General features: G+C 37.1%; 44 protein-coding genes and 1 non-coding gene across 83 annotated transcripts; 22 read left to right on the forward strand and 23 right to left on the reverse strand.

Moving 5' to 3' along the window:
• The first annotated feature begins 18915 nt into the window (after positions 1–18915).
• LOC122397401 (RYamide receptor-like) lies at positions 18916–41074 on the forward strand. The gene is made up of 6 exons (XM_043396549.1): positions 18916–19302; positions 25640–25890; positions 27766–27925; positions 33085–33153; positions 37842–38088; positions 40881–41074. The coding sequence occupies exons 1-6, from the start codon at positions 18916–18918 to the stop codon at positions 41072–41074; spliced, it is 1308 nt and encodes a 435-aa protein (XP_043252484.1).
• A 1577-nt stretch (positions 41075–42651) lies between these two features.
• Positions 42652–46586, reverse strand: LOC122397406 (inositol polyphosphate 1-phosphatase). Its single transcript, XM_043396554.1, has 4 exons — positions 46368–46586; positions 45861–46131; positions 44916–45084; positions 42652–44840 (listed from the first exon to the last, which is right to left on the reverse strand). The coding sequence occupies exons 1-4, from the start codon at positions 46578–46580 to the stop codon at positions 44396–44398; spliced, it is 1098 nt and encodes a 365-aa protein (XP_043252489.1). The 5' UTR covers positions 46581–46586; the 3' UTR covers positions 42652–44395.
• Positions 46587–46593: 7 nt separating this feature from the next.
• LOC122397400 (protoporphyrinogen oxidase) lies at positions 46594–50427 on the forward strand. The gene is made up of 3 exons (XM_043396548.1): positions 46594–47371; positions 47454–48619; positions 49518–50427. The coding sequence occupies exons 2-3, from the start codon at positions 47477–47479 to the stop codon at positions 49848–49850; spliced, it is 1476 nt and encodes a 491-aa protein (XP_043252483.1). The 5' UTR covers positions 46594–47371; positions 47454–47476; the 3' UTR covers positions 49851–50427.
• LOC122397408 (transcription initiation factor TFIID subunit 13) lies at positions 49693–51983 on the reverse strand. 2 transcript variants are annotated; one of them, XM_043396558.1, is made up of 4 exons: positions 51814–51983; positions 51367–51604; positions 51127–51228; positions 49693–49802 (listed from the first exon to the last, which is right to left on the reverse strand). In XM_043396558.1, the coding sequence occupies exons 1-4, from the start codon at positions 51838–51840 to the stop codon at positions 49798–49800; spliced, it is 372 nt and encodes a 123-aa protein (XP_043252493.1). In that variant the 5' UTR covers positions 51841–51983; the 3' UTR covers positions 49693–49797. The 2 variants fall into 2 exon arrangements, with proteins under 2 accessions (XP_043252493.1, XP_043252492.1); XM_043396557.1 differs by lacking the exon at positions 49693–49802 and having other exon boundaries at positions 50721–51228.
• On the forward strand, positions 51544–92042 carry LOC122397399 (monocarboxylate transporter 10). 7 transcript variants are annotated; one of them, XM_043396545.1, is made up of 9 exons: positions 51544–51606; positions 78001–78442; positions 79990–80141; positions 83450–83723; positions 83832–83967; positions 84422–84584; positions 86173–86419; positions 86883–87023; positions 90120–92042. In XM_043396545.1, exons 2-9 carry the CDS (start codon positions 78052–78054, stop codon positions 90410–90412), a joined length of 1797 nt encoding a protein of 598 aa, XP_043252480.1. In that variant the 5' UTR covers positions 51544–51606; positions 78001–78051; the 3' UTR covers positions 90413–92042. The 7 variants fall into 7 exon arrangements, with proteins under 7 accessions (XP_043252480.1, XP_043252477.1, XP_043252475.1 ...); XM_043396542.1 differs by lacking the exon at positions 51544–51606 and adding an exon at positions 63074–63218; XM_043396540.1 differs by lacking the exon at positions 51544–51606 and adding an exon at positions 68557–68677.
• On the forward strand, positions 52068–53396 carry LOC122397402 (putative methyltransferase C9orf114 homolog). Its single transcript, XM_043396550.1, has one exon. It carries the CDS (start codon positions 52068–52070, stop codon positions 53193–53195), a length of 1128 nt encoding a protein of 375 aa, XP_043252485.1. The 3' UTR covers positions 53196–53396.
• LOC122397405 (ribulose-phosphate 3-epimerase) lies at positions 53467–54559 on the reverse strand. Its single transcript, XM_043396553.1, has 4 exons — positions 54223–54559; positions 54053–54160; positions 53766–53987; positions 53467–53698 (listed from the first exon to the last, which is right to left on the reverse strand). The coding sequence occupies exons 1-4, from the start codon at positions 54457–54459 to the stop codon at positions 53588–53590; spliced, it is 678 nt and encodes a 225-aa protein (XP_043252488.1). The 5' UTR covers positions 54460–54559; the 3' UTR covers positions 53467–53587.
• Positions 54793–60112, reverse strand: LOC122397403 (neural/ectodermal development factor IMP-L2). 2 transcript variants are annotated; one of them, XM_043396551.1, is made up of 7 exons: positions 60024–60112; positions 56957–57160; positions 56495–56556; positions 56324–56408; positions 56057–56246; positions 55486–55802; positions 54793–55405 (listed from the first exon to the last, which is right to left on the reverse strand). In XM_043396551.1, exons 1-7 carry the CDS (start codon positions 60024–60026, stop codon positions 55373–55375), a joined length of 894 nt encoding a protein of 297 aa, XP_043252486.1. In that variant the 5' UTR covers positions 60027–60112; the 3' UTR covers positions 54793–55372. The 2 variants fall into 2 exon arrangements, with proteins under 2 accessions (XP_043252486.1, XP_043252487.1); XM_043396552.1 differs by lacking the exon at positions 60024–60112 and adding an exon at positions 59448–59758.
• On the forward strand, positions 63072–64352 carry LOC122397407 (transmembrane protein 170A). The gene is made up of 4 exons (XM_043396555.1): positions 63072–63218; positions 63388–63657; positions 63728–63833; positions 63978–64352. The coding sequence occupies exons 2-4, from the start codon at positions 63564–63566 to the stop codon at positions 64171–64173; spliced, it is 396 nt and encodes a 131-aa protein (XP_043252490.1). The 5' UTR covers positions 63072–63218; positions 63388–63563; the 3' UTR covers positions 64174–64352.
• On the reverse strand, positions 64521–67593 carry LOC122397398 (E3 UFM1-protein ligase 1 homolog). Its single transcript, XM_043396539.1, has 5 exons — positions 67435–67593; positions 66595–67172; positions 66359–66505; positions 64905–66260; positions 64521–64786 (listed from the first exon to the last, which is right to left on the reverse strand). The coding sequence occupies exons 1-5, from the start codon at positions 67512–67514 to the stop codon at positions 64674–64676; spliced, it is 2274 nt and encodes a 757-aa protein (XP_043252474.1). The 5' UTR covers positions 67515–67593; the 3' UTR covers positions 64521–64673.
• Positions 92043–103171: 11129 nt separating the features above from the next.
• Positions 103172–109508, reverse strand: LOC122397474 (feline leukemia virus subgroup C receptor-related protein 2-like). The gene is made up of 7 exons (XM_043396629.1): positions 109026–109508; positions 108711–108942; positions 106748–106985; positions 104698–104909; positions 104456–104559; positions 103990–104100; positions 103172–103642 (listed from the first exon to the last, which is right to left on the reverse strand). The coding sequence occupies exons 1-7, from the start codon at positions 109229–109231 to the stop codon at positions 103315–103317; spliced, it is 1431 nt and encodes a 476-aa protein (XP_043252564.1). The 5' UTR covers positions 109232–109508; the 3' UTR covers positions 103172–103314.
• Positions 109509–117403: 7895 nt separating this feature from the next.
• On the reverse strand, positions 117404–601916 carry LOC122397473. 3 transcript variants are annotated; one of them, XM_043396627.1, is made up of 23 exons: positions 601052–601916; positions 257980–258169; positions 247146–247300; positions 232076–232246; positions 222329–222490; positions 201067–201251; positions 191501–191651; positions 183006–183117; positions 180603–180781; positions 176545–176889; positions 175376–175642; positions 174132–174488; positions 173114–173374; positions 170839–171096; positions 168491–168508; positions 167503–167643; positions 164947–164983; positions 154020–154432; positions 152070–152177; positions 147073–147194; positions 127890–128396; positions 125730–126470; positions 117404–117530 (listed from the first exon to the last, which is right to left on the reverse strand). In XM_043396627.1, the coding sequence occupies exons 1-22, from the start codon at positions 601155–601157 to the stop codon at positions 125733–125735; spliced, it is 4983 nt and encodes a 1660-aa protein (XP_043252562.1). In that variant the 5' UTR covers positions 601158–601916; the 3' UTR covers positions 117404–117530; positions 125730–125732. The 3 variants fall into 3 exon arrangements, 1 of the variants encoding a protein (XP_043252562.1); XR_006259107.1 differs by lacking the exons at positions 154020–154432; positions 164947–164983; positions 168491–168508 and adding an exon at positions 121104–121167 and having other exon boundaries at positions 117407–117530; XR_006259108.1 differs by lacking the exons at positions 152070–152177; positions 154020–154432; positions 164947–164983; positions 168491–168508 and adding an exon at positions 121104–121167 and having other exon boundaries at positions 117407–117530.
• A 10933-nt stretch (positions 601917–612849) lies between these two features.
• On the forward strand, positions 612850–625485 carry LOC122397424 (stabilizer of axonemal microtubules 1-like). Its single transcript, XM_043396577.1, has 11 exons — positions 612850–613034; positions 618016–618071; positions 618215–618270; positions 618352–618396; positions 618527–618676; positions 619237–619426; positions 620756–620910; positions 621822–622106; positions 622270–622459; positions 622786–623046; positions 625385–625485. The coding sequence occupies exons 1-11, from the start codon at positions 612850–612852 to the stop codon at positions 625483–625485; spliced, it is 1674 nt and encodes a 557-aa protein (XP_043252512.1).
• A 92-nt stretch (positions 625486–625577) lies between these two features.
• On the reverse strand, positions 625578–630435 carry LOC122397123 (endocuticle structural glycoprotein ABD-4). Its single transcript, XM_043396027.1, has 4 exons — positions 630358–630435; positions 629070–629251; positions 626783–627044; positions 625578–625709 (listed from the first exon to the last, which is right to left on the reverse strand). Exons 1-4 carry the CDS (start codon positions 630367–630369, stop codon positions 625611–625613), a joined length of 555 nt encoding a protein of 184 aa, XP_043251962.1. The 5' UTR covers positions 630370–630435; the 3' UTR covers positions 625578–625610.
• Positions 630436–632576: 2141 nt separating this feature from the next.
• LOC122397122 lies at positions 632577–647247 on the reverse strand. Of its 4 annotated transcripts, none has more exons than XM_043396024.1 (5): positions 641179–641278; positions 640165–640330; positions 634285–634538; positions 634026–634145; positions 632577–633967 (listed from the first exon to the last, which is right to left on the reverse strand). In XM_043396024.1, the coding sequence occupies exons 2-5, from the start codon at positions 640201–640203 to the stop codon at positions 633382–633384; spliced, it is 999 nt and encodes a 332-aa protein (XP_043251959.1). In that variant the 5' UTR covers positions 640204–640330; positions 641179–641278; the 3' UTR covers positions 632577–633381. The 4 variants fall into 4 exon arrangements, with proteins under 4 accessions (XP_043251959.1, XP_043251960.1, XP_043251961.1 ...); XM_043396025.1 differs by having other exon boundaries at positions 640165–640327; positions 641179–641206; XM_043396026.1 differs by lacking the exons at positions 640165–640330; positions 641179–641278 and adding an exon at positions 647093–647247.
• A 3029-nt stretch (positions 647248–650276) lies between these two features.
• Positions 650277–715462, forward strand: LOC122397411 (DNA ligase 3). Its single transcript, XM_043396563.1, has 22 exons — positions 650277–650410; positions 676416–676734; positions 677910–678206; positions 705883–706121; positions 706980–707059; positions 707146–707223; positions 708404–708593; positions 708663–708818; positions 708903–709034; positions 709378–709457; positions 709778–709865; positions 709939–710016; positions 710198–710321; positions 710578–710648; positions 710870–711016; positions 711104–711312; positions 711632–711905; positions 712122–712235; positions 712404–712495; positions 713822–713912; positions 714826–715001; positions 715378–715462. Exons 2-21 carry the CDS (start codon positions 676419–676421, stop codon positions 714973–714975), a joined length of 3006 nt encoding a protein of 1001 aa, XP_043252498.1. The 5' UTR covers positions 650277–650410; positions 676416–676418; the 3' UTR covers positions 714976–715001; positions 715378–715462.
• Positions 651924–684231, reverse strand: LOC122397412. The gene is made up of 4 exons (XM_043396565.1): positions 683847–684231; positions 659574–659749; positions 657858–658080; positions 651924–654392 (listed from the first exon to the last, which is right to left on the reverse strand). Exons 2-4 carry the CDS (start codon positions 659727–659729, stop codon positions 654328–654330), a joined length of 444 nt encoding a protein of 147 aa, XP_043252500.1. The 5' UTR covers positions 659730–659749; positions 683847–684231; the 3' UTR covers positions 651924–654327.
• A 43-nt stretch (positions 715463–715505) lies between the features above and the next one.
• LOC122397413 (prohormone-1) lies at positions 715506–736515 on the reverse strand. The gene is made up of 3 exons (XM_043396566.1): positions 736421–736515; positions 727612–727734; positions 715506–717545 (listed from the first exon to the last, which is right to left on the reverse strand). The coding sequence occupies exons 2-3, from the start codon at positions 727720–727722 to the stop codon at positions 717381–717383; spliced, it is 276 nt and encodes a 91-aa protein (XP_043252501.1). The 5' UTR covers positions 727723–727734; positions 736421–736515; the 3' UTR covers positions 715506–717380.
• Positions 736516–758181: 21666 nt separating this feature from the next.
• On the forward strand, positions 758182–792829 carry LOC122397314. The gene is made up of 3 exons (XM_043396426.1): positions 758182–758729; positions 792122–792304; positions 792512–792829. Exons 1-3 carry the CDS (start codon positions 758586–758588, stop codon positions 792596–792598), a joined length of 414 nt encoding a protein of 137 aa, XP_043252361.1. The 5' UTR covers positions 758182–758585; the 3' UTR covers positions 792599–792829.
• Positions 792830–793235: 406 nt separating this feature from the next.
• On the reverse strand, positions 793236–796091 carry LOC122397202 (tRNA (uracil-5-)-methyltransferase homolog A). Its single transcript, XM_043396200.1, has 8 exons — positions 795615–796091; positions 795346–795504; positions 795068–795263; positions 794863–794990; positions 794531–794781; positions 794216–794450; positions 793795–793987; positions 793236–793586 (listed from the first exon to the last, which is right to left on the reverse strand). The coding sequence occupies exons 1-8, from the start codon at positions 795906–795908 to the stop codon at positions 793336–793338; spliced, it is 1707 nt and encodes a 568-aa protein (XP_043252135.1). The 5' UTR covers positions 795909–796091; the 3' UTR covers positions 793236–793335.
• A 989-nt stretch (positions 796092–797080) lies between these two features.
• Positions 797081–800294, forward strand: LOC122397245 (uncharacterized protein F21D5.5). 2 transcript variants are annotated; one of them, XM_043396285.1, is made up of 9 exons: positions 797081–797292; positions 797559–797736; positions 797801–798309; positions 798377–798622; positions 798700–798768; positions 798943–799212; positions 799338–799619; positions 799810–799871; positions 799947–800294. In XM_043396285.1, the coding sequence occupies exons 2-9, from the start codon at positions 797595–797597 to the stop codon at positions 800068–800070; spliced, it is 1704 nt and encodes a 567-aa protein (XP_043252220.1). In that variant the 5' UTR covers positions 797081–797292; positions 797559–797594; the 3' UTR covers positions 800071–800294. The 2 variants fall into 2 exon arrangements, with proteins under 2 accessions (XP_043252220.1, XP_043252221.1); XM_043396286.1 differs by having other exon boundaries at positions 797816–798309.
• Positions 800295–800640: 346 nt separating this feature from the next.
• On the forward strand, positions 800641–805032 carry LOC122397191 (probable RNA-binding protein 19). The gene is made up of 12 exons (XM_043396172.1): positions 800641–800760; positions 800824–801028; positions 801102–801313; positions 801395–801604; positions 801687–801960; positions 802024–802233; positions 802556–803496; positions 803582–803784; positions 803867–803983; positions 804049–804154; positions 804224–804350; positions 804429–805032. The coding sequence occupies exons 1-12, from the start codon at positions 800725–800727 to the stop codon at positions 804494–804496; spliced, it is 2709 nt and encodes a 902-aa protein (XP_043252107.1). The 5' UTR covers positions 800641–800724; the 3' UTR covers positions 804497–805032.
• Positions 805033–816701: 11669 nt separating this feature from the next.
• Positions 816702–842745, forward strand: LOC122397425 (serine-rich adhesin for platelets). Its single transcript, XM_043396578.1, has 19 exons — positions 816702–816731; positions 818458–818518; positions 825327–825509; positions 826031–826290; positions 826507–826761; positions 827868–828053; positions 828169–828434; positions 829424–829893; positions 830314–830436; positions 830955–831419; positions 832081–832366; positions 832447–832638; positions 832708–832794; positions 833118–833186; positions 833262–836609; positions 836706–838578; positions 840136–840304; positions 840918–841040; positions 841765–842745. Exons 1-19 carry the CDS (start codon positions 816702–816704, stop codon positions 842217–842219), a joined length of 8901 nt encoding a protein of 2966 aa, XP_043252513.1. The 3' UTR covers positions 842220–842745.
• An 8-nt stretch (positions 842746–842753) lies between these two features.
• LOC122397502 (alpha-actinin, sarcomeric) lies at positions 842754–866263 on the reverse strand. 2 transcript variants are annotated; one of them, XM_043396685.1, is made up of 14 exons: positions 866051–866263; positions 865620–865744; positions 849334–849568; positions 848917–849252; positions 848080–848165; positions 847571–847916; positions 847210–847486; positions 846951–847122; positions 846647–846883; positions 846469–846553; positions 846248–846351; positions 845937–846176; positions 845550–845846; positions 842754–845461 (listed from the first exon to the last, which is right to left on the reverse strand). In XM_043396685.1, exons 2-14 carry the CDS (start codon positions 865719–865721, stop codon positions 845303–845305), a joined length of 2676 nt encoding a protein of 891 aa, XP_043252620.1. In that variant the 5' UTR covers positions 865722–865744; positions 866051–866263; the 3' UTR covers positions 842754–845302. The 2 variants fall into 2 exon arrangements, with proteins under 2 accessions (XP_043252620.1, XP_043252619.1); XM_043396684.1 differs by lacking the exon at positions 848080–848165 and adding an exon at positions 848591–848676 and having other exon boundaries at positions 866051–866261.
• Positions 866264–868183: 1920 nt separating this feature from the next.
• Positions 868184–869958, forward strand: LOC122397307 (uncharacterized protein C19orf47 homolog). Its single transcript, XM_043396418.1, has 3 exons — positions 868184–868497; positions 868579–869631; positions 869710–869958. Exons 1-3 carry the CDS (start codon positions 868479–868481, stop codon positions 869850–869852), a joined length of 1215 nt encoding a protein of 404 aa, XP_043252353.1. The 5' UTR covers positions 868184–868478; the 3' UTR covers positions 869853–869958.
• Positions 869959–870331: 373 nt separating this feature from the next.
• On the reverse strand, positions 870332–873418 carry LOC122397195. 2 transcript variants are annotated; one of them, XM_043396181.1, is made up of 5 exons: positions 872352–873412; positions 871741–872270; positions 871107–871651; positions 870865–871018; positions 870332–870764 (listed from the first exon to the last, which is right to left on the reverse strand). In XM_043396181.1, exons 1-2 carry the CDS (start codon positions 873169–873171, stop codon positions 871864–871866), a joined length of 1227 nt encoding a protein of 408 aa, XP_043252116.1. In that variant the 5' UTR covers positions 873172–873412; the 3' UTR covers positions 870332–870764; positions 870865–871018; positions 871107–871651; positions 871741–871863. The 2 variants fall into 2 exon arrangements, with proteins under 2 accessions (XP_043252116.1, XP_043252115.1); XM_043396180.1 differs by having other exon boundaries at positions 871741–873418.
• Positions 873419–874827: 1409 nt separating this feature from the next.
• LOC122397134 (exosome complex exonuclease RRP44) lies at positions 874828–879313 on the forward strand. Its single transcript, XM_043396047.1, has 14 exons — positions 874828–874999; positions 875175–875348; positions 875426–875583; positions 875662–875849; positions 875931–876157; positions 876237–876515; positions 876612–876896; positions 876963–877200; positions 877297–877555; positions 877617–877860; positions 877932–878152; positions 878279–878447; positions 878530–878811; positions 878919–879313. Exons 1-14 carry the CDS (start codon positions 874946–874948, stop codon positions 879081–879083), a joined length of 2943 nt encoding a protein of 980 aa, XP_043251982.1. The 5' UTR covers positions 874828–874945; the 3' UTR covers positions 879084–879313.
• Positions 879314–879767: 454 nt separating this feature from the next.
• On the forward strand, positions 879768–884855 carry LOC122397527 (eukaryotic peptide chain release factor GTP-binding subunit ERF3A). The gene is made up of 7 exons (XM_043396751.1): positions 879768–880413; positions 881287–881474; positions 881612–881732; positions 881862–882324; positions 882432–882738; positions 882818–883250; positions 883426–884855. Exons 1-7 carry the CDS (start codon positions 880173–880175, stop codon positions 883467–883469), a joined length of 1797 nt encoding a protein of 598 aa, XP_043252686.1. The 5' UTR covers positions 879768–880172; the 3' UTR covers positions 883470–884855.
• A 94-nt stretch (positions 884856–884949) lies between these two features.
• On the reverse strand, positions 884950–900555 carry LOC122397526 (acyl-CoA synthetase short-chain family member 3, mitochondrial). Of its 5 annotated transcripts, none has more exons than XM_043396749.1 (15): positions 899943–900091; positions 899608–899870; positions 899363–899515; positions 897302–897580; positions 891490–891655; positions 891045–891334; positions 889415–889511; positions 889120–889328; positions 888656–888884; positions 888182–888292; positions 887679–887878; positions 886648–886793; positions 886245–886467; positions 885601–885776; positions 884950–885419 (listed from the first exon to the last, which is right to left on the reverse strand). In XM_043396749.1, exons 4-15 carry the CDS (start codon positions 897414–897416, stop codon positions 885324–885326), a joined length of 2058 nt encoding a protein of 685 aa, XP_043252684.1. In that variant the 5' UTR covers positions 897417–897580; positions 899363–899515; positions 899608–899870; positions 899943–900091; the 3' UTR covers positions 884950–885323. The 5 variants fall into 5 exon arrangements, with proteins under 5 accessions (XP_043252684.1, XP_043252683.1, XP_043252685.1 ...); XM_043396748.1 differs by having other exon boundaries at positions 899363–899538; XM_043396750.1 differs by lacking the exons at positions 899608–899870; positions 899943–900091 and adding an exon at positions 900318–900555 and having other exon boundaries at positions 899363–899499.
• Positions 900556–915025: 14470 nt separating this feature from the next.
• LOC122397357 (myosuppressin) lies at positions 915026–921748 on the forward strand. The gene is made up of 2 exons (XM_043396480.1): positions 915026–915376; positions 921428–921748. Exons 1-2 carry the CDS (start codon positions 915109–915111, stop codon positions 921514–921516), a joined length of 357 nt encoding a protein of 118 aa, XP_043252415.1. The 5' UTR covers positions 915026–915108; the 3' UTR covers positions 921517–921748.
• A 463-nt stretch (positions 921749–922211) lies between these two features.
• LOC122397259 lies at positions 922212–934119 on the reverse strand. Of its 5 annotated transcripts, none has more exons than XM_043396316.1 (16): positions 933666–934113; positions 933243–933491; positions 932692–933070; positions 932490–932630; positions 932202–932418; positions 932005–932124; positions 928242–930796; positions 927595–927747; positions 926703–926871; positions 925022–925814; positions 924640–924957; positions 924361–924559; positions 924077–924249; positions 923842–923967; positions 923598–923744; positions 922212–923384 (listed from the first exon to the last, which is right to left on the reverse strand). In XM_043396316.1, exons 3-16 carry the CDS (start codon positions 933059–933061, stop codon positions 923298–923300), a joined length of 5568 nt encoding a protein of 1855 aa, XP_043252251.1. In that variant the 5' UTR covers positions 933062–933070; positions 933243–933491; positions 933666–934113; the 3' UTR covers positions 922212–923297. The 5 variants fall into 5 exon arrangements, with proteins under 5 accessions (XP_043252251.1, XP_043252252.1, XP_043252250.1 ...); XM_043396317.1 differs by having other exon boundaries at positions 933563–934113; XM_043396315.1 differs by having other exon boundaries at positions 933243–934113.
• Positions 934120–934620: 501 nt separating this feature from the next.
• LOC122397335 (E3 ubiquitin-protein ligase RNF146) lies at positions 934621–937499 on the forward strand. Its single transcript, XM_043396458.1, has 4 exons — positions 934621–934856; positions 935183–935434; positions 936797–937084; positions 937182–937499. Exons 1-4 carry the CDS (start codon positions 934775–934777, stop codon positions 937424–937426), a joined length of 867 nt encoding a protein of 288 aa, XP_043252393.1. The 5' UTR covers positions 934621–934774; the 3' UTR covers positions 937427–937499.
• Positions 937500–939420: 1921 nt separating this feature from the next.
• Positions 939421–953474, forward strand: LOC122397481 (tudor domain-containing 6-like). Of its 4 annotated transcripts, none has more exons than XM_043396637.1 (13): positions 939421–939546; positions 940027–940704; positions 940866–941879; positions 942424–942840; positions 942945–943013; positions 943329–943837; positions 943969–944042; positions 944298–945206; positions 945281–945701; positions 945901–946088; positions 948530–948694; positions 949087–949244; positions 949399–953474. In XM_043396637.1, the coding sequence occupies exons 2-13, from the start codon at positions 940097–940099 to the stop codon at positions 953075–953077; spliced, it is 8211 nt and encodes a 2736-aa protein (XP_043252572.1). In that variant the 5' UTR covers positions 939421–939546; positions 940027–940096; the 3' UTR covers positions 953078–953474. The 4 variants fall into 4 exon arrangements, with proteins under 4 accessions (XP_043252572.1, XP_043252575.1, XP_043252574.1 ...); XM_043396638.1 differs by lacking the exon at positions 939421–939546 and adding an exon at positions 939658–939774; XM_043396640.1 differs by lacking the exon at positions 948530–948694.
• Positions 953475–955874: 2400 nt separating this feature from the next.
• LOC122397426 lies at positions 955875–956483 on the reverse strand. The gene has a single exon (XM_043396579.1). It carries the CDS (start codon positions 956481–956483, stop codon positions 955875–955877), a length of 609 nt encoding a protein of 202 aa, XP_043252514.1.
• Positions 956484–956953: 470 nt separating this feature from the next.
• Positions 956954–959357, reverse strand: LOC122397483 (prostaglandin E synthase 2). The gene is made up of 5 exons (XM_043396645.1): positions 958810–959357; positions 958215–958289; positions 957772–958109; positions 957560–957671; positions 956954–957492 (listed from the first exon to the last, which is right to left on the reverse strand). The coding sequence occupies exons 1-5, from the start codon at positions 959092–959094 to the stop codon at positions 957130–957132; spliced, it is 1173 nt and encodes a 390-aa protein (XP_043252580.1). The 5' UTR covers positions 959095–959357; the 3' UTR covers positions 956954–957129.
• Positions 959358–960595: 1238 nt separating this feature from the next.
• LOC122397482 (protein TAPT1 homolog) lies at positions 960596–968650 on the forward strand. 4 transcript variants are annotated; one of them, XM_043396644.1, is made up of 9 exons: positions 960615–960698; positions 960775–960868; positions 960961–961239; positions 962728–962882; positions 963383–963480; positions 964319–964650; positions 964740–964837; positions 965394–965609; positions 967602–968650. In XM_043396644.1, the coding sequence occupies exons 3-9, from the start codon at positions 961095–961097 to the stop codon at positions 968124–968126; spliced, it is 1569 nt and encodes a 522-aa protein (XP_043252579.1). In that variant the 5' UTR covers positions 960615–960698; positions 960775–960868; positions 960961–961094; the 3' UTR covers positions 968127–968650. The 4 variants fall into 4 exon arrangements, with proteins under 4 accessions (XP_043252576.1, XP_043252579.1, XP_043252577.1 ...); XM_043396641.1 differs by having other exon boundaries at positions 960596–960647; positions 960775–961239; XM_043396642.1 differs by having other exon boundaries at positions 960775–961239.
• A 1194-nt stretch (positions 968651–969844) lies between these two features.
• LOC122397484 (ectopic P granules protein 5 homolog) lies at positions 969845–985349 on the reverse strand. Of its 2 annotated transcripts, XM_043396646.1 has the most exons (30): positions 984037–985347; positions 983561–983803; positions 981652–982806; positions 981174–981578; positions 980890–981112; positions 980638–980810; positions 980394–980534; positions 980147–980307; positions 979400–979529; positions 978783–979327; positions 978543–978720; positions 978126–978356; positions 977863–978026; positions 977510–977695; positions 977318–977441; positions 976721–977242; positions 976490–976632; positions 976233–976410; positions 975967–976164; positions 975727–975858; positions 974624–974860; positions 974335–974518; positions 973712–974271; positions 973419–973588; positions 973136–973344; positions 972814–973059; positions 972369–972585; positions 972093–972302; positions 970569–970921; positions 969845–970345 (listed from the first exon to the last, which is right to left on the reverse strand). In XM_043396646.1, the coding sequence occupies exons 1-29, from the start codon at positions 984055–984057 to the stop codon at positions 970570–970572; spliced, it is 7638 nt and encodes a 2545-aa protein (XP_043252581.1). In that variant the 5' UTR covers positions 984058–985347; the 3' UTR covers positions 969845–970345; position 970569. The 2 variants fall into 2 exon arrangements, with proteins under 2 accessions (XP_043252581.1, XP_043252582.1); XM_043396647.1 differs by lacking the exons at positions 969845–970345; positions 970569–970921; positions 972093–972302; positions 972369–972585; positions 972814–973059 and having other exon boundaries at positions 973196–973334; positions 984037–985349.
• Positions 985350–988690: 3341 nt separating this feature from the next.
• Positions 988691–991072, reverse strand: LOC122397345. Its single transcript, XM_043396470.1, has 2 exons — positions 990894–991072; positions 988691–989059 (listed from the first exon to the last, which is right to left on the reverse strand). The coding sequence occupies exons 1-2, from the start codon at positions 991023–991025 to the stop codon at positions 988691–988693; spliced, it is 501 nt and encodes a 166-aa protein (XP_043252405.1). The 5' UTR covers positions 991026–991072.
• A 3350-nt stretch (positions 991073–994422) lies between these two features.
• On the reverse strand, positions 994423–1012407 carry LOC122397242. 2 transcript variants are annotated; one of them, XM_043396281.1, is made up of 3 exons: positions 1012257–1012407; positions 1003294–1003499; positions 994423–996123 (listed from the first exon to the last, which is right to left on the reverse strand). In XM_043396281.1, exons 2-3 carry the CDS (start codon positions 1003472–1003474, stop codon positions 995408–995410), a joined length of 897 nt encoding a protein of 298 aa, XP_043252216.1. In that variant the 5' UTR covers positions 1003475–1003499; positions 1012257–1012407; the 3' UTR covers positions 994423–995407. The 2 variants fall into 2 exon arrangements, with proteins under 2 accessions (XP_043252216.1, XP_043252215.1); XM_043396280.1 differs by having other exon boundaries at positions 1012247–1012398.
• Positions 1012408–1015189: 2782 nt separating this feature from the next.
• Positions 1015190–1015262, reverse strand: Trnar-ucu. The gene has a single exon. It is a non-coding gene; the product is annotated as a tRNA-Arg (tRNA).
• A 553-nt stretch (positions 1015263–1015815) lies between these two features.
• On the forward strand, positions 1015816–1024205 carry LOC122397533 (calpain-D-like). 4 transcript variants are annotated; one of them, XR_006259114.1, is made up of 12 exons: positions 1015816–1016674; positions 1017328–1017692; positions 1017772–1019135; positions 1019288–1019521; positions 1020198–1020578; positions 1020696–1020997; positions 1021076–1021112; positions 1021289–1021614; positions 1021726–1022068; positions 1022139–1022317; positions 1022400–1022644; positions 1022895–1024205. XR_006259114.1 is itself a non-coding variant. In XM_043396760.1 (11 exons), exons 1-11 carry the CDS (start codon positions 1016355–1016357, stop codon positions 1022578–1022580), a joined length of 4032 nt encoding a protein of 1343 aa, XP_043252695.1. In that variant the 5' UTR covers positions 1015816–1016354; the 3' UTR covers positions 1022581–1024205. The 4 variants fall into 4 exon arrangements, 3 of the variants coding, with proteins under 3 accessions (XP_043252695.1, XP_043252696.1, XP_043252697.1); XM_043396760.1 differs by having other exon boundaries at positions 1022400–1024205; XM_043396761.1 differs by having other exon boundaries at positions 1017328–1017686; positions 1022400–1024205.
• Positions 1024206–1026013: 1808 nt separating this feature from the next.
• LOC122397534 (telomerase Cajal body protein 1) lies at positions 1026014–1029422 on the forward strand. 2 transcript variants are annotated; one of them, XM_043396765.1, is made up of 5 exons: positions 1026014–1026121; positions 1026910–1027520; positions 1027891–1028123; positions 1028504–1028737; positions 1028806–1029422. In XM_043396765.1, exons 2-5 carry the CDS (start codon positions 1026922–1026924, stop codon positions 1029021–1029023), a joined length of 1284 nt encoding a protein of 427 aa, XP_043252700.1. In that variant the 5' UTR covers positions 1026014–1026121; positions 1026910–1026921; the 3' UTR covers positions 1029024–1029422. The 2 variants fall into 2 exon arrangements, with proteins under 2 accessions (XP_043252700.1, XP_043252699.1); XM_043396764.1 differs by lacking the exon at positions 1026014–1026121 and adding an exon at positions 1026546–1026784.
• Positions 1029423–1030766: 1344 nt separating this feature from the next.
• LOC122397532 (telomere-associated protein RIF1-like) lies at positions 1030767–1046913 on the forward strand. 2 transcript variants are annotated; one of them, XM_043396759.1, is made up of 16 exons: positions 1030767–1031253; positions 1031537–1031740; positions 1032115–1032409; positions 1032511–1032857; positions 1032933–1033515; positions 1033636–1033838; positions 1034060–1034203; positions 1034294–1034459; positions 1034565–1034772; positions 1034865–1035088; positions 1035177–1035557; positions 1037289–1039628; positions 1041151–1041508; positions 1041605–1042625; positions 1045049–1045340; positions 1045943–1046913. In XM_043396759.1, the coding sequence occupies exons 1-16, from the start codon at positions 1031156–1031158 to the stop codon at positions 1046657–1046659; spliced, it is 7581 nt and encodes a 2526-aa protein (XP_043252694.1). In that variant the 5' UTR covers positions 1030767–1031155; the 3' UTR covers positions 1046660–1046913. The 2 variants fall into 2 exon arrangements, with proteins under 2 accessions (XP_043252694.1, XP_043252693.1); XM_043396758.1 differs by having other exon boundaries at positions 1041151–1042625.
• Positions 1046914–1058286: 11373 nt separating this feature from the next.
• On the forward strand, positions 1058287–1077869 carry LOC122397256 (neuropeptide-like 1). 2 transcript variants are annotated; one of them, XM_043396307.1, is made up of 5 exons: positions 1058287–1058381; positions 1068115–1068551; positions 1072908–1073572; positions 1075035–1075197; positions 1077598–1077869. In XM_043396307.1, the coding sequence occupies exons 1-5, from the start codon at positions 1058310–1058312 to the stop codon at positions 1077713–1077715; spliced, it is 1455 nt and encodes a 484-aa protein (XP_043252242.1). In that variant the 5' UTR covers positions 1058287–1058309; the 3' UTR covers positions 1077716–1077869. The 2 variants fall into 2 exon arrangements, with proteins under 2 accessions (XP_043252242.1, XP_043252243.1); XM_043396308.1 differs by lacking the exon at positions 1075035–1075197.
• Positions 1077870–1087048: 9179 nt separating this feature from the next.
• LOC122397508 (protein gooseberry-neuro-like) lies at positions 1087049–1121032 on the reverse strand. The gene is made up of 6 exons (XM_043396696.1): positions 1120981–1121032; positions 1114181–1114494; positions 1109374–1109485; positions 1089410–1089606; positions 1088502–1088928; positions 1087049–1087266 (listed from the first exon to the last, which is right to left on the reverse strand). The coding sequence occupies exons 1-6, from the start codon at positions 1121030–1121032 to the stop codon at positions 1087049–1087051; spliced, it is 1320 nt and encodes a 439-aa protein (XP_043252631.1).
• Positions 1121033–1153433: the final 32401 nt, after the last annotated feature.

The raw sequence follows: 1153433 nt of genomic DNA on the forward strand, positions 1-1153433 counted from the left end.
GGTATTTTCGAAAGAAATGAGAAATTTAAAAGAAAATTTGTATTCGTTGATTGTCCACTCGTTTTTTTTTTCTTTTTTTTTTAGAAAGAAAATAAACTATTTGCACGCGTAAAATTTCCATTGGAACGCACAAAAACTATGGTAACTAGCAGTAAATTCTGTTTCACGGAGGACCATGCTGACACGGTTATCAAATTTGTACCCTCCACGGGATAATAGATTTACCGTAATAGTCTTTAGCTGTTCTTGCTGAACGCGAACAAACGCTTTCCGGTGTAGAATATAATTAGCCCGTCTAATCGGAGGTTTGCACGCCAAAAAAATCCTAAATACGCAGAGTCCTAAAAAACGAGTGAAACTAAAGCTAAAAGTTTCTTTCGTTTGCACAATTGTAAGAACTAATTAATTTACTCCGAATAATGCATATGGCGGTCACCATTTTCGCTGAATGCGACCATGCTTTATCCTATCTAAAATCTAGTTTGCGGATTAAAAATTTCAAATTTAAAAAAAGTAAGAAAATCAAGTGACCAAACGGATAAAATTTTCTTGCGATTGCACAAGCATTATATTATAGTAGCCAAAAGTTACTTCTCCGGCGCTTAGAATAACAGATGAACCGTCCTGGTGGTCGTTATTCTCGCTGAAGGAAAACAAACGTCGTCCAGAGTAAAATATAATTAGACCGTTACAGAACAGTTTAATCCGTTAAGTACTCGCCTACATATAAAATAAGAGAAGTTCCAGGATGCTTTCGGGGGGGACGGAAAGTAATTTTCTTACCTCCGAGTTACGTGTTGAAAATAATTTTTAAGCGGGTGTCGCGTTCGCAGCTGCACGTGACAGCGTCATCTTAGTTTCGAGTCTCGAGTTAGGCGAAATTCCAAGCGTACATTTTGGACCGTGTGCCACCTTATCTGCGAAATGGAAGACAATCTTCATAGTTTCGACGGTCGTTTTGCAAAATAGTTTAATTCACCAACGTTTTCAAACTTCATGTATTCGTTTAAAATAATTCGTATAAAATAAAATTGATTATTCTAAATAACAAGTTGAGTGTTTACAACAACGTGAAAATATTATTTTACGAAATTGTTATCTTTAGAACGATGTTTTTCGGGTCAAGTTTGAGGTTAGATTTACTACTGAAATTTGTTATCTGTTACTGACAGTCGTTTTGCAAAATAGTTTAATTCGCCAACGTTTTGAATTATTATGCAAATTTTCTAAATTAAAATAATTTATTCAAAATAACAAGTCAAATGTTTCCATTGACGGGAAAATATTATTTTACCAAATTGTTATCTTTAGAGCGATGTTTTCGGGTCGCTTTGCAAAATAGTCTAATTCACCAACGTTTTCAAACTGCATGCATTCGTTCAAAAAATTTCCTCGAATAAAATAAAACAGATTATTCTAAATAACAAGTCGAATATTTTCATTGTCGTGAAAATATTATTTTACGAAATTGTTTTTTTAGAACGATGTTTTTGGGGTCAAGTTTGAGGTTAGATTTACTACTGAAATTTGTTATCTGTTACTGACAGTCGTTTTGCAAAATAGTTTAATTCGCCAACGTTTTGAATTATTATGCAAATTTTCTAAATTAAAATAATTTATTCTAAATAACAAGTCAAATGTTTCCATTGACGGGAAAATATTATTTTACCAAATTGTTATCTTTAGAGCGATGTTTTCGGGGTCAAGTTTGAGGTTAGATTTACTATTGAAATTAGTTATGTTGATGGTCGCGTTAAAATTCGGTTTTTCAATATAAATTGTTAATAAATATTTATGAGTTTTCCAACAGTGTGAAATCTGACGAGTTTCAGACTGATGGGCTGCTAAAACTAGGATTGGAAACGGTTGAAGCGGGTCACCTTATATATCTTTATGCTAAATATTAGAATAAATCAGGATGAACGAAGATGAAATACGCGATAGAAACTCGTATGGTGAAACCTTTCGCAAATAACCAGCATTATCAAAATCCCAGGCGCCTCGCTTTTTTTTTGTTTATTTTTCGATGAATCTCGGCATCCCTCGAGTAGACACGCGTGTTCACATTTCCATACTTATGCAAAATGTATGCACAGATGGTCGAATTGATCCGTAAGGCGATTCTTCATGCATAACTAGACCCAACATTCAGAATAAAAAAAAACTGATACGAGACTTCTTTTGCAAGGAAATCGATATCAAAAGTTTGGTTGATCCATTTACTGTCACCATCTTGCATTGGAAATTTATGGAACATCCATTTGGAAAGGATTTTATTCCAAGACACATCTAGTTCCTCGGGTTATTCCAAAAATATATTTTAAAAATAAATGTTTAAAAAGAAAACTACCTCTACCCACTCCATCGAAATCAGAAATTACGAACGGATCGAGGTTAATTAAGTCGTGTGACTATTATATCGATACCTATCAATTCCATCGCTAATAAAGCGATAGTGTCGTGGTCGACGCCAGTTCGTGATCGATAAAAATTTAGAGTGGGAGACTTTTTCTGTTAGCTCCACTTTTTTTAGCCGTTCTAGGTCCGCCATTGTTGTAAACCCGGTATTCGTCACAGAGAAACACTATGGGGTAGGAAATATTTAATATTCGAACGAATCGTCTGAATAAAACTGCCTTCGAATTACTGTCTATTAAAGTTTCAAAAACAAAAAGAATTCATTTCATTTTTAGCGTCGATTATAATTATCAAATTTAGCAAGTGTGCAGAAATATATGATCCGATCACTAATTTGTTTCAACGTGATATATTTCGCTGCTCTACATTACGAAGAAAAATGAAAAAAGAAAATTCTGTTGACTGTTCCCCCGTTGTATATTCTAACAATATTACTCTCGGTAAGTGGATACTTTCTTTCTGCATAAAAGTAATTTTCCGAGACATATACAACACTTTCCTCTTTACCGTTCGCGAAACTGTACTGTGCGTTACGTTGAAAATCGCGCATATCGACCACGTTTGTGGCCTACCATCCCACCCCCTAATCCTTTATCATTTGCACTTTCTGTCCGTTTCTGTTTCTATACATCTATCTCCCTCCCGCTCGTGGATTTCGCTCACTCGCCCACGTCGCCATTTCTAAGCGTTCTTTCCCATACTACTTTTATCTCGTATTATTTCGAGTCCATCTCAGCTGGCCATTTTCTTCCTTTCCGCGTATAAGGGCCAAAAACGGGAACGTTCTATTCGCTGAAAAGTGTAATTCATATACTTCGGGCTGGCTTCTCTGCGGCGGGGCGTAATATTTGCAAATTGAGACACAAGGCGTACCGTGAAACGTCATTTAAGCGAAACTGCGTATCGCGTGAACGAGTTTTTTGCGGAAAAAAATAAATCGTAAACGCGTAATGAAATTTTTCTGGCAGAGGCGACTGTTCTCTAAAAATTTTATATTTAATATTTTTTTTTCATACGAAGTAATGAGGTCCGCAAACACCAAAAAAGAAAATGGAGAACAGCTAATGTCGACGACTACCATTTTGACAACGAACTGACTTTAGCCTCGAAATTTAAGGTTAGGATTTTGTCAATAGTATGAAAAGGACCAAACTAGGACTGATCGGTCCCCTAAAGGTTACCATTAATAATTGAGATTTAAACATCTCCGTGTGTGCGCGTTTCACCTTTTAAATTTTTGAAAATATTCATATTTTATATTCTCCTCGATACGTAGACGGGGTCAACAAGCTTGCACAAATGACGCGTTCCAGCGGTTACAATATATTCGAAGCCCTTGTCAAAAAATTCGTGACAATATAAAATTCAGGTTGCGAATATGTTTGCAAAATGATATGCAAATTCCATTATTACGAAACGTCGATCAAGATAGATCTATTCCTTTGCTTCGAGTGGGATATTAAAGTCGACCATCTTTGAAACCAGCATGGTTGTTGTTAACATTGTTTTTTAACGATAATTACCGTAGCCTGCTTTTAGAGAAATGGCCAGCATCGTCTGGCACAAAGGTTTAGCTTCATAAAAGAGACAAGGATTTACTGTCACCACCAGCACGATGTCGTTTGTATTCTGTACTTTGTGTACTTTTCCTCGTACTGGCTGTCGTGTGACCCACCGACAGGTCATGCATTTAATGACAGTGCATCGATCATTAGACGAAGAATAATGTAAAAATTTTAAATGTACTATGAACAAAAGTAGCCTTTCGCTAAGAACTTGTATAAAATTGAAAAATATCATTTCTGACCTTCCTAACCTATACGTTTCATTAAGAACATGGTGCTCGAAGTTATGCACGTTCGAACACGATGTCGGTCCACGCGTTGCTGGTCCATCGTGTTGCAAATTCTTCGAATGAATTCCACTCTGTTTACTCAACACAGCTGTATACACTCGCCGCTTAGATTGTGCCAAGAATGATGTTACAGTTTCGAAGCATTAGCAAATATCGATCGTTTATTGTGCCCGTTGCAGTGTAATTTAGTATCATGCGATATCTCGAGTGTTATGGTTACACGGTAATGCGCGTCACATTGCCGAGGTTTACGCAGTGGCTACACGGATAATGCATCGCGTAAAATTCACAAACTAACCTCTAATATGCCCGAGATTTATCACGTACGTTTGCACACACCTCAAATAGGCCTAATCTAATTATGCAAACATAGTTTCTTTATTTTAACACAATGTACGACGTTAATCATGCAACACGATCAAACTAACCTAGAACTCGACTTTTTTCACGAACTCGACTCGTCTCACCTTATTTCAGTATTTTTAATGATAGTAAATACTATAAAGGAATATTGTATGCCTAGTACGCACCGTATTTGATAGGAATATCGTGTGACAGGAAAAGATTATACACTTTGTCGTAGAAAACAGTTGAATGCATGATACAGAGATAGACGCACTTCCGACACTAATGGCGGTTACCTATGAGCACGGACCCATAACTCGCGCATGCGCAGAAACGTCGTCGTCAGCGTTACACTAGTTCATGGATATTTCTGAGAGTATCTTTGATAAGTACAAAATATTAGAAAGTAATACTGTATCGAAATATGGGATATGCATTTATGGAATTTAGAGGGAAGCAGTAGAAGTTAATTTCATTAACTTTCTAGGTATTCTCGCAAACAATATGCAAAATTGTTAGTGAACATATCTTATGTTATTGTGTACCTTCTCAATAATCTGGATATTCGCTGATCTGACACGTCCGGCAATCCCACTGGATTAAATATAATCGAATCGTAAAGATCAGGCTTAAGTAGTGTGGTGCGTTTAACTTTGCATCCGCGTCAAACCGTTTACCACCTTCAACAGTCTATTTACGAAAGTAAGTGTGGGTGGCCACCCACTCCCAGCCTCACCTTTAACCCTTAACGGTCAAATGACTGCATTCAACGTAGCAATTAAGTGGACAGAGGAGAGTTGCATACGTAATGTGAATATACTATGAAAAAATTCCGAATAAAAGCTCTATTTTTATTATGCATAGTCAGAATGTCGAATTTCTGAGAACTTTTTTCAATTTTCTGATTAAAAGTAACTTTGCTTCCTTCTTCTTAATCTCGGTTCCCGAAGATCGTCCGACTTTCTCGGATCTCTCGAACTCTTTACGATCCGTAATTATTTAGAAAACGATAAACTAGGGAAACGTTCGGTTACACAACTCGATGTTAATTCTTATACTGTCAGCGTTTCCGAGTTTCGAATAGGTTAATTCGAATATCCTACTACGCAGTTCTATAAGCACTTTCGTGTATACTGGGTGACCCATTTAAATCAACCGATTCGAATACCTTCGAAACTATCGTCGATACTAAGAAATATCTCAGTGAATTAAATTTCCCTTGATTTTTGAGAAGCTTAATTTTTACCCTGAGGATTATGACAATCTTCGTTAAAAAAATGCTTAACACTGGAAAAACTAGGCAGATAGAAACTAGATTTCTAGGTCAATTTTTTCGATAGTACGGATCGTTCAAGCTTATGACTTGTCCGAGATTCATAAGGCTGATGCAACCCAGACCTATCATTAGCTTAATTAGATTCCCGACATTCAATATCGCCGAGTTCTTCTCGCAGCTATTACTTTGACCAACAGTACCAACTTCTAAAAACGACCTCGATAACTTTTTCTTGAAAAGGAAATTCCAAAATTTCCAAATTTCATTCAATTTGTTTTTTTACACTTTTTAAATAATTTCACTGGATTATAAAACCAGAATACGCGAACGCGGCTATAAATCTGCACAACAGTTTGGAAATGAACGAATGTATTCGGGAAACACGAAAACATTTCATTAACGAGAACGTTAAAATTCATCGTTGCCTAGTGAATAGTACGCAAATCCTTTTCAAAAGGTTCCTACTTCCAGAAAGAATGTCAATTACGGGATACAAAAGATATCGTGCTGGAAGTGACAGTAAATCATTCTTTTATGAAGCAAAACCTTTGTATCGAATAATATTCATTGATTCTTTAGAATCGAGTTTTCAGAATTTCTGTTGCGAAACTATGTTAAGAACAAGTAGATTTGTTAATAAAATTGTAATAATATAGAATAAATCATTATCAGACGATTAAATACGGTTTGTCTAAAGCGTCTGACCATATCTCGATTTTTCTACTTGTAAATTTATGTACTAATATTTTACACATTTTTGAGTTATAAAATACACAAAATCCAATTTGTATCATAAATTTACTTACAGACAATATCGTTACTTAAACTTGGAGCGTAACGTAAAGTGGTAGAACTAAAAGAAACTCCAACGCAAGTAGAAATGTCGAGCGTTGGTCAGACATCAGAACTATTCTAGATTAATTATCTCAAGAACAGAGCATCTTAAGAAAAAGTTTCACTCCGTGTTTTTCGTTTATTTTCTCGCTTAGAAAAATATAAACGATCAAAAAATTTTGTTCGAAAAATTGTCAAAAGTTGTAATTTATTTTGCTCGGTGTCCAGGAGCAAATAATTACGTTTCGTTTTGGATCCGCTTGTTGAACGCTCGAACGAAACTTGTGTAACAAATCCTCTCTTAAACACGATTAATCCTATTGGAACAGTATCCTACTTGCGGAGACTTTAACCCGGGCTTAGCGACGATAGAGGGATCTTGATAGCAATCTAGCGATAAAAATTTCGACCAACAAGGACCAATATTGGAATTTAACCTAAGACCGGTTAAGATCGAGGACGAAACGAATTCTCTGACGAATAAGAATTTCTTCGTCTCTTTTATAGAACACGCGCTGAGATTGACAATTCGATAGAAATGTTTCCCCGCTGTTTCCAATCTTTTTCCTTTGGGAATACTCCAAGGAAAAAGTCGAGGGCAACATTCGGCGAGAAATTCAACGAATAGTACAAGAAACAAGCTGGAAGTGGTCGTTATCTTGTGGCGACACTTCGCGTGCTCGCTACTAGAGGGCTACGCTCTTGTCTCTCTCGCAAGCGTTCGGTCGACCTTCCATTCTTATATATACACTCCTCGATTACGTTACTGATGAGTCCACTATCGAACAAACTATTGATAGAAAAAAATATATTTTCGTATTGTTTCGTTATAGAAATTTATGTAGGATTTAACGAAGAGGATTTATTTGAGGAACAAATGTACAAATCATATAATTATAATAAACGAATTTGGAACACACAAATTAATAATTAGCAACACAAATTAAAATCACGTCTGTCTTTCACAATCACTCGTTTCTCGCTGTCCCTAGTAACCCCTTCTTTCTTCAACAAAACACTTTCAACCCTTTTGCAATTAACATTGAACAAAACTACAGCGTGGCACAAATATTCAATATAAATCTCCTACATTTATAATAGTAACTATTCTTTGACGAAACTCCTGCATAAGAAATTAGAGGAGATACACGATTGGTATTACATATGTCGCGAGCGGATCCAATTTAGTCGTTTGTGTTAGGAGAAATGAGAGAAACGATAGACTTAATCGAATTTGGACCGTTTCAATGAACCACCTGATGTAAAAGTGGGAAGCTGGTCGGGTCCGGTGACAATGCAAAATTACAGAAAGGAACGGTACATATGGAGTGCAACACTTTGTAGGAAAATGGAAGGTATTGCGCGTGAAAAAGGCACCCAGGGCAAAGAGAGCAAAATCGGTTTGTATCTCGTTAAATATGCATGCGCATCGGCTTTTTAAAGCTCGCAACACGGCGAAACGAGGGAAAAACGTACCAATTTCGCCACGGCGAAATTAACATCGCGACGACTGTACCAAGGACGCCCCTTTGTCGGTGTTATTTAAATTCGGTTTCCCTTTTTAACACTTTCGCGAAATGGTCCCGCGTGAAAACTACAGAACTTCATAATCGCTCGAGAAACTTGTTGAAATTATACGAATCTATTATACAAACAGTTGGAAAATGGCGGCTCGAAACGTTATTAAAATTTTTTAATTTCGAAGAGAACTTCGAATCGTATGATAAAATTAAAAATTATAACGATACTCCGTGGCATCGAAACGTTGCAGATTCTGGTAGTTTGTCTTAATCAGTCTCGAATTTTCCCCGACGGTAATTTACATAATGATTCGAAACTTTTGACCAGAGCTAAGTAATACAGATGTTGCATGAAATGCTGCGCAACAAAAGTTCCCGCGGATCAAACATGCAGACCAGACAAGTTCGAACGAAGCTGTAAACTCGTTTAGCCAAATTTCAATATTTAATCGCGATCGGATAACTCGCGTATCTCAAATCGCTTTAAACGGCAATTTCAGATGGAATTTAGAGCCCCCTCGGTGGTCGATACTGGAAAATATAAAAGTAAGTATGTATATGTGGCCTCGCGCGAATTAAATTTCCTTTTATTTCATTTTTTTTTTACAAATTTTTTGCACCGTGATTTCCACTCAACTTCGAGTCGATCGAAAATAAGTAAATTTTACGATAAAAATTTATTTAATCGATGCTAATAACTATACAAATTTTAGATAAATAATAATTTGTTCTCTTTGAGAATATCCCTCGAACTTTGGGTCTAAAAGATTGTCTCGTAACGTCACGGTGCTTAAATGGAAAACAATGCAATTGAAATAGATGAGTTCTGCCCGTGTATAGGGCTCGTGCTCTTCTTTGGTATATGTTTCGATTTAATAAGATGTCATGTTCGGAAATGGATAATCCCTACCGGACAGGAAAATACATTCGGTCAGAGACAAATAGAATAACAGTATTCGAATAGACGTCACTGCAAAGAAACCCCCAGATAGACTCTTTTTCCCATTAAGAGTCAGTCCATATAAAAACGTATCTACTGTACGTATCCATGCATTCGTATCCAAAGAATACAAACAAACACAAATGTACAAGTCACGATACTGGTGAAGGAAAGGAAGGAGCGAGATTTTAATTGAATCCATCTTTTATCCCGCTCGTTCGAACTATTATATTGCAAATCTGGTAATAATATCGCGCGTCGAAGGAAATATACCAGCTGACGCGTTTAGAATCGACAGCGAAACACGCTGGAGAGACGATAATGGCTTCTGAGTGTATTTCCACTTATGGAATGAGAAATTTGATCCCCATAGATGGGAAATTAATACCCGTATACCTAAGTAGTCCATCTGGGCGGTCATATTGGAAATAAATCAGTCCCTCGAGTTGTTTAAAATTATTTACAAGACTCGAAGAAGTTGTGAATCGTCCACATCGAAGTCCCGAGCTAACCACGACTAATTTTAAGTAATAAATAATGGCAAAATTTATTTTTCTTTTTATTAAATTTCTAATAAAAATTGTAAAAAATTTACTCGATTGGATTTATACGTTTAAATATATTATTGTAAATTGGACTTTCCAAATATATTATTGAGTTTGGAATTATTTGCTCGGAAAAACAGAGACGCAGAATATAGAAGAATCAAGGCAAAAAGGGACCAAGCGAAATATAAAATTTTTTTCTAATTTGTTCCCCTGGGAAAAAGAAATATCTACGTACGATATTAAATTCATAATAATGTTGTGCAATTTTCAACGGTACAGCACAGCACAGTACATAACAATATTATGCCAGAATTCTGCTTCCCTTTTTCCCCGCTCATTCCGTGTATTGTCGTCTTAATGACTATACCAACTAAACTCCTCTCTCGCCCCTTATTACCTCACCCCCTAATTTTCCTCTCTTTTCATCCGCTTCGCCTCTGTTTTCATCCCTGATCCAAAACCTCCTTCAGCCTTTCCTTCGTCGTTCTTTCGTCGATCTCTCTTTCTCTATCCACGACGAAACAAAGATAACATCGACTCACTTAGTTCGAAATGTTCCGCGAGTCACCGTCCTTCCACATCGCCGTCGCGAAGTGTTTCAAATCTCCGATTTCGTGGGTGTCAATTTTCCTATGGATCTCGACCAACCTCTCGTCGGTAATATTTCTTATCGGAAAGTCGCTCCCTCGGGCAGACGAAGTCCAAACTAATCGATGGAAATGTTTCATCAGGGGGTGCCATCGAACAGCCATTTTTGAAATACGAACCTGGAATCTCGAAATAAAGCGAAGATTTACTTATTTCTGCACGGAAATGAAAATATAAAAATATTTTGTTAGCAAGATAATAGTTTCTAACCTTGAAAAAAAAGAGAAAATAAATAATAAATAAAATTACTACGTAAATATCCAAACTTTTTTAACCGAATTTTATTGAACACCTCGACCAGATATAGATACGATGAAAGAAATTTCACGAGCTTGCGATGCCCCCATTCAAACAGCATTCCGCGTTTGAAATGATATGCAGATCGAAATGATATCAAAGATATGGAAGAACAAGGAAATAAAGCGTCCGTGGCGTGAAAAGAATATTAAATTCTGACGCCGATCACTGCCAGGGAACGCAAAGCTTTCACAACGGAGCCGGAAACTATGATTAAAATGGTCGGCGAAGTTCAAAGTGGAATCATCGAGTGCTCCAAGATGGCGGATGGCGTTAAGAGACGCGAGACGAACGGAATCTATCGGATAATTTAATATGACCGGAGAACGACGGAAGAATCTAATTCCGTGACATTTATCAATATTCGCGGAGAACTTTATCCGATCGGCAATTTTTTTAATTAGAATTTTATACGTCCTCGGATCGTCAGCAAATATCAAGCAGAAACTTTATTTCATTTCACAAGCAATTATAATTCTCCTGTAATAAATCTACATAAATCGAAAATTAAAAATAGTATACCGACCGGAAGCAGTAATTTTGTATCCGGTTGCAATTATTACGAAATAAGGGCCCGTTGAATTGATCCACAAACGATTTTGAATAAGGTTCTTTTCACGCACGGGATGAATAACGTCTGGATTACAAAGATCTAAAGCCGTTTCGTGCCAATATTCCTTTATAGCACCAGCTTGCCTCCATTTGCATCAGCTAGGCGTTCCTAAGACACAAATTTCACGCCTGACTTGTTGATCAGTCGATTCATCCAAGGTTGAGGCGTCTAAAACCAAGCCACCTAAGTAATTTGCCTATTTTCGACAAAAGAAAATTTTTTTCAATAATAATATATAAATAAATATTTATCAAAACATTTTTCTTCTTGACTGCTAAATCGTAAAAAATACCAAGCCTGTCGATCCGAGCTTCCTTCGAGGACTCTTATTCTCCCGCCATTTTTTTTATACAATTTCACTTCCAGGTCAATATCCGTTCATAATATCCAATTAGAAAAAATCCTGAGACTATAAAGAATCCTCTTTTCTTACTATACGTACTCTGGAACATTAATTGTTACATCGTTGCACAGCCTTCTTCGATTTATTTCTACGAAACAGTCGGCCGCGATTAAAATGTGCAAACACGGGGAATTTTTTCTAATAAATATCACTGGGTCTTTAAGGTAGCCAAAAATTAATATTCGAGTCGATCTTACGAATCTCCCGACAAACTTTAAATACAGTAGACGCGAGCTTGGAACATCAAACGTTGACTACACAAACACAAACATGGCCAGAAGTCTACTAGAAACGAAGAGAAAACTAATAAATATGCAAACTATGCGAAGGAAGAGATCGGGAAACTGAATGTTTTCTTAAAATATAATATTCATGTGTAATCAACTTTATATTAATATATGTTTTATCCAACATAACCTCCCGATTCTGAATTCTAGAATCTCTATTTTTAATTCAAATCTGGATATTTCTCGGAGGAAACTTAACTCTCGATCTCAAGAGGGTAATTTTAACTTCGTTAAGAATGGCTTTCTCTAGTTTTAAAAAGTACTTTTAAAGCGTAGAATTAATAATACGACCAATGTCTTTCAACGTCGAGTTATAAAACGAATGTTGTTAAATGGCTCTAGAGAGAGAGATTTCAGTAGATTTATAAGGTACATTCGAAGAAGGAACAAGCCAACCATGGCGTCCTCCAGGACCTATTTATCTGATAGCAAATCGTTCCAGAACCGTACGACTACTGGGCTGAAATATGCTGGTGCGTAAATCACGCGAAACGATACGTCTAATGGAACTTTCCTAGTAATTCATGCAATCGAGTACTCAAAAAACTGACGCGATACCGACCGACCTGTTCACCCTTCAGTGGCAAAAGTTAACTTACATTTATTATTCGTCAATAAATCTCAACTCTAGACTATTCTAATCTGAGCAAAACTAGCGACACAACAACTATCGTAGACAGCTTGACACTTTTGTGAAAGATCAGTGGATCGCTAAGATACAGCAAAGAATATAATACACTTTATTATAATTTAATTCGTACAACAAACAGATCGGAAAGAAATACGACGTGCTACTGAAACGAACGATCTAACAAGCAAGACATCACGTGATCGACTAGTTCCTTAAATGGCGTAGAGAGGTCTCCACTGTGAGGATTTTATATCGATAAATGCACTGTATCTTGCCAAGTTACGTGAATTTTTTTGTACAAATGTACACAATAGTTTCAGAGATATTTATTTTTCCAGTGCATTGCTTCTCCATGATGCTTTCTTCACATTTCTTCAAAATCAAATACGCTATTAATAAAATTCTCACTCTGAATATAGTTTGTGAAACAATTCTCTAAAGATGTTATTATAAATAGAAATACTGTCATGCTCGAGGAATATTCTAGAAAAAGCGTGTAAAGTGGTTCAAAAATTAAGAAGAAGTAAAAACAAAAGATTTAATGGGGTTTTAAGTCCCTCTATGAGCCCAACCCCTATTGCAGTACTGTTCCCAGTACGCTTTGGGGCGCACAGCCCTTAAAATTCTCGTGTTTTAAAGAGGCTATACTTCCGAGGCTCCGCGCTGTTTATATCCGATACTGGAGGGCACTAGCTTCTTTATTCTCTCAAGTTTTTACGAGATCGCTATACTTCCTTTATCGAAACGACGAGCTCGCCCTAGGGGATCGAGAATATCGCGTATCATCGAAGATTATATCAGAAACGATACATGGAGAACGGATATCAACGATTTACATACTAAAGACGAGACGGCAGTTAACAAATCCACGCGCCATTTTTTTGAAATATTTCTTGCTGTAGTTTTTTTGGCGAATTATCGGAACAAGTGATTCCTGATTCCAGACGAATGGGCCATGAATCGCGAAAATTTTGTTACGGCGTCTGGGAAAGTATCAACCCTCCAACTTTCATCCACCCTTCGAGATGAAGCGATGACAGTAACAAAAATTTATGGTCAGCCAATGTCAGACGTGTCATGGGATCACGAGTACTCTATAAAAATTCGTATATACCGACGGTACGGCAAAAAAAAGTTTCGAAACAACTTTTTTAACAAGTTGGCCGGTAAACGCTCGGATATCCCAAGTAATTGAGGGAAACGATAAAATATTATAGAAGTCAAACATTGGATCGTTCTCCGTAAGTTCGTGCCGAGTTTCGTACTAAAATTTCAAGCCGTATTTCAAACGCGTAATTTTGGGGGAAAACAATCTTCTGTAAAACTTCTTTGATTTTTCATTAAAATTTTGTTCGACGCTGGGTTCTAGCACGCTGCCATTTTGAAATCGTGACATACGATACATCCAGTTCGACTCCTTCTCTTTCCTATCGAGTTACGTATTTTATGTCTTGTCTTAAAATTTTATCGAGCTTCGTACATCTTCAATACGTTTGAAGCAATAACTTCTCAACCGTGCAAAAATATTACCAGAATTCTGCTTTACTCCCACGTCATCGTTCTTGTTCTGACAACTTTTATCGAGAAATTTCCCAGACCGATCGTGCAGAAACCATGAATGCATTTCACAGCGAGAGCATGCAGCTACACTCACGCCACCATGGAGAACGTCAACCAAATAAGAATTAAAATTGTGTCGGGGCGAAAGGGAATTCGAGAGACAACGTCGCAAAAAAAAAAAATTGCCCCGTCACAGAGGGGGATTAAAGTATATTGGTTCGACAGTTTATGAGCAAAATAGCACATCGTGGATAAAAAGAGTGGTAGTAACGTCCACCGAAATAAATTACTCGAGCATTTATAACACGGATGAGCTAATTTTTTGCACTCACAAAAGTCGTTCCGACTTGAAAAAATAGTCTACTTTTCTATTGTTCACGCTAGGAAAGCTTCAAGCCGAGGTTGAGTATTAAGGAAGAAGTTGAACAGGATTTACGTGACCAGCAAATATGTATTAGGCAACTCCTCCCCTCTATGAATCATGCGACATTCATTTTTCTTCTTACCGCGAGTAAATCTCGACACCTTGGATTTAATGATTTCATTTATCTTGTAACATTGTATTCAATTTCCTGTTTAGACCTTTTTACTACTCTTGAATAGTCGTAACTATAACATTTAAATTTTTACTTATTTTACAAGATTCATATTTCTATAATAATCAATCTCTTGTCTTATTGCACAGAATAATGTTGTTTGACACACCTTTTCCCGCGAAATTTATTTCCATTTGTTATACAATACTTTTTAACGGCTTTGCTCGAACAAAATGGTTACGTAAAAATATCGTAATAAAATTTTCATCGAATCGATTATATTTCAGACGTTGTAAGTTTGCAGAAATAAAAATGTCGATCAAAAAAACATTTCCTTTTCAATTATCTGAATTCTTTATTTACTTATTTCAAAAATATTTATCGATCTGTTTGAGACAGTTTTAGGTTATGTCAGGAAATTATTTCGAAGTCGTTTCAGTAAACTGAAGAGAACACATTGTTGTGGAAATCGATAAAAACTGAATGGGGGAAAAAACTAACAATTAAATCGTTTATAGATATGCATATTTTATTCCTTTAGCGTTCTGGTTACTTTTCATCGGGCACAGGTAAACGAATAAATCTAACGTAGAAGTATTTTCTGATTTATCGTGTATGGAAATCAAACGACTGTTCGATCATGCTGAAAATTGTATCAACGGTCGCAAAAATTTCGCTAAAATTGGGAAAAAAGTGGACGAACTTTTTACCATATCGACAAAATAACGGTTACGTTACGAAATTACCTCGGAGATGATCGATGATGGAATCTGAAATTTTTAGGAGAAATAAGTTACTTGGAATGTAACTTTCATTCTAGACTGTTCTCGTCCATCAAGTCTCGAATTATGACACTGATGGATTCAAAGGTTATGGTCTTTAACTATAAATGGGAAAACTTCGATATTTTTAAAATGATATATATTTTATAACAATGACTATGGATCGACAAATCTTGTAACAATTTTCTCGAAATTTGTGTTCAGTGTAATAGTCGTAATTAAATTTCTTTATAAGTCGGAACCTGTTAAACATACTTCTATCATTCTCGTCTTATTTTGGCGCGTAGATCTAATTAATACATTTTCTCGCGAACAAGTCTATTACGAGGCTATTTAATCAATAGCAACTGAGGAGTGCCCTTTATTTCACTTCTGTAAGTAAATGTACAAGGTGTGCCAATAATTTCGATGTCATCTTCGTGAAATTTATCTGACATAAAGTAGTAAACAAAACTGCCATAGAATTAAATTTTGATAATTAAATGTACAGTAAACGGAACTTGAGACTTCCAAGAATTCTGAGGAAACAGTATAGAAAAAAACTACACATTTTTAATTACGTACGTTTAATGGAACTTTTCCAATAATTCATGCAATCGAGTACTGAAGAAACTGACGTGACACCGACCCCTTCATCCTGCAGGGGCAAAAGTTAGTCCACATTTATTATTCGTCAATAAATCCCAACTCTGAGCTATTCTAACCTGAGCAAAACCAGCGACACTTTTGAAATTTTACAAATAAACAACTATCGTAGATATCAGTTTGTGTAAAGAATATAATACACTTTATTATAAGTTAATGCATACAACAAATAAATCGGAAGGAAAAACCACGTGCTACTAGAACGAACGATCTAAGGAAGACTGCCGGTCGGCTTGTGAAAGATATCACGTGACAGACTTGTTTCTTAAGTGGCGTAGAGAGGTCTCCACTGTGAGGATTTTATATCGGTAATCTACAATTTCAAGTTACGTGAATTTTTTCGTACAAATATACACAATACTTTCAAAGATATTTGTTTTTTCCAGTGCATTACTCCTCCATAACTTCTTATTTCTTCACATTTCTAGTAATTTCTTTGAACGTACTTTAGAAAAAAATTATTAAAATACGATATCTAAAACATCAATATCTCACGGGATATTGTATTCCAAGCAAAGAGCATACTTTATTAAAAAGGGTATTCGTACGTTCAGCTGCCATATTGCGAGTACTTACGCATCGTTTCTTTATGTTCTTCGACCATGTAAATTCCGTTATGAAGAACATAAACGATGTATGAAGTGGCAGAACCACAGACGAGGTATACGAGTAGACTTTTCACCACAAACTAGGTATACGAGTAGACTTTTCACCTTATGGACTTTCGCGGCCGAATCTGAATGCCATACCGACCTGAAAATTCGGAGCTGATTTTAGCGGCCTCTTCTCATGGATTGCGGTCAGTTGAGAAACTATTCATTGAATTAGCATTGATGGGCAGACAGCTGTAGTGTATGCGTAATCACATGTGAGTTGACTATGGAAGGGATTAAAATTCATTTTTGAATCTATTGGTAACGTTGCGAATGACACGAAAATGGTAATGGGGTTTCGAGACCCCATAAAAATGGGTCCAAAAAACCCATTGGGTGAAAGATCTACCTGTATACCTCGTTTGTGACAATACTCTTGAATCTTTGATGAATCAATGAGAATTAAAACACAAAACACATATTAATGCACACGAAGAGAAGTTGTGTATGTTGGATCGTAAATTTGGAAAATATTCAAGCAACGAGGGGTTTAATCTCGAAACATGCGAGAACAATTCTCGTATCGGCCAATAGGAACGTTTTAAAAATATTAAAACGATTATAAATATTATATTAAAAAATTTCAAATCGTTCTGGAAAAATTATTTTCGGTTGCGGGGGTCAATTACAATCATTTTTGGTGAATACACATATCTTCGAAATCCTACTTGCTTTCGAGAAAAAAAATTGGGTAGGTGCAGAAATTTTGCGACAGAAAAAAATTTGTCAAATCGTTCTAAAAAAATTATTTTCGGTTGCGGGAGCCAATTACAATCATTTTCCGTGAATAGACATATCCCCGAAATCCTGCGCATTTTCGAGAAAAAAATTCAGTACGGGTGAAACTTTAAACGTTAATAACTTTTTAACAAAGCCTCCATCAACAATTTGATACTCTTGATTTTCGTCTTATTTTTGCCTCTAGAATCTCTCATTACAATTTTCGAGGTTACCCTAGATAGTAATCGCGATTGTAAAAGAAATACAATAAACATTCCAAGCTAACGTTTTTCTTTTGATGCTATGCGAAACACACACGAGGTATACGAATAGACCTTTCACCTTATGGACATTGATGACCCAATCTGACTGCCATACCGAATTATTTTTTAAATAAATAAGGATTTTCGGTGTTGTTGTCGATGAGGTACATCCTTTCGTATTTTAATAATCTTGAAACTTTAAATAATCTTAATCGATTGGTTACTCCAATGAAATTAATCGATCGATGCCCAATTCTGGACCGTACAGCTTTCATTCCGTTAAAAAATAATAAAATTTATGTAATTTCATTTTCTGTCTCACTTCCTCTTGTGTTAATTTTTAAATCTGTTGATAACGTTGCGAGTGATACGAAAATGGTAATGGGGTCCCGGGGACACCAGAGAAACGGGCCGAAAAAATACATTAGGCGAAAGGTCTACTCGTATACCTTGTCTGTGGCAGAACATTAAGACGCCTTTAATAAAATATACATATGCATACAAATATGCAAAAGCTTTGAATAGCTATCGAAATATTGATCTTTTAAACATTGTACTATGACACTTGTTTTAAAATATTTTCAAGAATTAGTACCAGTTAAAGAAACACAACAATTTTACTTTTCGTCCTTGCATTTATAAGAAAAATAGGCATTCAATTTGATCTTCCAAAGTTTTCTTCCAATTTTCTAATTCTTAGGCGTAGCAATATTCTTAGCATCATTAGGTTTAATTACTCCTCGCCTATACAGGCGTAACGAACCAGGGTTTTAATATCGTACCGTTGATAAAAGAAGTGTAATACCGACGAGGAACTTCCCTTCGAGTCGGTCGTTAAGTAATTTTTAACCAATTAAGGATGACTTTCGCTGCACAAGCACACAACTTGGGTTTCATGCGTTGTATAATAAATATTACTATCGTAGAACGTGATCTGTGTAGTTCGAAAAATTTCATATTCCACGAACAAAATCTCCTAACCATTAAACAAAATAAACTGTTACAAACATTTCAAAGCGGAGTAGTAATGTAACCGTCCTAATCTAAAAAAAGATTGTATTACAGTTTAAATCTATAGAAGTTATCTAACGTTTGGAGAGGTCTGCTTTCAGATAAAAATGTTCTGGAAAGGCGGGTCGCAATGAATGAGACCAGCAATCGAGAGAATTTTTCCCTGGACATTCTGAAGGACTTCGATGCACGAAACTCGACAATTCTGGAGGCTGGGTTCAATTGCGAGCATTTCTCCGGATCGTACGGTGTCTTCTCTTCGAACTGGTTCCAAGGCATCATTTACTTTTTCTACAGCACCGTCTTCGTCATCGCTCTGATCGGAAATGGCCTGGTTTGTTACGTCGTGTACAGCAGCCCACGAATGAAAACCGTTACGAACTTCTTTATCGTCAATCTCGCATTCGGGGACATGTTAATGGCTCTATTCTGCGTGCCGCCCAGTTTTATCAGCATTTTGATACTCCAGTACTGGCCGTTTGGACAGGAACTCTGTCCCACTGTTAATTATTTACAGGTACGTTCAATCAATTCATATATTCGTCGATAAATGGAGTTTTGGAGCAGTGAGCCTTTTATGATCGACCACTCGTGATGGCCATCTTTGTTTACGTTGGATTTGGCTCGAATTAATTCCTGGGCTCTACGAAGAGAAATTGTTTCAAAAGTCTCGAATAAGCCTCCTAAATTTCGATTCTATGCGCTGTTTACAAGAGACACTGTGTCACTTTTTGATCAGGTTTTGTTTTTCTTTTACAAATAAAAATTGAACGAAAGTGTTGTGAGGTCCTGTGGAAGAGAAAAGGAGAGGAGCGTATACATACATATACAAACGGAAGATCGGTCGAGCGCTTGCGGGAGGTACGGTCCCTCTGGTGGCAAGTACGGGAGGTGATGGACCACACAGCGTTTAATTTTTTAACATCGTGCTTCGAAAATAACTCGATGCTTTGTACTTAATTAATTAAAATAAATTCCATTAAACTTGCAAAGATATATAATTAAAGGGGCACAGGTTTCCCCATTCGTTACATGATCGAAGCTTTTTTTTTTTTAATACGTGGAGAAATCCTTGTGGACACACTGTGGTCCCTAAATAGGGGTAGTGACCATCCTCCGGCGTTGTGGCGGGGGACCGGGAACTCTAGTGAGGCATCACAGAGTCCCCCGCTGTACCATGCCTGTCGTGGCTCATTTTGGGGGGAACGACGAGCGTGTCCTTCCCCCCCTTGATTTCTCCGCCACGGACGCCAGATTACCTAACGCCCACGGACCTGGGGCACCTTGCATCGAGCACCTGCAGCCCCCCTGGACGGCCCGTCACCCCTCCAGCCACCGATATGGTGGCCAGAGATGAGTGCTGACGGACCACTCCACGTCTTGGAGGCTACATGATTAAGGAGCCTTTCTACCTTGTGGGATTTTAAAAACCGAATTTTTTTTGCAGTGTCTTTTAGTATGTAGTCTCGAAAATATATCTACCAAATATTAAATTGAAATTCTGAAAACTAACGAAGTTATAGCCTGCTGTAATGTACCACGCGCAGGGATATAGTATAACTGGACGTAAAACTTTAAGTTGCCTTTCTACTTTGTGGAATTAAAAAAATCGAATATTTGTTGCATTGTCTTTTAGTATGTAGTCTCGAAAATATATCTACCAAATATTAAATTGAAATTCGGAAAACTAACAAAGTTATAGCCTGCTTAAATATAACAACTGGAAGTGAAACTTTAAAGCTGTTTTTCTCGAAACTACATTTTTCGGCACCGCGTATGTGATAACAGAAAAACTATTCAAGATATCAACAGGAAATTTATACAGTATCTTTAGAACTAGTCTCCCTATAGCGTGAACTAGGATAATTGCGATATCTGCAATACTTTTTCTTTTATTAACAAAAAGGCAGCCGAATATATGAAAATATTCAGTATTTTTTCGTAAAATAGCTGCCATTTTGCCATTTTTTGTTCTTTTAAAAAGATTCTAGTTCATGCTATAACCATACTCATCTATATTAAGAATATCGTTGGTTTTTGGATTTCGGATAACTTGTTCGCAAGATATCACATACGCAGTCGGGCGCTGTTCCTAAAAATTAGGAATAATCAATATATATTAGCGTAATCAATAGATATTATGCGTTGCAAAAATTCGTAAATATAGCTAAATATATAATAAATGTATCTACAAAACACGAAATTAATCGCTCTTTAATAGCAAAAAAAATCACAAAACATGTATTTTTCGAGCCTACAAGGTAGAATGGCCCCTTAAAGCTGGCTGATCGCTAATAGCGATCCTACGGGTGCGCGAATCTGCATTTCATCCACCAATGAATCATTTCACACTTCCCGTTACATGTTTGTGACAGGATTACAAATTAACGAGACCTACCCGATAAAATCGAGTTCAAACACGACCAAGTATATTTTACACAAAACTGTTCCGAACTGAAAAAGTTATTGAATTTTGATTTAGAAGAATTGTTCGAACTTCTTTCGATAAAATCTGAGTTTTTTCTCCGATTTCGAGTACTTCGATGTGTGATTCGACTGGGTCTACCGGAGAATTTCCACGTGAGTACTACCAAATTAGGGTGGAGTTCGATTCTAGAGCATCGATCCTCCCCAGAAAAAAAGCGACAACAAACGCATTCCTAGAAGGGATGTTTCCCATATAGTCATTACCGAATTTAATAGAGTTTGACAGACTAATAGTTCCATGTAAATGATAAACGTAGCCATAAATAGAATCATAGATGGTCAACCAATTTTAAGAACAATACATCGGAAACATAAAATGGATACTAATATTTTTATATTATACAATGAGTTTACAAAAGAAATTTACATTTTGGCATCGAAGAACGTAAATATCTGTATCAGAAGTGGTTTACTTCTTTTTTTTTAAATATTGTTCTTCAGAAGTTGCCAACTTCGAGAAAGAAAAACGATTGATTAAATGAAAACAGAGTGAAAGTTTCGACGCTCCGATACAACTTCTTTACATCTCCTCTGCCTCGAGGAAATTATCACTACCTCGAAATCCAAACTTCTACACGGTGTCCCCATTTACAATATACGCCGAATACGTACATGCACGATTTTCGAAGTTATAATTGGGTTAATCGCTACCTGGAATCCATATTCGCAGTTAGAAATTCGCGAAACAATTCCCGCGAGTTTCTAATCTAAATTTCCCATTTAAAGCGGCACATCGAAACGTACCGATCATATACGCTCCGTTTAATTGCAGGAACTAAGTAGACGCTATTGTTGCACGTGAATTTGGCGAGAACGATCGCTCAAAGTTGCTCGTTGCGTTCGAGAAGACCGTTTCGCTACGGAACAATATTTTACCTTGAATCGAGCAAACTTTACAACTATTGTTTACATCTTTCAGCTACTTTGTACTTTCTTTCACTCGGTCTTTCAAGAGAAACTACTATAACAAAATAAACGATTCCATTAAATTATTATTTCTGCATTTTCTGTTACTTCTAATTGCGTTTGGCCGCGTGGAAATAATTCTGGTCAGCTTTTTGCAAAGTTATGGATTATTGATCTGTAACTCGACATGAAATAAAACTATATATATATATATATCAAAAAAAAAAAACTAAAATTTTGTTCGGTACGCACACACTTATGTACGTGTGTATATAACAATACCCAGCGATCCATGATAGTGCTAATAAAAGCTAAATTCCCTACACCAGCTGCTACCATTAATCCCTAAACCACCGCCGATCGATCCTCATATTTCACATTTTTTTTTAGTTTCATCTCTCCACACGGAACATTTCTGGGAACCCGGAAATATCGAATTTACCTTTATCGGCGAATAAAACTATTTCCCAGAATTCTAAATCCCTTTTCCAGCGTGCTTCCCGCAAGTTCGATCTTTTACAACGTCCAATGTTTCTGAATTTTCGTAAAATTCTTCGAACGCTTTCAGAATGTTTTCTTTTCCATCTATCTTTCCCCATCAGCGCGATTACCTTTCGAGAACTTTTAAGATTCACCGCACGGTCCTCGAATCTCCATTATTTAATATTTTAAATTGGTTTGTTTCCATTGCTACCTTCATTCTCGTCGAGATTTTTTTTTGTTTTTCAAAGTTAAATTTGGACGCTGGAATCTGGAACAACCAACAGAGTTTTTATAGTAAAAATATTTTTACGAACAAACAGAGTTGGTTTTGAAAGCTATAACGTGTACAGAAGAATCTCTAACAAACAATGTGAAAATATCAAATAATCTGATTAAAAATTCCGAATACACCTACAGTTACCTACTACACACTTACATACGTGCAAGCTGTATTTTAGTTTTTAATCTACATTCATATATTTCCCTACGGAGCTCGAAATAGTAGCGAAACTACATTTTCGAAAAATCTCAATTCCGTTTTACAAACCAACAACGAAGCTCAAATCCGCTCGAAAAATATAAAAAATGTTCAAATTGTTTTTATGAAACAATAGCTTACTACAATACGATTATTTTCTATTTTCCATACTTCTTGATATTGATCAAATTAAAAGTTAACAAATAAAGAGGAAAATTGGGGGCAACATTTCTGGCCACACAGTATATTTTCGGTAAAGAATTTTTTTCTCGAAAATACATAGGATTTCGGAGATATGTATATTCATCAAAAATTATTATGATTGATCCCCGCAACCAAAAATAATTTTTTCAGAACGATTTGAAATTTTTTAATTTTGTCGAATTTGTCCACCTACACAAATTTCTTTCTCGAAAGTGCGTAGAATTTCGAGGGTATGTATATTCACCAAAAATGATTGTAATTGACCCCCGCAACCAAAAATAATTTTTTCAGAACGATTTCAAATTTTTTTTTTCGTCGAATTTAGGCACCTATCCCCCTAACGATTTTTTTTTATTTTTAGTAACTTTGTTTGATGCCCTACAGAAAAGTTTCCTAATACTTTTTTGTATGTACTCATGAGCTCTACTTCAGAAAAAAATTTCATTGAAATACATTCACTATTGTAGGAGTTATTGCTGTTTGAAAATTGGACCATTATTATGGGGTTCTTATAACTTTACGGGGTTGAAGAACAACTTTCCGAATATTTTTGGAATTTCTACATATACTTCATCAAAATACGCGTTGTTTGCCTTTTTAAACATTAAAATCGTCCAATCGGTTCAGGAGTTATGGTGTTTTAAAGATACGCATGAAATTTTGGAGTGAGATTTCTGGCCCGAAATTAGATTTTCGGTAACGAATTTTTTTCTCGAAAATACGTAGGATTTCGAGGGTATGTGTGATGATAAAAAATGATTGTAATCGACTCTTGCAATCGAAATTAATTTTTTAGAACGATTTGAAAAATTTTTTTTTGCCAATTTCAGCACATACCCAAAACAAAAAGTTGTTTAGTACTTTTTTGTATGTATCCATGAGCTCTGCTTCAGAAAAAAATTTCATTGAAATACATTCACTATTGTAGGAGTTATTGCTGTTTGAAAATTGGACCATTATTATGGGGTTCTTATAACTTTACGGGGTTAAAGAACAACTTTCCGAATATTTTTGGAATTTCTACATATTGTCCATCAAAATACGCGTTGTTTGCCTTTTTAAACATTAAAATCGTCCAATCGGTTCAGGAGTTATGGTGTTTTAAAGATACGCATGAAATTTTCGAGTGACATTTCTGGCCCGAAATTAGATTTTCGGTAACGAATTTTTTTCTCGAAAGTGCGTAGAATTTCGAGGGTATGTCTATTCACCAAAGATGATCGTAATTAACCTCCGCAACCGAAAATAATTTTTCCAGAATGATTTGAAATTTTTTAATAACTTTTTGACGAAACCTCAATTAAGAAATTTATATTCATGATTTTCGTGTTATTTACGCCTTTGGAATCTCCCATTAAAATTTTTCCCAGGTGTGGCCGACCACCCTGTATATGTATACGCTCCTCGACCAACCATCTAACATTCCAGAGTCTGAGACAGGGCTTGCTAGAAAGCCTTACTAACGAGAAAGTTAATTTTTCTCAGTTGTGTCACTTCTGCACGAACCTGACCCAGAGAAAACCAGTGAATCAAATCATTCATAATGGTTTCGTCGAATTGTAAATAACACGGTTCTCCGAGGTCCCCATGCAAGTTAACGCGAATAATACGATATCTCTCGTAACACTGGCTAAGAGCACCAAGAGATAGATCTCTAGTATAAGTCGAAAAGGGGGGTGATTCGTAGGTTGGCATTTTATCGAATTACCGTAAACTAATTAGCAGCTGCACGAAACACGTAAATCCAATTTCAGTTACGATGAAAGTCGTTAACAAACGTGATTACGTCGGAGACACGGGGATGCCTTGTATCCTGACAGGCAATTTATTTAGCTTCACTGAAAGGTCTACGCTAATAACTGCGGAAAAATAAAATGGCGGATCGGTGACGCGCGCCATTTGTCAATCGCTGGCGCGACGACAGGAAATCGTTCGGTCGTTAGAATGTTTAATAAATGGCAAAATCCGCGAGGAAAAATATCGTTTCCGTCCACAAATTGTCGAAAATTACGAAAAAATTCCATATCGATGCGTTTTCAAGCACCCAGACCTCGCGATATTATTTTTTGAACGTTCAAGACACGTTCTCGCGTAAAAAGTAACGAAACCGCAGAAACTTTCTCGACGACCTAATACTTACTAATGACACGAGATCCTCTGCGCGGAACGGGACTCTGGAAAAATAAAGAAAGAATAGTAAGCGTGGATTGCACGTCAGATTTTACGAACAAGAAATTTTAAAACCTGTTTTATATCTGTTGATTAAAATTGGTCTGAAAACAATATTTATTTTCAGGCTGTATCGGTCCTGGTAAGTGCGTACACCCTCGTGGCAATTAGTATAGATCGTTACATAGCCATTATGTGGCCCCTTAGGCCGAAGTTGAGCAAACGGCAGGCACAGTTTCTGATTCTAGCTGTTTGGGTACTCGCAATGACAATATCGGTCCCGATCGCTGTGGTTTCACAGCTCTCTCAGCCTTCGCCAAAGTACGAAGTCTGTAAAAAGTACATGTGCCAGGAGGTTTGGCCGTCGTTGGAGAATAAGTAAGTACACCTCCACCTAGAACGTTTTTTTTTTTAACCGAGTCCAATCGACCGCAATATTCCTAAAAAATTCTTGCTACGATTATTCACTGCACAATTGCACTTACAATTATTTTCTTGTAGGTTTAGATAGAGTTTGCACCGCCCAGAGTGCTCCTTAACAGAGATTCTTAATCGTTTGACTCGATATTAGAACGTTTATATTATTTTACACGTCGAGACTACAAGGGTGTTCAGCCAATCCTGGGAAAAATTTTAATGGGAGATTCTAGAGGCCAAAATAAGAGGATAATCAAGAATAAGAATTTGTTCATTGAGGCTTCGTTAAAAAGTTATTAACGCGATAGTAGTTTTCACCACAGGTGAGGTATACGAGTAGATCTTACATTCAATGTATCTGGGGTTCTAGAGCTCCATTAATACGCATTGTTTAAATTTTGTATCATTAAAATTCTCCAATCCGTTCAGAAGCTATGATGTTTTAAACATACGTATGAAATTTCAGTGAAACATATCAATGACATGGTCAGACATGAAATTTTTGGTAATGAATTTTTTTTTCGAAACTGCGTAGGATTTCGGGGGTATGTCTATTCACCAAAAATGATTGTAATTGAACCCCGCAACCGAAAATAATTTTTCCAAAACAATTTGAAATTTTTTTTTTTCGTCGAAAAATTTCACACCTTCTCGAATTTTTTTCTAGAAAGTGGGTAGTATTTCGGGGGTATGTCTATTCACCAAAAATGATTATGATTGACCCCCGCAAACGAAAATAATTTTTCCAGAACGATTTGAAATTTTTTTTTTCGACAAAAAATTTAGGCACAGTCGATTTTTCTTAATAATTCATTTTTGATTTTTAATAATCTTGTTTATCGCCCGACAAAAAAGTTGTTTAGTGCTTTTTTGTAGGTACCCATGAGCTCTACTTCCGAAAAAAGTTTCATTGAAATATATTCACTATTATAGGAGTTATGGCTGTTTGAAAATTGGACCAGTTATATGGGGTTTTTCTCACTTTACGGGATCAAGGAGCAACTTTTCCAACATTTTCATAATCTCTACATATTCTCCACTAAAATACGCGTTGTTTGCTTTTTGAAACATTAAAATCGTCCATTCCGTTCAGAAGTTATGATGTTTTAAAGATTCGCATGAAATTTCAGTGAATCATGTCAATGGTACGGTCAGACATGATATTTTTGGTAATGAATTTTTTTCTCGAAAATGCGTAGGATATTGGGGGTAATTATAATGACCAAAAATGATTGTAATTGACCCTCGCAACCGAAAATAATTTTTCTAGAACGATGTGAAAAATTTTTTTTCGCCGAAAAATTTCACACTTTCTCGAATGTTTTTCTCGAAAGTGGATAGGATTTTGAAGGTATGTGTATTCACCAAAAATGACTGTAATTGACCCCCACAACCGAAAATAATTTTTCCAGAATGATTTGAAATTTTTGAATTTAATTGTTAATAACTTTTTAACGAAGCTTCCACCAACAAATTGGTATTCTTCATTTTCGTCTTATTTTGGTCCCTAGAATCTACTATTAAAATTTTACCCAGAGGTGGCTGAACACCCTGCAGAAAAAAGAATAAAAATACTAGTTATATCGGTTACAAATCCAAACAGATTGATCGTTGACGAGAAACTAAATCAGAACAGAGAATCAGCTGCCCAAATTACATCCTGTATCGAGTTCGAAACGGACGACCAAATTAATTCGACTCGGCACAAACGCGGTTGTTTGGGTCTCTCTTAAAATACGTTTACGTCGAAATCGTTGGTAACGTTTCAGCGAATTGAATCCACGTTGATAGATTGCTTTAGTACGAGATTATAAGTTGTCCACGTCTGTGTTACAGATATTACTACTCCATCGCGTTATTGGTTCTCCAGTACGTGATACCAATAATGATTCTCGTGTTCACGTATACCAGCATCGCTGTCATGGTGTGGTGTAAGAGGCCACCCGGTGAAGCCGAAAACGTCAGAGACCAGAGAATGGCGCGATCAAAGCGGAAGGTAAGGCATTAAAAACCACTCTGTTAAAGAACTCCTTTCGAAAATATCAGCAGAGGCATTACCGTTCGATCGATTTTTCTAAATCCCTCCGACGCTATTTCATTTTATAACGAAGAATAAAAGTTTCCGCTTGTCTTACCAGATCGCGTAACTTACACCAGTCCATTTTCCACTTTTTATCGTTTCCTTGCAGCTACAAATACTTCGAAACAATTTACAATTGCGCGCGTGGACGAAATATATCGGTTAAAAACGATCAGATGCGGAAGAATATTGTACAGAATTTTTACGCGAGTTCAGAAAACAATTATTCTCGATTATCAAGTTGCAGAATTTAAAATCGAGCCACGATTAATTAAAAAAAAAATGACAGTCCAGACAGCAATGCCTCCTTAAGTCACTTCTGTATATTAGAATTACGTTCTCCAAAGTTATAATGAACAAAGAAAACCGTCTTTCAAACAAAATCCTACGTAATGAATATACGATTGAAGCTATGCCCCTCACGGTCGTCTGTGAAAAGCTCTTTGAAGCTCAATGAATGCGATTGCGATACACCAGGATCGTTCAATAACTAATACGAACATCAATGGCCTCGAGCCTGGTCTTCGACAGACAAATTTGACTTATGAATTCCCTTGGAGAAAACATCGCAGCTTCGTCTTTCGATCGTGTACTTTACATTTCGGTTTTATACTTCATTCTCGCCCAATATGCGACATTAACGTTTAACTCTATTCCTAACGCGACTGGTCAAATGACCGGTTTTCAGCTCAACTTATATTTTTTAATAGAGAATGAAGATAATAGCCAATTTTATAGTATAAAAATATAGTTTCTTTTATTCAGATAAAATAAGAGTAGAATAATGATAGAATAAAAGCAACTCCAGGCAACTTCCACTTTTTGATGCTCTCACAAGACTTCACTGATTTGAATTCGTGAGAAGTCTGGGTAGCCCCTTTGGTTATGATTTTATTTATTTTACAGTTATAATATATAAGATAAAGCTAGTGAGAATTATAAACACTTGGAAGTGCCTAAAGCAGTCTCTGTAAGGCACTTTTCAGCTGAAATCATGCCACAACTGCATCGTCTTGCGTTTCTACCGACTTTATAGTTTCAGAATTGAGTCTTCCAGATAATACTGTTACAAAAAGATATAAATCGTTCAACCGGTAAATTGACGTGGTAGGTAAGACAGACTACAAATTTTTCTCAGAAAATAAACAATAAAAAAAGAAGTGGATATTGAAAAAAGTATTATACATATATTTTAGGAAAACTCGTGAATTTTAAAGACGATGCAATTACGTTGTTATAGGAAATTCTAAACGAAATTTTAAAAACGGTCATTTGACCGGTCGTGGTAGGTAAGACAGACTACAAATTTGTAAGAAAATAAACAATAAAAAAAGAAGTGAATATTGAAAAAAGTATTATACATACATTTTAGGAAAAGTCATGAAGCTTAACCCTTTGCACTACTATGTCGAGTGTGACTCGACATTTTTTCAAGCCCAGATATTTAATTGAATTTGTTTGTTCCTATATTTGTTTAAATTGTCCTATTTTTTAGTTAACGTAGACTTCAAATAACACTTAAAAGCGTTGGTTGGTCTGGTAACAAAATTGAAATATAATTCGGAGTGCAAAGGGTTAAAGACGATGCAATTACGTTGTATATAGGAAATTCTAAACGAAATTTAAAAAACGGTCGTGGTAGGAAGTGTTAATGAAGTATTCGGTATTTAAAAAATTGTTACAAAACTCTGAAACAAATGAAAACTACCGATCCCGTTGGCTAATCGTCTTGAAAATAGCAGCCAAGTCACGCACGGTAATCCATCATGGCTACTTTACTGTTTCTAGCGGCGTTGTTGATTGCAACAGTATGCAATGCGCATATTCGCCGCGTAAATGTGTTAGCCGACCGCACAGGAAAATAAGCTAGCTCCAAACGAACCGCAGAATATTAACGGTAACAATATATATGATCAGCCTGGTCGAAATTTGCGTTTTGGTTCCGACGTACGTTCCCGAATTTAGCCGGTTTTTTCTCACACTTTGCCGTGAACTTTTCCAATTTATTCCCGTATGCATAAATATTGTTACGACGAGAAAACAATTACAATTTATTCTGTGTTGCAGCGTAACAGTAAATTCATAAAGCCGGCGGATGTAGAGACAGACCTTTCGAACAATCAAGTTCTGCCTATAATCAAGTGCCATTACGATGGCTATTTAATTATTAAACTCATTCATATCTGCATGAACCTCCAAATCCCGGCGTTCTATGACTTTACTACCTGCAATAACATCGAAAGCCAGTCCCAGATGTTTTATGGCGAGTCAGGTATCGAATTTAACGTTTAATAAAAAAAAAACGTTTTCGCAAGAACGTTCGATACTACAGAAATTAATTTAATTATGTCAATCAATGTAATCGCGGGCATCGTAAATAACGCAAGTTATTAAAAATTGTTGGAGGCGTGGAAGTAGTATTTTAAATTAATCGAAAGCGCAACGACAGCAGAACGGCAATATTGATTGCTTTTAAAACGCCGTATTCACAAAATCGCGACTCTCGTAAGAGGCCTGCAGTGAACTATTATAATATGCTCGAACGAGATAAAAGCATTCGATAAATCTTACGTAAGACGGTAATTAATTATCCAACTAGCTACCTTTTCTCGCTTGTTTTTTCCTCCCCCCTAGTAATTAAGACGAATTCGGAATCATAAATTATATGAGAAGAGAGAACAAAAATTAAATTTCCAAAGATTTATCGCTGTCAGAGTTTTCCTTAGTTTCTTGGCTGTGCTCTTTAAACAAGTTGAATGGTATCGATGATATATAATTTTTCATAATAAAGCATTATTGTTATACAACCTAATAAAATGCACCGCGCGAGGAACGGCGTTATCCTAGATTAACCTACTGGTACAACAACTTTACTTTCGAAACCATACATTATTTTTGGGTTATTCGTACTGTGGCGCTGCTTTGCTGGCGGAGGTAACGAAAAAGATAGTAAGAAATCACAGAAAAGGAAAGGGGGAGCGCTTTTTCACCTGCTAGTGAACTTATTAATTAATAAGGCTGTTGGATGACCAACACGACCAGACAAACACACGTCACCTCGCAAACATTACTCATCCAAAACATCCTAGTCCAGATTTCTAATCCTTACTCATCCTGAACCTCGTACCCTTACTGAGTCACACTATCCCTTGACCATTCGTCCCTACCTCTACCCATCTCTACCAATAACATATAAACGCCTGCAATACCGAAAAACGGACAGAAAGAGTCTCTAGTCTTGAGTTAATATTCAACGTGATAGTTGTACGAGTTTTCTTTTATTAAATAAAGTGTTGGAATCCAACAAGGCGATCCTAAGAAGACCCTTAGACGATCTTAGACGATACGATATTAGGTATTTTTTTTTTTAAAAAAATGTCTGTTAGCATCTGTAATATGTTTATTATGAGTAGACTGCGGATGTTTATGCATTTATGGGAAAATTTTAATTCTCAAAAAAGTACAGAATGCACTTAACACGCAAGAATATAAGAAATACTTAAAGTAAGGTACAAATTATTATATCTAGGGGTTGAGACAACCCTCTACAAAGCTCCAATTTCAATAATTTTATTAACAAAAATATGAATTTGCATGAAGATCCGCAGTCTAATTATGAGGATGTGTTATTGTGGTTTTCCTTGGGTTAGTGCTCGAGGGAAAAGTTTCAAAAACCTCGTTTAGATATTAGGTAGCTTTTTTTTTTGTTATTTTTCCTGATTGGTTGCAGTACCTGGGGCTGGGGCCCTATAACCTGCATTTAGAATGAGTGTTAGTGTCTGGGTATATTTATGTTAGTGTAGGGTTGCGGTGTTTCTTGATTTCGGGCTCGAGGGAAAACTTTCAAAAACCTCGTTTTCATGATATTAGGTAGTCGGTCGAGGAGCGTATATATGTATGTATAGGAACTGGAGGTCGGTCGAGCGTTTGTGAGAACGCGACCCCTCTGGTGGCAAGTATGAAAAGTGACGCCACAGTAGGTCCATGTATTATCTGACTGCAACGATAAAATTTCCTTAAAGAACCGTCCAGGGATTATTTTTATTAAGAGAGATTATACAACGGGAGAGTTAATAAGAAATTTTCTGCAATTATAGCAAAAAGTGAAACTCTATGAGAGTCCTTTGACGCGAAGATCGGTGTTTCCACGTTTGACAAAAACCAACTCGGTAATTGCCTGGCTCCACACCATTACGATCTCTCCCTACACTTTGGTAAATCGTCTTATCCGAAATAGCGGAGGATATCGCTTTCTAGGACTGCTCTAGACCTTTTCCCGTCCCGTCGGATGCCCTCAGGGAAAATCTAGATTACTCGGTGAATAGAGCATTGTCCCACCGTTCCCGAATCCAAGTCGCATGGTCTCGTGGAAATTGAAGACTGACGATACGACGGTGCCCTGTTAACCGTGGATCTGTGGTTGACCCTCTGCTTATTAAATTTTACTCTCTAATGGTCCACAGACTCGGAGAAGTTTGCCCTGCTCAATGAAATTGATGTTGAATTTGGGGAAACGTTTGTGTGTCTTCGAGATTTGCAAATATACGAGACCGTACGACCTGGTAAAAAAAAAAAAAAAAAACAGAGGTCGATCGAACTACTGAAATTGATAAAGCTAGCAAACGTAGAAAAGACGATACAGACCATACGACCATAACTCCTACAATAGAGTGTGGCGGTTAACAAGTCTCGGGTTCTAATGAATAAAGACACCTTTATCTGCACGTTTCTTTTTATTTGTCCTTATACATATAGTCAATTTTTAATATCCACTTAAAAATTAACTTTTTTCTATTATTAAATAACTTTTTTTCATATCATAAAGCTATTTCATAAGAATTTCATTGTATATCATTTCAAGATATTGCTATAATGTATAACGCTCAGTTTCTTCTCTAACTCTTCACGCACAGTTATACCAACTCTTCACAGTCGTGCCACAAGAGAGTGTATTTCATTTAAATCTATTTATGAAGTAAAGCTCACGAATATCAATGAGTATCATGAAAAAACGTACTTATTTTGCTAGCTGTCTTTAAGACATGACAATATGTATGGTACTTGGCTTGTTTCAGATGGTGAAGATGATGATGACTGTCGTAATAGTATTCACCGTCTGCTGGCTCCCGTATAATATACTAATGGTGAGTGACACGCATCCAATAAGCCGTGAATTATTAGGTTTCCTAGGAAAACCTTTATCTCTTGTGTTATGTTTTTATATCTATGTACGTATTTTAAGTCGCGCGGCAGGATCGTACGTGTAACCATCTTTTATCTAGCGTAGTTGGTACACCAATCGAGAAAAATCGAATATAATCGTACATGTTCGTTAAGGAAGAATATGATAGTCGTTACACGTGTATTCCTGCGGCGAATAGATCTTTACCTTAATAAATTCTGGAACATGAGAACATATAAGTGCTAGTTATTAACCTGTCTACACTGTCCCGTAGTTCCGTGAATAATTATATCTATATAGGGTGTTCGGCCACCCCTACGAAAAATTTTAATGGGAGATTCTAGAGGTCAAAATACGACGAAAATCAAGAATAGCAATTTGTTGATGGAGGCTTTGTTAAAAAGTTATTAACGTTTAAAGTTCCGCTCGTACTCAATTTTGTTCTCGAAAATGCGCAGGATTTCGGGGGTACGTCTATTCACCAAACATGGTTGTATTTGACCCCAGAACCTAGAAATAATTTTTTTAGACCGATTCGAATTTTTTTTTTCGCCGAGGCACCCTGTTGATTTTTCTTAAAAATTCGCTTTTCATTTTTAATAAATTTGTTTGTATACTTTTTTGTATGTATCCATGAGCTCTGCTTTAGAAAAAAATTTCATTGAAATATATTCACTATTCTAGAAGTTACGGTCGTTTGAAAATTGGACCATTTTTACGGGGTTTTTCTCAGTTTACCGGGTCAAGGAACGACTCTTCGAATATTCTTGGAATATTTACACATTCTACACTAAAATACGCGTTATTTGCCGTTCGAAACATTAAAATCGTCCAATCAGTTCAGAAGTTATGACATTTGAAATATTTGCAAGAAATTTTCGAGTGACATTCTTTTTTTCTCGAAAATGGTTGGGATTTCGAGCGTATGTCGATTGAGCCAAAATGATTGTAATCGACCCCTGCAGTCAAAAATAATTTTTTCAGAAGGATTTGAAATTTTTTTTCGCTGAAAAATTACATCACCCTGGCGATTTTTCTTAGACACTTGTTTTCAATTTTTAATAAAATTGTTTGTCGGGTTGCGAAAAAGTTGTTTAGTACTTTTTTGTAGGTACCCATGAGCTCTGCTTCAGCAAAAAGTTTCATTGAAGTATATTCACTATTGTAGGAGTTATGGTCGTTTGAAAATTGGACCATTTTTACAGAGTTTTTCTCAGTTTACGGGATCAAGGAACAACTCTTCGAATATTCTTGGAATATTTACACATTCCACGCTAAAATACGCCTTGTTTGCCGTTCGAAACATTAAAATCGTCCAATCCGTTCAGAAGTTATGACATTTTAAAGATTCGCAAGAAATTATCGAGTGACATTTCTGCCCCGAAATTAGATTTTCGGTAAAAAATTTTTTTCTCGAAAATGCGCAGGATTTATGGAGAATGTGTATTCACCAAAAATGATCGTAATCGATCCTTGCAACCGAAAATAATTTTTTTAGAACGATTTGACAAATTTCTTCTTCGCCAAAAAATTTCGACACCTACCCGAATTTTTTTCTCGAAAATGTGTAGGATTTATGTGGTATGTGTATTCACCAAAAATGATCGTAATCGACCCTTGCAACCGAAAATAATTTTTTTAGAACGATATGAAAAATTTTTTCTTCGCCGAAAAATTTCAGCACCTAACCGAATTTTTTTCTCGAAAGCAGGTACGATTCCGGGGGTATGTGTATTCACCAAAAGTGATTGTAATTGATCTCCGCAACCAAAAATAATTTTTCTAGAACGATTTGAAATTTTTGAATTTAATTGTTAATAACTTTTTAACGAAGCCTCCATCAATAATTTGCTATTCTTGATTTTCGTCTTATCTTGGCCTCTAGAATCTCCCATTGAAATTTTTCCCAGGGGTGGTCGAACACCCTGTATATTGCCAAGACAAAATCTTGTTAGAGCAAACCAAAAGTGCAATATTAGTTATCGTGAAAACGGTTCTATTGGCTTTTCGGTCATCGTAAATGGACTGCTGGTTTCGGTTCGTAGAGGGATTACGTACACAGGGTATACTGTAACTGGTAATAATCTCTTAATACCCCCGTTAATCCTTAAAATACTATTGACGTATTTACACACACAACGAGTAACATACTGCACACGCTGCGGACGCGATAACATAGTCGCTGAGTTGGAAATTACGAACGGTGGGATTCATGTTTACACGTCCGGCCTCCCATTTCTTGGTAAGGTGCTCGCTAAACGCTATTTACACAAAATGGTACGCGTGCACAATATCTCCCGTCGAATCGAGCACAGTCGTATTCGGAACAAATGCGGGGTACAATAATTGTTTACACAACCGACGACCTCCGTCGATTCCAAAGGTTTGAAAATATAAACAGCGTTTTCCCGTACGACGGGGAAAGCGAGGTGATTCCTCGTGCAAAAAGAAACCGAGAATATGAAACACAATATCGTGGTGCCACCTTCGGTAATCGAGGAAATAAATTTTGAAAATCTGCGAATCAAATTTACACTTTATAGGAATGTTTATTTTAGCCAAAGGTTCGTCAGTGTCCCACAAAATGTGAACAAATGCAATTCGTTACGACGAATAAACAACTACGCATAGCAATCAAGGGCTTATTTAATGAACTTCCAGCGCCAGAGAATCGAAACCAGACGCAGGGCGCGGATCGGATATTTTCCAATTTGAAAATCTGTCTGTCCATCCCATTCGGACGATAGAGTTTTTTGTCGAATACGAGCCTAACAAAGCCCCCAACAAACCCTCGAAGAACTTTTCAAACTATCAGACAGAAATGAACCAGTTTCGAACACGGAATTCAAATACCAAAATTTAGTAGATCAGTAAATTCGTTTGGGAGATAACTGCGTGAGACATCGTATATTCCGTGGAATCATCGACTTCTCGGTTTACAGCCACCCGGTGGAGTAATATTCTGTGTTCCCGTGCGCAGAATATTGCGTTCGAAGATTAGTCCCAGTACTGTTAGACATGTTTCAAGAAATTGAAAGAATTTGTCATCTCGCGCAGTGTATACATACAAGCAGTCGTCGACTTACGACCTGAACGATATACGACTATTTTATTTTACGGCTCGTGGCATTTGCCGATTTACGACCTATCTAACTTTATAACCGAAATAGATATTTACGATATTATTAACTGTGTACGGTGACCCAGCGGTGTTGCAAACGTGATAGGTTATTATTTCTACAGGGTGGTCCACGCAATTGTTACAAGTCATAACTCCGTTATTATTGCATTTCCGAAAAAATGCCAAAGGAAAAAGATAAATGGTTCGAAGAGCACTACACCTGTAGGCCTTTAAATTTTTTTTAGATGCAGCAGTGCATGTGCAATTAACAATTGCATCATTTCTTTAAATTGAAATGCATATTTTTTTTTACACAGATCGATTCTTCTGTTCGTTCTACGTAAAAAATGATTAGGGTACCATGGCAAAAAAATTATTAGATCTCGAGATATTTTTAAAAAAATGCCTTTATCGAAGAAGATGCTCAAACACTTCTCCATTACATTCTAAACATATCTGATAACGTTGTTTTATTGTTTGCATAACTGCGTTTAAATTATCTGCAGTTATTGATGAAGTTTCTCTGATCTTAAAATTCGTTTCACACTACCGAGGCTTACATTGCATTCTCTCGATATTTCTCGTGCAGATGCTTGTGGTTTCCACTGTAAATAAGCGAGTATGTTCACTCTGTTGTTTTCATTTCCTACTACCGGTTTTGGAACTTCTCTTTTGGGTTTGGTAAATGCACCATAGTGTTGCAAACTGTTATTCAATTTGAAAAACAATTGTCGCGATGGTTGTCGACGGTTTGGATATTTTTCCTGGTACAGTCTTGCGGCGGCATTCGTATTTTTGTCACACAACGCAAAAGTGTCGTACATAGCTTGTCTCTCACTATTAGTAAAATACATTTTCTTGTATTATGTGAAATACAGTTACATTTTTTCAAATTCTTAGTTTTCGTACTCGAGTTACGATACGTGAATTGCAACTGAATGATGAAATGCTTACTTGTACAAATCAGTTTCTGTTATGATAACAATATCGAAAGGGTGTTTACCTTTATAACATAGTCATGAAGTGTTTGAGCATCTTCTTCGATAAAGACATTTTTTTAATATCTCGAGATCTAATAATTTTTTTACCATGGTACCCTAATCATTTTATACGTAGAACGAACAGAAGAATCGATCTGTGTGAAAAAAAATATGCATTTCAATTTAAAGAAATGATGCAATTGTTAATTGCACATGCACTGCTGCATCTAAAAAAAATTTAAGGGCCTACAGATGTAGTGCTCTTCGAACCATTTATCTTTTTCCTTTGGCATTTTTTCGGAAATGCATTAATAACGGAGTTATGACTTGTAACAATTGCGTGGACCAACCTGTATATGTAATTTCTCAAATTTTCAGACGTCCTCGTAAATACTAAAGTTATTCCAAAATAACCGAAGTGTGAGTCGAATTTGGTAAAAATATAATTCTTGCTGTGCGTAATTTAATTTTTCTCTAAAATAAATAATAATAGAGAAACGATTGGTAAATTACAGTCGATCGAGCGAACGTAAACGATTTCTGTTTTAGTTAATAATCGACAACAACGAAGCGTCGAGCAGTTGGACGGGTCTTCCCTTCGTGTGGATGTCTCTGCATTGGCTGGCTATGTCGCATTCCTGTTACAATCCAGTAATTTATTGTTGGATGAATGCAAGATTTCGCAGCGGCTTCATAACTGCGATTGGCTGTTTACCAGGAGTGCATCGAATTCTACGCAACGAAAGGCGACGTAACACTAACAACAACGCTAGCACGATCGGAATCCCCCTAACTGGTAATTAAATTTTCATGTTTCTAAATACCATTGGGAAAACTCGTCTGTACTAATCTTTCGAGGCTGCCTCAATTTTACCGAAACAAATCCCAATTATTACAATGATCAAAGAGCATATTTAAACTGTAATATAACCTTGGACGATAAATTCAATAAACCTTTGTAAAGAATGTTTCGATCATTGAGTATTGTTCTTATTTAAAGATTCTATATTCTAAATCACATGATATTATAAACAAAGAACTCCCGAGTTGAAATTCTCTCCCTTTTATTGCCCTTCGCAGTGGTGGAGTATGAAATGGTAGTGGGGGAGAATGCTGAAAGATAAAGGGACACGTAAAAAAAGGAAAAAGTGCGGTATTTTATTTGCTAAGCTTTTGTTGTACATGTATGTAATAAATTTAAATACACGTTATATTGTCTAACCCCACGCATCACTTGATTTGATCCACCGAGGTAGCAAACCTATATTCCATAAACGAAGCCCAAACTCATCATTTGATTCTATACATATCACCGTAAAGATATCACCGTATTGGCCTTTTCCACCTCATCGTTTATTAAATATTAATTCTGGTCCACCGTCGCTATTCTCGACCTCCCTGACCCGCAGACAAAGCGGAATTCGATATAGCCTACGTTTGCCGCAAGTAACTTCCGATTTAGAATGAAACTTATATCGGGTGTACAAAAGAGTTTTAAGCTTCTGATATTACACAGTCTACAACCCCATTTGAAATTGGAACATTTTTGGAGGCATTTAGAAAAGATCGCTGGTTCGGAAGCTTTGTAATCTAAAACATTGGTTTGAGAAAGGGGATGGGAAAAAGGGTTGAGAATCAGTGACCTATAGAGGAGAAAGTTTTACTCTTGACACGGATGGGACACGAAAGGTATTACGAATTATCAAACCAGGTGAAACAGTCCGACGAATCGTTATTAATGCCAATTGATCAATTGGAGCGACGAATTGGGGCGAAAGAGACCGTTTACTGATCAATGAAACTGTCAAATCATACTGTTCCACGATAATGTTCAGCAACACGTTTCTCGAGCGATGAAGGATGTCACTTCCAGCTTGGTCTGGAAACTTCTTCCGCACGTGGCGTATTCTCTAAACTTGGACCCATCTGATTACCACCTGTTCCGTTCGCGTCAATATCAGTTCGATCGACCAAAGTTTATGTTATCGGAATAACGTATCCGACGACTCTATCGCATCGAAATCGCCCAGTATTCGGTTCGAAGGACGCGGGAAAATCACCGAACGAAGAATAATAAGTCACTCTGAATATATCCCTATTTTTCCATCTTGTAAATCTCGACGAATATCGATTTGCAACAATTTTTTAAAAAAAGTAAATTTAATATTTTGTAGGTCCTCCATTGGCGTCGATAACGATTTGCAATCTTCTGAACATCTAAAAAATTCGAAGTTTTGTAATACTTTTTTGTTATGTTGACTAGTTCGATTACTGTGTTTTGGTTATCGTAGAATAACGACTGGTTCGATATGAAGTGTCATGGCCGCCGAGGACCTGACCATCCGGGGTTTAAAGAATGCTTTCACGCGCTAGTATTGAAATTTCCATTTTGTTAATTCTCGTCGATACTCCCTTCGGGCGGAAATCCTGCTACGGGGGTTGCGGAAGTCACAGATTTTCGCGCGAAACATGTTGCCAGGGCAACTTTGGGGTTCCCTCGGCTTTGCATTTTCATCCATTTTCTTTTTATTTCATATTCTACGTAAATGAAAAGCTCTGTACATACAATATATATAATAATTTGTATAAGTATTTATTTTGCAAATATCTTGTCAATCCGGCCAATTTCTAGATTGAACAAACAATAAATAACCTCGGTAAACCTTACGTTTAGGGGAGGCAGCTCCGATGACCTTGACCTTGACATATGTTGTCAAGGTCACTCTCCTGAGCAACATCCAAGAGGTTTTAGCCGTCACTCGTTTTTTATTAAAAAGTTATCAGCATATAAAAATCATATAATAAATAAGTAAATGTAAAAGTAAAAGTAAAATGAAAATTTAATCAGTATTTAAATGATCTAATGGATATACAGAACTCATTATTTCAAAGAAACTCTCAACGCGTTTGTCAAAATTACAAATTCTTTTAAATAAAAATTCTGCCAGGTAATTCGTATAATGATATTCACGAGTGCCATAGTGAGGAATATTTGCTCTCATATCCCTCACATCCCACAATCTTTCTATATTTTGTGTGTAAAAATAGGTGTCGATATTAGTTAGTGTAATTTTTAGGGGAAGTCTGAGGGGCCTAGTCAGTAAAACGAATTTAATATGATACTGTTCAATTCGTGGAGGATGTTTTATTTTATGTAATTTTTATATACTAATAACGTTTTAATAAAAAACGAGAGGTAGCTATAACTTGTTGGGGGATGCTCAAGAGCGTGACTTTCATAAACTGTGTGAACGTCAAGGCACATTGAGTATACGTATACACAGATTCTAGTATAATACTTAATAATGCATTTGTATCGATAACTTTAAGAAAAAAAAATGAGCGACGACTAAAACCTTCTAAGGGGGATTTCATTCAGGGGGGTTACCTTGGCAACATATGTCAAGATCAAGGTCGTCGCAGCTGCCTCCCCTAAACGTAAGGTTTACCATAACCTCAAATCATAATCCATCGTAACATGCGAAATTATAGTTGCTAATGGAAGCGCCGTAAATGTTTTCCGAACGTAAAACAATTTTCGATGGCGCATTCCTGACGAAATACATGACATTTTTAACTGTATTTCAGGTCTCGATGGCTCGAGTTACTCTGTCTTGCGACGCATGAATACCTGTACAACCTACATTAGCGTTCGACGCAAGACGAACGGAAATCAAGGCGCGCCTGCAAGAAGCGTTAGTTTCCGGAATAACGCGTTCCGTCCCTCGCCTCAGTTGCAACAAATTACGTGTCTAGAGTCCCACTCGGAGGAACAATTATAAAAATACTGTACGATTAAGGTAAACGTGATTAAATGTCCGTTGAATGCGAGAACAAAGAACAGGATGTAAGATAACTTACGAAGTACGGATAGATAGTTCGGAGTGTTCTGATACAATGGCGGCTCGTAGGAAACTCTTGGGACAATGAAAAGCGAAAGAATTTAAGAATAGAAAAGATACGACTTTGATATTGCAAATTAACTTCTGAATTATTTCTCAAAATTGTCGTTCAACTTATTAAATAAACAGAGGGTCGAAGAATGAAATTATTCAATATGGTTCGGAGAAGTACGTTATTGTACGAGGTAGAAATATTGGATTGAAAAGACAGTTGCATGAAATGAATAGTATCTAGGAGTAGATAAAGAAACGCCCGAATAGGAATTGAAAAGTAAATGTGAAAAGGAAAGCTAGAATATTGGGAAATAGTCTGCTGGTCCAAATGCAAAAACGAATAAACAAATGGGATTTGAAGTACAATATTAGATATAAGGATACTAGAATGATAGGATTACCACCATACTTACGAGATCTGAGGGTGAGGGTGAAAAAAAAGAGAAGATATTATAATATAGCAAGAGATGTGAAGTAACCTGAGAAGTGTTTAGTACCTAATGGTAGATAATAGGAAAGAAAGTGCAGGATATGTGAGCCTGAGGTAAACGTATTGAAGCACTTAACAAAGTAATGCGAGGGGATGAAAGTTGAATGAAAGATTGATAGAAAATGAAGCAGGATGGGAATAGAAGCAAAAAATAATACAGAGAAACGAAGCAGAGAATCAGAGAACAACACAAAATAGTGGTGAAAATGAAAACAGAAAGCATACAGTGATTAACAATTGAAGAGTAATTTAAGATAGTATAAGATTAGAATAGAATGTCTGTGAAACGTAGAGTTAAGAATAAACAACGTGAATCGAAGCATACATTTTGCATACATATTTTTAAATTTTATTTAGAGCGTGTTTTTACCTAAGGCTTTCTACAGATAGAAATGAAATTGGATGAAACACGACATTCCTACTTAAATTGAAACGAAACGATCAGTGTTCACTTGTAATCCCCTTCGTAACGGGGGTTATGATTTGTTACCCTTTATATTAAAGTTATTTGTAAACACTATGGTAATTTTGAAGAAAGTAATTTTTCGTACAAAAGCAAGAAAAATTCATACTGAAAAATGTATTACATTGCGTATTTGTTATACAAATTAACTTGCTTAATGTATGGTATAGATATATTAAATACTTTTTATATTTTACGTTGCGCAATAGTTACGTCTACAGCCGCGTAAGACAGAAAAAAACTGTCGTGGAAAAAGTTGAACGGTATGGTAATGCATACCATTCAACTTCGCCCTTTACAATTGTTTTCTTCTTACCAAATTTGAAATATAACCCGTCCTGATTGCGTGACGCACCCTGTGTACATTACCTACAAATAACAAAACCATAAATGAAATCGAAACATGTAACACGAATAAACATTTCCGAACTGGTTAATATACTAATTATAATTTTTTTAAAGTTCAATAGAAGAAAATAAAAGAATTATAATTAACGTTATTTGTTATTACTCTTAGTTTTAAGTGACTATTATTAATATTTACTTTTTATTAACAATTGTGAATACACAATTATTTTTACAAAGCTCAGACATTAAAACGCACAATAAAATAATATATACAATTGTTTTATCTTAAGTACTATCCGTGGTTTTCCATATAATTTTTCATACTATTTTAATATAGTCTGCTAAAAATGTAGATCACAATAAAATATCATTTAGAAGTTTTAATTGCTACGACACTTTGGAATTATTTTATCACATGAAAATATTTGCAACATTTAGAATGCAAATGAAAGCATAACTTATATTAACCCTCTGCAGTTCTACGTTCATAGAGACTTGACAAATAAATCGAAGTTAAATTCGACACGTTTACATATCATGGAGAAATGATTCGTTCTTAATTAACTCTTACATACAGCATACGTAAAAAATCAATTCCGTGTTATGTAATCAATTTTTAAAACATACCGTTATATGCGTCTAATAAAATAAAAGTATGATGTATCGTCAAATGTAATTGGAAGCAAATTTTATATCTTTTTTTATACTATCTACAATGTTATCCAACCCAGAAACAAATGCGATTATAACAGTATGTTAAAAAATGTTTATTTTCTGAATATTAGGATTAAATAATTGTTCGGTAACGTCCTTTCTTTGTACGGATTGTGCGCCAACCATATCCAAATCATTGCGAATTTAACGGTCAATCTTTCTGACTTCAAACACGAACCAGTGATGGACATTCGTGGGAATTTTGGTCATGCGCACTGGAGCGCATGATCACTGCCGTATATACTTAACTAGAATTTAGGTTATCGTTGGATCCCAATAAGGAACAAAATTTAAGGAAGTTACAGGGAAAGAGACAAAAACAAAAAATTTCCTCTTAATCTGCATGAGTATAGCTAGATAAATACGTAGGGGATCTTCGATGAGTTAATTTTTGTGTGATTGGCGAGCATTTGAAGTAGAAAGTTTAATTTTGTACAAAACCTGGGAATTTCCAACATGCACCTCTTTTTGCACTAAAGATACATCTATGGTAGAAAGCTAACGCATGCGCAAAAAGGAATCCCACAAGAGAAAATTCTAATGCGCATGTCCAAAATTCCCACGAATCTCCATCACTGACTCGAACTTGCGTCTAGCTGACGACCGGTTTAATTATTTTATTGGACCTACCAGCTGTCGTTCGAGGACCACCAGAAAATCCCCCCAAACACATATGTCACTGAAACTTTCCTAATCCAAAACAAATACCCCAGGTAGCGTCGAGGCCACCCATTCACGAACCAATACATACCTCACTCTTCGCTCTTCAACTCATCCAAAAAGTCAATCGCTGTAGACTAAGTTCACACAACACATTCACTAAAGTCACCATTTTGTAACAAACACAAACAATTTTTTTCAAACGCAAGCATTCGCGAAAACACATTCTCACGTGTTCAACGCATGCTCACTCGTTTAGATTTACACCTGGACCAATTTTCTACAATCACGGCAAAAAATAAAATGCGTGTTTCATTCATTCGCGTAAAACGAAAATTTGTTCCGCCGGCATTAATTGTATTTACTATAGAAAATCCCATCTATATCAATGAAAAGTAAAACTGCATGTAACAATAAATACAACAATAAACTCTTCTTAGAAACTTTAAAATTCCACTTACAATTATTATCACAACATGTAAAATACGTAAGTAAATAAAATAATACTATAATTAGTATTGTCAAAAATGCATTATTTGCATAAAATAGATTTTAAAGTTTGCAAAATTTCAAACTTCCGATATGCTATCAAGCCATTGCTATTCGAAAAATTATTGGTTGTAGATACATATTTTATATCTACATAGTTTAAGTCAGGATTATTTATCAATGTTTGGAACTCAATGATACCCCCATCTAGAGAACGTAAAAGAGCATGGGGGCCGCAAGTATCCCACTTGTATGTGGAATTTTTAGATAAAATGTAAACATCAGCGTGTCCAAGAGCAACGCATAATATTTTATAACCAGCTCCTGTAGCTTCTATTAATGTAAAACCAGCAATTAATAGTTTAGATTTTATACCAACATCTTCCACTTTACTAATAACAGCTATCATTTTATCATTAGGTTCCTTGTCTATAGAACTTTTTCTAATATCATTCTCTACAAACCCCCAGTAACAGTTTCCTTTCCATCTGTTAAATGAATCAGGAAATGTATTTAAACATTGATATTTTTAAAGACAATTTAAATACTTCTATTCTACTTACATTGACTTCACGTTTTCGTAAAAAGGTTGATTGATTACCCCTAAAACCGGCATGCCTGTGCTCTTCAAATACGCTCCAATTAAGACCGTAACACACCTTAAACCACTCAAGTGTATGCCAGTTGCACCATTCACCTTTTCACCTCCATTTATATAATCTGCTGTTGAATCTACAAAAGTTCCAGGAATTGCTCCTCAGGCATGCTTTATTAAACTACAAAACAAATAAAGGATTTGACAAGTAATCTAGCTAATTCTATGACTCAAAGGATCTCCCTACTGTGAAGGTTTTAAAAATTGATTTTTTTTTGTATTTTTTTATCAATTATAGTGTACTGTATAATTCCAAAAAATTTCACCCTCAAATAGTTCCATAGAAACACAAAGAATATTACTTAAACATTTCATGTTATGAATCCCGATGTTACAAGTGTTGTAAAAATTTAGATCAAGCCATGTTATTGCATGCAGTTTACAAAAAGTATACAGTTCACACAGTGTTAATAGTTTTATTCAATAGTAAAATACAAACAATTATAAAATCCAATATTTATTTAATAGTTGATTCATACAAAATTCCCAAAAATCATCTATTTTTTGTACATCTACAGTAAGGAGACCCTTTAAAATAACACTATTAAAATAATATTTTGCCAGAAAAAGAATTTTGAACATAATACAAATCTAAAAAAAACCCAAGAGCAAAAATAAATATTGGTGTAGATTGGATAATGAAACAAAAAATTTTGAAAAATACCATAGGAACATACTAAAAGGAACAAACCAGTTAATTAAAAATTCTACTTGTAATCGTGTCTAGAACATTGATACCATTCTGTTAGCAATACGAAAGTGGCACATTTACATACAAGGATACATGGATACATGACAATGCTATAATGGGACAGGCACATAATCATAATAAAATTACTAATATGTTCCTTACCAATTGGATCTATCCATATTCCAAGATCAGAAATATCAATATCAAAATCCAAAGGTAATTCCGCAACCACAGGAACATCCAAGAATTGAACATCTTTATGAACTTCAGAAGCTAATAACTCTGCAGTGTCGATATCACTGCCCATCACTTTGGCTAATAATCGAGTTGTTTCTTCGATAGTGCTGCAAACTTCAACCACTATGGATTCACCCATGGCATTGCTGAATGTGTTATTTTCTTCCCCTTGTACTACCTTTGCCAATTCTGGAAACTAATCCTCTACAGATGATATTTTACATATCTTTACTCGACCTCGTCTGACCGCGATATATTTTATTTTTCTTCCTTTTAAAAAATACATGCTACGCATTTTACCAAAATAACTATCTTTTCCCATTAATACCTATTGGTAACTAAATATTTTTCGTAGCAAACTTTTACCGTCCAAATAAACCAAAGGATAAAATAGAAGTACAAATAATCTGATACTAGGTTTTGTTGGCTCACCTCTATTTCTATATCGTGTCTAATTGTTTCTTGTATAAGAACATCTGCCAATGTCTTGAAATCTCGGAAGAAGCGTGGATTTTTCTCTTCCTCCGATTTTTCTTGCACGAGCAACTTAAAAAGGGCATCATTCTGCCTACAGGCTCTTGCAATGTTTGCTGCTTTCTCCGAAACTTTCAGAAGAATTGATAACAATCTGCTGCCGTTGTTCATTTTAGTAATCACGTTATTTCAAATTTTAAGAACTATAATGTTGGCAAGTCATTAAAATACTATCCACATAAAACCGCAATAAAACACGTTTCAAAGAATATATTTTACAGTGGTAAAAATAATGCTACACTGAATTTACAAAAATACTGCTTTGGCGGGAATCCTTATAAAATCTGTTACGCAACTTATACAACAGCTCGATTGCTTGAAAGCGAAACGTAACACTCGATGCGATGATGCGAATGCGTTTATAGAACGAGTAGGTAGAATATCAAAATGCTAGTTCGTGTATTATAATTAGCGATTGACGTAAGCAGGTGTAGTTCTAATGATTTCTTATCAAATTTAATATCGTTATTAAATGGGAATAAAATATTTCGAATAAAGCTATTCCATTACATGAATTTATCTTTTTATCTTTGTTTCGCTAATCAAGTTTTGTACAGAATATATAAAATATATAAAAATGAAAGTAATTGAGCGGCAAATTCGAATCTTAATTCGTATCACTTTGTTTTAAACCAAGAAGCAGTATATTTTACGCCACCAACAAATTTGTAATTAATACACTTGCCTTTACTCCATCTATTTCAAAGATGGAACATAACCTTTCTTTATTCCGCTGGTACAATTAATTGTTATGTACAGAAGTCCACGTAACATTAAAAGTGTAGTTATAGCTTGTTGGATATTTTCGTAATATATGAATTACTCTACAAAGACGTTCCATTGTATATTGATTGTATTAAGAAAAAGTACCGGTACGAGAATATTATTAAATTTAAAAAAATGTAAGTATTCCTTAATTATGAACGAATAATCCTTGATAAAAGAGACAGAATATAATAATTTTTAATTAGATTTATTATTTAGAACGTGTGTGAATACAATTCAAAATGACTGCAATACTAGGTGCTGGTATGTCAGGCTTGTCAGCTGCATATTATGCACTACAAAATGTAAAAATGACTCCAATAACGATATTGGAAGCATCAAATCGTGTGGGTGGTTGGGTACGCTCTTTAAAGCAACCTGATGGAACAATTTTTGAACAAGGCCCACGAACTATTAGACTCACAGGTGCAAGCGCAAAAAATACATTAGAGTTAGTAGAACAATTAGGATTATCAGACAAAATTCTCCCAATCAAACATATGCATCCTGCAGTTAGAAACCGCTTGATATATTCAAATAATCAGTTACATTTATTACCTAATACTTTTAAGGGTATTATAAAAAAGAATACACTGTTAAATCGTTCTTTGCTTGGCACTGTATGGAAAGATTTAAGAGCATCAAAGGTTTCTCACGATGATGAAAGTGTATACAGTTTCATGGAAAGAAGATTTGGCCAAGATATAGCAGATAAGATAGGTTCCTCTATGGTTTGTGGAATCTGTGCTGGAGATGCACGTAAAATAAGCGTAAAATCTTTAATGCAACCTTTGTTTGAAATTGAACAAAAATATGGCTCTGTAATCAAAGGTCTTATATTGGACAAAATATCAGAGAATAGAAGGATAGCTAAAGAAGTTGTAAAATCTAAATCAAAGTCTACGGATGGTAGTCAGATAAATATAAAATCAGACAATACACCAATAAGTTTAAAAGAGAGAGCTCAAAGAGAAATGTGGACATTATGGGGCATTGAAGGAGGCCTTGAGCAATTGCCAGTTGCATTAGCTAAAAATATAACTGAATGCGGAGTAAATATTAAAACCGGACATAAATGCGAGCAGCTTAAGATTCATAAAGATCGTATAGAATTAACAGCAAATGGAGAAGTTAAAGAATATTCTCACATAATTTCAAGCTTGCCTGCAAAAAATTTAGCTGATCTTCTACAAGACCAACATTCAATATTATCAAATGAATTGAGAAGTATACCTACTGTAACTGTTGGTATAGTTAATCTTGAATTTTCTGAAGATATTTTAAACATAAATGCATTTGGAGTACTTATCCCACCGAAAGAAGAACTTCCGATTCTAGGAGTGATATTTGATTCATGTATTTTTCCTCAAAAATCCAACACAACAGTATGTATAACTACAAATTTTTGTTACTCATATTTTCCCTGACGCGAAAAGATTTTTAATATTTAAGTACAACGAAACACTGCTTAATACTGCCCCATTTAATGCTGTTGCTTCATCTTTATTAAAGAGAGAAAATTTGAATAACTTTTTTCAAAATTTTTTATTTTATTATCTTTTAACATTTGTTTGCACTCCTGGGTTTCCTTCAGACGTACATATATTACACAATAATTTTATCGTGTTCCGAGCGAGAGAATATCGCGACCCGACATAATATATTACAGAGAGATGATCTGTTGGCTAGGCACCAGCAAACTAAACAGGGCAAGAGCAAGGAGAGAAGGTCTTCGCGCCGCCTAATACAATTACTGCGGCCCGCTCTGACGTCACGCTGCATAGTGGTAGGGTCCCCAAAACCACGAGAGTCTCTCAGTCCCTCAGTCTTGTCTTATCCTATACGTCTGTCGCTATACGTTTCGTTCGTGTCCTTTGTCACGCGATGGAATTGTAGTTATGTGCGACGCAGCCAGTAATGACAATGCGTGTGAGAGCAGGCGTCGCTATTACGTTACGGCCAATCGGCGTGCCTAGCCATCAAATCATCTCTCTATAGTACACGACGGTCTATAAACATAATGCCAGTAAACAAGATGCAAAGGGAAATTATTTCCCTGAATACAAAATTACTGAATTAAAATTTTCAACATTTCCTATAAATACTGTGACATTTTCACCTACTCCTATTCAGACAATATTAAAATGACCTTACTTAGCACATTTCCATTTAGCGTTCTAAATTATAAGAACAAATCTTGCGGTCTTACTGTATTTACTTACGAATATATTATAGACTAGAAGAGCTTCTTAATATTGAACATTTATCATTTTTAAACTCCAGGTACTAACGGTAATGATGGGAGGGGCATGGTTTGAGAAATACTTTGGTAACTGCTCATCTGAAGAGCATTTGTTGACTGTAGCAGTCAATCAAGTGAAGGAAATCTTACATATTGAGGAAGATCCCAAGGCATTCAATGTTTCCATTCTGAAGGACTGTATTCCGCAGCACATAGTAGGTCACATGCAACGCTTAACCCGCATCCACAATTATATCTCCATGCACAAAATTCCTCTAGGGTTGTGTGGCTCTTCATACCAAGGAGTAGGATTGAATGATGTTATTCTGTCAGCAAAACAAGCTGTTTCTGATATCAATTCGCACAGACTGTAATTTAATAAAATTCAAATGCAGTTTAGCCAGGCAAACGTTGCAATGCTGTCCTCTATGACTCAAAAAGTGAAAATAAAACACACACACACACACACACATACAAGAGCAGTGTTACAGCTATGAAATAAAAATAATCCTTAAAATATAATTTAAATGTAAAACGTGCATTATACAATTCATATGCTGCATAATACACAATTTAAACAGTAAACAAGAAAATAATGAGGACAATAATAATTATGGAAAGAAATATAATAATTGGCGACGTAATAAATCTATAAATGTCATTTTATGTACATAAATGTAAAAAATAATTATACTAAATTAAAAGATTGGTGTACCTAATAATACTACCATCTGGAATATTTTTTCATGTGCCTACAAAGATCCATTGATGACAATAAGCTTTGCATGCTGTGCATAGATCAGTTTTCCAATACTGTCCAAAATATATTCAGGTATAAGTAACAAACTTTGAACATCGTTTTGTGTTCCTATGTGACACAGAAACAAATGAACCTCAGAAAACAATTTACATTTCCATATACTTCTTTCACTTTGGTCTCTATAATGTAATAAATTTAGGAAATATGCATTGTATTCATACAGAATATTAGCATTATTATACTCAGCTCGAGTTATTTTATAATCGTAATTTAAAGAAAAAAACATTTCTCTCAGAAATTTTATTTATATTATAGAAGAATACAGTAAGCTACTGTAAGTATAAAATTATCGATTACATGTAACTATTAAGTACTGATAAATAAAATATATATATTTATATGAAACTAATAAAAATGGGATATCATCTATGTGATATTTCTTTTGTAAAAACAAAATAATTTAGTAACCTTAATTACACTCTTTCGTATTATTCTAAATTACTGTAGATAAGCAAGCAGGAAGTACTGTAGGGATGCATTATACAAGCACATAGCATTCCGTATTTGTAAATAAATCATAATTAATTGTGCAACTACTACACGCAATATTTATTTTTAATAGTAGTATTGCACAATTCCAATAAAACAGTTCAAAACATTAAATAGTTTACTTCTGTTTAAATAAATTCTATTTGAACTTTCTTGAAATTCTGAGAATATTTTTGCTCCTCGAAAAGAAAGTTTAGCAAGAAGGTATGTAGAGCATTAAAGAGATGTAAATTTTCTTGTTAAATAAAAACGTTCAAGTAGATTCAAGTAGAATAAAAATAGTTTACCATACACTTTAGATATCGACAGAGTATCAAAACAAGTTTACTGACTAACAGTACCTGCATATTTAACTTCGTCAAATGCTTTTCTAGCTTTCTTTAATTCTTCATTCATGGTTAAAAGATCCTTTACTCTTGCATATTTTCTTGGATCTTTTTTAACTATAAAATAAAATATTCATCGAATACTATATCGTTTAAAATTCATGTTATTAAGTTTAGAATGTAGACTATGAAAAATGTAACAAATATAAAAGCAAAAGTATGGAATGGTTTTATATTTAATAGCATGAGTAGTACCTAAAAATACAATATCTTCTACTTGAACACGTCCAGTACGTCCAATTTCCATAGCCCTGTGTGTCATTTCGGTAATGAACTCAATAACAAGATCTTCTAATAAATCTACACTTTCTGTATAAGGATTTTGATCATCCCCAAAACCATACATCATGCAGCGCAGTTCCTTCGAGAATAAACGCTTTCTACCCCCGGGTAAAGTTCCACCAATTGGAATTTCGGTTTCCTCATCTTCGAACTGTGAGTTTTTAATTTTTCTTTATAATTATCATGTATAACATTTATTTGCTTTATTAAAAAAATTAAAAATACATACGTATTTCAGGTAAGATTAGTCGTAAATATATTTTAAATAAGTAACAATTAAGGTTATGTACTTCGTTAATTTATATAAGAAATGGCGTTATACTGAAATTCATAAAAAATTTAATATTTACAAAAAAGTACCTGTTCGAAACCCTCTTCTGCAGCCATAATTAATGGGAATTTCCAAATTTCTTGGAAATTTTAGATATAAAACCAAATACACAAAATAAACAAACTAACAAACGAAATCAGGTGAAATTAATCTCCGATCGTTACAGTTGCTTGAGATTTCTATCGTGTTCTAAAAAATGATTGAAACTAAAGAATATAGATATATATGAAAAATGATAAGAATGTTTGAATTTAATGGAACGCTATTGAAAAATTGAAGAATCATGTCGTCGGTAATCTCTGGAAAAACAACTTGGAAAGAAACTAATCGGTTAAATAAAGAACAACGAAAAAAGTGGCGGGAAGAGAGGTTAGCGAAAAAGTTGAAGAAAGAAAACGAAGAAAAGGAAGTGTCAAAACCCGTCGAAGAAGAACATTTTGAGGAGAAAGATATTTCAACCGTGAGTATCGCGGTTCCTGGATCGATTTTGGATAATGCACAATCCCCGGAGTTACGAACATATTTGGCGGGGCAGATTGCACGTGCAGCATGCATTTATAAAGTAGATGAAATCGTGGTCTTTGACGACAAAGGAGAAGCAACTGAGAATGAAAAGAAGAAAATAAAAAGAGACGAAGTGTTAGGCGAAGGAAGAATTGGTTGTTTGCAATTAGCTAGAATATTGCAATATCTTGAGTGTCCGCAATATTTACGAAAATATTTTTTTCCGATTCATAATGATTTACAATATGCTGGATTATTAAATCCTTTAGATGCCCCGCATCATTTACGTCAACAAGATGTATCCCTGTACCGCGAAGGAGTAATTACAAATAAGCCAGTTAAAACCGGCAAAGGTTCTTTTGTTAATGTGGGATTATTGAATGATGTTCGCGTAGACAAAGTATTAACTGCGGGACTGAGAGTCACTGTGAAAATACCTCAAGATCAATCAAATCTAAAAAAGTTAAAAGGTTCCATCGTATCACCTGACATTCCTAAATTAGATGCTGGTTTATATTGGGGTTACACAGTGAGGTTAGCTAATAGTCTCACAGAAGCATTAACACAGTGTCCTTACAAGGATGGATACGACTTGACAATTGGTACTTCTGATAAAGGAACGTCTATTGATGATATAGAACCAGGAACTATGGAATATCATCATGCTTTAATTGTGTTTGGTGGATTGTGTGGATTGGAGGCTGCTGTAGATGTTGATCCTAATTTGGATGTAGATGATCCATCCATGGTGTTTCATAAATATTTGAATACCTGTCCTCAGCAAGGATCAAGAACTATAAGAACAGAAGAAGCTATACTGATTAGTTTAGCAGAATTAAGAATTAAATCAGCCCCTAAAATTCCACCATTATCGAATCATCAATTTAACAGTTGCATGAATAATTGAACTATCAGTGAGTACAACATTAACAAATGTAAATAATGGTGCAGAAAGACTAAAGTGGGTGTTAAAAATATTGGTCGCTTAAAGCTATTAAGTAGCCTTAAACTAAGGGTTTTCCATAGTATATCTGAAAGTGCCTGCTTATGTATTTGAATACAATTGTGGTTTGTAGTAATATCATTAAAGAGGAGGTAATTTGTAACATTGGTTAGTTAGGTGAGTGGTTTTGTGTAGCCAATTTATTTAATGCTCATTTTAGAAAATTTTACTCATATATTTTTCTTTCTTTTTTTTTTTTTGTAAACATTGTATACAAAGTTACAAAATATTCCCAAAATTTATAATATATACACAACTGACTTGACATTTTATACAAGTTATTTTCTTTCCTACTTTCAGCTACTTTGTAGCGCGCAATTTACTTTATCCCTTAATGTTTTTATAACTTTTGCTTGGTCAGAAGAACCTATGACTGCTGTTCCAGAAACAATCATATTTGCACCAGCCTAAAAAAAATACATCATTTGTAGTAAATTTTAGATTCCTTTTGTATAATTAATTTATTATACATACTTTTGCACATGTATCAATCGTAGCTGGTCCAACACCACCATCTACTTCTATATCTAGCGTAGGATAATTTTTTCTTAACCATGTTACTTTTTCCATCATTGATTCCATGAACTTTTGCCCACCAAATCCCGGTTCTACCGTCATAACTAATACCATATCTGCTAGATCAACATAATCTGCAACTACATTCACTGGTGTACCAGGTTTAAGTGCTACCCCAACCTTTTGTTTAAAAAAAATACAATTCGTTAATAATTGAACCTTAGAATAGTAGATTACATACACACCATCATCCCTGCTTCTTTTACTTTTCTACAAAGTAGCGGAACATCCTTTACAGGTTCAACATGAAAGGTATATTGATTAACACCAGCATCAGCCATAGGTTCTATCCACTGAGTAAAGAAAAGATACGATAGTTTATTTCTTTCACATAAAATAGGGTAATAAGGTATACCTGTTCTGGTTTAGAAACCATCATGTGTGTTTCAAGAAAGGCATCTTTTACTTTGCTGCGAAGACATTTTACTAACGGGTGGCCAAATGTAAGGTTAGGTACGAAATGTCCATCCATAACATCTAAATGCAAATAATCGGCTCCATTGTTAAGTAATTGTTGCGATTCATCCGAAAGTTGTGCCAAATCGGCGTTCAAAATGGAAGGTCCAATTTTTGCTGTTAACTTTTTTCCCATTTTTAACAAAATAGGTACCGCGAGCACGCGTTTCTAACGGTGATAAAGCACTATCGAATGGCCTGATGATCTTGGTTTCAAGGTCAGATTTATGTCACACCACTATGTTGAATATGAAATTCGGAATATTGATACTTACAAAAATAAAATGGAATAAACAAAAAATTATATGGAGGGAGATGGATCTTCATCACAGATTTACGAACGCTCTACGAAAAGAAATACATTTATTTATAAAAAAAAAAAAAAAATATAGCATTTCACAGTAGCTGCTAGATTATGGTAGTCTTAAAGAAATGACAGACTAAAATACTCAAGATATGTAACTAATAATAATTAATACTAATTAATAAGCGAAATAATAATCGAAGTCAGAACAGCGACGTGTTATTCTTTTTTCACCGGGTCATTAATGGTTTAACAACTAGTCTTAATATTAAACAAAGTAACTTTCAGTTTTATCTGCCTTTACGATCGGCATCCACTGTACACGAATAATAAATAAATAATTCGTTAAAACTATACGATACCTTATTCAAGAGGTATTACAAAATATATAGTACTTAAATATTGAAATAGTCTGACATCGCTATTTCCACTAAAATCAGTAGTATAAACAAATATAAAATTCTTTGGTACGCAAAAATGGTGTATAAAATTTTAAGTAAGATAGTAGTTACATTTCATTAATAATAATTAAATAAGCGTTGCTAATTCTCGAACGCATTGTCGAGTTGTCAGTACTAACATATAATTCTATTATATAGAATTATATACAGTGCTTATACTAACACAATACCATTTGACGTTAACGAACACCGAAACTTAGCATATTTTGTCCAGTTGGTCTCGTACGTTGTACATCGAAAAAGTGAGCGATCGAAGCAATCGAGACTTTTTCTTTAATGACTCTTCAATTAACTCTGCGGTCCATCTCCGTTTCAGGCTATAAAAAAGAAATAGATTTACATAACGCGTTACATTTATATGTTAATAGGGTACTTAAACGTAAACGTAAGAACATACGCGTAATGGATAAAGGAACGTGCTGACGACTTGCTGACGATGTCCGGACTTTGCTTGACAAATGTAACCACCCATGTCTTCCCACAATAGGTCTTCTATCAGCAGATCACCGCTATCCAATATTCTGTGCCGTAGATTTGTCGACATAGTTAACGGTACATTGTAGTTGTCCAACCAAGAAATTTCTGGTGTTGGTTTACCACTCGCCCTGCACGGTAGTACGATGGTCGCTCCTATGTTAGCCACTCGCGTAGGAGAGTACAGCGTAATTGTCGGATCACTTTCAGAGCTGCAATTGCTGTTGCCACTTTCTTCACCTGTGATAAATAAATTTGTTAGAATTTAACAACATTAATTGTAAAGAATCAAGGGTTGCAATCCAATTTTCTGAATAATGAAACAGCAATGTTACACGAGCAAAAAGAAGTTTTTCTAAAAAATCAATCTTACTGAAATACACAGGACATATAAATTATATGAGGAATAACTGTCACGTGAAATATAATTATACTAATGCAGATTCAGACAATTGGCAATGCCCACAGTTAATTGTTAATTGTATTCCACTTACTGTTAACAAGCAGCACTGTGGGAGTGGATACCTTCACTTCTCTTGCCGAAACTGACGCACAGTAGATCAAACCAGCATCATCCGGTGTAACACATTCTAACACAAGCTTTGAATTAATTCTGGCCAGTCCTTTCCACTCCTCTGTTGGATCATACAAAGAGTGTGTGTTGGCTTTAACGTATTCAACAAGCTAAAACAAAATGAACATAAATAATTAATATCCTCCAATTATAGCACGGTCAAACGATGTCTGATCATAATATTCACCTGTGCATTGCTGCCACTACCTGTGAACCATAGAATTTCTGGTGGTGGGCTACCGCTAGCTTTGCATTCCAATTCTACTCTGCTCCTGTAACAGAGGAAAATAGATAATTCGGTACGGTTACTTTCATTTCATATAAATTTCTAGTTTTTGCTCTAGCATTTGATATTTACCCCACGGTTGCCTCTATGCCATTTACAGGATTTTGATTGATTTTGGTCCATGGTTCCACCGGCTAGAACAGAGATTCAAATATAAATCATTTTAACCTGTCATGTACCAGTATTTTATTTATGGAACATTCAGAAATTTTTTTTTTACTGGTATTAAAATTTATTTAAGGTTTTAGTAATTTTCATGGATTTGGAAACTAAATAATTTTGATCGAAGTCGAATTTTTGACGTGATTGTACAAATACGTCTTTCCCGAAGCGAGATTATTTAATTAAATGATACGAAGCGTCGCAATGTGATTCATAATTGTTTGACGCGAGTAATGCACTTTAAATATTAAGGATTTGTAAATTTGGGGTTACCGAAGATTTTAGAAAGCAGAGTAATTATCTTTCTTAAGGCTATCGATGTTTATTCATTTCGCGGGGAATTTAGGAATACGTATTAGTTTTCCGTGTTACCTTCGAATCGCCCGATCGTGATCCGTATTCCGTTAACGGTGTTAAGAAATTAGATCTGTTTTCTACTGTTTCTCTTCCTATGCTCCTACGTTCAGCAGCACGATCAACTGCATGCCGCGGCAGGAACGAGAAGGGTTGTCCCGAAACCGTGTACGATACGGTAATAATGTAAATGAGATTTAACAGCGCCGAATACGATTGCATCTGAAAACAGACATGAAATTGTAAATCAGAAAAAAGGATTCAATTAGATCGTGTAAATAGAGATATCGAGTAATGGTAATGGTATCAGTAAAGGAACATAAACGAAGAGGTTTAATGGTTGTGAAAGGACGTTGTGTAATGATTGAATCAGAATGAAGATGACGGACTAACGTCACGTTCTTTTCGCAGAAATTGGACCGATTGAATATAACAATGCGGATTTAATTGTCGAGTTAGGTGCGCGCGATTTATAATATCGATTCATTCGACCTTCCTCGAGGATACGAGTAAACACAATTGGCAACAATGAAATTAAACTCTTGAGAACGCGACGATAATTAAATATCTACAGTAATAACGAACAACATACATTTTATTATTTCTCTTTTGAGTGCGACCGTTATCGGGAATGTGTTACGAGTTAATTTCGTCTAACAATTGCCGATAATGCGGCAATAATATTACGATTATCGGTTCTGTTCTTGTTTTGACACGTTCATCTGTGATTTTATGTATTTTCTTGGCCGGCGCGGGTTACGGTCGATCTCGTATTCGAACACGTCTCTCGGCCGACGATTTTTTTTTTCAGAATTAATTAAATTCGGGTTTCGAGAGTCGAGAATTCCCGGGTGGGCCCTCGAACGGGCCGTGATTCGTGTCGAAACAATTTGAATTGCCGTGTGCCTGGATGGGACGTCGGTCGCATGGCCTGCTCGTTAAAGTGAGCATCGAAATCACCAAATTAGAGATTTTCTTATCTATTGTGTTATCGTAATACAAAATGCCTCGATACCTTTGTCGCTTCAATGCAACGATGGTACACGTTCGATAGCGGGCACGCCAGGAATGTGTCATTTTCGAACGTCTGCGCTCCCAATTTAATCGGTATATCACGACTCTTATTTTATTCTTTTTTCCGTCTCGACATGTTCGATCGAGAATTTCTAACGTAAACATCCCGTCGATCGTACGACAGTCGACGTGTTTCCCGGACGAGGAATTCTCGTATCGCGAACGCACTTAAAGCATTGTGTATCGTTTTATTTTCGACATTTGTTCGGTTCTCCCCTTTCTTCACGCCTCGCGAAAGGAAGGAAGGAAGGTCACGTGCGCGGTTTAACGGAGATTAAGTAACTTGGCCGTTAACGAGGCAAGATGTTTGGAAACGAATTCGCCTCAGCGTCAATGAAACACATGTGGTGCAAAAAATAAGGGAGAATCGGGCGACGATACCGCGGAGGAGTGTGTGTATATCATTTTTTTGCTGCAAATACGCCTGCAGCGACTCGAGGCAAGTTAAAAGTGACTTAAACTTCCAAGATATAGGATGAGCTTATCTTTTCATAATGAGACGAGCGAGGTTTTCGATGGCTTCAATGAAAAGTCCAGTGAAATGTTTATATTTAACCACCAATTACGGAAAGGATAGTTTCTTAACGTGTGTATAATAAGTTGCGTAAGCACAAGTAATCGCGGTTATTATATAAATCAAAACCAAGAAGGGAGAGAACGTACAATGTTATCCGAAACAGTTTTAATGTAATTGCAAATCGTGCCGTGAATGTCGTACAGAAAATAGTCGTCGTTTAATCAGTATTGTAATACACGCTTATATTTGAAAAATTGCTGTTTTCTTTAAACGTTAAATAACGTGAATATTCCTCGGAAGCTGGAATTCTATTTTCCAATTTCAGTACTCAAGTATTTTAGGATCGTTTAAAAATTATAATTTTATATTTTATTATCGTTAATTAACGTACGAAAAATACTTTCGTTCGAGATTCGTTAGGATGTATAACGGAATCGTATTCGTCGCATTGGTGAATTCTAAAAATAAATTTGTAAGTTAAATTTGACGGTTTCAATTGGAAGTACGTGTCAGTAATTAGAGACTAACGTAAAACAATAAGAGCGTTTAAAGCGTAGTAATACGATTCGATTCTTACGCGTTAACAGCATTCCAGAATTAGGAGGATGAATATCCCCCAGGACAGGAAATTGATAAAAATGGATTGCAATTCACTCGTTAAAATATTTATGCTAAAGATAGAATGGAGTTCTCCGTGCATTACCTACTTTTGAAGCTGTTAAAACAATATAAAAATTTAATATTCTTACGCTACTGGGCCTGCTATTTTTAAAGCTGTATCTATATTGCGTTATACAAAACTTTATGTCCGTCATAGCTGTATGATGTTATAAAATCAATTTTACACGTGGTCTGGCGCAAAAATTGTCGTATAATAAGTATTGTACGTTCTTTAATAAGTATTTGTAGTCACCTTACCTTTCTATCTTTAAATCACGACGGATAATTATCACACGTAGATAAAGCTCGCAAAAATATCAATCCTGGTACCGCTGTGAGATATAACTTTCGATAAAGATACTCGCGCCGGAGATGCTTTCTAGGAGCGCACATCACGGGAGTAGGTTTCGAACCGAATGATGCAACTTCTTATACAATCTTCACATCTTCCCTATGATCTCGCGCCCTCTTTCCTCAAAGCCCTTTAACAGTATCTTAATCTAGAGGTGATATCACGGGAACCATAAACCGCGATAAGAAAATATGCAGTGTCGCACGGAATATACCAAAAGGACGAAAATCTCAACTCTTTTTTTTTTTATATATACACTATATATATATATATATATATATATATATATATATATTTTTTTTTCAACAATTTTTTTTTCTTTCTCAGAAAAATTAATTCTTACGAAGTTTTTCACCGCGCGGACGAAAAAAAAGAGTTATCAGAAAAGTTTCATTTTTTTTTTTTTTGTTTTTTTTTTCACGGCGCGTGAAAGAGGCGAGAAAAGAAATTGTCGACCGATCCCCGTTAAAAGTTGAACTTACCATTTCTTTCTCTTACTTTCACCCGTATGTGGAAACGAGAACTGGCGTTCACTATTAATCGTCAGTTTGACAGCGGCGAACAAAAATACTGACTGAGCGTCGAGGTACAGTTATTGACACGTTTATATATTTCGAATGTAGCGACGGGCGCCCTCGCTTATCCCCGATTGGACGACATATCGAGGAGTAGGGCAATAAAAACCACACCAAACAATTGAATTCATTATACGCGCGTCTCGTTTGTGCACACGTAACAGTCGTACCCAATTTACTTCCACTCTCATCTATGCCCATCGATTTTTACTTCGAAAATACTGCCACGATAATTAGTTTTATTGAAACTGATCACACCAGAAAGGAGACGGCCGCAATTACCCCCAACGAACATCTTCTCGGTCGGATCCAACGATATTCGACTGCCCAAACTTTTCTACGATATACCCTCAATTCGTTAGGGTGTATTGACGTTCGAAACGCCGGGGACCAGTGAGAAGCAATTGCGCGATACAAAATTAATTGGCAGTACATTATAACAAATCCAATTTGTTCAGTGGCGAGTAACATTGATGATTTATGGCCGTCAGGCCTGCGTTTTGGGCGCAGTCTCTTTACGAACCCTTTCCAAGGTCATCGAATTTTTGTTCGAACTCGTAGACACCAACTCGCGATACGTTAACTCTCTACGTGTTATAAAGTACAATGTTGATAACAAAGAACTTTTTACAGTGTCTCTAATTTTATAATATACATTTAAGATACTTACATTTTTTAATATCTTTAATAGCACGTTCGTAAGATTATAATACTGACGTAAATTCTAGGCCCAGGGTCCGATTAAAGTCTGAGTCTCGAGATTGAAGAATGATTGATTAAAGGTCTTCTTGATAAGAAATGTAGGGGATGTCAAGATTTATAGATTATTTTTTAATGAGAAAGCATTACCATTACAAATGTACAGGATAACAACATTTTTAGTACCTCAAGTTACGTTAATAAATTTTTTGTAACTTTTGGAACAATTAAACAATCTTTTTGGACATTTCGAGATCCATTTGACAGAAATATCAAACTGAACATATTTTATTAGGAAATCGAACATAATTGAAAGATCGTTTTAGTATTTGGAAAAATGGGGTCCTTTGAAGGACGAGGCCCGAGACGCAGACTCCCTAGCCTCCCCCTTAATTAATGACAAATGAAACAAATTACCCCTGGAAAGTACTGGACTTTTGAAATCATGTACAATAATCTGTACTGTGATTCCATTTCAAAAACCATTTTATAAATTATGTACGTTAATAATTCGTTTCTGGAAGCTAATAAAAATTCATGAGGATTCAAGCTAAACTATTATAAAACATTCCTGAACGGAGTTTACCTGATGTATCTTAAAAAAACGTAAAAAAAAAAGAATATAATTATTTAAGCAGAAAACGATAAAAAGAATTAATTGGATGTTCTTGATATTTGCACGAAGAAAACAAGTATAAAAGAAATAATATAATTGAAAATTTGACGATAAAACAATATCCATCGCTTTTAATATGTTGTCAATGTGCCGTGCTTTCATAAACAATTTTTTTTTATACGTAAAGGCCCCCATACCCCAGCATTCTGAATGGAATGTACATATCTCAATTTCCGCCCATTATTTTCATTAGTTTTATTCGCGGCCGATTTGATTTGCCGCTGTGATAATCTAAAATCACGAACTGCAATCAGTGGATTGTTTATCTTTCAGGATGATTGAAGGAAAGTGGCACCGTTTTCAATCGATCATTCTATACTGTGTTAAAAAAAAAAATATCGCTGTTCGTTGAAATTATTGTAAATCGTAAATAAAAATTATAGTACAGTGTTTTTAGTAATTTAGAAGATCTGATAACGTTTTATAAAAACTTTATTAACATACGTGTGCAAGTTTCACAAAAAATTTTTATATTGAATATACATATATTATTTAGGTGAACTTATCTAAAACGAATTCATCGTAATGTTTTTCAATTGCGTTAATCAATTCGGCTGTAGTAGTAATATCTACTCCTAGACTTTTAAAATTCTTGTCAAGTTGTTTCGTGTGTTTCGATACTTCTTGTAAAATCTGCAAATAATTTTATCACAATAATTTGTATATCAAAGATATTATATGTTATATTATTCAACGCGTCTTGATTATTTAGTTGATCATAACAAACGTGTTGCATTGTATATACACATATATATATATATATATATGTGTATACACACAGTACAGAATGCTTTGCTATGTAAACATAACCTCTAACCATGTTTATATTTTGGTAATACTGCATATTTCGTCCTTTTTGGTATTCGAAAGAATGTTTGTGAAGAGATGATTTAGATGTTGATGGTTTATTGTCCATGGTCAGTAAATTATTTTATTACTATTTTATGATAAAAATTTTGCTTACGCACGCTTTTTTCGAGTATAATGATATAAACCAATGTTATCAGACCGGGCACCAGAACATTTCATCCCACTTTCGCACACTATGCCCGATCACGCATACGCGAGCTCACAGAATTTCGGCGAGTCGAGAAAGAAACGCTCGCATTTACATTCTCTCTCAACTTTCCGAAGCTCTACGAACTGTACGAAAATGGAATGAGCAGTTCTGGGTGCCCCCGGTGCCCGATCTGGCAACACTGACATCAACTTTCATCAACTATATAGTTCGTCACAGTCCTAAATTCCCTAGTTAGCGAACCGTAAGTAAAATATTCGAGATCAGATAATAAAATGCTATGTGTACATGGCTTAAAGATTTGTTTCTTTATTCTATTTAACGCGGTCTAAATATTTTGTTTTAATCTGTAAACGAATCTTCGTTAAAGAAATTCACTTTCATATTTAAACGATAAATGCAATTCGATCATCGACGAAACGGATGATTCGCTTTCTGCCATTCAAAAATCGAAACACCTTTAAAGCTTTTTACACACCTGTAACAATACGAATTACTATGGATCGTACGGGCAAATCATGTGTTCTGTGTTAATTTGACTTTCTAAGAAGTGACTAGTTCAAACTGTTATGTTTTCGATTTTAAAAAATATTTAAGTATGGTTATAGAATGTTATATACGCGTAGAGTTTCCTATTAAATGTTTAAGGGATACCGATCAATATGGATATTTGTAAATTGCTGTGACATCAAAAATCTAAGATGAAAATGTAAGTTAAAATTTCGATCATGTTTACACATTTAATGATGAACTGTCAATTGTAATGCACTTAAAAATATGAACCAACGTTAAATTGTCTTTGGTGTATTGCTTGTAATATTTTATATTACTGAAAAATTTTATTGCATCGATATACATTATTTCGTTTCTTGTTCTAGATCTTCTTCATCATTGCCACTGTGCACAAAATTTTATCTTCTACGAAATCTTACATGTCTATAGACACGAATAGATAATATTAAAATAACTTGATAAGTTTCCTTAGTGTCGCATGGATGTGCACAAAAATATTAATGTAGAAGTAATAGGTTAAAGTAGTTCTGAGATATTTATTATGGAATTGCAAACAGACATTTCTATTTTGCGGCCGCCAGTTAATTTTAGAAATACAGGCAATGTATTTTATACACCTCTCACTTCGTTCGCTGGTATGTAAATTTGTAACAAAATAATCATTACAGCAAGGAACATAAACTCCCTTTGATATAACTGTTACAGAAATGTGGTATCAAATATTTTTATGGGCCCTATTTTCTTCCATTTTTGTTCATACCATAGCTGGTGCAATCTGTTTTGCTACATTACGGCAACATAAATATGGAAAGTATGTAGAACGTATGCCATAGTTATTCCAAAGAAAAATTTAATTTAACTTATTCAAATGATAAACTGATACTAAATTAAGAAAATTCACTTTTACATATGACTCCATAGAGCATAAAATAACAGAGTAATTTTTAATTTAAAGATTCTTCCCATTGCTCATTATAATAATGGGTGTATTATTACCACTAACATCGGGAGTTCTTAGCTCCGCTGCAGTTGCTTTTGTATATAGAGCATCACGTTATCCACTGCCACCATTATATGCGTTATTCTGGGGTATCGGGCAGACTGTTGTGGCAGGATGTGTTGGATTTACAAGAATTTTAGCTACTTTATAGTGCAAAACAACTCACAAATTATATACAAGACATATGATTAGTAAGAAATGTTGTATGTATGATGAGCATTTTAAAAAAAGCAAGTGAATACTATTTTGTATTAATCGATGTTACTGATAAATAATTGCGTGTATGGAAACTTGTACATATGTAGATATACCAGGTGAATCATGTAACTTGTTGACTCCTATTATTTTTATTGTTAATAAATCGTTTGAAACTTTATCATTATGACTTACATGATTCAGGTTCGAAATAATATTCCATTTTTTGTAAGTTTGTGAGGATGCTTTCACTTAATTGGTTATTTATTTATTTGTATACAGCTTTTTTTTTATTTGGTGTTCTAATTTATCGAGTACAAAATATTCCCATTTCTCAATGTGATTTATTGCAAAACATAATATAAATCACTTAAGTATAATTTTATACAATGAATACTATTTATATTTATGTACAATTATATGTATTCATTCTTGTGGTTTATCAGTTTTTAAATGTTATTTAACATTGTTTGCAATATTTTTAATTTCTACCAATTCAGTTTCCAGTTCCTTGTTAACCTCAAGCTTTGTAGCTTCGTCTGTAGCAGTTAAGCTTTTCAATACCATATCTGTAAAATAAATAATATTTACATTCAAATTAATTATTGAACAATCTAACAACTCTCAATTATAGTGTTAAATATCGTATTAGATAATAAAACGTACAAATGATTAAATATATCATACCGTGGTATTTAGTCAGTGTGGCCATTGTTGAAGGTTGTAAATGCGTTTGAAGAAATGAAAGAATGGTAGATACATGTCTTCCAGCCATATATAGAGCATTTTGTGTTGTTGCAATAAATAATATACTTGTGGCTAAATGCAATGCTAATGCAGGATCTTGGGTAGAATTAAGCTCTTCCAATAAAGCTTGTTTGTGCCCTGAAATGAATGGTCTTTCTTTCTTTTTATCGTATTTTTTTAATGTTAGACAACAAGCTGCCATTGCAGCCTCTGCAAAATTTAAGAAATCATCAATAGATGTTTCAGCAACAGATTTATGTATGTTACTTAAAGGCTCTTTAACATCTGCTGGCAAATTAAGTAACATCTTTTGTCTTGTTTCTGTAGTAATATTGTTGGGAGCTTGGAGCATATTTTGTTGTGCAGCTAACTTAAACAATTCTGTCACAAACTCGGTACCAAGGGATTTTAATAAATATTTTGTTAAAGCAGGTTGATCCGCTTTACCTATTTGTTTAATGCCTTTGTCGAATATTTTAATATTTGTTATAAAAACATTAAGACGCTCTTCGATTTCGCTCAAATTCGTAGTTTTATTATTCTGTGCTAACTTATCTGCGATAGACAGTGCGTGATTGTTCAATTGTGGTTGCAAATATAACGCCAATTCCTCTACTAAATCATCAATTACTGCTAAATTATCATCTTTTGCAATCTCGTTTTTTATGACTTCTAGAGGCACTAATTGAATCTCAGTTTTTCCTGACGCAACTTTCGAATTCTCATTATCCGAATCGCTATCGCGACCTTTCCCTTGTAAATACTTCCTTTTAGTAGATTTTGTTTTTGTTTCTCTACCTTGACTACCACCACCTGCTTTACCACTTGTTGCCTTTTTTCTGCGTTCTTCCTTTTTACCTCCTTTAGTTTCGATTATCGAGTTGGCCGACTTAGATTTTATTCTGTTTTCTGCTATTGTCTGAAACCATTGACCACTAGCCACTGCTTCTCTAGCTTTTGTTTCTGCCATTGTCTCAAACGATTTGTGTAATGATTGCAAGAACGCGTCGGACATTACCACAGTTTTTGTAAATATGTGTGTATTATTGTTTAATTTCTTTTCTACCGCTCTAAGAAGCATTTCCATATCTTGCTCTGTGAATACAGATGGTAGAAAAGGGCTTATATCAATAAAAGATCCACTTTCAATAGCTTCTTCAATGTTTGCATCCACTTGTTCACTAACTGTTGTACCAACAGCGACAGAGGCTAAGAAGATTATATCTTCGTTTGGGAAATGACGTTTTACAAAGTTTGGTGGGTCTGATATTCCAAGTCGCGCGAGTGCATCGTATTCTAGTAACAAAAACAGAAAATCAGATAAATATAATATTACATTTCAAATTCTGTTAATGCAGCGCTAACGTCGTTCTGTGATAAAATACAACACAAACCTAAATAACCATTTTGTTTATAAAAATTTTCTACCCATTCGTTTAAGCTTTTAGTATATATAGTTGGTATATAAAGACTGTAGGTTCCTTGTTTTCCTGCTACAACACCAGGAATTTGTTTTAATTTTTGTAAGTCATTTAAAATTGCTGTAAAATATAAATACATATTATTAAACACTGAAGGCTGTATAGTCTTTGTGGTCGAAGCATCCAATTAATTAAAATTATTTACTCACAGAAAAATATTCCTTCTGAAATACTACATTGTTCTAAAATAACCGATAATGGTGTAGGTTTTGTGATGGCACACAAGGCTCCTCTTATTTTAGCTTTATTTCTAGCTATAAAATTTTCTGTATAAAAGACTCTAGAATCTTGTGTATCTTGTTTACCATGTATTGTCTTTCCTAACTCCTTCTCAATAAGCGATTGCAAGAAATTAGGTGGTAAATCATAATGTATTATTAACTCCGACACATTGATACTGCCATTTTGTGATAATTTATCATTGATTTCTTCAGCAATTTTAGTCGTATAAGTTTTATCGATAAGTTGCCCAAGGATTATCTTAAATCCTTTATTGTTCTTTTCTATTTCATTCGCTACTTTCGATATTTGAGACAGATTAATGTTAAGAATCCGTGCCAAATCAACTAAACTGATTCTTCCACCATGAATGTACAGTTCATCTTTGATCTCCTTTGCAACATGCTGTGGTGTAACATATTCTTTGCCGTCATTAGTAAATAATACATCTAGAAGTTTATTTTCTATTAATTTTGTTACGATTTCCACACAATTTCGTTCCGATAACCTGTACGGTAAAACATAAAATAAATATTGTAACAAAATATGCTAGTTTGAAATGTCGTGTGTTAAAGCGAACTGTCATAACACGCGCATATCTCAATTGAATTGTTACGGGTATTAATAAATTTGAATCTATTTTGTTTCATAAAAATCGTACTTTCACTTTACAGCTATTTAAATTTCGTTCGATGCAAATGTCACCGAAGAGAATACATTCGTCAAAAATGTATATATAGATATACATATTTTATGAAAAAGATCCATACTTCTGTAAAGTAGAACTAAGTTGTGCTTTCTGAAAATCAGCCGCCAATCTCTTAATTTCGTTCCAATCCATGGTAGTCATTTTAAAATTTTACTTTGACCCACTTCAATCACCAGATTGTATACGGCTACGTTGAAACACTTGTGCTTGGTAATGTCACAGACATATACCTCGTCTGCGATAATGTTCAACGCTGTTAGAATTGTTAGGATAAGATAACACACCGTCAATACCGATCGTGCGACCGTACATTTCGAATTCATCACCAGAGGGCTACGAACAGTACTCAATTCTCGCAAGTACACCCTGGCACCTAGTTCTAAAACATAGATGACCATCGAGTCGAAATGCTTTTTATGAATTTAAGACACTTCTACTGTTGTCCGTTGAACTGAATCTTATTAGTCCTCAGTGACGACACAACTTCTACGTGATTTTGATACACTATGAACATTTTGACGAGAATGTTACCAGCTTTAAGTCTACCAACTCATCCAGCACGATATAGATGTGCAGAATGATTATACCCAGGGTTATCAGCAGGGTTCGAATGACAGTAAATTTTTAACTTTTAAACTTCTGTTTTGTTTGTTTATTAATGCTTTAATTCTATCATAAGAGTTTAATTTGATTGAACAAAACCACACGATCGCGACAGAATCTTATTGGTCCGTTGTGTCTTTGATCCAAGGGTGTATCAAAAGTCGAATCAGTAGTTGGTTGATAAGTATATTTTTATTTGTATTATATTATTTTTCCCTCATTCACTCTTTCAATGCAGATTTGTAATTATTGTACGCAAATAATAACTTATATAAGTTTGATTGAACATGCATTTTTATTCGTATCAAAAAGAACCGATGTTTCGGTTCTATTACTAGTCATGTGGTTCTGTTTAACCGAGATTATCGTTTTCCTGGACAAAGTATAGATAGATAGGCTAATAAATATTTATTATTTATGAAAATGATAAAACACATATATTAAAAAATGTTTCACGCACTATACAAAAAAAAAAGAATAGATTTTGCATAGTGGCAGGAAATTAGGAACTTTTGTTAGAAGATGTTTTTGAATAACATTTAAAAAATTTGAACGTGAAAACACGTGTGTTTAAATATGTTGTTGTTTGTGCATAACGTGTAGGATTAGAGAAAATAAATAACGAAATGCGAAGTTTTTAACGAGAAAAAATTTGTCTACAGCGACAAGGCTGAAGTGGTAGCAATATTCTAAAATATAAGGTTAGTCGTGTAAATATGTCCCTTTATCGATTAGCTTTCTCGTGTATAACGGTTATATCGATAAATTATCATCAGTTTTCTCGAATATTTTCTGTTCGCTAACACATAATGAGTGAAATTTATGTTACTAATTTTTCTGATGCAAGTTGTGACAGTGTTTTGTCAGTGAGTTAATAATTTATATTATCTTACGAAATTTGTGCGATTGTTAGCTCGTATTCGATAATGTGGAATTGTAAAAAGTTTAAACATTGTCAACAATAATGTCAAGACTGAACAGCATGGTTTCAACAAAGATGCTTTTATTATTATTACTTTATTATATGTAACTAAGGTATATGATCAATTATATCTCTAGTTTAGTAGTTATCATTGTGTAAATCTTTTGCGATTTGTTACTTTATTCTATGATGTTCAATAAGAATTGGTTGCTTTAAATTAATCAAAGATCACATGTCTATCATGCATCTATTGTAAATTATAGAAGAAGCTTTATAAATGGTCATAATTTGGGAATTATTGGGAAAAAAGACATTGGAATGACCGTATGGTTACCTTAATATGGAATCGCATAAGGTTGACTTCATCGGTTACATTATATTCATATCATATTTTTCTTTGAACGATATGCGCATAAAGGCATTAATACTTTGTACTTGGATTGATAATAAATTATCCTGTATTGCAGGAAATTAAAATGTATCATTGATATGAAATATATTATAACATATTGGATATTAAAAATGAAAATATTCTTGAGATATAGACGTTATCAATTATGATATAAAAATACGTTATTATGATTAGTTTACGTCCTTTGTAACAGAGTATTTGTACATGGATATTTTTCTTGTTACCGCAATATCTATTTTTTTTTACAATGGGTTCACATTCTTTTAGGATAATATATCATTCTTGCAGTTACGGTGGTTTATTAATTATTTAATTTAAACTGTAAACATTCTTAAATCTTCACCTTGATCATCTTAAATCTTCAATGTTCACCGTCATACATCATTCTGAATAGCATAATGCTGGATTTTTTAATTATATTTTGTTGAGAATGTTATCAATGGATTAGCGTGGTTTTTTCGATAAAAATAAGTACAAACACAATGTCATACGGACTGTTCTTAATTATATGTAATGGGATATTTTTCACAGACTGATTTAAACAACGTATAATTAAAAATAGTTCGAACGAGGTCGTGGTTGGATTCATCTTCATCGTAAAAATCCGATTAGTCCGTTTCATTAGTTCGCTATTTCTTATTTTCGTCTTCTTTTTGCTTCATCTAGGTTTTTAGACAACAAATTTATTCCCTCTTCCATTTAAAAAAAATATAGCAGGTCCTTCTTCTTTCCTTCGTGAGTCACCCGTTGGTATTCTTCTGTTCGTGTTATATTTAATCAATTATACAGTGACTCGTATTACTTTGCAGACAACATGATACTCCATGCGTCATTGCTGTATACATATGTATATGTTGTCGCGAACGTCTAGTGATTGTCTACTATCACTAGTAATTATGTATCTTCATTTGTGAAATCAGTGAATGTTGATTTATATACTCATTAATACAAGTTTGTTGCATGATCGTTCAATAATCATCCGTTTTTTTGGTAAAATACATAAATGTAATATGAGCTTATAGCAAATGCATTATTTTTTAACGAGATAGAGTAATTACCCTGTACGGTGGAAGCATAAAATTAATGTTGTCACAGGAAACCGTTCGTGGTATATCACGAGACGGAATCCGTTAACGGTTCAGCGTTGCACACGTCGTGGTTTGCACACGGCGTGCAATCGCCCTTTTCGGATAGGGCGATCGTCGATTGTTAAATCGAACCGTTCTTAAGACGAGCACCGTGCCGTGCGTTCATCAGATCGTCGCGAGTTCGCGTCCAGACACAACGTATCAGATCATTATGTGTTTCACCTTATATAATAAAGTCTTCTGCTCGTTATCGTTATCTGTGCCTATACTTTCGACCACAGTGCATCTCCTATTGCTATCCCATTAACAATAATTAATTTAATATTATTTCCATAAAGCGTCTCCGACTCTTCGATTTAATTGTAAATTTCAAAAATTTATTTATCGTCTACCAAAAGTTTCATTCGGATGTACGTAACAATTAAACAAATTTTTTAAACGTACTGACACAAAAAAGATACAAAAATAAAAAAGAAGAAATATACATTATCCTGATCAATACGTTCCACCGCAGAAGATAAAACTGAATATTTCCGGCCTTTACGAATCCTTTTTTATCCCGGAAGCCACGCGGCGTCCATGTTTGGACTTCAGTTTACTTCGTTAAAAATCGTCTACCCCGCGACGGTACAATTTTTCCCACCAATCGATGTCTATTTCTACCAGTCGTGAAGTCGATTTAACCCACCAGATTCACGGAAGCCGTCAAATTTCAGATTTTAATATTCAAAGTCACAGAACTCGTAAACATTATTTGTTCGCGATCCACGTTGAATTTAATTGATGCAACGATACGAATATGATCGATGCTCTATCTGCGCGTATAGGAGTCGGACAGACCGCGCGCGTTCCGACCGATACCCCTTTTCCTCTATGCCAATCGCTTTCGTGCTCGCTTTATCGCTCGTTTAGACGCGTTAGTTCTCCTTTTAACGCGGAACTTTCGACCTCTCCGTTCGCTGGTGAATAAAACTTAGTTTATGCTCGACCTTGTTCTCGGTCGGATCGGTGGAGAGACCAGCGGTCGTCGGCTCAAGTAGACGATCGGCTCGGTGGAAACGCGTGGACTAAAGATTCGACGCGACGAAAAAATAACCGTACTGGTAACACGAACGACAACTATTTTCGACGCTACGCTTCGTCTGTCTGCGCTCTTCCATTCCGTAATTTCTTTGCTTCGCCTTTACTCTCTCTTCCTTTCTCTTTTTCTCTTTCCCTTTCCCTTTCTCTTTCTCTTTCTCTTTCTGGCTTGCTCATGGGGACCTTTCTTTTTATTTCTTATCGCTTCCCAGGGCCGGGCCAAGGCCTTTTTACACCCGTGACGATTAGAGGCCCTCTTGAGAGGAAGAGTGGGGGATGTTAGGATTTGTATTAATCTATACACTCGTTATCGATTCTTTGGGTTTATTAATTTCGTACGTTGAAGTAATAACACTTTCGCTAGCGAATACATTCGGTGAAGGTGCCGTATAATTTCACGTTCAATAATTTTCTTGTCTAGAACTATTGACGATTATGGTGTATTTGTTTGTTCCGGAGAAATTGAACCGACGAATAGTGGAATTTATAATGCAATGGAAATAAATGGTTATTCGTTCTCCTTATAGAAAAATTCAGTCGAATGAATCTTTTATAATTTTAGCAATTAAAGTTTTATTTTAGTGTTTGAGAAAATGAGGCCCCTTGAATGATAAGGCCCCGGGGCTAACCCAGTCCCTCTCCCCTCTCCTTTAAGTGGTTGGGTGTCTGTTGACAGCCACGCGTAGGCGGAAGTCTACGTGAATTAATACGTAGTAGGATCCCGACCGGCAGCCACGAACCACCATCGAGCATTTTTCGATAGTGATTCACTCGTGCTACTAGACTGTCTTTCCTCGCGTCGCTAGTGCCCGTAAAGATTAAGATAAGTCAAGTTATTTTCTTACATTAATGCACTTAAATGTAATTTTAACGTAAATCGTATCGCAAAAACGAAAGATAACTAAATTTGCCCTATAAAAAGGCAGACATTAGCGAAATTAATTATACCGTTACCAAAGTGTGAACCAAGTGGAAAAGGAAAATTTAAACGAACCGTGAACTAAATTAAAGATATATTTATCAGCCTGTAAAGATTCTCGAAGATCCCCGAAATTAACAAACAAAAGAAGTGAAAATGGTTTAAATATAAATTCACGGCTTGTATTCTTGTACGCTTGAATTTCAGTATTTTAAATGCACGTTCAAACTTTAATTTATCTTATTTTTTTTCATATTTATATTTTTATTTGCATTTTTTGTTCGTCTAATTCGTGATATTAAAACTGACCACAGTTGCATAAATTCGTCGAAAGACCGTGCGATTATTATGGAATATTTTGCACGTGCAGACGTGTACGAAGTAACATTCTTTGTTTGATTAATTGTTGAATGGAGCTCAACTCACGTGTTCCAGCATTGCCTTGGTTATTTACAGCGTAATGACTTTGGACGTTCGTACATGGATATTTTTCTGCTTTCTTTGGCACATTTTCCGCTTACATTATGATTTATTGTTCAAGAAATTTTATCCTCTGTTACATCTGATGGTTGGTCATAATATGCTCGTTCTAGAGGAATTGTTCTATTAATTAAATACAGTTGAGTGTTTCACCAAAATTACCTAGTTTACGGAATAAGTAACTGTAAATTGCCAAATTTTACGAGTAATTGTTGTCTATGTCCCGTTGTCAATTGTTTGGTACAAAGGTAATTAGTAATTAACGATTTTTGTTGCCCGGGGAAAATTTCATCATCCGCATTGGCGTTGCAAATATTAATTTCCTGAACGTTGCGTTCTAATTTATTTACTTTGTTTTTAATAATTTATACAAAATCAAATTTCTGAACGATTTTGTAAAAAAGAAAAGATTTTCTTTGGACTGATCTAAGACAATTTAATTTTTGATGCAGTCAATATAAATAACGACGAGAATGTTCATTTATGAGCAGCGTAGCGGTCTACTCTTAGACTTATGCGTCATAGTGGCTCCCTTTTCTCATAGAGGTAGGATTTGTTATCAATAACGGTTGGCGCGCAACGCGTGAGGAGGTTAATCAACATGGGGCCAAGCTCGAACCACTCAATTCGAATGCAGATTAATGTCAAGGTTAAAAGACGCAATTCTTATGGTTTTGTGCAAAGAGCACGCCTCGATGATCGATAAAACAACGTCACGTTTCACAAACAACGTTTCAGATATTTATGAATTACGTACTTTGTTCGATTCTGTAATTTTTGTTGTCATATTTCCCTGTTTGTGCGTACATTTGCAGATAGGTTATAAATCCAGACAATTTTCGGGGAAAAAATATTTTATTTCACTAGTCAACCAGTGCATCAAATGCCCATTTTATATTTCATTTTATATTAGCGTCGTGGCTATTTCGCGTCGTTTCCAAATTATGCTGAAAATGACCCATCACTGAATCTTTGCAACGAATCAATGTTTAGTCATCCGTCAATTCATCCGAAACAAATTACAAGTTCCAACGTTTAACTTGTGAATCAGGGTCATTCGTGTTCAGAGAAGTTCGAGCTTGGTTTCCTAGTAAACTATCGTAAACTTTATGCTTTCCTTCTGTTGGTGGCGCCCCTGGCAGCAGGTAACCCGATCCTCGCGCGAGCGAAACTTTAAGCCCGTTCGGGCGTCGATTCTAACAGAGTTGCATAAACGATATCTAAAAAACTAAACGCCAGCGACGTTTAATTTTTGTCTCGGGACACTCGGGAATATTTCCTCCGCAACGTACATCAAAATAATTAAAATCGTTGAGGAAGCCTTTAATGTAAACATTCATCAAGCCCTGTACATTGCTCAAAGTTTCTTCAATTTTGATGTCACTAGAAAACGAATAATAACCTTAAACTATTTCTTTCTTAATCAGTCTCATTTATCTATTTTAATTTTTCCATATAGACAAAAATATACTACGAATTTTTTTTATTCTCGACAAATTTGGTTATCGTCGCGCAGCATAAATCTTAGAACAAATCTGTCGGTTGAACTTCTCAGGGCCAGCAGAGAAGGTATGCATATTTTATTTCAACCGCAACCGTAAAATCACTCTTCTAGGGAGAAAAAGATCCCGTTGAGTAATACTAGGGAATTTCTTTTTGTTTTACAACTCGCTTTGAAATGTACGTCTGACGGTTGTGCGCTCGCACTATAGCACGCAGGGAAGCGTCATCTTCCGATTTGCTTTCCAAGTTCTACCGCGAGAGTGATCTTGAATTCGCTAATTTTAGGTAACCGAGAACGCTGATAACACAAAGGAGAGACGTAGACATTTTGTTCACCGGTTCACATTATGCTGTGATAACCCTAACTGGGCGGGATCGCGAACGAACAGTGTACAGAAAGTTCTGACATCAGGAGTTTCTAGGTTATCGTTTCTTTTAGGTTATCAAACTGTATCGAGCTCGTATAAAAAATACCTCGTTGTGGATTCGATCGATTAAAAATCGATTCACGTTCGAAGAAGAATCTAGTGATATCTGATGGCCCAGAGTTCTTTTATTTTGATTTGTCTCTGTGAAAATCGAAATTGCAACATCCTTCGAAGATTCTTAGCGTCCTTAGTTCTGCCGTTGTTATTCTTTTTCTTTTTCCCCAAGTACCCATCCCATTATACCGTAATTTACTTGCTCTATTATATTATTATTACCTTCAAGGATTTAGTTTGAATTAGGCCCGACCGTTTTTAATGTTCGCATTGGAAGGTTGCATTGACGGCCCATTACTTACTTTCGATCTCTTTGCTCTTAATGGCGAACAAAATTTGCAACGTTTACGACGCCGTACAATGTAACGTTTGTACTTTTATTTCCGCGCCAATCGCGGATCGCCACTTTGTCGGGTGTGGCGGTGTTAAGAATAAAGTGTATCAAAATAAATCGTATTCATACGAGTAGAGCGATCATCTTTCATTAACCTTTGGGCGTAACGTGGAAGAGAAACAGTACCGCTGCATTTTCTCAGCCTTTTCTCGATCGCTTTCTGTCGCAGTTACTTTTCGATCCGAGTGTATTTCTTTTTAAATTAAAATTAAAATTCTTTCATTCGAAATTAAAATTTCTTTTTCAATTAAAAATTTTGTTTTCTAGGGGGTCTAGGGGTAATATTTAAGGGCCCACAGTACTACTATTGAGTTTTAAGGGGTCAAATAAATAGACAATGTACAACTCAGATATGCTCAAACGTGGTAGTCTAGAATAAGGAGCACTATTATTGACTTTTGATTCCCCGGTATCTCGGAAACAGTTCAATTTACGAGCATCGGAACTTTTCATCAAGACATAATGAACTGCATCGTATCAAAAGTTCAGCTAATTTAACACTAGATTTACGGAAGTCGTCAATTTAACGGATGTCAGATTTCATATCTAAAATTGCAGAACACGTAAATATTATTTTTCAACAACTTATGTTGAGTTTGTTAGAATACAGATTCTAATTAAAAGAAAAATCGCATTTTAAGGTAATCGTCAACATGAAAGGTATCAATAAATATACGTGCGATCAGTGCCCGTAAATCTAGTGTTAACCGGGGGCCATTTTCCATAAGATCTGTGCGGGGTCCTTTCAACGCGTATAACAATTTACAGAGATCTAGTATTCGTGAAACAATCAAAGAATCGTAAAATAAAACTGGAAACTAAAAATATCACCGAATAAAATAAACTCCAAAAATAATAATCAGAAACTGTGATACATCTATATTTGTAAAACAAGATGAAACAAATTTAATGACAGTTATATCGACCCAAGTAAGTGTCCCAAAGTGAACAAATTAGTTTGCTTTTACGACGCTCTGGAGACTCCCCCACCATTCGAATTCCTTTATTAACGTTGTCAGACTCCATTTCGAAAAGTATAACTGGGTGAAATCGATGTTTTCCATTGGAATCATTTCTCCGGTAAGAAAAATGTAGATTTATTTGTTGGTTTGCGTGGGAAAACGGTCGGTTGGTGCCACCCTGTATAGCTGGACTGCTCCACCGACTGGACTATTAGCGCGAGCGAAGTTCCCAGCGCCGACGACTCGCGCGCCCGCGTGAAAAAGTGTCTGCGAGTTGAATCTGAGCAGGACTCGCGAGAGTCTGTTGCGAATCGTTAGAGCGAGCGGGTGTGCGACTTGTTAGAGCGAACGGGACACGATTGCGAGGCAACCAAATCAAATAAAATCGGTTAGTGGGCGACCAAAGCCATCAATAGTTTATTTACGCTTGTTAAATTATTCGTCGATACCGAAAAACTATTCGATTTCTACCTGGACTTTACTATTCATTATCGCGGTGAAAAATTAACTTTATCCGATTTGTTAGGCGACTGTTGTATTTGTCGTTCCACAACGATCGAAAATAACGCAATGATTAATTAATCAGCGCAGATAACAATATTTTATTTCGAGTAATCCACGATGGAGACTTTTTAGCAACATCTGTCTATTTATCTATAAAAAATTATCGTTCAATTTCACAATAAATCGTGATAAGAGCAATAGAAATTGCAACAGTAAAATTTTATTTTTTCAATAGGTTGAGGTCCTTTTAAAAAAATATATATAAAAATAATTCAGATATTAATAAGTAATTTAAAAATCGCGCGTTAGGAGGTACGAAAGTATTGCAAATTCCAAAGCAAGTCTTTCGAATCCGCCCCAGCTTAGAAGCGTATTTTGGATCATCGTCTTGCATAATGGATTCATTGCCCTCTAATCGTCGCCCCGAGGGGATTGCATAATCGCGAAAGATCCGTTTGTGTTTCTCTTTCTTCGGAACACCATCTTTTTGGATCGAATTCCCTACCCCTCCGGTGCCTATAAAACATCCTCGCGCCGTGATTGAATTCTCTCTTGATTCAGCGTTGATATGATGGAGTCTGGACGTAAAGAACTTCATTTCATTCGTTTAACGACCACTGGAAGCGTTTCGATTGATTTTATTTCCGTGGAAACGGCTTCTTCTTGGCAATTCGATCGTGAAAGGCAGCTTCTATTAAGCGTTTTTTTTATCCTTGCATCGATCGGATTCCAACGGCTAGAGTTAACAATTTTCGTTAATTTTACAGTTTAAACAAATTTCAGAGCAGTTCAAATTACAAATCGAATTTTGAGATAAATAAAATTCATCTACCAGAATTTCAACGTCGACAAATAATTTTTTAACGATTAAATGATAACAGAAATGGAGTCGAACGCTAAGATTCGACCAGTTCTCCATGAAACGTTCGAAGCGCCGCCATAGTTTCACTTACTAGGATTTCGAATCCTCCCGCCATGCCCGCCATGTTGGAAACACTACTAAAAACTGAGCACACCATCAATAACCATATATCTCACGCGATTTTCGTTATTTTTACTCCAAAAAAATACCGTATATACTCCAGATGTAGCTAAATGTACGCACAAAATTCCAGTACGAACCAGCTCACAGTTTAAGAGAAAAAAAATTGCAAACAACCCCTAGAAAATATATGCTCGAGATACCGCCTGTTAACGATTATTTACTTCCATAATAAATTAATAACGCATGTTGCTCGCGCACGGTGTTGACGAGACCCCGTTTTTTCTTATCTGTAGTTCTCGGACGTCCTATAGGCAGCCGAAAACCAATCGAAAACCTAGTCAACGATGGCGCTCGCAGATAAGATGGAATCGAAGGGCAGCTGCAACGATATTTTCAGAGCGTCGAACGAGGATACGCAGACCGTTCAGGGCGAGGGGAATCCTCTGTTAGAGGCGGATCGAAAGTTCACGTCGGTGAAAATCGACGCAAGATCGAAGAGAATGGACGAGGGCGACCAGGCGTCGATGAACAATTTGAGAAAAGAGACGACGGAAACCGACGATCGAAACGTCGTTCCACCGCCGGATGGCGGGCTTCGAGCCTGGATGATCATGATCGGCAGTTTCGTGATCAATGGTGTCCTCTTTAGTGTCATTAATTCGTACTCGTTGATCTACCTCGAGCTGCAGAAGCGATTATTAGAGTCCGGGGACAGTTCCGCGTCCGCGAAGGCGGGTAAGTCTTTCACAATTACAACGCGACGGTTTAAGGGACGTTCGATCGTGTTTGGAGGCGTGGATTCGCAATTTGAATCATCATGCTTCATAGAAAAGTGATCTCACGCTGCAACGGGCCCGAGAAACTTCCATATTTGGTCATAATATCTACAGATTTTGCATCCCCAAAAATTTTTTTTTTTTTTAAATTGTTTCCCTAAACTTCTCAACGACTAACTTTTATCTACGATACAATTTCGTTTTTTTGTATAAACCGTATATCTCGAAGAGATAAGAGGGTAGATCGTATTCGATTAGAACGGCTCGGTGAATGAAGATAAGACGGGATCAATCGGTATTATACAAAACCGGCTACAATTAGTCAAGTGCACGCGTATTTGTTCAGACTTTACAACTTGTTTTTCGCGATAACCACGATACGAACATTTATTTTTGCACCGAGGATCGTCCGCTTCTCGATCGTACTACGATCACGGGACGTGTCTCGTACACGAACGACACAAGCTCAGAAATAATATGTTTCGTCTCGTATTATATTTTTGCGTTATTACATAACGGTAGATAAAAGCAAAAACAGAACGCTCCTCCGTGTTTGTTTCCGTAAATCTTTGTTCGGACGCGATCGTTCGGAGCAGTCAATGAACCGCGCTATCTGAACGTTTTTAATCGTTTATCAATTCTTATTTCGATAACGCATTATCTAATAGTTTCTTATAACGGACGGATCGTTGAACTCTCACGATTTCATTCACATAATTTTGTCGTTAACCGTTCTAGATCATCCTCTCCATCCGTCCATTATTGACCAACAGAAAGTCACGCTGAAATATCGTCTCGAAATACATTATTTACTATGCGTTTAAAAATAACTGTCGGCTTCGAAGCTGAGATAAAAGTAATCGTTGTTTTAGTAATCGTTGTTTCTGGAATTCGTGAAACGTTTTTACCGATTCATTGTTCGCGATCGAACTCGGTTACGCGGACAACTATATCGGTAATAACAAATATAATTTCTTCGTTGATTCGTTCGTGGCCTAAATTCGCTCGCGTACGACGGTGAATTAAGTTCCGCGTACTGGCAGTTTCTTAGAGTTAATCGTTGTTAAACGCGGCATGGCATAATTACTTGGGGTGGCGTATCAATTAAACCGATCGATCAGGTTAATCATCCGCAGAGTCAATGCTCTAGACAACCTGGATCTGAATTAGTCGACAATTACACGGGGTATTAATAGTAACGAGGGTCAAATAATATTAATCTAGGGGTAGTTACTCTTTAAAGGAAAAGTAGGTCTTTGGTAAGCAATGCGGGTAACGAACGACTACCAATCTTTTATTGACTATTAAAACGACATTTGGCTTCGTTCTATTTCGTATAGTTGAACTTTCATCCGGTTTTAATTCGACTGGCATTGGGGGATTATTTTCTACGAAAGTCGTCGTGCGGATCGCGGGGCAAACAATAATTTATCGTCGAGACGGTCGAAGGAAATTTATTCGAAAAATAATAATCGCGCGGGGGGAATGCATTCTATTTTGTTTCAGCTTTGGTGGGATCGTTGACCATCGGCACCACGTTCTTTTTGTCGCCGATCTCTGGGATCCTCACCGATAAAATCGGCATCCAGATGACGACTTTTCTGGGCGGCGCTCTCGCCTCCAGCGGCATGCTTCTCTCGTCGATATTTTCCAGCGAGGTAAACTAAAATTTTTACAACCTTAATTTTAGAAACGAATCAAAAATTATTCTTTCGTTAAAGAAAAAACTTTACGAATTAGCAAAAATGTTTGAAAAATTTAAAGACGCGTTGATTACAGGAGAAATAATGTACAAACACACCCTCTGTTTGTATCATTTCAATTTACATTGCAATAGTACATTATATATAAAAGATACAACGCGCCATCGTGATCCTTTCGCGTTCCTTCGGCGGCCATTTTAAAAATACGATTCATTAACGATTTAGAACGCTATTAACGTTTTTCAACGGTCAATTTTTACCGATAACGTTAAAGAATTCGAAATGGAAATTAGAAATTACATATTTGCACGTGCTCGAAACGTAAACATAGTTTTTCCTCCACCCGCTGGTAGATTTATTGCATTTCGTACCATTTGCAAATCGCGTGTTCAAAGGAACGTGATCGCAAGAATAAATTCAGCGCGTAAAAATAACGAAAAATGTTGTGCATAAATATTTGTCCTATTTGGCATTGTTTTCGAGTTACAGGCGTTGTTGCATTTCAATAATTCTCGTTACAAACAGAATTAGCGTAACTGTCTCCACTCAACTGTCTAATATAAACGTTTTATCCTCGTGTGCGACCGGGCTGACTGTTTATAAGCACTTCCATAATGTTCGTTGAATTATTTCTATATTAATTCTGTATAAACAATTCTCGCCCCTTAATAATATTTAGCATTTTCATAGAAACTAAAAAATTCAAATTTTAATATTTGTTCCTTGCGTACGAATCCTATTAAAAGCCTGTTCATTATTCTGGCTTTATTAAAATATTACAAAAGGAAGAAATAAAATCAGAATATACAGAAAAATAATTCGCCGGAGAAAGAAATTACTAAAATCGTTGCACTGCGATCTCTATATAAATTAAGAATCTTTATTTAGACAATGTGATTCGCGCGGAATTAAAAATATAACGCTAGGCTAAATGGAAGGAACACAACTTTGACACTGTCAATGTTTAACATTCGTTTCGGGACATTGAGCCGCGAGGAGAATGGCAGGGGTTAAGTGAATTATTTGATTACGTCCCACTTGAAATTGTGCATCGTGTGTGGTTTATGCACGACGGTGCTCCGTCTCATTTTACTCGTTTGTCGAGACGGCTCTTAAACGAGCAATTTCCAAATAAGTGGATTCGACTTGGGGGAACTTGTCTTCCGACCATCCAGATCTCTGGATTTAACACCTCGACTGCATTAACGAGGAGACAAGCCTCTCAGAGCTCTTAGTAATCATCCAATAATCATCCATCTTTTTTTAGCCATTCAACAGAGGTCTAACATAGCATGTAAATTGGTGAAAATCCCCTTCAATTTCACCCTTTACGGATACCTTCTTATCGTTACACCCTGTACGTGAAATATGCACGTTGTCATTATTTACGCGTTGTTCCATACATACATCATCCTTTCTATCATAGGAACTTATCATTGTTCGTCCCCCATTCTTACGTATGTTTTCTTGCATTTATTTCGCGTCTAGCACCATGTTTTCACGTCCCACGTTCTCTCTCTCCACCCTTCCTGCCCTCTCTCTTCTCTTTATTGCCACCGACCGTCCTCCTGGCATCCAGAATTTCTCTTTTCTACGCCCCCGACCGCCCTTCCGCACTTTACATCATCGCGCCTGTCCAACACGTGCTTCCACGTCTCCCCCATTCCTCTACATATTCTGCACATCCCCCCAGCCCTTTGCAGAACCTGTCCCTCATCTCATTTTCCAGCCTGAACGTAGCCAGTCTCACCGTGAACCTTTTCCTTTCCTCACCTTTTCTGATATCTCGCTGGTTCTATTGTTACCACCACGGGCGAGTGATACGAGCAGACCTTACACCCTATGGATTTTCGTGGCCCAATCTGACTGCCATACCGATTCGAAAATTCGACGGTGATTTTAGCGTCACCTTCTCATGGATGGCGGTCGGTTGAGAAACTATTCACTGAATTAGTATTGATGACGAGACAGCTGTAGTGTGTGCGTAAATACATGCGAGTTGAGTATAGAAGGGATTGAAAAAGGCAATCTAGTATTATCAGACACACACTAATGCATAGCTACCTTGTATACGAGTTCTGGCGCTTCGTGTAGCTTCAGGGATTCGAGAAAGAAGTAGTTGATTCTAATGGTCTCCCACAATAGCGAATGTATTTCATTGAAATTTATCTATCAAGCTCATGGATACCTACAAAAAGGTGTTAAACAACATTTCGGTAGAGCGTGAAACAACTTTATTAAAAATCAAACACGAATTTTTAAGAAAAATCGATTGGGGTAGGTAGACATTTTTCGTCGAAAAAGAATAAATTTCAAATCGTTCTGAAAAAATTATTTTTGATTGCAGGGGTCAATTACAATCGTTTTTTGTGAATAAACATACCCTCGAAATCCTACGTGCTTTCGAGAAAAAAATTCGAGTAGGTGGACAAATTCGACAAAATTAAAAAATTTCAAATCGTTCTGAAAAAATTATTTTTGGTTGCGGGGATCAATCATAATAATTTTTGATGAATATACATATCTCCGAAATCCTATGTATTTTCGAGAAAAAAATTCGAGTAGGTGGACAAATTCGACAAAATAAAAAAATTTCAAATCGTTCTGAAAAAATTATTTTTGGTTGCAGAAGTCAATTACAATCGTTTTTTGTGAATAAACATAACCTCGAAATCCTACGCGTTTTCGAGAAAAAAATTCGAGTAGGTGGACAAATTTGACAAAATTAAAAAATTTCAAATCGTTCTGAAAAAATTATTTTTGGTTGCAGGGGTCAATTACAATCGTTTTTTGTGAATAAACATACCCTCGAAATCCTACGCTTTTTCGAGAAAAAAATTCGACTAGGTGGACAAATTTGACAAAATTAAAAAATTTCAAATCGTTCTGAAAAAATTATTTTTGGTTGCAGGGGTCAATTACAATCGTTTTTTGTGAATAAACATACCCCCGAAATCCTATGCACTTTCAAGAAAAAAAATCCTTTACCGAAAATATAATGTCTGGCCAGAAATGGTTCCCCGAAAATTTATGCGTGTGTTTAACAAATCATAACTCCCGAACGGATTGGAGGATTTCTTCACTGGATCGCTGACCTTGATGCCAACCTCATTGTTGACCGTCCACGACCATTATTAATCATGGAATAATCAATGACTCATTAAAATCATCACGATGTCGAAGATCAAAGCCTTCTTGCAAAGATCAGCTTCTGGAATCGGTTTAAACCAGCTCGAGTTATTTCTAGAATCGCTGTGCTTCAGGTGGCATTGCTATACTTGACCTATGGGGTCATGTACGGACTCGGCGCTAGTCTGGCCTACACGCCGAGCCTGGCCATTTTGGGGCACTATTTTAAGAGGTACTTGGGCCTGGTGAACGGAATCGTCACGGCCGGAAGTTCGATATTCACCATCCTGATGCCATACTTCATGGAGATCCTGCTTCGACGTTTCGGTTTGGACATCACGCTGAGATGCTTGGCGGTGCTCACCGCGACCGTCATGGCGTGCGCCTTACTGTTCAAACCTATCCCAAGTACGTCCAATTCTCTATTATCGTTTGTTTGTTCACCCCTTTCAGTCGCTTCTCTGAATTCTTTCGATCGTTTCACTCGACCATCGTGGATTAAATGTCTGTTCCCAGTCAACTCCGACCCCGGGGATCAGTTGAAGGCAAAAACGAACTTCCAATCTTGCTTGAAGGAAGTCGTCAACGTGTCCATTTGGAGGAAAAAACGATACGTGGTTTGGGCTAGCTCTATTCCTCTTGCTCTGTTCGGGTTAGTATTATCATTATCTCAACATACTATCGCTTTCGCTGCAACCGTAAGTATATTATCTATTATAGAAATTCTTATTCCTTGACAAACGGTTTAACGATCATCGACGCTTCGATATTTCTATCTGTAATTTCCCTGGACGCTCGTGTAATTTTATATTTATTAAATTGTTCGCGCAACTGTTCTTCGATTTCTTAATTACTCTCTGTCGTTGGAACACGCGGCTGATGGATAATATTGGATCGACAGAAGGTGTCGCTTAAAACGATTTCAGCCGCCGCAGAAGCGGCGACGACTCGCTGCCGTGCATGGTTGTGAAAGAGAACTTGTTTCTCAACGGCAATCAAGTTACGCGGCGTGAAATTTAAACCATTGTACAAGAAATAACCGCAGCGAAAGCGTCGAGCGTATAAAGTGACATGGGTTTTCAGATCAATGAGAATGTTCATTTCAGGTATTTCGTACCGTATGTTCATATAGGGAAATTTGTTCAGAAGGTATTCAAGGGCGACGAAAAGCTACCAATCATGTGCATCGGTATCACTTCCGGCATCGGTCGGTTACTTTTCGGTTATATCGCCGACTTGCCCCGTGTCAACAGAATATTGTTACAACAGGTAAATTATTCAACGATTTGCATCATTACTTTTTCAATAAACTTTTTAAATCAAATTATAATTTTCATCTCGATATAAACTTCAGCGAATTAATGTACAAGGTTGTCATTTTCATGGGTCGTTTATTTAACACTAGATTTACGGAAGCTGACAATTTGACGAATGTCTGGCATTTTTTGCAGAATTGCAGAACGCGTAAATATTATTTTTTAACAACTTGCGTTGAATTTGATTGATAAAATGGCATGAATACATATTCTAATTAAAAGAATCATTATCAATAAATATATGTGCGATCAATACCCGTAAATCTAGTGTTAAAAACCCGATTTTTATCAGTAAAAAATAACATTAAAGGGATATTCCTTTTCATTAAACAAAAAGTTATAACTCTCACAATTCTTAATGTTTTTTGATGAAAAAAATACTGTACACGCTAATAAGATGAATAAATATATTTGCGAACTCTCAGTACGAGACAGCCTACCTAAAAAGAGTCACGAAAAAGGCCGAGAAAATGGCAGTCTAGGCAGCAATACCTTCTTAAGGGGCCATTTTACCTTGTTTGTTGGCACGGAAAATACATGTTTCTTTGTGATTTTTTTTTTTGCGGCCTATTGAAGAGCGATTAATTCCGTGTTTTGCAGATACATTTATTATGTATTTAACTATATTAATGAATTTTTGCAACGCATAATATCTATTGATTACGCTGTTTTTGTTGATCAACAAACAACAGTTTTTACGAACGGCGCCCGACTGCGTATGTGATATCTCGCGAACAAGTTATCCGGAATCCAAAAACCAACGATATTCTTAATGTAGATGAGTGTGGTTATAGAACGAACAAGGATCTTTTCAAAAAAACAAAAAATGGCAAAATGGCAGCTATGTTACGAAAAAATACTGAATGTTTTCATATATTCGGTTGCTTTTTCGTTAATAAAAGAAAAAGTATTGCATATATCGCAATTATCCTAGTTCGTGCTATAGGGAGACCAGTTCTAAAGATACTGTATTAATTTCATGTTGATATCTTCACTAGGTTTTTCCTTATCACATACGCAGTGCCGAAAAATGTAGTTTCGAGAAAAACAGGTTTTAACCCTTTGCACTCCTATGTCGAGTGTGACTCGACATCAATTTTTATCTCAGGAGCTCCTTCGTCAAGTCCCATTCGACATTTTTTCAAGTCCAAACCAAACAGATATCATACACTTGAAAATTACAAAATACAACAACAGCGTAAATGAAACACTTATTTTAACAGGTAAATTTCAAATAAAACACTTAAAAGCATTGGGAGCCGCTGGTAACAAAATTGGAATATAATTTGAAGTGCAAAGCGTTAAAGTTTCACGTCGAGTTGTTATACCTGCGCGCGGTACATTTTAGCAGGCTATAACTTCGTTAGTTTTTCAAATTTCAATTTAACATTTGGTAGATATATTCTCGAGACTACATACTAAAAGAAAACGCAACAAAAAAAATTCGATTGTTTAAATCCCACAAGGTAGAAAGTCCCCTCAAGGAAAAAGAGCGTTTTGAAACTAATATATCTAGCGAAAGATTCTCTTTTCTTTTCCAGATATCGTTCGTTAGCATTGGTATTTTGACGATGCTTCTGCCTGTCACGCCTTCGTTCACCGTGTTGTTGCTCATAATTCTGATCATGGGACTGTTCGATGGATGCTTCATATCTCTTTTGGGCCCAATTGCGTTTGATATATGCGGTCGAGAAGGGGCAACACAGGCCATTGGGTTCCTACTAGGCATGTGCTCCATACCACTGACTGTAGGCCCACCGATCGCTGGTCTCCTCTATGATCTCACCGGTGATTGCATTTTAAAAAAATTTAACAATTCTAAAGAATCCCACGCAAAAGAAAATATCAAAATAACCACTGTATTTCTCGCTCGAAAGGCACACGTGTCTGAAGAAACGTATGTACATCTCCAACAATTCCTAAAATAGTAATTCACAATAATCTCACTTCCCCAACTTTTATTCCCATCAAAAGTTCGTATTTCTGTACCGCTATTTACTTAAACATTTTTACAGTAATATTCTTACGGTAGTCGTTCGATGTACAAGCCTCCAACGGCGTGTAATAAATTAAGGTTAATTCGATTAGCATTTCTAGTGCCAAAGGTCAATGATATAAACGTATTTAAGAAGCACTTTAGAGACGTTACTGAAATTCACACGGCAAACAGAAACACCGCGGTTTAAATGGAGCCGTTTCAAGAGAGAGGCAACCGGATGAATAACTCGTGGAATTTGTTTTTCTGTTACAGGTAGCTATAGTCTACCCTTCTTCCTCGCTGGTATCCCGCCGATAGTGGGAGGGCTCATGATGTTCCTAATAAAGTTCGTTAAAGACGAGGAGCAGAGCTCTGTTAGAGAGAATTCGGAGAATAAGGCAGCTTGTCAGAATGGTCGGTAAACAGGTATTTGTGCATCCATTCATCTAACTAACAGAGTTTGTTTCTCCATGTGGTATCAAAACACGGTCGGTTTGTAAAACCGTTTCCGCGAAGGCAGTTGAAACCTTCGTGGAAAGCTTTTCGAATAAAATAAAACACGAATCCGGCCGCTCTCGAGGGGAACAGAGCATTTGGTAACAAAAAAATTCAATATTTCGTGAAACTCTTTTTTTTTTTTTCTTTTTTGGCTTCTCTTGTTTCTTTTTCTTTTTTGTGTGTATTGCATCGTTTGCTGATATTCGTAGCATGCTTTCGCAACTGCGCTAATCCTTTCGCACGACGGTATTGTAAATGTAAAAAAAAAAACTCGACAAAAATTCATCGGGCGCAACGGCTAATTGCTTTCGGGGGAAATGAAAAACATTAAAATTGCTTTAAACAACTGTCGCTGAGACAATTAGGCACGGAAGTTTCTGTTCTGTTGCATCACTTGTTCGTCAATTGATTGAATATATGTTAGTTACGATCAGTATTTACTTTTTATTGTATAGAAACGATTATGTTCGCTTATTCTTTTTACTATTCTGTTTATGCGTTTTAAATGCGTCTCGCTTTTTTAATTATGTGACAGATATCCAAAAAGAAGTGGACCAGAAATGGAAAATGTTTCGAAGGGTTATTCTTAAAATTAACGTATCCTTTTAAAAAAAACACACACTTTAAACGTTTAATTGGTTATTTCATATTCCATTTCTGGTCCGCTTGTTGTAAACAAAAATAAAACTGTTCATGGTACTTTAATGTGAATGGTACACTTAAACATAATTGTAAAGTATTTTATATAGAGAACAAAGATTTTTAATAAACAGAGATTAAGACCTGCGATGTAAAATTGTTTAATTTTCATTATTTTATCGAAACGGGCATTTTCTTTCGAATGTAGTGCTACTGTCGCGTTTCCAATAATGTTTTAAACCGAACGAAATTAACGACCCTTGACTGAAAGGTTAATTTCTAATTACAACGAGAACGGTAACTAATAAATATTAATATTTCATTTCATATTTTGTTAAACGTGATGTTTTCGGTTAAGCATCCGTTTTCATTTTATTTCTTGGAACATATAGAAAGGGGTCAGTAATTCATGCGATACTAGTTGACAAGAATGACCCCGTATGTCAAAAGCACGTTTTTTCGTTTATTACATGTTCCGTGAACTTGTTTAATTAAAAAAAAGGCTCGCTTTTGTTTGACGGCCCGTACAATTCTGTAGCGCGTTTGCAAATGAAAAATGAAATAAAACTTAAAAATGTCCGCGAACGTGAATGCGTTGTTTTGTCATGGCGAATGTATATGTTCGGTGAATGAAAGTTTGCTTCTAAGAACTAAACTGGTACAAAAACCTCCATGCATATGTTCCCTTTCCCCCTGAACAGACTTTGAACAAAAAACAATCTGTGCTTTCCTTCTGTCGTTTGTTGTAAATAAAAACTCTACGCTTAACATTTTCGTTCGAGCGAATCGTGCGACTGTAATCGCTATGATTATTTTCGGTGTTAATGGATCGATTCAAATTTTTGTGTCTTGAGCAATATGGCGGCCAACGGAAGTTACGAACTGTTCGCTGTAGAGTTTTTATAAGTATTATAAGCGTTTGTTTCAAAGTTCCTAAGATCGTCTTTTATTCCTTCAAACGATCGCTATTTGTGTGTTACAATTATTTTATTTTATTGTAATTTACTTAAAAAAAATGGCGCATAAAAAATGTACAGGTCCAGAAATATAGCGTGCAATTTTGTTTAAGAAAGGGTGTATCGATGGAATTAGATGAGAAACAAGTGAAAAAGCAATATACTATGAACAATCATATTTAACTTTACCAGAATCAAATTCAAAAAACAATATTTCACAATTTGTATAATACCAACAGCTATGTTTATATTTTCTTAATGGATTCCATCGAAACACATCAAACAAAAACAAGGTTTCAGGTCGTTCTCTTTTGTTAATACACACACTTTCTATATTTACACGTCCCTAAGTGGAAGCGGAACAAAATTAGCGCAACGTTTAACGTGTTAAATCATTGTTTCGATTGCCTCTACTCGGTCCAACGAGTCGAGGAATAAACAAATGTACGTGATCGGCATTTGGGCGGGACAGGGTCGGCCCTGAACATCAACAATTGATTAGCGTTTCGCAGCCAGTGGCTGGAGTCATCGCGTCCTATCACGATTTACACGCGAAGGTTTGTTTGGCCGCCCTGACACGATTCGTTGGACCTTATAAATGCATCTGTTCCACCAGATTACGCTATATCTCTGGACAAATTATACTATAGTAGTGTATCTTATCGCTTGTAGTATAATCTCCCTATAAATCTAGGAAGGAGATTATACTATAATCGATTAGACCCACTTTTCATCTCTGTACAGTACATAATCTACTCAAATTTTGCTACACTTCACTGGGCCAAAATACTATACCCCCTGGATCATTAAAAAATTCTACAAGATCTATAGAATACTAGAACATATGTAGAAACAATAGATAAAAAACTGAATGGTACCAAATATGAAATTAGCTCCAAAATGGCGGCCTGTAATTCGTGTCTTGTACACCCTTTTCTCATGATCCAGGTATTCAGAGATATTCAAATCGTTCACTAACACCTGATACAATCAATAAATTTTCATCTCTGTACAGTACATAATCTACTCAAATTTTGCTACACTTCACTGGGCCAAAATACTATACCCCCTGGATCATTAAAAAATGCTACAAGATATATAAAACACTAGAACATATGTAGAAACAATAGATAAAAAACTGAACGGTACAAATATGAAATTAGCTCCAAAATGGCGGCCTGTAATTCGTGTCTTGTACACTGTTTTCTGATGATCCAGGTATCCAGAGGAATTCAAATCGTTCACTAACACCGAATACAATCGATAAATTTTGCTTAGTTCAGCCTTGTATATACTTCTCTGCAATACTCGCCCTACTCAGTGGTCTTCTTTTGCAATTCGTTTGCGACAGACACGTCTGGCTTCGAGCGGCTACTTTTTGGCCCAGTTTCAAAACTGTTTCGCTTACGATTCACAGGGTACTCGAGCATCGACTTTCTGCCCCACTGCTTCGTGGCTACTCTTAAACACATGTGCGACTCGCAGGAGCAACCGAGCTGGCAGACGATGCGTCGCGACGCACGCAACCACCGCCCAAGATGTTGCGGATTCAGGGGGGCCGTCCTCTGTCAGGATCCTGGGACGAAGCGTCTCGATCGTCAGCAACGCTCGGAGAGCGTGCCGTTGCTGCACGACGAGAGCCAATCCCTCAGGAACGACGCTGACCTCCTCCACAGGACACCGCCGTCGTCGATGCTGCTCACGTTTTAGTTCACGCGCAAACAAAACTCTCTTCGACCGCGTCGTCGAGGCCTGGGCTGCTGGCAGTTCAAAACTGTTCTGACTTTCGGGATGTGAGCTGTGCCCTTTTGGAGATTTGCTCAATGCTCTGTTTTATCCACGCTTGGCCAGCGACTAACACAGTCAGACACAAATGGTATTCAAGGAAAGGCTACCAAAGTAAAATCAAACGTTCAGGGTGCTTTTCCTTGCAGATTGTGTTGGGTCGAACGAGGGATAATCGAGGGGTAACCGATACACCAAGCTACAGAAATTCAAATGTTTCATTTTATAAGTCAGATTCTAGTTTTTGTATCACCAGCCCTCGCTTGGCCACTCTCTGACGTTGTCAGAAATAAATTGAACTGCAAGGAGAGATTTTCCTTGTAGATGTGTTGCGTCGAACGAGAGCTGGCAGGAGCACTTAGTAGGAAACGATTATTTTGTAAATATTAATTTTAACTAGGCTCGATTTCTCATAAAAATCTCCATAGTGATTCGACGAGTTTCAGTATGATAGTTGTACCGAAATCGACTGGTTACTCGAGGCCACTTTCATAATCGTCAATTATGTTAAATATTCCAGTTAAAACGAAAGTACCTGCGACACGGAGCGAGACAGAGTAGCCAGTGGTAGCCGCCAGTTGATTTCAGTTAAACTATAGCTCTCAGAGAATCAATTTTCGAAAGAGCACGGTTCGTACTTGAAAGACTGCGATGCTTTTACAACTGCAAAGTAATTATATTCGTGGAGTAGCTATACATAGTAGATCTGATTGCAACCGTCAAAGGGAGTAGTCTATTTTTGACGTTTTGTCCATTCCTCGGTGGACGCAAAGAATGTTAGAAGAGTCGTAAATTTTAATGGTTTTGGAAGGGTGTCGAATGACGAACATAGATCGGATTCCGTAGTTTTAACAACGTAATTGACGTACCTCGATAGTCTGTACCACGTTCATCGCGTACAAATTGAAGTTAAGAAGAGTAGGAAACGATCGATTAACGTAGCACAATAAAGTCAATCTTACTTCAATTAGAAATGTTTGTTGATAGGAAAATTTCAGGAAAAACGAACGTTCTTCCTGTGATTGTTCACGCCTTGCATTTGCAATTTGATAAACAATATTAGTGTCGACATGTTAGGGTTTTTGATATAATACAAGAAAATAAAAAAAAAATATATATACGTGCATTTAAGAGACAATTTTTTTATAGAAGAGGAACAGTTTTAGAGGTAATATTCAGTTTGAAATATGGCAATGCGCGACTCATCCTGTATATAAAATTTAACCATGACATTTTTAGAACGTGTAATCGTCGAGAAGCCAGATTATTTTTGTTGCGTGTTAGGTTTTAGATACATGCGTTTGTAGTAGTTAATTATTCGTTTCGCACTAGATTAGCCGATTGCAGGCAATCGGGCAGTCAAGCCATGAAAATAGTAAAATGCCACTAAATCGTTGTTCTGCGCTTCGCTTGACCATAGATTGTAAATAGAACAAGAAATTTATGTAATTGTTATAGATTATATTTTTCACCGAGGAAGACGCGTACGAAATATCGAAATATCGAATGAAATTAAATGTAAATGTTGATGCGTATATCATTAGGAATATTTTGACAAGGGTTGGAAAGTTGAATTTTTCTAAAATGTTATCCTGTTGTTCGATTAAAATTTTACGGTTACAGCAATGAATACGTTCTCGATCCTTTCGTACAGATTTTTAAATCGATCTTGAACCTTAGCCCGTGGGGCCCTACTTTATCACCTCTTTTGTACTATTTAACACTCTTACCTCAACTGCATTCGAATGAATAATTCATTAACTTTTTCTAGTATCAAGTTTATATTAGTCACCTAACTGAAATAACTATCTTAATTCATTAGATATTTGTAAAAATTTTATGGTTTCTTGTAGCCGAGGTAAAGTTTCAGTCACGAAGCGAGGGACTACTCTACAAAGCAATACTCGTGGTAGTATTTTTCTTTTTAAACTACGGGACGAGACGTGTGAAATTCTATTAAATAACAGTCTGTTGCCAACGGTTTCGCGATATGAAAAATTTAAAACGTTACTTGTTCGGTACATTTCATCGCGTTTTAAAAATTAATTCCGATACCTCTGCGATCTGTACTTTCAGATATTTTATATAAACGACGCTCAGCAATATGTCAAATATTTGACGTATCGAAACACGCGGAATAATATTCGAATAAACGGTACAATCAATGGAAAACCTGCAATTTTAAAAATTATGCATCATTGTTATCTGTAATCGATTTAAAAATACTTTTCCATCCAGATTCGAATTTAACGAGGGACATTGTCGGGTAATTGTTAATTATAAAAATTATAATCAAATCGATATACGCGTTTGCATAAAAACGATAAAAGAGAAACACTATGACGGGGATTACCCATAAACTCGACGGATCGAAGGGGAAATTTTCACTGGTAATTGCAGGTCAATTTGCATCGTATGCTCTTCATGGAACCGTTTAACGATTTTGATTCTCCGTTTCCAAAGCATCGTTGCGGTTTTTATCGCCGCCGCAGCGGTTATCGGCGGAGCAACACATATCGGGAAACGGATTGTTATGTTTAGAGGATCATTATCTAAATACGGAGTTAATTGCTTAAATTTACGTAAAGCTCGAAACATCAAGAGAAAACACAATCACGATGTAATCGCGTTTAATACCGTCTATTGCTCGCAGCTTTCAATTCCCTGTTTACGAAACCAGTCGCCATTTTTTTTTCCTATTGATTCACATCGTTTTTTAACGATCAAGATTTACGTGAATTTTTTTTAGCAGGAAATTCGTACTCGGATATGGCAAACAAAAATTTATCTTCCATTTTAGAAATAAATTTTCGATCCAATTTTTATTTTATGTCACGGAATAAAAACGATTCAACGACGTTGAAAACGTGTTTTAGAAAAACCCAAACGTTCAAAAATCGACAAACTATACGATTGATTAAAATAAACGAAATGTTTTTAGCGGGGATAATAGAATCTCGATATATGATCATATATAAGTTCCGTTATAAGAACCGTTCGTTCCACGTTCTTCTATATAACTTCGTGGCTGAAAGGAATCGAACCAGAATTAATAAATGAACTCTCCCAAGCACGTCGAAGGTTTAATTACGTTTTATTGCGTACAGATGGTAGTTTGATCGGTGAGAGACGATCGTCGATGGTCATCGGACCAAAATCTGGCCAGGCAAGAACGGGAAAGCGTTGTATATGTAAACTGGTCGATTGAAGGCAAAGGAGTTCGCGATGGCCAGGGCCGGATTCGATTCGAAGTCTTCCTCGGGGATGCTCGATGGCGTCGTGGGCTCCCTGGCCCGCGGCGTCGTTGTGGTTCTCATTGTCGTCGTCGTCGGTGCCGCGGTGGTGGTGGTGAAAATTGGGGGGTGGCTTGTCGAGCCCGGAGGTTCATAGGCTGGTAATCCAGGGGGCCCGTAATACGCATGCAATCGATTGTTGGTGGGATTAAAGCGTTGACCATTAGGACGCCATCCCCTTGGTTTATATGGCGATAAATCTGACGTTGCCAGTCCGATACAGAGAAGCGCGAGGGCCAACTGGAAAATGGAAAAGCAATTAACGGCTTAGCTGTCACGCACTGTTGCTGTTGTCGTTTCTGAAACACGGTTCAAGTTTGAGTTACCGGGGACCCGGCCGTGTCCCGCGTGTCGTTCGAATTATATCGATAACTTCAATTTAATTTCTATCTTTTTTTCTCTCGTGGCTGTATCAAATGTTATACTTGCTGGCGCGATATCTCGATCAATAAACCGACACTTCAAAGAAAATTTTTTCAAAATTGCGTGTCGCATGAAACAACCAATTTAACATTTGGAACTTCACCGTGCATCGTTGATTTTCGACGAAAACGTTGAGGCACTGAATTTATAACAATTTTTGAATTTATAATCGCTGCTTTCGGGAAATTTGCCAACGTTGCGTTTTAGAGTTTTGTTATCGAAGCAAGGGAATAAAATATTTGAGTAAAGATTTACAGAATAACAGGCTAGGTGATTGCTAGGGGAATATCTCCATTTTGGAAACCACTGGTTCGAACTATAATTCCTCGTTCCTAACAAGCTCGGTTTACCGTTTCCTTCATTCTTGCGGACCAACACAGTTAACTTCGCGCCGAAAATTTGGACTGGCCTTTGCCCGTGTCTTTCGTCCGTCTTTATATGCGGGCTCACGTTTATGAAATGGCGCCCGGGCACCGTGAATACGAAACGATTTCGTTTCGCCGGTCACTGCATACCATTTCGTAACTATAGACCTATATTACGTGTCGGGAATGGCCGTTCGGCGAGAAAAATCACGACGATGTTCTAAATTTTTAACGTGGCGGATAAAAACAAAAACACATTCGTGAACTTCGTCGAAAACAAAATGTCGATCAATTTTCGTGAATCTTTTTTCGAACGAACGCTACGTCTAACGCGAACTTTTTTCTAGTTTATCCAACTACATTTTAGTCGTACGTTTACACTTTTTATACAGTTTTGGGTCATCGCTTTTTACGCGTGTTTAAAAATGGCGTAGGAAGCCAATAAATTGGAAAGATTCTTAGTACGCTCTTCATTCTCTACGAAAAAATATAGAGCTGATTGTACCAACAAACCTTTGCTGTAGGGGATACTTTGATGTAAATATTGCGGAATACTGGGAACAACAGCAGCCATGTTTGTTTTAATTATATCCAGTATTTTTCTCTACGAAGCAATAGAGGCTGAGGAATAGGGTTTATCTGTAGTATTTTGCGTATCAGTTTACTACAGATAACCTTTTACAATAAAAGTTAATACACAGTCTAACGATGTCTGCATTACCGACGGAGTTTTGCATTTTCACGTGGCTTCAATGGTACTCCGACATATTTAAATTAAAATATCTTCTAAAGTAAACGTTTTTCGGTACAACCTGCTCCATACTTTCTTACAGACAATGACGAGCTGTTATCTATAGGTGCAAATGTCCTTGTCAACTTAACCAGCAGTTTTGAAAATATTCAAAAGAATAAGAACACCCCAAGAAGTAGATTTTTTCCCTAGAATCGACTCGATCGAACCATATTTGTTCCCCAAAAAATTGTTAGAGTAAATGGAAATAGGAGAGTTTGATCGACGCAAGTTTGAACATTGATAAATTTTCGAGAAAGCAGGATTCCCCGGGAGTTGTTGTTACAAACAACGGTTTCGGTAAAATTTTACCGCAGGGCACAAAGCGCCGTCGTCGACGGCGATGGGTAATTTCCTCGCCGTCTGGGGCGCTTTGAAACCCAACGGGCGAAAGCACCCGTTGTATCGTAGTACATAAATTTGTCAGGGGTTACGTCAGCGTGGAACGTGTCGCGTATACGGGATGCATTATGAATTCGCAAGATCGCCGCGGCGTCCGTGCTCTTACGCGTACGAATTCGATCGACGTGGTCCAAAAACGTGGCATGCAAGCTAATTACCGGATTGACAGTGAAGCTCACCCGAGTCCGATCTGGATTCCGGCTGCGGATCGTTTAGAACTTGCCGGCTTCCAGACGCCTGCGGTGAATCCTGTATAACAGCCACAGATTAGGTCAACTTCGTCGTGAATCTCCTCGTTTCCTAGCCCCAACCGCTCGCAGATCTCGAAACGTTTTCGAAATACTTTGGTTCGCGTAGTCGGGTCACTTTTGACCAGCGATTGTTTCGATCGTTACATTTACTTTTCTGTCTTCTCTCGATCTTATTTACGATTTTTACAATTTCTGTCATCTTGTTTACAAAAAAACTCATGTTTTCACGTTTCTAAAATACCAGTGGGTCCTTAGTGACCCGACGATACACGACTTTTCTACCTTCTCTCGAAGTTATTTACGATTTTTACAATTTCTGTCATCTTGTTTACAAAAAACAAACTAATCTTTTCACGTTTCTAAAATACCAGTGGGTCCTAAGTGACCCAACGATACCCGGTTATGCGATAGTATCTCGGTCGAAGGTTGAAATTAATTTTGGGGGTTATTCGAAAATTAATCCAATTTCGAAATAACACCAATTCCTTCATGAATTTGATCTTGAGAAAAATAACTTGCTTCTTTCGTCCAGAAGAGCAAATTTTTTACTGCGACGAATAATATTCTCCGTCAGTATCGCCAACAGTATAGAAAATGAACCAATTCGAAGAGTTAGGATGTGAGTACATGCAATGTGAGGGTTCAAAATAATTAAATTCAATATACGTAGTGCTCTCATTCCGGTCTCGATTAGAATTTCGTTTCACCGGCCAAATACGTGCAAATTAAAGTTAGTACACAACAGATGCATGGAAACACCGGATATCGAAAATGGCGGCGAGTCGGATCGTACAATACAAGTTCGATTTATTTTTTTATTTCTTCGACTATTCGTTTACTAAAGAAACTATAATTCTGTTTCAGAAAACATCTACTTTTACCACATTCTCTTATGGAGATAGATTTAAAATTCTAGTACTCCAATTTGTCCTCAGAGTCGTTCGGAATTACGAGAAATGACGTAAATTTTGAGAAACGAATTAAAAGAATGCGCGAAGCGTGCGAGGGGGGGGGGGGGTGAATGGCGGAGAATATTAAATAGGAAATATTCCATTTATCTTAGTCGACGTGGCGGCCCCCGAACGAATTAAATAGAATTTATCGATCTTGCAACCATCGCGTCCACTCAGGTCCGTTTGTGGTGACCTGTCGTTTCCGCTTTTCATTCTCGCCCGCTATCGATAATCCATAAGTCTCTTTGTGATAATCGCAATCTCGACAGGTACGGAGCCCACCCTCGCGTCCCCATAGAACGTATTTGTGCTGTCAATAGATCAATATCTTTTTCAACGAATGTGTTTGACATCGGGTGCAGCAGCCTGCTAAGAAGCGGCGCCCCGAACGTTCCGCGAGAGATTTACTCGCTCTTGTCCTCCACAATGGCCGAGCAACCCTTAATTTTCATCAGTCCGTCGTCTGCTTTCAAAGATGGGCGATTAGAACACATTTTGTCTTCCATCACGATATTACCGACCGTAGATAATTATTTCGAAAAAGTCAAAAACACGCTATCCTCGTTTTTGAAATAGAAAAATTTGTTTCGGGTACTTCAGCTCCATCCCCTGTCGATAAACGAAAGAGCAATGAATAATTCTACTCCGGAGACTCGAGTCTTCGCCGCAAGTAACGTTAAAAGAGAGGAATGGGGAGAAATAGTATTTCTGTTTCCGCAGTGAAGTGAATACGAGATATTTCAGACAGAAACGTTTCAATTTTTCTTGTAAAACGGCGAAAATGGTAGAAAAGCCGGCGAACGCTCCCCCAATTTGCGCGATCGAACAATCCGGACTAGAAACAAAGCTGAGTATCGTTTCCAAAGCGGAGATACTTCCGCCTGTCGCGCGATTACGAGAGGAATATTGGTTCGTGATATAGACCAGTGCTTTTTTCTCGGTTTCGATAATTCTTCGGCGCCCGCGGGGGCTGCCGGTAAAAATAGATGAAGGGTGAATAATGTCTCGTCTGAGCGTCCAGATGGAATCCACGTAACGTTCTGCGCCGGACAGATAGGAGTGCAAGCTTGATCGAAAGCGTAAAATACAGGGTGTCCGGGCAGGATTCTTCGCCGTGGAATAATCGAAATTGCGAAATTTACTTTTTCTCGGTCCACGTGATCGCAAAGTCGATTTCGAAAATTGGTCACGCGCGCCCGCACGTGACCATGTCCCTGGACATCGCGAAACTACAGCACGATTATCGAAAGATGAGCAGTAACTGATACTTCGAGACCATGATAAGATAAATAAGCAAAGATCTTAACAATGTTTGCAAACGTATAAACGAGCAAAATTATTGTTTCAAATGCACGTGATTGTTCCTTGACTTCGCGAAACTATAGCACGATTATCGAAAGATGAGCAGTGACTGATACTTCGAGAACATGATAAGATAAATGAGCAACTCGAGATCTTAACAATGTTTGCAAACGTATAAACGAGCAAAATTATTGTTTCAAATGCACGTGATCGTTTCTTGACTTCACGAAACTACAGCACGATTATCGAAAGATGAGCACTGTCCCATACATCGAGTCCACGATTAGATAAATAAGCAAAGATCTTAACAATGTTTGCAAACGTATAAACGAGCAAAATTACTGTTTCAAAAGCACGTGATTGTTTCTTGACTTCGCGAAACTATAGCACGATTAACGAAAGGTGAGCAGTGACTGATACTTCGAGACCACGATTAGATAAATAAGCAAAGATCTTAACAATGTTTGCAAACGTATAAACGAGCAAAATTACTGTTTCAAAAGCACGTGATTGTTTCTTGACTTCGCGAAACTATAGCACGATTATCGAAAGATGAGCAGTAACTGATACTTCGAGAACATGATAAGATAAATAAGCAAAGATCTTAACAATGTTTGCAAACGTATAAACGAGCAAAATTACTGTTTCAAATGCACGTGATCGTTTCTTGAATTCGCTAAACTATAGCACGATTATCGAAAGATGAGCAGTGACTGATACTTCGAGACCACGATTAGATAAATAAGCAAAGATCTTAACAATGTTTGCAAACGTATAAACGAGCAAAATTACTGTTTCAAAAGCACGTGATTGTTTCTTGACTTCGCGAAACTATAGCACGATTATCGAAAGATGAGCAGTAACTGATACTTCGAGACCATGATAAGATAAATAAGCAAAGATCTTAACAATGTTTGCAAACGTATAAACGAGCAAAATTATTGTTTCAAATGCACGTGATTCTTTCTTGATTTCGAGAAACTATAGCACGATTATCGAAAGATGAGCAGTGACTGATACTTCGAGACCACGATTAGATAAATAAGCAAAGATCTTAACAATGTTTGCAAACGTATAAACGAGCAAAATTACTGTTTCAAAAGCACGTGATTGTTTCTTGACTTCGCGAAACTATAGCACGATTATCGAAAGATGAGCAGTAACTGATACTTCGAGACCATGATAAGATAAATAAGCAAAGATCTTAACAATGTTTGCAAACGTATAAACGAGCAAAATTACTGTTTCAAAAGCACGTGATTGTTTCTTGACTTCGCGAAACTATAGCACGATTATAGAAAGATGAGCACTGTCCCATACATCGAGTCCACGATTAGATAAATAAGCAATGATCTTAACAATGTTTGCAAACGTATAAACGAGCAAAATTACTGTTTCAAAAGCACGTGATTGTTTCTTGACTTCGCGAAACTATAGCACGATTATCGAAAGATGAGCAGTAACTGATACTTCGAGAACATGATAAGATAAATAAGCAAAGATCTTAACAATGTTTGCAAACCTATAAACGAGCAAAATTATTGTTTCAAATGCACGTGATTGTTCCTTGACTTCGCGAAACTATAGCACGATTATCGAAAGATGAGCAGTAACTGATACTTCGAGACCATGGTAAGATAAATAAGCAAAGATCTTAACAATGTTTGCAAACGTATAAACGAGCAAAATTACTGTTTCAAAAGCACGTGATTGTTTCTTGACTTCGCGAAACTATAGCACGATTATAGAAAGATGAGCACTGTCCCATACATCGAGTCCACGATTAGATAAATAAGCAATGATCTTAACAATGTTTGCAAACGTATAAACGAGCAAAATTATTGTTTCAAATGCACGTGATTCTTTCTTGATTTCGAGAAACTATAGCACGATTATCGAAAGATGAGCAGTGACTGATACTTCGAGAACATGATAAGATAAATGAGCAACTCGAGATTTTAACAATTTCCAAATGTATAAACAAGTCAAATTATTACGTTTCCAGTCCACGTGTAGAATTTCAGAATTTTCAAAATCGACTTTCTCGAGAAACGAAATCGATAACTATAATCCTCTGTATAATTCTAACCTCAAAATTATGTTATTCTTCATTATAATAGTTTTTCCCTAAATCGAAGATCATAGATACATTATTATTATTTAATTTAGGGGCAATGATATATTGCCCCTATTGATGTACAATAATTGTACATAATGTTAAAATAAAAGATTATAACTAAAATTTTCGAAAGGTGCATTAACACTAGATTTACGAGCATTGATCATACGTATATTTATTGATTACCTTTCATGTTGACGATTACCTTAAAATACGATTTTTCTTTTAATCAGAATTCATGCCATTGCATCAATCAAATTCAACGTAAGTTGTTAAAAAATAATATTCACGCGTTCTGCAATTTTTAAATATGGAACCAGACATCCGTCAAATTGACGGCTTCCGTAAATCTAGTGTTAAAAAAATTTATTAGTTAAATGCTTTTCCGAGACCATTTTGGCAACTCGTCGAATTCGATGTGCTAGGAATTGGAGGTAGGAATTTAGTTCAATTTCTGGTGGTGTCAGAACTGGAGGGACACCCTGTACGGTAGTCCGTATTGGGTACTTTTGTTCCATGATCGAGTATATCAAGTATTCTGGTCGAGTAACAAGTGGTGCACACGTCACGTCACGTGTCAGACGCAGCGCGCACTACACTCTCGGTCCTGTGCCTTTTACCAAAAACAAGGACGAGTATTCCTTGTCGATAAAAGTCCACGCTGCCCTAGACCCGTTTCTCAAACTCATTATTTTGTTCCTCACATATCGTCGAACCGCGAGACTCTTTTTCTTGGCGAACCGGAGGATCGTAACAATACGAAAGCGCAGTGTACTTCATCGAGATTCGAGCTAACAACAATTCAAAACGAATTCGTCTCATCCAAACAAGTTCAATTTCTCTCTATCGATCCAAAATTATAAAAAAAAAAAATTTTTTTCCCCCCACCTCGTTAAAATAAATTCATTTAACACTTTGACTGCCACCTCATCCATATATGGGTGACAGGATTTACCATTATGATACTAGAAAAATTAATTCTCAAGTTAAGACATCGAGGGAAATAAATTTGTAAGTAGCTTACAATGGTTTCAAATAAAAATTTTACTTTTGCAGAATATTATACGGTTTGGATTTGCCGTGAACGTGTTAAACGCGTACACGGAATTTTTACCGTAATAATTACATTCAAATGTCCCGCACAGCACGAGTGCAATCTCCTCTCGTATTTCGAGAAACCAAATTCGAAATTCGGGAACCGAATTTATGAAAATCTGGAAATAGTCAAAGGGGGGGATGTTCGTTATATATTTCGCTATTTTCAATCGTAATCGCTTGTTATCGTCGCTAAACTTTCGACCAGTTTCCTGGATCGTGGACGATTCAAAATGGCGTCCCTGCGATTTCCAAACTTCCGTGCAACGTTCGCGCCGAGCTCCGCACGGGCGAGAGTTACGTTGCGAAAGTTTTGGAGAACGATAAGAATGGGAACGTCGATGCGACATGTATATTCGTGGAAATATGGCACGCGGCGAATCGACAAGAAAATGCCCCGCGTAAACCTGTCGCGTCCGCTGGCACGAGAAACATGCAAACAAGCTTATTCGCGCTTGGACCTGCTAAGATTACGTCGCGGGGGGGATTAAGAAGGGGGAGAAAAAAATTCCGTGGAAAAGTTAAAATCCATGTTTGTCGCGCGATGTTCTTTCCGGGTATTTGCTCGCCGCTGGTGTGGGTAAATTTTAAACCGGGTCGAAATATTTTTAACCGTCCAAGAAAGAAACGGACGTCTCGGAAACGCTGTTGCAGCGACGAGGGATGATCTCCAGGAAATTAAAAAAGTTTTGAATAGATGGATACACGTAGACATCGAGCAATTTTTTTTTTTTTTTTGTTCTTTACCAGTGAAATTCACTTTAAGGGGTTGGAAAAATTAAGCCTCGAATATTCGGATATTTCGAATTTGTTATTTTACTCTTTACAGGGGCAAAATCATATTGAAATTTCGATTAATTAATTGTTTATCGGCGGGATCGAGCGTTGCTTTCGTTTGTATCGACGGGTGTTCATTAAATTTCACAGTGGAAACATTACATCACGAAGATTGAATTTCCTTTTTTATACAAAGGATTTCATTGTTGTCGTTGATAAACCAATTTAAAGCAGCTGTCGTGTGCTTTAATACCCGCGAGTTTCGAGCGGTCGAATCCATTTTGTTTTCAACGAACGGTTCGAAGAAAAATTGACCTAAATAAATTGCTTTGTATTGTTTCGCGGGAACGTGAGCATAATCCGCCGCGAATGAGGATTAAAATCCAGTCGATGATAACAACGATGATTGTAGTATTGTGAAATTGTTTATAAGGTTCGGGACTAGCAGATCGATGTATTGATTTTTTACAAAATTTGTACAAAATTTGATTTGTACGTTTGGGAAAAGATCGATGGAGTCCGAGGTACGAGAGAGCGAACGCGTCGAAGTTAACTTGCGAAAAGAGATCTTTAACAATAATTTACAATTGTATTTGTAACTTTCTCTTCGTTTTTAACTTTGCAATTATTAAATTGTCTACGCGTTTAAATATTCGCCAGCTGTTTCGGTAATTCCGCGTGCGATTTTCCTCCATTTTGATTATTTCACTCCAGCTTTAAAACGGTATTAAAAATTTCAATATCGATAATATTTTAAAACCGACTAAAAAATAGCTAAGAAAAGTTAATCGATAAATTTGTGATAAATAACCAAAGATTTCAATATACAGATTTTAAAACCGACTCAAAAATAGCTAAAAAAGTTAATCGGTTGATCCAAGATAAATAAGAAAAATCTGTTCGTTCTAGCCGTAATGTGATACAAAAAAATAGAGACTGGAGTGAAGAATTGGAGAAAATGGCTGCAGAATCGCTCGGCGTTTTCCATGTAAAAATGTGTAAAAAGTAATACGTTAAAAATATCACAATAGTTAAGTATTTTACAGAACGTTGGCTATCAATTAGTTTCGAGTCCATTGCTCTCGTTCTTCTTCTCAGTTTGCCTGACTTCCTTATACTGAGCACCCTTCTTAGCGTCCTGACGTCTCTGCACGTCTTTCGTCAAGACGGTCATAATAAGACCAACGAGGAGCGCCGTGCAAAGCCCGATATGAACCGGAATATCCCCGTAGGTTTCTAATAATCTACCCATTATTAGAACTAGGACAATGCCGTAAACGTTATTAGTCACATTCAGAATTCCTGCCGCCATCCCTTCGGACTCCGGATACGTATATTCCGCGCATATTTCGTATCCTAAGGCCACGTAACCGGCCATGAAGTACCTGCGGAAAATATAATTGCACTTTAGACACGAGACGGGAGGGCGAAAATTAATTCTGGCGCGAAAAAAACAGCGACAGCGATCGTTAAAAATTATTGCGAGAAGCCACGAAACGTTCGAACGTGGAGAATCTTTAAAAAAATTTTCTTTCCAAGTACTTTTCAGAACTGGAATTATTTACAAAATTTCTTTCAGTCCTTTTCTCCAGCCCAGTTATAAGAATTTTAATATTTTTTCGTTCGTACGAACGGATTGAACGGTTTTATTCTGGGCGATCGCGTTTGTAACGGTCGCGCGGCGTATTTGAAAGCTTGAATCGCGTCGAGATGCGCGCGCAGTATATAGTACCCCAAGAAAATGGCCGACAGATACACCATCCATTTCATTTCGAGGCACGTGAACACAGCGAAGAATATCTGGCCGCACAGCGACAGAAAATAGACGATCACCGTCGTTTCCCTGCAATTTACACGTTCAGGTTTATTAAAAAATAATTAACATAAACGTAAAAGATTACATTACGAAGAACAATACATTGAAGTAAAAGTGTACGAACGAAGCCACTATTATTCATGAATGGATATGTTAAATGGATAACATAACGTAGTTTTATTGGCAGAATTTTAAAATTAAACAACATAAACGTTCTTGATGCTTACAGCAAATTTGGAACATATCTGTTCATAAATTGAAATAGTAAATTTTACACATTTAAAAAAAAATAAAAAATAGAATAAAATTCATGCAGAACTAAAAGTTCAACAAAAAAAAGTATGTAGAAAAATAGAAAATCGGCGCGTGGCAGTACGCTTACTTGAATTTATGCGTTTTATCGAGAATAACTCCGAAACTGACGGAACCTAACATCCCCGTAATGATCATGGCCAAACCGATTCTACCTGCGTCTTCTTCGCCATTCTGTAAAACATACAACGTTCCGTAATTAGCCCCTGAACCTTTCCTCCAACGATATTCCGCGAGCTTACGATTCAATCTCCTCTAGATTTTTAATCATCATCCTATACGGTGGGAAATTTTGTCTCGTCTGGTTCTCACCTTAAAATGGGCCAGAAATATTTGATTCAACAACGTGGCCACCGCGTTCAACACACCGACGTTCAAGCCGTACGTGTTGCAGAGCAACAAATAATATTTGTTTTTAAAGAGTCTTTTCATCGGTTCTACGAAGCCCTCCTCCGTCTCCATTTGATTCAATTTCTGCAGTGCTCGCGTCGTGCTCGGCGGCAACTTCGGATCGTCTTCCAAAACTATGCAAAATAATTACTTCTTCAGTGATAATCTAGCGTGCGTTTCTAGCAATTTCAAAATAAGTTGGAACAAGACAAATAATTACGTTTCTCGACTTCGCGAAATTATAGCACGATTATCGAAAGATGGACACTGTCCCATACTTCGAGTCCACGATTAAGATAAATGAGCAGTTTGAGATCTTTGCAATGTTTGCAAATGTGTAAACAAGCCAAATTATTGTTTCAAATGTACGTGATTGCTTCTTGACTTCGCGAAACTATAGCACGATTATCGAAAAATGAGCACTGTCCTATACATCGAGTCCAGGATTAAGATAAATGAGCTACTGGAGATCTTAACAATGTTTGCAAACGTATAAACGAGCAAAATTATTGTTTCAAATGCACGTGATTGTTTCTTGACTTCGCGAAGCTATAGCATGATTATCGAAAGATGGGCACTGTCCCATACTTCGAGTCCACGATTAAGATAAATGAGCAACTGGAGATCTTAACAATGTTTGTAAATGTGTAAACAAGTCAAATTATTGTTTCAAATGCACGTGACCATTTCTTGACATCGCGAAACTATAGCACGATTATCGAAAGATGGACACTGTCCCATACTTCGAGTCCACGATTAAGATAAATGAGCAGTTTGAGATCTTTGCAATGTTTGCAAATGTGTAAACAAGCCAAATTATTGTTTCCAGTGCACGTGACTGGCCCTCGACCTCACGAAACTATAGCACGTTTATCGAAAGATGGGCGCTGTCCCATACTTCGAGCCCACGATTGAGGGGCCTTTCTACCTTGTGGAATTAAAAAAATCGAATATTTGTTGCATTGTCTTTTAGTATGTAGTCTCGAAAATATATCTACCAAATATTAAATTGAAATTTGAAAAACTAACGAAGTTATAGCAATATAACAACTGGACGTGAAACTTTAAAGCTGTTTTTCTCGAAACTACATTTTTCGGCACTGCGTATGTGATAACGAAAAAACTACTCAAGATATCAACATGAAATTTATACAGTATCTTTAGAACTGGTCTCCCTATAGCACAAACTAGGATAATTGCGATATATGCAATACTTTTTCTTTTATTAACGAAAAAGCAACCGAATATATGAAAATATTCAGTATTTTTCCGTAAAATAGCTGCCATTTTGCCATTTTTTGTTTTTTTGAAATGATCCTAGTTCATGCTATAACCACACTCATCTACATTAAGAATATCGTTGGTTTTTGGATTTCGGATAACTTGTTCGCGAGATATCACATACGCAGTCGGACGCCGTTCATAAAAAACTGTTGTTTGTTGATCGACAAAAACAGCGTAATCAATAGATATTATGCGTTGCAAAAATTCGTAAATATAGCTAAATATACAATAAATGTATCTACAAAACACGGAATTAATCGCTCTTTAGTAGCCCGCAAAAAAAAATCACCAAGAAACACATATTTTTCGTGCCTACAAGGTAGAATGGCCCCTTAAAGCCCCTCAAGGTATGTAAATGAGCAGTTCGAGATCTTTGCAAATGTATAAACAAGCCAAATTATCGTTTCCAGTGCACGTGTAATGTTTCAAAGTTTTCAAAATTGACTTTTCGCGATTACTCCACACGTTTCTACATTGTCCGTCATTTTTAATTCCTCTTTTCTTTCTCCCGCGCAAAGTTGGATACCGCTTTGTCTCTCGGGGAAGAAGATAAGCTGGCATAAAAATAGACGTCGTTGTCAACGCGATTTACAGTCGAAAAGGTGGCCCGGAACGGTCGCGTTGATTTGTGTTATTATCGTAATTTTGTATTTTAAATCAGATACCGGTTTCTCCGTGACAAACTTACGTAGTATGACCAGCACGAACACAATCGTGATGATGATGGCTACGCCCCAGAAGAGCTGCGACAAGTTAGTGCCGATGTCGTCCAGGTCTTTGTGATTTTTCACGATTATCGGCGTGAGCAAGAAACTCAAGGCTATCCCGAGCTGATTGCCAAAAATGCTCAACGACGTCGCGGTGGACACTTCGCTGGTGTCGAACCATTGCGCCGCCAGTCGTCCAGGCAACGTCAGAACTATGGTCTGATGCCACGCAAAGTGTAAAGAAAACACAAAATATTATTATTAAACAGCTGCTCTAATCTTGGTGACGAAAGTTAAATCGTCAACCTCGCAGATCGAGTTTCCTTTAAGGATTTTTTGGGCTAAAAAAAAAAGAGCAAAGTGAACCACGAGGACCTCGCATAATTCGATCACCATACCTCGTATACAAAATGGCGAGTCAACGAGAATTTTTTCAAGAAAGAAACTGAATTCCACGACTCGGTTGCAAGACATCAAAATGGCGTTAATTGCACTTACATTTCTCAAAGAATTTTCAATTGGAAAAGAAAAATAACAAAGTTTAAATTACTGTAAATTTTCTATTCGTCCACTTCATATTTGCATAAATTCAAATTTCATTTACATTTCTCAACGAACTTTCAATTGGAAAAGAAAAATAACAAAGTTGAAATTACTGTAAATTTTCTATTCGTCCACTTCATATTTGCATAAATTCAAATTTCACTTACATTTCTCAACGAATTTTCAATTGGAAAAGACAAAATAACCAAATTGAAATTACTGTAAATTTTATTATCCTCCAAAGATAATTTAATTTTCTCTGCTCCATGTTTGTTTATATTCAAGAGTGAGAAATAATAAGTCGCAAATTAAAGGATCAACGTGGTCCAACAAGATTCAAAAACAATGCAACGTTTGATGTTTGTTTGCGCGCCCGAGACACGAGTGCCTTCGACGTTCTTTTTTTCTTTTTCGAGTATAGTAATTCTTCACACGGAAACGCAGAGATTTCATTAAGCTCGAAGCGTATTCGGCGAACGTGCAATCATAAATCGTTCCGCGAGATACCGTGCTTCGAGCTTAAGCTTTGGGCAGATAAAGTTCGACTAGACTTGTAATACCTCGCATTGGCATTAATTTACGACGCCTTCTCACGAACAACGTTTTCACCGTATTTACGGACGCTCGATTTTTGTTTTACCGTGGCTAATTCCAATGTCCACGAATGTTTTTTCCGAAATTATACGCGCCAAGAAATAATTTATATCGCGATCGTTTTTTAATCTAACACCTCGTGTAAGGCTAATTCACTGTCCCGCTAAAATCAAAACCGTAATTGTCCGACACAAACGGCACGATACTACTGAAAAAATTCGATTTCAACCCGTTCGATCGATATTTTTAAACGTAACAATCGTTTCGAACTTTTCGATTGTCGGCCATCTTTAGAGGTTAAACGAAACTCCTCGCCTCGTAGAATCGAGCAACGAAATGGAACTTAAATTTATGAAAAAAATCAGTGTTTCCACGGTCCTGTTGAAAGAAATATCGAAGTTGAAAATAATAATTACTCTAATAACCGATAAAACTCAGAATGAGCCTGAAAGAAATATTTTATACGTTAGAAATTGCTCTCCTTAAAACTTGTCTGACACAAATGGCAGATTACTACTGAAAAAATTCGATCGATACTTTAAACACAATTAAACGAGAATCGTAATAGCCAATCGATGCTAATTAATGAAACTCTTGCAATATTACTTCTCAAAGGCAGACCAAACGCGATCTATAATTTGGATACTTGCTGTCAATAGGTCTATAAATATTTTCCAAATTATTTTAATTAAGAGAAAGAAACATAAGTCGTTGGATCAGGTAGTACGTATCGTCCCGTCGATATTGGGGCCCACATTTCACTTATCCGGGACGTGAACGCTTCGCAGTTATCCGGGTATTGCTAACCTGCATGGCAGCGACGAAGGAGTGTCCGATGAAGGTCACGTAGAACCTGTCGGGACTGACGGAGAAAACTTTGATCCACGAACCGAGGCAACTCAGTCCACAGCCTAAAATGTTGGTCCATCTGAATCCCAACCGGTCTATTATGTAGGTCACAGGAAAGATGAGGACCACGTAGTAAGCCATGAACGCCATGGCCGTCCAGTCGACAGCCAACGACGAGACATTATAGTACCTGGACCATTCAAAAATTCACGAATACCCTCCGTTCTAAACGTCCACGATTTTTCGAAACGTTATTCGCTAAACCGCGGATACCTTGATATTATATTGGTGATTATAGAATACTGTATCCACTGGAAGGTGCTTATCGCCGTGTACGTAGTAAACAATACCAGAATCAACCATCTCTTTTTGTACACCTTTATCTCCAAAGGGTCACGATCGTCCCTTTTCGTCCCGTTCACTATTTTCTCCGGACAACTCGTGCACATTACTTCCTTCAGTTCCCTGTCGTTGGCCATTTTCGCGCCACGATCGATCCCAAAACCTCGACGAACGTGGACGCGGTTCGCGTAGAGATCGTTCTTCGCGCGTACTTCGTTCGATCGTGAAAAATCGTTAAGGCACGGTCTCGTTCGTCGCCATCGAGATCCCACCGTTCAACTTCATTCGACGATTCCCAACGTGTTCGCCCGCTGATCTATCGATCGACGTACCGTACTATCGCGCGTTGCTAGACTTCCAACCTCGACTCGTTAGGAACTGCGTCTTCCGCGGGTGTTATTGCTTTTTGTTTTATCTGCGTTCACGATTAAACAAGAACAGCTGTACTATAGATCGCGCTGCTCTTATCGCAACATTTTTATCGCATAACGCGACGACATTAGTGTAGTGCTATCGAACCGATCCTCTTCGTGATTTTCCGTCTCGATCGATTGCCCATCGGTCGATTCAGCGCCGTTCCGGGGAGGGGAGGGTAAATCGCTCGAAGATTGCCAGCCGCGTAGTCAAGAATTAAGCTCCTCCCGCGACATCTATCAGGTGGTTAATCTCGGAGGTAAACAATTAGTCGAAACATGCACACTAATCTCGCCGTGTCCCATGAGACGTGGCTGTTGTTATGAGAAAGTCGCTGGCGCCATGCTATTATTGACTTCGGTGCGCGGTGTGTACGTTACGGTTCGCGATCGCTCAGAGAAGCTACAGGACCGTTCAAAATCACGCGATCGAACGGAAATCTCGTCCACCGGAACCGTACAGCTCTTCCAGAAAGTTATCGAACTCGTATACTCATTCTTTGGAGAAATATATTCAACGATATTATAAATTTAATATTCGAGCGATTTGTTTTTTTTTATTATTGTATTGTATCTGGCTCTAATTTTTAGACTCGAACGTTTGCACTTGAAATATCATTCGAATTAATTGAACCTTGTATTAGCAAAACCGTGGATTTAAATAAGAATTTTAGTGTTTTGAAATCGTAGAGAAATAGACACCATTATACTGTTCAACTTTTGCTTTTACAATCTTTTTCTATGGTTTATTAAACTCGAGATATAACTGGTTAAAGGTGAGCTTGTTGTCCCTCTGTGGCCCCAGTTGCCATATTTCCAGTTGCGTACAATACTACATTGGGCCACTTAACTACAGAAATAAATGTTCTATATTTTCTATTTATTTTCACGCGAGGAACTAGCTTCTTCTCGATCTTTCCACGATTTCGAAATCACCTTGTATATTTGCACAAACTAGGCCAGGTTTATATCGTATATACGTTCCTCTTATCTATCGAACAAGAGAACACGTGTTTTACAGGTAAAGTTTGTCATCCGTGATACTAGATTTTTGCTCTAAAACGTTATATAAATATAGCATTTGAATGTGTGTTTCTTGCGAATTCGAAATTTCAAGTTAAATTTCGTAACAGCGTCTATTATTAGTTTGATCTTAATTGTCTGGTTAATCCAACGTAGGTAAATCGCGATAGGAGAAAGATTTCTGATACGCTATCAATATACCGGATTTACACGATCGTTTCAGTGTTTGACAAATCTCACCGGGAGTACGATAACCGTGAACTTCATCTACGAAAGATAAGGCACGATTAGTATTAACATCGTGGCCGCGTCCCGCCGCGTGTAATTACAATGAAGGAATGATCGGTACAATGAATATAACAGAAGTTTATTAGATATTACACTTTAACGATAAAGACAATGCAAATCTGAGGCTCCTTGAGTTACATAAGTTTTATAAATCTATTACAAAATTAAACATTTCCGACCCAATCCACTCCATAAACTTCGCGACATCCTTGAATGCGTTAACTTTAAAGGTAACAGTAAAAAACCTCGGGAGAAGCACGACTGACTGAACGGGGTGTACACGGAAACATTTTTTTCATTGTAAAAATATGTGACATATCCGCACCGTGGTGCAGCACCAAAATCTCAGCGAGAACAAAAAAATTTCCAATTTTCATATTTACAAAAATCACTCGAACCAAGCAGAGGTCATCGATCGAGGATCAAACGGAATAATACGATTTTTGAAAATCAAATAAATTAACGCACGATCATCGAAGAAGTATGATAAATTCGAAACAAAGTTCGACATTTTGGTAGTCCACCACACCTCAATGCGGATACTTTTACTTTACACGCAACGTCGCTCCTTTTTTATTTATACATATACCGTGTCCCAGTTGAATCTTCCAAAAATCATCTGTCCTCGAAATCAAGGTCCCGAAAATATATTACAAACGACGGATCGCTATCGTTACGAAGTCGAAAGAACAAGTTCGTTACGGATTAATATTATAAAGGGGTGTCTTCTTTATATATCTATACACATAGTCTAACGATTACTCGAGTCGTATTGTATACAATTTTTTTTTTTTTCCTCTTTATTGTTTAATAGTACTATGTAACTCTTGGGACCGTAATTCGATACAATCGATATTTAACGTTTTAACGTGTGTATACAGTGTGTATTACAAACTATTCAATTCACCGAGCAACAGTTCACAGGGGTAACACTCTGAACGTAGAAACACGTGGATAATCCATTACGTTTTTTTTTCTTTTTATTTTTTCTATTTCGTTACACCGGTGTTTCGAAGAAAACACCCGCGACGTTATCTTTGGCTGGCGCTCGGTAATGTTCGATCCAATCACATTCGTCCCACGGGGTTGATTACTTCGAAAAATTAATTCGCCTAACTTTTCTTTTTTAACAATTGTTTATAATCACCCATAAGGCGTTCCTGAGACTAAAGTTGAGCAATTCTCGTAGAAATGTTCCACGCGCGATGGAAGATTCAAGATGGATGAATCTGCTCGGATTCAAGCAATCGCGACCGTTTTTGCCTCCCTTCTTGCGAACGGATCAATCCGAGAGGTGGAAATTTCGAACTGGGAATTTAATCGTGTTTCACAATTTATTTTATATGCGGGTTCCCGGAAAAATGGCAAATCGGCGAGATAAAATTAATGTGAAAACCCTGTATATTATGTACATCAGAAAATTGTTGATTTTTAAACGTCACACGTTCGTTGTGGCCGTGATTGGAAGGGTTACGCGGCCGAAGAAACACGAACAATGGGGCGGAGATGACGTTGCAAGTAACCCTAACGCAGATTGATGCAAGAAGCGAGGCAATACTGGGCTTAGTGTCTACGAAAGCCTCCGTGGGAGAAGGTGCTCTTAAAATATGTTCTTCTTCGTATTCAGTGCCCAGGAATCGAACGTCGATACACTGGGGTCCGCTCGATCGTTCTATTTTGGCTTTCCCAATGAATCGATGAGTAACGAGACGAGCGTAGAACGGAACACGGTAACGCGTGTCGCGATAAAAATCGAATCGAGGTCGCGATATTCTCAGAACGGCGTAACGATCGTTTCGATAATAACGAACGACGATTCGATCGTATCGAAATTTTCCATTGAAAGCGACCCTTCGATCGTCGGCCATCTTGAAAAGTTACACGAGACTGCTCACCTCGGAGAATCAAACAACGAAATGGAACTTAAATTTGCGAAAAAATCAATATGTTTTCACGGCACTCTCGAGAGAAATATTGAAGTTGAAATAATAATTATTCTAAACTTTGTAATTCCTAACCCAGCAGAATTCGGAACGCGAGAAAAATATTTTATGGGTTAGGAGTTGTCCTCGTCTCATTTTGAGCATATGTTAACAATAAATAAAGCGAAACCTTAACGGAAATATATTGATTCTTAAACAGATTGATTATCAGAGCAATTCTAAAGGAAATATATGTATTTTAATTTGGAGAAAAAGAACTAAACAATTTTCTTTGGGAATTTTATTCGAACACACGAAGGGGTAAATAAAAAATGGCGGCAAAAGCCCAAATTTAATAGAGATTTAATCATGTAAGATTAAAATTAAATTTCGAAAAATAGAAACTTATGATTTTATTGTTTCGTAATTTTTGAAGAGCGAAAAATCGACGGTCGTTCCAATGGAAAACACGATTAAAATCGACCACGATCGTCAATCCTCATTTATTATGGCGCGTTCAACGTTCGATACGTTCGAATAATATTATTTGGCACGATTCGACGTGTGCGTGGGAACTCTCTCGCACGAAATGGAATTTCGGTGAAACACTCCCAGCGATTCTGGTACGGTAATTTTGCACCACGGACGCGCATAAACACTTCTGTGACGTCCTTACGATTTTTAACAACGCCAACAGTAACGTTTGGCCGTCCACGTCGACGATATCTAAACATTTGCGCATGAATTTCGCGCACCCAGACAGCCAGCGTGATCGTTCCGCGAAAACAAAGGATCGAGAACGGCTATAATATCGATTTCGATTCCTCGAACCAGCCACGGTTATTCAAAATTATTGTTACGGAGTAGCGAAAACCTTATCGTTTCCGGTTACGGTTATCATATCGGTTAAAGCGTCGATCCCATAAATGTCATCGATTCTTTGGAACAGTGGCCACACAAATTTTTTCGGAAGCCAAATGGCAATTTCCAAGTAAAAAATTTATTCAAAATTTAGAGAACCACAGAAATTTAAGTAACGCGTTTGCATAATTTTATTCAAACAGAAACATAAAAAATGGGGAGGATTGAATGGAATAAATTGCTATAATTGTGAACAAATATTCATAATCAAATTTCCCGAGCGACATTCTTTATCCTTGTTACATTAAAATCACACATAGTTTCTATCAAGAAAAGAATAAAATTTTCAAACAAATTTTTTATATATTATAATTTTCAAAGATAAAAAATAATAAAAAAATTCTACTCCAGGGGTATCTTACGCTTGTAGAACACTCTGAAAGTCGTTAATCATTCAAAATATTCACGGGGAAACGAAATTTGAGAACCCCTGAACCATGGAAGTAAGGTTAGAATCGTAATCGAAATCGATACGTTTTTTTCGATTATCCACAACAGTTACCCACGAACGGCGTTTCTTCGCAACTGTTTCCACTTCGTGGAAACTTTATACAACAGCTTGAAACAGTCATTTCTGGAGGAGTTTCGAACCCCTTGAATGAAAACTCGTGTCGATCCGAAATCGAGCACGTTTTTCCATTAGCGGTCGAAATATTGCCCTGGATGCCCGATGACGAGTCCGCGACAACTTTCGAAACCGAGTTTAATTGGATTTCCTAAATTTTCAACCGCGAGCAATCCCTTCGAAGGGTACGAAAAATTTCTCGACGGAGTCCGTGGAACTTTTCTTTATTTCCTTCGTCGTCGATCGGACAGTCGTACAATGTTCGACGTTAATGACATTCGCGTTTCTCGGGACGCTTTAAAATGTACTGCGAGAACAAATAACCGCCTTGATTTAATCAACGGGGCGATGGGAAGTTTTTAGAACCTTCTCAAAGCGTGATCGCGACCTGAAGGGGAATACCAAAGAAAATCTTTAACGAAGATAAACGCGAGCAACTTAAACATCCCAGTTTCGTTAATAGAAATCAACCATTGTCACATTTTTAATCGATACGAGAGATACATTGGTTTCCTCTCATTTTCCATGAATATTTAGACACAGTTTGCTAACAACTTATTCTTTATTATGTATAGACGATCAATGGTAAATGCAATAGCATAAAATGCAAGATCATTTCCCGATCTTCACTTTTCCGGGAGGAGCTGCTTCGCCAAAAAAATTCTGGGCCTGGAAGAATCTTCTGTAATCGTTATACGAACGTCTGTGTAAAAAGTAAATGCATTATAATTCTGGAATCCGACATTTTAACGCGTCAAAACAAAAGGTTCAAGAAATTCGAGGAAAAAAAAAATCGTTAATGGATATTCGTAAAAGCGTGATTTGTAATGCCCAATTTACTATACTGTGTTTTTCCAAATATCTCTGCTTGAATTTTGCGAACGTTCCAAAGAGAGCATTCGAAAATCAATCGATAATTAACGTTAGATTTCCGCACGAATGGCCGGCGAAGTAGAATCGCCGTAAAATCCATGAAACTATTAACCCAAGAAAAGAGAACATCCTGCGGAATAAGAGGTCGCTTTTACGCGGGTCAGCGAACCGCAAGAAAAGCTCGAAGAGTTTCGTCTCGAGATCCAACGAACCCTTTGGATTTCGCTCGCCGGTAAAAGCGCAGTTTCACGGAAGTCGCCATCGATCTGCCGATAAACCGCACGATGGCTGTCTGGCTTCTTCCGGTTTAGCGTCCCCGCGTTACCGTGCACGGTTCTACGCGGCAGCTTGGAACAACAGCGTTTACACGAACGTTACGAGTCGAATCGTCGGTTTGGGATCGCGAGTCACAAGAACGCGTTACTTTTATTTTCCCCCTAACGAAGGACAACGACTTCCGGGGTTTCCTACGTCGACGTTGTCGCGTCACCTCAGCGCAAATGTACAAACTTACAAACGTGATTCGGGAGAAAATTTCTTTTACAAAATTCGAGGGAGTGGGGGTTAGGGCAGGAAGGTCGGGGTAGTGGGAAATTATGCTAATTAGTCGGACCTCTTGGCAATTACCTGTACATGACGATAGAAACACGTACGTAGAGCTCGATAGTAGCTGCGATATGTATCATCTTCGCGTCAACAAGATACCTGTATAACGTTTGTCGATCATCGCCCCGAGCCGCAATTAATTAGGCAATTTGATCCCAGAACACATGGCAATAGTTCATATAAACATACAATTAATTTTATAATTTTATACGAATTTTTTTTTTTTTATGTATAAATTTACAGATACCAACGAGGACCTTCGGAAGGGTCCGCGATCTCCATGGATTTTTACGAGCTATCTAAGGGTTTCGCGGTACTTCGAACTACGGTTATCGACGTGGCATCGATCGCACGAGCCCCGTTATCGGGTTAGACATCGTGTTATATTTAATAATAATAAAAAAAAGAAAGGAAAGGTAGTCGATACATGTTTTTTTTTTCTCGCGCGTTGGAAGAGCAAACGTCCGAACGCCAAACGCCGAGATCCGAAAGCTTCGCGAAGCTTCGACAGAGAAGACGAGAGCGGAAGAGGAATTCGCAGTTTCCGCCGCGACCGGCTTGACTACTAGCCTGAAAGAAAACGATGAAAGGTTGTCTCCATCCTCGATGCAAGTTCGACGACGTGCAATTCGAACGAGTGTTTCTTTGGCTTCGAAGATACGTGCTTCGACAAACCACGCTGCGATCGCTACGGACTTCTCCGTTCGAGGTACCGTCTATCTACTTTCACGGAACGAAGTAGATTCTGTGTGAAGAATAGCCGGGCGCCATTGCTCGATAATCTCAGACACTCCGTAATTGGTCTTTCAAGTACAATCAAGGTATTCGAAACGTTTAAATAATTCAAACTCATCAATTTTATCGATTATATTTTACTCATTTTTTCCTAGTATTTACGATATTAATGGTTCTAATGTTTCTTGGATCCCTGCACGAGTTTCTGAAACGAAAATGCAAACTCCAGAATAGACGAGAAGAGAAAAAGACTTATGGCACTTGGAGTCAACGTGTACTAGTAACGATTCGTAAAATGAACGCGATTCGTAAATTGAACATTTCTATCCCTCTCAACCGAGGAAGATGTGCTGAACGACAGACCAGTGATTCTTAAAATGAACGTTACTTATGGTATTCGGAGTCAAGGTGTAATGATTCGTAAATTGAACGTTTTCCTCGCATCAGTGGAGCGTGAAAGACGATATTTAAAAACGATTCTCAACGATATCGCCTCCACTCTACGAAAGATGAACATGTCACCCCCTCTCCTGGAATGATGATCATTTTACGAATCACTACTGTATCCAAAAATTCTATATAATTATAAAAGTAATTTTACTAAAACAGACACACGATTTCATGACAGATAGCCAGCGAACGAGTAACGCAGCGAAATTTGTCGAAGCCACGCGATTAAGAGGTACATCCAACTATCGAAGGCTGTTGGAGGAGGTTGCTGGTCGTCGAGGCTCACCGCGGTTAAATACGATCGACTGTTAATGTAAGTAATTGTTAACGACAGTTTTATGCGCTTCGTTGAGAGTATATGGCCACAAGGTAACACTTGGGTTAGATTCACGTTAAAAAAAAAAGAAGTAGTAATGGAAAACGAACGAGTGGGAGTGTGTTGGAGGGGTTACAGGAGCTCTTCGTTCTCGTCCGTGACACCGTACATCTGGGGCCGTCGGTCCTGCAGCTGTTGCTGGTGCAGCTTCTGAGCTTGCTGCTTCTGGAGGAGCGCGATGCTGGCTGCTTTGTAGTTGATCGGCCCGTATGATCGGTAGTCCACGTCGGCGTAGTCGAGATCCGAGAATTCCGGCTTGAAGGGCTGCGTAAACAGAACATGACAACGAACACCTTAGTCTGAAGTACACGATTTAAAGGTTCCAACAACGGGCTACAACACTCCGCGATACGCCGATTCCAAAGGGGCAAACAAGGTTTTTATTGTTAATCTGTACTTATTATTATAGAATTCATCGCCCTCACGATACGAAAAGAATCGCACAATCTTCGTAGCGTCTTTTCAAAATGCCCCCCTCCCCATTTTGTGCTAACGAATTCGCTATTTTCCACAAATTCATTTTTATTTTAGAATTTCAACTGCTTTTCAAGTTCTCGGATAAATTCCCCTCTTCTACTGATAAATAAAGTCAAGGTGAGGGGAGTCAGTCTCTGCGAACGCTTGCGAGAGAGACAAGAGCACATGGCCCTCTGGTGGCGAGTAAGGGAGGTGGCGCCACAGTATCAATTTCAGTCGATTTAGTCGAAAGAACTAAAGAAGCTTGGCTCGTGTATAGCTCAATTTCCCCAGCCTCCATTTCAGGAGTAGTTTTTCTACTTTTCTAAGATACAGTAGCATCGGTATCGAAAGCGTTTTCAATTAAGAACTGAGAAATTAGGAACAGATTGGGTAGTACAGTGATTCTTTTTACTCGAAGACTCCTCGATAAGTTTTTAATTTCTGAACGGTTCTATACGTAAATTGATATGGCCGAAGTTCGCGTCTCTCGAGCCAGAACTTTATCATACTTTCCGACGAAATGGACCGTACGATCTCGAGACGCGACCGCCAAGCGTTTGATGAAACTTTCGGAACGTACAGCGGAGCTTTTTATTTTTTACAAATCATCCACATACCTGGGGCAGACGCGACGAAGTTTTCGAGTTATTTGCATTCGAAAGTTTCTGTCCGTCACCGTACAAAGTATGACGAACCACGGCTCCATGGAAACGTCCCATGGTTCCCACCATGATGGTCGAGTTTCTCTTTAATTCCTTGTTTCAATATTTCCACGTCTCTTTTATGCATATACGTATTTTTATTTTGCTCTATCCCTTGCAATTTTTCTCCACTCCTGTTACGTTCACATTCTAGAAACATGAATTTCTTACAATACAAATATTTTTTTAAATTAAATTTACGTGATCGATAAAAGAGATAAAAATCAAACGAACCACGGTGGGGACCACGTTTTACGCGTCTAAAGTTATTGCCCCACCCTGTATAACTCGAAGACGAGGTTAATCAACATTTTTCACTATTTTTTACGTCCCCTGTTCACCATTAAATCGGGTACAAAAACAGGTCGAGTGTATATCAAGTTTCTTAGGTTTGTTGTGTTTTTTCAAAACTCTTAATTTTCATTTCGGATGGTTCAGAGTGTTTCAAACGTATTTATGTTTTAACAGAGAAGAAGTATTTACATTTTTCTGCGGTAAACACCAGCTTCCTTTGCAGTCATTTGTTTGTTTCAGCTATAAAAAAAAAGACTCGACGGAAGCAGAAGTAGCAGAAACATTTAAAAAGCATTTCGTTAATTTCTCCATGAAAGAAAACTTATTTTCATTTAATTAGATGCATTGCTGGTCCATACCACAAGAATACAAATTATTTTCATTACTTTCTGCGAAATCTAATACTGATTTAACGAAGACTAATAATACGTCTACTTTCAACAAATCATTTTCATCTTTATTTATTTTTCAACAATTTTCTTACGTCAAATAAGATATAATCAACCTAGAAATTAATGAACATTATTGTTGGTAAATCGTTAGCAAATTAATGGGAGCCGTTATTCAGATTCTCTAGCGTGAGCTTATATTTGGTGGATTAAATCTGTTCGTTTGATATTATTGTGAAAATTTCATATATTTATAACATATTACTGTAACGTAGTTTAATTGTTCAATGGCCGCAATTTCTAAGCTTGGAACGACAATATCTGCTAAAATACGTGATATGGGTGATTCCACCGGAATGATAAATACTTGTTTATATTATATAGGGTGTGTCCACTAACTGAGACGGAAATTAACGAGAAACAATAAAGTTCGAAATACTTTTTACGATCAAATTTTCCAGTACCGTTCAATATTTTGCAGCGTTTTAATTCCTCGAGTCTCAATTGTTTTTGGAAAACGTTATGACTTTTATTACCGTTGCCCTTTTAATGGCTGCATCAGCGATGGTTCGCCATCGCCAGTGCGCGTACAAACATAAAAAGTGAACGCAGAGCCACAAACAAGGTTCAACGATCGACGTTTAACAGGGTTCGGTGGATTGTTTTTCTTTTTTGCAAAAGTCGCGCTATTAATTAAAGAATTAAATAAATCTGTTCCCCGCGTTAATGTATCGATTACAATTTGTTTCTCGTGCTACCGTGGCCACTTTAAGCTACCAATTAAAGGTGTAATCTGCAGTAGTTTTAATTCAAGCTATCGCGTATAAATACGATCCTTTATCGGATCGATTTTATTTACAATTTTCACACCAACGAGAACAGAATTTCGACGTTTTAACGACGATACGAAAATAATTGACCGCCGTTACCAACGGGGATGGAAAACGACGGTTTTTACAGATCAGATAAAAAGTGTACAGTAAAATAGCAAAAGAACTCCTCTGGTTCTGTTTGGACAATGAATTCTAAAAATTATGGTAACAAACTCAGGTATACGAATTCTCGGAGAGCAAAGGAATCAAAAAGTCCTTTACCATTTTCCAATCCGAGGCTCCGTTTTCGAGATACGAGCGGTGAAAGTTTGCCGATTCGGTCCTAGCAGGCGCCATTTTGGTTCCAGCGTGGCGCCACTTGTACACATCCGCGCGAAGACTTCGAACGCTCGTATCTCGAGAACGGAACCTCCGATTGGAAAATGGTAAAGGACTTTTCGATTCCTTTTCTCTTGAGGAATACTACCTGACAAATAGTTTTATATTTTTCTAAACATTATGCATAGCGTAGGACTTCCCTGTGAATTTTTACATCATATAAGAGAATCGTTACAGTTTTAAACGTTTCAGGGGTGTAAAAATTATTTAACAGGATACAAAGCTCGCTGATACGAGCTCGACGACTTCCACGTTGCTCGTCCACCGGAGCCGTGGCAATAATTTTAACTCTGACACGCACGATTACCGTCGAGGGGGGTCGCGAGAGGTCGTATCGCGATCAATTAACGAGTTTCTCGCAATCTTCTGTTAAATTTCCACGGGATACGATGCGCGCAGAAGTTGGAGGAGTTTATTGTTCGGCGAATAAACTGCGCCACTGCCGTTAGAATTTTAATGGCCAATCACACGGGCGTCGTTCGTTATTGAACGCGATAATTCGAATCGTCGCTTTGTTCATTACCGATACTTCACGAGCCGTCGTTGTCGAGCCATTCCATACGAAATTTAGTAGCTTGTCGCCAACGTTACGAATGTGTACGTTCCTTTCATGGATCGAGGGATGCATCGATGAAAATAAAAAAAAATAATTTCATTTAGAGTGAAACGGAATTTCTCGCGTCATTCTAGGCTTCACGCATACGCACGCATCGGAGTGATTACAATACTGTGCACAAATTATCTAAGCAAAATGACGTAATTCATAGAATACAATGTACCTACAAGGCATGTCGGACGCCAAAATGTCCTAGTAAATGTACGTATCGCTCTTTGTCTGCGGACCCTCCTACGAACAAACATTTAGATACAATTGGTATGTACAACGGCAACATATGAGTTTCATTATTGAGTTTCCATTTACGCCAATTCATCTAATTGATATTACAAATTCAGTCCATCGCGTCGTTGTGTAGTTTTCATTGCAATTTAACGGTTGGCCTAGCGGGAGATAAATTTTACACGTAATTCGCTCCCCTATTAATAACATTAAATAATTCGCTGAGATTTTTTAATTAAAGTAATTTAACCATAAAGATAACACGAACGCGAAATTTTGTTATATCATTAAGAGGAATTTAAATAACATCGATGTAATTTTACGGTCGACCTGGAAGAACTTTCGTTATCGCGTCGGTTGAAACTCATTTTTAGCTTCGTTGATTTTCATAATTCTCCCCTCGTTTTATTAACTTGTTAGCGAACCGTATTATCTTCGATACTGAATCTCGATAAAATAGCGAGTATTTTTTTAATCGTTTCTTCGTTGCAATAATGCATCGATGGAAATTGTTTAAAAAAAATTGTTCATAGTGTAAAAGTATTCATTAAACGTTTTCGTTCAAATCAGTCATATTTTTCGCTGCAGGTGTTTTCCTTTTTTTTTTTTTTTTTTTTTTTATTTCTCATCGTTGCACGTAGCTGTTTTAATTAAACATGACACATCGATTTTTCGTTGACTGATTTTAATTAAAATACTTACCAACGAGACACGACCGCCGACGAGAAAAAATAAAAATCAAATAAATGCGCAAGTGCAATCGATTAATTGAAATTTAAAAATATGCAATTTTAACCGGCAAAAAAAATGTAAAAGAAAAAAAGCTGCCAGAAATGTTGTTTGAAATGCTGTTAGAAATAAAGCAAAACGTGAGATGCAAACAAACGCAAATACAATCGGGCGAAAATAATACGAACCAACAAAATATCGTTCATTTCCTACCTGTGGTTGCGTTCCAACTTCGATACGGAACTAACAAATTCGTGCAAACTGCCTCCTGTTTCGTAATAATTTGCAAACTCATCGGGAAGAAAATTATAAGAACAAAATGAACGATCGTTTAAAAAATAAAATTAAAATCAAGTTTGAAACTTGAGACGGTACTCGGAATCGCAGAGATTTCTCTTCGAAAATTTACACAGCCGTCCATGAACTCTTAACAATTCTTAATATTCTTCCTCTAGAAAATATTTGGTAATATCAAGAAGGTCGTGTACACAACTGGAATTAAAGCAGTTTGTAGTATAAAATGTTTGAGAGATTCTGGACTTTTCAGATCACGTGTAACACTAATCTCATCCTGTTTTTTAAAAGAATCACTGGTGCATTTAAAGATTTCAGAAGCAATTTTTTTTGACAGTTTATAGTTTTGTTATAAGACGTGCAAAATATACGACAAATAAGTTTCTATTTTAATTACAATACTCTTATACGACATACGAGCATTCTCTTTATTTCTGACACCGTATCGACTTTTTCCTGGATCTTGATTTGTCTCTAACGCGTATTTTACTTCACAGAAAGGGACAGCTACGGATATGAGTTCCGACCGGAAAAATCTATGAATAATTTAGACGTAATTCCATAATAAAACTGTGTTTACATCATATTTGAATACTATTACAAAACACGAGAAACGAAACTATAGAGCGAGTCATAATAATTTTACATTACTTAGGCAGTTAAAAAATTGTTAACCGCCATGGGTCTAAATGCAAACCTTACTATACTTACATAATATGAAAGGCAAGAGAAGAGATATACAGGGTGTTCGGCCACCTCTAGCAAAAATTTTAATGAGCGATAGTAGAGGCCAAAATAAGACGAAAATCAAGAATACTAATTTGTTGATGGAAGCTTCGTTAAAAAGTTATTAACAATTAAATTCAAAAATTTCAAATCGTTCTGGAAAAATTATTTTCGGTTGCGGGGGTCAACTACAATCATTTTTGGTGAGTACACATACCTCCGAAATCCTATCTACTTTCGAGAAAAAAAATCGAGTAGGTGTTGAAATTTTTCGGCGAAAAAAAATTTTTCAAATCGTTTTAAAAAAATTATTTTCGGTTGCGGGGATCAATTACAATCATTTTTTATCATTACACATACCTCCGAAATCGTACGCACTTTCGAGAAAAAAATTCCTTACTGAAAATCCAATTAGGTGCCTAAATTTTTCAACGGAGAAAAAAAATTGCAAATCGTTGTGGAAAAATTATTTTCGGTTGCGGGGGTCAATTACAATCAGTTTTTGTCATTAGACATACCCACGAAATCCTGCCCACTTTTGAGAAAAAAAATAGAGAAGGTGTGAAATTATTCGAGAAAATTAAAAAATTGCAAATCGTTGTGGAAAAATTATTTTCGGTTGTAGGGTTCAATTACAGTCATTTTTGGTGAATAGACATACCCCCGAAATCTTGCGCATTTTCGAGAAAAAAATTCAGTACGGGCGGAACTTTAAACGTTAATAACTTTTTAACGAAGCTTCCACCAACAAATTAGTATTCTTGATTTTTGTCTTATTTTGGCCTCTACTATCGCTCATTAAAATTTTTGCTAGAGGTGGCCGAACACCCTGTATAATCACTACACTGCAAATCTTTATGCAAATTCATATTTTTACTATTAGAATTTTGGAAAATTCGATCATCTTTATGGGGAGTTAGGTTAAAATCCTCCAATCCGTTCAGAAGTTATGATTTTTTAAATATACGCGTGAAATTTCAGGGAAATATTTCGTCTCATATATTTTCGGTAAAGAATTTTTTTTCTCGAAATTACGTAGAATTTCGGGTGTGTATGTATTCACCAAAAATGATTGTAACTGACCCCTGCAATCAACAATATTTTTTTTAGAACGATTTGAAATTTTTTAATTTCGTCGAAAAATTTCAGCACCTACTCGAATTTTTTTCTCGAAACTGCGTAGAAATTCGGAAGTATGCCTATTGACCAAAAATAATTATAATTGACCTCTGCAACTGAAAATAATTTTCTTAGAACAATTTGAAACTTTTCAATTTCGACGATAAAGTCTACTTTCTTGAATTTTTTTCTCGAAAATGCCTAGGATTTCGAAGGTATGTGTGTTCACCAAAAATAATTGTAATTGATCCCCAAAATGGTAATAATTTTTTTATAATCATTTGAAATTTTTTAATTTTGTCGAAAAATTTGCCCCTTACTCGAATTTTTTTCTCAAATATTGGTAGGATTTTGGGGGTATGTCTATTGACCAAAAATGAGTGTAATTGACTCCCCTAGCTAAAAATAATTTTTTCAGAACGATTTGGAATTTTTTTTTTCGTCGAAAAATTTAGGCATTGTTCATAAAAATTAGTTTTTGATTTTTAGTAATTGTATTTGATGCACTATAGAAAAGTTGTTTAGTACGTTTTTGTAGGTACCCATGAGCTGCAGTTCAGAAAAAAGTTTCATCAAAATATGTATATTCACTATTGTAGGAGTTATGGCTGTTTGAATATTGGACCATTTTTATGGAATTTTTCTCATTTTACGGGATCAAGGAACAACTTTTCCAACATTTTCATAATCTCTACATATTCTCCACTAAAATACGCGTTGTTTACTTTTTGAAACATTAACATCGTCCAATCCGTTCAGAAGTTATGAAATTTAAAGATTTGCATGAAAATTCCTGCAGATATTTCTGACCAGAAATTATATTTTCGGTAAGGAATTTTTTTCTCGAAACTGAGTAGGATTTCGGGGGTATGTCTGTTAGCCAAAACTGCTTGTAATTGACCCCTGCGACTAAAAATAATTTTTTTAGAACGTTCTGAAAATTTTTTTTTTCGCCGAAAAATTTAGGTCGATTTTTCTTAGAAACTCGTTTTCGATTTTTAATAAATTTGTTTGACGGGGGGCGAAAAAGTTGTTTAGTACTTTTTTGGAGGTACCCGCGAGCTCTAGGCCAGAAAAAAGTTTCATCGAAATATATTCACTATTGTAGGAGTTATGGCTATTTGAAAATTGGACCATTTTTATGGGGTTTTTCTCATTTTACGGTGTCAAGGAATAACTTTTTCTATATTGTTAGAATTTCTGCATATTCTCCACTAAAATACGCGCTATTTGCCGTTTGAAACATTAAAATCCTCCAATCCGTTCAAGAGTTATGACGTTTCAAAGATTCGCAAGAAATTTTCGAGTGACATTTCTGGGCCCGAGATTAGATTTTTGGTAAGGAATTTTTTTCTCGAAAGTGCTCAGGATTTCGGGGGTATGTGTATTCATCGAAAATGATTGTAACTGACCCCTGCAACCGAAAATAATTTTTCCAGAAGGATTTAAAATTTTTTTTTCGTCGAAGAATTTTAAAACCTACCCCCGACGATTTTTCTTAAAAATTCATGAAAAGGGGACGTTATAATCGTCGTCGAATTTTTAGGTCGGTATAGCAGTTAGATTGGACCAGGAAAGTCCACAAGGTGTGAGACCTACTCGTATACCTCGTCCTGTGGTCACACGTCCTTCTTGATATACCTTCTATCAAAGTTGACGATAGCCAACGATAATTTACAGGTGACTCGTCGGTTTCCACTGACCTTTTAGACATCGATCTCCTGACCGACGTCCCGGAAGTGGAGCTCGGCGTACTGCATTATCGTAGGCGCGGACGGCGATCGTCCGTCGCCGTGATTCGACAACAGTCTCTTCGGTTTGTTGCGGTTCTTGGTGTCCCCGGGATCCGCGTAGTGCGTGTTCTCCGCCGGACACCGATTCGACTGCCGTTCCCAGATCTGTTGCCGCGAGTTCGGGTTCGATCTGTGATAATCGGTGGGACACTCCGCGATGTCGTCCTCGTAATAATGGGGATAAGAGATTTTGTACGTCTCGGGTATACCGAGCTCCTGGACTTGATGGAAGCTGGTCTCGCAGGCGGGCGAGCCGTACGCGGCCTCCGATCTCCTCGCGTCCCCCCGCCTCTGCTTCTGTTTCCGGTCGCCTCGTTTGTGCTTCCTGTATTTTTGGCTCCGCTCGTTCCCCCGATTAGCGTGACGGCGCGGTTGCCTCGCGTCGTGGTTCGTGTAGTTTTGTTGCTCCTCGTCCGGATGCACCGCGGACAGGTGATTGACGGTCTCGTGATGCGCCAGGGTGGACGAGCGATTGTTAGCGTGAACGAAGGAGGTCTGCAAGGGGCTAACTATCGAGGAATGGTAGAGGCTGCGCGTTAGTGGCAGTGTTAGTTGGCTCGAACTGTTGCTCGGTAACGGGTAGCTGTACTGCTGCATTTCCTGCCGGTGCTGCTGCTGATAGTGTTTTTCGAAGTTGTATAGGCTGTCGGTCTGCAACAGGCATTGTTAGTCGTTTGGAAATCCAGCCACGGGGGGACAGGATCATGTTAGTCACGAGTACGAGGCAAAATTTTGTTTCCCTTTCTATAATTTTCAACGATTTTACTCATAGGGCGGCTTCCTCTTGTAGGATACGGGGGAAGAGGCGACATACATGTATACAAACGGACTGTCGATCGAGTGCTTGCGAGAGAGCTAAGACCATAGCCCTCTGCTGGCAAGTTGGAAGTGAAATGACCAAATTTCATGCTACAGTACAAACGTTGAATCTGTTTACAGTAATCAAAATATATTTTCAAATTCGATGGACAGTCGAGTGTATATATGGTCGAGTGCTTGCGAGAGAGGAAGGTTCAGAGTAGTCCTCTGACGGCGAGCGCGGGAAGCATCGCCACCGTTCTTTTTCGATTCCTCCATGGAGGCTCACGCGAAAGTCTTTACAGGCTTGGAAATAATATTTTGCCTTCTTTACGATAGGGTTGAGAAGCTCACCGGCAAGCGGGTGTGCGTGTACGTGTCTGTGTGAGCGGAAACTTACTTGGTTCGCGGCCGACATACACAAGGACGGTCGCTACACGGATGGCCAGATCCAGCTTAGCAGTGAAAATATGATTTCCGATTATAACTCGGATTCCGGCGACTCTACCTCCTATTTGCTCGAAGCTGTTGTTTTATATCTACGGCGGACACGTAAATCGTACTCATGCAGTAGGTGCAATGCTAATTATTTTAATCGGTGCTTAAAGGATAGGATTCGTTCCGTGTGCTCGTGTTTCGTTCCAGTTACACGCGTTTCGTTCGTCGATCAATTTCTGAAATATTTTAATAAAGAACGCCGGTAAACACAGATTATACTTCAAATAAATAATACGGTGTTACTATTCTCACTATGGTACTTGCATACTACGTCCCCTATTGGCTGAAGACGATAACCTAGTCAGACATTGGTCACTATTGGTCTTCAGCCAATAGGGGACGTAGTGAACAGGCACTACTGCACGCAATGTTCGACTACGTCATCGTCTTCAGACCAATAAGGAACGTAGCAGAGAGGTACTAGAAGGTACCTCCGACCTAAGTTTTGATATATTTGCTTTTAAAACTTTGCACAGTCCTCAATTTAAGCGACAACCCGTCCGAAACAATCAATCGACTCGATCGCCAGTCCTCCAACAGTCGTTCCCGAGGCATCATTCTTGCTTCTTCCTGCGACAGGCGCAAAAAGGTCGGAAAGAAGAGCACACGGATTCGTCCGGGACGGTCAAACCAATCGATCACTGGACCCGCGATCAATCCCGATCCGAGTCTCGGGTCCAGGTAAGAAACTTTTGCTCCTTCGAGACATCAGCAACGATTCACGAGCATCGAATGCGGGCACTTACTAAACGAAAAGAACACAAGTAGACAAACCTTGGTCCTGGGCAGCGAAGAAGCGTTCCTCGTCGGAAAAACGGGAGGCGGTACGTTCTGATAAGTGTGTTTCGAGGGATCGGTGTTCCTGGGGTGCCTTGGCGCCGGTATCGGCGGCGTCGTCTCCGACCTGACGATCGTCGTCGCGATCGTGCCGGTGCTGCCGTTTTTGTGAGGGCATTTGTATATCGGTATGGTGTAAAGCTGATACTTCCTGTGAACGTTCTCGTGCCTACGGCAGAGCCTCAGAGAGTAGAACTGGGAACGTTTGTGCTTCCTTTGCCGCGGCTTCAAGCTATTGTATTTAGGCACGGGCGAGTTACTCCTAGGCATGTTGTAATCGCTATAGTGCGGCCCTAGGTGGCTCCTGGTCGATTCGTAACCGGAGCTACCGTCGCAGAGCGATGCCGTTCTGCTCAGCGGGCGCGAGGAACACGGCGATGTCGGGGCGGAATGATGCAACGTGCCATGCAAAGCCGAAACTCGGGTAAACATACGGGAAACCAACTAAAACAAAAGACAACCGGCGGCTACTTATGGCGGAACTCCGTCTACTTTTCGCTCCATCTTGAATCGACGCCTCCGCCTCGAAACTTCTCCTGTCTCCGGACTATGTACTTTCGTTTTTCAACATTTTTAACTTTAACAACACTTTGACGGCCACGTGACTCGAGTCGAGACGTCGAGGGAAATAAGTTTGGTTTAGATTTACGAATTTTAGGTTATGTAGCAGAATTAGATAAAGTATTATAATTCTCAAGTCGAGATGTGTCGAGGGAAATAAATTTGGATAGGATTTTAGAAAGGTTACGAAAATAACCAACAAATTGTAGGTTATGTTCGTTTACAATGTTCTGAAATTAAAATTTTATTCTTGCATTGTATGATTTCGATCTAGTAGCGAATGTGTTGTCTACTTGAATTTTAGGTTATGTAGCAGAATTAGACAAAGTAATTCTCAAGTCGAGATGTGTCGAGGGAAATAAATTTGGATAGGATTTTAGAAAGGTTACGAAAATAACCAACAAATTGTAGGTTATGTTCGTTTACAATGTTCTGAAATTAAAATTTTATTCTTGCATTGTATGATTTCGATCTAGTAGCGAATGTGTTGTCTACTTGAATTTTAGGTTATGTAGCAGAATTAGACAAAGTAATCCTCAAGTCGAGATGTGTCGAGGGAAATAAATTTGGATAGGATTTTAGAAAGGTTACGAAAATAACCAACAAATTGTAGGTTATGTTCGTTTACAATGTTCTGAAATTAAAATTTTATTCTTGCATTGTATGATTTCGATCTAGTAGCGAATGTGTTGTCTACTTGAATTTTAGGTTATGTAGCAGAATTAGACAAAGTAATTCTCAAGTCGAGATGTGTCGAGGGAAATAAATTTGGATAGGATTTTAGAAAGGTTACGAAAATAACCAACAAATTGTAGGTTATGTTCGTTTACAATGTTCTGAAATTAAAATTTTATTCTTGCATTGTATGATTTCGATCTAGTAGCGAATGTGTTGTCTACTTGAATTTTAGGTTATGTAGCAGAATTAGACAAAGTAATTCTCAAGTCGAGATGTGTCGAGGGAAATAAATTTGGATAGGATTTTAGAAAGGTTACGAAAATAACCAACAAATTGTAGGTTATGTTCGTTTACAATGTTCTGAAATTAAAATTTTATTCTTGCATTGTATGATTTCGATCTAGTAGCGAATGTGTTGTCTACTTGAATTTTAGGTTATGTAGCAGAATTAGACAAAGTAATTCTCAAGTCGAGATGTGTCGAGGGAAATAAATTTGGATAGGATTTTAGAAAGGTTACGAAAATAACCAACAAATTGTAGGTTATGTTCGTTTACAATGTTCTGAAATTAAAATTTTATTCTTGCATTGTATGATTTCGATCTAGTAGCGAATGTGTTGTCTACTTGAATTTTAGGTTATGTAGCAGAATTAGACAAAGTAATCCTCAAGTCGAGATGTGTCGAGGGAAATAAATTTGGATAGGATTTTAGAAAGGTTACGAAAATAACCAACAAATTGTAGGTTATGTTCGTTTACAATGTTCTGAAATTAAAATTTTATTCTTGCATTGTATGATTTCGATCTAGTAGCGAATGTGTTGTCTACTTGAATTTTAGGTTATGTAGCAGAATTAGACAAAGTAATTCTCAAGTCGAGATGTGTCGAGGGAAATAAATTTGGATAGGATTTTAGAAAGGTTACGAAAATAACCAACAAATTGTAGGTTATGTTCGTTTACAATGTTCTGAAATTAAAATTTTATTCTTGCATTGTATGATTTCGATCTAGTAGCGAATGTGTTGTCTACTTGAATTTTAGGTTATGTAGCAGAATTAGACAAAGTAATTCTCAAGTCGAGATGTGTCGAGGGAAATAAATTTGGATAGGATTTTAGAAAGGTTACGAAAATAACCAACAAATTGTAGGTTATGTTCGTTTACAATGTTCTGAAATTAAAATTTTATTCTTGCATTGTATGATTCCGATCTAGCAGCGAATGTGGTGTCTACTTGTCGGTGTGAAATGTAATAAATAATTTTTTGCAATTTGTAGAATATTAAAGAGTCTGTATACAGTATTTAAATGGATTTTATAATATCTTTTGACAAACTTCGCGTTGAACGCGTTAAGAAGTGTTGCCTATAAGTCTCTACGGGGTGTCTCGAAAAATTTTTTAAGAATTCCATTGTAAAATATGCTGCTTCATCCTAATTGCTTCTTTAATTTTATTTCGAATTGTTCACCCTTCACGACCATCTTTAATAGTAAGAATTTTTTTATTTAAAAAAAAAAAAAAAATGGAGTATTAGCAATCGTAAAAGTGTACGGAATATTTTTGATCCTTTCAATTTCCCAAATATCCTGTCTCCTCGACGAGGAATCTCTAAAAAATCGTAACGAACTTCGAGAAGCGAAAGACACGCCCCGCGAGCTAGTAATCGAGATCGCGTACGGTCGAAAAATTACTCGTGTCAGGTATTACCCGGTTATTGTTGTTCGAACGTCAACTGTGAGTCGCGGACCAACGAACAAATAGGCAAAATAAACACAAACACTGGCTGCGGGGGCGAGAACCGGTCATCGAGATTGCTATTGTCGCGTTTGATTCGCTCTCGTCTCGCGGGAGAAAACCAGCTGTCCCCACTCAGTTTTTTCATCAAACCCCTCTCGAAATGCACTCGTGGCGATCCTTGATGAAGTTACGAGGTTGTTACGACTCCTCCCCCATTTATTAACGAAGACATTATCAAGTTTCGTGAACTTTCACACGGTGTAATAAATTTATTTGGAGCAAAAGGTTATTTCACAAGTGCAACAATGTACTTTTCTAAATAGAATACACTCTCTTCGAATTACAGAGAATGTTTTAATATATATCAATATTTTAAGTTGAAAAATGTACCATTGCGCGTGAAAAGCTAATCAAAAGACGAGACAAATCTTTGACCCGCCTAACCTCGACGAGTTGAGTCGTACGCGAAGATTTCAAGGGCGACTTCCGGTCCACGGGGGCCGAGCGGGACCGGATGCCAGCGAGACGCCGTCGAGAAATTGCCGTCGAGGAATTAAAGGAAATCCAAAGGCGTTTCGGCGGAAATAAAAAGCTGCAAAATAGGCGACACTCTCTAGCGAGGCAACTCTGACGACCATAATTGCACCTACCTGGATAGGGAGACCCCAATCATCGGAAATTGCGGCGAAGTTTGGCACGCGGGATCGATAGTATCGTACAAGGTGGCCTCTCATGCTCGAACATGCGTTTCGTCGTGTTTATAACGCACAGCCAGCCGCGATCGGAAAATTAATTTATTATGCCGCTGTAATTCTGGCACGAGCCGCGACGCAATATCGATCAATCGACCGCGCGCGTCGATGACGATTTATGACGCGAACGATCGAAATATTTCCCTCCCCCTCACGGTACGAACGGACGGCGACGTGACGGCTCGCGGTTTGCACGGATTCGGACGGAATATCCATTCATTAACCTTTCACGCTCGCCCGATGCTTCTGCTATATTAAGAGGACGCTTCATCGATGTTGCTTTTCGATTCCTGACCCGTTGTGACGCTCTAAAAGTCATTGTAATTCATCGTATTTACGCTCGGTGCTCCCCAAAGGGTCGCTTTCCTAATTTAATCCACGAACCGTCCACTGTGAAGCGGCACAAACAGTTTCGACGCGGATCGAAAAATTTTCTGGGAACCACTTGTTGATGTTTAATAATCGAGCCATACGTAGAATAGTAAACGAGGAATAATAAAACTGTGACACTTGCAAAGCTTCAGGAATTTTTTTCTATATTCGAAACTTGTTTCTGTAGAAGCTTGGATGTGGATCAACAAAATTTACGACAAAGTGGGGAACAAAGCTTACAAGTTTGTAGAATTATCAACAAAATAGAAATTATTTTCCCGAAAATGGAACTGATCCATAGGAGAACTTATATATTTATTTTCCTAATATTTTTCAACACGAAAATAACCACCAAGCAGAGTGGAAGAATTTCTTCGATCATTTCCAGGAATCTTCAAACTTTGATCAAACGTATCTTGCTACGTTTCCAACACCACCGAACGATTGTAAATAAATCTTTCTCTGACAAGGAACCATCGCGAACGGTCCGGCTTCGATTTTGATGAAACTTTGTACACTTATAAAGCAGCCAAAAATAATCGACACGTATTTTTTTTTAGCTGCGGTAACTCGAGTTTAAGGGGTGAAACCACCCCTTGAAGTTTTGGCTCGAAAGGGCTATCTCGAAAACGGAAAGACATACAAAAAAATTGTTAATGGGCGAGGTTGATGGTTTCTTATGTACAATAACATGGTGTTAAAAAATTTAAAAAAATATAATTTGTTTATAACAAAAAAAAATTTATTAACTTAATTTTTCATTTTATTGAAATTTTCATAATGACAAAAAATGACGAGCATTTTATTCCAAATCCATTGGTATGCGATTTTTTAAAATTGCCTCCTACAGTTTTGCAGATTTTGATGATTTACATCTTGCGCGCACATCCATTATGGTAGTAGCCGTTCTAACTTTGATTTTAATGAAGCACAGTAGGCTTGCACTACTTTTAGAGGACAAAATCGGGAAAAATACAAGAATACCAATTTGTTGATGGAGGCTTCGTTAAGAAATTATTAACGTTTAAAGTTCCGCCCGTACTGAATTTTTTTCTCCGAAATGCCCAAGATTTCGGGGGAATGTGTAATGACCAAAAATGATTGTAATCGACCCCTGCAACCGAAAATAATTTTTTCAGAATGGTTTGAAATTTTTTAATTTTGTTGAAAAATTTCACAGATTCTCGAATTTTTTTCTCAAAAGTGCGTAGGATTTCGGGGGTATATATATTGACCAAAAATGATTGAAATTGACTCCCGCAACTGAAAATAATTTTTTTAGAACGATTTGAAATTTTTTTTTTTCCCTGAAAAATTTAGGCACCTGCACCCTGTCGATTTTTCTTAAAAATTCGTTTTTCATTTTTAATAATGTTGTTTGACGCCCTACAAAAAAGTTGGCCAATACTTTTTTGTAGCTACCTATGAGCTCTACTTCAGAAAAAAGTTTCATTGAAATATATACACTATTGTAGGAATTATGGCTGTTTGGAGATTGGACCATTTTTATGGGGTTTTTCTCATTTTGCGGGGTCAAGGATCAACTATTTGCATATTTTTACGATTTCTACGTATTCTTGATTAAAATACGCGTCGTTTGCATTTTTGAAAATTAAAATCCTTCAATCCGTTCAGAAGTTATGACATTTTAAAGATCCGCATGAAATTTTCGGACAACATTTCTGGCCATAAATTACATTTTCGATTAGGAATTTTTTTCTCGAAAGTGCGTTGGATTTCGTGGGTATATGTATTGACCAAAAATGATTGTAATTGGCCCCCGCAACCGAAAATAATTTTTTCCTGGAGGATTTGAAATTTTTTAATTTAATTTTTTAATAACTTTTTAACGAAGGCTCAATCAACAAATTGATATTCTTGATTTTCGTCTTATTTTGGCCTCTAGAATCTCTCATTAAAATTTTTCCCAAGGGTGGCCGAACTTTTCCAAATCCATTGGTATGTAATATTTTAAAATTGCCACTTACAGTTTTGCAGATTTTGATGATTTACATCTTGCGCGCACATCCATTATGGTAGTAGCCGTTCTAACTTTGATTTAGTGCAAGCCTACAGTGCTTCATTAAAATCAAAATTAGAACGGCTACTACCATAATGGATGTGCGCGCAAGATGTAAATCATCAAAATCTGCAAAACTGTAGGAGGCAATTTTAAAAAATCGCATACCAATGGATTTGGAATAAAATGCTCGTCATTTTTTGTCATTATGAAAATTTCAATAAAATGAAAAATTAAGTTAATACATTTTTTTTTGTTATAAACAAATTATATTTTTTTTAATTTTTTAACACCATGTTATTGTACATAAGAAACGATCAACCTCGCCCATTAACAATTTTTTTGTATGTCTTTCCGTTTTCGAGATAGCCGTTTCGAGCCAAAACTTCAAGGGGTGGTTTCACCCCTTAAACTCGAGTTACCGCAGTTAAAAATAAATACGTGTCGATTATTTTTGGCTGCTTTATATGTGTACAAAGTTTCATCAAAAGCGAAGCCGGACCGTTCGCGATGGTTCCTTGTGAGAACAGAGTACACATTTGTTAAACGTAAATATTCCCAAAATGTTCCGGAGCAAACAATCGCAAGCTGGAACGAACAAACTCCGCGAACTCCGATTCAACTTTTCGTTGCTCCGCTATCGGAACGTTTTCCCGAGGTAACACGATCAAAGAGTCGATCAATTGTCCGTGTTAATCGTTGACTCGCGGCGGTTGGTTAATTAGCGCGGCCCGACGGGTAAGATCAGTGTCAAGCTCGGGGTCGTCAGGTCGAACGCAAGGTTAACGACGCGAATGCGCGGGAAACCGTACAAAGGGCTCAAGCTTGCGGCCGAGTGTCAATTATAAGATTTGTAATTATTGAAATGGATGTCCGTTCGAGGCGCTGACCGTAGCGCGCGTTGAAAGGGCTTTGAACGCACCTGAGCTCGTTGAGGACAATTTCGCGTAATCACAGAAGACACACGGGTAACGCGAGACGCAAATTGGCCGACATTTACCGACTGATTATTTAGCGTACGAATCATGGAACCATTTAGTAATTTTCCTTATTAATTGTGGATCTTGGTAGACCTTTTGGTTCCGCCATCTTGTCCAGTTGGAATTATGTTTCAGTCGATCTTTATCATAAAATAGATTTGGAACAGCGAGGCAAAATGGGGATGCTATTTTAATGGGGACTTTTATATTTTACTATTTTATGGGGGGGACTTTTTATTACCGTGAGAAGATGCCCAAGTATAGACTTTTATTATTAGAGTATAATATAATAGGTAACTGATGAGTAACATTTTCTGTCGCTTGGGGGCGTATTTGATGAGTTTGAACAGATTTGATCTGGTTTGATCGGGTTTGACTAGGTTTTATTAGATTTGAATCAACTTATGAACATGCAAGAAAATTCTATTCTGGATTTTTTGTCGATGTACTGTATTTTGTGTGCTCCAATATCATCGAGATTCTAATTGTATTCAATTATAGCTACGAAAGAGGCGTTTTTGACGAGTTTGATCATGTTTGAATCAATACACAAGAAGATTTGACTTTGAATTTTTTGTTGGTGTATTCTATTATGTGTGCTCTAATATCATCGACACTATAAGTGTATACACATTTCAGCTAGGAGAGGCGTATATGATGAGTTTGACAAGGTTTGAATCAGTTTATGAACACACAAGCAGATTCTACTCTGAATTTGTTGTCGATGTACTCTATTATGTCTGCTCTAATATCATCGAGATTCTAATGGTATTCAAATTTCAGTTAGGAAAGGCGTATTGGATGAGTTTGATCAGGTTTGAATCAATTTATGAACACAAGAAGATTCTACTCTGAATTTTTTTTTGATGTACTCTACTATATGTGCTTTAATATCATCGACATTCTTATTGTATTCACATTTCAGCTAGGAAAGGCGTTTTTTATGAGTTTGACCAGGTTTGATCAAGTTTGACGAGGTTTTATCAGGTTTTTCTTGTATTTTGTGTGCTCTAATATCATCGAGATTCTAATTGTGTACAAATGTCAGCTAGGAAAGGCGTATTTGATGAGTTTGATCAGGTTTGATTAGATTTGAATCAATTTATGAACACAGAAGAATATTCTACTCTGAATTTTTTGTCGATGACTGTATTATGTCATTGAGATACCAATTGTATTCAAATTTCAGCTATGAAAGAGGCGTTTTTGATGAGTTTGACCAGGTTTGATCTGGTTTGATCGAATTTGACTAGGTTTGATCAGGTTTGAATCAACTTATGACCAAACAAGAAGATTCTTCTCTGAATTTTTTCTCGATGTACTGTATTATGTCATTGAGATACCAATTGTATTCAAATTTTAGCTATTATAGAGGCATTTTTGATGAGTTTGACCAGGTTTGATCAGGTTTGAATCAACTTATGAACACGATGTGAATTTTTTGTCGATGCACTCTATTATGTGTGCTCTAATATCATCGAAATTCTAACTGTATTGAAATTTCAGCTACGAAAGAGGCGTATTTGATGGGTTTGATCAGGTTTGATCAGGTTTGAATCAACTTACGAACACGTAAGAAGATTCTATTCTGAATTTTTCGTCAATGTATCGTATCATACGTGCACTAATGTCATCGAGATACTAATTTCTATATTGCAATTTCAGATACTAAAGAAACCAAAAATTAGAAAAAATGAAATAAAATAACCGTACACCGTAAGTGTTAAAATTAATATTGTTTCGTTTATACAGTGAGTCATCGATTAAAATAGGTACTCCTAATAGTAACCTTTAGGTATCGTCAAAATCAGATTTTTAATTTCGTGATTTCTTTTCCCGTCGTGCAGCGCGGGTCGATCTCGCGGGGGTTATTCGACCAAAAAAGCCAGTTCGCGCGTACAAAATGGTCGGGCAGCGCCCGTCGTGCATCACGGCGTCCGATTAATTACTTGAACTTGACAGACGCTCGGGTAAATTAATACGACGTCGAAATTGAAGAAGTCGGGGCACTCGCCGCGGGAGATAAATATGTAAATTATCGATCGACGGTCGCAAACGCCGCGTCCGAATGTTTATTTATTAGGGGAACGATCGCCGGGCGTGAAACGCGGAACACCAAATACCGGTTCCCCGTTATTTGTTATTCCGTTCGCCGTTCCACGGATCGAAACGATAATAGATCGACTATTTCTGCGTGCATATTCCAATAAAATATCGTCGTGCTCTCGAGCATTATTACGGGAGACTGGGTCAAACACAGTAAACGCGCGAAAACCTCTGAATAGTTTAAACCGTTTCTATTATTTCGCAGCCGTACTCACGGTCTTAATAACGTTCGATTTTAAACGGGACGTAAACGAAAGCAAACAACGAAACGATAAATTTCCAAGGTATCTGTAATAACTTATTTACGGACGTAAATTGCATAATAGCGTGGACGGAAGTTTACGATCGTTTCGTTCTATCTAATCTAGATTCGCTTAATTAAAAGATACGACGATACGAAGACTATGACAACTTTTCACGCTGCTTTTCGATCCTGTTGTTATTATTATTCGTTGGTGGGAATTTAATAATTTTTCGCGACAAAGGTAACCATGACTCCGATTTAAAAATTTTTTTAAGGGTATACCGCGAATATCCAGATGGTTCCCATCTTGTCGGAGGAAATATTACAAGGGGAATAACGGAATGCGAATTTCAATCACTCCGCGGGTTGCGTTCGATTAATTACTGGAAGCTTTTGTTAGTTTCGTCTCGTCGCCGCGGCGTTGTTTGCAAAAATCGTGATTTCTCTCGTCTTTCGACGAAAGTAAATATCGCTACGCCCACCAGCAGAATCTAAATTTTAATCAACGCATCGAGTGTTGGAGTAATTAATCAAAACGCGCGATATTCTTCCCGGTCGGTGCTTGGAAATCGTGCAAAAGTTGAAGTTGTTTTCATTTCGTCCGTTTCTCCCACTAAATTATCACTATCGTGATGCGAAAAAATATTTCAGGCTTCGAAGAGGGTGAACAACGGGATAACAAATTTGTTTAGCACCCTTACTTAATATATAATCATAGGAAAGAATCAAAATGGTACTTTTTGGTGCGAAAGTGTGAATAAAAAAGGAATAGGTTGTTCCAAGAAGCTATGATAAACATTGATAATATTTTAAAGAATTTTTTGGGGGATTTTTCAAAATACTTTCTTTGAAAAAGAATCACAAACATTGCTTCTTAATCATTTCGAGAAGTACCCTCCAGGTCTGACAGTAATAACTTACGTTGCAGTCGGTATTCACCATAAAATAAACTCAGACTCAATCGCGGGGAATGGGGATGCTACTTTGTATTATCGTGATCTTTAGAAGACACTTTAGTATAGATTTTTATTATTTAAATATAATGCAATAGGCAGCTGTAAAATAACATTTTGTGTAGCTTAAGGGCGTTTTTGATGAGTTTGACCAGGTTTGATCTGGTTTGATCGAGTTTGACTAGGTTTTATCAGGCTTTTTTGTATTTTGTGTGCTCTAATATCATCGAGATACCAATTGTATTCAAATTTCAGCTATGAAAGAGGTGTTTTTGATGAGTTTGACTAGGTTTGATCTGGTTTGGATCAACTTATGAATACACAAAAAGATTCCATCCTGAATTTTTTGTCGATTTATTGTATTATGTGTCTACTGAAGCATCGAGATACCAATTGTATTCAAATTTCAGCTATGAAAGAGGTGTTTTTGATGAGTTTGACTAGGTTTGATCTGGTTTGAATCAACTTATGAATACACAAAAAGATTCCATCCTGAATTTTTTGTCGATTTATTGTATTATGTGTCTACTGAAGCATCGAGATACCAATTGTATTCAAATTTCAGCTATGAAAGAGGTGGTTTTGATGAGTTGGACCAGGTTTGATCTAGTTTGATCTGTTATGAATCAACTTATGAACACGCAATAATATTCTATTCTGAATTTTTATCGATATACTGTATAATGCCATTGAGATACCAATTGTATTCAAATTTCAGATATGAAAGAGGCGTTTTTGATGAGTTGGACCATGTTTGATCTGGTTTGATCGAGTTTGACTAGGTTTGATCAGGTTTGAATCAACTTATGAATACACAAAAAGATTCTATCTTGAATTTTCTATCAATGTATTGTATTATGTGTCTACTGAAGCATCGAGATACTAATTCTATTCAAATTTTAGCTACGAAAGGCGTATTCGATGAGTTTGATCAGATTTTAATCAACTTACGAACACGCAAAATGATTCTATTTTGAATTTTTATCGATATACTGTATTATGTCATTCAGATACCAATTGTATTCAAATTTCAACTACGAAAGAGTCGTTTTTGATGAATTTAACCACGTTTGATCGAGTTTGACGAGGTTTGATCAATAACGAATCAACTTATGAACACGCGACAAGATTCTATTTCGAATTTTTGCCCTCGAGGTCCAACGATAATAACAAACAGTAAATCCATTCGATCGGTAGGAAGAAAATTTTTTATTTTTAGCCACGAAGACAGAAATATCGATGAGAAAACAGCCAATATCGCAAAGAATTATCTAAACTATACGGAAAGTAATTAAACGACCGATAGAAAAGGAACCGGAGCTCGCTTGAACTACCGTCCCGCGTCGTACTTTAATTCCTGAACTTTCTAGTTCCATTTGTTAGAAAGTTTGTTCGAGAGTTAATTATTTCTGCTCTCCCATTTTCCCTGGGCCCCCGTCGTCTGCGACTTTCTGAATCGGAATAATAACGCACACTTGACACGATCATAGGGAAAGTTCTGCTCGTTTCTATTTCCGAAATTAGGACCGTGTCGACAAGACGAGAGGGGGAGAAACGCGAGGCTGGGAGGGGGGAGAGGAGGGAAACTTTTATTCATTGTTATCTGCTCTTTGACGTCGGGAAGCGGACGACGGTGCACGGATGTCAGTTTTAAGGTAAAGCGTGTTCTCTGGCAAAATAACGTCGCGCGGGAAGCCGGTACTCGGGGAAAAAGAACTGTGTAGGACGGTTCGTTACAACGTTTTTTTAGGAAACCTGCTTTGCAATTCGAACGAAGCGAGCGATACTCCCGAGGAATCAGCTTTGAATAGTCGTCGGAAGCCCCGTCGTCGTCCCAGATATTTAAACTCGTCCTGAATTCCTCTTTCTCGAAAACTAAAAGGAGACTAGAGAAAAACAAAAAAAAAAAGAAACGCTAAACTTGAAGGGGGGAAAGAAGAAAAAAAAGGAATAAAATCACCGTCGAACAGACGTTACATTGTCCACGAGCTATTCATCCACCGAACTAACCCTTTCCTTCGACTGTTCTACGATTCTCCCTTGGTTCGAAATAGTTACACGTTTAATGCATTTTTAGTATGATAGAAGAAACCGCGAATATAGAAGGCAAGAAAAATATGTAGTTAATTATCTCGCAGCGAAATGAATTTTTAATTCTCTGGTACCAGTTATTATCGAAACCAATATCGTTATTCGTTAACAATAACCGGTGACCGTAGTAATTTGAACGTTCGATCGATGATTTTCATTTCGCGTTCATCAGCGGAAAGAATGTAAACAATGCTGAAATTAACCCTTTCATGCTCGAGTTATTCGAAAGGAACAAAAGAATATTTGTTTTTATACCCGTGCATGGGAACGACAGATAATCGATTCATGAAAAACGTTTCGACGTTTCGGGGAACGTCGGACGATTTTTTATTAATGCAAATGCATGCGATAATTTGCATCGAAAAGTTCTTACGCGCGACGCGGAACCTTTTCCTCGCCTTTGACCTGTAAATCCCGCCCCCGAAAATAGTTCGAAGAACCTTTGCCGTCACGGCTCTTATTGTATTTATAATATTTTATTTCGCGATTCGAAGGGGATTCCCGCGATCGCGATGGGAACGAAAGGGTTAAAAAGTAATCAACGGTGAATTTCCATGAAATTCGCCGTTCGAAGGGACGAAATTTGTATCGCTGGTGCAGAAAATAACGAGTTCCGTGATAGACGAACCGGGGGAATTTTTCATGACGAAACCGGAAACCTTTGTAAGCCTTTGAGAAATTTTCCACGGAAAAGGACCACGGGATAAACAATTGGAAAATGCTTTCCGATGTTTTCATTTTCGGCGTTTCGTAACGATACATATTCAATTTCATCGCAGAGCAGTGTGTTCCTCGATATTAAAATTAAAATGATACCCGCTTAGGGCTTGAATTTTTCTGGCCTCGTTGGCCTGGAGAAAAATTCATTTACATGGCAAAGTTATAAATAAAATTGTTACTTCACCAGTGATTGCAATACTTTTGAACAATTTCGGCTTGGAGGCTTTTTAGTCGACTATTATTATTTCAATATACAGGGCGTTCGGTTAACCCTGGGAAAAATTTTAACGGGAGATTCTAGGGGCCAAAATAAGACGAAAATCAAGAATATCAATTTGTCGATTGAGACTTCGTTAAAAAGTTATAGAAACATTTCCGGCCACACGGTATATTTTCGGTAATGAATTTTTTTCTCGAAATTACGTAGGATTTTGGGCATATGTGTTATCACCAAAAATTATTGTTATTGACCCCCGCAACCAAAAATAATTTTTTTAGAGCAATTTGAAATTTTTTAATTTCGCTGCAAAATTTCACCTACTTGAATTTTTTTCTCAGAAAGGCGTAGAATTTTGGAGGTATGTCTATTCACAAAAAATGATTATAATTGACCCCTGCAACCAACAATATTTTTTTCAGAACGATTTGAAATTTTTTAATTTCGCCGCAAAATTTCACCTACTTGAATTTTTTTCTCGAAAATGCGTAGGATTTCTGAGGTATGTCTATTCACCAAAAATGATTATAATTGACCACTACAACCAACAATATTTTTTTAGAACGATTTGAAATTTTTTAATTTGGCTGCAAAATTTCACCTTCTTGAATTTTTTTCTCGAAAATGCGTAGGATTTTCAAGGTATGTGTATTCACCAAAAATGATTATAATTGATCCCCGCAACCAACAATATTTTTTTTAGAACGATTTGAAATTTTTTAATTTAATTTTTTAATAACTTTTTAACGAAGCCTCAATCAACAAATTGATGGTTTTGATTTTCGTCTTATTTTGGCCTCTAGAATCTCCCATTAAATTTTTCCCAGAGGTGGCTGAGCACCCTGTATAATGGTTTCTTCCTCCAACAGGCATATTTGTTATAGAGATACAATGTGATGTTTGTAATAACAAACGAGCCCCGAAAACCAACGTGAGTTATCAGTGATGGTTGATACTTTTATTAGTAAAGCGATGAAATGTCTTTGAACTACATACATGCAGTTAAGAAAGTTTCCCCGGTTAACTGATTATACCAGGTTCAGATATTGAGGTCACGAGTTCGTGGGACTCTACGGAACATATAGCCAGTATCAACTACTTCGAAAGCATAACTTAATAGATGCTCGTTAGCTTTGCGTAGTATTTTATAGCTCGGGCAACAATTTCGTCGTGGAATAAACAATTCTCCCTACGCGCTACGACCAACGACCAGCTTCCATTATGATAATTCCAAGCAAAACTATTGCATCCGTTATTAAGTACCACGATTATATTTCTCACGTACTTTTCGATTCGCATCGAATTCACTAGAAAAATATTAATTTTTCTCACTGTTGACGGACCACACGTAGACCGATACTATTTGGAGCGTTAAGTTCGAGCAGCAGGGTACTTTCCTGCCTCATCCATTGTCTCGTTCGAGAGTCGGAGGAAAACATCGATCGGTTTCACGCGATAAATAATAAAACCAGCACCGTAGTCCAACAACACCCGTAATGCATTGTCTCGGGAGAAGCGGGCAGAAGAAAGTCGTAGAAGGAGTCGTTAGCTTTTTACGAGACCGTGGCGAGCGCGTTCAACGACGGCCCCCCGGTATAGTTTATGATGTCTGCCGCGCGCGAGAACCGAGGTTAATCCTCTCTTATTTAACCGAGTGGCCCCGTAATGACCGTATCGGAAGCAGAACGGTTCGTATCCCGAAGTAATTGAGTATGGACAGAAGCTGAAAGCGAAGAGGCAAGAGAGTAGATATTAGCGGGTCCCTTTGTCGACCATCTTCGGGGGCTCACAGAAGCTTTTACCAGACGCGTTCCCGTTCCCGGGGATCCATAATTCATCCCGGGAACCACTCGACTCGCCGCGAGAGATGAATATGCAAATTATTGATCAGCGGTTACATCGCGTGTCCGAATGTTTATTTATTCGAGCGACGATCCGTCACACCGTGAAACGCGAAGCATCACCGTCATCGGGTCACTCCATCGCGTCTCCATTATTCCTCGTTCACCGAAAAACAACGACACATCCGATAATTATAAATTATTGACTAAAAACAATCTTTTCTAGCTCTCTTCGTTAGCTCTCTGAGTTATCGCGTTCGACAATTTTTTCTAAAGTTATTGTAATTCGTTTCTGTAATACTTTGACTCTAGGTCGGTGCAATAATTATAAACTGTAGACTCGAACGTTTCCTTCATCTTCTTTCATCGATATCATCCCAATCGCTCTAATTCGAGTTATTGCGTTCGACAACCCTCTCCCTAGCAAGATGTATAGTTCGTTTTTTGTAACACGTTCACTCTACATCGAAAAACAACATCGACACAATAGTTATAAACTGTAGACTCGAACGCTTCCTTTATTTTCTTTCTTCGATATCACCCCAATCTTTTTCTAAATGCGATGTATAGTTCGTTTCTGTTATACTTTCACTCTACATCGAAAAACAACATCGATGCAATAATTATAAACTAAAGAACGCTTCTTTTACCTTCCTATAGCGATAACTTTCCCATGAGCGATGTATAGTTCGTAAGATTGTATAGTTCGTTTCTGTAATACTTCGACTCTAGGTCGGTGCAATAATTATAAACTGTAGACTCGAACGTTTCCTTCATCTTCTTTCATCGATATCATCCCAATCGCTTTAATTCGAGTTATTGCGTTCGACAACCTTCTCCCCAGCAAGATGTATAGTTCGTTTTTTGTAACACGTTCACTCTACATCGAAAAACAACATCGACGCAATAGTTATAAACTGTAGACTCGAACGCTTCCTTTATTTTCTTTCTTCGATATCACCCCAATCTTTTTCTAAATGCGATGTATAGTTCGTTTCTGTTATACTTTCACTCTACATTGAAAAAGAACATCGATGCAATAATTATAAACTAAAGAACGCTTCCTTTACCTTCCTATAGCGATAACTTTCCCATGAGCGATGTATAGTTCGCAAGATTGTATAGTTCGTTTCTGTAATACTTTGACTCCAGGTCGGTGCAATAATTATAAACTGTAGACTCGAACGTTTCCTTCATCTTCTTTCATCGATATCATCCCAATCGCTCTAATTCGAGTTATTGCGTTCGACAACCCTCTCCCCAGCAAGATGTATAGTTCGTTTTTTGTAACACGTTCACTCTACATCGAAAAACAACATCGATGCAATAATTATAAACTGTAGACTCGAACGCTTCCTTTATTTTCTTTCTTCGATATCACCCCAATCTTTTTCTAAATGCGATGTATAGTTCGTTTCTGTTATACTTTCACTCTACATCGAAAAACAACATCGATGCAATAATTATAAACTAAAGAACGCTTCTTTTACCTTCCTATAGCGATAACTTTCCCAAGAGCGATGTATAGTTCGCAAGATTGTATAGTTCGTTTCTGTAATACTTCGACTCTAGGTCGGTGCAATAATTATAAACTGTAGACTCGAACGTTTCCTTCATCTTCTTTCATCGATATCATCCCAATCGCTTTAATTCGAGTTATTGCGTTCGACAACCTTCTCCCCAGCAAGATGTATAGTTCGTTTTTTGTAACACGTTCACTCTACATCGAAAAACAACATCGACGCAATAGTTATAAACTGTAGACTCGAACGCTTCCTTTATTTTCTTTCTTCGATATCACCCCAATCTTTTTCTAAATGCGATGTATAGTTCGTTTCTGTTATACTTTCACTCTACATTGAAAAAGAACATCGATGCAATAATTATAAACTAAAGAACGCTTCCTTTACCTTCCTATAGCGATAACTTTCCCATGAGCGATGTATAGTTCGCAAGATTGTATAGTTCGTTTCTGTAATACTTTGACTCCAGGTCGGTGCAATAATTATAAACTGTAGACTCGAACGTTTCCTTCATCTTCTTTCATCGATATCATCCCAATCGCTCTAATTCGAGTTATTGCGTTCGACAACCCTCTCCCCAGCAAGATGTATAGTTCGTTTTTTGTAACACGTTCACTCTACATCGAAAAACAACATCGACGCAATAGTTATAAACTGTAGACTCGAACGCTTCCTTTATTTTCTTTCTTCGATATCACCCCAATCTTTTTCTAAATGCGATGTATAGTTCGTTTCTGTTATACTTTCACTCTACATCGAAAAACAACATCGATGCAATAATTATAAACTAAAGAACGCTTCTTTTACCTTCCTATAGCGATAACTTTCCCAAGAGCGATGTATAGTTCCCAAGATTGTATAGTTCGTTTTCGCAACACTCAGACTCAACAACGTATACGTTTTCACTGCGAACTCGTCGACTGTCAGACAGTTGACAAAAACAAAGACGATTTTAAACATTTGCAAACCGCACGAGTTAAAATTCGTAAATGCTATTCAAATTTACTTCGTTCAACGTTTCGGTTTGAGGATCGTTTGTTGTCCGCGATCGTTCCAGTAATTTTTCGTGCGTTCGTTAATCGACGCATAGAATGAAACGCAACGAAACCGAGCAGATATCGAATATTAGCAGAGAAAGCATTCGAGACTCGGTTCTGTGCGCTTAAAGGGCCACGTGCCACAAAGTGCAATACTCCCCCAGTTCGTTCTGTACTCCTCCGGCGTGTTTCCTGGCGTCCTCCAACGTTCCTCCTCGGGAAGGGCCCAGGCTCAGACTGCCAGCACTCGAGGTCCTTGTAATGCGATTATTTCACGGTGACTTTCCTTGCCGCTTTTCGCGGTTAAGAGCCTCGAGTATTCCCGCGCTCCTGATATTTTCGACCCCCTTTTATCAAATTACCTTCATTCGTAGCCTCGGAGTTAGCCTCTTCTCGGCAACCACGCGCCGCCTCGCGTAAGCGAAAACTATTGTCCTATTATTCGGCCCTTGGGCGGCCTTTCACGGGAACCGGGGTTGGTTTCTTTCGCAGCTTTGTCATCGCCACTCTCAATTTCGCTCTTTCTTTTTCTCCGTTCGACTCCACCGCCGCGTTAATTAATGCAGCTCCCCCCCGAGGAACGCGGCGGACTCAAACGCCCAACCCTTCAATAAAACGATAACAATGGACCCTTCGATCATATTAGACGTTCTCGAACAGAAATAAAATCCGTAAACACTTTTTTATTTCTCTCCCGTATCGCTCGACAACTAAAGACCAAAAATAGGGGCTTTCTGTCGAGTCAAAGTTTGATAGAAAAAAGAGAATTTAGTAAAATTCCATGTCTAAAATATTACCTTTAACCCTTCCACAAATTGATCAGAATCAAACCATTCGATCGCTAAAGACGAGAAACAAATTTTGTGCTGCAATTTGGGGGCTTTTTCACGGCAAAATAATTTGATGAAAAATAACGTCTCGATGTCGAGTCAAAGTTTGGTAGAAATTTAGTAAAATTCTAAGAGAAAAAATGACAATGGAGGACTCGTGGGGAACTGACTTCGATCGAGTCAGTCCGCGCGAATGGGAAAGCAGAAGCATACGGACGGTGTCGAGGAATCTTTTTAAGTTCGATTCGCGACCGGGGATCGCGTGTACCGCGGCCATCTTGGAAAATAAGAAATCCCCAGCGGCGTCGAGAGGGGCCGCCATTTTCGAATCGGCGTGCATCTTCCATCATTTGCATCTCGCTGTTACTAACAAGCACGTAAGTGGAAACTTGCAAGTAGACGATCATGCTTAAATAACAACCAGCAGGAGCCTGTCGAGCGGATATCGATTCTTTACTGACCTTGTTAGGCGGTGCTTGGATCCCGTGGAAAGGTAGGTTTTCGTAAAACGTCTTCGTACCGGGCTCGGGAAGACCCTCCGACACGCTGTTCACGTGATTGTTATTCGCAGCTTGATTGGGATCTGTAAGTGCAAATGAAACATGACTTTGCATAATTAAACACGAAGGACAGGCGAAGTTCGGATTCAGGCGAGACCTACGAGACACGTGACGGTAGTATCCGTTTTGGGGAAAGTTTCTAGTGGACTGTTCGTGTAGAGGGGGAGTTGCTCGGTGCACAAGAGATAGACAGTGTGTATACGTGTGTGTTTGAGAAAGAATTTACGTTATTTTCGGGGAAATATTTACGCGCGATCCTAAACGCTATAAGTGAGTCGCTATGTCTATATCTATGCTCGATATTACGTGAACACATTTTAGGTTACGTTTCAGAATAACACTTTCAATTTTGGGTTTACATTTTTTTTCTTTTATTGGGTACCTTCGTCTCATATTTCATTTCTCGTATCTGCCCGGACACAGAGATATTCGAGGTTAGGTTTCGTCGTAACACCTCCACCTCGCCTCTTTGCACCCTTTTTTTTTACTACGTATCCGGTTCGTTTCTCTTTCGATTTTGCATTTTTAGTATCCGCAGGGCGGAGAGATAAAAATGTGCAAGTTGTACCATTCGATATGCTTCGATCGTTGCGTAAACTATAATTCTCGATGTTCGAGGTTAGCTCTGGGTTTCACCCTTTTTCTTCGCGTATATCCGTAATAAAAATAAATAAATAAATATTCACGCGTCTACGAATTATGGAACAATTTAATAATGAACACACCGAAGCTCGTAATAATTTATCAGCGTTAACTTTTGGAGTTATTTGCAAGGTAAAATCGTGGACCGGAAAAAAGTTGACAATTTCGAGTGCTGTTCGCATGTTTGTTCGACAGCAATATTTTACAGCCAAAATCGTTATATTCCGTGCAAAGACCCATCTCCGCGCACAACGCGTAGTTTTAATTAAGTAAATTACAACTGTCTCGTAGTCGCGTTTCGTAAACACGATATGTATATCTGATTCACGTTATTTGCACACGAATGTTTGTACGTACAGGATTTATAACGAACCAACATTGAGATTGAATGAATTCCATTCGCGTGTAAACACTTCATTTTTCGATATACCTCTCGATGAATTCCATCCTCGCGTTCTTAACCGCAAAATACCGCGTACATTTTTCTATTACGAACCTCCCATGGATACCGGTTCGATCATTCAACGGGTTGGAACCCGGTTATTTGTTCCTAGAAATTTATTTAAACAACGATAACCGGAGATACTTTTACTCCAGTTTGCTGAAACAACGTTTCGGGGGTATAATAAACGGGGATTTTATAGGATTCGTCGAAAGAAGCGTCGAAGGTTCTGACAAACATGCATTCTGGGATCATTATCATCTAATTTGCACGATCATGCTCCAACTTACGTAAAACGGTATTAATATCGATTTCTTTGTCTTCCATTTCGTCGCTGAAACGAGAAAAGCGTGCGCAAGACTAATTTTCGATCGAATTTATTTGAAAAATTCACGATTCTGGTGCATCAACGTTGGCTGGAACAAGTTTTAATTTATTAAAATAAACGTTTAGAAGGGTGATCGAATCGTCGTGATTACCGATCGGTTTCGCTTAAAATACGTTAAAGGCAGTTGTAATGAGATTACGCGGGACCAAGAAGTAGGATCATTATATTAGGTTGGGGAAAAAGAAATCCATTATTTTGTCGGTAGATGTCTGTAGTGATCGATATCTCGTAAAGTATCGATCAAACAATTTTAGATTTATGCTCTTTGCAAGGTGACATTTCACACTAAAAAATTTCTTTTGTTGTTTTTTATTTGGTCTATTCAGTTGTGAGTTACAGGGCGTTAAAAATGGAAGTCAAGAAAAAGAAAATTCGGTACATTTTATAGTTTTTCGTTGATAAAGGCGAAAATGCAAGCCAGGCGGCTGAAATTGTAAATAGTGTTTATGGTCCCTATACTGTAACGGCTAATTACGTGCAATTTTGGTTTCGTCGATTCCGTTCAGGTATTTCTGATGCCAAAGATGCACCTCGCACAGGCAGGTCCGTCGTCGAAAATGTCGATAAAATTACAGAAATAATCGAAGTTGACCGGCATGTTAGTAGTCGTAGCATCGCACAGGAGCTAAAGATCGACCATAAAACAGTTTTAAACCATTTGCACAAAGCTGGATTCAAAAAGAAGCTCAATGTCTGGGTGCTACACCAATTAACACCAAAAAACATGATGGATTGAATTTCCATCTGCGAAGCCTTAGTCAAACGGAATGAAATCGACCCATTTCTTAAACGGATGGTGACTGGGGATGAGAAATGGGTCACATACGACAATATTGTGCGAAAACGATCGTGGTCAAAGCGCGGTGAAGCAGCTCAAACGGTGGCCAAACCAGGACTAACGGCCAGGAAGGTTCTGCTATGCATTTGGTGGGACTGGAAAGGAATCATTTATTATGAGTTCCTTCCATATGGCCCAACACTAAATTCGAATCTCTACTGTCAACAACTGGACCGTTTGAAGCTAGCGATTGACCAGAAACGTCCAGAATTGGCCAACAGAAGAGGTGTTGTGTTCCAGCAGGACAACGCTAGGCCACACGCGTCTGTAGTGACTCGCCAGAAACTCCGGGAGCTTGGTTGAGAAGTTTTAATGCATCCACCATATAGTCCGGACCTGGCACCAAGTGATTACCATCTTTTTCTCGCATTGCAAAACTACCTGAGTGATAAGAAATTGGCATCAAGAGAATATTGTGAAAATCGGTAACTAGAGTTTTTCGCCAATAAGGACCAAGATTTCTATGAGAGAGGCATTATAAAGCTACTTTTAAAATGGCAATAAATTATAGAACAAAACGGCGCATATTTGACCCAAATCGGAAAATCCGAGACATGCTAAATAAAGTCTTGAAGTTCACGCAAAAATAATGGATTTCTTTTTCCCCAACCTAATATAAGAACATTAAAGCTACTTTACCCCAAGTTCAACAGCATGAAATATTTAAATGTCAATAGCTACCGATCCTGTTAGAAAGTGATTCTGCAAGACGAAAGTCGACAGGCCTGAGGCTTTTTGCAGTCATTAATTGTTGAAAATACACGAGTAATCTAATTCTTTTTAGGTGAAACTTAATTACAAAAAATATTTATAAACAACGAATATAAGTAATCGTCGGACAGTGGGGCCATTGCATGCCAAACGCGGCAAAAAGTGGTTTTATACAAATATACCCACAATGAAATAATGATTCACTAATAGTTAATGGGACACATGGGCCATGATTTAGTGTGATTTTTTTGATCAATTGTCGATTTTTGATACGACTACATGATTTTGAAACGTTCAATCTTAAAATCATCCAAAACTATAATCATCGTTTATTGTTGCTTTGATTCTTCAAAGTAAATGATGAGTAATTGAATTAAATGTACTTAGTACGTAAATTAAATTACGAATGAAGAATCAGATGACGAATCATTCATAGATTCCATAAATTCTTTCGTTTTCTCTTCGTAAAGGTCGTGTCGTCTATTCGCTAATTGGCATCTTCTCCTGAAACGGGACTTCAAAGTTGCAATTTTTGTTTTCAAAATTTTCTGGTACTCCATAGAATAATTATTCTGGCTCATTAAGGACGACTCTAAAAATTCTAGTTTATTTTCAATGCGTGATTTTGATGCTGTGTCATGATGTTATAAAACTGCATCAATAAAAACACACGTACTCCCGATGAACCTTAGGATTTAAAAAAAAATGTCACTCTATTAAAATGAAACTTTTGCTACGAAAACTGTATTAACAAACTATATAGAAGATGAAGAAAAATGGCGAAATTCAAATATATATATCTGTGTACCTACCTACTTCAATTGGAAATTCCATTATTTTAACACTAAATATTTCACTCACAACATACAAGTTAGGAACGTCAAACGACAAATGCTCCAAATTCGTGATCATTTTATGCTTTTATAGCATTCGAAGCAAAAACAATGAAATGTATGCATTGTTTCCTAGTTTTGATGTATTTTTGGGAATCGTAACAATACTCGCAATCGCTGACGCTCGCACCTGCCGAAACAGTTGATCATCTTTATGTTTTTCGCAGTAGCAGCTAGTAGCAGCTAATTTTTTTTTTTAAAAAAAAAGGTAAGGCTTCGCTCTACAAAAAGCAACTAAAATGAACACTGAATCACATTGCATTCATAATTAAAAAATAAAATGAAAACTGAACATGTTCAATTATGTAGTTGTAACTCAAAAAATGTTGGAGATATAAAAGTGTACTTTGGTGTAATTTAAATACGTACTAAATACATTTAATTCAATTACTCATCATTTACTTTGAAGAATCAAAGCAACAATAAACGATGATTATAATTTTGGATGATTTTAAGATTGAACGTTTCAAAGTCATGTAGTCGTATCAAAAATCGACAATTGATAATAAAAATCACACTAAATCATGGCCCATGTGTCCCATTAACTATTAGTGAATCATTATTTCATTGTGGGTATATTTGTATAAAACCACTTTTTGTCGCGTTTGGCATGAAATGGCCCCACTGTGCGTCGTTCAGTTTGAAGATTGTAAATCATAAAATGGATTTAGAAAAAAGTGAATCTCTCTTAAGAGGGAGGGGGGTTAGAATTTGATTTCGTGATTTTCAACCAGCCAAACCGAGGTTCAATTATTCCGTAAAACAGCTCAGAATGAATTTTGTATAATTAAGAACGTACCTTTAAATCCTGTAAACATTTTGGTCGACCGCGCGTGGCGCTGGTCGTGATCCTGTACGTGCAAATATCCCGCGTGAAAAATCGCTCGTCCGTCGACCACACACGTCGAAAACGAACGACGCGGGGAAGAAAATTCCCCGCTTAATCGGCGCATGCTCTCGCGTTTGTAAATTCTTGTTACGTACCTGCCCCAGGTTTTTTCCGCTTACGGGAAACGTTGCCGCGATTCGATTCGCACGATGATTCCGCATGCAATATCCGCTGCCGTGGCGCTATTCTTTTGTAAGTCACAGCTAAGGGAAACACAAAAACACAAAACGAAAAAGCAATGACACGGGGTCATGTTTTCATTTCTTTCGCATGCTGTTACGTGAGACCTATCAACCCGTCAGAATTGATTCGTTTTCACGTGGAAAATCCCGCGAAAATATGCGTAAATCGTATTCCTCCCAACTCGTCAAAATTTCCCCAAAACGATCGAGGAAACTATTCTCCTTTTCTGGCTCGATGATACTCCGTAGACCACTTTGTAAAATTTTGAATTTTTATTAGAGAGATATTTAAAATACTGTTTTCTGATAGAGTTTTTGAAATAGTTCAATTCGAGGGAAAACTTTTGTTTCTGTATAAAATCCAGTTTTTTTCTTCTTCAAATTTCGATTCGTTGATTTCTTAAAATTTGTATTGGAAAGAGTTTTTCGAATAGTTTAAAGTACAGTGGTGGGGGAAATGTTTGTTTTCAGATAAAATTTGTCGAACGCCGATGTATATATCGTCGAGCCAAAAATTTCGAACGAAAGTAATTTGGTGGACGACGCGGGACGAGGTAAATTTGAAATTAATGAACGGAAAAATATGGAGATGGGAATAACGAGTTACAGGATAATAAATAACAACGCGGAACCGTGACAACGTAAAGCAAATATTTCCGTACCCGTGAAAACATTATTTTAACATTACGGCGGTCGCATTATAAATTTAAATCGAGCATTGGAAACGAAATAATACGATTTTAGTTCGAAATCAGCTTAATTGAAATCGTATGAAGCGGGGAACGGGAATGTTCATTGATTTTCGAAGGCTCTAACGTTCGTGCGATATTTCTTTCGCGCAACGAATTAGATAATCGCGCGATCTTTGCATTTGTTCACGAGACTGTGCTCATTCTGTAATTCGCTACATTGGCGAGCCATTAAATCGCACAGAAGCAATTAAACGGTACGCACGGCATTAAAACCTCCAAAATGCGTAATCGACGAATAAAATTAAATTCGATTAACGCCGGAAGAATTCGAGAGAATATTGTACATTAATCAATGCATATAATATCCTGTTATATGCTATCCCATACAGGAAATCCTTTCGATTTGCGTAAATTCTGTAATTACGGTACGATTGCTCGATACATTTCAAAAGACCCCGAGCATCGACTGCGATTAAGTATTCGGCATTGCGCGTTTCAAACGGGTATTGTAATTTAAAAAGCATCGCTGGGGGATTTAATAGCAATTTATTACAGAGGATCAAGCCAACTGTTTTTAACGTCGGCGAACAGATACGCGAAAATTATACAATTTTTCGCCCGAACGAGCACCGGATATCTTCGACGCGCTTGCGCTTATCAAGTATTCAATATATGCACTTCCGATGAACATTTCGAAATTCCAACCGACCTCTGTTGTTTTTAATGCAATGGACTTCGGATAATTTCCACGGGTCGAAATTTCGTTTCAATGATTATTCGAAATCTAAATAATCGGCTACAGAATTTTCTTTTTTTTTTTGTTCCATAATATGTATTTTCCATGGAAGAAAAATTAACTACGAGAATTTCTACATTTTCTGAAATTAAATAGAAAATAAATGCAAATAAGTATTGTTAATTTTCCCAGTTGGCTTGCGGGTAAGCTGCAAAAATTTCCGTAAACGATTACGGTTCGAATTTTCGAAAATAAGAGCGGATTAGATATTAAAAAGTGGAGTTAACGAGATCGTCTCGCGCTTAATTCGAATTTCCCGCGCCCTTTGGCGGCGCCACGGGCGCAAAATGAAAGACTCGAGCCGCGAATAATCGTGTATCGTGTCCGCCAGCGTTAAAGGGTCTTCACCACCCCTCCCCATAGACGCGGACTCACCTGTCTTCTCTCTGGAAATACCGGGCAAAGTGGCCTGCTCTTTAAGCTGCACGCCAAACATGGCTTTAATTTTATTAGCCCTGGCAATCATGCCGTCGTCGTGCAGACTAGACACGGTCAGGCTCCTCCTAGCGTTCTCCTTTCTCCTACGGAACACTTTAGCCGGGACTTTGACGATCGTCGCCTCCATGAGGAATCGATCGGCCATCGGCTCGTCGCGACGCCTGGCCATCAGCTCGTTTCGTAGCGTCTCGCCGCCGCCGCGAACGCTGAGGCCCGATCGAAGGCTATGGCTCCGGTTTATGTGCACCAGCACGCCAGGCTTCAGCGGCCATCGCGGCGCGGCCGTCGAGTGCATCGGAAGTTGGGCCGAGTGCGAGGACGTCGCGGGACTCGGTGGCCCACCGTCCGGACTGCGCAATCAACTTTCGTTGCTAGACTCTTATGGCGGTCTCTGTTTTTCAGTGCTGGGCCCCGGGAGATCGAACTATGGCTGAACGGTACAGTATCGAACCACCAAACCCCACGAATTTCGTTTCATCGAAAATCTATCGTCTCTAACATCTTTGGAATTAATTTCTTCGGCTTCTCAGTGAAAAAATCGCGTGCCCCATATATGGGTCACACGTTAAACAACGCAAAACTAACCTAAAAACACGTGTTTGTCCTATCTAGATATACGCGATCTTGAGAATTAATATTTTTTCCTCGGTTGGAAAAATCGTGTGCCCCATATATGAGTCACGCGGCAGTCAACGCCGCGTTTTTCTTCTAACATTCATTTTCTTTAACATGCGATGTTGAGAATTAGTTTTTAAACTCGTCAATGGCCCATATGTAAGCCACGTGACAGTCAACGTATCGAGGAAGAGAGTTACTTAAATGTTAATTTTAATTTAGTAAGGAATGTTTCTTCCAGATACTCAAATCTGGTTTTAATTTCATTTTCTAGAGTTGCATTTACTCTGCCCGTGAAACTTAAAAATACGTGTTTGGGTTTCACAAATATCTTTCTGCCATCCAATAATGGCGTCGAAGCATAGCAGAGACCATTATTGCGTGTTCAAATTGAACGAGAGCAAAGTAAAGTAAAATTTAAACATTAAGAAATATTTTTTAGCCAGTTTGAAAATAAAATCAACATGAACAGTTCCTAAAATGTGACGAGAACAGTAGAATTCCTTTCAATTTTGAAATAGGACCAACGTTGGCGAACAACTGTACCGTTCACCCCTATAGTTCAAGAAAGGGTTAAGAGTGGGGATATGAGGAACGTGAAATTTTGACAGCTTCTGGAAAGTCGTAATTTTCTGACGTTATTCTTACTTCTCGACTTGTGAAATTCCCCAGGATAGCTTCTCAATAATGCATCGCAGGAGCAGACTATTAAAATCGAGACGTCTCGAGGAAAAATCACAAAGTCGAAGGCAAATTGAATTTTCGCCGTTTTACTGTTCCATAATATAATCAACGTTCAATTGTACCCCCGGAGCAAAGGATATTGACTTTCCGCTGATCATTTGTTACAAAGTCGAGGGGGATGGTTGAATAATACAACAGGGAAGGACACAGCACTTAAAGGGGTTGCTACCGTGTATAAAAATTGAAACGAAGAATCCTTTTGATTGCTTTCGGTTTTCTTCGCGAGACGTAAACCATCGAACGTTACGCGCCGGTCGATGACGACCCTTTCAAACTTTTTAATTAAACTTCAGAACGATCTCCTTTCAAGTATTTTCCAAATATTTTTTTCGTTTTCGTTCTAATCCGTACCGAAAGTTCGCCGGCGGGAAAGAAATTTATCGCGTTCGAACGATTTGAAAAAAAATTCCTAACAAACGGCAAAAGAACCCGTAACGCGCTTCCATTGTCTGTTTTTCCGTTCCCCTGTAACAATACTCTTTATTGAATATTTCTCTTTGAATATCTAGCTTAAAAATCCCTACGAACGATATTTTCCGGCGATATATTCGAAAAATTGCGTTCAATGTTGATTCGATTTAATACAAGATGGAATTAAAATTGCAAACATGGGGCGGTCCCAAACGTAAAAGAATACTTTAATATCCTCGTTATTTTATATAATTGTTGCTAATAAAAATTAAATTTATTTAAAACGTTTTACTTTTACTTTCCTAGGGTTATGTTTACCCTGGTCGTTAAAACTAACCTAAAAACACGTGTTTGGGGTTCACAGATACTTTTCTGGCCTCCAAGGTAATATATTCAAAATTAACGAGAGCAAAACAAAGAAAATAAAATAAAACTTGAACGTAAAAACATTAAGTAATATTTGTACAAAGTAATCAAATCTGATTTTAATTTTAGTTTCCAGAGTTCTATTTACCTTGCTCGTGAAACTAACCTGAAAAACACGTGTTTAAGTTCCGCAGATATCCTTCTGGCAACAATGGCGGCCAAGTACAATGGAGGCCAACCTTATGTTTTCAAAACGAACTAAACAAAAGAAACGTTATCATTTAAATACGAATTAATTCCGTTTTCGTAGAATTTCTTTGGTCGTGTGGCTCGCGGGCGTGAATTTCTAAAACGCTCTGGCTGGTCGGGGCTCTTACGTGACGCCGGCGAACGTTCTAAATATTCTCCGCGCGTTCAATAGCCCGGTCGAACCGAAAAATTCATATCGCCGAAAGGATTCTTCGTTTCAGGTCACGATTAGGACGACGGTCAAGCCAATAATAGAGAGCTTTCCAACTCATCGAGCATGCAACCCTTCACCTACCTTTCACCTCGAGAACTGTCTCCGTGCCGGAATAGAACCGCGTTACCATTGTAACGGAGATCGGTATAAACTAATCGTCTCTAAATTATGCAACAAAGGCGGGCTGCATTCGAATAACAAAGAACCTTTCCCCCCGTCCTATTCATTTACGCGTGCAACCCTTACCTGGCCCTCTGTGCGGACTTCGACAGTAAACTATTATAAGCCGGAAGTGGTCACTAAATTATGCAACGGAACATGCATTCAGGCGTGGAGGAAGACGGGACGAGAAACGATAGGGGAGGGGGGGGGGAAGGGATGGCGGTGGAGAGAGGAGTGCGATGTCTCGGCTTCCTGTGTGAGATCGGAGATTGGAGACAATCTCGTGCACACTACACATATCATGGGGCTGCTGTTACGTTAACACACACCAATAACGTCAATAAGTCATGACTCCCACAATACGTAAATACGATTACACCAGACACTACGAGGTCGAGAGGGTGACGAAAAGTGTCGCGGCGTTTGGAAACTTATTCAGACCGTAGCTATGGAATCATACGAAAACTTCATTTGTCGATGAAACTGTGGCGGCCAAGGCACCACATACGCCTTAGCCGTTCGAAGCCGCTACAATGTATGGTTGCACACGAGACGATGGTTGCACACGAGACGACCAGAGCCGCGTGAGCCGAAAAGCCGTTGTCGTCGTCTCTGACCGTCTTTTGTTTTTGAAGGCCTCTTGGTACGGTGGCGATGATCGTACCAGTGAGTCGAGCGTAACCCGCACCACGAGTCACGTCGTTGTACGACAGCAACAATAAAATTGTGCGGAACGGAACAGAGCGGAGTCATTATCTTCCCGATCCCACATTGGTGACCCCGACGTGATCTCGCCGCGCAAGTAAAGTTTTTTTAAGAAAATTTGGACATTTTTCGTATACGGACAATATTAGTTAGTGTAGAGAAATAAGTGTATAGTGTTAAGGACATAAGAAAAGGACACGGTCTGACAAATAGTAAGCGCGGTGTGTGTGTGCGGTGAAACTATTTTTTTTTGTGACTAAGACTGGTAAAATGACTGACCCTACCGTTAACGCGGGACATCCGGGAGTGTGCCGTTGGCAGTTGATCGCGTCGCTGTACGAATACCCGAGTTTTGTCCGGGAGACCCGGAGATGTGGTTTTCGATGGTAGAGAGAAGTTTTGAGGTATCCAATGTAACGTCGGAGACCACGAAATTCGGGTACATTCTCGGCGCGTTAAGTGCGCGACACGCCGCGGAAGTAAGAGACATTATCATGAATCCTCCGGCCACGGATCCGTACACGACGCTCAAAAATGAGTTTATTCGCCGGCTTAGTGCTTCGCAGGAACAGAAAACGCGACGGTTATTGGAACACGAGGAAATCGGGGACAGAAAACCGTCCCAATTTCTTCGTCACCTGCGCGGATTGGCCGGTACGGCTTTTTCGGACGGTGTATTGCGGACGCTTTGGATGGGCCGGCTACCTGCTAATATGCAGGTGATTTTATCCACGCAGCGGGACACCCCGCTGGATAAGGTAGCAGAGTTGGCAGACGCTGTCGCGGATACGATGACACCGCGGGTACACGTCACGGAGGCCGCGACTACGGGCGTATCTGCATCCTGCCAAATACCCCCGCCGGGCCCGAGCATCGAGGCCATGTTAAACATTAAGATGTCGCAATTGGCTCTTTCCTTGAGGCAGGAAATTTCTGCCATCCGTGAATCCTTGGTGGACCAGGGGCAATCTTCCCGTCGCAGGTGGACCCACCGAAATCATCCAAACTCGCGCTACCGCAGACGATCTCTATCGCGATCGCGAGAGCGGCCCGCGGGAGGACAAATGGACCATCAAGGGAAATGCTGGTACCATTGGCGGTTCGGTCCGGCCGCGCAGAGGTGCGTTGCACCGTGCAATTGGAACGCCACGGATCAGGGAAACGACCTGGGGAGTCGTTGATGGCGGCCAGCGACACAAATCCAGCATCACGCCGCCTCTTCATCTTAGACAACAGCTCGAAGACGGAATTTTTAGTGGATACCGGGGCCGATTTGTGCGTTTTTCCGCGCCGCCTGCTAGGCGGATTGCGAGAAAGATCGGAGTACCAGCTGGCGGCGGCGAATGGGAGTGTAATTAACACCTACGGGACAGTGTCGTTAAACCTGCACCTCGGCCTACGACGGGATTTCGTGTGGCGATTCGTGGTTGCGGATGTTACAAAACCCATAATCGGGGTAGACTTTCTCGATCACTTCGATCTTATGGTGGACATCCGCAATCGTCGCCTCGTCGATCGGACCACGTCGTTAACGGTCCGCGGAACACGAGCCGAGGATGAAACGCCGTCGGTGAAGACAGTAGCAGGGACTACCGTTTACCACCAGCTCCTGATGCAGATGCCGGAACTTACACGGCCTAGCGGCACCCCGATGAGGACTACGCACCAAACGGTGCATTACATCGAGACAACCCCTGGACCACCCGTTTCCAGCAAGCCGCGGCGGCTTGCACCGGACCGGCTCAGGGCTGCCCAGAAGGAGTTCGACGCGATGGTGAAGATGGGCATCGCTTGTCCTTCGAAGAGCGCGTGGTCAGCACCCCTTCATATGGTTCCGAAGAAGGGCGAAGAAGCTTGGAGGCCTTGCGGTGACTATAGAGCGTTAAACGCACGGACAATTCCCGACCGATACCCCGTGCGTCACATTGAGGATTTTGCGCAACAACTGAGTGGCAAAAAGGTATTTTCCACAATAGATCTCGTCCGAGCTTATAATCAGATTCCGGTTGCATCGGAAGACGTCGGAAAAACGGCCATTACAACGCCGTTTGGGCTTTTTGAATTCCCGTACATGTCGTTCGGGTTACGAAATGCCGCGCAAACATTTCAGCGCTTTATCGACGAAATTTTACGCGGTTTCGATTTTTGTTACGCGTATATAGACGACATTTTGGTCGCCTCAGAATCCCAAGCCGATCACCTGCGCCATTTAGAATTATTATTTAAACAATTAAAAGATTATGGCATTGTTGTTAATCCGAATAAATGCACGTTCGGACAGGAAGAAGTTAAATTTCTAGGCTATCGAGTAAATGAAAGCGGCACTCAACCGTTGCCCGGCAAGGTACAAGCCATAAAGTCATTTCCCCTTCCGAAAAACGCGAAGGATTTGAGGCAGTACTTGGGAATGCTTAATTTTTACCGCCGTTTTATCCCAGATGCCGCTCGCTTTCAAGCACCCTTGAACGACCTTCTAGCCGGCAATTTAAAGGGCAAGACCCTGATAGCCTGGACTTCGGAAGCGCGTCAGGCTTTCGAAAATACCAAAAATAGTTTAGCAAACGCAACCCTGCTTTCTCATCCTGCGGTCAACGCTCCATTGTCGGTTACCTGCGATGCTTCTGATTACACCGTAGGAGCTGTTTTACATCAGTGCGTCGGCAACGAACGACAACCATTAGCATTCTTTTCTAAGAAATTAGGATCTGCCGAAAAGAAGTATTCAGCTTACGACCGGGAACTACTTTCTATCTATTTAGCAATAAAACATTTCAAACATATGCTCGAAGGCAGACATTTCACGATTTTTACAGACCATAAACCCATAACTTTCGCTTTCAAACAGAAATTAGATAAATGCTCTCCTCGACAATTCCGATACCTAGATTACATTGCGCAATTCTCTACAGATATTCAACATATTTCCGGTAAAGACAACGTCGTTGCCGATGCACTGTCCAGAGTGGAAACGGTTAACCACTCGATTAATTTCGAAGAATTGGCAAAATCGCAAGCCCAGGATGAGGAGTTGCAGCGGTTGTTGAATAGCGAATCTAGCCTGCGATTACGTAAAGTCTCGTTGCCTGGCACGTCTTCCGAAATTTTTTGCGATATTTCGATTAAGAATGTAAGACCTTATGTCACCCCTCCTTTCCGACGTGCAGTTTTTAATATGTTACATGTATTATCACATCCAGGTATTAACGCGACGATCAAGCTCATAACGCAACGTTATGTTTGGCCGTCGATTAAAAGAGATGTTCGCACGTGGACACGTTGCTGTATACCGTGCCAAAGATCAAAAATTTCCCGTCATGTGACTGCACCATTGGCTACATTTGTTAAACCTTCTGCGCGATTCGAACACATTCATTTAGACATAGTAATTTTACCGGTGTCCGAAGGTTTCAGGTATTGTCTGACCTGTGTAGACAGATATACGCGGTGGCCGGAAGCCTTCCCCATGGTCGATCAGGAGGCCCAAACCGTAGCTCGAACCTTTTATGACGGTTGGGTAGCGCGGTTTGGTGCTCCCGTACGGATTACCACCGATCAGGGTAGGCAGTTCGAATCCAAATTATTTTTTGCGCTGAACAATTTAATTGGATCCACACGCCTTCGCACAACGGCGTATCACCCAGCGGCCAATGGGATGGTAGAGCGTTTTCACCGACAGCTCAAGTCGGCTATAAGGTGCCACGGATCCGACAGGTGGACAGAAATACTTCCGACGGTTCTACTCGGTATTCGTTCCGCCTGGAAAGAAGACCTCGGCGCTACCTCAGCGGAATTAGTTTATGGCGAGCCATTAAGATTACCGGGAGAGTTCTTGTCTTCGCATTCAGCGGAAGGCACAGAAAATGCTTCCGATTTTACTAATAGACTACGCAACCATTTTTCTAAATTGAGTCCCTCTAATGCATCACGCCATTCCGTTAATCGTACATTCGTTTTCAAAGATCTTAGCAGTTCAACACATGTTTTCATCCGAACAGATTCAGCCAAAACTATTTTACAACCCGCTTATGAAGGTCCATACGCCGTAGTGCGCCGAGGCGAAAAAACATTTACAATAAACATTAGAGGTAAGGAAATAAATATATCAATTGAAAGGCTAAAGCCTGCTTATATGCTAGCAGAAAACAGACCGGATCCCGTGAGCATAGAAAATCAGCCGGTCACACAAACAAACGTACCTGACAATGCGCCGGTTATACAGCAACGTGTTACGCGTTCAGGTAGACGCGTACGTTTTCCCGAGCGATTTCAAATTACGCGGTAGTACTTAAGGCTTGCGCATTATTATAATAAGTATCATATACCATTTATTTTTTTCCATCACTTTTATGTACTTTCATGTATTTTTAGGTATTACGTATTATATATTAAACTCCATGTAAATTCCTTTTTTTTTCAACTCTGTTCAAATACTGTAATGTAAATCTTAGTTAGGATAACGTATTTTATATAATAGAGTAAATGGTAGTGGTAATGTAGTCGGTCAATTTTTCGTAATTGTGCCAATTACTGGCAGGGGGGTAGTGTGGCGGCCAAGGCACCACATACGCCTTAGCCGTTCGAAGCCGCTACAATGTATGGTTGCACACGAGACGATGGTTGCACACGAGACGACCAGAGCCGCGTGAGCCGAAAAGCCGTTGTCGTCGTCTCTGACCGTCTTTTGTTTTTGAAGGCCTCTTGGTACGGTGGCGATGATCGTACCAGTGAGTCGAGCGTAACCCGCACCACGAGTCACGTCGTTGTACGACAGCAACAATAAAATTGTGCGGAACGGAACAGAGCGGAGTCATTATCTTCCCGATCCCACAAAACTATAAATCCACCAAGTTTTATGAAATAATATTGTATCTGGGTGAAAGTTAATTGTCCTGCTGTTTTAAAAAATATTTTTTTGAGCTCAAGGTCGTTACAAGGTCACTGAAGCTAAAAACTATTTTTCTTAGAAATTCGTAACGGTATAATTTTAAAAAATTACGATTTATTTCAAGTAATTTGCAGCCCATAACTTTTGCACGAATCAAAATTTCGCGATACGATTAAAATTACCGATCAAAAGAAATGATTAAGAGTTTATTTTCCAACTCGTTGCACCGTCGTTACCCTTTGATGCAAGTCTTCATTTGCACCCGACGATCTATCTAGGAGAAAAATACGCCGAGCATGCGATAGGACGATTCTACCGTTCTGTGTGTGTGCACAATGGCGACTACGGTAAAAGGCGGAGGATTCGTGTTGCGGCGCAATATGCAGTAGAACCTGGATTATTGTATGAGAACCGTGTTCGTTAATTGAAAATAATGGTCGCTTAAAACGAGTGACGTTAGACAGGGAAGTGAAGATATACTGTATAAGTGAGGCTCCCTTTCGTTTGGGTTACCTCGATCATTGCGTGGCCCTCGATCGTTGCACCGGGTTTCCCGCGATCTTTTGCGATAATCGAGACTCTACTGCGAAGAGAAGACGTCCCTTATGATTACTGCAGCGTAGCAATCGTTTTATTTACCATAAATTGGGATTCCTGAACATCTTTGATGTTTTTCAAGAATCCCTGGGAAATTGAAGACGTACGGGGTACACGACCCGATACAAAGTTGTTCCTTGTGCAAAAACGAATCGAAAATGTCGAGTAAAATTTTATCGCGGAAGCCTCCGTTTTTCCGAGAAAATTAATTTCGAAAAATTAAAAGTGATTATTTTGACATTTTTTAACGTGTCTGTTCTGTGATCGTTATTTATACTTGTGCTGGTGTTCTTCTGGATTTTAGTATTTTTTAAGCAGTCAGTAAGTAGAAACAGTGAGCCATAGACAAACAAGTTGCCAAGATTCACCGAATATCACTTTTCTTGGAAACGAAGCCTCCTATCGAATCATCGTACTCCACATTTTCGGCTCATTTTGGCGCAAGGAATCGTCCTATGTACCGTGTGTCCTCGTAAAATTCGACACACGTGGACGACACTGTCGGAAACTTTTTTCGATACAATGTTCAAGCATGTGCTGGTTATACACGCAGATACAAACTTACCAATCCTCTATAAACACATCCATCACCGCAGTAAACCATCAACATTACACTCAGATCAACGTTAGATCAGATTCCACACAGAACACATCCAAATATCGAAACACGTTAAGAACACATTTAAGTTAAAATACTAATATAGATTTCTATATTCGTCTCTTTTCGTTGCTAAAATTATATAACGCGCCATGTCTTAAAATAATTAAAAAAATTTAAATTTCAATAAGAGAGAAATCAAAAACAGATTTGCCCTTCGATCGAACCCCAATTTGTTATTATTGCTCCGTCGAACGCAACGAATCGTTCTTCTTTTGCTTTTCATTTTTATATTGAGAATATTCGATCACCGTTCGTGTAATTTAATTCATAATCGCTTTCTACTCGATTGAGTCATCTGTCTCGAGACGCTGTCCATCGTAATAACAACGGCGTACGAAAGTTTCTTAATTCATCAGAACCATTTCCTTGACATGGCGGGGTTACACAATCCTCTTCGAATCCGTGGCTTGTTAAGCTGCCGATACGTGGATCCGATAATTCCATCGATCAATCGTATAACAAGATTTACCAAGGACGAGTTAGTAACCGGTGCTCTGCGGATATCGTGGCATCGCCAGTACCCATATACAGCCATACACGTACACGAGCCCAGCGTTATATACATTGAAATTAATTCTACCAAATTATTAGCGTACCGGGACGTGCGCATGCGTGCCTTTCATACAGCGAAAAATATTATTGAAAGTCGACCAAACTCACGAATAACGAATAAATGCTAAACCAAACAAATTTGCCACCCCATGTTTTAGACTATTCAATTTATCAAATAAAATTAACGTAAATTTTTATCAAATTTTCCAAATTTCCAAACGTATGGTATGCTTAAAATATTTTCCACCTTTTATTTTAATATACAGAGAAATTTATTTAATTTAATAAATAGAATTAACTTAGCTCTCAATTTTTATTAAATTTTTTTAAATACGACGCGCTTTTACTTGAGAGTGAATTGTAATTTACAGGGTACTTCATTTTATCCGTTTCATTCGGTCTATGTGATTTATTAAGTTGACGTCAATTTTTCTTAAATTTTCCAAATTCTCACGGTGCGTTTAATATATTTTGATCGTGTTTTCGTTTAAGGACGGATTGTAATTTACAGTGAAATTTAATATTATTCGTTGTTCGTAAAATTTTCCCGACTCTCGAGACGAAGACTGAAGAAGAACGAAGAGAAGCCGAACGACACCGAAGAAGAATACCGAGAGAACCGATGAAAGGAATACGGCGAAAGAGAAAAGAAGAGCGAAGGTTTAAAGTTAGCGCCAAACGTGGGCTGGTATTTCGTACTTACTGTTCGCGTTCCTCCAGCTCGACCACCCGATTACTGTCTGTGTTTTGTTTAGCAAGTCCAAATTAAAAAGTAGAGCAGAAACGAATCAGTTTTCCTGTGTTAGTGGGTGGCTACTGCACACGAGAACCGGTGCCGGCTGCTGCGCGCACGAGGACCAAATTAACAGTACATAATTGCAACTTCAAATCTAATCAAAGTTACAAAGGCACAGTGAGCTATATTCGAAGCTATTAAAAGCTACACGAAGCTATTCGAAGCTACATGAAGCTTTTCGAAGCTACATGAAGCTATTCGAAGCTACACGAAGCTATTCAAAGCTACATGAAGCTATTTGAAGCAACATGAAGCTATTCGAAGCTACACGAAGCTATTCGAAGCTACACGAAGCTATTCAAAGCTATACGAAGCTATTCGAAGCTACACGAAGCTACACGAAGCTATTCGAAGCTACATGAAGCTTTTCGAAGCTACATGAAGCTATTCGAAGCTACACGAAGCTATTCGAAGCTACATGAAGCTATTCGAAGCTACACGAAGCTATTCAAAGCTACATGAAGCTATTTGAAGCAACATGAAGCTATTCGAAGCTACACGAAGCTACACGAAGCTATTCGAAGCTACACGAAGCTATTCGAAGCTACATGAAGCTATTCGAAGCTACATGAAGCTACATGAAGCTATTCGAAGCTATTCGAAGCTACTTACGAAGCTATATTCGAAGTTATTTGAAGCTATTTATGCGAGACTGAGTGTTGGCGCTTCAGTAAAGAGTAATAAAATTATGGAAACGACGAAATGTAATTTGGGAGGTCCTTTTCAGCGAATGGAGACGTAATTGGACGATCTTTGTGAAGATCTACACATTGCGATCGATAAGATTTGCACGCCTCCTCGTCCTCGCAGCAACGCAGCACCGACTCGTATACTTAACAATTTTTGTATATGTATATGTACTTGTCTTTTACATTCAAATGAGAAATTCGCATTGTCCATCTACTTTATACGGTTACGTAACATAATAGACATGCTTCTCTTGTAACTAGCATGAACTATGCGATAATAACAACGCAAAATAATGTATGCAGTGCCGTGATTTATGCAAATCTGCAGTCATCCGATCGCGATATTAAAGTTTCACCAACGTGACAACTTTATTGCTCGTTACGCGAACGTACCGGTGCAATGAAACTTCGTAATTATGCGACGTATTAAGTAATTAATACTTGAATGCAATTCTGGTCACACTCGCGACAGTTATAATATACAGATCGAGGCGACGAAAGAAATTAATTGAATTTTCTTGTACCTCTCGTACACGATTACATACAAGCTATTGCAAATGTTAAATATTTTATGAAACTTTTACATAAATTTAATGAAATACGAACCTTTGTGAACCAGTAACCGAGCAACGAATTTTGCAAATATATTAAACTGCACGCTTTCCACAAATTGAAATATATTGTTACATACAAAATCGAGCAAGAAAAGCATACCATAAATATATTTAAAAACACTATCAACCACGTGGCAAATGTCTGCAGCCAGTTCTGATAAGAGAAGTTGTACTTTTTTTTTTACAAACGCACGATGTTTCGGGTGCCCCTCAAGTCGAACTAACAAATTACAATTGACAAATACTCGAAGAATTTGAATGTACAAACGGTGCTTATTCTCGGCAATTAAATAATCTTGTTTCGTCGCGACGTAATAATTTTACTCGATGATTGCGAATGGCGTTTTTCGAAATGAACGATGCATCGAATGGCCTACTGGGAAATTTACTGCGTCAAAGGAGCTAACTATTTCTCGTTTTTCAATATCGACGGTGACTCGTGAGGTTTAGCTACGACAAATATGCATTACATGCCTTGTCCTCGTTTAGACCAACAAAATAAGCTCCATGATGTATCGTTAAATTACGCAGACTACGTTTACTATACGAATTCTATTTGATACGTGTAATCCTCCTTCGTGCGTGTAACGAGAGAATACATTTTTCAAAGCTTGTTTCGTAAAAGTTTCACGAATATCGTGTGGAAATATTAGTTCGAGATTCTTGGCACGATATTAAACTTTTCAAATAATGCGTATTTATCGTGGAGCGTCGTCGTGAAAATAAACAATGTGAATGTTGCGTTCGATGAGTGCGATATATTCGTCGTGAACGTTGTTTAATTTTAATTTGGACTTTTTCAAGAATTCAGTGTCATATGTTTCACTAAGCATATTTAATAAATAAACTGTAAGAGAGCTAAGCGAGCAATGTATTATGGGATATCGAATAATTGTTACGCCCGAAAGCAGCAGCAAGGAATAACATAAATCTTTCAGTTAATCGATAAACAATTGTTAACGAGAGCTCTCGAATACTTTGTTTCTGCCTCAAAGTACAATTCTGTTAGTTTTCAGAGCCACGATATCTTTCAAATCTTAATATTCACGTAATCTTTACGACGTTGTAATATTAAAGAAAGTCCATCCGGATAAGTCATGCGAATCGTGAGTAGCAGATCACAATGACAGACACGTAATAGGGAACAGAGCGTAACTTACATTTCATTTGGCTACGTTTGCGCCGACAAACGATGAAGATCACCACGCAGATGATTATTATCACAAGTATGAGAACTACTGCAGCCACGATCACTATCAGAAGGATATTTCCCTCCAGCTGGTGCCACCAGGGAATATGGCCTGGAACAAATATCAATTTCATATTACATACAATAATTTTCTAAATTTCATTTTTCAAAAATATTTGAGATACTTGGGGGCGTTAAAAAAATTGTAAAATATTTTTAATACGATGGCAATATTTGGTAATTAATTTTTTATCCCAGTTCGATGGTCATCAAATACTTCGTTTGAGTTCTCTTTATTCAAATTTCGCGCCGTTGAATTTGATTAAAAAATAATATTTGAGAGATTTAGGAGTGTTGAACAATTGTAACAAGATATATTAGAGACTCTTAATGTGATTAATTTTTTGACCTAGTTCGATGGTCATTAAATATTTTGTTCCGCGTTCCCTTTATTCAAATTTCGCGCCACTTGGGACGAGGTTAGCTTTTGCTGGAAGAATAACTTAGAAATTTCCGTGTCAAACCGCAGAAGGTTGAGTCTGATCGATGCTATTTCACAGAAATCATTGGCTGTTGGCAACAGAATAACAGAGTGGAATGGCTGCAATTCAAATTTCCAGCCGCAGCTGCGAACTATCATGAATACGAAGATCGGTGGCGATCTTCGGGCGCGGATTTTCATATTTCTACTCGAATCTAATCGGCCATTTTGTTATTCCAGAAGTTTCCACGCGTTCACAGACCTCCATTTCAATTAATTTCGTAGGACATCTCTTGTACAATTCGGTAAAATAATTGTTTAACGAACTTTTTGATATTTTCTAAAATTCCATTTTATATGCTGAGTAGGATAATAAATAATTTTATAAATTAAGTATAATAATTAACCAATAGCTAAATTGCTTTACTTCTACAGAATTTCTTCGCTACGTATATAGGATAATAATTGAAGAACTTACTTCTATGTCCATGGTGAGCTAAGAAGGAACAAAGAATGTTGAAAGCATACTATATATTTATGTTGATTATTTATAAAAGTCTAAAGTGGAACGATATTACGTTCAACGTGTTTCAGTAGCGTGCCTCGTCGATATATTAAATTATAAGATACAACGAAGCCATTACTATGAAAATTTTAATAACGGCCCCAGACAATGTTTATAGCAAATTTATTTAATCGGTCGGATATTCATATCCCCGCGGGGATAGTTCCATTTTCCCTGGAAGAAATGATAACACTTAAGGAGTCGGGGGGGGTAAATGTCCCAATGGGGGGATTTTCTATGTGTTTCACATTTGTTTAGCAACTTTACAGCGTTAAAAAATTACTAAGATGGCCGACTATCGAAAAGAAAATTTATAAAATATCTGCTTCCATTGCTTTTTACTCCAAGCAAGAATTAGTTGAAATTAGTTAATCGACTGAATATCAAAATTATTTGAATATAAATTGAAGATTAGTCACGTTTCGTTGAAACTAATTATTATGTTTTTTCTAACGACGAGTATGAACATAGAAATTAATCGATTTTATAGAGAGAACGTGACAATATAAATATAACAAAAAGTCATTTCTCACAAAATGTAAACAAGCTTTAAGACTTTAATGGTATTTATCGTTTTATAGAATTTAAAAATTTGCTGTTGGAATTTTCCATTCGACGCCACTTGTAAACGCGTCAAAAAAGTTTAATTACTACCTTTGAATTACGAAACATGTAAATATCGCGAAAAATACTCATTTATATTTTCAAGCAACGCCTCAAAGCTTTGTGTTTGTTACAAAGTTGTTTAAAATTCATGTTGTTCGGCATCTGCATAAAACTCTAATAAAAGTATAACTTTTTTCATCGTTCCGAACCTTATTTCCGTCGAACATTTACATGTCATTTACATACGATTAACAAATGAAGCGTGAATTTTAATTAAAATTGGTTTGAGCATCTTTTCGTTCGATCACAATGCGAAATTAATTGTCCTCTTGGCGATTTAACGTCCAAAACGAACGAGAAATGCAAATCGTCGATAAATGGCGCCGAACGACGAATCGTGGCGCCAAATTTAATTGCGAATTTCGACCGTCCAAGGAAAATCGAATTCGCGAACTTTCAAGTTCGACGTACGGGAGCACGTTCTCGCCGCCAAGTCCTTCGATTCACGATTCAAGGGTATACAAAATTAAAACTCCTGCCTGGAAATTACTTTCATAATAATTTTGGAACCACGAAGGATCATGCTCGTAATTTATTCAGAGTAACATAAAAAATGCAAAGTCCCATGCGATTAACTTCTACCGGGTAATATTAAATTCAAAGTATTCTAATTGAGGGATTAATTGCCTTTGCGGGCGAAAGTACAGCGTTTGAAAAATTTCAATTAAATAATAATTTTAATTCCTGTTTTAGCGATTCATAATGTTAATGTAATGTTTCGAAAGAGCTTTTTTCTGCTTCGGTAAAGTTCACAAATCCGATCTGCTTATCTTTGAGCGAGTAACGGGCGGCTTGAAAGGGAACTTTTGCTACTGTATTTTTCGAAAGCTTTCACCGTGCTATTTTCTCGATCGCTTTGGTTTCCTTAATCTCACGCTTTGAGACTCCCACGGCTCGGACAATATAGGTTACACACGCGAGTTATAACCAGAGACGATGTAACGCGAGAATTACGACGGGGAATGTAATATCAAGCGACGAGAGATGACTATGGCGATGGAATTCGTTTAAGCATAAAAATTCCCAGTAGTTTCGGTCGGAATTTCTTTCATAATTAAATCGCAAGTTTTAAAACCGACCCCCGTCATAATGCACTCCTCCGTTCGCGTCATTATTATGGCACTGCGTAATGGTCGGGATACCTAACCTTAAATTGCATTTGGAGTATACGGAGTGAATACAAAGAATAATTATAATATAATAACGAGTGGGCGAGGGAAATAAGAATATTTCGCGTTCATAGCTATTATCGATATAGTCTGTGCATTTAGTGTCGGATAAGAGCCGCATTCGATCAGTCAAAACTAATCGATTGCAGCTTTCAGCGATCGATGTACAGTCGACCGCCATTTGCAATTCTGTCGACGATAAGAACTTATAAATATTCAAAGAGGAGCTAAATTCTGTTTAGAAATCGACGATATAAAATTTATAAATTAATTGCAGTTATGAACTATTCTTCGAATAATATATTTGGACTTCTAATTCTGTTGACGATGGTAAAAATTCTGTTTTACCATCTCATTAAGGATTTTCTGCAAATTTAAGTTTTTTGATCGAAGTATTGTTAATGGTATTTTTTTGTTTAGACGTACCTGGAACGTCGCGATCACAGGCAGTCGAGTAGCCAATAGAGTTGTTCGCAACGCAAACATATGTCCGGAAATTTGTTACCGAGGTATCGAGCCGAATGTAGCTTTTCCCATTTCGTATCTCGGCAATCTGTTCCAACGTGTCGTTGTCACTCTTCAAAGACCAAACGAAATCGGTCTCCTTTGGATTAGCTATCGCGGAGCACACCACGTAATCCTCGCCGCCTATTCGTTCCTTTTCCACCTGACATTCCGGCTTAACTGTGAAATTGAAAATGTTCGAATTTGACGTTGGTTTTCGGCGAACACGCCTCGCCTGAAAATACACTGGTCCCTCCAAACCGGAGTCGGGCAAAATTTCGTTCGAACAATAAATAACCCACAGCTATTCACTCGTGACGTTTACTCGATCTAACGGTTAAATATCTGTCGGTCCCGGATAACTGAAATGTTCACATTGCAGTTAAACGGGTCTTCGTTGCTCGACGCTTCCAAACAAGATTTTGCCCATTTTCGACGACGAAAAACTATCGGATGGGCTCTTTAGTTTAGAGTTAATACTATTTTTTAAACAAAAGATTTCTTTTGAGAATGGTTGCTCGATGTAATTTCGTTCGAACAATAAATAACCCATAGCTATTCGCTCGTGACGTTTACTCGATCTAACGGTTAAATTTGTGACGGTTCCAGATAATTGAAATTTTTATACTGCAGTTAAACGGGTCTTCATTTATTGCTCGACGTTTCCAATCAAGATTTTGTCCATTTTCGACGACGAAAAACTATTGGATGGGCTCTTTAATTTAGAGTTAATAATATTTTTTAAACAAAGGATTTCTTTTGAGAATGGTTGCTCGATGTAATTTCGTTCGAACAATAAATAACCCATAGCTATTCGCTCGTGACGTTTACACGGTCAAACCGTTAAATTTCTGTCGGTCCCGGATAACTGAAATGTTCACATTGCAGTTAAACGGGTCTTCATTTATTGCTCGACGCTTCCAAACAAGATTTTGCCCATTTTCGACGATGAAAAACTATCGGATGGTCTCTTTAGTTTAGAGTTAATACTATTTTTTAAACAAAGGATTTCTTTTGTGAATGGTTACTCGATGTAATATCGTTTGAACAATAAATAATTCATAGTTATTCACTCGTGACGTTTACTCGATCTAACGGTTAAATTTGTGACGGTTCCGGATAATTGAAATTTTTATACTGCAGTTAAACGGGTCTTCATTTATTACTCGACGCTTCCAATCAAGATTTTGTCCATTTTCGACGACGAAAAACTATCGGATGGGCTCTTTAGTTTAAAGTTAACACTATTTTTTAAACGAAGGATTTCTTTTGCGAATGGTTACTCGATTTAAATATTTTGCATGTTAAAATATACAGGATGTAAATATGAGAAAAATGTAGAGATACTGAAAATTTAAAAATCGAATTGCCTCCACATTTGTGAGGATACTCTGTACAAGGAGAATTGTTTCTATAATTGTTCCACAATCTGAGTATTTGTCACCGCGGAGCGGTGAAATTTTGCACATTTTGCTTACGTAACGAAGTTAAATTTAAAAGTGGAATTAAGAGAGGATGATAATATGTAGCGCGTTACCAGAAAGTGACGGAATAATGGAGGATATTAGTATGTATAAGATAATAGGATAATAGTATATAGGATTAAGAGAATCATGGAAACGTAACTCTCGCTGGCAGGATAAATGCGAAGTTTGTCCTATGTATTAAAATGTTTGCACGGAAATTATATCGCGTTATTACTGTAAACAGAATTTTAAATTCGTAATTCGTAATTACTGTTCCGTAATCCGGACCGAAAGTTTGTCGCGAATATTTCGTCGGCTCTTAATATTTATATTCGCCTAACGACCGTTCCGGCTCCACTTTATACCGGGTGGGTATGAAACTTAAAATTTCTAAAGAACGCCATCACCTTCGTCACTAAATAAAATTATATTTATTAAACGCAAGTGAAATATTTCTACAATTTTTTACATCGTGTATCAGTAAAGTATGTCTACACTTTTCTACGTTAAAAATTTGTTTACCCCCTTGGGATAAGTATTAAACTGATATAGAAATAACTGATGAAAATGCTAATTTTCCAGAGGGTTGATCGTTATTAATGTTTACTTTTTTCTTTTGTTAAAAAAAGCTATTTCTTTCGCTTGGAACGTTCAAGGGTTCGCAGACCGAAAATCTCTTTCAATATTTGAATGTCACTCGAAGCACGGGCTGCAAATGTTTCTTTACTTACATTGAACATTCATGACCATGGAAATGTTCCTGCTTCCATGGCGGTTCGATGCCTCGCAGTAGTAAGTTCCGCTGCTGCGCCGTGGCACCGGCACTTTTAAATCGAAAACACGACCCTCGACGATGGTGTCCGTGGAGCCCTCCCGAAACCAGCGGAACGTGGGCTCCGGATGCGCCTTCGCGTTGCAATTCACCGTTTCCGGTATCGTGTCCACGATGACGTTTATTATTTTCTTCGAGATCGTCATATTTTCCGGGGGAACTTGCGATCAAAAATTCATCTCCTTTAAACCTTAACTCTACATCGTCTGGATCGGCGTCGTTGCCAACCTAACTAATTTTTTAATTCTCGACTGGTATCGCGAAACATTTCAAAAATATGCTACTGAAAAATAAAAAACAATTTTACATACAATTTATCGTTTCCTCGCGACACAATTTTCATATACACTGTTTTCCCCCACTACTGCTACTTTCTTTTGCTGTTTTTAGCTTTCTTATATTTAGAATCGTGTACCGAATTACCCCTATTTTATTCTCATGGCTACATAAAATAACAGCGTAATATTATTATTTCCCCCACCACTACTATTTTCTTTTACTTAATATCATGCACTAAACGATTCTCTCATTAATAATAATTGCCGTAGTTACACAAAATAACAGAGCACAATATTACAAATAAAATAAATGCAATAGGGGAGTCAAAATACCCCCCGGAGTGGGGGGGTTAAAATTGTGTAAAAGAGAATAAAACTTGAGAAAATTTAAATTTAAAATTGCAGTGGGTTCGTTTTACCAAAATATTATTTCTTTTTTTAAGTCTTTTCGAAAGTTTCCCGTAGTCGATATCGTTTATCCGGGTAAAAACGTGCGTCAGTTATCCGGGTAGCGGTCTAACTCGTCGCACATTCGAGCGTGTACGATTTTAACGAGCGGCGTAGAATTATCCGGGAGCCCTTTATCAGTCAGTCTGTCGTTCAAGTAATCTCGCGTCGCTCGAAATCAAGAGGACTTACATTCCACGTGAAAGTGAGTGCTGCTGTTAACCCCGGAACCGATGCCATTGCTGCTGCTCTCGCAAGTGAATTGGACGTTGTTTTCGACCCTGTCTAGCTGACCGCCCGTCCAAGCGGTCAAGTTCCACACCAGGGTCGACTGGATGCTTTCGAAGTCGTTCGTTCGTGGATCGGGCGGGTGATAAACGTTCGACAGATAGTATCGATTCGTTTTTGAGAAATCCATAGGCACGCCGCCCTTCAGCCAGGAAATATTGCAAATGGGCGCGCACTCCACCCAGCACATGATGCTAACGTTCGGGGAATTGTACACGTAGCCGTGATAAGGGGGCAGTTTCTTGATAAACTCGGGCGCCGCTATTGACAATCAAAGAACAAGTTCAACTGCCTTTACCATCCATTACTCTCGGAGATAAGGGCACTACGTTCCGTCAAACTCGATTTACCCCGTTTCTGAATACCCCACCCACCCTCGCGGTCCACCGGAGTTTCGAAATTATTTCTCTGCTCGACTTTTCACAATTGTTTTCCAATTTTTAAATAAAAATTTGGAAAACAGAGGGGGTGAACATATTCGAAAATGCTTTTGTCTACTTTACAAAACTCCAAAAACAGTACAGGTCTTGTACATTTCTCGATATTTTTAGTAATTTAAGAGTTATACGAGTTCGAACAAAATGGCTCGCTCTGAATGCAAGGGTAGGTTTTGTTTAATTGTTTCTCTATTTCTAGATATTTCAGTTTCAAATTAAAATTTCAGATATCCTTCTCTTTTCGAAAATACTTTTGACTAATTTACAAAACTCCAAAAACAGTACAACAACTGTAATTTAAGAGTTAAACAAGCACGAATGAAACAGGTAACTCTGAATACAAGGGTTCTACCCTTATGGTGGAAAAATAGCAACTAGGAGTCGTTGAATGGGCAAAGTTTCACGAGAGTCTGAAAGGAATTTTTTTAATTACGAAACATTCCACTTAAGATTTAAAAAAAATAATAGAAACTACCTAAGAGACTAAATATGGAGAACCGTATGCAATTACAAAGAAACAATTGCACGGTTTTTCGTCGTTCTGTTCCCAACGATTTCTGAGCAAAAGTCATTCTCAGCCGTCTAAGCGATTCCAATATATTCACGGTGCTCTCTAACCGGTCCCAAAGTTAACGTCACGCGAAAGACGTATCGCGGATTTATTCGTACCGGGAATTAGAAACTTTTTCAAGCAACTTTACAACAACTCACCAGACACGTCGATAAACGTGGTGGCCGGGTCGCCGTCGCCGGCTTCATTGTAAGCGAGACAAGTAAAGTTCGCTTCAGTTTCCAAATTAACCGACTCGATGGTTAGGGTAGCATTGTTTTCATCCGGAAGTCTGTGAAGGCCTCGTAACCATTTGAAGCCAACTACCTTTGGTCGTCCTGGGTCCAGGACCGAGCACGTGATGGTCAATGGTCGCTCCTTTATTACCCGCTGAGGTTCGTACGAGATCGAAGCCGGGCCAGGTTTGTCTATCGTTTGCAACAGTAAAGGAAATCGTAATTTGAATTTCACCGGTTCTAGCTCGACTCCGGAATATATCCAACGTCAAACTTCTTTAAACCGAGCTCTAAAAGTACTTTTCCGGGCTCGTATGTTTTCCCTAATTTATTTCAAGTATATGAATTTTAATTGGATTCAAAATGGGTCCACTCTATGTTAAGTTAAAACTTCATATGTCGTTCTATAAACGATAGAAATGAAAATAAATTCCATTTCCAGAAATCCAGACTTTGAACACGTTTTAAGTATTTCAATCCACCGGTCAGAAATGTAGATTGAAATAGACACACGCAGAATTTCAGAATATGATATTGGAAATGCAACACAAAGGATAGGAGCGTTTCGTGTTGGGCCTGCTGGTGGATTGATCACTAAACCAGTCGAGACTACAAATGGGTGGTCGTTCGAGCGTAGCCCCCTGCTGGCGAGCGCGGGAACTGTCACCACAATAGTTTAATCTACAGTTTAGAAACGAAGTATTTGTGTATATTAAAAACAATTCTTTTCAATTTTGTAATCTATAATACACGTCTATAAGAAACGTCTCGTAAAATCCCCCGAAAAAACAGATGTTTCTAGTTCCATGCTCCGCCATTTTACCCTACATAACCTCTGTTCTACTCCTTACTGAATTTACATTATTTTTATTTTGGAAGATCGCTGATACGACTCGACGGGAGTTTTTGATACGAATAATTATTTTATCAGAGCGCTGCGTGGATGAAATTTTCAGCCCCAAGTTTGGGGGAAGATTCGAGGCGTCCGCACCTCCGAATCCTAGTAGCGGCAAAATAATTTAGATCAACGGGCTGAAAAGTCTCCCGGAGCCCGGAAAAAAGATTGGATCAAGGAATTAAAAATTAAAGCTCACAATGGACTATAACGGGCGCACTTGGCGAAAGTGGCCCCCAGCCAGCGTCGTTTCTGCCCTCGCAAGAGTAGTTCCCGTGAGAGGAACGTCCCACAGCTTCCAGCAGCAACTTGCTCGGGTCGATATCGCAGAAAATTAAAGATTCCTCGGTCGTCGTCGTGGTCGCGGTGCTATTTCTCGAGCAATCCGGAAGTTCTTTCAGCAGGTCACCGTCCAAATACCATCGGACGGCGATCAGGCTCGCTGGATTTCCAGAAACAACTTCGCAGGCCAAAGAGACGTTCAAACGGTCTGCCTCGTTCACGGGCGCCTTTGGATCCATTACCACTTCTACCACCGGTTTATCTATGGACAGACAAACAATGAAACGATAGATTATTGATACATTACCCAGGGAATCAGAATATGTTCGAAACATGGTGGTTCTTGAAGGCTACGGGGGTCTGGGGTTATTCGTGACCCCAGAATTTTCTAAATAAATGAAAATTCATTTTGTGAAATAATCGCAGAAAATGGTACTGATATGCCTTAATGTTATCACCAAAAATGATTTTACTTTATTCAATTCGTTTGTAGGTTTGGTAAGAATATTTTGTTAATTACAATGGTCTATCTTGCGTTCTTAAAAATCCAAGTTCAAATTCGAGATGCATTAATTCTCTTCAGGATTTTGAAACTTTTAATTTCCGTACAAATTTCTGTACGAACGATTTAAAAATAATTCTCAAGCGTCCCTCCATATTGAAATTTGTTTCTTTTTTGTGAAACGTGTATACGATAACTGCAAAACGGTTAAACCGATTACCATCCAAATTTGTGCCAATATTTCTTGTAACGTTCCATTTCGGCTCGCGAGCGGTTTTTCCCCACTTTTAATTCCGTTCATTGGTTATTACGAACGCGGGCAATCAATTTCGAACGAGAATCGAATTTTCAACTTTTAATCTATCGTTCTCGGGCGAAAAAAAAAGCTAAATATTGCGCGAGGTTTCCGCGAAACGGGGGGAAAAACATCGAAGAAACTTTTTCGTTCCGTTTTATTCCGATAAATCGGAAGAGTTGAAAAATCTGTTCCGAGGAATATAGGTTAGGTTCATTACCATTTAAATTGTAAATACTTCGCTGTAATTTGTTCTCTAATACATTCGAATACAATTTGTTCTTCAGCGAATGTTGACCGGTTTCTGTGAGCTTCTGCTGGTCTCTGCATGCCTTTGCTGACCACTGCTGACCATTTCTGATCTATCTGGCTATGTATAATGATTACTGCTTGCCCCTGCTGGTCTCTGCTAGCTTCAGTTTGGCCTTTGTAGCTGGCTTCTGCTGACCACTAATGACGACTCCTGATATTTCTGACAACGTATAACGATTACTACTGGCTATGGCTAGCATCTGCCTTTGATGGTCTTTGCGTGCATCTGCTGACCACTGCCGACACTTCTGAGATGATATATACGTAATAACGTAGTAACGTAAGTATCAAGAGTGATCTGCAGTGGTCAACTGAGGCACGCAGAGACCAGTAGAGGCAAGCAGAGGTTAGCAGTAGTCAGTAGCAGTAGTTATACGTTGTCAGAAATATCAGAAGTGGTCAGCAGGAGCTCCCAAGGGGCAGCAAAGGCCAGTGGAGGCAAACTGAGGCTAGCAGAGAACAGCAGGGACAAGCAGTAGCAAGCAGTAATCGTTACAGGTTGTCAGACGTATCAGGAGTGGTCATCAGTGGTCAGCAGGAACCCTCAAGGGGCAGCAAAGGCCAGTGGAGGCAAACTGAGGCTAGCAGAGACCAACAGAGACAAGCAGTAGCAAGTAGCAATCGTTATACATTGTCATAAAGTATCAGGAGTGGTCATCAGTGGTCAGCAGAGGCCAAACTACTTTATGATGGACTATACCACTGTCGACGACCAGAATGCCCAAGCTTGTCGAGAAGTAGTTCGTTCCGTACAGCGGTAGATGGAGGTGCCAAATATAATAGATCAAAAAATTGTTAGTTTCATTTAACTTTTTCATAAGCTTGTTATGTACGTTACGAGAAGGCAAATGTGAGCCTTTCTCTCTCAACCCCCACGAGACGGTCCGAAATTACTTCGGGCAGCCTCGGGGAATCGAGAAAGAGGGCATGTATCAGTTTGTCTTTGTCGACTTTACGAAACTCCACGAGCACACGTACGCGTGATTTGATATAGTGTGAGAAAGTGGAACGAGGTGTCCCCGGCGCACCCGGGGCTGCGTCTGGCATCTCTGGATCCAATCAGCAGATTGGCCGGAACATTTTTTTTATCCGCGAGGTAATCAAGATTTCACCAAGTTCAAAACAAAAGAATTCGGCAACCGTCCGGCCGAAGTTTGCTCGGGCAGAAGGCGGAAGCAACAATGGCGGAAAGGAGGCGGTTTGGAGGGCGGAGAGGTGGGGCCAACTAATTTTCTGCGTTCGAATTCTCCCCGGCCGGTTCCCATGAATTATTTGGCAGGGAATACAACACCCCCGAGCGGTATTAAGGCTTGCAATTAGAATTTCATTGTATCGCCGTCGAGCTTACGGCGACGCGATGTTAACTTTACGGGGATATGGAACGGTTGACCCACTAAACCAATAACCAGCCAAGGAGGGAAGGCTCGTTTAATCCACGACGAAACATTAACGCTCGCGGAACCGGGTCCTTTTCGTCCCGATAAACGCTCATCGTCGCTTTTCAACCGCCTCTTGCTCTTTCTTTGTCCCGATCGGTGCTGTGTTCGCACATTTTGGCGCCCGGAGCAACGACCACAGGAGCAACTCTCGTTTCATACGAGGCGTTTAAAAAATAATACAAAATTTGCGAAGCTGAATTTGTGACGGTTCCGGATAATTGAAATTTTTATACTACAGTTAAACGGATCTTCATTTATTGCTCGACACTTCCGAACAAGATTTTGCCCATTTTCGACGAAGAAAAGCTATCGGATGGTCTCTTTAGTTTAGAGTTAATACTATTTTTTAAACAAACGATTTCTTTTGAGAATGGTTACTCAATGTAATTTCGTTCGAACAATAAATAACCCATAACTATTCACTCGTGACGTTTACTCGATCTAACGGTTAAATTTGTGACGGTCCCGGATAACTGAAATGTTCACATTGCAGTTAAACGGGTCTTCGTTGCTCGACGCTTCCAAACAAGATTTTGCCCATTTTCGACGAAGAAAAACTATCGGATGGGCTCTTTAGTTTAGAGTTAATACTATTTTCTAAACAAAGGAATTCTATTGCGAATGGTTACTCGATTTAACTCTCGTTTCATACGGGGCGTTTAAAAAATAATACAAAATTTGAGAAGCTGAATTTACACTCCAAAATGAGTAAAAAATTTCGTGTAAACGGACACACATCTATGGTATTTTACTTTTTGAGTTACTAAATATTTATAATTTGAGATATTTATTTTCATCAGGACCTTTTTTTTTAAACTCGTGGTCTGAATATTTCTGTTTACCTACAAATTTGAATTAACACGTTCACTGTCCATGACCCGTATATGGGTCACACCATCACGCTATTGGATACGCCGCTGAGAGACAGGACACTGAACGTGTTAGCTTCAAAAATTGAATTAACAAAATTCCATAAAACGTTAAGTTAGACGTTTCGTAATGAATAAAAGTAATAAGATGGCGGGCGGAGAAGAAAGTCAGAAAAGATTTCGTAGTCTATTGGCGACAAGAAACCTTCCAAACAATGAAATTGCCCATTGCGTTGAATTAACACGTTCACTGTCCATGACCCGTATACGGGTCACACCACCACGCTATTGGATACGCCGCTGAGAGACCGGACAGTGAACGTGGTAGCTTCAAAAATTGAATTAACAAAATTCCATAAAACGTTGAGTTAGACGTTTCCTAATGAATAAAAGTAATAAGATGGCGGGAGGAGAAGAAAGTCAGAAAAGATTTCGTAGTCTATTGGCGGCAAGAAACCTTCCAAACAATGAAATTGCTCATTGCTCGTGGGAAGATTTATGAAACGGTTTGTGCAACTACCACGAAGACGGTGTCCCCGTTAATTAACCAACACTTACATAATACGGAGACTTCAACGATATCTTCCGATTTCGACGGCCCGACGTTATTGTCTAGAATGCATCTGTAAGAGCCTATGTCGCTGGGCGTTGCATTTTTCACAGTCAGGGCAGTTTGTTCCGTGATTCCTCCCTCGTAGTGGTCCTCCGTTAACACTAATTCCTCACCGTTTCGCAACCTGTAACACAAACACAATATTTTAGGTTATGAAGTTTTCCGAATATTTTCAGTGGCAAATGTTTTATTTGAACAATTCTGTTTTTCATCCCTTCGTTGACTCGATAGTCTTGTGGTAGAAAATTATACATCGTTTTATAATTTAAAAATATTTCATCGATACTATGAGAATTCTATGGTACAACAATTTCTGAATAGGATCGTGGAAATTTTAAAACGATCGCAAACAATGGGGTCGATTTAAGACCGTTCTCGTTCCAAGGAAAATGGCGTCTCCGTTTGCTAAGTATCCAGCTGGCTGAGCTGCTACCCAGAATTCCCGTTCCGATCTTTATGTGGAAAACTCCCGGAAAATAGGGAATATTTGCTGACAAGTTTTGGGGAAACTTCGGATGTAAAGTAAAGGTTAGAAAACAGGTTAGCGTTCCGAGAAACGTTAAGTCGGACTCCAAAATGGCCGAAGTTCGCAGTAACCTAAAGACAAACGGATAACGAAAATGGCGGGGGGGGGCTTGATATTTAAATTATTGCAAATTCCATCGATCCTACACCCTAAATAACGCAACAAAGTTAAACGTTGTTTCTAGAGGGATGGAAAAAATTAATCTCTGCGTGGAAAGGAACGTTAACGAATGAAAGCATGTTATAATCGAAAAAATAAATAAACCCCGGAACCGTCACGAACGTTGCTATAATTAATTTATGGTTCGCGTATGAAACTTCGAAACATGCTTCGTAAGGCCACGTTGCGTACTAATGAGGCATATTCGTTGGAACAAAGAGAACGCGGCGGAGGGGTTCACGTGAGGCTGAACACGGAGTATGGCGCGACTATTAAACGAAAAAGAACAAAAGCCGCGTGCACGCGTATTAAAACAGCGAGAAAATTTACTTGGACAAGCAAATGCATGCAAATATTTGTCATCTAACTATTTAACTCGCGAAAAAGCTTTTTTTACTATTTTTATTAACATATAATATAAGCAATATTTTTTACGAGTTCCTCTTTTTATAGACGCGTTTAACGTTAATACGTGCTGTAGAATGGTCGTTTGTTTCTGCAATTTGTTTTTTTTTTTTGTGGTGCTCTTTTTTTTAAAGCGTGATCTTGTTCGTTTTTGTCGAAGCGTGTCTGGCTATTTTTTGGACGAAATATTTTTCTAGGGAACCCGGTATCGAAATTCTCGCTACATGCATCAGCGTGAAATATGGTTTTTAGAGCGGGCTACAGAAATATATAATAAATCATCCCCCATAGATTCGCGCCTTCCTATTCGGACGTTTCGAGTGCTGCTGTTGAGTGATGTACGCGGATACTCGAAATCCTTGCTTGTCAGGGCTCCTACGATCTAAGTAAAGATCCTATCGTTCGGCGCCATCGCGATTTACAAGAGGAAATCAAAGGTACACCAGTGCCAAGAAATTTATCGTTACGAGCAATTTTTACAAATCCCACGTAATTACAGAGAGTTTCAGAATGTTTGAGAATTTTGAAAATGTATTTTCAACGAAAACTGAAGGCTGAGAAATTTTACAAATTTGTTTACAAACAAAGAAACAGAATTTGGGATATTTTATTTTTAATAATAACGAAACCGGTGTGGGGAAGAAAATTATTCCACGAATTAATTTGATGTTTTTGTTTGGTATCGCCGAACGAAATTTGTCGATTTAGTGCGACAAAATATATTCTTTCGAATAGTCGAATACAGTGGAACGTTGATTATAGAAAATAATAGGGGCACAGAACATTATCGATAAACGAATTTTCCCCGCGAGATCGAAAATTTGAAAAAAAAATGGCAAAATTTTATTCGAATTACGTCCATTCGAAATCCTGGAATTTCTTAATCCAGAAAATATTCGTACAACAATTTATTCAAAACCAAAGGCAGAAAATTATTTCTGATAAAAGATAATACATTTCCAAATTCTGCCCTTTGCAGATGTCTGTTTCAAAAACTGACTTCAAGCTTCGTTATTAAAAGTGTTCAATAATTTCCAGGAACAAGAAGTAAATTGAAACTGTAATTAAAATTTCATTCGCAATTTTAAACATCGTTTTGTCCGTTGCGTACGACAGAATCCATTTCCGTGAAAATGTTTAAATCCACTTTTGTGCGGAAATTAATTCCAAAATTATTTCGAAATTTAATCGCTTATCGCTACACGTTTTTAGATTGTAACGTTAAAATTCAAAATAATCCATCGTTTGTTTCGCTCACCATGCGACTTTCGTCAGCGTGGCTGGGTTGGCCTCGTAGTCGCAAAATATTAGGAAATCTTCGGTTTCGTTGACGGTGATGTTGTCTGGCTTCATTCTAACTATCGGTGGATCTGTAACAAAAGTAACGGACAACAAATTTAAGCAATTTTCGATTTATTTCACGGAGAATCCTAAATAAAATATTCCCGTAATTTTTAAAATTGTTCACAAATATTTTACAGTATTGTCAAGCTCAGCTTAGATATTAAAAAGATTATTTCTTGAGATATACACCCGGTACAATGTTTACTTTCCATTAATTTTTGCCACGAGGAATTTTCCTGCTGTTGCTGTATCTCGCGGGACACGCTATATTTCCTTTGCTATTGTCGGCTAAATTCCGGGCACATATTTTCCGATATTCCTGTGCATCGTACTTTGAAGATTTTCTACAGCGTTCGTTTGCGCGGCTGGAGAATACTTGAAACTTTTAAACTCCTTCCTGGACTTCGTTTTTCAGCGCCACGAGGGGCTACAGGTTCTCCACTTCCCCCCCCTGGAATCTAAAATCTGTCGTCGTACGAAACTTCTCCATCTTCTTTTTTCTTCCCCCCCCGATAACATTATTCGTCTCGGTTATCGATGTAAAGGAATAAATAAAAAGTCAAGTCTCCCAGCATATTCACCCCCCCACGTTCCAATTTCTGATCGACTCTAAACAAAATTAATAGAACCGCGATCGATCGTGACGTCGAAAGGGAACTGAAAACAATTTTCGTTTCGATTTCGGACGGCTCGCGACGAAAATAAAACGAAAATTTTACACAAAACAAACGCGACGGGTTTCTTTTTTCTATATTTCCAACGATATCACAGATTTGATAACTTCACGGTTTCGTTCGTTTCACGCGAGACAGTAAATTTCCATCTTCTTTTTTCTCTCCCCGGCGCAGTATATCATTCAATTTGGCACAGTGTTCTCTGACGTCATATTTTCCAAGTTGCTCTTTTTACGCGATACGTGCTCCCGCATAAAACCTTCGTGAAATAAGGCCCTCTCGACGACACTTTTTCAACTTCTCTCAGATTCGTCCTTCATCCATCGTTAATTAACTTGCCCATATTTTACAATCAAAATTAGAAAAAAATAGAAAAAAAATATGAGATGATAAAAGAGATCTTTAAAATCATAATGGAATTAGAACGTCTTTCATGCATTGTGAAAAGTAACATTTTTAGGGTCCAATTGCAAAAATAAATATTCCAGTCTGCCTTGGTTTAGGAGATGTGCGGTGGTTAGAAATACAGTAGATCCTCTGTAACGTGTTAAACGAGAATGGTCCACGACCAATGGTTAGTCTTCCAGCGGCGTATTTGTCTCTTTCCGAAGATACAGAGGGGAGGGGGGAAACTCAATTATTCGTGCACGTATAGTTCTACTATTGGTGTGTTTCTTCAGGCGTGCAATTACAAATTGTGCCATTGAAGGGCTACTTTGGTCTGTTGAATTTCCCATTCGACTATTTTTGCTTTGTAAATATTTAAAATCTAGATCGCTAAATTACCGACCATAGTATCGCTCGTTTAAAAAAAAGTAAATACTGTCTGGCAGAGACGTCTAAAGATCGTACTTTCGAATAATTAATTGGAAATACTAAAAAAACTTCGATAAAAATAATTGCTATCACAGTGACAGGGAGAACGAAATTCGGGTGGAATAATGGTGGAAAATTGTCTTTATATTTCTTGACTGGAAGAATCGTGTCAGAATCAGACGTACGAAAATGAAATTAAACTCGATTCAAGTACTAATTCCATCAAAAACTACTCCAAAACTCTAATAATTATCGGTGCTTTATTAAAGCGGTAAGATTTGCCCCGGTACCTTTTGAACCTGTTAATTAATAAAGTACCGATTTTATCCCCTTCAAAACCTAATTGCACCCTTTAACAAACCTCTCGTGTGCGTTCTCGACCGGAATATGCGGGCGTCGCGTGGCCTTTTCACCAGAAAGGGTGCGTTGTAAATTATAATCGTGGATTCGATACGCATAGTCGTACCATGTTTCCCCACAAAATTCCTAACGGTCGAATAAGCCGTCCTCAGAGCCATTCTCGAGCTAATTAAACTCGATACTGCTTTTCTAGACACTTTCTACGACTTCTTTACTCGCAGTATAAACTTTTACCAGTATCCATCTTGGATACTCACTGATCCGACCGCAGGAATTTGCTCCCGGTAGAAATTGCTTAAGTTCAAACACTCGTTAAACCTCTAAACCTTAAAGGTGAGGTCTAATAGATCCCTTACTCGATAATAGTATAACACCTTTAAACAACTTTGGTTTTCAAATCCACATTATATTCTTTCCAGTATATAATAAGAAAAATGAGTGGAAAATTATTTGGCGAAATTGAAAAATTTCAAATCATATTGAAAAAATTCTTTTAGGTTGCAAGAGTCAATTACAATCATTTTTGGTGAATAGACATTGCCCCGAAATCCTATCCACTTTCGAGAAAAAAATTCAGGGAAGGGTCGAATTTTTCGACGAAATAAAAACATTTCAAATCCTTTTAAAAAAATTATGTTTAGTTGCAGGGTTCAATTACAATCATTTTTGGTGAATAGAGATACCCCCGAAATCCTATCCACTTTCGAGAAAAAAATTTAAGGGTGGAGACAAATTTTTCGAAGAAATAAAAAAATTATGTTTAGTTGCGGGAGTCAATTACAATCATTTTTGGTCTATAGACATTTCCGCGAAATCCCATCCATTTTCGAGACAAAAATTCAAGAAGGTGGACAAATTTTTCAACGTAATTACAAAATTTAAAATCCTTCTACAAAAATTATGTTTAGTTGCGGGAGTCAATTACAACCATTTTTGGTCTATAGACATTTTCCCGAAATCTCATCCATTTTCGAGAAAAAAATTCAGCGGAGGAGACAAATTTTTCGACGAAATAAAAAAATTTCAAATCCTTCTAGAAAAATTATTTTTAATTGCGGGAGTCAATTACAATCATTTTTGGTATATACACATTCCCCCGAAATCCTATCCACTTTCGAGAAAAAAATTAAGGAAAGGTGGCAAATTTTTCAACGAAATAAAAAAATTTCAAATCCTTTTAAAAAAATTATGTTTAGTTGCGGGAGTCAATTACAATCATTTTTAGTGAATAGACATACCCTCGAAATTCTACGCATTTTCGAGAAAAAAATTCTTCGCTGAGAATTTAATGTCTGACCTGAACAGGAATGTTTCCCTGAAATTTCATAACTTTTGAACGGATTGGAGGATTTTAATATTGCAAAATACAAACAACGCGTATTAAGGGGGCTCTATAGCCCCTGAAAAATGAGCTGAAAAAATACATTGGATGTAAGGTCTACTCGTATACTTCGTATGTGGTTCTCACTCAAAACTTCAAAACTATCGATACGCAAATAAGTATATTTTCTCATGCTGAGTGAGAACCACTGTCGCAGCTGTTCGCAGATTGCCATTCTACAGGCGTAACGTTAAACTTCACGTTTCAACGAAGCCTCGATCAACAAATCGCTATTCTCGATTTTCGTCATAATTTGTCCTCTAGAAACTTCCATTAAAATTTTTCCCAGAATTGGCCAAACACCCTGCATTAATCCAGAGAAAAGACACGTTTTAATTAAAAAAAAAATAGACAAGGTCATGATGTTGGAATTGTTTCGAGCACCGTCGTCCAAGGGATCGGGAAACGGCTTCGCGGCGTTTCTATTTCCATTGATGGCGAGGAGGGGTGTGCAGAGGGAAATGCGTCGTCTGCGGAACGTCTGGGATTAAAACAACGCCAGCGCGGATGGAGAAGTCCTAGGAAACGCCAGGGCGCAGGTTCGTCCGCGTTCCGAGATATGTTTAAACGCGGCAGCGCAAAATGCCGGGGCATAAAACAAAACTCCCCGGGTAAGTACGTAGTCGCGAGAGTGGCGTGTCTAAGGGGAGAGAAGTTGGAGCCGCGCCAGCTTTCGAGTTTCTCGTTTCCAATCCGTAGATAGCTTTCGGGGTGCCGTGGTACAAAACGAAACTTCCGACAGTCGGTCCGCGACGTAACTGGAAACATCAACGAGATGTACCGGGGCGTGCTATCTATCTTCCTTTTTCCTATCGCCGCGTCGGGATCTTTCGGTCCACGCGCCCGGGTAATTGAAAGATACAAGAAGTTCCTTATAAGCGGGTACCGGGGATCATCGAGATCCCCGTACGTACGGGATTTCACGCTTTCCGCGACGCGTTATCGCGAGATCGGCCGCGCGGGGAACCCCTTATCGATGGAAAGCGTAGTTAAGAGGGCGCTGAAGTCAGATTTTTGATCGTGCACACGCGTTCCTTTGAATCCCATCCAACCATTCAGCTCGAGAGATTCCGCGCGTTGCTGGGTTATTTCTTTGGACGCGTTTATCTTTTGAGAAACATCTACCCGGAATATCCGTTTGGATTGTTGTAACGAGATATGTGGCATACGATGATAACCGAGAGGTAAAGAAAATGGTTTCCTTTAGCTTTGGAAATTTATTTCCAGACATTGTTGGTTATAGTTGCATGATACTTTATAGGTTTAATCTGCACATTGAAATACTAAATAAATGAGAAAATGGACTCCATGGAGAGAAAACAAAATGGAGTATGTAAATTTTTATATACAAAAGCTGAAGATACAGGGAAATAGTGAATAGATATGATGGGGTAACTGAAAGGAAAAGGAAACGATTTCTTTTTGCTTTGGAAATCTTTTTACAAACTTTGGATTGGTAAATTGTTGGTTATAGTTGAAAGATTTTTAAGTGTGATTGTATAATTTGGTTGGCTTCGATTCGATACTTGATAAGGTTTAATATGCACACTAAAATACTAAATAAACAAGAAAATGGACTCCATAGAGTGAAAATATGGAGTATGTAAATTTTTATACAAAAAGATGAGAATACAGAGATATAAATGCATTCTTTTGTCTTTGGAAATTTTTTTTGCAGACTTTGGATTGATAAATTGCTAGTTATAGCTGCATAATATTTGATAAGTTTAATCTATACACTAAAATATTAAATAAATGGAAAAATAGACTCCACAGAGTGAAAACAAAATGTGGTATGTAAATTTTACTATACAAAAGACGAAAATACAGAGAAACAGTGAATAACCTCGTTTCCAGAATAAAAATTGTGCACCAATCGTCCAGGCAGATTTCCAAGGTGCGTGACTGTGACTATGACTAGCAGTCTAATCATCATTCGAGTCATAAAGAAACGAGTCCAGGAGACCAGAGAGGATTCTGGTGGGCGTAAAGAAGTTTTCTCTTGGGTCATCTTTCCCGCTGGAGTTTAATACGACTCCTTCAAGGATAGGACCCCGAAGTCTTTTAATCCGCCAAGCGACAAGATTTTTTCAGACTTTATTGGATCGCCGAGTAACGGATAGATACGAGATCAGAGATACATTATCCTTCGATGGTGACGAGTTCGAAGCCAAAAGTGTCATCCCAACGCTTTTAATAAATTTAACTATTTAAAAAACATACGTTCCTGAAAATTGATGAAGTCGAGAAAAAAAATAATAAAATTACAAAATACGAGACCAGAGATACATTATTCTTCGATGGTGACAAGTTCGAAGCCAAAAGTGTCATCCCAACGCTTTTAATAAATTTAACTATTTAAAAAACATACGTTCCTGAAAATTGATGAAGTCGAGAAAAAAAAAAATGAAATTACAAAATACGAGACCAGAGATACATTATTCTTCGATGGTGACAAGTTCGAAGCCAAAAGTGTCATCCCAACGCTTTTAATAAATTTAACTATTTAAAAAACATACGTTCCTGAAAATTGATGAAGTCGAGAAAAAAAAAAATGAAATTACAAAATACGAGACCAGAGATACATTATTCTTCGATGGTGACAAGTTCGAAGCCAAAAGTGTCATCCCAACGCTTTTAATAAAAACTATTTAAAAAATTCACGTTCCTGAAAATTGATGAAGTCGAGAAAAAAAAATAATGAAATTACAAAATACGAGACCAGAGATACATTATCCTTCGATGGTGACGAGTTCGAGGCCAAAAGTGTCATCCCAACGCTTTTAATAAAACTATTTAAAAAACTCACGTTCCTGAAAATTGATGAAGTCAAGAAAAACAATAATAAAATTACAAAATCTTGTCTATGAAATAGATTTCTATTTTTCGACTATTAGATTCGTCTTGGGTATTAGAAAACCTTTTTCTGCAACTCTAAGGCGAACGTAAGGTGACTCTATTGTTTCCTCGCCCTGTAATTCTCCATCCTTTTCGCGTTACGGAGCCTCGTCGACCATTGATCTGCTTCGTTTAATTGAAACTATGGTCGCGCCTTTTGTCCACGGTGAAAAAGCAAATTGGAAAGCGTGGAGCAAAAAAGGAATATATACACGCGTGCGTAGCGTAACTTAATTCCGGGTCGACTATGTTCGGCGTTGATCGAGCATCGCAAAAAATTCGATCGAAGAATGTCAAGAACGTTAAGTACTTTTATTCTTTCGGATAGCTAAGGCTAAATTAGAGTCGACTATTTACGACCTATTTGCTCCTCGAATCGTTTCCCCCTCTCCCCAACCCCTGGAGAAATTTCCTTTTAATCGTACCTTCTTGTATTTTCGTGGCAGATAAACGTTCGAGCAACGATAACGACAATGGCGGATCTAAAAGCCTTTTCCTTCCTTATTCTGCACGAATTCAAACCTATTTCACGACACTTGAATCCCACTGTGGCCTAAATAATTGTTTTTTTTTTAACTCCTCCAGAAGGGTGTCCCTTAATTTCAGATTTATAATAATTTGAAGAAAAAAAACAGAATTAAATATAATTTTTGGAAGCTCCCTCCCTCCTTAAAAGGGAAAGAATTCCTTTTGAAAATTGAATCCTTCTGAAACACGTCGTCGAAATTTAATAATAAACGTCGCTATTATTTGCATATGTAGAGGGTGATCCAACCGTGTCGTAACGTTCTTCATGGCGAGACGGTACTCGTTTGACAAAATGCTTCGACTATCGCGTCATGTGTACGTTAAGAACGATAATTTATCTGGGAACATTGCACTTCTTCTTCTTTATTGTGCACGCCACCCTCCTCGTTACAGCCATGACTTTCTGCCGTGGTAGACATTTCAAGCGTAAGAAATCGCTGTTTAGAAACAGTCAACTTTAGTAATTTGATTTGTAAAATTTAAAGCTGTTTCGAGACTCCCTGCTTCAACAAATGAAATGGCTACTTCTTCCTTTGCGCGTATAGAGAATTTTACGATTTTGTTGGCTATCTTGGAACATCGAAAATAACAAACAATCGGCAATTTTTGATATCTGGATGGAATACCTTCTGGTTTGATATATATTTTTTATTAAAATCGAGAAATGAAAGAAATCGGGGCGTCGAATCTCGGACCGATACCAATATCTCCCCTTTGTTGCATTCCATAAACGGTGAAAGTAATATTAGAACGGGTTTTCATTACTTCGAAGAAATCAATATTCCATTTATTTACGAATATCGTGAAAATAATGGATTGAAATACTTTTTCAAATATTTATATTTCTTTTAAATAAAATTTGCCCAGCTTTGTACGAGTTTACTGGGACGGCGTAACAGGGGGTATTGTAAAATATTCACCAAAAATGATTGTAATTGACACCTGCAACGGAAAATAATTTTTCCAAAACGATTTGAAATCTTTTTTTTCCATCGAAAAATTTCACACGTTCTCGAATTTTTTTCTCGAAAATGGATAGGATTTCGGAGGTATATGTATTCACCAAAAATGATTTAAATTGACCCCTGCAACCGAAAATAATTTTTTCAGAACGATTTGAAATTTTTCTTATCGTCGAAAAAAGGCATCTAATTAGATTTTCGGTAAAGAATTTTTTTCTCGAAAGTGCGTAGGATTTCGGGGATATGTGTAATGACCAAAAATGATTGTAATTGACTCCCACAACCGAAAATAATTTTTCCAAAACGATTTGAAATCTTTTTTTTCCATCGAAAAATTTCACACGTTCTCGAATTTTTTTCTCGAAAATGGATAGGATTTCGGAGATATGTGTATTCACCAAAAATGATTGCAATTGACCCTCACAACCGAAAATAATTTTTCCAGAACGATTTGAAATTTTTTAATTTAATTGTTAATAACTTTTTAACGAAGTCTCCATCAACAAATTAGTATTCTTGATTTTTGTCTTATTTTGACCTCTAGAAATCTTGAAATTTTTCCCAGGGATGGCCAAACACCCTGTATAGTGTGTACGAAGAACACTGGTAGAAATATTTAATTCTATGTGGAATATTGACGAAGTCTATATCGATATTAATCGAAGAAAAAGCGACGTTAGAGATTTGTAAAGCACACGTCCCGTGCTTCCGCGTAAAGAGAAATATAAAAGGGAATTGGGAAAAGTAGGTTCGTTATGGCGACTGAACGGAACCCGAAAGTTGTACTTACATAAAACTTCGATCGTCATCGTCTCTTTCATTGGTTCCAGGTTGTCGGAACGCGTAACCGAGTTCTCAGCATGACACTTGAAGGTTCTACCGTTATCGTACTCCGAGGCGGTAAAAGCCAGATAACTTTGAGTTTCCGACGTGCCATCTTCCTGCGAACAAAAACCATCAAACGAACGTTAAATTCGCGCGCCAACGTGTTTGTTAACAAGCATTTCATAGCGATATAAATTTCAGCTTTTCTCGCCAGACACATATCCACGTACGAATAGTAAAATTTAACTAAGAGAAAAGAATCTTTACAATTTTGAACACCGAAATTTATTTGTTTTCGGTACACACAAATATATAATAACATATATAATATATATATTTTAAAGCGTTTATAAGGTTTGGAATTGCAGTCGCGATCTAGTCTCAAATTGGGCGCCATTTTGGCAGTTTGCTTTGGACCCCGTAAGATGGCGCTGCATATGAGTCGAAATTAAAATTGAATTTTTAAGCTGAATATACATATATATATAAAGCTGATAAATGTATATATATAAATTTAAGCTGAATATACATATATATATATAGCTTAATATATAAAATATAAATATAAAATATTTAGCTTAAAAATTCAATTTTAATTTCAACGCATATGCAGCGCCATCTCACGAGGTCCAAAGCAAACTGCCAAAATGGCGCCCAATTTGAGACTAGATCGCGACTGCAATTCCAAACCTTATAAACGCTTTTAATTTATTATACGGGGGATTCAATAATAGAGATTTCCAATGCACCTGAAAATAGTTCGACGCGTAATTTATTAATTTCTTAACGAAAGATCGCATTTTGTAACCGATCCGGAATCGAGCCCGTTTTGCAGAACGCGACTGCTCGCGGCGGTGCGTTTCATATTTCTTCGGAATTCAGTTTCATGCTTCGCCGGGAGAAACGAAAGCTGTGTATGCTTTCCAGCGTACGCAAAAGCGCCAAAAAAAAAGAAAAGGAAGGAAGAAAAAAATATACTGAGGCTACAAAAAAAAAAATGCCAGAGAAGCCGCGCAATCGGAGAGCACAATGTTTGCGAAACCATCCGTTTCATTATTTCCCGTTTTTTCGTCCCCCTACCCCCTTCTGGAACGCGTTGCGGTTGCTTCGTAATCTAGTCTCGACGAGAAAAAATATTTTCATCCGAATAATAAAGAATTAATCGGCCATTGCGCGATCAGTGATCGTTTCTAGATTTTATCTGCTTCGAGCACTTTTATTCCTCGTTAATTAACAGAAATTATTTGTGATTTATGAAAAATTGTACAATTTCGTTCGACTGAAATATTTCATTTTAAATTGAAATATTATTATAAGATATAGAACATCTTGGAAAATTTTTCAAGATGTCTTCATCTTTGGAAATGTTTGTTTTTTTTTTTTTGTGAATGGGGATTGAGAATAAAACAGAGGGTTTCGAGAGTCTCGGGCACCAAATGTTTAATGGTAAGCTCAGAGTGTTCAGGAAGTCGTAAACTATGATTTTTAGAGCGGCGAAGCACTGCACGCCGCACGCGCGCGCCAGAACGCGGAACTTTCAAACAATTAGCCGCGCCAGGCTAAGTTCCAAGAATCTCGTGACAAAACTGTGGAAGGGCGAGCAGGAATCTCCCCTGGTCTATGTAGAATCACTGTTATATTTTCGTGCAAACTACATTCGACGTCACACTTGTGCAAACTATATCAAAACTTGCACAATTTCAGGCGCTAATACGACGCATAAGAATAATAAATAAAATAGGAGAGTTAGACGTAGAGTTAGCACTCAGTGTACTAATTTTCTTTATTCTACAATACGAGTAAAAGTACTGTGAATTTGTCGAACAAGTGTGAAGGGTCGAAAAGGTCATATTTAATATCCTCTAGTTGGACGAATTTCTGTATCTGGGAAAAATTTTAATGGGAGATTCTAGAGGCCAAAATAAGACGAAAATCAAGAATACCAATTTGTTGATGGAGGCATCGTTAAAAAGTTATTAATGTTTAAAGTTTCAACCTTATTGAATTTTTTTTTCGAAAATGCGCAGGATTTCGGGGGTATCTCTATTCACTAAAAGTGATTGTAATCGACCCCTACAACTAAAAATAATTTTTCCAGCACGATTTGAAATTTTTTAATTCCATTGAAAAGTTTCACACATTCTCGAATTTTTTTCTAGAAAATGGGTAGGATTTCGGTGGTATGCCTATTGACCGAAAACGATTGTAATTGATCCCCGCAGGCGAAAATAATTTTTTTAGATCGATTTGAAAATGTTCTTTTTCGTCGAAAAATTTAGGCTTAAAAATTCGAAAAATTCATTTTTAAAAATTTGTTTGACGTCCTATAGAAAAATTGTCTAATACCTTTTTGCAGGTACCCATGAGCTCTACTTCAGAAAAAAGTTTCATTGAAATATATTCACTATTGTAGGAGTTATGGCTGTTTGAAAATTCGACCATTTTTACGGAGTTTTCCTAACTTTTCGGGATCAACGAACAACTATTTCAATATTTTTAGAATTTCTATATATTCTCCATTACAATACGCGTCATTTGCATTTTGAAACATTAAAATCCTTCAATCCGTTCAGAAGTTACGATGTTTCAAAGATTCGCATGAAATTTCGGGCAGACATTCCTGGCCAGAAATGATATTTTCAGTAAAGAATTTTTTTCTCAAAAGTGGATAGGATTTCGGAGGTATGGCTATTCACCAAAAAACGATTGTAATTGAACTCTGCAACTAAAAGTAATTTTTGTAGAAGGATTTGAAATTTTTTAATTTCGCCGAAAAATTTGTCCACATTCCTGAATTTTTTCCCCGAAAGTGGATAGGATTTCGGGGGTATGTCTATTCAGCAAAAGTGATTGTAATTGAATCCTGCAACTAAAAATAATTTTTGTTGAAGGATTTGAAATTTTTTAATAACTCTTTAACGAAGCCTCAGTTAAGAAATTTATATTCTTGATTTTCGTCTTATCTTGGCCTCTAGAATCTCCCATTAAAATTTTTCCCTGTATTAATCCTTTGTCTGAGGAGAATTTTATTCGCAATTAACAAATTTTAAATTCACATATTAAATTCATCAGTTATAAAAATCCGTCCATGAATTCTAATTTGATAATTAAGTCCTCAAAGAACGAGCCGTATTCGTAGTGGAGATAATTTACTGACTAATTTTAAATAATAATTTTAAGTAACAAAAAAAAAAAAAGAAAAGAAGGGTTGAATTTTGAATTAAAAATATTATTCCTGCTTGTTATTTGATAATAGGAAGTGTGAATGATGGGAGTTGGATGTTTGGCCGATGAAAATGCAAATTTGTGGAAACGGGGGGGGTTAACGTAACAGCGAAAGAAAGCGAAACGCGTCAAAGTTGTTCAGGCGGATCCACTTCATCTCTCGTAGACCGCAGTGATTGCATCGGCGAACGTTTGCGGCATGTAATTACTTGGCTCTATGTAAATTCTGTCTGTTGCCACGCACAACGCCGTACGATTAGGTCATTACGCCAATCGTGCCATAATCAGGCACTCGATAAACAATGCTAATTATGATACTGTGGCGCGCGCAACGACAAGCGTTAGAAGTACAAATCTATACACGTGACAACGCGACTCGCGTTCTCCAGCCATTTACGATTCGTATAATCCCAATACAATCCCCCTCCAATTCAAAATTTAATAGTTGGGAGACTGCAAGCTCACCTCGATCCTCCTCAAATTTTATTATTTTTGCACGCATTGGAATTTTCGAACGTACGAAAGAGATTATTAACCCTTTGCACTCCTATGTCGAGTGTGATTCGACATCAATTTTTATCTCAGGAGCTCCTTCGTCAAGTCCCACTCGACATTTTTTCAAGTCCATACCAAAGAGATATCGTACACTTGAAAATTACAAAATACAACAACAGTGTAAATAAAACAGATATTCTAACAGGTAAATTTCAAATAAAACACTTAAAGGCGTTGGGAGATGCTGGTAACAAAATTGAAATATAATTCGGAGTGCAAAGGGTTAAATACTCAATTGTGAAACTCAGTTTTCGAAATATTTGAAACGATAAGATTGATTAATTTAATCCTTATTTAGTAAGTATGTTTACTAAATACACACTACACATTTTTCAGGATTATTTCTGAGAAGAATGAATAGAATTTATTGACAATTTCATGCAATATTTGAAAAGATACAAAATGGTGGGTGTAGAATGAATTTGGGTCTCTCTAAACGTTAAATTGAGCACACAGAAAAATTCTCTACGTTCCAATCTTGAGTAATCTCAGATTTTATAGTGTAATGACTAGCGTAGTAGCGGAAGCTAGCGTAAGTTCGGTAGATCGAGGTGAGGGCGCTGCGAGCGGACGCCAGCGACACTCAGTTTGGTCATCTCCCGTGTCGCAGACCAGAGTAAAGCAGTTTTAAGGTTAACCACGTGTTACTTATGATTTCACTGGTCTCCTTCATCCCCGGCCACCTACTACAATTTCTAAATATTTAGTAGCACCAAACAAAAAAAGAAAAAATAAAAAAAAACCAATATAATATAATTACTGTTCCAATTTTTAAGGTAGAAAAAAAAATAATACCGCGATATTTTAATACCCATAATTCTCTATCTAAAATAAGGGATTACTTGACAAAAAGATGAGTATTTTTATCGAAAATTTGGGAAGGTCGAGCGAACAATCGCGAATTTAATCAGGAATTAAGACGATTCGTTAATCGATCGTACTAACGATCCCCACTGTGCGAAATTCGCGTCCTTTGTTGCAAAATTCAGGGCGCAATTATTCGTAATGGCGGCCGCGCGAAAGGACGATCGAACGGACCCGAACAGTCGAGGGGGTGGTGAAAAGATGGGCAAAAGCAAAGGCGATCCGATTTCTTATTCAGCGATCCGAGTTGAAGTGACTTTATAGCCTTAGATATTGCCATAATGGATTTATGATGGCGGCGAGGCATACAGATTCACGGTGTACGCGTTATTACGTCGACGCGGGACGGAATGACGCGTAATGATTTTCCGATGCGACGAGTCCCTCGGACACTTTATTCATCTGCGAGACTGCTTTTTCATACGCGTCTAAGAGGATTTCATTCCCCGCGACGCACGAATAATCGACGACCGATTGGAGAATCACTGTACGCGTTCAATTCTTACACTAGATTTTGGAATTCGACTACACAATCATAAAGTTACTGATCTCCTAAATATTATTTATCAGCAATTTATACAACCTGATCGAAAGGAAAACTCTGTTTCATCTTCTTCTGTATTAACCCTTAAGTAAACTAATAATTATTTAATGTATGTAAATGTAATTATTTGGGATTTTATGTAATCCTCCATTGGTTCATTACTTTTAAATGCTTCAAGTTGATTTCCATTTGCCAATTTGGTAAAATTCAACTTTAACACTAGATTTATGGAAGCCGTTAATTTGACGGATGTCTGATTCCATATTTAAAATTGCAGAACGCGTAAATATTATTTTTAACAACTTATGTTGAATGTAATTGATGGAATGGCATGAATATTCTAATTAAAAGAAAAATCGTGTTGTAAAAATCTAGTCTTAAGTAAAATTATTCAGTTGAGATCAAGAATCCGCTTAAGGGTTAATCTCCTATTTTTTTAGTAAATTGTGAATCAAAGAATCTTTTATTTTTAATCTTCGATGTTCCAAGAATTAATATCTGATAATTTCTATCGAGAAGTTCTTCTCCTATATTGAGAACAATTTTGCAAATGATTCAATTGGACATCACAGCCCAGGTGTCTTTTAATAATCGATGACAAAGCCATTTTCCATCAGGATTACGCTTTCGTTCGCGCAACTTTCCCTGCAAAACAGTGGTCTCAAGAGTTCCGCGATCGAGTTATTACCACGGTCAGCACTAAATTCTGATTTGAATCGCCGCCGAGATCCCGCGAGATATATTTTTGCAGTCGAAAGTTCACAGACATCCCGAATGAAACTCTAAGTAACTCAATTAATAGCGGTCCTGATTATATTGCAAATAATAAAAAATAAAGAGAAGATCTATCAAACGTAAAGTAATTAAAATTAATACCGAATTTGTATGTGTTCATGACGTAAAACGCGATAGAAAATTTTTCTTCAATTTCTCTCTTATTTATTTTATTTAGACGACGACTAGTCGTTAATTTCGACTACGAGAAACGGATCGATTTTCCTCGTACACGGTTTTCTTACTAATTACTCTATGGCGGTTTGATTGACATCCCGCTAGGACACGTCGTATCTGAAATAGGAACATGACGGGATGTTTGCCTTATACAATGGTCCCACCCAGATCTCTGTTATATGCCCGCTGATATACGCTTGTCCGTCACAGACGGCTCGATTCGATCCTCGAACGATCAACTTCTGAACAAAGATGTTGGACATTAACTGTGAAATTAAATACAACTGCTTTTCGAAATCTAATTACAATTACACTCCTCCCAGCGAGCGTTCGAATCGTGACAGTCGTTTCACTATTTTTCATTTATTTATTTAATGGTTCTACTTTGCTTTTTATTAATAGCGGGAGCTTTCGAACAAGGAAAATAAACGAATTTCGAGACCATCTTTGAGTTATCCGTATTAATACAGATTTATTCTGATTTTAATTAATCGTGAATAAAAATTTCAAGCAACGTAGCTCGATCGAGCGCCATTATGAGACAGAGGGCCACCAAAATGGCGCCTGATGGCGGGAGATTCGATCATCAGCGTTAAGATCTCAACTTTCCCGGGTCTCATAAAACGAAAGTATTGCAGATATCAACATAATCGCGGTTCGAACGATAGCTCTTTATAAGTATGCAAAAGAAACGCCAATGGGTCTGGCAGTTTCTGAGATATCTCCGTCGTTAAATCGAGAATCGCGCCACTTCAAGCTTTTCGTACGGGATAAACATGGCGGATAACCTGTCCGCCACACAACCATAATCTTTTACACCCAATCCGTATGCGTTTAATCCCTTCTTGAGAACATTTATCATCAGCACCCTCAAATCCTGTGTGTCGGAAAACACTGATTTTTAAATTCATTTATGACAGAGAAATTCAAAATGGAATATTTCGATCGAAAGGACAATACCAATACAAAGTTTACTATAAAAATTCAGCGATCAGTCCAATCGTGCTTGTAATTTTCTTTACAAAGAATAGATAGAATTTCTAAGCAAGTTTCTAATTCCTCATGAAGTAAAATATAATTTTGTCAAATTTCCAAACGTCAGTCCACCCAACATAGAAATATATTTCCGTCGCACAAAATCTCCCTCGACATTTATTTTCTTTACAAAGAAATAATAAGAATTATACTCTCTAATAGAATTTCTAAGCAAGTTTCAAATTCCCCACGAAGTCAAATATAATTTTGTCAAATTTCCAAACGTCAGTCCACCAACATAGAAATATATTTCCGTCGCACAAAATCTCCCTCGACATTTATTTTCTTTACAAAGAAATAATAAGAATTATACTCTCTAATAGAATTTCTAAGCAAGTTTCTAATTCCCCACGAAGTCAAATATAATTTTGTCAAATTTTCAAACGTCAGTCCACCAACATAAAAATAATAAATCTCCCTCGACATTTCGTGAACAAACACACAGACTTTGCATCGATTTTCCAAGGTGTTACGATGTGTTTAGTTACCTACACAGTGAAACGTAATTTTGACAAATTTTTGAACGTCAGTCTACCAACCTAGAAATAGTTTGCTTGCATCTTGGTTCTCGATTCGAAGAGAGTATAGCAATCCCAAAAATGGGGATTCGAAGCCTCTTAAACCTCGTTAAACAGACAGTTTAACCCGGTAATGAGTTTGCAGATACGGATGCCTCGAATCAGTGCCAATTTAGATTACCTTGGACAGCCTCATTCCTATGCGAACGGGAGAACCGGAGGTTTACTCTCTCGCATAACTCTATCTCGATGTTAGGGCGCGCGAACCCCGCGTCGTTCTTATCCGCTTATTAGCCCAGAGACTAGATTCCACCCTATGGCTGTATTCCTCTCGGAACTCGAACGAGGTCCTACGCATTATTCGCCTTGTTCCCACTGTGTGACGTCGTTCCGGATCGCGCAAGATACTCCCGGTTGCAATAACGCAGCTCCCCGGTGATCGGAGAAAACGGAAATCGCAAGAAAACTACCCTATTTGCAGATCAAAACCATATTTACGAAGAAAGCTACCAACCTCGCTGAAGAATTTTCCACCCAAACCTAGCCACAAATATTCAAAAAAGTATCCTAAAGATTAATATTTACCATTTGGTTTATTCTCAGTCAATTATAATTTTTTTTTTATATCAAGTGCATTCAAAGTCTTACGATTTTATTAAGTCTAGGTAGAGATATTTGAAAAAGTATCCTAAATTTATCATTTCTGTGATTTATTTTTTTTTTTTCAATATCAGGTTTATTCAAACTCTCCTCACGACGAACCCATGGAAAATAAAAATTTCGATTCTATACAGAAACAATGCTACAACATACACTTTGTTAGATCAAAGGGTATAGCTTATAGAATAAGGGGGTCAAATGTGCCCCCAAACCGAATTGAACGAATGACGGGTCATTCGATAGGTTATCCAAGAAAACCCCTGTGTGCAAATTTTTAACTTAAAATCTCGACCGTGGGGTAAGCAATGTGGTAAAAACGAAACTCATGTTTTTGTACAATTTCTCTTGACCTATCGAGTAAAAAAATACAAAAAAATTCAGAGACATTTCGGGTACCGGGGCACATACTTTGGCAGATTTTCAGATTTTTTGATCGAAGAACCAGGTAGTAAAAAATAAAAAACCGCAAAAAATGCCGAAAAATGCCGATTACGTATTAAAGGAGGCCCGGAACTACTTTTATACTTTTACAGTAAACAGGTATTGCTATTACTTATTATTCTCAATTTTTTTCAGATTTTTCATTTTGGTGCGCCGCAGTGAAAAAAAATAAAAACCGATTTTTTCCTCATTTTCTGCGTATTAGAGTAACTTACACGTTGAATTTTTATGCATTCTTCAATATATGAGTGTTTTGTAGACTGTTTAATGTTTCTGCACTAAGCAGAATTACATAACAATTGAAACAAATAAAATAAAGTCAACCGTTGAGCGCAATATATCCTAAAAAATCAACGATATTTCCAACGGCGGTTTTTTATCGTAAGTTCGAGTCTCTCTTCTGGACTTAGAATTCTTTTTTTCAAATTCTAACTATATAACAATGCTTTATATTTATTTATAAATATTGGATAACCTATCGAATGACCCGCCATTCGTTCAATTCGGTTTGGGGCCACATTTGACCCCCTCATTTGGCTATACACTTTATAAGCTGCACAATCCTCAACTTGCTCAACTCGAAGTCTACGAACGTCGATAATTATCAATCCGCGACTCGATCCCTTTTAATTAACGACGAAACGGTCCCCCACATCGCGATTAGAGCGAGACACACGTTGGAGATCGCGGCGTTCCGGCTGTTTAATTTTGCAAAACGGATAAAGTTTCGGTACTTACGTTCTCGATCACTTTGGTTCCGAACATCTCGAATCTGTCGTTGCTTTCGTTCAAGTATTCGGTGCCGTTCTGCCAGGTGACGTTCGCCGCGGGTCTCGCCTCCCTCACAATGCACTGCAGCAGGATCTTCGTTCCTCGCACGACGTGGCTCACCACCCCGTCTAAATTCATCTCCAGCGGCCGTACTGTAAAAGATGTTCCGTCGTTGAATTATTCAAATCCGTTTCCCGATCTTAATTCCCCGGTAACGGTAAATAATTGAATGTTTAACTTCGCGTTACGGTACGGCGCCCGCCGCGCGTTCGAATCTCGCGCCGAAACATCAAACATGGCGCCCCGGCCAGCGCGAACCTTCCCTGGCGCCAAAGAAACGTATAAAATCGTATTTGGCCCAGATTTCGAGAAGATTTTCTACGATTCGTTTTGAGAATTTACGTGGAAATTTATTCTCCTCCGACCTTTATTTTTGAAACTTTATTACTAGACTGCGGATGTATATGAATTTATGGGAAAATCCTCAAAAAACTACAGAATGCATTTAATATGCAAAAATATAAGAAATACTTAAAGTAAGATACGAATTATTACTATTAATAAAAATGTGAATTTGCATAAAGATCCGCAGTCTATTTATTACATTGGTTTTTCGAGGTAATTTTTGTTGAAACTTTGAATCAGTAAATTTTATTTAGCGTCTAAACTAAATAACTGATCTAATAATTGTTTATTAATGGAAATACTCATACAACCGGATGTATTGTTCGAAAGTTCGTGGAATTTTGGATTCCCAGTTATTTTTGTTCGTTGAAATTCACACATATGGGTGACGCGACAGTCAAATGCGCCAAAGCGTGAATGCACAAAGGTGTGGCAGTTGGGTGGGGGTGAATAGTAAGAATGGGAAGAATGTGTCGTATAATGTGTGGCACCATGGACAAAATATTCTGGGAAATCAGAAAGTCAAGTTGTATCTGGAAACCCGAAGGATCTTCGCCATCGATGTTCCATTTTCCGGACGAGCGACGTATCGGAAAATTTTTCGCGAAACAGCCAAATATCGTTATTTAGATTTTTGAAATTTACTCGTAAAACTTTAATCAAAATAACGTCAATTCTTTTTTTGGGAGGGGAGGTCACTTGACTCGCTCAGTTGCAACTCTGACATGTCGTTTCCACCCACCTTGAACAAAAATATCGATGGAAAAAAATATGTGAAAATATTGTTATTTAGATTTTAATCGACACCATTTCAATCAAAATAACGTCAGTTTTTTTGGGGCGTTTAACTAAATTTCAGTTGCAACTCTGAGGGGTAGTTTTCATCGAATACAGATTATCGATGCTAGTACATGAAAGAACTAAATTTTTATAAATAAATAATTAAATTATTTAGAATAAAACTAATTGAAATACTTCTATTACTAAATTCTGATAATTCTGTCGCTCTTATCAAAAACTGTAATGATTATAAAATTTCCGGGTTTTCTAGCACCAAGCCTCACAAATCTGCTTTGATAGTAATTCAATTCGTAATTAAATTCGTCGTCTATAATAACTTTGATTTTCCCCCGAACGATTTCATCTCTGTTTTCGTCGAAGACGTTTTACGGGAGTTTACAACCAGCGACCTGGCCAGCAACACGGAACCGCGTGTTTCGATCACCGAACTTTCCATCCGGAAACTGGCTTCCTTCGTCTCCCGAAGCGAGCCTAAAACGAAAGTTTTCGCCCGTAAACTTTACGACGAATTTCGAAAATCCTCCCCCCCCCCCCACGGCGTGATTTTACGACACCGACGACGAAAATTTTATCGTTCATCGAACGACGAAACGGCGTCGAGCCAAAGGAGAAAGGATTCTTCGAGGATCGTCGATGATAATAATATTAATTTTCTGATAATAATTCTTATTTTAATTTTAAAACACTGGCGAGAAGCGTCACTCGGTTGCGAAGGGTTAATTTTTTAAAAATTCCGAGATTTTATTCCTTCTTCCTTGGAAACAGCGAATACAAATAATTAATAAATTCGATTTAGTAATTTACGTACTAATTACGTAGTTATTAACGAATTCGGTAACAATTGCAGTGGCAGTATTTTTAATTATTTGTATTCGTTCCTCGATGTATCTTCAACGTGCATCTTGCTACCTACCTTAATTCAAAAACGAAGCCCCATCCGACATTTTTGCAAAGGAAATTGTTGTTTAGAATCGGCTCACCTACCCCCCATTTCCGGTTCTTACACTATTTACTGGACACCCTGTATATTTTCGACTCGACGATTATAAAACAATTTAAATTTCGATCGAGACACGCTGTCGGATTGAAACCGTCCAACGTAGAAGTGGTGGACGTTTAAGCGTATTAATGAAAAAGAGGTAAACCAAAAAACGTGACCAATACCGAGCGTAGGAATAAAACCAGCATGCGAATCGATTGATTCGTTTATTGGACATTCTGCAAAGTTCGACTTGTTCAATTATCCAATACGTAGCCCCGACCAATTCACGGTGTCTCGGTCGGTTCGTTAGCTGTGGTGAGTTTTTAGGGCGAAACATGTTTGGGCGTATAATACCTTTGATGATTAAATAACGTCAATTGGCCAAATTGTTGTAATTTGACAGGCGTCGTTGACGGGTTCCGTTTTTTGTGGTTCGAAAGTGGGGATCGACTCGACTTTTCTTATTTCGAATTTCTGTGTTCCAAGTGTACAATTTTTGTTACCTCAACTCGTAAAGAGCAGCTTAATGAGTTTCAAATATGGAATAAAATTTGACAGTGTCTCGATTTGAAAATTCGGAGAACAAAGTGACGCGTTAAAGAAATCCCTTCCCCATTTTAGATTTGTTTGATGTTGACACGTACATTAATTGACGGACTCTGTGCATGCACGATGTTAACGACAAGTTAGTTGGATTGTTAAATTACGTAGTACTTCTTTGTCTCTATGTTTCCAACGAGTGCAATCGTACTCGCGAATGCAATTCGTAGAAAGACACTCGAAACGTTTGCAACCCTTAATGTTCGAGCATCGTAGAACTCCCGTCTTCCGAAATTGAGTGTTCGCAGAAACTGAATTAAAGTCATGGTTGGCAAGAAACTGTGGAACAGAGTGCTTTAGAATTCAATATTCGACACAATTCGATTACATTTTGCCCAAAAATTGCAACGTTGTAGATATATTTTTTTACCATCGACGTTCCTGTTCGAGGGGGTGAAAACTACCCCTCAAATTGCAACGGAAATTTAGTTACATGTCTCCAAAAAACAATATTTAATATTTGTAATAAAAGTATTTCGATTTATTTTATTCGACGAAAAAATAGTTTAATACCCTCATTTATTTGTTAGCAAAAATTTTTCAATAACAGTATTTCGATTTATTTTATTCGACGAAAAAATAGTTTAATACCCTCATTTATTTATTAGTAAAAATTTTTCAATAAAAGTATTTCGATTTATTTTATTCGACGAAAAAATAGTTTAATACCATCATTTATTTATTAGTAAAAATTTTTCAATAAAAGTATTTCGATTTATTTTATTCGACGAAAAAATAGTTTAATACCCTCATTTATTTATTAGTAAATATTACTCAATTTCAACGTCTTCTGATACGACAGAATAATTGATTTTAATAAAGAGCAATTTTCGCAGTTACATTATAAATACGGCCCCAATCGATCGCTATAATTAGGTTAATCGTTTGGGTCTTCGCTTTTAACGATGCGTTTGTATTCTAATTTTCATATACAATAAATAAATAGTATCAATTTCCCCCGGAACTCAACGCAACTACTATAAATGGAAGCACAACGTACTGAACTTCTGCCCCATTTATACCACTCGAGAACATCAAGAGGACCCTCATCGACTGAATTATTTAATTGGTGTCTTACCTTTGATATAATTCAGATTTTATACATCGACGAATGCAAACGGAAGAATTTAAATAACTCTCGATTACTCTTTTTCTGCGGGTTCCCCTTTACATGTTAAATTCAGTTTACGTCTCGAGCATCTAATACTAACCACTCAACCAATAAATAAATACTGTTGTAACAATTTACTAAAATATTTCTTATATTTTATATCACTGAATTCACTTTAAAAATTAAAATTCAGATAAATATCATTTTTTTACGTTATTGAATTTAATTCCAATGGTATTCCAGTGTTTTCAGAATAAACTATTCCAAAATATTAAAATACAGTAAACATTTTTTTATGTATTAGCTACCTTTTTAAAATTGATTAATATAAAATAGAATTAATGATCTTGACTCGAGTAGTTTTCGTTCTTCCCGCCAGGCGACGCCACCAAATTCTGTCTATTTGTGATTTCCAATAAAAAAAATGAATTGAACTGCTTTCGTAAAATTGACAAAATAGAATAATCTTGAGTCGAGTAGTTCTCGTTCGTTTTCATGTAATATTTATGGAATGAATTTAATCTCAGTTGGTAGACTGTTGCAGCTAACGTATACATACTGTCAAAACAGATGAGTGCACGTCTGATCGTGAAATCCGTCGTCCGACAAGGGAAGACAAAACCTGCCCTATTGTTTCCGGAAGGGCACTCCGGCAGATTGGCAGATGCTCCAAAATATCGGTTTAAGGCAGAAGAGGATCCTCCCTGGGCGCCATTCCTTTACTTTTTACTACCCACGGAACTATAATTAAACAAATCGAAACAGAATTTCGAACAGTCTTTATGATTCTTTGGCTAAAATTTACTTTCAAAACCTAAATACACACTCCAGAGCCTAGAAATCACTAATCTAAATAAAATACCAATTAATACATCATATCAGTATTAACAGTATAAATAAATAATTAATTAACAAACGAGACACCTGTACGAATTATTTTTCCGCCCTACTTCCATTTCGTTTGTTCCCCAAAAAATGTCCAACAAACCACAAAAAGGTGTTTTCGTTTTCCCACCTGTAGAGCGTCAAAATCAAAAGGCAGTTCGCGACGTGCCAGGAACATTTTCACAAAATGTTTTCGTTCCGCTGGCCAAGCAAAATGACAGGTCGAAACGTTTACGAAGGAATAAACTATGTTCGTTGGGGCTCCGTATTTTATTCTTTCCCCTTACCCGGGGACTTGGCGAGCCAGGGAAATCCGTAGAAAGTTTTCCCGGAGGCGATTATACGAAAGATAATTCTGGACCGAAACCGAGGAGCGGGCAATCAGCGAAACGACGCGGGAAGAACGCGAAGAGGAAGACCGTCAATTCGGAATAGAGGGCGAGCAAACAGAGAATTTAATATCGGGGATTGCATTTGCCTTTAAACCGCGTCGTGTACCTCTCTCGTTCGCGGCAGGAAGGCCGAAAGAAAAGGTGACAAGTATCCATTCTTCGTTTTTCCCCGACTCTCATTTTCGACGACAATCTTTCGAGCCTCGCGGGAACCATCGCGAGGGAAACCGGTTTATCGGCTTTGGCCCGCGTTGCTTTCGCGAACAACAAACATCGTCGCGCCCGAAATGCAAAAGTACTTCTCAAATAGAAAAGATAATACGCAAATTAAAAAAAAGACTTTGATCGTAATTGTTACGAATCGCATTTCTAAAATTATTACACGGGAATTAACACCTTTGTTCGAATGATTTTTGTTGGGAACAACTGTTACAAAATGTTACAATTTTTTTGGTTATCGAAAGAACGATGTTACCGACGCTAAAAATTGAATTGAGAATACGAATTTATCGACTATCTACTGTAATGACTCGAGTAGTTTTAAAGGTTTGTTAACTTTCGTAAAATTGATAAAATAGGATTAATAATCTCGAATCGAGTAGTTTCCATTCTTGTCACGCCGAAAAAGTGGGTTAACTTATCGGAAGTGGATGTGTCAGTGGCGAAGGAGCCATTGGAGTTACACGGTTTCGAACGTTCGACGTTTCGGGGAACGAAAACGTGATTTGCTACGCGAGTACCGTCTTCCACTGGTAACGATCGCCGATCAACTGTGACCGCTCGAAGCCTTTCCGAATTCTCTGTGACGATCCGCGGGTTCGGTAACCATTATTTGGGTTAGTCGAACGTGATTGGCCCCTCGATTTCCCCGGAGGAGGGAAACCGACGTTTCCTCCAGGACAAAAGCGTATTCGGAACGTTTTCGCTAATTAACCCTCGTCCAACCCTGCCTGGGGTCATTTTTTACCTGTCTTATGTATCTACAGCCCAGTGTTTCGGTGTCTTCGATGGGATCCACGCTTGGCGACCGCCATTTTAATTACTCTTACAGCGAACGGCGCTCAATAGTACAACTATCGTGGTTTTTATTACTACTGGTATTTTAATCAACATTATTTAACACTTTGACGGCCACTGTCACGTGTGCGTGATCTAACAGTCACTCAGGTAACACACATTCAACTTATTACGTTTGTTGAGGTTACATTTATAATTCCTTGTAATAATATTCCTAGAATCGTCGTGTATCTCACTTTGGTCTACAATATCAGTCTTCGCGTAATACGTGCGGCCATTAAAGTGTTAACAAACATGAAACACAATAGAGGGAATTCGTTGGAATTAATTTGTTCGATTCATGGTACAGAGTCGTCGTACGCCATTACAGATACTTGATCCGTATTTATAACACAATAAGAAATTTATTCCTTTATTTCCTAGTTTTGATTGAAATACTTACTTATTTCCTAGTTTTATTTATTATACTTACTTACTTAATATTATAGTTAAGTTCAAAATACACTCCCTCAAAGTGGAATAAAGAGTTGAATAAAATCATGCATCAAGTTATAAGTAGATTTCTTGTACAAAGGCTTCTATCTTCGACTTCGCGATGGCTTTAATTATATAAATAACACAACTTCTCTTTGTGTGCATTAATGTGTGTTTTTTGAGCGTTTTAGGTCACATGCACCTTGTTGGTTATTAGTGACCATAATTGGGTTACCTAGTGGAACTGATCATATTTTAGAGCAATTGATATACTTTAATGTCTTTTAATAAGTTTAAAACTTTTTTGTCAGAACCAAAGAAGAGTAATTGTTTACTAGCTTCTCTTTCTCTCGTTTTTTGTTCCGGTTGTGGCGTCGCTTTCCATGCTCGCCACCAGAGGGCTCGCGTTCTCACTAGCGCTCGACCGACCCCCTCGGTTCCTACATACATAATCCTCGACCGACTTCCCAAGTGAAGGGATCTTAAGGAACAGGTGACTCGAAGTCGACTAGTGGCTGCAACGTATCCGCGAAAGTCGCGCGACGGGCGCAGCTGCTGTCAAAAAGTCAGGTTTGCGAACCTGTTTACGGAAAAGCCCCGTCTGAAAGACACCAGCCCGGGAGTTTGCAGACGCTTCTTGCGGGGCAAACAAGACCCGGAAATCGCATCCCCGTCGATTTTCAAGGCTTAAAAAACTCTCTGTGGACGGATCCGTCGAGCGAGCGGCGAAGAAAAATTTTACTGCGAACAAAGTCCCCGCGGATAATTGATTGGGGAGAACAAACAGCTCCGAGAGACTCGAGGAACCTGATGATTTATAGGAATTCGAAGAAATACGAGCAGAATTATTTTTTTCAGTACTATGGAACAAGAATAATTGGCTTCATTTTGGTTCTATGGAACGTCTCTGTCGCAGGAATTAAATAGTCAATGGACGATCATGCTGTATTCTTGTGTTTTTCAGGGACAACCAGAGTACCCCAAAATTATCTGTCTCAATTGTATAGCTGTAATTTAATGCTTTGTCAAAGAAATTGAGTAGTTAATGGACGATAGAAGGTGTGTTTTCAAGTTTTTCTGGTACCCAAAATGGCCGCCACTGGAGAACCAGAGTACCCAAAACGATCTATTTCAATTGTATAGCTATAATTTAAGTTTCTCAGTAATTCAACCTTCCTTTCGGGGCAAGTAAAATTTACAACTGGAGGACGAAATTTCAGTATAATACTGTCGTTGTAAAAGCACAGTAAAGCAGAGTCTTGAAATATGCCCGTAGCTCAGGATTGGCGATGAGTATTTTTGAAGGTTTGGCACGTTCGTGCACCAGGAATCGACCTTCTTTACCTTGAGATACAGCCAACCTTTTATCGTGCATGGTTCTTCGTCATCCCAGGGACCTATTTTCATCGGAAACCCCCAACAGTATGGTGAAAATTCAATATTCTATTATAGTATTATTCGCTAATCATCAAATACAAACGCTTCGTAAGGACTTATACAATTTCGAATCCACTTATCTCTTCCAACAATTCCAACAATTTTCGCCCGCAATAAGACGAGAATTTTCAGGCCTCCAGACGATATAATTAATAATGCAAAATGTATGGTTTTATTTCCCCGCTTTGTTCCACTTCCGTACCACGCCGTATTTGCAAGTTTCAATTGTTCCTCGATCCGGTATTGTAAACGGTACGCTTTGAAACGAGCCTGCTTCGTGTATAACAACACGTCCCGGATGTTAACGAGAAAAAATTGCATTTTTTCGCGCGCGGGAAATTTCAAAAAAATTTCGATCCCGTATTTGCGGTTCTTTCGCCCGACGAGACTTTTCGTTGTGAATTTTAAAGATAAACCTTCGAAATAGAGTCTCGAAGAGTATTTCAACGACGAGGAAAAGAAGAAACGAAAACAACGACGATTTAACAACGTTAAATCGCTCGTCTCTCATTTCGTTAATTAAATCCAGAAGTAGTTTAAATATTACATCGTTAATTGCACACGGCGCGCAAATTTAATTGGGTACAATTGTCAAACGGACCCGAGCATCCCCTTTCGAACGGAGTCGCCTGTTATTCGTTCGTTAATGAATAATTAAATAATTATTAACAAAATCATATCCGATTTCACGGTAAGTGTAGCTTTAGAAACGGATAGAGTTTCGCGATTGTTCGGTAATAATAAAACAAGATCCGTAAATGTAACGCCGGCAGGTATAATTATAACAGCAACTGGTTTAATTTGTAGAGTTATCCCATAAGGAATAATTGATCGGCCAACGCTACACGCCCTGCTCGCTACGGACTCGGAATAAAAGCGCGCATCGGAATATGAAATCTGCCTTTGGATTCGAACAAACCGAAAAGGTGGATTTACCATTGAAAACGTAATTAAACCGTTGTTTCCGTTAAAACGAATTTGGTCGAAAATCTTTCGCGTTCCTGCGAGCTCGAATTACTTTTTTCGATCGTTAAAACGCAAAAAGGCTGCGATTATTCTTGTTATTCTTCAAATAATTACCTTACTCTTATAGTATAATAATTTTTCAACATCGAGCTTGTATCTTGTTTCTTTTAAATCACTAATATAATATTTCGTGTCTTCTATACTGTTTTATTTATGATTTAAAGATATTAGAAATCAATATAATGCAACGAAAGAAATAATATTATCATAATAGTTAAGTGATACTTTGGTTAAACTTTGGTATAGAATTTTAACAGATCATTAGAGTTAATTCAGTTAAGAATAACTGAAATCGATAGGGCAGTGATCTACGAGGTCTGTTCAAGAAATAACCGAACTATTTAAAAAAAATTTTTTTTATTTAATGTTCAACTTATTGCTTTTTGTCCCCTTCAAAGTACTCCCGTCCTCTGTTCAAACACTTGTCCCAGCGATGATTCCATTTTACGGTGCATTCCTGGAAAGCTTCTTTTGGAACATCCTTCAATGCCTGTGACGAATTCTTTTTAATGTCCTTTTTCGGTAAAAATTTCATGACATCACCCAATTGACACTCCAACCTCTTCTGCAAGTTCTCTGATAATCAGACGACGGTCAATGCACACAAGATCTTTGATTTTCTGACTGTGAATGTCATCAGTTGAAGTCGAAGGCCTTCGAGATCGAGGATCATCTTCAATCGATTGCATTTTTAAATCTGGTAAACCATTCGTAACACCGCGAACGAGAAATAGCATCACTTCCGTAAGCTTGCTTCGACAGTTCAAATGATTCCGTGAATGTTTTCCCCAGTTTTACGCAAAATTTCACGTTGCATCGTTGCTCTCGTAACTTGGACAACTAAACAAGATGTAAAGAATTTGTAAAAAAAAAGTAAGGAAAAAATAAGGAAGATTATGACAATTGCAGTGCTGTCAAATGTTCGTTGCTATGACGATACACAAACACACAACTAAAGAAATTCGGTTATTTTTTTAACAGACCTCGTACATACGAAATAAACAGACGCGTGACATCTATTGCCCAAATATATCTACCATGTATGTTTGTATGCATGTGTCGTGAGGAATACTCTCGAAATAAAGCGTGAACCGTTGTAACATGCAACAAAGTAATTTGCTTGTCGCCCAAAATAATAAAAATCTAATATAAAAGTTTAACACGGACATAGCATAGATTCAGAACGTAACTGAAGAACAGTTTGTTCCAATCGGAAAAAGACTAAACTAACATCCAGGTTTCTTTGATCCTTCGAAACGTAGAGTGGTCGAGCGAGACAGCTATTGGACGCTCCTCGATAACGTGAATTTTGGCACAGACGCCGTCAAAACATCGAAACCGGACCCCCGACAGTGTCTGAAATGAATATTGTAACAGATTTTCTCGGGAACAATTCGATACACGCGTTCAAAGTGTCAAAGAGGAGAGTTACGGGGAATAATCTCGAACTAAGTGGCTGGCGGACAACAATTGATTCAAAGACGTCTTCTCCGAGCGGTGCAAAGGGGTAAATCGTGGCCCTAAATTACGAAGCTCGTACTCTTTTACGGAATCGAACGCCCTCGATACTCCGCGAAAGGAAAATGGCGCGAGACACGATAAACTCTCGGAGTCTCCGGGATTCAAAGTCTCCGACATGTTTGCTTTTAAAGCAACCATACTATCCTTGCCATATTTGCTCTCGCAAGAACGTAGCTATTTGCTCATTAGATCTCCAGCTCGTTCGAGGGAATAAAATTATAACGAGCATACAATTTCGGCCCTTAATTAGCGGTTAGGATACATTCGTGCTTATCTTTTCCCTCGGTGTCCTTGGTTCGTTCCATCGATGGTAGTGTAAACGATTATTATCTCAAAACACAGGGAACGTAGAAAACCACGAAATGCTGTTTACAGAATTTTTTTTCGTTGACATAATTATGTACGACGGTCATAAATTTTTGTATTTTTTAAACGAAAATTGTGGTTCTCCTAGTTTTGGAAATGTGGGTGGTTTTTGGTTCGTCGATTGCATTTTTCGCGCCAATTTTCAAACCCCTCGCCGTTCGACTGATCGACACTTTGTCTTTCTGCAATTTTCACTGATTCTTTTTTCTTTTTTCCTTTTTTTTTTTGATTCCCCAACGAGCGGCGTTTCTAAAGATGGCTGAATGGCGAGGACAGTCGGCTTGATTGGCTCACCTGCCAAAACGACCAGACACTCGCACGCACGGCCATATTCGGCCATCGACTCGGACCGATCGCGTGTGACATCGATTCTTTTTCGCTGTTGACACGCTCCAATCGCGAAGGCTATTGTTCCCGTCGCATGATTGCGCGTGTTTATGTTTCGGCCACTAGCTAGGTGACCTGTCCCCACACCTGGGTTTTATATTCTTCGATAACACTTTCCACGAACAATCGAAAGCTTTCAAACAGAAATAGACTTGTAATTGCTTTACTAATTGTTTAAAAAAAAAAATACTATGGAATTGTTTCCATTCAATTTTCTTCAACTTTATTTAGAGACTAATTTTTCCAGATTTCAAGGTCATCGAATTTTTTTTTGAAACTAATTGTATGTTTTTATTGCTACCACAAAGTGAACAGAATGACACTCGAGCAATGATAATTTTGTAGGTCATTTACTTTGGCATTGTTGACCTGAAGATTGATTAGAAAAAATAACAGTAATCACCTTGAGACTCTCTTTGACCCAATGATTCAACCTTGAACAATCAGACAACAATTTTGATCTGAAACAATAGCTACTATAAACCATATTAAAATAGAACGTTGCTGAACAAAATGATCTTCAAGCAACGATAATTTTGATGGTTATTTGGCTTGACCTTTCGATATCGTTGACTTTGAAATCCCTAGGGGGAGAATATTTACCAGAAACATTAACAATAATCATCTTGAGACTCTCTTTGACCCAATGATTCAACCTACAACAATCGGACAACAATTTTGATCTGAAAGAATAGCTACTATAATCCATAGTAAAACTAGAATGTTGCTGAATAGAATGATCTTCAAGCAACGATAACTTTGAGGGTCATTTGTGGCTTGACCTTTTGATATCGTTGACTTTGAAATCTCTAGAGGAAGAAAAGTATAGCAGAAACATAAACAATAATCTACTTGAGCCTCTCTTTGACCGAATGATTCAACCTTGAACAATCAGACAACAATTTTGATCTGAAACAATAGCTACTATAAACCATAGTAAAAATAGAACGTTGCTGAACAAAATGATCTTCAGGCAACGATAATTTTGAGGGTCGTTTGGCTTGACCTTTCAATATCGTTGACTTTGAAATCCCTAGGGGGAGAATATTTACCAGAAACATTAACAATAATCATCTTGAGACTCTCTTTGACCCAATGATTCAACCTTGAACAATCAGACGACAATTATGATCCGAAACAATAGCTACTATAAACTATAGTAAAAATAAAACGTTGCTGAACAAAATGATCTTCAAGCAACGATAATTTTAATGGTTATTTGGCTTGACCTTTCGATATCGTTGACTTTGAAATCCCTAGGGGGAGAAAAATTTACCAGAAACATTAACAATAATCATCTTGAGACTCTCTTTGACCCAATGATTCAACCTTGGACAATCAGACAACAATTTTGATCTGAAACAATAGCTATTATAAACCATAGTAAAAATAGAACGTTGCTGAATAAAATGATCTTCAAGCAACGATAATTTTGAGGGTCGTTTGACTTGACCTTTCGATATCGTTGACTTTGAAATCCTTAGGGGGAGAAAAATTTAATCATCTTGAGACTCTCTTTGACCCAATAATTCAACCTTGAACAATCAGACATTAATTGTGATCTGCAACAATAGCTACCATAAACCATATTAAAATAGAACGTTACTGAACAAAATGATCTTCAAGCAACGATAATTTTGATGGTTATTTGGCTTGACCTTTCGATATCGTTGACTTTGAAATCCCTAGGGGGAGAATATTTACCAGAAACATTAACAATAATCATCTTGAGACTCTCTTTGACCCAATGATTCAACCTACAACAATCGGACAACAATTTTGATCTGAAAGAATAGCTACTATAATCCATAGTAAAACTAGAATGTTGCTGAATAGAATGATCTTCAAGCAACGATAACTTTGAGGGTCATTTGTGGCTTGACCTTTTGATATCGTTGACTTTGAAATCTCTAGAGGAAGAAAAGTATAGCAGAAACATAAACAATAATCATCTTGAGACTCTCTTTGACCCAATGATTCAACCTTGAACAATCAGACGACAATTATGATCCGAAACAATAGCTACTATAAACTATAGTAAAAATAAAACGTTGCTGAACAAAATGATCTTCAAGCAACGATAATTTTAATGGTTATTTGGCTTGACCTTTCGATATCGTTGACTTTGAAATCCCTAGGGGGAGAGTATTTACCAGAAACATTAACAATAATCATCTTGAGACTCTCTTTGACCCAATAATTCAACCTTGAACAATCAGACATTAATTTTGATCTGCAACAATAGCTACCATAAACCATATTAAAATAGAACGTTGCTGAACAAAATGATCTTCAAGCAACGATAATTTTGATGGTTATTTGGCTTGACCTTTCGATATCGTTGACTTTGAAATCCCTAGGGGGAGAATATTTACCAGAAACATTAACAATAATCATCTTGAGACTCTCTTTGACCCAATGATTCAACCTTGAACAATCAGACGACAATTATGATCCGAAACAATAGCTACTATAAACCATAGTAAAAATAAAACGTTGCTGAACAAAATGATCTTCAAGCAACGATAACTTTCAGGGTCATTTGGCTTGGCCTTTTGATATCGTTGACTTTGAAATCTCTAGAGGGAGAAAAATTTATCAGAAATATTAACAATAATCATCTTGAGACTCTCTTTGACCCAATAATTCAACCTTGAACAATCAGACGACAATTTTGATCTGAAACAATAGCTATTATAAACCATAGTAAAAATAGAACGTTGCTGAATAAAATGATCTTCAAGCAACGATAATTTTGAGGGTCGTTTGGCTTGACCTTTCGATATCGTTGACTTTGAAATCCTTAGGGGGAGAAAAATTTAATCATCTTGAGACTCTCTTTGACCCAATTATCCAAAACAACAACTACCATAGACTATACCAATAACAGAACGTTGCTGAACAAAACTACCCTCAATCAACGATAACTTTGGGGTTCGTTTGCCTCAACATTCCGATATCGTTGACTTTAAAATCTCTAAAGAGAGACAAAAATTGACCCAACAAAATAATAATTACCATTTTGATCAATTAAGAACAGATTAACCTAAGCTTACGAGGTTTACAGCGAGATCGGAGTATTATATTGTGAAGACTCGAGCCTCCCAAGCTAGGCAGATTAGAATTGTCGTTTTATCGCGACGATACCCATTTCCAGGGTGCAGACTGTCCCGAAATAAGGGTTCCCCATAAGTCCACGCGAACCAAATCGCCAGCCAACTCGGGTAACAGCGAACAAATGGGTGGTTAAAGTCCCGCCATTGGCTCCAGAAACGTTTCTCGCGCGTCTCCGTGGCGGCGGCGTGAATTTCTCAAAGTTCTACCCGCGAAAGGGACGAAACGGAAAAAGACAACACCGAGCAACGACGGTAACGGCAACTAGATTAAGGGTTGAAGTTACGATCCTGGATGCCACGGAACCGGTTTCATCTTTTTCCTCGTCTCTTGATCCCTCGCAGATCCTCCGTCAAAACGTAATAACGTTATCGCAAGGAAACGGGGATACAAGAAACAGCGACTTCGACCCCGTGGATTTGCGAAAACGTTCCACGCTGATAAAATCAGAGTTAACTGTCGGTAAGTAACCGAAACGGGGAGGAAAAATAGAGGACCAATAATTATTTGGTCAGAAAATAATTTTAATTTGTCTGGGAACCACCAAAAGTCGATAGAAGTATTTCTTTTTGTAATAGTTACTGCACGTGTGTGAATACAAAAATTCTAAAACGAAAGGGTAGATGATTGTAGGACTCGAAACTCGAGTTTTAAGTTATGAATTTTTAAATACTGATTGTTAAATAATTTAACGAAAAAGTAGTGTTCCGCAAAAAATCTGAGGGAACAAGTTGCAAAAAAAAATTTTGCTTCCCAATTTGTCTGAGAAGAACCAGAAGTTGATAAAACTAGATTTCTATACACGTGTGTGCGAGTATTAAAAATTCTAAAATGAAAGGGTAGGAAATTTATATATGTAACTTGAAATTTGAGTTCCAAGTTATGGATTTTTAAATACTGATTACTAAATAATTTAGCGAGTAATTTATTTAAGAAAAATAGTGGTGTTTCGTAAATTAACCCTAACCCAGACCTGATTTTCTTAGTTTGACAGCGTCTGTCTGCGCCTTAATACCGTAGACGCCTAAGGGCAGATGTGCTCCTTCTGCCCCTGTCTTGTCACAACTCTGACTATATGATCTATTATACTGCCATAGATCTGTATTAGATACTAAAGGGATTAACACGTTCACGATTACCATTCGGTTGGAAAATCGTCTATCACAGACAATTCGTAGTACATAATTCGATTCAACATAATATATGCGTCCAATTATGTAAAAATAATTCATCATTCATCAACCGAAGCAGGCTCATCAGTCTCATTTTAATTGTTTACAGAGACAAGAAATAGTAAATAATGTCTGTAAATAATTCTTCAATTTTTCTTTCTTTCCTTGATCCTCAAAGATTGCAAATATTTTTATTAAAATTTGAGGGAACAAGATCTTCCGTTTACTATGTTTAAATACAAATATGGACAAAATTGCGGACTTTTATTTTTTAATAAAATATTTTCGGGACGTTGAAACGACCCGGGATACTAGTTTAGGATTAAATTGTATACGTAAGATCATAAACCATCATCCTTTCTCTTAATAAAGAACACTGATTTTGCTTCGTCTGCAATAAAGCACACGTATAAAACACGATCCGGCGCATAAAATGTGTTTTATGGGTTTACGAAAGTTGTAGAGGAGGATTATTTTCTCAATCGTGACTTACGACGCGAACGTGAATCCGCTGTTAAATAATTATTAACGCGCCATGAGTTTCTTCTACTTTTTTTTTGTTTATAATGAATAAATACTATTTGATCGTAATTTTGTTCTGTAAACTTAGTAAAGTAACTTCGTTTCTCAACCATACTTTTTTATCATCTTCGTGCATTTTACTACGAATTTGGATAATGGATATTTTATTTTATAAAAATATTACTTGTTCTTTGATATTGATAGTTTTGAAGATCGAGTTATAATTTTCAATATTAACTTTGAAATTAGTAACAGATAAGAAATATAAGATAAATTATGTTAGGTTGCACGATTTTGAAAATTCTGTTTTACATGTGACGCGTGGTAGCTGATCTGTTAAACGACCGAGAAGCGTTTTATGCCTGAACGCCTCGAAATAAGGGGCATGTTCAGGAATTTATAATGAAAAAAACTAGTCTGTCGATTTCTCAAACCATGTCACATGTATTTACTATTTACCGACTATTAACAATCTACGAATGCCCAATAATAGAGTCGACAAAAAAAAGAGAGAGAGAAAAAATGAAAACACTACATCAGATAAAATTCTACAAAGTGAAAAAATTGTATAAAATTTTCAAACATCCCTTACGAGTTGCTATTATTTAAATTTTCTTCAGAGCGGAAAGATCAACAACGACTTTATACAAGGAACGAGTGAAAATTGCAAGTTTCTTTAGCACGAGTGTCGCATTACTTCCACCGGTCTATGAATAAATAAATTATTGCTGCCATAAATACTGCACTCGATCTCGTATACGATTTATACATCACGCACAAGAAGTTGCATATACAGAGTGAAATTCAAGAATTGGTTAATGGAGACTTCGTTAAAAAGTTATTAATGTTTAAAGTTTCGCCCCCACTGAATTTTTTTCTAGAAAGTGAGTAGGATTTCGGGGGTAGGTCTATTCACCAAAAATTATTGTAATTGACCCCCGCAGCCGAAAATATTTTTTTTAGAACGATTTGAACAATTTTTTAATTTCGTTGAAAAATTCCACACCTTCTCGAATTTTTTTCTCAAAAGTGGGTAGGATTTCAAGGATATGTCTAATGATAAAAAATGATTGTAATTGAGCCTCGCAACCGAAAATATTTTTTCCAGAACGATTTGACATTTTTTTTTTTCGCCGAAAGATTTCAGGGAAACATATCAATATATGGTCAGGCATTACATTTTCGGTAAGGAATTTTTTTCTCGAAAGTGCGTAGGATTTGGAGGGTATGTCTAATGATAAAAAATGATTGTAATTGAGCCTCGCAACCGAAAATATTTTTTCCAGAACGATTTGATATTTTTTTTTTTTGCTGAAGAATTTCAGGGAAACATGTCAATATATGGTCAGGCATTACATTTTCGGTAGGGAATTTTTTTCTCGAAAGTGCGTAGGATTTCGGTGGTATGTCTATTGACCAAAAATTGTTGTAATTGACCCCTGCAACCAATAATAATTTTTTTAGAACGATTTTGAAATTTTTTAATTTCCTCGAAATTTCACATCGTCTTGAATTATTTTCTCCAAAGTGGATAGGATTTGGAGGGTATGTCTAATGATAAAAAATGATTGTAATTGAGCCTCGCAACCGAAAATATTTTTTCCAGAACGATTTGACATTTTTTTTTTTCGTCGAAAAATTTCAGCACCTACCCAATTTTTTTTCTCGAAAATGGGTAGGATTTGAAGGGTATGTCTAATGATAAAAAATGATTGTAATTGAGCCTCGCAACCGAAAATATTTTTTCCAGAACGATTTGACATCTTTTTTTTTGCTGAAAAATTTCAGGGAAACATGTCAATATATAGTCAGGCATTACATTTTCGGTAAGGAATTTTTTTCTCGAAAATGCGTAGGATTTCGATGGTATGTTTATTGATCAAAAATGGTTGTAATTGACCCCTGCAATAATAATTTTTTTTAAACGATTTTGAAATTTTTTAATTTCGTCGAAAAATTTCACACCTTCTCGAATTTTTTTTACGAAAATGCGTAAGATTTCGGGGGTATGTCTATTCACCAAAAATGATTGTAATTGAATCTGACAACCAAAAATAATTTTTTCAGAATGATTTGAAATTGTTTAATTTAATTTTGTAATAACTTTTTAATGAAGCTTCAGTCAAGAAATTGATATTCTTGATTTTCATCTTATTTTGGCCTCCAGAATCTCCCATTACAATTTTTCCCCGAGATGTCATATTTTAATAACGCTGCATACTTGAACTGTGCAGCACGATATCGAATTGATACACATGAAGTTAATTAAAAAATCCTATGCAATATAAATATCCATGACGCGTGATATTAACGTTTCCCAGTGACGTTACGCGATATTACGTATTACTTATCGACGATTTCAGCCTACATCACGTAACGCCACCTGTTCGATAATTCCACACAGTAGTTATGGCCTGATATAGATCAGACGTTTCGCGTAGGTACTGTGTAGTGATCCTTACTTAATACAAGGGCTACAATACCGTATTGCCGTAACCGGATGCCATGTAGATACTTGATACGATATAACGCGTTACACGAGGGTTATCTTATCTTTTACCGAAATTGGACGATCCTTATCGGAAACTTCAAACGCGTCCGAACAGTCAAGTTTTGGTAAAACGGTGTTACCCTTTGCGATCGAATTTGGTATTCGTTTCATCGCGGCCATCTTGCCACATTAGCATGCCAGACAACGGATATTACAACATAAGCCTTGAATTATTTATAAGGGTGTTCGTTGACACTCTTGTTCCACCTAAACCAAACCATTTTTGACGTTTCTTTAAACTATATTCTCTGACAAACCATTTTCAAATATTTACTATACCGATTTAAGTCGCTCGATTTAACTTATAACGCCACGAAGGATATATCGGTTCGAGAAATGAATTTATTATACTCGAGAACAAATATATCGTTGACGGTGTACGTCGCGGAAACACTTATCGCGTCGCGGAGGAAGCGAGTCGCAAAGTAAATGCGTCCCCATAATTCAAGGATCGTGTCGAACTCAGACTGTTTCTGCAAACGAACGAAAACGACATGGCAGAGATAAACGGCGGAAAATTGAAACAAGGGAAGTGAAATTGAAAGGAACAGATTGCGCGAGATTTAATCCGGCAGAAGAAAACTGACAGGAATAAATTAGAGAAAATCAGATTAAAGGAAGTCAGCGCGCGGGAGAATTCGTTAAAAAAGTAACGTGATTTTTCGAGGCGTTTGAAAAATCTTCCACGGTGGAATCACGCGTGTTTAATCGAAATGTTGACTGAAAGGTAGAAGATGGAGAAGCTACGAAAGAAGACGCTGGCACCGGTGCTCGCGGACGCACGCGAATTTTAACGATTTCGGTTTCAACGAAAGGCAGAAAAGAAGGAAAGACGTTTCTAAAAGTCACGGTCAACGTGATTTACGACTGAAACTAGCGAGATCATAATTTACTAACAGTTCGTTCTCTTTGACTTCGTTCTTACTTTATATGTTATACTTCGCTCACAAACTTCGGACAGAAATTGATCGCGAGCTTGGGAAAACTTCCTTTATCGTTCTAATGGAAAATGTTAACCTTAGAAGAAGAAATCGTAATTCTTAAATAAATATACTTTAAGTCGTTGTTGACCCTATGAATTTTCAAAAATTACGAATAATATCGGAGAACGAGGATCGTTAAATTTCAGCTTGGATAATTTTCTTCGAAAATAGTTATCGAAATGTTGGGGTAAATACGTACTCGTTCTTGATTTTGAAAAATTACGAATAATATTGAAGAACAAGGATCGTTAAATTCCCCTCCAGATGTGGCTGTTGTAATAAAAAAGTAGATAAAAAAGAAATATGCGCGTCAAATATTTTTTTTGTAAGAGTCGCGTATATTTTACAAAAATTGACGCGTTACTTGAGCGATGTTTCTTGTAAGAGCTATTCTGTATTTCATTCCTGCTGCTTTACGACCTTCGAGGAAAAACCACCCCTTATGGCGGAGCCATTCATTTTATGCGTGCCTATATAACTCTTAAATTACAGAGTATATTCATAAAGTTTCGAAATAAAAGTTGCAGAACGAAATAGCCCTATTCCTTAAATACGGAATCAAGATTTCTTGGAACACTGGAGGGGTGAAATGTGGAAATTAAATTTTCGATATATTTTATAATTCGGAATTTTAAGTATAAAATATATTATATATCAACTTTAAGGGTTAACTTACTGATAAACAATTTATTTTTGTAATAGTGTACAGTCTCTGTAATCCCAACCATTTGCTACTTCGACACGTCCAATAATCCGATACGCGAGAGCTAGTTTCGTGTTTCAACTTCTCAGTGTATACAGGGTGTCCCACACGACCGAGTCCAAGGATGAAAACAATTTTATTAGAAGAAATTGAATGGTCAGTTACATCAGATAATTGTAGTATTTCTGATAGGTCTAAGTTACTCATGAATCTTGATCAGAACTTTCGAATCGATAGATCGTGCAACGACGCTCGTCTAAGAGTTGTCATTAATGGTTCACAATTATGATCGGTGGCCGCTGTAGGCTGACCTGATTACTAACCACTATCCTGAGGCATTTACCGTTACTCCATCTCCAGCAGTACGACATATTTCAATGCAGATGGAGATCAAACGCATATTCTAAGTGTGATCTTACCAATTAGATGTACAACCTCTCTATAGCACGATTAATTCGTCTCCTCGAGACAGATTAGAGATATAAAATCATATTTCAAACAGTCCCTTTGGCAATTTCAGAAGTTTGGTATAGCAGTTAACCAAAAATTCATCCTGAAATCAACCATTTTTCGTTCCAAATAAATGACTCAAGTCGAAACCACGCGACGCAATTTTTTTCCTGCTATATGCTAAAGTATGTAAAACGGTCCTAATTGTATTGCACGTCGAATAAATTTCCAACCATTTAAAAAAACGCGCCGAAAACGAAGTTGTACGTATCTTTGTTATAAACAAAAAGGTGGAATAGCGTCGTTTTAACGGTGGAAAAATAAACTTACCGTGCACGTCGAGCTTGACGTCGACGGTGAGGGGCTCGAAGAGTGCAATGCTGTTAACTTTACACGTGAAAGTTGCTCCCAGCTCGTCCCTCGTGATCTGCATCTCCAGTAAGCTGGTCCCGGTGCCTACGCCGTTGTCGGCGATCGTTGTCGAACTATTTGCTGAAACACATCGGTGCAAAACACGTTTAGCTGTGTGTTTTTCGAACGAGTTTCGAGGCTGGAGCGCGTCGGAGCGCGTGTTACGCACCCTAAAGCCGCGTTCCCTCTTACTCGTGTTATTCTTTCGAAGCCAGAGAGACACAGAGACGCTTGTAGCCGGTGTCTTTTATCCACTCGACCGGAGCAACGAAGATTTCCCGTCTGGCTTAAACCGATACGTCGTTGCCAATCTGCGAAGTGCCTCGGCGAAACACAATGGACCGCACCGTGTCTCGCTTTCTCGCTTGTCGGACCTCCCAACCAGATACATAATTACTTGTTTCAACGACGCGAGCAGACAGCTGTTACGAACCCCACCGACGACTGTCATCATTTAGTTCAATGGCTCTGACGTTTGACGCGCCTGGACGCTGCGTTTCCACGATCTTTTCAACGCGCCGTCCGCCATCTTTGTTTGGACAGAGAATTCCGACGCGTGCGAAATTTAACCGACAGAGTTTATTCTTTGGTGTTTTCATACAGCGTTTTTCAGATTCTATACAAAATATTTACGATATAAAAATTTTTAAACGACGAATGAACGCATGCAACATCACATGGATTTCGATTTTTGTTAAAAACTTTTTGCGAACAAAATAATACGAGATAACATTTAATGGTATATCGTTGCTAATTTTAACATGTATACCCATTCCTACCACGACTGGTCAAATGACCAGTATTTCTTATTCTCTTTTACGAAGCAACGTAATTTCTGCATTATATGCGTAGAAAGTTGTGTATTGATTTTTATTCGTAAGATACCCCTCTCTTTTATGTTAAACAATTTTGTAATTTTCATTGGATAGAAAACGAATTTTCTTTCAAATCGATAGCGTACTTTGTTCCAGAGTATTCGATATTATGGGATATATTCAATACGACATTCACATAACGACGAACATTTATTAGCAATCACGCCTGGTTGTAGCGGTTGTTAGGACGCTAGATTCCTAGGTATCTAGATTCCGGATATTCCTGAATCTATCGGGTGAATTCTTTTATACATCCACAGGTACAATGACGCCTATTTTACATTAGTCGTTTCAGTTTTGTATTGTATTTATAGGATTTCCAACACAGAGAAAATAATTATTTACGAAAAAATGACATAGTAAATATACAAACACCCTGTATAGAAATTTAAATTAATTTTCAATTAAGTAAACAATTTATGATCCAGTTTTATCGCACACCAAACGTAGGATCAATAGGAATTGCCGAAACTTCTTTGAGTATATAGCGTCAAAGTAAATGTCAAAATTAACATGGCAGATAGCATAAATTATAATAGTTGTTAGGTTCGTATGATAGAGGATGAAATGCCCTTTAAAATGAGCGTTCGTACGAGTCGATAGCGTAATTAGTTCCGGAGATATAGCGATTTCAGTTTCAAGTCGATGCGGTGGCTAGTTACAGAGATATAAGGGACCGAAGCGTTTGTTTACGTTTCATTGACGCGAGATCAATGACCGCGCGCGCGTAAATAGTAGCGCGTAGTAAATTCTTGGAAGTACTACGCGGGAACTGGGTCACGACAGTCACGTTCGTAGGGTAGGTCAGCACGACGCACGAGCGAGAGAGAGGTCCGACGCGCTAGACGGAGATAGAGAGAGTCGAATTAAAAAAATTACCTTTTACATAAATTACGATATCTCGAAAACGAAAAGGCGGATCGACAAAAACCAAAAATCATTTTAAAGGGGAAGGTTCACCGCCGCCAACAGTGGTTCAATTATTAATAAAACACTAATAGTTTTAGAACTGCACAGGTCTAAAGTTTTATGATTTTTAATACGCGTTAATAGATACGCCTTTCTGTGACGTCGAGAGAGAGTCAGTGAAATTTTAAAAATTACCTTTTACATAAATTACGATATCTCGAAAACGAAAAGTCGAATCGACAAAAACCAAAAACCATTTTAAAGGGGAGGCTTTGCCGCTACTAACGATGGCTCGGTAATTAATAAAACACTAATAGTTTTAGAACTGCACAGCTCTAAAGTTTTATGATTTTTAATACGCGTTAATAGGCCTTTCTGTGACGTCGAGCGAGAGACAGCGGAATTTTAAAAATTACCTTTTACATATATTACGATATCTCGAAAACGAAAAGCCGGATCGACTAAAACCAAAAACCATTTTAAAGGGGAGGCTTTGCCGCTTCCAATGATGGCTCAATTATGGACAACACACTAATATCTTTGAAACTGCGTGTGTATAAAGTGTAACTATTTTTAATACGTGTTGTTAGATCATTCCAAGACTGACAATTGAAGATTCTCTCCTATGTGTTTTCTATTTACATTTGGTATCAAATTTTGTCCAGTTTTTTTACAAAAAAAAATAAAAATCATTCAACCAGTCCGATTACCGGTCGTTATAGGCAAGACAGACTATATATATTTCTCGAAAAACAAACTATAAGAAGAAAAGTGAATACAGTAAAATTCATTGTACGTATATTACAAGAAAAGTCGTGAAGTTGAATGGCGCTAAAATAATATTGTGTATTAAAAATTCTAAACGAGAGTTTAATGGTTTATTTGACCGGTCGTGGTAGGTTTAGTGTTAAGGTGAGACGAAAATTTTAAATGAAATTATTATTTACCAGTTTGTAACGCTTTCTAAACCGAAGTAATATCCTGAAACCGAATTCGAATGCTTTGGACCGTTATCGTTTGGCGCGTGGATTTTCGGAATATCTTTGTTCCGCGTACCGAATCCACGGTTTGTTCGATTCGGAACGAGAAGTCAGGTTTCGTTTCTCGAAAACCGACCCGCAGACCGCGAGGATTCCGCCTCCAATTTTCACAGTTGGTTTGATCCTTTGGGGCGGGAATTTCGGGCATAGTTGGTGGGATTTCGTCGAATTATAATTTGTTTTAAGCAGTTTTGAGCAGAACTTTGAACGGCCGCGTGTCAAATATATTCGGAAAGATCATTGAATAATTTTCTAAGTACATATTGCGGTCGAATGGAATCTGGATTTCGAAGTTCCGGCATTATTAAACTGGACCGTAATTTGCACCTACGAATCGTGGCTTGGAACATAGTTATAGTTATTAAAATTGGAAACTAGAACGTTTACTCGCCACTTGATTCACCGACGAATCCACGAATAATTACAATTGCTAAACATTCAATGGTTACGAATATTTTCGACGATGTTGCGATCGATTTTATAACATTTTGTTCAAATAAAAAGGAAAAAGCCAAGTCTATTTTTTAAATTTCTTTCACATCGACGATTTTCAAGCTAGAATCTAAATACGATTTTGATGTCATTTCGCAGGATACGATCGTTCCTTGTTTTTTTCCCCCCCAACGCAAAACAACGATCAATTCCCAACATTCATATAGCTTCGCGCCCACACACACCTTCTTCCGACATTGATGCATTATTCCAAGCGTCGTTGATAGGCTTCTATGGCTCTATTTATCATACATCCCGCGAAGTAACATCAAGTTCCTACCGGAGCAATTAATCAAGAACAAAAAATTATTGTTACAATTATTTTTCATTCTACGAAATCCTAGTCAATTTCGACCATTCGTAGAACCGAAGACGTAGCTCGAACGCTTCTGAACGACAGTATTAATAAATTATTTTCCAATTTATCGGTTTTCGTAGCAGGAATGAGATTAAATGGAAGACATAAATTTTCATTAGGGAGAGTTTGGAATGGTCCACGGTCAATAAAGAGATCGGAAGTATTCGAGACTTTTTACGTTTAATGACAAGGGGGATAGGATCGCGACACGTATGTGATGGTGAAACACACACACGCGGTTGCTACACACGACCACATTCGCGCTGTGTGGCCGCGTTATTCCTTTGATGCAAAGCACGCGAAACGACATCAGCCCGATCCAGTCCCAGCGGCTGGCCGAACCGTCATTGTGTCATTTTAACTGCCGCGACGTCCCTTTGACAGTATTATATTAGAACACCGAAATCTCAGCCAAACTCGAAACAGTATCGTGTAACCGATTTTCAACTATGCCCGTGCACGGGACTCGAAATTCACGCTCCGATCGTGGACGGTTGGAAAGGTTACAACGCGTCATTAAATGATTCCTCTACAAGCTTCTCTATCCTCTATTTTAATCTACTTTTTCAGGATCGTAGATTAGGTGCCCTGGTTGCTATGTGCAAAATTTCAAGCGTTCCCACTCGATAGTTTCGGAGATATATTTAAGTTGGGTAAAAAAATTTCACTTTATCTTTGGTTATAGAATTTTGTATGTATGGATATGTCTGTGTTTGTTTGATTATTATTATTATTTTTTTTTTTATTTGATGGTTTTTTACGCCGTTTCCACTGCGAGTTTTTTCTTATATTTTGTCAATTAATTTTCTTTCTTCGATGAATCCCAGTAGGTTGTGTAGCTTTTTGTCGGTGAGGTTTTCTTTAAGTTGTGTTTACGGCGAAGAGTATTGTATTTTGGGCAGCCAAGGATTAGGTAATCCGTTGTAATTGTTCTGTTGCAGTGTTCGCATATTGGGATGGGTTACTTTGATAATAAGTATGAGTGGGAGATTTTGGAGTGTACAATTCTTATTTGGGTTATAGCAGTTTAATCTTTTCTAGTCAAATTAGTTGCTTTGTTTTCTGTAAAAAAGGAGTCATCTATGTTTTTGATGTTTTATTATTTTTGTTTTGCTTTATATTTCCGGTTCAGTGTAATTATAAAATCATGAAAAGTGGTACAACTTCCATTTGTAGAGCATCCGTCTCATTCAGATTTTTGTATGGATATGTGTATGTTTGCATGATTACCTATGCTTGGCTTTATATTTCAGGTGCCATATGATCACAGAATCATGAAAAATGGTACGATAATTTCCATTTATAGAGCATCCAAGTCATTCAAAATTTTTCTATAGATATGTATAGATGTGTGTGTTTGTTTGATTATCTCTGCATTGCTTTATATTTCAGGGTCAGTATGGTCAAAAAATTATAAAACTTGGTACGATAACTACTACAGTGTGTTAGGAAATGATAAGTTCACTCACATTTATTATCGTAACTTATAGAGAAATGTATCAACTGCTCTCAGACTTTCAAGATATAAGGTCCTTGTATTAACAAATCTGATTGCTAAATTTCGTTTTAGAGTAATATTTCTAAATGATGTGATATAAGAATATCATAATTTTAACATATTTCAACCGTTAATAAATGATAGGTTCACTTTAAAAAAACATATTTATACATAGCCATTAAATAATTCTTAGCAAAGTAAAAATTAAAATTAATATTTAAGAGGTTTTCCACCACTTTTAATTAATAAATTGATTCGTTTCGGCATAGATTCGATAAGATCTGTGAGCGTTCGTAATTGCCGTTTTGAGCTCTTTTACACTATTGAATTGGCGATAATCGTCGTAAACATCGCGTACTAGTTGTCCCCATAAATTCTCAATCGGGTTAAGATCAGGAGACCTTGATGTCCATGTTAATGTGTCTATATTTTTAGTTTTTAACCATTGTTTAGTGCTTGATGAAGCACTAAACAAAAAAAACTGAAAACTGATTCATGCACTTCGAAAATTATTATCATAAGTATGACTGAACCAATCATTTTCTAACACACTGTATATACAGAGAATCAAAGAATGTATGTCTATGTGTTTGTATGTTGACTTCAGATTTGCTTTATACTCTAGTCTTACAAGGAACCATCGCGAACGGTCCGGCTTCGATTTTGATGAAACTTTGTACACTTATAAAGCAGCCAAAAATAATCGACACGTATTTTTTTTTAGCTGCGGTAACTCGAGTTTAAGGGGTGAAACCACCCCTTGAAGTTTTGGCTCGAAACGGCTATCTCGAAAACGGAAAGACATACAAAAAAATTGTTAATGGGCGAGGTTGATGGTTTCTTATGTACAATAACATGGTGTTAAAAAATTTAAAAAAATACAATTTGTTTATAACAAAAAAAAATTTATTAACTTAATTTTTCATTTTATTGAAATTTTCATAATGACAAAAAATGACGAGCATTTTATTCCAAATCTATTGGTATGCGATTTTTTAAAATTGCCTCCTACAGTTTTGCAGATTTTGATGATTTACATCTTGCGCGCACATCCATTATGGTAGTAGCCGTTCTAACTTTGATTTTAATGAAGCACTGTAGGCTTGCACTACTTCTAAAGGACAAAATCGGGAAAAATACAAGAATACCAATTTGTTGATAGAGGCTTCGTTAAGAAATTATTAACGTTTAAAGTTCCGCCCGTACTGAATTTTTTTCTCCGAAATGCCCAAGATTTCGGGGGAATGTGTAATGACCAAAAATGATTGTAATCGACCCCTGCAACCGAAAATAATTTTTTTAGAACGATTTGAAATTTTTTTTTTTCGCTGAAAAATTTAGGCACCTACGCCCTGTCGATTTTCTTAAAAATTCGTTTTTCATTTTTAATAATTTTGTTTGACGCCCTACAAAAACGTTGGCCAATACTTTTTTGTAGGTACCTATGAGCTCTACTTCAGAAAAGAGTTTCATTGAAATATATTCACTATTGTAGGAATTATCGCTGTTTGAAGATTGGACCATTTTTATGGGGTTTTTCTCATTTTGCGGGGTCAAGGATCAACTTTTTGCATATTTTTGCGATATCTACGTATTCTTGATTAAAATACGCGTCGTTTGCATTTTTGAAAATTAAAATCCTTCAATCCGTTCAGAAGTTATGACATTTTAAAGATCCGCATGAAATTTTCGTACAACATTTCTGGCCATAAATTACATTTTCGATTAGGAATTTTTTTCTCGGAAGTGGATTTCGTAGGTATATGTATTGACCAAAAATGATTGTAATTGGCCCCCGCAACCGAAAATAATTTTTTCCCGGAGGATTTGAAATTTTTTAATTTAATTTTTTAATAATTTTTTAACGAAGGCTCAATCAACAAATTGATATCCTTGATTTTCGTCTTATTTTGGCCTCTAGAATCTCCCATTAAAATTTTTCCCAAGGGTGGCCGAACTTTTCCAAATCCATTGGTATGTAATATTTTAAAATTGCCTCTTTTAAAAAATCGCATACCAATGGATTTGGAATAAAATGCTCGTCATTTTTTGTCATTATGAAAATTTCAATAAAATGAAAAATTAAGTTAATACATTTTTTTTTGTTATAAACAAATTGTATTTGTTTAAATTTTTTAACACCATGTTATTGTACATAAGAAACCATCAACCTCGCCCATTAACAATTTTTTTGTATGTCTTTCCGTTTTCGAGATAGCCGTTTCGAGCCAAAACTTCAAGGGGTGGTTTCACCCCTTAAACTCGAGTTACCGCAGTTAAAACAAAATACGTGTCGATTATTTTTGGCTGCTTTATAAGTGTACAAAGTTTCATCAAAATCGAAGCCGGACCGTTCGCGATGGTTCCTTGTTAGTCGATCAAAAAATTATAAAATTTGGTACGATAACCTCTATAAATGGAGCTTTGAAGATTTGTTTGCACGTTGACTTCTAATTTGCTTTATTTTACTAAGTTCTTGAAGAAAACATCCCTTACAGAGTACTGTGTGTTTGGACGTGTGTATTTTCAAACCAATAATAATCATCTACTCCGCGTGAAATTCCATTCTTGCGACGTCTCCGGCTATTTGTCCCCTCGAATAAGCTTAATCGTGTCGGTGGGTTAGCGCAGTATTCGCCATTTACCGTTACAATTGCCATCCTTAATATCAATCAAAATGTCACGCAATCTCACAAAATTGTTAGCCATTTTTTTCACCCCTGATTTACCGGACTTTGCCCGTCATGGGGAAGTCTCGTCGTTCCCATAGACTCTGGTTTGCCAACGAGGATCGTAAAGGACCAAGGTTCCGGGTCCAGCGTCGGTGAGATTTCAGTTTTCTGGCCTTCGTTTAACGGAAGAAAGAATTCTCATTACCTTAATCTTGCCTTATTTAGATGTAGATGTTTCCGGAGGAGACTCGAGACAATTGTTTCGGGGAGATCAATTCTCGCGGTAACTTCCTTGGCCATTAAACGTCTGTCACTCAACACTTTTTACTTACGTTTTCTGTCATCAGAGATCGTTACGGTCATCTTCGAACTGTTTTACAGACCGAGGAAGTAAAACATTATCAAACCTGCGTTTAATCGAACAGTGACGATATCAACGATAATACCATTCACTCGAATACTTTGATCTATTGAATTTTACAAATTTCTTCCTTGGAGGCTGAATTTAAATTTTGAAAATCTTTTTAAAAAGTGTTAATATATTACACATTTAATTGTATGATATATAAATGTTTTACTGGAGAGTTTAAACATAAATATAACGCGATATTGGTCGGTACTTGCGCTTATGGTTTACAGGTTAGTCTGAGAACTCGCGGACCTTGTTCCGTAAAATACGAAATTTTCAAAAAAAAATTTAAAACACTGTCGACCGAGTGAAAATTATTTGCACGATTTCCTGGCTTCTTTAAAGATAACAAATAGCAGAAATGTTAGAAAATAGATAAAAGTTTCGCTTCTGAAAAATTACAAAATTTTAAAAATCGATGAAATTATTGAATTTTATCATCGGCAGATACAAAGAATGCGAATGATTTTTAGAAATTTCAGTTTGATCGCAGTCTATAGAAAGGCTGGCTAAAACGTCTGACTCGATACGAGCTATACCACTTAATATTTAAACAAGTTTAAAGCAGACACGACCAATTAATTATTTAATCTGCAAGCACTTCCACTAAGCAATATTAAATTATATCAAATTATTCAATATCCTGTCCAATTTAATAAAATTATCAACGAATTGATTTCCATGAAAAATATGCTGTACGAATATTGTAAAACTCGTGCATAGAACGCAAGTTGTAAGTAGGTTAAACTTGGAATCAGACCAGAGTCGTAAACATCTTTCGAGGGAAATTTTGACGTAATATTCAGTGGTTTCAATGGAGCGCTCGTTTCCAGCAAATGTTTATTAATTAAATTTCTCTCGATGTTTCCCGTCACATACTGGCCAGTTTCGGCGAGCATGTATAAACGTACATAGACACGATTTAGTAGCTTCTGCATAAATACGTACTTAATTCAAGCACGTGTATACTGAAACAATTCGCTACATCCCAAAAGTTTAATCTCGTAATATTTAAACTACCTCGTGCAATTTGAAACTTACATCTGACGTGTAAACTCATCTTTCAACTTTTTTTTCAGAATTTCCACATTTACATTTCGTCGTTCGTATTTTCTATCGATTTTATCCGAGTATGAGTATTATTATTTTAGGTCCACCTTTCGAAGAGGATCAACGTTGAGAGATATTTGATTAATAAATTATTGTTGGAAAATTCACACCTACATATTTTAAATTTTCCAGTGCAAGGAAATTGAAAAAATTATTCTTGTATATCTTGAGGGAATTTTGAAATATTGTTTTTCTTCTTGTTGAAAATGACGAATGTAAATATTCTTATTTTCTTAATGCAGCGCAGGGGATTAGAAGAATTTCTTGGGATTGGAAACTCGTACAACCGTGCTTGAATCTTACCTTCTAGTAGCTGGTCGCCTTTAAACCATTCGACCAAAGGCACTGGTTTCCCTTCGCCGCTCTCGCAGAACAAGGAAACCATCGAACCATCGTTTATTGGTCCTAAAGTGGTGCCGGTGCTTAACGGTTTCTTCGTACTTTCGTCGATGACACGTACAAATGCAGGTTGCACTGAAACAGAAACGACAGGATTGAATCGGAAGTCGGTCAATTAGACGGCTAAAAAGTGGTTTCGATTCGTCCTACTATTATTGCTTCTATTCAGCAAACACGGTCGCTTACGGTGCAGTCCTTACGTTTCATTCGCTGTTCATTGGGTTTCTCGAAAATGTTCGAATCGTTTGCTGGCACAAGTTGTCCGGTAAAATTGCTACATAATTAATTTTTGCCACGTTATTCTGTCAAAATTCATCCCTTTCTCTGTGCATTCAGAAATTCATTAAACAGAGAGAATAATTTTTTACGAATTTGAAAAATAGTTTAATAATATCGAGACACTTTTGGTACCGTGATTAACAATAGTGTTTCATTTATAATATACGAGAAAAAAAAAATTTGCAGTTTTCAAATTTGTTAAAAAAATCAGTTTTATATCACCACTTGATTAACTATTCCACAGGTTATCGAACAAACTCCCAGTACATTTTTTACAGAGAATAAATTTTAATTAACGTACCGCGGAAAAATGAAATACGTTTCGTTCGACGAACGGACATTTTAATAAATCTTTGGTTAGCGGCGAACGAGTAACATTTTTTTTTCTCTTCCTTTGTAATAGCAATTCGTTACGCGTTTATAACCTTCATCGTACGCGTAGCCACCGCCGGGCCTGTATAGTTTTCAACGAACCGCGCTTTAGAAATATAATAATACACCTATTGCTCGGTCGCATCAGTGAAAAAACAAAAGCTAATAATTCTCGTATAAAGTGGAATAAAACATTCTCAAATTATTCGGGAAACAATGCCCGGACAAAACGAAACCCGCGTCCATCTTTTCTGTGCGCTTCGCCTCGATAATAATTATAAAATATTTATTTAAATTACGAACATAATTGGTGGAGGAGTCGAGCGTGAATTTTATTAAGAATTTTACTGTATTAAATAAGATTCGATGATCAGTTTCTAAGCTGTTCTATGAGTATTTAAACCATTAAGGGTAGTAAATTAAAATATCTAGTTCCATTCAAGAATAAAAAATAATACTGATAATATCTAGTATTAAACAAGGATATAAAATCTAAGCAATATTTAAAAAATTTTTACTATTAAGGGTAGTTCACCCCTTGATAACATCTGTTCTACAACAAATTAAAATATCGATTTTAATTCAACAGAAGGTTACAATATTAATTTTAATAATGTAATAGAAACTTCTGTGCCTCTTTTTAAAAATTTCCAGAGGGTGATTTCATCCCCAACTACAAAAACAGACCAAATAAAAAAATAATACTGATAATATCTAGTATCAAACAAGGATATCAAATCTAAACAATATTTAAAAAATTTTTGCTATTAAGGGTAGTTCACCCCCTGATAACATCTGTTCTACAATAAATTAAAATATCGAGTTCCATTCAAGAAAACATTTAATACTGATAATATCTGGTACCAAACAAGGATATAAAATCTAAACAATATTTCAAAAATTTTTGCTATTAAGGGTAGTTCACCCCCTGATAACATCTGATCTACAACAAATTAAAATATCGATTTTAATTCAACAGAAGGTTACAATATTAATTTTAATAATGTAATAGAAACTTTTGTGCCTCTTTTTAAAAATTTCCAGAGGGTGATTTCATCCCCAACTACAAAAACAGACCAAATAAAAAAATAATACCGATAATACCTGGTACCAAACAAGGATATAAAATCTAAAAAATATTTAAAAAATTATAAATATTAAAGGAAAAATTTTAATGGGGTGTTCTAGAGGCCAAAATAAAACGAAAATCAAGAATACGAATTTGTTCATGGAGGCTTTGTTAAAAAGGTATTAACGTTTGAAGTTCCGCCCGTAGTGAATTTTTCTCTCGAAAATGCACAGGATTTCGGGGGTAAGTCTATTCACCAAAAATTATTATAATTGACCTCCGCAACCGAAAATAATTTTTTTAGAACGATTTGAAAAATTCTTTTTCAGTAAAAAATTTCAGCACGCATCCGATTTTTTTTCTCGAAAGTGGATAGGATTTCGAAGGTACGTGTATTCACCAAAAATGATTGTAACCCCGCAACCGAAAATAATTTTTCCAGAACGATTTGAAATTTTTTAATCTCGTCGAAAAATGTCAGCACCTTCTCGAATTTTTTTCTCGAAAGTGGATAGGATTTCGAGGGTATGTCTAATAATAAAAAAAATTCTAGTTAACCCCCACAACAGAAAATAATTTTTCCAGAACGATTTGACATTTTTTTCTTCGCCGAAAAATTTCAGGGAAACACGTCAATATATGGTCAGACATTAAATTTTCGGTAAGGAATTTTTTTCTCGAAAGTGCGTAGGATTTCGGTGGTATGTCTATTAACCGAAAATGATTGTAATTAACCCCTGCAACGAATAATAATTTTTTTAGAACGATTTTGAAATTTTTCAATTTTGTCGAAAAATTTCAGCATCTACTCGAATTTTTTTCTCGAAAATGCGTAGGATTTCGGGGATATGTCTATTGACCAAAAATGGTTGTAATTAACCCCTGCAACCAATAATCATTTTCCCAGAACGATTTGAAGTTTTTGAATTTAATTGTTAATAACTTTTTATCGAAGCCTGCATCAAGAAATTGGTATTCTTGATTTTCGTCATATTTTACCCTCCAAAATCCCACAATAAAATTTTTCCCAGGGGTGGCCAAACACCCTGTATATATTAAGAACTCTTTTCCATTTATTTTTACTAAATTCGTTTACTACAATTGTGTTTGTTAACTTCTCTATATAAAACAGTAGTTCTTTTTTAATGTTAACAGATAAGTAATACCTAATTACAAGCCCTATAGAGAAGTATCAAAGTAAAGAAATCTCCAACGTACTACGACCATTCACAAGTTTCACAATTTCCACGCCCTGTATAATGCAGTAAATTAAAATAACAAGTTGTATTCAAAGAAACTCTACAATATTCTTTAAGATAATATAATAAAAACTTTCGTGCAACTTTCTATAAATTTCCAAGGGGTGGTCTCACCCCCCTCCCCCCTAAAATAAAAAAACAAACCAATTACAAACAATATCCAGTATTAAAGAAGAACATAAAATTAAAAAAAAAAAAAAATCCGTACTATTTTCCAACATACAAAAAAAATTCCTCCCTAAAGATATCTTTCTCACAAGTTAAAACCCCGACATTCTATCCAGCAACCGCAGCGCGAGAGACAACCATAAGTCGCTGGCCACGTAAATCGTCCAACAAAGTTCCCATTGAAAAATCATAATAAGAAGATGTTCAATGTCTGCGCCCCCCTACCCCCCCCCCTCACCCCTTTCTCCCCGGCCACTGCGCGGGGTCCTCATTCGTCGCGAGGCACGTTTCTCTCGATTTTAATATCTCTCAGAGTTTCCCCGACGCGGGGGGACGTTTGAATCCAGTTTTTAATTCAAGTCTCTCGCCGGGAGGAGTTTCATTGTGGGGACGAGTCGCGCCCGGCGAGACCAAAGGGAGTCCGGTTTGAAAACGAAGTAGAGAATTGAAGCGGACTATCTTTTTCTCGGGCGGCGGTCTATGAATAAAACTTTTCAACGCGTTTGCAAGTGCTGTTTCCGGGTAACCGTGGCCCCGCCCCGCCCCGTCGTCATTGGCCCCCTTGAATTCAACGCGAGCCACTGAATGTCAAGTAACTGTTTTCCCTGAAAATTCATCTTGCGAATTTACGCCCAACGAAGACTGTAACTTTTTACTGCGGGGCCGAGGTCAGGCCGGAAACGAGAAGTCGTTCGCGAAACTTCCGAGCCTCGCGTCCATCGGGGATCGATTTGACCCGCGAACGTTTAACTCAGCGGTGCGCAACTTAAACCCTATCGCGAATTAAACTTCTACTGGTCGCTCGATAAATTGATTAATTGAATCTTGGGTAAAAATTCAATTTTTTATTCATTTATTTATTGGTTTTTGGAACACTGTGTAGAAAGGGCACTTTCGTTTCAAAGATTTTTCAATTCTGTTTGTAATTTGAGAGTTTGGATAATACCGTGACTGTTGGGAATTCCAACACTTGTGGCGTCGCCTCCCATGTTCGCCACCAGAGGGATCGCGCTCTCACAAGCGCTCGACCGACCCCCGGTTGCTATATGTATATACATTCCTCTGCAAAATCATACTCATCAATCTCAGCTCCATATAGAATTTCTTCCAGAATATTAGCACCTTGATGACAAAAACGTTCAAATTTCAACTTTTAATAACAGCAGGTGTCTCTTGACCCTGTCGTAAACTTTTCGAAACAATAATGTCTGGGCTGTACATAGTAATCACCCGAAGCAATGACTCCGGTAATTATACAGAATACTTAACATTTATCTCTCAAAATTTAACAGTACATTCTTAAATATATATACTTTCGAAAAATGAAGCAAAAAAAAATTGATTTTTTTAAGGTCTCACATGAGACTCCCCCTTTAAATAAAACGGCTCCACGAACATAGTGGGAGCTTACAGTGACAAATTATATAATACTTCGTACACTTTTTGAATAAGTGGCTAACATAACCTTTCACCCAACTCTGTATACTGCTATTATTTCTGCCAAAAAAGAAATCTTATATAAATACACATAGCTCTGGGGCCCATAGTCATTGCTGAGCTTAAATAAAGGACACAGTAATAGTCAAAGAAAGTTTATTTAAAGGACTACTTAAGATTACTGAACTGGCACCAGATGGCGCGAATGTTACTAGATACTAATTTACAATTCTACTAGAACATTTAAACATGAATAACTTTTCTGGTTTTAAAATACTGAATCTCAACTACAGTAGAAAATAATTTCCACGACAATTTAAATGTTAATTTATAATTTGTACATACACTATATACTTTTGTACACGATATACAAATAATCCAGAGAATTTAAAAATAAATAAGTCTTAAATGAGTCCAGTTTAATGCAAAGTTCGAATTAAAATTCGTATCACGGCGGAAGAAGAGCGAATCGGGGCGCGCGCAACCGTCGACGCCCGTAATTCGACAGAACCGGAAGTACCAACTAGTAAAACATGTGCGTTCTGTCGTTGTAGGTCCATCCTTACACGCGTGCTTTGCTTTTACCGTCTCTCTGCGTTGTTGCGTACGAAAGTTACGGGGACAGTTGCCCTCCTAGGTTCGTTACAGACGACAAAGATGAATTTTAAGAGACACGGAATTAAAGTATAACGAGACAGAGCCAGAGAACAATGAACTACACGGCTGTAGCTTCTAACCGGAACGTGTATTTAATTTTCAAAGGAAATTTTTTACTTTATAAAAATGCTTCGAGATTCGGTAACTGGAGAACCTAAAACAATTCTAAACCGAAGATTTCCGGCATTTTGAGAACACCGAGCAAATAAAATAATTCCACGTTAAATGCTGAAATTTGATTAAATTTCAGAAACTTGTACGTTTTGTATTTCACAAAATGCATTTTACTTTTATAATCACTTTTACGATTTTTTGTTACGCAGGTTACGAACGCTGCGGAACGAATTCACTGTTTTGTCCGTGAGTAATCGTTTTTTGTTTTTTTTTTTTTTTTTTTGTAGACAGTTTTTCTACACAATGTTCATCAAAAAGTATGTGCCGCGTGGAAAGAGAATAGGGTGTAGTTTGTATTTTATGCTTTTTACGCCAATCTGTGTAATTGTGCTTCAAAAATTGCAACAGGTCAATTATTTACTTTTGTTTCGCTGTTCGACTCTTCGCGTAATACTCCAGTTGGTTTAATCAAAAGAGCAAACAAAACGATACGCGTTATTTCATTAAAAAAAAATGGCATAAAACATTTTTACGAGTTTTTAATTCTTCTAGGTCTATAGATTTCGAAGAATTATTATAATTTTAGAAATTTTTTAAAATTTATGCATTCTGGTCGTAGACGATTGTAAAGAACTGTTTCATTGAATTTCAAGAAGAATAAAAGACATTAATAGTGGACATGTTGCGACGTTCGCTGACACCTTTCGAAATTTAATGCGAGAAACGCGATGGCGGTGATTGGTTTGGATTCGTGCGACGAGTATTGCTCGCGTGGTTAACGTAGCATTCACTATAGCAGTGGTTCTCAAACGAATATTAAAAAAAAGAAAATTTCTCGCGAATCCATAAGAATTAAATTATTGTCTCGATATACAACTGTGCTAAATATCATCGAAAGCAACTACTGAACATTTTTAAGGTTAGCTTGGCTACCCTGAATTTGAACGAAAAATTGGATTAACTTTTACGTCACTCTGATACAAATATATCGTGATATGAAAGAGAACATCGACAAAATGTAATTGGAAAAAGTCAAAAGAGATTACGAGAACAAAATAAAAATCGCATGAATTTGTCAAAAAAAAAAAAATTTTTATCTTGACAGCGAAGAAATGCGGATGTATGTGTTTTGGATTTAATCGACATCAAATATCGAATACGATGCAATGTAAATGTTGATATGGCATTTAGTAACGTACAGGAAGTGTAGGAAATCGGAATGATGTAAATCGGCTTACAGACCTATACGTGTTTCCATTTATATTTCGAAAATTGCTGATACCTTAAACACGAAAGCTTATCCGGTGTACATATGTGTACATGAACTGATTTCATTATATTGATATATAAAACGAATTCAGGGGAAAACGTTCCATATGTTTGTTAATATGCAGGAAAATCGGACCGCTATTATTGAAGGGGCGGTGTTCCGGTTAAGTGCTAATTGGCAACTGATTCCATTAACTAAATATTATTGACCTCGCATTTACATTACAATTTCAATAATAATTTTGCCTACAATATATATACACACACTAGGAAGACACTTGATAAACAATTTGATTTTTTTTTATTTGTTTTTGTTGATTTTTAAAATCTAATTTTACTTGTTAATTTACAGTTTCTATAAAATTTCCACAAAAAATAGTATTTGACGAGAAATTATATCTATTTTAACAGAAAGAAAAGTCTATTGGATTACGTGTTTAAAAAAAAAAAATATGTAATGGAAAGTCGAATTCGATTTTATTTTACGAGAGTTTCAACTTCTGTATATGTAACTCCTTGAAAACGCACGGCGGAACTTTTACATCAGCCTAATGCCTGTTTGAAAGTTTTCCATATTCCTTTCCATACAAAGACACGAACGAAGGAGCCAGCGATTCCAGCGGAGGATGGAATTTGAAAACTTGAAACTCGTTTCGCGCGTACGCACTGTGATTCTTCTACCTGGTCTTACGTTTCATCGAATAACAGGACAATTTATCGTAATTTTTATTGCAGAAACGACGGGTTCGAATTAAAATTACTCGAGCAAGCAATTTTTTCATTTTTAAATAAGAATATTACATATATAGACCTATAAATAATATGAACAATTTGGGACGATTTTATTTTTATTTTTAGCTTGCTCGAGTAGGACTTTTATTGAAAATATACATTTTACTTTTCGCCTTAAACCATCATCAATATGTTAATACGAACTGCTAATGCAAAGAATTAATATTCAAAATTAGTTATTCGAGCAGATGAATATTCATTGACAAATAAATATTATCTGCATACATAAACGTTTTCCATCGCTAAATCGGTCATCTTCAAATGTATAATACAAATTTCACGTACGATTATAGAAAGTATTTTATGTGAAATTAATGTAGTATGCAAAGATTGACAAATTCAATGGTGGAAAACGTTTATATTTAAAGTAATCTTTGTCAATGAATGCACGCTTGTTTTACGGCCAAATTGGAATGTTTATTACAAAATCTACTAAGGGAATGTTTTACAAATGTAATTAATATCGCCTTCGCAAAGACGCAATTATAATTATAACGATAAATTCAATCTTCCGAATGCCATTAATTTCAGTGAGCAAATATACAAATAATAAATAAATTGAAATGATTCCACACAACAGTAACAAGTATTCAGAACCATTGTAACGTTCGTTACCGAGAAGAACCAAAATTTCCGGACGAAACGTTCAAATATACGCGTTTAGAAACACGTTTAGGGAATCACTAGGAATAAATTTTGAGCAAATCACTAGAAACTACTACACAACTTTATGGTCCAAGCATTTTACTATCGCAATCTTGGATCGAGCCTCGGGCTCAAGTTTGACGCAGTTCAGAAACTTTCGAGATTACGAGCAATCGAACGTGGAGGATACACTTTCGCGATCAGGTTCCATCTGGTTCGAATTTTTGTGGCCAAGACCCATGGCTGGCTGCTCTTCGTTTCGATAACCTGTCCTATCCTATGAATTAAACACGGAAAAATCGCAAAGAATCGCAAAGAACATGTAATAATATCCAAAAAAAAAAAACAAGTTTAACAGAGGTTCTAACAGTTCTTCTTATTACCCCTATATTCGGTTGTATTTTGTTTTAAGATTTTTAAAAACATTTTGAACCCCTAAATTAAATCAGGACTAAACGTCTAATAGAGACGAAAGTTTTGTACAAAGAATATTCGTAAAAGTATATAGGATTGTTGGAAAATGAACTTAAAAGGATCTTATTTCGCGCGAAAAGGACTCTGCACAGATATGATGGAAAATGGCCCCCGGTTAAATTAGCTGAACTGTTGATATGATGTAGTTCATTATGTCTTGAATGGGCCCCAAGCTCGTAAATTGAACAGTTTCTTAGATACCGGGAGATCAAAAGTCAATAATAGTGCGCCTTATTCTAGACTGTTGTATTTCTTTCTTAAAGTAACAGATTTATTTATAATAACATACACAAAAAAAAAACTTAACTAAACCCTTAACAAATATGCAACACTCTTTCTTTCTTCTCCAGTCTCTTTTGTTCTGCGTAACTCCTTTGTCTTCAAGATATACACAGTATTCCCCTCACTCATCATCACTACCAACCTCACTCAACCAAATCACCACCGATGTCATTCACAGGAGATTATCCCCTATTCTAGACTACCACGTTTGAGCATATTCGAGTGTAAGAAGCACTGTTGTACACTGTCCATTTATTTGACCCCTTAAAACTCAATAATAGTACTGTGGGCCCCTAGACCCCCCGACCCCCTGCCCAAAAAGACCAAAAAGATGATGACGATGAATTACAGATTGACACTTCGTTGGTGGATAACAGCCTTAGAAGACTAAAAGTTTATTCACAATTTCGTAATTGTACCAAATTGGAACATCAAACATCATGAACTGGAACTAGAAAAGGAAGTAATGAATGGTTACTACTGCACAGTCAATCAGGTGCCAAAACATTGGGTACATGCGCACATATTGCAAGTGTTTTAAGGTTTTTAGGTTTTGCTCGTCATCAAAGCCAAATATTCGGATGACAATCTTCTAAATGCGACCAGAGATGCCGCTAATGGAGACCATCAAGACACCTTTTTGGCGTTTTTTTATTCTCACTCCTGAATGGGAGTCAGAGGGCCAGGGGGTTAGGTCTGGGTTAGGGGTCAAAGAGTAATATTTAAGGGCTCAAAGCATTACTATTGGGGTTTAAGGTGTCAAATAAATGGACAGTGTACAACAGTGCTTTTTACACTCAGCTATGCTCAAACTTTTGATCCCTCGTATCTCGGAAACTGTTCAATTTACGAGCTTGGGCCCATTGGAACTTTTCATCAAGACATAGTGAACTACATCATACCAAAATGAACTACATCATATCAAAATGAACAACATCATAACAAAATTCCTTTGTCCAACCATTAACCTTTTCCCCGATTCTTTCGAATTTATCTAGGAGCAAATATTAGAATCTACTGGGTGGTCCAGAAGAAAAGACACATTCTCTCGATACGCTGCGATAGTTTGAGCGCGTTATCGAGGTTTGTTCCGCGTATTTCAAAGGCCAATTTATGGGGATGAAAATCTGTTACGTTCCCAAACTATGCAGAACACCAATTCAGCTCTATTTAAATTGTATGGAAGGGCTACTTGTCTCGCGGCCAATCCAATTAGATCTTCTACCTGCTGGAAATTATGGGATTTCAGACTGCTCTGGGTCATTGGGTTTCGATCGGCTCGAGAATACTTCTGATTGGACGTGCGCTCGTCTCGCGGCCCCCTTCTAATTCAGACTGGAGGAGATACATCGATTCCACCTTCACCATGGTATTATTGAAACTGTTTTCAAAGGGTTCCGCAGCCGAGCAACGAATTGCACGAGACGTAATCGACTTTCCACGTGACTGCTGATGAGATCGATTCAATGACACGATCGTTAACCCATCTCGAAATTAGACAAAATTCTTATCTCGTTCGAATTTCAATTCGAATAATCCCCGTTCACTGTTCGACGAAAATGTTCACCCTTCTAAAATCTACTTTGAATCGAGGAATCACCTTCACGATCGTAAGCAATATTAATTTAAATAATTCACTATTTATCATGGGTCATCTACGACCCGGTGTTTTCAATTTACTCGTTAACCAAAGTCAATCGAATATTCGAATAGAGTATTCTATGGGATCGAAGTTCTCGTTTTCGAACTCGTAATCGTTCGATATATCGATGGAACAATTGATTCTCGACCTCACGTGCCCATCGAATCAGCTTCCACGAGCGCTTGGAAAAGTTTCTCGTTATTTTTCCTTCGCCTTAATATCGATGGTGGTTGGAGGGGGGGAGCGAGGGGGAGGGGAAAAATGAAAATTTCGTCGGAACGGTTCAACTTTCACAGAGGGTCGGTGAAACTTTCTCGCCCCCTCCGACCATCACATTAGTGGCTTAATAAAGTGGAAGGCTACGTGTCGACAAACAGAGCGGAGAACGAGAAGCACCGTTACATCTACGTTTGACAGGCTTCGTTTCTGTCAGACATCGTGCTTGTTCCTCAATTTTTTCGGACAGTGTTTCGCCGGTGTGCGGTTTTCACGGACGGCGAAACTTTCGGGTGGATAAACGTTCGACGATTATTTCTTTTTGGGGGGGGATCGCGAGAGACGTGGACAGGTGTCAACGAAATGAAATGAAAAACGCTCCGCGCCAGTGGCTCTCAACCTGTAACCCCACGACGGATCTCAGAATTCTTATTTTAAGTAAAAGTTACGAAAGTGATATAATTAAAATGTTCGTAGTTCAACAAAAAAATATAATATTCAATACACCTGGGATAAACTATGTAATTTAAAAATTAAAAATTTTAAAAAATTAGGTAAATAAAATGAAATGAAAAACGCTCCGCGCCCAGTGGCTCTCAACCTGTAACCCCACGACGGATCTCAGAATTCTCCTTATTTTGAGTAAAAGTTACGAAAGTGATATAATTAAAATGTTCGTAGTTCAACAAAAAAAATATAGTATTCAATACACCTGTGATAAACTATGTAATTTAAAAATTAAAAATTTTTAAAAATTAATTAAATAAAATGAAATGAAAAACGCTCCGCGCCAGTGGCTCTCAACCTGTATCCGAAAACACGAAGGATCTCAGAATTCTCCTTATTTTCAGTAACAGTTACAAAAGTGATATAATTAAAATCTTCCTAGTCCCACAAAAAATATAGTATTCAATACACCTGGGATAAACTACGTAATTTAGAAATTAAAAATTTACAAAAATTAATTAATTGAAATTTTACCCACGACAAAATTAATTTAGTTTTAGTATTGGTTTTGTGTATTGTTTCGATGAAGGAAATATGAAGGTTCGATGGAATTTTAATGGAACGTTTTGGACGAGCAAATTTTTCTGAAGTAGTTCTCAGATATATCGGGGGGGAATAATAATAATCGAGTTCCATTCCGGTGGATCCGTCGGAAGTTTTCCTTTATCGAGGCCACGCGGAAGCAAACTTGAGAAAAATTGTTCCATCTGATTTGTTCTACTTTCGAAGGGAACGAAGAAACCGGCCGGTACCAAAGAAAGGGGATAAATCTGTCTCGAACAGCGATCGTGAAATTTAAAAGAATTCAGGCGTTTCTTGGAAATTAGTTTCAACCGGTGACGAGTCGAATATACTTTCGTTGGGATATGAAGAATATTAGGTATTCAAGTTTCCATCGATGGAAAGGCGAATCAACAATGTGGCGGTCTTTAATAAAGGCCTTGCTTAATTAAAATGTGCAAATTTTCACGATGAATTCCTATTAAGATTTCGTATCTATATGAAATGAATCCTTCATTGAACGAGAGTAACAGTTTCAATTACCTATTCTATTATATACTATTATATACTATTCTATACAACCAGAGAGCAATATAAAAATTTAAAAAATCTGAAGGCTACTTTTCGATGAACTTACGAATCAAAGATACGCAAAGAATAATTTTAAAAATAATAATAATAGCGTCTTTTTAATTTGTATTTTCAATATCGATTCGATTTGCTCGATTAAATTGATTTTTTTTTTTTTGTATTCAGCGTGGGCGATTTTGGCGCCAAATTGAGGACGGTCGTTCAAAGCGACATTTATCACGGTTAGGCTTGTTCGTCTGATGGGTACTTCGTCGAGCGAAATCTCGGTTTCTGGCTAAAATTTCAAAGTAATTGCCATCCCTTTCATGTTGGTAAATTCAACCGCACTTTAATAGTATGACATGTTGCGTGTGTCAAGATAACCGGTTCAGTGGTTTAGCTGCTACCACTTTGGATTAGTACTGCGGCTTTCTCGTTTGTCGAATTACTGGGATTACCCAGATTACACGGATCGTACAAGTACGATACGTCTAATACGAGTTATTCCACGCATATCTTACTGCCGGAGATCGTCAGCGTTTAATCGATTAATTAAATTAAACGCCGCATCCTAGGGCCTGACAACTGAAAATCAGTCTTCGTCGAAAATCCCTCGAATATTCAACGATCTCGCGCCGTGCAAAATATCAAATACCCCCTCCTAAATCTCGTGTAATAACTTCTTAAGAAAAATAACCACGGACGTATATTTGAGAGAGAAAAAAGGAAATTTACGGTGAAAAAAAGTAATCAGGAAAATACGAGCGTGGACGAAGCTCATTCTTTTACACATCTGGGCAGAATTCACTGGAAATAATGCAGAAACTCGGGGGACACCAAGAACCGCTGCTTGTGTATTTTTAAAAGGCGAGAAAGGATCGTGACTTTGGCCAATTATGCTTTGCTATTCCAAAAAAGAAATATTGCTAAAGAATGTGGCGCGAGTCAGGTGGCAGTAAACAAGGTTTTAAAGGAAAAAAGAGGGGCATGGAAAGGCGGAATGCGGAGGACAAAGAAAAATCGCGATGAAGCTTGCTTTAATCGGAAAGCAAAATAAATTCTGGGGGAAAGTAGTTTAGATTTACGAACATTCTGGTCTTTCTATTATCTCTCATTATATACAGGGTGTTCGGCCATCCCTGGGAAAAATTTTAATGGGAGATTCTAGAGGCCAAAATAAGACGGAAATCAGGAATATCAATTTCTTGACTTAGGCTCCGTTAAAAAGTTATTAACTATTCAATTAGAAAAGTACAAATCATTCTGAAAAAATTATTTTCGGTTGCAAGGGTCGATTATAATCATTTTTGGTCATTACACATAACCTCGAAATCCTACGCATTTTCGAGAAATAAAATTTCTTGCTGGAAATACAATGTCTGACCATGACATTACGATTTCCCTGAAATTTCGAAAAGTTTCAAGTCATTCTGGAAAAATTATTTTTAGTTGCAGGGTTCAATTACAATCATTTTTGGAGAATAGACATACCCCCGAAATCTTATTCACTTTCGGGGAAAAAATTCAGGAAAGTGGAGAAATTTTTCGACGAGATTAAAAAATATCAAATCCGTCTACAAAAATTATTTTCGGTTGTGGGGGTCAATTACAATCATTTTCAGTCAATAGACATAACCTCGAAATCCTACCCACTTTTGAGTAAAAAATTCCTTACCGAAAATACAATGTCTGACTCTGACATTTCGATTCCCCTGAAATTTCGAAAAGTTTGAAATCATTCTGGAAAAATTATTTTCGGTTGTGGGTGTCAATTACAATCATTTTTAGTCAATAGACATAACCTCGAAATCCTACCCACTTTTGAGAAAAAAATTCCTTACCGAAAATATAATCTGAGGCCTGAAATGGTTCCCCGAAATGTCAGGCGAATCTTTGAAACATCATAACTTCTGAACAGATTGGAGGATTTTGATGTTTCAAAATGCAAACAACGCGTATTTTATTGAAGAATATATGGAAATTCCAAAAATATTCGTAAAGTTATTCCTTGACCCCCCAAAATGAGAAAAATCCCATAAAAATGGTCCAATTTTCAAACAGCCATAACCTCTACAATAGTGAATATATTGCATTGAAATTTTGGAGGGAAGTAGAGTTCATGAATACCTACAAAAAAGTATTACACAACTGTTTTGTAGAGGGTCAAACAAAATTACTAAAAATGGAAAACGAATTTTTAAGAAAAATTTTTCGGCGAAAAAAAATATTTCAAATCGTTGTAAAAAAAATTATTTTCGTTTGCGAGTGTCAATTACAATCATTTTTGGTGAATTGATATACCCTCGAAATCTTATTCAGTTTCGAGAAAAAAATTCAGTATGGGCGGAATTTTAAACGTTAATAACTTCTTAACGAAGCCGCCATCAACAAATTATTATTCTTGATTTTCGTCTTATTTTGGCCTCTAGAATCTCCCATTAAAATTTTCCCAGGGATGGCTGAAGTTTATTTCCTTTTCATTCTCAATTTAAAAAGAATAATTAACATTGAATCTTGAATTATCTGCATATAATTCATGAAAAAATCCTCTCTGCACTTTTCTAAATTTTTACGACACTAAAATTAAGAACGAGAAGAATATTCAAAAAAATAATTTTCATCACGAGGAAACGAACACCGTGAAAAATTGCTAATAAACTAATTCGTCTCGTCACCAATTAACAGTGCGTTAACGTTGGAATGGAAGGTTGAAGTACTCACGAGTGACGTTGAGAATGATGTGTTGAACGTTATTGCACTTGTGATTCACCGCCAAGTAAGTGGCTTCGCATTTATAGAGTCCCTCGTCTTCCAGCTTCACTTCCGTGATCTTCAAGAAAGTCTTCGACGAGTTGGTGGTGTACTCTATGTCCGACCTAAAACAGAAAGTCAGAGAAACGAATGAAGCAACTGTAACATGACAATTAAATCTGCGAAATACAAAAGATACGACGGAATAGACATTTTTTCGATTACTCTACGAATCAAAATAGTTTGAATAGCGACAACAATCAGTTGGGCGCGTGGTCCTAGGCAGAGCTTACTGCCAGCAATACATTATATTTCGAATCCTATTAACACCGGATAATTAATAGAACAATGAAACGGATCGAACTATTCGTCGTGCCGCTGAATTGATATTATTTTAGTCGATAAGGAAACAATGGCGTTTAAATTAATACGATACCATCGGAGAAACTATTAGGAGAGTGTTCAACTATAGTGCAGCAAACACGAAATTCTTACGGTTTATTATGGGGGACTAAATTCTTATTCAATTGTTCCTCGTGTTTCTCGAGATGAAACCCAGGTCACCATCAGTTTCAACAAACGGGATACTAAAATACAATGAAATACGATGAAACCTTTTTTATTATTGGCTATTTACTAATTTTACTATTATATTTGTGCTTGAAACGAGACTGAACTAAGTCGCGTTTGGTCTCATTTTAATTAAAAATGACCTTACAAATACAAAGTTTAGAATAAAACACTAAAAATTTAGAAACTACGATTGCTCGTCTTTTTTCAAATTTAAAAAGAAAATATGCAATTATGTAACTCGACGAGAGTAACGAAATATTGTGTAACGTCTCTACCAATTCTCGAAGCGTTTATTGATTTCTATAGTATCCGAAAAGTAAGATAAATGAACTTGGAAGGTTTCTACTCGAGTCGCGGGAATAATTCCAGCCTGACTGTAGAATACGGAATAAACACCACGCTATTGTCACCTGGTTTCCCTTGCAATCGAAGCATCGGGTGTTCCGCGTTTATGTCGCCGTTGTAGTTTCAGTTTGTTAGCACGAAAGCTTAGTCGAAGCTGCGGCATGTATCCCGTGAGCGATGTAATACGCGAATGGCAATGATAATTGTTATTAACTAGTGCGTTTGTTCATTAATACGATACATCTCTGCTGATTGCAGAAACGATACAGGCACCCGGGTGTACAAATATGTTCAGCCGTATGTAAAACAGTTTCCACGCGTTTCTCCACCCAGGATCTATTTATCGACGAAACTTTACGCTTCCAGCAATTTTTTTGCTACGCATCGTGGCCTTTTTCGAATTAATTTCGAAATCATCGAGTCCGTTAGTGAGCATCTGAATATTGAATTTTCAATCCTTTCGAGGAGATGTTGGTTTTACCAGAGAAAGACTCCCACCAACTTCGGTTTTATGGAAATCAAACAAAGTTACAGTACATATCTTGAATATTGAAATTTTGAATTTTTTAATGTTTAGCAAATATATCCTGAATTTGATTCACGATACAAATGGATTGAATCCGTCCTTATTCGTCGTTTAGTAGCTGCATAGAATTTATTAATTATCCCATTTCATGCAGTTTCAGTCGGAAGGTTGTTCGAGAATAGCCTTTCTGGTTAGCGAAGTTGCGATTGCGAAACATTTCCTGGTTTGAACTTATTGTCTCCATAAAGCTGAAATCGCCCACAAAGGATTAAATCCGTTTTAAATTGCTATGGCGCTTAAGCCATACTCGAAATTTAATGAGCTTCGAATGGAGATAGAACAGCGTAATACCACGTAGTAAATAGGAAGTACAATAAAACTGAAACGAGTCTTCAATTTTTTTTGCACCGGAGTAACGACTCTCAGACGCCACCTAATTTACCGTAATTATTCCTCGTTCGGGGAAAACGAACTCGAGATTCAAACGTATCTCGTGGAAATCTAAGATCTGTTTACCGAGGTCGAAAAATTCTACCAAATTACAATATTTGGCCCATCCGTGAACAATTTCACTAAATTACATTTTCATAACTTTCCTCAATTTGGGAGAACGAGACTGAGATTTAAATAACATTTTTCATAAAATGTCCCGAGTTTGTCGTTTAAATTTTTTAAACGGCTGAAAATGTTTTCCAAAAATTGTGCAAATAGAATTTCATATATTTTCCTAACCGAGTAAAATAAACTTTTAACGATGCATCCTGTAAAATATAAAAATACATTTTCGTTCGGTGAATTAAACGCTCATTTTCCTGGATTGGGAAAATCACACTGAATTGCAACACTTTCTACGATTATCAAAATTACACCGAACCACGACACGTTAATGATCGCGGAAAATTACACGAAATTACATTTTCCTCGTTCGGGAAAATTACTACTCCTAATCTTACATTCTTGCGATTCGAATTTTACAGATTTTTCCACAAAATAATTTATAGTAAAAACAAATTTTTCACTACAGGGTACATATAATATTTCAAAAGAAAAACATACGAAAATCGTTTAGAAAATAATGCTCGTCGTGCCATAATTGAACAGTTCTCCTTTGAACGGAATGTATTTTCTCTCGAATGTCTCATTAAGAAATTTCAATCGCCTTTGAAACGAACGTTCGATTTTATCCTTTATAACGCACAAAGACAATTATTTGTTTCCTGAAAAGCACCTAATTAAACCTTTTTGCTCCAACGAAATTACTCTCTATTGGGAGAGTAAAATTTCCTTGAAATAATATTCGTTTGCACGTCTGTGCGCCATAGTTTATCGCCTGCTGTGTCCATATTTATATTAGCAAATCTGTTCCGACATTCTTTCTGCGGTTCCCGCGGAATCGCCCCCATTCACCGCGTTATTTCATCTTCCACATCCAACTAGGAAGTTCAACTTTGAGCCAACCAATCACAGAATCCATTTACTCTGCACGGGGACGAGAATCATCCATCCAATTATCCAATTCGAGCTTCTGCTTCGAGAAGTGTATAAAAAGTAGCATAGGTACCTTGACGTCGCCATCTTTAAAAGATCCATCGAAGCTCGAGACGGATTTAAAGATTTACTAAATTGTAGCTAATTTAAAAAAAACTTAATTGAAAGAAAGCCTCGTAATTAACTTTTCTGTCAAAAACAGATTCAACGAAAAATGTCGTTCATAGCGAAGCACTAGTAGTATTAAAACCTCAAAGATACGCTTTGTGGACAGAAATTGAAGGAATGGAAGGGATTGTGAAAAAAGGGGAATATTTTATTTTACAAATAAATTCAGCGAACACGACTCGTCTCTAATAAGTTTCTAAAAAATTTTTCGTACGAGTAACGCTAGAAAACTTAGGCTATATGGCCCGAGTACTAGATTCGTATCAACGTCGGAACGATCTTTCCCGCGGAACTCTTAGACAAAGTTTTATACGCCGTACTGATTTTCCGGGGAAACTCTTCGATTTTTAATTCTATAACAAGTCGCCAAAGTTCTAGCGCTGATCAAAGTGCTCGACTCTTCATTGTGCTCTGGTTGCTATTCCTTGATGACTATAAGTTTTACAGTTCGCTTAAAATTTTTTATTTCCAAAATATTGTAAAAATGTTATAAAATTTGATACGTTACAGAAATTTCAAATAAAAGGCGCAATTATCGACGAGTGGGGATCTCGACAATTTTATCGTTTCGCGCGGTTCTTTGCACAAATGGCGGAGCGCGATGTACACAAAGTAGTACACGGAACGTAAAATTTATCGCTTATATCCCCGTAGGCTCGTTCCTTTCTCCCTGGTTGAGTTCCTTCTGAGAAAGATTCATGCCGGAATTCGTATGAAATAGTGCAACGCTGGGCAAATACGCCTTTGAACGTAGTCGTTCCAGGCAATTTTCTTCCCGGCTGTAATCACTTCTTCTATCGCGCCTTTGAATGGAAGAGACAAAATGTCGATGGCAAATGTAAGAAAATAAGAGACGCAGACACGCGACGCGACAGACGGGGATGCGCGAGGGAAACAAAATGGCAGATAGATCGCGAGGAAAAGAATAAGATATGAGTACTATTTCACGGAAACGAGGAACGAGATAAGCGAATAAGTAAACGTAAACGTTCGGATATAAGACGTACGATGATCACTGATTAAACTAAATTCACTCCAGAAGTGGGAGGGGTTAATAAAAAATTATCATTGATGAAAATTCAGTTGAAATTAAAATATTAACAAAATTAAAACTTTTCTAGATTTAATGGATTCTACGCTGAATCTTTTCAACGTAAAGTTTCATTATAGAATACGGAAAACATGAACAGGTGAATTTCTAATAAGCAAATAAGTAAATGTAAACGTTCGGATATAAGACGTACGATGATCACTGATTAAACTAAATTCACTCCAGAATTGGGAGGGGTTAATACAAAATTATCATTGATGAAAATTCAGTTGAAATTAAAGTATTAATAAAATTAAAACTTTTCTAGATTTAATGGATTCTACGCTGAATCTTTTCAACGTGAAGTTTCATTATAGAATACGGAAAATATGAACAGGTGAATTTCTAATAAGTAAATAAGTAAATGTAAACTTTCGGATATAAGACGTACGATGATCACTGATTAAACTAAATTCACTCCAGAATTGGGAGGGGTTAATAAAAAATTATCATTGATGAAAATTCAGTTCAAATTAAAATATTAATAAAATTAAAACTTTTCTAGATTTAATGGATTCTACGCTGAATCGTTTCAACGTGAAGTTTCATTATAGAATACGGAAAATATGAACAGGTGAATTTCTAATAAGCAAATAAGTAAATGTAAACGTTCGGATATAAGACGTACGATGATCACTGATTAAACTAAATTCACTCCAGAATTGGGAGGGGTTAATACAAAATTATTATTGATGAAAATTCAGTTGAAATTAAAGTATTAATAAAATTAAAACTTTTCTAGATTTAATGGATTCTACGCTGAATCTTTTCAACGTGAAGTTTCATTATAGAATACGGAAAACATGAACAGGTGAATTTCTAATAAGCAAATAAGTAAATGTAAACGTTCGGATATAAGACGTACGATGAGCAATGATTAAACTAAATTCACTCCAGAAGTGGGAGGGGTTAATAAAAAATTATCATTGATGAAAATTCAGTTCAAATTAAAATATTAATAAAATTAAAACTTTTCTAGATTTAATGGATTCTACGCTGAATCTTTTCAACGTGAAGTTTCATTATAGAATACGGAAAACATGAACACGTGAATTTCTAATAAGCAAATAAGTAAATGTAAACGTTCGGATATAAGACGTACGATGATCACTGATTAAACTAAATTCACTCCAGAATTGGGAGGGGTTAATACAAAATTATTATTGATGAAAATTCAGTTGAAATTAAAGTATTAATAAAATTAAAACTTTTCTAGATTTAATGGATTCTACGCTGAATCTTTTCAACGTGAAGTTTCATTATAGAATACGGAAAACATGAACAGGTGAATTTCTAATAAGCAAATAAGTAAATGTAAACGTTCGGATATAAGACGTACGATGAGCAATGATTAAACTAAATTCACTCCAGAAGTGGGAGGGGTTAATAAAAAATTATCATTGATGAAAATTCAGTTGAAATTAAAATATTAACAAAATTAAAACTTTTCTAGATTTAATGGATTCTACGCTGAATCTTTTGAACGTGAAGTTTCATTATAGAATACGGAAAACATGAACAGGTGAATTTCTAATAAGCAAATAAGTAAATGTAAATGTTCGGATATAAGACGTACGATGAGCAATGATTAAACTAAATTCACTCCAGAAGTGGGAGGGGTTAATAAAAAATTATCATTGATGAAAATTCAGTTCAAATTAAAATATTAATAAAATTAAAACTTTTCTAGATTTAATGGATTCTACGCTAAATCTTTTCAACGTGAAGTTTCATTATAGAATACGGAAAACATGAACAGGTGAATTTCTTATTACCGGATGCATCTTCCTTTTACCACTTGAAAGAATTCTTTATAAAGGTATCTTCGGAGGGATCTTAGCTACACAAAATTATATTTTCAAGCAAAGGCTTTCACAGAGATTGGCGGGGGCGTAGACGCATGTTAATACACGTATAGAAAATTCCTTCGTGCGTTCGTTCTTGTACGAAGCAAGACTGCAGGTCAAAAAGTTTCTTCGTCCAGCCAAGTTTTTTACGTGAAATATTGGATCGAGATTTTTTTACTTGTTCATTGATGCATCGTGGCAGTTTTTGTTATAAATTTTCTGCCTTCGTTCGACACCATTAATCGCGCATTCTAACATGAAAATATTCTTCCAATATTAACTTCAAGTATTAGAGAAATTCAGTTTATCAAAGTTCTTTTTAATCAGCACTTAAGACAGTGGTTGAAGACTTCAAACGTTCCAATTCCTTTTCTTAGAGAACTGTTCCGGATTAGTCTTTCCAAGTGACTTGTATTTCCTCCTTACGCAAGTCTACCACGTCCGTAAATCTGGGATTTGCTGTTTCACAGCTGGAAGAACTTCCTAATCTCAAGGAATTATTAACCACTCGGATAAAATCCACAATCTCTCCTGTTATCTGTCCGTTTAGTTCCAATTGGTATATAAAATGGAACAGAAATTTGGATCTTCTTCTATCTGTCCCAAGCTAGTTTTATCGTGTATAATATGTACATAGTCTCGTATACCATAATGTACCAGACTTAAATTGTAATAAAATGTGCGTAACTTGATTTTATAATACATAATTCCCAAACCTTCGAGCAGCAGAGACTCTCGTTATCAGACACACTTATCTCAATTCGTTTTCATACTTTGGTTTCGTATAATAGTGATTCACTATAAATGAAAAAAAAACTTTTAACCGTTAAGAATTTTTTTCTCGAAAGTGCGTAGGATTTCGGGGGTATGTTTATAAATCAAAAATGATTGTAATTGAACCCTGCAACTAAACATAATTTTTGTAGACGGATTTGATATTTTTTAATTTCATCGAAAAATTTGTCCACTTTCCTGAATTTCTTTCTCGAAAGTGCGTAGGATTTCGGGGATTTGTTTATACACCAAAAATGATTGTAATTGAACCCTACAACTGAAAATATTTTTTCCAGAACGATTTGACCTTTTTTTTTGTTGCCGAAAAATTTCAGGGAAACATGTGAATATATGGTCAGACATTACATTTTCAGTAAGGAATTTTTTTCTCGAAAGTGCGTAGGATTTCGTGGATATGTCTATTCACCAAAAATGATTGTAATTGACCCCCGAAACCGAAAATAATATTTCCATTGCGATTTGAAATTTTTTTTTCTCTTTAAAAATTGTTCTTAATTTTGAATAAATAATAATATGGTAATAAAAATGATGTAGATTTGGAATTAACCCAAAATACGAACATATAAAAGAATTCTAGAAGTATGTAATTATCCAGCTTGAAATCATTTAAAAATGTTACAATTACCAAACCAAAGTTACTATCTTAATACGAAACAGATAATCGACGTTCCTCCATTGTGTTCTCGTTCACAGTCGTATCGAAGACCAATCATGCTCTGCTTAAACCGTCGCTCTTACGGCGCGTTTATAAAATCGTTCGCGTTCCGCGACAAAAAGTGCTCTCGTAACAGGGAAAGGCGGGCAGAAAGCAACCGATTAAATCGGACTGGGGGTAAATGAGAAAAGTTCGAGAAGAGTTTCCCCGGATGTGGCGATAAAAGTTTCGAAATGTAAATGAACATAAAGCGGTCTACTATTCTTTCTTCTTCACCGCCCCAATCTGAACAATCCTACAGTGTCACATGATAAGTGTTCGTCCGAGGCCACTCCGGGCGTTTTTAATTACACCGAACGAGCCGCCGGGAATTTTTATTGCGTTCGTACAACTCGACGACAAACGGCGCGAAACCGTGAAAAACTGTCAATGCACGGCTGAACGAAACCGGGTCGATAGGATGATAAAGTTTTCACCGACTTCCTCGCCTTCCTGTTTCCTTCTTACAACTACAATTTTCAAACATTGTATTCCGAAACCACCAAAAAACTTATAATGTCGAAATTATTTCAATACTTAAGAATTAAAAAATTGATACTATAGGCAACTAATAATTAACTAATAATTAATAATTAAGTTTGGCTCGAAAATTCTGGTCCACTCAACTTATAGAAAAGGGACTTGAATCGGGTGATAGCTTTCCAGGGAAAAAGCGGGGGCGTTATAGTCGTGAACCGACGAAATCTCAAAGGAAGAGGATCGCGTTCCGTGTATTATACTTGTTTCGCCAGAAATCGAAGATACCCTCGCGAGACGTGAAAGGTTCAGGCTGTTTCGACGCGATCCAACATTGGCGAAACGATTAGAGCACCGACGTAATTTCGATGATACCGAGGGTTCGCAATTTCTTCCAGAAACGGCCAGTCTGACAAGCGGATCGTCCCCCCGTCTGGTCGGAACGAGTATTCCGGAAAAATTAAGGTCATCGGGAACGGTGGCTCTCCGTACTCCGTACGTTTGACCCAGTTCCACGATCTAATCCTGGATTACCACCTGTTCAGTTTCCTTAAAATTACCACCCGTCGCCGGAAGAGCTTTCAGAGCCCGCAGATGGCGATAATAATTCTGTCGTTTTAATCTCTTCGATGTAATATTCATTTCTCCAGCTGTTTCGCGAGCGCAAAGCCGTCGATCGACCCTAAAAAGAAACATTTCCAACCGTACCACTCCCGTCTCTGCGAATTAACCATAAACCTATCGATACTTCGCGTATGCCTATTCCTACCACGACTGGTCAAATGACCTTTCTTTTTCTCCTAACGTTCGATTTATATGCATAGAATGTTGTGTTTTCAAGTTTGTAAGCTTTTTCTCTCTTTCATGTAGCATATTTTTTCTTAAAGCGTGCATTTTAAAAATCTTAAAAGTTTTAAATGTGCATACTTGGTACTTCAACGCCTTTGAAAACGAATTTTGTTTCATAAATAATCCAGTTTTATCGCACACCACTCGTATAATCAATAGGAATTGCTGAAACTTCTTTAGGTATGTAGCGTTAAAGTAAATATCAAAATAAACATAGAAGATGGCATAAATTATAATAGTTGTTGAGTTCATTGGATAGAGGATGAAATGACCTTTAAAATGAGCGTTCGTACGAGTCGATAGCGTAATTAGTTCCGGAGATATAAGGATTCGAAGCGTTTGTTTACGTTTCATTGGCGCGAGGTCAATGACCGCGCGTAAATAGTAAACAGTGCGCAGTAAAATCTTGGAAACGACTTCGCGTCACGCGCGAGAGAGATCGGATGTGACTATAAAAATTACCCCTTTACATAAATCACGATATCTCCAAAACGGAAAGTCAGATCGCCAAAAACCAAAAACCATTTTAAAGGGGAAGCTTTGCCGCTTCCAACAATGGCCCAATTATGGATAAAACACTAATAGCTTCGAAACTACACAGGTCTAAAGTTTTAGTACTTTTCATACGTGCTGTTAGACTATTCCAAGACTGACCATTGAACTATGTATTTTCTATTTACATTGAAAGCTAACCCAGAATTCGATACCAAATTCTGTTTGGTTTCTTACGAAAAAATTGCATCTATTAAATGAAAAAATTAATCGAGGACCAAGAATAATTCCGACAAAGACTCGAAGGTATCGTGTAAGTAAACATGTAATTTTCTAGTGGATTTACTACCAACCGATTAGTAACCAAATACCCTGCACGTTCGACAGATCGAATAGTATATCTGAGTATTTACATCGTGTTTACCGTGATCCATAGTCGTAGAAACAATGCAGTCTTGCGTATTATTAAACGGTAACGCAAGGTTGACCAAACAAACCGACACAAACAGGATTATTAGTTTCGCGCGTGCTTTATTGTGGCGATGGTGCTATTAACGCCCGGTATTAACGGCGGCGTTCAATGATGCCATGCATCGAGGCCGTTTTCCCACCTAAACGACGCGACGGTGACACGATCGAAAAGATTATCGGCCGACAATCGCCGCCCGTACGTATTACAGATTCAACCTACACACAACCCTATTCGTAATTCGTCCGTCGACACGATTACGACGCGATGTACAGGCGGCAATTGATCGTCCGTCGATTGTTCATTTGCTCGGAAACTGTGGCACGTTTCGAGCAATGACACCCCAAAAGCTCCGACAGCTCGACAAAGACGACTTATAATAAGTTACAATAGGGTCGAATTAAATTTTCCACGTCTTTGTTCTACACCCTCGTTCACTATTTTCGAACGAAGGGGAGGATTTGCACGAATACAGTGTGCTCGACTATGTCAGAGAAGGATTTATCACAAAATTAATTGTGGAGGATGATCCTAATTGCACTCGTGGGAATAAAAATTAGGATGTAAACCATTTGTTGTTGCAATGCTCTTGGGTAACCAATGGGATTAAACTAATCGACAAACTGGAGAAACAATTGTTTGCAATAGCCTCCCTAATGAAATATAATCGACGTAAGAAGCCTGTGTATCATACAATGTAGAGATTACTGTGAATCAAGTCGCAGAATAATCTCCATTGTAGGTAGAAACTGTGTTAAAATTAATTTTAAAAATTACAATATTGCAACTGTGAAATAAAAATAGCAAAGAGGACGATTCCAGCTTCATCTAGCGTGTCAGCTATGATCAATACTTATTATGATATAAAATGTTCACCAGATGTCGTGAGCATCTACAGCACTGATAGTTTAAAGGTTAGTGCGCCTCTAAAACGTAAGTGGGGGACCCACTTGGCTAATAAGACTATAAGTAATGTTCCAATGTATTTTACCTGACGGAGATGTCGTCGTTGCCGCGTATAATCCCGCCGTCCTCGCTGAAAATGAAGATACGCGTCGCGTCGCGGTACCATTTGATGCTGTGCAGCCCCTCGCATTGCGGTAATTTTAGATCGCACGGCAGTTGTACTTCCGTGCCCAGTTCTGCTTGTTTCTCGCTCGTCAGCCACGGCTCGCTGCTTCCTGAAACAACGTACGCAAACGCTATGAATCCGTGCGTGGCTCGTTCGCCGACAGAACGAAGTTGAATCGTCGAAGCGGTGGCGTCCGCCGGTCGCAAGGGCGCCGCCATATTGGACCGCCGAGGCGATCCGCGCGCGCGAACATTCGAATCGATTTGAGTTAAAGTCACGTTTTCAACATTTCTGAGTTGTCAAGGAGCGAGGAAAATATTAATGCGGTAGTTAACGGTGATTCTGTTACGTTTTAACTTAGTTTACGTCTCAGATTGATTATATAGTTGCTGCTGTAATTTAGTAATTACGTTTGAACGTCGGTTGTTCTGTTCGTTCAGGATTTGGACGAGTCACTGTGCTAATGTTTACACTCTGGCCGGAGTTTGCCTTTCGCAGCGACAAATCCCCACGCTCTTAAGAAAATTAATATTTAAAGGGGAACGACTTGATAAAACGTGCAGGAATTAACGCAATAAAATTATGTGAATGGAAAACTATGCAATTTAGAGACACATTCCGGTTAAATTAGGGTTACGCAGCTGTTTGTACGTGCTCAAAATGGCCACCTTTGGGCTTCAAACATAGCGTCGAACTACGTTTCAGCAAATAATTAATTTCAAGAGACTCCGGTGATAAAACTCCGACGAATTTAAATATGGCGGACGCGCAGACTAGGCAATAGGTCCCGCACGACGCGTCCATTTGTCAGAAAATCGTTCATTCGAGTATTGTCTGGGCCATCCGGCTGAAATGTAGCGGGCACCGTCATGCATAAACCACACACCACGTAGAACATCTAATGGAACTTCTACCAATAATTCATACAATTGACTACTCAGGAAATTGACATAAGATTGATGCGGCGCCTTGATTAACAGATCAAATCCTGGCACATGCTGTCGGAATAATCGAATAAACGATCCCCCCCCCCGACAAGATCATTCATTTTAAAGTACGAGTTTTTTTGTTACAGACTCATGTCAATCGCATTAATTTACAGTTCCAACGCGTTTTGTCCGAATTCACTTGTGATCTAATAATTAACAAAGAAATTGTATCAATGAGAGAAGTCCTTTCGTAAACTGAAAAATAGCACGATATCGTCGCGTTTTGCAATTCCTCCCACTCAGGTTGAATAGGTAAAACAGACATATATTTTCGGCATTTAGCTATATATTTGTGAAACGTCGGAGTAAAAAGTCAATCCTCTCGATATCCCAGAACCGCTTTTCACGAAATGACACAGTACGCGAACGTTTCAATATTTCTTTCGTATCGTCGCTAAAGCTATAAATACAGTACATTTTACAAAAATATGAAATGATAAATCACGCCGGAAGATCGGAACGCGGCGCTGGATACGAAATAATTTTTTTGTTTTTATCTCGAAACGCTTATAACGAAACGAAAACATGAATTCAACGTTCTCGGAAGACAGTCTTCGAATTTCGTTAATTCCCGCGTTTATTCGAATTTATTACTGTTCGCGCGAGAAAATGGCGGCTTGAATTTACACACGCCGGTCTGATACCATGTTCGCGTACGCGCCGGTAAATTCTGCAGTCACAACTTATGACAAATAAGAACATAATTCTTGGTTAATTCGTGCCAAAACTCGGCACAGTCAAGAGAGGGAACCTCAAAACTTACGAAACTGGAGGCGCCTTGGAAATTGACGACTTAAGGTGATTTATTAGTGGTTTCTGCGACAACGCACGCCACACAATTTCGCGCACCACGCTCGCCGAGTTGTCGCTAATTCCGTGGAAACGAGTCGGAAAAGCTCGAACCGTAAGAATCTCGAAATTTACAGACGGAGTAAAAGAATATGAATTAAAATATAGCAGACCCGTTTACGCGAGAGCTCCAGGTACGTTTTCTCCTATGGAATTTTATTTTATGCAGTCCTCTCCGGCAATTTTCCAAGCGTTTCGCCAACTGCTCCAACAATCGCCTTTGGCTGTTGCATAAACATATCGGCCATAAAAATTCCGCTCGCCATTGAATCGAAAAGCTGTCTCGAAGGAGACAATAATCAGACGACGGCTTTCGCGCCTCATAAGTTATCCAAGTATCGAAATCCGATAATACTTTCATGGTATACTACGGCCAGGGCTGTGCATGAGCGAAAAGAAATGCTTCCCGGCATTAACTCTCCATATTTTGTCGAATGTTTATGGCCCTGCTGTATGTGTGCATCGAAAATGTAAAAACCTGGTTTAATCGTGTCGTACTTTTGGTCAAATAATTCTCGTTTGGATAGAGATGATTTTTAAAATTGGAAATAAATCGATCACGACAGGGGGCTCGACGATAGAAATTAAAATTGTGTAAAATACGCGAAATCGTACATGCATTCAAAAGTGAGCTGTTTACTTTGAACGTATAATTATGAAAATGTTGAAAAAGGAAAAAGAGAATTTTATTGGATAGAATTTAACAGTAAGTGGTAAAAATCATCGAATTTTTGGAATAATTTGTTAAAGATGGCCAGTTCCAGGTCGCGCTGAGGCGAATAAAATCGATTAACTCGATCAAGTAGATTAATAATCGGTTCGAGCACTCGAGCAAATTGATTCAGCGATTATGAATGGCCAACTATCCGCCTATTAATCGATTAACAGATGCCGCTGTTAATTATGGTAGAAACGCAAGACACGCGGCGAAAACCCGCGGCGCAAACGCTGCCGACGAATTCAAACACAGCTGGTTAACTTTCGAATGTATTCCGATCGAATAAGTCGCTTTCGTTTCGTGGATTGCATATGCAATGGCGCTCGGAGGAACAGTCCTCGGTGTGGCTTTGATAAATATTTTTGTCGCTTTTGCCTGGTCATATCGCAGCCACGGGTGAAACTGAACGAGTCGCAAATCCTGCGACGATTTTTATTTCTTTTCCACGGTCTCTCGTTCGCGAACCTATCAATTTCCGTGGAAGCGAACGCCGTAAGAAATACTTTAAATCGACAAATTTTTTATTTTTATTTTTCTTGGAACAGACGGACCACGCAACAATCGTGTGCAAAGGAAACACGATTTAGGGTGAGAAATTTTATCCGAGTTTCAACTTAGTGTTTTTAGTTGGAAAATATTAAAATAGGTATGTATTTCTATTTCTGATTTTTAGATGGATGTATGCTTTGTAATTATTCAACAATTGCTATATTTTTTTTTTCTAGCGATAATTGTGTTGTGGTTTGCACAGTATGTAGTGTAAGATTCTCAGAAGAATAGGCCTTACAAGAACTCAAACATAGTGTGGGTTTATATGATAAAGGTGTACTGTGATGGTATATCTTACTGTATGGACGAAGATGTGAGCGCGAAATAGCACTAAGAAAGTGCAAGAAAATAAGTACAGAGGAAAGTTTCCCCTAGCAATATATGTATGTATACAGGGTGTTCGGCCACCCCTGAGAAAAATTTTAATGGGAGATTCTAGGAGCCAAAATAAGACGAAAATCAAGAATACCGATTTGTTGATGGAGGCTTCGTTAAAAAGTTATTAATGTTTAAAGTACCACCCGTACTGAATTTTTTTCTCGAAAATGCGCAAGATTTCGGGGGTATGTATATTTGCCAAAAATGATTGTAATTGACCCCCGCAACCGAAAATAATTTTTCCAAAACAATTTGAAATTTTTTTTCCCCGTCGAAAACTTTTACACCTTCTCGATTTTTTTTCTCGAAAATGGATAGGATTTCGGAGGCATGTGTATTCACAAAAAATGATTGTAATTAACCCCCACAACCGAAAATAATTTGATATTTTTGAATTTAATTATTAATAACTTTTTAACGAAGCCTCGATCAACAAATTGGTATACTTGATTTTCGTCTTATTTTGGCTCCTAGAATCTCCCATTAAAATTATTCCCGGGAGTGGCCGAACACCCTGTATTGCTCGAGCGCTTGCGAGAAAGCTAGGAGCATAGCCCTCTGTTGGCGACTATGGGAGACACACCACAGTATTACAAGGTTCTCAGAAGAATAATGCTGGAAATATCGTAGCACGGAGACCTTCAGAAAATTATTTTGGGGACGCTTGCTTGTTTTTGATACAAATCTGTTAAGACAAACATGCGTGGGCGCAATTATAGGTCGAACCAGAGCCAGCTGTGTTTACACGAGGCACACGACATACTAATAAGGGAACGGGACACGAGCATCGATGGGCGAGAGGGTAGCTTATAGAAAACAAATACTGATACAATTTAATACGAGATTGGACATGTTCTCGGATTTATAACAAAAATTGTGTGACTTTTGGATCGTTAACCTAGAAAGAGTGTCAACTTACGAAGTTACCGAAATCGAACGAATTAATTATCGATATTCCCGAAAGATAACGATCCTCAACGCCACGTAAAATCCGAGTAATTCGCGACGTACGATGGTTTTAAAATAGGGACGACGCCATGCGTAAGTAATACGCATTATACCGCGATTAGAGTGGAGCCGTATTTGCGTGAATTTAAATTATCTTTGATCGGGCGAATTTAGCTCGCCTGAATTCTCTCCAGCTATTGTATAACCGGAGCTTCGAAATATATACGTAATGGGGCGAAAAAAATTTCGAAATCCATCCTGCAACTACAATTTACGGTACTTCGAATATACACATCGATTTAATAATAAAAATACAGCAAGATACAATGTTCACTAAACGAAAGCTATTCTCGTATAATCTGTCTTTTGAAAAATTACAAATGGATGGAATTATTCAAACTCTGTAACTACTGTTCCGCCCTCATTTTGAACTCACTCTACAGGATATGCGTCCCCGTACGGCCTTAATCCTCCGATACAAATATTTAATGACTTCGTTTCCACCTTTCTCCGTCCTTTGGCGAAACACGTAATCCCCACCAGCCGCTAAATCTTCCGAAACCCTTGACTCAAACTTCGTTGTGTCCCATTTTGCGAGTCTCTCGAAACTTCTGGAAAAGTTGCGGCCGCGGTCAATTAAATCCCACCGAGATCCAATCGAGTTTCCGATATCGATATACCTGGATGCATATTTCCGCCATATTGCGAGGCCACTCGACGCCGAGACGGTCTTACGTTTCTCACGCTGCTCGACTTCTCCAAAGGCTTTCGACGACAGCCCGATCGTGATCTGTCGACTGCCAAACTTGGTCGTCACTTTCTCTCTTATGGTCGCGACGTTCGTACCTATCAATTGATCCTGTCCATCCCCTCGGATCCTGAACATCGAGCCACTGGACTCGAGAAGTTCGCCTAACTCTCTTAGGAATGGGGCCACGTGGCGATCGACCATCCACGGATCATCGAACCCTCGCTTTCTGGGGCTAAGCCCTCTCTATTGCCTCGAAATCAATCTCTAGTTCAGCTCAATCTATAGTAGTTAATATATCAGGTAATCTGGTCGCGTATAATAACGATCAAATTAATTTTATTCCTGATTTTTCATTTATTGCTTATGGAACGAATTTTATTCTGCTTTGCTTGTGTAGGAAACGAGAAAGATCGTAATAAGGCAGAAAAGCAAAGGAGAAGGGAGCATATAGGAACTGGAGGTAGGTCGAGCGCTTGCGAGAGAGACAAGAGCGTAGCCCTCTGGTGGCGAGTGCGGGAGGTGATGCCACAAAACAAATACTGAATCGAATAACTATTCCAATCTGACATATACAATATACTATAATATTATGTTTGATTTATTAAAAATTATCCATCGTTATCGAGTTTTTCTTTGGGGGGAAAAAAATATTGACTTTTTCATGCAAACTTACAGGTAAAATCGACACCAAATTCGTACAGATTATGGCGTAAAATAAACGACAGTTCGAGACATCAACGTTTTAATGTCGACGTTAAGCGTTCTCGAGCCTTAATGGCGGCGCTAAAATTCCCCGGGGGCGTCTCGGCGATTCTTCGAGTCCCGTTTCCATTATGACTGTTTCAATCCGCAGAAAGTGTGGCTGAATTTATTAACGAAGCGGGCGTTTATCAGGATCCACGCTCGCCGGGCGGAATTACGTATTCGGACGTCTGAAGCCATCGAGGAGTCAGAAATTGCGTTGGAAAGCCGGTTCGACGCTGGGGAACCAATTTTCGAGCGAAACTTTTTGCATAAACATGTAAATTGGCCGCGGATACGCGTGCGTTACGGGTAAAGACACGCAATACTTCCCGGCCCGTTGGGCTAACGGGAAATTAGATGATCCGTCATAGGTGGATGCGGCGCGAAAACTTGCTTCGCGAAATTTCCAGCGAAACGTAAGCGAACGATTCCCGTTCCCGCGCGTAATTGCATCCCATTGAATGGATAACCAGCAATTGATCGACAAAATAGTTACCAGTTTGATAGATATGAATTAACTGGTAGTATATTTATAAATAGTCAATTTAGATTTATCTCTGAGGATTTTCAGGCACCTGCCTTATCAACACACCAAACAAAGATGGCGGCTTCTTTGGACGATCGCATCGCTTCGAATTAAATTATGAAGCTCATTATTTTATTCTAGAAATTTTGTGAAAGTTTTCCATGCTATATTGTTCCAACGGGTGGCAAGGTTTGAAACAATAACATAAGCTTGTTGGAAGAAACGATGCAATAATAATTCCTTTCGTATTTCTCCTGGTGTTCTCGTGCATAAACGATTTTCTTGGGATAATTTATTAACGTAAAATCCTATCGCGAAGTTTACAGTAAGAGTAAGAGTAATTCAGGAACTTCGTGGAGTAGCTAGACGTGAAATTTATCTCGCTAGTGCTCGTAGAAAGGGGTTTCTATTTTAGAATCCGCTGCATCGGTCAAAAGGAGCCATAGCCGCTATAAAAGGCAGAATTTCGGTAGAAACGGGATCCAATAAACTAAGTTCCCACTATATTTGCTATTTCATACTTCCGAAAGATCCATAAAATCCGACGAAGTCGTTACAGAGCTGCTTGCTCGCCGAGTTTATCTTGAACGCAGTTTTGCCTCGAACAGGCATTCGACCCTCAAATTTGCACGTCCGTTTACTTTAGAATTCTCCCAAAGTGTTGAACAAGTTCGCGTGACCCTGATGTGAAATTGAACACTCGCGACGTAATACGGGAACGCGTTTCACGCATTAGGGGAGGATTAACCACGAGCAACGACGATTCTTTAGCGTCTCGAAACTGACAAAGTTTCACAGAAAAAGAACGATCTTTAAAAATTTAAATATAATTCTGATCAAGAACACACAAAAGATATTTGGTAATAACTTTTTAGAAACGTTTAGGAGTGATTCTATATACGTAGGCTCCCCAAACGTACTGGAGGCTTTGAGAAAATATTTTAACGCTAAGAATAAAATTCAAAAAATGTGGAAATATAGTTCAAACCTTTGGGGAAATGATTTTTGGGATTTCGAGACGGATTATCGGAGGACCCAGATGCGGATTGATGCGAACTGGATCCGTAATTGTGCTTCTTGTCGAACAGTTTTTACCACGTGGTTAATGTTCGAGCTAAACTTTTTTACATTTTCGCTATTAGTACATTTCTTACAATGGATCAAACGTGGCCGCGGAGTTAATGGACTGCGGTTAAAAACGAATTCGTTTCCGCAGCGTCATTACAACGTTTTACAGCTGACTGAACGATTGTCCGATAAATGACGAAATTTCTTTGCCGGGCGAGTAGAATTCGCCCATGAATCAAATCGGATAAAATTATCAGGGCTTTACGAAGAAAACGGTATAAACAATAGCGCTCTAATATATATGTATATAGCAACTCGCGTAAGAACCCGAGGTAATTACGGAGGAATTAATTAACCCGTTAATGACCTCGGCTGATAAATTATGTGGCCAATTTTATATGACTTTTTTCTCCCCTTTCTCTCTCTATTCAAACCCTTTATTCATCCTATAACGATTAAGTTCTTTCTCAAACTTCGATGCTCTGCATTATCGCAACTTTTATACGTTTTGTTTTTTTTTATCGACGATACCCATTATTTGCAATTTTTTGATGTAAAAAATAATACATTTGTAAATGAAAAGGCTTTGTAACTGCCGAACGGATTGAATATAAAAAATTTTCTTATTTTTTCCAACGATTGAAGTGGTTTCTAAAACGTTACCGACCGATTCGAGAGCTCGCTCTATCGATACGGCCGATCGGGAACATTTCGAAAATATTTAGCTATGGGCATTTGGAGGAATGAAACCTTTTACGAATATTTTTCACGCTCTCACGGATTTCACAGATATCGCTTGAGGCTTCTGCGTACGAATCGTGTCTTTTACGAGGCTCCCAGCGTGGCGAAGCTCTAACAGGTCAAATGACACAATGATATCTGTACTATAGCGATCAATATCTGTATGCCCAACGACGGAATGTCTCTGAAAGGGGCTACCAGAAACCTTCAAACAAGTAGACTTCATAATCTGGACGCTATAAAAATTAATTTGTCTTCTATGTATCAAACATAAAACATTCTATTATATTAAACACAAACAATAAATAAACAATAAAACAACGTATATACCTGTGACAATCAAACGTTCTACTGTGGTTTCAAATTAAAAAATACTGATACTTCAGATTCAAAGAAGATACGACAGTTGAGAGCAGCCTCGTACAGGCAAACTAAGAAAACTGCAATTAGCGCATTAACTTACACGCTTCGCTCGTTTATGTAAATATAAAGGGTGGAAGAAAACGTCTAGCGCGTTGCCAGACATTTGAATACAAACCCCCATAACTTCATTTCCCAGGGAGAACTTCTCGATGAAGTATCCCAATTTGCACGAAGAAAATGCCATATTAAGGGCCCAGGCTTGCAAAATTTGCATAGAAGCACGAGACGCGACTTCAAGCACAACTCTATGACAAATTCTTGACATCGTCAGTAACGAATTCCCAGAAGATAATAAATTTAATAAAGAACTTCTCGAAAACGCAAGACACAAGTAATAACCGGAGGAATTTTTATGATCGAAATAACTGTTTAAAATGATCGCGAACGAAAGAATGGTATTAATGAGAGACCTGAACGGACGAAGAAGGGAAGTTTCGAAGGCGTTGCTGAAAGTTTTCCCTTTTGGTGTAGTCTTTGACGTTCTCGATCATATCTTAACGCCACTACAGCCACCCCACATTCATCTTCCTTTGTTTTTCGTTCTCGACGCAGCCACCGACAGCGTATCGATTTTCGATGTCGAGATAACGTCCAACCGAGAGGCTCTTTATCAGTCGATAAATAAGGGGAACGGTCGTTGCTCAGAAGGCCCATGAAATTAGAAGCGTTTCGGGAGATCGACGCTCGGAGGTCGGGCATTAAAATGTAAAGTAAGCAACGACGCTCGAGAAACGAGCGTAGCACCTGCAGATAACGACGTTCTATCACGGAGTCAGAAAAACTTGTCCACCACCCCCGCCGATAGCGCGACATCCTGCATGCTTAATCCATTTTGGAATTATACAAATCGCCCGACATTACCATAAGGACCCATCGGAGGAACGAAACATGGAATCCAATATGGCGGGACAACAAAAATTCTACTCCATTTTCTTGATTCATTTTTCCTTCAAAAATCACTCACTACATAGGAAAAAATATACTATTTAATCGAAAATGTGTTACGTATGCCGAACGTTTCGTCCCTCAAATTTTTCTTGCCACTTGCGTGCATTGGGAAATCGCCCTGCTACGTATCTAACCTTTGGAATGGGGGTCACTTCCGTCGAGATACAGTAGCCCGGTAATTAACACAATTCGGAGAATACCGAATGCGGTAATTTCTAACGTACTTTTCAATCCGCCCCCACAGATTTTTGGGTATATAAACCCCGCGACTTCATTACTCTGGGGATCATAATCGTATCGTCACGTTTAGAGTCAACGTCACGTCTCTCGTTACGCGTCTACGATTTTGATAGTCAGTTATATCTAGTGAGATCGGGCTACAGTACCCTTCAATATTAAACCATATAGAATCCGTGAACCGGCATAAATTCTATTACGGCCTTTAGTTTCAACCGACTTACCCCCGCAACGCCAGTGCGTCAACACCGAGCAACAACATTTTAGGTATTTATAATTATTCTTTGGACGCGACAAACATACACAGAACACTTGTATCTTTCTGTTTGTTTTAAGAATATATCTAGTTTCATTATTAAATCAGAGTTACTTATCTTCTCTAACCCATCATTATATAAAGCGATTATTGTTAGTTAAACGTTCCCACAATAATATAACCTTACCGCTCGGGTTATATTATATTTAATAATTGAAGTTACGAGGTCAATTAACACATCCTTAATCCAAATACAAATTCTTACAACCTAGTGGCTCCTCGATTACGCATCGAGTTCGTCCACGCAATCTAATACCATCCTAGCGACTCCCTGCTTACGCACCAGGTTCGTCCGCATCCTACAGCTCCCTGATTTCGCATCAGGTTCGTCTGTGATTTATCCAATCTCCCAGCAGCTCCTCGATTACGCATCGAGTTCGTCTGCGTTTGTTCCAACCTCCTAGCAGCTCCCCGATTTCGCATTGGGTTCGTCTGCGCCGTTATCAACCATCCTAGTGACTCCCCGATTACGCATCGGGTTCGTTCACGACATTACACCCTCCTACGGCTCCCTGGTTTCGCACCAGGTTCGTCCGTAAGTGACTCCATCCTAGAGGCTCCCTGATTTCGCATCAGGTTCGTCCTCGTTATCAACTATCCTAGCGGCTCCCCGATCTTGCATCGGGTTCGTCCGTGCACCTAATTAACAAATTGATACCATATTCCATACTCTCTCTTGCACTCGCAGGCCACGCGCGCTGCACGGCCCTGGCTCGTAACAAATGAATTCTTCTTTTAAGGGGCCTTTCTACTTTGTGGGATTAAAAAAATTGAATTTTTTTTTGCATTTTCTTTTAGTATGTAGTCTCGAAAATATGTCTACCAAATATTAAATCAAAATTTGCAAAACTAACGAAGTTATAGCCTGTTTAGGTATAACAACAGGACGTGAAAAAAGCTGTTTTTCTCGAAATAACATTTTCTGCACTGTGTAGACAATAAAATGAAAATTATTCAAGATATCAGCAGGAAATTTATACAGTATCTTTAGAACTGGTCTCCCTATAGCATGAACTACGATAATTGCGATATCTGCAATACTTGTTCTTTTATTAACAAAAAAACAGCCGAATATATGAAAATATTCAGTATTTTTTCGTAAAATAGCTGCCATTTTGTCATTTTTTGCTGTTTTGAAAAAATCCTAGTTCATGCTATAACCACACTCATCTACATTAAGAATATTGTTGGTTTTTGGATTTCGGTTTGTTGATCAATAAAAACAGCGTAATCAATAGATATTATGCGTTGCAAAAATTCGTAAATATAGCTAAATACATAATAAATGTATCTACAAAACACGGAATTAATCGCTCTTTAATAGCTCGCAAAAAAAATCACAAAGAAACATGTATTTCTCGCGCCTACAAGGTAGAATGGCCCCTTAAGTCGTTAATTTTAGAAAGTTTGGAAAAGTTCGACTTGCTATTTTTTTACTTTCACGCGTTTGGAATTGTAGAAACGGAGGAACATTAGAATCGAATCAATATGGCGGGCCGATAAAAGCTCCGTTTCATACTCTCGACTCATTTTTACTCCAAAAAATCAGTGTGCACGAGAAAAGTTCACTGTTAAATAAAAAATGAACTTTTTTTTTTTAAGTCGTAAATTTTACAAACTTTGAAGAATTTCCAAACATTTAAAATTACGCAGATTTGAGTACAGATAGTAGATTTCGGTTTCTTAATCGAGGATAATCGAATGTTGCATCCGGCCGCGGAAGCAATTACGAAATCCACTGAATTCAACGTATTCCATAACGATGTATTTCCAAGGAAAACTATTTCCGCGGAACCGGGAATCATAATCGCGTTAGAGCGATATCCAGCCCCCGGCCTCGAAAGAAACCCGACCAAAAAACGCCGGAGAAAGTAATTGAAATTCCATTATGAAACACACTCGAGCGTACGGTAAAAGCACACGCTCTGTTGAGAATCCGATGAAACCATTAGGCAACAGATGAAGTAGGAACATGCAATGTGGACCAGCAACCTCGATGAAGCTACTTCTATTTGCGGCAGTTCCAGTTCCCCCGATGCAGTTAGGGAATTGGTTCTTGATTCATATTTGCTAACAAGTTCCTCCGCGCGCGTAAAGACGATTGTCGCGATCAAACGTTAACGGAACATCACCTCTCGTCCACTCGATCGCCATTTCCATTAATATTTTAACAAAATTACAGAAAAATAAATAAATCCAAACAGTTCGATTTCAACGAGCCTGTAAAAATAAGTTCCACGAAAAAATTGTAATTATTAGACTGCGGATCTTTATGCAAATTCATATTTTGATTAATAGAATTAATGAAATGGGTGTTTTGTAGATGATTGTCTCAACCCTTAAATATAATTAGTCGTATCTTACTATAAGTATTTCTTATATTTTTGCATATTAAGTGCATTCTGTAGTTTCTTGAGAATTAAAATTCCCCATAAATGCATAAACGTCCGCAGTCTAGTAATTATGCTTACAATCTGACAATTTATTTTTGTTCGCATCCTTTCCCCCTCCAAATATCAACGCTGGAATTTTACCAATCAAATTTTATTAAATATTCTGACCCGCGAAATTTGTCAAATTTACTCGAAATCGATCTCGACGATGCCTTTGAATTGCAGTGAATTAATTGGTAATTTTTTTGTAATTTTTTCCTCCAAGTTGTTCGGATCAATTTTTGCGCCGGGAAAGTAAGGCAGGAGCAGAATGGTAAAAATTGGGAGAAGCCATTGGACTGTGTAGTATGAAATTACGTTTGCATTTTTGGAATGTTTTCGAATAACACGGTCCCATCGAGATACACTAACGTGTGAGTCGAAGGTGCTACACGCTAGGCGTCGAATATTCGTGGGGCTTTGATGTGCAATCGTTTACCGATAACGAACGGGAAATAGTCGAAGTTCTGGGAATACCGAACATTTGCCATCAATCATCCATCCGTGCTGCCAGGGGTATTTGTCGAATGACAAACGTTCGTTATTCGTTATTTCGCGAATACCGAATGCGTGGGAGTTTGGTTCCTCCGCGAGGGCCGCCATATTGTTATTATCCTCAAAATAAATACCGCGAACCCGTAGAGGAACCACCGACTGATTTCGAACGATCGACGATATTTTCGAACATTATTGAAAAAAATATTCTATCTCAACGCCAAAGTAATTACAAACGGATCAGAAAAGCTAACGAGCGCTCAAAAAATTGCCCGATCACTTAAATATTCATGTCGTTCGGCCCGATTTAACTCTCGGCGACTGTTTTTATGTTTCCTAAGTTGCAAGAAAAGCAGCTCGACGCGATATTGGACACTCGAAAAGCTCCGATCCGCCTCAAAGGAGGAAAGCTTCCACGGACACGATAAAACGTGTATTTCTACGGGGGAAAGGGATGCTCAGTGGAACGTCCATTGTCGGAGCATCGAACGAAACGTTGAATTTAAAAGCGACTATTCATTGGAAAAATTGACCAGCTTACTTTTTTTAGATCTGGACGAGAGGAAAATGGATCGAATTGTAATGTACTTCGAGTACGAACTTCGAAGAACTCGATTTTGAGTTTAAGAGTGAAAGAACGTGTGAAATTTTAGTGAAAAATTATTCTGAACGTTGAAATAAATTTGATTTTGTAATTATAAATTAGAGAAAGCTGGTCGAAGGGAATAACAATGGCGGCCAAAAGTCACGCGCGAGGTCACACACCTCGGAGATTCTCCGACGAAATTTACGACATTCGGCATGGTCACACGATTCTGCGACGCTTCATCAAAAATTGAAGGGTGGCAAGCCATAAATTTCATCGAAACCTCTCTGATACGAGTTACCCCGTACGAATGTGGGCTTTTGCCGTTAGGTTATCCAACAAAGTAACGAAGAAACATCTTGTCGAGTCGAGAAAGAGAAACTTTATGTTTTGAACGCGAACTAAATTCGTTTATTAAAGGCATAACGTATAACAATACGTACATTTAACTCTAGAGACTCCATTTTAATTTCGACGCATGTTCAGGGCCATCTATCGAGGCTCGAACTGAAATGACAACATGGCGGTCGATTTGAAAATTAAGAATTGTAATCGCAATTAACAATTCGTTAATATGAATGAATAAAAGTTACGATTACCGTACGAGAAATAGTACGATACTCGGATGTTTTATTCCCTTAATTATGACAAAGCGCCGTTTCCGTTTATCGTTCTTTCGGGGGCCGTGGATTTTCATGACACTTTGTCTCGCGAATTTTGTAACAAATAAACAATCGGGGGGAAGCGGAGAAAAACGGCGCTGCGTTTGTTTCGTTCGTAACGACGACGATTACGTAAACGGTCGAACAAACGGCCAGTTAAGGGGATGAAAATGATTAAACAGAAAAATATGGCCGGCACCTGTTTATCTTCTTTGTCGTATTTGCTTTCTACTGGTAAATAGAACATAACGACGACTAAACGGCCACGCTGGCCGCCCGTAAGGGGCAGTTTTTCAGACTGGAGCTTATATCGAAGCTTACAGGGGAATTTCCGGTGTCCATATGTGGTTTGGTCGAGTTTTATCCCCGATCGTATCGATGTGTTCAAAACGGTCACAGAAAACAAAATTTCTGTTTATTTTTCTATTTAATCTCCCGCTAAGATTAACGCGTTGCCATTGTTCCCAGGCCAGAATACTTTCAAGACTTAAAATCTTGGTAATTTAAAAAATTGCAGATTTAGATCACAAATGGTGAGCTTAAAAAAGGAATATATTGTGATTTATCTAGACGTAGCTTGAAATAACGACTAAAATAATATCGAAGTGTTATTGGATAGACGCGCAAGCGGTCTCTAATGGCGCATTACTCGTTTCGATAATGAGCTACCATACATAAATTGATTTCGATAAAAGGGAACGTTTACAATGGCGGCCGATTTGCGACGATTCGAACGCCATGGCACGGAAGGCCTCAAAGTTTTGAAAGGCCGGCCGCAAAACGAACAGAAATTGATATATAATGGCGTCTGATATTTCAACATTCCGACGAGGGAAATCCTCGCGTTTCATTTGGCCCGGTGAATCGAATCAATAATATCCGTTCGAGTTTTCCGCCATATTTCCCTTCGACGTTCTATCTCGCGATGGTTTTAAATTACTTTTGTATCCGAAAGATAATTTCATCCGTGCAAATTTCTTTTTTGTCGACCGGGCTTCGACGCGCGTATTTTCTTTAACCTCGAAATTCATTTTTTAATACAAATCACTTTCGATGCAATTATATGAAACGTAAATTCAACACGGACGATATCCCAAGCGATTTCGTTTATAATAGAAGTCTGATAGAAATTTGTATTTTTTTTTTTTTAGCTTAAAATTCGCCAGGAAAGCTCCAAGAGATCGAGTAATGGCGGAGGGGTGTACGCGATGGGAAAACACGGAACAAAGGTATCGAAAAGAGGTGCATCCTCCGGGCCGTCCGTAGCCGCGCAGACGATTCGATCGCTGATAAATCTGATTTCTCTTCTTTGAGGAAACACATTTCCGTCATCAACTGCGCCTCCTTTCGCGTTTCCCGGCGCGAAAGGACAATGCACGTTGCTTTGCCAGGCTATTGATCGGCTGCATGCTCTACAGCCATCCAGCCCCGTGCATCTTCAATCTGCTTTCGCGCGCCTTTTCGCGCTCACAAAGAAACACTGTACGCGGAGCTTTTGAAACGCGGCCGCGGACGTAGGAAAGGGGCAGGAATGATCCTACCCGACAGGAAATTAGGCCGCGATGATGTAAACCCGACGGGTGTTCACGTGCCTCGCTCTAATTTCAGCGACCCTTTTTACCCCCCTCGCAGACGCATTCAGAAACGTTAAAAGGATTAAGAAAAAGTACGCTTCAATAGGATTGCAACGCGCCACGGAAAGTAAGCGAAACCGCGAATTTCTTTGGCTACTTTCCTCGGTTTTAGTGAAAGCTTCCTCGTTTCTGCGACCACGACTCTTCCCGGGACCACGCTGATAAAGTAACCGGGGAAAAATGTGAATGGGAACGGGGGGGTTTAGATGGCAACGATTGTACGATCTTGACAAAGATCTTATAAAGGTTCGAATAAAAGAGACTTTAAACGATTTTGGGTCCAACGATGCTTGTAATTCTGAGGAGATTTTAGCGGTACGGTGTATTTTAGGAAAAAGTCCTAGTGGCGAATTCATGTTGACAAACGTAGTCGCGTTGGAATCGACGTAAAGTCGTTGGATGTCGTGGTGGTCACCGGTGACCGTCAAGCTTAAATCTTATCTTAATGCTTGGAATAAATGAATCTCGATAAAGTTAGTTAAACTTGCTTCTGAAACTGACAAAAATATACCTCTCAGAGTAATTTGAAGAACAACTCGTTGAGTGTCGTGGCGGTCACCGGTGACCGTCAAGCATAAATCATATCTTAATGTTTGAAATAAATGAACCTCGATAAAGTTAGTCAAACTTGCTAGATTCTGAAATTGACAAAAATTTAAAGCCTTGAGTAATTTAAAGAACAACTCGTTGACTGTCGTGGCGGTCACCGGTGACCGTCAAGCATAAATCATATCTTAAAAACACTTGGATTAAACGAATCCTAATAAACTGAAAGTTAATCAAATCCACTAAATTCTAAAGCTGAAAACAATTTACCTTTCAAAGTGATTTGTAAAGGAACCTGTTGCCTGTCATGGTGGTCACCGGTGACCGTCAAGCATAAATCATATCTTAATGTTTGAAATAAATGAACCTCGATAAAGTTAGTTAAACTTGCTAGATTCTGAAATTGACAAAAATTTACCGCTTTGAGTAATTTAAAGAACAACTCGTTGACTGTCGTGGCGGTCACCGGTGACCGTCAAGCATAAATCATATCTTAAAAACACTTGGATTAAACGAATCCTAATAAACTGAAAGTTAGTCAAATCCACTAAATTCTAAAGCTGAAAACAATTTACCTTTCAAAGTGATTTGTAAAGGAACCTGTTGCCTGTCGTGGTGGTCACCGGTGACCGTCAAGCACAAATCATACCTCCGAAAGACTTGGAATAAATGGAAGTTAGAAGTAAATTCTAATTTATCATATCCAAGTACCAAACATCCCCTAATGGTGTTTTTGTCAAATTTTTTACGTATATTAGAGCATAGAAAAATTTTGTCGAATTGCGAGTGTTCGCTAATTTAAGTCCCGACGTTTCCTGGGGCATATTATAAAATTGTCTTTCTTAATCGCGAGGGCAATAGTTCCTCGGAATGCTATTAGCTAATTATAAAGTGCTACGACCCTGGGGGCTTGTAATTTATGAAATTTATAGATCGGCCAATATCGGCCAAGTTTATAGAGACAAGAGGCACTCTGCATACCTGGGACCGCAGTTTGTGTGTTGTAATTTCCAAGAATGCAATTAAAAAATACTTGGGGTACAAAAAGGCCGGAAAAGTGGAGGAAAATTATATCGCGAAAAGGAACACCGATTACACGTTAGAGCTCCATTACTTCCAAGAATGTACTACGGTCTGTTACTTAGCACCGAAAGTAGAATTATTAATCCTTTCAATTCCACCGCAACCATGTACTCAAAATTATTCAACAAACCGTCACCTACATGTTAATACAAATTGAATTTTCGCGCGCCAAAAGCAACAGAAATAATTTTCATTCTACCTCAGAACATTGAAATTGAAATTATCATAAATCGAAACTAAAATCCTCAAACGTTTTAAAAAATGTCGAAATAATTTTTCCCGCAACTTTTTAACAATTTCTAAATATTAATTGATGAATGTGAACGGAGTTAAAAACATTATGTATTTCGATAATAAGTTAGAAGCACTTGGTATCACCTTTTGTACGATTCTGAATGCACATTGATTTTTGCTTTTTCTCCCCCCCTTTCAGGCGTTGAATGAAATTTTTAGTTCAATCGCGGGTTAACGCCGAAGTATTACGCTAATAAGGCTTTTATGACGAAGCCTTTCCGCGCCGAGTGCAGGCCAATTTATTCGAGAACCGAGTATAATGCTTTCCCTTTGACGGGCAATTTTACTATTAATCCCTATTACTCTGTCAATAAACTTTTTCCAAAAAGCCTGTCGTGGCACTTGCCGTTTCGAACAGCCGCGTATATACTCTGCGCCCGAATAATTAATGTATTAACGACACAGAGCCGCGCTGTAAAAAGAAATTGTTTCTATTTTTTCGATCAATTTTTTTCAAACATTTTTACGAATCCGGTTCCTCGAAATTAAATTAAATCCTCCGGCGCTGGAAAATTCGTATAAAAAGGTCAGCAGTTCCCGATCAAATTTGCAATCCGCGCGATAGTAATTAAATTAAATATTTTAATATTGATCTTGTAAAAATGATTCGCAAAGGATCAATTTTTTCTCTTATTAAAAATAACGCACGGTCGATGGCTCGCGAGCTTGGCGCAATAACTATATAAATAAACCCCGTTTTTATTTACATTTGATTCCTTCCACTGGCGAAGCGTAATTTACATTTGGAATAAATCAAAATCAAACGGAAGATCCCGTTTGACGCGAAATGCAATTTATTTGACGTTTTATCATTGGTACGTAGAAACGTGTATCGCTCAATGGGGGGGAAAAAAAAAATCAAAATGGATTGTGCAAACGCTGTAAGAAAATGAAACGCGCCGTTGGTAGCAACGTATAATATTTCCCAACATAATAACAGGGTTAAAAACATTTGAAACGATTAAAGGCTTAGCTCATTTTATCCGTTGTATTTAACATATTCCTGGCCGTATTTACATTCATTCTGAACAGATACGAAACACGTATTCGTAACGCTGTGATGGGAGCAGAGAAATTCAATTATAATATATTAAAGTGCAGCGTTATTAATTTTTTTAAAACGTTGGAAAAGTTGATACGTTCCATATTTAACTACTCGTTTTACGATTTGTTTCAGAAGCAAACGTACTCGCTCAGAATATTTAATTTATCACAGTTTAATTTTTATTAAGTTTTCCAAGCTACTCTCAAATATGGCAACACAGCGTTGGCTGGTAACCCTTATCACTCCAACCAGCAGTAATACTGCCAAAAGCTTTGGCCAGCGTTCTACTCCAACCAAATTTTGTAAGGTTATGGTTATTGCATTTAGTTCACTGAAAACCAGCGTGTAGTACAAATCGTACCTGTGGAAATATCTGCCATCATTTTCAAATAAAATAAAATATTTTGGTTTTTTGTGAAATATGTGACACTTGCGATCGTAATCCGGGGCTACATATTGGCGATGTTTTCCTTCGTTATCACACAAAAAAGGAATATAAACAATGAATTACATTTACAAACGAATAAGAATTACACAAATTTTTTATTTTTGCATTTCGAAACAAACACATTTTTATTTTCTTTTAAACTAATATTTGTGGAAAAAATCATGTAAAAATAACAGTAAAATATGAATAAAAATTTGTTTATATTTCTTCTTATGTTTACTCAACATTTATAAATATTATTACTAATAAAAAACTACCTCATAAAACGTGTGGAACGTCTTTTTTAATCACTTCGAAACGAACAAAAATTGTCTGGCGTTGGCTACAAATCACTCTATGGAAAATTCTTGGAGCGATAAGGGTTAAAGTTTAGTTTACACTGGTCACTTTCACTTAAGAGGGTAATGAAATTTGTAATCCGTCGGTAACGTGAAGTCCTGCCTTACCTCAGTGGCTATCGTTTGATGTCTCACGTATTTAATAAACACCTTCAAATTTTCAAATTTCAGAAACGCAAATTTTTCTGTACCGAATAACGCTGTCTATCCGGGTGAATTTTTCGTCAACGGGGATGGGGTAAGTTCTCGAGGGAATAATTAAGTCGAAATGGACGACGGAGCTTCGCGGAATAAAGTTTGGGTTTTACCAAGCGACGTTCGTCGCGGTTGAATTCGGAAGAGAAACGAGACGTCCCGACCGACGCAATATATTTCACGCGAAAATCTTGACCGATTCCCGTCGCCGCAATTTCTCAACCAAAAATTGAAATAGTTTCATTTTCCGGGTCACATAACCTTTTACATGGCGGTTCCCCCCTTGTCAAGGCTTGGAACGAATTCCGTGATGTAGGATCGAGTCAGCTTTAGAATACACGTAGTTGTATCCGGGCAATGGTAAAGAAGAGCCGGTTGCGACTGAAAAATCTTCCGAGGCACGTTTCCTAACGTGAACGAATACCTTTCCCGCTGTCTTCCGCCAACAATAAGTCACCCGTCCTGAGTGATAACTCGACGTCTGTTTCTTTCGGGGCCAACGTTTCCACGTATCGCAAAAAACTCTTTGGCTCGTCGCTTATTTTGAAAAATGCTACGTGACCGAACCGGACTCATCCCGGCCTTTACCAAACTTCACACGCGTGCAAATACACCCTCCATAATCCAAAACGCAACATTTTTCAAAACGACACGCCAGAAAAACTCTCCGTGCTCCAAAACGTCCTTTTTAAAATTCTTTCCCAAATTATAAAGAAGCAACAGAATTTGCATTCTTGGAAATAGCACATTCTAATCGAACAATTTTTTCGATATTATATATTATATATGAAATTTGGGGCACCAAATTTTGACAAATTTGACGAATTGATTTTTTTACCATTTATTTTGTAAAAGATTTATACGAAAAAATGAGTTATTAACACGTTCACTGTCCATGACCCATATATTGGTCACATCACCGTGCTATTGGATACGTCGCTGAGGAACCGGACAGTGAACGTGTCAAGTTTACTTGGAACCATTTTTAAAATACTGTTCCAAATTAAGAAGAGGCAGAAAAAAATTTCTAATTTTGGAAATAGTTTGGGGCATCAAATTTTGACAAATTTGACGAATTGATGTTTCGAAATATCGGTGATTCTATTATAAATTTATTTCGAGGAGAATTTATACGAGAAAGCTGGCAAGTCTTTAAGTTTACTTGGAAGTCCTGTCCCAGTTGCAGGATGCACTCAGTATATTTTGCAGAAGAATTCGCCAAGGTGACTTATAGACGACAGCGTGTATTTTCGTCGACTCCTAAACACTTAGTACAATTTGCTCCGTCGTAGAGAGGTTCCTTTGATCCGGATGAATGTTAAAATCTTAATTTCTCGGAAGTCTTTGACAGAGTACTTCGCTCGCGTCTTCGCGAAAGCTGTTTGCAAGCACATTTTGCTAACTTTGGACCACTTGTTGCTGGATCTTTATTTAGTTCCCTTACAGCGGCTCTTTCTTCGCGAATACCTGGCTTCTTTGAACGTCGGTACATACTATAGATTCACTTTCCTTTCACCGAATCCGCAATTTTTGAATACGAGGTCTTCCTTGTGCCACCTGTAGACTAATATTTCGTCGAAAGTTCTCGCCACTATTTTTAATATCTATTCACCGACGATGCTGCAATATCGATTGTTGCAATAATTGCTACCCGTTTTGGAAAGATCGAAACAGGAGGAACGTAAATACAACGTAGAACCGATTGCACTGGCAAACAGCAAATATTTACTTTCCATCTACGTAGATGTAATTGTAGTTTTGATCGGTAAATTTAAATATTGACTCCAGTTTTTCCCCCCCCCGATAGAAGTATTATGAATCGAAATTTCGTGATACCGGAAACGGTCGAGGAGCAGCGAAATTTCCGTATATTACGAAATATTTCATTCCGCGACTCTAATTTGTACAGTTTAACTTTTATTCGGTACTCGAAATTTTTATCTCGATAAAAACCGCATGTTTGTTTTGCTCACCGCGGAATTGCAACCGTGAAAAATGTTCGTCTATTTTATTCGACGAAAAAACGCGCGTGAAAATAAAAACGAAGAGAAATTAAAAGGTTTCGATAGAGACGTTGGAATACGATATATTTTAAAGCTAGTTTTAGATTAAATAAACCTAATCATTACATTCTCTCTAGACGGTAATATATTCGACTGATATTTGGATTAATTTAGTTATTACTTTCTACAAATAACATTTATCTTTTGCTTCAAAATGTACAAAAATTGCAATGTTTAGTTAATCGTTATCTTTAAAGCTTCTCTTCTTTGGAAACAAGTACTAAACGAATTAAAATTGCAATCTTTACTTCTCTAGTCTCTTCCAGATTTCTTCCTTTGAACTTCTCGTCTCTTCTTCGGAAATAAACATTAATCAGAGTAGATTCAACATTTAAAAACTAAATTCTTCGCATTATCTTGGAATTTTCTCCAAGTGTGACTCCTCCTATTCACTTCTTCATTAGGCGATGTCTGACAAACTAATAATTACAAATTGGAGTTTATAATCGGAAAAAATCGCACGATAGAACCTTCCGAACTACCCTAATATTTAGATGGCAATTCTTGTTGGCTCATTCCGTGTCTCAAGCACACGTTGACTCGAAGTAAGTACTATGCCAGTCTTTCGATACTCGGATTGCCAATCAGACCGACGACACAGTTGTAAATAATTGAAACTCAAACCGGATTCGGATATACTTATCACCGCGACACTGAGGGAAGTTCTGACAGTTTCCAATAACAGTGTCTCGGAAACTAGGGTCGTCGTTTATTCCAGCGGATTAATCTTGCGCCAGACACGCAAATGCCAATCCGATTATTAACCAAGAAACGGCCAGACGCAAGACGTGTACTCTTATACCCGGTGAACTTGCCAATCTGGGAGAATTATTGAAAGACTAGATTTGAACTTCTTAGACGGTCCTAGCTTTGATGAAATTGCGGGAATCTCTTCGATCCGACGGGATATTACGAATCGAGATTAATGTCGTCGAATTTCTCTATAAAAATTTCATTCCGGCTCGCCCGTGGGAACGGAAAGAATTCACGGAGCCGATGAATTAGGGCGACCCGGAAAATGCTTCTTTCACAATCGTAATTTGGTAACTGACGATCACGCGGAGAAATTTAAAGTCGTATCGTGAAAATTCAATTCCCGTTTCGCGTAAAATAAGCTCGATTTAAAAAAAATTCCTTCGATGTACCAAAAAGCGTGGAATTACTTTTAGAAATTGATCGTATTTCAATACGAACGAAAATGTAGACGAATTCTCTTTGATGCGATTTTCTGGCAATTTAAAAATATCGGTGAATGTAAACGCATGAATGAAACGTAATTCCTTTTATGAAAAAATGCGCGTGTTATGAAAGACCAAAATTTAATTTGTATCATATGAATTTTATTATTTAAAATGATAAACGAGAATTTATTATTTTTTTTAAATCAAATTCACCGAACAAAATATGAAACGGGACGACAAAGGTTGAAATAGGAGATTATTCAAAATGGCCGGCATCGAATTCATTCGAGTAAATAATTTACTATCGAAATAATGAGCTTGGAATCCCCAATAAACTCCAATGCGGTACTCTAAAGGGTTAACTGAAGTATAGTGATCGTAAAACGAGCGCACAATGAAAAAGCGGAGTTCAACAACTCGTGAAGTTCGAATCTGGCGTGCGCGTGTGGACGAGTCTGTGTTTTTCTCCTGAATTTTTTAAACTCCACCGTTGCTTCGCTAAAAAGTCTTTTCAACTTCCATGTTTGTGGAAAACATCATTCTACTCAGAAACAGTCGATATGATAACATTAAACTTCGAACAAGGCTGCAGAAATCATCGACACTAAATGTGAATTTTCGGATTAGGGTCAAGTTGGTACTTCTCTGTGAAACTAATCCTCGACAAACTAGCATACTTACAGCGCCTGTACCAACTACTTAAGGGTCCTCTCGAACACGAACACAGGGACGTTAACGGAATCCTCGAGGGTTCAAAGGTCAGACTATAGTTTCATATTTTTGGCCTTCTTGGGGATTTTTTTTCCAACGAAGATATCAATTTCACAATTTCGACATTTTGGACACAGATTCATAGATGTTTCAAGAATGTTCACAATTTTTTTCAAGCGTAAATAATCAAAACTACAATAGTTGTACAAAAAAAAATTTTCTTTATTGTGCTTCTCTCCAGCTAAATCGATATTCAAAACATGAAGTCATCTTGTACATTTTCAGTGTCTTTTATCCACCATTTTGGTTCACACCATAATTAACATCAAGAAATCAAGAATTCTTTTAGTCTTTTCGTCTCAGATAAGCAGAACGATGGGAATTGTGTCAGCCATTGGAGGACAATATTCTTTAACACTAGAACTACCGAAATTATAGTGTGTTTATTTGTACCAAGAAAATTGAAACGATAAATGCGTGAAGAAATGTATAATGCAATGGAAATAAGTGTTTATTCATTCTCTTATAGAAAATTACGATAAATTTCGAAAAATTCAGTCGAATAAATTTTTTACAGGTTTTATTAGAAATTACAAATGGGTTAGAGGAACCTCGTTCGATTATTTTCGCCAACAAAATCCTGAACGTTCGTAAAACATGGCTAAATCTATATACAAAATGTCGAGATTGAGAAACTTGTACTTTCCCTGTAAAAAAAAATCTCCGAAAAGTCCGAAAACGTTGACGAAACTTCGATTTTAGACAATAGTAAACTTAAAATTTATTTCCCCTAACGTTTCACGATCTAATCTAGTCTCTCAACTAAAGAGTTACTTAAATTCCAGCAGTGAAAACAGCTGCTCAAACACGTCGGTCAATAGAACCGCGACAAAGGCAATATCGTAGTTCGAACGACGATTTTGCGAGTGTAACGGATCTGTTTAAGTCCCGTTAAAATCGCTCGACACGAAGATCGCCGGTTTAAATCACATCCTGGGTGGGTGACTCCGAATAAGAGAACAAATCTACTTAAAACTCGTCCCCCCTCGACGAGATATTAAAAGCTCGAGAAGCTGAAAAGCACCGATTATGATAACGAGGATAAATCCGGGGCGGAATGCGGGAAACGAGACGATGGCTGATAGCTCTGGGCTTGTTCTCGTCCTCGTAATTGAATATCTCCGCGAGGAACACGGCGGCGCGTTCTCCGTTCGGGAATCGTCGAATTTACCGGGAATTTCGATCGCTCATAAAATAGTTCGTAAATCGACGAAAACGTCGTCGTTCGTGACACGTGGCGGCGCTGGGTTGCAATTAAAACGTGTCGCGTGGTCGCCCGTAAAAATTTCAAACCGGCGAAAATGTGTCAATCGCGCTACCCTCCGACGATGGAAGGTTACACGGTTCATCGAGCCGCGCGACGTTCGTCCCCGGTGTATATTTTGATTCTGTTCCCGCTGATTGAACGATCTTAATTGGCTCCGTAGCCCGTTCCATTTCGCGTTCAACGCCGCAATCCTGCGCCGGGGCTGTAAAGTGATTTCCGATAGCGACCATATCGTTTACCATCGACGGCTACGCCACCGGCCAACGAATTCTTTTGCAGTCGAAGACCGTTGTTATGATCCCTGGTCCACGGCCGCCGTTGATCGAACCGCCGATTTTGCGGTCCGGACCACGAATCGTTTCAATTTCCACGGGAATCGAACTTGACTCTTTGGGTCTCTTGTCATGGGGAAACTAGACGGACGTTATGGGAATTAATTCCTATCGAAAACCGTTTTGGAATTGCGATGTGATAGGTTGTAAAATACAATCGAAGTTTTATACGATTTATTAGGTTGTATTTCAGGTGTCACGAGTACTGGAAAAATACGGGGCGTCGAAGACCAAAATTTATTCCTCACCTTACGAATTTTATCGTTTCGAAATATAAACAGATAAATGAAATACAGAATTGCACGATGAAGGCTGAAATAGGGATTACAAAATGGCAAGTATCGAATTTGTTAACGACGACGAGAATCGAACTTGACTCTTTGGGTCTCTCGTCATGGGGAAACTAGACGGACGTTATGGGAATTAATTCCTATCGAAAAAAGTTTTCGAATTGCGATGTGATCGGTTGTAAAATACAATCGAAGTTTTATACGATTTATTAGGTTGTATTTCAGGTGTCACGAGTACTGGAAAAATACGGGGCGTCGAAGACCAAAATTTATTCCTCACCTTACGAATTTTATCGTTTCGAAATATAAACAAATAAATGAAATACGGAATTGCACGATGAAGGCTGAAATAGGGATTCCAAAATGGCAAGGATCGGATTTGTTAACGACGACGAGAATCGAACTTGACTCTTTGGGTCTCTTGTCATGGGGAAACTAGACGGACGTTATGGGAATTAATTCCTATCGAAAACCGTTTTCGAATTGCGATGTGATCGGTTGTAAAATACAATCGTAGTTTTATACTATTTATTAGGTTGTATTTCAGGTGTCACGAGTACTGGAAAAATACGGGGCGTCGAAGACCAAAATTTATTCCTCACCTTACGAATTTTATCGTTTCGAAATATAAACAAATAAATGAAATACGGAATTGCACGATGAAGGCTGAAATAGGGATTCCAAAATGGCAAGTATCGAATTTGTTAACGACGACGAGAATCGAACTTGACTCTTTGGGTCTCTTGTCATGGGGAAACTAGACGGACGTTATGGGAATTATTTCCTATCGAAAACCGTTTATAATTGCGCTGCGATTGTAAAACAGCGTTGATTGAAGTTTTATACGATTTATTAGGTTGTATTTCAGGTGTCGCGTGTACTGGAAAAATACGGGGCGTCGAAGACCAAAATTTATTCCTCACCTTACGAATTTTATCGTTTCGAAATATAAACTGATAAATGAAATACGAAATTGCACTATGAAGGTTGAAATAGGGATTCCAAAATGGCAAGGATCGGATTTGTTAACTACGACGAGAATCGAACTTGACTCTTTAGGAAGAGCTCCAAGAATTCCAAGTCCCGTGTGGAGTTTGGAGGTTTCTTAATGACCGTAATCGTAATTTCCAAGTAAAAATGTCTCGAAGTCCTAATCCTCAAAAATAGCGGAGAAGTCACGTCCGAATTATAAACCCCGCGATGTTAAGATTCCTTTAGAATCCTTAACACTGGTATCGAAGACAATGCTGTGTACAACAAAATGATAAAGTGATCGATGGCAGCTCACGTGCGCTGCAAATGTCTACGTTTTTAGGGTTTCTGGTTTTCGTCGTTCGTAAGAATATTTGGAACAATGGATCGGTTGGGGGCTGCTGACGAACGAAGGCATGCTAGCCGCAACCATAAAGCCTGTGGACAAAGTCGTGGGCCTGGATGCACGCCTGAACAGTCACCATGGGTAAACTAGACGGATGTTATGAGAACTATCTCCCATCAAAAACCGTTTTGGAATTGTGGACTTGAAACAGAGAAATTAAATTGTTACAGAATTAAAATATCAGTTTTACAGGTTTAAAGAAGCTCGTCAGTACCAGTCGAAAGACAATTAAAAGACTAGTATGATGGAGGATCGTAAAAAAATCGTATTCTATATTTTACATTTATTTCTGCATAAAGAATCACCCTCTCGTATTTCCAGGAGGCTCTGCATAAATACTTCAATGGAGTATCGGAAAGAAGTAAGTTTCACCGTTGAGAATAAATTCGATTTATTTGATTCCAATAAACACTGAAAAAAAGATCAAAGTATCGAGCACTGGGGATTGCACGAGGCTGCAGTTGGAACGGGGATACTTTTTATGTATACAGAGCATCCAATTTTAATCTAAAAAAATTAATTTTTATAACGATCGAATTATTTCCTCGGAGTTTGAACGAATCAAATTAGATTTACTTGGTATTATTGCTCGAGCGATTTCGCGCAGAGTGAATGGACTTTTAATGAGAAATACTCTTTGGCGAAATCCTTGTTTATTACCCGACGTATCAACTTATTTATGACCCTTGGGGAAACCCTTGACAAGAAAGAAATGCGACGTATTCAATGGAAAATAATGGAGAACCGGTGCATCGCGAGTTTCATTTAAACGAAGTTAATTCGAGGGAAGGCAGTAACTTCGCGAGACTCGAGTTGTACCGAAGACTGCGATGCTCGCTGTCCTAGAAAAATCTTGAAATATTATACAACGCCTTTAGAGAAATGTTCCCGTTCAACAAAATTATCTCGACAAGAATTCTTCCCTTTTTTCGCGTTTTTCTCTTGACTACTAGGCGTCAAAGTAAACTGAACCTGGAAAAAATACTCCTTCAAAGTTTGCCTTCAGGGATCAATTAGAAGAAAGTAAATTTAAACCGGAAGAAAACTGGGTCGAAGGTTACTCCCAAGGACCAAGCGAAGGAAAAAATACAAAATTGTATAAATAATATCTAACAATTTCATGAATTTTTATTTAACGTTTTGAAATTCATTAATTTAAAGTATAGGGAATCCTCAAGTTTTGCTTGTTGATCTATGTAATAGAGAAATTCAATAATTAGTTTAGTACGATTCCAATAAAGGAAAATAGAATATTTCGAAGCAAGAGTTTAGGCAATTTTTCATAAACATAGATCTATAAAACCTTCGTCTAGTATTAATAAATCACGCTGATAAAATGTACATATAAATAACCCTTACTTGTAATTAAATAAAATTAATTTAGAATTTTCAGTAGTACAAGCCAATATTAGTCACACCAAAGGAATTAAATATACTTTTCGCAATAAAAATTCCATCTTTCATAATTACGACGACACTGTTTGAAATATTTTTGCGAATATAATCAGTTAATTAACAGAGCCTCGCAGAAAAATACCGTCTACTTGACGTTTCAAACATACAGTTTATGTGTTTCGTTTTAAACATACAGCGTGCAGACAACACGCCGTTTAATTTACCCAGTTTCGACACGAAAATTCACGTACAAAATTCGAAGAATAATTATCAGATTTCATTTAAACAGACTAATTGAAAGGATCGATCGAAAAAGGATGCGAGTAATGGAAGTCATAATCGGCCAAGGAAATTAGAAACGGCCGTTCCCCTTTTGAGCACAAAGTTCGCAGACCGGAACACATTTTATTTAACTTTAACGTCTGAAAAATTCAAAGAAGCGGGGCTCATCGGCGGTTCTCTCTGGCACGAATTAATTGGATAAAAAAATCTTTTAGCTCCGAGGGAAAGTGCTTTCCAACGATCGAGCGCCATTCTTTAGCGACGGACGGAAAATGCATTCCCCCGGTTCGAAAAATGCAATTAGCGTGCCGCTTTGCGGAACGAAGTCCAGAAGAAGAACAGTCCCGGTCGACTGCAACCAAGTTGTACTCGTCAATTACAGAAACGACGAGAAAAAACGAAAGGCTACCAATTCGTGCATTATTCGGTTCTAAAATCGAAAATTATAATCGCGAGAAATATATCGATGCACGATCGACGTTACTGTCCATTGGCATACTGCGCATGCGCCAGAGTGGGGCTACGGTGGCGCTGCGTAGCGTCGTTAAGTGTTACTTTACTCTTCAGTGTACAATAAATCATTAATTACTAATAACAGAATGAGATGTAGCATTTGTCTTCTTAATCCCAATCTAATCTCGTCTTAACGTAAATTCTGAGAATAATTTTAGGTGCTGGAATTACCAAATAGTAATTTCCTTCGTTGCTAATTTCTTTTGAAATTTACATTTTTAGTTTCAACCCACCGAGTCATCAAAATATTTTAATTACGTCGACCACGAACGGACTCGAGCGATTTTGGCGTGTTTATTGAACCGCAACTCGTCGTGGCGATTTTTCCGACGGTCCCAGACGCCATAACGATAATCGTCGATCCGCGTAACGGGCGCGATTCAATCAATTTCGCGCGCTTATTAAGGGGAAAAACTAAACTGTGCGGGGGCAAACCGGTAATAATAATACTCGTAAACGTAACGCGGACCGTGTCGTTTTCCAGTGATCGTAATTACGCTGTTCGATTTTACCGGATCCATTCGGAACAACCGGCTCGCCGCGGAAATTTTTATCGCGATAAGAAAGCACATCCGATTCTGTCCGTTCCCGAAGAAATCGCACGCGTGAAAGAGAGTGTATTTTCTATTATTCGCGAAATAGATGTAATACGCGTTTTGTTGTATTGCTTCCTTCGATTTTCTCCGAGGAAGACTCTACGGAGTATCCACCATTGTTCGATCGTTTTCCACCTAGTAGCGACTACGTATTGACGCGCTGTCTTTCGATAGGAAAAGCTTCTTGTGCTTCCGTGGAAAACATTTAAAAAATGGATTTGTTTAATGCACGATAATCGAGATAGTTTGATAAGAATGTACGAATGTGTGCAGATTATTTAGTTGATAAGAAATACAGGGTGTTCGGCCACCCCTGGGAGAAATTTTAATGGGGTACTCTACAGGCAAAAATAAGACGAAAATCAAGAATACCAATTTGTTGATGAAGGCTTTGTTAAAAAGTTATTAACGTTCAAAGTTCCGCCCGTACTGAATTTTTTTCTCGAAAATGCGCAGGATTTCGGGGGTATGTCTATTTACCAAAAATGATTATAATTGACCACCGCAACCGAAAATAATTTTTCCAGAACGATTTGAAATTTTTTTTTTCCATCGAAAAATTTCACAACTTCTCGAATTTTTTTCTAGAAAGTGGGTAGGAATTCGGGGGTATGTATATTCACCAAAAATGATTGCAATTCACCCCCGCAAACGAAAATAATTTTTATAGAACGATTTGAAATTTTTGAGTTTAATTGTTAATAACTTTTTAACGAGGCCTCCATCAACAAATTGGTGTTCTTGATTTTCGTCATATTTTGGCCTCTACTATCGCTCATTAAAATTTTTACTATAGGTGGCCGAACACCCTGTAGACTCGATTTAGAGTGAAAGGGATTTAAGAAAGTTTCAAGATGGCGTCGTTTAACCTGTTCAACTTATACTGCGAGTCTTGTCGATATGAGACAATTTTAGGATTTTTGAAAAGTTGCACAACTAAAATAATGTGAATTTATACCGTTTCGTTGTTTCTAAATATTATTAACGAGAGAAATTCGATTCATAATTGTTATCTAGTCCAGATTCTTGTCTTTTGATATATTTTTGTAAAAATTCTTCAAAATAAAATTTTGCAATTTACTTTGTGGGTAGAAAAAGATGTTTTATTACCGCTTAGTTTATGAAATCGACAATTCTTTATTCGTCTGTTAGAAGCTAGTATAATTGTTATCTGGTCTAGATTCTTGTCTTTTGATATATTTTTGTAAAAATTCTTCAAAATAAAATTTTGCAATTTACTTTGTGGGTAGAAAAAGATGTTTTATTACCGCTTAGTTTATGAAATCGACAATTCTTTATTCGTCTGTTAGAAGCTAGTATAATCTATGGGTTAGTCAAAAGTGGCTTTTATCTCTGGGGTCCCACGCTTTGGCTCTTAGAACCTCTCTAATATTGAAGAGGTTCTCAGAGATAACGATTATCCTATCCAATCTAATTTTAAGGTAGACAATAAAGACTACATAACCGTTCCTCTCGTGCCTTCGACTGCTTTTAAACTAACTAAAAAATATCGTCAAATTTTACAATGACCGAAAAGACTCGAAGAGCACGCGAAAAACGTAAAAAGCAATACTTCGAAGCATTACGATGAAAAAGATAAATACCTCTTTCGTCCCTCGAGCACGGAGCTTTGTAAATAAAATATTTTTGTACGCGCTGCGTCAAACGGGTTTAATTAAAAACGGTGATTGTCATTGTACGACGATACATTGTGACTACAATTACATTAAAAGAATTTAATATTTCATCCACGGGTCACGGAACACACATTCCATATTTCCGAAACTATTTGTTGTTCGCGGAATCGCGAGGGAAAATCGTGTTTGTCCTAAACTCATTTTATTTCCGCGAATCGCATCGCGTATAAATTGTAACGTAAAATCTACAGCACGATATTGAAACAATTTCCGTCCATAAAGACCGAAATATATTAAAAATTGTTTAATCAAATGTCTCGGATTAGACGAGTATCGAGCACCTCCATAAAATATCAGATTTCGTATTCCATTTTATACTTAATTCCCCCGTTACGTTTATTACAGAAAACTCTCGAGAAGTTCAGCGAAAAATATTTGTCGAGTACAATACTTTGCTCTTATTTCCTCCCTTTGGATACACGAAGACACTCCGAGCATTCCTTACAATTTTTATTTCGACTTGGGGCAGAACACGAGTTCTCTAGATTGCTCGACAACTGCTGCTAACGGAACTGCATCATTCTACAAAGTATCACTCTATTCTCCAAATGTTCCCCAGTAAACTACGAATTTCAGAAATCTCGCTCAAAAAATTTTAACAATAGGAACATATCTTTTTTTGTTCCACCAATTTTCTGTCTGATTTCATCGTTCAAAGTTCGTAACTTTATTCTCTGTCGTAGCAATTTCTAAATTCATTTTTGAAAAAGGCAATTGCTATGAAAATTCTGTGAACTTATTTAATTTAATGTAAATTCAACTGGACTCGAATAAATTTTTTAATGCTACTGTAATTTTTGTTTCATTCACTGTGGGGAAAAAATTGATGCTCTGACTTGGTAATTTTACCGGAGCATCCAATTTTGACGATTTCAAAGCGCGCGTGTAACTCGCGTAAAACCAATAATTTGGCCGTTCGCTATGGCGAATCGTACACAATCACTGTTATTAACATTTCTACTGCGCGACAACAAGTGCTTTTACAACGATAGTTTATCTGACCGGTACACTGTTTCAATTAATCTGTTTAATTATATTCACGGCGACAACTGTTAGTTTGTTGCGCAAATAGTGCGTAATAAATGTCATACTGAACGAAATTTACGAGACGTGCATATACTTTGGCAATTAATGATCGTATGGGAGCGCATGAACGGGGGTATTTCGAAATAATTATAAGTTCATCAACAATACACGTCAAAATAACGGAATACGATCGTTAATAACGGATCCGTCTCGAATCGAAAAATAATCCCACGGTTAAAATCGTGAAAAATGCGCAAACCGTAAATAAAATGCAAACAAGGGTCCGTTCGTCGGAAACACTCGGTACATCGAGTACTGTTTTCACAGGTCCTTGTATGTACGCTTTCCACGGCCGACGGTTCAAAGTTTGAACCAGAATTCCTTAACTTGGCGAACTAATAATATAATTTAACGGCTGGAAAGCAGGTACGAGAAAGGGTACTCGGCGGACTCGAACACGAGACGCTATTCTGTATTTGGTGTCGAGAGGAAGGATCTACAAGTAGAAATTAGTAACTGTATGGAAACTTGCGCGAACAGAAATTTGTAGAAAACTTCCAGCATGTGCACGGAGTATCAACAGAATATTCGAATTATAATCGTTTGACGCGTTTACCGCCCTTGTTTCCATCGTATGTTCTCCTCTGTAATCATTGTCTCAACTAATATTCTAATATTTCCATTTTCCAAATTCCTCCTCTATTTGCTACAAAAATTGAATCCTAAAAGTAAGCCACCTGGCGGTTGAGCTCAGAACCGCGTAGGGGACAAAGCGAAGTCATCTGGCGGTCGAACTCGAACCTACGCGTCCAGAATCGAACAGGGTCGATAAAGTAGAACCAAACTGGGTAAATACTCTCGCGTGGCGTCAAAGATATCGCCGTTATTATTATCAACATCGATAAAGCGTGTTCTCGTTGGCAAGGGTCGTTGTTAGCGGCTAAATAGCCAGGCTCTTTGGACTTCGTTGCGGACTTGACGTAACCTGAGAGTCAATTTCAGACCTCCGGTACGAAATTATTCAAATACGAACGATTAAGGGCGGGCAGTCGCGGCGCAACAAAATCGTTAAGATAAATTTTAGCGAAGTGTCGGAAATATATTACAATTACTGGCGCGAAGGGCGGTGAGGGGGGAGCGTCGATGGGTGGCGAGATCGTTATTCAGTCCGGTGTTCCCCGGTACTTTATAATCCTCCATTTTCAGTTGCGTTACGAGACCGTCGCTTTGTGCACGAAAATTAATCCCATCAGTATTGCTTTCGGGCCTGTGTTCCAGATATACGGTTACGTGCCTCTCAAAGGGTCGAACTATGTGCGAAGCACGAAGAATCGGGAGTGAAATATATTTGAAGTTCTCGATAAACAGAAAGGGAGAAACAAAAATCCGATTCCTTTGGGGGCGTGTTACAAAAGAACGGAAGCGGACGCGACAAATTGCACGTCGACGCGTGGACGTTAACGGACGTTAATGAGATTTTTTGGTTCGAATTCAGATTTACGGTGGTTATCGATAGACCCCGTTGGCCCTTTCCTCGCGTTTTACGCATTCGAAACCATAATTGTCACATCGACGTCTACGTTCGCGAGGTTGTCAACGAGACGCGTAATTATTGGACGCGGGGACTTAATAATTCACTACCAGGTATCGACAACGCATCAGGAAACGATAATTAAGTTCCTCGGGGAATACAAAAGTCGTTAAGGGCGTATGAAATGTGTGTCGAACTGTTTTAGATATACGTATGGCCTCGGTAGGACTATTTCTAGTGCTGGTTTTATTATCATTATAATAAATTGCAAACTGCAGCAACTTTTGAAGAATCGAAATAAATTAACTGATTGGATTAATGAAATATCAAGATTACAGTGTAACGGCTCGATTACGTGATTCGAAGGAATGAAAGATTGGAAAATTGCAAAATATATAAAATATCAAAATCGCAACGATAACAAATATAAGGTTTTATATCGTGATATAAACTAATAAATCGTCCCATATTTTTGCTCGTATTAAATTCTTTTGCACATGTTACAGTTATTGTTCTCGAAAACGTAGGTAACAATTTATCTTCTAAAGCATTTTGTTTCTGTTAAACGGTATCGTTTCGACCCCCAATTTCTACCGTTTTTTGTACCTTTTGTCTCGCCCATTGACAGGTATTAATTTCCCTATTTGGTGTTTTCTGTATTTCGTTCGTTCCCCCATTCAGATTTATTAATTTTACCTCCTCTTCATTTAATTATCGAATGCTTATCAGTTGCCTCGCTCAATTATCCATATTAACTCCACTAATAAAGCCTAATTAAGTATCATCGACGATACCGTAACTAATGAGTTTCCATCGATGTCATGCATTCTTAAATAATGTTTCCCGGAAACGACAGTATCCTCAATGCTCACCCATAACAAATATTAACATTTCAATTAAAATAACTCCATTAGGAAATCAGAAATGTTTATTTCAACCAATTAAATGCAAACGTAACAAAAATAAGTCTAGAACATTCAATAATGCAAACGGTTCCTTTAATTATAATTTCCTTGGGGGGGATATATATTTATACTGTTCAATTTATTGGGACAATTACTCTACTTGAACGAAGGACTGATAGAACACAGAAATGTATCGCAAAAAATTCCGTTTGAAGAGCACTTTGCTCGAAGTTCCTAAAGTCATTAGTATTTTATCTCGGTATTGTTTTACGTTATGGTAATTTCAGAAGGGACACAGTCTAGCTGCAAAACTTCCGTTCTTCGAACAACCTGCTTTTTATTAATATTTCTACGTCAAATGAAACGTAAAAAGAATTGCATGTTACTTCAATTCACAGTAAAATAACCTCTATTTACTTAAAAAATTTTTCAAATGCTTCTACCGTGTTGTTGAATTTCTAATCGGCAAACATCTGCTCGTAATTAATCGCGAACAAGATATCGTAAAAATATCGGAACGAGTTTTTAAAAACTCAACCACGGTGTTATTCGAAACTTGGCTTTCGAAGAGAAACTTTCGAAGCTCGAATAATTGGAGAATATCTATTTCACGGTTATACGAGGATAGTAAATAGAAGACTGGAGAATCGATTCGTGGCCGGTGCAGTCGATAGTCCAAATAAGAAACACGGGAAACGCTCGAAGGAGAAAAACCGTTGGAAAACTCGTGTAGAATTTCAGGCGCGACAACGTAAAAAATTCGTCGAAAAAAATATAAACTAAGCTTACGTAATCATCGAAAGCTATTAACTCATCGGGAATTTTACAATTTAATAGATGGGCTAACCACGTGTGTAAATGTTAGAGCGAATATATTGTACGAATACCTTTCTCGGTCGAGAGTGCCTGCCATCTTGTTTCGTTACGGCCAAGGAGTCAACTACGTGTAGGTACGCATTTTGTAGATTCAAATACCTCTCTCGGTCGAGAGTGTCCACCGCCTTGGTCTGGTACGCTAAGAGTTGGAGTCCCCGAAGATTCACACAGGTTAAACGCACTTGTAATTTCCTTTGCGTCGTATTATTAGCACGAAATCGTAAACTCACGGCGCCACGGCGTAACTGACGAATGTACTCTAAGGAGACTGAGATCCCAATGGCGAGGGGACTCAGTGGCGACCGTTCCCGACGCTTGCCGACTTCGCCCGAATCGCGGCGACACGACGACGGCCCAACGACGTAAGTAATTTATATCTAGTCAAGGTTAAAAGGTAGTCATGTTTTTAATAAATAATTTCAATGATTTCAATGAAAACTGAATATATACAGTTTTTGAAGAAGAGATAGATTCGAAATACGATGTGTGTAAATTAAGTAATGAGACTGATTTTTAAACATTTTTTTAATCGAATAGAATTATAATTCAATATTGTCCCCATTAAAATAACTTCTTTGGGAAGCCACACAGCGCTGGGAGACGATTCTTTCAATCCTGATATCACTGCTGGGACTGAGATACTGGTATAGTCTTCAGTTAGACGGTTACAGCCGCTTCAATGTTTTCGAGTGTCACAAAATTGCGTCCCTTGAAGTGATTTTTCAATCTCGGGAAGAGGAAAAAATCACAGAGACTCAAGTCAGGCGAATAAGAAGGCTGAGGAACCACAGGAATGTTTTTACTGGCCAAAAACTCGTTTACTGAAATTGCTGTGTGACAAGGCGCATTGTAGAGATGCAACATCCAATTCCTCAGTTGCTATATGTATATACATTGCTCAACCAACTTCACAATATCCCAGTCGTCTATGGCAAGGTCTGCTAGGAAGCCTTACTGATGAGTCCTCCTACGACTCTCCCGAGTTCCTACCCGCAGCAAAGCAGCACCACAGACCCGTTTGGCCTTGAGGCACAAACTGTTTGTGGACGATTCCCTGGCTATCGAAAAAGCAAATCAGCAGGATGACTTTTGACGCACTAGAAAGAACTGTTTTACGAAAACAATCGCTACGGACAACCAAATGGTTCCAGCGGGTACAAACTTGTATCGAAGGCGTATCACACGTCCCTCCAATTGCGTCCCAAATGTTGACGGATCGAACGCCACGTTGCTAGTCTCATTACTTAATTTACACACCTCGTATATGTGCGAGTGAGATTCTCTGCGAGTTAATTAGTCTACGTTTTTGCAGGCGTGTTAAAGCAACTGAAACGTGTTTAAAAATCCGTGTGAAAATAAATGGAATGTCTCTTAAAAAACCGTGTGAAAGGAGTAGTCGTGGCAACATGGCGAGAAAAAGCTTTGAGCAGAGGTGGCTCGAAAAAGTTACTTTCTATAATCGTTGGACGATGCTTGGAATGAAATATATGTATCTTACAATATTGTCAACTATGAAAATTCCACTTTTCTAACTAGATAATTGTCTCACGAATGGTAACGTAGTCAGTTCAATTCATTATTATATACGCTTACGAGCCTTATGGAAAGATTTAGTTTTTTTAAGAACATCGCGTTTCAGTTTGCCAAGATGGCCCGTATCTTACGAATATTAGCGTGTACGGTCCTCCGCCACGAAAGCTAACATACTACGCTATTGTGCCGCGTAGAATATCAGGTTTCGGACTTTGCGGCGAACGCTATCGCCTTTCGACGCGCGGTTTAAATTCTTGGAGTATACTTCGCATCCAGAAATTTAATTTCGTTATTATCTTTCGCGATACGAGACAAAAAACGAACCGCGATACTTTCCCTTGCAACGAAGACAAACGTTCCCGGGGGTTCTTTCAAGGCAAACGAAACGAGCGTCGAAACATAATAAAACGAGTCAGGAACACGGTGAATTTCAGAGTCGACCGAGCGTGTGGATATATCCGTTTCCGTGTGTCGCTGAACAAGGGTGGCAATTAGGTGAGGTGCCAAAATTTGGCAATCGTGCTTAAATCAAGATTTATTCCGCAATATAAATTTAATTTTCATTGCTATGTTTTATACTCGTTTTTTATCAACGCCGGATTTATGGTACCCTGAAATTTCAAACTTTATATTACGGGAAGAGACACTTTTCTTTTACAACGCAACGTTAAAAATATTTTTACTTTCACGTTTCAGATCTTTTATATATGTCAGGGAATAATGTTCCTATAAGTTGGCGGATGCGTGACTGTATTTTGCACTTGTAATTCTTGTGTTGACAACGGGGTGTATGTATGTACGTATGTGTGTATGTATGTGTGTATGTATGTGTGTGGGTGGGTGGGTGGGTGGGTGTGTGTATGTGTGTATGTGTGTGTGTGTGTGTGTGTGTGTGTGTGTGTGTGTATGTCGGAAGAGTAGAGGAGCTGAAAGTGGCGAATAAGTATTAAAAAGAATCCAAACGAATTAGAAGAATATAACTTAAAATTGTTTATTTTTTGTTAATAACGATTATTCAGTGTGACAAAGTATTATTTATGTTTATCAATGATAACACTGAAATCTGAACTATATCAGAACCACGTGCTAGCGCAACAATATGGATATAAAATAGTATAAAATATTTTGGGGTCGTCGTCGGTTTGTAGCTGTGTATAATCGTTGGACGAACTCCGTGGGAGCTAACAGAATAAGTGAAACCCAACGACAGGGAAACGGTCTGTTTTTAACTGGCTGCAATCAAGGGATGATCCTTCCCGCAGAACGAGGGTGCGCGTCAATATTTACTCGTGTCTTCCTGCGAATAAAGTCGACGCTTAAGAAGCGTCAACATAAAGGAGGCGCGCATGAATTCAACGTGTGCACGTTTCGCGTGTGTTTGTGGAAAGGGGTGGAAACGGGGCCGCCGTATCTGTGCTGATGCGCGGGCATGAAAAACGCATCGCGTTTCGCCCCGGGAGCGGCACGGAATAAAAGAACGGTACATGTTGACAAACATGCATACCGTGCTGGCTACTGTTGGCGAGTACCTTCCTACCGGGGACAACTTGAATTATTCAACGAGCTTATTAATAATTAATACTAACTTTTTTCCGGGTCAAAAAGTGCCGCGGTGGGTGCTCTCCTGGTCCGGTAACACCGCGAACAAAGTGGAGGGCGCGTCTCTCGTTAAAATTTTATTAAAACGCACGGCTACCCCTATGTCACCCCTCCCCCCTCCCCTGGGTAACTTTGACTCTTTTAAATCACTGAGAACTTCGCCACCCTCGAAGAATGGTCGGGAAGAATTACGAGGATTAATCCACACAATGGTGGATCTCGATCCAAATCCTGAGGGGTTCGTTTTCACGTCGTGAAGATAGGGTAGATTCGAACCTGAAGAATATATTAAACTAAGCTTGGAATGGTGAATATTATGACACACGAAAAATGTGGTATTTTTTTTTCGAGATCTCGAGGCCACTGATATTTATTTACAGTGGAACAGAGATTCTCAATATTTATAATTCAAGAGCGATTGTGGCTGGAATATTGAAGCAACGAAACAAGGGTATATTTCCCTATAATGCGATTTGCTTTAGAGTGCCTGGCTAATGCGGGGCTCCTCAATTACATTCGTATTTATTATTTACGACATTTGACTAGCTCTTAAGAGGATTTTCGGATGATAAAGTTTCAGCATTACCACTTTCATCCCCTGAAATACATGTTCAGTTATAACGATACGTATGGTTTTCTTAGATTTGCTATTTTCATATTACAAAGCGAATATTTCTAGTAAAAATGCAAGTACAAATACGGGAACACTTTCGAAAAATGAATTTTCGAAATCAAATATTTTCGAGAGACTGACGCACGAAAAATCGATTCAATATTCGCGAATATGCATCGACGCTGACACGATTTTTCTTTCGATATATGAGAGAATGCAGCGAAAAAGTTGCACTAGTTCCGTGAATATTAAAATAGGCATTCTTCGTCCTTGTAAATACATTATCGTACGAAATTACGACCATCGAGCGAGCGTCTCTCGCTTTCGAGCTTCTTTCGTCAAACCGCGAAAGCCACGATGCAAATTTTTGTCAGCTGTAGAGGGAAAATTAGTAAGTCTCAAACATCTGACGCAAACTTAAACGCAGATGCGGCGGATTGACACGAGCATGTATGCGTATTATGGCGCATTTGCAATTCTGAAAGTTCGAGGTCTCGCGAGTTTATATATGCGTCTTGAGACTGCGCCCGACTTAAAAGCAAACTTTCCTGAAAGCTGTTCCTAATTTCGTACGATTCTAGTTTGAAAGAAATTACATTGTCGTTTTTATTCCCGCGTAGGTGCTGCGTCGAACCATAGCCAGGTGTTGGATAAAACGTTCAAACTTTACTACTTTAATTATCTTTTACATTTCGTTCTTTTCGAGACGTTGCAATATTTTCTCCACGAATGATGTGTTTTTTTAAAAAAGGGAGACGATAGCTACGAAATTAATTGAATTATCGTGACTCGACAAATAAAAATTTCAGATTTCAATTTTAGAAAAGTTTTACCGATCTAGCGAACGTCAAAAATGAATAATTATGCCTGATTTTGATTTAAAAATAATGTAAACTAGAAGATGAGAGGAATAAACGTTGTTTATTATACAGGGTGTTCTGCCACCGCTGGGAAAAATTTTAATGGGAAATTCTAGAGTCCAAAATAAGACGAAAATCAAGAATACCCATTTGCTAATTGAGGCTTCGTTAAAAAGTTATTAACGTTTAAAGTTTTGCCCGCACTGAATTTTTTTCTCGAAAGTGCATAGGATTTCAGGGGAATTTGTATTCACCAAAAATGATTGTAATTGACCCCCGCAACCAAAAATAATTTTTTCAGATTGATATGAAATTTTGTTAATTTTGTCGAAAAATTTACCCACGAACTCCAATTTTTTTCTCGAAAGTGCGTAGGATTTCGGGGGTATGTCTGTTGGCCAAAAATGCTTGTAACTGACCCCCGCAAACGAAAATAATTTTTTCAAAACGATTTAAAATTTTTTTTTCGCCAAAAAATTTACTCCCTATCGGTTTTTCTTAAAAATTCGTTTTTCATTTTTCATAAATTTGTTTGACGCTGTACGGAAATGTTGTTTAATAGTTTTTTGTAGGTACCCATGAGCTCTACTTCAGAAAAAAGTTTTATTGAAATATATTCACTATTGTGGGAGTTATGGCCGTTTGAAAATTGGACCGTTTTTATGGGGTTTCTCTCACTTTACGAGGTTAAGGAACTACATTCCGAAGAGTCTTGGAAGTTCTACATATTCTTCATCTAAATACGCGTTGTTTGCCTTTTGAAACATTAAAATCCTTCAATCCGTTCAGAAGTTATGTTTTAAAAATACTTCTGAAATTACAGTAGAACGTCTAAACGAATGGTCAGACATGAAATTTTTTGGTAATGAATTTTTTTGTCGAAACTGCGTAGGATTTCGGGGGTCTGTCTATTGACAAAAAATGATTGTAATTTACCCCTGCAACTAAAAATAATTTTTTCAGAATGATTTAAAATTTTTTAATTAAATTTTTCAATAACTTTTTAACGAAACCTCAATCAAGAAATTGATATTCTTGATTTTCGTCTTATTTTTGCCTCTAGAATCTTCCATTAAAATTTTTCCCAGGGTTGGTCGAACACACTGTACTTTCTCTAAAATATTATTAAAGTTCCATATTGTGCCTTCAGCAGAATATTAACATTCAATTCTGACGTCGTTATAACTCGGTATCTGTAAATTAAACGAGACTGTAGAACCGACAGCGAACGAACTATGCCACTATTAATATTCAGAAATGAGAGTACAAGCAGAAATATTGTGTTATAGGAAGATACGTTGGAAACTCCATAGCGCACGCATAACTCGTAACTTTTTAAACAGAATTTCTCTCTGAAACGAGACACGGTACACAAACTCTCGTATCGCGTATTCAATTTAATCTCAAATAAGAAATATTTCGTCCCACCGGATCAGATCCAGGATCTTAATTTAAGATTGGACAATTTACAAAAATTCGTGAATCTTCCTTTCGACGATTCAACATTTTTTCAATACTTTACGTACGCTGAAAAATATATAAAAAAATAAGAAAACATTTTTATAAAAATACATTTGGACAATAAAATTTCTATTTTTAATTATTACGTTTGGATTTATCATCTCTGGGGTTAAGATTGATTGCAAGGAACATCCAAGCTTGTTGTAACGTTTCTAGACGTTTGCAAATATTTATTTGCCTATTTGTTCGTAATTTAAAATATTTACGACGTTCAGAGCGCGTTGCAGGACCGGTTAATCTTACTTTCGACGGCAATCCGGATTGCAGTCCGATAAAAGTACATTTGTTAAGGTGTTGACGCGTTTCGTTTTTACGGATAGGACCGTCAGTCGCGTTCAGGTGGGTTCATTAATATTTTCTTGACACTGGGGAAATTGATGAAGGCACTTCGATTATCCCCCGCGACAGGTGGAAAATGTTTCCCCGGATAATTCGTGGAACGACGGAAACGCGCGAAGATAATCGAGGTTTCCGGGGTTTTTTGCGACCGACAACGTCCATAAAACGCGCCGAATTTTTACGAGACGACGCTCGAAGCGTCGAGATTCCTTCCGTCATTTGTTGCGTTTACTGCTCGAGTAGGAAATCGCGCCAAATGGGCGCTTCGATTTAAAAACAGGCCATAAGAAACATAATTCGACGCTATTTAACTGTTCTCGAATAGAATTTTTTTTTTCAATTGATTTATATTACACTGCTTCCATCTTCGTCCGACCAGTAACGTTTAAATGGAAGATTAATTAGTCTATATTCTCAAGAAAATTGTTCAAATTATAAATAACGATGAAAAATTATTCCCTCAATTATACAATCTAATAAGAGCGTATAATCGTATTATCGTATAATCGAAGTTATCGGAAAATCGGGAGCAGTTTTCATCCTAGGGCAACAGGTAGGTTATGAATTCATCGGGATTCTCTCTTAAACGATAACAATATTATTGTTATATAAACGGATATAATATATAACCCGTATCTAGGACACGATACGTATTCAGTTCAATATTTAGTAATCAAGAATAGTAGTTAAACAATGATACAATCTATTATTATTACAGAAATTCGAGAATAATTCAGAAGCTATATATCAAACATTCATTAAATTACTACCAATTCGATTTCTATTACTGCAATAAGGAAACACGAGCCATAGAATAAGTGGAAATAACTGCAAGCAAATTTCAGCCAGGATTATTAATTGCAAGAAATTAATACATATAATTTAAGTTAAATACAATCCCTGTATTATAAATTAATTTCATCTCTCAGAAAAGAATTTATTCCTTATTTATACACTCCATTTGAACGATGGAGTGGCTCGACCGGTTTTCTGCGCATCCACCTTGCGCAGATACAGCTCCGCTGGCGTCGCTAGTGTCTCAAGTTCACGCGCCATCTTAAAAAATCGCTAATATACGCGTTTATAAAGCACAAATAAGTAAAGAATAGCGACCCTCGGGTTGGGAACCAGTGTTCCAAACGTTCAAACAATTTCTCCGTGAAAAATTGTGAACGCTCCTCGCGTTATCGTTCGAACGGTCGTGAATTGACTCTGCCCTGGCGACGGACGCCCCGGGTTATTCATGACCCATTCCTTAGGACTGTTTTATTTCAGAGCCGCGTGTTTACATCGTAGTTCGACTCGCGGAACTATCCTCTTTTTCCTATCCCCTTCGCTACACAGCGATCGGATTACGTTCCTGCCTCGAAATAAAATACAATCCGTCCGCAGTTTATGCCGTAGCTACACGGGGCCAGGATGGAAACGTTTCAATGTGCACGATTTCCCAGTGATAAATTTCACGATATCCGCATCAGCGATACAGAATATCGAAATCGACACCCGATACTTTCGGCGAGCATTGTATACGCAATTGTATGAACGGATGGGAACGAACGACGAAAATATTTGGTCGCAAATAAGGTCGATTTGCGTTCCGTTTCTGGGAAACTTTATTCGAACGGCACTGGGTAACATTTAATACGGGAATTTTACAAAATTGTTTCTTATATTTCCAATGGAAACATTATCATTCAATTTTCTATCGAATTTATTTTTCGTTCTTCATCGTTCGTAGACCGAGTTTTAATAACACGGTATCGGTAACTGTAATTTCCGTTAATAATCACTTACACGATTATCGGAAACTGAGATATAGTCGAATTTTCTACATAATTGGCACTTTAATCTGATTTCAGCAACCACGCACGGACGCTGCGTAACACGCCAAGTCCAACGTGAATTTCTTTTTTTTTTAATTCAGAACACCTGTAAGGAAAAAATCCGGATCGATAAATTCCCTTACAGTTCCATAAAGACGTTTTTGTTTTTTAATGTTAGCCTCGTTGGTTCACATTCAGAATTCTCGTTTCTTTCTTTTGTTCCACGTTGTTGGGGCGTAACAAAGGCGCTAAATAAATACGACAATATTTCAAAAATTCATAAAATAGACGCTTTTAACCACAAAATAAAGATCACTCGCGATCCCGAGATTACACAATGAAAATACGCGATTCGCGTCCTCGATACGATCTCCACCCCCCCCCCCCCTGTAAAGTCCATTTTCAGATAAAACCGTGTACAGAAGCTTTAGATTCCCGGTTGTCGTGCCGGATTCACGTGAGCTGGTCATCGATAGGTAAGCAGAATATTTAAAAATAAGATCCACGTCGGAAACGAGGCACGATTAAACGGACACAACGACGACTTTCGGTTTCGCGACTGCACGGTAAATTTACCATTATCCGATATTACGTTTTAACGTGCAATCTCGATTTCCATAAAGAACCGATACCAAACGCCAACGATACGCTGGGAACTTTTACAAACGACTGGCGTAACGAATTCATTTTTAGCCACCGAGTTTCCCTCGTCGCGCATCCATAACAGGCCCGACATTTTATATTGTAAATTGGGAATCGGTAATTTACGCGTTCTATATTTATTCTTGACACTTTGCCCGCGAAGGAAACAGCAATAAATTCACGAAACATAAATATATACTGTATACCATTTACTGTGACAAAGAAAACCATATAATGCAGGAAAATAATAATATATCGGTACAGAAGTTTTAGACCGCCGCGCCATCTTGAAAAATCGCTGGTATACGCGTTTATAAAAGGTTAGAAAACACGAACAATCAAAGAGAAAAGATAATTGTACTTTTCGATAAGATTTTTGTTTAAACATTATATTTCGAAATTTCCTCTTGTTTTTAAGTAAGAATATTGAGGGGGAAAAAATATTGAGATGTTATAGGCAGTGGAAGGAGGAGCGTGGGGAAAGTTTCTAACTTTGGAGCTTGGAAAATATCCTAAGTGAAAGCTGGACTAAGGCTCTTGTCTCCTGTTTTCTCCGAGGCGATCAGATGTTGCTTCGAAAGACCAGGCGCTTGGCGACCAAATGTTGCAAGACATTTCCCAGAGAGACGTCCTGTAAACCCCGGTTGTCGAATTGCGATTCAACGCTGGCTTTACATCAGCAATGCTTGTTTTCTCGATTGTCAACAGCGATCCAATGCTTCGACTATTTCACACTAATCCTACCGAGATCTAACTTTGCTACGAGCAACTTCGGGACACTGCAATGCTCGTCATTAAACGTTTCATAATCGATAGAAATTCAATTTCTATCATACGAAAGTCAAATTTCGGAACATTCTTAGCAAACAGACCGTTTACCGATCGGGGGTGAGTTACACGTTATTAAAGGGCGGACCTCTATGTAGAAATCCGAAATTAAGCCGATTTTCAAGAATTATTTCCAAGGATAAAGAATTAATAAATATTTGTAAGGTTTTGAGTACTATTTAGAATATACTTCAATTTCATTTTGCAATTTTTTTTGTTCAAATAAAATGCAAAATGGCGAAGATACAGCTAGTGTCGGTTTTTATTATCCGAATCTGCTAAGCAACGAAATATGATTAGTATATAACAATAGTAAATGGATGAACCGAAGATATTGAAAGAAAATTAAAAATTGGAAAAATGGCAGACCTCAGAGCACAAAGCTTAATATTTCAAAGAAGACTTGTATTCGTTTTTGCATTAAAAATGATGTTTATTTCCGTGATTTTGACTTATTTTTAAGTTCATCCATGAGACATTACTACCATTAAAATGTGTATTAAATTTCAGTCGGATAAGTTGAGTAGTTTTTGAGTAATCGTGTACACCGATTTTGAACTTAGCGAAAAAAGAAGTTTCGAGTAAATCGCGTTTAAAGTTCCGGCAAGAGAAATATGTATGATTTTGTGGCTTTCTGGCTAATCTGCTATTCCAGCACCGTATAATAATCCTTCTGCTTCCTCAAAATAGTCATTTTGCTCGCGCTGCACGAAAGAACGAATACAAATCTTCTTTGAAATATTAAGCTTTTTGCTCCGAGGTCTGCCATTTTTACAATTTTTAATTTTCTTTCAATATCTTCGATTTATTCATTTACTATTGTTGTATACTAATCATATTTCGTTGCTTAGCAGATTCGGATAATAAAAACCAACACTAGAGTGTACACCGTTTTAGAAGACGTCTTGCGACGCTTCTAGCAAATCATGCTGTATCTCCGCCATTTTGCATTTCATTTGAACAAAAAAAATTGCAAAATGAAATTGAAGTATATTCTAAATAGTCCTGAAAACCTTACAAATATTTATTAATTCTTTATCCTTCGAAATAATTCTTGAATATCGGCTTAATTTCGGATTTCTACATAGAGGTCCCCCCTTAATATGCATTTTATGCAAATTTCAATTGATATTAATTGTTTACAATTTCAAATTACTAGAATGGTAACAAATGTAATGAAAAAACAGGCTCAAAAAGTTTCTAAACACTCGATAGACGTCTTGGGATATATTCATTATGAAACGTGAAAGTAACACAAAATGGTTGATCCTAACAAAACCACGGTTTGATAATTTATGAAGCAACGTTGCAAATTCATGGAATTCTCTAGACAATTCGGGATTGCGAGCTCCAGATTCCACGATGGCCTGTTATCAAACCTTTTAAGGGAAAATGTGTCATACTGTTAAGTTTAGTAATAAGAAAAATAATATCGTTTATAATTATACTTTAAATGGAACCGTGCTAACCTCTCTTAATCATGTTAAAGATCTTGGAATAACTTTCTCCTCTAATTTATCCTTTAAAATTCATTACGAAAAAATTACTTCGCAAAGTCTCCGCTCTTTGGGACTGATTCATAGGATTTCCAAATATTTTATCAAAACCAAAACACTTAAAATTTTATATTGTGCCTTGACGAGACCTATTCTAGAATATGGCAGCATAATTTGGTCTCCTTATCACAAAACATACATAAACAGCATTGAGGGAGTTCAACACAAATTTCTTCGTCTTGTTGCTAGACATAGTGGGAGTCCCATGCCTCTTGAGTCTCATAATTACGATGGCTTACTTATTAATACTAATCTCCAAACACTGCATAATAGAAGAAGAATCGCAGATATTTTATTTGTAAGTAAGCTAATCAAAGGTCATATTTCGTCTTCAACAATTATTCAATTGTTTCCGTTGTATGTACCGTCTAGATATTTAAGAAATCACTTTCTTTTTTACCCTGAAACTTACCGCACAACGTTTGGATCTCAGAATTGTGTAAACAGAATGATTAGTAATGTAAATTTCGCACACACAAAAACAGATTTAATTGAACAATCATTAGAAAGACTAAAACTATCCTTGCAACGTATTGTAAATTAATTTATTCTTGTTACGTTCACTAAGCGATAATGTTTGACTATGTAAAATCCACATCTGTAGTTCCTTAGATATTACATCGTTGTACTAAAGGGTTTAATTACCCGTTAATAAATGAATAATAATAATAATAATAAAATGGCGGCCTTAGGATAACAGAGAACGAAATTAGCATGTAACTGTATGCAATATTACAGTAATTACCGAAAATTCATTATCGATAATGTGAATAAAATATATGATTTAAACGCAATATTCGAGACCGTAAATAACGGTTTAATCTCCCGAGGGGTTGACAAAATTAAATATTTTTATCATTGCATACAAGATCCGAAAATTAAATATCCTCAACGCATATAAATCCACGAGCGATCTCTCAAATTTATTTGAAAATATTTAATTTTTTTAGACCTCGTACCGAATGTAAAAAATATTTAACTTTCACTGTGATCTTGTAGCCAGTTTTCAATCGCGAAAAGCACGACATTATTTCGGTGTTCCGTTGTCGGATAAAAAGTTCCTTCGTTGGGTAGAATCGGTCAACAAGTGAGCGAAAGACTGATGGAAGCAGGAAGAAAGGGACCGGGAAAGGAAACGAAGTTACGGACGTCCTTCGATGGCTTCAAAACGAACGAAAGTTTCCGACGAACCGTCTTCCAAAGAAACGCGACGATGCAACCGCGGTTTCGAAATAGAAAAATGAACGATCGACCGATGAAAGGACGTTTGCGCAGCTCCGCGACCAACGTTGGCTCGATTAATAACGGAAGTAACAATTTTCAAATTCCAGAAAATAATGGTAAAAATTTGAGGAAATGAATTTCGAAATCGAGGAAATGAATTTCAGAAAAGGCGGGGGACGACGAATCGTCGGTGGGAATCGCGAATTTCTCCGTGCACAATGGGGACAGATTTGCGAATTGATTTCGCGTTAGCCGGATTATAGAGAATCGATGCAATTTCTGATATCAATCGGGCTATTTCCACCTTGTTTTGATTACCTCTGTCCAAGAGGTACGCTCTGCAATTTTCGTGACATCCTGTTGGTACGTGTTCTCCAATATTGACGAGCATGCAATTACCCCTATTGTCTGTTTAATTATAACCGTCTAAGCCGAGGAAGCGGCGTTATTAAGGATCGAAGATGCTTCAAATAAAATTGACCCCCGACCCCCCTCCTCCCGTAACGACACCGTCCGTAAACGGGACGAGTTTTCATTAATATTTAACTCCCGGACAATATGAATTCCGGTTTATCAGCCATTCCGGAACGAATGTCTTCGGGCAAATAGCTTTCGTTAAAATAGAATCCACCGTTGGGACAGTTTACGCTCTCCGGTGTAATTAAACCTCTTACTTCGATCCTTTCGACCCGATTAATCTGTAATCTTGTAATTTTGTTTCGCGAGAAGTTTAAAGAACTCGATTCGCGGACTTTGGAACAACGCAGATAAATTCTTTTAAATAGAAAATAAAATTCCACGCAGTTAAATACATAAAAGGAACACCAGATGGCGTTCGAACGCGCGAACAGTTTTTTTTCCGAAGTTTCGACATAACCTCAACGCGATTAATACACGCCCAACGAATCATCAATCTCCTGTCGACAGCTTCGTAAAACTTTAAATTTAAAATAAATTACGAATCTAAGGATTGAAGGGTCCGTTATTAAATATGTACGATTGGTAATGTGCATCGGTAAAATACGCGTATTCGGCATATTCGACCGTTTTAAATATTCATGACATGTTTCAGTTTGTGTCGCTTGAATAAGATATGGAAAATATTGATTGTTTACGTTCGAAAATAGTCCCAAAATGCAACGGTACATATTTGATAAATAATACTTTAATCCTTAAATTTATTGTTTCCACCGGAGTTTCGATATGGCGGCGATTATTGACAGGAGAATTCTAGCCCGGGTTATCCATGATATAATTCGAATACTCGGTGCGAAATGCAAATGGAAATTACGTATGGAATTAATAATTCGCCCGTCGGGGACGTTTAAAATATTTGACTCTTCAAACGCTACGAAGTTATTCGGAGAAAATTGTTATTTCATAGTGATTCGTGGGACTTGTCACGCGTACGTAACTGATGTTTTAGGTTAGATGTTTCGAAAGGTTCGAGCCGCTCTATTATGCGATCGATGGCGTAATGACTCTGCGCACCTACCTTACGCTGTAGCGACGGTAAATACATTATTATTTTTACTTTTTACGTCGAAGAAAAAGAAGAGAATTCAGTCACTGTTAATATTTCAATTTCGATATACAAGTTGTCTCAGAAATTGTAGTCGTACGAGATAAGAAACCAATCGAAAAATACAGAATAAACTTCTTTAGCAATTTAAGCAATTTTTACATTATAAAGAACTTTTACGTGGACTGTACTCACACGGAACCGGAAGAACTGCTGTTTCATATCAAGATAGGCACTTGACGCTTTTCCTAACCACAAAAATAATAGGGATACACCAATGTTTAATCTGTCGATTTTCTCAATCGTTAAAAACAAATATTTGTAAATAATGTTCACCTGACAATGGAGGCTGGGTGCTGGTTAGTGGGAGTATATACATGTCCGATGATTAACGACCAGAGAGAAATAACCGATCTTGATTTGTGGTCATTTGGTGGCTGGTTTGGTAGATTGTCAAGGAGGTCGCTACAATCCAGCCACACAATGACTAGAATTCTATCATGAAAGAGAATCCGTGAATCGAATTACACGCCTTTCGAGCATCAGGAATCGTTCGAATTGGTTAAATGTATTCGATACGCTAGTATCATTAAAATATTATCTCTATTTTAAAAATTCAGACTCCATAATTCGCATTCGAGGCGATCATTTAATTGAAATGTACTCATGATTAAAAATTTCGTAGTCTAGGTTATAATACACGAAGCAGCGTATTTGTTGGGTTAACACAAAGAAACTTTACGTTTCAAACACGAACGAAATTTGGTCACTGAATTTAAAGGTAGAACGACATATATAACTGTACACAAACGTATAACAATACGTATATTTAACTTAACACGTTAGCGACAAGCTGAACCACCTTCGGTGCGTTGCACACGGTACAAATTCAGGCCCGTCGCGAACGTGTTGAAGACGCCATCTGTCGAGGCCCAAAGTAAAGGGACAACATGGTGGCCGATTTGAACATCGAGAATCGCGATTCCGATAGTATTATTTACCAAACTATAAATATCAAGAAAACAATAATAGACGATTCTAACTTTCTGTAACTTTTTAAACTATCCATATACCAACAAGGTAAACGGAATTAAACCGAAGAAATTAATTTTAAGGTCGAATGATATTGATTAAAAATTTCTTTCAAACATTCTATATTTGTTCTTCGATTTTCTCGGTGCATCTCGAGTCTTTAGCTCGATTGTGACGAATATTATTAAACAACGGACGTCGGATAGAACGGATATGCCACAAGCGTCGAGCAGAGAAGCTGTCCGCATAGTTGTTAGGTTCCCAGAGAGCGCGCTTCAATCACATTGTCCCCGTACAATGTGTCGATTGCTCTCTCGCTTTCGGAAATTCTGCAAATCCGGTGACGCGGTTTGTAAGTCAGACAGAATTAGCGCAGATGGTTTGGAAGTAGTCCAATTGCAGGGTAGAACATTTCGACCAAAGTTGTAAAGCCTTCGACGCTACAGAGGTACGGTCGGCTATCAAAAGTCCCCTGGATGTTGTCGCTCGAGGAAATGTGAAATGCATTACTGGCAGGAAGGTTCTACCTTCTCGATCGTTAAATTCGCGGGAATTTCATGTTTAGGACCCCCCACCCCCTTCCTTCGTCCACCGAACGTCAAATCTATTTCGGAAACGGGATCGACCCAATTACCGTTCCGCTTAATTTTCTCTCCTCGTTTCTCCTTCGAAATTTTTCTCCAAATTCGCGTCTCGTTGGACTTACATAATAAATTGCGTAATTTTAATTCGCCTACTGGGCGTTAAAATTCCTTCGAAAACTTTCAAAATGGAAGCGGGAAATTCTCACACTTTCAAATTATTTCGAATCGTCGTTTTTTCTTTTTTTAATGCTATCGAGCCAACGCGCTTATATTTATATTCTTTAAGTTTATATTTATACTAATTAATCGTCGTACCGTCGACGTTCGAAGCAATTCACCAGCGATACCAGAGGCAGAAATCGTATTTAGAAGCGGTAATTCAAGTGGTCCATAAAGCTCCTGGGGAACTGTTTCAAGAGGTTCGAGTATCACTCCGCTCTTAATACGATTACATCCGACAACTCGAAACATTATTATCCAGAGTTCTCGGTAAGATTCGCCCCGTAGGGGGCGCCATCTTCGTAGGATTTTCATCAACCGGTACCGTCCGATGAATTAATTGAACGTTCCCCGACGACGTCCGACGCTTCGTGCAGTTTTATTAAGAACATTCAGAATCAGGAGGCACCTTTGATACGCGTTTCCCGCTATTTCCAAACGGCCCGCAAAATAACCCAAGTGTTTTTTCTCCGGTTCTGTTGCACCGCTAATGAATGCGCGGTTTTGAAAGAATAATTGTGAAATAAAGGCGCGTACACTCGGACGTTATCGGGCGTAATAAGTACCGCCAAGAATTATTTAATCCCGCTCGACGAGCGTTAAACGCGAATGGATTCCGTCGGGTCGCTGAACAGAAACGGGCCGCCATTAATAAACGCCCGGACGTTTCGAAATTAATACGCGAAAGAATTCCTTTCGAACGCGAATTCTTTTGCTGCGCGAACCGTTTAACGTTGAATAAATTTGTACCGAATCGGAGCTGAATTTTTGTCCAAAATTAGTCTTACGTCGTTCGATAACGCAGAGGGAATGACTCCGGATGAAATAGGAACGTAAAGTTTGCGATGGGATGGAGTGGTAATGGCTTTGAAATTTTCATCTTTAAACAGTCGGAAAGTCGATGCGCCGCGTTATGGCTTTTAATCATTTTGAAGCGGGGTATTGATTCGGCGCCGCGAGCGTAACGGATCCAGCACATCCACGGTATCGAGGAATTATCGGATCGCTATTGTCCCGAACCTTAATGGAACTATTATTGTTAGTTTCGTTATTATGCATTAATAGATCGAGGTGAACGGAAAGAAGCCATTTAATAAGGCAAAGAAAAATTATTATAAGTTGTGTAATTGTTTATTTCCCAAGTTAAATTGCAGATGCAAAGCCGATAAAAAAGTTTCATGGAGTTACCGACGATCGTAAATTCCGTCGGTAAATTTGTGAATCTGCAGTGTCCGACCGGGTGGATCGACTGTAAATCAAAATGGCGGAGCGATCGAGTCTAATTTCCCGCCAACGGGACAACAATGGTCGGCAAAAAGGTCAACGATTTCTGCCGTACTAGGCGCGCCAGTATTTTTAGGTGTTCATCAAATAGTTGAGGTTCACAAGTGGCTTATTTTAAGCGACCTATTCCCGTCGATTGCGCTCGTCCCTCCCTTTTTGCATGGCGTCATGCTCGAATGCTATTTCGGCTGGCGCTAGACGCGTTTCACGCTCATTAAACGCGCGTCGCGATAACGTTCATTGTTATTCCCGTTTGTTTGCAACTCGACCACCGACGTAACGTAACAGAGTGGACGGCGTCGCGTTTTATCGCCCGCTGTTATGACTAGCCCCTATTTTTATGGAATCGTTCCGGTCGAAATTCGTTCGCGAAGAATCGATGGCGCGTGATTTATTCGCGAAAATGACAAAAGAAAGAGAAAAGTTACTAATGAAATCTCATTTTCCATCGACGCTCTGTTCAAACTCCACTGGACCATCCTAGAGAATTTCTTACAGCATTCTATCGATTATGTTAGGCTTTAGAGATTCTTAGCGGAGGGAAACGGTTTGTCAAGGCATGTTTGGCACCACTTAACGGAACGTGTTCTTCAGAATGAAAGGACTATGTTCAAAGCGACTGTACAAATTAGACAGTTTCCTTGCGCCACTCGACTGAGTCACGAGAGCCATAAATTAGGCAGCTTCGAGTCCCGAAACCAAGCCTCTGCCTTTTCACAAATACTTTCTATCCTCTTTCGAGTGACTTCTTGCTTCCACTTCCCTTTCTTTGATCCGTCTTACCTCTCCACTTTGTCTAACCACATCCACTTATTTCCTGGGTAACGATTTCTTCATCCATCTGGAAGCTTCGTTAGAATATTAAACTGATTTGATATGTTCTTTCCTTGCAAAATCGTTAAATTCAAAATTAACCCTGGATAAATCAACTATTTTGTATTTGTTGTTAGAAAATGATCTTCTAGTCTAGAACATCAACTTTACAGGCGATTTTTTCGAGTTCAATTGTACTTAAGGAGAAGATTTCATCGTGAAATAATAAACATGTAGGTTTGAGGGGGCTGGAGGTTCAAGTGACAACCCTCAATCTACCCCAACAATTATTAAATAGTTTATTTCGCGGGTGTCGGGGGTGTAGCCACACGTAGGTCAAAGTTATTAAAACTGGCTTGACAAACGCGCGACGTCTTAGCCAGACTCGGGTCTAAAATAGACTGGGCGTCTTTCTTCTCACGTCCCCTGAATATATACAATTTCTTACCCTAATAGCAAAGGTAGAGAAAAAGAGACAGGACAGAAAGACGGAAAAACGAAACTGGAAAATACTCAGTGTAGGAAAAGTTTAGCGAAAGAGAGTCATAAAAGTCAAGAGGCTCGCCGGGCCCGGATCAGGGTGGTCCGAGGCCCAGGCGAAACCTTGAGGGAAAACAGACGCCTCGCACGGCTCTGGTCGCCAAGTGTTTAACAGGACGATCAGGCTCGCACGAGACCCTGGGAAAATGGAAAAATTGAAAGCTTAAAACTATCCTTACATTCCATTCCCATTCATACTCTGGCAAGGGCGTAGTGGCTATACAATGGCCGCTACAGGATAATGGAGATGGATACGCATTTGCAATAAGCGTAGCCACAATTATAGCCGTGACAGAGGCTTCTTTGTTAATACAGCAGCTTCTGAACGAAATTATCCAGATTATTCCTGGCAGAGGAAGATGGCTCCTCAGCAAACTAAAGAATTCATCCCCTAGCGAAGATAGATACTTCCTATGTTGAATTATAAATCGTCATACTCCTTCGCATACATTAATGGACTTTTACACAAAATCACATTTAAAATGGTATTTGTAGTTCAAATATTAATTCTTTGGAGCAGAAACTTTTAGAGGAAATTTAATTTCACTTCGTGGGAACGATATTTCAAGTAAAAACCTCTGCAAAGAATTTTTGTTTCTCCTTGGATTCATATTAACAGAATACAAATTTTATGGAGTATTTGAACAATGCTTATCAGTGAATTAACAAATAATTTGCAACTGTTGTCTTACCACTCGTCGATTGAAAGCTGCCCATTAAATTCTTTGAAGATGTCAGGGTACACACCTGAAAGAAAAGAAAAATAATGTTAGGAATCTGTGTTTTTAAATTCCTGCAGATCTTCTGGGGTCTCAATTTTAATTCTGAATTATCAATCAATAAAATTACAATTATTTGGGGTTTTGTTTAAAATTATTTCGTAATTTTCGATGCAAGTTCAGTGTATGGAATTTAATATTTACTGAAATATTCCTTAAGCACATTTTAGGATTCGACGATAACTTCACGATTAATCAATGCATTGTAAATCGTGCAACTGGACTATATTAACCAAATATTGCTTTTACATATAACAATATTAAGGCGAGTATATTTGATGTCCTATTTGCACAATCAAAAAATATAAAATCAACGCGTAACAGGATGTATCACGGATCCCTTTCCATTTTTCAGTCACGCAAAATAAATACACATAAAACTCGTGGTTCCATAGATCCAAACAGAACAACACGCTAAAATGAAATATATTTTTTAGTTGTATCGCGCGATTGTAACAACCACGACTTTAAATGCTGTAATTTTAAAATTGTCTACGGTTAAAATAAACAGAATCTTCAACTTTAGTGGGCAGATTTAATTTAAATAATCGTGGTGCAACTCGGAACCATTTAAGTGAAAAAATATACGATTCGTCTGACGCGCCTGGCCATTCGCGCTATTTCTACTTGCGCTGGCGCACAAATTGATTTTTTCGAAAGTAAAACACGAAGAAATTTATCCTACATTTTCAAATTAATTTTTATGACACAAATCGAAACTCTCAACTTTTTAACCATCGTCAAGTTTCTCTATTTTTAAACATTTTAGTTTACGTCTATATTACATTAAAAAAAAAATTATGATACGTAAAATTTATAAATATAAAAATTATCGAAACATGTTAATCGAATAAACAAAGTATCTATTTTTTTTATTATACACTTTATTGGACACGCGTCATTTCATTTCCAAAATGGATTTTGCCATTTGGAAATTCGATTAATTTTTCGATCGAAGGAACGGATGTATTATTTATTAAATGTCACCGTCGAATCGATATAAAAATCAATACGATACGCAAAATATATTACACACATGAAGTATCGTAACGTCGATTCCACCGTACATCTACTTTCCTTTCAAAGCCTGTCTTTAGAAACGCGACAGATGCTATTCAATAAACGTCTGTGTTTCGACATGTTTTGTACAAACGTTCAGATACGATGCACACATTTCCACATCGAACTACTAGAATTTTTATTTAAAAAAAAAAAAAATCACACGAAACACACCAGAATACAATTTTCTACAAACAAAACGAACCAGAATTTAAAAAATGTAATTATATGTATTTAATAAAAAATACTTTTAGAAATAAACCGAAACAATGAAATTTATGAAGTTGCAAAGAAATTCAATACGGATACACGACTAGTCACGGCGATTTGTTAATTAATTTCAAAATCATTTTCGTAATCGTATTATAGGATTTCATTTCATTACTCAGCAACAAGTGATGTGCACGAAAGTCGCTACCAACTCGGCCACAAAAGAAATACCGGATGAAATTGCTGGAATTATTAATTTCACAGTTGCGAATGACGAGCTTAAAAGGCAGCCCAAAGTTAAATTATGTAGACGATAGAAAAGGCATGAACATTTATTCAAACCATACGATTTCTTGTCACAAATTGAAGACACGTAGATACATTCATATGAATGTTTCCAAATTAACCATTTTCACTCGAATTTTTTTTTCATCCATATTACCAGCAACTCGAAGCAATTTTAGTGAAAAGATCATATTTACATATAAGTTAATGATATGCACATTAAAAGAAAAGTCATAGTCGTATGTTATTATTTTTTTAATTGATTATGGATACAAACGTTATACTATATAAAAAAACAAAAAATTATAAAACACAATAGTTTTTACGATATGTCTTTGTCGTTATGTTATGAACTGAAAATTATTTGCATTGTCTCCATAGCGGAGCCCTCGAGTTTGAAGACAAAATGGCTCCGCTCCGGAACCCTCGAGTGCAAAGGATTAATAATTAATTCAGTACCATTATTATTCGAGCCAGACGACGTTTCATCAGAGATCGAAGGCACTCGTGTGAACCTGTTTGCACAAACCATCGCGCAAACATGTTAATTTGAATGTTTCCAAATTAAGAATTAATGCAGAACCATTTTTACTCGAAGCAGATGATATCTGGACACAGATTGAAGACACTCGAGTGTATCCGTTTGCGCAATGATAGACTGTGCCCACGCTAATCTGATAATTAAATCTGGAGTCGTTTTTATAATTAAAATTGCGCCATTCGATGGGTCTGGGGTTGTCGTGGATCGCCTGAAATCAGATAGCAACCCCGTAATAACACGATGCGTATGTTGGCCACGTTCACGCTGATATTTTGTAAGCCAATAACAGGAAACCATACGAATCGGGTCCGGTCGCGTAACACTTCGCACGGGGGACGCCTTTATTTATTGGAATCGCCGCGTAAATGTGGTCGAACGTCGAGTTAGTTCGACGCCGCCAGGCAAAAAGGATCGCCGCCACCAAGCATTTCCCGTCCTTTGTCGCCTGATTTATCCGACCAGGTCGCAATATTCCATCGATGCAAACGAGACTCGCCAAAAACGTTCAGTTCGAATGTCTGAATTTTTCATATGAAATATTTAATCGCGACACTCAATTCTTTTAAGAAAAGACTCAAATATCATTGAGTCTACATGCGGGGGCTTTGTTAAATTTGTTTAATATTTCAGGATTAACTCCAATACATCGTAATTATATTTCGAATATATTTCCTTTTATGGGTACTAAATATTCTATTGGTAGAAAACTGAAATATCCACGGAAAATTAAATCTCAAATCGAATTTTTACCATTATTAGAACTCATTTTATCAGGTTAATATAATTTGCGTTAATTTGTAATCTGTCTTGATTATAATGCCCGTTGGTGCTAAAGTGGTTCGTATGATTAACAGATGTAACTAGTTGTACGACTAACACGCTCAAGTACACTCGTTAATTTTACAGCTAATATTGCTGGCTAGTAAATACATACAACGTTTCGTTGTCCGTAGCTATTTGGAGCTGTGCTCTAATTTTGGGGCGACAAGTTGTCTCGCCGTAACATTTTAATGGCGCTGTCGCTGTATACAGTTCCGTGTAACGCGTCAAGCGATACCGAATCTAGATCGTCGGAAACAAATAATCGACTTCATTTATTTTCACCATTACGATGTACGTGTCAATAATTCGACTTTCTGTATATTCGCGTATCTTTGGCGAAAGATTAAAAAATGATACGATCCAAAAATGCAAGACTTATTTAGCAATGTTCTCACCTCAAATTCAAATTCAAATTCTGTCTTTTGCCATCTTTCGATTTTGTAACACTACATCTCCATTGCTTGAAGTCAGTAAATATTATTTGTCAGCAATTCATGTTAAATTTGATCCATTTAGCGATACAAATATATATTCTAACCCAGACCTAACCTCAAATTCAAATTCAAATTCTGTCTTTTGCCATCTTTCGATTTCGTAACACTACATCTCCATTGCTTGAAGTCAGTAAATATTATTTGTCAGCAATTCATGTTAAATTTGATCCATTTAACGATACAAATATATATTCTAACCCAAATCTAACCTCAAATTCAAATTCAAATTCTGTCTTTTACCATCTTTCAATTTTGTAACACTACATCTCCATTGCTTGATATCCGTAAATATTATTTGTCAGCAACTCATGTTAAATTTGATCCATTTAACGATACAAATATATATTCTAACCCAGTCCTAACCTCAAATTCAAACTCAAATTCTGTCTTTCGCCATCTTTCGATTTTGTAACACTACATCTCCATTGCTTGAAATCCGTAAATATTATTTGTAAGCAATTTATGTTAAATTTGTCCATTTAGCGATACAAATATATATTCTAACCCAGACCTAACCTCAAATTCAAATTCAAATTCTGTCTTTTGCCATCTTTCAATTTTGTAACACTACATTTCCATTGCTTGAAATCCGTAAATATTATTTGTCAGCAATTCATGTTAAATTTGATTCATTTAACGATACAAATATATATTCTAACCCAGACCTAACCCTAAATTCAAACTCAAATTCTGTCTTTCGCCATCTTTCGATTTTGTAACACTACATCTCCATTGCTTGAAATCCGTAAATATTATTTGTAAGCAATTTATGTTAAATTTGATCCATTTAGCGATACAAATATATATTCTAACCCAGACCTAACCTCAAATTCAAATTCAAATTCTGTCTTTCGCCATCTTTCGATTTTGTAACACTACATCTCCATTGCTTGAAATCCGTAAATATTATTTGTCAGCAATTCATGTTAAATTTGATTCATTTAACGATACAAATATATATTCTAACCCAGACCTAACCCTAAATTCAAATTCAAATTCTGTCTTTCGCCATCTTTCGATTTTGTAACACTACATTTCCATTGCTTGAAATCCGTAAATATTATTTGTAAGCAATTTATGTTAAATTTGATCCATTTAGTGATACAAATATATATTCTAACCCAGACCTAATCCTAAATTCAAATTCAAATTCTGTCTTTTGCCATCTTTCGATTTCGTAACACTACATCTCCATTGCTTGAAGTCAGTAAATATTATTTGTCAGCAATTCATGTTAAATTTGATCCATTTAGCGATACAAATATATATTCTAACCCAGACCTAACCTCAAATTCAAATTCAAATTCTGTCTTTCGCCATCTTTCGATTTTGTAACACTACATCTCCATTGCTTGAAATCCGTAAATATTATTTGTAAGCAATTTATGTTAAATTTGATCCATTTAGTGATACAAATATATATTCTAACCCAGACCTAACCCTAAATTCAAATTCAAATTCTGTCTTTTGCCATCTTTCGATTTCGTAACACTACATCTCCATTGCTTGAAGTCAGTAAATATTATTTGTCAGCAATTCATGTTAAATTTGATCCATTTACCGATACAAATATATATTCTAACCCAGACCTAACCTCAAATTCAAATTCAAATTCTGTCTTTCGCCATCTTTCGATTTTGTAACACTACATCTCCATTGCTTGAAATCCGTAAATATTATTTGTCAGCAATTCATGTTAAATTTGATTCATTTAACGATACAAATATATATTCTAACCCAGACCTAACCCTAAATTCAAACTCAAATTCTGTCTTTCGCCATCTTTCGATTTTGTAACACTACATCTCCATTGCTTGAAATCCGTAAATATTATTTGTCAGCAATTCATGTTAAATTTGATTCATTTAACGATACAAATATATATTCTAACCCAGACCTAACCCTAAATTCAAACTCAAATTCTGTCTTTCGCCATCTTTCGATTTTGTAACACTACATCTCCATTGCTTGAAATCCGTAAATATTATTTGTAAGCAATTTATGTTAAATTTGATCCATTTAGCGATACAAATATATATTCTAACCCAGACCTAACCTCAAATTCAAATTCAAATTCTGTCTTTTGCCATCTTTCAATTTTGTAACACTACATTTCCATTGCTTGAAATCCGTAAATATTATTTGTAAGCAATTTATGTTAAATTTGATCCATTTAGTGATACAAATATATATTCTAACCCAGACCTAACCCTAAATTCAAATTCAAATTCTGTCTTTTGCCATCTTTCGATTTCGTAACACTACATCTCCATTGCTTGAAGTCAGTAAATATTATTTGTCAGCAATTCATGTTAAATTTGATCCATTTAGCGATACAAATATATATTCTAATCCAAATCTAACCTGAAATTCAAATTCAAATTCTGTCTTTTGCCATCTTTCGATTTTGTAACACTACATCTCCATTGCTTGAAATCCGTAAATATTATTTGTCAGCAATTCATGTTAAATTTGATCCATTTAACGATACAAATATATATTCTAACCCAGACCTAACCTCAAATTCAAATTCAAATTCTGTCTTTTGCCATCTTTCGATTTTGTAACACTACATCTCCATTGCTTAAAATCCGTAAATACTATTTGTCAGCAAATCATGTTAAATTTGATCCATTTAACGATACAAATATATATTCTATTCGAAAGAAAAATCGTACTTCAATGGAACCATCGACATTGAAACTTGTCAAAGAAAATATGTGAGTAATTTCTTAAGTAACAAGGATTTAGCTATTCCAAAAATATCTGTACGTATGAAACGTAATTAGAGGGGAGCAATTTTCCATCGACTGGTCGTCATTAAATTCCGAGCACTGTACGTTTGTCTGCACAACTGATCCAACATTCCACTTGAATACGTCTAATGAAATTGCCTTTTTATTTTTCCGTTTCGCGTTTATTTATATGCCCAACGAACGCGTAACGTTTTCTGTTCGAAATCGAGGAAATCGAATCGCGCAAGGAGGCAAACGAATTTTGTAATTTCATTGAGAGGGGGGAGAGGCAAAATCATTTTCAACGATTCGTTTATGTTTTCGATTAATCGGAACGCGGACGGTGTAATTTGGTCGTATTCTTCAAGCATGTGACGTTCGTTAGAGCGTTTCTCTCGGTCGCCGGGTGTTGTGAATTTTCGGAAAATGCGTTTTCACGCTTAATCACCATCTGAAACCGAGTAATTCCGACGGGGTTCCCGTTCCGATTCCGACTTGTCCAGAGATTACAATTACGTACGAGCAAAGAGCGCTTTCATCCGACAAAATAAATCCCGTCGCAAATTCCGTCCGGAAAATTTCGACGCCGGGCAACGGACGGGGAAACTTAATTTCCATTTAGAAAGAAAATCCCCTTGACGCGTCGGATTCGCTGCTTTATCGCGACCATCGGGGTTACTGCGATTAATATGGACCAACGCGAATCAACACGGTTAATTCGGTACGAAACTTTTCGTCGAGGTCCAATCGCGTAAACGCAAGTTTAAAAAAAATATTGTTGTGTTACTTTACTATTCATTAAGAAGCCTTTCTACTTTGTGGGATTTAAAAAATTGAATTTTTTTTGCGTTTTCTTTTGGTACGTAGTCTCGAAAATATATCTAACAAATATTAAATTAAAATTCGGAAAGCTAACGAAGTTATAGCCTGCTGAAATGTACCGCGCGCAGGTATAACAACTGAACGTGAAACTTTAAAGCTGTTTTTCTCGAAACTACATTTTCTGCACTGTGTAGACAATAACATGAAAATTATTATCAACATCAAATTTATGCAGTATCTTTAGAACTGGTCCCTCTGTCGCATGAATTAGGATAATCGCGATATATGCAATACTTTTTCTTTTATTAACAAAAGAGCAACCGAATATATGAAAACATTCAGTATCTTTTCGTAAAATAACTACCATTGTGCCATTTTTCGTTTTTTTTTTTAAGATCCTAGTTCATGCGATAACCAAACTCATCTATATTTATTATTTATTATATATATTAATTTATTATTTTTGTAGTCCTAGAATTCGGGGGTACTATTTTATTTTCTATTAGTATAGAATTATTTAAAATTTATTAGTTTCAGTGTCTGAGTCTTAATAGTTTGTTTTACATGTAAGTGCGTTAATTGGATAAATATGAATACATAGTTTCACTATGCTCTTTTACTATTATACTCTCGGTAAAGAATTTTTTTTTAGAAAGTGGGTAGGAATTCGGGGGTATGTCTGTTCACCAAGAATGATTGTAATTGACCTCTGCAATCAAAAATAATTTTTCCAAAACGATTTGAAATTCTTTTTTCCGTCGAAAATTTTCAACTCTCTCGAATTTTTTTCCTTGAAAGTGCGTAGGATTTCGGGGATATGTGTAATGACCAAAAATGGTTGCAATTGACTCCCGCAACCGAAAATATTTTTTTTAGAACGATTTAAAAGGTTTTTTTTTGTCGAAAAATTTCAGCACCTATCCGATTTTTTTTCTCGAAAGTGGATAGGATTTCGGAGGTAGGTGTATTCACCAAAAATTATTGTAATTGACCACCGCAACCGAAAATAATTTTTCGAGAACGATTTGAAACTTTTTGAAATTTCAGCAAGTATTTTCGGCAAGGAATTTTTTTTCTCGAAAATGCGTAGGATTTCGAGGTTACGTGTAACGACCAAAAATGATTATAATCAACCCTTGTAACCGAAAATAATTTTTTCAGAACGATTTGAAATTTTTGTATTTAATTGCTAACAACTTTTTAACGAAGCCTCAGTCAAGAAATTGATATTTTGGCCTCTAGAATCACCGATTAAAATTTTTGCCAGGATTAGCCGAACACCCTGTATAATTTACTTACAAATATTTTACGCATTTTCTTTTTAATTTCGTACGTAATTTGGTTCTCGAATCGATCGATGTTTTACGAACAGCAAAAGTGGGTTGTAAGACAGTTAATAGCTCGTAAAAAGTTTTGGGGCGAGTCCGTAACCGGCACGGTATTTTGATGAATAAATTAGCGTCCGCGAAAGAATGTGTCCGAGCACGTAGAGCAGATGCTTCGCGAGGCCGAACTTTCTTCGCAGACGTCTGGAAATTATTCCGTTTACGGGTCTTAGCGTTAAAGTTAGCTACAAATTCGCGCCGCGGCGTCATTTGCAATCTCAAAGCTGCAGCGGGGGGGGTTAATTGCACGCTGAAAATTCATGCCTAGGTCTAAGGGAGCTCCGAAATTATGAAACTGCCGAACTTTCGACTCCGGACGCATTCCGACGCAACTCTGTATCGAATCCACGGAATCTACCGTTGCAGCTGGTAATTTATATTTACGAGCAACGAAACATTTTTATTATCCCTTGGAAGGTTGAAGGAATTTACTTTCGATATTTCGGTATTTATGGGTAATGTTTTGTCGGGGGCGAGTAAAATTCGATAGGTGCCAAAACCACCGCCGCGAAAGTTCCGCAACGACGTACCTTAGCTTTACTTAATCATGTTGAGTTACACGAGACGCGAGAGAGAGGCTGTCGCGGTAGATTCCAGAAATCGATTGTTTGTAATTCTACGAATCCGCAACTGGAGCATTGTGCAGATATTGTACAGACTAACCAAGGTAGCAGTCGGAGAAGACCATTTCCACCCAACTGCAATTCGCCTCAGAAAGAGCTATAGTCCCCGACCGATCACAGATTAAGTTTCGACAACCGAACCGGGGATTCGAATTCGGATATTCCCCTCTTTCTACTCTGAAGGGCCCTTCTATTCCGAGTTTCCCTTCCTTCGGCGTCTTTTCTAATTTTACAGCTTATACACATCAGTTATAATGTTTTAAACATAAGCATGAAACTTCAGAGGAATCATCCATTTATGGTCAGACATTATATTTTCGGTGAGGAATTTTTTTCTCGAAAGTGCGTAGGATTTTGGGGATATGTGTATTCAACAAAAATGATTGTAATTGACCCCTGCAACCTAAAATAATTTTTATAGGACGATTTGAAATTTTTTAGTTTCGTTGAGAAGTTTTTGCACCTACTCGAATTTTTTTCTCGAAAATGCGTGGGATTTCGAGGATAGGTCTATTCACCAGAAATGATTGTAATTGACCCCTGCATCCTAAAATAATTTTTTTAGGACGATGTGAAATTTTTTAATTTCGTTGAAAAGTTTTTGTACCTACTCGAATTTTTTTCTCGAAAGTGTTTAGGATTTCGGGGATATATGTATTCACCAAAAATGATTGTAATTGACCCCCACAACCAAAAACAATTTTTCCAGAGCGATTTGAAATTTGTTTTTTCCGCCGAAAAATTTAGATAACTTCTATTATAGTTATTCGGATAACCGGGTGCCGGATAATCCGAACACGACTGTACCAGCTTTCTTGATTTCCTGATAAACAATTCCTGTGATATACAGTAATACAGAGGTCTTTACCTGGATCTATACGTTTCAAAAACAATTGTTCGATTCATCAAGAACTTTTTTCATTTATAGAGAATAGAATTAGGAAATTGCCATTTCGAGTACACCGATCGATAGAGGCGGTTCAAATAATGGAGGTTCCGACTGTTTTATAGTTGTTGAAACGACGACGGTTTAAAGAGAAATAGTTTTCCGGACGTGAAACAGTTTTGTAAATATATATGGGAGCGACTATAGATATGGTAATGGAGAAGACCCTCGAGTAAACTATCCAGACTGTCGAGGATTCCTTCTCTCCTAAGTCACATAACCCATAATGTCTGCCACTTACAGCTCGGCCAGCCTGACAAATATCGCCGTTACGTGGTCACACACCAGCCTCGCGATTCCATAACACGTAAACTAAACACATAAGATAACGTCCACTAGAAACAGAAACTGATCCGGAATCTTCGGAACTGTGGAGATTGTTACGAAATTCCATCAGCTTACAGAACATTTAATTCAGTGGAATAGTACATTATAAATTCAATTATTATCTTTTTCTAGGAGAATATAACTCAATCTTTCAATGTTTAAAAAATTAAATACAATTATCCCCAATATTCGTACCTTATAATGGTTCACTATAAACGAAAAAAAATTGTTTTGGTATGAATCCATTTCAAGAATCAGTATCGCGCAATATGGCGTTCTCCAGGGGAGACGGCTGTCTTCATTCGTTAAGAAACCGGGGAGGCTTAATTGTCGCGTATATTTCTGTAACGAAGCGTCGTTCATTCGAAAAATTGATTCCCGAGCGTCGCTCTTGGCTGCCAACAGAAATTAAACATTCTAATCGCGTTACGATCCTTCAATTCTGTCGCAAAATAGTCGCTACTCGTCCGTACTTAATCCCCGGAAGAACTGAGATCCCCCATTGAAAGCCTCGATAATCGGATTCGTCGCGTAGAGCGAGTTCGAAACACTTCGACCGTGTATAAATCAAAAAAAGGAAAAACGAAAAAAACGTTCGACGCGTTTGCTCGACAAGTAATCAGCGCCAAAGCGACGGGGTGGGGAGGGGAGGGAATAGAATCAACCGAAAAACCAGGGCCGCGACTCCGGGCGCGATTGCAAATTACTCGGGCGAAATTTCCACCGGCGAGCAAGCCCCTTTTCGGTTCGGCGGGAATTCGAAGATATTGCTTCTCCGAATAATAAACATCGACGAAATTTTATTAACACCCCGCGCCCTCCGCTATCGGCGTGTCGAAACCATTATACGTCATTTCGGTCGAACGAGGCGCGTTAAAATGGCGCTCGGGCCCCCCTCGTTTCGCGTTTTAATCGAATATTCGTTCCCGCTATTGTGAAATTATAATACTTCGAAGCAACACGGGAACCGGCAACGGCTCGCGCCATTAACGCGTGACATCGTTCGATGTAAAATGAATTTCCCACCGAGGCTGCTAATCTTGCCGATGACGTTGACGGGCGCGTGCGTGTTTTCTACTTCTACGGACGACGGGTGAACCTAAACAGCTGCCAACGCTGTGCAAATGATGGCCTCGCAGAGCAAAAATCATTTTTTATTATTTCCCCGGACGAGAAGAAAATTTTCAATCTTCCTTCGAGACGAATTTAACATTTACAATTGTCTTTTTTTTTGTGTAGTTTACGACACTGAAACTATCGACAATCATGGTGCATTTATTTATAGCAAAGAAATTAAATGCAATATATAATATTGTTCAAAAATTTTAATGGTTGATTCTGGAGGCCAAAATAAGACGAAAATCAAGAATACCAATTTGTTGATAGAGGCTTCGTTAAGAAGTTATTAACGTTTAAAGTTGCGTCTGTAAAGCGGCGATCAGTGAACAGCCGCGTGCACGTTTGAAGGCGCAACTTTAAACGTTAATAACTTCTTAACGAAGCCTCAAACAACAAATTGGTATTCTTGATTTTCGTCTTATTTAGGCCTCCAGAATCAACCATTAAAATTTTTCCAATGGGGGTTGGCCGAACACGCTATATATTATAATGAAATGGAAATAAATGTTTATTTGGTCTCTTGTAGAATGTCACGATAAATTTGCAAAAATTCAGTTGAGTATATTTCTTAGAATTTTTATTAGAATTTGGATCACTTCGATAATTCTAGTGTCAAGAATGGCAAATGCAGATCTTTACAAGAGTTTTCTAAGCTACGAAAAAAATATTTTGTGCCCAAACGATCGTATCGAGGTCAGATTTGAATTTTTTCCCGCGCGAACGGGCACGGATTGGTAAAGTCGCCGGACCGCGCGTGCAAAAAGTTTCAACGGCAATGGCGCAGAGTCTAGACGGCGAAGTTGTGCCAGTCACGTGCGCCACACGCAAGAAACGAAAACTACGAGCCGCGCACACGCCAAATTTTAACACGTTCCGTATACGTGTACACATAGAAATTTATCGAAAGAGTTGGAGACGCGCGAAGAAAAGAAAAACAGCGGGAATAAAGGATCGTTTCTCTCCAAGTTTGTGGAAAATAATTTCATCGATAGTTTGCGCGACTATTTTGACATCATAAACTCCGGGAATAATGACTCCCCCTCGTTATCGAAGTTCGACAGTTACGGGAATTGTAAATTAATTTAACGGAAGTCTAAATACCCGCGGACTAGAATATACGAATTAGGACAATCTGAAAGTTAAATCGAGTGTTCGTGTATCAAAGTAGAACAATTTGGAATAGCCTCGAGACTCGTGCGCCGACGTTGAAACGCGAACAAAGCAATTTTTGCAAGTTTGAAAATTCTCTAAAACGCGGCAGGGACGGTGCTTCTTTGACATTCAACCGAGCGCAATTTCACGACTTTCCTTCTACATTTCTGGGTAGAAAAGCTGCGCACTTGTTACGGGTAGAAAGTGAGCCGGTTTAATGCAAACGACATCGGGGCAAACTTTTTCTACGAAATTAAGACTGGGAAGTGTTTCCAGGAACGATTACGATCTGTCGTAAATTAGCAACTTTGGTGCTAACGCGAACAAGATTTCTTTAGTCGGATCGAGTATTTTTTAATTTGAAAATATTCGTTTTGATAACGTTGAAATTCGATGAATTTTCAGACTCGAAATTTACGGAAACCCAATTATTTTTAATTAAAGCTTACTCGTAATTGTATGATGAAATTAAAAGTATTCTCCTGTCGAAATATTGGAAATCTGAAATTATATTAGGCGTGGGAATTAGAATTATTAATAGTATTCTATCAGATTTTCTGGCCTAGTGGCCCACTATAAATGTAGAATGACTCATAGTAAACTGCAAATGACCCACTATGATTATAAAGTGGCCCAAGACAAGTTTCGAATGCCCCACGACAAATTTCTAATGACCCACGACAAGCATAAAGTGGCCCACTATAAATGTAGAATGATCCACAGTAAACTGCAAATGGCCCACTATGATTATCAAGTGGCCCACGACAAGTCTCGAATGCCCCAACGACAAGTTTCTAGTGACCCACGACGAACATAAAGTGACCCACTATAAATGTAGAATGATCCGCAGTAAACTGCAAATGACCTACTATGATTATAAAGTGGCACACGACAAATTTCTAATGACCTACGGCGAACATAAAGTGGCCCACTGCAAGTTTCGAATGCCCCACACGATGGCAATCAAGCGACTAAAAGTTTTCTAAATGCTGTGTACGGAATAATGAATTACCGATACAAGAACAAATATTAAAATCGTATGGGAAAAAAGCTATTTAAGTTACTTTAAGAGACGGATGTTTTCGAGGCGTCGTTCTTGCGTTCCGGTAATGTTCTCCGGAAGTGGAGCACAATACACCCGACGATTCGTGTTTTTGTACACGCGCAAACGTATTAAAGCTATCTTCAAAGGGTGAAATTAATACGCGAACCACTTCCCGGGAATCCCCTGCACAATGAATCCGCGAACGCGAAAGTAACCGCACGGAACCGAGTGAAATAGAGACTACTTTGTATTCGAGATCGTTCTCGTCTGTCACCCCGTTTACACAAATAGTTCCGAAGTATTCGGTTTCGATAAACGCCATTTCGAAAACGCCATTAACGGTATCGAGCGTCGAACTTGACGCAATCTCGTATAGCATCCTCTGCGAATTCCACGTTAAAGCGAATCCAAGGACGCCTAATAATCAACCAGCGATTGATCCCCCCGTCGTTAAATATTAATTCATTATCCCATCGTGCGCGCGTTCAGCGTTGTAACTAGACCGTGCAGAATTTCCGTTTCTCCGCGGAACCTCGCAAGAGCGATACGTACGAACGTTTATTCAATTTCAGAAACACTTTTGCGAACGGTGGACGGTAATCACGATGGTCTATGATTGTTTGGGAGGGTCTTAAATACCGGTTAATTCCTGAAATTAAGCTCCATGGGCGGATCACGACCGTATTCTGTGTCTCTAAGTCGGGATAACGCTTGCATAAGTTCCTTGAGTTTGGAGAATCGATTCGAGCAACTGTGACTATATCCATCGACGACATTGCACGAATAATTTACCGATTATATTTGTCGATAAAGTGTAAAATATATAAAATATCGTCGGATCTTGCAGTACTTTCACGATACGATTGTTTTAAAAAATAAAGTTTAAATTTTGGTTGATGAGAGCTGAAATAAATCTTTGATATTCTACTTAATGGCTGTCTCAGGAAGAAAGTACAGATTAGGCGTTTTTATGGGTCGTCAAAGTAGTATAGCTCTATAACGGTTACCCTGTAAGTAGAAGCAACGAGGATTGGTCAGACGCGTTCGCCAGACACGAACGATCCCGTCCCAGAATTTTCGAAATGAACCTATCCAAATCAAAGCGCCGCATGAAAATGTTTTTTATTTGACATTTTCGATCCACTTTTTCGTCCAGGATAGCCATATTGCCGTTTGTACCGGGTGGTTATTGGAAACTTTGAATATCGACAAACGGGGTTGAAAAAATTTGAAAAATCGGCCGAAGTTATGGCCCTTAAAATAAAACGTCCCGATGAAAACTATCTCGCCGAGAGGAATTTTCCATCGATTCCACGTAGCGTAACCCGGGACACGGTAATTGAAGAATTTTCCAAAATTTCAACAAAATTCTATATCGAAGGAAACGCTGGAAAATGAACTTCAAACGCGAAATCTCGTTTAACGATGTAACTATAACGTGGCAATCTTATTCGATCGAACAAAAATATCAGGTGACCCACGATAACTTTGCGATGCCCCGCGACGAACATAAAATGACCCACGGTTTGTGGAAATTTAAAGAAATTTGTTTTCTCCATACTTTTGGTCAATCGATCAAGTTTCACTTAGCGAAGATAATAATTTTTACGTATTCCCTGAAAACTCTTATTTCCCAATTAAAATGTTTTAGAAGAATTCCCAGAAAATAGAACATTTAGAAATCGAGACCCTTCCATCTGCACTATTTTTGAACGTCAAGAATTTAATTAAGATTCGCAGTTTCTTTATCCATTATTTTCCATTTCTAAGGATTCCCAAGCCCAGCGAGTTTCGAACGTGTCCAGCGCAATTTCAGCTATTCCGTTTCTATTTTCTTCGAGTAAAATTGAGTCGAAAACACGAAACAGATTTGTGCATTTTGTCGAGTCGAGTAGTTTGATCGAGGGTCCGGACACGTTCCACGGAAAGGGTTATAGAATCGATGTTAGTTCGAGTCTCCCTCGAATATTTTAATGTATTTTTAGGGGGACGAACGCGAAGAAATTGTATGCGTATCGACGTCGAGATTTTAAAGCGGCAATTCGAGCTTATCAGTTTTTAGGAAAGTTGCTATTTCACTTTGAACGCTCTCGAAATTATTGTTTCTTTATTGGCGAGGTAGGGGGCCGGTGTTTTTCCACGTGCACTGCGGTAGACGCCGTTACGATATGAAAGGGATTCTGATGTCACATTCGGTGCACTCGAAGCATGATCGAGAAACCAATTTTTCACGTCTGACAGCTCAGCTACAAACAGCATACCGTCTTTTAGGTACTATATGAGTCGGAAAAATGTTTTTCCGTTGCTCTGAAAGAGCTATCAAGGCGCAGTCACCGTTCTCTATGGTAGGAATTCTTAAAGTATCACAGATATCGAATAAATTCTACCTCGACGTATTTAAATTCGGGAGAATAGTCGAGAAAAGTTAAGAATAATATAAACTAGTTATATTTACTATCATTTAGAATCGGCTGTTCCTACGAAGTTAACAATCTCGGTATTCTAACTGTTTCGGCTTAAACATATACAGTAGATGATCAAATTCATATAACCTAACTTTTCTATTCCCAACGTACCGACAAGAAATTACTATCAAAGAGAATTTCAAAGTCAACCAATTTCTGATTTCGCGAAAACAGAACGTTCAAAAGTACGTTTCGAATAATAATTTGGGAATAATTCGAAAAATATTGATTTCATTATTTCCCATTTTTGATGCTGTCGAAATCTACCCAGTGTACAAACGTACGATTAAACGAAGGTTTCACGCTATTTTTACCTAACCTCTGTTCGATCAGTGTCGAACCTTTTGTTTCGTTCGCGCATGGGGATCTCGGATCCTGGCGATCGTTACTCGCGTTCTTAAAGTATCCCCGATAGCCGTCAGTCGATGCTTTTATTTCTCTTTACCTCGTTGCATTGTTTCGCTCTTTGTGCCCCACGCGCCTCTTTAGATTGCTTTCGGCGTTGCCAGCCTTTAACTTCGATTCACCTTTATCGACGTTCCATTTTTCTCGCGGCGCCACGACTATATACGCCGTTTACACTCGCATCTCTGCGTCCCGTATCGAGAAGATACGATTCCGAGAGAATAAGACCGACTGTTCGTACGAAACGTAGGAATAACGAGTCGCGGCGATTGTTTTACGCGGTCTGTCACGGAACGCGGATCGATGATGGCTTTTCGAATAATTTCCGATTCTTTTTTCCGCGATGGAATTGGAACACGCGACAAACGGGGGGTCTAACCTGTTCGTTAATTGATTTCTCGTCCATTCTGGAACCAATCGTCCGTTGGTCCAAGTTTCAAACACACCGGGAATATTACGAAACAACACATGATCGAATCATTATAACCAAACTTTTCCATTCTCAACGCACCGATAGAAAATAATTAATACTTGGACCACCAGTGCGCTCGGTGGCAGCACCTGTCAGGCACACTTTGCGCGGGCTCGTCAGCTCATAGGAAGATGCGCTCAAGACCGAAATTGGGCATCTGCTCGTGAATGACGTGCGCGCGCATCGATCACGGGCCCGCCAATTAAAATGCATCGTGGCCGCCAAGTTCACGGCCATCTTGTCAGTCGTCTTCTAACCGTGTACGAAGTGAACGTAGAAGTGAACTGTCTTATTGTGTTTCTCTACCACTATTCATTCTCAATTTATGTAATCGCATCACAAAAATTTCAAGGTAAATCACTCTCATAAATCCTGTTACGTGTTCCCTCGCAATAAGAAAGAAAAACATTTCGAAGAAAATTTCCCAAATCTAACCTAACCAGATACTGGTTAATAGATTTTGTTGAAATTTCAATTCTCTCATCGAAGAGTCCGGATAATTTAATAGCGTTTGTAGAGACTGAGATTGGAAAGTTTGTTTATAATCGAGGGAAATTCCGTTCCCGGGAGCATCGATCGCGCGATTTTTCCATCGGTTGCGTCGGTGTCTCAGCTCGCGGGAGCGGAGATGAAGTTACTCCGAGGAAAGGATTAATTACCGTGGCCCACAAAGGCATAGTAATACGAAAGTAATTCGGAGTTGCTGTTTAGTAGGACAGTGCAAAGTGCTGGAAGTTGGTCTAACTTCTCTGGTAGTAATTGCTTCTCCCTCCTGAATTAATGGAGTTGTGGAGGCGAGACGGGTAATTACGTGCCCTCATACGGTTAACCAGAGTGACGTACGTTACTACACGGCGATAACAATAATAATAACGATGACAATAATGCGACTTTTCCGCCCGCGTAAACGGCAATAATAGAAACACCGGACTTGGGCAAAAGGCGAAATAGGCACGAAAAAGAAAACATCAAACGTAGGTTAAACGTATTATTCTTATTATTTATTTATTAACGGGAGGAAAATCCTTTAGTACAAAAGATGTAATATGTCAAATTTTAATAATTTTATGAAACGAATGCTCGATAGAAATGGATGGAGAAGAGAAACGAGATTAGGTAAATTAATTGTGATATGGTAGGAGTTAAAATCGATAGTATTCGAGGGGGTACAGGTTAATTCGCTTAACTGATCGTAATTAGTGACACGGATTTGACAGTGACCAGCGAAGCGAACTCCCGACTTGTTTCAGAGATAAGAGCGACGGGAAATCACGTAAACACGATACTCCCACATTAAGAAGATTGATGTTAAACTTACGCATAGAGAGTTATATTAATACAAACGTCGTTCTCCTCGAAACACCATACAGAATTCGGTAGAAACGGGTTTCAGGAAACGCTTAAAGAATTTTATACAGGGTGTTCGGCGACCCTTGGGAAAAATTTTAATGGGCGATTCTAGAGGCCAAAATAAGATGAAAATCAAGAATACCAATTTGTCGATTGAGGCTTCGTTAAAACGTTATTAATGTTTAAAGTTCCGCCTGTAGAATGGCAATCAGCGAACAGCTGCGCACGCGCGATAGTGGCTCTCACTCAGAAAACTGTAAAGCTGTCGATACGTCAGTAAGTAGAGTCTCTTATGCTGAGTAATAACCACTATCACGCGTGCGTAGCTGTGCCCAGGCTGCCGTCCTACAGGCGGATCTTGAAACGTTAATAACTTTTTAACGAAGCCTCGATCAACAAATTGGTATTCTTGATTTTCGTCCTATTTTAGGCTCTAGAATCTCCCATTAAAATTTTTCCCTGGGGTGGCTGGGCATCTTGTATAACGGGTGAACCTAACAATCAATTATCCAAGCTGACGTGGTGTCGCGTTGTTCTGGAAAAATTATTTTCGGTAGCGGGGGTCAGTTACAATCGTTTTTGGTGAATAAACATATCCCCGAAATCCTGCGCATTTTCGAGAAAAAAATTCAGTACTGGCGGAACTTGAGACGTTGATAACTTTTTAACCAAGCCTCCATCAACAAATTGGTATTCTTGATTCTCGTCTTATTTTAGCCTCTAGAATCTCCCATTACAATTTTTCCCAGGGGTGGCCGAGCACCCTGTATATTCTCGGATTTTAATTGATAAATCGGTGTATTTCTAAGTGGCCCCTAAACTGTGGATCCGGCGAATTTAAATCCGTGGAAGGAACAGGCCTGGCAATAAGTCTTCCTGGCTCTAGCCATCTGTTAGAACATCGTTCGTTCAAGAACTGTCTGGTTGCTCCGCTGAAATGGGAAGGTGCACTGTCACGCATAAATCACACGCGACGTACATCTAATGGAACTTCTTCCAATAATTCGTGCGATTGATTACTGAATAAATTGCAGTTAAATTGACCCATTTATCTTCCATTAAGAAAAACCTGACCGTTTCGCATAAACAGTTGGATAACGTCGGTCGATCAGCTAAAAATTGACTATAAGTCTGTTTAAATCGCTTAAAAAAACTTTGTCGGTCCGGACGAATGTAATATTTTTTTTGGTTTGTTGATTCTTTCGGTCAAAATTTCATTTCTCATTATCCGTCGGTGGCCAAAAATGTGAGTTTATCGGATTCGCGTTGCACGATGAATGACGGGTATAATAACGTTCTACCTGTGACCGTAGAAATGGTCGTCTAACGTTTTATGGTGGCTATTTTTTGTAGCACGAAATAACGCTGGACACGTCGAATCGGATATGAAATTTCAACCTTCGAAGCTGTCGCGTCGATCGCGAACCCGCGGACTCGAATCACGACGGGAATAAAATTGGAAAATTATATCGACTGCCCAATATGTCATTATTATGCTACGCGATCCTCTATAGAACTCGTTGCGTGTTCTCGATCGAACGAGTGAGTATCGAACGCTCGCTTCTTTGTGCTTTGATGCTTGAAATATCGAAGTGTAATTTTTTGTCGAGGATGGTTAATAAAACTAGGCGCAACAAATAAAATACAAACACTTTCCTAATATCTTTATTAATCACTTATCGAATATATTTTTCTCTCCACACGTGCACGCTTCCCTTTCAATCCTCTCGCGTTTCTCACACACACAAATGCATACACTACTCCTCACAGAAGATACGATTTTATTGTTTAGCGGTTGTCCACGTCTAGAAGCTAGGTAAAATCTACAAATAAACGATATTTTAAACAATGGAGTTCGCAAGGTAAATGTCCATAAATCAACGAGCTAGTAAACTGAATTATACAACAATTAGCTGGATTGTTCTCGTTATCTTTACAAAGCCCGTACAGTGCGTTTGCAATTTTCGGGCAAACGCGCGTCGTTTCTTTCGTAAATCGCAACAGCGATCGATTTCACGCGGAAAACACAGCGCCGATTAATTATTAAGTACAATTATCGCGCAATACATATCGAATGGCTGGCGCAAACGCTGTTGTGCGCCCGATTAAAAATTAAAATCCCACCCGACGGGACTTATCGGCCCGAGAATTCGCATTATTCTAAATGTTAATTCGCGAAATTATTTCCAAATAATTGATCGTTGCCGTTTCGTTGCCCGCGCGGATAATACAAAATGGACGTTTCGATACCCAAAAGTGCGCTCGATCGCATCGGTATAATTGAGATTTCCAAAATCGCGAGCCAGTTCGCGTACCCCAATTTCTAACGCAATCGTCGAAACAATCGTCCAAGTATATTTCGCTCCATTATATAAACGCGGTCGACATTGTACGACGAACCGTTCGGAACTCAATTATGACATCGATGCTGTGTAAATTAATTGAAAACGTAATTTCGTGGGCGTGACAAACGTCAAGGACAATATCGCGTTGAACGTTAAAAAAGAATTTTCGAACACTGTCGCGTACAAAACCTTCGCTACTCATTCGTAGAATAATTAAATAAATAGAGTTTGCTTGCCTTAATTGCATCCATTTTCTAATTTCACACAGGTAAATTGGATGTTAAATACAGTAAATTTTAATCGATTCATCAGTTCCGATTGACTCACGACAAATTGCAAATGACCCAAGACAAGATTCGGATGCCCCACGACGAGTATCAAATGGCCCACGACAAATTGCAAGGGGCCCACGATAACTTTTTCTAAATGTCGAATGAACCACAACAAAATTTCGAATAACCCATGATGAATGTATAAGTGAATCAACTTCAAATTACAAATGGCCCACGATAAACATAAAGTGGCCCAATGGCAAGTTTCAAGCGACCCACGATGAATATAAAGCGGTCCAAGGACCAATTTCAAACGAACCACTACAAATTACTAATAGCTCACGATAACTTTTGGATGACCCACGACGATTAGCAAGTGACCCACGTCAAATATCAAACGACTCATAATGAATTACAAGTGGTCCACTATAAACGTCGAATGATCACCGATAAACTACAAACGACCCACGGTGAACAGCAAGTGGCCCACGGTGAACAGCAAGTGGCCCACGATAAACATCAAGTGACCCACGATGAACACCAAGCGACTCACGACGAATTTCGAGTGACCCGCGATGAACAACAAGTGGTCCACGACGAGTTTCGAGTGCCCCACGATGAGCATCAAGCGACCCACGACGAATTTCGGATGACCCACGGTGAACATCAAATGCCCCGCGACGAATTTCGAGTGGCCCACGATGAACATCAAATGCCCCACGACGAATTTTGAGTGACTCGGGATGAACACCAAGTGGCCCACGACAAATTTCGAGTGACCCACGATAAAGTGCAGGTGGAGGCGCGGAAACACGAGACGAGTCGATGAACGCGGATTCGGGCGGACCGATCGCGCGGAACGAGATTAAAGCCCGCTATCTTACGTGCGAATCGAATTTTTTTTCACTTAGTTCGTTAAGCTCCGTCCGGAATCAAGAACGGGTTCGCATGGTCTCAAACATTCATGAATTCAGACGGTAGTAAAGTTGGAGAAGATTATACGAAAACGGCGGAATTAGTTCCACGTGCTTTTACCCAGACGGGGAAGACTGAATTATGAACGGGCCTGTAACCCGGGCGATTTTCCATGCTCCTATTCGCGTGTCAATTAACGCGAACTTATTAGCGCCGGTTAACCTGGTTTTCTCGCGTCACGCATTCGCGGCCCTCTAGCTTCCTTTGCGCGGTCGAAAAAACACGGTGCAAACGAGCGCTCCGTTTCTGATCGGAACAAATAAATATTAATAACAATTTTTTGGGAGGGGAGCGGGGGGGGGGAGATTAAAAATCAAGTCGACAACGTGGATTACAGAGATATTCGTGATCGAATACTGAACATCTAGCATTTTCACAGGAAGCATTAGGCGATAAATTCTTGATATCTGCGGGTAATAAATTATAGTAACGTGTTACTGAATAAGAAAAGGGATTTTGAAATTTTTATGATCGATGTGGTGGAATGCCTCGGTGCAACGGTGGATAAAATTTCGCGAGTACCTTGAGAAACGAACAGAGAAATATTGTACTGTAATTAAAAGAAATTCAGTGCTTCGGTGTTCGTATTTCTGTGTCAGTTATTGTTAAAATATATATGGTTTGAAAGTAAGCAAAATTACATGCTAATTGGCCGACACTGGAGTATCAGTTTTCTACGCTAATTGGAACAGTAACACGGGAAGCAATGATTAAAGTTCATAACTAAATGTTATATAACGCTGTAACATCGCAAGAGTTCATCCACCTCTCGAGGCAATTGCCAATGACATTTACCGATCTTCTATCGTAACATGCTTCACAATTTTACCAATTATGCGCATATTCCAACAAGCTTTGTCCATTCCGTGTTAAGTGTATGCAATATATTATCAAGAAGGCTATCCGGTTCGGAACTTCGAAAATATCGATTTTCTTTTCCCGCGTTTCCTGGGAAGTTTCATCCCTTAAAAATATGCTCGTCGAGCATTAAATCGAAATTGGAAAACTTGGCATGGTTACGGGAATTGAAAGGCGAGTGCGTGTGCAGGTGGAAGTCGATGTGCTCCCTAAACGCTACATATTCGGATCAAAACGTTAATAACATCTGTTTCTGGTGAAATAAAATCCAAGTTTCAATGTGCCAAATAAACAAAGTTGAAGCAACTGATGGCCCCCACTCGAGCACGGTAGAAAAATGTATTAATTTATTAAGACGATTTATTGAGGGACGATCGGCTTCCAGACGTAATAGAATTCGCATGATCGAACTTCGCAGACGCGGGGGCGACGTAGGTCGAGTTCGTAAAAGGGGACGTCTCTGGTAGAGGCGAAGAATTCCTGTACCGTAATTTTCATTAATCCCAGATGCCGATAATAACTTCTTTCGCGGGGCAAACGAGTCCCGCGGGGGGGATGGGAACGATGATGGAACCCGGTATGCGCGCGAATAAAAAACAAAGGCGACGACAGAGCCCCAAAGCAGTTTGCGTGAAACGATCAAAAATTGAAGCCTTTTACACCGGGGGGTTCCGTTCCACGACAATACTCGTTTGCCCGCGCCTCGCAGCGCAGAGGGCGTCGTTGTATCACAGCCAGTCATCCGTTCGGCTTTAACGCCGTGTTCTTTGATCGAGAAAACTGTCACGCGTTGTTCCGTTCGAAGGGAAGAATCAAATTTTCTGGCTTTTCTCCCGCCGAGTTTCCAATCATCGAATAAACCCGCAGACCATCGCGCAAACGGGACTTTTCTACCTTTTTGTTACCGTTACAGAAGTTGTGTTATTTCATCGATGGCGGCACGTTCGATTCACGTAAACTCCGGGGGAAACACGATCTCGCGGAGGAATAAACGTTTCCAGGATATCAATGTACCCGCGGCAACAACGATTGCTTAAATAATTGTCTCCGTTGATCGAACGGCCGCAAGATGACGGGACTCGTGGCCTTTTTGTGGAATATTTTGTTTATTAAATCGTTCTTTCTGCAGACGGTAACGTTTAGTCCACGTTTGTAGCCTTGGTACTCTATTCAAATATTGCGAACTTTTACAAATTACAAATGGTTCACGATAATTTTAGAATGGGCCCACTAGAAATGTTGAATGACCTACGATGAATATCTAGTGCCCCGTAACAAGTCTCAAATGACCCACGATGAATATAAAGTTTTTGTTTCACGAAATTAAAATATAGTTTCTGTATAAGGAATCTGAGAATTACTCGAGTGGAAATATTACACCGAAGGCAGTTTATTTCTTCGACAAGAGTAGATGTTTCAATTGACCAACAACAAATTACAAATGGTTTACGATAACTTTAGATTGGCCCGCTACAAATGTTGAATGACCCACGACAAGCGTCTAATGGCCCACGATGAATAACGAGTGCCCCACAACAAGCTTCTGATACCCCAAGAGGAATATCGAATGCCCCACGACAAATTTCAAATGACCCACGATGAATATAAAGTTTTAGTTTTAAGAAATTATGATACAGTCTCTGTATAAGGAGTCGGAGAATTACTCGAGTGGAAGTATTACACCTAAGGGAGTTTATTTCCTCGACGACAGTAGAAAACGTCTTTCCAGCAGATTGTACAATAGGTAAAGCTTCGAAGATAATTGCTGGAGCGAGTACGACGATTTGAGAAATCAGCGTAGATTAGTTTGATCGCTCTACTACAGTGGGAACAATATTAATTGGGCGCTTAAGGTCTCCTAGCGACTAACCCCATGCATTTATGCTACGCGGGTACCCTCTATCTTTACATCTCTTCGTACGAATCTGCAGACACATAATCTGCGCCAGCGGAGAGGGTAAGCTGTCATAGCGTAGTGGAAGAAGTCATTAACCCGACGTCTTAAATCGCTCGATAAGAGATTCCACGATATTAACTCTTGGAATTGCTTGGATCGTAGTTTGACTTTTGAAGATAGTACGGGTCCCTTCGTGTACTTAAATTTTAACAGCTTTCAGTTAGGCGAATTTGTAGCGCTCGCGCAAGGGGGGGGACGTGAAACCGGGCCACGAAATAAATAAAACGAAGAAAGTTCTTAGGAGTCGCGTCAGAAAATAATGAAATTTATGTTTACGTCGATTTAGAGTGAATTATACCGAGCAAAATATTCGGGGAACGGGTGGGGGACAGTTGGGACCTTCGAAGTCGTTACGGAGTCAATTAAACTTCAAAACTGATCAGCGAAATGACCCAACGTACATGAAAGGGAACTTGAGCATTGAATATATTGATATTCATGAACGTTCGCTAGAACTTTATTTAAAAAAATTAAATAATTATATTGTTTTTAATCTTCACGGATCGAACGGTGAAAATGAAAGATGTTTGGAGGGAGATAGTTCTCGAAATAAATTTTGGTTTCGCCGCGGTCGTTACGGGAACGAAATTGCGAATCTTTAAGTCAGCCCGAGGTCACATATATCGAACTACTTAGGCGATAACATCTTTGGCGCTGTTCAACGTATATAGCCGCGCTCTGAACGCGTCCAATTCCGCCCGCAACTTTTTCCAAGTTATCTTTAAATACGTCACGTAAAAAAGTTTCAAGCGGCCACGGCAACGAGATTATCTCGCTAAACGTGTATGGACGTCAGAATATAGTAGTCCCTCGAGTTACGTGGATTCGACTCGCGCCATTCGTTTAATGCGGCTTTTGGCACGAAACGTTTTCGAGTTTAATGAAACATTTCGTTTCTTCCTATCCAATCACCATTATTCCAAGCACCGGCTAAAACTTGTTAACGCTAACGGATATCGATTACGCGGTAAATATTTTTTCCCCCCTCTGGCAAACTTCTGATTAAAATATTAGGGGAACAAGGCCGAGTACGGTTCTCTGGTTTTAATAGCAACCGACGTGTGATATAAATTCGTGACGCGACACGCGTAGTTGCCTTGCCCGAACAGATCGGTTTAAATCTTTGCAACGTTCTCGCGTGACGAACCTTTTATAAAATATGATTATATTATGCGTAATGCTTTTTAAAGAATATCTGATAACTCGTCAAGGATCGTTCTAGAATACGTTCGAATGGAATACATTTCTTTTTTTTTTTCAAGCAGTAGAAATTTTATTTTTTATTCTTTGCTTCGTACCATTTTTCATTTGTTTATTTATCGTACTGAACTTTAGCTTTTATTTGAGAAGCTTCTACCTGAAAAAATTCAGCCACTCTAACTGATTCGAAAATATGACAAGGTCTCTAGAAAAATCCATCTCCCACCAGTTGAAACCATTTTTTTTTTTTATATTGTAAAAAAGAATCCCGTCCAATTTTGATTTACTTTTCTGTTCTGGTACAAACTACGAAGTGTGCATGGAAGTAATAACTAACACAGTTTTGTTTCCCTTTGTTCGGTGTATTGTCAATATTTGTCAAAATTCGTTTCGAAAAACTTTCATTTTTTAAATTTTTTCTGTTATTTCGGTTGAGCTCGAATGAAACAATTCTGTCACTGATTTGCAGAACTCTGTTGTGAAAATTTCACAAAAGAACAATCGCTCAAAATCCTTATATTGTTACTCCACAATACCCACGTTAATACATTAAAATTTTTAGAAAATTTTCAAAATTGATTACAGTGAGCTTTAAAAACAGCGAATTTGATGTTCTCCGGGTGGCTTAATGGCTAAAATATATCAGAATTATCTATTTTATTTGGCAGTGGCTCGACAAAACATAATACTTCTAATTCTTAGTAAATAAAAATCTCGTTTTTCGAGAGTAATTTGATAAAAACAGCAGATTGGTCGGGAAACACACGGTTTCAAAATGCTCCTATGATAAGGCCGCGAGCTGGGCAGCAGCCAAGAGACACTTTTGTAACTGGGGACACGTGATTGCCGTCGATATTACACACCCAGGTTTCGAAATTGAACAATAACCAATAACTGGGTAGATATTCATAACTTGCACTTCACCCTATTCAGCTTCTTTCGGCCAAATTCAAAAACTTCCTCCCATCCCGACGTGATTGCTTTCAAATCGAATATCTGAAAACGCGTTCCAGTCAATTTTAAAACCCTCTATACGTCTGTTATTTTAGGAATGAAAAGCGTAAACTCAAATACAGTATTTGTGGCTGCATCGAGTACTCGCGTTTCGAACCTTTCCATGAAAGGTATCGTGTTCCTTTTTAAATTTCATATTGCAAAAAGAAATGGTCGAGAAATATTTTTTGTCTGAATTTAAAAAGCCCGAAAACTCAAGTGTTCTGTAGATACGAAAGACCTACATACGTTATTTAAATATCGAACGTTCACAGTTTCACAATTAATTAATAGTTAAAAATAAATTGTTTCAAAAAATAACTTTTCAAAGACATCGTCGAGAAAGTAGTTCAGCGTCAAACTAGCCAAGCGTAGCCAACGCTTCCCGCGCTCGCCACTAGAGGGCTACGCTCAGAACTCTCTCGCAAGTGCTCGACAGTTTATCCGTTTGTATATATAGTGAGACAGAACTAGCTACGTGTGTACACAAATAGAGTTTTTCAATCTCTAGGAACAGTGTATTTCTCCAGCTTTATATAGGGTTCGAGGATTCTTGTTACGTTGTATACATCATCGACTCAATAAATATGTGTTACACAAAGGATTACTTTCAAGCTGGATGAGTCCATTGTTATCTCGTTCATTTCTTCGTCCAATAGGAAGCCTCCGTCACAGAACCAATGGCTGACCACTATCGTCTGGAGTCTCTGGAAAGGTGGTTCGCCGAATTCACCGAACCGAAAGTCTTCCCCGATAAAAGGCACCACCGGGCCATACTTCTTACAACTGCAACGACAGAGACCCCATTCGTCCTTCTGGTATATCATACTCGATAAGAATTACTATTCCGCGCGCAGCTACTCGTTGAAACACATGACGAAGAGTCTCGCGTATCCCGTCGTAAATATCAACAGCCTCCTGGATAGCGTCGCGCGTTGTTGTCGGTGGGGGTGGTGGACGCGTCGGGGAATGCAGATGGGTGGGGATATTGTACACCGGGTAAGTAGGATACCCTCGTGACGAGGAGGGTTAAGGTCGACGAGGGGTGAAACACGAGGGAACACGTAGGACGCCGTTTCTGTGGGGGTGGCGACGTGCTGGGACAAAGAGGTCGGGAACAGGGCCAGAGTTTCTTTCAGAAAGGGAACGGTCTGATCTGTCACACGGGGGGGTAGCTTCCATTGTCTCCGGGAAACGAAAGGACTTCAAACGCTTAGAGGGCTTGGATTCCTATAATTCTTCGTTCTCATGGTCCGCCATAGAATGTCGGCGACGGATCGATGATTGGCTGACTGATCGGTTCGCCGCCAGAGACATATGGAGGTCGACCAAAAGGCTTTGGAATTTAATGTATCTCCATTGTTTTCGGCGATAAGAAAAAAAAACGTTTGATTCGGGGGTGCAAAAAAGCAAAATTCTTGGAAATAATTTATTAACTGCATTGACTGTCGCGTGGCTCACATATGGGCCACATATTAAAAAAATACATCTAAAACTCTTGACTTTTAACTGTAAAAATAAGCTCAATGGCGAATCGTGGGTATGCTAATTTCTAATTGTCCAAAAACAATGTTTCGGTTTTAAAATACAATTCTCTTAACTTTCGTTTTTTGTCTTGAATTTTCAAATGCTTCCAAATTTGGCACAAGCGTGCATCCGATAGAAAAATAGAGATTCTAGCTTTCAGATTCCAGTGAACAAATTCCCGAGGGCAAGAGTTAAGAAAAACGGTGTTACGAAATTGTAAGGTATGTAATGCTTCACGATTAAGAGTATCGGGTTGCTTCTGATCGATTAGTATCCAATTCCCGGTAACTTCCTTGGTAAATACTATACTTTCTACGGTCTTCGAATTTCACAGGCTGCCTCGGCTAGGCTGTGTTTTAATTGGTTCCGCCAATCGATGCATCCGGGCTGCAATTTCTTCAGAAAATTCCTATTAATCAGCTTCACCTTACATTAATTCAACCCCGTTAGTCGCATCGAAACGAAAAGGAACGTTCAATCGAGGTCATTTTCTTCAAAAAATTTACTCAAAATAATAATAAAACAGTTTCTTTTCGAATAAACGGAAAAATGGATTTTTTTGTTGCGTTACACGGGTAATCCCCCACATACTCATAAATATATATCACCGGCCCGGCGTTTACCGAATACGCAATCACCCCGGGGGAGATGATTAATTTCTCGCGAATGAATTATTGCAGCCGAGCACGTAGATGTTTAAATCGGATCGGAGTGACAATGGGGTTACTTCCGCGATAAGCAGCTTAATATCGCGCCTGGCCGAGAAGTTTGCCAAGTCCGCAATTTTTTGCCGCCTTTATCTGTCCCACCCGTTACCTTTTCCACCAATCGAACTGGGTTAACTTCTCTCGCCAGCGAACGCGCGAGTAAGTCACCCGTTCCGACCAATTCCGGCGAATCTTTACTGTCACGTCTTAGAGGGACTCCGTATAAATCGGAATTAAGCTAAACGTTCCAATTATCGACGCGTTTCTCGCCAATCGAAACTTCCCAGTTACGGCCGCCGCCCAGGATTACAACGCGACCCCCACATTCGCAATTATTCTTAATTAAAGCCAACAAATAATATCTGTGGGCTCCCAATTACTATAGAATAACTCGTACAATTTTTCTCCGATCCAAATTTTAATACCCAACCATTACAACAAATATGTTTTTACGATCTGAACCACAATGGCGGTTGTTATTAATATATTTTATTTAATTTCGTTTACGTAGTCTTTTGAATCTCGAACGAGAGAATTCGTTCCACGAGAAACGACACGGCGGCAATTAAAATATTAGACTACGTGGAACCTGTCGTTAGCGTTAGAGAATTTATTAAATTACAAAGTTCCATTACGCCGAAGGACGAGAAAATTGCGGAAGTTTCGGTTCCATTGAAATCGTCAACCAAGTTATTTTCGTTATTTAATTAGCCTTTCTACCGGGGAAAAGTTAATTAGCCATGGGCCAAGAAGATAGGACGTATTTAAATTTCTTCACCGCCCCCCCCCTGCCCCCCACGCAAGCTGATAATATAATATCGCGCCAGAACGCGGTAATACAAATCCGAGAGGCCATCAGAATGTATCGCGGCATTTTAACACTTTCGGCTTACGCCGTAAGTCGTCGCTACTTTTCCTGCATTATCCGAGGGCTTAATTCATAACCTTCGCGTACGTTGTGCAAACTGTACCGCAGAGATCCGCGGACGTCCAGTTTTCTTATGCAAATTCCGTTTCCGCGACAGTTCCGATTTCTAATGATCCACCAACGAGTGAATCCATTCGATAACTATTAACGATCGCGTGCAAAAATTTGTATCGTAACCATAAAGTCAACAGGAAAATTGTGCCTAATCTGTTTCGCTATAAAGATATATCTCCGTTTCGAAAGTCGTAGAATTTTATTTTATTTCTTAACACGTTCGCTAACGGATTGAACCTGTATAATATCTTCGAAGGCTGAAATTTTTATTTTGGACCATCGTACGCTACATAACCTACAATTTGTTTCGGTACGTATTCACGAATCCTGTTGAGATATATTTCTGTTGAGGCCTCAAGTTAGAGAATTAATTTTTCTAGTTCTGCTACATAACCTAACATTTGTTTCGGTAGTTACTTTTGTAACATTGCTGAATGATCCTATCCAAATTTATTCTCCCAAACATAGCTCAATTTGAGAATTAATTTGTCTAGTTCTATTACATAACCTAACATGTTGTTTCGGTAGTTACGTTTGTAATGTTGCTGAATGATCCTATCTAGATTTATTCTCATAAATACATCTCAATTTGAGAATTAATTTTTCTAGTTCTACTAGATAACCGAACATTTGTTTCGGTAGTTACTTTTGTAACGTTACTGAATAATCTTATTCAGATTTATTCTCCTAAAGACATCTTAATTTGAGAATTAATTTTTCTAGTTCTACTAGATAACCGAACATTTGTTTCGGTAGTTACTTTTGTAACATTGCTGAATGATCCTATCCAAATTTATTCTCCCAAACATATCTCAACTTGAGAATTAATTTTTCTAGTTCTACTACATAACCTATTATTTGTTTCGATAGTTACTTTTGTAACGTTGCTGGATGCTCCTATCCAGATTTATTCTCCCAAACACATCTCAATTTGAGAATTAATTGTTTCAGTTCCACTACATAACCTAAATTGAGAAGGCCTCGGATACCGAAATGCAGAATTCTTGGCTAGAAACTGAGAATGCAGAACGCTTGAAAGGACGGAAAGCTTAATTCGTACGAAATATTGAAAGGACGACTCCGGGATGCATTCATTTCCTGACAGTCGCATGTAAGATATTGTAAACGTAGCAACAGATAAGTCTTTTCTTCTGCTACGTACGTGCTGACATCTTCGCGCCCAGAGTGGAAGCGAGCGAGAAACGCGAGCATCGGAATGGACGCCCGTGCGAACTAAAAAGAGAATTGGAAGTGCAGGACGTGACGTCATATTCTCGCGGCTGTAAAGTAACACGGATCGCATAACAAACCGGAAATTCAGCTGTTTTCACCTTTCACAATTTGTAGTATCTCGTCCCAGGTATTTAAAAATCCCTATTTTATTCGTAAACCAAGAAACCGATCTCGAGAAACTAACATAACCTTCATTGTTTTATTAAGAAATTTTTCAATTTGTCCTTTTCACCTTGAATACTTTTACGTTTCATTTTAAACAGAGACGATCCGAATTTGGTATCTCAATTAAAAGAATTACCATACAATTTTCCGAGTACTTCCAGCATTCGTTGATCCGGCGATTAACGATATCGCCGGCGAATTGTTTTTCCAAAATATCCAAGTTCCCTCGACGCAGGCGCGGTCGTACAAGTAACGAAATTTACCGACGCGAGTAACTACGAAACCAACAAAACCGTTGGCCGTGCATAGTTAGAAAACTAGCAAATTTCATCAACCACGATCGATTTTCATCGCAACGTCGTTTCAATTTTTACCGTCCCATTCATCGCGTTTAAAGCAGAATTCCGGAGACTCGAAACTCGTCTCGTCGCTTTCCTCGCTATAAAATAATCACGGCTCCATAAATCGCGACGTTTAGACCTTCAATTAACCGCCCGGGGAAGGGGGGGAGCCGAATTTAATTCCGTCAAAGTACAATTTTTCGATATTTCAGGCTTTTCGATCGAATTTCGCGGAAATTTTTTTTTCAAAAAAAAAGCCAACGCTGATTAAATAAGTTTGATAGATTAGAATACGTTTGGTCGAATATAACGAAAATTGTCAACTAAGCGTAGATGATAAAATTGTGAAAATTTGAAAAAATATTTCGAGTCGAATAGTCACTTAGTAGAGTGAAAACGATGGAAACGTAATCGTAATCGAGTGCCCAGCGTAAATAAAAAAACTTTTAGGTACGTAATCAAATTTTTTCGTCGTAATTTTCTTCGAAACTTTTAACGCAGAGTTACGTAGTACAAAATCACCAATTACGGGGCGCCATGTGTACTCGATACTTGTGTTGGCATTTATGTTTTTCATAAACATGCCAATCTACCTGTCCAAACGATACGTAACGCAAACATGTTCAAGGATTCGCACGGTTTATTTTCAAACGTCAATTAATGCTCCATTCCCTGACAATTTCTGTTCCACGGTCGGTATTTGTTTAAGTATAGAATGTAATGCGCTCGTTTCGACGCTAAGAATAATTACTCTTCTACGTCAAAGTCACACTCAATAATTGCTGTTCTAGAGTAATGGTGAACTGACGGACAGTCTCGGTTAAAGGATCTCGTTTAACTATACCTATCGACCATAAGTCACTGGACACTCGATTAAAATTTGAACGTTCATTTTTACACTACGAAACGAAATTTATTTAGAGCCTTGACTAGAAACAAATAAATAATATCGTCGTTTCCATTTTTTTAACTTGGAAATAATTTGTACTTCGTTATAGTTTATTTTGAAAAATGTTTGGTATAAAATTTATGCTGTTTTGGGGTAGAGGAGGGGATTTTATTAAAATTTGTATTGCTCAAAGCACACTAAATTAATAGTATCGTTAATTCATTTACCATAGCAAAAGAAACGGTGACAATTATATAATTATATACGGTTATCAATTTGAGTGAGTATCAGAGTTGGGCAGAATTTAATTTGAATAATAGATGACGAGTAAATACTCTGTATATTGGTTCATTTGCAACGTTTATTCGATCGAACAGTTATTCAAATAATCTTTTATTCATCCAACGCGAGACATAATTCGATTGCATAATTCGGATTGTAATTTTTATCGAACGTGTAGCTCGTCAAAAGTTGTTTTATCTTCCATTCGAATTGTTTTTTATTTAAACAAGAAGAACAAAAACAGCTCTGAGTCATCTTCGACTCGTACGAAACATTCATTGTCGAATTCAAATAATTCAAAAAATTGCTAAAAAAAACTAATACGGAGGAATGTAATCTTGAAGTTCATAATGATTGAAATTTGTTGTCCTTGCAAACAAATCCGAACGACCATTTGCGCCGGTAGACCCGATGCTCGGATATCTGCAATTTCAGTTATCCGAACGCCCTTAATATTAAATGTTACGATACTCCGCTGGTGTTTCTGAAATTGCCCGTTTGTTGAGCGTGGTATTTTGCACACGGAAACGGGGACACGTGATCTATGGATCGTGTGAAAGTAGGTTAAAATCGGATGGGGACAGGTTGAGTGGTTCCCTCGTAAGTAATAGCTTACTGTTTGGTTCTCTGTGCTCCGCTCTCTGATCTCAACTCATGACTCTCTGATATATCGCGGTGCTCTGCTCACGCTCTGTACACGCACACCACACATTTTCTCACGCCCGAAAGTCCAAGTGCATTCCACAGAGTTCATTCCCAGGCACATTTCGCTAAAAATCGATACTCAACGCCGGACCAACTACCCACGTGACAACAATGAATGTTATGACCACGGAATCACTGTTCCCCCATGTACGAGGGTGGTCCCAGAGCTACCTGGACTGAGGTATAGATGGCGGTTATTGTTTAAAAAAAAAATGACCATGGTCGGAAGTACCAATCTCACAAAGCTCAAGTTTCAAGTTTGAAGACGCTACATTGTTTAGTATTTGTTTGACAGTCATTAATAGTGAACGCTCTCACAAGTAACACTACCCAACTGATGCTCACTGATTTGAATGAAATTTAACCTACTTATTAAACACCGAAAAATATTAAATACGTGTTTTTTTTATTTCGGCTCAATACGCTTTTTAGGGGTAGAAAGCACCCCTCAACCTCTGGTGATGGAAATGTTTGTGGCGAATTATTTCTTAAAGGATACAGTTTCTGAAAAAAGTACTGGATCCAGAGTTGTACAGTTCAGAGTGACGCACTTGTGATGGCGTTCTTGAAATCGATTTTCAAGGTCAATTAAATTTGGAAATAATAACCGGATTGGCCGGATTTAGCAGTTGCCGGACCTTGAGCGCATCCGGTATTTATAATCAGTAATTTTATGCGATGACTCTAATCTGTTTTCAGAATTCATTTGTTGCGTTATTTTCCCAAAAAAGGAAAAATCAGACGTCATGGGAAAATAGGCTCAAATAGAAAAAATATGAAGGAGAAAAAAGTTTTGTAAGTAACTTCGGAAAAATCTGCAATAACATTGCAGTAATAAAATGTGCGTGGTGTACTAACTCTCTGTGTATGCAGCATTTTTTTGCGATAGAAGATAAAGCTATTCCTCATTACTGTCATGAATATAGAGGATAATGCCAATTACCATGGAATTTATATTTTATAGATATATGTGAAAAGAAATGATGAAATCTTGCCTTCACTGGCTGGATCTCGATCACACATCTTACCTTATTTGAATGAATAATTAACTTTTAATTCCTTTATTGATCGAATTATTGACTGATCTTGCCTTAATTGGTTGAATCAATAAACAATTTAAAATTGCAGAAGCTCGTTTCATTTACAAACCATCAACGCTCTGACAATGAATGTAAAATTTTACGCTCTATCGATTCTCGGGGTGAAAAGCAAAATATGTACTCCCTTTGATAAACATGAAATGATTTTCAAATGACCTTGAAAAATCGACCTCAAGGCCATCAAGTACATTACTCTGAACTGTACAACTCTGAATTTAGTACCTTTTTTCAAAAACTGTATCCTTTAAGAAATAATTAGACACAAACGTTTCCATCTCCAGAGGTTGAGGGGTGCTTTCTACCCCTAAAAAGCGTATTGAGCCGAAACAAAAAAACACGTATTTAATAAGTACGTTAAATTTCATTCGAATCAGTGAGTATCAGTTGGGTAGTGTTACTTGTCAGTGAATTTGTAAATATGGAAAAAATTGGTTATCGTTATGTGATAGAATAGTTTCATTTGAAAGGTCTCAGTCCAACCAATATCAAAATTGAGCTAGATTCTACTCTAGGGGAGTCTGTTCCTTCATTTACAACAATAAAATATTGGGTGGCAGAATTTAAACGAGGCCGTACGAGCTGCCAAGATGAACACCGCAGTGGTCGACCAAATGAAGTAGCCACAAAACGGTATTGGACGATCGTCGACTGAAAGTGCGCGAGCTTGCAGACATGGTAGCCAGTTAAAAAAGTGCTGTACAACGCATATTGACTGAAAATTTGGATATGAGAAAGCTGTACGCAAGATGGGTGCCGTGCTTGCTCACAATGGAACAAAAACAGCGTCGTGAGGATGTTTCAATCGAGTGTTTAGCGATGTTTCACAGGAATAAAGCCGAGTTTTTACGTCGATTCATAATCATGGATGAAACCTGGGTCTATCACTTCACAACTTGAGTCGAAGGAACAGTCGAAACAATGGACTGTAAGGGGAGAACCAGCTGCAAAGAAGGCGAAGACATTTCCATCTGCTGGCAAGGTCATGGCGTCAGTTTTTTGGGAATAATTTTCATTGATTATCTTGAGAAAGAAAAAACAATCAATGGCGAGTATTATGCGAATTTATTGCAGCGTTTGAGTGACAAAATTCAAGGAAAAACGGCCGCATTTGGCGAAAAAGAAGGCGCTGTTTCACCAAGACAATGCACCAGTTCACACATTTGTTATCGCAATGGCCAAAATCCAGGAGTTAAAGTTCGCCAGATTTGGCCCCCTCGGATTATTTTCTCCTTCCAAACTTGAAAAAATGGCTCGGTGGTAAATGATTTTCCAATGATGAGGAGGTGGAGTCTGCGGTTAATGGCTATTTTGAAGAATTCGATGGTTCTCACTATAAACAGAGTATCGAAGCTATTGAACACCGCTGGGAAAAGTGTACCCAGCTAAAAGGAAATTATGTTGAAAAATAAAGATATTTGTTCCCAAATTTCTCGTGTTTTTTTTGTTAGGTCGGATACTTCTGGGACCACCCTCTATTACCACAAATGTTGACACGATACAATCTATTTGAAATAATTTCAATTTGGCGTCATCTACGCTGGGGGGGGGGGATGTTTGGGAGTTAAAATACTAAGATAATAAGGAATATAATTCACTCCTGACCTTGGACGAGTATTTTATATTTTAAAAGGAAAAGTACAGTATACTTCCTCGTAAACAAATTTTTTGGGGGAGCCAGGGAAGCGTATAGAAATCTTCAAAGCCTCTCGTTAAAATTGATTGCAAATGCTCAATGGGTAAGACTGATTTATGATTGGGGGAACCTGACGAGCATTTGCAATTAATTTTAACGACGAAGAATACTAACTCCGAAGGTTACCGTACTCTCTTTACTGGCTTCCAGAAGGGATGAAAAAACAGAGTTTAAAAAATTATTTTTATTTGAAATTCATTGGTATTGAACGTTAATGTTTATTTCTATATTGAAATTTCCTATTATTTCGTGGCCCGTGAAGCTTAAAATTTATATTATTCCGCGTTTCGTAGGAAAGGGTTGTCGACCTCTGCTTCATGCGAAACATCCACTCGATCCCGTCCACTCTGTTCCAAACATTTGTCATTCACACTCATCGACAACGTACAAATGTTCCACGCACACCAACATTACACAGTCTGTTTGATAAATAACTGAACCGACGGTGTAAAAACTGAACCAAAGGTCGCGTTCGTATAAATCTTTTTTCGCCCCCCTCCCCTCACTCCGTTTGAAATATGTTCCTTTTGCGCCGATACAGCGATTAAATAATGAGAGGGATGATTTTTGCGCCTTTGATTTTCGAATTGTCTCGATTTCCATTGTCGCTCGGCGATTTTAATTGCCTCGCCATTATCGCGTCGCGGACGTTTCATCGATATTTGCGGCTTTCGAAATGGAAAATAATCTCGTCATCGTTCGGCCAAAAAATTTCGCGAACGTGGCGTTGAAAAAAGTTCACAATTCTTTCTGACAAACTACGATATTAAATATTAAATCGACGTAATAATGGATGAAATAAAACACAGAGAATAATATAATTTTCCATTTTCTATAAAAGCATCTTTATTTAGTTTAAAAGATGAGTTTTCCTGTTATTCAATTTGGATTTGACTTTCGGTCGTGAAATATTTTTAAAACTGATTGTTTTACGATCCTCGTAACACGATGCGTCTATAAAATGTATTGCTTCACTCACGAAAAAAGTGAAGCCGTAGGAAGATAGATATCCCGTACAAAAAGGAATGCAGAAAGCATGCACATTATAATATCGTTATAGTTTCGGAAAGTTTGCAATGGGGGAACAGAATGTGTTCACATTGAAACGTCTCATTATAACTGAATTGGAAATTCTGAATACACCCATTGTTTAAATTAATATAGAGGTGGTCTGCAATTGTCTTTCGGAGGCACGAATGGCGGCAGTGGTACTGATTTCGTTCATAGGCTTCGTTCAAATAATACAGGATGAGAGGTGTACGTTCCGTGGAGCGCGTGGGTGGGTTACCTGAGACGAGATCGTGCTGCGGCTGTTAACAGCTCATTATCGCCTCAATTATAAGACGCCCACCTAGGAAGTAACCTTATTCCGTCGTGGAAGCTTCGGGGAATACGGTCATATTTTTTTAGAATTTTACAAAATCAGCGTTCCCGAAATCCACCAGCCAAGAATTTGTTTATAATTTAGCGGAGCTTGCAGGACTCGATAGAAAGACAAATTTGTGTAAATATTCAGTTCTGGGCCCTCCTACTGTGCTCTAATTTCTTCGATCATGTTAATTTTCTTCGTTTCTATGATATCAGATATAAGAATTGTTACAATTTTAAGAATCATGATTGTTATATTGCGTTAGACAATCTCCATATCATAGAAACAGAAGGGGGAGCCCCAAGTTGAAAGAAACAGGAATGTTCAATTTACGAATCACGTGTTCATTTGAAGAATCATGGCTGTTACATTGTACTATTCCATCTCGAAGTCACAGAAACGGAACGGGGGTCTCCATAGTTCGAGATATAGAAATGTTCAATTTACGAATCACCTGTTCATTTTAAGAATAGTGACTGTTACATTGTGCTATTCCATCTCCAAGTCAAGAAATAGAACGGGGGTCTCCATAGTTCGAGATATAGAAATGTTCAATTTACGAATCACCTGTTCATTTTAAGAATCATGACTCTTACATTGTGCTATTCCATCTCCGAGTCACAGAAATGGAACGGGGGTCCCCACAGTTTGAGATATAGAAATGTTCAATTTACGAAACATGGCTGTTACATTGTGCTATTCCATCTCCAAGTCATAGAAACGGAAGGGGGATCTCGAAGTTGTGACGAATAGAAACGTTCAACGAACGAATCATTACTATGATATCGTTCAGCTCGTCCCCAAAGTCGCAGTAACAGAAATTCAACCCGATTATTTCGATCGCGTTCGATAATTCTTCCCGGGTAGAAAAATTCTCGGAACAATGATAATCGAGTTGTCAGACTCGTGGGGTACGCTATCGACCCGAAAACCGGGGCAAGGAGGTGGCATCAGTCTCGTGCACCGGCGTCTGTCGTTAACAGCCGGCGTCGCGGAGGAAGTCGCGCGATCCGCGTCCAATTCGAAGCCCCGAGATCGAAGGGATGGGGGAGGTGGTGGAGTTTTCGTCGGGTGGAATTCAGACAATTCGACGAATACGGCCGGGTCCCGTGCCAAAAGCTAGTTTCTTCCAGTGGCTACGGGAAAAATCCCTTCCATCCTGTCTCGTCCGCGAACGTGACTCCGGGGACTACGTGCCAGGCGAAAGAGATACCCTTCCACGAACGATGTATTAAATTTCTTCCGCGGATCGGTCGCCGCATATGATGCGTGAAACCGTAACGGTGCCCCGCGTCCCGACGCGCGACGACGCGGGAACGTTGGCTCGTTTTTCCGTGGGAACAGGACCCCGTCGTTCGACCACCGACCGCCATTTGCTTCGAGAAATATCGCTTTATTTCGAGGCGGGGGCCAACGGATATTGCGGATCGTTTACCGGCCGACAAGCCGCCGTTAACCTTTATCTTATTGGCCGAACGGGGGGGGTGGAAAAAAGACTCCAAGAAAAGGGGGATGAAATATTCGTCGGCGTTAACCCAACCCCCGGGGTCCTTTCCGTTTCCTATTTTCTCGTTTTTTGCGAGGACACTCGACGTTCGGTTAATTGATTAAGCCGTAATGGCTCCGTTTGAAACCCCGAGGAAAATGGAGGATCGTTCGCCACGATGTTTTCTTCTATTTTTAATTAATTATACCTTTACCATTCGTCCGATGTACGTTTGATGAGTCCTTTTGAAACGTACAGGTTAGGTGGAACATCCTACGTTACTCCATGTTTAATATTGTAACTGTATGTTCGCGTTAATCGAATTACGGTTTTGCATCGTTGCTGGAAATTTACGACGAATATATGTATAGTCTCTGATTCTCTGTATATAGTAGTTATCGTACCAAATTTTATAATTTTTTGATCATACTGACCCTGAAATATAAAGCAATGCAGAGATAATCAAACAAACATGCACATACATCCATACTTATCCATAGGAAAATTTTGAATGACTTGGGTGCTCTACAAATGGAAATTATCGTACCATTTTTCATGATTCTGTGATCATATGGAACCTGAAATATAAAGCCAAGCATAGGTAATCATGCAAACATACACATATCCATACAAAAATTTATATGAGTCGGATGCTCTACAAATGGAAGTTGTTGTACCACTTTTCATGATTTTATAATTGCACTGAACCTGAAATATAAAGCAAAACAAAAATAATAAAACATCAAAAACATAGATGACTCCTTTTTTACAGAAAACAAAGCACCTACTTTACGTCGAGCCGCGTAAATAAAATTTTGACATCGGCCGGCCGAAAAGTTGAGAAACGAGTACAGGGAACCGAAAACTTGCACGATAGAGATGGTTTAGAAGGTGGTTTTTGAGAAATTTAGGGGTTGAAGTTACAAACGGTACGCAAAAAATTGTCCGAGATAACCGTTAACTTTTGATAAATGAAACTTGGCGTTTCCAGGCACAACAAGGATCGGTTTTCTACCGTTACCGGAGAATGTATGCACTTTTGCTCGCCGGAAGAAATACAGCCGGGACCATAAAAGCAGTGGGAGGCAAAGCGTGCTCGAACGTCTGGAGTCAAAACGACAAATTCTGGATACTTCTTGGCACTGGCGACCGGTTTCTGCTCACCAAGAGGGCGTGGCTCTGTAACGAGTCACTTGCTTTGCACCGATCGGTTCGTCACACTCGACTTATAATAAAATTTTACTACAAACGATATGTCAAATTGGTACTCGGGGGGAAAGGGAAATTAGATTTTCACTTTTAAAAGATTCTCGTGTCTCGAAAATAGCGATTGGAAAAAATAAAATTTACTAAATGAAAGGATGGTCAAACTATCGTATCGACGATATAGATTTCTCTAATCAGCATTTTAATCCGTGAATAAAACCGAGCAAGGAAGAAAATGCTTTGGCTGTCGATTTACAAACAGTTAACGAGCGCGGTAAACTTGTATTAAATGTACGAAATAGTGACTAAACAAAAATAAAATTGACTAAATGAAAGGATGGTCAAACTATCGTATCGACGATATAGATTTCTCAAATCAGTATTTTAAACCGTGAATAAAAACGAGCAAGGAAGAAAATGCTTTGGCTGTCGATTTACAAACAGTTAACGAGCGCGGTAAACTTGTATTAAATGTACGAAATGGTGACTAAAAAAAAATAAAATTAACTAAACACGCTATGGAAGACGGTGAAACTATCGCATCGACGATATAGATTTCTCAAATCGTTATTTTAATCCGTGAAACGAAAGGGTGTACGACCTAAACAAAATCGGCAAGGAAGAGAACGTTTGGCTGTTTTCATCGACAAAAGAGTATCGGTTTACATATCGCTTAAGTGTGTCTCGAGTACTCGGTATCAAGTGCACCATACTTGAAATAAAATCAACTGAAGGGCTGTCCCCACAATATGGTTTGTCTACAGCGCCCTTCTGCCCTTTGTATTTGCCCGTAGACTTTCAGCTTTTGTGTCTCTCGAGCGGGAACCTAAACTGACACTTCGTAACTTCAGGAGTCGTGATTTACTGTTCGGGAAGTTGCCTCGGACGAAGTTAAGCGTGTTGTAATTATAACAAATGTTAACTACTTCCGGTTAAATCGAATAATCCCCGACGTTACGCTACAAATTTCTGTCAGGTTTATCATCGACAGAGTTTATTAGTGGATTCCCAAACATTGTGTAGTTAACGTTTTTATTATGGCATTTAGTCAGGACACTGGAAATACCAAATTTTTAACGACACAGACTAGCAATATTGTGTAACATAAACTTTATCGTTTACAAAAGAAGCTTGAATAAAAATATATATACGCATATTAGATTGCATATAATTAACCAAATGGATTTTGGTGAAATTGTATGTTTTATATTTTCGCGATTTTCTGAAAAGAAAATTGTTCCAAATAAATTTGAAATGGAAAAGTTAAATAAATTGCTTTTCGATCTTTTTAAACAAAGAAGAATCGTCCAGCAATTATTGACTAGAATTTGCCTTATTTTGCACGGGGAATCACACTCCCAATTATTTCCCACGTGTACGCGAACATCCTATGTGTTACTTTAACGCAATCAATATCGCTGAAACGAATCAATTCGGAACTAAAATAATATTTGTCGTTGCGGCCGTATCGACGAAGGCTGCAGTGAATATTCATGAATGCTTATTTTACTTCCAAACTCATTTTCCACGTATTGCCTTAATTGTTTAAAAATCAATGAATATTTCGTCATTTCTGGATTATCAACGGAACCGCCAAAAATACGATCGACAGCGATTACAGAAATGGTACATTTTACGCGGGGATTATCAAACCAAACGAAATAACGATTTCGTTGCATAATGATTAACGCAATTTATTATTCAATTATCGTATACTTGTTCTTTCGCCCTATTCCGCGCAGTTTTATTTTTATTTAATCGAGAAATTTTTCAAAAAATACTTTTTGCAAATCTGATTTGATTTTAAAACTTCGTAACTTTTTTAAATCTTGTGATAAACTTTTATGAACACAAATTCGCTGTTCCTACTAGGCAAATGTCACCGAAAACTTTAAATATGGCGCCCTAAGGAAAGGTTAACGTTTTTCAAGATGGCCACTTTAGAACAATCGATGAAATTCAAAGTGTTAAATTTCTTTCAATAATTAACAGTGGAATTTGATCGAAAAACAGTGTTTTCTATTAAATATTTAACGTCCTACCGGGCATACATCACCGAAAACTTTAAATATGGCGCCCAATGGAAAGGTTAGCGTTTTTCAAGATGGCCACTTTAGAACAATCGATGAAATTCAAAGTGTTAAATTTCTTTCAACAATTAACAGTGGAATTTGATCGAAAAACAGTGTTTCCTATTAAATATTTAACGTCCTACCGGGCAAACATCACCGAAAACTTTAAATATGGCGCCCAATGGAAAGGTTAGCGTTTTTCAAGATGGCCACTTTAGAACAATCGATGAAATTCAAAGTGTTAAATTTCTTTCAACAATTAACAGTGGAATTTGATCGAAAAACAGTGTTTTCTATTAAATATTTAACGTCCTACCGGGCAAACATCGCCGAAAACTTTAAATATGGCGCCCTAAGGAAAGGTTAGCGCTTTTCAAGATGGCTATTTTCGAACGATCGCGTTTAGTAAAATTTCCCTGGATAATCCTGAAAGAATAACGCGAACGGAGGATGCATTCGATGTTAGTTTAGATCACGCGTCCCACAAACGATAAATAATCGCTGGCGTACGCATAAAGCGTGGCGCAAAAAATTACGGGACAAAAGCGCGTAAATTTGATCTCGTCCGGAGGAGGGGAAGCGTGAGATAAAAATGATAAATGCATACGTGGAACGTGTAATAAAAACGAAAATTGTAGTCTGAGTGAGCGTAACGTCATCGTGGAAACGAATGCCCGACCATAGCTTCCTTTCTCCTTTTAACCCGCGATATTAATTACGAAGCAACTGTAGAAATAACACGTGTTGCTTCCTCTGGCTGGCTACACACCCGAGCCACCATCTTTGGATTATCCCCTTGACCCTTTTGAAACTTGTTAAATTAATCTAAATATTTTCCCTAACCTCTGCTGTCCCCCACCCCCCTCCCCGGTAATCTCCCAAAAGCTCTTCTCTGTCGGATCGGCTGCAAAGCGGAGAAGAAACGCAATTAATATTTAAAGTGACGCGCGTCCATTCAGTTTCATGATTTTTCAGTACGCAAGCTTCTTGCACTACATTTTTCGAATGTTTTTTACGCCGATGCTTCGCCACAAAACGTTCGCGCAAACAAACCTTTTAAACAAAATGAAAAATGTTATCGTTAAATAAATCCTTCGAACGAAAGAATATTTTTACAGATACGTTCTGGGAAACATTTATGGCGAATATGCACGGAGTCGAATTTCATTGAATTTTTTCCTGCATCGGGGGGAGGATTCAAATAAAATTCAATTTTAACCAACCTACGAGAATACAATGAACGACTTTGTTCGAGATTTAAAAATAAATTATGTTCGAAATTTTTCCCCGGCCTCCATTATTTTACTCACTCTGGGTCATTTTCCATGCGATATTACAGTAATTTGATGTCTCGCGTTGGTTTTATTAACTCTGTCGGAGTTTCTGGGCTTTATTGGCACAAACTCACGGATAAAAATATTTCCTATCTTCGCTTTTTATCTCATATCATTTTCATTAGAATGTAAAAACAGAAGCTTATTATTGATAAATGTCGTTTCGTTTGAGAGATCGAAACGGGAAACGACAGTTACGAAACAGACGATTTATCAGCGGCCGTGATTAGACTTCTCTCGTGGCGGCCATATTGAACCGATGAGGTAAAGTTCCTTCGCTAAGGAAAACTTGGATTTAAGTGTTTATTAAATTACCCCGAGCCAAGTTCAAGGAAACAACCCGTTGATACAATGTAACGTGCTATACAACGACGACGAAGTTTGAATAACGGTCTTTTAATGTGCTTGCAAATGGCCGACAGTGAACTCTGCGAAAGTCAAGAAGTTCAAGTTGCGTCGTGAGACAACCTCGACGGTTTCTGATGATTTGCTATCCGCTGGGTTATCGTGCGATCCCACTGTGTATTTTTCGTGCAGAAACACCAAATTTTGGCGGCCATTTTGTCCCAGTGGTGGTCTTCGACAACATTCCTACTAAAATGTTACTAGAAACCTCAACAAGGAAATATTAAATACACAGAGTGGTCCAGAGACAATTGTTTAAAATATCTCGTAAATTTCCGCAAAAGAATTGTTAAATACATGTACCCTTCGACTTCGTTTCTTTATTTTTCTGATATTATCTTCGAAGTCCCAAGATATGGAACTTATCGAATATATCGGAGGACGTGCTTCAGGAATTTTTTAATAATAGTTGCTCAAGGAGTAATCGCCATATTAAAAAGTACTATTGTTTTACGAAGGGTTCAGAATTCCTTAAATGCGAGCAACAGCTTGATCGATTTACTCCAATTGCCTTTGAAACTCCCGGTTGATAGAACGCTTTATCCCTAATACCCGACTCCCAGCCATGTGTACAGCCATTGACCACCGTATTCTCGTAAAAGGTCTTCCGCCATTACGCTAATATTCCGAGCTCCAACGTCCAAGAGATCGGTTTCGAATTAGCAAACATTCGATAAAAATCCTTCGGTCGATACAACGTAATCGATGAAACCTTTACCACCTAAAAAGCAGTCAATTTCAAGCGTTACATCTACCAAATCTCCTGTAACTTTGTCATTTAAACCCCCAGCATTGAAAAGAGATCAAACAAAATATCGATTTTTTCAATTCGTCACAGTGATTTCCTCTCTTAAACCAGCTAGATTATAAATTTTCGAGCCCAAGGTCGTTTCAAGGTTATATCGTCCGCCTTAACGACCTTTGAACAACTCCGGAGAGATACGTAAAGGAGAAGATCCGTTCGTATTTCCATATTTCCCCCTTTGAACGGTATAATTTCCCTCTTGGGTCGCGAAGACTCTGGATCTGCCCGGTTCAGAGTCCAAAAGACCGTGAACCTGGGATCCACCGGAATATCGCGTGTACTCTCGCCTGACCATGGGCCACTGGAAACGTTTCGTTGCAGCCAGCTTATTTCCGTGAATCCCGGGTAAAATGTATGCAGGAAGGAAAGGCAGAAACTTTCCCTCTCTTTCGCTTCCCATTACTCTTCCGCGTTGCACGCTCCAAATACGAGAGGCAACGTTAGACAGAACTCGTTCAGAACTCGCCGAGAACACAACCGACGTTCGCGTGGAACAAGTATTAAAAAAAAAAAGAAAAAGAAAAAAAGAAAAAAAAAACTCGACAGAGTACCTGAAAATAAAACAGAAGCACGCGAATATTTTTTCAACCGTTGAAATTTACGTTCGAGGGGGTGAAATAATCCTTCAAAGTTTGGGGGGTTGGAAACTCAGTCGGTAACTCGAAAAAGACAGAAACTGGAGAAAAGCGACGAACGAGAAAGTTGTATAAATTTTTGTTGGGAATAACTTGTGATTTCTCAAAATTGTATATCACGCAAGTAATATCGATGGAGGGTAAGATAATTGGGAGCAAGATAATTCTAATGGCGGATTCCAGTAATAATGGACTTTGACTCGCGTGACCATTAGTACTTACCTTCTCTCCAAGGCAGTGGTTTATGTACACTAAGTAGAAGATAACATAGTTATGCGAAAGTGGCGCTAACGATGGCAGGAAGGCCTAGGCATAGTTTAAATGGCACCACAGTGCTCGAAAGCCATGACAGAATTGGTCGTTCCACAGATTCCATCAAGCTTTAGGATTACGAATCTCAGTTACGAAGTTAACTATAGCAGTTGATCAGATTCGTATAGACACATTGTTAATTGATCTATATTCTAGCATAGAGCTACGACGTATTCTCTAAGTTATGGTTCATTTGCGTTGGATGTATACCTAGCTCAGCCACATCAATTTGATAGAAACGCAATCAGAAACTAGACCCGGTAAGGGGATCTACGATCACGTATCGTTGTATTAACAGTTTATACTCTGATGGGAGATGCTGACTCGACGTATTTCGAACCTGTCATTCAAGAGATAATGTACTCTGATCGGATAGTTATCTCAGTTACGTTCGATGGCTACGCATTAAAGGTTTGAAAATGTGTGAGATAGTTTGCAAGAGTGACTGTTTTAGAAGGTGGTAGTTGGAGATGATGCTAGTTTATGTCTTCCTTGGGATGACAGGATTCTTAATTCCTAGTAGTAGGCCATCTTTAAGTTTTCCGTTTGAGTGCTTGAGGTAGTTACAGGGGTGACTATTCTAGAAACTGGTAGTTGAAGATGACTCAGTACTATGAACTAACACTCAAGACGACACTAGGAATATTCTTGAATTTTGTAGTCTTTATTAGGATGACAATGACTAGGTTAACCATTGTTCGCCGTCTTTGAGGCTCTAGGATCCCTAATTCCCAGTAATCTGAGCCAACCGAAGTATAAGATCGCGCGGTACTATCACGGCTCCCCGTTTAAGTGGTGGTTAAACAATTCGTATGCCGTTCTGCGTAGACAATGGAGGTTTAGAGAGGCTTTACGCCTACCAGTGAGGCTTTCAAGCTGGCATTGTATTAATAGTATTCTGAACTGAAGCTCTGATCGACTTCATCTCAACTGTAAGCAATACAACAGGAGCAAGTGTACGTCTCATCGACGTTTGATGATTGCATTTACCTTTTATTTGAGATTATTTTGAAGCTAAGGAGATTTTAACGGTCAGAGTCTTGACAGAGATGCCAATTAATGCACACTATTTAGCGAATATTTTTAAACTCCAGGATCTGTTAGGAGCCCCAGAGTCCTAATGTATCCCAGGATTAAGGGTTAGTTTGCCCAGAAAGGATGTTATGGATGTCTTCTCATGATGGCTGGCGCAACAAATTGATAGGGTTGACTATTTCACGGTCCCTTCCCAAACCCTGGTCACCTGGAATCTTAATTTTCGGGCCAACCATAGTGGTTGGGCCATCGCGGCAGCAGTCGGTGGTCCAATACCGTGAAGCAGAGCTACGGCTTGCCGCGTAAGTAGCAGTTAATCAACTCGTACACCGTTCTGAATAGACGATAGAGGGTTAGAAAGGCTCCGTGCCAGCCAGTGTGAATATATGGGGCTTGCAACCTGGTACAGTGCTGGCAGTTCGTATTCTGAGCGAACAGGCTGATTGGGAGCATCCCAATTCCGGGGCTCATGGGACCCGTGATTCGACAAGAACAGCCATGTTGAACACAAGCGCTCCAATTGATTATTAACAGGAGCGTTTAGAATATTCTGGACGTCACACGTTTCCCAAAATCTTCCGCCATTACGTTGATCGCGACGCTCGACGAAGTACTTCGAGTCGTCTTCTGAAAGTTGATATTCAACCGACTCTAGCTGCTCTGGAAGATCCATTTATCAATTTATATTTTGGAACTATGAAACTTGACTACTCTAACTTTTTATTTTAATGCCCCACTTATCAATTTATAGCTCAGAATCATACTCTAATATTTTCCACGATAATTACGAATAAATACGTACGAGTATGAACGTCACCAAAACGGTTCGCCAGCCGTTATTTTCGATGTTGAAACCGTCCAGTTTTCCGTAGAGACGTCTATTCCGTTTATTTCTTCCACAAATTTGTTCTGCACTTCGGTACACGACGCGGCAGATTGCAAATTTCATCTGCATGATGGGACAGTCGCAATAGCGATATTCATTTTGCCTCGGTGACATTGTAAATGTTCCCAGCGCGCGGAACGTCAACGCAATTATGCGTATGGATTTCGCGACCACAGTAACATCAGTAAACCGAGTCACGCCGACGAGGGAAACAATCACGTTAAAACCTGACACCCAACGCCGACGCGTTACCTTGATTCGTGTCAATTTGATGAAAAATGGTTTCCGCGGATCTGTCGATACCGGCTGCTTTAACGCTTCCCGCGAAAATCGACTCCCACGACCCACCAATAGACAAACCGTAATGAATCGATGGTTGTGTCTAATTTATCAACCGGACGACGATAAATAATTTCCGCATTATCGACGGAGACAGTCGTCCAAGAAAATCAACAAAAAAACGCTCCTCGAATTTATTCCATTGTTCGCCACGTGACTAATTGAGTCTTCGACTCAAACTAATCAGAATTTCATTTCTTTTTTGTATTCTCCGCGAATTTCTAGGTAATTATTTTTTGGAGGATTCAATTTTAAAAGTAACGTTTGAACGAAAGTCGAGAATAAACTACTCCCATTATTTATGTTTCTCTTTCAATTTACGCCGAATAGAATTTCGCGGACTCGTCATTTTCGAAAGCAGAAAAGTTACAATGAATTCGTGCAATTTATAAAAATAATTTATATACGGCTGAGACGTAAATTTTTTTCACAAACGAGAGATTATTGCGATACACGTTGCAGATTATGAAAATAGACGTTTGTGAACGCGTATGAGTATGATCGTCTATTTAATATGCGAAAATTTATTCTTGTAACGTGGCGTGGACGTTTTTCGATAACGATAAATTTTGGTTGTTGTTTGGAGAAATTTAATTACACTTCGATTACCCGTGGCGGAGTATCGTCCGCGTGTACAAAAGCTGATAAGGATCGGGCGGTCTCGGTACGTTTGTGTGTCAATATTTTTCGCGAGACACGTTCTTTCATCGATCGCTTTTCGAACAATGTATTGCACGATACCGGTTCGTATTGAGTCTGACAATGGTCCTTTATCGGGGCTGCTGCTTTCTCTGAGTAGACTTATTCACTTGAACCGACCTAAGAAGTTTTCCACGAAGACGACGTAAATATTTCATATCCGCCCGTTGAAGTGGAGACTTTTTATATTTCTGGCAGGAACTTTTTCCAGCCTTTCTATATCCCCGAATACTTTGCTGTTCCCCCCCAAATATCGCGACATTAACAATACCGATAAAACTCTCCCCGAGTGGTCGAGGGACACCAAAATGATTCTCAAACATATTCGACCGCGTATCAACGGAAAGCATAATATTTACAACCTTTTATCTCCATTGCACGCCGCGAAATAAAATAATAACTCTCTGGTAGCGGAATGAAATTATTTTTTTACGAGTCGAGGAAAAATGTATTCCATGAAAATCCTCGTCTAATTTAGTTTTTAATTCTCCGCGTGTTTACTAACGTTTCAAATACGTTTGTGGCGCTGCGGTTAGGATCTCGAGAGAATTTGTAGGACTGAAAAAGAAAGGAGGGAGCTTTTTTTTTAACGAACGTTTATTGTGCCAAGAAAACAATTATAAATATATATACGAGAGGGTACAATAAATCTAAACGTACACTAACTTATAACTAGGACTACAATTTAGACTAATGGCTCAACATAGAGCTCGCGTAATCTTAACATTAAATAATGTCCGTCGCACTTAATGCTACTTACAAGATAGTTTTAAGAATAGTTACTTATACTAGGGGCAAGATGTATTATTTTGTATAGAAAAATGGCACCAAAAAAACTATACAAAGTGAAATTAGATCCAGTTACATGCAGAGAGGGAGGTTGTTTAGGATTAAGTAAAAGATGATATACTTAAGGTACTGGGATCATTTAAGTTCGCTGCAACCACCAGTACTTGCCACAGGAGTCTGTGTTTATCTTTTTCGTCATTGCTTGAGAATCTGTAATGGTGGCGTATATTTGCGCTATCTTGTGGTAAGTTTTTATCGTAGAGTATTGTCTTATCGTTTTTGTTTCGTTTGGCGTGGTATATTAGTGGGATGTTGTCTTTATTTTGTATATAGCCTTGCCTTAGATGACTAGGATATTGGGAAGTCGTTCAAGGAGTGTATTTTTTAAAATATCTCGAGATCTAATAATTTTTTTGCCATGGTACCCTAATCATTTTTTACGTGGAATGAACAGAAGAATCGATCTGTGTAAAAAAAAATATGCATTTCTATTTAAAGAAATGATGCAATTGTTAATTGCACATGCACTGCTGCATCTAAAAAAAATTTAAAGGCCTACAGATGTAGTGCTCTTCGAACCATTTATCTTTCTCCTTTGGCATTTTTTCGGAAATGCAATAATAACGGAGTTATGACTTGAAACAATTGCGTGGACCACCCTGTATAGCAACCGAGGTGTCAGTCGAGTGCTTGTGAGAGTGCGACCCCTCTGGTGGCGAGCATGGGAGGCGACGCCACACATTTAATCTCTGGCTCTTTCGGGAGAAAAGAAACACGCAGAAGTCGGAAGTCGGAAGTCCCGTCGAGACGCAGACGCGTGGCCACGAATTGAATTCGCGCTTTATTATTAAAAAATAATTTCCCCAGTTTTTTCCGCGTACCGTTTTATTGCTGTAAACGACACGATAAAGTCGGAAACATGAACGCGTGGAAATTACGAATAAATCATGGGCTGCGTGATTTAAACGACGCGCTGTAAATTTGCCAATTTATCTATCGCAGCGTTTTTGCCTGACGTGCACGCATTCGTTATACGAAAGGGCTAGTTAGCTCGGCGCTGCGTGACTTTTAACTTTGCTCGCTTCCAACCCCCTATTTTTCATTTATTCACCGCACGAAGGACGCGTAGTCATTCATTCGCGACAAAATGTCTTCGGTTCTTTCGAAGGTACGTCATGGGACGAATTTTCGATACTTGAAGATCAAGAAAGTTTCCCTTCTCGTCGACTGTGCACGATCGAGAAAATAAAAGATCGACGCGGGAGTTGTTGAGGCAGACAAATCGATAATAAAAATCATAGAGGCTGTCGAAAATTAAATATACAGGGTGTTCGGACACACCCCTGGGAAAAATTTTAATGGGAGATTCTAGAGGCCAAAATAAGGAATACCAATTTGTTGATGGAGGCTTCGTTAGCAAGTTATTAACAATTAAATTCAAAAATTTCAAATCATTCTGGAAAAATTATCTCCGGTTGCGGGGATCAATTACAATCATTTTTGGTGAATACATATACCTTCGAAATCCTACTAACTTTCCAGAAAAAAAATTGTGTAGGTGCAGAAATTTTGCGACAAAAAAAAATTTGTCAAATCGTTCTAAAAAAATTATTTTCGGTTGCGGGGGTCAATTACAATCATTTTTGGTCAATAGTCGTACCCCCGAAATCCTACCCACTCCCGAGAAAAAAATTCCTTACCAAAAATGTAATGTCTGACCATATATTGACATGTTTCCCTGAAATTTTTTGGCGAAATTAAAATATTCTAAATCATTCTAAAAAAAATTATTTTTGTTGCAGGAGTCAATTACAATCATTTTTGGCCATTACACATACCCCCGAAATCCTACGCACTTTCGAGAAAAAAATTCGAATAGGTTGACAAAATTTTCAGCAAAATCAAAATATTTCAAATCATTCTGGAAAAATTATTTTTGGATGCGGGGGTCGTGTACAATCATTTTTGGTCAATAGTCATACCCCCGAAATGTTACGCACTTTCGAGAAAAAAAATTCAAATGGGTAGACAAATTTTTCGGCAAAATTGAAATATTTCTAATCATTCTGGAAAAATTATTTGTAGTTTTCTCAGGGGTGACTGAACATCCTGTATATAATTCAACGCGGTTAGACAAAGGACTCGAGGAATTTAAAAATCTAATAAAAATAAAAATCAGTTATTAAAGCAGACAAATCAAAAAGAAAAATTCTATGGTCTACAGGACAAAGAACTCGAGGAATTTAAAAATCGGGATTTCATTTTAAACAGTCGCCAGAACGATTAAAATATATTTAAATTAATTCGAAAATGTTTCTCGATTTCTCGGTCGTCCGTATAAATTTCGAAATACATTTTCTCAGAATCGAGGAGAGAGGGGCGGGGGATGTCTACGTTTTCCGTCTGTTTAAAAACCCCCGAGTATAATTGTTTCGTATTATAGTGGCAGATTCGCCGACCTGCAACGCTTTTCGAGCACATTAATCGTTTAAATATTAAATTTATCCCGTTGAAATCTATCCTCGTTAACGATTACGAATATTTATAAATCCGTAATTGCGTGGAAATCGCACAGAGGAAGGAGCGGGTGCGTTCGATTATTTCAGAAGCGACGCGGCGCAAACTATTTGCCTCGTAGAAGATTATTTCCCGTGCAAAGGGGTTGCGAACTGGAAGGACCCGTTTCATTTCACGAATATCCTCGCTTGATTTTCCGATTTCAAACGGGCTGGCGCTCTGGGAGCCGGGACCAGCGTTTCACGACGATAAATAACGATGCTCAAAGGGTTTTTGGCAAATCTGCGAGCAGACCGGCCCCGACCGGAGAGACTGACGAAAACGGACGAATGTTTGTGGCATATTGTTCTCCGTTCCGGTCGCTGGACGACCCGGCGGAATTAGCGCATCATTAAAGGATCCGAAAACGAACAGAATAACTAAATCCTTCTCGCCGCCGTTTCCCGAAAGAACGACAAAGGAAGACACCGGTCCTTTTGCGTTTCGTATGCAACTCGTTCCCAAGCCATTCTAAGTCGCTTTCATTCCAGTTACAAGCTACCTGTTCTGACGGATCTTTTATTTGCAAAAGAATGGAAGAGGACTCCTTATTCGAGCCACTGTGTTACACCTCAAAAGGTTAAATTAACGCGAAAAGGTAACTACGAGTTCCACGAAATTTATGGCGATACCGTTGTTCCCCATTCGTCTACGATTTTCTCTTTCATTATCGTTTACTCCCATTTCTCGTTCTTATTTCCACGCTTTGGTAATAACATTTCTTATTTCGTTAGTCGATTGTTTTTTGTATCATCTTTTGCTCGAAAGATTTGTTTCATATTTCGCCGTTTTACAAAATCTGTAGATGATAAGACTCTTTGATATCGTCTAGGAATCATTTCCAAATCATGAAAGATTCTTGATTTGTTCTAAATAGTTGCAAACAAAAATGGAAGTTTCATTACAATGGGAGTTTGGTTACAACGACGCCATTTTGGTTCACCAAGCAAATATTTGATATCACAAAATCTGTAGATAATAAGACTTCGATATTGTCTATGAATCATTCGCGAGTCTTCGTTGATGTACAACTCGTATTTATATATAAATGCTTGAAAAAGAATTTTCAGATTTTCCAATATTATCGCCTTAGCGCTCAGCTACCCCACAAACGTTGTCAAAGAATTTACTGGATCGAGTTTCTGCCAGCACTCCCCTTTTAAAGGAAAACGAAAATGATCCGATTTCCCAGAGTTTGGTAACGGAGGACGAAAAATGGATTTAATATGAAAATGTGGAACGGGAAGAAATTGGTACCCGACACGGTGCAGCTTACCATCGCGAAAACAGATTTTCATCCGTAAATAGCGTCGCCAAGCGTCTGATGGAATTGCCAAGTTGTAACTTTTTACGAACTTTAGCAAAACAGAACGATTAATTCCGGAAATATACGACTCAACGAATTAAACGACGCTTCCTCCAGAAAAGGTGCTTAATTATTTTATTTTATTCTATTTTCGTTGAAACGTAACTCGTGTAATCGTTGGATGTCCTCCGGCTACCGGGAAGCCGTACAAATGTTTGAAAAATTGGTAATCAGTCGGTGACAGGTCTGGTGAATAGGCTATGGGAGAGTTTCGTAGTAGGGATGGTTTACTTTCTAGACTGATAGATGTGCAACATGCTGCGGGGCATTGTAATGGAGGAGCATTACTCCATATCGTTTGACTAATGCCAAGCTCCACGCATAATTTTACTTCGGCGTGAATTTCTTGACGATATCGAGATGCCAACAAAAATTTCACCATTTTCCATTTCCATTTCACGAAACACTAGTTTAAACCCTTAATCGTTAAATAATTCAACGTGTAACGATGCTCACAAAATTGCACTTTGTTATCGACAGTGGTAACAGGAGACCCACAAAATATTAACAAAATATCAGATCCACTTTCTTATTTTCTTGACGATATCGAGAAACGAATAAGAATTTCAACTTTTATTTCCATTCTCATTTCACGAAACACTAGTTTAAACCATTAATCGTTAAATAATTTAACATGTAATGATGCTCACAAAATTGCACTTTGTTATCGACAGTGGTAACAGGGGTCCCACAAAATATTATAATATATTATAATTATTTTCTTGGCGATATCGAGAAGCCAACAAAAATTTCATTCTTTATTCCCATTTCCATTTCACGAAACACTAGTTTAACCTCTTAATCGTTAAATAATTCAACGTGTAAGGATGCTCACAAAATTGCATTTTGTTATCGACAGTGGTAACAGGGGGCCCACAAAATATTATAATATATTATAATTATTTTCTTGGCGATATCGAGAAGCCAACAAAAATTTCATCTTTTATTCCCATGTCCATTTCACGAAACACTAGTTTAAACCCATACTCATTAAATAATTTAACATGTAACGATGCTCACAAAATTGCACTTTGTTACCGACTGTGGTAACAGAGGACCCACAAAATTCGTATATCTATAGTTGTGATTGAGAATATTTAGTTTCGAATAAATTTTCTATTGAAATATTGAAATTTGTTAAACTGTATTTGAAGCTTCTTCCAACGGTACGCTTCCGTAAAATGTCCAACGAATATTTTTCATGGGAGAAGTTGATTAACAAAAATATTTTCACACAAATAGATGAACCGTCTGAAGTGTCTGTTATCGAGTTGAAAGGTACGAAGTAACGAGCGGACGTTATTAAAATTCGCCGGTAGTTTCTTAATTGCCGTGAGAAATGTCTTACGGTCGGATTCAATTAGCATCAACATTCCATAAAAGTGAACGCGTCCGTGTAAGAAATTAAACACGAAGCCCCTGGTTCCAGTTTCGCGTAATGTTTACGATTCGCGCAAGAAAGCAGATAGGCAGAAATAAGATGGCCGACGATGTAGCGAGACGGAGCAACTATGTTCTAATTAAAACGTACAAAATTACGTTGTGTACTATCTCGTCGCTTACCCGGGGGTTGGATGGGTCGGTAGCTGACTTTAAAAGCCCCCGATAACTTCCGCAGTGCCCCACAATTCCATTTCAACTCCGTAATTGAAATTGCACAAGTCGGTTCGATCCGAAAACAACCGTCTTGTATTTTCGTAACGAGGAAGTTCGCAACGCTATTAAATAACGCCTTAACGATTCTTCCCCCCTCTGTTCAATTTTTGCCACGGACGAGGGAATCCTCTTCTCTTCTCTCCCCCATAAACGCCTTCCCACCGACTTCTGCAAATTGAGCGACCCGTTTCCGTTCGTTACAATTAAACGGGACACGCGACACTTTTAAAAGCCACGGGAGAATCCTGGCCCTCGCGGCGCTTCAAGACGGTCCATTTTAATTAGAACCGGTCTACGCACCTGATTCATAAACTCCTTTGTGAGTATAATAATCTTTCTCGGGAGAAATTAAATATAACCCGCAATTAAAGCACCCAGAAACGTACGAGGAGGATCCTTCTCGGACAATTTTTCCTGGTTTATCGCGCGAAGAAGCCCCGCCTAACCCTTAATATCCATTACGGAGGACAGCATTAAAATTTGTACGCGTGGAGAGGAGGTCCCGACAAATTGAGAAAATTATTAAATATTTTCTCTCTGCTCGATGGTAGAGAGCGTTCTGTCCAGTCTCAGCGCCGCCGCATTCACTGCTCGGTCGAGCGCTTGCGAGAAAGTCGAGTTGGTGGCCCTCTGGTGACAAGCGCGGGAAGTGTCGCTATATTGGGACAAGAGAAGCTCGTACAATAACATTCGCATCTGACACCTTTGATTTGAATTGAAATTGAAATTTCGAAACTTGTGAAACTATCAAATCGATGGTTCTTTATTTTATAAAAATCACGGACTCTGAAGAATCGAATACCGTGTTAGCGCGAATGTAGTTTGAAATTAACGCGGATCAAAGAAATTTCAAACGAAGTACGTACCCCGGCGTTGGAAAGAACACGTACTTCTTCCGCAGAAACGAGAAAAGTTAGTAAGAGGTACTTAATCATTAATGAGATTTATTATCCGCGGAATAGGAGTAAACGAAACTGTAATGATGGTTAAACTTTAACGTTTTTTCCGTTACGGTCTCGCGTTACAAAGTCCATTTACGTTCGAACGGGTCTGGGTAAATTTGAAACCTCTGAACGCGTGAATTATAAACAAAATCGATCGATGCTTTTTTCCATAGACTTTGTGTTATGTGTAAAATTAGCGAACCAACGTTTGTGTTGACGGTTTTAATAAATTTCGTACGTTCGTTTATGTTCATTATTTATTCCCACCAAATGCTCTCCTGAAATTTGGCGAACGCGTCAGAATGGCTCTGTATTTAACGCGAATTATTTACAGTGTGATAAATAGACTCAGAATACGACGACACCCGCGGAAGAAACTTTATATAAATTCATTATTTTATTGCAATAACAGGGAATCGTGCAAATAGCGTTTGGTAAGTTTCGTGTTTCGGTGACAAATGCTCGTAGTCACGTGCAAACAGTGGTCGGACAGTATCGGGAAACAAACTACTTTAAACCCGACTATAAAGGTGCACGTTCTATGTACGTTGTAAACTGAGTATTACTGAGCGTGTGCACTGTTACGTGAAATACTAGCCAACTTCGTTAATAAAACGGGACAGACGATATCGAGAAGTTTTCGAAAAATTCTTAATTCCCAGCTCGACTCTTCGACTATACTTTCATTTCTCTGTCTTTGATAACACCTACTACTTACACTCTTCAACATTTTATTCGATCAACGGAAGTGTAACGTTTAAAATGAAAGGAAATCTGATTTATGGGGCTTGAAAAAAATATGTATAATTTTGTTATATGAAACGGAGGAATTATCGTTTGCTCTATTAAATTTTCCAGAACGTATAATTCGATAATGCTGATTGAAATAATTTTGTCGGAATTAAATTTAAAGTTCTAAGAAATTAAATAATTATCGTCTGGAAGAAATAATTCGGTTATACGTGAGATTGAAAGCGAAATTTAGGTTAGATACTGCGCATGCGCGAGAGTGGGACTACAATGGCGCTACCTAGCGTAGACAAGTGTAACGTTGCTTTTATACGCGTCCATGTTATTTTATACGCGTTTCTTTACTTTTTAGTGTATTATAATTCGTTAATTACCAGTAATTCTCTATTATCTATTGTCAGTAGCATTCGTCTGCCTTTTTAATCCCGATCCAACCTCGTCTGAACGTAAATCCTGACAGATACGATTCACATGTTCTCGAATCTATCTGCGACGTTATAAAGATTGCCACTGTAATCTTTGCGACGCGAAAGAAATCTGTCCTTTCGCACATAAAATGCGTTTCCATGATAGTAATGCTATTAAGTTAAAAGCTCCGGCGAACATCTTTGAGGCTTCTTTCCGCGGGGGAAAAACTGCCACGTTTTCCTCGCTTTTTATTGGATTGCTATACCAAGTCTCCGAGAACAGTTCTTCTTTACCCTCTCGCGCAGTTAACGCTGACATTTAGGAATACGAACCACACGTAAATTCAGTTTCTGATATTTATTTCATTATTGCGACATCCTTCAAGCGCACGCGGTAGATCCTGCATTTTGTTCAATTATAGTTATTTCTGCCCGCGTACGATCGTTTAATTTTCTGAATTTCAGTTTAATCGAACCGGAGTGGTCAAAGGGGGATCCGAACCGAAGGCAAACGCGATTACATATTGCGTTACATGTTCCTGAAAAGTCTAATTAACTTACTAAATTATGTTACAGTTTGTAATATTATTGTAGTATTATAGGAACGTTATCGCTGCAAGAAACGGTGTTCCAAAATTTCACTGCATCGAATTTTGTGTTTTGTACTCTCGTTAGAATTAAAATAAAAATATGTACAATTTATTATCCCGAATTTCAATTTTTCGTAGACTTTTATTTGGACTTCGTGCGTCTTTTAAAATCTATACCAATTACAATTAGATACTGGATTAAGGAAATATATAATTCGTTATCCTCGTTCCTCGAATAATAATTTCCGATCAGTTTGAAAGCACCTGCGTTTGTCTCCGGAACTATTAAAAAGGAGTCCAATCAATAGGAACAACATCCGCGTAAATAATGATCGCTGGGACGCTCGAACAACCCCGTATCTTCTCTTAGCTTTTAATAAAACGAAACAGCCGGCGTTGGTAACACTCGTAAAGCCTCGTAAAAGGGTTTCTTTTCATGGGTGGCGGTCGGTTTCGCGTAATCTGGGCGCAGATTGATCGAAAAGCTGCGATGATCGTGTGTCGGTTATAAATTGATAACCGCCCGGAACGAATTATTGCAATCCTCGATCGTTTCGCCGCGATTAATATCCGATTCATAACGAACGCGGGCGAGCGTCGTTCGCGAATTGCGGATTGCTGAAATCGCATCGCCGAGAATTGTTGAGAATTCGCCGCTATTGCATTTTACGAGGCCCCCCAAACCGATTGCAGTCGGTTCTCGTTCCTGGCTTGTTGCTCGATTGCTTTCTGATTTCCACCCATCGAGATTCACACGCATTTTTATGATCCCGGATTATCGACGACCCCGGACGGCGAACGAAGGACTTTAGGGATACGAATAAATTTCGATCGGTTACTAAATGTTCGTTAAAAAAAACTCGAGATCCGCGATCGAACATTCGAGCAACCGCGGATGATACAAGACAATTTTTGTCTGGATTTTCGAAACGAGAAAACTGTAATTTTAAAACAGAGATGCAATGCAACTTCTTTAAATTTTAATTTTGTTTCCTTAAGTGGAATTTTATAATTTCGATTGCACCGTTCGATGCAGTTTTTTGATGTCTACAAGAAAGTATGGAGGCACTTATGCTTTAAAAGTAATAGTTATTGAGTTACATCGATTCAAAGTTTACTTATTTAAAGTTAGTAAACTTTGAATCGATGTAACTCTTGAACTATTGATTTTAGAGCATAAGTGCCTCAATACTTTTTGGAAAGGTAAAAAAACTGCATCGAACGGTGCAATCAAAGTTATCAAATTTCGCGAACGTTAGCGACGGAGAGTCTATTATCACTATTATAAAAATTGTATGGATAATCTTGCATTCTTTTCCTAATTTTTACCTGTGGCAGCATGTATGGCCTTGTTTGGTATCGTTTCCATTGGAAAAACTTCTGCAATGCAACTTCTTTAAATTTTAATTTTGCTTCCTCTCTCAAGTGGAATTTTATAATTTCGATTGCACCGTTTGATGCAGTTTTTTTATCTCTACAAAAAAGTATCGAGGCACTTATGCTTTAAAAGTAATAGTTCAAGAGTTACATCGATTCAAAGTTTACTTATTTTGGCGCTCGTTAGCGAGGGACTACTGCATAGCGTGCACCAAAAAAAGTCAACTTTGAATCGATGTAACTTTTGAACTATTGGTCTTAGAGCATAAATGCCTCAATACTTTTTTGTAGGGGTAAAAAAACTGCATCAAACGGTGCAATCAAAGTTATAAAATTCCGCGAACGTTAGCGACGGAGAGTCTATTATCACTATTATAAAAATTATATAAATCATCTTGCATTCTTTTCCTAATTTTTACCTGTGGCAGCAAGTATGGCCTTGTTTGGTGTCGTTTCCATTGGAAAAACCTCAGCAATGCGATTAACCCTTAACGCTCCGACTTTTAATTGTAAATATCGACCAGAAACTGCAACTTATTTTCATCATATTTCGACTTGCAAGTTTTTAAATGTCAAATTTTAAATGCTACAATGACGTGTAAATAATAATTTTAAAGTCATTCAAAACAGTCTTTATTCATCCCAGAAGTAATGTAATTTTGATTACAATATTTATATTAATTATAATTGAGCAATGTGTGGAATTTTTCACAGGTCTCACGGTAGAAAATTGTTTGTTTTTTTACCACATTACTTCCTTTTGATGAACAAACAAGACATTTATTTTTTATTTGTAAACAATTACCGACAACGACCGAAAAATACATTTGGAGTAGAGTGCTGCGTATCGATGGTGTCTGAGAGGCACATTTGGTGCGTTAAGGGGTTAAAATAATTTCATACTCGTAAATTGGAAATCACGAAAATTTTATCTTCATTCCTTCGTAGTTGCGTCAATAAATAACGAACATTAGCGATCACTAGTAGATATTACGCTGGAATAAGCGTTCGAACGATTTTCCGTCGCAATCTAAATATTTTTCATCCATCGCCGTTTAAACAGAAATTAGAATTTCAATCGTAACGATCGAATGAAGGTTTAAATATTCGATGGGGAGTTGGTTTTAGTTTTTTCTCCATTTGAATAAAATGTTGGGTTTCTTTATTCCACACACCGGCATAGAAACGCGGTTTCCGGGCAGAGTAATCGCGAACCCAATTCTAATCTAGGTCGCTCTTAGCAGAGGAAGACGATTCCTTCGCGGAATAGCAGACACTCTTTGAGAATGGTTCGATCCTAGGTTACTCTTAGCGGAGGAAAACGGTTCCTGAACAGAATAACCGACATCCCCCGATCCTAGATCACTCTCGATAGAGGAAGACGATTCCTGAGCAGAATAGACATTTCGTACTCCGTTCCTCCAACGAAGACGGCTACCTCGAAGAACAAACCGTTTCCGTTTAATAAATTTAAAATTAGTTTCACCGGTATCAAATATCTAATTCAAATAATAATTTTCAGGGTGAGTTTCCCTATATTTCATACAAAAACTAAATCATTACGATCTCTGATGTTTTGGTATCGGTGAACTTCGATGTTCAAATATTTAAATTTTAACTTTGAAAAATGTTTCAACCAATCTCTATTTTACAATTTACTTTAAAACTTCAAATAATCATTTCTAGAGATTTCTGTTCCACTCGAAAACCAAATAATCAAAACCTCCGATATTTTCGCGTATCGTCGAGAATTTCTAGCGAAGTCGATGATAAAATTCTACGAAAAATGAGTGTTCGCGTCTTGTTTAGATATCCGTTCGTGGAAAATCGTTACGAAGAGTGGGACGAAAGATATTCTCGCGATGAAGATTGGATCACGGTCAAAGAGCATCCTAATACCGATCCAGGCATTATAATTCGAATCGCGTGGGCGGCCCGCGGGCATCTAATTTATACAAGCGTCGCGGTCCGATGGAACGCGATTCACGTATTTCGGGTTGAATTAAACGCTGCGGAACGACCCTTACGGCGAAATCAAGGCGGTCAGCGTACGGTGGGTAAAGTTGAACGCAATCCGTTATGGGAAGATGGACCGGTGGAGGAGCGCAAGAACTCGAATTCCTGTCGTCGATGTTCGGGCGTTACGTCATTTCGTTTGGAAATTAGGTAAATGCCGCGCGCGTTGCCACCGCCAGAAGCCTCGAATATGCAGATACGAATTAACGGTACCGTGCTATTTTCACATCTGCGAAATGCAGATGCAGCGCCGGGGAACCGTTGTTGGCGACGCTCCAAAATCTTCGCAACGCCCGACGCCCGAGCGCCGACACGCGCTTGCGTGTTGTTTTCTTCCCGTTCGGGTCCATTGTTCTTTCCACGAAAAACTTTTAAGAGCCCTTACACACACACACGCGCGAAACCTTTTGTCGTGATTCTTGAAAATCTATGGTCCGAGCTTGATGTTTTTCACCATTCGAGTTTCTCAGTTTCGCTTTACGCGCGGTGAGTGCCGGTACCAAACCTCTCGAATCATCCACGTGAACGATACATTGCTTTTTAGACAATTGGAATTTATTATTTTTGTAGTCCTAGAATTCGAGGGTAGTATTTAGATTTATTTTCTAGTGGTATAGAATTGTTAGAATTTATTAGTTTCAGTGTCTGAGTCTTAATAGTTTGTTTTACATGTAAGTGCGTTAATTGGATAGATATGAATACTTAGTTTTACTATGCTTTTTTAGTATTATATTCTCGGTAAAGAATTTTTTTCTCGAGAACGCGTAGGAATTGGTGGATATGTCTGTTTACCCAAAATGATTGTAATTGACTTCTGCAACTAAAAGTAATTTTTTTAGAACGATTTGAAATTTTTCAAAAATTTATCCAAATTCCTGAATTTTTTTCTCGAAAATGCGTAGGATTCGGAGGTATGTCTATTCACCAGAAATGATTGTAATTGACTCCCGCAACGGAATATAATTTTTTTAGGACGATTTGAAATTTTTTAATTTCGCTGAAAATTTCAGGGAAATAGGTCTATGTCTTGTCAGAAGTTATATTTTCAGTAATGAATTTTTTTCTCGACACTGGGTAGGATTTCGGGAATATGCCTATTGATAAAAAATGATCGTAATTGACCCCTGCAAACGAAAATAATTTTTTTAGGACGATTTGAAATTTTTTAATTTCGCTGAAAATTTCAGGGAAATAGGTCTATGTCTTGTCAGACGTTATATTTTCAGTAATGAATTTTTTTCTCGACACTGGGTAGAATTTCGGGGATATGCCTATTGATAAAAAATGATTGTAATTGGCCCCTGCAAACGAAAATAATTTTTCCAGAACGATTTGGAATTTTTTTATTTCGCAGAATAATTTAGGCTACCCTTCGATGTTTCTTAAAAATTCGTTTTTCATTTTTAATAATTTTGTTTGACGTCCCATGGGAAAGTTGTCTAATACTTTTTTGTAGGTACCCATGAGCTCTATTTCAGAAAAAAGTTTCATTGTAATATATTCACTATTGTAGGAGTTATGGCTGTTTGAAAATTAGACCATTTTTATGGGGTTTTGCTCGATTTACGGGGTAAAGGAATAACTTTTCAAATATTCTTGGAATTTGTACATATTCTTCACTAAAATACGCGTTGTTTGCCGTTTGAAACATTAAACTCCTCCAATCCGTTCAGAAGTTATGATGTTTTAAAGATACGCATGAAATTTCAGAGGCCTATTTCTGACCACATATTATATTTTCGGTAAAAAATTTTTTTCTCGAAAGTGCGTAGGATTTCGAGAATATATCTGTTCACCAAAAATGATTGTAATTGTCCCTTACAAGTAAAAGTAATTTTTTTAGAACGATTTGAATTGTCCGTATTGGGTAAAATTGGGCCGGTGAACGCAAAAGCCGCGTAGGCTTTCGCAGAAGAAAATGCAGAGTTTCAGAAGCAATAAATACTGATCGAGCTTGAATTTACATATCGAGAGAAACGAAAACTGTCATATGAACATCCTAAATTTTTCGTCGTATTTCCAATACAATTTCAAACATGAGGTACATTTCCAAATGTATCGAATTGGGGGAAAAAAAATAAAAACATACACGAGTGAACAAGCACGGAAATACAACTTTCCAAACAAGAAATAAGAAAGTAGAAACTCGTGTAGCATCAAACTCCGAAAGAAGCAGAAAGGAAGGGATTCTGGCAAAGACCAACATTTCGACTGTTTGAATAACAAACATAAAGTTTCTCCTTATCCTTTATCTCCTTTCTATTGTATTTTCACTTTCCCTTTTTACTTGGACATAATGTTTCTTACGCTCTCTCTATATTTATTTTTTTATATCGATACGTATTTTCCAAGTTGTAAATAGAATACTTTAGCGGTATACAGGGTGTTCGACCACCCCTGGGAAAAATTTTAATGGGAGATTCTAGAAGCCAAAATAAGACGAAAATCAAGAATACAAATTTGTTGATGGAGGCTTCGTTAAAAAGTTATTAACAATTAAATTCAAAAATTTCAAATCGTTCTGGAAAAATTATTTTCGGTCGCGGGGCTCAATTACAAGCATCTTTGGTGAATAGATATACCTCCGAAATCCTGCTCAGTTTCGAGAAAAAAATTCGAGAAAGTGTGAAATTTTTCGACAAAATTCAAAAATTTCAAATCGTTCTGAAAAAATTACTCTTAGTTACAAGGGTCAATTACAATCATTTTTGGTGAATAGACATACCTCTGAAATCCTGCTCAGTTTCGAGAAAAAAATTCGAGAAGGTGTGAAATTTTTCGATAACATTCAAAAATTTCAAATCGTTCTAGAAAAATTATTTTTAGTTGCAGGCGGCTATTGCAATCATTTTTAGTGAATAGACATACCCCCGAAATCCTGCTCAGTTTCGAGAAAAAAATTCGAGAAGCTGTGAATAGGCGCTGAAAGTTTTGGCGAAAAAAAAATTTTTCAAATCGATCTAGAAAAATTATTTTCTGTTGCAGGAGTCAATTACAATTATTTTTGGTCAATACACATATCCCCGAAATCCTACGTACTTTCGAGAAAAAAATTCTTTACCGAAGATATATACAGAAATGTTTCCCCCGAAATTGCCGTTCTACGGGCGAAGCTGTAAACGTTAATAACTTTTTAACAAAGCCTCCATCAACAAATTGGTATTCTTGATTTTCGTCTTATTTTGGCCTCTAGAATCCACCATTAAAATATTTCCCAGAAGTGGTCGAACACCCTGTATATACTATTTCGCATTTCCGGCGATAAATAGGTGTTCGAGGATTATTTGGGCTTTGAAAGGCAAAAAGGCGGAATTCGAGGTACTCCGGTATCGATCCCCGAATAAAAATGGCTCCTTCAAGAACAGGCTCGTGATCAACTGCCACGTATAAATCGTACAAATAAGAAAGTTAATGGGCTTGTCGTACACTGTAATATTCTTTCGCGGAGGCAATCGTTTCCCCGCGATGGAAACTAAGAACGCAATCCCTGGACGCCGTTAAAGCGTTACCACCCGAGCGTCGAAATATTTTTCTCCGCGATTCCGTCGCCCTCTTCAAAGCCCCCCACAAAGTACCTGTTCCCTCGACGAATTTCTAAATTTCCAACAGACCACCGGAAACCGTGATAAATTTAATTCACCGACTAGCGTTTTTGCCGGATCATTCTGCCTCGCTCGAAACCTACGATGCGCCGTTTCGTCATTTCACTCCATTTCCATCGCGATTAATTCAATTTATACGAATGGAGTGTCCGCGAATACAGTAAACAAAGCTTCTCGCGTTGCCTGAGCGACTCTAACAGATGTTTCAGTTTCTACTAAATCAACCATGCACTCCGACGCACAATTTTTCATATCCGCCAGAGAGGTTTCCGACGTACAACGCTCGAGAGCGAACAAAAAACAAAAAAAATCCCCAAAAATGAACCCGACTATACGCGATGTCGTTTATCGCTGATTCTTTGATCCCCGACAATGAGAAACACAACACGCAGATGTTCTTCGATGTTCCTGTCAATCGGAATCCTTCGACAGGTGTTACTTTGGGGGGAAACTTTTTTCCTTTTTTTTGGCAGCTTTTTCGAGATTCTCGCAATATTTGCGAAATTGATTGTTAATACGTACTGGATCAGGGCTCTACGCATCGAAACGAAGAAACAAAAGACCCTAGAATTTTGCAATTCGACCCTTGGATATCGAAATATAAATTGTTAACATTTGCAATCGTTACTTTTTCTGCACTTTCAAAATTTCACATTGTGAATTGTTAAACGTCAACAGTGATAACATTTTATACAAATGCTTGTTGATTAAACCATTCGTGTTATTTACATAAGTGTGGAAATATAAAAATTGCACAGTTTCTGGATGTCTGCAAAAACTATTTTTATTTTTAAAGAAAATATTTAAAATGAAGTAAGTACCCCCAGCATGAAATTTGTTTGTCCATAAAATGGACCATTCTAGGATCAAGATTATCGACGATTGGCAAACCAGTGTAAAAGTATACGCAACGATCTTTCGAATATAAAAAAAAAGAAGAAAAGATAAAGAATATTGTCAAGAAATCGATGGAATCGTCTCGAAATCGCGGCATTCCTACGTCATAAAAGTAACGAACGGTTTCCGTGGCCAGCATCGCGTATGCCAGAAGCTCGCGTTCGATTTTTTATGTCACGCCGTGCCAGAAATAAAAAGCTGCCGGTGAATATTTTGCATAACTGTACGCATAAGAAATGAATTTACGAATCGAGCTAAAAGCTAGTCACGTACAATTCGCGTCGACATCAAAGGAGGTTATACCTTGCGGCTGCTTGTGAACAGCCTCCCCCCCCCCTTCCCTCCCCCGTTCCACCAGGATTTCACCATCTATTTCGTCAGTTTCGAGCCCTAGAATGTACCTGACAACACTTCGGATATAACTCGTGCCCAGACAGTTATTGCTGGCTGCGTAAACTTCGGTATCGTCCATCGGATCCCAGAAACACACATTCCACGAAAAAATACCTTGGTGCATTGCCCGAATCGTGGTACGATCGTTAAAACGTTTCTACGTTGCTCTTAATTATTTATGGATATTTACAGGCTGGTACCTGACAATCAAATTACTTGGTAACCATTCCTATACTATTTTTAATGCTTTAGGTATTTTTACAGGGGGTGGTAACTACCCTCCAAATATATTAAAAAACATTTTTACATTGTTTTTCATATTTATGGATTTGGACAGAGTGGTACATACCCTACAAATTACTTGAAAATGATTTCTATGATGTTTTTAATTATTTAGGTATTTTCACAGAGTGGTACTTGCCCTCTAAATCATTTGGTAACCATTTTTGTGTTGTTTTGAATGATGTAGGTATTTTTTCAAGGTGGTATATGACTTCCAAATTAGTTGGAAATCATTTCTATGCTGTTTTTAATTATTCAAATATTTTACAGGGTGGTGTCTGCCCTCCAAAATACTTGAAAACCAATTCTATATAATTTTTAATAATTTAGGTATTTTTTCAATGTGGTACCTGCTCTCCAAATCATTTGGAAACCATTTCTGAGCTGTCTTGAATAATTTATACATTTTTACAGGGTGGTATCTACGCCCAAAATTACTTGAAAACCATTTCTATACTATTTTTAATGATTTAGGTGTTTTTTCAAGGTGGTACATGACCTCCAAATTATTTGAAAACCACTTACATGCTGTTTTTAATTATTCACATATTTTACAGGTAGTATCTGCCCTTCAAATTACTCGAAAATGATTTCTATGCTGTTTTTAATTATTTAGGTATTTTCACAGGGTGGTACTTGCCCTCCAAATCATTTGGTAACCATTTCTGAGCTGTCTTGAATAATTTATATATTTTTACAGGTTGGTATCCACGCCCCAAATTACTTGAAAATGATTTCTAAGCTGTTTTTAATTATTGAGGTATTTTTACTGAATGGTACCTGCCCTTCAAATTACTTAAAAATGTTTTGTAATTGATTTATTTCATTCCTTTTTAATGAAGGTAAAAAATTTCATTCTGGTAAACCACCCCTTATACAAGCTGACAAGAATACTATAGTTAATAAAATTGTATTATGATGAAATGAATATTTACAAGATATAATTAATCTTGTCCGCAAAAAAAATGTATTAATTCAATCGAATATCGTAGATTTGTAAATTTTGCTACAAATAAAAAGAATTCAGTGGTGAAGTGGAACCGTCGAGATCAAGTGTATAAATATATATTTCTTTTGCAATTGCAAAAATTCAGAAAAACCAACAGAAATAATTCAGAAACCACTTCAAAATTGCAATTTTATTTATTTCAAACGACCCCGTATCTTCTCACGTAATTCATATATAAAACAGTGTTAAATACCCAAGAGTGTTTTCTATCATTCGAATAGTCATCGATAGAATTCGAACCGTTCGAATAAGTCCAGGGTTAGGGAGTTTTTTTTTTTTACCCAAGAATAGTGGCGAAACGATGGACCCGAGTCAGGGTCGCGTTTCTTGGAGCCCGTTGCACGGTATTTATAGCCGTCGAATTTCTTAGAAAACCGCGGATAACGTGACGTAATCGACGTAATCGACGGTGAACGTTAGTCACGACGAGTTTGCCCGGCGATGATGGGTACGTATGGGTAGGCTGCAGCGTTGCGGCTGTGGCTTCATGCCAATTTCTTGCTATACGAAAATAGGTGGAGGTCGCAGACCAGAGACGGTTTCCCGCTTCGCCGGCAACGTATAGCCGTGTCATGAAACCGCACAAATGACCGATCGATGCTCGCCCCGCTAATCTGTCCTCCTCCTGGATGTACATTATTTTTCTCCGACCACTGTTCTCAGATTTTCGACCGTGCGGTATCTGCCCCCTATTAATATCCATTCGAAAAAAAAAGAGAAAAAAAAAACCACCGCCGGACCTTCAATTACCGGGGACGAGAAGACGGCTGGGGGCCGTTTAATTATGATCGATGGAGATGCTCGAAAGAGATGGAAACGCGCGAAATGATGGAAATAATAATTAAATCCCCGATACGGACGCGCGAGCATTTTTTTCACAAAATTTCGACCGTACAATCCGATTCTTGTCGAACTCAATCTCACCCCCGGGATTGATGAGCGACAAATTTCATTTTTCTTTTACCGTTCGTTTGCCTTGCGATTCTTGACGAAGCTTACGCTTTTAATTTCGTTACATTTTAATTTTCCTCGAGAATTTTCGCAAAGAAGATTCTAAAATTAAGTCTGAACGTTCGAAAGATGAGTTAAATAACAATTGTTTAAATGTTTAGTGAAATTAAATTTTTTTTTTACCGTTACACCGTGGCTACTGAAGTAGTTGTTTGAGATGACTCTGTATGAATGTTCATCCATGTTTCGTTGTCTGGCTCCGACAGGACGTATGATTGACTTTGTATGTTTTCGATTGTTTAATACCGCTCGTATCACTGTTTGTTCCGATCTGTGTTGATGTCGTCCGAAACTGCAGGAATATTTGTTGCTATCCATGTAACTCTGATCGTACGAATGTTTCTTACTGTTTCACGTTTGCTGAAGTTTGCAAATGTTTGCGCGTGTACGAGATTGATGTTTTGGTCTGCTTTCGCTCGATTTCGTCCGAAACGACAGGAATATCTGTTGCTACGTACAGTCAGTCACGAAAGTCTTGGTAAGCCCTCTAAAATGATCGTTTGATTACAAACGCTGTGCCGCTTTTCCTTCCATATTTTGACTCTTCCATCCGCTCCAAAAATATTATACTTACTTTTGGTAGTGAATAATACTCGTTCCCAAAATTGTGTATATTCTCGTTTTCATGTTTTTTTTTGCAAATTTAATTTTCTTAGAACTGTGGCGTCGCCTCCCATGCTCGCCACCAGAGGGCTTGCGCTCTCACAAGCACTCGACCGACACCTCGGTTGCTATACAGGGTGTTCGGCCACCTCTAGCAAAAATTTTAATGAGCGATAGTAGAGGCTAAAATAAGACGAAAATCAAGAATACTAATTTGTTGGTGGAAGCTTCGTTAAAAAGTTATTAACGTTTAAAGTGCCGCTCTTACTGAATTTTTTTCTCGAAAATGCGCAAGATTTCGGGGGTATGTCTATTCACCAAAAATGACTGTAATTGAACCCTACAACCGAAAATCATTTTTCCACAACGATTTGCAATTTTTTAATTTTCTCGAATAATTTAACACCTTCTCTATTTTTTTTCTCGAAAGTGGGCAGGATTTCGTGGGTATGTCTAATGACAAAAACTGATTGTAATTGACCCCCGCAACCGAAAATAATTTTTCCACACCGATTTGCAATTTTTTTTCTCCGTTGAAAAATTTAGGCACCTAATTGGATTTTCAGTAAGGAATTTTTTTCTCGAAAATGCGTACGATTTCGGAGGTATGTGTAATGATAAAAAATGATTGTAATTGATCCCCGCAACCGAAAATAATTTTTTTAAAACGATTTGAAAAATTTTTTTTCGCCGAAAAATTTCAGCACCTACTCGATTTTTTTTCTCGAAAGAAGATAGGATTTCGGAGGTATGTGTACTCACCAAAAATGATTGTAGTTGACCCCCGCAACCGAAAATAATTTTTCCAGAACGATTTGAAATATTTGAATTTAATTGTTAATAACTTTTTAACGAAGCTTCCATCAACAAATTAGTATTCTTGATTTTCGTCTTATTTTGGCCTCTACTATCGCTCATTAAAATTTTTGCTAGAGGTGGCCGAACACCCTGTATATGCAATCCTCGACCGACTTCCCAATATCCCAGTCGTCTAAGGCGCCACGCACCCATTTGGCATAATTTCACTTTGTATAGTTTTTTTGGTGCCATTTTTCTATACAAAATATTAAATCTTGCCCCTAGTATAAGTAACTATTCTTAAAACTATCTTGTAAGTAGCATTAAGTGCGACGGACATTATTTAATGTTAAGATTACGCGAGCTCTATGTTGAACCATTAGTCTAAATTGTAGTCCTAGTTATAAGTTAGCCGTTTGTACGTTTCGGTTTATTGTACCCCCTTGTATATAGTCATAACCGATACACTAAGTAGATGACGATCTTGTTGACTCCTTTACGGGTTGTGGCGCTGCGTCGCTGCGGTTAGGAACTCGTGAGAATCGTAGGGGGGCAGAAAAGGAAAGGAGGGCCTGCTAGTGGACTCATCAGTAAGGCTTTCTACCAGGCCCTGCCTTAGACAGCTGGAATATTCAGAATTTTTTTTTTTTTATCTCGTTCTCCTGATTCTTCTGCAGCACCCTGGGCTGGAGCCCTATAACCTACACTTAAAGTGTTTGTTAGCGTCTGTAATGTTTATGCAGATGTGTTATTGTGGTTTTCCTTGGGTTAGAGCCCGAGGGAAAAGTTTCAAACACCTCGTTTACATGCATCATGCGACGAGTGTAATGCTGTGGATGGTTAGTTTATGATTAGTCTGGGAGTTTGTATTCGTATCTTTAATGGTATATCTTCGGGGTTATAATTCCCCAGTGTCGCTACTAGGGGGTTTGGATACTGGGAGTTAGTAACTTCATGACATGCTCACGGATGTACTCGATTTTTTCTTCCTCGTGCAACGAAACAATTGTGTGATAGCGCGTTTTGTTTAGTACGATGCGGAGGTATTTGTTTTGTACAATTTGGATTTTAGATATGTGTGTTGTTGCTGGGGTGCACCATACTGGTGCGCCGTACGTAAGGATGGTGCGGATGCAGGTTTTGTAGAACCGGATTTTTAAGTCTGCTTGTGGTGGACTATTTCGTGCAAGAAGTGGGTATAGTGTGCGGAGTACTCCGGATGCCTTTGCAAGCCCTGTCTTTGGTGTTGTATTGCCATTTTAGTTTGTTGTCGAACCAGATGCCCAGGTATTTTACTTTAGTGGACCAGTTAATGGGGTGGTTATTTATTGTCAGATTTGAGAGAGACTGTTTTAGTGGGATTTATCGTCAGTTTCCATGTGGAGGTGAATCGTAGGATGTGATCGAGGTGGTTTTTAGTGTATTTGATTGCCTGGTTGATGTGCCACGAGGTGGAGTAGACTGCGGTGTCGTCGACGTAGAGGGCTAGTTTGGTGTTAGGATTTTTGGGAATGTCATTGATGGATATTGAGAAGTCGGTCGAGGAATGTATATATAGGGTGGTCCACCTAAATAGGGCCACCTAAATATCTCCTCTAATTGTGAGGGTACAACAAATATTTTGCATGCTATTTGAATGGTTTGAAAAAACCCTTCTTTTGCAACAAAATTTTTTTTTCTAGGATAATTTGTTGTCGTAGTTTACAAGGTTATCGATGTTTTTTTGCGTATAATTGTATAATATTTTTTATTGCATCGTGCAGCTGATATAAAAATACCTTCAGATATGTACCTTGCATGACCTTGAAATGATCTTTGAGATCGAAAATCAAATGGAAACGAAAAACTTTTGTCTGTGACATGTCATCTCAATGTCATTGATGGATATTGAGAAGTCTTTCGAGGAATGTATATATAGCAACCGAGGGGTTGGTCGAGCGCTTGTGAGAGCGCGGACCCTCTGGTGGCGAGTATGGGAGGCGTCGCCACAAGTTCGTCTTCTCTTTTTAAATTGATCACCAAAAGTGTTGTGTACTATTATAGAGTTTTTCGTTTGTCCAGATTCGTAGTAAAATATTATTCTTTGGAAATTTAAAAGAAAATGTTCTGTTAATATTGCACTTGAACGGAAACACCATCGAGTCATTTAGAGTTTTGTTTTGGAATATCCGTGAACCGTTATTTTCTTCTCATTTATTCCCTGCAAGGATACTCGTTACAGAATATTGTTTACTTTAAATTGTTGGTATTTTCGCGTTCGCTGTAAAACTTTTGCTACGATTGGAGATCCCGCGGCACTGTTTGTGTTTATTTAGTGCGAGCAGCCCGCCAGATCGCACAGCTGCGGGCGAAAACGATCCTAGCCGGGCTCCAGATAAAAATCGCTTGTTATCCTTGATTGAATTTCTTTTTGATACGGTAAAATACTTGCACGTGGCACGACGACTAATACCTTTTCCAAGGATCGCTCGAATACTCGAAAAATTCTGGGTGGAAACTGTCCGAACAATCGTGCAACACAAGTTTATTCCAAAATTATCTACTTCAATGTTCGAAGCCACTTTCAGTGTTTACCTATAATTCGACCAGTTTCGTAAATTTCTGCATAAAAAATTGCAGACTTTTCTGCGAAAAATGTTATATCTTGGGGTTCTTCGAGTTTCTGTATTTTTTTTTCTCTCTTTCGAAACTATGCATGATAATATGTAAATGCGACGGTCTAGGGAATACGGAAAGGTGGCGCAAAAAATCCTACATTCTGGTAACTTCCATCTAATTTCCAGCGATGTGTGTGATCTGGTATTGTCACGATGGGAAATGGCTTTCTCCTGTGCCAATGCTGGCTATTTTTCCTCGATGCATGCCAATCTCGCCAAATATCAAACGAACCTTTTTCCACGCATGGACCAGAGTTTCGTTACACCAATATTGGCTCGCCTCGTTGTTCCTAAGAACCTCTTCGCTGTAGTTTATTAACCGATAACCGATAACTGGTCCACAGGATTATTTAAAAAATTTACAAATTGCATTCTGACCGACTAGAAACTCCAGAAAGTCAAAAATATTTTTCGTTATATTTGCATCTCTTGCAATACAAAAGGAAACCATTTTGAAAGTTAACCTTAAATGTATAACAGTATAAAAGGTACTGTTTATTTTATGCAGTTCGTTGAACACAATAATGAAAGAAATTTTAGAAAGTCAAAAATATTTTTCGTTATATTTGCATCTCTTGCAATACAAAAGGAAACCATTTTGAAAGTTAACCTTAAATGTATAACAGTATAAAAGGTACTCTTTATTTTATGCAGTTCGTTGAACGCAATAATGAAATAAATTTTGCTATTTATTCATTTAAATAAATTTCGCTACGTGTAGCAGTGTCTCATTTTTGGGCAGCCATTGTGCGTCCATCCTTTCGGAAGTAACGCAGTACAGTATGCAAATTTGCACTGCAAATTAAGCAGGCGAGAACTTCAAAGGCCCTTGCATCTCTGCCTCAGCGTTATTGTCTTCCAGTCATTATACTCTGAGATTTTTGGGTGGTTATATAACGCGTATGATGAAGCCGTGACAATGGGAACGGATCTCCTATTATTTTGCAAATCGACTTCCTGAGATCCTAGCTCCCTGCTTCCTTGCTAGGGAAACTAACACCGAAACGCATAACCGAACTTTATCGCGACTCGCGGAGACTTATCAATCTGGTACGCGTACAAACATCTACAAACTTAATGTCGAACAGTGAGAAACAGTCATAACGATCAGAGTTATGTAGATAGCAACAAATATTTCTGTTGTTTCGAGGGAAAGCAGGCGAAAACAGACCAAAACATCAATCTGATACACGTGCAAACATCTACAAACTTAACGTCAAACAGTGAGAAATATTCCTGGTATCATAGTTATATACAGTCAGTGACGAAAGTCTTCGTACACGCCCCAAAATAGTAATTTTAAAGAAAATAAACAACAATTTTGTATAATATTATATTTATTTATTATTATGTGTGATATCATTAATTAAACTACTATAAGCTGCAGACTCGTCCAAATAGTTGCGGCGTCACAATATTAGGATGATTTTGATTGGTAAGGGTTCAAGCACTCGGGCAAAGATATCAGGATATACTTTAAGGTTTATTCGAAGACTGAACACTTCTTGTGATGCACTTCTTACAAAATTAGACGTGAAAATGAGTCAGAAGCGGTACGCTTTCATAATTTTTGATTTAGGTACAGCCGGGTTAGGTGTTTTATTTGTTTTTACCCTGTGACGTCGCCTCCCATGCTCGCCACCAGAGGGGTCGCGCTCTCACAAGCGCTCGACCGACCCCTCGGTTGCTATATATACATTCCTCGAACGACTTCTCAATATCCATCAATGACATTGAGATGACATGTCACAGACAAAAGTTTTTCGTTTCCATTTGATTCTCGATCTCAAAGATTATTTCAAGGTCATGTAAGGTACATATCTGAAGGTATTTTTATATCAGCTACACGATGCAATAAAAAATATTATACAATTGTGGCGGCCAAGGCACCACATACGCCTTAGTCGTTCGAAGCCGCTACAATGTATGGTTGCACACGAGACGACCAGAGCCGCGCGAGCCGAAAAGCCGTTGTCGTCGCCTCTGACCGTCTTTTGTTTTCGAAGGCCTCTTGGTACGGTAGCGATGATCGTACCAGAGAGTCGAGCGTAACCCGCACCACGAGTCACGTCGTTGTACGACAGCAACAATAAAATTGTGCGGAACGGAACAGGGCGGAGTCATTACCTTCCCGATCCCACACAATTATACGCAAAAAAACATCGATAACCTTGTAAACTCCGACAACAAATTATCCTAGAAAAATTTTGTTGCAAAAGAAGGGTTTTTTCAAACCATTCAAATAGCATACAAAATATTTGTTGTACCCTCACAATTAGAGGAGATATTTAGGTGGCCTTATATAGGTGGACCACCCTGTATATACATTCCTCGACCGACTTCTCAATATCCATCAATGACATTCCCAAAAATCCCAACACCAAACTAGCCCTCTACGCCGACGACACCGCAGTCTACTCCTCCTCGTGGCAAATCAACCAGGCAATCAAATACACTAAAAACCACCTCGATCACATCCTACGATTCGCCTCTACATGGAAACTGACGATAAATCCCACTAAAACAGTCTTTCTCAAATCTGACAATAAATAACCACCCCATTAACTGGTCCACTAAAGTAAAATACCTGGGCATCTGGTTCGACAACAAACTAAAATGGCAATACAACACCAAAGACAGGGCTTGCAAAGGCATCGGAGTACTCCGCACACTATACCCACTTCTTGCACGAAATAGTCCACCTCAAACAGACTTAAAAATCCGGCTCTACAAAACCTGCATCCGCCCCATCCTTACGTACGGCGCACCAGTATGGTGCACCCCAGCAACAACACACATATCTAAAATCCAGATTGTACAAAACAAATACCTCCGCATCGTACTAAACAAAACGCGCTACCACACAATTGCTTCGTTGCACGAGGAAGCAAAAATCTAGTATATCCGTGAGCATGTCATGAAGTTACTAACTCCCAGTATCCAAACCCCCTAGTAGCGACACTGGGGAATTATGACCCCGAAGATATACCATTAAAGATACGAATACAAACTCCCAGACTAATCATAAACTAACCATCCACAGCATCACACTCGTCGCATGATGCATGTAAACGAGGTGTTTGAAACTTTTCCCTCGGGCTCTAACCCAAGGAAAATCACAATAACACATCTACATAAACATTACAGACGCTAACAAACACTTTAAGTGCAGGTTATAGGGCTCCAGCCCAGGGTACTGCAGAAGAATCAGGAGAACGAGATAAAAAAAAAAAGAACTTCTGAATATTCCAATCGTCTAAGGCAGAGCCTGCTAGTAAAGCCTTACTGACGAGTCCACCCCTTTCTTTCCTTTTCTGTCCCCCTACGAATTTCCCGAGATCCTACCCGCAGCGAAAGCAGCGCCACAAACTAAAGAACACATTGGCGTACTCAAGGAAAATTAAACCGTGTATCAATGACAACACAAAACGTTCAACACGAATTTACACGATTTACGAATTTCGCAGGTTTTGGATTCTATATTTAAACGGTTGGGCAAGTTCGAATTTTCAGTGGAATCAGGGAACGGTTAAAATGGCAAAGATACGGTCGGATATCCGGGTCGTCTTAAGACTGTCTCCAACAACAATCTCCGCAGAGACGCGGGTGCATTTTCCCCAGGCTTTACTTACCTCTGTCTTCCTATCCCTTGCGATAACAGAACGGCGTTCGGCTAGAATGCTGATAGCTATTGCGGTTCGAACTCGCGAAGATTAGTTCCGGAATTGGAAATTCTGCATGGTCCTCGGCGTATCGAGCGCGCCCCGCGGGGAAGATACACCCCTGTACATCCGACAACGGACGAATCCAGATGCGTTGGCCAGAAACTCGTGACGTTGAATTTAAACGAACTTCTTCGTCGATGCCCCTTCCCCCTATCTCGCCCGATGAAACTTTCGGGGAACCCCCGTCCGCACGGACAGCGTTTATCTTTATTTAATCGCGGTCTCGTCGTCGATACGTTCCAAACACCGGAAGTTTCGGGATTAGTTAAAATTTACGAACTGTTAAAAACTTGGAAACACGGCTTTTTCAAGAATTTTTTATGCAAGTTTCTTCTCAACGGAAGGGGTTGAGAAAGTTGTTGGGAAACGTTATCGGTGTTTCGATGTTCCTTGATTCTACGCCATTGCTTTCGAAGGGCAGAGTTTTTTGTATTAAAGAATGTATAATATAAAGTTCTGTTTAACCCCCTTTTCATAATGTATCAAGATATTGTTGTGGAAACGTCAAAATGTTATGAGTATTTCAATGTTCTTAGATCCTACGCCATTGCTTTCAAAGAGCTCAGCTTTCTATATTAAAGAACGTATACTATAAATATCTTGTTTACTCCTTCAGAAGATGCGTTAAGGAACTTTTTGCGAGCCATTGTAATGATATCAGTGTTGGAATGTTCCTAGATCCTACGCCACTGCTTTGAAAGGGCAAAGATTTTTACATTAAAGAATGTATAATATAAAGTTCTGTTTAGCCCCTATTCAAAATGTATCAAGATATTGTTATGGAAACGTCAAAATGTTATTAATATTTCAATGTTCCTAGATCCTACGCCATTGCCGTAGAAGGCCCCAGATTTTTACATTAAAGAATGTATAATATAAAGTTCTGTTTAGCCCCTATTCAAAATGTATCAAGATATTGTTATGGAAACGTCAAAATGTTATCAGTATTTCAATGTTCTTAGATCCTACGCCTATGCTTTCAAGGAGCTCAGGTTTCTATATTAAAGAACTTATACTATAAATATCTTGTTTACCCCTTCAGAAGATGTGTTAAGAAACTTTTTGGGAGACATTGTATTGCTATCAGTGTTTGAATGTTCCTAGATCCTACGCCATTGCTTTCAAAGAGCACAGCTTTCTATATTAAAGAATGTATAATATAAATAGCTTGTTTACCCCTTCAGGAAAAGTTTTAAGAAATTTTTTGGGAAACATCGAAACGCTAACGGTGTTTCGGTGTTCCTAGGTCCTACGCCATTGCTACCGGAGGCATGACTTGCTTCTCGACGAACTCTTTCTCCCGAAAAACGTGAGCACCGAGCTAAACAGGCTTGCTGTACACGATATACTATAAGGGTCGTTCCACGCGAAATCGGACACATTTTGAAGTAAGTTTTCAAATCGTGTACAACCACGGATATGTTATACTCCTCAGCGATGTTTAACCCCTTAACGAACAGTTTTTTTGAAAAAACCGGCCAAAAAAGATCAATTTTTCTTTGTTGTAAAAAAACACAATTTAGGACATTGTCTTGGTAAAAAAATTTTTAAAATACAAAAATAATCATAATTTTTATTATAATTTGGGATTTCTAATTTTCAGAATATTATTATTATTATTGTTGTTGTTATTATAATTATGTTTTATTTTGCATTATATTTTAGTAAAATATATGTTGAAAAATGAGCGAATCAGAATCTGAATATGAATACGCTGTCGGAAAGCGGCTCAGAAGAAAGTGATAAGTATAGTAGAGATTCTGAAGATAGTTCAGAAGAAGATATAGCCGTTGATTGGAATTTGATAAGCAATATCCAACCAAATCCACGTCCTCAAAGGTTTCCATTTGTTACCGCCCCTGATTCAACTTTCCTTTTGGTCGACAATTTTGATATACTGCGCTTTTGTTCCATGGAAAAGGGCTATATTTTATTCTTGAATAAATAAGTGTTATAAGTGCTTACAATCCCCTGTAAATGATAAATATCAATAAAACGATCCTTTTTCTTTGCTTTCATATTGTTATTTTCAATTCTCGACTATATTTGAGTGTGAAAAATTATAGCAGCATATAATACAACGCCGCTCGAATTATCTCGAGCGTGCACAGTTTGGCCAGTTTAGAGCGCTCGAATTAACTCGAGCGTGTGCGTTAAGGGGTTAAACGTATCTCAAAGGATTTTTCAAAATTTTTTAAATTGTTGAAGTGTCAGACGTGCAAAGTTGGGTGGTACTTTGTTTCCAAAAATTATACAAGCACACACTTCCTCTGTCCAAAGCTCCTTTGAGATACGTTTAAACATACCTAATTACCACAGCATATTAAAAATTGAACACGATTTGAAAACTTACTCCAAAAAGTGTTCGATTTTGGAACGAATTTAAATTAAAAAAACAATTCTTATTTCACAGAATATATTTTCGTGAATTTCTATTAATTATATATGGCAGACGAGATTTTATCCTTCCTTGCGAAATGCAAATTTTAATTAACAAATAAATCTCGAGGTTTCAATGCTACATTCAATTCACGATGAACGTTCATAATTGACGCAAGAAACTATAATTTCAACGAACCGTTTTAGTATTCAAGGATAGTAAAACAGTACATTTAGTCGAGTTTTGTCGTCGCCATTGATTCAATGCCACACCCTCGCGAGAAAGGTATTCGTCCGGAAGAGATACCGACGCATTGCTTTAACGCCTTTCTGACTTCCATTTTCTCCGACTTGTGCTCGCATTATTTATTTTATTAACTTAAACGATACTCAACGGGGGTTTAAATCGTCGTGATTATATATAATCATATCCCCATAATTTACAATGGCGAGTCTCAAATTTAATACGCTAATATATTTAAAGCGTTGCACACCATATTTGAGAAATTTAATAAAAATTTAACTACGTTTATTTCGTTTATAACAATTTTTCAGCGCTGCGATAAATTAAACAGAGCAATCACACTCGCTTGAAAACAAATCGCAAGAAAAAGGGGTTAAGCGTTTGCCATTAACCCCTTAACGCTCATATTTTTCGGGCTAACCAAGAATGATCAGTTCTCTCTATTGGATTTGTTTCCAAGCTGTATAAAAATACTGTTTTTATTAATTCCAATGTTGTATCCGACGTATAAAAGAAAAACAAACATTGTCATCCCTTAAATAATTAGATTAAAGAAAGATCGTTTTTCAAAACAGTCAGACTCGGGCAAAAATGGTAAGATATAACAAAGTATTGAAAATATTCGAATACGTTACCATAACATTCGAGAAACAAAAAAAATCGATTAACTTTAATTCGAAAAATCAAATTCACGTTACGAGTTACGCGGTTTCCCGCCAATTACGGGTACGTATAGTAATAGTTTTACAACTTAGCTGCAATTCAAAATTCAAAACGTCTTGATGGTCCCACTAAACGCATAAAAGTAGTTTACGAGGGTGTAAACCCGGTTGGTTTTTATCAGCACGGCAACGTTCTCGCCGAGGATTGTCGTATAAAATCCATTTCTCATCCCCAGTTGTTAAATGCTTTAGGAAAGGTTCGCTTTTATTGCTCGCGAGCAGAAGTATGCATGCTGTTATACGATCAACGATGCTCTCTGTCTCCGTAAGTTGATGCGAAATCCATACTACCAGCTACGCGACACCGCCGCCATTTCGGATGAAATTTTATGAATTATTGATGCCGTGTTTAAAATTTCGAACACCCCCTCTATCTCTTCCACCCCTGAAACCCGATAAAATTTCATTTTCCCCTCGAGTTATCAATTGTATTGTCGCTACCGATCCAGACCTGCAGACAATCTACGTAAGAAATATTTCTTGGGTGTGTAAATTTCAGCCGTAAATCGACGCGTTTCCATAAACGATGTTGAAATTTTGCAATTGGAAATTTAAACTGGAATAAGGGGGTCAAATGTGCCCCTAAACCGAATTGAACGAACGACGGGTCATTCGATAGTTTTTCGAATAGCAATTATTTTGATATGTTCGAAGTAAAATTCTGATATTGATCGAGGACGAGAAAATAATAAACAGGGTGTTAGGTTATACCAGTTTCAATTTCTGTTAAAATCGTATAAATTCTACGATGTTCAAAGTGCACGATAAGAAAACGATACAAAATTCCAGTGGATATCCATGGAGGAAAGGAGATATTTCATAGCAAAGTCGCCAAGTGAACGCGAAGGACCGCGCGGCGGCCATGTTGATTTTTAAATGGCGGACGAAAGGTATCAGTTTCGTCGAGTAAAAAATTCTATTTTAAACCGTTCAAATTCTATTAAAATCGTATAAATTCCAGAATGTTCAAAGCGCACGATAAGAAAACGATACAAAATTCCAGTGGATATCCATGGAGGAAAGGAGATATTTCATAGCAAAGCCGCCAAGTGAACGCGAAGGACCGCGCGGCGGCCATGTTGATTTTTAAATGGCGAACGAAAGGTATCAGTTTCGTCTAGTAAAAAATTCTATTTTAAACGAACGATGGGTCATTCGATAGATTATTAAAAAAAAACCCTGTGTGCCAATTTTTAACTTGAAATCTCGACCGTGGGGGTAGTAATGGGGTGAAAACGAAAATCATGTTTTTGTACAATTTCTCTCGACCTAATGAGTAAAAAAATGTAAAAAAATTCAGAGTCATTTCAGGTACCGGGGCACATATTTTGGGAGATTTTCAGATTTTCTGATCGAAGAACCAGGTAGTAAAAAATAAAAAACCGCAAAAAATGACGAAAAATGTCGATTACGTATTGAAGGAGGTCCGGAACTACTTTTATACTTTTACAGTAAACAGGTATTGCTATTACTATTATTCTCAATTTTTTTTAGACTTTTCATTTCGGTGCGTCGCAGTGAAAAAAAATGAAAACGATTATTTCCTCATTTTCTGCGTATTAGAGTAACTTACACGTTGAATTTTTATGCGTTCTTCGATATATGAGTGTTTTGTAGACTGTTTAATGTTTCTACAATGAGCAGAGTTACATAACAATTGAAACAAATAAAATAAAGCCAACCATTGGGCGCATATATCCTAAAAGATCAGCGATATTTTCAACGGCGTTCAATTCGGTTTGGGGGCACATTTGACCCCCTTATTCGGCTATACCCTTTCTGAAAATCGTTGATACAGTGGTGTATCGATACGTTGGTTATTCAAAGAAAAGTATATTCAGACTTTTAGACGAATTAAATTCTTTGCAATTGGAAATTTGAACTTCAAAATAGAGATTGGAATTTTCTAAAAATTGTTAATACGATGGGCTGATAGATTGACAAATACAATTTTTCCTGCGAACAAAAAGAAGCAGTTTTTATTTAATGTATATGATGCAAAGATCCTCGACTTGGAGGGTAGTCACCCCTATTTTTTATTCGTTTGCAAATGAAAGAGATATCTGATAAATATTTTTCCAGCGACACTTCGTGAAAATGAAGGTGTCGAGCTTAAGCGACGTTGCTCGTTAGTATGTAGCACAAATCTAAGAAATATTATGCAAAGGGGAGGCAGAGCACGAGCTGGAACGTAATACGATAGCACACTTTGATTGAAGATCTCGCGATGTCACGAGCATTCCACGTGCATCCTTTATACGAGAACGTTCGTTGTCATCGGATCCAATAGATATTCATGGGAAGTCAGACACGATGCCTGTCGCTACGTGCAATCAATATCTATCAGGTGATATTTTATGGATTCGCTCTCCTCGCGCGTAATTAGACAACCACGTACGAGATTCTTGCTTAAGATAATTACTTTCCCTACCTTTCACAAGCTAAACATTTAATTCTTGCTTAAAAATATTATTTCCAACGTCCTTCGGAAATTACATTTTTAATTCCCAAAAGACAAAGAAAATAATTTTTTTAAGCGCAAATTTCGCACGGCAGTGTGTTAATTTAATTTCTGAATTTTAGACACTCCCCCCTCCCCTCAAGAACAAATAAAAATTTTGAGAAGAAATTTGAAATTTTTTAAGATCGATATTATTGACTTTCCAACAACTTTTACTAAACGAAACCTCGGGAATATCGTTCCCAAGTCGGTGAGTTATTTTTACCGCGGCGCGAGCGAGCTTTCCCGGCGATTCTGTTCAAAGAAACATCCCCCGTAGCGTTTTGATCGGCCATTTAAATTCGGTGCGTCGCGGTTCGGGGTTCTCTAGCATCGCTGGGGCGAACACCTCGTAGCGGCGGGCTGTTTAACGTTATTTTCCGAATGTTCGTGGGAGAACGAGGATGTCTGGGAACACGAGGACTCGGCCCACGAAAAGATTCCGGGATCGCTATTTGTCTAGAAATCATCTTACACCGCGTGTTCCCGCGAAACGTAGTATCCCCGGTGCAGCCTTCGTGTAAACCCTGGAATTGCGCCATCATAGAGGGAGTCCAAGTATTCCCCGAGCCAGAATTTCGATCCACTAACGGAATTCCCTCCCGAAATGTTTGCCGTAAGAACGCTCCTACGGATCTAACGACGTCGAGTTTATGCCGCATGAGAATAGGACTTTAAACCGTACGATGTCTGCGTTTTCATCGTTCCGTGGATAGGAAACCGACTGATTCGCTCGAGTCTACTCATTGCACACTTATTTTGCATTATTGCCCGGATCGCATTACACCGGAGGATTCTACACGGTGCACGAAAAAAATTATCCACGATTTTCGTACTCTGAATCGACCGCAACATGGAGCAACCAAGGATAGGAATTTTTATTTTTCAAAGGAGGGCCGAATTACTGTATTTTATTGGAATATTAGCAAAAAAGGGTTCAAAGATATTTTTTTTTTATTGTATTTAGCAAGGAATGCAAAAATGGAGCAACCAAAAATAGGAATTTTTACTTTGCAAAGGAGTGTCGAATTACTACATTCTATTAGAATATTAATAAAATAAGGTCGAAAGATATTTTTTTAAGAAATTGTATTTAGCAAGGAATGCAAAAATGGAGTAACCAAAAATAGGAATTTTTATTTTGCAATGGAGTGTCTAATTACTGTATTTTATTAGAATGTTAATAAAATAAGGTTGAAAGACATCTTTTTAAAAAATTGTACTTGGCAAGGAATGCAAAACTGGAGCAACCAAAAATAGGAATTTTTACTTTGCTCAGGAGAGTCGAATCACTGCATTTTATTAGAATATTAATAAAAAAGGGTTGATGGATATGTTTTAAAAAATTGTATTTACCAAGGAATGCAAAGATGGAGCAATCAAGAACAGAAATTTTTACTTTTTCAAAGGAGTGTCGAATTACCATATTTTATTAGAATATTAATAAAAAAGGGTTCAAAGATATTTTTTTAAAAATTGTATATGGCAAGGAATGCAAAGATGCAGCAACCAAGAATAAGAATTTTTATTTTGCAATGGAGTGTCTAATTACTGTATTTTATTAGAATGTTAATAAAATAAGGTTGAAAGACATCTTTTTAAAAAATTGTAACTGCCAAGGAACAGCAAGAACTTTTCCCAAATATTTACAATTATCATCATTCTGGGAGCAATATATTTCAATCAATTAGTGAAAACTAATTGAACGATTAATTATCTGTTACTTAAAACGCGACGTATCTCCCTACAAAAATACTGTTTAAAATTCCCGCAGTCGTTGTCCTTTTATGAAATCAATTATAGGAACGCGACATTTACTTCCACAAAATAAACACGCGGCTCTAGTTTGCCAAACAAACGACCACACGTCTATTATTACTATACCTTAAAAAATATAAAAGAAGAAAAATTGAAGGGAAAATATAAAATTCCTTAAAACAAGGGAATAACAAAAAACGAAAATTTTATACGTCTCTTACTATCGAATTATATTATATACGTATTATAATATAAATTAATTTTTCGCTCGTTCGAGGCCCCCGAAAATGTCGCTTAACGCGTGTACTTTCGAGCGGTGGGAGCTGCTCTCAGCGAGCCGTAATTAAGTATAAATGGGAAAAGTTTGTCGACCACCGTCAGCTGTGCAAAAACATATCGCGAACCTTTTTTACCCCCCCCCTCCCCCGTCTCGCGTATGACGAAAGTCCTATTGCAGTTCTATTTTCCAGAGGTGACGAGATCCGTCTGGCAGAAGGGAAACTTCCTATGTCTAGCGTCGACTCGAACTCCTTTATTGAAACTAACGTCGCGCTCAAAGCGGCTGGAGTTACTCCGAGTAGTTAAAGAAGACCCTGAGTCGAAGGAGTCTCGCAACAAGTAGTAACGCGTTAACTTTGGAATTTAAATCTTCTGTTTGCTCCGCTTAAAGGGCTTCTTGGGAACGGGGCTTAACGTTGGACGCGTTGTCCGACAGACGACGCAAGATTTATCCTTAATTAGCCGCCGTAATCCACTCTTGGCGAGCAAAGACTTTGCTGCTACTTCATTTTACTTTTTTCGACATTTGATACAGCAACGTTTCGACGAGACAGCTTTTCTCCTGCAAATATTTAACACCAAATGGTGGGCTCTTGTTTGGGAAATTCTATTTGTTTGGTTGTTTGGTGATGAAGATTGCTCAACACGTGCACTGGCCATGACCCGTATATGGGTCATATCACTGTGCAATTGGATACGCCGCTGAGAAACCGGACAGTGAACGCGTTAAATTTGATCGTGACGTTTTGACAGGACAACTTTTCTCTGGAAATATTTAACACCCAATGGGTTTGTAAACACTGAAAAATATTCTGCAAGAAATCCATTGAGAGAAGACAAAAAGCGAAGTCTCATTTGGGAAATGCTATTTGTTCGGTTCGAAGATATCATGTTTGCAGTTGTTTGATGAAGATTGCTCAACACGTTCACTGTCCATGCCCCGTATATGGGTCATATTGCTGTGCCATTGGATACGCCGCTGAGAAACTGGACAGTGAACGCGTTCAGTTTGATCGTGACGTTTCGACAGGACAGCTTTTCTCTGGAAATATTTAACACCCAATGGGTTTGGAAACACTGAAAAATATTCTGCAAGAAATCCATTGAGAGAAGACAAAAAGCAAAGTCTCCTTTAGGAAATTCTATTTGTTCGGTTGAAACGTATCGTGTTTGCAGTTGTTTGATGAAGATTGCTCAACGCGTTCACTGTCCATGACCCATATATGGGTCATATCACTGTGCAATTGGATACGCCGCTGAGAAACCGGACAGTGAACGCGTTCAGTTTGATCGTGACGTTTTGACGGGACAGCTTTTCTCTGGAAATATTTAACATCCAGTGGGTTTGGAAATACTAAAAAATATTCTGCAAAAAATCAATTAAGTTTGATCGTAACCTGTTGCCTGGAAATTCATGTTTCGATAAATTCGAGTCAGATTCGCAACTGGGGGAATTTCCACGTTGCATTTGATGTTGTTTGATTTAGTTTTGTGTTTGTGTTTGTATGTTGTGGTCTTTTTGAAGGAGTTGTTTCTGTACAGAGAACCGGTTTCTTTCTGGTAATAATGATTTATTTTCCTTGTTTCTTTTTGTCTCGAATACTTATTTTTCCAACAGTTCGATGGGAAATGCGACGAGTGGCGGAAATTCGGGAATTTTCCTCCGGGATACGCTAGGGTCTTATGGCCTTTGGTGTAAATCAATAGCAGACTGTGTTTTAAACACTGTTTTAGAGCATGAATACCTGAAATACTGAGTATTGGAACAGACGTACAGTGTTGCTTAAAAGTTTTGGAGCATACTTTGATTTTTTTAAATAAATCAAGCTTCTTTCTGCTATTTAGTATTTGTTGGTTAATAAAGAAAAAATAACTGTAATACGTCCATGAAATGGTATAAAAAATTACAACTGGATCGTCAGAAATGTTTCGTCAAACAAGATCAAACTCAATATTTAACACCAGATGTCAGATTCCATATTTAAAATTGCAGAACGCGTAAATTTTTTTTTTAACAATTTAAATGCATTTAAATTGCAGGCTGGAAAATGATAATGTTGTGTCTAATTCATCGAATACAAAATTAAAATTTGTTAGGAACTTGGCGGGGTAAATATTATTTTTTAACAACTTATGTTGAATTTGTTTGATGCAATGGCATGAATACATATTCTAATTAAAAGAAAAATCGTATTTCAAGGTAATCGTCAACATGAAAGGTATCAATAAATATACGTGCGATCAATGTCCGTAAATCTAGTGTTAATATCTGTTACTTAATAAAGAAAAATTAATTCCAATACATCCACGAATATAAAAATTAAAATCAACCGATCGTCAGAGAAGATACGTTCATCAAACAAGCTCGAACTCAATATACTTGTCGTATCGCGTTCGATTAGCGTAATTTTAGTATATTTTTGTGAAGAACGAAGGACGTTCTAAACTCTCGAGCCATAATGTACGGTACTTTAACAGTAGCAGAACTGGAACGACCAAAACGACCCATTTGCAACTTTCCAAACGTACATTTGCGATAGAAGCAAACATTAACTTCTGGAACTATTTAGCATCGCGCCTATAAATGTTTTCCACCGTCCAAAGCAATACGAGAGCAAGTTTTGCAATTATTTCACAAATTCTACGACGATATACTTCAGAGAAACGAATAGTTTCGACACGTTCGATCGAACATTCATAATTTCTAATCAAACTTGTAAAAAATTCACTGAATTTTTGAAAATTTATCGCAATTTTCTATAAGAGAATATATAAACATTTATTTCCGTTGCATTGTATATTTCTTCACGTATCTATCGTTTCAATTTCTTTGGTACAAATAAACACACTATAATTGTCGGTAGTTCTAGTGTTTACAAACATTATGGATTCGAAACGGAGTGGCTATTCTGGTCATCCTGAAAATATTTTACTATAAATACCGGCTGACAGGAAATCGATCCAAGAAATTGGTTAAAGTTGCTATCACCACCAAGTCCACAGGGAAAATTCGTATATTAATTGTGGACTGAATTTTTAAAACCACATCACAGACTAATAAAGGAACTAATAAAAATTATCGAGCCTCCATTAAGTTGAATTTAATTGAAGAGAACAAGTCTGATTCTCTTAAGACGAAGTCACAGAATTACGAATTGCAATTCTTTTAATTTATCTTAAATTTTAAATAAAAAATTGCTTGGAAGAAAGGGTGGATTGATCCTGAAAATATATTTTAACTATAAAATATTATTACTATAAATACCAGCTGACAGGAAATCGATCCAAGATTTGGTTAAAGTTGCTATCACCACCAAGTCCACAGGGAAAATTCGTATATTAATTGTGGACTGAATTTTTAAAACCACATCACAGACTAATAAAGGAACTAATAAAAATTATCGAGCCTCCATTAAGTTGAATTTAATTGAAGAGAACAAGTCTGATTCTCTTAAGACGAAGTCACAGAATTACGAATTGCAATTCTTTTAATTTATCTTAAATTTTAAATAAAAAATTGCTTGGAAGAAAGGGTGGATTGATCCTGAAAAAATATTTTAACTATAAAATATTATTACTATAAATACCAGCTGACAGGAAATCGATCCAAGAAATTGGTTAAAGTTGCTATCACCACCAAGTCCACAGGGAAAATTCGTATATTAATTGTGGACTGAATTTTTAAAACCACATCACAGACTAATAAAGGAACTAATAAAAATTATCGAGCCTCCATTAAGTTGAATTTAATAGAAGAGAACAAGTCTGATTCTCTTAAGACGAAGTCACAGAATTACGAATTGCAATTCTTTTAATTTCTCTTAAATTTCAAATAAAAAATTGCTTGGAAGAAAAGGTGGATTGATCCTGAAAAAATATTTTAACTATAAAATATTATTACTATAAATACCAGCTGACAGAAAATCGATCCAAGAAATTGGTTAAAGTTGCTATCACCACCAAGTCCACAGGGAAAATTCGTATATTAATTGTGGACTGAATTTTTAAAACCACATCACAGACTAATAAAGGAACTAATAAAAATTATCGAGCCTCCATTAAGTTGAATTTAATTGAAGAGAACAAGTCTGATTCTCTTAAGACGAAGTCACAGAATTACGAATTGCAATTCTTTTAATTTATCTTAAATTTTAAATAAAAAATTGCTTGGAAGAAAGGGTGGATTGATCCTGAAAAAGTCGTAGAAACGTGTAAACTGTTTGCAACGTATTTGACGATCGAATTTACCGCGAGCACACGGCGAATAGAATGTTATAAACAGAGTAAGCGCGGGAATCGTTGAATTGCTCATCGTAAAACATCGAATAATGGAAAACCGAAGTTTGATAGGGACGCAGTCGCGTCGAAAGAGATCATCGTTTTAATGCTTTCATCCAGTTAAACAATGTTTGCGCTACTTTATCACGGTTGCTTTCCGTTTGGCACTCGTTCCGCCGGTTCGAGTCCTTTCATTTATTTTCGAGTTCTCCGGGGGTAATAATTTCCTTGTGCATTTTCAAAGGGCGACCACGCAGCTTTTTACCCTTTATACCCGTAAGAATGCTCCCGCGACGGCTAAGGATAATTGGAAACTCGGATAAACTCTGCGCCACGTTTCGAGGAAACAATTTTCTTCCTTTCGATCGATCTCCCATCGGAATGAACAACCGTTTTGTGGTGTGTACGTTCTGTGCAGCGGAAATGGTACATTAGAAACGGAATATTTAAGTGGAAAATTCCTTTTGGTGAGTATAGTGATGATAAAATAACTTATTTTGCGACCCTTAGTGTTGAGGAGAATTCAAGATTTCATTATCAATTCCACCTGATTGGTTCTTTGCTCTAGTAAGAGATGTCAGAATCGAAAATGGTACATTAGAAATGGAACATTCTTTTTAATGAATACAGTGATGATAAAATAATTTATTTTATGATCCTTAATGTTGAGGAGAATTCAAGATTTTATTATCAATTCCACCTGATTGGTTCTTTGCTCTAATAAGGGATGTCAGAATTGGAAATGGTGTATTAGAAATGCAATATTCAAATGGAAAATTCCTTTTGGTGAATGTAGCGATGATAAAATAATTTATTTTGTGACTCTTTGTGTTGAGAATACAAGATTTTATATCAATTCCACTTGATTGGTTCTTTGCTCTAATAAGGGATGTCAGAATCGAAAATGGTACCTTAGAAACGGAATATTTAAGTGGAAAATTCCTTTTGGTGAGTATAGTGATGATAAAATAATTTATTTTGTGACCCTTAGTGTTGAGGAGAATTCAAGATTTCATTATCAATTCCACCTGATTAGTACTTTGCTCTAGTAAGAGATGTCAAAATCAGAAATGGTACATTAGAAATGAAACATTCCCTTTGGTGAATATAGTGATGATAAAATAATTTATTTTCTGACTCCTCATGTTGAGAAGAATGCAAGATTTCATTATCAATTCCACCTGATTGGTTCTTTGCTCTAGTAAGAGATGTCAGAATCGAAAATGGTACATTAGAAATGGAACATTCTTTTTAGTGAATACAGTGATGATAAAATAATTTATTTTGTGATCCTTAATGTTGAGGAGAATTCAAAATTTTATTATCAATTCCACCTGATTGGTTCTTTGCTCTAATAAGGGATGCCAGAATTGGAAATGGTATATTAGAAATGCAATATTCAAATGGAAAATTCCTTTTGGTGAATGTAGCGATGATAAAATAATTTATTTTGTGACTCTTTGTGTTGAGAATTCAAGATTTTATATCAATTTCACTTGATTGGTTCTTTGCTCTAATAAGGGATGTCAGAATCGAAAATAGTACCTTAGAAACGGAATATTTAAGTGGAAAATTCCTTTTGGTGAGTATAGTGATGATAAAATAACTTATTTTGCGACCCTTAGTGTTGAGGAGAATTCAAGATTTTATTATCACTTCCACCTGATTGTTTCTTTTCTCTAATAAGGGATGTCAGAATCGGAAATGGTACATTAGAAATGAAACATTCCCTTTGGTGAATATAGTGATGATAAAATAATTTATTTTGTGATCCTTAATGTTGAGGAGAATTCAAGATTTTATTATCAATTCCACCTGATTAGTACTTTGCTCTAGTAAGAGATGTCAAAATCAGAAATGGTACATTAGAAATGAAACATTCCCTTTGGTGAATATAGTGATGATAAAATAATTTATTTTCTGACTCCTCATGTTGAGAAGAATGCAAGATTTCATTATCAATTCCACCTGATTGGTTCTTTGCTCTAGTAAGAGATGTCAGAATCGAAAATGGTACATTAGAAATAGAACATTCTTTTTAGTGAATACAGTGATGATAAAATAATTTATTTTGTGATCCTTAATGTTGAGGAGAATTCAAAATTTTATTATCAATTCCACCTGATTGGTTCTTTGCTCTAATAAGGGATGTCAGAATTGGAAATGGTGTATTAGAAATGCAATATTCAAATGGAAAATTCCTTTTGGTGAATGTAGCGATGATAAAATAATTTATTTTGTGACTCTTTGTGTTGAGAATACAAGATTTTATATCAATTCCACTTGATTGGTTCTTTGCTCTAATAAGGGATGTCAGAATCGAAAATGGTACCTTAGAAACGGAATATTTAAGTGGAAAATTCCTTTTGGTGAGTATAGTGATGATAAAATAATTTATTTTGTGACCCTTAGTGTTGAGGAGAATTCAAGATTTCATTATCAATTCCACCTGATTAGTACTTTGCTCTAGTAAGAGATGTCAAAATCAGAAATGGTACATTAGAAATGAAACATTCCCTTTGGTGAATATAGTGATGATAAAATAATTTATTTTCTGACTCCTCATGTTGAGAAGAATGCAAGATTTCATTATCAATTCCACCTGATTGGTTCTTTGCTCTAGTAAGAGATGTCAGAATCGAAAATGGTACATTAGAAATGGAACATTCTTTTTAGTGAATACAGTGATGATAAAATAATTTATTTTGTGATCCTTAATGTTGAGGAGAATTCAAAATTTTATTATCAATTCCACCTGATTGGTTCTTTGCTCTAATAAGGGATGCCAGAATTGGAAATGGTATATTAGAAATGCAATATTCAAATGGAAAATTCCTTTTGGTGAATGTAGCGATGATAAAATAATTTATTTTGTGACTCTTTGTGTTGAGAATTCAAGATTTTATATCAATTTCACTTGATTGGTTCTTTGCTCTAATAAGGGATGTCAGAATCGAAAATAGTACCTTAGAAACGGAATATTTAAGTGGAAAATTCCTTTTGGTGAGTATAGTGATGATAAAATAACTTATTTTGCGACCCTTAGTGTTGAGGAGAATTCAAGATTTTATTATCACTTCCACCTGATTGTTTCTTTTCTCTAATAAGGGATGTCAGAATCGGAAATGGTACATTAGAAATGAAACATTCCCTTTGGTGAATATAGTGATGATAAAATAATTTATTTTGTGATCCTTAATGTTGAGGAGAATTCAAGATTTTATTATCAATTCCACCTGATTAGTACTTTGCTCTAGTAAGAGATGTCAGAATCAGAAATGGTACATTAGAAATGAAACATTCCCTTTGGTGAATATAGTGATGATAAAATAATTTATTTTCTGTCTCCTCATGTTGAGAAGAATGCAAGATTTCATTATCAATTCCACCTGATTGGTTCTTTGCTCTAGTAAGAGATGTCAGAATCGAAAATGGTACATTAGAAATAGAACATTCTTTTTAGTGAATACAGTGATGATAAAATAATTTATTTTGTGATCCTTAATGTTGAGGAGAATTCAAGATTTTATTATCAATTCCACCTGATTGGTTCTTTGCTCTAATAAGGGATGTCAGAATTGGAAATGGTACATTAGAAATGAAACATTCCCTTTGGTGAATATAGTGATAATAAAATAATTTATTTTCTGACTCCTCATGTTGAGAAGAATGCAAGATTTCATTATCAATTCCACCTGATTGTTTCTTTCCTCTAATAAGGGATGTCAGAATCGAAAATGGTACATTAGAAATGGAACATTCTTTTTAGTGAATACAGTGATGATAAAATAATTTATTTTGTGACCCTTAGTGTTGAGGAGAATTCAAGATTTTATTATCAATTCCTCCTGAATGTTTTTTTGCTCTAGTAAGAGATGTCAGAATCGGAAATGGTACATTAGAAATGGAACATTCCTTTTAGTGAATATAGTGATGATACAATAATTTATTTTGTGACCCTTAATGTTGAGGAGAATTCAAGATTTCATTATCAATTCCACCTGATTGTTTCATTGCTCTCATAGAGCTTATCAAAACCGGAAATACTACATTACAAATTAAATATTTAAATAAAAAATTCCTTTCAATGAATATATTGACAAAAAGATAATTTTTCAACACTTCGTGGTGAGGAGAGTTCAAGAAATTGATTTCATTATCGATTCAATCATTCTATCAGACTACGAACAAAGGGTACCACGCTTGATAAGTTTAAAGACGATATAAATCTGTTGATTTCGTGTATCTAGCATCACACGTGTTGTCATTGCGCGAATCTCGACGCTTATAGATCAATTCTAGAGCCGAAATCGCGATTGGATTCAACGACGGGGTGTTCTTTCCGCGGTCGTATTTCATCCCGTAATCGTATCGCGGGGGAAACGGGTTCGAGCATTATGATTAACAGCGAACAACTCGGGCATTTCTCTGTTTACTCGTTTCCATCGTATGACAGGTGATCGTGATTGCAGCGCGTGCAATCATATGCTTGATCGGTCAAATTGGCGATACCGGTTTGATTATGAGATACGTGGCCAGTGATTCAACTGATTGCGATTTCCGCACGACCAACTATTTTCCTGGCCGGCGACGTTAATCGCGGCGGACCTCGCCTAAGTCTCTCCTTCGTCCCGCCTCGGGATTTTCTTCCAAAGTTTTCCCTTTGATCCCGGAGCGTTTTCGACGGTCGTGCACGCGATCCGCGAGTAATTTTATGCCTTCGAACTTTCGAGACGCCCGAACCGTCGCGATCCCGCGACGTCGGGAACTCGCGAAACTCGGGAATCACTTCCTCGAACGAGCTCGCGAAATATCTGCCCGCGGATCTCTATCTTCAGGCGTTCCTTCGTCATTTTAACGGTTCACAATTTTTTTTATTGGTGTAATTGGAAGTCGATCGAAACGTATATTTATTCATCTTTTCAATATAGGTACTTATGCATTCTTTGTGCAGAAAGGAAAGGATTTTTTTTTTGTATTTTGAACACGTTTTCCGTGTCCAAAGATGCCATCATTTGTTCAAATTATATGAATTTTAAGAAATTTATTTTACTCTCGTCTCGTTAAGAGGTTGTGGCGTCGCCTCCCATGCTCGCCACCAGAGGGGTCGCGCTCTCTCACAAGCGCTCGACCCCTTAAAATTGGTTCCAATTAAATGAAAAAATTACCACATATATTTTAGGGTGTATTAAACTAAATTATAATTATTGTTGTATTATATTACCAATATTTTTTTAGTAAACAAATTATAAACATTGCATAAATTTTCTTACTTTGTCTCGAATTATACAGGGTGTTAGGTCACCGCTGGAAAAAATTTTAATGGGAGATTCTAGAGGCCGAAATAAGACGAAAATCAAGGATACTAATTTGTTGATTGAGGCTCCGTTAAAAAGTTATAGAAACATTTCCGGCCACACGGTATATTTTCGATAAAGAATTTTTTTCTCGGAAGTACGTAGAATTTCGAGAGTATCTCTATTGACCAAAAATGATTGTAATTGATCCCTGCAACTAAAAATAATTTTTCCAGAAGGATTTGAAATTTTGTAATTTCGTCCAAAAATTTGTCCACCTTTCTGAATTTTTTCTCGAAAGTGCGTAGGATTTCGGGGTTATGTTTATTGACCAAAAATGACTGTAATTGATCCCCGCAACTGAAAATAATTTTTTTAGGATAATTTGATATTTTTTAATTTTGTTGAAAACTTTCACAACGTTCTGAATTTTTTTCTTGAAAGTGTGTAGGATTTCGGGAGTATCTCTGTTGACCAAAAATGATTGTAATTGATCCCTGCAACTAAAAATAATTTTTCCAGAAGGATTTAAAATTTTGTAATTTCGTCCAAAAATTTGTCCACCTTTCTGAATTTTTTTCTCGAAAATGCGTAGGATTTCGGGAATATGTCTATTGACCAAAAATGATTATAATCGACCCCCGCAATCGAAAATAATTTTTAACGAAACCTCAATCAACAAATTGATATTCTTGATTTTCGTCTTATTTTGGCCTCTAGAAACTACCATTAATAGTTTTCCCAAAGATGGTCTAACACCCTGTATAAAGTTGACACGTGTTGCAATATGGTTCGCGATGGAAGAACCCTGATACTTGTAAAATTGTAAATAACTTTAATTTGGAATATTGTAAAACAATAAATTCACGTAATTTGATCAAATGTTGACATCTTTGTAATTAACGTGTTCAAAATATAAAAAAAATATTCTTTCTCCTCTACACAAAAAAATTGGCGTTAAATTGAAGTTTAATGTGCCCTAAATTAATATGCAAAAAATCATCGAGGTATATTTTGGTATTTTTTTTTAAACTCAATTCAAAGTTGATAAACATTTAACATAAAAAATTGGGACCAATTGTTGATATTGTAAAAAGATTGTTTAGCAGTTTGGAAGGTACTATAATAGTGTACACAACTTGCAAAAATCAAATTAAAAACACAAATTTTCGGTAAATGGTACATGTTTAAGAAAATTCACCGAAAATTGCAATAAATTTCTGGCATCATTTTCCACAACAAATTGGTAAATTCAGTAAAAGTTTTGGGATATAAGAATTTATAAAACATGGACTTTAGTGTTTTAATTTTTGTCCATTGCTGGATACACTGTGCGACTATGAGATTTGCAACGTTTGACCTAAGAATTTTTTCCTACAAAGTAAGAATTTATCTATCACTAAATTCATCAAGTCTCCGTTGGAAGATCCGACGATTTCAACAAATACTAGCGACTCGTGGAACTCGCCTAACTCGAAGAATGGCCGCCTATCCTCCACGGGCAACGATATTCGCGCGAGACGGAGCGTCAGAGCGATCGCAACGACTACAATCGACCGCCGAGGGCAACTATAATCGTCGGTTTGCTACAAACGATCTGTTGTGCATTAATGTGCTTTATACGAACGCAACAGCCACGCTGACAGGAATGTTTCGGTAATTGCCTCCTAATTATTATCCGTGTAGAAGCTACCTAACTCATTCCATTGTTCCAAGAAAACACTCGCGTAAACAGAAAACGTCTTTTCTTCGCTGCAAAAATCTTCCACAGTCTCTGCATTAATTTCTGCTCGATTTATAAACGCGCAACGTGTCGCGTGAATTTTTCACGGTACACATTTCGACTCGTAGAACAACTCCACTCGAGTATGGAAATCCTTTTTATATGCTAATTCACGGGTTATTTCCCTTACGAGTCTTTCCACCATTCGAGATGAAAGTATTATTTTCGAAGCGTGGAACGTTCATTTGATCCTTTCAATCGAAGTATTTAGTATTTAAAAAAAAAATAGTTCGTTTTGGATCGAATCTCCGATGCTTGTATCATTATATTAAGTTTGAGAATAACGATGCACTGTAACTCTACAACAGGAGACATATCGTTAATCCGATGTCACGTGTTAACGATACACACGGTGCAGCAGTTGCCATGATGCATGCAGATATGGTAATTTCCTATGTAAAAGCAAGACGAAATTATAGAATGAATGTTTTTCGTAATGGTGAGCCCCAGTTTCGCGGGAAAATCGATCGTCCGTCGTTCGCGAACGTACAAAACTGCCACACGTTCCTAATTCAATTACGATTTAAACCGGAAATTACGCGTACGTTAATAAACAATTTTGCGACGCGTCGTAATCAAGATCAAGCATGGAATTAAATCGATATTAGTTTACGCGCGCCGCACAATGGCGCGTAAATACAAATATTTATTAAATGCGCCGCCTCGATAATCCAAAACGATACGTTCCGCTTATTTAACAATTAACAATCGAACTGTACGATGCCGTTTCCTGGAGAACACGCTACCCATCGATCGCTAGAAATTTTGGAAATAATTCGTCGAACGTTCGATTTAAAAATAGGTCATTCCATGCGAAATCGGACACTTTTCGGAGTACCATGTCGGATTTTGTTCTACTTTGAATATGTTGTAGTCTTTAGTGATATATAAACGTATCTCGAAGGATTTTTAAAAATTTTAAAAATTGTTGGTTTTACATCTGTTTGAAATATAGAGCTCACTTTTTTTCAATAAATAATAGCTGCTAAAGTAAGGAAGTTATAAAAATGAAATTTTAGGTACTTGTAGCAGACCCATGGGAGTATCAAATAAAAATTATTTCAATTAAAAAAAAAATTTTTTTAACTATTTATTTTGCAATTGTTTACAACAAATGTCATTTTTTTATAGCGGGGACATATTTAAAAATCTGAAAAAAAATGGGCATATAGTCCTGTTTGTCCCCTTCACGGACCAAGTTTTAAAAATACGGACACTTTAAAATTGGCCTTATAAAAATTAATTGAATGGAACGCTGCGTCGCGTCGTGACATGCTGGCTCGACCGGCCAAGTCGCGCAGTGCCTGCAAACCGCCAAGCGGCTATACCTGCTATTGTTATACATAGGGTGTTGGACTGCTGGAAAATGTAACAGTTATTGGACACTCACTCTTTGTCAATGACACTTAGCATTATACACATTTATGTTGTCAATATTCAATGGGATAGGATGTTCAATGTTCTAGTGGGATAGGATATGATGGGATGTGATGGGATTAGGTTCTGGTTAAGAAATAATGGTTGGATTGTACCAATGATCATCTACCGGATTAAATTGTTTGTTATAAAATTACTTACCTCATAACAGCTACAACTGTTGATTTTTCACTGTCTGAATAAATTCGTGCAGTTAAATGCGTTACTTCTTTAGTTGGTGTAAATAAGTGAAAATTGCGCGTTCCACAGATTGTTGTAGCCAGTCCACGCCTTTCCAGCAAGAATTCCGAATGTTTCTTAAATTCTTCTGTTGAGCTGAATTGCAAATGTATGTTTTTAATATTGGCAGTTGCCCAATCAAATAATTTTTGTGGTGTCGTTATCTGGTCTTCCAACGGTCTTTGTAAACTAGCTCGAGCAGCAAGACGTTTTAAAAGAACCACCAGTACCATTTCATGCATTTTTGCCATGCGATGTTGCAAAGTAATGCCATTCGGCGTTGATTCCAAAGTCTTCAAAATGGAAATTGAGAATTAATAAATTATATTTATTTTTGTACTGTGATGATGCTCCGTTAGAAAAATATTTGATTTCCTTGATAGTTGTGCCATGTGTTTCCTTCAAAAATTCCACTAATTTCTTCTGGTATAAATGGACTGCAGTGCTGTCATGTTGGAGACAATCCGAAATAATTACAAAGTTTTCATGGTTTAAACAAATATCCACCTGATAATATGCAATGAATGTGTGTATTGTCGCCTGTTTGTTGGACCAATGATAATTTTGGATTTCGTCTTGGATAGCGAAGGAATAATTTTCCGCAAAATCGCCGACGACAACAAATTCATCAGGTCCTACATTTTCTTTAGAATATTTAAAAAAGCTGCTTTGACTTCTTGCAATAAAATTGTGAATTTGCAACTTTGGTAATCGGATTTCTAATTCATCTACAAACTGTGTTGCTGTTAAAAATGTACATTTTGAATTCACTCAAAAGAAGAATATAAGGAACATTCGGAATTCTTGCTGGAAAGGCGTGGACTGGCTACAACAATCTGTGGAACACACAATTTTCACTTATTTACACCAACTAAAGAAGTAACGCATTTAACTGCACGAATTTATTCAGACAGTGAAAAATCAACAGTTGTAGCTGTTATGAGGTAAGTAATTTTATAACAAACAATTTAATCGGTAGATGATCATTGGTACAATCCAACCATTATTTCTTAACCAGAACCTAATCCCATCACATCCCATCATATCCTATCCCACTAGAACATTGAACATCCTATCCCATTGAATATTGACAACATAAATGTGTATAATGCTAAGTGTCATTGACAAAGAGTGAGTGTCCAATAACTGTTACATTTTCCAGCAGTCCAACACCCTATGTATAACAATAGCAGGTATAGCCGCTTGGCGGTTGCAGGCACTGCGCGACTTGGCCGGTCGAGCCAGCATGTCACGACGCGACGCAGCGTTCCATTCAATTAATTTTTATAAGGCCAATTTTAAAGTGTCCGTATTTTTAAAACTTGGTCCGTGAAGGGGACAAACAGGATTATATGCCCATTTTTTTTCAGATTTTTAAATATGTCCCCGCTATAAAAAAATGACATTTGTTGTAAACAATTGCAAAATAAATAGTTAAAAAAATTTTTTTTTTAATTGAAATAATTTTTATTTGATACTCCCATGGGTCTGCTACAAGTACCTAAAATTTCATTTTTATAACTTCCTTACTTTAGCAGCTATTATTTATTGAAAAAAAGTGAGCTCTATATTTCAAACAGATGTAAAACCAACAATTTTTAAAATTTTTTAAAATCCTTCGAGATACGTTTATATATCACTAAAGACTACAACATATTCAAAGTAGAACAAAATCCGACATGGTACTCCGAAAAGTGTCCGATTTCGCATGGAATGACCCAAATGTGTGTTATTTTTTTATCGTAAACAAATTTCATCGAAACCAGTAAAACCGAGGTTGCATTTTTAGGGATATTTATTGATTCGATAGTCCATGGAAGAGCCAGAGATTGGTATTGTTATATTAATATCTAACTTTCTACTCTAAACGCGTTAATACTTGCTTTCTAGACTTCTCGAACTCCCAACGCCACTCCTCTTAAGTAGATTTCGGTCTAAAATCGAACTCCAACAGATTACAGCGGCCACTCGGACGAGTTCCCAACTTCACTGACCATTTTCGCAGTCGCTGCTCAGCCAATTAGACGGCTGCGTGCGAAACGTTACTTCCGAACGCCCGATAACGGAAATTGGGCTGCCATCGTGTGAGAAAGAAATTTGTTTGAATTAAATTGCCCTCCCAAATCTGTCGTCCACTATTCGCGAAATAATACTTTCTACCTTGAAATCAGAACACCGAGAGTACATAATTTTTTTCCGAATGTAAACAAAAAAAAAACTAATCCAACGAACAAACCCTCCTCAATGTTTCATTTATCACAGATACATCCGTTATTTCGAATACGTATATTCGACAAAAATAAAAAATTTTCGCGGCAAAATTCAAATCGACAACCCTGTCGCGAGTATACAGGGTGTCCACGCTAAAGTGTGACAGTCGTATTTCAATAAGTATTGATCATACGAAAAAATTGTTTATATGTAAATTGCAGGATGAAATGGGATCTCTATTTTGGCGTAAACGAAAATTTTGTTTATGCTATTAATTTAGAAGATACGATGGTGAAGTTTCGTTTTTTAAATGGAACTATATATTTTTTTTTTTATCATGCGATAGTGCTTTTCAAGACGAATTCATTAACCTGCAATTTATTCACCCGATTTTTATTAGTTTTCGAGATACAACGCTTAGAAATTTACTGATTTTCTCTGTTTTAGTGGCTAGTCATAAAAGTGGTCCTATTGTTGCTTGTTGAAACCGATAGCAAGGGTCTAGCTCGAAACGACAGACTCAAAAAGTAAGAAACATGGAAAGTATTGTCCATCACGTTAATAATTTGGATGGTTAATATTTTATACAGGATGTTCGGCCAACCCTGGGAAAAATTTTAATGGGAGATTCTATAGACCAAAATAAGACGAAAATCAAGAATATCAATTTGTTGATTGAGGCTTCGTTTAAAAGTTATTAACGTTTACAGCTTCGCTCGTAGAACGCCAATTTCGGGGAAACATTTCTGGCTGCACAACATATCTTCGGTAAAGAATTTTTTTCTCGAAAGTACGTAGGATTTCGGGTGTATATCTATTCACCAAAAATGCTTGTAATTGACCCTCGCAACCGAAAATAATTTTTCCAGAAGGATTTAAAGTTTTTTCTTTTCGGCGAAAAATTTAGGCACTTACTGAATTTTTTACTCAAAAATGGATAGGATTTCGGGGGTATCTGTATTAACTAAAAATGATCGTAATTAACCCCTGCAACAGAAAATAATTTTTTCCGGTCGATTTGAAAAATGTTTTTTCGCCGAAACTTTCAACGCCTATTTGAATTTTTTTCTCGAAAATGAGTAGGATTTCGGGGGTATATCTATTCACCAAAAATGCTTGTAATTGACCTCCGCAACCGAAAATAATTTTTCCAGAACGATTTAAAGTTTTTTCTTTTCGTTGAAAAATTTAAGCACTTACTGAATTTTTTACTCAAAAGTGGATAGGATTTCGGGGGTATGTCTATTCACCAAAAATGATTGAATTTGACTCCCACAACCAAAAATAATTTTTCCAGGAGGATTTGTAGTTTCGTAATTTAATTTTTAAAGCCTCAATTACGAAATTGATATTCTTGATTTTTGTCTTATTTTCGCTTCTAGAATCTCCCATTAAAACTTTTCCCAAAGATGATCGAACACCCTGTATAATCTGGGCCACGATATAGCGAGGTCGTAAATTAAACTCTTGAGGGTTGGAACTGACTACTGCTGCGGCACTTAGGGTCGTACATGACATCTTCCTTGAGGGTGCCTTTCAGAATGTCTTTCTGCGTCCGTAACTGCACCATCTTTTTCCATTTTCTACATCCATATATTACAAGCAGGTAAATTAAGATATTAAAGACTTGACTAAAACCTTTACCCGTTACAATGTCTCTAAAAATGGCGACACTGGATAAAACATTTCTTATGACCTTAACTGCTCGTATTTCTGTCAATTCACTTGTTCCGGGAGCTGAAACGTGTAAACTTTGACACCTACTCGAGTTTACGACCTCGCTATACCGTGGCCCGTACTATACTAACAGTACATGAACGTTCCAACGGTTCGAAACTAAAAAGAGAACAAACACTGTATCCCGGTAACCTTTTGTCCCGCAGATATATCCACTTAAAGTCCCCGCATGATTTCACAATGGCTGTTTGAAGTGTGGCCGCCATTGGAAACCGTACAATCGTTGATTTCCCTATAATGGACTGTTGCATGCGTTTGAACACTTCCGGTTGATTTCTAACAGAATCGCATGCACTGATTACGTTCTGTGTTATTGATTGCTTACGTTACGTGAGGGAATGTCCAGCGAAATTATCGATACGGTTCCTTGGCGTTCCGACGGTTCTTACCGGGACCGGTTCCAAAGTGCTTAGCGTGATTCGCGCCATAAATTAAACCGACGTTATCTCCGATATAAAACGTCCCGCTGGACTCGAGAGCTCGTTAAAACTATTTTCATATTAAAACTCAACTACCACCTCCCCATCTGTTTGATTTATAACAACTTTAATTAAACGGTCCGAACGAGTGTGTTTTTCTCGATAATTAATACTGGTCTCTTGATATTTTCCTCGATTCGAGATGTTCTCGAGGAGCTCCGTATCGAAAGGTTATTAATATTACCGTGCGATAAGCGTTATTATTTCGATAGCGGGGTGGACTGGCGGCGTCGTCTCACCTTCCGCCAGCCAGTTTCATAAATCCAGCGGCGCGGAACGGCGAAAATTTATACTCGGAACGTGGTGCTGGCGCGCGATCAGGATGCGAACTCGTACGCTCGCGTGTAGAGTGGGGAGGAAGAGCGAACTCGCCTGCAGATTTGCATAAGTCAGCCGATAGGAAACACCGGCAGATGACGGTTCTATGACACGGCTCGTCCCGTAACGCGGACAGATACAATTTCGGGCATCAACTTCTACGAAACGCTGCGTAAACGCAAACTGGGAACGACGTTGAACCACGGATTTAATTAGAGACACTTTGATCTAAGTATTTCTTTTTCCCCCCTCCCTGTATAGAGCTGCAACATCGGTTACAGGTGGGATCTTCAGTTGTGTTATTCCATTGAACCATTGTACGCTTCTTAACGTTTTTTCTATCATGGTGATATTAGATTTAATGTTGTCGATATGCATTATCGAGAGGAAATTTGTTACTTTATTCGAAATTGTCGAGAACGTACGAGGGTAATCAACAAACTATGGACTTGGTTATTAGAAATTAAGAACGAATTTTTAAGAAAAATCGACAGGTTAGGAGCAGAAATTTTTCGGTGAAACAAAAGAAATTTCGTATCGTTCTGGAAAAATTATTTCTGATTGTGGGGATGAATTAGAATCATTTTTGGTGAACAGATATACCCCCGAAATCTTATACACTTTCGAGAAAAAAATTCCTAATCGAAAATGTCATTTTTGTTGCCTGAAAATTGCATCAATAATGTTTAAATTATCATAAATTCTGAACGAATTGGACGATTTTAAAGTTTCAAACGGCAAACGGCGCGTATTTTGGTGGGGAATATGTAGAAATTGATAAAATATTTGAAAAGTTGCTTCTTAACTTAATAAAGTCAGAAACCCCCATGAAAATGGTCTAATTTTCAAACAGCCATAACTCCTACAATAGTGAATATATTTCAATGAAACATTTTTCTGAAGTAGAGCTCATGGACACCTCCAAAAAAGTATTAGACAAAATTTCCGTAGCGCGTCAAACAAATTTATTAAAAAAGAAAAACAAATTTTTAAGAAAAATCGACAAGGTGTCTAAATTATTCGGCGAAAAAAAAATTTTAAATCGTTCTGGAAAAATTATTTTCGTTTGCAGGGGTCAATTACAATCATTTTTTATCAATAGGCATATCCCCGAAATCCTACCCAGTGTCGAGAAAAAAATTCATTAGTGAAAATATAACGTCTGACAAGACATTGACCTATTTCCCTGAAATTTTCGGCGAAATTAAAAAATTTCAAATCGTCCTAAAAAAATTATTTTCGGTTGCGGGAGTCAATTACAACCATTTCTGGTGAAGAGACATACACCCGAAATCCTACGCATTTTCGAGAAAAAAATTCGATCGAGTGCCTAAATTTTCATTATTATACATGGGTGACGTGTCAGTCAAAGTGTTAAAGAAAAAGGGCACCGTAAACGGGATTCCAGCGACTGTCCGCGGCACCGTCCGCTAGTTTCGTCGTGAATCGATCCCGCGAAAGCAGATAATTTATTACATCAATTATCCGGGGCGGCATTTATTACATCAATACAATTGTTCGACGGTACGCACCGAACGCATCGGTAAACGCGCAACGGAAGCAAACACGCCCCGATGCATCGGTCCGGCGCCAGGTTTGCTTTCTCGTTAAATCGAATCCCGCTGCGAGCAAACAAAGGAGCAAATCGAACAGGACACAGATTTCCATGGTGCAAAGAAGCACGAAAATTTCACGCCTCGGTTTGAACGGTGTCGAATAATCTCCACGGCCGCCGTCGCGCTGTGAAATTGATACGCGTAAACGAGTATCGATTCGTGCCAACCGCGATGAAGCTTTCGCGCTAAAGTTCCACGGCGTGAGCGGAGGCTGCAGAAACGGCAAACCAGAAATTATTTCCAAACAGAAATACTTCGAACTCGTTAAGGGTGATGAATTTCGTTACGGTTTAGCCGGGCGTACGTCACGCTGGGAATTGGGGAAACAATGGAAACACATTAGGGGATGACCAGATATGAGTTTCACGCCGTCGGGTGATAAGGATGGATTGGCCACCGGTTTGCACAAAATCTTACTACTATTATACTATTTAATATTATTTGTTTGTTAAAACGCCTTGTACACGTGCTTCGGTAACCTTTCGAATTGTCACTATTTTTTACTGGAAAAACACTCTCCGAACATTCATCAATGGAGTGTTCGAAGATGTTTGGTGCAGTTTTAAAGAAACTTTATCCGTATAAAGAACTCGTTCCCACTCGGTGCTCAAAGTAACCAGGTCAACAAGTACGCAAACCATTTCGAACTTCATCAAACACGAACTTCGCGAACTACAGGAACAAATCGATGGAATACAAATTGAGTTCCCGATTAAGAATTATCAGAAGGGACGAAATTGAGCAACGAAGTAACGAAGCGACGAAACGAAGTGCATTTTCGTACGAACGATTTGCTGTATTCTTTCGACCCGCGGAATAACTGCAAATCTGTCGACACCGATTCGATCTATTTATTTTTCCTATCGGTCGGTGTTTGTACGCGCGATCTGGAATCGAAAGTTGGTCCGCGGGAAAAGAGTGGCGATAAATAAATAAAAGTAACAGCGGCGCCGGGGACAATGTAAGGGAAACAAATAATAGCGAAACGCTAACATCAAGGGGGGAGGGGGACGAGGGGGGAGGTGGATACAAAATTTATTATTTCCTCTTTCGGTCGCGCGGATGGATCCCCGCGGCCGAGCAACCGGACGAGCGACGCTAAGAGGGGACGAAATCCTAATTAAAGCGAACGCGATATCGAGCGAAAAGCAAAAGGAATCCCCCTCCCCCCCCTTTTTTTTTCGCCGGTTGATTTACTCGTCCGTCGGCGAAAAGGGAGATGAAACTGACGGCGTGGCCGTAGTCTCCGTTGCGCCGGTCTATATTTAAACGTGTAACTCGCGATACGTGATATAATTCCGGGTATTCCCAAAACGCGCCTTTGAACCAGGCATATTGTTATCCGCCTGCATTACGACGCCGCGGTGAAATATCACTAGAGGGAATTGGCACGGATGAACTGGAAAGAGAATGGAGTTTCCCTGCGCTTTGCTGCGCCAAAGCTGATGCGCTTTGCTACGAGTGTCTGATGTCAATGCCGCGTGACAACCGCGCCGCGCGAACGGGGGTTCCCGCGATTCTTCGGGCTAAATCGCGTTTGTAAACCAACACCCATCAAAAATACTCCTTTTGTTTCGCCTCTTCCAACGATATTCGTCGTGAAAACCGGAAATTTTTTCCTCGCTCGTTCGGGTGGGGCTCGGTAAAGGGAGGTTTGACGATGTTTGAATGGGGAAAAAGTAACACGGGAAATGGTTCAAAAATTATTTTGAAATAGAATATCTGTAATGAAATGTTACATATTGGCCATTCGTAGCCCTTCGTTTGTTAAATTCAAAATCTAGTGTTGATTTGTAGCTCTTTAAAGACTTAACCAGTTCTCAATTTAAAAATTAAAAAATTTGGAAGTTTGTTAATGAAATCATTCTTTTAAAGGCAATTCTACGTACTAAAATAGTTACAGGGAAGTTTGACGATGTTTGAATGGAAAATGTGGCCCGAGAAATGGTTCAAAAATTATTTTGAAATAGAACATCTGTAATGGAATGTGAAATATTGGCCATTCGTAGGCCTTCGTTGGTTAAATTCAAAGTCGAGTGTTGATTTGGAAACTTGGCCAATTGTAAATTTAAAAATTAAAAAATCTGGAAGTTTGTGATTAAAATGATTCCTCTAAAGACAATTCTATTAAAGAATTAAAATTCTTACGAATTTCACGTTTTAAGTCAATGATATGTATAATATTATGTCGTACAGGGAAGTTTGACGATGTTTGAATGGAAAATGTGCCCCGGGAAATAGTACAAAAATTGTTTTAAAATAAAATATCTATAATAAAATGGGAACTATTGTTAGTTAAATTCAAAATCTAGTGTTGATTTGTAGCTGTTTGAAGACTCGACCAGTTCTCAATTTAAAAATTAAAAAATTTGGAAGTTTGTTAATGAAATCATTCTTTTAAAGGCAATTCTACGTACTAAAATAGTTACAGGGAAGTTTGACGATGTTTGAATGGAAAATGTGGCCCGAGAAATGGTTCAAAAATTATTTTGAAATAGAACATCTGTAATGGAATGTGAAATATTGGCCATTCGTAGGCCTTCGTTGGTTAAATTCAAAGTCGAGTGTTGATTTGGAAACTTGGCCAATTGTAAATTTAAAAATTAAAAAATCTGGAAGTTTGTGATTAAAATGATTCCTCTAAAGACAATTCTATTAAAGAATTAAAATTCTTACGAATTTCACGTTTTAAGTCAATGATATGTATAATATTATGTCGTACAGGGAAGTTTGACGATGTTTGAATGGAAAATGTGCCCCGGGAAATAGTACAAAAATTGTTTTAAAATAAAATATCTATAATAAAATGGGAACTATTGTTAGTTAAATTCAAAATCTAGTGTTGATTTGTAGCTGTTTGAAGAGACTCGACCAGTTCTCAATTTAAAAATTAAAAAATTTGGAAGTTTGTTAATGAAATCATTCTTTTAAAGGCAATTCTACGTACTAAAATAGTTACAGGGAAGTTTGACGATGTTTGAATGGAAAATGTGGCCCGAGAAATGGTTCAAAAATTATTTTGAAATAGAACATCTGTAATGGAATGTGAAATATTGGCCATTCGTAGGCCTTCGTTGGTTAAATTCAAAGTCGAGTGTTGGTTTGGAAACTTGGCCAATTGTAAATTTAAAAATTAAAAAATCTGAAAGTTTGTGATTAAAATGATTCCTCTAAAGACAATTTCCTTAAAGAATTAAAATAATTACTTATTTCACGTTTTAAGTCAATGATATGTATAATATTATGTCGTACAGGGAAGTTTGACGATGTTTGAATGGAAAATGTGCCCCGGGAAATAGTACAAAAATTGTTTTAAAATAAAATATCTATAATAAAATGGGAACTATTGTTAGTTAAATTCAAAATCTAGTGTTGATTTGTAGCTGTTTGAAGAGACTCGACCAGTTCTCAATTTAAAAATTAAAAAATTTGGAAGTTTGTTAATGAAATCATTCTTTTAAAGGCAATTCTACGTACTAAAATAGTTACAGGGAAGTTTGACGATGTTTGAATGGAAAATGTGGCCCGAGAAATGGTTCAAAAATTATTTTGAAATAGAACATCTGTAATGGAATGTGAAATATTGGCCATTCGTAGGCCTTCGTTGGTTAAATTCAAAGTCGAGTGTTGGTTTGGAAACTTGGCCAATTGTAAATTTAAAAATTAAAAAATCTGAAAGTTTGTGATTAAAATGATTCCTCTAAAGACAATTTCCTTAAAGAATTAAAATAATTACTTATTTCACGTTTTAAGTCAATGATATGTATAATATTATGTCGTACAGGGAAGTTTGACGATGTTTGAATGGAAAATCTGTCCCGAGAAATAGTTCAAGAATTATTTTAAAATAGAATATCTGTAATGGAATGTGAAATATTGGCCATTCGTAGGCTCTGGTTATTTACATTCGAAATAGAGATTTGTAGTTGTTTGAAGACCCAACCAGTTCTCAATTCAAAAATTAAAAAATTTGAAAGTTTGTGATTAAAATGATTCCTCAAAACACAATTTTATTAAAGAATTGAAATAATTACTAATTTCACGTTTTAGGTCAATGGTATGTATTGAAATTTGAAGTTTGACAACGTTTGAATGGTAAATGTGCCCCGGAAAATAGTTCAAGAATTGTTTTAAAATAAAATGAGAAATATTGTTAGTTAAATTCAAAATCTGGTGTTGATTTCTAGCTGTTCGAAGACTCAACCAGTTCCCAATTTTGAAAATTAAAAGATCTCAAGGTTTTTGATTGAAATTCTTCCTCCAAAGAAAATTCTACGAATTAAAATAGTTGTAAACCACCAGAACATATAATATTACGTGACCCAGCGACTCGAATATAAATATCGGTAGAGTCGTAAATTAAAACGTTTCGTAATTCTCTGACACAGATGTTGCATTTACTTTTGACCCATTTAGACGTGAACCGTGTCTAGAGATTACCAGAGACTATCCAGCGTGCAACAAGGATTTTTGAGCGGTTTCTAGTGGTTTGCACACGTCTCACGATGACTTTCCGACTGCTGAGTCAGGTATGCATGGCAGGATCGCGGTAAAGGATCCTAATTAAAGAAAATTAGACCGCTAATCCTGGAATCGTGACGGTTCCTCTGGCACGTTCGTCCGTTAGGCTCGAGCAACACCTTGTTACCGGAAAATTCTGACAAATGTTTGGATTTCCACGGACCATAAACCAAAAAAATTGCCTCCCATCAAACAACCCCGTTAATATTTCAAACAATTAAGCACTCAACAAACAGAAAATAATTTCTGAAAATACGAAGCCACATTATTATTTCAGATCATTCCAAAACAAGCAATTAAATTTCAATGGTTTAAATGTTGATCGAATAACTTCCGCGTGCAATGGAATAATAAAAATAATTACGTAGTAAAGGAACGAGGTTGCGTAATGTAGATAACGACGCGAAACGAGAGACGTCGCGTAGAATATTCTCGCTTGTAATTTTCGTACTTCGACGTTCAATTTGCTTTCTCGGTACCGAACGAAAAACTAACGAACGTCGCGCAACAACGCGAAAAGCCCCGTCGTCGCTCGACCATACACAGCGCCGTCAAGAATAAAGATTTCCCAATTAATTGTCGTCGAGGCGCATCAAAACTTTCCCGGCATCTTTTAGCGTACCCTTTCCAGTTTCAAAACTACTTAGTCACGGATGTCACTTATCGACTTTGCAAGATGATGGAACGTCCGCCCGACGCCCTGTATCAATTTATGATTCTCCCGATGCTTCCTAACAAGTTATAAGTCCCCGAGTGAAGACTCAGACGCGCGTAGATCATACTAAAATCACTGCCACGACGTTCGAATATTATACAGGGTGTTTCACCTAATTCGACCACCTTAAATATATCGCTTATTTTGTATGATAGAAAAAAATGTCAGAATTAGAAAATATTCTGTTCGAAGGCGTTGATACGGTGATGGGGGAAATTTATTTCTCAAGGTCATTTTTTTCGAGATTTCATGGTCATCGTATTTTTCTTAATTGGGACTTCATATTTTCATTACAACAGTCTTATAGCTTATAAAAAGACGAATCCAACGAGGTACAATATGTTGACCTTGACTTGACCTTTAGCGGAGAAATTATGTATGTCAGTAACTTCAGTACGCGTTCGGGGGCGGTAAATGAAGGAATTTCAATTTCACTGAAACAGTTCTAAGTTAAATTTCTGTTTTAGAAGGTTTCCAAAATGTGTACCATGAACGTGGATACAGTAAATAAATTCTTGCTGTACATTTTTAAGTTGTTCCAGAACCCTTTGTCCCATGTTTTTTGCTGTTGTGGAAACATCATTGTAAACTTTATTTTTTGAGCCAACAAATTCATGTGTCACGTCCTACCCAACGTACGGGAAAAATTCTGTCTAATACATTGCGTGCGACGAGTGCATTATGAGCTAACGTACAGCAAGAATTTATTTACCGCCTCGAAAAATGTATCCACGTTCATGGTACACATTTTGAAAACCTAAAATAGAGATTCAACTTAAGACTGTTTCAGTGAAATTGAAATTCCTTCACTAAAGGTCAAGTGAAGATCAACGTATTGTACCTCGTTGAATTCGTCTTTTTATACGCTATAAGACTGTTGTAGTGAAAATATGGTTCCATTTAAGAAAAAATACGATGACCTTGAAATCTCGAAAAAATGACCTTGAGAAATAAATTTGCCCCATCACCGTATTGGCGCCTTCGGACAGAACATTTTCTAATTCTGACATTTTTTCTATCATACAAAATAAGCGATATATTTAAGGTGGTCGAATAAGGTGAAACACCCTGTATACAGGGTGGTCCACGCAATTGTTTCAAGTCATAACTCCGTTATTATTGCATTTCCGAAAAAATGCCAAAGGAGAAAGATAAATGGTTCGATGAGCACTACATCTGTAGGCCTTTAAATTTTTTTTAGATGCAGCAGTGCATATGCAATCAACAATTGCATCATTTCTTTAAATAGAAATGCATATTTTTTTTTACACAGATCGATTCTCCTGTTCATTTTACGTAAAAAATGATTAGGGTACCGTGGCAAAAAAATTATTAGATCTCGAGATATTTTCAAAAAATGTCTTTAGCGAAGAAGATGCTCAAACACTTCATGACTATGTTATAAAGGTAAACACCCTTTCGATATTGTTATCATAACAGAAACTGATTTGTACGAGTAAGCATTTCATCATTCAGTAGCAATTCACACATCGTAACTCGAGTACGAAAACTAAGAATTTGACAAAGTGCGGTTTCTAAAAAATAAGTTTTGCAATAACGTTATCGCGACAAATACATCGACACGTTGACCAGCCCGTTTACCTAATTTAAGTCCCCTTGACTTTTTTCTGTGGAGTTATTTGAAAGATAGAATTTATTCAAATCCCATAGATTCTGTAGAGAATCTGAGAGAAAGAATCATACTGGGATGTGCAGCAATAACTGCAGATAATTTAAACGCAGTTATGCAAACAATAAAAAGAACGTTATTAGAAATGTTTAGAATGTAATGGAGAAGCGTTTGAGCATCTTCTTCGATAAAGACATTTTTTGAAAATATCTCAAGATCTAATAATTTTTTGGCCATGGTACCCTAATCATTTTTTACGTAGAATGAACAAAAGAATCGATCTGTGTAAAAAAAAATATGCATTTCTGTTTAAAGAAATGATGCAATTGTTAATTGCACATGCACTGCTGCATCTAAGAAAAATTTAAAGGCCTACAGATGTAGTGCTCTTCGAACCATTTATCTTTCTCCTTTGGCATTTTTGCGTAAATGCAATAATAACGGAGTTATGACTTGATACTATTGCGTGGACCTAACCCAGACCTAACCCACACCAACGGTCCAAGATATTAGCATGATCGATGAGGGATGCTCAGCGTGAAATTAAAATTCGTTATTAAAAAATCGTCGAAGGTCCGTTACCTCCGATTCCAAGACGAAAGTGGTCGAGTTAAGTTTAAATTTCCCGCGCTCCCGTCAGCCCCGCAAAAGTCCAAATTCATTTCCCCGGATCGACGAATCACCAAACGCGAAACATTCTTTCGCGAGTCTTGGAGGATTCGGGGATAAAAAGAGGCAATTTTAAGCCAGGCTGGTTCTAACGAAGTTATCGAAACCCTCTGTGCGCGGAATGGAGCGGTAAAACATCCGAGCCCTTTAATCGATAAAACCTTTTAAGGAGACACAAACCTTCCCGTAGTTTGCCAGTCGCAAGAAAAATAGTCGAGTGCACGAAAGGGAACGACGGAATTTGATTTGCGACGCAGACAGAGTTATAGAAATGGCCGCGAGGGCGAATCGCGACGTTCGCCGAGCTCCGCTCCTCGTATTTGTTGTACGGAAATGAACGCGAGCTACGTCAAATGACAGCGGGGATGGAAAATGTTTTTCCGCCGCGACGTCTCGCTCGGGGACGGTTCGGCTTGAGCGGATTTTGAAACGTCTCACTTTTCCCGAGTGACGGAATATATCAAGTTTCGTCGACGTTCTAACGCCGTGAAACACATTCCCGAAAGATTCCTAACGGCGATCGAGTTTCAGCCCCGGCGACGATGAAAACAATTTGGCTCCGCGTAATCCTGATTCAGATTCGACAGGCTTAACGAGACTCTAGAAATTTCACGATCGAATTTCGACAATAGAAAATGATAAAAATTTTGATGGACGGGTAAAACGCGAACGAATATCTGTACCAAATATCAATTTCGTGGCTTCGTCAGTTTCTTCGAAATAAATGCTCGAAGTTGCTCGAGGAGAGGAACGCTTGAAAATTGTTGAAAATTTTTTCAGAGAATAGCGAGACAGATGATAATAAAGATACAATTTTCTTCCGTTTCCAGGAAACAAAATGGCGTTTGTGTGCCTCGTGAAAGTAGCTAATCGAAAAATCCGCTTAAACGGCGAAACCTTTAGCTGGGTGAACCGTTCGCGTGAAACAAAGGAATCCGATTTATTGCGAAAGGGTAGAAACTCTCTCAAAAGACACACTTAAAATAAAGAAAATTTATTGGCAGTGTGACGCTTCGAAAATTTAGAAATATTTGCTCCCCCGATAGGAATATAGGTTAAGAGCTTTTTATATTTCTTATTCGTATAACCTCAATATTATATAGGAATGTCTTACGAATAGAAACAACCATATATTTATCGACGTTTAAAATAGTTTAATATGAGAACTAAAAGAACTGTAATCACGGCGGCGGCCATTTTTCGGGGTCCACGAAACTCCAATCTGCGCATGCGTGGATACTTCCAACACGATTCGCAATTTTTGAACGTTTATCTCGCTAAGAATTAAAGATTCTCGGGATCTAACAAGAAACACGCATCAAAGAAACAAAATTAATTGAAGAAATATATCAAGAAATAGCCTCGTAGCGTACGAGGCGTAGAAAGAGAAAAAGAACACACGTAATTGAGCGTGTTGCGTGAAAGTGTGCGAGTCTCGAGAGCTTGGTATGATCGAGGAGTCAAATAACCGGTTAGATAATGCTACTCTATTAGACAGATGATCGATCGTAGACTACGGTCTGAGAAGGGCAGAAAGAGAGGGAGTTTGTAAAGAGGCAGAGCAAAGAACTAGAGTGTGGTGTTTGAACGCTGGAGTTAAAGAGTAGTTTAAAGATACTCGAAGTTCTCTTAATGAGGTGAGGGTCGTAGCAGTCAACCTCTCACTCAAAGCCCTACTACAATGTCTCAATCACGCTAATTCCCTTCTGTTCTTCTCTCATTCCTTTGCCAACCAATCGTTTCCCGATAATTATCAAGCGTTACCTTGTAACGCAATTTGCGTCGACGCTTGGCCGTCGTTCCTCGCGATCTACGCTTTCAAATACCATTTATAGAAACGACTTTTTTCAATATCTTGACAAAATTCGTGCATCAGACAGGTCACGTTAGGCAGGAAGAAACGGATACCACTGTTAAATTTGTTGGTCAACGCGAGTTTTTGCTCGTCGCGAAAGTTACAATGGTTCGTGTAACGGGAAATGCCCCCCCTAAAAAATGGCGTGAATATTTTCAGAGACAAACAGAAAATGCTTTTAGTAGAAGGAAAGTTGCGTCTCGTTGACTCCCGCGACGGATCCGACCCGGAGAAAAATTGTTCTAAATTCCCCGACAATTATTTTTAATCCCTGATGTAGGGTTTCCCGCGAGCACTTTTAAAATGGTGGAACTTTGAAGGAAAAATCTGAAAAAAGAACTTGTGACAGAATCAACATTTCTTTCAACGCCACGTGGAAATTCGATCGAAAATTCGTTGTCTGTGGCCACAATTTTATTTTATTCCTTCTCCGAATCACCGGTTTAAGTATACACCGAGGAGGTACAGACTGGTACAATTACGACTCGAGGAGCAGAAAAATCGGATGTTTAATGGAGAAAGCGAAGAAGGGAAGTTATACGCGATTCCTCGCCGAGTTCCCGTGCGCCAAACTCGCATAATGCTGCACGTGAAGTAGACGTCCCCAACAAAGATTTAACAAAGCGGCTTCCCTGCAACGCGCAACTTAGGCGTGCCTTAATAGAAACAATACGGGGATCGTACACAACGAAGTTTCACGCAGCTAGAAAGCACAGGAAGTTGGCATAAATATTTCAAGCTGCCAGGGTGCGGATATGATTCGCGACCGCGTTGCCTTACGACGCCCACGCCGAAGAAGTATTCGTGTACCTGCGAGTGTTCCGCCAAAAATAACACGTCGCTGCAGTCGCCGATAAATCACAGGTGCCTGTTAAACAATTTGCAACGCCGTTACCAATGCTGGATACGTCGTACTACGCGACGTGGAATGCTTTTTCAGGCTTCAGGAAATAGGAACCTATCATATACCGACGCTATTCGAGCTTCCTTTACACCGCGATCTTTCCATAGTATGAAATTGTTAACTTCCGTGGAAATACTCCGCGAGACGGAGTGTCTATTTTTATTATAAATTTAAAATTTATAAGTGTGTTATAAATGTGTTTTTTTTTTTATACAGGGTGTTCGACCACCCCTATTGTAGGAGTTATGGTCGTTTGAAAACTGAACCATTTTACGAGGTTAAGGAATAACTTTTCCAATATTGTTAGAGTTTCTACATATTCTTCACCAAGATACGCGTTTGTCACCTTTGGAACATTAAAATCCCCAAATCCGTTCACAAGCTATGACATTTTAAAGATACGCATGTAATTTCAGGGAAGCATTTCTGGTCTCACATTAGATTTTCGGTAAGGAATTTTTTTCTCGAAAATGCGTAGGAATTCAGGAGTATGTGTAATCACTAAAAATAATTGTAATTGACCCCTGCAGCCGAGAATAATTTTTTTTAGAACGAATTGAAAATTTTTTTTTGCTGAAAAATTTCATTCCTTCTCCAATTTTTTCCTAGAAAATGGGTAGGATTTCCGGGGTATGTATATTCACCAAAAATAATTATAATCGACCCCTGCAACCGAGAATAATTTTTTTAGAACGATTTGAAAATTTTATAATTTTGTCGAGAAATTTCATACCTTCACGAATTTTTTCCTAGAAAATGGGTAGGATTTCGGGAGCATGTTTATTCAACAAAAAGGATTGTAATTGATCCCCGCAACCGAAGATAATTTTTCCAGAATGATTTGAAATTTTTTAATTTTGTCGAGAAATTTCATACCTTCTCGAATTTTTTCCTAGAAAATGGATAGGATTTCGGGAGTAAGTCTATTCACCAAAAATGCTTGTAATTGACTCCTGTAACTAAATATAATTTATTTAGTATGATTTGAAATTTTTTAGTTTCGTCTAAAAATTTGCGTACTTTCTTGAATTTTTTCTTAGAAAATGGATAAGATTTCGGAGGTATGTCTATTCACCCAAAATAATTGTAATTGGACCCCCGCAACCAAAAATAATTTTTTCAGAATGATTTGAAATTTTTTAATTTAATTTTTTAATAACTTTTTAACGAAGCCTCAGTCAAGAAATTGATATTCTTGATTTTCGTCTTATTTTGGCCTCAAGAATCTCCCATTAAAATATTTTCCAGGGATGGTCGAACACCCTGTTTATTATGGTGAAAATTAGCAGAACTAAAATCATAAAATTATAAAAGGTTCACCAGGGGCACCACCGAATCCGAACGATTCACCCCCATCGTGACACCTCTACACAGAATTATAAATGAACAAAAACGACAAATTCATATATAACCTTATATTCGACCATTCACTATTGTATTCAATGTTCCAAGTAAGTCTTATACATTTTCAGCTTTTCGACTAAATATAAATAAAGTTATTGTTTATTACTGTTAATCAATTGATCGTGATTAATGTATACCTACAAACTATTCGTTCGCCACTAAGTTGGCGTGTGAAATTGGACAGACCTAAAAGATTTCTTTCAAACAAATTAAATTTGTTTGCTCAACCCACCAAACATAGTCTGATACTCCACAGTAGTGTTTACAAAATTTATAAATAATTCGGTAATTAAATTCATGTAACAGTACGGCGCGAAATTTGCCCGGGAATCTAGAACCCAGGGAACCTCGAAAGCAGTAATTCATTTATTCGCAGTTCATAGAAGAAGTTGCAGCTCTTTTCGCGACGCTGACGACTCTGGTGAATAAACCAGCGCCAAAACATCGCTGGCGAACGTTACGCCGGCAAACAAACTTCGATGAATAAACTCGTTTAAAGAAGATCTCGCCCCGGTTTGAGAGGGGGGAGCCTGAAAACAGGCGTCGGCCCAAAAATGTACGAAATTAGTAGTTGGGACGGTCGAAGGGGCCGCCTTTCCACCGACATGCTCGCTACGCGCATTAATTTCGCTGAAGCTGGTGTCTTTATGGAGCTTCCAAAGGATTTCATTCAGCGTCGCCGCGCGATATTGCGCTCCTCGCGAACTCGCCAGAGCATCGGGGCTCTAACGAGTGCTCCAAGACGATGGTTAAAAGCAACTCGTCGCGCACCTTCGGAGGAACATTGACCACGTCGTCCGCCCTAAAGACCCCCTCTGCCTTACAGCCATACAAATTACGCGATATTTCACGCTCTTTCGGCGAAAAAATCCTTGGACGTCGCGAAGGTCTAAAATTTATATCGGAAACCGGGTTAAGGGGGCTTCGAGAACGACAAATTTCCGTCGGAGGTCCTCGTTGGTGCGCTAAAAAATTTTTAACGATCGTTTGTTGTGTTATTACACGCCTGAAGATACTTGGATGCTATTGGATTTTTCACTCGATTAACTATTGCACCTTTGCTATTACGCGAAACCTTTCGATGCGATGGAGCATCGTTTACAGCGGGAATATGCGTCGGTGAAGGAGCAGTTCGAGTGTCTGATTGGTCGTGCTCCTCCAATCCCCACTCTCGTACGTCGTAATGCCGTTTCAGCCAATAACGCGACGCGTGTGATGGGACTCACCAAACTAGAGTGGGGATCAGTCCCACGAGCCTTTCACTTCTCAAGGACGCGCACAATCGGTCCCCACAAACGCTCATCGTAACGTCTCTGAATTGTCATCTATAAAATCGCTTAAAAAGTGTGTTTTAATCTAGAAAAATAACTCGAGAATCGTCACAGCGTTCGAACAAATTAACGTACAAGATACTCGACCTCAAAAAATAATTTTCAAGATAAAAGATTACTGCTGTACTTAACACGTTCACTGCGAGATCAAAACTGCATAATATTCGGCAAAAGTAAAATTCTGATTATAACCTAAAATTTGTCTCAGTATTTATTTTTGTAACGTTGTTAAAGTTCGTAAATTCTATCCAAATTTATTTTTCTCAACGTCTTAAATTGAGAATTAATTTTTCTAGTATCCTAATGGGTGAATCCTGTCATTCATATGTGGATGACGTGACAATGAAAGTGTTAACCCATTAACGCCCAAATTATTTTCTTTTTTCTCAAATTTCAAAATTTCACTTATTCAGACTTATTATTCACCAAAAATTATTGTAATTAACCCTCGCAACCGGAAATAATTTTTCCAGAACGATTTGAAATTTTTTTTTTCGCCAAAAAATTTTAGCAGCTACCCTTGTCGATTTTTCTTAAAAATTTGTTTTTCATTTTTAATAAATTTGTTTACGGAAATTTTTTCTAATACTTTTTTGTAGGTATCCATGAGCTCTAGTTCAGAAAAAAGTTTCATTGAAATATATTCACTATTGTAGGAGTTATGGCTGTTTGAAAATTCGACCATTTTTACGGAGTTTCCCTAACTTTTCGGGATCAACGAACAACTTTTTCAATATTTTTAGAATCTCCACATATTCTACGTTAAAATACGCGTCGTTTGCTTTTTGAAACATTAAAATCCTTCGATCCGTTTAGAAGTTACGATGTTTTAAAGATTCGCATGAAAATTCGAACAGACATTTCTGGCCAGAAATGATATTTTTAGTAAAGAATTTTTTTCTCGAAACTGAGTGGGATTTCGGGGATATGTGTAATGACCAAAAATGATTATAATTGACCTCCGCAACCGAAAATAATTTTTCCAGAACGATTTGAAATTTTTGAATTTAATTGTTAATAACTTTTTAACGAAGCCTCCATCAACAAATTGGTATTTTTGATTTTCGTCTTATTTTGGCCTCTAGAATCCCCCATTAAAATTTTTCCCAGGGGTGGCCGAACACCCTGTATAATTCGAGACAAGGTAAGAAAATTTATGCAATGTTAATAATTTTTTTATTAAAAATATATTGTTAAAATAATACAACAATAATTATAATTTAGTTTAATACACCCTAAAACATATGTGGTAAATTTTTCATTTAATTCGAACCAATTTTAAAGGGTTAAAAAAAAATAAAATAGTGTCCTATAAATAATAATGCAATTTAGTAACCAAGTACCAGATAAATACGCGGTGGGATCGCCTCAGAAGCCAGTAAAAAATTTTTTTAAATCGTCGAGGCGGTGATATCGAACCATTTCATTCTTCAGGCGTTTGGAACTTTCGCGAAAAGGGGAGCTTAATCGCGCAGGTCGGCGATCAGACTGAAATCATGGAACTTGAGATTCATTGGGGTCTATTGTTCGGCAACGTTGGTCCGATAAAAATTTATTTTCCGCCGGTTCGCGGTCTCGAGCCACGCCTTTTCCCGTCCTCGTATTGCGCGGGTCCAACGTGCATATCGCGGCTCCCCCCGATATATAGGTCAGCCTAAGTTATTGGACAACCCACATTATAGGCGTCCAGACATCGGAAATTGGAGAATTAGCGCGCGCGAAGCCCCGGTTGTCTCGAGCATGTCCAATTTAGAAACATGAGAACGGACCGGTTCATACCGAATGCACCTTGTTCCTGGCATGAGTAATGGCGACAGCTTCGAATGCGACAGACACCGAATTTGACGACACATCAACATCATCGGCCCCCGTTAACGCGCCAAGACCGTCCGAGTCATTTCGTTCGAGTCGTTCGATGGGGATTTAAGGGCCTGATTGCGTTTGGCAAACGCGACCACCGACGATAAGCGACCCGACGCTGTTTACTCCATCTCGTAATTCTACGTTATTACTCCCGGCTATACCTCCCTGCTATAATTGGACCGTTTATTTTCAAAGTGGTGCAAGTATTACAATATTAGCATATCTGTTAATTAAAAAATATAAAATATGTAACTTGATTATATAAATTTGTTTTAGGCGAATTTAATTGAAGATAATGTATATCTACGAACTGCAAATGGGACTTGCACCACTTTCGTGATTAGTCAATTGTAAAAATCGTTAAAGGGGTAAGACCACTATGGAAACCTGAAATAAAGCGTTTCTTTGCGATTTTTTTTAGATGGATGGAAAAATAAGAGGATAATAATATTCAAGAATGTTATTAACTATGTTGTTAAGTATTAAAAAAAGAATATTTATTCAAAAATAGTGCAAAATGACGATCTTAATCTACATGAGTATACCTAGAGAAATACAAAGGGGATTTTTGAAACATTTAATGATTCAATAATAACAAGTGATACAAATTTCTCAACGTTATTTGTTTAAAAAAACTGAATTTATAACGTTTAGATTGAATACAAAATATTAAAAGATAATTACAGTTTAAATATAGATTTAAACAATGATAATTCAGTTCCACTTTAAAGAGGCCGCAACACCCTGTATGTATAGCAAAGACGAAAGGAGAGAATCTTCAGTTTCCACTGTCTTAAAACAGTCTAAGAACACGTATTAAAAATACTAAAACTTTAGACGCGTGCAGTTTCGAAACTATTACTGTTTTATGCATTATTGAGCCATCGTTGGCAGCGGTAAACCTTCCCCTTTAAAATGGCTTTTGGTTTATGTCGATCCGACTTTTCGTTTTCGAGATATCGTCGTGTAAAGAAAAGCGTAATTTTTCATATTCCACTATCTCACTATCCAGCGTACGTACAATAGCCTATTAACGCGTATTAAAAATGCTAAAAGTTTAGACGCGTGCAGTTCCGAAACTACTGGTATTTTATTAATTATTGAACCACTGTTGGCGGCGGTGAATCTTCCCCTTTAAAATGGTTTTTGGTTTTTGTCGATCCGACATTCCGTTTTCGAGATATCGTAATTTATGTAAAAGGTAATTTTTCTAATTTTACTGTCTCTGTCTCCGTCTAACGCGTCGCGTCGGACCTCCTTGTCGCACGTTGATCGACTGACCCAGTGACTGAGTGACGTCACGTTTACTATTTATTACGATCACGTGCGGTCAACGACCTTGACGACGCCCCAGTAAGAATGTAAACAAACGCTTCGGGTCTTTATATCTCCGCAACTAGCCACCGCATCGACTTGAAACTAAAATCGCCATATCTCCGGAACTAATTACGCTATCGACTCGTACGAACGCTCATTTTAAAGGGCATTTCATCCTCTATCCTACGGACGCAACAACTATTATAATTTATGCTATCTTCCATGTTTATTTTGACATTTACTTTGTCGCTGTATACTCGAAGAAGTTTCGGCAATTTCTAGTGATCGTACGATTAGAATAAGATAAAACTGGATCATAAATTGTTTATTTAATTTCTTAAAGCTCATATTTTTCGAATTAATGATCAGGTCTCTTTATTGGATTTGTTTCTAAGCTATATTAAAATACGATTTTTGTTAATTACAATGTTGTATCTAACGTATAATTTGAAGGGAAACAAATATTGGCATCCCTTAAACCGTTAGATTAAACAAATATCGTGTTTCAAAGCAGACAGACTCAGGCATGATAAGGGGTTAATTGTGTTGGGTTATGTAATAAGCTGACACATTCGATATAAATGTATATTTAGAAGTAAGTTAAAGAAACACGTATGCGTGCTCTCCGGGAGACATATTCGTACTGAACAAAAGAAAAACAAAACAATATACACTGCATCGCGACATCTCTGGACATCGAACGCTGTCGGATCGATAACGGCCATCATCGATTCTCTAACACCCCTCCCATCGATGTACGCCGTTTCATTCATATTTTTACATAGAGAAACTGTAATCAAGTTCATTGGATAATGCATGGTTAATATATCGGCTATTAAATTGAAAATTAATTTAAATTTAAATACAGTTCGAAATAGAAGTTTGGTGCCTTTCCTTGTGAGTTTGACGATCGATAGAGATTTTCTAATAATGGGAAAAAGGACTTCTGATCTTGGAAATTCTTTAAAAGTCTTGGTTTTGTTCAACATATCGAATTATTGAAGAGTTTGAGACACATAACATTTCTCTTCATAATTCTCGAGATTTCAAAGTGAAATTAATATCAAACCAATAACAATTTTGAAACGTACATTTGTTTGATTTAAATTAATAGTACAAAATGGTGGCTTGTAACAATGGTACGCGTACTTACACCAATAAAAATCTGTTTAAGTTTGAACAACTTTAAGGATGAACATCGATAAAGCGATACGTCGTTGAGCTTACTATTGAGTATTCTATTGTCTGAGATTTCGTTAGCCAGAAGGAACACCGAAAGTTATTCCGGATGATGCAACACTTTCGAGCTAGCGGTCGAAAGTTTCGGCGAAAAGCTTGCTTCCCTCCAAAGTAATTTTTCTATTGCCAGTTTCGGTCACGCCAAATTGTTTTCGTAGTTATCGTGCGTTGTGGCGCTTCGAATAAAGTCGCCTGTATTTATGCCCGCGTTCGTGTACGTGCATACACACGTGCGTAGAGCGGCGGGCAAAAGTTCCCGGACAGTTAACTTTTAAGCTCTACTTTGGAACAGGAAAGCTGACATGAATTTTAAGTAGCACGAGATTAAAAAGTCTCCGGAAAGGAAAGATAATATCGTAGTCAGAAAGTACCCCTTTTTTTATTTACATTCTAATGTCTTGAAACCTCGTGGAACGACCGTTGTTTTATATTTATTCAATATATGCATTGCGCGAACAATAAAAAAAAAAACTATTTGAGAGAGGGGGAAGGGGGGATTAAATTGTTCTCATTTGACATTTGAAAGATGAAATTGAAGAAAACACATTATAGTAGAATTGGAGTTCGAGTTTTTCTAGAATTTTTGTTCTATTTACTGAAAAATTATTGAATTACTATTAGAGATCGATCACACGGTTTTCGTTTATTGTTTCGAGTAGAATATTCAGAATTGGAATGAGTCCTCGTAAACTGTTAACAGGGCGAGAAATAAGAAGCATCGCCTTAAACTGGAAAAGGGATTAAAAATACACACGGAGTGAAGTTTTCAAAGGGTCCGAAGAACGGCAGAGCCGCTGTTTCCCAACCTAATCTCAATTAGTGACAGAAGAAAAGCGGTGCAATGTAAAACAAGCGCAATTTAAAGAACGTTGCAACGTCGAGAGGTTCAAAGGCATGATTTGCTGGTGCTTTTTGCGATACTGCCGTACTGTGCAACATTGCTCTCGCGAAGCATGGTCTAATTACATTTTATTTGAAAATACAAGCCTTGCCGGTCTTCCCTTTAACGCGCTACACAAATGTTAAATCAGATTCCGTATAGTTTGGCGACTAAGATGGCCGGTCCCGGAACCTCCGAGCCCTTGGGAGCGGAATATGCTTAGACTAATTCTAACTCGTCCGGTAGTTATGGTCCTGGAGCGTCGAAGCTACAGGGATTCCTTGGAACGAAACACGAAAGATGGGAAATATAAAACATACGCGGAATTAATTATTTGGATATTTTGAAACATATCAGACACTTTGGAAGCTATTTATTTATAATGATATGTATGAAATATTGGTAGTTGTTTAACAGCAGAAATAAGTTAAGTGTCTCTTGATGCAACATTTAAATGTAAAATTTCAAAAAATATCCTGAAACATCTCATCAGGTACTTTGGAAACTATTTATTTTGTTTAATATTTTGATCACTCTGTGCGAGCTTGTGTACAATAATAGTTATTTAATAGTAGAAACAAGTTAAGTATCCCTTGGTGCAAGATTTAAAATTTTGTAAATTTTCAAATAACAAATAATAAAACGAAGGTGGTTGTAAATATTTAACACGTTCACTGTCCAGTCTCTTAACGGCGTATCCAAAAGCATGGCGATATGACCCATATACGGGTCACGGGCAGTGAACATGCTAAATCTTCAATTAAAAAAAAATATATTTCCACTCCCTTTCTCTTTCTCGTGTATTTCTGAAAATTTTTTTAATTTCTCTGGCTTCCGTGTTGTAAATATTTTCTAGGAAAGTGTTCAATTTAATAAAGATGGCATCCCGCGTGGTCGTTCGAGGATTAAAATTTTTGCTAATTTCTGTTATGGAGTTTATTTAACCCGGAAAAATTCGCGTTACGCCCCCAGCCACTTGTACGGCTCGCATCCACCTACATTCCACACTCCCACGAACCCACGAGGTCTCGGTTCATTCGCACGCATAACTCTTTATTTTTCACGCGGCTCTGCGGTATTAATTTACGCCCAGGGATAGTATTATCCGGCCCCCTTTGCAAATAAGGAGTCGGATGACATTACAACCTGTCACACGAACCGGCACTTCTTAAACATTCTATTCGCGAAAATGAATTATTAACAATCCCCCCCAACATCATGGATTCTACAAAGAATTTTAATAATACAATAAGAATAAGAATTCAGAATAATAACCACTGTGGGAGTATACTTTTTATATAAATTTTAAAAAAGTATTAAAAAATAATCAAAGTTGCGGTAGTCGAAATAAAAATTTGTATTCCTCAGGTTCGGTGTAATGATCTTTGAAAATAACCATCGACAGAAGTCTTCCAATTACAAAATTCACGTCCCCGTTATGAAAATATAATTCCAGAATGTTTGCAAACTAATCGCAGAAATTGTTTATAATCCCAACAATGGGAAAGTCTTTGCTCGCGAATCGATGGGTGGAAAAAAAGAGGTTTAAAAAGGAAAAGGTCGAAAAATATTCCAAGAGTGCGTCGATTCGCAGTAGCTTTAGAATACAAAAACGTCCAAGGACTCGCTATCGGGAAATTCGAAACGTATTAAAGTCTCGGAACGTCACGGCGTGTCGGGAACCGAAATTCGACTTCGAAGAGTGACGCGAAGATGCACAGGGCGCATTGTGACGAAAAAAAAAAAAAGGAAAATAGAGTAAAAAGAACCTCGAGGGCGATAAAAGGTTGACAACACATTCAGAATCTTTCTCGGTCGCGTATATCGGTTTTGTCGCGGCTAGAAAAAACCTTTCCCAGACTCGTTTCCCCTTTACATTCCGGTTAATATCCTGTCGTGACGTAGATGCTTGCGACTGATCCAATTTCATACTTTCCTGTCAAGTTCAACTGCTCGAGCCAGCGCTGAAAATCAACGGGGTTCCAGCGGCGTCGATGCCTCTACCCCGCCTTCGTTCGTTCCGATCCAACCACATTGTTCGTTCCGAAAACCGTCGCCATTCTTCGACATTTCACCAGAATATTTACGATTTTTTGGTCGTATTCAAAGTTTGCTTTTCAATCGTTTCTGCAATATTACTTTTATTAACTCTTTGTCGTTCTCGATTTTTCAAATCTGTATCTTTCAAGATATTGCTATAATCAATTTATAATATCCACTTAAAAATTGAATTTTCTCTATTATTAAATAGCTTTTTTGGATCATATCAGGTTATTTCATAAGAATTTCATTGTATATCATTTCAAGATATTACTACAATCAATTTATGGGGCATTCCGAAATTCTTTACATACGATATAATTTACGATTTTCAAAATTCGTCCCGTTTTTAATCGTTCCATTTAATACAATATTACACTCTGTAAGTCGACTTTTCAAAGTCAATTATTCTTGGATAGGAAGAAACCACTTTTTATTTTCTCTGCAATTTCAATTTCATTCTCGTACTTTCCCCATTTATTTTTACCAAATGTTTTTGTACACTGGTAAAATTATATATACTTTTCTTATTCACAAAGTAGGGTTCTTTTTTTACTATTTAACAAGCAAACAGATAGAGAAGTAATTAATAATATAAACAGTAAAGAAAATCCAGTATAATTGCGTGTTTTTTTCCTCGAGCGGTAACCCATCTCGTTCTGCACGTGGCCAAATGATGGCTGCACTTCGATGACCGTACGAAGACCAACGATAACCAACGTGCTACGGCTGTCCACAAGTTATACTTCTAATTTAAACCCTTAAAACTCTCAAGGAATACAAGAAATGAGCATTTTAAAATCGATTCGTAATAAACAAATTTCTTTGAATTTATAATAAATTATATACTGCAGGAATAACTGTATAGAATTCATACTAAAAAAATTGTTAAACAGAAGGAACCGTAACAACAAAGAGAAAAAAATTGGTGTAATAAAGAAAGTAATTTGTTCGAAAGGAATCTTCGCGAGCATTTTCTAATCAATTTCACGGTGGCCCTTTCCCCCCGATTTAGCAAAAGGAAAGCATCCCTTGGACGATTCGTTTTCACGGCGACGGGGATCTTGGCGGCGCGACAAATCGCTCGTCAAAGGCGCGAACGTAACGCGATTTTTTACACGATTTCTGCTCGATTCGCTCGGCGGATGAGATAACGGGAAATCTCGTTGGTTCGAACGACCCTAACGTCGCGCATTTATATCGAACGGATGGCAGGATTGAAACGGTCGACTTCTACACGCCCGGGCAACCGTTGTTCCTTCGTCGCTCGTTTCGAGCCAATTTGTCAGCGGTGGAGTCCGGTTTGTTCGTTCTGTTTCTCTATCCCCGCGAGACGCTAGTCGCGGACGATTGATTTACCATTTCGTTCCTTTCCCTCGAGTTAAACGGCATTTACATGTCCTACGAAAGACCTACGACCTCAAAGTCCAAGCTCCAACGATCAACAAACCTAGTCAAACCTCCAACGACTGCACAAGCTGCATATTCCCTTGATAACTAATCCTCTTAAATAAATAATTACCATTTCTAGCAACGTGTATCGTTGAACTATTTTCTGTTTTTCAACCCCTTTGATCAAACCTAGTCAAACCTCGAACGACTGCACGGAGCTGCTTCTTCATTTGATAACTAATTCTCTTAATTAAGTAGTTACCATTTCTAGCCACGTGTATCGTTGCAATATCTTCGATCAAACCTCGTCAAACCTCGAACGACTGCACGGAGTTGTTTATTCCCTTAACACTTTGGCTGCCACGTCACCCATATATGGGTGACAAAGACTTTCCCACCATGGAACTAAAACAATTTATTCTGAAATTGAAATTGAAATGTTAAATAAATTTCTATAGGACGAAGTTCAACGTGGTTACGAAAATAAGTACCGAAGACAAATTTTAAGTTATGCAGTATACAATTATTTAAAAACGAAGTTTTGATCTCGCAGAAAATTGTTTGGTTTTGGTGTGGCATTCAACGTGTTAATAACCAATTTCCTTATCCCAATAATTACCATTTCTAGTCACGTGTATTATCGAACCGTTCTCATCTTATTTTTCAACCCATTCAATCCTTCGAATAAACTAAATCTCTATCGTTCGAAGTTCTCTGTTTTATTTCAGTCGGAGTCCGGTGAATTCGGAGAAAATTCCAGTTGCTTTGCGAACGGTAAAACATTCAGAGGATGGAAAATTCGTAAAGGTGGCTTCCGTTTTGTCAACGTCAAGGCGTCGCGGCACCCTAATTCGTCATGGCGGGTAACTGTTTGGCCCGGTTTGGCCAAGAGATCGATCTATAGTGCAGCGAAATGGAATCCGGGTACCAGTCGGCCTAATAGAAATTTACATTATTCCGAACCGTGATTAGCTGTTCGCGCTCAGGATGACGGGCCACTGCGCCGTTTCGCTAAACATTTACGCGAATTGGTAGCCGGGGAAATGATGGGTGGCTGTCGTACTCGTTTGCGATACACGATGTCAAACCTCACCTGATTTACAGTCTGCGGTGGCCATCGACAATGTTTTGATACTTGTTGAAACACGACTGTGCGATATCTCGTTACTTGGAAGACGAAACACTAATTGGTCGGGGTACAGCTTGGAAACATTTCAATTCAATCTGACGATTGTCGAACATATTAACACGTAAATAAAATCACATTTAAAATGGGGCTTGGAAGAATAATAAAAATCTTTGTAAAATGTTTGTTGATAGTTGAAATAGAAAAATATTTAGACCAATAGGCTTGGCTAGCTTCATATATCTCGTGCTCGATATCTATAGTAGTATTATGAAATAAAGAGAGGGTAATGGAGGGTAATTGATGGTAACTTAAATAAGGGATGAAAAATCGTAGAATACAGTGAATAAATATTTATCTTGACACACTTTTGATTCGATGTGTACAAAATGGCAGGAACTACGTGCTTCGTATTTGGTATTGATAATAATGTTATAAAATGTAAAAGATGGTAATGGAGGGTAAGTGTGATTAACTTACATAATGGACGAAAAATCGTAGAATAAGCGCGAATAAATAATAATCTTGAAACATTGTCGCTTTTATGTGTACAAAATGGCAGGATCTACGTACTTCATATTTGGTATTGATAATAATGTTTTAAAATGTAAAAGATGGTAATGGAGGGTAACTTAAATAATGGACGAAAAATCGTAGAATCGAGGGAATAAATACTTGTCTGGCACACTTTTGATTCGATGTGTACAAAATGGCAGGAACTACGTACTTCATATTTGATATTTATAATATTATAAAATGGAAAGATAGTAATGGATGGCAACTTAAATAATGGATGAAAAATCGTAGAATACAGTGAATAAATATTTATCTTAACAAACTTTTGATTCGATGTGTACAAAATGGCAGGAACTACGTGCTTCATATTTGATATTTATAATAATGTTATAAAATGTAAAAGATGGTAATGGATGGTAAGTGTGATTAACTTAAATAATGGACGAAAAATCGTAGAATAAGCGCGAATAAATAACAATCTTGGAACATTGTCGCTTTTATGTGTACAAAATGGCAGGATCTACGTACTTTATATTTGGTATTGATAATAATGTTATAAAATGAAAACGTGGCAATGGAGGGTAACTTAAATAATGGACGAAAAATCGTAGAATCGAGGGAATAAATACTTGTCTGGCACACTTTTGATTCGATGTGTACAAAATGGCAGGAACTACGTACTTCATATTTGATATTTATAATATTATAAAATGGAAAGATAGTAATGGATGGTAACTTAAATAATGGATGAAAAATCGTAGAATACAGTGAATAAATATTTATCTTGACACACTTTTGATTCGATGTGTACAAAATGGCAGGAACTACGTGCTTCGTATTTGGTATTGATAATAATGTTATAAAATGTAAAAGATGGTAATGGAGGGTAAGTGTGATTAACTTAAATAATGGACGAAAAATCGTAGAATAAGCGCGAATAAATAACAATCTTGGAACATTGTCGCTTTTATGTGTACAAAATGGCAGGATCTACGTACTTCATATTTGGTATTGATAATAATGTTATAAAATGAAAACGTGGCAATGGAGGGTAACTTAAATAATGGACGAAAAATCGTAGAATCGAGGGAATAAATACTTGTCTGGCACACTTTTGATTCGATGTGTACAAAATGGCAGGAACTACGTACTTCATATTTGATATTTATAATATTATAAAATGGAAAGATAGTAATGGATGGTAACTTAAATAATGGATGAAAAATCGTAGAATACAGTGAATAAATATTTATCTTGATAAACTTTTGATTCGATGTGTTCAAAATGGCAGGAACTACGTGCTTCATATTTGATATTTATAATAATGTTATAAAATGTAAAAGATGACAATGGAGGGTAAGTGTGATTAACTTACATAATGGACGAAAAATCGTAGAATAAGCGCGAATAAATAATAATCTTGGAACATTGTCGCTTTTATGTGTACAAAATGGCAGGATCTACGTACTTCATATTTGGTATTGATAATAATGTTATAAAATGAAAACGTGGCAATGGAGGGTAACTTAAATAATGGACGAAAAATCGTAGAATCGAGGGAATAAATACTTGTCTGGCACACTTTTGATTCGATGTGTACAAAATGGCAGGAACTACGTACTTCATATTTGATATATATAATATTATAAAATGGAAAGATAGTAATGGATGGCAACTTAAATAATGGATGAAAAATCGTAGAATACAGTGAATAAATATTTATCTTGACAAACTTTTGATTCGATGTGTACAAAATGGCAGGAACTACGTGCTTCATATTTGATATTTATAATAATGTTATAAAATGTAAAAGATGGTAATGGAGGGTAAGTGTGATTTACTTAAATAATGGACGAAAAATCGTAGAATAAGCGCGAATAAATAATAATCTTGGCACATTTTCGCTTTGATCTGTACAAAATGGCAGGAACTACGTACTTCATATTTGGTATTGATAATAATGTTTTAAAATGTAAAAGATGGTAATGGAGGGTAAGTGTGATTAACTTAAATAATGGACGAAAAATCGTAGAATAAGCGCGAATAAATAACAATCTTGGAACATTTTCGCTTTGATGTGTACAAAATGGCAGTAACTACAGTGCTACCGGAAGATAACGCTAGAGTATTCGAGCCTTAGCGTAGGACTTTCTGCAACGATGGCAGGAATGTCACGAATGTCACGGCAAAAACTTTTCCTTCGTTTTCCGCTTTGCATTCCTTTGCCCAACAGTGCATAACGAGGGACCTAACAAAATATTCGAAACAAGCAAAACAATCCCAAAGTAAGCACGCCATATCGCTGACTAAATGACATTTTAATTAAAGCATCCCCGGTACTTGGTCCCGGCTTTCGCGAAACGAAACGGGTAGACTTCCTCGACAACTTATCAGATTTACAATGAAACAGAGACGAATTACCAACAGTCATCTCCGAAATGTAATTCCTGGGAACGTCGATATTTCGCTGGAAAAATATCACCGGCGAAACATTGAAAAGCGAAAGTATTTCGATACGCGAACATTGGTAAACCATTCTGTCTCGATCAATTTTATTTCGAGCAAAAATATCAAATTCGTCGGGCGCTATTAAAATAACAATTTTAACGAGATATTTATCCGTTCGTTGCGAATAAATAGTAATATTTCTTTTTTAGACACGTACACGATGTTCGTCAAAGTTAATTGTTGTTGCTCTTAATGAGTTTGCTATTAAACATCGGTGTGTGGCGTAGCCTCCCATGCTCGCCACCAGAGGGATCGCGTTCTCACAAGCGCTCGACCGACCCCTCGATTGCTATACATATACAGGGTGTCCCAGCATCGGTAGTACAAGCGGGAAGGAGGTGATTGTACATGAAAAAACAAATCGAAAATAAAAAATAAAATTTTTTCGTTCGAGGTTTCAATGTCGAGAAAATCAAGTATGAATATTTGTAGGATTTAAGTGAAAAGAAGCCATGTAATTAATTTATTAAACTAACTTAATTAATACAATAATTGTTGTACTTTCTGAATTATATAAACATACATTCTAACGTATTTTCTGTCTTTAATTATTCAAATACCAAATGATTCTCACTTTTAATCGAGGATGGCTTAAAATATTCTTCTTACACACTTTTGTTTTAACACGACACCATAGACAAAAAGAAGTATCTAATCTGGAGACCATGATTAGTCAAAACCAAAGGTAATAACATACTAACAATAAGACAGCAAATAAAATTGTGATACATGCACAGACGGTTACTCAGCTAATATTCAAAATCAGTTTTTTCAACAACAAAGTCTTAAATGAACAAATTTTATTCTTCAATTTCGATTTGTTTTTTTATATAAAATAATCCCCTTCTTGGTTGTACCACTGATGCTGGGACACCCTGTATACATTCCTCAAACGACTTCTACCTTATTTATAGATAGATCGATGTCTTAAGGGGGGAAACCACTGTGATTGAAAAAATCGAAATTCTTTGTTTCTATCTCTTTTCAATGGATTAATAATGGCCCCCTAAATGTTTGCGCCAATTTCTATGCAATTACCGTGAAACGTATGTATCTCCCGATTACTAAGATCGCACAGAGCGTGATAAAATTCGATGTCTGTATTTTTAACATCGTATCAGATTATGCACGCGATAGGTGTAATTATTGGTCTCGATGCAGCTCGAGATATCAACGAGAAACGTATTTCCATAGCGGGGGACCGAGTGCAAACTACTACAAAAGAGGCTAGAGCAAACATCCGGCAGGAGAACCGCGCAGAAATGAACTTTTCGTTGATAAGGAGGACGAGCATTATAGCACCGAAATAGCTGATTAAACGTACAATACGCGCTTTCAACATTATCGTTTAAACAGTAGTTCGGTATAGTTTCCATCAAACGGCGCGGAAACTTCGGAAAATTCAGCCAGAAATATTTTTAATTGCCTTTTGAATGTTCAGACCGAATTAAATGTTTGATATCGTCGCGATAAAACAGGCTCTCGCGTTGAACTTTTAATTTATATCGGCCATGGAAATGTGGAACAAAAATCTGTACTGTTGACAGTTTTGAATTATTCGTAAATGTAAGTCAGATATACGAGCGGTAATCGTTTATTATACATTGTACGAGAAAATGACATTCTGAATGAAATTATCTGCAATGAAGAACCAACTTCCGTGGAAAATAAAAATATTTTTGTGGTCCGCGAATAATGTATATTCATGTACCGCGAGCATGAACTTCGCGAGTGGATACTTCCATTGTAATAAATTTTTAAGGAACCATGAATATTTTACGTCTCCAACCTGGGGTAACCTTTAGTCAGCGTTTCCCACACAGTGCTAGGCGAGATACTATTTAGTGTTCCGTGCGATGTCAGCAAATGTTCTGTGAAAAATCGTATTCGATAACTAAAAGGGTAACAGAGAAAAAATAAGTAAATTTTGAATATTTGCAACGTGCATCATTTTCTCTTTGATGCAGAGTAACAGTTACATATACGAAATATATGTTTTGGGGGGTTTTAAAAATTTTTAATTCGTTGTAGCATTTCGACTGTTGTTAATATCTGTTACACGTACATTTTAATTTGAAATTTTGTAAAGACTATATGTGTTCGATAATTAGCGAATTTTGGAATCGAATTCTGACGCGCGTGTTAAATATTTCATACGTGTAATTAATAAGGCATTACGAAAATAATACAAATGTTTGTTGAAACAAAACATCCAAAATTTCACGTTGCGATGCGCACGCTGCATTTTTCGCTCTATTACGCGCGTTTTATTATGCGAACGTTAATTTACGGAGCATCAAGAACGTGCAATATGTCGACATTTAAGTAAAATATGGAAAATATTTGTTACATGTAGCAAGAATTAATTTCGAAAATACAGTGATGTGCGTTTAATGAAGAGTCATTTGCTCGCTGGACTAATAATCTGTCATAAATCTTTGATGTCCCCAAGTCGGTAATGAAACGTTACTATTTCATAGCGACCCGCACGACCGTACATACTTTTTTTCTGGGTAGATACTTTCATCGAAGTTTCTTATTGAGAGTATGAAAACTTTAGAAATTTACTTTTTTCGATATAGTATATACCTGTGTATTTTTTGGTATTTTAATGAGTTAACCTCGAATAGAAGTACATACGTTTGTTCAAACCCCAAAGTTACTTACTACGTATATACTTTTCGTTACTTTATCAAGAAAGTCTTGAATGGAAGCACATTTGGTCGGTCAAACATATTCAAACCTGATCAAACACCTAAAGTTACGTACTATTCACATACTTTTCATTACTTTATCAAGATAGGTTAGAATGGAAGCACATTTGGTCGTTCAAACATATTCAAACCTGATCAAAAACCCAAAGTTACTTACTGTTTGCATACTTTTCATTACTTTATCAAGATAGGTTAGAATGGAAGCACATTTGGTCCTTTAAACATACTCAAACCTGATCAAACACCCAAAGTTACTTACTGTACACATACTTTTCATTACATTATCAAGAAAGTCTTGAATAGAAGCACATTTGATCGTTCAAACATAGTCAACCCCTATCAAACACCTAAAGTTACTTACTATGTATATACTTTTCATTACTTTATCAAGAAAATCTTGAATGGAAGCACATTTGGTCCTTTAAACATACTCAAACCTGATCAAAAACCCAAAGTTACTTACTGTACACATACTTTTCGTTACTTTATCAATAAAAGTCTTGAATGGAAGCACATTTGGTCGGTCAAGCATGGTCAAATCCGATCAAACACCTAAAGTTACTTATTGAACACATACTTTTCATTACTTTATCAAGATAGGTTAGAATGGAAGCACATTTGGTCGTTCAAACATATTCAAACCTGATCAAAAACCCAAAGTTACTTACTGTTTGCATACTTTTCATTACTTTATCAAGATAGGTTAGAATGGAAGCACATTTGGTCCTTTAAACATACTCAAACCTGATCAAACACCCAAAGTTACTTACTGTACACATACTTTTCATTACATTATCAAGAAAGTCTTGAATAGAAGCACATTTGATCGTTCAAACATAGTCAACCCCTATCAAACACCTAAAGTTACTTACTATGTATATACTTTTCATTACTTTATCAAGAAAATCTTGAATGGAAGCACATTTGGTCCTTTAAACATACTCAAACCTGATCAAAAACCCAAAGTTACTTACTGTACACATACTTTTCGTTACTTTATCAATAAAAGTCTTGAATGGAAGCACATTTGGTCGGTCAAGCATGGTCAAATCCGATCAAACACCTAAAGTTACTTATTGAACACATACTTTTCATTACTTTATCAAGAAAGTCTTGAATAGAAGCACATTTGATCGTTCAAACATAGTCAACCCCTATCAAACACCTAAAGTTACTTACTATGTATATACTTTTCATTACTTTATCAAGAAAATCTTGAATGGAAGCACATTTGGTCCTTTAAATATACTCAAACCTGATCAAACACCCAAAGTCACTTACTGTACACATAATTTTCATTACTTTATCAAGAAAATCTTGAATGGAAGCACATTTGGTCCTTTAAACATATTCAAACCTGATCAAAAACCCAAAGTTACTTACTGTACACATACTTTTCGTTACTTTATCAATAAAAGTCTTGAATGGAAGCACATTTAGTCGGTCAAGCATGGTCAAATCCGATCAAAAACCCAAAGTTACTTACTGTTCACATACTTTTCATTACATTATCAAGAAAGTCTTGAATAGAAGCACATTTGATCGTTCAAACATAGTCAACCCCTATCAAACATCCAAAGTTACTTACTATGTATATACTTTTCATTACTTTATCAAGAAAATCTTGAATGGAAGTACATTTGGTCCTTTAAACATATTCAAACCTGATCAAAAACCCAAAGTTACTTACTGTACACATACTTCTCGTTACTTTATCAAGAAAATCTTGAATGGAAGCACATTTGGTCGTTCAAACATATTCAAACCTGATCAGAAACCCAAAGTTACTTACTGTACATAGTCTTTTACATACATATACACTTAAACTTATACTTATTATGATTACACTTATACTTTTACATATATACATACACGTTTTGTTATTTAATTGAGTTAGTTCCAAATGGAAGCACATTTGGTCAGACAAACATAGCCTAACCTGGCCAAACACCCAAAGTTACTACAAATCTAACTATCCATGGTACATTTATTATTAGTAGAGTTTAACAAAACAATAAGTAAAATGCGAGTATTCGCAACACCAAATGTACAATTTACGAATCTATCGAATAATTCCAGCTTGTTAAAAGCGTACCATGTACCAAACAATTACCTCGTAAGCTTTCGATATCGCTTCTAAGCCCCCAAAAGTAGTTTGAATAGAAGAAAAAGGTAGTCGAACCGAAAATTAGGAAAAGCGACGAAAATGGAGAATTATCGAGGGGCTGAAATGGCATCTAGCGTTTCATCGACGCTGCAAATGTAATTGTTCCTTGAAGGAGTAGCATGAACCGAACCATTAGCCTGTCAAGAGGAGCGAATCAGTGTCAGCGGGTGTACGTGTGATCTAGTGCTCCTATCGCAGCCAGCCTCGATTCCACCACAGTGAAGGACGATTCCTTCGCGGAATTATCGATACCCGGGCTGGATCCTAGGTCACTCTTGGTATAGGAAGACGGTTATTGGGCAGAATAACCGACACTCTCGATTCAATCCTAGGTTAGCTCCCACCAGAGAAAGACGGTTCCTCCGGAGAATAATAGATACCCCAGTTTCGATCTTAGGCTACTGTTAGCGAAGGAAAACGGTTCTCGTAACGGGGTAACCAGTACCCAGAGTTCGATCCCGGGTACCCAGACTAGAAAAACACAATTTCTTCCCGGGAATAACCGACGGAGAAAGATGGTTCCTGAGCGGAATAACCGACATCTTGTTTCCTCTTTCTAGAAAAGGAACACGGTCCATGCTCTGAATAATAAACCGTTAAATTAGCGTCCGTTAAATTCGCGACTGTTCCACCCGGCGTATATTCGCCCACCGTATCGGTACACTGGGCTTTTATATCCGATAATGAGTTCTTAGCCAAACTCACGTTTAAAACAGCATAATTTATCGCTGAAAGACAAAGCTTTCGAGTCAGCTTTCGGGGGATATTTTTAACGGGCTTGAATTATTCCCTTTCACGGGACATTTTGGAAAATACGCGATGAAAATTGAAGAAAAATAAGAAAGGACTTTTACTTTTAGCATTCTTGTGAATGTAGTTATCATAATCGAAGATAAATTTTTTGTGTTGCGAATCTTCTCTCACCTTTCGGTTGGCTGGCTCGCACGTTAATTATTCCCTGAAGATCCAGGGTCACGGAAAGTGGCACATACCTGCAACGAAAAGTAAATCAGTGTTGGCTGTGCTCTTGAAAATGAAATTTTTCGAAACCTTCGATTAAGAAATAACTCGTTGGAAAATGGCACGATAGTGGAAGATTACGTGATTAAAATGTGAGATTGCTTACTGGAAGATTACCAAGGATGCGATTAAAGTAACAGCATTATTCATTAAGTAGGGAAATCTGATAAGATGTGTAATCCTCTGGAAATAGTAATTAGGTGTTTCATTGCGATTATATCACTCTGTTGAGATTAACTAAATTTTTAATTAAAATGGAATATAATACGATGTGTTACGTCAGACTGTAAAGAGCAAACCTCTGTCGTTCAAAGACACGTAATTTTCTTTCAAAGAAATATTTTTCAAAAATAACATACGTTTCAATTTGACGCAGCTAAGACGTAGCTCCTCGATCAAAACTCGGCGAAGACGTTCACCGGTATAAATATAACCGAAGTGTACGATCGCTATGAGAAGCATGCATCGCAACCGAACGCTTTTAATCGCGCCACTGACTCGAACGACGCGCGTAATTTAAATGCTAAAAGCGGCAGTTTTTCAGGGCCGTGCCGTCGGTTTCCGCAAATTCAATTAGGTTCTTATAAAATCGCGGCCCCGAGTATCATTTATTATTGCGAAAGAGACGGATCCTCTCACGGAGTGTATTACGCGAACGCGACTGGCTGGCGCCGGTACGGTCTGGCGTTGGTTCAACCTTTAAACGGGTGAAAAACTCCCCTGCCATATTGCATTTAAGCATTGATTAATTCATTGGCGATAGTTATGCATTTCAATGAGGCAAAAGTTACGAACAACCTTTTTTTGCCAGTTTTTGCTCGAGAATCACCCCCGACCGGATATGCGGGTCACGTCAACGACTTCCGGCCAACTTTCCAGTCAACTAGGATCCCGGAGGTGTTTAGGATCGCGTTAAGAACACTAATTATGCAAGACGGTCGCTAAAATTGTGCTACAATCCAATAATAATCGTGGCTTAATTTTCGAGAAAATCGACTATTGCATACTACGATTTGCTATTTCTATTTTTTTTTTTCATTCTTCAAAATATACAGTTTCATGTAATTTTCTGAATTTAGAGGAAACCCAATATCAGGTAAAATCATTTTCGTCTTATTTAAAAAATAAACAATCGAGAAGCTTGACTTGACTATTTATTTATTATTAAGTTAAACATCTGACGAGAAATAGTTTCGAACGAATTCAAGAATTATTTGATGAATAACAGGCTAGTTAATATCGTTTTTATTATTTCCAACATGGCGTCCAGGAGCCACATCGATCTTGACTTTTGTTTCGTTTAAAAAATTAACAATTGAGAAGCTCAAATCTTTAATAAATTAACTCGTCTATTAAACATGTATCATTAAATTGAAGAATTATTTGACGAATAAAAGGCTAGTTATTATCGTTTCTATTATTTCCAACATGGCGTCCAGGAACCACGTCAAAAAATTAACAATTGAGAAACCCGAAACACAGGATTAGTATTATAATAAAATGACTTTGAATTAAAGAAGAATTACGAATAACCGACTAGTTAATATCGTTTCTATTATTTCCAACATGGTGTTCAAGAACCACGTCGATCTTGACTTTTGTTTCGTTTAAAAAATTTACAATTGAGAAACTCAAATCTTTAATAAATTAACTCGTCTATTAAACATGTATCATTAAATTGAAGAATTATTTGACGAATAAAAGGCTAGTTATTATCGTTTCTATTATTTCCAACATGGCGTCCAGGAACCACGTCAAAAAATTAACAATTGAGAAACCCGAAACACAGGATTAGTATTATAATAAAATGACTTTGAATTAAAGAAGAATCACGAATAACCGACTAGTTAATATCGTTTCTATTATTTCCAACATGGCGTCCAAGAACCACGTCGATCTTGACTTTTGTTTCGTTTAAAAAATTAACAATTGAGAAGCTCAAAACACAGGATTTGGATTGTTATAAATTGACTCATCTATTCTATATGTATCATTGAATTGAGGAATTATTTGACGAATAACAGGCTAGTTAATATCCTTTCTATTATTTCCAACATGGCGTCCAGGAGTCCCATTATCTTGATTTTTGTTTCGTTTAAAAAATTAACAATTGAGAAGCTCAAATCTTTAATAAATTAACTCGTCTATTAAACATGTATCATTAAATTGAAGAATTATTTGACGAATAAAAGGCTAGTTATTATCGTTTCTATTATTTCCAACATGGCGTCCAGGTACCACGTCAAAAAATTAACATTTGAGAAACTCGAAACACAGGATTAGTATTATAATAAAATGACTTTGAATTAAAAAAGAATTACGAATAACCGACTAGTTAATATCGTTTCTATTATTTCCAACATGGTGTTCAAGAATCACGTCGATCTTGACTTTTGTTTCGTTTAAAAAATTTACACTTGAGAAACTCAAATCTTTAATAAATTAACTCGTCTATTAAACATGTATCATTAAATTGAAGAATTATTGACGAATAAAAGGCTAGTTATTATCGTTTCTATTATTTCCAACATGGCGTCCAGGAACCACGTCAAAAAATTAACAATTGAGAAACCCGAAACACAGGATTAGTATTATAATAAAATGACTTTGAATTAAAGAAGAATCACGAATAACCGACTAGTTAATATCGTTTCTATTATTTCCAACATGGCGTCCAAGAACCACGTCGATCTTGACTTTTGTTTCGTTTAAAATATTAACAATTGAGAAGCTCAAAACACAGGATTTGGATTGTTATAAATTGACTCATCTATTCTATATGTATCATTGAATTCAGGAATTATTTGACGAATAACAGGCTAGTTAATATCCTTTCTATTATTTCCAACATGGCGTCCAGGAGTCCCATTATCTTGATTTTTGTTTCGTTTAAAAAATTAACAATTGAGAAGCTCAAATCTTTAATAAATTAACTCGTCTATTAAACATGTATCATTAAATTGAAGAATTATTTGACGAATAAAAGGCTAGTTATTATCGTTTCTATTATTTCCAACATGGCGTCCAGGTACCACGTCAAAAAATTAACATTTGAGAAACTCGAAACACAGGATTAGTATTATAATAAAATGACTTTGAATTAAAGAAGAATTACGAATAACCGACTAGTTAATATCGTTTCTATTATTTCCAACATGGTGTTCAAGAACCACGTCGATCTTGACTTTGTTTCGTTTAAAAAATTTACAATTGAGAAACTCAAATCTTTAATAAATTAACTCGTCTATTAAACATGTATCATTAAATTGAAGAATTATTTGACGAATAAAAGGCTAGTTATTATCGTTTCTATTATTTCCAACATGGCGTCCAGGAACCACGTCAAAAAATTAACAATTGAGAAACCCGAAACACAGGATTAGTATTATAATAAAATGACTTTGAATTAAAGAAGAATCACGAATAACCGACTAGTTAATATCGTTTCTATTATTTCCAACATGGCGTCCAAGAACCACGTCGATCTTGACTTTTGTTTCGTTTAAAAAATTAACAATTGAGAAGCTCAAAACACAGGATTTGGATTGTTATAAATTGACTCATCTATTCTATATGTATCATTGAATTGAGGAATTATTTGACGAATAACAGGCTAGTTAATATCCTTTCTATTATTTCCAACATGGCGTCCAGGAGTCCCATTATCTTGATTTTTGTTTCGTTTAAAAAATTAACAATTGAGAAGCTCAAATCTTTAATAAATTAACTCGTCTATTAAACATGTATCATTAAATTGAAGAATTATTTGACGAATAAAAGGCTAGTTATTATCGTTTCTATTATTTCCAACATGGCGTCCAGGTACCACGTCAAAAAATTAACATTTGAGAAACTCGAAACACAGGATTAGTATTATAATAAAATGACTTTGAATTAAAGAAGAATCACGAATAACCGACTAGTTAATATCGTTTCTATTATTTCCAACATGGCGTCCAAGAACCACGTCGATCTTGACTTTTGTTTCGTTTAAAAAATTAACAATTGAGAAGCTCAAAACACAGGATTTGGATTGTTATAAATTGACTCATCTATTCTATATGTATCATTGAATTCAGGAATTATTTGACGAATAACAGGCTAGTTAATATCCTTTCTATTATTTCCAACATGGCGTCCAGGAGTCCCATTATCTTGATTTTTGTTTCGTTTAAAAAATTAACAATTGAGAAGCTCAAATCTTTAATAAATTAACTCGTCTATTAAACATGTATCATTAAATTGAAGAATTATTTGACGAATAAAAGGCTAGTTATTATCGTTTCTATTATTTCCAACATGGCGTCCAGGTACCACGTCAAAAAATTAACATTTGAGAAACTCGAAACACAGGATTAGTATTATAATAAAATGACTTTGAATTAAAGAAGAATTACGAATAACCGACTAGTTAATATCGTTTCTATTATTTCCAACATGGTGTTCAAGAACCACGTCGATCTTGACTTTTGTTTCGTTTAAAAAATTTACAATTGAGAAACTCAAATCTTTAATAAATTAACTCGTCTATTAAACATGTATCATTAAATTGAAGAATTATTTGACGAATAAAAGGCTAGTTATTATCGTTTCTATTATTTCCAACATGGCGTCCAGGAACCACGTCAAAAAATTAACAATTGAGAAACCCGAAACACAGGATTAGTATTATAATAAAATGACTTTGAATTAAAGAAGAATCACGAATAACCGACTAGTTAATATCGTTTCTATTATTTCCAACATGGCGTCCAAGAACCACGTCGATCTTGACTTTTGTTTCGTTTAAAAAATTAACAATTGAGAAGCTCAAAACACAGGATTTGGATTGTTATAAATTGACTCATCTATTCTATATGTATCATTGAATTGAGGAATTATTTGACGAATAACAGGCTAGTTAATATCCTTTCTATTATTTCCAACATGGCGTCCAGGAGTCCCATTATCTTGATTTTTGTTTCGTTTAAAAAATTAACAATTGAGAAGCTCAAATCTTTAATAAATTAACTCGTCTATTAAACATGTATCATTAAATTGAAGAATTATTTGACGAATAAAAGGCTAGTTATTATCGTTTCTATTATTTCCAACATGGCGTCCAGGTACCACGTCAAAAAATTAACATTTGAGAAACTCGAAACACAGGATTAGTATTATAATAAAATGACTTTGAATTAAAGAAGAATTACGAATAACCGACTAGTTAATATCGTTTCTATTATTTCCAACATGGTGTTCAAGAATCACGTCGATCTTGACTTTTGTTTCGTTTAAAAAATTTACACTTGAGAAACTCAAATCTTTAATAAATTAACTCGTCTATTAAACATGTATCATTAAATTGAAGAATTATTTGACGAATAAAAGGCTAGTTATTATCGTTTCTATTATTTCCAACATGGCGTCCAGGAACCACGTCAAAAAATTAACAATTGAGAAACCCGAAACACAGGATTAGTATTATAATAAAATGACTTTGAATTAAAGAAGAATCACGAATAACCGACTAGTTAATATCGTTTCTATTATTTCCAACATGGCGTCCAAGAACCACGTCGATCTTGACTTTTGTTTCGTTTAAAAAATTAACAATTGAGAAGCTCAAAACACAGGATTTGGATTGTTATAAATTGACTCATCTATTCTATATGTATCATTGAATTCAGGAATTATTTGACGAATAACAGGCTAGTTAATATCCTTTCTATTATTTCCAACATGGCGTCCAGGAGTCCCATTATCTTGATTTTTGTTTCGTTTAAAAAATTAACAATTGAGAAGCTCAAATCTTTAATAAATTAACTCGTCTATTAAACATGTATCATTAAATTGAAGAATTATTTGACGAATAAAAGGCTAGTTATTATCGTTTCTATTATTTCCAACATGGCGTCCAGGTACCACGTCAAAAAATTAACATTTGAGAAACTCGAAACACAGGATTAGTATTATAATAAAATGACTTTGAATTAAAGAAGAATTACGAATAACCGACTAGTTAATATCGTTTCTATTATTTCCAACATGGTGTTCAAGAACCACGTCGATCTTGACTTTTGTTTCGTTTAAAAAATTTACAATTGAGAAACTCAAATCTTTAATAAATTAACTCGTCTATTAAACATGTATCATTAAATTGAAGAATTATTTGACGAATAAAAGGCTAGTTATTATCGTTTCTATTATTTCCAACATGGCGTCCAGGAACCACGTCAAAAAATTAACAATTGAGAAACCCGAAACACAGGATTAGTATTATAATAAAATGACTTTGAATTAAAGAAGAATCACGAATAACCGACTAGTTAATATCGTTTCTATTATTTCCAACATGGCGTCCAAGAACTACGTCGATCTTGACTTTTGTTTCGTTTAAAAAATTTACAATTGAGAAACTCAAATCTTTAATAAATTAACTCGTCTATTAAACATGTATCATTAAATTGAAGAATTATTTGACGAATAAAAGGCTAGTTATTATCGTTTCTATTATTTCCAACATGGCGTCCAGGTACCACGTCAAAAAATTAACATTTGAGAAACTCGAAACACAGGATTAGTATTCTAATAAAATGACTTTGAATTAAAGAAGAATTACGAATAACCGACTAGTTAATATCGTTTCTATTATTTCCAACATGGTGTTCAAGAACCACGTCGATCTTGACTTTTGTTTCGTTTGAAAAATTAACAATTGAGAATCTCGAAACACAGGATTAGTATTATAATAAAATGACACTGAATTAATGAAGAATTACGAATAACCGCCCAGTTAATATCGTTTCTATTATTTCCTGTATAGCTCCTAGACGCCATGTTGGTTTGGTCCGACTAGTCTCGCTAGAAATTACTATTTCGAGCCGCGATTTCTGTTTATAAATACACCCAATGTCGCGAGCTGATTTTGTATCATGCTACTTTACTTTCCCCGTCACGAACAGTCAGTATCCATCAGATTGGATTAGTTGTGGAATAATAGCGTGGCCTCCACGTTCCCCTAACCTAATTCGGCGCGACTTTTATTCACCGTGTCGCGTTAGACGAAACGTGTATCCCGAAGAAATTGGAACGCTCGATTCGAAGACGAATTAAAACGTTGCAACGTCCTGGAAATCGTTCCGATTTAATAGGAACGATCGTTCGTGGATGAAATTGTGTTACGGAATTTCGAAAATTCGCGCGAACGAATGGGTCTTGGACGGAATACGAACGTGGACGTGGACATTGGACATTGGGACGGGCGTGACTTAGCGTGGAAAAATAATAAAAGATGTGCCGTCGCTTAATGCCGCGGAGTTTTAAAAAGGAATTTAGTATTGTACGGAGGTAAGTTATAAGATTTATTACCGGGGCTGCTGCACGACAAAAAGAAGATGTAAAGTCTCGTTGCGACGGGTTTCTAGCCGGAGCGAGACCGTATATTGTACGAATGGTCCCGCTGATGTGTTCAATTTGATCAAAGTGGCTTCAGTCGAGAAATACACTCCGAATGAACCCACCCGGCAGAAGAAACGAAGACAATAGAGGGAAAAGTTCAATCGGTATCATCTACAACGCGCACTTATATTATTCAACCGACGATATACGCGGATGGAAAATTACGATCGCCATTATTCCTCGGTTTAAGAGGAGAAACCACTTTGACGGCTGAAAACGAAGGCAATTTTCAAGACCGTGACACTTTTTCTGATAAATTGTTTAATGCTTTTCGAAGTACGTTCCTCGAACTACTTGTAAAAATTTCGTATAAAAATATTAATTACTATAGCCGTGAGAGGCCTTCAAAAATTCGTTAGAAATGGGCAGACGTGTAATTTTTCATTGCAAGTTGTGACACAAGAAATCACGCAATTTTCTCAAACTATAAGACAGACTTACTTTCAAAACTTTTGAAAATAATTATTTATTATAAAATGGTGGAACTTTGAAGGAAAAATCTGAAAAAACCGTGAACAAAATCAATATTTCTTTTAACGCCACCAAAGGGAATAGTATTAGAGAGTTTTTGGCCCTCGAGTGCAACGAAATATTTTTACACGTCTTTTAAATCGAACAAAAGAAATAACAGAATGTATTAAGTTACGATTACCGGTTTATTTTCTTAATTCCGATCTAAAACAGTATACAATATAAAATAAACTTGGAATTTAATTCGAACAGGTGATGTATAAAAATTCGAAATAAATGCCAAAAGTTTCGTAGTGTTTGTAATATTTCTATACGAGCACAGATATTCGCGTATAAGAAATCTATTAAACCTGCGATCCGTTGTGGCGACGCGAGCTTTCCGCGCCAAGATTTGAAAATTGTATTAAATATTAATGGAATCGTGGAAGATGTAACTACAGGATAAACAGGGCACGTTTGAAGCTCCGTTCGGTTGGAAACTGACCAAGAATGGAAAATTTGCTGCGACGTCGAGATAATCTAACGTGGTTGGTAAAAGAAATCGTCGTGTCTAAAATATTTTTCAATGAATAGTATTACCGGGGGGAGGGGGACTGGTGTGCAATAAACTAGGGCAATATCTGTATCCAGAGGTAATGGAACGAAGTCTATAAATCGCATCGAGATTGTCAGAATAAACGTGGGGATTGATTTAATTTATTTCATTCTAACAATCGGATCCACGTAAGTGGGTCATCCTGTTCGGCCTTGAAGAAGTACCAGGATGTATCGAAGTATGTATTATGCCGTCTCGAGTCGACGTTGGATGCCTGGGATGCCTAACCTTCGAATTGCCAAATACCTTTGTTCCAAGTTGAGAGTTTCGCATTCCAGACGCCGAGTCCAAGCTGCGCCAGTGTCACATTATAATACTTCGAAACGTTTCGTTGCTTCTGAACGATTAAATTAATGATATTAAAACTTGTTAATTAAACAATTTTGCCTCGACGTTCTTCAAACTTGTGCAGTACCATTTATCGAATATTCGATCGCCAAAGATGACTTTGCATTCGTTGATAAGCAAAGAACGGAATTATTGTCGGCCATCTTGGTTTTCTTGGGGACGCAACACGCCACAGTCAGTTCCATCAAAACAGTGAAATATCGATATTATACAGGGTGTTCGGCCACCTCTAGCAAAAATTTTAATGAGCGATAGTAGAGGCCAAAATAAGACAAAAATCAAGAATACTAATTTGTTGGTGGAAGCTTCGTTAAAAAGTTATTAACGTTTAAAGTGCCGCTCCTACTGAATTTTTTTCTCGAAAATGCGCAAGATTTCGGGGGTATGTCTATTCACCAAAAATGACTGTAATTGAACCCTACAACCGAAAATAATTTTTCCACAACGATTTGCAATTTTTTAATTTTCTCGAATAATTTCACACATTCTCTATTTTTTTTCTCGAAAGTGGGCAGGATTTCGTGGGTATGTCTAATGACAAAAACTGATTGTAATTGACCCCCGCAACCGAAAATAATTTTTCCACAACGATTTGCAATTTTTTTTCTCCGTTGAAAAATTTAGGCACCTAATTGGATTTTCAGTAAGGAATTTTTTTCTCGAAAGTGCGTACGATTTCGGAGGTATGTGTAATGATAAAAAATGATTGTAATTGACCCCCGCAACCGAAAATAATTTTTCCAGAACGATTTGAAATTTTTGAATTTAATTGTTAATAACTTTTTAACGAAGCTTCCATCAACAAATTAGTATTCTTGATTTTCGTCTTATTTTGGCCTCTACTATCGCTCATTAAAATTTTTGCTAGAGGTGGCCGAACACCCTGTATATACATATGCACATATAATATCGATATTTGATAGAACTTACTATGGCGTGTTGCATTCACTAGAAAACCAAGATGGCCGACAATATTTCCGTTCTTCACTTATCAGCGAATGCAAAGTAATTATATTACTTTATACATATATATATATATATATATATTATCTAAAAACGTACGTGTTGCAACTTGAATTTTTATAATCTCAAATTTCGATTATATCTTTTTTATAACGTGTATCTATATTAATTCTTCATCGTTGTTATATATATATAATAATAATATAAATATATATATATGAAGAATTAATATAGATACAAGTTATAAAAAAGATATAATCGAAATTTGACATAAACATTCAAGTCACAACACGTACGTTTTTAGATAACCTCGCACACTATACTTGTAACGAGCATCAGGAGACACGAAATTCAGTATTTTTTAGAATATTTATTCTACTTTGAGACTGAAATTACATCATGGAAACGTATAAAAACAAAAGGAAATGAATTGTACAGAAAATATGGGGTTCGATGGTTTGGAAATTTATTTTCCATAGTTTAGAAAATGGCGTTGGTGGGATGCTGGGAGCGCGACCGCTGATTGATTTCTGTCCAAATCCTATTGGGGTTGTAAGGCCCAAGATTGACTGTCATGGACGCGATTAGCCGGGCTATCACCCTCCCAATTAATCTTGCGTGACTAATTCACTTACCGCTAGCAGATGCGTTGCGATGAACGTGCAATTGAAGTTTCACCGTCACGAATCCAAAAATAGTACTTGGTAAGAACGAAACGCGTAACACTGTGTTCTCCAACCTTCTCTTGTACGATCTCGAATCTATTTATAATTTACATACTAACATTTTTAATCGTGAATTTCAATGGAACTTCAAGTTCTGTATTCTCGATTTCGAATAAGATCGTTTCGGTAGTTTATCGATTCTCTTCAGAGATTCTCTTTGTTAAGAAGCAGTTCAAGACATGTACTTTCGAAAGCATCAAACATTTACCAGAAAAAGATTCATGGTTACTTTCAAAGAATTTCTGAAACCCTTTGTTTTCAATCGTCACAGTGGTTTCTTCCCTTAAGGATTAAATAGTACAAAGACAAAAGCTTAGTATCGAAGGGACCGGACGAGCCACGAAGAATAAAGGAACCTGGCAAAAACTGAACCGTCGAAAATGGCGATTCGCTTCTAAATGCGAGGCTAGAACGTACGTCTAAGGTAGAGATGAGACCGTAGTACGCGAATGGAATCCAAGAGAGCTGCTGCCCTCGCTTCGAGGGGGTTGTTCCGACTCGCTGTGATTTGTCCTAGCACCGGAAGGACGATCCTGCTCCGTCTTGATGAATAATTCATCACCGAGGCGTGTACACCGCGCGACTTCCTCAAATCGACTACTCGGTAACGCATCTTAAAACGTTCTGATAAATCCTTCGTCGATTGTTCCCGCTTCTGCACCGATCGTTGCGTCGAAAGAGCCCACGAACGCAACGATTTATCGTACGTACACAGACACACAGAGCCACGGAAGCATTCGAACCCTCTCGAACGGAAAGATTTCGAAAAATGTCGCGCAGATTACGAATCGGCGACGACTGTCGGATAAATTATTTGGGAAACTGAATAGATCGATAAAATACTTATATTTACGAAGAGAAGAAGTTTGAATACCTTCAAAATGGCGGTTGGGTTGGAAAAGGCGGGAAAATTTAAAACAATTTACGCAAACTGCCTTGGAATTTTCTAAACAATTTTCAAATTTCTCCGGGGGCGAAAATAAGACCAAAATGCGAGAAAAATTTCTGTCAGACTAATTCTATCTTGGGTCGATCGCTTTTTGAAACATTCCCGGATTACTGAAATGCTAGGTGGCCCGTGTAACTGATCGAAACTGATAATCGTGGAGAAACGAACACTTCGATCGGTGGAAAATGAGCTTGCAATGAATCGTAATTTGCGTATGGTTTATATTATTTGATTAAATGATACCAAGTATAGTTGTGACATGTGTATTTGTTCCGGAGGCGAAAATAAGACCAAAATGCGAGAAAAATTTCTGTCAGACTAATTCTATCTTGGATCGATCGCTTTTTAAAATATACCCGGATTACTGCAATGCTAGATGGACCGTGTAACTGATCGAAACTGATAATCGTGGTGAAACGAACACTTTGATCGGTGGAAAATGAGGTTGCAAAGAATCGTAACTTGCGTATGGTTTATATTATTTGATTAAATGCTACCAAGTATAGTCGTGACGTGTGTATTTGCTTCGCTTCGACGTCAATCTCCTTTTTAGGAATTCTAATTCGCCGTTCGTCGAAGAGTTATCGGTTTAAGATTAATGCGATCCCGCACGATCGACAGCCCCGGATAATGTTTTTCTTCTTCGTATCGATCGAATACGTTGCATTAAGGGCAGACTGTTTTTCGTACAGTTTGCATATGGAGATCGGGCTCCAACGAGTTCTTCTGGGGATCTACGAAGACGCTCGTGCATATTGCGCGTGCAATTTGAACGTAAACACCTAATAAATAATTTCCCTAACGATATCAAGGCATTTGCTCCTCATCGACGTTCCATTACGTCAACGATTGTCGAGGATGGTCAGAGGCGTACGGTCGGATTCAAACACGTGGACAATAAACGTAACTATATAAACTATATTATTTAATATTTACTAACTATGTTGGATGACCAACCTCTATTCTGGCTCATCGCCTCTTAGTCGCCTAGATGACAAGCCCTTGCTCATTTTGTCAACATGGGTACAGTTCACCTAGGTTCATCATACCATGCCCCTTTTTCCTTTCTTTAGTTTTAGTATATGTATAAGATTTAGAAAGTATGCAAGAAGCAGCATTACATTCTTGACTGTCTGACTGTCAGGCTCGTCTTAATGCCCGCCATTGTTTGCTTGAAATCTATATATATTCATATTTCACCCGCGTACTAATTTCTTCAATCCGGACTTCAACAACTATTTAACACAAAGAACATAAAAGAGAGACATAAAACGTAAACGTAAAAGATCATAAACGTAAAACTGTGACTGCTCTCGACTAACGTTCGATACAGAGTGACGTTCCTGGAGTCGAAGTCGACCTTTCCTTCTTCCTATCTAACACCTGATCTAAACAAAACGCATGTTCGAGGCGCAGTTCCCCGAACGTATTTCAGCTTAAACCTAAACACCTCACTCGATACCTACTCTAGCTTAGACTAAACATGATCGACGCCAACGGTTGCACAGTCCAAACACATACACTTCTCACATTACGGAATCCTTTTCGAAAGGGTTGAATTTAAAAATCTCTACTTATCAATATCTTCGAGCGAAGGAAACTTAATGCTCGGTGGAAAATTCATTATAACACGACTTATTCGTTTCTTACGAGCCCTCTTCGGACTACCTGAAGCAAATTCATCATTGCACAACGCAACGACGTCCCTGATTGCCTGGAGAGGGCTCGGAATCGTTGTTGGGCAATAATAAATTTTCCCCCGAGCGAGTTTCTTTTGTGATTTCTCCAAGATACCGATAAGGAAGCGATAAATTGAGCGATTCTTGATTAAAAATTTCGAAACTAACGATAGATTAAATATTTTCCAGATTTTACGTTTCACCTGCCAGCACACGTACGCGATTATAAATATTTTTGGAATTTTCTATGGCTATTTCGAGCCATATTACACCGTTTGTGCAGCCAATAAATTCAAATTCCGTCCTGTACACGGTGTCGATGCAGTCTATTAGTATGATTGGCTATTTGCATTTAATCCACTATCACGCGGACAATATACAACCCTACACCAAACTTAAGCAGGGACACGATCTTGAGAACGTGTATGTAATCGAAACCTGGTGAATTTGGCGCGTTCTAAATAAATAATTACCTGGAAATAAAGGTTGGCGGGGAACAGTTAAAATGTCGAACACTCGTCAATTATCCGAATATTACTGATATCGAATTTGTATGGTTCGGAGGTGGAGACTTTGGTCGAGTCGATCGATGCAGGGAAATTGCTCGATTAATTGTCTTTACTTTCAGAGTGATTACGCTTTCTTTCAGTCTGTCACAATTTATCAGGAGAATCCTACTGTCCGAGGCATCCCCGAACGCCGCGAAGCGATGAAATCCAGGAAATCCATCTTCCTTTTCTTTCGCGTCTGCCTTCTATTTCTTGAACAATTTCGACCAATCCTATATTCTCTTTACATTCGCTGCCGGGGATTATTCCCGACTGATGCTTGCTCGTATTTTAGTCGTTTCTCGTTCCACCCCCCTAGCGAAGAAACGGTCAGTGTCAATTAATTCGCGTGAAAATTTCGCCTCCATTCATCCCCCACGACCTCGTGATTTTATCGTTGCACTGGATGATTCGAAAAAATTGCGACAAACTGTTGCTCCTTTCATACACCACACAGAAAGGTAATCATTTAACGACCCAGGTCTTTTAGTTCGAATATTCTATCAATTTTTATTAATTCTCTCGTCAATTATATTGGGTTGTTCGGAAAGTAATTTCGTTTTTCTTCTTCGTGAAAGGGAACAATATTCTCATAATATGTAAATATTTTATTGAATCGTGTACTGGTCATTTTGGTCCACCATCTTTTCCCATTTTCCTGGTAGTAACATGATTGCATGCTCGTAAAATTTCTTCATGGTGGAAGCCAAATGTAGAGCTTCGAAACGAAACCAAGTCGTTTCACGCGATCACAAACGGTCGAATACGACAAAAACCTCTTAACAATTTCTCGCGTTGTTATTCGTCGGTTTGCTTCAACCAATACCTTCATTTCAAGTTTTGGCACAGCCATTCTGTTCAGCTTCTGATTTCCCATATTTGACTGGGAAAAATTTTAATGGGGTATTCTAGAGACCAAAATAAGACGAAAATCGAGAATAGCAATTTGTTGATGGAAGCTCTGTTAAAAGGTTATTAACGTTTAAAGTTGCGCCTGTGGAACTATCGCGCGCACGCAGCTGTGCGCAGGTTGCCTATCAACAGGCGCAACTTTAAACGTGAATAACTTTTTAACGAAGCCTCCATCAACAAATTGCTATTCTTGATTTTCGTCTTATTTTGGCCACTAGAATCCCCCATTAAAATTTTTCCTACCTATATCTACGACCCTAGAGCTAGTGATTAACGAGCCTTGTAACTAACTCAGGATGACTTATCGATGTTTGGCCTATTGATCATCCAACAATGTAAAAATACGGTTTAGAACAAAGTTGGCTTGTTAAAAATACAATTAACGTCTCTGTTGATAAGAAAACGAAACTACTTTCCGAACATCTCCATATACGTAATTAAAAAAATCAAAATCTTGTTCGTTTGTTTGTTAAAGAGAATGCTATTATGGAGAGAATTGTAGAACGGCGTGAGGCAATGTTTAAAAAGAAAAAAAAAGAAGCACGCATATTCAACAGATGATAGAACAATTCCCAATGGTTCGAGAATAAACATTTTCGACGATCATCCCGTTTCTGTGATATTCAGACGTTCCTCCAAGTATCATTTATTCCATTCAGAGAGGCAGCAGTTAATGGGACGGAACTAAGCATTTGAAACGCGTCGAGAGCTAACGAAGCACGTGAATTCGGTTGATACGATGAGACACGTTTCCAGTTTTTAATCCAATTTTCGCTCATTATATAACTTTCTATCGGAACACGGGAGAGAATCGCCTCGTTTAAGATTCGAGGGCCTCGAATATCGCGGAGAAAGGAAGTTTTCATCTTCGAAATCACGTCTCGCTCGAGGCGCATCCTATTTCGCAAAATATTTTCGTGCCCCTTCAACTTCGATTTTGCCTTCAAATACTTTTCACGGAAAAATATATTTCTTCGATGTGATGCATAATAATCGTGCCAAAAATTTTAAATCATGTTTCGTAACTTTCAATTAGTAAAAATATGAACACTCGTAGATGTTGTTCAGGGGGCTCGAAAAATGTATATTTTTGAACCCTCTTATAAACATTTCTAAAAAAAAAAATTTCAAAAACATTTCTAGATCCTCCTGCAACACTAAGACAATATAAACTTCGACTCGAGAAAGGCTTGCGATGGAAAATTGTTGCCAATCGCCTCAACGAAGATGGACGTCGGAGCTGTCGTTCGAAAAATAATTCTTTCGAAGAGAAGAAGGGGGGGGGGGTGCAAAGACGCGCAGGGAACTTTTAATGACACGTCGTTCGTCGCTTCGAAAATTGTGTACTTTCAGGCTCGCCGCGCGAGGGATTAAGCATGTCAGAACTTCGTCGTGTTTGCGCGGCGGGCGTAATAACGTCGTTTACATTTTAATTCGCGGAAACTCGACTAAACTGACAATGAAACTTAATAATTGGAACGGCGGCGCCCGTTGCGCGGAATTGCGTGTCCTTAGCTGCAAAATGCTGCGAGTTACAACTCCCCAAAATTTCGGGAATGGACACTCCGAACTTGGTGGAAAAGCTAACATATACCTGGGGTCGTCTCAATTTAATCCAACGACTTGTACGTTATTAATGAAGGACATTAAAACCTCGAAACATGCCGAAAATTATCCTCCAAAGTATATAGTAGAGTATGTCTACGTTTTTGTTCGATTAACAACCGATACACAGGGTATTCTAGTGATTGTTAGATGGGAGGTGGTTCTACGGGAAAAAATAAACAAAAAATGTAGAATAGTATTTGTTCGTACAGTGGTTCGTTTTCGAGATAATTGAATTTGAGTTTCGTTTGGTGCGCGTCTGACTGTTGCGCGCCATTTTTGCTGGGTCTGACCCATTCCAGGCGTACGCCACGCATTTCCACAGCCAATTTTCTCGAAAACGATGCACCGTACGAAAAAATTTTATCGTGCATTTTTTATTTACTTTTTTACGATTGTACTCCTGTTACAATTGTATTTTTATTGGGACACTCTGAGTATAATTTAATTCTATAATTGAATTGTTTGTTTAACGGAGTGATCAATTATTTACCTTTATTCCTTATCTGACATTTGTATTATGGCAGACAAGAATTTCGTACGAAGTAATACGAATAATTTTGTAATACTTGACATTGCCTTTATAATTTTACTTCGTTAAAACTCGATCGAAAGCTGTATTTAAATAGCAGGTGGAAAATGGTCGAGGGAACGGCGAACGTTGTCAGATATTTTTTGCTTAGCCCCGGACTTCGCGAAGGCTGAGTAAGTACGACTCGTAATTTCTTCCAGGGCTTCCGTTTCCAGCTCTCTGGAGTATCTTGATCTTTCTATTCTGAGAAATTGGGGTTTCATTGAGCGTACAACGTTTCAACGGCCATCGACAGCCGTAGACACGGTCTAAAATTAGATTAAAGTGTCTACGCCGTGCCAGCATTCTTCGAAAATACCATTTCGCTGTTGAATTATTCCATTTGCAATAAATAAGACTTCCAGATATCATTAAGAATCGTGGTACACGGAAATCTTCTTTCCACTCGAAAATATTATAAACAAATCAAATGTAATCAATTATCATATTGAACAAAAAATATTGACAAAGTTATTTATTTTCAATTAGAGAATAGAAGCGAAAAATGACGCAACTTTTAAGAGGACACGAAGAAATTGTTATTCTGTTGAGAGATAAACAATTTCAACGTAAACTTGAATGGAATAGAGTCGCGAAGGATCAAAGGACGGGGTAGGCACGTATCCTTTCCATCGACGATGAGTCCATTTTATTGAGATGAAATCGTTTGACGAAAGTCGATCCGAAGGATGAGGGGGGGATACTTTAAGACACGGTTGAATTTAGGATGTAGCGCCCTATGATTTTCTATTCCCATGCAAAGCTTGATAACTTTTACGGCGCGGGTCGAAAAATATTCCGGACGCGAGAGCCAATTTCCATCCGCATATCACTAGCCGCCTCTCGAGTCTACGTTAAAAGGATTACAAATTGTCGCATTGGAATGTATTTGATGTATTTTGCAGCGCATCGAATAACGCTCGAGGAACACACCCTCAAAGTGGCACCGTTCTTTGAAATTGAATCGCCGCGGAGGAAGTACGATCCACCCCTTTGCATTTTGTCGCGCAGTTAAGATTTCGTCGAAGATAGAAAAAAAATTACGATCGAAGGTAAAAAGCGACGTTCGACGCGGGCTGAAAATTGTTTGAGTATTTTGATAATTTTCTGCTTAAATTGAATATTCCAGAATTGGATATTTGTAAATTGTACAGTTTTTTTATTCATGACGTTTTACTAGAATAAGTACAAAATTTAGAAAATGACAAAATTTTAATTAGTTTTCAAAAAAAATTAAAAAAATTAGTTTCAAAGGGACTGTGCCAAGAAGCGATTCCTGAAACTTCTTCTAAATATAGAAAACAGTATAAATAATAATAGTTGATGTATTCATCGGATAGAGGGCAAAGAGTCCTTTAAAATGAGTGTTTGTTCAAGTCGATAGCGTAATTAGTTCCGGAGATATAGGGGTTCGAAGCGTTTGTTTACGTTTCATTGTTTACGTCACGAGGTCATTGACCGTACGCGTTGCGCAGTACGACAGAGAAAGAAAGAGAGCTGGGGGGGGCCAACGCGTTAGACGAAGACAGAGATAATAGAAGTTTAAGAGTTACCCTTTCACATAAATGACGATATCTCCAAAACGGAAAGTCGAATCGATATAAAACACAAACTATTTTAATGGGGAAGCCTTGTCGCTTCCAACGGTGGCTCAATCAATGATAAAGCAGAAGTATCTTCGGAATTGCACGTGTCTGAAGCTCTTGTACTGTTAATACACGTTATTAGACTTTCGTAAGACAGAGAGTGGATTTTTAACACGTTGACTGTCAGTCTAAAGTCCTAAAATTGTTTGCAAGACCAAAACTTTGATCTTAGTCAATTGTAAACTACACAACTTAAAAGTTGTACTAGTAGTTACTTTCGTAACCTCATTAAAATTGAATAATTTTTCTGTGAATGAATTTTTAACGAAGCTTCAATCAACAAATTGATATTCTTGATTTTCGCCCTATTTTGGCCGCTAGAATCTCCCATTAAAATTTTGTTCACCCCTGGAAAAGGCTTCATTGAAAAGTTATTAACAATTAAATTCAAAAATTTCAAATCGTTCTGGAAAAATTATTTTCGATTGCGGGGGACAATTACAATCATTTTTGGTGAATAGACATACCCTCGAAATCCTACCCACTTTCTAGAAAAAAATTCGAGAAGGTACTGAAATTTTTAGACGAAATTAAAATATTTAAAATCATACTAAAAAAAATTATATTTAGTTACAGGGGTCAATTACAGTCACTTTTGGTCATTACACATACTCCCGATATCGTACGCACTTTCGAGAAAAAAATTCCTTACCGAAAATCTAATTAGGTGCCTAAATTTTTCGACGAAAAAAAAAATTTCACATTGTTCTGGAAAAATTATTTTCGGTTACGGGGGACAATTACAATCATTTTTGGTGAATAGACATACCCCCGAAATCCTACCCACTTTCTAGAAAAAAATTCGAAAAGATGTGAAATTTTTCAACGGAAAAAAGAAATTTCAAATCGTTTTGGAAAAATTCGCTTCCAATAGTGGCTTTATTATTGATAAAGCACAAGTATCTTCGGAATTGCACGTGTCTAAAGCTCTTGTACTTTTAATACACGTTATTAGACTTTCGTAAGGCGGAGAGTGGAGTTTTAACACGTTGACTGTCAGTCTAATGTCCTAAAATTGTTTGCAAGACCAAAACTTTGATCTTAGTCACTTGTAAACTACAGAACTTAAAAGTTGTCCTAGTTACTTTCGTAACCTCATTAAAATTTATTTTCTTCAACGTTTCAACTTGAGAATTAATTGTTTTATGTCAGAATATCGACGTTGATCAATACCGATACCGCCATCTCTGGGTCGAATGTAGATATATGTAAATAGGTATACATATAATAAGCGTAAATGTCCTCTGTTGTGTAGTAGTCTTTGTCTAAGCGAGTCACAAGTGCGAACAAGAAATACGTATAATGTTATAATTTTATAACTTTATAATTTTATAATTTTATAATACTATAATTTTCCAATTATAGGGAATACCAAAAGGGGCCAGTCAAGAACAACGCGAAGAGCTTCTCTGCGAAAGAATCTACATTCGATGTTTATTCTCGATCGTCTCACTTTTACACTTTTCACAGCAATCGCACGTGTTTCCAAAAACCTGACTTCCTCTTCTGCCATGCGCGCCCAGGAGCCTTTAAAAACTAGTCTCAAGGAAGTCAACTTCCTTACATACGTAAACGAGCGATTAAAATATATCGAAATGTATATCACTGCGCTAAAATCTCTGACATTTCAGTTCCACTGTTAAAAGTTCTGCTCATATATGGGTGACGTGGCAGTCAAAGTGTTAAACATCACATCTTCTCTTTACACGGCGATATCTCCAAAATGGAAGCCTCGTGTCGCTTCCAACAGTGGTTCGGTTATAGAAAAAAACTCGACTTGCTTCGGGACTGTGCACGTCTAAAATATTTCAGTATTTTTAATACGTTAATAAACTGGGCGTCCACGCGCGACGTAACAAGGGGTTAGAGTGATCGCGCGAAATTAATGGCGCCATCTTGATCCCCCCGGTTGCTGCGTGGCAGCGTAGCGTGGAGGGGGATAAGGAGGGGGAACGAGGGGAAAACGGAGTCAAACGTAGGTTTCGGTATCGGAGGACCGTGATTGTCGGAGTGTCCTCCAGAGGGGTCTAGATCACGCGGTGCCGCTAGCATACGTAAGTGAAGTATATCACGGAATTCAGAGCAGGAGTCTGCCGCACACCCACGGATACAAATCTTCTCGAAAATGGAGAAGGAGAGGCGAAGAGAGGCAGTGGGTCGACACGGGGTGTCTGACAATGAACACGGGACGTCCCGGAGTGTTTCCCCGTACGGAGTTCAGCAAACAGCGGAAGAACGAGTTTCCGTGGGGGCGCGGGGGGACCCAGACACGGGGGAAAAGTGAAAAAGAAAAGAATTGATTTTGCAGGACGTCACCATTTCTTGGCAACGGCCACTGGCACCGCAGCTACCCTCGGCTCCGGGGAAAATGGACCCGCGTTCGGGGAACAACCTAATTGGAAAACAAATAAGCCCTCGACAGCCTCTTAGACCCCGACCTTTATCGCGACTACGGCGGGGCTCTTCCTTTGCGAGGCAAATTCGCCAACGGCTGCATCCGCGGAACAAGTATGGCCTTTAACCGTTGGAGACGGACGGGGGAATACTCGGGTATATAAAATTAAGTATTTACTAATAGAGTTGTCCTACTTCGATCCGGCGCTTGATATTGATTCTTTGAGATCGGTGATAATCGCGAGGTTTAATTCAAATCGACGATGATATATCAGATTTCGAAACGACAAGATTAATAACCGAAATTCGAAGCAGTATATTTGCCCACACGAATATCAAATTTAAGTTTGTATCGCGGGGTTTCGTTTAAGTTTTAATTACTGACCACTCTCGCGAATGCTCACAATGTACATAATTACCTATATTAATTTACGATGTAATTTTACTTTTGTAATTGATCGAAGCTTTTGTACACTCGATTTAAATTTTATATTCACAGCAGTTAATCTCTGTGTTCTTTTATTTGCCACCTGATTCTAGATAAATCAGTTCATAACCAATAAACACTCCAAAACTACAAGTTTCTTTTTATCTGATTACATAATGTACAGGGTGTTCGGCGACTTCGGGGAAAAATTGTAATGGGAGATTCTAGAGGCCAAAATAAGACGTAAATCAAGAATACCAATTTGTTGATGGAGGCTTCATTAAAAAGTTATTAACAATTAAATTCAAAAATTTCAAATCGTTCTGGAAAAATTATTTTCGGTCGCGGGGGTCAATTACAACCATTTTTGGTGAATACACATACCATCGAAATTTTATGCACTTTCGAGAAAAAAATTCCTTATCGAAAATATAATCTGAGGCCCTGAAATGGTTCCCCGAAATTTCATGCGAATCTTTGAAACATCATAACTTCTGAACAGATTGGAGGATTTTAATGTTTCAAAATGCAAACGACGCGTATTTTAACGTAGAATATGTAGAAATTCTAAGAATATTGAAAAAGTTGTTCGTTGACCCCGCAAAATGAGAAAAACCCCATAAAAATGGTCCAATTTTCAAACAGCCATAACTTCTACAATAGTGAATATATTGCGTTGAAATTTTGGAGGGAAGTAGAGTTCATGAATACTTGCAAAAAAGTATTACACAACTTTTCTGTAGAGAGTCAAACAAAATTACTAAAAATGGAAAACGAATCGACAGGGGGTGCTCAAATTTTTCGGTGAAGAAAAATATTTCAAATCGCTGTAAAAAAATTATTTTCGTTTGCAAGGATCAATTGCAATCATTTTTGGTGAATAGACATACCCTCCAAATCTTATGCACTTTCGAGAAAAAAATTTCTAACCGAAAATGTCATTTTTGTTGCCTGATGATCGCATCAAGAATGTTTAAATCATCATAACTCCTGAACGGATTGGACGATTTTAAAGTTTCAAACATCAAACGGCGCGTATTTTGGCGGGGAATATGTAGAAATTGAAAAAATATTAAAACAGTTGCTCCTTAACCTCATATAGTGAGAAACCGCCCATGTAAATGGTCCAATTTTTAAACAGCCATAACTCCTACAATAGTGAATATATTTCAATGAAACTTTTTTCTGAAGTAGAGTTCACGGATACCTTCAAAAAAGTATTAGACAACTTTTCTGTAGAGTGCCAAACAAATTTGGTAAAAATCAAAAATGAACTTTTAAGAAAAATTAGCAGAGGTAGGTGTCCAAATTCGGCGTAAAAACAAAATTTCGAATCGTTCTGGAAAAATTATTTTCGGTTGCTGGGATCAATTACAATCCATTTTGGTGAATAGACATACCTTCGAAATCCTACGCGTTTTCGAGAAAAAATTCAGGAAGGTGGACAAATTTTTCGGCGAAATTGAAAAGTTTCAAATCACTTTGGAAACATTATTTTCGATTGCAGGGATCAATTACAAGCATTTTTGGTGAATACACGTAACCTGCAAATCCTGTGCACTTTTAAAAAAAAAATTCTAGAAGAGGGACTTTTTTTGGCAAAATTAAACAATTTCAAATCGTGCTGGAAAAATTATTTTCGGTTGCGGGGGACAATTACAATCATTTTTGGTGAATAGACATACCCCCGAAATCCTACCCACTTTCTAGAAAAAAATTCGAGAAGGTGTGAAATTTTTCGACGGGGGGAAAAAATTGCAAATGGTTCTGGAAAAATTATTTTCGGTTGCGGGGGTCGATTACAATCATTTTTGGTCATTACACATACCCCCGAAATCCTGCGCACTTTCGAGAAAAAAATTCAGTAAGAGCGGCACTTTAAACGTTAATAACTTTTTAACAAAGCCTCCATCAACAAATTGGTATTCTTGATTTTCGTCTTAGTTTGGCCTCTAGAATCCCCCATTAAAATTTTTCCCAGGGGTAGTCGAACACCTTGTATAATAAAACAGAAATAAACAAAAAATGTCTGAAATGTATTTCTGCGTTTTATAAGAGAGATATACTTACCAATACTTTAAAGTAATATTGACTATCGCGTATCTTCGCCAGGGCGCCAAATTTTATTTGAATTTTCAAGTAGGAGACTGTTCAAACAATTAATCGCATCTAAGGCAGAATCTGCTATACAAACTTTACGAAAGACTCTATTCAAAAAATCCTGAATGAAAAGCAGCCACCTACTCGCCCTCCGGGAATACAAATTACTTCTTATTTGATAATGTTTCATATTAATAAGAGCGGGTAATTCAACCCCTGTGCGCGATAATCCATATTTGGGGTCTTTGTTAATTCAAACTGAAAATAATCGAACAATTTTACATCATTTTCGATTTAAGTCCGGTCTAGGACGAAACATAATAATCATATTATATTTTTATTTAACCTATCTTCGCTGAGAGGTCGACAACTTTCGAAGGCAAAGTTTTAAGCTCTATTTCTGAGGGATAAATTTCATGAATATTTAACTATCGGTAAACTGAACGGAGGGGAATGGATCGAGGCGAGCAATTTGCACCGAAAATTCGCGTTAAAAATCTTCTTAACGTTGGAACGCGAACGCGTGGCGCCGCGGTATCAATAATTTAGTCACACGTTGACTTCGCGACAGGCGGCGAAATTTATTTGTCCGTTGAAGCAATAACGTGCAATTAATGCCATTATTACTGGGTAATTGGGATTTTGTTCCGGTAAATTTCTATTCCATAAACCATGGAATAATATTGACACGTGACAAGCAATAATGATATCGTCACTGTAGTTAATCGCGGATGATTTTAAACGCATTATTTACCATTCTGCGATTTGAAAAACCGACTCGATCGATCCGAATACGAAATAACGTTTACAGTCGCGCTGAAAACGCGTCAGAAAAATCTTGTCGAGAAATTAAGGGAACATAAATTGCCGCGGAGTCTCCCGACCATGGAAGGCCACTGAATTAAACTGAAATTTATATCAACGTAATGCATAAATCTAACTTTTCCCCCTGCTGAATATTATCTAAGACCGTCCACGTTCGGGCAAATTACGTCGATGCCACGATTTGCTAAAATACCGTGAGAATTATTTAACGAGCGTCCCTTTTTCAAGCAGCCCGCGTATCCCATAATCAATAAATAAAATACGTTATTTACAAGTTCTATCGCTCGAATTTCGTTCCATCTTTCGAACAGGAAATTAATTCCTGATTATTTATGCATTCATGAATTAATTGATGCTCCGCGCAAACAATCCGTCGAGTTCTTAGGTATTCCCACAAGAAAACGCGTCCCTTCTCGTTTAATTAATTAGTCCGTCATTTGCAAGTGTTTATATCCACCTTCGATGGAACTAGTTGGTCCAGCCTTTCGATAAAACTGCAGAATTTAGGTTGATATCTTCGTTTCTGCGGTACGAAGTTGCAACTTTCTAATTTTCGTACATTTTACAAACGTTATTTTCATCTTAATCTTAATTTTTAATCGAATAAAAAGTTTCTTGCCAATTTTTTCGTTTACAATTTGCCGTCACGTGAGTACTGAGCAACTTCCATTGGAAAATCATTTTTGGCGGTTTGTAGGGAATGCTCGAAAGAATCGAATTAATCACCGGAGCGCACAAAATATGGGATCAAAAGACAAAAAATTAACACCTGTTTGAATTTTTGTTTAATCTTCTAAATTTGAATAATCGATAATAGTTTCACTTTACTATCAGAATCCTTCCAATTACCAAGCATTTCGCGAGTATATTATTTCCATCGTGTTCCCCCACTGAAAGCAGCGTTATTCGCAACGAACGAACGTATCCATAGTTCTCCAGAGTTTCCCTAACAGCGTTGAAAACAAATTAGACCGCGGCAACAATATCATCCGGCTGTAATTTTTCATCGCGAGCCGGCCGTAGTCCTTAATTAATTTAAAAACGAGAACAGAGGAGCGTTGGCCGCGTCGGCTGCGAAACGTTCGCCCCCCGTAGACGACGCCAGGAACGCGAGGCGTCGTTGTTCGCGATACAGAAACGATAGCGCGACCGGCAAGGAGGGACCGTAATTGTTTCCATGTTGTAATAGAGATCCTTAAGTACGTAAGCTACGATGTTCCCACGTGCGGGTTTCCTGCAGGCTGTGTATATTCGGGCGCAGTCAACGACACGTAAAGTCGCGTCTGGGGTCAGGACGGGGCTCCCTCATGCGTGCTTCCTCCGCTCGGTTCCCACCCATTGACAAACCAAGGAGGAATACCTTCTACGGTACAACGGATACGCGCCAGGAGCCGCCCGATGGCTGACGACGACCTCACGCCCCAAAACTTTAAAAACTTCCAAACGGACGACGTACAAGTTGCCGCTGGGGACCGTTTTCCCGGGGATTTTATTCTCGCCAGGAGTTCCCAAACGATAACTCATCATTTGCCACGCTTTATTCGATACTGCGCGGGCACCTTTCGTCCGCCATTTAAAAATCAACATGGCCGCCGCGCGGTCTTTCGCGTTCACTTGGCGACTTTGCTATGAAATATCTCCTCTCCTCCGTGGATATCCACTGGAAATTTGTATCGTTTTCTTATTACGCGCTTTGAACATTGTGGAATTTACACGATTTTAATAGAATTTGAACGGATTAACCCTTTTAGTGCCAAACGACGATATATCGTTGCGCATGCAATGATGCCTTATTCTTCGCAATTGGGAGAAGGCTCTGTCTCAAAAAAAATTTATAAAACATTATAAAAGGTCTAATTTCATTGCAAAAGCATTTAAAAATTTATTTTTGGGTTTAACCCTTTGCACCAGAGGCCTTTTTCGCTCGAACCAGCAACTCAACGCTACTTTGCCGCGAAAACCTATATTCTGGAGTCGGCATATTATACGGGGTGTTCGGCCAACCCTGGGAAAAATTTTAATAGGAGATTCTAGAGGCCAAAATAAGACGAAAATGAAGAATATCAGTTTCTTGACTGAGGCCTCGTTAAAAAGTTATCAACAATTAAATTACAAAATTTCAAATCGTTCTGGAAAAATTATTTTCGGTTGTGGGGGTTAATTAAAATCATTTTTGGTGAATACACATACCTCCGAAATCTTTTCCACTTTCGAGAAAAAAATTCGAGTAGGTACTGAAATTTTTAGACGAAATTAAAATATTTAAAATCATACTAAAAAAATTATATTTAGTTACAGGGGCCAATTACAATCATATTTGGTGAATACACATACCCCCGAATTCCTACCTATTTTCTAGAAAAAAATTCGAGAAAGTGTGAAACTTTTTTGAAAAAGAAGATTTCAAATCGTTCTGGAAAAATTATTTTCGGTTGCGGGGGTCAATCACAATCATTTCTGGTGAATAGACATACCCCCGAAATCCTGCGCATTTTCAAGAAAAAAATTCCGTACTGGCGAAACTTTAAACGTTAATAAGTTTTTAACGAAGCCTCCATCAACAAATTGGCATTCTTGATTTTAGTCTTATATTGGCCTCTAGAATCCCCCATTAAAATTTTGTCCCAGGGATGAACGAACACCCTGTATAGTACAACTTTGTAAATAAGTAAGGTATTGCAATGATTTTTGGTTTATCTTATATATAAATTTATATCTTAAAATTGTTTACAAAGTAATAAACTCTGAAACAGTCCCTAATATGCACTGCTGGTTATTTTTTCATATATCTATGTAATTATGTTATATTTTGAATTGATTATTTATTAAAAAATCATTGAAAATACTTTATGCTACTTGACCTACATAAAACTGTGATCAAACAATGATTATTCTTATGCGTAAATATTATTTGTAGAAGAGAAACTTGTTTCTATGTTATTTATTATATTTTATAATTATCTTATTTATATGATTTGCAATAAATATTGATATGCAATTGCCATTGCTTCATTCTTTCTTTATTTCGTAATATGCTGCTTTTTGAATTTTGTAAAAATCATTTTCAGTTTGGTTTTTATGAGGTTTTTCTCTAACCATAGCAAACTCGTCAAATTGAGTTGGTATTCTTCGTATAGGCACCCGTTTTTCGCTCAGTACTAAAAGGGTTAAAATAGAATCTTTTACTCGGCGAAACTGGTACCTTTCGTCCGCCATTTAAAAATCAACATGGCCGCCGAAAGGTCCTTCTTGTTCACTTGGAGACTTTGCTATGAAATATCTCCTATCCTCCATGGATATCCACTGGAATTTTGTTTCGTTTTCTTATCGCGCGCTTTGAACATCGTAGAATTTATACGATTTTAATAGAATTTGAACGGTTTAAAATAGAATTTTTTACTCGACGAAACTGATACCATTCGTCCGCCATTTAAAAATCAACATGGCCGCCGCGCGGTCTTTCGCGTTCACTTGGCGACTTTGCTATGAAATATCTCCATTCCTCCATGGATATCCACTTGAAATTTGTATCGTTTTCTTATCGCGTGCTTTGAACATCGTAGAATTTATACGATTTTAATAGAAATTGAAACTGGTATAACCTAACACCCTGTTTACTATTTTCTCGTCCTCGATCCATATCAGAATTAAAATTGTTCGTCCACAATTGTACTTCGAACATATCAAAATAATTGCAAAATATGGACAATTTAAAATCACAAGTCGATTGTTTCAATCCGCCTAAAATAATTTCGAGTTAAACTAGGGCTCGCGAACATCATTATACCGTATAAAAAGTGTCGTTTTCCGGAAATATGGGACAGTTAACGTCCAGATCGTCACAGATTTCGATTCGTTCGCGCTCCCCGGTTGTTTACCCGTTTCTTTGATTTCTTATTCGTTAACGGGGCCGCGGAATTTCAGGCAGCCTCCTTCCCCGACGCTCGTGGAAGCTGTCGAATTCAATTAAAAGGATTCTGCAGGTTGGTTAGCAGAAGTTATACGATCCCCCCGCGAGTTTGTTGCGAATCACAGGAAGTAAATTGCGGGAATGTAGTGTAGCAACTTGTTTCTTAATTCAAGATTGCCGAAGTAAACGAACATTCGATATTACTCTCTTAATTGAATTCTTTGACAAATTCAATTACCGAAACTCCGCGTTGATAAACATTCGCGTATCCCAGTGTCTGAACATTGTTATCGCGGTAGTTTCGGTGGACGAGATAGGAGAACTTCCGTAAATTTCATAAAAGTCATACGTATCCAATATGGCGGGTTAGACAAATTTCAAATAAAATCTTGGAAAGCTAGCAGGTTGCAAGGAGGGCGTAAGACTGATTCGGTCTGTTTAATACGGTATAAGAACACCTTCTAACTACCGGAAACTTATTTAGTAATGGAGTCGGGGCGGATGGTTTCAGTCCCCGGGACCGAAAAGTTTGGAAGACAGTGAATATTACATTAGAGACTAAGATTTCATGAGACCTATTATTTCGAACATTCTGCGCTTGATCCAATAGCTTGCTAGGTAGTTTAGCGAAAATATATTGCCTTAATACGTCTTGCTGAGTCGATGCCGCTCGAGAAATTTATTAACAGGCGCCGTATAATTCCCGGACGCCGTAATACAACGAAAATATTTCCCAAGGTTCTTCGTGATCTATTAAAAATAAAATAATATATTTACTCGACGCATTTAGACAGATTTTCCAGAATGAATATTTCAATTTGTTTGAAAATATTTTCAAAAATATTATTTGTAATTTGCAACGCAGAAAGAATAATACTAACTTTGTCAAGGTTGAAATTCGATGACTACGTTGACGACACGGATTCAATTTCTCCGTTTTATTTCTCAAAAAACAGAGCCCGTGCCTCTTCAAAAGGTCCCCCATCGGTCTTTTTTATTACGATCGCCGTGCAGCGTGTCGCTGGAACGTCGAAGAATGTTTCGCGGCGCACAAAGAATTCCACGCGAAAGAAAGCTGTCGGTGAACACTCGTTTTTTTTTGCTCCACCGGGGACCGTGGAAATGTTAGAAATGCGTATCAACGTTGCCCGGGTCTGTCCGCGCCGCTTCTTTGAGCTATGTAAACACCTCCGTAGCGAGGAAAATAATTCGCCGGTACCAGACGGAAGATAAAATTAACTCTCGACTTGGAAAACTGTCCGAAGAACGAGCGCGTCGACTCTTTCCCCGAGCGAGCAAATACGGGGAAGGAACAATAGAGGAGAGAAAAGTGGACGGGACAACATTTTTATTACGCTGGAGTAAACTTCCGTAGGCAATGAACCGGCACACATCGCGACAACCTGAATTAACGAGGGAAAGTGTAGATCGCTGGGCCCCCCGTGGATTCTTAACCCATTTAAAAAATACTACGGACGTCTGATTCGTCGATTACATTCATCGATCGTACGTTCACGGGGCTCTCGAGCAATTGTGGATCAAAGTTTCGAGAAGTGTTTCTTTTTAATATTGCGCCGCGCCGCTAGAGGGCTACGCTCTTGGCTCTCGCGCAAGTGCTCGAACGTCTGCGTATTTTTACTTACATTATTTTTCTTATTACTAAGCTTAACAATATGGCACTGATCTAGATCGAGGGACAATTTATTTAACGCTAGATTTACGGAAGCCGTCAATTTGACGGATGTCTGGTTCCATATTTAAAATTGCAGAACGCGTAAATATTATTTTTTAACAACTTATATTGAATTTGAATATATATTCTAATTAAAAGAAAAATCGTATTTTAAGGTAATCGTCAACATGAAAGGTATCAATAAATCTAGTATTAACGAGCACTAATTCTGAAGCCTGTTAAGGTCACCTTGAATCGATCCAGCACTTTGCTGATTATAAACATATTTATATATCTCAAGATCATATAATAAAAATTTCGAGTGTTGGAATATTTTGGAAACGTCATTAATATATTTTGTTCGATGAGGAATATAAATCTTGAACCGTTGGGGAATCGAGTCTAAATTGGCATTGCATATTTCGGTGAAAATTAGCCGCAGAATCCATTGGCAAGTGTACGCGTTCCGGTGCACCGGGAATCCCCTCTAGGTTTCATTACTTCGTCGTAAGCCACCGCTGCGAATTGCGTAGGCATTCGAGGAAATGTTTAGCCCTGCATATTTAGGGTCAAAAGTTTCTCGCAAGCCCGAGGTACGGTGTAATGGATTCAGCCGGATTAGCCGAAATTCGAGTGTGTATATGACGTGCGGCGAAAATTGACACTGTACCTGCTAACGACATGTTGCGCCAACCTTAATGAGAATTCACCTCTAGGCGATGTTCCCGGCGTAACGATGCCGCGGTATTTGTTGGCCACGTTGTTCGCGATGAGAAAGACTCCCATGTCATTTAACACGTCCAACACGACTTGATACTACTCGCCGCGTTACTTCCAGTTTTGCATAATGCTTAACTGACCTCGCCACGACCGCGTTTCCTCTCTATTCATCTTCAAGTGTCTGCTCTTCGCATACACCAAGGCTGCACGCGCGTTCACTCCGCCCTCGCTAACGCGTTTCTTTCGCGACACGCTATACATCCCCACTCCCGCTTCCATTCGTACGAGGTACTATACAATTTTAGAGAATCGAAGGAACTTTAACAACCCCAGTCTAACGAATCAAAATTCCACGTTTATTTTCTTTACGTTGACGATTGAAAATTTGTTTTACGATTGTTTTAAGCACTTAAGTCGAACGTAATGGGATAAGAAATTAGCAAAATTGCGAATTATAATATTGTGTTTAATAAGAATTTGATGTAATTTTTCGCGACATACTATACATCCCCACCACAGCTTCCATTCGTACGGGGTACTATACAATTTTAGAAAATTGAAGAAACTTTGACAACCCCAGTCTAACGAATTAAAATTCCACGTTTATTTTCTCTACGTTGACGATTGAAAATTTGTTTTACGATTGTTTTAAGCACTCAAGTCGAACGCAATGGGATAAGAAATTAGCAAAATTGCGAATTATAATATTGTGTTTAATAAGAATTTGATGTAATTTTTCGCGACATACTATACATCCCCACCACAGCTTCCATTCGTACGGGGTACTATACAATTTTAGAAAATTGAAGAAACTTTGACAACCCCAGTCTAACGAATTAAAATTCCACGTTTATTTTCTCTACGTTGACGATTGAAAATTTGTTTTACGATTGTTTTAAGTACTCAAGTCAAACGTAATGGGTTAAAAAATTAGCAAAATTGCGAATTATAATATTTTTTTTTTTTTGTAATTTTGTAACAGCACCGACTGCATGGTCTTTGGCTGTTGTTTACATGTATTATATAATCCTTGTATTATTTTACTTACTTTGTTTTTTTTGTTATTTTCTCTGTTATATTCGTTATTCTGCAAAATGTCAGTATTTTTCTTATGTTGTTTATATCATTGTTTAGTGCTTGGTGTAGTGACGTTTTCATTTGTAATCTGTTCATCAGTCTATTATAATATTTTGTTTAATAGGAATTTGATGTAATTTTTCGCGGACGATGAATGAAAAGTCTTTAAGACGATGGAAGAACGAAAGAAAACGAGGATTCTCCGTGTTCGTCGTATCCAACGCTCGCAAGTAATATCCATCTGTACAAATTGGACGGAATTTCGGGTGGTCGGTACTTTATTATCGCGAGTTCTGTTCTGGAAACAATAAAACGGTTATGTACCTGGTGAAATGACCGACGTGCGTTTCATGTATGGCTGTGCCGACGGAAATGAACACGGACCACGTCGGCTATACCAAGAACACTTTCCGCGACGCAGAATTCCGGATCGTAAAATGTTTCCTTCCATTCATAGGCGGCTACGGGAAAGTGGTACGGTTTAAAGTACGACCGTGCACGAATCGAGAGTCGAAAACATCGTCTGCGTTTCTTTTCGAAGAACACGTTCTCCAATGCCGTACGAAGAAAAAGAGTTATATGCAAAGTCACATCAATTTTGCTTCGTTTTATCACTAAGAATTATCCGCTGTTTGTTATTTTTTTATAAAATTACCGTCAATATTTTACCTGATGGCGAGGTTAGCTTCTTGGGCAACCTTGGCCCAGCGATCGGATCATAATTGACTCTTAAACACCACTCGTCAATAGTATATTCAAGAATTTGTACATTTCGGCTATTCGACGTAGAATAAATTTTTATTGGTTGTTGCAAGATTCCATTGATTGTGATTCAAGTATAGGGTTATCCAAATTGAGTGTCGCATCTTTAAATTGAAATAAAATACAAACTGTTTGAGATATTTCAGGTTTCTTTATTTTAATATAAAGTCCACTTCGAAACATTAATCGTGGAACACAATATCATTCAAATGACCGACTAGGCTTTTTTTTCATGAGCTTGACTCATTTTGCCCAATTGTCTATTACACTATTACATAATTGGGGTTCTATTTCATTAATGGCGGCTATAATATTGTTTTTTAGCTCCACGTTGATACGTATCACGTGTTACATTACAAACTGAGCAGTCTCTTTGAATTTATTTGGACCAAGAATTTCGCGAAGTGCACGAAAACAAACTCGAACAGAAATTGAACGTTTCTAATAATTTTCAACAATTTATACACGTTGTTGCACAGTGTAGCGTTCTATCATGATTTGTTTATGCTTACAAGGAACCATCGCGAAAGGTCCGGCTTCGATTTTGATGAAACTTTGTACACTTATAAAGCAGCCAAAAATAATCGACACGTATTTTTTTTTAGCTGCGGTAACTCGAGTTTAAGGGGTGAAACCACCCCTTGAAGTTTTGGCTCGAAACGGCTATCTCGAAAACGGAAAGACATACAAAAAAATTGTTAATGGGCGAGGTTGATGGTTTCTTATGTACAATAACATGGTGTTAAAAAATTTTAAAACATACAATTTGTTTATAACAAAAAAAAATTTATTAACTCAATTTTTCATTTTATTGAAATTTTCATAATGACAAAAAATGACGAGCATTTTATTCCAAATCCATTGGTATGCGATTTTTTAAAATTGCCTCCTACAGTTTTGCAGATTTTGATGATTTACATCTTGCGCGCACATTCATTATGGTAGTAGCCGTTCTAACTTTGATTTTAATGAAGCACTGTAGGCTTGCACTACTTCTAGAGGACGAAATCGGGAAAAATACAAGAATACCAATTTGTTGATGGAGGCTTCGTTAAGAAATTATTAACGTTTAAAGTTCCGCCCGTACTGAATTTTTTTCTCCGAAATGCCCAAGATTTCGGGGGAATGTGTAATGACCAAAAATGATTGTAATCGACCCCTGCAACCGAAAATAATTTTTTCAGAATGGTTTGAAATTTTTTAATTTTGTTGAAAAATTTCACACATTCTCGAATTTTTTTCTCAAAAGTGCGTAATATTTCGGGGTATATATATTGACCAAAAATGATTGAAATTGACTCCCGCAACTGAAAATAATTTTTTAAGAACGATTTGAAATTTTTTTTTTTCGCTGAAAAATTTGGGCACCTACGCCCTGTCGATTTTTCTTAAAAATTTGTTTTTCATTTTTAATAATTTTGTTTGACGCCCTACAAAAAAGTTGGCCAATACTTTTATGTAGGTACCTATGAGCTCTACTTCAGAAAAAAGTTTCATTGAAATATATTCACTATTGTAGGAATTATGGCTGTTTGAAGATTGGACCATTTTTATGGGGTTTTTCTCATTTTGCGGGGTCAAGGATCAACTTTTTGCATATTTTTGCGATGTCTACGTATTCTTGATTAAAATACGCGTCGTTTGCATTTTTGAAAATTAAAATCCTTCAATCCGTTCAGAAGTTATGACATTTTAAAGATCCGCATGAAATTTTCGGACAACATTTCTGGCCATACATTACATTTTCGATTAGGAATTTTTTTCTCGAAAGTGCGTAGGAATTCGTGGGTATATGTATTGACAAAAAATGATTGTAATTGGCCCCGCAACCGAAAATAATTTTTTCCTGGAGGATTTGAAATTTTTTAATTTAATTTTTTAATAACTTTTTAACGAAGGCTCCATCAACAAATTGGTATTCTTGTATTTTTCCCGATTTCGTCCTCTAGAAGTAGTGCAAGCCTACAGTGCTTCATTAAAATCAAAGTTAGAACGGCTACTACCATAATGGATGTGCGCGCAAGATGTAAATCATCAAAATCTGCAAAACTGTAGGAGGCAATTTTAAAAAATTGCATACCAGTGGATTTGGAATAAAATGCTCGTCATTTTTTGTCATTATGAAAATTTCAATAAAATGAAAAATTAAGTTAATAAATTTTTTTTTGTTATAAACAAATTGTATTTTTTTAAATTTTTTAATACCATGTTATTGTACATAAGAAACCATCAACCTCGCCCATTAACAATTTTTTTGTATGTCTTTCCGTTTTCGAGATAGCCGTTTCGAGCCAAAACTTCAAGGGGTGGTTTCACCCCTTAAACTCGAGTTACCGCAGCTAAAACAAAATACGTGTTGATTATTTTTGGCTGCTTTATAAGTGTACAAAGTTTCATCAAAATCGAAGCCGGACCGTTCGCGATGGTTCCTTGTTAGCGATGGCGTGTGTGAAATATAACAAAGAACAATCAAACCGTTTAGTAGTCCCATCTGTTGAAAGATTTGACACTCAATTTGGATAACCCTATATTTACCCATAAATATTCACTCGTCATTAACGTTGACGTGTGAAGTTGAGCGCATCAGAAAGTTTCTTTCATCAAATTTAAATTATTTTGCTCAGCCCCTCGACACTTATTATTCGAGCAATAATTTATGTAAGACCGCAGAGGCGTCGATTTTGCTGATCGGTGGAAATTCGATTTGTTTCAGATCTTCGTTTACGGGTTTCCGGTCCGTTTTCGTTGGCTTTCATGAACAGATTCGGTAGATTGGGAGTGGTTAGCACGGGATTGGAGATTTAGAATTTGTAGAAATCGTGGGGTCACGAGAGAAACGAAGGTGCATGTAAGGAGTGGTCGTGTTAAGGGAAGTGCAAGTCGAAAGATCGAGGAAAGGGGGATGAAAAATATCTGAAGAAAAGCAGACAAGGTTCCGGGGTAGTCGAACAGCGCCCCCTAATTTATAGTCGTCGTGGATCGTGGACTGGCGTAAGTAAAGTGTCGAATTTGAAATGTAGCTCGGAATGCAGCCGTCGTTTCTACGAATGCATTCCCTTAAGTAGACGTTTGTCCTTTTTCAAATCGAAACCACGTGAAACTTACGGCTTCTCTTTCGAGAAAATTGCATGTTAATTTATCGTCGAAAGAGACTTACGAATGTTTTAATTGTTGGAAAATTACAAACCGAAATATAAACTGTATTTACGCTCGAATTGCTCCGTAATTGTTTCGATGAGGATTCGTTGGTCGATGATAAATATTAACACAGCGATTAAACGAGGATATTAAATAATAATAGAACCCAAAGAAGCCGATTACACGCTTGCCATTCGGCCGACTACCCGCTCGAAACGTTCGAATCATGCTCGAGGGGACTCGAACGATCCTTACTCATAATTTAGTAACTCTGTCAATTCCCCTCGAAATAGCCTTCCAATTTTCGGGGAATATTCTTAAATGTGTGTACTTCAGAAATATTTAAAAGATCAAAATTGCAATCTTCGAAAATCGCTGGGCATATTTGCCCCTCTTAACATATTCAGTGCCGCACCAATATCCGTGGACAATTGAAACCTGCATAACGTAAAATTGGTCTCGGGAATTACTTCCGCCATCTTTGAAAGGTGGACAGAGTCTGCATAAAAGTATCAAATAACAAGTAAGAGAGAACTGCTTGTACGTTATGCATTAAGTAAAAATGAAATTCTGAATTTAGTATTTTACGACTAATTTGATAGAGGAAATGTAATACCGTATATGGAATGATTTAATGTTTTGACCTTTCAGGCGTTTTTTACGTAAATAGAAATATGCATAATAAAATAAAATAAAACGAAATAAATGTAGGTAGCACTTGTGTTCGAATAATAGAACCTTTAAATAGAGTATTTTGATAGTGGAGCACTAGGGCAACAAAGTTTCCGATAAACCTGTTTATCTATTTACTACGGTCCAATTTATCCCCGCGCGCCGATAATGCTCCAATCACTAGGTTCTGTTTAAATCTTTTAGTACCCTCTCACCATACTACTAAATTTCAAGCTTCCTTTCTATAATGTGCCCGCCTACAATTGTAACTTTACCAATCAATGTATTACGGATTCCATAAATTCCACCGAGTAAACATGCAGCTGGTCATTTCGACAGTTTCTACAATTACACTTTCGACACCCGTTTATCCAAAGCGCATGACAATTATTTTTAACTTCTGAATTATATATTACTGAATACATTATCAAACTTTTGCCCTGAATTCGATATTTTAGAATTCGAAGAAGTCAGACGCAACGATGTTACTAACCTAGAAATATCCATCGATCCAGAAATACTAGAGATCGATGTAGAAGCTTCTATTGTAGATTTCTTTGAATATGCATGAAAATTCAGGAGAATCAGACATGGGTAGTCAGACACTGTATTTTCGGTAAAGAATGTTTTTCCCTCGAAAGTGCGTAGGAATGCGAGGGTATGTGTAATGATAAAAAATAATCATAATTGACCCCTGCAAACGAAAGTAATTTTTTCAGAACGATTTGAAATTTTTTAATTTTGTCGAACAATTTCTCTATCTATTTGAATTTTTTTCTCGAAAGTGCGTAGGATTTTGGGGGTATGTGTAATGATAAAAAATAATCATAATTGACCACCGCAACCGAAAGTAATTTTTTCAGAATGTTTTGAAGTTTTCTGATTTTGCCCAAAAATTTGTCCAACTGCTTGAATTTTTTTCTCCAAGTTGGGTAGGATTTCGGGGATATGTTTATTCACCAAAAATAATCATAATTGTCCCCTACAACTGAAAGTATTTTTTTCAGAACGATTTGAAATTTTAAAATATTGCCGAAAAATTTGTCCACCTATTTGAATTTTTTTCTCGAAAGTGCGTGGGATTTTGGGGGTGTGTCTATTCACCAAAAATGATTGTAATTGACCCCCGCAGCCAAAAATAATTTTTCCAGAATGATTTGATGGTTTCCAATTTCAGGGGAATCGTCATTCTTGGTCAGACCTGAAATTTTCGGTGATGAATTTTTTTCCCGAAACTGCGTAAGATTTCGAGGATATGTCTGTTCACCAAAAATGATTGTTATTGACCCCCTTAACCAAAAATAATTTTTCCAGTACGATGTCAAATTTTTTGATTCAATGTTTTAATAAGGAAGCCTCCGTGAAGATATTGATAGTCTTGATTTTCGTCTTGTTCCGTAGTCGCGAAACGGAATAGCCGCGCGAATCCTTACCTAAAAGCAGACTCGTGTATCTTGTTGCTCGTCGCGCGTTGTCTAAGAAATCGTTAATGAGGAAACTCCGGCGTTTCTTCAATTTCTCGCGGAACTCCTTTGCCGTTGGAATTTATGGCCACCGTTATCGAGTTTCCGACGTTCGGAAGTGCGATCGGCAAAAAATTAACTGCCGTTCGCCACTTAGCCACGGTCATCTTTCGCTTGGCACCCGCGTACGGCCATTATCCTCCATATTCCAGCGAGGACGATTCATATTGTCGCGCGTTCGTCGTAATTCCGACGACATTAAATCTCCAGGTCTCTGGTAGCCATTTAATTTTTCCGTATCATTTGAACCAAGAAGAATCGTTCCGAAATGATTTGTAAAAAGACGAATTTATCCTTGCATTTCGCGGGCCTCGAAAATTGAAAAATTTTAATATTAAAATATGGAAGTTTCATGGGAAACAATAACCCCGTTCCGTGGTTTTCATTTTCAATTACTGGATGAGGCGGAATCTCGTTCTCTAATTACAATTACATTTTCGGTACAGCGCTGGGAATACTATTAATAACTCGTTTGTTATCGGAACAAAGAACGTGAAAAAATTCACGTAACTCCGGAGCAGGTGTATTCTTCGATATAGAATATTTCAATTTAATACGAATTCTACGTTTCTCTAAAAAAAAGTCACAAATGTCAGTTTTTCGTCACGAAACTTCTTCCACTGAATTTTTTATCTTAATTTTATACATCTCTGACTATACGAGAGAAACAATATTTTTTTTTTCAAAATTCACGTTCCTTTAAGTTCTGCAAAGTCCTCGTTGAAAACCAGCAAAAATTTATTTACCAACAATTAGTGTATTTTATATTTTCTTTCTCTCTGGCTATAAAAGAGAAACAATATTTTTTTTCAAAATTTTCTTCAAGTCCCGGAATGTCCTCGTTGAAAACTAGGAAAAATGTATTTAACACCAAATAGTGAGTTTTATATTTTTAAAAATCTCTGCAAACGGTGGACTGGCTTTTGAAAAATTCAAACTCGCGTCGTCGATTACGAAAACAGCAAACTGTTCGAAGTCAAATTTTTTTTAATTATACCGGAAGCACGTTTTTCCGTGCCCACTTTGCCCCGTACTTTTTCCACCGGGGGGCGCGAAATTGATTATCTTAATTATACGCGGGTGGAAACGGGCGAGCATATACATATTAGTCAGTCAGTGTGTACACGCGTGGTACTTTATATCCAGCGATCAATAATCGGGAGCACTCATCGTTCCGGTTTAATCGAAGCCCCGCAACTTCGTGATAGTAGTTGTTAACTATATAATTGCCCTAAAACTCCCTCTTAGGTTAACTACGGTAAGTGTTTACGGGTATCTTGAAGGCAATTGTGGGGTACTCGATGAAAGTACAGCCGGGGTGAAAACTGTTCAAACATCTCGGTATGATTGCAGCTTCGAGGCTCATAGTCTTCCCTCTTCTTCTTCTACCTCTGTTTGTACTCCACGGGAAAAGATTTCGCTTCTCGACCCATTTTCCTTGCCCAACATTGTCGTTAACGCGTATCCATAAACACGTGGTACATAAAATCATTTCATTTCTTCGACGATTATTGAAAATTAATAATAATATATTATTTATTGATGATCCTATTAAAGATAATAATAAATGACCAACTAATATATTTGCAGTTAATAGAATTGATAATGTTCAAGGACGAATAATATTTCTAATAGTTTCAATTATTACTATAAAATTTATTAAAAATATTGGAGTATTTAAAGGAATTAAATGAATCAATATATTATTTGTTGCTATGCGACAGCCACCTTTGAAAGTGTTAGATTGTTGGATACATATATACAGGGTGTTCGGCCACCTCTAGCAAAAATTTTAATGAGCGATAGTAGAGGCCAAAATAAGACAAAAATCAAGAATACTAATTTGTTGGTGGAAGCTTCGTTAAAAAGTTATTAACGTTTAAAGTGCCGCTCTTACTGAATTTTTTTCTCGAAAATGCGCAAGATTTCGGGGGTATGTCTATTCACCAAAAATGACTGTAATTGAACCCTACAACCGAAAATAATTTTTCCACAACGATTTGCAATTTTTTAATTTTCTCGAATAATTTCACACCTTCTCTATTTTTTTTCTCGAAAGTGGGCAGGATTTCGTGGGTATGTCTAATGACAAAAACTGATTGTAATTGACCCCCGCAACCGAAAATAATTTTTCCACAACGATTTGCAATTTTTTTTCTCCGTTGAAAAATTTAGACACCTAATTGGATTTTCAGTAAGGAATTTTTTTCTCGAAAGTGCGTACGATTTCGGAGGTATGTGTAATGATAAAAAATGATTGTAATTGATCCCCGCAACCGAAAATAATTTTTTTAGAACGATTTGAAAAATTTTTTTTCGCCGAAAAATTTCAGCACCTACTCGATTTTTTTTCTCGAAAGTAGATTAGGATTTCGGAGGTATGTGTACTCACCAAAAATGATTGTAGTTGACCCCCGCAACCGAAAATAATTTTTCCAGAACGATTTGAAATTTTTGAATTTAATTGTTAATAACTTTTTAACAAAGCTTCTGTTGGGATAGGTTGTTGTAGGAACTACACTTCTTGTGGGGTGACAAATCTTTCTTTATTTTTCCGATGTTCTCGGATAGAGCGCGCAAAACCAAGTGTGTTCTTCTTAGCTTGTCTCCATGTCGACCCCTCGGTTGCACTGGCAAAATTGTTAAACAACCCTGATTGGTTAACCCCACGCGTTGGGCCTTTCCAATCAGGGCCGTTTATTTTTCCCAAATCACCGCCTATTTCTTACGCCCACGGCGTGCTTGTTTTCGAAACGGCGTGGTGATTGAGGGGGACGACGTTGCGCCCTCACTGCAAGATTTCCTTCGGACCACCCGTGCTGGGCCCACTTGGCGAAACTCCGATGGGTACGCGTCGAGTGTCCTCTGGAAATCCCTAATTTACGACGGTCTCTATTTGCTGTTGAGGGACTTAGGAAAAGAATTTACTAAACGCATTCGATACGCGAGTCTGGAAAATATCTTCCTCAAAAACAGCTTCGACGAACGAGAGTCGTAAATTACGTGGGCCGTTTGCACGAGAGAAACTTTCCCATGTGCGCACGACCGGTCGCTACACTTCCATCAACAAATTAGTATTCTTGATTTTCGTCTTATTTTGGCCTCTACTATCGCTCATTAAAATTTTTGCTAGAGGTGGCCGAACACCCTGTATATGTATAACGGTTTAATAATAATGAACAATACAGAAGTGATACATGTTGGTGCACGCAACAACGCACGACGACCACACAACAATCTCGGTGGAAAGCGACGCAACACTCATGCGCGCGTTCTCACTCGCGCACACTCCTCTGCGCATACTCACAGGCGCACGCTACGGGATGTGTGACAAACTTCCATCAGAAAGGGAAGCGTGCACGCGTTGAAAGGAGGATATATTCGATAAGTGATTAATAAAGATATTAGGAAAGTGTTTATATTTTATTTGATGCGCGTAGTTTTATTAATCATCCTCGTCAAAGAATTACACCTTCGTCAGGTTTTTAGCGAGGAACGAGGTTGGATCAAGTTATTTATTGATACACAATGATATTAGACAGGAAACAAAGTACAAAATGGACAAAGCCACGTGTGCACCACCGCCATAAATATTCAGAGAATATTTAACGATTCTCAAAGAGAATACAGTTTATTCCTAGCCTTTTTTTTTTCTATGTGTCGAGTTTGATACTGCGAGACAAGATCCATTTGTCATCTCCCGTAACAATCGGATTCAGAGACGTGTCGCGTTTCGAACGTGAAAGGTGAACTCCTGTTTTCTTCGTTCAGAAATCGCCCGAGATACTTCACGCGGCGCCGATTTTTCCAATCTGCTGCATTCCCCAATCTCCTACGGGTGTCGATGGATGATCGAGTCGAATTCAGTTTCCCAAATATCTCTTCGATCGTTACAGCTGCACTTTGCCCGACCGTGACTCATAGAGAGACAATATTCAATTCGAGAGGGCAACTTGATCGAAATTCGTATTTAACACTAGATTTACGGAAGCCGTCAATTTGACGGGTGTCTGATTCCATATTTAAGATTGGAGAACGCGTAAATATTATTTTTTAACAACTTATGTTGAATTTTATTGATGCACTGGCATGAATACATATTCTAATTAAAAGAAAAATCGTATTGTAAGGTAATCATCAACATGAAAGGTATCAATAAATATACGTGCGATCAATGCCCGTAAATCTAGTGTTAATATCTTTGTTAAGTTCTTGGATCCAGGTGCCCCTGAACTAACGCTGTTTGCAATTTTGTTACAAATTCCGTGCAACGAATCTTTAAAAAAAAAGAAGGAGAAGCTACGGCGACGTATCGAACAAAGCGTCTGAAATCGCGAAATCATTCGGTTCAAACGTAATCGATTCGCATCGAAACGAATTTAAGAAATTTAAAAATCATCGACTACTCGCTTCCTCTGATATTTTTCTGGATTTTAACGCGTGTTTGTAGTACCTGATGCTCCACTTTAATTAGCATCATTTTATGCAACGTAATCCCTTTGACCATAGAACCGGAGGTAGAGCAATTAGCTGTTCCGAACGCACGCATTGAATTTTCAGCATATAATCGGATGGATAATAATGGATAATTGTCGTCTAATCGGGTACATAAAACACCACATTTTGTTCGATAAAATGCTATAAAAATTGAGTAAAATCACGAACCCTTTCGTTATAAAACTGTCTATATTAGAAAAGATTCTCCTTTTACAAGAATTTTATCCAACGAATAAAAAACGAACCTGTGGGTGGATGAATAGAACGTATTTATTATAATTGTATAACGTTGGAAAACTATTTTACAAGAAATTGATACGTTAACAACGATTACATCCCATGCGTCTTCTCGCTTAATAGAGACCAAGTTTCACACACGTCACTCTTTCGTTCTCTCTTCGATCATAATACAGGGTGTTCGGCCACTCCTGGGAAAAATTTTAACGAGGAATTCTAGAGGCCAAAATAAGTCGAAAATCAAGAATATCAAATTCTTGACAGAGGTTTCATTAAAAAGTTATTAAAAAATTTTAAATCATTCTGAAAAAATTATTTTTGGTTGCGGGTGTCTATTATAAGCATTTTTGATGAAGATACATACCCCCGAAATGTTACGTATTTTCGAGAAAAAAATTCGAATAGGTAGACAAAATTTTCGACGAAATTAAAATTTTTCAAATCATTCTGGAAAAATTATTTTTGGATACGGGGATCAATTGCAATCAGTTTTGGTCAATAGTCATACCCCCGAAATGTTACGCATTTTCGAGAAAAAAAATTAAAATAGGTAAACAACATTTTTGGCGAAATTAAAATTTTTCAAATCATTCTGAAAAAATTATTTTTGGATGCTGGGGTCAATTATAAGCATTTTTAGTGAATAGACATACCCTCGAAATCCTACACACTTTCGAGAAAAAAATTCGAATAGGTAGACAAAATTTTTGGGGAAATTAAAATATTTCAAATCATTCTGGAAAAATTATTTTTGTTGCAAGAGTCAATTACAATCATTTTTGGTCATTACACATACCCCCGAAATCCTACGCACTTTCGAGAAAAAAATTTCTTACCGAAAATATAATTTCTGGCCGAATGCAAATCTTTAAAATGTCATCACTTCTGAACGGATTGGACGATTTTAATGTTTCAAACGGCAAACAACGCGTATTTTAGTGAAAAATATGTAAAAAATCTAACAATATTGAAGAAGTTGTTCCTTGACCCCGTAAAGTGAGAAAAAAACCCCATAAAAATGGTCCAATTTTCAAACAGCCATAACTCCTACAATAGTGAACATATTTCAATGAAACTTGTTTCTAAAGTAAAACTCATGGATACCTACAAAAAAGTACGGAATAAAATTTCTGTAGGACGTCAAACAAATTTATTAAAAATGAAAAACTAATTTTTAAGAAAAATCGACAAGGGTGCTCAAAACTTTCGACAAAGAAAAAATTTCAAATCGTTCAAAAAAAATTATTTTCTGTTGCGAGGGTCAATTGCAATCATTTTTGGTGAATAGTCATACCCCCGAAATCTTGCGCATTTTCGAGAAAAAAATTCAGTACGGACGGAACTTTAAACGTTAATAACTTTTTAATGGAGCCTCTGTCAAGAAATTGATATTCTTGTTTTTCGTCTTATTTTTGCCTCTAGAATCTCCCATTAAAATTTTTCCCAGAGGTAGCCGAACACCCTGTATAACAGATAATGATTCGAGTGTGCGATGGAACAATTATTGAATATACTCGGTCATTACGCGGTGGAAAGTAATATTGACGAAGCATTTCGAGTGAAAAGTGCTAATGAACGTCGATCGACGGTTTTTAAAATTTTGTTCTTCCCTCCCTGTCACGGCACCAGCCTCGAAAACGAAGAACGAAGTGGATGAGGTAACGGAGATTCGAGGAGTTTAATCGAGATCTACGGGCAATCTGTCGGCTCGCAGGATATCTCTGTACAAGAGTCATGACAATTTCTAGACATTCGACAAAAATTGGCACAGTTAAGAAGCCCGAGAAGTGGATCCCTCGTTAGCTGAACAAGGATCGGAGAAATCGGTGGCGCGAAGTGTGCAGTTCGCTGCTTCAGCGTCATTCTAACGAACCGTTTCTGCATCGACGAACAACGTGCGATGAAAAATGGATCCTCCACGATCATCGATAAGGATCTCAACGGTTGGATACTAACGAACCACCGAAATCGTTTTCAAAACCGAATCTCCTCGGTTTCGAAACTCTCATTTCGATCCATCGTTTAACAAGCTCAGATTCTATCTGTTCGTACGATACTTACGAGGGCCTTTCAATAAGTCCTTAGAAAAACACAGAAAAACAAATTATTTTAGGCAGATTTTTTTTAAATTTTCAACATAATCTCCTTTTAGCTCTATACACTTTTCCAAGCGTTTCTCCAACTTTTTTAAGCCATCTAAAAAGTAACCGAAGCGTAATTCTTTTATTTGTTCTTGAATCTTTAATGTTCCACGTCGTCAGAATTATATCGAGGCGAGGTTGGATCAGGATTTGCAATTAGTTAAATTGTAAATTTAACCAAAAATATTGCTGGTTTGTAGGTTCAAACAATGCTCTTCACCCAGATTGAGTGAAAGACAAAATAGCAAGATTTATTTATAAAATAATGTTTGGAGGGGCAGTTTTAATTAGAAGACTCGGAAAATAAAAGTGTATTTATTAATTACACAAAAGCCAAAAATGTCGTAGACGCGAAGAGAAAGGTAAACACATTTTGATGTAACTAAGAAGAACCGACAGTGCACAGTCGCAAAACAAGATAGTCCTGTTGTAGCAACGGCAGGAACGCATGACCAATGCGAGTCACCCCAATATGAAATCTTACAAATAAAATACAGCAGTACAACACGTGGTGAGACGACAATCCAAGAAGTGTCTAGAAGCAGGAAAAGGGAGGGGGGGGGGGCAGCAGCCCAACCATACCCAGAAAGAAAGATAGGGCGCGTTTGCATATTCAACAAAAGATAACACTCGTTCGCGCATATTACATGCTTCGACAAGAAAATGAATATCCTCGACGAGAAACGATACAAAACGTTGACTTTGTTTCCGTAAAATCTTCAACTAAATTTACTAGTAAACAAATTTATTCTGGTCCGGGAATTAACAGAAACGGTGGCGAACAATAAGGCTAAGCGGCTCACAATGCGAACAACGAACCGCACACGAACGGTTTCGAACGAGTAGGATAAGTTCCCGCTAGACCGATCAAACATGGCGGATCGATAGTCCTCCGTTTGACATTCGATTAATACTCCGGTGGCGCAGAATTCAATTATTATCGTCGAGCAAAGTTACAAGTTGAAGTTCGCCTCGCGATTGCGCGGAAAATGTTTCACGGAACGCAATCAGTAAATCGCATGCAATCAAAATTCAACGAACCGATGTCAATTAAGTTGATGTGCGCGCGTGGCGCACGCTCGCCAAGCCCCCGGGTATAATAACGAAGAAAGAAAGGGGGTAAAGAGGGGGCGGTAAACGCGTCGAAAATATCTACTTATGAATTTCATTATGCATCCGCGATATTTCGTTAAACAAACATTGCGTGCTCGACGTTGCCCCCTAATTAAATCCGACCTCGAAGTGTTTCGCGCGGACGGGCTGTTTCGAGAAAAATGGCGGAGCACAGGTCCCCGGAAGATGGTATCGACGGAGAGGAAAGGAAAATCCACCCCGTGGGATATCTCGTCCCGTTGATACCCGCGCATACAAAGCGCAACGAGAAAACGCCGGTGCAATAAGGTGACGCTTCTTCTTTAAAATTCTACGCGCAATTTTATTTAAAAAAATTTCCAATTTCGAGGAGGAAAAAACCATCGGAACCGTCTTCCAGATACACATCGCGAAATTCAATCTTACCAAGATTGCTTGAATTTAATAATCGCGTTACGTTCGAGGGGAGGAATTTTTCGTTTCCCCTGTACTAATTTGTGTAGAGTTTAAAAAGCGTGGAATAAATTTCTGGTTATAGAAAATAGATCGAGAATCAAGATAAAATATTCTTTCAAATATTTCGAAAGAATTTTTTTTACACGATTTAAAATTCGTTTCACGGCTGTTTTCCGATTTTCAACGGTTCCTTATCGGCGCAGAGTAATTTAATTTCGTGAAAGCGATTAAAATTCTTCGCCTGTTGGAATCCACTGACAAATTACTCGGTTCTGACCTTTCCGTTCTACCCGGTTGCGTCTGTCGTTCCCTCCCAAGCGACACCACTTTTCTCATCTCTTTCTAAGTTTCCCTCCTCGTTCGCGTACCTGCTTCTCGCATATACAGATACCGCAGTTTTACCATGCTTCGTATTTCCAGCATTTTGTCAGAAACACTTCCAAACATCGCCCTGATCGCATAATTGCACGATTCGCACAGAATGATCCTAATTCTGCACTGACGGAGACGAAACTATACAGGGTGTTCGGCCATTCCTGGGAAAAATTTCAATGGGGGATTCTAGAGGCCAAAATAAGACGAAAATCAAGAATACCAATTTGTTGATGGAGGCTTTGTTAAAAAGTTATTAACGTTTAAAGTCCAACCCATACTGAATTTTTTTCTCGAAAATGGGCAGGATTTCGGAGGTATGTCTATTCACCAAAAATGATTGTAATTGACCCCCGCAACCGAAAATAATTTTTTCAGAACGATTTGCAATTTTTTTTTCCTTCGAAAAATTTCACACCCTCTCGATTGTTTTTCTAGAAAGTGGATAGGATTTCCAGGGTATGTCTATTCACCAAAAATTATTGCAATTGTGCTCTACAATCGAAAATAATTTTTCCAGAACGATTTGAAAATTTCAATTTTGTCGAAAAATTTCTCACATTCTCGAATTTTTTTCTAGAAAATGGGTAGGATTTCGAAGGTATATCTATTGACCAAAAATGATTGTAATTGACCCCCGCAACCGAAAATAATTTTTCCAAAAGGGTTTGAAATTTTTTTTTTGCCGAAAAATTTCACACCTTCTGGAATTTTTTTTTCGGAAGTGGGTAGGATTTCGAGGGTATGTGTAATGACCCAAAATGTTTGTAATTGACCACCGCAACGAAAAATAATTTTTCCAGAAGGATTTGAAATTTTGTTTTTGCCGAAAAATTTAAGCACCTATCCCACCGTCAATTTTTCTTAGAAATTTGTTTTCTATTTTTAATAAGCTTGATTGATGCTCTACAGAAAAGTTGTCTAATACTTTTTTCTAGGTACCCATGGGCTCTGCTTCAGAAAAATTTTGAATGAGATACCTTTGCTATTGTAGGAGTTATGTCCGTTTGAAAATTGGACCAATTTTTGCGGGGTTTTTCTTACTTTACGGTGTCAAGGAACAACTTTTTCAATATTGTTAGAATTTCTGCGCATTGTCCACTAAAATACGCGTTGTTAGCTTTTTGAAAAATTAAAATCCTACAATCCGTTCAGGAGTTATGATATTTTAAAGATTCGCATATTGTGGCCTCACATTAGATTTTCGGTAAACAATTTTTTTCTCGAAAGTGCATAGGATTTCGTTGTACGTCTAATGACCAAAAATACTTGTAATTGGCCTCTGTAATTAAATATAATTTTTTTAGTGTGATTTAAAATTTTTTAATTTAATTTTTTAATAACTTTTTAACAAAGCCTCAATCAACAAATTGGTATTCTTAATTTTCGTCTTATTTTGGCCTCTAGAATCCGTCATTAAAATTTTTCTCAGAGGTAGCTGAACACCCTGTACGTAGAAAAATAAAAATTCAAAGACGATATGATATACAAATATACACATTCATCTCTTAAAAAAAAAAGTTGTTTTAAACGTAGTTAACTTACGTTAACTGTAACGTTTAACGTGTAACTGTTTAACGTGTTAAAACGAGTGGTACGCGTTAGAAAAATACGAAAATTCTTTTGGTGTCTTTTGGAGTTCGAGGAGCGTGTTGCGTCGATTTTCAAGCGACATAAATAACGAATGGTCCGTTAGGATTGCAGAAACCGGGTGCAATCGAAATTTGAAAGTAAAAAGAGTGAGATTGTGGTTCGTCTTGGGCAAGAACAGCCCTTTCAGCGCGATTTTACACCGCGAGGGAGGCGGGGGGTGCGGGAGGTGGGTGGTGGAGTGCGGAAAAGTGCGATCCGTGTCCGGGAGTCTCCGTAACTTTGGAGTGAAAATTTCATGAGCGGTCGACACATATCGAGCACTGTTTGAGGACAGTAAATAAACAATGTCGCGGGACCGCTGCAGGAATCGAGCCGGTGTAAAACTCCCTGGAGTAATTTGCACGTCGGCTATTTGTAAAACCGTAATCCCTCGCGGGTCCGCGACGGCCACTTTGTACCTTTGAATCTTTTTCTAGAGGCGCGGTCCCCGGTTGCACGTTCCTCCGATATTTAGTTTAGTCGTTAAAGGTCGCAACTGTTTACGTATCCTGAACAAATATTACGCGGCGACGGACGGGGGCGGGTTCCCTGGAAAATTTTAAACGCGCCCCCGGTATTTCCCCAGGTACAGAAATAAACAGGAAATACCATTTTTTCTTTTTTTTTTTACCACCCCCTTCCGCCCTTCTTCGATCGTATTTGCTACCGAAATGCATGCTTTTCGACGTTTAATCTGTCTGTTTGTCGAAGATTTACTAGCATATTGGAAAATAGAAACGTTCGCGCAGCGAGCGACGCGCGCCAAAGCGTAAAAACAACATTGGAATTGTAACGATGGATTATTTGCCGGGGAATTATCGTCGGCGATAAACGTTACGGTATTAACGTGTTTTATTTCCACCCCGTTACTTTTTTCATCAGATTTTTTTGGTTTTTATTTTACTACCGCATGGATATATAATTCGATTGTTGTTCCTTATTTTAATTGTTTGGATTTTCACGGCGCGAAATTTATTCGAAAACACGAAACGGACTCGTGTATTTTACTGTCGGGCAGTTTCGATGCTTGGACACGTTCCATTATAAATCCGCTGCTATTCGGTTATTTTCATACTCTGGCGAATATTTTTTCGATTTTGATTGGAGGTTGAAGACTCGATCCGAAATAATAATTATTTTTAGGATCTGAAGGTGAATTTTTAATAAAACTGGGATCTGAAATGGGGGTTGGTTTTATGGAAGCCACGATGGTCGCGTCTCACAAGAAATTCTTATCTTTGTTGTCCACTAAAGAAATTATTATCATTAAAGTCTTAAAAAAAGTGTATAAAAGCGAATAGCCTTAAATTTAAATAAATATCTTTACCCTCGTCGAGAGTTACGTCTGCTTAAACTTGATGTTTGAAGAGTTATGGCTGTACCTGGTCTTTTTATTGCATGTATATTTCTACCCAGAATATATTAATATTATTTAATTAGAGATATACAGAGTGTTCGGCGACCCCTGGGAAAAATTTTAATGGGGGATTCTAGAGGTCAAAATAAGACGAAAATCAAGAATACCAATTTGTTGATAGAGGCTTCGTTAAAAAGTTATTAACAATTAAATTCAAAAATTTCAAATCGTTCTATAAAAATTATTTTCGACTGTGAGGATTAATTGCAATCATTTTTGGTGAATAGGCATATCCCCGAAATCCTGCCCATTTTTGAGAAAAAAATTCGAGAAGGTGTGAAATTTATAGACGAAATTAAAAAATTTCAAATCACACTAAAAAAATTATATTTAATTCCAGGGGTCAATTACAAGCATTTTTTGTGATTAGACATATCCCAGAAATCCTACCCACTTTCGAGAAAAAAATTCGAGTGGGTACTGAAATTTTTAGACGAAATTAAAAAATATTAAATCACACTAAACAAATTATATTTAATTACAGGGGTCAATTACAAGTATTTTTGGTCATTAGACATACACCGAAATCCTATGCACTTTCGAGAAACAAATTGTTTACCGAAAATCTAATGTGAGGCCACAATATGCGAATCTTTGAAATATCATAACTCCTGAACGGATTGTTGAATTTTAATTTTTCAAAAAGCAAACAACGCGTATTTTAGTGGAGAATGCGTAGAAATTCTAACAATATTGAGAAAGTTGTTCCTTGACACCGTAAAGTAAGAAAAATCCCCCAAAAATTCGTCCAATTTTCAAACGGCCATAACTCCTGCAATAGTAAAGGTATCTCATTCAAATTTTTTTCTGAAGCAGAGCCCATGGTCACCTACAAAAAAGTATTAGACAACTTTTCTGTAGAGCGTGAAACAAGCTTATTAAAAATAAAAAACAAATTTTTAAGAAAAATCGACGGCGGGATAGGTGCCTAAATTTTTCGGCAAAAAAAAAATTTCAAACACTTCTGGAAAAATTATTTTTCGTTGCGGTGGTCAATTACAATCATTTTGGGTCATTACGCATACCCTCGAAATCCTACCCACTTCCGAGAAAAAAATTCGAGAATGTGTGAAATTTTTCGACAAAATTGAAATTTTCAAATCGTTCTGGAAAAATTATTTTCGATTGCATGGCATAATTACAATAATTTTTGGTGAATAGACCAACCCTCGAAATCTTACCCAATTTCTAGAAAAAAATTCAGTACGAGCGGATCTTTAAACGTTAATAACTTTTTAACGAAGCCTCCATCAACAAATTGGTATTCTTGATTTTCGTCTTATTTTGGCCTCAAGAATCCCCCATTAAAATTTTTTCCAAGGGTGGCCGAATACCCTGTATATATAGAGAGAGAGAAGGAAAAAAAAAAATTGTATTAAACAATTAATTAACGTGCATTTTTGCAACCATATTAAAACAACAATTTTTTTTTTTAAAGGGATCCAAGTGTATATTTGTAATGTTTGATCAATGTATATATATTATATGTGGGAATTTTGGGGAATAAATGAACAAAACTCGACTTCCTCTCAGCAAAACACATTTAATTAGTACGAGGCTGTGTTATAGACAAAAGACACACGGTTACGAAAAAAAAGGTAAGTCAGAAGAACTCTAGGTGACGCAGAAACAAATGGCGCTTTATTTCTAACAATATATTGTACAATTTCCTCAGTAAGTCAATTTGATCAAATATTACAAATACACACTTGAATTCAAAATTGAATGCTAAATTATTTACACGAAATGAGAAGGAATCTCGAGCAAAGTATTATTTTCAGATTTTCTGAATTAAAACCGCACGGGGATAACCAATCGGTCATGCGTAACAAAGTTCTAATAGGGATTCACGTAAATGATATTCGAAGGTTTTAACGAGCAATCAAAAGTTTGCAGTTTCAGGTTCAAAACATTCCACGAAATTTAATTGCTTGTTAAAACTTTCCAATATCGTGTATTTTTATATCTTGATCTCCGATTGCAACTTCTCGACCGTTGGTTTTTAAACAGTCGAATCTTCGAGATAACTGGACGAACATAATTTTACTCCACTATCGAAATTATACAAACTAAATAATTCCGACTTCAAAATAAATTACAACCATTACAATTCCACAAATATAACAAATCCAGTGTGAAACCTAGTTTCACATCAAAATTTCATTATTAATATCTAAAAATGTACAAATGATATCGGTACACCTCATATTAAAGAAACAAGATTACAGGACCAGTCTAGAATTTTTTCTTCGACGATATTCTGAAAGTTTAAAGTCTTAAGGAATATGTTCTTGGAATAACCAGTCTAAATTCAAGAAATTACACGAGTTACACAACTTTAAAGGGAGCGGTGCGAGAAGTCCCTCGCTCTGGGACGTGACTGGGGTGCGACAGAGGCTGCAGATAAACTCTCGAATATTTAAAGGACAACAAACCACGCCAAAGAATTTTTTATAAAGTCTTGTCACATATTAGAAACGCGACAAACAACGAGAAAAATATTTAACAGAATAATTTGGAAGTTCGAAACGCGCGGACGTAGGACTCGAAAGGTATTGAAACGGCAAATTACCTTGGCGCGTCGTCTTCGATGAAGGTTGCGACATTCTTCGAAAAATCAGGGACGTAATGGAAGCAATTATTGGCTCGAGAACCGAAACATTCTAAGAGTGACAGGATGATGAACGCTCGACCAATGGCGAACGAACAGTGTCCGCCCAAGATGGGCCAGAACTGCTCCAAGATCGATATTTTCCGTGAAAACTAAATTCTTCGGCGAGGAAAATCACTTATCGCGCGGACTTATCGTATTCCGTTGTCGCTGATTAATCGCGATCGCCACACGTTCCGAACGATCTCCATCCAAACGCGTTATTTTTCGATGTCACGTTCGTCGTAACTCCCGATCGTTATTATTTCACTGTTGATCAGGATTTTGTGCCCCATAAACCGATGATTAATAGCACCGTTACAGTAAAAAGTTTCCAGGACGCGTTTTCAGCCCGAAGATATTTATAATATTCGTTTTTGCGCGAGTGAAAACGTGCTCGAACAACGGGAAACTTTGATAATAGTGATTGATAGCTTGTCCTTCTGCTGGAATTGTTTGGGGATTTTTAAAGATTTTCGAAGTAGGATCGAGCGTAATCGGACAAGACAAAGACATAGTGTTTTTGAGTATGAATCAGTATTCGGTGACGCAGAAACCAGGATAACGAACAGGATAACGGATGGTACAGAGCACAGATGATATACCGCTAGGTTGACGCATGGAAAGGTTCAGTTGGAACGAAAGTATTTAGTTGCAAGTATTCCCCCAATATATCTTCGCTTATGCTGAGGATCGATGAGGATTCAAACAGTACTTTCTAACTGAATGAAACAAGATCGATAACGTTTCAACGAGTCACTTCAACACCGTACAATACTGTAACAAACTGTACAATTTTTTACGAAAATGATTTCATACAAAGTGGTTTGGTGTCTTAATAAACATATTTGGAGACACAAGTCGCGTTGAAAATTGTGGAATAATAGGTAAAAATATTTGTTAAAAATAGCGTGTGAATAGTATATATTATTATATTATGTTACAGAGTTTCTATATTTTTTTCTTTTTTATATTTAATACTCTTCCCCTCGAGCAAATATTTTTATTTGATGGTGTATTTACGTTCGAATTTTCAATAAAAAAAAAAAAATACAAATATGCTCACCACCACCAGTACAGTGTTTTGATAGAACGAAAATTTTCTTGCAGTTCAAATTTTAGAGGGAGGATCCTACAAAGAGGAAATATTTTTGTTTTTATTTTCCGTTTCGTAGATCTTCGATCCCCTAGCCTGCAAAATTCTCACGTAACGTATCCGAATAAGGGAAGTTGGGGGTTGCTCCGCGATCTCTAACAAAACAATGTGTCCTCGCGCTGTCGTAAAGGACACGTGTCGTTGCCTATAGTTGATATTGCTCGAATTCGATGAGAATGCAAACACGCGTGCAGAAATACACAATAACCATCGTACGTGTTCCTACTCTTTCTTATTCGAAGTTAATAAAACTCCAAGCTAGAAAGGACGAACCACTTTGTTGGAAATTGTAATAAAAATATATTAATTTTACTATCTGAACAAGTCGAATCGTTCATAGTCGAATTTATAGTCATATTCTTAGAGGAGATAGGTTTTTTTATATACAGGGTGTTGGGACATCCCTGGGAAAAATTTTAATGGAAGATTCTAGTGAAAATCAAGAATACTAATTTGTTGATGGAGGATTAAAGAATTCGCACGTATTGAATTTTTTTCTAGGAAGTGGGTAGGATTTCGAGGGTATGTCTATTCACCAAAAATTACTCTAATTGGCCCCTGCAACTAAATATAATTTTTTTAGTATGATTTGAAATTTCTTAATTTCGTCTAAAAATTTCAGTACCTACTCGAATTTTTTTCTAGAAAGTGGATAAGATTTCGAAGGTATGTGTATTCACCAAAAATGCTTGTAATTGAGCCCCACAACCGAAAATAATTTCTCCAGATCGATTTGAAAATTTCAATTTTGTCGAAAAATTTTACACCTTCTCGAATTTTTTTCTAGAAAGTGGATAGGATTTCAGGGGTATACCAATTCACAAAAAATGAATGTATTTAACTCCCCTAGCTAAGAATAATTTTTTTAGTATAATTTGAAATTTTTTAATTTCGTCTAAAAATTACGCACCTTCTCGATGTTTTTTCTAGAAAATGGGTAGGATTTCGAAGGTATGTGTATTCACCAAAAATTATTCTAATTGTGCCCCGCAATCGAAAATAATTTTTCTAGAACGATTTGAAAATTTCAGTTTTGTCTAAAAATTTCACACCTTCTCGAATTTTTTTCTAGGAAGTGAGTATGATTTCGAAGATATGTGTATTCACCAAAAATTATTGTAATTGACCCCCGCAACAAAAAATAATTTTTTTAGAATGATTTCAAATTTTTTAATTTAATTTTGTTAATAACTTTTTAATGAAGCCTCAATCAAGAAATTTATATTGTTGATTTTCGTCTTATTCTGTCCTCCAGAATCTCCCATTCAAATTTTTCCCAGGCCTGGCTAAATACCCTGTATATTTACTATTTTTTATGTTTTCGTAAGGCTGAAATCAGATCTGTAATTAAATTTAATTTCACAAACATTGAGTCCTGTTCGTGCAAAGTTTTCAGTAATCTTTTGTTTCTCAAAGATATTTAATGTTCGACCGACACAAATGGTTTCTGTAAAAGTTTTTAGTTTTATTTTTCCAGCAGGTTGACTGCCTCTTAAAAAATCCTGAACGCTTCCGTGCATGTTCTACCTACGAAATAACTCGATGAACTCAAGTATAAAACATGCAAAATGGCGTTGGACACTTGGTGAACGTAACGAGAAAACACAAGCGAGAAAATATACGCGAAACGTCAATCCGGGTTTAAGTTTATTAGAACGTCGAAGAGCGTAGTCCAATCCAATCACTGATAATTTTAACGTATATTTTTTTCGAAATACAACCTATCTTAGTTTTCAGGATCGACGGTAAAATCCGTTTTTACGGAGCAACTAGTAGCCCCGGCGTCCAATAACGGGTCAGCAGGTAGTAGTTAACTCGTACACGGCCCAGCAAACGCGTACAAACTTTAATTTTCGACCCCTTCGATCGAAGGGAAACCAAAACAAACGGTTAAAAATGTTTGTATAAACTAATCTACGAAAGCTCGAGAAGACATTTTATTTTTTTCTTTTCCAAGGGATAATTTTAAAATAGCGTGAGAAAAATCCTTGTCAAACTTCCCCAAAAATTCTTCATTAATCTCGATATAAAATTAACAATACTCCACGCTTTGCGAGATAATAAAATGTAATTTATCATTTTTGATTCCACAAAACAGATTGTAAAATAGCGTGGACCGATGAAGTGCACTCGACACTTAACAAATCCTTGTCAAACTTCCCCAAATGTTAGGCAAAAATCTTCAAAAAAAATTCTTCTTTGATCTCGATATAAAATTAACAACACAGTTGTCCACCGTTTGTGAGATAATGAAATATTGAAAAATACAAAATTGATTCTGCAAAACGGTATGTTCCTTCGTCAGGGGCGAGAAATTCTAAATACTCGAATCCTCGAAAATAGAGAAGAAAAGGGGATCGAAGAATCGATTTTTCGAACATGTCACGGAGGAACGACGCCTTAAAAGGAGAATTTCCGGACCACCAAAATCTCGATGACTCCGCAGGGGTTTGCCCGTCCCACCTCCCCCATCGTGCCTCGTCATTAAAAGTATTCCGCGTCGGTTGCGCGTTCATAATTCGAAACGTCACGGCGAAGCACTAAATTATCGTGCATTATTTGCACGGTGAGCGTTTAACGACGTGGCCTGGTTTATCCTAGGGGATACGCGTCTCGCCGTTGCTTTAATTATATATACGTATTTAAGAAGAAAAAGCGAAATGTTCCAGCGACTCGAGACTCGAGTGTAGCGAGGGAGAAAAAAGTGACTGGCGTTCGCGAACCGATACGCTATGAAAGTTGTCGGTCGGAAGAGGGGTGGGAAATAAAAACAAAAATTTAGAAAAAAGAAAGAAAAGTCTGAAGCCCTCGCGCGCTCTGGAAATGTCTGCTGCCGGAACCGAAGCACTTGTCGTTACGCTCGCTAATGAGGGCGAAGCACTCCATTAAGTCAACTGCGCGCGGTAACTACGATAGAAACGAGAAAAACTCGACACGTCAGCGAGGAACACGTTCTTGCACGCTGTCCATCACCGTCCCCGCCGAGCCGTTACTTTTTCGACGAAGTTATCCACGCGCCGCGAAAGCGAGAAGTATCTTCACCGACGAGCCAAGCACCAAACCCCGAAATTGCCACGCGTGCTTCCAACCGGCACAACCGCGTGTGGCCACTGTGCGCGCGATAATGAGCGGAGGGGGGATCCCGAGATTATTGTTATAACGTCGGGGGACACGCCTGAAAATCGTCGGAATTATTTCCTTGGTAATATTAATTCAGGGAATGTTCCGAGCCTGTTCTACGCGATCTTGTGATACACGTGTATACAGGGTGTTTAATGGGAGATTCTAGAGGTCTAAATAAGACGAAAATCAAGAACACCAATTTGTTGATGGAGGCTTTGTTAAAGAGTTATTAACGTTTAAAGTTCCGTCCTTACTGAATTTTTTTCTCGAAAATGCGCAGGATTTCGGGGGTATGTGTAATGACCAAAAATGATTGTAATTGACTCCCGCAACCGAAAATATTTTTTTAGGAACGATTAGAAATTTCTGTTTTCCGACGAAATATTTCAGTAGAATATTCCTGGTCAGACATTATATTTTCAGTAATTAATTTTTTTCTCGAAACTGATTAGGATTGCAGAGGTGTGTCTATTGACCAAAAATGATTGTAATTGACCCCCGTAACCGAAAATTTTTTTTTTGTATGACTTGAAATTTTTTTTTCACCAAGAAATTTCTGCACGCTGTCGATTTCTCTTAAAAATGCGTTTTCGGTTTGTAATAAATTTGTTTGACGGCCTACGGAAATGTTGACTGATACTTTTTCGTAGCTATCCGTGAGCTCTACTTCCCAACTAAATTTCATTCAAATATATTCACTATTGTGGGAGTTATGGCCGTTTGAAAATTTAGGTCTACACGTGTGTATATCGTCCGTGGTGGAATATCGTTCCCGTTGGCAGAAGCTCTGTTGATTAATTGCAGAAGGTGCAACAAATTTATAAATGCAATTCTTTTAATATAGAATTATACTTGAGGTTGAAAATATACCTGAAATTTGAACATTCATTTCTGAGATACTGATTATCGAATAAATTGCTTTCTAAGCTCCATGAACATCGACTAAGTAAACTTTTATAAAATAATATTGGTGGCTCTTTGAATATTTAAAATACATCTGGACGGACTTGACCGAACGAACTGAAATATATTTAAAATATAATCCGAACCACAGTTCCTGGAATAAATTCTTCCGTAATCGCGTGTATATGTATAGACCGCATCAATAATTCATTACTTTCTTGAACGTTTCGAACCACTTTCAACGAAGATCCGTCCTTGATAACAAAGTCGTACTCCGGGAACAATCATGGAACTTAATAATAAGTTTCTTCTTTCATCCGAGAGAATTCACGATTTTTCCGGTCGATAGGGCGATACAGCTTTTCTATAAATAGTATTAATCCGAAACGTGGACGCATTAAAACAGAATTCTATCATCGATCGCGTAAGAAATACCAACGTGGATCGTCCGGTGAGTATCGCCACGACCATGAATAATTTGATACACGCGATTCGGTATAGTATTTACGAGAGTTTTAATGGCTCCGGAGCGGGCATTAATGGCGTTTTCCAAGTTTCTTACGTTCCATTCTCCTAAACGCCTTACCGATCGTGGCTCCGGACGATCGAACTTAAATCCGTACATTTCCGTGAAATTATTATCCTTTCGGACTGGCTTCGAGACATTTTAATAATCAGACGCCGTATTCGTTTTTGCTCGCCAAAATTTATTCCCCTCCCCGATAACTATCGATCGCCGTCATCACTGATTCATCATGCACGCGAAAAATATGCGGGGTTTTTGCCGGGAATTGCGCCAATAATGCCGACGACGATCAGGACCATCGAGATTAAACTTTCTTTCGTCGCTCCAAATCACCTTCCGCAAAAAGGCACCGCGCCGGTGCGAATCGGGGAAAAAATTCTGCTTCAGATTCCAAACTATGCGATTCCTGGGATAATTCGACCGATCTTATGCTGATTTCGTGTCCTTCGAAATATCAGGCAGGATCTCGAAATAATTTCAAAAGTTTTTTTTAACATTATTTGTCAGGATTATAAACACTCTGTACAACCGTACGAAGGAGAAGGACATTAAAACATCATAACTTCCGAACGGATTGAAGGATTATAATGTTTCAAGAGGCAAACAACGCGTATTTTGGCGAAGAATATGTAGAAATTCCAAGCATTCTGAAAACGTTGTTCCTTAACCCCGTAAAGTAACAAAAACCCCATAAAAATTGTCCAATTTTAAAACAGCCATAACTCCTACAATAGTGAATATATTTCGATGAAACTTTTTTCTGAAGTAGATTTCATGGGTACCTACAAAAGAGTATTAAACAACTTTTCTATAGGGCCTCAAATGAAATTACTAAAAATAAAAAACGAATTTTTAAGCAAAATCGACAAGGGGCATAAATTTTTCAGCGAAATTGAAAATTTTTGAATCACTCTGGAAAAATTATTTTCGATTGCAGGGGTCAATTACAGTCATTTTCGATGAATACACATACCTCCGAAATTCTAAGCATTTTCGAGAAAAAAATTCAGGAAGTTGGACAGATTTGTGAAAAATTTCAAATCGTTCTAAATTATTTTCGGTTGTGGGGGTCAATTACGATCGATTTTGGTGAATAGACATACCCCCAAAATCCTACGCATTTTCGAGAAAAACATTCCTTACCGAAAATCTAATGTCTGACGATATTATTGATATGTTTCCCTGAAATTTCATGCGTATGTTTAAAAATATATTGCATACGTTGGTAAGAAGTTACTATTAAATTTACAAACATCGATCAATAAAATTCGCAAAAATCGACGACACACGGTATTTACGATTTTTGACGGGTACCGTAAATCTATCGTTAAATCCAATTAAGAACGCCCGGGTCGTAATTGTTAAAGCAATTTACGAGAATGGACGGCAATTTACGAATATAAGACTTGGAAAAAGTCATTAAGGCAGCTTAGAGCAGAGTGAGCTTGGAAACCATTAAAACTACCGTGGATGGTATGCCAAATCGCGTGCGTCGAGTTTCTCATAGTCATGGTGATTTTTGTTTGTTATTGTTTCGTACGTGATTAATGATTAACCCTACTGTGCACGATTACGTTCGAACGATAATTAATTTCAAAATAAATTTCGAACTCTCCCCCGGACCTTGATTCTATTTTGAAGAGAAAAAGAAGATATTACTCAGAAAAATGGCGGCCATAATTTCGAGGGACGAGCGTTCTCGGTAATTATTTCGGTTCGGAGCGAGCGGTTAATAACGAAGAAGAATTTATTTTATGCAAGTTAATCGATCCGAGCGGGGTTCCCCGCGAGATCGGAGTCGAGGGTTTCAGAAGCATCGTTTTGATAAAAAGCTCGTTTCAACTTTTTCGTCCAATTACAAGGCGGATAACGACCGACGTATGGCACTTGCCCTTAATCCGCGGCACTCGATCCACGGGTACTTGCCTCCCTGAAACGAATGTCTTTTTGACACTTTTTTCGAACAACAAACGACGGCGCGGAAATTGGACGAAACAGATCATAAACAGGAACGAATCAACCTGTTCCGCGTAAAACAAGACTGCCATCGTTCTTTGTCTCGAAGATAAGAAAACATACCACCGGGCAGAATTTGCATAATTGCAAGAAGCAAGCAGAGCTGGCTCGTGGAACTGCAATTAACTGGAGTTTCGTCCATTATCCTTTTTATTTTTTTTTTTTTCATCACGACAGCGAAACTTGGCAAATAAAAATGACGCGATGCAAGATATATGTGTCAGATTGCTAAAAATCTAAAGGAATTTACCGCATTGTTCCGTGCATCTATTTCTTGAGTAGTCTTAAAAATGGATCCACGGATCTCGGATGCTGTGACCTTTTCTTGGATACGACAATTGGGACTCGCGTAAAAGGTCGTCGGTCTAAAACGGTTGGAAAATATTAAGCAGGTCGTGTGATCGATCGAGAGAGCTCTTTGCAAGACGAAAAATTACCAGGACGCTGTTAAGAAGCAAAACGTGTTCGTTGATCTAATATTTTGTAGAGCCGGTTTTGAACGAAAATTTCAATCTTCAATGACAGTATCGAATCTGAAGAAATATGACAAAAATAGAAATAATTATTTCAAGATTTACAAAGGTAAGACACTATTTTACAGAGCCAATTTTAAACGAAAATTTAGAGTTCGAATGCCAGTGTCGAAGCTGGACAGACAAAAATAGAAATAATTATTTAAAGTTCGACAGAATTATCACAAAGTATTTGTTTAAATAAATAATACATTTAATACGCATGTTGGCTGTGCAGCTCGTGATGCGAACTAAACTTAACATCAGTAAAAACGTCGCGAGAACGCGTCTCCAAGATTTAAATTAAACACATATAGATCGCTTTCTCGCAAAGTTCAAGTTATTTCTGCCCCTAATAAATTTTATTCTATTTTACTCGATAAACGGGTAGTCCAGTTAGTACCTTATGTAAAGTAAGTACCCGGAATCTGTAAATAAAACTCAAATTGCTTACCCAATCATTCAAATTTATTCTGTCGCCTTCAAAGCAGGCCCCATCAGAAGCAATGCACATACGCCAACGCATCTCCCAGTCTTCAAAACAGTTTTTAAACGCTGAAGAAGGTAGCGCCTTCGACTCCTTCTGCGAATTTTCTTTTATGGCCTCTATCGACTCAAAACGCCTTCCCCGAATGGGTAATTTCAGTTTCGGAAATAAGAAAAAGTCACAGGGGGCCATATCTGGTGAATACGGTGCTCGTTCGATCACATCTGTTGAGTTGTTGGCCAAAAATTCGCGTAGCAAGATCGACGTGTGCGACAGGGCATTATCGTGGTGCAGGATCCAACAATTGTTTTTCCACACATCTGTACGTTTCCGACGAATATTTTCACGCAAGCGTCTCATGACGCTCAAATAATATTCTTTATTTACTGTTTGTCCATCTGGAAGGAATTCCGAATGAACAACACCACGATAATCAAAGAAAACAGTGAGCATGAGCTTAATTTTCGAGCGACTTTGACGCGGTTTTTTAGGGTTTCGTTCATTTTCTAAGCGATATTCCGACGATTGTTGTGTTTCGGCCACGAACAAATATTCGAATGTTTTACAAATGTTGCTCGTGGTCGTTGCGTATTGCACAGCCACTCTGTGCTCCTAACCTGTACCTTGACCCTTAGAAGTTGTTGCTTCTGATACGCAGAAATGACTTCTTGCGGAGACCAACTATTGAAGATGTTACTCTGTCGAAATTAATCTGCCACTCCGTCCTGATTTTCCCCATAGGGAAACCTCGGTTTCCCCTGTCAAGGTGACAACGACGAACATTGCCTACCGGAGAGAGGATTGGTCGAGCCAATCCTCATCGTCGTCACCTTGGCAAGGCGGTTCCTAACAATTTGCAACATTCCCGCCCGGTTTTTTAGGGTTTCGTTCATTTTCTAACCGATATTCCGAAGATTGTTGACTTGTTTGCATATCGTACTCGTAAACCCATGTTTCGTCACAGGTTATGATGCGTTTCATGGATGTAAAGTCACTAGAAGCTCGTTATTTCGGCCGCGAAGCACTATGCCCACGTGCTATGTACTGCGCGGACCGTGCATACTAATTACACAGCTCCTTACTGTGTTCCCTTGTCTCGTGCTCGAAGGACCACCCAAACTGGTGTTTGAGAAAATACCGATAACCTTGAAGCCCGTTGCTTCAAGGAAGAGCCCAATGCTCTTTTTAGAAACGCAAGAATATTTCTACACTTGCGGAGAGTCGACTCGAGGTTGTAAGGCTCGATCCAACGAATCTAATCCGAAAACTTAATGCTATCCTTAACCTAAGCTCGGCTTCCCCTACCAAGGTAACGAAAACGCGCAGCGCTAACTGGTTAGGAGGATTGGTCAAGCCAATCCTCAAAGTCGTCACCTTGGCAGGGCGTTTCCTGCTTTTTGCAACATTCCCGCCCACCCTGCTGTCCAGTGTCCAGGTACACCATGCAAGAGTGAGCGAGAACGTTGCCTTTTTTCTAAACATTTGGGGAAAGCCAAAGCCTCCAAGACCTCGGTGGTCTGTAGATGTGCGCTCCCGCGGGTTTACGATACGTAAATCGCTATTGAGGCAAGGAAGAGCTCCAAGGATTCCAAGTCCCGTGTGGAGTTTGGAGTTTCCTTAATGACCGTAACGTAATTTGTCAAGTAAAAATATCTCGAAGGCCCAATCCTCAAAAATAGCGGAGAAGTCACGTCCGTATCATAAACCCCGCGATATGAAGGTTCCTTAAGAATCCTTAACACTCGTGAAATCATGTCTTCAGCAACTGCTTTTCGATGTTCTTTTTGCAGAAAATTCAGCTCCTTCGGAACAAGTCGTGCAGCGACGCGTCTCGCGCCCAAAACTTCAGTTAAAATGTTATGCACGGACATGTGAGACATTTCCACTTCATCAGTCACCTCTCTAACACTCAGGCGACGATTATTGATGACCATTTTTTTAATCTTTTCGATGTTCTCGTCAGTCGAAAGCATTGACGGTCGGCTGGCACGCGGCAAATATTGCACCTCTTCTCAACCCTCTTTAAATGCCTCGTACCATTCGTATGTTTGCGTTTTTGATATGCATCACTTACCACAGGCTTTCCGTAACATTTTTAACACGCTTCGGCATAAGAAATTTCGTTAGAAACGCAAAATTTAAGGCAAATTCTTTGCTCGACAGTTCTTTCCGTCGCAAAAATCGCAGAGCGCACTCGAGATCGACTGCTGTAAATAACCGCCGTGAACACACTGGTTGTCATATCGTGATCAAATTTAGCGTAACAACTGAATACAATGTTGCCCACTTACATACAAAAATTTGTTTCAATACATGCACTGCGGAATTTAAAAATGAGAAATTCCGGTTTAAAAACTTATTTTACACAATGTATACGAAGTAATAGAGGAAATTGTTAAAAAAGTTTAAATACACAATTTTTGAATAATGCAATAGTATACGAAGGGAAGAAAACGTTTGTTTCGTTCTCGATAAATGATTATTTATACGAAAGGGGTGTTAGTCGATTCAGTGTTGTTCCGCAGTGCAGTTTAATGGAAATCTTGATCCGCAAAAAGCTTTCGTAAATAGAGTCTAATTACTTCTCTAACAGAGACCCCCGTATCTAGTTAAAACGCGCAGGGCGAGAAGCTCCGCGGAAACGGGTTCGAAGACATCATTAACAAAACTGTTTATGATGCTCGTAGCCCCGCTGTGGGACTCCCAGCGCCGGGGATGGACTTGCTCCAATACTTTGCAAATGTAAATAACACCGACTATCCCTTCCTCCGTCTGTTTCCTCTTCTTCTTATCAGACCCGTTGCATTCTTCCGGTCCGCGCGAGCTTTCTTTACAGCCGTGGCACTCCTTTTAGGTAATATCAACTTGTTCCGGGAACTGCACGAAGGATGCAGGTTGAATTAAAGCGTCAGCTTCAGTAATCATGAACTTGTTGGAAGTTATACGCCCGTTGGAAAAGAATTCCCCCACCCCTTCTCCTGCGAGCGCTTAATTTTTCTACGACTATACAGCTACCGGGAATACAAGCGAATCCGGAAAGAAAACTCCCGGCGCGGATCCTTGATAACGTTACGGAAAGATGTAATTTCTTCGATGCAAAGCAACTCGAGATCGACGGAAATTGTTTCGCCCGATTCGATGAAAACATTTATTTCAGTCTTTTGGAGAATTTATTTCTGAGAAATGGGAACAGATTCGTTGGTTAAACCTTTTTGATGAAGACTCGGGGACACGTAGGTAGATACACGGTATAAAAAAATTTTTTTTTTTAAACAATTTAAATGATAGAAAATTGAAACGATAAATCTAGATAATCTGCAGGCTGGAAAATGATAATATTGTGTCCAATTCATCGAATACAAAATTAAAATTTGTTGGGAACTTGGCGGGGTAAATATCATTTTTTAACAACTTATGTTGAATTTGATCGATGCACTGGCATGAATACATATTCTGATTAAAAGAAAAATCGAATTGTGAGGTAATCGTCAACATGAAAGGTATCAATAAATATACGATCAATGCCCGTAAATCTAGTGTTAAAAATAATAGAGAAGGTTGGCGCAGCGTCGGGTTAGAAACGAAAGAAAAAATTTTTAAAAATAAATCTAACCGGTCTGCCAGGCTTAAAAGTAATAATTTTTGTTCGATCTATCGAATTTGTGCACGGTAAAAAATGTAAAGCAGGGGTCGGTGAAGGGTTTGACGAAAGGATTCGTTGGGCAGAAATATCGCTGGAAAATGTCTTCCCCCCCTCTGGTCGCCTTGAGCGTTCTTTCACGGCTGATTGGGCGGATTAGCATGACGTATATTGGCAAGCCGGGCAGTTTTTCATTCGCGGGGGCTGTCGCGGAAACGACGGAATGCATCTCGTTATACGACACGGCAATGCACTCGAATACCATACACAGATAATTGTGCACTGTAAACCGAGGATGCTGCAGTTCGCGTGCAAACAACCACATTGATTGCGGAATACGCAAATATGTACATTCAAGGAAATCATGCGTACCCAGTAGAAAATTGCCGGCACCGTATCCGTGTCCGTGTTCGTGTTCGTGTTCGTGTTCGTGTTCGTTCGAATATTCGCAAAATTTCGTGCAAACCTTTTGCATTGCAAACAACGCATCATAAGGCTCCGGGGGGGAAGCACACAAATCGCGCCAAAATTACGTTCTCCGATCTAAGATTTACTATCCCGGGAATCAAATACGCCGGGGAGAGATTGCACAAACGCGATCATGCAATTTTCAATTCATCCTCGAGTCAATTTTCGCGGGTAATTTTGAAATCTTCCCATCCCACTTATCTTCGTACACTCTATCAGTAACGGGATTCACATTCTTTTTTCCCCTATTTATTTTTACCATTATTCATTACACCGGTGTTTACTCCTATTTACAAAGTAGTTTCTTTATTATTATTTTGATATTAATTGACAAATAATACCTAATTACTAATTACAAACCTGATAGAGAAGTATTAATTGATATAAACACTACAGAAATTAAATGATACGTGCTTTTTTTTCCAGAACGGTCACCCATCCTGTGCTGCACGCGACCCAATGATGCTGCACTTCGATGACCGGACGAGAATTGGCGTCTTCAACGAACTACGACCATTCACAAGTTTTATTCTCGATTTGAACCCTTAAATATCTCGATGAATGAAACAGTGGACTAGTTTAAAAAAAAACAACGACTCCATTCATAAGAAACAAGTTATTTTTCATTTACAATGTACGAATATAAGTAGAAGTAACTGTATATAGAGTATAATTATTGATAGAGCCTTTGGAAATTTTTTTTGGAGAATCGATACACAATTTCGACGAATATTTATTTTTCACTTAATGTACGTATATTTATCTGTAACGATATTAAATTTCATACGAATATTTTGATTTGTTTAAAAGTTGTAACCATTATTTTACCTCTCTTCTACAGTACTTTTATTTTATTAATATTGTTATTATACTTCTCTAAAATTCTGTAATATCGATCCAATAATGAATCCACTTAACCTAAATTACTTCTTCGGGAAATTAAAGGTAATAACAAAACAGAAAAATGTTTTATCAATGCTACGACTGATAAATATTGCGCTGCACGGAGTTTTTTTTTTTTATAAATTTTCAAACAGACGCTACAAAGTGAGAACAAAAAGGGACGTTTTCGTGATGCAGAAACGTGGTTGTCGATAGGGAAAAATGAAACATTAAGCAAAATTGAAATATTTCCAGTCGCGAATTTGTCGCTGTAATAATTCGAAGCGAAACAAAGATGAAAACATTTCGTTTCATTCGGAAATATTGAAAAAATTGTTTACCGAATTCTACCCGTCGTGCTCGTTAACAGTAGACAGTTTTTTAAATCCTTCGAAACCATTTGCCTCGTTAAAAACAAAGAAGATATTTATACCAGAAAAAAAAAGAAATACGAAGATTCCCAAGACATTGAAATATAAATTTCCCTTTATGTTCGTGGATCTTTCATTTCGTTAGATAGTTTTAAATATAGCGAGGGTAAAAAAGGGTTAATATTCTGGTAACTTCGTCTTCTCACCGCGGAGGTGTCGCCTGAGCAATTCCAACGGAAAAATAGCTATCAGGAAAGTGTCGCAGAACGTCGCACTGCGCGAAATTATAACCGTATTTCGGTCCGCAGAATCGGGAAGAAAACTGGCACGGAACGAGGTCGTAGAACGGAACGGAAGAAACAAAGGGTGGAGCACGCGGGGGGTGGCTGGAGTGCATCGAGAACCAGTACCAAACGGTACCGAAATTAGGCTCGAAACGTAAGAAACGTTCGCGAGACGAGCGCTGGACTTGGGAAATTAATTCCATTAATTCTCCCCGGCTGCACAACCGGAGAGCAAATGTTTGCGATTTACAGGATCGTTCAACGTGTCAGCCTTACAGTTTCGTCGATTAGAACCACTGTCGCGCGAAATCAATAGCGGATCACTCGTAACCTGTCGTGGGTCACTCGAAACATATCGTGGGTCACTCGAAATATATCACGAGCCACTTGAAACATATCGTGGGTCACACAAAACATATTGTGGGCCGCATAAAAATATCGTGGGTCACTCGAAACATATCGTGGGTCACTCGAAACATACCGTGAACCACACAACACATCGTGGGTCGCTCGAAACATATCGTGGGTCACTCGAAACATATCGTGGGTCACTCGAAACATACCGCGAACCACACAAAATATCGTGGATCGCTCGAAATATATCGTGGGTCACACAAAACATATTGTGGGCCGCATAAAAATATCGTGGGTCACTCGAAACATACCGTGAACCACACAAAACATCGTGGGTCGCTCGAAATATATCGTGGGTCACTCGAAACATATCGTGAACCACACAAAACATATCGTGGGTCACTCGAAATATATCGTGGGTCACTCGAAACATATCATGGATCGCTCGAAATATATCGTGGGTCGCTCGAAACATATCGTGGATCACTCGAAATATATCGTGAGCCACTCGAAACCTATTGTGGGGCACTCGAAATACATCGTGGGTCACACTAACCATATCGTGGGTCACACTAACCATATCGTGGGTCGCGCGAACCATATCGTGGGTCACTCGAAATCTAGCGTGCCCCACTCGAGACCAAGCGTAAGATACTTGAAATCTAAACAATCTTTAAAATTGAAATCTTTAAAAATTTTACATTTAACTCTATTTATTCTGAGTGAACAGCAAAATCTGAAAGGAACGCTGATACTGTAAATTAATTTATTTTTAATAGTTGTTCAAATTTTCATCGCTTTCAGTAATATAGTAAAATGTTCGACCAGGAGAAGAGGTCCAGAGGGGCTCCAATAAATATTAAACGACAAATATTCGACGTATTGAATGCCCTAGCAACAGGCTCCCCGTCAAGGAATTTTCCGGAGGAAAAAAGTTGATACGATTTTTCCGGCGAAAGGACGAGGAAGAAGTTCTTGGTGCCCGGAATATTCAGGAACTTCAATCCGCGGGAAGTCCGTGCTGAAGCATAAAATTTACGACGCATTCGTGGCTGACAAGTTGTACAATCCTGTAAATCGCGAACGTTTGCTTTCGCTCTCCTCAGCCCTGGGAATTAATTCCATTAATTTCCCAAGCCCGGTTAATTGTGAGTTGCACGGTAAAATTGTCCCCCCTCCGCGAACGTATCTTACGTTCCACGGCGTTCGCTGCGCAGCTCATTTCGAATATTTATTATTTTTTCTCTCGCTTCGAAACAGCGTTCTCCAACGTGGAAACAAATTCGAGTATTTTCGATCGTTGCAGAATAATTTTCAAAACTGCACGGATGGAATATACGTTGGAAAACACATGATCGTCCAACGGTTTCATAGACACTTCGTCAAATATGGTTTCGTCCAATTAATATGGAAACGATGACGGAAAAAATGTTGCATATTTTTCGCTAACGATCCCCACGCAGTTTCGTGGAGATTAGTCGAAACGAACGTTTCAATTTTTATTCGATTTTGCCAGGCGGATCGATAAGGAGTTTAATTATTCCTGACCGCGGCAATTAATTAAAATCGCACGTCGTTAGTTACAATCTCGTAGCGTCGAATGTATTCCTAGCGCAACAAGGAATGTTTGAGTAATAGCTTCCTAGTGAGGTCTGTGCACACTTGGTTCAAACGATTCTGTTCGTACCACCAGAAATGCACGGAAGACGCGTAGCTTCCGATTGGTATAATGAAATTGATGGCTCGTATTCCACCAATTAGACACCGGAATATGAACCCTCCTTGCGGTCGTATGGATAGAATTGTTTGAGCCGGATGTACCACAAAACAAACAACAAACACTCGAACAAACACATCCTGGAACGTGGTAATTCGCAAAAAAAGTTACTAAGTCACAGAAGAAATTTATTTCTAATTAAATATTCTGGTCGAAAGAGCTTAATAACATTAACCTTTTACGTCTTTGTTTTAACAATTTTGAATATTGTGTACCCGATTAAATATTGAATAACACAGACTGGTACAGTTTCAATTTGAGAATCAACAGGCTCGTGATTTCAATGCTCCAGATTTTTACCTCTCGAGGAATAATTGATGTCAATAAACCGGGGAACTCTGTTGGAGTTAAAAGACAATAAGAGACGCGAAACGGTATGGCAAGACACTGTTTAAACGGTCGTGAAAAATTTACTTCGAAACAGTCCCTGCGAGCGAAATAACCGAAACCACTTACCAGATTTAATTTTTAATAATGTGAAAAATCTCCAGGAACAAACCTTTAATCGATCGAGTTGTAAGAAAAATGAAACGGAATAATTCTCTGGATTATTAGAGAAGAAGAAATAAATGAAGTAGACGTCTTCATTGGTTTCTGAGAAAATGGCTTTTAATACTTCGTTCGAACCACAAAATATATATATATATTTTCGTTACAATTGATCAAGTTGTAAGAAAAATGAGACGTGATAATTCTCTGGATTATTAGAGAAATGAAGTCGATGTCTTCATTTCTGAGGAAATAGCTTTTAACACTTGATTCGAACCACAGAGTGTGATACAATCGGCTTCCTAGAACGATTAATTAAATGTTTAATTACGTAAGTCTGACCTTTGCGTGTGTGGAAAATTATAATAACAAAACGGCGCGAACAGGCACGCGTAAATAACCTTATTTGGTACGATGTACAGCGTAGGGCCTCGAATTTGCGATTAGAGCCAATTATAATTGTTGGAAAGTTTAGCTTTTTGTATATACTGCGCGAGGGAGGCCAAGTTCGTAAGTTTGTTCATGTTTCCCCTATTCGGTAGCTCCTCGAGTCATCATTCTCGGGAGTGTTGACAGACGCGCCTGGAAGAAGAGGCTAAGAGGGTGTCAAATTGCTAATTACCTGTTTCTTGGAGTAAGAAACGTCGAAGCTATAAGTCTGATAACCGGTGCCTCGAGATACGAGCCATTGTGCAAATATTGTTCGAAAGAGAAATCACACGTCTTCCGATTAAGTGCTTCGGGGCACAGTGGCGACTATCGAGTCATATTTTCTGTCTCTCAGGATGTCATTTTAGTGTCGTTGTTTGGGGTTCGGTGAGTCGGCCAGGCTTATGATAAGATCGCGTTTTTGACAAGGCCAGCGTGGGCAAAGTTAAAATTTCAGCGGACTGTCGGATGACACACGTGCTCGTATTCGTATACCTGGGCCTCCCTTCATCGTAGTTAGGTTTGTACGCGGGCCCAGGGGCCGACACACGCGGTGGAAAGTCCCCGGAGTTGCCAAACGTAGCACCCTCCATCTTGGACGCCAAGCTTGTCAGATATTTCCAAGCTTAGTCCTCTTACCAGAAGGCACCCTTGCCTTCCCCACTCCGTGGCGAGATCCTCAAGGAACAGAGTTCCTATTCTTTAACCCTATGCACTCCTATGTCGAGTGTGATTCGACATCAATTTTTACCTCAGGAGCTACCTCGTCAAGTCCCACCCGACACTTTTTCAAGTCCAAACCAAAGAGATATCGTACACTTGAAAGTTACAAAATGCAACAACAGTGTAAATAAAACAGATATTTTAACAGGTAAATTTTGAAATAAAACACTTGAAGGCGTTGGGAGCTGCTTTTAACAAAATTGAAATATAATTCGGAGTGCAAAGGGTTAAAGCAAGACAACGTCGGGTCACTTGCCTTTTTCTAACATACCTACATTTCCTTTCATCAAGCAATCCTATGACGCCCGATAGCTGCGTGACTTCGAGTCACCAGCCATCGACGGGCATCTGGATTGTGTCCTTGCAACCATCCCTATCACAAATCGTTCGAAATCGAAATATCGTCGAGCTAATTGTCCTCGACGTCCCTTAAAAATAAGCTGTCGCTAACAAACTACATTGGTATCGTTGCACCCCCGCCACGGGAACTCTTGATGGAAGGGGGTGCAAAAGGCCAACGCCTTAGAAAAACGGTGGAACGCCGTCACTTCGTTTTTGACATCCAAACACTTGGGTTTCAGCGTCGAATCAAACCACTTGTCTTATCATTTCAACTATCAAATCGATCGCTAGCCTTTCCAACACAGTCTCTGTATAACTTGAACATGTGTATATTCTTGTGGAGTTTTGTTGGGTTTTGTAATGAGCTGACACATTCGATATAAATGTATATTTAGAAGTAAGTTAACGAAACGCGTGTGCGTACTCTCCGGGAGACATATTCGGACTGAACAAAAGAAAAAACAAAGCAATATACGCTGCATCATGACACCTCTGGACATCGAACGTTGTCGGATCGATTCTCTAACAAGTTTAAATATAATACAAAACCACAATTAGTCTCGTTAGTCCCCTGACAAAGGGGTGGTCCTTCGAACCTCGGTTTAGTCGGCACCCCACGTGCAATCTTCCAATATTCGAATCGATACCCATTCGACTTCGGATTAAACAATCGTTATAAGCGTCGAAGACTACTTTCCAGATAAACTCGAAGCACAAAATGGTTATTCGCTCGAGTATCATGTCAGCGAGATAAATAACCTTTACCAAAGAAAAAAAACGAAAGAAAAGGAGGAAACCCTCAAAAAAAAAAAAAAATTGAAACTACCCTTAAAATTAGCTCGTGGATCCAATTATTCGAAATCGTTCTCCGCGTGTCCCCGGCGATTGGGGGTGGCTTTGTCAAGATTCATAACTCTTTAGCCGAACCGCGATAAATTGGAGGATCCGTTGCGGGAGCCGCGATAAATTATAAAGTTCTTATTGTAAAATATGTGTTCGATGGGTGGGGAGCTGACCCCGGCCGCCCGGATAGCTTTCGGACAGGTTTTAACTGTCGCGGGACCGGCGCCGCCCGACGAAACTTTCGTTTAATTAATTATGCAAATGAAATTCTCGTCCCGCTTTATCTGTTCCCAGCCGCCCCTCCCCCCTTTATCTGTTGTTTCAATTTTCACGATGTCGCATTCAAACTGGACCTACGAGCTCGTTCGTTTACCAGTTTAATTGTAACTCTAGCGATATTAGCGCGCGTGCCCAGCACGAAACGTTTCGCATTCTCGCTCGTTATATAACACTGGCTCGAACGATGAAAGTAAGAGACTTTATCGTGGGGTCGCTTAACGTTTATCACTGGTCGGTTGGAATTTATCTGGAGTCGGTCGAGACTAGTAATGGGTCATCTGAGATTTAGCGTTGGGCCACTCAAGACCTGTCGTGGTTCACTTGAAATGTATCGTGAGTCACTTGGAATCTAGTGTGGGCCACGCGAAACCTATCTTTGGTCGTTCTAGACCTATCATGATTTACTTGGAATCTAGCATGAGCAACTCTCTATCGTGGGTCACTCTCAATCTATGGTGAGTCATTTCAAATCTAGCCTGGATCACTTTAGATCTAACATGGGTCACTTGGAACATAGCGTGGGTTACTTGGAATCTACCATGGGTCACTCTCAATCTATGGTGAGTCACTTGAAATCTACCATGGGCCACTTTGAATCTAACATGGGTCACTCTATACCTATCATGGGTCACTCACAATCTATGGTGAGTCACTTGAAATCTAGCCTGGATCACTTTAGATCTAGCATGAGGGTCACTTGGAATCTAGTATGGGGGTCACGTGGAATCTACAATGGGTCACTCTCAATCTATGGTCAGTCACTTGAAATCTAGCCTGGATCACTTTAGATCTAGCATGAGGGTCACTTGGAATCTGCAATGGGTCACTCTCAATCTATGGTGAGTCACTTGAAATCTAACCTGGATCACTTTAGATCTAACATGAGTCATTTGGAATCTAGCATGGGTCACTTGGAATCTACCATGGACCACTTGGAATCTACCATGGGCCACTTTGAATCTACCATGGGTCACTCTATACCTATCATGGGTCGCTCTCAATCTATGGTGAGTCACTTCAAATCTAGCCTGGATCACTTTAGATTTAGCATGAGGGTCACTTGGAATCTACAATGGGTCGCTCTCAATCTATGGTGAGTCACTTGAAATCTGGCCTGGATCACTTTAGATCTAACAAGAGTCACTTGGAATCTAGCGTGGGTCACTCTATACCTATCATGGGTCACTCACAATCTATGGCGTGTCACTTGAAATCTAGCCTGGATCACTTTAGATCTAACATGGATCACTTTGGAATCCAACGTGGGTCACTTGGAATCTACCATGGGCTACTCTAGACATATCACGAGCCACTTGGAATCTAGTGTGGGCCACTCGAAACCTATCGTGGGTCGCTTAAAGCCTGTCGCGAGTCACTTAAAATCGATCACCTATACAAGTATTAAGTATATTACACTGAGAAAAATAGAACATTCCCCAAACATGACAGAGAGCTAAGTATATGTATTTCCAAACTAATATGCTCAATCCATTTTAATTTTAATCAAGTATACGCAGAAATCGTACAAGCCATCGCACGTAGCGATATTTGTATTCGTAGTACCCACCGTGGCTAAACCAATAAAATGTCGCGCAGAAGATTGAAAGATAAATAGATCGTTTAGCGGAAGCAGCGAAGATCAACAGAATATTGATCTCTCGCGTTCACATGGGATACAGCAAACGTATAAATGGCTGGATCGCGGAACGCTGTTGACTTTAGAGTCTTCGTGCGAATATTCGTCGGATTACCATTATGTAATTCCGGATTCGAGGAAATTTTGACAGCGTCTCTGGTCACACGAGGGCCCGCTTGTTCGCAAAACCCGTTAGATTTTAGGAAAATTCCGAGGAACAATGGGGCGCCAGTAAAAAGGGTCGAGAAATTTCGTATCCGAACGAAGTCGCTATTACGAACCGTGGCCCCGTGAACTCCGAAAATATTTACGATCCATTATCGTAACTATATACGAGCATCTAGTGACGTCCATGAGATATTCAACGGATATTACATTTCCGGGTCTCTAGATTGATATTCACTGATTCCATGAACACCGTACCTACGGACATTTCATGAACCAACGGGTCCTGGCGCATCGATTCAAAAGTAGCACCTACATTTTCGATACGGCGCGCCCGTAACGTCCTGGTACATTTATTTATGGTCCGCGCCCGGTGACGTTCGCAGCGAGCTTTAATCCATCGCTCGGGTAGAAAACATCGATCCAGGAATTTTTACCGATCCTTACAATTTTCCAACCAGCGTCTAAAAACTTGCGAATCTACGAATTGGAAACGAAAATAAAAATAAAATTCTTTCTATTTCTCGTTAATCAACTTTACTTAAATTTTTCTCGACCATCGTAATAAATCAAAAGTGGATATTGGAAAGTCGTTCGAAGAATGTATATATAGCAACCGAGAGGTTGGTCGAGCGCTTGTGAGAGCGCGAGCCCTCTGGTGGCGAGCATGGGAAGCAACGCCACAATTCGTTAAGAACTCGTTTGGGGGGAGAAAACATCCAATTTTCCACCTAACTAGCAATCGATTCGACTAAAAGCCTGCAAATCTATGAATAAAAAAAGAAAATTTGTAATTTCTGGTCTATCAATTTTATTTAAATTTCTCTCGAGTATTATAGTGAATTAAAAACTGTCCCTCGTGCAACATGAAACCGAGTTTAAAATGTTACAACGTGATTTACACCTGGGAAACCGAGATGCTAAAATTCGTTTCGAGCCTAGTTTCTGTTAAGTGCTCGTAAACCAAACAGGGCAGCCCGTTTCCCTTAAGTTGTAATATTAAATCAGCCCAAAGTATATTATATCGTAATTCGCAGCCGGTTTAATCGCGGTCGAAAGGCAATAATTTTCTCGCAAGATCGGACGGATTAGCAATCCCAAAGTTTCGCCGAGGTTTATAAATTTACCGTTTATTGCGGACACGTACAGTGCCCCGAGACGCGAAAAAAACTTCACTTTTAATGAATTTTTGAAATGCCTCACGACGCTTGCACACGGAACAATTACGCGGCAATTCATTAAACGACTGAAATGTCGTCCGTGTTTTTATTTAATTATTTCCTTACGTTCTTTTTTTTTTTATTATTATTATTTTTTCCCCCTCTTTTGCTCTCCGTAGTACCGCGCTTTTTTTTTTTGTGTTGCGTGACTGGAGTGTTCCCAGCATTTTTCCCTCCGACCACTCGGACGTATTTCTCTAGAAAACTCGGCGAAAACAAGCAGTTTGCAAAAATATATTCCGTAAATATCAGCCGGGGCGCGTAGAACTCTCAACGCGATAGCACTTACATTCGAGCATAATGAACCGACTAGAACTCCCCCTCCCCCCCGGGGGAAATGTTCTACCCGCTTAAATTCTAATGAAATTAACGAAGGATTTAAACGGCAGCGACACGCCGTCGAGCTCGAAAACTCTTCTCGAATATTTTTTATCGAGTTGTCAACTCGGACGAGTTTGGTCCATGAAAACCTACGTTGCGTGCCCCGATGTGTTCATTTACCCACCATTTCTCCACGAAACGAGAATATTTTCTACCACCGGTGAATTATTTACATTTTATAACACGCTCTGCATCATCTATTTATCCGCTGGTCTCAAACTTTTCTAAATGTAGTGAAATGTAGATAAATTCAGGTGCATGTGCAATCAAAATTTCAGACAGGTTCTTTATTTTTTAATTTTATCGTCTTTATCTTTTGTAAATTGTACTCTAGAATAATGTAAATAACTTCAGGTGCATGAGCAATCAAAATTTGAGACAGTTTCTTTATTTTTTAATTTTATCGTCGTAATCTTTTGTAAATTGTATTTTAGAACAATGTAAATAAATTCAGTTGAATGTGGAATCAAAATTTGAGATAGTTTCCTTGTTTTAAAAGTATTATCGCCCATAAAAATCGTCTTTATCTTTTGTAAATCGTACTCTAGAACAATGTAAATAAATTCAGGTGCATGTGCAATCAAAATTTGAGAGAGTTTCTTTATTTTTTAATTTTATCGTCTCTGGAATCATGTAAATAAATTCAGGTGGATGTGGAATCAAAATTTGAGATAGTTTCCTTGTTTTAAAAGTTTTATCGCCCATAAAAATCGTCTCTACCTTTCGTAAATTGTAAACTAGAACAATGTAAATAAATTCAGGTGCATTTGCAATCAAAATTTGAGACAGTTCCTTTATTTTTTAATTTTATCGTCATTATCTTGTGTAAATTGTACTCTAGAACAATGTAAATAAATTCAGGTGGATGTGGAATCAAAAAGATAGTTTCTTTTTTTTTTTTTTTTTTTTGAGCGTTTTGGGTCACATGCACCTTGTTGGTTATTAGTGACCACAATTGGGTTACCTAGTGGAACTGATCATATTTAGAGCAATTGGTACACTTCAATGTCTTTTAATAAGTTTAAAACTTTTTTGCATGAGTCTATTTCTCGTAGGATCGTTAGTGAATTTTGTAGCTTATGTTGGTCTTTGTTTTTAAATTTTATGGGCATATAAAAGTGAATTATCAACCCCCTCTTTCTCATTAAATTGATTTTAAGTGAAATAATGGAATAGCTCGTGGAAAATGTAGGTGAAAATTGCTATAATCGTCGGGGATCATGGAACAACAGTAGATGGTATATCTGCACTAGCTATAGTCTGTGCTATTAGTTACTGCCCCCTCCAATTTCACTCGTCACTGAACCACCATCCCCCCCCACTTGTCAACGCGCTGCAACGAATGAGACTCTCGGTGCAATAATCGAGATTATACTGTATCGCGTATTATGGTGCATCGAACGTTGCACAAACAATTAATACACGGACATAATAGCCAAGTGTAGTTTTAGTAAATAATCTACCGTGTGTGCTAAACCACGAAGACGTCACATCTAAACTATCAACGATACTTCAACCAGAATTACAATAACATCATATTTAATGGTTGATTAAAACTGATCTGTAATTTGAAACGAGATAAGGCAAGAGGTGTGCAAAATTCTAAATGAAATGAACAAATGATTGATTTGAAAAGAAAATGGAGGTATTATTTACGAATAAAAACCACAGATAGGTAAAATTTTTATCTAAATAAACATTTCGAACAGCAAACAAAAGGCAAGCAATTGTTTATTAATCGCCTTGCAATATCGGAGAAAAATTCAATGGAAGAACCGAATTCGTACTGAAATGTAAAATAATGAAATTCCTATATTCTATCAATTTGCATCGAACAAGTTTTCAGATTCTGAACAATTACGACGATAATAGAAAACTAATAAAACGATTATTTTTTTAATAACGTAACGCCTCTCGTCCCGAATTAAAACACAATTTTTAATAAAAATTTCTATATCTGCCATATTTTCGAAACATTATTCCAACGAATTTCCGTTTCACCGTGGATTACAAAACTTTCTTCGCCGCAAGATTCCCATGAATTCCGACAAACTGAAAAGTGGAATAAGAGAATTCATCGACTCGAAGGGCATGGGATTCTACGATAAAGGGATCCAGATGTTGCATGGAAGAAAAGAAGTTTTATCAAATAAATGATTCCACATAAAACCAAAAATATAATAAAAGGCGACGATCACCGTTCGAAATCGTTGGAAATTTTGCAACCTCCGTTTCCAATTTTCGCAACAGTTCTTCGTTGCTGGATATGATGACGGATTTGTCCATTATAATCGACCTAGAGGCGTATCAATAGTACGGGAACCAACACGATCAGTCCGTGTATCTCGGACGGGAGCGAGTGTTTCGCCCACATGGACGTACAAAATCAACAAACAAGCTGCACAAATCTTGCTGCGACTCTGCAAACTAACCCGTCTACGAAGCAGGAACGGTACATACAAAACATACAAAGCTCGAAGCCCCTTTTTCTCAAAACATTCGATCAACACGAGGGGTAACTTCGATTACAATTTAAAAATTTTATTCTCAAAGATTTCATTTTGGTGGGATTTTAAAAAGAAATTAACAATTATTTTCTTATTTTGTATCGTCCCTTTTGGGGCGATAAATCCAATTAATCCTAGAGATAGTTCTGATTATACAGGTTTGTTCAAAATAACTACGCGTTTCCCGAATTAATCTTCAACGTTGTTCTTCTCAAATCCAAGAAAACTAAAACCCGCTCCCCGATCCATATTTTCCATTAAAACGTTCGCGTTAGTTGGACCCGGAAGTTCCCCGAAGACTGGAGAACGTTCGGGACCGCCGTACAGAAATTATGATCCCGATGTCATAAATGCAGATGGGGAGGGGGATTAGGGATTCTTAATTACGGAGTTTCGGTCCACGGTTCGCTAAGGATGAGTAATTGTGTCGGAACGATTAACTGCTGGGGAATTTAAGTGGTCTTTGCTCGTAAGAAATGCCTTCGGATTCCGGAAGGGAAAAGAAAGTTTCGCGGAATAAGGCGACCCTCTGCGTCCTGGATGGTGCATCGCGCGCGCAAGTGCACACGTACACGTATGCATAGAATCGGTATTCGAGTTGCGTTCTATTCCGAGCGTCCAAATTGACCATCATTCCCAGCGTTGCAGCGCACAGGGCCAAAGCGGTGCTCTGCAATATCCCGTAATTTGTAATACCACGGTAAGCCGACGCGTCTCTCCGGCGAAAACCATTGACAGATTTCCAGCGAGCCACTCCACCGCAAACGCTTCTCTAACAAGCCTATCGATTCCAATAACATTCGACGAGGATAAGACAGTTTTACGCCGTCGCGTCGGCTCGAATCGACCAAGGAACGATAAAACTCGCAATAATCCCTCGCGCGATGACGCCCGCGCACCTCGGACAGTTGCCACGAGATATTCTCGCGTCGATATTTGGACCGTTTATTTTGAAAGTGGTGTTGGCCAAGATACAATGCCAAGAATTTTAGAAAAAAAATTCATTCTTTCGACTGCAAATTAAATACTAAAATTTAAACTTCGAAGATTGCATGATATTTAATAAAATTCGATATTTCTGACAAACGATCCACAATTTGTTTTACTAATTACTAATCGTAAATTTCAATTCTAACATTCTAAGCTCGATTTCATCCTAAGAGCTAGCTAAATCTTCGTTAAATTCCCATAGAGTAATAATCCAATATTCAAGGTGGTTTTTACCCCAAATGAGAATTTTTCCTCATCCCCGATTAACAACAAACTCTGAAAAAAATTAAGGGAATGCACTATGACGACTGAAAATAAAGGCAACCTTCAAGAAGTTTTTGGGCCGAAACATGAAACTTTTTCTAACAAATGTTTAACGTTTTCGAAAGTACATTTCTTGAACTACTTGTAAAAATTACATGTTTTATATCTACTCTCATTTTTGCGAATTTCACTTGAATATTTTATAGGCTCGTACTTTAAAACCCCCAAGCATTGAAAAGAGGTAAAAAAAAAAAAAATTGGCTGGTAAAAATTCACGTGTTCGGTCGTTGCTCGTCGAACGCTCGACGATCCGCCAAGCATTCGTTCCCCATGGTATCTGGACCGTGCAATAAATGGACCGTTTATTTTGAAAGTGGTGTAAGTCCATTTTTGAAAAAAAATGAGATATCACGTAATTCATGCTTAATTTAATGTAAATTTTTTATGTATAACTAGTCCGCGTTTAATTTCTTAAAAAATTCCCATGTTTTGTACGATTTAAAATTGGTCGGTAAATGAAATTGCATAATCGTCGATTATGAGAGTGGTGTAAGTCCAATTGACAGAGGTAGGTGGCTTAGCAGATGGTTGCCGATGGTTATTATGATGTAATAACACAATGTAGAAAACATGATAAATTCATTTTACATGAAATGAAACGAGAGAATTTCGTTTCAATAAAAAATCTACAAAATGAGATTAAAAAACAGATAAGAAAAAACACTAATGGAGAACAGGTAAATTGGTTGCGAATATGTTGGATGAGGTTACTCAAAAAATGTGCACCATGCACTATTTTATATAAAACATCGATGAAGGACAAAGAATTTAAAACTATAAATTTATTACCTACACGTCATGGAAGACCGCTAAAATTTGAAAAAATCGCCGTGGCGCCTTTGTACCAAGATACCAGGCCTATTACTTATGAAAAATATAAAGACATCAAGCAGTTATTACCCTATATACCTCCGGTGCATCATGCATATTTCGAAACACTGCCACATGCAGAGCATAAGTAAATACTATCGATATCTTGTAATTTTAACAATGTAATTAGCGTCTAAAATTAAAAATATTACTTCTATTTTATGTCGTGTCATTATTTGAAAACAAAATTGGATTAATATGAAGTATATTTTAAGTGATATTTGATTTTTCAAAATTGAAATTAAACGATTTTTACAATTGTCTAATTTTGAAAGCGGTGTAAGTCCATTTGCAGCCCGTAAGTATACATCAGTTTAGTAAAATACGCCTAAAACAAATTTATATAACCAAATTACATGTTGATAAAACAGTAGAAACATTGCCAGACTTCATATAATTTGCCTAAAACTTTTTAATTAACAGATATGTTAACCTTTAATTTTCTCGGAACAAGAGAAAATGGACTTACACCACTTTCAAAATAAACGGTCCAATTATTAAAGGTATACCAATTACTCCCCCACGAATAACAAAAACCATGTAATATATAAATAATGGTAGATTGCAATTTTATTATTCTATTATTTTTATTCGAAACATTGTTAATTTTGGAAAAACTCGTAGAACAAGCATCCTGGTATTACTTTAAAAGTTTAACCCTCTAATTTCCCATCCCTATGTTCAATTTCCTCAAAAATCCATTCACACTAACTAGGGATGATCCACAACTCGAAAATACTGAAACTTTGTTATTATGTAGGACATGTACAGGGTTTTTGGCCGAGAAAAATTTTAATGGGGGATTCTAGAGGCCAAAATAAGACGAAAATGAAGAATACCAGTTTGTTGATCGAGGCTTCGTTAAAAAGTTATTAACGTTCAAAGTTCCACTATAGTGCGCAGCTGTTCGCCGATTGCCGTTCTACAGGCGCAACTTTAAACGTTAATAACTATTTAATAAAGCCTCCATCAACAAATTGGTATTCTTGATTTTCATCTTATTTTGGCCTCTAGAATCACCCAATAAAATTTTTCCCAGGGGTGAAACACCCTGTATATCTACGTATCAGACAATATTTTTTTGCTTCCCAAATTCACTGTAAAGGATAGAAATTCACCCTCAAATATTTGACAATTCTTGATTTTCTCGTAATTCAGATACTACACGCGATAGAAAAAAAATTGACTTCTTAAAACTTTGTCAATTTTGTTGAATAATCGTTACAAACAAAAATTAATATCTTTTTTAAATTTTTTATTCTTTAATCTTAATCTCGACTCTAAAACACGTATCAAATTCTAATTTTCTTTAATTTTCTCGAAACAAGAGAAAATGGACTTACACCACTTTCAAAATAAACGGTCCAATTATTAAAGGTATACCAATTACTCCCCCACGAATAACAAAAACCATGTAATATATAAATAATGGTAGATTGCAATTTTATTATTCTATTATTTTTATTCGAAACATTGTTAATTTTGGAAAAACTCGTAGAACAAGCTTCCTGGTATTACTTTAAAAGTTTAACCCTCTAATTTCCCATCCCTATGTTGAATTTCCTCAAAAATCCATTTACACTAACTAGGGATGATCCACAACTCGAAAATACTGAAACTTTGTTATTATGTAGGACATGTACAGGGTTTTTGGCCGAGAAAAATTTTAATGGGGGATTCTAGAGGCCAAAATAAGACGAAAATGAAGAATACCAATTTGTTGATCGAGGCTGATGTTCGACAAATTTTTTTTGTTTACCTCTTTTCAATGCTTGGGGGTTTTAAAGTATGAGCCCATAAAATATTCAAGTGAAATTCGCAAAAATGTGAGTAGATGTAAATCATGTAATTTTTACAAATAGTTCAAGAAATGTACTTTCGAAAACGTTAAACATTTGTCAGAAAAAGTTTCATGGTTCAGCCCAAAAACTTCTTGAAGATTGCCTTTATTTTCAGTCGTCATAGTGCATTCCCTTAATTTTTTTCAGAGTTTGTTGTTAATCGGGGATGAGAGAAAATTCTGATTTGGGGTAAAAACCACCCTGAATATTGAATTATTACTGTATGGGAATTTAACGAAGATTTAGCTAGCTCTTAGGATGAAATCGAGCTTAGAATGCTAGAATTTAAATTTAGGATTAGTCGTTTTTGGTAAAAATAATTTTGAACGTTTATATTAGAGGTTCTATATCAAATTGTGGATCGTTTGCAAGAGATATCGAATTTTATCAAATATTATGCAACCTTCAAAGTTAAAATTTTTAAATTTAAGTATTTAATAGCAGACGAAAGAATAAATTTTTTTTCTAAAATTCTTGGCATTGTATCTTGGCAAATTGCAAAATTATCGGAAGATGCTAGGGAAAGTTCGTTTCCTACTCTAAAAAAAGAATGATAAAAATAAAAAGCTACGTTGCCAATTTCTTTTTAAAATGCTACCAAAGTAAAATCTCGAATACTGTTTTTAAACTCCAGAGGTTCGATTTAATATTTTAAAACCTGCGGCCGTCACCCGAGTGACACCGAGGATTCGTTTCTTTGATGTCGAGCAAAGTATGAAAAGCATCAAGGTATACAGTTCCATTAAAAAAAAAGCATTAATGAACGCAAGAAAGGAAACTATGTTAATTACATTCCTCTTTTCACGTCCGGATTGTGCTCTACGCATTCTTTTGTATCCTCAAATCCATGGAGATACTCCGGTGTTCTATCCTTCGTAACCCACTTCGTATATATCGGGGTCTCTGGAGAACTTCTGACGTTTTTCTCCTCTTCATTTTCTGCAATCTTTTAACGAGAATAAATAATTGGATCGCTTAATCGAGTGCTCTACGTCCCTCTAATACGCTGGATAACAATTTACATTTAATCGTTTCTCTCTCGGCTGGATGGCCACGCATAATCAGGCTTTGCAATTTGTATATTCGTTCATAAAAAATAATTTCACATTTATCCACTGTCTCTTTCTTATTATCGTACAGTTTATACATCATTATACACAAAAATTACCGTGTTAAAAAAAAACATTTTTTTTTTTTATTTGTTTGAAAGGGACCATTAGCTGTAACGTGACTCTTTTTTATTCGTTCAAATTTGTTTCCACGACTGAGAACAAAAACATGAATAAAACACGTATTCCGCTATACAGAGTTTAGTTTCACCGGTGAAATAATCGGGGGAAAAGAGACACTGCCGTTCCAGTTTTTTCTTTTCACGCATTCGCCTACGCCAAATCCTCATTAAGCAAATCCCCCGACGCGATTAACATTTTAAATATAAAACCGGGAATCAACTAACCGTGAGAACCGAGGTTCCGATAGAATTGTGTATTCTCGCTAAATAGTTGAACGTGCTAATGTATACGTCCTTTGAGCTTCGGCGCCGCGTGACCGCCATTTGAGTGTCGCGTCCATTAAGCTCTAGTGAGAATCAACATTTAATTAATATTATATTTAACGATGACCCCTTTCATAGCTGTTCGTCATATTCTAATCAATGTAAACGGAAAATAAAAGTACTCCAACCTTCTTTTCTACGATTTTTATTAACCCATTATAAGCCGGTGTCCTATTTATAGGACACTGAGTATTTTATTTTTGTTCAACCCTTAAAATTGGTTCAAAGTAAATGAAAAATTATTTTTGGTTGTGGGGGTCAATTACAATCATTTTTGTTGAATAGACATACCCCCGAAATACTACCCACTTTCTAGAAAAAAATTCGAGAAGGTGTGAAATTTGTCGACGGGAAAAAATATTTCAAATCGTTCTGAAAAAATTATTTTCGGTTGCGGGGGTCAATTACAATAATTTTTGTTGAATAGACATACCCCCGAAATACTACCCACTTTCTAGAAAAAAATTCGAGAAAGTGTGAAATTTTTCGACGGAAAAAAAAAATTCAAATCGTTCTGAAAAAATTATTTTCGGTTGCGGTGGTGAATTATAATCATTTTTGGTGAATCGACATACCCCTGAAATCCTGCGCATTATCGAGAAAAAAATTCAGTACGGGCGGAACTTTAAACGTTAATAACTTTTTAACGAAGCCTCCATCAACAAATTGGTATTCTTGATTTTCGTCTTATTTTGGTCTCTAGAATTTCCCATTAAAATTTTTCCCAGGGGTGGTCGAACATCCTGTATACTCAATCATAAAAACTCCGTATCACTCCATGACACTTTTTTTATCTTCTAATGTGTTATTCTTATTGAGGAATGATTATTCAAGATTGTTGTAAACTTTGTTTATGTATTTTTAGCAAAAACTCATATTGATTACAAGATTTATGTAGTTGTCCTATAAATAGGACACTGGTACTTAGCGTTATCAAAATGCATGTACTATGTATGTAAAAATTAAATTGTAAATTTATTATGAAATTTAATATAAATGCAAAATATGATAAATAATGAATTCGAAGAATATGGAATTTTCGAAAAAGAATTGTCAATTGAAGAAATGATTGCGAGATATTTTGGACACAACTCGTTGAAACAATTTATACGTGGAAAGCCTATTCGATTTGGCTACAAATTTTGGGCTCTTTGCGGAAGCAGCGGATACTGTTATAATTTTGACTCATATACTGGCAAAACAATCGCTGAAAATGAGCGTGAAGACTTGATCTTAGGATCAAGAGTAGTACTTGATATGTTAGATTGCATTTCTGACCCTGCAAACCATTGGATATTCTTTGATAATTTATTTACCAGTAGAGATTTATTGATACACTTACAGAAATGTGGATATCGAGCAACGGGAACATTGAGAGAAAATAGATTATCGAAGTGTCCTATAAAAGATACAAAATCTCTTGGTAAAGAAGCTCGAGGATCGTACGATTTACGATTTGATGTAAACGGGGAAATACTATTTGTAAAGTGGAATGACAATAAATGTGTAACTATTGCATCTAATTTTGATAATGTAGAACCTCTCACACAAGTCAGTAGATGGGATCGCAAGATAAAAGTAAAACGTTTAATTTCTCAACCACAAGTGTTGAAAAATAATAATACTTATATGGGTGGCGTGGATCAACATGACTGGTTTGTCGGAAAGTATGCCACTAAAATCAGAGCTTAGAAGTGGTATTGGCCAATTTTCACAAGACTAATTGATATGACAATAGTAAATTCATGGCTTCTTTACAACCGTGTCAATAAATCAAATATCAGTTTATTAGAATTTCGTCGATCTGTAACAGTTTCCTATCTAAAATTAACTTTAAATGCAAGAACTACAGTAGGAAGACCATGCACATCAGCTTCTAAAGTATTCACATACGTAAGATTTGACGGAAAAGGACATTTCATGGAAATACGTGGAAAACAGAGGCGGTGTCAAGGGAAAGGTTGCAAAGCTAAACCACTAACATATCGTGGAAAGTGTACAGTAACATTATGTAAAAATTCTTTTACAGATTATCATAAGAAGTAAATGTATTTTTATTAGTTTTAAATAAATATTTCAGTTTATAATTGTTTTCAATACTTTCGTATACATATACTATACACTTGCAATTCTGATAGCACCAAGCCCCAGGGTCCTATTTATAGGACAGGCCAAAATTCAAAAATGTGAGGATGGAAAAAATTTTTGAAAATATTTTCTTATTCAGGACAAGGTTACTAATAAATCTGAATAAGTGAAATTTTGAAATTTGACAAAAAATAATTTGGGCGTTAATGGGTTAAATAATACCTAACCTGAAAAGGTACGCGTTAATTACTTACTTACACATACGTAAACACAGAATTTTCAGAATTTAAAATAATTTTGATCATTCCAAGATTTCACTAAATTCGTCCCTGAAAACTCCCCCCCCCCTAAAGGAAATATTCAAGCTACGGAGGCACCGCTTCATTTTTTTCGATTTTTCCATGGAAATAAAGCGATTATTTCTCTTTCTTTTTTTTTTTTATCGTCGGTGCTTGGAGGCCAGAACGACCAACCCTAAAACTCCCATCGTCCTCTAGTTACATCGACGAGGAACTTTACAACGTAGGCTCTTTAAAATCGAATCGCTGACAAAATGGCGTCGTTTCCGCGTCGGTTCTCGACGCGTAACAAACGCGCCCGCTGCACTCGGTCTCGTCGAAGAAAATGCCCAACGATTTTGCACGCAATTTCGTAATTTTATTATTAGCGGAATCGAGACGGCGCCGGATGATCGATAACGCTTGTGGAACAGTTCTCATAACGTTGGGTCGTTAACAAGGTTACGGGCCCGTGAAATAAATTTTCCTCCTTAGATTCGTGGAAAGCTGTTATCTTACGCGTCGGCCATTTTTCACGCGGAACAAAAGACAGTTCCTTCCCCTGTATTATGTAAGACGACTGACAACTTCATCGCTGCTCCGCGGTTCCGCAAACAGTGGTCGCGTGTACGGTTTAAGCCGCCGCGAAAGCGTGCTTTACGATTCTACTGCATTTCTAAGTACAAACGCGACTCTGTCATTTTTACATTCGACGACGTATACAACCTGAAACGTTATTCTCCAGACGATGCTGGGACGTGCTTTCCGCGTAAACCATTCGCGAGGAAATATGTTTTCGAAAACAATTTTCGAAACGGTTGGAATTTGATTTTTTGCCTTTATTACGTTATTTTTTGTTTTTTTGTTGCCCAAAATTAACGACGCGTTGCACGTTGTTTGGAAAATTTTTATTTCAATATTTCGGCCGCCTGGGACGTCATAGGAGACATTTATGGAATTACTAGTGAATTTATTTTCAACAATGTGTTTTCTAAGTACAAACGCGACTCTGTCATTTTTATATTCGACGACGTATACAACCTGAAACGTTATTCTCCAGACGCTGCTGGAACGAACTTATTTTTAACAAATCCTCGAACGTGCTTTCCGCGTAAACCATTCGCGAGGAAATATGTTTTCAATTTTCGAAACGGTTGGAATTTTATTTTTTGCGTTTATTACGTTATTTTTTGTTAAACATATTTGTTGCTAAAATTAACGACGCGTTGCACGTTGTTTGGAAAATTTTTATTTTAGTATTTTGGCCGCCTGGGACGCCATAGGAGAAATTTATGGAATTACTATTGAATTTATTTTCAACAATATGTTTTCTCGTTCAACTGTAATGGCGGACACTGGCGAACTTGCAGAAAACAAGTCGTATGAATCCTAAACACTTTAACCTCTTCACGCCCTTGGCCACATAAGTGGACAGTTAGTATAATTATAGTTACTGTCAATAATAAGTGGATCAAAAAAAAAAAAAACAGAAAAAATCGTCCCTGAAGAGGTTAATGATATTACTTACGTTAAAATACCTTCCACATTGTATTTTCTATGCTTTTTTTATTAACTGTGTCCTGTGTTTGAAGTAACGAACACTATTATAACGATTTCACACTGAAAAAATGGCGATTCGTTGAGAAAAGCTACTACATGCAAATTAAGTAACCAATTATTAGTTGGACAAACCACCCTATACAGGATGTTGGACCACCCCTGGGAAAAATTTTAATGGGGGATTCTAGAGGCCAAAATAAGACGAAAATCAAGAATACCAATTTGTTGATGGAGGCTTCGTTAAAAAGTTATTAACAATTAAATTCGAAAATTTCAAACCCTTCTGGAAAAATTATTTTTGGTTACGAGGGTCAATTACAATCATTTTTGGTGGATAGACATACCTCCGAAATCCTACACACTTTCGAGAAAAAAAATCGGGTAGGTGCTGAAATTTTAGGACGAAATTAAAAAATTTCAATTGATACTAAAAAAATTATATTTAGTTACAGGGCTCAATTGCAAGCATTTTTGGTGAATAGACATACTCCTGAATTCCTATCCACTTTCGAGAAAAAAAATCAGGTAGGTGCTGAAATTTTTGGACGAAATTAAAAAGTTTCAATTCAAACTAAAAAAATTATATTTAGTTACAGGGATCAATTGCAAGCATTTTTGGTGAATAGACATACTCCTGAATTCCTACCCACTTTCGAGAAAAAAATTCGAGTAGATACTGAAATTTTTAGACGAAATTAAGAAATTTCAAATCATACTGAAAAAATTATATTTAGTTACAGCGGTCAATTACAAGCATTTTTGGTGAATAGACATACCCCCCAATTCCTACGCACTTTCGAGAAAAAAATTCTTTACTGAAAATCTAATTAGGTGCCTAAAACGAAAAAAAAAATTTCAAATCTTTCTGGAAAAATTATTTTCGATTGCGGGGGTCAATTACAATCATTTTTGGCGAATAGACATACCAACGAAATCCTGCACATTTTCGAGAAAAAAAATTCACTACGGGTGGAACTTTAAACGTTAATAACTTTTTAACAAAGCCTCTATCAACAAATTGGTATTCTTGATTTTCGTCTTATTTTGGCCTCCAGAATCCCACATTAAAATTTTTTCCAGGTGTGGTCGAACACTCTAATTATAATTCCTAAAAAAAAGAAACACAATTTCAACAAACTCAAATTTTTCCATCCCCAGTATGAAAAATTGTAAAATATTTATTACTGACAGATTGGAGACTTTACGGTTGCTCTAAAATTCGTACAAATATAATTAAATCAGACTCAAAATAGAAAATTATAAAAAACGAGATTTTTCTCTAGTTTTCCAGTGGTACAATTGAATTTGAATTTGAATTGGAATTTATAATTCACTGTATTTACACGTTCCTCTGTCTTCTGCTCCCTGTGTACTGATACCAAATGGTCTCCCACCCTTATAATAACAACAATCAACCAAATATCAAACACTCATAATTGCACAAAATGGTAGAAATATTCACAATCCATGGTGCAAACTAGTTTCGTCGCACGTGGTATAAAAATCCTAAGTACTGTTAATCCGAGAGGGTCGTTGACATCCCCCGGACACGGGAAAAATTGTCGCCGTAGTCAACGAGTTAATTCGAATGGCATTTATACCGAAAGTCACGCGTTGCATATTAATCTGAAATTATTATTCCTGGTGTGCGTATCTTTTCCTTTGGTTCAACGTTTCCTCGCGTCGGGGGATACTCGGTGAAATTACGTGCGCGATCCTCTCCGGTTGCGCTAGAAACGACCGTCTGGCGCTCCTACGTTTAACTATTTTCTTTATCCACGCTTCGGCGAACAGGATCATGAACAAGAGAAGAGTGGAGGGGCCCGACTAACGAAATTCCTTCAGACCCCTTGTATCTCGAAAAACCATAGGGTGACTAAACTTCCACGAGAATTAAAAGATTCCCCAACTTCGAACCGTGTCGTTTCTATCGAACGTTTCGGAAACTTCGCGTTTTACACGAAAACGCTTTTCAAACGGTTCGACGTAACTCGACAATTTTTATCGGTGAATTATTGCAAAATGTATTGAAAAATTGCGAAACGATTAGTAGCTGGAAAATCAAATGCAGATTGAAAAATTATTTGTCCCATAAGTAATTATTTGAGACGAAAGTTTGGTAACATCTGGCGATAAAACTGAGAGTAAGGGTGGTTCTAGGCGAAAAGACAGGCCCGGAAATTGTGAATAAAATTTTGCCCGTACGGTGGTTCGTTTTCGAGATAATCGACTTTGAAAATTTGTAGGATAGGCGTGGAATTGAATTCGATTTGGCTGCCGCGTCTGACCATTAACTCGCTATTTCTACTTGCATTGAAGTCGTTCTCTGCTGCACGCGTACCCGACGAACGTTCGCGATCGATTCACCCCGAAACAAAGCCTCGTACGAAAAATTACCGTCCTACAATTTTGACGAATCCCCCCGTCCATACCACGATCATCCAGACACCCTGTTCTGCATTTTAATATTCTTTGGAAGGGTGAAAATCGAGTCTCGAGAACATCTAAACTCGTCTACCGTTTCAGAAAATATGTTAAACTCTGGGCATTGCGGAACGTTCAAACGAGGTCGAACGGACCTGTTGGACAAGATCTCGAATAACGAGCCTCGTAACGATCCATCACGTACTTAAATTAATCGTCGAAATCTAATTGAGAAGATTTCTCGGATTCCATCTTGGAGATCGAAAGTAGTTTAACAGCCACGATTGGCGTCCATTAAACGGGCAATCCTCGTCAAACGTGCTCGAAGGATCGTATCGTACGATTAGTATCTTTGAAAATTCTCGAAGAGTTCATTATTTAAAAACTGATACGTGTAATTTGATCTCGAGAAGAAACAAACGAGAAAAAAAACACAGAAACGTTGCAATCAACCAGTGCAAAGACCGGTCGACAAACTTTTATGCTGGTTTCAATTCCGTGGTATCGCCGTATTAATTCGTCACGGAACAGCTCGCTGTAACTTCCGCTAACTCGGTTGGCTCAATTTAAATAGATCCGAATTCCAATTTATTGCAAGTGGCAGTTTGCACATCTGGTAGCTCGTGAATAACGTGTCGCGCGGATATTAAAAAGAGATACACGTTTCTATATGGTGTGTATCGAAACATGTGATCGTAGCTTCACGTGTGAATTCGGTTCGTCAAACAATGAAAAATATCGTTCGCGTCCGACGTTCCTTTCGTCGATTTTCGCCAGTGTTTCCTTATTACAAAATGTATGAAAAACAATCGCGCTGAAATTTAAAATTACAACTCGAGCGAATAAACGAACGAGCGTAAATGGTCGCGAAAATTACGCGATACGATCCGCGTAGAATATCAAATTCGCCATTAAACGCGTAAATATCGCCGCTATAATATGTATTTATGCGAATTGGAAAGTACACATTTTTCCCGTTATTCTAACGAATATCAATTAGCCGCATGCAAATTAATTTAAACGAATTAAGCCGCCAGATTCGTATTTTTCTATTCAATTCTACCGCTCCCGTCGAGAGCTGTATCGTTGTTCTTTACTGCATTGTATCCGCTCGTTAATTTCCATATTAACGTACTCTATTTACCCCCACCCCCGTTCGTTTCCACATTCAAATATCACACGGTTAATTAGTAAACTTTAAATGGCGCTGACGATTTAATGACCCATAAATTTTTAACTCGCGTCCGTGCGTTCGTTCCAAGAATATAGATTTCAACCGAACCGTGGATTAATGCAATTAACGCGATCAAAGATTCAAAGTAAATATATACGCTTTTTTTTTTATATACAGGGTGTTCGGCCACCTCTAGCAAAAATTTTAATGAGCGATAGTAGAGGCCAAAATAAGACGAAAATCAAGAATACTAATTTGTTGATGGACGCTTCGTTAAAAAGTTATTAACAATTAAATTCAAAAATTTCAAATCGTTCTGGAAAAATTATTTTCGGTTGCGGGGGTCAACTACAATCATTTTTGGTGAGTACACATACCTCCGAAATCCTATCTACTTTCGAGAAAAAAAATCGAGTAGGTGCTGAAATTTTTCGGCGAAAAAAAATTTTTCAAATCGTTTTAAAAAAATTATTTTCGGTTGCGGGGATCAATTACAATCATTTTTTATCATTACACATACCTCCGAAATCGTACGCACTTTCGAGAAAAAAATTTCTTACTGAAAATCCAATTAGGTGCCTAAATTTTTCAACGGAGAAAAAAAATTGCAAATCGTTGTGGAAAAATTATTTTCGGTTGCGGGGGTCAATTACAATCAGTTTTTGTCATTAGACATACCCACGAAATCCTGCCCACTTTCGAGAAAAAAAATAGAGAAGGTGTGAAATTATTCGAGAAAATTGAAAAATTGCAAATCGTTGTGGAAAAATTATTTTCGGTTGTAGGGTTCAATTACAGTCATTTTTGGTGAATAGACATACCCCCGAAATCTTGCGCATTTTCGAGAAAAAAATTCAGTAAGAGCGGCACATTAAACGTTAATAACTTTTTAACGAAGCTTCCACCAACAAATTAGTATTCTTGATTTTCGTCTTATTTTGGCCTCTACTATCGCTCATTAAAATTTTTGCTAGAGGTGGCCGAACACCCTGTATACAGTAAGGAGCATAAATGAACCAATGATCACCAGTTTTGTATACATTTTCATTTATCGTTAAGAATGTGGAAGAATATTGAGAAATAAATATTACAGTAATTTTTATCATATTTAGAAGTAACGTAAGAAAGTTGTTCAATAATTAATGTCTCCAGGTTTAGCAATGGCAAAGAAAATGGATCGACTCGGTTTTGCACCGGTCGGTAAAAGGAATGTTTACGTGGAATGTTTACAAAATGTTATTGTACGTCTTAGCACTCAGTTTATCGCGATCAGTCGAACGGAAGTGAAGTAAGAATAAGTATGAAGTAAATTGCTCCAAATTGTTTAAAAAAAGTCATTTCTTTTTTGAATGGCGGTTTGTCAACGCGTCAGACGGCGAAAAATTATAGTGTTGGTCAATCGACAGTGCAGAGAATAAGAAAAAACTACTGTAAAGGTATATTACTTAATGTTGGAAGAAGACCAAAAAAGTTATCGCCGCAGGATGAACGAAGAATTATACGGTTTGTCACATTTGGTGAAGCTTCAAGTGCCACCATGGCTGCGCAATTATTAAAAGAAGATACGAATATACAAATAAGTGGACAGCACGAAGGACCCTCAAACAAGCTGACTTTGGAGGCATTAAGAAGAAAAAGAAGCCAATGTTATCAAAGAAAAATATTAAACTTCGTTTGGAATTTGCCAAAAAGTATCAAAACTGGACAACTACTGAATGGGAACGGGTTGTTTGGTCAGACGAGACTAAAATTAACAGAATTTGTTCAGATGGCAATAAAAATGAAAGGCTTAAACCACGACATGTAAAGCAAACGGTAAAGCATGGCGGCGGATCCCTGATGTTTTGAGGGTGCCTAACAGCATTTGGTGTTGAATCACTGCACCAAATTAATGGTATCATGAGTCAGTATATGTACAAAGATATTTTACAAGATCATCTCATAGATTCTTTTGAAAAAATGCCATTCGAAGAAGAAAATGTAATTTTCATGCATGATCGAGACCCTAAGCACACTAAAAGTGTGAAAAATTGGCTCGATACTAACAAATTTTCTGTTTTGGATTGGCCTGCACGGAGCCCCGATCTCAACCCCATAGAGAATCTATGGAGGTTACTGAAAAGACGACTTCGGGATTCATATGACTCCCAACCAACTTCAATCACAGAATTCAAGAACAGTGGGAACAAATATCTCCAGATTATTGTAAAAAGTTAATAGAAAGTGTGCCAAAGAGAATTAGTGCAGTTTTTCAAGCAAAAGGGTTGTGAACGAAATATTAAAAATAAATAATATATTAAATATTGTCAAATATTGAACGCGATGAAAAACTGAGTCGATCTATTGTTCAAGATGTTAATTACTGAAAGACTTTCTTATGTTACTTCTAACTGTGATAAAAATAATTATAATGTTTCTTTTTTGTTATTCTTTTATATTCCTAGTAATAAATAATGATTTGTGCAAAACTTGTGGTCATTGGTTCACTTATGCTCCTTACCGTATATATATATTTTTTTGTTCACTTCGTGCATTGAAATCAAACGAATTACTCTTTCTTCTTTGCTCGGAAACGAAGAAAACTCGGCTATAGAAATTAGTTCCGCGAAGAAAGTTTCCCTCCGTCGCGAGACAATGAGGAGACTCCGGCTTAATTGAAAGTTGCGATGATCGATGGTAGCCCGAGACAATTTTTTAAAAAAGACTCCCGCAACTTCTGTCCGCGTCGTTGCATCAAAAAATCATTCGAATTACATCAAGCTCGAGAACTTCCAAAGTTTATCGTCTTTAATAAAAGCAGACGCATTGTCTCGATGGCTCGAAACACTTCCGTTGTTATCCAAGATAGAATATCAATAACGAAGATAAAACAAGCCTCGGTGTTCATTTTTTAACTTTGACGCTGGTTTTAACACTCGTCTCGTAAAATGTAAATTAAAGCAATTTTTATTCAAAAACTTCCGTCGGAATTTACGACTACATGCAATAATTCCAACAATTCCTTTACTTGCTTGGAGTGAAATTAAAAATTAACCAACTCGTGTATCATTAATTTACGAACAAACCTTCTTCTGTTGTTAAATCTTCGAAAATCTCCCATTAGTGCTCGAGCGTTGCATGTTTCCAGGAAACAGGAAGAGCATCTTACCTGTAACAAAGATAGAATATTATTAATTCGCAGGATCTTTGAATTATTCTCGGTCGTTGAGTGCAACGTTCGAAAATATTTTCTATTTTAGTAAAATATAATGAATTAGAAATTTTAAAAAAGTCCCGAGAGGTGATAGAGATCTTGTTCACTGCTGAAAATGTGAAATGAATGGCGTCCGGAGTCGGAAACGAGAGATTCGTGCTACCAGAGAGAAGATAAGTAGTACGAGTCAAACATTGACGCGCCATGTTTCCAGCAATTAATAACTCGGATATAAAGCGTTGAACGCGATTTCGTCGCTCTTGATTTTCGTCTCGTTTTGGCAGATGGAATCTTGTCTTAAAATTTCAGACACCTGTTGCGGTACCAACTACACAGTAATTCGATCAAAACAAAGCTTATGGTCCCATACTCGTAAAACGAACTGCTTGCTTAATACCGCTGAAGAGCTGTTCCCATCGCGGTGACGTAACGCTCAAGTAGAACTCGTGTTTGGCGCGATTCATAAACGAGGAAACGGCCGTGTCAATTGAGTTTAATCGACCATCGGAGTCCAAGTATTTTGGCACCCACTACGACCGGGCGAACTAATTTTAATATCGATTATGTTGGATTAATTCAAACGGCGGTGGTTGGATTAATTAGTTTGTTAGGTTTTAACAATTCTCGATACTCACACTTTCACACGTTACACATGTTAGAAATAAATTCTATATTTTAAATTCGCCCCCTTTCTATTCTATTCTCTTTTTTTTTTGTCCTGTATACTTCTCTGTATCAAAAGACACGTGCGTTTTTATTAGTAAACAGTGCAATATTTAACTACAAGTCTGTGTTAGATTCATAAGACTGTTTCTGATTTTGGCTGAATATCCTGAAACTTATTGTAACATCGTTCCTTAATCCTCTGTTTATGTAGAGCCGCCAATTACATACACACACACACACACACACACACACACAACCTCGTTCCAGGACATACTACTATTATTCTGCAAAACTATCGAAATTCTAGACAATCTATGAAGACTACGACACCACCCTCGCTAATCCTACAAGTTATAAGTATTAGTTCCCAAGTAACTACCATAAACAGATCAATCGGGCCAATAATAGTCGCTAATAACCCCTGTTGCTGATATGACTCTAAACTCGTGAAAAAACAAAAAAATAATCGTCGATATGCATTAAAAGTTTTAACAAGTCAGGATCGACCCTCCTACAATTATGAAGATTGAAACGGATCAGAAAATAGATTCACGCCTGTAACTACTAATTATAATAGTGTTACAATAATTAATTTGAGTAATAGATAACAAATGGAAAAGCAACTATGTAACAATTTACTAGATCGAATTAATTTAAATTGTGAATGTTACCGTGCAAACAACGGTTTAAAATTTATTCGAAGCTGTTTGAATAATTTTCCTCTCCAAGAACGAATCCTAAACCGTGAGGAATCAGCTTAGAATGGCGGACGAATTCCCGCGTTTAGACCCAGACAAATGCGCTGTACGCCTGCCTAAGTATTCCAGTTTATGATGTTGCTGGCAATAAACTAATTTCAGAGTAGCTGGAACCTTCCTAGACATTGCATGCTTAATTTGTGCCGCAAGCAGTCCTTCATCACATTAATGTGCTTCAAAGTCACGGCACAGAGTAACTCGCATTAATATTCGAATACCACGGCACTTCGTGCAATCTAATTTACTTTATATATTTAATCGTAATACGAGCTTCGCGAATTAATCGCGTTTTAACGAGCTTAAAAACACACGGCGCGTTTCTACAACGTAATTAATAAATGAATTCTGACTTGGACAGAGATATCTCATTATATAAAAATATATTTCGGTATTTATTTCGATGTTTGTTTCGCCGTTTGTTCTAACGAATATTTGTCGACTCATGCGACCCAATAAACGCGATTGATTTTTCTATAGGCTTTAAACTCGTTGACCGTGAAAGAGGATAAATATCCGAAATCTCCCGAACAGTTCGTAATTAAAGTTAAAAAAAAAAAAAGAAAGAAAGAAAAAATTGTTGCGCGCGGACGGCGATTTTTATTAAATTTTCTTTTAAAATAATTGAACGTGTTGGTCCCCGGCCAAAGTCCTATCGATAAAAATTAATTCGCTCGCTTCTGCCCGTCGAAATGCACCCTCTACAACCACCGACCAAACTATTTGACTTTCGCTATCGAGTTTCATGGTTAGATATTTTTTTTTTTTTTTGTTCCCGGTACTTGTTTGCGTTTGTACTGCACCATTTTTCGTCCACCGACTTCGTAAAAACATCGAATTTACTTTATACTGCAAATCTAGCACTCAGTCGCTTTTGTTCTGCCGAAACAATGTTTGACAAACGTTATCGTTCCCCCGTGATTATTTGTGTATCACGTAAACACAACGAGCCTCGATAATCGTTCACTCTGTTAAGAAGATGTCTAATAAAATCTCCACACTGTCGGACCAAAACTGTACAACTTTTTGCGAGATCGAAACTTTGATCAGAACAATTGTAAATAAATTTGTGGCGTCGCCTCCCATGCTCGCCGCCAGAGGGATCGCGCTCTCACAAGCGCTCGACCGACTCCTATACTATACAGTGTTACTATACAGTTACTATACAGTGAAAACTCGATAAATGTCATTACTTCGGGTCCGATCAGGAACACTTATGGAATAGGAGAATCGTTCTTCGAATTTGATTGTAGTTTGTCGACGCCTCGAACATAGAAAGAGCAAGTAGCTAAAGAAAAAAGAGGGACTGGAAACCGGATTTATCGCCCCAGTTTAAGTATCCGTTACACATTACATTTCTGAAAATATTTCAGTTTACGCAAAATCTGATATCGTGTGCTAAAACGTGTTCAATTTCAAGTGAAATGTCTCAGTGGAGTTAGGGACAGGTATTTAATGACACCTCCAAAACATGAACGTACTCGTATCTTCTCAAGGTCAGTGGGTAGTACATTTATCGAACAGAGGTAGCTAACGAAACCTCCTATCTCATAAGTGTTGCAGTTGCTGATCACTTACGAAACAGTGGAAGCGTTCCGTTTGAAAATAGCTACCTCCTATTCGATAAATGTACGCAGTACCTCGATCTCCCCCACACGATAGTACAATTTTTATTAACAAAAGAATTGTTTGTTTGACAGAATTTCGTTGTACTTCTCAATAATTTGTCTAATAATAGGGTTTCTGGGTTCAGTAACACGAAAGGTAGTAAGTGCACTCATAGAGTCTGAGTAGATAACGAATTTGTCATTGTCATTAGTAGACTGCGGATGTTTATGCATTTATGGGAAATTTTAATTTTCAAAAAGCTACAGAATTTAGTTAATATGCAAGAATATAAGAAATACTTCAAGTAAGGTACAAATTATTATATCTAGGGGTTGAGACAACCCTCTACAAAGATCCAATTTCATTAATTTTATTAATAAAAATATGAATTTGCATGAAGATCCGCAGTCTAGTTATTAGCTTTCCTGATGTACTTCAGTCCCTCCAATATAGCATAATCCTCACATGAGAGAACTGAAAATCTGGCAATTTAAAGCCAATATTTCCTTCAAGAGTCACTAGACCACAGCCAGTACCCAATTGTGATTTAGATCCATCACAGTATATAGGTGAATAGTCTAGGAACTTTCTAGGAAGGATGCTTTCAAGAGATCGTGGTTTTCAAATTTCTTCGATTGGAATGTTGAGGTCAATCAGTGTTGGTATCTTCAATGTCCAGGGTGGAGTATTAATCACTATAATTTGGAGGATGTTAGGGAGCGGTATGTGCAACTGTTCCAATATATTAACAATGCGAATATTGGCTTCGGTGATTTGATCTTGTTATTAAATAGGTGGGTAAATTTCTTGGAGAAAATTATTTCCTTCGTCGGATTACATGGAGATGATGCAGTGGTTAGGGTATATGAAAGAGTAAATTGCATTCTTCTGTAGTCAAGTGGGCCAAAATCTTCATCACGAGTCAGACTCGTTAAACCACGAGAAGGGGTTAATTTTATTTGACCGCCTATTCCTATATCCAAGCCGCCACGATACGCGCTGGAGATCGACATCGATGAAACATAAATGTCTCTATGAAATAATCGTGAATAATTGGGACAACGATTTGTATTTATTCGAATATGGAATCGTGTATTCGTAAGCAACGGGGCAACAGCGGTACCGCGATTCCGTTGGCTTCAAATCCCATCGTCTACCCATTGAATCTCCCAGTCGTATCGGACGGATAAGCTCCTCGCGTTCTCTTTCATTCCGCCGCGTATAAGCGAAACTGAGAGGAATCTGGCCGCGATGAAATTTCAAACGACCGTCTTTCTTCCAGAGAGGAACGGGGAGCGGGGGCAGTTGGAAAAAAAAGAGGAACGGTCCCGGGCTTCATATCGGATAAAGAACGGTCGGAGGCGGCGTTAAAATTTCAATGAGCCTCGCGTTTCGATCCCGGTTCTCTCCCAACAGTCGTGGGGGCTCCGCCGTGAAAACCCGTCAGCGAAAAAGTTCCCCGGGAAAAAGCAACCCCGGGAGAAAAATAGACGAGAGAGGAGAAAAAAGGCTTTTGGATAGAAAAAAAAGAAGAAAAAAAAATAAAGAGAACCTGCAGTTGCGGAAGAATACGTCGGTCCTGCGGGGGGGTATCGGGACTCGAACTAAAGGTAACGACGTAACAAGTCTTCTACGTGGACCTAATTCGAACCACGCTAAACCGATAGCTTATATACGCGTGGAGGAAGAGGGACTCCCGCACATGGATCCGAGCGCGTACGCCCGCACACAAGGCTCGAGTGGGTGAACAGGGGATGAACGGGGACGTAGAAGGGTAGGTAGAGAGAGAAGCGGCGTTGTTCCTAAGTGGGCGGAGTGCCTGGAGCGATCCAGAATTGAGTTCGTGTCTTGAGTCTCAACCGACTAAGAATCTAGCCCGGGACCCCCGTACTTCCACGTAAAAGGAGGGGTTACATATGTGGCTGCGATTCGACCTAGCTTTCTGCGCCGGGACCCGAGATATTTAGATCTTCCGGCTGTCGACAACCCTCGATGCCCTACCATCAACCGTTACGCTCTGTCGCACTCGAAATAGACTCCCCGCGACCCGGGGTCAATATAAATAAAATGCAGGGTCAACCGCGTACGTAACATGATCAGGTGGAGTTTTTTCAGCGGCATATTAAATAGAGAATCTGCAAATACGATTACGAAAAAATTGGATCAGAAACTTTACTCTCGAATGTGAAACAGTGAGATTGAGATTTGGGTTGAAATGGACCCAGAGACTATCTTGGGAGTGTACTATTTGGAAAATGTACTTGATCAGCTTAATTTTGTCTGCTATTAGTAGTCTGATAAATATAAAATTTACAAATTCCTACTGTAAAAATGCAAAATTGTTGTAGGATTCAGATTCGGGTAAAAATAGACCCAGATATTGTCTTGGAAACGTGTCATTTGAAATTTGCACTTAATCAGCTTAATTTTATCTGGTACTCGTGGCCTTTGAAAGACATTATTTATCTCCTACACCATGCTTTAGTAAGAACTTTAAAAAATGAATATCCTAAATCTTTTAAACGCGTAAAATTCTTACAACTCTTAAGAATTCTTAATCTTTTTTTTTTATTTAAATAAAGAAAATGTATTTATTATGGTGCTTGCTGAATTCGTCTCAATATCCACCGATAACTGTGCCAACAAATGGGAACGAAATGTTGAAAATATGCTCGAAAAGGAATCAATTCGTGGCATTCGACAGTTTTAATTCTTGACCCTTCGGAAACCTCGGTACAGCCAGTTCGATGGATAAGAAGATCCCGGGATACTTAAACTACAATTTAACTGTCTCTAGTTGAATTCTCCATCCGTGGCAGAGTCAGAATCGAAGACCAAGGCGGATGCATGGAGAAAAACCAATCATGGTCTTCGGGAGCCTTAATTTCCTAATGGCGTCGCGCCTTCGAGCACGAAGCCCGCTTTCTCGGTGAGATCGTCTCGGAATCGGAGTTTCCTTTTGCTATTTAAATCCACGAACGAGACGCAGGGACAATGCTTGAAAATTTCAATCTTTTAAACAGAAATTTCAATCTGAAAATTATTTTATCCCCGTCGATTTGCAACAAGTGTTCCAAAAGTGGCCCATTTTCCTCTAACCACAATTCGAATCGTTCCATAACAAAATTCGTGCATATTTGTTGGGGAAAAAATCGTTTTTTGTATGAAAATTTCTGAGAATAATTCTATCCGTGAAATAGCATTTCTATACTTCTTTTTATCTTCGGTTAGAACAGCTCGTCCAGTTTTTATTTACTGGAAAATAGTACGTCTCCATTCGTCCGCGTACACACTCGTGTTGTCCCCCGAATGTAATTTCCAGAGGATATAACGCACTTGTGCCCATCGCTTTGATACAGTCTTTAAAATATTTCTGGAATGCACCTTCCGGTGCAGCTTTCAGCCGTGCGATTTTTGTTTTGCGCCCTCGACGGTCGCGAAACGTTGCCCTTTCATGGCTTTTTTCATTCCCGGGAATAGAAAACCGTCACAGAGTGCTGTATCGCGGTGAATACGGTGGTTTTGGCATCATTACGGTGTTATTTTTTTCGTAAAAATTCCCCAACAATCTATGACGCGGGCGATGGTGCATTGTCGCGGTACAATTTCCATGAATTGTCCTTCCGTAAATCTGGCCATTTTTTTTTTCTGAATAGCTTCATCCAAACGTTGCAAAATTTCCCAATAGTAATCTTTATTGACTGTGGCACATCGTGACGAAAAAAAATTCCTGCGCACAATGCAGTGGATTATCCCGAAAATCGGTGAGACGCTCAATGGCAATAATAGATAGAATTTGGGTCGAAACTGACCCCCAAAGTTGAACCACATATTCCTGCTACGTTAGAGCATTTTATCTGATTTTTCACAGAAAATTTACAGCAAATTTTGTTAATTTTTTGGCAACAAAACCTTACAGTGGAATACGAAATTGTGAGATTCTAATTTGGGTCGAAATGGACTCTGAGACTGTCTTCCACCTCGTGAAACATTTCTAATACGTCACAGCATTTTATCTGATTTTTCACGGAAAATTTACAGCAAATTTTGTTAATTTTTTGCAACAAAACCTTACATTGGAATACGAAATTGTGATATTCTAATTTGGGTTAAAATGGACCCTGAGACTGTCTTCCACCACGTGCAACATTTCTACTACGTTAGAATAATTTATCTGATTTTTCACAGAAAATTTACAGTAAATTCGTTTAATGTTTTTACAGTAAAACCTTGCACTGGAATTTTAAAAATTGCCGGGTTCAAATGTGGGTCAAAGTATACCCCGAAACTGGAGCCCCATATTTCCACCGCGATAGAGCATTTTGTCTGATTTTTCACAGGGAAATATTTCGATTCTCCAAGGTATAAAATATTGAAACGTGAATTTCGAATGAATTTTGCTCGAGGTCTGTGCGAGTCAAAAATTCCGTTCTGTTTAGTCTGGGAAAATGGACCGCCATCAAGGAACGATTTTTCCAGGCTAAATATTTCCCCAAGTTATTTGTGTTTACTCTGTTAGGGAATCGTGAGGGCGAGAAGTACGTCTCGCGAAACAAAAATTTGTTAGCGCCGTGGCTGATCGAATCCCCCGCGTGACAGAATGCCAGCGAATTTTTCGCTAAATTCGTTCCAACGATCGAGCATTCTCTCGCCAGGCCAGCAACGGGGGGGTATTTTTTTTTTTACAGTCGGATGCGTGACAGCGTTAGTTTCATTTAAATCTTGAAATAATCGAGTGACGGCCGACTGCGAAGCAGAAACCTGGCAAATAAACAGCTAGACGAACAACGACCCAACATTGGAACATCCAAAATTCGAGACACGTCGCCCGATTGAAAATTCGTGTTCAATTTCCAAACCGATACGGAACGATTTTCTCGCGCAACGTTGATCCGTGACGAGTCGTTGAACCAACGTGAACGCGGATCTTCGCGCCATTCATCAAACAAACGCACCGAAACGTTGAAAAATCGAAGGAAAAAAACAATTAAGAAAAATTTAATTTCTTCGTAAATTGCACTTACATTTTTACTTTTTTAATGCAATGCTTTTTATCATCGGTTAGAATATGACGTTTCGAGATATTTCGAGACACTTTGATTTCTACTGTTTTTATTTACAATTTTGTCACGAATTTTGTTCGGATCGAAATCAGAATTGACGTTAATTTCTCGAAAGAAATTACCGGTGTTTGTTCCTGAGGATATTTGTACTCGTTCGAATGTTCGTTTAATTCTGTTAGTAGAGTGTATTCGGTCTGATCAACGTTGCTTCATAGATATTAAATGCGATTCAGTAAACTAGACAGTTTGTTTCTAATTGAGGTATAGGGTTCCAGCTGGCTGCAAAATATAGTTTATCGCAGGGTTTGAATACAAATCAAACTTACGCGTGGCAAGCTACTAATTTTATTTGAAATATCAGGTAAGAAATAGTTTTTCAAATCGATCTTTTGTTTTTAGTAACTCTTCTAGGATTGATATAGATCGGTTGGAAGTGTTTTGAAAGATTCAGAAACCAGCGGACAGGGTGAACAATGAACCCGACAATCGATAAGATTTGACGACACTTTGATCGATCTGGCGAATTCAGTGACAAATCTAGCACTTGATCGGATCGCAAGGGGCCTGGATATTCCTCGTGGAACTCTATATCACCCCCCCCGAACAAGTCAGGAAAACTATCAGTTGAGAATGTCGCCTTCGTAAATCTCAGATAGCGATATCATACTTTTAACCGTGAAATACAAAAACAATACTCTGTCGAAAATATTTGTAAATTATTAACACTGCATATAGTGACAAAATTTCAATTATTTATAGACTCCCTTATATTCGTCTTCTATTGCATCCACCACATATTTCCACGTCATATTCTAAAAGAAAAATTACATGTCTCTATTTCGATATGGAAAAAAGTAATAAAAATTATTTCGAGAATATTTTATTCACGAAATATGTCCGTTTTTTTAGAATGAAATGTTCACGAAATTCTTTTTGTCCATTCAAAAAAAATATTATAACGAACCATCAATAACTCAGGCCCCCCGATTATTAATTGAAACCGTAAATGGAAAAATGTACGAACATTGGGACTAAATTTTTTTGTAATATTTCCCATTTTATCGTTCGCTCGTTTCCGTTAGAAAATTAAGGGACAATTTTCTAGGAAACACGACGACCGCTAAACCTCAACAAATTCGCTGGTAAATCGAGTTTCTGTATTTCATCGTACACTTCGAGCTTTCGTTGACGTTCATCGATTTCTTGTATTGGCTGAACTTATTGGCTATCGCGATGGCGACCACCGGTCATTTCAGCTGATAAGAACAAGATGGTGACCGGAGGGGGGGAAAAAGGATATCGATTCTATCTGTTGAACGATTCTTATCAACTTGCTTTCATCGACGATGAAGAAGCTTATTTCGCCAGACGGGTTCGAGTATAAACTCTCCTCTCCGCCAACAGATGTATCGACGAGGAGGAAAATAGGGTTAAAACAAACCAAACGAAGTACTCCATTACAAATTCTAATGCATTATTACGGTGGCTCGCGACGACTCTATTTTTTATTATTTTTTCGCGATATTTTAAACCTATTTTATTTGTATGAAAAACGAGCCATTTTTGACGACCACCAAAATGACACACAATCTTCCAATTTATCGAAGGATCGATTAAAGTATGTTTAAAAATAAGATTTCATTACAATTTTATTTTTTGAAGGCCAGAATGTACAAAAAGTGCTTTTTTTGAAGGACCAACAAAATGGTACACAATCTTCCAATTTATCGAAGGATCGATTAAAGTATGTTTAAAAATAAGATTTCATTACAATTTCATTTTTTGAAGCCCAGAATGTACAAAAGGTGCCATTTTTGAGAACCACAAACTACAGTCCACCACTGTACCGAAAGGTCTATTAAAGTATTTTGGGAAATAAAATGCTGCCTTCAATATTTTGAAGCCCTGAACGTATAAAGGTGCCATTTTTGCCATTTTCTAATATACCAAAGGATCTAATAAAACATTATTAGAATTTTATCTTTTGAAATGCTAAATGTGTAAATGTACCAGTTTTGTCATTTTTTATTTTTTGAAGCCCAGAATGTACAAAAGGTGCCATTTTTGAGAACCACAAACTACAGTCCACCACTGTACCGAAAGGTCTATTAAAGTATTTTGGGAAATAAAATGCTGCCTTCAATATTTTGAAGCCCTGAACGTATAAAGGTGCCATTTTTGCCGTTTTCTAATATACCAAAGGATCTAATAAAACATTATTAGAATTTAATCTTTTGAAATGCTAAATGTGTAAATGTACCAGTTTTGTCATTTTTTATTTTTTGAAGCCCAGAATGTACAAAAGGTGCCATTTTTGAGAACCACAAACTACAGTCCACCACTGTACCGAAAGGTCTATTAAAGTATTTTGGGAAATAAAATGCTGCCTTCAATATTTTGAAGCCCTGAACGTATAAAGGTGCCATTTTTGCCATTTTCTAATATACCAAAGGATCTAATAAAACATTATTAGAATTTTATCTTTTGAAATGCTAAATGTGTAAATGTACCAGTTTTGTCATTTTTTATTTTTTGAAGCCCAGAATGTACAAAAGGTGCCATTTTTGAGAACCACAAACTACAGTCCACCACTGTACCAAAAGGTCTATTAAAGTATTTTGGGAAATAAAATGCTGCCTTCAATATTTTGAAGCCCTGAACGTATAAAGGTGCCATTTTTGCCGTTTTCTAATATACCAAAGGATCTAATAAAACATTATTAGAATTTAATCTTTTGAAATGCTAAATGTGTAAATGTGCAATTTTTGTCATTTTTTATTTTTTGAAGCCCTGAATGTATTACTCTGCAAACCGGAAGTAACGAGACGCGTGCATGGCGTAACCAGCGTGGACGAAACAACGTGTAAACACATGGTTGGTAAATTTCGTAGGAAGTAAGGTGACGAAAGCAATTTCATTTGAAGTTTCCATGTATTTTAATAAGGAATTTCAGGAATTTTTTCCTATCCGGCACATCGGGTCGTGATCTCCGACACGTTTAAGGTGCGCGGACGCCCGTTTCGCTGAAACAATATATCCTCGCGATGCAGTTTAGAGGTTATAACAGGAAGTGTGCGTGAAACGTACCTACACACGCGAGGCCGCAGTTAATCTCGACCACGCGCTACAGAACCATCCAGGAAAAACAAACTGGTTATTTTCTATTTGATAATTTATTGCTGGCGTGAATCTCAATTATCGTAAAAGAAACAACGCGATCGCGAACGTGTCTCGGAAGAATGGATGCCCGCATTATACAGGACGGCCCCAAAATAAATGGCGTCGGTGAACGTATTTCACAGGTTAGAGAAATTCAAAAATATTTCTTGTCGATATTTTCAACACGTTGGTCGTGGATTTGTTTTAATTGAGATACACTTGTGTAATTATAAGCTTAACTATTAATGTTTATTACAAGCATATTGGTGAATATAAGAGATAGCATACGTGGTGGACAACACAGCAAAAAACATCTCGCGAGTTTCTATCTCAACACAACATTTTTTTTTTAAATTATTAAAGTGTAATTTTTTATTGTTTCGATACGATTGGATCTGTTTTGGACACCCTGTAGGAGGAACCTCGGTCACACAGAATTATGGAGGGTTAAAGAAAGTGTTGGAGGCCATCTTAAACTTAACGAATGATACCATTGTTAACGTTAGTCTGTGTCTAACTGTAACTGTTTACATATCATTATGCTGCTCGAGTAATAGCTAATAATGTTTGCATGCTTGGGAGTTTGGTCCTTGGAATCCTTCTGGCGATGCAAAACTTTCGAGGTTTGGTGGAACAGAAGCGTCTGCTTACGGAGAATGTACATCTTTTTGCTGTTGTTATAAAGCACATTTTTTCGAATTTAACTATTATTTTATCACCTCGTGCAATAAATGTTCCCATTATCTCGGGGGTATAATTTCATCCGTTCATTTATCGTAGAAATATTTTACGCGTTTTATCTGGTAAATAAAGTCTACAAAATGGGAGCATTGTTTCGCGGGGAAATTAATCGGTATTATACAACAGAAAATATATTCTATATTAAAGTCGGGATTAAATATTAAAATAGAGGCGATATTTCAAACTGCATTAATCGACTTGAAATACAAATTAGTTTTAAAGACGAGACGCAAAATTGTACATTCTAATTCTATATTTTTTTTAACGATACGGTTCCGTTGTTTGTGTATTCCGAGGAGAGATTATGCTCATTTCGTGGCGGAAATATAAACGGCTTGTTAAGCATTTCTACGGCTTATTAGCGCGTTTTTCCGTACCGTTGCTCCCACGATCAATAAATATTACGTTACGAACTTATGATCTGATCCCGTAACGGAGCAAAGAAATAGTATCTGGTCTTCTTTTTAAACATTTTCATCGAGGAGAAATAATGAGGAGTGGATCGACCGAGGTGTTTAAAATTTTATTTTGTTCATAAAAGCATTTTAAAATACTATATACGGTTTCCTTACTTCGACGAAAACCTACGAACGTTTTGAATATTAATAATGGTTCGTTACTATTTCGCCCAACCGGTTCTGTTTACCTTCTATCTGTGCCAATCACGGTTTCGTTTAGCAAATAAAAGCGAACGCAGAAGGACGACTCAAGCATTCGAGTCATGTACGGCGTATAATAATTCGATAGATTAATAAAATAAACGCGCAATTTATCAAAAGACGATACTTTTGCTCGAAACAACGACACGCGTACAAGACATAATGATTAACGATTATTGCAAACTAGCTTAATCGTGCGGTGTGGGGGGAAATATAATTTTGATACGTTGGTATGCATGAATTAGCGGGAAACGGCCCAGAAAGGCCGCCATTACGGAACGTTGCTGGAATATCTCAGTTAATGCGTCACGTGCAATCGCTGAGACATAATTTTGTTTACTATTGTTTAATATCACGCGTACACGATCGCTACTTCGATTATTATAACAAGTATTTGTTGAAAAATTTATTGATAAAATTTTTCATTAAAAATTCATCGAGATTCATTCGACCTATGTTTTTGTTAACTCGCTTCGAGGATTGTTAAGAATAACTGAAATCGATAAAGCAGCACGCGATCTACGTACGAAATAAACAGACGCGAGACATCTGTTGTCCAAATACTACCATGTATCTGCCATGTCTATAGACATGGTAGATTTCTATAGACCATGTCTATGGTATCTACTATATCTACCATGTATGTATGTAGATATGTAGGTATGTAGGTATGTATGCATATAAATATGTATCGCGTCGTGAGAAATGCTTACGAAGTGAAGCGTGAGCCGTTGTAACAGTAACAAAGTCATTTACTTGTCGTCTAAAATAACAAAAACCTAATATAAAAGTTTAACAAGGATTCTTTGTAAAAGCAAATCTTTTTTTTTTTTTTTGAGCGTTTTAGGTCACATGCACCTTGTTGGTTATTAGTGACCACAATTGGGTTACCTAGTGGAACTGATCATATTTAGAGCAATTGGTATACTTTAATGTCTTTTAATAAGTTTAAAACTTTTTTGCATGAGTCTATTTCTCGTAGGATCGTTAGTGAATTTTGTAGCTTATGTTGAATCCTTGATGAAACTAAACAGGTTATAAAACACGAGACAATTTGCAAAAAAAAAAATATATTTCCCATAAATAAGAACATCGAACGACACAAAGAATCTTTACCGTATAGTCGAGTTCTGTATTATGAATTTTTATTGGAAAAGCATATAATTCACGGTAGCGGTAGCTTTATCGTTTCCATTCGGTTTAGAATTTGCATTTTATACGATACAATATCTCTTCCCGTCACTTCGACCCTAACCGAATCCTATTTTACCTGATCCCCACTTCAACCTCCCCCACATTCCTACGTCGTTCAGTTTCTTTCTCTGCTCCTATTTCCTATTCTGTCCTTACCTGCCTCTTTTCACCCCCTTTGCTATCTCCCGGCCACTTCTCTTCATCCTTCCTTTCCACCCCCTCTCGTACATTTTACTCCAAACAGTCGCTACTTTATCGCGTACCCTTTACTATCATTTCCTTCGACTTACTTTCGAATAATCCCCCAAGTTCCGGACAAAATTACACGATCACCGAAAATGCCTACTCAAGGGTGGATATCGACAAAAATTTCTCAAATTTCCAATCGTATTTTGGTTGCAAAAGATTTCCAAGCCTTTGAATTTCAATTTTTACATTTAAATCTTTGAGTTTATTTTGAGACCGCAGTTAGTATTCACGATGCTTCTCTTAAGGGGCCTTTCTACTTTGTGCGATTTAAAAAATCGATTTTTTTTTTGCGTTTTCTTTTAGTATGTAGTCTCGAAAATATATCTATCACATATTAAATTGAAATTTGAAAAACTAACGAAATTATAGCTTGCTGAAATGTACCACGCGCAGGTATAACAACTGAACGTGAAACTTTAATGCTGTTTTTTTCGAAACTACTATCTTTATGCATTTATGGGAAATTTTAATCCTCAAAAAACTACAGAATGCATTTAATATGCAAAAATATAAGAAATACTTAAAGTAAGATACGAATTATTATATTTAGGGGTCGAGACAGCCCTCTGCGAAGCTTCCGTTTCATTAATTCTATTAATAAAAATGTGAATTTGCATAAAGATCCGCAGTCTAGTGATAACAAAACTTCGAGGCGCCACTTTCCAATCTTTATTCACAATTTTTATTAAATTATAATCGACGGTACGTGTGTAAAAAATTAAAATATTTATTTGAGAATTTCAATTATCAAATCAATTTAGTAGACTTTTGACTTTTGTAAATCGAAGATACAAATACTTGGACTTTTGATACTATATTTATGACGTTAGGGTAAACAAATGTCTGTCGAGTAACAGAAAGGTGATTAACGTTCATAGTCTACATTAAGGGGCCTTTCTACCTTGTGGGATTTAAAAAATCGAATTTTTTTTTGTATTTTCTTTTAGCATGTAGTATTGAAAATATATCTGTTACCGTGAATGACCGAAATTGGAGAATGTCAACTTTCACCGGTGAATGTCAACAGATACCAAATACGTCGGTGAAAGATCGAATATTTCATTACATTGTTGTACATTCGGACCCTCTCCGGTGTGTGTCGACAATCACAGATATGCTCTGGTGGAGGTCCAAAACAGAAGAGTCAAAAAACAAGCGACTGGCTCTCTCCTGCCAAATCCTTTCTTCTGCTCGGAGTCAATCAGCTTTGTCAGTCTTATGCAAGCTTTGATAACGCGAGCAACGTTTTCTTAATTTTTTTTCCGATACCCTAATTTATACTAAATGGATACTGCAATAAATCGTGATCTTTTTCCAAACCCAGACCTAACCCAGACCCTAGATCTGGGTTAGGTCTGGATTAGATCTGAGTTAGATCTAAGTTAGGTCTGGGTTAGGTCTGGGTTAGGTCTGGATTAGATCTGAGTTAGCTCTGGGTTAGGTCTGGATTAGTTAATAATCCAAATTATCTTAACCCTTTGCACTCCTATGTCGAGTGTGATTCGACATCAATTTTGATCTCAGGAGCACCTTCGTCAAGTCTCACTCGACATTCTTTCAAGTCCAAACCAAACAGATATCATACACTTGGAAATTACAAAATACAACAACAGTGTAAATAAAACACTTATTTTAACAGGTAAATTTCAAATAAAACACTTAAAAGCATTGTTCGTCAAGTCCCATTCGACATTTTTTCGAGTCCAAACCAAATCATACACTTGGAAATTACAAAATACAACAACAGTGTAAATAAGACCTAACCCAGACCTAACCCAGATCTAATCCAGACCTAACCCAGATCTAATCCAGATCTAATCCAGACCTAACCCAGATCTAATCCAGATCTAATCCAGACCTAACCCAGACATAACCCAGACCTAACCCAGACCTAACCCAGACCTAACCCAGACTTAATTCAGACTTATTCCAGACCTAACCCAGACCTAACCCAGGCTTAATTCAGACTTATTCCAGACCTAACCCAGACCTAACCCCCGTTATCAGCGATGAATTGGTCTGGGTTAGGTCTGGAATAAGTCTGAATTAAGTCTGGGTTAGGTCTGGGTTAGGTCTGAATTAAGTCTGGGTTAGGTCTGGGTTAGGTCTGAATTAAGTCTGGGTTAGGTTTGGGTTAGGTCTGAATTAAGTCTGGGTTAGGTCTGAATTAAGTCTGGGTTAGGTCTGGGTTAGGTCTGGGTTAGGTCTGGGTTAGGTCTGGGTTAGATCCTTTCAGAAAGAGAGGCGAAAAAGTTACGTCACCCTTGTGACGTTTTATAGCGACTGAATTACGGAGAAGAAAATATAAATCTCCAACATGTTCAACACTCACCATTAGTGCATGGTGAATGTCAACATTTACCGGTGTAAGTCAGAAATAAGGGTGTTTAGCAAATATTTCGGACATACACTAAGCGACTATGTGAATGTTGACATTCACCGGTGAAAGTCGACATTCTCCAGATTTCGGTGTTTCACTGTAACATATCTACCAAATAATAAATTAAAATTTAAAAAAGTAACGAAGTTATAGCCTGCTGAAATGTACCGCGCGCAGGTATAACAACTGGACGTGAAACTTTAACACTTTGACTGCCACGTCACCCATATATGAGCGACAGAACTTTTAACAGTGGAACCAAAACAATTAATTCTCAAGTTGAAACGTTGATGAAAATAAATTTTTATAGGCTTCATAAATTTTAATGAGGTTACGAAAGTAACTATTAGGACAACTTTTAAGTTCTGTAGTTTACAACTGACTAAAATCAAAGTTTTGGTCTTGCAAATAATTTTAGGGCTTTAGACTGGCAATCAACGTGTTAAAGCTGTTTTTCTCGAAACTACATTTTTCGGCACTGCGTATGTGATAACGAAAAAACTATTCAAGATATCAACATGAAATGTATACAGTATCTTTAGAACTGGTCTCCCTATAGCATGAACTAGGATAATTGCGATATATACAATACTTATTCTTTTATTAACAAAAAAGCAACCGAATATATGAAAATATTCAGTATTTTTTCGTAAAATAGTTGCCATTTTGCCATTTTTTGTTTTTTTGAAAATATCCCAGTTCATGCTATAACCACACTCATCTATATTAAGAATATCGTTGGTTTTTGGATTTCAGATAACTTGTTCACAAGATATCACATACGCAGGCGGGCGCCGTTCGTAAAAATTGTTGTTCGTTGATCAACAATAACAGCGTAATCAATAGATAGTATGCGTTGCAAAAATTCGTAAATATAGCTAAATATATAATAAATGTATCTACAAAACCCGGAATTAATCGCTCTTTAATAGCCCGCAAAAAAAAATCACAAATAAACATGTATTTTTCGTGCCTACAAGGTAGAATGGCCCCTTAAATCCAGTTAAGGATTGCAAAGTGTGAAAGCGTTTTGAATATTTTTAATAGGTGTTTCAGTATTTCCAAGTTTAAGGATACTCGCGATATTTGATAAAATTGCAAATTACAAATACAGAATATTTATATTTATTTCGCAAGCACTCCCAATAGCAGTAACATTTAAAAATTCACAAGCGTCTATTCTGCTATAAATATTACTCGGTGCGGAGATGCTTTAATTGTAAAATGTTGGACGATCGAACCATCGCGGAAGCCGACATTCGCAAATAAATTATCTCGAATAAAAGTACCATGCATCATCCATCCCATCGAGCACGCTCGATCATCCCTGATAGGCGTTGCCATATTTATTTCTAAACTTACAGACGTTTCGCTCGGTTTCTTTCATCCCCCCCCCATACTCCCCTCGACTCTGTATCTCTCGGTTTCGGAGCACAGAACGTCGGCAAACTTTCTGTAACGAAGTTTGACAAGATCTAAATTAACGTAAGCCGTTTGACCTCATATCGGTCACTACTGAAAATTCGGTTATACATTCAACTTCGTCTGATTGGCCCGGGGTCTAGTTTACCGCGATTACACAGAGTTGAAAATCATAGTACGAGCGAGCTGGAGATAATTTTAATCGAAATTCGAAATTCGAAATTAAGTCGATAACACGAAACCGATACGCTTCAAATTTCAATTTTTCAATATTTACAAATTTCGTGCATCTAAAAACTTCGAGGCGCCACTTTCCAATCCTGATTCATAATTTTTATTAAATTATAATCGACGGTACGCGTGTAAAAAATTGAAATATTTATTTGAGAATTTCAATTATCAAATCAATTTGGTAGATTTTTTACTTTTGTAAATCGAAGATACAAATACTTGGACTTTTGATAATACAGGGTGGGGCAATAACTATGCCCACCTTGAATATCACCGTTATTTGTAATAATATTAAAAAAATTGTGATGTAAACATTTTTCGTGCGGGTGGAGACATAGAGGAGATTTTCAAGGTCACCTTCATTTTTTTAATGGGATCACCCTTTTTGAGACACCTACAATGATAGTCCATTTCATTGGGAATTCAGTGACTATAATTATTCAAGCTCATTCAAGGTCACGGTCAGAGAAAATGTATAAAATTTAAATGTCTCCACCCACACGAAAAATGTTTATATCACAATGTGTCCCCCTCTGTACCGTGCAAGTTTTCTATATAAAATTTGTTCTATTTCTATTTTCTATTTTTTTTTGGGTGCGATACTGGCACTATCGGCTTCGTAATAACACCATTTATCTTCTATTTTTTAATTTAAAATTTTTTAATATTATTACAAATAACGGAGATATTCAAGGTGGACATAGTTATTGCCCCACCCTGTATATTTATGACGTTAGGGTAAACAAATGTCTGTCGAGTAACAGAAAGGTGATTAATGCTCATTTGTTTGTAACGACTGGATTCGAATAATTAAATAGCAAAATTTTGATAGAGTTTTTTAGTTCGTATTCAGAAAAGCAATCCACAGTCTTCTTGTGATCTGATTAAGCACTAGTTCTGGCTTTACATTCACTACACTGGTCAAAGCCGTCGTGATCGAATTAAATCGTGCGCCCGAAACGCTGCTCATCCTGCACGCGGCTACGGACTCTTCTAAATCTACCAAATCACTTCTAAGCCGCGTGAATATTCAATCATAACCGCTCCGTTTCCACCACTTCAAGCCAACGGACACAAATGTTTCGATCTGCCAATAATGTGCTTGTCATTCTTTACACTCGCGTGAGAGAAAGATAGAAAACTAAAAAGTTGACAAACAGCTTGTATCTAAGAACATTGAAATTAAAAACAAAAGAAAAACAATAAAATTGAACTAAATTGGCTCCATTTTAGAAAACAGTAAAATCAGCAGACCAAATTCATCACATTTTATTTAATAGTGAGAATAATTTATAACCTATGGCCCATTTACTTCTTCTGGAAACAACAGTTAAACTTTTGATCAGTAATATTCGATATTTTTCGGTATTCCATCGTTGATATTTTTTGCAAATTTTAAAATAAATTTTATTTGACCTGATATAATTTTGTTGCCCGATTCACTATGTGCGTGCTTTCGATCGAACGAGCAATCACTGTAATATTAATGCTCGCATTACAGTTTTAGTCGATAAATGTAAATATTGAGTTGTCAATAGGACGCGTGGAAACGTACGCTTTTAATCATTATTTTGTTTTTTTTTTTTTTTTTTTTGTCACGTTAACTCACTGAATGTCGAAAGTCGTATTTTATTCAGTCCGCAAAGGACGCTTGAATGGTGTTTCGCTTTAAGGCCCGAGCTAGATGAGCGTTTTTCATACCGCGTTTCCACGACGACTAAATAGACGCCGGCTTTTTCCACAGTTGCATGTACAGTCGCTGGCAGTACGCGAATGCAAATTATAATGAATATTGTAGGGCTCGTAAATTCCTCCGTGTCGAATATTTAGCTTGCTACAGCTGTACATGCTCGGCCTTCGTCGATGCTCCCGCACCGACGCAACCTATAATGAGCCGTCGAAAATTTTATTCCAAACAAAAGCAAGAAATATTTACTTCGCGCAACGCGCCACCTTCCGTCACGAGTACCGTTACTCGTTGATTAATTTCTCCAGTGGATAGATACGCGATTAGAGATCGAAGAAACTGTTCAACAATGCAACCAAAAATAATTTTTTTAGAACGACTTGAAATTTTTTCATTTCGAAAATGTTTGCACCTACTCGAATTTTTTTCTCGAAAGTGCGTAGGATTTCGGGGGTACGTGTATTCACCAAAAAGATTTGTAATCGACCCCTGCAACCGAAAATAATTTTTTTAGAACGATTTGAAATTTTTTAATTTTGCCAAAAGAGTCCCTCTTCTTGAATTTTTTTTTTGAAAGTGCGCAGGATTTCCAGGTTACGTGTATTCACCAAAAATGCTTGTAATAGACCCCTGCAATCGAAAATAATTTTTCCAAAGTGATTTGAAACTTTTCAATTTCGCCGAAAAATTTGTCCACCTTCCTGAATTTTTTCTCGAAAAAGCGTAGGATTTCGAAGGTATGTCTATTCACCAAAAAGGATTGTAATCGACCCCTGCAACTGGAAGTAATTTTTTTAGAACGACTTGAAATTTTTTAATTTCGTTGAAAAATGTTTGCACCTACTCGAATTTTTTTCTCGAAAGTGCGTAGGATTTCGGGGGTACGTGTATTCACCAAAAAGGATTATAATCGACTCCTGCAGCTGAAAATAATTTTTTTTGAACGATTTGAAATTTTTCTTTTTCGACGAAAAATTTAAGCACCTACCCCCTTGTCAAATTCTCTTAACAGTTAGTTTTTCATTTTTAATCAATTTGTTTGACGCGCTACGGAAAAGTTGTTTAGTACTTTTTTGTAGGTACCTATGAACTCTACTTCCCCCCAAAAATTTCATTGAAATATATTCACTATTGTAGGAGTTATGGTCGTTTGAAAATTGGAATAGAGGTTTTCTAACTTTACGGGGTTAAGGACCAACTTTTCGAATAGTCTTGGAATTTCTACATATTCTTTACCTAATTACGCGTTATTTGCCGTCTGAATCTTTAAAATCGTCCAATCTGTTCAGAAGTTATGATGATTTAAACGTTTGTGGCGTCGCCTCCCATGCTCGCCACCAGAGGGGTCGCGCTCTCACAAGCGCTCGACCGACCCCTCCGTTGCTATATATACACTCCTCGAACGACTTCCCAATATCCCAGTCGTCTAAGGCAGGGCCTGCTAGAAAGCCTTACTGATGAGTCCACTGGCAGGCCCGGACGAAACGCGCCCCCTCCTTTCCTTTTCTGCCCTCCTACGAATTCTCACGAGATCCCCTACCCGCAGCGAAGCAGCGCCACACGTTCTTGATGCAATTTTTGGGCAACAAAAATTACATTTTCGATAGAGAATTTTTTTCTCGAAAATGCGTACGATTTCGGGGGTATGTCTATTCACCAAAAATGATTGTAATCGACCCCCAAAACTAAAAAGAATTTTTTAAGAGTGATTTAAAATTTTTTTATTTTATCGAAAAATATCACACCTTCTCGAATTTTTTTCTAGAAAACGGGTAGGATTTCGAGGTATGTCTATTCCCCAAAAATGCCTGTAATTGACCTCTATAACTAAATATAATTTATTTAGTATGATTGGAAATTTTTTAATTTCGCCTAAAAATTTCAATATCTATTCGAATTTTTTTCTCGAAAATGGGTAGGAATTCAGGGGTATGTCTATTCACCAAAAATAATTGTAATTGACTCCCGCAACTGAAAGTAATTTTTTTAGAACGCTTTGAAATTTATTAATTTCGTCGAAAAATGTTTGCATCTTCTCGAATTTTTTTCTCGATAGTGCGTAGGAATTCGGGGGTACGTGTATTCACCAAAAATGATTGTAATTGACCCTTGCAACTGAAAGTAATTTTTTTAGAACAATTTGAAATTGTCGAAAAATTTGTCCACCTTCCTGAATTTTTTCTCAAAAACGCGTAGGATTTCGAAGGTATATCTCTTCACCAAAAATGATTGTAATCGACCCCCAAAACCGAAAAGAATTTTTTCAGAGTGATTTGAAATTTTTTAATTTAATTTTTTAATAGCTTTTAAACGAAGCATCGATCGAGAAATTGATATTCCTGATTTTGGTCTTATTTTGGCCTCTAGAATCTTCCATTAAAATTTTTGGCGAATACCCTGTATATGTATAGATAGAAATCGTTGAACCCAGAAAATTAAAATTTCTTACAAAGTCGTATTAATGAATAAAAGAAAAATCTTTCTCCTTGGAGTGTCAATTCTTTCAATATTGTTACAGTACATTTTGTACAGTTTTGCATAGTATATTTAGAGATTTCACGACAAAAATGGGAATTGTCAAAATTAAACGTAAAGAAATAAATCTTTAGTGTAAATGGTTTTAATCTCTAAAAGTGGCCCCTAATGCGCATATGTATTTTGCTCGGGGAAGCTGGGTACACGTAACGAAGAAAACCGTACGATAAATAATATCTTGATCTCGTTCGCGAGCCGGAGAATTGCCTGTTAAAGGAAATACGGATTTATTTGGAAAAGCTACAATTTCAAATAACGAAACGACGAAACCTCTTCGTTACTTTTCGTTTCAAATATTTGTAGAATGATATTGGATTGGAGCAGTATCGTTTTCAATAGTTGTCACAGAATCGTTCTATCCAGCTGAAGCACACACATTGCGGTATGTAGAACAATTTGCCGCGGAGTAGAATAAAAGTTTATTCGAATGGTCCAACAAACATTTATTAGCTCGGCGAACTGGTAAGCTGTGCTTTATATCCGCGTCTGCGTTGTTTGAATAAAAATTTATTTTATAAATAACTTCCCGACAAATCCACCTTATGTCGAATCACACGTTCCAGCTGAATATTGTATTAAAAAATTATTGGATGTCCAATTTTAATCTATCGATCGAGATTGAAAAAATTGAAAAATATTTCTTTATTCTCTTGTTTAGCGATTTTAGACACTCGAGCATCGACATTTACACGGAAATATTTGTCGATGCGGTGTTCGGAGCTCGAAAAATTGTTCCCTTGCCCGAAACGCGGACTAATTAATTTGATAATTGCTTCGTAACGAACTGGCTAAAACACGTGGCAACCGTAAATTGCAGGTCGCTCGCGATATGTTTCGAAACGTATTTGGGGTAACGTTATTTTAGGAACGCGGAGATCTGTAATGAACAATGGTTTGCATTCCTTCGTTTCGTTGTATTTTCTGTTTTCGAACGCATCTGGCGTGGGTAACGCGTCGCGCCGCCGGCACGCAACGTGCGACATGCTCGTGTTGTCAGTTCCGCCATAGCAACGCTCTGGCACATCGTGGGGCGCGTTACGCAACAATGTAAAAAATGTAAAAAAAAAAACAAACAAAGAAAAAAACAACCATGCTCCGCGATTACTGGAGCGTCCGACATAAAGTACGAGGAACTTCCCCCCTCCCTCGCGAAATAACCGAAAACTGCGGTTCCCCTCCTCCCCTCCGCCCCTCTGACACAGCTATCAATCGATAAATTGACACAACGTGCGTTTTATTTGGACACTCGGCTATTACCCGCGGCTTCACCGAGGTTCAAGTTGTTTTTACAAACTGTATCGCTTTTAGTGCGTATCGAAAATCCGCGCGGAATAAAAGAATTTTTGTATTTTATCTCCTACGAGTCGTGAACGAATTTTTTATCGCGCAATCACCCCCGCCGTGAGAAATTTTGCAATTTTACGGACGCGCACTGTACCCCGAAATGAGGAAAAATTAAATTCGGAATTGGGGAAACAAATAAAATTATTACTGTACGATTTTTCTTTTTATTTTCTATGAGTCGTAAACGTTTTTATCCTGGAACCAAGAGAATTATAAATTTTTTTGTTGCGCGATCCCCCCCTTCTGCGAGTAATTTTCCAATTTTATGGGAATTCGGTGCATCCCAAAATAAGTAACAATTAAAATTTTTGTCCAATTTTAAAATGTAATCTGGAATTAATATTTTTTTACTTCGCTACGATGGGTACAGTCAGTTGGTCCGCTTTGGTACATCAACATTGTTCTACTTCGCGTCGATGTCGAATCTTTGGAGGGAGGAGTTTGACACAGAAAGCGTCCATATTTGGAAATGTTATCGAGCCTCGCAAAACGCAATCACTGAAATATCGCGACGGACGAGCGTTTATTGTGATTCGTATCGTGGACGCCGACCGACGACATTCAGGAGAGTGTCAATGGAACGAAAAGCTTTTGTTGCGTACCAGAGATTAGATCAACCTTGATTCCAGCCCGCGGGCTCCCCTTTATTTCCAAATAATGGAATAAACGCCGCGTCTTTTGTTTCAACGATACTTCCCAGCATCGAGTTTCTTACCGTATATTTGTTTAACAATTTATTTAACCCTTTTAGTGCCAACGACGATATATCGTTGCGTATGCGATGGTGCCTTATTCTTCGCATTAGGAGAAAGCTCTGTCTCAAAAAGAAATTAATAAAACATCATAAAGGGTCTAATTTTATTGCAAAAGCATTTCAAAAATTATTTTTGGATTTAACCCTTTGCCCCAGAAGCCTTTTTCGCTCGGGCGAACCAGCAACTCGACATTATTTTGTGGCGGAAACATATGTATTCTGGAGTCGTCATATTATACAGGGTGTTCGGCCAACCCTGGGAAAAATTTTAATAAGAGATTCTAGAGGCCAAAATAAGACGAAAATTACGAATATCAGTTTCTTGACTGAGGCCTCGTTAAAAAGTTATTAACGATTAAATTAACAAATTTCAAACCGTTCTGGAAAAATTATCTTCGGTTGCGGGGGTCAATTACAATCATTTTTGGTAAATACACATATCTCCGAAATCCTATCCACTTTCGAGAAAAAAATTCAAGTAGGTACCGAAATTTTTAGATGAAATTAAAATATTTAAAATCACACTAAAAAAATTATATTTAGTTACAGTGGTAAATTACAATCATTTTTTATCATTGCACATACCCCCGAAATCCTACGCATTTTCTAGAAAAAAATTCCTTACCGAAAATCTAATTAGGTGCATAAATTTTTCGACGAAAAAAAAAAATTTCAAATCGTTCTGAAAAAATTATTTTCGGTTGCGGGGGTCAATTACAATCATTTTTGGTGAATGCACATACCCCTGAATTCCTACTCACTTTCTAGAAAAAAATTCGAGAAGGTGTGAAATTTTTCAACGGGAAAAAAAATTTCAAATTGTTTTGGAAAAATTATTTTCGGTTGCGGGAGCCAATCACAATCATTTTTGGTGAATAGACATACCCTCGAAATCCTGCGCATTTTCGAGAAAAAAATTCAGTAACTTTTTAACAAAGCCTCATCATATTTTGAATTGATTATTTATTAAAAAATCATTGAAAATTAAATGCTTATACTTTATGCTACGTGACCTACATAAAGCTGTGATCAAACAATGATTATTCTTATGTGTAAATATTGTTTGTAGAAGAGAAACTTGTTTCTATGTTTTTTATCATATTTTATAGTTATGTTATTTATATGATTTGCAATAAATATTGAAATGCAATTGCCATTACTTTATTCTTTCTTTATTTCGTAATATGCTGCTTTTTGAATTTTGTAAATATCATTTTTAGTTTGATTTTTATGAGCTTTTTCTCTAACCATAACAAACCCGTCAAATTGGCTCGGTATTCTTCGCATAGGCACCCGTATTTTGCTCGGCACTAAAAGGGTTAAAACTTGAGACCATTTCCAATTATTAGAAAATTACTTACTGTACAAAGAAATATTTCGAAAACAAATTTTTACAGTTGATAGTCTCTGTGATAAAATTTAACAGAATCTCAAAACTATCACTTACGTATAAGTTAGAAACTGTGTTTCCATCAAAATAATCACAGATTTAAAATAATAAAAAAATAATTTCCTAACGATTTCAAGACCCACCCTGCACATGCACCATTGAATAACTGATTCCTTTCCACAGAGCACTCTGTTATCGGTTCGTGACTTCGATAAATATTTTTCGGTTCGAGTTCGAGTTAGCAGGACTTCCAAACCTTCGAATCTCGCGAATAAACAGGGAATGGCTATCCAAGTATGCTATCTTTTACCGAAGGCGGTATCCTCGGGCCATAAAACAGACTATAACTTGAAAACAAGGTCGCGTCGGACACACATACGTTTGTACGAACTTCTTTTTATCATTTTTGTGCCCCACTGAGGTATCGGCGTAACAATTTACCGATTCTAATAAACTTTATCGCGATCCGCTGAAAGCTCCACTCGAAGGCACACAATAAAATAATTTTCATTATTTTTTACTTCCTAAGAGTCTGTTTCGTTGAGAAATATAATAAATAAAAATTCTTTCCCGTTTGCATTCTCTTAATTGTCCCGGGCCACAGCGAAATGCGAAAAATGAATTTTAATTAAAAATATTTTCAGGATACAGAAAATATTTTTCATGAAAAAGAATTAATTAGTCGTTGTACAAAGAATCGTTACGAAATCTCTCCTGTATAAATTCAAGCAGAGCGCGAGAGAAGAAAATTGTACCCGTGTGGGTGGGACTCCCCTAACCGCACGGTTGGAAGGTCGCAACCGTAGCCACTAGGATGTACCGCTTCGCCCGAAGAAATAGTACAAGCATGTGTTCTTAATGCACCAACGGACCCTATCATAATCAGTTTCTTTTTTTATTTTTTTAACGAACCCTCCATGCATTTATTAACTTAAAATTCCATTTTACACACAAACTGAAATATAGGTCATCCTCAGGTGTGAATAAATATTGATACAGCGGGGCTTAATGAATATTCTTCGTGTAATTGTTGGTGGGAGAAACGATATAGTCGCTGTACGCGAAAAAGCGAATCGAAAATGAAAAATGAAGTTTATTCGTAAGATATTTTCTTTCGTGAAAATTCATTTTGAAAATTCGAATTTCTCAACACCCGTTATATGTACTTGCCTGCACATTCTTAAAGAATAATTTTACTTCAAAGAACTAGTCGGAAACCAACGAAATCACCGTACGCGAGTAGTAATATCGACGCATAGTCAGCCAAATCGTGCTCGATCACTTTTTTCCATTATTCACTGCCTGAAAAATGAAACCTTGCACGAAAAAAAGATATTCGATTGATTTCCCCCCCTATAGAATGATAATATTACCACATTAATCACTCTACGTGAAAAAGTGATTCGAATGTAAAAAATAAAATTCATTCCCAGAATATTTTTTTTTTTTTCGAAAAAATTCCTGTTTATCAACACGCTCTATCTGCTTGCACGAACATTCTTAAACCAAAAATTTTATTACGAACTCTTCGACGACGACCAATTTTCAACATCCACCGTCTTCGAAAAGTGACCCTCGCCCGAAAAATTGTACCATCGATCGATTTTCTACGACAATAATAATCACGCGTGCAACGACCACGCCGCTAGTCGCCGGACACCCTGTAAATCCGAAATACTTAACCGCTTACGACTTGTACACGAGTCGAATACTCGAGGCTCCTCGCGGCTGCAAAGTTTAATTAAAATCCAAGCGTCGCGAGTGCATGATTGCACCCGCGGCGACCAAGGCCTCTCCCCGGGGTTTCTTAGGCTCAGGTTGAAGTGGGGGGGTTTGGGGGGATTTTATAAAAAATATAATGGCCCGTGATTCCGCGGCCGCGTATTAAATTTAATCCGTAACGGGAGAACCCGCGAATATCGCGGAAAGACGCGGAAGAGAAACGGACGTTGGCGAAAGGGGGGGTTGGAAAGAAACGACACGAAAGCATCCCGCGCGTATGCAAATGGGTCGGTGGCGCAGCTGCGACGACGACCACGCCATTCTGATTCGCATAGAGCAACGCGACGAAAGCTCGTAACGATTTTCGTCGCATAAAAATGAAGCGAGAGGTATCAGAGCGCTTGGCTTCTTCCCTCCTGCGCACGTGCCGAGGCTTGCCTTTTGCCGAGGATTTCGGTGAATATGCGCCACCCCCGTCACCCACCCCCCTCCCCCCTCCTCGACGTATACCTCGCGCTTTCCTCCCCTGTTCTACGACACTTAACCCGACCCCGTATCGGATCTTACGTGCGTGCAGTTTCCCCCCACTCGTTCCACGGGGATTCACCCCCTCGGAATTCGCATCTATTTTACGGCCCCCATAAAACGGAGCTTGAAAGGAATTGCTGATAAACATGGGAAAAGGGTTGGGACCCGTTCGAACGAGGATCTTCCATTTTGGCGGTTTATGGTTATCGGGAATTAAGGGCGCCATCCCAAAGAATTTTTAAACCATTTTTCCTTTATTTAGTCGAATATAGAAATTTGATTTATGAAACGTACAAGTCTACGATGATTTACAACGATAGTAATAGCACGCGAGGGTTGGGTCAGTTCGAACGAGGATCCTCCAATTTGGGGGTTGATGGTTAACGGGAATTAAGGTCGCCATTGTTCTGGAGAATTTTTAAGTGCGGAATATTCTTTAAATATTTAATTTAGATATATAGAGACTCCGATTTAAAGATAGAAACATCTTGAAGGACGATTTTGTAAACATTGCAAGACAAATGGCTTAATTGTTACGGAATATGTAACTATAGTGTAGCGTGGAGAAAGTGAGAGACGCCGAGATATTCATTGGGCAGTCAAGAACCGTATGTATACAGATTGTCGCGCGAGCACTTGCGAGAGAGACAATAGCATAGCCCTCTAGCGACGAGCGTGGGAACTCTCGCCACAAATATCGATAAAGTTCCAAAAATATTCACAGACTCGTATTTTTACGAACGTATTGAGCGAAAGAATGTTTCAAAAACTGACTTTGAATTTGAGAAATTTATTTATTTTTATTCGAATGCTTTAACTTGCCATGTACTGTATAAATACGTCTGTTTTACAAACTCGTTAAAAATAATATTTTTGCACGTCCCTACGATCGTTTCCAGTAAATTCAATCCGCACCGATTACCGATATCTTCCCAGACACGTTTACCGGACTACCGTTTATCAAAGCGTCGTTAAAACCTAATAAAAAGTGCTCAAATTCATTACGTTTACTCTACTTATTTCTTACCCATGCCGATTACGGTAAAAGCATTTACATGTTTCGAATGTAATCGCATTTCTACGGTCTGCAAGTATTTCTCCAGCTTTAGAAGCGACTCTCTCGCTCCGTGAAAGAAGTTTTTTCCCCGTACTTATAAGTACTTTAAAACAATTGGGTACAATGGTGGAAAATGTACATTGTAGCACAACCACCGGACGAAGGCTTCAGATTTTCTTTACGGTGGATTTTCAGGTGTTCTGAAAATATCGTACCACTTGAATATTATTTTAATTCCTTCAAGAAATTTAATCTTTCAATAATACGCGAAATAAGGTGACAATCCTATTTGAAATTCAGTCAGATCATAAAATCATTTTGGTCGTTGGAAACCCCGGTGTGTTACCTTATTAAGGAAAAATTCGAAACTTTTTAAAGGAAAGAATTTTTGCCAAAGTATAGGAAGAACTGATAAGGGTAAAAGTATCGTGGGATCGAAGATCCTCATTCCCATAGGAAAGCAATTTACAGCAACAGAATAGTGATACGACGATGGCGACGATGAAAGAACGATCGACCAGTAACGATGGAGGTTCGAATATGGGTCTTCCAAGAGATTTGAAACTTTCAAGAAGACTCGAATCGCCTCGAACATTACTCGAATCCACGGGGTCTCAAAAGTCTTGGTCTTCGAGTCTTGATTGGCTTTACAAGGGAACTTCGATAAATCACACTTTTTGAGTAAATTTTGAGTAAACTTTGCTATATTGCACGGGAGAAACCACCCTTTCCAAGTCACAAATTACAAAAGTATAATACAGAAAAAAGAATGCAATCTGAAATTTAATTTTTCGTAAACATTTTCTTTCACGCGTATAATCATCATCACTGAAGATACAAGAGGTTAATAAGGAAAAATAAAAGGGGTTGTTTCTTCCTCAAAGTAGAAAATCAGATTCGATAAATATTTCCACAAAGTTTTCTCAAAGTCGACTTTCCTTGAACGGTCTTGAATTTTTCATGCGATTCGAGACTTTTAATGAGTCTTGAACATTTGGGTTCGTTAGGAGTAAATTTATTTTATCAACAGATATTCGTATGTGTCGAATACTAGATTGGAAACGAGAAATTAATAAAAAGTTTTAAATCCCTTGAAGAATTCGAGACGGTCTGAATTCAAATAATGTTCGAAACGATTCAATCCGTTCTTGAGCCCGCCACTACTGGTCAGTAATCCGCAGATCGTAGATTCGAATCCCGTACCTCTCTTTTCCCTTTATTGCTACATGTAAAAGCTCGTCGAAGCTGAGGGAAACCATCGACCACACGAGACCGAAGACGATCGATCGATGTTGAGAACTTTTTCCGATTTTTTCACCGGGATATGCGAGCACACCCCTAACGAAGCATTATTAAAGTCCGGTCGCAAATAAAAAGTGCTTGCACAGCTACAAAAAATATTTCCTCGACTTCGAAACATCACCATTTTATCAATTCCAAACACAAAATAACAATTTCCTTCTTTTCCAGCCACTTTGTTCCACAATGGTTTTGCAAGCAGTCTACATCTTCCAAACTTGTATACATTTTGAAAAAATTGAAATTAATTTTTCTTTCAAAATCGATTTTAAAAGATTCTGTTTGTTCGAGGGGGAATACGAAACAGCGAGATATAGCGTGGAATCTCGTGACAAAAAAAATTGTAGGGGTTGGTCCCTATAGTCATAGATCCTAATGAGGAGGAAAAATCTCTCCCTTGGTCCCTGAAACTACCCCCCTGGAGAGAATAGTCTGCAACGCTCCGTATAAAGGATCGAGTAATTTTGTTAACCAATGGCTAGCAATTTTGTTGAATGGCCAATGGGTTATCGAGTCGAAGTGTCGACTTTGGGGCACAACTTGGCCGATGCCGTTCGACAGTCAGCTGATCTGCTGGCTGAGAATGTACCATCTCGGGCGTAACCTGAGCGATTGCGCTGAACCGCTGTAATGCACGATCAACGGAAAAGGACCACGCCTCCTTAAGGGAGAACACCACCTTCGAGATCGAACGAAAGGCTAATGTTCGACAATTTTTTCCCCACCGTCATCAGATCCTCGATAAAACTGCCCCATACGTACACCAACCCCCTACAAAATAAGCTTGGCTTCTGCAAAAAATGATTACGACTATCGAGATGTAAATTGAAGGGTAGATTTTGGTAAACACAATTTTTCTAAAATCTTCACCCCGAGTAATATTTTCGAGCCACTCGAGAAAGAATTATTCATTTTGACCATAGATGAAGAGTTATATAAATCGATGAGTGAATTTTGATAAATAAAAATTGTGAAATAGTTGTCACACTAGCTTTAAACTCACAATTTATTGGCAAAATAAAATCAGTCTCAAAATGAGAATCTACTTATTCGGTGTTCCAAAATAAATAAGGTTTGAGAGACAAATATTTGCTGAAAAATGAAGATATAAAATGTACTGCACCAAAATTGTAATAATTAACAATTGTAATCATTAAAAAAAAAAAAATATAAAGAAACGTGAATCGATCCATAAAAATGATATTTACGTCATACGACGATTAGTTTTCGGAATACCAGCCTAGAAAATTATGCAGAAGTCTGTGGAAGGTTTAGCAAAACGAAACAATTATAAAACTTTTGATATAGGAGGAGCAACAACTAATAACTCTTTCGCCAAGTACTCCGCCGCGTGCAATGCAAGATAATTACTACTTTAACGCTGTTCCGAAAAGTAAAACTGTTCCAAAACGCTTACGTTATTACCACAATTATCCGGTTGCAAGGAGTTACGGGATTTCTCCGTTTCGCTAAAAATTTTCAAACAAAAAAAAGAAACTAGGTCTCGCGAGTTTTACAGATTCTCAAAGTGTTAACACGTTCACTGTCTGTGATCCGTATATGGGTCGTAGCGCCACGCTATTGAATACGCCGCTGGGAGACCGGACAGTGAATGTGTTAACTAACCTAAACGAAATTGAGAAAACCTTGCGACTCAAAGCATAAACATATCTACCATCTCTATATAAATATTTACAAAATCTGACGCCCACGATCTGAGGATCCTATCGCTCGCTTTCACAGTCATCGGTACGAGGGATTGTAATGCGCTTTCGGCCGTTGCAGAATTCACCGCAGTACTCTAATCACTCGGCCTTTCATGTCCTCCGGGTATTTTAGGTTGTTTCATAAAAACATCTTGCTTTACTTTTCACCGTAGAAAAAGTCCATTAGCGTAGGCCACGGGAGTTAGGCGAGCGAGGCGGTCATGCTAGAGTTCCATTATGTCTAACACGGCGGATTTGAAAATCCATGGAGGAAAATTTTATTTTTAACTTTAACATCGAAAGTCGAAAAAATTATCTTCCTTTGTATTTTAGAGAATGAAAGATGTTCAGAATCCTATTCTTGTCTGTCTTCTATACCGTGCAATTTTTCCCAAAAATTTGGACATCCTCGATGAAAATAAATTTTATTTTTAATCTTATGTTTAATATTGGAGGTAAAAAAAATTATCTTTTTACACTAGCTCTGATTTGTATGCATCTCGTTGAATAAAAAATATTCAGAATCTTGTATTTTAATTTTCGTCACTGTCCTATACCTGACAAGATTTTACGAAAAAATTATTCAACGATTTGGACATCCTCGATGGATATAAATTTTATTTTTAATTTCATGTTTAATATTGGGGGTAAAAAAAAATAATCTTCTTATACTAGCTCTGTATCTCTGTATCTTGTATTTTAATTTTTGTCACTGTCCTATACCTTACAAGTTTTTACGAAAAAATTATTTAACCATTTGGAGATCCTCGATGAAGATAAATTATTTTTAATATCGAGGGTAAAAGAAATTATTTCAATTCCTGCGTATCTCGGAGAACGAGAATATTCGGAATGTCGTTTAAAAAATGTTGTCAGCGCGTGAAATTTTGGCCTAGGAGAGTCGTGTGGCCGATATTTAGCGTCGAATCCTATTGGAATTCGCGATGCACAGCACACCGTGTGTAATAACACATTACGAAGCGGGCTCAATCACAGTTTCGGAAACTTCGAAATACAGGAATAATCTTGGCCGTCGGCCAACGTGCCTCCGCTACCCAACTCGCGGCGCGTAAAAATGAAAACTCGGGCCACCGTATCAGATAACCACATCCTTATGTACCATCCTATCAATTTGGCCGCATTTGCAGAGCACTCGAATGTTTGTTCTGTAATCGTGCGCGTTACCAGAGTGTTCGCGCGCAAAAATTCACCGCGTACCGCGGGATCCGCGCGCCATTCTCGCATTACCGGGTTTAGCTCGCTTTCATTCCATTTACAAGCCAGACACATCATCGAGTTTACACCAACTATAACGACACGATCGCGATTATTTCTTCGTGGTTCACAATGTTCGATTTCTATATCCACGCATCGGAAAATACAAAAAAAAGTAATAATTTATTTCTTTAAAAAGAAGAATAATATATCTGGTCTGTTTTCGACGGAAGCTTCAGAGAAAGACTTGTTACGATTATATTATTAAATAATAATTATCGTATGTCTACATTGTACAGAGTTAAGATCGAAATGTGTCTTTGGATGTTCGAAGTTTATTTTAATTGCTCTTCGGAATTCGATGTGCAGGATCAATTCGAAACCAAATGAAATTCCGTTCCTTTGCCAATGTTCAAGTCGTAGCCTCGCTTCCGGGGAAACTTGCTAAGGGCGTAGAGCGAAGACCAAAACCGATTGGATACTTTAACTATTCGAAATTAACCAATTAACAATCACAGGACACGGTACACTGAGCCTCGCTAAGGATAGTCTATATTTAATTATAATTAGTCTATACTCGATAGTTAACGGAAGTTTCTGGATCTCGACCGTTGAATTACCGTCTCGCTTCCGGAAACGTCACGGTATCGTAATGCAAACTCCCATTGGACGATCTCTAAGCAGAACTTTCTCTAATTTTCTATAAATTAACCAGATCTCTGGAAGATCTGCGAACAAGAATCTGATAATTACTACAAAAATTGTGGAAGCAAGTCGAACGTGGGTCGTTTAGCGCGCTAATGACTCAACGTTAAATCCATTGCGCGAAAATGTACAACATGTGACTAACCCCCGCTAATTGCGGACATCGTCATTAAATTAAACTTGTCTCCTTAAAACACCACTATAATATCTGTGGCGCCACTTCGCTGCGGTGTGCAATTCGTGAGATTCGTAGGAGACGTGAAAAGGAAAGGGGGGGCCTGCTAGTGGAGGATTCGTCAGTAAGGCTTTCTAACAGGCCCTGCTTTAGACGACTGGGATATTGGGAAGTCGTTCGAGGAATGTATATACATATATGAACCGTGATGTCGATCGAGCGCTTGTGAGAGCGCGACCCCTCTGGTGGCGAGCATGGGAGGCGACGCCACACACCGATGTTTAATAGCAAACTCATTAAGAGCAATGCATCTTTTCAGTCGATGACAAAAATACAGGGCACAGCACTTAACTTTGACGAACATTGTGTGCGTTACAATTGGACATTCTAAAAAAGAAATATTACTATTTATTCGCAACGAATGGATAGATATCTCGTCAAAGATAACTCTAACCCAGACCTAACCCTGCCTTAGACGACTGGAATATTGGGAAGTCGTTCGAGGAATGTATATATAGCAACCGAGGTGTCGGTCGAGCGCTTGTGAGAGCGCGACCCCTCTGGTGGCGAGCACGGGAAGCAACGTCACAAAACAAATACTAAACAATGTAGCATCTTCAAACTTGAAACTTGAGCTTTGTAAGGCTGGTACTTCCGACCATAGTCATTTTTTTATACAATAACCGCCATCTACAACTCAGGCCAGGTACTTCTGAGACCACCCTCATACTATACAATTTTAGAGAATCGAAGAAACTTTAACAACCCCAGTGTAACGAATTAAGATTGAAAATTTGTTTTACGATTATTTTAAGCACTCGAGTCGAATGTAACGGGATAAGAAATTAGCGAAATTACAATACATAATATTTTTTTATGCGTTAGCTTTCTGCCATAGATGTATCTTTAGCACAAAAAGAGGTGCATGTTGGGAATTCCCATGTTTTGTACAAAACTGAACATTTTACTTCAAATGCTCGCCAATCACACAAAAATTAACTCATCGAAGATCCCCTACGTATTTTTCTAGCTATAGTAGAGGTATTATATAGGTATTATATAGAGTAGATTAAGAGGAAATTTTTTGTTTTTGTCTCTTTCCCTGTAACTTCCTTCAATTTTGTTCCTTACTGGGATCTAACGGTACGCTAAATTCTAGTTAAGTGTATACGACAGTGATCATGCGCCAGTGGGATATTGAGGGGTCGGTCGAGCGCTTGTGAGAGCGTGATCCCTCTGGTGGCGAGCATGAGAGACAACGCCACATATCTATTTACATACGTGTTGTCAAACGTTGCAAAACTGAGTCTACACGATTGTTACCGGTCGTCAGACGAAATTGTTATTTACAGCTTACTGAAAATATTGTTAATTTATAGAAAATGATTCAATTTTTATTCGACAAATAATTCCACAAGGTCCTGATTCAAATTTCGATAATAAATCATCGAGTATTGCTAAATTAATTTTTTAATTAACCTTCCATCTGGAAAAAGAAATGTCCTTAATATAAATTTATAATAATGTAAGAATATCGACAAGTCATGGAAATATTATTTAACAAAGAATAATTCAAATAACGCAACAAGTTATTAATTCTGCTCTAGTTAAACAAGCCTGGTATATAGCACAGTGTGTCAGTTGTGCTCGCGCCAAGAATCAACGTAAATAAACTACATTCTAACTAATTCTTGGTCAAACTGGCCCGCGACAAGCGTGATCCACGAACTATATTTTCTCGAACAATCGTACAACCACCCACTACATCTTCTACTTTTAAACTAGTCCATTGACATTACCAAATATTTAAAATTATACGAAATCGAAATTGATACGAAAATAAAATTTGATTCGTTGGAAAATCAAACATAAGTGTTTTTTAATATATAAATGTTTCTTAAATTTACTAATACTTTTCTAGAATATACGATAATGAAAATGTACAAATAATGCATTAAATAATATTTTTATAGAACGAGGGAAATTCTGTGAGTAGATTTTTTTTTTACGACGAAACGTTCCGATGGTAGAAAGTAATACGTAAAATTCTAAATTTCGAGTGTAACATCGAGCAGAGAAAAGAACAAACGCGTGCGTCGTGTTGACGGGTGCGAAAATTCCGTTCTTAATTATTATTATCGTGTGAACCCGCGGCAAGGGTAATTATTTCCGTCTGGAGTAAACGTTTCCTGCAAAACGAGCCGGCCCCGCGAGGGATGGGTCAAAGTTACGTAAGGCACGCGTTGCCCCACCTAGTCAAAAACTTGTTTCATTTAAACTTCTCGACTGACGGTATTGATAAGCGTGAAACTGTGCCCCCGGTGTTTTTCGGTCGTTTCTCTACGCCTGTGGACCAATTTGCTTTGACCCGGTTGTCCGGAAAATTATACCCAGATACCGTTTAACCCCCCAGCCAATAAACGTACACCTTCGTTAAACAATTTTTAACATACGCTTTCTCGAAACAAAAATCTATGGGTCGAAACTATCGAGTGCAAGTATTTCTAAAATCAATTTTAAACAATTATTTCCGATACACGCTCTTGGAGCTGTAGATAAAAATTTATGGGAGACACTATGAAGCACAAAAATTATTTTTTATATACGGCTTTGGATTTCTAAATAAAAATTTATGGAAGAAACTACCGTGTACAAGGACTTTAAATAGTCGCTAATGACCTAAATGTTGATGAGACTATAAATAAACAAATAAAAAAAAAGGACTTTAAAAATACAAACGATTTTTAATATACACTTTTGGATCTCTAAATAGAAATTTATGGAAGAAACTATCGAGCACACAGACTCCGAATATACGTGCATACTTTTTAATTCACGAAAACAGCGAGTAAACGAATTCTTTTACACGCCCCCTCCAACGATCTTGTCGAATTTAATTGAAACAGATTACGGTTTCGACGCCCAGTCATATACAAAATTATGACCAGTGATATAAAAACTTGATAAGAAAATATATAGCTCCGTAGCTCGATGCGTCGTGGAAGAGTCTCACGATCCCCTTCGTGGCGCGCTCGTTTTCGTTTTAACGGTGAAATTTTGCGCGCCGAGCGTTTTTTAATTTCCACGCGAAACAGTCGACAAAGCGCGCCCCTAACGACCTAATATGTCCCGTTTCTAAAAACAGAGAAACGCGCAGGGGCGGCCGTTTTCGCGAAACCCGTATTCCCCTCTCGAAAATTAATATTCGTTTCATAAATCTTGGCCCCGGGGCGCGCGAAATTACAAAAGGCCTCGCGGAAAATCGAATCCGCCGACGAGGGTTCGCGGGGGAGGGAGGGGGGATCGGGAAAAACGAAATTATTATTTACTTGGGCGAAACTGTTCCCGTTCTGCCCCCCACCTCCTCGAACATAATAACGCCATAGTTCGCTGTAAATCACCAAAGTTCCGCTCTGTGTGCGTATTATAACTTACGTGATTCGCAATGAAACGCGTAACGACCAGAAATTATTGACACCCGGTGTACGGTGAGTTATACGCAAACAAATGGCACTGCCAAACTACGGGCCTGCCCCCCGCTCGTTGAAGTTGACCGCACCTGCATCTGCAGCTACGAAAGTTTCCGTCCGCGGCGTAAACGAACAGTTATAATTAAACAATTTGTTCCTATTTCGCCGGACAAGTGGATCCAGATACTGCGTTTTATTAAATTACGCTCGAAACGCAAACCCCCTCCCTCCCCCGGCCCGTCCATTAAAACTTTATTTCGTTCGCCGCCTCGACACCTCCATTGGAAACACGATCGCCGCGAATAGGATCGTTTTACACGCGCGAAATAGTTGAAAACATTCGTCGTTCCGACGTTCCGGTCGGTCAACAATTTTTTTTTTTTCTCCTACGCCGCATTTGACGCCATTTGCGTCGGTTTCGCGATCAAAATGGCGCGTCGCGTGGTTTGAACTAGTTCTTACTTGTCCATTTATGGGGACCAGGCAGTCGGATAATCAATTTTTAGGTTCAGATCGACATGGAATTTTTTTTACACGCGTAAAAAATGTTCCTTTATACGCTAAACCTCGGTACGAGTCTGTAAAAACTTTTAATTTCTCCATTTTCCGTAGTTAATGCGGTGTTTTCATTATTTTGATTTTTGTCAATATTTAAATAGGGAGAAGCGAAATCACTGCAAAATAAAAATAATTTGTATTTGTTTAAGTGCATTTCGAGGTACCAAAACGTCGTGTAAAAGGGAAATTATTTATACCTAATCGTTTTTTTTACCGAGACATTACAAAAAGACTAAATTTGGCAGCCTGGTCCCCTTAATTAGACGACTACGCGATTATTTCGTAAGAATATAAATTTTACTATTAATTTCATTCGACTGATTAGATATTTAGAAATTGTTTATTACGGGCAGAGCAGGTTAAAGAGTGCCGTTAAAATTTTCGTCGAAGCAAATGAACCGGAAGAAATAACGAGATTAAATCGATCGAACATTTAACGAGTTCTCCAATAATCATATTAGATTTACGGAACTTTTTTCGCCGGATCGTGCATATAATGAATAATTTCGATCGCTTCGCTGAATCGCGCGCACGACGTTGTTTATAAACAAGAAACGGGGTACAAGTAGATCACCAGGTAACGAACGTCGTTAAATATAATGGAAAAAACGAGGCACAATATTCTGCGCGTTCGAAAAGTTTGTTCAAACTTTTTCACACCGAGTAATAAATTTTAATGAATAAAAACGTGCGTTGGGAACAATTTTTAAAATTATGACGGGAGTAATTGACGATATACAGGGTGTTCGGCCGTACCTGGGAAGAATTTTAATGGAAGATTCTAGAGACCAAAAAAAGACGCAAATCAAGAATATCAATTTCTTGATAGGGGCTTCGTTAAAAAGTTATTAACAAAATAAAATTAAAAAATTTCAAATCACTCTGAAAAAATTATTTTTGGTTACGGGAGTCGATTACAATCACTTATGGTGAGTAGATATACCCCCGAAATCCTACGCACTTTTGCGAAAAAAATTCAGTAGGTGGGCAAATTTTTCAGCGAAATTGAAAAGTTTCAAATCACTTTGGAAAAATTGTTTTCGATTGCAGGGGTCAATTACAAGCATTTTTGGTGGATACACGTACCCTCGAAATCCTACGCACTTCCGAAAAAAAAATTCAAGAAGAGGGACTTTTTTGACAAAATTAAAAAATTTCAAATCATTCTGGAAAAATTACTTTCGGTTCCGGGGTTCAATTACAATCATTTTTGTTGAATAGACATACCCCCGAAATCCTACGCACTTTCGAGAAAAAAATTCAGTAGACGGACAAATTTTTCGGCGAAATTGAAAAGTTTCAAATCACTTTGAAAAAATTATTTTCGATTGCAGGGGTCAATTACAAGCATTTTTTGTGAATACACGTACCCTCAAAATCCTACGCGCTTTCGAAAAAAAAATTCAGGAAGAGGGACTTTTTTGACAAAATTAAAAAATTTCAAATCATTCTGGAAAAATTACTTTCGGTTCCGGGGGTCAATTACAATCATTTTTGGTGAATAAACATAACCGCGAAATCCTGCGCATTTTCGAGAAAAAGAATTCAATCAACAAATTGGTATTCTGGATTTTCGTCTTATTTTGGCCACTAGAATCTCCCATTAAAATTTTCCCAGAGGTAACCGAACACCCTGTATACCGTGGTAGATGAATTTTTAATAAACATCGGTCAACTAAACTGCACGTTTGTTACCTTGAACCCTTCACGACCGACATTGTTTTTATCGTAGATTCAAAAAATAAAATTAGAGGGAAGATGCAACACAACGAAAACTATGTAAACTGTAAACGGTGTTGCGAGTTTACGTTTACTTAATAGCGAAACGCCAGCACGTGGTGGTACAACAGAAAAGTCGCTGCCATTTACGAAAGAACATTTCTCTCCCCTTCGAACCTCTGTAATTACTCCCAATTATTCCCCCCGTCAACCGGGCTTACGTATTCATGCAATTTAGGCTCTTTACACCAATTCATTTGCATTTAAAAATTCTGCATAAAGTGGAGCCCGGCTACGGACAGTTTGTTACTCGCCCAGTCGATGGACGGAACTTTTAAATCGCGCCGGATCCACTGCTGGCTACGACGGAATATAATAGAGCTTTACGAGGACTTCTTCACTCGAGGAAGCTTCTTTAAAATTGAAACTTTCTTAATACCGTAGCTATTAAAAATACACGAGAATTTTCATTATCCCCTACGCCCCGCTGTTCTCGCCGTATTTGTAAAACAGAAATATTTCAACAAAGTCAGTTATTTAATCAAATCAGTCATTAATTATTTCATTTTCACGGTAGTTCTTCACGATCTCTGCTCTCTGGACGATCGACAAAATAAACATTGCAATAATATTTTTATACATTTCACTTTTTTGCTACTCCATATTTTCATTCCATCGAATTATCAAAAATGCAACGACTCGATTCCGAATAATGATTATTTTACTTACCGACGATTGTATCCAAAAAGAAATCCGTCGATGGATTTCAATTAATTTACAAATGCAATGTAAATAGAAATTGAAACGAGGGTCGTGGAACCGCGATGGCGGGCAGTTGGAGGAGCGCGGGAAAACACGATTACAGGGTGCGGCAATATTTTTCGTGCAATCAATTGTTTGGGAATATCGGTTTCGATCGCGTATCAATCGAGAGCAAAACAATCATTCGAACTAATGAAATGACCCTTGTAACGCGACACGCCGGCTAAAACAACGTTACGCGGCCGTAACGCGATATGCGTCAAAGCATAATTGAATATAAAAAGGGCGGGTTCGACGATTGCTTGAAACGCAAAACATCTACGGATCGTTTCGTTAAAGTGGGACGCGCTGTTCCGGCATTTTTGCCACTTGACAATTGCGGAACGAAATCCCCTAGGGCTTCGATTTTGCGGCAATCAATATCCTTCGTGTTCCACATTCAATAATACGCACTCTGAATAACTTCATGCTCGATATTTATCGTCCTACCGGTGTTACTGTTATCTAGCGCACGTTCCGCGATAATACTACGTATGTTCCAAACTGCCATCGATAAATGAATAATGTATCGTTTGCCGATAGTTTCCTTAATCCTATTGTGCCCGACGCGATACGTGCGGCCCCCGAAGCTTTCTTCCTTTCCAACGATTTTTACCTACTTCTTGACCAACTCTAAGTTCTAACAATGTCTCGTTAACCGTGAGAAATGTTCGTCGAATTTATTCAAAAAGAGTTTACGTTTCGAGGATCCTCGCGAAAAAAAGTGGGAATTTGAACGCGAGAAAGTCGGAAAATTCTGTAAACGATTATTAAATTCTACGAAAAACTCAAGTAACTTTCAAGCTCCAAATTGTGAGCTTGATTTAATTTCACTCCGAAACGTGGAGGATTTTTTTAACGAAATAATGGAAACGTTGAATGTACGACACGTCGCTGAAATTATTTTAAACTTATTTAAATTCGACTGGAATCTGAGTTTTCGAAGTTTCTGGCGCGTCTTCGTGCTGACCAAAGTTATCGGCCGTTCAAGGTCATCGTAAATCGCGCGACACCCCACTCCCACCCCGATGTCGAGCGTAAAACTGGTCACTGTACCGACCCCCGTAAGTCTATAGAATTTTGCTGAAAGATGGAGGGTGCTTAGACCGTACGGTGGATATAATATCCGTGGCCTTGAGAGGCCAGTTTGCTTTGATTTAAGTGTATCAAGCCGCGGATTAAACATTACTATAATGGATACAAATTTACATGGCCACTCAGGGACCGTTGGAAGGTTAGGTTAATCCCATCATACTGTTTACTTATGCTGATGCTCTGTCTCTCGGTTCTTTGTGCACACACACTCTGTCTCTCGAATATGGGGCACTCGTGACAGATGTAGCTTGTGACGTCGTTCGTAATCGGGAAAGTGGCCTTCAACGGCCAATTTAATTCGCGTATACCGTAATCTAAACACTCGTACGTTTACTGTCGCGTTTAACTGAAACGTACGATATTGGACCGTTTATTTTGAAAGTGGTGTAAGTCCATTTTTGAAAAAAATGAGATATCACGTAATTCATGCTTGATTTAATGTAAATTTTTTATGTAAACTAGTCCGTGTTTAATTTCTTAAAACATTCCCATGTTTTGTACGATTTAAATTGGTCGGTAAATGAAATTGCATAATCATCGATTATGAAAGTGGTGTAAGTCCAATTGACAGAGGTAGGTGGCTTAGCAGATGGTTGCCGATGGTTATTATGGTGTAATAACACAATGTAGAAAACATGATAAATTCATTTTACATGAAATGAAACGAGAGAATTTTGTTTCAATAAAAAATCTTCAAAATACGATTAAAAAACAGATAAGAAAAAACACTAATGGAAAACAGGTAAATTGGTTGCAAATATGTTGGATGAGGTTTCTCAAAAGTGCACCATACACTATTTTATATAAAACATCGATGAAGGACAAAGAATTTAAAACTATAAATTTATTACCTACGCGTCATGGAAGACCGCTAAAATTTGAAAAAATCGCCCTGGCGCCTTTGTACCATGATGCCAGGCCTATAAATTATGAAAAATATAAAGACATCAAGCAGTTATTACCTTCTATACCTCCGGTGCATCATGCATATTTCGAAACACTGCCACATGCAGAGCATAAGTAAATACTATCGATATCTTGTAATTTTAACAATGTAATTAGCGTCTAAAATTAAAAATATTACTTCTATTTTATGTCGTGTCATTATTTGTAAACAACATTGGATCAATATGAAGTATATTTTAAGTGATATTTGATTCTTCAAAATTGAAATTAAACGATTTTTACAATTGTCTAATTTTGAAAGTGGTGTAAGTCCATTTGCAGCCCGTAAGTATACATCAGTTTAGTAAAATACGCCTAAAACAAATTTATATAACCAAATTACATGTTGATAAAACAGTAGAAACATTGCCAGACTTCATATAATTTGCCTAAAATTTTTTAATTAACAGATATGTTAACCTTTAATTTTCTCGGAACAAGAGAAAATGGACTTACACCATTTTCAAAATAAACGGTCCAATTATTAAAGGTATACCAATTACTCCCCCACAAATAACAAAAACCATGTAATATAAAAATAATGGTAGATTGCAATTTTATTATTCTATTATTTTTATTCGAAACATTGTTAATTTTGGAAAAAAACTCGTAGAACAAGCTTCCTGGTAATACTTTAAAAGTTTAACCCTCTAATTTCCCATCCCTATGTTAAATTTCCTCGAAAATCCATTTACACTATCTAGGGATGATCCACAACTCGAAAATACTGAAACTTTGTTATTATGTAGGACATGTACAGGGTTTTTGGCCGAGAAAAATTTTAATGGGGGATTCTAGAGGCCAAAATAAGACGAAAATGAAGAATACCAGTTTGTTGATCGAGGCTTCGTTAAAAAGTTATTAACGTTCAAAGTTCCACTATAGTGCGCAGCTGTTCGCCGATTGCCGTTCTACAGGCGCAACTTTAAACGTTAATAACTATTTAATAAAGCCTCCATCAACAAATTGGTATTCTTGATTTTCATCTTATTTTGGCCTCTAGAATCACCCAATAAAATTTTTCCCAGGGGTGAAACACCCTGTATATCTACGTATCAGACAATATTTTTTTGCTTCCCAAATTCACTGTAAAGGATAGAAATTCACCCTCAAATATTTGACAATTCTTGATTTTCTCGTAATTCAGATACTACACGCGATAGAAAAAAAATTGACTTCTTAAAACTTTGTCAATTTTGTTGAATAATCGTTACAAACAAAAATTAATATCTTTTTTTAAATTTTTTATTCTTTAATCTTAATCTCGACTCTAAAACACGTATCAAATTCTAATTTTCTTTAATTTTCTCGAAACAAGAGAAAATGGACTTACACCACTTTCAAAATAAACGGTCCATATATCTACTCGCTTATTTGCTCGATAACGATTAAAAATTCAATTTTCAGACCGAACATCTTCGTCAAACGTTACCACAAATTCCAAGCATTCCGCAAGAAAAAAAACAAATGAAAACTTTGACCATAGGAAAGCCGCTCAGGTTTAAACAATGACGTCTTTCGGATTTTATTTATAATTGGATTCCCTTCGTTTCGCGTTCTGTCGCGTCTCCTTTAAAAGCTACGAAACAACAAAAAAAAGAAGTATAGAAAACTCATAACAACCTTTATAATACGAAGGCATTTATTTTTATTCCCCGTTGGACTAAAAAAGTTTTCCGAAGCTTGGCGAATGTTATTTGGTTTTGCCATAATCGCGAACGGCGTTAGCTTTCGTGCATGCGGTACTGCTTTAAAATGCACCGCGACGCTATTATCATCGCGCTTCCTTTCCAGTCTTCCCGCGCTATATTGGATTTTCGCAAAACTCCATTTATTAACGGCGGTCAACTGTATCCAGCAGTGCAGCTATAAACTGTTAAATGTTTACTCCGTTCCGCGAAAGATTAACCCTCCTTTAGTTTAAGAACAACGTGCTTAATCCCTCGGAAAGCGATTGTCAGCCATTTTGTATTTACTTCGATGTTCTAGCCTCCACGTTTCCACATTTAAAATATTTCAATTTACAAGGTGGAATCGTAAAAAATTTTATTGTTTAACCGTCTGTAATACTTCATAAAGTGTATATTATGAAAGAATTTTCAAATAATAAAGTAAATATAAAAACGAGTCCGAGCGTTTCGACGCCATCTTGGAAGCACTTCATACATCATTTCTTAACGTTCTTCGTAACGAAATTGACACGGACGAAGAACGCGAAGACACGATGTACGAAGAGCGTACAAAATGGGCGACAGGTCGAATATTTTCTTTAACGAAGTAAAAGAAGGTGCATTTTTGAAAAAATTCACGTCGACGTGAAACAGACGTTTCCGTCTAGAATGTTTTTTGCCTGTACCAATTGAAGTCTGTATATTAAAATTCATGTTTGGATTGTAGTGCAAATGTACGGTTTGGCTATAATATAAATCCACGTAGATTTGTTTAACACCGCGTAGAAAGGTCCGTGGCTCGATACCGGCACGCTCGAGCAAAGAATTTGTGTTATATTTATTTTAATTCGTAACAGTGTGCTATTAAATATTTCCTTTTGAATAATTTCTCGCGAACCGCGCGCACCGGGCAAAATTTTATTTCCGCGCGACGAATAAAAATTTAAAATTCATTCGCAAATTGGATTTCGCTCGGCCGGACCTCGGTTTCGAAATACTCCGTTAACGGATTTTCGTTCACGAAATAAAGACGAATTTTAACATTTTTTCACTTACTATACGGAAATAAAATGTTCCCAAACTCGACAATGACTTTACCCAAATTTTATTTCGTAAAAATTTCAAATTGGTTCTGCTTTAAAAATTTTATAGACTAGCCAGATATTGTTCTTAAGAGCAGCGAATGAAAATTTAAGCCTCGAATCGAAATACAAAAACGGCAAGCCAATAATGTACAAATTTCAGAACTCTGGTCCTTCTTTGAAACAAAAATAAAAATTATGCAAATTGCATCACCGGGTATTATTAAGAGCAGCAGAGAATATAAAATCGAGTGAAAATTTAAGGCTCGAAATGAAATACAAAAATAGGAGATCGGTGAACCCAAAATTACGATTGAATTTTTGTGATCGTAAGCGTTCGAAAAATGGGTAAAATGCGCCTGAAATGGAGCAACCATAAGCGCTGGTGCGCGCGAGAGGAGCCCAAGCAATGGCGATCAAAGGCAGCGTCGTGGGAGGTGACTCGTCGCGGAGAATCTCCGTTGAAATTTACGATATTCGAAGTGGCCGCACGATCCTGCGATACTTCATCAAATATTGAAGGGTATCGTGTCATAAATTTTGTCGGAGCTTCTTTGAAGTCGTTGACCCAACGCGACAGCGGCTTTGATCGCCTCAGCCAAGCTTTCCCCGCGTGGACCAACGCTGGACGGGTTGCAGAGTTTCAGGCGTATTTCTATTAATTTCCAAACGCTTAAAAATTACCAAACAAAGTCTCCATCCTCGTGTTGTTCTCGATTTTCGACTCGTTTCTGTATACAGAATCGTCCGTTGAATTTCCACGCGACAGCATCCCTGGATATTCTTTACGATCGTGTGAAACGACTCTTATTCTCGTTACCAACTCTGAAGAGTAAAACTCTCGAGGGGACGGTCTTGCGTAAGATCTGTTTTATGAGAGCCAGCTTCTACGAAGCAATAATGCGTGGGAAGATTTTTCGTGCAATTACACAGGTAATGCTTCTAGAAGTTTAATTTTAATAGAAAATTAAATTGAGAAAAAGAACATTTGTAAATCGAAATGTTGCTGAAAACTTTCCAATGGAATTATGACGAAAAGAGGGATAAAAGACGCGCTACGAACGATCGTAACGGGCGAGGGACGTTATAAATTGCGTCAAATTTCACTATTGTGAGACTAATGCGAGTAAAGTGTAATTTTGCGGCGATCTGATCATATTAAACGCAAGAAACCGCGGAAAAAGTCGTCGTTAACGAAGAAGCGCATCGGGGATCGAATGGCGTTCGCTCGAGAGCACGTTAAATGGAGGTGTTATTTACGGATGAGAAAAGATTCACACTCGATGGACCAGATGGCCGTATTAGTTTCACGGCCCCGGAAAAGAACCAATGTTTCAAAAGAAACGCCAAACGATGGATTATGATTATGATTCGCGAAGGGATTGGATGCAAATGTTCGTTCCGTCGATGCTAAATTAAAAAAGTAATGAACGCGCGGGGTTGGTCCGGGACGAATGGTGCACGATTAAGGAACGATCTAAAAATAAATCCAAGAGAAGGAAAAACATTTAATCTTCGTTTTCGAGACAATTTAATTTGAAACTTTTGTACCTCGTTCCGTTTAAAATCAAATAAGTGAAATTTCGAATTAATTTTTCTTATAAATAGTGCGATTAATAGCGTACTATCAGAGCGGTGAAAAATTAGAATTTCCAATAATCTTAGCGAGCGTAAATATGATCGAATTCGACGTTGGTTCGAAGTGTTCGTAAAAAATATGTAAAATGGTTGAAAGGAAGTTTTTATTCCATTACGTTCGGGGAAATCGTTGGTTCGTCGAATTCGCGTGTTTCGTCTGGGCAACCAAGATGCAGAACGTTTATTTTTGTCGTTAGAATTCGCGCTGCTCCAGTCGCCGCTAGAAGACGCCTATTTTAAGCGTATTGTTGCTTCTAGGAACGATATCATAGAAAGTCTCGCGATGAAATACGTCTAGTCGAGCAACGGAGTAGCCAAGTTGAGGGGACTCAATTAGACAGAAACGAATTTAACGTCTCACGAGCCAATTCTTAGAATTTAAAAACCTCGATTATTACTGTAACTTAAACAAATTTCATGAGATATTACTACACTGTTAGAATTTATATAGGAAAATAGTTTTGTTCTTTTTTTTTAATTATAATAGTATTCTTAAAATTGTTACTCAATTACAAAATGGCTAAATGATAACGACTGAATTTAAACGTTCCACCCTTTGACGGACATTGTTTCTATACAAAGCACATAATTGAAAATGTTTGGAATTGATCCAGTCAGACATTCCCAGCTGTATTGCACAGGATTGTCTATGGGGGATTATTGAAATGATGAATGCATGACTCGTATAACTCCACGCCATAATACATTGTTGAATTATACAATGCAATAGAGCGCAAGAACAATGGAATCAAATGCCTTCGGACTATCGTTAAAACCTAACAGAAGGTACGCCAAGACGTGCCAACGTTATCTCTAAACATTCTCCCCACAATTAAAGGACACCACACGGAAAATGTAAAATGGCCACCGGTTAAATTAGCTAAACTTTTGATATGATGTAGTTCGTTATGTCTGGATGAAAAGTTCCAATGGGCCCCAAGCTCGTAAATTGAACAGTTTCCGAGATACAAGGGATCAAAAGTCAATAATAGTACTCCTCATTCTAGACTACCACGTTTGAGCATATTTGGGTGTAAGAAGCACTGTTGTACACTGTCCATTTATTTCACCCCTTAAAAAGTAATAACCCCCCTCAATAGTAGTACTGTGGGCCCTTAAAAATTACCCCTAGACTCCCTGATCCTCTCCTGCAAAAAGATGATGACTATGAATTACAGATGGGTACTTCGTTGGTAGATAACAGCCTTAGAAGACTAAAAGTTTATTTACAATTTTGGGAATTATACCAAAAATCAAGTTCTTATTTCTCACATTCCCGAAAATGAACTGAAATTTATATATTGGAAAAGGTCGAGGATTGTATATTGGGAGTGGATATTGGGAAGTCGGTCGAGGATTGTATACATATACAGGGTGCGGCCGAATAACATGTACAAGCGGACACGAGGTGGTTCCTTATGAAAAAATAAGAACAAAATATGGAATAAAATTTTTTCATTTAAAGCTTAGTTTTCGAGAAAATCGAGTTTGAAAATCCTATTCGTACGTGTGCTGTATCTTTAGAACTGGTCTCCCTATAGCATGAACTAGAATAATTGCGATATATGCAATACTTTTTCTTTTAAGAACAAAAAAGCAACCGAATGTATGAAAATACTCAGTATTTTTTCGTAAAATAGCTGTCATTTTGCCATTTTTTGTTTTTTTGAAAAGATCCTAGTTCATGCTATAACCACACTCATCTACATTAAGAATATCGTTGGTTTTTGGATTTCGGATAACTTGTTCGCAAGATATCACATACGCAGTCGGGTGCCGTTCGTAAAAACTGTTGTTTGTTGATTAACAAAAACAGCGTAATTAATAGATATTATGCGTTGCAAAAATTCGTAAATATAGCTAAATATATAATAAATGTATCTACAAACCCCGGAATTAATCGCTCTTTAATAGCCCGCAAAAAAAATCACAAAGATGTATTTTTCGTGCCTACAAGGTAGAATGGCCCCTTAACGTAGTCTAGAATAAGGCGCACTATTATTGACTTTTGATCCCCCGGTATCTCGGAAACTGTTCAATTTACGAGTTTGGGCCTATTGGAACTTTTCGTCAAGACATAATGAACATATCAAAAGCTCATCTAATTTAACCGGGGTCCATTTTCCATAAGACCTGTGCGGGGTCCATTCGCGCGAGAACGTCGAACGAGCTTCGTTTCTATTTTCTCTGACGGCGAAAAATTAAATTGAATCTTTATTGTGTATCGTTAGCGGGTTAATAACTCGGGGTGGAACGCAATCCCGCCGCTGTTGATTTTCGTCTTATATTGGCCTGTAGAATCACCTCCTAAATTATTGGCCACCTGTAGGTAAACACCTTGCATACTGATAACGCGATTGGCGCTTTCGAAACTCTTGTTTGGAATAACAAGAGCACAAACAAGCCACCGATACGTAGAACTAATTCGATCCAGGCTTGGGATTATAAAGAAAAATCTTCAATATTTATATCCACGTTAATATTTACGCCTAACCTCGCGACACGGTGCTCGTATTATGTAATTGCCACTATCGATTACCAATAACGGCTGAATAGAGCCCGTTCGATTCTGCGGCGTGTTCCTCGAAATTATTAGTTTTTCGACCGGCATCCTATTACGCTTGAAAAGAAAGATCATTTACAAATTTCTCTCGTTTTCGTTCACTCCGGATAGCGATCGTTTGCATTATCGTTAATCCCGTCATTACCATAAAACGTGTTCGCATCGAGATTAAACGAGCCCAGCTTTCGTAATACTTTTCCTTTTTCGAATGCGTTTCCGTTCCATCGAATCCTTCACGTCCCAGTTGGCGTTTTAACTCACCCACTGTTCGTTCCTCAATTTTTAAATCTGCCTTTCACGTTAGAGAATCGATAAAACGGTTTAACCTGGCACAATTTAAACGTACAAGCAGTCATTTAACATCTAACAATCAATTCTCTTCCATTTTCCTTCCAGCGAAATCGCACTGTTATTAACTTGACCTTCGAATAACCTCGAATACGGAGAACACTTAATTCGAGAATTTAATATAGTATCAAAATATTTACAAAAATATCGATGCTCTCCAAATGTACTGGATTTTTCATACCTAAGAAAAAAGAACCAGGGTTCTTATTTTTTTTTTTTTTATATTACAAAAAAAATAGAAAAATGGCGACCAGAAAGATTGACGCAAGCAACAGTAATTGTTCTACTATTTACATCAAAATGTGTTCGTTAACACGGGGTAAAAATTATACGTCAGTGAATTCTTATTACATTAACCGTAGAGCAGAAAACACTCGATGGAAATAAAGACGGGTTACGCTACTCCCACGCTCAATGGCGCCCCAGAATTGTCGCCTAGGGTTGCGCGCAGTCAGCTGAGCGTGGCGCGATCGGAACGTCTCCTCTAAAGCGAATGCTCCCGACTATGATTGTATTAGAATTTTCTTCACCGATAATATCATCGAGCGAGATAATTGGAAACTGAAACTTTCGACGATTCACGACGATTCAACTATAACTTTCAACATAAATGTTCACAAATCTAGTTACAATATTCTATAAAAAATATAGTTTCTTGCGTCCTCAGGGAACTTCTTTTTTTTAACTTCATCCTGATAGAATTCAGGTAGAACGTAAAACACAAAAAAAAGCCTCTTTAAAGTTTGTAAGTTATGGCTAACAATTCTATACTTGGATATCACAGAAAAGTAGCAGCAGAAGCTCGACTTATTTATTTTCCAGAAAGAAAAGGAGAGATATCCCCGCGAAGCACTAAAATAATGCTCGCTTTCTAACAGTATTTTCTATCCCGGACAACATCGAGTAATTCAGCTAGTAGCGCAAAAGGGTGGATATACCAAGACCGTGAAACTCCGCCGTCTGCTGTTCGTTATATTATAAAAAGGAATAAAATGTCCAAAGTGCTATTGAGTATACCATCTATGAAAGCCGAGCAAAGCAGCTGAATCGTCGGGAAGAGGAGAACCATTGTTCGAAAACTAAAGAAGAACTCGCGCACTTCTGCTCCAGATCATGCAGAAATGACTGCTAACAGTTCTCGAAGAGTCGTTTGTCCCGAATCGCACCACAAAACTCTGCGTGCCGGAATTTTCGTAGATAAAACTACGCATCGATAAAATGAAAACTTACTTCGAGATCGTGCCAACCGAGAATTCTTCGACGCTAAGTAATATCCGTTCTTCTGAGAACAGGTTCGACACCATTCGTCCATATGGACCACACTGCACTCTATGTTTCGCGTAGATAGTTCTACAGGCTGTTCCAAACTACGTGCCTTTCAATGACCGAACGCGGTTTAACAGACGCGTGATTGGTTCACTTATAGACGATCAAAAAGTACGTATAAATAGTGACGCCTCGATGTGTCCACAAACAATAGAAAATGGCCTATGCAGATGGACAACTGTACCGCGTTCGCGCATGCGCGGCCGCGACTCACACGTCTTCAGTGGCCAGTGCAAGAACCACACGCGAGAATTCGGAACTGTACTTCTATTCGCGGAGAATTTGAATGTACCAAACAGTATTAACAACAGTTGAAGCGTACTTTCAAAGCAAAAGTTAAGATCCTATAAGAGGATATGGAGGAAAGAAAATGGCGTCGAAACGTTAGACTAGCAAAGTCACCAGACGCGAATGCCTTAAAAAATGTGTGGGGATTAAGATGAAACAATTGAAATTAAAGGTGTATAATTACATTTAGAATTAAATAAAAATCTTAACAGTTTCGGAATATTCTTGGTCTCCCCAGTAAGAAAAATTAGTCTCGTTTTCTCACGCGTGCAACTCAAAATTAAAATAATGACGATTATTTTAATAATTACACGAAATGGAATTAAAAATAATAGACCATCCCCCACTAAGAGTGGTGGAAAACAGTTGCTGACTAGGAAAATGTAGAACGAAACGTTTTTGTACGAGCTTTAGTTTTCGAGATAATCGAGTTTGGGAAATGTGCGGAACAAGCGCGTGTTTCATTAACAAATTTAAAAGTTTATAACTCTACGTATTTCTCTCTTGTATTTATACGAAAATTGGATAATGTTACAGGGTCGCGTTGATGAATGCAATCTACTGCCCAATTCCGTTTATTTACGTAATTTACGGACTACTGAAAGTACTGACCAGCGGAGACCACCAGCTTTAATACCTTCTTGTAAATAATAAATTATTCTGTAGACCGTATTTCCATATCTATGAACCAATGAATGCTTTAAAGTCTCTGATTACCATTACAGAATATTCTTTGTGATATTGTAAATTATGATTTAGAATTGATTCTCTTTAAAACGAAGTCTCGTGGAATTTCACTTCACATTTTCGATTTACATTTTAAAAAGCACCTTCTTAACGTTTACGTTATACTTCGAGACACCTTGTCAAACTGAGCGTCAAGAGTCAACAGTGATATGCAAAGTCTAGCCCGCTGGTTACTCTTTTTATCAATTTTGCACGACCCGGGAAACAAAGTTAAAAGACAAATTAAAAACCGTGCAAAAGAGTGGGATCTTAGAAGAATAATTTACTATGAATTGCTAAAGCCCAACGTAGACTTTTTATTGGAAAATGAACTTCACAAAATAAACCATTATTCGTTTTTATTAGGAAAAAAAATTTCACTAGGGTCAGGGAAGACCCTGAAATTTCAAACCCAAGTCTTTGTCGAGTTTTCAAATCGTGATATTCCCGGGAATATTATTCTCGAAAACCGATTCGAATCGAAGAATTGAAACGTTGCTGCCGATAAAGCTACCAGTTTGAACAGCAATCGGTGAGAATGGAGTTATTTCTCGGGGGCAGAATCGTCTCGAGGAAGGCACTGGATACAGAAACAGAGGGGAAATTTTATTCGCAGCAGTTCGAACGCCTCCGCGGAAGCGTACATAGCGATTTATCCGCTGCGTCGTGAAGAAGGTGAATTCTGCAAAGTTCATTAACTTCTCGCCAAGTGCGATACAAGATATCCCAGAATTTCCTGCGTGGCTCTACGACTGGATAATAAACGCCAAGAGTATCTTTCGTACGTACGAGCACGACTGGGATGTTACAGAAAATACTAAACCTGCCTATCGAAATAAACCATACTTACAAATACGTTATTCGATGTAATTATTAAATTAGAATTCCATCGTCTAATTGTATTTATTCTGTTTCAATGAAAAAAAAAACAGCTCTCGTAGAACTCTTTGAGAGAAATAGAACCAGAGATGTCGCGTTTCAAAGATCGAATAGTGCAAAATGGCGCTGGTCGAGGCAACGTAAAAATGAAGCACTTTTTCTTTCAAATTTCGAAACACCGTACCTCCGGTTCTACTCGTCATAAAGAATTCTACCGACATCTTTTTCATCGAAAAAACATTGAGACAAAGTTTATTTCGCATCTTTTTGCAACAATTCCGCAGTTTCGAAGACGAGACGCAAAAACTGAAACTCCCTTTCCGCGTGAGAAAATACGTTCAACTCGCGTCTAAATATTCCCATTAATGGGATTGTCTATTCCCCGCTATTGTACTGTTTAGTAGGTGCTCGAATTCGAATGCTTATTGATATTAGTATATTCATGCTCGTTATAACAACATTTCGTGTATTAATACGTTATTGGAAAGCTCGTTGTGCGATGTTTAGATATTAGTTGTACAACGATCGAAATTTCGCTTGTTCCTGCGCCATTATCGGGAAACAAAATTATAACACTCTAATTATAAATTCAATATACTGTTCGGGGACTGGCTCCGTCGCAACGTCGCCTCTTTCGAACAAAAGCTGATACAATAATGACGACGACGTCAAACGTGGATGAATGAAATTTGTTACGTTCAAAGGACCAGCATGCTATTGCAGAGGAATACAATTGCTTTCGGAACGATAGCTGAAGACCATAGATCAGACACGTCAAACTCGTTTTTGCTCGAGGACCAATTTGCACTTCACTTCCGTGTCGCGACCCGCAGATGTACAATTATTTTACCGCGGTCAAGAATAATTTATAGCCATTGTTCGGCTGTACTAGCCTTTACGCCTTCGTATCGCGATCGACCGTCATCGCTGTTGAAAAGAATATAAATATTTCCGCGATAATAAACGAAAGAAAGAATTCAAAGAAATCGAATCCAAGCGGGGAAATTTTATTGACGGTCACCGAGTTACAAAAACATTCGGTTCCCAGAAAGACTGGAGCCGGCTACGTTCGACTTTGCGCAGAATAAGAATAACACAATGTGAAACTTATTTGTTCGATATCTTTGCCAATACATTTGTGAGGTATTTCTGCTTGAAATAAGACCAATCACGATATAATCAACGTATTTAACTAGATTTTGTACTATATTAGAAATAGGTTAAAAACGAAGTATATGGTGTTTGGTCTTGTTTTAATCAGAAACCTCTCACAAATATATTCGTAAAAGTTGCATTAAAAAAAAATGAAAAATAAAAAAAGTTTCATTTTTGCATTATGTACTATATACTGTCTCGTGGACATTCGAGCCCAGATCAGAAATATTATGAAACTTTACTAATATCCATGAGGACCTCAAAAAATTTACCACAAACCTGGAACGGACCGTACGAAATTTAAAGAAAATGAGTCACGCATTAAGCACGTCCGCCACAGATGATGATAGTTGAAATTAGTTTTTGCCGCGGTTGTGAGTGAATAAATTGAAGTTTTGAATTGCGCGATACTTCCCGGGACACCTTGTTGGAAACTTTTTGCGACAGCCTCTCAGAACTCCCAACACGGAAACCTTATTTTTCCCCTCGTTTCGATTTCACGCGCGTATGCTTACTTCCGCCCGCTGTATGCAAATATTAATTTGTAGCGTCGAGCTGCTGGACGAATTGTTGCTACAATTGCGACTCGTGCTCACGGAACTGGGTTGCGAAAATTAGGATAACGAGGAAACGATCGAGGAACCTCGACGCTTCTTATCAAACTTACCAACCATTTTGCGTGCTTTTATTTTTAAACGGAAGATAGATCTTGCAAGCATTTATATTTCAGTCGTCTTCGGGTGGTAATAAACAATTTACAATTATGTGAAAAAATATTACAAAAACTACACGTTACATATTAATTCCTATTCCTATTTATCCATAAATATAAAATTGTAGAAATTTCACTTTTCATCGTTAGATACTAAATGCACGAGGGGAACGTTCGTTTGTATTGCGTGGAAGCACAGGAATGCAAGCTTCCATAAGATCAAAGAGGCTCCGTTCGGTAAACCGAACAGAAACTCGTATCGCGAGCTTCCGCGTCACCTTCTCCCCGAATGTTTGTAATTGTTTAAAAAGTTATAGACTTTGTCATTAACGAATTTATGGAACGATCTATAATAATACAATATAGAATATACAGGGTATTCGGCTACCCGTGGGAACAATTTTAATGGGAAATTCTAGAGGCCAAAATAAGACGAAAATCAAGAATATAAATTTCTCGATAGAGGCTTCGTTAAAAAGTTATTAATGTTTAAAGTTTTACCCGTACTGAATTTTTTTTCTCGAAAATGCGCAGGATTTTGGGGGTATGTCTATTCAACAAAAACGATTGTAATTGAGCCCAGCAACCGGAAATAATTTTTCCAGAAAGATTTGAAATTTTTTAATTTTGTCGAGAAATTTCATACCTTCTCGAATTTTTTTCTAGAAAATGGGTAGGATTTCGGGAGTATATCTATTCAACAAAAACGGTTGTAATTGATCCCTGCAACCGAAGATAATTTTTCCAGAAAGATTTGAAATTTTTTAATTTTGTCGAGAAATTTCATACCTTCTCGAATTTTTTTCTAGAAAATGGGTAGGATTTCGGGAGTATATCTATTCAACAAAAATGGTTGTAATTGATCCCTGCAACCGAAGATAATTTTTCCAGAAAGATTTGAAATTTTTTAATTTTGCCGAAAAATTTCATACCTTCTCGAATTTTGTTCTAGAAAATGGGTAGGATTTCCGGAGTATGTCTATTCAACAAAAACGATTGTAATTGATCCCCACAACCGAAGATAATTTTTCCAGAAAGATTTGAAATTTTTTAATTTTGTCGAGAAATTTCATACCTTCTCGAATTTTTTCCAAGAAAATTGGTAGGAATTCGGGAGTATGTCTATTCGCCAAAAATGCTTGTAATTAACCCCTATAACTAAATATAATTTATTTAGTATGATTTGAAATTTTTTAATTTCGTCTAAAAATTTCACTACCTGCTCGAATTTGTTTCTCGAAAGTGGGTAGGAATTCAGGGGTATGTGTATTCACCAAAAATGTTTGTAATTAAGCCCCGCAAACAAAAATAATTTTTTCAGAATGATTTGAAATTCTTTAAATTAATTTTTTAATAACTTATTAATGAAGTCTCAGTCAAGAAATTGATATACTTGATTTTCGTCTGATTTTGGTCTCTGCAATCTCCCATTAAAGTCTTTCCCAGAGGTGGCCGAACACCCTGTATATCAAGATATTATTCTCATCGATTTGAAGCATTTGCTCTGTAGCTCCACGAATAGAACACCATCGAACAACTAATCGCGGCTAAAGCAGGATGTGTTAAACGAAGCTTTACCGATGAGTCCAAGTCGCAGATCCGGGATTACGCGAAAAGGGATTCGAAACGTTTCTCCGTTTCCAAGGTACCACTCGCAGAATCAAATATTTCTACGCTTACACCGGATTAATACTTCGATACTAATAGCAAATTATCTCTCGAATTCGGTTACGTGCACTAAAAATCATACTTCATTCTTACATCGCGAAAATAATCTTCCTTTCTTGATAGAAAATGACGTTAACGATTACGTTCGCTCGCCGCGTAGATAAATCCTCCCGAAAAATGAATGGCAACGCAGAGCAAAAAATTGCGATAAAATTTTAGGTCAGTTTACGGAAATAAAAGCACGCGTATTCGTTTTGTGCTAGTCAAACAGAAGCGATCTGAAATCTCAACGTGGCAATGCATCCAATCCATTCCGATAAAAAAAAAAATCTTTTATACAAAATCGATCACTTCGTAACTTTTCTGTGTTTCGAAATTCAAACGAATATTGAGAATAATTAAACCATGTAACGGAAAGGAGGATCCAGAAACACGATCGAACGTTGGAAGAGACTCGAAGCATATTTATGATTATATTCTACCATCGAAGATGAAACTTGGAGAGTTCCGTAATCGCGTCATAAAACGATAAAATTTCCCGCGACCGAAAGCCTGTAAAACGCAACGGTAAATAATAGAATACGTAAACGATTTGTCACTGTCTTGGGCACAACTTTCCAAATAATTGATCTAATTGTTTTGCTGGTATTAAATCCGCCGTGCGACACAATTGGGCGCTTGTTTATCACTGACGAGTCCAAGTTGTTGCACGCTTCCGGGGGCTGGAGTAGCAAGTTCCGCAAATATCGTGAAACATATTCACGGAACACGCGACAGGACTGGCGTTTGTTGCCTTCCGCGGGCGACTCGAGAGCGTATTTTTTGTTTCTCCGTTTACATCGTGCAAGCCGGGCTGAGAACACTCGAGAACTTTCCACTCGTGTTCACTCGTTTTCCAGTTGTAAATTTCTTCGCGTATCGCGGACCATCGGTGCACACGCGTCCTCGCATTCCTGGCCCCTTCTCGCGGCGAGCGTTTTCCGCGTTTCTTACCGCCTCCTCCCCGACAACCTCTAAATTTTCCCAAGTGTTCGTAACATCCAGCGGGTACGTAATTCTTTTGAATTCACGCACGACCCGTTTCCACGGCCGAACCGCGAGTCACGTTTCTCGCGTGCGACGCTGAATCCGTGTCTTCCCCCTGACCCCCTTGTCGCAACACTTCCCGACAAAAACTTCCCGGAATAAAATTAAAAAAACAAAACACTAACCTTTAACGCCTTGAAGAACCTGGAACGGAGCGACTAGCAGCAGGAGGATCGTGGCGATCGTGTCCTTCCCCTTAGTCCTGCTGCGTAAATCCCGTCTGCCGGCCATCCTCGACAATTCGGCGAACTCGAAAACAAACCGTAACGCGATTCGATACTACGCGCACCACATATGTCTCACCACTCCACCGTGATCTATCTCTCCTGGCGGTCACACGCGGCAATCACACCGAAAAACAGAGTTCGCCAAGAATCACACCGGTCCGATGGTCGCCGTGGTGACCGCTGAATCCGTGCTTCTCTCGCTGGGGTCGGCGATCGGTCTGTCGGACATCTGATTCCTGGCGCTGAAAGCTGCCGCTGGCTACCTCGGGAGAAACGGATGCGTCGGGTCCGGAAGGATGCGCCTCTCGTAGCGGTCAGGATCCGTTGAGGGGGGGGCCCCGCTAAAAGCGTGTCAGCGTAACACAAGTAAAGCGCGGAGCACGTGCACGCTCGATAGAACGGCGGGCCAGCGTGCCGGTCGCGCGGTGTCGCGGTACAAAGAAGGAACAGAGACGGATTCCAAGGAGAAACCGAGAAAGTCGGGCACCTAGGGGCGTCGACAACCGCGAACACGAAGGGATCTCTCCTATGTGGGGGATCGGTGGAACGATCCCGTGTATCCGTCGTGCGTCGGTTTTTGGTTAGGTACGTCGAGATACGTTGTCGCGGACCGACTTCGATTCTAGCGTCGAATGCGTCTGGCCGAAAAAAAACCGCAACCGACCGACGAGCGTTAGAGATAGAGACAGCGAGAGAGAAAGAAAGAGAGAGAAAGAGGGAACGAGCAACGACGTGCCGGGAAGACGAGACGACGCGAACGCGATACGACCGATTCGTACGCTTACCCGAAACTAAGCGATTCGTGGCGAACGGCGCGCACCTGTCGTTCCGCGGGTCGCTGCGCATGTCCCAACGAAGGAAGCCGACTGCTTGCCACCGGCAGCTCGTCCCGTCCGGGGTGGGTGTAGATACGAGGGAACCGTCACAGTCTCTGCATCAACGCGGAAAGGTGGTGGGAAGTCCTGCGCTACGAATTAAGCTTTTTCCCCTGCAACTTCAACCTCTGCTCGACCGCGTGGCGCGCCTTGCCGCCACCGAATTCCTAATCGCCAACCCGCCAACTCCTTCCGCCGCTCCCACCGAAGAATTTTACGCTCCGACGATTATTTCTTTTTTGGAGAGGGAACGCTTCATTAAGAGATCCTCGTTGCCCCGTGCCTCGTGAGTTTTTAAAATACACAGTAAGAATGCTATTAACGGGCAGGAATATTCCCAGTAATTTTTAAATGTTTGGTTAGAATGACACTTACAAACAGATTTCGTCGATTTATGGTACCTCGGTCTACTTTTACCGTCCCTTTCGCGCAAATAGCATGCACTTCTTTCCTTGCTGGTAGTAATTGCATAAAACTTGGATCACGGTATTTAAATATCAATGAAACGTAAAAACTCTGATACGTCGAAACTCTTGAGTTTACAATTCGCTGGTTACCATGTCGTAACGTGCGGTGTTGCCATTGGTCGGTGACGAAGATCGGTGGGTCATCTCCGCCAATAGCGACAATGCATGCGAAGATAGAGCCAATAGACTGTAAACTAGGGAATATAAACACTTGTTAGCCTGTTTCTCGCAGATGGGCAATGTTTACAATATGGCGGCGGTAACCTTCTTAAAATATCGTTGCAAAAGCTTGAGATATATCTTGCGAAATATCAATTTTTTAAACGTTACATCGTAAATATTGATAGTTGTGATCAAAAATATACGAGCCTATTTATCAAACCGTGTCTTTGGTATATGTAAAGCCGCGTTCATCTAATTACGGGTGTATACACACTCGCTAATGCGCCGAACACGAAATTAATACTATACTCTAATTGTCGAAGACTTTCAATATCCCTGCTGTAATCATTTTACGCAAACCTGATAGGCATTGCATAACATTCGACGAATCGTACCATTGTCGTGTAAATGGAAACGTAGATGATTTTCAAATCCACTTTTCTCGATAACTAAACGTTAGAAGTGAGAATTCAACACAAATTGGAAGATTCGTTTTGCGATGCAAAGTTTAACAATTATGCAGTGGCAATTTATTTATTCTATTAGCGAAACAAAATATCGACAGAAATAGGTGCAACCGCCAACGATGCGTCCTAACCTAACTAATCAGTCGTAATAGGACATTACCGATCGGAAAACAGAGACGTCTGAGCTGATAAAGTAATTAAATGCTGTCAACCTAACTTGGTTTATCCCGCGCTACCCATTGTGTACCAAAACTCTATCTAATTACATCAATTTATTTACGTTCGATAAACAGCTTTCATTCAATTAGTCGTTGTACTTAATATTTTTACACTATTGTAAAAACTGTAAAATATATTATTTAATTCTTTAAAAATAGTAATAAAATTTTGTTATCAAACAAACATAATAAATGATCAGATGGCAGTAGTGTATGTGTATCTACCACAATATGAGCTACATGTACTACACTGTTCGAGGCAGCCTGATTTAGAGTATCTTTAAAGAGGTGTTTGTTCTAAATGAACATTTATTTTGGTATCTAGAACGCACTATGGTACAGTGTAACAAACATGGGCGTCTCTCCCCAATTCGGTACAACTTTCTACAAAAATTTATATCTTCCAATACGATATATTATAAATTAAACTTTTATCTCAATTCATTGCAATTGCAAAGATGAGCTTCGACAAATCGATATCCAATATTTTACCTACATCGTACAAAATAATAAAACATACATATAATTATATTTATTTAATCACGGTATTATATTTATGCAACAATAATTAACAAATGCCAAATATGAAAGATTAAAATAGACGTTGGTTAATAATAATATAATTATTTGTAAATTCAGATATGTTTAACTTGTTAATGCGTATTCAGTTCCATCTAACATTGCTTTATTATTATTATAATATTTATCCCCCGATATCTAATTATAATTGTGACACGTATTAAGTTAAGCAATCAAGGATGGAATTACCGGTCGCGCATAATTTAATCATATTAACATTTTATGCAGTAACACTGAGTATTAGTGACGCGAAAGCTTTTATTTACACCGTGAATATTATGAAATCACTGACCATTTATAATTTACGTATCCTTTTCTATTAATTTCAGTATCGCTTCCGTTCCCCTTAAATTTCCGTGTTTACGTTAACAGCTTTTACTTAATTTTTTAAACGGATACGAAGCTCCTAGAATCGAGCATCGATCATGAATCCAGCGGTGAAGTATGTGTACACAAAGTTGGAGAGCCAAACGTTTTAAACGAAGATTTTCCACATAACGCAAACGCTTGCCGAGTGCGAACATCCTCGAACCAGAGATTTCTCTTTCATTAATCACCATGAATTCAGATTCCTCTGTGCTATTCGCCAAGTGGTTCGTGCTCTCGAGACTGCTCGAAAATTCTTCACACAAAACGGAATAAACTCTTGTTCAAAACTACGCTACTTTGCGTTTCGTTACTTGGTCCCTCTAAAAAAAAACACATTCTGGATTTTACATTTCGACATTCCACTCTTGTCTTCATTTTCAAAGCAAATTGCAGATTATTTTCTGTGCTTTTAGCGACCGATTTCATACGTTTCTCACCATAATTATCTAAATGTCAACGCGATACTCTACCAACGAGAGAAACATCTCGAAAATTTAATATAATTCTGGCACGAAAATGTTGAACGTATTTCAAAGGCGCGTGTTTTATACTTTAAGCGACTGTGGGAACGATCTTTTCAACGATTCCCTCGGGTGTTGGATAGCGACATGTTTTATAGTGATCGTCCAAACTTCTAAATTTCAACAACTTCGCGTTCGACGCCGTAAACAGTAATTGACAGCGTCGTTTGTTGACGACGTTACGTTCGCGACCGTGTTCGTTGGTGTAGAGCGGACCTTGAATAAAGAATTGGCTCACAACAGGTTGTTAGAGACTTGAGGATATCCAAGTATCATTAGTTGCCTTTCTGTGGTCACTGGAACACCTGTTTCCTATTTGGTCACGCTACGTGATTTCTTCATTGTACGGAGACCGATGAAATATCAGGTCCAAAGCGATAGCTTCGAAGTTGGGGGTCAAATAGATTTTTGGAACAGGTAGTTACGAATAAATAAATTGTAAACAATATTTGAGACAGTAAATTTTGGAATATTCCCATAAATGGTTTCACGCGTGTCGGAAATTATTTTTAAAGATATTTGTTTGGTAGATGATTTTACGAAATACAATGAAAAATGTGGATCTTTTCGAAGCCTGCAAATCGGAATCCCCTTTTAAATTATAAACTCAGGGGGTCGGAATAGGCGTTAACCTAATCCCATTAGCGCCCAACAAAGGAATTTAAGTTAAGCGCAAGGACCGCTGGGGCGCGAGGCTCTCACCCAATCACAAAAGGCGCCCCACCCCACTTCGCGCCCGCGACACCAATTAGATTATAAAAACGGAAACAAACTCAGAAGGACGGATCGTTATCGTAATTACTTGGCGAAAGTGATTACTCAATTAGACTATCTGATCATCGTAAAGATTTTAAGAATTTACTATTAAATTAACGTTTATTTTTCTTATACTTTCAGTGTCTGCTTCTTCATGATCCGAACTATGTTTTAATAAACATGTCCAACCGTGGTCCGTGAAATATTGTTAAATAGTTACTTGATCGAATGGATCACCCGGTATGCTTGTATATACAATGTTCCGTCTGTACCCGTAGATACCAATCCTTTTAACGTCCTTTTGTTTCTGCCCGAGTGGTTAAAGGATTCCCTTCAACCGAAACTCCTCAAATTTCCAGTTAATTATCTTGTACAGCGTAGCGAAACAATTACTTATTTCTGAAGACGTGGACGGAAAAGCACTTAATTAAAACTCCCGTTCCGTTGAAATTATTTCTTAGAAATCGTTGCGTTTCAATTTCCCGACAGCGAATACCATTTGCACACCTGTGTGCTTCGTCCACGTTCATAATAACGAGCGTATTTATCACATTTATTTAGCAAAATCGGATTCGCGGATTCTGAAACGGAAATTTTAAATCCAATTTCAGCGTTGGCTAACGGACTGCCTGCCTTCGAGTGACAAAATCGTGATCGCTGATTCACTTATAAGAGACCAATTTACTCTTTTGTCTCTTAATTTTCCCCATTGATTCTATTTTCGAACTACATATTTCTCTACTTACTTTCTTTCCTTCGATCGAATTATTACTATTATTTATTATTATTAGTCTTGGTATACATTCGCGAGGAGATCGTGCTTTCAGTAGAGTAGAAGAGAATTTTTAGTAGCAAGCACTTCCTGCATACAGAGAGCATAAATTAGGATCTATGTTGCGCTTGGAAGAATTAAATGTGGCAATTAGGGAGAAACGGCCTGAATTATCCAATAGGATAACGTGTCCGGTTTCGGGGAGGATAACGCGAGACCACATGTTTCGCTGCGGAGTCGGAACATTCTAACCGAACTTAGATACGTTCTTCCCCATCCTCCTAGATCGTAGAATTTATTATCACATAACCATTACCGATTCTCTAACGACCGTAAAAAATCAACGACACCTTTTTCCCCCATTGCTAAATAAAGATATGAGTACTTTGATTTTTCTGTTTCATAATTTTGATCGAGATACATGTTCATTTTCTATACCATGAAATTTTAAGGGGATCCTTGTAAGAAGGCTCTAATCTTCGACTTGGTAATGGCTTTAGAGCACATTGTTAATTCGATGGTCAACAATGGTTATTTTATGGTCATTCGTGGTCAACAATGGCTACTTGTGGCTAACGATGGCAAAGAATGGTCCCCTTATGGTCGTCGACGAGCAACAATAGCTATGTTGTGGTTAACGGTGGTCAGCAATAGTTAGTTTTTGGTTATCGGTGGTCAATAATGGTTATTTTATGGAACATTCGTGGTCAACAATGGCTAGCTTGTGGCCGTCGATGGGAAACAATAGCCCCCTTATGGTCGTCGACGAGCAACAGTAGCTATGTTGTGGTCAAAGGTGGTGACCAATGGTTAGTTTGTGGTCATCGATGGTCAACAATGGCTATTTAAATGGTTATTCGTGGTCAACAATGGCTAGGTTGTGACCATCGATGGCAAACAATGGCCCCCTTACGGTCGCTGACGAGCAACAATAGCTATGTTGTGGTCATCGATGGTCAATAATGGTTATTTTATGGTCATTCGTGGACAACAATGGCTAGCTTGTGACCATCGATGGCAAACAATGGCCCTCTTATCGTCGCCGACGAGCAACAATAGCTATGTTGTGGTCAACGGTGGTCAGCAATGGTTAGTTTGTGGTCATCGATGGTGAATAATGAGACTGAGGTTGGGGTCAGCAGTCCAGAACCAAACGAAATAGTTTTTCTATAGACCAAACAATCGTTAACTGCAGCCCATTGATGATCACTTGTAATCATTTGTCGACAAGTAGCAAGTGCATTCCACTTGTATTTTTACGTTATCTCTAGAATTCTCGTGAGACTTTCGTAACACAGAAGAAGATTCACGGTGAAAGCTTGTGCCCGGAGACGGAATGGGGGGAAACAAAAGCAAATTAGCGATTTTAATCGACGGGTTCTATCGTCGAAATCGCGAATGGGGCGGAATCTAGGCCATAGTTGCGACACTGCTCGTTCGCACGGTAGACGTTGCCTCCGCTTTTTTCCATTGTTATCCCCCCTCCCCTCTCCCTCGAGCTTCGAATTCCTGGAACGTCATTCCGTTTCGTTGATTTCGTCCCGCAAGGAGAATCCGTCGGTCGAACGGAACCCGAATCACGCGTCGGGCGATGTATCGCCAAAATTTTTCGGGGCGCGAACTTGCAAAACTCGCGGGATAAAACGCGACCGTAATTGCGGCTAGAAATCGACGGGACTCTCCCTCCCACGCTTCGACGTTCGCTAACCGATAAACAATTACGTAGCTCAGTTTGCGAGGCAATTAATAGGGGCCTGAACGGAATTCGATCGAAACGAATCGACGACCAAAGTTCACTGGAATATTTTATTAGGAGTTATTTTTCCCTTGTTTTGTCCGCGAGAGAGGCACCGTGAGAGGCCCGTGTTTAAAATTAATTCTTTCGAAAGCTGTCGCGAAACAGAATTAATTAAACTTTTTTTTATTTACGGCGTACCTCCTGAACAACACGCCGCGTTATGTAAAATTGCAATATTTTATAACGTATTGAACAAACACAAGCTACCGTCAACGTTGGCGTTTCGCGCGAAAGAAATGTATTCGCGCTATTTTTACACAATTGTGCAATGGACACGCGAGGATAGAAATTATTATTTGCATTTGCCCCGGTTAAACGAAAAACGTGGCGACACGGAAGAGCTTAAATAATTAATCGTAGCAAAAGAAACGGGTTCAAGGTAAATCGTAATCGAATATAGTTGCACGCGACGACGGCCCGTCGTAGTTAAATAATTCAACGAGCGTTTTTTCGTCGATCCCGTTCAAGATCCTCGGGAAGTAACAGAGAGAATGAATAGAGAGAACATGGAACAATGAAGGACCGGGGGAGGTTGTCCCTTTCGACGGCACCTATTTGGCGGATTGTGCAGCTTTTGTCCACTTGAATCAGTCGGCTAACAAGTCCCTGCTCCCTTATCCATTCGCGCCGAATCGACGAAGTTGCAAAAAAAGATTTAACGTCAGCTCTCGGGGCTAAAAGGTCGTTCTTCCATCGATTACGAAACGGAAAAATAGAAGAGGACGGCGGAACAGGACGAGGGGCGCCGGGAGATGATGAAGTTTTTCGCGATAGAAGGAATTCGTTAAAGTAGAACGGTACAGCGAGAGCACGAAACACGAGCGGAAAACATCGTGTCAATATTTGCGAGGAGCCCGTTCGCGAAAAAGGCTCCTTCCATGGGAGATGATGTTGGACTTCTTGCCGTACCGTGAGAATTTAATATTGGTTGTCCTACTTCCTCGAAGGACTGCAGCCATTACGTTCTACCGGGGAGGGATTATTCACCCGTATGCATAAGATTTCTTTGTACCGGAAGCCAGCCGGCGACGATTTAGCGAACGACTTGGCCCGCGCCCGGAACCCGAGGACGTACGATCGAGGGAAAACCTAGCGCGTGGCATTGAGGCCAACCTCTGGATATGAGATGCTTGACCTTTAACCACGGATACCATCCGATAAAACGCTTTTCGGACGCTTCATATGTCAGGACTTGTTTTTTCTGCCCTCGCGCCATCTTCGCGACTCGACGAGAAATCGTGAGGCACACAAATTTGGAAAAATATCGAAATAATTGTTTTTATTATTCGTGGCTATCGAGGTTTAAATAACAAAATTAAGTTGGTTCAGGAAGACATTAGGAAAAGTTCTACTCGAGCATCTGGAATTTTTCGGTGAAAAAAAAAACTTTTAAGTCATTCTGGAAAAATTATTTTTATATACGGGGGTCAATTACAATCATTTTAAGTCAGTAGACATAACCCCGAAATCCCACACATTTTTAGGGAAAAAATTCGATTAGGTAAAGAAATTTTTCGTCGAAATTAAAAAGTTTCAAATCATTTTGGAAAAATTATTTTTAGTTGCGGTGGTCAATTACAATCATTTTTGGTCATTACACATACCCCCGAAATCCTACGCACTTTCGAGAAAAAAATTCGAGTAGGTGAAGAAATTATTCGTCGTAAAAGAAAAATTTTAAATCATTCCAAAAAAATTATTTTCGGTTGTAAGGATCAATTACAATCATTTTTGGTGAATAGACATACCCCCGAAATCCTACACATTTTCGAGAAAAAAATTTCTTAGCGAAAATATCATTACTGGCCAGAAATATGAGCAGGAATTTTCATGCGAATCTTTAAAACATCATAACTTCTGAACGGATTGGACGATTTTAATTTTTGAATCGGCAAACAACGCTTATTTTGGTGAAAAATATGTAGAAATTGTAAGAATATTGGGAAAGTTGGTACTTAACCCCGTAAAGTTAGAAAAACCCCATAAATATGGTCCAATTTTCAAATGATCATAACTCCTACAATAGCGAATATATTTCAATGAAACTTTTTCCTGAAGTAGAGCTCATGGATACCTACAAAAAAGTATTAGACAACTTTTTTATAGGGCATCAAACAAAATTACTAAAAATCAAAACCGAATTTTTAAGAAAAATTTCAAATCGTTCCAAAAAAATTATTTTCGGTTGTAAGGATCAATTACAATCATTTTTGGTGAACAAACATACCCCCGAATTTCTACGCACTTCCGAGAAAAAAATACGAATAGGTGTGAAATATTTCGACAAAATTAAAAAATTTCTAATTGTTCTGAAAAACTTATTTTTAACTGTGGGAGTCAATTACAATCATTGTTAGTGAAAATCTGACGTGAGAAATGCTTTATTACAATCGTAGTAATTATTTAGTTCAAGTGATCTTTGTCTTCCATCTTGTTTTCTTGAGTTTTTGAAAGATCAGCTAGACCCATATTAATTCAGGTTTTTCTTGAAATTAAATTCGAATAATATTTGTTAAATGAGTAATAAAGATAGGCAAAGAGATCTATCTTGGAAGATAAAAGGAAAGTAAAGCTCGTCGAGGCGAACGTTTTCCAAGATGGCGACGTTATTCAAGAAAAAACTCCGCGATGACTGGTCGATTCCACCCATCGGGACTATTTGTATCTGCGGATGACATTCGAGGACTGTAACGTGCAGCTATGATTGAGTACGAACTTTGAAATTCGCGTAAACTGCGGGAATCTGTATGGAAATGTATACATATACTTGCTGGAAGGAATACATGTAGCGAAGTACTTGAGGTGTGGCTCGACAACTTAGAAAAGATTCCTGGGGGAGCATTCTGAGCGTAGTGGAGTGAATAATGGCGACAAAACCAAGTTATGTGACGTGGAGCATACCTATGGTCCGACACTGTTTCGAAATAATAAAACTACTTAAGAACATCGCAAATGCTTAAACAGGGAACACAACATTATTACACTTCGAGTCTACATAAATTCATAGCCACACACAAACTTTCTATGTTAACTGACTCTTCTACAGTTTGAACGTAAACATAAGTTTATATTTTCAGCCAGTTTACCATATTAAATTGCTACATACTTCGTTCGAAGAATCGTGGAACATCGTCTCTCAATTACAGCTTAAAAATCTACAAAGTTGTAATGGAGCTGAGCAAATTAAAAATTTCACTCGTCAAACAGTAACCGGGAGTTTATTAAACAATAAATCGCCATTACCTGGTATCGTTCCGTCGTCAAAGCTTTCCTCATTAGCGAATATTTTCGTGCTTTGAACGAGTATTGCGTCGGTAATAATGTCAAACAAAGCATATTCGGGTGAAAACTTTCATCCTGACGTTTATAGTTTTCCCAGTGTTTCCGTTACAGGGGAAAAATAATTAATGACACGTATGAGGCGGAAGGTCCGCTAATGAGTGTAACGAAACGCGAGGGAAATTTTCCATTTCGGTTACCGACGAACGAAATCCAGATATTACAGATTACGCGTTCACGAAACTTTCGTGGAACAGATCATTTGGGTTGAAACGCTTTTATAATTGTAATATGCGCGGGAAGGCGATATTCATACGAACTGATTGATTAAATAAGTACATTTCTATTAAAAATATAGTAATTAAAATAACGTCCACGGAACGTAGCAATACGGAGTTCCTGTCGGTTCGTTAACGAGTCGCGTTTCTTATCGGGCCATCGTCTAATTTCCCTGCGTGCAGTCTGCTTCGCCTAATTTTCTCGCGTGACGTTATGCATTTCGAGTCACGGGGCGACAGCGAACCTATCCGAGGGGAATTTCTACCCTGACGTCTTTGGGGTAACAAACGGATGACTATTATTTCAGCAACGGAAATTGTGGAGGGATTTAGTATTTTCCGTGCTTTCCTCGTCCCTGGAGACTCTTCATAATTAACTATGGTGAATGCACGAGTTTATAACCTATTGTTTGAAAAATAAATAATATATTGCATTTGCTTGTACAGAAATATAATAGAAATATTCTTCTCTCGAGGGAATTTATTGCTTAGTGTTAGGCATTTTAGATGAGATTTATAGAGGAAACTTCGTAGTCGAAGTTCCCAGATGGGAATCGAATTGTTTGGTTTCCTCGAATGATGGTGGTGGTATCTGTAGAGTGATTCGTAAGTAACTTGGTACCCCATGGGTAATTCTTGAAATACAGTTCCCTATGTACCAACTGCTGTTTTGCACACGTCGTCTGTGATGTCGGCTTTCACCTTATGGACTTTCGCGGCCGAATCTGACTGCCATACCGACCTGAAAATTCGGAGGTGATTTTAGCGGCCTCTTCTCATGGATGGCGGTCAGAAACTAGGCACTGAATTAGTATTAATGGGCAGCCAGCTGAATGTGTGCGTAAATACATGTGAGTTGACTATGGGAGGGATTGAAAAAGTATAGCTTCGAGGATTCTAGAAAGGCGGCGAATGTGAGTCTATCCTTCTTGCTCTCAACACAGCTGAAATTCGAACTCGCATAATCTCGAGTGCCCAGACATTTTTTACTTTCCGACCTATGTAGGCATATATGTATATGTTCCTACGCTTGGGTACAAAAAATACCCGCGATCACTATATTCGCCAAAAATACTAAGTATACAACTGGTCACCCGTGTTGATTCGGATATTTCATCCTACAACATGGTCGGGGACCAGAGGAAACAAAATAGCATGCGACTCACCAACTGTAGAATTCAAGCACCCGGGCGACGATGTCGCCTAGTAGGATTCATCAGCGAAGTCATCAGCGACGTTAGAAACGAAGTCAGCATCAAGGTCAGCAGCGAGATCATCGTCGAGTTTCTCTGGATCCACAAGTACGATGATGAGATGTCAGGATCCTTTAGAAGGAAAGAGTAAATGTTTTTACGAAAGGTTTCTACCGTATTTGAAAACTTGATGGCATATTTAAATCAAACAATTTTTTTAAAGCGTACTCGGAACAAAATACAAAGGATACTTACATTTTTCGCACGTGAGCATCGCCAAATACTCTTTTTCGTATAGATACAGGTTTCCTGTCGAAACGTGTTCACAAACTCTCAAAGCATTATGGCGTCGCGTCTACAGCGTGACCGTAGTTTGGCCGCAGTTGAGAGTCTCATGTGGTTGAATTGTAATTACGAGCTGCCACAGACATAAAACACAAATTTGTTAACAGACACTTATTAATATTGAATAAATGCATCGATGGATAATGACGAAAAGAAGAGAACCGGTTAAAAATGAAAAACACGTTTGACCGTAGTTGAGCGTCCCGTGTTTGAATTGTAATTACGGGCTCTTACAGAAATAAAACACAAATTTGTTAATATGCACTTATTAATATTGTATAATTGCATCGATGGAGAATGACGAGGAGAATAGAAATGGTCAAAAATAAAAAATACGTACCTAATTAGACGCGAAGCTGTCACCGCACTTCTCACACCACTTTCCATACGAAGAATGACGAACAGGATCGGACACGATCTCGCGCGAGGAGTGGGGAGTGGGGTGTGGGAGTCACGTAGTCCGTCTCGACTCTTGATGTGTATCTTCGAAATAAAGGTTAAACCTTATATCTCGAAGAACTGAAAATAAATAAAATTAAGACATGATTAAGTACATTCCAAAAGATATTGAAATTTTTGATGAAATTAAATGTTATTTTATTACAATTATTTTTTGAATCAGAGCTTGAAACCACAGACGAGGTATATGAATAGACCTTTCACCTAATGTAATTTTACGGCCCGAATTTTTGGGGTCCCGGGTCCCCATTACCATTTTTGTTTCACTCGCAACGTCACCAACAGATTCAGAAATGAATTTTAATCCCTTTCATAGTCAACTCACATGGATTTACGCAAAACTACAGCTGTTTGCCTATCAATACTAATTCAGTGAATAATTTCTCAACTGACCGCCATCCATGAGAAGAGGTCGCTGAAATCACCTCCGAAATTTTCGCTCAGTATGGCAATTGTTGGAACTGACGTACAAAAAGACAAAAATTAACGAGATACACTCTTCCAAAGTGGAACAAAATGTTAAAAAGATCATGCATCAAATTGTAAGGGAATCCTCGTAAGAAGGCTTTAATCTTCGTAATGGTTTTAATGGGTAGATGATCAACAATGACTAGCTTATGGTCACTGGTGGTCAACAGTGAGGTGGACATCAAGGTCAGCGGTCCAGTGAAGATCCAGAAATGGTCAAGAGGTGGGACCAATCGAAATAGTTTCTTTGTAGACGAGACAGTCTTACCTGTTATCTTCAACTTTGGCTCTGACTGGTCTCCCCACCCTTTCATCACCTTAGACATATAAGCAGGATCACTGCGAAGATTTCTTCAGTCGCGTCGCGAATTCGGGAGTGTACAAATAGCCAGAGGAGAACCGGGGGCCGCTGCTGACCTCTGCTGGCCGCTGCTGACCACTACTGGCCAGCGCTGACCACAGCTGACCATGGCTGACCATTACTGACCACTACTGACCAGTGCTGATTCGCGTTCCTGCCACTACTGACCACTACTGACCAGTGCCGGACGGTGATGACCAACGGTAAGAACTGTTTAAAAATTCTCTCCCCTCTTCTATTCTATCATTTGATGCCAATGTTGCTTCAATGAACTGATTTTGACTTGTTTATCTAACCGATGTTGCTATAATATGAATATTTTCTTACTTTACAGCTGGCCCTTATGGTAACTACCCTATGTACTGACAACAAGTAGTAAGTCCATTCCACTTATTTATATTTTACTATTTTTATTTGTTTGTTTGATGTGAATTCAACTTTATTTATCTATCTGATTTTATTTGGTTATTATGAATGTTCCTTTTCTCTGTTTCTACTTTTACATTGTTTTGCGAATTTATGTGACTGCTTCAATATGTATAATATTGCAGGATATAATAATATAATATTGTTTTCAATCATACACTATATTTGTTTCTATACAAATTCATGAATTCATATTTTTACGTTCTTGCTCGAATTCTCGTAATATTCTACGGAGGTACTTTGTTTGATTCTTCCATTTTGTTTGATTGTTTGGTGTTGATTCAACTTGGTGTCTCGATCCAAGTTTCTTTCATTATTAGGAGTGTTCGTTTTGATATGAATAACATTGTGTCGATGCATATACCGTATTTGTTTCGATGTCTCTGACTCGTTTTTTCGTTCGTGTTCGTTGTTCGACACTGATTAATATAAGATTTTTATTATTTTCTTCTCAGCTTAAATTCTTGTAACATTTTGCTAATATACTCTGTTCAATTCCCTTTAGCTAGGTGATAGATCATTTTAAAGTGTTTATTAAATTTCCTACCATATCTCACTAATATACATATGAGTTTTGATTTCAGTTTAAATTTGAGTTAATCGCAAGGACATCGAGGGAGAACGCCACAACCACCGAGGGACCTTTAATTGCAAGTTGATTAGTCTTAAGCTTCGTCGCGAGTATTAAAATGAACGTCGAAGCCTTCTTTATTATACATACGTATCTCCGCGTCCTACCAAGCAATTATTCAATAAGTAGCTTGTCTCTCGCTCGTTCCCTCGTTCCTAGCTTCGGTCACCGCTGTTTCATCGATTGAAACATGTGATCGGCCGTGTAGCTGATCCGAAAGATCTAATCGCCTTCCCATTGGTAGCTCGATCCAGGGAAAATGGTACTTTGCTGGAAGGTGTGGAGTTTCCGTATCCTGCGGAAACGCATACCTTCCAGCGAAAGTCGACACTGTTTCAGGTACTCTCTCTATGTCAGACAACTTGAGTCGGGTCCTTCGGGCTCCCGGCGGGTTGCGTTGGAGCAATGGAGACCTTCGATTCGGAGTCGCAGCCGTCCGTTATCCCATAGAGATCTAGTTAGCAAGGGCAGTAGGTTCGATCCTCGGATCCGCTGCACGGTTCAGCGTCGCGTCGCGTCGCTTCGCGTGCCCCTCAAATTAACTTCGTCCCTCTTTTTAACCAAATAATTGCTTGGTACAACTAAACCAGAACATCCAAGGAACTTTGTTTCCTTCTATCGTCCGAATTTTAGTTTTAACTTGACCAGACTTGAGCTTCGACGTTAATTTTAAGTCCCTATTGTATGCGTCTCCCAATATTGCCAAGTAATTATTTAACAAGTAGCTTCTCTCGACTCGTTCTCTGGTTCCTAGCTTCGATCACCGCTGTTTCATCGATCGAAACATGTGATCGGCCGTCCAGTTTGTCCGAAAGATCTAGTCGCCTACCCATGATGGATCGATTTCTAGAAATAGAAATCAATCTACCAAGGGCAGTGTTGATTCGATCCGAAGATCTGCCGCACGGTTCAGCATCGCGTCGCGTCGCGTATCCCACAATATAGCTTCACCCCTTTTCAAACGAAATAATTACTTGGTACAACTAAACTAGAAGATCGAAGGAACATTGCTTCCTTCTATCTCTCTAGTTTAGTAATCCAGCTAAGCTTAGCTAAAAGGGAGATCGATGGAACTTTGATTCCATCTATCTCCCTTCGGGTCTCCACTCGCAGCAACCTCCACGTGGTGAGACCTGGGGATTATTATTTAGTATGTAATTAATACAATTATTAATTACATAACAAATAATATGATCTAATGGCTGCGTTCTTCAGAAACCATTCCATTTCTCGTAACAATCGCGAAAGTATTTCATTGTGTATTAATTTTTCACAAAAATTCAGATACACTCGTCAACTACAGATCGATTTAGGATTAGATCACAGACGAGGTATAGGATCATTTCAAATGATTGATTTTAATGAGTCAGCGTTTTTTTAAATTGCTAAACAAAGAGGACAAATAGGGCAGTATTCTCAAATATTTTCAGATTTAAAAATTTGAAATTATATTGAATTCATTTGGTTGTTCAGACTCAATCGTATTAATAGTATAAATATATGAACGCACGTCCATTAGCATAGTAAAAAAATGTCTTTTTTTTAATAGTTAAAATATGATCAGGGGGACCTAAAACGTGTATTTCCGTAAGAAAATTTTTGAAATTTTCGTTTCATTATGATTTTTGCTTATATGCGCCTACATAGGTCGGGAAGTAAAAAATGCCTGGGCAGTCGAAAGTCTCGGCTCGAGATTATGCGAGATTGAATTTCAGCTGTGTTGAGAGCAAGAAGAAAGGTCTATTCATATACCTCGTCTGTGCTTTCACCTTATGGACTTTCGCGGCCGAATCTGACTGCCATACCGACCTGAAAATTCGGAGGTGATTTCAGCGTCCTCTTCTCATGGATGGCGGTCAGTTGAAAAATTATTCACTGAATTAGTATTGATAGGCAAACAGCTGTAGTTTTGCGTAAATACATGTGAGTTGACTATGGAAGAGATTAAAATTCATTTCTGAATCCGTCGGTAACGTTGCGAATGACACGAAAATGGTAATGGGGTTTCGAGACCCCATAAAAATAGGCCGCAAAAATACATTGGATTTGTTAATATTTTCACGGTGGGATTGTTCGAAAAATTCAAATATTCTTTCGCGATTAATATTTCATAGCCTCCTGTGATACCGTATTAATATTTATGAAGTTGCCCGACACGTATACGACGTTTTTGTTAATCCATTTTTGATAATAATATTTACAGATTTTTATGGTTATTAAAGATGATGGAAATTTCACTTCTTGTCATTTTAATTTTGTGATATAGTATTGTTTTTTGATTACGAAAGAACCGGTAACATCATGGAGATTTGTACTTTTGATCCGTGAGCTCCCATAGTAATATAAATTATTACTTTTACTCTCACTAACCTGTAACTTTAATTTCAATTACCATTTTCATTTTTACCATTGTATAATGATACTACTGCTCTTTGTAGACCTACACGTGCGCAGAAAGACTCTGTCATCGAAGCTAAAAATAAACTTCGTGTAAGTTAGTCAACGCCTAAACGCGTTCATTTTTTAACAAATTTAGTCGGCTATTATTTCATTAAAATATGTTTTAAATACAACATTCTTTCTGTATATAAAATTCTATAGACACGTGCATAAGTTAATTAAATATTTTTTAGTTAGATCACGATGAAAGTTGCAATTGTTGTTGTTGTTGTGTGCCTCAAAATGCATGCCTTGTAAGTATCTTTTCTAATTTATAAATATATATTTTACTTTGTATGTTACGATTACTACTTTTGACTTTCCATTTTTTCAAGAAATACGTGCAACCAAAAGTACCCAAATCTTTTGCCCCGCTCCGTGTAAGTAAATTACCATGTACAAATAAAGCTATTATCCACAATTAATTCGCGAGATTCCTGCACAATGTAAATTTCTTTTCACATTTTATCCTCAGTATTTTTACTTTTCTTTTTATATACATTGTTTCAGTACTATTGGCGATCGAATATTCCTATGGATAAAAACACAACCTATCAGCTGTCGTATTGGGAATGTCCCAGCGTGACCGTGGAACCAGTTCGACTGCAGAATTGGTTAACCACCGGCGAGGGTGAAATATCCGACAAAACGACATACAAAGTTAGCTACACGAACTCAAATTTCTTTTTACAAATCATTCCTCGAGACTATTAACCTAATTTCCCCATTATTTATTTTATACTCGCCGTTACTTCGAGCCCCTAAACAATCAATTAACCCTCGCATAATATATTTACTGTACAAAAAGTATTCAGCTTCTTCGTTTTATAAATATCCGTATACTAATTACTAGACTGCGGATCTTTATGCAAATTCATATTTTTATTAATAAAATTAATGAAATTGAAGCTTTGTAGAGGGTTGTCTCAACCCCTAGATATAATAACTCGTACCTTACTTTAAGTATTTCTTATATTCTTGCATATTAACTAAATTCTGTAGTTTTTTGAAAATTAAAATTTTCGCATTTAAAATACTAACTAAAATTCCTTGCATTCTAAATTCTAAATGAATAATTGCGTTTAGTAAAGAGTTATACTTTGAAAGCATCTTGGAATTTATTTTTAATATTTCTTCCCGCGTTCGAGTATGTATTCGCGAGTTTGCAATCCCTGTTTGGGGTTCGAGCTATTTCAATTAAGACACGGATATTGTTTCAGGATAGTTACTTTGGTAATTGGTGTATGAAGACTGAACCCTCTATTACACCGTGCTCGAAACAGTGGCTTGGCAGAGGTCCCCTGCAATCCGTTACTACTCAAAAACATGACTATTCATGGAAGTCCGTGGAGCCGGTTCAACCCTTCAAAGCGCAGCAAAACTTGTACTGTGCACCGGAACCGATACACGGTACGACAAATCACTATACAGGGTGTCTCACCCGATTTTGACATCTTGATTTTCTCGCTATTGTTACTCGTAACAAAAAATGTTTCAGCGGAGGCTTGAATGGTATCGAGCGGAGCATATTCTGATGTTATTAGTTTTTTCGTGAGTGGACGCGTAAAGGTCATATAAAGGTCAACTTTGTTTTTTTAAATGAAATGAGGTATTTTTTAATACATCGATCGATTCAGCTGGACAATCGTTATAAAAAAGTACAAACTATGTAACGTCGAAAAATTAGTAGTTCAGGGGATATTTCAATTTAAATAATTCTAAAACACCATTACTGTTGTCCTCGTCTAACGTTGGTAAACAGAGCTAACGTCTTAGTGCGGTAGTAATGATGCCTTAAGAATTTAAATAATTTAAATTGAAATATCAATATTATTAAATAATAATAAACAATATTATTGGAAGATTTCCATTTCCAACAAGATAATGATCCGAAGCATACTGCAAGAATTGTAAAAGAATGGATCGTATATAACACACCACACATGTTAATTACTCCACCGCAAAGTCCAGACGTAAATCCGATTGAAAATTTATGGGCTGAAATCGGAAAAAGATTAAATAAATTTCAAATAACATCAAAGCAAACACTGAAAAATAAAATTATAGAAATATGGAACTCCATTGAGTGTAGTTTTACAAAATCATTGGTTTATAGCGTGGAACGTCGGCTAAGAGACATTATAACTGCTAAAGGTGGTCCAACAAAATATTAATATTAAATAATTTAATAATACATGTAGCGTTCGAATACTTTTGTGAGTCACTTGCCATGCGTGGTTCTAATGAATGTATCATAACTCCTATTTACGTTGTTGAATCTTTTTCAAATTTTACTGGCATAATCCTAAGACTTCCATCTTCCTATTGGCATCTACTTGTTTCAGCAAGTTACTTTAATGTACATTATTTCGGCCATTCAAGTTTGCATATGTAAGCGTTCGAATATTTTCGTGAGCCACTGTAAATCATCAAAATCGAATACGACGCTCTACTTTAAAACATCGAACGCGAAATATATCTTGTTTACTTTCTCTTCGAACTCCGTTTTATTCGTAGATAAAATTCATAGTCTGCAATCGAATGAACGACAATATTAGAGAAAACATTAATATCGAACAAGTCGGAAGCGGAAGTGACGCGAAAAACAATAATAATTAGCTCAGATAATCGTTTGCCAATATTGCTCGTATCGATTTAATAATTAAACAACTATAATTAATTAGTAATTGCAGTTTGATGCGTGGCCATTAAATAATTTGAGCTCCTTTGATTCCCCAGATGACACTACGTACAATTTGAGCTACTATCAATCTAATTGCCACTTGCCTGCCTTGTCTTACGCTCCTGTGCGAAAATATGCTAAACCGGACGTTCCAATGGAGGACTGCACGACTTACAAGCTCAGTTATTGGCCGAGCGATACTCCCATGAAAGTAATTTCGATTATCAAGAATGTGACCTAAAGTAAACTGGAATCCTCCACTTCTGGTGTGAGAAGATCGTAAAAAAACGCGATAAACATATTTCTTTAATTTCTCAATTTAATTTCTGGTATTTAAAATTCCTAACATTTATAAATATAATTTTATTATATGCTTAACACTAGAAAGACTGAAACTTGGTATATACCTATATTGCCCAAAAGCAGTCAAAATAACTGTATTGTGAAAGAAATTTGTTTAAAATTAATTTTTAATATTAGGTTTTAATATTATGAATTTAGGGCGCAAAAGAAATAAAATAAACAACTTGTTAGAACAAGTATCGCTGCATAAAGATTCGAATAACAAGTACTACTTTAGCTTATTGAGAAACTGCAACTTATCAAGTATACGCTCAAATTGAGAATTTATCATGCACTTGTATGTTATCATGTGTTGGTAATCGAAAAAAAAATATGAAAACTGTTATTTCAATACAGAACCGAACTTTTCATATAAGAAATTTACTCGATTCAATAATAAGAGTCATTTGATTATTTAAAATTTCCCAAGCAGTCAAAATTACTGCTTCTGGGCAATATAGGTATAACACATACATATAATATATACCGAAAATGAAGGAGGGGGGAGGTAACTACAATTATTAATAAACGCATTTATATGTCGTACAAAAAGTCACAAAATTCTAAGAAATTGTGTCATTATATACATAATTGTTTTTCTAATTGAAATTAAAAAGCAGTCAAAATGACTTCCTTGGGAAATCTAGTGTTAAAGAATCGTCATCTTGTATACGAAGTTTTGATATTTGAAAAATGTCCAAACCAAGATTTTTTTTTTTTTGGTGTCGTTTAAATGGGATAGATGTAGCCTGTTGCGATTGTTTTGATAATATTTTTCAGGAAGAACAGCCATGGTACACGAAAAGAGTGTTCACGCCACCTGTGGAGCCAGTGGATGGTTGCACCACTTACAAATTGAGCTATTGGCCACACTGCGAGAAGAGACGTCCGCCCGCGATAATCGAGGAAACCGATAACATATTAAACGCTGGTTGTTGCTCGGATAATAACACCACTTATCGTCTCAGCTACTTTGGCTGCGAAGGAGGCAAACGGGACCCGATTCGACAGCCTAATAATATTCATTTCTCGTCTTGTCCCGCTGCTTACGACACTGTCAATCGAGTAAGAAAAATAAGAAACATCCAAACCGTAACTTTCCTCGATTTTATTTATTTTTATATCTGTTGTATCGAGACGGAAACGAACCTTTTTAATTTGTATTCTTGTTGGAGGCGCGCGTAATTCATTTTTGGTGGCAATGGATTTATTTTAATATTTGGTTTAGATGAGTTTCTTAGGGAATTGGTGCGTGAAACCGGAAGCACCGATAACACCCTGCAGCAAGCAACTGTTGGGCAGAGGACCCATGCAAGAAGTAACTACACAGAAACATGACTATACGTGGAAGCAAACGCCAGTGGAAACGGAGATTCGCCCCGAGGGCAACCTCATTTTCCCGGATACCTGCATGGAATGTACGTCACGTTGCCTGTTTTAACAATGATAAAATAATAATCATAGAATATATACAGAGACGTAAACACGCGTCACACAATTTAGTGACGTGTGTTCGTTAACTTTAACATTTCTTCTGTTTATAATTTACAAGGGGTTGAATCCTTAAATTCTTCAAATTTTAAATTATTTTTTTATTAGCTCTCTTTCGGGTCTTCTAGATCCACCACTCTGATAAACATACTTCGATTCAACTTTAGCGGCTGCCATCTTGTGACAAAGTTTGGTGACAGAGACTGACGTTTTTCTCATAAAAATAAATAAATCTTGATGTATCAAATTGCAGGCTGCACGACTCACAGGCTGTCTTATATACCCAATGGTTGCAAACCTTTGACGCCCGTTCAATCGTTCGCGCCACTACGCAAATATAGCTCACCGGATGTTCCAATGCTGTCTGAAACTACGATGCAACTGAGTTACCAGCCCGTTGACTCTACGAATCAAGTAGAAAAACCGTGGAGCCGAAGGCCATGTTATTGTCCTCCTGTTACTCCAATGGAGGATAATACAACATACAACAACAGGTTCTTTCTAATTTTATTTCGTTTGCCAGTGTTTCGAAAAATTGTAATGGGATATTCTGGGGGCCAAAATAAGACCAAAATCAAGAATACTAATTTGTTGATGGAGGCCTCGTTAAAAAGTTATTAACGTTTAAAGTTCCGCCCGTACTGAATTTTTTTCTCCAAAATGCGCAAGATTTCGGGGGTATGTCTATTCATCAAAAGTGATTGTAATTGACCCCCGCAACCGTAAATAATTTTTCCAAAATGATTTGAAATTTTTTTTTCCCGTCGAAAAATTTCACACCTTGTCGATTTTTTTTCTAGAAAGTGAGTAGAATTTCGAAGGTATGTCTATTCACCAAAAATTATTGTAATTGACCCCCACAACCGAAAATAATTTTTCTAGAACAATTTGAAAGTTTTTTTTTTCGTCTTTAGGTACCTAATTAGATTTTCGGTAAGGAATTTTTTTCTCGAAAGTGCGTAGAAATTCGGGGGTATGTCTATTCATCAAAAGTGATTGTAATTGACCCCTGCAACCGTAAATAATTTTTCCAAAATGATTTGAAATTTTTTTTTCCCGTCGAAAAATTTCACACCTTGTCGATTTTTTTTCTAGAAAGTGAGTAGAATTTCGAAGGTATGTCTATTCACCAAAAATTATTGTAATTGACCCCCACAACCGAAAATAATTTTTCTAGAACAATTTGAAAGTTTTTTTTTTCGTCTTTAGGTACCTAATTAGATTTTCGGTAAGGAATTTTTTTCTCGAAAGTGCGTAGGAATTCGGGGGTATGTCTATTCATCAAAAGTGATTGTAATTGACCCCTGCAACCGTAAATAATTTTTCCAAAATGATTTGAAATTTTTTTTCCCCGTCGAAAAATTTCACACCTTGTCGATTTTTTTTCTAGAAAGTGAGTAGAATTTCGAAGGTATGTCTATTCACCAAAAATTATTTTAATTGACCCCCGTAACCGAAAATAATTTTTCCAGAACGTTTTGGAATTTTTGAATTTAATTGTTAATAACTTTTTAAGAAAGCCTCCATCAACAAATTGGCATTCTTGATTTTCGTCTTATTTTGGCCTCTAGAATCCCCTATTAACACCCTGTATAATATCGATACATGTTGTTTGACACAAATTTTTTAACTGCTCTAAACAAATCGTTCCGTTAGTCGAACTGAAACGATGATTTAAAGTATCGAAAATTCTAAATATAAAGCATTCTGAGGAAATCGATAGTACAAATTTACAAGCTTATGTGTTGAGTGCCCATACGGTGCCATAAAGATTGCCCCTGAGTGATATCCACGTTGTATGAGAAATCCGCCTGTTCACACATAAAATGCGTTTTTATGATAGTAATAACATTCATTTATGCGATATGAAATCTTGAATAATGGTGGAACGACCTTCTCTAAGAATTCCGATTACTTAATACGAATTCCATCCAGAGGCATTCTCTTCTGCTCCCCACTATACAAATTAAAAACGTCCATTAATTACTAATTCTATTTATTCTTACTTTATCAACTTTTTAAAATTCTGGTTTTCATATTTCAGTAATGGTCAGCAAAAAATTATTTTTATACAAATTACTCCAAGCATGATATTTATTTTTTAATGATTTCTAAATGTTTAAATGATAGTATGATTGATGGAAAATGGATAGTATTATACTATCATTAAGTAGAAATGGTGGGCAATGCACAGACACGTCAGCCAAATAGTGTACTCTTTGCTGTACTGACAATATTTTAAATTTTCTGTTATTTCACCTGAATATTTATCCTGAAAAAATAATATTACATTTCAAACTCCGAATTTGCACAAATTAAATACGCGAATATTTGTTTCAGTTTCATTCCACCCGGCACACTGGTTCCATTAACTAATTAATAGAAGAAGTATAAAAGTATATCTTCATTGTATTAGTCCTACATTTAATGTAATTGTCAAAATGTCACGTACGAGTATTTGATGTTAAAATATAAGAGTCACCAAAACGACGATGTTTCCATTAATACGATTATTTAATCTTTTCAGGTGGTCGAGTAAAATCTACAATTACCGATCAGTTTCAAATTTTTTTTCCAGGATGCATGAAAAGCAAAAGTTGGATATTTAAAAATATTTTCTCTCGCGTTCTTTATCTCGATAAAATTATAATAGAAACGATGTACGTTCGTGTAAATATCTTTCACTCGTTTATTATGTAAATTCACTTCCCGATATATCAGCATGAATCATCCTCCACGTGTCAAGTTTCAGTTTCTACTTTTCTATCTTGCCTCATCTGTCAGGATTAAATTTAATGGTCCTGGCCAACCGTAATATCGAGACGTACCGAAAATTGAGTTCCTCGTCGCAGGTTTCACTACACCGTCGCTACTTTCTTCCTCCGTGATCGGGGGAATCGTTATTATGGAAGGAAGGGAATTAATTCACCACGCGATCCACGAGTGTGTATAATGAAAATTAAATATACGTAAATTTATTCCATTAAACTACTCTTAATTTAACGACTTCATTATTAGTTCTCAAAAAGATAATATACATCGATAGTGCGTCAACAATGTTTTCGGTTTTCGTACACCTCATTTCCGGAACTTTCTCTCGTAATTGTCTCGTCGCTCGACTTGCTGATTGAAAGGCTGCGGCTGTGTCTTTTGGGCCGCTTCGCGTGCGTCTGCCTCCTGAAATTATTTCGGTCGAGTGTGATTCATTGGAGATATAACTTCCTCGATCAAATAAAAAGTTTATCCTACGCGATCCAAACGAAATCTTGCAAGCTCTTTCCTCAGAAATCTTGAATTCTTTTAATTAACTTTGGAGGGCCAATTTTTTCACAAGCAATAAATTTAAACAAGTGGTGAGCAATATCGAAGAAATTTCTCAAAAATGTTGGCTCCTCTGGACCACTACATTTACAAAAGAAAAAGTGAAGACGATATCTTCGTTGGTTCCTGAAACGTTTCATTGAAACGACCACTGTGCGTTGCATAATTTGTTTACGTGGAATACTGAAAATATTATGCTCGTGGTTATTGACTATAAAATTGCCACCAGCCATTTATCGAAAGTTACTCGACGCGAGTAGAAATTACAGAGATGTAAGAAAAATTACCGGAGAAACCAGTATGTGTTTCTAAAGCAACAAGGAAAAAGAAAGTCAGGATCGAATAGTTAACACGCTTATGCCCGCTGCCATAAGTCGCATATGTGTGACGCGCCGCGTCTTGCGAAAGAACATCCGACAGAGATGATTTTATCAAGCGATATTGCAAGAGAAAATTTACTTCGAAGAAGGAAGACGGAACCCAAACGAAGATTAGATTTTGCACTGCGTTGGCGCCTAATTTTTTTAACAATTTTTATTCTTTACTATAATCCACGATGTCTAATTTCATTTAAGCCTACCACATTTGGGATTCCAGATTGCTTTAAAATTTATCAGTCTGTGAGAAATTATTAATGATCAGATCTTGTCTGTCTAAAATTTATAATAAAAATAAATGAAAAATGAAGAGTCGTGGTATTGGGAATTTTTGAATGCTACTGTATAGAGAGCCAATGCAGTGTATCAAATGAAATTGCAGTGAATGTAGAACGAAGTATGCGGAGGACGGTATTCGAACCGAATGGCGGCGGCCGACGCGCCGAACAGGAAGAACGCGTGGAGGAGGAAAGGGCACGGACGTAGAAGGAAACGCATCAGGAGAAAGGAAGAATCGGAGAATGAAGAGAAAGAAAAAGTCGTGGGACGTACTTCTTGCTGACGAATGCCGGCGAAGATGAGGTCGAGGCCTTTCTGAATCTCCTCGCTGACTGGCGGTGGCGTGGGAATGTGTTCACCGGTCGCGTGAAAGCCAGTCTCGTCAGCTGTGTAATGAATAGTGATCAGCTGCCCCTCGGGACTCATGTACGAGTAGCTTCCTTGTTGAACCAAAGCTTCTCCTTGTTCCTCGCCTTCGCCTACCTTCTTGATGTAACCGCTCTCCTCCGCGATGATGTTATTTCCCGTTTCGTAACTACGAATAATTTATTCATATCAGATTTGTGGTCGTTCTCGTGATAAAAAAAAAAAAAGAAGGAGAAGGACCGTTCCGGATCCGATCGTCGAAGCCCAGCGGTCTCACCGCGTCGTTTAACCTTTCACGGACGCGCCTGGCCGTTGTTGGGTCTTTTACGATCGGAGGATTCTTTTTTTTTGTCGATACGAGGCTAGAAAGGGTCGAGATTGCAAATTTTATTTGAAATGTCTCTGCTATTTTTAAATCCTTTTGTCTTTTGGCAAGTTGGCCCAGCCTTGACAGGTTAATTATTAAGGACGGATTAAAAATCTGAGATTTCTAGTTAGAATTACGTTTGCGTGGCGATAAAAGAAGGAATATTCTTTCCTCGATGGTCACCCACTTAACCAATCAAGTATACAGTGAATACGAACCATAAATGTAAGGAAAACAGAACCTCGGTCTCCGAAGGGCGTAAGACAGAGTTTAAAAGTCGCAGTCTTGGCGCCCTGCTTCTATTGGGCATGCGCGAACCAATTACGCGGTTCTTCCTGCGTGACCCGTGCGCGTCCTTCCGTTTCCGCGCCACCAAACCATGTGCAACGTATCTGCACGTGTCATGTCGTAGGACGAGTACAAAGTAACGTATATTACCGTCCGTAAATACAATACTCTTAAGTGTTCCGTGAAACAGTGGGAAGTGTTTATGTGGAAATGGATCCATCGCCCTAACCAAGAGGAATTTTCGCCAAGATTGCAGAGACGAAAATTATTTCGCAACGTGCGGTGATTACTGTTTCCAAACAACCGACGAGGGAGAAGCTGAACGATTTAATGGATTTATCGCGCGAATTTATTCCGTAAATTTCGACGAAAGGAGAAGAAAAATTACGCAGGTATCGTTTTATCGCGTAACAATGGTTCGACGAAACGTGGCTCCAACGGACCGAAACACGACACCGAGGCATACGTGAACGCGTTAAACTTCGTTGGATACGATCATGGACGGATGGATGGTCATCTAGGACCTCTCGCGTGTTGTACTGATAAAATCAGAGATTCGAATCCAACTTGAAACTGTAGACCACCGGCTGATGTTCGATGCTGATCAATGAAGGTACAAGCAAGGACAAAATTTTCGTGAGAGACTTATTCTTCACTACCGTTTCGATGCAGAAGAAGTTTTTTATTTAGGTTAGGTTGCAAGGCGCATTTATTGAATCTCTTAAAATAGTTATCGTGTTTTTCCTTGTTAAATTTAATTAAAGAAAATAAGAACGAAGAAAGCTGGTGATATTCAATTGACAGTAAATAATAATCAAAGTACATATTTCGAGGATTGCAGCTAGTTTGCAAGAGTTTTGCAAATAGTAAACTTTGGATCTAAATCAAGTTATTGTTATTTCAAATGCGAGTGTAAATGCAGGAATCGGCGGTTATATATTTATTACGTAAACTATACGTCACTGTTATACAACAATACCTCTAACTTCCACTTATATCGCGTCACACATAACGAGTCATGACCTAGAGACGTAATAGATTGCCTTTAACCTTTCAGATGGAATGTCTGGGGTACATTTCTTATGAAATAGTAATTTAAAATCGTAAAATACGATAAAATCCAATTTGCTCGGGGTTGGATGGTAGAAATTATTACTGATTTCAGACGATGTCGATAATTTCGTAATTAAAATGCGTCGATTCGATTCACTAGAAATTTTAAGGATTTATGTTTAAGAGGAAATAGTGGACAAGACCGGAAAATAGAAATTTGAAATAATTACGAAAAAAGTAATTTCTCTCCATTTCAGGCGATTTCAATTACATTTCGATTCAACTTCCGTTCGATTAACGTTCGTGTGATTTCACGTTATTTCAAGTGATTTTTAAGAGGAAGGGTTAATAACGCCTCCATTAAAAAACGAGAATCCATTCAACTGTGTAAAGAAATAACATTTTTCCAAATAATACCAATAATGATCGTTGCATCGTATTAAATGGAATAAAATTTCTCATTTCGAATTGATTGATAAGCAGTACCTCGTTTTGTACGTCCCGTCGTGTTCCTGTTGTTTGTTCCAATGTAAAATTGGAATAGGCGTTGTGGTCTGATGTTTCCTCTCTTCGCTCGAAGGATTTGGCCTATCATTATCGTGGTAACTGTTACGACCGTGGTAATTCGATTCTTGCGCCGCCGCTAATCCCAAGATTACAGCCAGTACCTACCACAATAAAATTTATGCTTGAACGGCCGTTTGATTCAACCGTCGCGAGCGGTGACGCAACCGCGGCCGTAGGAATTGAATGGGGCGAATTCTTAAGAGGGGACCGAATTTTAATGCGACGGAGGATTTATCAACCGCTTCTTCACCGTGGCATCCTTCGATACAGAGTTAGGGAGATGAGTGAAAGTGAGAAGCAAATGCCAACGCGGGTCATTTACTCCTGACCTACGACGAGTTTGCGAACTCGTTGATTTACTTTGCCTTCTTTTACATCGAGCCACCTATATGCCGTAATATTATAATTGATCAAGGATCGTCCTCCTTTCGCAACACGAATACAATACGGTTCACGAATACAAAAATGACATTTCCAGTTGATTCGGAATTTTTAATATCAAGCGATATTACCGGATTTGAAAATATGGCGTGGATAAATTTGTTTAAATTTTTTACACTAGGTTCTGGAAAATGCAATACCAAATATTGTATATATTTTACTTGATCGTGCAAGGAATGTTATAAATACATAAATATTGTAATTTTGAAAATATGATATAAAGGATATAGTAATTTTACATTCTGGTGCGATATAAAGATGTTTCTTCGATATTCGATTAATTTGCACAGAGAAACGTTATCCAAAAATTTGATAATATTGTTCAGTATCTAATAAATTGTTATGAATAATATGATATTTTTAAATATTCTATTTGTGAGTGGAAACACTTTATAAATCATTAATGAAACTATTCGTCACAGAAGCTTGAGAAATGTTTATGTAATTTAAAAAATTGACGCTCATCGTTTGTTTCGTTCGAGAATTAATAACTTATGTCTATCTTAATTATTTCACACCGCTTTGAGAACGCTCACTGAACGGTAAATTTAATGGATCAAAATACTAGAAATTCTACTAATAGTCAGCAAAAAATTTATCTACAAAGCTGGAATTATCTTGTAAAATTTATTCCTTATAGCTTTAGCTTGATTTTCTGAATATTTGTACGAACCAGAGAACGTTCTCCAACGAATAAAATAAAAATATGACACAGTAATCGTTACAAATAGAACTAAATGTAATAAATAATACAGTAATTACTTACAATGCTCTTCATCTTGATAATGGAAGGTGTTGCACAAAAAGAAGGAGATAGCAATTGGATCCAATCGTTTCTGACCCCAAGAAAGTAGAGAATTCTCCTTTTATACTGACTCTCACTTTATCCCCACCCGACAACTGATGGACCTCCAAAGATATTCTCCGATCTTTGTAACAAAAATCTCTATATATATACTCTGGTTCATACGAATTTATAAAATCATTGAATTTTTATCACGTAAATGATCAATTTTCAATCAAAAAAATTGTCAATACCATAATAGTTACCAATTTGAAATATTTATACATTCAATAAAAACAACACATTATTTTAACGGCATCGTGTATAAAATTTTGTGTAAATAATATATTTCTGATATTTTGAAAAATGGGAAATTTCTATTGTTTCGAGGTAATTTAAAGGCATTTAAGATGGTAAGGTCTATAGTTGACAGCGAAGTGATATATACGAAAACCTTTTCTGGCCATAACCGAGATTCTTTCAATTCCTCGTAAATGTTTCGTCAAGGAACCTTTATATAACATATTGGATCAGTTATTTCTGGAGGAGTTTCAATCTCTGGCATCGAATTCTGACCGCTCCAACGTCAATTTGGTAATATGGTAATATAATACCGTCCATATTTGGGCAACCGTTACCATTACTTTAAGTCGATGCTCCCCGGAGTACGTAGAATCGAATGAATCGGAACAGAGAGAAAAACGACTTAATGACATTATATAAGACACGTACGTGTACTTCTTGTTTATTCATATAATCTAACAACGCGATACGTAATACCTCTGGCACAGTTTCGATCCCTTTTAATTAACTTAAAATCAATGGCAAACATTTCGTTCACGTTTTGCAATAATTACATCGCGTAAATTGAAATTTTCAACGAAAATAGGTGATTTCATCTTTCAGAAAAAATTTTAATGGGAGATTCTAGATGCCAAAATAAGACGAAAATCAAGAATACAATTTCTTGACTGAGGCTTCGTTAAAAAGTTATTAACAATTAAATTGAAAAATTTCAAATCGTTCTGGAAAAATTATTTTCAGTTGCGGGGGTCAGTTACAATCATTTTTGGTGAATATACATACCTTCGAAATCCTATCCACTTTCGAAAAAAAAAATCGGAGAGGTGCAGAAATTTTTCGACAATATAAAATTTTTCAAACCGTTCTAAAAAAATTATTTTCTGTTGCAAGGTTCAATTACAATCATTTTAGGTGAATAGATATACCTCCGAAATCCTACCCACTTTCGAGAAAAAAAATCGAAGAGGTGCAGAAATTTTTGGACAATAAAAAATTTTTCAAATTGTTCTAAAAAAATTATTTTCTGTTGCAAGGTTCAGTTACAATCATTTTTGATGAATAGACATACCTCCGAAATCCTATCCACTTTCGAGAAAAAAAATCGGTGAGGTGCAGAAATTTTTCGACAATATAAAATTTTTCAAACCGTTCTAAAAAAATTATTTTCTGTTGCAAGGTTCAATTACAATCATTTTAGGCGAATAGATATACCTCCGAAATCCTACCCACTTTCGAGAAAAAAAATCGGATAGGTGCAGAAATTTTTCGACAATAAAAAATTTTTTCATATCGTTCTAAAAAAATTATTTTCGGTTGCGGGGGTCAATTACAATCATTTTTGGTGATTGGACATATACCTGAAATCCTGCTCATTTTCGAGAAAAAAATTCAGCACGGGTGCAACTTTAAACGTAACTAACTTTTTAACAAAGCCTCCATCAACAAATTGGTATTCTTGATTTTTGTCGTATTTGGGCCTCTAGAATACCCCATTAAAATTTTTCCCAGGGGTGACCGAACACCCTGTATATTTAAAAAAATATTTTTCAAAGGAATAATTCGTGATACGTATAAAATTTCCTTGTTTTAAACATTAGATTTGTGGAAAAGTTCCTTTTTTACAAGATCGATAGATGTCAAGGGTCAGTACTAGGTAGAAATGTAGTTAAACGAAACTCGCTTTGCACAAAAGAATTTGTCCCCAAATAGGTTAGAATGACAAAAGGAAAGTACGCTCTCGAATCAAATATTTATCTAAAGATTCTAGTGTATTTATACATTTGCATTTTCCAGACAAAGAAAAAATAAATTATTCTGGTCATATTTGAATAATTTTCGAATTTCTACAATATATTGACAGAAATAATTGTTTTAGTTGAAATAGATTTATACGTATTTTACTTTCCGAAAATCCGTCGTAAGTTCTGCGCAGGCGCGTCGTGAATGCTCGGTTGCGTTGATAGGCGCTCGATGACGAAGAAATTTTCTAGACGAAGTAAGTTCTATTTATCGACGATCGATGTCTAAATAAAAATATCCCAAACTCTGTTGTCCACAAAACATTCTGCCATTCTAGTCGTTTACAATTCATTTCACAAAGTCATTTCTGTTTGGGTAATAAATGAAAATGATTTTATAAATGTTGTCCGCAGACAAATATACATTTTAATTCCGAGTACAAGCTATTTTTTAAACATAATTCTTAGAAAATCTTTTGTACTATCAAACACGACGAAGATACTCCAGGTGGTATCCCATAGCACTTGAAAACGAAATTTCTCACATTATTGCCAAAAATAAAACATGCATAAATTTTGTGTTAAATGCTTAATTTATGTAATACTTTTTCCTTACAAAGTAACACAATTTCCAACACAGGTGCGATATATTTAACAGTGTAAATATGTTTTGTTAACGTAATAAAACATAATAATGGAAAACTGCTTAATCATACTAATCCTCGACGAGCATAAACAAACACGATCAGCCTTGTTCACGCGTTTGTAAATTCATCGTACGTCGTCGTTCTTTAATTTATTTTAACAGAATTACAGTATTCGCACAAAGTCGTCGGATTTATTTAAATTTACTGGAACCTTATAAATAATAAGATAGTCAAAACATGGCACCTACTGTTAACCTTTGGAGAGACCTTACGATTTCTCCACGGCATTCGGTATAGCTTCAGCGAGATAGTTTATATTACTTTGTGTATCTTCTTGATCTCTGTCTGTATAATGTAGGTGGCGACGGGTCGTAAGGCGTCGCTGCGAAACCCACGTATTTATTGTTCTTCTGGTGAACGAAACCGTTGCTTTGAGGATCCGTCTTATAATAAATTACTCTTCTAATACCAAACGGATCGATGTAACCGAAAGACCCAACGTTTCCTCCTCTGGCGTCCTGTTCCTCCTCGTGATACTGCCTCTTCAGATAATATTGGAATCCGTTCGCAACGGTGTGTGTCCCGTCGTATGGTGGCGCGTCGGTCGAACTGCTTTGGGATGCAGGTGTCGCTAGTCGATGGTTCTTCTGCAAATGGTTGTAAGGACCGGTAGCCCCGTCCCGTGGTCGTTGGTGGTAATTGTAATAATTGTTCGGAAGCTGGGAATTTTGCAGATTTCGTTGCCCCGAGGAAAAACTTCCTCGATTTGCCGCGTTGTAGTAATCGTTGCTCGAGCTCGATATAGGAGAAACGTCCACTCGAGGATTGGCCGTGGTACTGACGTAATAGCCAGAGTTTATTTCGTTGCCAAGCAAAGGTGACACGTTGCTTCCTTTCCACTGTCTGCGACGGAAAGGAACATTTAATTACCGATTATTAATACGCTTTTTTGGTTCAGTACCTGAAAGGATTTGGCGGTGGTGTAGGTTCGACGAGAATTCCACTCTGGGCAGGCACCCTTTTCGCTTCCGCCATTGCATCGTACATGGGTCTGTCTTTGCCCACGTACACCATTTTTGATCTGATCGAAACGTACAATAATCTTTATGCACAACGAGTTTTACCATCTTAAATGCAACTGAAACTAAGTGTTAAACGTATCGAGAGGGATTATTCTAAAATTTGTCAAATACGATTGTTTCCTTACTACCCTTACTTACCTTAATATTCGAAACCCGTTGTGATCAGCCACGTAATCCTTGAGTCGCAAGTACCCTAAAGGGTCCAGCCAGCCCTCCGTGCCGATAACAGTGCCATCGACCAACCTTTTCTCCTTCCTGTATTGTCCGTTCAACGTTTGAAACCGGAAATGCCTCTCGGGACCCTCATCCGTCTGAATATGATACTGCGTATTTGGGTCGAAATTCCAACCACTTTTGTCAGCGTTTCCCGTGCTTCGACATAAGACTGAAACCTGAAACAATAGAACCATCAATATTTTTTTCAATCAACAACGTTTCCATTTAGACTACGAAAAAAAGTGATCGATCGAAATTTAATTCGAGCCCATAATTTTTATTCGCGACAAATACGAATAAAAAATTTTATGCAAATAATGTGAAAAAAATCTATTATACAAATTTTATTCGCTTTTAAATGTTCATTGTATAAAATCCTTAATGCAGTTTTCGGGCTCTCGGGGTCCTCGAATTCCTCGCGCCCTTTTTTCGTTCTCCCAGATCCGCCACTGTCTAGGAAATAATGCAGTTCGAAACTCGTTCAACAGATGCGCATACAAAGTGTCTCATCAGCAAGTATGTGTTTCAATCGGATCCGCAGAAGTCGGATTGTGCCCGTAGAATCTCGTCAAGGACAACTATTCCAGTACCCGCGTACACTTTTCGAGTAATTGTCTCGTCGTCCGAAGGGCGAAACCGCCACCCACTCGAAGTCATCGCGAGAGTCGATGACTCCGTCTAGGAGACGAGGACTGGTTAATAGAGTTTACGTTCGTGGGAAAAGCAAGTCGAGCTAAGAGCTTTCTTCCATGAAAAGGAACGTCGGTAATGCACGGTACAGGGCGCCCTGGCTGACGGTAACCATAAGCTTTTAAACCTGCAACGGGGAGAATGGTATCAGCGCTAAACTGGTAACAGCGGGCGTCGGAGCAGCTGGATTGGTTGGAAAGGAACTCCACGGTACTGCTTACGACCTCGACCATGAATACATCGAGGATGAAGCACAGATGGTTGAATCAAGGAGACAAGAGCTTCGGGATCGACTGTACGAGATCGAATTATCGGAAACCAGTGTCCTAACCTAGCTTTTTGGCGTCTCCCTAGCGTCCTAACCTAGCTTTGGAATCTTTTACGAACTTTGCACATTCTTTGCAAGGGAAACCATAAACTTTCTCGATTATGGAGCTCTGCTGCTTTTAGTGTAAAAATAATAAAAATTGCGAAAGTTATTTAATGATGCATCTATGGATATCGAAAGATGGTACTATCCAGAGATGACTTGTTGGCTAGGCACCTACAAACTAAACGGGGCAAGGGCAAGGAGAGAAGGTCTACGCGCCGCAATATTCCCACCATACAGGCCCGCTCTGACGTCACGGTACATAGCAGTAGGGTCTCCGTAACCTCTTTTGTTCCATTCATGGCTAGTATTTTGAGCGTACGGTTACGCCAATGCCTCTCAGTCTTGCCCTATCCTACTCTGTCCCTATACGTTTCGTTCGCGTCCTTTGTCACGCGATGGAATTGTAGTTGTGAGCAACTCAGCCAATAATGACAATGCGTGTGAGAGCACGCGTTGCTATTAAGCTACGGCCAATCGGCGTGCCTAGCTATCAAGTCATTGCTGCATAGTAGATGACTGAGTTCTGATCAGTTATACAGGGTGTCCGGTCAACCCTGGGAAAAATTTTGATGGAAGATTCTAGAGGCCAAAATAATACGAAAATCAAGAATACCAATTTGTTGATGGAGGCTTCGTTGAAAAGTTATTAACAATTAAATTCAATAATTTCAAAACGTTCCAAAAAAATTAATTTTCGGTTGCGGGGGTTAATTACAATTATTTCTGGTGAATACACATACCTTCGAAATCCTACCCACTTTCGAGAAAAAAATTCGAATAGATACTAAAATTTGTAGACAAAATTAAAAAATTTCAAATCATACTAAAAAAATTATATTTAGTCACAGGGGTCGATTACAAGCATTTTTGGTGAATAGACATACCTTGAATTCCTAACCAGTTTCGAGAAAAAAATTCGACTAGATACTGAAATTTTTAGACGAAATTAAAAAATTTCAAATCGTACTAAAAAAATTATATTTAGTTGCAAGGGTCTATTACAAGCATTTTTGGTGAATACACATACCACGAAATCCTACCCACTTTCGAGAAAAAAATTCGAATAGATACTAAAATTTGTAGACAAAATTAAAAAATTTCAAATCATACTAAAAAAATTATATTTAGTCACAGGGGTCGATTACAAGCATTTTTGGTGAATAGACATACCTTGAAATCCTAACCAGTTTCGAGAAAAAAATTCGACTAGATACTAAAATTTTTAGACAAAATTAAAAAATTTCAAATTATACTAAAAAAATTATATTTAGTCACACGGGTCGATTACAAGCATTTTTGGTGAATAGACATACTCTCGAATTCCTATCCACTTTCGAGAAAAAAAATGGAGAAGTTGTGAAATTTCACGTCGAAAAAAAAGTTTCAAATCGTTCTGGAAAAATTATTTTCGGTTGCGGGGGTCGATTACAATCATTTTTGGCCATTACAATTACCCCCGAAATCCTACGCACTTTCGAAAAAAAAATTCGAGAAGGTGTAAAATTTTACGTCGAAAAAAAAAATTTCAAATCTTTCTGGAATAATCATTTTCGATTGCGGGGGTCAATTACAAATATTTATGGTGAATACACATACTTTCGAAATCCTACCCACTTTCGAGAAAAAAATTCGAGTAGATACTGAAGTTTTTAGACGAAATTTCAATATTTCAAATCATACTACAAAAATTAGATTTAGTTACAGGGGTCAATTATAATCATTTTTGGTCATTACACATACCACCGAAATCCTACGTACTTTCGAGAAAAAAATTCCTTACCGAAAATCTAATTGGGTCGCTTTTTTCGACGGAAAAAGAAAATCTCAAATCGTTCTGGAAAAATTATTTTCGGTTGCGGGGGTCAATTATAATAATTTTTGGTGAATAGACATACACCCGAAATCTTGCGCATTTTCGAGGAAAAAATTTAGTAAGGGTGGAACTTTAAACGTTAATAACTTTTTAACGAAGCCTTCATCAAGAAATTGATATTCTTGATTTTCGTCTTATTTTGGCCTCTAGAATCTCTTATTAAAATTTTTCCCAGGTTTGGCCGAACATCCTGTATATGAATTCCAACCTTAAAGCGTTGTTAAATAAAGTATCAATTAAAGAAATTCAAAATTATTCATTTGTAAAATCTTAATATTGAAAAAAAATCGCTAACGAGAGAAACTTGTGTAAATTCTTGTAATGGAAAAATATACTTAAGGTCCGTTCACACCGAAATTTTAAATAATTGGGAAAGTAATTAAATCTAATATTTTTTAATTTTTTCCAAGTTCAATGTCATGGACCAATTAAATCTTCCCATAGTCAGATGCAAGAAACTTATTTAGGTGTTCAATTTTAATGGTACGCATAATTGCAATATTTCTACTGTTTCATATGTGTGTCACAGTGATAGTGTCGATGGTCTATATACTTGGTATTCATTGACAGCATTCATTTCCTATATGGAAATACGGCCTTCGTCACTTTCAATCTACGTGCACGATACGTGGTATTAATTATTCGTGTGATTCGCTCGACAAAGTTCCATCGCGTGTATCATCGTAAATTTTACTATGTCACTAATACAGAGGGACACATGACACACATGGATCGGCATGCATCCAGAAATAACTATTCCAAACTGTTACATAAATGTTCTTGGTGAGACAGTTGCATAGAAACGAGACAATCTCGTCAAGTAGGTTGTATAAACAATCCTTTATTTTCGAACGAGAATAGAAATTCCGCGAAAAGCTGCGATTAACGAAATACATTTTTACAAAGAAAAAATTATTCTCGACCCTCTGATGGATTTTAAAAGAAATTTTTCGCAACGATTCTTTCGACATAGCAAACAATGCCACCTTACGCACGATGTTATTATCTATTCTTCATAGACTATCCCCGTAGCTTCTGTGAGTCATTTCCTCCCGTTCCTTTGACAAAAGTGTCTTTGCAATACTTTGTATTCGAAGCGATGAGAAGTTATTGCAATGGATAAGTGGCCAACCTGAATTTAATATACTCGTGGAGGATGTCCCAATAGAGAAATAGGAAGATATTCAGGAAAACAGATATACGCTTACGAAACGATAACGCGACTTAAACTGTGAACTTTATAATGCTTCGACGTCTACAAAATGGCGGGGGACTCGTAATTAATCGGGGCTGCGAGAAACGAGTATACAGAGAAAATGAACGACTGCAACGATTAATCGTTCAAAAATTAAAATGAAGTCCAAGGATGCTGCGAAGGTAGTTGCTGACCTTCGTAGCCGGTCTGATCATCGACGTATGCACTAGTGCACGTAATCTTCCAGAGCACTTAAATCCTCCTCCACTGCAGTCGGACGTAAATGGAATAGATCGTTTATGAAACCACCTTGAGCCAAAAATCTGTTTCTATAGTCGAGGGAAACGAAGCACGCACAGTGGAATGGAATTTTAAGTAAAATTTCAAATAGCTAAATGTAAATGTAAATTCCCCGAAAAGTTTCGTTTGGAAATTGAAGTCCCGAAAAATATTTGGACATTTTCAAAAATGTTTTCGAAAGGATCGTTGTCGAGGACTCGTTGGCTGAAGATGAATGCAAACAAGAAGAAAATGCTGTGTTACGATTCTTTCACTTTGCACTTCACGCTTTATGAACACCACGGACTCTCTTCGAATACGAAATGGTTGCTCTTTCCTTGGATCGCGATTACTGGTCAGCGATTATTGCATTGTAATTACGTTACATCGTATCGTAAATTTTCCCCGTTTGAAGCTGTCCTATTTGGAATATTTATTCAATTAAAGCAAAGATAATGTAGTTTTTACAACGGTGGAATTGTAAGCGAAGTTGTTAAATGCTTGTCTAAATTTTGTAATTGTATCTTTTGGTTATTTGTATAATTATAGTGTTTTATAAAATGGGATATTGAAGGCTATTCTTAGTTGCTGATAAAACATTGTAACAATTATGTACAGAATAATAGGACACTGAGAAATGCAAATATAAAAGTAATAATGATAATTATACTATAGAATTCCATTGTCCCAAAGGATGTAGTTATGCACAATTAATAATTTTCGAATAACTGCAGGTAATGATACATAATGAGCCTATCGTTCGTGTGAAGCATGGAAAGAGCCGTTTGTACAGTACAAGTATATTTGCAAGCCGAAATAAATTATAATTGCGCTGTAATTATCGTGCATTTAGAGAATCTTTGTTATTTGAAAGTCAATGAGCATTACTTAACAGGAGCAAGATGCAAGTAAATTATTATGAAACATCTGAGCACCCAACATTGTCGCGAATGCCTCGAAAACATATTTTCAAAATTCTCCATCGAGATAAAAGTATACGATCTAAAATTTTGAATGTCACTCGATCAAACCTGAATTACAAAGTCACGATTTAAATTATGGAAATCTTCTTATCGCTTTAAAATAGATAGATTTATTATGTAGTAATTATTAATTATCTGTTTAAAACCCACTATCTTAATATATATTTAAATCAACACTTCCATGGAATATTTATGAAACATTAAATGGAGTAACTCGGAGCATGGATTTCTTCGATTTTGTTGAAGTAGAAAGTTAATATAAAGAAACAGACACATCCATCAGCCTAGAAAATGATTCAGAATCGTACATTCACAATTTCAATAATAAACACATTCCTCTACTCATCTTTTTTTTTGTTTACGTGAATAAAGATTTATCACTCTATAAACATTGAATAGACAAACCTACCGTTAAAACATTCAGGCAACATAATGTCCACAGAATCATAGTCTTCGCGGTATATTTATTCGAGTACAGCTGAATTACACCACCATGCTGCCTTCTTTCTGTTCTTCTTTATCACAATCCGGTTTAAGTATTGCGCGAGAAGGGGTAAAGCACATGCAGATAGCTTCTGGAAAATTGCAATACATCCGCTCGAACTAATCCTTCGATCTTGCAAAAATTAAAACAAACTTTCTCTCGATTTTTGGAAAAATGAAAATACAGTGTAAATTTTTCACGAGGAAAAGCAAAAATAAAATTGTGTAATACTTCTGCTTAAACTAATTTTTTAATGTTGCAAAAATTAAAACAAACTTTCTCTCAATTTTTGGAAAAATTATCAGAGAATACTCTTCGAAGCAAAAATTAAAAATGATCGAAAATAGATGAAAATACAGTGTAAATTTTTCACGAGGAAAAGCAAAGAAAATATTGTGTAAAACTTCTGCTCAAACTAATTTTTTAATCTTGCAAAAATTAAAACAAACTTTCTCTCGATTTTTGGAAAAATCGAGAGCATCGCAAAGTTATCAAAGAATACTCTTCGAAGCAAAAATTAAAAATGATCGAGATAGATGAAAATACTGTGTAAATTTTTCACGAGGGAAAGCAAAGAAAAAATTGTGTAAAACTTCTGCTCCAACTAGTCCTTTAATCTTGCAAAAATTAAAGCAAACTTTCTTTCGACTTTCCGAAAAATCAAGAGCATCGAAAATTATGGGAAAATACTGTTCAAAGTAAAGATATTAAACGAAGAAAACAGATGAGAATACAGTGTATTTCACGAGGAAAATTTTTTGGAAGCGAGGAAAAAAGAAATTGTGTAAAACTTTCGTTTCGATCGATGGGACGTAAACGTCACCCTCGCGTGGATTTTATTCGACGCGACGCGATAGTGTTCTCGTTTAGTGTTGTCCGCGTTGGAACGTGGTGGCCGTAAAATTAGGAAACGGTGGAAGAAAGTGCGGAAAACAGTACCACGGTGTATCACCAGCACGGATATCAACGAAGCGAGCACAGAGGACGCGATACGGGAACTGAGACCCGATGGATGCTTTGTGTTTTCAGAGTATCGTCAACCATTCCATGGATCTCAACTCTTTCCTTCGCAGCCGTATCCCTACCTCCTCAATGACCACGCACCGTTTTTCCTGAACAACACCGCGCCCATCTTGCAATTACAGATGATCACTCTACATTTAAAATTACCTCACCGAAACTTATGGTTATGCATTCCTCTAACGTGCCAGCCTCTAATTACAAATACCTTCACGCGTCGATATTACTCACCGTGTACATTGCGAACCTTTTCTGTATCGAGAGAATCTATATTTAACTAAATTAAAAAGCCATCATACACGTGACTTAGAAAATAAAATATTTGTCAAAAATTATCGGTGTTTACAATTTCTAGGGATGAGATCCTCGAGTTCTCAATATTTAGAATTTTTTGGAAACTTCCTGTCAACTCTTTAAGCTCTACATCCGCCATTACTGATCCATACACGTGGCTTAGAAAATAAGATATTTATCAAAAATTAATATCTCTGTTTACAATTTCTCGAAATGAGACCCTCGAGTTCTCAACATTTAGAATTTTTTGGAAACTTCCTGTAAGCTCTTTAAGTTCTACGCCCGCCATTACTGATCCATACACGTGGCTTAGAAAATAAGATGTTTGTAAAAAATTAATATCTCTGTTTATAATTTCTAAGGATGAGATCCTGGAGTTCTCAATATTTAGAATTTTTTGGAAACTTCCTGTCAGTTCTTTAAGCTCTACATCCGCCATTACTGATCCATACACGTGGCTTAGAAAATAAGATGTTTGTCAAAAATTAATATCTCTGTTTATAATTTCTAAGGATGAGATCCTCGAGTTCTCAATATTTAGAATTTTTTGGAAACTTCCTGTCAACTCTTTAAGCTCTACATCCGCCATTACTGATCCATACACGTGGCTTAGAAAATAAGATTTTTGTCAAAAATTAATATCTCTGTTTATAATTTCTAAGGATGAGATCCTGGAGTTCTCAATATTTAGAATTTTTTGGAAACTTCCTGTCAACTCTTTAAGCTCTACATCCGCCATTACTGATCCATACACGTGGCTTAGAAAATAAGATGTTTGTCAAAAATTAATATCTCTGTTTATAATTTCTAAGGATGAGATCCTCGAGTTCTCAATATTTAGAATTTTTTGGAAACTTCCTGTCAGTTCTTTAAGCTCTACATCCGCCATTACTGATCCATACACGTGGCTTAGAAAATAAGATGTTTGTCGAAAATTAATATCTCTGTTTACAATTTCTCGAAATGAGATCCTCGAGTTCTCAATATTTAGAATTTTTTTGGAACTTCCTGTCAACTCTTTAAGCTCTACATCCGCCATTACTGATCCATACACGTGGCTTAGAAAATAAGATGTTTGTCAAAAATTAATATCTCTGTTTATAATTTCTAAGGATGAGATCCTCGAGTTCTCAATATTTAGAATTTTTTGGAAACTTCCTGTCAACTCTTTAAGCTCTACATCCGCCATTACTGATCCATACACGTGGCTTAGAAAATAAGATTTTTGTCAAAAATTAATATCTCTGTTTATAATTTCTAAGGATGAGATCCTGGAGTTCTCAATATTTAAAATTTTTTGAAAACTTCCTGTCAACTCTTTAAGCTCTACATCCGCCATTACTGATCCATACACGTGGCTTAGAAAATAAGATGTTTGTCGAAAATTAATATCCCTGTTTACAATTTCTCGAAATGAGATCCTCGAGTTCTCAATATTTAGAATTTTTTTGGAACTTCCTGTCAGTTCTTTAAGCTCTTCTACATAAGCCATTGGAAATATATATGTGATAATGTCCACAAGTTTGTACAAACTTTGTAAGGTAATATCTTTGTAGAATAATTCCTGAATAATTTTTACTTGTTTGCATGCTCCAATAACTTTCTGTTTTAGGCGTTAAAAATATTCGAATTCTTCGTCACTATAGATGTAACGTAAACCAATAAGTCGAGCCGGGATCGACAAGTTAAGACCTCCACGGTTCGCTTTTATCTGGCTCCCGGGTCCGTGGACCGTGACAAAAGCTATCAAACTGTCAATATTCGTAGGCGTCGACGATTTCTTTGGTGCAAAAACAATGTTTACGAACACGTCCCCGTATGGAAATATTTTTGTAACGATAAACCGAGTCGTAGCTAAACAATTGCAAGAGAAATAATCTTTCTGGTCTTAAAAAATTGTGATTATTGACAGTTATCTAACTAAATGCAATTTAATACTGTATCGTGAGAATATTGAAATATCAAATTGTGTAAAATTAAATAACACCTCGTTTCTAAGCACTCACTTGCAAAATGATGGCTTCTAAAAATTATTTTTATTTCAATAGTGCTATTACAATTTTATAATTCAATATTCTCGTACTACTGTAGTACCATTGAAGTAAAAATAATGTGTAGTAGCCATCTTCTTGCAAGAAGAACTTAGAAACAAGGGTGCCGTTTAATTTGAGGAAATTTAATATTTCAATATTCTCACACTACAGTATTAAATTGCATTTAGTTAAATGACTGTGGATATCGTTACCACAGTTTTGCTACAAAATATCCATAGAATTGAAAACATCATTCTACGTAAAAATTGTATTATTATGATGACTGTTGTTTAGTTTCTCTTTATCATCGAACGCGTCGAAATTGATTTCTCCTCGTATTGGGAGTTGCGTCAAACAGAAAAGAAAAGAAACCGTGATTACTATGAACGAGGGATCGGTGACGTTGTCATACTAGAATCCGAGTTTCATTCACAAATACTCGAGCGATGAAAGTTGACAAGCATTAACCGAATCACATGTAAGAAAGCCCAATTCATCCTCTTATATACAGCTATCTGGTGGTCGAGTTTCACGATCATATTTTCTCCTTCGTTTGCATCGCTTTCACTTTTACGAGCCGAGAATATTGTACACGGCGAACAAACGCGATTGTGTGAATATATACGAGGCGCCGCCTTTAACAGTGAAACTTTTACACGCGTACCGATTTACGGTTCCCAGAGATCCAGTTTCCACTCGACCTTCTCTCCGTCGTTGTTTTTCAGCAACGACAAAATTACGACCGACTACGATTACCCAATTTACTCCGCTGGCAAAACGTAAACGTGAACGAGTGGTTAGAAATGATTTATATCCCTTAGTAAACGGAATCGTTTTGTCACGAATGCAAAACATTTTATAATAAATTTAAAAACGATAACCTCGTTGAATTATGAACGCGTCTCGAGAAACAAGTACACACATATAAGTTCAAATGCATTCGGCTCGATACCTAAATAGAAAATACCGTTACTATACCGCCATTTTCCTATTACGTCAGTGGAGCCCTTACAGACATGGAGGTTCGAAAATACTGGTATGACATCATGCTAGTCCGCTAAAATACCGGTATATCCTTATTTACCGATATCCTCGAGCAGAAGATTTATTTTATTATCCACTTGTTTATGTCGCTAAACTCTCTGTAAATATTTTGTAAATTATTGCATCTGCGTTGTGTCTGCCAATACTGAGAGCTTTGATAAAAAATTTAACTCTTTCTCGAAGTACGCTACATTATACTGGTATAGTTTTGTATCTGTAAAAAGATACAGATCCCGTTACATAAAAAGAAAAAGGCCTCGAGTCGTCCTCAACGCCCACGTCTAACGATTCTTCTTCTTGAAATTCTAATGGCTGCCCCCTTTTTTCTCCTGTAATCTCCATACGCTCGAGTACGCTTGTAAATTTGATGATCCATATGATTTACGTTGTGTTAAATATTAGAATAATATAAATATTCCATCATCATTAACTTCTAGAGAGTATACAGGGTGTTCGGGCAACCATGAGAAAAATTTTAATGAGAGATTCTAGGGGCCAAAATAAGACGAAAATCAAGAATACCAATTTGTTGATGGAGGCTTCGTTGAAAAGATATTAACGTTTAAAGTTTCGCCCTTATTAAATTTTTTCCTCGAAAATGCGCAAGATTTCGGATGTATGTCTATTCACCAAAAATTATTATAATTGACCCCCGCAACCGAAAATAATTTTTCCAGAACGATTTGAGATTTTCTTTTTCCGTCGAAAAAAGCGACCTAATTAGATTTTCGGTAAGGAATTTTTTTCTCGAAAGTACGTAGGATTTCGGTGGTATGTGTAATGACCAAAAATTATTATAATTGACCCCTGTAACTAAATCTAATTTTTTTAGTATGATTTGAAATATTGTAATTTCGTCTAAAAACTTCAGTATCTACTCGAATTTTTTTCTCGAAAGTGGGTAGGATTTCGAAAGTATGTGTATTCACCATAAATAATTGTAATTGACCCCCGCAATCGAAAATGATTATTCCAGAACGATTTAAAATTTTTGTTTTCGACGTAAAATTTTACACCTTCTCGAATTTTTTTTTCGAAAGTGCGTAGGATTTCGAAAGTATGTGTATTCACCATAAATAATTGTAATTGACCCCCGCAATCGAAAATAATTTTTCCAGAACGATTTGAAACTTTTTTTTCGACGTGAAATTTCACAACTTCTCCATTTTTTTTCTCGAAAGTGGATAGGTATTCGAGAGTATGTCTATTCACCAAAAATGATTGTAATTGACCCCCGCAACCGAAAATAATTTTTCCAGAACGATTTGAAATTATTAAATTTAATTGTTAATAACTTTTCAACGAAGCCTCCATCAACAAATTGGTAGTCTTGATTTCCGTCTTATTTTGGCCTCTAGAATCCCCTATTAAAATTTTTCCCAGGAGTGGCCGAACACTCTGTTATAGTAGTAAATAATTTTTCTTCGTATCTCGTTTGAAAAACTATCGTAATAATTGTGAAATTTTCGATTTCTTTTGAAATTCTTTATAAAGCGTGCGAATACTAATTCATTACTCCTTTCTTATTCTACACCTCCTTAGTCACTACGTATTTATAAAGCGAACAAAAGGCAATGCTGAGAAAAATTCACATGACTTGTCGGAGACAATTGCCAGGAAACAGATGCAATCAAAAAATTGTAATCTCAGTCAACGAAGATACACGTTGTCTGACATTGCGTATATCCGCCGGTTGATGATTTTTATCGTAAAATCATACATTGCGGGTATCCGCCGGTTGATGATTCCTATCAACAACTCGGATGTGCTTTTTTTTTTACTTTCGTTCGTTTTATCACCCCCCTTTATTTTATCAGTGATCTTGGCAGGGTAAATTCCATCGTCACGATTCTCAAATTGGAACTGAGATGGGGGATAATTCTTATCCGGTTAAAAAATCTATGTTTAACGATAATAAGCATCGAATGTTTAATATGCAAAAGTAACAACACGGAAAATACTTGGAAATAAGTGGTATGAAATAAGAGAGATGAAAGGCAGTGAATAAATTAAAATATTAATTATTCACGAGTATGTTCCTAAATTGTGTTTGAACATTATTCGCGTGTGGTTTAGACAGGCGTTTAACTAACAGTGAATGGTAAATTTACTACTACATGCTCCGTATATGTGTCTCATACACGCATGGCTGATCTTGAACTTCGAGTGAAAAGAGCAGTGCATTAAACCCATTTTACACTGGATAACGTTCGCTGCTGGACGAAGCTGCGTTTTAGAATGGAAATAAAATTTAATAAAATCGAAACACTTATTGATAAAAAAGAAAAAAGATCGAACGGTCGAATCCAGCTATCAAAGCCACAGAAAAGACTACAATAACAACGTAATAAGCGCCATCACTGTGCACATTAAATATCGAATAATTGAGATAAGTTTATTATTATTTATAATTCCAAAGGTTATTAGATGCGCGTAATTAGTAGCTTCGAAACGTAGCTTACCGCAAAAATGAACGCCAGTTGTATTTCCCGCATTTTTAGCGAACAAAATGGACACGGATGGACGTAATTAACGGTGAAACAGTCATTTACTCGTCGCGTCGAATTAATACCCAGGAGATTCAGAGACGAAACCTTACGCGTCTAATCGTGCCCGATTACTGATCCACCAGCGGCCAGGTCGATGTCGAATCACGCTTAAAAGCCTACGTGAACAAGGCAAGCTGTCCGTACTTGGCGGAGCAGACCGGACCTACGCCTTCGCAATTTTCCTTTACGGATTATGATATGATTGTGCGTATAAGACACACGTAACACACAAACAATAAACACGCTGGCGGCTTTGCGCAACGAAACCTTGCCTCTGAACTCCTATCCCTCGCGAACTTCGCTTTCATAACAATAGTACCAAAGGATTCATTATTGTTGGAACGAAACTGAAATAAACAAATACCAGGATCACGAAATTCCATAACATCTGTTTTTTAACTGACAGCAATACCTAACCTAACTCTATAAAAAGGCACCAGTCACGAGACTGTTCGATACTTATTTTATTTCGTTACAACTACATTCGATTTATTAATGTACACTCATTTTTATTCGAGCGTCCATTATTCTATATATATTTGCAAAACGAGCCGGCGACAAATCGTCGAACGACGCTCGTAGTCGACGCGTTAATCGAGATCGGATGTTTCGAGTGGTCGCGTAATGATTTGACGCGTTTATTCTTAATTAGTGCAGTTCTGGCCTTACTGGGCGCGCAAATGCGCCATCTAGCGACTGATTGGCGCCAGAAGTAAAAGCGCAAGGCGAACGGGGAAAGGATAGCATCGCTGAGACGGTTCGCCAATGATGTCACCACCGACAAGGTACAGGAACAGTCGAGCTATAGGACAAAGAGAACATTCAATGGGAGTTTCTGTGTCACGAACTGAAATATCAACCTCGGGGAAAGAGCGACGGTTACGCAGCGCACTCTGCGGTTAAGGACGACGACTCTGGGAACCATTTTGGACGTACCAATTGTAGAAAACTTATTATACGCTTTAATTACGCCTCATCTGTGCTTTGATTGGTCAAACCAATCACTCTAAGAACAGTTTTCAATTGGTTTCTTAATTGTTCGACGAGACAGCTCTTATTAGTGACCAGTGACCCATGACATAAGCTTGGCTATTGGTAACCAACGATCCATGACATGAGCACAGTCGCCTTAAATAGACTTATACAAGATAATACACATCAATTTCAATGTAACGATTTTCGAAGAAGGTAACTGCAGTATTGGTTAATTGTTAAAATTTTTTCCTTGCATTTAAGTCTTATTCAAGTATCAATGGTAAAAACAGGAATGAGACACAAATATAGTAACCTAATCATCACTATTCAGCTTAATACTACGGATCGTTTGTCATTGTTTAATCTATAGATTTCGCAAAATAGTATGTGTTTATACGTTTATTTCGCTTAGGACATCTTTGACATGTATTTTGAACTTCGAGTCACCTAACTTATCGATAGTGGACAAGTGACGTCGTCGACAGTGCATCTCTGTACCACAGACGAGGTATATGAATAGACCTTTCACCACAGACGAGGTATATGAATAGACCTTTCACGTAATGTAATTTTTCGGCCGGAGTTTCTGGGGTCCCGGGACCCCATTACCATTTTCGTGTCACTCGCAACGTTATCAACAGATTCAGAAATGAACACAAGAGGAAGTGAGACAGAAAATAAAATTACATAAATTTTATTATTTTTTAACGGAATTAAAGCTGTAGGGTCCATCATTGGACATTAATCTATTAATTTCATTGGAGAAATCAATCGATTAAGAGTATTTAAAAATTTCAAGATTATTAAAATTCCTAAGGATGTATTTCATTGATACGTACACCGCAAATTCTCTATCTTTTATTTTAAATTGTAATACATCATTTATTAAAAAAATAACTCGGCAGAAACGTATTTGCAACTCGAAATCAGTTTAATCAGACTGTGCATCGGGGCCCCGGAAACTTCTCATTCCTCACTTTCGCACACTATGCCCAATTGCGTGTACGTGAGCTCGTGGAGTTTCGGAAAGACGACAAAGGCAAACTGACGCATGCCCTCTTTCTCGATTCTCCGAAGCTGCCCGAAGTAATTTCGGACCGCTTCGTGGGAGTCGAGAGAGAAAGGCTCACATTTGCCTTCTCGCTCTTAACAACTGAAATCCGACCTCCCGTCAACGGCATACGATTTGGATTCTCGAGCCGAGATTCTCGACTGCCCAGGCATTTTTACTTTCCGACCTATGTAGGCGCACATAAGCAAAGTACCCATAATGAAAAAAAAATTTTGTAAAATTTATTTTACGGAAATACACGTTTTAAGACCTCCTGATCATATTTTAATTATTGAAAAAAAAGAAATTTTTTTTTATTCCCATGTATGAGCACACATATTAATACGATTGAGTATAAATAGCTAAATGAATTTAAATGAAACTTTACATTTAAGTTTTATGTTCTCATTTCAAAGTCCGGTTAGAGGTATACGAGTAGACTTTTCACCTTATGGATTTTCGCAGCCGAACCTGACTGCCATACCGACCTGAAGATTCGGAGGTGATTTTAGCGTCCTCTTCACATGGATGGCGGTCAGTTGAGAAAGTATTCACTGAATTAGCATTGACAGGCAAACCGTGGTAGTGTTGCGTAAATACATGTGAGTTGACTATGGAAGAGATTAAAATTCATTTCTGAATCTGTCGGTAACGTTGCGAGTGACACGAAAATGGTAATGGAGTCCCGGGACCCCAGAAACTCGGACCGAAAAATTACATTAGGTGAAAGGTCTATTCATATACCTCGTCTGTGGTTTGGACTTCGTAGTGTGCTATTTAAATCGAAGGCAGCACAAATAGGAGTTCTCACCATCTTTGTATTCAAATCTTCTCACTATCAGCGCCTCCGATTTCTTCTAACCTGTACCGATAAAGTTGGACGTTGCACGAAAATGATAATATAATAGAATTTACGAGTTCCAGAATTATGTGACACAAAATTCCATTGGATGCCAAGTCTATTCATCTTTCTTTTCTGTAGTAATCTTCTCCGTTCGAGGTGATCGATAAGTTTAGTATCGTGTACGAACGTATAGTTCGCGGCAGCTGTCAGTAGAGACGCCGCGATTGTTCAGCTCGGAATGGCTGTGTTACTCGCGTTTTTTAAACCGTGTTCTTATCCAGTTTTTATTTGCTTTTATTTAACTTTTGCACCGTGAGTGAACGTGAGTTGGGGACTTTCGAAGAAGCTCGGGGAACCGTTGGTAAAATCTTTGTTACGAATGTGATTTTACGATTCGAGCAGCAGTTTGAGGTTATGTCGACTGACACATCCTAAATCGAGTTGTTTTCACGCGTAATTGTTCTCCAGAAGGATTCGATGACAGGTTATTTAAATTATCGAGACACAACGTTCGATGTTGCAAAGCTGTGCAATTCTATACACGACACGCGATTATAATTTCGTACTGTGTTTCGTGTTTGTCCACGTGACTGAGCACGTGGATTTCCCAGTCAGCATCACGCGCGCTTTGCTTGGCATTTCGAATCGTTTTGAATTTTCTTTATTTCGTGTTCATTGCAATCGTGTGTGTTTATTAGTTTTTATTAAACACGGGATTTCGTGTAACTTCATCCGGGGAAAAATAGAATCAGGAAAGAGAGCCGCCTGCTAACAGTTCGAATTTAGAGATTCCGATTTTCACGTAATTTATTTTCAGAGATTCTCGAGATTCCGTTGACAGAAGTGTGCGCATATACTGTAAATTATGGTGACACGTTTTATTGTTGCCGTCGTTGTGTCACATCGTCGTTACGAAACGCGAATGACACCGAGACATCGTATCTCGTCCTTTTGAAGACTTCGCGTCAAAGAACCAAGAGGAACGCCATTTTCTCGTGCCGTCGGGAATTGGGGCGACATGTTTGTTCCGTCTATTAGCGAAGTTTTCAGTTCTACGGGTAAATAAGTCATGATAAGGTGTGACGTGTTCGTAGAATGTATTTAAATTATAAACAATGGAAAATAAGGTATCCGTAGAAAAACAATAACACTCTGATCGCGTACAAAGCTTACAAAGTATCAATTATTAGTTTTTTGGAGTAAACGTCGATAAACTAGCGGGACTAAATAAATAATGTGGGCACATAAAAAGTCTATACAAACGCGTTTACACGTTTCCTCTTACGAAACGATTATAAATAATTCGTCGAAGGGTGCGGGCGGCCTCTCTTTGCCTGTCTAATTTTCCTGAAATTACATTCGATTCTCGTACCAAGTCGCCGCACAGTTTTGGAAATAATTCTCAGAGGAACATTATCGCCGAAGAAAAATACTTGTATCGCATCTCGTTCGTTGCTGATCGACAATTCCATTTATTCGTTCCGCTTCCTCGCATAATATTTTTCACGCGAACAGAAGACACCAAGATGCATGCAAATTAATATTTTTACGCTACAAGTGCAAATGTTTTGTTAATCGTTTCTCCATTTTTTTTTTTTTTATTTTTTTTTTTTTTTATACTTTTCGCGTTACACCGATTGTTTCCTCTTTTATGTATTTTTTATCGTTTTTCTTTATTTTTCCATTTTCGTTTTTAAAGACAGTTTCGAGAATATCGGAGCCTCGGCCCTTGCACCCTTCTCACTTAAAGCTAACGAATAAATACCTATCCGCCATTTTGATTTCTCGTCAAATGGCACGTCGAGGACACTTCACTCGTTAAACGTTTCTTTCTCTGTGCTTCGACTTCGATTCGTATTCCATATTTTTTTTTCTAAGGTTAGCCATTTTGGGTCAGATCTGGTTACCTAATTCTTATTTGGTTGGATAACCTGTACAAGGTTTAGTACCATTCGGTTATTTTACAATTATTCGAACGTTATTATCTTGTTTTGGTCACGATTGCAGTGTCCTCGATCGCTGGATGAAATTATTATACTGCAGAATACTACAAGCGTTCGTTCTTCGCTCTCGTCGTTCCATCTTTTGTGTTATCGACGGTCGGGACTAGGGATGCTCGATTCTGAATCGATTTTCTAGAAAATCGATCTTCTTCCAGGCGTCTATCGATTTTTTTCGATCGATTCGTTTTAGTTAATCGATCGTCGATAAGTCCAGCCTCTCGTGTAGCATAAATTTTGTTCTTCTTTTTTCTTATTAAATTTTACGTAAATTTAATTTCCTCTTCTTGGAATAAAAACGAGTGATCTCGTTGGAGCCTCCAAATTTTTCTGATTGGACATTCCCATAAAAATGATCGAATCGTAGGATTATCTAGAAGCTGCGGGGAACGTCCCTTCCAACAAAACGATTATGAATTTTACTATTTTTTAACTTCCCTACCATCGAATGACTAATAAACAGCGATTAATTTACCACTAAATTTTTGGTTAATTTTTTTCCTTCGTAACGTCTCTTAAATAAGCTAACCTAAAGATATCAGAGTATGTGTCAAATATAGTTTTATGGTTCACCCGGCGAGAAGAAAACAACCATTGTCGTGAATGGTTGAATTCGCTTTTTCCGTCAGTTGCAATACTGTGATAATGAAAATCCGGCCTTTCGTTCTTTTAAAATGCCGATCATCTTGAAATTTCGAAAACTGCTATCTTGAGAACAAGATTTTGTTTACAATAATACTTGTCCCTTCGAGACAAAAATAATATCTCCCTGAGACACTTTTTTGTATCATGAAAAGAAATGAAAATATTTATGGTCGCCGCGATAGATGGCGCCATATATATATAATTCGTCCAGCGAGACGATATACATTCGGGTAAACAAATTCACATACATCCAAACTTTAATAAAGGTTATGCTAGTTACCATTTACGTCTAATAATTACAATTTTCTAACGGATATGTCACTAAGAGACAACATATATATATATATAAAAATAAAAATATAATAACGATCTACTTTTGGGCGAAAACATGTGGTCTTGTTTACCCGAGTTTGTTTTCTATCTGGATGAAATATAATCGATAAAAAGGATGTTTCGAATTGATTTTCCATTACTCGATTTTTTAGTTAATCGATTCCAGTCATCTCGATTCGAAATCGACTCCAGAATCGATTTTTTTCTACGCAAAAATCGAACATTCCTGGTCGTGGCGCGTCCGAGCCAGTCGGAACACGCCATCTCGTCTTCGAATGAGCGAACTACGCACGGAAGCTTCGGAAAATGTTCGTCGCGGTCACAGTGCAGAATTGGAAAGGGCGACGCGAGTCTGGTTAGTTTCATTCCACGCGGTACGAAATTCTGAGCTCGATCGCTCGAAAGTTCCCGATCGATCTCGAGGTGGAAAGCTTAGCACATTTAATAATCCATAATTCGCATAAAGTTCTGATAGATAACGTCGTACGTTCTAGGAAATTATCTAGAGTTTTGATACGATTCCAGCAAGGACTTGAAACTAATTATTTTGGTGTCGGTGATTATTCGATTAAATTAAGAGTCCTTAACCTCCTGAAGAGTTTCTATTAATTATAATAAGAATAGCAACATAGTAATAAGATTTCGTGGTTGTTTTATAGAAACAATATGTATTTCAATAGTTCTTAACGAACCAATGTAATATTTTAATACTTCCGAGACTAATGACTTTTTGGTTGTTTTGAGAAATAAATGGAAATTGTAAAAGAATAAGAATTCATCGAAACGATTGTGATACAGAAAGGTGCGAAAAACCACCGACACCGAAGTTATTATTCGCGAGATCCATTCGAACGGTTATTCTAATTTTCATCGAATCGAAGTTATCTTTTATTCCGTTGTTCGGACTTCTTTACCTAAAATTTTGCCCATCTCTGACCGCCTCGATGGATCGTCGAAGTGCGTGGGAAGTTTCGAGAGATGGAGCTTTCGCGTACCGTTGAGATTTCGAATCATTTGCTCGACAGAGTCGCATGAATATTCGCAAAAGATGTTCCGGAGATTGTGTTCGTCGGTGGTTGAATAGTTGGTTACGCCTGATGTAAGATGTCGCTGCTGCTCTCGTTCGTGCTGCACCGCTGCGTCGTGACGTCATCTCCGAAGTTTCTTGTGGTACTGTCTTCCCGCTTTTTGTGCTGCGCGCGCAGATTTCGGTTGTTTTTCGCGGCAGAGGGTGCACCGCGCAAGAGGCTCGACCATTCTCGACGTGGCCGCTGTCCGTGAATGATCTATTTACCGGTTTTTATTTGTGCAACTGCCGCTTGCGTCCCATGTTGCAGATCTTGAAGTGGCACAGGGTCACGGCATCTGTCGAATGCAACATACGATTGTTAAACAACATTGACAAAACATTCTCAAATGTTGCTGTTTATTAACGTGATACATTTAACACGTTAGTAGTAGTGCGAAAGTTAAAATATTCAATGGTTCAATAGTTGTTATTTTGTAGCATTTGTAACGATAGTAATGTTATTTACTGAAGTTTGTTCACGGGTAACCATTAAGGCAGTTGACGAGTTAACCTCTGAAAGACGATACAAGCGCCAGCCAAATTCTCAGTCTTTATTAAACGTTTCTCTGTTGATTGTATACGTCCCACGTACTTTACACATTTTTACTACTTACACAACAAATTTTCAAAACGTTTTAATAATTTACTTAATATGGCAGGCAATATTTTAAGTTATGTTATACCTATTTTAACCATTCCACCTGTTTTAACAGTTAACACATTGGCTATCATGTCTATAGGAATATTTTTAAGTTCACTGGCGTCCTTGATATTTCGTAACATTCCCAATTACAGTAATGTTATTTAACATTTTAAGAGTATTAGGGTCCATTCGTTGAATGTATTTTAAAAGAACAATATAGATTTTTTAAGATGGTTACAGTGGGAATTCGTCTGGCGCCGTTCTTAATGAGTTAGCGTCTTCCAGCGATAGAATCGACGGCTCTGGCGTCACGTGAATTAAAAGTCAATTGGCGTAATCGATTAGTTTACCGACTCCTCGATGCTCGATCGTTCCACGCAAATTCTCGACTCCCCGTCCCAAACGAAATTCGCGATTACCAATAACCGTTAAAGTATTTACGAATGACTGAAATTATTTATTCGAAAAAATATAACCTAAAATTAATTTTGAAACGTGAAATATGTTTCTACGCGCCGGTCACCGGTGACCACCATAGTGATCATATCGATATAATGGGATTGGCAAAGCCTCCGAGTAACAAAGAACTCGAGGTTAGGCTCGTTCGATTAAGATGCAATTTCCGCGACCGGAATAGACTCGGATTTGGCGTTTTCTCCGGTCAGAGATTCGTTGTCATACCAGGCACGCGCGCCTCCGGGAACGTTCTGTACTTAATCGCGAACGAACGCTACGAGGAAACGTGGTAGCTTTCGAAATTTCGTCAGACGAACACAAACTGCGGGACAAGTTGATTCCTCTTTTGCTCGAAATCGCGACGATGCTTGACGACTTCGAATCCCGGATTCGAGTCTGTCCGCGTGCCAACGTGGGCGGGGCTAATCCGACGTAAGTCCTCGACTAAGAAAATTCTAACTGGGAATATTGCTCTTACGAAAACCGGGGACGATTAACTCTTTTATCACGGGGAGTGTGCACCATAGTAATAATCGCTTCAAAGCGACCGGAACTGTTGGTAGTCTTAAAACGAGGGAAGGTAACGATTTTTGTGTAACGAAATTTAGTGTATTATTTAATTTTGCTTAAATTTTTAACAAAACAAGACCGAATCTTTACTCGTTACATTTGCATTTGTATTATAAATGAAATTAGAAAAAAACAAAATGGAGAAGGTTGTGAACCCATATTGGTATCTATGTTCCTTTTAAGTCGAGGTTGATTTTTCTTTCTCCATGCAATATAATTGATGGGGAACTTGCAGTTTGGATTTGCATTTGAATTTCAAATGAAATTAGAAAAAAACAAAATGGAGAAGGTTGTGAACCCATCTCGGTATCTATGTTCCTTTTAAGTTGAGGTTGATTTTTCTTTCTACATGCAATATAATTGAAGAGGCACTTGCAGTTTGGATTTGCATTTGTATTTCAAATAAAATTAGAAAAAAACAAAATGGAGAAGGTTGTGAACCCATATTGGTATCTATGTTCCTTTTAAGTCGAGGTTGATTTTTCTTTCTATATGCAATATAATTGAAGGGGAACTTACAGTTTGGATTTGCATTTGTATTTCAAATAAAATTAGAAAAAAACAAAATGGAAGAGATTGTAAACCCATATTGGTATCTATGTTCCTTTTAAGTTGAGGTTGATTTTTCTTTCTCCATGCAATATAATTGAAGGCGAACTTACAGTTTGGATTTGCATTTGTATTACAAATGAAATTAGAAAAAAACAAAATGGAGGAGCTTGTAAACCCATCTTGGTATCTATGTTCCTTTTAAGTCGAGGTTGATTTTTCTTTCTATATGCAATATAATTGAAGAGGCACTTGCAGTTTGGATTTGCATTTGTATTTCAAATAAAATTAGAAAAAAACAAAATGGAAGAGATTGTAAACCCATCTTGGTATCTATGTTCCTTTTAAGTTGAGGTTGATTTTTCTTTCTCCATGCAATATAATTGAAGGCGAACTTACAGTTTGGATTTGCATTTGTATTTCAAATAAAATTAGAAAAAAACAAAATGGAGAAGGTTGTGAACCCATCTCGGTATCTATGTTCCTTTTAAGTCGAGTTTGATTTTTCTTTCTATATGCAATATAATTGAAGAGGCACTTGCAGTTTGGATTTGCATTTGTATTTCAAATAAAATTAGAAAAAAACAAAATGGAAGAGATTGTAAACCCATCTTGGTATCTATGTTCCTTTTAAGTTGAGGTTGATTTTTCTTTCTCCATGCAATATAATTGAAGGCGAACTTACAGTTTGGATTTGCATTTGTATTACAAATGAAATTAGAAAAAAACAAAATGGAGGAGCTTGTAAACCCATCTTGGTATCTATGTTCCTTTTAAGTCGAGGTTGATTTTTCTTTCTATATGCAATATAATTGAAGGGGAACTTACAGTTTGGATTTGCATTTGAATTTCAAATAAAATTTAAAAAAAACAAAATGGAGAAGCTTGTTGACTCATCTTGCTATCTATATTCCTCTTAAGTTGAGGTTGATTTTTCTTTCTATATGCAATATAATTGAAGGGGAACTTACAGTTTGGATTTGCATTTGAATTTCAAATAAAATTTAAAAAAAACAAAATGGAGAAGCTTGTTGACTCATCTTGCTATCTATATTCCTCTTAAGTTGAGGTTGATTTTTCTTTCTCCATGCAATATAATTGAAGGCGAACTTACAGTTTGGATTTGCATTTGTATTACAAATGAAATTAGAAAAAAACAAAATGGAGGAGCTTGTAAACCCATCTTGGTATCTATGTTCCTTTTAAGTCGAGGTTGATTTTTCTTTCTATATGCAATATAATTGAAGAGGCACTTGCAGTTTGGATTTGCATTTGTATTTCAAATAAAATTAGAAAAAAACAAAATGGAAGAGATTGTAAACCCATATTGGTATCTATGTTCCTTTTAAGTTGAGGTTGATTTTTCTTTCTCCATGCAATATAATTGAAGGCGAACTTACAGTTTGGATTTGCATTTTTATTTCGAATAAAATTAAAAAAGAACAAAATGGTTGAGCTCGCGAACCCATTTTGTTATCCATATCGCGTTTAAGCCGAGGTCAATCTTTATTTCTCTATTCAATATGGTCGATGGGTGACTTACAGTTTAGGGTGGTCCGTTTCTCAGAACGCCGCGGTTGGCTGACCATCGCGTTGGGCGTCGGAAGTTCCTCGGCGGAGTAGTCGCCAGGGGGGAGTCGCGACTTGACCTTCGCCCTGGTTTCCAGTGCCGATTGAATAATCATCTGCTCTTCCTCGAGTTCCTTCCCCCTCTCGAACGTGTCCTTCCTCGCCTGGATCACGTGCTTCAGTCTGTTCCACAGGATCTGCGGTAACGCAAACGACGTTATATTTTTTTTTTTTTTTTAACCCTTTGACGTACGATTTAATTTCAAATATCTTTTCAAACGTATACTATTTAATTTTGTTTAACACATTCACTGCCAGATCAAAACCGTATAATATTCTGCAAAGCTAAAATTTTTATTTTAGACCATTGTAAGCTACATAACCTAAAATTTGTTGTTAAAATTCAAAAATTCTATTCAAATTTATTTTTCTCTAACTCTTAACTTGAGAATTCATTTTTCTAGTATCCTAATGGTAAAACCTTTCACCCATATATGGGTGACGTTACAGTCAAAGTGTTAAACGTATTCGTGCTAGGAATGGCCACGAAAAAGAATAGATTTGTTTTACGAATATCTGGTGAATATAAAAATGTATTGATTTTAATACACAGGGTGTTCGGTCACTCCTGGAAAAAATTTTAATTAGGGATTGTAGAGGCCAAAATAAGACGAAAATCAAGAATACCAATTTGTTGATGGAGGCCTCGTTAAAAAGTTATTAACAATTAAATTCCAAAATTTCAAATCGTTCTGGAAAAATTATTTTCGGTTGCGGGGGTGAATTTCAATCGTTTTTGGTGGATAGACATAACCCCGAATTCCTACCCACTTTCTAGAAAAAAATTCCAGAAGGTGTGAAATTTTACGACGGAAAAAGAAAATTTCAAATCGTTCTAGAAAAATTATTTTCGGTTGCGGGGGTGAATTTCAATCATTTTTTGTGAATAGACATACCCTCGAAATCCTGCCCATTTTCGAGAAAAAAATTGGAGAATCTATAAAATTTCTCGACAAAATTAAAAAAGTTCAAATCTTTCTGGAAAAATTGCCTTCGGTTGCGGGGATTAATTACAACCTTTTTTGTTGAATAAATATAATTCCGAAATCCTACCCATTTTCTAGGAAAAAATTCGAGAAGGTATGAAATTTCTCGACAAAATTAAAAAATTTCAAATCTTTCTGGAAAAATTATTTTCGGTTGCAGGGGTCAATTTCAATCATTTTTGGTCATTACACATACCCCCGAAATCTTGCGCATTTTCGAGAAAAAAATTCAGTATTAGCAAAACTTTAAACGTTAATAACTTTTTAACAAAGCCTCCATCAACAAATTGGTATTCTTGATTTTCGTCTTATTTTGGCCTCTAGAATCCTCTATTAAAATTTTTCCCAAGGTTATCCGAACACCCTGTATGAGACTCGATGACAAGTAGCCTCATTGTATAGCTTGATATTAAGACATTGTAACGAGTCAGAGTCGTAATTGTACGACTAGGGGTTAAAGATATCAAATTGAGTAGAAATATATCCTTTTTTTCTTAACCTTGCCTTACGATTTAATTTCCAACTGTGAGTGCCAAAAGCGACACCAAGGTTTGGTCCTTATAGGTAGACTTATCACGTCTCTGAGACGCCATTGTAAGCTAAGGGGTTAAATATGAAATAGAGTGGGGGAGTCGTGGACTTACGTAGTTATCGGTGTTGAAACTGTCGTCGGTGTCGAGCAGCTCAGACGGAATCGGTTCCGGTTCCCCGGCTACGAGGACGTTGCCGCTGTAGAAGCAGGACAACAACAGTGTCAGCAGACACAATCCCGTCCGTTTTGCGCTGGGCCTTGCCGTCATTCCCTCGATCCTCGTTGTCGCTGAAAATTTCATCGACAATAACGTTAACGGGACTCCATTTTCACGTTTAGACGCTTAAAAATGTAACAATTTTTTAATATTCCATAAACAGAGTACATAAAATTAATCCGTCGGTGTTGGTTTCTATAGTTACAAGATCGAGTACTGATGCCTTACTTTTTTTATTCCATAAATTTCCATAAAAGATCTTTAAAACTAGAACTACCAAACCAGTCAAAATGACCCATTCGTAATTTCTAATAAAAATTGTAAAAAATTTACTCGCCTGAATTAGTAGTCTCAAAAATATATGTGCAAAAGCATATCACTGATATTTAAATGCGTTTTTTTTTTTTAAACTATCTTCTTTGAAGTGACTTCCACGACATCTCAAGATCCACTATCCATCGTTTTAATTTCTTTGGTGCAAATAAACACACTATAATTGTCGATAGTTCCAGTGTTAACCATAGAACTGCCAAAGTGATCAAAATGACCCATTCATGATTTCTAATAAAAATTGTAAAAAATTCACTCGACTGAATTTCTGAAAATTTATCGTAGTTCTTTGAAAGAAAGTGAATCGAACGCTTATTTCCATTCCGTTATACATTTATTCAAGCATCCATCGTGTCAATTTCTTTGGTACGAATAAGTACACCATAATTGTCGTTAGTTCCAGCGTTAATTGCCATCAATCTTGCAAGTTCGAGCCAGCAAGCTTCTGGCCACGGTAATTCGGTAAACACCAACTAATCCCCGAAACGCAAGATGAATCGGAGCCGGCATTATTATATCGCGGGGTCAGAAATGGATCTCTTCCCTATTTGACGCTCGTCCATCATACGTTCGAGTCGACCGTGCGCGCTTAGAATCGAAATATCTCGGAAAATTATACGAGCCGGTGTTGCCGAAAATCACGGCGAAACTCGTGATCGACTCGATCAAACGCGGGGGAGAGCGAAACGCTCGAAGAAAAATGAGAACTGCTGAATGAACGAACCGGATTCGGAGAAAGATTTATTGGCCCGGGGATAACGGTATCTCTTGAGAACATAAAACGTATCAGCGGACGATATAACGGTGACAGCGACAGCACGGAGTCGAGAAAGTAATCACTTAACGATTACACCGCTAATTTTTCTAGGGGCCACAGTGATTTATCGTGCAACAAGTCGACCGCGAACTTGTACTTTCTGACAAACATCATCCGTCTAACCAATTTTAAAGAAAAATTGTAGAATATTTCGGGGGGTGAGAGGGACTGGAATTAAAATTAAATGTACATAGGGCGAGGGAAGAATTTTTTTTCTCGGAAATGCATGGGATTTTGGGGGTAAGTGTATTGACCAAAAATGATTGTAATTGATTCCCGTAACTAAAAATAATTTTTTTAGAACGATTTGAAATTATTTAATTTCGCTGAAAAATTACAGAACATAGCCGAATTTTTTCCTCGAAAGTGGGTAGGATTTCGGGGTATGTCTACTGACCAAAAAAGGGATCTAATTGATCCCTGGAAGTGAAAATAATTTTTTCCGAACGATTCGAACAAATTTTTTTTCGTCGAAAAATTTCATACCTACTCGAATTTTTTCCTCGAAAGTGACTAGGAATTCGGGGGTATGTCTACTCAACAAAAATAATTGTAATTGACCCCTGCAATAGAAAATATTTTTTTGAATTTTTTTGTCTTGGAAGAATTTAGGCACCCCCTGGCGATTTTTCATAATAATTTGTTTTCGATTTTTAATAAATTTGTTTGACGCCTCACAGAAAAATTGTCTAACACTTTTTTGTAGGTATCAATGAGCTCTACTTTAGAAAAAGGTTTCATTGAAATATATTCACTATAGTAGAAGTTATGGCTGTTTTGAAAATTGGACCATTTTTATGAAATTTTTCACACTTTACGGTGTTAAGGAGCAACGTTTCAAATATTTTTGGACTGTCTACATATTCTACTCTAAAATACTCGTTGTTTGCATTTTGAAACTTTAAAATCGTCCAATCCGTTCAGAAGTTACGATTTTTTAAACATATGCATGAAATTTCGATGAAGCAATTCTGGCCACACATTATATTTTCGATAAAGAATTTTTTTTCTCGAAAGTGGCTAGGATTTCCGAGGTATGTCTATTTACCAAAAATGATTGTAATTGACCGCCGTAACTAAAAATAATTTTTCTAGAATAATTTGAAACTTTTTAATTTCGACGGAAAATTTCTTCACTTACTCGAATTTTTTCCTCGAAAATGGGTAGGATTCCGGGGGTATGTCTACTGACCAAAAATGATTGTAATTGACCCCCGTAACTAAAAATAATTTTTTTAGAACGATTTGAAAAATTTTTAATTTTGCCGAATTTCTGCATCTACCCCCTATGGATTTTTCTTAAAAATTCGTTTTTCATTTTTAATAAATTTGTTCGTCGGTCTACGGAAATGTTGTTTAATGCTTTTAAAAAGCTAGAATTCGAATTTTCAGGACGGTATGGCAGTTAGATTGGGCCACGAAAGTCCATAAGGTGTAAGGTCTACTCGTATACGTCGTCCGTAATTTTACGAGCATAATTTGTAATAATTATTTACTTTAATCTAATCCGAAATTCCACCAACACTTGTTACAAGTTCTTTCGAATAATTTCTTTGCGTTAACGCCGTTGGAAGGGTGTGTAGGGCGTTTATTTTCGAGTCGAAGAACGTCGATTTGTCTCGCAGGATCGACGCATCCTGATCGTTTCTCGCTTTTCTTTTCTCCCCTTCTGTTTCCTAGCCAGCCGTGAATATCGTCGTCGCTAACCCACACCACGGTCCTCTTAACAATCGGTCGTTATCGCGCCTCGACGTATCCTTAACGCTTCGTCGATCGTCTTCGTTTGAACATTAACGCCGCAGAGCTTTCTCGATGCCCGTCGTTTGCTTTCGCGTTAACTTCGGATCTGATTTCCCTCTGTCGTTCGCCGCGCTTTTTATCTTCTTAAGAGCTCGTCGATTGGCAACCAGATGGGATCTCAGTGGCAAGAACACAGAAACGGATCCGTGCAAACACCGACGGACGTTTAATTTTCCGCTGGACGATCGCGAGACGAGAGAAATCACTTGGATCCTGAAGAACTTTGACTTTCCAACTTGTTGCGTTTCCGGAATCTCGAGGTAGTCGCGTTCGACGCGACAAACCGGGAGGGACTCACTTATTCTATCGTTTTTAATTTATTTATTTATGAATTAAACGCGTAAAAGAGGGTTTAGCGTACGATGGAGGAGATATTTCTTTGGTCGAGAGCAATTTCAAACTCTACAGCCATGAAAATTTCTAATTTTCACGCGATAAGGGCCCAAACGTTCGTTGTTACTTCAAACCGATCATTCGCCACGTTAAACCGATACGGGACCACTTATTCTGTCGTTTTTAATTTATTTATTTATGAATTATACGCGTAAAAGAGGGTTTAGCGTACGATGGAGGAGATATTTCTTTGGTCGAGAACAATTTCAAACTCGACAGCGATGAATATTGCGTATTTTCGTGCGATAAAGGCCCTAAACGTTCATTGTTACTTGAAACCGATCGTTCGCCGTGTCAAACCGGGACGGAACCACTTATTCAGTCGTTTTTAAATCACTTATTTATGAATTATACGCATAGAAGAGGGTTTAGCGTACGATGGAGGGGATATTTCTTTGATCGAGAACAATTTCAAACTTGATACCGATGAAAATTTCCAATTTTCACGCGAAAAAGGCCCCAAACGTTCGTTGTTACTTGAAACCGATCGTTCGCGGCGCTCTTACGTCGGTGGAAATGTCAGGCAACGCGGATCCTGGCGAACAGGAAGGAAATCGGTTCTCTTTCGGCGACGCCTACCCCGAGCTCGTGATTGTTCAAAGCATAACTAGGGCATTTCTCGATTATGCCTTGGCTTGCCACGACTGTTTGCATTCGCTCGTGGAATTCTGACGTATTATTCGCGTTTATTAGTCCCTTTATTAGTCCTGCTCGGAGTTCACCGAAACCGAACGAACTTTGTGTCCTAATTGATCCTCGTCGTTTCATCTTATTATAGAATATTCCTACATTATTTATTTTACCATTGCAACTTCCTAACTATTATTTCAGAAAATTTTTTTACTATTTAATGGAGACCAACTGTAGGTTTATAAAATAATTTTCGTCTACCCCAAAGTTTTAAAAAAAAAAAAAAAATATGAACTTTTAATTATTTTATTTATCATATTTTTATCTTCCATCGGTATTTTCGATTACGTTCTAGTTTTCTAGCGTTCGAAAGCAAATTATCGTATGTATCGTATGCAGCTATACGATATAATACCGTACAAAAATCTGACTCTTTTCGATATTTCCTGATTCAAACCACTTTCGTAACAAATCTGAAACAGATTTCTCGCATTGGATAATAATGGCGGCCCGATAAATATCCTCGAAGGTACTGTTTCTTTTTTCTCCGATGGCTCGTGGCGTTCACGATCGAAATTACCAATCGCGAAGCGGGAAAGTTTCGCGTAGAAAATAAAAAATGAAAGTTTCACGGAGAAAAGAAGGTCCATTTCCGCGTGCACGCATCGGGGCAAACGTTAACACGCCCCGAACCAGCCTATTTACTCGTCGAACAATAAGCCTCGATCGCTTTTTTCATATTCTGCCATTTGCAACGAAAAATTGCTAGCTAATGCGCGATTGTTCGAGCTGCCCTTTTATCTGGCGGACTCTGATCGACCAATACCCACCCTCGATCGCGTCGATCAACCGTCCCGTTAATTCCGCGACGCGGAATCCGATGGGCTCCTTGCGTTTCGCCCGGAATTTCCACGATTCTTTCCATTTCCCGTTATCATTTCTACTTTTTCATATTCGACGATTTTTTTTACGACATAAAATCAAATATTGTTTAAAATGCATTTTCTTAAGGGATGTTTTGATGGATGGGTTTTGTTTTTAAACTATCTTTTTGAACTGGCCTCCACGACATCTCAAGATTCGCTATCCATCGTTTTAATTCCTTTGGTACAAATAAATGCGCCATAATTGTTGGTTTATCTAGCGTTAAAAAATTGTGATAGAGCACAACAGAGGCATAAATTGGAGAGACAAATTTTGTTCAGTCTTGAAATTTGTCCTAAAAGTTAGTCGAAATTTGTAAGTTTCATTTGAATGGTTGTTTTTACCATTTCACTTTCAGTATTAATTTCTTCAGTAAATTTTATTTTTATTTTCCGTTTCCAAAGTGATTATTCGAGAAGTTTGCGGAACGTTTCTGACCAATTACGACATTGTTCCCTGCGCGTTCGCGAGCAACAAATCGCACTGTGTCCCTGAACCAGGGAAGAAGCCAATTTTGATGATCGATGAGTGGTTTGGAATGGCTATGATTTCATTGCAAGCATGCTTTGTTACTTCCGGTAGAGTGGAGGTGGATGAACCTGTGTTGTTTCATAGTTAACCACTCTAAGAGATGGAGAAAAGTACTAGGTGTACAAATGAATAATCCAAATTATCTTAAGCAGTTATAAAATCAAGTTTAAAGTCAATAGATTTTCCCGCTCTTTTGCAGTTATACAGGGTGTCCCGTAAATAGTGTAAGAACCGGAAATGTGGGGTAGCTGAGACAATTCTGAACAACAATTTCCTTTGCAAAAATGTCGGATGGGGCTTCGTTTTTGAATTATTAACGAAAAACGCTGACCAATCACACAGTGTTGACATATAGCTAGCTAAAACAAGAGGTAGTTTAGCGAAAGGCCCAACATAACCTTCAAAAGTATTCAATTCAGTAGAGTCGAAAATGGCGACAGATATGGTGCATATCCGACACTGCATTCTTTGCGAATTCCAACAAGGGAAAAATGCAGCAAGAGCATACGAATCGATTTGTTCCTTTCTCGGTGAAGGTGTTGTATCGTATGATGTGTGCACATTTTGGTTTATGCGGTTTAAAAGCGGTGATTTGAGTCTAATCGACAGACAACGCCCTGGAGGCCTAAGGAAGTGCGACAACGATGATATGGAACAACTGCTCGCTGAGAATGCGGCACAAATTCAAAAAGAACTTGCAGAACAGTTAGGAGTAACTCAGCAAACGATTTCCAAACGCCTACGTGAGATGGGAAAGATCCAGAAAGAAGGAAAATGGGTTCCGCATGAACTCACTACAACCAACAAAACTCAACGAGTGGCAGCGTGTCTTTCTATTCTCAATAAGCAGCGTCGAAAGTCTTTCTTGTGGAAAATCGTTACGGGCGATGAGAAGTAGATACTCTATGACAATCCGAAACGCAGAAAGTCATGGGTAAATCACGGCGAAGCATCAACATCGGTTGCAAAACCCAATTGCTTCGGAAAGAAGGTTCTTCTCTGCATTTGGTGGGATATCAAGCGCGTGGTTTATTAGAAGTTGTTGGAACTGGGTGAAACAGTTACTGCGGACTGCTACCAACGTCGATTAATCTGCTTGAGTCAAGCATTGGAACGAAAACGTCCGTATACTCACAAAGGAGAACGTCCAGTGAAATTGTTGCATGACGACGCCAGGCCACATATTGCTCCCCATAGAAAAGACACCATAATGAGTCTTGGCTGGGACGTCTTGCAGCACCCGGCGTATTCACCAGACATTGTTCCATCTGATTATCATCCGTTTTGGTCGATACAATACGCCTTATCCGATATACACTTCCAATCAGTGGATGAGATCCGAAAATGGCTTGACGACTTTATCGGGCCCAAAAACGTAAAATTTTTCCGAGATGGAATTCATCAGCTGCCTGAAAGATGGCTTAAAGTTCTAGAAAGTAACGACGAATACTTTGATCGAACAATTCAATTTACTTTCTTTTAAAATAAACATTGAATGTGGCTGAAAAAATTGGATTATTCATTTGTACACCTAATATTTACGTAATTACGAAGCATCAGAAGTTTGTGAGGAATTTGCAGTCTTTTGCAAACTAAATATCATTTGATAGTATGTAAAATTTCGATCACATTTGAGGACATGAACATTTTCACAAACTTTATGCAAAATATTTAGGGTTGAAACTGCTAGATAAGAAACAAACGTCGAGTCTGATTTTTACAAAAATTGTAGAATTTTACACACTTTATAAAATACATGTGCTGAGAAGAATACTGTCAGATACAGAGAAACCTATGGTCTAATAAATGATCCAAACAAAATTAGTATTTCTAATAACTGGACTGTGGATCTTTACGCAAATGCATATTTTTATTAACAGAATTATGTAATTGGAGTTTTTTAGAGGGTTGTCTCAACCCCTAAACACAATAATTCGTATCTTAAGGGGCCTTTCTACTTTGTAGGATTTAAAAAATCGAATTGTTTTTTTTTTGCGTTTTCTTTTAGTATGTAGCCTCGAAAATATATCTACCAAATATTAAATTGAAATTCGGGAAACTAACGAAGTTATAACCTGCTGAAATGTTCCACGCGCAGGTATAACAATTGGGCGTGGAACTTTAAAGCTGTTTTTCTCGAAACTACACTTTTCGGCACTGCGTAGACGATAACATGGAAACTATTTAAGATATTAACATCAAATTTATACAGTATCTTTAGAACTAGTCTCCCTATAGAATGAACTAGGATAATTGCGATATATGCAATACTTTTTCTTGTATTAACAAAAAAGCAACCGAATATATGAAAATATTCAGTATCTTTTCGTAAAATAGCTGCCATTTTGCCATTTTTGGTTTTTTTGGAAAGATCGTAGTTCTTGTTATAACCAAACCCATCTATATTAAGAATATCTTTGGTTTTTGGATTTCGGATAACTTGTTCGCAAAATATTACCTACGCAGTCGGGGGCCGTTCGCAAAAACTGTTGTTCGTTGATCAACAAAAACAGCGGTATCGATAGATATTACGCGTTGCAAAAATTCGTAAATATAGTTAAATATATAACAAATGTATCTACAAAACCCGGAATTAATCGCTCTTGAATAGCCCGCAAAAAAAATCACAAAGAAACATGTATTTTTCGTGTCTACAAAGTAGAACGGCCCCTTAAGTATTTCTTACAGTTTAGCAAGTATTAAGTGTTGTAGTTTTTTTAGAATTAAAATTTTCCACAAATGCATAAACATACAGGGTGGTCCACGAAACACGTGTACCTCTATAACTGCCGAAGTATGCGTTGCTCGTAAGAATTGTGAATGAACAATTCGCATGGTTCGAAGGGAAGATGCACTATACAGTGCATTTGTCTTTTTTATATGAGAAAACGTCTCGAAGATTTGAATGTTAACCCTTTGCACTCGAGGACTCCAAAGCGGAGCCATTTAAAATTTGTCTTCGAACTCGAGGGCTCCGCTATGGAGACAATGCAAATAATTTTCAATTCATAACATAAGCACAAATACAAATCGTAAAAACTATAATTCCGGGCGAAAGACAGCAGACCCATTATTTTTGTGATACCTGTATAGAAAAGCCAAGATTACATATTGGCGATTGCTTCGAGAGGTATCACACCTTGGACGATTACAAAATGTAATAATTTTATAATTTTTTGTTTTTTTTATATATCATAACATTTGTACCCATAATCAATTATAAAAATAATAACATACAACGATGACTTTTCTTTTAATGCGCATATCGTTTACTTATATGTAAATATGATCTTTTCACTAAAATTGCTTCGAGTTGCTGGTAATATGAATGCAAAAAAAAACTTCGAGTGCAAAGGGTTAACTTTGTTTCTTTATACGAAATACTATACTTTTTATACCAAAATATGAAAGAATATCAAATTCTGAGTAAAAAAGTGTTGGTCAGTATCAGCCCCGGACCTAATAACTAAACCGCCATTAATTTCGAGCGAAACGTCGATGCAAGAAGTTGCGTAGTTTCTTTAAAAAAAAATATACCAAAAAGCGCGTTCTACCGCGGTAGATCCCCGTTGAGGGTTAAAATCGAAAGGTGGACCAGGATCGACAGGCTTCGTAGGTTCCAGAATCAGCCGGACGACTCGAGTTCCACGCTGGTCTCGAGTCCCTTCCAGTTCCGCGACGAAATCGCGACGATTCCTCTCGCTGGGGGTCACGGTTCACGGCTGCCGTCGCGCGGAAAATTACGTCGATCCGCGTTACGCGGTAAACAAGACGATTAACGGATCGATCCCCGGTGCGAGTGACGCGCGACGTTTTATTGTTTCATCTCCAGCAATAAACGAAACGAGCACGAAGTCGCACGCGACGTATCGCGGAAAAGAAAAGCGCTATCTTCGGGGTGCCTCGACGCGAGTATGAAATTTTCCTCCGCGAAACGACGCCGGTAGAATAGTCGAAAGTTTCGATCCGGTTACGGCACATCGAGGTGGGCCTACCTTGCTCGATCTTTAGACGCTCGATCCTCTGACGGGGACGGGGGGGCGTGAATTAGTCCGTGATATCTGATGCAGTTCTCGTGGGCGGCTCGAACGCGGGTTAATCACTGGTAATCGTTTGTTTTGTTCGATCGTCGAACCTTGGCGGACTTTTTGGCGGGACCGTGCGTGCTCGAAGAGTGAGCAGAGAGGGCTGTTGCACCCTCTATTATACCCCGAGCCGGAATCCGCCGCCACCCGCCGCCTGGCCGCACCACCTACCCACCTGTAGGTTCGAGCTGCGCCACGAGGATTCCGACGCGAACTACGTCTACGTGCACGCTTCTCGGTTCTCGCGTTCCTCTTCTTGTTCCCTTCCGTTTGCACCAAAATCCACCGCCAGCCCTAACGATCGCGGTCCAAAGTCACCCCTCCAAGAGTTATTTTATACCGATTCGCTAGGTTTAACACTAGAACTACAGTTATAGTGTATTTATTGGTACCAAAGAAATTAAAACGATATATACCTGGAGAAATATATAATGCAATGGAAATAAGTGTTTGTTCATTCTCTTATAGAAAATTACGGTAAATTTTTTACAGGTTTTATTAGAAATTACGAATGGGTCATTTTGACTGGTTTGGTAGTTCTAGTGCTAATCCCTCTCACCCATTGAAATTAGATAGAATTATTTTTGTACAGGTTGACTTATTTAATTTGACCACCCCAAATAGTTTGCTCATTTTTGGGAATAGTAAACAGCGATATATTGAAATTCTTTTGCGATTAAAATCCCCCCTTCCCTCTAAAATTAACTAAAATTGTTTTTGTATAGGTTGGATCGTTCATTTTGACCGCTTCAATTAATTTTTTATAGTAATGACAAATAAATGCAACGATCAGTTTTTTTTACGGTTTTTACACTTTGAAATATTTCATTCCGGATTTTAAATTTCGGATTCTAAATTTTATTCTACTTACAAGCAATAATGTATCCTTCTTCCGTAAATCGACATTTTTATCCGAATAAAAAAGAAATACCCTCGATTTTCATTAAATTTTGTAGGTTTTCAAAGCAGCCGAAGATAAAGGATACGTTTTTCTTTTACCGGCGGTAATTCGAGTTTTAAGGGTGAAACTACCCTCCCGAAGGGGGTCGTGAAAGTTGCGGGGGAGTACAAAAAAAAGAACATAAAATCTATTATTGTCCATAACTGTGTCTTGTAAACGTCGTTTAATCATTATTGACGTACTATACATATATACAGGGTGGTCTCACGCAATTGTTACAAGTCATAACTCCGTTATTATTGCATTTCCGAAAAAATGCCAAAGGAAAAAGATAAATGGTTTGAAGAGCACTACATCTGTTGGCATTTAAATTTTTTTTAGATGCAGCAGTGCATGTACAATTAACAATTACATCATTTCTTTAAATAGAAATGCATATTTTTTTTACACAGATCGATTCTTTTGTTCATTCTGCGTAAAAAATGATTAGGGTACCATGGCCAAAAAATTATTGGATCTCGAGATATTTTCAAAAAATTGAGGGATTTCTCGTTCCTCGATTATAAAATGTGTTAACATTCATGTAAACAATTATTATTTAATCAGTATTTGTCTATCTATATACAGGGTGGTCCGCTCAACATGTGCAGCTCTGTAACTTCCAAAATATGCGTTGCACGAAACAATATCGTGTACGAAAGTTGCATGGTTTAAAGGGGCACATTACGTAGTGCATTTACTTTTTTTATAGGTGGAGGCATTTCTGAGATTTGAAGGTCAACTTTGTTTTTTTAAATAGAATATTATATTTTTTGTATGAAAATATGGAAGAATATCGAATTCTGCGTAAAAAAGTATTGACCTTTCTTAGCCCTAAGTCCAATAGGTAACGAATAATTTCACTTCGTTTCTTGACAATTTTCTTCGCGTAATATCAAATTGGAGACTCGACATTATCACAGATTTCTGCAGAATTATCAAGAAATAAAGTGATATTACTCTTTAGATATTAGATTTAGGGCTAATAAAGGTCAATTCAACTTTTTTACGCAGTATTCGATATTCTTCCATATTTTCATACAAAAGATACAGTATTCTATTTAAAAAAAAGCAAAGTTGACCTTCATATCACCGAAACTTCTCCACCCATAAAAAAAATAAATACACCATGCAATGTATCCCTTTAAACCATGCAACTTTTATACATAAAATTTTCTCGTGTAACGTATATTTTGGAAATTACAAAGCTGCACAAGTTGCGTGAACCACCCTGTATATAAAATTATAATTTTTAAAATTGATGAAGTTTATATGTTCTAGTAAATGCAGTGTTTCTTTTCCTTTTTTCTTGGAGTATCGTGAATCCAAAATCGAAAGCATCTGTCCCCCCCTTTTTCTTTACGAAAGGGAATCGAGTACCAATCAGAACCGATAGAAAAGTTGATGAGAAGACACGGTTCGTTAGGTCGAACGCGATGGAAATGTCGCGCGATAGCTGATTTATTCGCGGTCGCGATTCCTATCGCCATTTACGCACAATGCTTGGCCAGTTTGTTCCCTGGCGTTATCGCGATTCCACCAATCTTCCCGAAATTCCAATTTTTCCCCGACCTCTCCACCATTTTTGGCGAAACAGCTTCGAATAATAAAATTCTAAATCGTCAACAAACTGTAGTCGATAGAAGTAACAAATAATATTAGGTGTACAGGTGTTCAGCCACATTCAATGGTTATTTTTAAAAGAAAGTAAATTGAATTGTTCGATCAAAGTATTCGCCGTTACATAATAGAATTATTATTGTGAAAACACATTTTATGGAAGTTCTCTCTTACACGTTGAATATCACTCAAAGTCAACTTTAAAAAATCCGTGTAATGTATAAACTTTTTTAAAGAACGTGAGAACAGTTTGAAGTAGTAGAGGAACACCTATGGTCAGACGGGCGACGAATTATCGTTGATTTCCACTTGCACTTCGCTAAAACAATCAACCTTTTGTTGACGAAATGACTGATGAAAGTGTACTAAAAAATCACTCTATTTTTAAATTTAATATATCGTGAATTAAATTCAGACGAGCGAAGCTTGAAATTTAGAAACGAATCTAACATTTTGTATTCGTCACTCGTGAATAAATTTGCCTAACTCGGGATGCTAATGGTCACCGGTTCGATCAATTGTATGAATAGGAAGGTCGACGTCGTATTATTGTTATCTTAACGATTTCTGTTTCGCCGCGGCCGGACGAGGGTTGAAACGGTCACCCACGTCCAGGCGTTCGAATGATCATTCTGATTCCGTTTCAATCAATTTCCACGCCCAAAAAGAGAGCCTCGTCATTTATCTTCGGTGTTGTTCGGTTTTTTCGACGCCTGAGAAATGACTAGAACCTGTCGTTATCGAGGCTGAGACTACTTGTTGAATATTTCTCTACTCGAATTTAAATACTCCACGAATTTAATACGAATTTAAAAAATAGCAGTTTTCGTCACTAAATCCTCATTGGGGAAATTTCCAGTGTACACTTATAAGTATTTTAATGCTTGATTGTTCGATGAATCGTTTAAAAAATAAATTTAAATGCTAACAACCAACTCTACGTTTCCCGAATTTGGAAATTTGGAAATTACTCCGCGAATTTAATACGATTTTTAAATAGCAGTTTTCGTCACTAAATCCTCATTGGGGAAATTTCCAGTGTACACTTATAAGTATTTTAATGCTTGATTGTTCGATGAATCGTTTAAAAAATAAATTTAAATGCTAACAACCAACTCTACGTTTCCCGAATTTGGAAATTTTCACGACGTCATGGATTTGATATGAGATTAAAAATATCTTATTTGTTAGACAGAGTTTAATACTCGCGGTTTTGGCGCTGTGCGTCTATTGGCGCGTCACGTGCCCCCTCTGGTGGCAAGAACCAATCACGCGTTTCTTCTCCAGTCGCCTGTACGCGTCCTTTCTAACCTCTCCGTGCCAGAATCTTGTGCAGTGTACACGCGTCGCGTTGTGATACGTTCAAATCTATATTTCTCTCATTAATAAATACTATGCTAATTGTTCGTGTGTTCTGGTGTTTATTTAAAATGGACCTAGCACCGTATAACATTATTCGTGTTGTAATCGAAATTAATAATCAAGGGTTAGGAGAACTATGAAAAGTTTTTCTTTATCCAAGGAGTGAGCAGGTGGTTGTTTGAGAAACACTGCCCCGGCGAGGCAGAGTTATCGGAAAAACGTCTTCGAGGCCACTATCTGTTCCAAGGTTACTATCACGTCAATGGTTACTATCTCCTCGGGGTCACTGGCTCTCCAAGAATTGCGGGAGACGCTTTAGCGATCGTTGTTACAGCGACAAAACACAAGGATCCGTTCCTCCATTGTAAATTCTGCGTCCTTATTTTTAACGTCAAAGTGAAATACTGAATTGCTCCCAAGAGGTTATAAATTAATGTGAAAAAGAATTGGCATAAACTCGCGTTGGGGGCTTCTTAGAGTTACGTTTAACATGTTTTTAGTAATAATTTCTTTTTCCAAGTTTTATATGAGTCTACTCGTATTTACTTTTTCACCGTAATATTGTGGACGATTCTACGGTGTTTACTTTTATTATTTTAAACAATTTTTGTTTCGATAATTTTTATGTGTCTTCTGTAATTTAAGAGTTATATAACCACGAATAAAATAAACGATTTCTCTCTCTCTCTTGAAACAGAGATGCACGAAGAAATGCAGCCTAGTTTGTCTTGTAAGGTAATCGACCCCTGCAATATCGATAACTGCGATACCGACTTGGTATGGAAGGATCTGGAAGTAGAGCGAAGTATCGATTCGATGGATCCTTCCAGAGCGTGAGAGAGTAAGCACATGTAGAAACACTAACAATTGTTTATTGTTAATTTAAGTGTTGTACTGTTTATATTTTTCTAATGGCGAATAGACAAACTGTGGTTTCGTTATTTCTCTATATTATTTATCCTAAACGGAAGAACCGTTGAATAAAATGTACAACAGTTTTTTAGGTTAGTTCGATAACAATTTAGAGTAGAATTTATTAGATGGTTTTTGCTAGAGTAAAATTGTAAAAAAAAGTCTAAATTCGCGTCTGCCGATACAGACGCCTATCAGTCTCCCGATACGCGTCGACGACGATGCTCGACCAATGAGGGCGTTAATTGGCAATAACAGCCGGAGCTCAATTAAACGCTTCCTCCTATCGCCGCGATTCTCTTCTTCTCGCGCCACTCCGTGGATCGCACGCCCGACAAAATGGCGGCCCATAAGGCCTCTTTATTTTTCACGATCCCGGAGATGCTTAATCGTTCGCATCTGACCTCGACGAATCGAGTACAGATTAAGTCCAGCACCGTTTGAAATATTTATTATTCAACCGCACAGAAATGTATTGTTTTTTCGAGTATTCGTGCATTAAAATATTATTTTAATAATTATATTCGAAAAAGAATACAATTCAGTTATTTACATCAAATCACGTCGAATTAAAATTCGACTCGTCGAAAATGTAAGGTTACTAAATCCGAGATTCGCCCTGTATACAGGGTGTTCGGCCACCCTTGGGAAAAATTTTAAATTCAAAAATTTCAAATCGTTCTGGAAAAATTAGTTTCGGTTGCGGGGGTCAATTACAATCATTTTTGGTAAATACACATACCTCTGAAATCCTATCCACTTACGAGAAAAAAAATCGGTTAGGTGCTGAAATTTTTTGGCGATAAAAAAATTTTTTAAATCGTTCTGAAAAAATTATTTTCGGTTGCGGGGGTAAATTACAATCATTTTTGCTGAATAGACATACCCCCGAAATCCTGCGCATTTTCGAGAAAAAAATTCAGTACGGGCGGAACTTTAAACGTTAATAACTTTTTAACAAAGCCTCCATCAACAAATTGGTATTCTTGATTTTCGTCTTATTTTGGCCTCTAGAGTACCCCATTAAAATTTTTCCCATGGTTGGCCGAACACCCTGTACATTCAAAAACTAAATGAAAATAAGATACGTTAGTGTAGATTACAATTGTGTTACGATGTATCTCATAACATTTCGCTAGAATTACGATGATTGCTTCGATAGTTGTCAAATTATCTTTTCCGCTCCCATTCTCGAATTGGAATATTACGCAACCAATATAATACGTGTAAACTCGAATTCCACCATTTTGGATTATCACCGTTGCATTCGACCAGCCTACGTCATGCACCCTATGTTAAAGCTCTTCGCAATAGTGTCGTTATCGATTAAGTATTTACCGTACCAGTTGCACAAACGAAGGTTCTGACTTATTAATTGTTGCACGCTTTTTAGCCGGAGTTGCTATTGACGATGAACGTTTCCGACGGAACGCTCGGTACGACTCGTTTCATTTAACTAAAAGGCCTGCTTTTAGCATTTTTACGATTCTTCTATATTTGCATAAACTCTTTTTACCGAGTATCTGTGTTTTTTCGGGATCAATGGCCATGGCTGAAGAGCCTGGAACGCGATGCTCGTTTCTTCGAACGTTTGCAAACCTGTTTCAAGCAGCTTAACCTTTTGTCGGTACGAAAGTAGAGCTGGAACAAATCCGCTTCTAAATCCCATTCCCGTCTATGTCGCGTTTTTCGCTCTTTGACCCGCGAACGACCCATAAACCCTCCCTCTCTTCGCGCTAAATCTTGAAACGCACAATAGTCTCGCGTCACAGTATTCCCGTACGAAATTCACGCGGACAAATTTATTTTCTTTTGCGTCCAAATAGATACCCGGACTAATTGTTTTCACAAAACACGCCGCGCTTTCGACGATTCCGAAATAATAACTTCTTTATTTTCTGTCGATTTGAAACGGGTATTTGATTTTTGAGATGTGAGAGTGCAAATAAGAAACTGACCAAAGCAGATATCACAGACGTGTGGCGACGTTTCCCGTACTCGTCACCAGAGGGCTACGCTCTTGTGTGTTTCCTCGCAAGCGCTTGACCCTTTGACTGCCCACGTCGAAATCACATGTTTTGCAGGATGCCACGTACATGCACCGCTGGATGCAAGATTTCATAGAAATTAATCTTTTATTTTCCATGTTCTAATAGAAATTTTTAATTGCTCAATGGGGCACTCATTATTTCAAAGTATTTTCTAATTACCGATTACGTTCAAAATGTACTAATTTTCCGTTAATGCGTTAATTTTCATTCAACTCTTACAATTGTAAGTAATTGTATATGACCAACGTAGCAGTCGAAGTGTTAACTGTCTCCTCACTGAAGCGTGAACGTGTTCGAACGCTTCATCTTGAGTTCCTCCGGTAACAGTTTGATTAATTTCAGGCAATGTCGGACGAGGAGAGGGAGGAGGAGAAGCCGTTCGCGGTGGAGAGGGCGAAAACGGGTCGAGCGAAATGCAAAAAGTGCAAGTGTCCCATCGAGAAGGACGCCGTGAGGATCGCGAAGCTGATGTCGAATCCGTTCGGGGACGGGAAAATGAAGGCTTGGCACCATTTAACCTGCCTGTTCGAAGTGTTTGCGAGACAGAGAGCCACCACGAAGAGAATAGACAACCCCGAGGAGGATATAAGCGGCTGGGACGACCTCCCCGACGAGGACAAGAACGTCATCCGACAGAAGATCGAGGATTTCGAGAATTCCTGTGAGCACGATATTCAATTCTCCCGCGTCGCTTCTTCCGCGCAGGGGCAAAGATGGCGTCCTCGTCTGGGTGATCTCGACGCCTGAGAACACTCATTCTTTACGCTTCTGCGAACAAGCTACGTAGGAAATCGAGAGTTCAAACGCTTCGAGATCAGACTTGGAATTTGTTTATATCCTCAATATACGGTACAGTTATCGTTCAAGAAATTATAAAAAGAATTTCGAATCGCCATAACCCGGGGCTAATATTGAAATCGTTGGAGCCAATTTTTTTAAAAATTATTCGACGCTGTTCTTATTATATTTCTCCAATTCTTGATCTTGAAAACTATTGCCAAATATAAACAGAAATATATGGAATAAACATCGAAAGAAATAGACGTATTTCCAGTTTACTTTTGCACGAAGAATTGTCTCAGAATTTTACCCGAAATCAGAAAATAATTTTAAAAAAATATCAAACGTTTTTAATGGAGCGGGACATCAACGACGTTAATCTAATTTTATCTGGACGATTCCAGGGATTCATACGGTTCGCGATGTTATCGTGCGCGAACGTTGTTGGCACAATCGGTACCAATCGCAGGGTTTACGCTCGCGTGCCGCCACGATAAAGAATATTCGAGTAATTCCTGACAACGCGCGGAACGGCCGCTGCTCGTCTCCGTTTCCTTATCGCGACGCGGCAGAGACGAGCGGAGGCGTTTTAATTGCCGTTCAATTAAATCTGTGGAATGTACAAATTGTACCCCATAAATCATCTTTGCGAGCAATATCGCCTATTAGAGCGATCCGTCGATGATTTACGTCGCGTTAAACGCCTCTTGTTCGCTATTAACGCGGCCGTAAAAGATTATCGGGAATCGCGCGCGGAGATTATACCTTCTCGCTGTCTCTTCCTCCATAGTTCCCGACTAATTGTCAGATTTTCTAGTCGAAAGGATCTCAAGGATTTCCATTCTCATCGATCCCCCGTCGTTACGACCTTCCAAGTACATTGTTTCGACGAATTTCCTGGGAAAATATCAGAAAACACCCCGGGGACCATTTGCGCGGGAAATTCAAATCGCAGAGTCGAAGTCGCGAGCAACGAAATTAATTTTGTTGAGGCTTGTTCCTATCTTGCAATATTATCAAATGCAGTGACAATTAAGTGTTTCGTATTTCTTTCAGCCCCGTTTAAGACTCCCAAAGCGAAGAAGCCAGACTCCGTGTCACCGAGGAAACGCAAAGAAGCTCCGAAAAATACCATCCCCTCCGCCGGCAAAAAGCCAAAGAAAACGAAAAAGGAAAGCTCCGCGTCTTCCAACGAAGATCTGCCGGGTACTTCGAGTTCGAAGAGGACGGTCTCGAGCAAAGACGACTCGTTTTCGGAGTTTCAACGAGTCTGCAACGACGTGGCGAACGTCGACGCCTACACCGAGAAGACGGCCATTGTGAAAAGGATGCTGACCAAAGGATCCGACGGTGGTGAGTCTTCCTTTCAATTTTGTCGATACATTTCAGAATAACGTTTACCGTGCAACGTGGTTACGCGAAGTGTAGTGCTCGTAGAGGGCGACACTGGAGCAGAGGGCGAACCACGGTGGAATTTGAAATTAATAAATAGTAAAAGTTCTACGACGAACGAGCTGGATGTAAGCAAGTTTGGTGTTCTTTGTTCTTTGTTCGACTTCCTTCGGTGCTGGATCAACGGTTCAAAGTCATTCGCCGATCGAATTGCGTCGCGACTGGTCGGTTGGGCGTCGATAAATCAGAAGCGGCGCGCGCCGAGCGCCGACCGAATTTCGTAACGTTCTCAAGGGGTCAAGGTTTTGGCGGTCGCGCGTCTCGTAAATTAGCAGTCGAAATACGCTTCGCGCGAGCGAGACCGTCGATCGAATCGACAATCAGCTCCAACCGGCGATCTCCTTCGAACTCCGATGCACCATTGAAATCCCAGCGAGAAACTCGTAAACACCGTTAGTTTATTAAACAAAAATATTGCAACGGCGCTTTCCCGATGTTGCATGCACTCAGAGTTCTCTCATTTAACCCTAATTAATTCTCTCAATTTGACATACAAAATCCACAAAAAATCACAAACACACGGACACAAATGGTAATCTTCTTATTTAACCCCTACTAATTCCCTTATTTTTCGTTATATTTTGCCATAGGAACAATAAAGTCCACGAAAGATCACAAACACACGGACACACATGGTAATAGTTTTCTTATTTAACCCCTACTAATTCCCTTATTTTTCGTTATATTTTGCCATAGAAACAATAAAGTCTACGAAAAATCACAAACACACATGGTAATAGTTATCTCATTTAACCCCTACTAATTCCCTTATTTTTCGTTATATTTTGCCATAGAAACAATAAAGTCCACGAAAGATCATAAACACACGAACATACATGGTAATAGTCTTCTTATTTTACCCCTACTAATTCCCTTATTTTTCGTTATATTTTGCCATAGAAACAATAAAGTCCACGAAAGATCATAAACACACGAACATACATGGTAATAGTCTTCTTATTTTACCCCTACTAATTCCCTTATTTTTCGTTATATTTTGCCATAGAAACAATAAAGTCCACGAAAGATCACAAACACACGAACATACATGGTAATAGTCTTCTTATTTAACCCCTACTAATTCCCTTATTTTTCGTTATATTTTACCATAGAAACAATAAAGTCCACGAAAGATCATAAACACACGAACACACATGGTAATAGTTATCTCATTTAACCTCTACTAATTCCCTTATTTTTCGTTATATTTTGCCATATAAACAATAAAGTCCACGAAAGATCACAAACACACGGACACACATGGTAATAGTCTTCTTATTTAACCCCTACTAATTCCCTTATTTTTCGTTATATTTTGCCATATAAACAATAAAGTCCACGAAAGATCACAAACACACGGACACACATGGTAATAGTCTTCTTATTTAACCCCTACTAATTCCCTTATTTTTCGTTATATTTTGCCATAGAAACAATAAAGTCTACGAAAGATCACAAACACACGGACACACATGGTAATAGTTATCTTATTTTACCCCTATTAATTCCCTTATTTTTCGTTATATTTTGCCATAGAAACAAGAAAGTCTACGAAAGATCACAAACACACGGACACACATGGTAATAGTTATCTTATTTTACCCCTATTAATTCCCTTATTTTTCGTTATATTTTGCCATAGAAACAAGAAAGTCCACGAAAGATCACAAACACACGAACATACATGGTAATAGTCTTCTTATTTAACCCCTACTAATTCCCTTATTTTTCGTTATATTTTGCCATATAAACAATAAAGTCCACGAAAGATCGCAAACACACAGACACAAACGACGGTAGTTCTCTTATTTAACTCCTACAGATTCTGTTATTTCGCCATATAGGATCCACAAGACATCACAAACACACAGACGCATACGGTAGTTGGTGAAGGAGAATGACCTTAGCTCTAACCATAACACGAACTTCGAACGAAATCCGACCTTTGCACTAGAAAGTACGGTGCACCCATCGTGTTTTGATGCTGTTGCGAAGATTGCGTGCAATAGGGGGGCTTGGTGACTCGGGTTCGAGCGACAGTAAACGCGTGTCGTTCGTCCTCATTTCGTTTCACCGTGCAAGATCGAAACCACCGGTGACAATTTTAATAATTCACGGTGTCCACGTTGTTCGATCTCTTCGTTTTCGCGCGGGGATCGGGGATCATCGACGCGACGGGCGCCATCTTCAACGTCCCCGGTCGGTGCAGAGATCTACGTCGCGTGACCAGGGAAACGACGATCGTAATCGAGTACATCTGCACGGAGACGTGCGCGCGATAACTCCGGAAAAGATTATCGATGTTTTGGTGACCTTGATAAGCGAAAACGCGCGAACAAAATGTGACGAAATCGGTCGCGCTAAATTGGACAACGGTGTTGCGGCACCGATGTTTACACCCGCGACGTGTCCCTTGATAAATTAATATCTCGACGGCCAGTCGACGATACGGCGTAACGACATGTTACATAAAAATTGTTTACGTTCGGTGTGACCGTACTCGAGTGAAAATTATCGATGACTAAGATTTGAGAATGCCTGGCAACTCGGTGCAAAATTCTTCCCATCGATTTGGATCGAACCTTTTTCTAATGAAAAAAAGAAGCAAAACAAAAGGTCACATAGACAGAATTTTTTTAACCGACTTTTTTTCTTTGAGGAATCTCGTTTCGGGCGACGTCTTCGTTACGCTCGTGGTCGTATCTGTCCCAAAGTTAGAACTCACGCTGACGTAGCCGTTAGTCCTATCAATGGGCTATCGTCCACACTTTCCGCGTAAACACACTCGCGTTTTCCACGCCCCCTTGCCGCCCAGCCCCCTCCCGCCCCTCGACAATAATTGTCCCCCCGTTCCGTGTTCTTGTTTCTGCCCCTCCTCTCTTTTCTACGTCGTTTCTTTCTGGCCTCCTTGTCTATTCGTTGGGGTCGGACAAATACGATATCCGAAATCGGATACAAGGAAACCATTAATCAATCGGCCGTGCAGATTCCTGCTGCTACGCGCGGCTGGCAAGTGGAAGATTTTTTACGGGGTTATCGGTGACTCCCTGTCGTTGCGAATTCCCAGAGTTAACGTATGCAGAGACGCGCCGAATCGCCGTCTCTGCAAGGTGGGCCAACGTTCGCAAAAAATATTACGAAACAATCAATTACGGTGTATTTGTTCGTACCAAAGAAATTAAAACGAGAGATATACTCGAAGAAACCAATGTTTATTCGTTCCCTTATACAAAGCTACGGTTTATTTTGTGACATTTTTATCATTTTCATTGGAAATTACGAATCATTTTGACCACGTCTGGTAGTACTAGCGTTAACTTGCGATTGATCGAACCTGCGAAATTTTTTACGAGGCCACGATTTCAGTTTTCGACGCTTGGAAACTGTGCAACCCAAGGTAAGCAAGAATCATCTAGATTTTTAAAGGTACGTCGAGATTTTTCAGATAATCTTCGAGACTTCAAGAAGACTGAAGACTTGATGATGAAGATTGTAAATAAAGTCCATCGATGCAAGACATTCCTGAATTACAAAAATTCACAAAACGATTCCTCGAGGTATTTGAGATACATTAAGTCTTTCAAGAGTCATCGAGAGCCACGAAGACGGTCAGTATCGAATATTAGTATTGTCAAGATATTAAAGCTACTTATGAACGAACGAACAACACATCATTGAAAGAACATGACACAAAAGCGTTAATTCTGCTAAGATCTCGAACAAAAAAACACGAAAACGTCCATTACTAACGAAAGAAAGAAACAAACAAGCAAACGAAAGAAAGAGGAGGAGAAGAGAAAGCTACTCATGTTTCATCCCGATTTTGAGATCGCGTCGATGCGATGATTTCATGATTTCCTAAGACGTCCACGCGTCCAGTCCCGATCGATACTCGAGGCAATTCGAAACTTTCCAATCAGTTTTCGTGACCGAGATTCAAACCGCGTCGATCGGCGATGATCCGACCGCGCGCGAAATTGTTTTTGCAGAAACCACGAGTTAACTTCTGACACGGCACAGATTGCGGTTCGTTGATTTCTTCGTCTCGTCACGTACACTTGACCCACTGTTCTCCCGGGTCTATCGGCGGGAAATTTTCCGCTTCGAAAGGAGCCGTTTATCAGACAGCGCGCCGTGTCCTTCGAGGCGTTCCTCGAGGAGAATTTGTTCGGGGATCTTTTCAGGGAAAACGATGCTATCCCAACGAAGGTGTCTATCAGAGTTCTCGAAACCCTTGCACGCGAAAAGGTCAGTCAGAATTGGCATAGCAAGAGTTTAAAACGTTTCAAGATAGTTCGAACGCAAAAGGAAAATATTAAATGAAAATCTGAACGTGATACAATATTTATAGATTAATTATTGAACCAAATATAATAGGGTTAGGTCTGGGTTAGGATAAAGAAAAATATTAAATGAAAATCTGTCGACATGTGTGATACAATGTTTTTAGATCAATTGTTGAACCAAACCCGATATAACAGGGTTTCGATCGACTGGTCTACAAATAAAAGTTTTCAAATAAACAAGCACGAGATAATAATAATGAATAGTAACGATGACTTTCGCTTATGGTAGAATCACAGATGATACGGCGCTTCAATGACACCGACGATACAGACAATGAGTCAGTTAAATCACGGTCCGCTTTGTTACAAATACAATTGATAGTCGTGCGAACTTCAAACAGATAAATAGATTTGTCCATCGGTATCTACTCAAATTTAGCTTTTTAATCCCCATTGTTGCATTTATGGAGAATCCAGGTGCCTCGAATGCATCGTTGGAAGAGAATGTCACTGAAAAAACAACCCCCTAAGTCCATAGACGCTAGCCTTCCTAGATTGTTACCAATAATCATAGAACTGATGATAAACACAAAAATGTTAACACTATCGTCCGTCGATCTAATAAACGAAATCCCTAATCTTCCGTTTAATGGGATTGGGGATCGCTTCTCATCCCTGTCGGACTCCACCATATAATTGTCCGTCGTTGCGCGCGCAGTTTCCGGTCACATTCTCTCCCTTCGATTCTATACACGCGAAACTATAGACAGAATAGCTCGATTCGAGCGTAGCAACGTTCGGATAACTGCAAGACACTTTCGATCGGATAACTGATCGATGGCCGTCCCTACTACCGAGAGAGGACTTCGACTCAAATAAGAGTGACACAAAGTACATAAGAATACAAAGATAAAACTTTTCTTTTCCAATGAAACTTCCACCAACGTGTTCGTGAGGTTCTCCAAATTAAAATGAGACCAAACACGATATAATTTGGATAACATTCGCTTACCAATATTAATTGTTTATTGTCACTCGTTAATATGCAAATGATACAAATTTTATCGATTTTTTATCGACCTTGCAAATACGTTGCTAGAGATTGAATAAAAGAAGTTTCACGGAGACCAAAAATTCCCCATGCTTTCGTAACTGCAAGGCTTCGAGTCATGCGTCCCTTTCAGTTATCCGAGTCGTTCCCGTAATTTTGCTCTAACCTATCGCACGATCCTGTGAACAGCTGTGTTATACTCACTGTGATCTGAAGTCTGTTCCCGTTGATTAATTCCCTTGCTCCTTGCAGAAATTCCAGACGATTAGCAAACACTTGAACAGAGGATACCCCTTGCGTCCTTCTCCTATTCGCTCTCGATCGACGCGCCCTTTTCAAACGAGTCGAGTCAAGTGTCCCGCGGTTTTCACCGCCCCCGTCGCTTCCGGTTTCACTCTTTCACCACTAAAACGGCGTTGTTTCCCCGCTCGGTCCAGAGATCGTTGGATCCTCCTACGTCTAATCGTGGCTCGATCGTTTTCTTTATCGGTCAGAGACTCGTGCTTCCGCGATGCTTAATGGTTTACGTACGTTGCACGCGACACATTCACCGTTTCGCGACTATTGGTCCCCGGGGGCTGTGCTCCGGGTGTCTTATAAGCTTAGCCGTCCCCACCTAATCAAGTCACGGTTTGTAAACGCGAGATGTCGAGCCCCTTCTCGTGCAGCCAGCTTGGCTCCAGACACTTGACCATTCTTCTTTCCCTCTTTCTCCACGCGCCTCCACCCTACCACTCCGTTCCCCGGTGCTGTTATCGTCCCGCGTCTCCCCCCCCGCCGCGTCCGTCAACCACCCCCCTCCCCTCCCACTCCGTTTCGCGACCTCATCGCGGCCGTACCTCTCTCCTCCTTCTAATTCCGCTTCTTCTTCTTCGCGTGGACGCATCGTCGCTCGGTCTTTCCGCGCGCCAATTTTTCCGCCAATCGACGTCGCGTCTCCCGTCGCCGATCCCCCTCGATTCGGCGCCCGCTATTTGCCTCGATATCTGCGTCGCCCTTTAGAAACTTAGCGACGTTTTCCAGGGAAAAATCCTTTCGCATCGATATCAAAGGACAATGGGCAGTGTAGGCGTGCTTTACCAGTTGGAAATGAGCGAGGAAGGTAGAAAAGGCTTCCTTGATCGAGCGCTTGTGAGAGAGAGCGTAGGCCCCCTGTGGCGAGTGCGTGAGGTAACGCCACGATAGAAATATTAGTCAGTTTTGGAACTAGTTGATTTTCACTAGGACGCTGAAGCAAATTGAACTTGTTCCATTTAAAATTCCATTTTATAGAGGGCGCTGTCGAATCGTATTCTTACAAGGAAGGTTTTTTAGGTTCTGAATTTTGGATATGTTTTAAAGAACCGAAAAATAAGATTTTTTTTTTATATCGGCCCGTTTTCATATTTAGGGGGTGAAACGACCCCCTAATGTTTCAGCTACAATAGGTTATCTCAAAAACTATCATAGATAGAAGAAAACTTCTTAAGGAAATGTTTCATGGTTTTTTATGTACATATAAATGCTGGTCATCAATTTGTAAAAAATAATTTGTTTATAACATTATTTTAAAAGAAATCACAATTTACATAGTAACTAGACTGCGGATCTTCATGCAAATTCATATTTTTATTAATAAAATTAATGAAATTGGAGCTTTGTAGAGGATTGTCTCAACCCCCAGATATAATAATTCGTACCTTACTTTAAGTATTTCTTATATTCTTGTATATGAATTAAATTCTGTAGTCTTTAGAAAATTAAAATTTCCCAGAAATGCATAAACATCCGCAGTCTAATAATAACAAAAAAGAACACAATTTCTTTTCTGAATCCATTGATATATCACATAGTATGTTTGCCTCTCACAATTTTGCGTATTTCAATATTATATATCTGTTGCACACAAACGTGGCGATCATACCAGATGTAATGTAGGGTTAATGTTCATTATAATATCTGGTGTTTAGTATGTATACCAGGCACTAGTAAAGTTATTTACAGCTTACAATATTAATAAAAATTACTTTAGTATTTACATATTAATATGCGATACATACATATGGTAAGGAATATAATTAATATAAATTAATTTGCGGTACTACTAACATGATTGGTGCAATTATATTTCAAATGTATGTATACATAGTATAAATTTATCACCTGAATTTTTTACGTAATGTATGAAGTTTATAAAATGATTCACTTAATATTCAAATTTGTCGCAGAAGTGATATTCATGAAAAAATGTTTTAAACAAAATGCTTCTTTACGCCAAGAACATACTATGTGATATATCAATGGATTCGGAAAAGAAATTGTGTTCTTTTTTGTTATTATGTAAATTGTGATTTCTTTTAAAATAATGTTATAAACAAATTATTTTTTACAAAATTGATGAACATACTATGTGATATATCAATGGATTCAGAAAAGAAATTGTGTTCTTTTTTGTTATAAACAAATTAATTTTTACAAAATTGATGACCAGTATTTATATGTACATAAAAAACCGTGAAACATTTCCTTAAGAAGTTTTCTTCTATCTATGATAGTTTTTGAGATAGTCTATTGTATAATCTGAATCTTTAGGGGGTCGTTTCACACAAAAATACGTATATCTTATTTTTTGGTTCTTTAAAACATATCTAAAATTCAGAGCAATCGGAGGCGGACACCTAAGAAACCTTCGAAAATGTAAAACTCGGAACAGATTTCGAAGGTGTCTCGTCAGGCTTCTGAGATCTTCGATTATGAATCGATCCACTACAATGACGAAAATCTCCTATGGGTCTCGATTACCTCCGGGTTTAAAAAGAAATTCGTTCTCTTTCTCTTTCGCTGGTTTCTAACGAGGAAAAAGTAATCTCGCGACGGCGCCGAAGATTAATAAAGATAGACCGTTTATCGGTTCGCAGGCGTGACCGAAACCGAGCATTGAATCGTTCGTGATGTCTAAAATCGCCGAAAAGTCACTTATTATCGTCGTTGCTCGGATCAATCATCCAAATTGTTCAGATCGTTTTATTTCCGATACGGTGCAATATATTCGTAACCTGTTTTATTGATTCGATATCTCTCGGTTGTTGTGAACTAAAAAACATTAGTTCTCATCGTCTATAGGACTATGTACCACTGTTAGGGGATGCATCAGCTTGGAATATAACTAGATTTCTTTATCATTACGATGGATCTACCAGATTTATCGAAGTCTAGTCTGAGAAAATTTCCTTTTGGGCCATTTTCGCGCAGAAGCTTAATGAATACAGTTGCACTATAGTCGGCTCTTGTAACTGAAAGGTTAACCCGTTCGCTACTACGCATCTCGTATATGAAATGCGTCGATTATCGCGTGTCAGCGATGTCACACACGCGTGACTATATTTAGTTCCTATAAACAAATGTAGCGAGTCAAGTGTCGTTATTTCAAACAATTACAATGTAGCGTGGTCTGAGGATGCACGGTTTCTGTGTCGAACGTTGGCAGTTGACGTACCTGTGAATTTCACAAAAATATTCTCCGAATGCACGATGCTTTCAAGATTTTGATCTACAAAAAATCTACTTTTTTTTTCAAATTAGAAAGAGTCGTTTCCCGCCATATTTCGAAATATTCTGCAACGTTTGAGCACCACTGCAGAGGATGATGTAGCAAAATTCACCGTGCTATTTGCCCCGTTTGCTTTGTAATATCAATTCGATACACGATAATTAAAAAACCTTTACCCTACCAACGAGATTGTTATTGTATCGACGAACGTAATATTATTCGATGTTGTCATTTCCCAGGAAGATCGCGTTCGATGACGTGCTACATAGATCAGAGTCACACAAATATTATTGTTTTTAGGTAGTTTCCAAAGTGATGTAACTCTGTTCGCGATAAAAATAGAACTGGGGCTGCACGTTCAATTTACGAACCGATCATATACCTAAATCAATCGACTCTACGAGCAGCGCTCAAATAATTCAATTCTCAAGCAATTTCGGTATTTGAATATTCCAATGAAATTAAAATTAAAAATAAACGTTCGTTTACTTTATAAAAGGGCTACGGTGAATCTGCAAAAATCCAGTCGCGTTTAAAAACAATTTCCATTACAATTTTGACCTCTTTCGATAGTTTTAAAATATTCTGCTCCTCGTTGAAAGTGTTCGAAGACCCCCTGATCCGAACCCTGATCGAAAATCGTTATGCGGCTCACGAGTGGGCGCGCGAACAGATTTAAAAAGCCGTCGCGACGGCGCTGGACGTCGGTTGCGCAACGTACCACTTGCCAAACTCGACGCGGGCGAAACGATTGACCCATGTCTCGTGAAATCATCCTCCGCGAGATACGCCTTCGTCCAATCGTCGCCTCACATTGCGATGACATTGGTAGATTAACCGGGGATGGGCAAAATTTTATTCGGATAATTAGGTGACACCCAAAAAGAAAGAAAAAAATAGAGTGAGTTCTTCGGGACGTTTATTCAATTAAACGAAGATAACTTTTTATACGCTCCGCCACGAAATAGAATTCATTCTACAACGTAGACGCCAAGTCTTCGGTGAACGAGCCACCGATAACAACTCGTTTATCCTTTATTCGTTGTTCGAAATTTTTACGTTCGATCTCTTCGATCTTTTTAGTATTATTGTAGAAATTTTACCGTTTCCCTGCAGTTTCGAACGGCGGTTAGCGGATTTTTAATCCGAGTAGCCGAGCGCGCGCATGCGCATGCGCAGTCGCGCGACCGTTCGATATCAAAATGGCGCCTGGCGTTACGAACGGTAAACTTTAACTGTTTGTATCTCGAAAACGGTGCCTCGAATAACGAAACAGCTAAGGACTTTTTGATTTGTTTTCGCGCAAGGAATTTTATTATTACCATTTAAATTGGAAAGCAAGTCTCAATAAACAGAAATTTATTAATAGTTCGTTCCAGAGAATGCCTCTGCTACACTAAATGATACCTGAGGTATCGAATCATGCTTACCCCTCGTATATATTTTTATAGTCGGATAAATAAAGGACGCAATCGGCAGATTACGTCTGTCTAAAACTTAACGAGATTGTACTCGTTTCTCGAGAACTGGCAACATCGTGTAAACACAAAGACACAAGTTAAGGCGCACATCCCTACTCTACCTTCAGTGGTGGTTTCAGCTTGATAACGTTAACACGTGCGATTTCACGAGCCGTGTGCGAGTATTAGTGACCCGCCACGAAAATGGATCAACGATATATCGAGCAACGTTATGCAATTGTATTTTTGTGCGACTCGAAGCATTCGACAAATTGAAACGAGTTTATGGGGATCCCCTCCAGGGCAAACGTTCACTGACACAATAAACCTGTAATATCGAACAGAGACAATCACACAGTGACCTTTAACAAAATTAAACCTTGATTTGTAAGGCTAGATCGATAATTTATTTCTTTTTATTTGGTGAATAGAGTCATCGAATAAAATTTTTTTTAAACTCTTTGTCAAAGAAAGTGTTTCAATAATGTTTAACATTGTAGATATCGAGCGTCGGTTGGTTCTTCCAAAAATTATTAAAAATATGTGAAAAATGGCGGTTGGAGAATGTATAGTCTTTGGTCACCCGTTATCGAGCCATTTTTAAATTAGTATAGTCCTCGGGGTGTATTTTCTCTACGTTTTCGATAACAGCTTGTTTATCCGGCGCGATAGTTCGAGAACCCAGATGAATCCGACAAACGAGTCCTCTTCCAGGTTATATAATACGACGTTTAACGGATCTTTTGTCTCTGTCGATAATTTCACGCATCATTTCTTCGTTCTCAGCTGTTTTTCGTGCGGAGCTGGCCTTATCAATGGCCGCGATAACGCACGATTTCAGAAACTCTTGCAAGTTGTACCGAATTTCTAGCATTATCTGTATCCGTCGAGAGGTTGATTATCTCAATGGCCTCTTCAATTCACGAACGCTTTACGACCAGAAACACCACACGAGATTCGCACAAAGGAGATTTCGCAACTGGCCACCCCCTTTGCGAATTTCTATGCTCCCCCCCCAACCCCCCTTGGATTATCAGAAATCGTGCTTAATTGAGATTAGATAGAAATTAATTGTGACTTAACGTAATCGCCTAATTTACGCGTTGACTTATCGCTCGCAAACACTACGTCACGTATTCCCGTAAACACTGTGTCCAAAACTCTTCGAACACTGGCACCGTTTAAGCAAACCCTTTAATATGTGTTAATATTAAAATAAATTGCATATCAAACAGGTCATCAGGCATGATTTCGTCCCCCTCCGGAATTCCGTGCAGACTGAAAATTGTTACGTTTTATGGGTAATTAAATTGTTCGTAATTTTTCAATAGCTTTTCTATTAATTCTCGGATTTGCAAATTAACCCTTTGACTGCGGTGAGTACTCAGAATCATAATTATTATACGTTCGTATGACAAACGGAATTACATTCCAACCCTTAAATAGTGTATTTTCGAAACGTAACTAATATCGTGAGCCACCCAAAAACATTTTACATCGTGTAAAATAAGTACCCGGAATTTGTAAATGAAACACAAATTGCTTACTTAATCATTCAAATTTATTTTGTCGCCTTCAAAGTAGGCCCCATCAGAAGCAATGCACATACGCCAACGCTTCTCCCAGTCTTCAAAACAGTTTTTAAACGCTGAAGAAGGTAGCGCCTTTAGCTCCATCTGCAAATTTTCTTTTATTGCCTCTATCGACTCAAAACGCCTTCCCCGAAGGGGTAATTTGAGTTTCGGAAATAAGAAAAAGTCACAGGGGGCCATATCTGGTGAATACGGTGCTCGTTCGATCACATTTGTTGAGTTCTTGGCTAAAAATTCGCGTAGCAAGATCGACGTGTGCGACGGAGCATTATCGTGGTGCAGGATCCAACAATTGCTTTTCCACGCATCTGCCCCTTTCCAACGAATACTTCCACGCAAGCGTCTCACGACGCTCAAATAATATTCTTTATTTACTGTTTGCCCATGTGGAAGGAATTCCGAATGAACAACACCACAATAATCAAAGAAAACAGTAAGCATGAGCTTAATTTTCGAGCGACTTTGACGCGATTTTTTTAGGGTTTCGTTCATTTTCTAAGCGATATTCCGACGATTGTTGTGTTTCGGCCACGAACAAATATTCGAATGTTTTACAAATGTTGCTCGTGGTCGTTGCGTATTGCACAGCCACTCTGTGCTCCTAACCTGTACCTTGACCCTCAGAAGTTGTTGCTTCTGATACGCAGAAATTACTTCTTGCGGAGACCAACTATTGAAGATGTTACTCTGTCGAAATTAATCTGCCTCTCCGTCCTGATTTTTCCCATAGGAAAACCTCGGTTTCCCCAGCCAAGGTGACAACGACGAACATTGCCTACCGGAGGGAGGATTGGACGAGCCAATCCTCATCGTCGTCACCTTGGCAGGGCGATTCCTAACAATTTGCAACATTACCGCCCGGTTTTTTAGGGTTTCGTTCATTTTTTAACCGATATTCCGAAAATTATTGACTTGTTTGCATATCGTACTCGTAAACCCATGTTTCATCACCGGTTATGATGCGTTTCATGAAGGTAAAATCACTAGAAGCTCGTTGTTTCGGCCGCGAAGCACTATGCCCACGTGCTATGTACTGCGCGGACCGTGCATATTACACAGCTCCTTACTGTGTTCCTTTTCCTTGTGCTCGAAGGACCACCCAAACTGGTGTTTGAGAAAATACCGATAACCTTGAAGCCCGTTGCTTCAAGGAAGAGACCGATGCTCTTTTTAGAAACGCAAGAATATTTCTACACTTGCGGAGAGTCGACTCGAGGTTGTAAGGCTCGATCCAACGAATCTCATCTGAAAACTTAATGCTATCCTTAACCTAAGCTCGGCTTCCCCTACCAAGGTGACGAAAACGCGCAGCGCTAACCGGTTGGGAGGATTGGTCAAGCCAATCCTCAAAGTCGTCACCTTGGCAGGACGTTTCCTGCTTTTTGCAACATTCCCGCCTACCCTGCTGTCCAGTGTCCAGGTACACCATGCAACAGCGAGGAGAACGTTGCCTTTTTTCTAAACATTTGGGGAAAGCCAAAGCCCTCAAGACCTCGGTGGTATGCAGATGTGCGCTCCCGCGGGTTTACGATACGTAAATCGCTATTGAGGCAAGGAAGAGCTCCAAGGATTCCAAGTCCCGTGTGGAGTTTGGAGTTTCCTTAATGACCGTAACGTAATTTGTCAAGTAAAAATATCTCGAAGGCCTAATCCTCAAAAATAGCGGAGAAGTCACGTCCGTATCATAAACCCCGCGATGTGAAGGTTCCATAAGAATCCTTAACACTCGTGAAATCATGTCTTCAGCAACTGCTTTTCGATGTTCTTTTTGCAGAAAATTCAGCTCCTACGGAACAAGTCGTGCAGCGACGCGTCTCACGCCCAAAACTTCAGTTAAAATGTTATACACGGACATGTGAGACATTTCCACTTCATCAGCCACCTCTCTAACACTCAGGCGACGATTATCGATGACCATTTTTTTTATTTTTTCTATGTTTTCGTCAGTCGAAAGCATTGACGGTCGGCCGGCATGCGGCAAATCTTGCACTTCTTCTCGACCCTCTTTAAATGCCTCGTACCATTCGTATGTTTGCGTTTTTGATATGCACCACTTACCATAGGCTTTCCGTAACATTTTTAGCACGCTTCGACACAAGAAATTTCGTTAGAAACGCAAAATTTAAGGCAAATTCTTTGCTCGACAGTTCTTTCCATCGCAAAAATCGCAGAGCACACTCGAGATCGACTGGTGTGAACAACTGCCGTGAACACCCTGGTTGTCATATTGCGATCAAATTTAGCGTAACAACTAAATACAATGTTGCCTACTTACACAAAAATTTGTTTGAATACATGCACTGCGGGATTTGAAAGTAAGAAATTCCGGGAACTTATTTTACACAATGTATGCGGTTCGACAGAATAATAGAGCACAATATTAATTAACCCTTAACGCACCAAGTAATTGTTTACAAATAAAAAATAAATGTCTTGTTTGTTCACCAAAAGGAAGTAATGTGGTAAAAAAACAGTTTTCTACCGTGAGACCTGTGAATGCAAACCCAGTTTGCATCCCAATGAATGTTTTAAAAAATTCCACACATTACTCAATTATAATTAATATAAATATCGTAATGAAAATTCTATTACTTCTGAGAAGAATAAAGACCGTTTTGAATGACTTTAAAATTATTATTTTCACGTCATTGTAAAATTTGACACTTAAAAACTTGCAAGTCGAAATATGATGAAAATAAGTTGCACTTGCCGGTCGATATTCACAATTAAAAGTCGGAGCATTAAGGGTTAAAAATAAAATAAATTTACCCCCGCGGCTGCACTTAGTTTATTTATAATGCATAGAACAGAGACAATTGTGAAAGTTTTTAATATGATCCGTGATACCGTTATTTCGAATATGCAAGTTAAGGGTTAATTATGGTACCAGTTAAATAAATTAATAAAAGCAGAGAAGCAAGTCGATCGATCTTACGTAGTCGAATCAAAGGTTTCTGGATCTCGGATTTTCCGTCGAATGTGCGTAGTTACGGAAGTGCCAGGGCGAGCCTAATCGCCCGGCTCGAGGACGAGGCCGCGCCGCGACAGATGAAAGCTGAAGAAATTCTCGATCGTAAATGGAGCGCTGAAATTTTTCGATAGATTGCACCAGGCCGAGCGGAAAGTCACCGCGACGCGGCACAGTTATTCTCGAGGATGAACTCGCGTTCTGTCGCGAACCTCCCCCCTTCCTCCCTTACGCGTCACCCCCGCCGAGAAAACTCGTGTCCCTCCGGCGAAGAAAACTTCCGACGGGTAATTCCACGCCAAAACCGATCGCTCTTCTCACCCAGTGACAAGAATTCTCCCAAATTTTAAATAGAAAACAGTCCCAATGCTTCTCGAAACTCGTCTTCCCTCGATCAATGCACATTTTTTGGCACACCTCCCTCTTCGATAGAATTAAATTCCTATTTTCTTGTTACGTGTATTTTATATTATTTTCTACTGGCCCTCTGTAATTTTTAACATTTTTCTCCATAAGGTGATTTGGTTATCTAATACTGTCTTCTTGGTAACTGTGATGCACTTTTTGTTGATCGAGAAAGTGAGAAAGATCGTAGAAAGGTAAAAAAGGGGAGAACAGAGCGTATTATATGGGAAAGGAGGGGTCAGTCAAGCGCTTGCGAGAAAGACAAGAGCGTAGCCCTCTGGTGGCGCCGCGCAACTAATAACATTCTTGGTAACGGTTATCGTCTCAAACCTAAAATATCAAAGTTAATGGTTTTGAGAGGAACCATTTTGTTGGTCGTCGAAGAAAAACCGTGCATATCAATAATATCTTATTTCATTACGTTTCAACAATTTTGTTACTATTTTCATACGGTGTAGCTGTGTGACTTTTGTTTGCAATAACGTATGTCTCTTCCTTGTTTCTCAGTTTAACGTATCAGACGCCAAAAATACGAGTAGAAAATCGTATATACTTATCGAAATTCTACGTATTTTGCTAGGAACCGATCGTTCGCGCGCTCGTGCGCGATAATTGGTCGGCGACAATTCGTCTGCTCGACTTAATTATCGACCCGTAGAGCAGCTGCGCGCCTCCATAAATTATTATTATGCCATCGAACGTCGATAGGTCAGTCGGCGATACTTTGATCGCGACACGTCGCTCGTCTCGATTTCGAACGCCATTTTAAACGCTCTCAGCGTCGAACGTTCGATCCTAACGTCCTTAAGTTTTGTATTTTTACGTTCATTCTTGTTAATTTTGCTCCTCGTGCGAGTATATTACGTTCAGGAGTGATTTACTCAAAACTTAAAAGTGGCGATTAACAAAAACAAAATCTGGACAAAACAGTGTTCAATTTTCGTAACAATTTTTTCCCCCCAAATCATAATAATTTTTGGTGCAATCACATCTGTAGAGATCGTTAAATGTTAATCGTGAATAATATAAGATTTCTCTTGAAGGTGGGATCAACAGTCTGTAAACAATGTTTTTATTATTTTCAACGACGTGTAATTAAATTTGATAGTTTAAAGAGATAAGTTTAATCTAATGGAGGTTTTCGCAATCTGCCGTTTAATCACGCGTCGTACATTTTCGCAAGCATCGTATAATAAATTTGATATAAATTTATCAACGCAGTAAATTGTTTGCAAGAAAAAACTTGCTTTTACAATCTTTCTATTGATTATCGTAATCTTTGCGGATATTAATTAGGAAATCTTTCGATTTATGGGAAATTATGCTGAACAGTATCTCCATAGCGTCGAAAATATTTTCAAAATATTGCCACTTTTCTATTTTAGAAGATGAGGTAAGCCAACGATAAGTAGATTATATCGTAAGTGATCAGACTCGTCAGCCAATTTCTAATCGCTGCACTGTAGATATGCTACTGAATTTAAACGCAAGGGAACATACTAAAAATGTTGTCATTGTCAAAAATCACAATACAAATCATCTTGACATGTTTGATAGACGTAATGTTAAATTTAAAGCATGGTGGTCACCGGTGACCGGCAGTTTAAACCTACCTGTTGCTAAATGGAGCCTTCATACTTATAAAATTGTAAATAACATTACTTAGAAATATTCTAGAAAAATAGACACACCATTGTATCGTCAAATATTTCTACATTTCGTCAAATGTCGAGAACACAGAAAACTGTCATGGCGGCCGACGAGTCCGTTTACGAAGAATTTCTAAAATGGCAGCTTTCAAATGTCGAAAGGTTCCAACGTTCCAGAGACTCGGCAAAGGTCGACAAAGTATAATTACGATGCTACACGTTCCATTTGATCTAGAACGCACAGAAGAAGGGTCGCGCCATTGTCGTAACAAAGATTGCGAAACATCGCGTTTCACACCCTCGAGAGTTCTAACTCGAAAGAAAGTTCGTTACAGCGAGAATTACGCGATACGATTGTATGATCGTGCGAGGAAAATGGGATAGAACAATATTTGTTGTATCGTAATATTCGTTAGGTTAGAAATATTTTATTTCATTGTGGGAAACACAGATCCAGAGTATCACTTTTCTTTCTTGATCTCGATTTAAATGCGCGCGACGTAGATCCAAGAGCTTCGTTCTTGATGTTTTAACGCGTAGCAGGAGACCATGTACATACGTAACGTTGGAATTGCGACTGAGGAAATTGGAGGGATCGCTGCGAAACGTTGCATTCGTGCATGACTACGCATTGTTTTCCAGGAAAACAAACGATAGCGGTTCCGTGTAGCTCGCCGCAGATTCCACATCATCGATCTGTATCTCCTCGCACTTTGCTCGACCGTTGCATCAGGCTGGACGAACCTAACCTCTCCGTACGCGGTTCGATCTTAACGATCGATTAACGGTTACATTTTACCAAATTAATCGTCGAAAAGTAATTGGCGATCAGAAGAATTAATTGTAAATAAACTAAACGATCGATGAAATAAATCGTAATCTGTCGATTGTTGCAATAAATTATTTGGGCCAGCCCTCGTTCGCGATTGTTTCGGGGCTATGGGCGACACGAAGCAGAGGCTTCGGAATCGACTTCGCTTTACGGTCGATAACTGGTCGAAAAACAGTTTGACCATAGACGAGATATACGAGTAGACCTTTCACCTTATGGACTTTCGTGGCCCAATCTGACTGCCATACCGATCTGAAAATTCGGAGGTGATTTTAGCGGCCTCTTCTCATGGATGGCGGTCAGTTGAGAAACTATTCACTGAATTAGTTTGACGAGCAGACAGCTGTAGAGTGTACTTACGTAAATACATGTGAGTTGGCCTCAAAAGTATTAAACAACATTTCCATAGAGATTGAGCGACAAATAAATTTATTAAAAATCAAAAACGAATTTTTAAGAAAAATCGACTGCAGATAGATGCAGAAATTCGACGAAAAGAATTTTCAGATCGTTCTGGAAAAATTATTTTCAGTTGCAGAGGTCAATTACAATCATTTTTGGTGAATAGATATAACCCCGAAATCCTACGCACTTTCGAGAAAAAAAATTCGAGTAGGTATGAAATTTTTCGACGAAAAAAAATTTGTTCAAATCGTTCTGAAAAAATTATTTTCAGTTGCGTGGGTCAATTACAATCATTTTTGGTCAATAGACATAACCCCAAAATCCTATGCCTTTTCGATAAAATAATTTATTACTGAAAATATAATGTGAGGTTAGAAATGTAACCCTGAAAGTTCATGCGAATCTTTGAAACATCATAGCTACTGAACGGATTGAACGATTCCAATGTTTCAAAATGCAAACAACGCGTATTTTGACGAAGAATAATAAGAAATTCCAACAATGTTGGAGAAGTTGCGCCTTAACCTCGTAAAGTGAGAAAAAGTGACGCGAAAATGGTAATGGGGTCTCGAGACCCCAGAAAAATGGGCCGAAAAAATACATCGGGTGAAAGGTCTACTCGTATAAGTCGTTCGTGGTTTGACCTCTCGCACGCGCTCCACCGAAAAGCAGAATCTCGTTCGACGTTCCCTTCTCCCGAGAGTGGCGTTGTCTACGAGAGAAGCAAGAAGGCCGACGATAAAGCGCGCGAGATACGCTGGAATCTCGTTGGACGAAAAAACGGCGATCCGTCCGGGCGACGGCCAATTGAATTTCTTTTTGCTCTCTTTCTGCGAGCAAATCGCGCGTCGATCGTGACTCGCCACGTATTCGAGTGTGCTTTACGAGGTTATGTGTCTCGATATGCCTAACCTAACCCTCGCGCGACGAACTCCCGGGGTCCGTTTCGACTCGAATCTGATTTTCGTTATTTCGTGCTCTTGTGCTAGATTTCTGATCGAACGTTATTCGTTATTATCGTTCACTTTTACGAATTCGTGCACCACCAATTGTTGTCACTCGATAAGTACTAAATTACGATTCTAAAGCAAACGGTTTCTATATTAACGCACAACTTTCTCCCTAGTGAGCGGAACGAAATAATGTTTGAAATTCGTAATTCGTAATTCGTAATTCGTAATTCTTCGATCGACTAATCCCGAGTCTCGATATAACGGATCTCACTGTAAACTGTATTCGATTAGAACACATTGTTACTTGCATCATATTCACGTAATGTTCTAGACGTCTCTCATGGCAGTTGCGTCGTTCTCCGTTGTACTGCGCTGCGGTTTCAATCTAATAATACATCGTTCGTCGCGAACAATCGCCACTTGTCCTTTCAATTAGAATTTCATCCTTACAAATTGTTGTAAAATGGATATTTTACGACAATTTGATTTTCATCCATTGAAGCTTCCGTTCCATCAATTTTTGACGTAGTTGTTTTCGTCGGAAGATTTCCTTACTTGGAACTAGAGCTACGTTTGCTTCGTTTATGCCTCTTCGTTTTAGGTTATGAAGCAATTGTCGACTCCCTGTTGTGTATGAGATTCTTTATCAATTGCCGGTTACGAATAAATAATGTTACAATAAACTTCTAAAAGAGGTATAAAACTAGTATACGTTGGAAAATTGAATTCATAAAAAAGAAAATTGAACTAACAAGTCATCTCGTAATTGATACCTTAATGTATTATAACAGTTAATTTATATGAGAGGGAAAAATGTTGAACGTAAATGGCCCGTGACAATTTTGGAAAATTCCATCGATATCTGCGTCTATACTGAACTATAGTTTCGTGGAGATCGAGAAGAGTAAACACGACTCTGGCTAGCAGGGCGAGGCGAGGCGCGAAACGCACGCGAATCGACGTTGGCTCGCAAAAGCGGAGGTGACTTCATACGTAGATTAGAGAAGAGTAATTAATGATCGATTGGTCGGAGGAAACGCTTGGAACGATAGAGAGAGGTCACCACGCTGATGCCACGAGCGCGTATAGTCGATGAAACAAATATATCCGATCACGTGGAGACTATAGGGTGCCAAACACACGACGTTTGCCCTTCGTTGCTGAATATTCAGTCACTGACAACGTTAACACGAATTAATATATTTTAACAATTTCTTTTCCACCCTTCGTATTCAATTTCACGCTGTCGTGAATTTAAAAAAAATTATTTTTTGTCTTTCTAACCGGCAAACATTTTTCATTCCTTACGTTGGAATAGTATACTATGATAGTGGATGATACTAGTCTGAACGCGATAATTAATTGATCGAGACAGAAACAGCACGTTCCATATCGTAAACTGGTCGGAAATGCCCTAATAGTTTCGTTGCAAGAAAATAGACGAGTGAAAGCTTCGACGCAATTTCCTCGAACTCCATCTTGAATACGCGTGAGTAATATGGCCGAGTCAGCCTCTTTGGGGAGCGTCCAAAGCAAACTTTCGATCTCGAATTTTTCACCTATTCGCTGGTCGAGATCAGAAATACACGGTAGAATCTCGATAAATTTAAGAAAATGGAAGTTCTCCAAATATCGAGATCGGAAATTAATACTAATCTCACTTGCGAAATATATGTTATACGTATAGCCAGAGAGAAAAAAGTAAACAAAAATGTTCATGGTGCTGTGATTTTGTCTTGGACTCTACTTTCACCTTGTTCTTATATCGTCCAAAACGATTGTGTATTGTCGACAAGAGTACCTGTTCCAAAATTCAGAAGAATGTAGAAACAATGAGGTTAAGTTTTGCGCGTGGTTCCTCGGCGATAGTCTCCCGCCGCTCGCGAAGAGGTGTGTGCTCCTGACGGGCCAATCAAACGGGCCCATCGGGCTGGCTGCTGGGGATCGACCAATGAATCGACCGCCGCGGAGGTGATTCGCCGATAAGCCCGTTACGCGAGAAGGTGCATCCGTCGTGGACGCGTGAATGTAAACACTGCGATAATTTCGTATTTTGATTAGCTCGTTTTGGCGATAACCCAGCCCATGGGGGGAGGGAGGCAGGTCAGGGTCCCGCGTCTCGGATCTCTAATTAATTTCTATTAAATTCTGGCCCACTGAAATCCAATCGAAACGTTACGAAACGTTCCGCTTGGGCGCTTTAACCTCTCTGCAGTCACTGTAAAATTATTATTTATTAACCCCTTAACTTGCTCATATTATTTCGGTCTAATCGGTTTCTATTATTGGATTAGTTTCTAAGCTACATAACCGTGTGCTTTAAGTTAATTACAATGTTGTATTTTATGATTTTAACGTAGAATTTGAAGAGAAATAATTATTGTCGTTCCTCCGATGACCGTTCAAATCTGTTAGTACATTTACAGAAATATAATACTTTTTCTTGTTTATTGTTTAGTAATTAGGTTTAATTTCGTACAGAAATGAAATTTATAACCGAGTAGAACGGTAACCTTTATTAATAAGAAAAAGAACCACACACCCAAAGAAAACGGAAGAAACTGAACCTATCATAGCGCCACATAGCGGCATCGCTTGATAACAGAGGGCGCGAAATTAAAACTGAATATTCTAACATTCATTAACATCCAACGACTTTGCACACTTTGCCTGCATTCGATAAATTAACAGTACGGGCAACACAAAAAAAATGTTGTTTCTTTTTTTACAGATAAATCGTATCTAACGTTCCCTAGCACACGATACTATTGCACAAAGTCATTACGAAATGGTATTTGCGTAAGCGTTACTATGTCAGCTACCGAAATTCATTGAGAATAAATACTGATAGTGGCTAATTCACCGCCTCGAGTTAACTCGGTCAATGAAATTGCCAGATAATCGATTTATGCTCGGCGACTTGGAACGACGATCGGAACCGAGTTTTATCTCTCCTATTGTATACGAACCAAGGTCAATCCCCTCGTTAGATATAGCAATCGGCGTGTTATTGAAATTACCAGTACGTTGGAAGTTTCCGGCTTCCAGATTATCCTGTTGTTCGAGGCAACCTGTTGCCCGAACTGTTGTATCCCCTGTTGCGCATACATTCATCGCGTTATCGTATTTTTATTCGAGCCGCGTACCAACGATGGTCTCCAATCTAATTCGACTCCCGTTCTTCGCGCGATCAACGTTCTCCTATTCGTTGTTTTCCACCGAAACTCGGTGTGACGCGATCTCTACCTTATTTGTTGGTTCCTTAACCAATTTCTTCGTGAACAACTGACTTCAACATTGAGAAGAAAAGCATGGGCGGTTATATTAATTTATAACCTTCAAGTAGAGTGCAATGTAATCAAACGTGACAATGATATAGGTCCCGAGCAGAGATGCCAGCGCATTCAACTAACTCACTCTGTGTCAGATCACGCATGCGTGACCACGTACAGTTTCGGAGAGTAGACAAAGACAGACTGACGCATGCCCTCTTTCTCGATTCTCCGAAGCTGCCCGAAGTAATTTCGGACCGCCTCGTGGGAGTCGAGAGAGAAAGGCTCACGTATGCCTTCTCGCTCTTGAACATCTGAAATCCGACCTCACGTCCACGGGCATACGATTTCGAATCTCAACTGCCTAGGCATTGTTACTTTCCGACCTATGTAGATTCACATAAGCAAAATTTTGTGAAACTTTTTCTACGGAAATACACGTTTCAAGATCCCCTGATCATATTTTAACTATTGGGGAAAAGAAAGAAATTTTTTTTTATTACACATGTATATTATTAATACGATTTTTGGAAATCAAAATACTTTTGAATTTTTCTATAGGCTTGCGCTGGCTTCTGCTGACCGCTCCTGACACCTTTGACATCGTATAAAGACTAATAAAGACTACTAATTACTACTGCCAGCCTCTGCTGGCTTTTGCTGATGCTTTGCTAACCACCGTTTATATTTCTGACAACATATAATGATTACTATTGACTTTTGTCAGCCTCCGCTGGCCTCTGCTGACTGCTGCTGACCACTCCTGATACTTTTGACAACGTATAACGATTACTAGTGGCTACTGCCAACCTCTGCTGGTCTCTTCTGGCTTTTGCTGGCTTCTGCTGATCCCTGCTGACCACCGCTTATATTTCTGACAACGTATAGCGATTACTACTGACTTTTGTCAGCCTCCGCTGGCCTCTACTGACCACTGCTGACCACTCCTGATACTTCTGACAACGTATAACGATTACTACTGACTGCTGCCAGCCTCTGCTGGTCTCTGCTTGTCTCTGCTCGCCTCCAATGGCCTCTGTCGATTGCTGCTGACCACTCCTGATACTTTTGACAACGTATAACGATTACTAGTGGCTACTGCCAGCCTCTGCTGGTCTCTGCTTGTCTCTGCTCGCCTCCAATGGCCTCTGTTGATTGATGCTGACCACTCCTGATACTTCTGACAACGTATAACGATTACTAATGGCTACTGCCAGCCTCTGCCTATTGCTATAGATTTACATTATACAAAGCTTTAATACATACATATATATCATGTTAGAACTTGTCAACAAAGGTCACTAGTGGTCAGTGCAGATCAGCGAAGGCCAGTAGAGATCAGTAGAGACTAGCGGAGACCAGCAGGGGCAAGCAGTAGCAAGTAGTAATCATTATACGTTGTCAGAAGCGTCAGGGGTGGTCACCAGTGGTCAGCAGAGGCCAGTAGAGGGCAGCGGAGCCTAGTAGCAGTCAGTAGTTATCGTTATACGTTGTTAGATGTATTAGCAGTGGTCAGCAGAGGCCAGTAGAGGGCAGCAGAGGCCAGCGTAGCCTAGTAGCAGTCAGTAGTAATCGTTATACGTTGTTAAATGTATTAACAGTGGTCAGCAGTGGTCACCAGATGCCAGTAGAGGCCAGCAGAGCCTGGTAGCAGTCAGTAGTAATGGTTATACGTTGTTAGATGTATTACCAGTGGTCACCAGTGGTCACCAGAGGGCAGCAGAGGCCTGATGGAAAATACGAATTAATTATTTATAGAAGACAAATTGATTATTTAAAAATATTGCCGAAAATTATGACTTTTGCCGAGATAAAACCATGCTCTTCGTGCCCAAAAATATTTCTCACAACTAGCTCTATTACTTCACAATTACGACACCTTCTTTACGAAACAATAATGTAATTGTCAGCGACGAGGCTAGCAAAGTTCGTTTGTGCAGAATGGTTTTCCCCATTTTCGGAATGCAAACTTTCTCATTGAAAATTGAGTGTCTTGGACAAAATTCTGTTTATTCGGATTCGCGTGGGCGGAAGTAAATTCAGCGAGTGCGATAACGCGTCCGTCGTTCGCAATTTCGACGATGATCTAGTCTCGTCCGACGCGAAGAAGGAGGTCGCCAGATTTTCCGCGAATCGCGCCGCGGCTGCTCCCGGAGTTCTTAATCGAGGATATTGCGCACTCGATTCTCAATCCTTCGAGAATTACGTTGTTACGAAGCAGACTCCCGTTTTAGTAACCGTAAACACTTCATTCGAGGATATTATAATGTTTGAGCTACACTAATTCAAGTACTGCATATATCGCCGGCTGTTCTCGTCGTCCTACATGGACTTTCTCTCGAACTCGTTAAACTCGTGCTTTCCGTTCTCTCTGTTATCCCAGATAAATAGCTTGATTAATTTATTTGCAACGTGCAGTCCTCCTTTATTCGCGCGCCTCATTTTTTGTGTACTTTATTACTCCATTACTCAATTATTTCCGTTCTGAAATTGTGCAAATACAAATGGAAGTATTTGCGCTATCCAGTTCTATTTATTTTTTATTTATTCCAATAAAAATAAATAAATTATTATTTCCAAATCACATAAACGAATACAAGATACATCTATGATCAGGTTCATTAAGTCGTTTACGTGCCCCAAAAATATCGAAGTTGAATTTTCTCGAAAACGCAGCACCGCTGAGGAAAACTTTATTCCGCGTCTTCGAATTATTTTTGAAAATAAAATCGCCTGCGTGTCGGTTCTGTCGCTCGTGATGATTCATTGTGCTCGGACAGTCACCGTACTAAAATTCTCGGATTTTCTGAAAAACCACTCCGGAGATATAATGCACGACAAATACAACCATAGACGAGTGCAGAATATTCTAATCGGTTTTTTGCATTTTTGGATTCCGCTCGAAATCATCCGAGAAATGCAGAAAAACCGGAGGGTAGGGGGGAATTTTAACCGATAGCGGTGCTTCCCCTCCGCTGCGTACGATAACAGTCGGGAAAGCCAAAGGGAACGACGAACGAAAAGCGTCGCGACGGAATGCAACGCGTGAACGGAAAGTTACGAGGCGATAACTGGCCACGATAACAGCCCCGATCGCGGATATTCCATCGGACAGCGTTCCGGTTGGCTTCTTCCTTCGTGCCCCCTTCCTCGCCGACCGACGACCATTATCGTACGGGTACTTTGACGCCATGTTAACCCGTTGTTGCAAAAAAATTTATTCTGCGCTTCTGTCATTTTTGAGGTTAGATCCGCAACCACTTACTAGACTATGCTCTTCTTCTGGATAAGTATTTTATTATGCCATGAATAGACTGCGGATCTTCATGCAAATTCATATTTTTATTAATAAAATTAATGAAATTGGAGCTTTGTAGAGGGTTGTCTCAACCCCTAGATATAATAATGTGTACCTTACTTGAAGTATTTCTTATATTCTTGCATATTAACTAAATTCTGTAGCTTTTTGAAAATTAAAATTTCCCATAAATGCATAAACATCCGCAGTCTAGCCATGGATATACTTATTCCTATGATGTGTTTAATAAAGTCGTTTGGGTATCTATAAATAGCATGAAGCATGAATAAAATGGACATCGAGAAGTGATAGTCATCTAGTGGTCTCGTCGTTCGGGTACTTTGAGGTTATATTATCCCCCCAGTGTTTCAAAAAGTTTACACAGCATCTGTCATTTTTGAGGTTAGATCCGTAACCACTTTCTAGGCTATGCTCTTCTTCTGGATAAGTATTTTATTATGTCATGGATATAATTATTCTGGATGTTGTGTTTTCTAGATGAGGTAGCCACAAAATACGCACTTTTATAATATGAATATAAAGGTATATTTAAAACTCAAAACACAATTAATCATTCAATTTACAACCGACAAGACATAACCTAATACAGGTGCTAAGACGCTAACCGCCATAACCATACTGCTGGGCTCTACTCTCCCCCCCCAGGCGTTACCAGATTCTTGGCAGTGTTGCCAACAAATAGCATAAAGAACGAATGAAATGGGCATCTTGAAGTGGTAGCCATCTAGTGGTCTAAAATATAATTAAAAATAGTCAAAAATTTAAGAATGCATCATTTACAATGTAACAAAAAAATGTGTTTTTACTCGCATAACAACTGTTTAACACTAAAACTACCAAACCAGTCAAAATGACCTATTCATAATTTCTAATAAAACTTGTAAAAAATTTACTCGACTGAATTTTATAAAAATCGATATTTCTATAAGAGAATATATAAACACTTATTTTCATTGCACTATATATATTTCTTCGCGTATCTATCGTTTCAATTTCTTTGGTACAAATAAACACACTGTAATTGTCGGTAGTTCTAGTGTTAATTGATTTAACTATCCCTCTTCGTGGTTCGAGTACCACAATGGCGTTTAGGTATCAATAAATATCCAGCATTCAGCATGAATAAATAATCATCTTGAAGTGGTAGCCATCTAGTGGTCTAAAATATAATTAAAAATAGTCCAAAATTGAAGAATGAATCGTGTACAATGTAATAAAAACATGTGTTTTTACTCGCATAATAACAGTTTAATTGATCTAACTATCCCTCTTCGTGGTTAGTTAGTTAGTGAGTCAGTTTGCAGTTAGTTTGTTAGTTTGTTATTTAGTTAGTTATTTAGTTAGTGAGTTAGCTAGTTAGTTAGTTTGTCAGTTAGTTAGTTCGTTAGTCAGTTAGTTAGTTAGTTTGTTAGTTAGTTTGTCTGTTAATTAGTTAGTATATGAGTTAGTTAGTTAGTTTGTTAGATAGTTAGTTAGTTAGTCAGTTAGTTAGTTAATCAGTTAGTTAGTTAGTTTGTCAGTTAGATAGTTAGTTAGTCAGTTAGTTAGTTAGTTAGTCAGTTAGTTAGTTAGTTAGTTAGTTAGTTAGTTAGTTTGTCAGTTAGATAGTTAGTTTTTAGGTATCAATAAATAGCATAAAGTTTGAATAAAATGGGCATCTTGAAGTGGTAGCCATCTAGTGGTCTAAAATACAATTAAAAATAGTCCAAAATTGAAGAATGCATCGTGTACAATGTAATAAAAAAATGTCTATTTACTCGCATAACAACTGTTTAATTGATTTAACTATTCCTCTTCGTGGTTCGAGTACCACAATGGCGACTAGCTATCAGGGGATAATCGCTGGGTGTTCGCAGGAGGCTTTAAGAGCGACGTGTGCCTCTGGTGCAGATTGTTGCTTCCTGGCGTGGTGCTGAGGGTCTACAACCTGCAGAATAAGCAGCTGGTGAAGCTGTTCTCCCGGTTGCTGCTCCAGGACGAGGACGAGATGCTCGAGCACCTGGACAAGGGCGACGTGTCTGAAACGATCCGTCTGTTCTACGAAAAATCCGTCGTCTATAAACCTCCTCATCGGTCCTTGCTCACGATTCAAGAGGTTAAGTGAAATTAAAAGTCAGTCTGTATTCTTTACCGAAATTCAGTTCTACAGGGTGTCCCGTAAATAGTGTAAGAACCGGAAATGGGTAGCTGAGACCATTCTGAACAACAATTTCCTTTGCAAAAATGTCGGATGGGGCTTCGTTTTTGAATTATTAACGAAAAACACTGGACCAATCACGGCGCGGTATAATCGGTATTATCGACACGAATGCCAACAAATAATTGTACGATTATCTCCGTTTCGATATTATCCGAACCAAGGAGTCTTGTCTCCTTTGGTTATCGTACGATCCTCGTAATAATAATTTTCAGCGAGAAAGGAAATACGCAGCTCTATTAATCGAGTCGGATGAAATTCATAAATTTGCAAGGGCGGATAAAGGGATTGCGTATTATCGTGGCAATTTGCCTGAAACAAATGGCAGCACGGGACAGTGCTCCAGTTGCTAATGAAACAGATTCGTTTCAAACGAAATTCGCGGCGTCGTCTATCCTCGTAATTTGTCTCGGGGCAGTTTTCTTCCTGCTTCGCGTCTCTGCTCGTTTCTCGTATTCTGGCCATTAAACGGCTATTCCACCGTAAAAATTAAACATTACTTCCCGCCGGAACATAAAGAACAACTAAACAAAATTTCATCGAGATAGTATGCGAATAGTTGAATTTACAAGGAAATCGCAAACACGCAGATTTAAGCGCAAATAGGGATTCCCAGCGTCCATACAGAGAATCTGATGACGCCATCTAGAGTCAAGAACGCTAACGATTCATTTAATTCCGAAAAATTAAGTATAATTGTCCCATAATTACGCCAAGGTCGTTTATCGACTAGTGGACGAATTCTTTTTCACTCAGGTGGACGAGTTTTTGAACAAGCTCTCGTTCCTGACCAAGGAAGACGAGCAGACCCAACACTTCCGGTCGATAATTTCGAGGTAAACTCGACGAATCCATCATTTTTTCCAAATTTCCCTTTCACGAATGGAATAGAAAATATTTCTAGCGGCCATTTTTTTTTTAGATGTACCGCGAACGATTTGAAAATGATCATTCGTTTGATCAAGCACGACCTGAGAATAAACGCTGGCCCGAAGCACATGTAAGTTTTCTATGTACAGGGTGTTCGACCACACCTTGGGAAAAATTTTAATGGGAAATTCTAGAGGCCAGAATAAAACAAAAATCAAGAATATCAATTTCTTGACTGAGGGTTGGTTAAAAAGTTATTAACAATTAAATTAAAAAATTTCAAATCGTTCTGGAAAAATTATTTTTAGCTAGGGGGGTCAATTACAATCATTTTTGGTGATTAGACATATCCCCAAAATCCTACCCACTTTCGAGAAAAAAATTCAAGTAGGTGCCTAAATTTATCGACAATATCAAAATATTTCAAATCGTTCTGAAAAAATTATTTTCGGTTGCAGAGGTCAATTACAATCATTTTTGGTGAATTCACATACCCACGAAATCCTACGCACTTTCGAGAAAAAAATTCCAATTGGTAGATGAATTTTTCGACAATATTAAAAAATTTCAAATCGTTCTGAAGAAATTATTTTCGGTTGCAGAGGACAATTATAACTATTTTTGGTGAACACACATACCCCCGAAATTCTACGCATTTTCGAGAAAAAAATTCGAGTAGGTGCCTAAATTTATCGACAATATCAAAATATTTCAAATCGTTCTGAAAAAATTATTTTCGGTTGCGGGGCTCAATTACAATCATATTTGGTGAATACACATAATCCCGAAATCCTACCCACTTTCGAGAAAAAAATTCGAGTAGGTGCCTAAATTTTTCGACAATATTAAAAAATTTCAAATCGTTCTAAAAAAATTATTTTTGATTGCACGGGTTAATTACAATCATATTTGGTCAATAGACATACCATCGAAATCCTAACCATTTTCAAGAAAAAAATTTGAGTAAGATCTAAATATTTACACAAAATTTAAAAATTTCAAATCGTTCTAAAAAAATTATTTTTGATTGCGAGGGTCAATTACAATCATTTTTTATGAACAGACATATCCCCGAAATCCTGCGTATTTTCGAGAAAAAAAATTCATTACGGGTGGAACTTTAAATGTTAATAACTTTTTAACGATGTCTGCATCAACAAATTAGTATTCTTGACTTTGGTCCTATTTTGGCCTCTGGAATCTCCCATTACAATTTTCCCCAGAGTTGGTCGAACACTCTGTATAGGGTGACGCGAAACTTTGCGTATGCATTCTACAGTTATTTTTCTCCCTTGAATACGTATCGACAGATTGGGTGCTGTGCACGAGGACGCCTACCGGGCGTTCCAAACTTCGAGGGACCTGAACAGCGTCATCGAACGCTGTTTGCAAACTTCTACGATCGTCGACAAACTTTCGAAACCGTCCTCGTCCACGTTAAAATCACCCACTGGCATTAAAGTAGCACTTTCCTTGATGACACCGGTCCTACCGATGCTGGTAAGGCTCTTCTTCGATCGTGATAGTCGTGCAATTAGAACGTCTCGCTTCACTGATTAATCTAAATAGGCGGAAGCTTGCAAGTCCGTGGAAATGGCGATGAAGAAGTGCCCGCACGGAATGCTGTCCGAGGTGAAATACGACGGGGAACGCGTCCAGGTGCACAAAAGGGGCAGCGAGTTCCGATACTTCAGCAGGTCCCTGAAACCTGTGGTTCCCCACAAAGTAAATACCCCTAACCTCCAAACCTGAAATTGGTCGATCTAGACACGACGATCATAGTCTGGACACCGTGTGTAATCGTTCCAGGTGAAGCTTTTCAAGGAATATATTCCTGAAGCCTTTCCAGACGGCGACGATTTGATCCTGGACTCCGAGATCCTCCTGATAGACACCAAGACCGGTCAGCCATTGCCATTCGGATCCTTGGGCGTTCACAAGGTACGGATTCTAATATTCTACATTTAATAATAAATCGAACAGAAGAAGTAACTTTTCTTTGTTGGAGGCTTTGTTTTCGAGATAATTTAATTCCCACGTAAATTTGCAATGTCAATTCTCTCGACAATTTGGCATCGAAAACTTATATTATTCATTCATAAATATCACGTCATTTTTATTACGAGCAATGATTTACGTATCCCTTGTAACTGACCCGAAGCCGTGTTTAAATTTATCCGATCCAACTGTTTTTCGAACCTAAACCATTCACGTAATATTTGCTTGGGCATTTATGGGCGTACGCTCTGTACACGATCGGCCATTTTATGTGTTCTCTTCCTAGGCAGCCGAATTCAAAGATGCCAACGTCTGTCTGTTCGTTTTCGACTGCATCTATTATAACGGGGACGTTCTACTGCACAAGTAAGTTCTTCGACACTTGAATTGTTCGGAAAGTTCGTTTTCATTAATTTTTACCGTTTCATGCCACGTTTATAACGACGACAACAATCCGTTTTCTTCTCACTATTATACGCACGAATTACTAAAGAATTTCATTGAACTTCTGTTTTAAACGACACGGAGAACTACGACATTTTAGGTTATAATTGAAAATGAACCGACCATCGAGAAATGGAGGTTATTTAAGTTATACTAGCGCCATCTATGAGACACGCTACGAACTTTCCGTACGGTCTGATAATGTAACGGCTGCTAAGAATATTTCCTATCGTTCTACGCAGGACAATGATCGAGCGAAGGCGAATTCTAATGGAGAGAATGACCGAGATACCGAACAGAATAAAGCTCTCCGAGGTTCAGGAAGTCCATGTAAATTACACAATTGTATTATCATATTAAGCAAATCTAGACACGCGTAGCTTTAAAGCGGCGGTGATTTCAGAATCCGCAAGATCTGGCTGAAATGATCGCCAAGGTTTTTAAATTGGGCCTCGAAGGATTGGTCCTGAAAGACATCAACGTAGGTATTTTACACACAATCTCCCCGGTGACGATTCATTTTATACGATAATAAGGCGGTAACCCTGGTCGTCCCGCGCGAGTTTCGAAAGGCTTTGAAAAAGAGAACCGATTTTTTCAAGATTCTAGAATACTCTCGTAACTTGTCTGAAAGAAGCTTGCAAACGCGTGAATGTTCGCAGAGCAAATACGAGCCGGGCAAGAGGCACTGGCTGAAGGTAAAAAAGGATTATTTATTCGGCGGTGCTATGGCCGATAGTGCAGATCTCGTCGTCCTCGGCGCATGGTACGGCACTGGGAACAAAGGTTCGTGCAAATCGAAGCTTTGCAAGATCAATCTTGACTGGTTTTACGAGTCGTGTTAAGCAAAACTTATGGATAACCATCGTAAAGCATGAAACTGACTCTAACCTTATCTGTTCCCGAGTGTACATTAGATTTAATTTCAATTTAGATACAATGATACAATAAAAACAATTACTCAACGCTAACCTAACCCAAACCTAACCTAGTCCTAAACCAGACCAAAATCAAGTACTTGAACGTGAGATTACGTCTTTAGGTGGGATGATGTCCGTGTTTCTGATGGGTTGTTACGACGAGAAACGTCAAGTCTGGTTGACAGTGACCAAAGTAAGGATTCGAGAGATTTTGCGTAAATAAAGTGACGGGGTTTCCCAATAGGGGCGACAGAGCATCGAATCGAAGTATAATTAAAATTAAAAAATGTAAAAAAATTGTTTCGTTTGCTTGTTTTATTTCCAACGCAAGGTGTTGAAGAATCGTGTCTTTTTATTGGAAAACCCCGTACGGACGCGATACGCGACGATTTGCAAGCTGATTGTTCGGTTCAGGTGCACACTGGGCACGACGACGCGACGCTAACGATGCTCCAGGATGAACTGGACATGGTTAAGATAAGCAAAGATCCGGGCAAGGTGCCCCCGTGGTTGCGCGCGAACAAACCGATGATTCCTGATTTCGTCGCCAGGGATCCCAAGGTAATTTGCGACGACGTTTCGTGGAAACGTTTCGTTAGTTTCTGGGCCAATGGTGATCGTGTTTGCGATTTTTCTTCTGGACTTCAGAAGCAACCCGTGTGGGAAATAACGGGGGCGGAGTTCACGAATCAGGGCGTTCACACGGCGGACGGTATCAGCATCAGATTTCCACGAGTGACTCGCATTCGAGACGACAAGGATTGGTCCAACGCCACTACTTTAAACGAGTTACGGTCCCTCTTCAAAAAGAGCTCGGAGTCGATAGACCTTAGCCTCCTTTTGCCATCGAACTCCAAGTATGGCGCCTAGTTTCAATCGGGGTTGCACGGCCATCTCTGGGAAGAAATTTTAACGGGAGATTCTAGAGACCAAAATAAGACGAAAATCAAGAATAGCAATTTGTCGATCGAGGCTTCGTTAAAAAGTTATTAACGTTTCAATCTGCGAACAGCCGCGTGCGCGTTTTAAGGCGCAACTTTAAACGTTAATAACTTGTCAACGAAGCCTCGATCAACAAATTGCTATTCTTGATTTTCGTCTTATTTTGCTCTCTAGAATCTCCCGTTAAAATTTTTAACGGCACATTTCCAATCGAAGAGAACACCTTTTTTCCAGGATTGGACAGAATGTGGGCGAAGAAAAGCCGATCAAATTCGAAGTCTCTCCAAACAGGGGGATCAAAGGCGACAGAACATCGAAGTCCCCGGTGAAAAGGGAACGAGATGTAAAGCCTTCGACGAGTCTAATGCCGATTGTGAAGCAAGAAAGTAACGCGGAGTTCGATGTTAATGTAAAAATTAAGGAAGAGCCACGCGATGATGAGGTAGGAAACGTCGTGCCTCGGAAGATCAAGAAAGAAGCAGAGTTCTACGCGTTCGTCGGCAAGGATGTGCGTAACCATTTTTTGTTTTTAAACACTTGGAATATATGCAGATTTTTTTGTTTAAGCTGAGGTCTTACAGACATAGTGCTTTTCGAACCATTTATCTTTCTCCTTTGACATTTTTTTTATTATTGCATCGCTGACCGAGTTATGGCCTGAAACGATTGCGTGAACCACTCTGTGCGTATCTTTTTGTTTTTATATTTGTTTCATACCCTTCAGTATATCGAATATTCTGCTGATGGGACTCCATTGAACTGGGTCGAAGGTCGGAAGCCTCAATCTGGTCTTCCACCTGACGCGAAGCCACTGTCCAGCCTCACGGATAGTGTATTGGTAAGCTCTACTGCTCAGTCGGCCCGGATAACTGACAATTCTAATTATTGCAAATATCCGGGTCTAATTCTTTTTCTTACAAGGAACCATACCAAACCTAAAAGTAGAGACGGTAGACTATATTAACAAACATTCGATACAATATTCGCGATAACAAATGCTTTCCAGAGATCGAAAACAATTCTAAAGGGCGCTCCCGTCGTCTTGACAACGGGTTTTAGGAAGAAAAAAGAGACGCACGTTCGCATGTTGCTGAAAACGTATCCTTTTATTCACTAGAAAATAAAGCGTCGCCTTTCAAATAATTTCCTCGAAATCGAATCGAACGGGTGTTCCTCGGCCAACAGTATTATCAACGGATTCGCGTGATTATTCCGATTAAAATGACTCCAAACACGGCCATATTCGGACCACTTTTAATCATGCGTTATCAGAATTATTTATAAAAAATGTCGAACTGCTTCTAATTAAAAGTTGCGCGAAGTAGGTCGTGTTTGGATTCGTTTTCATCGGGAAACTCTCACGAATACATCGATAACAATCTCGCGAAGAAATCATGACAAATATGCAGATTTTCATTCCAATCAGAATATAAAAGCTTTCGCCCGAGACCATCGATCGCCCCATTCAAATAAACATACAGTCAGTTCCACAAGAGCGTGTCGTTCCTAATTTTGTCACTAGACGACGCATCTGTTTAACAATCGGTTGATTCAACTGTTTGAACACCTGGCTTCGATGCTTTGAGGTTAAGTCAGTAGTGTGGGCTGTTATCTGCGTCGAAGGTGACAAAAATAACAATGAGTTCAGCGTACGCTAGTCGCTTCGAAGCGGTGTTTCTCTGTAATCATCCAAAAGGACCGAAAACAATGGCGGAAAATCTCGCCGAAAGTGTGCCTAAACGGTGCGCGGGCTATAATCGACAATGATGGCGACTGGACAACATACTATGTAAACGTATTGTAGTACAATGCTTATATATCGAGATCCTTCAGGTTCTGCTTTTTTCGCAGAAAATATGACCGACACGTTCTTGTGGAACAGAGTGTAAATAATAGTACATTTCGTGCTAAAATTTAATCATCGTCGTAAATTTTGTAGCTGCTATAATATCACGATATAATGAAAACGAGGGTTCCTCACGACCGCGATATCGGAAAAGCAGAATACGTCTTGTTATTAAACCCCACAGCCTCTTCGATCACCAGTACCGTTCCATTGGTCGCGTTCGTCTTTTATTCGCTCGGACCCTCAAGGACGTGTCTTAATTACTTCGGGGCGGCGAGTTGCGCTCCGCAAGATGTAAACTGTTAGGGGACACCCGTGGAAATAGGAGCAAGAAAAGTAGAGTGATAAGAAGCGGTTGGGGGGGGGCTCCCTCGAGGCGGATTCAGAGAAAACCCGCTCTCGACGATCGTGCCGCGAGAAAGGGAACGCGCGATTATCTTTTCAAGTCTCTTTGCGAAAGGGGGTCGGGAGACTCGTTACGCGCGACATCCCCCAAGAGGGTCGACCGCTCGACGACCGAGTTACTCGACTCGCCAAGCGCGAACCGATTTTCCTTAACCGCCCGCGATGTCGACCAGTCTCGGGGCCAAAGTCCTGAGGGACCACGGCAGATCCAGAGCCACGTACGTGATCCACTCCGGCATGGAGATCCCGTCCTCGAAAGTCCAAGTACGTATACGATGACTCTCGACACTTTGCCCTTTCGTTAACCCTTTCAATCGGGCACGGTCGTGAGTTGAGAAATTTTCGTAATATTTTAGAATTAATTTTCAGAGTCACTCGAAGAAACAAAAATCTATTTCGAATCGAATGGTTTGTTTGTTATTTAATGTGACGCTCGATACCGTTACTGAACATTCAGAGAAAGTAAACCATACTTTCATGTTTGGGGGATTATGGGATTATTATATTCTACATACTCGGCGTACCGTCGCGGATCTTAATTTCCTGCAAATTTCCACGAAAGCTCTCTGCACCCGATTACGGAACACTGCAATGCGGATTGTCATTAATTTTCCGCAACATTTTTTATCCCTCTCTCTAATTAAAACTTTCTGGACGTTCTCCAGCTATTCTTTCCTTTATATTAATCATTTGCAATATCATTAATAATTGTAACATTATTCTATAACTTGTACCCTTGCCTTTATAGAAAAATTGTAAATCGTGTCTGAACCACATTTCATCAATTTTCTATAGTTCTTTCTTCCCACAAAAAAAAAAAAATATCGGAAAAGGAGCTAAAAATCCATGTTTTACGATGGAACACCACCTTAAGGAATTAATCGGTTTACCGGTCGAGTCATGTGTGGCCCGTGCCCTCGTATAACGCTTTAATGGACGCCTTTTAAATCGATCGAACGCGGTGGCCCGATAACGGAATTAAAGTTGGTTAATACCCGCGCCATTAGGCGGCTTCCAGCTTCTGAAAGTTGTCAGCTCCGTTAATCGTTCGCGCCAACTTCACCGGCTCCCGCCTGCCGCTTATAATCTCCGCCGACCCACTGTCGTGCACGATTTCCGCACTTCCACTCGCGAAACCGTGACGGTAATCCCCTCGTTTCCGTCATTTACGTTCCAGGAGTACGACGACGTGCCCAAAATGGCGCGACACGTATGCATCGGTTGGCTGGAAGCGTCAGCAGCGGCCTCTCGAATCCAAGAAACGAACGAGCACGCCGTGGAGCTGGCCGCCGATTACTGTACCTGTCCCTGTTCCTGTCGACATTAATGACGACGAACTTCTTTCCACTCATCGTACGTTGTTAAGGCGTGATTCCAACGAGGCAATATGTCGCATTTGCATCACCCACTATGAACAACGGAGGAGTTCTGGCTTCTCGAGAATCGTTTGATATTTATTCTATTCTCCATTATGCTCTATACAGTTAAATAATTTTACATTTGTTGGTATTGTGTCACGAGATGGTTTGTGATAAAGGTGAAAAACCTAACCCTATATTACAATGGTTTTCAAGCCCCGAGTACGAGTCGCATAGTGTTGCCTCGATGGAATCACTCCTCTACATATGTCACGAATTTTTAGGTTAATCTAACCTAACTTAGTCAACTCGATTATTCTTGTAACCATCAAGCTACTACTATTCTTAGACGTTTCCTTTTGCACTCGCAGGTGATCGACGTTCGTTCGAACCCGCACGAGTGTTTTACTTAACCGGAGGCGCAATCTTTACCTTTCGAAAACGAAATGTATTCTGTACATTCGACGATAGAAAATCATGACTATTAATTATTGTGTATTTTTCGCAATAAAGGGGGCAATTAAAATGGAGGGGTCGAGCGTTTTATTACTTCGTTCCCTTAAGCGATTACAACGGAAATAAACTCTTTATTGAACTCTCCATTACAGCAGTCGCGTTTAAACGCTGATTTACAACGGTGTAACTCTCCGCTCCGTTGCCCCGTAACGAACCACCATAAACTCTATACAAGAAAGGAGAACGGAAACGCGAGGTGAGGGTTGGTCACGTGCTTGTTAACCGTGTTGCGAAAATATGTCGTTCGACCGACTGAAAAGCTTCCGGGCACTTTTCAGTATTCGTGTCGCTAAACTACGATTTCTTTTCCTCTTAATATCGAATGGAAATTAGCTCCGGCGACGATTCACGTCCACGATATCCTTTGACGTTATTATTTTTGCTACTGAACGGATCATTGAGCTTTGTAAATTCGAAGCAGACCTGAGCACGCTTTATTCCAACCGAAAATAAATATAGAGCAGAGCAGAGCTTCCTGGATCGATCTACGTTAGGGGTACTTACTTGCAACAGAGTTATACCATCACTGTCCATTTTTCTTTAACTCAAATATCCCTCTAGTGAGTATGTATTTGTGTATTCAAATATTAATCCATTTATGCCTTATGATCTATGTATAAAGTATCTTCAAAAAATATTTATAAACTCTTTTTTATAGAAAACTTACTCACTGCTGCATTTTGTACATACAGGGAGTCTTTACAGTTAAAATAATCGATATTCTGTCTGTTCTGGAAGCGGTAATTTCTTTTACAAGTTTTCAAACTCTTTACTTTAGGCATAAATGGATTAAAGAATGTTTACTTTTTATGAAAAAGCACACAGGGATTCGTTTAGCTTCAATTAATTGCTGTATTTGAAATAACGTATCAGTCTTTTCTCAAAATTATCATTTAGGATCTAAACGACGTTCTTTAATGGAAACATTTTGTTTCCGTTGTACCAAATAATTCTGAAGTTATAAACTAGTACAGCACTGCGGTTTTCAAACGAATTTCTGCTTATCGAATCTGTTTCACAAAAGGAGTTTTTGCAACAGAGCATTACACGGTTGAAATATTTAACCGCTTAACGTTTACTTTTTTCTTTTTTTTAAATTGATGGTTAAAAATACGTTTTGTGCATTTCCATATGTCTGGTATTTTTTCTAAAGGTTGTACAATAAATTCCACAAAGAGAAGTTAGTTACGTTCAAAAGAATTGTCGAACAACAAAGTGGTCCGGATTGCGTTCCAGGAATTGCCGAACCTCAAAGAGAAGTTATTCGCGTTCGAAAAATTTCCGTCGATGAACACAGTAAAATTTATAGTGTCCACGTATTTTGTAATCATTTCTTGAACTTTCCCATATTTATTTATTTTAATAAATAATATTTTCCGTAAAGCTAGCGTAGAGATACGTATCTTCATCTATTAACAAAATGTCTAAAAAGATGATCGAAACACGTTCGGTTATTTCCAAGAGTGTTTCGTTATTTCGTTATTTCAAATACAGGACGATTATTTTCAAAGTTGTTTCACGAAATGAAACAACGTATAGTTAAAAAGAATTTAATACCAGCTCTGAAGCAATGACTTGAAGTACTGTTACGAACAACATTTTCGCAAAAGTGCCCAGGGCCTCTAAGCCGAGTAATCTTTCGATTCTAGTATGTACTAGTTCGGTGCAACGAAAAGCAATAGCAGCTGCCAAATGTTTGGGTTAGGTTAGGAAATCGCGTACGCGACGTCGGGAGCCTGATGTCAGTGTTTCGAGCTACACTCGACTTTGGAAGCTAGCGACGGATAAGGAAGAGAAACAGACAGACGTAGAAGAAAGCTTGCTCGCGGTTTGTTTGGGGGCGCTGGCTAATGGGCGTCTATTTGCCGAAGCAGGAAACTGCATTGAAGGCGCACTGCTTCCAGTAGCTGCGCTTACGCTGAAGGTCGCCGATGTCCAACTGACTTCGGAGCCGTTTCACGATCTGCTTCGTGAATAGGTAATTGATTAGGGCTGTCTCGATGCTTCCATCGTCATCCACCAACTGAAACAGAAATATCATGGATTCAATTATAATCTTTTTACTAAATTAGTGTTTTTTTAAAATAGGAGATATACAGGGTGTTCGGCAGCAATGTGAAAAATTTTAATGGGGCATTCTAGAAGCCAAAATAAGACGAAAATGAAGAATACCAATTTGTTGATGGAGGCTTCGTTAAAAAGTTATTAACAATTAAATACAAAAATTTCAAATCGTTCTGGAAAAATTATTTTCAGTTGCGGGGGACAATTATAATCATTTTTTATCAATAGACATACCCTCGAAATCTCACGCACTTTCGAGAAAAAAATTCGAGCAGGTGAAGAAATTTTTCGTCGAAATTAAAAAGTTTCAAATTATTCTGAAAAAATTATTTTTAGTTGCGGGGGTCAATTACAATTATTTTTGGTCAATAGACCCACCCCGAAAATCCTAGCCACTTTCGAGGAAAAAATTCGAGTATGTATGAAATTTTTCGAGGAAAAAAATTTGGTCAAACTGTTCTGAAAAAATTATTTTCGGTTGCGGGAGACAATTATAACAATTTTTGGTGAATACACATGCCCCCCAAATCTTGAGAATATTCGAGAAAAAAATTCAATACAAGCGAAACTTTAAATGTTAATAACTTTTTAATGGAGCCTCTGTCAAGAAATTGACAGTATGTATATGCTAAATTAGTTAAAAGTAATCTGATTTACGTCGTGTTTGGACTCGTTGTAATCGGAAGAATGCCAGGAATGATTTGGTATCGTTTTTGAAAAAGTAAAAATTTTTCATATTGTATGATTATTAATTTTTTTCCGATTTGTTTTTCTGAACATTAAAGAGGATCTTTTAATTATTTGATATACTGCATTAATGTGTACATAATTGTACGATGACGTTAGGTTTAAAGATTTCTCAAAGAGGAATTGGATCGAAGAAAATTGAGAGGGAAAGGTCGAGATAAATTAATAAAATTAGCTGTCGTACGTCAGCTGCAATTCTATAATAAAATGCACATCGACCGACGAACACTATTTTCGCCAATCGTTCGAATAATTGAAACGCGTCGGGTCTATTTTCGCGGCCATCTCCTTCGTCATCCTTTGCTGCATCGTACACGTTCTCTTTTATCGCAATTTTTTAATAAGAACGGCGCTAATGGATTACAATACGCGACGGCTAACTCAATTTTATTCGCTGGGGAACACGATGGGTGCTGAAAAAGACCGAGGAAATCGTTTAAACGCAAAACGTGCTCGTTGATAAAAACCAGCACCACGTTCGACAGAATTGGATTTTTCTCTCGCCGTTCCATTGTGTGCTCGTTGCGGCGATAAATTCATAAAGCCAACAGACGCGGCTACGCGCCGTTATAAAAATTAGAATATTCGTATATAACCTAATGCATCGTAAAGATGTGTCCAGAACAATATTCTGACTTCGCATGGATGCCCCGTATCCACCACCCCTTTATGAGAGCTTGCAACGTTTATATAATATGAATTTACAACTCGCTTGGACATTCGTGGGAGCCATTTTACTCTGATCAAACCGAGTATTTCCATTTTCTAACCTAAAGATAGTATCGTAACCGCGAAAAGTTTCGAAAATTTTTTTTCCTCCCGAATATGACAGCTTTTTTGGAAACGGGACGTCGAGGAGAAAATTATGAACATGGTTATAAATACAAAGTTGGAAACATACAACAAAATCGGTCTATAATTGTAGACTTTGCTGCAGTCACGTGGGTTTGTTTACGCGCGTACTTTGAGAATCGATAAAAGATTACCGGTTCCAAGAGCCGATGCGTCAACGGAAAAGTCAAGACGATGCAAAATGGCAGCTTGTCCGACGTTCATAAAATGTTGGAAACAACGTTCGCGATAGACAGCCGGCCACTGACTGAAATCCGATTGCCGTCGCCGAGTTTATCGATTATCGGATCAGCCGCAAATTTATCGGCCTTCGGGCGAACGAACCGCCGCTCGTCTCTAAACGAACCTCGAGAAACCGACGCGACATCCCGATAGCTTTGCGTGAGCTATCTTCGGGATTAATGCCACGACGGGGACCGATTTTTAATACTCATTTCCGCCGGTAGAGTTCGTTGCAAATTACTCACTCGATCCCACAGGGTTCCCAAAGTCGATTCCCCATCATTTAGGGGCACTCAATTCGAAATCAATTTCCTAGAAAATTGAATTGAATGGCCGAGTAACATTTTAGGAAAAGATTCGTTGAATTAAACTTTGTTCAAAACGTTTGGAATTAAATATAAATATATTTTATAACAATATTTTTCTCTTAGGAAAGATTCATAGCTTGTTCCAGCTTTTATAAATATTCTGTATACAGGGTGTTCAAAATAAGACGAAAATCAAGAATACCAACTTGTTGATGGAGGCTTCGTTAAAAAGTTATTAACAATTAAATTCAAAAATTTCAAATCGTTCTGAAAAAATTATTTTCGGTTGCAGGAGTCAATTGCAATTATTTTTGGTGAATAGACATACCCCCGAAATCTTACCCACATTCTAGAAAAAAATTCGAGAAGCTGTGAAATTTTTCGACCGAACAAAAAATTTCAAATCTTTTTGGAAAAATTATTTTCAGTTGCGGGGATCAATTACAATAATTTTTGGTCATTATAATTACCCCCGAAATCCTACGCACTTTCGAGAAAAAAATTCCTTACTGAAAATCTAATTAAGCGCCTAAATTTTTCGACGAAAAAAAGAAATTTCAAATTGTTCTGGAAAAATTATTTTCGGTTGCGGGTGTCAATTACGATCATTCTTGGTGAATAGACATACCCCCGAAATCTTACCTACTTTCTAGAAAAAAATTCGAGAAGCTGTGAAATTTTTCGACGGAAAAAAAAAAATTCGAGAAGCTGTGAAATTTTTCGACGGAAAAAAAAAAATTTCAAATCATTTAGGAAAAATTATTTTCAGTTGCGGGGGTCAATTACAATAATTTTTGGTGAATAGACCTACCCCCGAAATCCAACCAACTTTCTAAAAAAAAATTCAGTACGAGCGGAACTTTAAACGTTAATAACTTTTTACCGAAGCCTCCATCAAAAATTGGTATTCTTGATTTTCGTCTTATTTTGGCCTCTAGAATCCCTCATTAAAATTTTTCCCAGGCGTGGCCGAACACCCTGTATAAGGTGTGATCCGATCGTGACAGTAGGTTGAGAGACGCTGCGACAAAACGTTTCTCAGCCCCGCAGAAACGAGGTTTCCTCGTTTCCTTTGAATTCCAACCTTTCGTAGAATTTATGAGCCGCCGTTCCGATGCAGTTGTTACGCACGTGAAATAGTAAAATTGAACGTGACGGGGGATTAATACTTCGTGAAATACATTACGTGCTTCCATAAGTCGTCGGGCGCCTTTATCGTTTCTCGTATATCGCTACGACTTTCTTTACAATTGGCACAAACGGTCGCCTATTGGTATTCGTTCGCGTCGACGCCATCTGTCGGAGGCATCTCGATTCAGTTATTGTACGTTTGATGGCATTCTATCGCGTTTTATTATTGCGAAAAATATGTAGATCGACGAATTTCAATTTGAATGTATACAGTCGGACTAGTTTCAGTTTCACGAATACTATGGTAATGGTATTTATAAATATTAATAAAACTATAATATTATTTTTTGCCAAAATAATGCTCGAATACATGTTTCGAAATTTAAAAAAAAAAGTAACCTTCATGTTACTTGATCAGATTCTACCACGATCGTTCAGTGAAACCGAAGAGGAACAAAATGGCGATTCAATTAAACGAAAGTTTCACTTGGAGCGGAATTCGTTTAATTTAATTTTTTATAAAACACGTATGTAAATATTGTTTGTAAAATTCCGTTAGCAAGATTACTGAGAAAAAAAAAATTGATAGAACTATTGTATCTAGAAAACATCTGAACTAAAAACACGTGAAGCAAAAAAAAAGAAGAAAAAAAAGTATTCGAGGGAAACAACGAAATTCCCGTTCCTTCGGTATAATACGAGGATTGATAGGGTGGAGGAGTGTATTCACGCTCGACTAAGAACAACCAACGATGCCGTTCGAATCTCTTACGCCATGACATTCCCCAAGGAGAAGAAGAGATTCTTGTTGACCGAGGTTCCGCGTCACTTCGTACGATATCCCTCGTTCCGATAGCAGTTTCGCCGTAACATATGTATGCTAATATCGAGCCACGATACGATTCTCCAGCTGTTTAAGCGTACGAACGTCCCGTTGCAACTACGTCTTCAACGGTGTCCTATTTGCAATTCAAACGCGTGGGTGGGTTACGCAACCGGACTGCGTACTATCAAGAACTTCCCTGCGTTTCCGTCGGTGTTCTCTCTCGCTGGAGTTCCTGGACTCGATACACACGGTGGAACGATAACAATTTGTACTTATACGGGGTGTCTCCTTTTAGGGACCGAAACGAAATAAATTTTACTTATAACACGATAGCGTTTGTCGAAACGATTTCAACGACCTGTCGCATGAGGCCATCTTGGCACAAACTTTGTACGTAATCCTGTTAGGGCGCTAGATCTACTTCAAATAAACACTAGAACAGACGGAACAAATAGTATAGTATTTATTAGTGAAAGAAATATAGATTCGAACGTATCACAACGCGACGCGTGTACACTGCACATGATTCTGGCAGGCATGAAAGGACGCGTACAGGCGACTTGAGAAGAAACGCGTGATTGGTTCTCGCCACTAGAGCGGACACGTGACGTACCAATAGACGCACGGCGCTAAGATTGCGCTTATTAAACTCTGACCAATCCAAAGTCGTGGTAGAATTAATGTTAAAAACATTCTTAGCCCACGTTTAAAACGAACGTCGTAAGATACAAGCGACAATATTTCCCCAGTAATACGACGCTTGTAAACCTGGACACCGGAGAGAATAACGCAGATGTGACGCGATTCGTTCGAGCTGGCAATTTGCTTTGTAATCCGACGCGAGTAGTCGATGATCTCTTTTTCTCCGTACCGACGATACTCTTCATCTCTGAGAAGACGGAGAAATTTAATTTGTCGCTTTGAAGCACGCCGTCCGTCGCTGCGGTGTATTAAATTCTTAAACGGTCGGTTGGCAATCGGTTTTTTCTTTAACGTTTCTCCTTTGGCGAGCAATCGCCGCGAAAGAATACCGTTTCGTTGCGTGTTTCTGTTTCCAAGCTGCTCGAGGACGTTTCCCGACTTGTGCACGATATTCTCTCGCTCGACGACCGAATATCTTCCCCTCTACGTACTACGATCGTTCGTAACTTTGAACTTTCCGCCGCGAGCATCGGTGGAAATATTTTTTCTCGATTGCACAGAGATTTTATACATTGAAAAGGAATTGTCAGAGTTGTTGCAATTGGATCGTTTCCTTTCATAATTTTAGTTCCTTTTATTTCCCCTGGAAATGTTAACGCTTTTATTAAGTTAAAATATCTCTTAAATTAATAGCTTTTTATCGTAAATACTTTTTTGTTGGGAATTGTATTTGTTATAATAAAGTTGTTGAAACTGTATTTATAGATTAATATTTATTGACTTTACGTTTCGTAAATTTTGTTATACAGGGTGTTCGGTTACCCCTTGGAAAAATAAGACGAAAATCAAGAATATCAATTTCTCGACTGAGGCTTCATTAAAAAGTTATTCAAAAATTTCAAACCATTCTGAAAAAATTATTTTTGGTTGCAGAGCTCAATTACAATTATTTTTTCTCATTACACATACTCTCGAAATCCTACCCACTTTCGAGAAAAAAATTCGAGAATAAAATTTTTCGACAATATTAAAAAATGTCAAATCGTTCTGGAAAAATTATTTTCGGTTGCGGGGGTCAATCACAATAATTTTTGGTGAATAGACCTACCCCCGAAATCCTACCAACTTTCTAAAAAAAAATTCAGTACGGGCGGAACTTTAAATGTCAATAACTCTTTAACGAAGCCTCCATCAACAAATTAGTATTCTTGATTTTCGTCTTATTTTGGCCTCTAGAATCTCCCATTAAAATTTTACAGTCGTAAACAAAAATTCGATCGAGTCAATTTGTCAGTTTAGGCAATAGCTTTGAATATAGATAGTTCAGTGGGCAGAATTGGTGAAACACACTGTACACAACATCCAACGAGATTACTTCGAGTATCGAAGGCAGTAGGAGGTACCGAACTATGCGATTATGTCGGGACGAGTGGGTCCTTTGTCTTTGACCGTCCTGAGGACGCGACCGATTAACTCTGTATCTATGGATTATTAGAGACAGCGTTAATTGCACGGTTAACGTCGCGCGTGCTCGAGATACCGCGGTAACATAATCGTGGGAATTCGTCGTCGAGTCCCCGCCTACGCGGAATTAACAATGAACTCGAGAACCGCTCCTTTCGCGGCACGTTCGAAACAATTCCGGCCCTCAAAGGACGAAAAGGGTTGTTCGCTGGCCACATTCCACGAAGGAAAGCCGTAGGAATAGTTCGCGTGCTCCGTTTCCGGAACGGAAAACGAGAAACAAGGACGATCATATTCAGGGCAAATGGACGCAATTCTATTTTTCACCATTGTTTAGTTACGATTTACAATATATTATATAAAAAAGAAATCTACATCGTTTGGTGCAGATCACGTGCAAATTTCAAGTTACTTTTAATGTTTACTAAATTATTTTGGTGTACGTTGCAATCCAAACATTTTCTCGTTATTTGCATTTAAGACTCGTTCCACGGCAAAACAAATGCAATTTCCCATTGAACGATTATATTCTGGTTCGCAGTAATCGTGCAATCCCACCGTCGTTTCCCCACTAATCAAGATTAGTTTGCTGGGTTCGACGAGGAAGTCTAACTCGATATCGACGAGGAAGCGACAGAGAAATTGAATTCTCCACGCAGGAACTGTCGCTCCGGAACTGTCGTCGAGCAACAGGTTTCCGGGAGCACCTTTTTAACCGTTTTCACGACCACTTTCAAGTTCGCGGAACCCTTTCTCGTGATTATCTTCCGCCTCCCGGCTCGTTACAGTTACCCTCGTGTAATAATAATAATAAACTGAAGACTCGACCGAGGAAGGAAAGAAAGAACATTTTCTTTTCACATTTAGATATCACTCATCAGGTCCTATTCTATTTAATATATTATTTCCATATTATGCATGTATCTAAATAAGTGTAAAACCTGAATACGATCAATAACTTCCATTTTTGTGTTAATGTAGAGACGTTCAATTTATTTGTCCTTATTATATTATATTATTAATATTATATTATTTTATTATATATCCTTATATTATTAATCCTCAAAAAACTACAGAATGCATTTAATATGCAAAAATATAAGAAATACTTAAAGTAAGATACGAATTATTATATTTAGGGGCTGAGACAGCCCTCTGCGAAGCTTCCGTTTCGTTAATTCTATTAATAAAAATGTGAATTTGCATAAAGATCCGCAGTCTAATTATAAAATATCTCTTTACATAAATAGACTTCAATAAAATCTACGATTCTATTAATAAAAAAAAAGCATCACGTACAAAATCCCCCACGAAATATTCCAAGCAAACTTTATGCTCGAATTTCCTTTATCTCCCAATATTTAGAATCTGCACCCCACAGCCATCCGTAAATTTGCAAGTCGGAGTAGAGCCCGCGTGGAAAATTGAGCCGGTATTGGAGAGCACGATTCGTCCATCTTAAAATTCCTCGACGGTTCCCATATATATGTATATACATATACATCGCGTCGCGGTTGGTCAACAGACGTCGAGCGGGACACGAAACTTTTTTTATGGGATCTCCCCCGATGTAAATACGGCCAGAAGGGTCGAGAACTGACTTTAGAGGCCTCAGTGTTAAAAAAAAAAAAAGGAAAAAATATGTCCCCCAACATGGGAGGCACGCTAGCGCGACAAAACTGTTTCCCCATTCATGCCGATGCGCGTGGCGGCAATACAAATTGCTGGGAGTCCCGGGCAAGGGCTTTTCCCAACCCTGGGAAAACTGTCTCGACGTGAGAAAAGGTCTTCCTTTCGTTCGGAAGAAATTTCCCCGGGGGCGGTAGTTTTCGTCGCGCTTCGTCGTTTCGAAACGTACGTACACGCTCGACAACATGCAGATTTCGTTGAAAACGCTGGCAGTCGTGAAAAAGTTGCCTTTTGTCTCCGTTCTTCGAACGAATCCTTGAAACAATATTTTTCAACAGTTTTTTCTCTCCACTCTTGACCGCCATCTTTGTCGTGTCGGGTTCTCAGGAAGCAGCGATGAATGTGAGATCGTCCAGATTAGCACTCACTCTTTTCTTACGTCGCTCACCAGCCTAGCAAGAGGTCTGAGTGGGGGGGGGGGCCTCTGGCGTCTACTACTCCTACTTATCCTAACAATCTTTATTCATCTGTTTGGTCTAACTTGAATTGTATCAATTATTTATTATCGTATCGACAAATTTCTTGGTATACACTTCTTCTATTTTTTCGTAATTCTATGACACGTTATCTTTCGTTCGAACGAACAATCGTCTCTTTATTTCGTTTCTGTGGAGGGTTCTATCGACACCAACTTGATCAATTCGCCCCACCGTGGACGTTCGAAGTTCGTATTTGACCAGCACGCCCACGTTCATATGTTTAAAAAGGCGAACAGTGGATTGTTTCGCTGCGACCCTGGCAATCGGCTAATTAATCGCGCGGCAAATTAATTTGAAAACGGATAAAAGCTACGGCGGCTTTACGGTCGCGGAGCAGTTTTAAACCGCAAATAGCTGGACAAAGCGAACCGTCATCGATCTCGCGTTCTGCGTAGGTGATGTATCGCGGGTATTATTGGAAACAGAAACGCAAAATAAAACGCAGAACATAATGGACTGACGAGGACTTGCAGGAGTACGAAAGCTCTGGACGTGTTTTTGAATTGTGTTTTTATTTTTTCACTGTCAAAGTCCGGCGAGTGATGTGTAATTGCGCGAAAAAAATTCTAAACTAGTTTTGAAAATAAATTCCACGCATCGAATGGTATATAGGCGTGTGAAGCTATTGTATATTTTATGGAACATTATACGTATTGTGAATCGAAGTATTTTTTATAATTGCCAACGTTACATAAAAATAAGAATCCAACGGTTGGATTAAACGTTGGGCATGTAAAGTTTACAACAAACCCGTTGCAAAGGGTTGCATAGCACTTGCTCGAAGAACAAATGCGCCTCGTTACCGTCTTTCGCTGCTCCCATTTTCTTTTTTCACGATAAAAGATGGTGAACGCCCGTCTTGAACTCGTTTTGACCGAGGTAAGAAGCCGTAGACACAAAATGGACGCGTCTTAACAAAAAAAGTCGCGCGTTTGGCCGATAAGCAATTTTATTCGAATAATTTATTTGAACAATTAATATTCGAAATTTTTAGCGTTCGGGCGTAATGAAAATTTATTCGAAATCTTCACCCGGGAAATTGCGATTATAACGGTTAATTGTCAATTGTTATGTACAATTGACAAATGAATTAGTGGCCATTCGCTCGCGTCGGTCGGCGATTGAAATAATCGATTATTGTCACGGGCAATCGGCGATTGTCAAATAAATTAATGGTTAATCGTTCGAGACGTTTGTCAACTAAAACAACCGTTATACCCCAATGTCCATAGTATAATGAATTAACGATCATTTTTTCGATGGCTAATCACGTAAAATGTCGTGTACTATAATATGTGCAGGTTTTAAATATTCAATTGAAATTTGATAAAAATAGTCTCCATGACAAAAATTTAATATAGAACAGTGAAAAGTTGAAAGAAAATGGGGATTTGGAATGTATCGGTGCTGCTGAATCATTTGTGGCCGATCAGTTATGCATCTGTTCTACTTGGAAGATTCAGCCCGGGCAATGGTCTATTTATACTACTTAAAAGATTCGGTCTGATACGTCTCTGATTCGACGCTCAGTTTTTAAGGAACTTTTCCACATTTATAGAACTTGATTTATGGTCTTTTTGCAAAAAAAATGTACGAAGAAAGCTTATCGTTTGGATCGAATTTGTAGATAATTTAAGGGGTTTTAAAGGGGGTTATGTTACTTACGTCTACCTCATTCAAAAGTCTTTCCTTGTCGGCGGTCGGAAGAGCTACGGACCAGTCGATCAGGATCATCAGCGCCATGGCTAAGAATACAGCTACTCGGAGCGTCGACATGATACTTTTGTCCTGCAACAGAAATCGATATAGCAATACATAATATATTAATTTGCATTTATAGATTAAAATCGAACACCCTGTACATATGGCAACTGCTATCCTTTTATTCTTCTATCCAACTTCCATTTATTTATGTTTTATTTATATTCGATAACTTTATAATACAGTTCGAATGTTATCGAAACTCTAACCCAGACCTAACCCTATTTCGATAAACAAAAGAATAGTCTCCAAAAACATCAGGAACATTTTCAATAGTCACACGGTGTCGACTATAATAGCAACCATAAATATTCTTTCTGCAAAATCCCCCAGGCCCAGTGAATCGAAAAGCGCTCGGTTTCCCTTCGAAAATCAAGCTTCCTCGATCGTAACATTTCCAAACGACGCGAATCTGTTCCGATTTGGACCCGTTCAGCGCCGTAATAGCGTGAAAATAACGAGTGCCGCGTTATCTCCTCGCGCGAGTGCCATAATGGCAGCTCCTTTTCCCGATTATGCGTCAAGATTGCGTTTCCACGTTACGTGGGTCGTCGTTAATGGACGAGATTTAGGACCACGATTAGAAATCGTCTTAAATTTCGCGCGTTAAGATGCCAGGTGCGTGCAAGGTTCGGTGTAAATATTTCAAAATATTTAAAATAACAATGATTCTGAAAATGTCACTCTCTGTCTGTTCGCTCTCACTCGCTAACCGTTTATTCGACCGTCGTTCGTTTTTTCTCATTCGCTCTCGTTCGTTCACTGTCCTCCAAATTCCTTCGATTGATCGCGAAAGATAAAGGCGACTCCGAGATTCAACAACACAGCTGCGTATAAGAAACATCTGTTGGTGTCGAATTTCGCTTCCAACGTACCATAGAGAGATAACCTGATCGACAGACACAACAAACCGAACAGTGCAAGGACAAGGGGGGTAGTTCGCTCGCGCCACCACCAGAAAACCCCACGTCTTATGTCGCGTTGCATAGTAGTAGGATCTCCATATCCGCACGAGATACATTTTTATTCTGTCCATGGTTAATACTCTGTGTTTAGGGCTACGTCAATATCCTCTACTATAGTTCTATCCTACTCTGTCTCGATACGTTTCGTTCGCGTCTCTCGTCACGCGATGGAATTGTAGTTGCAATCAACTCAGCCAATAATAACAACGCGTGCGAAGATAGGCGTCGCTATTACAACCAATCAGCGTGTCTGGCTGTCGACTCACCTCTCTATGGTACACACGCGAAACGAACATTCTAACCTCGGAGCGATTTTTATTTTAAGAATCATCGCTGTAATACCTGAGAAATTCCATGCACCAACGCAAGCCAGGCATTTTCATTATTTAGGTTAAAACCATCGCCGAGGAAATAGATTAAATAATCTTCCGATACTCCCTAGATTAAGTCGTAAGTTCATCGTTGGACGATTCTCCACGCTCGTTTCACGAACGACCGCTTTACGCGATCACGGGGCAACCCGTGCCCGGAACCCCGAGCGCTATCTGTTCCACGTCGCGGTCCCTTGGGAACGATCATTGAATTACATGACGCGGCACTTTTTCTTAATTATGGTCCTTGGGGCAGCTACCGGGCGTTCCTGCCGGCCGACGATAATTTAACGAGAACGAATGAAGTCGTAAAGCCGCTCGTTATCTCTGTAATTCTTTCACGGCGCGGGCCGACGAAACAGAACTCAAAGGCTCCTTCGAAGCTCTGCTCGCAGCTTTATCTCGCTGATCTGCGTTTATGCATCTCGAAGCGTTCGATATTAAACCTCGTATCGGATTCGTAGACGTCGAGGAAATTGGAATTTAATAAAATAAAAGAATGAAAATAAATCTGTAGTGTTCCACTTTTATTGTTTTTTTTCTTTTTCAATATCTTCGTTAATAGTATATCTTGGGGTATAACGATGCTCTACGATACTGATAGAGAGTTAATAAATTTATTTAGGTACAATGTTGGTTGGACCGGCTAGATAGATCGTTGCTTACCGATACTTAGGTTTTTGATAAATTTGAAAATTGTATTAAGCGTACGACTAAAGCAACGTTGCCTGAATGAACGCTGATGAACAGGAGCGGTCTTTTAAAGCTCGTTCGAACGAAGCGACTCGGAATAATATGCAACATAATTTCGCTAATGAAACTCGTAACGAACCCGACCGCAGTTTCCACGCGGATTATTCCGCGTGTCAAAGTTTTGACAGACATTCAGCGACCGAACAGATCTTTCGTACAGTTGGACCTAAAACACTAACCTAACGGACTAAAATTTTTGAACTCCGGCGTTTAAAATTTATATATAAAATCGTTAATAAAAAGTAAATCTGTGATAACAAACAAAAAAAAAAAATAGCAAAAATGTCAAAGTCAAGAGCGAAGACTACGTTTTTTGCTTTTTCGATCGGGAAAGGAATCGTCCGTAAAAAAACGTCAGCCATTTAACGAGACTGCCAATCGACGATTTCGACTTCAGGTTTCGATAACTCGATATGAAATTACTACGTCGTGAATTTTGCAACGTGACAATGATCTCGCCCACTCGACTATTCTGACGTAAGAGTTTTTAATTTCAAGATCGATCGGATTTAACTAATCCCCCCCTCCTTGCGTCTATGCATCCGATATGCCACCCCGTGACCTTTTTCTATTTTCTTGAACGAAAGAAGCTATGAAAGGATCGCGATTTCAGTTAGTTTCCGGAATTCCAAGCAACGCGTCATGGTTATTAAACCGGATACCACGACAGCGAGGTCCAGAATGCTACATAGGATGTGACACTGGAATTCATGTTTACAATCCAGAAGGGGGAAGATTACTATGTAGACAATGCATCTAATTTTCGAATTAACATTTTACACCGAATTATTCTCGAAATTGACCCATTAAACCATATAAATATACGTATGCATGTAGAACGAATCACATAGCCTGAACAACTCCTGAAGTTTGCATTTTACACGAAAGTGTTTTATATGGAAATTCTAAAGTCCTCGGTTCCCCATTGACTACCTAAACATCAATTTTTTTATTTTTATTCAACCCCTTTATTACGTACACGATATATGTAAATTATTCACAAAGGCATAATGAAATTGCAGAAAATATAGTGCGACTGGAAGTTTAGAACCTAACCTCGAAAGATTAGGCTGGTTCAGCTCGAAGAGACTAGCTTTCAAAACTTAACCTCAAAGGTATCGTATGGAACGAGACAAATTCGGATGGAAGAAAAGAAAAATTGGTGACCAATGAATAAAAAATCTGGATTGGAAGAGCACGTATCTTCAGCGACGTAGTATTGCAATTGTGATGGTGAGAAGATAAATGGTAGCACGAAGCGTGGAATTTAATTAGACGATGATAGGAAGTAGAAAGAGATGATCATGGACGAGAGAAATAGATATTAGTAAGATTATTGAAAAGCAATTATTCAATATGTAATTCATTTATGATAGTTTGGACGCAAATTGTTCGTAATCGTGTTATTTATCGTTGGAATTGGAATCGCTGAAACATCAGAAAGTGATATATGAATACAAGAAAACGAGAAGAAAAACATTGCCTGCCATTTAATTACTTTACCCAGGAACAAATGATATTCTTCGTAATTGGTTCATTCCGGGAAAAATTAAAATCGACCAACGAAACGAACGTCGGCCATGATTTATTATCGTGCATTCTGATTAATTAAATGACATTATAATTCCTTCGTAACCTTTTACGAAGTGGTTAAAACACACACCCTTTATACATGGTAATTCAAATTTGATCTTTTATTCAAACCTTAGACCTCTTTATATTTCATACATGTTTGATTTAATTTACATATTATGTGCAAAATCATTAATCCTTTTCGCTGGCCACGCAAGATTAATTCTCTAAATTCTATACAAAATACTTTGACAAATGGTGTACGCGACAAGGTACAAACCATTTGTTCAAACAAGACTTTATACAGTGCCGCGAGAACCATTTTGCATTTCTAATGCAATCTGTCCGGTGACGAGTACTGGATTCTCTTTGATGCATTCGAGTATCTGCACTTCGACCCTAGGGATTTTAACGCGTCTATTTCGATCTCGGTTAATGGTACTAGGTGAAAAGAATCCAGGTTCCCCTAGCTGACGATGCACCGGAGAAAATGCACTTTTAGCAGAACATATTTTCTGAGGAAAAGTCTCCCGACAGAGACCGCCAAGCTTCCACAATGTCCTTACATAAATTTAACACTTTGACTGTCACGTGGCCATACAGCTGGTAAAAAGAAGACTAAACAAAAGCAAAATAAATGCTAAAGATATCGAAAAATGGTAAAATTTACAGAAATATAAATTTCTTAACGAAATTAACAGCGTGAAATTTCATTTATTATAGCTAACGATATAGTTTACATCTATTCTCTTTTACTATTGATATCTTTCATTACTAATGTACACAACGTATGTTAATTAATAAAATAGCATTAGAAGCGTGACATACTAACATTTTATTATTCGATTCGTTCGTTTCTATACAAGGAAATGAACGTGTCGATGAAAGCACACAAACAGTAACGGTGTACGCGGTAAAATACATAATGTCGACGAATATCGGTCTCGTTGAAATAATATGAACGAATACAATAGGTGGGAAACGTTTGCAAAAGATTTCAGCTTGTCGATAAATAAATAACCTCGACGAAAGTCTGCCGCCATTGAAATGATATCAATGAGTATATTGTACGACGAAATGTCTGTTGGTGACTTCAATGAAAATTGTTCAAACGTGTCCTTCGAAATTCATAAGAATAACAAAATATTATTATCAAATATTAAATGTCTCGCCCGGAGTAAAGCAACTAGACATACAATACTGCCAACTGTTGACAGAAGAATCTACGTCGTGACTAATTAAGCGCGCCAAATTTGAAATCGAGTTGACTGAAAATTATGTATATCCGCCGTAAGTTTACTAAAACTTTGTAATAAACGATCACTAGACACGAAAAACAATAATTTATGTCCCCAGTATTTTAGAAACGAGCAAACGTATAAATAACACTGAAACGAAAACTGTGATCGATCGCGACGATATTTCGATAAGTGTCGAAATAGAGTAGTTACGACGTCAGCGGTGGGCTTTATTTATTTGGTCCTGACACTTTTGGGTGGGTGGTGGGGCGACAATTTCGTCGGTCGAATCGACAGTGCGATTCTGCTTCATGAACACGGACAGCCACTTTCCGACTGTCATTGACAGAACGATAACTCACTCGAGAAAATCCCGCTGGGCGATACTGCGATTGATTAAATATTGGAAGACGATCGAAAATAACCGAATCGTCTCCCGCGGATTTAACCAAGCTTGAGAATGTGATACCCTGGCTGTTAAGTCACATTCGATAGTTCAGACGCTTCGTTTTACTTCGAGTTTAATAGTAAAATTCAATGAGTTTGCGTATATCGTTAAATATTGCTACTGTTAATCATCATTATTCTGGGAAGATACAGTTACACGTCGATAATTATTAAATCACTAATAATATTTTATTACGGTCTATAATTATACGGAGAGTTATATTTTCTGTCGATTAATTTCAAATTTGGCGCGCTTCACTGGTCGATTCGTTTTACACTTTCCGTCAAGAGTAAACGAATCGACTGTTATTAAACCCATCCTAATCTTTTCATCGTTAAATCAATGATAATAACCGTTTAATAAAATGTGTTAAGAACATGAACGATATATTTCCTGTCAATTTAACGTCAAGCGTACCGTAAACCGTTTGCGAGGCTATAACTTTAACCGTTATGAAATTGCGCGATTGTTTCCATGTCGGGATTGTTTGTTTTCGAGAACGTCGAGTAATTGCACGCCACGGCAACAGGTCCTGGACTACTTCAATGGGCGCGAATCGACGAGAAACTTTCACGGGAATGAAATTGTGTCGTTGGACTCCGGTCGGGGAGAATTACGTAAACAGACGAAACATTTAACGCGGGGGCGAGACACGACGTGGGACTAACCTAAACCCATGTAAGTACGACTGCAAATGGTTCCCGTTCAAATTTCAATATCGTGTATTTGAGTTACGGAACGAGCGGCGAGTTAAATCGTCCAGGGACGAATGTCATTGCAAACTAGTTACGTAACGTGGATTGTGAAGTTCGAACGATTTTTTTTTAAATCGAAATCCATCTGCAACATCGAATGTACAAACACTGGCAAAATCAATTTATTGAAACGTATTAACAGCCAATTTGCAACAAAAAAAAAACATTTTAAAATAAGTGTAGCGTTATAGTTTTTTGTTAAATGAAAAGAAATAGATGGCACCACTGCAGCCAATCCCGTACGGCTTAGCGAAAATTTGTTTAATTAAATTCCACCCACTACGTCGATGATAGTCTTTAAATTCTACAAAAACGAATATTAATCGATAAAAGAGACCCGTGAATGATATTTTTCAATGCCCCATACATGTATCAAGTGTCAAAGGTCGGAAAACATCAATGGGATGATGGTCTTTATGAGCAAAATTACTCGAGGTTATTCATATTTCCTTTACTCGTGATACAGATTGAAGGAAGAGAGATTGAGTTTCTCCACTTCAAAGGAAATACCACTCATAAGGGATCAGTCGTTTTAATCACCCTTCCTAAGACCAACGAATAAAGAAAAACCACTCGATACTGACCAATAAAAGACCAACGTCGCAAATAGGTCACAGCGATGATTTTATATACAGGGTGTTCGGGAAAAATTTTAATGAGGGATTCTAGAGGCCAAAATAAGACGAAAATCAAGAATACCAATTTGTTGATGGAGGCTTCGTTAAAAAGTTATTAACAATTAAATTTAAAAATCTTAAATCGTTCTGTAAAAATTATTTTCGGTTGCGGGAGTCAATTACAATCATTTATGGTGAATATACATACCTTCGAAATCCTACCTACTTTCGAGAAAAAAAATCGGGTAGGTGCAGCAATTTTTCGACAAAAAAGAATTTTTCAAATCGTCCTGGAAAAATTATTTTCGTTTGCGGGGATCAATTACAATCATTTTTGGTGAGTAGACATACCCCCGAAATCCTACCCACTTTCTAGAAAAAAATTCGAGAAGGTGTGAAATTTTTCGACGGAAAAAAAAAAATTTCAAATCGTTCTGGAAAAATTATTTTCGATTGCGGGGGTCAATTACAATCATTTTTTATGAATAGATATACCCCCGAAATTCTGCGCATTTTCGAGAAAAAAATTCATTACGGGCGAAACTTTAAATATTAATAACTTTTTAACGAAGCCTCCATCAACAAATGGGTATTCTTGATTTTCGTCTTATTTTGGCCTCTAGAATCCCCTATTAACATTTTTCCCAGGGTTGATCAAACACCCTGAATAAAAAAAAAAATTCTAGTTCTATTTCTGATAAAAAATTTACAATTACTTTTTGACGTTCGATCATCGAATGATGTAGTTTATTTTTATTTTCCGTGAGTAATTAAACAACTATCAAACTTTATGTAATTGATAGGTATCGATACGATTGGTCGCGTATCTCAAGAAAAACTTATTCGAAAATTTTTCTTGCAGAGGACACAAATCTAACGATCATTCGTAAAGCTATCTGTAGAATTTTTAATAATTATCACAATTAATTATCTTTACACATCTGTTTGTATGATAATAACATAAAACTTTTTAACCAATTCTATTTTATTTCATTCGCTGTTCGTGTACGTTTAATAATTTTAAAACCTAATATCATTATTAAAACCTTTTTATTATTGAAATTAATATTTTTGTTAATTCCAGGATAGTAATAATTTTATTCATCAAAGTATGAAAGATAATATAACCTGTCGTTATTTTGACGTTGTTATTAACGACGAAACTCGATGTGTGATATTACGATTAATCGTTGTCTCTGTGCCACCTGTTACAACGGTTTGATACAAAAATATCAATTTCAAACGCACATGTATCGAAAGTATCGAAACGTGTCTCGATCCCGTCTCTAGTGATAGCGAACATGTTAAACCTTTCATTTCTACTATAGCCATTTGACTGCGCACATATTTAAAATTATCGAATGAAATATTACCGTCAACTGTATTCCCAAAATCAGAAAGCAAATTATCAGACGTACTTGAAATAAAAATGACAGGAAACAAATCTTTAAACAATTTTAAAATGTTAAATTATTTTCATAAATCGATTTAATATACAGGTTGCCTAGAATAAGCTACGAAGAGACACCATTTTCGACTAAACTTTAATTCCAACATTGTTTCGCCATGGAGAAATTAAAACTGTCGTGAATTATTTCACACGATCATCGATCACTTGATTGTCTCAAAGGTTTACAGTAAAATACCCCCCTAACGAAGTCACCGTGTTTAGAGCGATCTTTGATGCAAAATATTTGTTATAATTACAGACGAACATATTCGGTTATATTTGGAGACAACACAGACGAATTTTTAAACTATTGTCAAAAATAATTGCATATTCAAATATGAAACGTGCAATAACTTCAATAATAATAAAGATTATTGCGTGAAAATTGTACAGCGTTACTTTGAAAGAGTCACAAATTTTAAATTGCTCGCTCTATAATCGTCTAATAATTTTTCGCCTAAAATCGAAGCGCCCGGATGGGAATACTGAGAAACTATCGACGAAAACTTGTGTAAGAATCGAAGAAATGATGAGATAGAAATACCTCGTGGAGGGTTGACTTGCAGTGTCGTCGAGAAGTGATCGAGGGTTGGTCGGTGTCGTCCCGTCGGTTTTTCGTGAGCGCTGCGAGAACTGTGACTACCACGGGGCAGAATGACTGAGCTTGCAACCACGCGACCACTTTATATTAGATGGCGCTGGTGCTCGCGCCCCCTCCCACTCCCTTCGGCGCCACTCTTTCTACGAACACGCGTACATTTCGTTTTCGGGAGCGTCGTCCCGCGAGACTCTCCCCCCTCCCCGACCCCCTACACTGATTCGAGACGTAATTTACCCCTACGAGGAACGAGCGACTTTTACTTTTCGACCTGTAATCGCGGTCGAGGAAAATTTCGAAAAAATTCATTCCCACGCGTTGGGCGGCCGCTGTCGCGTGTACGTGACTTCATCTCGTAAACCATCCTACGAGAATTTCGTGGTATTTTTTTTATTCGAAAAATTGCAATTTGATTTTAGAATAGAATTATCAAGAATTCCCGTGTTTTAGGGTCGTTCCAGTTGCACATAATTTTGTGTAATTTGCGTATGGTAATCGTATCATCGGTAAACCTATTTTAGCCATTTGGAAATTGCCTTTCCTTCTGTATGCAAAACGCCTGTCCGCGTTTCCCTATTGCACTCGTGGATCATATATCTCCTCCATTTGATAAATCGTCGTTATTTAACACGAAACGGAGATAGATCTTCCGTTTCTGTTATCTCGTTTGCGAAACGCTGTCCAATCGACGGCATCTTTGCCTGTACAACTTAATCCCCACTAACTTCTCGTGTTCTGTCGTTGATTCACCCACCCACCGCACAGTTCCCAATTATGTTTGTCCGCTCCACTTCATCATACTTTCAAATTTCATATCTGTTTCTGCTACGAAATAAAATTTGCCAAAGTTACTCCTCCAAAAATTACAATTTTTATTTTAAAATAAAAAAAATACGCTTTCTTTGTACAATTTTTCCAAAAATAAAAACCATACAACTTTTTGAACGGAGGTTCTATGCCTATGAAAGTAATGACAGAGTTGGTACGACGAGTAACGAGTGTTCTGAGCTTTGTTATCCTGAGACTAAGTCGAATGGTCCAAGAATAGAAGAGCGCTCGAATCTCAACTGCAAATCACAGAGAAAGTCTACAAAGGAAAACTGAAATTTCAACAGTCAAACGAAATTTAAAAATGATACTTCGACGTCTTTCTAAAATATCATTGAAAAAATCAACACGTAGAAATTGAAACGAATCAATTTGCTAACAATTGCTATTATTATTATTTGAAATCCAGTGTATGAAAATTTTTGTAAACCGAAGCAACGGCGGTTTTTTACGACGACGCGGAAACATTGTTGTTACATTAAGAAACGCGGTATTCGGACTTGTACAATTGTCGACCTTTTCGGTTCCACCAGGAATTCGCCATTTCGCGGAATTACGTTAGTACAGGAAAAACAACAGCGAAAAGTGGTCCCAGAACTCTCCAAGGTACGGATAAAATCGATGGAGAGGGTTTGATTTAATTTAATTTATTCAGACGGGACCGTGGACTTTGAAACAGCAAGAAACACTTTGAAAGAACGCGGAAGGGAAAAACAATGGATGCACACATACAAGAAAACACGAAAGGAAGAGGAACCGTTACTTTTACAATTATTTTAACAGTTCTTTCATTCGATGCAAATGTGTGAAAAAATACATTTTGTAATAACAATTTGTAAAATAAGCTTCTACGAGAAACTCTGAGAAAATCTAAATTCCATCTGGGGTCCATGTTGAAACTCGAAAATTAGGATACATCTTGGAGGCTGGTGGTCGGAGGAGTAGGGTTACCAAAGGTAACGGAACGCCTAACTGTCCGCTGATTAACCGTAAGTCGTTAGAGTGCCTTGTTAATTGCAGTAATAAACTTTGGATACAAAAAAATAATTCGATAACTTTGACGTATAAATATAATCTTGTATTTGATTTAACTAAAAGCTGAGAAAGCGCCACGAAACAATATTCAAAATATGAGCCGTTTATTTTGAAAATGGCCTAAATACATCTTGATACGCATATTATTCACTTAATAATTGCCACTATTTTAATAGGAACTATAAATTTAACACCCTTAGATACACTTAAGCAGTATGACTCATTAGTAGACTGCGGATCTTTATGCAAATTCACATTTTTATTAAAAGAATTAATGAAACGGAAGCTTCGCAGAGGGCTGTCTCAACCCCTAAATATAATAATTCGTATCTTACTTTAAGTATTTCTTATATTTTTGCATATTAAATACATTCTGTAGTTTTTTGAGGATTAAAATTTCCCATAAATGCATAAACATCCGCAGTCTACTCATTAGTATCCTATACGTATATTTTTAAATTCATTGAAACGCAAACCCTTAAATATCTCGATTTGAACATAAATGGACTTAGGCCACTTTCAAAATAAACGGCTCATACAATAATTGAAGAGAGTCCATAATATGCAGAATTACCAAACTTTTGACGCCGTTATCCGCTTTTCAGCGTTCCGACGCGGGCGTCGAGGTTACGCCATTTCTCCGCGAGCGAAAATTTTCACCTCGCAGAACTATAATTCCAGGGGGGTGGAGGCGCTCGGAAAATATTCGTTCTCACCGGGCGTTCGTTTTCTTTCAATTGCGGGGAATTATAATTTCCTTGGGATGGAGGGATGAAATCAAATCAGGGGGGATAAAAATAATATTTTTAATAATATTTTCTGCGTGTGCCGCGAGCCCACCGTCCGCGTTCTCACGGTCGGACAGAATTGCGGGTACAATGCGACAGCTGGCGTAGAAATTCGCGGTACCGCGAGCCCAGGAATGTCTCATCCCCTAAAATATGCCAAACGGCAATTGTCCGCCGTTTCGCGTACCGCAGGCCTCGCTTCCGTCCCCGCGATCACGTTTATTGCGTCGTTCGCTCTTCTGTGCGGCGGTGGACCGTGTTCACAGCAAACACCGTGTTCCTTTCGAAATACAAGCCCGTTTCGCGACCTACAGCCAGCCCTAAACTGGAGAAAACCACCTTATTATATAAATATACTAGCATGCCCTGTCACGGCTTCGCCCGACCTTGTGCAAAAATAATTTATGACCAGACAATCATCCTGACATATATATCCGCGATAATGCAATTCTCTCGCGAGAAAGCGCTCGAGAAGCTTCGCCACCTGGCGGTAACATCGCAGTACTGCTTCGGGCGAGGTATCGCGCGGGCCGAATATGCGCATGAGCGCGCAAGTAGACTGTCGTATACAGGGGTCACGTGGTCTGCCAAACAGTCGTACACATGAAATCTTTGCATACAAATTACATGTTAATAACGCGCTTCTGAGACATGCTACATAGCCTATGTCCGTCCTAGAGTATGCAGGAATAACGTGTCAAAATTTGAGGAAGATATAATATAATAGTATAGATTTATAAATGTATAAAACCTAGTTAAACTCGCCACACAGTGTCCTTATTGCGTGGCATTTTTCTTGTACACCTGTGTGTTTTGTCGCAAACGTATGGTACTTGAGACACTTTGGAACAAACGATAGCTGTTCCGACTAGTTTTTACTATATCTCTCATTGCAGTACTGATGATATGTTTTTGCTGTTCCTCAATTTGTCTCCGGGAGAATGTGTGTTTTGTCTGACATTATTATTTTTCCAAGAACGCTTTCAAAACTGCATTCTAGCACTTATTTGTTGAAATCCAGTTATGTGTTTTTCCCCTCGGTCTTCTTGTAGAGCGCTTTGCTAGAGAGAGGAGTTACAAGCGAGACAGCAGGAAAGTAGGAAAGGGAAGGAGAGTCAGTCGGCTGCTTAGCAGGCTCTGCTTATATGCAAACGGAGGGGTCAGTCAATTGATTAATAATTATTTAATAAATAATAAGTATATTATATTAACTATATAAATCTATTAATTTAATATCTATAGTTATCTATAAATATCAGCTTGCGAGAAAGACAGGAACGTAGCCCTCTGGTGGCGAGTACGGGAGGTAACAAATTTTCTCTCATAAACAGAGAGCTATATTAATTCTTGTGGCAACCATTTCCAAGATCTCGAGGTCTTGCTGCGAATGTTTACTGTCACAGCATTTTGACCGCTTCCAAAATGAATGCAACGACGACAGCATGACCTTGAAATGATCTCAAGTACGAAATATTTACCTTTGGCTGTAATATCGCGGCAGTAAAAATATGTCGTTCCAGTTGAGAAACTATCGACAATCTTGATACGTCGAAAAATATGACGTATTATGTTCGAGGCGAAGATAATATTTATTTCGCACGATAGAATTATCGACGACCACAAGTTCTATAAAATCTATAGATACCGTAAATTCAACCGTATTACGCGACCCAATGACAACTTTAGGAAGTAATACATCATTCTTGACAGGCAAACTAATCTAATTTATAATTGCAATTGGATCAGATGGACAAATAGGATCCGACGGCAAATTACGACGTAGATTTATTATGCGAGATTAAACTGGACCATTCTACGTTCTGGCCTTAATTTAAGCTCATTTTAGGAGAAACTTAAAAAAAGAAATTTTTTTTTATATGTAATCCGTGATAATAATGGCCATACAATTATGCTTGTTATGCACGTCAGTGGAACTATCGAAAACGAGGAATTAAATTTGACAATTGAATTTGAAGATTTAGCGTCTGACCATTACTAGCTATTTCTACTTATTCTATCCAAACATCAGGTAGTCAGGAAAACTGATTTTCCTTGTAACGATCGTTAGGAACATTAACGAGCCAAAGATCGATTTCCAGAGACAGGTAATCGACTCGACAAAAATGAGCGATAAACAGCGACGCATTGGGAAGGGTAATCCCATCACCGATGTCATAAAACGCGATAACAATCGTCGTTAGATTTCCCAGCGTTACTTAAAGGCGCCCAACCAAGACACCCACCGGAAGTTCCCTTGGCGCTTAAATGCTCGATTTAACAAAAAAAAAAAATATTTCTCAATCGACGAAAATAAAAAGATCCAAGCTCAAAATAAAGATTGAAAACTATGTATACAGTGTGTTCCACCACCCTTAGGACAAATTTTAGTGGGAGACTCTAGAGGCCAAAATAAGACGAAAATCAAGGATACTAATTTGTTGACTGAAGCTTCGTTGAAAAGTTATAGAAACATATCCGACCACACGGTATATTTTCGGTAAAGAATTTTTTTCTCGGAAGTACGTAGGATTTCGGGGGTATGTCTATTGACCAAAAATGATTGTAATTGACTCCTGCAACTGAAAATATTTTTTCGAGAATGATTTGAAAAAATTTTTTTTCGCCGAATAATTTAGGCACCTACTCGAATTTTTTTCTCGAAAGTGCGTAGGATTTCGGGGGTATGTGTAATGACCAAAAATGATCGTAATCGACCCCTGCAACCTAAAATAATTTTTTCAGAACAATTTGAAATTTTTTAATTTCAATTTTAATAACTTTTTAACGAAGCCTCAGTCAACAAATTGATATTTTTAATTTTCGTCTTATTTTGGCCACTAGAATCTCCAATTAAAATTTTTCCCAGTGTTAGCCGAGCACCCTGTATGTTTCGTTAGAAATATGTTTCCTACTGGATTCGAATTTGCGACGAAAAGAAAACTATCTAACCCTTGCGGGTCGCTCGAGTAAAAAATAGACGGGGTAAACCGTAACTTTAACATTAAATATCTCGTATACTATTAACCGTTACCGCGAGCTTCAGCTTTTCAAGCTGTATCGTCGTGCAAAAGATCATCAAACAGTAAGCGACACACTTAGGGACCCTTCCTTGTGAGATTTTTTTTTACCATAAAGGAACGACCTAAAATATGACTTTTATAAGCCCCGTCCATAACTGGCACTTTATTCCCCGCGAAATAAAAACTTTTACTCTCGATTCCCAAGCAAAAGCGATTCCGTCGGGATGGCAAGAAACCGCTGCTTTAAACGACGCCCGTCGTTGTTGCTCGTAAACGGGGACCCTTTACGCTCCACCGCGAGATCTGCGAGTCATAGATACCGATAATGGAATTAAACAACGAAAAACACTGTCCTATTTCCCCCCTAAAAATAATTCAAACAAATATTACGTTACGTTTCCGATTCTGCATAATCCGAACTCCGAGGGTGGATAAACGAATCGAAGAATCGGTTCTATCGGTAGGCGACGACGCGACAATTTTCTGTTCGATAGATTCCTGCCCTTTGGTCCAATCATCGTTGTATTGACCCGCGATCGAATGAACCGGTTATATAAAGCAAAATGGAACAGAAAAATGAATCAGACTGGTTTATCCGTATCGAACTACACCTTTCGATTCCCCTGACGTAACGTAACAAGCACCGCCTCGTCACGATGTTAATTAAAAGCTTTAATAACCAACATCCGATCTTACGATCTTATCTCACGCTTGGCTTCGAGCTCTTGTCTCTGATTTTTAAAACGTTTCAGGTCTAATTGACAAAATTTCTATACGTTGGTACGCGACTTAAAAGTTACACGGGTAAACAGAGAATTTAACACACGCATGGGCATTCGTCGAGAGCAACGGAGAGAAACTTATAGATAACCGTTGAGACTCCATCGAATGATTTAACAACGCAGAAGCAACGACTCGCGAGACGTCACGTTGAAGTCTCTATCTCGCGTCGAGAACGATCGTATCACTCGGGACAGAAATGTTGAAAGGTTCCGATGCATATGCCAGAACGGGTGCTGTCTTCGGTGAATCGCGGCCTTGAAACGGGATACGATTTCAAAGACAGCCTGATACCGGTTGGGTGAGCTCCTGTTTCCGTCGCAGTGGAACACACCTCTATTTAATCAGACCTGTATGACCCGTCACGTGGATTGTTTGCACCGAGAACCGTAACTGAAATGGAGTTGACGAAGATGTATTTTTGGATAATTTGCATTCGTGACGAAAGATACGAAATTGGCAATGGTAGATTAATATACTGACACGCTGGGAAAGTGGAAAAATTATAAATTGACAAATTGTCAATGGCAAGACGTTGAAATGAGAATAAGTGGAAGTGGCAAATTGTTAAAATGGTAAATTAGAAAAATGCAAAAATAGCAAAATGACGTAACAATAAAATGTGAAAATGGCAAAATAAAGAATGGTAATGATCGAAAAATGGCAGAATGGAGAGCCGACAAATGGATAAAATAGTAAAATGCTAAAACAGAAATATTTTGCTAGTCGAAATAGCGATTCGCGAGACGTCTCGTGGAAGCCTCTATTTCGCGTCGAGGACGACTGTATCTCTCGAGAAATGTTGAAAGTGTCGATGTATATACATACTGGGACAGCGCTATCGTCGGTGAATCGTGTCCTTGAAACGGGATACGATTTCAAAGGCGACCGCGAACCGATATCGGTGAGCTCCTATCTCCGCCGCAGTAGAATGTACCACTGTCTGATCAAACATCGGGCGCGTGTAAGTACGAGCCATCTTGATTATCGCTTACGCAAAGGGAGACGTAACTTAAATAGTGTTGATTTGTAATAACAGTAAAACACAAAAAATCTGTATTAATAACAACAATGGCAGAATGAAAAAATGAAAATATGAATGTTAAATGTCTCAGCTTCCAGAAGTTGCCTTTCCCGATTGGAAACGCTTGCCTATTGACTACGACGAGCAATAACAGATTAGTTCTAAAGGTTGGCACACGGGCGGTGCGTCCTCCTCTTCGTTTCAACAAATCGAAAAGAAGGAAATAGAAATAACAATAATGGAGCTGGAACTTTAAAAAGAAGCATTGCGATAAATTCAAATATTTATACAGGGTGTTCGGCTACCCCTGGGAAAAATTTTAATGGAAGATTCTAGAGGCCAAAATAAGACGAAAATCAAGAATATCAGTTTTTTTACTGAGGCTTCGTTAAAAAGTTATTGAAAAATTAAATTAAAAAATTTCAAATCATTTTGAAAAAATTATTTTTGGTCGCGGGGGACAATTACAATCATTTTTGGTCAATAGACATACTACCAAAATCCTACGCACTTCCGAGAAAAAAATTCCAATAGGTAGACAAATTTTTCGGCAAAATTAAAATATTTCAGATCGCCCTGGAAAAATTATTTTCGGATGCGGGGGTCAATTATAATCATTTTTGGTCAATAGACATACCACTGAAATCCTACGCACTTTCGAGAAAAAAATTCCAATAGGTAGACAAATTTTTCGGCGAAATTAAAGTATTTCAAATCGTTCTGGAAAAAATATTTTCGGATGCGGGGGTCAATTATAATCATTTTTGGTCAATAGACATAGCACTGAAATCCTATGCACTTTCGATAAAAAAATTCCAATAGGTAGACAAATTTTTCGGCAAAATTAAAATATTTCAGATCGCCCTGGAAAAATTATTTTCGGATGCGGGGGTCAATTATAATCATTTTTGGTCAATAGACATACCACTGAAATCCTACGCACTTTCGAGAAAAAAATTCCAATAGGTAGACAAATTTTTCGGCAAAATTAAAATATTTCAGATCGCCCTGGAAAAATTATTTTCGGATGCGGGGGTCAATTATAATCATTTTTGGTCAATAGACATACTACCAAAATCCTACGCACTTCCGATAAAAAAATTCCAATAGGTAGACAAATTTTTCGGCAAAATTAAAATATTTCAGATCGCCCTGGAAAAATTATTTTCGGATGCGGGGGTCAATTATAATCATTTTTGGTCAATAGACATACCACTGAAATCCTACGCACTTTCGAGAAAAAAATTCCAATAGGTAGACAAATTTTTCGGCGAAATTAAAGTATTTCAAATCGTTCTGGAAAAAATATTTTCGGATGCGGGGGTCAATTATAATCATTTTTGGTCAATAGACATACTACCAAAATCCTACGCACTTCCGAGAAAAAAATTCCAATAGGTAGACAAATTTTTCGGCAAAATTAAAATATTTCAAATTGTCCTAGAAAAATTATTTTCGAATGCGGGTGTTAATTAAAATCATTTTTGGTCAATAGACATACCACTGAAATCCTACGCACTTTCGAGAAATAATTTCCAATAGGTAGACAAATTTTTCGGCGAAATTAAAGTATTTCAAATCGTTTTGGAAAAAATATTTTCGGATGAGGGGGTCAATTATAATCATTTTTGCCCAATAGACATACTACCGATATCCTACTCACTTTCGAGAAAAAAATTCTTTATCGAAAATATACTGTTTGGCTGGAAATGTTTCTATAACTTTTTAAGGAAGCCTCAATCAACAAATTAATATCCTTCCATTAAAATTTTTCGCAGGAGTGGCTGAACCCCCTGCAGACAATACTTTGCACATCGGTCAATTACAGGCTTCAAAGTAGTACACGTATGCTAGCGTCAGTTCTAAAAGGGTTATGGTCATCCAATACTTCAGTGAAAGCAGGATACGTAATAATAAAGACCAGCGCAATGTCTCCGCGGGTGGGGAATTCATTTTCCAGGTGACGTTTCTTATTCCACCAGATGATATGTACACGGTGACCTAGTTTTCACCGAGCTTTTTAAAATGCATACCAAGTACACTGTTATGCCAACCAGTGCAAGAAACAGAGTGATATTAAATCAGAAACAATTGAAACGATTGTTAGGTTATCAAGAATATGTTGGCCCGTTGCTAAAAGTGAGGTTATAATGGTAAACTTGATGATACAACGAAAAGTTAAAATGGCTGATAAATAAAAATGGAAAAATAACGAAACGATGAAATAGTAAAACTTGTTTGTTACGTTTATTTGCACCTTTCATTTCTTTGCGATATTGTAACGGTCACAATGAAACCAGAAATTCTAAGAGAAATCAACAATGATTTCATTTCCAATCGAAAAGAAAGTACTTTTTGTTTCGAAGTTTTCAGCTCTGTATAACTTTACGATTTTTGAAAATAATCGAAATTTCGCGAATATTAAGAGGTCGAAAAGTTTCAACAGCAACTTTGTTTCGATTTTATATTGCTTCTTGGCGTCACGCTATGGCGTAATGAACGAGTCAAGACGAAGCGTCGAAACGATTCCTATTCAAAATTCTGCGTGGAACCAGTTTTGTGTAATTTTGTCTCCAGTCATCAAAAAATTTAGAAAACCGTTTAAACTTCGATCTTGTAATTTTTCAAGTTCCCATTGAACTGTAAACCATGTTTCTTTGCTTTGCAAAGAAATCTATCGAGGTTCGACGACCAAAAATGAACTTCTACTTTTCCTTTATGGAATTTCGAAGGCGATCGGAGCGTGCAACGACCACAAATGCGATCGATTTCCAAGCGACGTTTGTAAGCGTAACCGAAACGGAAGAGACGCTCGAGGAACGAAAGATACAACTAAACGTGGGTCCGACGTAACAATTATCCAGTAACGAGACCGAGTTTCGTTTAACCGAACCGCGAAGCAAGCTGGTAGACATCGAAGTCTCGAGTCGATCGCAAGAAAAGGCTACCACCGTAGCAATTCAAAGCCTTCGTACAGACTGAAATTGGATCTCTCTTTTTCCGTTTAGCGTACGAAAAAGCGCTTTATAATCGACGAAAGTTCATTAAAAGCTCTTTTGACAACGTTAAAGCCTTTTAGTTATTCGCAAAGAAACAAGTTACCATAAATGGTAATTCCGCTATGATGATAATTGACGTTGAAAATTCATCACGCGTGACATTTCATCAAAATTATTAACACTTTGCTTTGATCCAGAGTTAGGCAAATTGTATTCCCAAACAACGAGTAAAGATTCGTCCTATACATATAATAAAATTTGGCCAACTCTTGACCGCGCATCTTCAATGTTATGCGTCACTGGAACCGACCCACATAACCTCAAACATTTATTCGTCATAATTAAAGTTTTCACGCCGAGCGTGGGACGAAAACTCAAGTCTGCAACATTTTACAAACGATAACGAAATGTTTACGTCGACCAACATACCTAATTGTTTCTTCTGCAGCCGGACGGGATAACATTTTCTCCATTAGCGTGCTTCATAGCGCGAAAAAGTCGCACGCTGCGTAATTAACATGCAATTTCTCGGTATACCGTAATTATGATATAGCTGGGCTTCGTTGAAGTCCTGTGGAAGTAACACGGATAGAAAACCCCGCAAGAACGGGAAAATATGAAAACATTCTTCGAACCACGACGAAACAAAAGACACGAATGGACACGAAAAACGGTAACGCCGGTTCGCGAAGCAAAATACGGGTACGTAGTTCGATAGGACGAATCTGTTACAACGGGAAACTAAATTGGGGGGTCCATGGACATCGTGAAACTTCGGCAGAAAGCGTTACGCGTCGCAAAGGGGCGTTTCCGATCGCGTCGGTAATCCCCGAACGTGGCCGAGTTTCCCGAAGGGCAATTTCTTTATCGAAGGCCGAGCAACGGCTCATCTCGCTTGCTCCATCTGCAGTCGATAAAAAAAAATCGAATTTCCTCGAGCTTGCACGACGTTCGATCGAATCGATTCTCGAAAACTTCGTTGACAGTTCGCCTGAGATTGCAACAACGGTATCGTCGGTAGCGCGAAGACGAAGACTCTTTACGAACATACGGGGGGAAAAAGTTGAGGAAAAGTGAAAATGACGAAATGGCGGCGCGAAAAAATAATTCCCAAGCCCGATCAACGAACAAGGAAATCGCGGATCGACGCGTAAAGAGTGAAACGGGCGAAGATAAAATCGCCGCGGGCGGTTGAGTGCTACCACAGAAACCTTTAGGGCGAGTTTCCATTAACTGTGACTGGCCCGTACACTGATTGACTTCCGATGTTCGACCCACTTTCTTCACGATTTTTTTCACACGAGCCGACAATCTTTATCGCCCTTTTAATCGTCGAAATGCTCGCGACCAATGTCCCGGTTTCCCCGATTTCGCCATTCCGATTTTACATGGTCCTCGTCCCGGGGACACTTAACGCCACGTGGCTTTGAGGTTAGTTCCTGCAGCAGGGGAAAACTCGATGGCCGGTAAGAATTTATTCATTGATTTTGATCAGTCGAAGCAAATGTTTTATGTGTAATTTATGTGCAACTTTGTTTTGACACTTACTGCTTATGGAAAATATGGTAGTTAATGATACTAGTCGTTACTAGTCAGTGAGTACTTCGTGCTATTGTCGTCATTGTTATTTTCCATTTTCGACTAAAAGATGAATTACATCTTTCATATTCTTGAAGGATGTTATTAACCTCAGCTCCAATATTCGTTTACCTATCTTTCTACGTGTCTATCTACGTTTCCGAAATAAATTCCCCTAATCAAATCGTCTCAATTTGGGGAAGTAATAGAAATCGCACGGGTCTAAATCCGACGAACACCGACATCAACCTTTATTCACTTAATTTGCGAATGGACGGAAATTCATTGAATTCTGGCCCGCGGATAAAGAAAGCACGAAATCGTCCGAAAATACTTGCGACGAATTTAAATCTCGTAGAAAATTTATGGTACGAATTGAACCGTAGGATCCAAATAGTTTCTGCAAAATCAAAAATAGCAACTCTAAGCAAGTTACACATATAATACTTTTTCAACGTAAAGTGTTTTCGATACTATAATTTATCGCGGCTCGTGCCTTTAATATTATTATTTGACGTGATCGCGTATGTCGATCGCGTAACGTCTAATTAAATTACCTTAACGGAAAACAATTTCGAACAACGGTATCGCGTAGCTGGAAATCGCATCGTTCAACGACCGCAGATCGCGTATTATTTCAAAGCGTGTTTCCCAACTGTTGCCTGCCTGTGAAACGAATCACGGTACAGGGAAATGTCATTAGTTAATTGATGGTGTCGAAGCTAATTGCACGACGGACCGCACCATATTTATTTCGGGGCCGTTCGATCGTTTCTCGCTAAATAAACGCGGACCATTTCGTCGACGAGAAATCGCGCGTATAATTACGCGGAAAAATCAATTACAAGCCACGCACAAACATAACGATATTTTCTTCATCAAGTCTCGGACATCGTTTTAACAACACCGGTATAGGTTAAAAGTCACTGGTCGACTACTATACTAATGGAACTGGTTTTGAAATATAGGATAAGATATACAGGGTGTTCGGCCACCTTTGGGAAAAATTTTAGTGGGAAATTCTAGAGGTCAAAATAAGATGAACATCAAGAATACTAATTTGTTGATGGAGGCGTTATTAAAAAGTTATTGACGTTCAAAATTCCCCTCGTACTGAATTTTTTTCTTGAAAATGCGTAGGATTTCGGGGGTATGTGTATTCACCAAAAATGATTGTAATTGACCCCTGCAACCGAAAATAATTTTTTCAGAACGATTTGCAATTTTACTTTTTCGTCGAAAAATTTCGTACCTTCTCGAATTTTTTTCTAGAAAGTGAGTAAGATTTCGGGGTATGTGTATTCACCAAAAATGCTTGTAAATGACCCCTGTAATTAAATATAATTTTTTTAGTATGATTTGAAATTCTTTAAATTCGTCTAAAAATTTCAGTAGCTACTCGAATTTTTTTCTCAAAAGTGGGCTGGATTTCAGGGGTACGTGTATTCACCAAAAATGCTTGTAATTCTCCGTTGTAATTAAATATAATTTTTTTAGTATGATTTGAAATTTTTCAAATTCGTCTAAAAATTTCAGTAGCTACTCGAATTTTTTTCTCAAAAGTGGGCTGGATTTCAGGGGTATGTGTGTTCACCAAAAATGATTGTAATTGACCCCTGCAACCGAAAATAATTTTTTCAGAACGATTTGCAATTTTTCTTTTTCGTCGAAAAATTTCGTACCTTCTCGAATTTTTTTCTCGAAAGTGGGTAGGATTTCGGGGTATGTCTATTCACCAAAAATACTTGTAAATTACCTCTGTAATTAAATGTAATTTTTTTAGTATGATTAGAAATTTTTTAATTTCAATTTTTTAATAACTTTTTAACGAAGCCTCAATAAACAAATTGATATTCTTGATTTTCGTTTTATTTTGGCCTCTAGAATCTTCCATTAAAATTTTTCCCAGAGTCGACCGAACACCCTGTATTTATAATCCCAGACAGAGCGCTGTGAGTATAATTCGATCAATAATTCCGGGTACTTTTAAAAATACGTCGATCATGAAAATTTCATAAATTTATTTTTGTTACAGAATCGTCGGTGCATCGATCGAATAAAATCAGATTTGTTGTTCGATCATCGGGCCCGTGTACACCGCCTCGCGTCTTTCGAATTTTTATTCGACTGTCCTTAGCATTCTACTCGCCCGTTCTTTTATTTCCGAACGCCTCGCCGCGTTAAATTGCCTCTATACGTCAACTCGAGCTGCTCATTTATCTTTCGAGGCGTCCAACAAGCGGACTCGTTACCACAAGGGACTAAAAACGAGACCGGCTCGGGAGGAATCGGAAATGCGACAGGTGGTTCGCGGAGAGGGAACGAATAGATTCAATTAAGCTACTTTCGGTGTCACGTGCCGGCAATAATTAACGACTAATAACTCTACTTAGCGACACGTAACGAATAAGAATCGTCTAGTGTCCTCTTTCCTTATTTATCAGCGCAATCGTCAGTTCTTCGTCCCTCGATACCTATTTCGTCCCTCATCTTTTTATCACAATACCCTGAACCGACATAATTATCTCGAAGGTAGAGGTTCAAAATTCGTATGCCTGTCAGGTAATCGAAATAACAGTAAATTCATTCGAGCAAGTTTTCGAGACTATCGTTGGTAATAATTCACGTGAATGAGTTACATTTTTAATGAAAGTTAGATTCTATAAAATTCTATAGAAGGGACATATAAATTGTAGAAGTATATTCTATTTAAACCTTCTCTGGCCCGATTCATTAGACTAATTGATTGACGCGCGAGAATGGGAGGATTTTAATGGGTAACTATTGCACCGACTTTTCGAGGCTGCAAAGATCGAAAGAATCTTTGTTTATTTCTGCAATCAAGAGAGTGCAAAGCTTTTCCCCGGCTGTCTCGCGTTGGATTGAAACGGGCGACAGAAAGATTACCGTTGGTCCTTTTTTTACTGCACAAGTCCCCTTCGAATAAGATTATTTGCCATTCCTTGGTCATCGAGTGAAAATACACGAGACACTTCTTTCATATATTTGTTTATGTATTCTTTTCCTTTCCATAGAAAATTAACCAGCAATTTCACTTTGTTTCTGGACAACTTACTTTGCTCCTGGTATTTTATTAAGACAAAGATTCCTATGCGTTCTAAAATCGTGATCGATCAGCGAACGGGAATGAATCGTATAACTAACGGGGGTCGTTCGATTAGTAATGAGACGAACGACTCTTGTTTAAACATGGTTTGTTCAATGAAATTAACAATTTACACTTCCTATAAATTTGTTAGATCGCCTGTACCGCGAGCGAAGAATTATTTGTCTTGGAATCCGAAGAAGCTTTAAACGGAGATCTCAAATTGTATAATAATAACGTCGCGTCGAAGGAGCTCGGAACAAAAGAACGTGAACGCGCAAGCTCTGTGATTAGATAGCAAAGTCGGTCGTAGAGCGACGAGAAATCTGGAAGCTGAGATGAAAATCGCGTTACGCGCGTCGGAAAGTTTCAGAGACCGAGACCGGGAGTTATAATTCCCTGGTCAATTTCCGACTTTGTAATCGGTCTATTTCCTAACGAGGCTGACCGAATGAACCCCCACGTACCGTCACCGCGAGCCAACAAGCTACAAATTGCAAAGAGCCACGTAAGACGTCTTCGTCTATCAAGGTCGCCTCCCGGTTCCTTTACGATTGGGACCAATATTATTCTCGAATAACGGATAATAGTATTTTTACTTTGATAATGGTTTTAACGTCGCGTTGACGGTTACGATATTAGCGACGAAATTCTGTTGTAATTTATACTTTAACATTTTCATTATTCGAACGAAAAGTAAGGTTCATCGTGTGGCGTCACTTCCCATACTCGCCGCCAGAGGGGTCGCGTTCTCGCAAGCGCTCGACTGGCCGTCTGGTGGGCGTCTATTTGCCGAAGCAGGAAACTGAAACAGAAATATCATGGATCGGTTCAATTCTAATCTTTTTTCTAAATTAGTGTTTTTTAAAAATAGGAGATATACAGGGTGTTCGGCCAAACTTAGGAAAAATTTTAATAGGAGATTCTAGATGCCAAAATAAGACGAAAATCAAGAATACCAATTTGTCGATGGAGGCTTCGTTAAAAAGTTACTAACAATTAAATTCAAAAATTTCAAATCATTCTGGAAAAATTATACTCGGTTGCGGGGGTCAATTACAATCATTTTTGGTGAATAGATATACCCCTGAATTCCTATCCATTTTCTAGAAAAAAATTCGAGAAGATGTGAAATTTTTCGACGGAAAAAAAAATTTCAAATCGTTTTGAAAAAATTATTTTCGGTTGCAGGGGTCAATTATAATAATTTTTGGTGAATACACATACCCCTGACATCCTGCCCACTTTCGAGAAAAAAATTCGAGTAGCTATTAAAATTTTTAGACTAAATTGAAAAATTTCAAGTCATACTAAAAAAATTATATTTAATTACAGGGGTCAATTACAAGCTTTTTTGGTGAATAGACATACTCCGAAATGCTATCCACTTTCGAGAAAAAAAATCGGATAGATGCTGAAATTTTTCGGCGAAAAAAATTTTTTTCAAATTGTTCTAAAAAAATTATTTTCGGTAGCGGAAGTTAATTACAGTCATTTTTGGTCAATAGACATACCCCAGAAATCCTAGCCACTTTCAAGAAAAAAAATTCTTTATCGAAAATATACTGTATGGCCAGAATTGTTTCATCGATGCATATGTTTAAAAAATCATAACTTCTGAACGGATTTGACGATTTTAATTTTTCAAAATGCAAACAACGCGTATTTTAGTGAAGAATATGTAGAAATAACAAGAATATTCGAAAACCTGTTCCTTAATCCCGTTAAAGTGAAAAAAACCCGATAAAAATGGTCTAATTTCAAACGGCCATAATTCCTAGAATAATGAATATATTGTATTGAAGTTGTGGGAGGAAGTAAAGTTCATGGATACCTACAAAAAAGTATAAAACAATTTTTCTGTAGAGCGTCAAACAAATTTATTAAAAATGAAAAACGAATTTTATAGAGAAATCGACAGGGAGGTAGGGGCTGAAAAAAAAAATTCAAATCGTTCTGGAAAAATTATTTTCAGTTGTAGAGGTCAATTAAAATCATTTTTGGTCATTACACATACCCCTGAAATCCTACGCACTTTCGAAAAAATAATTCGAGAAGGTTTGAAATTGGTCGACAAAATTAAAAATTTTCAAATCGTTCTGGAAAAAATATATTCGGTTGCGGGGGTCAATTACAATCATTTTTGGCGAATGGACATACCACCGAAATCCTACTCATTTTCTAAAAAAAAATTCGAGAATGTGTGAAATTTTTCGACGGAAAGAAAAGATTTCAAATCGTTCTGGAAAAATTATTTTCAGTTGCGGGGGTCAATTACAATCATTTTTGGTGAATAGACATACCCTCGAAATCCTACCAACTTTCGAAAAAAAAATTCGAGAAGGTGTGAAAATCGACGGAAAAAAAAAATGTCAAATCGTTCTGGAGAAATTATTTTCAGTTGCGGGGGTCAATTACAATCATTTTTGGTGAATAGACATAACCCCGAAATCTTGCGCATTTTCGAGAAAAAAATTCAATACAAGCGGAACTTTAAACGTTAATAACTTTTTAATGGAGCCTCTGTCAAGAAATTGATATTCTTGATTTTCGCCTTAATTTGGCCTCTAGAATCCTCGATTAAAATTTTTCCCAGGGGTGGCTGAACACCTTGTATACACTCCTCGACCGACTTCCCAATATCTAGTCGCCTAAGGCATGGCCTGCTAGAAAGCCTTAATGATGAGTCCACTAGCAGGCTCAAACGAAACGCTCCCCTTTCATTTTCTACCCTCCCACGACTTTTCTCGATTTTCTACAATCAACGAAGTAGCGCCACAAGCCGTAATGGCCGCTGCTGAAGCACTCTAATATTTCGCCTCCGCGCGCTTAAACGCGATGAAAGTTGTTTCACAGTTGTTCGAGCTGTCACGTTGGCGAAGCTTGCACGCATTTCTCGGTGAGAGTCTTTCCTATCTATGCGGGGCGAGTGTCGCTAATTAAAGTTGGCGAACGTCTCGACGCGCGAGGCGTCTACCTGGAAGACGGGTAGAGAACCGCCATTAAACGCAGTCAGGTGAATCGAGATTTCTGCTTCCCAGCTTCCCTCGACCGTCCACAATCAATTGCACGAACGATTCTAATTGATCGATACAGGGTGTGTGTATAAAAATGTTGCGCCTCGATGGTCGGGTTAGGATACTACTGGATCATGAGAATTTTATAGTTGTGACAAATTTAAGTAATTGGTAAAATTGGTAGTTTTACGAGTAGAATAAAATGTCAGTTATAGTTGCAGTTACAGTTGAAAATTGTTAAGGCGTTCACGGTTGATCGTCGAATAAAGTTTACCGGAGCGATCTCTCGACACTTCGGAGAACGGATACAGTTAAAGTAACTTTATTCAATTCGTTACTCGGTTAAAATTTTGCCCATCTTCGCTGCACGGTACGTAAATATCACTGTTGAGACGTTTTCTGCTGAAACTTTGCATCTTTATATTCCCAGTGTCAAAATCTGGTTACATTTTCAACGAAATCGACCAACGGGGATTTCAATTTTCTGACATTAAATGAAACTATTCTTAGCTGTTCGACCGATTAAAACTTACAGTAACGAACGGAAGAATAAAAAAAAAATAATTTTGATTCTACAGATACCAGAAATAACCAGACACTCGAATAGTACTCCAATTAAATTCAGATGGTTCAATATCTGAATAGGATTGAAATGGGAAGGATACGGGAGAGGAACGTGAATTATTGTTCGTTTATGCAGCGGAAGTTAGCGCAAGTTGGATTACAACGAAAAAGATGAGCTTCAAGTTTAATACAACGAAAAAATTGAAAGATTAGTCATTGAAGTCGATCGTTGCAACTATCGATCCCTGGCGCGTGCTGGCGTGGAACATCAAGAAGAATCTGAAAGCGTTCAAGAGTCGGCGAGACTTTCAAGAAGTTAAATATCTTTCCATCATTAAAAAAACAGTAATTTAGTAGATTACTAAACGAAACCTTAAATTCTTCATTTATTATAATAATAACTATACCATTTACTTTATGAATTTAATTTAATCGATAGACGGAGATTGGAATAAAATGCCTGGCTATAATAGATAACAACGGAGACTGGACAGCGTACTGATCAGAATGCACCATGCACGAAGGTAAACAAAATAATTGCAAGCGATTTAACACTAGAAAGACTGAAACTTGGTATACAGGTTGGTCCACGCAATTGTTACAAGTCATAACTCCGTTATTATTGCATTTTACGAGAAAATACCAAAGGAGGAAGATAAATGGTTCGAAGAGCACTACATCTGTAGGCCTTTAAATTTTTTTTAGATGCAGCAGTGCATGTGCAATTAACAATTGCATCACTTCTTTAAATAGAAATGCATATTTTTTTTTAGACATATCGATTCTTCTGTTCATTCTACGTATAAAATGATTAGGGTACCATGGCAAAAAAAATTATTAGATCTCGAGATATTTTCGAAAAATGTCTTTATCGAAGAAGATTGCCCAAAAGCAGTCAAAATGACTACATTGTGAAAGAATAACTAATGCGTAAAGAAATTTGTTTAAAATTAATTTTTAATATTAGGTTTTAATATTATGAATTTAGGGCGCAAAAGAAATAAAATAAACAACTTGTTAGAACAAGTATCACTGCACAAAGATTCGAATAACAAGTACAGTGAAAACTCGATAAGTGTCGCTACTCCGGGTCCGGTCAGCAACACTTACGGAATAGGAGAATCGTCTTTCGAATTTGATTGTAGTTTGCCGACGCTTCGAACGTAGAAAGAGGGACTGAAACTCGGATTTATCGCCCCAGTTTAAATATCCGCGTCAGTGTGACCACACTACTGCACAGAAGAAAGTTTTTTATTTTTTTAGTTTTTGTTAATAAAAATTTCACTATCATGTTGGGGAGATTTCTCTGATTAAAATGAGGATAAACACGATATAAATCGGTCAATATTTGGTAGCATAATATTGAATTAAATATTGTACTTGCGAGTCTTTCTCTCTTTATTTATCCTTCTTGTGCTGTCCTTTTCTATGTTCGGAAATATAAAAGAACGACGCATCGAGGTGCTGGCTACATTTATCGAACGGGAGGTAGCTATTTTCAAACGGAACGGTTCCACCGTTTCGTAAGTGATCAAAAACTGCAACACTTATGAAATAGGGGGTTTCGTTAGCTACCACTGTTCGATAAATGTACCAATCCACTGACCTTGCGAAGATATGAGTACACAATATTTAATTCAATATTATGGTAACAAATATTGGCCGATTTATATCGTGTTTAGTCTCATTTTAATTAGAAAAATCTTCCCCACATGATAGTAAAATTTTTATTAAAAAAAAGTAAAAAATAAAAAACTTTCTTCTTGTACAGTAGTGTGGTCACACTGACAGGGACATTTAAACTAAGATGACGAAGGCAATAAAGATTTTTAAAGAAAGCCGCTACGTCTCCGGTTACACTTCGCCTCACTGGTTCAAGGGGGATCCCCCTAGTGGTGGGGATAAAAATGTATCATTAAATGGAACAGCTCTTGAGGACATTTATCGAGTTTTCACTGTACTACTTTGTAGGAGGCTAACGGGCCTCTTTAGCTTGGAGAGGACACGGTACAGGGGTTTTCCCATGACGTAGGCCGCTTTGTTCCTTACGGGAAAAAGAAAAACGGCAAAGGGATGGCAAGGCCAAGCAGGCCAAGTCATCGGACAGTTACAGCAAAGACTTTGACGTGGATTGTGACGTACACTCGCGCGCGCCCGACTAATATATATCATTTATTGAAAATATATATCATCGTTATTAAGACTGGGAGGGTTTATTTCGGGCTCCTGACAACGTCCTGTTTCCCTCCATACCCTCCCACAACTTTAGCTTATTGAGAAACTGCAACTTATCAATTATACGCCTAAATCAACAATTTATCATGTACTTGTATGTTATCATGTGTCGATAATCGAAAAAAAATGAAAACTGTTATTTCAATACAAAGCCGAACTGGTCATATAAGAAATTTTACTCAATTCAATAATAAGAGTCATTTGATTATTTAAAATTTCCCAAGCAGTCAAAATGACTGCTTTTGGGCAATATAGGTATAACACACATATATATATATATATATATATACCGGAAATGAAGGAGGGGGAAGTAACTACAATTATTAATAAACGCATTTATATGTTGTACAAAAAGTCACAAAATTCTAAGAAATTGTGTCATTATATACATAATTGTTTTTCTAATTGAAATTAAAAAGCAGTCAAAATGGCTTCCTTGGGCAATCTAGTGTTAATTAGCTTCGACCGTTCGACCAAGCAATTTTTAGAGAGAAGACCACGGTTATTTGTTTCAGAACTAATTGATCATCCTGCAGCTACAACTCTGGTTGCAGTTCGCGCGAATGGTCCGCAGAATATCGTAAAAATCAATGAAGATCAGGTCCGGCTGTCTCCTTGTCGGAGGGTTAAAGTACGAAGAGCAAAGGATTGACGTTTGACCGATAAAAATCGGTCTTTTGGATCTACCGTGCGCGGTGCGGCGATAAAGTCGTCGCTAGGTAGTCTGCGGGCCAAAAAGTTACGTATAACAGCGCTTGCGTACACCGCGAACTACCTAGATATATACGGCCTGTTGCCGTTCGAACCGCCACATTGCGTCCTCGAGCACGACCTTTCGTCTTTCTGGTACTAACCCGCGTGTCGGTAACCACACGACACCCCACGAGTCGTCGTAACAGAGCCTGGAACAGACTTGCGAGACCAAAAGTCCAATCGTTCGGTGCACGTTCGGTCGGAATCGAAAGTCGATACGAAGAACCGTTTCGATCGAGTTTGCGAGAGGATCGAGAGGCAAGTTCCCCGCCATCGAGGACCGAAGAAGACCGTCGCAGAGTCGAAAGGAACTCGAGATACCGAAGACGCGTCCTTGGATAGCTGGTCCCGGATTCCGAGAGTCGATCGAGCAAGGTCGCAGAGATGGGGAACGGAGTGATCCCGCTGGTGGTGGTGGCCATGGTGCCCATCATCGCCGGTACCATTGGTCAGCGTGCACTGAACAAGAGGAACGTACCGACGAACCTGGACTTTCCTGACTACGCGACCAAGTACGACGACTATCCGGTGAGTAACTAATTTTGGAGTTTGTTCGGTGAAATTCGGCGGGAGTGTCTTTGGAAAAAATATTCTCGCGGGAGAGACAATCACATTATCCGGACGCTAGATATAGATAGAAAAATATCCATTAAGTCTGTTACTTCAGTGTTCGTTGCTGTTCAGTGTGCAGATATATTCTACTGACGTTAGTGGCTTTTTATTCTACTCTTATTACCGTGGGTCAGAAAGTAAATCAACTAGTCTATCGGTCTTGGAAACACTATTCACTATACATTTTTATATAATAAAAATCCTTTCTTTCTCATCTTTATAATGGCAAGAAAACAAGTATTAGGATCCATTCTTTGTTGCTTATTTCGTACAGTTTTGTTTATGTCCATATGCTAACCATTGGGCATATTTGTTTTGTTATTTAGTGATTAACCCTTAAGTGGAATCCCAATCTCAACTAAATTATTTTACTTAATCTTGATTTTTACCAAACTGATAAATGGAAATCAACTTTCCTTTAAAAGCATTTAAAAAATAATGAACTAATAGAAGATTACGTAAATTTTCAAATAATTACATTGACATATATTAAACAATTATTAGTTTAAACTTGCCCAATAATCCACTTAAGGGTTAAATTTTGAGAAAATATTTTACTTATAAAGAAGAGATAATTGAGAGGTTAGGTTTCAACGGTTTTCAAACTAAAAATTAATGTTATCAGGCAAAAATTTACGTAGACGAACACAAAACAGAAAAATTCCGATCATCATTCGTTCACGACGAGTTGCAGATCATGATTTATCGTTCTCGTTGATATTTCTCTGTGTTTTGCAATCAGTCGTTACGGCTTGAAATTTATAAATTGCTTTTCAGACCACTTTGCGCCGTGTGCTGAAGCCGCCATCTTGAATTTGAAATTTTTTCCAGTATTTGCGCCGCGTGATTGTTTCCGGGTTCCCCGCTCGATCTTGAGGCCACGTTCGGGGGTTCTCTCACCCCCCTAAAATAAGCTTCTGTGTGCCATTGAGGGAAGCTAGCCATGTGACGAAACGGGACGTCGACTCACGATCAACAAGTAGATTTATGCTATTCCTGTGAACGCCACCGAGGAGTGTGGTTTTTGCCCTAACTTTATTGTCACTTTCATCGAACCGTCCCCGTCCAAACACTTCATTATTGCAAGTTTTGTAACACGACCACGGTTCATTAACCCGTTCCTCCAGCAAATCACTTTAGTTGCGAAATAGACTGTATTTTTAAAACCACCACGCAATATTATATACTAATATAAACTTCGATAGCGGGGAATTAAACAATAAAATGGAAAGATTCCATCCTCAAACAGATTTGTATATTTTCTAACAATTTAAACAATTTCTCACACCGCGATTTGGAAATATTTGAACACGGTTTGTCCAAGAGATTGCAATTTCTTAGCCAAGAGGCGATAACGGGGGATAGAGATGTAATACAGTTAACAGGGTACGAGTGATGCTAGAAAATGGCGGGAATATTTTTACCTCGAACACGATGGTATAATTAGATTGTTAGAAACGAAATGGCTATTTCGTTGCCATTCGAATTCCCCGCCTTTGTAAATGGCGTCGCGTTCCACAGACTTCAGTCGTTCGAAAATATGTTTCAAGAAGAATTAGGCACGAAAACGTTTTTTGTTATCTTTCGTACTTGATTAGCGGTAGATTTAGAAAAGTTCAAGGGAGGAGGGAGAGAGTTAATAAAAAGGCGTAGCGGAATACGATACTTTCTAAGTTAGACAACAAAGGTGGGCACGTTTTCTAAATAGAGGGTTGCCTGATGCGTTCTGGTCGTCCAAATCGTGTCGCTTCAATTTCTGCATCAATACTCGATACAAACACCCGTTATCGGAGTAATAATAACGAAAAGTATCGATTCAACCACCTGGTAAAAAGTCTACCAAACATTTTGTGCTACAATCTGATCGTAACTGGTAAGTTCATCGTACCCAGGATTCAATTAGAAACGGAATAAATAGCATTCGTACCAATTTGTTAGAATTTCCGAGCGGCGTTTTCGAGACGGAAAAAGAAAACCGCTGAACTTGGGTAAGCTCGTTTCGTTCCTGCGGTATCGTTCCCGAAAAGGAACGTCATTTGCAACCGCGATTCGAATCGCAGGGAATCAATCTCGCGTGTATTTTTCGCTAGTCGACGAATCTCGTTCGAATGGAAACGTTGGAAGAAATAACCGTGGATTTGATCCCTGTAACGGCGTCGCCATTGAAAAGGTCAGGTGCTGGTGGTGTCGCATCGACGCCCAATTCCAGCTTTTTCCCCCGTTTAGTCTCCTTCTTCTTTCGCCTCTGATTCAATTATTGCGCCGCGTTTAGCGGCAAAACCAACCGAGAAAGCTCGCGTCAAGGTTGCCCGTGAAAGGTCTCGGATAAAATGAAATTATCTGTACGTACATAGGTATGCCAGATGTGCACTCCCAACCACAAGTCGCTTGATACAGAATCATGCGTTGGGAACTTGAATTTTACATATTTTCGAAGACGCCATCTTCTAAAAAAATTTTTATTTTGTACGATTTAATTTTTACCCGATATACACTCCCAACCACGAGTCCCTTGGTACGGAATGACTCGTCAGAAGCTTGGATTTTAAATATTTTTGAGGACGTAAAAATGTTTATTTCGTACGATGAAATTTTCGACTCGTTCGATATACAAAAATTCTTCGTAGAGAAATACTTGACGGATTGTACGATACGAAGCAAGAGCAGAATTTGCACCAGGTATTCGTACAATACGAGTTCTAGTTCGCATATAATTCGTTCGCGAATGTCACGAGCACCCGTGGGCCATTGAAGTCGTAACCAGTCGAAAACGTTTTCAAGAACGAAACAAACGTCCGCGGCACAATAAAGTAATTTAATCGATCAATTGTCTCCTTTCGAACGGCTTGCGAGCTCGCCGGATTTCGACGACATTGACAAGAAGATTAAACAATATTAATCTAAGCAAGCCGTTTGTTCTCGATCTCGGCTGAACAAATCGACCGTTCGCGTCTCGTAATCGTGTTACAGAATATCCAATTCTTCCTGGTCGTTATAATTACGTCGCGGGAACCTGTCCCGTGCGCTTTCTGGTCCTGAAATTGTAATCCTCTCGAGTTTCTTTATTGTACGATCGCGAGATTCCTTTGTCTCTCGCGGTGAATAAGTGTAAGCCGAGTATTTCATCGTGTATTCTATTTCTTCGATCTCGACGATACAACGAAACCTAATAAAAGAACCACGACAAATTGATATTTTAGTTTTCATCCGCGAGACGAATCGATTCTTCGTGTCTGATAGCGATGAAATCTTAAAGAGAAATATTTATTATTTGTTTTAAGACAAATCGTTCGGAAGGGGGTTCCAAAACGTACCTTTTAATATCCCTCCCCCCTCTGGATCCACAGTTGGATTTCTATTTAAATTTCTGCACCGTATCATACTTCCAAAATCTCAGGGCTGATTTTCATATTTAACCAATCGTTATCATTAATTTGCTTTCCTAAAAAATAATTTAAATTTACCGCCAAATCTTTCGACCAGAATCGTTTCGCGTAACTCTCTTTCCGATTGCATAAATATTATTTGCATAATAAACACGTTTTAGTAATATATAATAGTAATGATAATATTTTTTCCCTTGCACTTTGTTTTTTTTTATATTAATTTCTGTACGTTCGGTTGATAGAATAATTTTGACGGTAACAGAGGGAAGAGGCCAGATAAACATGGTTCCTCGCATTAACGAGCGACAAATAATTAATAATTGTCACGTATTCCTTTCCAAATGTTACTATCGAGTCGCAGCGAGAACTTTGCCCATTTGTTTCTCGACTTCAACGAAAGCAAACGCGGGAACAGTAATTAATCGCGGATGTAACTTCCCGTTTTACGCCTCGTCGTCTTTTCGCGAGTTATTCAGCGCAATGCTTTCGAGGCGGACGAACGGAAACTGGCCCCAGAACGATTTTAATACAATCCTTTTTATTTGTTAATTAGAGGAACGTAATTTCAAAAATATTTTTAAATGTACAAGTGAATAATCCAAATTATCTTAAGCAGTTATGAAATCAAGTTTAAAGTCAATAGATTTTCCCGCTCTGTTGCGGTTATACAGGGTGTCCCGTAAATAGTGTAAGAACCGGAAGTGTGGGGTAGCTGAGACGATTCTGAACAGCAATTTCCTTTGCAAAAATGCCGGATGGGGCTTCGTTTTTGAATTATTAACGAAAAACTGACCAATCACATAGTGTTGACATATAGCTAGCTAAAACAAAAAGTAGTTTAGCGAAAGGCTCAACGTAACCTTCAAAAGCATTCAATTCAGTAGAGTCGAAAATGGTGACAGATATAGTGCATATCCGACACTGCATTTTTTGCGAATTCCAACAAGGGAAAAATGCTGTAAGAGCATACGAATCGATTTGTTACTTTCTCGGTGAAAGTGTTGTATCGTATGATGTGTGCACATTTTGGTTTAAGCGATTTAAAAGCGATGATTTGAGTCTGATCGACAAACAACACCCTGGAGGCCCTCGAAAGTGCGACAAGGATGATTTGGAACAACTGCTCGCTGAGAATGCGGCACAAACGCAAAAAGAACTTGCAGAACAGTTAGGAGTAACCCAGCAAATGATTTCCAAACGCCTACGTGAGATGGGAAAGATTCAGTAAGAAGGAAAATGGGTTCCGCATGAACTCACTGCAACCAACAAAAATCAACGAGTGGCAGCGTGTCTTTCTCTTCTCAATAAGCAGCGTCGAAAGTCTTTCTTGTGGAAAATCGTTACGGATGATGAGAAGTGGATACTCTATGACAATCCGAAACGCAAGAAGTCATGGGCAAATCACGGCGGAGCATCAACATTGGTTGCAAAACCCAATCGCTTCGGAAAGAAGGTTCTTCTCTGCATTTGGTGGGATATGAAGGGCGTGGTTTATTATGAGTTGTTGGAACCGGGTGAAACAGTTACTGCGGACTGCTACCGACGTCGATTAAACTGCTTGAATCAAGCATTGGAACAAAAACGTCCGTATACTGGCAAAGGAGAATGTCCTGTGAAATTGTTACTTGACAACGCCAGGTCACATATTGTTCCCCATATAAAAGACACCATAATGAGTCTTGGCTGGGACGTCTTGCAGCACCTGGCGTATTCACCAGACATTGCACCCTCTGATTATCACCTGTTCCGGTCGATACAACACGCCTTATCCGATATGCACTTCCAGCCAGTGGATGAGATCCGAAAATGGCTTGATGACTTTATCGGGTCCAAAAACGTAAAATTTTTCCGAGATGGAATTCATCAGCTGCCTGAAAGATGGCTTAAAGTTCTAGAAATTAACGGCGAATATTTTGATCGAACAATTCAATTTACTTTCTTTTAAAATAAACATTGAATGTGGCTGAAAAAATTGGATTATTCATTTGTACACCTAATATTTACGTAATTAAGAAGCACCAGAAGTTTGTGAGGAATGTGCAGTCTTTTACAAACTAAATATCATTTGATATTATGTAAAATTTCGATCACGTTTGAGGAGATGAACATTTTCACAAACTTTATGCAAAATATTGGGGGTTTGAAACTGCTATATAAGAAACAAACGTCGAGTCTGATTTTTACAAAAATTATAGAATTTTACACACTTTATAAAATACATGTGCTGAGAAGAATACTGTCTGATACAGAGAAACTATGGATATTTAATAAATGGTCCAAAAAAAATTAGTATTTCTAATAACTGGTCTATGGATCTTTGTGCAAATGCATATTTTTATTAACAGAATTATGAAATTGGAGTTTTTTAGAGGGTTGTCTCAACCCCTAAACACAATAATTCGTATCTTAAGGCGCCTTTCTACATTGTGAGATTTAAAAAATCGAATTGTTTTTTGTTTGCGTTTTCTTTTAGTATGTAGCCTTGAAAATATATCTACCAAATATTAAATTGAAATTCGGGAAACTAACGAAGTTATAGCCTGCTGAAATGTACCACGCGCAGGTATAACAATTGGACGTGAAACTTTAAAGCTGTTTTTCTCGAAACTACATTTTTCGGTACTGCGTAGACGATAACATGAAAACTATTCAAGATATCAACATCAAATTTATACAGTATCTTTAGAACTAGTCTCCCTATAGCATGAACTAGGATAATTGCGATATCTGCAATACTTTTTCTTTTATTAACAAAAAGTCAGCCGAATATATGAAAATATTCAGTATTTTTTCGTAAAATCGCTGCCATTTTGCCATTTTTCGTTTTTTTGGAAAGATCCTGGTTCTTGTTATAACCAAACCTATCTATATTAAGAATATCTTTGGTTTTTGGATTTCGGATAACTTGTTCGCAAAATATTACCTACGCAGTCGGGCGCCGTTCGTAAAAACTATTGTTTGTTGATCAACAAAAACAGCGTAATCAATAGATACTACGCGTTGCAAAAATTCATCAGCCGGCTGAAAAATGGCTTAAAGTTATAGAAATTAACGGCGAATATTTTGATCGAACAATTCAATTTACTTTCTTTTAAAATAAACATTGAATGTGGCTGAAAAAATTGGATTATTCATTTCTACGCCTAATATTTCAATAATATTCGAACGGTATTCGAATTACATTTACCACGTGTCCCAATCACTGGACCAAACTGGCATCGCCAAAATTACTTATTTAGCCTCCGTAAAAAAAGAAATATTTTTCGTAAGAAAAAAATTGTACGATCAGCCCTTAAGATAGCGCGTTATTATTTTAACTTCGTTTTTAATAAACAAAATATTATGCTTGAATTAGCACGGATCGGACAGTTTACGTTTCATTCGAATGGACGTTCTGCTCGCGAAAAAATTAATTGCCAGTTGCGACGCATTGGACGATCCGGTCGCAGTGATCGATCGATCCAGCCGTAGCTCTGTCAGTTTTAAATTAGAAAGTTGTAATTACCGCGGAGAAACGGAATCGGGACGACGTCGCGTAGATTTCGACAACTTATTAATTGTCCAAGTTCGTTTGACGATCGTTGGGACCGCTGGACAGCTCGTTCTCGCTCCAACAAAATGGAAACCGTTCTAGCAATTATTGTTACTCCGTTCTATGTACCTGGAGGGCTATTTAAACTTACGAAAATTGCCATCTTTATTATTTACCAAGTACTATTGTATACTTGATTACAAAATGTTAGAATAAACGATACACGGGCTTCAAACGCACCACCCGGTGTCGGGCACATCTTCATTTCTTTTGTCTGTCTGATCTGTTCCTTGGTTCGTGTTGTTTGCTCGATCTCGCGTTGCCTCGTTGTAATTTAAACTTTCATATAATAAATCAGTTATAACTAAACACGAGGCTCTTTATTTGGTGCACGTTCAATAACCTGCCGTGAATCTCTCTCACACAAAATTACGAGGTACCGGGAACCGGAGAATCCTTTTAACACTGCAACTGTAGGCAAACTGTTATTGCAGTTCACTCGCAATTAATTTGGATATTTACGGTTAAATCAGTTAACTGATAAATTATTTCGTACTGCATTAATCACGCGCCTCGGTGCGACGCCAGCGAGATAAGACGCGACACCCGTACACCTATTAATCACCCTGTTGCGTAACTTTCTATTAATTATCAATTAATCTCGTCGATGATTTCTCTTGAAAACAACACGATCCACTCGTTGATACCCACACACGTTCACACGAACGTAATTAGCCCTCTAATTAGGTTGCCGTAACTCGGAAGTTCCAAATCCATTATTTACACATTCTGAAATGTCTATTTTAATACTATTCCCAATATGTATCTTCTGTATGGAGGAGGTGGCCAATCCTTACATCCTTACTATTGAATATACACTAGTTTATTCATAATAAATACGACACAGGACGAAAATGATGCAACCACGACGCTATAGATTACACAAACAAAACAATATACAAGCGTATAAACGATAAACGCCTCGAGCGGTCACTTCGAATATATTAACACTTTAATGGCCGCACATATCACGCGAAGACCGTTGTCCGTCACCACTGATATTGTAGACCAAATACACGAAGATACTAGGTATATTATTATAAGGAATTATAAATGTAACATCAACAAACGTAATAAGTTGAATGTATGATGAAATGGTGACTGATAGAGTAGATCACACACACGTGACAGTGGCCAACGTATTCTAGCTCGCAAAGTCACGTATACGTGACGGCGGCCGTCAAAGTGTTAACACTTACATCCAATCTGTTTTTTTCGACCCATTTTTCTGGAGCTCCATTACCATTTTTGTGTCACTCACGACATTACCAACAGATTACAGAAATGAACGCAAGAGGAAGTGAGACAGAAAATGAAATTACACAAATTCTAACGTTTTTTTAACAAAATGAAAGTCGTAAATACGTGTCGTTTCCATTTTGAAACATTAAAATCCTCCAATCCGTTCAGAAGTTATGATTCTTTACATACGCATGAAATTTTTAGTAAAGAATTTTTTTCTCGAAAGTACGTAGGATTTCGGGGATATGTGTATTCACCAAAAATGATTGTAATTGCCCCTCGAAACCGGAAATAATTTTTTTAGAAAGAAAATTTTTCTTTTTCGATGAAAAATTTAGGCCCTTATCGATTTTTCTTAAAAATTAGTTCCTGATTTTTAATAAATTTGTTTGACGAGCTACGGAAAAGTTGTTTAACACTTTTGTGTAGGTACCTATGAGCTCTACTTCAGAAAAAAGTTTCATTTAAATATATCCACTATTGCGGGAGTTATGGCTGTTTGAATATTGGACCATTCTTATAGGGGTCTTTCTAACTTTACGGGGTCAAGGAACAACTTTTTCAATATTGTTAAAATTCCTATATATTCTTAACTAAAATACGCGTTGTTTGCCGTTTGAAACATTAAAATCCTTCAATCTGTTCAGGAGTTACGATATTTTAAAGATTTTCGGGGAACCATTTCTGGCCAGAAATGATATGTTCGGTTAGGAATTTTTTTTCTCGAAAATGGTTAGGATTTCGAGGGTATCTTTATTGACCAAAAATGATTGTAATTAACCCTCGCAATCAAAAATAATTTTTTTAGAACGATTTGAAATTTTTAAATTTTCTCTAAATATTTAGTCCTTACTCGAATTTTTTTCTCGAAAATGGTTAGGAATTCGAGGATATGTCTATTGACCAAAAAAAATTGTATCTAATCTCCGCAATCAAAAATAATTTTTTTAGAACGATTTGAAATTTTTAAATTTTCTCTAAATATTTAGTCCTTACTCGAATTTTTTTCTCGAAAATGGTTAGGAATTCGAGGATATGTCTATTGACCAAAAAAAATTCTATCTAATCGTCGCAATCAAAAATAATTTTTTTAGAACGATTTGAAATTTTTAAATTATGTGTAAATATTTAGACCTCACTCGAATTTTTTTCTCGAAAATGCGTAGGATTTCGACGGTATGTCTATAGACCAAAAATGATTGTAATTAATCCCCGCAATCAAATATAATTTTTTTAGAACGATTTGAAAATATTTTTAAGGGAAACTAAATATCGTTTCCAGCGACCGACTGAATAAACAAATGTCTCGCGTTTCTTCTCCGACTCTTGACGCTATGGAAATGGCAGCTTCCCGCGTGCAATCGACATCCGTATTGTAATGTCATGCGCATCGAATGTCGACTGTTTTTACCTCGACAATGTTTGCCTGAATTTTAGCTTTCGTTCTTCCAGCCCTATTCTCGACGTGTTTAATCATTTCGTCGCGTCGTATTAAATAACATTTCCTCGTTCGAGCTATTCTTCTTCGTTACGTGGTTAATAAGGTCCGTTTGGTGCACGGCATGGGACCAGACCTCGGATTAATTAACACGCCGATGCCGTCCCGACGCAATCAATATCCATCGAAAATACTTCGTTCCGCTTATCCATCGTTTTATTTAGACCGACGATTCATTTTTTTCCCCCCCAAAAATTCGAATCCTTTTTCCGCTGGAAAAATTAATCCACGTTAATTGCGTACCAATCTCCATAAATACAATATATCGCTAGAAAGTTTCGTTTTCCTTTTTTTTTCTATACATTTGTCTCGAAATCCGAATATTATTCCGGTGGAAAAAATAGTCCGTATTTATTGCGTAGGTATCAATCTAGTTCCATAAATATATCACTGGAAGGTTTCGGTTTTATTTTCTATTCTGGTTTCGTAAATAACAGTATTGAAAGGTTTCATTTATTTGTTTCCGTACTTTCGTCCTGAAATTCGAGTCTTTTTCGATGGAGGAAAAGCAGCCCACGTTAATTATTGCGTGCCAAGCTAATTTCGTAGATACGTCACTGGAAGGCAATCTCTGTGGTTCTACCTTTGTACTCGTAATTCCCTTCCTTTTGTCTTGCGATTTTATTTGCATTCAAAGTGACACGCAACAGGCTTAACTTTAATTGAACGACAGAGTTTAAAAAATCGAAATTCATGTTCTTCGACTCTTTGATATTGCAAGAATTTGTGCAATATTTAAAAAGAATGAAATATCTGCTGAAAGAAAAAATCTGTAAACTTTAGCAAACACTCCTATTTTCGATAGGAACAGCGACGTTATAATATATTTTGTCGTTTTTCGATAAAGAAATATTCAAATATTGTCGTTCGAAGACGAAGCATCCCATCGGTGGACGACTTAAGACACTGTCCTTTCCGGCGTCGAAGTCTCTAAAAAGATGGCGCATTCGGAGAGAAGATCTTGACCGACAATTACCAGACACGAGTCGTTTCAAATACTAGAGCCTTTAAACATTTATTTTTAATATATGAAACTTCATTAAACTATGAAATAAATAAATATCGTACCGTTTCACTCTTTTTTCGAGTATTCTGTACAAATTATCATTAGACTGGGAAATTGCTCGAAAGACATCATAAATGACATTGGGAAAATAACAAATTATTTTTGCGTTAGTCTTTCGATACCGTATAAATTGCATACAAAATCTTGTTTACATCGTTACAAGCGGGGGATACCATGTAAACCTAATCAACTAGAATGAATTGTGTAAAAAGTTTCGTAAGGACAACAACGTCCACGCATGAAAAAGTATGGTTGGCAAACGATGTCGAGACTAGTCGTGACGTTCGCTTGGTGGACAAAAACTATGTAACGCGATCTGGTGTTTGGCGATCGGCTGCATTCTTTCGAACTAAATAATAATAATTGATTCGACTACGAACACCTAATTATTTTAAGTCGAACAAAAAGAACTAAATCGAACATTTTCGAAACGATAATTGGGGGATAGAGGTATACATATAATTTATCTCGGACGAGATAGTATAATTAGAACGTTAGAAACGAAATGGCCATTTCTCGCAGTTTGAATTTCCCGCCTTTGTCTCTTGACTTTCACTTCGCAAATGGCGTCGCGTTCGTATTGTTCGAAAAGTACACATTTCGATTTATCTTCCTCCACAGACATTAGCTTTTCGACTAAAAATGTGTTTCGAAATGGCAGATAGACGTCGTCACGGTATTTTTGTTATCTTTCGTACTTGATTAGTGGTAGATTTAGAAAAGCTCGAGGTAGGAGGTAGAGATCCGAAGTCCAACAAAAATCACTAAATCGAACATTTTTAAAACGATAATTGGGGATAGAGGTATACATATAATTTATCTCGGACGCGATAGTATAATTAGAACGTTAGAAACGAAATGGCCATTACTCGCAGTTTGAATTTCCCGCCTTTGTCTCTTGACTTTCACTTCGCAAATGGCGTCGCGTTCGTATTGTTCGAAAAGTACACATTTCGATTTATCTTCCTCCACAGACTTCAGCTTTTCGACTGAAAATCTGTTTCGAAATGGCAGATAGGCGTCGTAACGGTATTTTTGTTATCTTTCGTACTTGATTAGTGGTAGATTTAGAAAAGCTCGAGGTAGGAGGTAGAGATCCGAAGTCCAACAAAAAGAACTAAATCGAACATTTTCGAAACGATAATTGGGGGATAGAGGTATACATATAATTTATCTCGGACGAGATAGTATAATTAGAACGTTAGAAACGAAATGGCCATTTCTCGCAGTTTGAATTTCCCGCCTTTGTCTCTTGACTTTCACTTCGCAAATGGCGTCGCGTTCGTATTGTTCGAAAAGTACACATTTCGATTTATCTTCCTCCACAGACTTCAGCTTTTCGACTGAAAATCTGTTTCGAAATGGCAGATAGGCGTCGTAACGGTATTTTTGTTATCTTTCGTGCTTGATCAGTGGTAGATTTAGAAAAGCTCGAGGTAGGAGGTAGAGATACAAAGTCCAACAAAAATCACTAAATCGAACATTTTCGATCATTTTAATAAGAAAATATTGATAACGGTTTAACTCAGGCACGTGGGCAGTCCACGTTTGATTCATCTTTCGTTCGTCGCCAAGTTTGCGACGATAGGTCTCATGTACGTTAATAAAAACTAACGAGGACGTCGGAGTGGTTTCAATCATCGTTAAATCGATTCGCGTCCGCTACGTGGACGTGGAATTATTAGCAAAAGGAGACGCTCGATGCGTCCAAAATCGAACGATTGGATATTTGTCTATTTCGCTGGTGGACGCGGGCTAATTCCGTGGCGCAATAAAATTATTATCGCCGACAATGGCGTCCACTTAACAAGCCTCTGACGCGACGCAAGCGCAACGCCCTTTCGCGTCATCGACGAAAGTAAAGGAAAATAGTAAACTATTGTATCGAGCGTTTGCCTTCCGTTTTCGTCCGTCCAATTTAATTTCCCTTCCTTTTTAACACGCGCTGCCAGTACCGCGAACCGTTTATTTCGATCCCAAGCGGAACGAGCGTCTCGGAACATAAATTTCCCCTCGATTACTCCCACGCGTCTTCCCTTTTTCTCGACCAACCTTCCTTTAACGCGTATTTATTGCCCGGAGCATCTGCCTCGTGATGCCACGAGCCCTTTAAACGTTTGCAGAATTAATGATTTATCACGTGCCCGTCGGCTGGTCCCCTGGTCCGGAAAGTTCGTGCCGATTTTTGGAGGTGTAAAGACAGGTCTGAATATATCAAAACGATTGAAAACAAATTACATGTATACATATTGTAAAAAACGGTGCATCAGGTATATTTGGAAAAAAATTTGGTTACGATAGGGTAACTTTTCTGAGTTTTATACGCCGTTCATACTGGATGGAAACAAAGTGTATTTTAGGGATTTAAATGCTTTTCTTTTACCGGAAAGGAAAGAATGCAAGCGACAAACGAAATATACGCTGCTTATGGCGAAGGTGCTGTAGCTGAAGAACTGTGAGTGAGTGGTTTGCTAGGTTTAAAGCTGGTGATTTCAACCTTGAAGACCAAGAACGCCCGGGTAGGCCCTCCACCATTGATGAAGATGAGATTAAAACACTGATCGAGAACAACCCACGCTATACGACTCGTAAATTAGCAGAAATGTTAAATATGACAAAATCCACCATCCACGACCATTTTACGAAGCTTGGTTACATAAACCGCTTCGACGTAAGGATTCCCCCGCGATTTAACGGAGAAAAATCTGATGGATCGCATTTCCATTTGCGACTTGTTCTGTAAACGCAACGAGGAGACACCATTTTTGGGGCAAGTGGTGACGGAGGATGAAAAGTGGATCGTTTATAACAATGTTGAATGAAAGAGATCTTGGGACAAAGCGGAATGAACCACCTTTAGCCACCTCAAAAGCAGGTCTTCGTCCAAAGAAGGCCATGCTTTGTGTCTGATGGGATTGGAAAGGGATTCTGTTTTATGAGAATAAAATGACATCGTGTTGCGTCATGTTTTTTTAATGAGTCGACAAAAGTTGTTGGAGCTCGATAGTGGTTCTACCCACCTCTGTATTCGCCAGATCTCGCACCCTCTGATTGCCACCTGTTTCGATCGTTACAGAATTCCCTTAATGGAACGAACTTCAATTCTTTGGTTGATATAAAGAATCATGTAGAAAAGTTTTTCAGTGAAAAACCTGAGAAATTCTGGAAGGATGGAATTCTCAAGTTGTCTGAAAGGTGGAGAACGGTTGTAGAACAGAATGGCACCTATATAATTTAATAAATGTATATTAAAAGTTACATTTTCTGCATTTCAATTTTGCCTTCAAAATCAGCATGAACTTTTCGGTTCTCCGCGAACGTAAGTCTTCGTAATTATTGGGACAAAGATAAAAAAATAATTACTCGATAAAGTTCGATATTTATGGGGAACACGAAATAAATTATTACCGAACAAAGATATCGAACATTCATATTGGAAGAATCACTTGTCTCTTCAATTATTTATTTTTTCCAAATCATTTCGTAGGGGTAGAACTTCCGGTTTCTCGTCTGTTTTTATCGCGAGGTTATCCGACGGGAACGGAAAATGGCGGGAAATCGTGCACGGAATAACAGTCGAATCGCGGGGACATCGGCGTCGATTTGTTCGTCGCGTGGCCAGAATCGAATATCGAAATCGAAACGCGTCGCGTTCGCGTCGAAAAATATCGACATGTTTTTCGACTTCGCCGAACTCGCCACCGCATTGTTTCCGAATCTATCGACGACGCGGATAAAAGCTTCGTAGTTTATGAATTGAAATAAAAGAATTCTGATATTTCGAGAACCAGAAATTGATGGAGAACGTTTTTGGGGCGCGAAGCTGGAGAACTAAAATGGCTGCCGCGTTTCTCCATACAAGTATTCGCACTATTATTATTTTATTAGGCGATCTTAAAATGATTCTATCTTGTACAGGGTGTTCGACAACCCTTGGGAAAATTTTAATGCGGGATTCTAGAGACCAAAATAAGACGAAAATCAAGAATACCAATTTGTTGATGGAGGCTTCCTTAAAAAGTTATTAACGTTTAAAGTTTCGTCTGTATTGAATTTTGTTCTCGAAAATGCGCAGGATTTCGGGAATATGTCTATTCACCAAAAATGATTCTAATTGATCCCCGCAACCGAAAATAATTTTTCCAAAACGATTTGAAATTTTTTTTTCCCGACGAAAAATTTCACACCTCGAATTTTTTTCTCGAAAGTGGGTAGGATTTCGGGGGTACGTCTATTCACCAAAAATGATTGTAATTCACCCTTGTAATTAAATATAATTTTTTTAGTATGATTTGCAATTTTTCAAATTCGACTAAAAATTTCAGTAGCTACTTGAATTTTTTTCTCGAAAGTGGGTAGGATTTCGAGGGTATGTCTATTCACCGAAAATGATTGTAATTAACCCCCGCAACCGAAAATAATTTTTCCAGAACGATTTGAAATTTTTCAATTTAATTGTTAATAACTTTTTAACGAGGCCTCAGTGAAGAAACTGATATTCTTTATTTTCGTCTTATTTTGGCCTCTAGAATCTTCCATTAAAATTTTTCCCGGGGTTGCCCGAACACCCTGTATAAATATTTGAATTTATCGCAATGCTTCTTTTTAAAGTTCCAGCTCCATTATTGTTATTTCTATTTCCTTCTTTTCGATTTGTTGAAACGAAGAGGAGGACGCACCGCCCGTGTGCCAACCTTTAGAACTAATCTGTTATCGCTCGTCGTAGTCAATAGGCAAGCGTTTCCAATCGGGAAAGGCAACTTCTGGAAGTAGAGTATACGAGGGTAGTTTTTTTACGAGACCCTTAGGAAGAAGAATAAGAGAGTAGTTCGATCGACTCTGTTCGCGAACTAAGCTTCTTTAAACGATCGTAAACTTCTGGGCATAAATTATCGAGCACTCGATGAACACTAAAAGCATACGAATTGACATTACGAAATAGAAAATACTTGTTACAAATGTTTGTAATCGAAATCCTAAATCACCATACTTAAGTATACAACGAAATAAACATTTGTGTGTGGGAGGGTATGGAGGGAAACAGGACGTTGTCAGGAGCCCGACATAAACCCTCCCAGTCTTAATAACGATGATATATATTTTAAATAAATGATATATATATTAGTCGGGCGCGCGCGAGTGTAAATGACAATCTTCGTCAAAGTCTTTGCTGGAATTGTTCGATGACCTGGCCTGCTTGGCCTTGCCATCCCTTTGTCGCTTTCCCTTTTCCCGTAAGGAACAAAGCGGCCTACGTCATGGGAAAACCCCTGTACCCTGTCCTCTCCAAGCTAAAGAGGCCCGTTAGCTTCCTACAGTTCGGTCATCCTGACCTGTTAGCCGCCCCGGCTAACCCCAATACAATATTGTTTCTTAAATCTATCTGTACATACTGCATACTACGTGCTTCTCAGCTCATACTTAATACATAATTTTTTCTCCAACGAATACATTAATACAAACATACATTCCTCAGTTTGCTAGTTTTAAATAAATGTTCCAATCATCCAAATTATTAGCGACATCACCATCCTCGATGCGACAAACTTAAATCGTGATGGACAATACTTTTCATGTTTCTGACTCTTCGGGCCTGCCGTTCCGAGCGTAGACCCTTGCTATCGGTTTCAACAGGCGGAGTCAAACAGCGCAACAATAGGGCCGCTTTTATGACTTGCCACTCAAGCCGAGACGTCTTCGCCGAAAATCAGTAAATTTCCAAGCGCTATATCTTGAAAACTAATGAAAATCGAGTAAATAAATTGCAGGTTAATGAATTCGTATTGAAAAACACTATCGCATGATCCAAAAAAAAATATATAGTTCCATTTAAAAAACGAAACTTCATCATCGTATCTTTGAAATTAATAACATAAATAAAATTTCCGTTTACGCCAGAATAAAGATCCTATTTTATCCTGCAATTTTCATATAAACAATTTTTCCGTATCATCAATAGTTATTGCAGTATCCCGACTGTCACACTTTAGCTGGGACACCCTGTATATTAGTCGGTCGCGCGCGAGTGTATATGACAATCTTCGTCAAAGTCTTTGCTGTAACTGTTCAATGACCTGGCCTGCTTGGCCTTGCCATCCCTTTGCCGCTTTCCCTTTTCCCGTAAGGAACAAAGCGGCCTACGTCATAGGAAAACCCCTGTACCCTGTCCTCTCCAAGCTAAAGAGGCCCGTTAGCCTCCTACATGTGCAAACTTTCGTAAATATCGTCGCCCGACAGTTACGATTGTATTATAGGTGTCGCTGGTGTCTATGTGGGCGACTAAGGGTCGACCACACATTCATTTCCTCCCCAAAACAATGACCCAAAAACATTTCTAGCTTGCTCGAACCCCTATTCAATTTTCCCCTCGACTTTCCGACCGATTAGGCCGACGTCTTATAGGATATAAGTTGGACACCAGTTTTTCCTAGTCGAACGTGAGACGTGACTCCTTTATTGACTCTGAAACGATGCTTCGACTAACGAGAAACCCTAGCCACGTGCCCCCTTTCTCCTCCAACGCAGACATTTTTCGCTTTAAAAAGTGTAGCGTGTAACAAATACAATTAAAATTTCTCCCAAAATATCGAGTACTCTTGAATTTTAATATCTGTCTAGAATGGTCTACGAAATTTTCCAATGTAAATTATTTTACAAACGATATCTCGAAAACTATGGACCTGCGTAAGTATCATCGTTCGACAAAGTTCTACAAATTATTCTAATAAGATTTTGTACAGAGTGTATCTTAAAATTTTTTAAACAAAACATTCTCACATTTTCCTACAAGAAATACTGGGTTCGACGTTCCGTAGGTTAGAATTTATGATTACCATTTCGAGTTCCTAGCGTCCTACTAAAGTCTCACGCGAAATTGGGCCCCTTTATTATCGAAATAAATGAATCAATCGTTCCCGCGTTCGTATCGAACGGCGCTGGTTATTAGCGGGATTTGTTCGCGCGAGGTCGCCTCGGGCGCCGCACGATGGCTCTCGCGTCGCTGCTAAAAATAACGGCGAAGAAATTGGCCGGAATTAGCGTTTACCACGCGATTATTGTTCCGGCCGATACGCGACGCGGTGAAACGATTAACGATAATTCGACAGGTCGGCATTGAAACGAACGGAGGCAGCCATACCTCCGCCTACAATTAAATCCATTCTGGCGCGACGAATAGCTGCGTAATTGTCCTCCCGGTGCGTGTTTCGCGATTCCGTCCGGCAACCGCGTCACCGAGCCCGTGGGCAGGATTCATTGTCGTCCCGTTGACAAAAATACAGCTGTACCTCCATTATGCGAAACTCTGTTATCCGTATTGGAAGCGTCAGCTTCGAACTCGTGCTCAAATAACCAACACGTGATTGAATAATTAACACGTGGTTGAATAATTTTAGATATATATATATATATATTTGAGAAAGAATGAAAAAGAAAAAGAAAACGGAATAATCTTTCGCATTTATAATACGGAAAAATCGAAATAAAGCACACGGTCCTTCGTGGCTAGAAAATCGCACACGCACACACTCTGACCGTCCTTTGTCATTAACTGTTCAGGTACGACTGTCCTATTTCACGCACATTCATTTCCCACTTGCGAAATCTGAATTCGCCGACAGGGGGCCTCTCGTCGCTAACTTCGCGTTTACCGATTCGCGTCTACAGTATGTTCAACCATACGACCTATCTAGTATTCGAACGTTATACGTCCTCCTTATTGTAACATTCTTCCTTAACAATAATCAGGATAATTATCATTAGTGTTCTTCGTTGATGAACTGAATATAAAAAGAATTTTTGTTCTGTTACTACTTCAGTACCGAGGTAAGTCTGTTTCTGTTATTTGTCAGGAGAAAAACTGCAGCAAACGTACATTTTTTTGTATAGAATTGATTAACCTTGCAACTAGAAGTTTGAGAATTAGTAAATTTCTGAATACTACTGAAGCTACTGCCATACGCGATGAGCTATGAATTACTTTTCATTGTTGTTAAAGTGGGCTTGAATTAGTGTCAGATACAGAATTATAAAACAATAATATATATATATATATAAATAATATGAACATCGTTTGCGTACGATTATGGCTGTCAGTCGTCGGTCGTTGTGTTCTGAAATGAAATCCAACCCGGAAAAGATAACGTCGACCGTTCCACTCGGCTTCTAACCTCAAATTGTGGTTCACTTCGCCGCATAGGTAGACGTCCATTCGATTATAATGTACAATTAGACGGCGAATGTGACTCGAGTTAGGGATAAACGTACGCCCCTGTGATTTCCTAAAACTCTGGTTTATGGAGCTTCACGACATACACGGTGGTACGGAAACTTTCTCCACCTCGAGACGTTTCCGTTAGTTTCAGGTAGATTCACTCTATTTTTTAAAATAGAAGCTTTTATTATCCTTAGTGCGGTTAAGGGGATAGACACGGGTAATGCAGCGCGCTGTATACCGACAAAATTTGGCCCGAAATATGGGTTTACGAAATAAGGGATTTTGCCCTTATATGAGCAGCTTTTGGGTCGGATGAGGTCTCATTCGAAAGGGGAAGGTCCAATGCAGCGCGCGCTGGTCAGTATCGAACGAGATTGTGTTCACATTTATTAATATCAACGTCGAAAGTCGAGAAAAAAATTGAGAAAATACAGCCATAAAATCGAGGTCTTTTTAGGTTACTAAAAGAGTTGTGCGATTCCAATACTGACCATTACCCGTGTCTATCCCCTTAAGGCTATTTAGAAATATGATACGAGGTCGTTCAATTCATTTTCCACTACAGTTTGTGGCGACACTTTCTGCACTTGCCACCAGAGGGCTACGCTCTCTCACAAGTGCTCGATCGTCCTAAGGCGTGCTAGGGTTGCCTTCTATGTATAAATTGTACGACGAACTGAATGAAAAATTTTCGTCGACGTCACAGTGTGTCGCGTAAATGGGAATTCAGAACAAAAATTATAGCTTCTAAACTAGTCAATTTTCGACCTAAGACCTCTTACACTTTTTTAAAGAGAATACAAAGATGCATCAAATGATGCACAAAAATTATACATTTTTATTAAAAAAAATTGAATCGACCTTGATTATTTGTTGCGTAAAAATTGTTTTTCTAATTTCTACTTTTGCAATTTCTTGTCAAGTGATTGCTGTGTAACTTTTGTTCGAAAAGTTTTTTGATTGGCTTACTTTGCATCTGTCTAATGTTTTTCCTTTATTCCTTTTTAATTAAAATATAAAATAGATACAGATACAATTTCTTATCTTGCAAATAAATAAAAGAACATTTTTTTATTAGATTAATTCCGATTCTGATTCGGAGCAGGTATCAGTAATTGCAATAATGATTTTGATCATTTTCTCCGTTAAATTAAAGTTTAATGCACCCTAAATTAATATGCAAAAAAACATCGGGGTATTTTTTTTTAAACTCAATTCAAAGTTGATAAACATTTAACATAAAAAATTGGAACCAATTGTTAATATTGTAAAAAGATTGTCTAGTAGTTTGGAAGGTACTGTAATAGTGTACACAACTTGCAAAAATTAAATTAAAAACACAAGTTTTCGAAACGAAAATTGCAATAAATTTCTGGCATCATTTTCCACAAATTGGTAAATTCAGTAAAATTTATGGATAGTGTTAAAATCTAGGTTCCTTTATTAACATTTTGAGGTATAAGAATTTGTAAAACATGGACTTTAGTTTTTTGACTTTTTCCCGTTGCTGGACGCACTGTGGGCGATATGGAACCGTAAAATAACCGTATCACGTAAACGGGCCCGAAAAATGGACGTTTTCAGGATCGTTCGTCGTTGAAGAGACGCACGATCGACGGGAACGCGTCGGACATTCACAGACATTCGCGATTCAATTATCGATAAACGGAAAACTATCGACATGCGCGCGTTTACGATTTAATTATTGATAAGTTGCGGGATCGATTCGATAACGTAATTGTTCGTTAGGTTTCTCCTTTCCCCTGCTATCCCGTCCAAAAACAAAAGCGAATACCCTGCGCTATCGATGGGAACAGATTTTAAAGCCCACGCCGAGCGGAATCGATTTTAATTGAAATTTCCAGATCGTTTCGTCGCTTAGCGATTCCTTAAACACGCGTCTAAAACCCGATCGAGCCCTTTGTAGCCGCGGATTACGCGTCGTCTCTTTACCGAGGCTGCCGATAATCTCGAAAACGCGTGCCCTTTAACAACGTTCTCCGAGCCGACTCCTTTCTACGGATTATCTGTTATCGAGGTTCGCGGATCCTAGCGATCGTTCGTCTATTCCCGGTTTTACAGCGACGATTTTACGCATGAAAATTCCTCTCTCACGCGTAATCCCCACGCAACGTCGAAGAATCTGTTCCTCCGTTCTTTGTGTCGTGGAAACATATTTGTCGCGTCGCAAATCTAGGGTAAGGCTTTACCGTAAGCTGCGTAAGTATTGAACAGATTAATACCGCAACTATGATGAAATCGAATGTCTTCATTTATACATTGCATCATAAATCTTTTAAGAGCGTCTATTTTTGTGTTCTGTATGGCGCTGTTGGTTGAGGGTGGAATCTCGGAAGAAGTTCGTAGGAGGACAGAAAAGGAAAGGAGAGGGCACAACATAGACATGAAGTGTTTGAGTATCTTCTTCAATAAAGACATTTCTTGAAAATATCTCGAGATCTAATAATTTTTTGCCATGGTACCCTAATCATTTTATACGTAGAATGAACAGAAGAATCGAACTGCGTAAAAAAAAATATGCATTTCTATTTAAAGAAATGATGCAATTGTTAATTGCACATGCACTGCTGCATCTAAAAAAAATTTAAAGGCCTACAGATGTAGTGCTCTTCGAACCATTTATCTTTCTCCTTTGGCATTTTTGCGTAAATGCAATAATAACAGAGTAATGACTTGAAACAATTGCGTAGACCACCCTGTATATAGCAACCGAGGGGTCGGTCGAGTGCTTGTGAGAGCGCGAGCCCTCTGGTGGCGAGCATGGGAAGCGACGCCACATTCGTTTCATTATAGCATCGCTGGGAATAATACCGGTACAAAGTTGCTGCTTATTGGTCCGATCCCCCCTGGCGCTAATTTGTATTCGCGCGCCGCGAATCGATCCTCGCGGTCTCGTTCGGCCACGGTCGACGTTCGAGTTCTCGAAAGGCCGGTCGCGTCTCTCGTAATTGCATCGAACGCGTCGACGGAGGACGAAACCCGTCGACGGGAACAAGGATGGCGATTATCGATCAAGGTTCCGCTTAATTGCGACATTCATCCGCGAATCAGCATTGTTTAGCATAGACCGAGCCTCGCCGACGTATCTTCTTTCGACTCCGTTTCTCCGTAAACTCGTTTCCTCCGTCGGCCTCGAAACGAGAAACGAGGATGCGTTCCAGTCACGCGATTCGACCGCGAGTTTCCAATAGCTTTTCAGCCCTTGCAAGAAGAGGGCAAAGGCCCTTCGAGTCATCGATTTAATCGAAAACTTTGTACACTGGTGTAGATTTCGAATAGTCAAAATATTAATGAGCGATAGTAGTGGCCAAAATAAGACGAAAATCAAGAATACCAATTAGTTGATGGAGGCTTCGTTAAAAAGTTATTACCCATTAAATTCAAAACTTTCAAATCATTCTGGAAAAATTATTCTCGGTTGCGGGGGTCAATTACAATCATTTTTGGTGAATAGACATACCCTCGAAATCCTACTCATTTTCTAGAAAAAGTTCGAGAAGGTGTGAAATTTTTCGACGGAAAAAAAAAATTTCAAATCGTTTTGGAAAAATTATTTTCGGTTGCGAGGGTCAATTACAACCATTTTTGGTGAATAGACATGTCCCCGAAATCCTGCGCATTTTCGAGAAAAAAATTCCATTAGGTAGACAAATTCCGCGAAATTAAAATATTTCAGATCGCCCTGGAAAAATTATTTTCGGTTGCGGGGGTCAATTACAACCATTTTTGGTGAATAGACATATCCCCAAAATCCTGCGCGTTTTCGAGAAAAAAAATTCAGTACGGGCGGAACTTTAAACGTTAATAATTTTTTAAGGAAGCCTCGATCAACAAATTGGTATTCTTGATTTTCATCTTATTTTGGCCTCTAGAATCCGTCATTAAAATATTTCCCATGGGTGGCCAAACACCCTGTATATAGCAACCAAGGGGTCGGTCGAGCGCTTGTGAGAGCGCAAGCCCTCTGGTGGTGAGCATAGGAGGCGACGCCACAATACCATTATAGAATAGGAAACTCGATATCTTTCGAGTAACTTGCATTTAAAAATTTTAAAATTCCTTTAACGCGATTACTGCCATGGTGGTCACCGGTGACCGACGTTTTGAACCCACAACGTATCTTTGAAACGCTTACAATAAACGAATGTTAATACTTTCAAATTTATTCTTGTTTTTTTTTATTACGTTTTAACTCTTTCTATAAATGTATATTTAACCGAGACTTTCGTTTCTACGCTATCTGCTACTTTTTGCTCGACTTTAATCTGAAATATTTCTTTGATCGAGGTATCCTTTTCACGCCAAACCTTTTTGGGACAAGAATACGTGTCGTCCATTCACGATCGACGTGGTGCCTTATATTTATTGTGCCACATATTTGACAGCGAGCAAATTCGAACAAGAAGATAGACACCTGCCCCGAGGCAATATCTCGACTCGATCCATCGATTACAACTTCGAGAAGAATCGTTCACAAAACCGAAAATGTATGCAAGAAAATTCGAAATGTCAGATTAAATATGCAATTTAATAAATTGTTAACGCTCGAAATATTAAATAATTAAAAACAATGATTTCATTCTGCTCTTCAAAATAATGATGAAATTCGTAATTTATTAGCCATCTCTATTAGGTATAAAGTTCAAATATCGTAACAGACCACAGCTCTGCTGACAGTTTCCATTTTGTAGTATGTACTCGGTGCTCAAATTATACACCTGGATATATGCTCTTAATCGAATAATGCATATTTCATAAATAATAACCTAACCTATTGATCGACAACTGTTTTAAGCATTAGACGGTATTTAGGTACAAACACTAAGTATTTTTATGCGTGTTTTTAACAAATCTTTATCAAAATGAAAATAAGGAAAATCGATTTTCTATCAAAAATTATTAAAGCGACCCGTTAATGGCTTCCTCGTATAATGTGGAAAATAGATAAATAGAATCGACTAATTGTCACTTCGTATAGTGGAATTAATGTGACAGTCAGAATATTGACAGACTTAATTTAGAGGGAATTATTTAAGAACTAGGGAAATTTCAGTCACATGGACATTGACGAATTATTCATGGAACGTTCCTTTATGATTAAACGTCACGGACAAACTTCACTCGACATTTTGTCGTCAATGGCTGATATTTAAAACTTGTAACATTAGATTGCCTAAAAACCAAAAGTTTGGTTAGAAACTTTTGAAAGAATCTTTCCTAACCTAGAAGTTTCCTAACCGGTGTAAATACAAAATATCTGATCTATGATTCAAGTAAATTTAAGAAAAAATACCCTAATAGTGGTAACACGTATTTATCAAATTTTTTAAAAATATTTATTTCATGATTGCAACCTTCTTAAGCAAAAAATCTACAGTTCTTTAAGTTTTCTCAAATGGCATTTTAGGGTTTAAAATTCAAGCCACTCGGATGAGTCGTTTCACAGAAAAGTTATGCTTCGAATAAAAAAAAATCTCGCTCCGAGAAAAACACGTTTAAAGTTTAATGAAGGTTGGTTGGAACACTCGGAAATGCTCCACGGAAACAGTTATGGCTTCGTTAATATTTCACGTTTCGCCACAATGTTTTAAATGCAGAGCTTTTACGTCGGCAAATTATTGCCAAGCTTCTAAATTCATGCATTTATTACAACGAACGCTTTCAATCCTTTATTAAAATTTCACCGTTTAATATAAGCGGGAAAAATCATATTGAAGGTTATGGTCCTCGATTATGGCATAAGATTACGGTTACATTTACCTTTTATTATTAAACATCCTTAAAACGAAATAGTGCTTCTTGAAATCGTACTTTAAAAATATCGTTCCCCCTTGAGATTAGAAATTGTAAGAAAAATGGGACGTTTCTTCGAAATCTTGCAACTTTTCTTAATATTTACTCGTTACTACTTTTTTGTCATTCCTACTCAAATTTCTATTTTTCATTCGTCATATCGAAAAGGGTACTCTTTCAAGAAGAAAGTGCAGTTGGTATGAAAAATATTAGTTTTGTCTCAATCTACTTCAAAGTGGAGTGTATTGGATAATTGTTGCAGTCAGACGACTCGAATGTAAGTGATACGTTCCGTTCGATGAGAAATGAACGCATTGTATTCGGGGCTTCTTGATTCTAACCTAACCGTTACGTAAAATATTTAACATCGAAAACCGGACCGCGTCCAGCAGTCATTCGACGCACGTAAACAGAAACCATATAATTCCGTTTCGCCGCAATTCTCGTACACGTATTTCTACAGCCAACAGGAAATTATAGATGTAGACTGAACGAGGCAGAATCACAACCTCCGTATACACCAAACATGACTCCCGCCCACTCATTTCGATCACATTAACGTTTTTCAAGTAACGAAACGTGTACAGGATAAACGATCCGTATATCTTTTATTTTTTACTATAATTATTATTCAATTACATCTCGTGTAAATATTTATGAATACTACTATCTTTTTTCTTTGATTGCGTGGGTGAAACCTAACCTCGCCCGGTGAATTCTAGCACTAACAAGGAACCATCGCGAACGGTCCGGCTTCGATTTTGATGAAACTTTGTACACTTATAAAGCAGCCAAAAATAATCGACACGTATTTTTTTTTAGCTGCGGTAACTCGAGTTTAAGGGGTGAAACCACCCCTTGAAGTTTTGGCTCGAAACGGCTATCTCGAAAACGGAGAGACATACAAAAAAATTGTTAATGGGCGAGGTTGATGGTTTCTTATGTACAATAACATGGTGTTAAAAAATTTAAAAAAATACAATTTGTTTATAACAAAAAAAAATTTATTAACTTAATTTTTCATTTTATTGAAATTTTCATAATGACAAAAAATGACGAGCATTTTATTCCAAATCCATTGGTATGCGATTTTTTAAAATTGCCTCCTACAGTTTTGCAGATTTTGATGATTTACATCTTGCGCGCACATCCATTATGGTAGTAGCCGTTCTAACTTTGATTTTAATGAAGCACTGTAGGCTTGCACTAAATCAAAGTTAGAACGGCTACTACCATAATGGATGTGCGCGCAAGATGTAAATCATCAAAATCTGCAAAACTGTAAGAGGCAATTTTAAAATATTACATACCAATGGATTTGGAAAAGTTCGGCCACCCTTGGGAAAAATTTTAATGGGAGATTCTAGAGGCCAAAATAAGACGAAAATCAAGAATATCAATTTGTTGATTGAGCCTTCGTTAAAAAGTTATTAAAAAATTAAATTAAAAAATTTCAAATCCTCCAGGAAAAAATTATTTTCGGTTGCGGGGGCCAATTACAATCATTTTTGGTCAATACATATACCCACGAAATCCTACGCACTTTCGAGAAAAAAATTCCTAATCGAAAATGTAATTTATGGCCAGAAATGTTGTCCGAAAAATGCGGATCTTTAAAATATCATAACTTCTGAACGGATTGAAGGATTTTAATTTTCAAAAATGCAAACTACGTGTTTTTAGGCGTAGAATATGTAGAAATTCCAAAAATATGCAAAAAGTTGATCCTTGATCCCGCAAAATGAGAAAAACCCCATAAAAATGGTCCAATCTTCAAACAGCCATAATTCCTACAATAGTGAATATATTTCAATGAAACTTTTTTCTGAAGTAGAGCTCATAGGTACCTACAAAAAAGTATTGGCCAACTTTTTTGTAGGGCGTCAAACAAATTAATTAAAAATGAAAAACGAATTTTTAAGAAAAATCGACAGGCCGTAGGTGCCTAAATTTTTCAGCGAAAAAAAAAAATTTCAAATCGTTCTAAAAAAATTATTTTCAGTTGCGGGAGTCAATTTCAGTCATTTTTGGTCAATATATATACCCCCGAAATCCTACGCACTTTTGAGAAAAAAATTCGAGAATGTGTGAAATTTTTCAACAAAATTAAAAAATTTCAAACCATTCTGAAAAAATTATTTTCGGTTGCAGGGGTCGATTACAATCATTTTTGGTCATTACACATTCCCCCGAAATCTTGGGCATTTCGGAGAAAAAAATTCAGTACGGGCGGAACTTTAAACGTTAATAATTTCTTAACGAAGCCTCCATCAACAAATTGGTATTCTTGTATTTTTCCCGATTTTGTCCTCTAGAAGTAGTGCAAGCCTACAGTGCTTCATTAAAATCAAAGTTAGAACGGCTACTACCATAATGGATGTGCGCGCAAGATGTAAATCATCAAAATCTGCAAAACTGTAAAAGGCAATTTTAAAAAATCGCATACCAATGGATTTGGAATAAAATGCTCGTCATTTTTTGTCATTATGAAAATTTCAATAAAATGAAAAATTGAGTTAATAAATTTTTTTTTGTTATAAACAAATTATATGTTTTAAAATTTTTTAACACCATGTTATTGTACATAAGAAACCATCAACCTCGCCCATTAACAATTTTTTTGTATGTCTTTCCGTTTTCGAGATAGCCGTTTCGAGCCAAAACTTCAAGGGGTGGTTTCACCCCTTAAACTCGAGTTACCGCAGCTAAAAAAAAATACGTGTCGATTATTTTTGGCTGCTTTATAAGTGTACAAAGTTTCATCAAAATCGAAGCCGGACCGTTCGCGATGGTTCCTTGTAAGTTGACAACGCTGGGAAGCAAGAAAGTCAGGCACATAACCCCATTGGATCTGTCATTTTCAATAGTTTCGGAAGCCGCCAAGGCGTATCCTTTCTTCAATTATTACTAATTCCTTCCGAGTAGTTTCAACGACGTCGCTATTGCTCGATGCTCCTCTCGTAATTCAATCTCCGTTTTCGGTACGCTGTCCCGCTAATCCATGGCTAAGAAATTTTTAATTGCAACTTCCTCGGACATTTTTCCATTGCATCGCGAACGACAGTGACTGGCTCCGATTTTCAATCACCGACAAATTTATCTCGCGGTGGGAAATCGAATTAAATTTTGTTCGTTACATTTCTCCAGACCCCTCTTTCGTACATAATTCGACCAGTGATAAACTAAAATTGGTGAACGCGTGGTGCCCGAAACAGCGATTAGGGTGTCATCTATAGAAGCTCGCTGGAGTTGAAGATTTGCTAGTTTCTATGGATCAAGAAGATTCCTTATTCGTTTCATCCATTTTATTCGATTTTTGTTATTTCGAAAAACAAAGAATTCATTCATTCTGTCTTTGGTTCTTAATGAACAAACATGTTAACCCTTCGCACTCCGAATTATATTTCAATTTTGTTACCAGCAGCTCCCAACAAAAAAAAAATTATTAACAATTATGTATAATTTGTAGTTTTATAATAAAAATTGACTATAGTGATATCTTAAAATGAAACACAATAAAATTCTTATGAAATAGCCTTATGGTATAAAAAAAAAAGTTATTTAATAATAAGAAAAGTTAATTTTTAGCTGGATAATAAAAATTGACTATAGTGATATTTTAAAATGAAATGACTCGATCGAGTTAAGTGTTTTATTTGAAATTTACCTGTTAAAATATCTGTTTTATTTACACTGTTGCTGCATTTTGTAACTTTCAAGATATCTCTTTGGTTTGGACTTGAAAAAATGTCGACTGGAACTCAACAAAGGAGTTCCTGAGATAAAAATTGATGTCGAATCACACTCGACATAGGAGTGCAAAGGGTTAACTTATTAACATAATAATTATATAATAAAATATTTCATTGACATATTAGTTTAATTTGGCATAGAGTCTGCCATAAACGTAAGAAGTAAAGCGAATTAAATAACAAAAGTTTTGTGTAACACGATAGTTATTATATCCGCCATAGTACATATATCGTTTCCAGCAGAGCGAATATGGAGGGAATTCGCACGAACGGAAATAACCTCGTTTATTGGTCGGACGATTTTCTTTATATTTTCGCGAATGGGCCAATAATCCGTCCACGAGACTTAGATATGAGACTGCTACCGTTTCTATGACACGTCGCGAGAAAGTAAAGGCCGACCTTTCGAAAGCCCTGTGGGAAATCGCTCGGAACAAATAACACCGTGACAGAAAAAAAGCGACGTTTACTTTGCCTGACCCGTGCTACGTGATCACTTATTTTGCTACACGGACATTTTCCATGGGAAATCAGAGCTCTTTTTCTTTTCACCTTTTGTCGTTTAGGTCGCCCAAGAAATTGAACTTGGACGGTTGAAATCTTCCGTCCCGTCGAGAAATCTCAGCTTCGATCGTCCACGAGATTTTCATCGATGATTAAAATCCTCCGAGCTGTCGTTATTCCCATTGTTCCACCGTTTGTGCGTACGATATGTTGGCAACAGTGATGAATAGTACCTTGGTTTAACCGTCCACATTGAACGCCACGCCACACGCAATTGAAAATAACATAACCTAAAATTTGTTGTAACTTCGATAAAATACATGAGTTCTATTCAAATTTATTTTCTCTGACGACTCACATTGAGAATTCATTTTTTTGTAGGTCCTTAAGAAAATTCTTGTCACCCATATGTGACGTGACGGATGACACAGTCACGGTTTTTCAAAAATAACTAGAAGGTTGTGACAACTATTTAATTCCCCATCTTCGGTAAGACCAACATTTCGTACTGAAAATTTCCAGCAATGTCAATGATAAAAGAAAACGAAACTAAGTCCTCCTTCTTGATCGAACGAAGCCGAAATAATACGCAGTCGGACAAACTGGCTAATTAATTAGAAAGGTGTACGGTAAATGAACGCGATAATTAGATCAATATCAAGTTTGTAACTTTCGCGGAGCCCCGAGCTATGACGAGATAATCGAGTGGAATCCGTCGGTAAATGGCTCGTTGGATCATCGAAGTAACTTCGGTAACTTCGGAAAACTACGCTTGCTTCGTTTACGCTCGGTTTTCGCTGAATTTCGCAAACGAGCATATTGCATTATGGAATAAATTTGATTTTCACTTATCGAACGCAATTAATGTTGGGGTTATTGGTGATATCGATCCCACTAAGCTGCATTCGATACTTCGTTACCAGAGCACATGCATAGGGGAGGATGAACTGAGATCACAGACGAGGTATAGGACTCGTATACAATAAGTAGACTTTACACCTTATAGACTTTCGTGGCCTCACAGACGAGGTATACGAGTAGACCTTTCACCTTATCGACATTCGTGGCCCAATCTGACTGCCATAACGACCTGAAAATTCGGAGCTGATTTTAACGTCCTCTTCCCATGGATGGCGGTCAGTTCAAAAACTATTCACTGAATTAGTGTTGATGGACAGACAGCTGTAGTGTGTGCATAAATACATGTGAATTGACTATGGAAGGGATTGAAATTCAATTTCTAAATCTGTTGGTAACGTTGTGAATGACACGAAAATGGTAATGGGGTTTCGAGACCCCATAAAAATGGGCCGAAAAAATACATTGGGTGAAAGATCTACTCGTATACCTCGTCTCTGACAATACTCTAGAATCATTGATGAATCAATGAGAATCAAAACTAACCTAGCGAAGAAGCTCTATATTTATGATGATCTATCAAAGCGGATCGCAGCCAATTTGCTAATATTATTTAGTTTTTAATTAATAATTGCAGTACCCAGCTAAGAGTGATACGATTATTAATTAAACGGTAAATAATATTACCCAGGTCTCACCACGTGGAGGTTGCTGCGAATGGAGACCCGCCATTAATAAAGATCTTCTGTGGCCAACGATCGTTGGTCGAAGAAGAGACAAACGAAAGTGCGACCAATGAAAGATGCACAACCAACGAAGAGAGGTGAAAGAGTTTCCAAAAGAATTTGTCTTCAAATAAAAATAACCTCGATGTCCTTGCAATTGATCTGTAATAGACCTAACCTAAAACAGAAACACATACCTATATTAGTATCATATTAAAGAAACTAAGCAATTAGTGAACTGATGTATCGAAGAATGTAGTGGAGTAAATGAGAATCTATTAGTTGGAGAAGCTACAAAATTTAGAAATAGTCATACCTAAAGAAATGTATAAAATAGACACATAATGGGACAGTGAAAATGGTAATAAATCACAAATCGAATTATTCATAAATATCGACAAAATAAAAATTATAATTAACCAACAAACAGAATAAAAATTCTGAATAATCGAAAAGTAATGACGATCTACCTAGATAACGATTCAACACATTTTATGCAACAAGTAATTTTTCATCAGGTAAAATTCTATTATCACATATGTAGTTAAAACGTCGAAACAACTCCACAAATAACGTCGAAAAGAAAGTACCAAACAATTGAACAAAGTATCTCTGTGAAATGTTACGAGAATTCGAGTAATAACACAAAATTGAAAATAATATTCCCATCGGTGTCAAAATTCACGGAATATTGTAGGAACAAATATGAAAATGAACCAACACGGTAGTTCATTGCCATTTTCACTCGATGTTGATGTCAAAAGTCGAAAAAGACGAGAGAAACATCCATAATAATGAATAGACAGACAAAATCCAATTGACACCGTACAATCAAATAAAAGAAACAAACAAATTTTGTACTAATACATATAAATATGTGGAATGGACTTACTACTTGTTGACACATAGTTACACGCGGTATTTCAGCACTGGTCAGTAGTGGTCAGCAGTGGTCAGTAGTGGTCAACAGTTCCCACGAGTTGTCACGAGTGGTAGTCTTGGTCACTAGTGGTCACTACTAGTCAGTATTGGTCCCCAGAGGTCGCCAGTAGTCAGTAGTGGCCCGTAGAAGTGGAGCGCATGCCTACGACGTTCCGTCACGTCCGCCAGCCCGGAGGAGAAAGAGAGGGAGAGAGAGTTCGTCACCGGCAGTTAGCCTCAGGCAGAAGAGTCAAAGGGGTGGGGAAGACCGTCCTTGGCGTGTTCACCAATCAATTAACAGTTAACCGTGCCTTTGACCGAAAAATGAATATTCTACGCAAAATGATATTAAAAACAATTATTTATACAACACACGCTATCGAGCATTATTTTAACTATTGCCTGATGTTAATTAACAATTATTGCATACAATAGGTATGAAAATATTGACAAATTCGAGGAGACTGAAAGTTCCTTTGAATTTCTGTCGAGAACCAAGGTCGTACATCACGTATTCAATTTCTTCGATCTTCTGTCCTTTATACGATACTTTCTTTTATATAAGTTTCCATCTTTCATTTCTTATCGGTAAATTGTACATGCGTCACTAAAATCGCAAAACGATATGTTACAACGCCCAACAAAACACACATTAATGCACACGAGGAGAAGTTGTGTATTTTGGATCGTAAATTTGGAAAATATTCAAGCATCGAGGGGTTTAATCTCGAAACATGCGAGAACAATTCTCGTGTCGGTCATTTGGAACGTTTTAAAAATATTAAAAAAATATTAATCGTTCTGGAAAAATTATTTTCGGTTGCAGGGGTCAATTAGAATTATTTTTGGTAATAGATATGTCCTTGAAATCCTACGCATTTTTGGAAAAAATATTCTCGTCGAGGTTACCCCAAGTAGGAATCGCGATTGTAAAAGAAATACACACGAGGTATACGAATAGACCGGTCACCTTATGGACTTTGATGATCCAATCAATCTGACTGCCACATCCTTGCGTATTTTAATAATCTTAATCAAGTGATGCTCAATTCTGGACTGTACAGCTTTCATTCCGTTAAAAAATAACACAATTTCTGTAATTTAATTTTCTGTCTCACTTCCTCTTGTGTTCATTTCTAAATCTGTTGGTAACGTCGCGAGTGACACGGAAATGGTAACGGAGTTTCGAGACCCCAGAGAAACGGGCCGAAAAAATACATTAGGCGAAAGGTCTACTCGTATATCTCGTCTGTGGTTGCATTCTCTCAGTCGTATGCAGGTTAAACACCATTCTAAGAGGGGCAGGTCGTGACATCTGAATGATGGAACGCGAACGAAAGAGTCGCAGCCAAGGATCCACGGCAGTTAAAACTCCGTGGCAATTATCCTCGTGTCTAATTAATTTTAATTGGCGTAAACATTAAATATCGGGTAGCAAGGGAGCGAAACACCGATGGAAACGAGCATGATAATAATGGGTCCACCCTGCGCGTTACCGTGGGTGTACTGTATATATTACCGTGCACGCCGCTTCGTGCTATTCAATCAATTATCGCGTAAATCCTGCGTACGTGTAATTAACGCGTTCGTAAATAACATAACTCGCTTCTCGTACGTTGTTATTATTATTCCCTGGAAACGGATAATGAGATGACATTAATTTTTTTTAATGCCTGTACCGGGAGGCCACATGTCTGGACTTATCATCAGGCATTTTGTTCTGGGTTTTTCTCAGGTGGTGGTGCCGAAGAGGGCGGCTCTTTTGCTCGACCAGCTGATGGTCGCGCTGCAGAATGTCGTCGACAATCAAGGCAGAGGCGAACTTAGTGGCAGTAGATCATTTTCGAGATCTTCGGGGCCTCATCTACCGGCCAGCGACTCGCAGATCGTCTCGTCGGCGGACGAGGAAACTGTGAAGGTTATTAACGTGTATTTTACGTGTAACGTGAATCTGATTGTAGCACCTAGCGGATTATTCCGAGACTAAAAATTCTAGTTAAAATTCTAGCAAGAAAGGGGGCTGAGTTGGACCACCCTCTTCTTATTATAGTGTTCTGAAAAAAACAAGTCGAACACGTTATTATATGAGAAAGGGGTTAACATTGCCTTCTGTCGTTAATTTCAGATGGACCTTCAGCGACGCGGACAATCGAAAGGACGGATTTACTGGCGCTGCTACTTTAACGCCGTGACGTGCTTCAAAAGAAAGTGATAACGTGCTGGCGTCTAATCAGCCTCACCGTCTTAATATCGCCTCGCCCCACCCCGCCAGTCGCAACGTGGTCGAAATTCCTTGCGTGCTTTACCCGATCAGAACACAAGAGAAATAAATCACGAAACAAAGACAAAACTTAGACCCTAAATCCAACTTGATGATTCTGCCTTTCCTCACGGGTCGGGATCACCGCTTGTCCTACTTATTCTAACCTCTTTTAACACTACTTTACCCGTTACAAGCATCGACGACCGCGAGAGCAATGGATATACGAATCACTGTGTCAAATATTTGTCTCTCTGGCTTATTAAGCGATCGGCATACAAGTATCGATTAAACGTATATACCTACTCGAAGCGTAATCAAGCAAGACGAAACCCAGTGTGCTCGTTCAATTGGTTCTAAAATCAAACGATCCCTTATCGACAAATGATATCCCAATAGATTCCAATCCGACGTTTCCCAAACCTGTCACCGATTCGCGTGGAAGGTAAGTTATTTTAAGGATGTCGTATGCACGTCGATATACGTTATCGATTGCTCCGTTGACGATATCCAACATATCGCTGGTCTTGATATTACTATATCAAATAAAGTGATTATTCAAATTACTAGTTGTATACAGAGGGAGGTGCTTTTATTCAGGACGCACGTAACATCGACAGAACGTTGCAACACAACGAAACAAATATTATAAATCGCCATTGACGAAGTCTGATCTAAGGATTGGATCGCTAGGTGGAGTCGCGTGATTTCATTGCTACGGATAGCCTTTCCAGGCACAACACCAATTCGCAGTGTTTGGTGTGCGGAAACATGTCCACGCCGATGGCTTTCACAGGCACCAAAGGTTCACCGACGTATTGCTTCGACGTGGGTCTGGCCAGATCCACCAAATTTCTTGCAGCAGCTCCAGGATCGCAGGATACGTACACCAGCCTCGATAACTTGTTAGCTTTGCGTAAAGTTAGCAACGCTCGCTGGTCTGAAATAGTCCCGGATCGTACAATCGAAATATTATCACTATTGCTAACATCAACAGAAGATGACCCTTTGAGAGCAAAGAAAGTATTTGATATCCAGTTTCAGATCATCATCAAATTTACAACATTTGAATATACAAACAATATAAGTATAACATTGTTAATGCTAATATCCCTTTAAATATTGAATTTTTATTAACGAGATCTTACGAAGTCCGGCCCGCGGAGGATCAACGACAGCGATAATGTCGGGCTTCGTGGTCCGCCGAATGACCGGCGACAAGATGTCCTCCGCTTTTCCAACGAAAAACTCACAGTTCGTCACGTTATTCGCGATAACATTTTCCCGGGCATCTTTAATAGCATCCTCGACTATCTCCAGTCCGAACACTTCGCCGCAATGCTGAAACGACTCGCGTTTAACATTTATTTATTCAAATAAACGGGAATATCCCATTAATCGCAACAATACGCTATAATTAAATTGCCAGTTAGCATCCAGAACGGATAATAGTCTGGTTAGGCGACCATGCTACGCCCACGTGTTAGGAGGAATCTAATAACCTCAATCCTGTTACTCGCATCTAAATAGAACTTTACTTTTACGTACCTCTCACGAGATTAACTATACCTTTGAAAATACAAGTCCAATCGTCCCTGTACCACAGCAAATATCAAGCAACGCGGTATCCTCGGTAGGTTTTGCCAAGTCAATGGCTGCTTTGTACAATACCTCGGCGCCCAGCGTGTTCACTTGAAAGAACGCTTGCGGAGAAACTTGAAATTTCATGCCCAGTAGCGTCTCCTCTATGTATTTTGTTCCACTGATATGATAAAGATTGTCTCCGCTCTCCCCGTCTATGCTTCTAAGTGAGAATGAAAAAGTTGATCGAACCGGAACGAGGCTACTCCCGACTCTTGAATTTTACTTTTGGACGAATCTTACTTTTTACTCATCGTTTGAAAATACAAAGATGTTACGTGCGCCTCGGCGCCTTTACCCGTCTCGAAAAAATCTTTCAGCTGCGATCTTAATTCCTTCAGTCTTTCCGCGCTCAAGTCCTGAGGATGCATTCCCACTATTACCATTAAATTGTCGGAACGAGTAGTTCTAACGGTGACCTGTCTCCAGTACCCGCTATGATCGACCGGTTGAAAAGGTTTCAATTCAGAGTTTTGTATGAATTCTTCGAGTACCTAGAATTTACTTAATACAAAAAAAGAAATCTAAAAGGTATGACCAAATCGAAGGAAGTTCTCTATAAAAAGAAAACTCACTTTAGCGACAATTTTCATTTTAGTAGGGATGTGGCACAAGTCGTCTATCGGCCCTACCGCCGTGGAACCCGCCGCGTAACTAGATAATCTAAATCCTACTACAACTTTGTCTTCCTTGCTACTCATACCTACATTGCATCGATTTTATATTAATAGTTGAGGTTAAAATTTATTTTCGAGATAAATAGACTTAACAAAGAATTACCAACTGTAAATTCACACTTGTTTCTGTATTCTGTGATCGTGTCTATACTAAGAATAGGGAGCAATTCGCACGGCAATCCTTCGTATTTATCCTTCTGATACTTTAACCAATCTTGGAGATCACCTTTGCTCTCTTTTAGCATTTGTCTGCAGATAGTTACTAGAATAGATCTCATATCTTTTTGTTTCAGCTCTAACTGAAAATATATCGTACAGCCCTTAGCCTTTGTATTTCTATTATATCAGACCACCGGAAAAGTTTTGATATAATTATCTTACTTGGCTCTCGTAAGGTGTATTCCACAATGGTATTGTAGTTGCCTTGACTCTATCTGCTTCTGATATACTCTGATCAAATTCGTCTGTTTTTAAACGCTTATTTGCACTTTGCTGTTCCAACCTTCGTTTTATAAATGGATCTGGTACAGGTTTTGCGATCTATTTTACAAAGTGAAACCTATCGATTACAGTCGGTCCTCAACATGCATGATTTTAGAGCGTTTTGTAACCCGAGGACGTGCTTTAAAAAATACAAAATAACAATATACCTGAGCACGGAGCTTACAGTTTTTCCATACAGTCCCATTTAATTTTTCTATGGCTTTTTGACGGCCTTCTTCGCTTTTGAATGATACGTAAAGCCACCCACTGCCACGTTTCGGTGGCTTCACCTTTCGCGACTCCAATTCAAGCTTCTCGTTCAGAAACTTCTTAAACTCGCCTATTCCATAGTATTTTGGCAAACCGCGTATCTCAATTTTATATTTCTCCGACGTGAAATCATCTCTGTCGAGGTACGCGTAAGGATTTTTCTCGGTTTCCGCGGTCTCGGTCGTAGCCATTGCTTTCAAATTTTATTTTAACTATATAACTACACACGCGGATCGCCTACCTAATCATATTAAACTTTCACAATAAATGAAAATAGTCGAACTTAAGGCACGTGTCTTTACGTCTGTCTATCATTAAAATCCACGTGTTGTTTTTTATGTTTATGTCAGGTTAGATTATAACCACCTCTAACCTGACCTGATCGTACAAGCACAGAAGCTCACGTACACGGGACTGTTGCGCGTCCGGCGGCGTATTTCCGAAACTTCGTAGGGAATTCGGCGGGGAACGCTGCCCGTGGAGTGCTAAGGCACTCTGCTCCTTGGACGCGGGAGTTTCAAACGGAGATCGATAGATAAGGAAAATAATAAATGGATACAACGATTTGAACACACGTAAATAGTACTTTAATTAACTCAATAAAGGAATATAAAACAAAACAACCAAGATTTCGCTGGAATTCTTATAACCCGTTCGTACACTTCCGCTCTCTCGATTCAATATGCTTCTCTCTTTGCCGATTCAACTCTATTAACTAACTCAAATAATACAAGTACGATCTCGCTTAAGTTACAATGCTACGTCCGTTCACTTTCGATCTCCGGATTCAAGTGTCGCTCTGCCGTTCGGACGAGGCCCAGCCCACACGTAGGCCCCTCCAGATCGTCCCTTCCTTTATTCGGGCCGGGCGCAAAACTCTCGCACGCGCGTTCCTCGGCACACCCCCCGATCCCTCGAGAACGGTCCTCGCGGCACGTGGCCGTTATCGGCTTTTGCACGCAGCTCGTTTCCGGCAATCGATAGCGCACGGCCCAAGTTCCTGGAATTACACACCTAGGAGAAAGGATCAAAGGGGAGCTCACGACTATCCAAACATCCGTCTCCAATAAATTATAGGCTAATCTATGACCCGAAGTGAAGTCATTAAAAGAATCTCTAACTACTTTTAAACCGTAGAATTGGCGCGGACTCCACTTTGTCTTCCTTTCCTATTACATTCGTGTAATCTGATTTAAACCTCGCGCCCCCCAGAGCTTCTGCTACACGGCGCCAGGCGGCGACCGCAACAGGACTGAACGTCCATCACTGCTTTAAGCACCAATCTGCCGGTTGGTAACACTGTGCACGATATATATCGATAAATATCGATATTTATAATGTTTACATTGTTTAATGCGATCATAAATGATATTTTATTTAAATTCATATACTAATTATGATGTCTTTGAACAATATATCTGAAACCATCGATAGTATTATTCGATGAACATCGATGTATGTTTTTTATATGTATCCCTAGGCTTAAACCGACCCTAACCTAATTTGACTAATGTAATCGTAACAAAAATGATCGAAAAGATTTTGTTTTCGACAAGGTTGATTGTCAAATTGAAGGTATACAAAATTTGTAAACTATAGAAGCATTCAAATTAATGTTAATATTAATGAGCGAACAAATGTTTATCAGAAATTTTTATAATTTTACGAAAACGAACTGCTATCAGAAATGTCGTCCGTTGTTATTGTTATTCCTATTTAAAATTCGTTAGCTTGGAAATCAATTTTACGAAAGCATGATGCGTTATGTAATATTTAATTTATAACGTTCTAAATATTAAGTATCTAATACATTAAATTCGTTTATTGTTTTATTATTACAGAAGTATTACCTACATTGTTTCTTTATTTAACTTACTATGAGCCAGCAAGCCAAAAGTTGTTATTTAAAGAGTAATGATAAAGCATTACTGACAGTATATTTACCGCATCAAGAACCAGTCATTGTAGGTCGCTGTCCAGAAACAAACATTACAGATACACAGTGCTCCAGACAACAAGGTAAATATTTCTTGTTTTATTTCATACCTTTAATTGTTAATCTAATCATATAATTTTTACACAGTGAGATTATATGCAGATTATCAGGAGTATAAAGTCTCCATTCAACAGCTTGGCAAAAGACCATGCGGATTCAATGGTTTCAAGACGCGTAAAGATAATAAATTTATAGGCAAACACGAGGATTGCTTGGAAATTTTGTATGGAAAATATGTGTATCAAATAGAATTTAATCCTCCACCTTCCAAAACTCTTTTATTGGAGAAAAGAGTTAGAGAATCAGAAATAAATAACGAAATTGAACAAGGTGCTCGCAAAGTGGCAAAATTGGAAATGGATGATATAAATACAAGTTGCAAGGAAGGAACAGAGGAAGGTGAAACACAAGAGGAGAAAAAACAGACAAATAATAGCGACGGTATATTGAAATTCTTAAAGAGGGGTAATGCAAGTTCTGACCAGTCGGAAGACAAAGCTAACGAAGATTCAGATAATGGCCAACACATATGGGAAAGTACAGGAAGCGAAGAAGTATTAATGTACACTATGCAAGGGGTACTAGGACGTTCAAAGGTAATTCAAGGAAACATTATTCATAAGCGAATTTATGTAATAATTGTTTGGATATATTGATTTTTAGGTAGCAGCATATGATATGGATGGAACATTGATAACAACACGTTCTGGATTAGTATTTCCAAAAAATTACGATGATTGGCAACTTTTATATCCCAGTGTATCAGGTAAATTGAAGAAGCTTCACAGTAGTGGCTACAAAATAGTGATTTTCACTAATCAAAAGGGGATCGGAATTGGAAAACTAAGCGTTAAATGTTTTAAGAAGAAAATCGAAAATATAACGCGAAGGATAGGTGTTCCGATGCAGGTACATTTTGCTTTTCATAGATTGCAATAAATAATTTTTTTTTTGTTTTTTATGTATGTATAGTAATTCGTTTGTAGGTTTTTATAGCTACTGGAAGTAACATCTACAGAAAGCCAGCAATTGGTATGTGGCAAAAACTGGAAGAAGTAGGTATCTCAATTAATTAATTTATACGAGGCGCGTCTAAAAAGTAACGAGATTAAACTCATTGCTCGAAATCTGACATCTCCATTTTCGACAATGGTCTCAGTATTTTAGACACGCTTTGAAAAAAAATCATCACCGTAAATGATATCGATGCCACAGTATTTCTTTTAAAGAACAATGACTCTGTATCCATCGATAAAGACGATTCTTTTTACGTCGGAGATGCGGCTGGACGACCGAAAAATTGGGCACCAGGGAAAAAGAAAGATCACTCGTTGGTGGACAGATTGCTAGCATTAAATTTAGGCTTGCAGTTTCACACACCGGAAGAACATTTTCTTGGACACAAAGAGGCACCTTATGCATTGCCCACATTTAATCCGAAAAGTTTAACAACTGCCGAGATATGTTTAAGAGATAATATAACTTCGAGTATTCAAGAGGTATTTGAAACATTAATCCTTTCAAAACGGCGAGCTTGAAACACGAACGTACACTTTACCGAAAATAGAGCGTTACATTTGATCGAATCTATAAATGTAGTACAGCTATTTATTTATTGTTTTAGGTAATTGTAATGGTTGGATGTCCTGCATCAGGCAAATCACATTTTGTGAAAAATTACCTGAATAATTATGCACACGTTAACAGAGACACCCTTGGAAGCTGGCAAAAATGCATTAGTGCAATGGAAAAACATATAATTGAAAAAAAGAGTGTGGTCGTGGATAATACTAATCCAGATACCGTGTCGAGACAAAGGTATATTGAATTGGCAAAAAAATACGGAGTTTCTGTAAGGTGTTTCGTTATGTCAACAACCTTGGAGCATGCAAAACATAATAACAAGGTAAGAAAACACTAATCTAAACTCTTATTTTTTTTAATGCAATAGTATATGTGCAATTAATGATTGCATAATTTAAAAAAAGATCCGATAGCTAGTAACGGAGTTATGACCTGAAAGAATCGCATAGTTGTCACTTTGTATGCTGAACATTACGTATACCGCTAATTCTAATGAACATGTTTATTTGTAGTTCCGACGATTAACAGATTCTACTCACGTTCAAGTTACCGAAGTGGTTATTAATAGTTACGTGTGAGTAGAGTAAAAATCATAAAATCCAATATGTTGAAATTCGGATACAATTTACGTTGCTACTTTTCTTTTTAGGAAAAATTATCAACCACCTAGCTTGGACGAAGGTTTCACAGAAATCCTTACGATTGATTTCGTTCCAAAGTTCTCGAAAGAAGAACACCGGCAACTTTACGAAATGTATTTGCTCGAAAATTAAAAATACTCGCTTACGCTTTACAATGGAAGATATTTTTTTTTGTGTTGATAAACATACTTCAGCAGAACATGCTGGTTTACGCTCAAACTTTGTAAAAGACATTAATTTTAAATTATCATTTGTACGAACTCTAAGTTTTTAATAAATTTGTGTGAAAATAGTACATAACCTTTTTCTCCGAACTTCATACAAATCAGAATGAGAAGGACCGATGTCCACGCACTTTCTAGTGACAATGTTCTTTCACTTTCTCTTGTTCCCCTTCAAATATGGCGTCACTCTATCTCTGTTACACTTTTATGTCCCTACCATCATAAATAAATTTATATTCGGAGGAAATAAAATGTTATCTCTGATTTTTATCCTTAGTTTATTATTCGAATAAAATTTTATGAAATTCCTTGAATCTTGTCTATATATTGTTGCAATGTTTTGAAAATATATGGCAGACATACGTTGTGCATAACTTTTCTGTTGAAGATCATGATCTAAACTGCATAAACGTTGGAAGCATATTTGACATAACTGTTTATAACCTATACAAAAATATTGGGAAACATAACCTCTAAAAAACCGCATGGTTTAGTTCACTTCGTCGATAAAATAAACAATCAGTAGAAAATACTCTTTGAGAGTAATTATGATTGATAGAAAATGTCGCGACTGATAGTAAAGAATTTGCCAAAGAAAGTGAGTAATAACATTAATGTAATGTCAGAACGAGTAAAAATTATTAATTTGTTGTAATAATAGATTCCAGATACTAAGTTGAAGGAAGTGTTTAGCCAGAAAGGTTTGGTAACTGATGTGCAATTGAAATACACGAAGGATGGAAAATTCCGTCGATTTGCTTTTATCGGATTTAAAACAGAAGAGCAGGCTATTGCTGCCAAAGATTATTTTGATAATACCTGTATCGACACTTGCAAAATATCCATAGAGCAGTGCGCAAGTCTAGGTATTCCATAATGTTTAATACATTAAGGTTGTGTGAAAGTAACAGGTTGAATTTAATTTGTTTAATCTCATAGGGGATTCTTCTAAACCCAGGTCATGGAGTAAATATGCACCTGACAGTTCAAAAAATATAGCAAGCAACGAGGATTCTATAGATACACCAGACACTGAATTGTTAAAGAAAACAGCAAAAGATGAAAAAAAGAAAGAAAAGAAAGAAAAGAAAGCCAAGAAAAGTAAAAAACAAACAGAACTAAACGAAGAAATCAAAGAAGCATTGGAAAAAGTAAACTTATGTGTTATGATTAATTCTTTTATATGGTTATTATTTCCAGTCTAATGTTTATTCAACTTAATTTGAATTTAGCATAAGGATGACCCATTATTCATAGAATTCCTTGAAAGCCACACAGCAAACAAAACTGTATGGAAGAATGATACTCTACTAACAGCTATTCAAAGTAAGGAGCATAGTGACGCTGAGGATAATGATAAAGAGGCTAGTAATAAAGATGATAGTGAAAAAGAAGAAGCTGAAAAGCAAAAACTTGCAGACAAAGTCATATCTGATTTAGAGGTGAATAGAAATTTATGTACTTCATAAATATGCTACCTACAAACCAGCGTAGTAATGTAGTAACATTTGTTTTTCGGTGCAGTATATGGAAACGCTGAAAACAAAAGATCACAATACAAAGAAGAAGAAGGATTCAGTTGAGAAGAAAGCATCAAAAGGTGGCCCTGTAAAATTCTTCACTGTGAAACTTAGGGGTCTGGGATACAATCATAAGAAAAAGGACGTCAAATTTTTTTTCCGTCCGTTGAAAGCAAAATCGATACGAGTGCCGCCAAAAATCAAGGGCATAGCTTACGTTGGTTTTAAAACCGAGCAACATCTGAAGAAAGCATTATTGAAAGATAAATGTTTTTTAGGTAATAACAAATAAAATGTTATTTTCTAATGTCCCTTTAAATTATGTTGACACTTTTTCATAGGTGGAAAGCAAATATTTGTAACGAAATACGAAGCGAAAGATGAAGAATCTAGTGGGGTACAGAACGAGAACAATCCTAATGTTAGGTGGAAAAAGCAAGAAGAGGCGCTAAAAGACGAAGAGAGCATAGCAGAGTCTGGAAGAATGTTCATCCGAAATCTGTCTTACACCACAACGGAAGACGATATGCGAAAGCTATTCGAAAAGTACGGTGCGTGCCCTTTCTCATAAAACTTTTTTTACGGGGGTTCTGTTCACTTTTTTAAATACAAAATAGTACAAATTGTAGAAGTTACTTAATTGTCTCAAAAAAACGGGTCAGAAAGCATATCGTTCGGTAAGAATACAGTTATGGCCCGAGCTAAAAAAAAATGGAACATCTCAATTAAAATAAGAAATATTGTATTGCATGAGAAATCGAACTAACTCCATCAAATGAGGCTTAAAGTTAATCATACTATATGAATTATTGGGATAAAAAAAAAAAGTTAACAAAAATATCGTTAAATAACATCGTCATTTTGATCGATCAGGTCCTTTAACCGAATTGAATCTACCCGTGGACAAACTAACCAGGAAACCAAAAGGATTCGGCACGGTGACATTTTTAATGACCGAGCACGCGGTGAAGGCGTACGGCGAATTAGACGGTACGATCGTGAACGGCAGAATGCTACACCTTCTTCCTGGAAAAGCAAAATTCGATCCCATGGAGCAACTCGACGAGCAGGGATTGACTTATAAACAGAAGAAGGAGTTGAAGGTCAAAGCGACAGCGGGATCCGCGCACAACTGGAATACACTGTTCCTCGGTCAGAACGCTGTAGCGGACGCTATTGCGGCTACTTATAATACAACGAAGGAGAAGGTGCTGGAAGATGGAACGAAAGGTTTGAGTGCTGCGGTGAAACTGGCGCTTGGAGAAACGCAATTGGTGCAGGATACCAAGAATTTCTTGGAGGAAAATGGCGTCTGTTTGGACGCGTTCGATCGACCGGCGGCCAAACGATCGAAAACGGTGATACTCGTGAAAAATTTGCCTGCTGCCACGCCTGCGCGTGAGATCCGCCAGTTGTTCGCGCAGCACGGCGAGTTAGGTAGGCTCGTGATGCCGCCCGCGGGTATCACCGCGTTGGTGGAATTCTTGGAACCGTCAGAAGCGCGGAAAGCATTCACAAAATTAGCATACAGCAAATACAAACACTTGCCGCTTTATCTGGAATGGGCGCCCGACAATAGTTTCACGACTCCTCTCGTCGAGAGAAAAAAAAAAAAGGACGCCCGAGCGAACGAGAAAAAGGAGGGAAAGGAAATTGCAGAGGCGCCAGACCAATCTGTAGAACGTTTGGAGATTGTAAACGACACTAAGAAAACTGAGAAAGAAGAAAGCGAGGACGAGGACGAGCCTGAACCAGACACGACTCTTTTCGTGAAAAATATTAACTTCTCGACTACGGACGAGCAATTAAAATCGGTATTTATTATACTATTAAGCACGAAAACAACCGGTCTGTTTACTGTTCTGATCGAATGGATAATATATTCTCTTAATGTTTCAGTATTTCAGCAAATGCGGTCGCCTTCATTATGCCACAGTCGCAACGAAGAAGGATCCAAAGAATCCTGGTAGCAAGTTATCCATGGGTTATGGATTCGTACGTTACAAAACAAAGGCCGATGCAGATCGTGCACTGAAAGTGTTACAAATGACTGTGCTGGAAGGAAAGACTTTAGAGCTAAAACGTTCCGAACGGACGTTAACGTATGTCTATAATTTCGCCTGTGATTCAATTTCTTGAACCAATTCTACGTAAACGGAAATTATTATTCGTTCGAATGCGCAGGACCGACGTTAAGTCTGCGAAGAAAACATCCAACGTCACGGCTCGAACGGGCACGAAGATCCTCATACGAAACATACCGTTCGAGGCGACTGTCCAGGAGATCACTGAACTTTTCAAGTACGTGTTCTCAAGGAAAATACAAGTTAAATTCAAATTTTAATTCATCATGTTCGAATTCGTAGAGCATTTGGGGAACTGAAAGCAGTGAGGCTACCGAAGAAATTAATTGGCGTTGAGAAACACAGAGGATTCGCGTTCGTGGAGTTCTATACAAAAAGCGAGGCCAAGGTACCTGCTTATGGAGCCGAAAGAACAATTGAATTAACCGTTTCTTAATTGCTATTCGTTTGTCCGCAGAAAGCATTTAAAGCCCTGTGTCAAAGTACCCACTTGTACGGTCGAAGGTTAGTGCTGGAATGGGCTCAAACCGAAGAGGACTTGGAAGATATTAGAAAAAGAACTGCTAAGCATTTCGTTTACGAAGGTAACCATACTCAAACGATTACTGCACATTTCTTACGTTTATCGTGTGATTATTGTTAAATGTATTATCTCTTTGCAGAGGAACCGACGAAGAAGAACAAAAAGGCTACGATAAGCCCGGAAGACGTTGGCTTGGAAGCAGAATGAGTTATTTCGTCGACCATTTGTATAATTGACTGTTTATAAGACGACTTTGTACATAGTGTTCGCGCACGACGTACAGAATAAACTATAAATTCATGGAACAACCGCGATGCTATCGCGCGCGTTTCCGTTCGAGCGTTGGCATCGGTACAAGTCGACGGAAAGTTAAAAAGTTGTTTCCGACTCGCGATGGCGTGCAACCGATATTGACCTTCGCGTCACGTCGAAACTTTTTCTTCGGTCTCACTTTTCTCGAAAATGTTTAGGATTTCTACGTGCACCGTGTCACGGTTACTAATTGCATGTATTTGGGTTCTGATACTATTGAGTCGATCCCTATCGCGTGCCAATGAACATCGTGTACTCAGCATTGATCGTCGACCCACGTTCCGGCTGATTTAATTGCAGCCTCGAGAGCGGCTGTTGCACCACGTTTCGATACAAGAATGCGTCTCGACGTCACGATTCCAGTTTAAGGCGCTCGCGGTACACGAAATCTCTATAAAAACATTACTACTTTGAATAAAAATAAGGTTTTCACGCGCCACTGACATGTATTTATAGAATAAAGGGAATTGAAGAAATTTCGTCCTCGAATTCCACGTTATTCTTTTATCTATAGGCGTTCCACCTCCGATTCCTGTTTCCTTTTTAATATTCAGTATCTGGGCAGCGCTGTGCGAAATCTTGGAATAATAAAATGTTTGATATCAATGCTGATCAAACGTTTTCATATTACCATTTTTATCTGTACGATCTTGTGAAGTAATGTTCGAAGAACGTAAGGACGATCTTTTCTTTTTCTTTCTTAATTCAACACATTTTCTATTCATTTTTTTTTTGCATCTCTTTACAATGGACAGAATTGCATCAATGATTTCACGCCTTATTCGCCCGGCGACTATTTCTAACGACATTGTCATGTAGTATCCATTTCTCATTGCCAGTGAGAATCGGGCCAAGCCACGTTTTCCTCTCGAAATAACGAGGAATCGTTAACTAGAGGAAGCACTCGTTTTCCTTGCATAGCTACAATTTTCCGATCTTCGTCAAGCGATACAAGTTTCATTAAATTGGTTAGAGGGGATCAAAAACATAACCTATTTTAAAACTGTCGAACAATGTTTCAAGTACAAAGTTGTGAAACGTGGTCCGTACAATCTGATGTAAGCTTTTCCCAAGTGAACACATAGGGGGCGCACGAAGGTCAACTTTATTTTCTCAAATGCGACTGGCGTACCCCTCCTTCCTTGCACAAAACTATTCAACCTGGAAAATCCTATGTTATTTCTACGTTATTGTTATTATAATTCTACATTCTACGATAATAAGAAAGTCCACCGTCGACTCTGAACATTCGAGTGGATTTGTAAACCCGACAGAATCCGGGGAAAAAATGTTAAGGAGCGCCGTCTGATTTGCATACATTCCCGGAGGCTCGTGGCAGAAATGAATTCGCGATGTCTGAAAATATGACTGCGCGTTATCAATATTGAAAGGAGCTGGCTTTGGCTGCGGGGCCCCGGGAAGAAATGTTTTCCTTTCACCTACGGTCGAAGGAGAAGCGCGTACGAGGTGGTTCGTATAGAGAGGGGACGAACAGGGGGATGGAGATGAAGGTGGAGGTGGAGACGACCCATGAAAGTAACAGTGCCTTCTCCACCTTCTGTTCAGGACTCAGTCTCATTCCCCTTGTCCTGGGGAACGGTTACGCTCGCGGGTCCAACAGTGTTTCTTCTCGGTGTCGTCGTCCAGGTACAAGGTCGCGGGTGCACCGGAAACGTGCACGGTGAAAACGAGAACTCGTGTCTATGCAAGCATAGTGCGCGATGTGCTCGACCTGACGAGATCGCCAGCGGAAACAATCGACAACAGGCTCGGTGTCGCGGAACAACGAGAAAATGGACTGGGTAAGACATTTTTATGCTGTTATCCGCTGTTAACCCTCGGACAGTCAGTGTTGCTTCGCGCGTCGATGCATCGTCGGTGTTACAAAGCTCTTTGGGGTCTGTGATCATCCGAAGATCATAAACATATAATCTGCCCCCCTGACCGTTTCACACCCAGTGTAAAGCACCCGCAATTACTAGCCTCCTCTAATCCGTATAATCAAAGAAGAGTACTTGAACGACCTAATCTCGAATCTAAGTATCATTGCATGTAGAGGCGTTTTCTCTTGGATTTTTTCTATTTAGTTTGAGTTTACAAAATTCCAATTCGACCATTTGCAACAGATTTGATTACAATTCACTTGTATCTCATGATTTATACAGGGTGTTCGGCCACCACTGGGAAAAATTTTAATGAGAGATTCTAGAGGACAAAATAATATTAATTTTTTGACTGAGGGTTCGTTAAATTTTTATTAAAAAATTAAATTAAAAAATTTCAAATCATTCTGAAAAAATTATTTTTTGTTGCGGAGGTCAATTGCAATCATTTTTGGTCAACAGACATACCCCCGAAATCCTGCCCACTTTCGAGAAAAAAATTTCGAATAAATGTAAAATATTTCGACAAAATTAGAACATTTCAAATCGTTCTGGAAAAATTATTTTCGGTTGCGGAGATCAATTACAATCGTTTTTGGTGAACAGACATACCCCCGAAATCCTGCCCACTTTCGAGAAAAAAATTTCGAATAGATGTGAAATTTTTCGACAAAATTAGAACATTTCAAATCGTTCTGGAAAAATTATTTTCGGTTGCGAGGGTTAATTACAATCATTTTTGGTGAATAAACACACCCATGAAATCCTGCGCATTTTCGAGAAAAAAATTCAGCACGGGCGGAACTTTAAACGTTAATAATTTTTTAACGAATTCTCCATCAACAAATTGGTATTTTTAATTTTGAACACCCTGTATATCTTCAGTTATGTATCATTATTTACAATTAAAATTATCTTTTCAAGCACTCTCAAACTATCGTAGAAAAATGCGTCGATCCGATAATAGATGGTTTTAGAAATATTTGTTTTTGTAAAACATTCGAAGATTTCCAACGAAAAGTTCAATTAGTATATTTAACGAACGATGTCAGAGCGTAGGTAACTTTCTCGTTAGAAAGATAAATGATAATGAAGGTTGTCTATTTTTTCGATGCACATCTAACTAGAGATGGTTATATTTTTTTCGAGATATTAGTGCAATAAAAATTATTACCTGAATTATACAATCAAATTATGCATCGCATAAAACAAACAGCTGATCCATCGAATGAATTATTACACAAAGTCTAGTATTCGAATAAACTCTTCCCCTTCTTTGTACCTAACCTTCAATTTTCATGGTAGATTGGTTCCGTAAAAGTTCCCTATAAATCACGAACAAATTCCATACTTTATGTCCCAATATGAAACGTACAAATTACTTTTATATGTATTACCCATTATTTCTGTACACAAAACATTATATATTTATGTAAACATACAATAAACTTACGAAAGTGACATTTTATTTTGTACCTTCTTCACGTTTCCACGGAAAAACAATTTTTTTATTCTTATTGGGATGAATATCGCTTATATTGCATTAATTATTTACACAAAGTCTTGCAACATTTTTTTCACTAGTGTAAACCAATCGAATGATAGAAATATATTTAACTTGTATTTGGCGCCTGACCGCCATATTGAATAATTTTGAGTTCCTTTGTTTTCTCGCGTAAGCGGTGTAACACGAGTCTGTAATAAATCTGTATTATCGTCTGCTTCGATTAATACGCGTGGAATCTGACTACCGTGTAAATCAAAAGTTAGATGTAATTCTAAACGTGGATATCGAGTGCAAATTGCCAATTCAACGTTCACTTTCCGACGCTTTTAAGCTTTGATCGTCCTTGTCGCGTGATATCGCGATATCCAGCTTTTGCAAGATGATATTCAAACGATTGATACCCTTACCCGAAAATAAGAGTCGATAAATAAGAAACACGGATCACGAATTTCAATCGATTGAACATTGCGCAACCCACCCAGATCGTTGATCGATGCGGCTTTCTCTGTACCTTATCCGATCGATTTTTAACACTAGCTTGATTTTGCCCGGTTCTAGCGATGGAATTTAAAGCATTTCTTTATGGTCTTAAAAATTTCAAATCATTTCAAAAGCTGAGATTCAAACAGCCCCATGCTATCTGGTTCCGAACATTTTTTAAGGTTAGAGACGTGACGTTACAGGTGGTCGAGATACGAAACGGCCTATTGCTCGTAGAAAAAGTATCGAAATAAACGAAATCCTGCTTTGCATTCAGGATTCTCGTAAAAACAACGAAACCGCGCTTAAATATTCGAGTCTCGTATGGAATATTCGGGGACGAGATTTTCTCGTTTCGTTGTTCGCGAGATCCCTGACAACTCTACTCGTGCGTAGTCAGAGTATTCGAGGGCGAGATCTGCATGCGTATCGAATACCTGGGAACATTTGTCGGCTTCCTGTCAGCGGGGGAGGGAGAGGAAATCTACCGGTTATTCGAGATTTACCGCTGTCTCGGGCTGCACGCTCCGCTTCAAGTAGCTGCGACAAGCAAAGAAGGAGCGAACGCGTGTAGCAATTCGAGATTGCAAAACTGTCGAGGTCGCGACGGTTCTCGCCCGTTTCCACCGCGGACGCCAGGATACCTCCCTGTTTTGCGATCCCTGTTCGATAATCCTGCATTTCAGTCGTGAACTGAAACGATGGTGCCCTGAGACACGATTAACTTTCCACGAATCACCTCGCAACACCCCTTCTACTCAGCGTCTCGAGCTCAACGAAACTTGACCCAGCAAAAAAAGTACAGAATCGATAAATAGAAAGAAAGCGAGACACGTGGCGGGACAAATGGGGTACTTATTTAAATATAGTATATTATATTACAGAATAAATAATTGGACAAAATTCTGACCACGACGGAGAAAGGAAAAGATCATGGTCGTCGGTAGTTCGGGTGTCGAAACTTATTTATCTGGTAGAAAATCTAATGAATTCTAGAACCATGCACGGAAATCATTTTTGAATCGTCGAAAGGTTAGGGACGCTCCGACAGGTGTTCGTGATATTTACACAATTAGAAATTAAAGTGCCGCCATCGGCTCGAGTTCAATGGGAAATAAATTGTGCAACGTAGAAGGAACCGGGACACGAAATTTGTACTACAGTTAATCCTGTAACATCGAAATCATCGCTTTCACAACGTATAAAAAAATCATGATTCGACAAACTTTGCTAAGAATCATGAATACGTTTATATATCTACGATCTTTTCAGAGTCAGGATGACTCAATACGAAGCAGGATATATTTATAACATGGTCTTTTCCGTTTACCGAATAAAGACACAATTTTAGAGTCGATATTTCTACATAAATATCTCTAAACTATTAACCGGCACATGTTTTGAACACCTGCGCCATCTGGCTGTTCTATTTATGCTAAGAACGCTTCTGCTCGAGCAACGGATGATTCATTGGCTCGAATTTCTTATTGAAATGACATGAAAGTGTATAATTATGATTATTATGTATAATTATGATCTTGTAATACCGAACGCAACACTAAATTCCTAACTACTTTCACGGTATTGGAAAGCTAAATGGTGTGCAAATGTCAAGAATATATTAACATAATAGTTATTGCAGGGAGAAAGATCAATCCTGGTAGAAATTGCTTCTACCGAATCAGACGTTTTACTAATCGACGGTACTATGTTCCCATTAATTCGAGATTGATTTCTCTTTCTCCTCGCAATAGAACATAACCTTCAATTGGTGACGCGATATCAAAATGATACGATGAATAATATTTTTGTTGTTAAATATAACAACATAAAATTAGAAAACGCTGACCTCACAGGGACTTACCAATCGCGTTATTAATGTCACTGTGTAACGACCTTCGTGGCTCTTCAAGATGAAGGAACGCGTGAAGGGAAAATGTAAAACGATGGCAACAAACTGGAAGGACGGACAATAAGAGAGACACGAAAGAACGAGAAAAGCGAAAAAGCTGTTGAACGGAGTAAGGAAGGTCACCGGTTAACCTTTCGGGTCGAGACACGTCGGCTGATCTTCCATCGTTCTTTCCTTAATCGTCGATTGTGACTCCGCCTTTCGGCGCAGAAAGCAACCGTTTTCGATAACGAAAGTAAATACATACATACGTTTCAGAGCGCCATTTACCAACGATCGGGTCAAGAGACTGACAAAGTGGTTATTTTGGGAGTGAGGAGGGGGTTGGTATTTCTTCGATCGTGTCAGGTATACCTCGTCTGTGGTGTCACCTCACAGGATCTCTCGATCCTGTTTTATGATCTTGTCGCAATTTGCATTGCCGATATCTCCCAGCTTGGACCGGATTCCACGGATCCTGTTCGAGTGCTTCGATCACTTACGATGGGGCAGAAATCCTTTTAGTCAAAATAAAATAGACAAAATAGATGACTAAAAAAAATGTGTATACAGGGTGTTCGACCTGGGAAAAAATTTAATGGGAGATTCTAGGGGTCAAAATAAGACGAAAATCAAGAATACTAATTTGTTGATTGAGGCTTCGTTTAAAAGTTATTAACGTTTAAAACTGTAAGACTGTCGGTACGTCAGTAAGTAGAGTTTCTCATGCTGAATGAGAACCACTATCACGCGCGCGCAGCTGTTCGCAGATTGCCGGTCAACAAGTGGAACTTTAAACATTAATAACTTTTTAACGAAGCCTCCATCAACAAATTGGTATTTTTGATTTTCGTCTTATTTTGGTCTCCAGAATCTCCCATTAAAATTTTTTTAGATTATTTTACCGTTTAAAATTCTGGCGTCGAACGCGAAACAGGAAATCGCGAAACGAAAGGGAGAAGCGACGGAAGATAAAAAAGCTAAAGTACGACCGTCGGGGGCCATTATCTTCGAGCGACTGCGGGCTCCGTTGAGATTCCCGCGGTCAATTAGGAACAACAAAGAGGATTTAATTAGTAACGGTGATCGTTCCATTAGTTTCCGAGTAAACAGACCGAGAGTACGGTCGTTGCGCGCTCGAAGCGAATTCCGTGAAAAGTAAAAGTGACCGAGCCTCGGTGGATTTATCCGCCGGCGAGGGATCGAGGCGATCTTACTTTCGATCTCGGGTTTCGCCGCGATGCGAACGGGCTCCATTTACACTCGGAATTCTCCGACGGACGGTTTTTAAAGCCAGTACACTGCACGCTCCTAATGGGAATTTCAATGCCCAAATGTCGCACGGCGTGACAAAACTGAAGTCCGAAATTCACAGCTTATTGTATCTTAAAATCTTAATACAATTTGTCTGAATATTTTTTCCAATGTAAATATTTAAATTTTATACCGTTAACGAATTAGAAGTGTCGGTACGTTGCAATGCACAGAAGGCTTGTAATTAAAATAGTTCGCTGCTGCCGTTCTATATCGAGGCCTATCGGGTTACTAATTGCAGCAGATCACGAGCCTTTCAGGGACAAACGGAGGCCTCTGGTCGAGAAAGGAGTCCGAAGAAGTCAGGTTCCGTCAGTGGAACGGGCAGCCCTCGTTCCAATGACGCACGAATCACCCTGTTCACCTTTCCAGCTGGTTCATCCAGGTACCAGATTCTGGTCATTCACGGTCACGTTAAAATTAACTGGCTTTCCTTCATTGTTATTGTTCCGCTCGCGTGTGCTTAAAATAGCGCGACAGACCCTCCCGTTGTCTTTTGCTCTCGACCTTTACCGGTTGCACGTTCCTTTCGTATACGTGTTTTCGTCTTTAAAATGCTGGAATTTACCTGGAAATTTACTTCCTTTCTGTAATAAAAATATCTAATCAAAAGTCTTCAGATTGCATTTCTAGAAAGCTGATAATGCTATAATAGAATTCTCCTAGTATTCGTTTATTTTAGAACGGATCTCTATTTACTTTTTATTGTTAAAACTTTCAAGACTAGGAATCGGGAAAAAGATTATCAAATGTTAACCGTTGGCAAAACTTCACTTTCATATTCAATTACAGCTGTGAAAGTAAAATCGAGTCGAGGTGTTTCTCGACCATTTGAACGCTTGTCATATTATTTTCTAATTTATGCGTAAAATGTTTATAGTATATGAAAAGCCTAAGCTACGAGGACTTACAGCTTTGAGAACGACTTAGTTTACACGACTGGCCATTAAATACCGCTTCCATCCGAGTTGATGTTTGTAGCGTCGACAATAGCGTGTTATTATCCGTTTCCCGTCAATTTTGTAACTATCTTTTAACGGTGGCATTACGGTACTACTGTAATTTAAATACAATTAAGCACAGCTACGGTATAGACGCGATTAACTTATGCATAACGAGTCGTATGAGTCGCTATGAAATAACAGTACTCTGTCGAATGTACTGCGATATTTGGGCACTGACATAACCTATCAATCCAACGGAACAAGCTCTTGTTTCGATGTTAATAAAGAAACATTTTATATCTTTTGAAAATTTCTCTACTGCAATTAATTTGTATACCGTTTAATTGTAAACAAAAATTTCATTTATACCGTTCAAACGAAACATGTTCAAAACAATTTCGAACTGTCAAAACTCCTGTAAAAATACATTTCTAAGGTAAAGAATTTTTAAATTGGGATCGAAGATCCTGAAAGACTAATGAAACGTCTAATTTAACAATTGTCTCGACTTTTACTCGCTAAAAGGTCTCCCAATCGAGGTCATTCGATGATTTATCGAGCAACGGTACCGAACAGAAGGGTGAAGTCATCGGAATAGTCTAGACGTCAACGAGCCGCTCAAATGCCACAGGAACTCGAGGAATCGCAACGCAATCGCCATCGCGATAATTGGACAAATTTTATTCGCGAATGACGATCGAAAATTTTAGATTTCCTCGTAATTTAACTTCCGTTTACTTTCTTAAACTGGCATGACATTTATTTGCAAACGAATCGAAATGAAAATTATTTCGTTGGAACACCGACGCGAGGTTTTAAATTATTTTATATTATTTAATATACAGGATGTTCGGCCATCGCTGGAAAAAATTTTAATGGGCGATTCTAGAGGCCAAAATAGGATGAAAATCAAGAACACTAATTTGTCGATGGAGGCTTCGTTAAAAAATTATTAACCTTTAAAATTCCCCTCGTACTGAATTTTTTTTCTCGAAAATGCGCAGAATTTCAGGGGTATGTCTATTCACCAAAAATGTTTGTAATTCACCCCTGCAACCGAACATAATTTTTTCAGAACGATTTGTAATTTTTCTTTTTCGTCGAAAAATTTCGTACCTTCTCGAATTTTTTTCTCGAAAATTCACAGGATTTCGGGGTATGTCTATTCACCAAAAATGTTTGTAATTCACCCTTGTAATTAAACATAATTTTTGTAGTATCATTTGAAATTTTTTAAATTCGTCTAAAAATTTCAGTAGCAACTCGAATTTTTTTCTCGAAAGTGGGCTGGATTTCAGGGGTATGTGTATTCACCAAAAATTATTGTAATTGACCCCTGCAACCGAACATAATTTTTTCAGAACGATTTGTAATTTTTCTTTTTCGTCGAAAAATTTCGTACCTTCTCGAATTTTTTTCTCGAAAATGCGCAGGGTTTCGGGGGTATGTCTATTCATCAAGAATGCTTGTAATTCACCCTTGTAATTAAATATAATTGTTTTAGTATGATTTGAAATTTTTCAATTTAATTTTTTAATAACTTTTTATCGAAGCCTCAGTCAAGAATCCTCTGGAATCTCCCATTAAAATTTTTCATAGGGTTGGCCGAATGCCTTGTATAAATAATTATAACCAATATATTTGTAAATTACGTAGTTCATACTTTCCGTCGAAATACAAGGCCCGACTAAACAAAATTTCATCCGGATTGAACAAAAATGGTAGGAGTTGCCGGGAAATCACGATTCTCATCTATCTACGGACCTTATCTTAAGCACCGCTGCTGCGGGAGGATGTAAACAAAACTTGGTCGACAGTAGCGGTGAAACTCGATATCCGTCGAAATTTCTGGAATCGGGTCTAAGCTCCGCGAATCGCGGACGACTTTTAAACGGTTTTACCAGGAAATGTCAACCGGTTCCTTTCGATTTCCCATGCGAAAAGAAAGGCCGTTACTCGCCGTGAAAGCACTACGCGTTGGTTGTTTTGCGTCTGACGCGAACGATCGGTCCGGGAAACGACGGCCGTCGCGGTCTCTGTGACTAGAAAACTAAACCGATTCTCGTTCGATACGCAGAAATTATCCAACTTCTCTGACGTTACGCGGGAACGGGAATGGCTCTTACGCAATCCGTTCCATCGTACGACCGCCTTATTTATTAGGCTGCATCAGAGACGCGTTGTACCAAAAAGGTATTTGTCCTTGATTGTATACAGTATTATTTCGAATGCTGTCTGGCGATGATCGACGCTCGACAAAGAACTTACGCGACACGTTCCACGGTCGCGTATACGCCGAAAGCGTCCGCCGGACGCCTTTTCGTTCCGGTTATGAAACTTTCCGAATAGAACTCGCCAGACGAGCACAGGTGGTTTTCGCGCGTTACGTCTATCCAGCCTAGCAACGATTTCCCGTGTACCGAAGCGTGCTTCTGCGCGAGCCTCACGGCCTCGTAGAAAGTTATTTGACATTTAGAAGGGTTCGCGGGGAATTTTTCGACCCACCCGCGTGTACGCTCCACACGCGCGCGCGCGCGATTCATTCCGTCAGGATCTCCATCCTCGATCGCTTTCACGCCGCGAGAACTACAACGTACGAAATCAACGAATTTAATTCATAATTTATTGCTTCGAGCGATCAAAAAATATAACACGTTAATTATCATTAAATACCTTAGCGGTCGAACGACTTTCGGTAAATCTGATACAGTAAAAGTTGGGCTACGCTAAGCTTGGCATTCACGGACTGGATGGGATCGATTCTAACTGCATATACATGTATATGAGTGTTTGTAATTGTTTAAAGAGTTATAGACTTTGTCATTAACGAATTTATGGAACGATCTATAATAATACAATACACAATAAACAGGGTGTTCGGCCAGCACAGGGAAAAATTTTAATGGGAGATTCTAGAGGTCAAAATAAGACGAAAATCAAGAATACCAATTTGTTGATTGAGGCTTCGTTAAAAAGTTATTAACGTTTAAAGCTCCGCACGTAGAACGTCTATTTCGGGGCAACATTTCTGGCCACACAATATATTTTCGGTAAAGAATTTTTTTCTCGAAAGTGTGTAGAATTTCGAGGGTGTGTCTATTCACCAAAAATCGTTGTAATTGACCCTCGCAACCGAAAATAATTTTTCCAGAACGAGTTGAAACTTTTCAATTTCGCCAGAAAAATTTCAGCATCCACCCCCCGTTGACTTTTCTTAAAAATTCGTTTTTCATTTTTAATAAACTTGCTTCACGCTGTACGGAAATGTTGTTTAATACTTTTTTGTAAGTATCCATGAGCTCTACTTCAGAAAAAGATTTCGTGAAATATATTCACTATTGCAGAAGTTATGGCTGTTTGAAAATTGGACCATTCTTATGGGGTCTTTCTAATTTTACGGGGTCAAGGAACAACTTTTTCAATATTGTTAAAATTGCTACATATTCTTCACTAAAATACGCGTTGTTTGCCGTTTGAAACATTAAAATCCTTCAATCCGTTCAGGAATTATGATATTTTAAAGATTTTCTGGCCAGAAATGATATATTCGGTTAGGAATTTTTTTTCTCGAAAATGGTTAAGATTTCGAGGATATGTCTATTGACCAAAAATGATTGTACCTGACCCCTGCAATCAAAAATAATTTTTTTAGAACGATTTGAAATTTTTAAATTTTGTCTAAAGATTTAGACCTTACTTGAATTTTTTTCTCGAAAGCACGTAGGACTTTCGGGGTATGTCTATTCACCAAAAATGATTGTAATTGATCCCCGCAACCGAAAGTAATTTTTTCAGCGTGATTTGAAATTTTGTAATTTAATTTTTTAATAACTTTTTAACGAAGCCTCGATCAAGAAATTTTATATTCTTGACTTTCGAATTTCTGGATTGGCCGAACACCTTGTATGCATTCTCGGGCCAACGAGACACTTATGAGTCACATTTAGTGTGTTCGTTTGTTGACCCTTTCGTTAGCTCGAGTGCAAAAATAGCCCGGAGTCGGGTGTCGAACGTAGAAAAGAATAGCGAGTAAAAGAGAGAGAGGTCCTTCTCGGCGGCAGAGCTCTATGGTTACCATAGTATGGTGTGTAAAAAGGAATCTTTCCTTACAGTCAGTACCGTACGAATCGTGTCTTCTGTTCGTCGTCGAACGGGCGGCGTAAAATCGCGCACACTTGGGCGAAAGGAAAAAGCGAAAAATTGCGAGTTCCGGGCGTCCGTAGGAATGGAATGCGCGATCTTAGATCGCGATCCTCCTCCGTCGAGCCGTTAATTGTTCTATCGCGAGGAATGGTGTTACGACGTAACGTTAACGTAACGCGCTCGCCGGCCGAAACGCGCGAGAAAGTCGCCGCGGAGCGGTGTTTGTTCTTTCTTCTTGCTTTCTCTTTACACGCATTACGTAACGAGGAGTGGTTCCTTGGGTGTCACGGCCCTGTGGTCTATTTGTCGTCGAATTCCCGTCGTATACAATAAAATCATCGCCTCCGACTGCTGGCAGGTGTATAGAGGGCTGTCTCGCTCGATCGAGGAAAAAACTATATCTCTGAAACGATTAGAGATACAAATATCGAAGGGCATCGAACGATGTACAAAGTTCGATCCATATTTACGCATCGATGCATCTAAAAAATGCAACTGCATCCATTTCTTAAATCGAACTTTATAATTTTTATTGAGTTATTCTATTATTCAATTACGCACTCTTTGCTTCAAGGTCATCTAAAGGTTATAGTATACCAGATCGTTGAATTCGTCTTAGCACGAAGTAAAATACTATTACGTGAATAATATAGAATGTTACTTAAGTACATGAATTGACTTCTGTTTAACACTTTGACTGCCACGTTACCCATATATGAGTGACAGGATTTACCATTATGATACTAGAAAAATTAATTCTCAAGCTGAGACGTTGAGGGAAATAAGTTTGAATAAATATTTTACAAAAATAACTACTGAAACAAATGTTAGGTTATGTAGCTTCCAATGGTCTGAAATCAACATTTTACATTTGCAGAATATTATACGGTTTTGATCTGGCAGTGAACGTGTTAAACCAACATAATTCTGTCCGATTGAAAAATTGTCTATAAATATTATTGTCAAAACAACTATAGAAACGTGGTTTACGACATGGTAGCAATGTACAAACTGGCTCTGGAACAGAAATGAGTTACCCACATTATAAATACGGAAAATAAACATTTTTCTTATTGCATGATTCATCTTCTTACGACATCTTTTTGTATACATACTGCGTGTGCTTGCTTTTATCAATTCTCTCGTCTGCTTTCGTCCGATTTTATCGAGTTCGAGACAATGAGTGGAAGGGTTTTGAGAGGGTGATTCGTGGAAAGTTAACCGTGTTTGGAACAAGCTGCGTATAGCATTCGAACGTATAAACATCGGTAGGGTTAACGCCCGTCTTCGTCAGCCTACGATAGTGGTGTAATTGCATATAGACACAGTTAAAACCCGGAAATATCGATAAACAATTCGTTTCCGCGTACACACGCTGATGTTTGAACAACACCAAAGAATCCTACGTATGTTTGCTCGACGCACGCAAAAACGATCGTTTGGTTTCACCGCGAGTCACGTAATTCGCGCTCGATTCACGTCGACTAACCACGAATTCATTCATACGCGAATCACACTTAACCTCTCCAGGCACGATTTCATTAACATTTCATCCCTCCATGCTACCTCGAAAACTATCGAAGATCTACGAAAAGTTCTTAAATAAATCCTTTATAGTTTTTTATGGAAAATATTTTTAAATTAATTTTGTCACCTGTATTCTCAAAATTGTTGAAGTCTCTCTTCCGTTGCAGGGGACGCAGACGGTGTCGCTGTTCCTCTGCCTGGTTATCCTACTAGCGACGATCCAACACGGTGAGTATATTTCGTCAACGCGTTCCTACCTGGATGGAGTGAAATTTCGTCGTATCGAATCGGTATTAGAAACTCGAAACGGTCCTTGGTGACTCATACCACCGTCGACGACCAATTACGTCTTTGATTGCGTTTTACAATTTCCCGCGGTCGTCATTAACGATCGTTCATCATCGCGGACCGACGACCGAACCCGACCATTAGTCTATCGCAAGACTTTCAATTTACCTTGATGAAATAATCCTCAAATAAATTAACATCTAAATTGCTTGGCATTTCGACGATCGAATAGGACGACATTGAATCGAACGGAAAGGTATATCGATTTCTTCGATCGGATCTGAGATTCCCCACGAGTGTAATATAATACTTTTTTTAGGGGGGAGGGGGGAATTGTGTTGATGGTGCGACGTGCGGGTAAACGCAGGAAGGACGACACACATAAAGTTTATAAAATACTTTAATATATAAACACGTTAGATACAGCGTGGGAGGACTGTTTGCCCTTTGTACGTCCGAGCGTGGCTGACTACACGAACGAACTAACCCCGTACACGTAGTTAGGGGGCAGATCGGTTGATCTATTCCTTGCGGTAGGTGGCAGCAGTCATACATGCATCGCCCTAGACTATGTCAGTCGTAACAGATTGGAAGAAAAATAGAAAACCACGATTTTTGCATGGTTAAATATTACCGAAACATTAAAATCGAGCAACCCCAAATTTGATTATTTAGAAGAATATTCTCCGCGTGCAGTTCCAGACTTTCTTTCGCATGTTTCGCGCACATAACCTGTCTCCGTTCTTTTCCCTCGCATTTAACGATTGAAGCATACTGCGCAATCTCAATGTTTTCATGCCGAATGTGGAGTAATTACATTCAACCTTCCATCTAAACTTTATTACCGATCGAATTAGAACGATCTTCGCTCGAACTAATAGTGCAACGATAAACACAAACTGACTTAATATCTTAATTATACCGTGTTACAAATACTGATGAAATAATCATGAGGCGTTTGCATCGAATTATAATTTAGAAAATGATGTGGATAAGCGTTGAAAGAAAGTGTTGTACAATTCTTTTTCTTGAATATTTTTTTTTTGTATGGTTATAGAAAGTAGCAGGACAATTTTTTAGGTCTTGTTTAGTTTTTTTTGTGAAAGGCTGCTTCATTGTGTCTCTGAACAGTGCAACCAGATGCTTTGTGTTCGTGATTTATTTCTGTACCGTTCCAAACTCATTATCTCTGTTAGAAATTTATGATGTGACTCGTGAAATTCAAGAGCGAGGTTAATCGTGCATTACATTTATGGTTGTTTTCTGGGTCAGGAAGGAACGAAGAAGCGATCGAGGCAGAAGTAATTCTCACAATGGCCGCAACGAGCAAAACATTGTTTCTGTTATGCCGTGAACAGCGAGACGCTTATAGCATTTGTGAATTGGTAGTCTTAAAACGGAAGATGACTGGTGCTTGGAAGATAATGTTTTCTCTTCCAACTGCATAACCAGCCTCGAACCAAACACCGCCGGGGCCCATTTGGGAACAAATTTTAGCATATTACATGAATTATAAAGTATTACTTTTTTTTTTTTATTTGATACTGACATCCAATTAATTTGAAGTAATATTTTAAACATATAATGGAATTTTATGAAAAATAGTAAACCTCTTCTCGTTCGCCTACTCCCTCTCCTTCGTTTTGACAAAGCCATTGTATCATAGAAAACTAACCTAGAAAACTTGTTCGATCTTTTTAAAAATGTAGTTCGATGCTTTTCATTAAAACATTGACATTTTCAAATTGTTTACCCGCTAATAAACCTTCCTGCAAGGTTCGGTTTTATTATGTGCTAACAAAAATATTCATGCAATCAGGCTCTAGCACGATCAAGGAAATTTCGTTCCGTAAGCTAGTGTATCTATTTCATTCCTATGAATTGTTGATATTACTATGTTTGAAATTTCAAAAGTCCCCCCGATTGATAAATTTTCTTTGCTTTCTATTAAATTACAAACTTTATCCTCGTCAATTTCAGAATATCGGACGGCAGTTATTAGAACTTATGGTACGACCTAATAGTGTTCAGAGAGTGACGTGTTAAATAAATCTCCCTGTATATCGTTAAGACCAAAGTCGCTGTATGGCCCATTTACGCCGTGACCGAGTATCTCTGGTATCCCTCCAGCAATTTCTTCGAGCCAGTGCACGTGAGGACCTGCACACGCACGGATGCAGTTTCACTGGACATGGCGTGTGTACCTCGGCCAGTGAAACGTATGCACCTTCTCGGAGAAAACGGTCGCGGCAAAAACGGGCTCGCTCGCGGTGCAGTCGATCGCACGGGCGGGGGGAGGGGAGGGGAAGGGAGGGACGGTCGAAAGTAACATTGTCAGCGTAAAATGGCGCGCAATGTTTAAGGCGATCGTTCCCGCCAAGTTTCTATCGCTGCATCTCGTAATCGATACGGTAACCGTTTCCGGGATTTTTCACAGAAACGAAACGGCCGTAATTGACGCAACGATCGTACCGCGGTAAAAGGTGAGATCGTGATCTATGGGCGGTAGGGAACGCTAAGGGAAAAGATGGAATTCGTTTCCAAGCCGATCGTAAAATTCCTGGTGTCCTGCCAGGCGGCAACGAGCCGTCGATAAATACTTCGAGTCGTAAGAGATCGACGGGGGAGCCGATCTCGACGGGACGATACGCTCGAGTATCGACGGTTTTACGAACTAAACGGTCGTCTCGTTCGAAAGAGAAGAATTTCTGTTCGTGGCAGTTTATTTTAACGATATGTTTCATGTACCGGTTTGAGTACCCTATAATATAAAATACAAGCCATATAAATGATATACAGTTAACAAATAAAATTAAATTTTCTTTTTTTAATTTTCGGAATTTAAAAAATTATACTTGGTGGATTATTAGTGGTCGATAATGGCTTGCAAGATGTTTGGACTTTAAATGAATAGAATTGAGTTTGTTTTATCCAACAAGGTAGGAAATCCACTGTATCAACGTTAAAAGCGTTAATAACCGCGGGAACGTGCGAGGATGAAAGAAAATCGTGTCGACGTATTGTTCGCGAGGCTAAACCGCACTGCGAGTTGGACGCTGTAAGAATTCTAGGTTTGCGGGTAACAAGCGCGCCTCTTACCGATATTATCTCGAGTATTATGCACCGTGCTTAACTCCATTACCGTCGCGATACATGCGCGAAACTATTTCAAACGTGCGCGAGCGCGGTGAAAGAGAATCTCGATCGGGTTCTCTATGACCGATCTATGCCTAGACTGCAGTTTCTATGATACAGTGGTTTTCAACCTTTTCGAGCACACGCCAGTGGAGTAGCTAAATTTTGTTGGGGCGACGAATAATTTTGGGCCTCATTTTTATCAGGCTTTAGAAGGTCCGTCATTTTTCAAGGAAACCTTGATTTCATACTAAAAACCATATAGCAGCGGTAAAAAGATTAGATATGTCAAGGTCACGGTCATCGAAGCTACTTCATCTAGAACCACTAATTGCCCATTTTTATTGCATTTATGAATGTTTCATAATCGAGAAAACTTTTAATGGGCGATTCTAGAGGACAAAATAAGACGAAAATCAAGAATACCAATCTATTGATGGAGGCTTCGTTAAAAAGTTATTAACAATTAAATTCAAAAATTCAAAATCGTTTTGGAAAAATTATTTTCGGTTGCGAGGGTCAATTACAATCATTTTTGGTCATTACAATTACCCCCGAAATCGTACGCACTTTCGAGAAAAAAATTCGAGGTGTGAAATTTTTCGACGGAAGAAAAAAATTTCAAAACGTTTTGCAAAAATTATTTTCGGTTGCGGGGTTCAATTACAATCATTTTTGGTGAATAGATATACCCCCGAAATCTTACGCATTTTCGAGAAAAAAATTCGAAAAGGTGTGAAATTTTTCGACGGAAGAAAACAATTTCAAATCGTTTTGGAAAAATTATTTTCGATTGCGGGGTTCAATTACAATCATTTTTGGTGAATAGATGTACCCCCGAAATTCTATCCACTTTCAAGAAAAAAATTCGAGAAGGTGTGAAATTTTTCGACGGAAGAAAAAAAATTCAAATCTGTCTGGAAAAATTATTTTCGGTTGCGGGGTTCAATTACAATCATTTTTGGTGAATAGACATACCCCCGAAATCTTACGCATTTTCGAGAAAAAAATTCGAGAAGGTGTGAAATTTTTCGACGGAAGAAAACAATTTCAAGATTGTAATAACTTTTTAACGAAGCCTCAAACAACAAATTGGTATCCTTGATTTTCGTCTTATTTTAGCCTCTAGAATCTCACATTAAAATTTTTCCCAGGGATGGTCGAACATCCTGTATATTATATTCCGAACAGTTACGGCTAGATTTGCACGAATTATCGGTATGCACTAAATAGGAATGTGAGAAAGCACGCTCGAGATCAAGTGAAATTAATATGATTGATTAAATATGCCTCGTAGGAATGCCAAACGTGACTTGGGTCAGAAAGGGGAAACGGGAAAACGAATACCGCTAGGTGTGCCGTGGGAAAAAGGGAAGGGAGATTGGTAATTAGTGGGGGACAATTGGGCAGGTGTTACGAAGAGAAGTCGAAAGGGTTGGCGACACGAGACGTAAACACAACCGGGACTCTGGAAAAACACAGTGAATCGAAAAACTATTAAATTTGTGCTCTGCTAACTGTAAAAAGTTTCGTTTGTTTAAAGCAGAAACGTTAGCAGGAAAACAATTACTATTATATCAGAACTGATTACAAACTTTTATCAGTTTCGTTCGACTTTCGATAAAAACTGTTTCAGCTAATAGGACGAGTCAGATAAATTCAGGCGTTAGTTGCATATCGTTACCGTCGCCATCTCTATGCATTCCATGAAACCGTGTCACAATCTGCAACCGAGATGGCGAGTCCTCGATGCCACGCGGGTGGTCAGGGTCATGAGCGATCTTGTTAATTCCAGACTTGATTTTTGCATCGACTCCGGACGGCCTCGATTCGCTCGATCGGTGAAAGCACCTAGGGTAACTCCCTGATCGAAAGTACGCGTCGGTAGAGATCCGGGCAAGGTGGCCAGCGAGTCGGTTTGACAACTTGATGAACGTGCGAAAATGAAAGAGAAACCGACACACGCCGCGCGGCTGGCCTCGATGCTCGTTAATTGTTCAAACGTTTATACGATCGCGAATCGCGCGGAGTAAACACGCCTCGTCCCAAACGTCTGTAAACTCTGACGGTAAGAAAGATTTCGACTCTAAGTTGGTATCAATACATGTTCTTTGTCGTAAAATAACACGAATATATTTCACATGTTATTCGTATTCCGCGTATTACTCAAGCAAAAGATGCCACTAGTTGTCAGATATGTGTCAAGATAACGATTGATCATATAGATTCAAGCACCTGGTTGCTAGGCATTAACGAGAACATTGCTGGCGTGGAAATTCATGGAGTATCAGTTTCACGTCGAACAAACGAAAGTCCAAACGCGTCTCAATTTCTCTGCGACACGGTTTCTCTAACGGCCGTACGTCGCACCGATTCGAGAAAGATTAGAATTTACGATCCCGTACGTGTGATAAGATATAGTAAAAGTCGGATAAATGACCGGACTGATCTTTTTTTTTTGTACGTTGGGAAATCCTCATGGACACCATGACCGGACTCTTACCGGCTAAAACCCCATGGTGACCATCCTCAGGCGTCTGGCGAGGGACCGGGAACTCTAATGAGACATTACAGAGTCCCCCGCCACACGGTGCCTTTTTAGGCCCCTCCCGGTGGGAGGCACACCTCCCACCGCATTCCCACTCAACCGCAGGTCCCTGATCACCAGGATGCGGCCACCAGCCTTCTTAACCCTTTGCACTCCGAATTTTATTTAAAAATTGTTAAACACTAGTTGTGTAAATTATTCTAAACATCTTGAAATTGGAGAATATTTTGAGGCCAGGCCGGAATAAAACAAACAAATAAAAAAATATGAATAATTTGAAATGAACTCACGCGTCCCCGTATGCACCAGCTGAAGCAGCTTATCAGTTCGCATAACGAATTTATTTATGTGCGATGATAACGTTTTTTAGATGTTTTTGATGGCCGATTAATTTTCTTTTTTTCGTTTAATATGTACGTAATACATGTTTATGTCTGGGTTAGATCTGGGTTAGATAACCTGACCAAATAAGTAAATGTTAGTAATAAAATTGTCAATTTTATAAAATAAACCCATCTTTCTGATCCAATATTTTAACAGCGACACTTACTCTGTGATTGACGAGTATGCGCTCGATTTTCGCGACACGTAATAGGTGCGCTCTCTCAGAAGAGGGCGCCACAGCTAACTGGTTAATAGACAGAAGAGACAGTTATTTATATTCAAGGTATGTACATACATTTACAAGTGCAATTACTAAAAAAAAAAAAGAAATGTATAGTCAATGTACCAATGAAAGGGACACATAAGCCTGAAAGAGGCTTAGTTGTCGTTAATACAGAAGAGACAGGTGCCCCCAGGTGTCATGTTACGGGTCCTTAACCTTTTCGTTAGGGATTACGACTACAGTTCCCGTTCAGAAATCATTCGTAACGACCGTGTGACGTTGGAGGCCATTGCAAAGGTGTTGGCCGATTGGCGCCTCGACTACTGGAATCGTTAGTCGATCCAACCATGCCGACGGTGTTTCTCAATCGTAGGGACCCCAGTGGAAACTTTACACGTGTTATACGAGACCGTTATCGAGTGACCTGAAAGTAAAACGATCACCTTTCGATTTTCCAGGAAATGCCGAGCGAAAGATCGTGTGTTACTATACGAACTGGTCGATCTATCGACCGGGGACGGCAAAATTCTCCCCGCAAAACATTAATCCGTACTTGTGCACTCATTTGATCTACGCTTTCGGCGGGTTTACCAAGGACAATGCTTTGAAACCATTCGACAAGTATCAAGACATCGAAAAAGGTACAGACTGGAGAAAAAATTAATAGAATCATAGGTATATGGACACAGACGAGGTATACGAATAGACCATTCACCTCATGGACTTTCATGGTCCAAACTGACTGCCATACCGACCTGAAAATTCGAAGGTGATTTTAGCGCCCTCTTCTCATGGATGGCGGTCAATTAAGAAACTATTCACTGAATTAGTATTGATGGGCAGACAGCCACAGTGTGTGTGTGTAAATACATGTGAGTTCACTATGAAAGGGATTAAAAAACGCAATTTTCAAACGACCATAACTCCTAGAATAATGAACTTATCTAATTGAAATTTAGTCTGGAAGTAGAGCTCGTGGATACCTACAAAAAAGTACTGAACAACTTTTCCATAGTGCGTCAAACAAATTTATTAAAATTGGATGTAAGGTCTACTCGTATACTTCGTCCGTGATCCAGAATCAAAGTCGTCCGCTCGGGGTAAATCAGATTATTTCGAACGCGAGAGAAACGCGACGATTAATCACGCGTGATCTCGACAGGTGGTTATGCCAAATTTACCGGCCTAAAAACGTACAACAAAAACCTGAAGACCATGTTGGCCATCGGCGGTTGGAACGAAGGCTCCAGCAGGTTTTCACCGATGGTGGCCGACCAAGAGAGGAGGCGGGAATTCGTTAAGAATTCGATCAAGTTCCTTCGAAAGAATCATTTTGACGGCCTCGATCTCGACTGGGAGTACCCGGCCTTCAGGGACGGTGGAAAGCCTCGAGACAAAGACAATTATGCCAATCTGGTGCAGGTAAACTCGCTCCCCCTTATCATCTTGTACAGTTTAGTATAAATTACTTGAAAACCGTTCGTTGTATGAAATAATGTTTCGAACCAAAGTTGCAGATTATAAAATGGAGCATGTTCTACTACGATTAGCTTTTTCCCCCTATTTTTCTACTTTATCGAGATTATAGGGTCTGTAAAATACTTGTTTTATTAATTATTGTAACGACCGTCCTTGTAGGAACTCAGAGAGGAGTTCGATAGAGAGTCCTCGAAAACCGGAAGACCGAGACTGCTGCTGTCCCTGGCGATGCCAGCCGGTATCGAGTACGTCGACAAAGGCTACGACGTACCTAGATTAAACGAGTATCTGGACTTCATCAACCTCCTCTCGTACGATTATCACTCGTCCTACGAACCGGCTGTGAATCACCACTCCCCTCTATATCCCTTGGAAGAGGACAACGAGTATAACTACGACACCGAGTTGACGATCGTAAGAAGACAACGCGTCGAAACGTTCTGAGAGATTAAAATGATAGAGTTTGGCTCGGTAGTCATTTAACACATTGACTGTCACGTCATCCACACATGGGTGACACTATTTTTCACCAAGGAGTTAAAAAAATTGATTCTCAAGATTAGATGTAAAAGAAAATAAAGCTAGGTAGGGCCCTTGAATTTTAACGAGTCTGTGAAAATAAATTCCATGACAAATTCTTGGTATGCTGGTTTCCAATTGTCTGAAAACAAAATTTAATTTTCCTTTTAATTTGAGGGGTTTGGTCTGGCAGGCAACGTGTTAAACAATATAAAATTACAACGATAACTTTGGCAAAAATCATAGGGTAAGTAGAGGCCCCATAGGCAAGTATTTTAAGCATGGGAACCCGTGTCCGGAAATGCACCAGTAAAAAATTACGGCGATCTGGCAATTGTTGACTTTTTTTAGTTTATTGTTTCTTGACCATGATTTCATTAAATGTGTGGCGCTGCTTCACTGCGGGTAGAGGATCTCGTGAGAATTCGTAGGAGGACAGAAAAGGAAAGGAGGGGGCGCGTTTCGTCCGGGCCTGCCAGTGGACTCATCAGTAAGGCTTTCTAGCAGGCCCTGCCTTAGACGACTGGGATATTGGGAAGTCGTTCGAGGAATGTATATATAGCAACATAGGGGTCGGTCGAGCGCTTGTGAGAGCGCGACCCCTCTAGTGGCGAGCATGGGAGGCGTCGCCACAAATGTTTACGTTGTTCATCGTAAAATTTTCAATGTTTGTCATCTTTGTCACCTACACGACTGACCCACCTCAAAAGAAACAGTTTCCAGTACGATGGGTTTTCTATCCATCAGGCGCTAAAGACCGAAGTTAAAGATCGCCGTAATTTTTTACTGGTGCATTTCCGGACACGGGTTCCCATGTTTAAAATACTTGTCTATGGGGCCTCTACTTACCCTATGATTTTTGCCAAAGTTATCGTTTACACCCTGTATATCACTATCGCTCGTCTCCACCACGTTCAGATCGTTCTCTTAGAAGTATTTTCAAGTTATCGAACAACGCCTGCATCGGAGTTCACGGAGCGCTAAACTCGAGAACTTTGCAGGACTACACGATCGAGTATCTGTTGAAAAAGGGTGCCTCCCCGGAGAAGATCATTCTAGGCATTCCAACCTACGGACGGTCTTACACGCTTTTCAATCAGGACGCGACCGAATTGGGATCCCCGGCGGATGGGCCGGGAATCGAGGGCGACGCGACACGAGAAAAGGGTTATCTTGCTTATTACGAGGTCGGGTTTTCATTTAAATTTTCATTTCATTTTTTCTTCTTTTGTAATGGCCTATCTGACATTGTAACATATCATGCTACACGTTCGTGATAATAATGATAATTTAACTACTCAGATTTGCGAGAGCCTCGCAGCCACGGAGGACTGGGAAGTGATCCAGCCGAACCCGAAGGCGATGGGCCCTTACGCGTTCAAAGGCGACCAGTGGGTGGGCTACGACGACGAGGACATAGTGAAACTGAAAGCCAAATACGTGAACGAGAAGAACTTGGGCGGTATCATGTTCTGGACGATCGACAACGACGATTTCCGCGGCAAGTGCCACGATCGTCCGTATCCATTGATCGAAGCGGCCAAAGAGACTCTTTTGTCCGACAGCACGTAAGTTCGGCCATAAATCGTTGATCGAAACGAACAAGAATTTTTATAATAAATTTTACTAATTTTAACGCGTTGAGCAACTGTGTTCAAGCGGATAATAAATATGGCGGTCACGACGATTGAAAGTTCTAACGCACTCATTTGGAAATACAGGGTGTTCGGGCAACTCTGGGAGGTAATTTTAATGGAAGGTTCTGGAGGCCAAAATAAGACGAAAATGAAGAATGTCGATTTGTTGATCGAGGCTTCGTTAAAAAGTTATTGATGTTTAAAGTTCCGCCTGTAGATAGGCAACCTGCATACAGCTGCAAGTCTCATTCGAAAGAGGAAGGTCCAATGCAGCGCGCGCTGGTCAGTATTGGAATCGCACAACTCTTTTAATAACCTCCAAAGACCTCGATTCTATGGCTGTATTTTGTCAATTTTTTTCTCGACTTTCGACGTTGATATTAATAAATGTGAACACAATCTCGTTCGATACTGACCAGCGCGCGCTGCATTGGACCTTCCTCTATCGAATGAGACCTCATCCGACCCAAAAGCTGCTCAAATAAGGGCAAAATCTCTTATTTCGGAAACCCATATTTCGGGCCAAATTTTGTCGGTTTACAGCGCGCTGCATTACCCGTACCTACCCCCTTAACCCTTTGCACTCGGTGATTTTTCTTCGACCACCTACTACTAACTCAACGCACACTTTCTTACGAAATATATAGTAAATATCCAAGTAAACACATTTCTTTTTATATAATCACTTTAAAAAAATAATATCGTTGTGTTTCCTTGGAGTGTACATTCAAATTCTTTGCTGGATGACTTCAGAGGAGACAGCCGAGTGCAAAGGCTTAATTTTCGCCTTATTTTGGCTTCCAGACTCTCCCATTAAAATTCTTCCCAGAACATCCTGTTTAGTAAACTGTAAACTAGAACCATAGAAAGTATACCATAGAAACGACTTCAATTAAGTCTCTTTATCTTCCCACCGACAGGAATACGGTTCAAAAGTCAAAGACCTTGGACAATCGCAAGAAGACTCGCGTGTCAGGGGTCCAGAGCAACACCGTGGGAAGGAAACAAGGTACGAATAGAAGGAGCACCACTACCGCGGCATCCGCGACGAGGAAACGGGTCACCTCTTCACCGAGGCCCAAATTCCGGACGTTTGCGCGGCCCAAAGCCAGCGTCGAGGAGGAGGAGGAGAAGGAGGTCGACAGGAGGTCGTACGATCCGTCCTCGGACGAGGAGGAGGAGGAGGACGGTGGCAACGCGGTGAGAACCGCGGACAAGAGTAACAGATCGAGGGAAAAGAGCAAGAGTAGACCGAAGAGACCCAGTTCTGGTCGGAATCGTAGAAAGCAGAATCGCCACAAAGGGGGCGGCAACAACGACTCTGGTCAAGAATCTCTGAGCAACAAGCTGACCACTCCGGAACCACCGACTACACCTGATCCTGGAACTGGTAAATTTGGCTGGGAGATTAGGTTTATTAAATTCATAAGTCTACACGTATTCGATACTTTGATTAGACGTATTATACGTGATTTGATTGCTTCGGTTACCTGGTCGGTTCATCTATTCAATTTCTTATGTTTGTTCAGGTTTAAAATCTCGTTTGATTACTGTACGGTCACTATTTCTATATTTATAACTACTTATAATGATATTAATAGTACCCTCGTGTGGCTCACTTTGGTTTACAGTGTTAATATAGAAAGCTGTCTCAAACTATCCATCAGTTTCTATTAATTCAAAAGTACACGTGCGTAAGACTCAGCCAAAATTTACTGGAGCGAAAATACGCAAAGACTTATGAACCGATTCGATATATCAATCTTACCAACGTCGTTACATTTCCCTCTAATCGTCCATGTTTAAACAGACTTCAAGTGCGAAGATGAAGGATTCTTCTCGCATCCTCGAGACTGCAAGAAGTACTTTTGGTGTTTGGATGCTGGTCCAGGTGGTCTTGGCGTCGTGGCGCATCAGTTCACTTGTCCCTCGGGTAAGGAAACTGTAACCATCATTAAACCAAGATTTTATTAACTTACTTTTTGCAGATTACATCAACACTCGGTGTGTAGAAGACAAGTGTTAGAAAATTTTGCCTTTTGAAAGGGAACTATTAAGGCACTATTCCCATTTCTTTAACTATAGGACTCTATTTTAAGATATTACTAAATCTAGATCATATTAACTGTCCCGATAGTTATTTTAATTATTTCAAAACTAAGAACCTGCTGGGACTATAGAACAAAGGGTTCTTTTTCTTCTTCTTCTCCTTTGAACAGAGATTACTCATATTAAAATGGCGTCAGACAATATTCCTTAAAAGCATTCTAATAAACGCTTAAACAAGCTACTTTTATTATTGACTCATCCGTTTGTAGCATCTTCAGAATACACATAACCGTAAATATGAAATTATGATTGTACATAACACTGATACACATAAGAATAATTATCTAAATATACAAATGAAAGTGATCGTTTCTAAGAGTGCTTTACGATATGTTCGGGCAGGATTGGTGTTCAACAAGGCAGCCGATTCGTGCGACTATCCGCGCAACGTGGTCTGTCCGAAGTCGAAAACGACCACCGTTTCGACGACCAGGGCGCCTATAACGGCTGCCACCAGTCGTACAACGTATCTGTACAGCAGCACGCGTAAACCGACCACCGAGAAACCGGACAGCGAAGAGGAATACGAAGAGGAGTACGAGGACGATGACGAAATCGAAGAAGAAGATGAAGAAGAAGAAGAAGAAGTAAAGGAAGAACCCAAAGTGTCCTCTACTTTGAAACCACTTCTGTACAAAACGATCACTAGAAACAGGCCCACCACCACGACGACCACGACGACAACAGAGGCGCCATCTACGACTTCCAAGTCTGAGAAACACGACCCGGAAAAAGTGATCGGTAGCGAGGACGAGGAGGAGGACCCTAAGGTCATCAAGGAGTTAATAATGCTTATTAAGAAAGCTGGTGATTAATTCGGATATTTCTCTTATTTCTTTTTTAACGCTAGAAAGACTGAAACTTAGTATATACCTATATTGCCCAAAAGCAGTCAGAATGACTGCATTGTGAAAGAATAACTAATGTGTAAAGAAATTTGTTTAAAATTAATTTTTAATATTAGGTTTTAATATTATGAATTTAGCTTATTGAGAAACTGCAACTTATCAAGTATACGCCCAAATCGACAATTTATCATGTACTTGTATGTTATCATGTGTCGATAATCGAAAAAAAAATGAAAACTGTTATTTTAATACAGAACCGAACTGGTCATATAAGAAATTTACTCAATTCAATAATAAGAGTCATTTGATTAATTAAAATTTCCCAAGCAGTCAAAATGACTGCTTTTGGGCAATATAAATATAACACAAGTTCAACGGAAATGAAGGAGGGGGGAGGTAACTACAATTATTAATAAACGCATTTATATGTTGTACAAAAAGTCACAAAATTCTAAGAAATTGTGTCATTATATACATAATTGTTTTTCTAATTGAAATTAAAAAGCAGTCAAAATGACTTCCTTGGGCAATCTAGTGTTAAGCTATTACAACGGTAATGCATCGGTAGTGTAACTAAACAATTGTTTTTTTATTTATTTATCCAATTATTCGTTTCACAGGTGGTATAGAGGAATTGGAGAAGCAACTGTTTATCCAAAACAAGAGTCCCGACGAGACCAGCTCGGGTAACGAGCCAGTTACTCCAGCCACGATAAGTCGTACCCTGTACGAACGCGTGCTGAACCGTCAGGCTGGAAAAAGCGTCAGCAGACAACGCACATCTACGAATAAAAATCGCGCGAACGGACCAGGCGGAGCGCAGTTCGAAGGTCTGGACGAAGTTCCGGAAGTGAAGACTCTGAGACGAACGTACAAGCCTCAATACGTTACCATCGAGAGACCCAAGTACGTCGAATCAGGGCTTCGATTCTTACGTGAAAAATTTCCTAGAAAAAAGAAAGTACTAATGTTTCCGTTTCGAACAGATCCTCCACGAAAGAACCACCGGTCGAAGACGAGGAGCTCAACCAAGAGGAAGACCTCGACGACGATACAGCGGATGTGGCTTCCTCCGAAGAACAGTCCATCAGCAATCCCTTCCTAACCAGTTCCACGCAAAGAGCTACTCCTAATTACATTAACATCAGACGTGCTCGGCCATCGAGTACGACGTCGAGGTGAGTAAAACGTTGGAAATTTAGCAGATAAGGAATGTTCTCAAGTAACTGTAACAGAGTACCGTTTAGAAACGAGAACGACGTGGACGAGAAGGACGAAGACACGAAGGAACAATCGGCGTCTGTTCGTTCTCGACGTCCTAACATCTCGTCAAAGTAAGCGTTCGGAGCAATGGCGGGCATATACTTAGAGAACACGCGAATAATTATATTTTCATCGTCTCTGTAGACAAAATTTTTGTAATTCGGTTTACCTAATTTCTTATTTATTGATCAGACTCTCAAGAATATTTATTCGAAAGAGGGCACGGGGACAGTCAGAGTCGGGGGGTAGCTATAATAAATTTTGAAAAAAAGAAGGCGATCGAAGACTATGAACTATGACCCGCTGTTTAGTACATGTTCGCCACCGTATATAAAGTACGAACATGAGAAGTATTATCAAATTAACACTCACGGAGATATTGTCTGGTTTTCAGGAGTACCGAGAGCAACTCCTCGGAGGAATCAAAGTCCAGCGAGGAGAGCTCGCCAACTACCAAATCTAGGTCCTTACCTCTGATTTTACTAGATCCTGTACGTATTTTCGTCCTGATCAACTGACCAACTAAACAATTCCACAGGTACATCAACATTCAGAGATTCAGAAGCACGACTCCGAAGTCTCCAGAGGTCGTCTCTGAGACGATCTCCGCCAGTCAAGAACCGATCACGGAATCAGTTTCGAGCGAAGCGCCAAAAATCGACGCAAAGACGGAAGCAGCAACGACAACGACAACGTCGACGACGACAACAACGACGACGACGACGACGATGACGCCGTCGACGACGACCACCTTTGCCTCGAGCACCGTTTCCACGACGTCGAACGACATCGTCCGCGAACCGGAAATGGAAGAACCGGTCTCGAGCACGACAACAGAGACCGTGAAACTGGTCGAGGATTCGGCGACGGAAATCCTGTTGACCACGGCGCCGGCGAGCCTGTCGACGTTGTTGACGCCGAACGCGAAAATCGGCGCCGCGACGGTGTCGCATCCGCGTCCGTTCGGCTTCAGTCGACGTAACCGACCGGCGGACACCGCGACCACTCCGCTGCCAGCGTCCAACGATCAGACGAGGCCCAAGGTGAGTATATCGTCGCGAAACCACACGCGCTCGTCCTTTTTGGTAGGACGTGGTCGGTTAAGGCCGCGACAAGAGCCGATCGCCGAGCACGACCGAGAACGGCCGAGCGACGCCGCCGAGGAATCCTCACAAGCGCCCGGACGAACGAGACAACGGGGATCCAGCAGGTACACGCCTTCCACCTACAAAACGAAAACCGAGGAAACGGTCAACTCCGTGGTCAGAGAACGGACCAGAGTCACGGAGGCTGCCAGAACCACGGAGAGCGCGTCGGAGTCTCCCAGACGGAGGTTCCGACGACCGAGCGCCAGAGCCACAGGCGAACATCCGAAGGCGAACGAGCTCGAGGACAGTCCCATCGTCAGGATCACTCAGAGCTACCCGAGGAGAAGCCTGCCGTCGAGATCGAGGAGCGCGACCGTGGACGAGGACGAGGCCGAGAAAGAGAAAATCACCAACATAAAGGTGTTCAAAAAACCGACCACTGTGAACCGGGACGTATACGCTAGGACCAAGTACACGAGGAAACGGAACAACGCGGAGGAGCAGAGCAAAGAAACGGAGGACGCGGTCTCGTCCACCGCGCCGTATTCTTCCACCGTTGTCTCGACGACGGTTTCCGCGCAACCAACGGAAGCGGAGAGTCCTCCGAACGATCCTATCACCGAGGAACCTTACGCGAATTCTGTCGACGAGCTGGACAGCGCTCCAGATTCGACGACCACGGAATCGAGCGTCGAGACGAACACCGTGGAGCCGATTCGAACCACGGAGTCCATCATGGAGAACGAGGTGGTCACCGTGACCCCGGACGATCGACCACGCGCTGACGAGGAGCATGCTGGAGTGTTCACCACGACCAACAAGAACGTCGTGGTCGAAGACTTCGATCCAGACGTTATCAGAATCGTGTTCCCCACGAACGTAACCGATCAAACCACTCAGGGCAGTCGAAACGCCACGGTTCCTAGGAGACGGAAGGTTCTGCTGAGGAAACGACCAGTTGCGTCCAGCACCGTCGCGTCGCAGGAAGAGGAGGAGAACAGGTCGCTTCATCGAAGAAGGAAGGTGGTCAGGCGTCTACGTCCAGTTCAAAACACCACTACGGCAACGGAGGTTTCTTCCACCGAGCAGGACCAAGTGGTGCTGAGATTCGGGTACACGGTACCTAACGAAGACATCGAGGAGGAATCGGTCACGAAGATGGACGTATCGACGGAAGCTTTCGACACGTCCACGGCGGAGACTTCGAGAACGATAGATTACACACTGGTCAGCGACTTCGCGTCCACTTTCGAAACGACGACCGTGACGCCGATCGACGACGAGGTCACGACGGCCTCGACGATGATCGATAACTTCACCACCGCCGCGACGGAGCTCGAGATCGAAGAACCGGTCACCGAGACCGCCGCAACGGAATCGACCGCGTCGAGTTTCTCGACGGAATTCGACGAGACGTCGGAGCCGAGCAGCCAACCAGACGCTTCGAGTACGCCTTCGATAGCCACGCAAACCACTCGCAGGCTCGAGCCGTACAACAGAACGTACTATTTGGACTCCAGATACGTGAGGAAGAAGTTTGTACGCAGACGACCCGTGGAGAACGTTAACAACGCCATCTCGAGGAACTTCGCGCGTCCATCGTCGACAACCGAGAGGAGCAACACGGATGGCGCGTCGAAACGCAGAAAGAGCCTGTTCGTCCGTCGTAGGCCAGTGACCTCGACGACCGCCAGGATGACACAGTCGACGGAGAACGTCGTGGACGAGACAACGCTCGGGGATGAGAAAGAGTTGAGACTGGAGGAGCACCTCGACTCGAACGACGCGACTCTGAGGATCCATCGTGGGAACGACGAGGACGTGTTCGCTGTCGATCTGTCGGCGAAGAGGGAACCGGAGGAGTTCTGGAGTCGGTACGTTACCCCGCCATCGACGTTCAATGCCACCGAGGACGAGGCCATTTCCACCGGGAGCGAGGAAACGTACAGATCAACGCTGGCCAGCAACCGGAAGCCGGAGTATCGCCCTAGGTACAGGGTGCCGAACTCTTTGAGGAAAACGGTGAGCACGGAGGGCGGTTACGATCTGGACTCGTCGCTGAAGGAATCCGAGGAGGCGAGCGACTCGACGCCCAGGCAGCAACAAAACTTCCGTCAGCCGAGGACGCGTTACCAGTATCGGGACGAGGAGGTACCGGACGCCACGCAATCGCCCAGCTTCGACTCGTCGACCCACGTTAGGTCGCGGTTCTACGCGAGACGTCCAGTGTCCAGCACCACGGAGCTCTCCGTCACGGAGACTCTGATCCCGGCGAAGAAGTTCGACTACGTGGCAGACGCTCACAGAAGACAGCAATCGTTGCGGACCACACCGCGCGGACCCTCGGATGAGGACACGACCACCCTGAGGAGCTTGGGGGATGAACGACAGGAGGTCCAGAACCTGGTGGACACGGATTACGTGACCACGCCGCCCCCGAAACCGTTGGTCACGAGATTGGTGACCTCCGTCGAGGAGTCCGCGACCACGGAACGGCAGAAAATTCTGATAAAGACCAAGTACTCTTCGTTGACGTCGACCACGAGGATCCCGTTGCAGACCACCGCCCCCTCGGTCCCCGACACCTTGGAGAAGTCCAAGGACACCTCCGGCGAGACGAACGAGGACGAGACGGCGAACGAGATCCGTCAGAGCAACGTCGAGAGGTCCACGTTGCCCATAGAAAGCGAGTTCCTACACCGGGCGACCGGTTGGCTCACCACCGAGTCCCACGAATCGTCCACGATCGAGATCGAGTCTGTGTTCAGCAACTTGATCGGCGCCAGAGACTCCGGCCAGTGAATCATTCGCGAGTTATATCGTTCACGCCGTCATCGATAATGTACATAGACCATCTTCCTTATCATGCATCATCCGAACTATTACACGAGAAGAACAGGTAGAAGAGAGACACAATTCTTCTGCTTCTTCTTCCCTTCTCCGATTCGTCGCGGACTCGAGACCGTCGGGAATCGATCGAACGGGAAACGAGCAAGCGAGCAACCGAGGATCGGTACTTCGATAGAGATAACGGGAACGAGGATCTCGTTGAACGGAGGACCGTCACTAAGCGTGCCGCCTTCTTCTGATTTTCAGGTCGCCAACTCGGAAGCTATTAGACTACCGACCCTCAAGGAACTCATTGGTTATCGGACGAACGATCGCGCCGTCAGCCCGTCGCCCGTGTACTTGAGCTTGCTCGACAAACGCGCGAATCTCGTTCTCGAGGAAGACGCGGCTCCGGGTGAATCGGTACCGAGCCTGGCCAAAGTCTCCGGAGACTTCGAGAACCGGCCAGCGAGCGTCAGAGAACCCTGGACTCTGGAAGAGATCGATCAAAGTAGGAAAGGAAGCGACGCGGTAGAGGCGCCTTTGGCCTCTGGAGGAAACGAATTGGATTTGTTGGACGGCAGAGCGAGCGCGTATTACGTCGAGGACAATATCGCCGACAACGAAGACGATGGTCCGACCAAGAACAAGAAGAGGATAGATCGCCAAGATTCGTCCACCACTACGCCCAGACCGACCACTATGCGCGGTCCTCCGCTGGCCACTCTGTTTCAAAGTCAAATTCCGCGTGGCTTTTACGTGACCAGAAGCGAAACTGACCCGGTCGATACACGAAAAACAGGGAACTCAACGACCGAGCCGTCTACCTTACCGACAGCGGTACCTACTTTATCTATGGGAGAAGTAACAGACGCCATTGTTATCATGGTATCGACTTCACCAAGTAACACCGAAAAACAGTCTACTGTTTCTGCCAGCATAAACAGTACGATCAACGATGAGAAGAGTTCCACAGCAGCTATCGAAGGCCAAACGATGCGCGTAATCGGAGACAGAGTCGGAAGCACGACTCCTTCGATCAACCGGGAAGAAACGGAGACGGAAACAAATTTGGCGAAAACAGAAGCATCGCCGAACAGCAAGACTACGATAGTGCCTTTTAGTTCGTTAACCAGCTCGATACCGGCTGAAACCGATTTGTCCACTTTCTTGCATTCCAATGAACCCGTAACTAGAGAACTCTTGTTAGATAATTCCCCAATGATGACTACCGATTCTTCTCAATCAACGGACGTTACAAGATCGGATATTTCTGAACAGAATAAAGTTTCTCAATCTAGCGATTCACTGTCTGATTCCACTTCTGAAACCTTGTACACACCTTCGATGACTCGAATCGCGATAGATCACACGTTAGAATCAACGACAGAAACGGAATTAAATACGCAGAAGGATTCCGGCGCAAGTTCGGAAGAGACTTCCACGACGAACGAGATCACCGACGTAACAACGCAGAGTGTTCAAGATGGCGGAAACTTTACGATGGATAGCCAAGACTCGATCACAACGCCATCTACAGTCGCTGTTACAGAGACTACGGTGATTTCTCGGACGAACCGTCGTCGGCAAAAGATCAAATTCGACTCGGTTTCCGAATTTGGTCGCAGAGCGAATCGTAATCGCGACAGACAATCGGTCGATAATCAAGGAAATTCGTCGAACGAGACCAGAGGGCAGCAACAGTCTGGACGTCCCGTGCCCGCTTACAGGAGACGCCAACGCAGACCCAGTACTGCTCTGAACGATCTTCGCGATCAGAAAAACCGAAAAGTGGCCAAGACCGTCGAGACGAAAGCGAATAACTCTGCGAAGAATTCGAACGATCAAGAAACTTCGAATGAAGGAGAGACAGACAACGGAAAGAAGCTCGTGCCAAACGCGATTGAGACAAAAGTCCACGGAGAGCAACTTCCTGAGGTCAGTTTAGACTTAAACTTCCTACATTCGAAACTCGACGGCATAGAAAAAATCAAAACAAACAAAAGCATAACAATTCCTTAGAACATACGCTAACATAAGCGCTATCGCTCTCCTTCTTCTTACGCCTAAACTAAACAAAACGGGAGCCGTCGAAGCACCGTCAAAACAAAACTGACCTCTCTGTCGCTGGCTAATTTACCGTTTGAATCGGAGAAAAAAAAAAAACGACGAAGCCGAGCTTCGACGAGTTTCTCTATCTACGCATACGTAACAAAAGCGCGAGCCCCGATCGCCTTTCTTTCCGTGCCTAACGAAACAAGAAGCTGATTCGATCCTTTCTTCGACAACGATTAACGAAAAGAGAATTGTATAACTGGAAGGAAGAACAGTATCGAAAGTGGATCGTTGTACGGAGGAAACTCGACGGACACCTGTCTCGCCGCCATGCCTGCCTATCTTCATCTGCCGCCTGATGTTTCTGTACTCAGATCAATTAACACAACTTTTCCTCTTCCAAGAGACGCGTGTCGCACGTTCTCGCGCGTCTGCGCTACGCTTATCATCTGGTTCATCTTACAATATATCTTAACCCTTTGTGCTCGGCCGACTGTTCGCGTTAAGCCGTATTCTCACGTGTTCGACGCGCGTTGCAGGACCGGGGGTGTATTGTAGTACAGTAATGCACGATTAACTTTTACTAAAATACATACATAAAATTTTCCAAGTACTTAATGCAACATTTGTCATAATCATCGAAATTTGTGACCACTATCTAGACTCATTTTTCTTAATATCTCATCGTAAGAATGAATTACTTTAATCTCTTTTTTTATACGAAGAACAAGTGGAAATATTGCTTTATGCTTCCGAGGGATATAATTCAACTAGCTTATTTTTCCTTTTCATAAAATTACCAATAATTTGACATAGATCTATTATGGAAATTATATTTCTTGGAAGTTTCGAGGGCAAAGGGTTAATGCTTAGTCGCAAGATTCGGCGATTTAACACGAGAATGAAGTACAACTATTTATGTAATTCGCTTGTCGTCGAATTTGACTTCTCTCCTCTACTCTTGTACATCGTTTTAGTGCTTTATTATCTCGAACGAATATTTTAAGTAACACGGCTGACAGCTCAATCGGTATAAGTTTATCCGTAAGTTAAAAGAAAAAGAAACGCCGTTAGTTTTGTCACACTCGATAAGGTATACATGATACGTTACTCTGATCGTTCGTTAGAAAGCGCCATCTATGACGAACTAAATTAACGGTTCAATTTCGAATTTAAATATATTCGAAGTTATAATGTTAAACGCGACTTCTGTTAGATCAATTTTATTTGTCAAATAACTCCGAAATCATGTAATATTTAGTTAACCAAATGAACGCTTTCTGTCTATTTCATTACTTGTTTAAAACCATACTGTCAGCTTATATTGTTCGCTTATACCAATTGACCGCCAACTGACACTGTCATTGTTAAATAAGCAAATTGTACTTACTGCCCCGGCGTGTTGACACGAAATACAATCTGCGTGTGCTCCGCGAACAGGTGAATTCCTCTAAGTCTACGGTAATGACTACTCGAACACCAGGAAGCCCACTGTCGACCAGGTTGCGGAAACCGACTACACCCTCTTCGACATCGTCGCAAAACAAGCCTTCGAACACACTCGCGAACAATCGAAAGAATCGCCCGACCGATGGAAGCGAAAAACTCGGTAAGTAAAAGCACGAGAACGAAAAACGCACGATATCATTCGACCCGGTTCGCGTTAACTACTGCAGAGGCATGTGTCTCGAGCAATGATGGTATTGGACGCGACGAGTTACTTGCGCATGCGCAGCTCGCCAACTCAGAGAATTGGTCCAATCCGATTGGAGCACTTTTACGCCTGCGATAAAAGCTCGTCTAACACTAGTCTCGAGACACGCTGCAAAAAATTAAAAATATTAGTATTATTATATTAGACTTATTGGATCTTACAGATAAAACCGAAAAGCAATGACAAATTTTACCGATCACAAACAAATAAACTTGGCTCCGTAAAATAGTAAAACTATGCTTCGTTGGCGAATAAAAAAATTCTGTTTAAATTCAATAATTTAAGAATATTTTGGAATATATTGCTGCCAATTCTAAAATATGTGCCAACTAACTAAATATTGATAGAATAAACGATACGATTACTGTCCTTTTAACCAAAAATAAATTCATGTGTTCGTTTTCCCCTCTCCTAATCAACTAATCATTTCATACAAAATTAATGACAGCAATAATTTAGTACTTACGATATAGATAATGTTATATGAATGCATGTAATATCGTTTCAGATGCCACGAACAACACACCGGAGTTGCCGAAATCCGAAAAGGATATCGATCAAAGTAGTCGGGCGCAAGAGATCGCGGTAACCTTGGCGGAGCCACCGACTCCACCACAGTCAGCGACCACCGGTACACTCAACTTGATAAATACTACACCATCAGACTTCTTAATCTACTTAACTAAATGATCACGTCACATAGCTCACGATTGCTCATGGATCACCTGGGACATAACCTCTCATCGCGTTGCAATCTACGAACTTATATATCATGCCATACACTTTCCCGGTAAAGCCAATCGAGACGATAGAAAATATCTTTCTTATTCGCCGATGTCTTTTCCTGTACGCGCGAGCATCACGAAACCTTTGACAAAACTGAGGTTGTCATTAAAAACTAATCGCATTTCTCTTCCTTCAAAGAGGTACATCGCTGTTGGGGGCTCTGTTGGAAGCTAACTAATCGTTTCGACGGCTGTTCCTCGTCGATTTCACCATTAGTTGTTCACCCGTTTACGCTAATTATCTGTGTCTTTACCCTACATTTTTCTTCTATAATTTCAACCATTTGTTCTTCGCTTTACTACTTCACCATCGTGCCCTTTCAGCCGTCTCTATAAACGCGCGACGCAACTACTAATGCAAAACCATAACTTCTACGCACATCGATTTACTCTCACTTTCTCTTTTGTCTGCATCCTTGCGTTAGCAGGCACCTTTCGTACTTCACGCTGGATACTATCACGTATGTGCCTAAATGCATTCTCTGTGTTACTCCACTGTCGGTGTTAACGCGGCTACTTCTAATCATTTCGCTACGAGAGACAGAATAATTAATCGGGTTACACGATCAGGTCGACCGTCGTTAAGGAACGCCCTAAGGCGCAGGATAAGCACTACGCTAGCACCTAGAACAGACGCGACACAGAGTAGGACGACTACCGTCCGTTTCGCGCCGGTTCCCAGAGATCGACAGAGGCCGAAGACGAAGGATAAACCGCAACAGAACGTGACGACGAGACCCAGACGACCGCAGGTTATCGACTACGATTATTACGAGGACGAGGAGGAGCCTGTGGTCGGGAAGTCCACCTACAACGGGAAACTCTTCCTTACGAGCAAAGGTACCATTCGGTGCCTCGATCAGGGCAATTTCCCACACCCGTACTCGTGCAAAAAGTTCATTACCTGCGCAAAAATGGTGAACGGTCAAGTGGTCGGGGCGGAATACACCTGTCCTGATAAATTGTCGTACGATCCAGTCGGAGGTATTTGCAACTGGTCCGCTGGTCTTGGCTGCAAAGAGTAATAAAAATATTAAAAATGTTCACTGTTCTCTGAAATACACACCGGGATCGAACTGCGATTACGTTTCGAGAGTCGCGTGAAAGTGTCAAACGTCTAACGGAAAGGAACAAATATAAATAAAGAAAACGATTTCCGTAGCTCGTAAGATCGACGATTATTCGCGGCAACGTACGGGAACCATCAAGATTTAAATGTTTATCACCGCAAGTAGCCATAATCGATAGAAACGAGAAATGGTGATATTATCGTTAAAACGTTTCTTCGTGTAAATATTATAGCGTTATTGTATATAAGTAGGGTTAGCTTACGCTATCTCGTGGCGTACCGACGACATTTAACTTATGCGTTTTAGTGCACCGTAACGCCGAGAAGGGCGCTTTAATCGAACCTCTATTTTTCTATAAGGTCCATGTACTTTTTTCGAGCCTCTAAGATCGATCGACGTGCCGTTCGATTGAGCGATTTACATCGCGAATGTATATGTAACGACGAAAGATTTTTTTTATTCGGAATAAAAGCATCGTTTAACCACACTGTTAGAAATTTTTATTTAAATATCCTTCGTTATATCGCCCGCGTGATATGACGCATACTAGGTCATGTCTGAAAAACAATATTCCAAGCCTTGTCGCCTTTGTTACTCCGGTATAAATGTTGAGCGGGTCTCCCTTCCTTTTGCAAAGGCTTATTTCTTTACTTTCTTTCTACTTTTCCTCTTTTCCACGTGTTCTGATTTTACAATATCCGAGACCAGTTTAGGAAGATGAAATAGGCGAAACTATAGAGTAGAGTTGGTCGACAAGTGTATATACTATGCGATGCGAGACGACTGTGCCGGGCGGATGGTCGGATCGAATTATAATCGTAACAGTTACATTGAGTAGAATAAAATTATAAGAATTGTAATTATACGTATATACGATTATCGATGAGAATGTTTACGTGTATAATAGTATGACACGATATGACCAAGTCTCTCTCGAAAATACAATTTTCGAACGAAAATTTCATTTCAGCTGTATACCTACATCATACATATACGTACGAGATTTCAAATTTATTATACATTTTTTTGTAATCACGAATATTCATGGTTTCTTTTCGGTGTATATGTATGTACGCGAGTAGTGCATGTGTGTGCGTGTGCGTGTTGTGTCTAAATGTATACCGTTCGGTAGATTCTTCTGTGCTTCTTTTCGTTTATAATTCGTCTCTGTGAAAAGCCCAATACTCTTTTTTTTCTTTTTCTTTCTTTAACGAAAATAGAGGTACGAGAAATTAAAATGAACTCTGAAAACGCATTAAGATAGACAATGAAAAAGCATTAAGCCTCAAGCGAAAAAAAAAGTAGTTACAGTATACTTTGTTTTCCTCTCTCTCGAATAAGTAATTGCATTTCACACACGAGCAACTTTCATGATCTTACATAATAATAATAATAATGATTTGGACGATAATGATTGGACTAAATGAGTTTTCAGGCTGCTGAGTGTAAACTGTGATTCACCGATACACATGACACAAGAAATGGCAGCTGCTATTTGGAAATTTTACACATTAGGTCCTATATATATTACAGTGGCCTTTCGTTTTTATATCACTTCCCTCGAAATATTTATAAAAATAAATACTTTGAAAAAGTGGCTTCGCTCACTACCGTAATTAATTATCGGAACAATAATAAATAATCATTTAATTCAAATAAATAAATAAATTTGCTTTCTTTAGCATCGTTTCGCGTTTCTATCATTTAATGTACGATCGGCGAAGTATAAAGGCGGCTTTTTTTTTTTCTCATTTAAAAAATTCGTGTACGCCGCTTATATAAAAAATATGAACGTTATATTCGATTTCGAGCGTTATATGTTTTCTGGATCCTTAGCGAGAAAGTCGATTCGTACGTTTGTAAGGATTTCCAAAAATTCGTTTGTATCGTTAATTATCCTTAATTTATACACATATATATCATGAATTTTTTTTCGCACGGTACGCAAACCTCGATTTATACCTTACGTTCCAGCCAAGCGACTCTTCGTAGTCATTCGCTCAATGAACATGACTTTTCGCGACAAACAATGAAAATAACTGCTGACCCGCAGGAACGTGTTTAGGAACTGTGCGACGCTCAAGTAACGTTTTTTTTTTTTCGAACACAACTAATATAATTGTTTCTCGTTTAGATAAATTAAAGATTCATCGAAAATAAGCAAAGTTTCATTGAAATTAAATGAAATGCGTGTTAAATTTCCTTCTTTGTCGAAAAAGTGTTTCGATTATTTTTTCAACGATACGTAAGGCTACAATATCGACGCCAGCGATAATTACACGCAATAAATTGTTCGATTGCGTTCTCCTTTTTCGTCTCATTTTTTTTTTGTTTTTTGTTTTGTTAAATATAATATTCGTTTCCGACACTTTCGTTATTTTTCCTTTTCTGGAACGCTTGCGAAAAGGAAATGCTTATTCATTTTCTTTATTATTGGTACTCGTGTGACTTCTCTCGGGGACATTTATATACAATTGAAGAATTAACTTACTAATTATAGGATTCATCGTAGCCATAGGTAAGAAGCAAACGTTCTAGAAGAGCCTGGTTGCGTTCGAATGCGTGTTATCCTTCTAACGTCAAGGTATCTAAATTTGGACATTTATTGTCACTGTACAGAGTTAATTTAAGTACGAACCACCTTCGTTCAACGCTAATACGATGATTTTGTTTCGCAATGGAGGTAATCATCCTAGCAAAATACTGGTGTATCAAAACTTATCGATATGCCTCGCGTTCAGATTCCTTTGCGTTAAAACAATATCACGAATAAAAAATTGATAACACTCGTAACGCGTATTAAACTATTAGAGCCCCTTTTCTTACAAACGCTCCGAACATTGTACTGTACTCTTTGATACTAAATAATGGTTTCTTACTCGCGTTGATATTCTTGACTTGCAGAGGTGCTGTTTGAGTACCAAAAACGTAGAGCAAACTTTTCGGATATCATTTGACTTGCTTTTCAAGTGGGAATCGTCCAAAAACATCTTCTCCTAGTTTTGTTTCTTTTCTTTTTTTTCTTTTGATATGTAAATTTACAAATCAGATTCACCGTACAAAGCGGTGGAGAAAGAACGATAATCTAATGCTCCAGGAGAAGCATTAGGTCCTTTGTAAGGAGGCATTCGTTGAATGCAGTATTCGGCCTGGTCAGGTGGTAATTCTCTCCTCAGTTCGTCTGCCAAGATGTACGGCTAAAAACACACACGATTCGACGGTAATTACAAAACTTCGAGGTGAAATTAATTTTTGGTCGCTTATTTCGTTAAAATAAATATATACCTTGTCACCGGCAAGAATACGGAAACTATCGATAACTTGTTCGGCCGTATCCGTGTCTGTAGACTCGCGCGTCATGAAGTCCAAGAACGCGTCAAAGTGTACGTAACCGGAGTTATTTGGATCAACGATAGCCAAGATACGCTGGAAATCAATGTCGCCTTGCCTATCCTTCCCAACGGAGTAACCCAGAGAGACCAGACAGGACTTGAATTCGTCAGGAGCCAACCTTCCTGTTCGATTCTTGTCAAAGTGATTGAAACTGCTGCGGAATTCGTTAAGTTGTTCTTGCGTAATACCCTACAATACACGCCAAGTTATTGTAAATATTGTACAATTATTATAAATGATAACCAAGCAAAAAGTGCGATCGAGTTTGAAGAAATTTACCTTGGAATCTCTGGTGAGAATTTGGTTCTCAACTTCGTTGATGTTACGATTTATCGAAGTCAGAAGTTGTTCCCAGCCAACTCGTAACGTCTCCATTGTGTATTGAGTGTATCGATTCTCGAATATCATGCCTTCCTGGATAGCTTGGTGAATCTTCTCCAATTCCTCTAGGTGAGCTTTGTATTGGTAGACTGCCTGTTCATACTCTTTCAGACGATGCAGTTGATCTTCCAAAGTACCCTAAACAATGGAACATATTAATATCTTGGTACGTTCGATGGGAAAATGGTGAATTTTAATCAATTATTCACCTGAAGACCGAGACCAATAGCTGTAACTGCGTCCAACTGACGTTCGATCCATGGTCCAACGGCATTTGCCTTCTCAGCAAACTGTCGTCGAAGCAGTTCATTATCTATTTACTCGATTAAGAAATCTCATACGTTGATTCATAAAACAGATTAATAACAATTGATTCCTCAGTTTTTAATCAAGAATTAAACGGGCACTGCTGTAATTCGAAAAAGGATACTCTGTTGTTTGCGGAGTTCAGCTTGCAATGTACCATCACGTTGTGGAACGAGCTGCCTGACGTCGCTCCATTTCTTTGTAAGATCCTATCGCGAACAACGCCAACAATCATCGAGATTAAAAAACTGCATCGAATATCTTTTCATTTCAAAGCAAAATTGATTACAATCCTCGCTTACCAATGCAGTGAGCGTAGTGTACGGGTTTTCAAGGCCACCGGGGATTTGGAACTGTTTGACTATTGACTCCACTTCGCGTACCAATCCCACGATCGAGTTGTACTCTTTGTCAGCTTCACCGAGCGTTGCTTTGAACGCGGCATGAGCATCCATTAATCCTTGGATCTCCTCCATTGTGTGAACGATGAACATATCCACTAGATCCTCCCTGGTTCCGTCCAACCAATTGTTGAACGGCTGCAAAACATGGTAACGACCGATTAAACCCCGAGGAAACATTTACGACGAATAAAGCGAAACTTACAGCAGCTCGTTTAGCAAACTCCAGATGAAGAACGTCGATCTTTTCAAGAATACGTTCGGCCTCGTCCAATGCTTGGCGTCTACGTTGAGTGAGAGTACCCAAACGATCCCATTGATCGCAGATTCGTTGACATCTAGCATTGACGGATGCACTGTCGTGGTACTCCAAGGTACTGGAAATAGAAACTTGTTGGTATCGAGGTTCATTCTCAGAATTTTGTTCGTAATTATAAAACATTGGAGTTTCAGGTGTGCATTACTTGAGTTCTTGCGCGATAGCAGCTATCTGTTCTACGCGGTCTTGATGAGCCGCAAGGTCGGACTCGAAGGCCTCGTGCTTCTTCTTCAAAGCCTTGAGTTCATTGAGTTTACATTGCCGGAAGTGCTGCGAAGTGAGCATCTCCTCCTTTCCTGCTGTCCATTCCTCGTGTGCGTCAGCTTTGTGCTTGAATTTCTGAGCTAAATGCTCGAGACGCTCGAGGCGCATCATTTCTGATAGCAGCCATTCTTCGAACGATTTCTCTGCCAACTCCAAGCCTGTAATCGAACGAAATGATAGATTTCGCCACGCTGCGTTGACGAAGCTACAATTTATTATCGAACACGATCACGATATTTTACCTTTCCAGGCTTTGTTAATGTCCGAGACCATTTTTCCTTCTGTCGGCATGTACGCGGGTCGGTTGCTCAGTCTCAATTTCGTTTGTAAAGTATTGAAGTTCGTTTCGAGTTTAGCCTTTTGCTCGACACGCGGCGGCTTGTGCTTACGACGATACGTTCTATATTCTTCCAATTTCTTCTGACAGCCAGCAAGAGAATTATCGGTTTGACGACTGGCCAGCCAGGGCATCGTTCGTCTTATCCATTCCAGTAAATCGGACGCCAGGCGTTCGTACTCCTCCATGAGCCTTTCATTCTCCTGATTCACTTTCAACACTTTGCAGATTCTATTCGCGGCTGTCTCTGCCTGTAATAGGAAACAGACGAATTTATTTCACAAATCAAAAACACGTTCCTGGGTATATCGTATAAAAATAAGAATTTCGTTCGCTGAACGTTCATTAAGCAAACATCACACGAGCAATCATACTGTTAATTTGGTTTTGGTTAATTACATATGCCACACACACCTTTTGTGCACCGCTAAAACAGTGGTAGTACGAAGAAACGTAGGTCATCACAGCCCTCTCGTCAGTCTTTGGCGTATTTCGCATATCTAGAAAAACACATTCAAAGAAACTCAAACCATGCAGTGTTAGGCGTAATAACGTCCACTGTAAATTTTTATTTATTCTTCGTCAAAGAATAAAAATTAAATTGGTACTTGGAATTTGTTGGTACATTGAAGAGCTAACAAGTGCCTCTAATTAATAGTATTGTGAATTCATTGTACGGTATTTGGGGTGGATAGAGGTAAACAAAAGAAGAAAACATGTATTCGATAAAATCAAAGAAGTAAATATTTTTCTATGGGTGTCTAGTTTCTGAGGGTAAAACAATTATAAACAGTTATGCGATGGAATTAGCATGATCAAACACTGTTAAATAGTAAGCATACAATTAAAATTGTATTAGTGAAGAATAGCACAGGTCGTTTTGTAACCAAAGTAAGGGAACAACACGCATTTTCTTTACGCTGACCTGCTGAGCACCTTGGAACGCATGGTAGTAGCAGGACACGTACGTCATGATTGCACGCTCATCTGGCTTGGGTGTGTTGATCAAATCTATATGATATTAAGGGAACATAATATTAAGAATTTATACGTTTAAGTAACATCGAGAAAACTCATTTTGATCACAGTTCCATCCTGTACCCCAACGAAACGCCTAAAGCAATAGGATAAAAAAATTTCTTTCGCGTTAACAAACAAGAATAAAAAATATTATGTATATGTATATGACACTCAATATTTCGTTTCTCACGGTCGAGATATTTTTACGATTACAACGTACGACGTACTTACCATCGGGATCTAACATGCGAGGAATGTCGAGATATTTCTCAGCAACATCGAAGGCAGTGTTCAAATTCTCTAGAGGATTATCCTTGCTAAGTTTATTGTAATCGATAAGATCGGGACGATGACGGTGGATCAGGGCACAGAACGCCAAACCGTCCTTGAACGACAGGTGGAAGTTCTGAACGTTGACGTTCTTGTACGGCGCTGTCTTGCGCTGACACCATAGCAGAAGACCCTCTTTGGCAGTCATTTCCTCCACGGAGATGTCTTGTATAGCGAATCGCAAAATAATCGTCCAGATCATACCCAATGTCATCTTCAGGTTGCCATCCACGATTTCTGTTAGAAACTGAATAATAGTCTTACAAAGTTCTCGATTATTTTACAACGAATCGTATAACGAATAAAAACAAAACTAACCCTCCGCTCCTATGGAAACCAATTTAACGCCTTTACTAGCGATATAGTCGAGAGCTTTGTTCACGTTCGCGATCTTGTGGAATCTCATTTTGCCTCTGTCTGGTCTTGGTAGAGTTTCGCCTGAAATTACTTCGAGCAGCAACATCAGCTTCAATCCGTTTCTAAAATCATCCTCGATCGATTCGATGGCGGTTCCTGCTTTACGAAGATGCGAATTACACCATGCTGTGAATGTCTGAAAGCAAATTGAAACCAATACCGTATTACTAACAGAACTCTCATCGAGTAACAGATATTTTCACGAATATTTGATAACACGAACAATTCTTAACAATTATTCGAAAAATCGAACAAGATCCTTTTACTTTTGGATCACAATTCTAAAAAAAAAAAAAAGTATATTCAGGATTATGTACAGGTAGCCCTCCTACAACACGGTATCTTATAACACGATAAGAAAATTGCGAAAACCTTTGTACAACACTATACTTCTACAGCACTGGATAACATAATTTTTGCTTAACATATTTAAAAACTAAATTACCTTAAAAAAAGATATAAACAAATTATAATTTATTAAATTAAAATAATATGTTTTGTTTTGTTATACATACATTTATATTTTTCATAAAAATAAATTTGCTTATGTAGAATTAAAAAAAAAAATTTGTTTTTAATAAATTTTCGGAACGTAACTCCTCTTTTTGTAGTGGCTCTGGGTGTCATATAACACGGTTTCACACAACACGGCATTTTCTAGACACCTATCTACCGTGTTATAGGAGGGTTACCTGTACTCGACTATTAAGAAATAATGGTTCACACGCACGAGTTCCAAGGAAAAATTTATTTATAAAAATAATTCGTTCCGGGGCACAGTATTATTCTCAGGCGAGAGTAAATTTAACATTTTTGGTAGCGACGGTCGTAAAAGTGCTCAAAGGAACAAAACGCAGAATTAGAATCGCGAAATTTACGACCGACTATATAAGCATAATGGCGGATCGGTATTAGTTTGGAGCTGTTAATGGAATGGTAAACGTTGTGTTCGTTGATGAGATAATAAAATATAATTATTCACATGTTTGTGAGTATATGTCCGCCATTGCTCTTCCAAGATCACGTAAACATTTACTTATTCGCCATTTTAAGCTGCGTTACTGCAACAATATTTTGGTCGATCCATTTTCAATAAAATAATATGATATCCAAGAGGATGTTATGACCAAGAAGAATTTAAAATGGGGAATTGAGCTTGACTGCTGCTTAGTGTATATTTTAGTAACGACCCCAATCCCTCCTGCTATATATATCTTCTGTCCTGGTTCTTAAACTGCTTCCTATTGCTCAGACTAAAGATTTTCAAACCTTTGATATCCCGGGAGCATAAAATTCTACGTATTTTGATAATCGATAAAAATCCCTAATCGTTGCAAAAAATTTTGAGGAACATACAGCGACGCAAATAAAAATCAAACAATTATATATTATATCTCTTATTCCATAGAAAGCCGCGTATAAAAAATATCTTACTAAACGATATAAAATAACAAGCATATTTTATATGTGTTCAAAGTTAACGAAATATAAAATTTCTTGATACACGTGAATTATTTATAAAAACATACCGTATAAAAGAATGCACATATTTTATCGTAAATATTGAAACGCAATCGCGGTAGAACGTAGACATCGAAAATGAATTAAGAATATAAAAATATATTTATCATTAATAAGTTAACGATAACGTTAACAATTTGAATAACGCGTTAAATTTTTTAAGGTATTAATTAGACATAAAATTTCACATATTCGTTGATCTGGTAATGGAGTAAGAACTCTACGAATACCGTAAGATCGCGATACGCGTTACTGTCGCTAAGTAAATTGCGAGTAACAGCGTTTTAATAAAGTTTGCTTCGTTGCGAGATATATAGCGTGAGAACGTGGAGAAAAAAAAAAATGCGACACCGGCAGGCCGGCGAATTTTTTTTCGACGAGAGACAGACAGAGAGAGAAAAATATTGTCTGAAATTTAATACGGGTAGCGTGAAGCGCGACCGGCCAAAATTGGACATGAGCCACCTTAACTTCTACGAGCGCTCTAAGATCTATTTGTAAAACATTGACTCCTCCCGCGCTGAGCGGCTAAGCATTTCGAAAACATTCTGATCTGTTTCGCATATCCGACGAGGACATCGAATCTACGATAATTTTCACATAATTTTTTTCACGCTCGTCGTCATAGAGCGTTAAATCTGTGTCAGACGGCGACAATTCCATTTTAAACGATCGAAAGTTCATCGAAATCCTTGAACCGCGCCGACCGCTATTCGCTAATTTATTTACAAACACGATTCCACGGGTTAGCGGGAACGTCATTTGATAAATTAACTGACGCGCCATACGAACCCTTGGGCCCCGTTCATAAATCACCGAACGGTATAAAAATGACAACACGATATTTGCTGATCAAACATCGGATCTATTACCCGTATGGAAACCGCGATCACATTTCCCGTAGCAACCAGAAATTCTGTTCCAAAAATACATACGTTTCGCGAGAATTCATGGTTATCTTGTAACGCCGTTAACTTTCTAACTGCTACGAGTGCTACGACTTGCATTCGCGTAAATGCTCGACGGCTTTTTCTTGTTCCTTTTTTTTTTTTTTAGCGATTCTCTGTTGCAAAAGAACCGCAGGCATTACCGGGAAGGAAGCTCTGTTATGTAAACTGGCAGCTTTGGAAAATAAAAAGGAATCGAGTTATGTAAACAAACGATTACAGTCGCGTAGAATAATAGTACCGTTACGAGACTTTCTTTACTTACGTTCGTGATTTACCCCCCCTCTCTTTCCATAAACGAAAAGAAAGTATCGATGTTGCCTGAGTCGCTAAGTCTAAACTGTTTATGCATTTTATTTGTGGAAAAATATTCGTAATGCCCGATACTGCGCTATAATACATCGCTGTAGCGACTAAAACTTCGGACCATGAAAGCCATAACCTCAAAACTTGAAAACGTCCCACAATTAATTGTATTACCCCCCTCTTTTTCTATAAACGATAAGAAAGTATCGATGTTGCCTGAGTCGCTAAGTCTAAACTGTTTATGCATTTTATTTGTGGAAAAATATTCGTAATGCCCGATACTGCGCTATAATACATCGCCGTAGCGACTAAAACTGCGGGCCATGAAAGCCATAACCTCAAAACTTGAAAACGTCCCACAAATAATTGTATCAAACCATTACATAAAAGTCGAGTTAACCTTTGACAAAATTCTATTAAGAGATAATATAATTATCCCCAAAACCAAATAATGTATGTTGTGGAATGACAAATGAATTATTCAACTGGAAATATATTAATTTATTTTCCATGTGAGAAACTTCATGAAATAATGATGTTTTTCAAATGACACTAAAATGTAATTTTAAAATAAAATACAGAAACATTCGAGTAGTCTCAGCCCTGTATCGAATGTACCTTCGGCAGGCTCCGCCAATCGTTTTCCTTATTTACATACGATGATGTATTCATCGACCATTATGATGACATCGATCAACCACGATCGTCGTCCGCAGCATTCAGATCAAATGCAAGGCGAGAAGATACGCAAACATGTCAACGTGCGTGAAATTTTTACAGGTAGTCGCGGTCGTGCTAAAAATAAATGCAGTTAAACATGAAACGTCCTAAATACGATGCACATAATTCACGTAACCCAAATTCTAAATATCGCGCGTACAGGCGTCGGCATAGCCTGTAAATTATATCTATTCTTAAAGTCTGGCATTGAATTTTTCTTTCTGTACCTCGCGATAAGAAAATGCAACGACAATTTAAATGTATTTAATGGCTAATGAAAAGCCGTGACACGAAATGTGCAATTGATAGTGCACTCCTAACCTTCTTCGGGGCTATTGTACTTTGTAATCTACGTGACCCTTAACATTACATTTTTATACAAAATGTCCGGGAATGTAAATAGTTTAGCACTAAAGCAACAAAGTGTATCGTAAAAGAGACTTTGCAAAAGAGAATATTTATTTATTGTATACATGAAATTTTTATTCATCATCTGAAACGTTGTTAGTTCACGTTAAAATGAACTTAATTACTAACCCCTTGTACTACACTGATGCCGCCATGTCGACATGCAACAATATGTCCCATAACCTAAATGTAAGTATTGCCGATCTATTTCACTACCATTAGAAATTTCAATAAAGCTTTAAACAATCTACGTTTGTATAATGTTTCATTCTTATCTAGACCGTACTGACAAAGTTTGATACAAAAAAACCTAAAACTGTACATGAGTGACGTTAAAGTGTTAATGCAACTGAATTTATTGAATCCCAAATAACTCAAGGCACGCGAACTATATTTGTTTTCCCACAGAAACAAATTCGGGCGGAGAGGGTTAAGCAGCATCACTTTTCCTAAAAATACACATTCCTGCAGAAGCTAGATTACAAATGACAATCCAGAGATGAAAGAATGGAATTGTGACGTTACTCGAGGCGCGCCCGACAGCCGCGCAACAAAGCTGTATTGTACGAAAATGATATTTATGGTCGAATGGTTTGCGATCACGTTGGTGGTTTACAAAATTCTGCTATCCCGATATCGAAACGAAGGGTAAGGAGCAGGTGTTCCTGCTGGCAGAGGCAGGTGGCGATGTCGTCGGTTAAACCATATTGTACCAGTTACATATCTAATACACTATGGCTGACACAACTTCTACCGAACATGAATCGCTCCCCAGCTAAACGATACCTTAACGAATTTATATTTAATTTGCCCAATTCTTACATGTCCGCGGTATTACGATTTACCTATAGTCGTGAAAGTCTTTTATTTCTCTTTTACAAATAAATACAAACACAATAGGTATCTAGCATATTGTGCTCGGCACCTTTCACGAGACAGGCTCCGCTTGTAGCAAACTTCGTCCTACTTTTCCGGTGTCTCTTGTGGAATCTGTCGCGCGGTCTGCCGCAGGCAAACTGACAGCTGATACAGGAATTCAATGACTTCGCTCCGCGACTGTACGGGACGAACGTTTCACGGAATCCCAAGGGAAAAGCTGTTATTCCGACCATCGTTTACGTTATGCTCGCCGCGGTGCCGAGAATAAAGCCTGAAGGATCGCGCTTAACGGAAAACATCATGGTCGACATTCTATTTCCGGACAGTATCAACGGGCCGAACGGAAATGCTGAAAATTCATTCAAGAAACCATTCCAACCGGTTACGTCGGCCGCAGATATTTCGCGTAATTATCGCACGACCTTTGCGAGCGACCAACAGCCGGCTGAAAATAGTGAATCGCGTGGGTGTCGGTTGCATTTTAAACGAAACGTAATCGCTGTAGCCCGCAATAAACAGATGGCAACGTGCGAACGAGCGCGTTCGCGAGCACGGAACTTAATCATCGCATAACAATTGTCTTAGCAATACGTAGCCCGTGTGCGGGTCACCCGATTCCAATCTGAGATCTGGCGCACAGCCTAAAACTCCTCTCAAAGGTTAACGATCTTCTCCGACGCGTCGCGGAAAGAAATCGATCGACCGATTCGTCAAACATTCGAGATTTTTATCAATCTGCGGCGGCCGTCCCTGTGGCCAACCAATATACTGGTACTGCGAGGACGCCACGCGGCCGTTTCTAAAAATACTTTGTCTTCTCCCAGTTCTGTCGAATCCTCCTACCGTTCCGTCGAATTAAAAAAAGTCGGATGCGTAAACTATAGCACCGCCTAAGTTTTTCAATGTTTTTAACCTTTGAGTAGGAATGCGACTCGAGCTTTTATTGTGTCGTTGGGAGAAAATCTCGACGGTACAGAGAGCCTGAGCCTGGAACAATACCGCACAATGGTCGGTGTAAAATCATATCGCGAAGGGTTAAGTCGTTCGAAGAATACGAATCGCGACTGTGAATGACGTTACACGATCGCGTGCGTTATTTGTATACAAACTGGTCCACCAGAAAGGAAAGTTATTTGCTGTTATTATGCACGAAAAGCTTCTTCTACGAAATTAAACTTTGATTTTGGACAATCGTAAACTGTTGGGTTGAACGGGTAGTTCGTGCGTTTTTGGTGAGATGTCTCTACATCCTCCTGCTACATCATATATTTGTAGTTACTCTTTCGTTTTTCATTTTTGTTTTCTCACTGTTAAAAATCCATTAAAAATTACCACCGATAAGATACATTTTGCGAGTTTCGTAGAGAAACTACAACTACTGGTACAGTAAAGAACATTATTGAGGTGTATAGAGAAAATACTATAAAGATTGACATATGTCAAAATTGGTTCCAAAAATGTCGGTCTGTTGATTTTACAGGTGACAATTGTTATAAATCCTCGAATTACAACTAGAGAACATGCATGAAAGTTTAATGTTTCTCAAACAGGTGTCATTGAAACCCTTCGTCGCCTTGGAATGACTTCGAAACTTGATATCTGGGTTTCACACGTTCTGAGCGAAAAAAAAACCAGTTGATTCGTGTATCGAAATGTGTTTCATTAAGGAATCAACCACGACGGGGACCATTCCTGAAACAAATCGTTACGTAGAATGAAAAATAGGTATTTTATAGCAATAATACTCGAAAGAGACAATGGTGTAATCCAGGCGAAACATTTGAACCTATCGCAAAGAAAGATTTGCATTTAGAAAAGCTAATACTATATGTATAGCGCGACACGAAGGAAATAATTTATTAATCAACCTGGGAATTAAATTTTTTTAGTTCCTTAGCGGAAACTCCTATCGTATGTGGGTGACGTGGCAGTCAAAGTGTTAGAGCGTGAGTTAGACTAGCATTCCTTAGATTGCACGTGGCAGGCTGTTTTCCCTGATCAAATAGTCGAAATAGCTTTTTACTAGAGATCGTGATTTTAGACTTGTACTAAAATACACGAGTACACGTGGTACGAGAACCGCGTATTAAGCAATTAAGAATCCGTGTTCGTGGATCTACGTAGATGTATAGTTATCGTTGTCGTGTAATCAGTTAATTGAATTCTCATAGCATTTCGTCATTAGCGATAAAAAAAAATTGTAAATCGTATTTAAAACCGTACATATAACGTGAATAAAATTATATAACTGATTATATACCTAAGCCTACAGTCTAACAGATTTCAAGTTCTGGATACAACTGAGAAATTTGATGACGTAAAGCTATTTGTTTCGTTAGAAATATTATACATATTTTTCAGAAACGGTTTAGAGGAGGAAACTGTGCAAGTGCCAAACGCTCGTCTAACTCAGACCTAACAGTAAAGGTGACAACTGGGTGTTGCGTTCCCGGTGGACCACCTTGTATATCATCTATTTATACGTTAACGTTGGACGTCCCGCGGACGGAAACGACGAGGAAAGCACATCGACGACGAATTCTCATGACGAACTGTAATGAGACCTTCGTATCGCTATAATACTATTGACCAGCGACGATAACGTTAGATAAGGCATTCTCTGGCCTTCGCCGACAAGTTTTCAACGAGAACGTGTTTTTAGGTTACCGGTACGCATTCAGGTGTACGGCTGACCATGATATTTCGAACTTAAAGATACAGGGAAACGATCACGGCGGATTAGATAGACGCCTAATTTCGAATAACCGAACTAAGTCGAAGATCTTGAAGAAAATTAAGAACTGTTAGATTTCGATCGCCTTGGTTTAACAGTCCTTGAAAAGCTCGGGGCATTTCAAATATCTAGCGTAAGTCAAAACGTCTAAGACCAGTGGTGCACAACCTTACTCGCTAGAGGGCCAAATGAAATGGAATATAATTTTCCGCGTGCCAAGTTTGTAACAACAATAAGAATAAAATAGTATGATTGAATAGAAAATTTAACCAAATAATTTCTTTTAGATAAATATACAGGGTGTTCGGCCAACAATGGGAAATATTTTAATGAAAGATTCTAGAGGCCAAAATAAGACAAAAATCAAGAATATCAATTTGTTGATTGAAGCTTCGTTAGAAAGTTATTAACAAAATTATCGTTAAAAATTATTAATAAAATTTGTCCACCTATACGAATTTTTTCTTGAAAGTGCGTAGGATTTCGGGAGTATGTGTATTCACCAAAAATAATTGTAATCGACCTCTGCAACCGAGAATAATTTTTTTAGAACGATTTGAAAATTTTTTTTCCCCCGAAAAATTTCAGCACCTAACCGAATTTTTTTCTCGAAAGTGGGTAGCATTTCGGGGATATGTGTACTCATAAAAAACGATTGTGATTGGCCCCCGCAACCGAAAATAATTTTTCCAAAACGATTTGAAATTTTTTGTTTCCGTCGAAAAATTTCACACCTTCTCGAATTTTTCTCTAGAAAGTGGGTAGGATTTCGGGGGTATGTGTAATGACCAAAAGTGAGTGTAATTGACCCCCGCAGCCAGAAATATTTTTTCCAGAATGTTTTGAAAATTTTTTTTTCGTCAACAAATTTTCCGGTCGGTATGGAACTTTAAACGTTAATAACTTTTTAACAAAGCCACAATCAATAAATTGGTATTCTTTATTTTCGCCTTATTTTGTCCTCTAGAATCTCTCATGCAAATTTTCCCCAGAGGTAGCCGAACACCCTGTATATTCAAATATAGTATTTGTTTGTTATGCGAACGATAAAGGTGTCTGTTACGTATTAATGACTTCAGTCTTGTACTTGTTTTGTAATCGTGAAAATTGGCGCCAGAAACACGAGCATCGATGAGTTATTTATGTTTACATTGTTAGTTAAAATTTCATCGTTGAAGTTGGCAACTTTATCTAATAAACGATATATTTATTTCTCGTCCAGCGGTGAAATATTTATTTATGCCAATAACATCCAGTTAGAAATGTTCTTTTCACAGTTAGGAACATTATTACTTTAAAAAGGAACGTCATCATGTTAATATTTATTTAAAAGACAAACGAAATTTTACCATTAGTACTATTTCGTTTGTTTAAGATTTATCATACTTAACATTCTTATTGATACGTTAACTGCCACGGTGGTCGCCGATGGTCGGCGCTCGAAACTTACAATATGTTTAAAAAAATATTAAATAACATAACTGTGATTAGGAATGGTACAAAATAGGAAGTACATCATTGAATTACAGAATATTTCTACTTCTTGTACTATAATTTGAACAAATTATGGAATATCCCTAGGCATGGAAAATTGGAGTGGCAATCAACGTGTGAACAGATTCGAGACTGACGTCTTACTACAAAACTATCCCCCCCAGCCGCCAGGTACACTATACGCGCAACTTTCACTGATGAGCCCTAAATTTTAGAGAAGTTAGCCGTGCATCACGGTAGATGCAAAACTTTTGCCCGGATATATGCAAAAGAAGCGTCCCCACCACAAAAATTCTTTCCCGCGGCGCCAGAGACCCGTCGTCTCAAGCGATTGGCAGCTGCGTAAACAAAACGTGACTGACCGGGCTTCAAAGCAACTACCGCGCATGTCTCGAATGACAGCAACCAATTTAAATAAAAATCTTGTATATTCCTGATTGTATTTTCATGGGAGTCGTCGTATCAATGAGGATAAAATTTTTTCATATAAAATGAGACTTAATGCGATCATATTCAGATTACATATTTTTAATTACATATATGTTCATTTACTTTTTACAAATCTCTTCAACAACGTACAAGTAAAAATAGTCCGAACACGGTCGTGTTTAGACTTATTTTCATCGAGAAACTTTCGAAAAAATATCGAGAAATATAAAAGTTCTTAGTTTGCATTAGTTACCGGTACAACGATATGCGTACGACATCGCTTTGAAGTTCGGCCAACGAGTTTTAAATTCCAAAGTTGTTGGCTACTCGAGACAATGACTTGTCCTGGCTATAGGAACATAAACAATAGTGGGGATGATTTGGTTCCTTTAAAGGGCAAGACCACTAAAAACCTGAAATTTAGCGTTTTTTTGCGATTTTTTTGTTGGATGGATGGAAATGTAAGAGGATAATAATATTCAAGAATGTTATTAACCATGTCGTCTAGTCTTCGTAAAAAAAAATATTTATTTAATAATAGTGCAAACTGAAAAAAAAACCAAAAATGTTCTCTTAATCTACACGAGTACAGCTAGAGAAATACGTAGGTGATCTTCGATAAGTTAATTTTAACATTATTCATTGACAAATGATTGCCCCATTTTTTGTACAAAATTGAACTTTCTACTTCAAATGCTCGCCAATCACATAAAAATTAATGTTCCAAAAATCCCCTACGTATTTCTCTAGCTATACTCATGTAGATTAAGAGAAAATTTTGTATTTTTTCCAGATATTTTTTTTTGTAACACTTAACGACATGGTTAATAACATTCTTGAATATTATTATCCTCTTACTTTTCCATTCATCAAAAAAAAAAATCGCAAAAAAAACGCTTTATTTCAGGTGTTTACAGTGGTCTCACCCCATAAAACTTTGCGGTTCGAAACGACATTACATTACATTTTTATCGTTTAATGCTACGAATCCCCCATATTGCAGGAGTTATGAAAGTTTAAATTAAACTATGTTATCGCATTGCAAAGTCTTGAGAAAAGAATCGAATTGGCGCACGGACTGAACTTTGTGCACCTCTGGTCTAGACCTTATGACCACGCGCGGGACATTTACGACGAACATGACAATATGAACTTCAACGAGCACGGTAATTAACATCCACGGATTTGGCAAGCGACGGTGTTTCAGCTCGCAACCAGACGATCGCGCGTAACAATCGCGGTGCGACAAAATCGAGGTGAACCTTGGCAGTTCCCACGCAGAATTTCAGACCAAAGAATTAGATTATTGGTTGGTCTTTGTTCGTTTCTTTCGCGAAGGATAGATTCAATGGGAAGCCGATAAAATCAGAGTTTGTCGTTATTCGAAATCTTTATCTGGATAAATTATATTGAATTAATATTCACTGTTCGCAGCATTCGTCTGTCACGAATATAATCGTACGGATAAAAGAATTCATTGCTTACTTTTGAAAACGATATATACGAGGGTCGTTCAATAAGACCTTAGAAAAAGATAGAAAAACAAATTATTTTAGGTAGATTTTTTTTTTTATTTTTCAATATAATCTCCTTTTAACTCTATACACTTTTCCAAGCGTTTCTCCAACTTTTTTAAGCCATCTAAAAAGTAAGATTTCGGAAGGTCCTCAAAATAGGCATCTGTTTGGGCGGTGACCTCCTCGTTCGACGTGAACCGTTGACCCCCCCAACCATTTTTTTATGTTTGGAAATAAAAAGAGTCACTGGTGACTAAATCCAGTGAATACGGTGGATGTTGTAATAATTCGAACTTTGATGCCACGATTTTGGCCATCGAGACTGCACAGGTGTGCACCCGTGCATTGTCTTGATGCAAGAGGAAGTTCCTTGCTTCGATCGACAATAAAAATGAAACCATGTGGTGGATATAACTGAAACTTTGACAGTTGTCTAGTGAGTCACGATGCTTACTAAAAGCAAACCATTTTCGATGCTACGAGCGCCAGGTCTTGCATTTTCAAAGGACTTATTGAACGACCCTGGTACATTTGAATACATTTCGATTCAATGGTAAAGGCTCCTTCGGTACTACGAATAAAAATGTTTACACGGAGAATTTTTTAAAGGAAATTATACACATGAAAATATTAATTTTATTCTAGAAAACCTGTATACAGGATAATGTCAGAACTACACCGATGTCCCAATACCCTCGTGACCGATCGTAGATAAAAATGTGCCCGATTCTGTGACCAAAGCTTCTCTCCGCGGATCATCGAGCAACGTGACCCATTTGAGAGGAAGAGAGAAAAATGCCGCGTTCCCCGGAACGTTTCATACGCGGCTTTCGAGCCGTTCAAGCGGCCGAGATTTTACGAGAAATTGTACAGTTAACCGTCCCGTACGAACTAGTCGGCTGTTTCGTTTCCCATATACAGGCTGATTCACCTAACTCGACGACCTCAAATTACTCGTGAACCGTTCGTTGCACCGAAAAATCGTTCGTAGAAACCCCGAACGACACGATCGTTATCTTCGGGTCCTTCGAACAGATTCGTGGATCAGAAGTAGGATTCGAACATCGAGTGAAAAATAGTGTTACAGTGCGTCGGTACTACGGGTGAACGGTTACGGAGATAGTCGTAATGTAATGTGGCATTTACTCTTTCGCTCTGTCGCGGCGCCTATCGCCCCCCCCCCTACTCCCACCCATATCCAATCGCGCGCATCGTAATATGTAGCTAGTGATAGGATTTCAACCGCTTCGAATTGGTTCGAATTGATACAGGGTGTTCCGCTACCCCTCGGAAAAATTTTAATGAGAGATTCTAGAGGCCAAAATAAGACGAAAATCAAGAATACCAATTTGTTGATGGAGGCTTCGTTAAAAAGTTATTAACGTTTAAAGTTCCGCCAGTACTGATTTTTTTTCTCCAAGATGCGCAAGATTTCGGGGGTATGTGTAATGACCAAAAATGATGGTAATTGAACCCCCCAATCGGAGATAATTTTTCCAAAACGATTTGAAATATTTTTTTCCGTCGAAAAATTTCACACCTTCTCGAATTTTTTTCTAAAAAATGAGTAGGACTTCGGGGGTATGTCTATTCACCACAAATGATTGCAATTGACCCCTGCAACCGAAAATAATTTTTCCAAAACGATTTGAAATATTTTTTTCCGTCGAAAAATTTCACACATTCTCGAATTTTTTTCTAAAAAGTGAGTAGGATTTCGGGGGTATGTCTATTCACCACAAATGATTGTAATTGGCCCCCGCAACCGAAAATAATTTTTCCAGAACGATTTGAAATTTTTGGATTTAATTGTTAATAACTTTTTAACGAAGCCTCCATCAACAAATTGGTATTCTTGATTTTTGTCTTATTTCGGCCTCTAGAATCCCCCATTAAAATTTTTCCCAGGGTTGGCTGAACACCATTCATACATAACGAAAAATTCGAATATGACTAAAAGTTTAAAACCCTTGAAAGTCACGAGAATTGAAAGTCTTGATAAGTCTTCAGCAATTTTGAATACCATATTCGATAAAAAGAAATTATTAAATAATAAAAGAAATCAGATACGAAATTCTTATTTTGATTAGTTTTCAATTGGCCAATGAAAATTACTATTAAATACCATATTCGATAAAAAAGAATTACTAAAATATCTTGTGTCTTGATAAATTCGAAAGTGTTAAGAGTTTCAATAGCAGTTATCGAAATTATCCTTGGCACTTAAACGGTTTAATAACGTCACTGTCATTAAAAATGCTACAAAACAGTAATTCCATATTATTCAAATTATATGTCACATTATTACATTTGTTTGTTTTATGGTCCTACATTCATAACTCGAGTCTGACTATTTCAATCTGAAACACCCTGTATATCATGGTTCAACGAACAAAAACTTGTCACAGTAACTGTTCAAACCAATAAACGTTACAAATGAATCGCTATAGGGGAGAGTTGCCTAATGCCTGTCGCTCACTTAAATCCTACCTCTTCAATTCCTTTGTTATGACTGAATATAAGTACCATTTAATGACGAATATATAAAAAAATTGAGTAATGAAAAATATAGACAAAAGATAGACAAATGACATTTTGTTTTGTACGTGCTATAAACATTTTTAAAAATCAGGTACAATCGATGTAATTTTTTAATATATTTATGCAGTTAATAAAAAATGTAACAATGGAGTTTTCATTATAGAATACTTTATTATAAAAATCAAGTCAATATTTTTGTAGAAATTATCGTACTTTCCAAATCCTATCATTTCAAGGTTCCTTAAAACGTAATCGTACGATTTATGAACTCACGATTAGCATATTCGCTACCACGCGTTTAACTTATCGTATATGTTATGTGACACGTATAGAAAATATGATCGACAGCATAAAATGTATATCGTGCTTCATAAAAGTTGTAAAAGGGTATAAAAAAAAAAAAACATAAAATCTATTATGTTCCTAATCGCGACTTATGAATATAAATAATTATTTAATAATTATTAACATATATCGAGCTTGGTCCCTTTTCGAACGGTGTTATTATTATATGCCAAGCTTTTTTTATCTAAAATTACTAGACTACCTCCGTAAGTGATAGGATTATCATAACTCTCCCTTACATTGTTTTTACAAATGTAAGGTCTTACAAATAAAACTTATCAACGAGCATTAAACGAATACACGTGCGTGATTTATTGTGTTTCGATTCGGGGAAAGTATCGATAAATTCAACGTCGACACATGCGCTCTCCGATTCTCCATCCACCATCAGGACTGAGGAGAGGTTAGAAAAGATTCGGTGCCGATACTTTCGTGAGAACGGTGTCGATTCACAGTGATCCTATTCTCGTGTCTGGTTTATCGAGCCAATTGTCGAATATAATTCCGAGTTCTGATTTACGTTGGATATTTCTAGCAAGGAGGCCTCGTAAGACCGAAGCAGACGAAGAAGAATCTCCGAAAGATCTTCGCGAAAATACAGGGTGTCCCATGCAACTAGGAGAAACTACATCTCTAAAATGGTTAGAGAAGCAAAATGTGCAAATCAAAAAATGCAACTGCATCCTTTTTTTAAACGGAACTACATCATTCTGATCGTACTATTCGATGCAGTTTTTTAATTTCTACAATAAAAACTATCACGTAATGTTCTAAACCCAAAGATTATATCATTTAAAAATTTACTAAATTAATTCAATGTATCTCTATTCATTTCTGTCGAGACATTCTCCTGTACTATTACGCATCAGAATGTTTGTAAACACGAGTCTACATCTAATATCGATCAGCGTAAGATTAACTTTCTCGTTGATAACTCTGTGCATCGCCATGGCATTTACGAGTAATGAAATAGTAGATATGTCTATTTTGTTTATTAAATGTGCACCATTTTTTTAGTATAATATTTTTTCGTATCTCTAACCATCTTAAAGATACAGCTTTTCCCAATTACGCGAGTTACCCTATGTACATCCTCCAAGTACAAGGGACGAACGATACGTGAAATACCTACATATTATCGCGCTCGATTAAAGCGAAGAGATTTTCTACGCGTTGCGGTCGTAATCAATTTCACGAGGTCCGACAAAGCATCGACGGAGTCACGTTACTCTGGAATGACTCAGTGCTCGATTATTTTTGTCATAAAGTCTGAAAATACAATCCGAAGGGCTCCCGACCGCCGACATACGTAAACCAACTCGGACCTGAGAGAGCCTTGAGCCCCTGCCAAAAATGAAGAAAACGTTTTCAACGCGTACTTGAAGCTGCTCCACTTTATCAATTGACACCGCATTAATCCTGCCTCCCTTGTATCTTGTCCGGATAATTCTCTCTCGCGTAATTATCCGAACGTGGAGCACGGATCGGACCGTCCGTTATAAATCGAACATCTGTTACTGTTTAATTGCTAATTTCGTTTCAATATTCTGTAAGGCGATTTTAGGAGGTCCAACAAAAATATTGGTTTAACTGTCAAGTAAAATTAGACAAGACTCGACGATGCAATGTCGGTTAGAAAGACAGATCGAAACAACGATCGTGCTTTTGCTATCATGTAACATTGAACAAAGTCTTTTCGAATAAACAATACAATCGATTCACGTAAAAAAAATAAATCGTAAATGTAATAATTTCCGTTTCCATAAAAAATATCAAGTTGAGAAATATACTGTCAAACAGAGACTCGAATTTTTTACTATAAATTACTTTGTTTTATATTTTATATAGGAACGCGGACTTTGGTTAAATGTGCACGTGTATTTTGCGTATATTATTTTCGAAATTTATTTCCTCCAAAACACTTACATGCAACAATTTTATATTTCACGCGCAGTCACCGGGTTCTCGATCGTATAAATCATTACAGCATGCTCCGTGCAAGTTTCATTGTTCTTTTCGCGGCCGAATAATTCCAAAATTGCACCGTGCACGGTGAGGTTATGTATAGCGCTCGAAAAACCGAATCGATAGACACACTCCGTGAATCACGGACCGCGACGAAAAACGACTTGAAAGTGTTTCGAGGAATTCGGAACGAAGAATCACAGTTATCAAAAGCATGTATCGCAAATTGGAACGGCAGCCGGTTAGTTAGATCGGGAATGTAATGTTGCAACGGTGCAACAATCGAATCGAGAGTTCTCGCCGAGACGAAAAAAAAAAACGCGACAACCACGTAGAAATGTTCGAAAAAGGAATAGAATTATCAAAGAGATCAAGACTCACCTTTTTCTGCTGTTTCTCCCAGGCTGGATCCAAAAGACCATCCCTCTCCCACTCTTCCTCCGGCTCCATGTATCCGTCCCCATAAGCTTCCATGTCGTTCATCCTTCCGCGGATTTCTTACGTTCCTTTAAACGCAAAACGGATTTCCGTGTCACTCGGATTACAGACACTCTCAGTTATGCTCTCTGAGAACGGCGATCTCGAATCGCGCTAAGCAATGTTTTTCCTACACTCGCCCCGCGACAACCAGAAACATAACGATATCTAACATACCGTCGATAAAGAAACGATAATTCGCGAATGCAAAAAGAAAGGAGGGAAAAGGGTGACCGAGAGATACGGAGAATATTCGAGAAGAAAAAGAACGAGAAATGTAGAGGTATTGCGAGAGCAGAGAAAAGAGGTGTACGTTTTGTAATGTGAAAACGTACCCGCTAAGCCCAGAAAACGTTCGGTTCGTGTCGTTCTTTCTCTCGCGCTGACCCCTCTGCCACGAGTCTGACACACGATTTGCTCGCCGGCGCACGAGCCTCCCCTCCCACGCTCTCTCTCTGCCATTCTGCCCCGCACCGCTCACCCGACACCCAGTCACCCTCCGAAAGATCTCGTTCCCATGCAACAGCTTCCGTGTCCAACCCTCGCAAACTGCTGACGATCCGGTCAAGTATTCCGAATATGTATGGGCCAGGGTGGCGTAAATCGGAAATTCAACTCTGTTACGATTAACAATACGCTAGGTTGCCCTTAAAGAACAATACTACCGCTATCCACGATGTAAACAACACGCGAACGCGGTGGATCAATCGGAACTAGCTCGAACAAACTATTAAACAGTATCTAAAATACCGGTGGACAAAATTATAAGACACCTTCGGTACTTCGACTATTCTATTACCATGGTTTTGAATTTGGCAAATTTGATTTCTGCTCTACTATTGTATACAACATTTGCCTATAACATTACAAAACCTCAATCTCTCTAACGACAACTTAAAATTTTCTCTTCTTTTCAAAGATCATGGAAGTAGTACTTTCATTTATCAGACCCATCGAAGTTCATTACTTTTTCATTCATAATAAGTATTTTCCATCACTTTTTCTTTTGATGATTGTTTGTACACTGCAGTTAAAGGAGATTTAATAGCAAATTTTCTTCTGTAGAGATGTTTCATCCGCTGAATCACTCTTTTTATTGTCTTTACTGACACTTTTAAACCACATTCTACTACAATTTTCTTAGGCATGAAAATAGAATTTGATACACTTTTTTAAACTGTGTTTTTGTTTGTTGAAAAAAAGTTATTGTATGTTTGTACACAAACATAATTTACAAGTAATAAACATTGCAACAGACTAGCAGCAATGTATTATAATTTTGAACTACCTCAATTTCGAAATGTCCTATTACTGAGAAATATATAAATATTTTGAAAGATTTTACTTTTACTCGCTATGATTGAACCGATTGTTGAAATTCTTAACTCTCCCAAATCTATCGAAACCTTACAGACTCAAAACATTCGAGACATTTAAGACTTATTAAGAGATTTCAAGAGTTCTAAGCTTCGAATCATCCTCGAAACGATTCGAATCGTCATAGACTTAAAAACTTCGAACCATTGCAAAGGTAAGATTCGAACAGCCCATCACTATACATACCCAAGCACATCTGCCGAAACTAACCTCCGTTCTTCTTTTTAGCGCGCGAATCCCGCCCAGTAGGCAGCTCGAAGAATACGAAGATATCGAAAATAGTATCGAACGCGACTAAGACACCTGATTCACCCACACACGATAAAAATAGTACGGTAATCCGCGCGAAATTCCCAAAACAACGAGGATAACTCCATTCCTCTAAGGCTTCACGGACATTCAGCCATGAACATTTTCTACCTAGAGCGGCAACAATCGATTAAATGGAAATTACGATTTTCTTCATTTCCAATAAATAAAAAATGTATCTTTATCCTTGATTCAAGACGAGGGTATTACGATACAAGAATCATTTTTATAGTAATAAATTTTATCACAATGTAATACATTATTTAACTAGCCAAACATGCATCTATTATATACGAAATGAATTTTGTAGAATCTGAAATTTTACCGATAACACATTTTCTTAATAATACGATACATTTAATATGCATGACATTTTGTAACAATTAATTTTTAAATATAGGAGCTAAATGAAACTTAATTGGTTCGTTTTATACGATCGACTGTAACGAATAAACATTGTTTTATAAATCGTGAGTATTATTGTCGTTTCAGTCGTATTTTTGTCATGATCGCAATATAAAACAAGAAACTATTTTTTCACTGTTTATGAAAATATTAAAATTTGAAAGCACTTCTTAATTTACTTGCAAGTAAAAAACTACTATAAAAAAGTGTTAATGATACATTAGTACACATGTTTGCCTATGATGTCGCTATATATGATCATTTTGTATAGTTTCGTCTGATCATTCTAATTTCACTTATGTATTTACGTTTGTATACATATAGATATATATGGGAATGGACATGAATAGATCTGAAATCATAAGGGATGCAATGCCAATGTTTATTATCATTTTTTAATTATATTCTGTGATATTTTTCTGAGAGGCGAAGTGAAATATTTCTCAAAATTGATGTACTTAAAACTACATCGCGTATCCACTCTCAAAAATAATTTCTTCAAGTGCAAGGTACAATAATCTGTAAGCAATAAGTGTAAGGTACAATAAGCTGTGTGAAATGTGTAAAACAGTAGGTATTGTTAAATTTTCTTCGAAGAATTGATATTTATCAAAGAAAAATCAGTCGTGTGGTGTTACCAAGTATAATAATACAAATAACCTAACCGGTAAAATGGCATCGTCGTTATCAGGTAGACAAAGTTTTCTTCAATCAATCTTTTGATTTTGTACCAACATTGTCTTCTATTTCAGTCTTTTCTCTTTTCTTGCAGCATATTGGGTGAAATTTTTTAAAGGTGCTGGATTCCCTCAAGATGTAGCTACTAAACATGCTGTTGTATTTTCTAATAACCGTATCAAGCCAGACATGTTGCCAGATTTAGATAAGCCTAGTCTTAAAGAAATGGGAATAACTCTAATGGGAGATATGATCGCTATTTTAAGGTACGCAAAAAAAGTAGTTGAAGATACAACGTGTGAAAGATTCCTTGTCGATACAGAAGATTCTTTTGGATCGCCTAAACCAGAAGTTAAAAAACTAATAACTAAAACACCTCCTAAAACGGTAGCCTCAAAGATTAAACCTGATACAGTAATTACAAAAAAGATTGTCAAAGTCCCAGCAAGTTCTGTGAAGAAAGCTGTTGCTGTTAAGAAACCAATATCAACATCTAGCGAAGTAATTGCAGACCTTGCTAATCAAAAGAAACATGCCATTCTTAAAAGAAAATTGGAAGATGAAGATGAGTCTGATAGTAATAACGAAGACAAGTGGAATGGAACGGTTAAAAAAATAAAATCATTAGACAATACAAACGACAAAGTGGGCTACATGGTAATACTTCCAAAAGGATCAACATCTAGAAGTCAACAGATCCTTAAAAAATCCGCGGAACAGAAACGAACTGTGTTTGATAGGCTAGGTGACAGTTCTGTAACTAGTACAACAAATTTAGCTGAAACATCACCTACTTTTAATATTACTGGACTAGGAAAAGATGTTTTTAAAAGATCCGTAAGCGTTTTCAATCGGCTTGGAGATAAAGATGCCAAGAAAGATAGTATTGTACAAGTAGGTATATTGAAAAATGGATCAAGTAATACAGGCATATTAAAGACTACAAGTCCTACTACAAGAACGTCGATCATTACAACAAACAAAGTAATACCAAAAAGTGTGGGCACAATGCGGGCAGATCAAGAAGCAAGTAGAAAAATTATGTCAAGTAATGTTACACAAATAGTAAAAACTAAAAAGATTTCCTTCAATACTCCTTCAAGCAATGCTAGAATAACAAAACCTAGTGTCACATCAGGAAAATTAGGTACATTGTTTAATTTAATAATAAATTACATGCCAATTTTCTGTTTTCTTTCAATTTTTCACTTATTGTTTTCTTCAGCTTCAGAACGATTGACTTCTATACCAGCAAAAGCACGTTTGGGAATAGTAAAAACAAATAGTGCTAAACAAGTAACTTTTAATAGAGTTACAATGGTAACACCTATAAAGAAACCAGATGTTTTTAGTCGCCTTGGAATTTGAGTGAATCTTTATATCATGAGCCTCTGTTAGAAAAGTAATAAGTATGTTTGTGATCAAGACTTCTTTGTACAAAGTTAAATAGTTTCCTACTGAATAATCTGTAAAATTACAGAAAGTAATGATCATTAAAATTGCGTTAATTAAAAAGTAACATTACGTTTAGAAATTCTTCAGTCTTATTTATATTTTATTGTAAATTATGTAGATATTTATTTTAATTTTCAGAAATACCTTAATATGTAATTTTATAATTAAAGCTCAAATTAAATTGATTTTTTATTTTTAAAAGAGTATATAAAAGATACATTTTTCCACATTTTCTTCATATAGGAGCAATAAAATCTTTAATATATTCTTTTAAGAAAATATCTATACATATGTATTTCATCTTTAAATGATACAAGAAGTTCGCATCGGTACATTATTTATTACTAATAAGTAAGAAATTATTATATAAAATAACTTAAGACTTTAACCAGTCTGCATAAAATAATTCTATATTTGTACAAAATGACCTTAGTTACAATATAAGAAACATAATCATATCTGACATATAACTTTATGTTCGTCTGTTTCATTACATAAAAAAACAATTTATTTGTAATAAAAATATATAAAAATAGTGTACATATTAAAACGAGAAAATATCGTAACATTATGATGAAATGAATACACTTCTTTTCCCCCAGATACTGTATAAATATTGTACAACGTTTGAACAATTTTCGATAATGAAAAATTTCTACACAACTGAATGAAATAAAAACTCTGGCATTGCAAGAGCGCTTTTGACTAGTGTTCGATGAAAAAATATTACATATACTACTTTATTCTGATTTTAATCTCAATTACCACAAAACTCGATCAGTGGATGCAATGTTCCGCATTGGCAATAATATCCGTGGGATGTAGCTGAAATTGAAATTATTTAAAAAAGATATTCACAGTAGCAGTTACAAAATATCATCTCTACATTCTTTCGCATAGAAATATCGATATATTTATACTCAACCTTTTCACAATATATATTATTATATATATTGAGTATATAAAAGAAGAGGAGCGACCGTAATTCCACATATTTTCCCAACAAGAACTAACTGTAACAGTTCCAAAATAATACATTACGCTATTAACCAAAGCGCATCAGGAATGCCAGACCATGACTAGAGGAAATAGAAAAATTGTATTTGTTACAAATTTAATCGAATACAGTATACATATACGATAATTAATCAAAGTTATATTCCCCACCTTTTTGTATGATCCCTGCTAGGAAACTTCAGTGCCAAGACAGTGTTATCCTGCAAAAAGCAAAGTATTACAGTCTCGGAGGAAAAGAAGCAATGTAATTTTATATTACATACGGATAATCAATAGTTTTCCATGTTCTAGTTATTACAACTAAACATAAAAAAATATGTCCTAAAACAAGGATTCTTATTGTTGAATGCTATTACTGAAAATTATTAATGATATTGCCTGTGATAAAATACTTTATGCCATTACCAATTAACAATTGTAATCTTTAGAAATTTTACCCACATAAGTCTGTCATTTATAAAATTTATATATATATATGTATGTATATACACGCGTGCATGCACACACACATATATGTATATGTGGATACATGTGTATATAGATAAATATATATGTGTGTGTGCGTGTGTATGCATATAAATCTATATATAGTATGAATACTAATGTAACGCAACTTTCGCTCCACAAGGAAGATAGTTTTATAACATTTTCACAACAGGTACACCTAGATGTTATCATATATCTTCTTGATATACCTGAAAATATGCAGAACATCAACTACCAATCACTAAAACAATTTTTCATATTTCACAAAATATCTATGAAAAGGAACTGAAATAAGTACATTGTTCTCATTATTTATCTATACTCCACTGATTGAGAAACATTTCCAGAATAGCTGGATTGGCCTCTTCCATGGGTGACTCATTATCTAATGAGCTTACGTCAATCACGATCGATTCCCCCTTTAATTTGATACCAAATTTTTACTATTCATGTGACAAATGGAACAAAATTCTAAAGATACTTTGTCAGAATTAACATGAAGGCAAATTCCAGTGTTATCTAGACTCTGAGAGATTTCTTCTTCTGTGAAAAGATTCGATGTATCATTTAAATTTTCCACTGTGTCCATCATCTCTTCGCATTTAGGAAGGTCTTCAAATATATCCATATTGAACGACGACAATTGATCAAAGTCAATACCAATGGCATCTGTATTCTTTTTTATATTGGATAGATCTGTTTGGGTAAATGGCAGTAAACCATCCAACTCTTTTGTACCATTCATGTAACTGTCTTCTGATAATGGGCTTGTAATAGAAGTTATTGTATTTACAGTTTCCTTTTTTTTTAGGTTATCCTTGATATTAGCTATAGAAATTTTTGAAATAGCATAAGTATGATCAAAATCTGGGGATAGTAAAAAAATGTTATCAATATCAAAATCCTTACAAATAATTTGATTCTTGGTATTTGTGCATGGTTCACTGCTTTGACTTTCCAATATAATATGCTCGTTCAATGAATCACAATTAATGCTGGTAGCAAAAGTGTTACCATTCTGGTTATTTAATATATTTTCTTTCGCAATCATGTTACATTTACATTTCTGTTCAATTTCAGACTTGGGTGGGCACTGAGAAACATGTGGATAGAATGAATTTGTTTTTTGTGTACTGATTTTACGAAAGCCATTATTGATAGTTTTAAGTAATGCAGTAATGGTAGTATTGTTGTTCAAGACGCTCCTAAGATACGCAACTTCACCAGTCAACCGTTTAATATCAACACCCTGTTTCCTTATGAAGTTGACCAATTTCTTATTTTCTTGTTGATAATAAGATAACTTGCTTTCTACCTTTTCGAGGTACGCTTTCTTCTTCAATCTATTTTCTCGAGCCATCAAAGCATTTCTGTTTAAGCAAGGCCTCTTAGAAGGTCCTCTGCCTCGCTTTCGTGGTTCTGAGGCAGTCTCACTTTCAGACACCTGAGACTGTTGAGTGTTTCTCAGCGAATCTCTCAACCTCATATTATATTTGCATTCATACGCGTCATCCTCTTCTGACGAACTATCCCACTGGAGACTAGTTTTTCGTAATTTTCCCGACATTCTTGCAGGTATCGATTCGTGATGATTAACAGGCAAAATATTTGCGTAAATACAGTCTGCGACGCAGTATGGCCAAAACTGGCATAATTGAGTGTATCGATGTCGACAATAGTGACGACGAACTTCCTTAGCGCCTAACGGTGTGGTGGGAATAGCAGGCATATAATAAACTACCGCACGAGCTACGTGTACGTGAACTCGGCACTTTGCACGACTTCGGGAAATCGATAAAGAACGCTAGTGCAAGCCTTTCTTTCTTGATATGATGAAATACACGTTTTAAAACCCCCTGATCATATTGTGATTATTAAAAAAAAAGAAATTTTTTTTTCTGTACCTATTTACGCACGTACATACGTATGCTATTAACATGATTGCGTTTAAACGGCTGAATGAGTTTCAATGAAACTTTACATTTATACTTAGTGATTCAATACAATAATTATTAGTGAATGAACATAATGGTTATAATATTTTATTATGTTGCGAGCGGTTTCCGCAATCTAGTTACTTACTATCTAGTAACTAACTATTCGTAATTAGGGACGTGACCCGGACGTCCTTGTCGTTTCTACGACCTAGCGAACCGCGGTATATACAAAACACTGTCGTCAACCTGCATGAGTTATTGCTGTAACAGCAGATAGAAAAAATAGAGATAAAGTTTATTTGATCTTAATCCTTCTTAAGATTTATATAAAACGTTTAAAAAAATTTTTTTTTGTTATGGAACTTTCCTTATATCTTACATAGGTCAGAAAGTAAAAATGCTGGGGCAGTCGAGACTTGGAATCATATGCCGATTATCGCGAGGTCGCATTTCAGCTGTTTCTCTTTTACAAGAGCAAGAAGGAAAGGCTCACACTAGCGTTCTTTATTCGTTTTCCCGAAATAGTGCGAAGTGTCGAGCTCACGTACACGTGGCTCGTGCGGTAATACATATATGCCTGTTATCCCCACCACTCCGTTAGACGCTAAGAAAGTTTGTCGTCACTATTGTTGATTTCGATGCACTCAATTATGACCGATCTGCCCACACTGGTCTCTACATTACTCTAAAGATGCGACACATGTATATATTATAGGATAACCTATATTTGTGCATAGCTACATATGCATAAAATACCTACATACTATAGCATTTTATGGCAGCGTGTCACTGAATTATGGAACTACATATATGTATACTAGAGATAGCTACTTGTGAATTACTCGTGATTCTATCGCATTTGTTCCCAATCACGGTGATTTTTCATAATAATTCCTGATTTTTCGCGATCGTTTCTGATTAATAATTTAAATGTAAATATACCCTTAATTCTACTCTCCATGAGTCCTGTTTTATATAAGTATATATTATTCTAATCATGCAATACTTATAAACATGTTAACTATATTATGATTATGAAAATGTGGTGAAAGTCTAAAACTTAAAGAAATTGTCACTAACACAATAATATATGTATATATGATACTTTTTGTATTCTTAAATAAATATTTACTTATTAATAATTAATATAATTATACTGTCCATAATAAAGAAATGCAATCATGTATGCGTAATTTTTTATTGTTATTTATTCTAATTTATATATTACATAATATATATATATATGTTGTAAAATTATAGCAAATCATTCTTTTATAATTTCTTATTTCTACTGTTGACTTTTAAAATAATTTATTAATACCGGGACAAATAATACAAGTGATTTTGTACTCAATTTCTAATATACCTATTTGCGTTTTTTACAGTTGGCCACCATGGTGTACCATATAATAATGGTGGCCCAAATCCACGTGTAGTGACGCTCGTTGATATATGTTTATACATGTTCGAATTTAAGAGACAATATAATTACCTTTCGGTTTACGTACACGAAAAAGTGTACATGTTATTATTTGAATATCCGTCTATGTAATAAGAATAAGCAAAATGTTAACAACGAAGGTTTTCTTTAGAAAAACCAAAGGAGGGAATGTGTTTAAGGTATCGTAAATAAGATGTGACATCCTTCGATCGATGCTTAACTTACGTGTGAAACCGATGCAAATATAGTTTTTCTTATAATATTGTTTATAAGAGATCGAACGCATTACGAATAATTACTTGCTATTGCTGTAAATAGAAGTATCTGAAATTTATTTACCTTTTGTTTATTTAGACTGTCCGAGAACACTATCTCCGAGATGACATTAACTGCGGTTCTAAAGCTTGTGATAAATGTCTGTACAGAAATCGAAATATTATATTGGACGACGAAGACACAAGTGCCAAAAGCTCAAAATTATCACACCCTTATTATCTTCTGTTGGATACTAACATTGTTTTAGATCAAGTGAGTATGACTGGCTCCAAATTTTCACCGTTAATTGATCAATAATTTAGTAATTCATGGAAATGTTGTAATTTTAGATTGATATTTTGGAAGAGGATATTATTTCCAATGTAATAATCTTACAAACAGTGTTAGAAGAAGTAAAACACAGAAGTTCTAATGTGTATAAAAAGTTGAAAGAGATAATTAATACCACACGTAGAAAATTTTATGTATTTGTTAATGAACATCACAAGTATGTTATTTATTAACAGAATACTATTTATATTTTGTATTTTGTATTTTGGTAATATATTTCATTATTTTTATGTAGAGATACTTACATTGAACGTAATTCTGGTGAAAGTATGAACGATCGAAATGACAGAGCGATTCGAGTCGCGACAAAATGGTACAACACGCATTTTACTTCTAGCGGTTGTAATATTACAACTGTCCTATTAACAGATGATGCACGGAACAAAGAACTGGCATTACAAGAAGGGATACCCGTTATTTCGAGTAAATTTCATTTTTGTTTGATTCATAGCCTCAAATAAATTTATAGTTTTTATTTTAATATATACAATTGTTGTTTTCCAGTGGAGGATTATGTTATGTCGCTGGAAAATTCAGGCTTTTTAATGGATAAATTGTGTAAACGAAGTTATGGTACAGGAAACGATGGCAAGGAATATTTTCCTTGTCACCTTACCCCATCTCAAGTACACGATGGCATAAAAAACGGAAAATTTTTCCAAGGAAAATTTGCAGCATCAAGAGAAAACTTTTTAGAGGGATACGTGAATACAGATGGAATGGAAAAATCCGTTAGTGCTTGTTTACCTTCCGCATTACTCGTCATCGTGACTAAATATGTCTTCAATTATTATATATATTTTGTTGTAGATTTTAATTCAAGGTCGAAGCAACCTTAATAGAGTAGTTGATGGTGACACAGTCGCAATAGAACTGTTACCAGAGGATCAGTGGTCATCTCCCAGTGACATTATTTTGCAAGATGAAGAAGAGGCAGACGCGGATGATGTTTTAGAAACAGAGAAAGTGTTAGACAAATTTGTTTCTTCGAACAAAATGCAAAAGACACAGACTGGAAAGGTTGTTGGTATTATTAGAAGAAGTTGGAGGCAGTATTGTGGAATATTAAATCCTAACAGTATCGAAGGGGTAAAGATTTTTAAATTTACCACAATTAGATTAAATGTAGACCTATACATATTATATATATTCTGCGTCTTATAACCTTGTTTTCTTTTCAACTAGAATGTAAGACATTTGTTTGTCCCAACCGAACGAAAAATACCTAAAATAAGAATCGAGACCAGACAATATAAGGTATTGAGTAAACAAAGAATCATAGTCGCCATCGATTCATGGCCCCGTAACTCTAGGTATCCTTTAGGTCATTTCGTACGCGCGTTAGGTGAAATAGGCGATAAAGCGACTGAAAACGAAGTAATACTTTTGGAGCATGATGTTCCGCATAGTCGATTCTCCGACGCTGTTCTTAGCTCACTGCCGAAAATGCCATGGACCATCACAGAAACTGTATGTATAAAAAAGCAAGTAAACAGCCATTAAATTTACGATGACTTAATCGTTTAATTGATACAGGATTTGGCGGGTAGAGAGGATTTTAGACACTTAGATATATGTTCAGTCGATCCTCCAGGATGTACAGATATCGACGATGCTCTTCATTGCAAAGATTTGCCAAACGGGAATCTCGAAGTAGGTGTACATATCGCGGACGTGACACATTTCATTAGACCCGGGACAGCATTAGATAAAGAAGCGGCTTTACGAGCTACGACTGTATATTTGGTTGACACGAGGATTCAAATGCTTCCAGGTGAAAATTATTTAGTACCCATGAAACGGATACTAATTTTTCGATTCACGATGTATGTGCAATTTTATCATATAACATCGAATATAATGATTGCAGAATTGCTCAGTTCGAATCTTTGTTCCTTGAGAGGACACGAAGAAAGATTAACGTTCTCTTGTATATGGGAAATGGACAAGAACGCGAATATAATTAACACACGATATTGTAAATCTGTAATTTGTTCTCGAGCGGCTATGACTTACGACGAGGCTCAACTGAAGATCGATGATCCCGCTCAGCAAGATTCGATTGCAAAGTCATTAAGAAATCTTAATGCTTTAGCGAAAATATTGAAGAGGAAACGTCTGGAGAATGGGTATGTAAAATTTTCGTCGCCGGAAACGTTAAATGTGTAATTAAATTTATTTCGATCGTAGCGCCTTGGTGTTAGCGTCTCCGGAAATCCGTTTTCAAGTTGACAACGAGACGCACGACCCCATCGACGTACAAGCGAAACAATTAAAAGACACCAATTCTATGATCGAAGAATTTATGTTGTTAGCAAACATCTCGGTCGCTAAAAAGATCATGGAAGAATTTCCAGAATGTGCGGTGTTAAGGAGGCATCCTGAACCACCGCCTGCTAATTTCGAGCCTCTTATAAAAGCTGGAAAGAATCAAGTATTGAAAAGATACTCGTAGAACAATAACCGTTTTGCGTACATTGATAATAATTAATAGTTTTTTAACAGGGTTTCGTTATAAACGTTAATAGCGGCAAAGAATTAGCAGAATCTTTAGACAAGTGTCACAAAGAGGGCAATCCTTATTTCAACACTATGTTGAGAATACTGGCCACGCGTTGCATGATGCAGGCTGTATATTTCGTTAGTGGAATGCACCAGCAAAGCGAATACTTCCATTATGGTCTAGCTTGTCCTATTTATACTCATTTCACATCGCCTATTCGAAGGTAAGTCTTATACGGTAGAACGTTGTTTATCGGAACCCCGATTATCCGAACGAATTTGTTTCTTTATTAATTTGGATAGTATACGTTTCACATAATTTGAATTTTGCCTATTATTTTGCCGCGTAGATACGCCGATGTGATGGTTCATCGTTTACTGGCAGTTTGCATAGGAGCCGATGCGACTTATCCTGATTTATTGGACAAGAAGAAAAACCACGAGATTTGTCAAAATCTAAATTATCGGAACAGAATGGCCCAGTATGCTGATCGTGCATCGGTTGCACTCAACACACATGTTCGTATTTGTTACGTTACAATATTATATGTTTACAATTCGGTCACAGTTCCGCTAATAGTAGTTTTTTTTTACTTTTCAGTTATTCTTCAGAGAGAAAATTCAAGACGAAGAAGGATATATACTTTTTGTACGGAAGAATGCACTGCAAATATTGATTCCAAAATATGGTTTGGAAGGAACGTTGTATTTAAACGATAAGAAAACATCGTCGCCCGTATCGTTCACGTACAATAGCGAAGATCATTCGCAATCTTGCGGTGATATTGTATTTCGCACGTTTGATCCTGTCATAGTGCAAATAAGTTTGGACAGATCCAACGTGCAACACGAGAAAATAATATTTAAACTTGTCAAACCACTCGTAAGTATTAGGCACCGGAAAATGTTCCTGTGGAAACTTCCAATTACGACAACTTTCTTGCAATTTCATTTTATGATATAACCGCGTATAAAATTATTTTCGAACAGATTCCAGGCTTTAGTGTGCCTCTAGCAGATGCAGCAGAATCCTCGATCACCGTGCAAGAAGAAAGTACAAAAGAAACTAAACGAAAGGCGGATGAAGAAAACCCATTGAGCAATAGCACTAAAAGCGAAGGGAAAAAAAAGAAACGGAAAAAGAGGAAGCATTAAGTGTTATATACATTTTCCATTTGAGAGATCTATTTTCGAGTATATTTTGTATATTGTGCCGTGTTAAATACATAAAAAGAAGATTAAATTATTTTACAATTTACGTATACTTTATTCTAAATTATAAAATATACAAATTTCCTCGTTCTTACAATTTGATTAAATTGATAAGAAATAAAAAGTTTTATCCCTATGAATCAGTCGTGCTAAAAATAAAGCGGTAGTTTTAAGTTTTAAGTTATAGGATTGCTTGTAGAATAATTCGATTTTTTAAATAAAGGAGTACCCAGAAAAGGAGTAAAAGATACGTGCTTTAATAATATTATTAATTATAATATCTACGCAGCTATATATTTATATAGCGTGTATTACCGTTCGTATTTTAATCACAAGTTTGTAAATTATTATTTACATCGGAAGTGTGTGCGTGTGGTTTATGCCTACTGCGTGTACGTGCGCATACACGCGTGTACGTGCGTGCCTACACATATACGTGAAACGAAACTGTATCGTTCGAAACAATAATGAATGATTACATGAAAAGAGATCATTATCTTTTAGGGTAAGGCGCAATATTGTGAAAACGAAGCGCCATTTAGCATATGTTTTTTGCGGAACTTCCACGTTATCAACGATAATTCTTGGTGTTGCGCTAAGAATGGAATTCGCGGTACCAACATTACCGGTCGTGGCTAGAGATATTTCGGTAAAATCGTGGTTGGGAAAAAAGAATTGAAACGTCGTTTGTTATGTCGGCGTAATTCGCGGCGCGTAATTTCTTTCTCAGTTGCAATGGACGAGTGAATCGGCGAGTTCGCGCGTTCGAACCAGAGGAACGTTCTCGAGTTGAAAGTTGGTGTTTTGATGTTTGTAGTTCCGGCGAAGTGGAGCAACGAAACAGACCACGGGGGTCGCACGCGGGGTACCGATACGCGTGTTACGGTGTGCGCGGATATCGTAAATAATTATTTTTTTAAGCCCCGTCCCAATTGTAATCGCGGTTATAATTGAAATCCTGCACGTAGCGTAGCGTGATTTCCGTGTTTGATTAATATACGAGGCCGGCTCGACTACTGAACTCTGTTAAATATGGCGAACAGTGTAGCACCAGATTCGTGGGAACAGCAGGCGGACAACGGAGACATCGCTCCGTCGCAGGATAAGTCCATCGAGAGCAAATTCTCGACTTTGAACGTGAACGCTGCGGAATTCGTGCCTTCATTCTGCATTCATTCTTCACCGCAGAACAGAAACGCGGCCGACAGTTCCTGCAATGTCGCTGTCATGACGAATACTGTAACCACCTCTATGCCCCCTGAAATACATCATGGTTAGTCATGAAACAGAATTAAAAACGTGCTACCAGCGGCTTTGTCCAAACAAGTTTACGTTCTTTCAATACGAAAAACGTAACATGGATGTTCTTTTCGCTGCCAATACTCTGTAACAACTGCTCTGACTAACCCTTGTCGCATGCTTTTCACATAGATTTTTGTCTCTGAGATAGCTGGCGATAAGAAGCTGGGTGCAAAGAAATTATCAGAATACTTAGCGGTTTGTTCGTGTACTTGTTACGAATCGACGTTGGTAGTTGTTTCTTTGGTGGGAAATAAAACTAAAAAGAGCATTTCAATGTAATATGCGTATATTTTATATTGACTCGATGTTGCGCATTGCATACATAGTCATTAAATTAATAACATAAGATAATTTTAACCTCGTTAATACGGAAACTGTATCGATAACAAAGTTAACTTCCCGTATCAGTTTTTCGTATCTAAGAATGTCCTACTTACTTATTCCATTTATAGAGTGGATTAGAAGCATCAAATAGTTGAATGATCTCTTTGTTATTTTATAGCATTCTCAATTACATTAACAGTATTTAAAAGCACACGAGTAAACATTTCAATGAAATATTATCAGTCAACGCATTAAGGAATAATTAAGAATTTACTCTGTACATGTTTAGTAACATCAAACTGGAGCAACACATTTTTTTTTTTTATTCGTAGTATTCTTATCTTCCAGTATAAAATATCTTACTGTATTAGGAGAAGTTGTGTATAAATAATAATGAAAGTAGAAAGTTGATTAGGTGAGATGATGCAAGACAGTTTGGAGACATACCTCGAATATATTCTGAAAATAAATTGTTTTATACAATTTAATTTCTATATTATATCAATTGTATTCATTGTAGGCAATACCACTCCAGCGGTCCTACCAGATCCAGTGGGCAGTCGTGTGGAGGAACCACCTGCTGGAGGAGGGGCTCCACCTCCAAACGTCACCGATCAAATAAATACTAGCCCCGAACATCAACCAGCTGATTCCTGGGAAGAAGCGGCGGTGGATGGAGATCCTCTCATACCTTCAGAGAACGAAGAAGTATGTGCAAACTTTAATAAGTAGACTTCATCTTTAAATATTTCTATCAAGTATCATTGAAATTTAGAAATGAAAGTTTAAGGACCAATTTTGAATAAGCGATTTAACATCTAACAGTGTTGTTTATTTATTTGTAGATTGACAATGAGGAAGACGAGGAAATGGTTGTTAAAGTACCTAAAAAAAAGTCCGTTAAAGTAACGGAAGACACTAAGAGTAAAAAGGAGCATGTTAATGTTGTTTTTATAGGACACGTTGGTAAGCAATTATTTCAATTATAAGTAACTTAGAAATGAAACAATTAACAAGCATGGCGTTGAAGTTGTACTGATTTCATCGTTACGCGTTGTAAAAGGTACGCGAGGAATGATGCAACGTATATTACAGATGCAGGGAAATCAACGATCGGTGGTCAAATTATGGCATTGACGGGGATGGTTGATAAAAGAACCTTAGAAAAATATGAAAGGGAAGCGAAGGAAAGAAGTAGAGAAACGTGGTATCTGAGTTGGGCCCTAGACACAAACCAAGAGGAACGAGAGAAAGGAAAGACGGTGGAAGTCGGTAGAGCGTATTTTGAAACAGAACGAAAGCATTTCACTATTTTAGACGCGCCCGGTCATAAAAGTTTTGTACCCAATATGATCGGCGGAGCGGCTCAAGCCGATCTCGCGGTTTTAGTCATTTCCGCGCGAAAAGGAGAGTTTGAAACAGGCTTCGACAGAGGCGGTCAAACAAGAGAACACGCTATGCTGGCCAAGACTGCCGGCGTTAAACATCTGGTTGTGCTAGTAAATAAAATGGATGATCCAACCGTGGAGTGGGACGAAGGAAGGTACAACGAGTGCAGGTACGTCATACAAGACATTTGCATACAAATTGAACAATCGTTCCAAACATACAGTAACGTTCTCGACGACGTTGAACGAGCATAACGATTATCGTTCTGTTATTCAGGGACAAAATATTGCCGTACCTTCGCAAACTAGGATTCAATCCCGCGAAAGACCTTACGTTCATGCCAGTCTCGGGTCAACTTGGCATTGGTTTGAAAGATCCAATACCAGAGCATCTTTGTACATGGTACACCGGTCCACCGTTCATATCTTTCATTGATTCTTTACCCTCGCTTAATCGTAAGAATAACGGACCTTTTATCATGCCAATTGTTGATAAATATAAGGATATGGGAACAGTGGTAATGGGGAAAGTCGAAGCAGGAGAAGCAAAAAAGGGACAGTCGTTGCTCGTTATGCCGAACAGGGTAAGGCTTCGATATAGACTTTTCTTTAACTATTGTAATAATTATTCATGTTTCATATGCCCCGTTTTTGCTCCGTTAGACGGCGGTGACCGTGGATCAGTTATGGTCGGACGACGAGGAAGTAACATCGGTCGGTCCAGGAGAGAACGTAAAGATTAAGTTAAAAGGCATCGAGGAGGAGGACGTGAGTCCCGGATTCGTTTTATGCGACAGTAATAATCCGATTAAAACGGGAAAAGTATTCGACGCGCAAGTTGTTATTTTGGAGCATAAGAGCATTATTTGTGCCGGGTACAGTGCTGTAATGCACATTCATTGTGCCGCCGAGGAAGTTAGAGTGAAGGCATTGATTTGTTTGGTCGACAAAAAGACGGGTGACAAGAGTAAAACCAGGCCAAGGTTTGTCAAGCAAGATCAAGTGGCAATAATGAGAATCGAATGCGCGGGTGTCATATGCCTTGAAAGATTTAAACTGTTTCCACAAATGGGACGCTTCACCCTCAGGGATGAAAGTAAATATACACACACAATTTCTGTTTAAGATTTTCTTCGCGTTATAAGTTCGCGTATGCTCGCGAATTCTGGCTTTACCAGCGATACTTGAAAACGCGAAGCGTTGTACTTGCGATATCTAAATATAGGCGTATGTAATAATCGAACTAACTGGTTCTATCCTGAAATTTTCAGATAAGACTATCGCAATTGGTAAGGTGCTGAAAGTGGTGGAGTAAAGTTGCTCAACTGTGACCACAGATTGGGATTACTAATCAATTTCGAGAACGACGAATAATACGCAAGAGACGCAAGCCGAACACAGTACGCACGAGAGAAAAAAAAAAAAAAAAAAAAGAGTAAACGGAACCGGCGGCAAGACGAACTATTCGCAAACTACTGTTAATTGTAACATACACTCATCTACACAAGAAGCAAAAAAAAAAAAAATGTTCTACATCAAAGAAAAGCACATACATCGTATGCACAGACAGTTGGGTTGGGGTTTGGGGTAACTGGGGAGGGAGGGTATTTATAACCTGAAATAAAGAAAAAAGCAAATAGATTTGATTATATAGATTTAAAGGAGACAAGCAACTAAAAAAAAAAAAAAAGAAATAAAACTCGAGAGCGCGTGTTCCTTCTATTAGGTAAGCCGAACGACAGCACTCGCAGCGGAGTTAATTACAAATGAATAATGATCAAATGATGAACGGTGTCTCCTTAATATTTAAAAAACACGATATTTTTATTCTTCTGAGGTGCGAGACATTAATGAGCGTAAGGAAGAGGATACCGATTACCGAGATAAAAACTAAGGAAAATATTAATATTATTATAATGATTATTGAATAATTATTATTAAATTGGTTGTAAGAAATGAGAATGAAAAAGAAAGCAGAAAATTTATTGAATAAATCAGTCAGATAGTGTTACACAACAATTTATAAATATAAAAATTAATATTATTATTATTACTATTATTATTATTATACTGTTTCTTATTACATTGTCATTAAAAACAAATTTGCAACAAAATTGTGCTTTTCTAATTTTGATAAAAGAGGTTTCGTGTGTATGGTTGGTTGATTTGCTTTTTCTTGCACGTACCGTTTCTGTTAATACGATTCGTGTTTGATGGCGCCAAGGTTCGTGTATTGTATCGATGTACTACGTGTCTATAACACCAGATGTTCTTACACTGTGCTTCTCCAGAAGAGTTTCGATGATTTATAGCGTTATAATGCGATAAAGAAAAATGTCGAGATTTAACCGAAAGGAAGTTAATATAGAAAATTTTTAAAGCAGACATTTTGTGAGTGCTTTCTTTACACGTTATTTCTGGTTTTTTGTCTTTGCTATTGGTTTCTTTCTACAGATGTATGGAACGCATCCGCGACACTCGTCCTCGTTTTCTTTCTCTTGACCGTACATTGAACCATTTATCATATTCTAACGATTTTTTTTTTTCACCTTTTTTGTAAAAGATCAATCGTACTAACAACGCATTCAAGAAGAGTCAGTTTTATTTCTATAAATCGTTCAACAACATTCGTTTTATGGGTTGTTATATTTTTTAAATTGTTAATATAATATTACAATTGGAACATTAAAACAGAATGTTGATACGTTCTACTTTTATTTCCCTTTTTCTTACTTTACACAGAACAGAAGTATCGGTGTAATATACAATGCGCTTATTGTATCATTTTCTTTTTCTTTTATTCAATGATTTAAAAACACGTTATCTTTGCCGCTTAGAACGGAAATATAACTGGAACAGGGGCCTAACACTGACAGTGAGTTGAAAAACTATAATTAAGTTGCTCAGATTTCGACTTCGTTCCGTGAACACGATGACGTAAATTCATTTAAAAGTTCTCTTTATTGTACTATGGGAAAATCGTTATACATATACATATAGTTGCGGTGCAATTTATAAAGATAACTATTAAACTCGAATTTTCGACGCGTCTTTCTCAAGTACACTCCTATGCGTGTCAGCTATACATATATCGTACGTAGGTGTATTACATTTTATATACGATTATTAAAAGTTTATAATAAAAATGGCAAAAGCTTAACTGCACTTATCATTGAGGATCCGGCGCTAATCTAGCGTAACCGAGCTTCTGAAGTACTTCTTTTATCTCGCGATACACCGTCGCGTCCTCTATCGTACTTGAAATCTGGAAAAAGAAAAAGAAGAGAGAACGGTATATTTTACGCTGCTGGCGAACGGCGAATAAATATTATCTTTGTCTCGCGAAGGAAATGGAGATTTAATTTCTCGTTACGTTTCATCCAGCGCGCGCGCGTTCCGCAGATATTTTTCATACATTATTTAATGCAGATTTCATGTAGATTCACCTTAACGAGTTTCGAACGAGCCAATGTGGCGATAGATTTGCGGATTATCTTCCCCGAACGTGTTCGTGGCAATGCCCTTACAGCGGCTGCCGTGCTAAACGATGCTATGGGTCCAATTAAAGCTCTCACGCGCGACACCAGTTCCTCGTTGATCTGTTCTTCGTTCTTTGTCGCCTCTACGCGCAGAAATACATGTAACTATATACGTAATCTATTAAATATCATTGTTTGTTTCGACAAAGATTTTTTTGCTCTTTTTTTCCATTGCAGTATCACAGCTAGTTTCATTGAGGGTACGAAGATAATACCGGTACAGTTATTGCGAGAAGGAAAGATTGTCCCTGGATAAAAGTGGAATCCGAAGAGTATATTCCGGTAGTCGAATATTGAAACTTACGATCGATATAAATAGCAAATAAGAAGTTAAAACCTACGATAAACTAAATATTGAGGATATTTCTGTATTTGGACGTTCGAATATGGAATTATTCGAACTTATATTTTAATAAAGATAGTGTATCGTGTTTACGTTGTTTGATTGCGAGCAGATTGTACGTTTATTACGTTTTCAGCCGTAGAAAAGTCTGCTTCGGCGGAAGAAAATGTGCACGAAAAATATCAAGTGTCTGCACCGAAGGGTTTACCTGATCCAATTACGTAAAGACACAAAGGAACTTCTCCCTTGGTTGTGTCGGGCACACCGATGACAGCGACATCTACGACGTCGGGATGCGCCATAATGACATCTTCCAAGGCCATCGTGGACAGTCTGTGACCGGCGACGTTGATTACGTCGTCGTCGCGTGCCATCACGTAAACGTATCCGTACTCGTCTTTGTAACCAACGTCCATGGTATCGTAATAACCCTGAAGCGTTTTATCAGCGAATTAAATTAATCGCAATAGTGGATAATGTTCTTTGATATCAAAGGGTTTTTGGTATCGTTCGACACGGACCATTTCGATCATTTCGATAATCGACGATCCATATTTTCGATATCAAAGGATATTTGATACCGTTTCCAGCGCTTCGGAAACCCAACTTACTGGATGATTCGAGAAGTAGATCTCCTCGAATTTATCATCGGCTCGATACAGAGTCGACACGCAACCAGGCGGCAATGGTAACTTTATAACGATTCTGCCTAGGTCGAGGTTGTCGGTCTTGCTACCGTCGTCTTGTAAAATATCGACTGGAAAGAAGACCTTCCATTACACCTAACTTCCTTCATCGCATTGCTGTATTAAACGTGCGTATTAATCCGGTGCCTTTACGTTTAACGTTTCGTAACGAAAAATTCGATTCGAATGAAAAAAAACTTGGTCGGTAACGGGTTTTCCGGTAATTCTGAATTGAAATAAAAACTATAAAAGATTACATTTGGTGCTCGTTGTTTTGTTTTGATGCAATCGTACTTTATATATGAAGAAGTAGCAGACAGTTTAACCTTACGAAATACAAATTATTATTTACAATTTCTTTGATTAGGATTTTTCGGTCGAAACCGCCATTTTTTCTATAACTACATTCATCAAATACCCGATAGATGGAGCAAGGTTATAGAAAATAACGGAAATCATTTGAAAGATCAAACTCGTACGCGTAAGGTTGTGTATAGATAAACTTTGAATTTCATAAAGGAAAGCACCGAATTAATTTGCACCTAATGCGTTGTGAAAGTTGGATCGGCGAGAACGGTCATGGTTGTGTCGCTCATTCATTGATCTTGCCATATCCACCGTTCATTGGAATTAATAATGAAAAGTATAGTCGGTGAAAGCTAAACAGGTCAACAGATCGCAACGTACTCGAGAATTAATTCAAACTGATTTCTGGGTTACCGAATACAGTAAACAATGAAACGGTACTTTTTTCCACTTATTTCTTTATCTTTACTTAATTACATAAAAGTCTAAAATATTACGACCCATCGAATATTACTCGGCTCGGTTCGGTTATTCTCGAGCATTATTCGGCCCGGTTCGGTTATTCTCGAGTTTTATTCGGTCCGGATCGGTTATTCTCGAGTATTTATTCTCTGACCTCTAACCTCTACCGTAAATCGCGCAGGACTTACTGTGATAACCAGGAATCGGAACACCGGTGCTGTTTTTTGGCAAACTAGTATTATGGCCGTATCCTAAACATAATGCCGTAATAGGATGGCCGGTTTCCGTCTGCCACCAATTGTTTAAAACCGGTACTTTGAACGCTTTTTCCGCCCAGACTTTTGTCTCGTAGTCGCAGAACTCGCCGGCCACGAATACAGTTTTTAACCTTTGCAAAAAGTCGGGCGCTTTAATAAAGATATCATAGGCGGAAAGTGTGTGTGTGTGTGGGGAATAATTATTAGGAGAGATATTATATATAAATATATTAGTAAATGGTAATTCTACGGTGAACGAGGTGAACCTAGGTAAAATAATTCTCTTTAAAACGGGAAACGTAGCGATATTGATCTCGAGCCGAAGCTAATAAGGATTAATTTAAGTAGCAAGATAATTTCACTTGAAAACAAGGATAATACATTGCAAATGGCTAACCACGATACGACATGATTGACTGTGGTAAAAAACTTACGATTTCGTTGAATATTTCCGACCTAACGTGAGGTCAACATCGGCGCGTTTTATGACTCGAAGCGCAGTGGGCACGCAAAACAATGCATTCACGCTGTGTTGTTCTATTACTCTACGAAAAATGGGATACCGATTAATCCAAGCATCGTTTCCATGTAATTAAAGAAAATAAGTTTGTTAATAATACGAAGGCGGAGTTGGGCACAATGTAATCCGATTACATTCGCTGCGATAAAATTACCATTCTTCCACGAGAAGAAGGAAGATCGGTGACAGCCAATCGGCGGGCTGCGGCAAGAGTGGGGATGTAAACACGCTGCGCCATCTCGCGGAAGGACTATACATGTAATTACGCAGACAATTAGATTGTTTTTATGCACCGTGAAGATTTATATGTAATTTCATCGTACGCATGTGTAATCGGATTACAGTTTGCTCGTCTGCCGTCTTATGCCAGTTTCAGAGAGAATTGAACCTGAAGTATTGTGCCGCGTCCGGTGTTCTATCGGGCTTTCCCTCGTACAACACGCTGGTCGCTCCGTAGAGGAGAGGTCCGTAACAAATGTAAGAATGGCCGACGACCCACCCCATGTCGGATGCCACCCACCAAACGGAATCCTTGTCCATGCCATAAACAGCTTTCATCGACCAGCAAAGGGTTACCAGGTGTCCACCGATCGTTCGAACGATCCCTTTCGGCTGACCTTCGGTTTAAAAGTTTAGCTGAACCGATCGATGGTTTCATTTTGGCCAGAGAAGATTATGGAAAGTGTAGAATTACTGAACCCTCGAAGGTTGTAAATATTATTGTTCATTCAATTCATATGTAAGGGATTGTTTCGATGTATTAATGATTAATGTCCCTTTGCCAATATAGTGTTCTACACGGAAGTTTCCTTGGACGATGTTCCCGTTAAACTATAAATAGAATAGGATTACCTGTCGTTCCCGACGTGTACAAAATATACAAGGGATCGTTTGCATCGACCGGTTGGCAAGGATGGGGTTTCGACCTCTTCATCGTGTCGTCCCAGTCGAATTGACCCTCTAGGAGAGGACTCTGCCATATATTCCTTCTCTGAAATATGATGCACCGTGGTTTTTTTACAGAAATGATGTTCAGGGCGCTGTTGAGCATCTCGGTATACCTGCGTTCAGAATTACAGTGCGTATGTAGTTACAGATGTCCGTAGAAATGTCGTTACAGTCGCAGAGGAACTAGGTAAAAGCTTACCGAATGATCTTGGACGGTTCCAGGCCGCAGCTAGCCGCGATAATCACCTTCGGTTTCGCGTGGTTTATCCTGGTGGCTAATTCGTTCGCGGCGAATCCTGGAAAAAGAAAACTTTGCATAGTTTTTGATTAAACGGCAGTAAATATTGCTCGATCGGGATCATTAATCTACGCCCTGATATTTGATCGCCCGTCGAACGTGAGTTTACTTAATAATCATTCTTTGCTACTCAAACAGAGGGGTCGTTTATAGCCAGGGAAACGTTTTCTTGTTCAAGTATAATTGATCCCCAAGTAGAAAAGGCCTCCCCCTTCCCCTTTAAGAGCTTTGTTGATTTTTTAATATCAACTCGTGGGGGTCATCGCTTCTCGTACTCGCCGCCAGAGGGCTACGCTCTTGTCTCTCTCGCAAGTGATCGACCGACCTTCCGTTTCTACGTACACAGTATGTCAGAAAAATAACGGAATTTTTTTAATTTAATGAAAACTGCCAATGCCATCTATCGAAACAATATGTCTAACAATCGACTAACGGGTTGTCAAGTTATAACGGTTAAAGTGGCAGTACCTTTTCTCACTTCGTCGCAGAAACACAATGGAACAAAGAGCAAATATTAAATTTTGTTTCAAGCTCGGGGAAACTTTTACAGAAACATTTGAATCGATGAAAAAAGTTTATGGCGATGATTGTTTATCCCGTGCACGTGTGTTCGAATGGTATAAATGATTAAAAAATAATTTTGGCAAAACGACTAATTTTCTTCTTCTAATTTAAAAAGTTCCGTTATTTTTCCGACATACAGTGAAAACTCGATAAATATCCCCAAGAGCTGTTCCGTAAATGATACATTTTTATCCCCACCACTGGGGGGATAAAATTTTAAATTTCTTTCTTTAAAAATCTTTATTGCCTTCGTCACCTTCGTTTAAATGCACTGTACAGAAGAAAGTTTTTTTATTTTTTACTTTTTGTTAATAGAAATTTTACTACCACGTGGGGGAGATTTCTCTGATTAAAATAAAACTAAACACGACATAAATGGGTTTATGTTTATTAGGTTATAAGATTGAATAAAAAATAATATGTTATAATAATTTATGGACAGCGAAAGCATTCTGTTTGAAAATAGCTACCTCCTATTCGATAAATGTTTCTGAAGATAGAAAAGGACAGCACAAGAAGGATAAACAAAGAGAGAAAGACTCTCGAGTACAATATTTAATTCAATATTATGCTACCAAATATCGACCCATTTATATCATGTTTAGTCTCATTTTAATCAGAAAAATCTCCCTCACACGATAGTGACATTTTTATTAACAAATAGTAAACGATAAAAAACTTTCTTCTATGTAGTAGTGTAGCCACATTGACACGGATATTTAAACCGGGGCGATAAATCTACAAACTACAATAAAATTCGAAAAACCATTCTCCTATTTTATAAGTGTTCCTGACCGGACCCAGAATAGTGACATCTATCGAGTTTTCACTGTACCGTGTATACGCTCCTCGACCGACTACCCAGTATCCCTGCGTCTAAGGCAGGGTCTGCAGGATGCTCGTTACTAATGAGTCCATCTTTCTTTACAGATCCCCCACAAGTTAAGTTTTATCGTTAGATTCCTACCGCCAAATACTATCGAGTGAATGGCGCCAAGACGTGTCGTCGCTAAAATGGCTATTATGGTTTCAGGGATCAACGGCATGTAGATGATCACTATGTCGCCTTTGCGTACGCCCATGTCGTACAGGGCGCCAGCCATCAGGGACGTCTTCTCCAATAGTTCGTTGTAAGTTACTCTTCTGATCGTCGAGATTTGAGGGCTGTCGTGGATCAGAGCCGTTTTGTTCCCGTTTCCGGCGTTCACGTGCCGGTCCACCGCGTTGTAGCAAGCGTTCAGTTCCCCGTCGACGAACCTGCGGAATTCATTACACCGGATTAAGACACAAAAGATCGTGTTTTAACGTTTCGTTTCGGAGGCAGGAGATATCATAAAAATTTTAGAGATCGAGGATGGTTGAAATAAAAGTATTATGTATATTGTCTGTAAACACCAACTGGACGCCCCTACCATTTGGTAAATGGTGGTCTGGAATTATTAAAGACCTTGGTCCAAGGTTTGCTCCATTCGATGCACTGCGCCACTTCGCCCCAAAACTTCTCCGGATTCTCTAGGGAGTTCTTGTAAGCCTCTTCGTAGGCAGGGCAACGGACGTAATGGGGGTTGACGATGTAATCTAGAAGAAGAAAAAAGGGTCGCGAAATTTCAAATGGCTACTCATAAATTAAATCGTAAAATGGACTGTAATAAAGTTTGGTAACTTCATCGTGTCAAGGCTACGCTTTGGGTTGTGTCAAGGAATTCACAGGGAACACCTAGCTTTCCTGATTGTAATAATCTCTGAACCACTTGTTTGTATAAAAATTGGATACCCGGTACTGGGGATAGATAGCAACAGGTGTTGGTACGCGCGATAATCGATAGAATTCTTTCTCGAACGAAACGGACGCTCCATTCCCATAGACCAGGGGTCGGCAACCTGTGGCTCCTAACCACATGCGGCTCTTTAGTTAATTTATTGCGGCTGTTGATCCGAATCAAATTATTTAAATCCCATTTCCATTATAATCCGTGGCGGACTTAAACGAATGCACAGCTATTTCGAGCAACAGAGACATACAGGGCGAATCACGTAACTCGGTCAGCTTAATTTGTTCTGTCGTTAGTGGATCGCTAAAAGTGTTTTGTCTAGCATAACATAGTTCCGTAAAAGCTTTCAAATGATTTGTTTTCTCCTGCTATAATTACCAAAGCGAAATAACAGTTTTATTATTCGTTGGAATCTATTTTTGTTCCTTAGATTATCAAAACTCTTTCCCTGTTGGTAGCCTAAATAATTAATTCGTTCTCGATTTTCCTACGCTTCGCAGTCATTACGATGTCATTGAGAAATTCTTTGGTCGAGACCAAAGTACTTACGCGAGACAAGAGTTTCTTGAACTCATCGCGGCGTGACGTGGCAAATACCTATGACACGTGTCGATTTCTTTCTTATTTCATTGATCGATCTTACTCGTTTAAAAAATATGTTATGGTATGTACATTTACTTACAAACAAGGTGAAAAATACTATATCTATAATCGTGACAAACGTACCGCTGTAAATACCTTTAATTAATTATTTAATTATTTTCACACGATTAAGATTGTAAACACTCATCAGAAAGAATTTAATGTTGATTTGAGGCATTTCAGTGTAATTTGGACGCCTCGCCTACATCACCGTGATCCGGAAGATCGGGAACATTAAATCTACACCCCATGGCTGCTCCACGCCAAGGGGTAAACACCTAGATTTATCAGCCCTCTCAACATTCCCAGTATCATCGACGAAGAGGACTGGAACGAGTCAATTTTCAAGAATATTATTGCAAGCAAAAACTAAGAATGTTATTTCCCCAGTACTGTATAGTAGACTCAAAGTATAAGCTCGAGGATCACAACAATCAAAGAAGAAATTCCCAATCCTGTGACACTCAAGGGGATTCGAACGAGTCAATTTTCAAGAATATTATTGCAAGCAAAAACTAAGAACGTTAATTCTCCAGTACTGTACAGTAGACTCAAAGTATAAGCTCGAGGATCACAACAATCAAAGAAGAAATTCCCAATCCTGTGACACTCAAGGGGACTCGAACGTGTCAATTTTTAAGAATACCATTGCAAGAAAAAACTAAGAACGTTAATTCTCCAGTACTGTACAGTAGACTCAAAGTATAAGCTCGAGGATCACAATAATCAAAGAAGAAATTCCCAACCCTCTGACACTCCAAAGAGAAGAAATAATTTAAATTTATTAAGTAGCTTGTACGAAGAATACAGGGAAACAGTATCTTACAAGTAGTCTAGGAAAGCCAATAATTACTATTGGTGACGGTATTAGCATTGAATGGCATAAAGATCGTCACACAACGCGAACGATGAGTCGCTGAACGTTTCCTCTTCCGGAATGTTTGTCGGAATAAAGATCTCAACCTGTGGTTTAAGATAACGTTGACTTCTGTAATCCGCGTCATGTGGTCGCGTTCCATGAATATTTAAAGGTCCCGCGTTGGGAACGCCGTCTTAACGATACTTTTTTTTTTTTCTCTTCTTTTACCTCGGCCTATGAATAATTCATTCCGAGCCGGCCGGTACCACCGAGTTCATAGCAATTTCCTATGCTGCCCGCGCCCCTTTAACACATCCCTCGCGCGTCCGTGTACAGCCAAACAGCCTCGATACCTTCGACGCCGGCAAAGGTGAATCGGAATTTTACTTTCGTTCCGCATAAGCCCTGCCCGGAGACAACAATAGGCCGTGACACGATCGTCTATTTCACGCTTTTCACTGTTCTCGAATCGATTCGATGTACAGCGATAGGCATTACGTTTAAACACGAACAGATCTATGTATACGGTAACTATCGAAATTGATCGACGTTATTCCGTACCTCGGAGTTACCCAAATTATCGTAATTTGTCAGAGAGGCAAAAAGATTTTCTTTGTATAAAATTGATTGATTTTACTATCGGAAATTGGAGGATCAGCAGAATACATTTCTGATTAGCGAAGAAATTCTCATGTGCAACAAGTTACCAGTCACTTTTCTTTGTTATTAAAGTGGACTTTGCCTCTCAGATACAGTATTATGTATTTTATTTAATATATTGTATAATAGAAACGTATTGGACATAGTATGAACATTGATGTTTAGAGTGCTGTAAAAATGAACAGGTAACGCTACTTTTGTAAAGAGGCCCGTTGAACTTTGTTTTTCTTGCTATATTTTCGGAGATTCGATCGCAATAGTAATCCAGAGTAATTTTAACGTTAAACAGCAGTAGTAAAAAATGGTGCCTCGTCGTCAGTTCCTATTACCTTCCACTACAGTTCACGACAGGAGCGGTCGGCCCTGGATCATTTATGTATTTATTTATTTATTTATTGGAACGAGCAGTAACCCTCTTGCTGTAAACATTATAACGATCTAGAATAACAAAGTATACATACTATTATTGTTCCTGTTAAGAATTAGAAATTGTAATTCAAGACAATTTTACATGAATAAAACAGAAGGCGGACGCCTGAAAAATTGAATGACTAAACAATGTTGGGAAACGATAGTCCTATAGATCGTTTGAAGACAATTGTAAATATTGTTAGAATAATCAGAAATATTAGAATAGTTACGGATTCGGTGAAATGATAGCTTAGATAATGGCGACACGATGACCTAAGGCAAACGTTTGAATTTTCAAGTTATGCGAGAAGACGCGTTTATCATTTTTTCTACTATACAAGGTGTCTTTTGTGAATAGTCCAGTTTATTCATATATAGTCCAGTATATTCATTGCGACTCGTATAAATAGAATCGGTGAGCAATAGATAGATACATCCAACTAACAATGAAGAGAATTTATTCGCGTGGAAATCGATTTTGGAGTCACAAAGTGACAATTGCAATTTTATACTTGTAAATTCCTTATCGTATAAAAACTAACGGAATAATTGTAAATTAAATATTTTCGTCTTTCGATATCTTTGGAAGAAATAGCGTTAATGAGTACTTTTAACGATCAGTGTGCGTATTATTGTTAGCTATTAATTTCTTGGTGTATGTAAATTGGCCTAGGAACTACATGAATATTGTTTACTGGGAAAGGAATGAATGTCAACGGCACGCGGTGACGCAATACACTTTCATTCATTATACTCTATTTAAAAATATGACTCTTTCTGCGTGTACGCATCCCGCTTGACGTCAAAAGCAAAACTTGAACGATGTTTATTTTTCCACTGCGTAGAATATTTAATATCGATAAAACATAGTTTATTAAAATAATTCTTTTTATCTCTATGTATTGGGTCGATGTAAATTATCGAGTTTTCTTTTCTGTTAAATTAAATATGCTACCGGAATTATGTATCTTTCGGTAAGCGTTGATATCGTTATTTACCAAAAAGACTTCTTTGTTTATCTTCTTTGTTGACATAAAAAAAAATCGCGAGGTCGTCGATGGATTGCGAAATCGGTTTTCCGTTACAAAAGGCGATTCTGTTTACGATGCTGTGTCGTCGTATAAACCGTTCGATAGCGCGTCAACATTTAGCACGAGCATCTGGAAAACAGCAGGTGCGTTAGACAATTCGATAACGAACATTATCCGCGTTGAGTTAACGAACGAAATTTCGACGGCGATCGAGAACCAAATTATCGGTAAGGCGTGTCGCAAACACCGTCTGCTGCTCGAAAATAAACAGCGAAACGTAGAAACATAGAAATTCTTTTTATAACAAAAAAAACATTGATCGTTTTATTTCTACCCGCCATTTCGTATTAATTTTGTAAATTGTTTTTTTTTTAATGTTTGAAACCAGGGTTCGTCATACTGTTAATAGTCGAGGCACTTAGTGATTCCCAAAGACTGCAGAGGAGGGGAAGAAGAAATTGTGGCGTCAGAGAGCTATTCTATTGAGTTTCTCGCAAGTGTTCGATCGAGTTCTTCGTTCCTACATACAGGGTGTTCGGACAACCCTGGGAAAAATTTTAATGAGAGATTCTAGAGGCCAAAATAAGACGAAAATCAAGAATAGTAATTTGTTGATAGAGGCTTCGTTAAAAAGTTATTAACAATTAAATTCAAAAATTTTAAATCGTTCTGGAAAAATTATTTTTGATTGGAGGGCTCAATTACAATCATTTTTGGTGAATAGACCTATCCTCGAAATCCTACCCACTTTTGAGAAAAAAATTCAATAATTGGATTTTCTCGACAAAATTAAAACATTTCAAATCGTTCTAAAAAAATTATTTTTGGTTGGAGGGCTCAATTACAATCATTTTTTATGAATAGACCTATTCTCAAAATCCTAGCCACTTTTGAGAAAAAAATTCAATAATTGGATTTTTTCGACAAAATTAAAACATTTCAAATCGTTCTAAAAAAATTATTTTTAGTTGCGGGGGTCAATTACAATTATTTTTTGTCAATACACATGCCCCTAAAATCCTACGCAGTTCGAAGAAAAAAATTCCTCACTGTAAATCTAATGTGAGGCCGGAAATGCTACCCTGAAAATGCGTATCTTTAAAATGTCATAACTTCTGAACGGATTGAAGGATTTGAATTTTCCAACATGCAAACAATGCGTATTTTAGTGGAGAATATGTGAAAATTCTAACAATATTGAAAAAGTTGTTTCTTGACACTGTAAAGTGAGAAAAACCCCCTAAAACTGGTCCAATTTCAAAACAGCTATAACTTCTGCAATAGTAAATATATTTCAATGAAACTTTTTTCTAAAGTAGAGCTCATGGGCACCTACAAAAATGTATTAAACAACTTTTCTGTACAGCGTCAAACAAATTTTTAAGAAAAATCGACAAGGGGGTAGGTGCCTAAATTTTTTGGCGAAAAAACAAAATTACAAATCGTTCTAGAAAAATTATTTTCTGTTGCGGGGGTCAATTACAATCATTTTTTGTGAATAGACTTACCCCCGAAATCCTACCCACTTTCCAGAAAAAAATTCGAGAAGGTGTGAAAAAAGAACGGAAAAAAAAAATTTTAAATCGTTTTGAAAAAATTATTTTTGGTTGCGGGGGTCATTTACAGTCATTTTTGGTGAATAGACATACCACCGAAATCTTGCGCATTTTCGAGAAAGAAATTCAGTACGGGCGGAACTTTAAACGTTAATAACTTTTTAACGAAGCCTCCATCAACAAATTGGTATTCTTGATTTTCGTCTTATTTTGGCGTCTAGAATCTCCCATTAAAATTCTTCGACCGACTGCCCAATACACTACGCCAGCAAAGCGCGTCACGGAATACTCACCGGAACCATCGTTAATTTGATGACGGATATTCGAGTCGGCGATGAGCGTCTGGAAGGTGGTCTTTCCCGAGTCCTGGGACGGGGGGTTGAAAATATCGCCGTTTAATTGCAACATGGTGTTCGGATGGATTTACGGGATCCCCCCGGCGGTTGAAAATCGGTGGTCAAAGGATGCGGTGGGCCAAATCGCGCGTCAACGTCCACGAGGAAGAAGGGGGTCCATTCACGGTCCTTCCAGGCCACTTCCAGTCCGCGGTATCGCGACGAAGGATTTACACTCTGTAAATAAAACGTGTTTCGTTTGGTCGTATCAAAGGTGGAATAAATAAACGATCGGCTGAGATTTAGAAAAATGGGTAGGCTCGAGGGCGATTATGGCCCCCCAGCCCACGCGTCGAGCGAATTCAATTTCATTTAAAGAAAACGAACCCGAATACGAATGCAAATATTAGGGACGACGAAATGATGAAGGTGTAGCCGTCGGATGATAAAATTAATATCAAACGAGGGGGGGAGGGCGAAATTGAAACCTTACAGGGGAATCAAAAACACGTCAATGATAATTAGTAGTTTTATAGAAAAAAAAAATTTTCAAAATTTAATTGGAAATTTCTAGCAACAATAGGATAACTTTTAAGAGTTTAAAAGTCGTATAATTTTTAGAAAGAAAGGGTTGCACTATTAGCGAAATAGCAATTGGAAGAATTAGCTCTGTCCTTTTTTCCTTTGTTTAGAAACACTTCACGATCACAATTATTCCTTTTCGCCAGAGTGTGCAACAAACAATTTGTAAAATATTTAAACGATGCGCACTGCCACAAATAAAGTATTTAATAGAGAAACGATTATTTAAGTATGTTCGAGAGTACGATGATCACTTATGAATTACAAAAAGCACAAGGTATACCTTTGAAGGTAAAAACTAGAGAAACCTGAAAACTAAAATACGATCGTAGAAACGAAATGTAAAGTCACGAAACGAACTGGACGATTTTTCGAAACGCGGATTTATTAGAATCTTGCATTGTGGAGGAAAGTGGAACGAGAGATTCAATAGTGGGGGATAATTCGAGAAAATTATCGAAGTGCGCTCTGTTTGGGCTACGCCCAATTCTGATACGTATTTCTTGTTTGTATCTTATTTTTACGCGAGTTTACATCATAAAACGATTGGCGAATCAAATCCAAAATCGACATCGCCTCAGACGTCGGCAAAATCTGTTCGATAACAGCTAAAATAAGGAAAGTGTCAAATTCTGAAAATATCAACGAAATTATCTGCACCCGCATTTATAAAATACAGAATAATATTTACAGTAAACGTTTTATCGATAACACAGAATATAGCTACACGTAAATGTTTTCTAAGAAGCTACTAAATGATTATATTTCACGGTATGTTATTTAATTGAACTTTTAATTGGAGCCGAATGTTAATAGTACCCATCATTGTACGTACGCCATACTTCGCGACAAAAACATCGAAAATTGACAGAGTCATTGTGCAGACAGATCCCAGAATGCGATTTACGTTTAAAATTCTAACAAAAGTTTATAATTAGAAATATAATATTCTGCGCGCAGCGTATAATTACATATGCAACGAAAATTGAATAATCATTTTTGGAATCTCGTGAAGATTTGTATCCACGTAAGACCGATTATTTACGAAGCATAAATTTACGATTTATGTAAAAAATCGTACTACGTGAAAGCGTATGTTAAATTTAATTAATGTAACGATGCGAATAAATACCATAATTAAAAGTAACATTGTATTATAAATCGATAAAAAACGTGGTCTTGCGACCAGAATTAATATTCTCGAGTTAAAGAAACGTAAAATTTACTAAGTGCAATTTTTATTAAAATCGTTATAATTGCAAAGTACGCTTTTCTTTCAGCGAAACCTGAAAACAAAGTATAACAAAATTATAGTTTTTTTGATAAAGTCCAATCGTATATGGAAGGTGAATAAAATAATTCCAAGCAAAAGTTTTAGCGTTAAGAATCTTCGATAAACATGTTTACAGCGAACGTCCAGAAAAAGTAGGCCAATACCTTGTCCGATCGCGAAATCCTTCGCCACTGATTTTGATGGAATTTTGTCGATTCCTTAGCAAAAACTAAGGACCTGTCTCCCCCGCGTGTGGTCCTACGTCTTTCGAATGTGAAGCTTGTCCTTTGTCGTTGCTACCCTTGGAACGAGACGAGCTGTTCGAATAAACAACGGATTTCTGACGAACAAAGTTCATATTAATTCCCATAAAGAATGTCCCGCTAGAAACGAGTATTGGTATATGTACTTTTTTAACGCGTTCACTATCGTCATTCGATTGGAAAAACGTCCATCATAGGTCATACCACGGTTCTAGTGATTTTATTTTATTCGGTATTCGGTTTTAGCTCGAATAAAATGGCGTCGCGATGAGGTGGTATATCGAACGTTCCACTTTTCAATCGTTCTAACGAATTTAGACGCACGAAGGACTGGTAAATAAAATTAACCCCACTTTAGTATAGTATCGATCGCCAATTTTTAGAGAAGAAAACGATTCGAATTAGCGAGCTGAAAGAAATACCCCAATATTAATAACGCGATGGTTCGATCAATATATTGAATCGAAATTTAAATAATTACCATCTCTTGATTAAAATATCATTAAAACAATGCCGTTGGAAGGTGTAACGTATTCGTGTCTACTAGTTTTCAATTCGTGTGGAAACTCACGTAAATAAATAATTTCACGAAAATAACTATCGATTATAAAATTTCCGTCTATTTCTCTAATTTCCCTCCGTACTTTTCGTTTCGAGTTCACCCGACAGTTTCGATGTTGACTTTCCCCGTACCGTGATTCGTTTCAGTTGCAAAAACATATTTATCCGTTGCAGTTTAATCAAATTGGTTAAGAAAAATATTTCAAATTTTTCGATCGAGTAATTATTTTTTTTATAGGAATCGCCCGATCGACGTTTTTGTTTCGCGAGACTGGATCACTGCTATCGTGCTCACCGATCGATCCTGAAGACGTACGGACTCTCGTCTCACTTTTTTTTTTTTGGTGCACAGTTCGTACGAAAACGTTTAGGAGGCCTGTCGCCAAACTTTTTGGCCGCTATTACGGGGGTAATCCATTACGATTAAACTGGAAAACTCTCCGAAGCCGCCGTGTGTCGGACGACGCTCGTATAACAAATACGTCCGAGTGGAAATCGCGATCAAGTTTAAGGGTCCGTGGTTCTAACGTCCATCGGAAATATAGCCAACGATACAGAGAAATCGTTGCATCGAATTTGTCGATATGTAAAAACGACGGTCACGTGACGGATCTGCTTCCTGATCGAATCTTGATCCGCAGGTCGTCGTATTTAATTTAAAAATGGAATATTGTCACCGCCTCGCTGTTTTCTTCCTTCGTTATCGCGCCTTTCGTTTTCCGATGATATAACAATAGAAAGAAATGATAGTTCAGAAGGGTGACTTGAGCATAGTAAAACGAAAGCTAGATTTTTCATCGAATCTTTCTGGAACTTGGCGGGTAAAGGGTTTTCGAGGTAACTGATGCGGAGTTTGCGGTTAAAATTAACCTTTCTTGAATATTATATCCATCTTTTACGCTTGAATTAACTCCTAAGTTTATCTAGAAATTTATTCCTGTCGGTGTAAAAGAAATTTTTTAAAACACGAATGATAATATTCTCAGCTTTGCACCGAACAAATTTGTCCTGGCACATATTTTCTGTATCAAACGTTATTAAGATGATATTAGGATGTGCAGAATAAAAAGGTACTCTGTTTACACAGTGTTTATGGTCGTACGAAAAGCTTCTTATGACGAAATACATACCCCTCTATTAATTTTCAGATTTCCATGAACGTTTCGCTATAGCTGTCGTGAAAGTTCGACCAGAGTATCGGTAATGTAGAAAATCGGTACTTTCTCTCCAATCAGAGGCTTGCATTTCACCCAAGTGCTCTGATTGGCCCTGCGCCTAATATGGTCAAAGGTATGGACATAACATCTAGTGTTAGGCCCAGCAGTTTCTGTTACAAAACTCATAACCTCTCTATATCCCGATTTTTTCGCCAATTTGCTTTTATTCGCTATTTCTAAAGATCGTAAAAAATCGGAATGGAAAAATACCTGTGGGAATATAATTTATTCATAATACCGGTATTATGTAGAAAAATTGTACATAAACATGTATAATGGTTCTATTGACTATTCGATAATTTCCGATTCTCATCATGTGATGATGAATGTGCATTGAATGGAAATCATTCATGGACTTTCATATAATCAGTGATGCCAGAAAAGCACCGTCGGGTGCACACTCACACATGCTAGATACGCGTACGTGAGCTCGTGGAGTTTCGGAAAGACGACAAAGGCAAACTGACGCATGCCCTTTTTCTCGATTCTCCGAAGCTGCCCGAAGTAATTTCGGACCGCTTCGTGGGAGTCGAGAGAGAAAGGCTCACATTTGTCTTCTCGCTCTTAACAACTGAAATCCGACCTCCAGTCAACGGCATACGATTTGGATTCTCGACTGCCCAGGCATTTTTACTTTCCGACCTATGTAGGCGCACATAAGCAAAGTACCCATAATGAAAAAAAAATTTTGTAAAATTTATTTTACGGAAATACACGTTTTAAGACCTGATCATATTTTAATTATTGAAAAAAAAGAAATTTTTTTTTATTCCCATGTATGAGCACACATATGTATATTATTAATACGATTGAGTATAAATAGCTAAATGAATTTAAATGAAACTTTACATTTAAGTTTTATGTTCTCATTTCAAAGTCCGGTTAGACTGATATAATCATTGATTTTTAATAGTAATTATTTTACATCGATTTGTATCCGCGGCTCGACGGAGCAAGCTCGTCCAATCTATTCGTTTGCAAATATTTCTATGACCGAAAGTAAGGGTTTCCGTGTTTGCTCGATTCGCCGTACCATTTTATTGCGTTTCGTCCCGATTTCTGGTCATTAATGATCACAGGCCATATTTAATATCCTCTGAATCCCTCTTGTTTGTTCCTACGATTGGTAACGGATATCCGAAATGTCCACTAACAATAAGATTCGACTATGTTATTTTCCCAGCACTTTTGCGAGAAATTGAAATTCGCGTTTTATCAATGGATAAATCCATCGAGAACGTAAAAGTTCCCAGAGAACGATCCCAAAAAATGCTATTTCGTTCTCCTTTTAACATCGAACCTTTTTACTTAACTGCAAGCCCCGTTTCGCGGTTGGTAAGCATAACTTTTCTGGAAGTGCTCTTCCACCTGGTATTTTCTGAAACGCTTTTTAAGCTCAACATTCAAAGGTAAAATTAACTAACACCGAAATCTTAACATCTATTTATAAACTCAATAATTTAAAAATCTTTTGGAAATCATAACTGTCATGCCCAAATTTTTCTTATTCTTTCTGATCGTGGCGTCACCTCCAGTACTCGCCGCCAGGGGGTTACGCTCTTGTCTCTCTCGTAAGCGCTCAACTGACCTTTCCGTATCTATAAATACGTTTCTCGACCGATTATCTGCCAGAATTACTTTATTAATTAGCCCAATTAACTCATTATTCGGTATCTTTTCCAAAAACAGATTTTTAATACATTTTTCTGTAAACAAAGATACCCTTTTAATAGAAACCATATATTTTTAGACATCACATTGTGATAATTGTAATAGAAAAATAGATACTATGTCTATACTGTATCAAAATGAAAGGTAGAGCCACAAAGAGAGTCAGGGACTTTCAAACACCAAATGTGAGAAAAGACTGTATAAGGTTGACCTAGGTTTAAGACTATAGATGTAAACTGTACATATATTGTTAATAAATAGTTGTTGAAAAAAAAAGGTATTTTTAATTTAAAAGACAATAAGAAAGCCTACTTCAATCTCAGGGTTGATTTACAATAATTAGTGTGTCGGTTGTAAAATAAATGCTATCTACTATGTTTTACCATTTATCTTTCTTCCAGTGTAAAGTAACAAAGTGGGAAGGTCGAAAAACGTGTCTAATCTCGGATGTGTCGGTTGATAAAAAATTGACAACGATCGTGTCCCCGGTCTCCGCAACTTGTCTCGTTCGAGCGTGTGTGCAATCGGTTGCATCGTTTAAAAATCTCGTTTCCGGGCGATGAGGCAAGAAAAAATGGCCGAACTTGGCCGACCCCGAAGTAAAAAGACGCCCGTCTTGCAACGGTTCGCGACCGTATGAAATTTTCATTGGACGCGACACGGGGAAAAATTGAAAATGTACGTCAACCGCCTTTGCACGAGAGGGTGTTGTGATGTGTGCGTGTGATTTCGCCCCAACACCCCGACCGGAGAGCGCATGGTCGTCGTAAACGGCGCGTATTTAAGGGCTGAACCCTCGCGAATCTCGCCACTGTCATCGTACCTTTGGATCTTATCGGCGACCGACACCAAAACTCTCAACCTTTTGTCCCGTGTTTCTCTTTCATCGTGCAACAGTGAGTCCGCCATCGGGCCAGGAATCTTGGTCGACGTTCGTTCGAAGAAACTATCGAGGAACTTGGATCGCCTGAGTACTTTAACGGGGCAACAGGTTAGCGCCATAAGGTCCATTTACACACGAAAATCTTTCTATCCATTTTTAGTATACCCATTATTTTAACGCTCGACGATACAATAGAATTATATCTTTTAGACGAGTTACAATTTAGTCTGTAACAACAAGTTACGTTATTTTGAAACGATAGTTCGTGGTTGATAGTAAATTTTTTTTCCCGATTACTACGAGATTACTGAATATACGTTCTGTGCAAGAATAGAGAATTATTTGTTCATCGAATAAAGTCTTATAAAAGTCACGTACACGTGACAGTGGACGGTAAAGGCTGACTAGCAAAGTCACGTAAGCGTGACAGCGGCCGTCAGTGTTGCGGAAAACACGTACGGTTTATTTTCGAGCAACTTAATTATTTATATACTGAAAGAGACACAATTTTTAACTATCAAATAAAATACAGTGCATAATAAAACTATACAAATCTTTTAACACAAATAAAAATCAAGTATACAGGGTGTACGGCTACCTATGGGAAAAATTTTAATGGGAGATTCTAGAGGCTAAAATAAAATGAAAATCAAGAATAACAATTTCTCGACGAGGCTTCGTTAAAAAGTTATTAACAATTAAATTCAAAAATTTCAAATCGGTCTGGAAATATTATTTTCGATTGCGGGGGTCAATTACAATCATTTTTTGGTGAATAGACATACCCCCGACATCTTACCTACTTTCTAGAAAAAAATTCGAGGTGTGAAATTTTTCGACAAAATTAAAAAGGTTTCAAATCATTCTGAAAAAATTATTTGCAGTTGCGAGGTTCTATCACAATCATTTTTGGTGAATAGACCTATTCTCAAAATCCTAGCCACTTTTGAGAAAAAAATTCAATAAATGGATTTTTTCGACAAAATTAAAACATTTCAAATCGTTCTAAAAAAATTATTTTTAGTTGCAGGGGTCAATTACGATTATTTTTTGTCAATAGACATACCCCTAAAATCCTACGTACTTCGAAGAAAAAAATTCCTCACCGAAAAGATAATTTTAGACCTAGAAATGTCACCCTAAAATTCCATGCATATCTTTAAAACATGATAACTCCCGAACGGATTGGACGATTTTAATGTTTAAAAAGGCAAACTACGCATATTTTGATGGAGAATATATGGAAATTCCAAAAATATTCGGGATGTTGTTCCTTGACTCCGTAAAGTGAGAAAACCCCCATAAAAATGGTCCAATTTTCAAGCAGCTATAACTTTTGCAATAGTGAATATATTTCAATGAAACTTATTTCTGAACTAGAGCTCATGGGTACCAACAAAAATGTATTAAACAACTTTTCTGTACAGCGTCAAACAAATTTTTAAGAAAAATCGACAAAGGGGTAGGTGCCTAAATTTTTCGACGAAAAAAAAAATTTCAAATCGTTCTAGAAAAATTATTTTCTGTTGCGGGGGTCAATTACAATCCTTTTTGGTGAATAAACCAACCCCCAAAATCGTACCCACTTTCTAGAAAAAAATTCAGCACGGGCAGAACTTTAAGTATTAATAACTTTTTAACAAACCCTCCATCAACAAATTGGTATTCTTAATTTTCGTCTTATTTTGGCATCTAAAATCTCTTATTACAATTTTTTCCAGGGGTGGCCGAATACCCTGTATAAATTTTAAATACAAAAGCAACGATGAGCAATGTTTCCAAATTTAAAAAAATGAGACTGTCCTATATTTATATCTACAGAATAGTGGGATTGTATTTATTCCAACAGTTAATCACCGTAAAAATAGAAAAGTTTTAATATCTCTCGTTTCTCTATCGTCGTGTTCCGCTGCACTTTTTCGTGTTTATTTCTGTAACGAGTTGTTCATTTCGATCGTAACATTGCCGCGGTGCATTTCTCTTGCTCAAAAATGACGGATGCAGCCGTGAACTAAAATCTTGATACGCCCGTCAGTGGTGCAACTATAATTTGGCAGAGACGAATACGTTACAATATTTTCCGAGGGAAGAAATTTTTAGTAAATAATCGGAATAGCTTTTGCGTGTCTGGATATAGGTACACGATGATTCTAAAAACTGAGAAAAGCTGTTGCTGTGGCCCAAACGAAGATGTATGGCAAGGATGTCCTCCGCGAAAGTATAATGCATTTGTGCAGGTGCGATACGCAATTGGACATATTTCTTAAAAGGAATAATACATTTGTTTCCCCGTGAATCGATTCTTCTCGCCATTTTGTACATTATATGGTAAATGTAATACGAGAACCATTTTATTAGTAGAAAGACAAAAACTATCTAATGCAAGGAACAAGAAAAAGCAGTCTTAAAAGCGAATACTTATTTCAAGTTGCACTTCATAGCTGTCGCGTTATATCAACAAACACTTTAATCAATTTCTTAATTTAAGTTTCACCAGCAGTTTGTTATTAATATTCATTTAAATACCTCGATCAAGTTTCCTGTCGAACTTTTCATTAGTCTTCCAGTCACTTACGCGAAGTTTCATATTGCTTTAGTTTTTATCAGCCTTTTATACAGGTTCTTTGTTCAACTTTTTTTTTTTACGGGCTTTCGTCGTATTAATTCTCCGTGCATTGTCGAACAGACGGAACAACAAAGGGGGAAACAATATGATTACGAGCTTGATGTTTGCAAAGCAATTCTTTTACGCTGACAAATGACGCGATCGATAAACAATATTGTAAAAAGTAAAATAATTCGTTTTGCAAAAATGTCGAATCGCTACGAAAACACGAAGCTTTCACATAACAGTTACATAAACGGAAGATAATTCTCCGACAAATTTCTAGCTCCTAGAATGCTTAATAAGATCTTTGACAGCTGATACTGTTTAAAGCTTCCGGATGCAAGCCGTCCTCTATGCGAGCATTGCAGCTACCTTCTTCAAAGGTCAAATTACACTATCAGTCGTTTAACCCCTGAAAATGCTAGCTGCGATCTTTCGAATACGTCGGAATCCGAATCCTAAAAATAGCAAAGACTTAACCGGTGTCAACTGTCGAATAATCCTTTACGTAAAATAACAATAATATCGCACGAACGGTCTTTAGAACTATTTTTATAATTATTCGATGGACTTGAACGCTTCGACTGTACATAAAACAACAGTAATGTAATAACAGTATTTGGCTGCTTTTGCGATTCTTAATTTCAGAATCCTACCTCTCCTGGTTTGATACGCCTAAGCAAAAGCTGTGGGTTCACGCGGACGCGTAAAATGCGTGCGAGGGTGGTCGGTGGATTTTTACAGGACAGGTAGAAAATGAAGTTGCATCGACCGCAAACATTAATCCTGGTCTCAGCGTCCGCGAAGCGTTCTGTCCCGCGGGACGGTTCGCCCCGTGAACTCTCTTTGTGCAAGGGGTCACGAAGTACCGTGCAACGTACATACGTTTCCAAGACGTTTCTCGGTTCGAACAAATTCCAATATATCTCGCCGCGCAAACCGTCACCCAGCTGGGTCTACTTATTGTTAGATAATTCAACGGGCGCATCGAAACACGTTGCTCGACGTTCTCCGAATACGAGCTTTCAGCGTAACACGGTGACACGTATTTAATCAAAAACTCACGACGTTTGTCTCTTAAAATAAAACTGGGGAACTCGGTTTCGATCTCAAAGCGATGCAACGTCTCAAAAGCCTTTGTTATCGTCTTTCTTTTAATTTCGAAGCTGCTGGTGTCCAACGTAGAGGTCGGCCATCTTGAATCGATCGCGTTCCTGTTGAGATGAACATTTATCAGTATTACCGGATAATCGTGCAGTATTATGTTAATAATATTGAAGAACGAAATGGTTAAAATATCACGAACGCACGTGTTGCCATCTAGATCCAAAAAGTTGTTCTTTTCGAATTTATGCGACGCTTCGTGACGTTTAATTAGCGCGCCATGTTGGTGCTCGCGAAACATCGAACCACAGTTTTAACGAAGCCGTAGGAGGCAACGAGTACGATTTTTAACATGTCCCGTGTATTATTTGATCCCCGAAACTAACGAAACAAACGATCGAAATTAAAGTAATAAGTATAAATTCAAGCAACGACGTTTTATATAAATAATAAATAAACAAAATTCGGTTGAAATAGTAATTAAAATTATTTGATACGATCATTTAAAAGTTACTATACGATATAAATTTTTCTCCGTGTCACTGACGCATCTATGTTTAGTTATGGATAAATCGATGGTAGAATTCTATGATTCCATTGTGCGGATTCTTCGCACGAATAGCGTTCACGACGCTTTTTGTTCGTTTCGATGCAGTAAAAGATGAAAATCCAACGGATTCTCGCAGAATGGAATTTTCTGATGCGTGACACGTGTTCCCGGAATAGATCGTAACGCGACAGTCAACTTCCGTGCGAAATTTGATGTGTTTAATCTACCCCCGCGATGGGGAAAACGTATCTACAATCTACAATCCCATACTCAAACTTTGGCGATGATTCAAACTTCCGTCGAGGACGGTTTAAGTTTAATTTCTTATTAAGCGGCGCACGAGCACGAGATCATAGTTAAAACATGCTTTTTAATCCGTTACTGGTACAACGAACTACTTCTTACGTAATTAGTAATTAGTAATTAGCGGGAGGGATCAATTTTACCTTAAGGGGCCATTCTACTTTGTAGGCGCGAAAAATACATGTTTCTTTGTGATTAATTCCGTGTTTTGTAGATACATTTATTATATATTTAGCTATATTTACGAATTTTTGCAACGCATAATATCTATTGATTACGCTGTTTTTGTTGATCAACGAACAACACTTTTTACGAACAGCGCCCGACTGCGTATGTGATATCTTGCGAACAAGTTATCCGAAATCCAAAAACCAAAGATATTCTTAATATAGATAAGTTTGTTTATGGCATGAACTAGGATCTTTTCAAAAAAACGAAAAATGGCAAAATGGCAGCTATTGTACGAAAAAATACTGAATGTTTTCATATATTCGGTTTAAAAAAGTCTAAAAAGTATTACTTATAATAATTGTCCTAGTTCATGCTATAGGGAGGCTAGTTCTGAAGATACTGTATAAATTTGATGTTGATATCTTGAATAGTTTTCATATTATATATAATTATATATAATGTTGTATATAAACGCAACAAGTAGAAAGGTCCCTTAATGGGGAAATAAATGTATATGTACTAGCATTGAGCATGCCAAAGTTAAATGCTGGGAATGTAGATCGTAGTATAATTCGCGAATTTAAAAGTTTAATTTAAATTTAAAAAAAAATCCAAGTCCAAATCTTCCAGTTATTTACAATGGCGGATTAACGCTCAAAATGAAGGTGTTTGCTTCAGATTCCACGTATTATAAAAGACCTAAAAGCAACAAGAAAGATTTTATTTTTATAGTTATTATTTTATTTTTGTAGTTTAATTCGCGTAAAATCAGTACCCATACGGTAATTTCTGTGCACTGCCCTTGAAAATTACAAGCAGATAATACGGTTCTCATAAAGTCTCTCCGCGCGGATTTCCTTCTTTTTCCCTTCCTTCCGGGGCACTTCTGTTTCAGGATCTCCCCCTCGATCCTCCTACTCCATCGATGCGTTCACAATACCAGACCGTGAATTCAGAGGTGATATTTCAGAAACAAACTCGATTAAGAACTGACGTTCATTTCCTGCGACAATTCCACTCTCGATCGATCTATCGCGGGGGTCGAGTATCTTTCGCCAGGTGTCTTGGTTCGACGATATTTGCGTAAGAAGTCGTCGTAGAAGCTATTTAGACATGAACATAAAAGGGGGTAGTCTCGTGTAATAACATTAAAATAAAATACATTTAAAAAAATTTTTTAAATTCCTAACAGTTGTATCGCGTTAATATTTTGAGGATACAAGTAGATCTTAGACCAACCTCTGTTCCCACAACTCGAGTAATAATAGACTTTTATAATCCTCTTCAAAGTGCAATCTATAACAAATACCATAACCTAATTTAAGTAACCTAAAAACCTCTAGTGTTTCCAAGAAAATTTTGCTCCTTCATTTTATTTTGTTAATTCGAACAAAACACCGAGTCTAACCTGCGAGTGAAATGTACGAAAAAAAAGAAAATATTAATCGTTGAATTAAAAACAGTTAGGAGATTGAGGTTACCAATTCTTCGACGGAGGTTATGTGTCTCTTACGGTTTCCATAAATTTCTATCAGCCCGCACCGGTATCGCAATTCTTTTCCGCCCTGCCATAAATAAGCGGAAAAGGTAGACCGCGTTAATCGCGTTACTCTTCCATTTTCGCGGTAAAAATTACGTGGCGTGGACGCTGCTGGTATACAGTTAATTTAATTCGCGAAATATATCGCGGCGGGAACGATAATTGCGAAAATACATTTGCGGAAATTGGTGTCCTGGTACCGTTCGAATCCTGCTATGATAACTCTTTGCTGCATGTTTTTAAGGATATTAATCTTTTGAAATGCTTCACGATGATATATCGTACGGCGGAACTCGGGAAAAACGTGTCGCGTTCTTATCGTTCGAGTCGAAGACGGTCAGTCTGATCAAAGATGGCGCTTGCTACTGGCGCAGTAGAAATCTCAACGTTCGATCGTACGATCATAATTCGTTCGATTCGAACTATTTCTTATTTCACGTGTATTTAAATACACGCGTATTCCATCTTTTTCGAACTTTCTTCTATTCGATTTATTCATAGAAATCATTATCGTTTGAAATTTTCACAATATTAAAAATAAAAGAGTGTCTCTACGGTTAAAAAATTGCGTTCTCGAAGTTTCCGAGACCATTTCGGGCACGTTGAACCGAAGAACGCGCACTGCGGTCTTGGAAACTTATCGGATTTGCATAATTCCTAGCCGCTGGTACATTCGACGAAGGCTTTCGTGCTTTAAGAAAGTGCTCGGTATTCGTAAGAATAATTGGTCCACGATGTAATAGCTTTCGGCGCGTTTAAACAAAATCAAAGAAAAGTGGGCGGTAGCGAGGCGGAAGAAATAATCGAGTAAAGAGGCTCGAGCTGCCTCACGGCGAGCATTAGTGGCTCAGAATCAATTCCACGAACGGATGAAAAGGTTACTTTGCGGAATAGGAATGGCTGAACAGTCCGAGCATACCTGTACATTGTTATACCAATTGCTATAATTCCTATAAAAATTGTTTTTGGAAATTGGGAACTACGAATTACATAATTAGTAAATGCAAAAGTGTTGAGAAATATGGTGTTCGGCCACCCCTCGGAAAAATTGTAATGGGAGATTCTTGAGGCCAAAATAGGACGAAAATCAAGAATACCAATTTGTTGATGGAGGCTTCGTTAAAAAGTTATTAACGTTTAAAGTTCCCCACGAACTGAATTTTTTTCTCGAAAATGCGCAGGATTTCACGGGTATTTGTAATGACCAAAAATGATTGTAATCGACCGCTGCATACGAAAATAATTTTTTTAGACGATTTGGAATTTTTTAATTTTGTCGAAAAATTTCACAGCTTCTCGAATTTTTTTCTAGAAAGTAGGTAGGATTTCGGGGGTATGTCTATTGACCAATAATGATTGTAATTAACCCCCGCAACCGAAAATAATTTATCCAGTACGATTTGAAATTTTCTTTTTTCGTTGAAAAATTTAGGCAGTCGATTTTTCTTAAAAATTCGTTTTTCATTTGTAGTAATTTTGTTTGACGTCCCACAGAAAAGTTGTCTAATACTTTTTTGTAGGCGCCCATGAGCTCTACTTCAGAAAAAAGTTTCATTGAAATGTATTTACTATTGCAGAAGTTATGGCTGTTTGAAAATTGGACCATGTTTTTGGAGTTTTTCTAACTTTCCATGGTCAAGGAACAACTTTTTCAATATAATTAGATTTTTCACATATTCTTCGCCAAAATACGTGCAGTTTGCCGTGTGAAAAATTAAAACCCTCCAATTCGTTCAGAAGTTATGACGTTTTAAAGATACGCAAGAAATTTTCGAGTGAAGGAATTTTTTTCTCAAAAATGGTTAGGATTCCGAGGGTATGTCTATTCACCAAAAATGATTGTAATCAACCCCTACAGCCAAATATAATTTTTTTAGAACAATTTGAAACACATGAAATTTCAGGGTAATCATTCATTCATGATCAGACATTATGTTTTCGGTAACGAATTTTTTTCTCGAATCTGGGTGGAATTTCGGAGGTATGTGTATTCGCCAAAAATGATCGTAATTAACCTCCGTAACCAAAAATAATTTTTTCAAAATGATTTGATATTATTTAATTTAATTTTTCAATAACTTTTTATCGAAGCCTCATTCAAGAAATTGATAATCTTGATTTTCGTCTTATTTTAGCCTTTAGAATCTCCCATTAAAATTTTTCCCAGGGGTGGCCGAACACCCTTTATAATATTGTATCGAGAATTATTAAAGGAGGGATTCTTAACTATTGAAGTTATAAAACATACATACAAGAGTAACATCGTAATATCTCGTTTCATGAAGAATGGGCTATCAACGACCGATGGATTTGCCAAAAGGCAGCAATTAATGATAGAAACGATCGAAAATAAACCGTCGAACGACCTTCGCCTTAATTAAGACCCTGGAATCAACGGAATGAACGATAGTTATCTAGGTATCGCCGCAGGAGTAATTCATAGCAATTCCGTACTGGTGATTAAGTATTAATACATTGCCGAATTATTAACACGCCGCGTCGTTTTGGCCCTTTATTAAGGAACCTTACTTAAGCCTGCAAACCGTCATGGTTGCTCCAGTTCCCATTAACTTCCACGTAATTATTTTTTACGGCCACGTTGATAGATACCAATTTGTAGAATTATTGTTTGCATCGATAGGAATAAATTTGATTAGAAAACGACCGAAACATGGTCCGTCAAACAAGTTTGCCACGACGTCGCTATAAAAAAAAATAAACTACCGCGGCGACGAGGCGTTAGCATAATAAATTAATTAAAAAGAAATCTCGTTCGAACCACCCTCGTGACGTTCGTAGGCTCTCGATGGATGAACATTTCAAGTGAAACGTTTGTTTCTTTTCCTTTAGCCGACAACGGGATTTAACTCCCACGATATCTGTTATACTCCGCGTGTACAAAGCGAAACTATTAGGCACACCGGCCACGTAGGTAATACGATTTCCCCGACTTTGAGATCACTTGTGAGATCACATTCGGGTTCAGCGAGACCTATTTACTCGATATTCCGTGACCGTTTTGCGTAACACAATACCCCTCCTTTGTTTTCCATAGCGTCGACTAACAGTGGACACCTTCTTCCTCTTCTCTCGTTGTCCTGGAACAAATTTGTCTACAAACTACCGTCCATCATCCATTGTTTGCACCAAACTCGCGCGAAACGCGAACGGTCGCGATAACAGGAAGAAACGATACTGTTCATTCGCTCCTGGCGTCCTGGAAAATTTGAGAAATTAATTTTAATACTTTCTAAACGAAACTCTCGCGCGAAACAAGTTTTCACGACTCTTAATAGTTTTTATGGCCACGTTAGGGACGTGTCAAGGACCTTATCGCGGCATCCGGTTTAACGGGAAAGCTGTTACTGGAAAATTGATTTCCCTCCAGGTTCTCGCATATTCATAAATGACGAGCTAATTTTCCCGTCCCCGGAAGTACGTCCGCTTTGTTTTTAATCTTCCGCGCGGCCGTCCGTCTGCTGTATAATGGCGCTGTAACGTTGCCCTCCTTACTTAATTTACGAAAATTGTTCACGAGCTTTGTCAGCGAGCCGTTCAGAGGAAACTAAAAAAAATATAAAAGGATACATGCGTCGATATAAAAGAAAATTACAAAATTAACTTTAGACAGCCGAGTGGACGTTAATAAGCAACCAATTTGAGGGTTAACAGTCGACTATTATAAATTAATTAAAAGTTCTTACGAAATAATTAAGTTATTGTACACTTTTTTTTTTTGGATCTATCGTTAACTATTAGAAGTGTTCGGCCATACCTGGGAAAAATTTTAATGGGAGACTCCAGAGGCCAAAATAAGACAAAAATCAAGAATATTAATTTCTTGAATGAGGCTTCGTTAAAAAGTTATTAAAAAATTAAATTAAAGACTTCAAATCATTCTGAAAAAATTATTTTTGGTTATAAGGGTTAATTACAATCATTTTTGGTGAATACACATACCCCCGAAATCCCACCCAGTTTCGAGAAAAAAATTCGTTACCGAAAACATAATGTCTGATCATGAATGAATGATTACCCTGAAATTTCATGTGTTTCAAATTGTTCTAAAAAAATTATATTTGGTTGCAGGGGTTGATTACAATCATTTTTGGTGAATAGACATACCCTCGGAATCCTAAACATTTTTGAGAAAAAAATTCCTTCACTCGAAAATTTCTTGCGTATCTTTAAAACGTCATAACTTCTGAACGGATTGGAGGGTTTTAATTTTTCTTACGGCAAACTACGCGTATTTGGGTGAAGAATATGTAGAAAATCTAACAATATTGAAAAAGTTGTTCCTTGACCACAGAAAGTTGGAAAAACTCCATAAAAATGGTCCAATTTTCAAACAGCCATATCTTCTGCAATAGTAAATATATTTCAATGAAACTTTTTTCTGAAGTAGAGCTCGTAGGTACCTACAAAAAAGTATTACACAACTTTTCTGTGGGGCGTCAAACAAAATTACTAAAACTGGAAAACGAACTTTTAAGAAAAATCGACTGCCTAAATTTTTAGACGAAAAAAAAAATTTCAAATCGATCTGGAAAAATTATTTTCGATTGCGGGGGTCAATTACAATCATTTTTTATGAATAGACATACCCTCGAAATCCTACTCACTTTCTAGAAAAAAAATTCGACAAGGTGTGTTTTTCGACAAAATTAAAAACATTCAAATCGTTTAAAAAAATTATTTTCGGTTGCAGAGGTCGATTACAATTATTTTTGGTCATTACACATACCCCGACAATCCTGCGCACTTTCGAGAAAAAAATTCGAGTAGTTGGTCAAATTTTTAAACGAAATTAAAAAATTCCAAATCCTTCTGGAAAAATTATTTTTAGTTGCAGCGGTCAATTACAATCATGTTTGGTGAATACACATACCCCCGAAATTCCACGTACTTTCGAGAAAAAAATTCTTTATCGAAAATATGCCGTGTGACCGGAAATGTTTCTATAACTTCTCAACGAAGCCTCCATCAACGAATTGGTATTCGTGATTTTCGTCTTATTTTGGCCTCTAGAATCGCTCATGTATGCACGGTTTTTTAAATTACTAATATCGTTCCTTTTCCCAGGGATAACAATGATGGGTTCAACTATCGTGATGCTGATTTCGCTGACAACCATGTCGATGGTCTATAACAACGTTTCCGCGGGTCTGCCGACACAGTGTAACCCTGGATTCCTCGACGATCTTCCTCCGAGGATCCGCAAAGTCTGCGCCGCCCTTTCCAGGATATACGAACTTGGCTCAGAAATGGAGAGTTACATCGATGACAAAGAAAGCCGCATAACAGGTGCATCTGAAACTTACACACAAAATGTACTAACACAGTTTGGCAGACAAAACCGTAAACACTTTGTTCTATATTCTGATCAAAGAGAAAACCACCATTTTACTTAGTTTAGTTAGTAAATCTAGCTTAAAGAACTTTAAGCAGTTATAATATTACGTTAGCAGAGAGTTACAAACTTCTATTAACAAAGGGTATAGCCGAATAAGGGGGTCAAATGTGCCCCCAAACCGAATGGAACGAGCCCGGGGTCATTCGATAGCAAAAAAAAAATAACCCATGTGTGCAAATTTTTAACTTGAAATCTCGACCGTGGGGGTAGTAATGGGGTGAAAACGAAAATCATGTTTTTGAATTATTTCTCTTGACCTATTGAGTAAAAAAATGTAAAAAAATTCAGAGACATTTCGGGTACCGGGGCACATACTTTGGGAGATTTTCAGATTTTTTGATTGAAGAACCAGGTAGTGAAAAATAAAAAACAGCAAAAAATGCCGAAAAATGCCGATTACGTATTGAAGGAGGCCCGGAACTACTTTTATACTTTTACAGTAAACAGGTATTACTATTACTATTACTCTCAATTTTTTCAGATTTTTCATTTTGGTGCGCCGCAGTGAAAAAAAATAAAAACCGAGTTTTTCCTCGTTTTCTGCGTATTAGAGTAACTTACACGTTGAATTTTTATGCATCCTTCAATATATAAGTGTTTTGTAGACTGTTTAATGTTTCTACACTAAGCAGAATTACATAACAATTGAAACAAATAAAATAAAGCCAACCGTTAAGCGCAATATATCCTAGAAAATCAACGATATTTTCAACGGCGTCGATGGGGCAGTTGGTAGAGTGTCCGACTGCTGAACCGCTGCAAGTTTTTTTACCATAGGTTCGAGTCTCTCTTCTGGACTTAGGATTTTTTTTCCTTCATTATTTTTTTTTTTCAAATTCTAACTATATAACAATGCTTTATATTTATTTATAAATGTTCTGAAAGCATTTTACAAATATTTTAACCTGAAATATGTATAAATATAGTTTTGGAGTGTTTTTTTCGTTTTTATTTTTTTTGTCAACCACGATTATTGTTTAACATCTCTTACACTGAAATTAATGTGAAATGTTAGTTTTCAAATCTCTTACCTTTGACTACTGTGAATGGATCGGAGCAGAAGATTGTATATTGGCTTACTATTACTTCTTCTCGCCCTTCGATCAAGCAGATCTTTCCTTCTTTTTCTCTTTCTTTGATAAATATGAATGTTTGCTACGGCTTCAGTATCTAACGTAGACATGTAAGGGCCATTCCACGCCAAATCTATTAACCCACTCTCTGCCAATTATACTTTTTTCTAATAAACCCATTTTTAAGTACCAGTTTGATCGTTTCATGCTTATTTTTGAATGAAGTATCATTGCTCGATGGAAACCACGGGAAGGTGGTGGGCTTCTTCCATCAGGAAAGGCGAAGGATGGGTTAGAAGTGATCACATGGATCGGATGAGAGTAAATGGCGGACATAAGTGTTGGAAATAAAAAAAAGCATGGCTCAATCTTGGTCGCTGTCGACGTTAATTACGGGATTTACTTGTTCGATATTAAATAATTTACTCAGAATTTCTGCAGGACGTACAATTCGTGAAAGCTACCGAGCATGCGATAAATAATAAATTATTGCTGCGACATGTGAACAGCAACCGACAGTACGGTTACCATTCGCACATTCGCAACAATAGCGTTTAATCCCGGAGTAACCAATTGAATTTGGTACGTAGTTAATGTAACATCTATATGTTTTACTATTGATGTGACGCGATCTCACTTCACATTTAATAATATTTTTGTCTGCTTAAGGCAACGAACAATTATATTATTATCTTCATCCATAATTTCTGCTAAGTACGATATGGCTTGTGATAATTGGTATGTTCCCGTAAATAGAATTTTTAAATCTTGTTCTGTTAATTCCGGAAAATCAAGAATGTCGGAAGCTGAAAGGTTGAAAAGAGATTTTCGCCTATTCCAATGATTATTTTCTACTTCCACTGCTAATGTATTTTCGATACTGTCTTCTGATATTATTTTCGCTACTATTTCATTAGAAAGCCCTACATCTGAATTCAAACGTTTTCCAAACGTATTATGGAGATAACCTGCTATTTTGCAAAATATACCGACTTTGGGGAGTAACTTATTGCTCAACTGGTGATGTAACAATTTATATTTTTGTCCTAGAATTCCGTGTATCGCTTCGACTACCCAGCGAACTTTTGTAACACGACGCGATTGATTTGATTCTGTTGTGGTGAGCTGGTTACGCTTTCCCTTCAAAGCCGGCATCAAAACTGTATAACCGCGATTTTCTAAATCTAATTTCACATCACGAAAACCTCTATCAACAATACAAATATCCCCTGATTTTAAAAGACTTGATAAACCAGTTGGATTCTTCAAAACAATCTTTAGAATCTCCGCGTCATTTTGGTTAGCGTAAAAGGGGCCAAGTATATCAACTATATAACCATTTGTTGTGCAAATTGTAAAAGGTTTGCACAATGGTACCTTTTTTTGACAGGAATATGATTTTCGCTGGTACTCATTATTTGAACTTTTCTCATGTCGAATATATGTTCCATCAAAAATCAGTGCCAATTGGTCTATTAAATTATATAATTGTTTAGCATGAATGATGTTTCATTTTGAATCAAATTATTTCGAGAAATGGCCGCGAATCCGAAATGAAATGGTAGTATATCCTTTTCGAATGAATTTAAAACAGATGTACAAAAATCCGATATTTGTTGTTCGCGTTCTATTCCAAGAATTGCAGCTATCATTTTATTTGAATTTCCGGTACGTAATTTCAGTAAAAAAACAACAATGGCTTGCGTAATAGTTCGCTGCTCAGAATTTCTTAAGGAGGTCATCATTTCGCGAAGTTGTAATAGATTTTCCCACGTTAAACCCGTAAATACTTTTAATTGTTCTTCGGAAAGCGTAAAATCACCTACTTTATCTTTAATATGTGCAGTATTGTTGACTGAAAGATATTCAAAATAAACGCGTAATTCTTTAGCATCGATTATACTACTATTAGAATGTACTCTTAAGTTAGAAATATCTTCGTGGAATAAACGTTTTTTAAATAAATGGTTAAAACAGCACCGATTTCCTTTAGGAACATATAATCTTCTCATGAGAAATACTTGATGTCTAGTTTCGATTGGTACATTAATGAGAGGTTTTGAAGATCCACAAACGAAGCAATATTTGTGTGTTGAAATGACTCTAGAAAATGGCATTTCCACAAATTGTGATTCGACTGGTTCAACGCTAGTGATATCCATAATAAACGATGAATCCTGCACGGAAGAGACTGATGGAGTAGATGTAGAGGGAGATTCCTCTGAAGAAGATTGCTGAATGGATTCTTCAGGTGACGATATCCTGATTGAAGATGATCCCGGTAAAGATATTGGATAGTTTGATACTTCAGTTGAAACAACATGAAATAAAGAAGATTTTACTGAAGAGATAGTTTCACGTGAAGATCGACTAAAGGAAGGCCGCTAGAGGTAGAAGGTACTTCTGAAGAAATAGTTTCAGTGGAAGAAAACATTCCACTTGCAGAATGAGATTTAAATAAAGAAAACGATTTGAGTACGAAAGGGGGTCTGACCGAAGAAAAAGTTTCGATTACAGAAGAAGAAACTTCTGTTGAAGTTTCTCCAAGCTGAAGAAATTCTGGAGAATTACTAACATTCGTAGTTTGTACTATTTTATGCATATAAACGCGACACTTATTACACAATATATCACCTATACTCACTGCTCTTTTAAGATTGGTTGAAAACAGTACTGCTTCAGCTTCCGTCTTGATTTTCTTAATCTGACCAGTCAATTTACGAATTAACGAATGACAACGAATACACTTAACACGCAAGGTTTTCCTTCCAACAAATTGTACTTTATTACTAGACATATTGAAAAATGCAAAGGGAACGAATGCACACGAACAAAAAAGTTTTAAGAAACAACTTATTAATAATAAAGTCACTGGCGTGAAAGACAAAATGATCATTCGACGGAACTCCGTTATGTTTGATATTTCAACCAAGACTGACAATTTTTCCACGCGTTTGCTTAAAAGAAGATTTCCCATGTACAGTTAATGGAAGGGATGAGGTGAGGGTAGAAATAGTGGGTTATTGGTTGCATTTCCGAATTTTAAAAAACCTGAGTTCCTATTGGTGGGTGAACAATTATCCTTTCCTTACTGGCTGGTTTTAAAAATAATGGAAACACTTGTAGGACCACACTCTACGGACCATGCCAAATAATTATGTATAAATCCCATCGCATATAGTAGCCTGAACTGAGTAATTAAAAAATAAATCTATTGTGACTCTTTTCCAAACACTGAAAACTGACACTATTATTGCCCATAGCAGTTATAAAGAACTAAAATCAGTGAAGCCATAAATTCTAGATATATCTAAAATCCTCATTTGGGAATTTTCAGCACTAGAGTTTACGGTACGAATACCTCTACAACGCTATTTTTAAAAAACGGATGAAGACATTAAAACGTTACTGTGGATAACTAATCCTCAGTACATGTTTTCAGTGCTTTGCTCCTCCGTGCACAATAGTAATTGACGTATCATAAATACATTGTGGAACCTGAACGCGACAATCACCCATTGACCTGAACGGTCTGGGCCCTCACCCAACGAACCTTTATTTCCTTCGTAACGCAGGTAGGACAATTAATCATTTTTCCCCGTTCAAAAATAAGCATGAAACGATCAAACTGGTACTTAAAAATGGGTTTATTAGAAAAAAGTATAATTGGCAGAGAGTGGGTTAATAGATTTGGCGTGGAATGGCCCTTACATGTCTACGTTAGATACTGAAGCCGTAGCAAACATTCATATTTATCAAAGAAAGAGAAAAAGAAGGAAAGATCTGCTTGATCGAAGGGCGAGAAGAAGTAATAGTAAGCCAATATACAATCTTCTGCTCCGATCCATTCACAGTAGTCAAAGGTAAGAGATTTGAAAACTAACATTTCACATTAATTTCAGTGTAAGAGATGTTAAACAATAATCGTGGTTGACAAAAAAATAAAAACGAAAAAAAACACTCCAAAACTATATTTATACATATTTCAGGTTAAAATATTTGTAAAATGCTTTCAGAACATTTATAAATAATATAAAGCATTGTTATATAGTTAGAATTTGAAAAAAAAATAATGAAGGAAAAAAAATCCTAAGTCCAGAAGAGAGACTCGAACCTATGGTAAAAAACTTGCAGCGGTTCAGCAGTCGGACACTCTACCAACTGCCCCATCGACGCCGTTGAAAATATCGTTGATTTTCTAGGATATATTGCGCTTAACGGTTGGCTTTATTTTATTTGTTTCAATTGTTATGTAATTCTGCTTAGTGTAGAAACATTAAACAGTCTACAAAACACTTATATATTGAAGGATGCATAAAAATTCAACGTGTAAGTTACTCTAATACGCAGAAAACGAGGAAAAACTCGGTTTTTATTTTTTTTCACTGCGGCGCACCAAAATGAAAAATCTGAAAAAAATTGAGAGTAATAGTAATAGTAATACCTGTTTACTGTAAAAGTATAAAAGTAGTTCCGGGCCTCCTTCAATACGTAATCGGCATTTTTCGGCATTTTTTGCTGTTTTTTATTTTTCACTACCTGGTTCTTCAATCAAAAAATCTGAAAATCTCCCAAAGTATGTGCCCCGGTACCCGAAATGTCTCTGAATTTTTTTACATTTTTTTACTCAATAGGTCAAGAGAAATAATTCAAAAACATGATTTTCGTTTTCACCCCATTACTACCCCCACGGTCGAGATTTCAAGTTAAAAATTTGCACACATGGGTTATTTTTTTTTTGCTATCGAATGACCCCGGGCTCGTTCCATTCGGTTTGGGGGCACATTTGACCCCCTTATTCGGCTATACCCTTTGACGTCAAGCCACGTGACTTGTGAATCTTAACAATCGCGTTATTATGGTCCACAGGTTTCCATGAAAGCATCCCCTTATTGGACAGCGGCGTGAAAAGACAGGACGTCGATCATGTTTTCCTACGCTTTGGAAGGCGTCGCTAGGCGCCACAACGAATTATGCTTTACACTCAAATATTGAACAACTAAAGTCTTTATCACTCGATCGCCCCATTCTCTAGCTAGGAAAGAATATTTTCGGATTTATTTCGGAGCTCGATGTAGCTGAAAAAAACTGTATTTTCTCCCTAACTGTCTCTTGGCTAAATAATACCGAAAGGATTACCTTCTTCTCGCAAATAAATTGTTCAGACAATGTAACAAGAACTTGGACGAGTTATCCCGCTTTACTTGAAGTCTGTTGTATTTTTATAACGAAAACAGTCGAAGATCGATAAGTACAATAGGTCTAGTCAATATCTAGTCAGGGCATGCTTTTCGGTTTCTTCTTTTTTTCTCTCTTTAATATCGCTTTAAATCGAATTTGCATTAACAGGGAAATTATATACGTCATTCGATCATTCGTCAAACTTAATATAAATATAGTTTAAAATAAATGGAATAAATATTAATGAACAGAGATCTTATTAAAGAATCTAAATGCCAATTGCTTTCTCGTTTAAAAATCTTCAGCTTCCTATATAAACTACACTACACTCTCTTCTCCGACAGACTAGAATGTTCTCTTGCCGAGGCTTGAATCGCACCGGGAACCTTTGGTTGGAGTTTGTCGAATAAAAACTATCTTCGCGAAGAAAAAACTGACAATTTATTTTGACGATAATTTTATTGGATCACATTTCAACGGAGAAAGAATAACGATCGTGTAAAAATAAAACGCAAACTCGTTTTACAATGCACATTCACGACGCAGTTTAGTTCTCGCATGACGATCACTAAGTTTATAACAACAAACAACAGAATGTAAAAGATCAAACATGCACGCATAACAATCCAATATACAATGTATCTCGAAAACTGTACTCTATCCAATACTTTCGCAATGTACAGCGTCGTGTAATTTCAATACGAAAAACATATTCGACAATCTGAAAAAGTAGTGATCGCGAAATTTGATTTTATTCTCTATTTTCAGATTGCTTCTGTAGCTTTTCGTTACCCTAGTATCTACAGAATTAGAAACGATTCGATCCGTTAGAGTCTTGGATATTTACCGACAGATTACGTTTTTCACAGGCCATTAACACTAATTGTCGTCACGCTTCAAAGGAAATCAACATCAATTTGTTACATTTCAGCAAATTTTTCGCAACGAAACTTCGTCCCTCGAGGAGATATCGAAAATAATTATTCGAACACATACGCCTCCGCAACTTAAAACTTTTATTGCAACATCCTGAACAAAATTCTCAAAATTCGACGTAACGCTTCAAAGGGGCAACTATATTCATTCGATATTGCGGATAAAAGAAAAAATTGAGCTACAATCGGATGCCTGAATCACACGGTTCGTCTGTAACAACAATGGCATGCAACAACGGTTATATCGTTGGATGGAAAAAAATTGTCCGGAAACGTTATGGGCAATTCTGAAGGCACCTAATCATCAAAGCTGTTTTAAAACGCTTTAAACGTGTCCCTAGAACCGGTTCCTCGAAATATGTGCGTCACGCGATACGATGGATCGATTATCGTTACGCGAAGCCATTTTACTAAATTTACGTATTCAACATACGTGAGCTTTATCAGACGTTACGGTACTTATGCTAAAAAAATTCGATTATTTACAAGCCCTATCCTATCACAGGGTAATGAGTCACGGTTCGTCCAAAACGTTTTACGACGTTTGCCGAGAAATCGAATTTCCGACGTTGATTCTCGGCGTGCAATTGCAGCTATGGCGGTGCAGAATGTGGAGGCTGGGGTCAGCAATTTGTAGTTCCGCAGTGCTTCTCGTTAGCGAAATACGACACAGACACCACGTCCCCGCCGACATTTATCAGACACTGACCCTAAAATTTCATCGACACATGTACCACAGGAGAAACAGTAGAAGCTTAAACAGTTAAGGTTAGGTTACTTAGGTTAAACAGTTAACGCGATGAATATGTGGGTAACAGGACTAAACGAAAAGAACACAAGATTTTTAATAAAATTTTGTACGCTGGTAAATAATTTATGTGAAAGTATAGAATTTCATAAATTAACGAATTACAAAAGCCTACCTGATTTTTATGGGGGCTGTGAAGAAGCACGCACTTGGTCATGAAAAATGCCACCATTGCGTTGCCACCCAGGGCCGTAATGTGCGCACGAACGATCGCCAATACCTCCATCACAAAACTGTGCGTAAACCCGCTCAAACCGCCGTTCTGTCGTGGGCAAAAAATTTTCACCGATTTCAATTGCCATTTATTTTCTATTAACATTCGAATAAGATAAATATTTGCTCTGACGTGTTGAACAAACCTCTCTGATAGACGTGCTTTCGCGAATGAAGAAGAAATTTAAGTTCCCTAAGTACCTCTCGATGCGACCGCCTGGCAAATAAGATAGAGGCGTTATATCCACACCGTATCTTCCTTTTAAAGGCACCTATAAAATATAAATCGACTTCGATTATATACTATGTAACGTGTATTCTTCGAGTATTCTCGTTCTTGATCTTAAACAGCTTCATAATATTATTTTTTAACGGATTTACGTGTTTGTGTTTATGCGCTGCATGAATCTTGGTCCGTAACGGCGAACGGGTTCTGGATTTCAATCCCGGTGTGTTAATAAGAGTGGAGGAGTTCACCGTGATAATACTGGATGCATTATCCGACGAAATTTCACCGTGGTCCACGTCAAGGTTGAATATCATATCGCTATCGTCTAAAGGGAACATTCTGATGAGTATTCGCGGTATAAAGACAGAATCGTAACGCTAAATATTCTGATAATTATTTTAGTCGTAATGAAATACAATACGATTGAATCGTTTACCTATTTTCTTGACCTGATCCTTGCTCATGGAATGGCTGATTACCTTCTTTTTACATTTGTTCATTTTTACGGGATCTCCGAGTCCAAGAGCCATGCCGATTACCGTGAATTGTATCTCGTCTGGTTCAGGAAGTGCCAATTTAAACTGCATATCACAAAGTGCACAGGGTATCATTCTCCTCAGCTTGAAGTACACCGACTAGAACAACGTATTAATAGAGTTTTGAATAAGAAAGCCTCCTTTCTACGAATAATAATCGAACATATAAAATATAATACCTGAAGTAACTTGGCGAAATATTTCGAGGGCATAGAAGCGACCTGTCCAGCAGGTATTTTTGTCCTCGAAATTTGCGTGAACATCTGCAAATTCCTTACGATTTCCAATTCGTCGAGACCGGGAATAATTTGCGTATTTACTACGTGGAAATCGTCCGGGGGTCTGTCGTCCATCAGTAACGATATTCTGTCCATGTCCTCGATGTCATCTACCTCCAACACGCAGGCGTCTCTGGTGCCAACATTAAAATCTAAATCTGGCAGATCTTCGTCCGACTCGTCGGTGTCCGAAGTTGTGACTCGTCCATTCTCAACGTCCTGTAACAAATAAACCGTTTATCAACGATCAAGGATTCTTGAGAACGAACAAAAGAACACTTACGCCAACCGGCTTCAGACGATAGAACTCTCTGTTCTTTTTGACAGTCTCGACCAGAGTCTTTTGAATCTTCGCTAATTGCTCCTCTTTGGGCCAAGAGTTCCCGGACGCGATTTGCGGTATCGAGGGGGCGGGCAACGCGGTTAAAAAGACAGCGGTGCCCACGGCCATGCCAATGATCAATCGCTCCCCGACAGAGACCTGTAGCTTCAAGCCAAATATCGCATTCATCCCTTTGACCTTCAATTTGTTTAAAAGCAAACTATGTAACTCGTACTCTAGGAATGGTAAGCAGTCCGATATCTCCTTGGCGTTCAGTTCCCCGCGTAGGTCTTTCTTGGTCTTGCACGCAGTCGCTTGTATGATACATCCTCGTCCCGTCATTAACACGTTCTCCGGTAGCTCTATGGTGGTGAACATCACGTCCGGTACCCTGGCGCGCTTGCATATAGCGCATTTCGAAACGTTCACGCGGAACGGAACGCTCACGTCGTTGTACGGCAAGTGACAAAGACTGCATTTGCATTGAAACTGAACCTCGTGATCCTTGCTCTCCGACATGTGCCTCGTTTTGCCGATTTGATGAGCCGTAGCTGGCACGAACGTATCTGTTTCGCTCTTCTCCGCTTTCACGGGTATCGGTTTCTGTTGAGTTTTATCGCGTTCCACCTCTGCTGGGTTCACGACCGTACCCGATTGTCCTTTACCGATGAAGACGTTGTCCGTGTCTTGACTCGGATTGTACAGATTAATCACCGCCGCTGTACCGTACGCGTTCAACACGCAAACATCGTCGCTGCGATTAAACAAACGGGCAAATAAGATACTTCAGAAAATGGAAAACAAATATACAGTGAACAACTTTAACATTCAGACACTAAACAATTTTTACTTTGTTGCATTGTAATTTCGTTCACGATAAAGAACAAAAAAAATTAATTCTAAATTACATTACTGTTGTATAGGGTCTAATTAATAAAAGCATAATTTTTATTTATATAATTACTAACAGTTTCTAAGTATCCTGTTTCAAACAAAACAATGTCCAGTTTTAACATGACAATAATATTCGGCATGTAACAATTCGCGTGAGCTAGTATGACTTTTAATGCAATTGTGAGGTATGTTTATAAACATTACAGTCTGCGTAAACTGTCTCAAGTATCAGAAAATTAGTTGTGTTTAGTTATTCATTAAGTTCACTGGTAATAATGGGACGTAAGAGAAACACTTCATACAACATACGCCAACTTGTCATTTTTCACAATGGAAAAGGTGAATCGTTTAGGAAAATTGCAGCAATGCTTAAAATGAGTAAAAGTACACTGGGAGATGTTAAAAGATTTAAGTATGAAGACCGAATAGAATCTATTCCGCAAAGAGGCCAACGAAAAATTTTGGACATGCCTCCAAAGTGCCCGAATATTATTGTAACGTTAAAACCAGACATTGTTTTGTTTAAAATAGAATGTTTAATAAACGTTAGTAATTATATAAATAAAATTTATACTTTTATTAACTAGACCTTATATAGTAATGTAATTTTGGATTCAATATTTTTTTCCTTCGTATTGAATAAAATAATAGTGCAATAATGTAAAAATTGTATAGTGTCCGAATATTAAAGTTACTCACTGTACAGAGCGTTTCGACTGTAATAGAAAGTGTGTATCGCAATTCTTACCAAATACTAGTTTCTTCTTTATAACCAATGACTACATTACACGCCAATGCCCTCGCGTGCGATCGTACTTCCATCCTGACTTCTTTCCACCAAGCATCGCGACTCTCAGGTTCTTCCAAGTTACTAATTCTTTCTAACAACTTGACCGATCTTGAACTTACAAGGCCACCTGTCTCAATATACACACACTATGACTAAATTTTGCAATGGAAACGCGTGAAACATCAAAATCAGAGTGGCACCACAGTTTTTTTTCAAAATATTTTTATCGACAAAGGACCCTGCACAGATATTATGGTCAGAGGGTCAGAGGGTCAAGGGGCAATATTTAAGGGCCCACAGTACAACTACTGAGTTTTAAGGGGTCAAATAAATGGACAGTGTACAACAGTGCTTCTTACACCCAAATATGCTCAAACGTGGTAGTCTTTGTTAGGGGATAAGCTCCTGTGAATGACATCGGTGATGATTTGGTTGAGTGAGGTTGGTAGTGATGATGAGTGAGGGGAATACTGTGTGTATCGAGAAGACAAAGGAGTCATGCAGAACAAAAGAGACTGGGAAGAAAGAAAGAGTGTTGCATATTTGTTAAGGGTTTGGTTAAGTTTTTTTTTGTATGTTATTATAAATAAATCTGTTATTTTAAGAAAGAAATACAACAGTCTAGAATAAGGCGCACTATTATTGACTTTTGATCCCCCGTATCTCGGAAACTGTTCAATTTATGAGCTTGGACTCATTGGAACTTTTCATCGAGACATCATGAACTACATCATATCAAAAGTTCAGCTAATTTAACCAGGGGTCATTTTCCATAAGATCTGTACGAGGTCCCTTATTTACGTTCAAATGCCAACTATCGATCAACAGTTTGAGGATTATCAGTGCTTACCGATGTGTAAAATGAATCCTGCCGGATAGTGTTGCATAGTGATAAACGGATATTCTAACATATCAAATGCATCCTGATTCATGGTTCTTATCACAGCGGTCGACGTCTTCAAGAATCCAGTCATCGACCTATCATTAGTTCCCAGAGAATTACCTACAACGTGCATTATTATTTGCTGTTATTACCAAGAAGAAAACGAAGAAATGTAACCATATTTATAAAAACATACATCGCAAATATCTTTTCTATAAACGAATGTCTCATAAAGTGATTCCTTGTTTGAGAATATATCTTTACTACTCGTACCGTAGTCGTACGTTTTTAAATTACGAATATCACTGACACCCCTGAACAGGCAAAGAAATATAATAAATATAACAAAAATGATTACCTATAACAACGTGGAATCATCGTGAATTTCTTCTTTGCCAGGTATTATTTCACTTTATGAGGCATCCGTGATTTGATTCGTGTGCAACGAACAAGACAAACATGTAATTATAATTCCGATTCGTCGGTTACCTGACCAAATTAAAATTTGGGCAACGAATTAAAAGTAAAAGTGTAAATACGTCGTTTCAAGCTTAATTTATGTACACTAATCTGCTACTAATCACTGCGATTTATATGCGCTTGTTGCAACTCACCTTTCGGGGTAATGCTCAAGTCAGAATCGCTGGACCTTCGATGCAACGACACAGTGGGTTGTACCTTGGTCGTTGGTAACTGACATACTTTTGAGACCACGGAAGGAACAGCCGGAAGTGGATAAGACGGACTTAAAGATGCCTCGTCCTGTTGCCTGTGATCGGGAGAAGGATGGGGCACACACGAGTTGTAAGTAATATTAGCAGTGTTAGTAATATTAGTAAATTCATCATTATTCGATACCTCTCTTATATTACAAATGCTATGACTCTTATGCACTGCAGGATCTAGGGAGGTGGATGATATCGAAGGGTTAGTATCCGTTGGCTTTAGTTCCTTCATTTCTAAGCTAACATTATCTCTAATCGAATCGCTGCTCTGGCTATCTACAGTTAATTCCTTGGCAGTGGCTTCACGGGACATTGAATCGTACGCGGATCTTTTAATGGGGAAGCTTCGCTTTGAACGAAATGACTCGGCTGTTCTACGTAAGCGTGATTTAATTAACATATCGCTAGTGATTATACTCTCGAGAGAGGAATTATAGGAGGATGTGTCAGGCATGGATTCGTTTATGACTTCTGTACGTCTGAAACTTTGTAGACGTCTCCTTAGGAACCGATTGTGTAGATTTTTGTGCAGGTTCTTAGGGTTAACGTTTCTGTACATTTTTTTCCTTCTGTACCGACCATTGACTTCCGTAGAACCTTCCGGATGTTCCATCATCTTTGTATCGATTATTCTAATCAAATCCAGCATGCGTCGTTGTCTATTTTTATGCGTCGTGTCGTGCAAGTCGTTGCACGAAGACTGTATTAAACTTTCGATACTGGACGAAGTTTTCGACTCTGTGGTTACTTTGTGGTCCACGTCCTCTCGTATATTGGATTCCGCGGACGCGTGAAATTGAAATTGCTCCAACGACGGCAACGAATGCGTCGACGCGGAAAACTTTAGCACATTGTGCTCTTCTAATTTGTCGAAGCGTTCTTTGTTCTCAAAAGTATCTGTAAGAGGAACACTCCTCTCTTCCAGCAGGGAAGGAAACCCTTCTTCTTTGTATATCTGTTCGAGCATTCCATTATTATCTTTTCTTTCCGTGTCGCTTGTATTTTGCAATAGTATGTACGGAGAAACAGATAATACAGATCCATCGGCAGAAGACACATCGTCGTTTACGTTATCCATATTGTCTTCTATCAGACGAATTTCATTGCGTTGTTTGGACGGCTCTTCTTGAACATCCACGAAGAAAGGAAGACGAATGTCTACCGGTGTGCTCGTCGCGAGAGGTTCTCTGAAATCTTGCGAATATTTTCGTTCGCTTTGCACACCACCATCAATGCTTTTACCAAATTCTGACGACGGTTCGACTATCTCGGAAGCAACATTTTCAGTCATCGTTTCTATAATCTCCTCCCTTTCTCCTGCTTTGTCAATCGTGGAGCATGAGTTCTTCATTGAATGAATTTGCGAGTCTATAGTGTACCTAAAATAAGACGATATTTCACTCATGGATAAATATTTAACGAGCAGATGCGTGCTTTCCTCGTGAAGGGGTCGCGTTTCTGTATCCGTCCTTTGCAATTTTATTCGCGACGACCTCATTTTCAATGGAGGGAAACTGTTAGCCCTGACAATTATTCTTGCAAATTTACTGTTCACGTGTAACGCAACATCGCTCGGAAACTTCGAATCGCGCAGGATATCGTAATTGGCGCTATTTATCGAAGAGTCGTCCGAAACGCCATTAGAACTGGGTGTGTTCTCTTCGAACGAGGAATCGTACCGTTTCTTTGGTTGCGCTTTTGCAACACGAGTCTCATCGTCGCGATCGACTTGTTCTCCTCTCCACTGACTTTCCTGATTGTCCTGACTATTAACATTTTGATGTTCAAAACGTTCAAAATCATCGTTTAAGTTACTAGACGGCGAAATCGATGTTGGGGACTCGCGACTCTCATTGACATTCTCCAAAGGTATGCTGTGCAGAGATTTGATCAAAAGAGCAGCTATACCTTCTGTAACTTTATAATTCTTCGACGCGCTCTTCCTCCTTGGAATACGTAAACTCACGATAGAAGACCTAGTCGATTTGGTAGACATGCTCGAGCGTGAACTGGTCATTTTTATTTCCGTGTCGCTCGAACCGAACAACTTTTTTATATTTTTCATACGTACGTCCAATATACCTTTGTTGCCCTCGCCCCTTTCGTCCTCCAACGCCAACATCATTCTTATAGACGCGTCCTGAACTACCGATTCGGACAAACTCGCGGAAGAGATCGGAGACTTATTCAAGCTGCTCGTCCTCGGTACAATTTCGATGGCTTTTGTACCGTCCGATTCGTCGCAGGAATGTTCGCTCGTTTTCACGTTACGTTTAGGGCTTCTTGAAGACTTTAAACGACGTGGAAAATTGTCTTTTATGTGCATGACTCTCGTATTTGTCATAAAAGGATCGGGGATACGCGTGGGAGTAACGGGATATACCGGCATACTCTCATCGAGTCCTGTACGTTCCTTTTGTGCTTTGTGTTGTGAAAAGAATGCCCTATATAACATATGCAAGCGGGTAAATAGAAAAATATCTATTAGTTCACGCATTGAAATTCTATAATAAAAACGTTACTCTTCGAAAGCTTGAATCGTAAAAATAAAAATTTTACCAAAGTGACTAAGTTTAAATTCTATAGCTTCGTACTGTTTGTCCACATTTCTTAAAAAAACAAGGCATGGGCTAAAATACTGGAAATTTTTAAATAGAAAAGATTAAGAATTAGAAAAATTAAATGTATCTAATCCTCGAAAGAAAATTATCTGGAAATTGCACAATCCTCGGATAATTCATATAATCGGTCATTAATCGATCAAATTATTAACGATCAAAGTTGGATACGCGTGTAGCGTACCTATAGTTACTTCCAGTATATCGCAGTGCTCCGTTTTCTATATATTTCGTCCTGGTTTCTATTCACGCGCATCAGACCTCAATTTAGCTTCTATATACCGGGTGTCCTAGAAAAATGATAAGCTAATTAGAAATTTATTAAATATTGCTGTACTGTTTTACAGACATTTTTTTGTACTCTGTAATTTTAAATTAGCAGCAGCTTCGAGAAATTAAATTTTCCATCGAAATTAGTAATAAACGATACGTAAGCGAGACACGGAAGATAAGATTACAAAAATTAAGGAATTTAACAGTAATATCTCATCATTTTTAGGACACCATGTACATAGAAGTTGAAGCACAATTTTTTTCATAAAGTTTCAATAATTAATACCCTCCTGTACACGTTGATATATTCTCAGCGTATATTAATACATTATTTATCTATTCAATGTTAGTATTTCTCGAAAAAAAAAAGAACAATAAAAACATGTTTAATATCGTTGCTATCAAAATAGAACAAAACCTTCCTTGTAAAATGAAAAGAAATGTGGTTTCACTTACAAAACTTTTATCAGAAACTAATATTTAAATCTTTGTTACATGCATTTTGTTAATAATAATCAATGTAAAGAATCACATATTCCTACAGAAATATATGTGCAGGCAAATTTCAATACTTGATTAAGTAATTCAGCATTATAACTCACAACACAGAACACTAGCATAATGTCTGAAGTGTTACTGATTTTGTCACGTCAAAAAGCACTTAAATCGATGTTATAATTTTAGAATATAATTATTCTACAAGTTGTTCACAAAAGAACAGGCTAAGCACATTAAAATCAAAGGCATTACGATCTACTTACTCTTCAATATTGTCGGATGGCAAGTTTAACGTGTCCTGTAACTTTACAAGAGTAACTGCAGTACCTATACCTCGAGCCACGATACCAGATTCACCTTCCAGATCAAAATTTTGTAAATATCTATATTTAAGGAGACAGTTTAAAACATTCTAAATTTATAATTTATTCAGTAACAATTTCATAACGAGCTAACGTACCCGATAACGGCGTTTCCACCAAGGTCCAATGCTTTCAACCCAATTTTCCTTTGCACTTCTCCGCTAAGTTTAAAAAATAACGTTTGACGCGCCTCGTTCGAGGCTCTGGGTGTTCTTATTTTATCGATCCATTTGTATTCAGGATCGTCACTAACAACTAGTTCTTCTACAAAACCGTGTATGCTCTGAGTATGGTACCCATGAGGTATATTCGGTGCTAAACAATATTACACAATATATCTGTTATGGAAAATTACTTATACTTTGCTTATAAATAAATATATTTACAGTAAAAAAATTGTACTCCGCACGAGGATTGTCTGAACTTGTTAAAATCAGAAAACAATTCTACTTTGACTATGATATTAACTTCGCCGCGAATACCGTGCATGGTGTCATACACTGGGATCCATCCGGTCATGACTGAACCTATAGTGAATTAAGACACCATTAAAATTATTTAAACATTATTCGCGAGTAACATACGTACCAGTCTGTGAACCAGTATTTGTATTCATAGCTGCCTCCAGCGTCCAAATGTTTTTAACGGTAGGAGGGACTCCAGGTAATAACAATGGATTTAAGTTTATGTAAACTTTGCCTATGGCATCATTTGCAGAATATGTGTCATGGTCCATCAACCTAATTTGTAATGGTTCGTCTTGCAGTTCAGAATCATCGACTTCGAACCTATACCATTCCGAGTTCCACTGAGGGTTCAGTGATTTTCTGCACACATCCGTTTTAAACGTTATATTGCCAAACTTCAATTCTACATATGCATCGGTCGTATCGCCAGAACGATCCATTACTGGTAAATTACGCCCTGCTAGTACTTTAACTTTTATTTTGCCAGGCATTGTGATACTCTGTAATCAATATACACGACAACTTTTATAATCATACAACCGTAAATCTTTCATTCGCATCTGCCAATAATAAAGGTTATGTTTAGAAATAAATTGTATCTCAATAAAACATTCAACGTTCGATAGAACGTAATATTAATCAGTACCGTTTGAATCACACTGCAATACTCACTTTTGTCAACAGACACGGTGAATATTATCGCGAATTAATGTTTCCAACTCATTTAACCACCAATCCTGTAGATTGTTATTTATGATATTAATGCGTAAAAGCTTCAGTTTAGCAAACATATATTAAAACACACTGTATCATTCATTTTAGCGTGGCCTGTAACTTATATTTCTTCGCAATATGCTGAATTGACATTTGTTTACAGTCACATCTTGAAAACTGTGCATTCCCCGTTCCTTTATCTTCACTCTACGCAAAATAACAGATTTATCGTACGAATTCTACAAATGTACGCAGAACAATATTCGATAGAATGTTACTTTGTGCAAAAAACTCGATAATACGGCATGTAAATTTCATCATAATGATGCTAACTACTAATTTTATCGATTACTTTATCACCGTTGGTATCCTTCAGCTTACCCTATGCCCTATTGTATTGCCAATAACGTTCGAAATCCGAATATTATGTGTAGAAGCATTATAATTGGAATTGGAGAGCACCCAGATTATTGCTCTTTAGGGAATTCCTACGTTTTATTGCATTAAACGCAAAGCATCGTGCAATTTAGATATTTTCTATATCGCATGCATACTTCTATTTTAGGTTACAAGAACAGTGAGAATGTCAAGTGTTGTGCTTCAACTGAAAATGTACGAATTCATTACCGACCGAGATATTGATTACAACGTTTAATTAGTTCAACCATAGACAAGATATAGAATAGACGTTGCATGCAATGTGGCCAGATCTGGCATAATTGAGTACATCGACGGCGACACTAGTAACGACGAACTTCATTAACGTCTATTAGACGCCGTCTAACGGATACATGATTCACATGATCTACCGCACAAGCCATGTTACGAGCTTACGAGACTGGGTTATACGAGAGCTGAGCAGTAGCACTTCGCGCAACTTCTTGATCTTGAACAGCTGATCTCATGATTTTATAAAAAAAAATTGAGTATATTGAGAAGAAGAGAGAATTTTTCCTTATTTCTTTTAATAAAATGTAATATTCTGTAGAATATAATCCTTCAATAGTTATACATATGTATAAATATTGCCCTAGATATCCTCGAAGTTTCAACATTTTTTTAATTCGAATTGGAATCCATGTGGGGAAATTCGAGTTTGTCATTTTTATTCGTTATTCTGTAATAAAATTTGATAAATTCTGTAAATAAACATAAAATTAAAGCTATAGAGAAAAACTTAAGTCTGCCCATGCGTCGGAAATCCCTCATGCGGTATTGCGGAATTGTGATCGCTATTCGATGAGTGCAGTGCGTCGACGGCGACAGTCTGGTCACACTGCCGCGAAGTAAGCTATCGTTTAAAAGGTTCTCATATATCGATTACGCTATTCTTCAAGCTCAGAACCCCTGCTGTGTTGTAAACAACGAAGGTGGCTTAGAGTTATCATTCTGTTCCATGTTTTGTTGATTCAGTTAACATGAATTATGTTACTTTTTAAAAATCCAATCCTTAAATTTATTCAATGAGAAATTAAACTTTGTTTATAATCATGGCTCAAGCGAAAATCAACTCGCAAGACAAAACAGACAACACGCTTAAGGATAAAGAGAAAGAGGCTGATGAAAAGGAAGGTATATATTCGTCTAAATTATTTAAAAAATATGTAATCATGCATTTGTATCGAATTTCATCGACTATTCATTGACAATTTGATACTAATCGTTTCGATAGTACTTCATTCGAAACGTGTCACTCGATTTAAAGTAATCACAAAAAAATATGTAAACGTCTGAAAAGTTTCACTTTGATTTATATCTCAACTGAAAGAAGTGATTTTCTGCAGTTGCATGATTTTTTCTTACTAAGACGAGTATAAAATATAAAGAGGATTTAATAAAATTGTATTAAAACGGTATGAAATATAATAATGCCAAAATTGTTTATTTTTGTTCACTAGGCTCAACAACAGTACCTGAATGTGCAGTCTGTCTTCAGCCATGCATATATCCCGCAAGATTGCCATGCAATCATGTATATTGTTACCTGTGTGTCAAAGGTGTTGCGAATCAAAGCAAAAGGTGTCCTATGTGCCGTCAAGAAATTCCTCCTGATTTCCTTGACAGACCACAATTGGTAGATGTAGACGAAGCACTAAAGGAATCAGAACATTCTGAAGAGGAATACCAGTGGTTTTATGAAGGCAGAAATGGTAGAGTATCTTTCTTTACATAAAATGATTTTGTTAAATGTATAAAATAAAGAAAATTAAAAGAGTGGTATAAATATATAAAATTTAAGCGATTGTAATCATATTACAGCAAATGCATGGATAACAGTAGATATATTCCAATTTCTAAACTTAATGTTTATACATAGCTGGTGGAACAAATATAAGGATCTACTTAAATCAATTCTAAGTTCTCTGTTAAATGATATCCCTATTGAGTAGTCATTAAATGGATTTTTTTCCATAGATTAATGGTTTGATAGTTGGAGGATCATACTGATTGGATCTGAATTAGATTTGCTTTTATCCTTTTTTCATGGAATTTTGATTTTTCACACTTTTAAAGATAAATATTTTCATAAAAATTATACAATTTTATAAAGCAAGTGGTAGAATATATTTGTATTATTACACAGAGAAAGGTCAGTTACAAGTGCACCTACAAATCCTGTTGTATAATACTGACAAAAACAATACTGAATTGGAATCATGTTCATTAGTATAGAATTTGTTACTTGAATTTAATACTGTTTGCTTCCTTCAATACCTTTTATTTTGGAACACATAGACAGAATTAATACTTCACTGACAAGGGTCACGCTAAACATACTACAGTTTTTATGAAATTGCTATATTTCTTCCAGCTAGTACCCATATCATTTGTACCATGTTCAAGGATATATGAAATAAAATTATTTGTACAGTAACATAGAACATATTGTAAATAATAAATCAATTTGACTTCGTTAATATATTAAAAGAAAAATAGATGACTTCATTATTCATTAAAAATATGTGATGAAGTATACAAGTTTATATCCTACCCCTTCATAGCTTGGTGAAAATACAGTTCAAGAATCAGCTGGGATTTGAGGACTATTTACAACTTTGGTAGCACCCAATGTGAAATTTTAATTTGCGGCATGCTTTATGTAATTGATTTTTAAAATAAATGTTAATAGAGAAAAAATCAACCATCAAGGGTGATAAAAAAGATGCACCTTGCAAAGGTGTTTTAGGAATATTAGAAATATTATACTAATATTTGTATTGTGTACCTACAAAGATAATTGGCATAAAGTGTCTTTAAATGCATTTACATTTCATCTTAAAATTTATAAAACTATGTGTAGTCTTATACAAAACTCAATATCAATTTTCATGTAAAATATTATATTAGGTAAAAGTTATAAGAATTTTATTGTCTTAAAAGAATAAAAATTAGTTATATTTTTTGCAAATTCCTTAACTAAAATGCTTTTATTGTTCATAGCTTACATTTTGTTCACTCTTTTCTATTAAAGGAAAATGGAACTTGTATGATCTTGAATTATATTGTTACAGGTTGGTGGCAATATGATCAGCGTACAAGTCTTGAATTAGAAACAGCATATAAACAAGGCAAACGGAATTGTGAATTATTAATTGCAGGATTTCTTTATATCGCTGACTTTGGTTCCATGCTACAGTTACGTAGAAATGATCCTTCTAGGCGAAGGAGAATTAAGCGCGATTTATACAATGTTCCCAAAAAAGGAGTAGCAGGTTTAAGATTAAATAATCAGGATGAAGAAATCATTAGAGAAATAAGGGGAGCAGAAAGGCCAGCTAGTCCTGCGAGTGACAATATGGGTATAATGTTTAAAAAGTCTTGTCATTATGCATAAAACTTCTGCAATTCCTGTCTGTTAATGTTAGTTATTTAGACAATATAATTTTACGTTTTTAGGTATAGGTGATGAAACAAATACTTTAGTTCCACCAAGTAACACCCCACAAACACCAGCTGGTGGCACAGCAAGTGGTGATGCTACTCCTTTAAATGATAGACTAGAACAAAGATCAGACTCTTTACATCAAGTATTAGAACAAATGCGTTCCTTAGTTCAAAGAGAACATTTGTCTTCAAATGCAGATAATGAATTAGAGGAAATTGTAGAAAATGAATCACTTTCCACTCATCCTACATTATAAGTACAAACGTGTAACAATTCCTATTCATCGAAAGAAGAAAATTATTTAAAAACATTAATTTTATTGAAATAAATGTGGCATCGCGTTAAATGAAAAATATAATATAATAAATTGGTGTATATGTTTAATAATACAGAACATTCATATATATATGTATATATATATATATATGTGATGTACTAACATATAATCTGTACATTGCTCTGTGATGCTTGTTAAAAACAAACCAATTAAATACAATTAAAATTTTCATAATTAAATAAATGCATCTTTTGATCATTCGCGTATTATTATGAATCATTAAGGTTTAAAAATGTTTAATTAGTATATTAGTAATTTTACATTTTGTCATCTTCTTATGAAATGCTCTCCAAAAGGAAAATATTTATCGTTTCATGCATCTATGTTCTAGTAATGATACTTAATTCTAATTTATGTAATTTTTGTAATTATTATAGATTACGTACATTACGTAGTTTATAATTGTAAGTAACTGAGAACAATGAAAAGTTTCGTAAACAAACAATGATACCTTTCATTTATGAATAAAGTATAATACACTGAGAACAATACTTGAACATAATTAATGTAATATTAATTAAAATAATTTAAGATTAATTTCAGATACACTACAAGATACACATAATCTTTTTGTATAAATACTTGAATTGTTTAGATTGCAATAAATTCAGTCTAATTATAGATAGATGAAATAACTAAATAAGAAAAATGTTTCCTTGAGTAAATTATATAAAGAACTTAAATAAAAACAAAATTCTAAAGAATATTATATATCATGAACATTTTTTTTTATCGAAAAACAAATTAAAAGGATCATAAATATTTAATTTTTTTTGTAAGAAATATTTTTCTAGCAATTTTTTAACATTCTTTATTGTCAATATTTATTACGAATTAATAGCTACTTAATGTTAGTCACATAATTTACATATTGTGGTTTATCTTATGTTAATTATAATCGATATTAACATAATGCTATGAGTACATACAATGTACTATTTAGGTATAAAAGATTGTAAACATTTCCAGTAAGATTACCAGAAAACTTCTTCAAGATTTTGATTACAACTTTGAAAATTATTATGAACAAATAAATGTATTACAAAATATAATTTATTTTATCTAAAGGAATTACTTGCAATATGACCAACGTTACCTAAAGAAATTATTTTACTAACTTTGAATAATTATTTAAATCTTGAAAGAGTTTAATTTTTGATGAAGAATATAATATGAAGAAATATAGCATGTATTTTCTTTTGATGTAAGATATTGTAATGATTGTTAAAAATTAAAAGTACATGCTTTTATTGAATAATTGTTATATTTATTTCCAGTGATATGTTTGTATACATTAATATGTAACAAAAATTATGTTGTTAAATTAATATTTGAAGCTTTTGTATTTTAATTATATTATATTCATTTCAGGTCATAACACACAAATTCCCAAAGTGTAGGTCGCGTTAAATATTAATATTAATTTAAAAGTAGTAAAGGGATATTTCGTATTCAATTTTTGTTTTTTTTTAATACTTATTACAAGCGAATGAGTTGTGAGAAATTACTGTTTTTAAAAGCGGGTATTCGTCCATAAAAGTTTGGAAAGTCCCAATATAATATAGTAAAATAATAAAAGTATTTCTCACCTTAACGCATGTACAATGAAAAGAACTATAAATCATTTAATCGATTTAAGACATTATTACTTATAAGGTTATTTTTTATGGAATTGATGGGAATTCAATTTTTCATTTTATATTAAATATAATATTAATATTTCATTCTATTGAATATGGCATGTTTCATGGCATTGATAGTAGTTATAATAGATTCACTAAATTATTTGAAATATTAAAGTTTATCTATATTTCGTTTTATTAATTATTAGTATAATAAATTTAATTTTCGCGCCGTTAAAATATGTCAAAAGTGTGATTCTAGTGTGATCAAAGTAACTTCCATGTGGGTGATACGAAGCCGGTCAACTGCTAGATTTCCAAGTTATTTACAAACGTGAAATTTTATTAGAGTCTTAGGTTTTATTAGTTATTAGCGATATAAGTTTAAAAGAATGTGTTTGAAATACTATTTGTAAGGTGTGTATGACGTCTAGTTACAATGTTAACATAAATTTTTTCATACGCATTATCACACAGAGTATCGGTTTACGTACACACATTTTTAGTCGTAATATAGTGATTACATGTGTATTTAGTATCACAAATAGAAAAACGTTACGGTTTACAAAAATTTCGATAAAAATTATTATAAATGTTTTAAACATATTCGAACGATTAGACGATTCGTTAACAAATTATAATTAAGTACGTGATGTCCTGATTGCCCAGTGCAATACGATAAAAGTAAAAAAATTCGTTTATAACGATAATTAACAGAATGAAACAAAAAAAAATTAAAATACAATTGCAAAAAAGTATTTCAAGTTAGAACGGTCGAAATCGTCTTGTCTTCCGGTCGCATTACTCGATAAACTCTCGTTTAAGGTGGCCCAGTTTCAGTTAACGGTTAGGGTTAAATAAAAATACTTTCGCAATACTTAACAAACATTGTTTCAGATTGCAATAAGGTTGGTCTATGTAGTCATACGAAAGTTGGTGTTTTATATAAGAAAACATATAAAACGTCATGAGTATACAACAAAGCACAGAATTAATTATTTTTGTGACCCATGTCGAAGCAAAAGATTCGCTTCTCAAAATTTGGGGTCAAGTCGATAAAAACGCTGCAACATGTGTAGAACGTATGATCTTACCATTGGTCGAACAATTTGCTCGAAGTCAAGGTTGCGTTGGTCCAAGTTCAATCAACTTGCATATAAATGCACTTTGCTGTGCCCGATTCCAAAATGACGGATATTATCGAGCTAGAGTTATTAATATACGTACTGATGGTATGGTAGTTTTGCAATTCATCGATTATGGCAACATTGAAGTGCTACCGCATCAAGAGATTCATTTGCTCGAAAATATACCTGGTTCTGAGTCACTGCAGTCATTTCCACCTGTAGCATTTGACTTCACATTAATGCACGTGCTACCCGTAAATGGTATCTGGGAGAACAAGATAATTGATTCAATTAAGAAATCCCTTTGGTACAATGAATATAAAGTCTTGATTCATACAGTGATTAATAATCATCGTTTGATTAAACTAAGGTATAATAACGAGGACTTCAGTGAATTGCTTATTGATAGACGTATGGCAGTAAGAGCTACATTGCAAGAAATGTTTAGGTAGTTATAATATGTTATTATTAATATCTGTTACTAATTGTAATTAAAAATATACATCTTGGCTAAAGTCGATGTTGCCAGAGAGGAATACTTGGCAATTGTTGACTATAATTAATGTCTATATAGGAAAAGATAATTAAGGGCTGTGTCTATTTTTATAGGTCAAAATGTGTGCAGCAACCTCAGGTGCCAATATATCATCAACAAAATAAACACCTTATTAACAATAACTGTACTTCGATCACACCTGTGCAAAATCTGAATTTATTACAATGCGATGGAAACAATATGCATGGATTTCAACGAAACGTTCCTTTATATTGTACACCTCAACAAAAGCATATGATGCAGACACCTGTACAAGAAGCTCTTGTATTTAAATCACGTGTTTTGGATGTACCATCTGAACATGAAGTCTATGTTTCTTTTGTAGAAGACGGTCCGCATAAGTTTTCTGTACAACTTCAAAGTACATCTCAAGTATTAAGTATGCTCATGAGAGATATTAACAGTCATCCGATAGAATCATTGCAAGAACCTCCTTTACCGGGATCAGTATGTTTAGGTCGTTATACACAAGATAAAGTGTTGTGCAGAGCTGTTGTAATGTCTGTAATGGAAAATAAGTGTAAACTTTATTACGTTGATTTTGGTCATACAGAAGTGTTACCATACACTGACATTTTTCAATTACCGCCTCACTTCATCAATCCTAAAGTACTTTCTATTCGATTCACGCTAAGCGGTGTGAAGGAATTAAACGTTACAGATGAAATGAAAGAATACTTTAAACAAGTAGTATCAGGGAAATTACTTGTTCTGCATGTACGTCCGCCAGAAGGACCACCGCTGGTTCAATATGGAGATTTATATGATGATGGAAAAAATATAAAGGATATTCTTAGACAAGCATTTCCAACTCCAATTGCAGTAACAACTATAACTCCATCTTTTGGATACAGGGAACCAAGAAAATTGTTGAAAGATGTTGAAGAAATTGTACATATTTCATATGTAGAATCTTGCAGGAAATTTTTTGTCCAACTGGATAGTAATATTAAGTCCCTTGAATCAATAATGAATTGCTTAGCAGATTTCTGTCAAACTGCGCCTACTTTAAGTTTAGCGCAACTAAAGATTGGTCTTCCTTGTGCTGCTTTATATGATAATCAATGGTGAGTTGTTGTTTTTATTTTTTTATTATTACAATAGTTGAGTAATAGGACACAATACAGATACAAGAGAGTTTCAAGATTTTCCGACCTAACTGTGTCAATGTATTCTTTGAATAGAAATACATATACATAGATCCAATAAGAACTTCATAAAATGTTACAAAAAGGTATGAAATGTAAATGAATTGATGATGGATTTCAAGAGAAAAAATATATGTAGAAAGTACAACTTAATACATTTAAAAGCATATCTAATTGTTTGTTTTGATTTTTAAATTATAAATTACACAATTTAATTAAGCGTATTATGTTAAATATTTTGATTAGATTCAAACCCTGATCGTGTGCGCTGTTATTTGTAGATTTCCATTCCAGATAAGTTACATTAGCATTTTCAAATTTTCAATTTTGAATTCCATTAGTTATTAAAGCAATTGGACATTGGCAGTTCGTGAATAAAATTTGTCCGAAAATTTGCCAGATATCTCTTGTAAGTTATACAGTAATATACATATTTATCGTTTTTATATTATGTAACTATTAGGTACCGCGCACGAATTCTTGGCATAAATGGAGATAATGTGAAGGTCTTATATGTTGATTATGGCAATGAAGAGACTGTGACTTCAAAGTCTTTACGTTTAATGCATGACAACTTAATAAAAAAATTGGAAGCTCAAGCCATAAGGTGTATTTTAAATGGTTGGGAAGTTCTACCGTGTACTCAAGAAATTTATAATCAATTTGAATTATTGATCTTGGAGAAATGTTTGCGTTTGAAAGTAATGGATGTAAATTCGGATGGCCTAGTAGTAGAATTGTATGAACCTGAAAGGATGGAAAGTATTAAGTCACAAATGTTACACATAATTGGAGATGATAAGAAATTTACAAGCGAATCAAATTCTCAAAATATGGAAAATCAGCAACCCGCAAAAATGACATCGAAAATTAATCAAAGGTATTATCAGATTATTTTACTGTATGTGTGATAATTTAATTTTAGGCATAGACATCACAAATTTCATTGGCGTAATTAAAATAAATTAAGTTACTGCATCACAGGTCCTATAGAAAACTACGATTGAATATGGTTCATCGTCGGAAAAATGAAATAAATATAAAACCAATATGGTAAAGTGGACAATAGGAAATTTATAAAGCTTTTTAATTTTCTAAAATTATATTATATTTTAGTTATTGTTTTCAAAGTTAAAAAAAAAGGTTTTGTGTTGTTTATTTCAACAAAATTGTTTTTGGAATGAAAGTTATTTATTTTATATAGAGGGTTTTGCTTTAAAATTTAACATTCATTGGAATAAAATATTTTAAAGCACACTGTTCAAACGCTACTTCAGTTTAAATTATTTGAACGCATGTTGTTTCTATTTACAGCACTAATTAATTTCTAATTTTTAATTGCAACATTAATTAATTTTTATATTTCAGTGAAAATACGAATAAATGGCATAAAAAAAGTCATTTAGATACATGGCATGACACACAGAATACCAACACCGTTCAAGAAAGGATCAAATCCAAAACTTGGAAAGATGAATCGAATGAAGGAAAACTGTATGAAAATCGAAGTGAAAAAAGCAATTTTCATCGCATTGGTTCAAGAAATGAAAGATTTCATAGAGACGACTTTTCCAATAGTAGAAATATGAAAGATACGTGGAATAGTAAAAACGATCATAATGATTCGTTCAAGAGTGGAAGAAATACAGGAGGTGGTAGAAATAGATCTTCAGGGCATGGTCAAAAAAATTACTCTTCTGATAAAAGTTGGAGCGACAAAGATTCGGATACATCGTCTAGAGGTAGTAGTAAACGTGGAAGAGGCAATGCTGCTCGTGGTAGTTATTCCAAACGTGCAGGATTTTCTGGAAGAGTGCAAAGTAGCAGATCAAGTGACAAAGATAGCGATGGAAATGTTAAGGCTGCAAGAATAAATAGTAAGTTGTTCGTGCATTGCTAGAGTAACTTCGTAGTTACTTAGAATGAATTCTGAGTTATAACAAAGTGTTTTGTTTATTTCTTTATGATGAATTCTAATAAATCTTTAAAATATGTAAATTATTAATAGATGACTCTTATCATGGAAATAACAAATTCAAAGAAAGAAGGGGACAAGGACAACACAGGCTATCAGAAAACAAGGTAGAGTATACTAATAATAATATTCATTAGTATATATTTTTATAATTATAAATAACATGAGTAGAAATCGATTAACTTTTACATTATCTCAGGGTAATGTTAAGTTACCTATAGTACAAATTTTATGTGGAATTTATTAAATCATAAATTTTGTTATTTACTACAGTAAATAAATGTATGTATGCCTATTTGAATTTTTTCAGACATATTAGTATAAACGTTTTACGATTGTTGAATTAGTATTTTTTATTTTAGCCAAACGCTCCATATTCTATTAACGCGGAAGGAGCGCGAAAATATAGTCCCATGCGAATTAGAAATGACTTTCATATACCGTCTCCTAGCATTGCTATTGGAACAACAAAACCCTGTGAAGTAGTTTTTACAAATAGTCCATCTGACTTTTTTATTCAATTAAGTACTGATTATGCTGCATTAGATTCTATAATGGAAAGTATTGCGTCGATATATGAAACTGGCGGAGAATTAATGAGAGAATTTAAGATATGCAAAGGAGCATACTGCATTGCTCAATATACAGAAGATTTGAAATGGTACAGAGCTGTAATCAAATCTGTCGAAGGAAATAACGTAACTGTACAATTTGTAGATTATGGAAATACAGAAACAGTTGAGTTTGACAAAATTAAATTTATTCAAAAAGAATTTTTGAAACTTCCAGTACAAGCTATACGTTGTAAATTATTTGGTATAAAAGACGTTAGTTTTGATAAGAGCAAGACAGACATTTTTGAAAATAAAGTTAATGAAAAAACGCTAGAAGCAGAATTTATAACCGAAGAAAATGGTATATACAGCGTCTTGTTACGAGAAGTTACCAATAACTGTCCAACAAGTACTTTTATAAACGAAGAATTTTGCGAAAATGTCAATTTAGTAAAAGCAAAGGAAGTTGCGCTATCTTGTAGTAAAACTGCTGTCAATACAGAAAAATTAACCGAGCCTGATTATGCACCTCTGGATGCTACTTGGACAACAATTTCTTTTTCGTCTGGAACTAAAAAAGACGCCATTATTACATGGTTTATAAATCCTAATAATTTCTATTGTCAAATACTTGATAATGAAACTGAATTTAAAGCAATGATGAATGAAATTCAAAGGATCTATGCTGGTAGGGAATCTGTTTCACATGCATTAAAGGTAATTATTTAAAACGGTAATATATAGATGTCTATACTTCGTATAAAGCGTTAAATTTTTTAAATTATTTTTAGATCGGATCACCTGTAATAGCAATATTCTCTGAAGATAGTGCTCTTTATCGTGCAGAAGTTTTAGAATTAAATAAATTGAACGGCCATCTTATACATTACATAGATTTTGGAAACGTTGCTGTGGTAAATTCACAAAATATATATCCTGTAGAAAAGAAATTAATGCATCTTCCCAAACAAGCTGTGCAGTGTTCCTTGTTAAATATTATTCCGCAAGATGGTCTTGATTGGTCTAAAGTAAATACAAACGCAATTGATAGTTGTTTTAATGCTGATAAATATGAGTGCACTTTCCATGATGTGATTGATACTAAACACATAATTTCCTTAAATAATAACGGAAACGATGTAGCTACTCAATTGGTCCAAGAAAATCTTGCCTCATTTGCCTCGACAAACAAATCAGATGGTGATGCTAAAGGTAAAAGTAAATCTTCATTTTATTCGCAATTGTGTTGATTAGATAATTTCGAAAAAATTTTCTTTTGTTTCCTACAAAATGTACCATGAAATGAGTAATTAGAAATGTAATTTTAGTAATTATGCAATATGTAATTATACATATATTATATACAGACGCGTAATGTATACAAATACACAAACTATTATTTTTTTTATAGGTAGTAATACTGCAATATCAACAATTTTATGTGTAATGGAAAGGGTGGATATAAATCTTTTAAGTGGTCAGACACTTCGAGTGAAAGTTTCAAGCGTAGAAAACGCATCGAAATTGTACGTTCAACTTCCTTCTGGCAATGAATGTGAAAATGTAATTGACGCATATATGGCAGACAAAAATCCCAAGGTATGCTTACACGTTTATATATACTGTTATTCCTAAATATTTACTACTTTATATTCATAATTATACCCGTAACTATAATTCAAATGATTCATATACACTTTTAACAAATATTATGTACTCAATGCATGCAAATCATTGGTGTGCAGAACTTATTTAATATATCTAACTTATATTGTTACAATATATTGAATAATTAAATGTAAGTGAATAATGCATTAAAATGCATTTTCAAGAAGAAATACAACAATTTATTTTTATTTGTTAAGTGTTTCCAATATTAGTTAAAGAACAACTTTGTTGCTTTGTTTTTTTATTTTTAGTATGTAGTGTTGGAGGTGGTTTATGGAAGTTTGATAACAAAATGTCCTGTATACAAATTTCGTTTTTTCCCCCATAGAATAAAAAGCTCTAAACAGAAGTACACATTCCTATTTAAATAAAACAAAGTTGTTCTTTAAATAACCTGGAGAACACTTAACATTTTGACTGCCACGCCGAAATCACGTGTTTTGCTCAGGATTTCATAGAAACTAATCTTTTATTTTCGATGTTAATGGGGGATTCTAGAGGCCAAAATAAGACGAAAATCAAGAATACCAATTTGTTGATGGAGGCGTCGTTAAAAAGTTATTAACAATTAAATTCAAAAATTTCAAATCGTTCTGGAAAAATTATTTTCTATTGCGGGGGTCAATTACAATAATTTTTGGTGAATAGACATATCCACGAAATCTTGCGCATTTTCGAGAAAAAAATTCAGTACGAGCGGAACTTTAAACGTTAATAACTTTTTAACAAAGCCTCCATCAACAAATTGGTATTCTTGATTTTCGTCTTATTTTGGCTTCTAGAATCCTCCATTAAAATTTTTCCGAAGGGTGGCCGAACACCCTGTATATGACCAACGTGGCAATCAAAGTGTTAATAAATACAAAATGAATAGGATAGTTGTATTTCCTCCTTGAAGCCAAGTAACTTTTGTATCGTACACTTCTCTCGAAAATGCATTGTTTTTTAAATATTTCAACTATAACTATAATTGTTACTTAACGAGTTTTTGATTTCGTGTAGATGTTATTTTATAGCCAGCCCCTTTCTTAATTCGTTGAATCGAGGTTTTACTGTTTTCATATTGTATAAGTTAATTTATCATTGGTTCATTATATTATTGTGAATAATAATATATGTTAAAAACTCGAAAAAATTGTAATTTAACTAATGGTACGATCATTTCTGCTTTTTCATATATTTTAAATATTATTGTTAACAGTAACATATTTTATGATAAAAATAATTCATATATTTTTTGACAAAACGTATTAAATATATATCTCATTATTCCACGAGTGTATATAAAATTATTATGAATGCAAGAGACAGTTGATACAATATCTGTTACTAATCTTCTTTATTCTAATCATAGAATATTACTTACATTTCATTGCACGATGTATGGTATTAATAACTAAATCAGTAAAGTATAATATTCTCTCTATCCTCTTGTCTTGATTTTACTACTACCAAATTATATTGAACACACATAATAATATTCCTGCCATTCAGTATTCTGTCTTAATTAATAATCTGTATACTTCATTCATTTAACAGTGTAATAAAACAGGTAAGTTTTGGTATAAATGGCTCGCTTTTGTAATGTACTATATTATTTATTGTTGTCGTCCAGATTTTATATCAGAACATTTTTTAATGTTAACAAACTTGAATTATAATATTTTATTTAAATATCTTCAGATGTTATTATGTTACTTAGGTGTAACATGTATAATCTGTTAAATTAATATTCAAGCAGGTATTACTTGATTTCATTTTTTAATCTTTTGGTTGCGGTGCATTTCAGTTGATAATCATTCGCTATTATTGTCCTTGTGCAGGACAATAGTAGAAGTCGGTCGTTAAGATAAAACTAAGATTTAATTATTTTGTTAAAAATAATGAGACACTTGAACAGTTTTTGATATTAATTTATTTCAATCATTCTTATACATAAATATGTAACATGTAAAGCGATATCAAGTATTGAACAAAATTTACTAAGTATATATATACATATATATATATATATATTCATATATATATATGTATATATGAATTTTATAAATGAACAATTATTTTCTCTGGTTGTATATTATATATTTATACCATTCGCAGCCAAAGGATTAATTTGCATGCTTTGAACATTGTAACATATTATAACGTGTATGTTATTGAAATGTATATATTAAATACATGGGTATTAATTTTTAATTCGTTAAATTATCGTAACTTTTAAAAAAACTATGAAATGTAACGATTTCAAAGTATTAGTTAAGAGAGCCAACAATATCATGTTATTATTGTATATATTTTGAAATTCCTTGTGTATGGTTATATAAAAAGATGTAAGTTAATAATATTGGTAAGGATAAGTATGGCAATGGCAGGTGATGCAACGATTATCAGCCCATGAGATATGCCTGGGCACAGGTTGTTTGGTTTATTCAAATGGAGTTTGGAGACGTGCAGTAATGAATAACCATTCACGATCGGCAGGCTTTCAAGTAAAATTCATTGATACTGGAGCGTATGATGAAATTCTCTCAGATTGCGTGAGTTTTTCAAAAGACGAGATCAATGTACATGCTAAACTCAATTGAATAATAGATTATATAATATTACTACTGCTAGGTGTAGGAGTTATTTAATACCATACTTGCTGCATTGAAATTTTGGCAAATTATAAATTCATAATAGAAATATGTTTAATAGAAGTCTCATTATGGCTATTAACATTTAAAGTATTATATATAAATTTCTAAAATAATACTATATTGCTTTATGTATTATTAAGTAAAAATGTTTATTTACATACTTAAAAAAAGAATACAATTATTGCTATAAAAATACTTATACTATTATTTGCTTTTTTAAAACTTTTGTTTAATGAAACTAATGTCTGATTATAGTCGATGATTATTAATACAATAATCTGTTAATTCAGATTTTAGCTTTACCAGGAGAACTTTCAGTTATGCAGAATCAGGCTGTAGAATGTTCCCTTGTAGATGTTACAATTTCTTCTGATACGGACGCAGCATTGAAAGAACAAGTTGAAGGGAAAGAAGTAATTATGTATGTTGATGAAGTTGACAATAACAGGTAAAGTTCAAATATATTTCTGTATTATATTTATTGTAGAATTCAAATCATCCATATGAGTCCAAACAAATATTACACAACAGTTACTTTATTTCTCTTTTAAAAAGTATATTTTTCCAAGATCTACCTAAAATATTTTCTTTTCTATTTACAGGCTCATTGTAAAATTGTACGATTTGTTGGGTAATAAAATAAATATTTCCGAAGATACAAATGAAAAAATATCACCAATATGCCCAATGCCTATTTTAAGTTCTACTCATAAAGTGGTAGTATCGTATGCAGATCATTCTGCTAACATATGGCTGCAACGTCATACGGAATATGATTTGGACCAAAATTTAATCGAAGCACTCGATCGGTATTATTTCGAATCTGGAAAATTAGTGGAACCAAAAGTAGACCTTTTGTGTGCTGCTAAAAGCACAGATGGTCACTGGTATCGAGCCAAGGTCATAAAGTGTACAGAAACTGGAATTTATGTGAATTTCATTGATTACGGTAATAACGAAGAAGTTACTTGCGACGTACTAATGACTTTAGATCCACAGTTTTACGTACCGCATCAATTAGCAATTAACGTTTCATTGCCGGTAACGCTTAACGGTACAGCGTCCGAACAATTAAACATACTACAAAGTTATTTGTCGAATAAGGAACTCACTGCAGTTTTCCATAATGTACACAAGAAATGGGTAGTGGAATTATTATGCGACGGAGAAAAAATTAGTGACAAATTTAATTCGCTTAACTTTGCATCGCAACAGGAAATATCCAAGACAGGAGAACCCGAGGTTCATAATATGGTGATGAATAATAAATACGATGTGTATGTATCTCACGTGGATTCACCTAGTCAATTCTGGCTTCAACGAGTAGAAGATGCTACGTATCTTTCTAAGATACAAGACGATTTACAAACAGAAGCTCTTACGTTTCCACAAGTTGATGGGATATTAGAAGAAGGAAGTTTATGCGTTGCTGTGTACACGATTGATAATTTATGGTACAGAGCGCAGGTACTTGACGCGGACGAAGATATTACGACTGTTCGATTTATTGACTACGGAAATACAGATGTTATTAACAATAAATCCGGACATATACGACAGATTTCCAATTCCTGGAAAGAAATAAAGGAATATTCGATCAAATGTAGATTAGACGTTATTCCTGTAGATACGGAAGATTGGAATACCGCAACTTGCGAGAAATTTGAAAATTTAGTAACGTCCGTCGACTCGTTGCAAGCAATGGTTATTGCGGAGGGTAATCCAAAACGAGTAGATTTGTTGATAAATGAGAAAAGTGTTAGTGAAACGTTAGTTGACGATCATCATGCTATAATGGTACAGACCGAAGACGATTTAATAGACGAAATAGTTGATATTGAATTGGATCCTCATTCTGCGTTTGTGAGTCACGTTAACTCTCCGCGAGAATTTTGGGTACAAGAGGAAAAATCTGTCGGCGATCTGGAAGTCATGACTGATAGATTTATCGTGGCGCATATATTTCCCAAGGTCGATGAGATTAAAGAAAATATGTTATGCGTAGCAAAATATCCTGACGACGAATGCTGGTACAGAGCGCGTGTTATATCGCACAACGATAATGCTACGCGAGTTATATACATCGATTATGGGAATTCGGCTACGTCGACCGAAATACGCGCTATACCTCCAGATTTAGCAGATGTGCCGCCGTTATCGAGGAAATGTTGCTTAGTTATGCCAAACGGAATTACGGAATGGTCCGAACAAGCTTGCGCAGAATTTATAAACTTAGCTGCTGACGGAGCAACGATATTTTTGTTGGATGTATTAAAGGAGGACGACACGTCGACGGTGAAATTAACGTTGGACGGTGAAAACGTAACGGATTTACTTGCAAAGTTTTGTGAACATTATCCACCGATCATAGAAGAGCGACTGCCACCGTTGGGCGAAGAAAATTCACCAAATGTATATATTAGTCGTATCAATTCACCGGACGAGTTTTGGATTCAAACCGAAAGCTGCACTACAGATTTAAATATAATGCTTGATAGATTGAAAGCAGCTTCTAGCTTTCATCCGTTAAATACAATCGAAATTGGCGCCATTCACGCTGCAAAATATCTCGAAGACGGATTATGGTACAGGGCTAAAATTCTTTCGCATTCTGAAAATTCTACCGAAGTTTTTTACATAGATTATGGTAATACCGCAATTACAAACGAACTACGTATGTTACCCGTAGATATTATAAATATACCTCCTTTGGCTAAACGTTGCGCTCTACAAAAACCAGATAATTTAAATTCTTGGCCATCGGACGCGTGTAAGATATTCGAAGAACTTTCTGCAGACGGTAAAACAGAGTTTCAGTTTGAAATCATTAACGACGCTGTTGATCCAATTTCCGTTAAACTGAGTCTTGATAAAAAAAATATCGTTGATATTCTAGTGCCACTTTCTGAAAGCGTATTTAATGATGCAATAGTAGAAGAGACAGTAGATTTACATGAAAATGAAAATAATGACAATTTAGACGAAAATATAATGAATAGAACAGAAAAGAGTCAAATCAATCACAGTGTTGAACAAGACATGAATAGTTCTATTGCAAAATCAGGAGAAATATTAGAAATTTACGAAGAAGAAAATAGGGATGTAAGTAAGCCTCGGGAAGACCTTGAAGACAAAACCGAAACGACTACAGAGAATGACGATAACGTACGTCCATGCACTGACAACTCCGTTTTAGAACTTACTGTAGATGAAATAGTTCAGAATATGGAAAGAAACTTGATGGGTGAACCAGATGTGGAAGAAGAAACAGCTGTAAGTAATAGTAATGTACAATCATTTGAGGATAACAACGTTGAAAAAGTAACAACTAATTTGACAAATTTGGAAATACACGATGGACCGCAGTCATGCAGCAATACAACTGAAATTCAAAAAATAGATTTAAGGATGGATAAAGATGACCTGCATCAAAATCAAGACTATTTGGAAACAAACTGTACGCACCAAGAATCTCCGTCAACTATAAAAGACCTAACACCGGATGCAATAAAAATGTATATAGATAATGGAATGGACAAAGATGAAGATCATTTTGAAGTAAAGAGTACACACGAAGAAGAATCTTTCTCAACGATAAAAGATGCAACCTTGAAAATACAAGATGACGAAGATCATTTGCTTCAGATGGAAGTTACAGACGAAGCAGAAAGCATACATGCAGATGGAATTCCACCACAGATAGAAGAAAATATTATGCAGAATGTAATAGAAATGCAAACAAATACTGGTATGGACAAAGATGAAGAGCATGTACATCAACACGAGGATCATTCTGAAATAAAAAGTATGCACAAAGAAGAATCTTTTTCAAAAGTAAAGGAAGATGCAACTTTGGATTCAATAGAAATGCAAATGAGTACTGCTGGTATGGTTGAAGATGAAAATCATTTAAACAAAAATGAAGATTTTTCTATAACAAAAAGTACATACAAAGAAGAAACTCTGTCAAACGTAAAAGAAGATACAACATCGATTGCAGTAGACTTACAAGATTCAATTCCATTAGAAGCAAAGAATGGTGATAAAAATAATATGATAAAGTCAGTAACACAAACATGTGAATTGAATACGAGTATTCATTCTTATGAAAATGATAACGAAGTACATACGCCAGATTTAGATAAATCCACCGACGAGAAGTGTATCAAAGGACAGTTAGACGAAAATGCAACAAGCAGTACAACACAGTCAAATATTTTAATGGAAGAGTCTGTCTCTGGAAACACCGATGAAAAGACAGAAAATGAAACTGAAAACTAAATGAAAATGAAAATAAACTAAAAATTAGCATAGCAGATTTTATGGATGATATGAGATGAAAAGTATTGGACAAAAGCAGATACTCAGATTTAAAATCTATTGAAACAGAAAGCCTCGAGGGTAAGATTAGTAATAAGCAAAATGCGTGTAAGGATCGTTTGCAGCCTGAGTGTCCTTAGAACTCCTGAATGATTATCTGCAGAGACTGACTTTATAATTGACATGAATTTTAAATAGTTTCAAAACTTTAAATATCGGAATAAATATCATTTAATTTTTCAATGAAATTTATATTTAATTTATAGAGTTTGACATTATATATTTTGCTTTCAAAAGGTATAACAAGATATTAATGTTCGAAAACTAATATTACTATGCTCTCTTCAGAGAAGAAAATTACAATACAGGACAACATTCCTAAATGTATGTTGCAGCTTTAAAATGTAAAGAACATTTTTTATGTTTTTATTACCTAATTAAGAAACTAGTGTATATTGTTTGATCATGTACTATAGTAAACGAAAAATTGTTGTTTTACATTAACATAAAGAATCTGTTTACGAAAATAGAAGTAAAATATTTTCCGGTGCTTTACCAAAGAGTAACAGAAAACATATTCACTGTATAATTCAACTCAACATTCATTTGTTTTTGCTTTTTACATACTTCTATAGCAATATTGTTATTAACATCTTTTCATACAATTAAAACGAAGGTACGTTACTTTTTTTGCCTACGATTTATAAATGACATGATATTATTTTTTTAAAAACATTAGCATTGACGTAAGTTATATGAATTACAATACTGATGTAGTTTCCGCGATCGGTTTACTTTGAATCATAGCAAGCGTAATGTGTTATTATATACTTATCGAATTGTTACAAAGTATAGAAACATAAAGTTAATTTTAATGTATACATTCGAGCAATGCCTATAAAAAGCAGCTTTTCTTTTTCTTTGAACAATAAAACATAAAATGCCTTTAAGAGTCGACATATTTTGTAGTTGATATGCTCGTAGTATTTTATTGAGTACTGATAGAACGCCTTTTTCATAAGTGCTTAATACGATAAAATAAGATTAACTATAAATATATGCTTTAGTTATTATTGATATATTCATAAGTTGCGTCTAGAAAAGAATATACTGACATTTATGAAAACTACTATCTTTCAAAGCTATAATAAAAAATTGTTGCAATATAGAATTTTACACACACTCATGGACAAAATTGCTATAAATCCTATAAGAATTTTGATCGCGTTATTTCTATTATTAAAAATTTATCATATACATGTAATTATGAAATTCGTGTTATATCTTGAGATATTACAAGAGAAATTGACAAAACATTATTACCATTAATAACGTCCAATAAATATATTTTCTATTTGATAATAATAGGAATATAAATTACACATTTGTATAGCTTTGAATTTGTGTTGTCTGTCTCGAACATTGATTTATTAATTATATTTTCATGCAACAGTATACGGGTAAATGACTTACACGAACCAATATAAACATTATGTTACAAGAAAACAATACAAAAACACTTCTTTATTTTGTGTACATATATTATAACTTAGGATTTTAAAAATTACTCGAGCATCGGAACGTAAATCTGAAACAACTTTTGGGTAGTATATTTACAGTATTGCGTTCTTTAATAAATATTGAATTATGTAAACATTTCTATTACCTATAATAAAGTAATATTTTCTAATACAAGTCTGTAAATATCTATCATTTCAGACGTGAAACGATAATAATAAGCACAATACTAAAATACCACTACAATTATTATCAATTAAAAAAATTTTTATTCAAATTTCAATACATCTCGTTACATTACGAAATTTTTACCGAAGATTTTCGTTCGTTTTCTGATATTTTTCTTTCGTTCGGAGATATGCTTCCTATTGCGTTGTCTTGCTTCTTACGTCGGTTTCGTCGTTCTATTTTAAAAAATATGCTTTTCAATTTGCCGTGTACGATTAATACTATGATAGGTTGTTTAATATTTTTAAATTATTTCAAATTACGCATTACTTAAAACCTTCGTCCATCTAATTTATTATTTAACCAATTCATGAATTTAAATACCTGTCGTTTTATGCTTAAAATTTTAATGGGAGATTCTGAGGGCTAAAATAAGACGAAAATCAAGAATAGCAATTTGTTGATTGAGGCTTCGTTAAAAAGTTATTAACGTTTAAAGTTCCGCCTGTAGAACGGCAACCTGCGTACAGCTGCGTGCGCGTGATAGTGGTTCTCAGTCAGCATAAGAGACTCTACTTACCGACGTATCGACAGCCTTACAGTTCTCTGAGTGAGAGCCACTATCGCGCGTACGCAGCTGTTCTCAAGTTGCCGTTCTACAGGCGGAACTTTAAACTTTAATAACTTTTTAACGAAGCCTCAATCAACAATTTGCTATTCTTTATTTTCGTCTTATTTTGGCCTCTAGAATTTTCCATTAAAATTCTTCTCAGCGGTGGCCGAGGACCCTGTATACTGATAGTATATGTAGTTCTGATGTTTACAGGTATTTTGTAATAACGAAAATTTAAAAGAAGTATCTACTGTCAAAATAGTTTCAAAAGAAATTGGGGAATTAATAGAAGTTTTGTGCCTTATAGATACACAAACTACTATTTTCTACTTCAATGCATTAGATTACAATCTAAATTATAATAACCTAGCCCTACCACTGAACTCATTGGAATTTAAACGTTTATTACTGTAGTAAGATTCGAGGTGTGACTATATACTACTTTGTATATGCAAAATTTTATCGTATACCCTTCTTTTTAGCGATTTTAATATTCTTTTCCATTTCAAAATTATATGTTTCCTGCCGGCTGCTCATCATTTTGTCACGAGCAACTGCGATTTCATCTTCCAAATACCATCTCAGAGGTCCTCTGCACCGTTTACAAATCATTGGTTCATCAAATTTATCATGTTCGTCGTTATCAGTTCTTGAAACATCGCGGCGAAGAATACCTCGGTGACTAGGTACACCTCGTGGTTGATCGTCCCATCCAACTCGCGGATTATTTCGATTTCTCTTTCGACTTCCATTACGCCGTGGGTTATCGTACCCGCCTCGATGTCGGCTTAAATAACCGCTTCGCTGCCCGCTTCGATGCCCGCTTCGTTGGCCATTTCTATGAATACTTTTTTGAAAGCTGCGTTGAGAAGAAGGTGAAACACTATCAGCATCTTGGATGCGAAATTTGATATCAGGTCCTCCTCCGGTTACATCGGACGGGCTAAACAATGGACCAAAATCTCCTTTTCTTGTATCCAATCTCGAACCGTGGTCTTTAATGTCACAACAAAATCCGTAAATTTCGTTGGCAGAATCATACCGTGAGGTACCAACATTTCTTCTCATATTTTGTTCAAAGTCTTTGATACTGTTACACTTCAAATTTGAGCAAAAAAATTCATTAACGGCAAATATCAAGTATTTAAAATGTAATGTGTCAAAAATGATTGGGAAGTCGACATGATAGAAAGTTTAAGAGGACTATCTAGAGAAATTATTGTTTATGTGTCAGCTATAAAATTTGATGTGCATCAGTGTGGCCCAGTGTGGCCAGATTTGGCATAATTGAGTGCATCGACGGTGACACTAGTAACGACGAATTTCCTTAACGTTTAACAGAATGGTAACTTTGAGCCACAAAAGTCCATAAGGTGTAAGATTTACTCATATACATATTTCGTCTGTGATAACAGCTAGTTACAACTGTACTGACTATATGAAACAAAAACTATGTATATATTTATTTCAATTCAATTAGTTTTCATTTTAATAGACAAATATTAATACTTTCGTACTTTTCTTTTATTTTTTTGCGATTCATACACAAGAATACTGTGTCTTATAAATAAAATATGAAATACAATATCTAGTTCCTTATCCTTAAATTATTACTTATAATTACTCCACTTAGAACTTAGCTTCAAAGAATCAAAAGTAATTCAAGATTGAATCGAATAGTAATGATCTCAAAAAAGCTGCTTATATACATTGTTTAATTTCCTAGGTATTTGGTTCCAGAGTGTGACTCTACCTCTTTTGTCATTGCATTGTACCATGTTTTCAGTTTTGTGTTGGTCAGAGCATCTTTGAAAGCATTGCAACCTTCTATGCTCTTCAATATTCCATAAACAGCAAGATCTGACAAGTCAGGTTTCTCTCCTCCCATAAATGTACTACCGCGTTTCTTAATGGCACCTAACCATTTGTTAATTTCATCGTAAAAAGACTGTCGAACATCATCCTTGAGATTATGCTTTCGTTTCAGACGCTTAGATATCATCCACATTGCCGTTGCGCCCACATTTATCATTATCAGTCTTTCCCACGTTGGAAAATACTCTTCCCATTTACCAACCTGATCAATGAAGATACTGTTTAAAATCTATGAACAGTTGCTATGCCTTTAGCAAGCGAATACTTACTTTCGAGAACCAGTTGAACGTTTCATAAGCTTCTTTGAGAGATCTATAGACATTCGGTGATAAAGTATGTACCAGAACATCGTCTGCCCATTTTCTCCATTCCCGTTCTTTTCTGAAAGAATAAATTTATCTTTCGTTACTGTCTATTCTCAGAAAACCTCTCTGACTCATGAATACTATATGATTAATAAATTGGTTTACAAACCACTTACATCTGATTGTTCAAGTCTTCATGTTCAGACAAAGTATTATTGTACATTAGAAAGTACTTGTTCATAATTTCGTATTTCAATTTGTCGTTTTCATTATGCATCGCTATGAAGGGATAATATGCTACCAGTTCATTAACTTCCTGCGATCTATCTTTGAAATATGATGCCAGCAATGAAATGATCATCGAGCTGTCATTTAGCGGCTGATAGCCAGATTTCACTTCTGTTAATAATATTGGAACCTTTCTGTAAGACGACCATGATATTTCTTTGCGCAATACTGGATCCACTTCTACAACATCATAGGATAAACCATAATAATCCAAGAAAACTCTGACCTAGAATATATCTCTTGTCAGCTTCTTCACAGTTGATAATATTAACAGAAACAAAGTCTAAATTCGGTTTGTAAAAGATATGTACTTTAAAATTTGTTGTTTTACCTTACAACAGAAGGGACATGTTTGGTATTGGAAGAGGGTCAATTTTAATCCGGTTGAATCTATTGGTGAGATAATCTGAAATAAATGAAATAAAAATTAGTGTTCAATGCTTTATATTTAAAGAACTTTTAGAACTTCAAGCATTTATATTTCTATCGCTGAAGTATATTAAAAAGGTAAAGATAAAGGAAAATAAATAAAATCTATCGATAATATATTGTTTAAGATTGTTAATTTGTCGAGGTATAAACAAGTTGTCAATTGAAATTAAAAGCTTACAACATAGTATCAAATTAAATTGTAATGCAATTAGTAATCTATATGAATGTTTTTTGTAGAAAAGACGCTAATTGAAATTGGTTTTAGCATTAGAAAGAAAATACTTTTGGAATTTTTAATACCATGATACAAAATGAAAGTTCTGTGAGTGAAAATGAAACTGGAATTAAGTTCATAGGGCTATAGTTTACTCTGTATCAAATCAGGAGATATTTGTTATAATTTTTTAACGAAGTATTTATGTTTCAGTATTATTTTTCTGAATGGAAAACAAGACATCCTATAAATAAAACAATAGTGATTGAATTTGACAAACCTTTCGAGAAATAGGAACTGTTGGCTTTTCTTTCAACGTTTTAATTTCGTATTTAACTTCATTCAGAGGAAAATTTTTCGAAGCTTGCATAGACGAATACCAAGTGTAACCTGTCGTGACAATCACGCCGACAGTAACCCCTACCAGACTCGTTCTTAATACAGTTTTCGCCATGGAAGTTTGTTGAATCCTCGAAACACTTTCGTTCCGTCTCGGGCATGTTTGAATAACATTTTTCAAAGAATAAAAATTTCGTGAACTTAATAATCTTAATAGCATTGACATTATAAACAATTAACTATATACAATTTAAAAGAAATTGATTACTATATACGTTGGACAAATATTTCTATAGCGGTTTAATGACATAACATTTGAGTATGTTTTTCAAGGTTATGTTCAAAAATTTTAGTAATTTCCGAGAATATAGTACTGATTAATTTTTAATAATTTTAAATTAGTATTGTTACATTTACGTCTTTTTTCATTTACTTATTTTTACATTTATGGTTTATACAAAATTTCAACTCCCTAAAGTTCTAGATGGGAGAAATAAATCCTATTGATCATCGTATTGTTACTAGACAATAAAGTTACTAGATATATAATTATAATGTTGCGCGGATTTGCAGTTGTTGCGCGTCCGGCGGCGTATTTCCGAAACTTCGTAGGGAATTCGGCGGGGAACGCTGCCCGTGGAGTGCTAAGGCACTCTGCTCCTTGGACGCGGGAGTTTCAAATAATGATCGCTAGGTAAGGAGAATAATAAATTGATACAACGATTTTAACACACGTAATTAGAACTTTAATTGTAAACTTAATAAAGGAAATGTAAGACAATACTACCAGATACGCCGGAATTATTATAACCCGGTCGTACACTCCCGCTCTCTTAATACAAAAATGCCTTTCTCTTTGCCGTTTCAAATAATACTTGTAAGATCTCGCTCCGTGTTTCAAAGTTACGTCCGTTCACTTTGGATCTCCGGATTCAAGTGTCGCTTTGCCGTTCGGTCGAGGCCCAGCCCACACGTAGGCCCCTCCAGATCGTCCCTTCCTTTGTTCGGGCCGGGCGCAAAACTCTCGCACGCGCGTTCCTCGGCACACCCCCGATCCCTCGAGAACGGTTCTCTGCAGCACGTGGCCGTTATCGGCTTTCCCACGCAGCCCGTTTCCGGCTATCGATAGCGCACGGCCCAAGTTCCAGGAATTACACACTTAGGAGAAGGGATCAAAGGGGAGCTCGCGACGATCCAAACATCCGTCTCCAATAAATTATTGGCTAATCTATGACCCGAAGTGAAGTCATTAAAAGAATCTCTAACCACTTTTAAACCTTAGAATTGGCGCGGACTCCACTTTGTCTCCCTTTCCTATTACATTCGTGTAATCTGATTTAAACCTCGCGCCCCCCAGAGCTTCTGCTACACGGCGCCAGGCGGCGACCACAACACAGTAAATTAAAATTCAAGGCAGTAATCAACAGATTCAAGGAAATGTAAACTCAGAAATAGAAATTAAACCTGTGTTGCTACGTCGGGATTCCGTCGGCATTGATGAAAAGGATTTCCCTAGACTTACTCGGTTAGATTTTCCTTCGGAGGCGGCGTGCCGATCTGGCGGTGGATTTCCACGTAGTGGTGGCATCTCTATTGGGATGAGTCGCCACGGTGGCGGCGTTGCGTTTCTTGCGGTAAGGCGGCGTTGCAGGTCGACGGAACCTGAAGGCTGTATTATACAGGCTGCAATGCTGCATACTGTATATTACACAGTGTGTAGACTGTAGCCAGATTTGGCATAATTGAGAGTGTAGACTGAATAGACCGAATGTAAAGAATGTAAATATTAACATGTAGTCTATCTAATTTGTACTTACCTTTAAACTTAAAGTTAAGTCGAATATAAACACTTACATTCTAGTCTGTTTCTATTCAAGCTATTAATATATTTTTATATTTTATAAAGGAATTTGAAAAAGAAACGAAGTCCACAAGGAAATATGGTGGGGGAAATTGCCAATCCAACTCCGGTGTTCATTTACCATACAAAATAGCAATCGGTTTGTTTTTCCTATGTTAAGGTCATTGTTTATATAACAATTACTAGTGAACGAAACGTAAAGAAAACTTTTAAACGATGAAAATATTTTAGGTGTCCATTGAAAAAGTGAATTTAAATAATAATAATTATAGTCTTTACGATATTAAACGTGGAAGATAAAATTAGAGTTCATAGAACAATAAATTGAGGTTATGTGGTGAGACGAGAAGGAATGAATAAAAACAATGAATATCGATGAAGGTTATCAAAATTACAGCGAGAAAAAATATATACGATTCAAGTCGACTAAACAATCGGATATTGATACGAATAAAATTGACGATGTACAAAATCAATTAAGTATTGAAGAACAACAAAGGAGAAAGCAAGGTAATTTAATTGTTCATTTGTTTTTTGGTGACTTCTCATAGCAACTTGGGGCAAATAAAATTGCATCGTTACGAAATTTTCTGGTTCTTTGTTTTTTTTTATGAAATTTGGTCTACTGGAAACATGATCGTTTTAAAATTAACGAAAACATAACCCGACATAACCCTAAATTTACAAAATTCAACCTGTGTTTTGTTAATTTTGTTATATTATATTTCAATTATGCAGCTTAATTACATTATATTGTAATCTACATTTCTTTTGAATGTCATTTTTTAAAAAAAACTTAGAAAAAATATGTTTATTTAGGGCAAATTTACGATACTTTTTATATATAAAATAGATGTTCTTAATAATTATACTCAACACTTCGTATTGATAAAAAGAAATTTAAATTTTAAAAGGAAGCTTAAGACAGAATATATTATTTTATCAAATTCTTTAGTTTTCTTTTTGTAGAGTTAATCGATTTGTGTAAGTAATGTCAGATTGATATCAGAGTAATAAAATTTACAAAATTCAAGCCTTCAACTATCTGTGTATTTTCATTTAAGAATTCAATTTTATCACCTGGAAACTGTATAGTAAATATTATATCTGCCTACTTTTTCCAATATCTTTTCTGTGGCATAATTTCTTTGAAAATCCTTGAAATTTAAATGACAAAGTTTATTGTATCACTTGAGATTAAAAGTTGCATTGTACCTGAGGGATTAACCGTTTGAGTGCCACGTGTCTTTGCTGTTTTCCCGTCCAAAAGTGCCAAGCGGCGCGATAGCGCTTGTCTTATTCCCTCTCCAAGAATGCCAAGGAGCGCTATTGCGCTGTTTTCAGATTTATACAGTAGCTGTAATTGTTTCAATTCATTGTTGTTCTGCCATCTTTCTGAGCGTAAGTACAGATTTATCAGCGTCTGGGTTGCGTCATATAATATAAGAATATAATTTAAATATTTTATTGCATATATAAAAGGTATGTACAGTAAAATTTTCACTATTAAAATATTCACTATTACTATTTTCACTACGGTTTCGCAGCCTAGAGCGCTGGCACTGTTCGAGAGACAGAGGAGAAGCGCAAAATCGCTCCGTGGCACTCAAACAGTTAATGGATGACTGTTTATAGTTATCTAATAGAAAAATTTAAAATTGTTTATAGTCCTCGTCAAAACTTTTTGTTTGGATGAAGCCATAATCCCTTGGCATGGAAAATTAAAATGTAAAACCTACAGGGCATAACAAAAGTAAATTTCGTGACTATGCTAGATCAATTCTACAATCTCAATTTGTACATTACAGTTTTCAATTTAAAATATTTTAAAATATTTTAAATTGAAGTACAACTTAAATGTCAAGTAAAGAAAAGATTTCTATTAAAAATTGAATTGAAGTAATTTTATAAAATAGACCAATTAAGTTACATTAAAATTGTTATAAGCGTTTTTAAATACTATTATTATAATTCAATTCGTTTTCATTGTGGTTTCAGGTGTATCTCTTGCACGATTTTTACAAACAGAGTTAACAAGAGGATATCAGTTACAATATGACGAGGAAAGATTCTCTGCAAGAAGGGAAAAAATTTATTCGTTTATGAAAATCCCTAGAGAAGTTGAAAAATTCATGACCTATGGCTTCCTGCAAGTAAAGGATCATTTTTTGAATATTTTGCATTTTTTTAATACGAATTTTGATTGTTTTTTTCCATGTTGTCTCTCCATATAATTGTTTTAAATAATATTTCACCATTATTTACTTAAATTATGATTTCAATTCTACTTGTACTATACATGTTCTTTACCATATCTTTGACTACTTGTATTCCGAAAATATTTAAAAAAATAACATCAATTCTCTTATCTTCCAAATTTCCTGACTGCCTTCAAATTAAGCCACCTATTTCTGAACACCATCTTAAGTTCCATTGTGATGATCAATTTCTTTTATTTACCACATAATCTTTAAAAAAGTTTTTAAATATCTTTGAATTATAATATTAATTTTGATTTTTATTTCTTTAACAAGTTTTGATGTTTGTCTATATATATTTCTTAAGATAACGATTTTAATTGAATACTAGATCAATTTTATAAACAGAATGTTGTTACCGAATGTATAACAAAAATACAATTTGTTTGTTATAGTGTGCAGATTCCTTTCTCTTTGTATATACATTTTTACCATTAAGATTCGTTATGGCGTTATGGACAATTGTTACAAGACATCTGCGGTCCTGTTTTGGGTAAGTTTATCTTTTAATAAAATATAGAAGTTATACAGGGTGTTTGGCCACTCCTGGGAAAAATTTTAATGGGGGATTCTAGACGCCAAGATAAGATGAAAATCAAGAATACCAAAAAGTTATTAACAATTAAATTCAAAAATTTCAAATCGATCTGGAAATATTATTTTCGGTTGCGGGGGTCAATTACAATCATTTTTGATGAATAGACTTACCCCCGAAATCCTACCCACTTTTCAGAAAAAAATTCGAGAAGGTGTGAAATTTTTCGACGAAAAAAAAAAATTTCAAATCGTTTTGAAAAAATTATTTTTGGTTGCGGGGGTCATTTACAGTCATTTTTGGTGAATAGACATACCCCCGAAATCTTGTGCACTTTCGAGAAAAAATTTCAGTACGGGCGGAACTTTAATCGTTAATAACTTTTTAACGAAGCCTCCATCAACAAATTAGTCTTCTTGATTTTCGTCTTAATTTGGCCTCTAGAATTTCCCATTTTTATTTTGCAATTAAGAGATTCGTGTATCCAGATTCAATGACCTTAAAATATGTTGTCAAGGTCAACGTTCTGATCAATTTTTAAATAAAATTAGGCAACTTCAAGTAAATATCTTATAAATGGCTGAAGTTACAAAAAAGTTCGATAAGAGAAATTTATAAATTATGTGCGGTCCGCGAGTCGCAAATTTCGACAGGCCTGATTTAGAACATTAAATAGTGGAATAGTTTATTTTCCACGGACGCCCTGTACAATCGATGATTCGACCAAGGGACCTGTATTTTACGAAAAAAGTTACTGCTTGCAATGTATTCTGTATAAAATTAATTTATTATCTAGAAAGAAGAGGGGGAGTCTAAGAAACGGAGAGAGGCACTTGAGGCCAGCAGAGATTTGCGACCTTTTGAAAGGAATTCTGGTAATCAGCTGTTGGGCAGCTACGTGGAAGGTCGACACTTCCATGATGTACCATTTAGTGAAGAGCCAATCAGTGATAAAACTGTACATATTTTATAATATGCTGGAAGTTGGCGACAGATTGTTCAGTGCTTTTGGCCAAGATACGATAGATGCCCTCTTGTGGACTGCTACAGAACCTCGATCGAAGACGCAAACTGGGCCTCAACATTTGGGCACTCTGCCTCATTTGTTGTTTGCCATTGCCTATGTTTGTATCCTTTTTATAAAATGTATATTATATACGTATATGTATATTATAGACTCTTGAGTTCTAGTTCCTATACTTTGTTTATATTTTAAGTATTACACAGTGTATTGGTACTTTTTCAAGCAACCACTCTGAACGTCGCGATAAACAGCAGTAACAAAGCTTTACTTACTATAATGATGTCCAACAACGTAAGCAATTTTCAATAATAACTAGAAAATATTTAAGACAATTAACAAGTATAACAACAATATTCAAAACAATTACTTAAACTGCGAAATTCAACTTTTGTCTAGATTAACTAACTAATATTAGCGTGAAGCAAATATTCAACGCAAAAACAAGTAGTTATTCTTGAAGCTTGTTCTGTAGAAAGTTGAGATAAACAATCACAATCGATTCAGTCAGAAGAAAGATTAGTTCTAAAAGACTGTCAGTCACAAATTAACACAAAATTGTTGTCGGTATCTCAATTGGAAACTCTGACTTATCTTCTGGCCTAACGTGTCAATTGGAATAATTGTCCTACCTCTAGGGAAAAACTAGTCTATGACCCATTTAGCTTTAATGAAGAACGCTTCCTCTTCTCTTCAAGTTCTTCCTAAACTAAACTAAATTAGACCACAGATCATAGTAAAGAAGTCTTAATTAGGCTGGCTCCTCCATTCTGTACGAATTACCCAAACAAATCTTTCATTTATCTATTATATGTATATAATTTTAATTTTAAAACAAACATTGTTTCAGTTTGTAGAATTGAAGGGATCCGTTTTTAAGAAATTTGACAAAAATAATCTGTTTCAACTGTCGTGTGCAGACGTAAGGGAACGTTTTCATTTAATGATGCTTCTTCTGGCTGTGAATCTTCAAACAATGAAAGAATATGCATGGAAAGCGGAACGTCTTGCAGTATTATTGCCAGATTGCATTTTGTTACTCTTGGCCGAAATTCTTGTAGATTGGGTATGTAAGAAAAATATAAAATTTTTTAAAACGTTCATTGCTAGGACTTTCGATTGAGAATTTATATTGAATTGTTATATTTAAATAACAAATTTAAATTGAATTTTAATTTTCTGATTCGGTTGGCAACATTTGTTTATTCGGTACTCGCTTGTAGCGAAGAAATCCTTTGAAAACATGTACGAGATGATTCATAACTAATCCGATGAAATATTTTGAATATTGAAAATATTAAGGAATCCTGTTACGTCAAATACGATAGTAATAATTTTGGTTTTTTGATTTCGGTTATAAGTGCCACCGTGCATTAGAAGAATGAAATAGAGATTCTCGAAAACATCGCTATTCGATCGAGAGGTCATAAAAAACATGACACTCTGTAAATCATGTCAAAGTTGCAGAGTAATATTTACTAATTGTAGCAATCCTAAGAAACAAGACGGAGTTTTAAATTGATTATCCGCGATTACCTGGAAAAGAATGAAAACTGCTGTTGTGAACATTCTCATGATTATTATTATTGCAATTATAATGAGAACACTTCCTATAATGTGTTCTCTGAAATTTTTGAGGTTATTAACTAGATTGATGAAAATCGTTCATAATGCAATTAAATGGAAAGTCTTAAAATGTATAAATATGATTCTGAAATCATAACAAATAGTTTTTATGATATATTAGGTTGGGGAAAAAGAAATCCATTATTTTTGCGTGTACTTCAAGACTTTATTTAACATGTTTCGGATTTTCCGATTTGGGTCAAATATGCGCCGTTTTGTTCTATAATTTATTGCCATTTTAAAGGTAGCTTTATAATGCCTCTCTCATAGAAATCTTGGTCCTTATTGGCGAAAAACTCTAGTAACCGATTTTCACAATATTCTCTTGATGCCAATTTCTTATCACTCAGGTAGTTTTGCAATGCGAGAAAAAGATGGTAATCACTTGGTGCCAGGTCCGGACTATATGGTGGATGCATTAAAACTTCTCAACCAAGCTCCCGGAGTTTCTGGCGAGTCACTACAGACGCGTGTGGCCTAGCGTTGTCCTGCTGGAACACAACACCTCTTCTGTTGGCCAATTCTGGCCGTTTCTGGTCAATCGCTAGCTTCAAACGGTCCAGTTGTTGACAGTAGAGATTCGAATTTAGTGTTGGGCCATATGGAAGGAACTCATAATAAATGATTCCTTTCCAGTCCCACCAAATGCATAGCAGAACCTTCCTTGCCGTTAGTCCTGGTTTGGCCACCGTTTGAGCTGCTTCACCGCGCTTTGACCACGATCGTTTTCGCACAATATTGTCGTATGTGACCCATTTCTCATCCCCAGTCACCATCCGTTTAAGAAATGGGTCGATTTCATTTCGTTTGACTAAGGCTTCGCAGATGGAAATTCAATCCATCATGTTTTTTGGTGTTAATTGGTGTAGCACCCAAACATTGAGCTTCTTTTTGAATCCAGCTTTGTGCAAATGGTTTAAAACTGTTTTATGGTCGATCTTTAGCTCCTGGGCGATGCTACAACTACTAACATGTCAATCAACTTCGATTATTTCTGTAATTTTATCGACATTTTCGACGACGGACCTGCCTGTGCGAGGTGCATCTTTAGCATCAAAAATACCTGAACGGAATCGACGAAACCAAAATTGCACGTAATTAGCCGTTACAGTATAGGGACCATAAACACTATTTACAATTTCAGCCGCCTAGCTTGCATTTTCGCCTTGAATTTTCTTTTTCTTGACTTCCATTTTTAACACCCTGTAACTCACAACTGAATAGACCAAATAAAAAACAACAAAAGAAATTTTTTAGTGTGAAATGTCACCTTGCAAAGAGCATAAATCTAAAATTGTTTGATCGATACTTTACGAGATATCGATCACTCCAGACATCTACCGACAAAATAATGGATTTCTTTTTCCCCAACCTAATATACAGTTGAGTAGTTGTTCACAATGTATTGATTATCCTATATTATCTTTTGCAGGTGAAACATGCATTTATAACTCGTTTCAACGAACTCAGTTCAACAGTTTATAGAGACTACACTGTAAGTCTGGCTTACGACATGGCTCAAACGCGTCAGGAAACAGCTTTTTCCGATCCCTCGGATTTGGTGGCCCGCAGAATGGGTTTTATTCCTCTTCCCCTGGGCGTAGCCATAGGAAAAGTGCTTTGTACCACCGTCACACCGTCTATGAAACCGGCGAATATAATTCTATTATTATTGGCGTATCTAATTTTAGTAGCTTTAAGAATTCTAAACAGTTTGGTGATCCTTGGCAAAGCATGCAATTTGATTTCGTTGCATTCAAAAGATTCCGATGGTACTACGTCATCTTCAAAATATTCTTTAATTAGTTCCGACACGAAAAAACCAAATTTAGCTACTGCAATGTTTTCTAATAGTGCTGTCAGTTTGAATAACGTGTGTTTGAATGATACTGTGCTGGAAGAAAAGAAACAAGAAGACAACAAAGAAACGGAATCCAGCAAAGGAATTTCGCAGTAAAGATCGTTTCTTTCGTTGTTATTAATTACGATTAATGAAACATTTTTTAATTCAAAATAAAAGAGTTTTATATACGATTATTCTTGGAATCTATCTGTAATAAAAAAGTACCTTGTATTTACTGGGACTTTGAAGGATTGTCTTCGCAGAATTTAGATAATTATTATTTTGACAGAAAATTTGTTTGAAACCTCGTTCTGTTGTTATTTTGTTTTCTGAACGATGGCTAGTCTTACGTTATTTCGACCCGACTATGGAATTTGTATATTGTTAATATATTATTACAAAAGAGTAAGTAGTAACAATACTATTTACGATACTATAATTAGTTCGATCGATGAACATATTTATTATTAATTAGTTTTTGTTATTGCAATCTACATGCGCGCAAAAAGTATTTGGCGTTATGCGAGAAATACTCTTAGTTGAATATTATTATATTTTTTAATCGGTATAAGTAAATGTAAAAAGAACCGAATGTATTTATGTATTTCGTTCAAAAAGGGGGAATGAATGTAAAAAATTAGGGCATTTTGTAAATAAATAATAGAATTTATGTTTTTCAAGTGTATATCTATATTAGGTATCCAATTACGGGCGTAGCTTTAATCTTATATTTTACCACAAACGAGATATAGGGTTGGCCAGGCGCTTGCGGTTGAGTAGGAATGCGGGTGGGTGGTGTGCCTCTCACCGGGAGGGGCCTGAAAAGTCACAAAGCGGCGGGGTACTCCGTGATGTTTCACTAGAGTTCCCGGTCCCTCGCCAGACGCCTAAGGATGGTCACCGTGGGGTTTTAGGAGTTTTTTTTGGGGGATTTTACGTGCAAAAAAAAAGAAAAAAAAGGGAGTTGGACCCCTCCATGCACCTGTTTGGTTGTCCAGGTGGCAGGGGAGGTGAACCCCTACATGGCGCGCCCCCTGGTGGCGGGTAGAGGAAGCTGCGGGAATGGAGTCATCCAGTCTGAGAGAGTTGATGCCTTGATGGCCGCATGGTATCCCAGAGGTCGGAGCGAAAGCTCCCGCGGACCAAACATCGGTACGAATGAATGTGTGAACGGACTGGGATAAGTTGATAATCGAGGTTGTACCAATGACTGCGGATGGGCCCAGTGGCCACGGTGAGGCCCAGCGGCTGCGGGCGTTGGGTGATCAAATGTTTGCGGTTGAGCGAGGGCGTAGTGGAGGGCAGGAACACTCGTGTCCCTTTCTCCCATCGGGATAAATTACTAAAATTCCCGGGTGTCCCGCCAAGGCGCCATAGGATAGTCACCGTGGGGTTTTAGCCGGTAAGAGTCCATTATTCTTCTTTTTCGATTTCTCGAAATTCCGCGAATTGCCGAGCTCACGTACACGCAGCCCATGCGGGGTAGTATGTGTCTGTTTTTCGTATAACTTCACTTCATATAATTGCAATTTTGTTTTATTTAATTAATAATACTTAAACCTATCTAATTATGCGCTCGATATAAAAGAAAGGTATATTATTTATGTTACTAACGAAGAACTGAAAATAAATACGCCATTTTACTTTTTGGTCGGAGTACGTTTAATTGAAAGACCTATTCAAGAAATATTCAAAAATACACGATACAATAACAACATATAAATGTAAACGACTCTATAACAAAATAAGAGCAAACATATATTGAACATATTGTAGAAAAATATATTGTTTTTATAATAATGTAAAATAAATTAGATTGTAATAAAGGGTGTTAAATATTAAGAATAAAATTATATTATATACAGTTACATGTAATAATTAAATAATTATTAGTGTATGCTTGCTTGCCTATAGTCAAACGATTACACATTTACACAATATTTGTTTTATTTAAAAATTAATTAGTTCATACAATTTTACTTGAACAAACAAAGCAGTCAAAACTAGAGGTAGTCATATTAAAAATTGTGAGAAATCAACAACTTTACCATCTCTAATTGATATTTTCTTCTTCGTCGATGTTTGCTTAAAGGCATACTAAGTGCATAGTAAATATTTTAAACAATTATAACATTTTAAGCCAGTGCTGTCCAATACAAGCTCCGAATCATACAAACGTTGTTTCTTTAACAGGGACACTGACTGATTTTGCGACATGTATGCAAGCATTATTGAAACATAATATGGCATATATGGAGACAAAGCTGCGTGAAAGAATCTACTCGTGGGCAGCACTGGCTGAAACAATTATTTTATATATTTACATCATAAAGCTGCAATGAAGATATCACATGTGAATATAAAAAATAAAATTTTGTACACATTACACTATACGAATAACACATGTTTCTCAAATAGCCATAATTATTAAACTAATTTTTTGACTAGTTTCATGTAAAAAACACTACTTTGCTTGAACTTAAATATCTACAAAAAGAAATGTTTTTTAATATTTGTGTAATAAACAGTAATAGACAATATAAAATTAAAACGTACATTACTCAATTAAAAGATGCAAATATCTTTGTTTGTAAAGTTCTGTTGTGAGTACACCTATAACTGTAACTGCATTGTGTAGTGAATTTTCAGAGTCTCTGATCAATCTGATTGAACGCTCTATGTTTCCTTTAAGTTCTACATATTGCTTGCTTAGTAAAAGGTTTTCTAAAGTCTGCATAGCTTTAATTGCTTCTGTACTAGGTCGAATTTCCATTGAATCCTGATCAGTTGTTCTTAAAGGTGCTACTCCAGGTGAATTAGGAGTGAACCTCACTAACTGTTGTTCCGATTTTGACTCGGGTAATTGTGCCAAGCAATATACACCTATTGCGCGACTTAAAAATTTGCACCTAAATAAATATAAAATATATATTTTGAACTAAATTCAATCGAGCAACAGTGATTTTTCTGTGCTTGCTATAACGTGGTACAGTCTTTAAGCAAATGTTAACTACAATCTTTAACTAGAAAGGACAATGTTAAGTCATAGAGGGGTTTACTGACCCAAGAGCGTACAGCATATGCTATACACCGTTGGAAAGGTCTCGCCAAGGCGAATCGACTGATACCATTTTTAACTTCGATATCACATGGGATAATGTCGAAAAATGGCCTCAAAGTTCGAGATTTTGCGGTTTTGAACAAAAGAAACCGGTAGTAAAAGCCCATCCGGCCCGAGGGACCTCGGGTAGGCACCTGAGGAAAAACCGAGGGGTGTAAGCGATACTCTAGCAGATTGGGACGGCAAATGTGCCCCACCACCTTCATTTCAGTGCCGTGTTGGGCCTGCGTTTGTCGCATGGGCCCCGTTCCAAATGCCCAGGGCGAAATCTCCAATGGATCAGTTGTTTTTCATGAACATAATATATTCATGATAGACGATTCGCAGGTATGAGTTGGGAATGTGCAGGTTAGTATTCAGTATTCACATCATTATGTTTCGTTCAATCAATAAAATGTCACTCCATTCACTATTGTAAGTGACGCATTAGTCTGAATACTAATCTGCACATTCCCAACTTATACCTGCGAATTGTCTACCATGAATATATTATGTTCATGAAAAACAACTGATCCATTGGCGATTTCGCCCTGGGCATTTGGAACGGGGCCCATGCGGCAAACGCAGGCCCAACACGGCACTGAAATGAAGGTGGTGGGGCACATTTGCCGTCCCAATCTACTAGAGTATCGCTTACACCCCTCGGTTTTTCCTCAGGTGGCTACCCGAGGTCCCTCGGGCCGGATGGGCTTTTACTACCGGTTTCTTTTGTTCAAAACCACAAAATCTTGAACTTTGAGGCCATTTTTCGACATTATCCCATCTGATATCGAAGTTAAAAATGGTATCAGTCGATTCGCCTTGGCAAGACTTTTCCAACGGTGTATAGCATATGCTGTACGCTCTTGGGTCAGTAAACCCCTCTATGACTTAACATTGTCCTTTCTTTTGACATCAAGATTGTACATATTTTGGTTTGTCTCAGTCTTACTATTCTAACCATCGACTTTTTCACTTACTTAATAGAGAGTAGTGATCCTTTTCTTAGGCCAATAGCTCCTAATATATCCCACCCTTGTCCTCCATCATCAGCCACTGTTAACAAAATACGTGCTAAACCTTTAAGAGCTCTAGCAGCAATAACAGTATTTTCACTGTATTGACATTGCCTGTATGCTAGTTCACAGGTTTTAGCCCATAAGAGAGGGAGTTTTTCTTCATTGGTATCTCTAAATAAAGAACAGTTCATGAAACATAAATGTATCGGTATATAAATTTATATAATTACCACTTACGTTGGTCTCACAGCAGAAATCAAATCAACCAGATTTGTAAGAAGCATTCCTTCTTCTTTGATATCTTGACACGTCGGAAGTTGTTTTAATAAAATAGAATATAGTGCAAGAAGTCTTCCTTCGGAAACAAATACTGTCTCCGCTGGTGGTTGGCGAGGTACTACTGATTGCAAAATTGTCAACACCGAAGCCCATGTTGGTTGAATTTGTTCAAATACTGGTATAAATCAGAATGAAAAGTATAATTACATAAAATGAACATATTATCGATTAAAAGGTTTTTTAGTTATTGTAAAAATAATTCTTCAAAATTCATATATAAGTACGTTCTTTACACGGATTTTGTTGAAATATTTTACTCATGTTAATGAGTTATTTTTGTAAACTTGATAAAAATAATAATTTAATTATTAATAAACATTACTTAAACTTTTATCTTACGTACAATTAAATTTAAAATATGCTTCCAATCCAGCCTCCATTACTTCTCCAAGGACAGATGTTGAAGTAATTGTTATAGTTACAACTCTAAGTACACCTATGAGAATTGGACTAGTAGTTGTTCTCTTCAAAAGCCACGAAGCCCAACTGGTACAAAGATGTTTCATAAGATGTCCACTTTGATTTAGAGCGTGAAGCAATTCAGTTATTAACAAACTTGCTTCTCCAATTTGCTGTGATTCTGAAACAGCTGAAAAATATTTGATATTTCAATTAGTAACTATTATAAAATAGAATTTCTGATATACAATAAATATTGTACTCACTATTTAGAATAACAGCTTCCATTTCGTCCAACATTCTTAATAACGTACTAGTAAATAATTCTGGATTTGAAGATATTAGAGACTTGTGCCGAGTTGCAGAACTGATTAATAGTTTTACCGACGCACGAACGTACATTTGTTTCTTTTTCAATGTAGTCGGATGAAAATGAGTCACAAGAGGATCATAACCTGCTGCTACCTTTAACAAACTATCATATACAATTTACTAAACAACATACAATATATCCTTACAATTAAACTAATATATTTAAATCATACATACTTATTCACAGCAACATCTACGGGATGACATTGATCATTGTCAACATAAATGATAACTCTTGGATCACAACTTATAATGTACCAATTAATTATTTGATCGTATGCGCTCGCTTCTAGTAAATGCCATGAAAATTTTTCAGCCTCGGTAACTAATTGAATTGTCCTATCATTCTGGAATATGACATGCTTTACAATCTTCAACAAGTTTTTTTATACAATTCACTATTTCAATATAAAGACAATGAAGAACAATGTCCATTAACTCTGATTTCTATGAATATTTTTTTAATTTACCTGTCTAACATTGGGTTCGTTGGATAATTTTACAATTAAATTTAACAAACAAACGTGCATTCTTGCTACAATAGGCAATGGCTGTGTCGCTAGAAAGTCGTTGATCCAAACTGACCAATTTAGGCATGTAAATATACTCCCAAGAAATAAGTGACAATCTGGTAAATATTGATCAATCACTTTTATCATAAACTCTATATCAGTTATACTCGGATAAAAACGATCCCATGGCAATGACAAAAGATTACCATGTATGACATTTAAAACATGATTTTTAACAGAGGCGTGTGCAAAATTAGTGACATAAAACTGCCAAACAAAGCAAAGAATCTTGCTGGATGCTGGCAATGTATCAATAATAAAACGAATACATTCAACAAACATTGCTACTATTTTGTTAGCATAGGGACCATCTGTAACAATCCAAGGTAATAAAACAGATCTGTCGTCTGTAAGTTGTTGAATCCACGCGGCAGTTGGTTCCTTTAAATTTCGTGTCCAATATGGCGTAATCCAAGGTGCATACATTTCACTTAAAACAGGCCATATTTTCTCGCATACTGTAAATTACATAATAGAATTAATACGTTAAATAATACTTAATATAAATTTTAAATACTTACATTGATCTCCTAAAGATCCTCTATCAGATTGTAGTGTAAGTACAACAAGAGCATGACCTACCATACCAAGAAATATCGTTAATGGTTCGTTGTAAACTCTGTATTTTGGATATAATCCATAAAGACCATACTGTAAACGCTCTTGCATGAAATGTCTACACAGTAATACGGCTGTATCGTGTATCTATGATAAAATGAATAAATATACATTAATTTTAAATTTACTAGTAAATCATAATGAAGGTTGAGAAATAAAACTTATAAAGCGAAGTTAACTGAACAAACAAACCTCTTGCCGAGAAAGAAGCCTTTGATCAGTAGCATAATGACGAATGTCATCCCTAACTTTGGATGATTGAAATGAAATTGCATGTTTTGGTTTACCACTAAGAGTTCCTAATAAATCTCGCCATACATTTAGCGATAAATTTTGACTCTCGCTACTTTTTAATATGGCGCTTAAAACTTCGCCATAGTGTTCAGGAAATTCGTGTAGTAAAATGAGTCGTAAATGGTTTCTAAACATCTATAAGAAAATTTATATTATCAATGGCGATTACTGTATAGAGATATTATAGCCAATTATAATATCCATTACAAGTTTATGTATAATATGTACCGGTTATTATGAAAGTGGCTCCAAGTTATATATTTCCCATTTCAAAATAATTAAACGTTTTCGTTTGACCAGGTCAAAAAATATTTTCCATCATGATGCAAAATGTATTAAAATTAAGCACTCTGCTATTGTGATATTTATTTAAGATCGTTAAATTTTATGAATAATTTGTTTGAGTGATGTGTTTTGAACAGTTGAATTACTTATGTCACTTTTAAAATTAATAGTATACCCTAGTTAATGACTTACAAAAATAAATTTTTAAAAATATTTATTTATTTTTAGAATTTTTTTGTGGTTGTAACTTTATAATTACTTTTTCAACGAATTTTTAAAATATTCGTGATGAATTGGCGAAAAGTAAGATAATTATCCATTAAAATCTTTATGCTTTTCCTTTGTCAGGTGCTTTGCAGTAGTAAATAATGGGGACAACTGTATACTATAAAATAGAAATTCCTTTTCAGGATCCATTGAAGTTTTATTATACATTTTACGTGGAGCTTCGTTTATAAATCGTATTCATTGTACTTTTAACCAGTTAATTGTCATCTGTTAGTTATTGTTTTTATAATATGACAATGTTACTTTTTCTGCACCTCGCATCGGGGAAAGATATGATGATTTAAGCCACTAGTAAAGTAAGCATGAAGATGTAGCAGATAATAATGAAACTGACAATATTACTTTATTCCTTATTTAGGCCACTTTCATAATAACCGGTTCATATAGTATTGAAAATGAAGTTTATTCTAAACGAAGTACATAAATACCTCGTGTAAAATCAATTTTTCTTCGTCCGGATTAAAACCTAGATTACAAAGAGCTCTGGATACTAAATCTATGAATGTCGATCGTTCACTCAACCTCGGACGTCTATAATTTAACCAGTTCGCAACATCGAACTAAAATAAAAATGAAAATACATTACTGAAAATATATGTCATATAAATTGCAAAAATATTAGAAAAATTAAACATAAACACGTGTTACGTGTATTGCAAGTAACGTACCTTTGATAATAATACGAAACAAAGATCATCGTTCTTGCCAGTAGAAAATTTAACAACCGTTTCATACATTTCTAAAAATTTCGAAGCACCGCCAGCAACAGGTGTAAAATGTGGTCCAAGTGAACTGCCAAGGCTTGGTCTCCTCATTAAAGTGTCTAATAATTGTGGACCTTGACTCTCCTCGCCGCTGATAAATAACTTTTGAAATATTTACATTAATAACGTGCCAATTAAGAATATATTTTTCTAGATTTCGTAACACCTACTTGCTGTAATTTTTCTATACAAGTAGTAATAGCTTGTTTCGTCGGTGGGCACAATGCTGCTTCTTCTGTGTAATATTTGATGAGATGATAAAATAATTTAACACCGCTTTCTTGAATCGCGTACAGTCCTACCGGGCTTTCACTGGTTCGACTAGAAGTTACTTCATGTTCGAACATTCTGTAAAAAAATAAAAATTTTATATTCATATTGATAGAAACCTCAATGCGACCAACAAAAGAATTATCATTATACTTACATGATTATATAGTCTAAAAAAACACATCCTTGAATGACTTTACTAGGTGGCGGCTGACTTGCCTTTATTAATAAATTTTCATACTCTGCTCTATTTTGCCTTATCACGTCATCAATCCCCTCATTAACGTGAGCTTCGGCTACCTAAATATTAAAATACCATATAAATAATCCAGAATAATATATTCAGAGCAATAATACAAATTCTAGTTAATAATTCATCTAAAATTACCTTAATCGTAATCACTGCTGGACCGGCACAATGAATAGTAGGTGGTGTTCCTAATCTAGATCGTGTTTGGCCTGAAGGTGCTGGATCGCATAATGCATGCAATACTACTTGATTTTGAATTTCCCGATAAAGTTTCGGTACTAATTCCAAAAAACTACAATCTACCGCTCTGTGTTCAGAAATCATTAAATTATATGTTTGAGCATATTCTAATAAATGTCTAAGGTGTGGCTGTACTAAGTCGATGACTGTATTGCAGTTGTATATGTTATGTCTATGTACATGATGAAGAATTGTTTGATTTCGATTTAAAAGTGGCGGTGGAACAGGCCGTTCATATGTTGTCAATTTTTTAAAAATTCTTTGCAATGGATCAGATATTTCTGACGATGCAATTGCTGTATCTATTCCTTTTTGGTTCTGATTTTCTCTATCTCTGCACCACATACGTTCCCATTCTTGGACCGCGTTTATTTGGTTTTGCTGTACCGTCCAATAATCAACATATTCTAACCATGGAGTCTACTCAAACAAATATTATACAAAATGTTACATTCTCGTATATTTACAATTGAATTAGGAACATTTGTATCTTACCCAATCATCTTGAACAAGTAATATTAATTTTTGCGACATGTATTGCGGAGGTAATGCTGGCAAATAAAGACCTGGCTCTTGCAATCTTGGTTCCTCAAGCCACAAACTTAATGTTTTATAAAATCTAAAAAAATACAATTAAAGAGTTTTCTCCAAAATTTGTTATATCAATTATATTTTAATACTACATACTTTGCTGCATTAAAATAAAATATTCGTCTCTCCTCAGTAATTGGTTTCCCATCATCCAAATCATTTTCTCCTTTTAACTGAAAATATGTAGTAGTATCATGTAGACGTTTCTTTAATTTTTTCAAGTAACTTAAATTGATCATGCCTTCAAAGAATTTTTCACCAAGTCCTCCATGATTAGTAGTTCTGAAAAGATAATAAATTGTAATTGGAGTATGTAAGACATGTAAAACTGAGAGAACCATGTGAAACTGTAGAATCATATCCTATAAAAAAAATCTTTTGTTGCCAGTCAAGTCCGAAATTGGTCAATTTCTACCATTGTCCTTTGTCTTCTATCAAATAAAACAAACCCTAGTGTCGTCGGAACTCTGGCAAGAAATAATGCAAAAAAATTTTGCCATAAAAGAGGAAGAATGGGATGATCCATAGAAGTATCTAGTGCTTGTTGAGACCAACGATATATAAATAATGCATTATCCCCAAATGGTTGCATTTTTACTGTGGCACAAGCTCTCTGAAAAAAAATACTACGTGAAAAATAGGAACACTTAACAAAATGACATATATATATTTGTCTAAATATTACAAGTACGTTATATTTCGCGAGGCAAACCTTAATAGCAGTATGCAATGATATTTTAGTCTGTGTTGACAATTCTTGTAAAATTTCACGCCATAGACCGGTTTTAATTTCTCTATTAAATTGTTCAATTGACAATACTTGATAAGCAACCCAAATTGATTGTACAGATCCACCCAAAAGGCTTGTTGAATTTAAGGAACCGGTAGCCCAATTTAAAAATGATCCAAACGATGCTGCTATATTCCAATTGGAAGTGGTATTCTGAAAGTAATTAATTACATTCTAGACTTCTTGTATTTTAATCAAATTTACATGTATAAGTTCGATTTGAACGATTACAAAAGAAAAATCTTGTGGAAGAAAAATATTTTTTGCAGAGTAACTTTTTTCTAGTTTTTTTTCAATATTATTTATGTAATGTTATATATAAATTTTATTTGATCTTACAGAAAAAAGACTCTGAAACGTATTCTCCACCGTTGCTTTTGCTTCTGGATCGAAAAATGCAACACTAATCACAGTATCCATCAAATACATTACACTTTGATCTTTATTCCAATCTGGTACAAGCAGTAGTATATTCAGCCACAGATGTACAAAATCCTTGGAACTTTTTAAACAATATCTGTGATAATAAATGAATCAATTATTATTTAATGAAATATTAAAAAGAATATAATCATTTACCTTTTAAAATTATACAAATGTGAGTGTATCATGTTTGAAAAATGTTTCAATATTGTTCCTGGAAATTCTGTGGCTATAAAACTTTTAACCGTATTCATGTAGGATTTATCGGCCGCAATTAGAGACATAATTAGACTATTAAATTTCTGATTTTTTAGTAATGATTCGGGACACTCCAAAAACAATGGTATAATATGATGTAAACATACAAGAATATGTTCGTATTTACAATAGCTCTGTAATATCTGCAATTGACTGAAACCTTTTAAACATATTAAAGGTACAGAGTGACCCCATAACGTCATAACTGTTGCTACATAGCATGCTATCGGTTGTTTTTCTCGTGTACCAATTGCTACAATTTCTAAATTTGCGTCAGTACCCATATTAGGTATAGAAGTTAATGCTTCTGAAGGATTCATTAACGTATGTTGACAAATTGCTTCGTTTTGATCAAGTTGGTGTAATCTAAGTTTAGAAATCATTTCCCATGTCCATAATGAAAAAGCATGTTCAGTATTCTGAGGCCTTATTATTGACGAGACCTGTAAATTGTTATTTATTATAAAGAAATTTAAAAAATTCATTTTATGAAGCATATTTCAATATCAACCTACCTGCTTAACACCTTCCACTAATAAAGATACAGGTTGGATGGAAACATCAGGTACATACTTCATTGTAAGTTCAACAATTAGTAATGCTACACGTCTATGTAAACCAATGGGAAGGTATAAATTACCATTCCTGTTACAAATACATACATTACATTATTAAATGTACATGTTTACACACATATTGAATATACCAGAATTATAAAACAATCCAAAGCATACAAATTTTCTATGTCAAAGGATACCGAAAAATCTTTTTTATTTTACAATATGAAGTTTTGTTATCGAAATCAAAATGTAGAGCAATGAATCAACTTGCAGAGCACCTTTTAGCCTTAATGTAGTAGTAGCAAATTGCAAAAAAATATTTTTCAATTTTTACTGATACATTAGTTAAAACCTAAAACACCCGTGGTCAAGTCATTCTCGTGCCGCTATTTACTGTATATTCAATTTTATACAAAATGAATAAAATTTGTATGTATTAGATGCAATAAATGCAATTCACAGAACTGATGGTGTGTTTACTTTATATGAAATAAAACAAAATATAATATAATAGATAGAATAAAATAATAATATAAAATAAAACATTTTTTTGCAGTATATTTGAAATTGATACATTATGTAATAGCATAATAACAAAACCTCAGATTGCAATATTGTAAAGGGTTTTTTGTTTTCTTTTAACGTAAGAAATTTCTACTTATAGAAGTAAGAATTATAAGAAGTTAAAAATTATGTGTTTACTTATCAAAACCCCAATTCAAATGGGTAAGAACTAAACGAGCTAAATAATTCTCAGTTGATGACAATGGGTATTCATGTAACCATCTTGCAAGAATTACTATATTTTCTTCTTGTGGAATCCATTTGTCTATTTTTAATTCAGTAAATAAATATAAACTTAGCTAAAATTAATAAATTTGAAGTTAATTTAGGCATCTGTTACTTACGAATAAATGTATAACAAAATTTTATAACGGAGTATTTTTACCTTTCCAACTGATACAAAGTTATCTTTTAGTTTCTGCAAAATATCTGACAGAAGTGAAGGATATTTATTTGTTAAATTTGATAAAAGAGTGCGAGCATCTTTTGAACACGAGTCTTGTGTTTTTTCACTGAGAAAGCCGATCTATAAATCACGATTATTGATGGAATTATTCAATACTTAAAGCTTGTAACGCAATAAAACTTATTTAATATTTAAAACTTATAACACAAAAGTTTATACGTACTTGAAATAAATCCATCGTCGTTGCTCTTACAAAGTCATAATCTTTATCATCTCTAGCCATAGCCATATTAGCAAAAGTCGTTAAAAGATAATACGATTCATCTCCTGGTATATTGCTTAATTTTTCTTCAAATTTTTTACGAAGTTGCGGACAATTTAATTCATTTTCCCAATCTTTGATGTTATCAAAATATCAAAATTCATATTTGAATTTATTATTTTTTTATTTTTTTTATTTCATAGCTGTACTTACTCTGTAGAGATATACTAGCAGTATGTATATCTGTTTGAACAGATTCAGTATGTAAAATATAAAAAATCTGCCACAAAGTATTCGAAGATATTAAATTATATGGAACAGCAGCTAAATATTGCCATGCGCCTAAACGACGCGATGAAAATATACTAAGAATTGCTCTCAAAAAAAAACAATCAAATTCAATTTGAAGTTTTGGCAATGTTGATTCGTCCATAATCTGCAAAATTAAAATTTAAGAATTTCTAACATTATTCTACGCAATAATAATATGATATTACCTGACTTTTATCAAATTCTTCCCATTGGTCGCTAGCATACTGCACAATATCTTTGATTAATGCACATAGTCGTTTAGCTAATTGTCTGTATCTCGGGGAATTATATGTTTTTATACCTTGTTTTAAAATTTTAACAACAATTGTAAAAAATGCAAACATTCGAAACATATAATGATGAGTAATACAATTTTTGTTTTGATGGTATCTATCATTTTGATACCGGATGTACAACACATGTTCAAATACTTTGTTAAAAGGAATTTGATTTAATAATAAAATAAGATCATTTTCAGATAGGTTTGCTCCGATATTAGCTAGATCTTCATCTTCTTCTCCTTCTTCATCCAACATTACCCAAACTGAATCACCAAGACTACATGCTGTATCTTGTAATGACATTTGTACCTAATTAAACCAAATTTTATTGTATATATATACTATATGTAATATATATTACATATCGAAATTATTTAAATACCTGTTCGAGAAATGTATCTCTATCTTTAATTGGTAGTAGAATAACAGCTAATGTAGCTATTATATGGTTTAAGTATGGATCATTCAATGGAGATGTACTTAATTTATTAAATTGTTGTGGTACCGGCATTTGAACATAACTAGATGCCCAATTCATTACACCACCAGGGCATCTTAGAATATGATTCAATAGGAATAAATGATCTTGCCAATTTGCCATTCGCAATAAAATTGCCACTAGTTTCGTCAACCAGTCTCTGGTATCTGTTACAAATTTTCCATCTTTTAATAATTTTCTTTGAAAAGTAAACAATATAGTTATGCACATTTTAAGTTCCACTAGTTGTGGTAGTATTTGTAGAGGCGTGTCTACTGGCATTAGATTTACAGGTGCATTTTGAGGAAGATCTGTAAATTCTTTACAAGAGATACATACTCTTTTAATATATTGTTCAATTTGTAATCTCAATAATTCAACTTCGTAAGAATATAATGCTTGAGTATTATGTAACATGTCCTTTATTGTTGATAAATTTCGAGATAGAATTACTAATGCTTCTTGATTAAAATGTGCAACAGAATATTCGTGTACTGCGGTAACTGGATTTCCATCTTGACATTCCCCTGTTTCTGTAATATAGGCTTTTTCCAAACACCATAACTGGTTTTGTGTTTGTCTACATGTTTTTTTTAAAATTTCCAGTTCGTGTGAATTGATAATTAAATGATTTCTTACACGAAGATAACTCTTTAAGAGTTCGTGTAATGTATGTTGCTGTCTAATTGTATTACTTTTAAGTTGCGTTTCTGTAAATTCTGAAATAAACGAATCAACCAATGCCAACTCTTCGTTATTATACAGTGATGCTATCTGGACGTCCGTAAAAGGTACAATTTTTTTAACAGTGGTATGTATGCCATCTGTGGTATCTGTAATAGATTCTGACGGTTTTTCTGTTTGTTTGTCACATGTCAAACTCTTTGAATCTAATGTATTCAATGTAGATTGCGGTAAATTTGACACTGCAGTTTCATTACTAGGAACTACAGTATCAGACACAGTATCTACTAGTTGCATTGTAGAGATTAATGTCTTAACTGTCTCCTCTTCTTTTTTTAAGGTATCTTCCAATGGTGCAGAATCTTTTATTTCATCCTAAAATTGATTTAAATATATCTATTAGAATTATTTCCAATAAAATAACAGCATAAGAATGATAGGTAGAGGGTAGATGTAAATTCTTATAAATACATGTACATATATATCATAACCGGGATTTTAGAAAAATAAGTGAAACAATTTATAGAAATATATACAGAGCATTATTGTTATATAATAATAATTAATTTATTTTTGTAATTGATCCAATAATAAAGAATAATTTTTTTTATTGTACATATATTATATAACTAAATGTCATCCAAATTATGTCGTGTTTTATCTTATTTTAATGAAGAAGATATAAGGAATATATTTAAAAAAATTACATTAAAAATAAATAAAAAATAAAGGTTTTGTTATTGTATTAGTAATGTGGTTTATATCTTCTCATCCAACATTCGATTGCAGATCAAATTACTAGTTGCAAACAACATGTGATCAGTATCGAGAATATTCCTAGTCTATTTTCTCAAAAATAAAGCCTTAACAAAAATAATGTTATTCTATATTTTCGACTTATTTTTTCACGTAGACTATCCTTCTTGGTTATACTATTGGTGCTAGGACACCCTGTAGTGTTGATCAAATTTAATGGTATGAAATTGTTTCCACCATTGGGTCACCAAGTTAAATTAAGTAGCTTGTAAAATATAATTATTAAAAAACAAAGAAGTTAATAGGACTGACTATCCTGAGTGGTACACCTCTAAATAAAAGACTATCATATTGAAAGTACTAAAAAAAATACCTTATTAATTGGTACTGATGAACTATGTGCCGATTCTTGCTTAGTTTTTTCAACAGTTTGTTGTTCATAGATCTCTGTATCAATTGAAGCAGATTGTAATTCACTTTCCATGTTTTCAATACCGACACCCTTAGGAAAATTTGTAGGAGATTCTCCAAGCAAACATTCAAATTCTTCCAATGTCGGAGCATCTGGTATTTGTTGTTCTATACTATATTTCTTAGTTTTATTTTTTCCTTTCTTCTAAAAATACATATATACGTTATTATGGCATGAGTACTTTATGTAGAAAAATAAAATTCTTAATAAATGCCACAAAATATGTAGATTAAATCACAATCATGTACAATAGTTAATTATGCAAATAGGGTTATTTTCTTTCAGTACAATATTTGTATTAGAAAACGAGTAATGAATTTACGAATAATTGCAGTCAATTTAGTAAAAGAAAGACAACAAAGATAATTAATTTTTACCTGTTGTTTTAGTACTTCCATACTTCATAAATATAGGTATAGAAGTAAAAGACCAAAATTTCTGTTAATGTTCTCTTTATATGTGAACTTTGAACGTTACATAGCATGTAAGCATAAAGTAGAAAAGCGTAAAAGAATTATTTATCATACAACAACAAATTTTTGTTGTTCTATTTTACATGACAGTGGTAGTATTGGTACTCTGAAATCCATTGTTGTTCTTTGTATAATTTATTACGTGTCACAGAATATTGAGATTCGAAATCTATCGATTCTCGTATAATGTAGTACCATAATATTGTTCTTCTTCGTTGGTTAACTAACTTTTTAGTTATCTGATCATGGATCAAAATTCGTATCTAAGACGAATATACTGTCATTCATTAGTAAAAACTGAATTATATACTAAATTATATACAACCTGTATTTCCAAGCTCTTCTTTCCTCTTTTTACAATACTTCTATTATTTTTAACCTTTTAGGTAAAAACTATATGTTTACACGTAATATTCCAACAAATGAAAACAGTTGAAAGATAACTGTCACATTCAGTGTTACCAAACGATAGACCGGTGCTCGAAGGAAATTACCACATCACTTACACACACTAATATAGAACCACGTGTACGTGAGCTTTGGCACTTCGCCCAACTTCAAGAAATCAAGAAAGAAGGGGAGTGTGGGTTATTCACATATTACTGATGCTCTTGGCAATCAGTAAAGTCGAACAGTGCTTTAAAAGATTTTGTTTTAAAAAAATCCTTTTCCTTAAGATATTCCGGATGGGATTCATCTGATTCATGAAGATCTCCGCGCGAATGGAGATTTAAAAATATGCGACGGTGAATTCACACAAGATTCTAAGTATTTAAATGTTGCTATTTGGCCAATAGCTCCAAAAACAACGTTCCACGGGAAAAATACAATTGATATTACCATGTATACAACAGCTAGAATATCTAACAAGGGCTACAATATCTTATCAATGATGCAAATGATGCATTTAAATATTGTAATAAGTAGTTACAAATTCTGTAAAACAACGGACGAGCGACGTCTGCTTAAGGCCACCACAGTTGTCCTGATTGAAAAATTTTAAGCCGTTTCCCTGTAACTTTTAATTCACAAGTGGTATACGTATAATACCGCCGATTTCCTATATCTTTTACAATCCATACTTGCCCGTAACAAGCCATTATCTCGTACCCAATTAATAGCTATTTTGGACGAATTCGGTAAATTAGCAAAATTCCATACCCAAAACATAACTAATTTGCGTAAAAGTGGAGCCGTTTGCGGTGTAGGCAAACAACTAAAATGTATAGTAGTTTACCTTGCGAGCAAAAATAATTAAACAAACGAAGGTCTGAATACATCATCTGGTCACAGACGAGATATATGAATAGACGTTTCACCTTATGGACTTTCGCGGCCGAATCTGACTGTCATACCGACCTGAAAATTCGTAGCTGATTTTAGCGGCCTCTTCTCATGGATGGCGGTTAGTTGAGAAACTAGGCACTGAATTAGTATTGATGGGCAGCCAGCTGAGTGTGTACGTAAATACATGTGAGTTGATTATGGGAGGGATTGGAAAAGACAGTGGAGTATTATCAGACGGCAGACCCGTGCCGAAAGGGAACTGCCCCACCACTCACACACACTAATGCCAACCACCTTGTATATGAGTTCTGGCGTTTCGTATAGCTTCGTAGATTCGAGAAAGGCGGCGAATGTCAGTCTATCCTTCTTGCTCTCAACACAGCTGAAATTCGATCTCGCATATTCTCGAGCCGAGATTCTCGACTGCCTAGGCATTCTTGACTTTCCGACCTGTGTAGGCATATACAATGTATAAGCAATATACCATAATGAAGAAAAAAATACAAAAATTTGTTTTTACGGAAATACACGTTTTAAAACGATAATATTTTATGAACATATTTTAACCCTTTGCACTCGGTTGTCCCCTCTGAGGGGACATGAAAGTTTATTAGTGATTAAGAAGAATGAACTGATTTCACCGCAATTTTTTAAGAAACACATGTTTTCCTGTACTTTCCTATTAAAATGGGAAGTATTCTATTAAAATGAGAAATATATCAGCCGTTTTTACGTTGGAAGTGGAAGGATTGTCGAGGATGGTCAGAGGCGTATGGTCGGATTCAAACACGTGGACAATAAACGTAACTATATAAACTATATTATTTAATGTTTACTAAAATTATTTAACATAAAGAACATAAAACGTAAACGTAAAAAACTATAAACGTAAAATCGAAACTTCATTCAAAGTCGGACCATTCCTATTGCTATCTTCGTTATAAATAAATTAACGTTTTTTGTCGGACAATAGAATGAATAATAAGCTACATATTCCAAATGTAGGCCAAAGAAACCGGGACTGCATTATATGTTCCGACAGGAAAACACCAGGAGAAAGACGTCAAACAACATTTTATTGTGAAACATGTATAAATCAACCTGCTATGTATATTGGGAATTGTTTCAGAATTTACCATACCATAGAAAATTATGAGAAATAAATTTTTATTTTGTATTGTAAATATGTGTTCTTCAATGTCCATAAATACATATAAACCAAATTTCAACACAATGCCTTACTTGGTTCCAAAGTTGTACCATATATCACAAATATCGCTGTTACTACAATGAATTCTATCTACACTTACGTGCCTGTTATATATATACGACTCGCCGATTGTTGACAAAAAATCTGCAGTATGTATACGACTCGCCGATTGTTATTGTTTCTATAGATACATCGAGGCGGCCGGCAATGAATGCGTATAACAGCTGTGCTTAAAAACTCGATTTGTGTAGCCGGCCGCCTAACGGCGGCCACGCATTCATTTTCTATTTCAATTTTCTTTATTGATATTATCAGAAGTGGGAAAGATTTCAGCCATTATTTCGACAAATTTAATTATTAGATCATTAGCATGATATTGTCGACGGAAGAAGAATTCAACTAAATAGCCCTACATAATGTATTTGGCGAGTTCCATACGTCAGAATATTCGAACCTTTGACAACAATGCAGAACTAGATTTAGCTCGACACATTATACATTATTTGTCGTCGGTTGTCATGCCGACTAATACAAACAAGAGAAAAAAGCAACGATCGTGGACTGATGCAATACAGAGCCACAGATATGTACATATAGACAGAATTCATTGTAGTAGTAGCGATATTTTGAAGAAAAATCTCGGAAACTAAGGCCGAGCGACGGTTATATGTATAGGAAAAAGTTGCTCAAAATGTTGATTTCTACAACATATTCAAAAATCATCGAAATCGGTGAGACCCGGCCTTTTCTAAATAATTACCTCATTTTCTTTCAATAATTCTCCATTGCAAAAATTCTACAGTATTCTTACATTTTTTTATATTTTAAAATTTTCCCATGTTATTAGAAAGTAGATATACAACGAAAGTTATACAATTTATAGTTCCTAGCATGTATAACATGTATATGTATATAACGCATGGTCGCTTCGTATGGAAAGTCAATGAATCTTCAAAAAGCGCCCAGGTCCGATTTCGAGAAATGTAAGGTCTGTCAGTCACGATGGCTTTTGTCGTTTACTGACGATTCGAACGGTTGGCGATGCCAGGCTTGCTTTCGAGAAATGTAAACGACGTCAGCGATGCAAGAGCGAGAAGGAAAGCGAGTATCAGCCTGTTCTTCTCGGCTCTTCCGAAACTCAACGAGCTCACGTACACGCAATTGAGCATAGTGTGCGAAAGCGAGGAATGAGGAGTTTCCGGGGCCCCGATGCAAAGTCTGATTAAACTGATTTCGAGTCGCAAATACGTTTCTGCCGAGTTATTTTTTTAATAAATGATGTATTACAATTTAAAATAAAAAATAGAGAATTTGCGGTGTACGTATCAATGAAATACATCCTTATGAATTTTAATAATCTTGAAATTTTTAAATACTCTTAATCGATTGATTTCTCCAATGAAATTAATCGATTAATGTCCAATGATGGACCCTACAGCTTTAATTCCGTTAAAAAATAATAAAATTTATGTAATTTTATTTTCTGTCTCACTTCCTCTTGTGTTAATTTCTGAATCTGTTGATAACGTAGCGAGTGACACGAAAATGGTAATGGGGTCCCGGGACCCCAGAAACTCCGGCCGAAAAATTACATTACGTGAAACGTCTATTCATATATCTCGTCTGTGGTGAAAGGTCTATTCATATATCTCGTCTGTGATAATAGCACAGAATAGAAACCAGTTAAAAAATATAATTTAAAAAAGCATGTTGAAAGTTTTTTATTATTTTCAAGGACTAAAAAAGTATGAAAGAATCCAGAAGTTGGGACATTGGATTTTGCAGATATATTTTTCAAACCATATTCTTCGAGACAATATAACAAAAAATCGAATTTTCAAAGGTTTATAGTAGAATAAATAATATAGCAGAATACCCCTTTAAATGTTCAATTAAATCCTCTTGTGTTAAATTAATAATTTCCCGCACTAGAACAGTAATTCAAAAATATCATTTAACACCTTTCTCTGAGTAGGTATCATTCATATAGCAACATTAAACAATACAGGTAGATTTTAATGTTGTTATAATATAATAATTTACATTACTTGTCAGATATAATTAAAACGAGACGCTTTTCTTCCTTTTTAAGAATTTCCTCTTCAATGGTAGTAAAGCAACTGTATTTAACGGATCTTCAATCGCAGCCGCTTCTACTAACGAGTTAGTTCTATCTTGTCTTTGCTTTGATGGCTTCGGCATGTGCAACTCTATATCTAGATTTGGGACCTTTATAAATTTCACAGTTTTGGGCTTTGGTTTTTCTGGCATTATTTCCATATTAGGTCCTTTTTTTAGCGACTCGTCATCATAATCATCTGTATTGTTGAATTTTGTTGCGTGTCGTTGAAAAGCACTGTCTGCTGCTTCCAATGTGGTCTTAGCTTTCTCGATTTCAGCGTTCAAGTCAATTACATCGAAGATACGATCCTGAAAGAGAGTTGTTATTGGATAGAGAATGTATGTAGATACAAACTTCCGGTCAATATGTCCTTTTCAGGCATTTAAATTTACAAATTTTATCTTGATTAAGTACAGCAATGCAAGGGCGTAGTCAGAATTTTGTTCATAAAGGTGCAAAAATGCTAGACTAAAACTTAATTAATAATTACTTATTAAAAAGACTGCGCCCTTACAGTAATGCACGGTTGAATTTTACAAAATTCGACATTGATTGACAAAGAAAGAGAATAATTATAACGGGAGATAGATACAACGATACGTAGAGATGCGGCATTTCAAAAAGATACTGCCGCAACAAAAAATAACTATGCAATATACAAAATGTTACTTTCCGTAATGTTCATGTTATTTTTCCAAAAATGGTACAGGTAGGATTCGGTCCATTAAAACGAGCTCAAACATAACATAAATTAGGCTACTTTTAGTAAATAGATATATGTATGTAGGGTGAATCACGTATATAACTTGATTAGTTTAATTTATTATGTTACTAGTGAATTACTAGTAAAGTCATAATAGAGACTACAATCGATTGTTTGGATATAGATTGCTGTAAAAGGTGTAGTGATTCAGTCGATAATACGGAATAGGAATTACGAGAATATGGTTCGGAGGACAGAAGGATTATATGTATATTTCTTATTAGGTACATTAACATTTACGGGCAGGTTTCAATTATTCCTCGTTAACTCCGATTACTAGCAACGTATCATTAACGACAGATTTTAAATTGAAGTTTCACTATTGGGCGTTTACTTTTCTTCAACCATACTCTCCCGAATATGTACATTACAATAACGAAGCAGTCCGACCGCGTTTCTCATACTCGATAGATGGCCGACTTTCTCAGCCGTCTGTTTCCCTCCTCTGCTACTAGGTGTCCAATAACAATGCTCTCATGCTTTGTGCTCTCCCAAGTCTCCCATCCTGTGGGTAGTCGTGGTTCTGACCTCGTCCTCTCCGTTAGATGCAGCATAAATGTCACATTTGCTTTCGCGATTCCGATATTTATTGCAAGTCGTAGTTAGCCACGCGCGAGCAATCAACAAACTCACGGATTACATATTGATTGGGCGCAATTCTGATTTTCTCTCCTTGTGGAAAATTTTTAGCGGCTTGACCACCTCTCCGTACATCGTGATGCCAGTGTTTTTTCTTCTGTTTACTTTTGACATCTTTGTACACCGTGTGTGTCTTTATTTTTTATATTGTTTAATCCATTCTCTTTCCTTCTCTTTTGGGTCAGATTGTTTGAAATGCTGAGTGGTGGGAGAAGAGTGGGGATAGATAATGGAAATTCAACCGTGAACTACCATACATATACATATACGTATACTAATTATACAGATATTTACTGCTTTTTTGTGATGGACCAGGGATGGATCCAGAAGGCTTACACGGGGGAAAGGAGGGCGAAATATTTAAATTATATGTATATTCGAACCTTATTTTGCACGATTCGAAATTTGTTTATAATTCATTTATTACTGTTTTAATTATTTATTTAGATTTACAAATGCATACTCAAAACCATTTATAGAATGTGATGTGAAATGAATGATAAAGATATTTTTTTTCAATTTCATAATTGTTGGGGGAGGAGGAAGGCAATCGCCGCCCCCCCCATCAGCCCTACCCTGGATCCGTCATTGTGATAAACTCTACGATATTTGAAATATTTAAACCGATAGGCAATAATATAAGTTCATATTACTCTGTTTAAAGGCGAAAGGAATAAAACTTTCATCTTTTTGTGTACGATATCTTAATTTGACGGGCATGCTTTGAATTTAAGTGCAACCTGCATGTCCCTTCTTTTGCGTCTCATATCAGCCAAATCGTCGGCAAAAGCGGCGGCAGAACGTTCTTTGAAACGTCGGTGAGCAAGAACAAAATCATCCTCAAAATTATCCTCAATTCCTCGGTCATACATGTAATCCAAACCATCATAGAAATCGTTACGATTTCCTGATAGATCACGATAACCTAAAAGGATTTGATCATAATATTAGTCATGGAAGTAAAGTATTATTTATCTTAAATAATTCATGTTATTGTTCAGTTAATTGCAGTCTTAGAAATTATGTAATTATATAGAAATGATAAAATATTTTATTCCGTTGTATACGGTATAGTAAAATAAAACAATAGATGTTAATAATAAACACTGCTGGACAAAATTATAAGTTCACTTCATTTTTTTTTGTGATTTATGATTAAAACTGCGAAATTTATTTTTGTATTATTTACATGTATACTAAATTATCATTACTATTTAGAAAAATTATGTTTTCTAGTTGAACGAAAGTATACGTTCGCTTGTAGAAAACAATTTATCTAATATAAAATTATAGTAAAAAATGGTTTTTATTAATTAGGGAAACCTTTTTTTATCATGCCTGCACAGATTCCTTTGCAATTTTTTTTAAATTTCACTACAAACTTGCGACTGTTCAGATTATCTGGAGCAACGAAAAAAAGTTTAAAGAGAAAAAGCTTTTTCAAAACCTAATTTTTTTTTGGGGGGGAGGGGGGGGGGAATGTAATGATATTGGGAGCTTTCGTGTCTCTGGAAAGCTTAATATTAATTTTATTTCAGCAAAAATGAATAGTTACTAATATTAACAAGTACTAGAATCACAGTTGCTTTCTTATATTATACATACATATGTATAAGAAAATCGTTCAAGTAAATTTATATTTCAGTAAGATTATGCCCCGATTCGTCATAGTGAAAGTATCCAAAAATGGTCCTAGGACCACATCTAGGAATATTTAGGGAGTACAGTCTTTTTCCAATTTATAAAAAATAATATAAAATATTCATCGATTCAACAGTTAAAAATAACAATTATAAATGCATGGGGGAAAATTTATCAAAATTTAATAAACAAATTTTATTAATAGCATGAAAAAAAGAATCAACAACTGATTATTAAAAATTGTAGAATTTTATGTTAAATAAATTATGTATAAGTGAATTTATACTTTTGTCCAACTGGAAAACAGCATTTTTCTAACCAATCATAATGATTTGGTATACATGTAAATAATACAAAAATTAATTTCGTAGTTTTTTTTTTATATAATCCTGTACACGGCGAGTGAATAATTTTAATCATAAATCACCGAAGATGTCAGAAAATGAGGTGAACTTATAATTATGTCCATTTTTATCATCAACCGTGAAGCGTTTATATAAATTTGCTGTAATATTTAATTATAAAATACATATTTACTTTCTTTTACTTCTTCTTGCCTTTACCGTATACAGTTCTCTTTTAATCAACATATTAACTTTATACAATTATATTTTATAATTAACTTTTTCAACAAAATTTCTTACTACTCTCGTAAGCTTTCATGCGATTATTTTCGTGCAGTTATTTTTGCGTGTGGTAGAAATTTAAACGAGAAACAAGAAATTAGTATACCGTAGACACTTAAGATTGTTACATATAAAACATGTATAGCTATAGATAAACAAATCAGGTTTTCTCTATTTTGTTTTTTTTATCAAGATTTCAAGATTGTCTACCGATCAGCGTATAACACTTGTTTCTTTTGTAACTCTTCTCGTAAATTATATCGTTGCATTCATATCAACGGTTACCATTTTTAGCTATAGGTTACATAAAGATTGCAAAAATGTTCGTCGATAGGGCTCATTAATTATTAGATTTAAGATGAATAAAATGTGATCCTTTTGTAGTATCCTTTCAAATTTTCAGCAAAAATGTTAATCGCTTTGTTAAGAAAATGATTTAATACTTATCTTATCAGTGATTTAAAATGGTAATATTAAAATCTCTCGCACTGCGTTGTGTGAAATTACTTACAATCAGTCCCATATAGGTTATGAATATTGGAAAAAACGTATATACTCAAGTAAACTAATGTATTAAACATTTTGCGATAGCTTATTACAAATATACAAAATGTTTCATAATAAAATACATGGTATGTACCCATTTTGTTGATGGATTGGTAAGAGGAAAAACAGTAAAAGAATTTCTATAAACATGTGTCCTGTTTGACTTTGTTCTTAGGTTGTAATTCTAAATTCAAAATTCATAAAAGTTACTTCCTTTTTATTTATTTTATTTTATGTTGCGTACCTCCTTTTAGGGTATTAGCAACTTCATTTGTGTAGTTCATTTGTACTGCGTAGAATGTGTAGTATACACATATTGAAATACCTATAAAAGATTTCTACCGTATCATTGAATTGGTGTGTTATACAAGATTCATGATTCCTATTTCTTTTTACAACTATAATGTTTTTTGCACAATTTATCATCATTTAGTTGTTTAATAGTTTTTTTTCTTCTTTCTTCATATTTTTGGCACTTTATTATTTGTTTTGTCATTTGTAATAAAAACTATTCATTTTTAGTACTTACATTTTATACCCAGTGGGGTGATTTTATCCCCTCACAGAATTTAGGTGAACCTTAGATTTCATTAGGATTTTAGAAGTTTCTTTAATACTTTGCTTGCATAGTAAATATATTTTAGAACTTATACATTATATAAGGATTGTCGAAACAAGTTTGTGTGGATATACATACTACTTGATATAATTAAATAAACTGTGTGTCTGTGATTTGCAATTGTTAAAGGCAGGAAATGGAACTATAAAACTTCTGTTAAAAATATTCATTTACCTAATTTACAAAAACAAAACAAACATTTATTTTTGTTAATGAAATTTTTCAATTTTGTGGTCATTTAATAACTTAAGAGCAATTATTACGATAAGCTTATATGGAATTATGTAAACTTCGTGTACTGTGTCAGGAAAACTTTAATCGTGAATATTTCGAAAAATGTTCAGTATACTAACCCAATCCTATAATGATACGTTTTTGTAAACAAAATTACGAACTATACCAGCGATTAAATGATGTATAAAATGATATATCTCGTTATGCCTTTTAGGTTCAATAAGGTTAAGTTTCTTTTCCTTAACCCAATAAGTATTATAGTAGATTCCCAACAGTGTAGTTGACAATGCAATCAGTATACCTAATATATGTATTTATAACCTATGGTGTGGGTACATCCATGTTTATTATTATACAATATCTCGTATCCATCGCATCAGTTTTTTTATATTTTTTTTAAAAGTGATGGACGTCGAGTACATATGGGACGGAATGTAAATGTATTTGTAACACATGCTAGATAAAGATTCGGTATATTCATGCGTGGGGGTGGGAGACGAAAGTAAAGGTAACCATCTTGTAAACAAGGAATTTATGTAGTTAATAAAACGAGAAAGGTTTTAAACATATGATTAATAGTGTAAACATATCATATATCTATGGTACATTAAAAGCAACATTTATTTGTAAATATGAATGAACAAAAATACATACATACAACTATGGGAACATATTTCTTTTCGGTGCATATTTTCCTTAATATGTTAACTAACACTTAGCTGTTGTTGTAATCTTGCCGATAAAGAGCACGATGAAAACAGTAATTTTTTGTGTAATTTCACATCGGTAATGCATGTACTTATTCAATATGTTAGAATTTTAACAATGTATTAAGAACAACTTACGTTCGGTTTTTTTTTTAAATACGTTACAAACTATTGTATTATACAAAATTTGGAAATATATGTCAATTTTAACATTGGTTTCTTCTCTTTTAAAAATTAGTTTTCGATTTTCGCATTTCTTCTCAGAAATGGAACATAAATTATTTATTGTGTTGGAAAGAAATGGTAAAAAGTACTGAATTTCAAAAAATGCATTAAGAATTAATTTTTTTTTTGTTTTTTTTCTTCTGTTTTGTTGGATACTTTCAATGAAATAAAACGATTTAGTATTTAGTATTTACTTAAGAAATAAATGTTAGTAGTCTTTAAAATTGTCTTTTCTTTGGTAATACTTTATACTACTATATTTTTTTATACTTTTACAGTAAGATATTTGAAATACTTCTGGACATAAAATAATCGATAATTAAAATTAAATGATACTTTTAAAGTACTGCTAATGTATTTCTGTCACGTAAAACAATTTTGCACAAACATCTGTATCGTAAATGTGATATAATAATATCTCTGCTTTTCTATGAACAACGACAAAAGACTGGTCAGACATTGAAACAACGTATGTAGAAATATCGAACGATACCGAATTTAGCCAAACTAAACGTACGAGTTAACGAAATAATAGAAATACTATAATTAAAATAGTATAACGTTGGCGAAAACTAGAGTCGTGTGAAAAAAATATGAGCGTTCGTTATACCTCTTCGAGCATAAATTGTTCACCTAGATAAAATCGATACAAAGGTTTAGAATGCAACGTGTTTCTCAGAACGTTCGCGAATAGACACCTTTTTACTAACAACAGACTGGTTTTGAATAGAATTTTCAGATTGGGAAATATTTTCGTTGATCAGTGCTCTAAGCGCGGCTGCTCTGCGTTCTCTGGTCGCTTGCCTTTCGGAAAGTTCTTCCATTTCGGACTCAAGATCGTTCAAACGAGCTTTCGTTTGTTTGGCTCTGGTCGCAGCGGAACTAGCCAGCAAATTATCATCGTCGTTGATCAATTTCGACCATTTAAGTATCGGTTTGTTCTCGGTCATCTGTTCGATTTCGTCGAAAAGCTTGGAGCGTCTTTTGAAAGCAGTGTCCGCATCCTCGATCGTTGATTTAATATCTTGCATGTCTCTTTTGACGTTCAGAGAGTTTTCTAGAAAATCTTGTTCCTGCCGTAGGCGTCGTGATTTTCCCAATACGGTGTCGAGTTCGTCTTGTAGTCCGAGCGAGGCTAATTTCGCTTTGATCGGTTGCGTCGTTGCGACGATGTCGTTAGCAAAATGTTCGGCGAATCGACGTCGACTGCGTTGGCCACGGCTGTCGTAGACGATCTCCTCGTTTTCAGGAAATAGGCTGTCGGTGGCCAGGGAAGGCACTGGTAATTGGGGGCCGCGGATTAAAGGATCTATTTCAGGGTCAAGGTCACGTCCAAGGGAACTGTTGCGAGGACCGGAGAGGTCACGCGTGCCTGTAAAAACGGATACCTCAAGATTCGTTCACTCTTCGATAGCCTCTAAATGATTTAAAAACTCTTCTATCGCAATTGTGCATACCGTTTGCCAACACAATCATTTTTTCTAAATACAGGGTTCGGTCGACCAACATGTAAAAACGGCTACCACCTATGTACTTTCTTATGAAAAAGTAAAGAATATACAGGGTGTTCGGCCAACACCTGGGAAAAATTTTAATGGGAGATTCCAGAGGCCAAAATAAGACGATAATCAAGAATATTAATTTCTTGATTCAGACTTCAGGCTTCAGGCTAAACATACGCATTTTCAGGGGAATCATTTCTGGTCAGACATTGTATTTTCGGTGAAGAATTTTTTTCTCGAAAGTGCGTAGGATTTCGGGTGTATGTCTATTCACGAAAAATGATCGTAATTGACCTCTGCAACCAAAAATATTTTTTTCAGAACGATTTGAAATTTTTCAATTTTACCGAAATATTTCAGCACCTACTCGAATTTTTTTCTCAAAAATGCGTAGGATTTCGGGTGTATGTCTATTCACGAAAAATGATCGTAATTGACCACTGCAACTAAAAATAATTTTTTCAGAACAATTTGTAATTTTTAAATTTTGCCGAAATATTTCAGCACCTACTCGAATTTTTTTCTCAAAAATGCTTAGGATTTCGGGGGTATGTATATTCACGAAAAATGATTGTAATTGATCCCCGCAACCGAAAATAATTTTTTTAAAACATTTTCAAATTTTTTTTTCGCCGAAAAATTTAGACACCTTAAAAATTCGTTTTTGATTTTTATTAATTTTGTTTGACGCCCTACAGAAAAGTTGTTTAATACTTTTTTGTAGCTACCCATGGGTTCTACTTCCAAACTAAATTTCAATGTAATCCATTTACTATTGTAGGAGTTATGATCGTTTGAAAATTGGTCCATTATTATGCGGTTTTTCTCAGTTTACAGGGTTAAGGATCAATTTTTCGAACATTCTTGGAATTTCTACATATTCTTCACCAAAATACGCGTTGTTTACATTTTGACACATTAAAATCGTCCAATCCGTTCAGAAGTTATGATGTTTCAAAGATTCACGTGAAATTTCGGGGAACCACTAAGCCTCAGATTATATTTTCAGTAAGGAATTTTTTTTCTCGAAAGTGGGTAGAATTTCGGACGTATGTGTAATGACCAAAAATGATTGTAATCGACTCCTGCAACCAAAAATATTTTTTCCAGAACGATTTGAAATTTTTCAATTTTGCCGAAATATTTCACGCCTTCTCGAATTTTTTTCTAGAAAGTGGGTAGGATTTCGTGGGTATGTCTATTCACCAAAAATGATTGTAATTGATCCCCGCAACTGAAAATAATTTTTCCAGAACGATTTGAAATTTTGAATTTAATTGTTAATAACTTTTTAACGAAGCCTCAATCAAGACATTGATATTCTTGATTTTCGTCTTATTTTGGCCTCCAGAATCTCCCACTAAAATTTTTCCCAGGAGTGGCCGAACATCCTGTATAAAGAATAATATTTTTCGATTCGAGGTTTTCGAGAGAATAGTGTTTGAAAATTCATCGTATCAGAATGCTGTTTTGGCCAGTTTTATTAAAAGGTAAGAAGATTTTTGAACAGCACATATCGTTGTTGGATATTCGGGGACCAAGAGGGGGGGAGGGGGGTGGGGGATGTTAGAGAAACAATGTATTGTGAAAATATCGAGAGTCAGGATCAAAATTAGTACAAACAACGGATCAAGCATTCGAACAATTGAAAAGTCAAAATACATTGCATAGCATTCGAACATAATTGAATTTTAAAACTCAATTTTCTCGAAAACCAAACTTCAAATAAAAAAAATTTCATTCTCTATTTTTTTCTTATTTTTTTATATGGAATCACGTTGTATCCGCTTTTACATGTTAATCGGTTGGACCTTGTGTTGCTTTACAAACAAATTTCTATTCAAATAATAAACGAATCATTGTTAAATCAATTTTGAGAAGCAATTTAACAAGTTCATCAATTGTTTATCCTCTCGCTTTAAGGAATACACGCATAATACAGTGATCCCTCGTTAATGTTCGCTGGCTTGGGTCCAGAACGCGAACTTTATCGAGGGAATTACTAAGGATGTTTGATTTTTGCAAGAAGAATCGATTCTGGAATCAATTCTAAATCGAAGCGACTAGAATCGATGTAGCGTGAAATCGAACTTCGAAAAATCGATCTATTGAAAATCGATTCATGAAATCGTTCAAGGTACCACTTCAGTATATTATCTGTTACTATCGAAATATTAATAGGTTATCGTGTTTCATATAAACTTCGAAATCTTTAAATTGCATATTTATAATTTATATTTATGATATGACAAATGAAACAATTAATAATTAACAAAGTTTGCATTTGCCACCAGCACTAGCGTGCATGAAATACTACCAAACAGTACTTTTTGCTTTGTGAGACACTAGAAATGGAATTTGTTTACAAAATTATTAAAGCAAACTAATCATTCCATGCCAAATCGATCACTTTTATCCCTTGATATCTGGGATTTTGTTTAAAATTTAATATTACGTAGACCATAAGATACTAAGGGTAGTTTAAGTCATCATTTTGCTGGTTTCGAATTTATTTAAAAAATATAGGCCTCTGAAGTTTACGACTTTTGTGAAAATGGATTGTACTATGTAGCGTATTGAAATGCATTTTTTCAATTTTATTTGGAAAGGATTGGCTTTCCTAAATGAATTTTGTCCATAATGATAAATCAATAAAATTTATTTCGAAACAAAATTTATTTCGAAAGACCAATCCTTTCCTAATAAAACTGAAAAAAAAACATTTTAATACGATAGATTGTTTCCAAGATAAAAATTACTAAGTACAACCCATTTTTACAGAAGTCGTACACTTTAGAGGTCTGTATTTTTTAAATAAATTCAAAACCAGCAAAATGATGACTCAAACTACCCCTAATATATCGTATGGTTTACATCATATTCAATTTTAAACAAAATCCCAGACATCGAGGGAAAAAAATGATCAATTTAGCATGAAATTACCTAAATGAATCATGTAACCATTCAATTTTTGTAATCCGATAAACTAAACAGAATCGTTGACAATTAATAGAAAAATTTCTAATTTAAGGAATGGTCCCCAAACTAGAAATTATATGAATAGTCCATAATACTTCTTTTAAAGTTAATATTAATTTTTCTTTTCTTAATTGTTATTTGTAAGTTTTTAAAATGTAGATTCAAGGATAAACAGAAAAGTTTCATACATCGTGCTATGAGTAAAATAAAAGAAACTGCATTTTCGCCCTTCTGGGACGATCCACGAGTTAGAGATCGATTCGTGATTAAAAAAAAAAATTGGTTCGTGCCAAAAATCAGATATCCAAGAATCGATTCAAAAAAATCGAAAATCGTATTAAAAAGATCGAATTTCTGGAAAATCGATTCCGAATCGAACATTCTTAGGAGGTACTATTGTACTATTGACTGTTATCTTTGTTAGGTTTGATCGTAGTCTAGGCGAAAGTGAGAAACACTGAATGAGAATGAAATAGAGAGAAATGTTCAACGTTTCTTTATTCTATAGATTTAAAAAATCATTCCAAAATCAATATAAAGAAGACGAGTCGAAAGTAACACGGACCAATTGTAACATATTCTTTTTGCGATTATGAAATGTCTTCGATATTCTTTTGTGACATATTTTTTCGAACGTTTATCGTCAACATCCTGTGGTTTACCCAACCTTAAAGAAAATCTAAACACATCGACAAGCTAAAAAAATAAATAATAAAGAATTCACACTAGAAAGAATCAGAGGCTTCCCAAAAGCTAAAAAAACTTTCATATCGTCGAAGCAAAATGTTAATTTGGCTTTTGTAAACAAAAAATATACAAATTATTCGGCCAATAATTAGAAGCGTGTTACATGATTGGACGAAACAAAAATTAATAGATTTTTATGTAAAACATAAATAGTATTGGATTCGTAAAGGTGTTACGATTAAAAACTGGCACGAAAAAGAATTTGATAATGGAGTATGTTAAAAAATGGTCAAATTTTGTATCGCTCCGAAACCTAAAGTATTGGTAACACATCATTTTTTAGATCCCACAAATGTGTAAATCTATTCTTATACAGGGTGTTCGGCCACCCCTGGGAAAAAATTTTAATGGGAGATTCTAGAGGCCAAAATATGGCGAAAATCAAGAATACTAATTCATTGATGGAAGCTTCGTTAAGAAGTTATTAACAATTAAAATCAAAAATTTCAAATTGTTTTGGAAAAATTATTTTCGGTGGCGGGGGTCAATTGTAATCATTTTTTGTCATTACAATTACCCCCGAAATCCTACCCACTTTCTAGAAAAAAATTCGAGAAGGTGTGAAATTTTTCGACGGAAAAAAAAAGTTTCAAATCGTTTTGGAAAAATTATTTTGGGTTGCGGGGGTCAATTACAATCATTTTTGGTGAATAGACATACCCCCGAAATCCTACGCGTTGTCGAGAAAAAAATTCAATACGGGCGGAACTTTAAACGTTAATAACTTTTTAACGAAACCACCATCAGCAAATTGGTATTCTTGATTTTCGTTTTATTTTGGCCTCTAGAATCACCCATTAAAATTTTACCCACAGATGGCCGAACACCCTGTATACCGCAAATGCAACGGGAAAGTTATTAAAAAAGTGAACGAAATGAAACGTGCACGGAGAAAAAATAAGAAGTTGTTTACTTTAATTGTTCCTAACTTTGAATAAAACGCTTGAAATGCAAAAATTCAACAATATTTTATAGCTAATTAAAAGTCAATTTTTTATATTGTAGATACAGAACCTGACAAAAATATTAATTAATATTCCAAAAAAGTGTATTCATAAGTGTGCTATAACTTATGTATAAGGAAAAATTTTATGCATTGGATGCTTACAATAATTGTTGTCAGTCTCGTTCCGACCACCGCACCGTAAAGACCAAACATGTTATCATAACAGTGCCACTCGCGAGTTCCATTCGTATATAAAACCAGATCTAGTGTATTTGTTAGTGCGATTATATCAGTGATAATACCCCACATACAGGGTGTTCGGTCACCCCTGTGAAAAATTTTAATGGGAGATTCTAGAGGCCAAAATAAGACGAAAATCAAGAATACCAATTTGTTGATGGCGGCAATCTGATAGGCAATCTGCGCACAACTGCGTGCGCGCGATAGTGGTTCTCACCCAACATGAGAAACTCTACTTCGTGACGTATCGACAGTCTTACGGTTTTCTCAGTGAGGATCACTATCACGCGTACGCAGTCGTTCTACAGATTGCCTTTAAACATTAATAACTTTTTAACAAAGCCTCAATCAACAGATTGATACTCTTGATTTTCGCCATATTTTGGCCTTTAGAATCTTCCATTAAAATTTTTCCCAGGGATGGCCAAACATTCTGTATACACGGATACCAACTGCCCAATGGAATTCTAAATAGTCAAACTTCACACTGACGAGACTCCTGAGCACAGGAGAATGTCTCGGAATTAAATCTAACAAAAATCGATCGAATAAATACCGACTCTCTTCATTTGTAGTTGCTTTTCTTTTTCTCGACATTATTACTCTTTGTGCTTTTGCTATTGTTAATCGACTGAACCTTAAGATGATTTTTTAAACAAATGCTGTACATTAGATTTTACTTAATGTGCCAATACTTTTGTCCATGCATAAAATTCTGAAGAAGTACGTTTATGTTATCAGTTTATTTATGTTACTGCATCTGTTATATAATAAACTAGGATAATTAATAAATAAATGTATCAGAAATTTTTCCTTTGAATCAATCTGTTTAAATATTGTCATGCTAATATTTTTGTTCGGCATTATACATCTGTTCAAAAGAATATAATTGATATTACGTTACAGTAAAAGGACTATTCTATCAAAAATTGAATAGTATTCGTATTTGATTTGCACGAAATTTTTCACTCTACCTATTCATCCATTCCGAGCGATCTCGATAAAAGAAAAGACTTGGGAATTTCTAGAAATAGATCTTCGATCGGAGGCTAAATATGGTCAATTAACGCGGTACTATTGAACTATACATATCCATATATTCGAGCTCTTTGAAAGAGTATAGAATTTCCTGATAATATGTACATATGATTGCTATTGCAAAAAAAAAAGAAAAATAGTGTGTTCGAACAATGTACTAACAATATACAAGTTTCTGACAGTTTGTAACGATAAAAACTACATTTTATTTATAATTTATATTTTTAGGCATTTTGTCATTTCTGTTAAGAATTGTATAATTATATTTCTCTAACATTATTGATTCTTTCGTTATTTGATTTGATGTAGCAAATTATGTTACCATCTCTTTAAAAGGACAAACTTTTTAAATCTTTGTTTCGTGTAATGGAATTCTATATGAAAATGATCGAAAAGTAAAAAAATTGACTTATACGAATATATATTAAGAATACTTTCCGGTTATTAGATTAATTTTACGTTCGATAAATGTTTCAATAGGTTACGGAACATACAAGTAATTTGAAATTTCGATCCTCTGAAGGAACACGTGGCCAAATGCTTTATTTAACAGGTACAATCTTACAAATGTTACGACCAATAAAAGTAATAATACGAGCAACTACTCTATAGATGTGATATTATATACAAAGTAAAGAAGTAGACAACTGAAAATTTAACCAAAGTGAAAACATTTCTCTCACGAAATGACGAACTGTACCGATGAAGTGTATTAAAATATAAATGTCCGTATATTATAAAAGACGTTATTGTTCATGTCTCGGGATACAATAAATCATTAGACGGTGCTGCTTCATGTTGCGATTTTATTTCATTTTGTTACGAATGCAGGAGGTCTTTTTACGATGATCGTTTATGTAGATAAAATTTATTGTGTCTGTAATACTAGATTTAAGAAACAGTACATTCAGTTCCTTTCACATCAGGATTTGGATTGAACATGCCACTCACGAGACTTGAAGGAGTGAAAAATAGTTAAAAATTCTTCTTATCGGAAAGCTACTGATTATATTCATAACGGTTAAAGGATAGAAATAGTAGGATACGTTCACCCCTTAAAACCATTTTGGAAAACGACTGAAGATGTTACCGATGTCGCTTCGACGGGCCGCGATCTCGTCGGCTATTGAAGTTCTTGGTTCGGAGAAGAGCGGTCGAGAACTGTACTTCCGATCTAAGTGATCGACCATCGGTTTATAATACGATTCTCCTTTATCGTAGTTGCATCCGTATACACGCGTACGCGGCCTGCTAAGGATTGGTCTTGACATCTTATCGGGTTTGCTTTTTCGTTATCTGAAATTTGAACAATTTATTAGAAATGTTACGCGAGTTCTACTATTCGTTACAAGATGTATGTATGATGAACAGTGATCCCTCGTTAATGTTCGCTAAATACTAGAGATGTTTGATTCTAGCAAGAAGAATCGATTCTGGAATCAATTCGAAATCGAAGTGGCTAGAATTGGTGCAGCATGAAATTGAACTCCGAAGATTCGATTGAAAATCGATTCATGAAATCGTTCAAAGTTCCACTTCAGTATACCATCTGTTACTATCGAAATATTAATAGGTTATGGTGTTTCATATAAACTTCGAAATCTTTAAATCAAATTTGCACATTTATAATTTATATTTAAGATATGACAAATAAAACAATTAATAATTAACAGTGTTTGCATTTGCCACCAGCAACCGTGCGAATGAAATACTTCGAAACAGTGCTCTTTGCTTTGTGAAACACTAGAAATGCAAATTGTTTACAAAGTTATTAAAGCAAACTAATCATTCCACGCCAAATCGATCACTTTTATCTCTTGATATCTGGGATTTTGTTTAAAATTGAATATTTCGTCGACCATACGATATTACCTTTGTTAAGCTATGTTAGGTTAGGTTGTTAGGTTTAATCACATCGCAGGTGAAGGTGAGAAACACTGAAAGTGAACGAAGTAGAGAAAACTGTTAAACGTTTGTTTATTCTGCAGATTCAAAAAGCGCTTAGAAATCAAACTATATGTATATATCATTTTTTTTTACAAATTGCATGATTCCATGGTAGTTCAACTTTAAAATAGCGAAGGTTGATTTGTTAACAACGTTACGTATTATAACATATTCACCAGCGATCATCAGTCTATTCTTTCGTATCACATTTTAATTACTTTGAATTTTTTTAGTACGTTCAATATCTGGTTTTATGTATTTCTTTTTTTAACTTCGTTTTTCAAGTGTTTGACAAAGTTTGGTTAGTCCTACATACAGTTCCAGGAAATGGTTGGGGATGGCTCCGTGAACAATATCGAGGGGAAAAAGTAACAAACCCAATGAATTTTCAAAACCGATTTTCTCGTAAACAAGGTCTCCAATGTAAAAATGTTATTCTATTTTTTCGACTTATTTTTCCATGTAGAATCATCCTCTGCTCGTTAGTACTATTCAAAAACTTCTTTTCTTATCAAAAAACAACCAATTTTGTTTTCATTTGTTATGTACGTAATAATTTTACCTTATAAACAAATCTTATTTAACGATTCCAGGATTCAGGATACTTATAAAGCTCTTTTGCTTCAGAAAATTTGAAAAGATATATGTATACATATAGGTCAAAATCCAAAGATCGAGAAATGCGATTTTAGGCATAAAAATGAGCGTTAGAATAATATTAAAGTTTTGGATGATTCAACGTTCGTTGACAAATAAGAAATCGCTTAAAACAATTAACATTCAGATAACAGACTTGTTGATTAATGGGGGGAGGAATAAGCTCTTATAGTTTGACCCAGGACCGTCCCTGTGTTGTTGGTTGCCCAGATGCAAAAATAATATTGCTACCCTTGTTAATTTAATATTATTTAATTAAGTATTTAGTACAGCGTTCTTATATCTATGTATATACAGGGTGAGGCATTTTAAACAGGTCACCTGAATAACTCGCTTGTTTTTGAAGATAGGAGAAAATGCATTAGACCAAACTTATTTGGTATCGGGGGGCTCATAATCTGGTATTACCAATTTTTTTGTAGGTGGAGGCGTCAAGGAGATATGAAGGTCAACTTTGTTTTTTTAAATGGAACAGTATATTTTATTACTTACATTCTGATAGAGTGTTTCAAGGCGAATACAATGACCTATTATTAAGGTCATTCAAGGTCACCCAAAGTCAACTGCAATAGAAAATAAATTGTGTCAAAGCACTCTTCGAACACTTGGATACTTTGATACTGCTATTACAAGTGTTCAAAATGGCGACCTTGAACATGGATACATAGTCTAAATCGTTGCAATACTGATGACACTGCCTGGCAAATTTCATTTGTATCTATTACAGAGCAAGCTCTTCTTATACGTTCTTGCATGTCAAGTTTGGTAGTTGGTTTTTCGCGGTACACTTCTGCCTTTAATTTTCCCCACAAATAAAAATCGAGAGGTGTCAGGTCTGGGGATCGTGCCGGCCATTTGTTACTTCCTGATCGACCTACCCAAGAATCTCCAAATTTTCTATTTAGAAATTCTGTAACATTGCGTGCTGAATGAGCAGGGCATCCGTCTTGCTGGAACCACATGGATTGTCGTATGTCCAGTGAAGTGTCTTCTAACAATTCTGGCAAAACGTCTTCTAAGATTCTCAGGTACTTACTACTATTTAGCGTGCCATCAATAAAATATGGACCAATTATTTTATTATGAAGAAGACCGCACCAGACGTTTACAGACCAAGGTCTCTGTTTGTCGACTTCTCTCAACCATCGTGGATTATCTACCGACCAGTAGTGCATGTTGTGACGGTTAATTGCTCCATGGTTTGTAAATGTGGCCTCATCGGTAAATAACAATTTACTCAAGAACATTTCATCGTCTTGTAGTTTTTGTAAGCCCCATTCACAAAATTGTAAACGTTTTGTATAATCATTTTCAGTTAATTGTTGATGAAGTGATATGTGGAACGGATGAAATTTGTTAATGTGTAATATTCGTAAAATACTTCGTTGACTGATGCCACTTTCGCGTTCCAGTTGTCTTGTACTAACATGTGGATCTTGTATTACAGCTGCTACAATATTTATCGAGTTTCCATCATCAGTTGCTCGTTTGGCAAGATTACGTGTTTTGTTATCCACAGTTCCAGTTTCTTGGAACTTTTTTATAATGTTTGTAAAGACAGAAAGTGAAGGTCTATTATTACGATCGGGAAATCTTTCACTATACACACGTACCGCTTCCCTCATAATTCTATGACATTCACCATAAATAAGAACCATTTCTACTTTCTCTGCTATCGTGTAACGCATTTTAGAAAACTAAACACTTAGACTGAATAAATGTTACGAAGCTGTGCTCTAGTCGGTAGTAAAATTACCAATAATGTTTGAGGATACGGATAAGCGTACAATGTGATTGAATGTTTGTTTATCTTTTGTGACCCGTGTCACGCAATACACACACGTGATACACAAGTATTCGAAATGTACTCTGACACAATTTATTTTCTATTGCAGTTGACTTTGGGTGACCTTGAATGACCTTAATAATAGGTCATTGTATTCGCCTTGAAACACTCTATCAGAATGTAAGTAATAAAATATACTGTTCCATTTAAAAAAACAAAGTTGACCTTCATATCTCCTTGACGCCTCCACCTACAAAAAAATTGGTAATACCAGATTATGAGCCCCCCGATACCAAATAAGTTTGGTCTAATGCATTTTCTCCTATCTTCAAAAACAAGCGAGTTATTCAGGTGACCTGTTTAAAATGCCTCACCCTGTATATACATATACATATGTATGTCGGCGATACGATTCAGCGATAATAACAACTATTGTGTTATTTATGGTTGATAGAGTTTTTGGGAAAGTTATTCGTAGAGATGGTTTATAAGAGGCGTATGTATTAATTATTTTAATTAATTATTTTCGTAATTAATAAGCGAATCAAAATTTTATTTATCATGGATAAAAGAAAACTTATAAGGTTATAAATAAAAAAATTTGAAGATAACCTTAAGATTTTACTTGGAAATCAAACATAAAAAAAATCAATTGTCATCAATTTAAAGGTCTTTCAAAATCGTATCCATCCATGATGAAACAAATTTTTATTCGTCCACTAGTTACGGAAATAATTGACAACCTTGTACATGTAGATGCACCTCTCAAAATATGTGTTGAAGGTTAGGAGATTCGAAGGTAAACTTTGTTTTTTTTAAACAAAATATTATATTTTTATATTAAAATATGGAAGAATATCGAATTCTAAGCAAAAAAGTGTATTGACCTTTATTATAAACATGATAGACGTTTAATAAACATTGTCACGTAAACATTGCTCTCCTGTGCAAATCTGTGATATGGTTGAATTTCTAACTTGATATTATACGAAGAAAATTTTCAAGAAATAACGTGAATTTATACTATTAGATTTAGAGTTAGTAAAGGTCAATACTTTTTTACACAAAATTCGATATTACACCATATTTTAGCATAAAAAATATAGTGTTCCAATGTTGAAACCTTCGAATCTCCAAAACGCTTTCAGCCATAAAAAAAATAAGTGCACTATTATAGAGTACCTCTTCAAACCATGTAACTTTCATACACAATATTTTTTCGTGCAACGCTTATTTTTGAAATCATAAGGGTGCATAAGTTGCATGGACCATCCTGTATGTATGTATATTTGAAATCAAAGCTGACTACCCTATAATGTTTGTAACAATAATGTTGCAGTTGATCAATTTCGACCATTAATTATTATCAATTATCTACATTAATTTAAATTGATAAATGATGGATATATACACGTGGCGGTTGGACGATGAAGAGCAGCAACCCACGCTTTATTCTACCGTTCTACCTTTGAATAACGCGATGCAAGTTAATAGAAACTGTCACTGAGAATTCTGAGTTGCCATTTTTGGTATTGATGCGATACGCGCCAAATACAAATACTAGGCGGGTAAAACTGAACATGTTTACTCATTTCTAACAATAAATATGACTAAATATCATATTATGTTTTAAATTGTACATAGAAATATTCGTATACGAGAATAGTGTTACAAAGATTGGATATAAAATTAATTCGATCGAATTCTATTTGTCTAAATGGTTAGTAATCGTGAAAAAATTTTGATTATTCATATTAGTGGAAATGTTATAATGAACGGTCTGTGACTGCACCTTCCTCTCCGCCCTCCACCCCCGGAAACGGGTCAGGTTCCACACTTTGTATCCGTTACTGTGCATCGATCGTATCGATATTTTTGATCGATTGTCGAGTTTACAGATTTCTGCTAAACTTGTCACTATTTTCAAATTTTACGAATTACGAAGTAAGCCAATTTCCAAAGATAAAGGGAATGAATCACCAAGATCACGTATCTAAATCTAGGTAAAATGTGAAACAGGCTGCCAAATTGTATTAATTTTACCTACAACCACAATTGGCACTGCTTCCTATAGTTAGCCGGTTGATCGACTGAATGCAAAGAGCACTAATTTTATCTGTAACCGTTTGACGTTATGTATTCGAGGAAATTTTATTTTGATGACAAATCATATAACTATGTCGGTTAAAGTAAGCAACAACGAAACCAGCAGGTTTAAATAGCACAAGCTCGACGGATAAATTTACATTTCGATCGATTTCGAATTATCGACCCAATATTATCGTTTCGATTATAACCTCGCTGCATCAATTTTCTTTCCAATGCGAATTTACGAGATACATAAATGTTTAAAGAACCTTACGATAAAGGAGACAAGCTAAATTTCTTACGATGTTTCGTAGTACTGGCTAATTGCGATTAAATAATGTACTATCATTTTATGATTTACTATTTGTTGGTTATAATAGTTAAACTGAACATGAATGAAATTAATACAGAGCTCCAAATACCTCCATCTAGGTTTGCTCAAGGGTCTCTACTATGAGTAACCAGTAAACTGGAACGAGCAACTACATGTTGCTTAAAAATAGACCATGTCTAATTTGGTGTCCGTGAACTGAACTGGCACACAGCACACTCGAGTCCCGGACAACCGCCTCCGATTACGAACTCATGTAGTACATAATGCCTTGATCTACCATTCTTTTCCTATAACCTATTCTTTTATTTCTTTTCCTTCTCCTACTTTCTAATTACTTTTCACCTATTTCAATTTATCTCTAATTTAATGTACACTATCAATTCAGTCCCAAGCAATTTCATTTTCCACGTAAACAATCGTTAAAATTAGTTGGATCTCTACGTAATTCGATATTATAACACTAGAATTTAAAAACAGCATTTAATTACTGTATTGGAGAGGAGGATATTTCTACAATAACAACAGATACATTTGATGAGAAACAAAAGTAAATGCATAATAAGATTAATAGATTAATTCATCGTAACAATTATAGTATGTTTAATTCGTAATAAATATTTCATACTATTTTAAAAATACCAACATATTACGAATAATTATGCATTTGTAATTGCAATGTTATTTCCATCGTTTCAGTTAAAAATTTTGTACGAGTAATATTTCACACTTATAACAATATTAATATAGTTGTTTTAATATGTCTTTCTGTTTAAGTACTCTTATCTGAAATTAAATAATATGTAACGAAGAAAGATAATGTATGTTCCAATAAGAATTTTATAAGCACAAAGTCACAGTGCTTATAAAAATATATGTATTTAATTAATTAATTATCTACTGCAATAATACAAATTCTAATTCAGGCATTTCCTTTGTGCATTCATTATCAACAAGAAATATGTGTATTCGTTAATTGAAAATCAAAGTAATTATATAAACAAAACAGTCACAGTAAGTTTGAGTAATATTTATAAATTAAAAACAACATAATGCAATTTATACATACGTTATACCAATATCAAAATTTTGTGCGTGTATATGTGTGTTAGGTCATGTAAACTATAAAAATGTTTGTTCTTTTTGCATTAGAAAATGGTACTGTTAATAATGTATCTTACACAAGAAACATATATACCATGTATAATTTTCAAAGAATGTAAATCCACAAACTTTGAAAGAAAAATAAAATAAAAAATCATTACTTCTATAATTTTAGGCATTCATTTTCATTGAAACATCATATTTTCTGGATAGAAATGACCTTCGAAAAACTTATTTATTTACATAATATTGAAAACAAATGTTTAGACACATTTGTAGGTGACTCTACTAGATATATTTAGCAACATACACACAGATGTTTTGTATTATCAAAAAGAAATGATTTAGAAATTAAATATATTTCATTAATACATGTGTATGAACAATTTAATGCCGTGTAAAATATTTCTATCATGTTTACATATTTCTTGTTCTTTTTATTTTATTTTTCGTTTATCTTTACAATTTTTTAACGTGCAATTTAAATTATACTATTCAAACTACGAAACATCGTTTCCCATAGATATTTAAATAACAATAAGACAACAATGATAAGAAAATAGTAGACAGTTGTAATACATTTGACATTTTTGAATATTATAACACATTGCACGAAATAATTAATGAAACAAAGAATAGTAGAAAATAAAAAATTACAAAATCAAACGCAAATGGTCACGCGGACCATTTTCTAAAAACGAAATTTGCGTCGCGTAAACTACAAAAAAAAAAACTGTTAAGCTGCTGAATTAATTTTGTGGAAATTTTTTGGCGTAATTGTTTTTCGAGTTTAAATAGGAAATACAGACCGAAAATGTAGATTTCAAGAACAAACTGTTTCTAAGGTCCTCCGCGTGCTCTAGACAACGATTTAAAAATAATCTTTATGATCTGGCGTCAAGTTACAGCAGAAAGTTAGATCATTGTTCACTAGAATTCGACGATATATTATCTTAGAAATCGAAATAGATATAGGAAGCAAACACAAAATTCTATCGTCGAAAATGAAAATTTGTAAAAGTATTTTCATTCTAAATTTTTTCATTTTCCTAAAATATTTCTTAATTTTCATCTTTTAAGGGCCGTAGTAAGTGATGCCAAGGGCCACGTGTGGCACGATATAATTGATCATTTCGTTCGTAACATATCACATATTTGATTAACAGAAATACTATTTCAACTCTTGTCCCAATCGAATATTTAATACTTTGACAATGCGAAGTACGTCCGTGTATTTTAAAAATTAGCAAAATATCGATAATATTTGGACAATCGACTATTAATTTTAAACCAACGGTAAATAAGCAGACAGTGTCAAAGTATACGTTCATTACGTCACTGTATCAGATCTACCAAATTAACTAGCAGACATAACTATCAAATAACTAATATCGATTATAGAATAACTACAGCTGAATCGATTTCTATTGCCATAGCAAAGGAACATTCGTTAAAAAATGTTTAATATTAAAATCAGAATTTATTTTAAAAATTTGCAAATTTATTAAGTACTTAAGACTCAAACTATGCACTCGGGTAATACAATAAATAATAAAGGCTCGAATAATTAGCAAAATTGAAATCGTAATAATGAATAAATCATTTAACAATGAAATGAATTTTAAACGACAAAAAGAAATAATATAGATTATTTAACGTACACTGATACTGTGATTTAGTCAAAGAGTGTATTATAAATTTGTTAATACTGTAAAAACTAGAAATTATGTTCAAAATAGGCAAGATTAAAAGTTTACTTGGTCGATAACTAAATTTTTCACATAAAACGGAAATATACGATTAAAATTGTATCAACCTGTAATATTATTAATTCTTAATTAAGCAATATTTCGAAGCCGGTTAATAAAATATAATATAAAATTATAGAGTTAATATTTATAACGATGTTACGAGTAGTTCCTTTCATTGTTATATCTTTTAACGAAATCAATTTCTAACATTATTAGCACTTTAATGTCCTATTCGACAGCATTTAATTTGAAAATAAGTTATGACAATATGTATATATTTCTTTGTTTTCGAAGCAAATCGATTCAATCTTCAATACGCGCACAAACACACAGAAATAAAAATTCAAATAAGTAACGTAAAAAAATATAATGTCTATACCTGAACTTACACGATATCCTTTCAGATGCTAATTCTTCGGAAGTAGCGGCACGACTCCCACAGACGTTGCAACCTTGCAACGCCCGTTTATTTCCCACTCCTTTCGGACTCCATCCCTTCCTCTTTGTTGTCCCTCGTTCCTAACACCTACTTCCTATTCATTTCTTCACACCCCACAAGCATTTATTAACTTTCCAATTTACAACATCTCTGGGCATTGTCCAAGTAAATTATTTGACAAATAGTCATTAAGACAATACATTATTTTATTTGGCTACACGTTGTGTGAAACAAACCTTGGCGAAATATACTTCAAATAGTAATTTAAAAATAATCGTTGTAAATAATGTTAATTGGTATTTCATAAATATTGTATTTCAATCGATCTTAGGTGCTCCATCTGGTCAATTAATAGTAAATTTAAATATTACTTATTTCCGGAAATAACATTTACTTCCTAATTAAAAAAATTTTTCTTCCATTTTTCCAGAGAATGTTCAAAATAAGTACTAAATAATATATAGGAATAATTATTGTATATTGTAAATTGTAACCTAATATTCTAATTATAATTGTTTTTCATTTTAATTATAATAATTAAGAATCCCTGATTTCGAGAAAAAAGGATTTTAAACATTTTTCATGAAGATGAATTCAATAAAAATATAAATAATAATTAATATCTATGAATAAAATGAGCTACAAGAACTGTACGCTGAACTTATGCCACAATGCCTCATATATTCTTTAGTGTATGTATAAATTAGTATTATGAATAAAGTCAATGTAAGGTATAAGTGTAAGATTTGAAAGAAAGTAATCTGTAATGTACTTCTTTTTGTACAATATTAACTCTATATAACTCTGCGTTACTCTAAAGTCACATACACATTATCTACTTTTTTGAAGTCTTATGTAATTCCATTATAAATATATGTATCAATTATAGGTTTAAAGCAACAGTGAGGCCTGCAATCAATTTGTCTACAATTATTTTATAATTTAAAATTTACTTTTCAATATACATGTGTCCCATTATTAGTATTTATTGGTGGGTTTATTGTAGAACTTTGTTCACAAATCAAATATAATTTGAGTTATAGAGGGTTAATTGTATTATTATAATTATAAAATGCTCAAACTAAAAACTCCAATTTTGTATAGCTTTAATATCCTATTCAATATATTTGAAAATGATTTATAAAACATTTCTCTAAGCTTTAATGCTTTCAAAACAGTTTTTAACAGAAATTTCAAACATTTCCGGTAATAAATGCTCTAACTTAGAAACAAGGTTAAACAAGGCACATTTTTTATTAATTTTATGTTCTCGATCAACCACTGAAGTGAGTACCACATGTTAGAATACATATTGTATACCTAGAAAATTGTTTTCCAATCATATCAAGAAATGATAAATGATTATTGTATAGCAATCTAAACTCTTAGAAACTATAATAAAATTAAATAGCATTTGATCTTTACATTCCTTACCACATATGTACATACTATAAAGCGACAAATACAAAACTTTGTTATTCCATGGCATTTTTTTTAAATTATAAGATAGAGTTAATGACTTGTACATAATCTATTATAGTATTACTTGAGCCAATGTAGTATACAATTATATAGCTATAATCTGCTTAAAATAGCAGTTTCAACTTACAATGAGTTCATAAACTCAAAAAGTGATGTTGAAGAAACACAATTAAATTTCTACAAGACAAAATTGACATGCAAATAAAACGAAAAGACAATACTTAATTTTGTTATATTTTTGGATAGTTTACATCACAATACAAAAGTCGTTCATCTTTATTAGAAAAATAATAACATAATTTAACCAAATCGTCAAGCGTTTATGTCGAGTACCTAGAAAGAATAACTTATTTTGTAGAAAAAGCATACAAAATTAAATTTTATTTTCTAGACTTATAAAGGTGCATCTTCTATTTGAAATTTGTAATATAAGAATTTGTTTATAATTTTTGTGTTGCGAAAACGACTATTAATACATTGACCGTTATGGTGATCACTGGTAACCGATGCTTCAAATTTACAACTTACAACATGATTAAAGAGCTTACAATAAATGAACCTTAACATTTGTAAATTATTGAATAATGTCATTGACATTAAGAATACTACAAAATAACAAGTACCCCATTGAACTATCGAATAATGTTGAGAATATCCCTAGACAGGGAAAACCAACATATTAAAAAGAGGAACTCAATACAGTTGATAGTTTCAGAGAAAAAATTCATTTGTGCAGGCAGCCTGATTTTCTGAAAATGAATAAAAATCGCAAACTTTGATGTTCTGCACTTTTCAAACATATTCGAAACATTACGATCCTCTCCTTCATCATTTCATATGAATTACACACATCACATTTCAATTTTGTTAAAATCAACTACATTTACTAAATTGATGAGTAAAAATATAATTGGTTAAGTATATTATGTTTAAACTGTTTAGGTACATACTACGCATACCATATTATAGAATTTCGAAACGATATAGAATTCAAGACATAGTATTTTAGAATAATAGCATTAATACGTTAATACTCTATTATCAATACCTAATTAGAAAACGTCATATGTATTAATATATTATACTACCAACAGAATAAACGAAGACGATAAAATGCATAAAATAAAGTTAGAGATTAACTCGTTTGCGAAATAGTGAAAAATATGCCTTTCTCACCAAATTTTCTATTATTAAATTTAAGTACATTTCAAAAAGTATTACAAATTTGATATTTCAGTAATTTGTTCTTGGCCACTATTATTTAATCACAATGTGAATGAGCGTATATAACAGGCGAATAATTCAAAAATCATTTAGAAGGCGTTTAATGTTAATAAAAATAATAAAAAAATTATATCGTGGTAAACAAATTTTTAAAACTCTGTTACACCACTTTTTTACCATCCCTGGTGGGGATCGAACCCACGACCTTTGGATTAGAAGTCCAACGCGCTATCCTCTGCGCCACAGGGACTTAGTACTATAATCTTCCTTATGTTCGTATATATATATAGTAAAACATATATTTCTGTAGATGTCGCCAATGCATATGATAATTTGCAAGCCAGTAACGTAGATATAAAACAAAAATAAAACAACCATATTAAAACTAATCATTACCAGTAAAATACTCGATAAAACGTTTCCTAAACATTTATTCGAATAATAAATATATAATGTACGAATCATAATTATGTTCTATTTCTTTATTTTTATAACTTTTTTCAGGTTTATATATTTTGTATTACTATAATGTGAATTTATGCACTAAAAATATATATTCTAAAAATGTTTTATTATTCAAAATGCAAAAAATGCTTACTACTTGAAATAGAAACGAAAGATTAATTCGAGATTAATCTTTCTTAATCGATCGATTTAAAATAACGGATATCAATAATTCCATTTTATACGAAATAAAAAGTGCAAATACTGAGATAGTTTTTCGATTTAAAAATGTCAATTGTTATGTCCAAGGATAGTAATCATACAGCCCTGTGTGGCAACCCTGTAGTCAACACAACCAACTCAGAAACAGCTGCGTGTACGGATGATGTCTAAACCATTTGGGATTGACGTTCCATCCTGTTAAGCTTTGGCTTGACAGAAACGATAATGGATTAAACTATTGACCGTTGAAGCATATTTAGCAATAGACTGTCGTTAAGAAAGGTAGTAAACCGTGACTAAGAATTTGATGGTGTAAAGGGGTATATAAAAAGTGAGGGAAAGAAAATTGTATATGTACTGATTTACAAGTGTGCATTTGTGTTGTCATCGTGTAATACAACCGTAACGAAAAGGATAGCGGGGAAAACTAAAGAAAGAGACAGAATAAAACATTGGATGAACGAGAAGAAGGGGCTAAAAAAGATGGCCGTCTGGAAACATATGACAACGAACGGCGGGCAACCGCCACGGTCAAAAGGATCTTTCTTGGAGCGTGTTTTACGACATCGTTGATCGTAGTCGTTGCGTGGAGGTGTGTTTATTTTTTGAACAGAGGGATCGTGGCTACAAAAGTCAGTGATCCTGTGAGCAAAGGAGCCATGACTACGCGTAGAGAATGGGCTCGATCGCATCGGTGCTGCAGTGGCATTGCTCGGAGTGCGCTCTGATAAATCCAACGGAGAGCACGCGATGCGCCAGGTGCGGCCTTACTCGACTTAAGAGTGATGAGAAGGCAAACCTCAGGCTCAATCTGAGCTTCGAGTGTGGAAAAGTTCCGGGTGAGAAAGGGGAGGAAAAGAAAAAGGACAAAGAGGAAGGTGATTCTTTTTCACTGTGTATCTCGCCAACACCTCCGCTGCGATTTCGTCTAGACAAGCCACCGACGGACGGTACACATTCGACTCATGAACACGTCGAGACCGATCTCATATATCGGTGAGGAAATTCTTACTTGTCCCTCTACATAGTATTTTATCCCCTCCCCACCTATCTCCCCCCTCCCCTACTTTGACTTCCATGTATTTGTGTACACTAGTGCACAGAGTATCAAAATCACATTTTCAAATTTTCTAAAAACTTTAATCCTTATATTCTATGATTACAATCATCTTTGTCTAATGTAATGTATTATTTCCTAAAAAACATACTTCATAGTACAGTTTATTCTCTCACTGAAACAATTTTATTTTTAATAGTAAATGCATGTAATAATGGTTCATGCAATCTGCAAAACATTAACCTTGAAGAAATTGAATGCATATTGTATTAAGTTAATTTCAAAGCATTATTGAATTTATCTGTTGATTGCCTTGGTAAATGTATGGACAACTATTATCGTATCAACAAATGCAAACATTTTATCTCTCATTACCACAATTTATTTAGTTTAGTTTTTTATATTTATACATGTATATGACTTTTGTACATAATAAAGAATTAAACTCGATGGCTTATATGAGTAAACATTATAGTTTTGTTGATAGAAACAAAATTTTACATTTTTAACTTTTTTCTTCTCCATGATATTACATATAACTCGACTGTGGTTTTTTTACAAGCTATAATTTATTTTTTATGTTAATTTCTAGTTTCGAGGAGAATTTAATTATACCTGATAATCGTATAAAGAAATTACACTGTGATTCTTGGAATGGAAGGCCATGTAAAAAAGAAACAATTAAACGATCTTCTTCTTTACCTACCTTGGTAACACAATGGACTTGCGTACGTTGTTTATTGAACAACAGTTGCAGTTCTGCTTTAACTTGTGCGGCTTGTGATGCTAACTCTTCAATATTTGAAACTGATAAAAGGCAAATTGGAGCGCGTAAAAGTAAGAAACTAAATTTACGTAAAACAAGTTGGCTTAAAGTTGCGTCAGTTTTGGCGAATATTTTAAATGGTTCTAATACAACAAGTACTTTTACAAATGATACAAGGATTATGAGTAAGGGTACATACTACTTAATCAAAAATTTTATAAATATTAGTTAACTTATGTTTATACTAAATATTTACTTTATACTCTATAGATATGGCACAGTTAACAAGTATAAGTCATAGCGAAACAAGACAAGTCGATAGAGAAAACTGGACGTTATCACCGATAGACACTATGGAATCTAGTACATTTTCTTACACAAATACTAACGATACCTCTCAGCATTTACCAAAAAGACATAGACCTTCAATATACGAGCGAGTGAAATCTAAAGTTAGTCGCTCTTTATCTAATGGATCTGTTGTACATAAGTTATCCGAACATACTATACAAAGACCAACGAGTCTGGTGGTCTCGGAAGCACAAGACGATGCTCTGTGGAGCTGCGATAATTGTACTCTCGACAATTCTTCTGGCCTAGAACAATGCGAGGCATGCAAAGCTCCTAGAAGTCCAGCTCCTTGTAGCGGTGTAGTTATCAGTGTACCTGCTTGGGAACCTCGTGCTTTGTCTTCAACAGGTCCGCTGTCTTACAGGCGATCTTTTTCCGACGTTGAGTCCGTTGCAAATGTGTCTCGAAAAAAAATTGTTAATCGTAGGAGTCTTAACGAGGACGAGCCACCTGCGGTACCACCACATTCTGTTAGTTTTAACGCAAGACCAAAATACTCCTACATTGGAATTACTAACCCTGATGTACCACCACCGTTGCCAAAAAAGCAGAACAATAAATTAGGTCTTGTACCCATAAAAGCCCATAGCGAGGCAACGAGTCCTGTCGGAGATGTATCGAATGTAAACTCTCTGAAACGTATGTGGACTTGTCAGAAGTGTTCGTATGCGTATAATCCGGTATGGGCGACAGGTTGCGACATATGCGGATCTTTTCGATCTTCTCCTTCGCTAACTCAGCCTAATTTAATAACTATTACTAAGGATGCAACCAGTTGTTCTATGCATACACAGTCTCCGATTGTAGTATCCAGAGATAGCGTTAGATATATCCCGCAAAAAACTGCTACATTGGCCACAGCCGAATCTGATTTAGACGATCAGGTAGATCCACCCTCTCTGGTTTGGACTTGTAAAAAATGCACATTATTGAATGCTGCTTCACGAGCAACCTGTGAAGCATGCGGTGGTTCAAAGCTGAAAAGTATTATGCATTTAGAAGATGCTACCTTACGGAAAGGAGAAAGTTGGGTGTGTTCGTCGTGTACGTTAAGAAATCCGCTGTCGGCACAAACTTGTAATGCTTGTAAGACGTTAGCAGATTTTCTAGATGTACCAAAAGATAGCAGAGTTTTTGGATCAAGAAGTCCGAGTCCAAGGCTCTGCGCAACTGCTTTAAACGCAAAAGTTGTAACTCCGAGACATAGAAATTCTGTAAGAAGAAATGGTTCTTCGGTTGGTGATAGAAAACATTCAAGAATTAAAGATTCTACTCACGGTCAAGTACGATTTTTTTTCAAAATTAACTTATCCCTTATTATTAATAATTTCAAAATATTGTCATATCGTATTATTCATTACTTTCTGTCCGTCATTTGCAAGTTTATTTTTAAGTTTGTATCTATAAAGAACATAATATGTTTCAATTATTTTAGTGGCAGTGTAAATTGTGCACATACGAAAATAAGAGTACAAACGGAATTTGTGAAATGTGCCAAATCTCAAAAACTTTATCTCAAGTATCGGGCGAGAGGCCTAGAATTATTGAATCCGATACGAGTACACTCACAATACAGAGGCAGGAAAGCGTAGTTATGGAAAATTTAAGACAAATCGAGGAAAGAGAAGCATTGGAGAAATGGGAACGAATTGTTCGTTATTGCAAAGAGGTAATGCCGATTAACTAGTAATTATTCAAGCAATTCTTACAATTGCAACAGACTACATCTTTTTTCTGACAACAAAGTGCATAGTATCGTATAATACAGTAAAATCTGCCTTTTTTTACAAAAGCATGAAAAAGACTTTTATTTCCAAGTTGATTTACCCATTTTTCGCATAAATTGATTTTTTGCGATTACTTTTAATTTTTATAAATGTGAAAACATTGAAGCAACGCATAAGAAAATCTTACTTTTGTCTTTAAACATTTCTATACCGATCTACTTTAATATAACAAATATTCAAACATTCTATAATTGTGTGTTACGCATCTTAAAATACGTTCTCTTACGTTTGACAAAAATTGTTAAGATGGTCATTATTTACGTTTAAATAATGTATTATGTTTATTTGTAAGTGGATTCGAATTAGACAGTGCAAAGAATAAAAAGGATTTGTAAAGTATTTATTTTCAATTATCCTATTTTATGTAAAGAATAATGAAAAAAAACTGATTGATATGAAAAGAACACTTGGTTACATTTAGAAGAAAGTGTAGTTGCGTCTTATAGATGTTCGAGTACAACTACAGAAGACATAAAATCAATGCAGGTTAAATTTCAGTTTGAAAAGTTACTCTGTACATGTGAATTTCTGTTACTAAATTTCTCATTTATTTTATAGACAAACGAACCTTTTGTCGACGACTCATTTCCACCAGCTCCAAAGTCTCTGTATTATAATCCAGCAGAAACAAAAGACAACCATGTTGTTCAATGGAAAAGGCCTCATCAAATCAATGTTGATTCTAAACTGCCTTGGGCTGTTTTTAGAACACCCTTGCCCTCTGATATCTCACAGGGTGTATTAGGAAACTGTTGGTTACTTTCGGCTTTAGCTGTTTTAGCTGAAAGCGATGAACTTGTGAAAAGAGTTTTAGTAATGAGAGAAACTTGTCCAGAAGGAGCTTACCAAGTAAGATTGTGCAAAGATGGAAAATGGACCACAGTACTTGTTGATGATTTGCTACCATGTGATAAAAGAGGTCATCTAGTATATTCTCAGGTTGATGCATTAGCAATATAAATAAAAAATCTGTTTTTAATACAGCTAAAAGTTTATCCGATATTAAAGAAGTATCTAATTCATTTTTACTGATAAATTTAATTAAACACGTTATAGGCAAAAAGAAAGCAACTTTGGGTGCCGTTAATTGAAAAAGCAGTAGCAAAAATTCATGGTTGCTACGAAGCTTTAGTTTCTGGACGTGCTATAGAGGGTTTGGCAACGCTCACAGGCGCTCCTTGCGAGGGTGTGCCTTTGCAACCGTCTGCTTTACCAAGCGAAGACGAACTTGATAAGGATTTAATATGGGCACAACTGTTATCTTCTAGGCAAGCTATGTTTTTAATGGGTGCTAGTTGTGGTGGTGGTAATATGAAGGTCGATGAAGAAGAGTATCAACGTAAAGGTTTGAGACCAAGGTAAATTCGACAGATTCTAGACATTCGAACTAGACATGTTTTATTTCTCGTGATACGTAACCCAGCGTTTTTTGTTAGGCATGCATACTCGGTTCTCGATGTGCGAGATGTACAGGTAAGAATGGGAAACAAATATTTTCATATTTTTAGGCGGTTGTCGTGTTGTGATTATGAAAATCTTTGAAAGAAAAGGATTCGCCTATCATAAATTAATACGGTTGTCTAGCAAACGGAAAATTCTCCTTTTTCTGTATATTTAAGCAAATATTTTTCTTATAATATGTTTTATAGGAAATACGATTGTTGAGACTGCGTAATCCGTGGGGTCATTATAGTTGGAAGGGTGATTGGTCCGATGACAGCCCTATATGGACCCCACAATTACGAGAAATGCTTATGCCGCATGGTGCATCCGACGGTGTTTTTTGGATTTCCTTCGACGATGTATTGAAATATTTCGATTGCATCGATATTTGTAAAACTAGAGTTGGATGGAGCGAAGTTAGATTACGTGGAACGCTTCCTCCTCTGTCTTCTCTTCGACATTTATCGTGTGTACTTTTAACAGTTCTGGAACCCACTGAAACGGAATTTACATTATTCCAAGAAGGGCAAAGGTAAATCTTTACTGGATTATTTTATTTAAAAATCTGACATACCTTACTTACTTAACTTCGTCGTTATCAGATGTAGAGTTTATGTAGTACAATGTCTGTATACATATTTAGGAATTCTGAAAAATCACAACGGTCTCAGTTGGACTTGTGTATAGTTGTTTTTCGTACACGTTCTCCAGCAGCACCAGAAGTGGGAAGACTAGTAGAACACAGTAAACGACAAGTACGTGGATTTGTTGGATGTCACAAAATGCTAGAAAGAGATTTATATATTGTTGTATGTTTGGCTTTTAATCATTGGCATACAGGAATGGAAGATACTTCCAGTTATCCTGAATATGTTCTTGCCATTCATAGCTCAAAGAGACTTTTAGTTGAACAAATTTCTCCACCAGCATTTGTATTGGCTGATGCTATTATAAGTTTAACTCTAGCAAAAGGACAGCGGCACGAAGTAAGGTTTCTTACATACCTTTGAACAATTACCGTTTCTCTAATCACAATTTACAAACATTTAATTGTAGGGAAGGGAAGGAATGACTGCTTATTACTTAACTAAAGGTTGGGCTGGACTTGTTGTCATGGTAGAAAATCGTCATGTAAATAAGTGGATTCATGTAAAATGTGACTGCCATGAAAGTTATAATGTTGTATCCACTAGAGGACAGCTCAGAACTGCCGATAGTGTTCCCCCGCTTCACAGGTAAATTATTACTTATTTCCCTCTTTGTCTAATTTTTAAGAACCATAGATCTATATCGCTTAATATAATAAATTCATTTTAGACAAGTAATCATAGTATTAACGCAATTGGAAGGTAGTGGAGGTTTCTCGATAGCACATCGACTTACGCACAGACTAGCTAACAGTGGAAACTTACATGATTGGGGTCCACCAGATACTCAACATTGTCCTCAAATTGACACGCAAGTTGAAGGTTTACACAGTCCCCGTTTAATCACATGAACAAATAAGTTTTATGTTTGATTTGAAAATAAATAGGACAATGTGTAAAAGTAATGTTTGACAAGTAAGAGAGTTTATTGTATACTCGTGATATCCAGAAATGTACTAAAACCAAAGCAAGCTAGAAAGATTTCAATACGGCATAGTAAACCATGCTGTAATCATAACATACTTTGCGCTTTCTAACTTCATATTGTACGAAAATTTTTAGCATCATGACGAGTTGACTATTGAACATAATACAATAATTAACAATTATCATACTGATGTATGATTCTGAAATCAGTGGTTAGAGATATTTGTTTTTTAATTAGGTAATGATTCGTTATATCGATGGAAAAGGGATACATACATACTTTAAAATTTCTGTGCAAATTGAGAATTTCCACGGGAACCATTGATCTATAAACAAGACTTAAGAAAAATTAAATATTTATGGAAGAACAAATTAAACACACTGCTTGTTATATAAAAAAAAAATTATTTTCTCAACTTAACATATATGTAAGCACCGTAAGAGATAATAAAGCGTAAAGGTTATACAGTAATATGTAAAATGGAATAAGTAACAGCCAATCATAATGTATGAAAAAAATATATACACTCTTTTTGGAATTGCTTAGAATATGATATAATTATGGATCAAAATGTTTTCAATTTTGCGACTCATATGTCGATCCTATTTTAGAATACCTAAGGCCACTTTTGGAATCCGCATTTAAAAGAAATATGTAATATGTACACTCTGTGAAAGGGAATATTATTGGTCGTTTAAATGAGGGTTTTGAATGCTGACTACATTATACGATGTTTATTCATCTAAACTTTCGTTATTTCTATCTTGTAACTGGATGGAGTGCTTGTGCTAAACTGGACGTAGCGCATAGTTACAGAACCAAAGATCTCTCTTGAAGGTTTTACAATACATTAACTCGTTCATTGCCATTCTATGCAATATATTCATTTAATTCGATTATTGTTATACATTTTTGTAGCAAACTATTGTCGAAATTATAATCTCTGATTGTTACATGTAGTTTATATTCAGTTAACGTATAATACATATCTTATTCTTCATATAGGTGCAAGCGTGGCAGTTAACGGGTTAATCAGTTTTATAAGTCTCTTGTACATTTTGTAACCATGACATCGGAACAGCCATCTATGCGACGGCCATTTACGAATAGAGCTCAGTTTCGGTTTTATACGCTTAACAAAATTGACATAATTTTAATTTTTAAAGATGAAGTTTGATATTACATCCCCCCATACACAATAAAGTTATTCGACACAGACGATGAACACATTATACGTATAATTCTTTCCTATTGTAAAATTATTTAAAAAATTGTTACTATAATTATTATTACATTGGTTTTTTACTTTAATATTAAGAATTTATGTAAAGAACCAAAACGAATTAAGTATCTTTACCGTTATTATTAAACGCTGTTCCAAATAAACACTTTTAAATATACTTATTACATATATCGAATGCAACATATATCAGCTTACATAAGATTTTTTACATGTACTAGACAGAGCGTTAATAAAAATCGGAGAGATTTTTTTTTAATATTAATTTAACCCTCGAAGTAGTAAGAAAACATTGTATAAACTTGTATCCATAGATATTTTGTTCTTGTGTTTTAACAATTTTCATTGTATGTATATAAAATGTGCAGAATTTTGATGCATTGTATTTTAAGTAAGAGATCGTTTTTTTATGCTTGTGTAAATTACATTCGACTTAATTTTCAATAAAATCGTTTGAAAAAGAATGTATATAATATTTATTGAGATTCTTTAAACATTACAATTAAAAAAGATACAAATTTATACAAATTTTTTTAATCTTATTTTATGTGATGTCTAAAAAATATTCCTGATCCTTATTGATATACTATATATTATGTAAAACATTCAGTTTTCTGTAAAAACCAATTATTTTACTTTAATGTTAAATTGTCATTCCATGTTCTTGGATAATAACAAAATTAATATGAAAACATTTTGTTGATTGTGGTTTAATTTGAAAATTTTTGTTGTACTTTGTACAAAGGAGTGTAGGAGAACATGGTAAGTACTTGCAGTTACTCGCAAAATTAAGCATAGACTTAAATGATGATTGGCGAAAAAATAAACAAAAACAGATATTTTCAAAAGTAAATACAGAATTGTATACTTTATTTGGATATTTTAGCAGTTAATTCCTTGAAAAAAATAAAAAAAAAATAAACTGTTTATCTAAATTTAACACTAAACGTAGTTTGACTTGGCAGTATCAAACATAACATAGCAACGCATTGACGTAAACTAAATACAGTTGAAGAAATTCCAAACAATAGAAAATAAACCTTAGAACATTCAGCTCTTAAATATTTATTCAACTGTATGCTAAATTTTGTGGCGATAAAATAGGTGTATTTTTACATTTTTTATTAAAATGTTTTTAAAGAATTATCTATTAAAATATGCAAATTTTATTTTCGAATATGTTGGTTTTTACTTATTTTCCCGCTAATTATCTCTGCAAGTTGTATTGACAGAATAATTTTTTTGTAAACTTCGTAATATGCACATGTATTTAACAGATTTCGAAAATATTTCAATTTTAGTATTGGATAATAATAGTAGTGCTTTGTTTATGCATTATGACTTACATCTCCAAAGTTAATATTCAAAAATACATCCTTCAGTTTGGATGCAGTGATTCATTCTATCTTTCTGAATCTGAAATCTCTTGGCATGAGTGCAAAATTATTCGGAATTGTACAAATATCTATATAAACCTTATTTTTTAAGTAACCCCAGGTGAAGAAATCTAAAGATGGTTTTTGGTAAACTTGGCGGGAATTCAATAAGTCCGCCTCCACCAATCGAACGGTTTGGAAAATTTTCACGATGAGAAAATGCATCGCATTAGCTCACTTTTATGTTAAAATTAAAATATCTTCTAAACCAATAATTTTTCATAATTGGTGGCTTAGTACTTTTATATGGAAAATAACGAGCTGCGTCGATTGGTATATAAAAAATATATAATTTCATTTCCGGAAATAAAGTTGACCTTCATATGTTCTTTAACCATCCATTCAGAATAAACTTATCAAACTTTTATCATCGATAGCTTCGGAGATATTCGGTTGGATTAATTTAAATGGGACACCCTGTTTATATGTATAATATATGTATATAAGTAGTAAACTTATTATTCTTATAAAAATATTTTGTTATAATAAATAATAAAAATCAATAGTAAGTAAATGCTAAAAGAAATTATTGAAATTTGCTAAGAAGTCGAAAAAATAATTTTTTTGTAACCGCATTAATCCATATATTTCGTACCATATGAAGGCAACGAACATTGGCAAGCTAACGGCTCAAAGTGTTAATATTAGTCCTCCTTGACAACCGTGCATTATTAAATACGTGCACAGTTAACACTGGGATGGACTTTTATTTATTATTTCTTATTCAACAGAAAATGGATTTTTAGAAGAGGAAGATAGATAGAAGAAGAAAACGAACGATGTAGCAAGTAAGTTTCGAACTGGGGACCTTCAGATTCAGAAGTCGAGCCTTTACTTACGTTACCATTCTACCTTCGAGAAACGAATGTTGATTTCATTTATATATACATAGAAAATTGCTATTAACTTCATATATAGTAAAATTTATTAATAGTAAAAGCATTAAGTACATTTACTGCATAAATTACAACATATATTTAAGTATTTAATAAAACTGTACGTTAGTAATGCTTGATATTACCAACAAATTTTAGCAAAAATGTACTAATTATTATGAAACTTCATAAAAGTTATATATAATTTCATAAACATTTTTTTTTAATTGAATTAAACATGAAATCATATAATTCGCATCAAGAATCTTTCACTTTGTTAGATGATATAATATCGCTGTTATAATAATTACATACTTAGGTGTAGTACCGCGTAGTATATTATTTGTATACCCGATGATTCCAACCTATATTTACGGTGATAGAATGATAAATAAACAGTTAAATCGTAAACATATTACATGGGTTGATATAATTTATATATAATGAAATAAGTAGATAGAACGTATCAAACAATATTATCCACTATAATTGTTGATTGGAGTTAGTATTTGTCAAGTATCTATGGAATGTCATGAAATTAAGGAAAGTTTAGAGAAGTCCGTGGCTTTGAACATGGTACGTTTAAAAATAAGTTGTTATTTTTGTTTTAAACACGTATCACAATATCATACTTGTATTTCTTAATGTTTTAATTTATTTATAATGAAATAATATTTACGATTTATTATTTAATGTCACAGGTAGAATTACCGATGCTTGAAAAATCATCGCAATTGCAAGAAGATATAAATACAATAACATCACAGGAATCGCAAAAGGATGAAGCCTTAATTGAAAAATTAGATGAATTCAATACAGAAGAATTTCAGAAAGTGCAAAAGAATGAAGTTTTAACAGACACCGTAAATAACGGTGATGATACTAAAAATATTGAAGCATTAGACCCTGTTAATTATTTTTATTATAATTGGAACGATTCACCAAAATTACTGTGCGAAGCAACTAGTGAATATCAACCATCCGAATTATATGAAAATTTTACAAAGGGTTGTCAGTGGTCTCCGGATGGAACATGTTTATTAGTGCCCTCTGAGGATTTTAGAATACGAATCTACGAACTTCCCAGAGAATTATATTGCGAGAAAATTCCCCAAAATTTATCATCTATAAATTTTCCAGCAGTATTAACTGTAAAAGAAGGAGGACTTATATATGATACTTGTTGGTATCCTTTTATGAATTCTTGGGAATCTGCGACTTGCTGCTTTTTAAGTACAAGTAGAGAAAGTCCTATACATCTGTGGGATGCTTTTAATGGCGAATTACGAGCAACGTATCGAGCTTACAATCAGTTAGTATGATAAATATTTGTGCTCTCTATTTGTTGCATTATCTGTTTCACAATAAAAATAACTAAATAGCGTTGAATCTAACAATATATACTATGATTATTTTATAATACCAATTGAATATTTCTGCAGAAGAGATAAACTAAAAATCTCTTCTGATATTCAAGCATTTTAATATATTAAATTTAAAAAAATGTGGTATGAATAAACAAAGAAAAAGTCTCAACTATCTGAATAACATGTGACATATTTATTTGATGATTGCGCGAAATAATCATCTATATCTAATTTATAGCTTAAATTTTGTTTAATATTCATCAAATAATGACATATGTATAACATATTTTATATTTTCTTCTTTTTTGATATCAGAGTTGATGAAGTAGAAGCTTCGATTAGCATTCAGTTTATTGACTCTGTCAGAGAAATATGGGCTGGTTTCAAAAATGCTTTAAGAATTTTTGATGTGGAACAACCAGGACGCCAAGTAAATACAATTAAGTTCAAGAAAGATTTTCCAAATGTCACAGGATTAGTTTCTTGTATTCGAGAAAATCCAATTATGCCAGGATTAGTTGCTTTTGGTACTTATTCTAAATGCATTGGTAAGTATAAAATAAACAAGGTATTTAAAAAAAACGTGATATGCTAAAACATGTAAATTACTTTCACAAAGAGAAATTGAAAAGTTCTTTATTTGTCATGGAGATAGTAGTAGTTAAACTTTATTGGTATAACACCCAATATGTACCATTTATGACTTAATTAGCTGATTGTGTGCTTGCACATACTTCTTCTCGTATACCGAGAAATGTGTTCATGCGTTCATTGTGTAAAAACATTAATTGCAAAATGGTACAGGATTCTGTGGTTTTTCATTCTTAACACAATGTATTTACATGTTACGACTTGTTTTATATTTTTAAAATACTCTGTATAAATACGCGGCCACGAATAATATTCTATAGTACTTATTTATATTTAGGTTTATATAAAAGTGGACCACTATGTACATTTAAAACTGGAAGTGGTGTAACTCAAATTGAGTTTAGTCCTTGTGGTACAAAATTATTTTCAGCTGTTAGACGCAGCAATGAATTTTTATGCTGGGATCTTCGTAATCCGGGAACCGTGCTTTACTCTTTTCAAGGACGTCAGTCTGATACAAATCAGAGAATACAATTCAATATCACGCCTAATGGGAAGCAAATAGTGTCAGGTATGTTGATGAATACTTATATCATGGAACAATATAAACTAACAAAAATATTCTTTTTATGCTATTAGGTGGTACAAATGGTAACATTGTAATTTGGGAATTACCAGAATATTCAGATTCTATAGATCATAATGTAATGTATAAAATAAAGTTATCCGATGACTGTATAAATGGTGTAAGTTTACATAGGAGATTACCAATAATTGCTACTAGTACAGGGCAAAGATTATGTGATAGTACAACGCAATGCAGGGACAATAATGTTCGATTGTGGCTTGTTTCTTGATCACAATTTAATAATGGACTAAAATATTGTACATACATATTTTATTGTTTTATATAAAAATTAACGATGGACGCCATTGTAAAATATTTTGTAACGATTTGATAAATATAAACGTTAAAAGCCGTGGGGGTTCGGTTCTAAGTCTTTCCGCGGAAAATAGCAAACCCTATACAGTGTTAGACAATTTTTCTTAATATATTTGATAAAATAGAAAATGTGTGTACCACAATATAAGCAAATAAGGAAATTTCATTTATATGCACGTGCAAAAATAATAGAAAATATTTCAGTAATTGAGCTTTAAACAATGATACGTATTTGTTATAATTTTTTCTTTGGGAGTAAAGAGTTACAGTAGTTATTTTTAAATAAAATGTTATTAAGTTATAATCACGAGTCTTGAATGTTCCCGACGTCAGTAAATGCATTCGCGTGCCAGAGAAATTCTAAGAATTTAAACGCTTAGGCCCGACCCGCCCGACAGATATTTCGCCGTTTTTAGGAAACGAATCTGCATTCGTATGTGTACGAATTGGCCAATAGAACTCGCCAAGGATGGCGTCATCTAGCATATTCAGCGACATTGCTGTGTTTCCAGGTTAAACACCACTTCAAATAAACCCTTCACGGAATATGTTTTATGGGGTGTAGCGATTAGTACAGAATTCAACAGTTTTAATCACGATGTTCATAGAACGGAACAATATTAAATGTGCGAATGGGTGGTGATGCAAGAGCGAAAAAAGAAAGGCTTACATTTGCCTTCTTTCTCGACTGCTCGAAGCTGTTCGAAACAGTGATGGACTTGGACATTCGTGGGAATTTTCCCTGCTCCAGTGCGCATGATCAAAAAATCGAAGACTTCGAACTTGGAAATGCCGTGTTCACTTCGGGCAGCTTCGGAAAGTGTCTTTCTCGACCCTCCGAAACTTTGCGAACACACGTATATGCGATCGTGAAAATGGAAGGGGAAATTCCCAGTACATTCGATGCGCAGTCTGGTAACACCGTGATGTAAAGGTGGCTGTGACCTACACAGAGAAAATTAGTATGACAATCAACGTGTTAAGCGTTATTTGTAAACATTTATTTTATTGTTTGAAAAAATAAGACCCTCTGGAGGACGGGGTCCGTGGCTGTCGCTCCCTTAGCTTCTCCCTTAATTTGCGCTTGTATGCCCCTTAAAAATATAATAGAACCATGCAAAAATTTACGATGCAGACTCTCGCGACACTTTTCAACAGATTTTCATTTAGCGAATCAAATAAATCTCTGGAAAAGTCCATGGCCGTATCAGTTGGGATTCCTTCTACTTTCGAAATTTGCAAATCTCCTTTTAGAGTAGCTATAGTAGGTACAAAATAATTCGATATCCGAGGTTCATGCATGTCAGGTAAAAATTTAGTAAATGTTGGCGAGGTACATTGTTGGAGATTTTCCCCTTAACGGCAAGAATTAATGAATTCAGGTGTATGGGTACATTCGTGTATTCGTACCGTGTAAAATGCATGTACGATTTGTACCAACACAAATTGTTCTAATCGCATAGTGTGTTTACAAAATGTTCCAGTAACATAACGCGTAAAAACGGATTGAATAGAACTGTTTTCGAATTGAGTCTTATTATTTAATTGAAAATAAGAAAACTTCGTTGTAAACGGTATCTGAAGTGTGTATATATACATACATAAATACTTGCTTTGCAAACTCACCGGGAATGTAAAGCGTTAACTGTTGTGCGATTATGTTTCCAGTTCCATGCTTTTCAAACACAAATAGGATTTTGCTACGTACGTCGTAAAATTTGATTGAAACTAAAGAAGGGGAGGGAAAAGAAAACAGGCAGGGAACTAGAAAAATTAAACAAAGAAATGAAGGAAGGATTAAAGTAGATAGTGCGTGCTGATGTGTTATGTATTAATGAATACTAATGCGTACTAATGCTTAATAGTTTCTATTGCAACCTGTTTTTCCGGGTGCCCGTAAACGATAATCTATATGTGAAAAGTTAATAGGGATACAAAACAACCTTATAGTAGAAGATTTTCGCGAAAAATCTTTCCAGCCACGGTTACAAAGCAATGAGTGAGATTGTATTATTTTAGTTTTTTAAGTAAACGTGGATTTTTAGAATGGCTTCTAATATGCAGTCTTTCCCGCGAATCCTGAAAATGTTGCGGGAAAACAGCAATATTAAGGATAAACGCGAAGCTTTAACCTATATTCGCAGGTAACGCTCTCAATGTTTTATACGTATGTCTATCTTCACCTTGTTAATATTTATTTAACATAAAAAAAAAAAAACAGGCGTTCTTTGTGTCAGTTTAAGAGTGATTCGAAGGAAGATGTTGATTTGTATAATTTTTAGTACTTATTGTTTATTTACATCGACATTAGAATAAAAAGTCTTTAACAGATCCTATTTTCTTGTAATTTAATACTTGACATTTTTGGGTGAAAGGCGTTTTATTATATTATTTAAAAAGGAACTTAGTAGTAATGTTTTATTTTAGCAACAGCAAAAAATTGGAATCAACAAAAGCCATTAAAGAGGAACAATACAAAGAAATCTGTAAACTAGTGATCGATGCATTTGCAAACGGAAATATTGACATACAGAATGAGGCATTTGAAACGTTAAATATTATTATTCGGGACTTCAAATATCATCCTTTATGTTTATTTGAATCAGTAGTGCAAATGGATCATAAAAATAAGTACGTTCTTTAAATGATTTTTAAATTTGAGTAATCGTATACTAGTAAACATTCACGCTTGATCGATTAAATATTGATGTTTTAAACGAAACGAAGAAATAAATCCTTTACTCTTGTATGAATTATGAACAAATGATCATTTTTACTTATCAAAGTTGAAGTTTGAAAATTTATGTATACAAAAGGGATATAATACTGTTGTATTGTTATGTATGTTGTATAATCTGCTGTAAAACTGTTGTTTTGTCTTAACATTCATGATTCCGAAATGTTCATCTGCAAAGGATTTATATCTATTGAATCTTTATTTGTTTGACGTTAAGTTCTATAAAATACCTTTAAATATAAACTGTACAATACTGTTGTAATTTCAGATTAAAAATTTTTAAATTATTAAATGTAATTCAGGACAATACTATGTTAACGGTTGCTTACGATGCACATACTGTAAACTTTTTTAACAATTGTATGTGTACAGTACAAATGAATAAAATGCCATGGATGGCGCCTACTGCATGTGTAGATAATCTTCAAGCATTGATAGAAGCTGAAAGTAGACCATTATCGGATGACCAAAGATTAGAGGAAGAAATTATTAATAATTGTATGAGTTTATTGACAAGATTATACAAAGTGGCTGCAATGACATCAGATATTAAAGTTCAAAGGGTATACAAATAATACTTCATTAAGAAAATATGAAATAAAGAAAGTTACATTTGATTTATTAAACTAGTAATAAAAGATATAACGATTATACATTTTTACAGTTTAATGCGCTCTTATTAGATAAAGTAATGATGTTAGCTTATATGGGCTACAAACGACAACGGGTTCCTGCTTTACAAGTTTTAGAACAAGCACTTGCCACAGATATATTATCACATATTCGTACTAAACTACCGATCGCATGGACTCAATATAAAGCAGCATTACAATCTATGTATTGCAAACGCATGTTACTTTTGGTATCTATGTGCGAGGTAGACTGGGCTTTGCAATGGAATGTTACTATTCAGTTTCTTGGCATGGATCTCCATCGCGGTGCCGGTTTAATAAATAATTTATTGAGTGTCGAAGAAAAAGCGTTCAAGTCCACCGACACGATTATCCGCAGGTATTAAAAATAATTTAAATAAAAAATTCCACCAATTAATGGAAGTCAGAAGTAACTCAGCGTTTTATATTTTAGACAAGCGTTTCTGTCGTGGAAGTTATTGGTGGATAATTTTGCTTTAGACCCGCAAGAACTCGCTACTGCTAGACGGATAAAGTTGTTGTGTATCCCACTAAATGCTAAAAATTGTAAAAACGAATTGATAGCTTTGACTAAATTAGAAGTTTGGTGGCACGTAATTATAAAACTTTATAAGGACATTAACAAATTTGTAAATCCCGTGATCACGCAGTTCTTAAACTTTTGTTTTGGACCGCTTGGAGATACACCGTTATTATCTTCAAAATTCGACATAGTAGCTTCGCCGGGAAAAAGATTTTTTAAGACGAAAGTCGTTGCCGTGGATGCTTTGTGTCAACTTCTTGTTACAAAACAAGAGAACACTGTCTTATTTCCAGTTTTGGAAGAGAGACTTCCACATTCTATATCCGATGCTGTTTTCCAAGAATGTTATAAAGCTGTTATTCACAGTGTAGGGGAAGCTTTGCTTGTTCTTAGTCAACTTACAGACGCGGAAATGAAAAATAGATACCAGCTTGGTAAAATGTTATGGACAAGCTTAGTCAATTACGTACAAGAAACAAAAATGGAAAAAAAGGTTAGTAGATACATAATAATAATGGTATTTTATGTTTAGTTTTTTAATCGGAAAATTCAAGCGTTTAATAATAATTTTAGAAATTGTATATAATAATTGTTGAATAACATTATTTTACAGGAGCTTACATATAAAAGTATGATACAAGTTATCACAGAATTGTCAAATTATGCTATGGACAAACCGATGATAAGAAATTTATTTCTTAACATAATTTTATTTGAAGTTGCTGATTTCAGTAAGAATTTCAGTTTTCAAGACGATATGTTATCAAGATTGGTATTAAAATTTTTACAAATTCCATTATTAATTGATTTTAAGAAGTGAGTATTATTTCTATGAGTATAATACAAAAGATCGTGCATGGTATCAAGTTTCTCTTTATGATACATACTTTTAATACGTTTTACTTGTATTAAAATGTAGTATTATCTTGTGGATATAAGAAAAAAACATAATTAAAAAACAAGTTCAAGTATCGTGGTATGATTCATCTTTCTATGAAAATGTGTGCATAGAGTATATAAATTTTTTTTTTTTTAAGGAACCATTACAGTGCATTGAAGTCTCTATTTTCGCAATGCATTAAATCCCCCAAAAAGAATGAATATTACACGCATTCATTTCAATGTTTAAAAGAAATATATGAAATATTATATGCCTTATCAGAAACTGAACATACAAATCAGTAAGTTGCAAACAGTTTGAAGTGAAATATAAATATAATTTCTATTTTATTTTTCTATGAATTTTGCGTAACGGTGTTGTTATTTTTTAGAATTGTTATTTTTGAATTATGGCGTATTTTAGCAGAAGTGCTAATACAATATATGGATGATCTGCAAGAAATAAACGAAGGCAGTGCTACGGAACATAATTTGAAGACTATTAATTCAGTTGTAATTCATCCATTTATGTATATAGAGTTCGAGGATCAGAAACAGGTTAATTTTTATGTTAAATAATTTTATAGCACTATGAAACGTAGTGCATTTCTAAATGTGATATATAGATTTTTTCCATTTTACTATTTACGATGTTTATATTAGGTGCAAGAATTAGTAAATGTTTGGAAACGTTTATATAAACAATTTGAAATGCGAACAGACCTCATGGAAACTGTAAAAATTAATGAAATTATATTAAATATTGCCGGGGACATGCTATGTTGTTTGGTGAAAAATGAGAAATGTTTTCATCTTCTTATAAACTGTTTAGATACTTTGTTAAGTATTGTCAACTATAAATTTCTACTGGGTACGTTAACGATTGAGTTCAGAATGAATAGTGTTAATAAGCGTGAAAAGAATATAATCAATAGTTTAATTTATTTGATTTTATTTTCTCAGGAAATGCAGAAGTTCCATCTATTATACATCTTATCATGAAACTCATACCTTACGCTTTATCTAGTAAAAATGTAACAGAATGTGAATTAGTCCTTAAATCATTTTCCGCGGTACTTAGTACAATTTATGGTCAAAGCCCTCACAAAGTAATATCATATTTACACGTTTGGAAACCAGTTATTGAACTCATACTTTCATCCGAATTAGAAACATTATTTAAAGAGGTATGTATCCAATATGTATTTTTTAAATAATTAATCTACCAAACATGACTACTTCGAGATACTGAAGTATAGAATTCTTAACTTGCAGATAGAAACTACATGGGAGGTTATTATTAGTATTTTTAAAGGTCTTAATAAGTTGGTTGACTACGATCTTATTTCATCTTACAAGAAAGTTATGATTCAAGCTTTAAATCATTCAAATGTCGGCATACAAACTCAAACGTTGTCTCTTTTTGAAATAGAAGATGAGTTAAGTAGTAATGCTAAATCAGTATTGGAAGAAATAAAAAAGAACACGAGCAAAGGTAAAATACCGACCAAGCCCAACATTAGTAAGAAGAAAGAACCTGCCAGGAACTTACCAAATCAAGTAAAAATAGTTGGTAGTTTCTTAACTAGAGACTCTAGTAATCCAAAATTTATATTTAAAGAAAGCGATAAAATATTGCCTGAGCCTGATTCCGAGGTAACTATGCATATAAAATTAATGCGCATATACATTAGAATACAATATATTTAAAGTTGCATTCAAGAGATAAAGGTCGGAAATTTATAGATTACTCGCAACTTTGTCTCTTTAAAGCAATGGTAAACGTGTTTTATTTCTCAAATCAACAGTAGAATTGTGTGCGTATTACAATTGAATTCATTTTATTATGCTTTTTATCGTTGTTCTTGTAAAAAGACATAAACAGTAGGTGCAGCCATTGTATAATGTATAATTTATAACGGGAATTTTCCACGTGATGCGCCGATATTTAAATGAGTTTTTGTGCAGTGATAAGGCTTGAAAAATGTTCAGTTAATGGAGCAGTCATCTTCTCCACCGAGGGGGGTTCTACGTTTTCTAAGCTCGAGTTAAACGTCGCTTAAACGGAAAGTTTTGTGTTAGTTTTAGGCCTGATAGTATCAAATTTAGGCTCGCTGGGGGCACTAGTTGCACGGTTGTGGGACTTTTATGGTTCTTGGCCATAATTTATGGTTTCATTCAGCCATCACCTTTATGGTTTCACATAGAGATCACGGTTTTCAATTCAGAGCTGGGTACAATTTGCGGAGAAAATATTTTAGATAATAAATTTTTTACAATTCAAATAAAATAATATTCGAAATAGGAATTAAAATTTCTAGGTAAATATTTAGGGGTTTTGTTCTAAATCTGTTTTCTTTTTTTTTTGGGTTTAAAAAAAATCCTTTAATTTATTATTAAAATTAGTTAATCACTTAGGGGAGCTTGACAAAATCACGTACTGGGTCTAACAAAATTTTTTGTTATGGTTCTACATCTTTGTACATGTTTACTAAAAATTTGTTGCGGTGCAAAACTGACTACACAAACAAAAATTGTATGAAACGAAATAATAATGATATCACAAATGTTAAATTTGTTTTGGAGAGCCAGAAGATTGTAGATAATACTAAGTATTTTGTCTTCTTTGTATTCTGTATGCAAATATCGAATAGAATATTATTTTTGTTAAAATGTCGTTTCTGTGTTCAGTTTTGCTCCTTATTGCATGACTTCGAACCGAATTTGGATTTCGCTTTTATCTTTTGCCGAACGTAGAAGAGGATGACGAGTGAAGCGATTTGAAAATGCAAAAATGTAACTTTCTTTTTTAATGAATCTTTTACCAACGCATTTATGAAGTTTTCCCGATTAACATGAAACCAAACACGATATTATTAATTAATAAATGTGTATTATCGAAATTATATCGCGTTTGGTCTGGGTTAGGTCTTGTTTAAGTTAGTTTTGCTCCTTATTGTAATATGTATTATCCACCAGAACGACCAAAAGTTTATTTTAGTAATTATCGGTGTAGGAATGTATGATAAATTCACTTAGCACTCATCGTGTTAACTACGATCGTAACATGCTCTACCAAAAGTATCTTAGTGGTTGGTATTATTCTGAAATAACTAAGTAAACTTACGTCTAATTACATTTAGATTTTGTGTTACGTTTTATTATAATATTTAATCAAAGGGTTAAATATTGGCGCATCATTTGAGGCACTAATACAACTGATAAGGACACGTTTTCTGAAAATTTCCTCCGAATTTGAAGTACATTTGAAGTACATCGGCTTATTAGATCTTGAGATATCCCGTCAGCCAGTAGAGAAAATAAGGAAGTGAAAAATCTGTAAATATGTATAGAATATTTATAATATTTTACATTTGGAAATTTTAGGACTATGTTTTGATTAAGACCGACGTAACATTCGACGTTTCTCGTTTGACCGAGCACCAGAAAGAATCATTGAAGCGTAAAAGAGAAGATATTCCAGCATTGTATAACGATCTGTCGCAGTCTTGTTCCCAAGATACTCAGAATTTGCAGGAATGGTTTGATAAAAAGAATCAAACCTTCGAGGTAACCGATAAAACAATTGTCAAGGACAGCGTTTCGATAAAAGACTATCCGAACGACGATGCTAACAAGGAGAACACGATCGACATAAAAACAGAAATAATCGAGAACGATCCGAAGCTGACGGAGAGTAGCGGACAGACCGTGTCGTTGGAGGCTGTACAAAATTCGAAAAGTGATATAGAAAATAATGAAAATTTGCTCGCTGAGAGTATGATAAAAGTAGAAAAAAGTTGCACGGACGTGGAAGTAGACCCATTGTCGGATACCGCGATAAACGACTTGACTCTTGACTCTCAGGAACAGTTTCCAGCGAACGTAAGTAACGACGAAAGACTATCTCCGTCCGTGTTGGACAACGGTAAACGACGTAATCGTAATTGTATCGTAATACGACCTGTTATTTTGACGAACTCGGAGGAGATTGTTAGCAGCGTACCAGGACAGTCGAACAGCTCTTCGGGCTTGCAGAGAACGTTGAGAACAAAAATACCACAAAGTAAACCGAATATGATCAACGAACAGAAAACGTCGGATAATACGGAAAGCAAATTGGTCGAGGCGGGTAAAAAAGGCGTGAAACGTAAGTCACAATCGGATAGCGAAAACGAAGGGACCAGCCAACGTCAACGAAGGAAAACCAGCTCGTTGGAGACTGCCAGCGACAGCGACAGCTCTAAGTCCACGGAAAGCGACAATACAATGGCACCGCACTTGGAAGGAATAATCGGTGGTGAGAATCTGCCCAAGCGTACCAAAAATGAGATATCTCGATTGCGTATAAATATGATATTCGACAGTCCTTTACCAAATAGTCGTCGATCCAAGGGAGGTTACGATGATCATAGAGACTATACTTTTAAAAGGCATTCGCCCGATTACAGAGCTACCAAGTCGAGGTGCACTCAAAGGACCAACGACAAAGAGTTGAACGCCATGAGCAAACGAGGCAAAACGTCAAAGGTGAAGATAAAGACGGACAAAAGTAACGAGCCGATTAAAACTAAAGATACGAAAGAACTGGAAGAGGAGACGAAACAGGAAGAAAATGTTCAGACAGCGGTTGGCTCGAAAAGCACGCCGGATGCTAAATGCGACACGCGTTATGCTAAAAAATATGGTAAAAGTGGTAAAGCTGTATCATGCAATGATGTACAGAATAAAGACAGCGGTTCGAGCGAAAGTATCAGCAAGAGCCAAGATGAGGAACGACCAGAGACTCAAGACGACACGCAAAACATTATAGTGAGCTCTCAAGAAATATCGAAATTAGAAAAGAAGTGTACCGAGAAACAGTGTTTCATCAAAATAAATAAAATCGGCGATATACGCCAAACAACGAAATCTCAAGAAATCGCGGTCGAACCCGAGGGAACAAACGAAATTGCTTTAAACAATTGTGATAACGACAATAACGAGGTTTTTAAAGATAACATCGAGGAATTTGATGAAACGAACGAAACGAATACTAACAAACCAAAGATTTTGATTTCTGAAAGCAGTCTATGCGATAATGATACGGGCGAGGCCGTGTTTGAAGTACAAAAAGGAAACGAGGGATCATCGGGTAAATCTGTCCTTGGGTTTATGTCGCCAAAAAGTAGTATGAAGCCTAATTTAAAACTTAAAACGTATTCGACGCAATGCCGTGCAGCGCACATGTTAGGGTTAGTAATAAAACAGGCTAAAATGGAAACCGAATGTCATACCGCGGGTACAGAGGATGAATCTGCAGTTAAAAAAGCGAAACTGAAAGACACGGACAGCGGCGAGGCGACGGTGATTGGGAAAAAGGAAAGAGCGCCTATCTTCAAGGAGGCTGACAAGGTAACAGCATCGTGCAGCAGTCGGCAGGAGAAAATCTTCAGTAATATGAGATCGTCCGAGTATTGTTTGTCGCCTCCGATCAAACTGTTTTCCAATTTGAAAAACGACGGTGAGAAGATCTTTACGAAAACGGACAAATCGATGAATTGCGTGTTTGTACAAACCGACGAGCAGGTTGAAAGTCCGAACGAGGAATCTATGATGGACGAGTTGCCGATGTTAGAATTGTCGGGTGTGAATCCACATTCTTTAACGACATCACCCAGCGTTAGCATTCTTAAACGTCAACGTCAGTCTGGTCCAGAACTCGAGGCAGAAGCTAAAACTCCCAAGGTACATACCTTTCTTTTCTTTTAACCAGTTAACTGTGGCACGCTCGTTTGAGAGCGCGCACCGTTTTGTGTCGCCAGAATCGAGCCATGACGAGTATACTCGTCAATCACAGAGTAAGTTGCGCTGGTAAGATATTGGATCAAAAAGATGGGTTTATTTTATAAAATTGACAATTTTATTAGTAATATTTACTTATTTGTTTAACATACACATATATTACATACATATTAAACTAAACACGCAATAAAAACCCACTCGATAGCTAGATATCTTCGGGCCAGTAGGTATCAATAGGCTCAGCGCCTGGTCGGTGTCACGCATTTGTCCCATGACTAACCATACCTGAAGGAACCCTATTATAAATCAACTTTCTGACTTTTGCCTTTGCCCCTTTTAGGCTAACATCTAAAAAACGTTATCATTGCACATAAATAAATTCGTTATGCGAACTGGTAAGCTGTTTCAGCCGGTGCATACGGGGATGCATGAGTTCATCTCAAATTATTTATATTTTTTATTTGCTTGTTTTATTCCGCCATGGCCCCAAAATATTCTAAACATCTTGAAATTTAAGAATATGTTTTGTTTTTCTCAAAAATTACAATTTAAATAGTCAATGGTAACTACTTTATAGGCATGACGAGTATACTCGTCAATACACAAAATCGTGCCACTTCTCTATGACGAGTATACTCGTCAATCACAGTTAACTGGTTAAGAAGCACAAACGCAGCATACGTTTACCAAATTATAATACATGCTCTAGCTGTCTAATGATCAAAGGTGTTCGAGTACCTTGAAAATACAATTAGAGCTAAACTCAGTTTGAATCATTTAAATTGAACAAAGTATTCGACAAAATGTATTCAACAGAGAGACGCATAAATTGCTTATGAATTTTTTTATAAACAATTGATTGACTATATCATTCCAAGATAAAACATATAAAAACGAAAAGTAAATGGCATTAGTTTGCTGTTAAAAATGAAGAAAACTGTACGTTCAGAGTTGCATACATAATATTTTATTTGTACGGTTATTTCAATAATTCCAATGTGTTTAAAAATGTAGCATTCTCTTATCATTGCACAAAATAATTATTATAGGAAACGTGAAAAATTATCCAATCCAGTCATCTGTAACTAAAAGTACACGTCTCCATTACAAAAACAAAGGTTGATTATTGAATAACCTTGAAAACAGTTAATAAATAGACAAATTTTTCTAACGAACGCCCTACGTAGTGCATGAATTTGCATAAGATTGTCTGAGATTGTCATAAGATTATCTGTAACTAAAAATACACGTTTCCATTACAAAAACAAAAGTTGATTATTGAATAACCTTGAAAACAGTTAATAAATAAAAAATAAATAGACAAATTTTTCTAACGAACACCCTACGTAGTGCATGAATTTGCATAAGATTGACCATAACTGGTTTAAATTTGGAATTACATATTTATTTTTAGCGTTTTGCTTTTGTTTGTTTAATGTTAATAATAAGATGCATTCTGTTTTAGAGAAAACGAGTAAGTTTCGCAGATCCACCGGTTTCGAAAGAAATGGGATATAATACTACGACCAGCGAGTCTCCGCATAAAAATAAATTTGTTCCACGATTGTTGGGACGCAGAGATTCGCCATTAAGATTGAGACAGATAAGACAGAAATTGATACGTTTTGACGCGGAGAAAATGGACAAAGAAGATGAAGCGGACATAAATTCATCGGAAATTGACTTGCAATGTGAAAGAGAAAACGAATTATTAACGAAATTAGCCGAAGAATTAGAATATTCGGAGAACATTCCGATAGACACTGATATTCAAGGATCATGTACTTCCGTTGAAACAACAAACATAGGTTTTACGGACGCCAGTGAGTGTAATAAAATCGAAATTGAAAATTTTGGCGTTGAATATGAAGTTACTCAGGACACGACTTTTTCTAAACGTACAGACATTTCGTTTACAGATAAAGTAGATCATGGTAAAAAAGACGAAGCGTTGAAAAATGCGAATAGCTCTATCGCTGATAGAGAAACTACTGAATTTGACGAGTCCCAAACGCAAGATATATTTAACGCAAAAGATTCAACGAACCATATTGATAATATTGAATTTACAGAAACCTCGACCAATAGTAACGTAAATGGCGTGGAAAACACGTCAATTCAAATTAATTCAATGGACACTGTAAAACTCAATATTACAAACGATTCCATTATAAATAATTCATCTAACAAGCATACGAATTCTGAGATCTTGGAGGATACTGTGGAAGTGGACAACGTCAATAGCCTGAACTCCTCGGACGAAATTTTCTGTGGAAAATTAATACGAACTAGTACACAAGCGGTTGAAAGTTCGGAAGAACAGGATACTATATCAGTTACAGATTCAGTCTTTGGAAGTTTACCATTGAGTCAAGACAGTCAAAATACAAACGAATCGGATGTAGAAATTCCTCATCCGGAGTCGTTGGATTTCAGTCAACCCATATATCCAAAATTAACTTCGTGCACGGAACCTCTGAGCTCTATCATCGAACAGTTAACTAATCCACTATGGGTGCGAAATTTATCAACATATTTTGAAAGTAGAAAGCTTCAAACTATCGGTGATCTTGCGCAGTTATCCGAACGCGAAGTAAACAGAATTCCTGTAAAAAGTCAGTCAAAAAGTGAATTTGTAAAAAGTGTTTTAAAGCGTTTTGAAAAGACATATTTTGTAAAAGACGCAAGTAGTGTAACTCTATGCCTGAACGATGCTTTGAATAATAAAGCATTTTCTGTTGTAAATACCAATGTACCTGCACAGACGGAATCTGTAACAACGCAAACCGAATTGACAAATATTGCGACTAATAACGATGCATCAAAGACGTCGAAAATTGTACCGGAATCCACCACGGGCGATTCTACGAAAGCAGCTGTATTGTTGTGCGCAACAACATCTGAACCTCTTCTAGAAACAAAGTCAAATGGGCAATCACCGTACGTCGATACCTTAAGCCTTATTTCTTTTTTTTTCTTTTCTTTCTCTTGTAATTATATCGGTACTATTTTCGGTAAACCTTACGTTTAGAGGAGGCAGCTCCGATGACCTTTATTAAAAATGGGGGTCGATATTAGTTAGTGTAATTTTTAGGGGGGGTCGGGGTGCAGCCCCCCAGTTAGCAAAACGAATTTAATATGATACCGATCAACTCTTGGGGGATGTTTTATTTTGTGCTCCGCAGGGCTCATGGAACGAAATACCATCTTCTTGTTTTTTGTTACCGGTAATTTTTATATACTAATACCTTTTTAATAAAAAACAAGAGGTAGCTAAAACTTTTTGGGGGATGCTCAAGAGTGTGACCTTTGTAAACTGTGTGAACGTTAAGGTCGCATTGAGTATACGTATACGCAGATTCTAGTGTAATACTAATTAATACATTTGTATCAATAACTTTTTAATAAAAAACGAGCGACGGCTAAAACCTTCTGAGGGTCATTCAATAGGGGTGACCTTGACAACATATGTCAAGGTCAAGGTCATCGTAGCTGCCTCCCCTAAATGTAAGGTTCACCTTATTTTGTTTTAATAAGATTATTAACGTCGTTCGATTGTTTTTCATCTAAATATTTTATTTTTATAATAATGCATGTGTACTAATTCATTAAAGCCTATGTGTCGTTTTCTCTTTATATCTTCGAAGGAATATTATCTTTTAAGACTGGAGTTGACAAATCACTAGTAGATATGAATTATAATAATGCGGTAAAATCGAAAGCAACGTTTTTGATTTTATAAATTAAGTTTATTTTCATTTATGTTGGTTCATTTTATAATTTCGTGCATTTATACTACACAGTGATGACTTGATGGCTATGATGATGACGCATTGTCATTATTGGCTGTGTCAGTGTGAAACTTATAGGGACAGAGTAGAATAGGACAAGACTGAGAGGCATTGGCGTAAACCGTACGTCCAAAATACTATTCATGAATGGAACAAAAATGTATCTTTCGTGGTTATGGAGACCCTACTACTATACAGGGTGTTCAGCCACTCCTGGGAAAAATTTTAATGGAGGATCCTAGAGGCCAAAATAAGTCGAAAATCAAGAATACCAATTTGTTGATGGAGGCTTCGTTAAAAAGTTATTAACAATTAAATTCAAAAATTTCAAATCGTTCTAAAAAAATTATTTTCGGTCGCGGGGGTCAATTACAACCATTTTTGGTCATTACACATATTCCCGAAATCCAACGCACTTTCTAGGAAAAAATTCGAGAAGGTGTAAAATTTTTCGACTGGAAAATAAAATATCAAATCGTCCTGGAAAAATTATTTTCGGTCGCGGGGGTCAATTACAACCATTTTTGGTCATTATACATATTCCCGAAATCCAACGCACTTTCTAGGAAAAAATTCGAGAAGGTGTAAAATTTTTCGGCGGAAAAAAAAAATTTTAAATCGTTTTGGAAAAATTATTTTCGTTTGCCGGGTTCAATTACAATCATTTTTGGTCATTACACATACCTCCGAAATCCTATCCACTTTCTAGGAAAAAATTCGAGAAGGTGTAAAATTTTTCGACTGGAAAATAAAATTTCAAATCGTCCTGGAAAAATTATTTTCGGTCGCGGGGGTCAATTACAATCATTTTTGGTCATTACACATACCTCCGAAATCCTATCCACTTTCTAGGAAAAAATTCGAGAAGGTGTAAAATTTTTCGACTGGAAAATAAAATTTCAAATCGTCCTGGAAAAATTATTTTCGGTCGCGGGGGTCAATTACAACCATTTTTGGTCATTACACATATTCCCGAAATCCAACGCACTTTCTAGGAAAAAATTCAAGAAGGTGTAAAATATTTCGACTGGAAAATAAAATTTCAAATCGTCCTGGAAAAATTATTTTCGGTCGCGGGGGTCAATTACAACCATTTTTGGTCATTACACATATTCCCGAAATCCAACGCACTTTCGAGAAAAAAATTCCTCACCAAAAATCTAATTAGGCGCCAAAATTTTTCAACGGAAAAAAAAAATTTCAAATCGTTTTGAAAAAATTATTTTCGAATGCAGGGGTCAATTACAACCATTTTAGGTGAATAGACATAGCCCCGAAATCTTGCGCATTTTCGAGAAAAAAATTCAGTACGGGCAGAACTTTGAATGTTAATAACTTTTTAACGATGCCTCCGTCAACAAATTGGTATTCTTGATTTTTTACTTATATTGGCCCCTGGAATCTCCCATTAAAATTTTTCCCAGGGGTGGCCGGACACCCTGTCTAGCGTGACGTCAGAGCGGGCCTCTATTGCCCTTGCCCCGTTTAGTTTGCAGGTGCCTAGCCAACAAGTCATCTCTGGATAGTCCATGTGCAACATGCATCGATTAATAAAATTCTATCTTTGTTTAGACAAATATCAAACGCATCGCTATCATTTATGGTAATTCCCATCGCACCAGAAGATGGAAGTTTCAATTCTAATATGAATGCAAAGTCTATGCATTCGTTAAAATCTGTTGGTACATGCACTAGCACTGATACTGTTTATCATCCGGAGGACATGCCGCCCAGAGCTAAACCTACAAAGTCTGTCGCATCTCAAATGGCTTTGGAAGATCTTCTGGATGAAATAGATGTTAATTTGGTATTGGAAAGTGCAGTCAGAAGATCTTCCCCAGAGAAAATTCTTTCCCAATACAAGGTAAAATGCTCGGAATACAAGCTGAACGACACTTACGCGTGTCTCCCATTTTTATCAGCCAGTCCAATTGTAATCCTTGAGTGAAACTCGCGGAGGATTAATTTTCATCGTCATTATTATTATTTTGATCATTTGAGACTTTCTCGATCGACTCTTCCTTGCCAGCCATCAATTATAATTCATGTAATTGTAACTAAAACGTTTAAAAAAAAAATCGTGTAAAAGGAATGTCGAGTGTACACGATGAAAATGTGTATTTAAAGTTGGAATGTTTCTTGCAATTACGAAATAAGTATGTTTTAAAACTATTAGTCTCGTTTTATAACATTGATCAGATAGTTGCGTACATCGAAATGAAAAGAAAAAGCTACTTGTGTACAAAACTTTTTATTATTCGACTATAAACATATCTTGGCAGGATCAATTGTTTTTTGAAAATATCGAAGAGAAAGAACAAAGAAAAGTGCTTTGAGTTCATAATTATTGTACCATTATAAGGAATTTTGAAAAGGACCTCGTATTTTTTATTAGCGTCTTGTAGATTTTAAGCATCGTACACGTAAAAGTAATTGCTACGCTATTGTTTATTAATATTTTCGTAGAACAAACTAATGATGGTTCCTCAAGTGGATTTGGAGAGGGAAACTATGAGAATGCTTGGCGCCGAGAGCACGAAGAATTACAATGAAGTGACATTGAAGGCCTCTTGCCGCGCGTGTGGAGTTAACAAAGTTCTACTGCGACTTCCAGACATTTTCAGTTCCGACAAACAATTCTTCGTGAAAGTATTAAACGCATATCGGAAGAAAATACAGACCAGCGATTGTTTGAACATACTTGAGTTCGCGGAAATCAAGGATGCCGTTTGCCAGAAATGTACGTCGTCGGAACTCGCTGAAATGCTGTCGACAAAGCTGAAAGAAGAGGAACAAGAGGGAATAAGAAAGCCCATGACGGAACTGTCAAGCTTGGACGCTATGTTGAAAAGAATGCCGATGGACGTAATTATCAGCCATACAGTGGCGAACGATGAACTTATTCCGTCGCGTGTTGTTTTAGAAATAGCTTTACAGAACAATAGCCCGAGCGATATAGTACAGGCATTAGAATCTCAGTCGCCGGTGGTTACGAAAAACGTTTTCGATAAACTTTGGTCTTCCCAGTTCGCAGTTAAACACATCGAGGAATCGAATAAATCTAACGAAGAATTGCTGAAAATTTTCAAGGCTGTCAGCTCGAGGCTCAGCCAGCAAGAGCTACTGAAAGCATTTTCCGAATCCATGAACGAGAAAATAATGGTAAAAGAGGAGAACGACTAAAATGTAAATGTCTGTATAGATCGTATTATGATCCATGTGTCTGACTGATATTTATTATTAATATTAACTATAATCAAAGTTCAGTTTTCTTTCAATGATACCCTACATGATATTCACGTATATTATACACGTAACATTTTGTAGTTTTTTAACTAAATTTCAAGATGAATATTTTACGAAAGTGGTATTATATTACAGTATGACGTTAATTTTCGCAGGCTTCCAGTAGAATATCGAACGTATCTAGTAAGAGGACATATCTTGCTATCACTTAACATTTTCAAACGCTATTGTATTAAATTGTATTAAATATTGTAAAGGTTCAATAATACTTAACTAAATGAGATTATATCACTCACGATAAATGTACGATACTTTCACATAAATGTTTGTTACTAAAGAAACCCTCACGTTTTATTCACTTACATTACTATTTTAGCAGTTTCGTTGGAATAATAAAAATATGATAAGGTTATTTTTACTTTTTTCATTGATTTTTCAAAACACGCTCAATATCCTATTACCGTAGTTTCTCGCTAATTATAACAGATTTATCCTTGCAAGTTCCATCGTAATTATTTCCACCAGTTCCTGGAACTCTAGCCACTGCATTTGCAGATTAAATGTCAAGGTACTATACACAAACTAAATTACGCAAATATTATAGACTAAGAAGGAGTGTTTAAGATTTTATATTAAAATATTTCATTTTGTCCATTGTATTGCATTTTCCCTGTGACACTGGTATTAATTTATTTATGTAGGATTTACAGAGAGAATATATATGTGAAACATGTTAAAACAGGATTGTGTGAAAGGGCTGCATAATAATTCGTACCCCGTTATTAATGTATTCTCTTTAATAACAGAATTTTACAGAATTTAGAGAAACTATTCTTAACACGTCTTGCTAATGTGAAGTGATGCTCGGAACTGAACGTTCGTTAAAAATTCCCGCTCGGCTTTTGTTCGTGGCACGAGAAGTACCGAGATTGTCCTAGTCGCGCTCGACTCGCTGCTGTACAGTCACATATGCCCAGAGGTGCCAGAAAAGCATCGACGGTGCCCTACGCACACATGCCAGATCACGCGTACGTGAGCTCGTGGAGTTTCGGACAGTCGACAAAGGCAAACTGACACATGCTCTCTTTCTCGATTCTCCGAAGCTGCCCGAAGTAATTTCGGACCATCTCGTGGAAGTCGAGAGAGGAAGGCTCACATTTGCCCTCTCGCTCTTGAACAGCTGAAAATCAACCTCGTGTCAACGCCGTGTGAAGAACAAATGTAGTTGCTCCATATATGTATGTATATTAATAATTTCCGTTGTTCATTGATAATTTGTGTTAAAACGTTTGTGTTCGATGTGATTTAATTTGTTCATTCTTGTAATTATATTATTTTTTACTCGTTCTATTGAGAATGGCTAAGTTCACGTCATTTCTCGATAGAGCGTACAGCACACTCGGCATATGCAGTGATGCCAGATTCAGCACCGAGTGCACTACTCACACATGCCAGATCACGCGTACTTACGTGAGCTCGTGGAGTTTCGGACAGTCGACAAAGGCAAACTGACACATGCCCTCTTTCTCGATTCTCCGAAGCTGCCCGAAGTAATTTCGGACCATCTCGTGGGAGTCGAGAGAGGAAGGCTCACATTAGCCTTCTCGTTCTTGAACAACTGACATTCGACCTCACGTCAACGGCATACGATTCCAAGTCACGACTGCCCAGGTATTTTTTATTTTACTATAACCCTTTTTACCTGAAGTATAAGGTAATAAGTACGATGTATAAGGTACGACTACATGTACTTTTGAATTTTCCTACAGTCCTCCGCCGGCCTCTACTGACTGCTGCTGACCATTCCTCATACTTCTGACAACGTATAGCGATTACTACGTGTTACTGCTTGCTCCTGCTGGTCTCTACATGCCTCTACATGCCTCTACATGCCTCTACATGCCTCTACATATCTTTACATGTCCCTGCTGGTCTCTGCTGGTCTCTACTGGCCTCTGCCTCCCTCCGCTCGCCTTTGCTGCCCGCTGTTGACCACTCCTGATACTTCCGACAACGTATAACAATTACTACGAGTTACTGCTTGGTCCTGCTGGTCTCTACATGCCTCTACATGCCTCTGCATCCCTCTGCTGGCCTCTGCTGGCCCCTGCTGACCCCTGCTGACCACTGCTGACCACTGCTGACCCCTGCAGACCACTGCTGACCTTTATTGACAACTTCTGCCATGATATATATGTATTAAAACTTTGTATAATGTAAATCGATGGCAATAAATGATATAATTTCAAAGAATTCTATGTGTTCTCATCATTTTTACCTTTCTTTTCCTCTCCAAATCATTGCCTTAGTTTTGAGGGACCGTTTTTCCGGTTAAAATTGGATTCCCAAAGTGTCCAGCTCTCGTACTTGCTGCCAAAATCAAAAATTAACTTTCAAAAGTTAAGAAACAACTGGAAAGTCCTGAAACAGCTGGAAAGTCCCGAAACAACTGGAAAGTCCTGAAACAACTGGGAAGTCCTAGAATTTCTTGGAAACGCCGAAAATTCTTGGAAACCCTGAATTTTTAGCAAAGTTCTGCGTTTCAGGACTTCTGTGGTGTTTCAGGACTTCCTAGTGGGTTCAGGGATACCAAGGAGTTTAAGGGAGTATTATAACTAAGGTAATGATTTGGAGAGGAAAAGAAAGGTAAAAAATGATGAGAACACATAGAATTCTTTGTAATTATATCATTTATTGCCATAGATTTACATTATACAATGTTTTAATACATATATATCATGTCAGAAGTTGTTAACAAAGGCCAGCAGTGGTCAGCAGGGGTCAGCAGGGGTCAGCAGGGGCCAGCAGAAACCAGAAGGGGCAAGCAGTAACATGTAGTAATCGTCACACGTTGTCGGAAGCATCGGTGGTGGTCAGCAGTGGTCAGCAGAGGCCAGCGGAGGCCAGCGGAGGCCAGCAGTGGCAAGGAGTGGCAAGCAGAGACCAGCAGGGGCAAAAAGTAGCAAGTTGTAGTCGTTATACGTCGTCAAAAATATAAGCGGAGGTCAGGAGAGGCCAACAGAGGCTGGAAGAGGCTGGCAGTAACCAGTAGTAATCGTTATACGTTGTCGGAAGTATCAGGTGTGGTCAGCAGTGGTCAGCAGTGGTCAGCAGGGGCCAACAGGGACCAGCAGAGGCATGTAGAGGCATGTAGAGACCAGCAGGAGCAAGCAATAACACATAGTAATGGTTATACGTTGTCGGAAGTATCAGGAGTGGTCAGGAGGGGCCAGCAGAGGCCAGCAGGGGCCAGCAGAGGGATGTAGAGGCATGTAGAGGCATGTAGAGACCAGCAGGACCAAGCAGTAACACGTAGTAATTGTCATACGTTGTCGGAAGTATCAGGAGTGGTCAACAGCGGGCAGCAAAGGCGAGCGGAGGGTGGCAGAGGCCAGCAGAGACCAGCAGGGGCAAAAAGTGGCAAGTTGTAGTCGTTATACGTCGTCAAAAATATAAGCGGAGGTCAGGAGAGGCCAACAGAGGCTGGGAGAGGCTGGCAATAACCAGTAGTAATCATTATACGTTGTCGGAAGTATCAGGTGTGGTCAGCAGTGGTCAGCAGTGGTCAGCAGGGGCCAACAGGGGCCAGCAGAGGCATGTAGAGGCATGTAAAGACCAGCAGGAGCAAGCAATAACACATAGTAATGGTTATACGTTGTCGGAAGTATCAGGAGTGGTCAGGAGGGGCCAGCAGAGGCCAGCAGGGGCCAGCAGAGGGATGTAGAGGCATGTAGAGGCATGTAGAGACCAGCAGGACCAAGCAGTAACACGTAGTAATTGTCATACGTTGTCGGAAGTATCAGGAGTGGTCAACAGCGGGCAGCAAAGGCGAGCGGAGGGTGGCAGAGGCCAGCAGAGACCAGCAGGGGCATGTAAAGATATGTAGAGGCATGTAGAGGCATGTAGAGACCAGCAGGAGCAAGCAGTAACACGTAGTAATCGCTATACGTTGTCAGAAGTATGAGGAATGGTCAGCAGCAGTCAGTAGAGGCCGGCGGAGGACTGTAGGAAAATTCAAAAGTACATGTAGTCGTACCTTATACATCGTACTTATTACCTTATACTTCAGGTAAAAAGGGTTATAGTAAAGTAAAATATACCTGGGCAGTCGAGACTTGGAATCGTATGCCGTTGACGTGAGGTCGAATGTCAGTTGTTCAAGAACGAGAAGGCTAATGTGAGCCTTCCTCTCTCGACTCCCACGAGATGGTCCGAAATTACTTCGGGCAGCTTCGGAGAATCGAGAAAGAGGGCATGTGTCAGTTTGCCTTTGTCGACTGTCCGAAACTCCACGAGCTCACGTACGCGTGATCTGGCATGTGTGAGTAGTGCACTCGGTGCTGAATCTGGCATCACTGCATATGCCGAGTGTGCTGTACGCTCTATCGAGAAATGACGTGAACTTAGCCATTCTCAATAGAACGAGTAAAAAATAATATAATTACAAGAATGAACAAATTAAATCACATCGAACACAAACGTTTTAACACAAATTATCAATGAACAACGGAAATTATTAATATACATACATATATGGAGCAACTACATTTGTTCTTCACACGGCGTTGACACGAGGTCGATTTTCAGCTGTTCAAGAGCGAGAGGGCAAATGTGAGCCTTTCTCTCTCGACTCCCACGAGACGGCCCGAAATTACTTCGGGCAGCTTCGGGGAATCGAGAAAGAGGGCATACGTCAGTTTGTCTTTAACGACTCTCCGAAACTCTACGAGCTCACGTACGCGAAAGTGGAATGAGGCGTCTCTGGTGCACCCGGGACTCCGTCTGGCATCTCTGTTTTAACAGAAGCATGTGAGAAAGTAATGTAAATACGTGCGTTACTTACGAAGATTTCTTTCTATGTATGACACAGCTTGTTTCACCATTATTTATATCTTTTACTAGGTAAATTTAATTTGATCATTTCAGTTGAATAACAGTAAGAATAGAAAAAGCGATTAAAACTACAAACGTAACCAAACAACCGGTTTCCAAAGATATACAGTCGTATTTGAAATGAAAAAGTAAATGTGAATAAGAAATATATGGGATGTCGGAGAGCAGGAATCGTATTTTGATACTAGTTTCTTTGGGAATATACAATTTCAATTATAATTGATTGCGTGTCTCCAATTTCGATCCAATAACTCTAATGCTTCGAGTAAGATATAAGATGCGACTACATTTACGTGGAAACGAGTGGGGAAGCATGTCTAAAAATAACCTCCATGATTAAATGTGATCAAGTGTTACGAAATATACAGGCCAATTTCAAACTCTTCGTGACCACTTTAAGTGTACATTTTACTTATCGAATGAAAAATACAAATTTTAGTAGCGTTTGACAGTTAATTTACACTTTTTTGATGCGAAATAAAATTTTTTAGATCCATTTAGGAACATTTCTGTTTCTTCTTCGCTTGTTAGAACATTCTCTTTAGGTGGTATTCTACGTGTTAACCTTTGTAAAAATCGATCTTTCCTTTTTTTGCATTTTCTTAAAGAATATTTTCTTAAAGAATATAATTTGAAAAATTGACCAATGAAGATAAATTTATCGTGGACACATTTCTGGTAAATCCTGGGTTATCACTGCGTCAAGGTCAAGAAAAATCAAGAGCAACGGAATTTATTCCTACGAAGTTTTAACCTTTCTTTCCTTTATGTAAATTATTTACACACCCCAAGTCATAAATAGGTATCTCTTAAAAATTTCTACAGTTATCATGTTTATTTTTAACTTTATCTAAGAATACATCGTAGTACAAAGGTAAACAAAATAATTGAAAGTTAAAGCTAATTTAATAATCCAAGATGGCGTCAATTTTAGCGAGGAACAAGAATAAATTTGCATAATGGATTGAAACTTTTGGAAACTATGATCGAAAGAAAAATCATTACTAATATTAATATAATTGTGTGAAAAAAGTATTTCCATCTTTTAAAATTATATAATAATCCTTTATTTGAAAAATCATTTAAAATCGATTTCTCGTACGGCGAATTTTATTTATGCTGAAAATCATTTAAAATCGCAACTTTTTTGGCAGCTTGTATGTTCAATGATGGATTTACACCTCTTCTGAAAATTCTGGAAACGATGAGAGTGAAAATAGGACTGCTGGCTAAAATATTCGTTGTTTATGATAAAGGCTGAATACAAGCAGCCAAGCGTAAAACTTTACAACCGATAAAAAGGATAAAGACGACTAAAAAAAAGTACGAAATCTACAAAAGGCGAGTTCTACGAAGAAACAAAAGATTTGTTATACATTATAATGTCACCCGAAAATTTTCAATTTTTGTGTTGTATAATTCAAATAAGGAATGAAGTATACTATGCTAAAATTATGGAAAAAATGGCAGAAAACTAATTTATTTTTCTTTCCCGTTTCAAATATAAATTACACGAATATTGAACTTAGGGCATTCTCTAATTTTCAATAATTTCAATCAGTCAATTTTTAATAAAAAATTCATAGTCGAATATAAATATGATTTCAGAATTCATCCGACTACTGGTACTTCAAACAATATTCCATAACATATAATATGTAGGTAATTAAATTCAAATTCAATTTTGATAAAAATTGCAAGATGGATGTCGATTTTCCAATATTTTTTAAATTGAAAGTTCTTTGGAAATTATTACAATACAGAAAACAATAAAAGGTAGATATTTTTAAAATTATTATTATTTCTAATATTTATATTTACAATATATATTCAGTACCTAATATGATTCATATTAAATAAACGATAGAAATTATTCTAATAAAAGAAAAAACGTTCTCTACCTAATGAACAATAAAAGATAGATATTTTTTAAATTATTACTATTTCTAATATTTAAATTTACATATACCGGGTGTTCAGCCACCCCTGGGAAAAATTTTAATGGGGGATTCTACAGGCCAAAATAAGACGAAAATCAAGAATACCAATTTGTTGATGGAGGCATTGTTAAAAAGTTATTAACGTTTAAAGTTCCGCCCTTACTGAATTTTTTTCTCGAAAATGAGCAAGATTTCGGGGGTATGTGTAATGACCAAAAATGATTGTAATTGACCCCTGTAACCGACAATAATTTTTCCAAAAGGATTTGAAATTTTTTTTTCGTCGAATTTAGGCACCTAATTAAATTTTTGGTAAGGAATTTTTTTCTCGAAAGTGCGTAGGATTTCGGGGGTATGCATAATGACCAAAAATGATTGTAATTGACCCCTGTAACCGACAATAATTTTTCCAAAAGGATTTGAAATTTTTTTTTTTCGTCGAAAAATTTCACATCTTCTCGATTTTTTTTCTCGAAAGTGGAGAGGATTTCGGAGGTATGTGTATTCACCAAAAATGATTGTAATTGACCCCCGCATCCGAAAATAATTTTTCCAGAACGATTTGAAGTTTTTGAATTCAATTGTTAATAACTTTTTAACGAAGCCTCAGTCAAGAAATTGGTATTCTTGATTTTCGTCTTATTTTGGCCGAACACCCTGTATATTTAGCACTTAATGTAATTCTTATTAAATAAGTGATGGGCATTACTCCTTTAACATATCAATATTCCAAGACTTATTTTTTCAATGATACGAATGTATTTAAAGCAAATAAAAAATATTATTATTTGTATCCTGCATTGGTGCATTATATCTGTGAAACTCAGAATTGTAAGGGCGTTGGTTGACGAGCATTGATTTCGTTAATATTTAAGTCCGTGAAAAAAAGATGGAGAACCACTGTCTCATAAGACTGACAAGCTGAGCTTTTGTCAGAGCTTTGGCTTCAATAACAATTGCCTTTGAGAACGATAAATGGAGAGGAAAAAAAATGAACGAAACGTGGACTCATTTTGTTTGGGTCAACCCTAAAGAAGAAACGGAAGAAGGGTTCCTTTTATGTAAACAATTATTAAATTACAATACGAAATTTTAGGAATACTTCACGAACGATGGGAATTTTGTTTTGACATTCTGTTGGATAAAATTAAAACAATTATTATAAAAAAAGAACGTTAACACATTACTCTCTCACGCTAATTCTATTGATTTTTTGTCTTCCATCTGTTACAATTTCATTTGGGCGACATCTGTCCGGGCCAGATTTCGCACATAAACGCCTGTGTCGGATGTAATCGTCGATTACATTAATGTAACAAGCTTGGCTCTTATTAAACATATACTCGAAATCCTTAAAAAATTGTGAAAATAAATTGAAACTGGAATTGGTACGCGTGTAAACATCACGCTGGAACCACGCAATCTAACGATTTGATGAAAGAAATTCCCAAAGACGGCAAAGACTTTTTTTTGAAAAAGACCGATTTAGGCGAGACGTGATGTTTAAATATGCATTTATCGCGAGCGCGATAACAGTAAAAAACAATTACTTAAAACTGTAAAAAATACAAGTGTATGACTAAAATGCACTTAGATAAAGTATAAAAAAAGAATCACAGCGTTGAACGTAGCATTTGCTCCAAAAAAAATTCCTGAATTTTGCAATCTTCACAGAGGAAGTTTACAACGCATCGATATTAATATTAAATTAAGTTAATCAAACAGTAATCAATATTATAGAATTTTTATATTGATATCACTTTAATTTCTATTAATTTTGTTATTGTTTTCAAACAAATGTTAATATGTACGTGTAAGAAACTCCAATTATAGCGAAGTACAAAGAAAAAAGCTTCCCTCTTATTAACACACAAATAATGGCATATAATTTATTAATTTATTTACTAATTACAATTGTTCTCGTAATTTGCTGTTATCTACAATTTTACTATAATTCCATCTCATAATTAATATATTATTACAGTGCATTATAATACAGAGACACGAATAACCTTTCCACGCTCACCTGTTATACAGGGTGTTCGGCCAAACCTGGGAAAAATTTTAGTGGAAGATTTTAGAGGCCAAAATAAGACGAAAATCAAGAATATCAATTTCTTGACTGAGACTTCGTTAAAAAGTTATTAACAATTAAATTCAAAAACTTCAAATCGTTCGGGAAAAATTATTTTCAGTTGCGGGAGTCGATTACAATCATTTTTGGTGAATAGACATACCCCCGAAATTCTACCCACTTTCTAGGAAAAAATTCGAGAAGGTGTGAAATTTTTCGACGGGAGAAAAAAAATTTTAAATCGTTCTGGAAAAATTATTTTCGGTTGTGGGGGTCAATTACTATCATTTTTGGTCATTACACATATTCCCGAAATCCTACGCACTTTCGAGAAAAAAATTCGAGAAGGTGTGAAATTTTTCGACGGGAAAAAAAAATTTCAAATCGTTTTGGAAAAATTATAGTCGGCTGCGGGGGTCAATTACAATTATTTTTGGTGAATAGACATACCCCCGAAATCTTGCGCATTTTTTAGAAAAAAATTCAGTAGGGGCGGAACTTTAAACGTTAATAACTTTTTAACAAAGCTTCCATCAACAAATTGGTATTCTTGATTTTCGTCTTATTTTGGCCTCTAAAATCCTCCATTAAAATTTTTCCCTAGGCTGGCCGAACATTCATAGTCGATATACAGGGTGTCCTAAGTAACTGCGATAAACTATATCTCTAAAACGATCGAAGGTGCAAAAAAATGTTATAAGGTAAAATTAAACAGCATAGAATGATGCAGAAACTGAATGTAATATTGTCATCATGTATCAAAAATTAAAAATAAAATTACATTCGGTTTGCTGTCATTGTTCGTTGTCGTTAAATTTTGCCTTATTTTTTCTATCTCTAGTCCTTTTAGAAGAATAGCTTTCTCTCAGTTGCGTTGAACACCCTGTATAATTGTTTTGGAACTGATATAATATCGGTTCTTCCGGATCGAAACCGGATATGGTTGAAAATATCGTTTCTATATAACGATTATTCCGAATAAAAGTTCTTCGTAACTGTTCCATGCCCCGAAACCGATACCATAACTGTTTTCAACCCTTGCCTCTGACACTAAAGCGTAATATAATCCGCTTTGTAGAATCAGAAGAAGTTGATAATTCCATAGAGATAACAAATAAGTCGGAAACGTTTAATTATATTAATATTAGCATTGAAGACTTATGTAAAATAAAACAATTTAACAAAACGATACACGATATTACTTTCAAAATTTCCTAAAAGATTGGGAGCGTTTAATTCGGACGAATCGATAGTAACATAAATATGCTTGGGTTAAACGACAGAAATTGAATCTGGAAACAACGGAATAAAAAATTAAAGACATAAGTTTTGTTCATCGAATGGATGTAAGCGACTAAGTAAACATTTTAAAACGTTCTCGCGATGAGAAATATGCAAAAATCGAGACTGATAAAGTATAACTAACTCAAACACGCTGCTTGTTCGATCAAATCTTCGCTCCGAAATAATTTAATATCCTTCGAGTGGTCGTAAATGTCTCCAAATTTGAATTCCATCAAAAATCATTGGAATCTATTAAAAGAAGCTGTCGATTTAAAAAAAAAGACACATTAAAATTTATCATTACTACGGGGAAATTTATTAGAAAAATAGAATTTAGTCGAGCATAACGCAAACATATTGTGAAGGGTGTATTAAGGGAAATTCAAAGCATTATTCATGTCAGGTGTGTATACACGAAGTATTAAAGTTATTCTGATGTTAACACTAGAATTGACCCATTCGTAATTTCCAATAAAAATTGTAAAAAAATCCCGTAAAAAATTTTTCTATAAAAAAGATGAATAAATATACAATTTCTATTCCATTGTACAGTACTTTGAGTATCTACCGTTTTAATTTCTTTGGTACGAATAAATACACTATAATTGTTGGTAGTTTTAATGTCAAGTCACATCATAAATCACATTCGTTATCGCGGTTATTATTGTTTTAATAAATACTACGTCCAGTATGTTTTGTATATTTGTGACACTCGAAGATGTATATCAAATACGTTTCAAATGTATATTCATTGCATCTTGATTAAATAAAAAATCTAACAAAGTACTCGATAAACTAAAGTCCCTATATACGCGCGATAAAATTTTTATTTCTTTAATTTTTAAAGAAAAAAATTAATTTTTAATTTCTATTAACGTTAGATCGAATTTTATGTATATTCGTAATGGCTTAAGAAAAAGAAGCGAGATAGGCGTAAATAGAATACGTTGACATTTCACGATAGGGGGGGTGGAACGAAATAGTTGAAAACGGCAATAAAGTGTGGTATCCAGTAAAAAAGACGAGAAACGAAGGGTTCTCTTTTCCCACCGACACGCAATAATCCGCAGCCACAGCATATTAACCGAGTCGTGGTTTAAAATCGCATCTCTTCTATGGCTGGTTGCTCGGTCTCGTCTTTTTTTCTTCTTATTCGGTGGTGGTAGTCTATCGGAGAAGTAGGAGATCTACAGCATTGGATGTACGCATATTGCATAGTTCAGTAACAGGACTGTTAGTGATGGTGCGAATAGGGTACATCGGGTGTAGGTGTGCTTTCGGGGTTGAGACGCCTGCGCGGGGTGAAATGGACCCTATATAAGGAAGCGAACACGTTCGAAACGGTATTCAGATTTACAGAACCACCACGAAGGGATACTGTGACATTTTCGCCGATATGGGAACCACCAGAAGCTACTTCCTCACCCTCCTACTTTACATCATCCTCAACGAGGTTCATCTTCCTCTGGTAGGTCTCTTACATTCTTATTTCATTATTCACCGATTCACCTAGCTTTCTAATAACTTCGTTCGCCTTTTTAACGCGTTAACCGACAACGCCAATTTTTTCTAAATCATGTCTAAAGGTGTTCTCAACATTTGTTCAAATTATAGAAAATTTCGATAATTCGATGGTGAAGTTAAAATTTATTAACTTTCAAGTATTACGATTCCTTCATTTTTAAATAATATTGTATGTCTATAATATTCTATGTAAATCATGTCTAAAGGTGTTCTCAACATTTGTTCAAATTATAGAAACATTCGATAATTCGATGGTAAAGTTGAAATTTATTATCTTACAAGTATTACGATTCCTACATTTGTAAATAATATTCTATGTAAATCATCTCTAAAGGTGTTCTCAACATTTGTTTAAATTATAGAAACATGGAAATATTCGATAATTCGATGGTGAAGTTAAAATTTACTATTTTACAAGTATTAGGATTCCTCCATTTGTAAATAATATTGTATGTCTATAATATTCTATGTAAATCATGTCTAAAGGTGTTCTCAACATTTGTTTAAATTATAGAAACATGGAAATATTCGATAATTCGATGGTGAAGTTAAAATTTACTATTTTACAAGTATTAGGATTCCTCCATTTCTAAATAATATTGTATGTCTATAATATTCTATGTAAATCATCTCTAAAGGTGTTCACAACATTTGTTTAAATTATAGAAACATGAAAATATTCGATAATTCGATGGTAAAGTTAAAATTTACTATTTTACAAGTATTAGGATTCCTCCATTTGCAATAATATTGTATGTCTATAATATTCTATGTAAATCATGTCTAAAGGGGTTCTCAACATTTGTTTAAATTATAGAAACATGAAAATATTCGATAATTCGATAGTGAAGTTAAAATTTACTATTTTAGAAGTATTAGGATTCCTCCATTTCTAAATAATATTGTATGTCTATAATATTCTATGTAAATCATGTCTAAAGGGGTTCTCAACATTTGTTTAAATTATAGAAACATGGAAATATTCGATAATTCGATGGTGAAGTTAAAATTTACTATTTTACAAGTATTACGATTCCTCCATTTGTAAATAATATTGTATGTCTATAATATTCTATGTAAATCATGTCTAAAGGTGTTCTCAACATTTGTTTAAATTATAGAAACATGGAAATATTCGATAATTCGATGGTGAAGTTAAAATTTACTATTTTACAAGTATTAGGATTCCTCCATTTCTAAATAATATTGTATGTCTATAATATTCTATGTAAATCATCTCTAAAGGTGTTCACAACATTTGTTTAAATTATAGAAACATGAAAATATTCGATAATTCGATGGTAAAGTTAAAATTTACTATTTTACAAGTATTAGGATTCCTCCATTTGCAATAATATTGTATGTAAATCATGTCTAAAGATGTCCTCAACATTTGTTTAAATTATGGAAACATAGAAATATTCGATAATTCGATAGTGAAGTTAAAATTTACTATTTTACAAGTATTAGGATTCCTCCATTTGCAATAATATTGTATGTCTATAATATTCTATGTAAATCATGTCTAAAGGGGTTCTCAACATTTGTTTAAATTATAGAAACATGAAAATATTCGATAATTCGATAGTGAAGTTAAAATTTACTATTTTAGAAGTATGTATTAGGATTCCTCCATTTGCAGTAATATTGTATGTCTATAATATTCTATGTAAATCATGTCTAAAGGGGTTCTCAACATTTGTTTAAATTATAGAAACATGAAAATATTCGATAATTCGATGGTGAAGTTAAAATTTACTATTTTACAAGTATTAGGATTCCTCCATTTCTAAATAATATTGCAACGCGTTGTAAGTTCAGAGTGCCGGTCACCGGTGACCACCATAGCAATTAATATGTTAATGGGAACGAAGCAATAATTTAGATAAATGTATTTTACCATTATTCATTACTCTACTAATAAAAATCCAATTATAATATATTTAACACGTTAGCTGCCATGTTAGTTTTCCGTGTCCTCAATATTTATTCAAATTATAGAGAAATATTCGATAATTAAATGGTAAATTTGTTATTTTACAATATTCCAAATTAAAGTAGCGTTATTTACTATTTTATAAGTATTAAGATTTGTCCTTTTGTAACCATTATTGAAACGCATTGTAAGTTCGGAGTGTCGGTCACCGGTGACCACCATAGCAATTAATGTGTTAATACTTTGTCTGAAACTCTTACCGCACGACCAAACGATTAATAATGATAGATAGCCACTGTTCGCAATTTAATTAATTAAAAACAACAGAAGAAATAGTAGTCGTCGGTCGTATTTAGAAAACTAGTTGTTTTTTACTATGATTTTTAACGATCAGACAATAATTATTGCAGTCTAGTTCAAATGTTTTTATCACCAGATATTTATTTTTTACATTGACGAATTCCCTCGACATGATAAATTAAATATTTATGTATCTGGATTTTTTTACAAATAAAGCCCCAAGTTTTATCGTGAATTTAAGTTACTCTAAAGATGCAGAAGATCTAGATCAAAATGGCAAGTACGTATGTCATTGATCTAGTAAGTTATATAGAAAACATTTATTAAAAATAAAATCATTAAAAAACATTTAATAAAAGATTATTTTATATTTAACAAAATCTAAGAATAATAATTTTTTTTTCTCATAGTCAACAATAACCAAAAATTTTAACGATCTTTCTTGTACAAATCGTCGCAATATTTATTTTACTGGAAAAACAATATAATTTTGTCCCTTCGGAGTTTCCAATTGAGAAAGTAATTTTTCGATTTGAAATAATTTCTCATATCGTTTAGAGGATAAATTTATTTATTTACTACGATAAAAATATTTTCAATTAAAAAAGCAATCTTTCGATTTGAATTAATTCCTCATATTATTTAGAATGATAGTGGTAAAGAAAGAAACATTTGGAAAATAAATTCATTAAAAATAAATCATCGAAACGGTAACTTAAATTATAACAAACTTTAATTATAAGAATAATTTGTTCCGAAATTATCCATTCTTCTAATTGTTTTTAATAATATCATTATAAAGTGATCGGTCGATTAATGAGACGAGTTTTTTAATTAGATTTTTACATTCGATTTCTGGTATCGAATGGTGACGTTAGTTTCGGAAATTTTCAACTATTTTTAGTTTTCAAATTTCAACCTTACCGATAGATAGAGAAATATTGAGACTGTTTTGAATAGTATACAAAGTGATTTAATAAAGCCAGTTGTAGGATCCATCTGGTGCTTGGTCGTTTGTCTATTTAAAGCGGTTCGATTTCGAGAATAAAGGAAATCGCTTGATATAATGGATTTAGTATTCTGTCAATAATTGAACATAACGATTAAACACGAACAATTAATAATGATGGACATTTTCATTCTACCTCGACTGTATCTGACGATTCATCTTCTTTCACCATCAACGAATTCAAAAATTTTATTCCTTGCATTAAAATATAGATATGTATATTATTAAAAAACACATTAGATAGTAGTTATTATTTAACTAAATATTGATTTGTCCATCCCTCGTTGTAAATTGTTCAATGATCAAAAACCATTAATGAATAATTACTAAAGTGATAATAGCTGATAGTTTCAACAATTAAATAGATTACGTTAAAATATACATGTATATATGTATATATTATTAAAAAGCACATTAGGAAGTGGTTTTTATTTCACTAAATGTTAACTTTTGGGTTTATAATTTGTGAACGTTCCCACAACCAAACCATTAAGAAACAATTACAAAAAATGATAATAGCTGGTAGTTTCAACACGCTTGACTTATTTAAAAAATAACTAAATCGTATATTGCACTTCGTTCGTCTGTTATAGCAAACTCTGTATCATTATTCGCGTATACAGGGTGTTCGACTAACCCTGGGAAAAATTTTAATGGGGGATTCTCCAAACCAAAATAAGACGAAAATCAAGAATACCAATTTGTTGATGGAGGCTTTGTTAAAAAGTTATTAACAATTAAATTCAAAAATTTCAAATCATTCTAAAAAAATTATTTTCGGTTGCGAGGGTCAATTACAATCACTTTTGCTGAATAGACATACCCCCAAATCCCACCCACTTTCTAGGAAAAAATTCGAGAAGGTGTGAAATTTTTCGACAGGAAAAAAAATTTCAAATCTTTCTGGAAAAATTATTATCGATTGCGGGGATCAATTGCAATCATTTTTGGTTATTACACATACCCCCGAAATCCTACGCATTTTCCAGAAAAAAATTCCGTACCGAAAATCTAATGAAGTGCCTAAATTGCTCGACAAAAAAAATTTCAAATCGTTCTGAAAAAATTATTTTCGATTGCGGGGGTCGATTACAATCATTTTTGGTGAATAGACATATCCCCGAAATCCTGCGCATTTTCGAGAAAAAAAATTCTGTACGGGCGGAACTTTAAACGTTAATAATTGTTTAACAAAGCCTCCACCAACAAATTGGTATTCTTGATTTTCGTCTTGTTTTGGCCTCTAGAATCCTCCATTAAAATTTTTCCCAGGGATGGCCGAACACCCTGTATAGTGAAATAATATTCTTATGTTAATATCGTTAATCCTGGCACGTTTGATAAAAATCAGAAATAATTTATGATACGTTCCGTCTGAAAGTGGAACTTGTTGATCCTATAAGCACCAACATGGCGCTTCGTCCTAAATTCACTAAGGGATTTATCAAAGGCTTTCCCAGGGGATCCTGACTTACGGATTCGCCATTTACGATGGAAACTATCTGCTACGTATGTAGATGAAATTCGAAAAAAGATCCGCCATTTAACGATTAGTAAACTATCCATTAAATGGCGGATCTTTGTCACAGGTGTGATTGAGATAAAGTCTTCTCGTGGAGGAGACAGTTTCCATATAGGACACAAATCCGAAGAAGGATCCATTGCTAAAGCCTTATTGATGAGTCATCCGCGAGCAGTGTTTCTAAGAATTTTCTTTCTCAAATTCTAGGCATCGATAAGAACAAATGGACGTATATTTGAAATACCTACTGTTGGTAATTTAGAACATCAAATTATATATTTAAAAAAAATGATAACCTTATTTAATTTGTCACGTAGCAAATAATACAGAAAAATTACTTGTCAACCAGTGATATTTACGGACGAATCGTAATTTTAACACTTCCATCATGCAATCATGGTTAAAATATAACAAAATTTTAGAATAAATCATTTAATCTACTTGTTTGCATATTAATAGTTTTCTGTAAATTTCACGATCACATTGAGACTACACAATGTGATATGAAACCTGTTTGCATATTAATAGTTTTTTGTCATTTGAAGATTACACAATGTGATATGAAATTTTAGGTTTTAATGACATATTGTTAGTTTTGAATACCAAAAAAAAATAAAAATTTTAGTATACTGTGAATTAAAATTAAATTATTAAAGTTAATAATTAATATTTACCCAAGGCTCATATGTTGTGATTTTATTATCTATTCGTTTTTTTAATTTTGATAAAGCGAAGGTAAATTGTAATTTTGTTATTCAAAATTTATCTGCACTATAAAAGAATCGTTATTTCATCTAATCTTTGGATTAGACCAAACTTTTTAACTACTCTATGTTTGCCATTATTACGTAAAATTTGAAACATAAACGTTTATTAGTTTCGCTAGAATATTATGCAGTGTTATTTCTTCCCACCTTTTGACGTAATTTTGTATTCGTTTTAAACAAATTGTTGAGTTTTTTAAAGCTCAACGATCATCTGTGCATTATTTTTGTCAACAATAAAACTAAAGTTTTTGAAGATTGGAAATTTCAATATTTCGAAACGAGGGTTTAGCAGACAAGGTCCTTTCTCCGAATAACTATTCACATATTGATCGCTGATTATAGCTGACATTTGATACAAAAATACATTTTAAATATCCCCGTGAGAAAATAATTTACTATTTTCTAGTCCAGTTTCTGATTCGCCAATTTATTCGTCCACCACGCCCGATTCATTGATTTTGGAATACACCGTTTAGATAATAATGCATAATGAGGCGGAACGCTATTAAATTAGACGATAATAGAACGGTGTTTAAGAGCCGAGGGTGAAAATTTCATGCATATTTTCTAAATTAATTAAGTCCAGTAGAAAAATTTTACACCTTCTCGAATTTTTTCCTAGAAAATGGGTAGGATTCCGGGGGTATGTATATTCACCAAAAATTATTGTAATCGACCCCCCGCGATCGAAAATAATTTTTTAGAACGATTTGAATTTTTTTTTTGTCGAAAAATGTAGGCACCTAATTAGATTTTCGGTAAGGAATTTTTTTCTCGAAAGAGCGTAGGATTTCGGGGGTATCTGTAATGACCAAAAATGATTATAATCGACCCCCGCAACCGAAAATAATTTTTCCAGAACGATTTGAAATTTTTGAATTTAATTGTTAATAACGTTTTAACGAAGTCTCCATCAACAAATTGGTATTCTTCATTTTCGTCTCGTTTCGGCCTCTAGAATCTCCCACTAAAATTTTTCCCAGAAATGTCCGAACACCCTGTATACCTGGTGTTTTCACCCTAATGAAACGAATTGTGATTGTTAATAAAAATAAGTCAAAACTTCCTTAGAGGTTCCCAACAAATTTGCACAGTTTAGAAGTAATAAAATTTCCTTTGTCAGCTGTATAATTGTTATGCAAGAAAGATAGGAAGAAATTTAATTAACTTCGAGTAGGGGTTGTGAATTGTTTTCTATTCAGGTTACGCGACTGCAACCTGTGGACGACACGTGCCATTTGAACTCTATCGTTTAAGATCGTGCTTTGAAATTTATGCCAATATTATTTGGATCGTGAGCATATTGTTTCATTTATTTTGTTTCACAAAAATTTATTATATAATTTAGGTTGTCTACGCAAGAAAATAATTGTTGTATTTTTAGGACTTTCTTCGTAATTTTTTCGAACTATAATATACCATTTTTGTCAGAATTCTTCATACACGTCGACAAAATTTTGAAAGAAAGAAGATATTAAATTGCAGACCAAATTGTGTGTTAATCGGTTAAGTAGATGTTGAGACATTATAGGAACCAGTTAAAAAAATGTAGTTCTAAGAAAAACGCGTTTAAAGTTATTATTTTCGTGATCTAAAAAAATATGAAAGGAACGAGAAGTTCAGATATTAGACTTTGTACATATGTATATTTCTCAAATCACATTCATAAGGGAATGCTTCGAAATATCAATTTTTCCAAACGTTTGTAGTAGAATATCCCCTTAAACATTGACTTCAATGTAATCTTACCATTTCCAACTAACCAAAACTAGTCAAAACAAATGTTAACGGATGATCGACATAAGCGCGCTCTATGAATCGATGCCAACACTTTAGTTAAATTATAGGTTAGTTGTTCACGCACTTCATTTGTATATCTTTATACGTTTAATAAACTATCTAAAGTTAAATTCTGCGTATTGTTGTCAACAAATAATATTAATATCAATTCCTGTAGACTCACAGCGTAAGTAAAAATAACGAGTATTAGTCAGACACGTTAGATAAATTGTAGATATGCACTCTGTGTAAATCTCTTGCGTTGTATACAGTCGTGTTGAAAAGTAAGCAAACGATCAGCGTTGTACATAATCACAAAAGAAATGAATCAGATAATATGTTTGATGAGTTGACTCTTGTATATGTATGTATAGTAGTATAACACAATAAACAAACGATCGTATACAATGTAAATAACTTAATATTTTACAATTAAGAAAAGGGGAAATAAAAAATGTAATACGACTAGAGTGATCCTCGAAAAGTAAATTAACGCATTTTACTTTTCTTAAATATTTTCCAATAAATTATATTACTATAATTACTCGTAAACAGTATAGTATACTCTGAATTAATTTTTTAATTTGACTTGGGTTAATATTGTTCGATTCCTGATACCAAGTTGTTAAAATACATAAAATAAATTTGATGGTATACATTTCTATTCATTTTTTTTATAAATTTATTTTACAACTTCTTCACAACTCTTTTATTTTACTGATTTCATTGTTTATCAACAACTGATGGATATCTTCTGAGAACACATTTAAATATATTTTTTAAAACATGTTTTAGCAAATAAACTTGCATTTAGAAATAGTTTACGCTCTCGTAAGCTCGAATATGTAAATTTTCTAATTAAAATTCACAGTTACGGAATATACAGTGAAAGGTAGAAAGTTTATCAAGACTGGAATTGAAACGTAATCTGCAACGAGGACCTTCTTCGTATCATCGTTGTAGTTTTATCGGCAATCAGTAATTTCCGTTATGTGGAAGCACGATGACGGTAAATGAGAACATGTCGTATGAAAGTCGAGTACACACTTGGAAATATACTTGTTTAAAGACGACACACTCATTACTCCGCGATGAGTTTCTCTATGCTGAACGACTCGAACAAAGGATACGATTATTTCACGTTTTCGAATTCAACTACGAGCGTTGCAATTTTTTAAATAGGGTTTCACTTTTTTCCCCCTTAGTTCAACAACCTGAAACTATTTATATTAAAGGACAGACATCCTTATATCTTTGTATTCCTAATTCGACAAATTTTATTCTCTCCGTTTTAATTTAATTTTATTAGAAATATCGAAAAACAAATAATTATAATAATTATATGTTCAGTAACGTTACAAATACTGCGCAGCACGTGGCCGTGGCACACCAAATGAATACTACACTATAATTAATTTGAACACAAAACTTATATTTCTAAATTTACATTTAAACACGTGCAACTCCAGTTCAACGTAACCTAACGCAACAGTTCGAGACAGAGCACTCCAGAAGAAGGGGGCCGCGCACGCCCCGTATTTATACATGTCTGATCCCCACCAGGGATACCAACTGCTGAACTTGCAACTAGTGTTGGGATGCAGTGACTTTTATTCCAACAAATACTTTTATAGAAAAATGTTAAAATGAACACGAGGGCATGGCCAGCTTGTTAAATAAATAAATTTTACTATAAATTCTACTTTCTTTTATATAAAATATTCTATAAACAAAATTAGAAAAAAAACGCTACTGGACGATTTTTAGCATGAATCATTACTATAAGTAATAACTTTCGAATTCTTTCTTTCTATATTATTAACACTAGTACTACCTGAGTGGTCAAAATGATCCATTCGTAATCTTTAATAAAAATTATAAAATATTTACTCGACCGGATTTTTGGAACGTAGTTTTCTAGCATTATACATTTCTTCAATGGCTTTATACAATGTAAACAGATATGGCAGCTACAGTTACAGCTATGTTTATACAGGGCGTTTGACCACACTTTATCTGTCGCCATTTTCGACTCTACTGAATCGAATACTTTTGAAGGTTATGTTGGACCTTTCCCTAACCTATCTTTTGTTTCGACTAGCTATATGTCAACACTATATGACCGCAAAAGAGCGGGAAAATCTATTGGCTTTAAACTTGATTTTATAACCGCTTAAGATAATTTTGATTATTCATTTTGTACACCTGATAAAAACAACTAACACGTTGATACAGGTTTTGCACTCGAAATTCAATTCTTTCTAAGTCAAACTCACACTTTCGTTGATCGAATTCTTTTGTAATTCTGTTGGTTGGACAGTGCATATTTTTAAAGTAATTGAAAACGTTGTTTTTATGGCGCAGGTGAAATGCCAAGCGGGGGAAAGCGCTCAGTGTATACCAAAAGGAGTCTTCCTGGCCCTGTTACGTCTACCGGAAGTCAGTTCGAATTTATCTCTGTATTCGAAGGCAAGGATGATTCAGGACGCGAAGAATCGCAACGACCTCGAACTCTTAGAGACCTTAACCGCAGAGAATTACGACGACACGGAAATTTGCATACCCGATGGAGTTTACTTGGATCTGTTCAGAGATCCAGCTATGCGCGGCCATCTTGACGTCGTTGAAAGAACGCAAAATCCATCTGATTCGTCGATGCGTCAGCTAGGTTACAGCGACGATATCGACAATGGCAAAAGGAGCATCGCGATGCTGGCCAAAAATGACGATCTACCTATCAGTGTTCAGGATCGTCTTGCTGAAAATCAAGACGACGAAGATAAGAGGACCGTTGTTTCGAGGTATGCAATTCCACCTATTTTCTTGCATTTTATTATTTATTAATATTTTTTTGACATATTTCTATTCATAGATTCATATAATAGATCCTGCAGGATAAACTTATCTACATCAAATTTTGTGTCCCATCAAACCATCAAAGTTTTATCTGTAATCCCCATCATCAATAGTTTCATAGATATTCAGCTGGATTTATTTTAATTGGAGACCCTGTATACAGCGGATTATACAATTACGCTTTACTGCGCCATAGAATTTCGGCCTTCGACTAGCTTCGTTATCAATGTCCTATGCGTAACACATCCCTTTAATTCTTTTAAAATTTGTTTTACAACGCTTGGAACAATTGGCTTCATTGTACGAGAAAAGTGTAGGCACAAAATTTTATTCAATATTAATAAAAGAATAATACCTCGTTGCTGGTAAGAGAAGCTTGTTGAAATCAAAGGATGCATTTAAAGTTTTGCAATAAATTTTTTATTACAAATGAACACATGTATAAAGTTTATTTATACTAAATCATAACAAAACTGATTAACTAATAACAAAACTACATTGATTTTACTCTGCATAGTACATAATAACAGGCCACAGAAGTATTCGTATCAATGTAGATTTTGTCGAAGAATCGTATATTATGGTAACTTTTTTATTTTGTATTAATTTTCTAGTATTTTGTGGGTCCACCTTTACGCCTTATTATTACCCAATTTCGAAATAGACTACTTTGTTGGCGCTCACTGAACCGACTGACAAGGAACCATCGCGAACGGTCTCGCTTCGATTTTGATGAAACTTTGTACACTTATAAAGCAGCCAAAAATAATCGACACGAATTTTTTTTTAGCTGCGGTAACTCGAGTTTAAGGGGTGAAACCACCCCTTGAAGTTTTGGCTCGAAACGGCTATCTCGAAAACGGAAAGACATACAAAAAAATGGTTAATGGGCGAGGTTGATGGTTTCTTATGTACAATAACATGGTGTTAAAAAATTAAAAAAAATACAATTTGTTTATAACAAAAAAAAATTTATTAACTTAATTTTTCATTTTATTGAAATTTTCATAATGACAAAAAATGACGAGCATTTTATTCCAAATCCACTGGTATGCGATTTTTTAAAATTGCCTCCTACAGTTTTGCAGATTTTGATGATTTACATCTTGCGCGCACATCCATTATGGTAGTAGCCGTTCTAACTTTGATTTTAATGAAGCACTGTAGGCTTGCACTACTTCTAGAGGAGAAAATCGGGAAAAATACAAGAATACCAATTTGTTGATGGAGGCTTCGTTAAGAAATTATTAACGTTTAAAGTTCCGCCCGTACTGAATTTTTTTCTCCGAAATGCCCAAGATTTCGGGGGAATGTGTAATGACCAAAAATGATTGTAATCGACCCCTGCAACCGAAAATAATTTTTTCAGAATGGTTTGAAATTTTTTAATTTTGTTGAAAAATTTCACACATTCTCGAATTTTTTTCTCAAAAGTGCGTAGGATTTCGGGGGTATATATATTGACCAAAAATGATTGAAATTGACTCCCGCAACTGAAAATAATATTTTTAGAACGATTTGAAATTTTTTTTTTTCGCTGAAAAATTTAGGCACCTCCGCCCTGTCGATTTTTCTTAAAAATTCGTTTTTCATTTTTAATAATTTTGTTTGACGCCCTACAAAAAAGTTGGCCAATACTTTTATGTAGGTACCTATGAGCTCTACTTCAGAAAAAAGTTTCATTGAAATATATTCACTATTGTAGGAATTATGGCTGTTTGAAGATTGGACCATTTTTATGGGGTTTTTCTCATTTTGCGGGGTCAAGGATCAACTTTTTGCATATTTTTGCGATTTCTACGTATTTTTGATTAAAATACGCGTCGTTTGCATTTTTGAAAATTAAAATCCATCAATCCGTTCAGAAGTTATGACATTTTAAAGATCCGCATGAAATTTTCGGACAACATTTCTGGCCTTAAATTACATTTTCGATTAGGAATTTTTTTCTCGAAAGTGCGTAGGAATTCGTGGGTATATGTATTGACCAAAAATGATTGTAATTGGCCCCCGCAACCGAAAATAATTTTTTCCTGGTGGATTTGAAATTTTTTGATTTAATTTTTTAATAACTTTTTAACGAAGGCTCAATCAACAAATTGATATTCTTGATTTTCGTCTTATTTTGGCCTCTAGAATCTCCCATTAAAATTTTTCCCAAGGGTGGCCGAACTTTTCCAAATCCATTGGTATGTAATATTTTAAAATTTCCTTTTACAGTTTTGCAGATTTTGATGATTTACATCTTGCGCGCACATCCATTATGGTAGTAGCCGTTCTAACTTTGATTTTAATGAAGCACTGTAGGCTTGCACTAAATCAAAGTTAGAACGGCTACTACCATAATGGATGTGCGCGCAAGATGTAAATCATAAAAATCTGCAAAACTGTAGGAGGCAATTTTAAAAAATCGCATCCCAATGGATTTGGAATAAAATGCTCGTCATTTTTTGTCATTATGAAAATTTCAATAAAATGAAAAATTAAGTTAATAAATTTTTTTTTGTTATAAACAAATTGTATTTTTTTTAATTTTTTAACACCATGTTATTGTACATAAGAAACCATCAACCTCGCCCATTAACAATTTTTTTCTATGTCTTTCCGTTTTCGAGATAGCCGTTTCGAGCCAAAACTTCAAGGGGTGGTTTCACCCCTTAAACTCGAGTTACCGCAGCTAAAAAAAAATACGTGTCGATTATTTTTGGCTGCTTTATAAGTGTACAAAGTTTCATCAAAATCGAAGCCGGACCGTTCGCGATGGTTCCTTGTGAGTGCAATCAAGTAATTTGAATTTACCGCCTAACTGTATGAGTGCGTGTGTCTGCCGCGAGAGCGAGCTTTGTAAATAAATGGCGTCAGTATCAAAAGCAGGCGTTACGATTACGCATATATGATAATTGCATATTAATATACAGTGACTGTCACTTAAAATCGTACACCGAACGGTTCAGCCGATATTTTTTCAATAAAACATGAAAATTGTACTAAATTATTGAAACTCGTCTAGAGGCATAATGTTTCTCTTAGTTTATAAACTAAATATATTTATTAACTACGACATGATACAAAATCCTTATACTATAGAGATTGGAAAAGAATAATACTACATAACTACTTGAAAAATGATGATCGCTCACGCGTGCTATTCAAATGAGCGACAAACATCATTCAGTTTCTTTATTTGATACATAACAACAATATAAAAAAAACCTTTAGTAGTACTCAGTAAATTAAATAAAATTTGAGGTTGCGTTAGTTGTCAATAAAAATCGTGCACCGTTGGTAACATTGGGAATCCGGTGAATCCCCAATTGCTTTTTGTCTAACAACTCTTAGCAACGATTGAATCTAGCTAATTTAGCAGCACTCTGATTGTTGTTCTGCGCGTTGTTCTGTCAAAAAATCAATAAAAAAAACTTAAAATGCGACAAACTACAGTAGCGTTTCAATAATTTAGTACAATTTTCATGTTTTATTGACAAAAATATCAGCGGAACCACTGGGTGGACGATTGGGTGATGACCCTTTTAACATAACCCAATCAACATTTCAACAATATTAGTTAAACGTTTCCCGCGACCTATTATATCATAATGGTTTAATCTAACCTAAAATTCAATACAAAGTATTTGGAAATTATAGTTTTGCATTAACTTCAGGAAAACAAACTCCAGAATGTACAGCATTCTTTGAAAATAGTACCTTGTTAACCTTAAATTGTTTCACTTTATGGATACTATAATTTTTTACAAATTTTTTGAAAAGTTTCGTTTGAACGTTTGAGCTGTTCAAACTCAACTAAGTGGCGCAGCATTGTTATATATTTGCTAATCTGTGTCAAGTACTGTCGTATATCTTCAAGAATGCGTGTAGTTATTTTTACTGATTGTAGTTGGTAGCGTTGGAACGGAGATATGACGGGGGAATACCGTAGCAGAGCGCCCGAAATACTTATGCGTCGTTCTGCTAAAGTCAATAAAAAAAGACTTAAAATGCAACAAACTACAGTAGCAGAGCGCGAATTAGTTATTTATTACAATAAAAACAAAAAAAGTTATAACGAAATTAGTAAAATTATTAATCGGAAGTAGAAGCACAGTTCAATGTATAATAAAACGATACAAAGAAGAGGACCGTGTAGTGAATAAATTAAAAGAGAAACATTACAATATATTGATTTTAAGTGACAGTCACTGTAGCCCTTTTCTATAATTCAGAAAGTGTGAATTATTTCATAACCTCAATGTTTATAAAGCGTGCGTTCGGTTAATGTGTAATTTTAATATTTTGTTAAACAGTGAACAATCTGGACAGAGCGCATTGACAGTTCCACGGGAATATTTGCTGCCGAACGAGGAGCTAGATATGGACGCGTTGGCGTCAGATTTGCTAATGGAGAAGCGGAACGTTGGTACCCTGGCCAGAGATTTCGCGCTGCCGCCGGGCAGACGAAATATCGCGTCGGTGATGCGCGATTACGAACTCCAGACCAAGGGGAACAACATTAATGGTCGCGCGTTACCTTTCGCTGGAAAAAGAAACATCGGTTCTCTGGCCAGAGGTTACAATCTCCCTCAAAATGGCAAGAGGAATATCGCCTCCATAGTCAGAGATTACGGGCTACCCAATGGTAAACGATACGTTGGCTCTTTGGCCAAGGCAGACAGTTTTCCGTTGCCGCAACAAGGCAAAAGGAACGTCGCCTCTTTGAGCAAAAACATGGCCTGGCCTACTTTCTTCAAGAGAGGAGTCAGCATCCCCGGGGCCATGCTTATGAAAATTCTTTCTCGTCATCAGCAGAATAACGCTCAAATTGATTACAACGACAGGAGGCCCAAAAGGCAAATCAGTTTCTCCGACGAGTACCCGTTACCAGTAATCCAGAATACCAATGCTTTCGATTACGAAGAAACGATGGATGCTCTTACCGATCAGTACTTAAACGCTGAGAAGAGGTTCATGGGTAAGTAAAACTGTTCTTCGATGCATGGAAAAAACAATTCGATTACAGTTTCTACAGCTTTCCCGTTCCAAATCTTATCGTGTTCACTTTTTTTTTTCAAAACCGTGAGACAGAGTTTAAAACTCGCGGTCTTGGCGACGTGCTTCTATTGGTCATGTGCGCGCTCTACCGGACCAACCGCGCGTTTCTTCCTCGTCACTCGTACGCGTTCTTTTGTTATCGCGAATAAATACGATATTTGTGAAACGGTAGGAAGTGTTTACTTGAAATCAGTCCGTCATTGAAAAAAAATTGATGGTCACCATCGTTTCTGGAAAATGATTGCAAATATAAAAAATTAGTGCAGACTGTTGCGTTGGTTATAGAAAAAAATAAAGCTTTCTTAATAAACGCACCCACTTCCGAGAAAAATGCTGACTGGTATTTCCGAAAACTCTGTATAGGTATATCTATAGTACATCTTTTTGTTAATTTAGGGCCCCAGTCCTTTTACTTCCATAGAATAAAAAAAATAAAGTTTTCAAAATTGTCGAGAATTCCGTAAAGGGTGTGGATGCGTAATTGTCGTCACAATTTTTCTAGCGCTCCCAATGGTCCGAAGAAAAAATATTTCAGACGAAAATTAATCGGTCGGCTACAAACTTCGATATAAAAAGTTTCAAATAAATTTTGTTTACTACGAAACGTCAAGGACACATATTTTTCCGCATATTATTGACATAAACGATAACTGTTGAGTTTGTCGCGATATGAGAAGGTGCACATTGTGAATTACCACGATTGTTATCACCCAGATACATTTACTCTCTGTCTTCTTACACTATATGAGGTATTCCTGGTAAAAATTTTAATGGGAGATTCTAGAGGCCAAAATAAGACAAAAATCAAGAATATCAATTTCTTGACTGAGGCTTCGTTAAAAAGTTATTAGCAATTAAATTCAAAAATTATAAATCGTTCTGGAAAAATTATCTTCGATTGCGGGGGTCGATTACAATCATTTTTGGTGAATAGACATACCCCCGAAATCCTACCCACTTTCTAGGAAAAAATTCGAGAAGATGTGAAATTTTTGAAGGCGTGACAGCGTGTGCAGCGCCTCCTGGCGATGCTTACTGTACCCAACAATAACATCGAAAGTTATCTTACTATCGTTGTATTTGTCTCGACACGAGCTACAATAATACGCAGAAACAAAGATATGCGTTTCATCTTAAAAAATCAAGGTCACCTTGATTTCGTATAGTAAACAAAATTTGTTATACCGAAGTTAATAATTGGCCGGAAACCGATCAACTTTTGTTCGAAACAATTTCTCGTCAGCCAATTGGAAATGCCCGAAAAATCGTGACGATAGTCACGTGACCACGCCCTCTATTCAAGGCGAATGGGAAATCTTCGTTTCGTCTCGACTCGTGATTTTTTAGCGCTCAAGCAGACCACTAAGCATTACGAATGTTAGAAACAGGTCCCATAGAAGAGACGCAGCCGGAGATAGACGAGATCGGCTACACAAAAACATATCAAGCAAGTAAAAGACACATCGGGGCTTTGGCGCGTCTTGGTTGGCTTCCATCTTTAAGCGCATCGCGATTTTCGCGATCACCTCGATATCTGGTTGACAGGTCAGGCCATTAGGTTCTCACGTGATGCTTTCTGTTTCTCTTCGTGTCTTTCTACTTGTCTTTCTTTCATTTCATCGTCCGATCTCATCGTGGTGTGCTTTCATTTCATCAAAATAAATTATTATAAATACGAAATAAACTGTTAAGCGAAATTTGGCAGATAAAAAGAACACAGACATCCGCAGTTTACCATTTTGTGCAAAATCTTCACTAAATGTGCATTCTATTCTGCTCCTCCTCCTTCTTTTTCTTCTACGTGCCATTCTTTCACGAGAAGAAGCCACAGCGTGTTTGCATCCCCACTCCTGTTGCAGTCCGCTGACTCACAGGTATTGGTCGAAAACGGTGATGACGATCGGTGACGGCCAATCAGCGGACTGCAGCAAGAGTGGGGATGTAAACACGCTGTGGCTTCTTCTCGTGGAAGGACGATAGATGGTTCATAGTAGTTAGCTGCATCGTTGGTGTCTCGATGTTAGATCTGTAATGTGTTGTTACATCGATTAGAACATTGTTTCAGCCGGTACGTGTCTTTCATCGTTCGATAGATAGTTTTAGATACTAGATTTTTAATTGTTCGTTCTTAGATTAATATACATATGTGTTAGTTTGTCTTATACTCTAAGTGGAAGTTCGACTGTGGGTTACGAGAGAAAAGGAATTGTCAATAGCTTGGATAGTTTAACGATTCGAGCAAATTTTAATTGGAAGGAAAAGATAGTGTATGTTAAAGACCGACGCTATTACTGACTGGTATCGTTCGGTTATTTGCAATCTATTGGCGTTTTGCATGAGAAGTGCAAAATTTTTCTTAGTTACAGAGAGAGAATGTAACATAAACGAGTAAAATAATATACGAGAATAATAAAAATGGGTAAAAGTTCAAATTTAATCGCTGGAGCCAACTATTTTAAATTAAAATAAAAAAATCTGATTCGATCACAATGGCAACAAAAACAAACACGAAGAACATCTTTGGGTAATTACTGTTCAGGATTCTAAGCAAAACTGATTTCTTCGCGCATTCCTAAAAATTGTAGGTTATGTCGAGAAAAATAATTGGATCATTTGTGACCCAACGGCACCAACCGAAGGTTAACAGTTTGCCAATGAAAATTGATCAATTTTGACCCGTATTCCGTGTTCTTGTTTAAACGTTTCATAAATTGTTCATGTTATCTTTTTGATCATTTAGTGTTTTCACTGACTCTATTTGGTGCAAAGTAAACGATAAGAAAAAGACCTTTCTAGGTCTCTTACAAGTGCTCGATCAACTACCTATTTCTATGTGTGCCCTTCTTGACCGATCATTAATAAAATAGGGCTGGCTACCTTACCGACGAGTCCATTAGCAGACCCAGGACGAAACCACAGACGAGGTATACGAGTAGACCTCACATCCAATGTATTTTTTTGGTCCATTTTTATGGGGTTCTAGAGCCCCATTACCGTTTTCGTGTCACTCGCAACATTACCAACAGTGCGAATTTTTTTCTCGAAAATGCGTAGAATTTCGAGGGTATGTGCATTCACAAAAAATGATTGTAATTGACCCCCGCAACCGAAAATAATTTTTTCAGTACGATTAAAAATTTTTCTTTTTTGTCAAAAAATTTGTCCACATTCATGAATTTTTTTCTCGAAAATACGCAGGATTTAGGGGGTATGTGCGTTCACCAAAAATGATTGTAATTGACCCCCGCAACCGAAAATAATTTTTTCAGAACGATTTAAAATCTTTTTTTTTCGTCAAAAAATTTAGGCACCTACCTCCTGTCGATTTTTCTTAAAAATTCGTTTTTGATTTTTAATAATTTTGTTTGACGCCCTACAGAAAAGTTGTCTAACACTTTTTTTAATCCATTCCATAGTCAACTCACATGTATTTACCCACAGCTGTCTCCCCATCAATACCAATTCAGTGAATAGTTTTTCATCTGACCGCCATCCATGATAAGAGGGCGCTAAAATCACCTCCGAGTTTTCAGATCGGTATGGCAGTCAGATGGGGCCAGGAATGTCCATAAGGTGTAAGGTTTACTCGTATACCTCGTCTGTGATATAATTCTCTTTATCGTTTCTCTTTCCTTTCTTCATAAAACACCAAAACACCATGACGACAACTTCGTATGTGGGTATATTAAGAACGAGAAGAGGCCCATATCGTTCTTGGCCCGTCGCTCAGTCGGTAACAACGACTGATACGCAACAAATTAGCTTGGTCTGTATGAGTAAACTTAACGAGAAAACTGTTCACATCAGGTTATGTTATTTTCGAAACCAAGCAAGATAAAAAAAATAGACAACCGATGCGGTTGGTTCAGTGCCTCGACCTCTGCAATGTAATTTAAGGAACCATTATGTACTTTCTAATACGAATATTTGCGATGTATATTTTAGGGAGAATCCCACAGATGGGTCCTCGTCCAACTACGCCATCAACTCGCCGACAAGGTCGTTAAGGCGAAACTTTAAGTTGAGAGTACCCCACATTCAAGCCTTGCACGGAGATTGTTGACACGGTTTCAGAAGATTCATCTTATTACCGGCAACCGATAATTTCCTTCGTCGAAAACTTCTCAGCCCCATAGATGTCGATTACGAATGAATAGATGCTATTCATCGCATAACAAATTAATAAGTTAACTTGTATGCTTGTTTCGTAAAATTAAAACAAAGTCGTTGCTTCGACAAATTGAATTATCTTAGCGACAATTTATACTTATCAGTGTTCCACATGACCATATCAATTTCTCTTACTTTTCAATACGTCATGTTTATACAATTGGAAATATATTTCAATAAATTTGTTCGAGCGAATATGTAATTTTTTCATTAAGTATATAGATAAAATTGTTAGATTTAAACGAGTGAATTTTGAAGTATTCTCAGTAATTCTCAAGTAATTATATCGACCGACATTATACAATATTTATTTATTTCTACAGATTCCTATTACCGAATTTTGTCGCTGATAGCAGATTGTTTATGTTTTGTGTCAATATACAGTATGTCTTACAGCTGAATATTACACGAGGTGCTCCATTTAATCTTTCTACTCGACTACCGCTCAAACTATTTGGTTACTCAAACGGATAATTCGGATAAAATTTACTACATACGATTTGCATACTGTGATTTACATTCTGTGATCTGTACAGTGAATTTTAGAATTATACGAATTGTAAAGTATTATTTGAAAAATTTGATACTGTCGATCGATTCTACGTACACTTGGCTCTTTATTTCTTGTTACACAAACTACGCATCTAGTCAAATAATGGAATCTGATTGCATAGATAAAAGTAGTCGAAACGGAATAAGTTTCGTTAAAACCTTTTCTTTGAATAACCAATAGTTTTAGAGATAATTAAAAGGAAAGATAAAATGAGACACCCTATATGTTTAATAGATTTGTACCGAATTTATTTCAGTGCGTTCTACTTAACTTCCTAATCCTAAATACGTTTAAGGAAAATGGCGGTGCTCATACATGGAACAAAGCGTTTAAAAATATTTAAGTTTTTATGGAACGTTGTTAATAGTGTATGGATGTTTAGGAAATATAAATCGGTATAAGAACTTTTATTTTATTGGATCAGATTTGTCGACCAAAATTTGTTACTCCGATTTACAGGGTGTTTGGCCACCCATGGGAAAAATTTTAATGGAAGCTTCTAGAGGCCAAAATAAGACGAAAATCAAGAATAGCAATTTGTTGATTGAGGCTTCGTTAAAAAGTTATTAAAGTTTAAAGTTCCGCCTGTGGAACGGCAACTTGAGAACAGCTGCGCACGCGCGATAGTGGCTCTCACTGTAAGGCTATCGATACGTCAGTGAGTAGAGTCTCTCACGCTGAGTGAGAACCAGTATCGCGCGCACCTAGCTGCGCGCAGGTTGCCTACCTACAGGCGCAACTTTAAACGTTAATAGCTTCTTAACGAAGCCTCCATCGACAAATTGGTACTCTTGATTTTCGTTTTATTTTGGCCTCTAGAATCTCTCATTAAAATTTTTCCCAGTATAATTGCTTTGGTCATCCACGTACAAGACCATATTGCGCGTAGGCTACAAAAGCGATGCAACACAAAAAATACGATTTTCGAGGTACTATAAAAAAAACAGAAGGATATCGATAGGATAGTTCGCCAGGTAGGATTTATTTCACTCGTTTAGAAAATAATTTTTTTATCAGTCTTCTCTACAACATGCTCTTTTATCTGATATTACGAGTTCAGTAAATAATTAGTTCGTAACTTTGCCGACAGTTTTTAGCTTCAGAAAAATGTACGTTTTTGAGTCACGTCACTTGTACAGTCTATGTGCGATATGCAATTACAAACGCAAACTACACAAGGCTATAGTATTTCAGTTTTGGGAAGTTTGTGGTTATTTCCGTAGATGGAATAGAACATTTCTTTAACGTAATCTCAAATGTATACGAATAGGTAGTTGTAATTGTAGTTTTTGATACTTTTCTTTATTCTTATAAATACGCTAAAAACCGTTTTTATATTATTTACAATGTTACGAATCTATTAGCAAATAAGATACTGTCATTTTACTTTGATTACGTTCGTTCGATACCAAAACGTGATTTTGTGTAATTGATTTCTACGTTAACACTTTGACTGCCACGTTGGCCATATATCGATTAAATAACTTGTCGCTAGAAAACAGAAAAAATTAATTCACAAGTTGAGATGTTAAAAGACATAAATTTAAGGTTAAAAGAGTAATAAATTTTCGAGTATGTAATTTACAGTGACGAAAAATCAAAGTTTTGGTCCGATAGAAAATTGTACGCGGTCTGGCAGTCAACGTGTCGAATCAATCAACTAAATTGCGTTTTATTAGATATGTAAAGTATGCTTTGCGTATTACTTAATTAGAGAAATAAAATTTCGTTAGGAGCAAATTTTTTTTTTTTTATCATAATGTAATTCTGTGCTCGACAATAATCATCGACAAAGTAATGTCCTATTACGAACAATAATATCGAGAAGTCTGTAATACTATGAAACGTGTCTCAAATATGATTCTCAAAGTTACATGTAAATCTGTGATCGCACTATAAAACATGTTTCGTGTCCAAGTAGAGAAGTTTAGAAAATTCGAGGACAATCAGTAAACAGCATTAATATAAAAGAATAAATATAAATATTTTCCTTTTACTTCACATTATTTATCATATATTTGTTAATTGTTCGTTGCGTGCCATTGTGTTTTCTGATGTCTCTCGACTTTTTTCTTCCAACGATTATAACGGTATTCCGTTCGATGTATTTATATTTAATTGATAGTTTCAAGTATTTGTGTACTCGAATGAAAGTGATCACATCTTCGTTCGCGACGTTGATGATATTTTAAAAGAAATTTTCAAACATTTTTATTCGAGTCGCAACGCAACGATCTCCTGAAAATTTTCTACTATTGTCGTTTACAATAGTCGGGGAACAAAATGAAGGAAGCCGTGGCGCGATCTTTGACGTATACCTAGCAGTAGTCGGTATTGGTATTTAGTGCTCGAAGGCTTAAAATTCAATAGCAACGAAGCAAATTCAGCCTTTTTTCTTGCATAATACATGTTTCAGTGTTAATGGATAGCGATAATAGATCATTGTATCATGCGTGTATATTAGTGTAACGTTTAATCAGAAACGATCCAATATGGTGATTCTCAGTCGATCAATATCATGCGATTCGTCGAACAATTTCGATTTTACGATAATGTATTTATGTGCTTGTTTAGATTATAAAGTGTAAATGAGATGACAATAAAACCATAATAGTAACCATGAAAATAAAAATCTTATTTATTAGTAGAATTGCCGCGGGTATACAAGTAAAATATTACCACTGTAAATGTGATACAGTATTTTCTCTATAATAAGCTTAAAACTCGTCCACGATACAGGGTGTTCAGCCACCACTTTTAGAGATATAGTTTATCGCAGTTACATAGGACACCCTGTATATCGACTATGAATGTTCGGCCAGCCTAGGGAAAAATTTTAATGGAGGATTCTAGAGGCCAAAATAAGACGAAAATCAAGAATACCAATTTGTTGATGGAGGCTTTGTTAAAAAGTTATTAACGTTTAAAGTTCCGCCCCTACTGAATTTTTTTCTAAAAAATGCGCAAGATTTCGGGGGTATGTCTATTCACCAAAAATAATTGTAATTGACCCCCGCAGCCGACTATAATTTTTCCAAAACGATTTGAAATTTTTTTTTCCCGTCGAAAAATTTCACACCTTCTCGAATTTTTTCGTAGAAAGTGGGTAGGAATTCGGTGGTATGTCTATTCACCAAAAATGATTGTAATCGACCCCCGCAACCGAAAATAATTTTTCCAGAACGATTTGAAAGTTTTTTTTCTCGTCGAAAAATTATAGGCACCTAATTAGATTTTCGGTAAGGAATTTTTTTCTCGAAAGTGTGCAGGAAATCGGGGATATGTGTAATGACTAAAGATGATTGTAATTGATCCCCGCAACCGAAAATAATTTTTTTTAAACGATTTGTAAAATTTTTTTTCAACCAAAAAATTTCAGCACCTACCCGATTTTTTTTCTCAAAAGTGGATAGGATTTCGGTGGTATGTGTATTCACCAAAAATTATTGTAATTGACCCCCGCAACTGAAAATAATTTTTCCAGAACGATTTGAAATTTTTGAATTTAATTGTTAATAACTTTTTAACGAAGCCTCAGTCAAGAAATTGATATTCTTGATTTTTGTCTTATTTTGGCCTCTGGAATACCCCATTAAAATTTTTCCCACGGGTGGCTGAACACCCTGTTTAGGTAAATATCGTATCCCTTTTCCTTCCTATTATCATACGATACGGGTTCAAATTACTAAGGCAACACCAGCGCGATAATACAAATTTTTTATTTTTCCTTTTCTCGTTTCGAAACTTTTACCATGTCTGTGACAGTTTTCTGATTTAACTAAGATCAAGTACAACATAATTTTTATTATTGCTTTTCATAAATTATAATATACATTTGTCCTTTCTTTAAAGCGTATGCTCATCTGAAAAAAGGAATTGTAATTGACTATCATTTATTTGCCGAAATCGTGAGACAACTCAGAGTAAAAGAAGTTGGTTAACACTAGATTTACGGGCATTGATCGCACGTATATTTATTGATACCTTTCATGTTGACGATTACCTTACAATACGATTTTTATTTTAATTAGAATATATATTCATGCCAGTGCATCAATCAAATTCAACATAAGTCGTTAAAAAATAATATTTACGCGTTCTGCAATTTTAAATATGGAATCAGACATCCGTCAAATTGACGGCTTCCGTAAATCTAGTTAAAATTCGCAAGTTGTATCTTTTTGAGTCATATCACTACTGCAGTAAACGAGCGATACATACATATATGCACTGAAGTTATGACACGATTTAACTAGTACATATGCAATATTAAATCAACAACGAAATTTGTCTTTATTTTTGTTCTTCCTTTTTTCAAACTTCATTAACACATTCGTGACGCTTTCCTGATTAAAATGACATCAAATACGATATAGAATTTAGATCCTATTTACTAACCTAATAAGCGATCAAAGGCGTGCATCTGTCAGGTGACTCCACGTCGACAGTATCGAACATAGACGATGTTTACGGGAGCCTATACAGAATCAGTATTTCACTCTGCGACCTCTACCGAGAGAGGTCGGAATTAGAACACCGATTTCGTATAGGCTCGCGTAAACATCGCCTGTGTTCGTTGCAATTTGGCGATGCTCGGGCGCTCAGTCCCTTTTTGTCATACGCTCGCTGTTCTTTTCTACACTCGCCGCCTCCAATAGGCGTCAACGAAGTATCAAGAATCGTATCTCGTCCACGCTATAGCCGAGCGTTGACCACCGAGAGCGTCGCTTCTATAGAGAAAATACTGTAACTTGATCCCCTCTACCAGGAGAATCAGCTTTGGAACCAACGAAGCGACCAGTGAGACAAAACTAAAGAAAATTCAAGCATAAATAATAAACATACTTATGTTGGATTTTTCCAAATACTCGCAAATTAGAATTCGTTTTCGTTACTTAATATATTTACAACCCTTAAAAATAATATAATAACAATATTCTGTAGTCATACTACGCGTTTCAAAATCATATTTTAAATCGGTATTGCTCGTAATATCAGCGTGTAATAAATATTTACATCGATATATATTTACAGAACGAATAATTTAACGTTACGAATCTTTAATAACCATTATTGTCAAGCTTCTTTTAATACTTTATTGTTAATTATATTAATAAATAGCAACAGCCTTTGTCGACTTCAAAGATTTTTTTTTTTTACTCAGTACGTTTTTAGCAATTCATAAATAATGCAAGAACCGTAATTTATAAACCGAAATAATAGATCGGAATAAATATTAAGCGTTTAAGTGTTTATTACACGCGCGAGAACTTCATTTGCACATTGAGCATCGTTGTTTCCTCTTCGCAAACAACTAAATATTTACAATATTGCGTTTCAAACCTATCTATTTACACGATTTACAATATTTCGCTTGTTGAAAAGTACGCGTATTTCCACAACACACAGAAATACTGTTTTCCACATGATTGTGTAAGGGTTTTCCAATAAGATCGATAGAACTTGCAACTGTCATGGCCGCCATATTTGTTGTTCGCTCGTTTGACCCAAGCAACACTTATATTCAGATACACGATTGTTCGATGCCTCGAAATTATTGAAATTTATTATGAAAATTTTTGTTCAATTGGAACAACAATTGTGCACTTTGATATTGATAAAAACTCTATATAATCGATATTGTAAAAACTTTGTTTTTCAAAATGAAGAACGTGTGACTACGACTGCTATCGTTCGATGATTTTATCTTTTAGGCGTGAGTAACACAGATTCGATTTGTTCGAAATATGGTTTCGATGTCGTTTTATCAAAATCGAAGTTGAACGATAAGATTAATTCGAAAATTGTAGCTATCGATTGGCCATTAAGTTACGCCTACACTGAAGCAAAATCGAGGAACATTTTGTCGATGTTTCATGTTCCTTGAAAAAGTCGCCGCTTGTTGCCCGTTTCCGTTCGAATCGGTAAAGGTAAAAAAAAAAGATGGCCAACATACGATAACACGGAGCAACGGAAACAAATGCTCCTTCATCGGCGTGGATAGTTTGTCACACGGTTTGGCAACGCACATGGAGAAAATAAATGGACGAAAACGTTGGGAATAGCGACACGGAGTAATGATTTAATTCTTCGATTAATATAGAAAGAATATAAAAGGTCCGAATGTTTCTGGGTGCTCTTGTATAAAGACTATATAAATGCAGAGACAAGTAAATAGTGTTGCTAAAATCAGTTGTACCTTTTCTGCCCTTATTTCTACGAACATTCTTTAAGATACACGACAATAATTAACACCGATCCGTAAACATATGCCCAATCAATGCTGCACCACTCAGTTGAGTTGAAACAGCCTAAACGTTAAAACGTATCTTCTTCAAAAATTCGTAAAAAATCATAATATTAATAAAACGATATACATTTAGATTCGAGGTATCATTTTCAAAGAATGCTGTAAATTTTGGAGTGTATTTCTTGAAATTAATTTAGAACTGTAATTTCTAAATTCTTTGTATCGAATTTTAGGTTAGGTTAAACCTTCACAGCGTAATAGGTTGCGGGAAACGTTTAACTGATTTTGTTGAAATGTCGATTAGGTTATGTTCAAAGGGTCACCACGTAAATACACTTGTTTCATATATGTATAATAGTTTATCATATTTAACTCACGATGTTTCGTACTTTTAACTCGACACGAGACACGTTTAACCCCTTCCCGTGGCATCTAGCTCGACGAAATCCGAGCCCAAACGGTAGGCATCCACGCTCGGTGAACAGACCTGACTGATGCTAAACTGCTTTGTAACAGAGATTATAAGAATCGTGACCATCTCTTATGGCGTACCGATAGGAACTAAAACTCGATCGTGATTTGCTGTCCGCGAGCCTGGGTTAGGTATAGGGATGGCGTGCAAAATAGTGATTTATCACAGTGATCACAAAATCACGATCACGCTCGTGATTAGACTCCATTCACGAACGTGATCCGAAAGATGGCGTTGTAGTAGCGGTCCACGTTAACTGTGATCGTTAGTGTTCCCCTAATTCCCCTCAGTAGAAATTCAAAGAATTACAAATGCGCCAAACTGTATAGTAATGTAGTCTAAGCAATGAAAAAGGCTGGGTTAGGTCTGGATTATTATTTAAAAATAACAACATAGATAATTTTGATGGTTTTAAATTAGTCCAGCTTTTGAAAATATCCTTTCGCCAATTCATCTAATATTTCCTACTTTGCATATTAAAATATGTGGCAGGTTTTTACTCATAATAGCTGCTTTAGCTATAATTGGCTCTTCTAATAATATAAATCTATCATGTGATGTACTCATGCATACACACAATGATTTTAACTAAATTTTTTGTATATTTTGTTATTCTTACTTTATTATACATATATTTATTATATGCGTAATCAAACCTTGCTGAACTGCTTTTATAATAATATTAATCATAAAGTTGTAACATAAGTGACATGTATATAAATTTAATTTTTAACATTATTCATAGTAAGTTTTTATACATTAATATGATATTTTGTATATATTTATATTAAAAAGAAATAAGTTAGAATTTAAAATTACAAACAGGTTACTTTTGCGTATTACATTACTTTGTTGAACAATTTTACGAATATTTATGAAACGAATGTTGAAACAATGAGAAATAATACTTATACTTACATCATTCTCTTTCTCCTAATAAGAAAATTATGTTAACATTGCTTTTAGACCATATTATAATATAATACATATACAGTTTAAGGGACATATGTAATTCGTGAAAAGCAAAAAGAACGCTCCCCACCAATCAAAAGCGATCACGAAGAATCACGAATCACTGTGAAAAATCACCATGTTTGGGAATGAACGTGATCGAATCACGAGTGATTCAAAAGTAGCAATTCACGCCATCTCTAGTTAGGTACGTTAAAGTACGGGAAGGGGTTAACGCTCACTTGATCAATCTACTACGCAAGCGCATGCTCGTCCTTACAATTCTCAACAGATTTTGAAAAGGGTCAGGTTATTGTTTCAAAAAAATATTAGGCTTTGTGTTAGATGAATATGGCGATGAAATTTGAGGGCAAAATTTTATTTTCCAACCCGATAATGCTGCAATTCGTCGTGCAAAGTTTTTTAAGGAGTGGTTTCAAAGAATAAATGTTGACAACGTTTTCGAATATGCAACATAATATTGCTCGATGTTGCTTCGGTGTAGACGTAGCTTTAGATATTTTTTTACACGATTCTTATCTGTTCCAACAAGCCAGAAACTGTTTACGGTTTCAATACAAACAGCGTTCATGTTATTGATGAGATAGTCTGATTCGTGTGCTTATGTTGAGGAGTGCAGTGTCGCCACCTATGAAACCGATCCGAAAGGGACACTTCTACGCGACGACTAGAACGTTCGCTGTACTCGACGACGTTGCATGCCTTTTTCATTTTCCAAAAGTTACACTACGTAGTCTTAAAGTATTATTAAAGTAATAATAAGTCTATGAATAAATTCGTGGTTAATAGTGGTCTTACCGAAACCATAACAGCTTAAATGACACCGTGTTTTATAAACAACGAGCACTAGATTGTCCCTTCTAGTTTTCATTATGTTTCAATTCAAAGTTCTATCGTTCTTATCGAAAAATTTTATATCGTGTACAGCAAAAGATCGATCGTTGTAAAATTTCCCTAATGATTGGTTAATCGTTTGCTTTTAAAATATTCCACCCGCTGTTCGATGATAGTTGAGCTGAACGTGTTGAGAATAATCGTAACCTGGATCGTACCATTCAACTGCTGATGGAGAATTAACGCTACTGGAAGATGCGGTATGACTTACATGCGACGAATGTGGATGACTCGATGAATATTCACCTTGAAAGTGACCAAACTGCCCCCAGCCGAGTTGTGCCCTGCACCAATCGGTGTTTCCTGAAATCACAAACCGCTATCACTGATTATTGTGCACTAACGTGTATTTACTAACTAGCCAAAGTGATTAATCGTCTGCAATTATGATTATGTATCATCAAATAAAAACGATACGACCTTGTTCGTTACATGCTAAAATTCTACCTTGCTCTTTTTCAGTAAGACATTTACCACGTGGAATTATACAAATAACCTATAAAAATCTACGTCAAGTAAAAATTTTATGACAAATACAAGTGTAATTAGAATGAAAATGGTGGTCTAGCATCAATTATAGAATGTTTTTTGACATTATCTCGATACATACGTACACCACTTCCATATGTTTCGACTTAAGTTCGTTATTTAATTTTTCATGTTATACAATTATTTTCTTTGAATTTTTCTTTTACATTCCAAAAATCCTAAAAACGTCTGTGGTGCTATAGTTGTGTTCCATACTGTATGCAGAGTGTTCGTCCACCCCTTGGGAAAAATTTTAATGGGAGATTCTGAAGGACAAAATAAGACGAAAATCAAGAATACTAATTTGTTGATTGAGACTTTGTTAAAAAGTTATTAACAATTAAAGTTCCGCCTGTAGAACGATACGTGTGTAGGATTTCGGAGGTATGTGTATTGACCAAAAATGATTGTAATTTACCTTCGCAACCAAAAATAATTTTTTCAGAACAATTTGAAATTTTTTAATTTCGCCAAAAATTTCAGCACCTTCTCGAATTTTTTTCTCGAAAGTGCGTAGAATTTCGGGGGTATGTCTATTCACCAAAAAGTATTGTAATTTACCTCTGCAAGCAAAAATAATTTTTTTAGAACGATTCAAAATTTGTTAATTTCGCCCAAAAATTTCAGCACCTACTCGAATTTTTTTCTCGAAATTTCGTAGAATTTCGGGGGTACATCTATCCACCAAAAAGGATTGTAATTGACCTCCGCAACCAAAAATAATTTTTTTACAACAATTCAAAATTTTTTAATTTCGCCTAATAATTTCAGCACATATTGGAATTTTTTTCTCGAAAGTGCGTAGAATTTTGGGGGTACATCTATCCACCAAAAAGTATTGTAATTGACCTCCGCAACCAAAAACAATTTTTCCAAGTCGTTTTGAAATTTTGTAATTTAATTTTTTAATAACTTTTTAACGAAACCCGTTATTTTGGCCTCTAGAGTCTCCGATTAAAATTTTTCCCAGGGGTGGTCGAACACCCTGTACATGCTAGAACAGAACGAACCTGCGTTATGAGAAATCGTCGTGGGTGGTCCGTGAGCCGCGGGTGGTTGGATGGTTGGAACCTGTCCGATTTGCATCGCGTGCCCTTGAAAAGAACTCAGGTGTCCCGAAATTGATACCGCGTGCCCCTGAAGCACGCTACTGATCGTAGTGGGTACTTGGGTGACGGAAGTGGTGGTGGATATCTGTGGGCTGGTCCCCGGAACTTGGTAAACGGCGCCGGAGTTTGGTTGCTGGAGCGTCGTCGGGGTCTGGTGCAACGCGGTTGCCACCTGCGGTATTCCAGCCGACATTTGAGCTATTTGTGGTATTTGCGCGAGCTCGTGACTCGCCGCGTACTGACAGGGAGTCAATGGTAAGCTTCCTACCGAATGGGCTATGTTGCCAGCGTGCTTTCGCAATCGCGCTCTACGATTGCTGAACCATACCTGAAATTTAACCGACAGCATCCAATCAAGGTACTCTACTACGCTACAAGGCTAGAACGTATCAGTCTAATTCAAAATTTAATTCAATTCCTCTTCATTAATCTTTAAGGGTATAGCAGAGACCTTTTTGACTCATTTTTGTTCTTATAACGATATGCTTATCCACTTTATCGTTATATTATAATTTAATTTAATTCCTCTTCATTAATCTTTAAGGGTATAGCAGAGACCTTTTGACTCATTTTTCATGTTATAAGCTTATACACTTTATACAATATTATAATTAAGTACGAGCAAATGATCAATTTTGTTTCAAGATTTCTTGGATAGCAAGGATTGTTTGAGCAATCAAATAGTCGATTTGGTTAAAATGATCCAAGCTAAGCTTGATTCGACTTGTAGTTTCAAGTACCTGCTTGGGCACTTTTAATGGCGACAGGCAGGTGGCGCGCCCTGTATTTGAAAACAGTGTAGTACTGACTTGAATTCGAGCTTCCGTGAGACCAGTCCTTTGGGCCAGTTCTTCCCTGGCGTAAACGTCCGGATACTGAGCACGTTGGAACGCAGTCTCCAGTTGCTCTAGTTGGTCTCCGGTGAACGTGGTCCTGCTCCTGCGTTGCTTTCGCTTCAAAGGAATGCCAGGTTCGCTTTCCGTGTCGGACTCGTCACCACAACGGCCTGAAACAACATCAATGCGTCGTATTATAGTTTCTAACCCTGCTCTAACACATGTTTCTTCTTTTGTTTTTAATTTCCCTTTACTATTTGTGTCTATTTACAAAAAATATATACACAAATATTTATGTAATGGTGAACAGTAGCATTTCATTTCACTAAAATATGAATTTTCACTAAATATAGTGTAAGAGTGCATCGCCATTTTGAAATGAAACTAACTCTTACCAATAGACTGCGGATATTTATGAAAATTAATATTTTTATTAATAAAATTAATGAAATGGGAGCTTCGTAAAGGGTTGTCTGAACCCCAAAATATAGTAATTCGTATCTTACTGTAAGTATTCTTTAAATTTTTGCATATTGTTAAATTTAATTTTGGTTTATTTATTTATTTTGATTTATATATAAAAATTCATAATTTAATTTATATTTTAAATAAATTTTATTAAACAATAATTAAAGGAGGATTTAAATAAAGTGACAAATTTGTACCCCGCCAGGCACCTAAAATAATTATAAGGCATCATTCTACAGATCCTGCACTTCGAATTGTGTGCAATTGTTTATAGCAAATGTGACGGGAAAGTCGTGAAAAATGTGATCGAAGTTGACGATGCTACGAAAGACGAGTCATAACTTTCCGACTTTAAATGACTACAAGTTTGAAGTGAATGCATAGAACGTAACAATTCCGACGCCATTTTGTAAAGAAAAGTCAATATTTATACAGGATGTTCGGCCACACCTGGGAAAAATTTTAATGGGAGATTCTAGAGGCCAAAATAAGACGAAAATCAAGAATACCAATTTGTTGATAGAGGCTTCGTTAAAAAGTTATTAACAATTAAATTCAAAAATTTCAAATCGTTCTGGAAAAATTATTTCCGGATGTGGGGGTCAATTACAATCATTTTTGGTCATTACACATACCCCCAAAATTCTACCCACTTTCTAGGAAAAAATTCGAGAAGGTGTAAAATTTTGCGACGGAGAAAAAAGATTTCAAATCGTTCTGGAAAAATTATTTTCGATTGCGGGGGTTAATTACAATCATTTTTGGTGAATAGACATACCCCCGAAATCCTACGCACATTCGATAAAAAAATTCCTTACCGAAAATCTAATTAGGTGCCTAAATTCAACGAAAAATTAAATTTCAAATCCTTTTGGAAAAATTATTTTCAGTTTCTGGGGTCAATTGCAATCATTTTTGGTGAATAAACATACCCCCGAAATCTTACGCATTTTGGAGAAAAAAATTCAGTAGGGGCGGAACTTTAAAGGTTAATAACTTTTTAACGAAGCCTCCATCAACAAAGTGGTATACTTGATTTTCGTCTTATTTTGGTCTTTAGAATCTCCCATTAAAATTTTTCTCCGGGTGGCCGAACACCCTATACATATACTATATGTATACCTTTACGTATTTAATAAATGTGAAATTTTACTATTAATTATTATTGTTTCATTTAAAATCATATATAATCCAACAATTCCAATAATAATAAATTAAATAAATATTAAGTGCATTTTGTAGCTTTTTGCAGGACATTTGTGAACTCAAATTTGGGTTCACAAAGCTCTAGAGAATGGGAATGATGTACACCAATAGAAAAATGGACGATTCTTAATATTGTCTTCTATTTATATCCCCATTGCTCGCACAATGGCTTTGCCGAAGAGCCTACGGTTGTCAATCGAACCCTCGTAGAAAGAGTCTTGTGTCTCGTGCCCAAAGTCTCCTTCCAATTGCTCGAACACATCGATTCGAATAACTTTTCCAGTATTTTTAAGTAGACGCAGCCTACTTAATTCCACACGACGAGACTGATCTACAGGTAGCCGAACAGAACGGCGAAGTAATCCCGTTTGAATAGCGAGCAATCGAAACGCAAGCAGTTCCCTGTCATAACAGACATCTTCTTAACGTCTTCTTCGTTCATCCTGGCTGGAAAATGTGCGCGCGAGGCGCGTCAGGAATTGGCATCAAATCGAGCATAACATTTAATTCTACTTAGCCGGGAGCCCTTTGTACGGCGAATCTAACGAACGAACGAACCGCAGCGAGGCTGGAAAAGCGCATCGACGTTGAGTATCGATCCTCGAGAAGGGTACAATAGCGTTTCCCCGAATGCACGATTTGCTCGATAATGGGACAAAAACGGGATAATAGGCGAGAGTTGACTTAACAGCAAACGGCGATCGCAGTGGTCATTCTGTTGGTTTATTTCTCTTCTACGGTATTCTTAATGTCTTGTCTGCTGTTTGGGGAAAATACATGCATCGTTTCTTCGTCCTCTCGACCAAGTGCACACGAACAGACAAACAGATAAAATACTTCTCAACGATACCTTAAACGCAACGCATCGAACAAAAATATTTAATCATCATTTGGTATGTTCGTCCTTTGCTACAATATTTGCTTCCAAAATGTCGCTAAATGTTATTTAATGGACTCTCGATATAATTTTAATCAATATTTTCAAAGGCTGATCGTACGTATTTAAAACAATCGTTCTCGTTCCGCCATTTTTCCAACGACACGTTCGATTCGAAAATACTCCATGAAATGTCCCATTGAATTCAAATCCGGACTTTTTGACGGCCATTTCGACGATTTAATGTTTCAAAATCTTGAATTCAACGGGAATATGTCGCAAAAGTTAGAGAAACAAATGTATACACGAACTGACTTTAGTTAGACAATAATAGAAGTCATAATCAACATACAAAAAAAAAACTTAACTAAACTCTTAACAAATATGCAACACTCTTTCTTTCTTCCCAGTCTCTTTTGTTCTGCGTGACTCCTTTGTCTCCTCGATACACACAGTATTCCCCTCACTACTCACTACCAACCTCAATCATCACCACTACCAACCTCAGTCGACTAAATCACCACCGATGTCATTCACAGAAGATTATCCCCTAACACTGTCGATAACATCGAAAACTTCTACTTGCAATATTATTGTATTTATTTAAAAGTGATAGGAATACGCAGTATTTAACTTTAGAATATTAGTTTATTGAACCTGTAAAGATATACAAACGAGTGTCTGAACAATAGTTTCTTATAGTTTCATTGCGATGCGTAATGCCAAGTGTTAAATGTAAAAATTGCAATATACATATGGTTTTACCGTATTCTTCGCTACGTGCAACGAAAAATAATGCTACACCGTTTCAATGTTCGTACAGCTTCAGTGGGTCAAGATGAAATATAGTCGAACATATTTTCGGACGAAAATCATTCTCTGTACTGTCCCGTCGCGAGGTGGTCAGAATTTAAACCGGGTATCCGTCAGCTTTATTGTAAATGTAACTTGTCTCCGGACCATTCTTCCATTCTTCGGTTTGTCGCGGTGAAAACACAGACGGCCGGTCAAAGGAACCGCCAAAGGGATCACCAAACATTCTCTGTCCGTTTTTACCACGGGAAATTTTACTCCTCGGCTGATTCGATAAGCTTCCGTCTCGAACTTCACTTTGGTTCACTTTCGCCGTTTATTACAATGTACCAGTGACGAGCATGCGAATAATTACATTTTCATTCTGTGTATCGTGGTATCAATAACGTTTATAATTCGGTTCATTTTATTTTATTCACTCAATAAACGGGAATCCCCATTGGTGTACAAAGTAGTAAAGCATGATAATCAAAGTGAGGTTAGAAACGTAATTTTAATGCGAATTTGATAAACAACATAAGGAAAAAAATACTACAAAAATTTTAATTCAAAGTTTTTGAACGATGCAACAGTGCTCTCAAAACAATCCAAGTGTAGTGCAATAAGAGTTCGCGATCAGGTAAAGACGATCGAGTGGATCTACTGCTTCTAAAACCTGGATCTGTTGACATTAGGGAGAAATGTGCGTGAAAATCTAAATGGCCTTGTGGGAGTTTTATTTAATACTGTTTTAATAGTATTAGTTTACATGGAATGATTCAGAGTTTGAATGATTCTCGTTAACCTAACCTAACTTAGCCAAATTCTTTTGGGACATGTACACGTGTGTGATTAACTGAACATCACATTTAATTTCGATTGTTTCATTTATTGAAAATATTGTACGTTTAAACAGAAACACAGCTAAGATGTTACCAAAACAGTATTAGTTTTTACGAGTTAGGTTATGTTTGGGCACATACTTTTAGAAATATCTCGGAAACTAAAGCCAAGTGGGGGTAATATGTATAAGAAAAACCTGTTTAAAACGTTTCAACTTATAAAATATTTGGAAACCATCGAAATTGGTATGGCGCCCCCTATTTCGAATAATTACCTTGCCGGTCCATCAGTTTCATATTAAACAAATTAATAAATGTTTAGAAGCTGTCTTTCTTATGTGAAATAAAGTATCTTTCAGGCCAAACTAACGTTGTTCGCGAGGATTGTTAAGGTTAAAGTTAGGTTATGTGTTTAAAATGTTTAATCCTATAAAATATTTGGAAACCAACGAAATTGGTATGGCGCCCCCTATTTCGAATAATTACCTTGCCGGTCCATCAGTTTTTTATTAAACAATTAATAAATGTTTGGAAGCTGTCTTTCTTACATGAAATAAAGTATCTTTCAGGAAAAACTAACGTAGTCAACGGGGATTATTAGAGTTAAGGTTAGGTTATGTGTTTAAAACGTTTGATCCTATAAAATATTTGAAAACCATCGAAATTGGTGTGGCGCCCTCTATTTCGAATAATTACCTTGCCGGTCCATCAGTTTTTTATTAAACAATTAATAAATGTTTGGAAGCTGTATTTCTTACATGGAATAAAGTATCTTTCAGGAAAAACTAACGTAGTCCACGGGGATTGGTAGAATTAAGGTTAGGTTATGTGTTTAAAATGTTTAATCCTATAAAATATTTGAAAACCATCGAAATTGGTGTGGCGCCCTCTATTTCGAATAATTACCTTGTCTGTCCACCAGTTTCTTATTAAACAAATTGATAAATGTTTAGAAGCTGTCTTTCTTACATGAAATAAAGTATCTTTCAGGAAAAACTAACGTAGTCCACGGGGATTGGTAGAATTAAGGTTAGGTTATGTGTTTAAAATGTTTAATCCTATAAAATATTTGATAACCATCGAAATTGGTGTGGCGCCCTCTATTTCGAATAATTACCTTGTCTGTCCACCAGTTTCTTATTAAACAAATTGATAAATGTTTAGAAGCTGTCTTTCTTACATGAAATAAAGTATCTTTCAGGAAAAACTAACGTAGTCCACGGGGATTGGTAGAATTAAGGTTAGGTTATGTGTTTAAAATGTTTAATCCTATAAAATATTTGATAACCATCGAAATTGGTGTGGCGCCCTCTATTTCGAATAATTACCTTGCCGGTCCATCAGTTTTTTATTAAACAATTAATAAATGTTTGGAAGCTGTATTTCTTACATGGAATAAAGTATCTTTCAGGCCAAACTAACGTTGTCCACGGGGATTGTTAAGGTTAAAGTTAGGTTATGTGTTTAAAACGTTTAACCCCTCAACGCTCATATTTTTCGGGTTGGCCAAAAATGATCAGTTTGCTTTATTGGACTTGTTTCTAAGCTATATAAAAATGAGATTTTTGTTAATTACAATGTTGTATTTAACATATAATTTGAAAGAAAACAAAATATTGTCATTCCTTAAATCGTTAGATTAAACAAATATCGTTTTTCAAAGTAGTCAGACTCGGCATTAGCGTTAAGGGGTTAATCCTATAAAATATTTGAAAACCATCGAAATTGGTGTGGCGTCCCCTATTTCGAATAATTGCCTTATCCGTCCATCAGTTTCTTATTAAACGATTAATAAATGTTTGGAAGCTGTATTTCTTACATGAAACAAAGTATCTTTCAGGAGAAACTAACGTTGTTCGCGAGGATTGTTAAGGTTAAGGTTAGGTTATGTGTGCGTCGACGACAGAACAGAGCTTATGGCGAGAGAGTCACTACAATATAGATAAACAAAATTTACCTTGGAATAAATTTGAAAAGTTCAGCTTTTACGACCTGATTTTAGCTAACTTTTTTTTAAGCAAGATTAACCGTGGATACTTGAAAACGGAAGCTGACAGACAACGTTGGTCGACTCTTGATACATTACTAATGCCCGATTACCCGTTTCAGGCGAACCGTTTGACGCTGTTCGGCTGTCCGGCGCATTTATTCGTTGATAGACGCAATCAATATTGGGTTCTCGGCGATGAAAAGGGAACCGATCGGATGTGTAGAATGCGTGAAAAGATGCGTGTAATCAATGATAGGGAATCGCGGAGTGAAAAGCAAATATCTCTTTCGAAGCAAAGTCATCTTGAAATCTGCTTGTCAGCATCCCCGCTGAGAAAAGTCCTCTGCGTTTACATATGGGCGAGTCCCTCGTTTCGAATATGGTGCCTAACTATCGGAATCAGCACCATAAAAAATTTCTAAATTTTTCAGAACCTTTAATCGAGATTACAAGGTACGAGCGAACTTTAATAACAGTATTTATTAAATACTAACATATAACGAAATACTGAAAAACAAAAAGCGTACAAAATTTTAAGTCAAACGAGAAGCGACGAAAAGTAACGATTTTATTAGGATGCAAGTAATTTGGATTAATCTTCGCGTAATATGATTTAAAAAATTAGTTGATAATAATTATCTTCCCTTACGATTTAATCAAACACAAGAATTACACCACACGAACGATCGTCTTAGATAAATGTTAATTATTTTTCTAAGTCTGAAAATTGATTTACAGTAATTGACACATTCACGATCGATTTCAATCTAGATTTCATACACGGAATACTTTTTTCTCCCAGTTAGCAATACGCCATCGAAAATCTGAAATTTCAAGTCATATTTTCTATTCTCGAAATGAAAAACATTGACATGAAACTATAAAATTAAGCAATCTTTATGTATTTCAACTATGATTGCAACGATCGGATTCCTACTAATAAATATGATTAATTAGATAAATAAGATGATTAAGATTACGGTTCTTGTTCGTCAAAGATTATTTTTACTGTATACATAGGGATATATTTACTATTTAGGTTAGAAACTAGTTATAAGTTGGTACGAATGAAATGGCGAGAAGATTGTGTGCAGATCAGAGGTTAGGCGAGTGTCAATGTACGACTTAAATGTTCATATATAATTAAAGCTTCACTATTCTATGGAAACGTGAATTTTTTATCTTTAAACCTCGAACAGCTCGTCTATTTTCGTTGGTTAACAGATAATTCGGTCTCACTGTTTGTTACATAACCTCAGCAATATTTCAGATACTTTATACAAATGTTTCAATGAATGAAAGCTAGAATGCTATTTTCTAAAGTGAGATCGTAGAGTGAAATCTGTGAAGAAAAATTGGAAAACGTATCTGGTGTGCGAAGAAATATTTTTGATTCGTGCATTATCCGTCCGTTGCGTCGATGGTTTCCTGTGCGTTCCTTTTGCTTTCCGTATGTCGAATCGCGGCTTGAATGGTGGAAAAGGTGCCGCACCTTCGTGCATTATAAATGTTAGCCCGTCCCTGTCCCACTTTTTTCTCATCCAACAGGGTCCTGGGGTGCTTAGAACGCGCGTGAGGTCCCTTAAACGGTAACAAATATCTCCAGAATACCAACAATGAGCCGCGAAGCGGTTGACATCGCAGAGCGCACTCTATCTTTCTGTCAGCGCTTTCTCGAGAAAAAGAGACGGGAAATATTTTCACCGCGACCTGATCCATTGTTTCTTTTTCTACTTATAACATTCTATGGAAAATTTTTCTTATACAGTCGGAAAGTAACTTAAACGAATCGGATGTTTAATGAATTCATTTTTGTATATGTATATTTAGCAAAGAAATAATTTAATATTTTATAATTAACACAAGATCTACCGACAATTGTCGTGTATTTGTTTGTACCAAAGAAATTAAAACGATGGATACTCGAAGAAATGCGCAATGCAATGGAAATAAATGTCTGTTCGTTCTGTTATAGAAAAGTAAATTTTTTACTATAACTCGATACATTTCTCTGTGGCTCTGGAGAGCCCCCATTACTATTTTCTCGTGTCACTCGTTGCGTTACCAACAGATTATAGAAATTTACACAAGTGGACGTGATACGGGAAATGAAATTGGAGGAATTCTTTTGTTTTTTAACAAAATGAAAGCTGTACGGTCCAGAATTGGGCATTAATCAAACGATTAACGGATACAATTAAAAATTTGCTATGGCCATAGACGAGATATAGGTTAGACTACGCATCTTATGGAAGTAAATGTCACACGAACTAAAATATCGAACTGGTAAAAGACCAGTGGTTTTCGATCGACTTCGTCGTTTAAAAAATGGCGACCTTTGGAATATAAGCCAATTAGACTACTGAAATCAGTAAAATTAGGAAATGCAGAAAATCTCTTCTTTACAAAGCATACAGAATTGTCGTTATTATAATATGAAACGCTTATTGTTAAAGAACGAGGAAGCAGTCTGACACTAAAATCGTATTTTCTACAAATGTATCAATATTCCAATTTTTCTAACCGTAGTTCATTAATCTCTTTCATACGTTTCCTATATTTAAAAAAAATTGTTTTGTATTGTAAATTCTATTCTGAAATTTAATTTGTGAAATTTGTGTTTTAGTATGTGAAATTCTAAATTACACAACTGTAACAATTTATTAATGAGTTTGTTTATTTATTAAGTTATATTTTCTACTTAGTAATTTATATTATCCGAGAAAACTATTTTTCTATGTACCACAAATAAAAACTAGAAGTACAATTGTGTTTGAAACACGGTGCTTCGTAATGGATGTTTAAAATAAGAAATGTGTAAATGTTAAAACACTAGCCTGTCAAAGATTGCCCATATTTTCATTCGTGTTAGTAAAAGATATATATAAATATTTAACTGTGATTATTTTATTCCATTATTTTGCCCCACAATTTTATCTGATTTCTGATATATACATAAATGTTCATATACATGCTTTTACATATACGTTATCGAATGTTACTAGTCTTATTGCCAGTAAACATATTTAAATTTTAATTTTCTTCACGACAGACTTACCCTGATCATTCAATGAATAATACCTAAGAAATGCATAAGATAAATGAAATATGCAATTTACTTTTGCGTATGCAGTTAAAAAAATTTTTCCAAAACATACGAAAAATTTCAAATCGTTCTGGAAAAATTATTTTCGACTGCGGGGGTCAATTATAATCATTTTAGGTGAATAGACATAACCCCGAAATTCTATCCGCTTTCAAGAAAAAAATTCGAGAAGGTGTGAAATTTTTAGACGGGAACAAAAATTTCAAATCGTTCTAAAAAAATTATTTTCTGTTGCGGGGATCAATTACAGTCATTTTGTGTCATTACACATACCCCCAAAATCCTAAGTACTTTCTGGAAAAAAATTCGAGAAGGTGTGAAATTTTTAGACGGAAAAAAAAATTTCAAATCGTTTTGAAAAAATTATTTTCGGTTGCGGGGGTCAATTACAATCATTTTTGGTGAGTAGACGTACCCCCGAAATCCTGCGCATTTTGGAGAGAAAAATTCAATACAGGTGGAACTTTAAACGTTAATAACTTTTTAACGAAGCCTCCATCAACAAATTGGTATTCTTGATTTTCGTCTTATTTTGGCTTCTAGAATCCCCCATTAAAATTTTTCCCAGGGGTAGCCGAACACCCTGTATAATGAACGACGTATTTTTAGAATCCTCTTATCGCAAAACAAAGGACCCCGCACAGATCTTATGGAAAATGGCCCCCGGTTAAATTAGCTGAACTTTTGATATGATGTAGTTCATTATGTCTTGATGAAAAGTTCCAATGGGCCCAAGCTCGTAAATTGAGACAATATGAATGTTGAGATTCTTATGGTCGAATAGAGAGAACTATAAAAACGGCCCTCTTCAGGGCCTCATGGTGTGCAACATCCGATCGAGCAACCTCCTCGTGGTGCACACTGGGTAATGCCAATGTCGACGGTGCTCCATGTTTGTACAATGAAAAAAAGAACCATTTTTTATCTTTTTGGCGTTTTGTTATTTTGTCAGAAGGTCAGGGGGTCAAGGGGTAATATTTAAGGGCCCACAGTACAACCACTGAGTTTTAAGGTGTACAACAGTGCTTCTTACACTCAAATATGCTAAAATATGCTATTATTGACTTTTGATCCCCCATATCTCAGAAACCGTTCAATTTACGAGTTTGGGCCCATTGGAACTTTTCATCAAGACATCATGAACTACATCACAACAAAAGTTCAGCTAATTTAACCGCTGGGCCATTTTCCATAAGATCTGTGCGGTGTCCTTTATGTGTTAAAATATGTAATTGCGTAAAGATTTGTTGTCTAATTATAATGTTTAGAAAAATGTACAAAATAATGTTTCGCGTCGCTGATCGCTGTACGCGTTCGCGTGGTCGACGCGCGTAAAACGGCGAGGAGTGGAAATTGGTTAAATCAATGTCGAGTATACTGAATGGAAAGTCGATCATCGGATACAATCAATAAACCTGATTGTGAATCACTTAGCGGCGTTGTTCTTCGGATGGTCAGCTCCGATTATGTAGGAGGTCGAAGGTGGTGTAAAGGATCAGAATGGATATACATATAACACATGCGGAGAGGAATAAGAGGGGTGGGCAGGACCCATTAGGCTAATCCCTCGTCGGCGGCCTCAGCCAAAGGAACGGAATAAGAAGGAATGAGAAAGGCACTGGTTACGTGTCATTCCTGCTCGCCTGCCGACACCTATACCTAACCGACTCCTTCGTAACCGTGCTACGAGTATATCCGCTCAGAGGTGCTCCCCTATTACCACTACCTCCTCGGATTCCTTCACCTAAACTTTACCATCTACTCTGATAAACTAAATTATTCTCACTGGTACCTATTGATTTAATAATAATTATAATTATTCTTTATTTCACGGGTTACGTTTCCCCTTGTATAGAAGAAGAAGGCAATTTAAGGATGAATTAACGCAGAATTAACTAGTTTCAAAATCGCGGCTAATGACAAAAGTAAGTCCCATTCTATTCTGACAAATTAAATTATTCTCACTGGTAGCTGTTGATTTAATAATAATTATAATTATTCCTTATTTCACGGGTTATATTTCCTTTTGTATACAAGAAGAAGACAATTTAAGAATGAATTAACCCAGAATTAACTAGTTTCAACATGGCGGCTAATGGCAAAAGTAAGTCCCATTCTATTTTGACAAAATTAAATTATTCTTACTGGTAGCTGTTGATTTAATAATAATTATAATTATTCCTTATTTCACGGGTTATATTTCCTTTTGAATACAAGAAGAAGACAATTTAAGAATGAATTAACACAGAATTAACTAGTTTCAACATGGCGGCTAATGGCAAAAGTAAGTCCCATTCTATTCTGACAAATTAAATTATTCTTACTGGTAGCTGTTGATTTAATAATAATTATAATTATTCTTTATTTCACGTGTTATGTTTCCCTTTGTATACAAGGAGAAGGCAATTTAACCTCTTCAGGGACGATTTTCTTTTCTTTTTGGGGTCTTTTTATTATTGACAGTAACTATAATTTAAAAAAAAAAATTAAACTTCCATATATGTGGCCAAGGGCGTGAAGAAGTTAAGGATGAATTACCGCAGAATTAACTAGTTTCAAAATGGCGGCATATGGCAGAAGTAAGTCCCATTCTACCCAGGTAAACTAAATCATTTTCACTGGTATTTATTGATTTAATAATTATTTCACGGGTTACGTTTCCCTTTGTATACAAGAAGAAGATCATTTCCCATTCTAATCTGACAAGCTAAATTATTTTCAGTGGTACCTATTAGTTTAACAATCATTATAATTATTCTTTATTTCACGGGTTACGTTTCCCTTTGTATACAAGGAGAAGGCAATTTAAGGATGAATTAACGCAGAATTAACTTGTTTCCCGTCCAGTCTGGTTAAGTTCAATTCCTCAGAAAACTTGTTTACAGAAATTGTGTGTTTGGTATAATTATACATCCTATAGACAGTATTGAGAGCTTCTTTTATTTACAAGAGATTAAAATTTGAGGATTATTGCAGAATTAACTTGTTTCAAAATGGCGACATATGCCAAAAGTAAGAGCAATTGTAGAAAATTTTCTATCTCTTCAAACAAACTTAGCTAGATGAATTATTGTGTGTTTCATATAGTTATAAAATGGCGACACATGACAAAAGTAAGTCCTATTCTTTAAAAAACTGATTTACACGGATTGTATTGAACATTTCATACAATTATACATCCTGTAAGTAGTATTGTGAGAATTTTGGCGAATAAGAATATTGTGTTTTCTGAAAGTTGGTGTATATACCACCAGACTATACAGAGATAGAAGCTCACATTATTCCGTTATTTAGCACCTTTTATACAAAAGTCAAATAAAATTTCATACGGCGAATATTAAGTGGCCATAAATTTAGTTTTACTTCCATCCCATTGAATAATGCCATAGGAATTCCCATACGACGGGTATCTGATCGTAAGAACCCATGCTGAACCTTCTCCAGTATAATCCTGGCAATTGAAACGAGTAGGCCAAATTTGAGAGCTGTAATCTAATTTGGGACGAATTAAAGTACACTAGAAATATAGTAGTGTACTCGAATCCCTAAAATTCTTGACAACCCCCGTTGATAAAGCCAACAATTCTAAAGGCTGCGGATGTTCATGCATTTATGGGAAATTTAAATTTTCAAAAAATTATTGAATGTACTTACCGTGCAAAAATATGAGAAATACATCAAATAAGATACGAATTACTATATTTAGGGGTTGAGATAACCCTCAACAAAGCTCCCATTTCATTTATTCTATTAATAAAAATATAAATTTACATAAAGATCCGTAGTCTGATGATATCTTTTTGAAAAGATAGACAAGTAATGAATTCCAAGGTCGAAGGCATCATTCTTAGATAATAAATTGGCATAACTTTGTGCATGTCTTATAATGTAAGTCACTTTGCATCACTGTTACCTGTAACCTTGCATTGGGAGTCATTGAAATCGTCTAAACACATGCTATTTTACTAGGAATAGAATAGTATACCATGTTATTTAAAAAAAACGAAGATGACCTTGAAATCTTACAAAACGCATTGACTTACATAAAAATTGTTTTTTGCATATTACGAGCCCCCCCCCCATAACAGAACTTTAGAACAGGATTTTAAGTTACTTTTATCTATGAATATTAATCAAATTAAAATGATTAATTCCACTATCTGAGCTTTTCAACATTTTCGATGGATTTAAAATATACTTTCTTTTTATTTTTATAGCAAACTACTAACCTCAAACTAAAAAAAATTATTTGATACTGTACTTTGAAATGATCCTAACGAATATCAACTTCATTATAATCTTTCTACAATAATAAATGGAAACCTCTCCTTATTTTACGATAGAATAATACAAAAATGCAGAAGCTGTTGTTTTCTATAGAATACAAACGTTTATTGCCGATGCTGCGAAATCAATATGGCGCTGGTATCGAAAGGGTTAAAACATTCGAATTTTTGTTGTAAGGTAAGTCAACGAGTTAATATAAATTCGTTTAATATATTGATATCGAAAAATATCGAACTTTCATATTGTTTCCCCCTTTAGAATACATCAGTGGTTCTTAACTCGTGGTCCGTAGGGGAGACTTAACACTGAATTTGAAATACTATTGTTTGATAAGTTTTTACACTTATACACAGAATACATACAGTGTCATAAACATTATCCTATAGTTTCGGGCAATTTTCACATGCATATGTTCGTTTTCGAACATGAAATCATAAAAAGCATAGAGGTAAACAAAACTCTAAGGTAATATTTACGATCATTATACAGGGTGTTCGGGCAACCCTGGGAAAAATTTTAATAGGGGATTCTAGAGGCCAAAATAAGACGAAAATCAAGAATACTAATTTGTTGATGGAGGCTTCGTTAAAAAGTTATTAACGTTTAAAGTTCCGCCCATAATGAATTTTTTTCTCGAAAATGCGCAGGATTTCGGGGGTACGCCTATTCACCAAAAATGATTGTAATTGATCCCCGCAACCGAAAATAATTTTTCCAAAACGATATGAAATTTTTTTTTATCCACCGAAAAATTTCACATCTCGAATTTTTTTCTCGAAAGCGGATAGGATTTCGGGGTTATGTCTATTCACCTAAAATGATTGTAATTGACCCCCGCAACGGAAAATAATTTTTCCAAAACGATTTGATATTTTTTTTTATCCACCGAAAAATGTCACATCTCGAATTTTTTTCTCGAAAGCAAATAGGATTTCAGGGTTATGCCTATTCACCTAAAATGATTGTAATTGACCCCCGGAACGGAAAATAATTTTTCCAGAACGATTTGAAATTTTTGAATTTAATTGTTAATAACTTTTTAACGAAGGCTCAGTCAAGAAATTGGTATTCTTGATTTTCGTCTTATTTTGGCCTCTAGAATCCCCCATTAAAATTTTTCCCAGGGGTGGCTGAACACCCGGTATATGTAAATGGTGGTTGCTTTTTCATTTTGCATTTTTTTGAGTGTTTCGAGCTCTTTTCTTTTTCCAACATCAAATCACGACGTTTTACTCATTCATATTTATTCCGATTTCAATTCCTTAAATAATGCTAAATAAGTAAGAAATAATTGAAACTATTATAATTACTCTAAAAACAAGAAAATGTTCCTTTAGAACTTTCATTCGTCAAATATAAAATAATAAGTAATTTTAAACTTGTATAATTAAAACGTTAATATAAAAGTTAATTTGAAAGAGAAAACGGAAGAATTTACTTAATTATCCAAGATACCTTAATTATTCAAGGATACTTGATTATTTGAACAAACTTGATTCTATGTATTCTTATTTATTTATAGCATTATATTCGAATAATAAAGTTCGTTCAAATAAAATTTAGATAAGCTCAGATAAAGTAAAAAATAATTACGATAATTATAGAAATTAAAAAACAAATACCCATTCGTTTGAATAATTTGTGTTTGATATTTGAATAGTTTTCTATAGTTTTTAAAGAAAGATTAAAATCCTTAATACGTAATACAAGTATAACTCTTGCAAGTTTCTACTTTATTGAATTATAGTAATTCCCAAATTTTCGCATAAACAATCAAGTCGCTCAAACATTCGAACAGTTTAAATTTTTTCAAGTTTGATCAAATATCGAAAGAAGCAATAACTCAAAAAATGAAACTTGTAATATTGGCCAGCAGTGAACAAGAAACAATCTCATCATCGATTGCTCAAATAAAGTCAAGTATTTGATTGTTTAAGCAATCGTAATTATCCAAGAAACCCTAATTATACCAGCACAGGTGATCCTATGTATTCTTACTTGAGTATAGTATTACATTGTAATAATAAAGTTTCATAGTAATAATAAGATAATAATAAAATCATTTTTAAAAATTAAAAAGAAACTACCCATTCGTTTAAATAAGTTGGGTTCGACGATTGAATAATTTTCTATCCTTTTTAAAGAAAGTATAAAGTACAAGTATAACTCTTGCAAATTTTTGCCTTATCGAATTATAGTAATTCTCAAATTTCGCATAAACAATCGAGTCGCTCGAACATTCGATTTAAATTTTCTCGTTTGAAAGGAGCAATTAAAAAAGTGACCGGAACTTGTAATATTGGCCAGCAGCCACCGAACAGTCGCGATGTATATTTTGAAAATTTCTAGAACGTTATTGGGGCGCCGCGAATGAGCACCGCTGCCGACGTGTGGCAGTCGGCCCGTTTGATCTCCGCGGGACCATCATGGGGCTCACGGTCCTTGCTGCCCTCTTTCATCCTTCCCTCTCGCCTCTTTCTTCGCATTCTCCAGGATCCACGGTCCAACAATCTACCTATCCCTTTCCGCGACCCTGTCGCCCTCTGTACGCCCGTCTCTCTCGTCTTCTCTCTAAAAATAAACGCATGCGTGCACGTCGGTCTCTTTTCACCGACGTCCCGTTTCTCTCTCCGCTTTATCGCGCTCCTGCCTCCTCTCGCCTCGCTCACTCCTCCCGCCTCGTTCCCTCTCCGAGACTATTTTTTTTTTTTTACGAGACTCTATCCTTCATCCCCTCTTCCCCTCCCGCGACAGCGTGCCTGACGATCTGACTTTTAGGAGTTCGGAACTCGGAACACCTGTACTGCTAATTCCTTCTTGTCTACCTGTATCACTCACGAAAACAAATTCTCGCCTCGTGTCAACGGGGACCGGGCTCGTCGCGTTTCTTCATCGGCGATTTCTTAACGGCTACGGAATTCAGTTTCACGCGAGACGATGCCTACGGGATTTTTACTTTCTTTCTCTTTCCCTTCCGTTTCATTAACGCTAGAACTATCGACGATTACAGTGTGTTTATTTATACCATGGAAATTGAAACGATTGGTGCGCGAAGAAATGTATAATGCAATGGAAATAAGTGTTTATTCATTCTCTTATAGAAAATTACAGTATATTTTTTACAGGTTTTATTAGAAATTACGAATGGGTCATTTTGACTCGTTTGTTAGTTCTAGTGTTAATACATTTTTCATTTAATCATATCCGATAAATGAATCGATTTTGTATAAAAAATATTTATTTTCTCGATAAAATAGTTTTTGGAAACTTAAGGGAAAAGCAAGCATTTAGATCTCGAGTTTCGTGAGTTTATAATTTGGTTGGAGTAATTTGGAGGTTAAGTTGGCACAATAGCTAAGAAAGCTATTAACTTTTCTGTTAGCGGTGCATAATGGAATCGCGGAATGGGTCATTTTGACTGGTTTGGTAGTTCTAGTGTTAATTAGCCTTAGAATGGTACTAACAAATTCCACCAGAGGTACCAGAGGAAGTGCAACGTATTTGTAATACCAGTTTCTTTGAAACGAATAGAAAATTGACAATTATGGGAGCAAATAAAAATTAAATAATATCATAGAGAAACTAACGAACGTTTATATTTCAAACTCTCGGTAGTTTGGGTTAAAAAATGATTGAGAGTAATTTTCAATTTACCTTTACGCTATAAAATTAAAAAGAACGAGTGGAAAATAAACTTATTTTTCCGCACATAGACAGTAAAAATGGCGGCGTAGATTCTTTGTTAAATGTCATTTGTAAGTTTTAAAAGTTATTTGCAACAATCAGGAATGTGATTTCTGGTATCATAACTAGAGTATTCACAATATAAATATGTACTCACAATTTCACACGTAAGACGCTGCACAAACCCACAGCATCTTCTTTTTTAAATTCCAAAGAATAATCCATTAACACTATTTCTACTTCTTAGGAATACCTATTTCGACCAAAAAGTGTTTTTTCACAGCTTTGCATTTTGATATAAATAACTGTGGAAATGATTGTTAAAGAAAAATATTTAGGGGAAAAGGATATCCGTCAACAAAATTAAACAATCATTGTAGGAAAAATGATTAAAAAATTTTGAAAACAATTTCAAGTTAAAATTTGTAAAGGTCCTACATTTTTATATTTTTTCTTAAAGTCTAATAGAAAACTATAATAAACAAAATGGCGCACATAATTGATATCGTTCAACAAAATTAAACAATCATTGTAGGGAAAATGATTATGAAAATATGAATATAATTTCAAGTTAAAATTTTAAAAGATCCTATATTTTTATATTTTTTATTAAAGTCGATAAAATTTAATGCGTTTTAATCGAATAGGAAAACTATAATAGAAAAAATGACGCGTGTAATTCATATTATTCAACAAAATGAAACAATCATTGTAGGAAAATAGATTAAAAAAATTTTGAAAACAATTTCAAATTCAAATTTTAAAATATATTTCCTATATTTTTATATTTCTTTTTAAAGTCGACAAAATTTGATGCTTCTTATAGAATAGAAAAATTGTAATAGAAAAACTGACATAATTGTATAGAAAAGAAGCCTGGAGCGAAATCGAAATGAAAAATGGCGGGAAACGTAAAGAGAAGTCGGAAGGAAGGTAAGAAGAAGGATAATGTGCGCGGTGTAAGATATTGACACTCCTGTAATCCATTTGACAGACGTGTGGGCAATCTAGCTAATCCTGATCACGCCCACCGAGGATTAAATCCTGAAGGGTTTCTGGCTCGCTCGGGCTAACCTGGCCTAACCGACGATGCGACGCAGGACAGAGCGTAAAGTCTCGTACACACGCTCGCGTATGTCAAACTTCGTTCGTAGATACACGAGGTTAAAAGCCCTTGATGTACCCCCTTCGAAGATGGACCGACCAAGGACTCGTTCCTTCTCATCTTTCATTTTCCGTGTTAGTTTCTCCTCTTCTTATTTTTCTATTATATTTTTTGCAGCGCCGTAATTAAAGTTCCACGGATACGCGATACGTACGTCGTCGAAGAAACCTCGTAAATATTCAGTTACGATAATTACTAACACGTTCGTTACCACGTCGTCAGAGTTGGGCAAATTGTATTCACGGATAACGACTTTTACATCCATTCGTAAACTAATTTTCGTTTACGTTTCATTCATATGAATAAATATTCATTGAGAGATTTATGGACGAAAGTTTACGAGCGAATTTAAAATACTTATTCGTTGTTCGTAAATAATATTTGCTCAACTCTGCCGATAATGATTGTAATATCGGTAAATCGGTTTGTCGGTAAATCTGAAAAAAATAGCCTCGAAGATTTACCGGTAATTCGCCTCTACCTTACCGATAATTAAATGAATTAAATATAGTAATAGATTCTCTATACGTATTTAAAATGCAATGGAAATTGCATTTGCGAGATTCCTGATGGAAGAATGAAATAGTTGCCGAGCTTTAAACTTTTTAACGAAATGAACAGATTTATTGTACAATGTATAAAGAATTCAAAGCTGACATTTCAGCTAGAAAAACAAGACAGACTGTTTGTCTTTCATTTTGATTATAGTTTGCTAATATATGTATGTATTTTATGTGACATAGTTTCATGTTTCATGTTCAGAATAGATTTATTTATACGTATTTCTAAGAATTCTTGATCAGGATTTAATAAACTGTTTTTACAATATTTATTTTTATATTATCAGTACAGTAAAAACTGTCGGTAAAAAAAAGTTACCGACGTATTATATTATTGATAATTTCATCGAATTACCGGTTAAGTGAAAACGTCGGTAAAACAATATAAATAATCCAGGATCATCAAGTGGAAAGAAAGCAATAACGTGGATTTGATTAGGAAATTTAATCACACCTAATTATTTATTCTCCATACGTTGTTTCGTTGAGTTATCACTTATTTTGCCGATTTTAACGCTTTTTATTAGGCAAACTATTTTAAACGTACCAAAGAACAGCGTTCAATTTGAATGAAAAAGCAAACAAGTTCCATAACGACGATATAAAATTTTTCATAAAATTCCATGGGTAAGTGGGACATAAACTATAAATTTTTCATAAAATTCCATGGACTTGCAAACTATTTTAGAACGGTGAAGTTTTTTGACAAACAATTTCAGAGTGATTTTGTGTAATTAACGACGAAGAATTTACAAATGTTTTAAAAATAAAAATTAGAAATCTGTTAGGTACTAGGGAATATTGAAATTCCCTATATTAAATAACTAGGTACTAGGGAATATTGAAAATTCAGATTCGAGTGAAATTGGACCCATAGTCGTCGTTCGAGGGTTAATATAACGGGTGGTCGCGTAGTTTAGGATGAATATTTTTCGAAAGAAGAGTTCATAAATCACTTACCGCCGCCCAGAATTCCGTCGATGGTGTAATCTTTCTTTCCGTCGTCGCCTGGTCGTCCGCCGCGCAACAATCTGCTGATAGAGCTGACACTCGGTGGATCTGAGAAGCCTTCCTGTTTAAAATAAACGTTAACGTCATTCGCAAAGACCATCGTTCTAAATCTGAACAAGTACATGAAATATTCAAACCACGACAAAACTAATTTTTCCAAACCGAGTCAAGTATTTGATTATCCAAATAGCTTGAACGTTCGATAGAGGAAATTAAATCTGTCCGAATGTTTGAACGACTCGATTAAATTTAAGTAGTATTATTCTATTTTAAACTGTAAGAAATTTGAAATTTTCTATAAATTTTAATCGTTATTTAATAGATTTTTATTTTTATTTTTTACTTAATTTAAGCTTATCCAAGTCTTATTCGGTTTATTATCAACGCTAGAACTACCGGAAGCGGTTAAAATGATTTGTAATTTCTAATAAAAATTATAAGAAATTTACTCGACTGAAATTTTTGAAAATTAACCGCGGTTTTTTTATAAGAGAATGAATAAATATTTATTTCCATTACACTACTTCTTTAATTTCTTCTTCTATCTATCGTCTTAATTTCTTTGGTGCAAATAAAGACACCATAATTAAATTACACAATAATACTATAATTAAAAAAAAAAAAAAAAAAAAAAATTAGTAAGCTAGACTGGGCTTGTATTTTCAAGTAGTAACTGGACACCTCTAGATCAGATAACTATTATTGAAATCGGTTTATTGGTTATAGTAATGTAACACGAAATTCAATCAATTTTTATTGTTTTCGTTTATTAGATAAAAAATCATATAGAGGGTCTTCGGCCACCTTTGGGAAAAATTTTAATGGGGGATTCTAGAGGCCAAAATAAGACGAAAATCAAGAATACCAATTTGTTGATGGAGGCTTCGTTAAAAAGTTGTTAACCTTTAAAGTTCCGCCCCTACTGAATTTTTTTCTCCAAAATGCGCAAGATTTCGGGGGTATGTCTATTCACCAAATATGATTGTAATTGACCCCCGCAACCGAAAATAATTTTTCTAGAACGATTTGGAATTTGTTTTTTTCGTCGAAAAATTTAGGCATCTAATTAGATTTTCGGTAAGGAATTTTTTTCTCAAAAGTGTGTAGGATTTCGGGGGTATGTGTATTCACCAAAAATGATTGTAATTAAGCCCCGCAGCCAAAAATAATTTCTTCAGAATGATTTGAATTTTTTAATTTAATTTGTTAATAACTTTTTAACGAAGCCTCAGTCAAGAAATTGATATTCTTGATTTTCGTCTTATTTTTCCCCAGGGGTGGCCGAACACCCTGTATAATATTGGTCAGCAGTGTACAAGAGTCAAGCTTACCTTCGATTACTTAAACGAAGTCAAGTATTTGATTGTTTAAGCAATCTTAATTATTTAAACAAACGTGATCTTATGTATTCTTACTTGATTATAGCATCACATTCGAATAATAAAGTTCGCTGAAATAAATTTTAGATAAGTTCAGATAAAATAAAAAATAATGATAATTTTAGATATTTAAAAAAATACCCATTCGTTTAAATAACTAGTGTTTGATATTTGAATAGTTTTGTATAGTTTTTAACTCGTTGAATTATAATAATTCTCAAATTTTGTATAAACAATCAAGCGACGAAGGCATCGCATTGGCGTGTCGCGAATCGAGTTTGAACGGGAACGGGGCGAGAAGAGACTCCGTAGGAATACAGTCGTGCACTAGGAAGTCTCGATTAGGAATAACAGGATTCATCAGAGCCGTGAAAGTACGAACAGTTTGTCCAAAGTATTAATTTCGCGGCCTCGGTTTCCCCGCGAAGGAAAGCCACGAAAGGTATTGTTCGATCTCTCGATTGGGGGTGGACGTTTCCGCAGGGTCTCTCTATCTCTCTAAAGATCACGGTGAATGGGGCTTTTTAATATTGTGCATGAGGCGTGCACCAGCTGGCCAGGAGTGTACGTGAGCGCCCCAAGGGAACTCGCGTGTCCTTTAATACGTTACTGCCCGCCGTCTACACCCACGCCTCATTGGCGTAACACACTCCTTCGTTCGTGACGCGATGCTCGAGTATGCAAAACACGACTTTTCCAAGAATAAACTCTTCCGTCGAACGACCACCTTGAAAAATTGCTAACCCCGGCAATTTGGAATAATTATTTCTCGAAAAATGACCGATCCGACGGTGGAACGGTTCCATCGAAAATTACAAATATTTTGCTTTAAATTAACATATCATTGGTAAAATTCTCTCTTGTATGGTTTCTTGCGAGCAAAACTGGTTAGAAAATTTGAAAAAAAAGGGTTTGAAATTTGACAGGTTCGATTTTCAAAAAAGGGGAACAAAGTTGCCACCTTTTCTCAATGATTTTCTTATGATAGAGTTGCGGTGAAATGGGAGTTTTGTGGAGCTTTGTCTCAACCTCTAAATATAATCTTTTCGTATTAAGTGCATTTTATAGTTTTCCGAGAATTAAAATTTCCCTTGGACGCGTAAATATCCGCAGTCCCAGCGCGGCGAGATTAATAGTTTTCGGCGCGAAAGTAAGAGAAAACGGTGCAAATAGCCGTGAGCCAGCATAACCTATCTTTTACGGGGCCAAAATCAAATCGGGGATCACCGGAGGTTCTCAAACCGAGATCCGGCCGGAAATTCCATCTCCGATCGAGCCAATAAAAGGCGATTGATCGCGGCGCGGCGCGGTTACGAGGTGTAGGTACTTACTTACTCGGGCCGATTCTCGATAAAGAGATAAATCGTACGAAGGTGGAGGAATGTCGGGACCGGTGGAACCGAGAGACGAACGAAAGGAGAGGGAAGAAGTGTTTCGAGAACGCGTACGCCGTTGCAGTCGTGGAAGCAGGCGGTCGTAGCCGGCATTAATACGGCATTTAATGCTGGAAAGAGGCGTTCCTCGGTTGGAGAACCCGAGGCGGCGTCCATCTTTCTCCGTTCCTCGTCCCAAAGGTCTCTGTCTCTCTCCTCCTGTCATCGCCCCGGACCTAAAGCCTCAACCGCCATCAACGGCACAAGGATCGTTATTGTTTCTGAGATCGTCGATCCGAAAGATAGCCATCGACACCAACGACCCCCTTTTTCGCTTCCTCTACTTTTTTCTCCCTTTTACCTCTCCATTACTTTCTATTTTTCGCTCCTTCCCTTTTTCGTTCGACGTGGACGCGGTTACATCCTCGCCCTGGGTCACCCGTTTTCTTCTTCACCCTTCTGCTTTTCCTCTTTCTTTCACGTCGCGCGTCCCATGTACAGGGTGTTCGACCACCCCTGGGAAAAATTTTAATGGGAGACTCTAGACGTCAAAATAAGACGAAAATCAAAGTTCCGCCCCTACTGAATTTTTTTTTTGAAAGTGGGTAGGATTTCGGGGGTATGTGTGTTCACCAAAAATTATTGTAATTGACCCCCGCAACCAAAAATAATTTTTCCGCGAATGATTTGAAATTTTTTGTTTCCATCGAAAAATTTAGGCAGACATTTCTGGCAAGAAATTATATTTTCGGTAAGGAATTTTTTTCTCGTAACTGAGTAGGATTCCGGGGGTATGTCTGTTGACCAAAAATGCGTGTAATTGACCCCCGCAACTAAAAATAATTTTTCCAAGACGATTCGAAAGTCTTTTTTTTCCACCGAAAACTTTCAGCACTTACTCGAATTTTTTTCGCGAAAGTGCTTAGGATTTCGGGGATGTGTCTATTCACAAAAAATGATTGTAATTGATCCCCGCAACCAAAAATAATTTTTTCAAAATGATTTGAAATTTTTTGTTTTCATCGACAAAATTTCAGCAGCTACCCCCTCTCGATTTTTCTTGAAATTCGTTTTTGATTTTTAGTAATTTTGTTTGACGCTTTACAGAAAAGTTATCTAATACTTTTTTGTAGGTGGCCAAGAGCTCTACTTCAGAAAAAAGTTTCATTGAAATATATTCGCTATTGTAGAAGTTATGATTGTTTGAAAATTGGACCATTTTTGTGTGGTGTTTTTGTTACTTTAGGGGGTGAAGGAACAACTGTTTCAATATTCTTAGAATTTCTACATATTCTTCATTAAAATACGCGTCGTTTGCATTTTGAAACATTAAAATCGTCCAATCCGTTCAGGAGTTATGATGTTTCAAAAATTCGCATGAAATTTGAAACATGAAACGCGGTGTTAAAAGAAATATTGATTTTGTCACAATTTTTTGAAATTTTGCCTTCAAAGTTCCATCATTTTATAATAAATAATTATTTATAAAAATCCGTACGTGCAATCGAAGTTACCGTCTTGTAGTTTAAGAAATTGTTTTCCAGAACAGATTTTCCACAAATTGTAACGAAAAATGGATTCAATTTTGTAATTCTCAGGATTGGTCACATGAAAATGATTTATATATTTGTCACATTTGTGACGCCTAATAAAAATTTCATCTTTCCATGTATCAAAACATTAATCGTATCTTTTTTCATTGTACTTTCTTCTAACAAATGTCTTCATTTTCTAAAACTAAACTCGTGTTACTATCGTCTCCATTTTCTCTATTTGCCATTTTCATTTAAGAACTCAGACATTCATCGACGTATAACAAAATAGCTGTAATTAAATAGTTTTTATGCAATCTTATTCTAACGTTCAAGTTATCTCGTTCGTTCGATCTTCATCAATTGTCTAAAAGCAAAGTTTCATTTTCGTGGGCAATTTCAGTTTGGTCCGGCAATCAGTGTGTCGAATAATTTTCATGACCATCGCGCAAAGACAGTCTTCTACGCTTACCTTGACGAGCTTTTCTCTGATCTCCCACGAGAAGATTCCAGGATTATCCCTCTTCATTTCTTCGATTCTTGCCTCGATTTCGGGGGTGGCGACCCTCGGTTTGCTGCCGCCGATGACACCGGGCCTGATGGAGCCCGTCTCTTGATAGCGATTCAGAATTTTCGAAACGCAGCCATGAGAAACGCGAAGACGCCGCGAGATAATGCAAGGACGAACCCCTGCCGCAGCCATTTCAACGATTTTCAATCGAATGTGATTCGGAAGAGGTCGCCCGTTTATGAAGACACCGCCCAGTTGATTCATACGCCCCTGTCCTGACAGAAATATTTCATCACTGTTTTAATTATTTGCTTTTCTTCGATTAACATACAAATTTCAATATTTATTTGAACACGACGAGCACGTTTCGATGCTGGCCGTTTCGAAACGATCGGAGAAACCGAAACATTTAAGTTCCTCGAGCAAAAAGAAATAGAAAAGTCCTTTACCACGTCTCGATCCGAAGCTTCGTTGTCGAGATATAAGCAGTTGAAGTCACTGCGCAGTAAATGGCGTGTGCGCAGACGCGTGCGCAGGCGCGCGATCAGCTGACTGACAAGGGGCGCTTCCGACAGTGGAAGTCGCTTTTGAAACGGTAGTAAGTACAAGTCCATAGTACATACTTAGTATCGAAAAACCCTTAAGGGTTTTTTTCAAAATGGGCCTTCGTTTTCGAGATATTTTTATTTAAAGTTCTGTACGCACCTAGCAAATGAATTATTTTAAAAACTTTTTGATATTGAGTTGTGGGTTAGTTGGTAGAGCGGTTGATTACGAATCTGGAGGTAGTACGTTCGAATCCCCCGTTGTCGTTCTTACTTTTTTCTTTCTTTTTAATACAATTTTAAAATGAAAAATCATTTAATGTTAATCCTATGTGACATCATTATTAATAGTAAAACAAAAAACAAGAGTTCTCGTTAGGTGTATGTCATTGTAAAAAAGTTACGTTTATAGAATGTGCATGGTGCTTCCTCAAATTATGTTTTTTATGTTCTTATTGTGAATATCATCCGAAGTGTTGTACAGAATTTAAAAAAGAATAAAAAAAACAATCAATATTGTACATTATTAATCTTACAATATTTCCCATTAATAATAAGCTTATCTAATGACCGAGACCAGCACTGCCGTTATTCCAACAATTGCTTGAAATGTATTATCAGTGTTCGTAGTGGTGATATGAACAGTGAATACAGAATTCACCTGATAATGACTAATGCAGAAAAATAAATGCGATACATACTGCTATTTTATTACTGTGCTTCTAATTTCTATATTAAAAATTTATATTTTTTGTTTTAGCAATTATTATTGATATCATATGAATAAATGAATAAAATATTTTTTCATTTCAAGGTTGTATTAAAAAAAAAGAAAAAAGTAGCAAGAACAACCGGGCATTCGAACGTACTACCTCCAGAACAGTAGTCAACCACTCTACCAACTTATCCACAACTCGTTCTGCTAATTTGCGTTAAATAATTTATTTGCTAGTTGCGTACAAAACTTTAAATTAAAATATCTAAAATATAATATAAATTAAAATATAAATAACAAAGGCCCGTTTTGAAAAAACCCTTCACGGTTTTTTGATACTAAGTATGCACTATGACTTGTACCTATTATCGTTTTAAAAGCGACTTCCACTGCCGGAAGCTTCCCTTGTCAGTCAGTTGATCGCGCGCCTGCGCACACGCCATTTACAGCGCAGAGACTTTAACCGCTCATATCTCGACAACGAAGCTTCGGATCGAAAAGTGGCAAAGGACTTTTCGATTTCTTTTTGCACGAGGAATTTAAATTCTTTAGTTTCTCCTATTGTTTTGAAACACACGGTAGAGTTATATTATATTATTGTTATTGTTATTACATGAATATTTATTTATGTTTCACGAATGTTTACAATTTTTGTCAAGTGAAAATGATCAAAACTGATTGAATTATGTGAAAAAAAGTAGTCTACTGGTTGAGAAAAATCAGAAGGATTCTTGGAAAAATAGCCAGGCAAATCGATATTCTGAACTCAAAGTGCCGCTATTTTGCAAATTTTCACTATTTTGGTTCACATACACAATCACGATTCCATTTGATTTTTCAATGCGATCTATTTAATCGATTATACATATTAAGAGAGTACTCTAGTCTAAAGTTTCGTTATTTTTCATCTTTCTAGGGACTTTTTTTACAACAGAAAGTGTAAGTTTCTTAATTTCGACGTTTCTGCGAATTTATTTCCGGCCTGTTAGAGGCAGCGTAAGTTTCCACCGATGTCAAAAAGCATTCAATTACAGAGGAGGAGAGGAGGGCTCGAGACATGGCACGAAAGTAGTATGGTTTAGAGACAGGAAAGGAAAAAGTCCCGGGCGCAATTGTAGTGATTGGGCTTGAAATTAACGGCTGAATCCAGCTTCGAAGCGCAAACGTGAAATCAGATAACAGGTCGGCGAGTCTGAGTGAGCGAATACCAAAAATGCGACTAACAACCGTAAAATTGAAAAAGTTATGCGCACAGGAGGCCGTTTTCAAGGCTAACGAGTATAATGTCCGATCGTTAGTCGAATTAGCCATTCTTCCGTACGCGGCATTACTTTCTTTGCCGACCAGCGCCGCGTTACTCCTTTATAATTACTATACTTGTATGCAAAAGTGCGCTCGTAACAACGAGCAAACATACACGCTATACCGATTACATTAAACGTTTTCTTCGAGGAAAAAATCCACCGATCGTTGCTACCTATTATGTCACTAAACACACGGTATGGAATCAAAAGGTAATCGTGTACGAATTTTAACTAAATATTACACTCTGTTGTTATTATTTTCATATTATTTCGTTCGGTGTGAGTTTCGTTTTTAACGAGGGAATTTATTGGTTTTTAACTTTGCAACTTTCTAGCAGATCCCTATTGTTTAATTTTTGCTTGTTTGGGGACAAAAACACCCCCTGATATATTGAGCGTCACGACGGTCACCGGTGACCGCGTTTACCTCGCGAGTTAAGATAAAAAGTTATTTAAAAATTTTAAATGCAAAGGATTCACCCTTTGAAATAAACCCTTCTTTTTAATAAAGTTGCAGCTACTCAAATATCAACACTTTTTCAGTGGAGATATAGTGATCTTCTATGCACTTAATTACCAATTACATATTTTTTAATATAATATACAATATCAGACACAGTATTCTAATTTTCTTTTTTCAGTCATTTATTTCCAAAGGAAACAGAATTTAAAATGGCTGGTAGGTTGCACAGAACTACATACTTTTAACATAATATTTGTACTTTGTTTGGTTAAAATAACTCCAGCTATATGAGTAAAAGGGTTAAAATAGGAAGAAATATGTTTAATAGAATTAAATAGAAATAAAACGATGTTACAATAATAACAGATTCGCGCGTATCGAGGATGAAAAATGTGAAATTGATGATTTCGAGCAAAATAAAAGGAAATGTTAATTAGTATGGCGGAGAAGAATGAAATAAGGGCGGGGATCGTTGGCGAGAGACTTCTGCAGGGTGACCGGTTGTCGGGCTGTCGCCAGAGGCGACACGTTACTCTAACAAGTGTCCGATTTCGCATGGAATGACTCAACTGCAAATTGAAAGATCGACAACCGGTTATTGGCCAATAAAAAGTAAGCAAAACTGCATTTCACCGTCGTGGAAATGCATTCGATCCTCACGACGCAAGGTTACTTTTCCCTACATAGATTTTCAGGGTTTCTCGAATATAACAAAAAGTAACTAGATTTTGCACGAATCGGATGCAAATTCTCCCCCCCTTAAACTCGGTTGGTACCACTGGGTTACAGATGACACTTTCGATTGTTTAGTTTATGGTTATGGGGCTCTTCATTCTATCCTATCAACATAACCTACAATTTTTAAACTCCAATGGCGTCGATATTAAAAGTCATGAATTATAAAAAGAAATGTCCCTATATTTACAGTTCACCAATTGACGTAAAATTTTAGTTACACATTCTGTACATGTATTACTATAGACCGTAGTAGAATCAACCCAAAAATTTTATTGATACTTCCGATAGATTAATATTAAGCATAACAGCTCGCAAAATAACTGACGAAGATCAAAAGGATTCTGAACACGAAGAATACTATTCATTCTATCCTCTCAACATAACCTACAATTTTTAAACTCCAATGGTGTCGCTGTTAAAAGTCATGAATTATAAAAAAAAAAGTCCCTATATTTACAGTTCACCATTATTTACATCGTCGTAAGGTAATAATTTTTTTTTTTTTAACTATAAAAGGTGAATATTTTGTCGCGTTTTGTGTATTAATATGTTTGTAAATTTTTTCCATTATTTTCTGGAGCAAAGGAGAAGGTAGAATTATGAGACACTAAGGTTTCGAATGCAGTACTGACAGTTGTAACAATGGATGAAAACGAAGTATTAAGATCATAGTAACATCATATACCAACAGCCGTCATTATGTAATTCCATTGTTTAACAGATGCTTATTGTTCCCGATGCAACAGAAAGTTTTCACGCGTAGGTGGTCAAGTGCAATTTTCTGTTATTTATTTTGTGATTTTGAAGAAAAGCCGGAAGGTAAATTATTCTATGATAATCGCAGTTTCATAATACCAATGAGGTTTTAAAGTTATTGTGCGTTTAATTGTAATGTAATGAGAAAGAAAAATAAAATCGAGAGGTGGTAGCAATATGAGACATTTGATACTAGTTTGAAAAGCTTCAAACAGGATTAAACGATGCAGTTTGCATATTTTGCAACAGTATGTTTTCTGAAGACATTAAGGGTGAGCTGTGGATTCAATGTGTGTCCTGTCAATTATGGATTCATCGTAAACTATAATTGTATTATCATATTTCAGACTTGTGTGATATTAAAATATTTCTACGATCCCTTCAACGCAGTTTCGGAACTTATTTCCCAGAAAAGTAATGCTGTCTCATATTGTCATCCCATTTTCTAGATACTCCATTTTGCATCAATTTAGAAAAACTAAAAATGTTATAAGTTCTGTAAGGTCTATAATATTTATACTAATGCAGCTTATTTCACATAAAATTCTCTGAATTTATTCATCAAAATTTTTTTATTTTTTCAATTTCGAGAGTCTCTAGGTTAAACAATAAAAAGGATATCTTACATTTCTACTACTTCCTGTAGTAATTAATCGAGAAATTGTGATGTTTGTGAGAATTTTAAATGAATTTTAAGGTCTACGATGTAAAATCGAGAATTGGCTGCCATTTTAGAACCGAGAAAGAGAAAACTAAATTAAGAAACGTGATTTAAGAGAGTTTATAACCAGTGCCAAGTGTTCCAGAAAAGTAATGCTGTCTCACATTACCACCCCATTTTCTAGATCTTCGATTTTGTATCAATTTAGAAAAAGTGAAAAATTAGGTTTTCTAAGGCCCATGATATTTATACTCATTTAGCTTATTTGACACGAAGTTCTCTAAATTTTTTAATTTTGTCTACACTGAGGGCCTCTAGGCTACCACTTCTCATAGGTTGAGTTCTTTAAAAAACGTAGCACACGTATTTTGTTACAATTTATATAATTATAATTTGCGTTGTATAGAACAAATAAAAATTGGACTGTGCACCGCAATATTAAATTTGAAATATTTACTTTAAAATTCAAAATCAGCGATCTCGAAAACCCCCAACTATCAAGTTTTAAAAAGATTGTATAAAATTTGAATTTTGACCAAAAGTTACCGATTTCCTTTCGTTTTCAAAGAAAGATTCCAAAATCATTGGTTACAAATATTTAGTTTGAAATTTTAAACCAACGACCTTGAAAATCCCCAACTATCAAGTATCAATAAAATTGTATGAAACTTGAATTTTGGCCAGAAATGATCGTTTCCTTTCGTTTTCAAAGAAAGTTTCCCAAATCTTTAGTTATAAATATTTAGCTTAAAATTTTTAATCAGCGACTTCGAAAACCCCCAACTATCAAGTGTCGAAAAAAATCATATGAAATTTGAATTTTGACCTGAAATTACCATTGGCTAGACCATATTCCTCTCGTTTTCAAAGAGAGATTAAAAAATCTCTAGTTATAAATATTTAGTATTCAAAATCAGCAACCTCAAAAATCCTCAAATATCAAGTTTCAAAAAAATCGTATGAAATTTAAATTTTGGCCAAAAGTTACCGATTTCCAGACTATCGTTTCCCTATGTTTTCAAACAGAGACTCGACAATCATTGGTTACAAATATTTAATTTGAAATTTTAAACCAGCGACCTTGAAAATCCCCAACTATCAAGTATCAATAAAATAATATGAAATTTGAATTTTGGTCAGAAATGACCGTTTCCTTTCGTTTTCAAAGAAAGTTTCCAAAATCTTTAGTTATAAATAGACCGCGGATCTTCAAGCAAATTCACATTTTTATTAATAGAATTAATGAAACGGAAGCTTCGCAGAGGGCTGTCTCAACCCCTAAATATAATAATTCGTATCTTACTTTAAGTATTTCTTATATTTTTGCATATTAAATGCATTCTGTAGTTTTTTGAGGATTAAAATTTCCCATAAATGCATAAACATCCGCAGTCTAGTTATAAATATTTAGCTCAAAATTTTTAATCAACGATCTCGATAAATCCCAACTATCCAGTGTCGAAAAAAATCGTATGAAATTTGAATGTTGGCCAGACATTACCATTGCCTAGACCATATTCCTCTCGTTTTCGAAGAGAGATTGTTAAGGCTCCATAGTATTCAGAGGGTGAGTACCAACCTTGGAATGGGTAGCCTCCGAAAATGGGCCTCATGCCGTTCGTGACATCCATCCTGACGTGGCGCGCGTACCGAAATCCTTATCGTCGCGATCGGTCACTGTTCGATCTTTAACCGAGTCACAAGCAGAAGATTTCACTAACGGGGAAGCCTCGTCGCGCTAGCGAGAGGAAGCACACGCCGCGTCGCGTCGCCTCGCGTCGCGCCGCGCTGCACCGGGCCGCGCCGGCACCGACAGCCCGAGGCAAGAAGGCTTGCGACGGAGACGGAGAACGGGAGAAGAGAAACGGAGCGGAACACGCGCGCGAAGATAGAAGGGATCGGGACCGAACCGCGAGAAAAGGAACAAGAATAATACTGATAATAATAATACGAAAAGGGTGAAGAAAATGAAAGGAAAAACAGGCCCGGCGAGATCCGCGCGAGTGCGTGGCCAGCGGGATCCGGACAAAGATGCGAAACAAGAAAAGGAATAAGCAGGCAGCACGCGTAGCTTTCGTTGCGAGAGGTACCGCTGCAATAACGTGTCAGTTCTGCCACTGGTACCCTCGTGTCCCTCCAACCAAGTCCACGAACAATGGGGGTTCCTTTCTGTTTCTCTCTTTCTCTCCGACTACGAACGCGATGAAAAAGGTGTGCCCGCGACGCTCGCTTGGGACTAACGGGCTACCGCTTCGGTCCCACGGTTGGCTACGCCCTCCCGTCCAGTTGGCGGCCAAACACCTCTCGCTGGGCGTTCCAGCGCGCGACACGCCCACCGTACGCGGTCCCGCGCCCGCGATTGGCCTTCCTTTTACTCGCCTCGACGGGCCCCGCGGGTTCTGCAACACCGATGCCGCCGACGAAAAATCGAAACAACGCGCAAATAAATTTCAGTCCTCGCACGCGTGTTTTGATAGGTCGCCAAACACTATGATACGGCATTGTTCAACGCGCTGTCTACTTACTCGCGGCGAATCGTCCGTATAAAATATCAGTCGATTTCGACTACGAGATTTTTGCCAATTCCAGCGCCTTTCCGTCGAGACAACACGTTAAAATGGCTGAAGATGTCCCCGACGTTTCTTTAAATTATAGCGTGTAACATAGAAATATACGATAATTTTATTTGTTCTTTCGCGATATTAAGTTATTTATAATTTTAGTATTAGAGTTCTTCTATCGTAAACAATATTGCAACGTGTTGCACAAAGTGTCGGTCACCGGTGACCACCGTGGCAATCAACGCGTTATTGGAAAGCAATAATTTAGACAAATATATTTTACCATTGTTCGTTACTCTGCTAATAAAAATCTAGTTTAAAATGATATATTTAACGCGTTGACTGCTACGTTAACTTCTACGTTTATTTGCTTAAATTGTAGAAGCATAGAAATATCCGATAATAATGGTAAATTTATCATTTTATACTGTTCCAAATTAAAGTAGCGCTATTTAGTATTTTACATTAGAATTCTTCCATTTGTTAATAATATTGCAACGCGTTGCAAGTTCAAAGAGTCGGTCACCGGTGACCACCGTGGCAATCAACGCGTTATTGGAAAGCAATAATTTAGACAAATATATTTTACCATTGTTCGTTACTCTGCTAATAAAAATCCAGTTTACAATAATATATTTAACGCGTTGACTGCTACGTTAACTTCTACGTTTATTTGCTTAAATTATAGAAGCATAGAAATATCCGATAATAATGGTAAATTTATCATTTTATACTGTTCCAAATTAAAGTAGCGCTATTTACTATTTTACATTAGAATTCTTCCATTTGTTAATAATATTGCAACGCGTTGCAAGTTCAGAGTGTCGGTCACCGGTGACCACCGTGGCAATCATTATCATTTGTTTCGTTCTTTGCAAAACTTCTTGAATGGTGACAATTTCAATAACGTTGATGATATCGAGTCACACTTGGTTCAATTTTTTGCCGATAAAATCCAGAACTTTTATAAAAGTGGAATTACGATGTTGCCTGAAAGATGGCGGAAGGTAATTGTTCAAAATAAAGGTATTTCGTTCCATGAAAAAAATTGTCTTCTATTTCATTAACAGAATCCGCAATTACTTGGTTGCCAAGCCAATAGAATGTGATTTCTCAGATATTTTTGAAGTATATATTTGTGATGTTCTCGCGAATGCTGATACTTAAGGATATTAAGAACGTTGCATAGTAGAGTTCTAGACACGCGAGACTGATTGTTTTGAATGGCGTGACGCGGGATTTAACGCACAAAAGATTGGTCTTTATAAGTCCAGGTTCGTTTACCGACTTGCACGTGCAAACACGCTTCGTACGCACGTTCGCTCGCCTCGACAGAATCCAACTACGACTTTGCTCGACGCATCTTGAATTACGCTTCTACCGTACCTTCACCGAGGTGCTCGATAGAGGTGTTCAAGTACTCGAATACGCAAACCTAGTTTCCATTATTCGAATCAAATCAAGCATTTTATTGTTTAAGCAATCTTAATCGTTCAAACGAACTTTATTAGGTGTTCCTCCTTAATTATAATATTTCATTTGAATAACAAAGTTTCCTTGATACTGTTTTAACTAATAACAATTGTAGCAGACGACAGTATTAACCTGTAGCACCACTGACATTTTTATTAAAAGAAAAATTCAAAACGAAGTAATTGTATAACACGAACAAGTAAATAATGAACTTAATACTGTTAACATTTTGAAATCATTAAATAATACTAGAAGTGGTGCTATTGTGATACTCCAGCAGTGTACAATACAGTCTTTGTTAAACAAGCAAAGTGAACACTTTTAAAACAGAATTTTTTTCAACGCGTTTCTGATTAAAGTTAGGGCAAATTCATACGTGGACAGAGATATCGAACAACAACAAAAAAGAAACGGCTCTTTATCCATTACTGTTCGAATGAAAATGAAGTGTTTAATTATGAAACGAAATATTTTACCAAGAAATAATAATTTAAACGCTGTATTGTTCGATCAAAAGTTTTTCTCACCTCTGTTTTTGTCAATCGAGGGACAAATCTTTGGAAACATCGGCGATGTTTGGCATTTTGGTGCGAAACAACGATCGTTCTCGAGACTTTCCTATATCCTTACACGTTCTCGAAATTACGATGCTCGTAAAAAGATCATTACCGATATCTTCCCACGATCTCTCGAGCCCACGAGTAAGTACATACTTATTGTTAGCTGCAAGACCGTAACAAGGAAGGGGCAGAAGTGGCACGTGCCACGAGACGCCATATTGCGACGAAGACTACGACTGCTTTTCAAATTACAAACTATTAGGTCGAGTCATAAGTAACTTCCGTATTTTTTATCGGACATTTATTTTGTTCTCGTTAAATAACAAAATTATATTAATTTATTATGGTATTCACCACTACTATCTATAACCTTCTCCCATCTTCCTGGCAGTATATCAATTACTTTCTTGTAAAATGTGGTTGGTTTATTTACCTACACTATGAAACCCTACAACATCCACCGTAATCGCCAAACTCATCGGATTACCGTTTAAACAATTGCTTAAAAGGGGATAATTTTCTCAGCAAAGATGAAATTGAAGGGACCATCAAAGTCTTCGTCAAGTTTAAAAATGTAGATTTAACAAAAAAATGAGACCTTGTAAATTTGACAGCAAAAAATTGTTAGAGAATTTTATATATCAGCTACACAGCGCAACATAACTACAGCACCACCGACATTTTTAAGATTTTTATAATTTGAAAGAAAAATTCAAAGTAATTCTATAACACGGAAAAGTAAATAATGAACTTGAGTTGAAATATACTGAAATGGTTTGTGCATGTATCGAGATAAAGTCGAAAAACATTATGCAATCATATGCCCAATAAGCTGAGAATATCTGCATAAACGGGTAGAAACCTATTTTGTTAAACGATAATATAACACTTCATACATAGATACATCGCGAACAACAATTATACAATTTAATGATCTACACTATGAAATCCTAAAATATCCACCGTAATCGCCAAACTCATCGGATTACCGTTTAAACAATTGCTTAAAAGGGGATAATTTTCTCAGCAAAGATGAAATTGAAGGGACCATCAAAGTCTTCGTCAAGATTAAAAATGTAGATTTAACAATAAAATCAGACGCATATATTAGGTCGAGTCATAGGTAACTTCCATTTTTCCGTTGGAGTTTTAAAACTTTCTAAAGGGCATCCACTTCAGGACACTAAAACGTATCCTCTGTAGAAAGATCATCGTCGTCTCCTTCATTTATATCTCGTTTTCCTTCAACCGAACGTCATGCGTCGCTGTTTTGTGTTTTCGATCAGCAGAGGAAAGGCGAAGCGTGCCCTGTTTGTGTCGATATGCGTTTGCCAGTGGTCCAATTTTAATATCGAGGACCTTCATTATTTGTAATAATCCTGAATAGTTAAATTGGATTATAGCTAAATAAGTTGCCAGTTGGAGCACCTTAGTCGTGTAACATTCACACCACTTATCGCTCTAGACTAAATACTCTTGATTCTCATAGTTATTAAGTCGAGTCATAAGTAACTTCCGTTTTTCACCAGACATTTATTTTGCTCTTGTTAAATAACAAAATTATATTAATTTATTATGTATTCACCACTACTATTTATAACTTTCTCCCATCTTCCTGGCAGTTTATCAATTACTTCCTTGTAAAATGTGGTTGGTTTGGACTGGAAGAAGTTCTCGACAGCCTGCCTGACTTGCTCTTCAGAATTGAAGGTTTTTCCATTGAAAAAGTTTTGTAAGGAACAGAAAAGGTGGTAGTCTGTCGGGGCAAGATCCGGGGAGTAAGGTGGATGTGGTAAAACAGACCAGCCGAGCTTAAGAATTTTTTCTCGAGTCACCTTTGCTGTATGTGGTCGCGCATTGTCGTGTAAAAGTATGCTTTTGCGATTTGACGAGTGCAGGACGCTTTTCACGGAGTTATACATCTTGTAGACAGTATTTTCGGTTGCGGGGGTTAAATACAATCATTTTTGGTCATTACACATACCCCCGAAATCTTGCGCATTTTCGAGAAAAAATTCATTACGGGTGGAACTTTAAACGTTAATAACTTTTTAACGATGCCTCCATCAACAAACTGATATTCTTGATTTCTGTCTTATTTTGGCCTCCAGAATCTCCCATGAAAATTTTTCCCAGGTGTGGCCGAACACCCTGTATGTTCACATATCCTAATAAATGTTATTACATGTTCTTAAATGTTATTTGATTTATAACGACAGAACAATAAACGATATTGGCATTTAATAATTGAATACGACAAAAAAATAATGATTGCATAATATTTACTCAGTTGATACGTGACTACCTCTTGTCTAAAACTACACTATCTTTTTCATCTTAAAGATGTAACCGTCGGAGTAACCTACCCCCTGAACTTGTAGCCCCAATCTCCCCTGCGATATTACAACTTACGATTAACATTGAGTGTAACAAAATTTTTTTTGTTAATATATTATTACACTTTGGCCCCGTTGTATATGTTAATCCAGTTGCTTGGCGATTCAGTGTCGCGGTCCATTCTATACACAATGTGTATCCAATCTATACACTAACACACTTCGGTTCATCACACTCGGTTGTCGACGACCGATTCGCGAGCGTAACACTTTACGATTTGTGTTGGTTCGTCGGTGAAAAGGTAGAACGGTGCATCGCAAATGCCAACTGCTACTAAAGCGAACGTTTTTACCCTGGAACAATACAAGGACTTTTCCATGCACGAATAAGCTGCTCTACTGTTTTGGTTTGTCGAGTCGCGAAGAATGGAACGGTTAAATTCGTTACTTTATGTGCTTTCGTGTCACCGAAACGAAAATACAACGTTTCCTTGAAAAAGGAGTACTCGTTGGCATCACCTTGAAACGTTGAGAAAAACTATTTCACCCTGTCAGGTTCTACGATATTAGATCTGGGTAAAACCCAAGTAATCGAAATAATTTTTCGTTGCTTAATTGCACTTTACCCGATTACATATATTAGGTATAGTCATAAGTAACTTCCGATGCAGTTAAGTAGAATCTATTGTTCGTATCTACCCGCTATGAGTTGCCATGACAACAAGTTTTATAAATATAGTATTATAAATGATATTACTACTATAATTACGTATCTAATAAACGAAAACAATAAAAATCTATTGAATTTCGTGTTACATTACTATACTACATGCCTTCAAACATAGTCAAACATAGTCAAACATAATCAAACACAGTCAAACATAGTGATGGCCATTCAGTTTGTTTGAAATGAAACAAACGTGAAAGATTCTTAATTAATATGAATTTGACTATATCAGGTACCAAAATAAAAGAGAAAGGTCGATAATAAAAAAAAATGCCAACACTTTGAAGTTCGATTAATCGATCTCTCGATAATATACAGGGTGTTCGGCCACCTCTAGCAAAAATTTTAATGAGCGATAGTAGAGGCCAAAATAAGACGAAAATCAAGAATACTAATTTGTTGATGGAAGCTTCGTTAAAAAGTTATTAACAATTAAATTCAAAAATTTCAAATCGTTCTGGAAAAATTATTTTCGGTTGCGGGGGTCAACTACAATCATTTTTGGTGAGTACACATACCTCCGAAATCCTATCTACTTTCGAGAAAAAAAATCGAGTAGGTGCTGAAATTTTTTGGCGAAAAAAAATTTTTCAAATCGTTCTAAAAAAATTATTTTCGGTTGCGGGGATCAATTACAATCATTTTTTATCATTACACATACCTCCAAAATCGTACGCACTTTCGAGAAAAAAATTCCTTACTGAAAATCCAATTAGATGCCTAAATTTTTCAACGGAGAAAAAAAATTGCAAATCGTTGTGGAAAAATTATTTTCGGTTGCGGGGGTCAATTACAATCAGTTTTTGTCATTAGACATACCCACGAAATCCTGCCCACTTTTGAGAAAAAAAATAGAGAAGGTGTGAAATTATTCGAGAAAATTAAAAAATTGCAAATCGTTGTGGAAAAATTATTTTCGGTTGTAGGGTTCAATTACAGTCATTTTTGGTGAATAGATATACCCCCGAAATCTTGCGCATTTTCGAGAAAAAAATTCAGTAAGGGCGGCACTTTAAACGTTAATAACTTTTTAACGAAGCTTCCATCAACAAATTGGTATTCTTGATTTTTGTCTTATTTTGGCCTCTACTATCGCTCATTAAAATTTTTGCTAGAGGTGGCCGAACACCCTGTATATGATTTTTTATCTGATAAACGAAAACAATACAAATTTATTGAATTTCGTGTTACATTACTATACTGTATGCCCTTAAACATTAATCCATTTCTTAATTATTTTTTTGTTAATTTCGGGGCCCTAAACAAAGATAAAAAATAAAAATTTTCAATTAATTCTAATAGTTATGTGAACTACAGTTATGCTCCGCAGTGCAGTTTTGTCGCGGATCCGGTAGCATATTTACAATATTTACCTCAATTATTGAAACGTCCATCTTGCGAATTTTGAAGAATTTAGGTAAACCGGGAGTCCGTATTAGAGTTAACTGGAAAATTTGTATTTTCTATCTTTGTTTAGGGCCCCGAAACTAAAACAAAAAAATTAAGAGATCGATAATCAAACTTCATGAGTGTTGCCATTTTTTTAATTATCAACTCTTTTCTTTTGTTCCAGTACCTCCCACAGTCGAACTCATATTAATTCAGAATTTTTGGTTATGTTTGACTGTGTTTGACTATGTTTGTGGGTAAAAAAAAGTGTCCATTTTACGTATTTTGAAAAATTGAGGTAAACCGGGAGTCCGTATTAGAATCAATTGGAAAATTTTTATTTTCTATCTTTGTTTAGGGCCCCGAAATTAAAGAAAAAAAAATCAAGAGATCGATAATCAGACTTCATAAGTGTTGCCATTTTTTTAATTATCAACTCTTTTCTTTTGTTCCAGTACCTCCCACAGTCGAACTCATATTAATTCAAAATTTTTGACCATGTTTGACTCTGTTTGATTGTGTTTGACTGTGTTTAATTGTGTTCGAGGGTAAAAAAAAGATGTCTACCTTGCGTATTTTGTAGGATCGATAATTTGCTCCCAATAATACGTAAACAATAATATTCCAAACGAGGGAAGGAGAAACGTCTGAGAACGAGTTACATAAAATTGTCCACAATGTTCGTGGCGCTGTGTATCATCGAAGCAAGTATGTAACTTGGACGCTTCGACGGCGCTGAAGTCGGTTCGCGAGAATAAGAGAAAGAGCTTACATAAAAGGGAGCGAACGATATGGAAGACCTTCCGTCGTGGCAGTCGCTGGTTCGTGGGTAGCGAGCACTAAACGTTTGCATTGGAAATTCTAATGGTGCCTTACGCGCATCGTGCTCCTCATCTGGTTTAACATAACAACGAGCCTCTTCTCGCCGCTGCGTCGTTGCGTCGACTACGAACGAACACTCTCCTTCCACTGCTCGTCCCCCCTCCTCGCCCCCCCGTCGTCCGCTCGTTCCTTTTCCATCGCCGACACCGCTCACGGAAACAATGTGCGTTCGAGATCGGTGTAACCCCGGCCACAAGCCACTTTGACAACCAAACTGATGGCGTATCACTCATCAAGATTTATCGAGACTTAGACTAATTGCTGCTTTTAATAGAAATTACCGGAGCCCCTAGAAACCACCTATTTAGCTGTTCCGACCTTTTCTATGCCCCGACCAGAACCGAAACTTTGAATTCGAGGCGAAGGCAAACCTAATTTAACCCTCCGGGCGACGATCGCCGCGCTGGGTCGTTTTTGACCCGGACGGTTAATCTCGAAATTCGTCGTAGTAGGTACTCTGCTATACTTTTTTATTTAATCAAACTGCGATCTTGAATTATATACTTTTGGGAAAAAATTTAATATACTGTGTTCTATTATTAACGATTTCTTCGAAAAGTATTTCAATTAGAAAAAAACGAAAGAGAATAGAAGTTTTACTGTTTCTTATGACTAATAGGGCAGTGTGTATCAATTTTACGTTATTTACATTATTTTTCGAGGACCAAACGTAACCATCAATTTTTTAAATGGAATGTTATTATATTTTACTAGCCAGCGACTTTTTCGAAAAGTATTCCAATTAGAATAAAACGAAAGAGAATAAAAATTTTACAGTTTCTTATGACTAATAGGTCAGTGTATATCAAATTTACTTTTTTTTATTATTTTTCGAGGAATGAAGATTCAATTTTCTAAATGAAATGTTATAGGTTTTTTTGTATCATCTGTATGCTTTAAAGCGTTATGTTACTATAAAAAATATGAAACATACTGAACATAGTATTTATTAGTACAGTGACAATATAATAATGTAGCATAAAATTAATTTTAATAAAAAACAAGCCGTCGTTTAAATTCGTTTTTCCTCCATTCAACTTCGTAGTATTATTAGATTTACTATGAAATAAGAAATCGACTTTACTGGACAAATTACTGGAATAAGAACTTAGAAACGTTATAGAAAAATCCGAAGTAACATTTCTTTTGAAAACGCGTTCGAAACGTCTTCCTAATTGCCTTATTGACCGAATGAATGGGTCTTTTGCATAACTTTGGAACTGGAGCAGAGTCAGAAGTCGGCTAACCGATATTTATCCACCGTAGAGAAACGTATTTTTCAGTGTTTCTGAACCGCCAGAACGCCGCGGCGGCTGTTTAAAAATTATGCAAATTCCACCGGTGTATTTCATAAATTATCGAGCTTTGTGAACACTTTGAAATCTTTCTGGAAACGAGAGGGCCGGCGAAAGTTTCAATCAGATTCAAGAATCAAACAACGTCTGTCCTCGAACGATTATTCATTCATGCTTATGTATTTATTCAAACGGTTACATGCACACGATAGATAACAATCGATCACGGTGGAATATATTTTTATGACAGAAATTATTTTACTTCGATGTTTCCGAGAAATAAATATTATGATAGATAATATTTCGTGTAAAGGGTGTTCGGCCACCCTTGGGAAAAATTTTAATGGGGGATTCTAGAGGCCAAAATACGACGAAAATCAAGAATACCAATTTGTTGATGAAGGCTTCGTTAAAAAGTTATTAACAATTAAATTTAAAGATTCCAAATCGTTCTGGAAAAATTATTTTCGATTGCGGGGGTCAATTACAAACATTTTTGGTCATTACACATACCCCCGAAATCCTACGCACTTTCGAGAAAAAAATTCCTTACCGAAAATCTAATTAGGTGCCTAAATTCTACGAAAAAAAATTTCAAATCGATCTGGAAAAATTATATTCGGTTGCGGGGGACAATTACAATTATTTTTGGTGAATAGACATACCCCCGAATTCTTACCCACTTTCTAGAAAAAAATTCGAGAATGTGTGAAATTTTTCGACGGAAAAAAAAATTTCAAATCGTTTTGAAAAAATTATATTCGGTTGCAGGGATCAATTACAATAATTTTTGGTGAATAGACATACCCCCGAAATCTTACTCACTTTCTAGAAAAAATTTCGAGAATGTGTGAAATTTTTCGACGGAAAAAGAATTTCAAATCGTTTTGAAAAAATTATATTCGGTTGCAGGGATCAATGACAATAATTTTTGTTGAATAGACATACCCCCAAAATCCAGCGCATTTTCGAGAAAAAAATTCAGTAAGAGCGGAACTTTAAACGTTAATAACTTTTTAACAAAGCCTCCATCAACAAATTGCTATTCTTGATTTTCGTCTTATTTTGGCCTCTAGAATCGCCCATTAAAATTTTTCCCTAGGCTGGCCGAACACCCTGTATAAGCAGCTTTTCGTTTTCATTTTGATCTATATAAATTATTAATGTCACAAAAATATATTAATAAGTCAGGGTTTGAATGAAACTAAAATTTTATAAATCAAGGTTACTTTTTTAACTTGTAGATTATTTCTTTCTCTCTTTCAAGTTAACTTTTACATTAACGCTTTAATTATACAAGTTCAAGTTTAGTTGTTCTTTTATATTTAATGAATAAAAGTTCTAAAGGAACATTTTTCTTTATTTACTGATATTTTAAGGCGAAACATTAAAGTTTCAAGTACTTTTTACTTATTTAGTATTATTTAAGGAATTTTAACTCAGAAATTTTTTGTAATATTGGCCAGCAGTGTATGAGACACTCAGAATAATTATAAAAAATTCTATGTAATACAGAAATTTCTTATAAAATGAGCTAGAAGTGTATGAGACACCCGGAAAAATTGTGAATAATTCCATGTGATAAACAGAAATTTTTTATAATATTGAGTAGCAGTGTATGAGACACTCAGAATAATTGTGGGAAATTCTATGTGAAACAGAAATTTCTTACAATAGTAGCCTCCAGTGTAGAAGACACTCATGAAAATTGTGAAGAATTCTATGTAACAGACAAATTACTTATAATATTAACCAGCAGTGTCAAAGACACTCAGAAAAATGTGGGAAATTCTAAGTAAGCCAGATATTTCTTGCAATATTGGCCAACAGTGTATAAAACACTGATGAAAATTGTGAAAAATTCTATGCAATTCAGAAAGTTCTTATAATATTGGCCATCAATGTATGAAGCATTCTGGAAAATTCTATGTAAAAGACAAATTTCTTATAATATGAGCCTGTAGTGTACCAAACACTCAGAAAAATTGTGAACGATTCTATGTAACACAGAAATTTCTTATAACTTGAGCCAGCAGTGTATGGTACACTCTACATACTTATAATATGAGCCAGCAATGTACAAGACACTGAGGAAAATTGTGAACAATTCCATGTGAGACACAGAAATTTTTTATAATATTGACTAACAGTGTATGACATATTCTGGAAAATGTTATGTAACTCTAATTATAATATGTGCCAGCAGTGTACAAGACACTCATAAAAATGTGGAAAATTCTAAGGAAGACACAATTTTCTTACAATATTGGCCAGCAGTGTAGAAGACACTCAACAAAATTGTGGAAAATTCTATGTAACTCAGAAATTTCTTACAACATTAGCCCCCCAGTGTAGAAGACACATAAAAATTGAAAAAAATTCTCTACAGCTCAGAAATTTGTTATAATATCGGGCAGAAGTGTATTGTCAAGTGGTCGGTTACCTGTGGAAGGCGTAAAAATAATAATGTTCACCGGAATGTGTAAATCCTGGGAATTTGGCATGCAGATGCCCGGTTGAAGTTGGTTGCGGGCGAAAGGGCGTTTCTAAAACAGAATCGATCGTAAGGCATAATCCGTGACGTGACATAATTTACGGAAAATTAGCCGATAAGTTCTCGCCAGCGAGGTGGCCATATCCGAGCGGTGCCGGCACCTTTGAAGGAATTAGTCTTATTGGGTACAAAATTGGAACAGAGGGCCCTCTGACCTCGCAAAGGGCGGACGGACTATACCAGCCATAAGGCTCGCTCGAAACCCGCTTTGCGTATAACAAGCTGAATTATGTTCAACCACCGCTTTACTTGTGCAACATTTTCGAGCTGCACGCTATAGTTGGCGGACATGCGCCCGGGAATCCCGTGGGCCCCACGTGTAGACTGCTTCCTCCGTTTCGCCCTCGACGCAGCCTCTTTCTTGCCTTTGCCACCTTTGTACCTTTGCTTTTCCCTTTACCCATCTTTTCTTGCCTGAAGAACACCCACCGCAACGCGTGCTCGCTGTTACGTTAGATGGATAGATGGCCGCACTTACGATCCCTTCGAACGGCTCGAGGATACTGACGTTCTGCCTCCCTCTCGAACAACCTGTCTACCTGACTGCCAAAGATCTGCATTTTCCGTGAACTGTCACGCCACGAACGGGAAAACTTCTGGTAAATTAGCTTTGAAAACACTGGGGTAGAATAGCCCAAGAGATTGGGACAACTTGGCACGCTTTTAGGGGTTTCTGTTTTTCCAAATTTTACTTTTACAATCAACTTGACAGAAACCATTCTTGAGCACATTGAGATCCTTCATCTTTAGATGTAACGAATTAAAATTGAAGAAAATAAATTTTAGAATATTTGGGGAATTAAGACATAAGAAATCAGACATCATTTTGATAAGTTCATTTGTGCGTAAGGGAAATGTTTCAATGCCAGCATCAACAACCTTAAAAACGTTGCGTTATTAACGCCAGTGACATCTATATTCTAAATACCTTTATTACCAATATTTTTCAAGAACTGTTTTTAAATTTGTAGACAATGCTTTTACCCTTCATCTTTAGATGTAACGAATTAAAATTGAAGAAAATAGATTTGAGAATATTTGGGGGATTAAGTCACAATGTGGTAAAAGTTGATACGCGTGTTAAAAATTTTGATTCAACTTTCGATGACTATTTTTATTAACGTCCAGTGTCATCTATATTCTAAATATCTTTATTACCAATATTTTTCAAGAACTGTTTTTAAATTTGTAGACAATGCTTTTACCCTTCATCTTTAGATGTAACGAATTAAAATTGAAGAAAATAGATTTGAGAATATTTGGGGGATTAAGTCACAATGTGGTAAAAGTTGATACGCGTGTTAAAAATTTTGATTCAACTTTCGATAACTGTTTTTATTAACGCCAGTGTTATCTATATTCTAAATACCTTTATTATCAATATTTTGCAGGAACTGTTTTTAAATTTGTAAGCAATGCTTCAATATTTATTTTGTTGAGGCTTATGGCGAGACTTGAACTTATAGTTTCCATAAGTTTAGTATTCTGGCGTCCTTAAGGAGAGATAAATTCAAGTTTGAACGTATGAATGGATAGACTCCCCAAAGAAAATTTGTTCTGCCGAATATTAACCCGTTGTCGTTTCGTATAGAGCGAATTGACCTAAAAACGATGAAATTGCCGTGAACACACTGGTTGTCATATTGCGATCAAATTTAGCGTAACAACTGAATACAATGTTGCCTACTTACACACAAAAATTTGTTTCAATACATGCACTGTGGGATTTGAAAGTGAGAAATCCCGGGGACTTACTTTACACAATGTATATACAATTTCAAACACTTTGACATCTATGAAATGAGTCAATTCAATTATTAAACAACTACACTTTGATAAGTGTGAATTTGACAAATGTGCAATCTGTGAACGTGACGTTATCGTTTCGTATAGGACGAATTGACCTAAAAACGGTGAAATTGCTGTGAACACACTGGTTGTCATATTGCGATCAAATTTAGCGTAACAACTGAATACAATGTTGCCTACTTACACACAAAAATTTGTTTCAATACATGCACTGTGGGATTTGAAAGTGAGAAATCCCGGGAACTTACTTTACACAATGTACAGTCGCGTCGGTATTTATGTTGACGCTGTTGTATTTCTGGTATTGACGATATTGTTCCATAATTTAAACACTTGTACGCGTCCTTCCGTACATTCTGACATTGTTTACATTATGTACAAGAAATGCCTCAGTATACCAGTGAGTGTCAAAGCGAAAACACCGCGTACAATCAAATAACAGTCAATCTGTAAAAATATTTCCTAAATTTGGTTCGCCGGAAAGTAAGTTGACGTAATCAAGTTTTTATTTCATTAATAAAATTTTGCTATTAAACGCGCATTTAATAATTTGATAATGTATTTAGTCTCTTATATAATGTTTTTTTTTTGTTATGTATTGTTATTGTTAAGAATTGGTTACTTGTAGCATGCCGAAAATACGGGAATTACACGAGTCTGAAAGATTATTAATTTATAAAAGAAGGAGAGAAGGCCAAAGTTTGCAACAGATTGCCACAGATTTTTGAATATCAAAGGAAGGGGTGCGAAAAATTTATAAAAAGATAGAGACTACTGGGAAACCTGAAAATTTAGTTAGAACGGGAAGAAAAAGAAAAACAACTCTCCGTCAGGATCGAGAAATTGTTAAAATAACAAAAAAGGAACCATTTATTACTGCCAAACAGATCAAAGAAGATTTAAATTTGCCAATAGGGACCACTCAAATAAAATCCCGTTTATACGAAGCTGGGTTGCATGGTCGAATATCTAGGAAGAAGCCACACATTTCCGAAACAAATGCTCGCAAACGTTTAAATTTTGCAAAAGAGCATTTTAATAAACCGACTGCATTCTGGGAATCCATCATTTGGAGTGATGAGTCAAAATTTGAATTACAATCAAACAAACGAAGGAAATATGTGTGGAGAAAAAAAGGAGAAGCTTTTAAACAAAATGTTATCACCTCCACCGTGAAACACGGTGGAGGGTCTATAATGTTATGGGGCTGCTTCAACAATGAAAATGTAGGAAAATTAACAATTATTGATGGTATATTAACAGCAGCGAAATACATCGATATTCTAAAAGAAAATTTGTTTCCATCAATTCAAAAATTTGGGCCAGATACAGGATACATATTCCAACACGACAACGATCCAAAACATACTGCAAAGATCGTTAAAAAATTTATCGACGAAAACAATATATTGCTGCGTTCTTGGCCACCGCATAGCCCTGATTTAAATCCGATTGAGCACTTATGGGACGAACTCGATCGAAAAATACCAAAATCGGACCGCTATACAAAACCAAAATTGATAGCCGCACTAAAAAAGGCATGGGATGAAATACAGCCCAAAACGTTAAAAAAATTAATACACAGTATGCCAAATCGTTTACTGGAAGTAATTAAAGCCAAAGGGTATCAAACTGCTTATTAAATATTTTTTTTACTGTTACTTATAGAATTATAATTTACTTTATAACCATTGTCAACTTACTTTCCGATAGACGTTCATTAGAAAATATTTGTTAATGCTATTGTTACTCAAATGAACATAATTAATAAGGTGACATTATTTACTTAAGACACGAATAAATTTATTTTTGTAAACATTTTGTATTTTATTTATTTTTATTGTATCCTTTTACGGCTATTTTATAAAAATGATAAGTGTCAACTTAAATACCGACGCGACTGTATATACAATTTCAAACACTTTGACATCTATGAAACGAGTCAATTCAATTATTAAACATATACCCTTTGATAAGTGTGAATTTGACAAATGTGCAATCTGTGAACGTGATGTTATCGTTTCGTATAGAGCGAATTGACCTAAACACGGTGAAATTTAAACACCCCCCCTTGAATGGTTGAAACGTTATCCGTAATGAAGTTCGTTCAACCTGAGGTCGACGTATTCGTGCGCGTGCAGCGGTCAAAGAGAGGAACTCAAAGGGTTGTAAAAAGAGCTAGAAAAGGAAACGGTGATCCGGCATATCGGTGTACGCGCGTGGCTATAAAGGTACTTCGATAATGGACTCGAGTCGGCCGACAAAGGGTTTTATTTAAATAACTCGCGGCAAGCGAAACGGTCCATTCGAAAACTCGGGGACGTCGGAGCAATATTCCACCCCTTTATTGTTGCTTTTCTTGTCACCGGCGTAGCTTTTTGTAATCGCGCGCCGCAACCGTGTCGACGTGGCATCTTATTGGTCAACAACTTCGATAGAATTTTACAATTATAAATAACAATATTAAATTATAACGAAACGATTAAGTTATAATTCGAGCGAATAGAATGGACAATTTTAATAACGAGCAGGACCTTGAAATTTCCAATCATCGCTGAGAACTGCACACGGAATCGAGTTGCTCAAATAACAAATTGCGTTTCTTTATAAAAAAATTGAATGACCGAATTGAATCGATTCGATCTTCATGAATATACCTGTGTACAATATCTGCTACAGTACTCTTGCTTACATTTAGCAATTTGGCTATTTCTCGATATGATTTTCCCTTTTCTTTGTGGTAAATAACCAGTTGTCGAATTTCAAAGGATGTATTTTTGCCTTTTCGTCCCATATTCACTAATAATACGTCTACTATTAACGAAGTCAATAACAGTACATACTGACTTTTGGAATGCACGCTAGACGTTATGTTTACAAACAATGTACACTAGCAAAATAACCGACTGGATCCAACGACTTACTACAGCCAGTAAACTGTCGTGTCCGAATATTTTTACGATGTTAAATTTCGACATTCTTGACTTTATCACTTATTTTGCAAAAAACTGTGCGTGTGAAATAAATAAAGTTTATGTTTCTACTAACTACAACAAGTGTATTAATATATTACGAAAAAAACAATTCAATAACACTATTGTAAACAAATATATAGAGCAATAATCTCGCACACAGTATGGTGTCCGAATATTAATGCGAGTCACTGTACTTGTATTCCAAGTTAAGGTCGAATATCAACTGTTTGTACCATCTCGCGAAACAATGGCAAAGCATTCTGAGGAATAGAAACCATACGTGTTTTGTTTACAACCGGGGAAAGTCCAAAACAAAAGATTTTGAAACGTGTCAACATACTTTCCGCGGCAAGTGTGCGTGAAGTGTCTGGTAGTAGAAATACAGTCCCTGGCCATCGAATTATGCCTATAGCAGTGTGTCATATATGGAAAATTGTCTTAGGTCATTTAAATTATTACTAAATACGTTAATAATGATGTTTACATAACAATTGATTTGTTACTATCATGGTAATAATCAAATTTTGTGGGTGACGAGCGATTAAGGGCCGCTCCAGCGTTTACGTAAGACTCAAGTGTCGATAGCGCGTGAAGTCAGATTTGGAGAATTCAAGATTTGTTTGTATATACACGATGAGAATGTGTTGCACATATGGTTGAGAGATCTTTAAAAGTTCAAATGACGAAGAAGAGAATCAGTTGTGACTGAATCGTTGATGCGTTCATAACAAGTCAGCGTTAAGAGTTTTAGTAAGTGCATTTTATGAAATATGGAAAAACGACAGGACATTACTAGTGAGAAAGGGCCTATATTATGTGGTCTTCTGAAAAGTGGCAACCTTTCGCAGCGACAAATTGCGAAAAATGCTAATATCTCGCATCAAACAGTGATGAGAATCGCCAAATGCATGAAAGAGAATGGGCCGCAGTTTTCAAACAAACGGTCATCCTGATGCGGTAAACGAAAAACCACACCGAGAACAGACCGAAAAATTATAAAAACTGCGCTAGAAAACCGTCACGCGACTACAAGAGTACTGGTGCAATGTCTTAAGAACGATGGAGTGGATATATCTGAGAGAACATTCAGAAGACGTTTATACGAAGCCAATATCAGATGCAGACGACCAGTAAAAAGATCGAAATTAACGCCCAAAATGAGAAAATCTCGATTGGAATAGGCAAAGGCTCGTTCCAATCTTAGCATAGCAGATTGGGAAAAGGTAATTTAAGAAAATCATTTCACGACTCTAACTATATTTTCAAATTTTTACAATTTCTTCATGTTTAATAGGTCATCTTCAGTGATGAAACACGGTTAAATTGAGCAATTCCATCAAGATTGTGTGGTGCAATCGGTAAAACATTCACAAGCAGTGATGATATGGTCCTGTATAACAATTGAAGGACCAGGCCCACTTTATTTTGTTAATGGAACTATGAATGGCAAACAGTACGAAGATGTCATAGAGGCCCGATTGCTTCCATTTTACACATCTGTAGGATCACAATATACGTATATGCACGATGGAGCACCATGTCACAGAGCCAAATCCGTTAAAACCTTGCTTTCATAAAAAAATATCCCTTTGCTCCCACGGCCAGGCAATTCTCCCGACATGAATGCTATAGAAAATGTCTGGAGCCTACTTAAATGAATAGTTTATGAATCTCCAAGCACCACATTACCACAGTTGAAAACAAAAATTATAGATATGTACATGGGAAAATAATGAAGACATAAAGCATGTGATCAAGCAATGTATACGGAGCATGCCGGAAAGGATACAAGCTGTCATCAAAGCAAAGGGTGGAAATACAAGATATTAACGTGTGTTAACAATATTATGTACAGTAGTAGTATATTATGTTAGTAGTTAATAAATTATATCATTACAATTTCAAAAAGCCTTTTAATTTTACGGAAAACGCGAAAAATGCTTAAAATTTGTAGTGGTCCTAATTCGATGGCCAGGTACTGTAGTGTTAAATGGCGGTCGCATGCAAACGAACCGATCAATCAAAATGGAAAAGCAGCAGCAGCAGCAGCAGCGAGCAGCGGCACCGTCGAAAAGAACGTCGGGGATCGGAAATCGGTCCGCCCGAAGGCAATCGAACGAGCGTCGTACGGACCGACGCGAAGTAATCCATTAAACGATCGTTGTCGAAAAGGAGGGTAGGTCGGAATGGCCGGGGGAAGTCTAATGAAAGGCACGCGCACTCTGACGGTCCGGCGTGAGAATAAAATAATTAGCCGACGCTGCCCTCCGCACTATGACCCCTTTCCCTCCATCTCTCTTTCTCGCCTTCGGCGCGCCGGGGGAACGAAAACGCGAAACGAGAGTGTCGAGGAAGATGAAGCACGATGGAAGTGCCGAGGGGAGGAGCGGGGGAACGGGCCGTTCTCGGGCCAGCCGAATCATAAAGCCTTAGAATGATGCTCTAATAAATCCCACTGAAAAATTGCAAGCCCTCGGTCTCCTCGAGAGAAGTCTCTTCCACGCGTCGTCTTCCTTTTTCCCCCTCCCCCGTTCCTTCCTTCTCTTCTTCATCATCGTCCTTGTCTTCTTTTCCCTTTATTTCCTTTTCTTCGTCTACTTTGGAGATCCGTTCGGCGAAAGTTCAAGGAGTCCAGACGTTCCGTTCCGTTCCGTTCTGTTCCGTTCCGTTTCGCGCTCGGACGTGACTTTAACGTCTCGGGCCAAGAAACGTGTCAGAAATGAGTTGTATGAACCGAAACGCGTATGCAGTCCGAAGAACATTCCATCGGTCGGGTGGAAACGAACCGCCCGTCGTCCACGACGAGAAATATCTTTCGACCGAAAGGCTTGTTTGCATCGAACTTTGGAAGACGTTCACTTTCGTCGATTTACATTATACAGGGATTCCAAAAGATGAATTTAAGGGGTGAAACCACAGCCAATATTCAAGAAATTTTTTCGCCCAACTGTAAAACTTTGTCAGATAAATGTTCAATTTTTTCGAAAGTATATTTCTTGAACTACTTCCTGTAAAAATTTCGTATAAAAATATTAATTATTATAGCGTCCGAAAAATTTGTTTTCACTGCAAATTGCTTGAACTAAAAGGCAGTAGCTTACACGTACGAATTATCGAAAATAATTAGCAGAAATTAAAAGAAATATATTCCTGTGAGTTGTAGTACAAAAACCTGATATTTGATAGATAAAAAAGGAAAGATGGCGCTCGTGTGGCGGTCTTTTTGTTAGGAAGCGTAGGAGACTCGTGCCGCCATGACGGTATTGAGGAAACGTAGCTGGATCCTTTATGTACACGAGCCAAAGTCGCATTCTTTGATACAACCGGGTGGAAAAAGCTAAAAACGATCGGCCTCGGCGTCGTTTCGTATTTCGTCACAGTCCGGTTGGTTCCTGAGCGCGTATTGGATTCGGCCCGGTGTCGCCCGATCGCGACTTCCTTCCATTTACCAATTATTTGCCGTGTCCTCCTGTCCCGTGTCCCCGGGACCCTTCTGTCCCACCGCGTTTCCGTGCCTACGACGCTGGAGGTTACGATCTTCCTCGTGATTTCTCTCGGTGACCTACCAGCTGGCTTAGACGTCCGTTGCGAATCCATAGAACCGAGAAAATCGGGGAACGCTCCCGTAGGCCTTCATACTCTTCTGGGACGTGTCCTCTTCTCCCGAAAGAATGATGGAAGACGGTTCCATCCGCACGAAAAAGGAGTTCGAGCACCGATGATACGGAAATTTCTCCGTCGCGACGACGTTCACGAGGACGTCGGGGACTTCGATGCTCCCAGGCGCGATCTTTCGTCGATCGAACGACAATTTTTCTGCTGACGCGCCGCCATGTTCATCGCGAGATCAAATCTACGAACAACTCTCTTCTAATTACAGTGCTTTTCCGTAAATATTAGGTCGTCCCGTAAGTTTCTTCCGCTATGAATGACTCTAGCTGGCTATGTTTATATAAACATGCAGGCCCATCTCTTAGCCGTTTATGGCATCGGTTTCAGTTGTCCCAGAGCTCCTTCAAAGTACGTTTCGTTGGTGACAAAGTCTCTTTTAAAATTTTTTCTGCATCAATATGGAGAGCCAAAAGAAGAATTTGCGGCATGTTATGCTTCGTTGCTTTAAAAAAGGCAATAGTGCAAAGGACACTGCAGACGAGATTTGCACCGTTTACGGGAGTGGTACTATGACTGTTAGGATCGTTCACGATTGGTTTAAGATATTTAGAGCTGACAATTACGGACCTTATCGAGACTATTGTTGGAATTCAGGTGTTTAAGTAATGCTCCTTTTGTATTGTAAAAGTTTATTCATTTACGTTCAACTCGCGACGAACTCAACTATGAAGAATAACGGAATTTGCAATGGAACTTGACTCTTGGACAAGGCGTTAACAAGGAGTTCGAGCACCGATGATACGGAAATTTCACCGTCGCGACGACGTTCGCGAGGACGTCGGGGACTTCGATGCTCCTAGGCGCGATCTTTCGTCGATCGAACGACAATTTTTCTGCTGACGCGCCGCCATGTTCATCGCGAGATCAAATCTACGAACAACTCTCTTCTAAGTACAGTGCTTTTCCGTAAATATTAGGTCGTCCCGTAAGTTTCTTCCCTTTTTTCGATGCGAAACGAATACACGATATTTGTTGTTCAAGGTTGATTTATTGCGTTATATACGAACCATTCTGTTCTATAACCTTCTTCCATCTCTCTGGGAGCTTCCTTATGCCCTCTTTCCGAAATTGTTCAGGCTTACTTGCAAAATATTCATCTAGGTGCGTTTCTATTTCGTTTATGTTTTTGAAAGATTTACCACGGAGAGAATTTTTTAAGGAGATGAACAAGTAAGATTAAATAAATTTCAAATAACATCAAAGCAAACACTGAAAAATAAAATTATAGAAATATGGAACTCCATTGAGTGTAGTTTTACAAAATCATTGGTTTGTAGTATGGAATGTCGGTTAAGGAACATTATAGCTGCTAAAGGTGGTCCAACAAAATATTAATATTAAATAATTTAATAATACATGTAGCGTTCGAATACTTTTGTGAGTCACTTACCATACGTGTTTCTAATAAATGTATCGTAACTGCTACTTACGTTGTTGAATCTTTTTCAAATTTTACTGGCATAATCTTAAGACTTCCATCTTCCTATTGACATCTAGTTGTTTCAGCAAATTGCTTTTAACTCTTTGCACTCCGAATTATATTTGAATTTTGTTACCAGCAGCTCCCAACGCTTTTGAGTGATAAGGTCCATAATTGCCAGCTCTAAATTTAACGATTCTAATAGTCATAGTACCACTCCCGTAAACGGTGCAAATCTCGTCTGCAGTGTCCTTTGCACTATTGCCTTTATTAAAGCAACGAAGCATAACATGCCGCAAATTCTTCTTTTGGCTCTCCATATTGATGCAGAAACAATTTTAGAAGAGACTTTGTCACCAACGAAACCTACTTTGAAGGAGCTCTGGGACGACTGAAACCGATGCCATAAACGGCTAAGAGATAGGCCTGCATGTTTATATAAACATAGCCAGCTAGAGTCATTCATAGCGGAAGAAACTTACGGGACGACCTAATATTTACGGAAAAGCACTGTAATTAGAAGAGAGTTGTTCGTAGATTTGATCTCGCGATGAACATGGCGGCGCGTCAGCAGAAAAATTGTCGTTCGATCGACGAAAGATCGCGCCTAGGAGCATCGAAGTCCCCGACGTCCTCGCGAACGTCGTCGCGACGGAGAAATTTCCGTATCATTGGTGCTCGAACTCCTTGTTAACGCCTTGTCCAAGAGTCAAGTTCCATTGCAAATTCCGTTATTCTTCATAGTTGAGTTCGTCGCGAGTTCAACGTAAATGAATAAACTCTTCTAATACAAAAGGAGCATTACTTAAACACCTGGATTCCAACAATAGTCTTGATAAGGTCCGTAATTGCCAGCTCTAAATTTCTTAAACCAATCGTGAACGATCCTAACAGTCATAGTACCACTCCCGTAAACGGTGCAAATCTCGTCTGCAGTGTCCTTTGCACTATTGCCTTTTTTAAAGCAACGAAGCATAACATGCCGCAAATTCTTCTTTTGGCTCTCCATATTGATGCAGAAACAATTTTAGAAGAGACTTTGTCACCAACGAAACCTACTTTGAAGGAGCTCTGGGACGACTGAAACCGATGCCATAAACGGCTAAGAGATAGGCCTGCATGTTTATATAAACATAGCCAGCAAGAGTCATTCATAGCGGAAGACACTTACGGGACGACCTAATATTTACGGAAAAGCACTGTAATTAGAAGAGAGTTGTTCGTAGATTTGATCTCGCGATGAACATGGCGGCGCGTCAGCAGAAAAATTGTCGTTCGATCGACGAAAGATCGCGCCTAGGAGCATCGAAGTCCCCGACGTCCTCGCGAACGTCGTCGCGACGGAGAAATTTCCGTATCATCGGTGCTCGAACTCCTTGTTAACGCCTTGTCCAAGAGTCAAGTTCCATTGCAAATTCCGTTATTCTTCATAGTTGAGTTCGTCGCGAGTTCAACGTAAATGAATAAACTCTTCTAATACAAAAGGAGCATTACTTAAACACCTGGATTTCAACAATAGTCTTGATAAGGTCCGTAATTGCCAGCTCTAAATTTCTTAAACCAATCGTGAACGATCCTAACAGTCATAGTACCACTCCCGTAAACGGTGCAAATCTCGTCTGCAGTGTCCTTTGCACTATTGCCGTTTTTAAAGCAACGAAGCATAACATGCCGCAAATTCTTCTTTTGGCTCTCCATATTGATGCAGAAACAATTTTAGAAGAGACTTTGTCACCAACGAAACCTACTTTGAAGGAGCTCTGGGACGACTGAAAGCAATGCCATAAACGGCTAAGAGATGGGCCTGCATGTTTATATAAACATAGTCAGTTAGAGTCATTCATAGCGGAAGAAACTTACGAGACGACCTAATATTTACGGAAAAGCACTGTAATTAGAAGAGAGTTGTTCGTAGATTTGATCTCGCGATGAACATGGCGGCGCGTCAGCAGAAAAATTGTCGTTCGATCGACGAAAGATCGCGCCTGGGAGCATCGAAGTCCCCGACGTCCTCGCGAACGTCGTCGCGACGGAGAAATTTCCGTATCATCGGTGCTCGAACTCCTTGTTAACGCCTTGTCCAAGAGTCAAGTTCCATTGCAAATTCCGTTATTCTTCATAGTTGAGTTCGTCGCGAGTTCAACGTAAATGAATAAACTCTTCTAATACAAAAGGAGCATTACTTAAACACCTGGATTCCAACAATAGTCTTGATAAGGTCCGTAATTGCCAGCTCTAAATTTCTTAAACCAATTGTGAACGATTCTAATAGTCATAGTACCACTCCCGTAAACGGTGCAAATCTCGTCTGCAGTGTCCTTTGCACTATTGCCTTTTTTAAAGCAACGAAGCATAACATGCCGCAAATTCTTCTTTTGGCTCTCCATATTGATGCAGAAACAATTTTAGAAGAGACTTTGTCACCAACGAAACCTACTTTGAAGGAGCTCTGGGACGACTGAAACCGATGCCATAAACGGCTAAGAGATAGGCCTGCATGTTTATATAAACATAGCCAGCTAGAGTCATTCATAGCGGAAGAAACTTATGGTACACCCTAATATATCAACCCTTGAGGAATTTTATTTAAAGAATTTGATATTTTGCAAATAAATTGTGCCTCCATAGTACTTCGCCACACCGATTGTGAGACCAAATCTACGAATCATCTTGTACCTACAGTGTTTTTCTGCAAATACCGACACTTGAAAATTTAAGGAATTTGATATTTTTGCGAATAAATTGTGCCTCAATAGTACTTTACGATGCTAAGCAGCACCATACATATCAATATTCAAAATCGTTAGTTTGTGTCGTTAGTTTGTTTTAATTAATAATTTCAATAACGAAAATGCTATTTCGTCATTAGACTGCGGGATGTTTTTGCATTTACGGGAAATTTGAATACTCAAAAAAGTACAAAATGCACGTGATACACAGAAATATAAGAAATACTTAAAGTTGGACACGAATTGTTATATTTCGGGGTTGAGACATCATGTATGTTTTAAAATATTCTAATCGATTTGTCAAACAATTGATGTAAAAAACAGAGTGACGTATTTATTTATTAAGTAAATACCCTCACAATTTTAATGTAAGTTTCGTGGAAACAGTAAAAGTTGTTAAATAAATAGAAACGCCTTGGATAAAAAAAAGCCCCCAAAACTATTGTAAGATTGAGGACATGTATCTACACTTGCCAATGAAGTTGTCAAACGTCTGAGAGTAAATCTAATTTGTAAAGTTTGTTTTCTATAGACGTATCCGTTAGGTTGTTCGGTCTAAATGCTCTTAAACTTGAAATTCGTCCTAAAATAACACTCTGCGAAACGAAACGATATTCGACGGTAACATGGAACCAGTGTATACAGTCTTCGAAGGGGGTAGACTATGCAGTGCATTTGTCTTTGGTATAGGTGAAGGAATTTCAGAGATTTGAAGGTCAACTTTGTTTTTTTAAAAAAGTGTTGATCTATATTAGCCCTAAACCTAATAACTATCGAGTAATTTCACTTTATTTCTTCACGTAACTAGAGACTCAACCTTATCACAGATTTCTGCAGAACAGTGAAAATTGCCAAGAAATAAAGTGAATTGGAACTCCATTTTGTTAAAACAGGCTCCAGTGGCAAAAAGAACATTTGGTAGCTACTATTCTCATACTAATTTTCTATGCACAATTCTATGCAAAATATTTCCAATATGTAAAATATATGTTATTGTGGGTTTGATTCGCGCGCCATGTTTTGTGTTGGCCACTCTGTGCGTTTTTTGTGTGTTTAAGATCGCGTCGCCGCTTGTGGCGACACTTCGGTTTTTCCCCCTTGTATTCGCCAACGCGATCTGGGATTCCACCTATGTATTAATTCTAATGCATCACTCTGTATTAACTTCTAATGTATCACTCTGGTATTAACTTTAATGTATCACTCTGGTATTAACTTTAACAATATATGCAAAATAAAAATGATATTTTTAGAATTTTCTAATTTGTCTAAAACCCATACTCTATTTATTCCCTATAAACGTACGTATTTGCCTAAATATCCACCGTCTGGAAATAATATTACGAACAATATATTGACGCATCGCTTGTCGTTAGATGCGCGCGCCTCGCGGCGCGTAAATTTGAATCCGCGTGAACGAATTCGTTCCGTGGTACGTAGCCACCGGCTATTAGCGAGCGAATCGTAACGTTTGGCTGGTCGAACGGCACGCTGCGGGGCCCGTCGGTCCGAAAATCGGCTTTTCGGATGGACGTCGGTCCGAGAAAAATATTTCGGTTCGCGCGGGAAGGGGTATCCGTTTAGACGGAAAATCAAAGTGACGTCCGAGGAGTGGCGAGAAAGAGGGAAAAAGACGTTTGCGGAATAGCGGTAGATTATACGAGCATCCTGCGGCTACGGCTTAACCACGAAGAAGAAATCATCGAGCTGTTCGCTGAGGAGTCGACCCCCCAGTAAGATAATGCGTCCTCTTGCCTCGAGACTTAGCCTCGTCTTAGAGGATGGATAAGCCGCGAAGCTGACACTAACCCCGTTAACCGTTAGCTCCGTGGCTCCTGACTTTTTAAACCGTTGTTTATTTATTATCGAACCTGCGGCCTGGTTAATCCGGCCAACACCGACTTCACCTTTTTCAACAAACAGTTTGCCACGGCGCACAGTGGGCCAGGAAACGCTGACTTCTGGCAAAAATCCAATTTTTCAACTTTTACTTAAGAACACCATTCTTTTTTTTTCTCTGTAAACTAACAACACTCCAAAGCTTCGAAATCTCTACATATTTCTTTTTTTTAGATGACTTTGTGATTAAATATAGCTCTATAGAGGCGACATTATTAGATTTTAAGTAAAACTAATTGTTTTAATTAGTTGTTATAAAATATCAAAATGTAAGTTTTGTATTATATTTTTGCACAGGTGATAAGCATGTTTTAAACAGTGAACAAAGAGTGCAAAGTTTTTAGAAAGTGTTAGACCATTGTTAACAAGAGCATCTAAATTTCAAGTACAGTTTCCTTCAGTTTTGAAATCTATGAGATTTTTAACAGTTTTTATATTATATATCACTCTTCAATTAACACTTGGCATGCGGGCAACGTATTTTTACGTTTTTTACAGTCTGTCGTTGGAGCGCGGGTCACGTAAAAATACGTGTTTAGTAGATTTGTGATGGATAACGGATATTTTCGTAATTTCGTAAAAATATCGTTTTCTGTGTTAAAATAATCATACAGTATATATTTAAGTGTAAAATAAAAAAAGTTTCGTTGATAAAAACGAAGTAGTTTTCGATTTACTGTGATTTTACTGAATAACCAAACTTCCCACGATTCACGAAAAAATGGCCGCTGCACGCGTAAGTTGCTGGCGAAGTATACCCGCATGCCAAGTGTTAAATAATATATTATACTTGTTCAATACAATCATTGTTGTTTGCTTGAAATTATTGAAGGAAAGAGCAGAAAGAATGTATGAATTATTTTGATACTTTTCATAAATGCAGTTAAACAATAACAGTTTTTATATTACATATCACTCTTCGATTAATAATATATTACACTTGTTCGATACAATCATTGTTGCTTGTTTGAAATTATTGATTTCTGTTTTATTTTGGCTTCCAGAATCTCCCATTAAAATTTTGTCCCAGAGATGGCCGAACACCCTCTACAATATTAATAAAAACTGCTATCATTTGCCAAAATTATCAAAATTGCTTAGTGCGACCTTGCACGACCTTGACTTTGGATATCTGAATATAACCGACAAAAGAATCTGTCAATTTATAAGTCGAACTGACAAGCAACCCCCAAATTGATGAAGCACGATAAGCGAACAAGATTGTTGGTGGCGTTGAACAGACCGTGCAAAGAAAGAGTAAAGTAAAAATAACCGTGTCGAACCGATTGATTTGGCTTGGTTGGCTTAACGAACAACGTCGAATCCCCCGTGTCTACGTCTATATCATCGTCGTAACCAAACAAGACTAATTCCGACGGACCGTCTTAACTAGCACCGCACAACAAATACTCGATAATACCGTATCCGCGTTTATCCACGGTCCCTTTCCACGCGTTTCTTCTCGCGCATACAACCACCCAGCTTCTTTTCTACCCTCGTGCGCATTTAACGCGTCTATTTCGTCGTGCCGCGTCCGCGTCCACCGAATCCAACCAGTTCGCTTTCGTCGAGCTTCGTTAGGGGCTGAAAAGTGCCTCCCGTGACTCGGCCGGAACCGTTCGTTCGTTCAACCCTCGGTCGCTGCACGCTTAAATCATATTTGTACCAGCTGTATCCGCCATGAAACGCCGCTTCGTTCACCTCCACGGTCGCTGACAGAAAAAGATCGTGTCTTTTGAAACCCTCTTTTACGATTCCCTTCCAATTCTGATACTCTTTCCGCTTTCCATCCCTGATTTTCTTTCCCCGACCGCGACGTTCTCGCTCCGCCATTTTAAATTCTCGAACAGGCTGAACGAACTGAATTACAGTATTAACTGTATTTCACTGTATTATATGCATTAATTGCAATACAGTATAATAAAGTATATGTATCAGACATTCGATGTTTATTTTAAAAGAAAGTAAATTGAATTGTTCGCTCAAAGTATCCGCCGTTACTATCTATAACTTCAAGCCATCTTTCAGGCAGCTGATGAATTCCATCTCGGATAAATATCAGATAAATTGCTATCGGATAAATCTGTATCAACAGAATGATTGAATTAAAAAATGTCAAATCACTCTGAAGAAATTATTTTCGGTCACAGGGGTAAATTACAAACATTTTTGGTGAATACACATACCTCCGAAATCCTATCCACTTTCGAGAAAAAAAAATCGAAGAGGTGCTGAAATTTTTCGGCGAGAAAAAACTTTTAAATCGTTCTAGAAAAATTATATTCGGTCGCGGGGGTCAATTACAATCATTTTTGGTCATTACATATACCACCGAATTCCTACGCACTTTCAAGAAAAAAATTCGAGTGGACAAATTTTTCGACAGAATTAAAAAATTTCAAATCGTTCTGGAAAAATTATTTTTTTTACCGAAGCATCCAGCAACAAATTGATATTCTTTATTTTCGTCTTATTTTGTCCTCTAGAATCTCTCATTACAATTATAATTTATTCGAGTTAACCAACTTTTTCCAGATCTGAAATCAAACTTTTTCTTCTGAAAGTTCGTTTCTTTTCAAAGAACTGCGCTATTACGAGCCCTGTCACCACAATGCTTACACTTTTGACAGGAATTGAGAATAATCTCTGGGAGCCTTCGTCAGAAAAAGTGCCAATCCGATAAAAGTGTCCTTTCAAGGAAGGGTTGTAATCTCGAAGGCACTGGTACGGTAGGTATAGTTAAGATCGTCCCGCCTTCTTAGTGTTTTCACACACTTCCACGGGGTCCCTCTAACAATAAGTTGGATTCCAGGGTTTCGAAATTCGCACGGCTATTACGACCCGTCGACTTTTTACCGCCATATTTGTCGCCTAATATCACGAAATTATTGCTAACATTCGAAGATCTTTGAAATTTTATCGCAATTTTTCCGTTCGAAAGGCCCATGTCCTTTAAAACATTAACCCGACCCTTTTCAAAATCTGCTAAGAATAGAATTTTAATTGCCCGCGCGAATGGGGACGAGTTTACGCATGCGTCGTAGATTGGTCGAGTATTGCGTTAAACGCGTGTCCCGTGTCGAGTTAAAAGTGCATCAAGAGTTAAATATAATACACTATTATACATGAGACAAGTGTATTTACGTGATGACCCTTTTAACATAGCCCAATCAACATTTCAACAATATTAGTTAAACGTTTCCTGCGACCCGTTATACTATAATGGTTTAACCTCACCTAAAATTCAATACAAAGTATGTATTTGGAAATTACAGTTCTACATTAACTTCAGGGAAAAAAACTCCAGAATGTACAGCATTCATTGAAAATAGTACCTTGTTAACCTCAAATTGTTTCGCTTTATCGATACTGTAATTTTTTACAAATTTTTCGAGAAGTTTCGTTTGAACGTTTGAGCTGTTCCAACTCAACCAAGTGGCGCAGCAATGTTATACGTTTGCTAATCTGTGTCAAGTACTGCCGTATATCTTCAATAATGCGTGTAGTTATTTTTACTGATTGTAGTTGGTAGCGTTGGAACGGAGAAAGGAGGGGGAATACCGTAGCAGAGCGCCCGGTATTGTGTAATGGCGTCGTGAGGAACACGTGTAGAAATATGTATGTACGTTCGCTGTTAAAATTAGAAATAAATGTGTTAAGTGTAATAACGAGTTGTTTAGAATTACTGGACCAACCACGATCAGTATGTTCCTAGAGATAGACGAAATGATACCAACTTGTGGCACAAAATCTAATGAAAATCGTGTGAAATAACAGTACCGTAAAACCGTCGCTATTTAATTGCATCTTGGATGCAATTATTTCGTACATATTAGTATATTTCCTGTTTAGAATGTTAGACTAAACAAGACATCGTATAATGTAAAAGTTAAATTACTCGAGAGAGATATTTTAAGAAAATATAAGACAAACAAAGAATTTACGCATTGCAACCGTTCCGCGATCATTTTTTAATTTTCATGAGTTTCACGATTGCATTGATAATAATTTTTGAATTGGTTAACGGCGATACCTTCGACAGAGAAAAAATTCGTGCACGAAAGGGTTATGGAGATTATCGAAACTTCGTACTGTATTGAATCGGTGCCAGGGATTCCTCGTAGATAAGAGAAAATCTCGGTGTTACAGAAAATAATGGCGACCATAAAGTTTACAATTTAACGCTAAATTTCAAGGAAACCGTTAACCTTTAGCAGATCGGTCGGTTTATTTGTCTGTGATTTCAAGGTTTAATAAAGTGACTGATAATTTCTCGCGATTACGTTCGGCAGTTCATCTTTGCGAATTTGCCGGTATGTAATAAAGTCGGTAAGTGTTAACGGATATTGCTTGATAATGGGAATCGTAGCATCAAAAGAATTCCTTCGACGAACGAAACTGCAGCATTTAATTAAGTTTCGTGAGTCACGAGATAAAGTTTCTCATGGCTCATTGAATGCCACACAGGATATTACGATTTTGTGTAACAGTGAGCCTAAACATTCCTATCCACCGCGTGGTACGGACTTTAAAATCATAGATTTCGTTAATACGAAACAACTGTTCGGGTGGTAACAAAGCGATTCCATTATGCACCGCTAACAGAAAAGTTAATAGCTTTCTTAGCTATTGTGCCAACTTAACCTCCAAATTACTCCGACCACATTATAAACTCACGAGACTCGAAATCTAAATTCCTTAAGTTCCCAAAAACTATTTTATCGAGAAAATATTTTTTATACAAAATCGATTCATTTATCGAACTTTTGAAAATTTATCGTAATTTTCTATCTAGATAATATATCAACCCTTATTTCCATTGCATTATATATTTCTTCGCGTATCTATCGTTTCAATTTCTTTGGTACGAATAAACACACTACATATATGTGATTGCCGGTAGTTCTAGTGTTAAATAATGTGTGATTTAAATGAACGAAGAAGCGAAGAAAAAAATTAATATTTCTAACCTATATCAAACGTACGAAATTATGAGACTCCAAGGCATGAATCTGAAAATGAACAAGATTGTATAATTATTTGCAACTTCTATGCTAGCATAGGAAAATTCTACTTTTGTCAAGGTCAATTTTTTTTATTTTATTTGTGGGTTACATGTGTAAACGAAACATTAAAATAATTTTAATATTTGTGTACTTAACGATTATACCTTATTTTAACAAAAGTTTGACTTTGGTATTTAATATAGAATCAAATGATAAAAAAGATAAAAAATTCTTCGAAGGGGGAATCACGAAGAGTTTGAATGTCATCAAAATTTCGCTACGAACTTCTCGAACAGCCAAATAGTTGTGTTTAGAGAATGATGGGGGCTCGAGGAGTGTTTTGGGCAGAACTAAGTTCATAACGCGTGATGACATGCTTACTTTGTTAGAGTAGCGTTGCCTTTACGCGTTCCGTTTGCCCCCACCAGCGCGACGGAGAATTCGATTAGGTCAATTATGCAGCGCTGATCGAATTTTCACGGGAGATTAGATTGGCCACGACGGTATTGCGGCCATTCTATCTCGCGTAAGTATTTCTCTGCGTACTTTCACGCCCTATTATTTAATTTCTCTTCCCTCTCTCGTTACAGTATTTACAATGTCGGGCAAATTGACGGGACGTTTGATATTTCTTCGAGTTTTATTTAGTTCATCGTTTGTCATGCAAAATATTACGTAAAGTAAGTAAATAAAATGTATCTTTTAACCGACTAAAATAAGTGTTTCTTAACGGATGATCGACACG

This window comes from Colletes gigas, unplaced genomic scaffold (assembly GCF_013123115.1).
Source record: "Colletes gigas isolate AHSC1104 unplaced genomic scaffold, ASM1312311v1 Colletes_gigas_Sc00009, whole genome shotgun sequence".
In the NCBI taxonomy this organism is placed as follows: Eukaryota; Metazoa; Arthropoda; class Insecta; order Hymenoptera; family Colletidae; genus Colletes; species Colletes gigas.

What these genes read in the sequence shown, in the direction of transcription:
- LOC122397401 (XM_043396549.1), top strand. Translation starts at nt 18,916, where the DNA reads ATGAATGAGACCAGCAATCGAGAGAATTTTTCCCTGGACATTCTGAAG. An exon ending in TGGCCGTCGTTGGAGAATAA is followed by an intron (nt 25,891 to 27,765) that starts GTAAGTACACCT and finishes TCTGTGTTACAG; the next exon opens with ATATTACTACTCCATCGCGT. An exon ending in GATCGGAATCCCCCTAACTG is followed by an intron (nt 38,089 to 40,880) that starts GTAATTAAATTT and finishes ACTGTATTTCAG; the next exon opens with GTCTCGATGGCTCGAGTTAC.
- LOC122397406 (XM_043396554.1), bottom strand. Translation starts at nt 46,580, where the DNA reads ATGAACAACGGCAGCAGATTGTTATCAATTCTTCTGAAAGTTTCGGAG. An exon ending in GACACGATATAGAAATAGAG is followed by an intron (nt 46,132 to 46,367) that starts GTGAGCCAACAA and finishes GTAGAGGATTAG; the next exon opens with TTTCCAGAATTGGCAAAGGT. An exon ending in AATATGGATAGATCCAATTG is followed by an intron (nt 45,085 to 45,860) that starts GTAAGGAACATA and finishes GAACTTTTGTAG; the next exon opens with ATTCAACAGCAGATTATATA.
- LOC122397400 (XM_043396548.1), top strand. Translation starts at nt 47,477, where the DNA reads ATGACTGCAATACTAGGTGCTGGTATGTCAGGCTTGTCAGCTGCATAT. An exon ending in CTCAAAAATCCAACACAACA is followed by an intron (nt 48,620 to 49,517) that starts GTATGTATAACT and finishes TTTAAACTCCAG; the next exon opens with GTACTAACGGTAATGATGGG.
- LOC122397408 (XM_043396557.1), bottom strand. Translation starts at nt 51,840, where the DNA reads ATGGCTGCAGAAGAGGGTTTCGAACAG. An exon ending in CAGAAGAGGGTTTCGAACAG is followed by an intron (nt 51,605 to 51,813) that starts GTACTTTTTTGT and finishes AAAAACTCACAG; the next exon opens with TTCGAAGATGAGGAAACCGA. An exon ending in AGAAGATATTGTATTTTTAG is followed by an intron (nt 51,229 to 51,366) that starts GTACTACTCATG and finishes TTTATTTTATAG; the next exon opens with TTAAAAAAGATCCAAGAAAA.
- LOC122397402 (XM_043396550.1), top strand. Translation starts at nt 52,068, where the DNA reads ATGTCGTCGGTAATCTCTGGAAAAACAACTTGGAAAGAAACTAATCGG.
- LOC122397405 (XM_043396553.1), bottom strand. Translation starts at nt 54,459, where the DNA reads ATGGGAAAAAAGTTAACAGCAAAAATTGGACCTTCCATTTTGAACGCC. An exon ending in TGGTTTCTAAACCAGAACAG is followed by an intron (nt 54,161 to 54,222) that starts GTATACCTTATT and finishes TTCTTTACTCAG; the next exon opens with TGGATAGAACCTATGGCTGA. An exon ending in TAAAAGAAGCAGGGATGATG is followed by an intron (nt 53,988 to 54,052) that starts GTGTGTATGTAA and finishes TTTAAACAAAAG; the next exon opens with GTTGGGGTAGCACTTAAACC.
- LOC122397403 (XM_043396551.1), bottom strand. An exon ending in CACGATCGGGCGATTCGAAG is followed by an intron (nt 56,557 to 56,956) that starts GTAACACGGAAA and finishes TCTCTGTTCTAG; the next exon opens with CCGGTGGAACCATGGACCAA. An exon ending in CACAGTGCTGCTTGTTAACA is followed by an intron (nt 55,803 to 56,056) that starts GTAAGTGGAATA and finishes TATTTATCACAG; the next exon opens with GTGAAGAAAGTGGCAACAGC.
- LOC122397407 (XM_043396555.1), top strand. Translation starts at nt 63,564, where the DNA reads ATGGAATTGCAAACAGACATTTCTATTTTGCGGCCGCCAGTTAATTTT. An exon ending in ACCTCTCACTTCGTTCGCTG is followed by an intron (nt 63,658 to 63,727) that starts GTATGTAAATTT and finishes TAACTGTTACAG; the next exon opens with AAATGTGGTATCAAATATTT. An exon ending in CGGCAACATAAATATGGAAA is followed by an intron (nt 63,834 to 63,977) that starts GTATGTAGAACG and finishes TTTAATTTAAAG; the next exon opens with ATTCTTCCCATTGCTCATTA.
- LOC122397398 (XM_043396539.1), bottom strand. Translation starts at nt 67,514, where the DNA reads ATGACTACCATGGATTGGAACGAAATTAAGAGATTGGCGGCTGATTTT. An exon ending in TTCAGAAGGAATATTTTTCT is followed by an intron (nt 66,506 to 66,594) that starts GTGAGTAAATAA and finishes TATATTTTACAG; the next exon opens with CAATTTTAAATGACTTACAA. An exon ending in CACACTGACTAAATACCACG is followed by an intron (nt 64,787 to 64,904) that starts GTATGATATATT and finishes TTTATTTTACAG; the next exon opens with ATATGGTATTGAAAAGCTTA.
- LOC122397399 (XM_043396545.1), top strand. Translation starts at nt 78,052, where the DNA reads ATGGCGCTCGCAGATAAGATGGAATCGAAGGGCAGCTGCAACGATATT. An exon ending in CGTCGATATTTTCCAGCGAG is followed by an intron (nt 80,142 to 83,449) that starts GTAAACTAAAAT and finishes GCTGTGCTTCAG; the next exon opens with GTGGCATTGCTATACTTGAC. An exon ending in TAAGGCAGCTTGTCAGAATG is followed by an intron (nt 87,024 to 90,119) that starts GTCGGTAAACAG and finishes TACGATTCACAG; the next exon opens with GGTACTCGAGCATCGACTTT.
- LOC122397474 (XM_043396629.1), bottom strand. Translation starts at nt 109,231, where the DNA reads ATGGCCAACGACAGGGAACTGAAGGAAGTAATGTGCACGAGTTGTCCG. An exon ending in CCTTCGTCGCTGCCATGCAG is followed by an intron (nt 106,986 to 108,710) that starts GTTAGCAATACC and finishes GCGTGGCATCAG; the next exon opens with ACCATAGTTCTGACGTTGCC. An exon ending in GATAAAACGCATAAATTCAA is followed by an intron (nt 104,101 to 104,455) that starts GTAAGCGTACTG and finishes TGTAAATTGCAG; the next exon opens with GGAAACGACGGTGATCGTCT.
- LOC122397473 (XM_043396627.1), bottom strand. Translation starts at nt 601,157, where the DNA reads ATGGCCGGCAGACGGGATTTACGCAGCAGGACTAAGGGGAAGGACACG. An exon ending in CATCATTCTCAACGTCACTC is followed by an intron (nt 232,247 to 247,145) that starts GTGAGTACTTCA and finishes TTTCTGTTTCAG; the next exon opens with TGCAACCTGCATTTGTACGT. An exon ending in CACGTTTATCGACGTGTCTG is followed by an intron (nt 174,489 to 175,375) that starts GTGAGTTGTTGT and finishes GATTGTCAATAG; the next exon opens with CGGCGCCCGAGTTTATCAAG.
- LOC122397424 (XM_043396577.1), top strand. Translation starts at nt 612,850, where the DNA reads ATGCGACTCACCAACTGTAGAATTCAAGCACCCGGGCGACGATGTCGC. An exon ending in CCGACAAAACGACATACAAA is followed by an intron (nt 618,677 to 619,236) that starts GTTAGCTACACG and finishes ATATTGTTTCAG; the next exon opens with GATAGTTACTTTGGTAATTG. An exon ending in TGCACCGGAACCGATACACG is followed by an intron (nt 619,427 to 620,755) that starts GTACGACAAATC and finishes TTGATTCCCCAG; the next exon opens with ATGACACTACGTACAATTTG.
- LOC122397123 (XM_043396027.1), bottom strand. An exon ending in GACGGGACGTACAAAACGAG is followed by an intron (nt 627,045 to 629,069) that starts GTACTGCTTATC and finishes AATTATTCGTAG; the next exon opens with TTACGAAACGGGAAATAACA. An exon ending in CCGGCATTCGTCAGCAAGAA is followed by an intron (nt 625,710 to 626,782) that starts GTACGTCCCACG and finishes AAATAATTTCAG; the next exon opens with GAGGCAGACGCACGCGAAGC.
- LOC122397122 (XM_043396024.1), bottom strand. Translation starts at nt 640,203, where the DNA reads ATGATTCTGTGGACATTATGTTGCCTGAATGTTTTAACG. An exon ending in GTTGCCTGAATGTTTTAACG is followed by an intron (nt 634,539 to 640,164) that starts GTAGGTTTGTCT and finishes CTATTGTTTCAG; the next exon opens with GTTTCAGTCTTATGTCGAAG. An exon ending in AACGGGTTTCGAATATTAAG is followed by an intron (nt 634,146 to 634,284) that starts GTAAGTAAGGGT and finishes CGTTTCGATCAG; the next exon opens with ATCAAAAATGGTGTACGTGG.
- LOC122397412 (XM_043396565.1), bottom strand. Translation starts at nt 659,729, where the DNA reads ATGACGGCAAGGCCCAGCGCAAAACGGACGGGATTGTGTCTGCTGACA. An exon ending in GTTTCAACACCGATAACTAC is followed by an intron (nt 658,081 to 659,573) that starts GTAAGTCCACGA and finishes GCGTTACCGCAG; the next exon opens with ATCCTGTGGAACAGACTGAA. An exon ending in GAAACGGACCACCCTAAACT is followed by an intron (nt 654,393 to 657,857) that starts GTAAGTCACCCA and finishes TGCATTCGACAG; the next exon opens with ATGCCGTGACCCTGTGCCAC.
- LOC122397411 (XM_043396563.1), top strand. Translation starts at nt 676,419, where the DNA reads ATGTCGGACGAGGAGAGGGAGGAGGAGAAGCCGTTCGCGGTGGAGAGG. An exon ending in AACGCTGGCCCGAAGCACAT is followed by an intron (nt 707,224 to 708,403) that starts GTAAGTTTTCTA and finishes ACGTATCGACAG; the next exon opens with ATTGGGTGCTGTGCACGAGG. An exon ending in GGGGACGTTCTACTGCACAA is followed by an intron (nt 709,458 to 709,777) that starts GTAAGTTCTTCG and finishes CGTTCTACGCAG; the next exon opens with GACAATGATCGAGCGAAGGC.
- LOC122397413 (XM_043396566.1), bottom strand. Translation starts at nt 727,722, where the DNA reads ATGTCGACGCTCCGAGTAGCTGTATTCTTAGCCATGGCGCTGATGATC. An exon ending in GACTTTTGAATGAGGTAGAC is followed by an intron (nt 717,546 to 727,611) that starts GTAAGTAACATA and finishes TTTCTGTTTCAG; the next exon opens with TTGGTGGATGACGATGGAAG.
- LOC122397314 (XM_043396426.1), top strand. Translation starts at nt 758,586, where the DNA reads ATGGGGAACGGAGTGATCCCGCTGGTGGTGGTGGCCATGGTGCCCATC. An exon ending in CCAAGTACGACGACTATCCG is followed by an intron (nt 758,730 to 792,121) that starts GTGAGTAACTAA and finishes GGTTTTTCTCAG; the next exon opens with GTGGTGGTGCCGAAGAGGGC. An exon ending in CGGACGAGGAAACTGTGAAG is followed by an intron (nt 792,305 to 792,511) that starts GTTATTAACGTG and finishes CGTTAATTTCAG; the next exon opens with ATGGACCTTCAGCGACGCGG.
- LOC122397202 (XM_043396200.1), bottom strand. Translation starts at nt 795,908, where the DNA reads ATGGCTACGACCGAGACCGCGGAAACCGAGAAAAATCCTTACGCGTAC. An exon ending in ACTGTAAGCTCCGTGCTCAG is followed by an intron (nt 795,505 to 795,614) that starts GTATATTGTTAT and finishes TTTGTAAAATAG; the next exon opens with ATCGCAAAACCTGTACCAGA. An exon ending in ATACACCTTACGAGAGCCAA is followed by an intron (nt 795,264 to 795,345) that starts GTAAGATAATTA and finishes ATATATTTTCAG; the next exon opens with TTAGAGCTGAAACAAAAAGA.
- LOC122397245 (XM_043396285.1), top strand. Translation starts at nt 797,595, where the DNA reads ATGAGCCAGCAAGCCAAAAGTTGTTATTTAAAGAGTAATGATAAAGCA. An exon ending in ACAGTGCTCCAGACAACAAG is followed by an intron (nt 797,737 to 797,800) that starts GTAAATATTTCT and finishes ATTTTTACACAG; the next exon opens with TGAGATTATATGCAGATTAT. An exon ending in TAACTTCGAGTATTCAAGAG is followed by an intron (nt 799,213 to 799,337) that starts GTATTTGAAACA and finishes TTATTGTTTTAG; the next exon opens with GTAATTGTAATGGTTGGATG.
- LOC122397191 (XM_043396172.1), top strand. Translation starts at nt 800,725, where the DNA reads ATGTCGCGACTGATAGTAAAGAATTTGCCAAAGAAA. An exon ending in TAAAGAATTTGCCAAAGAAA is followed by an intron (nt 800,761 to 800,823) that starts GTGAGTAATAAC and finishes TTGTAATAATAG; the next exon opens with ATTCCAGATACTAAGTTGAA. An exon ending in GAAAGATAAATGTTTTTTAG is followed by an intron (nt 801,961 to 802,023) that starts GTAATAACAAAT and finishes ACTTTTTCATAG; the next exon opens with GTGGAAAGCAAATATTTGTA.
- LOC122397425 (XM_043396578.1), top strand. Translation starts at nt 816,702, where the DNA reads ATGGTGTGTAAAAAGGAATCTTTCCTTACA. An exon ending in GTTATCTTGCTTATTACGAG is followed by an intron (nt 828,054 to 828,168) that starts GTCGGGTTTTCA and finishes TTAACTACTCAG; the next exon opens with ATTTGCGAGAGCCTCGCAGC. An exon ending in CGTCCTAACATCTCGTCAAA is followed by an intron (nt 832,795 to 833,117) that starts GTAAGCGTTCGG and finishes TCTGGTTTTCAG; the next exon opens with GAGTACCGAGAGCAACTCCT.
- LOC122397502 (XM_043396685.1), bottom strand. Translation starts at nt 865,721, where the DNA reads ATGAACGACATGGAAGCTTATGGGGACGGATACATGGAGCCGGAGGAA. An exon ending in TCGCATGTTAGATCCCGATG is followed by an intron (nt 848,166 to 848,916) that starts GTAAGTACGTCG and finishes GTGTTTTTCTAG; the next exon opens with ATATGCGAAATACGCCAAAG. An exon ending in GCTATCGCGCAAGAACTCAA is followed by an intron (nt 847,123 to 847,209) that starts GTAATGCACACC and finishes TTCTATTTCCAG; the next exon opens with TACCTTGGAGTACCACGACA.
- LOC122397307 (XM_043396418.1), top strand. An exon ending in TGTCACATCAGGAAAATTAG is followed by an intron (nt 869,632 to 869,709) that starts GTACATTGTTTA and finishes TGTTTTCTTCAG; the next exon opens with CTTCAGAACGATTGACTTCT.
- LOC122397195 (XM_043396180.1), bottom strand. Translation starts at nt 873,171, where the DNA reads ATGCCTGCTATTCCCACCACACCGTTAGGCGCTAAGGAAGTTCGTCGT.
- LOC122397134 (XM_043396047.1), top strand. Translation starts at nt 874,946, where the DNA reads ATGTTAACAACGAAGGTTTTCTTTAGAAAAACCAAAGGAGGGAATGTG. An exon ending in AAGGAGGGAATGTGTTTAAG is followed by an intron (nt 875,000 to 875,174) that starts GTATCGTAAATA and finishes TTGTTTATTTAG; the next exon opens with ACTGTCCGAGAACACTATCT. An exon ending in CATGGACCATCACAGAAACT is followed by an intron (nt 876,897 to 876,962) that starts GTATGTATAAAA and finishes TAATTGATACAG; the next exon opens with GATTTGGCGGGTAGAGAGGA.
- LOC122397527 (XM_043396751.1), top strand. Translation starts at nt 880,173, where the DNA reads ATGGCGAACAGTGTAGCACCAGATTCGTGGGAACAGCAGGCGGACAAC. An exon ending in TACCTTCAGAGAACGAAGAA is followed by an intron (nt 881,475 to 881,611) that starts GTATGTGCAAAC and finishes ATTTATTTGTAG; the next exon opens with ATTGACAATGAGGAAGACGA. An exon ending in CTTCACCCTCAGGGATGAAA is followed by an intron (nt 883,251 to 883,425) that starts GTAAATATACAC and finishes TGAAATTTTCAG; the next exon opens with ATAAGACTATCGCAATTGGT.
- LOC122397526 (XM_043396750.1), bottom strand. Translation starts at nt 897,416, where the DNA reads ATGTTGCAATTAAACGGCGATATTTTCAACCCCCCGTCCCAGGACTCG. An exon ending in TCACTCGATAGTATTTGGCG is followed by an intron (nt 889,512 to 891,044) that starts GTAGGAATCTAA and finishes TTCTTTTTCCAG; the next exon opens with GATTCGCCGCGAACGAATTA. An exon ending in GTACACGTCGGGAACGACAG is followed by an intron (nt 888,885 to 889,119) that starts GTAATCCTATTC and finishes TTTAAACCGAAG; the next exon opens with GTCAGCCGAAAGGGATCGTT.
- LOC122397357 (XM_043396480.1), top strand. Translation starts at nt 915,109, where the DNA reads ATGTATGCACGGTTTTTTAAATTACTAATATCGTTCCTTTTCCCAGGG. An exon ending in CAAAGAAAGCCGCATAACAG is followed by an intron (nt 915,377 to 921,427) that starts GTGCATCTGAAA and finishes TATGGTCCACAG; the next exon opens with GTTTCCATGAAAGCATCCCC.
- LOC122397259 (XM_043396316.1), bottom strand. Translation starts at nt 933,061, where the DNA reads ATGCCTGGCAAAATAAAAGTTAAAGTACTAGCAGGGCGTAATTTACCA. An exon ending in AAAGAAGAAACTAGTATTTG is followed by an intron (nt 925,815 to 926,702) that starts GTAAGAATTGCG and finishes GTTTAATCGCAG; the next exon opens with CGACGATGTTTGCGTGTTGA. An exon ending in ATTTCGCCAAGTTACTTCAG is followed by an intron (nt 924,560 to 924,639) that starts GTATTATATTTT and finishes ACGTTGTTCTAG; the next exon opens with TCGGTGTACTTCAAGCTGAG.
- LOC122397335 (XM_043396458.1), top strand. Translation starts at nt 934,775, where the DNA reads ATGGCTCAAGCGAAAATCAACTCGCAAGACAAAACAGACAACACGCTT. An exon ending in AGAGGCTGATGAAAAGGAAG is followed by an intron (nt 934,857 to 935,182) that starts GTATATATTCGT and finishes TTTGTTCACTAG; the next exon opens with GCTCAACAACAGTACCTGAA. An exon ending in GTTTTATGAAGGCAGAAATG is followed by an intron (nt 935,435 to 936,796) that starts GTAGAGTATCTT and finishes ATATTGTTACAG; the next exon opens with GTTGGTGGCAATATGATCAG.
- LOC122397481 (XM_043396637.1), top strand. Translation starts at nt 940,097, where the DNA reads ATGAGTATACAACAAAGCACAGAATTAATTATTTTTGTGACCCATGTC. An exon ending in TAAGGCTGCAAGAATAAATA is followed by an intron (nt 943,838 to 943,968) that starts GTAAGTTGTTCG and finishes AATTATTAATAG; the next exon opens with ATGACTCTTATCATGGAAAT. An exon ending in ATGAAATTCTCTCAGATTGC is followed by an intron (nt 948,695 to 949,086) that starts GTGAGTTTTTCA and finishes CTGTTAATTCAG; the next exon opens with ATTTTAGCTTTACCAGGAGA.
- LOC122397426 (XM_043396579.1), bottom strand. Translation starts at nt 956,483, where the DNA reads ATGAGAAGAAATGTTGGTACCTCACGGTATGATTCTGCCAACGAAATT.
- LOC122397483 (XM_043396645.1), bottom strand. Translation starts at nt 959,094, where the DNA reads ATGTCAATGCTATTAAGATTATTAAGTTCACGAAATTTTTATTCTTTG. An exon ending in CATGTCCCTTCTGTTGTAAG is followed by an intron (nt 958,110 to 958,214) that starts GTAAAACAACAA and finishes GATATATTCTAG; the next exon opens with GTCAGAGTTTTCTTGGATTA. An exon ending in GAAGACTTGAACAATCAGAT is followed by an intron (nt 957,672 to 957,771) that starts GTAAGTGGTTTG and finishes TTATTCTTTCAG; the next exon opens with AAAAGAACGGGAATGGAGAA.
- LOC122397482 (XM_043396641.1), top strand. Translation starts at nt 961,095, where the DNA reads ATGAATATCGATGAAGGTTATCAAAATTACAGCGAGAAAAAATATATA. An exon ending in ACAACAAAGGAGAAAGCAAG is followed by an intron (nt 961,240 to 962,727) that starts GTAATTTAATTG and finishes TTGTGGTTTCAG; the next exon opens with GTGTATCTCTTGCACGATTT. An exon ending in CATCTGCGGTCCTGTTTTGG is followed by an intron (nt 963,481 to 964,318) that starts GTAAGTTTATCT and finishes TTTATTATCTAG; the next exon opens with AAAGAAGAGGGGGAGTCTAA.
- LOC122397484 (XM_043396646.1), bottom strand. Translation starts at nt 984,057, where the DNA reads ATGGAAGTACTAAAACAACAG. An exon ending in TGGAAGTACTAAAACAACAG is followed by an intron (nt 983,804 to 984,036) that starts GTAAAAATTAAT and finishes ATGTATTTTTAG; the next exon opens with AAGAAAGGAAAAAATAAAAC. An exon ending in TGCTAGTATATCTCTACAGA is followed by an intron (nt 980,811 to 980,889) that starts GTAAGTACAGCT and finishes ATAACATCAAAG; the next exon opens with ATTGGGAAAATGAATTAAAT.
- LOC122397345 (XM_043396470.1), bottom strand. Translation starts at nt 991,025, where the DNA reads ATGTATGACCGAGGAATTGAGGATAATTTTGAGGATGATTTTGTTCTT. An exon ending in GCAAAAGAAGGGACATGCAG is followed by an intron (nt 989,060 to 990,893) that starts GTTGCACTTAAA and finishes ACTCTCTTTCAG; the next exon opens with GATCGTATCTTCGATGTAAT.
- LOC122397242 (XM_043396281.1), bottom strand. Translation starts at nt 1,003,474, where the DNA reads ATGTCAAGACCAATCCTTAGCAGGCCGCGTACGCGTGTATACGGATGC. An exon ending in GGCCCGTCGAAGCGACATCG is followed by an intron (nt 996,124 to 1,003,293) that starts GTAACATCTTCA and finishes CCGTTTTTACAG; the next exon opens with GCACGCGTGACCTCTCCGGT.
- LOC122397533 (XM_043396760.1), top strand. Translation starts at nt 1,016,355, where the DNA reads ATGGGCTCGATCGCATCGGTGCTGCAGTGGCATTGCTCGGAGTGCGCT. An exon ending in TTGTTCGTTATTGCAAAGAG is followed by an intron (nt 1,019,522 to 1,020,197) that starts GTAATGCCGATT and finishes TTTATTTTATAG; the next exon opens with ACAAACGAACCTTTTGTCGA. An exon ending in CGTAAAGGTTTGAGACCAAG is followed by an intron (nt 1,020,998 to 1,021,075) that starts GTAAATTCGACA and finishes GTTTTTTGTTAG; the next exon opens with GCATGCATACTCGGTTCTCG.
- LOC122397534 (XM_043396764.1), top strand. Translation starts at nt 1,026,731, where the DNA reads ATGGAATGTCATGAAATTAAGGAAAGTTTAGAGAAGTCCGTGGCTTTG. An exon ending in ACGTATCGAGCTTACAATCA is followed by an intron (nt 1,027,521 to 1,027,890) that starts GTTAGTATGATA and finishes TTTTGATATCAG; the next exon opens with AGTTGATGAAGTAGAAGCTT. An exon ending in TACTTATTCTAAATGCATTG is followed by an intron (nt 1,028,124 to 1,028,503) that starts GTAAGTATAAAA and finishes ATTTATATTTAG; the next exon opens with GTTTATATAAAAGTGGACCA.
- LOC122397532 (XM_043396758.1), top strand. Translation starts at nt 1,031,156, where the DNA reads ATGGCTTCTAATATGCAGTCTTTCCCGCGAATCCTGAAAATGTTGCGG. An exon ending in ACCGACACGATTATCCGCAG is followed by an intron (nt 1,032,858 to 1,032,932) that starts GTATTAAAAATA and finishes TTTATATTTTAG; the next exon opens with ACAAGCGTTTCTGTCGTGGA. An exon ending in CAACTATAAATTTCTACTGG is followed by an intron (nt 1,034,773 to 1,034,864) that starts GTACGTTAACGA and finishes TTATTTTCTCAG; the next exon opens with GAAATGCAGAAGTTCCATCT.
- LOC122397256 (XM_043396307.1), top strand. Translation starts at nt 1,058,310, where the DNA reads ATGGGAACCACCAGAAGCTACTTCCTCACCCTCCTACTTTACATCATC. An exon ending in ACGAGGTTCATCTTCCTCTG is followed by an intron (nt 1,058,382 to 1,068,114) that starts GTAGGTCTCTTA and finishes TTTATGGCGCAG; the next exon opens with GTGAAATGCCAAGCGGGGGA. An exon ending in CGCTGAGAAGAGGTTCATGG is followed by an intron (nt 1,073,573 to 1,075,034) that starts GTAAGTAAAACT and finishes TACGAATGTTAG; the next exon opens with AAACAGGTCCCATAGAAGAG.
- LOC122397508 (XM_043396696.1), bottom strand. Translation starts at nt 1,121,032, where the DNA reads ATGGATGTCACGAACGGCATGAGGCCCATTTTCGGAGGCTACCCATTC. An exon ending in TCAGAGAAAAGCTCGTCAAG is followed by an intron (nt 1,109,486 to 1,114,180) that starts GTAAGCGTAGAA and finishes TATTTTAAACAG; the next exon opens with GAAGGCTTCTCAGATCCACC. An exon ending in GACGATTTCTCATAACGCAG is followed by an intron (nt 1,087,267 to 1,088,501) that starts GTTCGTTCTGTT and finishes TTGTGATTTCAG; the next exon opens with GAAACACCGATTGGTGCAGG.